Source organism: Hemitrygon akajei, chromosome 9, assembly GCF_048418815.1.
Source record: "Hemitrygon akajei chromosome 9, sHemAka1.3, whole genome shotgun sequence".
NCBI classification, from domain to species: Eukaryota; Metazoa; Chordata; class Chondrichthyes; order Myliobatiformes; family Dasyatidae; genus Hemitrygon; species Hemitrygon akajei.
In genome coordinates this window covers 95,759,557-96,845,158 of record NC_133132.1, presented here as the reverse complement: position 1 = coordinate 96,845,158, position 1,085,602 = coordinate 95,759,557, and the positions used below count along the sequence as shown (strand labels likewise).

At 41.7% G+C, this 1,085,602-nt stretch overlaps 8 protein-coding genes and 2 long non-coding RNA genes across 29 annotated transcripts in view; 4 read left to right on the top strand and 6 right to left on the bottom strand.

The window, feature by feature from the left end:
* Window positions 1–45,442: 45,442 nt before the first annotated feature.
* Window positions 45,443–82,853, top strand: fbxo30a (F-box protein 30a). Of its 5 annotated transcripts, none has more exons than XM_073056559.1 (3): window positions 45,443–45,519; window positions 68,784–70,899; window positions 80,180–82,853. In XM_073056559.1, exons 2-3 carry the CDS (start codon window positions 68,800–68,802, stop codon window positions 80,381–80,383), a joined length of 2,304 nt encoding a protein of 767 aa, XP_072912660.1. In that variant the 5' UTR covers window positions 45,443–45,519; window positions 68,784–68,799; the 3' UTR covers window positions 80,384–82,853. The 5 variants fall into 5 exon arrangements, with proteins under 5 accessions (XP_072912660.1, XP_072912664.1, XP_072912659.1 ...); XM_073056563.1 differs by lacking the exon at window positions 45,443–45,519 and adding an exon at window positions 45,657–45,817 and having other exon boundaries at window positions 68,784–70,894; window positions 80,180–80,361; XM_073056558.1 differs by lacking the exon at window positions 45,443–45,519 and adding an exon at window positions 45,665–45,817.
* A 16,801-nt stretch (window positions 82,854–99,654) lies between these two features.
* LOC140733770 (uncharacterized) lies at window positions 99,655–198,259 on the bottom strand. Its single transcript, XM_073057522.1, has 21 exons — window positions 198,217–198,259; window positions 189,680–189,732; window positions 189,540–189,593; window positions 187,042–187,095; window positions 185,647–185,700; window positions 185,510–185,563; window positions 185,361–185,414; window positions 178,604–178,657; window positions 168,470–168,514; window positions 153,456–153,509; window positions 151,331–151,384; window positions 150,793–150,846; window positions 148,541–148,612; window positions 141,514–141,549; window positions 125,894–125,938; window positions 123,652–123,684; window positions 123,418–123,564; window positions 123,279–123,333; window positions 117,080–117,280; window positions 115,570–115,647; window positions 99,655–100,818 (listed from the first exon to the last, which is right to left on the bottom strand). Exons 1-21 carry the CDS (start codon window positions 198,257–198,259, stop codon window positions 100,634–100,636), a joined length of 1,479 nt encoding a protein of 492 aa, XP_072913623.1. The 3' UTR covers window positions 99,655–100,633.
* A 55,240-nt stretch (window positions 198,260–253,499) lies between these two features.
* Window positions 253,500–312,621, bottom strand: LOC140732671 (collagen alpha-1(XXI) chain-like). Its single transcript, XM_073055360.1, has 8 exons — window positions 312,512–312,621; window positions 301,181–301,296; window positions 293,568–294,128; window positions 283,519–283,684; window positions 283,177–283,402; window positions 256,185–256,358; window positions 254,958–255,035; window positions 253,500–253,505 (listed from the first exon to the last, which is right to left on the bottom strand). Exons 2-8 carry the CDS (start codon window positions 301,257–301,259, stop codon window positions 253,500–253,502), a joined length of 1,290 nt encoding a protein of 429 aa, XP_072911461.1. The 5' UTR covers window positions 301,260–301,296; window positions 312,512–312,621.
* Window positions 312,622–320,121: 7,500 nt separating this feature from the next.
* On the bottom strand, window positions 320,122–322,655 carry msh5 (mutS homolog 5). Its single transcript, XM_073055439.1, has one exon. The coding sequence runs from the start codon at window positions 322,650–322,652 to the stop codon at window positions 320,169–320,171; it is 2,484 nt and encodes an 827-aa protein (XP_072911540.1). The 5' UTR covers window positions 322,653–322,655; the 3' UTR covers window positions 320,122–320,168.
* A 13,918-nt stretch (window positions 322,656–336,573) lies between these two features.
* On the bottom strand, window positions 336,574–485,019 carry LOC140733344 (uncharacterized). 6 transcript variants are annotated; one of them, XM_073056553.1, is made up of 26 exons: window positions 484,941–485,002; window positions 465,745–465,800; window positions 449,422–449,526; window positions 444,029–444,142; window positions 432,549–432,737; window positions 408,631–408,731; window positions 393,372–393,995; window positions 390,095–390,218; window positions 387,480–387,873; window positions 386,196–386,264; window positions 384,896–384,991; window positions 380,397–380,450; window positions 366,220–366,273; window positions 366,085–366,138; window positions 357,666–357,719; window positions 357,527–357,580; window positions 357,387–357,440; window positions 355,645–355,716; window positions 355,500–355,535; window positions 353,895–353,939; window positions 352,505–352,537; window positions 351,317–351,463; window positions 349,858–350,034; window positions 347,831–347,921; window positions 344,150–344,227; window positions 336,574–339,129 (listed from the first exon to the last, which is right to left on the bottom strand). In XM_073056553.1, exons 6-26 carry the CDS (start codon window positions 408,725–408,727, stop codon window positions 338,987–338,989), a joined length of 2,550 nt encoding a protein of 849 aa, XP_072912654.1. In that variant the 5' UTR covers window positions 408,728–408,731; window positions 432,549–432,737; window positions 444,029–444,142; window positions 449,422–449,526; window positions 465,745–465,800; window positions 484,941–485,002; the 3' UTR covers window positions 336,574–338,986. The 6 variants fall into 6 exon arrangements, with proteins under 6 accessions (XP_072912654.1, XP_072912657.1, XP_072912656.1 ...); XM_073056556.1 differs by lacking the exons at window positions 444,029–444,142; window positions 449,422–449,526; XM_073056555.1 differs by lacking the exons at window positions 444,029–444,142; window positions 449,422–449,526; window positions 465,745–465,800 and having other exon boundaries at window positions 484,941–485,019.
* Window positions 485,020–491,208: 6,189 nt separating this feature from the next.
* dst (dystonin) lies at window positions 491,209–1,070,783 on the bottom strand. 6 transcript variants are annotated; one of them, XM_073056532.1, is made up of 105 exons: window positions 1,070,695–1,070,783; window positions 1,069,968–1,070,191; window positions 1,069,022–1,069,053; window positions 1,060,334–1,060,522; window positions 1,056,931–1,057,138; window positions 948,201–948,262; window positions 904,518–904,607; window positions 903,475–903,570; window positions 898,725–898,802; window positions 895,383–895,475; window positions 837,239–837,405; window positions 820,322–820,434; window positions 819,302–819,408; window positions 819,096–819,215; window positions 818,853–818,948; window positions 813,637–813,764; window positions 806,637–806,730; window positions 805,135–805,289; window positions 803,038–803,497; window positions 801,698–801,826; window positions 800,634–800,711; window positions 799,338–799,499; window positions 797,752–797,856; window positions 796,023–796,118; window positions 795,807–795,932; window positions 794,118–794,270; window positions 793,528–793,682; window positions 789,908–790,034; window positions 788,210–788,393; window positions 787,075–787,232; window positions 786,040–786,215; window positions 784,635–784,773; window positions 781,356–781,549; window positions 780,073–780,235; window positions 778,077–778,160; window positions 775,947–776,054; window positions 774,348–774,446; window positions 759,649–759,801; window positions 756,472–756,560; window positions 748,812–748,947; window positions 740,462–748,120; window positions 739,693–739,842; window positions 736,757–736,963; window positions 735,593–735,742; window positions 733,204–733,437; window positions 729,363–729,518; window positions 727,075–727,308; window positions 725,664–725,939; window positions 722,074–722,619; window positions 717,263–717,439; window positions 717,043–717,166; window positions 713,721–713,929; window positions 709,245–709,562; window positions 701,498–701,664; window positions 699,044–699,200; window positions 697,613–697,739; window positions 695,778–695,831; window positions 691,218–691,453; window positions 689,668–689,797; window positions 674,738–674,937; window positions 666,199–666,694; window positions 662,068–663,539; window positions 619,169–619,330; window positions 618,884–619,054; window positions 614,179–614,345; window positions 612,627–612,786; window positions 612,140–612,466; window positions 611,886–611,970; window positions 607,574–607,815; window positions 604,780–604,986; window positions 588,940–589,059; window positions 586,522–586,629; window positions 585,909–586,127; window positions 573,437–573,640; window positions 565,419–565,650; window positions 564,488–564,714; window positions 559,724–559,846; window positions 558,285–558,386; window positions 557,046–557,147; window positions 556,725–556,898; window positions 556,338–556,493; window positions 553,963–554,160; window positions 550,176–550,304; window positions 547,342–547,503; window positions 545,435–545,590; window positions 545,132–545,338; window positions 543,570–543,689; window positions 542,601–542,770; window positions 541,757–541,916; window positions 540,848–541,042; window positions 538,065–538,193; window positions 535,641–535,784; window positions 535,260–535,448; window positions 533,470–533,596; window positions 529,434–529,594; window positions 527,965–528,127; window positions 522,432–522,586; window positions 522,114–522,188; window positions 508,810–508,827; window positions 508,289–508,406; window positions 507,043–507,057; window positions 506,341–506,534; window positions 505,489–505,599; window positions 496,202–496,325; window positions 491,209–492,316 (listed from the first exon to the last, which is right to left on the bottom strand). In XM_073056532.1, the coding sequence occupies exons 2-105, from the start codon at window positions 1,070,146–1,070,148 to the stop codon at window positions 492,042–492,044; spliced, it is 25,545 nt and encodes an 8,514-aa protein (XP_072912633.1). In that variant the 5' UTR covers window positions 1,070,149–1,070,191; window positions 1,070,695–1,070,783; the 3' UTR covers window positions 491,209–492,041. The 6 variants fall into 6 exon arrangements, with proteins under 6 accessions (XP_072912633.1, XP_072912634.1, XP_072912635.1 ...); XM_073056533.1 differs by lacking the exons at window positions 507,043–507,057; window positions 733,204–733,437; window positions 735,593–735,742; ... (1 more) ...; window positions 739,693–739,842; window positions 740,462–748,120 and adding an exon at window positions 507,272–507,340 and having other exon boundaries at window positions 1,070,695–1,070,769; XM_073056534.1 differs by lacking the exons at window positions 507,043–507,057; window positions 733,204–733,437; window positions 735,593–735,742; ... (2 more) ...; window positions 740,462–748,120; window positions 903,475–903,570 and having other exon boundaries at window positions 1,070,695–1,070,768.
* On the bottom strand, window positions 760,713–771,754 carry LOC140733341 (desmoplakin-like). Its single transcript, XM_073056550.1, has 2 exons — window positions 771,604–771,754; window positions 760,713–765,314 (listed from the first exon to the last, which is right to left on the bottom strand). Exon 2 carries the CDS (start codon window positions 765,312–765,314, stop codon window positions 763,212–763,214), a length of 2,103 nt encoding a protein of 700 aa, XP_072912651.1. The 5' UTR covers window positions 771,604–771,754; the 3' UTR covers window positions 760,713–763,211.
* On the top strand, window positions 900,449–969,278 carry LOC140733343 (uncharacterized). Its single transcript, XR_012100271.1, has 3 exons — window positions 900,449–900,532; window positions 962,995–963,068; window positions 969,115–969,278. It is a non-coding gene; the product is annotated as an uncharacterized lncRNA (long non-coding RNA).
* Window positions 1,058,032–1,066,221, top strand: LOC140733342 (uncharacterized). The gene is made up of 4 exons (XR_012100270.1): window positions 1,058,032–1,058,298; window positions 1,062,399–1,062,496; window positions 1,064,790–1,064,897; window positions 1,065,481–1,066,221. It is a non-coding gene; the product is annotated as an uncharacterized lncRNA (long non-coding RNA).
* Window positions 1,070,784–1,080,313: 9,530 nt separating the features above from the next.
* The window catches only part of znf451 (zinc finger protein 451), a 95,574-nt gene continuing 90,285 nt past the window's right edge, over window positions 1,080,314–1,085,602 (top strand). The window contains exons 1-2 of one of the 6 annotated variants that reach the window (XM_073056538.1): window positions 1,080,317–1,080,373; window positions 1,082,315–1,082,431. In XM_073056538.1, the coding sequence (XP_072912639.1) occupies window positions 1,082,400–1,082,431 (32 nt within the window). In that variant the 5' untranslated portion in view covers window positions 1,080,317–1,080,373; window positions 1,082,315–1,082,399. Of the gene's footprint in view, window positions 1,080,374–1,082,314; window positions 1,082,432–1,085,602 lie in introns of all 6 variants that reach the window. The other 5 variants (XM_073056539.1, XM_073056543.1, XM_073056544.1 and 2 more) reach the window with 5 other exon arrangements.

The following is a 1,085,602-nucleotide window of genomic DNA, read 5'->3' as shown; positions in this document are numbered from 1 at the left end:
CAAACTCAATCTCCGTGCCGGTGTCCTGCACTTGGGTTTGCTTCAGTTGCTCACAGCAACATGTTGCTGTGCTGTTAATGGCTCCTCCTCCATTCATCCAGACTCCATCCCTTCCCTAACATCTGCATTTCCCTGCCTCTCACTTCTCCATTAAAACACCTTTTAAGCCGGTCTTCCACACCAAGCTTTTGCTTCTCTGTCGCAATTTCACCAAATGTAGTAAACCTTGCCTGGCAATCTTTCTGTGAAATGTGTTGAGATATGTTAATGTAGTATAAAGTTCCCTATAGACTACAAGGTTCATGTTTTCATGTTTTACTGGGGTGGGGGGCAGAATTGATGTCAAGATAATTTCAGTGTGGTAGGCTGAGGGGACATTGCTAGAGGATAAGGGGATGATCATTTAAACTGAGGAGCACAGAAATTTCTTGTCTCAGATGGTGGTGAATCTCTGCCTCAAAGGCTGGTAGAATCCAAATAGAAATAAATTTACTTACTTTAAACTTTGAGCTCTCTGTTCCAGGTCATCAGAGATGTCCTTCTTCAAAGAACAGGGTTTCTCTTCCTCTACCATTGATGCTGGTCTCACCCACATCTACTCTGTTTTTCAGACATCCACGCTCACCTCATCTTCCCGCCACCTTAACAGTGACAGAGTTCCTCTTGTCCTCACTACAACTCCATGAGCCTCTGCGTTCAACATATCATCCACCACAACTTCTGCTATCTTCAATGGGGTCCAATGAGCAAACACATCTTTACTTCACCCCCCAACCCTCTGCCATCCACAGGGATCGCTCCCTGATTCCCTTGTCCATTCATCCCTCCCCACTAATCTCCCCCCAGACTCCTATCCATGCAAGTGAGAGAGATGCTACACCTGCCCGTACACCTCCTCCCTCACCTCCATTCAGGGCCCCAGGCAGTCCTTCCAGGTGAAGCAACACTTCACCTGTGACTCTGCTAGGGTTGTTTGTTGTATCTCGTGCTCTCAATACTATCTTCTCTGCATTGGTGGTGAGACCCAACTTAAATTGGGGGGGCCACTTTGTTGAGCACCACCGCTCCATCCACCAAATGTGGAATTTCCCAGTAGCCAAACATTTTAATTCCAATCCCCATTTCCAGTGCAACAGTTTGGACCATGGCCTCCTCTTCTGCCATGATAAGGCCACTCTCAGGGTGGAGGAGCAACACCTCATATTCCGCTTAGGTAGACTCCAACCAGATGGCACAAACATTGATTTTTCCCTCCAGTAATTTTTTTCCACTACATTTTCTTTTCCCCTCCACTGTTCTTCTATTCCCCACTTTGGCCTCTTACCTCTTCTCCTCATCTGCCTATCACCTCTTGCTGATGCCCCTCCTTCTTCCCTTTCTCTCATGGTCCACTCTCCTCTCCTCTTCTTCTCCAGCCCTTTACCTTTCCAGCACACCTGGCTTCTTCTATCACCTTCTAACTTGTCCTTTCCTTCCTCCACCTTTTTATTCTGGTGCCTTCCCCCTTCCTTTCCAGTTCTGATGAAAGGTCGTGGCCCAAAATATCGACTGTTTATTCATTTTCATAGATGCTGCCCGACCTGCTGAGATCCCCCATCAGTATGTGTGTGTGGCATTAGATGGAATAGATCTTGGAATGTTAAGGGAATGAGGAAGGGACAGGAAGGACCAGGGAGGGATCTGATTAGAAATTGAAACTTCAGACTTTGCTCATGCAAGGTGATGAATTTGAAAGATCAGGGTAAGGTGTACAAGATTGTGAAGGGTATAGATAGGGTGAATTCAAGCAGGCTCTTTCTCCACTGAGATTGGGTGAGATTAGAAGTCATAGGTTAAGAGTGAAAGGTGAAATATTTAAGGGGGTGGTGTGAGGATGAACGAGCTGCCATGGGAGGTGGTGGATGCAGGTTCAATTGCAACATTGAAGAGAAGTTTGGGTAAGTAGATGGACAGGAGGGGTATGGAGGGCCCCAATCCAGGTGTGGGTCCAGGCAGATGGCAAATGGGATGGGACTAGGCAGAATAACATGGACTAGGTGGGCTGAAGGTCTGAGCTTGAGCTCTATGACTATGAAATAAGGGCTCTGGGGAAATGGCACCAAAGGGGAATTGAGGCCAACATTGATCAGCCATGAACGTATTGAACGGTGGGGTAGGTTTGAGGGGCTGAGTGGCCTACACTGTGGCAGTTTAATGAATCTTGGTTAAATATCTCATTCAAAGGATCGTCAGGTCAGATAATATGCTCAAGGCTTCGGTGTGGTCTTGAACATTTGATGTTGAAGTGCATGTTGAACTCACGCTGACAGTGTCAGTGATGCATGGGACTCAAGGACCACCACTTCATCTTGCGATTGTGTTTCATTCTACTAGGCAGCCAGCAGCGAGCTGTCACCACCCATCTCATTGTCCCTGCTCATTGATAAGTTTGACGAGAACCCAGACAGTCGGTCTGTGAAGGAAAATGGCATTTGCTTCACTGAATGCCGGGTGAGACTTTCTTTGCCTGTATCTGTTACCCGGCTCACCACCAGCCTGAGCTATTCATCCTCAGAATGTCAATGTCTGGATGGAATCCAAGAGTGTAGTTAAGGCTTAAACTGCAGATCAGGATCTAAGCATGAATTCAGAGCAGAAGGGGTCTGAATCATTCCAAACCACCAGGGAAAATCTGATTTATTCTTCAGTAACTAAAGGTTACACACCAAAACCAGATCTTCCATGGCTGGCTTAAAGCTACCTTTCATATCGGTGGTCCTCCTGGCTTTGAGTGGATCAGTTCTGAACACTGATAAGGGTGAGTACTTTTCCCACGCTGTACTGTACATAATCTGCAGCTGGACCTTGTTTCATTCCCTTTCAATTTCATTCTCTGATTCTGCGATTACCTTCCGCTACTTACTCTGTTTATTCATTTGTTCACCTTATAGCTGTCTGCCTGCTTATGGCTATTGATACATATAAACATTTATCTGTCATCCTGTTAATCATTTACATCAAAAGAAAGATAGATAGATAGACAGAGAGTAGACAGAAAGATAGACAGATAGAGAGGTAGACAGACAAAGGCAGATAGATCACAAATCAAAATCAGGTTAATTATTACTAACATTCATCATGAAATTTGATGTTTTGTGGCAGGAGTGCAGTGCAGGCAAAAAATTACTCGGAAGTAACACTAAAAACATGAATAGTGCAAAAGAGGAATAGTGAGGTAGTGTTCATGGATGGTTCAGAAATCTGATGGCAGAGAGGAAGAAGCTGTTCTTAAATCACTGAGTGTGTGTCTTCAGGCTCCTGTACCTCCTCCCAGATGATAGTAATAAGAGGCTGTTTTGATTGCAATAATATCTTGGGAGTGTTCTGCAGTTTTTGGTGTTTATTGTATTGTAACACTTCCTTAGGCCTACAAGCTAAAGGAAATGAGAGAACATGGATTGGTTTAAAGTTGTAGAATTGATGAATATTAAATGATCAAAGGATTATGATTGGTACTGTCGTGGTTTTTTGTGCTTTTCAAATGACCAGGAGACGCAGAAGATTCTTCAAGAAGGGTTAAACTTTAATTTGCAAATCAAAGCTGAGACAGTCATTGAGCTGGTCGCTGACTGCCTACCGATTCTCGGATACAGCCGCTTTTTAAAGCAAACCTGGTTTAGCTGCATTAACATATCCAAGCGGTGCATATCACAGTACATCCGTTACTATTGTTTTTACCTATTGACTTATTCATGTTCTAGTCTTGACTACATAGCTTTAATTACACAGCAGACAAGTTCAAAGCAAAATATCTCTTAGCTACTTTTTATTAACACATATTGTCTCCTACATAACTGTAGTTACACAGCCGACAAGTTCAAAGCAAAATATCTCTTAGCTACTTTTTATTAACACATATTGTCTCCTACATAGCTGTAGTTACACAGCCGACAAGTTTAGCACATAGCCAACTTCAAAGCTGGCGACCTCTCCCTAGACACATCATTGTCTCTAGTATTCCACATAGTTTTCAGCATTAAGTTTTATCTAGTATTCCACATAGTTTGTCAGCATTAAGTTTTATACTCCAATAGTACTTCCTGATAAGAACAAATTTGTGGTCATGGAGGTATTGCTAGAGAGAAGAGTTCTGATTTGTGGATTGTTTGAGTCAGTAATTCTGAAGTTAGAATGAGTTATAAACACAAGAGATTCTGCAGATGTTGGAAATCCAGAGCAAACACACAAAATGCTGCAGGAACTCAGCAGGTCAGGAAGCTTCTATGGAAATGAATGAATAGTCAATGTTTTCATGACCGAAACCCTTCATCAGGGCAGGGAAGAAAGGGGAAGATGCCAGAATAAGAAGATGGGGAGATTGGAAGGGGGACAAGCTAGAAGGTGATAGGTGGATGGAGAGGGGGGGAATGAAGTAAGAATCTATGTGGGAAAAGATAGAGGCTGGAGAAGAACGATTCTGCTAGGAGAGGACAATGGACTATGGGAGAAAAGGAAGAAGGAGGAGGTGATAGGCAGGTGAGGAGAAGAGGTGAGAGGCAGAGTGGGGAATTGAAGAAGAGGGAAGAATTTGGGTGGGGGGGGGAGTTACCAGAAGTTGGAGAAATCGACGTTTATGCCATCAGGTTGGAGGCTACCTAGGTGGAATATGTGGTGTTGTTCCTCCAAACTGAGAGAGGCCTCATCAAGGCAGGAGAGGAGGCCCTGTCAGAATGGGAATTAAAATAGTTGGCCGTGGGAAATCCCACTTTTTGCAGACTATGTGGAGGTGCTCAAAGCAGTCACCCAATCTATGTGGGGTCTCACCAATGCAGAGGAGGCTGCATTGGGTGCACCAGATACTGTAGATGACCACTTCACAGATGAAGTGTTGCCTCATCTGGAAGGGCCATTTGGGGCCTTAAATGGAGGTGAGGCTGGAGATAAATGGGCAAGTATAGTACTTCTGTGGCTTTGAAGGTTAAGTGCCAGGAGGGAGATTAGTGGGGAAGGATGAATAGACAAGGGAATCACAGTGGGAGCAATCTCTGTGGAAAGACTGCAGGAGAAGTAAAGATAAGTTTGGTGTTAGGGTCATAGCGGAAGTTGTGGAGAATGATGTGTTGGATGCGGAGGCTCCCGGGATAGTAGGTAAGGACAAGACAAACTCTACCTCTGTTAAGATGGCAGGAAGATGAAGTGAGCACAAGATGTCCTAGAAATGGAGGAGAGACGGGTGAGGACAGAATCAATGGCAGAGGAAGGGAAACCTGATCTATGAAGAAGAAGGACATCTCTGATCTCCTGGAAAGAAAGGCCTCTCTCGGGAATGGATGTGGCAGAGACAAAGGAACTGAGAAAAGGAATGGCAGTTTTACAGGAGACAGGGTGGGAAGAGTTGTAGTCAAGCTAGCCATAGGAATCGATAGATTTATATAAGATATCAGTAGTCAGTTTGTCTCCAGAGCTGAAGTTAGAGAGAAGTGTCAGGAACGGACCAAGTGAATTAAGGACAAGGTGGAAGTTGGTCGCAAAGTTGATGAAATTGATGAGCTCAGCATTGGTGCATGAAGCAGCAGCAATGCAGTGGTCAACGTCGTGCAGAAGTAGTTGCGGAGCATTACCAGGGAAGGCTTGGAACATGGACTATACCCAGGGAGTGAGTTATATTGTCCAGGGCTGTAAACAGAGCTGGGACCAGCATCTCTCTGGGATAGTAAAGCAGCGAAGACAAGAGAATGTAGTCTTGTTCACAACCTCAGGATGTTTAAAGTTACCTTAGAGCCAATAGGTGGTGGTTGTAATCTAGTAAGCAAGGCAGTCAAATTTGTACACAGCACCAGGAGTGTGGTAATGAATTGATCAGTTACTTTATGTAGTGATGGTTGAGGGATGCATAACCGCTACAACAGCGGAGGGGCTCAGTCCTCCGAGCACTGCGGAGGCTCATGGGGTGGTACGGAAGGACAAAAGGTAGTATTTATTTTAAATTAGATTGAAGATTAGTTTCATTTGTCACATATACATTGAAACATACATTTAAATGCATTGATGACCAATGTAGTCAGAGGATGTGCTGGGGGCAGCCTGCATGTGTTGCCATGCTTCTGACATCAATGTAGTGTGCTCACGGCTTACTGACCTTAACCGTACACCTTTGGAATGTGGGAGAAAACCGCAGCACCCGGAAGAAACCTACGCATTTACAGGGAGAATGTACATACTCCTTACAGACAGCAGTGGGAATTGAACCCGGCTCACTGGCGCTGTGAAACTTTGTGCTAACATATCATGCCACCCTTGAACATAGAGGTAAGATTTGTGGGTTTACTTGTATTCTGGGAGCTGGGCGTTCCTTCGTCTGGGGACTCTGCCCACTTGGAGTGAGGCCAGCGCTCTGCGCTCTTCTGAGCAGTAACTGCACATTCTCCCACAGACACGGTAAAGCCAGGGTTGATGGATCACGTTGACATGGTGCAATTTATGAGCATGATTTATAGACGGAGGCTGTGGTGGATGGTGGGTGGTCTTCTCTTTCTTCCACATGCTCCCATTGTCTGCCACTGCTTGTGAATACCATTTCAGTCCCACTGCTTGAATGCCAGTAACCACCCTTTGCTAAGGGCATTTCTGTGCATTACCATGCAGCAGCAGTCCACCACAACTTTCCTTTTACGCTGTGGCTCCCTCAGTGGATGAGGAAGTATTGTAATTATTCCCAATTCCTCTATCAGTGCCTCTCGGTGAAGATGGTAAACTAACTGACCTAGGGCTTTTCTCTTTGGAGTGAAGGACGATGAATGGAGATTTGATAAAGTGACTCATGCATGACAGGAAAATGCAGAGCTATATGGGGGGAGGGGTTAGATTGATCTTAGAGTAGGCACAACGTGGGCAAAAGGGACGACTGTTCTATGTTCCATATTCTAGGTGTACAAGAGGCACAGATAGAGTGGACCCTTTTCTAAAGTGGCAATAGTCAATACAAGAGGCCATACTTTTAAGATGAATGGAAAGTGTAGAGGAGGATGTCAGAGGTGAGTTTTTTTAGAGTGTTAAGTGATTTAAAGTGGAGGTTGATAGGTTCTTGATTATTGAGGGGGTAGAAGGTTATGGGGAGAAGGCGGGGAATGGGGTTAAGAGAGATAATAAATCAGCTATTTTGGAATAGTAGAGCAGACTTGATGGACCAAATGGCCTAATTCTGCTCCTATGTCAAATAGTCTTATGGAACTCATTGCCAGAATGGTGGTAGATGCAGATACATTAAGAACATTTGTAAAAGCTTTTTCAAGTATGTAAAAATAAAAGAGAGATGAGTGTAGATATAGGACCGTTAGAAAATGAGGCTGGAGAAATAGTAATGGGGGACAAGGAGATGGCAGGTGAATTAAATGAGTATTTTGCATCAGTCTTCACTGTGGAAGACTCTAGCAGTGTGTTAGATGTTGAAGGGTGTGAGGGAAGAGAACTGAATGCCGTTACTATTACAAGGGAGAGGTGCTCAAACAGCTGAAAGACCTGAGGGTACATAAGTCACCTGGACCAGATGAACTACACCCTAGGTTTCTGAAAGAGGTAGCGATAGAGAGTGTGGAGGCATTAGTAATGATCTTTCAAAAATCATTTGACTCTGGCATGGTGCCAGAGGACTGAAAATTTGCAAATGTCCCTCCACTGATTAAGAAAGGAGAAAGGCAGCTGAAAGGAAATTATAGACCAGTTAGCCTGACCTCAGTGGTTGGGGAGATGTTGGAGTCAATTGTTAAGGATGAGGTGATGGAGTACTTGGTGACACAGGACAAGGTAGTACAAAGTCAGCATGGTTTCCTTCAGGGAAAATCTTGCCTGACGAACCTGCTGGAATTCTTTGAGGAGATTACACGTAGGATAGATAAAGGAGATGCAGTGGTTGTTGTATATTTGGACTTACAGAAAGCCTTTGACAAGGTGCCGACACATGAGGCTCCTTACCAAATTAAAAGCCCATGGTATTACAGGGAAGTTACTAGCATGGTTAGAGCATTGGCTGATTGGTAGGAGGCAGTGAGTGGGACTAAAAAGATCCTTTTCTGGTTGGCTGCCAGTGACTTGTGATGTTCTGCAGGGGTAGGTGATGGGACTGCTTCTTTTTATGCTGTATATCAATAATTTAGATAATGGAATAGATGACTTTGTTGCCAAGTTTTCAGATGATACGAAGATTGGTGGAGGAGCAGGGAGTGTTGAGGAAACAGGTAGGCTGGAGAAGGACTTAAACAGATGAGGAGAATTGGCAAGCAAGTGGTAAATGAAATACAATGTTGGAAAATGCATGGTCATGCACTTTGGTAGTAGAAATAAATGTGCAGTATATTTTCTAAATGGAGAGAAAATCCAAAAACCTGAGATGCAAAGGGACTTGCGAGACCTTGTGTAGAAAGGTTAACTTGGAGGTTGAGTCGGTGGTGAGGAAGGCAAATGCCATGATAGCATTCATTTCAAGAGGTCTAGAATACAAGAGCAAGGATGTGATGCTGAGACTTTAAAAGGCACTGATGAGGTCTCACCTTGAGTATTGTGAATAGCTTTGGGCTCCTTATCTAAGAAAAGATATGCAGGCATTGGAGAAGGTTAAGAGGTGGTTCACAAGGATGATTCCGGGAATTAAAGGGTTAACATATGAGGAACGTTTGATGGCTCTGGATCTGTACTCAATGGAATTTAGAAGAATGAAAGGGGATCTCATTGAAACCTTTCGAATGGTGAAAGACCTTGGAAGAATAGATGTGAAAAGTATGTTTCCCATGGTGCAGGAACCTAGAACAAGAGAGCACAGCTTCAGGATAGAGGGGCATCTATTTAAAACAGAGAGTTGGAGAAATTTCCTTAGCCAGAGGGGGATGAATTTGTGTAATTTGTTGCCATAGGTAGCCGTGGAGGCTGGATCATTGGGTGCATTTAAGGCAGAGCCTGATAGTTTTTTGATTGGACACAGCATCAAAGGTTATGGGGAGTGAGGCTGAGAAGGGGAGAAAAAGGATCAGCCATGTCTGAATGGCAGAGCAGACTTGATGGGCCAAATGACCTAATTCTGCTTCTATGTGTTATGGATGAAAGAAAAATGGATGGCTATGTGGGAGAAAAGGGTTAGATTGATCTTGGGTATATTAAAGATTTGCCACAATGTCATGGACAGAAGGGCCCCTACTGTGGTGTACTGTTCTAGATCAATGTTCTGTCACAGCTAAAACTTGGTCTCCCCCAGCAGGCAAGGAAAGAAAGAGCTTGCATTTCCAGAGTGCTCACAGTGGTCCTAATGTACAGTCAATGAAGAACAGCATGTCTAATACTTTAGTGTGCCCTTGCATTTGGATAACAGTCCAACCTGAGACTCAACAAGTCTGTGTTAGCCTGTCTTGGAGAACCCACCTCCATCAGTGTCAGTATCTCAGCTGTTTATTAGTCTTTCCATCAGTATTACAGGGTCATTTTAGATGATCACCAAGGTGACCAGTTATTTAATTTTTCACACAACACGCTCTAAATCATTGCATCTTGGTCTGTAATAACAGATTGATTTCAACCTTCCCACAGGAGAAACAATTTCTCCGTGTTTACCAAAATCCCTTATTATTTTGAACACCTCTAATAAACTCTCCACCTAAGCCTCCGTTTTCAGAACAATCCCAGCCTGTACTCCAATTAGTTTTCACCACGACATTGATAACAAACGTCCAATGATCTGAAGAAAATGCTTAATTCTCTGGAAGCTGCTAAGATTAATTTGGGTCCTTGAAAATCAAGGCTGTCCATTGTAACTGTAGCAGTGACAGTAGGGAGTAAAGTCACAGAGAATTCAGAGCAAAGTAGGGGGCTATTCAGACTATCATTTGTATGCAGTTTGAAAAGACAAACGCCTCCAATTCCACCTTCCACAGTGATGGAATGTGGAATCTCTTCCATCCAGCTCTTCAGATAAATATTTGAGTCCAGTTTAAATCATAGAATCATAGAACACTACAGCACAGAAACTGGCCGATCTAACACAATATACTGGAGGATTTTGGGGCCAGGCCCAAAATCAGGCCAGGAAGCATCTTCAAAAGGTTTTGGCCCGAAACGTCGATTACTTTTTTCCATAGATGCTGCCTGGTCTGCTGAGTTCCTCCAGCATTTTGTGTGTGTCGCTTGGACTTCCAGCATCTGCAGATTTTTTCTTGTTAGTAACAGGCCCATCTAGTTATTGCCCAACTATTAACCTGTTTACTTGCATTGACCTGCACCCAGACCAGAGCCCTCCATACCCCTCCTATCCACGTACCCGTCCAAATTTCTCTTTTGTTTGAAACCTAGCCTGCAGCTACCACTTACACTGGCAGCTCATTCCACACTCTCTCCACCAACTGAGTGAAGAGGTTCCCGCTCATGTTCCCTTTAAACAGTTGAACTTTCACCCTTAACCCATGACCGCCAGTTCTATTCTTAACCATCCTCAGTGGAAAAAGCCTGCTTGCATTTACCCTATCTATATCCCTGATAACTTTGTACGCTTCTATCAAATCCCCCTTCATTCTCTTACACTCTGGGGAATAAAGTCCTGATCTATTCAACCTTTCCCATAACTCAGGTCCTCATGTCCTGGTAACATCCTTGTCAACTTTCTCTGCACTCTTTCTATCTTATTGATACCTTTCCTGCAGCTAGGTGACCAAAAATGCACACAATACTCCAAATTAGACCTGACCAGTGTCTTATACAATTTCAACATAACATCCTAACTCCTGTACTCAATACTTTGATTTATGAAGGCCAATGTGCCAAAAGCTTTCTTTACAACCCAATCTACCTGTAACACCATTTGCAAAGGAATTATGGATCTGTATTCCCAGATCCCTCTGTTCTACCGCGATCCTCAGTGTCCTACGTGTAAGACCTAGCCCGATTTGTCCACCCAAAGTACAACATCTCGTACTTGTCTGCTTTGCTACTTTTCAGCCCATTTTTCCCGCTGGTCCAGATCCTGCGCCCTATCCACCACTCCCCCAATCTTGGTGTCACCTGCAAATTTACTGATCCAGTTAACCACATTGTCATCCAGATTGTTGATATAGATGACAAACAACAACGGACCGAGCACTGATCCCTGTGGCACTCCACGAATCACAGGCCTCCACTCAGAGGCAACCATCTCCTACCACACTCTGGTTTCTTCCACAAAGCCAATGCAATTTACTACCTCATCTTGAATGCCAAGCGACTGAACCTTCTTGACCAACCTCCCGTGTGAGAACTTGTCAAAGGTTTTGCTAAAGGCAACATCCACTGCCTTGCCTTTATCAATTCCTGGTAATTTCCTTGAAAAACTCGACCTATCATACTCAAAGCCATATTGACCATCCCTAGTCAAACCCTATCTATCGAAGTACTTATATACCTGCTCCCTTAGAATACTTTACAGTAACTTCCTCACTACTGATGTCAGGCTCACCGGCTGATAATTTACTGGCTTATTTTTAGAGCCTTTCTTAAAGAACAAAACAATATTAGCTATCCTCTAATCCTCCTGCTCCTCACCCATGAATAAGGACATTTTAAATATCTCTGCTAAGGTCCTAGGATGAAGGTTTTACCTCTGCTAACAGGCAGATAACTCCAGTCTCCCATCTCTCTCTGGATATAGTCACAGAACACTACAGTACTGAAATGGGTCCTTTGGACCATCTAGTCCATGTCAAATTGATCTTCTGCCATGAATCTTCCATCTATCTGCGATCAGACCTATCCCTCCAAACCACTCCCATCCATGTACCTATGTCTCCTGAATGTTTCTACCAACCCCGAATCTAACACTTCCATTGGTACACACTTGCACCATCCTTTCAGTGAAGAGGTTCCCTTCAGACACCATTAACCTTTCACCCTAAACATATAACCCCTAGTTCTAGTCGCACCCAAACTGAGAGGAAAAAGCCTGCATGCGTCCATGCTATCATAATTATACTTTTTTGGAGAAAGAGTGTCGTACAGGCCCTTCTGGCCCAATAAACCACAGCACCCAACAGCCCACCTATTTAACACAAGCCTAATCACAGGATAATTTACAGTGATTGATTAACCTACTAACCAGTACCTCTCTGACTGTGGGAGGGAACCGATGCACCTGGAGGAAGCCCACACAGTCACGGGTGGAACGTATAAACTCCTTACAGACAGTGCTGGAATTGAACTGCAAACTCTGGAACACCTGAGCTGCAATAGTGTTAACTGCTATGCTACCAAGGTGCTCCTAACCTTTGTGTGCCTCCATAAGATCTCCCCTCATTCTCTTGGGTGCAAGAGAATTCACTGGAAAATCTTGTCTTCGATATAAGGTCCGTAAATCCAACACTCCAAGTGTTAATTTAAAAAAACACAAGGATAGTTGCAAATCTGTTCATAACCGGACTATGAGTCCTTTCCTCACAGTGAGGCCTTTTCTCCTATCTGTGTCCCTACTGCACAAAGCTCCCCAACTTCTTTTTCTCCCCCCTCTTAGTGGGTAATTTCTGTCCATCCCCCTTCTCTCTTTTTCCATTCTCCATTCCCACTTCCCTCTCACCCCTTCTCTCCTCACTACCCATTATCTCCCTCTGGCGTCCCTCCTCCTTCCCTTTTTCCCATGGTCCACTCTCCTCTCCTATCAGATTTCTCCTTTTCCATCTATCACCTCTCAGCTCCTCACACTTCATCGCACTCCTCCACTCACCTGGTCTCACCTGCCAGATTGTACTCATTCTCCTTCCCCCACCTTATTCTGGCATTGTCCCCCCTCCTTTCCAGTCCTGAGGAAGGGTCTCAGCCTGAAACATTGACTGTTCATTCATTTCCAAAGATGCCGCCCGACCTGCTGAGTTCCTCCAGCACTTTGTTTGTGTTCCTGAAATTGTTTTGTTCAAAATATGTGCCCAATTATTAAACCTATCTTCGGTTCTTCAGAAATCAATGAAACTGTGATGTGTACCAAGGACTTGATAGAAGTGGAGATTCCCAAGCTTCTCTTTTTAATGAAGAGACCTCCAGTGCATGTAAGTAAATTGCAAATGAATGGCAGTATGACCTTAAAGAAACACAGCAAATATTGTGCATTATCTAGTCTAAAATAAGTTGATTCCAATTCACTTACTTATCATGTGTAGTCAGAGATCACTTCATTAGGTACAAAATGCACGTTCATAGCCTTTTGCCACTTTAGATCATTCACTTCAAGGTTCAACATGCTGCACGTTCACAGATGATCTACTGCACAGCTCTGTTGTAATGCGTGGTTATTTGAGTTACTGTCGCCTTCCTGTCAGCTTGAACCAGCCTGGCCATTCTCCTCTGAACTCTCTTACTAACAAGCCATTTTTGCCCACAAAACTGCTGCTCACTGGATGTTTTTTGTTTGCACCAGGAGATCAGCAGCTTCAGAGACTCAAACCACATGAGTGGCGCCAACAATCATTCCACCGTCAGAGTCACATAGATCGCATTTCTTCCCCTTTCTGATGTTTGGTCTGAACAACTCTAGACCACGTCTGCATGCTTTCATGCATTCAGTTGCAGTTACCACTGACTATTGGTGAGAATATTCCCTCCCAACTTCATCTTACCCTAGAAAACCAAAAGGTGCTGTAAATATGAAATAAAAGAAAATGCTGGAAACACTCAGCAGACCAGTCAGCATCTGTGGAAGTACAAACGTTTGTAGAAATAAATAATATTTTTTATCTAAATTTTTCATTGGGATTGCAATGTATGGATCTATTTCTTTTAGACCAATGTCCCCCTTTAGCGCTATGTATTGATCTGTTGTCTATGCACGCTCATTGCTCCCTCTCTCTCCCTCTCTCTTGCTGCAATGTGAATACACCAGTTAAAGCCATCTCCTGCATGAATGCTTTTATTTAATCGATAAGTAGTTGTGCACAGACACAACAAATTGTTGACGAGTATGAACCTGAATGTCAGAAAATATTATGAACTGCAGTCGCAGTTATGGAATGAAACCGAGAGAGTTAAACAGCACGAGAAAGCCCTCACAGACACAGTTACTCACTGTTACCGCGTGAGTAACAGTGAAAGACGCACTGAATTTAAAGTGAAAATACCGTGGCAAAGGCTTCAACCGGGAAAGATGATGAACTTGATAGCGCTAATGAAGGCTGTGAGTCATACATCGAGAGGGTGGAACTGCATTGTAATGTGAATAATGTGGAAGAGCACACATAACACTTTAAGTAATATTATCAGAAATAAAATAACAAGTAATACAAGTTAAAAAGTAAACAGTAAAGCTACTGGTGCCTCATACCTGGGTGGTAGTCCTATGGCCTGGGGGAAGAAGCTGTTTCCTATCCTAACAGATCTTGTCCCAATGCTACCATACCTCCAGCCTGATGGTAGGGGGTCAAAGAGATGGTTAGATGGATGGGAGGGATCACTGACAATGTTAGAGCCCTGCATACACAGCATTCCTGATAAATATCTCTGATGGGTAGAAGAGAGACTCTGACGATCCTCTCAACTGCCTCCGCATTCCTTTGTAGGGACTTGTGGTCAGATGTCTTGCAATTCCCAGGCAAGATGGTGATGCAGCTGGCTAGGATACACTTGATGGTACTCCTATAAAATTTGGTTAAAATGGCCATCTCATCATCATTATTGATGAGGCCGGCCACTGTTGTGTCATCAGTGAACTTGACTTGTTTTAAACTGGATCTAGCAATGCAGTCCTGCATCATTCTGAAGTTTGGTCTGAATAACAACTGAACTTCTTGACCATGTCTGCATGCTTTTATGCATTCAGTAGCTGCCACATGACTGGCTGATTAGATATTTGCATTAATGAACAGGAGTACAGGAGTACCTAATAAAGTAGCTGCTGAGTGTATATCGTTCTTTTCCTTTTTCTCTCATATTCTGACAAAAGCTCTTGGACCGGAAATGTTACAACCCACCCGTGTTGATCTTTTATCATTGCGTCCCTTCTAGTGCCTCTGGTCTGTCAAATGCCGTGAGCAGTAATATTGGTAGGTTAATTGGTCATTGTAAATTGTCCTGTGATTAGGCTAGGATTAAAATTGGACGATCAATAGGCGATGTGGCTCAAAGGGCCAGAAGGGCCTCCTCTGTACTGAATCTCAATAAATAAAAAATAAATAAATACCTCAGGCCCATGAGTCGAGATAGAATTTCTATCTTTGCCTTGTTCTTCCATGGCCATGATACCTGGAGTTTTATATGCATGTGCCTCATACTAAAATTCAACATCAGAATCAGTCACAATCTCCTGAACACAAATTGACAGACACTCACACACATTGTGACAGTAAAGTGGTCGTATTTGGAAGTTTGGAATGGCAGTTTTCTCTTCGACTTTTTATAGATTTGGGACTTACATCGGAATGATCCTAAATGCCAGGGAAGAGAGACTGAAGACTTCGACGTGTTCAGTGTAAAAACAAATCTTTCAGACTGTGGCACCCTCACGGTACTGTCCCCTGAACTTTCACCTTGAACTTAGGGTTATGGAGTCACAGAGAACCAAAGTACTGAAATAGGCCCTCCGGCCCATCTTGTCTGTGCCAAACTGTTATTCTGTCTGGTTCCATTGACACACATGTAGACCACAGCATTTCATACCATGTACCGATCCAAACTTCTCTTAACCCACATCTATCATTTCCACTGCAAGTTCAAAGTGAAGAAGTTCCCCTTCAATATTTCACCTTTCACCCTTAACCTGTGACCTCTAGTTCTAGCAAATTGCAATGGGTCTAGGTGCTTGCTGAGGCAGGAGTTCAGTCTAGTCATGACCAACCTCTCAAAGCATTTCATCACTGTTGATGTGAATGCTACTGGGTGATAGTCATTAAGGCAATACAAGATATTAAGAGGAACAGACAGAGTGGACAGCCAGCGCCTCTTCCCCAGGGCACCACTGCTCAGTACAAGAGGACATGGTTTTAAGGTAAGGGGAGGGAAGTTCAAGGGGGATATTAGAGGAAGGTTTTTCACTCAGAGAGTGGTTGGTGCGTGGAATGCACTGCCTGAGTCAGTGGTGGAGGCAGATACACTAGTGAAATTTAAGAGACTACTAGACAGGTATATGGAAGAATTTAAGGTGGGGGGTTATATGGGAGGCAGGGTTTGAGGGTCGGCACAACATTGTGGGCTGAAGGGCCTGTAATGTGCTGTACTATTCTATGTTCTAAGGCAGCTCACATTATTCTTCTTAGGCACTAGTATAATTGTTGCCTTTTTGAAGAAGTGGAAACAGTGAGTCGTGAGAGGTTGAAAATGTCCTTGAATACTCCCGCCAGTTGGTTGGCACCAGGCTTTCAGAGCCTTACCAGGTACTGCGTTGGGGCCTTCGGCCTTGCAAGGGGTCCCCTTCTTTAAAGACAGCCTAACATCAGCCTAAAATTTAACAAATACACAGTAAATTAAAAAGAATTTGTTAATTCAAATCCATTGATCTATTCCACTAACCCATCCAGGTTTTACCGTGAAGTTGCACAATCTTGCTGAACCTCCCCATTCTGTTGTTGAAGACCTCAGAAGGGTGTTTGCTGTAGTCATGTCCATACCATTTTAAGCTAGTAAAATTATGACATAGCTTTGTGTGGGGGCACCATTTCCAAATCTACTCCAACCTTGGAACATCCTTCAAGGGAATAATGCAATGTAAAATGCTGACTGCAGAAAGTATCTTGAGTGATTTAAAGTGATTGAGTAAGAGTGACTGAGTGATCTAAAGGAAAGGCTTGATTCACCTGCACTGTATCCTGATGCTTGTCTGTTATATCCAGGAATCAGAATCAGGTTTAATATCACTGGCATATGTCACGAAATTTGTTGTCTTATGGCAGCAGTACATTGCAATACACAGTAATAAAAAAGCTATAAATTATAATAAGAAATACTGTATTTAAAAACATAAATAAATAGTAAAAAAGAGAGCAAAATAAAAACAAAGAAAAAGCAGTGAGGTGGTGTACATGGCTTCATTGTCCGTTCAGAAATCTGATGGCCGAGGGGAAAAAGCTGTTTCCAAAACATTGAGTATAGGTGTTTAGGCTCCTGTACCTACTCCTTAATGGTAGCAATGAGAAGTGGACATGTTCTGGGTGATGGGGGTCCTTAATGATAGATGACATCTATTTGAGACATCACCTTTTGAAGATGCTGGGAAGGCTAGTGTCCAATATGAAGGTGGCCGAGATCATAACTTTCTGCAGCTTTCTGTGTACTGTACAGTATCATTTGTGTCTAGTTTGGTTGACTTGCTGAAATGGTAGTATATATGCTCACTTAATAAACAAGAATATGTAACTATCATCAGATATCTGAACAGTGCTGTGTTGTGGTTAAATGTAGAGTAATTTATGCTTTGATGTTCTGTTGAACAGAGAAGAGGAGGAATTTCTTTAGTCAGAGGGGAGTGACTCTGTGGAATTCATTGCCACAGGCAGTTGTGGAAGCCAAGTCATTGGGGTATATTTAAAGCAGAAGTTAATAGGTTCTTGACTAGTAAGAAATTCAAAGGTTATGGAGACAAGGCAGCAGAATGGGTTGATAAATCAGCTATGATGGAATGGCAGAGCAGATTCAATAGTTCAAATGCTCTAATTCTGCTCCTATGTCTTCTGGTCTTATGATTGGTATGTGTTCTCCCAACTTCCCCTTCCTGAAATCCACAATTGATTTGTGACATTCCTCCCACATTCCAAAAGATGTACAGATTAGGGTTAATAAATTGTGGGAATGCTTTGTTGGTGCCAGAAGATGATGACACTTGCAGGCTGCCCCAGCTTGACTTCTGATTTGATCGTTAATGGAAACAACGCATTTCATTGTATGTCTCACTGCACATGTGCCAGATAAAGCTAATCTTTATTGTTATATCTTCCTGTAGCATTGACTCTCTGCTTTTCAAATGGCATCAGTGAAATGTTTCTGCATGAGAGGATTGGGTCTTGTTGGCATTGAATATGCTCCGCTGAATGACTTAAGAGGTTGAATTTGAGTGTATGTGAAGAATTGGCTTTGAGAAAAGAACCTAAGCTGACAATTTTATTAACAGTTAGGTGAATAAGTTTGAATCAGATGATTAATGCAAAGGAGACGAGAGACTTGGGGAGCCAGACTTCAATGGCCAGCTATCTCTTGAGCCTCCTTAATAATGTCATGTGATTGTAGCTGAACGCTGTAGATGGTATATTTTTTTAAACGGTGCATTTTTTTCATCTCTACATCGTGTTCAGTAACACCATACAGAATAACAAGCCTGGCTTGATCACCCGAACCTACATCAGCCCCACATTTGCATGCAAATACCCACTGAACTAAATTGTGCAGCAGTTCAATACTGAGAGAAAGATAAGTGCTGACACCAGGTAATGGCTCTGCACATGGAACCTTGCTCAACTCTTTCCCCTTGATTTCTGTCCGACTTTCTGTACTAATTCTGCATGGCCCTGATAACTCTTGCCATGTTTTACACAGGTACAATTAAAAGCTTCCTATCCAGAAGCATCAGAATCAGGTTTGTTATGTGCCATGCTGTACGATATGATCTTTCCATGACCATGATTGTTCTTAGCAAATCTTTCTACAGAAATGACTTGCCATTGCCTTCTTCAAGGCAGTGTCTTTTCAAGACAGGAGACCCCAGACATTATCAATACTCTTCTGAGATTGTCTGCCTGGTGTCATTGTCCACGTAACCAGGACTTGTGCTAAGCACCAGCTGCTTATACAACCATTCGCCATCTGCCCCCATGGCTTCACGTGACCCTGATCAGAGGGGCTAAACAGATGCTGCACCTTGCCTAGGGGTGACCTGTAGGCTAGCGGAGGGAAAGAGTGCCTTGCACCTCCTTTGGTGGAGGTGTATCTCCACCCTGTCGCCCATCAGATTTATTATAAGTCATGGGAGCAGAACTAGTCCATTCAACCCATCGAGTCTTCTCCAACATTTTCTCCAGGCGTGGGTTAATTTTTTTCGGAGGTGTATAAACTGAAGCTGGGAGATCCCACCGTGTCCCGAAAAATACTCATCTCCAACCAATCGTGACAGACATCTGGGTGTTATTGGATTACTGCTTTGGAAACTGTGCTTTATGGAATATTGCTGCAGCCTTCCTGATATTACAATAATGTCTTCGTTTTGGAAATATTTAATTGGCAAAAGAGCTTTAGGTTGTCATGAAGTCCTAGAAAATGATTTAGATATAAGACCATAAGATATATGAGCAGAATTAAGCCACTCAGCCCTTCAAGTTCTCTCAAACATTTGATCATAGCTGATATCTTTTCCCTCTGAACCTCATTCTACTGCTTGCTCCCCACAGCCTTTGACACCCTTTCTAATCAAGAACCTACCAGCCTCCACTTTAAATATACCTAATGACTTGATGCAGCTCTCTGTGGCAATGAATTCCACAGATTCACCACCCTCTGGCTAAAGAATTCCCTCCTCAGCTCTGTTCTAAAGGGGCATCCTTGTATTTTGAGGCTGTGCTCTCTGGTCTTAAACTCCCCCACTAATGGAAACATCCTCTCTATCCAGGCTTTTCAACATTCAATAAGATTCCCCCCCACCCCCATACTTTTAAACTCCAGCAAATACAGACTGAGAGCCATCAAACACTCTCCATACATTAACCCTTTCATTCCTGTGATCATTCGCGTAAATCTGCTCTGGAACGTCTCCAATGCCAGCATATCCCTTCTTAAATATCAAGCCTAAAAACTGCTCACAATACTCCAAAAGACCAATACCAATGCCATAGAAACCCTCAGCATTACTCCCTTGCTTTGGTGTTTTGTGACAGCAGTGCAAAGATATAAAAGTTGCTGTATGTTACAAAAACAAAAAGGAAGTTGAAAAGCTGAAAAGAACAACTTACTGTAGCAACTGCACAGCCCAGCACAGTGAGAAATTACAGCAGGTGGTAAACACAATCCAATCCATCATGAAAACCAACCTCTCACCCACTGAATCTGACCACCCTTCTTACTGCTTTGAGGAAGCAGTTAACATACTGTAGGACCCCCTACCATACACGTCTTTATCTCTTCTCCCCTCTCCCATTGGGCAGAAGATAAAAAAGCTTGAAACCATGGTACACCAGACTCAAGAACAACTTTTGTAACAGTGAGATAGACAGATTCTATAACAGTGAGATAGACAGATTTTTTAACAGTGGGACAGACAGATTCTACAACAGTGGGACAGACAGGTTCTACAACAGTGGGACAGACAGATTCTATAACAGTGGGACAGACAGATTCTACAACAGTGGGACAGACAGATTCTACAACAGTGGGACAGACAGATTCTATAACATTGGGACAGACAGATTCTATAACAGTGAGATAGACAGATTCTATAACATTGGGACAGACAGATTCTATAACAGTGGGACAGACAGATTCTACAACAGTGAGATAGACAGATTCTATAACAGTGAGACAGAGATTCTATAACAGTGAGATAGACAGATTCTATAACAGTGGGACAGACAGATTCTACAACAGTGGGACAGACAGGTGACAGACAGATTCTACAACAGTGGGACAGACAGATTCTATAACAGTGAGATAGACAGATTCTACAACAGTGGGACAGACAGGTTCTACAACAGTGGGACAGACAGATTCTATAACAGTGGGACAGACAGATTCTACAACAGTGGGACAGACAGATTCTATAACATTGGGACAGACAGATTCTATAACAGTGAGATAGACAGATTCTATAACATTGGGACAGACAGATTCTATAACAGTGAGACAGACAGATTCTACAACAGTGGGACAGACAGATTCTATAACAGTGGGACAGACAGATTCTACAACAGTGAGATAGACAAATTCTATAACAGTGAGACAGACAGATTCTATAACAGTGAGATAGACAGATTCTATAACAGTGGGACAGACAGATTCTACAACAGTGGGACAGACAGATTCTACAACAGTGAGATAGACAGATTCTATAACAGTGGGACAGACAGATTCTACAACAGTGAGATAGACAGATTCTATAACAGTGAGACAGACAGATTCTATAACAGTGAGATAGACAGATTCTATAACAGTGGGACAGACAGATTCTACAACAGTGGGACAGACAGGTGACAGACAGATTCTACAACAGTGGGACAGACAGATTCTATAACAGTGAGATAGACAGATTCTACAACAGTGGGACAGACAGGTTCTACAACAGTGGGACAGACAGATTCTATAACAGTGGGACAGACAGATTCTACAACAGTGGGACAGACAGATTCTATAACATTGGGACAGACAGATTCTATAACAGTGAGATAGACAGATTCTATAACATTGGGACAGACAGATTCTATAACAGTGAGACAGACAGATTCTACAACAGTGAGATAGACAGATTCTATAACAGTGAGACAGACAGATTCTATAACAGTGAGATAGACAGATTCTATAACAGTGGGACAGACAGATTCTACAACAGTGGGACAGACAGATTCTACAACAGTGAGACAGACAGATTCTATAACAGTGAGACAGACAGATTCTATAACAGTGCGATAGACAGATTCTACAACAGTGGGACAGACAGATTCTATAACATTGGGACAGACAGAATCTATAACAGTGGGACAGACAGATTCTACAACAGTGGGACAGACAGATTCTATAACATTGGGACAGACAGAATCTATAACAGTGGGACAGACAGATTCTATAACATTAGGACAGACAGGTTCTATAACAGAGGGACAGACAGCTTCTATAACAGTGAGACAGACAGCTTCTATAACATCTTGAACAGATGTCTCAGTTGCTAAGGATGAATTTTTGATGTCCCATTCTATCTCACCATGGTCCTTACCCTGTTGGTTTGCCTTTTATCTGTAGCTACTACACTACATTCTGCACTCAGTGGCCACTTTACCAGGTACTGGAGTGGAACCCAGTGTGTCTTCTGCTGTTGTAGCCCAGGCTCAATGTGTTGTGCATCCAGAGAAGCTCTTATGCACACTTCCATTGTAATGCATGCTTATTTGAGTCACTCTTGCCTTCCTGTCAGCTTGAACAAGTCTGGCCAGTCTCCTCTAACCTCTTTCATTAACACGTTGTTTTCACCCACAGAGCAGCTACTCACTAGATTTTTTTTTTGTTTTTTGTACTATTCCCTGTAAACTCTAGAGACTGATGTGTGTGAAAATCCTGGGAGATCACTAGTTTCTAAGATACTCAAACCACCCAGTCTGGCACCAACAATCGTTCCACAGATGAAGTCACATAAATCACATTTCTTCCCCATTCTGATATTTGATCTGAACAACAATTGAACCTCTTGACCATGTCTGCATGCTTTTATGCATGGAGTTGCTGCCCAATGATTGGCTGATTAGATATCTGCATTAACAAGCTGCTGTTCCGGTGTACCTAATAAAGTGGCCACTGAGTGTACATAAGGCAATATCTGTCTGGATGGTACACGAAAAAAGGGTTTTCACTGTAACTCAGTATACATGTAACTCTCAGTTCGGCTAGCGGCTTATTATAGGGGATGATAGTCCCCGGCCCGGCCAAACTTCAGAAATCTCGTTTGAATGGATGCTGCACAATGTGTCTCCTGTTACAAATCAGTACCCCGAAATAACAGACAGTACACAATATGTGACTAAACGATCGAGCTTTATAATTCTTAATTTGACTATATGGTTAGTAAAGAAAACAAATAAGAATAAGGGCCCATTCTCATGAAATAGTCTAATGTGCAATGTTAGAGCTCACTGATAAGGCCATTCGTCCACCATCGACCTCCTCTGATCGTCACTGACCTTTGGACCCTCTGTTCAAGGTCTACCAACTCTCTCCATTTGCGTCTTCTCTCCTCATCTCTCCCCGACAAAAGAACCGTGAATTCCTGGCTCCCAGACACACAAGAAAGAACAACATCCTGCTCATTGGCTAGCGTGCCCCGTTATCTCTAGGCATAACCTAAAAATTACTGCTACAGAGAAACCATTACCTCAGCAGTGGAACATTACCGAGAAGCCATTACATTAGCAGTGAAACCTTACAGCGTGTTGCATACATGACAAAAATAAACCAAAGTGGCCAGTGTTGATTCACTGTTATTTCACTAGAACTATTACATTCAACGCTGAAGATGGGAACTTCTCTGTTGCAATGATGGTTTTTAAAGATGAAAGTTTCAAGGAGAAATGGACCACTGTTCCTTTCCTGAGTCTGGAAGATAACATCTATGTGAAAGTCACCATGGTATGAATTCTTTCTCCATTTCGATTTGACCTTGGAGGATCTTAGAGAGGCAGTTTCCAACAAGAGGATTGGTGTGCAGGAATCCATGAGGTCACGAAGAGTCGGACTCAACAACCGACCAACAACAAATTATAGGTGAAGTTTGATCTGAGAGATGGCCTAATATGATCAAGGGCTGGCCTCAAAGGAGAAAAGGAGGGGTTTGTGCCAGTTCACAGGCAGCAGCAATATGTGTTTCAGGGAGGAGAATCTGTATAAAAGCTCATGCAAAGTAATGTCTACAGCTGCTCTCTTCTACAGGGATGTATCAGGGAATATTTTGGATGTTAAAGATTTAAAGATTAACTTTATTTGTCACATATACATAGGAACATTGAAATCTAGAGTGAAATGCATAATTAGTGTCAATGACCAGTAGTTTCTGAGGATGTGCTGGGGGCAGCCCGCAAGTGTTGCTATGCTTCTGGTGCCAACACAGCCATCCCACAACTTATTATGTATGTGTATAGAATGTGGGAGAAAACAGGAGCACCTGGAGGATGCCCAAGCTGTCACAGCGAGAATGTACAAACTCCTTACAGACAGCAGCAGGAATTGAACCCTGTAAAGATTGCACTAACTGCAATGCTCATTTGTGGTGGTCTGCTGGAATTCTATCATTACGTGGAGAACTATTGCATGATGGAAATAACACGTGGAGGGTGAGTAGGGAGACAGGTATATTCCAGTAAAAAGGAAGGACAAGCATGACAAGGAAAGGAACCTTGGCTGTTGAGAGAAGTGGTAAATTTAGTCAAGAAGAAAAAGGAAACGTGTTTAAAGTTTCGGAAACTAAAATATAACAGAATTCTTGAGGATTATTTTTTTAAAAAGCCAAAAATGAACTCAGGAAGAAAATTAAGAAAGCCAGGAGGGGCCATGAAAAGTCATTATCAATTTGAACTAAGGAGAGCCCCAAGACATTCTATACATACATCAAGCGCAAGCAGAAAACTCCTATATCTTGAGTAGGGCCCCTCAAGGATATAGGAGGGAACATGTGTTTGGAGGTGGAGGATGTGGATAAGGTCCCAAATAAGTACTTTGCATCAGTATTTACCAAGGAGAAGATAGGGAGATCAGTGTGGAACAGACTAATTCACTTGGCCATTTTAAAGGTCTTGGGATTTTTTTTTGAAAATATAATGACTTTATTTTGATAGGTACACACAATATGCTATGCCCATACAGCATGAACAAAACAATGATGCAATTTTCATGATCAGCAGCCCAACTCAGTAAGATACACTAGAGTATGCAGGATGATCTTCAGGAAGGAGTCATCACTCAAAGCCACTTTACTATTATTCGCCTTTGTTGTCATTGCTACTGTATCACCATTCACTTCAAAACCTTTGGAGTCCCTTCAAAATCTTGGGACCTGCCACATTACTCTTAACAATTAAAGGTCTTGGTTTTTAAAGAACATTAAGGTGGATAAGTCCCCAGGCCTGATGGGATAAACCCCAGTTCATTGAAGAGCGGCAAGAGATAAAATTGTTGGGGCTTTGTCTAATATCTTCATGTCCTCTTTAGCCACAGGCAAGATTCTGGAGTAGTAGTCAAGTTTGATGTTCTCCCAAGGGGAAGTCTCGTATTGTACAATTCGGGTTCCCAGCTGAGTCTATGCTCTTGCACTATAACCCTCACATCCTGAAGTCACAGATTTTTGCAGATAAGGCACTAGTGCACATTTATCTGAGTGTAAAATCTTTTACATATTTGATCCAGTCAAACAGAGTAATCAAATATGATTTGATAGGAGATTCTTATGGTCTCTGGTCTAAAGAGGAATAATAAGGTAATGTTTGTACATGTGTTCATGAACTGTTCAGAAATCTGATAACACAGGGGAAGAAGCTGTTCCTAACACTTAATGCCACACACATTCAGCTATTCATAGGTCTTTGATGTACCAAGGATGAACTGACTGAATTTAAAATTAATTAGTGGCACTGAGTGTCGTCTAATAATACCACAACAGCTAATGACTTGAAGGATGGCCAGATATAAGTTAGTTATCTGGCAGGATAACAAATCTGGGTCAGGCTTTAATTGATGTTAATCACAGTCACTCACGGAATTACTGTGAAAACAAAGTATAATTGGCCAAGTGAATGCTAGAAATACGCAACAGGCCAGGCAGCATCTGTGGAGGGAGAAACAGGTAATATACTGCAACACACACAAAATGCTGGAGGAACTCAGCAGGCCAAGCAGCATCTATGGAAAAGAGTAAAGTCGACGGTCCTCCCATCTCTCAAACTCCCTGTTTGACCTGTGTGTGGTGATTGATTATGCCTGTGGATGTGGAGAGGATTGGCTGACATTTTGGATGTGGGATTTGGTCTTGATGGTGGTGTTAACATGGGGATAGACTGGGGTTAAATAAAATGAGGATAATCACATTCTGGAGTGGCACAGTAGTGTAGTAGTTAACTTAGCAGTATTACAGCGCTAGAGACCCGGGTTCATTTCCCACCGACGTCTGTAAGTTGTATATACGTTCTCCCTGTGACCGTGTGAATTTCCTCCGTGTGCCTCCAGTTTCCTTACGCATTCCAAAGATATTGGGGTTAGTAGGTTAATTGGTTACGTGGGTGTAATTGGGTAACATGGGTTTGATGGTCTGGAAGGGCCTGTTCCTGTGCTGTATCTCTAAATAAATAAATAAACATTCAGTTACAGATTGTGACCAGGAAGGGAGATTGTGCATTTCTATTTGGAGGAATTGTGCAGGGTTTTATACAGGAGCTAGACTTTCTGTGGTTGGTATAACAGAATTCAGCATATCTGTGTTTGTAACAGATCTGTCACTGATCTCAATTTTCACATCAGAAGGTTGAGGTAACAGTTCAGAATTGGAGGTAAAAGTTCCATCTTGCTACTGTTGACATCGATTCTTGTACCAAATATGGGTGTGCCAACTCTAGTTGTTTTCATCCCATGATATCCTGGTCCAACATGTCCATTCTCATGGGGCATCACGCTGCCCTCCAGGCCAACTGGCTCCTCATTTCTTGATTGACTTTTGGTCATTTAGCCTTATTACTTCCAACTCCCAGGAACTGTCCTGCCCAAGGTTTATCTCCTGGTTTTCACTCACGCCTCTGTTCTTGAGGCTAGTACATAGAACATAGAACCATAAGATTTGTATGGCCAGATTTGGGAACAGCTACTTTCCAACTGTGATAAGACTGCTGAATGGATCCTGACCCGGATCTGGGCCGTACCTTCCAAATATCTGGACATGACTTGCACTACCTTACTTTCCCTTTTCTATTTTCTAATTATGATTTATAATTTAAATTTTTATTATATTTACTTGGATCTGTACTTCAGAGAGCGCGAAGTGCAGAAACAAATATCACTGTGATGATTGTACACTCTAATATCAATTGTTTGGTGACAATAAAGTAAAGTAAAAGTAAAGTAAAGCACAGGAACAGGTCCTTCTGCCCATAATGTTGTGTCAAACTATTTAAATTAGTAATCACATGGGCAACTAAATTAATCCTATCTACATACACAATATCCATATTCTTCTATTTTCCTAATGTTCATATACCTATCTAAACATCCCTCAAAAGTCCCTAATGTTTCTGCCTCTATCATGCCCCAGTGCATTCCAGACACCCAACACACTTCCTTTGAACTTATTTCCTCTCACCTTAAATGCATGCCCTCTGGTATTAGACATTTCAACCTTGAGATAAAGATACTGTCTGTCTACTCTATCTATGTCTCTCATCATTTTATAAACCTCTATCAGATCTACCCTCAACCTTCACTGCTCCAGAGAAAACAACACGAGCTTGTCTAACCCCTCATTATAGTGCATGCACTCTAATCCAGGCAGCAACCCTGTAAACCTTTCTGCACCCTCTCCAAAGCCTTGACATCCTTCCTATAATGAGGTGACCAAAACTGTATGCCATGCTCCAGATGCAGCCAAACTAGAGTTTCATAAAGCTGAAACATAACTTCCTGACTTCTGAATTCAGTTCCTTGACTAATAAAGGCAAGCATGCCATTTGCCTTCTTAACTACCCTATTAACCTGTTTAGGCATTTTCAGGAAGCTATGAACTTGGATCCCAAGATCCCTCTTCTTATCAGCACTGTTAAGGGTCTTGCTCTTAACAGTGTACTGTCTTTTTACATTTGACCTACCAAGGGGCCGTTAATGCCCCTCCTCCCCTTCTTACCCCATCCCTGACAATATTTAGTTGTTGGTTTTTTTCTCTCTCTCTCTGCCCATCACTCTGCCTGTTCTCCATCTCCCTCTGGTGCTCCCCCTCCCCCTTTCTTTCTCCCTAGGCCTCCCATCCCATGATCCTTTCCCTTCTCCAGCTCTGTATCACTTTCACCAATCACCTTTCCAGATCTTAGCTTCATCCCACCCCCTCCGGTCTTCTCCTATCATTTCGCATTTCCCCCTCCCCCCACTACTTTCAAATCTCTTAGTATCTTTCCTTTCAGTTAGTCCTGACGAAGGGTCTCGGCCCGAAATGTCGACAGTGCTTCTCCTTATAGATGCTCCCTGGCTTGCTGTGTTCCACCAGCATTTTGTGTGTGTTGTCTCCTAATTAGGCTATGGTTTTCCAAATGTTCATAAAACCTATCCCACTTGATTCACCAGTAACTTCTCTCCCACTGATGTGAGACTCACTGGTCTATAGTTTCCAGGATTATCCATGGTTCTCTTTTTGAATAATAGAACATTAGCTACTTGCCAGTGCTCTGGGACCTCGCCTGTGGCTTGAGAGGGCACAAAGATCTTGGCCAAGGTCCCAGCAATCTCTTCTCTTGCCTCTCTCAGTAACCTGGCATATATCCCATCAGGGCCTGGGGACTTACTCACATTAATTATCTTTAAGAGACCCAGCACTGCCTCCTCCTTTACCTCGAAATGCCTTAGTGTATCAACACACTTGGCACTGATCTCCCTATCCTCCTCATCTTTCTCCTTGATAAGTAAGGACCTCACCCACATCATTTGTATCCATGTAAGAGTTTCCCCCTTTATCCATGAGTGGTCCTACCCTCTCCCTAGTTGTCCTTTTGCTTCTGATGTATGCATAGAATACCTTGGGATTCTCTTTCATCCTACTTGCCAAGGACTTTTCATGGCCCCTCCTGGCTTTCCTAATTCCCTTCCTGATTTTTTTGGCTTCTTTATAATCCTTCAGGGCTCTGTTTGATTTTAGCTTCCTAAGCGTTACATACTTCTCCTTTCTCTTCTTGACTAAGTTCATCAGCTCTCTCAACATAGGTTTCAATAGGTCAATAGACACATTTAATGTCAGAGAAATGTATACAATATACATCAAGGTTCTTTTTATCTTGCCATCCTTGTCTGTCCTTCTGTCTTAAAACTCTGTGTAACTGGGTTTTAAACACTCTCCAGATGCCAAATGTGGATTTACCCAAAAATAGCTGTTCCCAGTGAACTCTCCCCAGTTCCTGCCTAATGCACTCATAATTTGCCCTGGTCCAATTTAATATCCTCTCACAAGGACAATACATATTCTTATCTATAGCTATCTTAAAACAAGGAGTTGTGATCACTGCTCCCCAACTGCTAATCCACAGAAAGATCAGTCACCTGGCCAGACTTATTTCCCAACACCAGATCCATTGCAACCCCTCCTCTCCTTGGACTATCTCTCTGTTGATTTAAGAAACCCTTCAGGTGCACCTAACAAATTCTGCCCCATCTAAACCTCTTGTTCTGAGCAGAACCCAGTTTATATTAGGGAAGTTGAAGTTCCCCATGACAACAACCTTACTGTTTTTACACCTTTCCTTAATCTGCCTGCATATTTGCTCCTCAATGTCCTGGTGGCTATTGGGGGTCTGTAGTACAATCCTATCAGGGTGATTGCATCTTTCCTATTTTTGACTTCTACCCATATAGACTCAGAGGTTGAGCCCTCCATTCTCTCCCCTCTGAGTACAGCTCTGAAATTGTTCCTAATTAGTAGTGCAACTTCCTCCCCCCCCCCCCCCCCTTCAATTGAACATCGAAACCCTGGGACATTAAGCACGCATTCCTGTCCCTTTCTCAACCGTCTCTGTAATGGCCACAACATCATAATTCCATGTAGTGTTCAACTTCTGGATGCTCTGGGACTATCCAGAGAGCAGCATGGTAGTGTAGCAGCTGGTCTAGATAGATAGATAGATAGATAGATACTTTATTCATCCCCATGGGGAAATTCAACTTTTTTCCAATGTCCCATACACTTGTTGTAGCAAAACTAATTACATACAATACTTAACTCAGTAAAAAATATGATATGCATCTAAATCACTATCTCAAAAAGCATTAATAATAGCTTTTAAAAAGTTCTTAAGTCCTGGCGGTAGAATTGTAAAGCCTAATGGCATTGGGGAGTATTGACCTCTTCATCCTGTCTGAGGAGCATTGCATCGATAGTAACCTGTCGCTGAAACTGCTTCTCTGTCTCTGGATGGTGCTATGTAGAGGATGTTCAGAGTTATCCATAATTGACCGTAGCCTACTCAGCGCCCTTCGCTCTGCTACCGATGTTAAACTCTCCAGTACTTTGCCCACGACAGAGCCCGCCTTCCTTACCAGCTTATTAAGACGTGAGGCGTCCCTCTTCTTAATGCTTCCTCCCCAACACGCCACCACAAAGAAGAGGGTGCTCTCCACAACTGACCTATAGAACATCTTCAGCATCTCACTACAGACATTGAATGACGCCAACCTTCTTAGGAAGTACAGTCGACTCTGTGCCTTCCTGCACAAGGCATCTGTGTTGGCAGTCCAGTCTAGCTTCTCGTCTAACTGTACTCCCAGATACTTGTAGGTCTTAACCTGCTCCACACATTCTCCATTAATGATCACTGGCTCCATATGAGGCCTAGATCTCCTAAAGTCCACCACCATCTCCTTGGTCTTGGTGATATTGGTCTAATGTTATTAGAGTGCTAGTGACCGGGATCAACTCTGCCACTGTCTGTAAGGAACTTGAAAATTCTCCCTGTGACCACCGGTGCTCCGGTTTCCTCCCACATTTCAAAGATGTACAGGTTAATAGGTTAATTGGTCATGTTGGTGTAATTGACTGATGTGGTCTCGTCGGGCCAAACGGGCCTGTTACTGTGTGTATCTCTGAATAAATAGATAAAATTAAATGCTGGAAACATTCACAGTTCAAGAAGCTTCTGTGGAAAGAGAGCCATTAATATTTCAGGTCAGGCATCCTTTGGGACCCAAAACAAATGATTTTTTTTTCCATAAAAGCTGCCTAACATGCTTGAGAGTTTCCAGTACTCTCTAATTGCATTAGAGATTTTCAGAATGTATCCTTTTTTGGACCAAAAGGGCCTGTTACCATCTTATATATCTAAATTTTAAAAATAAACCTCACAAGGTTTGGTAGTCCCTAGTAGCAGTGCTGTAGAAAATGAAGACAACGAGAATGGCTTGTGATCTGTGTACATTCTCTTGACTTTTGCTTTGGGTGTTACTGATGCCATTGTGTTGCTGTTCTAACAATTGCTGCCCAAAAGTAACAACTGAACACACCCTTGTAGTGAAAGCAAATGGGCAAGGTTCTGAAGCCAAGTTTCAAATCCAGATGTTTATGTTTGTGGGGAGTTCCCAAAATGATATCTTCCTGCACTGCCATATTCAAATATGTCACAACACTGCTGCCCAGTGCAAGCCTGTAAGTATAAAATTACTTTACATTTAAAGGATGTTGTAATAAGTTTAACATTTAAGAGATAATTTCCTGAAACCCTTTACAGCTGGCCAGTGAGCCTAGCATTGGGTTTCAGCTCCTGCTAACATCATTGGCATTATATGAGCTACTTTCTAAAGCTTGCACACCAGGTCTGCTTCTAAAGGTTCATTGAAAGTGAAGGCATGAACATCACTGACTTCACTCAGCATTTGTACATTGAAGCCTTTGGTCTTATGTAAATCAAGTACACCAGCATCACCTTTGATTACCATGAGCTGGTGGTTGTAATGGTCCTCAGCAAGAGCACTATCTGATTGTTTGGAATTTCTGAAGATTCGGCATCTGGTTCACCAGTTTCCCATATGACCTTCAACACACCACGTCCCCATTTCATCTGCTCCCTTTAGACACATGGAATTTTTACTTCCAATGCACTCTTTAAACTCACCTGTTCTTCACCTCCACTTTCGCTCACCAATCTTCATTGTCTGTGCTCTCTTAAAACCTGGCCTTAACTCCACTACTTCCTTTAAGTACACCGGGGCTCCATTTCCTGCACACCCTTTAAACTCATGGTTCTTCTTCTTCACACACCTTTTAACCATGCTAGAGCCCTGTTACTCATTGGGTTCTGTTTATTGTGCTTCTTTTACCGACCAGGTCTTTATTTTTCAAGAATCTTTAAAAATTATTGGGTTCACTGGAAAATTTCATAAGGAAGGTTCAACAGTGCCTCTATTTTTTTTTTTAGAAGCTTGTGTAGATTCAACATGTCATCTAAAACTTTGACTAAGTTCTATAGATACACTGTGGGGAGTATACCAACTGGTTGTATCATGGCTTGGTATGGAAACACCAATGCTCAGAAACAAAAAAGTCTACAGAAAGTGGTAGATACAGCCCAGTCCATCACAGGCAAAATTCTGTCCATCCTTGAGCACATTTACAAGGACCATTGGCACAAGAAAGCAGGACCCCCACCACCCACACCATACTCTCTTCTCACTACTACTATCTGGCAGGAGGTACAGGAGCCTTGGGTCCCACACCACCAGATTCAGGAACAGTTATTACCCTACAACCAGCAGGCACCTGAACCTGTGTGGAGAGCTTCACTCACCTCAACTCTGAACTGATTCCACCATCTATAGACCCACTTTCAGGGGCTCTGCAACTCATGTTCTCGGTATTATGTTTTTAATTATTTGCAAAATTTGTTTTCTTTTGCATATTTGTTGTTTTCCAATCTTTGTTATTTATAATTTTTCATAAATTCTATTGTTTTTTTATTTTCCTGTAATTGCATGCAAGAAAATGAACCTCAAGGTAGCAAATGGTGATAGAAACGTATTCTGATAATAACTTACTTTGAACTTTGAATTTTGAAATCTCTGTATAAATCATGAATAAAAATTGTGTTGGGTTATAATAGGAGTAATATTCAATAGTCTGGAAAAACTGCCAAAACTGCATTTGCCATATTGTGAGGGTGTTAGAATGCCGGAATGTATCTGTATAATATTTAACACAGCACTTCACAAAGTTGGTCTTCAATGCAGGTTCACCAGAATTACAACTGAGCTCAGTAGATTCCACTCTGAACACAGGTTGCATTAATATTTTACATTCTTTTGAGCTAAGAATTTTTAAACAGGATGTTGAATAACCTGCAAATGGAGAGTCACAAGTAGAAAGGATAATGGTCTTCATAAGCCAGGGCACTGAGTATCAAAGTTGGGAAGTCATGGTCAGGTTGTACAGAACTCTGCACTGTGTTCAGTTTTAGTCCCCCTGCTACTGGAATGTTGGGATTAAACTATAAAGAGTGCAGAAAAGATTTATAAGGATGTTGCCAGCACTTGAGGGACTGTGTTATAGGGAGGGGTTGCAGAGGTTGGACAGGATGGGACTTCGTTCATTGGAGTGCAGGAATCTGAGCAGTAATCTTGCTGAATGCACTCAGTCTTTTTGCCAGGGTTTGGAATCAATAGCCAGAGGGCAAAGGTTTAAGGTGAGAGGTGAAAGATTTAATAGGATCCTGATGGCCATTTTTTAATGCAAAGGACAGTTTGTGTATGGAATGAGTTGCCAGAGGAAGTGTCTGAGGCAGGTACAATAACAACCTTTAAAAGACATTTGGACTGGCATATATAATGGAAAGGTTAAGAAGGTTATGGGTTAACATTGGCAAATGGACTACCTTGAATGGAGCATCTTGGTTGGCACAGATTGGTTGGGCCGAGAAGCCTGTTTCTGTACAGTATAAGTCTATGAATCTATGTGTTAGGAACGATGAAGCAACTTCTACAAAATATTCTCTAGTCACAAAATTTGTGTGTATAATGCAGTCATTTCATTTCATTTACTTAGCAGATTTATACTTTATCAGCATGCCAGAGACTTTGTAGTTCACCCCGATCCCACAAGAAAGTAAGTCTAAGGGTTCAACCTCTGCGTCCAATGGTGGAGGATCTGATATGGTGAGCTTTGCAGTTAGTGCACTAAGCTTCAGTGTGGTTCTCAGATACACAGTGCAGCCATGGCATGTTGGTGTTGGATGGTATACCAATAAAGCTTTATCCTTGATGGTTTCAAGCTTCCTTACTGTTGCTGGATCAGTGCCATTCAGGCAAACGGAGAGTTTTCTATCCTGTTCCTGACTCATCTTGTATACGTGGTGGACAGGCTTTAGGATTCAGGAGATGCCTCACCAACAGCAGAAAATCTAGCCACTGGCTTGTTCTTTAAGCTGCACAAATCTTAGCTGCTCATAATTGAGTGATGTCTTGGTTCTTGCTTGCTTATCTGAGTATTCCTATATGAAATATTTTGTTAGTGAATATCCCCACACTTGAATATATGATAGACAGAATATCACTGATGAACTATTAACTTTAGTCCTGAGTGGTTCTTCACTTCATCATCAGTCAACTCAACTCCCTTGTCACCTTTCGATTCAACTTTTCTGTATGTGTTCAGACCAATATTGTAATGAGATGAGGATCTGAACAGTGCTGGCAAAACCCAAACTGGGCATCAGTGAGTAGGTCCTTGGTGAATCTCCCACCTAGCAACGATATAACACTGTCAATGGTGCCTGCCATTTCCTTGCTGATGATTGAGGCAGTAATTATTGGCACTGGATTTGTTCAGCTTTTATCTGGGAAATCTTCAAGTTCAGTTGTTATTCAACCATACACATATATACAAAGTGTTCCTCTGGGGCCAAGGGGCAAAATACAGTACACACAGCACATATAGTTACAATAGCACATACAGTCGCAAATCAATGATATTAGCCCAAGTCCCTGAGTTGCATGGCCTGAAGATTGATAGTGCATGGGTATTGTCCTGAAGCTATACTTCTTCAAGAACAAGAATGCAGCAATTCCTCATCTTGCTGCAGATGAAGGCAAAACAGTTTGCCTCATGTTGGGTCAGCTAGCTTGTCTTCCAGGGAGCAAACACTGAAAAGCACCACTGATGGTATGAGTCAGCCTCCAACTCAGCAGAGATGATAGTTCTAGCCTACCCACTGCATTTCAATTCTCTCCCACACAGCCTCCGGTGCTTCCTCCCCTGGATGGCCCTGTATAGTGAGAAGATTTTCCATCTCTGACTATCCACTTGATCTATGCCTTCGTATCTCTATCAATTCACCTCTCATCCTCCTTTACTCTGAAGAGAAAAGCATAGCTCTCTCTAGACAGCCTCTTCAATCCAAACTTGGTAAAACTCCCCTATGCCCTCTTTGAAGCTTCCACATACTTCCTATGATGAAGCAACCAAAACGGAACGTAATACTTCAAATTAGGATTTGTATATATTAGACTCTGCTATATGCAGTCTTCCTGGACCTACCTCCTACAAAAACCTTAATGTTTACACAATGTACACTCAGTAGCCACTTTATTAGATATACCTGTACACCTGCTTGTTAATGTAAATATCTAATCAACCAATTATGTGCAGCACCTCAATGCAGACATGGTCAAGATATTCACATGTTGTTCAGACAAACATAAGAATGGGGAAGAAATGTGATTTAAATGTGATCTAAGTGACATTGACCATGGAATGATTGCTGGTGCCAGATGGGGTGGTTTGAGTATCTCAGAAACTTATCTCTGGGGATTTTACTCACAACAGTCTAGAATTTACAGAGAACAAAGAAACGTCCAGTGAGCAGCAGTTCTGTGGGCAAAATGCTTTGTTAATGAGAGAGATCAGAAGAGGATGGACGGACTTGTTCAAGCTGACAGACGGCGACAGTAACTCAGATAACTATGCCTTACCACAGAGGTGTGCAGAAGAGCATTTCTGGATGGACAACACGTTGAACCTTGAACTGTATCATGGCTACAGCAGCAGGAGATGTTGGTGTACCTATGGATGTGGCTAATAAAGTGTCCACTGAGTGAATATAAAGAGCTACCTTCAAAATAATATATTCAAGGAATACAATATTATTTTATGTTTTAGTTGCTTTAAGTTGCATCTAATTTATAGGCAATGTAAATGTTCAGGATATTACCAATTTTGTTCTGAACATGAAATGAATGTTAATTCTTTGTATTTGAATAGAATTGTAGCAGGTTTGAGAAGGTGACGAGAATACAAAGGGATCTCGCCTCATTACACATTATTTCTTATGGGCCAATCAGTCGAAAATTGACCAGGACATAATCAGTGAATCCAGATAAAGTAATCTATGCATCAGTCTCACGTCTTTGGAGTCTCACTAACTGGGAAGTCATAGGTATTCCTCACATAATTACTTGTCAGGAAGTTAACTGTTCTCATTCAATGATCAGGGAAGATATTGCAATGTCTTGGCCAACATTCATCTCTCTGTCAATACCACTAAAAGAGATTATCCAGCCATTTATCTATCATGTTTTGCACAAATTGGCTCATACTTTCCCTACACTACAACAGTGACTGAAGCTCAGGAAAGTACTGCATCAGCTATGGAATATTCTGGGAAATGGAGGGGATGTTGTCGGGACCTCTGACGCCCTCCAGCCACATTCTGATCCGAATCAACAGAAGTCAATTTTCTTTTCATTAAATCTACATCCACATCCCCTTCAGAACAGTGCAGTTAAGGTCATGACACTTTGCTGTTTAAAAAAATCCTCTCGGGTTGTTTGGTCAATAATGTCAGGTCTGTGCTTTCATGAGAATGAAAACAGTTCATTTTCTTTATTAACTCATCAAAGAAAAACATTTTACAACCTTTTAATCTTCCCTAAAAACTCTTTGCTGTCAGAATAACAATGTAAGCACCTCTATTAACTCCAAATAACTTAAGTTCCTTAACCTGAAAGATTTCTCTCTAAAGATCTGTGGTGGGGCTAGCTTCTCGTGCTGAGTCAGATATAAAGAGGTGGTGCATGTATTTGTGTGTTCCTCTGTGGAAGGTTTATTTTTAATATTGTCACATGTAACAAGATACAACAAACAGCTTGTTTTGCATGCAGTCCATACAGATCAGTTCGTTACGACAGTGCATCGAGGTAGAACAAAGGAAAATGAGATCAGAATGCAGAATAAAGTGTTATAGTTACAGATAAAGTGTAATATAGGCAGTTGATAAGGTGTAAGGCCATAACAAAGTAGATTGTGAGGTCAAGAGTCCATTTATCATGCTAGGGGGACATACAATAGTGTTGTAATAGCAGGAGCGTAGCTGTCGTTGAGCTTGGTGGTACATACCCCCCCAAAGGGAGAGCAGTAGTCATACCAACATACCAAGCTATGAGGGTCCAAGGGTCCAAGTTTGGGGGCGTCCACCAACATTACCTTCAGAAAGAGTACTTTCGAAAAATATTAGGATCGGGACCAGTTGGGGTATCCTCCACGTAACCCAGGAAGTGAGGGAAGAGACTGCTGCACTTTGGTGATGATCTTCGCATCCTCACTGACCATGGGAATAGTACCAGAAGATTGAAGGGTGACAAATGTTATTCCTTTGTTCAAGAAAGGTAATGGAGATAATCCTGGAATTACAGACCAACGAGTCTTACATCAATGCTGGGCAAATTATTGGCGAGGATTCTTAGACAGGTGATTTATGAGCATTTGAAGAAGAGTAGTCTAATTCAGGATAGTCAGAATCAGAGTCAGATTTATTATCACCGGTATGTGTCGTGAAATTTGTTAACTTAGCAGCAGCAGTTCAATGCGATACATAATATAGAAAGAAAAAAGTATATCAATTACAGTAAGTATATATGTATGTATGTGTATATATGTATGTTAAATAGATTAAAATAGTGCAAAAACAGAAATAATATATATTTTTAAAAAGTGAGAGAGTGTTCATGGGTTCAATATTCATTTAGGAATCATATGGCAGAGGGGAAGAAGCTGATCCTGAATCTCTTTGTGAGGGGAGTTTGTTGCTCACAAGTCTGATTGATTTCTTGGAGGAGATGACAGACTGATGAAGGTAGAACAGTGGATATGGTGTTCATGGATTTTAGTAAGACATTTGATAAAGTACCCCATGATAGGCTCATTCAGACAACCAGGAGGCATGGGATCCAGGGAAACCTGCTTGTGTGGATTTGGAATTAGCTTGCTTGTGGAAGTCAGAAGGTGATAGTAGATGGAGCATATTCTGCCTGGGAGATCAGTGGCCAGTGATGTTCCACAGGGATCTGTTCATGGGACCCCCTGCTCTTTGAATTTTTAGAAATGACTTAGATAAGGAAGAGTATGGGTGGATGATGTGAGAAGAGCATAATTTTAAAGCAAATTGGAAGAAAGAATAGGGGTATGTCAGAGGTAGGATTTTCATAGAGAGAGTGATAAGTGACTAGAATACACTTCCAGGGGTGGTGGCCTTTAGGCAAATGGATGAAAGAAAAATGGATGGTTATGTGGCAGGGAAGGGTTAGATCGATCTTGGAGTAGGTTAAAAGGTCAGCATAGCATTGTGGGCCAAAGGACCTGTACAGTGTTGTACTGTTCTATGTGCAGCTTGCAGACTCCTGTTATGCAGGAATATCCAACTATCTGTTCTGGGTGGGCAATCCTAAGGCAGCTATATTGCCCTAGGAGATAAAATAGCCCTGTTGTAATTTATAATCCATGAAGAAGACACAGACAAAAACCAGGCAGCTAACAGATTATGAAATCAGCCTTAAAAATACCATAAACTGTGTATTTTAAAAAATGCTCCCCATGAAGAAATTTTGAACATCTGGGTGGTGAACCATGAAGTCCTTTCTAGTTTTAGTGTAAATGCCAGATATGGAAATTGATCTACACCTGTATACCTGCTTGTTAATGCCAATATCTAATAAGCCAATCATACGGCAGTAACTCAATGCTTAAAGGTATTCAGACTTGGTCAAGAGGCCCAGTTGTTGTTCAGGCCAAACATCAGAATGGGGAAGAAATGTGATCTGTGCGACTTTGGCCGTGGAATGCTTGTTATTGCCAGGTGGGGTGGTTTCAGTATCTCAGAAACTGCTGATCTCCTGGGAATTTCATGCACAACAATCTTTAGAGTTTACAGAGAATGGTGCAGAAAACAAAAAACATCCAGAAAGCTGAAATTCTTGAGTGAAAATGCTTCATTAATGAGAGACGTCAGAGGAGAATGGTCAGATTGATTCAAGCTAACAGGAAGGCAGCAGTAACTCAAACAACCATGTGTTACAACAGTGGTGTGCAGAAGAGCGACTCTGAATGCACAACATACCAGATCTTGAAGTGGATGGGTTACAGCAGCAGACCATACCAGATTCAACTCCTGTACCTAATAAAGTGGCTACCGAGTGTGTGTCTACTGTACAGAGTCAAGCCCTCTTTTACTCATTTACTGAGGAAATGAGTCTGTAATCAGACTGAACATACAGGTGAATTCTTCAAGAGGGAGCTGGGTTGGTCCTTGACCATAAAGAGGACAAAGCATTTCGTTAATCAAAACACAATGTTTGGATTACCAGCTGAGAGCTCCCAAACTGATTTTGATCATTAAGGGAATTGGAAAGGAACTTTTCAAGGAGGCTCACTCTCCCTCTTATTGGCCCTAGATTCCAGTGCTGAAATAGTTCATGGGTGTGGATAGAAATGTCTCGTTCTTTTTATTTAGACATATAGCATGGAGGAGGCTCTTCTGACCCTTTGAGATACAGCACCCCAGTAACCCAACGACCCTAACCTAATCACGGAACAACTTACATTTACCATTTAACCTATCCCGTATGTCTTTGGACTGCGGGAGGAAACCAGAGCACCTGGAGGGAAACCCACACATTCCACGGGGAGGACTTACAGAAATTCCTTACAGAATGGTGCCAGAATTGAACTCCGAACTCGGAATGCCCCAAGCTGTAACAAGGCTGCACTGACAGCTATGCTACCAAGGTGCCCAGGGATTCAGCCAGGAGCTGGGTTGATAGCCCACTGGTCTCACCCAGCATTACTTTCACCTGTAGGTTCATTTTTAGGAAGTCTCAGCTAACTGTCTCCACTTTCGTTCGTTGAAAATCTTTTCTGCTTAATACACTTAAAAGTTTACCCTCCCTCAGGCAGTTAATCTGATTGACCATCTTAGTTAGCCCCCTCCCTCACCTCTATCTATACCTCAATCACTGCATAGTAAACACTTTAAACCACTTTTTATTATGCTGTTTACACTGTAAACACATGCTGGTATTTATGCACAGTGGATTATGGTTAATTGGGGAATTAACCAGTGGTAAATTAAGAAAAGCTGGGTTTCCCTCAGTTAATTTTGGACACTTTTCCCCTTAACTGGGGCAGGAATCTGTTGCCGAACAGTTTTAACTAGCATCTATCATGTGCACTTGCATGGCTTAGAGTGATAATAGTTGTGTGCATTTGTGTTCAAAAAGCAGTGATTTTGGTCACTGATAGTTGGCAAGAAATGAACAATAAGACAATTCGGAACTGCTTTGCTCACTGTGAGTTCAGACATTCAGGCCAAAAACAGCCAAAAGTGAAAATGAAACTATTTCACTACTTCAACAAGTACCGGTATTAGGAATTATGGAGAATTTAAAGGTATCGATAATCATCTTGAATGTTTCAATGAAAATGAAGATTTGGAGGATCCAATAATCTAAAACATTGTATGAAGACAGTCCCTTATCTGCACTAGATATCTGCACATTTTAGTTCATTTACAGTCAATCAATGGCAGATGAATTCCTCTTGATAAATATTGGGAACTAATACAATTCTTTTAGTACTGTAGAGGTATTGGTGGTGTTCCAATTTGTTCTGTATTTCATTTAAAAACATAAATTGTTACTCAGCTAAATGGCAATTTGCCTTTTTTATACCTTATAACTATTTCCATGAAACTTCAGCTGACTGGGGCCTTACTGAGCACCTGATAGGTCCCACTGTATTTATGCACATTTTATTCCATATCTCTTTTTCCAACATTATTTGTATATAATTCTTTATAACTGTTGGAATGTTTTGTTGTATATCACACACCATAGCAAATTCCCAATACATCTAAATGTATATGCCGAATAAATTTGATCCTTACTAATTTACATAAATGTTTTCTTACTGCAGGAGCATGTTGAAACATTCTTCGTGACCGGAGTGCTCCTGGTGATTCTGTTAACATCAGCAACGCTGTACAAACTCTGGCTGCGGACAGGAAGGTCATACCGTGCAGCTAACTCTAACAAACCTCTCACATTCAGAGCGAGCATTGTGAACTTCGTTCTCTGCGAGTGTAAATTACTTGTCATCTGCTACGCACATCCTACTCCATGATCCCGCACGACCCTTTTCACACCATCCCAATTCGGCATTGTCTCACTATGATATTTTATCATGTGGCATCAGTTCAGAATGAAGTTATCCACGCTGGTCCAGGAGCCTGATGGTTGAAGGGTAATTAATAACTTCCTGAACCTGGTGGGTTGGGACTTAAGACTTTTGTACCTTCTGCTCCTGTGGGGAGGAGATTGTGGGGGTCCTTGATGATGCACGCTCCTTGTAAAAAGGCTCAATGGTGGAGAAATCTTTGACTGTTATGGGCTTGGCCATATGAACTCTTTTCTGTAGCTTTTTTTCCCATTCCTGGGCATTGATGTTCCCATCCCAGGCCACAATACAAGCAGTTAGGATAAACTCCACTGTTTGTCAAAGTCTTAGATGACTTGCCAAGCCTATGGGAACTTTAAGTATTGTAATTTATTGTTTTTTAAATATACTGCATTGTACTGCTCCCACAAAACAACAAATTTAACGACATACGCCAGTGATATTAAACCTGGATCTGAAAGAGGAGGTGCTGCCGTTTCCTTTGTGATGGCAGGTTTATGCTGGTCCCGGGCCAGATCCTCTGAAATGATAACGCCAGGGAATTAAAGTTACTGACCCTCTCCACCGGATCCCCGGCTTCTTCCTGCAGTAACTGACAACCAGCTGTTTGGTTTGCCGACTTCAAATGAGAGGTAGCGGCTTTCAACTGGATGTTCAATATCGCTCCTGAATGCCGGTTCGTCACCAGTTTTGATTCCCCCCGATATTGAAAACAGCGCTAAGTACAGCACAGGCTATTGGGTCAGACGATGGGTCAAGCGATGTAAGTTACATTCTCACACAAACTGATATCGTACAGTTACAACACGGGCATTTAACCGACGAGAAAAATTATGCAGGGATGTCCGGCTCACAAAAACAGATGAGATCCAATCAATTTACCCTCTTCTCCCTCCCACACCCCGCATTTCTCTTCCCCATGCTAAAAAGGAACGTGCTAAAATTGCTAAATCAGTTGGCACTTGCATTAGGATTACGAAACTAGGCCTGCCTGTTGCTTTCTTAGTTCTTAGTTCTCGTCCACATTTATCTCGCTACTCGGTCTTCCAGGGTTTATTTATTGAACCAGTTATTTCGGTCACCCTCATCACCGACTCCTCCCATTCTGGTCCCATCCCGCACATCTCTCTCCAATTACGCCCACAGCTCCGAGGATTACTCGCTATTTTTATTTCAACACTCGCTTCAATTGCAACACCGAACGAGTAATGTCGCTAGTAATCACAGTTCCAGGATTTCTGTATGTTTCCCTTGTTATCTTAATTACCTTAAATATTACCACATTACCCTCTCTTTGTTTACTTTCCCAGTTATTCCCACAGAGCCAGAGATTAGTTATTACTCCTGTCTGGAGGAGCTGCCCTATCTCATCGCTATTCACTCCGGGACCCGATCAGACGCGGTAAACGAACAGATTATTGACCATTTAAGCCTCACCGGAATATTGCAATCACAACCTGGCACTCAGCTCTTCCTCCTCCTCCGCATTTCCCCCTCAGATTCCACCCCGACCCTTTCCACCGCCTCGGTATTATGAAGGGTCGTAGTCCGAAACATCGACGGTTTATTCCCCTCCATAGACACTGCCTGAATTGTTGAGCATTTTGTGTGAATGCTACCAAGATTTCTAGCATTTGCAGAATCTGCTGCGTTCAGATTTGCTCCACCAGACCCGCCTTTCATCCCCTTCTCTGGCGCCGAACCTTCATACTCACCCTACCTCCTTGCCCTTAATGTGGCCCATCCTCACCTCCCTGCCTGGTATTGCCCCTTCCTCATTATTCTCCATTAAGCCCACACCTCCGTCAGGGCAGGGTGCCTCTGGCCCTACCCCAACCCCACCTCCATCACCCTGCATCTGTCCGCTCTACTCATCACCTCCCCAGCCCCTCCCCCCACCTGTCCATCCAGCATCTTCTTCATCTTCTTGGGGTTTTATGGCAGTTGGCAAACAGAGTGCATTACCGCCACCTTCTGAACTGGAGTGTGGGCCAGGATATTTAACCCCCAATGAAGTGCGTTACCGCCACCTTCTGAACTGGAGTGTGGGCCAGGATACTTAACCCCCAATGAAGTGCGTTACCGCCACCTTCTGAACTGGAGTGTGGGCCAGGATATTTAACCCCTAATGAAGTGCGTTACCGCCACCTTCTGAGCTGGAGTATGGGCCAGGATATTTAACCCCCAATGAAGTGCGTTACCGCCACCTTCTGAGCTGGAGTATGGGCCAGGATATTTAACCCCCAATGAAGTGCATTACCGCCACCTTCTGAACTGGAGTGTGGGCCAGGATATTTAACCCTCAATGAAGTGCGTTACCGCCACCTTCTGAACTGGAGTGTGGGCCAGGATATTTAACCCCCAATGAAGTGCATTACCGCCACCTTCTGAGCTGGAGTATGGGCCAGGATATTTAACCCCCAATGAAGTGCGTTACCGCCACCTTCTGAACTGGAGTGTGGGCCAGGATATTTAACCCCCAATGAAGTGCGTTACCGCCACCTTCTGAACTGGAGTGTGGGCCAGGATATTTAACCCCCAATGAAGTGCGTTACCGCCACCTTCTGAGCTGGAGTGTGGGCCAGGATATTTAACCCCCAATGAAGTGCGTTACCGCCACCTTCTGAACTGGAGTGTGGGCCAGGATATTTAACCCCCAATGAAGTGCGTTACCGCCACCTTCTGAACTGGAGTGTGGGCCAGGATATTTAACCCCCAATGAAGTGCGTTACCGCCACCTTCTGAACTGGAGTGTGGGCCAGGATATTTAACCCCCAATGAAGTGCGTTACCGCCACCTTCTGAACTGGAGTGTGGGCCAGGATATTTAACCCCCAATGAAGTGCGTTACCGCCACCTTCTGAACTGGAGTGTGGGCCAGGATATTTAACCCCCAATGAAGTGCATTACCGCCACCTTCTGAGCTGGAGTATGGGCCAGGATATTTAACCCCCAATGAAGTGCGTTACCGCCACCTTCTGAACTGGAGTGTGGGCCAGGATATTTAACCCCCAATGAAGTGCGTTACCGCCACCTTCTGAACTGGAGTGTGGGCCAGGATATTTAACCCCCAATGAAGTGCGTTACCGCCACCTTCTGAGCTGGAGTGTGGGCCAGGATATTTAACCCCCAATGAAGTGCGTTACCGCCACCTTCTGAACTGGAGTGTGGGCCAGGATATTTAACCCCCAATGAAGTGCGTTACCGCCACCTTCTGAACTGGAGTGTGGGCCAGGATATTTAACCCCCAATGAAGTGCGTTACCGCCACCTTCTGAACTGGAGTGTGGGCCAGGATATTTAACCCCCAATGAAGTGCGTTACCGCCACCTTCTGAACTGGAGTGTGGGCCAGGATATTTAACCCCCAATGAAGTGCGTTACCGCCACCTTCTGAACTGGAGTGTGGGCCAGGATATTTAACCCCCAATGAAGTGCGTTACCGCCACCTTCTGAACTGGAGTGTGGGCCAGGATATTTAACCCCCAATGAAGTGCGTTACCGCCACCTTCTGAACTGGAGTGTGGGCCAGGATATTTAACCCCCAATGAAGTGCGTTACCGCCACCTTCTGAACTGGAGTGTGGGCCAGGATATTTAACCCCCAATGAAGTGCGTTACCGCCACCTTCTGAGCTGGAGTGTGGGCCAGGATATTTAACCCCCAATGAAGTGCGTTACCGCCACCTTCTGAACTGGAGTGTGGGCCAGGATATTTAACCCCCAATGAAGTGCGTTACCGCCACCTTCTGAACTGGAGTGTGGGCCAGGATATTTAACCCCTAATGAAGTGTATTACCGTCACCTACTGAACTGGAGTGTGGGCCAGGATATTTAACCCCCAATGAAGTGCGTTACCGCCACCTTCTGAGCTGGAGTGTGGGCCAGGATATTTAAACTGGATTTATATTTGGATCAAATTCTATAAAAAAGACCTGTCTTCTTAAGGAACTGCACTATAGATTTAAAGCAATAATTCTGTGATCCTTTCTGCAAAATATTGTTAGGTAAATTGAGATTTCCTCGTGTTTGTATTCATTTATCCTCGCCTGTTTTTTAATGTTAAGCTCAGGCACCATGAATTCTACCCCTAATCTACTATTACCATTTTTGAAGTATCTGTGTACATTTGTAATGTACTTTCGAATAACTTAAGATCCACTTCTGGTGTTTCACACAGCCACGGAGTTGCTGCAGGAAAAGGCACTCACTGCCTTATTTCTGCTTTTTCTTCAATAGTCCATGCAAAACTTCTGATTTTCTTTCTTTCCTTTTCCCAGCATGAATCTAAAAGCTGTGTAGTTGCCCCATCCACCACGGTCTCACCCTCTTCTCACTTCAACCACTCCACCTCCTCCCCTGACCCTTTAGCCCCGCCCACCACTGGTCTCCTCCACTGGCCACGCCCTTCCCCAGCTCTGGCCCCGCCCACTCCTTTCCTCACCTAAACCCCGCCCCTATCACCGTGAGAGATCGGCCCCACCCCCCGTTCTCACCACCCACTGGCCCCGCCTCCGAGTTTATACCCCCTTTGACCCCGCCCCATCCGGGTCGACACCTGCTCTGGGCCCGCCCCCAGACCTGGCTCCGCCCCTCCTCTCCCCACCCCCACCCCCACCCCACTACTTGTCTGTAGTTGACGGCGGACGTGGAGCGCAGCATCGCGGCCTGGGTGAGTTTGTGGAACTGCTGATGGAACAAAGGCCGCGGCCTAGCCGGTTGCGTGACAGTGAATGCCGGGAGGCCCGGCCCCGTGAGGCAGCGTTTGGCTGTTGTCGCTGGCTGAGCTGGCGCCGCGCCCGAAGGCCTGACGCTGCTCTTTGCGGCCAGGCCAGGGAGACAACCGGCTCTCCCTGTGTCTGAAAGTTCAGCCTGCGTGCAATTCAGCACCGAGGGCAAGGGCCCGGTATGAGGCCCGGCTTCCCGGATCCCGGCGGTGAGAGTTGGCGGGAGAGACGCCTCCAGTTCGGGTAGTGATCTTTGGAGGGGCTTCTGCTCACAGGGGAGTGGGGGCAGGATTGTGTTGGGTAGTATAGAGTTTGGGTGGGAGGTATGGGCTTGGAGAGTGAGGGAGAGGGGTGGTTATCAGGTGAATTGGGTGGTTGTGAGGTGGGTGAGGTGACAGGGCAGGTTGTGGCTAGAAAATCAAAATCAAGTCAGAATGAGGTTTATTATCACTGACATGTTGTGAAATTTGTTGTTTAGTGACAATAGTACAAACAATACACAACATATTGCTATAAGTTACCACAAGAAATATTTAAAAAGTGAGGTCCCGTTCATGGGTCCATGGACCATTCAGAAATCTGATGGAGGGGAGGAAGCTGTTCCTAAAACTTGTGAGCGTGAACTTCAGGCTCCTGTACCTCTCAGATGGTACTAATGAAAGAGGACATATTCTGGTGGTGGAGGTCCTTAGTGGCGGATGTTGTCTTCTTGATGTATCACCTTTCAAAGATGTTTTCAATAGTGCCCATGATGGAACTGGCTGAGTTAACAACCCTCTGCTTTTTTTTCTAATTATGTGTATTTGTGCCTTCGTACCAGATAGTGATGCAACAAGTCAGAATGTTCTCCATGGTATTTCTGTAAAATTTTGATGGAGTCTTTGACATACCAAATCTCCTCAAAATATTGGCTGCTGGTATGTATTCTTTGTAATTACACTGTGTTGAGCCCAGGATAGATCTTCAGAGATGTGGACACCAAGAACATGAATCTGCACACGCATTCCACCGCTGACATTCCACACTCATTCCAACATTGAGAGTGAGGTTGTTGCGACACCACTCAGCCTGTCCTGTTTGCCTCGTTGTCACTCTCTGAGATTCTGTCAACAACAGCTGTGTCATCAGGGAATTTATAGGTGGCATTTGAGCTGTACCTAGCCCCACACTCATGACAGTAAACAGTGGGCAAAGCACACACTCTTGAGGTGCGCCAATGTTGATTGTCAGTGAGGAGGAGAGAGGCAAGTGTAGGGATTGTTAGGTGAGAGGGGTGGTGTGGAGAGAGCTAGGTGCCTTGGATGAGGTCAGATGAGAAGGCTGAGTAAGATGTTTGAGAACAAGGGGTTTGGTGAGGAGGGTAAGTGTGTGGGTTGGAATAATTAGTGTCCTTGCCATCTGAATGTCTCTTGGTACGTTCTCCCTGTGGAATGAGGTGGTTTTACCTGGGTGCTCTGCTTTTCTCCAACAGTCCAAAGATGTACCAGGTTGGTTAATGAGGACGCTGGAATTAAGGAGATTGAGAGGGGATCTGATTGAAACATATAAGATTATTAAGGGATTGGACAAGATAGAGGCAGGAAATATGTTCCAGATGCTGGGAGAGGGCATGGTTTGAGAATAAGGGGTAGGTCATTTAGGACAGAGTTAAGGAAAAACAACTTCTCCCAGAGAGTTGTGGGGGTCTGGAATGCACTGCCTCGGAAGGCAGTGGAGGCCAATTCTCTGGATGCTTTCAAGAAGGAGCTAGATAGATGGATAAGGGGAATCAAGGGATATGGGGACAAGGCAGGAACCGGGTATTGAGAGTAGATAATCAGCCATGATCTCAAAATGGTGGTGAGGCTCGAAGGGCTGAATGGTCTACTTCTGCACCTGTTGTCTATTATCTATTGTCTATTGACTTGAGTATCTTCAATTCCACAGTCAGTTCCTTGGCTTTACCAACATTGAGAGTGAGGTTGTTGCGACACCATTCAGCCTGTCCTGTTTGCCTTGTTGTCACTCTCTGAGATTCTGTCAACAACAGCTGTGTCATCAGGGAATTTATAGGTGGCATTTGAGCTGTACCTAGCCCCACACTCATGACAGTAAACAGTGGGCAAAGCACACACTCTTGAGGTGCGCCAATGTTGATTGTCAGTGAGGAGGAGAGAGGCAAGTGTAGGGATTGTTAGGTGAGAGGGGTGGTGTGGAGAGAGCCAGGTGCCTTGGGTGAGGTCAGGTGAGAAGGCTGAGTAAGATGTTTGAGAACAAGGGGTTTGGTGAGGAGGGTAGGTGTGTGGGTTGGGATGATTAGTGTCCTTGCCATCTGAATGTCTCTTGGTACGTTCTCCCTGTGGAATGAGGTGGTTTTACCTGGGTGCTCTGCTTTTCTCCAACAGTCCAAAGATATACCAGGTTGGTTAATTGGTAAGTTGTTCCGTGATTAAGTTAGGGTTAATCGGGTTTGTCAGTGCTTGTTGGGGTGGTGTGGCTGGAAAGGTCTGGAAGGGTATATCCACTCTGTCATAAATAGATCAGAATCAGGTTTATTATCACAGGTATGTGATGTGAAATTTGTTAACTTAGCAGCAGCAGTTCAATGCAATACATAATCTAGCAGAGAGAGAGAAAAAATAATAAAATAAAACAATAATAAATAAACGAGTAAATCAATTACGTATATTGAATAGATTATTAAAAATGTGCAAAAACAAATACTGCGTATTTTAAAAAAAAGTAAGGTTGTTTGCAAAGCTTCAAATTCCATTTAGAAATCGGATGGCAGAGGGGAAGAAGCTGTTCCTGAATCGCTGAGTGTGTGCCTTCAGGCTTCTGTATCTCCTACCTGATGGTAGCAGTGAGAAAAGGGCATGCCCTGGGTGCTGGAGGTCTTTAATAATGAACGCTGCCTTTCTGAGACACCGCTCCCTAAAGATGTCCTGGGTACTTTGTAGGCTAGTGCCCAAGATGGAGCTGACTAGATTTACAGCCTTCTGCAGTAGCCCCTCCATACCAGACAGTGATGCAGCCTGTCAGAATGCTCTCCACGGTACAACTATAGAAGTTTTTGAGTGTATCTGTTGACATGTATTTGACAAAATAAAATAAATAACAAAATGACGAAGTATAAAATCATGAGGTATGTCAGGAAGCTACATGGAGTCCTATGATTGTCACGCAAGTATTAATAATGGATAGATATTGGGTTGCTTACAGGGCTATAGATAATTAAGTCATATATTGAATATTGTCAGGGTTATTGCTATGATTATTAATGAGAGAATTTAAAAGTTTAGGATCTGAGATTTGTAATATTGCAGTGGTTATATTTATAGTTTATATGGTTAGGTCTATAATGTTGGGAATTTAAAAGGATGGGTGGTGTGCTATTTTTCAGCCTGTCAAATTGACAGTTGATGAAGAGGTTTACAGATGTGTCATTTAGGACTCAAGATGAGACTTTCTACAAGGTTGAGGCGATTAATTTTTTTTTTTACCCCACACATCTGTGAATGTTTTTAGATACTCAGTTTTACGTAAAGCTGAGGTGGATGGGTTTTCAGACATTGTACCAAGGGAGCAAGGGAGGTACAGAACATTGGACTTGAGCCTATTGAATGTCAGTCTGGCATCAAGGCACAGCTAATGCTGGATCATGCTTGCAAAACCTTCTGTCAGTATGGTGAGGGGATTATGAGGGTTATTTTGAGGGTGGGTATTATTGGTGTATTCTTGGTTTAGATTGCACAGAGCTATGAATGTAGGAGTATTGTGCATGATAGGAGCATGATACATATTTTCTGAACAAGATCGCCTGCAAGGTAAATACCATCTTAGTTCAAATGTTTAATGGCAACTTCATTGTCAGTACACTGGAATTTACTTAGGACATTGCCTTAGGTAAGATTGTGGTTGTCTTCCAGAATGTTGTTTGATTTTCTACTGTACTGCATTATTCCTCTAACTGCCCAATATGGAAGTGTAACACTGGGTGGTAAACATGAGCCCCTTCACGATTTTAACTTGAATCTATAGGGTTGAACTTAAAAGTCATGCTCCAATGTTAGTCCAGTGTAGGTCTGTAGTCCAGTGTAGCTTTCTCTGTTTTTTTTTTGATTACGTAGTTCAGTCTAGTTTTTGTACTGTGTCATGTAACACCATGGTCCTGAAAAACGTTGTCTCATTTTTACTATGCACTGTACCAGCAGTTATGGTTGAAGTGACAATAAAAGTTGACTTGACTTGACTTGACTTGGCCCAGCAACCCACATAACGCTAGCCTAATCACAGGACAATTGGTATGTCAATGGAATGTGGAAGGAAACTGCAGCTCCTGGACGAAACCATACATTTCCTGGGGAGAACGTACAAACTCCTTACAGATTGCTGGGATTGAACTGTGAGCTCTGTCGTCCTGAGCTGTAATAGTGTGGTGCTAACCACTGCGCTGCCTTGGCGGTCTTTTAAAATGGGATCTTTTGGGGTGGCACAGCAACACAGCTAGTAGAGCTGCTGTCTCAGGGCCAATAACCTGCATTCAATCCTGATTCCACCCACTGCTTGGACTTCTTCTCTTGTTTTCTCTTCCTCCCGCGTCTCAGTGATGGGGATTGTTAGGAGAACTGGGCACTGTAAATCGTACCCAGTGAGTAATGGGAATGGTGGAATCTGAGGGGAGTTGACTCAATTATAAGGAAAACTACTGTGGGGTATGGGGCGGCCTGGTAGTGTAATCATTTTGGAGGATGAGTGATTGCTGATCAGGGTTCATTTCCCGCTGCTGTCGGTAAAGAGTTTGTACATTCTTCCCGTGATCACTTGGGTTTCCATTGAGTGCTCCGGCTTCCTCCTATATTCCAAAGACGTACGGTTCGAGTTACTGAGTTGTGAATTGGTGCCAGAAGTGTAGTGACACTTATGGGCTGACCCCCATCACATTGCAAACAATGCTGCAAATAAAGCATTTCACTGGCAGCTTAGACAAATAAAGCTTATCTTTTACCGCTAAGGGACAGAATAGGTTCAGTGTGCTGAATAGCCTCTTTCAATGTTGTATGAATCTGACGTGGGATGAAGCTTGATGAGAATCATTAAACTGTTTTATTTCTACAGGCAACAAGTGTACATACAGAGTAGCATTAAAGGCATTTTTCACTTAATAAATCTTGCTTCATTCTTAGAAGCAAGAAAAGATAATGAACCAAGAGGCCTTGTTTCCTTTTGTGGACTGATTTAGTTGTTTTCTGACTAATGTGTGAAGTGAATCTTTAGTTCCAGTTCTGGCTCTTGATTTGCAATTTTTTGTTCACAATCCCATTTCTAAATCAAGGACTTTGTTTCATGTCTTTGTTGTCTTTAGATTGGAGTATTCCAGCACACCCTGGCCAATGTCACTTCTTCTGCTTTGAGACCAGCCAGATTTCAGTTGCCCTGACTGCACTGTGTTCTACTCTCACTCAGCCCTCTAACTTCCATTGACACCTCTTTGATTTTTAAATTCTCATTGTGGTCGTATAATCTCTCCGCAAATGTGCCCTTTGTTATGTAACCTTTAGTAATAAATGTTGGCTTGAAGTGATTTTTCCAGATTTGCTGACTCCCTTGCCCCAAAACTATACTTACAGGGAAGAACATTTACATTACTTGAACTCTTGCCTTCCATTTATCCACTGCAGTATTGGCAACCATGCCTTGCATTGCCACTTATTGATTTCCAAAAGCTCAGCCCCCTCTCTCTTCCTTTGAATACTCCTTAGAATCTATCTCTTTGACCAATTTGATAGCTTTCCTTAATGCATAAGCTAGAAATGTTTGAACAGGATATTTATAATATCTTTCTGTTCCTGTGTAGTGCTTTGGAGTGTTTTTAGTACATAAAATGTACTCTGTAGATGGAACAAATACAGAGTGCTGGAGGAGCACAGCAGGTCAAGCAGCATCTATGGAGAGAAATAACAGTAGACATTTCAGGCTGAGATCCTTCATCAGGGACCTTTTGAGTTTAAAGGGGCAGGAGCAGGCAGAAACAGTGGACCTAGCTGGACAGTCAGGTTTGTGGATCTTGGGTAGGAAGTAGAAACAAGCAGTGTGGGGTAAGGGATCTGCGGTTGGTGGAATTGGATGGGAGATCAACAGAGTTGATGAATTTGGTAAAGGTGCAAGAGACAATGGCCTGATATTCCTTAGTGAGGTCCTGTTCAAGGGGTAGGTAAGAGGAGGTTGTCTGAGAATTGCCGCTTGACCTTAGGTAGAGATCAGTGCTGATGAAGAGTCTTGGACTGAAATGGTAATTGTTTATTCCTCTCCAAAGACACTATTCTACCTGCTGTGTTCCAGTATCTGCAGAATCTTTGTCTTTATAGATGGAAGTTGCTTTGTTAATTCTGTCAGCCAGATGTTATCTGTGAGCTGCTTTTAAGTGCTGGATTTTCCATGAATCCCAAGGCATTTTTTCTCTAATGACGTTCCGTGTAAATTAGGTTATCCTCGCCACAATGGGCTTGAATTTTTAAAACATGAACACAATCCTGGAAATACACAGTAGGTCAGACCACATCTGTGGGAAGAGAAGCAGGTGATATTTTAGGTTGAAGGCCTTCATTAGAAGGGCTTGAATTTTTGTTGACTACAAGATGTCCTCTTTATAGGGATGTCACCCCTTTTTAATGTTGCTCAGTGGATTTGATGTAAAATTATGGTTTCTAGTTGAATTACTTTGAAATGTACTGAGTAGTGGAATTTTCCATGCTAGTTCAGGCAGTTGTTCATTGAATTACAGAAATGAGCCCCTTTAACTCATCTTGTCAATGCTGACTCTAATGCCTATCTACCCATTATGCCCCCTACTGTTTGCCCCCATTAGCCCTTTATGTCTTTATATGGCTTTTTTAAAATCCCTGTCAAATACCTTTTTTGAATGCTGTAATTGTGTCTGCGTTCACCACTTATGCAAGCTCCTAACGTGTTGTATGAAATTTCGGGCCTTTAAAAAGTTGTAAATATTTGATTTTTTTAAAACACAAGCCTGCACTAATGTTGATGCCATCCTAAAGTAATCATATCTGCCTGCATGTGGTCTGTCTCCCTCCGACTATTGTTTAATGCTTCTTAAATATCTGCTGCCATTTCCCCTGAGAGTAACTTCCAGGAGCCTACCATCGCGTTTCAAAAAACAAACTTGAGATCGTTGGTCCTGTTGAGCTTCTGGTCAGTTCAGATGGTGCATTTGGTCATTGAATGTCAAAGAGTAGCTAGATTCTGTAATGAAGATGGTCACATTCTGGTGGTAATAACATAAGCCACTTGTCACACTAAGGCAAATGTTGTTCAGGTTTGGCTGCATGCAGATATTGCAAACACGAGATTCTGCAGATGCTGAAAATCTTGAGGAACACACACAAAATGCTGGAGGAACTCAGCAAGTCAGGCAGCATCAATGGAGAGGAATTTACAGTTGATGTTTCGGGCCAAGACCCTTCACCAGTGGTGATGAAAGATCTTGGCCTATAGCATCGAATGTGGACATTGTTGCTTCATTATCTGAGGAATTATAGAAGTGGGAAATCACCAGGATGAAGTTGTTGGAAGCAGATGAACAGAGCTGCTGTCTTAGTTCTGACCATCCTGGCTCAATCCTGAACTTTACTGTCTGGGGTTTGCATGTTTTCCCTGAGGTTTCAGCTTCTTCCCAGATCTCGAGATTAACTGTCCACTATAAATCTTGGCCAGTTAGTGGTAGAATCTGGTGGTGGGAATGTGTGGAGAGTATGTAACAGAGAAGAATCAGTGAGGGAAGGGGATCTGTTAGCTAGCATTGATGTTTTAAATGTTAAAAGGAATTGAGCCTTGAGCAATATACTGACATTCAAGTGAGTTCTGAGACTATGATTAACATCTGGTTGTCTATCTTCCTTTGAGTTGGTTGTGACTCCAGTCAGTGCCGAGTCCTGTTCCACATTGACTTCTGTCCTACGTGTGCCGCTTGTTGCCTCAGAATAGAAGGACGTTCTTTCAAAACAGCGGTGAGGACTGCCTGTCTCTACGAATATTCCTCCTGGTCAGGTAAAGTAGGCTGTGAGAAGGCCCCCAGAATGACCCTCCTCTGCCCCAACTTTGCTCTACATCATCTAAAGGTGCCAGAGAGTGGTGGGTCTGTGGAAGCCAAAAGTTCATTGGGTATATTTAAAATCAGCGTTTAATAGGTTCTTGATTAGTAAGGGTGCTGAAGGTTACGGGGGTGAAGGCAAGAAAATGAGGTTGAAAGGGAAAGTAAACAAGTCATAATTAAATGGTGGAGCAGACATGTTGGGCATAGGGCCTAATTCTGCTCCTCTGTCTTACAGCCACACTCAATTAGATATTCCCCAAACGTCAAGAGCGGTCATTTATCTTGCCTCTGTAATTGGGTCTTATAAATATTGATGGCACCTGGTTGAATCAAACTGAGCAGTGGTGAGCATGTCATTGGATGATAACACCATAAAACGTAGCAGATTTAGGCCATTTGGTCCATAGAGTCTGCTCCACCATTCCATCATGGAAATTCTGTGCTGAGTGCAGATTGGTATGAAATTAGCTGAAAGGGTTTGGCCCTTTTCTAATATTGTCTGATCAAGTAGACCCAAATGTTCTTTTTTAAAAAAAAATTCCCGTTCATGTATTTTCTTTTAAACAGACTTTATTAAAGCATCAACAAAACACTTAAATTAAAATGTTGTTCTCCTTGCTCAGGAGCACCTGTGCTGTCCACCTGTTCCAGAAGCCCTATGTGAGCCATTAGATACTGTGATCTCTCTCTTGGGAAACGGGACACAAACTGCAAAGGAGTGGACCTGGCAGCCTACTGCCTGTCTATAAATATCCCTCCTGGGTTGAGAAGGTCCCCCCGAATGACCATCCCCGCCTCATCTAGAGTTGAAGGTTAACTTTATTTATCTGGATACCAGAGAGCCCGAATCGAATATTCAGTGGTTGCAGCCTCTAGTTCCTCGGACTTTTCCAGACCATAGAAGCAATTTTTCAACAGTCCCTGAACCAACTTAAAAACTTGGGACTGCTCTGCAACCTCGAGGCAATATCAGCAGTATAAAGGGGGAGAACTCGGGCAGAAAGAGATCTAAGGTAGGAATCCTCAACACCAGACAGCAGGAAATGATGAGCAAATCTCAGTGTGTGGGAACAGTCAGTAGGAGAAGTCCCCTCCATGTGGTAAGGAGGGCATTTCAAAGGGTTGGCTCCAGTTATACGGGAGCAGTTCTGGCTGAGCTTGGATCAGCTCATTCGGTAATGCCCCACGATCTTGAGCCCCTTTGACACTCACAGTGAGGAGGCTGATGCAGGCTCTGGCTGTGATCCTTGGAGCTGCATAGTTTGATGCTGTGCTATCTTCTCCACCACCCTGGTAATTGGGCAGGTGGCACTCAGACTGAAGTCTTTCATGTCCCAGACTCTGAAATGGTGCTGATGCAGCACAGTCGTGAACAGCACTGTGCAAACGCTTTAGGCACATGTAAAAAAAATCTGTAAAGTGAAGATGCTTTAAAAAAATAATGAAATGGGGGGACGTCACGTGATGACGTAGGATCGAGACGTGGAAATCCAGCTCTCCCGTAAAAAAAAAAGAATAAATTAATGTTTAAGTGAAGAAAAGTTAGTAAATATTTTCTAAAAACTATGTCTAAACTACTCAGGATTTACCTTAGATATGCCTCCTAAACAGACAAAGAAGAAAACTTCTACTTTGCAGACAGTACAAGCTGGGCTGGCCACCATGAAGAAGCCTTGGACTAAAGTGCATCTTACCTCCGGCGATATAGAACAGGAATTAGCTGCAACATCAACAGTTTCCAAGAAGGAACAACAGGAACAGTGCTTGCGCGCAGGAAAGGGCATGCGCAAACATGAGCAAATTGAACTACAAATCCCAGCTACGATTGGAAGTGGAAGTGAAAATGAACCCGAGGAGGATTTGGATTCTCTGGAACATACAGATGAAGATGAGGAGGTAAAAGAAGAACAACAGGAAAAGGTTGGAGGTGGAAGATATTCTGGAGACATAAGAGAAGCTTTGGTGCAAATAATGCATGAATTAAAAGAATTAAAAACATTAAAAATAATAAAAGAAGATATTAAAAATATGAAGACTATGTTTGATAAAATGGTGAAAAAACAGGAGAAAACAGACAAGAAAGTTAAAAAGCTGGAAAAAATAACGGGAGACACTATTGATAGAGTGAATAAAATGGAAGATAATATTCTTGCCTGGACATCAGAAAGAAAATGACTTGGAAAAAATAGACGTGCTTGAAAATTTTAGTAGATGAAATAATATTAAAATTGTTGGTCTTAAAGAAGGGATAGAGGGAGAGGATCCAATAAAATTTTTTCAAAAATGGATCCCGGAAAATTTGGAAATGGAAGAGGGAACCCAGTTGATTGAAATCGAAAGGGTCCACAGAGCCTTAAGACCAAAACCTCAACCTGATAAAAACCCACGATCAATCTTGATAAAATGCTTAAGATATCAAGATAAAGAAAAGATCCTGAAGGCGGCTGCCCAATGTGCCAGAAAGAGAAATGAGCCATTGATGATAGAAGGGAAAGCAGTTCTTTTCTATCCTGGTATAAGTTATGACCTTTTGAAGAGAAAGAAGGAATTTTACCCAGCGAAAAAAGTTTTATGGGAAAAGGGTTATAAATTTATATTGTGCCACCCGGCAACACTGGTAATTTTTTTGGATGACGGAAAAAGAAGATTTTTTACTGATCATCTTGATGCAGAGGAGTTTGCACAAGAACTCCCAAATATTCACTAGACACAGTAAAGATTTAAAAATGAAACAGATTAAAGATGAAGATGGGGACACCGAAGTGAGTTGATGGACATTAAGGACAGAAGAATATTTAAATATACTTTTAATTATATGATACAGGGGGAGAAAGGTAAAAATTTGAGAAATATTAATCGAGAGTAGTGATATTATTTTTTCTTATCTTATATATACTTTTTTCATGTTACGAGGGAGCTGGGGGAACTTCGGATCGATCGCTATGGGATTCACGTGTGTAATCATGGCGTTTGCCATGACCCGCACAATGGAGGGGGATAATGTTGTGTATTTTTTGATTCACAACATTAGCAGGGTTTTTTTTCTTTATTTATTTTTCTTTCTTTGCCTGGATGATCGGAGGGGAGACACATAGCAACATGGAGAATTTTAAAATAATGACTCATTTACTGAATTTTTAATGTTTTAATGTTAATGGGCTTAATGGACCGGTGAAAAGAAAAAGAATTTTAACATACATTAAGAAAATGAAAATAGATATAGCTTTTATACAAGAAACACATTTAACAGAGATAGTACATCAGAAATTAAAGAGAGATTGGGTCGGAAATGTTATAGCAGCTTCATTTAATTCAAAAGCGAGGGGAGTTGCAATTTTGATCAACAAAACTTTACCAATTAAAATACAAAATGTATTAATTGATTCTGCGGGAAGATATGTAATTATACATTGTCAAATCTTTTCAGAACTATGGACTCTTATGAATATTTATGCACCAAATGAAAATGATGTAAAATTTATACAAGAGGCTTTTTTGAATTTGGCTGATGTGCACGATAAAATATTAATAGGTGGAGACTTTAACTTTTGTCTAGACCCAGTTTTAGATAGGTCAACAAAGGTTGTTACAAAACCAAAAGTAGCAAAATTAACTTTTTCATTGATGAAAGATTTAAATTTAATTGATATATGGAGAAGAATTAGCCCAAGAGAAAGAGATTATTCATTGTATTCAAATAGACATAAAACTTATTCAAGGATAGATTTTTTCCTACTATCAGCGAATATTCAAGACAGAGTGAAAAATATGGAATATAAAGCAAGAATATTGTCAGATAATTCCCCTTTGATAATGACAATGATAATGATGGATAAGGAGGAATCGATTTACAGATGGAGATTTAATTCAATATTATTAAAACGTCAAGATTTTTGTGATTTTGTGAAAAAACAGATTCAGTTTTTTTTAGATACAGACACATTCAGTTGATGATACATTTATATTATGGGAAGCAATGAAGGCATATTTGAGAGGCCAGATAATAAGTTATACTTCTAAAATTAAGAAGGAATATATGGTAGAAATAGATCAATTGGAAAAAGAGATTACAAAATTAGAAAAAGAATCTCAAAGATATATGACAGAAGAAAAACAAAGGCAACTTGTTAATAAGAAGCTACAATATAATACACTTTAGACATATCGAACAGAAAAAGCAATTATGAGAACTAAACAGAGATATTATGAACTAGGTGAAAGATCACACAAGATTCTTGCTTGGCAGTTAAAAACAGACCAGGCCTCCAAACCGATAAATGCAATTAGAACAAGTGTAAATAAAATTACTTACAAACCTTTAGAAATCAATGAAACTTTAAATTTTTTTTTATTCTGAACTGTATCAATCAGAATCACAAAATGATATTGTTGAGATAGAAAGGTTTTTATCACAAATAACTCTCCCAAAATTGAATTCGGAAGAACAGAAGGGATTAGATGTGCCTTTTACATTAAAAGAGGTTGAAGAAGCTCTAGGATCACTTCAGAGTAATAAATCTCCAGGAGAAGATGGTTTTCCGCCTGAATTTTACAAAAAGTTTAAAGATTTATTAATTTCTCCTTTTATGGAGCTAATACACCAAGCGGAAAGAACGCATAAACTTCCAGAATCTTTTTTGACAGCTATTTTAATAGTATTGCCAAAAAAAGACAGAGATCTTTTAAAGCCAACATCATATAGACCTATTTCTTTGTTGAAGACGGACTATAAAATAATAGCAAAGATTTTATCTAATAGATTATCTAAATACTTACCAAAATTAATACACATGGACCAAACAGGGTTTATTAAAAATAGACAATCGGCAGATAATGTAACTCGGTTACTTAGCATAATTCATTTGGCACAAACGAGGGAAGAAATGAGTGTGGCAGTTGCTTTGGATGCAGAAAAAGCATTTGATAGATTAGAATGGGATTTTTTATTTAAGGTATTGGAAAAATATGGATTAGGAGTATCTTTTATAAAATGGATTAAAACCTTAAATACTAACCCCAAAGCTAAAGTGGTGACAAATGGCCAAATTTCAACATCATTTCAGTTAACAAGGTCAACTAGATAAGGTAGTCCATTATCACCTGCTTTATTTGTGTTGGTGATGGAACCATTAGCTGAATTAATTAGAACTGACTCAGATATTATGGGTTTCAGAGTTAATCAGGAGGAATATAAGATTAACTTATTTGCTGATGGTGTTCTGATTTATCTAACTAACCCATTGCATTCGTTGCATAAATTATCTTTTAGATTGGAAGAATATGGGAAAATATCGGGGTATAAAATAAATTGGGATAAAAATGAAATTCTATCCCTTACTAAAGGAGCTTATAGTCAATGTCGATTAATAACTCAATTTAGATGGCCGATAAATGGTATAAAGTATTTAGGTATAAGAGTTGATAATGATATAAAGAATTTATATAAATTAAATTATTTGCCATTATTGAAAAAAATTCAAGAGGATCTTGATAAATGGATGATGTTACCAATAACATTAATAGGTAGAGTCAATGCTGTAAAAATGAATATATTCCCTCAATTACAATATTTATTCCAAACACTACCAATACAATTACTGGAGAGGTTTTTTCAAGAGTTAAATAAATGTGTGAGGAAATTCCTTTGGAAAGGTAAGATGTCAAGAATATCGTTGGAAAAATTGACATGGAAATTTGACCTAGGAGGGTTACAATGACCAAATTTTAAGAATTATTACAAAGCAAATCAACTTACTTTTTTACACTACTTGGTCTTGTTTTAAAATTCAACCTTTTTGGGCAAATTTAAGAGTTTTACTGGAACAAATTATTGGAATACAACTTGCACATAATCCAACATTTTTACTAGGCGATATTGAAGGGATAAAATTGAAATCCAAATTGAATAAATATCAAAGAATTCATAAAAATTGCTTTGAGAGTAGCCAAAAAGGCTATTGCAGTTACTTGGAAATCGGATTCATACTTAAGTATAGATCGTTGGAAGAATGAAATTTTTAGCTGCATTCCACTTGAAAAAAATTACTTACAATTTAAGAGATAAATATGAAATATTTCTGAAAATTTGGTGCCATTATTTACAAAAAATAGCATTAAATATGTAGGTGCTCCGAAGATAAAATTATTGGTTATCTGGGGAAAGAAATAAATCTATATATTAAAGCTATTATGAACTCCGTGGAGCATGTGGGGATCTTCCGATATCCAGGCATTCTGTCTTTCTTTTTTCTTTTTTTTCTATAGGGATATGTTAGGGGGGAGGGGTCAAGGGGAGGGGGGGAAGGGTCGATAATTTTTTTCTTTCTGTAACCTATTTGAAAATTCAATAAAAAAAATGAAATGAAAAGTTCCTAAATATCAAAAAAGTTGCTATAAAAAGCCATAAACAGTAAATACAAATAAATCAAATAAATATTTGGTGTCACCACCCTTTGCTTTTAAAACTGCATCAGTTCACTTGGGTACACTGTCATGCAGTTTTACAAGAAAATTCGCTGGTAGGTTGTTCCAAACATCTTGAAGTACTTGTCACAGTTATTCTGCAGACTTTGGCTGTCTCACTTGCTTCTGTTTCTCCAGGTAATCCCAGACAGCCTCGATGATGTTGAGATCAAGGCTCTGAGGAGGCCATACCATCTGAAACCATATATAAAAAAATCTAGGGTACCTAAGAATTTTGCACAGTACTGTACTGGTTAGCATAACGCTATTACAGTGCCAGTGACCTGGGTTCAATTCCGCTGCTGCCTGTGAGAAGTTTTATGTTCTCCCGCTGACCAGTTGGGTTTCCTCCAGGTGCTCTGGTTTTCTCCCACATTCCAAAGAAGTACGAGTTAGTAAGTTGTGGGTGCGCTATCACAGAGCCACACACCATGGAAACTGCTCATCAACCATCAAGCACCCATTTATCTTGATACCATTTTATTCTGAGCACTCTACTGTCAACTCTTCCCCATATTCCACCACTCATCTTCGCACACAAGTGGCAACGTAATGCAGCCAATTAATCTGCAAACTTGTATATTTTGGGGTGTGAGAGGAAACTGGAGCGTCTGGAGGAAGTGGTTAGCACCTGTGACCCAAGTACAATTCTGCTGCTGTCTGTAAGAAGTTTGTAAGTTCTCCCTGTGACCGCATGGATTTCCTCCAGCTGCTCTGGTTTCCTGCCACATTCCAAAGACGTATGCATTTGTGGTTTCTTGGGCCAGAAGGGTGTAATCGGGTTGCGTGGGCTTATTATGCTGAAGGGCCGTTACCATTCGGTATCTCAAAATAAGGCAGGCAGTGGCAGTGCTGCAGTGATACTGGGGCAGGTTGGCCACAACTGTGCTTGTTCTGAGCACTAGTCCTCAGCATGATGCCCTGATCAGTGGTTTCAACCTGAAGTGTCATCAATTCTTTTCCCCCAACCATTGGGCTGCGGAGCGGTACCAGGCTGTGGCCTGGTGGTTGGGGCCCAGTGCCCTAGCAGATACTTCGGATTCACAGTTTGATAGGTTGGTTATGTATGGCATGCTTGTCTTTATTAGTTGAAGTATTGAGTTCGAAAGTCAGAGTTATGTTGTAGCTGTATAAAACTTTAGTTAGGCCACATCTGGCGTTTTGCATATAGTTCTGGTTGCCACGTTATAGGAAGGATGTCAAGGCTTTGGAGAAGGTGCAGAATAAGTTTACCAGGATGTTGCCTGGTTTAGAGGGCATGTGCTATAACAAGAGGCTGGACAAACTTTGGTTGTTTTCTCTGGAGTGGCAGAGGCTGAGGGGAGATCTGATAGAGGGTTAAAGAGACAGAAGGTTAATATTTTTTCCCATGTTTGAAATGTCTAATACCAGAGGGAATGCATTTTAAATTAGAGGGTGTAATTTCAAAGGATATATGGGGCACAAGTTTTTTTACACAGTGGTGGGTGCCTAGAATGCGCTGGGTGGGGTGGTGGTAGAGGCAGCTGCATCAGAGATTTTTAAGAGATGTTTAGATAGGTACATGCACGTGAGAAAAATGGAAGATATGGACATTGTGTGGGCAGAAGTGATGAGTTTAGTTCACTATTTGATTAATAAATTAATTGGTTTGGCACAACATTGTAGGCCGAAGGGCCTGTTCCTGCGCTCTACTGTTCTGTGATTTCAGCATCTGTAGTCTCTTATAGTTGGGATGTCGACAGGACTCAGTTTTTGCCTATTTAGTGACCCTTGACATTTCTAAGTGAGCAAAATCAGTTGACACACTGCTTTCTGAGCATTAAATTGAGGGCAAAGAAGAGTGAATATTTACTACAGTAGGGTAGGTGCACACTTTGAGTATTTGTTGGGTTGAGGTGTTTATGACGCAGGAATCATTAACTGGGAGTCGTTATTAACTTCTACTCATTAATATATCAATTACATGCCAGTCACTGGCAGAATGGGATGTTGCTCTGTCACCTGTGAATAATTCAAAAATAATGTTGCATATGCTTAATAGGTAAGGTATATCTGCAGAGGGACAACCAGAGAACCTTCCAGATTGGTGATCCTTCGTTACATATCTAAATCCTTCCAGATATGAGCAGCTTCATGGATCACATCATATGAAAAATCTTAAGTGCCTGTTTGTGTTTCACTGAAACCTGAATGAGGAGAAAAGTTGGGAGGTATAATTATCTGGGAACAAAAATGCTGCATGAGTGTTGCAAGGCTGATTCTAACATGGTAGTGCATTGGCTAGCATAACGCTGCCAGCGCTCTGGGTTCAATTCCTGCCACTGTCTGTAAGGAGTTGATACAAACGATGCATTTCACTGTATGTTTTGATGTACAAGTGACAAATAACAGCTAATCTTTAAACTTTGTGTTTAGAATCAATCTTGCAACACTGCTCTAGATTTGTCCTCCTTCCCCTAAAACCACTTAATTGATCAGTTGGCTCAGAGTGCACTGTTCATGAAGGTATTTTCTTTGCCGTGTTCACGTGGGAGAAGCAGTCACAAGTTAACAGAATGTGGCAGAATAAGCTGTGAATATTCGAGCTGTTGTGGGCTGGTGGTGAGGTGGCATCCACTCTAGACTGCGAGGCAAATAATCCCAGGTTTGAATCTGGCTGGTTCCTTGCACATTTTCTATCTGTGTTGGGTTGAGCGTCGAACTAGCAACTTGTCCTCATTAAAAATAGACAAATGCTAAGGAAACGGCAAAAATTGCTATCCGATGTGCCACAAGGCACGAGAAAGAACAACAAAATTTAGAGCTGTCACCATTGTTGGCATCATTCTGACCATAAGACAAAGGAGCGGAATCAGGCCATTTGGCCCATTGAGTCTGCTACACCTTTTCATTATGGTTGATTTATTATCCCTCTCGGCACCATTCTGTCTCCTGAGTACAGGCCCAGAGCCATTAAATGCTTCTCATATGTCAACCATTTCATTCCTGGAAATCATTTTTGTGAACCTCCTGTGGACCTCCTCCAACGTCAGCACATCCTTTCTTTGATAAGAGGCCCAAAACTGCTCACAATATTCAAAGTGCAGTTTGACAAATGCCTTATAAAACCTCAGCATTACGTCCTTGCTTTTATGTTCTGATCCTCTTGACTGCGTGGCTGAGAAACTGTTGCAGGGGGCAAGGGTTCAAATTTCTGGATCATTGGAATCTCTTCTGGAGAAGGCATGACCTGTACAAAAGGGATGAGTTACACCTGAATGTGAGGGGGACAATATCCTTGCGATCAGGTTTGTTAGAGCTGTTGAGGGTTTAAACTATTTTGGCAGGGGAATGGAACTGTAGTGATAGGACTGAAGTTAGGGTTGTTGGTTTACGAGCAGAGGTGGTGCATAGTGAGGCTGTCAGGAAGGACATGCAGATGATTGGGCAAAATTGCAGTCGGTGGGATGAGTTGCAATGTAAAAGGGTGGATAAAATCAAAAAGGGTGTTGGATACAGGATTTTATATTTGAATGCACACCGTATTTGGAGTAAAGGAGATGATCTTGTAGCACAGTTAGAGATTGGCATGTATGATTTTGTGGGCATTGCTGAGGCGTGGCTGAAAGAAGATTATAGTTGGAAGCTTAACATCCAAGGATACACGTATTGATAAGACAGGCAGGTAGGCAGAGGTAGTGGTGTAGCTCTGTTGAAAATAAATGAAATCAAGTATTTAGAAAAAGTTGACAGGATCAGAAGATGTAGAATCCTTATGGGTAGGATTGGTTCTGGAATGGTTATAGAATACTGGAAAATTGAAAATTGCCACTCCGCTCTTCAAGAAGGGAAGAAGGCAGAAGAGTGGAAACTATAGGCCAGTTAGCTTGACCTCAGTGGTTGGAAGACATTGGAGTCGATTATTAAGGATGTGGTTTCGGGTTACTTGGAGGATCATGACAAAATAGGTGTCAGCATGGTTTCCTTATTGGAAAATCTTGCCTGACACACCTGTTAGAATTATTTGAGGAAATAACAAGAAGGATAGACGCAGGAGAATCGGTTGATGATATATACTTGAATTTTTCAGAAGGCCTTTGACAAGGTGCCACACATGAAAATGCTTAACAAGATAAGAGCCCATGGTATTACAGGATCGATACTAGTATGGATAGTGTATTGGCTAATTGGCAGGAAGCAAAGAGTGGTAATAAAGGGAGCCTTTTCTGATTGGCAGCCAGTGACTAGTGGTAATCTGCAGGGGTTGGTGTTGGTCAATGATTTGGATGTGTAATTGGTAGCTTTGTTGTCAAGTTTGCAGATGATATGAAGATAGGTGGAGATACAGGTAGTGCTGAGGAAGCAGGGAGACTCAGAGGAACTTGGACAGATGAGAATGGGCAAAGAAGTAGCAAGTGGAATACAGTGTTGGGAAGTATAAGGCCGTACACTTTGCTAGAAGGAATAGAAGTTTTGACTATTTTCTAAATGGGGGTATGGGATGTGGTGGGGTGGAATTCAAAAATCTGAGGTGCAAAAGGACTTGGGAGTCGATGCTGAGGCTTTCTAAGACATTGGTGAGGCCTCACTTGGTGTACTGTGAGCAGCTTTGGACCCCTTATCTAAGAAAGGATACACTGACATTGGAGAGGGTTAGAGGAGGTTCACGAGAATAATTCTGGGAATGAAAGGCGTATTGTATGAGGGCTGATTGACTCTGGGTCTTTATTCACTGGGGTTTAGAAGAATTACTGGTGATTGCATTGAAACCTATCGAATGATTAAAGGCCTAGATAGAGTGGATGAGGAGAGAATATTTCCTATGGTGGGGAAGTCTAGGACCAGAAGCACAGCCTCAGAATAGAGGGACATCCATTTAGAACGGGGATGAGGAGGAATTTCTTCAGCCAGAGGGTGGTGAATCTGTGGAATTTGCTGCCACAGGTGGCTGTAGAGGCCAGGTCATTGGGTGTATTTAAGGCGGAGGTTGATGGGTTCTAGATTAGGCAGGGTGTGAAAGGTTACAAAGAGAAGGCAGTAGAATGGGGTTGAGAGGGAAATTGATTAGCCTTGAGGAAATAGTGGAACAGACTTGATGGGCCAAATGGCCTAATTCAGCTCCTATGTCTTATTGGCTGAATGCTAACATTGCTTTTGCCTTCTTTACCATTGACTCATACTACAAGTTAACCTTTAGGGAATCATGCATGAGGGAATCCCAAGACCCTTTGCTCCTCTGATCTTTGAATTTTCTCCCCATTTATAAAATAGTCAATGCTTTTATTCCTTTTACTAACGAGTATGACGATACATTTCCCTACACCGTATTCCATCCACCACCTCTTTGCCTATTCTCCTAAGTTCTTCTGCTCACTTCCTCAACACTACCCACCCCACCACCTATGTTCATATAATTTGCAAATTGGCCATAAAGTTATTAATTATGCCACCCAAATCATTGGCATATAACATGAAAATAAGCAGTCTCAACACTGACCCCTGCAGAACACCTCTAGTCACTTACAGCAAACCATAAGTCCCCTATGTTCCCACTATTCGCCTCCTGTCAGTCAGCTAAGCTTTCCTTTCTTTCCTGTATTGCCGTGGGCTCTTATCTTGTTAAGCAGCCTCATGTGCAGCACCTTGTCAAAAGCCTTCTGAAAATCTAAGTAAACAACATTCACTGACTTTTTTTTACTCAAAGAATTCCAACAGATTTGTCAGGCATGATTACCCCATAAGGAAACCGTGCTGACTTTGGCTTCTTTTACCATGCGCCTCCAAGTACCCCAAAGCCTCATCCTTAGTAATGGACTCCAACCTCTTTCTAACCACTGAGGTCAGATTAACTGGCCTATAATTTCCTTTCTTCTGGCACCCTTCTTAAAAAATTAAATAATATTTGCAATTTTCCAATCCTCCAGAACCATTCCAGAATCCAGTGATTCTTGAAAGATCATTACTAATGCCTCCTAACCTCTTCAGCTACTTCTTTCAGAATCCTGGGGTGCAGTCTATCTGGTCCAGGTGACTTGTAGGAAGTACACTCTCTTCTGACCCCTGATATTTGAATTTTGGGCACAGTGATGATATCTTCCACATGAAGACTGTTGCAAAATGCTGTTTAGTTCACTCACCATTTCTTTGTCTCCAGCGGTCTGATATTCATTCTCTCACCTTGCTTTTACTCTTTATACATCTGAAAAAACATTTGGTATCCTCTTTTATATTATTGACTACCTTACTGCATTCATTTTTTCTCTTTATGACTTTTTAGATGCCTTTAGTTGATTTTTGAAAGCTTCCCAATTCTCTAACTTGCCACTAATTTTTGCTATATTATATGCCCTTACTTTTATGCTGTTTTTTGACATCCCTTTTCAGCCACGGTTGCCTTGTCTACCCTTTACAGTGCTTCCTGTTTTTTGTGAGGTATCTATCCTATGCTTTCGAATTGCTCCCAGGAACTCCCACCATTTCTGTTCTTCCATCATCCCTGCTATTGTCCCCTTCCAGCTGACTGGCCAGCTCTGCTTGTGTGTTTTCCAATTGCAAATTCAGCTTTCATTTCTATAGAATCATTAGCTTAGTGAAAGTATCCCAGGGGACTCCACAACATGCAATCAAGCAAAATTTAAAACCAGGTCACAATGGGCACAGTGGGTAAGTGGCGAGAAACCCGGTAAATTAGATATTCGCAGAGCGATGGACTTATTCACAGAACATGGACGTGTAACAGACAGTGGAGAAGGGAGGGAAACTCGGGATGTCAGAGGCCAAAGTTGTAGGGGGTGTCTTAGGTTTAAGGTGAGGAGTAAGAGGATTAGAGGGGACATGAAGTTACAATGTAACACTGAAAAGGTGGTGATACTTGCAGTCAAGACGGATATTTGGCATAGAAAGCTATGGGTCAAGTGGTGGTAAATGGGACTGGTACAGATGGCAAGGACATGGTGTTTTGTCTCTGCAATCTAACAACTGTACTGGAGGCCCATAACTCTGGCAAGTCATTCTTTACAGTACAAACCTTTGCTTCCTACTCCCTGGTTTAACAGATACCTTATGAGACAGTGTTTGCTCAGGGACCCACATTTGCCTTCATGTTTTATATCCATCTGTATTCAACTCTTCATCTATTTTTATAATTTCTTGCTAGTTTAATCTAATTTTTTTCACCATTATCATTTTCTTGGACATCTTTTGGGAAATCTGGAAAGGCTCCCAATGTCAGGTCCGAAGCAAGAAAAGAGGAATAACCAACAAAACAGTGAACAAAGTTTACAATGCATTGGCCTTTCCTTTGCTCATCCCAGCCCCTCCCACTGGGCATAGGAAAGGACTCAACATTGTAAAGGCAGAGGTGAAAGGTGAGAAAGAGATTAAAGTAGTTGGCAGTAAATGTACAGCATGGGAGATGGAAAGAGGTTAAAACAATTTTATTATGAACGTATTAGGGATATTATTGACCAAACAACGCTGTTTGTATCATCCACTTAGGTAATAAGGAAGGTGGTGGGTCACAGGCTGAGAAATCAGTTAAAGGCTTCTGTCACTATTCCATCCCAAAGCCTCAAAACAGGGTGGCACAGTAGCATAATGATTAGCATAACAATTCACAGAGCTAGCGATTGGAGTTCAGTTTCTGCCACTGTCTGTAAAGAGTTTGTACGTTCTCCCCATGACCACCTGGGTTTCTTCCGGGTGCTCAGGTTTCCTCCCAAAGACGGAGGATTAGGGTTAGTGAATTACGGGCATGCTATCTTCGCACCAGAAGCATGGTGACGCTTGTGGGCTATTTCCCCAGCACAATCCCTGGACTGTGGTAATGGTGCTAAATGACACATTTTCATGTGCATGTGGCAAATAAAACTAATGTTTCTTCCTTTCAAAACACTTTATAGCCTATAAGTATTTATGGAAGTCTTGTCATATTGAAAGAAAAATCAGCAGGCGATTTATTCATAGACCTGCGCACATGCAGTAATTAATGAGTTACTGACTGTGATCTGTTTCTGTGATATGATTGAGAGAAACATTGGTCAGGGCACCGGGGGTAGTTTTCCTCCCTCTCCTCTCCCAAAAGATCATTAATACTGAGATGGACCTTTAATATCTTATTTGAGATGCAGCATTTCCAATAAGTGACACATTGAAGACACTCACGGGGGGTTGTGTGGCTGACCCTGCAGCTATTTGAATTTGGTGAGAGTGCTGGTAACTGAGCAGGTGGGGTCAAAACAGTGTTAGGAGAGAGAATCCCATCACATCTGCATTGGCAGAATGGTCACCTCCAGTTCCCCCGAACCGTGTGTTTCTATTGAAATGGTTTTAACGTTACTGACGCTGATTTGTGATTCATGGGCAGCACAGTAGCACGGCAGCTAGCATAACGTATTACAGCGCCAGCAATGGGGGATCGACTCTGCCACTGTTCATGAGGAGTCTGTATGTTCTCCCTGTGACCATGTGGCTTTTTACCCACACTCCAGAGAGGTAGGGGTTAGTAATACGTCAACCGCCATGCAAGGTTGGCACTGGAAGCATGGCGACACCTATAGGCTGTCCCAGTACATCTGCGGATTGTTAGTGGTTGACGCAAAATGACGCATTTCACTGTATGTTTTGATGTACATGTGACTAATAAAGCTAACTCTAGTTTTATTAATATTTGTTCAATCAAATGTCTGCATACAGGGCTGGAGCGGATACAATGGAACAACACCTGCACTGCTTAAACTGTGTAAGCCGGCGCTGTATGGTCCGGCCGGAGGAGAACGTGTCCTGCGACCTGATTGGCTGCCCCTTGGTATGTGGCGCGGTCTTCCATTCCTGCAAAGCGAGTGAACACCGCCTGCTGTGCCCCCTCGAGCGGGTGCCATGCCTTAACAGCGAGTTTGGCTGCCCGTTCATCATTGCACGGAACAAGCTCGGCGAGCACCTGGAGCTCTGCCCCGCTAGTGTCGTCTGCTGCACGATGGAGTGGAATCGCTGGCCAGTCAGCTACGCTGACCGCAAGTCGTATGAGAGCCTGAGCAAAGACTGTGATGGGATAGAGCAGCTGGACATGGCATTGGCCCTTCAGGACCAGAGGATGCTGCTGGAATCACTCAAAGTGGTAACTACTGCCTCAAACACAGCTGCTAAACCATTCCGAAATATGGAGCAGGCTCCTGTTGTCCCAGGGTTGAGGGATGAAGCTCCCTCCAGCAGCTTGCTGTCTGCCAACGAAGAGGCCTACAGTGAACTGTATCGGGCAACAGTTGAAACCACAAGGACTTTAGCAGTGGCCCTCGACCTTTTGAACAACGCTGCTAAAGAGCCGGAAGAGTCAGTGAACAGTGAATTGCCTGAGGAGTGGGCTGAAAGAGATGGAGATGTTCAGGCTGCTGAGGAGGAACGAGAGGACAGTGATCTCCACAGAACTGTTGCAGGAAGAGGAGCAGAGGGTAGCACAGAGCATGGATCTGTGGTGGGGGGGCTGCCGTGGAGAGACTGGGGTTTGTATGTGGAGGAGAATGGGCTTCATGCATTGTCGGGCATGGTGACTGGAGCAGATGAAGGAGGTGGATGCATTCAGGTAAAGACAAGTTCCTTGTGCAATGGTTTCCACGAGGCAGAAGTGGATACTTCCGCGTTGGATCCACAGGAAATCGACTCGTATGATAGTGACCAGCCAGCAGAAGAGGTGATGAACGGCTCGTATCACGTAAATGACATTGATGATGGTGGCAGCCCTTCGGAACCTGATCACTTCTTGCCTGTGTTCGCACAGCTGCTGACCGTGGAGAGCTTGTTGAATTCGGACCGTCTCCAGGAGGGGCCCCTGCTTTCTGATGCTTGTGGAGTGGGAAGGATAGCTGGTAGGTGTGGGGAGCGTCAGGTGTTGAAGAATGCCACCACATTCAAGCTGTTTGAAGGACACAATGGTCGTCGGGCATACCTGGGTGATGCAAATTGGTACAGAAGGAAAATGGAAAGCAAAGCAGTGGATACGTCGGATTTGGAGGTAGATGATGACCCTCTGGAACTTCAGGGGATTGACCTGATCACTGCTGCTTTGTTGTTCTGCTTGGGAGACTCTCCTAGTGGTAGAGGGATTTCAGACAGCCGCAGTGTTGACGGAAACCACATTGATTTGGGCACGCAGACTTTCTCCTTTCCAGCAGCCATTTTAGCTACCAATACCATGGTGGGAGAGATTGCTTCAGCATCTGCATGCGACCACGCAAACCCTCAGCTGTCCAACCCGAGCCCCTTCCAGACCCTTGGGCTGGACCTAGTCCTGGAATGTGTGACCAGGCACCAGAGCAAGCAGCGGTCCATGTTCACTTTTGTGTGTGGTCAGTTCTTCAGGAGAGACGAGTTCCCGTCACACTTCAAGAATGTGCACGGGGACATTCATGCTGGCCTTAATGGCTGGTTAGAACACAGATGCCCTTTGGCCTATTATGGCTGCACCTACTCTCAGAGGCGTTTCTGTCCTTCCACTCAGGGCTCCAGAGTCATTCATGACCGGCATCTGAAATCCTTTGGAATCCAGCCGTGTGTGCCATCCATTTTGTTGGACACACCAGAGTGTCGGACTCCCAGCACAGGATTGGCAGTGGATCAACTGAGCAGACTGCCCTTTGAGATTTTGCAGCACATAGCCGGATTTCTAGATGGATTCAGTTTGTCTCAGCTCTCAGAAGTTTCACATTTAATGAGGGACGTGTGCGGGAGTCTGCTGCAGGTCCGTGGAATGGTTCTGCTACTCTGGGAAAAGAGGCACAACGTTCATGGACATACTTCTTGGAAAACAAAAGGCAAGGTTTGTGATCTTTGTTTTCAGTTTTCCTCTTTTTCAGATGTGTGTAAGCTATTTAAAATCTGCTTCAGGAACAGAGACCATGAGATGTAGGAGCAGAGTTAGGCCATCAAGTTTGCACCACATTCCATCAAGGCTGATTTATTACCCCTCTCAACTCCATTCTCCTGCCTTCTCACCATGACTTTTGAAGCCCTTATTAATCAAGACCCTATCAGCCTCTGCTTTAAATATACCCAGTGATTTGGTCTTTACAGCCGTCTGTTTCAATTAATTCCACAGATTCACCACAAACTTTAACTATCTTGCTCAATGGGAGTAGGTTGATGTGGTTAAAAAAGGTCTCTCCTTTCAGATCAGTGCATGAAAAATAATTAAGGTAATTTGCAGCCTTTGTCAATGTCACTTTGCTAAATATACTTAAAAGTCAGAATTGTCTCGGAAGCCTTTTGCAGAAGGATTGTTGTCTATTTTAAGTTGGGTGACCTGCAAGGGGTGTGCAACAAAACTAGCTTAAGAGTTGTTCAACAAACAGGGTCAAAATTTATTCCATCATCCTTGGAGTTCCCCTCACACTTTAAGAACATGCATGATAACATTCATGATGACCTCAGTAGCTGGTTGAAACACAGATGCCCTTCAATTTGCTGCAATACAGATATTGCCCGTACCTCGTCTCTCCACTGAATTTTGGTTTGCCTTTGAGTGAAGGGGATTGCTCTGTTAACTAACATTGGTGGTTTAAATGACTGGCTGTAATAAGAAAGCAGAAAATATAAAGATAATTGAGCCTTGACCAATGTACTGACATGTAAGTGAATTCTGAAATTATGATTGACATCTGGCTATCGACCTTCCTTTAAGTTGGTTATGACTCCAGTCAGGGCAGAATGGACACTTTGATCCACATTGACTTTAGTTCTACGTGGGCTGCTTGTAGCCTCAGAATAGAAGGAAGTCCCTTTAGATCAGCGATGAGGAAACATTTGGTGGTTTGTGAATCTGTGGAATTCATTGTCACAGATGGCTGTGGAGGCCCAAGTCATTGTGTATATTTAAAACAGAGGTTGATAGGTTCTTGATTAATGAAGGAGTCAAAGATTACAGAGAGAAGGCAGGAGAATGGGATTGAGTGAAAAAATTAATCAGCCATGATAAAATGGAGCAGATTCAATGGGCCAAATGGCCTAATTCTGCTCCTAAATCGTATAGTGTTATTGTTTTATAGGTTTGTATTCTTTCTAGTTAAATGGTCTTTCTGCACAGACTGCCTAAAACAATAGTGATCCTTGTCAACCCGTTGCAATTGTGTTTTGTACTTTTTTATAACTAAAATGTTACTTGCCTTTTTTGTGAAGCTCTTACTGCATTGACGCAGTTGAGAACACTGGGTCTTACTGGAAACGTAGCAGTCTGATAACAAAACTTTCTTTTAAATGGTGCTAATCTGCTAACAATTTCAAAGGATTAAGCGATGTGTTTTGACTCAAGTCTCCAGAAATTGTTGCTCGACTTATCTCCCCCTTGTGCTTTTTTCAAAATATCACACATTAATTGGCATTAAACAATCACAGAAAGTCAAGGCTGAGTCATGAAAGAATTGTTGTTTTAGTGTATAATTTGTTGTCAATCAACATGAGCAGCTTTTAAATGGAGGTTGTACCCTTGACGATAGTTGATTTGCTTTGGCAGATTTTCAAAAAAGGCTTGTTTTGCTGGCTTTTCCTTTATTTAATCTTTACCTTTTTGGGTAGACTATAATTCATTATTTCTCAGTTGTTTATTTTCCTTTATCGTACTTCATTCCATTTGGTTGAAGAGATATGCTGTTTATCCCGCTATTTTTTTTGTGGTCTCAGGCCTCACCCTTCACTGGTTTCACTGGCATTTCCAACAAATTATGTTGCGAGGACAACCATAACCTATGTTGTTTTCCTGTAACATAATGCCCTCTCATATTATCCATTGCTGCCATTGGAAAAAGACAGTGGCTTTTCACTGTATTTATACCCTTTTATCATCTTATACATTCCTATTGCCTCTCAACCTCCTTTGCTCCATAAGATGTGCTTTCTAGTCCAGATAACGATGGATTTTAATAGATTGATGTGATCCATCGTTGAAGAAAGATGGAGAGATGTTGCAGACTATATGTCAGAACCCTGAAGGGTGTCAGGGACAGAGACATCAATGTTTAAAAGTGATGAGAAATGATAAGGAAGCAGTTAGAATAGTAAATGGGTCACTGAGCTTCATAAGTAAAGGAACAGATTAAAGAACTGTGATAAAATGTAACTAGAACATTGTCCAGTTCCGATCCATATGCTCGAAGAAGGATGTAAGATATAAAACTGAAGAACTGATGATTTAGTTACAAGGTTCAGACTAACTGAAGTTCTTTTATATTGAAGTTTGCTGCACCTATATAGTTAGAATCCATCTGGAAAATTGAGGTGCATCATAAATATATTTTTGTTTAGAGGTCGCAGGCCCTTGCAGCACAAAGAGCCCACACTGCCAGTTATACCCATGTGGCCAATAATCTGCTAACTTGTACATATTTGGAACGTGGATAAAACCCACACGGTTATGGGGAGAACATACAAACTCCTTACAGACTGGCAGGAAATGATTCCGGGTTGCTGGCGCAGTAATTGCATTACACTAACTGCTATGTTATTGTGCTGCGTTTTTTAGGCAACAGTACAGTGCAGGACATAAAAAAAATACTAGAATTTACAAAAAATATATATATATCCTGTGATCAATCTCATGTATGGTCCCATAGCCGCACCCCTAATATTCCTCCCCCTATGCCAACGCACACACAATGACAGAGGGACTCAGCAGATCAGGCAGCGTCTGTAGAGAGGAATAGAAAGTCAACGTTTTGGGCCATCACCCTTCATCAGGACTTCCCGTTCTTCACCTTCCCCTCCCTTGGGCACTTCACAACATGGTATCAGCAATTTCACAAATGCACGTAACTGATAAATAATGAATATGCACTCTTCTGGGACCAGGATTCAAGATCTTGAACCTTGTATAGCTTCATTTCACAAGCTGTGGATTTACGGTGCAGTCAGTCCATGCCCTCTGTGTTGAGCGTGCTGCTGTGTGTCACATTACTTAATCCTTTAATATTAGTAATCTGAATGGTCCAGGGGCTGTCCACCTAACTGTCAGAGCTCAGACTATTGTCCACCAACTAATGGAGCAAGAGCTGCAGGAAGCCTAGAGATTGGTGCAGGCGATATCTGGAAAGGAAATGGTTTAGAGTACGGCATCATAGACAACAGCCTAGTCAAATTAAAGTTGAGTTTGTAATAGAACACTACAGCTCAGAAATAGGCCCTGTGCCCTATCCTGTCTCTGCTGAACTGTTATTCTGCACAGTCCCAGTGACCTGCACCAGGATCGTAGCCCTCCATACCCCTCCCATCCATGTACAAAAATGTGGGTGTATTTTGCATGTCAAGTGAATAGTCCCACCAGGAAACAGGCTGAATGTCGTGAGGTGAAGTAAGCAATGGAAGACTATGAGAACAGAATGCTAGTTAACAGTGAGAACTTGAGTCTTCAGTAGGCAGTGAATAGGAAGAGGGTGTGTCTGATTAGAGATAAAGTGGGACCATGGAGGATGAGGCTGTGACTGCGATAGCTGAAATATTTTGTATCGCTCTTCATTGGGCAAGAGAATGCTTTCCAAATCTCAGCTGAGGGCAAGTTGGTTGAACTAATGGATGTGGTGAAACTTAAGCTCATGGGATTAAACAACTGGCTGTGTTCTAAAGAAAACTAACATATGTTCAAACTAAATTGAGGTTGAATTTTTCTTAATAGGGGAGGTTAATAAATAAATACAATAGTCATACAGAATGGCAACAATGAGGTATCCATCCATATTAATCCATCTTCTAGCACTTAACTATAGCCCACAGGTAATTCAAGTGTTTATTGAGACACATATTAAATGTAGCCAGCAACTCTGCACCTCCCTCTCTGGTAGTGCATTCCAGGTACTCATTAGGTGATAGAAGTACCCCTCTGATCTCTTAACTCCTTACCCTTTGTACTCATCTCTCGTTGATGATGAGATTATCAGAAGGGATTTCCTGTATTTAAATCAAAGGCTGGTGAATAAACTGGTGCCCCTGTAAGTGGTGACAGTGGAGAGGAAATTGGTTTAGGATGAAGGTCATGTCAAATGGGGTTTTTGTTTAGAGGGAAGGTGTACCCTATAGGTCAATGTAGGTTTCACTGGTTTTGGTTGTATGTGATGATTTGGAGCTGTGTGTACAGGATGAAATTAAAATCTATGGAGTTTGTATGTTCTCCATGTCACTGTGTGGGCTTCCTCTGGGGGGCTCTTGTTTCCTCCCACATTCCAAAAATGTACTGGTTAGTGGACGAAATTGTGTAGCGTAGCTTGTTGGGCCAGAAGGACCTGTTACTGTGCTGTATCTCTAAATAAATGAAATCCAAGACATTAAACTTGGAAGAGTGCTAACCTGAAGAAAATATTAGGATGCTGGTAGAAAGGGCAAATAAATAAAGTTAGATATTAATGGAGGGAAGTCATCCATTATTATAGAAAGCTGGAGAGATGTTGCAGACTAGATGGTAGAACCCTGAAGGGTGTTGGGAGCAGAGGCATAAATGTGCCTAAATGTTTATAAGTATTAAGAAATGATGAGGTTGCAGTTAGAATAGTAAATAGATTATTTTGCATAGGTTCCTTCTTTAGGTTAGAAGGTTGACACAATGTTGTGGGCTGAAGGGCCTTTACTGTGCTGTACTATTCTGTTCTAATACCGAGTTTCATAGACATGTACTAACAAACCTTTATAAAATGTATTTGAAGCGTTGTCTGTTTCTGGTCCGTATGCTAAAAGAAGCTGTGAAGATGTAAAAGAATGCAAGAAAGATTTATTAAGAACGATGAGTTTAGTTATAGTGAAGCTAGTTTCTTTTAGAGTAAGATTTACTGGAATTTTCTGGATAGAATCCATCAGTTAAGAGGCACGTCATAATTTTTATTTGGAGATACAGCATAGTAACTGGCCCTCTGTACAACAAGCCTGCACAACGCTGTTACGCCCATGTCACCAATTAAGCTTCTAACCCGTATGTCATTGGAATGTGGAAGGAAATCAGGAAACCTTCTGGGTCATGTGGAGAACGGACAGCAGCATGAATTGTAAAGCATTGCACAACTGCTGTGCTACCGTTTAGAATAGTTCAGTATTGAGGAGTTGTCTCCGTGGTTCATGGGCCAGCAGATAAAGATTGAAAGTGACAAGCAAAGGATACAGAGAAAGCATGTGGAAGCTTTTTAAAGACTTAGGACTTGCTGCCTGGAAGTTTGATGGAAACAGACCCGGGGCTTTCAAAAAGGAATTGAGTTACACTGGGAAAATAATTTTGTGTTAGTGGGAAAGAGTGTGGGAGGATGGAACAAATTGGAGTCCTCAGTGGAGAGCTGGTGTGGGCTGCAGTTAACTGTTGCTTACAATCCAGATCCATCAATGTTCCCATCTGTTCTCAATTTCACATCCGTGCAGTTTTATCTGGAATGACCTCCCAATCTTGGGACCCAGTTCCTTAGTCTGTCCAGTTCTAAATGTTGTATGGTAACTAATTGCATTATAAAGAACCTTTAGTAAAATAATCAAAGCCTATGCCAGTTAGTGTTAGCCACTGCTGTACAAATGGTATTCTCTGTTCATTTAAGTCTTCTATTCATAACCTTTTACTGAAATAATAAAATGAAAAGGACTTGCACTCAGAGGCCACTTTATTAGGTACACTTCTTAAATGCAAATATCTAATCAGCCAATCACGGGGCAGCAACTCAATGCATAAAAGCATGCAGACACGGTCAAGAGGTTCATTTGTTGTTCAGAACAAATACCAGAATGGGGAAGAAATTTAATCTGTGATTTTAAGCATAGAATGATTGTTGATGCCAGATGGGGTGGTTTGAATATCTCAGAAACTGCTGATCTTCTGGGATTTTCATGCACAACAGCCTTTAGAGTTTTCAGAGAATGGTGTGAAAAATAAAAGAAATCCAGTGAGTGGCAGTTGTACGGCTGAAAACGCCTTATTAATGGGAGAGGTCAGAGGAGAATGACCAGGCTAGTTCAAGCTGACAGGAAGGTGATAGTAACTCAAATAACCGCATGTTCCAGCAGTGGTGCGCAGGAAAGCGACACATGGAACCTTAGAGTGGATGAGCTGCAGCAGCCGAAGAGCACATACATACAGAAGTACACTGAGTGCTCGCTTTATTTGTACCTCCTGTACCTAGGAAAGTGGACAGTGAGTGTAGTTGTGATTTTAGAATGAATGAAAATTTAAAAGCTGCAAATACTGGAAATCTGAAAAGAAAAGTATTGAAACTAAGGTCAGGCAGCATCTGCAGGGAGAGAAAACAAGTTGGTTTCCCTGTTTAAAAAAAAAAACAAGTAACTTTGTTTCCCATGTCTTGGATGTTAACTTTTACATCTATCTTTTGCCTGCACTCCTTAAACCAATTTGCAATTGATTTTAGAATATACCTAACAAAGGCTACATGGAGGGAAATGAACAGTCAATATTTTGGGTCCAAGACCCCTAATCAGGACAGGATTCCCTGTTGCTTGACTTGCTGAGTTCCTCCAGCATTTTATGTGCATTGCTTAAGATTTTCAGTATCAGTAGAATCTATTGTGTCTAGCAAAGCTATATACATTCTTTTTTTTAAACTGAACAGCACCCCTCTCCGTATACTTTATTACCAGGTGGGTTGAAATCCAGAGGTAACAACCACTGATTTCCTGGGTCTATTGTCCAGTTTCTTTTTCTGAAGGCATGACAGATTTACCCATTCATGTTTAGCAGATGACCAAGTCTCCAAAATGCAACTTCATTTTACTTTCTTCACCACCTGAGCCAGCAGCTAGATTGTGATTTTTTTAAAAATGTATATATATTTAATTAATAGACCAACATGCTCTGAAAATCTCTTCATTCTTACAGCATTGAAAAAAATATGAATGAGGGTTCTGCCATTTCATTTGTAACTAAGTAACTTACAGTACATGAACCATTTGGATGTGTCAACATCTTGTGTGCATTTTATTTCATACAGTAAGGAGTAGGTTCAACCCTGCCTAAAGTCAGGGTGCCTGTCCAGGCCCGTGTTAACATCCAGATTCCATCCACACCACCTTTCCACAGCTAACCTCTTTGACTCTGATCAGTGCATTGTTTTTTCAAACAAAGCTGTAGCTTTGATATTTTTCTTTCTACAACTTTTATAAATGGTAAGTGCATTTTATGACTTAATACATTTTAATGTAGATAAATGGGTTTATTTTCACAAGCTTTTCACTGTCACAAGGTACTGTGAAAAAGCTTTTCATGCAGATCAATTCATTACAAAAATACACCGAGGTCGAACAAGGTAAAACAGTAGCAGCATGCAGATCAGAGTTACAGTACAGAGAAATTGCAGTTCCGGTGGACAGTAAGGTGTAAAGTCACTGTGAAATAGATTGCGAGATTTATACTCCATCTTGTACTACAGAATCAGCAAGAGAGAATCTGTTCTTGAGCTTTCAGGATGCACCTTGACCAAGTCCTCATTCAACATTGTTCATTGCCATTCTTCAGTAGACGAGTATAAAGGAGAACAAAATGATTGTCCTCCAGATCTGATGCAGCATAAAAACAATAAATCTAAAAAACACAAAAAACCCACTATAAATGTAAAAGCAATCCTTTAAAGCACAATCTACAAACAACTGACTGGTTGTATACAAGTTAATATATATTGTATATATATACAGTATGTACTTAAAGTGACATTAGGTGCAGGAGTAGCTAATGTGGATCTACTGGTGGTGGGTGGGTTAAATGGGTGGAGATGCTGATCAGTCTGCTGGCTTGGGGAAGTAACTTTTTGAGTCTGGTGGTCCTGTCATGAATGCTGCATAGCCTCTTCCTTGATGGAAGGGAGTGGGACAAACATGAAGGTGTTGAGCTTTACTTACATTAATCTCTTCATATGAGGTGTCAGTCTCAGGATTTAATCTACACATCTTTGAGATAGGACAAGATTCCTCGTTTTGCTTCCAATCCAGGTGTATTCCAATGAGGTGGTTTAAAATAGCTCTGCTCTGGTATCTTGATTCATGAACAAGTAGTCACATAGGTTACAGGCTGAGGGCCAGTGCATGTAGATTGTGCAGGGATTAGATGTGGGTTGATGAGAAATGCTTATTGTGTTAGTGACCAACTATGCTGCTTGTCATCTAGAAAGTGGTGAGGTAATAGACAGTGTTGGTACTCTAATAGACGGTGCTTATGGTCTAATCTAATAGATATCTGTTAGACAGTGGTTGCGTTCTGATGGATGTTGCCTGTTGGGCATTCTGCTCTAATAGGTTGTTGGGCATTGCCTACAGACTGTTAGAGTGGGAAGAGGCAGTTCAGCCCATTAAGTCCATGCTGCACTCTAGTCAAGGAATCCAGTTGGTCCTTTCCCTTGCATTTTCTCTGTAGCTGAGCAATTTATTTTTCTAAAGTTTGGCAAATAGTCCAGTTAGACATAGAGCACTACAACACAGAAACAGGCCCTTTAGCCCATCTAGTCCATGCCCAACTATTATTCTGCCTAGTTCCAACAGCCTACCCCTGGACCACACCTATCTATACCCTTCCCATCCATGTACTCATCGAAACATTTACATTTTGTAATCAAACCTGCATCTGCCACTTTCACTAGCAACTCACTCCACACTTGCATAACCCCCTGAGTGAAGAAGTTCCTTCTCAGGTTCCCCTTAAATATTTCATTTTTCACCCTAAACCTATGACCTCTAGTTCTAGCTGTATCTCAGTGGGAAAAAACCAGCTTGCATTTACACTATCTATAAGCCTCATAACTAATTCAACCTTTCCCTATAACTCAGGCCGTCAAGTCCCAGCAGCATCCTTGTAAATTTTGATTAATAATTATCTGCATTAGTTTGTCAAAAATTTAATTGGATTAATCATACAGATTAAATTTAATAACCTTAGCCTATTGGATGTTGTGTAGATTGGAAAATATACACTGGAAATGCCAGTTAATATAGTAACTCAGTAAGTCTGCTGTTGAGTTGGAAAGAATATGCAATCTTTTTCTTTCTGTATTAAGTGCCACCTGAAACCACTTACTATTTTCTCTAGGCCAACCCATTTGTGGGACTGTTAATTGTATGGCACTCTGACATGCAACTTTTCTCTCCTACAGGCCTGGCGATTCAGCACTGCCTTCGGCACGGTTAGTGAGTGGAAGTTTGCAGAAATTGCTAGCATGGCTGACCACCTGAAAGACTGTCGCTACAACACAGTGGAGAGGACTGGGGAGGCTGTGCCATTACCCTGCATGTGTGTGACACGGGAACTCACTAAAGGGGGACGGCCTTTACGTTCTGTCCTGAAAGCAGTTCTCTAATCTCTTTGCTCACTGACAATGTACTGCAAACAATTCTAATCTTAAATATGATCCGTCAACTTTGTATACAACTTATTTTGCTTTGTGAAATTTATTTTTGTAGTACAGTAACCTGTGCTGTTGTAATCAAGGCGATGAAAAGGTCTTGAAAGAAACATTGAACTTATGGACGTTTTGTGAGTGGAAACCTCTCCTTCCTGGAGTCTTCCATTTGTACATACAATTTCCTGCATGGATCTTGCCTTTAAAACCTCTTGCAATTTTATCCCTCCCCTCAGCAATTGTAAACCCTTGTGAATGTCGGACATATGAAGGAGGTACAGTATTTATCGTCATTTTTGTGTCCTGATTTAAATATGGCAACATCAGTCATCTAGCAAGTCAAATATACACTCAGCTCACCTAGGAATGATATTCTGGTGTGAGTTACAACTTGAGCATATTGACTTTAGGAATATTGAATTATAGTACAGTGAGCTAGCTTTTGCAAAACACTGTTATACCTCACACTGATCAAAGCTAAGGCAAAGTGCAGTGGATTCATAGTACCTATACAGTTTTGCCACTTTTTGCACTTTAGTTTTAGTCTCATTTTAACTAGCTCACCAAATGGTTAATGGATTCATATCTATATTTTCCCGCTCAGTGGTTCTTGCTCTCCTTGTTAACTTTCTGCCTTTACAAGTATTACCTGTGAAGTTTGACAGTTTGAGAGAAAATGGGCAAGTTTCTTTCAAACTATTATCTGAGGGCTATTTCCAGTCTTCCAACATGAAAGGGCTGTGCTGTGTGAATTTTAAATGACTAATTCCATCATCGAAGAAGCAAAAAGCATTCGAAAGAAGGCATAGTACTCAGCTACTAAAGTATCGTTGTTATACTTCTGAATGCATTTCCCTTTGAATTTTTTCTTCAAGAAAAAAATTCTACAGATTTTGTTTTGCCCAATTTTGTTTATACATGTTGCAAAAAAAAATCTCCGTAAGCCTTGGCATGTGAGACTCCTATTGCACAAGGTGTTGAAATAGCCTCATTTTATCCAAATGCCTTTTCACCCAGGTGGTCTTCAGTGTGTGGGGTGGGGAGGGGTGGAATAGAGAAATGATATAAGGACTACAATGGGTGTTGTGGAAGTCTGTGAATCCAATTTAATGGCTGCTGTACACAAGAGTATTGGTGGCTCTCATTTGTAAAATCTGGATGGCACTGCTCTGTAAAGCTCAGTTCCCTTATAAGCTGCTGCCTTAATTTCTGTAAACACTTTGAGGGAAGTACTGTATGTAGATTGGTGCTAACATTTATTTACCAGCTCTATCTGTGCTCCAGAATACAAGTTTGCACATATTCGGCCAACTTTTGAGAAGGCATTATGTTACTCTTTATGAACTTCATTTAAATTTTATCTTCAGTTGTTTGCAGGGTGAGGAGATACTATTAATAGCAGCATTTATTGCCTGAGCACCTTCATTGAATCATTTATTGATGTGTTCATTAAAAATCTACTTGTTCTTGGTGGTATGACAACTGTCAATAAAATCATGTTGCAGCAAGTACATGTATCTCTTAGAAAAGTCATCCAAATGAAAATGTTCAAAATAATGGCACACAGGTTTGAGCCTGGTCATCTGACCAACAGGATGTCAAAGGAATGGATCAAGGCAGAGAAATCTCTTGTAAACTTCATGGAGCCTAGCTTACAGGACCCTGGGGTTGATATGGGTAGCTGCCCTGGTTTGCAGGTGTCTGATCTTCCAGACGAAGAATACAATGAATTGCTTGAAGAAAAAGACGATGGAATGGAATGCTTGAATTGTGAAATTCTTGTGCATGAGCATGTTTAATTTATGTAATGGTAAAAAGAATGAATTGATTTTTTTGCATTAATACCTGTTTCTCCAATGTGTGTATATTTTATTGCTGCATATTAAAGAATACACTACACATTTTGATCCTCTTTTGATCTCCGAAAGCCCTTGTTTGCAGTTGTGTACACAAGCAATAATTCTATCATTTTGGCTGCCTTGTTTTTTTCATTCATAGCTGCCCAAACCCCCACCCTCTCAATGCACAAGTTGAAAGATTGGTTCAATAACACTGTAATCATATCCATTACCATTTAGTTAAACTTTGCACTGGGTCTACCCATATTTACTATGTTAGTGTGTACACTTTGAATCCCATGTGTCTGAAATATCACCTGAGCCCTTGTGTACTTATCTGCTGTGGGAATAAATGGCATTGAAGAATCACACTAAATTCTCTGATACAATTATGAAAAGTTTAAATTAGCATTTGCGTGAAACTTCACTTTACTACACTCTGAGGTTTGGAATGGCAGGAGTTTCTGCTGAACGAATTCTCCCCAATCTCCTGCTTTTTCAATGCTACACTATGTTGAGCTTTTGTACTAAATGCTGGATTTCATTTTAAACTGCAAGAATTTTAATAAAAGTGTCATTTTTATTAACCACTGAAAGCCTCTTTGTAGATTTGTATAACAGAGCTTGCATGAGCATTAAAGCATGGAATATTACAAATAAGCAGCAAGCCAGACAGCATCTGTAGAGATATACAGAATAATTCTTCATGTTGATCTTTCTGTAACACTGATTTTATTTAGAGATACAGCACGGTTGGTAGCAGGCCACGAACCCAGTTGTACCTATGTGACCAATTAACCTACTAATCCGTATGCCTTTGGAATGTGGGAGGAAACTGGCACTCCCGGAGTAAACCCACATGGTCACATAGAGAATGTACAGACAGCGGCAGAATTGAACCCAGTGGCTGGTACTGTACTAGTGTTTACCATGCAGTCCCAAATCTTTCCCAAATTCAATGATTTAAGAATTTGTAGATAAATAATACCTAATTTGGCCTAAGCTATCAATTATAGTATTCAATAAAAATGGCAATGTTGCATAATCAAAATAATCAATTAGTCTACAACAGATCCAAGCATTAAGCGCCTTTGGTGGAGAGTTTATCATTTTACTCACTAACAATTCTATGCTGATAGAAATTATCCAATATGCACATGCATCAATATGGCCAAATATCCTTTAGTACCAGTAATTTGGTGAATGTTCCATTAATTAGTTCTGAATTCACCCTGACTTTATGCTGACTTTCAGCCATTTTGATCAGTAACTAGAAGATGTTTCAAATAGGAAGCATTGTGTAATTAACCCTAATAACTAAACTCAAAGCTTCCTCAGGGCAAGTTAGAAATACATATCTATTTTCTCAGGAAGCAGCTGAGTTTTCCCAAGTGCCAGCTGAAGGTAGCTGTGAATTAATTGCTTCACATCTTTGCTACATTAAATAACTCTGAAAGGCAGTAATTTTTATTATCAGCTGTAAGAACATAGAACAGTACAGGGTCTTTGGCCCACAATATTGTGTCGACTTTTTGACCTATTCTAAGACCAATGTAACTATTCCCTCCCACATAGTTCTGCATTTTTCTTTTATCCATGTATAGGAGAAATGTCAGAGGTACTGTAGGCTTTTTATATAGGGAGAGGTGGGTGCGTGGAACACGTTGGTGTGGTAGTAGAAGCAGATACAGTACTTAAAAAGAATATTTACTCCCTTTGGAAATTTTCATGTTTTAGTGTTTTACAACATTGAATCACAGTGGATTTAGTTTGTCTTTTTTGACACTGATCAACAGAAAAGACTTTGTTGAAATGAAAACATTTCTACAAGTTAACTTTATTACAATTATTAAATAAAACCATTGCATAATTACCATTTCAAATTAATATTTAATAGATGCATCTTCGGCAGCAATTGCAGCCTTGAGTCTGCGTGGATAGGTCTCAATTTTCCCCCATATTTTAAATAAAACTGCTCAATCTCTGTCAGGTTGCACGGGGATCGTGAGTGAACAGCCCTTTTCAAGTCCAGCCACAAATTCTCAATTCGACTGAGGTCTGAACTCTGATTTGGTCACTCCAGGACATTAACTTCATTGTTTTTAAGCCATTCCTGTGCAGCTTTGGCTTTATGCTTGGGGTCATTATCTTGCTGGAAAACAAATCTTCTCCCAAGTCACAGTTCTCTTGCAGACTGCATCAGGTTTTCCTCCAGGATTTCCCTGTGTTTTGCTGTATTCATTTTACCCTCTACCTTCACAAGCCTTGCAGGACCTGCTGCAGTGAAGCATCCCCACAGCTGTGTGTTTTTGATGATGTGTGGTATTTGGTTTACACCAAACATAGCATTTAGTCTGTTGACCAAAAAGCTCAATTTTGATTTCATCAGACCATACAACCTTTTTCCAGCTGACTTCAGAGTCTCCCACATACCTCTGGCAAGCTCTAGCTGAGATTTAATGTGAGTTTTTTTCAATAATTGCTTTCTCTTTGCTACTTTCCCATAAATGAATCACTCGGGCAACAGTTGTTGTATGCACAGTCTCTCCCATCTCAGCCACTGAAGCTTGTAACTCCTCCAGAGTTGTCTTAGGTATCTTGGTGGCCCCCCTCACTAGCCCCTTGCATGGTCACTCACATTCTGAGGGTGGCCTGCTCTAGGCAGATTTACAGGCGTGACATTTTTTCCATTTCCTGCTGTTCGACTGAATATCCAAGGGATATTTGGTGACTTGGAAATTTTCTAGTATTCATCTCCTGACTTGTGCTTTTCATTAGCCTTTTTGAAGAGTTGCCTGGATACTGCCTCACCAGCTGTTGGACCTTCCAATACAAGTGTACTTTTACTACAAACAATTGAAACACAGGTGATCTCCATTTGACTAATTATGTGACTTCTAAAACCAATTGGCTGCACCAATGCTGATTTGGTGTGTCAGATTAAAGGAGGCGAATGCCTACTCTGTGGACATGAACAGGACACTTGGATGGTATGTTGCCTCCCAGGTCCCAGGGTCAAGAACTTCTTGGATTGTGTCCACATCATTTTAGAGAGGGAGGGAGAGCAGTCAGATGTCTTGGTACATATTGGTACCAATGGCATAGGAAGGAAAAGCAAAGAGGTCTTGAAGAGAGAATTTAGAGAGCTTGGCAGAGAAGCAGGGCCTCCAGGATAGTAATTTCTGGATTACTACCTGTACCATGTGCTGGTAACAGGATAATCTGGCAGATAAATGCTTGGCTGAGAAGTTGGGGTGGGGGCAGGGCTTCAGATTCTTGGATCACTGGGTTCTATTCTGGGGGAGGTATGACCTGTTCAAAAGGGATGGGTTTTCCTGAACCAGGGGGGGACCAATATTCTCATGAGCAGATTTGTTAGAGCTGCTGGGGAGGGTTTAAACTAATTTGGCAGTGGGGGTGGGAACCAGAATGAAGGGACTCAGGGTAGGATGGATGGTAAAAAAGCAAAGATAGCGTGCAGTCAGACTGTTAGGAAGGGCAGGCAGATGATAGGATAAAACTGCAGCCAGCAGGGTGAGTATCAGTGCATTAGGGATGCACAATCTAAAAGGGTAGCAAATACAGCACTTAAAGTGTTATATCTCAATGCATGGAGTTTAAGAAATAAGGTGGATGATCTTGTTGCTCTTTTACAGATGGTCAGGTATGATGTTGTGGCCATCACTGAATCGTGGCTGAAGGATGGTTGTAGTTGGGAGCTGAATGTCCAAGGTTACACGTTGTATCGGAGGGATAGGAAGGTAAGCAGTGCGTGTGGTGTGGCTGTGCTGGTAAAGAATGACATCAAATCGGTGAAAAGATGTGACATAGGATCGGAAGATATTGAATCCTTGTGGGTTGAATTAAGAAACTGCAAGGGTAAAAGGACCCTGATGTCAGATATATACAGGCCTTTCAACAGTGGCTGGGATGCGGCCCACAGATTACAACAGGAAATAGAAAAGGAGTGTCAAAAGGGCAATGTTATGATAGCCATGGGAGATTTTAACATGCAGATCGATTGAGAAAATCAGGTTAGTAATGGATCTCATGAGAGTGAGTTTGTTGAATGCCTGTGAGATGGCTTTTTAGAGCAGTTTGTCATTGAGCCTACTAGGGGATCAGCTGTACTGGATTGGGTGTCATGTAATGAACTGGGGGCGATTAGGGAGCTTAAGGTAAAAGAACCCTTAAGAACCAATGATCACAATATGATTGAGTTCAACTTGAAATTTGATAGGGAGAAAGTAACTTTCTTAGGTCTTTCAGACCAAGGGTATATAAGCCACCCAGACCAGATGAACAGCACCCTAGGGTTTTGAAAAAGGTAGCATCAGAGATTGGGGAGGCAATAGTAATGACCTTTCACTAATCACTGAACTCTGACATGGTTCCAGAGGACTGGAAAATTGCGAATGTCACTCCATTCTTTAGGAAAGGAGGAAGGCAGCGAAAGGAAATTGTAGACCAGTTAGCCTGACCTCAGTGGTTGGGGAGATGTTGGAGTCAATTGTTAAGGATGAGGTTATGGAGTACTTGCTGACACAGGACCAGATAAGACAAAGTCAGCATGGTTTCCTTCAGTTAAAATCTTGCCTGATGAACTTTTGGAAGGTCTTTGCCAAGGTGCCACACATGAAGCTGTTTACCAAGTTAAGAGCCTATGGTATTACAGGTAAGTTACTAATATGGTTAGAGCATTGGCTGATTGGTAGGAGGCAATGAGTGGGAATAAAAGGATCCTTTTCTGGTTGGCTGCCAGTGACTAGTGGTGTTCCGCAGGGGTTGGTGTTGGGACCACTTCTTTTTATGCTGTATATCAATGATTTAGATGATAGAATACATGGCTTTGTTGCCAAGTTTGCAGATGATATGAAGATTGGTGGAGGGGCAGATAGTTTTGAGGAAACAGGTAGGATGCAGAAGGATTTAAACAGATTAGGAGAATGGGCAAGAAAGTGGCAAATGAAATACAATGTCAGAAAATGCATGGTCATGCACTTTGGTAGTAGAAATAAGTATACAGGCTATTTTCTAAGTGGGGAGAAAATACAAAAATCTGGGATGCAAAGGGACTTGGAAGTCCTTATGCAGAACACCCTAAAGGTTAACTTGCAGGTTGAGTTGGTGGTGAGGAAGGCAAATGCAATGTTAGTATTCATTTCAAGAGGTCTAGAATAAAAGAGCAGGGATGTGATGCTGTGGCTTTATAAGGCATTAGTGAGGCCTCACCTTGAGTATTGTGAACAGTTCTGGGCTCCTATCTTAGAAGAGATGTGTTGGCATTGGAGAGGGTCCATAGGAGGTTCACAAGGATGATTCTGGAAATGAAAGGGTTATCATACAAGGAACATTTTATGGCTCTGGGTCTGTACTCGCTGGAATTTAGAAGGATGGGGGGGGGGGAATCTCATTGAAACCTCTCAAATGTTGAAAGGCCTAGAGAAAGTAGATGTGGGAAGGATGTTCCCCATGGTGGGGGAGTCTAAGACAAGAGGGCACAGCCTCAGGATGGAGGGGCACCCTTTCAAAACAGAAATGTGGAGAAATTTCTTTAGCCAGATGGTGGTGAACTTGTGGAATTTGTTACCACAGCCAGCTGTGGAGACCAGGTCATTGGGTGTATTTAAGGCAGAGATCGATCAGTTCTTGATTGGACACAACATCAAAGGTTCCATGGAGAAGGCTGGGGAGTGGGGTCGAGGAGGGGCATAAAGAATCAACCATGATTGAATGGCAGAGCAGACTCAATGGGCCAAATGGCCTAATTCTGCTTCTATGTCTTATGGTCTTATGCAATCAATTATTTTGTGTTTTATATTTTTAATTAATTTAGGTTACTTTGTAGAGATCAGTTTTCAGTTTGAAATGAAAGAGTCTCAACAAATACACTCAAAAAATTCTATAGTTGTACCGTGGAGAGCATTCTGATAGGCTGCATCACTGTCTGGTATTTGGGGGGGCGGGGGGGGGGAGGGTCTACTGCACAGGACTGTAAGAAGCTGCAGAGGGTTGTAAATCTAGTCAGCTCCATCTTGGACACTAGGCTACAAATTACCCAGGGCATCTTTAGGGAGTGGTGTCCCAGAAAGGCAGCTTCCATTATTAAGGACCTCCAGCACCCAGGACATGCCCTTTTCCCACTGTTGCCATCAGCTAGGAGGTACAGAAGCCTGAAGGCACACACTCAGCAATTCAGGAACAGCTTCTTCCCCTCTGCCATCCAAATCCTAAATGGACATTGAATCCTTGGACGCTACCTCACTTTTATTTAATATACAGTACTTCTGTTTTTTTGCGCTGTTTAAAAATCTATTCAATATATGTATACTTTGATTTACAACTGTATACAATTGATTTACTTGATTATTTATTATTATTTTATTTATCATTGTTATTATTCTCTCCCTGTTAGATTATGTATTGCATTGAACTGCTGCTGCTAAGTTAACACATTTCACATCACATGCCGGTGATAATAAACCTGATTCTGATTCTATTGATCAGTGTCAAAAAGCCAAATTAAATCCACTGTGATTCAATGTTGTAAAACAATAAAACATGAAAACTTCCTGGGGGTTGAATACTTTTTATAGGCTCTGTATATTAGAGGCATTTAAGAGACTCTTAGACAGGCACATGGCTGAAAGAAAAAATGGAGGGCTATGTGAGAGGGAAGCGTTAGATTAAAAGATTGGTACTATCTCATGGGTTGAAGGGACTGTACTGTGCTGTAGTGTTCTTTGTTCTATCTTCCCACAGTTATTTTGGTCCAAACTCACATGCACATTCTAAACAAATTTGTCATCCTCATGCCAAATCTGCTTCCATTCATAACCATGAGCAGGGGATAATTAAAGTGAGAGAACATCAAGAAAGATTTTTAAAAAACTTACATAGAACAAACAGCTCAATATCAGATAGTGAAAATGAATTTCCTGAGGCAGTTCCACACAGAACGGTAGAGGGCAGGACAGCTGCAAAAATCCGGTGCTGTAGGCATCTGGCTTATTCAACAGAGTTTCTGGCCACTTTCTGGACCTTAAAGACACATGAGTATAGAGGAATGAGGGGAGATTTGATAGAGGTATATGAAATCATGTGGGATATAGACAGGGAGGCTTTTTCCACTGAGGTTGTGTGAGTCTGCAACTTGAGGTCAAGGGTGAAAGGTGGAATGTTCAAGGGGAACATGAGGGGGAGCTTCACTCGGGGTGGTGAGTATGGAATAAGCTGCAGTGGAAGTGGCGGATGCAGGTTTGATTTCAACATTTGAGAGAAATTTGGACAGGTACATGCCAGGAGGGGTATGGTCTGTTTGCAAGTTGATGGGACTAGGCAGATTAATAATTAATGAATTAGAGGGGCCAAAAGCCTGTTTCTGTGTTGTAGTGTTCTATTACTCTGAGTTACGCTCCCCATGTCAGCCACAGCATCAGCACACACCAGACTAACATAGCCGAGGGGACGAGTCCCTGGTTTTAGTGAAAGCAGCCTGGAGATGCTCATCTCTAGAGAAGATGGCCAGAGCAGGTGAACCATGGAGGGGAGAAATCATCCTGGGCCCATGTGAAAGGACCCCAGCTGGTGGTATCTCCAGCCTCACTCAATGCAGCAATCCAGAATCTCTCTGCTGAGCATGAGCAAGCTTGAGACCTCCACAGCTCTGAAGTGAGGGTGCTAGCTCCTAGTTTGAGCGCTGCTTCCATAAGTGAATATTCAAATGGGTCTGAGAGCTGGCTATGTACAAATGTGCCCAAGATTTGAATGCTTCTCACTATTCAACAAAACTCGAAAAGTAATTCTATCCAACACGTTCAACATCTATTCCCTCTGCCCTGTAGCAATTGATGCCAGATATAAGGCACCTGCCAAAACTCCTATCACTTAGACGGGGTTGAGTAGTCAACACACGGGAATGGCAGCACCTTTAATTCACATCATCCTGACCCTTCCTTCATCTACGCTTGTAACTATTATAATTCCCTACCAACAAACATAATGGGAGTGTCTTCTCAATGACAATAATAATAATGGGAAGTATCTCTCTACCTCTTCCTATAGACCAGTGGAGGATGTGATGGATTTTCTTTAGGGGGCAAGCCTATGATACAAAACATGCCAGTTAAGTTTTTTGGGAAAGCATTGAAATCATGAGAATTGGGAATCACAAGGGGGCAGCAGAGCGGTCAGCATAATGTTACTAACAGCTCCAGCAATCCACTCTTTCAATTCTCCCAATGTCGATAAGGAGTTTGTACGTTCTCCCCACAACCAATTGGGTTTCCCCAGATGCTCTGGTTTCCTCCCACTGTCCAAAGGTGCATGAGTCAGTAGATTAATCGGTCACATGGGGGTAATTGGGTGGGGCGGACTCCTTGGGATGGAAGGAGCTGTTACCCTGCAGTGCCTCTAAATAAAAATAAACCAAGCAGCTAGCATTATCTCACTGCTTAAGAGCACCTCAAATCATTCAGCGGGGTAAGTAGTTGTTCTAAAGCCATCGGTACAAATTGCTTTAAAAACTGAGAAAAAACAGTTTCCTACTCTGAGCATAAAGAGTTAAAGGTGCTCAGACTAATTTCCCAAATGGTTTCGGGGGAATACTTGTTTTCCACGTGTACCTAGTGTGGGATTTTGCCAGCTCCATTTTCTGTAATAAATTGCATCTGAAACATTGTAAGTCCAAAGCATTTTTTTGGGTATGGATTATAACCAGGAAATTTCATAAAGGGTTGTTTTAGCCTGGTGAATGTTGAATTACCGTAGGTAAGTCAGAAGGTGTTGAAGTTTAGCTCTTCCCATTGTAATGACACTACATTTTCAAGGAACAAGACTTACTATTCTCACCTCAGAGGGATTTACATTACTTATTGTAGTATATTCTTGCTGGACAAGAATTGCATTTTGCATTTTATTTGGTATTCCCTTCTGCCCACACTATGATGGAGCCTGAAATGACTTGAGGTTTGTGAGGAAAATGCCACATCAGTTTTTCTGAGAATCTGATTTCAGATCTGATTCTGGCTTCAGTGATGTGGATGCAATGCAAGCGTAATTTATCATGTTGGATAGATTAAAATTTAATTAAAACACTAAACTTTCAGAAAAATATTCTTTAAATTTTGAAATATAAAGTTACTTGCTAAGATGATGGATTTATGCCAAAACAAAGAAGCCTTTGGAACAAGGACAAGGGTGTAGGCTGCATGAATAATTTTTCAATATTCAGCAAAACTTCATCTTTCCACTAGATTTTTCAAAATATATAAACCGAAGGGCATGAAAAGCCTGGCTGATCCATGTGACGAGTCTCTCACTGTGTGGCCCAGACAATCATGTACTTCTCTGCCACAATGGTAAGTGAGAAGCTAAAAATAACCTTAGATCCATAACCAGGTCTCATATGGGAGGAAAAAAATCTCCAGGTAGTTTCTTTCTGAGCACTTCAAGTGACTGAATGCAGTCCAGGTGACCATCTAGACCAAGTTCTTACCTTCTACACAAAGCAAATCTTGTGCAGCAACAGGAAAATAAGTAAATACAATAGAATCCATGAAAAACCATACATAACGAAGGCAGAGTACCTGGAAGTGAGGCTGTAGGCTATGGAGGTAGTTCATTGCTGAGGTAAGTGAAGCCAGTTCAAAAGCCCAATGGCTGTACGGCAACAGCTGCTCCTGAACCTGGTGGCAGGGGACCCACGGATCCTGCACCTCCAGCCCAATGGTGGTAGTGAGAAGAGAGGAAGAACTGGTCGAACAAGGCTAAGAACGTAACCCGATTCTAATCTCACCCGATGCCTATTCATCCTGTTTTGGCACCCGGTTAAATTTCCTGCTCCCTGATCCAGTTATTTCAGAGAAACTGAAGCCAAATATATCAGTCAACAACAACATGCATAACATAACACCCGATACTAACACATGGTGTAGGAGTGTTGCCAGATGAGATATTTGTACTTGGCCAGATGAAGGGACATTGAGACATGTGAACAGAGGTACTGCAGGTCATGTGGAGCAACACAGAAAGAGCAATGTAGACAATTAAAGGCACCTATAATGGGCAAATTTAAATCAGGCATCAGGCATGTCAGTATTGAAGGATTGTTTGTTACTTTATATTTACAGAACTTCACAGTCTGTTCCTTATATTGTGAATCAGCATTGGAGAAAAAGCAAAAGCATTTTTAAAAGAAGAGTTTCTAGAATTATGTTAGGAGAAAATGAATAGTTTGGGACTTCTTCAAAGGTATAATAGAGAATTTTAAAGTACTGAAGGAGTTTAACTGGGTTGAGAAAAAAATCTCATTATTGCAGAGACAAAAATCAGAGCAATAAAAACAATGTAGAAGTAAATGCGATGGGAATGTTGAAAGTTTCTTTATTCAGAATCAGTTGCAACATTGGGATTTCTGCCACGTGGAGTAGATTGAAGTAGCCAGGGGAACCACAGGACAGTAATCACAGGAGATTTCAAATACTCTGATAGTAAATGGACTGGAGAATTAAACTGAAAGGGTAGCATAGTAGTGTAGCAGTAAGAGTCACACTATTACAGCATCAGTGACCCAGGTTCAATTCTGCGCTATCTGTAAGGAGTTTGTACGTTCTCCCCGTGACCGCCGGGTTTTCCACTGGGTGCTCCGATTTCCTCCCACATTCCAAGGATGTACGGATTAGTAGGTTAATGGGCCACATGGTATAACTTGGCAGTGCAGGCTTGTTGGGCCAGATGTGACCAAGTTTTTTTAAAAAAATTAAAGAATATGGATACGGAATGGAGATACTTAAATGACTTCTTAACCCAATTTGTAAAATCCCAATCAAGGAAGATTCAGTATTGAGTACAGAAATGATGAATGAACCAGTGCAGAAGCACTAAAACTAGGGGGAAAATCCATGCAATAGCCACCATATTATAGAACACACAGCAGGACAGAAATATGGTTAAAAGGAATGAAAAAAGGTTATTTTAAGAGGGAAATAATAGAACTTTGGAAGATAAAATGGTTAACAATATTGACAGGCAATGATGGGAAATATTTAAAACAGTGCTTGGTATAGGAAGTGTTTTCTACTGAAAAAGAAATAACATCCATGGATGAATAAAGACATAAAGAAATAACTGAGTATATGAAGAGCAGAACAAAAAGATTGCAAGGGATAAAATAGGTCCTCTGGAAGATCAGAAAGGTAATCTACGGCTGGTGCCAAAAGAGATGGGGGAGATCTTAAGTAGATTTTTGCATCTTTATTTACTTAGGAGATGGACACAGAACCTACAGAAGTGAGGCAAAGCAGCAGTGAGATCATGGGCCCTTTACAGATTACAGATGAGGAGGTGTTTGCTGCCTTGAGGCAAATTAGAGTGGATACATCCCCAGATATTCCCTCAGACCCTGCGGGAGGCAAGTGCAGAAATTGCAGGGGCCCTAGCAGAGATATTTAGTCACAGTTGAAGTATTGGAGGATAGCTAATGTTGTTCCGTTGTTTAAGAAAGACTCTAAAAATAGATCAGGAAATAAAAGGCCGGTAAGCTTGACATCAGTAGTGGTAAAGTTATTCTAAGGGACTAGGTATATGAATATTTGGATAGACATGGACTGATTAGGCATGGCTTTGTGCATAGTAGGTTGTGTCTAACCAATCTAGAGATTTTTGAGCAAGCTACCAGGAAAGCTGATGAAGGCAAGGCAGTGGATGCTGATTATATGAACTTCAGTAAGTCATTTGACAAGGTCCCACATGGGAGGTTGGTCAAAAAGGCTCATTTGCTTAGCATTCAAGATGAGATGGTAAATTGGATTAGACATTGGCTTTGTCTAGAAGCTAGAGAGTAGTAGTCGATGGTTGTCTCTCTGACAGGAGACCTGTGACTAGTGGAGTGCCATAGGGATTGATGCTGGGTCCATTGTTGTTTGCCATCTATATCAATGATCTGGATGATAAAGTGGTTAACTGAAATTGTGGATGACACCAAGAGTGGGGATATAGTGGAGAACAAGGAAGACTATCAGAGCTTGCAGAAGGATCTGGACCAGCCGGAAAAATGGGCTGAAAAATGGCTGATGGAATTTAATGCAGACAAGTGTGAGGTGTTGCACCTTGGAAGGACCAACTAGGGTGGGTCTTACACAGTGAACAGTAGGGCACTGAGGAATGAGATAGAACAAAGGGATCTGGGAATACAGGTCCATAGTTCATTTAAAGTGGTGTCATGATAGATAAGGTCATAAAGACCTTATCTATCAAGAGAAGAGAACAAGAGAAAATCTGCAGATGATGGAAATCCAGAGCAACACACACAAAAATAATGTAGGAAGAAGGGAGGGTTACTTATTACTTGGGAGGTATAAATTCAGGTGAGGTAAAAGAACAAATGACTCTGGCCATAGCATGCAAATCACTGAAGCTTCATCCTAGTTTAGCAAAATCATAAGAAAGGATGGTAGGGTACAAGAACCATGGTATACAAAGGCTGTTGAAAGTCTAGTCAAGAAGAAAAGAAAAGCTTACGAAAGGTTCAAAAAACTAGGTACAGGGTAATGATAGAGATCCAGAAGATTATAAGGCTAGCAGGAAGGAGCTTAAGAATGAAATTAGGCAAGCCAGAAGGGGCCATGAGAAGGCCTTGGCAAGCAGGATTTAGAGAAACCCCCAAGGCATTCTACGAGTATGTGAAGAGCAAGAGGATAAGATGTGAGAGGATAGGACCAATCAAGTGTGACAGTGGAAAAGTGTGTATGGAACCAGAGGAAATAGTAGAGATTCTTAATGAATACTTTGCTTTAGTATTCACTACAGAAAAGGATCTTGGTGATTGTAGGGATGACCATTGAGAGGTGACCTTTTAGAACTGGGGTAAGGAGGAATATTTTTAAGCTAGAGAGTAGTAAATCTGTGGAATGCCCTGCCACAGACTGCAGTAGAGGCCAAGTCTGTGGGTATATATAAGGCGGAAGATGATAGTTTCCTGATCGGTCAGGGCATCAAGAGATATGGTGAGAAGGTGGGTGTATGGGGTTGAGTGGGATCCAGGATCAGCCATGATGAAATGGTGGAGAAGACTCAATGGGCTGAATGACCTAATTCTGCTCCTATATCTTCTGGTCTTATGGTCTTACAGGCACCTTGCCTCATAGGAACCATATTAGAGTTGAATATGAGTATGGAGTAGTGATCAAAAAACTGTTTCTAAGTCAACCACATATTAAAAATACTTAATGTACATTACTGAACTCTTTATAATTGTTTGTTGCTATAAATTACAAGGCAGAATTTTTTTTGGGAGGAAATGATGTAATGGTGTTGGTGATGATATAAAAAAGAAGATGGTGGATCAATTGTCCATTGTCATCATTTGTCCATTGTCCATTGAAGTTAGTACAAAAGACCATTAGACAGTATGCATGATGGGCAGTCAATTATTTGTTTTATGTCATTACCAATACATTCAACCTGTATTTTTGAATAAACTTTTTAAAACTGATCTACTACTCTAATTTTAACACAATTCAATACTGTCCAGTATTCTGAACTGAATGTAGATGTTTCTCACATTTGCCGTGCACAGTACATCAGTCACTCCTGGGCCTTTTTCTTAAAATACATTTATAGCACTTTGCAGTTTTTCAATAATTGTGCTTGGCAATTGTTGTGTACTTCTGTCACATTAATTGTTGTTCTATTACCATTAAATCAGATTAAATCATGATTACTTCTGCGCTGAGAATGTAATATGCACATTGCAATGAAGGTGCAAATTTGAGAATATGTTGTCCAGCAAATGTAAAAGTAACAATTATATCTAAAGTAATGCTACTAAGAAATCTTCATCTTTATCTTAATGTTTACTGCAAGATATTTGCACTTCCCTGCAATATATGGAATTTTCCATTAATGTGTCCACAAAGCAGAGGTCCTTTACTAAACTGCTACAGGCACTCTAGGTGAAGCTCTTCCTTTTCTCACAGAAAGTTTTAGATGTTTTAAACTCTCTTATTCAAAAGGCCATAGAAGTAGATTCTGCATATTATAAGGCAGTGTTAGATCAATTCTTGATAAGCAGCAGGTTGAAAGGTTACCATAGCCCTCTATATTTCTAAGCTCCATGTACTTGTCCAGGAGTCTCTTAAAAGACCCTATCGTATCCGCCTCCACCACTGTCACCAGCAGCCCATTCCATGTACTCACCACTCTCTTCGTAAAAAAACCTATCCCTGACATCTCCTCTGTACCTACTTCCAAGCACCTTAAAACTGTGCCCTCTCATGCTAGCCATTTCAACCCTGGGAAAAAGCCTCTGATTATCTACACAATCAATGCCTCTCATCATCTGATACACCTCTATCAGGTCACCTCTCGCCCTCTGTCGCTCCAAGGAGAAAAGGCCGAGTTCACTCAACCTGTTCTCATAGGGCATGCTCCCCAATCCAGGCAACATCCTTGTAAATCTCCTCTGCACCCTTTCTATAGTTTCCACATCCTTCCTGTAGTGAGGTGACCAGAACTGAGCACAGTACTTCAAATGGGGTCTGACCAGGGTCCTATAAAGCTGTAACATTACCTCTCGGCTCTTAAACTCAATTCCATGATTGATGAAAGCCAATGCACCGTATGCCTTCTTAACAACACAGTCAATCTGCGCAGCTGCTTTGAGCATCCTATGGACTCGGACCCCAAGATCCCTCTGATATTCCACACTGCCAAGTCTTACCATTAATACTATATTCTGCTATCACATTTGACCTACAAAAATGAACCACCTCACACTTATCTGGGTTGAACTCCATCTGCCACTTCCCAGCTCAGTTTTGCATCCTATCGACGTCCCACTGTAACTTCTGACAGCTCTCTGCACTATCCATAACACCCTCAACCTTTGTGTCATCAGCAAATTTACTAACCCATCCCTCCACTTCCTCATCCAGGTCATTTATAAAAATCACGAAGAGAAGGGGACCCAGAACAGATCCCTGAGGCACTCCACTGGTGACAGACCTCCGTGCAGAATATGACCCATCTACAACCACTCTGCCTTCCGTGGGCAAGCTAGTTCTGCATCCACAAAGCAATGTCCCCTTTGATCCCATGCCTCCTTACTTTCTCAATAAACCTTCCATGGGATAACTTATCAAATGCCTTGCTGAAATCCATATACACCACATCTACTGCTCTACCTTTATCAATGTATTTAGTCACATCCTCAGAAAATTCAGTCAGGCTTGTAAAGCACAACCTGCCTTTGACAAAACTATGTTGATTAATCCTAATCATATTATGCTCTCCAAAATGTTCATAAATCCTGCCTCTCAAGATCTTTTCCATCAACTTACCAACCACTGAAGTAAGACTCACTGGTCTATAATTTCCTGGGCTATCTCTACTCCCTTTCTTGAATAAGGGAACAACATCTGCAACCCTCCAATTCTCCAGAAGATCTCCCGTCCCCATTGATGATGCAAAGATCATCGCCAGAGGCTCAGCAATCTCCTCCCTCACCTCCCACATTAGTCTGGGGTACATCACATCCAGTCCAGGAGACCTATCCAACGTGATGCTTTCCAAATGCTCCAGCACATCCTTTTTCTTAATGTCTATCTGCTCAAGATTTTCAAGACCTTTGATCCTTTTACCAAAATGCATTATTGTATATTTCTCAGCATCTGCCACATTGTTTCCCATTCTTCCAATTTGCATTACTGCTGCTGCTGCAATCGCATTGCTTCCTCAGCACTACGTACCCCTCCACCTATCTTAGTGATTTCCGCAAACTTAGGCACAGAGTCATCAATTCCATTATCTAAATAATTGACAAACAATGTGAAAAATAGCGGTCCCTGAGGAACACCACTAGTTACCGCAGTCAACCAGAAACAGGCCCCCTTATCCCCATTCGCTGCTTCCTGCCTGTTAGCCATTCCTCTATCCATGCCAGAATCTTTCCTGTAACATCATAGGATTTTATCTTGTTAAGCAGCCTCAAGTATGGCACCTTATCAAACGCTTTCTGAATATCCAAGTAAATTACATTCACCACCTCTCCTTTGTCCACCCTGCTTGCTACTTCCTCCAAGGACTCTGATTTGTTAGGCAAGATTTCCCTTTACAGAAACCATGCTGACTTTGACTTATTTTATCATTAGTCTCCAAGTACCCAGAAACCTCATTCTTAATAATAGATTCCAACACTTTCCCAACCACTAAGGTTAGGTTAATAGGCCTATAATTTTCTTTCTTTTGCCTTCCTCCTTTCTTAAAGAGAGGAGTGACATTTGCAATCTTCCAGTCCTCTAGGACCATGCCAGAATCAAGTGATTCTTGAAAGATCATGACCGATGCATCCATTACTTCTTCAGAAACCTCTCTCAGGACTTTACGATGTAGTTCATGTGGCTCAGGTGACTTATTCACCTTAAGATCTTCAAGTTTGCCCAGCAGTTTTTCCTTTGTAATAGCAGTGGCACTCACTCCTGCTCCCTGACACCCACAGACCTCTGGCACACTGCTAGTGACTTCCACATGGCGGAGCACTTGGATACAGCGGCCACTCCAGTCCAATCACAGTACGTCTTTTTTTTATGATTGCAAGTCACTGCTGGATACTCAGAACATCAAATACTGCAGGACTATCTGATCAGCGAGTTGCTTGATAGCGATTGAGCTTAACATTGTTGTGTTGTTGCCTGGAATTGCTGCGTACTGTTGCGCTGAGAAGGTGTGCAGTCCAACAAATGGAGTAAGTGATTATCTTGGGCGTTTTTATTGGGATCGCAAGACCCTTTTGGACATTGGTAACATAGAATATTGTAAGTCTGTTCACTGGTTCATTGGCAAGACTGACAGTGGAGGAACTGTGCTGCTTCAGTTGAGGCAAAGATTAGGCCTATGCCGTGGGGTTGCCAGTTGCAGCTGACCAGGAGAGAAGATGCTGTTGCAGTGTGGGAGAGCCATTGTGTGCTGGAATCCATACTGGGTTGGGGGTAGACCCTTCCTGTTGGTGCTGCCCTCGACCAGGGCAACATATGATAAACCTACAGTTATGCCACTCGTGGACTTGGACTGTATTATTTTTGATTTGTGACTATGTTTTTTTGAAATTGTAACTATATGTGCTTTTTGTGCTGTATGCTGTTGGCAATGTGTATTGCATCTTGGCCCTGGAGGAATGCTATCTTGTTTAGCTATATTCACGTATAGTTGAATGATAATTAAACTTGAACTTGTATCTCTATCAATTTCCCACTGGCCTAGAAAACCATAGACCTACATCATAACCACTGCATTGAAAACACCCCTAAACCATGTTTTCAGGGCAACTAAGGATGAATAATAAATGCAGATTTTACTACAGGAATATGAACAAAGACACTGTTATGGTTTTACTGATACTTGCTTTTTATTTCCAGAATTATTTTAAAGCAAGGATGCAGTGATATCTAGGTCTTATTATGAACATTGACAATGAAAATATTGTACAAAATATCAATTCATGCGAGTTGAAAAATTTTTGATAGTCTTGATGCCTCCAAATTTTTTTTTATAAAGAGACAGACCTTGAATTGAACATAGTTTAATTTCCAAACTATATTAACAAATAATTATTAGCCAGTGAGAACTGCTACAGAAATGTATGATAGGTAGGCATATTTTAAGATAAATAAGTCTTAATTTATTTAAATTATAGACTAATATTTACTGTTCAGAAATCAAGCTGATGTTGTGTAAAAGATAACCAGTACTGTACATACTGTTCAATATTTTAATAAAGCATGATTGGCTAAGTATTTATGAACTAGTTTTCCCTTTTGGCTTTAAAATTACTGATAAACTGCAATGAGAACAGTTTCATTAAAATAAGAGAACATGTCTTTGGAAAATTACATTTTGAGTACATTTTTTTTGGAACATCTTTACAATTTTTGACATCATAAAGGAGGTGGCCATATCAGATTCAAGTTGCCCAAATATAAAAAGTAGCACATAGCATTGAGGAATTGATAATGATTTTATCAAAGTTATCGTAACTGCTAACAAAGCTCAATAACGTATGCTACAATTTCTGACTTCTCCATCTCTGACATTGCATTAAACAACAAATACAAATAATGTAAATGAAACAGAAGACTAGTATGAAGACTAACAACAAAGTAGTTAATGATTTCTTGTATGCTGTTGATACTCTTCTCATTTTGGCAACAGTATGAAAAGATGATTGATAACATATAGTTTCTGGTGTAAATCTTCCTGAGACTACTTTTCAGACATTTCAATGATACATACAATTTTGAGTAAGATCAATTATAAACTTACTTTTATAAACTTACAATTATAAAATTAGTTTGTACTACTAGATGTCAATAAAGCTTCAATAGTTTGGTCCTTTTCTGAATGGATCTCTTCCAAATGCTTGATGACATAGAAATGGCTGGCATGTTCCAGGAGGACCAGGAGGTCCAGACCTGCCTATTTTTCCAGGAGCTCCATCTTTTCCAGGTGAACCTGGTATTCCTGGGTAGCCTTCTTTACTAATTCCTGGCAAGCCTATAGGCCCTGAATAGAAAGATAATTAAAGACAATTACAATATAATTTTTGTTACTATGTTTTCATTCTTGGTTTACATTGTTAAATTATATAATGGTAAAGAAATGGTCTGAACACAATCTTGTTGCTGTATGTGAAAGCTTTTCATGCAAAAACTGATTGCCAGATTTCATACATTGAATGCATTTCAAAAGTATTTTACTGGCTTTGGAAAGAGTCAGAATTGTGAAAAGCTCAGTATAAATGCAAGTTTTTTTTCTCTTTTTGATAAATATATAATATTAAATAGTGACATTTAACAATGGGGAAATTATGGTCATTACAATGGGGTTATTGATCTGGAATTAAAAAGCTTGGTCTGATAATAAAATAACCAAGTTGTGTTATAAACCTAATGGGTTTATTAGCATCCTTAACTAGTGTAGTCTATATGGGACCCATAAGTTTATTCTTAACTACCCTTTCAAATGGCCTATAAACCAATAACAATATTGACTGCAATTTTGTTTTGGATTTAACTAAGTCCAACCATTGAGTGGGAGCTAGAGAAAAGAGCCATGTTTTCACTTAGGTTTGTATTCAAGATTGAAAAGGCAGCGTTTCACAGCAGTTTTTCAGATTTGGCTGTATCTAATCAGTGAGCAAGATTCATTAGAAAGGGCAAATAAAAATAAGGCAATGGCAAGCGGAGCAGCCATTGTTGTGAGTAGACCAGTGTTAGAGTGGGTCATCAGGCTTCAGTGAGATCAGTCTTGGGAGAAGTAGGTATCGAGTAAGTTGCTTTTTCTTCTTTATTCTTCATTCCTCGTCTGTTTGGGTATAGTTGGTACAGTGAAAATGGCTCCAGTGGAAGTGTTCTGTTCTGTGTATGAGAAGTGGCAATTCTGGGAGACAAGTAGCCTCCCAGATAACCACATCTGCACCAGATGCACTGAACTACAATTCCTCAGAAAACATGTTAAGGAACTGGAGCTGCAGCTCAATGACCTTTGGCTCATTTGGGATACTGAGGAAATGAAAGATAGGAGCTAGAGGGAGGTAGTCACCCCTAGGTTGCAGGAGCCAGGGTGACTATCAGGAGAGAGAAGGGAAATGGGCAGCCAGTGCAGAGTACCCCAGTGGCTGTTCCCCTCAATAATAAGTATATTACTTTGGATTCTGTTGAGGGGGATGACCTACCAAGGGGAGCCACAGTGACTGGGTCTCTAGCACTGAAGCTGGTGCTGTGGCTCAGAAGAGAACAGAGGTGAAGAGGACTGCAGTAGTGATAGGAGATTTCATAGACAGAGGAATAGAGACTAGGTTCTGTGGGTGTGATAGAGACACTCGGATGTTACGTTGCCTCCCAGGTGTCAGTGTCAAGAATGTCTCAGATTGGGTCCACAGCATTCTAAGGGGGGAGAGGGGGCATCCAGAAGTCTTGGTACGTATTGGCATCATTGACATAGGTAGGAAAGGTAAGGAGGTTCTGAAGAGAGACTTTAGGGATTAAGGTAGAAAGCTGAAAAACAGGACCTCCAGGGAGGTAATCTCTGGATTGCTGCCTGTGCCATGCACAAGTGAGGGCAAGGATAGGACGATTTGGCAGATGAATGTGTGGTTGAGGATCTGGTACAGGAGGCAGGGTTTCAGATTTATGGACCACTACAATCCTTTGTGGGGAAAGTATGACCTATACAAAAGGGACGGGTTATACCTGAACCCAAGGGGAACCAATATCCTCGTGGGCAGGTTAGCTAGAGTTGTTCGGAAGGGTTTAAACTAATTTGGCAGGGGGATGGGAATCAGAGTGATAGTGCTGAGGATGGGGCAGTTGGTTTACAAACAAAGGAAGTGTGTAGTGAGACTGCTAGTAAGGAGAGGCTGATGATAGGGCAAAATTGCAGTCAATGGGATAAGTTGCAAAGTAAAAGGAGGACAAAATTGATAAAGGTAAATACAGCACTGACAGTGTTATATTTAAATGTATGCAGTATAGGGAATAAGGTAGATGAACTTGTAGCACATTTACAGAATGACATTGTTGGTATCACTGAATCATGGCTGAAAGAAGATTATAAATGGGGGCTTAATGTCCAAATATATACATTGTATCAAAAGGACAGGCAGGCAGGCAGAGGGGGATGGGTGGCTATTGGTAAAAAATGAAATCAAATCATTGGAAAGAGGTGACATAGGATCAGAAGATGTAGAATCATTGTGGGTAAAGCTAAGAAATTGCAAGGGTAAAAAGACCATGATGGGAGTTATATACAGATTCCCAAACAGTAGTAAAGCTATGGTCAACAAATTACAAAGGGAGATAGAAAATGCATGTCGAAAGGGTAATGTTATAATAGTCATGGGGGATTTCAATATGCAGGTAGATTTGGATCCCAAAAGGGTGAATTTCTAGGATGCCTAATAGGTGGCTTTTTTAGAGCAGCTCATGTTTGATCCCACTAGGGGATCAGCTATTCTGAATGGGTGTTGTGCAATGAACTAGAATTGATTAGGGAGTTTAAGGTAAAGGAATATTTAGGTACCAGTGATCATAATATGATAGAGTTCACTCTGCAATTTGAGAAAGACAAGCTAAAGTCAGATGTACAGGTATCAGTATTACAGTGGAGTAAAGGGAATTACAGAAACTGATGACAAGGATAACTGATAACAAGGAGCTGGCCAAAACTGATTCGAAAGGAACACTAGCAGGGATGACAAAAGAGCAGTAATGGATGGAATTTCTGGGAACAATTCAAAAGGCTCAGGATATATACATCTTGCTAAGGATTGGTGTAGGAGGGAAGGCATAAGATTTTTAGGTCATTAGCTTTCTTCCAGGGAAGGTGGTACCTGTACAGAAAGACAGTTTGCACCTGAACAGGAGGAAGATTATCATATTGGGAAGGTTTGTTAATGCTGCACAGTGGGGTTTAAACTAGTGTTGCAGGGGAATGGGAACCAGAGTGCAAGAACAGTTAGTGGAGAGGTAATGGAGGCAGATGTTGGTAAGACCTTAGACAAAGTTAGGAATTGAAAGGTTGAGTATGGTGCCACTAGTGCCCTGAACTGCCTATATTTCAATGCAAGAAGTATCGTAGGAAAGGCGGATAAGTGCTGAAGATGAGGTAGCTGGTTTACAAACAGAGCCCATGTGTAGTGAGGTGAGGCTGTTGATAAGGCATAACTGCAGTCAACAGGAAGAGCTGCAATGTTAAAGTTGGATAAAATCGAAAAGGGTGAATACAGGACTGAAGGTGTTATATTTGGATGCACGCAGCTTATGGAATAAGGTAGATTAACTTGCAGCACAGTTGCAAATTGCCAGGTATGATGTTGTAGGCATCACTGAATCATGGCTGAAAGAAGATTATAGCTGGGAGCTTAATTGGGGAGAGTTTAAACTTGGATTGCTAGGGGGTTGGGAACCAAACTAAAGAGACGGAGGAAGAGGCGGTTGACTCACAAATAGAGAAAGCTTGGAGACAGTGCGAGAGGGAAGATAGGCAGGTGATAGAGGAGGGATGTGCTCAGACTGATGGTTTGAGATGTGTCTATTTTAATGCAAGGAGTATTATGAACAAAGAGGATGAGCTTAGAGCGTGGATCAGCACTTGGAGCTATGATGTTGTGGCCATTACAGAGACTTGGAAGGCTCGGGCAGGAAGGTTACTTCGAGTGCCAGGCTTTAGATGTTTCAGAAAGGACAGGAAGGGAGGCAAGAGGTGGGGGTGTGGCACTGTTGATTAGAGATAGTGTCACAGCTGCAGAAAAGGAGGAAGACATGGAGGGATTTTCTATAGTGTCTCTGTGGGTGGAAGTTAGGAACAGGAAGGGGTCAATAACTCTACTGAATCTTTTCTTTATAGACCACCCAATAGTAACAGGGACATTGAGGAGCAGATAGGGAGACAGATTCCAGAAACGTGTAATAATAACAGGGTTGTTGTGGTGGGAGATTTTAATTTCCCAAATATTGATTGGCATGTCCCTAGAGCGAGGGGTTTAAATGGGGTGGAGTTTGTTAGGTGCATTCAAGGAGGTTTCTTGACACAATATGTAGATAAGCCTACAAGAGGGGAGGCTGTACTTGATCTGGTATTGGGAAATGAACCTGGTCAGGTGTCAGATCTCTCAATAAGAGAGCATTTTGAAGATAGTGATCTCAATTCTATCTCCTTTACCATAGCATTGGAGGGGGATGGGAACAGACAAGTTAGGAAAGTGTTTATTTGGAGTAAGGGGAATAATGAAGCTATCAGGTAAGAATTTGGAAGCATAAATTGGGAACAGATGTTCTCAGGGAAATGTATGGAAGAAATGTGGCAAATGTTCAGGGATATTTGCATAGGTACATTCCAATGAGACAGGGAAAAAATGGTAGGCTATGGTGTACAAAGGCTGTTGTAAATCTAGTCAAGAAGAAAAGACCTTACTAAAGGTTCAAAAAACTTATAATGATAGAGATCTAGAAAATTATAAGGCTAGCAGGAAGGAACTTAAGAATGAAATTAGGAGAGCCAGAAGGGGCCATTAGAATGCCTTGGCAGACAGGATTAAGGAAAACCCCAAGGCATTTTACAAGTATGTGAAGAGCAAGAGGATAAGACATGAGAGAACAGGACCAATCAAGTGTGACAGTGGATAAGTGTGTATGGAACCGGAGGAGACAGCAGAGGTACTTAATGAGTACTTCAGTATTCATTATGGAAAAGGATCTTGGTGATTGTAGGGATGACTTACAGTGGACTGAAAAGCTTGAGCATATAGATATTAAGAGAATGTGCTGGAGCTTTTGGAAAGGATCAAATTGGATAAGTCACTGAGACCAGATGAGATGTACCACAGGCTACTGTGGGGAGGCGAGGGAGGGGATTGCTGAGCCTCTGGTGATGATCTTTGCATCATCAATGGGGATGGGAGAGGTTCTGGAGGATTGGAGGGTTGTGGATGTTGTTCCCATATTCAAGAATGGGAGTAGAGATAGCCCAGGAAATGATAGACCAGTGAGTCTTACTTTAGTGGTTGGTAAGTTGATGGAGAAGATCCCGAGAAGCAAGATTTATGAACATTTGGAGAGGCATAATATGATTAGGAATAGTCAGCATGGCTTTGTGAAAGGCAGGTCGAGCCTTACGAGCCTGATTGGATATTTTGAGAATGTGACTAAACATATTGATGAAGGTAGAGCTGTAGATGTAGTGTATATGGATTTCAGCAAGGCATTTGACAAAGTACCCCATGCCAGGCTTATTGAGAAAGTAAGGAGGCATGGGATCCAAGAGGACCTTGATTTGTGGATCCAGAACTGGTTTGTGGATCCAGAAGACAAAGAGTGATTGTAGATGGGTCATGTTCTGCATGGAAGTCGGTCACCAGTGGTGTGCATCAGGGATCTGTTCTGGGACCCCTACTCTTTGTGATTTTTATAAGTGACTTGGATGAGGAAGCGGAGGGATGGGTTAGTAAATTTGCTGATGACAAAGGTTGGAGGTGTTGTTGATAGTGTGGAAGGCTGTCAGAGGTTACAGCGGGACATTGATAGGATACAAAACTGGGCTGAGAATTGGTGGATGGAGTTCAACCCAGATAAGTGTCAGATGGTTCATTTTGGTAGGTCAAATATGATGACAAAATATAGTATTAATGGTAAGATTCTTGGCAGTGTGGAGGATCTTGGAGTCCAAGTCCATAGGACACTCAAAGCTGTTGCGTAGGTTGATTCTGTGGTTAAGAAAGTATATGGTGCATTGGCCTTCATCAATCGTGGGACTGAGTTTAGGAGCCGAGAGATAATGTTGTAGCTCTATAGGACCCTAGGCAGATCCCACTTCGAGTACTGTGCTCACTTCTGGTCGCCTCACTATTAGGAAATGTGGAAACAATAGAAAGGGTGCAGAGGAGACTTACAAGGATGTTGCCTAGACTGGGGAGTATGCCTTATGAGAATAGGTTGAGTGAACTCGGACTTTTTATCCTTGGAGTGACGGAGGATGAGAGGTGACCTGATAGAGGTGTATAAGATGGTGAGAGGCATTGATCGTATGGATAGTCAGAGGCTTTTTCCCAAGGCTGCAATGGCTAGTACGAGAGGGCACAATTTTAAGGTGCTTAGAAGTAGGTACAGAGGAGATGTCAGGGGTAAGTTTTTTTTAACGAAGAGAGTGGTGAGTGTGTGGAATGGGCTGCTAGTGGCAGTGGTAGAGGCGGATATGATAGGGTTTTTTTTAAAGAGACTCCTGGACAGGTATATGGAGCTCAGAAAGCTAGGGCTATGGGTAACCCTAGGTAATTTCTAAGGTAAGGACATGTTCTGTACAGCTTTGTGGGCTGAAGGGCCTATATTGTGCTGTAGGTTTTCTATATTTCTATGTTAATGTCCAAGAATACATATCGTATTGAAAGACAGGAAGACAAAGGAGATGGTATTGCTCTGTTGGTAAAAAATGAAACCAAATCATTAGAAAGAAGTGACATAAGGTCGAAGATGTTGAATCATTGTGGATAAAGCTAAGGAGTTGCAAGGGTAAAAAGACCCTGATGGGAGTCATATCCAGACTCACAAACAGTAGTAAGGATCTGCCCAAAAAATTACAATGGGTTTTAGAAAATGCATGCCCAAAGGATAATGTTACTATAGTCATGGAGGACTTCAATATGTAGGTAGATTGGGAAAATCAGGTCGGTTGGGGGTGGGGAGAGATTTCTAGAGTGTCTACGAGATGGCTTTTCAGAGCAGTTTGTGGTTGAGCCCACTAGGGAATCAGCTACTCTGGAATGGGTGTTGTGCAATGAACCAGATTTGATTAGAGAGCTTAAGGTAAAAGAACCCTTAGGGGAAACTGATCATAATATGAGTGAATTCACCCTGAAATCTGAGATGGAGAAGCTAAAGTCAGATGTATCAGTAATCCAGTAAAGGGAATTACAGAGGCATGAGAGAAGAGCTGGCCAGAATTGACTGGAAAAGAACACTGGCAGGGATGACGGCAGAGCAGCAACAGCTGGAATTTCTGTAAGCAGTTCGGAAGGCACAGGATATAAACATCCCAAATAGGAAGAAGTATTCTAAAGGAAAGATGACACCACCGTGGCTAATAAGAGAAGTCAAAACCAACATAAAAGCAAAGAAAGAGCACATAATAGAGCAAAAATTAGTTGGATGTTAGAGGATTGGGAAGCTTTTAAAAACCAATAGAAGGCAACTAAAAAGTCATTAAGGTAAAGGTGGAATATGAAAGTAAGCTAGCAAATAATATTGAAGAGGATACCAGATGTTTCTTCAGATACATAAAGTGTAAAAGAGAGACGAGAGTGGATATTGGAACGCTGGAAAATGATGCTGGAGAGGTAGTAATGGAGGACAACAAAATGCGAGACAAACTGAATAAGTATTTTGCATCAGTCTTCACTGTGGAAGTGTGGTGGATGTTCTAGGTGCCAGGGGTCATGAAGTGTGTGAAGTTACCATAGCTAGGAAGAAGGTTCATAGGAAACTGTAAGTCTGAAGTAGATAAGTCACCTGGACCAGATAGTGTACACCCCAGTGTTCTGAAAGAGGGGGCCGGATGCATTAGTAATGATTTTTCAGGAATCACTAGATTCTGGAACGGTTTGAGATGACTGGAAAATTACATACGTCATTCCACTGTCCAAGAAGGGGGAGGGGCAGAAGAAAGGAAACTATAGGCCAGTTAGTCTGACCTCAGTAGTTGGGAAGATGTTGGAGACGATTATTGAGGATGATGTTTCAGTGTACTACTTGGAGGCACATGATAAAATAGGCCATAGTCAGCATGGTTTCCTCAAGGGGAAATCTTATAAGAAATTACAAGCAGGATAGACAAAAGGGAATCTGTTAATGTTGTGCACTTGGATTTTCAGAAGATCTTGACAAGGTGCCATACATGAGGCTGCTTAACAAGCTGCATGCCCATGTGGTATTACAGGAAAGATTCTGGAATGGATAAATCAGTGCATGATTGGCAGGAGGCAAAGAGTGGGAATAAAGGGAGCCTTTTCTGGTTGGCTGCTGGTAACTTGTGGTGTTCCACAGGGGTCTGTGTTGGGACAGGGTCTTTATCTTATATGTCAATGATTTGGATGATAGAATTGAAGGCTTTATTGCAAAGTTTGCGGATGATATGAAGATACCTGGAGTGGCAGGTAATTTTGAATGAAGTAAAGAGGCTGCAGAAGGATTTAGACAGAATAGAAGAAGAAATGGCAGATGGAATATAGTGTTGGGATGTGTATGGTCATGCACTTTGGTAGAGAATTGGTAGACTATTTTCTAAATGGAGAGAAAATACAAAAACCTGAAGCACAAAGGGACTGGAGTTTTTGTGCAGGATTCGTTAAAGGTTAATTTGCAGGTTGAGGAAGACAAATGCCACGTTAGCATTCATTTCAAGGGGACTGGAACATAAAAACAAGGATGTAATGTTGAGGCTTTATAAAACACGCATAAGACCTCACTTGGAATATTTTGAGCAGTTTTGGGCCCCTTATCTTAGAAAAGATGCACTGAAACTGGAGAGTCTTCAAAGGAGGTTCATAAAAATGATTCCAGGATTAAATAGCTTGTCATATGGAGAAAGTTTGATGACTCTGGGCCCGTATTCACTAGCATTCTGAAGAGGAAGGGGGTAACCACATTGAAACCTAATGCATGGTGAAAGGCCTTGATAGAGTGGATGTGAAGAGGATGTCTCCTATGGTCTAAGACCAGAAGTCACAGCCTCAGAATAGAGGGGTGTCCTTTTAGAATGGAAAGGATGAGGAATTTCTTTAGCCAGAGAGTGGTGAATCTATGGAATTCTTTGCCACAGGCAGCTCAGTAGGCCAAGAGTTTATGTATATTTAAGGTAGAGGTTGATAGATTCTTGATTGGTCAGGGCATGAAGGGATACAGGGAGAAGGCAGGAGATTGAGGTTGAGAGGAAAATTTGATCAGCCATGATGAAATGGCAGAGAAGATTCAATGGGCTCAATGGCCCTACTCTGCTCCTATATCTTATGGTCTTACATCCTAAAGAAGTATTCTAAAGGCAGGATGGTGCAATCGTGGCTGTCAAGAGAAGTGAAGCCACAATAAAAATCTAAGAGAAGGTATATAATAGAGCAGAAATTAGTGGGAAGTTAGAGGATTGGGAAGGTTTTAATAACCAATGAAGCATAAAAGAGAGGCAAGAATAGATATTGGACAACTGGAAAATTATGCTGGAGAGGTAGTAGTGGGGCCCAAGGAAATAGTGAATGAACTATTTTGCATCAGCCTTCACAGCGAAAGACACTAGCAGTATGTGGGAAGTCAGAAGGCAGAATTGTGTGAGTTGTCAATACCAGGGAAAAGGTTCTTGGGAAACTAAATGGTCTAAGTCACCTGGACAAAATGATCTACACCTCAGGGTTCTGAAAAAGGTAGCTGAAGAGAATGTGGAGGAATTAGTAATGATCTTTCAAGAATCATTTCATCCTGGCATGGTTCTGGAGGACTGGAAAATTGCAAATGTAACTCCACTCCTTTTGAAAAGGGAAGGAGGCAGAAGAAAAGGAACTATAGGAAAGTTAGTCTAACCTCAGTAATTGAGAAGATGTTGGAGTTGATTGTTAAGGATGAAGACTCTGGGCACTTGGAGGCTATAGAAGGACTTAGTCAGATTAGGAGAATGGGCAAAGAAATTGCACATGGGATACAGTGTTGGGAAGTATTTGGTTATGCACTTTGATAGAATAAATAAAAGCTTAGACCTTTTTCTAGCTGGGGAGAAAATTCAAACGTCTGAGGTGCAAAGGGACTTCAGAATTCTCGTGCAGGACTCCCTAAAGGGCGGACTAGAATATAAAAGCAAGGATGTAATGTCAAGGTTTTATAAAGCACTCACTTGGAATATTGTGAGCAGTTTTGGGCCCCTTATCTAAGAAAGGATGTGCTAACGTTGGAGACGGTGCAAAGGAGGTTAATGAAAATGATTCTGGCGATTGATAGGCTTATCAAATGAGGATTGTTTAATGGCTTTGGGATACTACTTACTGGAATTCAGTAGAATGAGGGATGACCTAATTGAAACCTATTGAATGTTGAAAGGCCTTGATAGAGTGAATGTGGAGAGGACGTTTCCTATGGTGGAGTGTTTAAGACCAGAGGACACAGCCTCAGAATAGAGGGACATCCATTTAGGTTGAAGACGAGGAGGAGTTTCTTTAGCCAGAGAGTGGTGAATTTGTGGAATTCGTTGCCACAGGTAGCTATGGAGGACAAGTCATTGGGTATATTTAAGGCAGAGGTTGATTATATTCTTGATTAGTCATGGCATGAAGAGATATGGGGAGAAGGCACGAGATTGGAGATGAGTGGGAAGATATGCAAATGAACTAATTTTACTCCTTTACCTTAAAGTCCTACATTTAATCCATAATTTGCAATGCAGAAAGTCTTCAGCATAGTTTTAAGGGGCTTGGAAGTAGATACAAGGGAGATGTCAGAGGTAAGTTTTTCACACAGTGTGGTGGGTGTGCGGAATGCACTTCCAGCCAAGGTGGTAGAGGTGGATACAATAGGGTCTTTTAAGAGACTCTTAGATAGGTACATGGAGCTTAAAAAAATAGAAGGCTATGCGGTAGGGAAAATTCTAGGCAGCTTCTAGAGTAGGTTACATAGTTGGCACAACATTGTGGGTCAAAGGGCCTGTAATATGCTATAGATTTTCTATGTTCTGTGTTCTTCCCACCATATTAAGAACAGTGATAACAATGATCACCAAAATACATTTTCCTTCTTTCAGCTCATCCTGTACAACAGAAATGACAATTTGTGAAGATGGACTGTTTCCTGTTGTTCTTGTGTAAACTGGAAATAGTTATATTGCTTACTTTATTTTTTTATTATTTTGTCTCTTTTCCAACTAGTTTGGGTCTGATTTCTGATATTATATTGAGTTACACTCACAAAATGCTGGTGGAACACAGCAGTCCAGGCAGCATCTATAGGGAGAAGCGCTGTCGACGTCTCGCCCGAAACGTCGACAGCGCTTCTCCCTATAGATGCTGCCTGGACTGCTGTGTTCCACCAGCATTTTGTGTGTGTTGTTCGAATTTCCAGCATCTGCAGATTTCCTCGTGTTTGCTCATTATATTGAGTTGTTGCTTTTATATACAGCACTTTCCTTTGCATGAGAATTTTATTTTCCCTGCTGTCATAATGAGATACAAATAAGTCAAGAAAGATCACAAGAACATCTTTACTGCTGAAAAATAAAGAAAACTGGAGACCTTGACCATTAAAATTCTCAAGTGGGTAATGTAACCAAATGGAGAAAGCCTATACAACTGTAATATTATTTATGCACTAGGCATGTTTGATTAAAGGGAAAAAATATTTATCCCTGAATGTGAGGAACATCAGCTAGAGGAAAAGTCCTGCATAAATTGAATTCACCTTGTTAATCATCTAGTTGCAGTGACAAATGTGTCAGAATTTCTAATGCTCAACTGTACAATCTATATATAGATTTATTATCTTGCTTTATAAAGAAAATAATATACACTTGTATTTACTGATTCAGTGAACATTTAGTTGCAATTTAAATTGACAAACTCTGTACAAAGATTTGGGACACTCATTCTGCACAATCAAAATTTGTCAATTTAAGCCAGAGTCCAGAATGTATTATATATTTAAATTTCCTGTTTTTGGTCTATATTCTTTAAAAAAAAATCCAAGAATATTTGTCAGTTTGTCCTTCTAATATTAAAATTGTACTAAAACAGATTTAAAACTATCAGTTGAAATCTGTGGAAAAATAATTTGATGAGCAGAAGTGTATCAGGAAGAAGTTATATGAACAGTTATACAACAACTGCAGAGTTTTGCTTCTGTTTAATTAGACTATGATTTTAAGCTCAAATTCAAAGCAGATTTAATCTTTTATCTGGGCACATTTCAACCTTTTGCATTTAACACTTTAACAATTTCAGAAAATTAATACTTTTGTTATTTTTAATTTCTAATTTTCAACATACATTCTTATAATATCAGGCAATTATTTTGCATTTTCAGCTCTTCCAAACTTATCTTGTAATCCCTCTCACCACTTTTTCATGTTGCACCTATTGTTACTTGATTTCTCTAGCCTTCCATCCTCTTACAGACTTGCCCTTTTGTTCTCCTCTCCATCACAATATAGGCAGTCCTGCATTTTGATGGGGTTGTGTACTATCCATAAGACCATTAAACCAAATGACATAGGAGCAGAATTAGGCCATTTGGTCTATTGAGTTTACTCCGCCATTCCTTCGTGGCTAAGTTGTTATCCTTCTCATCTCCATTCTCCTGTTTTCTCCCCGTAAATTTTGACACCCTTACTATTTAAGAATTTTAAATATACTAAATGGCTTGGCCTCCACAGCCATCTTTGGCAAAGGATTCCAAAGATTCACCACCCTCTGGTTAAAGAAACTCCTCCTCATCTCTGTTCCAAATGAATGCCCCTCTATTCTAAGAGTATGTTCTCTGGTCCTAGATGTCCCCACTAGATAGATAGGTAACTCATAGATCCCAAAGGAAATTACAGTGACACAGTAGCATTACAAGTGCATGGATATAAATATTAGAAGAAAAGTAGAAAGAATAAAAAATAAGTTACCACAAGCAGTCTAACAGGAGGGGGGCATCACTTCCCCATCTATAGATTGACTCATTTTAAAGCCTGATGGTTGAGGGTGAGAATGACCTCATATAGCACTCTTTGAAGCAGTGCAGGTGTCTTAGTCTATTACGAAAAGTGCTCCTCTGTTCAGCCAAGGTGGCGTGCAGAGGGTGAGATACATTGTCCAGAATTACCAAGATTTTCCATAGGGTCCTTTGTTCTACCAGCCTCCAGTGTGTCCAGTTTGACTCCTCTAACAGAGCCAGCCTTTCTAATCAGTTTATTGAGCCCGTTGGCATCACTAGTATTGATGTCATTGCCCCAGCACATCATTGCATAGAAGATTGTACTGGCAACAGCAGACTGGTAGAACGTGAAGGAGAGACCTGCATACTCTAAAGGACTTCAGTTTCCTCAGGAAGTAGAGGTGACTCAAGCCCTTCTTGTACACAACCTCTGTATTGGTGCTCGGCTCAAGTCTGTCTTCCAGAAACATCCTCTCAATACCCACTACATCTAGACCTCTCAATATTTGATAGGTTTCATTGAGATCCCCCACATTCTTCTAATTCTAGTGGGTACAGGTCCAGAGTCATCAAATACTCCTCATTCCTTAAGCTTTTCATTCCATCACATCAGGTTCACAATAGTCAAAGTGTGGTCTGTCAAATGCCTTATAGAGCCTTAGCATTACATCCTTGAAGTCACTTTTCCCACTGAATTTTATGCTAAAAGAGGAGATGTGTTCCTATGGGATGTCTTTTTCCAACGCTTTTATTGATTCACCTCTACTAGTTAACAATTGAGGCCAACATTGGTCTTGGGGGACAGACAAGATCCATACAAAAGAAGCAACAAATTTCACTACATACAGAGGGGCAATGAGACTTGGATATGATTTTATTGTAACAGTTAGGTTGACAGTGACATCTAAGTCCTTCCTTTGCTACACCCTCTCCAGTCTGAGGACATCTGGACACACATCTCAGAATGCAGTGCTGCCACATTCTTCATCTGCAAGGAACTTCCTCATATGTGCAAGGAAAGGGATGGGATTTGTGGATCATGAAAAAGTGTTGTGAGAGGCATTTAGAGGAATAATGGGTTAAGGTGAAGGTGGCAGTGGAGTAGAGGTTGCAGGATTATTCTAAAGAACTTGCCATGGCTACTGCAGCTTCTCACACTGCAACCATCAAAGAAAATGCCTCAGATGAAGAGTGCAGTAGCATGGTATTCTGAATGCCTGTTCATGCCATACATAAATCTTATAACTCCATAGTACTGAGAGACTAAAAGCAAAAACTGATGAAATGTTGTTTTTTTCCCCACATTTTGCATTATTTTCCCGCACATTAATTTCACAAGAGTGAATTTTATTCTGTACCTCAAATTTTTGGGTACTGTTTTGTGAATTCCATAAGGAAGAGTTTCCATTATGTGAATGTTCATAATGCAAGATTGCCTGTAATTAGACTTATTTTATTATTTGTTGACTCTGCTAGTTTCCGTTTGTAATTCAATTTCTGATGATAGCTTCAGTGTCCATGATAGGAATTAAGATAGATCTTCCTGGGGTGTGGTTGATACTTTGATGAAAGCTGGCCATTTGCAGAACTCTCACACTTTGTGCTTTTCTCATGGTCACTTTCAGCAGTAAGTGCAATGATCAAGTATCCAAAAGCAAAATAACGAAGATACTGAAACTTTGGAATAAAAATTGAAATGGTAGAAATAAGCATCAGGATAAAGCATTTGTGGTGAAATAAAGAGTTAATGTTTTACCTTGGTGACCTTTAATCATGATTAATAATTAGGTACACTGGTTAGTATTTGAGGCTCTAAGTACCCAGGTACTGCTTAGTATAATTTTGACGACTGTTTCAAATTCAGGGCTGCATTATAAACCATAATGGCATTTTAATTAAAAAAAAAACAGTTTATTTATCAGTGAAATTCAACAAAATCCAAAAACAAGTAGTGGTCATTACATTTCATGAGTAATAGAGTAATATTTCATTCTTCTAATAGAGAAGTTAGCATTAATTTTTGTCTTGCTTTTTTACTTGTCATGGTGATCTAATTTTTTGAAAAATTGCAATGAATTATACCATTAATATAGTACAGTACCTGGCATTCCTGGTAGACCTTGGTGTCCAGGATCTCCGACTCCTCTCTCACCTTTCTCACCTTTCTGACCGGGGGGTCCTGAAAACAGTAATTGTTGACAACATCAGAATTGATGATGTACTGTAAGTGGAGAAAACTTAAGATGTAGCTCCTAATACCACCCCTGAAACAAAATGATCAGTATATCACCTCAAATTAAGTAATGAATATTACAATTGAAAATGAAAGTTATGGATAATCATAGAATTTCCAAAGCACACAAATGGGCAAATTCATGCCATGTCCTACAAGAATAATTCTACTAGTTTCTTTTTGTTTCTCCTCTTTACCCTCCAAATTATTCTTTTTCAACTATTAAACCAACTTTATTTTGAATAGTGTGGTTGTTTCTTTTTGGTATTGTGTCAGATTTTAATTACTCTTGGTATAGGTATAAACATTTTTTAAGTGACTGTATGTTTTACTGGTAATGTAATTCCATGTGCTATATTTGCCCTGTGCTGTGTGTGACTGTTGGTACTGTGTTTTGCACCTTGACCCCAAAGAGAAGCCATTTTGTTTGGTTGTATTCATGTGTATGGTTGAATGACAATTAAACGAACTAGCTGCAAAGACCTGCACCCTCTGCTTCTCCTTGAACGTATAGTACCTAAAGTACTTAGTCATTAGAAATAGCTTTTTTTTTTGTATTATCCTTTCTAAACTATAGACCCAAGTTTGTGCATTGTTATCAACTGCCCTTTGTTCCAAGGAGAACAATCCCAACTTTTCCAGTCTAGCTATACAGTTGAAATCCTTAATCTTGGAAAACATTCTGAGCTACTTTTTTATGTATCCTTTCAATTGTATGATAACCAGAAAGTTTGCATGCTGTTTTCATTTCTGAAGCCCAGGAATCTACTTGGTCTGTGAAGTGCTCTTTCAACATGCACTGCCACTTTCAAAGATTTTCATATGTGGCAGACAGCTGCAGGGAGCATGTGTACAGTAGTTAGCCAGAATTACAAGCTTCCCAATGACCAAGTACTATAGGTACTATAGGTTCAAGGACGGGGTATGAAAGGTTAAATTTACTTGCCTTTCAAATTCTAACTGAAAATACAAAATCTAGCTCATACGCAAAACTTAGCCCAGAATCATATGCAACAATCCTGTTGGTGAATGATAGGTAACCAAAGTGTCTATCATTGACTAAGAGCTGTGAAGCTTTCCTCTTGCAGCCCTTCACAATATCCTCAAATATTCAGCCATTTAGCTGCACAGTTAGTTAGCTCAGCCTATAGGAGCAGAATGTTCCCACAATCAGAGGCATATTGCCACTCATAATATAACTCATCAGACTTCAGTGATTTAATTTAATTAGAATTTGCCTCTGTAGAAATAGAAACAACCTTGAAATACTACATTGGGAATTACTTTGTTAAATGTGTCTCAAAGAAACATAAAAGTAACGCCTGTGTATAATGAACTGCATATTAAAAGAAATGCAACACAGTTTTTTCAGTCTTACCCATGAATCCTTGGATTCCTGGAGGGCCTGGTAAGCCTGAAGAACCTGGTTGACCTTGGTTACCATCTAAGCCAGGGAAACCACTTGGACCTTGAAGTCCTGGTAATCCTGCTGGGCCTGGAGGGCCAGGTGATCCCTTGCATTGCTGGCAGTACCAGAAGTTTTCATTTCTTTGGTTTTGCAAAAGTGAAGGTAGTTGAGCTGATATAATTTAAAAATAGAATGCACGGCAATGAAAAATCATGTACTAAACCAAACAAAAATACTTAACATGGAGTTAATTTATCAGGGCAGGCAGTGGTCAAGTACTATCAAGTGCATTCCTGAGCTCTCAAAAAGAAATTATACAACTGACCAGCATACATAAGCGGGTAGACAACAATTCTATTGATGTGTACTTGCTTTATGAAAACACAATTTATTATTAGAGTACAAGACTGTGGGATTGTCTTTTTCTCTATGTGTATGAGTGATAGACTTTAGTATCCTTACAGTAGGATTACTGCAGTATGTGCTGTAATATTAAACACCAGAAATTAATTTAGCAGCTAATCTGAAATAACCAGTAATTCCAATGAGTTTCTTGGAAATTAATTACTGATTCTTAAGGCATCAACCTGAAAACTTAAGTCAATTTCTGTCTCCACTGACACTACCGGACTTAAGTATTTTCAGTATTCCTATTTTATACCATACTTATAGCATCTTCAATAGTTTGGTTTTGGGTATTTGAAAACTGACAATGGATAAAACAAATTAATTGACTGACAGCTACTGAGTGCCACTCAAGTATTTTCTGTGACATTTTCCTGTTGGTGAAATAAACAAAACTGCAACATCAAGATTATTTGCTAATTATAGACAATAGACAATAGGTGTAAATGCCATAATAAGATGCTATATAAACATTTTCTATCATGGTTCTTTGCCAAATAACAAAAGAAAAAAGGTTATTTGGAGAGCTGCATAAACTAAATAGATTGAATGCAGTAACTCTTGTCTCAAACTTTAAAAGCAATTAATCTGCCAGAATGTAGGCCTTCATTAAAAGTACAGCATAATATTTTTGCCTGGTTTATCTACTGGCTTTCCATAAATTAGTTTTTTCACAATTGCTCTAGTTATGACATAATGAGTTATTGGCATACGTGTTTAAGGATTCCAGAGTGGGCAGCGTTTAACAGAGCATCGGGCAGTGCCAGAAAATAGGATCAACAAATAATTGTATGAGAACATAAACTTTGAAGATGTAAGTGATCACTTATTCATCGATCATGTAGAAAACTGCCCTATCATGGATTTATACATGGTTTACTTTTGAGAGATAAACTTGCATCATTTTCTTACTTATTCATCCATGGATGTGGACTTTGCTAGTGATATTTGGCACTTATGGTTCATCTATAATTAAGCCTGAATGGAAGAAGTAGTTAAGAATTGTTCAATTAGGTGGGTCTTGCATAAGAGGAAGGCATGACCAAGAAAGCTTGGCAGATTTCCTTCTCCAAAAGGCATTACTGATTATGATTTTTACAAATTAAAATCTGTTAATTTCACAATTAGTTATTATGCCTATCATTTTCTTAAATTCCAGATATTTAAAACTTAAGCACTTGAAAGTAAATCTTGCTGTTTCCTAAAGTAATTCAAGTTTCAGAGCATTTACTTATAGCACCACACATAAAATAACATCCTATGGAGTATTTTATGTACAAGTCAATAAAATGTTAGGATATGAAAAAAATGTCCTATTTAACTTAAAAAGGTGGCTGGAGTCACCAGTTATATCAGAATCAGATTTATTATCATCGCAATGTGATGTGAAATTTGTAAACTTAGCAGTAGCAGTTCAATGCAATACATAATATAAAACAGAAAAAATAAGTAAAACAATTACAGTATACATATATTGAATAAATAAAAAAGAGCAAAAAACAGAAATACTACAAAATACAGAAATTTTTTAAAAGTGAGGTAGTGTCTAATGGTTCAATGTCCATTTAGGAATTGGATGGCAGAGGGTAAGAAGCTGTTCTTGAACCGCTGAGTGTGTGCCTTCAGGCTTCTGTACCTTCTGATGGTAACAGTGAGAAAAGGACATGTCCTGGGTGCTGGAGGTCCTTAATAATGGACGCTGCCTTTCTGAGACACCACTCCCTGAAGATATCCTAGGTACTTTGTAGGCTGGTACCCAAGATGGAGATGTCTAGATTTACAACCCTCTCCAGCTTCTTTCGGTCCTGTGCAGTAGCCTCCACCCCCCCCCCCCCCTCCCACCAACCCATACCAGACAGTGATGCAGCCTGTCAGAATGCTCTCCACAGTACATCTATAGAAGTCTTTGAGTGTATTTGTTGACATGCCAAATCTCTTCAAACTCCTAATGAAGTATAGTCGCTGTCTTGCCTTCATTGTAACTGCATCGATATGTTGGGACCAGGTTAGATCCTCAGAGATCTTGACACCCAGGAACTTGAAACTGCTCACTCTCTCCACTTCTGATCCCTCTATGAGGTTTGGCATGTATTCCTTCATCTTACCCTTCCTGAAGTCCACAGTCAGTTCTTTCATCTTACTGATGTTGAGTGCCAGGTTGTTGCTGCGGCCCCACTCCACTAGTTGGCAATCACCACCTGAGATTCTACCAACAATGGTTGTATCATCAGCAAATTTATAGATGGTATTTGAGCTATGACTAGTCATGTGCATATAGAGAGTAGAGCAGTGGGCTAAGCAGTGTGGATCATCAGCGAGGAGGATGTGTTATCACCAATCCACACAGATTGTGGTCTTCCGGTTAGGAAGTTGAGGATCCAATTGCAGAGTGAAGTACAGAGGCCCAGGTTCTGCAACTTCTCCATCAGGATTGTGGGAATGATGGTATTGAATGCTGAGCTATAGTCGATGAACAGCATCCTGACGTAGTTGTTTGTGTTATCCAGGTGGTCTGAAGCCGTGTGGAGAGCCACTGAGATTGCATCTGCCGTTGACATATTGTGATAGGATTTTGGATAACTGATAATGGATTCATCTGTAATAATTTTCCTAAAGATTCTGGAAATGATTTAATGGTTAGAATATTCCAAATATACTCAAGACAAAGAAAAAGCAGGAAACCACAGCATCAGCTGTCAATCAAATGCTGGTAACATAAACATTAATAACATGAATAGGCACAGCCAAAGTACTTAAAAGAAAAATCAGAAGCAGCTGCTTTCTTTCTGTAGCTATAGCATCATCAGATATCTGTAATCCTTTTTATATCAAATGCATTGATCCCTTAGACTCTTAATTGACACCTTGTTACTTGGTTGTAGACTTGCCTCTGACTTAGAAAATTTACTTTCATGTTTTACAACCAACAGTTAAGGGATAATCTATGCTGATACTCAAGTGCTGTCTTGTTTTCTGGTTAAATAGTGAGCCTATCAGTTCTTTCAGTCAATGAAAAACATTCCAAGTGCTTTTTGATTTCTCCTTTTTAATTTACATTTAGGTTTCCCTAATTTTACCTCAATTTTTGTATTCACACCAATTTCCAATAATACTTACAAAATTATTAGTTTTATTTGTCACATGACAATCAAAGCATCAAAACACACAGTTGAAATGAGTAATTTGCATTAACGATCAACACAGTCAGAGGATGTGCTGGGGGCAGCCTGCAAGTGTCACCATGCTTTGGCGCCAAGATAGCATGCCCACAACTCATTAATGCTTCCTAACTCATACATTTTTGGAATATGGAAGGAAAATGGGGAGAACTTAAACTCTTTTCAAGCAGCAACGCAAATTGAACCCAGAATGCTAGTGCTGTAAAGCATTATGTTAGCTGCTATGCTACTGTAATAGACCTCCATAATCTCCTACTTAACATGCTACACCATTGTGGGATGTATACTAATTGGGGGAATGAATACTGAGGACTTTTCTAATATTGATCCCACTGATTTTTGTAAAGTAATTTAATATTATTTATCTTCAAGCGTGGTGTTATTCATTCCTTATTTTGGTGACTTCAACAATCGTACACTTTTACTTTTTCTTCTGCATATCCTTGGGATTGAGGACATTTGGTGTTGTGCATTTTGGAGAGACATAATGAGGCCAATGTGTGAACTCCAGACACTTCTACAGTTTAGGCAGGAGATGGCTATTTTGTTGGGTGGTTCCCTTATTGCTACTTTTGCAGAGCCTCTGCATTACGCTCGCTGTATGATCTTGAGCTTCTCAACACCTTCCTGAATGCTCCTTTTTTGCTTTGGGCCATAGATTCCCAGAAGTCAGTAGAGAATCCATTGCATTTCTTCATGGACACTTTGTCTTTCCAGCATACAGATCAAGACAAAGTACATAAACCATTCTGTTGTACTCTCACTGCCATGAACAACATTTCCTCCTACAACTACAAGGGCCTTTTTCTATTACTAGTGTGATTCAAATGTATAATTTGAGAAATATCAGGAACAAGGGTGGTAAATTTAGAGCATAAGTCAGTACATGGAACTATGGCATTGTGGCCATTATAGAAACTTGGCTGTCACGGGGGACAGGAATGTTTGCTGGAAGTTCCGGTGTTCAGGTGTTTCAAAAGGGACAGGGAGATAAAAAAAAAAGGTGGGGGAATGGCATTGCCAATCAGGAATAATATTACAACTGCAAATATCACAGAGGAGTCATTGTCTATTCAGTCAGCATGGGTGCAAGTCAGAGACAGAAAGGGAGTAATTACTCTGTTGGGAGTATTCTATAGACCCAGAGTAGCAACAAAGTCACTGAGGTGCAGATTTCAGAAAGGTGCATAAATAACAGGGTTGCTGTCATGGGTGACTTCAAATTCCCTAATATTGATTGGCACCTCCTTAGTGTGAAAGGGTTAGGCACACAAGAAAATTAATCTCAGGGTTGTATATGGTGATATACATGTAATTTGATAATAAATTTACTTTGAACGTGTTAGGTATATCTAGGAAAAGATCATTGACTCAATATGTGGACAAGCCAACCAGAGGAGAGGCAATACAAGATCTAGTATTAGGCAATGAACCTGGTCAGGTGTCAGATATCTTGTTGGATGAGCATTTTGGAGAAAGTGACCACAATTCCCTGACCTCAGCATAACCTTGGTTGGGCATGGGAGCAGATGGCATAGGAAAATATTTAATTGGGGGAGAGCAAATTATGATTCTATTAGTCAGGAACTTGGGAACATAAATTGGGAACAGATACACTCAAGGAAATGTACAATGGAAATGTGTAGGCTGTTTAGGGAGCACTTATATGGGATTTTGAATAGATTTGTCCCATTGAGACAAGGAGCGAATGGTAGGGTGAAGGAACCATGGTTGACAAGAGATGGAACATCTAGTCAAGAGGAAGAAAGAGGCAAGCTATAGGAAGCAAGAATCAGACAGGGCTCTTGAGAGTTACAGGATAGCCAGGAAGGAGTTTAAGAAGGGACTTACGAGAGCTAGAGGGGACATGAGAAGGCCTTGGCCAGTAGTAATAAAGAAAACCTCAAAGCATTTTACATGTATGTGAAGAACAGGAGAATGACTGAGGGTGGGACTGTTGCCAGGGCTGGTAGTAGAAACAGATACAATAAGGACATTTAAGAGTCTCTTAAATAGGCACCTGGATGAAAACAAAATGTAGGATTATGTTGGAGGGAAGGGTTAGATTGATCTTGGAGTAGGTTAAAAGGCTGGCACAATATAATGGGCCAAAGGGCATATACCATGCTGTACTATTCTATGTTTGATTAAAATAACTTATTGAATGAAAATAATCAAAATCTCCCTTTGGGCTCTTTTTCCAATTAACAGAGTAAGTTTCTGTCCTCTGGTCACTGACTCCTTTAGCAGTAGAAATATTTTCTTATATAGCATATAAAAAAATTAACCTCTATTAAATCTCCCCCTTTATCTTCTCTGCTGGAAAGAAAATAATCTCATTTATTATAATCTCTCTGCGGAAGTTTTTCCATCTCATATTATTTGTTAATACCATCTCTTAATAGTGTACAACATTTAAAATACGTACCATATATACTGAAAGTGTTTTGGGGTATTAATAGAAATAACATCTAATAAAACTCTGATAGTCCTCTTGAAATATATCTTAATGATGATTTTTTATGCTGAATAATATGGATTTCAGATAAAATTTAGGTTTTAAAGGATTTTTGTTTCATACTTACTTCTTAGCACATCCCTGCAAATATCTCGGATGTATTCATCTGAAATGAATCGGCCCTATTAAAAACATTTTGGTATTAGAAATTAGCAATAGCACGCTAAACAGCCAATTACATCAACACATACTTAGTATACACCTACAGAAATTCCTTTTTGTCCTGGTGCTCCTGGTTTTCCTGGAAGTCCATTGTTTCCTTTAGGACCTTGAGGCCCAGTTCCACCAGGAATGCCAGGTTCTCCCTTTTGACCTTTAATGCCTGGAGTGCCTGGATATCCCAATCCACCTCTCTATAAGAAAATGAGTAGTGTTAGCAATGATTTTTAAAACATAATGTGAAAATATCTTTGCAGTGATATCTATTTAATCTGGCTTACCTCTCCTTTTGATCCTGCTAATCCCCTTGGACCCTGAAGGAAATAATTAAGCAATTAATTAGTTCTGGTAACCAACCCCTTTATCTTTTTCACCCCTCCACTTGTTATTTCTTTTTCATTCCCCACTGCAGTTATCTTCTCACCCCTTATCTTCTCCTTTCCTGCCTTCATGACTTGCTTATCACCTCCCTCTAGTTACCCACCTCTTTCTCCTTATTCCACAATCCACTGTCCTCTCCTATTAGATTCCTCCTTCTTCAACCCCTTCCTCAGCTTCTTACATTATGCTTCCTCCTCCATCAACCCATCTTCCCCATCATCTATTGCCTGCCAGCTTGTACTCCTTCCCCTCCTCCCACCTTCTTATTCTGGCTTCTGACCCCTTTCTTTCTAGTCCTGATGAAGGGTCTTGGCCTGAAAATTTGACAATTTATTCCCCTCTATTGATGCTGCCTAATCTGACTTTGGGTAGCTATTTGAACTTCAGTGACATGTGGTGGCAAACGGCTGGAAGCTGGCCTATCACAAGCAACAGATGATCATGGGCAACTATTGTGGATATCTGATATACTGCCTCAGAAAGAGATCAATCCTCTAGTGGTCTAGTGCTAGCCATAAGCAAGGAAGCATACAATTGTAGTAAGAGACCACCTAAATTAAGCCAGAAGGCTTCACAATGAAATGTATTAGGGTGTTAATAAATATCTTAAAAACAGATTTCATTAAGCAAAGATTGTTAATTTTTTTACCAAAACACTTTTGTATAGATAATATTGCCTTAGGCATTCAATTTCACAAGACAATGAAGTGAGTTTGCAAACTACTGAGAGATTAACTATTGCTTTGTTCAATCATGTTCCCTGTTCTTATGTAAACCTCTCAACTCAGAAGTTATGATGTATGTATTATTACCCAAAATAATTCAGACACTGCAGCTGTTCATCCATTTTTCTCTAAAATAGTATGCTCGTTCATTGTTAAAATGAGTATTGTGCAAGATATCTCGAGTAGCCACAAATAAGGGTGCTCCATTACTAATCAGTACCTCATCAACGTATGGCACTCTGAATGATTCCAGTCTTAATGTGAGCACATGCAATAAGTCAAAGTGTAGTTTATCCAGAAGTAGCTTGCCATTGTATAAGCATTTGTAGATGAAACTGACAGAAATGGCAACTCATTTTTCACACTTACTGCAGTTAAGACAATGTACATCTTAATTAGCAGAAGTTAATCCATCTATCAGCTGAAGCATTGAGAAGCACACCACAATCATACAACAACCATCATGAACAATTGTGTGCCCAGCACCAACCTATAGCACTCAACTCACTACTGTTTGTCAACCAGAGAAACATCCATTTATCCTAACTCTCAGCCTTATATTGGTTGACCAATCCTCTATTCATGCCAATACATAACCTCTGACTCCATGCATCATTATCTTTGGACGTCTTTTATGCATCACCTCATTGAACACCTTCTGGAAATCCAAAATCCAAGTATACAACAGTCATGTGTTCTTCTCTATCCACTCATTCTTTACATCCTCAAAGAACTCCAGTAAGTTTGTCATGCAGAACCTGTCCTTCCTGAATCTCTGCTGTGTCTGCATGATGGATACTTCTATCCTTAATAGGATTCCTTAATGATACTTAAAGCATTTTCCCAACTACAGACATTAAGCTAACTTGCCTAAATTTAACTGTTTTTACCTACATCTTTCTTTAAATAGTGGTGTTACATTTACTGGCTTCCAATGTGCCAGGACCTGCCCAGAATCCAGACAATTTTGGTAAATTATCATAAACACCTCCAGCATAACCTTCCCCATTTCTTTCACTAACTTGAGATGTATTCCATCAGGACCATGGGACTTGTTTACCTTTAGACCTACTAGTCTGCTAAGCACTACCTATTTAGTAATAGTAATTGTATTGAGGTCCATACCTCTCATCGCACCCTATAATATCTCTCTTTGACATGTTAGCTGCATCCTCCATCATGAAGACCAGCACAAAATAGTTATCCAAAGCCTCAGCTTTTTCCATATTATCCAATATTAACTCCCCCCTTCTCATCTTATAAGGGACCTACATTCACTTTAGCCACCCTATTCCATTTTATATAATTATAAAACTTTTAATATTTGTTTTTAGATTTTGAAAAACCCAAAACTCAAATAACATTTGTCTGTAAGGGGAAATAAAGTATCAAAAGATTATTGTCAGTTAGATATTACCTGTAGCCCTGGCATCCCTGTCATTCCTGGTATACCCCTATTGCCCTTTTTGAAATAAATAGAAAACAATGTTACATACATCATCCACTTGATATGCTAGTGAATGTATCCAACAATTAAGGTTACTGCATTTAAGATAAGTGAAATCATTATTTCATTGCCTAATATTCCTAATAAGAATAATTGAAATGTAGCATATTTGTAACATCTGTTACTGTACTGAATAATTCAAATGGCAACATTCATTTAAAGGAAAAAATACAATTACAAATTGATTCCATTGTAATTTACACTAATTATTACACAGAAACAATGGATAAGATTGTATTCTAATATGCAGAATTTTTCAATAAAGGGTTAGAAGAGTCATAAAGTTAAACCAATTAGTCAGTGCAAACTCTCTGATCTGGATGTTTTGCATCCACGTACATTAAAATATAAAGGAAAATGGACAGCAGAAGCTTTACTACATTTGAATAAAACTACAACTAATGTGATTCCAGTACTTGAAAAGGAGTTAGCTTAGAAATCAGTCAGAGAAGTACAGTAGAGACTGACCTTTTGGCTCATCTAGTCCATACTAAAACCATTTAAACTCCCATTGACCTGCACCAGGACCAAAGCCCCGCCATACTTCTACCATTCATGCACATACCTATCCAAACTTCTCATAAATATTGAAATCGAGCTCACATGCAGCATTTGTGCTGGCAGCTCATTTCACACTCTGATGACCCTCTGAGTAAAGAGGTTTTCCCTCAAGTTCTCCTTAAACTTTTCATCTTTCACCCTTAACCCATGACCTCCAGTTGTAGTCCCACCCAACCTTAGTGAAAAAAGCCTGCTTGCATTAAACTTATCTATACTCATAGTTTTGTATACCTCTATCAAATCTCCTCTCAATCTTCTACATTCAAAGGAATACAGTCCTAACCTATTCAATCTTTCCTTATAACTCAGGTCCTCAACCCAGCAACATCCTTGTAAATTTTTTCTATACTCTTTCAAGTTTGATTACATATTTGTGTAGGCAGGTGACGAAAGCTGCACACAATACTCAAAATTAGGCCTCACCAATGTCTTATATAACTTCAATATAACATTCCATCTCCTGAACTCAATACAATGATTAATGAAGGCCAGTGTGCCAAAAGCTTTCTTTATGACTCTAAGTGACAGGAGCTTTGTCTGAAAGATGCAAAAGGAGCCACCTAGAAGTTGAAAACATAATTTTAAAAAATGGCCAATTCAGATTTAAAAGGAATTTTTGTAAAAGCCTAAAGTAAATTACACAAACACAGGAGAGCACTATACATGCTGTGGAATTAGCATCACACTACACTTCAATTCTGAAATTCAGCTGAAGGGGAATGCGGTCTATAGCTGCCAATATATAGTTGCTGTTGATTAATTCTCAGGTCAATATATTTGGAAGTTCTAATGGTTTTTGATAAGGTAATTTATGATTAAATTCAGAAAATGTGGAATCAAGAAATAGAAACATAGAAACAGAAAATAGGTGCAGGAGTAGGACATTCGAGCCTGCACCGCCATTCAGTATGATCATGGCTGATCATCCAACTCAGAACCCTGTACCTGCTTTCTCTCCATACCCCCTGATCCCTTTAGCCACAAGGGCCATATCTAACTTCCTCTTAAATATAGCCAATGAACCGGCCTCAACTGTTTCCTGTGGCAGAGAATTCCACAGATTCACCACCCTCTGTGTGAAGAAGTATTTCCTCATCTCGGTCCTACAAGGCTTCCCCTTTATCCTTAAACTGTGACCCCTCATTCTGGACTTCCCCAACATCGAAAACAATCTTCCTGCATCTAGCATGTCCAATCTCTTTAGAATTTTATACGTTTCAATAAGATTCCCCCTCAGTCTTCTAAATTCCAGTGAGTATAAGCTTAGTCGATCCAGTCTTCTTCATTTGAAAGTCCTGCCATCCCAGGAATCAATCTGGTGAACCTTCTCTGTACTCCCTCTATGGCAAGAATGTCTTTCCTCAGATTAGGGGACCAAAACTGCACACAGTATTCTAGGTGCGGTCTCACCAAGGCCTTGTACAACTGCAATAGAACCTCCCTGCTCCTGTACTCAAATCCTTTTGCTATGAATGCCAACACACCATTTGGCTTTTTCACCGCCTGCTGTACCTGCATGCCCACCTTCAATGACTGGTGTACAATGACACCCAGGTCTCGTTGCATCTCCTCTTTTCCTAATCGGCTACCGTTCAGATAATAATCTGTTTTCCTGTTCTTGCAACCAAAGTGGATGACCTCACATTTATCCACATTAAATTGCATCTGCCATGAATTTGCCCACTCATCTAACCTATCCAAGTCACCCTGCATCCTCCTCACAGCTAACACCACCGCCCAGCTTCGTGTCATCCACAAACTTGGAGATGCTGCATTTAATTCCCTCGTCTAAATCATTAATATATATTGTAAACAACTGGGGTCCCAGCACTAAGCCTTGCGGTACCCCACTAGTCACTGCCTGCCATTCTGAAAAGGTCCCGTTTACTCCCACTCTTTGCTTCCTGTCTGCCAACCAATTCTCTATCCACATCAATACCATACCCCCAATACCGTGTGCTTTAAGTTTGCACACTAATCTCCTGTGTGGGACCTTGTCAAAAGCCTTTTGAAAATCTAAATATACCACATCCACTGGCTCTCCCCCATCCACTCTACTAGTTACATCTTCAAAAAAATTCTATAAGATTCGTCAGACATGATTTTCCTTTCACAAATCCATGCTGACTTTGTCCGATGATTTCACCTCTTTCCAAATGTGCTGTTATCACATCTTTGATAACCGACTCTAGCATTTTCCCCACCACCGATGTCAGACTAACCGGTCTATAATTCCCCGGTTTCTCTCTCCTTTTTTAAAACGTGGGGTTACATTAGCCACCCTCCAATCCTCAGGAACTAATCCAGAATCTCAGGAGTTTTGAAAAATTATCACTAATGCATCCACTATTTCTTGGGCTACTTCCTTAAGCACTCTGGGATGCAGACCATCTGGTCCTGGGGATTTATCTGCCTTTAATCCCTTCAATTTACCTAACACCACTTCCCTACTAACATGTATTTCCCTCAGTTCCTCCATCTCACTAGACCCTCGGTCCCTCACTATTTCCGGAAGATTATTTATGTCCTCCTTAGTGAAGACAGAACCAAAGTAGTTATTCAATTGGTCTGTCATGTCTTTGTTCCCTATGATCAATTCACCTGTTTCTGACTGTAAAGGACCTACATTTGTCTTGACCAATCTTTTTCTTTTCACATATCTATAAAAGCTTTTACTGTCAGTTTTTATGTTCCCTGCCAGCTTTCTCTCATAATCTTTTTTTCCCTTTCCTAATTAAGCCATTTGTCCTCCTCTGCTAGTCTCTGAATTTCTCCCAGTCCTCAGGTGTGCCACTTTTTTTTGCTAATTTATATGTTTCTTCTTTGGACTTGATACTATCCCTAATTTCCCTTGTCAGCCACGGGTGCACTACCTTCCCTGGTTTATTCTTTTGCCAAACTGGGATGAACAATTGTTGTAGTTCATCCATGTGATCTTTAAATGCTTGCCATTGCATATCCACCGTCAACCCTTTAAGTATCATTTGCCAGTCTATCTTGGCTAATTCACGTCTCATAGCTTCAAAGTTACCCTTCTTTAAGTTCAGAACCTTTGTTTCTGAATTAACTATGTCACTCTCCATCTTAATGAAGAATTCCACCATATTATGGTCACTCTTACCCAAGGGGCCTTGCACAACAAGATTGCTAACTAACCCTTCCTCATTGCTCAATAAATGTTGTAAAATGATAGTAGCCATGAAAGAAAAAAGTAAAGAATTCAAAAATGGTAGTAACTCAAACTGACAAAAAACAGAAGTTACTGATCCACAATTGCTAATATTACAAAAATTATATAATTAGGAAATATACAATGCCAAATTTATGCACTATACTTAATTGAGGTCAAGGGTTAACATTGGGAATTCAAGATGAAGTTTGCTGTATATGCATGGAATTATTGAATTTGTTAAAAGTATCTGATTTTTTTTTTGTAGGAAACATAGAGGCCATAGGTCCTTTAGAAAACAAATGTTGAAATAGGGTTTGGAATCTTGGTTCTAAATTCATTCCGGGTACAGATGCATTTAATAGATGATAACAAAAAGCAAAGTACTGGGGCTCATTTTTGGAGGGATATAACTGTAAGTCATTGAGGTACTACTACAAATAATTACATCTAGAAATTCTTCAGCCCTTAAAATTAGGCATGAAATGGCACTGCATGGGTGAGATGTGTTATGATTATTGATAATACATTTATAGTTCATATTGGTTGTATTACAAAATACACGATATTAATGCTTATTTTCTTTGAATATTTAAGCACTTGTCTAGTAAATTGCCTTGGAAAATAACTTCAGCAGTTTTTCCACTCTATGTAGAAAATAACATCAGTTTGTAGGAAAAACAGTAATTACAGAGGCATTTTTTATTCAATCTATCCAATATATTCACAAATGATAAATCCAGTTTGTTTCTACATGTTGTGAATATTTGATTTCAATTGCAAATTCTGTTTCCTCTTGGATTTAGACAGCTGCAGTACAGCTCCATTTGGATTACCTCCAAACAACAAGAATGTTCTGTCTGGAAATAGAATCTTACAATATTAGTTCTTCCAGTACTAGTATATTTTAAGGACACAGTCCATAAATAATTGTAATGTCTTTTGATTTTAGTGAAAATTGCCAAACAATAATTTTAAGGTATGTTGCAACAATTCGGGGATGTATTTTGTGCATTGGGCAAATGAAAAGACAATTTATATTTTATGAAAACAGAAAACTCAAATATCAAGGTGCTATCTTGCTGAAAAGTTTTGACTCAACAATGGAAGCACAGGAAAATTGGCCGATCACAACATGATGTATCGGCTTTGCAAATGCAAAGTGAACAATTAGGAAGCTGCAATGAAATCTGTCCCGAGCAATAGCACAAAATGGGTGACAGTAAATATGTTATCAGAATGAGAGGTGGTAGTATGTCTACTTACACTGGGGGTTGATGGGTGGTAGGAAATACTATAGTGTTGGATAGGACAGTATAATGCTGCAGATTCTAGGAAGAGTGTGATAAATAAAGGACAAGCCAATTCTGCTGTTCCAGAAAATAATTAAAACACTTACTACACTGCATTGTAATGCTGTGGACAGTCGCTTTTGAATTGTTACTATGCCTAATCAACAGGGAGTTTGATGGAAATTCTTGTACTTCTGGAAAACAAGAATTTCCATCTGGTCCTACCCCTTTCCACAAACACCTCCAGAGAGGCTTCTGAAAACTTGTGGGAATGTTTAATGTTCAATTCATGGAAGATTCTTCCCCATAGATTTCTGGCGAATCCAATTCACTCCATGAAAATGTTCTCCTAAGTGGACTGACTTCCAGGTGTTTCAGCACTGTAAGCCAGAAACTCACTGCTGAGAACGTTTTGTAGTCCAGGAGCTAAATAGCCCTGGATTTGTTTTAGCTCCGTTAACCTAGTTTCCTATTGAAAGCTGAATTCTATCTAAAAATCGGGCCCATGAGTCATATCATGGCACCCAAGTGCATTAATATTGTACAAATGTATCAGACTTGATGTTTAAAAAAAAACATAAGCTAAGGACAGGGTTGCTTTGATTCCATATAACCATAACAGCACGGAAACAGGCCATCTCAGCCCTTCTAGTCCGTGCCGAACGCTTACTTTTACCTAGTCCCACTGACCCGCGCTCAGCCCATAACCCTCCATTCCTTTCCTGTCCATATACCTATCCAATTTTACTTTAAATGACAATACCGAACCTGCCTCTACCACTTCTACTGGAAGCTCGTTCTACGTAGATAGATAGATACTTTATTCATCCCCATGGGGAAATTCAACTTTTTTCCAATGTCCCATACACTTGTTGTAGCAAAACTAATTACATACAATACTTAACTCAGTAAAAAATATGATATGCATCTAAATCACTATCTCAAAAAGCATTAATAATAGCTTTTAAAAAGTTCTTAAGTCCTGGCGGTAGAATTGTAAAACCTAATGGCATTGGGGAGTATTGACCTCTTCATCCTGTCTAAGGAGCATTGCATCGATAGTAACCTGTCGCTGAAACTGCTTCTCTGTCTCTGGATGGTGCTATGTAGAGGATGTTCAGAGTTATCCATAATTGACCGTAGCCTACTCAGCGCCCTTCGCTCTGCTACCGATGTTAAACTCTCCAGTACTTTGCCCACGACAGAGCCCGCCTTCCTTACCAGCTTATTAAGACGTGAGGCGTCCCTCTTCTTAATGCTTCCTCCCCAACACGCCACCACAAAGAAGAGGGCGCTCTCCACAACTGACCTATAGAACATCTTCAGCATCTCACTACAGACATTGAATGACGCCAACCTTCTTAGGAAGTACAGTCGACTCTGTGCCTTCCTGCACAAGGCATCTGTGTTGGCAGTCCAGTCTAGCTTCTCGTCTAACTGTACTCCCAGATACTTGTAGGTCTTAACCTGCTCCACACATTCTCCATTAATGATCACTGGCTCCATATGAGGCCTAGATCTCCTAAAGTCCACCACCATCTCCTTGGTCTTGGTGATATTGAGTCGCAGGTAGTTTGAGTTGCACCATATCACAAAGTCCTGTATCAGTTTCCTATACTCCTCCTCCTGTCCATTCCTGACACACCTCACTATGGCCGTGTCATCAGCGAACTTCTGCACATGGCAGGACTCCGAGTTATATTGGAAGTCTGATGTGTACAGGGTGAACAGGACCGGAGAGAGTACGGTTCCCTGCGGCGCCCCTGTGCTGCTGACCACCGTGTCAGACCTACAGTCTCCCAACCGCACTCTACCACTCTCTCTGTGTAAAGAAATTCCCCCTCATGTTACCCTTAAACTTTTGCCCCCTAAATCTCAACTCAGGTCCTCTTGTTTAAATCTCCCCTACTCTCAATGGAAAAAGCCTATCCACGTCAACTCTATCTATCCCCCTCATAATTTTAAATACCTCTATCAAGTCCCCCATCGACCTTCTACGCTCCAAAGAATAAAGACCTAACTTGTTCAATCTTTCCCTGTAACTTAGGTGCTGAAACCCAGGTAACATTCTAGTAAATCTTCTCTGTCTCTATTTTGTTGACATCTTTCCTATAATTCGGTGACCAGAACTGTACACAATACTCCAAATTTGGCCTTACCAATGCCTTGTACAATTTTAACATTACATCCCAACTCCTGTACTCAATGCTCTGATTTATAAAGGCCAACATACCAAAAGCTTTCTTCATCACCCTATCCACATGAGATTTCACCTTCAGGGAACTATGCACCATTATTCCTAGATCACTCTGTTCTACTGCATTCTTCAACGCCCTACCATTTACCATGTATGTCCTATTTGGATTATTCCTACCAAAATGTAGCACCTCACACTTATCAGCATTAAACTCCATCTGCCATCACTCAGTCCACTCTTCTAACTGGCCTAAATCTCTCTGCAAGCTTTGAAAACCTACTTCATTATCCACAATGCCACCTATCTTAGTATCATCTGCATACTTACTAATCCAATTTACCACCCCATCATCCAGATCATTAATGTATATGACAAACAACATTGGACCCAGTACAGATCCCTGAGGCACACCACTAGTCACTGGCCTCCAACCTGACAAACAGTTATCCACCACTACTCTCTGGCATCTCCCATCCAGCCACTGTTGAATCCATTTTACTACTTCAATATTAACACCTAACGATTGAAACTTCCTAACTAACCTTCTGTGCGGAACCTTGTCAAAGGCCTTACTGAAGTCCATATAGACAACATCCACTGCTTTACCCTCGTCAACTTTCCTCATAACCTCTTCAAAAAATTCAATAAGATTTGTCAAACATGACCTTCCACGCACAAATCCATGTTGACTGTTCCTAATCAGACCCTGTCTATCCAGATAATTATATATACCATCTCTAAGAATATTTTCCGTTAATTTACCCACCACTGACGTCAAACTGACAGGCCTATAATTGCTAGGTTTACGCTTAGAACCCTTTTTAAACAATGGAACCACATGAACAATACGCCAATCCTCTGGCACCATCCCCGTTCTAATGACATTTGAAATATTTCTGTCAGAGCCCCTGCTATATCTACCCTAACCTCCCTCAAGGTCCTAGGGAATATCTTGTCAGGACCTGGAGATTTATCCACTTTTATATTCCTTAAAAGCGCCAGTACTTCCTCCTCTTTAATCGTCATAGTTTCCATAACTTCCCTACTCGTTTCCCTTACCTTACACAATTCAATATCCTTCTCCTTAGTGAATACTGAAGAAAGGAAATCGTTCAAAATCTCCCCCATCTCTTTCGGTCCACACATAGCTGTCCACTCTGATTCTCTAAGGGACCAATTTTATCCCTCACTATCCTTTTGCTATTAATATAACTGTAGAAAACCTTCTGATTTATTTTCACCTTACTTGCCAAAGCAATCTCGTATCTTCTTTCAGCTTTTCTAATTTCTTTCTTAAGATTCTTCTTACATTCTTTATATTCCTCGAGCACCTCATTTACTCCATGCTGCCTATATTTATTGCAGATATCTCTCTTTTTCCTAACCAAGTTTCCAATATCCCTTGAAAACCATGGCTCTCTCAAACTTTTAACCTTTCCTTTCAACCTAACAGGAACATAAAGATTCTGTACCCTCAAAATTTCAACTTTAAATGACCGCTATTTCTCTATTACATCCTTCCCATAAAACAAATTGTCCCAATCCACTCCTTCTAAATCCTTTTGCATCTCCTCAAAGTTAGCCTTTCTCCAATCAAAAATCTCAACCCTGGATCCAGTCCTATCCTTCTCCATAATTATATTGAAACTAATGGCATTGTGATCACTGGCTCCCCAACACATACCTCTGTCACCTGACCTATTTCATTCCCTAACAGAAGATCCAAGACTGCCCCTTCTCCAGTTGGTACCTCTATGTATTGCTGCAAAAAACTATCCTGCACACATTTTACAAACTCCAGACCATCCATCCCTTTTACAGTATGGGCTTCCCAGTTTATGTGTGGAAAATTAAAATCTCCCACAATCCCAACCTTGTGCTTACTACAAATATCTGCTATCTCCTTGCAAATTTGCTCCTCCAATTCTCACTCCCCATTAGGTAGTCTATAATACACCCCTACAGATGTTACTACACCTTTCCCATTCCTCAGTTCCACCCAAATAGTCCCCCTAGACGAGCCCTCTAATCTATCCTGCCAGAGCACCGCTGTAATATTTTCTCTGACAAGCAACACAATACCTCCCCATCTTGTCCCCCCGACTCTATCGCACCTGAAGCAACAAAATCCAGGAATATTTAGTTGCCAGTCATACCCCTCCTGCAACCACATTTCACTAATAGCTGCAACATTCTGACTGGTCATTTATTCTGACTAATCTAGGATCAGGTAATAGGGGAGACAGTTAGAGCAGTGGTGTGCTCCGTATGCAGTATGTGGGAGGTCAGGGTCAACACAGTTGTCCCTGATGACCACACCTGCAAAAGGTGCATCCAGCTGCAGCTCCTATCAGACCGAGTTAGGGAATTGGAGCAGGAGCTGGATGAACTACGGATCATTCGGGAGGCAGAGGCAGAGATAGATAAGAGTTATCGGGAGGTAGTCACACCGAAAAGACAGGAGGTAGGCAAATGGGTGACAGTCAAGAGAGGCGGGGGAGCAGACAGAGAGAGAAGAGCACCCCTGTGGCTGTTCCCATCAACAATAAGTATACCGTTTTGGATACTGTTGGTGGGGATGACCTACCAGGAACAAGCTGCAGTGGTCCTGTCTCTGGCACTGAGGTTGGACCCTCGACTAGGAAGGGGAGGAGGGAAGAGAAGAGAGCGGTATTGATAGGGGATTCTATAGTCAGGGGGGCGGATAGGAGATTTTGTGGGGAAGATCGGGAGTCTCAGATGGTATGTTGCTTCCCTGGTGCCGGGGTCCGAGACATCTCAGATCGGGTGCAGGTTATTCTCGAGAGGGAGGGGAAGAATCCAGATGTGGTGGTCCATGTAGGGACCAATGACGTGGGTAGGATGAGTGATGGGGTCCTGCGCAGGGAGTTCAGGGAGTTAGGTGCGAAGCTGAAGAGCAGGACCTCCAGGGTAACAATCTCAGGATTGCTACCTGTGCCATGTGCGAGTGAGGCAAGGAACAGAAAGATTATAAAGATTAACACGTGGCTGAGAGGATGGTGCAGGAGGGAGGGCTTCAGGTTTGTAGATAATTGGGCTTTGTTCCAGGGAAGGTGGGATCTGTTCCGAAGGGATGGTTTACACCTGAACTGGAGCGGTACTAACATTCTTGCAGGGAAGTTTGCTAGTGCTTCTTGGGGGGGGTACGGTTTAAACTAAATTTGCAGGGGGTGGGGATCCAGAATGTGAGAGAGGATAGCGAGAGGAAGAATAAAGGACAGGTGGGGACTACACGGTTCTGGAATATTAAGTGTGTAGTAGAGAAAGGTGAGGCGGAACAAGTGATAAGGAGGACACATGTACAGAGGGATGGTCTGACGGAACATGGAGTTAAATGTGTTGAAAGAATAAGTAAATTTAGGAAGGACAACAAAATTCTAGGGGCGTATAGCCCGATGGGAGTTCGGGAAGCTGGGTTAAGCACAATAGGCAGCAATTCAAACAGAGAGAGGGGAAATGGGCTAAAAATTCTATATCTGAATGCACAAAGTGTCAGAAATAAGGCGGATGAGCTTGAAGCCCAGGTGCGAATGGGTAACTATGATGTTGTTGGGATAACGGAGACATGGCTGCAGGGAGATCAGACCTGGGAAATGAATGTACAAGGGTATGCGTGCTATTGTAGGGACAGAAATGTGGGCAGAGGGGGTGGGGTGGCCCTGTTGGTGAGGAATGAGATTCAGTCCTTTGCAAGGGGGGACATAGGGTCAGGAGAAGTAGAGTCTGTGTGGATAGAACTGAGGAACAGTAAGGGCAAAAGGACCCAAATGGGTGTTGTCTACAGGCCACCAAACAGTAGCATGGATATTGGGTGCAAGTTGAATAGGGAGTTAACATTGGCATGTGGCAAAGGTAATGTCGCAGTAGTTATGGGGGATTTCAACATGCAGGTGAACTGGGAGAATCAGGTTGGTGCTGGACCACAGGATAGGGAGTTTGTAGAGTGCCTACGGGATGCACTCTTGGAACAACTTGTACGAGAGCCGACCAGGGACAAGACTATTCTGGATTTAGTGTTATGTAATGAACAGGATTTGATAAGCGATCTCGCAGTAAAGGAGCCATTAGGAGGTAGTGATCACAATATGATAAGCTTTTATCTGCAATTTGAGAAGGATAAGGGCAGCTCGGAAGTGTCAGTGTTGCAGATGAACAGGGGAAACTATGGAGCCATGAGGGAGGAGCTGGCCAAAGTTGACTGGACGGATAGCCTAGCAGAAAAGACAGTGGAACAGCAATGGCAGGTATTCTTGGGAATAATGCACAAGGTGCAAAATCAGTTCATCCCCCAGAGAAGGAAGGATTCAAAGGGGGGAAAGGGGCCACAGTGGTTGACAAAGGAAGTCAGAGATTGCATAGCATTAAAAAAAAGAAAGTATGACAGAGCTAAGGTGAGTGGGAGGACAGATGATTGGGAAGTTTTTAAGGAACAACAGAACTTAACCAAAAAGACAATACGGGGATAAAAAATGAGGTACGAACGCAAGCTAGCCAGGAATATAAAGGAAGATAGCAAAAGCTTTTTTAGGTATGTGAAGAGAAAGAAGATAGTTAAGAACAATGTTGGGCCCTTGAAGAATGAATTGGGTGAAATTGTTATGGGAAACAGAGAAATGGCAGAAGAATTTAATGAGTACTTTAGATCTGTTTTCACTAAGGAAGACACAAGCAATCTCCCAGATGTATGGATGGGCCAAGGACATAGGGTAACAGAGGAAATGAACCAGATTGACATTAGGAAGGAAATGGTGATGAGAAGACTGATGGGACTGAAGGCTGACAAATCCCCACGTCCAGATGGTCTGCATCCTAGGGTACTAAAGGAGGTGGCCCTGGAAATTGTGGATGCATTGGTAATCATTTTCCAATGTTCCTTAGATTCAGGATCAGTTCCTGAGGATTGGAGAATGGCTAATGTTATCCCATTTTTTAAGAAAGGAGGGAGGGAGAAAACAGAGAACTATCGACCTGTCAGCCTGACGTCGGTGGTGGGGAAGATGCTCGAGTCCATTATTAAGGATGAAATAGTGGCATATCTAGATAGCAGTGATAGGATTGGGCTGAGCCAGCATTGATTTACCAAGGGTAAATCATGCTTGACTAATCTGTTGGAGTTTTTTGAGGATGTAACCAGGAAGTTAGACGGGGGAGATCCAGTGGATGTAGTGTACCTCAATTTTCAGAAGGCATTTGATAAGGTCCCACATAGGAGATTGGTGGGTAAAATCAAAGCTCAGGGCATCGGGGGGAAGACATTGACATGGATAGAAAACTGGTTGGCAGATAGAAAGCAAAGGGTAGCGGTGAATGAGTGTTTCTTGGAATGGCAGGTGGTGACTAGTGGGGTGCCACAGGGCTCGGTATTGGGACCACAGCTGTTTACCATTTACGTCAATGATTTGGATGAAGGCATTGAAAATAACATCAGCAAATTTGCTGATGATACTAAGCTGGGTGGCAGTGTGACATGTGATGAGGATGTTAGGAGAATTCAGGGTGACTTGGATAGGCTGGGTGAGTGGGCAGATACTTGGCAGATGGCGTTTAATGTGAATAAGTGTGAGGTTATCCACTTTGGGAGTAAGAACAGGAAGGCAGATTATTATCTGAACGGTAATAATTCCGTTACTTCTGAAAGGTAAGGGAGAAATACAAAGAGATCTAGGAGTCCTTGTTCATCAGTCACTGAAGGTGAATGAGCAAGTGCAGCAGGCAGTGAAGAAGGCTAATGGAATGTTGGCCTTTATTACAAAGGGAATTGAGTACAAGAGCAAGGATATCCTCTTGCATTTGTACAGAGCCCTGGTGAGACCACACCTGGAGTATTGTGTACAGTTTTGGTCTCCAGTGTTAAGGAAGGACATTCTGGCTGTAGAGGAAGTGCAGCGTAGATTCACGAGGTTAATTCCTGGGATGTCTGGACAGTCTTACGCAGAGAGGTTAGAGAGACTGGGCTTGTACACGTTGGAATTAAGGAGATTGAGAGGGGATCTGATTGAAACATATAAGATTATTAAGGGATTGGACAAGATAGAGGCAGGAAATATGTTCCAGATGCTGGGAGAGTCCAGTACCAGAGGGCATGGTTTGAGAATAAGGGGTAGGTCATTTAGGACAGAGTTAAGGAAAAACTTCTCCCAGAGAGTTGTGGGGGTCTGGAATGCACTGCCTCGGAAGGTAGTGGAGGCCAATTCTCTGGATGCTTTCAAGAAGGAGCTAGATAGGTATCTTATGGATAGGGGAATCAAGGGATATGGGGACAAGGCAGGAACCAGGTATTGATAGTAGATGATCAGCCATGATCTCAAAATGGCGGTGCAGGCTCGAAGGGCCAAATGGTCTACTTCTGCACCTATTGTCTATTGTCTATCATATTTCCAGGTATCAATCCATGCTCTAAGCTCATCCACCTTTCTTACAATGCTCCTAACATTAAAATAAATGCATTTAAGAAATTCTCCACCTCTTCTTCTCTGTTTGTCTCTAACAGGTCAAAGAACTTTACTGTCTTTTTCTTCCTTCTCCCATATATCCGTTCCTACACTCTGGTTCCCCTCCCCCCTCATATCTAGTTTAAATCCACTGGAGCCTCTCTAGCAAACCTACCTGCAAAAATACTTGTCCCCCTCCAGTTCAGATGTAAACCGTCCCGCCGTAACAGGTCCCACCTTCTATGGAAGACTGCCCAATTATTTACAAATCTGAAGCCCTCCCTTTTGCACCATGTCTTCAGCCACGTGTTGATCTGCACTATCTTACTATTTCTAAACCCACCTGCATGTGGCACTGGAAGCAATCTTGAGATTGCTATCCTGGAGGTCCTGTCCTTTAACTTGGCACCTAGCTCCCTAAACTCACCTTTCAGGACCTCCTCACTCTTCCTACCCACGTCATGGGTCCCTACATGGACCATGACATCCGGCTGCTCACTCTCCCTCTTGAGAATACTGAGAACTCGATCCAAGATATCGTGGACCCTGGCACCAGGGAGGCAACAGACCATCCGGGATTCTCGATCTCTTCCACAGAACCTCCTATCTGTCCCCTTAACTATCGAATCCCCTATCACTACTGCTCTCCTCTTTTCCCTCCTTCCCTTCTGAGCTGAGGGTCCAGTCTCAGTGCCAGAGACACAACCACTGCAATTTGTCCCTGGTAGGTCATCCCCACCAACAGTATCCAAAACGGTAAACTTATTGTTGATGGGAATGGGCACAGGGGTGCTCTGCTCTTCCTGTCTACTCCCCTTGCCTCTCCTGACAGTCACCCAGCCACCTGTCTCCTGACTCCTAGGGGTGATTATCTCCCTGAAACTCCTGTCTATTTCTGTCTCTGCCTCCCGAATGATCCGAAGTTCATCCAGCTCCAGCTGCAGTTCCCTAACACGGTTTGTCAGGAATAAAATATGACTGAGCAAAATGTTTGTTAAATAAAAATCACCATCAAAACTACTCATTAAATATCATAAAATGTAGATATTATTCTTGTATGGCATTATATTCCACTGTATCCACAGACAATTGGCTATATTCTTGATTAATATAATCAATATTATTTGCAGTCCTGGTTGCCACATTACAGGAAGGTGGTGTAGGCTTTGAAAAGGGTTTATAAGAGATTTACGAGCAGGCTTTGGAAAGGATTTAGAAGTGGATTACTAGGATGCTGCTTGAATGAAAGCATGTGCTCTAAGGAGAGAGTGTATAAATGCAGGCTGTTTTCTCTGGAATACTGGAAACTAAGGGGAGATCTGATGGAAGTTTATTAGATTATGAGGGGAATAGATAAGGTATTCAGCTGTTATTTTTTCCCCAGGATAGAAAAGTAAAATATTAGAGAACATACATTTAAGGTGAGACAGGGAATGTTTAAAGGAGATGTGTGAGGCACATCTTTTATACAAAGAAAGGTAGGTGCCTGGAACAGGCTGCCACAGGGAGTGGTGGAAGCAGATATGATAATTGCATTTAAAAGGCTTTTAGAAAGACATGTGAATGTGCAGGGAGTGGAGAGAATGAGTTTAATGGTGGGCTGAAGGGCTTGTTCCTGTGCTGTACCATTCAATGTTCTAATATGATAGCTTCAAGTGCAAACATCTTAATGAATGATTCAAGAAGAATTGTTACAATTAATTTGAAGAAACAGGAAAACTAATTAAAATTCACTTTTTGATTCTTTTATTTATTATTCATACTGGATTTATAGAATACACAGAAATTTTAATTCTTTTACAGAGTTAGAATTGTTAGAATTAATTGATTTGCAACAACCAAGAAAATTTGGCCTTTACCTGCCTTCCCTGGACACCTGCATTTCCTTTGGAACCCTAAAGGAGATAAAATAAATTTTAGCAAAAAAATTATTTCTCACATGATGAACCACTCTCGTCAGAGCCCAGAGCACTTCATGAATTACAAGGGTTATTACTTGTAATATGCAACTCATGATTCATCATGACAACATTGTGATGTTCACTGCTAGGTACTCAGTGAGTTTACATAACTTGTTCTTTATTAAGCAATCTACTCTGCCTAACAAGTTTCTTTGTCACCCCTATCTTGAAGTATGAATGTTGTGGCGGAGGGGTCTATTTCTTTTTTCTGATTCCTATCCATTTTCTAAGCACTACTAAAATGATCCACCTGGAATTTAGTAGATATCATCATTTCCTCTGCATGACATGATCCTAGCATGATGATCCTCTAAAAAAGAGGATGCATGCAGATTTCCTCAAGCTTATATTGTTTCTGTTCAATACTTCAAGAACAAATATGTAATAGCTTCTCAAAATAATTTAGCACTACTGCAATCAGCCATGACCTGCAAGTATATTTTAGCCATCAGCATTGTTCTATATCAATGCTTTTCCAAAAATCTGACAACAACCCCAACAGGAAATAAATTCTTACTGTAACAGTTGTTTGAATTAAAGCTAACTCAAATTATATTAAATAAACAAATAAATCATTCTCTGTGATATATATATATATATATATATATATATTTAATCCAGCACCAAACTGATAAAATATAGTTTAAAATTTGTTTCCATTTGAAACATGCAATTTAAAAATAGGAGGCTGCCACTGTAATCACAACACAAAAGTAATAAAACTATAAGAAACTTCAGATGCTATAAGTTGCACCAAAAAAACCCTCAAACTGCTTGAGGCACTTTGCAGCATCTATGAAGGCAAAGGGATAGTATTGTTTCAGGTTAAGACCCTGCATCAGCACTAAAGGTAATGAATTCCACATCAAACTAAGAAAATGAATAAAGCATCTTGTGCTCATCAAGTCGGCACTTAAGTTAGCCATCCTTGTGGGTGAATTGGCAAAAACAAATGTCTTAATGACTGTAGAGGCTCTCAGTATAAAGGCTGGGGGGTTGGGGAAGAGACATTTGAAGAAGGACATTTGTGTTATTTTCAGCAGTGCTTGAAACACCATTGTTGCTTTATTAATTCATGTATCAAATGTACATATTTAGTACATGTACCTGGTTCATGTACAAATCTTGCAGATGTATAGAAACATGTATCATCTTTGGAGAAAGGTAAGATAATAGTATGACAGTCCATTACATCATTGAATCGCAAAGACATGATGTTGTTGAACATGTAATTATTGGCAAAATATTTCAGAAAATGGAAATTACAGTCAAATCAAATAAAAAATAGATAAAGTACATTATATGATCTATCTTCAACCTAACTACTTTGACCATGAAAATTTGTGATTCTCTGAATACGTCAGCTATATTAAACCCAAGTGTTTTCTTTGGAGTTAAGTCTCTGTGCGCTCAGGATAGCAATTTTTCCTGATGGAGTATGTTTTGCACTTGGTGGCACTCTCTATTCATGAAGTAGATCAATCTGCTTATGATGTTTCTTTGTCCACAATGCCTGCAATGTGATATGCTCATGCTTAACCAGTTCTGGTGGAAAGTGACCCATTTCTTGGAAGCTTATCTCTATTCATGTGTAGCCATCTAGGTGACATTTAGCAGAGTTCTGATGGATCACTCTGATTCTGCAAAGAGATTTTTTCCTATTGAGAAGACTGCAGAGTAATCTAATATTTCACTCTAATCTATCATTCTGTCTAACATATGGAGTCCTTATTGCTATGACATTTTTCAACAGTCTGAACAGAGAGAACATTTCCCTTTGTGGGGATGAATACAGTAAAGGCTATTATGTAATCACAAAATCCAATGGGGATTTCAGAATAAACTAACTTAAAAATAGGGAAATGGATACTCAAATGAAATTTCGAAGCAAGTAGAATAGACCCATTGGGGGGGGAGGCGGGGGAGAAAGAATAGACAACCATATGAGAAAAGAGAAAACAGGAATCAGAAATTTACCTTGATAGAATCCATTGAGGAGAGATGGAAGGAGGGTAAAGTGGAAAATAAATGTCAGAATGGACTGGTTGGACCAAATTTTCGCCTTTACATAAGCAGTTCGCTAGCGCTTTTGATAATAGAGGCACTTAGCATGTTTTGCAAAGAAAAAAGCGAACCAATAATTAGAATAATGGCAAAGTTGTTGTAGGTCCAATAAGGTGGGACTATAAGTCGCTTTGCAATATAGTTTACCAGTGGAGAGAACAGAGTTTACCAACTTAGGCTCAAGAGTCTTTGGTGAGAAGGCATAGTTGAGTAGTAGATAAAGCTTTTGGAGTGGTTGAATAAAAAGTCACCAAGCTACAACTAATTAAATAAAGTAAGGAAGATGCAGGATCAGGTGATGTGCTGTAGCTGCATGATGTGGGTGCTGGTGACCACATCTGCAGCAAGTGTTGGCTGCTCAAGGAACTCAGGCTCAAAGTTGATGACCCAGAATCTGAGCTTCAAACACCGCAATATATCAAGGAGGGCGAGAGTTACCAGATTGGTCTGTTTCAGGAGGTGGTCACACCCATTAGATTAGCTGCCTCAAATTCAGTCTGTGGTCAGGGAAAAGAGGGTGTGACTGCAAGTGAGGTAGTCGGATCCAAGAGATAATGCTGGAGGAGCCCTTGAGCTTGTCCAATAGGTCTGAGATTCTTGCTCCCTATAGGGATAAGAGTGGGGGCTGTAGGAAGGATGAGCAAACTCAACTGTGGTACCATGGTTCATGGAGCCATTCAGGGGCGGGGGGGGGGGGATGAGAAGAGAAATGCAGAGGTAATTGGGGATAGTATAGCCAGGGGAATAGACAAAGTTCTCTGTTGTGAGGATAGAGCATCCCAAAGAATGTGTTGCCTACCTGGTGCCTGGGTTCGGGACATCTTATCTGACCTGCAGAGGAATTTGCAGTGTTGGGGGGGGGGGGGGGGGGAAGAGATCCAGTTGTCGTGGTCCATGTAGGTATCAATGACATAGGTAGAATGCAAAAATAGGTTCTGCTGAGGGAATTTGAGTACTTAAGGACTAAATTAAAAAGCAGAACCAAAGAGGTGGTAATCTCTGGATTACTACCCGAGCCACGTGCAAATTGACACAGGGTTAAGAAGATTAGAAACTTAAATACATGGCTCAAAGGTTGGCATGGGAGAAGTGGGTTTGAATTCATGGGTAACTGGCACCAGTATTGGGGAAGGAGCTGTTTCATTGGCACAGACTCCACCTGAACTGTGGTGGGACCTGGATCTTGGCGAATCGCATAACTAGGGTTGTAACTAGGCTTTAAATTAAATAGCAGAGGGGAGGGTTCAACAGATTGGAGAAGAATGGATAAAGTAAAAGAGAGATTGTGGATAAAGTAAAGGCAAACTGTGTCCACCTCTTCTTCAGTCTGCAAGACATTCATTGTAACAATCCCCTTGACTTCAGGATCATTTAGTAGAAGTTCTCCAGAACAATCAGGCTTTACAGGCCATTCACTTTCAGGCTGAAGAAGTTACTGAGGTCCTGATATCCATGTCTGATTCTTCAGAAAAACCTTCACCTTCAACCCTCTAGAGGCCATATCTGATGGGTTACGTAACTTGTAAGACCTTAAGAATTTCTGAATTCTTCAACGAAGGTTAGGAACATGGAAGATACATTCTTGATATATTTCAGCACAGAAATACTATTAGACCAAAAAATGGAGTCCTGAAGCTGCATGTGCAACTCCTTCCTCATAGCAGCGGTGACCTCCATATGAGGGATGGAAACTGTTTTCAACAGAGCTACCCAAGATCTTCCCATGATAAAAGCATTGTGTACCTGAGAACATGTGCTATGCAATAATAGGTAGGTAACTGCTCCATTGCCATCTTTGCTTGGTCTGTAGAGTGGTGTAAATGTGCAGCAGTAGCTTTTTCAAAATGCATGGGTTTCAAACATTTTAACAACCTTTAAGTATTCCAAATGGCAGCATTCTTCCAGCCAGCTTATCTCAGGAGTAATAACTGTTGGTATAGCGTCATCCCAGCCAAGCCCCTTCTTGCATAGATCTTGTAGGATCTTCTTAGCAGATAACACCAGACTCATGATTCCTAACAGAACGCACATGGAACTAAGCTTGGAGAAGATCTGCCTTCTAGTAAGTGTTCTATCTTGGATGGTGATCTTAAGCTTAAAAATATAAACTGAATGCACCATTGTACACTCAGTACTCTCTCCTCTGAAGGAATATCTTAATCCAAATCCTTCATCTCTTGTCATTCATTCTTTGCTCTTCTGGTATCACAGATAGCACAAAATGTAACCAAAACTAACAATATAATGAAATAAGCAGTCTAAGCAAATTTCAGCTTTAGTGATCTTAATGTATTTAAATGTTAGCAGTTTTAAACTTACCAAGCAGTCAACAAAAAAAAAAAATTTCCCCCGACCTACCCCGTGCTCTAACCAGACTAAAAACTGACTAAAGACAAAGCATGAATATATGACTCTACTCCTTACATCTACCATACCCCAACCCATGTGACAAATTACCCACAATAAAAATGCAACACGAAGTTCAATACAGACAGACAAAAAAATAGATACATAACTCCTACACCTAACCTGTGAGTAGAGTTTAGGATTTGCATGTTGAATGCAGAGTCAACCTATAATCTCAGACTGTTCTACTCCACACATAACCAGTGCAAAACCTATGAATATTGCCAAGTTAACACGTCAGCATTCAATAATTTCAGCTGATAAGAAATGTAAAATCAAAATGCTATCAATAAAAACGATCGCATGAGAATGTAAACGCACCTGAATATCAGTTAAAGTATTTATGACTAATCAAATCTGTTAGTCAGAGAAACTCTATCTATTAACCCCATAAACATTAACAGAAACACGAAACTAATTGAGACCCCTTGCATCGCCCAGATTAAGAAAACAGTCTGTCTAGTAAAGACTTGTAGGCTCTCAAGTTCACTTATGACATTCCCAAGTTAATTGACTTCAATAAAGGAGGCTATAGCCATAACAAAATTTAATTCAGACTAAGAATGGATATCAGTCTGCTAGGGTTTCCACTCTTGATCACAGGTCAGTGTCCACCAACTCAAAACTTCTGCAGGAAAAGTATACATCTATTTGAACAAACTGGCTGGAATGCAATGCTTGAATTAGATGCATATCTGTTGATAGATCTCAATGGACAGCTGGAAATTGTGGGAAGTAAGTCAACATGAGTCACTGCCCATGGGAGAGTAACAGAAAAATATATTAAATTGTGCAGTTATTTGGATCTTACTTTAAAAATTTTTTTTAGTGTGTCGCACCAGACAATCAGCCATTCTTGCTTGGTGTGTGGTGTCAGGATTGGTCTCCTTTTGGATTAACTGGGTCACGGTTTGAACTTTCCTGACTTGACCCTTGTATTTTTTATGAGGCAGAGTGGCTAGCTTGACGCTCAACCTGGCACAGATGGAAAGCATGCTCAGGGGTGGCCCGACTTGGATTTGGACTCAGGAGCCTTCGCTCCGGAGTCCAGCACTGATGCCATTGTGCCACCAGCTGGCCTACTTGAACCTCTGCTGAACCTCTGGCTAGGATCTTTATGTCCTCGTTGTCCATGGGAATGGTACCGGAGGATTGGAGGGAGGCGAATGTTGTCCCCTTGTTCAAAAAAGGTAGTAGGGATAGACCGGGTAATTATAGACCAGTGAGCCTTATGTCTGTGGTGGGAAAGCTGTTGGAGAATTGTCGAACATTGCAAAGAGACATTGATAGGATGCAGAAGTGGGCTGTGAAGTGGCATATGGAGTTCAACCTGGAGAAGTGTGAGGTGGTACACTTTGGAAGGACAAACTCCAAGGCAGAGTAGAAAGTAAATGACAGGATACTTGGTAGTGTGGAGGAGCAGAGGGATCTGGGGGTACATGTCCACAGATCCCTGAAAGTTGCCTCACAGGTAGATAGGGTAGTTAAGAAAGCTTATGGGGTGTTGGCTTTCATAAGTCGAGGGATAGAGTTTAAGAGACACGATGTAATGATGCAGCTCTATAAAACTCTAGTTAGGCCACACTTGGAGTACTGTGTCCAGTTCTGGTCACCTCACAATAGGAAGGATGTGGAAGCATTGGAAAGGGTACAGGGGAGAATTACCAGGATGCTGCCTGGTTTAGAGAGTATGGATTATGATCAGAGATTAAGGGAGCTAGGGCTTTACTCTTTGGAGAGAAGGAGGATGAGAGGAGACATGATAGAGGTGTACAAGATATTAAGAGGAATAGACAGAGTGGACAGCCAGCGCCTCTTCCCCAGGGCACCACTGTTCAGTACAAGAGGACGTGGCTTTAAGGTAAGGGGAGGAAAGTTCAAGGGGGATATTAGAGGAAGGTTTTTTACTCAGAGAGTGGTTGGTGCGTGGAATGCACTGCCTGAGTCAGCAGTGGAGGAAGATACACTAGTGAAGTTTAAGGGACTACTAGACAGGTACGTGGAGGAATTTAAGGTGGGGGGTTATATGGGAGGCAGGGTTTGAGGGTCGGCACAACATCGTGGGCCAAAGGGCCTGTAATGTGCTGTACTATTCTATGTTCTATGTACTTACTGTAATTTAATGTATTGTAATGTGAAATATTTTACAGTAGTTTTATACCACAATTCTTGTAAAATGTTGTATTAGTTCTTTGAGGCATTCACTTCAGTGGTTGTTCAATTAGTCATTAATGGATATAAAACGCCAACTGTGGGTGCACTCGTGTAGGAAGAATACTATAGGAAAGTCAAGATAGCCCATGCACGCTATCTCTAAGCTGTGCATTAGAGATCTGCAATAATCTTAATGCACACAGGAACATTATAAAGAGTCATACAGCATAATCTTGGTTAGTTCACTTGTGGTCTTATAAGGATTATAAAAAAGGTCAAGAACAGAATAGAAATACAATACCTTTATTCCACTCATCCCAGGCATTCCAGAATGTCCAGGATGACCTGGTAACCCTGGTTCTCCCATCCAACCCTATGATATATAAAAAGGAGCCATCATTTTATCATCGAAGTGCGGGAAGGGCCAAAACCAAGCCACTGCAATTTCACCAATATCTAGAGGCTACAATTACAGTGGCAAATCACAAGTTACAGTACATGTTGTTATTGTGTGGCAAGTTTACAATACCAGGAATGGGGTACAATAGCAATGTGAAGAGTCATACAATGACCAGTAGTAAGAGTGTTATTTTAGAGTGATTACATAACACTGTATTCATTGGCCAAAGCTAGGTGACATTTATTATTCATCTCCAATTGCCTTCAAGAAGGTGCTCATTAGTTATCTCCTTGAACCACGACAATCCTTTGGTTGAAGGTACTTCCCACAAACTATTGTGGAAGAAGTTGCAAGATGTAAACCTAGCTAGGAAGAAGTGATATTCATGAATTTGAGATGATGGATAAACTATTGGGGCAAACTGAAGTATTGGTGTGCCTATGCAAGAGAATACCAACATTTGCAGTCTTTATCCTTGTTCTTCTTGGTAGTTGATATTGAAGGTTAGAGGTGCCAGCAGAGTAGACAACATTTACAACTTCAATGCTTTTTGCAGATTACACGCGTTGCAGCAATGATGCATGGGTGGATGGGCTTTCCATCTAGACAATTGCTTTCACTTGGATGGTATTGAGCCTCAGCTGCTGTTGGTGCTGTACTTATTTGTAAGTGGAGGATATTCTTTCCCTCTTTATAGTTGGTGGAACGGAATGACTTTAAGGTGTCAGGGGCCGAGTCATTCACCCAGCATATCTGGCCTCTGACCTGCTCTTGTAATCATGGCATTTACATAGTCCTGCGTTGCATTGTCATTGGATTGGTACTGTACTTTTGGGTCAGCCTGATGCTGATCCTGACCTGCTCACTCCACCCACACCCTCCCCTCATTGATGCTTTGACTTGACTGTGACAAAAGAATGAATGATACACAATGAGCTTATGGTGATATACATTTCTTCTGTTGCTCTTAGATCACAACACCTCATGTATGATCCATCATGTGCTACCAGATCTGTTCTGATCATATTCCATTTAGCAGTTTTATAAATAATACCATCCAGTGCGTTCAGTAGAGATTACTTCTACATTAGGATTAGAGTAGCTGTAATAGATAGACTAGGGAGGGCAAGTTAGAATAGACTTATCCTATCCCTTGCATTGGTGTACTATTTATTGTAGACTCTGCTATGCCTTTCAGGATTTGGCCAGTAGGCCTACTAATAAGACAATTTTGAAGATGAAGAATAAAATACTCTATCAATGAACCTTCTGCTTACTACTTCTACTTAAAATACTTCTACCAAATGTTGTTCAACACGGATGAACACTGATTCAACAACTGCGCGAGGACAGGTGGTTGTAATCAGGGACTTCTCCGATTTGATGCTTTGAGTCTTCATGGAGCACAAAGTCAATATTGAGGATTCCCAGGACTACTTTGTCTCAGCTGTGTACCACCTCCTATGGTAGGTTTATCCTTCTGTGGGACCGGACATAACTAATGATTGTAATGGCACAATCTGGCACTGTGTCCGTAGGGCATAACTACATTTCTGTGAGTGGTGTTACATATAAACTAGACCAGAAGCATATGACATAGACCCTTTCCCAAGAGCAGTTTTGAATAAGATTGATTTTTACAATAAACTTGCAGTGCCAATATCATAATTATTAAAATTCCAGGTTATTAACTGAAATTTTATAGCTGCCAGTGAGAGTTTGGAACTCACATCTTTGGATTTTTTTTGTCCTGGCTTCTAGGTCATCTACTAGCAACCTTTTACACCTTCCCACAGTTTGTTTCTTTTGTAAATATTGACAAGGGAATTTATGAAAGGAATAAACTGTTAAAGAAATGCAACAGAAAGATATTAAAAAGGTATTTACTGGCACTGCTTCATTCAGCCAGCTAATTAGCCTGTAAGTAAACTTCATAAGGTTTTGAAAGTATTGCAGTTATCTGTTCCAGTCACATTATATAGATAAATACCATAAATGCCTTTACAACAGCAGTCCGCTATCACATAAAAATATGAATTTTAATAATTACTTTTATTAAGTTTTCAAAATCATAAATTTTCTAAAAAAGTTAATCAGAGCTCAGTTTGAAAAAAACTGGAGTGGCAATCTGTGTAACAGCTATGGCTTATTACCTTACTGCCACCTTGTCCCTTAATTCCTTGTGGTCCTCGTTCACCTTTGTCACCCTGTAGTGTGAAACAAATTCATTAAATATTGATATTCTGTATATTTTATCAAGACACTGTACTGGGGGAGGAAGAGGGGGATGAGGTGAGACAGGGAACGGGGAGGGACGGGGGGGCGGAGAGGAAAGGTGGGGGGGAGAGGAGTGGGATGAGGAGGGAGAGGGGGAAGCTGGGGAGGGGAGGGAGAGGGGGAGTAGGGAAGGGCAGGGGGAGGGAGGGGGAATGGGAATGGGGAGGGGAATGGGGAGGGGGAAATGGGAAAGAGATGGGGAGAGGGAGGGGGTGGGGGAGAAAGAGGGAGTGGGAGGAGGAGAGGGAGGGGAGGGGGAGAGGGAGGGGGTGAGGGAGGGGTGAGGGACGGAGTGAGGGAGGGGGAGAGGAAGGGAGATGGGGAGAGGGAGGGGGAGAAAGAGGGGAAGGGGAGGGGAAGTGGGAGAGGGGGAGAGGGATTTTTTTGGATTGCAAGTTTCTTTGTATACAATACCTTTGGCCCTGGTAATCCTTGTGAACCAGATTTACCTGGCAGCCCCATTTCACCCTGATGATGCAAGAAATAAAATGTTAAACTCATGGAGTTGTATTTAAGCTGTGCAAAGATTCTTGAGGAATACTTGTGAACTTATATAAAAATCATTTGACTACAATTTAAGAATGGCATTAATCCAGTTATTTTGATCAACTATTCAATTTTAATATTTTCTATTTTAGGAAATAAAGGACCATTTCTGGATATTTACTGCCATTCAATACATTCTCTTATCACATACCTGAGCATCCAGTGAAATTCTTAAGCATGAATGTATCAGTTACTTTTTTGCTCATTTAAGCTACTAGCTATTTGTACATTTTTCTTTACAAATTATTATAATCAATTATAAACAGAGCTTCAGTGTTCTAATAGTGTCTACTCATGTGATAAAGAGACCTTCACATATGGGATACAATATACAAGATAAACTGAACTGCAATTTCCACTCAGAAGCAACAAGTCTATAACTAAGGTTGAGTGACAAGACTGACATTTATAGAATTCTGTATGTAATTTATGTTCCTCAAATGATTTTCCATTTCATTAGTAAAAAATTATTGAGGAAAGCTCATTACATAATAAGAAAAAACAGTTAGAGGGAAAGGCGATGAGCTATTAATATTTTGTGATTTTATTGTACATAACATTTAAATTTGCAGGGACTTCAAGCGCATAATTATTTAGATCTTAACACAGCATGCAGAGCTGATGGAGAAGTGTGGGCTAGCTAATAACAACATAGAAAAGAGCTTAATAAATAAAACCAGCTGCTTTCACCAAATGATCTTTGGTGTTGCATAACATTGAGGTACTTTATTTTGCAGAGATGATTTCTTGGCAAAGAATGACATTAGCATCATGCCTGAAGAAGCAGCATTAATGCTATGGAAGTATTTACTTATATGGGAACAACAATATGCCAAACATTGAATGTAAATCTGTGCCATGCTGTTTCAAATATATACCCATCAACAAATAAAAAAAGGCAATGACAGGTGCAGACATAACACTAAGGCAATTTTGCACTGGCATTTGTTTAAAAGCAATAATCAAGAACAGCAAAATGCATTATGTTATTTAACACTGCATACATGTCATTGCTGTCTATTACTAAACCTGCCGAATGCTTTTGTCATGTGACAGCTTCTAGGCTAAACCCTCATAATATCAAATTATTTATCAGGTTTCTGCAAAATAGACACACATTAGAGGTAAAGGTAGAAATACATGGATGACAATGGAGGAGTATGTTTAGAGCATAAATACACTTCAGAGCAGTTAGAATGACAAGGTTTGTTTCTTGGTAAAAAGAATTCCCAGATGTTTCAATAAATTCAGAAAATCTCTGCTATTATAGTACATCTGTTGTCGACCTCTAGTATCTTTGCTGGAACTTTCAGCTTTGGTGAAAAAAGCAGAACAGGAGATATTAGATCAGCCACCTGCTCTACATGCTATTCTTTCAACCACAAGATGCTCCCTGAGTAAGATCAACAGAGATGTCTGGGCTAAATATCCTGGAATGACAGAAGCTTGAGAAGCCTGTATCAAGAATGCTTACAGTCTGAGACAGCTTCAGATAACTTGTTGAAGTAGCATAGATAGCTGGGAACAGATCTGAAGCTCCCTTACATCTGGATGAAGGGAACGATTAAAAAGAAAGTTCAAATCCTCAGAGAAATAGTAACATCTACACATGTACTTCGCATTTTCAAGTTTGCTCAAATATATTACTACTCAGAACCATTACAGATTGAATAGATTTATCTACGTTTGACAGTATGGTATTTGGGCTGAACTTTAAGACAAGCTGAAATAGTGTTAGCTGTCCTTATAGAAGCTATTAATCTCCTTAGAATTAGTAACTGGTATCATGATGTTACAGTAGTCTCCTAAACTATATTGTTCTGAAGTACAGCCAAGAAAATTCAACTTACTATGAATAAAAGAAGAATTTTTAAAAAGTTAGATGACACAAAAAAAATCAGGTTTCCATGAATAATAACAAGACATTATGGGATCTGTTTTGGTACTCATCTAATTAGAATTTACAATACTCAAGTTTATTACGCAAAGTTACCTTTGCTCCAGGAGGCCCTCTATCTCCTTTTTTGCCTGGATGTCCATCTTTCCCCTGAAATAAATGAAGGAAAATTTGTTCATGGACATTTTTGGAAGCAAAAATGTCAAAATCTATTGCAATACTGTACAAAGTGCACGATTTCTTAAATCAGGAATCTTTGTATACATTATACTGTTCACTTACATTCCCATACATGACTTACTGTGTAGAGGTGTGGGGAAATACATACAAAACAAATTCAAATTCAATTTTTCTACTCCAAAAGAAAGTTATACAAATTGTAAATAAGGCAAGTTATTATGAGCCAACCAATCCACTATTTATTCAACTAAACACTTTAAAATTCAGAGATTTCGTAGATTTTAAAATAATACAAATTATGTATAAAGTAAAAGATGGACAGCTACCACAAAGTATCCAAAGATTGTTTAAAATGAGAGAAAGTCAACATGATTTGAAAGGAACATGTACATTTCAAAAACAAAGGAGAGGGGTGAATCTATAGAACAGTTGTAGTGAGAACTTAAAAACATGCTCCACGCTTAACAAATTTAAACAGATATTTAAAATTTATTTAATGAATAAATATAAAATACATGATTTAAAATGAATGGGAGTAATGTAAACAAATGATATTTGGAATTGGATTTTTTGTTAAAAGATTATGAAATTTTTCATTTTTGATGTGATGATTTTATCCCTTACTATCCTTTTGCTCTTAATATACTTGTAGAAGCTCTTAGGATTATCCTTCACCTTGACTGTCAAAGCTACCTCATGTCTTCTTTTAGCCCTCCTGATTTCTTTCTTTAGTATTTTCTTGCACTTTTTATACTCCTCAAGCACCTTATTTGGTCCTTGTTGCCTATACCTGTCATATATCTCTCTTCTTCTTTATCAGATTTCCAATATCCCTTGAAAACCGAGGTTCCTTATTCTTATTCACTTTGCCTTTAATCCTGACAGGAAAATACAAACTCTGGTAAGTGGGAGGCCTTCAAAGGAGAAATTTTGAGAGTGTAATCACATCCTTGCCAGAGAACAACCTGTCCCAATCCACACTTTTTAGATACTTTCTCATTTCTTCAAATCTGGCCTTTTTCCAGTTTAGTACCTCAACCTGAGGACCAGATCTATCTTTATCCATGACCAAGTTGAAACTAATGGCATTATGATCACTAGACCCAAAGTGTTCCCCTACACACACTTCCGTCACTTGTCCTAACTAGTTTCCACCTACCTCTATATATTGATTGAGAGAACTTTCCTGAACACATTTTACAAACTCTAACACATCTAGACCTTTGACAGTATGGGAGTCCCAATCAATATGTGGAAAATTAAAATCCCCTACTGTCACAACGTTATGTTTCCTGCAGTTGTCCGCTATCTCTCTGCAGATTTGCTCCTCCAATTCTCGCTGACAATTGGGTGGTCTATAATACAACCCCATTAATGTGGTCATACCTTTCCTGTTTCTCAGCTCCACCCATACGGCCTCAGTAGACAAGCCCTCTCATCTGTCCTGCCTGAGCACTGCTGTAACATTTTACCTGATTAGCAATGTTAATTTTACTGAAGATCTTTGAGACTACTCCATCAAATGCCACCTTTGCATTGGAATATTATTGTCACATATACTGAGATACAGTGAAAAGCTTTCCTTGCATACTGTTTGTACAGATCATTACACATTGCATTCCAGAAGAATAAAGTAAAACAATAACAATACGTAGTAAAATGTAACAGGTACAGAGAAGTGCTGTGCAGGTAAACAATAGGGTACAAGATCTTCTTGACAAAGGAGAGCCACTCTTGTCTTACCTTTGGAATTCAGTTCTTTTGTCTATATTTCGTAACAAATCAATAATTAGGCCTGGAGCCACAACATTATCGATACATGACCGCAAGTAAACTAGCCTTCCCTCCATGTAATGTCTATACTTTCAATGCTCCAGTAAAGCAGCCAGCATAACTAAAGACCCCATTCACCCTGGACATTCTTTCATCAGCCCTCTTCCACTGGGCAGAGGGAACTAAAGCCTGAAAGCATGTACCGCCAGGCTCAGGGATAGCTTCTGCCCTGCTGTTATAAGACTATCAAATAGTTCCCTATTTTGATAAGTAGGGCTCTGACCTCACAGTCTTTTTCATTATATTCTTGAACTATATTGTTCATCTGCACTGCACTTTCTCTGTAGGTGTTACACTTTACTCGGCATTGTTATTGTTTTACTTTGCTCTACCAGAATGCACCATGTAATGATCTTCGACCATAAGACATAGGAACAGAATTAGGCCCAAAACTGTTCACAATACTCAAGGTGAGGAGGCCTCACCAGTGCCTTATAAAGCCTCAGCATCACATCCTTGCTCTTGTACTCTAGACCTCTTGAAATGAATGCTAACATGGCATTTGCCTTCCTCACCACTGACTCAACCTGCAAGTTAACCTTTAGGGTGTTCTGCACAAGGACTCCCAAGTCCCTTTGCATCCCAGCCACTGTTGGGAGGCCTGTATATAACTGCTAACAATGTTCTTTTACCCTTGCAGTTTCTTAACTCAACCCACAAGGATTCACCATCTTCTGATCTTATTTCACATCTTTCTACAGATTTGATGTCATTCTTTACCAGCAGAGCCACACCACCCCCTCTGTCTACCTTCCTATCCTTCCAAAATAATGTGTAACCTTGGACATTCGGCTCCCAACTACAACCATCATTCAGCCACGATTCAGAGATGGCCACAACATCATACCTGGCAATCTGTAATAGTGCAACAAAATCATCCACCTTATTTCTTATACTATACGGCCTTAGATATAACACCTTGAGTACCACATTTGCTATCCTTTCTGATTGATGCATCCCTAATGTTCTGCTACTCAGCCTGTTGGCTGCAACTAAGTCCCATCACCTGCCTGCCCTTCTTGACAATCTGAATGCACGCTTGGAAGTTGCTGACACGATGAAGGTAGTCCTTAACACTGCCAGAGATATACATGAATAAAATGCAAGTAAAACTTTTCACTGTATCTTGGTACATGTGACAATAATTAACCAATTCCAAACCCCTGACAAAATCATAACTACGCATCAGTCCGTACAATATTGTGAGTAATTTGGTTTGATAACACTTTTGATCACTCTTTCCATTACTTTGTTTAAGATATAGAGTAGATTAATGTGTGACAATGAGTTGAATTAATTTTGTTTTGCTTTTGAATACATGACATACATAGGCATTTTTTCATGCTGTCAGGTATAAGTGCTATAATTCTTCTGAGCCAGTCTGGCTAGAAGTATGATGACATGAATCCATCAACCTTCTACCATCCTTGGTTCTGGACATGCAGGCTAAGGTGGGTTGAGTGGTTCATGGACAATGGGCTTGAGGCAAGACGTGTGGAATGTAGGCATGCTCCTGAGGGATGGTGGGAGCTGAAGATGGTAAGTGACTAGGTTGATGCAGTGGGTAATCATAAAAGGACCAATGAACAGGGTGAGAGCTTGCGGAAGTTGGTGCACAGGGGAAGATCTTGGTTGGACAGCCAGTCATGGTCCCCAGGCCAGAGTAGTTTGTCTGGGTGTAGACAGTGGTTGGCTTGGCAGCCCCCAGTGCAATTGACAGTTAAGATGGCCCTCCGTGCTCTCTTCTAAACATTCCTTCTCTATTTTCTGCCTGTTACACTGCTGGCATTTGGGACAGCAAAGAAGGTCCTCCATCTCTGGCAGTATTCAGGACCTCCTTCATTGTGCCAGTAACTTCCAAGCATTCCAGCATCAGTGAACCAGGGCCCTGGCAGACGGGACCTCCATCGTTGCCTCCTCTGTGGGAACCAACAGGGGTTGGTAGCCATGAAGCACTTCAAAAGGGTGGCATAACTGTGGCAGAGGTGGTGTGTAAATGTGGGCTCAGAGCAGATACTTCTATGTGGAAGGATTAGAGGTGGAAAAGCATCACAGAAAATCCTCCACTTGCTTATTGACTCTTTATGACTGCTTGTTGGTCTGTGGATGATAGCCAGAGCACAAACTCACGAAGATTCAGAAGAGGGAAATGATGTATGGGCCCAGTGTCCTGGGGGAAGCAATGGAAGAAAACTACATGTTGGAGAACAAGGTCTGCCATCTCAGCAGCTAACGGAAGTTTGGAGAGAGAAATGAAGTGGTCTGTCAGAGATTCAGTCCACCTTTCTCATGATCACCCATCAGAAGATAGCAAACATATAATGAAATCTATGGTGATGTGGGACCACCATCATCAAGGGACCACTGGTTGGAGGAATTGGACTAGGCACATTAAGGACAGGGATTAATGAACTGACACATGCATTCATGGTGGGCCACCAGAACTAGTGCCGCAGAAAATCCAGGGTCTGATGTGCACCAGAATGGGTGAGGAGTAGACCCACTGGAATGCTTTGGAGTTCATGGTTGCCAGCATGTACATGCAGCTGTCAGTTCTGTTGGCCGAAGCAGGAACGTGCTGTAGAGTTTGGTGGATTTAGTTCTCAAGGTCCCAGATGATCAGGGCAAGGATCTGCAAGAATGGAATAGTGGGCTCAGGGTCAATCTCCAGCTAGATCAAATTGAAGTGACAGGACATCTACCTTAGTGATCTTAGAGCTAGGTCAGTAGGATATGGTGTATTGCTCGAAAAAGAGGGCTCAGTGAACCTGATGTGGGTTGAGTTGGCAGGTCTGTTGAATGGATGAGGTTCTGATGGTCATTCCAGTTCAGGAAGAGCTCAGTGCTTCCATCAGCCTATGTATTCATTTCTCCAGGGCCCATTTGATAGCGAGTAGCTCACTGTTTCCTACTCTATAATGGTGCTGTGTAGAGTTGAACTTGTGTGAGAAGGCAGCAAAGAACATCTTCCCATCCAGTCCTCATTGGGAGAGGATAGCCCTGGTGTCCAAGTCAGATGCACCCATCTCTACCACAAAAGGTCTGAAGGTGTTTGGATGGTGGAGAATGTGAGCGGTGGTAAAGCATCTTGAGCTCCTTGAAAGTAAGATCTATGGCAGCAGACCGGGTTCTCTGTGAGGTAGGTGACTTGATGAGAAAGGTTAGAGGAGCAGTCATTTGGCTCTAATTTCTAATTAGGTGGCTGTAGAAGCTGGAGAAGCCCAAGAAGCGCTGTTTCTGTTTGAGGGAGCATGGTCAGGGCCATTCAAAGATAGCACCCACTTTCTCTGCACCTATCAATCATTATGCCTTGGAGTGAAATGAGGTAACCCAGGAAGGAAACTGGCATTTTTCTAACTTGCAGTACAGCTGGTTTTCAAAGAGATGCTGAAAGACTGAATAGACATGAGAGATGTGGTCTTGGGGGTCCAAAAGGCATCTCCAGGCATTTGTAGTTGCCAGTGGATGTTATCAACATCATCTTCCTCTCATCCCCCCGGCGGATGTGGATCGGGTTGTACACACTTCATAGTTCCAGTTAGGGGTAGATGTGTGCTCTATAAAGTACTTTAAATATGCTATCTACCCATCTTCCTGGGTTTGGAGGTGTTTGTAATGAGGGTCCTACAGTCTGAAATAGTTCTGGGAATGGAAATGGGGCTATAGCTAATGATCTGAGGGTTGTTCCACAAGACACTTGTCAATTCAGAGTGATGAAGCTTTCGAGGTCAGTGGCACCTCCCAGGTAGATCTCATTTTTTTAAGCATTCTTAAGAGACTATGGTACCAATGAGCCAGCAGCACTTCTGCCGTCCAGCCACACTCTGCCACAAAGATCCTGAATTCCATAGTGTAATCCAGCACTGACTGTGAGACTTGACGCAAGAGAAGTTTCCAATCCAGTGCCTCCCATCCACTTCCCAAATGGTTAAAAACCCAGCACATTTCAGTGGTAAAATTCTTCATATTTATTGCAAATGAAAGTTTCATTGTTCCAAGTAGCAGCAGCCCAGGTCAGAACTCACCCAGCCAAGAAAGAAGTGACAAAGGCACTTTTGGCTCAGTCTGTAACATACAGAGATAGCTGGAGTTTGAAGTGCAAGACACTCTTGGACAGGAAGTTGCAGCACTGGGTTGGAGATCTGTCAAAGTGTTCAGGCACCAGAGAGAAGAGGTTGACTGGGGTGGGTTTGCTGCATTGAGACAGAAAGTTGGTTGAGAGTAGTGAGGAGATGGTCAGTGGTTTCCTGATGCTTTGGGATCATGTGCTCCTATCGACAGACAATTTCCCTTAGACAAGCATACCATGCTGGATCAATCGTTGGTTCACTTACCTTGTCAGAAAATGTAGAGGAGTCTTGACCCAAAAGCAGAGTAGCTGAGATGATCTAACAGTAAACAATGCTTTACTAATAAACTGCAAAACAACAAGCTACATGGGGCCATGAATAAGGGAGAACAGATACTTAACACACAAGGTGAATAAATGCTAGGAATAACAGGTTGAAGCTGGCTGGCTTGTATGAATGAAGGAGGATTGTGGATTTGTCATCGTCATTAGGTTGCATCTGGAATTTCCAGTTGGCGGACAATTTCCCTCCACACTGCTCTGTCCCGACACTTGTCTACAACCTCCCTAGACTTGTCCAGCTTGGTCCAATCCATGATATTATCCAGCCACGTTGTTCTTTGCCTTCCTCTTCCTTTCTTTCCCTCCACCTTTCCATATAGCAAGTGCAACAAGATGTTATCTCTCCACGTAATGTGTCCACAATAAGCAACTTTTAACTTCATAATCTTCTCCGGCAATGTCCGTAGTCTATCAACTTCAGGCAAAACCCTCTCACTTGAAACTTTCTCTACTCAGTTAATCTTCAACATTTGTTGATAGCACCACATTTCAAAAGCATTAACTCATTTCATGTCATCCTTCTTCAGGGTCCATGTTTCTGATCTGTACCTTGTTGTGGTTTTTCATGCCCCACAAACGACCAGGAGACGCAGAAGATTCTTCAAGAAGTATTAAACTTTAATTTGCAAATCAAAGCTGAGACAGTCATGGAGCTAGTCGCCGATTGCCCACCGATCCTTGTACATAGCATTTTTTATAGCAATCTCCTGGTTTAGTTGCATTAGCATATCCAATTGGTCTATAGTTGTGTATCACAAGTACATCCGGCACTATTGTTTCTACCTATTGACTTAATCATGTTCTAATCTACATCTCTTAGCTACCTCTCATTAACACACCGTTGTCTTCTACATTCTTAAGATTTCATTCTCCTACTAAATTGGATACATGCATAGCAGATAGCAAATTCAGACTACATAATCTACATCAAAGCTGACTCCATAATTCTGGTTACATAGCAAACAATGCAACTTTTATACTCCAATATATCCCCCCTTTGGGTCTCACACAGAGAAAGAAGACTAAGAGTCTGCGCACAAAAGCCCCAATAAACTGAAGCACTTATTCCCAAATCTCGGGTTAAACTATAATTTTCTGCACCAAGACCTCAAAGTATTCTCTCAAAAAACCTGTCCCTTTGTACCTGAGACAGGGAAAAAGACTCAGAAGCCCTTACAATCTACTCCCACACTGTTGTTTTGCTCTTGTTCATCCTGCAGGTGTTGTAGGCTGTAACGATACATTTTCGGTGTTTCTTTCTCCACTAAGCTTGCTTCAGTAATTGCCACGAGCATCGGAAATTGGTTGCAGCACGCACTACAAGAGACTTGGGACAAGGAAGAAAACAACACAGCACAAGCGCACAGCTCAACAATACAATACTGACAGTTATTGGCATTTTAGTCAGCCATGCTCCCCATCCTCCGAGTCTACTTTCTAACCAGTCAAATAACTGATGTCCAAACCCTGCATTCTGTGCGCATACCTCGCACTGTGACAAGACAAAGTCCACTGAAGCCTGTAAATAAGGTGACCAATAACAATCCTTCTTTATCACTTCCTCCCTTGCACAATGGTCAATCCCATGCGCTTCTGAAATCAGAATCGTCAGTAGAGGGGTGGGCGCTACCAACAAACCGTCTTCCATGCTCCACAAGCCTTCTGGGTTCTGCTTGGCCCCCCTTCGTCTCCACATTGTCTGTTCTGCCAAAGTTGCTTTACCTTCCTTGTATTTCAATTAGGTCCTCTACCACAGGTTCTGCAGCTAGGCTTACCTGGGGGGCCAATGACAGCTGATGTACATCCAGACGCTTTTCTGGCTGCCTCGTCCGCAGCTTGATTTCCCTTTGTTATTACATCATTTCCCTTTTGATGTGCCTGGCATTTTACTATAGCCAATGCTTTAGGTTTCATCATGGCTTTTATTAAGTCTAGAATTCGCTGACAATGTTGTATGGGATCTCCATTACCTTTTTTAAAACCTCTCTGCTTCCACACTGCCCCGAACAAATGGCATACTCCATGAGCATATGCCGAATCAGTATAGATGTCTACTTTCTCACCTTCCATCATTTCACACGCAGCTGTCAGGGCTTTGATTTCCTCTAGTTGGGCAGAACACGGTTGGGGACAGGACTCCATCCTGATAATCCCTATAACAAGAGACATCTACGAACAGAACCTTTTTATCTGCATCCTCTAGTGATTCTGACCGTAAATCTGCTCTCAATTTGGCAAATGTCATCGTCTTCCCTACACAATCATGGGGTTCTCCTTCATAGCCCAAAGGGACAAAATTGGCTATATTACTGGTAGTGCATCTCTGTATAGTTATGTCAGGAAATGTCAATAGCATCTGATATGCTGCTATCCTGGCTGGCGTCAACACAAATTTCCCTCTTTCCAGCAATTCTGCTACTTTGTGGTGTGTTTCTTACAGATGATGCCTTTTCATATGCATAGTACAGCACCGCCAATCCCTGATAACAGGGTGGATACCCCTGAGCCACCTCATCTAGTCTCGTACTGTAGTATGCTATCGGCTGCTTTGCTTTTCTTGTGCCTATCTCTTGTGTTAGAACTGCTGTGACATAACCCTCCTGTTGGTTGGATACATACAAATGAAAAACCTTCTCGTAGTCGGGCAAAGCTAATGCTAGTGCTGACTGCAATTCCTGCTTAATAGTATTGAAAGCTATCTCCGCCTCTCCATTCCACCGTAAGCCGTTCTTCAAATTTGTATGTCCTGCTTCTTTCATTATCTTTCTCAAAGGTACCACAATCTCAGCATATTCTCCTATCCAATCTGAGCTGTACCCTGCCATTCCCAAAAACGTCATCATCTGCCCTACAGTCTAGGGTTTTGGGGCCTTAGTTATTGCCTCAATCTGATCTGGTGCTATCACCTTCACTCCCTTGGATATTACCCTGCCTAAGTATTCCACTTGCTGCGTGCAAAATTGCAGTTTCTTTTTGGATACTTTATGTCCTCCGTGTGCCAGCTTCTCTAACAGAGTTATAGTGTCCTGCTCACACTGTTCCTTACTGTGGGAGCAAATCAACAGGTCATCCACATACTGTAACAATGTACTTTCCAATGGTATGCCCTCTAGGTCTGCCTTCAACACCTGATTAAAAACGTGGTGAATGTTTAAACCCTTGCGGCATTCTGGTATAGGTTTACTGAGCACCTCTGTAAGTAAATGCAAACAGATACTGACACTGGTCGGCCAGAGGAATGCTGAAGAAAGCTGAACACAAATCAATCACTGAAAAGTAACTTGCTTCTGGTGGAACATTAGTCAAAAGTGTGTGTGGGTTGGGGACTACCGCTGGCCAGTCCTCTACCACATCATTTACCGCTCGCAAGTCATGCACCAATCTCCACTTAGTGCTTTTAAGACCGGCAGCAACGGGGTATTGCATGGACTGTTTGTTCTTTTAAGCACTCCTATTTCAAGCAACCCCTGCACTGTCGATGATATTCCCTCTTCTGCTTCTGGTCTTAGAGGGTATTGTGGTCTCCTGGGTGGAATTGCTCCTTTTTTCAGCCTTATTTCCACCGGACTAGCTGTTATTATTTTCCCTACGTCCGTGTCATGCTGTGACCACAGAATAGATGGCAACTCATCTAACCTTCTATCTTTCTGCTGGCCTCTCTCCTTTCCCAGCAATGGCATGTGTGGTTGGGGAGTTATTTCGACCTCCCTACCATAGCTACACTTACCACTATTTTAATGCAATTGTCGTCTTCTGATATCCACACCTCTGGCATGATTTTCCTCCACACTGTTACGGTTTCAGCACTCTTAACTAAGGGTCCTAAGTCTTTAGACTGATATCCCTTGTTTACCAACAACGTTACGTGGGGCGCAGCCTCCGGTATCCTGTACCATTTTTCTAAAAAGGTGTTCCACTTAACTTGTAAAGCTGCCCCTTGCTTTCCAATTATCACAGCCTCCCCTTCCAGGTGCTGTTGGGTACGTGCCTCCAGGTGCCATCTCTCCTCTAACTCCCTGTTCTGAGTCTCGTCAAAAATCACTGTACAATGTAGCTCAGATTTGGGCATTACAGCCCTGGGTAATATAGCCTGCACGCCCTTTTTCCATTTCTCCCAGGTTTCCTGAATCTGATCTGCGATGTCTCCTATCCAAAAGACATTAGCCTTCTTGTCTTCTCGCACTATCAATTGAGCCCCTGCTCTTTCCACACTCAGCCCATTTCTGGTGCATTCTAATTTTAATTCTAGTTTCAATAAGGCATCTCTGCCTAACAAATTAATCGGAGTTCCTTTAAATACTAGCACCGGCAAAACAATTCCTTTATTTCTCATTCGCAACTGCACTGGAGCCGTGCACTGTGTCAACTGTGTTTTCCCCGAGAACCCTACCATCTTAATAAACTTTCCTGACATGGGAAGGTGAAGGGCATACTGTGGCTGTACACAAGTGTACGTGGCTCCAGTATCTATCATCATTGGTGTCAGTTGCCCTTCTAACATAACCTGAACAATGGGTTCCTCGTCTGCCTCCCTTGTTATCATTGGGTAATGTCCCTTCCCACTCGAGTTCTCGGGGCACCCCTAATACCTCGCATAGGGGTTCACAGGTCCGCTTAGGCCTGTGGGGGCTGGTCCTTGGCTAAACTTTAGTTCCCTTCTTATCGGTTCCTGCTGGTGTGTGACAGGCCATGGTGTAAACAGACAATCTCTTCTCATGTGACCTGGCTGATTACATCCCCAGCACAATCTCTCTACCTCTGTTTCCCCCTGTTTCCTCACTGGTCCCCTCTGCCCATAGCTCCTCTGTCCCCCTCCTTGGGACTTCCAGTCCTGTCTGGGCTGTTTGAATTTAGTCTGTTCCTGATAGGGCATTTGTGGGAATGCTCCTCCAAAGACGTTAATTATTGGCATGGGGTTTTCCGGCCCTTGTCTTACAGTATGATCGGTTCCTCCATATAGCGGTGCTTCATCCGGTTCGATGGCTGTACTCGGATCGGTGGTTGCTGGTATTGGAGTATAAAAGTTGAAATTTTGCTGTGTAACCAAAACTATGTAGTCAGTTTTGAAACTTGCTATTTGCTATTCATGTATCCAATTCTGTAGGAGAATGAAATCTTAAGAATGTAGAAGACAATGGTGTGTTAATGAGAGGTAGCTAAGAGATGTAGATTAGAACATGATTAAGTCAATGGGTAGAAACAATAGTGGCGGATGTACTTGTGATACACAACTGTAGACCGATTGGATATGCTAATACAACTAAACCAGGAGATTGCTATAAAAAATGCTGTGTCCAAGGATCGGTGGGCAATCAGCGACTAGCTCAATGACTGTCTCAGCTTTGATTTGCAAATTAAAGTTTAACCCTTCTTGAAGAATCTTCTGCGTCTCCTGGTCATTTGTGGGGCACGAGAAACCACGACACTGGCAGCATCTTTTTGCTTTTCCGTTTTTCCTTCTTTTTGAGTTCTTCGAGCTGCATTTGTATTAACTTTCTTTGCACCTTTTCCTGCTGCTCAGCCAACCTTCGTTTGTCTTTCCGGTATTTCTCAACCGCATGGACTACGTGGTCTCTAAATTCTTGTGGGGTCATTGACGTCAGCCCAACCACTTCCTCCAGTTTGGATTTTACTTGTGGAGGCATTGCATCCAAAATGCTATGTCGGAACAGTGTGGTGCTAAATAAGCTATTTTCCACCTCTTGCTCAGTCTCCAGTCTCCACCTTTTCAACTGGTTTTCTACGTAGGTTGCTGGGTTTTCAGTGTCTCCCAGTGGATCCCCCTTTAAGGCTTTGGGGTCCACTTTGGGTGGATAAAGCTTCCTGAGGGCCTGCCATACCCTCTGCCTCACTCTGTCAAACCCGTCTCCATCAGTTCTCGGGTCATTCGAGTTTACTATGCCAGCCATTTCCATTAGTTTGTTAAATTTGGAGGTTCCCATCAACCTTATCAATAGTGCCATAGCCAATAATCGTCCCGCCGTTTCTTCTTCAAAGGCTCTAATCCATTTCCCTGCTCCTTCATGTAGATTGGGCAGAGTGTTTTTCAGCCCTTCTAGGTCCTGGGTTCCCCAAGGGATATACTGCACTTGTCCTGATCCTTTAACTAACAACAACATCATTCTTCCTCCTTCTTCCCACCTGCCCTGGCTCTCCTCCTCGCCTGACTCCCCATCTGTCTCAGGGTATGTCTTTACTGCCTCCCACACAAATTTCTCCGGGGTCCTCTTCTTCCCTCGGTCTCCCTGTGGAGTCCTTCCTTTCTGTCTTGATTCAATACTTGGTTGGCTCTTGGAGTATTTTTCGCATCTCCTCTGGCAATCCCCTCTCAGTAACTTATCTAGCTCTCTCTCTACTTCTGCAAGTCGCTTCCCTACTGCCTCCTTCTGCTCTTCTAGGCTTCTGCCTCCTACCTCTTCCCCACAAATTCTCGCATCCTCTCTCTCTCCACTTAACTCTTGCTCCTCCAATGAGTCACCTTCTCTTTCTTCCTGTCCGTGTCTGTACACCTGTGGCAGGGACTCCTCATGATCCTTACTCGTGCTTGATTCCCTTCTCTCGTGTTTCTCCAAGACTCTCATCTCCTATCTTTTTTCCACTTCCTCTTGAATGCCTCATCTCTTCCTGCCCTGATGAGCCACTTTCTTTTCTAGTCTGTTCATTTCTATGGTATAACCGATACTCCTCATACTCCTTTTCCTCTAAGTATTTCATCCGTTCAATCTCTTCTTTCATTTCTGTCTTTGCCTGTTCCACCTTTATCCTTTCTGCCTGTATCTCCTTCCATATCGCCGCTTTTTCCTTCTTGTATTGTCTTTTTTCCTCCTCATTATCCCAAACTTGTACTTCTCCCTGCATGTTTACTGTTCCCGTCAGCAGGGGGCACTGCTTAGTGGTTCCTTCCTCATTATAGGGAGGGGGCTTTACTGTTTCTTTCGCATCCGGGTACAGAGCTGAAGCCAGCTTCTCACTGTACCTTCTCTCCAGCACCTTAGTGTCTTCCTCGCTTGTAATCAATATTCTACCTGTCCTCCTCAGCCTTTCTCCCTCTGTTCCGAAGAGTTTTAGCACTTTCATTTCTCGTTCTCCTTTTTGCCCTCTTTTCTTAGATTTATCTTTTGATTTGTAATTTTTAATTAGTGCCTCCATTTCTTCGCACAAGCTTACATCAAACGTTCCTTCTCTTGGCCATTTTGTGATCAGGTTTTTGGTTCTCTTTTCCTATTTTTCTGAAGTTTTTGTGATCTCATATTTATTTATCGGGATTTTTTTGCTCAGAATCTCTACTGCCGTTCCTTTACCTGTCATGTTGTTCTCTCTTTTTAAGGTATTTCAGAGATTCACAGTTTGTTTACTGGATAATATTAATTTACTCTAATTCTATGCCTAGTCTATCGTCTATCTACCAGCGCTTTAAACTATATATTGGACTGTCCTTGTTTCCTATTCTGTTCTGCCCATACAGACCTCTATTCAGAGCGGTATTCACAGGGATTTTCTCTATTTTCCCTTTCCCTGCCCGTTCAGACCTTCGTTTTATACAAGCGGTATCTGCAGGGACTTACCAACTCCACGTGGAATTTTTCTTAACTTCTTATTAACTTATTTGTACTTACCCTCACTGCAGTGTTCTTGATCAATCCTCTGAGCCTCCTGTTAACCCCCAATTCTGCCAGATTCTTTGGACCAGAGAGACCCTTCAGCAGTGGTTCCACACTTCTGAGACTCCAAGACCTCCCCAAAACCAACAGAATTCTTAGTCCAAATTGTCACAAAAAGTGCTTACCTTTTGTTTGGGTGCACCCTTAATTCTGTTAGCTTTGTGGGGGTCCCTAGAGGACCGGGAAGCATCCCCAATCTGCCATTTCCTTTCCGCGGGTCCCTTTCCGGTCCTGTCACGGTCGCCAATTTTGTTGTGGTTTTTCGTGCCCCACAAACGACCAGGAGGTGCAGAAGATTCTTCAAGAAGTATTAAACTTTAATTTGCAAATCAAAGCTGAGACAGTCATTGAGCTAGTCACCGATTGCCCACCGATCCTTGTACATAGCATTTTTTATAGCAATCTCCTGGTTTAGTTGTATTAGCATATCCAATTGGTCTACAGTTACGTATCACAAGTACATCCAGCACTATTGTTTCTACCTATTGACTTAATCGTGTTCTAATCTACATCTCTTAGCTACCTCTCATTAACACACCATTGTCTTCTACATTCTTAAGATTTCATTCTCCTACTAAATTGGATACATGCATAGCAAATAGCAAAGTCAGACTACATAATCTACATCTCTTAGCTACCTCTCATTAACACACCATTGTCTTCTACATTCTTAAGATTTCATTCTCCTACTAAATTGGATACATGCATAGCAGATAGCAAACTCTGACTACATAATTTTGGTTACACAGCAAACAATGCAACTTTTATACTCCAATAACCTCAGCACTGATTTGGGCTGAGTTTAAATGGGCTGAAGGTGATGATTTGGAAATGAGTGGCAGGTGACTCCTGTTAGCTGGGTGGAGACTGGAAGGTGCTTGCCTGTGCAGGCCTGACAGTACCATTCTAAAATATTGAGTGCAATGAATTATTGAGGTGATTATAAATATACCATTGTTACTTGTTATAAAATTAGTTTAAAGTAATCAAAAGCCAAGAGAATATGTTTTAAGTTACATACAAACCTTGTGACCCATTGGACCCATTTGTCCTGGTATTCCTGGAATACCCTATAGTTAAATATATAACAAAATTATTAATTTTGACAATATCATTGAATTTAAATTTAATTCAAAAGACACAGCTATTTTGATGTCAAAAACAATAATACATTAGCAGTGAAGGAAAATGTTTAATACTGTACTTGAACAAAAACAGTTAAAATGGGCAAACACGAGGAAATCTGCAGATGCTGGAAATTCAAACAACACACACAAAATGCTGGTGGAACACAGCAGGCTAGGCAGCATCTATAGGGAGAAGCGATGTCGACGTTTCAGACCGAGACCCTAGGGTCTCTATAGATGCTGCCTAGCCTGCTGTGTTCTACCAGCATTTTGTGTGTGTTGTTGTCAGTTAAAATGGGATTGCTTTGGGGGATAGGAAATACACAGATTTATATCTCCATTTATTCATTAAGAGGCAATGAATATCTAAAAGTTAACTTTCAATGGAAAGATTAATTGTTTTGCTAGATTCCCTTGAGGGAAACATTTAATTGGTAAAAAGCTGTTCCTCTGGGGATTTCCATCTGGTGCACTGAATGCAAATCCAATATTCTTTGCACTGCAAAATTTTGTTGCCCTGCACATCTTCTTTAAACTTATCCCCTCTCATATTAAATGCATGTTATTGAGAATTAGTCATTTCAAAGTCAGAAATGTCTCTATTTAGGTCTCTCAATCTTCTAAACTTCAATCAGGTCTCTCTTATAGTATATGCCCTCTAATTCAAGCAGCATCCTGGTAAATCTTGTCTGCACCCTATCCAAAGCCTCCACATCTTTCCTGTAATGAGATAACCGGAACTGAATGTAATCCTTCAGATGCAGCCTAACTCACGTTCAATAACTTCTTGACCCTTGAACTCAGTTCCTCGTGAACTGTGAGGTCAGATTGGCAGATAAATTAGGGAATGGTGTAAAAAAGCGGGGGGCAAACATAAGTGGAGATGTGGAGAAAGCGAACCAGCTGAACAACTTCTTCAATAGGTTCGACAGCACAATCTCATCCTCACCGCAGAACTCCACACCAGGCTTACTTCCCTCACAGGAAGATAACCACTCACAGGAGACCTTGCCCACGCCCAGGATTACGGCTGCACAGGTGGAAGGTCAACTGAGGAAGATCTGTACCAGCAAGGCGGCTGGACCGGATGGAGTTTCCCCACGATTACTGAGGGCCTGTGCGACTGAGCTGGGAGAACCACTACAGCGCATCTTCAACATGAGCCTGGAGCAGAGAAGAGTACCCAGACAGTGGAAAACATCCTGTATTGTCCCGGTACCGAAGAAACCACAACCAAAGGAGTTGAATGACTTCAGACCTGTTGCCTTGACGTCGCACGTGATGAAGACCATGGAGCGGCTGATAATACAGAATCTGAGGCCACAAACCAGGCACGCCCGGGATCCTCTTCAGTTTGCGTATAAGGAGAAGGTGGGAGTGGAGGATGCTATCACGTATTTGCTGCACAAATCACTCTCTCACCTAGATGGGGTCAGTTGTGCTGTGAGGATTACATTCCTTGACTTCTCTAGTGCCTTTAACACCATCCAGCCCAAGATCTTAAGGCACAAACTAACGGAGATGGGAGTAGACTCTCACATGGTGGATTGGATAGTGGACTACTTGACAGATAGACCTCAGTATGTGCGGTTGGGAGACTGTAGGTCTGACACGGTGGTCAGCAGCACAGGAGCGCCGCAGGGAACCGTACTCTCTCCGGTCAGACTTCCAATATAACTCGGAGTCCTGCCATGTGCAGAAGTTCGCTGATGACACGGCCATAGTGGGGTGCGTCAGGAATGGACAGGAGGAGTAGTATAGGAAACTGATACAGGACTTTGTGATATGGTGCAACTCAAACTACCTGCGTCTCAATATCACCAAGACCAAGGAGATGGTGGTGGACTTTAGGAGATCTAGGCCTCATATGGAGCCAGTGATCATTAATGGAGAATGTGTGGAGCAGGTTAAGACCTACAAGTATCTGGGAGTACAGTTAGACGAGAAGATAGACTGGACTGCCAACACAGATGCCTTGTGAAGGAAGGCACAGAGTCGACTGTACTTCCTTAGAAGGTTGGCGTCATTCAATGTCTGTAGTGAGATGCTGAAGATGTTCTATAGGTCAGTTGTGGGAGCGCCCTCTTCTTTGTGGTGGCGTGTTGGGGAGGAAGCATTAAGAAGAGGGACGCCTCACGTCTTAATAAGCTGGTAAGGAAGGCGGGCTCTGTCGTGGGCAAAGGAATGGAGAGTTTAACATCGGTAGCTGAGCGAAGGGCGCTGAGTAGGCTACGGTCAATTATGGAAAACCCTGAACATCCTCTACATAGCACCATCCAGAGACAGAGAAGCAGTTTCAGCGACAGGTTACTATCGATGCAATGCTCCTCAGACAGGATGAAGAGGTCAATACTCCCCAATGCCATTAGGCTTTACAATTCAACCGCCAGGACTTAAGAACTTTTTTTAAAGCTATTATTAATGCTTTTTGAGATAGTGATTTAGATGCATATCATATTTTTTACTGAGTTAAGTATTGTATGTAATTAGTTTTGCTACTACAAGTGTATGGGACATTGGAAAAAAGGTTGAATCTCCCCATGGGGATGAATAAAGTATCTATCTATCTATCTAACAACAGGAGCGTTGTAGTGGGTGACTTCAATTTTTTTCAGAATCAGGTTTCATATTACTGGCATGTGTTGTGAAATTTGTATTAGACCTAATATAGACTGTGACCTCCTTAGAGTTTTAAGAATTTGTTAATTGCACCTGCAGGTGGGGAGTTCTTAAATCAATATGTAGATAGTCCAAGAGTAGAAGGGGGTCAAACTGGATCTGGAATTCAGTAATGAGCCTAACCAGGTGACTGACCTTTCAGTGGGAAAACATTTTGGGCACAGTGATCACAAATCTTTAAGCTTTAAGATAGCAGTATTCTAATTTTGTATAATTGTGTAAAGGTTATTGAAGTCAACTGATGTAGCCTTAAAGCAGAACTGACTAGTTCTGAAACAAACAGAAAAAGAAACTTATCAAAAATGATAGGATAGCCACATAGCCCTGACTTCACTTCACATAATATAGAATATAGAAAAGTACAAGACTGGAACAGGGCCTTTGGCTGACAGTATTGCACCAAACTAACTAAATTAGTAATCAAATGACTAAATAAGCTAATCCTTCTGTCTACACAATGCCCATATCCTTCCATTTCCTGCAAATTCATGTGCTCATCTAAGGGTCTTTTGAACAGCTCTATTGTATACGCCTCCACTACCACCCCAGGCAGGGCATTCCATACACACACCACTCTGTATAAAAAAAATGCATGTCCCTGTACATCTCATTTGAATTTGTCCCCTTACATCTTAAATACTGTACCTGACTCTGGTAAAAGACATTTCAACCTTGGGAAAAAGATACTAGCTGTCTAGTTATGCCTCAGAAACTTATAGGCCTCTCTCAAATCTCCCCTTCAGCATATTCCACTCCAAAGAAAACAACTCAGGTTTGTCCAAACTCTCCTAATAGCACATGCCCTATAATCTAGGCAGCATCCTACTAAATTTCTGCACTTTCCAAAGCCTCCATATCCTTCCTAAAATGGAGCAACCAGATTGAATGTAATACTTCAGATGCATCATAACTTCTTGTCCTCAATAACCTTCCCATTATCATCCATAAGCAGAATATTGCTTATGTTTGAAATCTGAAGAGGTGGCAAAAACATTGCTGTAAGTATTTAGCGGGTTCAGCTGGTTAAAAATGTTATAACTGAAAGCAATCAAGGTAACTGTTTCTTTCTACATGGTTCTTGCCTGATTTGTTTAGCCTTTTTATTTTTACTGCATGGTTTTAATTTTTCTTCAAATACCTTTTTTAGATTTCATTGCACCAGTGCAAGTATTAAACAGTTAAAATGTTGAAATTATTAAAAATACTAAAATATACAATTCTAAGATGGAAATAGTGAAGGAAATTGACTTAAATAAGGAAAATGTTAGCAAGATATTGAACAAGCCATGGAGATACCCATTTAGTTTACAGAATACAAAAACACTGGCACAAAGCATGAAAGAATATTCCCTAAAATTTTGGAAAAATAATGTTGAGATTAGCAGGAGCAGATTTTGACTGTGCTAAAGTAAAGTCAGATGTGACAGTGAAGGCAAAATTACAAAACCTTAATAGTGAAATGCTTCTCAAGAGCCCAAAATTCAGAAATCTCACTCACCATGAACTTTAGTACTGTAAAAGTATAGCATGTTTTCATTCTAAACAATATACTCTCAACTGTTAAATATCATTTTGCAATGAATACTGCTGTTCACTTTTTGGTTTTGCTATTTTAAGTATTTTTAAACAAAATATAGTATTTTTTATTCCATTTTTGGGATCTACAGGTTACTGGGATTGGCCATCTATAACTGCCCTTGGGAAAGTGGTGGTGAGCAACCTGCAATCATTTTAGAGAGGCTATAGGAGAGGGTGTTCCAGGAATTAGATCCAAACAGTAATAGAATGGTGGGATAAGTCAGGGTAGTGTATGACTTGAATGGGAACATGCATGGGCAGGTTGTCACATGTGCTTAAAGTGACTAGAGATTGAGGGTATAGTTGTGGGAAGTGGCCAGAGCATTGCATTGATGCTGGGCACTCCAGCCGCTGCCCAGTAGTGAAGGGAATAAGTGTTTATGGATTTGAATGGAGTACAAATCAACTGAGTGCTAGGATGTGTTTAGCTTCATGACAGCTATTGGAGTTGCACCTATCCCTACCGATGGAGCATTTTCCAACACACTCCTGACTTGTGCTTTATACATTGTATAAAAGCTAGGAGTTTCAGGAGGTATGTCAGTTGTTGCAGTATATTCAGGCTCTGATCTACTCTGTACATGTAGCTGGTCCTTTTAACTTTCTGGTCAATGTTGATACCCAGTATTGTGAAAGACTCAGTGATGGCAATATACTCATGAAAAGAAAAAGCATTCAGAGATGCTCTTCTGCACACCACCATTATAGTGCATTGAGTTACTGTCACCCTCCTGTCAGCTTGGATCAGTCAGGCCATTCTCCTCTGACCTCTCTCACTAATGAGGTGTTTTCACTCATAGAACTGCCACTCACTTTTTTTTGGTTTTTCACACCATTCCAGTTCAGCAATTCACTCTGAAATCTGGTTGAATTACATGAAACCATGTTGGGTCCTACTCTCATCTATCCAAGCTGCTCATAATTTCAGGATTACCCTAAATACAATGGGTTATTTATCGAAAACAATTATTTTGCGATGCAGTTCCTTCCTACCGTAGTACTAAACTCTCATCTTTTTATATTATCTGTCCCATTTCCCTTTATATGCATTTTTGAGCTCATTTTGACATTTTTATCCTCTTCCTTTGCCTTGAACACTATTCTCACTAAATCATCTAACTTTCCTGTTTTGCTTCTGTGGTAGCAAGTTAATAATCAATTCTTGCTCTCAAAGACTGCCTCCCATTTCCTTCACAAAAGCCATTATCCTCACTTCTAATAAATCCGTTGAAATTTGTTGTTGAAAATGGCTGTCCTTATCTCCAACCTCCCACTCCTCAACTGAATTAATTTGCAGTATTGTACTTAATTAACTGAGAGAAAAAACAGTCTGGGGTGGTGGTGGGGGTAGGGGTGGAAATTGAAATCACCATAATACTATTTTAAATCATCACATCATAAGTTTGATAAAAGAAATATACTGTATTACCAATTAGTTACTGCACATACTGCATCAGAAATGATAGAAGTGTATAAGATGATGAGAGGCATTGAATGTGTGGATAGTCAGAGGTTTTTCCCCAGGGCTGAAATGGTTGCCACAAGAGGACACAGGTTTAAGGTGCTGGGGAGTAGGTAGAGAGGAGATGTCAGTGGTAAGTTTTTTCATTCAGAGAGTGGTGAATGCGTGGAATGGGCTGCCGGTAATGGTGGTAGAGGCGGATAAGACAGGTTCTTTTAAGACACTTTTAGATAGGTACATGGAGCTTAGTAAAATAGAGGGCTATAGGTAAGCCTAGTAATTTCTAAGGTAGGGACATGTTTGGCATAACTTTGTGGGCCTAAGGGTCTGTAATGTGCTGTAGATTTTCTATGTTTCTAGAAATCCAGGCTATTGACAATGATTGGAAGGAAGTAATAGTGTTCTCATATTTCAATAGACAATAGACAATAGGTGCAGAAGTAGACCATTCGGCCCTTCGAGCCTGCACCGCCATTTTGAGATCATGGCTGATCAATTCCTATCAATATCCGGTTCCTGCCTTGTCCCCATATCCCTTGATTCCCCTATCCATAAGATACCTATCTAGCTCCTTCTTGAAAGCATCCAGAGAATTGGCCTCCACTACCTTCCGAGGCAGTGCATTCTAGACGCCCACAACTCTGTGGGAGAAGAAGTTTTTCCTTAACTCTGTCCTAAGTGACCTACCCCTTATTCTCAAACCATGCCCTCTGGTACTGGACTCTCCCAGCATCTGGAACATATTTCCTGCCTCTATCTTGTCCAATCCCTTAATAATCTTATATGTTGCAATCAGATCCCCTCTCAATCTCCTTAATTCCAGTGTGTACAAGCCCAGTCTCTCTAACCTCTCTGCGTAAGACAGTCCAGACCTCCCAGGAATTAACCTTGTGAATCTACGCTGCACTTCCTCTACAGCCAAGATGTCCTTCCTTAACCCTGGAGACCAAAACTGTACACAATACTCCAGGTGTGGTCTCACCAGGGCTCTGTACAAATGCAAGAGGATTTCCTTGCTCTTGTACTCAATTCCCTTTGTAATAAAGGCCAACATTCCATTAGCCTTCTTCACTGCCTGCTGCACTTGCTCATTCACCTTCAGTGACTGATGAACAAGGACTCCAAGATCTCTTACCCAACTCTATACCGTTCAGATAATAATCTGCCTTCCAGTTCTTACTCCCAAAGTGGATAACCTCACACTTATTCACATTAAACGCCATCTGCCAAGTATCTGCCCACTCACCCAGCCTATCCAAGTCACCCTGAAGTCTCCTAACATCCTCATCACATGTCACACTGCCACCCAGCTTAGTATCATCAGCAAATTTGCTGATGTTATTTTCTATGCCTTCATCCAAATCGTTAACGTAAATGGTAAACAGCTGTGGTCCCAATACCGAGCCCTGTGGCACCCCACTAGTCACCACCTGCCATTCCGAGAAACACCCATTCACCGCTACCCTTTGCTTTCTATCTGCCAACCAGTTTTCTATCCATGTCAATGCCTTCCCCCTGATGCCCTGAGCTTTGATTTTACCCACCAATCTTCTATGTGGGACTTTATCAAATGCCTTCTGAAAATCGAGGTACACTACATCCACTGGATCTCCCTTGTCTAACTTCCTGGTTACATCCTCGAAAAACTCCAACAGATTAGTCAAGCATGATTTACCCTTGGTAAATCCATGCTGGCTCGGCCCAATCCTATCACTGCTATCTAGATATGCCACTATTTCATCCTTAATAATGGACTCTAGCATCTTTCCCACCACCGATGTCAGGCTGACAGGTAGATAGTTCTCTGTTTTCTCCCTCCCTCCTTTCTTAAAAAGTGGGATAACATTAGCCATTCTCCAATCCTCAGGAACTGATCCTGAATCTAAGGAACATTGGAAAATGATTACCAATGCATCCGCAATTTCCAGGGCCACCTCCTTTAGTACCCTAGGGTGCAGACCATCTGGACCTGCGGATTTGTCAGCCTTCAGTCCCATCAGTCTTCTCATCACTGTTTCCTTCCGAATGTCAATCTGTTTCACTTCCTCTGTAACCCTATGTCCTTGGCCCATCCATACATCTGGGAGATTGCTTGTGTCTTCCTTAGTGAAAACAGATCTAAAGTACTCATTAAATTCTTCTGCCATTTCTCTGTTTCCCATAACAATTTCACCCAATTCATTCTTCAAGGGCCCAACATTGTTCTTAACTATCTTCTTTCTCTTCACATACCCAAAAAAACTTTTGCTGTCTTCCTTTATATTCCTGGCTAGCTTGCGTTCGTACCTCATTTTTTCTCCCCGTATTGTCTTTTTAGTTAAGTTCTGTTGTTCCTTAAAAACTTCCCAATCATCTGTCCTCCCACTCACCTGAGCTCTGTCATATTTCCTTTTTTTTTTAATGCTATGCAGTCTCTGTCTTCCTTTGTCAACCACTGAGGCCCCTTCCCCCCTTTGAATCCTTCCTTCTCTGGGGGATGAACTGATTTTGCACCTTGTGCATTATTCCCAAGAATACCTGCCATTGCTGTTCCACTGTCTTTTCTGCTAGGCTATCCGTCCAGTCAACTTTGGCCAGCTCCTCCCTCATGGCTCCATAGTTTCCCCTGTTCATCTGCAACACTGACACCTCCGAGCTGCCCTTATCCTTCTCAAATTGCAGATAAAAGCTTATCATATTGTGATCACTACCTCCTAATGGCTCCTTTACTGCGAGATCACTTATCAAATCCTGTTCATTACATAACACTAAATCCAGAATAGTCTTGTCCCTGGTCGGCTCTCGTACAAGTTGTTCCAAGAATGCATCCCGTAGGCACTCTACAAACTCCCTATCCTGTGGTCCAGCACCAACCTGATTCTCCCAGTTCACCTGCATGTTGAAATCCCCCATAACTACTGCGACATTACCTTTGCCACATGCCAATGTTAACTTCCTATTCAACTTGCACCCAATATCCATGCTACTGTTTGGTGGCCTGTAGACAACACCCATTTGGGTCCTTTTGCCCTTACTGTTCCTCAGTTCTATCCACACAGACTCTACTTCTCCTGACCCTATGTCCCCCCTTGCAAAGGACTGAATCTCATTCCTCACCAACAGGGCCACCCCACCCCCTCTGCCCACATTTCTGTCCCTACGATAGCACGTATACCCTTGTACATTCATTTCCCAGGTCTGATCTCCCTGCAGCCATGTCTCCGTTATCCCAACAACATTATAGTTACCCATTTGCACCTGGGCTTCAAGCTCATCCGCCTTATTTCTGACACTTGGTGCATTCAGATATAGAATTTTTAGCCCATTTCCCCTCTCTCTGTTTGAATTGCTGCCTATTGTGCTTAACCCAGCTCCCCGAACTCCCATCGGGCTATACGCCCCTAGAATTTTGTTGTCCTTCCTAAATTTACTTATTCTTTCAACACATTTAACTCCATGTTCCGTCAGACCATCCCTCTGTACATGTGTCCTCCTTATCACTTGTTCCGCCTCACCTTTCTCTACTACACACTTAATATTCCAGAACCTTTTAGTCCCCACCTGTCCTTTATTCTTCCTCTCGCTATCCTCTCTCACATTCTGGATCCCCGCCCCCTGCAAATTTAGTTAAAACCCCCCAAGAAGCTCTAGCAAACTTCCCTGCAAGAATGTTAGTACCGCTCCAGTTCAGGTGTAAACCGTCCCTTCGGAACAGATCCCACCTTCCCTGGAACAAAGCCCAATTATCTACAAGCCTGAAGCCCTCCTTCCTGCACCATCCTCTCAGCCACGTATTAATCTTTATAATCCTCCTGTTCCTTGCCTCACTCGCACGTGGCACAGGTAGCAATCCTGAGATTGTTACCCTGGAGGTCCTGCTCTTCAGCTTCGCACCCACCTCCCTGAACTCCCTACACAGGACCCCCTCACTCATCCTACCCACGTCATTGGTCCCTACATGGACCACAACATCTGGATTCTTGCCCTCCCTCTCGAGAAATTTCTTACAATGAAATTTCAAGTATAAAAAATTAAAATACAAAATTAAAAAAAACTTCTTTATGTATTCAATGGTTGCTTATATAAATTATATTTAAGACTCCTTGTGATTGAAATCGGTATTTTGCGATCGTGTTAAGATGTGCAATGATACTGGCAGCTCACTTTACACCAACTTGAAAATTTGATAGAGTGTAAAATAAGCTGATGGTTCATGACTGTCATAACTACTCTACAACAAAAGATTAATTACACCAATACTTACTTTAAATAAAGAAAAAATGCTGAACACGGAAAACATGAATTTCTAATTATTATGTCATAAGTCTACTTACAGGCTGTCCTGTTGATCCAACCAGTCCTGGTAAACCAACTTCTCCATGTTCACCCTCAATAAAATGAAACATATAATTAAAGAACAGCACTTTAAAAATATAATGCAAATAATTGGTCACTCTCCACCCACTCCCAACAATATCTTAATGAAATATTAATATTAAATAAGATGTATCAATGCCAAACCATACCCCTTGAAATTCTTTATTCCACATTCACTTTCTGATGTAATTGTTTCCTGATTTGGGGAAGTTGTGTTATATCAGCATCACAGCAATATGCTATGTTTTCTTACAGAAGTGAGACAAAGCACAAATTAGGAGACTGCTTTGCACTCTGTCTGCCACAGCCATCTGCAAGACTAGTTGCAAAACATTTTAATTCTACTCTCCATTCTAACACTAATCTGTCTGTTCCCACATTCCTCCACTGTCGGGTAAGGCTAATTGTAAATTGGAAGAATAGCAGCTCATATTCTGCCTGTGTATTCTACAACCCAATGGCATGAACACTGAATTCTTCGATGACTGATAATCCGCTCCTCCTCCTGTTCTCTCTTCTTCTAATCTACCCAGGTCCTCTCACACATATACATCTTCCAAAGCCATAACCCAACCCCCAGGGCATCTTCCAGTTTCCTTTTCCCTTTACCAACTCCATCAGCCGATTGTCCATACACTCCTTCCACTGAGTCCCCTTTCCCCACTGTTCCTACATGCCCATTACAACTCTTATTTGTTTCTTCTGCTTCCAGCATTTTGTCTTCATTTCAGATTTCCAGCATCTGCAATTCTTTGATGTAAATGTAAGTCACTATTTTACTTGGATGAAGTGTTAGGGAGCTTAACAGTGGGACAAAAAAAAAAAAGAAGTTGCATTCACCATCCTTGCAAGCTAAATTGAAGTGGAAAGAAGGGGGCAAATAGACATGAGTTTGGAGTAGTCCAGACCATTATAAAAAGGAATAATCCTTTTAAGATGCTGAAAGGAGAGGAAGAAGAAAGATACATTTGTGGTGGCAATTTAGTAACTCTACACTATACCTTCTCTCTGGCTTTGACATCCTTCTTACAGCACGATGACCAGGTTTAGGCATAATAATCTAAATAAAGTCTAATTAGTATTTTAGCTATTAAAAACTGATCTAACTAACTTATGCAATACACACACAATGCTGGAGGAACTCAGCAGCCCAGGCAGCATCTATTGAAGAGTACAGTCGACGTTTTGGGCTGAGACCCTTTAGTAGGACTGGAGGGAAAAAAAAAGAGGGCCGCAGAGATCACAGAGGGGAGCAGTGAACCCATTGTTGAAGGGAAGATTTAACCTTTTTCCAGGGTATGCACCCCTTGAAGAGACTTTGCAGTGTAGTAATCCACTACACTGAGAAAATCTGCAGATGCTGGAAATCCAAGCAACACACACAAAATGCTGGAGGAACTCAGCAGGCCAGACAAGACTTTTCTCCAGTCCTGCTGAGAGGTCTCAGCCCGCAACATTGATGTACTCTTTTCCATATGTGTTGCCTGGCCTGCTGCGTTCCTCCAGCATTTTGTGTGTGATGCTTGGATTTCCAGCATCTGTAGATTTTCTTTTGTTTCTAATTAACATGGTTATTAGGGAAGAAAATCCTTATTATTTGCTGTATACAACTCAGATCCACTACTTTAATAGAGAACTAATTGCCTCTTAAATGCCATCTGAAATGTCCTGTGATCCATTTCAAAAATGTACAATGAAAACAAAACAGTTCAATGATCAGTATTGCCCTTGGCATAAGATTTAGACATGGTGAAGGCAGAATTAGACCCAATGGCACTCACAGAGTTCTCATTCTAACCTTGGGATTTTTTCCAAAATATGTGGCTATGAGAATATTAATCTTATTTGTGAGACAAGCAAAGCGAAAGACTACTATATTATAATCATCTTTGAGTTTCACCTCTTACTAAATATCGTACAATCTTCCATGGTGATTCATGTAATCACCCCAATTAGACAAACCTGTCAGATGTGGAAACACAAAGATATACAATGGGGAGGAAGAGGCTTTGACATTAAGCCCGAATTCCATGAAATCTCAAGGCAACATGTCTAATACAGGCAAATAAGTCTTCTTTTGATTATCATGTTATGATTCTCTTGATTCTCATTAATTTACTGTGTACACTTTAGTTAGTCTATGTAGCATGAAGTACCAAAATGAACAACATCTGAATCCTACCTTTGGATGGAAAAAACTCTTAGATTAGTAATTGATTATAAACCATTTCTTCACTTCTCTTTTGAACTTCACTATGCAGAAAAAGCCTGTACATGACCCCCATCATTCTGCATACTTTTATCAAATCTCCCCCTCATTCTCCTTCGCTCTAGGGAATAAAGTCCTAGCCTATTCAACCTTTCCCTATAACTCAGGTATTCCTGTCCTTGCAACATCCTTGTAAATTCTCTTCCAATGTTATTTTTATATCAAAAGGTAAATGTGAACAGGCTTTTTCTACCAAGTTTGAGTGAGACTAAAACTAGAGGTCATGAGTTAAAAGGGAAAGGTGAAATGTTTAAGGGGAAAATGAGGGCAAACTTTTTCACTTCGAGGATGGTGGAAGTATGGATTGAGCTGCAGTGGAAGTAATGGATGCTGGTTTGCTTTCAACGTTTAAGAGAAATCTCAACAGGTACATAGATGGTAGGGGTATGGAGGGCTATGGTCGGGATGGATGGGACTAGGCAGATTAATATTTTGGTGTGGCATAGATGGGCCAAAGAGCCTGTTTCTGCACTGTAGTATTCTCTTTATGACTCTCTCTCTTCATGTAACACAACTATCATATTTCCTTGTATATCAAAAGTATGAATAGTTTATGTGAAGGTAGAAACAGGATGACTTGGCAGATAGATGCATGGCTGAGAAGCTGGTGCAGGGAACAGGGTTTCAGGTTCTTTGGATCATTGGGATCTCTTCTGGGAGAGGTCTGAGCTGTACAAAAGGGATGAACTATACCTGAACCTGAGGGGGACTAATATACACGGCAGGCAGGTTTGTTAGAGCTGTCAGGGAGAGATTAAACTAATTAGGTAGGGGGATGGGAACTGGCATGATGGGACTCAGGATAGGATGGATGGTGAAAAAACAAAGGTAGTGTGCAATCAATCTGTCAGGAAGGGAAGGCAGATAGGACAAAATTGCAGCCAACAGGGTGAGTATCAGTGCATTAGGGATGCAGAATCAAAAAGGGGAGCAAATACAGCACTCAAAGTGTTATTTTTCAATGCACAGAGTATAAGAAATAAGTTGGATGATCTGTTGCACTTTAACAGATAGTCGGGTATGATCTAGTGGCTATCACTGAATTGCAGCCAAAGGATAATTGTAGTTGATAGTTGAATGCCCAAGGTTACACATTGTAATGGAGGGATAGCGAGGTAGGCGGAGGGGGTGGCACGACTCTGCCGGTAAAGAATGGCATCAGATCATTAGAAAGATATGACATAGGATCAGAAGATGTTGAATCCTTGTGGGTTGAGTAAAGAAACTGCAAGGGTAAAAGGACCCTGATGGCAGTTATATACAGGCCTCAAAAAGTAGCTGGGATGTGGACTACAGATTACAACAGGAAAGAGAAAAGACAACATTATGATAGTCATGGGAGATTTTAGCATGCAGGTAAATTGGGAAATTGGGAAAATTGGGAAAAAAAAGAGTGAATTTGTTGAATGCCTATGAGATGGCTTTTTAGAGCAGCTTGTGCTTGAGCTTACTAAGCCTACTGTGTGTTATGTAATGAACTGGAGACGATTAGGGAGCTTAAGGTTAAAGGAACCCTTAGGAGGTTGTGATCACAATACAGTATGATTGAGTTCAACTTGTAATTTGATAGGGAGAAAGTAATGTCTGATGTAGCAGTATTTCAGTGGAGTAAAGGAAATTACAGTGGTATGAGAGAATAGTTGGCTAAAGTAAGTTGGAAGGAGATGCTGGCAGGGATGACAGCAAAGCAACAATAACTTGGGTTTCTGGGAAAAATGAGGAAAGTGCAGATAGATATATTCCAAAACAAAGAAATACTCAAATGGTAAAACAGTACAACCATGGCTGACAAGGGAAGTTAAAGCTGATGTAAAAGCAAAAGAAAAGGCATACAACAAAGCAAACATTTGTGGAAAGATAGAGGATCGGGAAGCTTTTAAAAACCTACAGAAAGCAACTACAAGAATCATTAGGAGGGAAAAGATGAAATATGAAAGCAAGCTAGCAAATTATATCAAAGTGGATAGAAAAAGCCTTTTCAAGTATATAAAATAGAGATGAGAATGGACTGCTAGAAAATGAGGCTAAAGAAACAATAACGAGGGACAAGGAGATGGCAGATCAACTAAATGATTATTTTGCACCAGTCTTCACTGATGAAGATACTGACAATGTGCCAGGTGTTGAAAGGTGTGAGGGAAGAGGAGTGAGTGCAGTTACTATTACAAGGGAGAAGGTGCTCGAAAAGCTGGAAGACCTAAAGGTATACAAGTCACAAAGATGAGATGAACTGCACCCTAGGGTACTGAAAGAGGCAGTGGTAGAGATTGTGGAGGGATTAGTAATGATCTTTCTAGAACCATTGGACTCTGGCATGGTTCCGGAGGACTGAAAAATTGCAAATGTCACTCCACATTTGGGATGTAGCAAAAAAGAAATTATAGACCAGTTAGTATTGTGACCTCAGTAGTTGGGAAGATGTTGGAGACAATTGCTAAGGATGAGGTTCTGGAGCAATAGGTAATACAGGACAAGATAGGAGATGGTCAGCATGGTTTCCTTAAGGGAAAAGCTTGCCTGATGAACCTGCTGGAATTCTTTGAGGAGATTACAAGTAGGATAGATAAAAGGGATGCAGTGGGTGCTGTATATTCGGCTTTTCAGAAGGCCTTTTACAAGGTGCCCACATGTGAGGCTGCTTACCAAGTTAAGAGCCCATGGTATTACAGAAAGGTTACTAGCATGGTTAGAGCTTTGGCTGATTGGTAGGAGACACTGAGTAGGAATAAAAGGATCTTTTTCTGGTTGGGTGTCCATGACTACAGGTATTCCGCAGGGGTTGGTGTTGAGACCGCTTATTTATATGCTGTATATCAGGGGTGTTAAACTCATTTTAGGTCACGGGCCGGATTGAGCAAAATGCAGCTTCATGTGGGCCGGATCAGTCGGACGCGTGCGAACGCAGCTTTCGTTGCCTCCATTTTTTCAGCCTGCTCTCATGTGTCTCAGTCTCTGCTATAACTACAAAGTGTTTCACTTTACAAATTCCGTTTCTTATGAAGAAGACTGCCGAATAAACACTAAAAACCCTGAAAACCTGGTACCTGAATAAACTCAGCATTAGCCATATCATACGCCATAGGCGCTTTGATTACTGGGGCCAGCTTTAATAGTAATTAGATATTATCTCGCGGGCCAAAGATAATTCCACCGTGGGCCGGATTTGGCCTGCGGGCCTTGAGTTTGACATATATGCTGTATATCAATAATATTGATGATGGAATAGATGGCTTTGTTGCCAAGTTTGCAGATGATATGAAGATTGAGGATGAGCAGATAGTGCTGAGGATACAAGGCGGCTGCAGAAGGACTTAGACAGATTAGGAGAACGGGCAAGAAAGTGGCAAATGAAATACAATGTTGGAAGATGCATGGCCATGTATTTTTGTAGTAGAAATAAATGTGCAGACTATTTTCTAAGCAGGGAGAAAGTCCAAAAATCAGATGCAAAGGGACTTGGGAGTTCTTGTGCAGAACACTCCAATGGTTAACTTGCAGGTTGAGTTGGTGGTGAGGAAGGCAAATGTAAAGTTACCATTCATTTCAAGAGGTCTAATATTGATGCACCATCAATAACTCACTCTGAGACGTAAGAAGCGAGATATCGGCTTTTATTGACTGGAAGAATGAACAACACTACATCCTGGAGAATGAGGCCGGGCTCAGGCCTCAATCGCCTTTATACAGGGGTCTGTGGGAGGAGCCACAGGAGCAGTCCAGACAGGTATATGTAGTTCACCACAAATATATAAGAGCAGGGGTGCGATGTTGAGGCTTTATAAGGTGCTGGTGAGGCATCACCTTGAGCGTTGTGAACAGTTTTAGGCTCCTTATCTACAAAAAAATGCACTGGCATTGAGGATGGTTCAGAGGAAGTTCACAAGGATGATTCCTGGAATGAAAGGGTTATCATATAAAGAACGTTTGATGGCTCTGGTCCTGTACTCGCTGGAATTTAGAAGGATTTGGGGGGGGGGGTGGTATTATTGATATACAGCATAGAAAGAGTCAATGTAGAAAGAATGTTTCCCGTGGTGGAAGAGTCGAGGACAAGAAGGCACAGCCTCAGGATAGAGGAGCTTCCATTTAAAACAGAGGTGTGTAGAATTTTTTTTTTGGCCAGAAGGTGGTGAACTTGTGGAATTTGTTACCACAGGCAGCTGTAGAGGCCAGGTCCTTGGGTGTCTTTAAGGTGGAAATTGATAGGTTCTTGATTGACCACAGCATCAACGGTTACAGGGAGAAGGCCGGGGTTGGGGAGGTTAAAATAGGATCATCCATGATTGAATGGCAGAGCAGATGATGGGCCAAATGGCCTAATTCTGTTCCTATGTCTTATGGTTATGAAATGTTTAGGAAAATGCAAAATATCATAGAAAATAGAAGTCTCCAGTGATTAATAAATGTGGTAATGGGATTGAAATCAATCATATATATGAACAAACCTTTGTGCCAGGAATCCCAGGTAGGCCATTTTTTCCATTTTCACCATGTCGTCCCTATCAAATAAAAATGCACACATTTGCTATTACATTAATGTGTAGACTTTATGCTGATATAGTTTAGTATCAAACCTTTAATCATTTAAACTTACTGGAAGCCCATTTAATCCTGGATAGCCCTGAGAACCTTTGTCACCTTTTGTACCCTTGAACAAAACATAATACTAAGATCAGTATTTTTGGAACAATAACTTACACAATAATTATTTTAAACTAACTTCCCAAATACCTTTTTACCATCAAAACCGTGTCGGCCCGGTTCTCCTTTCAAGCCCCGAGGACCCTGAAATACAATTAAAACGCATAATATTCAAACAAGAAAAGTGTGCCATAAGAGATCTCAACAGGATAATTATAAGAATTTGTTCCCCATATCCCATCTATGCATTCCAAATTAGCTGTGTTAATTTTTACTGGCATCAACTGCTGTTCCACTTAGATTAAGTACACAAACATTTGTATAATTCAAAGAACTAGAACAATTAGCCTCATTATAAACACTTTATAGCTAGTAAGTAATCTAGTATGTTTACTGATATACAGAAGACTTGTGTAATTATTTATTGGTAGTCAACTCTAGTAGACATTATATCCACAATAACTAAATACATTTGGACAAAAACACAACTACTTTTGTATTTTTGGCTAGGGTGAAGAAGTATCAATGCGTAGAGTTATGGTAGGATGGTGGTAGTTAGCTGAGAATCTACATCTAAATGCGCCATGAGGTGCACTTGTGTTGATGATCAGTGAGGAAGAGATGTTAAAACATAGAATCATGACCTACAAGAACAGGCTCTTCAGCCCCAAATATGCTAAACTTATAAAATTAGTAATCAAATGCCCTTTACTTCCACATATCAAATGTCATAACTACCATCCTGTCTACACTGATTCAAGGACTAAGGATTTATAGTTGGGGAGGGATAATTGAAAATGGTTAACAGCAGATTTCCTTAATATTGTTTTCAAGCTTCATTGATGTTTCAGTGTTAATGCTAAACATGACTACCATGATCCCTCCTCTAACCATGCTACAAAATAAATATCAGTATCAGGCTCATGTAAATCTGCCATATACGGTCCCAAGCCTGGCTGCAAAAAGGGGGAGAGTTGGGCACGGGGCTAGCAACGCCATCCCATTAAAAAATGCCAGCAGAAGCTCTGAGAAGCTCTCATCCCTGAGAGAGGAAGCATACACCAAAAAGATGAGCTACACCTGAAGACAACGTGAAAGACTGTCCTAGGACAGTAGGGAGAATAGGGCTTAAGAAAAGCAAGATCAGGCTTATGTAAGAACCTAACCTGGAAAATCATAGTTTGAAGCCAGTAGGGATGACTTGTGGTGCGAGAATGTGTTAATGTTTAGGAACTTATGAAAGGTCAGCGACCTGAAAAATTAATCTCTTTCACTCTTGCAGCTGCCAAATCTTCCTATAATTTTCTATTTATCAGATTTCCCGCATTTGTAGTATTTGCATTCTGTCATTAAATCTGACCAAATAAAGAAGGTAGGAGAACTTTCTAGTGATTCGTTTTGCTTCTATTGTTCAGAAGTTTTTCAAATATACAGTTAAAGTGGTGTACTTCAACATTAAAAAAAGGAACCTTCTGCTTTGGTTACCATGGGGCCTTGTTGTCCTGATAATCCTTGTAAACCTGGATCACCTTGTTTGCCCTGGCAAAATAAGAAAAGTTGTTTTTTTTAACATATCTCATTTTAAATTCATTACAATTTATCTACTTTCCATACTAATCTATCAACAACTGTAGGAATAATTACATTGGATATTTAAACTTCTCACTCTGGTTTTTTTTAGTGACAGATTCCTTACTAATGTCATGAATAAAATATTTGAAATACCAATTAATTTTCAGTATCAGATATATATTACACTTTTGAGCTTACGTACTCATCTGATTTAATCATGAGTTGACTCTTAGGCATTATTATGTATCCATAAGGCCTGAGATTGTTTCTCAGAATGCGACATGCACAAATGTCTGAAAAACTTTGAAAAACTGCACATGTTGTAAATCTGAAATAAAAAGGAAAGTACTGGAAATGTTTAGTAGGCCAGGTAGCATCTATGGAAATAGAAACAGTTAATGTTTCAAGCCTGATATCCTTCTTCAGACTGGGAAAGACAAACAAGTTAGTTAGGTTAGCAGAGAATGTGGGGGAGAGAACAGGTGGAATAAAGGGAATTTCTGTGATAGTTTTTGACAGGATAAGCTAATGTGGCAGCAAAGAAGTTAAAATCATATTAATCTTTTTTGTATGTCAAATATGGAGTCAGAGGTAAAGTTGTGGGGCATACCAGCAGACACCTCAATACAAAAATTTAATAAGAGAAAAGGTGGCAGAGAAGCTTTCTCCCCCATATAATCATATGAGATACAATACTTATTTCCTTCCATCATTCATAGACCTAAACAATCCTTTCAGGTGAAGCACTGATTCACTTGCACCTCTTCCAATCTAATATACTGCATGAGCTTTCCGACGGAGAAACCAGGCACACATTGCGTAATTGCTTTGCAGAGCAACTGTACTTAGTCTGCAGGAGTGACCCTGAGCTTTGTTTACCTGTCATTTTAATTCAGCATCTCTCTCCAACTCTGTCTCCTGTATTTTACAAAGCTCACTGCAGCTTGAGGTGTAATACCTCAACCTCCATCTGGGCTTGTTGCAGCTTGCAAGATTCAATATCAGATCCTCTGACACACTCTTACAAAGTAATCTTTGTATGGTAACTGACCTGTTTTGCTTGCCACCATTTCCCCTCTTTTTTCACCTTTTTCTTGTTTGTGTTGTTTGGCCTGGTAGGCATTATGGAGAACAAGCAACTCTTATATATATATATACACACACACACACACACACAAAGAAATAAGTTTCATCTGATCTTAACTGCCCCTTAATTGCTACATTGTTTCTTCTGCCTCAGTATACCAGAGATTTCCCATTATTTCCTCTATCTCTGTTGTCTATACTAACTTGTTTCTCTCTTTTCCTGTTCTGATAAAGTGTGCTGTACTGGACCTAAAATGTTAACTGTTCCTCTTTCCACAAATGCTGCCTGACATGCTAAGTATTTCCAGTTTTATCACTTTTTTTACATTCTTGTAATAGGTGAAATGACTTCTGTATTACGCGTCTTGATTCTAATTCGATTGCTCATTTCTTGCTCAAAGCTAAACTATGTGCACATGCTAGGTAAACTGTATCATTTATTCTCCAAAGTTGTTCGTTTAAAATTTCACCACTCTTTATTCCTGTATGAAATTAATCTTAAAATCTATAGTTTGTGTAGAAAATAAAAGCATATGATAACACTGAGTCAAAAAGTTAGATGATACATCAACATAAAGGTGAAAGGCTGAAATGGAATGAGAGCAACAGTTTTTTCCAAATGTGAATAGAGCAATTAACATAATGAATAGGAAACTCCTTAAGATACTGCAGGTGAATTTTATCATAGGTTTAGGCTATTTATTAGTCTACTAAAGAATGGTGAAAAAATTGTATTGTTTGCACTAAGTTCCCTCATTCTTTCTGAGCCTGCTTTTGAATCGCCCTCATGGCGTCCAGGAATTTCCATAGCTTCCACTATGTAACTCAGATAGAGAAATTCAACAGTTGCCAGGAAACACCTGGTGCAAAAGTGGAAAATTGCATGTCTGAAATATCACGAAACTTTAAACTCAATTAATGCTTCTTTTAAAGCATCAAGTTGCTATTTTGCTGAAAGATGTAACTTAGATTTTACAAAGTTCTTATAAATACTTTTTCTTAAATCAGAAAAGATTATGCTATTATTGGAAACAGTAAATGCATAATTACTAGGACGTAATAGGATAGAATGCATTGATTCAGGATTATTTCTTTGTTGCCTGCACCTAATACAATCTGATTTATATTTCTGAGAGGATTGTGGGACTTCAGAGTTAATTTGCCTAATTGTAGGAGCCAAGCACATGGTAATTAATTAGCCAGAGTATTTATTAGTATGAAGAAAGTGATGAGGAACAGTGTAAAGATGAAAATTATAGCGTGGAGAGTTCTCTTTTAAATCAGGTTGTCACATCATTTTGTAACTGTATTAACTTGATTCTTACTGGAACACCAGGCCTTCCCTCCTCACCCTTATAGCCACGAAATCCTTGTGATCCCTATAAAAGATATACATGAAAATGAATAAAAGCTGAGTTGCAAAATGAATGGTAAATGACACCTTTTACTAAAAGATCATTCTTACCTGAATTCCCTGACGTCCTGGTACTCCTGGTTTTCCAGGTGATCCTGGATTTCCTTGTTAAATAATATCAACATTTTAAACTTTAATCAAAATCTATGAATTTGTATACAAGTAAATTAAAAATAGACCCAAGTACATAGGAACTTAAACATATTACAATGCAATAAAGCAGAAGTTTGGTGAATATATTGAAATTTAGCACAATTCTCTATACAAAAAAAATCATAAACCTCATCTTAATTCTTTATCTACTTCTGTTGCCAAAGATTAGAAGGCTTGGAAAGTCAATTGACAAGGCATCTGGGGCAGCACATTTGAATTTCTATTTCTGCACATTAGATAAGATGCACGTTCTTAAAATTTGGAAGTGATATTCAAGGTCAACACCAGGACATAATCACAGTATTGAATCAGCGATTGGGAGTGAGAGAAAGGTGACTCACTCAGGTCAGTGAATAAGCATTAACATGAGAGTTTCAGCATTTGAACAGCAGCCAATCAGAGATTGGGATTCATTAGATAGTAAAAAATAAAATGGCAGGGATAAGCAGAGTAGCCTTTGTTGGAGTGGACAGTGTTAGAGTGGAGTTTTTGAGGCTTTAGCTCCTTAAGGCTTCAGTAAGAAAAGGCAAAAAATTGTAGGTAGATTTTTTTCAGTTTAATTATTGCTTCCTTCTTTATAATTGTACAGTTAGATCAGCAAGGATGCCAGGCAGGATAGCTGAATACTCCCTTGTGAGATGATGGAAGGCAATATCCCTGGCGACTTCACCTGCAAGTGGTGCATTCAGATGCAGCTTCTAACACTCAGTGTTAAGGAGCTGGAGTTGGAACTGGATGAACTCTGGATCATTCAGGAGGCAGAGGGGGCTGATAAACAGGATAAGGTGCAGGACACAGAAAACTAGGTGACACTCAGGAGAGTAAAAGAGGTTAAACAGCCAGTGCAGAGTAACCCTGTGGCCAGCCCCCTCAACAAAAGGGATGTCACTTTGGGTACTGTCAGGGGGATAACCTAGCAGAGGAAAGTCACCATGGTTAGGTCTCTGGCACTGAGTCTTGGGGGAGAAAGGGAGAGAAGATGTGAGCTGTGGTGACAGGGGATTCATTAGTTAGGGGAATAGATGTGAATGAGAACTAAATTCCTGCATGCTATGTTGCCTCTGGGGGCCAGGTCTGGAACATTTTGGATCGAGTCATCAGTATTCTTAAGTGGGAGGGTGAACTGCTGGAGGTTGTGGTCCACATCAGTATCAATGACATAGGTAGGAAGAGAGATGAGACTCTGCAAAGTGAGTTTAGGGAGATAGGTGCTAAGTTAAAGGACTGAACCTCCAGGGTTGTGATCTCAGGATTGCTGCCTGTAGCACATGCTAGTGAGTTCAGAAATCATCAGACTTAATGGGTGGCTAAGGAGTTGGTCTAGGAGGGAGGGCTTCAAATTTTTTGGATCATTGGGCTCTCTTTCATGGTGGGTGGGTAGGTGGGACCTATGCAGAAGAGATATTTTCCAACTAAACAGGCGGGGGGGGGGGGAAACTAATATCCTGGATGGAAGGTTTTCTTGGACTGCAGGCAGTGGGGTGGGGGGACAGTGTTGGGGGGGTTAAACTAGAGTTGCAGGGGAGTGGGAACCAGAGTACCAGAACAAATAGTAGAGTGGTTGAGGAGACAAGATGTTCAAGACCTCAGACAAAGGTTGAGCATGGTGAGACTAATGTCCTTAAGCTGTGTATATTTCAATGCAACAAGTATTGTAAGTATTGCAGGAAAGGCAGATGAATTCAGGGCATCGATCAACACTTGGCAATATGATATTATAGACATTAGTGGGACTTGGATGCATGAGTAGGGCTGTTTTCAACATGACAGAGCAGGAGGGATTAAAGGGGGAGGGGTAGCATTACTAGTTAGGCCAGTGCTCAGTCAGGACAGACTGGAGAACTCATCTAGTGAGACTTTATGGGCAGGTGATAAAAGTTTGTGTGGAAAGACTTTACATTTAGTGATCATTAGTTGCAAGGTAATTATGGAAAAGGAATGGTCTGGTCCTCGGGTTGAGATTCTAAATTGGACAAAGGCCAATGTTGATGTTAACAGAAAGGATCTGACAAGTGTTGGTTGGGATAGGCTGTTTTCTGGCAAAGGCCTCCCAGTTGATACGTGGGATGCTTTCAAAAGTGAAACTTTGAAAGTACAAAGATTGTATCTGCCTGTCAAAATAAAAGGCAAGGATAACAGGTTTAGGGAACTTTGGTTTTCAAGAGAAATTGAGGCCCTGGTTAAGAAAAAGGAGCCGTATAGCAGGTGTAGGCAGGTGGGAATATACGAGGTACTTGAGGAGTACAAGAAATGCAAGAGAGCACTTAAGAAAGAAATCAGGAGGGCTAAAAGAAGGCAAGTGGTTGCTCTAGCAGACAAGGTGAAGGAGAATCTTAAGGGCTCCCACAGATAAGTTAAGAGCAAGGATTACAAATGATTGGTCCTCTGGAAGATCAGAAAGTTAATCAATCTGTGGAGCCATATTAAAAAATGGGAGAGATCTTAAATGGATTTTTTGAATCTGTATTTTCTCGGGAGATGGACACAGATTCTATAGAAGTAAGGCAAAGTAGCAGTGAGATTGTAATCTGTATACAGTCCATGAGGAGGTGTTTGCTGTCTTGAGACAAATCAGGGTGGACAAATCCCCAGGACCTGACAAGGTGTTCCCTTGGACCCTGTAAGTGCAGAAATTGCAGAGGCTGTAGCAGAGATATTTAAATCATCCTTACTGACAGGCAAGCTACTGGGAGATTGAAGGATAGCTATTATTGTTCTGTTGTTTAAGAAAGGTTGTAAGAAAGTCGTAGGCTGTTAAGCCTGACATCAGTAGGAGGAAAGTTATTGGTTGGTATGCTAAGAGCACAAATATATGAACATTTGGATAGATAGGGATTGATTAGGGATAGTCAACATTGGCTTTGTGTGTGGTAGGTCATGTCTAACCAATCTTAGTTTTTTTAGGATGTTACTAGGAAAGTTAACAAAAGCAAGACAGTGGCTGTTGTCTACATGAACTTCAGCAAGACATTTAACAAGTTCCCACATGGGAGGATGGTCAAGTAGGTTCAGTTGCTTGGCATTCAAGATGAGGTAGTTGCTTGCTGCTTACATAGTGAGTGGTAGGGCACTGAGGAGTGTGATAGAACAAAGGGATCTGGGAATACAGGTCCATAATTCCATGAAAGTAGTGTCACAGGTAGATAGGGTCATTAAGAAAGTTTTTGGCACATTGGCCTCCATAGATCAAAGTATTGAGTACGGGAGTTGGGAAGTTCTGTTGAAGTTGTATATAACATTGATCAGGCCTGATTTGGAGTATTATATAGTTTTGGTCACCTACCTGCAGGAAAGCTGTAAAGATTGAAAGAGTACAGAGAAAATTTAAAAGTATGTTGCCAGGACTGGAGGACCCGAGTTATAAGGAAAGATTGAATAGTTAGAACTTTATTCCCTTAAACATAGAAAATTAAGGGGAGATTTGATGGAGTTACAGAAAATTATGAGGGGTATAGATAGGGTAAATGTAAGCAGGCTTTTAACACTGAGGTTGAGTGAGACTACAACTAGAGGTCATGGGTTAAGTGTGAAAGGTGAAATGTTTAAGGGAAATATGAGATGTTGTCATAAGGAGGGTGTTGGGAACAGACTTCCCTATCAAATGCAAGACAGACACTGAAGTACTGGGAACTGGACTGGACTAGAGTTAGGGATGGGACTGGACACAGTCTAGAAGCTGGGACAGGAACACAGACTTGGGCTAGGACTTTGGCTAGGAATGCAGGACCAGGACAAGGAACTGGGAACTAGGAGCCTAGGCTTAGATTCCAAGCCAGAGACCAGACAAGGACCCAAAACCCAAGTCTTGACTTGGGCTCAGACCCCAGAACTAGCTGAGGACATGACATGGCTTGGGTTCTTCAGGGCTTGGCTACAGGACTAGACATGGAACTCCTGCACAGGATGAGCATATGGACAGGACAAGAACCCGAAGCCTTGACTTGATCTTGGGACACCTGAACACAGAGCCTTGGTCTTGAGAGAGACAGGAACACAGAGACATGGAATACAGAGTCAGGACCCCTCCTTAGGAACAGGATTTAGGGCTGGGGCTCTACAGAGTCAGGATCCCTCCTAGGGAGCAGGACATAGGGCCAGGACTCATACACAGAACAGAGAGACAGTTCCCAACACTAGGTAGCAGTAAACAGCCAAACCTACCTAGCAAAGCCATAGACACAGAGATGGTTCCCAACACAAGGTAGCAGGAGATGGCTAGACCTACCTAGCAAAGGCATGGACACAGAGACAGTTCCAAACAACAATAGACTGTTCCTTATCTAGACATAGTAAGGCTCCAGTCTTGCTCTGGTAGTAGAACTTGACAGCAATACAGGCAAATGCTTCCAACAGGAAGGGAACAGTCCAGCAACTGAAGCTCAACCCAGGAGCTATTTATGTAGCCAGCCCGAAATGAGAATCAGGTGCCTCAATTAGAGCATCCAAAAGAACAAGGGAAAACCAGAAAACCTGGAATAAGGAATGATGGACCAGACCATGAGTCGGAATGTAGAGTTCACGGACCGGACCATGACAAAGGTAAATTCACTCAGACAGTGGTGAGAACGTGGAGTGAGCTGCCTGGGGAAGTGGTGGATGTGATTTCAATGTTGAAGAGAAATTTGATAGGTTCATGGATGGGAGGGGATTGAAGGGCTCTGGTCCAGCTGCAGGTCAAAAGGACTAGGCAGTTCAAATGGTTCAGCATGGGCTGGATGGGCTGAAGAGCCTGTTTCCATGCTATAATTTCCTATGATTCTATGACATAACAAAAGCTGAAAATTCAGTTCAGTACCAGAGGGGTAATGACATCTTAAAGAAACAATATGGAAATAAAGTACCATTTGTCACAGAAAATATGTAAAAAGTCTCATTGTTCTTTACAAGTAGCATGGAAATTTCCTCTTGGAAACTAAGGATGAACTACACATGCAAGAATTGCTACCTATGTCCACAGCCTAAGGATGACTGTTCACAACATCATAGCATAACTGTTACTGTGATTTGAGAGCCAAAACATTATCACATGACTAATTCTGGTGAATGAGACTATGGTGAAAAGGAAGCTTCACAGTGAACAATTTGACTTTGAATATTACATTATAATTAGCATTGTAAAATTATGAACAGAATATGCTTTTGGGGGAATTTACAGATAAAAGTTTAACATTACCACTGATCTGAGTTTGATTTGCGTGCAGGAGGTTTTAAACTGATCTTTATTGCTCCTCTGTAATCATAAGTACTATTTGCAGTGTGCTGTTGGAAATGTGGCTTGCATCTTGGTCCCAGAGGAATGCTGTTTTGGCCATATTCATGTATGGTTGAATGATAATTAAACAAACTTGAATTTGAACTTAGGAATAAGAAGGGGTGATCATTTTCTATACTATTTTATTATGTAGTAATATATTATATTTTAGGCCTCCATATAGTCAGTGGAAACTAGAGGAACAAATGTAGAAAGGTGTAAGAGCAATAGAGTTATAGTAGTGGAAAATCATTTGAGAAAATTCAAAAGGATAGGATTTATGCACATTTGGAAAAGCAGAGGCTGATCAGACATAGTCACCATAGCTTTACTCAGGGGAAATTCTGTCTCAATAATTTGGTAGAGTTTGTTGAGGAGGTAACAAAGGAGATTGACAAAGACAGAGTGGTTAGCATGATCTATGTAGACCATTAGTAAGGCATCTGACAAAGTCTCACATAGTAGGATGATTAAGAAGGTTGAGGCACATAGGATCCAAGACAATCTGAATAACTGAATCCAAAATTGGCTTGGTAGAAGAATATGTTTTTGACTGGAAGTCTGTGAGTAGTGGTGTATCACAATGACTGGTGCTAGGAACATTGATGTTTGTGATATACATGTACATGTTGGAAGTGAATGTAGGAGTTGTGAGAAGTAAGTCCTCTGATGACTCTAAAATTGTGCTATTGATAGCGATGTGTCCATACTGTATGAAATGTGGCGTTGCGCTAAAGAGAGTAAAGAGAAAATTCACCAGGATGTTGCCTAGATTGGTGGGCATTGGTTTTTGGAGAGATTAGATAGGCTGGACTTGTGAAGGAGGCTGAAGAGCGACTTGGTAGAAGTGAATAAAATTATGTGAGCAGTAGATAGGGTCGATATTCATAATCTTTCTTCCTGTGGTAGGGGTATGTAAGACAAAAAGGCATGGCTTTCAGGTGTGAGGAAGGGTTTTTAAAGGGGATCAGAGGGGAATGTCCTTTTCTTTTACAAAGACAGTGGTTGATATACAGTATGCATTGCCAGTGAATGTGGTGGAATCAGATACTATCACTATTTTCAGAGACAATTAAACAGACTCATAAGTAGGTATAGCATTAAAGGATTTATCTGTACTATGGACAAATATGATTATGATCATGTATTAACAGATAGGTTAAAAGGTTAGCATGGACGTGCTGGGCTGAAAATTTAGCATGAACATGGTGAACCAAAGAGCACAAGACTGTACTACAAAACTATGACTATGTCATTCAAGGATAGGCTAGACAAGCAGATGCAGAAAGAGGATACTGTGGAATATGCTGAGAGATTTAGATGAGGAAAGATGGGCATGGACTCAAAAGTACCAAGGTATAAACTGCCTTGCTAAATGGTCTTTTTCTGTTCCATACATTGCCAAACATAACATGCAGTTGTGTTAACTCTCTCAGCTCCTGATGACATGTTATTGACATCCCTTACATTCATTGATTAAAGATACACCATCAAGCTCAACAGGCAAGCTGTTAGACAAAAGTAGTTTGATACTGGGAGTAATTTCTTACCATCTAATTTAGATGGCAATTCTCCCTAGTAATTAATTAAAACATTTTTGAAATACGATTTCAAATTATTTCCACCAGATCTTAAGCAAGGTGAAGTATTTATTTGTAGGAAGAATTTCCATTTGATAATACAGAAATTTATAATCAAGCCGCTGACAGTTGCTTGCTTATTTAGTCCAACTTTGACTATTAAAGTGGGATAAGTCTCCAGAAAAGTCATAATCTGTGGAGGAATGGAAATACTTATTTGAATACGAGTCATTGTATTAATTTTTCTAAGTTAATGGTGGAAAACCAAATAAATCCATACTATTTAGGCACTGCAAGTTTTCAGTGTAAGAATGTTAAGATGTAGAAGGACGTTCTCAGCTTTAACCGTAATACTTGCATCTACTGGGGAAGGAAACCGGAGATCCGTGAGCTAATCCTCATCGGCAGATCGGAGGTGGAGAGGGTCAGCAACATTAAATTCCCTGATACTATCATTTCAGAGGATCTGTCCTGGGTCCAGCACATAAGTGCAATTACAAAGAAAGCACGGCAGCACCTCACTTCCTTAGAAGTTTGTGAAGATTCAGCATGACATCTAAAACTTTGACAAACTTCTATAGATGTGCGGTACAGAGTATATTGACTGGTGTGGAACCATCATGCGCTTGAATGGAAAATCCTACAAAATGTAGTGGATGTGGTCTAGTCCATCACAATCAAAGCACTCCCCACCATTGAGCACATCGACACAGAGCCCCATCGCAGGAAAGCACCTATAATTATGGACCCCCAGCACCTAGGACAAGCTCTCTTCTTGATGCTACCATCATGAAGTAGTATAGGATCCACTCCACCAGGTTCAGGAACAGTTATTACCCCTCAACCATCAGGCTCTTGAATCAGAGGGGATAACTTCACTTAATTTCACTCACCCCATCGCTGAACTGTTCCCACAACTGATGGACAGACGTTCAAAGACACTTCATCTCATGTTCTCAATACGTATTACTTACTTATTTATTATTATCTATATTATTATTTCTTTTTTACTTTCTTTCAGTATTTGCACAGTTTGTTGTCTTTTGTACATTGGTTGTCCGCCCTGCTGATGCAGTCTTTCTTTGATTCTATTATGGTTATTGGATTTATTCAGTCTGCCTGAAAGAAAGTGAATCTCAGGGTTTTAGTTGATGACATGCACTGTATTTACTTTGAAAATAAATTTACTTTGAACTTTGAAGAAAAGTAAGTAACTGAAGATGCCAGAAATTTGAAATAAGAATATAAAATGATTAAAAGATTAGGTAATGGAAAGAATTGCAAGCTAATGCAGCTGAGGATAAAATGACATTGTAGAATTGAAATGAGAAAATAAAGTAACAAGGGAAAAAATGAAAAATACGTGCAAGAAAAGGCTAACAGAAAGTAAAAATGAACAATAGTGACAGGACACAGAGAGAACCAGCAGAAAGACGGAAAAGAGCTTCTTGTATATGGATAACAAAATAAATGAAATACAGCTTAAACATACTAGGCTAAAAGAAACAGAAATGAATACTAGAAATGTAGGAGCTGTGCACATATTATCACATATAGCATGCCAGAATGTTCCTTCTTGTGTAAAACACAGGATTCAGAATTACTTTGGAACCGCTGACTCTCATTATTATAAGCACAGATGTGCATGTTGGCTAGAAAGATAATTCATTTCTTTAAATTATGGTAACATCCTTCTCTTTGTTGCCCTAAAGACAGCTTGACAAGAATCCCATCCTGAACTCCTGTATACATGCATTACAAAGTAAAGAAAAAGTAAAGTGGGTAAGTGTGGTGGTGGAGAGTGGCAATGAAAGGAACTTTCCTTCCAGTATATATATGTATTACATTTCTTTTAATCACGTTGTTGCCTTCTTATTATGTAAAGAATTTTGTTCTTAAAGATATTTATTCTCAAGTAATAAGTGGCCCAATGCACACTCAGTGGCCACTTTATTAGGTACACCTGCTCGTTAATACAAATATTGAATCAGCCATTCATGTGGCAGCAACTCAATGCACAAAAGCATGCAGACACTGTAAAGAGGTTCAATTGTTGTTTAGAACAAATATCAGAATGAGAAAGAAATGTGATATAAGTGATTTTGACTGCGGAATGATTGTTGGTGCTGGACAGGGTGATTTGAGTATCTCAGAAAGTGCTGATTGCCTGGGATTTTTACATACAACAGTTCTCTAGAGTTTACAGAGAATGGTGCCAAAAATCAAAGATGTCCAGTGAGCAGCAGTTCAGTAGGTGAAAATGCCTGGTTAATTAGAGAGGTCAGAGGAGAATGGTTCAAGCTGACTGGAAGGAGACTGTAACTCAAATAACCACACATTACAACAGTGGTGTGCAGAGGAGTTTCTCTGAACACACAAGATGTTGAACCTTGAAATGGATGAGCTACAGTAGCAGAGGACCATGAACATACACTCAGTGGCCACTTTATTAGGTATAGGTTGTATATTAATTGTATATTTAATGCCGGTAAGACAGAAGAGTTTTTGATAAAAGATCAATAAGGAGCAACTTTATTCAACATATACATTTACATGTATTAGGGACTTGTTGTGGTGTGTTGGTGCGACATGCAACAAGAAACTGCATTCAACAATTATAAAAAATAAAGAAAACAAAGTTGGAATTAGGATATGGTAAAATATGCATATGTATATACACAAGTACTAGCATGTATTTACAATGTAAACAGCATTATAAAAAGTGGTTAAGTAGCTATTTAGTCATAGAGAGCTACAAATGAGAAAAAAGAGCCTTTTGTCCATTAAGTCCCGAGTGACTATCAAACACCCCAGTTTTTCACTAATCCTATCCCAATCTATTTTAGTCTCCCCACATTTCCATCAACTCATCTCAGATTCTGCATCTCACCGATACAGAAGACAACTAACCCACCAACCCTCATTTTTGAAAGTGGGAAGTAACTGGAGCAGCTGAAGGGAACACACACTCACACTGAGAACATGAAGTTAGAAGTGAACATTCAACTCTATGCAACAGTCAGGGACAGGCACCTAACCTGCTCTTGGAAGGTGGAGTTAGTCACAAAATCTTCTAAGGAGGCTACTGAAAACCTTTTGGAAAAAATTAGGAAGACATTAGGTAATTACTTCTTGCAGGATTCCACAGTTATTATGATAGTGTGATGGTTAAACCTGAAGAATGAGACATGAGTGTCAGTGCTCAGTATCTTCTTCAGCCTGAAAGGGAACGGCCTGTGAATCCCAACTGTTTTGGAGAACTTTTGCTAGATGATCCAGAAGTCAGCAGGGGTGTTACAATGAATGCCATGCAGATTGAAGAGGAGGTGGTTGCGGTTAACATGTATAATCCATCATTTCTCATCTTGGACTCATTTGAGGAAGACAATGGCCTGGATTCTTAGATTTAAGAACAGACTCTTGTTTATTAGTTGAAGAGAAAGCAATTGAACACCGCTGTTGCTCAGTCTGACTTAGATGAAGAACAACTAGGATATTCTTTGGAGAGAGAGATTGAGAAGGCTAAAGATCAGATTGACTGAGATTGTTTCTCAGTGGAGGAGTTCTGAAAGGCTGAAATGGAGATCAATGGGTTTTGTCAAAGAAAAAGACTTCTAGATGAATTTTCAAGTTTGCAAGGGGGAGAAACTGAGGAAAGGAACAGCCATATTTTCAAGCTTAATCCAGTACTTGAAGATAGTGTCTTGAGAGCTGGTGGATGGCTTAGCAGGGCAGCTATGTCTGAAGAATCTAAACATCCTGTTATACAGGCAAAAGATCTTAACATCTCAGACCTTATTCTGAGACATATACATCAAGAGGTGGGACATGGTGGTCATAAGCACGTTATCCAGGTTGTGCCAAAAATTCTGGATTCCCAGAGCTGGTACACCTATAAGAAGAATCCTGTCTAAGTGTGTTGTTTGTCGATGGTTGCCACCAGCTCCAGGATGCCAGCATGGTAGATCTACCTCTGGACATGGTCTCTCCAGATGAGCCTCTGTTTACATGTGTAAGAGTAAGAAGGAGTACAGTGAAGAGGTATAGGTCATATTTACCTGTCTAGCTATACGAGCTGTTCACATTGAAGTGGCATCTTTAAACACGGATTCCTTTGTTAATGCAGTTTGATGTTTTATAGCAAGACGATGACAGGTTCATGAACTATGCTCTGACAGTGCAACAAACTTTGTTGAAACTGAGTGTGAACTGTGAGAAGCCATTGGAAAGTGGAGTCATTCACAGATTAGTGAAGTCCTTCTTCAAAAATGAAGAACATGGGAGAGATTGATCAGGTCTGTGCAAAAGGTCCTCAGCTCCACCATGACAGTACAGAATTTTGACAAAGAGGGTTCCCACACAGTTCTTTGAGAAGTAAAGGCTATTATCAATGATTGTCTAATTACTAAATCATCTTCCGATTCTAATAATTTGGGAACACTAACACCCAACCATCTGTGGCTTCTGAAGACCTCACCATCCTTACCACTAGGAGAGTTCCAAAAGGAAGACACTTATGCTCATCTTAGATGGAAGCAGATTCAGTACATGTCAAACTTGTTTTGAAAATGGTGGGTCAAGGATTATTTACAGGAACAGTTACAGGATGCAAGAAATGGTTAGGTATAAAATGCAATTTCCTCCCAGGAAACATTGTGCTTATAGTTAACAACACAGTGCCTCAAAATTCATGGATCATGGGAAGAGTCATTCAAATATTTCCAGACAGGAGTGGGGAAGAAGGTGGACATCTAGACCAAGACCAGCTGCCTGGATCGGCCTATAACCAAAATCTGTCTTCTACAGGAAGCAGAGTTTTGAGGATCTACAGGTCTAGAAGCTTTATGACTTTGACTTGACTTACTGACTTGACAAAAAGTGGTGGTAAAGATCATTCTGTACTGAGCTAAATGGTGGTAACCTCTGGCCTAGATGACTGTTGCACTACTTGTCTAGAAGAAGAAAGAGGACATTTGTATAAATGTTAAGATGTTTGTCCTTGAAGAATTCATGTCTACTAATTTGATAATATGTAGTTGTAATTATTATAGTGTAATAATTAAGGGACAGGGATGTAGGAGCCATGTATTTATTTTCTGTTTGTATTGTGTTTTGTGGTGCATTTATTATGGTAATCTGTCACGTTGGTTGGGGTGTGATAGAAGCAAATGAGCATAGTTACATATTCATGCTTTGTCTTAGTTAATTGATTAGTCTAATTGGGAGTTAGAGGCAGCTGGGAATGATTTTTTTTGTTGACTGCTAATTTAGTTCAACCACTTGGTTGTATCATTTAAGTATAGAATGCTCATTCTGATATCTCTTAAATGTGCTAACTTAGCTAATTGGAATGCTAAGTTACTTTGATGCAAATTACGCTTAGTATCACTTGGTCATATCACTAATTAGAACACTTAGTTATGCTGATTTGAATGATAAGATCACTATATTACTAATTCAATTTTGTTAGATTTTTATCGATAAAATCATTTGCCTTTGCTGGTTTTGTAAGAAAGGATCAAATGTACCTTTTTCAGTTTGGAACTTTGTTATCTGGAAGCACATCATGCAGTGTCGATTACCCTGGCTTAGTCTGTTAGTGGTTTAGGTTTGTTTTCAAGTAATTGCTACAAAAATATTGCAATGCTTTTCTACCAGTTCCCAATGTACCTCACTCTTATGAATAAAACACCCAGCAACTGTCTAGAGGTTTATGAATTTCAGAAACTGTGGCCTCTATTTTAATTTTCCCACAAAGGAAGTAAATGAATCTTTAATAATAGGAAAAGATTATCCCAAACCAACAAGCATATGTTTTCTATCATTTTTACACTGTTGTTTGCTGTGTTGTGCAAGTGTCTTTATTCATTTGTATAAGGCTTTATAATGTAATTTTAAGTCCAATTTAAATTTAACAACTGCTGTTTGAACCCTTAAAGGCTTTGGAATGTAACTAATAAACATGGTTGGGAGCTGCTAGCTCCAGATGCTAAGTTCATTTTACCATATTTAATACAAGACAGGCAAAATGAAAATACTTTCGGTCTGCTATCTACTGATTATGATTACTCTCTGCCCCTAAAACCATTAAACCCTGATCTACAGCCTGCCCATCTCCTGGATGCCAAGAATCACATTGCCAGGCCAGATTGTGGGTTATTACTCAGAACTTTTGCTTGTCAGATAGCCAACCTATTAATTTAATGGTTAATGGCAGGAACTGTAAGAAAATAATTAAATGAGATGCTACTATCCAATGCAGCACGATTCTCATGCCCATGCCATTGCCAGGTTCACATTGTACTATGCTACTGTATATACTTGCATTTATTAGCACCAAGGCCCTAAAATCCAATGTGGGAATTGTAGAAATGAAGCAGATGTCTACCTCACGACTCCCCACAGAGTTCATTCAAATATCCATGAACAATTATAAATCCCATTCCACTAATGGCATGTAAACAAATGATAGTGCTGCATATTGATGAGGTGATGGAGTACGGAGTACTTGGTAACACAGGACAAGATAGGACAAAGTCAGCATGGTTTCCTGAAGGGAAAATCCTGCCTGATGAACCTACTGGAATTCATTGAGGAGATTACAAGTAGGATAGATGAAGGGGATGCGGAAGATGTTGTATATATGGACTTTCAGAAGTCCTTTGACAAGGTGCCACACATGAGACTGCTTACCAACTTAAGAGACTGTGGTATTACAGGGAAGTTACTAACATGGTTGGAGCATTGGCTTATTGGAAGGAGAAAGCGAGCGGGAATAAAAGGATCCTTGTCTGGTTGGCTGTGAGTGACTAGTGGTGTTCTGCAGGGATTGCTGTTGGGATCTCTTTTTATGCTGTATACAAATGATTTAGATGATGAAATAAATGGCTTTGTTGCCAAGTTTGCAGATGACACGAAGATTGGTGGAAGGACAGGTAGTGTTGAGGAAACAGATAGGATGCAGAAGGACTTAGACAGATTAGGAGAATGGGCAAGAAAGTGGCAAATGAAATACAGTCGGCCCTCCTTATCCGCGAGGGATTTGTTCCGGGTCCCCTCACGGATATCAAAATTCACAGATGCTCAAGTCCCTTATTCAACCTATCTCAGTGCAGTGGACATTAGGATCCAGCAACAGAGATCTGAATCCACAGTGTTTTGGTTCATGAAAATAATCACGATCGCGAATGAAAATAAAGTGGAAATAATAAAGCAATCGGAAAGAGGTGAAATGCCATCGGTCATTGGAAAAGCGTTAGGCTACAGTCGGTCAATGATCGGAACAATTTTAATGGATAAAGTGAGAAAGGCTGTGCCCCGATGAAAGCTACAATTATTACTAAGCAACGCAGTGGTTTAATTATTGGGTTTTTGATCCTCACATCAACCCAGCACAGTGGAGAGCGCACTCGATAGCGGTCTGTCACTGGATTGAACTCGGGAAGAAGTTCCCGAGCCCGGCGCTGAAACATACATTCTTAAGTGTTTTATACCCATAGAAAGGTAAAATATATACTATATACTAAGACAAACGTTTGACTAACTGACGCTAAATAATACCAGATGTACCTGTTCCGACTTACTGAGTAAGAGAACTTCCAATTTTTTTAAAATCCCGATCCACGATAACCCACGCAATCCTCCCGTATACAGTACATTAAATCATCTCTAGATTACTTATAATGCCTAATACAACCTAAATACTATGTAAAATAGTTGTTATACTGCATTGTTTAGGGAATAACGACAAGAAAAAAAGTCTGTACATGCTCGAACAACAAATGCTGGAAGAGCACTTCCGGGTTTCTGCTATTCGTGGTTGGTTGAATTCGCGCATGTGGAATTCGTGGATAAGGAGGACCGACTGTATAATGTAAAATGCATGGATATGCACTTTGGTAGCAGAAATATTTTCTAAACAGTGAGAAAATGCAAAAATCTGAGATGCAAAGGGACTTGGCAGTCCTTGTGCAGAACACCATAAAGGTTACTTGCAGGTTGAGTCAGTGGTGAGGAAGGTGAATGCAATGTTAGCATCATTTCAAGAGGTCCAGAATACAAGAGAAGGAATGTACTGCTAAGGCGTTATAAGGCACTGTTGAGGCCTTATCTTGAGTATTGTGTACAGTTTTGGCTCCTCATCTTAGAAGAGATGTTCTGGCATTGAAGAGGGTCCAGAGGAGGTTCACAAGTATGATTCCAGGAATGAAAGTGTTATCATATGAGGAATGTTTGATAGCTCTGGGTCTGTACTCAATGGAATTTAGAAGGATGAGGGCAGATTTCATTGAAACCTTTCGAAAGTTGAAAGGCCTAGGCAGAGTAGATGTGGAAAGGATGTTTCCCATGGTGGGGGAGTCTAGGACAAGAGGGCACAGCCTCAGGATAGAGGGGTGTCCATTCAAAACAGAGAAGCGAAGAAATTTCTTTAGCCAGAGGGTGGTGAATTTGTGTAATTTGTTGCCACATGCAGCTATGGAGACCAGGTCGTTGGGTGTATTTAAGACAGAGATTGATAGGTCCTTGATTGGACACAACATCAACAGTTATGGGGAGAAGGCTGGGAAATGGGATTGAGGAGGAGAAAAAAAGGATCAGCCTATATTGAATGGTGGAGCAGACTTGATGGGCCAAATGGCTTAATTCTGCTCCTATGTCTTATGGCCCATATTGATCATACACCTCTTCTCTGTCACTGTTGTTTAAGGGAGTTTGCAAATAATCTCTGAAGAATGGAATATATTTCATTCGCTCTTGCCAGCAAGCAGCAACTAGAATAAGCAACTTGGCTTCATGATAATTACAGACAATGCCATCAACTGCACTTGTATCACTTTAGTGATATTATGAATCAACTTGGAGACGTAGAGCAAGCTGATAATCCGAGCTACTTCTGCTGTTAGGAGTCACTGGATAGGTTCTGTTGAATTTGCATTGGAAGCTGTGCTACCAGTCAGCAGATGCTGCACAATGGCTTGATCACCAAGTGTGCTTAAGGATATGCACCATTACAATGGTGGAAAGCTGGGCCATCAGTCAACACAAAGTTAGTGCTGGATTTTGCCACACATTGAGATTCTACTTAGAGTTTCTATTCAGGCCCATTCCTGCTTGTCTTGAGATGGATGCACATTCTAATGCTTATTTATCACAAATATAGAAAGTGTAGATTTTTAAAATGATTTGTGGCTTACCAAGCTTGATGACATCACAGCTGCTTGACCTCCTTGAATTTAAATCTAATGGTAGCATGTGCAGACAGTTTGTTGCACTAGCAGTCACTGAGTCTCCAAGAGCAGTTTTTTTTTTCAAGGTCAGAAATGATCCTGTTGCTTCTGTACTTTTTCAACATTTTGGTGTATCAACTGTATATTGTTAATTTGTACTTTTTCCGCAAGTTTCAGTCCATGATAATCATAAAGGAGAAGGTGTTAATTATGTTCAATACAACCTTACATGACTAAATAGGAATAAAGAAGTGTTGTGATCAAGCAAGGGGAAAAAATTGAATGGTTGTCATTTATTCAAAGGGTAAGATCAATTTTTGTAATATAGAGAAAGGAAATTGTATTAAATGGATGAGAATGACTTGCAGTTTAGTTGTACTCATGTGGCCCTTTGAGCAATTACTATTGGGAACATATACCTAACCCAAAGCAACCAAAGTATCTACCACAAATGACTGAATTTGTACATTTTTACAGAAATATAGCAAAAACAAATTGGCAACTCCCAATTAATGTGGCAACATAATGAAAATTATTTCCCTTTTCATGTTTTAACCTTAAATATTCTCCATTTTCATATATCTTTGTAGAAAATTTGAAATGATATGTCTTACAAGGAGAGGAATATGAACACTGAAGAATAGGTTATTTTGTCAATTTTGGACCACAGTCAGGATTAAAGTTTCCCAATTGTCAATTCCATCGTACTGAAGTAATTTATATCTTCAGTTTGACAATCCTATTTCAATCACTTAATTTTATCTACATTTAACATACTAGAGCATAATCTTGACAACCAACATTATTTCTTGAGTTCTAAACAGGTGTAAAAGCTTTTTCTCTTGTTTGTAAAAGCTTTACCCTTGTTCTCCATTTCGATCTTTTAACTTTCCACCAGAATCACAGACCACATTACTCTTTTAGGCTGTAATAAAATTTTGCACCACATTCTGCAATATTACACAACTAGCATCAACATTTTCATCCAACTTGCAACAAATTGATAACACAAAGCAATATTCTTGGACAAAGTAGACACTAGGAATAATATTCCGAGGACTACTTGTGTGGAAATTCAGCTGCTGGCCATGAATAGCTGGAAATCACAGGCATGCTGCCCAGGACTTTCCATCCACATGGATTGCATTGTATGTACTGCCAGAGAATGAGATACCCTGCCAATATGATAACAAGAAAATTGGCCCAGTTAAAAAACAGGCTTTAGAAATAGAGTCATGAGTAATTCAGTGCAGAAATAGGGCCGACTGACTCATGCTGACCAAGATGTCCATCTAAGCTAATCTACATAATATTGTTCTCCTTTAAAAAATACTTTAATATTATTCGGATTTTTACATATAGTCAGTTCTTGATTTACCAACTTGTGAGTTAACCTTGAAAGTTTTTAAAGGCTCTTTTGGAGAAGCCTGCACTGGTTGCTGAAAATACAGTGCTTGGAATCTGCAAAGCACTTTAAAAGCCCATTTTTGTAGAAGTACTATAGAACCTCTGGAGAATACAGTAAGAAAATAATAACTACAAATAGAGTAGTAAGAACTTAGAAAAAGGTATACAGAGGATAGAGACTAAACCAGAAACCTCTGAAGCATACAGTATTTACACTTCAGTATTTAATCTTAGAAAGGCATGCAATATTGCAAAATTATCTGTAAACTGTTATACATAGAAATATATAGAATAAACCAAAACTTAGGAGTTGGTGAATTAGATTCAAAATCAGAATTAGGTTTGGTATCACCAGCATATGTCATGCAATTTGTTAACTTTGCAGCAGCAGGACAATGCAATACAGTTAAATATTTAAAAAACTGAATTATAATAATTATTTCTAGGCATATTAAATAGTTAAAATAAGTAGTGCAAGATAGAGATAAAAAAAAGCATTGAGGTAGTGTTCATGGGTTCAATGTCCATTTAGAAAGGTGGAGCTTAGGATGATGGTGCATGGTGACTCCATTGCTTGCATCTTTGGAAGCAGCTCAATTTCTATCTTAAATATCTCTTTTTTCTTTTTCAGGGTACTTTTGAAGACCCTAACCTGGAGTTACATGCTGACTTTGGTTCTTTGTGGGAATGGGACCCACTCTCAGGCCCTCACGATTGGCTGTTTTTAGATATGCCAAGAATGCAGCCTAGAAGACAAGCTTGCCTTCATTCAGGGTGCCAGATTTTCATGGTTCTGGAGGCGGGCGGATTCGAGGTCAGTGCCGCTGCAGAAAATTGGTGTGTCATGGCAGTACACAAAAGATCCAAAGCAGCAAGCTGGCTGCTGGCTGTGTGCCCAGAGACCCAAGATCTTTGGGCACAGAGCCTGGAAAAAGCGATGCAACAGGCTTTTAACACCATAAATCGGCGAGTTGTTATGTCTCCTCTCTCGCTGTGAAATGGGGACACCTCTTTTTCCCTTATTAGGGAGAGAGAGAGAGGGAGAGAGAGAGAGAGAGAGAGAGAGAGAGAGAGAGAGAGAGAGAGAGAGAGAGAGCCTGTGGTATGTTGAGTAACTGGGTTAACGAGTAGTCTTTGGGGTACTGCAAGTCTGTGTCTTTATTGATGCTTTGCTGCACGCTTGAGTGCTCGGTGGGGGGTGCCAATGCTTTTTTGCTGGTCGGGGAGGGGTTTGTCATTGCTTTGCAGCTGCTTATGTGTTGGAGGGGGATCAGAGGGGGCTTTAGGGTTCTAACATTTAACTGTCATTCATTCTTTGGGGCAGTCCTCTATTTTCGTGGATGTTTGCAAAGATAAAGAATTTCAGTAAGTATTTTGTATACATTTCTCTGACATCAAATTGAACCTATTGAAATTTGATCATGGAGGGGAAGAAGCTGTTCCTCAATCGCTGAGTATGTGCCTTCAGGTTCTTGTACCTTCTCCTTGACAGTAACAAAGAGAAGTGGGCATTTCCTGGGTGGTGGGGTCTTTAATAATGGATGCTGCCTTCCTGAGGCACTGTTCTTTGAAGATGTCTTGGAATCTATGGAGGTTAGTACCCATGATTTAGCTGACTAATTTTACAACTTTCTGCAACTTACTTCAATCCTATGCAGTAACCTCTCCATACCAGACGGTGATGTAGCCAGTCAGAATGCTCTCCATGGGTCATCTGAAATATTTTTTGAGTGTTTTAGATGACAAACAAAATCTCCTCAAACTCCTAATGAAATATAGCCACTGTTTTGCCTTCTTTACAGCTGCATTAATATGTTGTGACCAGGTTAGGTCCTCAGAGATATTGACACCCAGGAACTTGAAACTTGGTTTGTGTTCCCTTGTCTTACCCTTTCTGATATCCACAATCAACTTTTTGGCCTTATTAACATTGAATGCAAAGTTGTTGCTGTGAGACCACTTATGGTAACTAGCTGGTATATCTCACTTCTGTATGCCCTCTTGTCACCATCTGAAATCTGTATCATCAGCAAGCCCGTAGATGCCAGTTGAGCTATGCCTCACCAGACAATCATCAGTGTAGAGAGAGTAGAGCAGTGGGGTAAGCACAGATCCCTGTAGTGCACCAGTGTTGATTGTCAGTGAAGTGGAGATGTTATTTTCAATCCGCCCAGATAGTGGGCTTCTGGTTAGGAAGTCGAGGATCCTGTTGCAGAGTGAGGTACAGAGGCCTCTATAGTTTTTTGATCAGAACTGTAGGGATGATGGTGTTGAAGCTGGATAAGAACCTTGACAGAATATGAAATCTATAGAAGACAAGGCACTGATTTCTTACATGCTTCATGTGGTATGTCTGAAGCAAAATCAGTGAAGAACTTGAAAATTTGGACAAAAAAAATCTTGGACTGATTCAATCAGCAAATAGGTGAAGGTACTCTAGTGCCTAGGAAAAAAGGGATATTTTAGTTTTTCACCTCAATGGCTCATTGGGTTTAAGGGTGACAAGGCATTTAATGAAATTTGCATTCAAAGGCTGAAGCCATGTGGATAAAAGTCAGAGGTCAATAGCTTCTGAGACACTATTCCCTCTTAGCTGCATGGCCTCACAGTAACTGAAATGCTCCCGTGCACATTGCCTTTGTTGCCGCATAGCTGGAATAAAGACCAACGACAAAAAGTTTATGAAACATGGAAGATTTTCTTTGTTGTTCTGTATTTCATAATACCCTTCAATTAATAAATGAAATCAAAAGTATGTGATGTTTCAATTTTCATTCTAAATATTCATAGTTTACATATTACAAATAAAACATTTAAAGTGCCACAGTTTTCAGGCTGTGTAAAAATTCCCTGCTTAGAGCGATGGTGGTCCATAGTATTCATTGATAAAAATACACCTCAAAACATAATGACAACTTTTCTGTCGGATTTTAATCACGAAGTGAAATTTCTGTAATCTAATCTATGGATCATTGAAATGAACTATTTAAAAAGCATTTTAAGGTGAGGTGATAAAATTATTTTGAGAGTGTTCTGGATATGAGTTAGCCAGTTAATGGAGTATAATGCAACCAGCTAACTGATCAAATCAGGAGGCTAGTACAGTGGCACAGCTAGCAGAGCCACTGTTTCATAATGCCAAAGTCTCAAATTCAATCTGGACTTCGGGTGATGGTTGCGTGGAGTTTTTACATTCCCCCTGTGACTGTTTGGGTTTCCTCCACTCACATTAATTTTAATTCAAGTTTCAATGTCATTCAACCATACATGAACACCCATGAATGCAGCCAAACAAGATAGCATTACTCCAGGACCAAGGTGCTAAACAAAGTACCAACAATCACACAACATAAAGCACACATAGAACATACAAGATAGCAAGCACGTAAAGCTATCAGTAACATATAGCTAAGCAAAAACAAGTCCAGACCTGAGCCATGAATGACACAGAAATCTGCAGTTGACCACAATACAGGTTGTCATCTGCCAAATGAATACACACCAACTCCAGCCTGATGGAGGGCACTGGCTCTGGTGCCTCAGTCCTGGCGGTTGTAAACAGGTGATACCTCAGCTTGAGGCACAGTCCTAGCTATGACTGAGACCACACAACTTCCCTGCCATCCACCCCTCTTCTCCATTAACAAATCAGTGAATCAAACTTATGGTATTCCACATTACCAATGTCCAAAGGGTCTCGTGATCACAAGAAAAGCCTCCTTTGGCACAGGCAGCAGCATGATACGCAGTTCCTTCATTTTCACTGTCAATGAGCAACTCACAGATGGGGTAGACCTGCAGTATGTTAAGTTCTTAATGTCCAGCAGGATCTTGCAATCATGAAAAATAGGTCTAAAAAGGATAATGCACCTTTTGTTGACCTCATAGAAGCTGCTGCAATCAAGTACACTGCCATCTTATCAGAAATCTTAAAGGTGAGTGAACTGATAGATAAATTGGCCACTGTAAGTTGCCCCTAAACAATAGGTGAGTGATAGAAACTGTGAGAATAAACAAAATGAGATTAACATAGGCTTAGTGTAACTGAATGATAGCTGGTGAGAATTTGCTGGGCTGAAGCACCTGTTTCCTTGCTGTACCTCTTGAGAAATCGGAAGTGTTAAGCATTGATTACAAGATAGAGGTACACATTTTGGCAAAAATTCTAGCAGAAATTGTGCAGCAATACAATGGAGGTGAAAATTCAATGCAGTAAATGGATATTGAATGCCTTGAGCCAGGTTGAACTACATATGACAATAACATTGCATAGCATATAAATGGAACAGACAAGAGTGTTGTTGAAACAAAAGAAAACAAGAGAAGGAAGACTAGATTCTGCATTTACTGTAATTACACTTGATTTGATTTGATTTGGATTTCCCATTAATCCAGTGTAACCCTCAGGTTTGGCCAGCGGTGTTAGTCTAGAAGACAGTCATGAAATCTCATTTGTGGGGATACACCTCATTTGTGAGGTGTTACCCTGTTGCAAATCAGTACCATGAAATATCAGACAGAACACCATATGCAATTAAACGACTGAGCTTTATAATTCTTAATTTGACTATAGGGTTAGTAAAGAAAACAAACAGAAAAAGGGCCCATGTTGGAGCTGACTGTTTTTCCTGTCTATTAGTTCTCCATCGATTTCCTCCAAGTGTCGTCGACACCCAGCCCCACTCCAAGTCCACTCCGTCCTGCAGTCTACAACCTCTCCATTCCGGCATCTTCTCTCTCCATCTTCCGCCAAACAAAAATCCCTCGCTCTCGGGCACACACGAAAGAAAAACACTCCCTTCATTGGACAGCACACATTCCAAAGCCCCCGTTATCTCCAGTCATAACTCAGACACTGCAGCTACAGAGAAACCATTACCTTAGCAGTGAAACTTTTCCCAGGGCATTACACCAGCCAAGTTTGTACTGGGGCAACATTTTTACCAAGGTGCAAGATACTACTTCCATAGATGACACAAGCCAACATTACTTAAAGGAAAGCAACACATGAAAAATGCTGGGGAAATTCAGCAGGCCAGGCAGCACATATGGAAAAGAGTACAATTGACGTTTCAGGCTGAGACCCTTCACAGCAGGACTGGAGGAAAAAAGGTGAGGAGTCAGAGTTAGAAAATAGAGAAAGGGGAGGAAGAAACACAAGGTGATAGGTGAAACTGGGAGAGAGGACGGGTGAAGTAAAGAGCTGGGAAGGTGGTTGGTGAAAGAGATACAGGGCTGGAGAAGGGGGAATCTAATAGAAGACAGAAGGCCATGGAAAAAAGAAAAGGGGGAGGAGCACCAGAGGGAGACGATGGGCAGGCAAGGAGATAAGGTGAGAGAGGGAAAAGGATATGAGAAATTGAGAAATAGAGAAGGGGGACATTACCAGAAGTTCGAGAAATTGATGTTCATGCCATCAGGTTGGAGGCTACCCATTCAGAATATAAGGTGTTGCTCCTCCAACCTGAGTAGTCTCATCGCGACAGTAGAGGAGGCTATCGATGGACGTGCCAGAATGGGAATGGAAAGTCGAAATAAAATGGGCGGCCACTGGGAGATCCTGCTTTTTCTGGAAGATGGAGCACAGGTGCTCGGCAAAGTGGTCTCCCAATCTACATTGGGTCTCACTGATATCTAAGAGGCCACACCAGGAGCATCTGATACAATAGATGACCCCAACAGACTCACTGGTAAGGTATCACCTCACCTAGAATATCTGTTTGGGGCTCTGAATAGTAGTGAGGGAGGAGGTGTAGGGGCAGGTGTAGCACTTGTTCTGCTTGCAAGGATAAGTGGCCAGAGGGAGATCAATGGGGAGGGATTTATGGACAAGGAAGTTGTGTAAGCAGAAAGTGGGGGGGGGGGGGCAGGAGGGTGAAGGGAAAGTTGTGCTTGGTGGTGGAATCCCGCTGGAGATAGCAAAAGTTACAGAGAATTAAGTGCTGGACGCGGAGGCTGGTGGTGTGGTAGATGAGGACATTCAGTGATCTCAGTGTGGCTGCTTCACCACTTCCCATCCTCCTTTGCCCCTCTCACTTTATCTCCTCACCTGCCCAACACCTCCCTCTTGTGCTCCTCCCTCTTTCCTTTCTTCCATGGCCTTCTGTCCTCTCTTAACAGATACCCTCTTCTCCTGCCCTGTATCACTTTCACCAATCAACTTCCCAGCTCTTTACTTCACCTCTCCCTCTCCTGGTTTCACCTATCACCTTGTGTTTCTTCTTCCCCTCCCCCCCACTTCCTTCTCTGACTTCATCTTTTTTTTCTCCAGTCCTGCTGAAGGGTCTCACCCCGAAACGTCGACTGTACTCTTTTTCATAGATGCTGCCTGGCCTGCTGAATTTCTCCAGCATTTTGCGTGTGTTCCTTGGATTTCCAGCATTTGTAGATTTTTTCTTGTTTTTACTTAAAGGACAAGTTGAACAATTAAACAAGCAACCATGACTAAGTAAAGACGGTACTGGACAGCACCTTTGAAACCTTTTAATGTGTTTTGCGTTAATAGTGTTTTTGCATTATTCACGGAGGCTCTCTCCTCCATTACCCTCTTTAATTAAAGCCTACTATGTTAACACACAGAAATTAATTTTAATCTTCCAATGTTCAAGATAGTGCAATGGGAACCCCAGCAATTATAGCAGCATGTTATTTATTTTTTATTGAAGTTTATCAAACATTTCCGTAAGATGTATTTCAAATACTGTACATATATATCACAGCAGCATGTTATTTAAAGGCTTTCATATTCAAGCTTTGGTTTAAAATTTTATTTCTAGATTTTCTGACCAATTATGTTTTGTGCTATGATAATATAGCACAAAACCTAATTGTGGAATGCTCTGCCACAGATTGCGGTGGAGGCCAAGTCCGTGGGTATATATAAGGCAGAAAGAAGTTGATGGTTGATAGTTTCTTGATATGTTGAGAAGGCAGGTGTATGAAGTTGAGTGGGATCCAGGATCAGCCATGATTGAATGGTGGAGCAGACTCAATGGGCTGAATGGCCTAATTCTTCTCCTATGTCTTACGCTTGTAATATGCATGATTCAATTTCAGCTCCTCTATTTAAATAGAGGATGTAAACATGACTTCAATGGATTCTGCAGTTGGCTACTAATGCAAGGAAGAAAGAATGCAGAATGGAAATAAGCCATGCCTCGCCTTAAAAAATGAGCCCATGTAGAGGCATAACATATCTTGATGCATGAAAGAAAATGCCTTCAAGTGATGTGGAAAGAAACTGGAGATTATCACTGACATGAGCATAAAAGTCAATATGACAAGCAATTTAATGATCACCTTACTTGGGAAAGCTTAAGAAAGTGACACAACTTCTACATTTTGACATAAAATCTGTTCTTAATAGATCTGTTTTTACTGCCTACCAAGAAAGGCGGATCTTCACAAACACAGAGAAAATTAAACAAATTCTAAAATTTCTCTGTTGATCAAGTAGATTAAGAATGTAAGCAGCTGAGGTACACAGTACAATAAGATTGTTGATATTCATTATATTCAGTGAAAATGTTCCCCTCCTCTACCTCCAATGACAATGTCCTGCAGTTGACAAGGGCCTCATTTAATAATGTTCAAAGTTCAAAGTAAATTTATTATCAAGGTATATGTACCTATATGTCACCATATACAACCCTGAGAGTTATTTTCTTGTGGGCATACTCAGAAAATCCAAGAACCATAATAGAATCAATGAAAGACCTGCAACAGGACGGACAAACAACCAAAGTTCAAAGAACAACAACCTGTGCAAATACAAAAGAAAAAAATAGAAATAATAATAACAAATAAACAATAAATATTGAGAACATGAGATGAGGAGTCCTTGAAATTGAGTTCATAAGTTGTGGGAACATTTCAGTGATGGGGAGAATGAAGTTGAGTGAAGTTATCCCTACTGGTTCAAGAGTCTGATGATTGAGGTAATAACTGTTCCTGAACCTGGTGATGTGGCTCCTGAGGTTCCTGTATCTTCTTCCTGATGGCGGCAGTGAGAAAAGAACACAGCTAAGATGGTGGATGCTTCCTTCCTACAACAGTGCACCATAAAACCATTAGACATAGCAGCAGAATTAAGCCATTCAGCCCATTGAGTCTGCTCCACCATTCATCATGACTGATCCCAGATCCCACTCAACCCCATACACCTGCCTTCTTGCTATATCCTTTGATGTCTCGACCGATTAGGAAATTATCAACCTCTGCTTTAAATATACCCACGGACTCCACTGCAGGCTGTAGCAGAGCATTCTACAGATTCCCCACTCTCTCGCTAAAAAAACCTCCTTACTTCTGTTTTAAAAGGTTGCCCCTCAATTTTGAGGCTGTACCTTCTATTTCTGGATACTCCCGCCATAGGAAATATCCTCTCCACATTCACTCTATCTAGTCCTTTCAACATCCTGTAGATTTCAAAGAGATTCCATCCCCCCCCAATCACCGCATTCTTCTAAATTCCAGTGAGTACAGGCTCAACGCTGCCAAATGCTTCTCATATGTTAACCCATTCATTCCTGGAATTATCCTCATGAACCTCCTCTGAACTCACTCCAATGACAACATATCCTTTCGGAGACATGGAGCCCAAAACTGTTGACAGTGCTCCAAGTGCAGCCTAGTGTCTTATAAAGCCTCAGAATTATCTCCTTGCTTGTATATTCTACTCACCTTGAAATAAATGCTGACATTGCATTTGCCTTCTTTGCCACAGATTAACCTTCTGGGGTCTTGCATGAGGAAAGTCCCTCTGCACCTCTGATGTTTGAACCTTCTCCCCATTTAGATAATAGCCTGTACTATTGTTCCTTTTACCAAAATGCATTATCATATATTTCCCAACACTGTATTCCACCTGCCACTTTTTTGCCCATTCTTCCAATTTATCTAAGTCCTGCTGCAATCACACTGCTTCCTCAATGCTACCTACCCCTCCACCTATCTTGTTATCATCCGGAAACTTTGCTACAAAGCCATCAATTATCCATTACCTAAATCATTGACAAACAATGTGAAAGATAGCGGTCCCAATACTGACCCCTGAGCAACACCACTATTCACTGGCAGTCAACCAGAAAATGCCTCTTTTATTCCCATTCGCTGCCTCCTGCCTGTCAGCCATTCCTCTATCCATGCCAGTATCTTTCCTGTAATGCCATGTAGATGTGCTCAATGGTGGGGAGAACTTTGCCCATGAGGCTCTTAGATGAGATAGAAGTGAATCAGCACCTATTCAATTGTTAGTGGAAGTCTTCTACCATTGAGAAATAATTACAGGGTATCACTAAAGATAATCTAGTCTGTCAGGTTACATCAGCTTTACTTGTAATAATATTAATCAGGTTCTTGAGGTTGTAGCTCAGCCAACTTTATCACAGTTACACAAGTCCAAGATGTAACCTTAACACAGTTGAACATTCATCAATGGAAAAGGCTCTCACTCATTTCAGCTGGTTTAAGACTACAAGAAGATATTCCTGCATTGGGTTTACAAAATTTCCAGGCAACTGACATGTCAGTTTTGTCCTGATTTACTTCACCCAATCTGATTGATCCTGTCACATTTCCAATGCAGGAAATTCACATAAAATATGACTGATTACATCAGGAAGAAACTAAGCTAATGAAGAATTGTAGAAATGCTCCGAAAACTATTGATAACCAGACATATCACTGAGCAACCCAATGGCACACTGAAGATGCACTAAAAGTGCCTTAAATTTAGAATATTCTTCCAGTAGAGTCTTCTGAACTGCTCTTCATGAACTACCTGACACTGTACCTTATGTAATTGCAGTCCCCTGCAACTTATCCATCCCCATCCTTAAATTAACAGTAGATGACATATAATGAGGGATAAAAGCAAATGGCACAAAGAGTGAGCTCAACAGTTGTGGCAGAGATGTTGCTTATTTTTTTACATTACCTCTGAGCTGGATTTTATCTTCCTTCATTATAAGATATGAACTAATAATTCTTTTTTCATCATTCTCATCATCAATCTCTGCTTCCTATATTTATCTTGCTTGTTTATTGCCAATGAGATCTCCCTTCGTAGAGGGGAGGACAGTATAACATCATAGCAGTTCACACTGCTGAACTACAGTTCCTAGGATCTGGCCTTGATTCTGACCATGGATGGCGTCTGTGTGGAGTTTTCATATTCTTCCCATCACTGCAAGGATCACCTCCAAGTACTTCTGTTTCCTTCATCAACCCAAAGTGACGTTGGTACATTAACTGGCTACAGTGAAAAAATACTCTTCAGTATTGTTAGGTGGTAAAAGGAATCAAAGGGAAATTGATGGACATATGAAAGAATAAATTTCAAGGCTGCAAGGAGAAGGGGATTGACACTGATTACTATGCTGGAGCCATCTTGGACACCTTAGGCCTAGTGACCTCTTCCTTGTCATAAGTAGTAATGTTAAAAAGTAAGCAACTAATTGCATAAGACTTGTTGGCAGATCTGTAACAAATGATGAATAGTTTACATTTTTTTGTGTATCAATTTTGTCAGGAAAACTTATGGGTCTAAATTCCTTAAGTAATAGATGTTATTTCCTTCCCTTTATCATATCATTTTTCTTTTCCTGGCTGCTTCCTTCTGCTATATTATTGTAGAAATTCTTGAACAATGGTATACCACATTGGTATACAGCCAGGTTACTTGATTGTGAACTAAATTAGCTGACCATGTTGGTCTCTCTGGTAAAGTTTAACTTCCAAGCGCATAAAACTATTCTTATGTAGAAACCCAGTTTAAGCTGGAAGTACCTTGAAATGAAAGATTAGAAGTAATATTGGGAAATACATAATCACCAAAAGTGCAAATGAAATCTGAAAACCTTCCCTGAAGTTGAGGGGGAACGCAAAGTATTGAAAACCTAGAAAGATAAATTTTAATGATAAAGATCCAAGATGGTTAAATGGAATTGACATATTGAAGTGTTGCTCAGGGTAGTGTCCATAACACAATCATCACAACTTACCTTCAAACACAACAATAAAAATGCAGACGTTCACTGAATATGTATTGCATAAATACTATCATTGGTGAGAAGGTACAGGAGTCTGAAGGCCCACACTCAGTATTTTAGGAACAACTCCTTCCCCTCTCCCATCAGATTTCTGACTGGTCCATGAACCCATGCACATTACCTTGCTATTCCTGTTTTGCACTATTTGTTTTTATAACTCATAGCATACAGTCTTGCACTGTACTACTGTCACAAAATAATAAACTTCATGGCAGTGATAATAATTCTGATTCTCTGATAATGATAATTTTTATTGGCAACTCCTCACATAATGAAGTAGCCCATGCCTGGATTTGTTATTCTGCTCAATAACTGTAATTAATATACCAAGCAAAACTTTGTTTCTGTAAAATTTCATTGTTCGCCTCCCTCTTACCTACCTGAAGAATAATAACTATTTAATAATTAATCACAAAATAGCTAGAAATATTTAATCTGAATTCTACTGTTATGATACTAGATCCTAAAATATAAAGCCCCTAAAGGAGCAGTATATTAAAAAAAATGCTTTTTTAAAATTACTGGCAGATCAATTTGTGAGCAAAACTCCAAGGTAGCACAATGTATACAACACTGGAACATACAATTAAATAATGAGAAAATGTCAAGTTAATGAAAAGTCTATTTTCTACTGTATTTTCCCACAAGGGGCTTTTTTCTATAATCTTACTCTCCTAAGAAAAGTTACTCATTCATCAGACTAATGAGCAAGGCCAAACTGCAGCTGAAAACAAATTTGTTTTCTCCTCTTAACTCATTCTGAAATTTCTTCAGACATTAACTACATTTGTGAAAAACATCAGTCAGCAGCCAATGAATTTCAAAGGATGCCATATAATAACATGAATAATTGTAAGCAAGCAAAGATTAGATAATAATCTCCCCCTTAAAAATGGAAATTCTTGAACTCTGATCTCTGCTAAGGCAGAAAACATAATAATTACTCTCTATTTCTGGAAAGAAGGTCACAATATATCTATTATCAATACTTCTGCTTGTCATTCTTGATACTTGCAAAATATGAATTTTCAATGAGTGATAATGGCATAATCCTTGCATTTTAATACTATATATAAAGAATAACGGTTGCTAGGTAGCCTTTAAGATGGAAAATCTCTGATTACATTAAAACTCTGATTAAATTTGTTTATGAACAATTCTGAAATGCTGATAGCTCAGCATTTAGCTCAGCAGATTATGTTATCCACATTTCCCACTCAATTAACCCACATTTCCACATTCCATTTAACCAGATTCCACACCCCATCTGATTCATTGGTTAACTGGTTCTCACACACCCAACTACTGGCTTGGGCTCCAGTTCCCATGCCTCCCACACATTTGCTGAGGCTTTAGTTCTCCTAATCCCTGATCATTTTATGGAGTCCTGGTTCCCATGCTTACTTTCACTTATTAGGACGCTGGTCTCCTGCTCCCTTCCAGTTCCTGTTCCTGATCTATCTTTTCTTTCACTGGAGCTGTGCCCCTGTGCACCTTTTCAACTCATTGTTTTGACCACCTTCTTCAAAACTCACCTGGAGTCCTGGATCATAAAGCACTACAGCACAGAAACAAGACCATTGGCCCATCTATTCCATGCCGAACTGTTGTTCTGCCCAGTCCGATTGACCTGCACTTGGACCATAGCCCTCCATACCCCTCCAGTCCAGTACTTAGCCAAGCTTCACTTCAATGTTGAAATCAAATATACATCCACCACTTCTGGCAGCTGAATTCACACATGCACTACTCTCTGTGTGAAGAAGCCCCCCCCCCCCCCCTCAGGTTCATGTTAAATATTTCACATTTCACCCTCAATCTATGTCTTCTAGTTGTAATTTCACCCATCCTCAGTGGAAAAAAAGCCTGCATGCATTTATCCTATTTTGCATATCTCTATCAAATCTCCCCCCATTTTTCTACACTTCAGTGTCCTACCCTATTCAGAACTGTTCACAATACTCCAAATTTCATCTCACCAATGTCTAATACAACTTTGAAATAACATCCTAACTCCTGTACTCAATACTTTTATTTACGAAGGCCAATATGCTAAAAGCTCTCTCTACGACTCTATTCTACCTGTGACAGACTTTCAAGGAATGGATCTGTACTCGCAGATCCCTCTGGCCTATTACACTCCTCATTGTTCTACCACTCACCGTGCAAGTGCTACCCTGGTTTGTCCTCCCAAAGTGCAACACCTTACATTTGTCTGTATTAAACTTCATATGCCATATTTCAGCTCATTTTTCCAGCTGGTCCAGATCATGCTGCAAACTTTGATAACCATCCTCACTGCCCACTACACCCCTACTCTTAGAATGATAAACACCATCCCTGTGGAACATCACTAATCACATACTTCTTGTCAGAGAACTAACCATCCACTACAACTTTTCGGCTTCACCCACGAAACCCATGTTGGATCTAATTTACTACTTCACCCTGAATGCCAAGCAACTGAACCTTCTTGACCAGCCTCTCATCTGGGACTTCATCAAAGGCCTTGCTAAAGTCTACATAGACCACATCTACTAACTTTCCTGCATCAACTTTCCCAACTGTGATTCTTGCGCTCCCCTCAAACTTAACTGGGTCATTGATATGTAACATTTTAAAAAAATATTAACAGTATGCTGGAGTATTAATAAAAATAAGATCAGTTGATCCCAAAAATCTATTAATGTTGGATTAACTGAGTTTTACTGTAAAGGCAGAATGATAACTTTGTGCAGTCTGCTTATTGTGAACTGCAGTATAGAATCAGAATCAAGTTGAATATCACTGGCATATGTCATGAAATACATTGCTTTGTGGCAGCAGTATGTTGCAATACATAATTTTAAAAATCTATAAATTACAATAAGAAATATAGTGGATTCTGGTTAATTGAGCCAGTCACTTACTTGGGATAACTTTTAAAGAACAAAACCTAATTGAGAATATAGCTGGGATTCACTTCATTAATTTGGGACACAATGCTACTTAATTGAGCCAGTTAACAGTTGCCGAACTGACTCGTGCACTTATGTGGCTGTTAGACACTGCATTGTGCTCAGAGCAAATAGTTTTAAAAATAGTGTCAGCAGTGTGTGTTTGTGTTCAAAAAGCAGTGATTTTTGTCACTGATAGTTGGTGAGAAATAAGCAGTAAAACTATTCAGAACTGTTTTGCACACTGTGGTTTCAAGCATTCAGGCTTAGAGTGTCACCATGTTCAGATATGGCCCAAGTGCGGAGTGAGAGACACTGAAGTGGGTTGATAGTTCACAGACTTTAATGCGAACAGAGTTAGAAGGAAAAGAAAACAATAAATGCTAGGCCAAACAGGGCCATTAACTAAAATTTTCAAATGGAAACTGAAATCAACACTGCAACTGAAAGGAATAACTAAATATAAAACAAATACTGCTAGGCTTCAGAGTCCGTTGACTCAACAGCCCAAATTCTCATGCAAGGCCAAATGCAAGCAGGCAACGAAATGTTGCTGCACTTTGCTCAAGGCTCGACAAGCACTATGATGAAAAGAATGGTGTTAAATACTATCACGATGAAATAATAATTAGCTGAGATGTGCATATTCATGAGCACAATTGCCGTATCTGCTGCACTGCTGAATCCGTGTTTTTGTCACAGAGATGCCAGAAATGGCTGGGAGGGAAAATGAAACAACTTCACTACTTCAACAAGTTAGGACCTACAAAGAATTTGAAGGTATCGACAATCATCTTGAACGTTACAGTGAAAATAAAGATTTAGAGTATGCATTCATTGAAAGCATTGTATTAAGGCAGTCTATTATCTACAGTAGATGTCTGTGCTGATTTTGATTTACAGTCAATCAAAAGAACACGCTAGCATACATTAGATGAATTTATCTGTTGATAACTATTAGGAAGAAATACTCCATTTTATAGTACTGTATACACTGATAGTGTTCTAATTTATTTTGTGTTTAATTTAAATAATCTATTACTCGGTTACGCAGTAGTTTGTGTCTTTTTTACACTTTTTTTTTACAATTTTCATGAAACTTCAGCTAATTGGGGCAACCGCTTAATTGAGCCAAAATGCACTGGCCCAATGTGTCCCAATAAACTGAAATATATATACATATAGATAGATAGATAGATAGATAGGGAAAGAAAATTAAAGTTCAAAATTAATTTTTCAAAATTAAAATTTATTATCTAAGCACATATATGTCACCATATACAACCCTGAGATTCATTTGCTTATGGGCATACTCAAATAAATCCAATAATCATAACAGGATCAATGAAAGACCGCACCAATAGTGCAGATAACTAATGTGCAAGAGACAACAAACTGTACAACTACAAAAGGAAAGAGAAAAAAAATTATTATAATAAATAAATAAGCAATAAATATTGAGAACATGAGATGAGGAGTGAGTCTATAGGTGTGGGAACAGTTCAATGATGGGGCAAGTGAAGCTGAGTAATGTTATTTCTTCTGATTCAAGAGCCTAGTGGTTGTGGGGTAGTAACTGTTCCTGAACCTGGTGGCGAGAGTCCTGAGGCTCCTGTACCTTCCTCCTGATTGCAGCAATGAGAAAACAGCATGGCCTAGATGGTGGGAGGTCCCTGATGATGGATGCTGCTTTCCTACAACAGCGTTCTGTATAGAAGGTGAGGAGTGCTTTACCGATGATGGACTGGGCTGTATCCACTATTTTTTGTAAGGTTTTCCATTCAAGGGCATTGGTGTTTCCATACCGGGTAGTGATACAGAGAGTCAATGTACTCTCCACCACATATCTTAGAAGTTTGTCGAAGTTTTAGATGTCATTCTGAATCTTTGCAAATTTCTGAGGAAGTGGAGGCATTAGCATGCTTTCTTGGTAATTGCATTTTACATGCTAGGACCAAGAGAGGTCCACTGAAATAATAACACCGAAGAATTTAAAGTTGCTGATCCTCTCCACCTTTGTTCCCTCAATGAGGACTGGCTCATGGACCTCCAGTTTCCTCCTACTGAAGTCAAAATCAGCTCCTTCTTCTTACTGACACAGAGTAATTGGTTGTTGTTGTAGTACCACTGAGCCAGGTTTTCAATCTCCCTCCTATATGCGATTTGTCACCACCTTTGCTTCGTCCTATGACACCACTGTGGAGCTGTGCTTAGCCACATAGTTATAAGTGTAAAGTGCATAGACCAGGAGTCTAAGCACACAGCACTGACAGGACAGCACACAGGGAAACTGACAGCTGCTGATAAAGAGATTATTGAAAATAGTGTATTAAGCAAGAATCAACAATCATTCGTCATGTAAGGAAGCAATAAGAATTTTTGGTTTTTATTTATTTTATTTAGAGGTACAGCATGTTAACAGGTCTTCTGGCCCAACAAGCCTGTGCCACCTGCAGATCTGTTAGCAAGAATGGATAGCACTACAGTAAAACTCGAATAATATGCTATCCGATAGTTAAAAATATCCTTATAGTTTGGTATCTACTCACTGGGTGCTGATTCTCACACTTACTTTAACACACCAAGATTCTGATTCCCTGCTTCCTTTAACCCACCTTGGTTCTTCCCATACCAGGGCTCATACAGGGGCTTTTGTTCCCACAGATTCCTTTAACACATGAGCCCCAATTCATGAACTCCCTTTAACACAATGGAGAAACAGATCCTGTGCTCCTTTTAAAACACAGGAGCGTCTGCTTGTTGCATTCCTGTCAGCACACTCAAGCCCTGGTTCTCACATTCACATTCACCAGGTCTTTTTTCCTTCCTGACTTGAAACTCACTAAGTTCTCTTTGCCACATTCCCTCACATATACCCTTTACATATAGCCTTCCATTTTAATTCTACTTCCCATTTCTATTCCAACATGTCAGTCCATAGCCTCCTCTACTACTATGATGAAGCCATACTCAGTTTGGAGGAGCAACACTGTACATTCCGTCTGGGCAGCCTCCAACCTGATGGACATCAATTTTTCAAGCTTCCGGTAATTGCCTCCCTCTCCTTCACCATTCCCCATTCCCATTTCCCATTGCTCACTTATCTCCTTACCTGCCCATCAGCTCCCTCGGTGCTCCTCCCTCTTACCTTTCTTCCATGGCCTTCTGTCCTCTCATATCAGATTCCCCTTCTCCAGCCCTTTAGCTCTTTCACCAATTGGCTTCCTAGGTCTTCTCTTCACTCTCTCCCTCTCCTGGTTTCACTTATCACATACCACTTTATACTACTTCTTCCCCCACCCCCAACCTTCTTACTCTGACTTCTCATCTTTTTTCTCCAGTCCTGATGAAAGGTCTCAGCCTGAAACATTGACTGCTTACTCTTTTCTATAGATGCTGCCTGGTCTGCTGGGTTCCTCCAGTGTTTTGTGTATGTTGCTTGGATTTCCAGCATCTGCAGATTTTGTCTTGTTTGAGATTCATATGTGTCACCTGACTTCTATTCATTTTGCAATTTTGGAAGCTCACACCAGCATTCTTTGCCAGCTATAGTAGTTAATCATCAAAGCCCCATGACTAAACAGACTGTATAACAATCATTGAAAAAAAATTCTATCTTTCAGCACAAATGAACAAAATAATGGCAGAAAATTACAGAAAAAATCTGAGGAAGTTTCAACATGGAAGAAAGCCATATGGCCTGTCAAATGAGAATCAGCTTAGGCAAGCCCAATTCGTATTTTCCTATTCCCTCTTCCTTCTACATAGTCCTACAAACTCTTTCAAATATTTATCCAGTTACCTTCTGAATTCACAATCAAATCTGACTTCACCTTTTGGTGGTGCATTCAGATTCTAACCATTTGTGTAAAAAATCATTTTACTAATCATATCAATTTTATGCCCTTTGCCTCTTTACTTTTCAGGAAAAAGCATGATGCTTATTTGTCTACTTTGAGTAGGTACTTCACATTTAATACCTCTATTAGATTGCCACTAAATCTTCTTTCTTAAAAGAGCAATCTCTCATCCCCACCTATCTCATCTCCAGTCTATGTATGTACCTGAAGTCCCTTATCACAGTAATCAATCCAATAGGTCTTTTCAGTGCCCATTCAATATCCTGCATATTTTTCATAAAGTCTGATACCCATAATTAAGAGCACTGCTATGACTGAATGAGTATTTTATAAATGTTTGCTGTGATTTTCTTGCTCTGAATTCTATTTCTCTGAAAACCCAAGATCCCATGTTTTTAACCACTTTCTCAGCATGAGAACAAAGTGACAAGTTGACCAGAAACAAACTCATCCTGTTGAGATAACTAAATTTTTACCATGAGACTACTAGCGACTGGATACATTTTTGTTAATCTTGTGATAAATTGACTGTACAAAGAATATTATTTGCAAAAAAAAGCACAATAGTTTTCTTTAAAAAGAAGTGAGTAAACCATTTAGTACTCACAGGCTTACCATCTGCACCAGGTTTTCCTGGATCACCATATTTCCCTGGCAGTCCAGGTTCTCCCTAGGAAAGCCAAATTAAATATTAATGCATTACTATCCGAGTTTATTTCTAATCCCTTCCAGCTGAGAGTTTAATTTTCTATATTGTAAATGGAAGCATGTCCAGTTGTGGTTAGATCAAAAATAGAGGAGATATTGAACTATAAGAACAAATTGGAAACAGATATGCAATTCATTTAAATTATAAGATCCAGACCAGGATGTATAATAATATCCATATCATTATCATTACCAGATCAGGAGCTAACGGTTACCAGCCCCACAGAGGATCAGGTCACACATGAATTCTGCTCCAGGTGACTCAGATGAGGAATTTGAGATGAGGGTTCAAAGGGGAAGTTTATGGCTTTGGTAGGCCTGCTTGAAATCTATGTGAAATGTTAAGGAATGTAGTTATTGGGGATTTATGCAAATCCTTTCCAGTGAGAAATCTGTGGCTAATTCACCTTGAAGACCAAAGGACCCAGTCATTGTGCAACATCTGATAGGCAAGATCTCACACTTCCCTTAAAGCATAACTAGGATCTATCCAAAGCACAACCCAAGAAATGGAAGGAGGAATGGTCTATTCAATCCATCATTTCTGTTCTGTCACTCAATAAGACATTTTACCTCAGCATCACTTTCCTGCATGAATATCTCTTGATATATTCAGTCTATGTCTATATCCATTGACTTCCTTAATATCTAACAATCTATTGATATCTGTCTTAAATAGATGTAGCAGCCAAATCTCCAATTTGCTCTTAGGAAGCAAATTCTAAAAAATCATTATATTCTGGGTTAAAATTATTCTTCTTTGTATAATATTCTTATTTTTGATATGCAGCCCTGTTAGAGATACATTCATGGGAATCATCAACACTGCATCTATTCTGTTAAACCTCTTAAGAATGTATGTTTCAATGGGATCTGATTTCATTCTTCTAAATTCAACCAAGTACAGGCTCATTATGCTTAAATTTTCCTCATGACAAATCCACCATGCATTTGCTCCCTTACCCTTGGAGGAAATAGAAATTTTCCATGTACTCTCACAGAAGTTTTAGAAATCTCCTCGATGAATTTTGCAGATGGTGTGCACTACAGCCACATGGCAACAATAATGGAGAAAATTAATGTTTAAGGAATTAAATGGTTGGTCAATCTATGGGTTGATTTGACTGGAATTCAAAATGCAAGTGTCAAGAATGTTTAATGTCATTTTCAGTACACAAGTGTAAAGGAGAACGGAATAATTGTTCCTTAGGATCTGATGCAGCACAAAAAAAGATAAAGAAACATAATAATAAAAACACATACTGTAGAAACATAGAAAACTTACAGCACAATACAGGCCCTTCAGCCCACAAAGCTGTGCCGAACACGTCCTTATCTTAGAAATTGCCCATAGCCCTCTATTTTTCAAAGCTCCACGTACCTATTCAGGAGTCTCTTAAAAGACTTTATCGTATCCACCTCCACCACAGTTGCCGGCAGCCCATGGTACTCACCATTCTCTGCATTAAAAAAAACTTACCCCTGACATCTCCTCTGTACCTACTTCCAAGCACCTTAAAACTGTGCCCTCTCATGCTAGCCATTTCAGCCCTGGGAAAAAGCCTCTGACTATCCACGTGATGCCTCTCATCATCTTATACACCTCTGTCAGGTCACCTCTCATCCTCCATTGCTCCAAGGAGAAAAGGTCAAGTTCACTCAACCTATTCTCATAAAGCATGCCCCCCCCCCCCACCGATCCAGGCAACATCCTTGTAAATCTCCTCTGCACCCTTTCTATGGTTTCCACATCTTTCCTGTAGTGAGGTGACCAGAATTGAGTACAGTACTCCAAGCGGGGTCTGAGCAGGCTCCTATATAGCTGCAATGTTACTTCTCGGCTCCTAACTTCATGCCATGACTGATAAAGGCCAATGCACAGTATGCCTTATTAACAACAGAGTCAACCTACACAGCAGCTTTGTGTGTCCTATGGACTCGGGTCCCAAGATTCCTCTGATCCTCCGCACTGCCAACAGTCTTAGCATTAATACGATATTCTGCCATCATATTTGACCTACCAAAATGAACCACCTCACACTTAACTGGGTTGAATGCCATCTGCCACTTCTCATCTCAGTTTTGCATCCCATCAATGCCCCACTGTAAAATCTGACAGCCCTCCACACTATCCACAACACCCCCAATCTTTGTGTCATCAGCAAATTTAGTAATCCATCCCTCCACTTCTTCATCCAGGTCATTTATAAATATCACGAAGAGAAGGGGACCCAGAACAGACCCTTGAGGCACACCACTGGTCACTGACCTCCATGCAGAATATGACCCATCTACAAGTACTCTTTGCCTTCTGTTGGCAAGCCTATTCTAGATCTACAAAGCAAAGTCCCCTTGGATCCCATGCCTCCTTACTCTCTCAATAAGCCTTGCATAGATAGGGTACCTAATCAAATACCTTGCTGAAATCCATACACACTACATTTACTGCTCTACCCTCATTAATGTGTTTAGTCACATCCTCAAAAAATTCAGTCAGGCTCGTAAGGCATGACCTGCCTTTGGCAACGCCATGCTGACTATTCCTAATCATATTTTGTCTTTCCAAATGTTCGTAAATGCTGCCTCTCAGGATCTTCTCCATCAACCTACCAACCATGGAAGTGAGACTCACTGGTCTATAATTTCTTGGGCTATCTCTAATCTTTTTCTTGAATAAGGGAACAACATCCGCAACCCTCCAATACTCCAGAACCTCTCCCGTCCCCAATGATGACGCAAAGATTGTCACCAGAAGCTCAGCAATTTCCTCCCTCGCCTCCCACAGTAGCCTGGGGTAGATCTTGTCCGGTCCCTGTGACTTACCCAGCTTGATGCTTTCCAAAAGCTCCAGCACATCCTCTTTCTTAATGTCTATATGCTTAAGCTTTTCAGTCTGCTGTAAGTCATTCCTACAATCGCCAAGATCCTTTTTCATAGTGAATACTGAAGCAAAGTACTCATTAGGTACCTCTGCTATATCCTCCGGTTCCATGCACACTTTTCCACTGTCACACTTGATTCATCCTATTCTCTCACATCTTATCCTCTTGCTCTTAACATACTTGTAGAATGCCTTGGGGTTTTCCTTATTCCTGTCAGCCAAGGCCTTCTCATGGCCCCTTCTGGCTCTCCTAATTTCATTCTTAAGCTCCTTCCTGCCAGCCTTATAAACTTCTAGATCTCTATCATTAGCTAGTTTTTGAAACTTTTGTAAGCTTTTCTTTTCTTCTTGACTAGATTTACAACAGCATTTGTACACCACGGTTCCTGTACCCAACTATCCTTTTCCTGTCTCATTGGAACGTACCTATGCAGAACTCCATGCAAATATTTCCTGAACATTTGCCACATTTCTTCCATACATTTCCCTGAGAACATCTGTTCCCGATTTATGCTTCCAACTTCCTGCCTGATGACTTCATATTTCCCCTTACTCCAATTAAACATTTTCCTAACTTGTCTGCTGCTATCCCTCTCCAGTGCTATGGTAAAGGAGAAAAAATCGTATCACTATCTCCAAAATGCTCTCCCACTGAGAGATCTGACACCTGACCAGGTTCATTTCCCAATACTAGGCCAAGGACAGCCACTCCTCTTATAGGCTTATCTACTTATTGTGTCAAGAAACCTTCGTGAACACACCTAATAAACTCCACCCCATCTCCCTTGCTCTAGGGAGATGCCAATCAATATTTGGGAAATTAAAATCTCCCACCATGACAGCCCTGTTATTATTACACATTTCCAGAATCTGTCTCCCTATCTGCTCCTCGATGTCCCTGTTACTTTTGGGAGGTCTATAAAAACACCCAGTAGAGTTATTGACCCCTTTCTATTTCTAACTTCCATCCATAGAAACTTTGTAAACAATCCCTCCATGATTTCCTCCTTTTCTGCAGCTGTGACACTATCTCTGATCGACAGTGCCACGCATCCATCTCTTTTGCCTCCCTCCCTGTCCTTTCTGAAACATCTAAAGCCTGGCACTCGAAGTAACCATTCCTGCCTCTGAGCCATCCAAGTCTCTATAATGGCCACAACATCATATCTCCAAGTACTGATCCACGCTTTAAGCTCATTTGCTTTGTTCAAAATACTCTTTGCATTAAAATAGATACATCTCAAATCATCGGTCTAAGTGCATCCTTCACTATCACCTGCTTATCTTCCCTCTTGCACTGTCTCCAAGCTTTCTCAATTTGTGAGCCAACTGTGTCTTCCCCAGTCTCTTCAGTTCAGTTCCCACCCCCCAGCAATTCTAGTTTAAACACTCCCCAGTAACCTTAGCAAACCTCCCCAACAGAATATTGGTCCCCCTAGGATTCAAGTGCAATCCGTCCTTTTTGTACAGGTCACACCTGCCGCAAAAGAGGTCCCAATGATTCAGAAATCTGTATCTCTGCCCTCTGCTCCAATCCCTCAGCCACACATTTATCTTTCACCTCATTCTATTTCTATACTCACTGTCCTGAGATTACTACCTTTGAGGTCCTGCTTCTCAACTTCCTTCCTACCTCCCTGTAGTCTGTTTTCAGGACCTCTTCCCTTTTCCTACTTAAGTCGTTGGTACCAATACGTACCACGATCTCTGGCTATTCTCCTTCCCACTTCAGGATATTGTGGATGTGATCAGAAACATCCCGGGCCCTGGCACCTGGGAGGCAAAGTACCATCCGTGTTTCTTTCCTGCATCCACAGAATCACCTGTCTGACCCCCTAACTATAGAGTCCCCTATCTCTGCTGCCATCCTCTTCCTTTCTCTACCCTTCTGAGCCACAGGGCCAGAATCTGTGACAGAGGGGTAGCCACTGTTGCTTCCCCCCAGTTAGCTGTCCCCTCCAACATTACTCAAAGAGGAGTACTTATTGTTAAGGGGGACAGCCACAGGGGTACTCTCTAGCATCTGACTCTTGCCCTCCCTCTCCTGACTGTTACCCACTTATCTGTCTCCTGAATCCCTGGTGTGACTACCTGCCTATAGCTCCTCTCTATCACCTCCTCACTCTCCCTGACCAGATGAAGGTCATCGAGCTACATCTCCAGTTCCCTAACGCAGTCCCTAAGGAGCTGCAGCTCGACTCACCTGGCGCAGATGTGGCTGTCTGGGAGGCTGGGTGTCTCCAGGACTTCCCACATATGACACCGAGCACAGAACACTGGCCTCACACATATACTTCCTGTCTGTATTCTACACAGGCAACCTATCTCACCTCAATCCGTTAACACCAAAGCCCCATTGAGCCAAATCCTTCCTACTCCATCTCCCTCTACTCCATTGCCTGCACATTAAATACAAATACACAAGATACTGTAGCTTATATACATAGATTGATTGTATGCCCATAAAGTGACACTATGCACAGGAGTGTCTGTACATATGGTGTTCATAGCAGGGAATGGGAACCAAAATGCCAGAGCAGATAATGGAGGGTATGTGGAGAAAAATGTTGCTAAACCTACAGTACATACAAGGTCAGAAATCAAAAAGTTGAGCATAGTGGGACTAATGTTCTGAACTGCATGTATTTCAATGTAAGAGGTATTGTAGGAAAGGCAGATGAGCTTAGGGCTTGGACCAAGACATGGAATAATGGCACTGCAGCCATTAGTGAGACTGATTGCAAGAGGGGCAGGACAGACACCTCAATGTTCCAGAGTTCCATTGTTTTGGATGTGACAGAGGAGGAGGGATTAAACAGGGAGAGGTGGCATTACTACTCAGCAAAAATGTTAAAGCTGTGCTGTCAGGACAGATTGGAGAGCTCGCATAGTGAGACTTTATTGGTAGAACTGAGGAATAAGAAAGATATGGCCACATTAATGGCATTATATTATAGTCTATCTAACAGCCCATGTGATTTAGAGAAGCAAATTTGTAGAGAGATTGTAGACTGTTGCAAGAAATATGAGATTGAGATAGTAGGTGATTTTAACTTTCCACATTGACTGGGACTCCTATACTGTAAAAGGGCTGGATGGTAAAGACCATAGGACCATAAGCTATAGGAGCAGAATTAGGCCATTGGCCCATTGAGCCTGCTCCACCATTTCATCATGGCTGATCCAATTTTCCTCAGCCCCAATCTCCTGCCTTCTCCCTGTATTCCTTCATGCCCTGACCAATCAAGAATCCATCAACCTTTGCCTTAAATATACATAAAGACTTGGCCTCCACGTCTGCCTGTGGGAAAGAATTCCACAGATTCATCACACTCTCTGGCTAAATAAATTCTTCCTCATCCCTGTTCTAAAAGGATGCCCCTCTATTCTGAGGCTATGTCCTCTGGTCTTAGACTCTCTCACCACATCCTCTCCACATTCACTCTATCAAGGCCTTTCACCATTCAATAGCTTTCAAGGAGGTCACCCCTCATTCTTCTGAATTCTAGTGAATACAGGCCCAGAGCCATCACATGCTCTTCATTTGACAAACCATTCAATCCTGGAATCATTTTCATGAATCTTCTTTGCAACCTCTCCAGTTTCAGCACATCTTTTCTAACATAAGGGGCCCAAAACTGCTCATAATGCTCTAAGTGAGGCCTTACCAGTGCTTTATAGAGTCTCAACATTGTATCCTTGCTTTAATATTCTTGTCCACTTGAAATGAATGCTAACATCGCACTTGCCTTCCTCACTACGGACTCAACCTACAAATTAACCTTTAGAGTTTGTCAAATTTGTTCAGGTAAGTTTCCTTAATTAGTACATAGAAGCCCAACTAGTGAGAGTGCAATACTAGTTCTCCTATTAGAGAATGAGACAGGTCAGGTTGACAGAAGTTAGTGTAGGGGAACACCTTGCATCTAGTGATCATAATACTATTGTTTTCGGGCAAAGGTGTTCTTGGTAAGTGGGAGTCCTTCAAAAATGAAATTTTGAAAGCAGAGTTTGTATGTTCATATCAGAGTAAAAGGCAAGAATAACAGGTTTATGGAACCTTGAGAGATATTGAGGCCCTGGTTAAGAAAAAGAAGGAGGTATATGGCAAATATAGGCAAGCAGGAACAAATGAGGTACATGAGGAGTATAAGAAATGCAAAAGAGTACAATCAGCAGAGCTAAAAGAAGGCATGAGGTTGCCATAGCAGACAAAATGAAGGAGAATACTATGGGTTTCTACAGATACATTAAGAGCAAACTGATTGCAAGGGACAAAAAGATGAGAGTGGTTATCTATAAGTGGAGCAATAAAGATGGGGGAGATCTTAAATGGATTTTTTGTATCTATACTTAGTCAGAAAAAAGACAGAGTCTATAATTAACACCCTGGTAGAGGTTTTACTGCTAATATTGTAGGGTATTTCATGTATTTTTTATATATATAGAAGCAGTATGTTTTGCTGGCAGTATTCGTGTTACCGTTAAAGAAAAGGGATGCTTAGGAATATGTGTGTCATCTAGTCTGGAGGATGGAACTGGAGGAAGGTTCTAGAGAATACTGGTGGAGCAGCGTCTGTGACAGACACTGAGGTGGGTTGAGGTCTTTTTCAGTGGAAATGGAGAGAGAAGCAGCTCAAGAAAATCGGCTGCAGGATTTGATCTGGCAGGAACATGCGATTTGATGGAGCTCAGGAGAGGAACTTTTACCATTGAGCAGTGAATAGGAGATGGTGCAAAGAGTACATCAGAAACAATGGCTTTGTAAGAATTGAGCTCCACCCATGCATATTTGACTGTTTAATTATAATGGGCCCTTTATGTTTTTTGCTTTCTTTTCTTCATTAACTCTTTGGTTAAGTTAACATTCATAAATATACTTTCTTTATAATTGTATGCAGTGTATGATCTGTTATTTCTTGCCAACAGTGATTGCAGGGGGCAATAAATCACTCAGCATTCACACAAACGGGAGTTTAGGTGAGAGAGACATCCCAAACTCACAGGTTTGGCGGGACCAAAGTCGTATACATCCTAGATGTATGGAGCATGAGGAAGATGGCCTGTGTTAAACTATTGACTGGAAAGTGATTAAGATACATGGTTATGGACGCTGCAGGGATTAAGCATTGGTGTGATTCAAAGAGATTACCCGTAACTAATGCTTGTGTTTCTAACAGGGTGGATATCCGCAGCCCAGATGAACTGTTGGTTAGGGTTTTAAGTACTGTTAAAGCATTAGGGAAAGTTATGATCATGGAGCAGCAGTTTGACCAAATGACAGGGAAAGATGTGATTTTAGTTCAGACTAGTGATGACGTGACTGCAGTGGTTTTGTCCATTACACTTGGGATCCCGGCAGAGGAGGACCATGGAACATCCACACTTTCAGAGAAGAGAGGAGTATAGGCAAGGGTGTCGAAATGGAAGCAAAGTTTCTTGTAGCTGAGGGCAGAGACTGTAAAGACAAGTTGCTCTCGTTTCTGCAGAGTGAGGGGAAGGAGTGGTCTAATGTGGGAAGTCTAATGAATCCCTCAGCGAGGTGTGAAAATTCTGAGTTGGTATTGGCCCTTATGTCCCTGGCAGATAAGTGGAAAAGTGCACTGGTGAATAGTCAAAGTTATTTTAGGCTGAGAATGTTCTCAGGAGTGAAGCTCATCCCGGGGGGAATAATATGAGACTTGAGTGGAGCAGATCTTTCCATTTAGAAAATAGTCGACCCTCCCATTTCGTCTATCAAATTGCATGACCATACACTTCCCGCCAATGTATTCCATCTGCAATTTCTTTGCCCATTCTCCTAATCTGTCTAAGTTCTTCTGTAGCCTCTCTACTTCCTCAAAGCTACCCCTCTACCTTTACCCATCTTCATATTGTCTGCAAGCTTTGCCAAAAATTTCATCATCCAAATCATTGACATATAACATAAAAAGAATTGGTTCCAACACAGACCCCTGTGGAACACCACTAGTCATTGGCAGCCAAGCAGAAAAGGCTTCCTACATTCCCATTCTGTGCCTCCTGTCAATCAGACACTGCTTTATCCATGCTAGAATCTTTCCAGTAATACCATGGGCTCGTAGTTTGTTAAGCAGCCTCATGTGTGGCACCTTATCAAAGGCGTTCTGAAATCCAAGTTTACCACATCAACCAATTCTCCTTTGACTATCCTGCTTGTTATTTCTTCATAGGATTCCTACAGATTTATCAGGCAAGATTTTCCCTTGAGGAAATCATGCTGACTATGGCCTACTTTATCATATAGAAACATAGAAAATAGGTGCAAGAGTAGGCCATTCGGCCCTTCAAGCCTGCATCGCCATTCAGTATGATCATGGCTGATCATTCAACTCAGAACTCTGTACCTACCTTCTCTCCATACCCCCTGATCCCCTTAGCCACAAGGGTCATATCTAACTCCCTCTTAAATATAGCCAATGAACCGGCCTCAACTATTTCCTGTGGCAGAGAATTCCACAGATTCACCACTCCCTGTGTGAAGAAGTTTCTCCTCATCTCAGTCCTAAAAGGCTTCCCCTTTATCCTTAAACTGTGACCCCTTGTTCTGGACTTCCCCAACATCGGGAACAACCTTCCTGCATCTAGCCTGTCCAATCCCTTTAGAATTTTATACGTTTCAATAAGATCCCCCCTCAATCTTCTAAATTCCAGCAAGTATAAGCCTAGTCGATCCAGTCCTTCTTCATATGAAAGTCCTGCCATCCCAGGAATCAATCTGGTGAACCTTCTTTGTACTCCCTCTATGGCAAGAATCTTTCCTCAGATTAGGGGACCAAAACTGCACACAATACTCTAGGTGCGGTCTCACCAAGGCCTTGTACAACTGCAGTAGAACCTCCCTGCTGCTGTACTCAAATCCTTTTGCTATGAGTGCCAACATACCATTCGCCTTTTTCACCGCCTGTTGTACCTGTGTGTCCACTTTCAATGACTGGTGTACAATGACACCCAGGTCTCATTGCATCTCCCCTTTTCCTAATCGGCCACCATTCAGATAATACTTTGTTTTCCTGTTCTTGCCACCGAAGTGGATAACCTCACATTTATCCACATTAAATTGCATCTGCCATGAATTTGCCCACTCACCTAACCTATCCAAGTCACCCTGCATCCTCTTAGCATCCTCCTCGCAGCTAACACTGCCGCCCAGCTTCATGTCATCCGCAAACTTGGAGATAATGCATTTAATTCCCTCATCTAAATCATTAATATATATTGTAAACAACTGGGGTCCCAGAACTGAGCCTTGTGGTACCCCACTAGTCACTGCCTGCCATTCTGAAAAGGTCCCTTTTATTCCCACTCCTTGCTTCCTGTCTGCCAACCAATTCTCTATCCACATCAATACCATACCCCCAATACCATGTGCTTTAAGTTTGCACATGAATCTCCTGTGTGGGACCTTGTCAAAAGCCTTTTGAATCTAAATATACCATATCCACTGGCTCTCCCCTATCCACTCTACTAGTTACATCCTCAAAAAATTCTATAAGATTCGACAGACATGATTTTCCTTTCACAAATCCATGCTGACTTTGTCTGATGATTTCACCTCTTTCCAAATGTGCTGTTATCACATCTTTGATAACTGACTCTAGCATTTTCCCCACCACCGATGTCAGGCTAACCGATCTATAATTCCCCGGTTTCTCTCTCCCTCCTTTTTTAATCAAGTGGGGTTACATTAGCCGCCCTCCAATCCTCAGGCACTAATCCAGAATCTAAAGAGTTTTGAAAAATTATCAATAATGCATCCACTATTTCTTGGGCTACTATTTAAGCATTCTGGGATGCAGACCATCTGGCCCTGGGGATTTATCTGCCTTTATCCCTTCAATTTACCTAACACCACTTCCCTACTAACATGTATTTCCCTCAGTTCCTCCATCTCACTAGACCCTTGGTCCCCTACAATTTCTGGAGGATTATTTATGTCCTCCTTAGTGAAGACAGAACCAAAGTAATTATTCAATTGGTCTGCCATGTCCTTGTTCCCCATGATCATTTCACCTGTTTCTGACTGTAAGGGACCTACATTTGTCTTAACCAATCTTTTTCTTTTCACATATCTATAAAAGCTTTTACTGTCAGTTTTTATGTACCCTGCCAGCTTTCTCTCATAATCTTTTTTCCCTTTCCTAATTAAGCCCTTTGTTCTCCTCTGCTGGACTCTGAATTTCTCCCAGTCCTCAGGTGTGCCACTTTTTCTGGCTAATTTGTATGTTTCTTCTTTGGACTTGATACTATCCCTAATTTCCCTTGTCAGCCATGGGTGCACTACCTTCCCTGGTTTATTCTTTTGCCAAACTGGGACGAACAATTGTTGTAGTTCATCCATGCGATCTTTAAATGCTTGCCATTGCATATCCACTGTCAACCCTTTAAGTATCATTTGCCAGTCTATCTTGGCTAATTCACGTCTCATAGCTTCAAAATTACCCTTCTTTAAGTTCAGAACCTTTGTTTCTGAATTAACTATGTCACTCTCCATCTTAATGAAGAATTCCACCATATTATGGTCACTCTTACCCAAGGGGCCTTGCACAACAAGATTGCTAACTAACCCTTCCTCATAGCTTAATACCCAGTCTAGAATGGCCTGCTCAAGTAATATGGCTCCAAGTACTCTGAAACCACATTCTTAACGATTGACTCCAACATCTTGTTAGGTCAGACTAACTAGCATATAATTTCCTTTCTTCTGCCTCTCTCCCTTTTTAAAGAGTGGAGTGACATTTGGAATATTCTGGTCTTCTGGTACTGTTCCAGAATCTAGTGATTCTTGAAAGGTCATTACTAATACCTCCACAATCTCTTCAGCCACCTCTTTCAGAACTCTAGGATATACATCTTCTGGTCCAGGTGACTTGTCTACCTTTAGACCTTTCAGTTTCCCAAGAACCTTCTCCCTAGTAATGGTAACTTCATACACTTTATGACCTGTAACTTCCACCATACTGCTAGTATCTTCTACAGTGAAGATTGATGCAGAATACTTATTCAGTTTGTCCACCATTTCCCTGTCCCCCATTACTACCTCTCCAGCATCGGTTTCCAGCAGTCCGTTATCCACTCTTGACTTTCTTTTACATTTTATGTATCTGAAGAAACTTTTGGTATCCTCCTTAATACTATTGTCTCGCTTTCTTTCATATTCTATCTTTATCTTCTTAATGACATTTTAGTTGCCTTCTGTTCATTTTTAAAAGTTTCCTAATCCTCGAACTTCCCATTAATTTTTGCTCTTTTTAATGCCCTCTCTTTGGCTTTTATATTGGCTTTGAGTTCTCTTGTTGGCCTTGGTTTTGAAATCTTTCCATTAGAATATTTCTTCGTCTTTAGGATGTATATATCCCGTGCCTTCTGAATTGCTTCCAGAAATTCTAGTGATTGCTGCTCTGCTATCATTCCTGCCAGTTTTTTTCCCCCAATCAATTCTGGCCAACTACTCTCTCATGCCTCTGTAATTCCATTTAATCCACTCTAATACTGATACATCTGACTTTAGTTTCTTCTCGAGTTTCAGGGTGAATTTGATCATATTATGATCACTGACCCCTAAGGTTATTTTACCTTAAGCTCTCTAATCAATTCCAGTTCATTGCAAACACCCAATTCAGAATAGCTCATCCTCTACTGGGCTCAACCATGAGCTGCTCTGAAAAGCCATCTTGTAGGCACTCTAGAAATTCTCCTTCCTGGAATCCAGCACCAACCTGATTTTCCCAATCTACCTGCATATTGAAATCCCCATGACTATTGTAACATTGTCCTTTTGGCATGCATTTTCTATCTCCTGTTGTAAATTGTAGACCACATCCTTACTACTGTTTGGGGTCTCTATACAACTCCCATCAGGGTTTTTTTTAACCTTTGCAGTTACTTAGCTCTAATCACAATGATTCAACAACTACTGATCCTATGTCACCTCTTTCTAATGATTTGATCTCATTTTTACCAGCAGAGCAACGCTGCCCCCTCTGCTTTCCTGCCTATACTTTTGATACAATATGTATCCTTGGAAATTAAATTCCCAGCTAAATAATCTTCTTTGAGAAATAATTCAGTGATTTCTACAATATTATACATGCCAATCTTCAAGTGTGTTAAACGTTCATCTACCTTGTTCTATGGTGTCTATAACACCATTAGTCCTGTATTCACCCTTTTTGATTTTGTCCACCTCCCAGGTGCCAGGGTCAGGATGTTTTGGATTGGGTCCATGACATTCTAAAGGGGGTGGGTGAGCAATCAGAAGTCTGACACCAAGAACACAGGAAAAGTGAGGAGTTCCTGAAGAGAAAATTTAGTGACCTAGATAGAAAGCTGAAAAGAAACTTTTCTCTGGATTGCCATGTGTCCCTGAGGGTAAGAATAGGATGGTTTGGCAGATGAATATGTGGCTGAGAAACTGGTCCAGAGGGCAGGGTTTTAGATTTCTAATCATTGGAATCTTTTCTGGAAAAGGGATGACCTGTACAAAAGGAGCAGGTTGCACCTGAACCCAAGAGGGACCAATATCTTTGTGGGCAGGTTTGCTAGAGCTGTTGAGGAAGGTTTAAACTCATATGGCAGGGGGATGGGAACTGGAGTAATAGGGCTGACGATTTAGCAGATGGTTTATGAGCAGAGGCAGTGTGTAGTGAAACTGTCAGGAAGTACAAGCAAAATGTTAGGGCAAAATTGCAGTCAGTGGGATGGGTTGCAGTGTAGGAAGAGGACAAAATTGAAAAGGGGGTTGGATACAGGATTTTATATTGAATGCATTCAGTATACAGAATAAAGGAGATGATCTTGTAGCCCAGTTAGAGATGGGCAGATATGACACTATGGGCATCACTGAGTTATGCTGAAAGCAGATAATAGTTTGGAGCTTAAGATCCAAGAATACACAGTGTATCGAAATGACAGGAAAATAGGCAGAAGGGGTGATGTGGCTTTGTTGGCAAAAATTAAATCAAATCCTTAGAAAGATCTTTAGGATCAAAAGACATAGGATCTTGAGGGTAGAGTTAATAAACTGCAAGGGTAAAAAGACCCTAACAGTGGACATATACAGACCTCCAAAGAGAGGCCAGGATGTGGGCCACAAATTACAATGGGAGATAGAAAAAGTATGGCAAAAGGGCAATGTTATGATAGTCATGGGAGATTTCATATGCAGACAAATTGGGAGAATCAGGCTGGTGCTGGATCCCATGAGAGAAAATTTGTAGAATGCCTCTAGGATAGCGTTTTGGAGCAGCCCATTAGGGAATCAGCTATTCTGCACTGGGTGTTGTGTAATGAACTGGATTGGATTACGGAGCTTAAGGTAAAGGAACCCTAAGGAGACAGTGATCAAAATATGATAGAATTCACCCTGCAATTTGAGAGGTAGAAGCTAAAGTCAGATGTATCAGTATTATAGTGGAGTAAAGGGAATTACCAAGGCAAGAGAAAGGAGATGGCCAAAGTTGACTCTAAAGGGACACTAGCAGGGATGACAGCAGAATGGCCAGAGTTTCTGGGAGCAATTTGGAAGGGTGCAGGATAGATACATTCCAAAGAAGTATTCTAAAGGCAGGATGTCACAATCATGGCTGACAAAGCAAGTCAAAGCCAAAGATGAAATATAGGGATAAGCTAGCCAACAATATCAAACAGGATACCAAAAACTTTTTCAGAAAAATAAAGAGTAAGAGAGGCAAGAGTAGATATTGGTCCACTGGAAAATGACACTAAAGAGGTAGTAATGGAGGATAACGACATGGCAGGTGAATTGAATAAGTGTTTTGCATCAGTCCTCACTGTGGAAAACACCAGTAGTATGCCAGAAATTCAAGTGCCATGGGGCAGAAGTGAGTGCAGTTGTTATTACTAGGGAAAAGGTGCTTGGGAAGCAGAAAGACCTGAAGGTAGAAAAGTCACCTGGACCAGATGGACTACACCCCGGGTTATGAAAGAGTTAGCTGAAGAGATTTTGGAGGCATTAGTAATGATCTTTCAAGAATGTCTGGAAAATTGCAAATGTCACTCCATTGCTCAGGAAGGCGGAATGAAGGAAATTATAGGCCAAGTAGCCTGACCTCAGTGGTTGGAAAGACGTTGGAGTCAATTGCTAAGGATGTGGTTTCAGGGTACTTGAAGGTTCATGGCAAAATAGGCCAAAGTCAGCTTGGTTTCCTTCAAGGAAAATCTTGCCTGACAAATCTGTAAGAATTCTTTGAGGAAATAACAAGCAGGATAGACAAGGGAGAATTGTGGATGTTGTGTACTTGGATTTTCAGAAGGATATTGACAAGGTGCCGCACATAAGGTTGTTTAACAAGATAAGAGCCCATGGAAAGATACTAGCATGGATAGACTATTGGTTGATTGGCAGAAAGCAAAATGTGGGAATAAAGGGAGCCTTTTCTGATTTGTTGCCTGTGATTAGATATGTTCTGCAGGGGTCCGTGTTGGCATCACTTTGTTTTACATTATTTGCCATTGATTTGGATGATGGAACTGGTGCCTTTGTGGCCAAGTTTGTGGATGATACAAGGATAGGTGGAGGCGTGGGTAGTGTTGAGGAAACAGAGAGGCTGTAGAAGTACTTGGATAGATTAGAAGTATGGGCAAAGAAGTGATAAATGGAATACAGTGTCAAGAACAGTTTGATCATGAACTTTGGTAGGAGGAATAAATCATAGACTATTTGCTACACAGGGAGAAAATTAAAAAATCCAAGCGATCTCATTGAAATCTATTGAATGTTGAAAGGCCTAGACAGATGTGGAAGTCTAGGACCAGCGGGCACAGCCTCAGAATAGAGAGGCATCGCTTTAGAACGGAGATGAGGAGGAATTTTAGTCAGAGGATGGTGAATCTGTGAAATTTATTGTCACAGGTGGCTGTAGAGGCCTGGTCATTGGATGTATTAAGGCAGAAGTTGATAAGTTGTTGATTAGTCAGAGCGTGAAAGATTATGAGAGGAAGACAGGAGAAAGGGTTGAGAGGGAAATGGATCAGCCACAATGAAATGGTGGCGCAGACTCGATGGGCCGAATGCCCTAATTCTGCTCCTATGTTTTATGGCCTTATAGACTTCTGGTTGGGCATTTGTGAGATACCAATGTCATCTACACACTTACTGATGTAACTGGTGATATATGGCACATATTCTTTGAGGCCTGTGTCTTCTCTGTTTGTTGCAGCCTCCTTGAACATCTGCAAGTTAGTCTTGAAGCATAGATATTGCCTCAATAGGCTATATAGTGATGGTCCTCTTGACTGGTTTCTCCATTTTTCAGCAGCAGTCAGTATTCTGGGATTAACATTATGGAGATATGGTCAGAGAGACCAAAATGGTGACGTGATTATGTAAGTACCACATTGTTTGTATAAACATGTTTTCTTGCCTAGTGGCTCTGGTGTCATGTTGGTAGAATTTAGGCTAAATGTCCTGCAGATCAACATGATTGAAAGTCCTGCAATTATGAAGACCTGGCCAGATACTTGTTTTGTAGAGAGGTGAAGATACTGTAAAGCTTTCCCAGTGTGTCCTTGGCGTTTGCATTCGGGAGATGTAGACCCAACAGTAAAATCCCTAAGCAAGTAATGTGTGTCTGGCAGTTAATTGTAAAATGTTGAATTGCCTCAGAACAGTGACTACTAACTACATATGAATTTATCCTCTCAATGATAACTGCTCTTGTCCAGGAAAGTAGAAAATATTTCATCACAAGTAACTTTCATTGGTGACTTGAAGAGTCAGGTGACTTTTACCTAACAGTTAGGTGAGTTGTGCTTCAGACAATATCCAACCTGCCCTTCACAGTTTTGATGAGGCTGGTCCAATTTTGGCTCCAGTCAATGATGACCTCCCCCCCCATGATATTGATGAAAAGGGATACTTTGTTTAAAATCTATTCTTTATTGGGATGTGGGTACAGTACTGCTGTCAAGACCAATATTTATTACCCTGTTGGCAATTTCTGAGCTTTTTCTGGTAATGTTATAGATATGGATTGGAAGTAGTTATGAAGCCATCTATAGTTCCAAGGTCAAAATATTCTCAGATGAAAAAAAAAACATAATGCATTGCTTTCTGAAACATTAATAATATTTCTCTTCACATAGATATTGCCGGATCTGCTTTCAGCATTTTACATTTTTAGACACAATCCTGCTGGATTAATTATCAATTTAAAGGGACTACTGTGGAATTACTGAAAGAGAAAAATGACCAATAAAAGCTAAAAATTCTGTGAGAAAAAAAATCTCACATACTGCTTCCAATATACTCAAGCAGAGATGTAAAAAGATAGCCCAAAAACTTTCAGCTCAACTTAAATAAAATACAGATAATTTTAGGATTTTGAAAATATTGAGAAAATATTATTGTTGGCTTAACACAGTTTGATTTTTTGGGGAAATTTTAAGTTATCTTTTCATAACTTTATGATGTATTATGATGTAATTATGCTGGTGTCACCTTACCATTTATACATCATTTTGGTATGAGATAAGTATTATAATCAGCCAGATTCAACAATCAATGACTGAACTAATATTTTATTAGAACTTAATCTTTAAATGTTACAATCTTTCAACTATTTTCATTGTTAGTAAAATCTTTATGGAAATGAGGAGATGTACTCAAGTAAGATAGATTGGCTGGATGAGTGGTGTCACAATATCTTTGCACTCAACATCAGCAAGACCAAGGACTTGACTGTGGATTTAAGGAAGGGGTAGTACAGTACCAGTTCTCACAGAGGGGTCAGCAGTGGAAAGGGTGAACAGCTTTAAACTACCGTGTGTCAAGATCTCAGATTTGTGCTAGGCTCAATACATTGATGAAATCATGAAGAAAGCAGGCTTCTTTGTTCAAGGTTTGAGGATATTTGGCATGACAGAATTGGAATAAGGTTTAATATCACTGGCATATGTTGTCAAATTTGTTGTGTTTTTGCAGCAGTACATTGTAATTTATAATAATAAAAAATCCCATGAATTACAATAAATATTTTTTAAAAAGCATGCAAGAAGAGAGCAAAAACAGAAAAAAATAAGTGAGGTACTGTACATGTGTTCATTGTCCATTCAGAAATCTGATGGCAGAGTGTAAGAAGCTGTTCCTAAAACATTGAGTATTTGTCTTCAGGCTTCTGTACCTCCTCCTTAATGGTGGCAATAAGAAAAGGGCATAACTTGGGTGATGGGGGTCCTTAATGAAGGATGTCACCTTTTGAGATGTCATTGATGCTGGGGAGGCTAGTGCCCATGATTGAGTTGGCTAAGTTCACAGCTTTCTGCAGCTTTTTCCATTTCCGTGCAGTGGCTCTTCCATACCAAATGGTGTTGCAACCAGTTAGGATGCTCTCCATCTGTAGAAATTTGTGTGAGTCTTTGGTGACATAACAAGTCTCTTCAAACTCTTGCAAATTTCTATAGTTGTATGGTGGAGAGCATTCTGACTGGTTGCTCGATATGGATGCTTCAATGCACAGGATCGCAAGGAGATGCAAAGGGTTGTATACTCAGCCAGCTACATCACAGACACTACCCTCCACTATCAAGGACACCTTCATGATGTGATGCCTGAAGAATACAGCATCCATCAATAAGGACCGTCACTATCTGCGAGAGTCTCCCTTCTTATTACTAACAACTTATTACTCAGAGGTACCTGAGCCTAAAGACTCAATGCTCCAATTTCAACAGTTTCTTCTGGTTCTCAGATTTCTGAATGGGCCATGAACCTATGAACACTACCTAATTATTCTTTTTTAACTATATATTTATTTTGTAATTTATAGTAATTTTATGTTGTAACTGCACTGTTATGGCAAAACATCATATTTCATATCACAGGGATAATAAAACTGATTCTGATTTTACTAGATATTCTTCATAACCCCTCACCCACCCCATCCTGCCCATCTGGCAGACTAGGGTAGGCATTCATTTCAGATCAATCTCTGTGGACAATGTAGCAATTCCAATCAAGAAACAAACTAATTAACAGCTTCTTTGATTGGTTCTAGATTTTAGATAAGAAACAACAATCTGTAGAGTATTCAGAAAGAACATTGAACTTAAATGAAACTTGCAGTACATGCTTTTCAGGTAGAAACCTGTGATTTGTCTAGTCGTCACTATTATTGCCAAATAACTTCCACTTTAGCTCGTTAAAACAAAGAACATTTCTTTGAGAAAGTTGCAAACTATTCGTTGTATGGAAAGTAACAATTATTACCTTTTTTCCTTGAGGGCCCTGTGGCCCTGGGGAGCATGTACATGGTGGTGATGTTGCAAAAATGTCATCAAGACTATTGTCACACTAAAATGAAAAATAAAACCTAGATAAAAACACTTATAAGGTAATTGCAATTGATATTAAATTTACTTAATGTTTGAATTTAGGTAAACTCTTAGGAGTAATATACAAAGATAGTAAAAAGGAAAAGTCATTGGTGCACAGAACAATGTTAACAAAGTAAGAAAATAAGGAAAAGGTGTAGGAATTGCTTATTTCTTTTTGATTTTTCTCCACTTGCCTAATCTTCTTAATCTTAAATCTGGATAGTCCAAAGTTCTATTATCTTGAATGCGTGCACTAGCACAGCATTTCACTTTCAAATTGGAAATTCTTAAGATTCATAATATAACCATATAACAATTACCGCACAGAAACAGGCCATCTCAGCCCTTCTAGTCCATGCTGAATGCTTACTTTCACCTAGTCCCACCGATCTGCACTCAGCCCATAACCCTCCATTCCTTTCCTGTCCATATACCTATCCAATTTTACTTTAAATGACAATATCAAACCTGCCTCTACCACTTCTACTAGAAGTTCATTCCACACAGCTACCACTCTCTGAGTAAAGAAGTTCCCCCTCGTGTTACCCCTAAACTTTTGCCCCCTAACTCTCAACTCATGTCCTCTTGTTTGAATCTCTCCTACTTTCAATGGAAAAAGCCTATCCATGTCAACTCTATCTATCCCCCTCAATTTTAAATACCTCTATCAAGTCCCCCCTCAACCTTATAATGATCTGAAATTCTTTCTTATTTCATGTTTGTTCTACTATCATTAAGGGGAAGCACCCTCATTGCTCTGTCAAGCCCACTCAGAAAGCATATATAGTTTAAAGAGATCCATTCTCATGCTCCTAATTCATAGAGAGGCAAGGCCCTTTTTCATCCTAATTTCCCTTGGATAATCACTTCAACCATAAAATTAAACTGGTGAAGTTTTGTTGAATAGAAAATGTACCTTTGCTTAAAACAGAGGCCAAACTGCATAACATTTCAGCTTTGATCTCAGATCTCCTTTCTTTAACAATCCCTCTCCTTGCTACATAACACTTTTTTTCTTGTATAAAGATACACAGATATTTCTGAATATTATTTTTATTTTTTTATCTACTAAAGTGGATGGTTTCACGTTTCTCCATATTATACTCCATCTCTCTATTCATTTAGCCTTTCTATATTCTGGTGCACATTTTGTTCTCTCCCCTGAACTTACTTCTCCTTCCATTTTTGTATCATTGGTAATTTAAATAAAACAATGGATTCAGTGTATCAACTAAGTTGTTAAGTTGTTAATATAGTCTGTAAATAGTGAGGCCACAGCACAGATCCCTCAGGAACCTGCTGGTTCATACTAATCTTATTAGAGGGTCTTTTCTTTGTGGTATGTTTTTGGAAATTACGAATTGAAAAATTAGCCATTGAAAATTACGATGATTGAAACATGATAAAATCAAGAAACTATAAGACATGGGAGCAGAGTTAGGTCATTCAACCCATTGATCCTCTCCAGCAATCGATCATGGCTGACTACATTAAACACTCTTACTAATCAAGAACCTATCAACCTCCACTTAAAATATACTCAATGACTTAACTTCCACAGTCATCTGTGGCAATGAATTCCACAGATTCACCACTCTCTGGCTAAAGAAATTCCACTTCATCTCTGTTCTAAAGGGACTTTCTTCTATTCTGAGGATTACTCTCTAGTCCTAGACTCCCCTACTATAGGAAAAATATTCTCCACATCAACTCTATCTAACCCTTTCGATACTTTGTACGTTTCAAAGAGATCACCCTCATTCAAAGTTCAAAGTATACTAATTATCAAAGTATGTATACTTTATTCAACCTTGAGATTTGTCTCCCTACTGGCAGCCATGAAGCAAAGAGCCCCAACAGAATCCATTAAAAAACAAGATTGTCAAACACCCAGTGTGCAGAGAGAAAAAAAACCCAAATTGTGCAAATAATAAAGCAACCAAACAGCATTCAGAACTAAAGTTCACAACTGCAGCTGATTCAGAAATCCACAGAATCCCTCTCTGGAGTCTATTTTGAACTCCAATGAATATAGGCTCAGATCTCCCTCATACATTACAATTTTCATTTTAAGGTCCATTTTCATAAACATCAAATCCTCTTCAATGTCAGCACATCCCTTCTAACATATAGGGCTCAAAACTGCTTTTAGCATTCCAAACATGGTCTGACAAAGGGCTTATAAAGCCTCAGCCTTACATTTTTGCTTATATGAGGGGTGATTGAGAAGTTTGTGGCCTAAGGTAGAAGGAGTCAATTTTAGAAAACCTAGCACATTTATTTTTCAACATAGATCCCTCCTACATTTACACACTTAGTCCAGCAGCCATGGAGCATTCAGATCTTGGACCTCCAGAAAGTGTCCATAGCATGGGTGATTGATAGGTTTGTGGCCTAAGGTAGAAGGAGATGAGTTATACAGCTCTCATTACATGCACATGCAGTTCAACTCTTTGAGTGATTATGCAGGGTTTGAAATTAATAATTCATCTCCTTCTACCTTAGGCCACAAACTTATCAATCACCCCTGTTGTGGACACTTTCTGGAGGTCCAAGATCCGTATGCTCCACGACCGCTGGACTAGTGTGTAAATGTAGAAAGGGACTATGTTGAAAAATAAATGTGCTATGTTTTCTAAGATTGACTCCTTCTACCTTAGGCCATAAACTTATCAGTCACCCCTCGTATATTCTAGATCTCTTGCAATGAATGCTAAAATTGCATCTGCCTTCCTTAATAACAACTCAACCTGCAAGTTAACCTTTAGGATATCTTGCACTTGGATTCCAAAGTCCTTTGCGCCTCTGATTGCCAAATCTGCTCCCATTTAGAAAATTATTGATGCTTCATTCTGTCAAAGTGAATGACCATAAATTTCCCTATCCTATCTACCATATCTGACACCTCTCTACCCTTTTTCTATCTCTCTATCTCCATCTCTGGAGACAAACTCTTGACCGACAGCTTTTATAAACCTACCGTCTCCCATGGCTATTTCGACTAAACCTCTTCTCACTCAGTTTCCTGCAAAAATGCTATTCCATTTCCTTTGCCTTCACCATATCTGTTCCCAGGATGAGGCTTCCCTTTCCAGGACAGCAGAGATGTCATCTTTCTTCAAAGAATGGGTTTACCCTTCTTCCACCATTGATGCTGCCTTCACCCACATCTTCATTTCATAGACATCTGTGCTCACCTTACCTACAACCCATGAGCCTCCACATACAACACATCATTCTCCACAACTTCCACCACCTCCAAAGAAATCCAAGCACCAAACACATCTTTACCTCCCCCATTCTTTGCTTTCCATAGAGAACCCTCCCTCCATGATTACCTTATCCATTTGTCCCTCCCCACTAATCTCCCTCCCGGCACTTATCCCTGCAAGTGGCCAAAGTGTTACACTTGTCTGGTGGACCAAACATTTTAATTCCGATTCCTGTTCCAACAAGTGGGTCCATGCCCTACTCTTATGCCACGATGAGGCCACCCTCAGGGTGGAGGAGCAACATCTTATATTCCATCTGGGTAGCCTCCAAACTGATGGCATGAATATTGATTTCTCATTCTCATTTCACTCCCCCTCCCCTCTTCTATTCCCTACTCTGGCCTCTTACCTCTTCTCACCTGCCTATTACCTCTCCTGGTGCTCCTCCATTTTCCCATTCTCCTATGATACACTCTCCTCTCATCAGATTCCTTCCTCTCCGGCCCTTTACCATTCCCACATACCTGGCTTTACTTATCACATTCTAGCTATCCTTCTTCCCCTCTCCCCAATTTTTTTATTCAAGCATCTTCCTCCTTCCTTTCCAATCCTGAAGAAGGGTCTTGACCTGAAATGTCAACTGTTTTTTCATTTCCATGGATGCTGCCTCACCTGCTGAGTTCCTTCAGCACTTTGTGTTTGTCATGGTATACCTTCAGCCACTTTTCTGCCCATTCTTCCAATCTGTCCAATTCCTTGCTTCTTCAGCACTGTATGACCCTCCACCTACGTTTGTGTTATCCACAAACATGGTCACAAAGCCAGCAACTCCATCATCCAAATCATTAACATATAATGGGAAAAGGAACGGACACAACACTGACCCCTGCAGAACACCACTAGTCACTGGCTCCTAACTAGAAAAGGCCCCCTTTATTTTTACTCTTTGCTAATCAGCCAATCTTCTTTCCATGCTAGTAACCTTCCTGCAATATCATGGTTCTTATCTTGTTTAGCAGCCTCATATGCAACCCCTTGGCAAAGGAGAGTCAGTTGATGTTGCTTACTTCTGAAAATCCAAGTAAGCAACATTGACTGACTCTCATTTGTCTATCCTGTCTGTTATTTCCTCAAAGAGATAAAATCCCTTTGCTTATAAAGACCTGTTTGGGTAGGAATCACGATGACCCATGTCCCCCTAGGTACATGAGTACTTGGGTCAGCAAGAATGTTGTTTGAGGCCCAGTGTTTAGGGTCTTCATCCAATGTCCTCATTCATTATCATCAGCATGTCCTTGGGTGTACACTGAATGTCAAAGCCTGAAGGCCGATTGGTGGTCTAGAAGTTTGATGAAGGCAGGGTCTGCAAGTCTGCTGTGGAAGTCCAATGCCTGTGAATCCATGAGTTTGGTGGAGGACAAAGGCAGCCTGTCCTGGAGTTGGAGAACTGGATATGAATATGAGTAAGTGGCAAGGAGGAACAGGTTAGTTTTACTGTTGTTTTATTGCTTGTTGTGTTCTGCAAAGAAAAATACTTCTCTAGTGGAATCACTTTGTCTTTTATCTGACAAATCAAGGAGCCTCATTCTTCACTGAATCAATATATTCTGTCTTGGTCCTGTACATGCATCTACATATTTCTCTTACCAATACCCTCTATTCTCCCTTATGATGATCTTTTGCCCTTACTATGGCAAAATTGCAAGTGATCTTATCTCCCTAGGTCCATCACTAAGGAGAAAGAGGAGGATCACATTCGGACACATCCAAGCACTAGTTCAGATCCTGGCAAAATAAAGATGGTGATATTAAGCTGTATGCATCATGTGGTGACACTATACACTCGCAGGCCCAGGAATAACGGAGAGCTGGTAAGCCTAGCAAAAAAAATTTACCCGTGAGTAAATGAAAATCAAAAATTCTGTATTTGCTAGAAATATTTAACAGAAAATGCTGGAAATAGTTCTTCAGTTCTGATAAAAGGTCCTTGACCTGAAAGATAACCCTGTTTCTCTTTCAACAAATGCACCCTGACCTGCTAAGTATTTCAAACATTTTCAATTACACACAACTTCCTAGAACATCTTTATTTGACTCAGGCAACACATTCCTGGGGAACAATGACCTTTTCCAGTATTTAGATCTGAATGTAGGTATAAGTAGTAATTTTTCTTCCAACATCAATGAAAGCAAGTCATTAAGGAAGTGTATGGAGATGAACAAGCATTAAACTTTTAACTCTCCCTACACCTATTGAGTTAAAAAAGGCAGAATGCAATGGTCTTATTCTGCAATATTGAGAGAGAGGACTGGAGTAACCTTACTTTCAAAATTTAGTTCCAATCAACATAGCAATGCTGATTAAAATATTCTTCTTTTTCTTAAACAGTTCTTTGGGATTGAGACTGACTTACTTACACCCTGATTCTATGGATTCTGAGGCTTCTGATGAGGCCATTATGGAAGATGCAGATTATTCTACTTTGTGAGTAGTGCTTCCACCATTATGCTGGGCTTTTGTATCCACCTAATGCATGAACTTGAGGTTCTCAATACCCTTCTCCTCCCATGCAGTCCTGGGCTAGAGGTATCCAGGATTTGGTACACAAAGCCATGAATCTTTTCTTCTTCCAGTTGGTAATCCTTTCCCAAGATAGAGTTAGAATAGAGTATCCGTGGGTCCAAATGAAAGGAAAATGTTTATGTTACTGAGTATTTAGATATTGTGAAGAACCACAAAGAACAGATGCAAAAGGTTTCCTACTGATTCATACACTTATATATCTTTTGGTTAGTAAATGCCTTCCTGACACTACAGTTAACTTTTGAAATTATAGGAAAATATACATGGTGACAAAAGAACCTGTACAGTCACTACTAATTACACTGGAGAGAATGAAATGGAGATTCACCAGCATGTTGCCTGCATTGAAAGACATTAGTTATTTGGGGCAAATTGGATAGGCTGGGCTTGTTTACCTGGAGAGAAGGATGCTGAGGAGTGATGTGATAGAAATACAAGATTATGAATCACAAAAAACATAGATAGTCAAAATCTCTTTCCCATGGCAAGGGCATCAAAAACAAGAGATTATGGATTTAAGGTGAGAGAAGGAGATTTAGATGCAAGTTTTTACACATACAGTGGTTAATATGTGGAATGCACTGCAGGAAATAACTAATACGTTTAAGAGGCAGTTAGACAGCAAGGTATATAAGTATACAGTCCTAATGCAGGGAAACAGGATTAGTGTCTTTGACGTATGGTTGGCATGAATATACTGGGCTGTAGCCCCGTTTCTGTGTTGTACAAATCTATGAATCCATAACACTAACAATAATTCAGGATGCTTTTGTAACTAACCCTGCTTTACGTTATAATTTAATTAGATATTTGATAAACTGTAGCAAACACAGAATCAGCTTATATAAGTGGCTAGTGATAGGGAGCCCAAGCGAACAGAAGTGTGTTCACAAAACATAGAACACATTTAACCACCATAAATAATGAGGAATCAGGAAGAATTTTCAACAAGGTTACATTGTAGAAGAGCACTCTGGCCTACATTACTTTCTAAAACTTACTACATTCGGGGGATTCAGTTTTCCAGGGCATGGAATTAGTTTAGCACTTCAGAATTTATCTAATCTTTCATGGAATGGAATTAGAATTGTAATTTTGCTTTTATAAATGCCATATACAAACAACATATATAAAATAAGCTCCAGTCATGGACATTAAAGAAAGTAAGAATGAAAATCTATCCAAATTCTACATTTCTCCCTACTAGAGGAATAAAAAGATGGTCCTCATTATCTCTATTAAAATAGTAGCGAACAGCAAAAGGCACAGAGAACTGATTCAAGCAAATAAACAACTTTTTAGAAGAACTACAAAATGGTTAACTGAGAGCCAAGCTTTTATTTTCTTAATTAAAATAATTATTTTATCTGATTAGATATGGAAATAAGAGTATCAAATTGTAAAAGTAAACAAAGGGATCTCACTAAGATGTTTATTGCAGATTGGTATTGTTGAATACACGTAAGTGCCACCCTCATCAGAGTTGTACAAATTTGTATAAGTTTAGATCTAAAACCTTGTAAATTGTACATGGATTTTTGAAGCAGTTGCTTGATTCAGTGTTACTTCAGATAATGCAATCAGGATCTAACCTCATTCTTAATAATCATCTGGTGTCATAAAACAGAAAGGAAATTATGGGAACATTCTTTGTGTCCACAGTTTTAGATTAGGGGTTGATTACAAGGAAATTTAATCTTTCTGCACTATTTGTGGTATTGTGGTCAGATTATTTATAAAATCTGCATACAAGATACATTTTCTTCACATATTAAATAACTTAGAAATACTTCCCAGCAAGTTTCCTGAGATCCTTTATCAAATCAAAGTTCCAGGAAATGAAATGTGAATGCAAATGTTCAGTATTCTCCTATAATAACAAACTAATATAACTTCACAGTTCTATAAATTTCCCAATGTTCTCACAATATATTGGAATTCTTTGAAGAAGAGCCATGTACTAAGGATACAGAAGAACCGGTGAATATATTTAGATTTCCAGAAGGCATTTGTGAAAGTAGTGCATCAAACATCATTGCAGAAAATAAAAGCTCATGGTTAGCAGGTAATATGTTAGAGTGGATAATAGGCTGTCTAGATATCAGGGAACAGAAAGTAGGCAAAAAATGAGGGAATTTCTGATTGGCAAGATTAAGAGCTAGCTATGATTTAATTCTGAAAAATACTGTGGAATAACTTATTTCTGATGACAGCAATATTGTTAATTTGATCACAAAATTAAGCAAGTATTTAGTGTACCTATAATTGTAGTTAAAATTCAGTTGCCAAGCAAATTTACTGAATAATATTTAAATTCTCTTTACTATAGCTTTAATTTTTATAATTTCATATTTAATACATATTACATTTAAAAATCTATAAATTTTTAAGAATTTTAATGATTATATAAACACATGTAAAATATAGTGTAAATACTTAAATGCCACCTACTTGATAATGTCCAAAACAGGGTTATCATACATACCGGAATATTCTGGAATAAAAGTTTAGAAAGATATAATTAGACTGACAAAGGATTCCAATCACAGAAGAATAACGAGTCCAAAGTAAAAGAGAACCTTTTGGACAAAATATACATCCTAAAATGCAAGCACTGCTTCACTATTCTCCATTCATTGATACTAATCATCCTTAATTAAATAGGTGATCATGACTGCAAAAGAGAAAAATTCTAAGCAGAAAAACAATAAAAATCCCAGAAGCAGAAGAAATAAGTGATATATATTTAAAGTCAAATGTTGCTATTTTAACACTTAAATAAAATGCATATTTTCCAGGCCTCAAAGATAATTTTCATGTTACAAGTTGTCTCAATGTTACCCCTTTGATGAAGTCTGTGACATTTTGAGGGTTGTACATTGCAATTGTACATTACAACTTGTAATTGCTAACTATGCTATAGTATAGAACATTGGTTAAATTTCCACATTCCCATTTTCCTTAGACAGAGAGGAAGACCATTCAGCCTATCAAGCCTATGCTGGTTCAGAGAATAATTGCATTACCTTGCTATTTTTTCCTGAAATCTATTCTTTTTTTTCTTTTTTTTAAAAAAAAACTTTTTCTATTGTGTTTTCAAGTAGTTACAGAGTAAAAGTGTATGAAAAAGAAAATGTCTATTCTTGAAACATTCTCATCAACTCCCCTCAGATTCTACCACTCACCTACACACCAAGGTAATTTACAGTGGTCTATTAACCAACCTACTCACTTGTCTTTGGGATATAGGAGGAAACCAGAGGATTCAGAGGAAACCAGTCAAAAGGAAAATCTAGATTTCTACAGAAACCAGTCATTAAGTCTGTCTTTCTACCAAAGTACTGTAATACGTGCTTCTAAAATTAGTAGCCATTCCGTTTTCTCTGCAGCTGAAACATATTTTATTTCTAACTTAAAATAATCATTCTACGGTTGAGGTATCTTAGACCAGACACTAGATTGGGGAAGAAATGTGATCTAAGCGACTTGACTGTGGAATAGTTGTTGGTACCAGACGGGGTGATGTGAGATTTCAGAAACTACTGATTTCCTTGGATTTTCATGCACAATAGTCTCTAGGGAATGGTGCAAAAACAAAACAAAACAAAAAAATCCAGTGTGTTGCAGTTCCATGAACAAAAATGGCCTGTTAATGAGAAAAGTCAGAGGAGAATGGCCAGACCGGTTCAAGCTGACCGGAAGGTGACAGTTACTCAACTAACCACATGTTACAACATTGGTAGAAGAACTTCTCTGAATACACTACATTTCTTTACCATTCTAATGTCTGGTCTGAACAACAACTGAACCTCTTGACCATGTCTGCATGCTATATAGAGTTGCTGCCACTTGATTGGCTGATTAGATATTTGCATTAATGAGCAGGTGTACAAGTGTAGCTAATAAAGTGGTTACTGAATGTAGATTTCCTCCACATTTTGCTTTATATGCTTGAAACTAGTTGCCAGATGCCATTGCCTAAGGTGAATCAAAGGAATGTGATTTTAATGACATATTTTTAACAATTATTATGCTTTGAAGTTATTAATGACAACTTAAGAATGATAAGTAAGGTTTATTATTTATTATGCAATACAATTAAGTTATCATATGGAGATGTACTTACAGTAGTTGGAATTTCACAAGCAGTTTCACGCTGATTCTGTTCTGGGTCACAGTAAATCCTTAATTTTTGAACGTCAAACTACAATCAATAGTATCATGTTAAAAAAAGTAGTAATCATTATATTTTGCCTAATAAAATAATTTCTGTAAAATAATGTATTTTGTATTCAGTAATTTTTGAATTATTCAAATTTGATTGAGTCTATATTTGAATCTACATTTGAATCTCATGATTACAGATGTAATTACTTAACCAAAACATTTTCATGTATCTGTATTTCACCATATATTTATCGGATAAGTTTCAAAGAGAACATCTGAGATGCTCAATCTGTCATAAGACCATAAGATATAGAAGCAGAAGTAGGTCATTCGGCCCATCAAGTCTGCTCCGCCTTTCAATCATAGGCTGATCAAAATCTTCCAGTTATCCCAACTCCCCTGCCTTCTCCCCATACCCTTTGATGCCCTGGCTAACCTATCTATCTCTGCCTTAAATGCACCCATTGAATTGGCCTCCACAGCCACTTGTGGCAACAAATTCCACAGATTTACCACCCACTGACTAAAGTAATTTCTCTGCATCTCTGTTTTAAATGGATATTCTTTGATCCTGAAGTTGTGCCCTCTTGTCCTAGACTCTCCTACCATGGGAAATAACTTTGCCATATCTAATCTGTTCAGGCCTTTTAATATTCGGAATGTTTCTATGAAATCCCCCCTCATTCTCCTGAACTCCAGGGAATACAGCCCAAGAGCTGCCAGATATTCCTCATACGGCATCCCTTTCATTCCTGGAATCATTCTTGTGAATCTTTTCTGAACCCTCTCCAATGTCAGTATATCCTTTCTAAAAGAAGGAGCCCAAAACTGCACATAATACTCCAAGTGTGGTCTCATGAGTGCCTTATGGAGTCTCAACATCACATCCCTCCTCTTACATTCTATACCCCTAGAAATGAATGCCAACATTGCATTTGCCTTCTGCACCACTGACTCAGCCTGGAGGTTAACCTTTAGGGTATCCTGCACAAGAACTCCGAAGACCCTTTGCATCTCTGCATTTTGAATTCTCTCCCTATCTAAATAATAGTCTGCCTGTTTATTTCTTCCACCAAAGTGCATGACCATACACTATCTCCAATATAGTGCAGAGATTGGGAAAAATCTGAATTTTTAATAATTAATTATTTCATAGTGCTGTTAATTGAGCAAGATTCTAACTTACTGGTACAGTTGCTTCTTTCCCAAAGTACTTTCCAATCTGTGTTTTTCCACTAATGAAGATACCAACAACAGGATTTAGTTGTCTTGTCTCAATAAATTTATCATCCAAATATAAAGTAGCATCTCTTTCTGTTACAAGGACTCGCAGAAGGTGCCACTTTTCATCAAACAATGCCTATAGCAAAACAAGTTATGAGATAAATTGTCAGAATTAATGATTTCACTCTGAGCCCTTTTTTAAGTCTCTTGATCTCTTACACTCAGAATGCAGTATACTTATTAACTTATTCAATTCCAAAATTTATTCTTTCATGAGTTAAGTTAACCAGTTAGAAGTACAGTAATTTATTAGACAGTCAATTACCTTGAAATTAGGTGAAAAGGAATTCCCTTAATTGTGCATGACATTACAGTTCAAGTAATACCAATAAATGTATTAGATGTTGTAAAATGCATTTATTGGTATTACTTGAACTTGAAATAAGTTTTGCACTTTTGAATGGTTAGCAAAATAAATTTAAGGTTAAATCTGTTGTTATATGATTATCTCAGTGATATGTCTTCAATGCTTCCTCTAATTTGTAATGACCAGTGTGCACAAAGATCTTGTGCTATGCAATTTTGTGCCCAGTGCCAACAACATGAATTTTTAAGTGGAAGTAAACCAGAAGATATTCTAAGGATGATAAGCTATAAAGTCCAGTTTGTTGTTTATTGTTTAAAAGAAATAAAATTACTGTCAACAAGAACTTGGATCTCCTCTGGGTTTGATTGTTTCCACTCTCTCAGAACATTCTGCTTTAAATGAACTAGTGGTTCTTTTGCGCTTCTTGCCTTTGCTTCTTTGGAATTATTGATTTGTGAATCAATAGTTTCTTCAATAAAACAGTATAAATAAACCAGTTCTAAAGTCTGCAGACAAATCATAGCAAAATCCACATTGTCAACACCGTCTGCATCAGAAACCAGAAAAGGTAATGTGATTGTGTAAGATCCTGAAGCATGCCAATGAGGTAGAGGGCAACGATCTTTTGTGTGCAGTTTAAATTCCTTTGTGTGCTAGTAGCAAAAGATGTGTGTGCATGCACAAGCGCACACTATAGAGGAACATTATATATCTTACAGATCTTAGATATTGGTGATTCTTATCTTATGGTTTGATGACACCGCTTGCAACATTGAATCACAGAGATACGTGGATATCAGGTATTCATGGCAGAAATATGTAGTGTATGGAGCAATAACAATGCAAACTACTTGGCAAATTGCAAACCTCTTTATACCCAATGCACTTTTTTGTGCCTTCCACAAGAAACCAGTTCTGAACTGCAGGGAAAAATCAATACTTGCTTATTTAATTGATCTGCAACTAGTTGATGATTGTTGGAGAAACTGAATTGGAAAAGATTTCATGCTGCTGCTGCAAAGTTTGTAGAAATTAGTGCCTCAGGATGAAGGCTTCTACTTTTTTACTAGAGGAGTCAGGAGATCCAAGATGAGAAGGCCTTTGCATATAGGGTATATTTCACATGAGACTTGCAGGACTAATGCTCCTAATACCACACATCTGTACCGAGAGACTAAGAATACCAAAATAATTGGTCATCAATATCTTGTGCTTGCTGTAAATCTCCAGCTACAGAGTTTAATCTGATTAACTTTGAAAGTGACGATCTCATTAATTATGTTTCTGGATCATTACAAGAAGTAACTTCTCATACATACAATGTTTGCTGCTTTCTGCTATACTTCACAATATTCAAGAAGAGAATTCATCTCCATCTCGACCAAGTACAGCAAGCATATGGTATAAGGATTTCCCCTAAAAATGGATTTCAAGTGCTTATAGAGTCAGAGCATTATACAGTAATACAACACAGATATAGCCCCTTTGACCCAACCAGTTCATGCTGACCATAGGGCAACAGAATACAGAAGGTATTCTTTGCCCCAGATTTGAATACCAAACTGCTTTGAAACAAAAATTAGAGCATCTCCAAATAAAATAGTGACTCTTGTGACATAATTCAACAGTCAAAGCTATGCATCCAGGAAACTAACATGAGATTTTCCATTATGAATTCTAGTGTGCATAACATACTTTAGCCAACATGTTGAACTGATAGAAGGCTCTTTGGAATTTGGAGTCCCTCCTGAATTCCTTTCAATTCTGTGCAGGACCTTGTAAGTGCACGATTGAGGCCATACCATAGATGGCCTAACTTTGAAGTGCCCTAATCTATTATGTCTAGCATTTGAACACCGACATCCACAGTCACGACAGCAGCAAATGAGCTTCCAAGGTGCAATGTTCATACGTTTGATGGTTTCTGTCTATGCTGAAATGGAAGTTGAGTTGTTTCACCAGTTGCTGCACCACTGAAAAGCAAAATACTAGATACTGTAAATCTGCAAAGCAACAGAAAATATACGAAATACTCAGCAGATCTGGCAGCATAGGAGAAGACAAGAAAGGGAGCTAATGTTTCGTATCAATGATGTTTCATCAGAACTGCATTGTGCATGAATCTGGAAGTGTTGACATGGAAATGGCAAATCCTTTTGTTAATTTTACAGTGAAAGAAAGGCTCATTTTAATGCTGCTATTGCATGATGGGACTACAAATTAAACAATGTTGCAATTTGTAAAAAAATCCTATGTGCAAGTATTTTGAAGGGCATGGAAGAAGTGGATTGAATATTAATAATTAATTTTCAAATTAAGTTTGGTAACTGGGTGCTGCATTTTACTCTTTGAGGGAAATCAACAAATTAAGGTCAATATATTTTTTTAAATAAGACAGAAAATGAGCATTTCTAAGCATCAATAGCCATGTTTAAAATCACCAGTTAACCTCACATATGATATACATGCACAGTATAAAAGCTTCGAAAATGTAAAATATTGGTCAGATCATAACTGGAGAATTCTACTTAGATTAAGGTCAAAATATGGGATGGAGGTTAATGGCAAGGTAATTTATTTCCAGCTAAGAAAGCAGGGCTATCTGAAGGTTTATTTTATCCTTCAAAAATACTCTCTATATTTTATGTACCAATCAGCATGTACAAATAAACCAACATGAGATCATAACTTGAGCTGTGACAGCACAGTAAAAACAAGTGATATAAATCTACTTTGCTTTCATGTTGCAATCTGCATCCAAATGGCTACATTACAAAAATAAAATCACTCAACAAACTGATTGAAAATCTAACTAAAATATTTTTCTTTTCTCTCTTATTTCTTCTGTCTCATTTCTGCTATATGCAATGTTCAAAATGAATGTATTAATGTAATGTCCCTTTTTTCTCAATGCCGAACTAAAAATATTTTTTTTTGTAACTAACAGATAGCTAAATAATAAACAGATGTCTTCCCATTACAACTATTCATAAACCCTGGAATTAAAGTATTTTATTTCCCACTATATGATCCAAATTTCAAAATGAATACACACAATTGTTTTCTGTTCTTTGTTTCATACTCCCATCTTCCATTATATTCTGCATAGTTATGCATAGCTCACACTTAATCTCATTTCTGATTATAAATTCTTTCAATTTTGTGTCATTAATACATTCTGAAATTAAATATACACTTTCCTCTTGACGTCTTCATCTGAACCCTGTGAGCTTCTCAGTGAATCTCCTATAATAGCTGCTTCTTTTCCTATTATCTACCAACTTGCTGCATTCAATGCTTTTTTATTACAATATAGCTTACCCCTCATCCCATTATTCTATATTATTCCATTCCAAGCAACTCTTGTTCTTTTCTTTCCATCAGCATAATTTTACATCCTGACACTAACTCTATGCTTCATTTCTGTGGTTTGCTTTTCCTCATCTATTAACTACCGGTACTTCCAAATGTCCCTAACTTAATTTTCTACTAACTTTACTGAACTCCATTTCCTTATCTCAGTCAATTACTTAAGATTCTCTTTACCCATCTATTATGCCTTTCTCAAAATGATCTATACCTTCCATCACTTTTTGTGTGTACTCCTAAATCCAACTGATACCCTAATACCTATCTTCATGCAAGAAGAAGTTAGTAAGAACAGCAGAGAGGTCAGAGTACATGAACCTGAGTGTAGATTCAGAACAGACTAGAAGTAATGAATAGGAATAAACAGGTCCTTTTTAGACTGTGAGTAGTAGGATACCTGTTTGGCGTAGCTATTCACAATCGACACTTAGAGGTCACTTTATTAGGTACATCCTGTAACTAATAATGTGGCCACTAAATTTATGTTTGTGATCTCCTGCTGCTGTAGTCCTTCTAGTTCAAGGTTCAACAGGCTGTACATTCAGAGATGCTGTTCTGCACACCACTGATATAATGCATGGCTATTTGAGTTAGTGTTGTTTTCCTGTCAGCTTGAACTAGACTGGCCATTCTCCTCTGACTTCACCTGTTAAAAAGGTGTTTACATCCTCAGAACTGCCACTCACTGGATATTTTTTGTTTTTTGCATCATTCTCTGTAAACTCTAGACACCATTGTACATGAAAATCCCAGGAGATCGATCAGCAGTTTCTGAGATATTCAAATCACCCCATCTGGCAAGAACAATCATTCTATGGTCAAAGTCACTCAGATCACATTTTTCCCCATTCTGACACTAGGTCTGATTAATAATAGAATCCTTTGACTATGTCTGCATGCTTTTATGTCCTGAGTTGCCAACACAGGACTGGCTGATTAGATATTTGCATTAACAAGTAGGTGTACAGGTGTACCTAATAAAGTGGCCACATAGTGTATATCCATAAATTAGTTGAGGAGAGCAAACATAAATTTCCAAGTATATTGATGACATGAAAACAGAGGGAACATGAACAACACATACATAATGCTGGAAGAACTCACCAAGTCTGACATCATCTATGGAGGGGAATAAAGAGTTGCATTTTGGGCCAAGACCTTTTACCAGGATTGGAAAGGAAGGAGGTACAAGCCAAAAGAAGAAGGTGGGCAGTGTGCAAGTAGTACAAGCTGACAGGTGATAGATGAGACCAGATGAAGGGGAACATGGATGGGTGGTGGAGGAGGAATGACGTCAAAGGCTGAGAGGGGATAGGTGGAAGAGGAAAGGACTGAAGAAAAATAAATCTGATAGGAGGGGACAGTGGACCATGAGTGGTGATGGAGTTTCAAACAAGTTTTAAGCTCACTGAATGGGCAATAACATGATTAATGGAATACAATGTGGGAACATCTGAGATAACCCATGTGGTAGTAAAAACAGCAATGTTGAGTATTTTTAAATTAAGTCAAGACACTTTTTATTGTCATTTCGACCATAACTGCTGGTACAGTACACTGTAAAAATGAGACAACATTTTTCAGGAACATGAAACAATACAAAAACTACACTGAACTACGTAAAACAACACAAAAAAACCTCACTAGACTACAGACCTACCTAGGACTGCATAAAGTGCACAAAACAGTGCAGGCATTACAATAACTAATAAACAAGACAATGGGCACAGTAGAGGGCAGTAGGTTGGTGTCAGTCTAGACTCTGAGTATTGAGGAGTCTGATGGCTTGGGGGAAGAAACTGTTACAAAGTCTGGTTGTGAGAGCCCGAATGCTTCGGTGCCTTTTCCCAGATGGCAGGAGGGAGAAGAGTTTGTATGAGGGGTGCATGGGGTCCTTCATAATGCTGTTTGCTTTGCGGATGCAGTGTGTGGTGCAAATGTCTGTAATGGCAGGAAGAGAGACCCCGACGTTCTTCTCAGCTGACCTCACTATCCGCTGCAGGGTCTTGTGATCCGAGATGGTGCAATTTCGGAACCAGGCAGTGATGCAGCTGCTCAGGATGCTCTCAATACACCCTCTGTAGAATGCGGTGAGGATGTGGGGTGGGAGATGGACTTCCCTCAACCTTTGCAGAAAGTAGAGATGCTGTTGGGCTTTCTTTGCTATGGAGCTGCTGTTGAGGGACCAAGTGAGATTCTCCGCCAGGTGAACACCAAGAAATTTGGTGCTCTTAACGATCTCCACCGAGGAGCTGTCAATGTTCAGCGGAGAGTGGTTGCTCCGTGCACTTCTGAAGTCAACAACCATCTCTTTTGTTCACATTCAGAGACAGGCTGTTGGCTCTGCACCAGTCTGTTAGCCACTGCACCTCCTCTCTGTATGCTGACTTGTCGTTCTTGCTGATGAGACCCACCACAGTTGAGTCATCGGCGAATTAGATGATGTTGTTCCAGCTGTGTGTTGCAGCATAGTCGTGGGTCAGCAGAGTGAACAGCAGTGGACTGAGCACACAGCCCTGAGGGGCCCCTGTGCTCAGTGTGATCGTGTTGGAGATGCTGCTCCCAATCCAGACTGACTGAGGTCTCCCAGTCAGGAAGTCTAGGATCCAGTTGCAGAGGGAGATGTACAGGAATAGTAGGTTCAGCTTTCCAATCAGTTTCTGAAGAATGATTGTGTTGAATGCTGAACTGAAGTCTATGTACAGCATTCGAATGTACTTGCCTTTTTTGTCCAGGTGGGTTAGGGCCAGGTGAAGGGTGATGGCAATGGAGTCATCTGTTGAACAGTTGGGACGGTACACGAGAGGGGCAGCAGGGTCTTGATGTGCCTCACTACGAGCCTCTCAAAACACTTCATGATGATGGATGTGAGTGCAACGGGACAGTAGTCATTGAGGCAGGACACCAAAGACTTCTTTGGCACAGGGACGATGGTGGCACCCTTGAAGCACGTTGGAATGACGGCACTGCTCAGGGAGATGTTGAAGATGTCAGTGAGAGCATCTGCTAGCTGGTCTGCACATCCTCTAAGCACTCTTCCAGGAATATTGTCTGGTCCAGCAGCCTTCCATGGGTTGACCCTGCACTGGGTTCTCCGCACATCGTGAGGTGAAATGGTGAAAGATTGGGAAATGTTCAAGTTGAAAGGGACTTCATCATCTTTGCTTATTAGTGACTGAAAGTCAATAGACACTTGGGAAGGCAAATCCATGTTGATATTTATTATGACAGGACTTCAATACAGGAGCCAAGGTACCTTTCTATCATTATATGGGGCATTGGTTGAGATTATGACTCCCCCCACCCCCGCAGTATTGTGTATAATTTTCGTCTACAGGGATTTCCCCTGATTTACAATCTATACAGAGGTATGACTACAGGGCAACATAAATTGGATTGACATACTGAAAACTCGATGATAATTAGGTAGGATAGGAAGTTAAGACAAAGGTGGAAGAGAGGCACTGTTAATTGTTGGTGATCTTAAAGCAGTATTTCAATTATGTCATAAAGGTAGTCAAATGGTTAAATGAATCGGTTTCTGATCCAGAGCTTGGAGTACAAATATTTCTAGTAAAGAACAACAGAGCTATTGTTTCAGATGGAAACCCCTTCATCAGAATGCACACACATATGCTAGTCAATAATGACTTTTACTTTCTATTTTTATATTTTAAGCCAGTTTACTTTCATAAACTAACTTCCCTTTCCTTATTGCTTGTGTAAGTTAATATAATTGAAAATAACTTTTATTATAAATTACAAACTTAATTATTTGAATACAAATTCCCCAAATGCAATAGTGAGGTTCAAGCTTATGAAGCCCCCACACTGGGCTCATATGGGAACTTGGCTCATTGCTGGCCCTGTTAACAGCCATGGGACTCAGCGGTGAAAAGGCCACCTTTCATAAACAATAGGTGTCTGGGGTCAGTATAATTTGGGGTTCAACCAAACAGGAATGTTGTGATGTTCCAATTAAAGAAACCTTGTTTTGAGCGAATGCTGCATAAATACTGCCTATACACAATTGTCAGTCGGCAAGAAAAAACAAATCATACATCGCATAAAATTATGAAGAGAGTATATATACAATTTTCCACTTTATCGAACAGTTAGTAGGAAATAGGAAAAAAAAATGAAAGTGCCCATTACAGTTAACCCAATGCAAATATGTTCATAAAGTTGGAGCTCATCTTGAAGTTGTCTTTTTACTCATGTGCTGGACCCACAGTCTGTGCGAAAACACACACCACATTATGAACTTTGCTCAAATGGGCGCTCTCATCTAGGTATTAGCCCTTCCTCTTTGGAGCCATTCATCTGCACAAAACACTTTGTGCAACAGGAACACTGCTTCACTGCTTCCCTCTTGTCCTTTCTACAGGTCCCCCCCCCCAAAAAAAATGCAAACCACACAGTCTATCACAAATCTCTCTCCACCTGCATTCTCAAACTTCCTCCCAATTCCACCATCCTGATTGGCTGACACAACATGCCTAAGTTGAACATCATAGCCACTTATTTTTAGCTGAAGCCAAAACATTCTAAAGGCAGAACACATTGTTTTTACAGAACTGTTACAATGAAATACATACAGCATAGTAGTAAAAATCTTAACCAGGGCATTACGCTCTCCCACCACCAAAAATAGTCATGTCCTCATGACTTTGGAACTTAGTAATAACACAGTATTCAAATGAATTTTGTGATGTCAGGACCCCCAATCCATTTGTAAATGAAAGTAGCAAATTTCACCTTGAGAATGGACATAATGCTTTGTTTCCCAGGTGCATCCTCTGCCAGCCTAGCTAGAGGTTTCCAGACTCTGAGACCTCCTTATCTCATCTTCAGCTTCTCTAGCTTCAACCACTCCTTGTAACCCTTAATGTTTACTAGAGGATGACTCCCCCTATCACTCATATCCTCTAGTGGCTCATGTCCCCCTGCTCCATGACTGAACTTAGCTTCCTTCAATTTAATCAGGTGCTGCTGAACATCTTCAACCTTCACTGGTGCTAACCACTGAGACTTCTTTTGGAAAGGGTGTCCTCGATCGCTCTAATAGTGAGGCAAGTACTCTTGGAGAAACCAACATCAGACTGGTCAGTAGAAAAGACATCTTTGTGTTCCAACATCTTCTCAGTTAATCTCCTTTTCCATTCCTTGGGCATTGATGAGTCATAAAAGTTGCATAACTTTGATGTCGACTTCCTCAATCCAGGAGATTGTTTCTCTTGTTTCCCCAGGAAAACTAGATACTACCATCACAGGAAAAAGAGAGGCAGTTGGCACCCCATATCTGAGGATAACCTCTCTCCCTAGGGTGTTCCTGATAATTACTATCATCTTATTTGCATAGACAGCCAAATATTTCTGCATTTTAGATCTCACCAGCACTTTTGTAGGTAAGCATAACTTTTCTTCTGGGTCATCAGAAGCATTCACCTGGATGGTTGAGGTGTTGGGCATTCCTGCAAATTTGGGAGTTCCCATCACTCTAGCTACTCCTCCAGGATGTAACATGACAAGTTTAGCCTGGGTATAGCTTAGAGTTCTTTGTTTCTGTTCATCATTCCGCACCTTCTCAAAAGCAGCTCTGAACAGAGGGTAAGTGGACAAGGTTTTCAAAAAGTTCTCTCTATTTTTCTCCCTGCATGCTCCCATGAACCTTCTCCCAATGAAAGCATTTGTTCCTACAAGAATGGAAGCTCCACCCTTTTCATCTGGATCCAGGCAAACCAACATTGTCCCAGTTACTCAAACAACTGTTTCCAAAACTCCAGCTTCAATGACAAGTAACCATTGTATGATAGATAGATAGATACTTTTTTGATCCCAAAGGAAATCACAGCAACACAGTAACATTATAAGTACACAGATATACAAATATACAAATATTAGAAGAGTAAGAAAGAATAAAAAATAATTAACCTTAAACCGTCTTACAGAGGGTGTCATTACTTCTCCGGCTATAGGTTGACTCAGGCAAACAGCATTATGAAGGACCCCATGCACCCCTCATACAAACTCTTCTCCCTCCTGCCATCTGGGAAAAGACACCGGAGCATTCGGGCTCCTACAACCAGACTATGTAACAGTTTCTTCCCACAAGCTTTCAGACTCCTCAATACCTGGAGTCTGGACTGACACCAACTTACTGCCCTCTACTGTGCCTATTGTCTTGTCTATTACTTATTGTAATGCCTGCACTGTTTTGTGCACTTTATGCAGTCCTGGGTAGGTCTGTAGTCTAGTGTAGTTTCTTTTTTTCTGTGTTGTTTTCACATAGTTCAGTGTAGTTTTTGTACTATTTCATGTAACACCATGGTCCTGAAAAATGTTGTCTCATTTTTATTGTGTACTGTATCAGCATTTATGGTTGAAATGACAATAAAAGTGACTTGACTCATTATATAGCCTAACAGCCAATAGTAAGAAAGACCTCATATAACACTCTTTGGAGCAGTGCAGTTGGCTTAGTCTATTACTAAAACTGCTCCCCTACTAAAAAGGTAAGGTCAGTAGGTACTTTTTTCATTTATTCTGACTAATCTGGGATCAGGTAATGGGGGAGACAGTTAGAGCAGTGGTGTGCTCCGTATGCAGTATGTGGGAGGTCAGGGTCAACACAGTTGTCCCTGATGACCACACCTGCAAAAGGTGCATCCAGCTGCAGCTCCTATCAGACCGAGTTAGGGAATTGGAGCAGGAGCTGGATGAACTACGGATCATTCGGGAGGCAGAGGCAGAGATAGATAAGAGTTATCGGGAGGTAGTCACACCGAAAAGACAGGAGGTAGGCAAATGGGTGACAGTCAAGAGAGGCAGGGGGAGCAGAGCACCCCTGTGGCCGTTCCCATCAACAATAAGTATACCGTTTTGGATACTGTTGGTGGGGATGACCTACCAGGAACAAGTTGCAGTGGTCCTGTCTCTGGCACTGAGGTTGGACCCTCGACTAGGAAGGGGAGGAGGGAAGAGAAGAGAGCGGTAGTGATAGGGGATTCTATAGTCAGGGGGGCGGATAGGAGATTTTGTGGGGAAGATCGGGAGTCTCGGATGGTATGTTGCCTCCCTGGTGCTGGGGTCCGAGACATCTCAGATCGGGTACAGGTTATTCTCGACAGGGAGGGCAAGAACCCAGATGTTGTGGTCCATGTAGGGACCAATGACGTGGGTAGGATGAGTGATGGGGTCCTGCGTAGTGAGTTCAGGGAGTTAGGGGCGAAGCTGAAGGGCAGGACCTCCAGGGTAACAATCTCAGGATTGCTACCTGTGCCACATGCGAGTGAGGCAAGGAACAGAAGGATTATACAGATTAATACGTGGCTGAGAGGATGGTGCAGGAGGGAGGGCTTCAGGTTTTTAGATAATTGGGTTTTGTTCCAGGGAAGGTGGGATCTGTTCTGACGGGACGGTTTACACCTGAACTGGAGCGGTACTAACATTCTTGCAGGAAAGTTTGCTAGTGCTTCTCGGGGGGGTTTAAACTAAATTTTCAGGGGGCAGGGATCCGGAATGCGAGAGAGGATAGCGAGATGAAGAATAAAGGACAGGTGGGGACTACACGGTTCCGGAATATTAAGTGTGTAGTAGAGAAAGGTGAGGTGGAACAAGTGATAAGGAGGACACATGTACAGAGGGATGGTCTGACGGAACATGGAGTTAAATGTGCAGAAAGAATAAGTAAATTTAGGAAGGACAACAAAATTCTAGGGGCGTATAGCCCGATGGGAGTTCGGGGAGCTGGGTTAAGCACAATAGGCAGCGATTCAAACAGAGAGAGGGGAAATGGGCTAAAAATTCTATATCTGAATGCACCAAGTGTCAGAAATAAGGCGGATGAGCTTGAAGCTCAGGTGCGAATGGGTAACTATGATGTTGTTGGGATAATGGAGACATGGCTGCAGGGAGATCAGACCTGGGAAATGAATGTACAAGGGTATACGTGCTATCATAGGGACAGAAATGTGGGCAGAGGGGGTGGGGTGGCCCTGTTGGTGAGGAATGAGATTCAGTCCTTTGCAAGGGGGGGACATAGGATCAGGAGAAGTAGAGTCTGTATGGATAGAACTGAGGAACAGTAAGGGCAAAAAGACCCTAATGGGTGTTGTCTACAGGCCACCAAACAGTAACATGGATATTGGGTGCAAGTGGAATAGGGAATTAACATTGGTATGTGGCAAAGGAAATGTCGCAGTAGTTATGGGGGATTTCAACATGCAGGTGAACTGGGAGAATCAGGTTGGTGCTGGACCCCAGGATAGGGAGTTTGTAGAGTGCCTACGGGATGCATTCTTGGAACAACTTGTACGAGAGCCGACCAGGGACAAGGCTATTCTGGATTTAGTGTTGTGTAATGAACAGGATTTGATAAGTGATCTTGAAGTAAAGGAGCCATTAGGAGGTAGTGACCATAATAGGATAAGTTTTTATCTGCAATTTGAGAAGGATAAGGGCAGATCGGAGGTGTCAGTGTTGTAGTTGAACAAAGGAGACTATGGAGCCATGAGGGAGGAGCTGGCCAAAGTTAACTGGATGGATATCCTAGCAGAAAAGACAGTGGAACAGCAATGGCAGGTATTCTTGGGAATAATGCACAAGGTGCAAAATCAGTTCATCTCCCGGAGAAGGAAGGATTCAAAGGGTGGAAAGGGGCCACAGTGGTTGACAAAGGAAGTCAGAGATTGCATAACATTAAAAAAACAGAAGTATGACAGAGCTAAGGTGAGTGGGAGGACAGATGATTGGGAAATATTTAAGGAACAACAGAACTTAACTAAAAAGGCAATACGTGGAGAAAAAATGAGGTACAAACGCAAGCTAGCCGGGAATATAAAGGAGGATAGCAAAAGCTTTTTTAGGTATGTGAAGAGAAAGAAGATAGTTAAGAACAATGTTGGGCCCTTGAAGACTGAATTGGGTGAAATTGTTATGGGAAACAGAGAAATGGCAGAAGAATTTAAGAAGTACTTTAGATCTGTCTTCACTAGGGAAGACACAAGCAATCTCCCAGATGTATGGATGGGCCAAGGACATAGGGTAACAGAGGAAATGAAACAGATTTGATGTTAGGAAGGAAACGGTGATGAGTAGACTGAAGGGACTGAAGGCTGACAAATCCGCAGGTCCAGATGGTCTGCATCCTAGGGTACTAATGGAGGTGGCTCTGGAAATTGCGGATGCATTGGTAATCATTTTCCAATGTTCCTTAGATTCAGGATTAGTTCCTGAAGATTGGAGAATGGCTAATGTTATCCCACTTTTTAAGAAAGGAGGGAGGGAGAAAACAGAGAACTATCGTCCTGTCAGCCTAACATCAGTAGTGGGAAAGATACTAGAGTCCATTACTAAAGATGAAATAGTGGCATATCTAGATAGCAGTGATAGGATAGATAGATAGATAGATAGATACTTTATTCATCCCCATGGGGAAATTCAACTTTTTTTCCAATGTCCCATACACTTGTTGTAGCAAAACTAATTACATACAATACTTAACTCAGTAAAAAAATATGATATGCATCTAAATCACCGTCTCAAAAAGCATTAATAATAGCTTTTAAAAAGTTCTTAAGTCCTGGCGGTAGAATTGTAAAGCCTAATGGCATTGGGGAGTATTGACCTCTTCATCCTGTCTGAGGAGCTTTGCATCGATAGTAACCTGTCACTGAAACTGCTTCTCTGTCTCTGGATGGTGCTATGTAGAGGATGTTCAGAGTTATCCATAATTGACCGTAGCCTACTCAGCGCCCTTCGCTCAGCTACTCAGTTTGGATTGGGCCAAACTAGCATGGATTTACCAAGGTCAAATCATACTTGACTAATCTATTGGAGTTTTTCAAGGATGTAACCAGGAAGTTAGACAAGGGAGATCCAGTGGATGTAGTGTACCTCGATTTTCAGAAGGCATTTGATAAGGTCCCACATAGGAGATTGGTGGGTAAAATCAGAGCTCATAGCATTGGGGGGAAGATATTGACATGGATAGAAAACTGGTTGGCAGATAGAAAGCAAAGGGTAGCGGTGAATGGGTGTTTCTCGGAATGGCAGGTGGTGACTAGTGGGGTGCCACAGGGCTCGGTATTGGAACCACAGCTGTTTACGATTTACGTCAACGATTTAGATGAAGGCATTGAGAATAACATCAGCAAGTTTGCTGATGATACTAAGCTGGGTGGCAGTGTGACATGTGATGAGGATGTTAGGAGACTTCAGGGTGACTTGGATAGGCTGAGTGAGTGGGCAGATACTTGGCAGATGACGTTTAATGTGAATAAGTGTGAGGTTATCCACTTTGGGAGTAAGAACAGGAAGGCAGATTATTATCTGAACGGTGTAGAGTTAGGTAAGGGAGAAATACAAAGAGATCTAGGAGTCCTTGTTCATCAGTCACTGAAGGTGAATGAGCAAGTGCAGCAGGCAGTGAAGAAGGCTAATGGAATGTTGGCCTTTATTACAAAGGGAATTGAGTACAAGAGCAAGGAAATCCTTTTGCATTTGTACAGGGCCCTGGTGAGACCATACCTGGAGTATTGTGTACAGTTTTGGTCTCCAGTGTTAAGGAAGGACATCCTGGCTGTAGAGGAAGTGCAGCGTAGATTCACAAGGTTAATTCCTGGGATGTCCGGACTGTCTTATGCAGAGAGGTTAGAGAGACTGGGCTTGTGCACACTGGAATTAAGAAGATTGAGAGGGGATCTGATTGCAACATATAAGTTTATTAAGGGATTGGACAAGATAGAGGCAGGAAATATGTTCCAGATGCTGGGAGAGTCCAGTACCAGAGGGCATGGTTTGAGAATAAGGGGTAGGTCATTTAGGACAGAGTTAAGGAAAAACTTCTTCTCCCAGAGAGTTGTGGGGGTCTGGAATGCATTGCCTCGGAATGCAGTGGAGGCCAATTCTCTGGATGCTTTCAAGAAGGAGCTAGATAGGTATCTTATGGATAGGGGAATCAAGGGATATGGGGACAAGGCAGGAACCGGGTATTGATAGATGATCAGCCATGATCTCAGAATGGCGTTGCAGGCTCGAAGGGCTGAATGGTCTACTTCTGCACCTATTGTCTATTAAGCCAACATGGCAAACAGAGCATCAGAAACATTGTCAAGAATTGCCAGGATTTTCCACAGCATCCTTTGTTCCACCACAATCTCCAGTGTGTCCAGTTTGACACATTTCTAATCTGTTTATTGAACCTATTGGCATCACCCATGCTGATGTCATTGCCCCTGTACACCACCACATAGAAGATTATACTGGCAACAACATACTGGTAGAACATGTGAAGGACAGACCTGCATACTCCAAAGGACCTCAGTCTCCTCAGGAAGTAGAGGTGACTCTGGCCCTTCTTGTACACAGCCTCTGTGTAGGTGCTTCACTCAAGTCTGTCATCCAGATGCATCCCCAGGTACTTGTAGGTCCTCACCACATCCATGTCCTCACCATAAATAGTAATGAAAAGCATTGCAGGCTTAGACTTCCTAAAGTCGATCACCACCTCCTTTGTCTTACTGATGTTGAGCTGCAGATGTATCAGCTTGCTCCACTTGGCAATGTCCTCCACCAGGGCTCTGTATTCATCCCTCCAGCCTCCCTTTAAACACCCAACTATTGCTGAGTCATCAGAGAATTTCTGCAGATGACATGACTCAGTGTTGTATCTAAAGTCCGAGGTATACAGGGTAAACAGGAAGGGAGCCAATACAGTCCCCCGTGGGGCCCCAGTGCTGCTTATAGCCGTGTCTGACACACAGCTCTGAAGCCGCACATACTGTGATCTGCCAGTTAGGTGGTCCATTATCCAAGACACAATGCCAACCCGCATTAAACGGAGCTTTTCCTCCATCAGTGAGGACTGTATGGTGTTGAAGGCACTTGAGAAATCAAAAAACACGATACTTACAGTGCTGTTCTGGTTATACAAATGGGAGCAGGCTCTGTTTAGTGGGTAGATGACAGCAGTGTTGACTCCAGTGTGCTCCAGTTAGGCAAACTGCAGGAGAATGAGGACTAATTTGACCAGAGGTTGGAGGTGAGCCAGGACCAGCCTCTCTAGGGTCTTTATGATGTGTGAGGTCAGGGCCACTGGAAAGAATTCAGTCAAGACTTTTGGTTGGCCCTTCTTGGGTACTGGGACCACACATAATGTTTTCCACACAGTTGGGACCCTTTCCAGGCTGAGACTCGGATCGAAAATGTGCTGGAGAACTCCACACAACTTCTCAACACACTCCTTCAGGATCCTGGGGTTTACACAAAATGGTCCCAATGCTTTGCTGTGTCTGAATTTCCCCAGAACTTTTCTCACCTGCTCAGTAGTGAAGGTGAGTCCATGATGACTGAGGAATTGGTGAAAGATGGGGGTTGGGGAGGTAAAGATTGGGACGATAGCAGTTGGTTTGTGGAGGTGTGGATAGTAGGTGCAGGGCAAGGAGGGGATGTAGATAGTGGTAGTCTGTGTTGTTCATCCACGTGTTGAACTGGAGGGCAGAGGAGGGGTGGCATTGGTGTTGAGGGACCATTGGGTGACTTGGCACCTGGGTTGGTGTGCTGATAGGGGATGGGAACAGAATGGTAATTGTCAGACCTATTGTGTTATGGTCCTGATCATTTATTCCCTAGTTTCCTCTAATTTCCTTTGATTGTGCCACAGTTCTGACCGTTAATTTCCCAATTGCTTTTAATTTTCTTTAATGATGGCACACCTGGTTTCCATCAGGACCTGCAGTATATGAACCCTCGTTGCCTCAGATCAATACAAACCCTAGTCACCAGATCATTGGCTTTACCTGTGCAGTGATTAACATTTTGCCAGCTGCTTAGAATTGTGTGTTCTAAGTTTTACTCCAGTTTCAGGGTTTACCTATGAAACCCTGTCTTTCCTTGTCAAGGCTCCTCCTGTTTGCTGTCCAACGTTCAGCATCTGAACCCTAACTAAATCTCCGTGCCTGTGTCCTGCACTTGGGTTCACTTCATTCACTCATTGTAACAGAACGATCTGGCCACTATGAACACGAATACCCTGCAACAAGCCCTCGCCAGCCAGGGATCCCTACAGGGTCTGCACGATCAACTTCTCCAGGAGGTAATGGAGAACCTCTGTTCCCTGTCCGCTAACGTAACAAAGATCGGTGACCAGGTGGACTGTGTATCCACTCACCTTACCCCATCCACTCCTGGAACTCAGTCTAACCAGCCCAGACAGCCTGTAGTGGCAACACCCTATGTGTCAGCAACACTCTCCCATCAATATGCTTCTGAGGAGGATCTTCCCAATCCCAAGACCATCCTTCCACCATCCTGTGTAGTGGCTACCCTCAGCTGGGAGATCGAGTCCATAGTCAAAGAAGTCCAACGGACTCAACCTGACCCAGGCAATGGACCGTCCAATCGCCTCTTTGTGCCCGATTCTGTTCGGTTGCAGGTTCTCCAGTGGGGGCACACTTATCGTTTCACCTGCCATCCCAGAATCGATTGGACTCTGTCCCTTCTGAAGAGACGTTTCTAGCGGCCCTTCATGGATGCTGACACCCATTCCTTCATCTCTGCCTGTTCTGTTTGTGCCTGCGGAAAAGTCTCCCATCGACCACCTGCTGGATTACTTTGTCCCCTACCTGTCTCTAGCCTCCCTTGGTCTTACATTGCCCTGGATTTTGTTATGGGACTACCCCCTCCACATGGGAACACTGCCGTACTCACCGTGGTGGACTGCTTCTCCAAAGCTGTGCACTTTGTAGCCCTTCCTAAACTCCCTACAGCCCATAAAACAGCCGACCTTCTTGTCCATCACGTCTTCGGTCTTCATGGGATTCCCTCTGACATTATTTCTGACCAGGGTCCCCAATTCATCTCTCAAGTCTGGAGATCTTTTTGTCAAGCCCTTGGAGCCTCAGCAAGTCTGTCATCCGGCTTTCATCCGCAGATGAATGGTCAAACAGAATGAGCAAACCAGGATTTAGAAGCAGCATTGCGCTGCATAACTGTCAACAACCTGTCTTCCTGGAGCACCCATCTCGCTTGAGTAGACTACGCCCACAACTCCCTGGTCAGCACTACCACTGGAATGTCTCCCTTCGAATGCTCCTTCAATTACCAACTCCGTCTGTTCTCCGCTCATGAAGATGACATTTCTGTGCCTTCTGTTCAGGCCCATCTCCACAAGTGCCGCAAGATCTGGAAAGACACGTGTGGCCCTGCTCCGCTCAATTTGACCGCAACTGGAGGATTGTCGATCGTTATCAGATTCCTGCACCTGATTATTGGCCTGGGCAGAAGGTTTGGCCCTCTTCTAAAGGCATTCCCCTCAAGAATGAACCTAAGAAACTTGCCCCTTGCTACCTGGAACCATTTGAGGGGTATAATCAACCCCTTGACAGTCAGACTCAAACTACCAAAATCTATGCACATTCATCCTATATTCCATGTCTCCCAATTGAAACCAGTATCTGTCAGCCCTTTGTGCCCTCCTGCCCAACTCCCTCCAAACCATCCGGTGAATACTGGATGTGCGCAGCTGAGGCAGGGGCCTCCAGTACCTGGTCGATTGGGAGGGATACGACCTGGATGAACGCTGTTGGATTCCCCACTCCATCCTGGACCCTTCCCTCATTTGTGATTTCCATCATGACAATCCAGACAAGCCTGGTGGTTCACCTGGAGGCTCCCGTTGGGGGGGGGGGGTAGTGTCACGGTCCTGATCGTTTATTCCCTAGTTTCCTCTAATTTCCTTTGATTGTGCTAAGGTTCTGACCGTTAATTTCCCAATTGCTTCTAATTTGATGATGGCACACCTGGTTTCCATTAGGACCTGTAGCATAAGAATCCTGGTGTTACAAACCCTAGCTGCAAGATCATTGGTTTTACCTGTGTGGTGAGTAACGTTTCCCAGCTGCTTAGAACCGTGTGTTCTAAGTTTTACTCCAGTTTCAGGGTTTACCTATGAAACCCTGTCTCTGCGTGTCAGGGCTCCGTGTCAAGGTTCCTCCTGTTTGCTGTCCAACGTTCATGCCTGCGTCTGCACCCTAACTAAATTTCTGTGCCTGTGTCCTGCACTTGGGTTCGCTTCATTCACTCATTGTAACATATAGAAGAATTGGTTTAACTCATTAGCCCATTCATGGCTGCATTTCGAGGCTGCTCCACAGCTAGGCTGATTGAAACCAGTGATGCTCTTCCATGTCTCACCACACTTCCCATGTGTACTCTGCTCAAACTTGTTCTCCAGCTCTCTCCTGTATTCCTCTTTAGCCACCTCAATCTTCTCCATTAGCTCCCTCTGCATATGTTTCAATTCCTCCCTATCTCCTGACTTAAAGGCTCTCTTTTTGTGGTTGTGAAGAGCCTTTAGATCACTAGTGACCCATGGTTTGTTGTTAGGGAAGCAGCGAACAGTCCTTGATGGTGTTACTGTGTCCATATCGAAGCTGATGTAGCCAATGATGCAACCAGTAAGTCCATTAATATCCTCCCTATATGATACACAAAGCACATTCCAGTCAGTAACCTCAAAGCAACCCTTCAAGGAGGCCTCAATGGCCTCTGGATACCATTTCTTTACGACCTTTGTGGCAGCTAGCTGCTGCTGTATCTTGGGCTTATACATGAGGAGAACCAGGTTGTGATCTGATCTTCCAAGTGGGGGGAGAGCTGTAGAGTTGTATGTATCTTTAACATTTGCATACAAGAGATCCAATTTTTATTTTCTCTTGTATGACACTTAAGGTGGGTAGGATTGTTGAGGGAGAAACATGGTTGAAATTTCCCGATACTGCAATAAATGCATTGGGGTTTTGAATCTGGACTCTCGTGATGGTAGTGTGTATGATGTCACATGCAGCATCGGGACTGCGTTGGGAAAGCGGAATGTAGACAACAAGCAATTGCTGGTGTGGCTGAACTCACTCGGTAGATAAAACGGAGGCAATCTCACAAATGGTAAGTGCATCAAATACTGGTTGTATAAGGATCTATAAAGCAAAATGACGAGAACCTGTGTCAAGTATGGCTTTAGCATAAGCACCTTCAACCATATGAATACATCAGAGCTTGTTCCCACTAGACCTTCAGGAATAGTGTTCTGCACTTCAGTATTTCCCTTTTACATACTGATTAGAACGTGTCCTTTCTGAAACACCAGCCCATTCCTTTACTGGGTTCCTGTGGTGAACTACATATACCTGTCTGGACACGCCCCCTGCTGACTGCTCCTGTGGCTCCTCCCACAGACCCCGGTATAAAGGTGATTGAGGCCTGAGCCCGGCCTCTCAGTCTCCAGGATGTAGTATGGTGATCAACCACTGCTTGTTCCTTCTTCCAGTCAATAAAAGCCGATATCTCACCTTTACGTCTCAGAGAGAGTTATTGATGGTGCATCAATTTTATTGACTGGAAGTTTTAAAACATGGAAAGCGTTTTACATCCAGAAAGATTGGATTTGGACCCCCAAGACCCTGAAGCAGCTATTGCCTTTGAACTCTGGCTTGCATGCTTCCAATCATACTTGGAGGAGGTTAGTGCAACTGAACCCGCTGTTATGCACCGAATTCTCCTCTCGAGGGTCACCCCGAAAGTTTACTCACTTATCAGGGGCCTGTCAACCTACGAAGGGGCACTGGACGCCCTCAAAAGACAGTATCTGCGGCCGGTGAACACCGTCTACGCAAGACATCGCTTAGCTACGCGACGACAGCGGCCTGGAGAATCGAGCGCCCAGTTTCTCCGAACCCTACAGACACTCGTCCGAACTTGTGACTGCAAAACTCTTAAGGCGGAACAGCATGTGGAACTCTTGGTACGAGATGCCTTTGTTACAGGAATCAGGTCAGTGTATGTGCGTCAGCGGCTGCTGGAAAATGCCGATCTTACCTTACGCTCGGCGATCGAGACGGCCAACCCGCTGGAGGCTGCGCTGCACAACGCTGATGCTGTCCAGCCGTGCGATCCCCCGCCGGTCCCGTGGACGCCTCAGACCTCGCCGCCGCCGGTTCTTGCGAACAAATTCGCCAACGCTGCTGCCAGTCGCGATTCCATGAACTCCCCGAACCCGACCACAGCTGCGGCCAGTCAAAAGCCTGCGCAGTGTTACTTCTGCGGACTCGAAAAGCACCCCCGAAAACGCTGCCCGGCCCGAGAAGCGACCTGCTCCAGCTGTGGGAAGAAGGGCCATTTCGCCAAGGTCTGTAAGTCTAAACCACGAGCGGGGTCGGGCAGCGCTGCATGTGAGGCATGGGGGCCGCCATCTTGCATGCCCGGATGTGGGCGGCCATCTTTGTTGGCGTCAACATACCCCGCCCCCGACCCACCGGTGCTTACCGGTCACCAAGACGGCAGTTCAACTCTGGCCACCGTAATCCTCGACTAAAGCGCCCCACACCAGCTTGCAAGGTCAATGATGGACATCCTGCTGGAGGGGCACAGGACTAGCTGCCTGTTTGACGTGGGCAGCACTGAGAGTTTTATTGACCCGGGCACAGTGCAACGCTGCGGACTCGTGACACGGCCGGTAAGCCGTTACTTCTGGCTTGGCTTGGCTTCTGGGTCGTATTCCACAGACATCCGGGTGGGTTGTGTAGCGACATTGGTGGTGCAGGGAACAGAATATCGGAACTTTGCACTACTGGTCATGCCTCAACTGTGCGCACCTGTGCTATTGGGGTTGGACTTCCAGAGCCACCTTGAAAGTGTGACTATGGCATATGACGGGCCCCTCCCACCACTCACTGTCAGGAATCCTCAGTTTGGTGGGTCTTCGCCACATACCCTGCTACTGACCACACACACACACACACACCGAACCACACGTCCCACCCAGCACCATGCTGACAGCTGCGCTACCGACACCACTTGCAGCCTCTCCACCCTCAAGATCCCTCCCGCACCACTGTTCGCCAACCTGACCCCCGACTGTAAACCTGTGGCAACTAAAAGCAGGAGGTACAGCGCAGGGGACAGGGCCTTCATTCAGTCAGAGGTGCAGCGGCTGCTCGGGGAGGGGATCATTGAGCCAAGCACAAGCCCTTGGAGGTCCCAGGTGGTTGTTGTTCGGACCGGGCAGAAAAATAGGATGGTCGTGGACTATAGTCAAACCATCAATAGGTTCATGCAGCTTGACGCGTACCCCCTACCCTGCATCGCGGATATGGTCAACCAGATAGCTCAGTACAAGGTGTACTCGACAATAGATCTGAAATCTGCTTATCACCAGCTCCCCATCCGCCCAGAGGACCGCCCCTACACTGCCTTCGAGGCGGGCGGCAGGCTCTATCACTTCCTGCGCGTCCCATTTGGTGTCACAAATGGTGTCTCGGTCTTCCAGAGGGAAATGGACCGGATGGTGGACCAGTGCCAACTGAAGGCCACATTTCCCTATCTGGATAACATCACCATCTGTGGTCACGACTGGCCGGATCACAACGCCAACCTCCAATGATTTTTCCAAGTGGCCGAAGCCCTGAACCTTACTTATAATAGGGACAAGTGTGTGTTCGGAACCACCTGACTCGCTATCCTTGGGTATGTCGTGGAAAACGGGGTCATTGGCCCTGATCCCAACCGTATGCGCCCCCTGTTAGAATTCCCTCTTCCCACCACTCTCAAAGCCCTCAGATGGTGCCTGGGCTTCTTTTCCTATTACGCCCAATGGGTCCCCCATTACGCAGACAAGGCCCGCCCCCTGGTCAAGTCTACCACTTTTCCCCTCTCTGCCGAGGCCTGCGCGGCCTTCAGCTGCGATAAAGGGGACATTGCCAAAGCAACGATGCATGTGGTGGACAAGAGCATTCCCTTCCAAGTAGAGAGTGACACCTCCGATTTCACGCTTGCTGCTACCCTCAATCAGGCAGGCAGGCCAATAGCATTCTTTTCTCGTACCCTTCAAGGCTCTGAAATTCGGCACTCCGCGGTGGAGAAAGAAGCCCAGGCCATAGTGGAAGCTATTAGGCACTGGAGGCACTATCTCGCCGGCAAAAGGTTCACCTTGCTGACTGACCAGCGCTCGGTTGCATTCATGTTCAGCAACCAATAGCGGGGCAAAATCAAAAATGATAAAATTTTGCGGTGGAGAATAGAACTCTCCACCTACAACTATGATATCCTGTACCGGCCTGGAAGGCTCAATGAGCCCCCTGATGCCCTATCCCGGGGAGCGTGTGCTAGTGCACAGCTCGACCAGCTATATGCCCTCCATGCACATCTTTGCCATCTGGGGGTCACCCGATTTTACCATTTCGTGAAAGCCCGGAACCTGCCGTAATCCCTGGAGGACATCAGGACAATGACCAGGGACTGCCAAGTCTGCGCTGAGTGCAAACCGCACTTCTACCATCCTGAAACGGCGCAACTTATCAAGGCCACCCGCCCCTTTGAGCGACTGAGTGTTGACTTTAAGGGCCCCCTTCCCTCCACTGACTGCAATGTCTACTTTCTCAACATTATCGACGAGTACTCGCGGTTCCCCTTTGCCATCCCCTGCCCCGACACCACTACCACGTCCGTCATAAAAGCTCTGCGCCAGCTCTTCACTCTGTTCGGATATCCCTGCTATATCCACAGTGATAGAGGGTCCTCCTTTATGAGTGATGAGCTGCGCTGGTACCTGCTAGCTAGGGGCATTGCTACTAGTCGAACCACGAGTTATAATCCCCGGGGAAATGGACAGGTGGAGAGGGAGAATGCCACAGTGTGGAAGGCCACACTTTTAGCCCTTAAGTCAAAAGGGTTGCTGGTCTCCCGATGGCAGGAGGTCCTCCCTGAGGCACTCCACTCTATCTGCTCCCTGTTATGTACGTCCACCAATGCCACCCCTCACAAGCGCCTATTCTCTTTTCCCAGGAAGTCTGCCACTGGGACCACCCTACCAGCTTGGCTGACGTCCCCAGGGCCAGTGCTGCTCCGGAAACATGTGAGGAGTAATAAATACTCCCTGCTGGTCGAGAGGGTTCACCTACTACATGCGAACCCCCAGTATGCCTACGTGGTCTTACCTGATGGGCGGGAGGACACGGTCTCCGTCCACGACCTGGCGCCCGCAGGAGCAGCAGATCACTACCCCGAACACTCCACGGTAACTATGAACCCTGTACCCGAGGAGACACCGCGCACACCGAGCCCTACACAGACTCCTCACGACACTCCTATACTGGGTGTCTCGTACGCATATATACCAGGCGCCTCGCACACGCATGAGGGATCACTGACGCCTAGTGGGCTGACACCTCCAGTTAGGCCGGAACCAGCACAACTACCGTCTCCGGTGCAATCACAGCCGGAGCTACGGAGATCGCAGCGACTGATTCGACCACCTGATAGACTTAACCTGTAAATATACTTGTAAGAAACTTCGCCACATGGGGACTCTCTTTTAAAACAAAGGAGGGGGGGTGAATGTGGTGAACTACATATACCTGTCTGGACATGCCACCTGTTGACTGCTCCTGTGGCTCCTCCCACAGACCCTGGTATAAAAACGATTGAGGTCTGAGCCCGGCCTCTCTGTCTCCAGGATGTAGTATGGTGGTCAACCACTGCTTGTTCCTTCTTCCAGTCAATAAAAGCCGATATCTCACCTTTACGTTTCAGAGAGAGTTATTGATGGTACATCAGTTCCTCCATAGTTTTGCCTCTTTTCTTCTCTGTTTGATTAACCACTGACTTACTTTTTGAAGATTTCCTGTCCCTCACAGTCTCATCTGAAATGTCCATCTTCTTCATAGTTGTAACAGAAAATATTTGTCACCTCTCTAGTTAAGAGACCCTTACAGGTTGGTCAGGTTTCCAACAGATGCATCATGTTTAGCTGAAACATTAGCAGACATCCATCGAATCAGCTCAGCTCGAAGGTTTTCCACCCTATCTCCATGGCCTCAGGGGCCACTTTAGCAACAGAGGCTACCACTGAAGACATTACTCAGCTTTTGGAAATGTCCCACTTCTCAATTATGTTTTCCTCTTTCTCTGTGTAACTCGGTAAAAGATGGAGGAGGACGCATCTTGCAGGTCATTCAAATATGTAGAGCAATCATGTCATGTGACAGCATGCCCTTAACATGGCATCCTTAAGCAATTTCTCTCAGACAGTTAAATGCCCCCTTTGTGGCACAAACAATGAAGCAGTTTCTCCAACCTGAAAATGTAAGCAGACAGCTTCTCTTCTCCTGGAATGTGTGCCTAAACTTCATCATCAGATCAGCCAAAAGCATCTTCTAGGGCTTGCAGGTAATTAGTTGATGTAGCTAATGGATTTTTCCCCTTTAGGTATCTTACCACATCAGCCACTGGACCTTTTAAACTCCCTACCAATTTGCTTTTTATATTATATCTGAGCACTGCCATTCATCCAGTAACTGAGATGTCTGCTCAGCCCAAGCCTCATATTCTTCTTCCCCATCAGGTGTGGGCTTGACCCCAGAGAACACTATAACTTTGGCTCTCTGGAGATACACTTCTGCATTTATCAACCAGTTATGTTATATTCATAACCAGCTCAGAATTTAAATCAACTGCCGAAGGGCTCGTTAGATCTTTCACATCAGACAATTCTTTTCATTCACTTTGCAGAAATAAGAACAACTTGTCTCTAAAGTCTTCACCTTCAGCTACATGTACCACTTTCTAAAAATATGGACTGCCCATAACCCCGCCTCTCCAGGGTCTCCCAACCTATCAGGCAGCATGAATTCACTCATGTCACTGCTAGTCTGGACTAACACAGTATCCTTACAAGCCGAGTGATCAAAATGCCATTCAATCAGAGTAGCATTCTCCAAAGCTTTTACAGAACTCAACACTCTGAATAAAAGTTCATTGAGAGTTTGAACATCTACCCTGCTCAAAACACAAGCATTATTTGAATCTTTGAATCCCACCAAATCTTAATCCCTGCAGCATCCATAATAGTCACTTTCCCCGACACAAGTTTAAACACAAACTTAAACACACAAACCACTTAATCAATTCTTAACAGCAATTACACAGCATTGAACGAATTGCTGGATGATAGCCCCCTCACTGGATTCATATGGAAACCTGGCTTGTTGCCAGCCCCGCTAACAGTCATGGGATTCAGTGGTGAGAAGGCCACCTTTCATAAACAGTAGGCATCGAGGGTTGGTATGATTTGGCAGGTCAACAAAACAGGTGTTCCAATTAAAGAAACCTTGATTTGAGCAAATGCAGCATAAATACTGCCCATACACAATTGTCAGTTGCCAAGAAATAACAACTTGTACACTGCATAAAATTATAAAGAAAATATATTTACAAAATCAGCTTTATTGAACAATTAGCAAAAAGAAAAGAAAAAGAAATAAAAGGGCCCATTACAGTTAACCAGTCCAAGTGTGCACATAAAGTTGGAGCACATTTCGAAGCTATCTTTTTACCGTGCGCTGGACCCACAGTCTGTGTGAAAACACATACCAGATTCCAAACGTTGCTCGAAATCCATCTGAACGGGCACTCTCATGGGGAGTAATGGCCCTTCCTCCTTGGAGCCATTCATCTGCACAAAGCTCTTGGTGCATCAGGGATGCTCCTTCCCACGACATCCTCAGCCATCTTCCCTCCTGTCCTTTCCACAGCTCCCCCCCAAAAAAAACCAATGAACCACACTGTCACAAATCTCTCTCCATCCCACTCTCTTGAAGTTTCTCCTGATTCCGCCAGCCTGACTGGCTGACACAACATTCCTAAGTTGAACATCATAGCCTTTTATTTTTAATCTGAAACCAAAAATTCTAAAAACTATATAAAATAGTTAAATGAAATAATTAGTGCAAAAAATAGGAAATTAAAAAATAAGTTATAAGGTAGTGTTCATGGGTTCAATGTCCAATCAGAAATTGGATGGCAGAAGGAAGGAAGCTGATCCTGAATTGTTGACTGTGTGCCTTCAGGCTTCTGTATCTCCTTCCTGATGGTAGCAATGAGAAGAGGGCATGTCCTGGGTGATGGAGGTCCTTAATGATGGATGCTGCCTTTCCAAGGCACTGCTCCTTGACAGTGACCTGGATACTATGGAGGCTAGTGCTCATGATGGCCCATGATGGATAACCATTGAACATTGTTACTAGTTAATATGCTTCCATATATCAATATACAAATAGCTTCTGAAATAGGTCACCTACAATAACATTCTAAAAAATGGAATTTGTAATAAATGATAATCCCATTCAAGAGTACAAATGGCCCACAAATAATAAAATATTTCTACCTTTATAAGTGCAGATGTGAAGGTCACAGACTGTGTATCATTCACCACTTGTGTTGTATGAAAAATCACGGTGTTGTCTTCTCCATTCAGTGTAACAGCTGTTTGAATTGTGCCATCTAAAGCTAAGATTCTCCACAAATCCCATTTTTCTTTTGTTGCAGGCCTCGTGAATCGTAACGTAGACACAAAGACATAGGAAGGAGGAAGACCATCGGGAAAGATATCGCTGCAATTAAGATAATTGTTTTTTTAAATTATAAAATAAATACATCATAATAATCTTAATCAAAGTTCTTTGAAGAGGAAATTATTTTCCTGTAAGTAGATTCTGATAATGAATACCTCGTTCTTTCTGTTAAATCAGTCAGTGCTGTAACCCTGTAAGCTTTTTTCCCATGATATGAGCCTTGAATTCCACCAGCCTTCTTCCTAATATCTAATCCAACAAGGATATCAAATCCTTTTTCATCTCGTGATGCCACAGGTATTCTTGTAGGACAGACAGTTTCTGGAAAGGACAACATAAATTTTACTCCTAAAGTTCACAAATGGGAAGTATCTAAAGAAAGTGGCAGAAGAATTTTACATCAAAATATAGTATTTCTTAATAGCTACTAGATTAAAACCTTAAACGGAAGCTGCTTAATTTGACATTGTTTTGTTTTCAAATGAAATTTAACCAATGTAAACTGCAAGAGTTCAAGAGTTGTCAATTTCAAATATATGGCCATTTAACTATTTAGGTCCCAACCCTAACACAACGCTGTACTCTTGACATGGCATAAGAATATAAGGAAATGTGGATGAATGTAAAATGTTTTACTATTAAACCTATACTTTCTAATTTTGCTCGGATGGAGTTTATTTAACAGATTTCATTCAAAATGTTTAACCATTTATTGTTACAAGATACACTCAATAGTCACTTTCTTAGGCATTCATAGAAACATAGAAACCCTACAGCACAATACAGGCCCTTCAGCCCACAATGCTGTGCTGAACATGTACTTACTTTAGAAATTACTTACGGTTACCCAGAGCCCTCTATTTTTCTAAGCTCCATGTACCTATCCAGGAGTCTCTTAAAAGACCTGATCATATCCAACTCCACCACCGTTGCTGGCAGCCCATTCCACAACACTCACCACTCTCTGCGTAAAAAACGTACCCCCGACATCTCCTCTGTACCTACTTCCAAGCACCTTAAAAGCCTCTGACTATCCACACGATGAATGCCTCTCATCATCTTATACACCTCTATCAGGTCACCTGTTATCCTCCGCCGTTCCAAGAAGAAAAGGCTGAATTCAGTCAATCCAGGTAACATCCTTGTAAATCTCCTCTGCACGCTTTCTGTAGTTTCCATATTCTTCCTGTAGTGAGGTGACCAGAACTGAGCACAATACTCCAAGTGGGGTCTGACCAGGGTCCTATATAACTGCAACATTACCTCTCGGCTGTGAAACTCAATCCCACAGTTGATGAAGGCCAATGCACCGTATGCCTTCTTAACCACAGAGTCAACCTGTGCAGCAGGTTTGAGTGTCCTATGGACCTGAACCCCAAGATCCCTCTGATCCTCCACACTGCCAAGAGTCTTACCATTAAACCTATATTCTGCCATCATATTTGACCTACCAAAATGAACCACCTCACACTTATCTAGGTTGAACTCCATCTGCCACTTCTCAGCCCAGTTTTGCATCCTATCGATGTCCCGCTGTAACCTCTGACAGCCCTCCACACTATCAACAACACCCCCAACCTTTGTGTCATCAGATTTACTAACCCATCCCTCCATTTCCTCATCCAGGTCATTTATAAACATCACAAAGAGAAGGGGTCCCAGAACAGATCCCTGAGGTGTACCACTGGTCACCAACCTCCATGCAGAATATGACCCATCTACAACTGTTCTTTGCCTTCTGTTGGCAAGCCAATTCTGGATCCACAAAGCAAGGTCCCCTTGGATCCCATGCTTCCTTACTTTCTTAATAAGCCTTGCATGGGGTACCTTATCAAATGCCTTGCTGAAATCCATATACATTACATCTACTGCTGTACCTTTATCAATGTGTTTAGTCACATCCTCAAAAAATTCAATCAGGCTCGTAAGGCACGACCTGCCTTTCACAAAGCCAAGCTGACAATTCCTAATCATACTATGCCTCTCCAAATGTTCATAAATCCTTCCTCTCAGGATCTTTCCCGTCAACTTACAAACCACTGAAATAAGACTCACTGATCTATAATTTCCTGGGCTATCTCTAATCCTTTTCTTGAATAAAGGAACAACATCTGCAGCCCTCCAATCCTCTGGAACCTCTCCCGTCCCCATTGATGATGTAAAGATCAGAGGTTCAGCAATCTCCTCCCTCGCCTCCCAAAGTAGCCTGGGGTACATCTTGTCCAGTCCCAGAGACTTAGCCAACTCAATGCTTTTCAAAAGCTCCAACACATCATCTTTCTTAATGTCTATATGTTCAAGCTTTTCAGTCTGCTGTAAATCATCTCTACAATTACCAAGATCCTTTTCCGTAGTGAATTATGAAGCAAAGTATTCATTAAGTACCTCTGCTATCTCCTACGGTTCCATACACACTTTTCCAATGTCACACTTGGTTGGTCCGATTCTCTCATGTCTTATCCTCTTGCTCTTCACATTCTTGTAGAATGTCTTTGGGGTTTTCTTTAATCCTGCTCACCAAGGCTTTCTCATGGCCCCTTCTGGCTCTCCTACTTTCATTCTTAAGCTCCTTCCTGCTAGCCTTATAATCTTCTAGGTCTCTATCATTACCTAGTTTCATGAACCTTTCGTAAGCTTTTCCTTTCTTTCTTTTTCATTCTTTTTATTAATATCAGAATAATGGATATAACATAATATTGCTACACAATTATTGGGATTACATTGTTAATGGTTAACATATATAAATATATATATACAGTTAATACAAAGGTAATAAACCTCCCAGAATTGTTCAAGTACAAATGTAGTATACATAGAAGAAAGGATTAACATATCCAAAAAGAAAAAAAATATACCCCCCCAAAAAACTAATCTAAACAATACTAACCAAAAACTAAGAAAAAAAAAGAACACGGGCTGTTTGTAACATCAAAAAAGAGAGAACCATTAGTGTCATTAACTCCAAACCTCCCTGTATATATTAAAACAAGAGAGTAGGTTTGGAAAAAGGTCAAATCACATCATATGAAAGTGTTGAATAAAAGGCCTCCAAGTCTTTTCAAATTTAATGGATGGATCATATATAACACTTCTGATTTGTTCTAAGTTTAAACATAACATAGTTTGAGAGAACCAGTGAAATGTGGTGGGAGGATTAATCTCTTTCCAATTCAGCAAAATAGATCTTTTAGCCATTAATGTAAGAAATGCAATCATCTGACGCACTGAAGGGGTTAAGTGGTGTGGTTCCATCATTAGTAAACCAAATATTGCAGTGATAGGATGAGGTTGTAAATCAATATTCAATACAGTTGAAATAATATCAAAGATATCTTCCCAATATTTTTCAAAGAAGAACATGACCAAAACATATGGGTTAAAGAGACTGTCTCAGAATGACATCTATCACACACTAGACTTATATGAGAATAATAACGAGCTAATTTATCCTTAGACATATGGGCCCTATGCACTACTTTAAACTGTATCAACGAATGTTTAGTACATATAGAGGATGAGTTAACTAATTGAAGAATTTTTTCCCATTTTTTAATAGGTAAAGTAAGCTTAAGTTACCTGTCCCAATCATTTTTAATTTTATTAGATGCATCTGAATGAATCTTCATAATTATATTATAGATAGTTGCTATTGCACCTTTCTAAAAAGGATTTAAATCTAAAAAATTTTCTGAACTATCCATAGAATATAGATTCAGGAAAGTAGGAAGGACAATATTTTAAAAAGTTTTTAACCTGTAATTGTCTAAAGAAATAGGATCTAGGTAAATTATATTTGTTAGATAATTGTTCAAAGGACATGAAACAATTATCCAAAAATAAATCACAAAATCGTAATATACCTTTAGTTTTCCAACTCAAATGGGCTTGGTCCATAATAGAGGGATAGAAAAAAAAGTTAGATTTAATAGGACTTGCTAAAATAAATTGATTCAATCCAAAAAATTTCCGAAATTGAAACCATATTCGTAAAGTGCATTTAACTATTGGATTATCCAATTGTTTATACAATTTAGAAAGAGCAAAGGGAAGTGAAGTCCCTAAAATAGAACCCAATGAAAACCCTTGTACCGATTTACATTCAAGATTTACCCAATGAGGTCTTGAAGTTAATCCAAGTCCTATAACCAAAATTTCAAATAGTGGATATTAATTGCCCAATAATAAAATCTAAAATTTGGCAGTGCCAGACCACCCTCCTTTTTAGACTTCTGTAAATATCTTTTACCTAGCCTAGGATTGTTATTCTGCCATATATATGAAGAAATTTTTGAATCAACACTAACAAAAAAAGATTTCGGAATAAAAATTGGTACCGCTTGAAATAAGAATAAAAATTTAGGTAATATAATCATCTTGATAGCATTGATCCGACCTATCAATGACAAAGACATCGGTGACCAATTGGTAAATAAATGTTTAATCTGATCAATTAAAGGTAAAAAATTAGCCTTAAATAAATCCTTATGTTTTTTTGTAATTTTAACACCTAAATATATAAAATAGTCAGTAACCAATCTAAAAGGTAAATGTCCATAAATTGGAACCTGCATATTTAAAGGAAACAGTTCGCTTTTATTAAGGTTCAGTTTGTAACCCGAAAAATTACTAAACTGAGCCAACAAAGATAAAACTGCTGGGATAGATTCCTCAGGATTAAAAATATATAATAATAAATCATCTGCATATAATGATAGTTTATGTATGTCATTCCCATGGTAATACTAAAAATATTAGGTGATTTTCGAATAGCAATTGCTAAAGTTTCCAGAGCAATATCAAATAGTAATGGACTAAGAGGACAACTTTGCCTGGTGCCCCAAAATAAGTGAAAAAAGAGAGATCTTTGATTATTAGTAATAACCGAAGCTACTGGGGTATGATATATCAATTTAATCCAAGATATAAATGTCCAACTAAAATTAAATTTCTCAAGCACAGTAAATAAATATGGCCATTCAACTCTATCAAATGCTTTCTCAGTGTCTAATGAAATGACACATTCTGGAGTACTACGTGAAGGAGAGTAAACAAGATTTATTAATCTCCTAATATTAAAAGAAGAGTAACGGTTTTTAATAAATCCAGTTTGGTCCACAGATATAATTCAAGGAAACACCCTCTCCAACCTAGTCGCCAATATCTTGGAACAAATCTTAGAATCTACATTCAACAAAGATATCGGTCTATATGATGCACAATCAGTAGGATCTTTATTCTTTTTTAAAATTAAAGAAATAGAAGCCCTATAAAATGATTGTGGTAATTTACCTAATCTAATTGCTTCTTTAAAAACTCTACCTAACCAAGGAGAGAGAATAGAAGAAAAACACTTAAAGAATTCTACTGTCTAACCATCTGGACCTGGTGCTTTACCAGAATTCATTGAAAAAATAACACCTTTTATTTCTTCATCTGTAATGGGAGTTTCTAATATTAAACGTTCTTTGGGTGATAGTTTTGGAAAATTCAATGTCCTTAAAAAGTCTTTTCTTCTTGACTAGATTTTCAACGGTCTTTGTACACCACAGTTTCTGTCCCCTACCATCCTTTTCCTGTCTCATTGGAATGTAGCTATGTAGAACGCCGCACAAATATCCCCTGAACATTTGCCACATTTCTGCCGTACATTTCCCTGAGAACATCGGTTCCCAATTTATGCTTCCAAGTTCCTTCCAGATAGCTTCATATTTCCCCTTACTCTAATTAAATGCTTTCCTAACTTGTCTGTTCCTGTCCCTCTCCAATGCTATGGTAAAAGAGATAAAATTATGATCACAGGAGACAGAATTGTGATTCCTTTGCACCTACTTATTAATGCAAATATCTAATCAGCCAATCATGTGGCAGCAACTCAATGCATAAAAGCATGCAGAATTGGTTAAGAAGTTCAGTTCTTGCTCAGATCAAACAACAGAATGGGGAAGAAATATGATCCAAGTGACTTTGACCATGGAATGAGTGTTAGTGCCACTCGGGTGGTTTGAGTATTGAGTACTGTACCTCAGAAACTGCTGATCTCCTGCAATTTTCATGCACTACTGTTTCTAGAGATTATAAAGAACAGAGCAAAAAAAACCATCAAGTGAGCATCAGTTTTGTGGGCAAAAAATACCTTGTTAATAAAAGAAGTCAGAGGAGAACGGCCAGACTGGATGGCAAGGGTAACTCAAATATCCACACATTGCAACAGTGGTGTCCAGAAGAGCATGTCTAAATGTGTAACATGTGGAACCTTGAAGTGAATGGGCTACAGCAGCAGAAGACCACGAACATATGCTCAACAGCCACACAAGGTACTTAATACACTGGCCACTGACTGTAATGCATAAGAAGGGCATTTGTTTTCCAAACTGATTTCGAGGTTTGCATAAAATTTTCATCTGATAAGGCAATTCACCTTGATAGACTTAATATAATATAAATTCATCTGGAAATAACAAAAAAGGTGTATTTGTCTGCACACTTTTATCCATTTCTAAAGTCTACCCCCAAACCACTATTATATTGGATTTAACTATAAGATTTTCATGCAGGTTGTCAATGCCTTTTGGAATTAAGGCACATCATGTTGCAGAGCTTTCCAGCTGCTACTTGGATGCTACATTCTCAAAAAAAAAGTGAAAAACCAATCTAGCAGTAGCTTTGGCACCCCTAGTATCTAAAAACTATTTGTCTTCCAAGTTGCTTGCTGGGTTTGTACATATATACTCAGTGGCCACTTTATTAGGTACATCTGCACACCTGTTCATTAATACAACTATTTAATCAGCCAATTATGTGGCAATAACTTAATACATAAAAACGTGCAAACGTGGTCAAGAGGTTCAGTTATTGTTCAGACCAAACATCAGAATGGGGAAGGAATGTGATAAATTACTTGGACTGTGGAATCATTGTTGGTGTCAGAGAGGGTGGTTTGAGTATTTCAGAAACGGCTGATCTAGAATTTTCATGCACAATAATCTTTAGAGTTTACAGAGAATGTGCAAGAAACAAAAAAACATGACAAATGTAAGAGGAGAATGACCAGACTAGTTTCAGCTGACAGGATGGTGACAGTAATTCAGATAACTATATGTTACAACAGTGATGTGCAGAACAGCATCTCTGAATACCCAATGCATTGAATCTCGAAGTGGATGAGCTACAGCAGCAGAAGACCATGGACATGCACTTAGTGACCACTTTATTAAGCATAGGAGATGCTTAATAAAGTGGTCTCCATGTGTATGTGTGATTGGCATGCTAGGAATTCCAAGCTTTAGCTAACCAAAATATATTAATTATTTGTTATTTAGACAATTTTCTGTTTTTTAATTTTTACTGGTATCTTGCCTAATTTCATATTTCATACTGTCTACTATGTTATGCCCATTGCAGACCTATGGACTAAGATTAATTTGTTGCATTAGCATCTGGTATAGAGCCTGTAATATACAGGGTCTCAAGAGGCTCAAAGAACTGCAGACTCAGCTAACTCTATTCTGGGTGCTACCCTCCCTACCATCAAGGATTTTTTCAAGAAGGTACTTCCTCAAGAAGGCGGCATTAAAGATCTTCACCATTCAGAACATTCCCTCTTCTCATTATTACCATCAACAAGAAGATACAGGAGCCTGAAGACCCACACTCAATGATTCAGAAACAGCTTCTTTTCCTCCATCAAGTTTCTCCACTACATTAATTAAATATTATATAAAGAAATGAATAATTTGTAATTGAAAGTAATTGTTGCTGCAAACAAATATTATATAACAATATGGTAATAAACCTGATTCTCATACTAAACTGTCCCTTTGCAACTCTGGTCTTTGAATTCTCTCCCCATTTAGAAAATCTATACCAAAATTTATAACCTTCGCCTAAGCAGTATTCCATTTGCCATTTCTTTACCCACTCTTTTAACCAATTCAAGTCCTTCTGCAGATTCCTTGCATCCATGACACTACCTGCCCTTCCATCAATCTTGGTATCATCTGCAAACTGAGCCACAATGTAATCAGTTCCTTCACTGAAATCATTAATGCATAAAGTGAAATTCTATGGTCCCAATACTGACCATTAAGAATTCCACTTGTTACCAGCTGCCATTTTGAAAAGGAACCCTTTATCACCACTATGACTTCACTATATTTGAACTTTGCCTCTAACATCACAGGCTCTTGCCTTGTTTTGCTGTCTTGTACCTTGTCAAAAGCCTTCTGAAAATCCAAGTAAAATAACATCTGCTTACTTTCCTTTGTTTAACTTGCGTGTTATCTGCTCAAAGAATTCTAAGAAAGAGTCAGGCAAGATCTCACCTTAACCAAACAAATTAACAGAATACTTGCAAGTATTCTGAATTTCATCTTGGACAATGAACTCTAACATTTTACCAATGACTGAGGTCTGGCTAACTGGCCTAAAATGTCCTGTTTTTTTATTCCCCTTTCTTTTAAACAAGGGTGCCACATTTGTGATTTTCTAATCCTCTGGGACTCTCTCTGATTCTAGTGATTCCTGAAAGATCACTACTTATGCCTCCACAACCTTTCCAGCTACTTTTTTCAGAATTTTGGGATGTAGTTCATCTGGACCAGGTGATTTGTCCACCTTCAGACTTGTCAGCTTCCCTAGCACCTTTTGCTTAGTAATAGCCATTACAGTCACCTCTGCTCCATTACACTGCTGAATTTCTGGCACATAACTGATGTCTCCCACTGTAGATGATGATACAAAGTACTTACTTAGCTCATCTGCCATTTCTCTGTTCCCAACACCATTTTCAAATGGTCCAATGTCCATGCTAACCTCTTTCTTTCCCTTTATGGATCTAAAAAATAAACCTTTAGGAATCTACTTCTAAATGATTGGCTAACTTACCCTTGAATTTCATCTTCCCCTCACTTACAAATTTGTTTAAAATTCCTAATCTTCTGGCATCCACTAATCTTTGTCATATTGCAAACCTATCACCTAGAAGGACAAATGCAGTAGATGCACTAGAATCCTATCACTTGCACATACCCCTCCAAGTTGCTGAAGCATGGTATTTCTGTGTCCACTGTTCTTCCCTCTCTATACCAATGACTGTGTGGCTGGCCTCAGCTCAAATGCCATCTATATATTTGCTGACGATACAACTTCGGTTGGCAGAATTTCAGATGATGGTGAGATAGATCAGCTAGTTGAGTAGTGTCACAGCAACAACCTTGCACTCAATGTAAGACCAAAGAACTGATTTTGCACTTCAGAAAGGGAACACATGACAGTCCTCATAGAGGGATCAGAAATGGAAAGAGTGAGCAACTTCAAAGCCCTGGGTGTCAATATTTCTGAGGATCTATCTGGACCCAAATTATAGCTGCTATAAAGAAGGCACAACAGTGACTATATTCATTAGGAGTTTGAGGAAATTAGGCACAGTATGTTACTAAAGATACTCACAACTTTATACAGATGTACTCTGGAGAGCACTCTAACTGGCTGCATCACTATCTGTTATTGGGGTGGGAGGGGCTACTGCACAGAATCAAAATAAATTGCAGGGAGTTGTAAACTTAATCATCTCCATCATGGGCACTAGCCTCCTTGGTATCAAGGATATCTTCAAGGAATGATGCCTCAAGAAGGTAGCATCCATCATCATCCATCATGACCTCTTTGCCCAGGTCATGCCTTGTCCTCATTGCTACCATCAGGAAAGAAATACAGAAGCCTGAAGGCACACTCTCAACAATTCAGGAACAGCTTCTTCCCCTCTGCATCCGATTTCTGAATGGACATTGAACCCATGAACACTATCTCACTCCTTTTTTACTTCTGTTTTTCCAGTACTTATTTAATTTAACTATTAATTATATACATTTACTGTCATTCATTTTTTCTCTATTATTATGTATTGCATTGTACTGCTGGCACAAAGACAACAAATTTCATGATGTATGCCGGTGATATTAAACCTGATTCTGCCCTATTTGGTTTTAACTGAACAATAGGTCATGCAAATTACATAATATTTTGATGAACATATTATCACCGTGGCTCCTGAAGCATGATCAATCTAATGTAATATAGTGCATATATTTTTATCTTCATGCTTTCTTCACAGTAATGAATGAGCATTACCATATTTTAAAATATCATGACTGGACATTTTGTAAACTAAAGGGTTTAAGTAACTTTGTAATAATGTGTTTCTTACCTTCACATAGTTTCTGTTTCATTATTTCTCTAATTCTGGAGATACCAGAGTAGTCCTCTACATAGAACACATAGGTAGATGATGGCTTATTAGCAATTGCTTGAAGCTCGGCATCTTCTATTTCCTGACCAACCCCAATTGCAAATAATATAATTTTCCTTTTCCTTGCTTCCTCTGCTGACTCTTTCACATCATCCTGAGATTTTCCATCCGTAAGTACAATTGCCACTTTAGTAACTGTATTAGCAGCCCTAGTCGAGGTAGCAAACACGTTATTAACTCCAAATGTTATGGCTTTTCCTGTCCTAGTGTTTCCACCCCTATATGAGATGGCTGCCATTGCTTCCATTAAGTCTTCATTGGACCCATGTTCTTCCAATGGGATTTCTAGCAAAGGATCATCACTATATTGCACAACACCAACTTGCGTAAAGGCTGTCCCTATTTCAAAACTGCTAGATATATTAATAATCCAGTTTTTGACTATTTCAAAATTATCCGGTCCTACACTGAAGGAACCATCCAAAATGAAAACTAGGTCATTTGGAGCAGTACGGCAGCCTAGAAGAAAAAAGAGAAATATTATTGCTAAAAAGGAGCAACATATATGTTGCGCAGTTTGGAGTCAACAATAGGGTTTTTACTATAACTTTATGATAATTTTAAAGATTTGAAATATTTTAGCAGTTGCAAATTTAAAGATTACACCTGTTCTATATTTCCACTTGTGTTTGACCTTAAAGGCCATGGTAGTTGTGAATGTCTAAAGTAAAAGCTACAAACATTTTTACACATTGTTTTTGGGGGGAAAAACATGGTCTAGCATCTTTTATTTTGAAAGTTTCATAGAAAAATAGAGAAATCTACATTACTAAGAACACATAACCCAGCAACTAAATTACATTTAAAATGGTATATTGATGGGCTAGTATGTAACAGATTAATGATCACATTTTCAAAGGATAATCACTATAATAATACATGATTCACAAGGCCAGGACATAATGTGTTACTGAATTACCCTTGTATTCTCAAAGGCCTTTCAAGTCATAATTGTGGAGGAGGCAAATGAAAACAAGTAAGTCTGACCAGAGTGAGAATCTGGGCCATTGGTGGCAGGGGGTTGGGGTGTGAGAGGATTTGGCATCAAAGTGGGAGGGGATGTGGGGAACGGTATAGTGATATTCTACCAGGCATCAGGTGGGCAACCTGGTATCAGATCAATGTGGAATGGAAGTGTTGTAAAGCTGCACTATCTACGTGCATGTTATTCTATGCATCAAGAACCAGGATCAAATTTATGGAAGCGTACCGTGCAACAATAATGAAATGCAGTCAGGTTCCAGATAAAATGTAATTGCATTTCTCCAACCCTTCGACCTTACTTAGAAGAAACAATAGCAATGTTTAACCATATAACCATATAACAATCACAGCACGGAAACAGGCCATTCCGGCCCTCCTAGTCCGTGCCGAACTCTTAATCTCACCTAGTCCCACCTACCCGCACTCAGCCCATAACCCTCCACTCCTTTCCTATCCATATACCTATCCAATTTTACCTTAAATGACACAACTGAACTGGCCTCTACTACTTCTACAGGAAGCTCATTCCACACAGCTATCACTCTCTGAGTAAAGAAATACCCCCTCGTGTTTCCCTTAAACTTTTGCCCCCTAACTCTCAAATCATGTCCTCTCGTTTGAATCTCCCCTACTCTCAATGGAAACAGCCTATTCACGTCAACTCTATCTATCCCTCTCAACATTTTAAATACCTCGATCAAATCCCCCCTCAACCTTCTACGCTCCAATGAATAGAGACCTAACTTGTTCAACCTTTCTCTGTAACTTAAGTGCTGAAACCCAGGTAACATCCTAGTAAATCGTCTCTGCACTCTCTCTAATTTATTGATATCTTTCCTATAATTCGGTGACCAGAACTGTACACAATATTCCAAATTTGGCCTTACCAATGCCTTGTACAATTTTAACATTACATCCCAACTTCTGTACTCAATGCTCTGATTTATAAAGGCCAGCGTTCCAAAAGCCTTCTTCACCACCCTATCTACATGAGACTCCACCTTCAGGGAACTATGCACTGTTATTCCTAGATCTCTCTGTTCCACTGCATTCCTCAATGCCCTACCATTTACCCTGTATGTTCTATTTGGATTATTCCTGCCAAAATGTAGAACCTCACACTTCTCAGCATTAAACTCCATCTGCCAACGTTCAGCCCATTCTTCTAACCGGCATAAATCTCCCTGCAAGCTTTGAAAACCCACCTCATTATCCACAACACCTCCTACCTTAGTATCATCAGCATACTTACTAATCCAATTTACCACCCCATCATCCAGATCATTTATGTATATTACAAACAACATTGGGCCCAAAACAGATCCCTGAGGCACCCCGCTAGTCACCGGCCTCCATCCCGATAAACAATTATCCACCACTACTCTCTGGCATCTCCCATCTAGCCACTGTTGAATCCATTTTATTACTCCAGCATTAATACCTAACGACTGAACCTTCTTAACTAACCTTCCATGTGGAACTTTGTCAAAGGCCTTGCTGAAGTCCATATAGACTACATCCACTGCCTTACCCTCGTCAACATTCCTCGTAACTACTTCAAAAAATTCAATAAGGTTTGTCAAACATGACCTTCCACGCACAAATCCATGCTGGCTACTCCTAATCAGATCCTGTCTATCCAGATAATTATAAATACTATCTCTAAGAATACTTTCCATTAATTTACCCACCACTGATGTCAAACTGACAGGTCTATAATTGCCAGGCTTACTTCTAGAACCCTTTTTAAACAATGGAACCACATGAGCAATACGCCAATCCTCCGGCACAATCCCTGTTTCTAATGACATCTGAAAGATCTCCGTCAGAGCTCCTGCTATCTCTACACAAACTTCCCTCAAGGTCCTGGGGAATATCCGGTCAGGACCCGGAGATTTATCCACTTTTAAATTTCTTAAAAGCGCCAGTACTTCCACCTCTTTAATTGTCATAGGTTCCATAACTTCCTTACTTGTTTCCCACACCTTACACCATTCAATATCCTTCTCCTTAGTGAATACCGAAGAGAAGAAATCGTTCAAAATCTCTCCCATCTCCCTCGGCTCCACACATAGCTGACCACCCTGATTCTCTAAGGGACCAATTTTATCCCTCACTATCCTCTTGCTTTTAATATAACTGTAGAAGCCTTTCGGATTTACTTCCACCTTATTTGCCAAACCAAACTCGTAACTTCTTTTAGCTTTTCTAATCTCTTTCTTAAGTTTCCTTTTACATTCTTTATATTCCTCGAGCAATTCCTTTACTCCATGCTGCCTATATCTATTGTAGACATCCCTCTTTTTTCGAACCAAGTTTCTAATATCCCTTGAAAACCATGGCGCTTTCAAACCTTTAACCTTTCCTTTCAACCGAACAGGAACATAAAGATTCTGTACCCTCATAATTTCACCCTTAAATGACCTCCATTTCTCTATTACATCCTTCCCATAAAACAACTTGACCCATTCCACTCTCTCTAAATCCCTGCGCATCTCCTCAAAGTTAGCCTTTCTCCAATCAAAAATCTCAACTCTAGGTCCAGTCCTGTCCTTCTCCATAATTATATTGAAGCTAATGCTATTGTGATCACTGGACCCGAAGTGCTCCCCAACACATACATCTGTCAGCTGACCTATCGCATTCCCTAACAGGAGATCCAACACTGCCCCATCTCTAGTCGGTACTTCTATGTATTGTTGCAAAAAGCTATCCTGCACACATTTCACAAACTCTAAACCATCCAGCCCTTTTACAGAATGAGCTTCCCAATCTATGTGTGGAAAATTAAAATCTCCCACAATCACCACCTTGTGTTTACTACAAATATCTGCTATCTCCTTACACATTTGCTCTTCCAACTCACGCTCCCCATTAGGTGGCCTATAATACACTCCTATCAGTGTTACTACACCTTTCCCATTCCTCAATTCCACCCAAATAGCCTCCCTAGAGGAGCTCTGTAATCTATCCTTCCAAAGCACCGCCATAAGATTTTCTCGGACAAGCAATGCAACACCTCCTCCTCTGGCCCCTCCTACTCTATCACACCTGAAGCAACTAAATCCAGGAATATTTAGTTGCCAATCACACCCTTCCTGCAACCATGTTTCACTAATAGCTACAACATCATAATTCCAGGTATCAATCCACACTTTAAGCTCAACCACCTTTCTTACAATGCTCCTAGCATTAAAATAGATACTTTTAAGATACTCTCCACCTCCTCCTCTCTTTTCATCCCTAGCAATGCATTCAAATTTATTATCCTTTTCTTTCTTCTCCCCTACAACTTCGGGCTGAGCGCATCCCTCCTCCATCACCTGCCTGTCCTCCCTCACACACGGGAGATTTAAGTGGGAACATGAATAGGCAGGGAATACAGGGATTCAGACCATGTGCAACTAAACGGTATTAGCATCATGGTCAGCACAGATGGGTTGAAGGGCTTATTCCTGTGCTGCATTGTTCTTTTTACTGAGTTAAGTATTGTATGTAATTAGTTTTGCTACAACAAGTGTATGGGACATTGGAAAAAATGTTGAATTTCCCCATGGGGATGAATAAAGTATCTATCTATCTATCTTTGTTAAAGTATTACTAAAATTTTAAAATAATAATAGTTTTATAAAGGAGATGGACAGAATCCAGCTGTAAGATTCCAACTCAAGGAACCAAAAAACAAGAGCCTAAAATAAATCCAATTGAAAATTCAAGGGAAACCACTTTACCTAAATAATGGGGAGAAGCATGGAACTCTCATCTGTACAGGATACTTGAGTTGAAAAGCACCAGGGAATTTGAGAATAAATTAAGTATATACAAAGTGCACAAGGAACTCAGCAAGCAGTCAGCATTTATGGAGAGGGATAAGCTACCAGGCTGAGACACTTCATGACTTGCAAGCTTCTAGCAAGTTAGCTGGCTGGAAACCTTAGGAGTGCAACCTTACAACACCTCCATTCCACATTGATCTGCTGTCAGATCCTTCCTAATGCCTGGTAGAATATCATAATGCACTTCCCACATCCCCTCGCACTGCTGCCAAATTCTCTCATATGCTATCCTCTCCCAGCATTTTCTGTGATTTGCTTTAGATTTCCAACATTTAAAGAATCTCTTGTTTTAGTTAGGGAAAATTAGTTAAATTTCTGTAAGAGAAATTACAGAATTAGAGTGCTGTGGGTGAAGGAAATTTATCAGAACAAACACAACAGAGTAGCTATTCCGAACAGCCATAGTGTAAAGTCTTCTCTGTTCTATGTAATTAGTATCTGAAAAAAACACCAATCACTAATTTCTCTTGATTTTCTATCACTACACACTCTTAAAAAAAAGCTTCTACAGTACTGCATTTTGTTAAATTGATTGTGGCAAGGTGACCAATTGTCAAGAACTTCAAGGCAATTTTATTTGCATCAAGGTCATGAATATAAAGAATACTAGCTTACCTATTCTGTTGTTCTACCTATGATTATGTTAACACCTGGACACAATTTAGGAAGGGAGGGTCAACAGAAAGGAATTTTACGAGTTTCCTTCCATTTTATTGTTAATATGAAGATTAAGTGAGGTAATTAGATGCATTTCCTTTACTATAATAGAATTTTTCTGTACACGTTGCAATTAGGCAATGAGGCCCAAAGTGTAGCAAAATTTTTTCTGCAATATTCCTATAAATATGGCCTCTCTCAATGTGCATAACAACTAAGTGCTGCTTGATTTAATTAATGTTCTTTTTCACTGTTTAACTCTTGTGAAGTCACAGAATAGAATACTGTATGTCAGATTCTCTATACTAAATTATAATGTTTTCCAGTGGGCCTATGAATCTTAAGAATTTGATTGAGATGGTCAACAAAAATATTAATATATTGTTCCTTGGCATGTATATAAACACATACTGGAAAATTATACATTTCTAACAGAATTTTCTGCTCAACTGGACAAAAGTAGACCTTAGAGTACATTTATTCTGTTATTTTCTTTATTTTTGGCTGGTCACAAAGATGAAAAAGGCAATATTGTTATTTATTCTGATACCTAATGGCCAGTTTACCCAGGCTGCAAATATGATAAAGTAACTGCTTTAAATTTAATGTTGAAGAGAAGAAAACTTGGACACCCTTCCAAATATTTTTGCTTTGATGATGGGTTCATACCTAAAATAATAACCTAATTTCTCTTTCAAGATACTGATTTATTTGTTGTACTTTCACTGTTTTTTGCTCTTAGTTCAGATTTTCGATATCCACAGTAGATTTTTCTATAAAATAGATCTGCCCAGATACTGACTGACACTTCTAAAATTAAGTTAGTCAGTTGCTTACAGCTGGCCAAGGAATATTTTGTTAATAGATTGGCTGGTGTGTAATTCAGTAACATGAGGTCCAGGATATACTATGTTTTTTTAAAGTTTGATTTCTAAATTAGCAAGTGACAATAGAGTATAAGATTAGTGTAAGATTCAAAATTAAGATGTGCGTTTCTGACAGGTCCGGGTTAAAGTCAAAGGACAAATGTGATTTAATTATGTCTAGGGACAACTGTGATTTAATTATGTTTAGGGACAAATGTGATTTAATTATGTCTGGGTTAAAGTCTGTAAACAAGTGTGATCTAATTATGAATGCAGAAGCCTTGACAAAATTAACTGTTTGTGGAATCATTGAAGTCCTGAGATATGGACTATTGTTTTACAGAAACGTGTAAAAAAACAACTCCAAATATGGAATGGGATAAGACTATGTACCTCCCGAGTCAGGGAGGAGGAGGGGTAAGGAAGAAGGATAAAACCTGCTGCCCTGTAAGGTTCAGGGTTCCCTTCTCTGAGGGGGCCCAGCTCTGCAGAACTGTTAATAAACTTTGTTTCCTTGAATTTGTCTTGAAGCCATTATTCGGGAGCGTGGCTCGTTTCTGACAACTAGTAATTGAGCTGTGAGATTGGCAGTCATATTGAGGATGGCCATGAGGTTTACGGTTGAGCTTTAATTTTGATTGTCGCTTAGTGCAATTGGTGATCATGAGGTACGACAGGAGGCATGGTTTCTTAGAGTAAGGAACAATTGTGAGAAAAGGATTGTTAATGGTTTTGGTGGAGGTACCTATCAGTGTTTGGGTTGGCATATCGTTTGAAACAGTGAGATGAGCCTGGTCAGTAAATCAGTGTATTGGGGTGAGGGCCGGCAGAAATTTATGGCTGACAAAATTTGAGAGTTTAGATTGGGGGCACCTGAAATTCCTATGGGAAGAAGAGAGAAAGGGGCTTTTAGGAGACCCAGTTAGAAATCATCTTAATGGTGTCAGGTTACTGGTGCCTGTCTCAAAATAGTTTGCAAAGTCCTATTTAAATTACATAGAGTAAATTTACCCCCATTACATAAATTTACCCCAAATTACACCCCATGTGTACGGTGAGACATAAAACAGTAAGATGTTTCACTGTTTGGCTGGGTCACTCATCAACCTGACGAGCTGCTAAATGCCACAATAAATTCAAAATTAAAAACAAAGTATTGGTTTCTTACTGGATCGTACGTCATCTTCCATAGCTGTACTGACTTCTTGCAGCAGCAGAAACAAAAAACCTTGCAGGATAGGATTCATGGTTTTTTATATTCAATGTCCATGTACACATCAAAAACTGAAAATAAAAAAATGGCAAGAGCTAAGCATTATATTTACATGAAATAGCATCATACATATTCCTTCAAGAATGAAAATAAAAATGTTTGGAATTCTCATCCTCCTCTGAGCTTTGTCAGTGGAGTTGGAAGACATTCAAAAACTGGAATGAATCTTTGTTGAATACTACTTGTAAATCCTGTAATTATTCTGACAGGAAATTTTTCATCAGTGAAGAAAATATGAACAAATATTTCTCGTAAAGCAACTCAGAACAGATGAAAAATCACTTAGTCAAATCTAATAAATTTATTTGAGCCAGTTTTCTTTGATGATAGTTCTCATCAATTTAATTATTAATCAAAATCTAAAAATAACCTAGAGTACTGTCCTGATTGTAAAAAGCAATTCCATTTTAATCCAGCCCCAGTTTATCTTTAAAAATGATTGTGCATCTGCAGATGTACAACAGGATTTACTTGAGAGTAGATTAAGATACTAATTTTACACAGGGCTCTTTTCATCTGATTTCCCACTACCCCTATGGCAATAATACAATAAGATATTGGGAATTCCACAGCACAAAATTGTAAAGTATAGCACTAAGTCCTGATGAAAGCTTTTGGCCCGAAATATAAACTGTATCTTTCCCTCAATTGTTGCTTCCTTGACCTGCTGAGATCTTCCTGCATTTTGTGTGTATTGCTCAAGATTTCTAGCACCTGCAGAATATCTTGTGTCAGTTAAATACCTCCAGATCTCTCTTAAATCAGACCATAGAATTAACGATTATTAACTCAAATGTGACAAAAGCATACTACTTACCATATTAAGGAGTTTAGCATTAAATCCCAAAGAAGCTTGTGTGGCCGTGAACAGCAAAGTACAAAACTGCATGCTAATCCTAATTCAGGAAAATAAGTGTTTTCACAGTGTACCCTCAGATACTATATTAGTCTTAAGTATATTTGGTAGTCATTGCTTTGACTCCCACCAGTGCAAAGAAAAGAGATAACAAACAGTGCAAACAAATGACAATTCCCTAACAGAAATAGTCAGGGAGCACTTTGGTTCCGGTTTTAGGGTTATGATGGCAGATGATAGGACACATCCACAGGTTTGCAATAAATGACCTGGATGAAGAAGTAGAAGGGTAGGTTAGTAAGTTTGCTGATAATACAAAGGTTGGGGGTGTTGTGGATAGTCTGGAGGATTGTCAGAGATTACAGTGGGACATTGATAGGATGCAGAACTGGGCTGAGAAGTGGCAGAAGGACTTACAGTGTGAAGTGACTGATTTTGGAAGGTCCAATTTGAAGACAGAATGCAATATAAATGGTAAGACTCTTGGCAGTGTGGAGGATCTGAGAGATCTTGGGGTCTGTGTCAATAGGACACTCAAAGCTGCTGCACAGGTTGACAGTGTTGTTAAGACGGTGTATGGTGTGTTGGCATTCATCAACCATGGGATTGAGTTCAAGAGCCATGAGGTAATGTTACAGCTATATAAGACCTTGGTCAGACCCCACTTAAGTACTGTGTTCTGTTCTGATCACCTCACTACAGGAAGGATGTGGATACTAGAGACAGTGCAGAGGAGATTTACAAGTATATTGCCTGAATTGGAGGATGTACATTATGAGAACAGGTTGAGTGTACTTGGCCTTTTCTCCTTGAAGTGACGGAGGATGAGAGGTGACCTGATAGAGGTGTATAAGATGATGAGGGGCATTGATCGTGTGGATAACCAGAGGCTTTTTCCCAGGGCTGAAATGGCTAACACGAGGTGGCATAGTTTTAAGGTGCTTGGGAGTAGGTACGAAGAGGATGTCAGGGGTAAGGTTATCACACAGAGGTTGGTGCGTGGAATGCACTGCCGGCGGCAGTGATGGAAGCAGATACAATAAGGTCTTTGGAGAGCCTCTTAGATAGGTACATGGAGCTTAGAAAAATAGAGGGCTATGTGCTAGGGAAATTCTAGGCAGTCTTTAGAGTAGGTTACATGGTCGGCACAACATTGTGGGTCGAAGGGCTGTAGATTTCTATGTTCTACATTAGGGTCCTAAATTGGAACATGGCTAATTTTAGGGAAATTAGGCAGCAGCTGTCAGAGGTCAAATGAGTAAACCTGTTTAAAGGGAAAAGAACAAATCAGAATCAGGTTTAATAAAACCAGCATATGTCGTGAAATATGTTAACCTTATGGCAATACAATGCAATACATGATAAATATAGGAAAAAACTGAATTACAGTAAGTATGTATATATATTAAATACTGTAGTTAAAATAAGATAAGTAGTGCAAGTACAGAAATTTTTAAAAAGTAGTGAGGTTGTGCACATGGATTCAATGTCCATTTAGAAATTGAATGGCAGAGGGGAAGAAGCTGTTCCTGAATCACTGAGTGTCTTCAAGCTTCTGTATCTCCTTTCTGATGGTAACAATGAGAAGAGGTGGGGATCCTTGATGATAGAAGCCACTTTTCTGAGGCATCACTCCTTGAAGAAGTCTTGAATATTACAGATGCGAATACCCATGATAGAGCTTTGACAAGTGTGAGGCTTTTAAAAGTGTGATATTAAGAGCCTAATGCATCATGTTCCTGTCAGTTGTGTCAGGATTTACATGCTATAATGAGATACAAAATGAAGTTAGGCTGTATCACCAACAGCAGCACATCCCTTCATGATGAGCTTAATGCATTCTACACACATTTTGAATAGAAGGTGTTCAGCATGTCACCACCCATCACAACAGCCTCAAGTGCACCTGAATGGTTGCAAATGTAAAATCAGTTTCTGGAGAGTAAACCTGCAGAAAGGATCTGACCCTGATGGTGTCCTTGGCTGTGTCTTTCGATCTTGAACAGATCAGCTGATGGAGATATTTGCAAATACCTTTAATCTTTCCCTGCTTCAATCTGAGGTGCCCACTTACTTTAAGAAGACCACCATCATTGTGGTACCTTAAGAAAACAACATAGTGTGCTTTAATGACCCCCAATATTGGTGTCATCTGCTAATTTTGCTGACCCAGTTAACCACAATATCATTCAGATCATTGATATAGATGACAAACAACAACGGACCCAGCACCAATCCTTCTAGTCACACTCCACTAGTCACAGACCTCCAGTCACAGAGCCAACCATCTACTTCCACTTGCTCGCTTCTCCCACAAAACCAGTGTCTCAACCAATTTACATGAATGCCGAGCAACTGAACCTACTTGACCAATCTCACCTCACCTGTCGCAAAGGATGGTTTAAATATCCCTGCAGGGGCCCTTGAAATTTCTGCACTTGCATCCCATAGCGTATGAGGGAACACCTTGTCAGGTCCTGGGGATTTATCCACCCTAATTTGCCTCAAGACAATAAAAAAACATCCTCCTCTGTAATCTGCATAGGGTCCATGACCTCACTGCTGCTTTGACTCATTTCTGTAGACTGTACTCATCTCATGAGTAAAGAGAAATGCAAAAAATCCATTCAAGATCTCCTCCATTTCTTTTGGCTCCATGCATAGACTGCCATTCTGATGGTCCAGAGGACCAATTTTGTCCCTTGCAATCCTTTTGCTTTTAACATATCAGTAGAATTCTTTAGGATTCTCCTTCACCTTGTCTGCTAGAATAACCTCATGCCTTCTTTTAGTTCTCCTGATTTCTTTCTTAAGTGCTTTCTTGCGTTTCTTGTACTCAAAAAGCATCTAATTTCTTCCTACCTGCCTATGTCTGCTATGCACCTCCTGTTTTCCTTAACCACAGTTTCAATCTTTCTTGAAAATCAAGCTTCCCTACACCTGATTTCTTTACCTTTTATTCTGACAGGCACGTACAAGCCTTTTCACTCTCAAAATTTTTCTTTGGAAGGTGTCACACTTACCAAGTACACCTTTGCTAGAAAACAACCTGTCCCAATCCACACTTGCCCGATCCTTTCTAATATAATCAAAATTGGCCTTTCTCCAATTTAGAATCTCAATCCATGGACCAGACCTATCTTTTTCCATATTTACTTTGAAACTAATGGCATTATGATCACTAGATGTAAAGTGTTCCCCTGCACAAACTTTTGTCACCTGCTCTGTCTCATTCCCTAATATCAGATCAAGTATCACACACTCTCTCCTTAGGACGCTATGTACTGTTTAAGGATACTTTCCCAAACACATTTGACAATCTCTATTCCATAGTCCTTTTATAGTATGGGAGCCCCACTCAATGGGTATGAAATTAGAATCACCTACTCTAACAACCTTACGTTTCTTGCAACAGTCTGTAATCTCTCTACAAACTTGCTCCTCTAAATCCCGTGGACTGTTGGGTGGTCCATAATATAGCCCCATTAATATGGTTATACCTTTTTTATTCCTCAGTGCCACCCATAAAACCTCACTAGACGAGTTCTCCAGTTTGTCCTGACTGAACATTGACCTGACATTTTCTCTAAAAACGCCACACCTTTCCCTATAATCTCTCCCGCTCTGTCACATCTAAAACTGCAGACCCCCAGAATATTGAGCAGCCAGTCCTGCCCCTCATGCAACCAAGTCCCACTAATGACTACAATATCATAATTCCAGGTGTTGATTGATGCCCTGAGTTCATCTGCCTTTCCTACAATACTTACAATACTTGTTGCATTGAAATATACGCAGCTCAAGACATTAGTCACAACATGCTCAACCTTTTGATTCCTGACTTTGTCTAAGGTCTTAACAACACCTGTCTCCACAATCTCCCTATTATCTCTTCTGGCACTTTGGTTCTCATCTCCCTGCAACTCTAGTTTAAGTGCCCCCCACTCCCGTGTTGCACCAGCAAAACTTCCTGCTAGGATATAAGTCCCCCTCCAGTTCAGGTACAAACTGTCTCTTCTATATAGGTCTCACCTTAACTGAAAGAGAGCCCAATGATTCAAAAATCTGATGCTCCCCCTCCTACACCAACTCTTTAGGCATGTATTAAAATGTATGATCTTTCTATTTCTGGCCACAGTAGTACATAGCATGGGTATCAATCCTGAGATCACAACCCTGGAGGTCTACAGCTTTTGTGCTTTCTCTCACTTAAGCCTCTTCTGGCTGAAGCTTTGAAGAGCTAAAGCCTCAAAATCCCCACTCTAACACTGTGCCACTCCAACATAGTTTACATTTTGCTATATTATACGCGCTCTCTTTTATTTTTATACTGTCTTTGACTTCTCTTGTCAGCCATAATCACCCCATCCTCCCTTTAGAATACTTCATCTTTGGGAAATATCTATCCTGTGCCTTCTGAATTGCCCCCTGCCATTGCTGTTCTGTCATCATCCCTGAAAGAATCCCCTTCCAAATCAGCTTTGGTGAGCTCCTCTCCCCTGCCTCTGTAATTCCCTTTACTCTACTGTAATACTGATACATCTGAATTTATCTTCTCCCCCTCAAACTGCAGGGTGAATTCTATCATATTAGGATCACTCTCTCTTAAGGTTTACTTTACCTTAAGTTCCCTAATCAAATCTGGTTCATTACAAAATGCCCAATCCAGAATTGCCTTTCCTCTAGTGGGCTGAAACACAAGCTGCTCTAAAAAGCCATTTCATTGGCATTCTAAAAATTCCCTCTCTAGGGATCCTGATCCAACTTGATTTTCCCAATCTACCTGCTCATTAAAATTGCCCATAACTATCATAGCCTTTTTACATGTTTTTTCTATCTCCCATTGTAATTTTTATCCCACATTCTGGCTATTGTTTGGGGGCCTGTATATAACTCCCATCAGGGTCTTTTTACCCTTGCAGTTTCTTAACTTTACCTACAAGGATTCTACATCTTCTGATTCTATGTCACCTCTTTCTCAGGATTTGATTTCATTTTTTACTAATAAAGCCACCCCACCTTCTCTGCTTACTTGCCTGTCCTTTCAATACAAGGCATATTCTTGGATGTTAAGCTCCCAACTCTGATCTTCTTTTATCCACGACTCATTGAACCCCACAATGTCATACTTACCAATCTCTAACTGCGGTACCAAATTATCTACTTATTCTGTATACTGTGTACATTCAAATACATCACCTTCAGTCCTGTATTTATCCCTGTTTTTGATTTTGCTCCCATTTAAAATGTCACCTCATCCCACTGACTGCAATTTTGCCCTATCATCTACCAGTCCTTCCTCACAGCCTCTCTACACACTGCATCAACTTGTTTACCAGATGCCCTATCACTCTAGTTTCCATCCCCCTGCCGAATTATTTTAACCTTTCCCCAACAGTTCTAGCAAACCTGTCTGCAAAGATATATGTTCCACTCAGGTTCAGGTATAATTGTCGTACCTCCCCCATAAGAGATCTCAACGATAAAGAAAATATGAAATCCTACCTCCCGCAGCCACTCATTCATCTGTACTATCATATTTTTCCTGCTCTGGTATTACATGAGGTACTGGGAGTAATCCAGAGATTACTGCCTTGGAGGTCCTGCTCTTCAGTCTCTTTCCTAACTGCATACACTCAGTACACAGGACCTCTTCCCCCTTTCTACCTATGTCATTGGACCACAACCTCTGGTGGCTCACATTCCCTCTTGAGAATCTTCAACTGCTGTTCTGAGACATCCTGGATCCTAGCCATTGGCTTGGCTACTATTGTAGCCTGATAAATCGTTCCCCACCCAAAGCGGAATACTTGATACTGTGGAGAATTCCATAAGGAAACCCTGCACTGATTGCTTAGTCCCTTTACTTCTTCTGATGGTCACGCATCTACCATCTGAAGCCTGATTTCTGGGTGTGAATCTTCAGTAAAAGTCTCATCTATGAGGTTTTCAGCCTCCTGGATAGCCCTGAGTACATCCAACTCCAGCTTCATTTACTTCACCTTGTCAGTCAGGAGCTGGGTGCACTTCCTGCAGATGTAGTCATCTGGTAGACTGCCAGATACCCTGATATCCCACATCTCACATGAGGAACATTTCACTGCCTGAACTACCATCCTGCCTACACTTGTTATAACTCTAACATCTCAACCTTAAGTTCTAGCCTGCGCCTGTTCTCAACCAAGCTTATTGAGCCAAAGCCCACTCCCACAATGGCGACTCCGCTTACACTCTTTTATTTTAGTTTATTTTATTTTACATCTTTTTATTGTGCCTAAAAGATCACAACGATTGCAGCCCACTGAAAAGTTCAGAAAGACTCTGAGCTCTTTTTAAACCTCGCACAGCCTCACCATTTACTTAAAGTAAAGGTTGATAGGTTCTTGATTAGCAAGGACTTCAAAGAGAGAAGGCATGAGAATGGGGTTGAGAGGGAAAAAAAATCAGCTATGATCAAATGGTAGAGGAGATTTGATGAGCCAAATCGTCTAAGTCTGCTCCTATGTTTTATGGTCCATCTGTGCTTCTGCTCAAATCTTTCCTCATTGCCAAAACCAATTCTATTGGAAGATTATATATATATATATACATATATATATATATAGATATATATCTTCCAATATTTATATTTGTTTTGGCACAGTTTACAGCAGAATTAATGTACATTTAAGCCTGAAAGTAGATCAACATGTTGGTTCCAAAACATACTGTAACTGGATCTTTTTCACTTACAGGGCAACAGTAACATGTCACATTTTTAGCCACAGGGATAATGGTGTAAAAAGAAAATAACTGATAATTTAAAAAGTCTGAAGTTAACCAAAAATGCTGTGAGCATGCAGGTTAAGTAGCATTTGTGAAAAGAAGAACATTAATGCTGATATGGCCAATCTGCCGATTCATTCATTTTCAGTGTAAAATATTCTAAAACAATATTTGAACATTTTTGGGCAAAAGGAATTGGAATAACAACTCATAGGATCATGGGAGTAGAACTTTCATTTAGGAAATCTAATCATAAAATTATAAATAACTTTACATTTTGAATATTAACATAGAGGAAATATAACATATAATGTATATAATATCAAAATTCTTAGACCAAGTTAAACAATGGCAAAACAGTTGACTGTTTCACTATTGTAGCAAGGTATGATACTAGCCTGTTGGAGTAGTAAATGCATCTTCCCACCACCACCACCACCCACTCTATCCCTGTGTTAATTTCAGTCATTTCAGTCGTCTTTTCCTTTCATTTGTACAATTATCATGTAATGATCACTACTGTAATCTCAGTTGGGTTTTAGGCATAAAGCTCTTACCTAGAACATAGTTTTCTAACTTTATCTTTGTTATGAGAATGTGGTTATTGTAGATTGTTAACATTTATTGGACATTGCCAGATGGCTTAGTTCCTAGTTTGTAGTTACTGAAAAAACTTTGAACAATGTTCCCTATTATTTCATGCAATTAAAGCACAGTTGCTCTTAGTGTAGACCTTTGTTCTCAAAATCCAGCTCAACACCTAAAACCAAAAAAAGGGGCACTAATGGATTACTTGCCCCCTCAAACCATCATTCAATAAATTGATCTCTTATTTACATCTTCCTCCAATAATACTTTTGTTACTCAATGACCTCTTTAAGGTGGCTATCTTAACTTGTGTCATTCAGCCTTTCTGAGCTCTACACTTTTGCAAAACCTTTTTTTGTTCTTTCCATTCCTCCTTCCTTCTTATGCAATATAATTTTGTTTAAACAAATCTCTAACTTTTCCCAGTTCTGATTAAAAGTTATATGCCTGAAGCATTATTTTGTTTCTCCTTCCATCACTTCTTTCTGTGTATTTCAAGTAGTTCCTGGTTCTATTTCAGATTTTCAGCACATGCTATTAATTTGCTTTATTATTTTAATGAACTGACCTTATGCGTGTGTTCTGCTTTGGAAATAAAAACACCAGATTTTTTTGCTTCCGCATTACCACCCACTATATTGTTCCTGAGACTAACTTCCAAGAACTGATGTCCAGCCCATCCACAGGGCTTGCTCTAACACAGATTTCTCTTGATAGTTAACAATATTAAGCATTGCATGCAAATTAAGGAAAGCACCAATCATCTTCCAGAACATGAACTTAGCTTTCCTCTAATGATAAATAAATTCCTGTTAACAGCAGATGTTGTTACTATCCTTAAAGGCTAGAAGTGATTGGCTTGTTGGTCTAGAGGTATGTTTTCTTCTCAGGGTGTGAGAGGTCCCGGGTTAAAATCCCAGATGAGCCCTTATCTACGAGCTGCCAGAGGGAAGTAGTGGATGTGGGTTCGATTCTCAATATTTAAGAGAAGTTTGGATAAATACATGGACAGGAGGGGCGCAAGCCAATGGGACTAGGCCAGATAAAAGTTTGACACAGACTATATATGCTGATGGGCCTGTTTCTGTGCTGTAGTGTTCTATGTTATTTGTAAAAGTAATTGGAAAAATAGATTAAAAGCTACAATGGTAAGTAAATCATGACAAACATTTATGTGCTACAGTAGCATAGCGATTAGTGTGGTGCTATTACAGCTTAGGCTGTCGGAGTCCTGAGTTCAATCCCATTCTCCTGTGTATTCTCTCCCCATGGAATGCGTGGGTTTCTCTGGGTTCTCCAATTTCCTCCCACAGTCCAAAGTCACACTGGATAGGTTAATTGGTTATTGTAAATTGTCCCATGGTTAGATTGGTGATAAATCGGGATTGTAAGGGGTAGTTGGGCAGTGTGGCTCAAAGGGCTGGAAGGACCTATTCCACGCTGTATCTCTAAATAACTAAAATAAAAAAAATAGATGATACAGTATTCTTATTGAGTCACTTTGCAATGGTTGGAGATGCTTAAGTTAATTTCACAGCAATGCAAATTGCAACCAGTTGTTTATAAATCTAATTTCACCACAAACAAGTTTGAGAAAAGGATTCTTTGGAATCTTCAGATACATTTCCTATTAAGTTATCACTGTAAATGCTAAGATGTATTTTCCTCCAATACTTAAAAATAAAACAATAAATTTCAGCACATAAAACTACATATATTGAAGTTCAAATTTCCAGCATATAAGTAAGGGTTAACCATTCCAAATGAACAAAATCTAATGAAATACAAATGATACACAATGGTTTGATATTCTGAGAAATTCACTGCTTATACATTTAAAATGTGTTTTAAGGTAATGTTAGTTAATAATTATGAAGAAATTAGTGACAACATTTTTGAAAATCACTTAGTCACCAAATATATTACATTTAAATCACCTGTAGATCTTTCTTTTCCACATTAGGTGCTCTGCAATTTGCACTTCAGAACAATGATTTAACTTCATAACACATTCAAAAGATTTCTGCAAGCTTGACATATCATTGGTATTTTCTGTCTGACCAGTTTACAATGAAGTTACTTTACAGCAGTAATTGAAATATCTTTGCATTGCAACTAACCAAAATTCCCAAATGTTTCCAATCATTAACAGTCATTTCCAGATTCAGGCCATGAGTTAATTTGAACTTAAAATAACTTCCTGGTCTGTAACAAAATTCATTTACTATGATTAAATGTTTAACAATACACTTAAGTTAATAAACCTGCTGAAACAAATCATGTCTATTAGTTAAACATAACTACAGCATAACCACAGTTAAATCATTTTCACAACTACTGCTTTCAAGATGTTTTGATGTATTACTATTACTAGTAATGAATAATCAATTTAAACCTCTATCTTTGAGAGCCAGCTATAATCTACACACATTGTAAAAGTATATACCATTCTAATTTCAAATGTAGAGCAAGTACTAGAAATACTTCAAAAAATTTTAATGCATTATCAGGTATTTTGAGTTAAGAACTGCATTTCTTTGTGAAAGTATTAAATTTTGCAGTCATCCATAAAGTACGAATGTTACTGGTTTAGCCACTTTAATTACATCTTAGGCCAAATGCCAGTGTAGTCAAGACTCAACGGTGGAGTTTCTAATAAGCAATACCATTTAAGCACAGAATACTTCCTTTCTAAAAAGATATGTCATGGTTACACGTACCTGATAATGGCTTTTAATCCACCCTTTAACAAGTTACATTTAAATTGCCCAGCTACCACCACAGTGTTCAAGCATGTCTCCAGCTCAACTACCTGGATTACTTTATCCAGTAAAGTAACCAATATGCTACCCATATCTCAGCACTTACGTTTTCAATGCATGCTCAGTCAGAAAATCTGCTAAATTCTTTCTTATGTTTCACCTTTTTATGAACTTATATTAGTTACACACAATTCATGATATAGAAGTGAATAACAATGAAATGCTTAACAGAATACTCCTTAATCAATAGCTTACCTTTTCCTAGAGGAACTGATGGCAGATTTTCTACCAACTGGAATCTTTAAATTGGAGGTACAGAATAATGTTAAAGTCTCCTGGCACAAGCTTGATTCATTCTCACATTGTTCCATGTGGGTCTGGCAAACCTCCATTTGCCAACAGTCTCACGCGCAGCATTGAGGAGGCGTTTCTCAAAGGAGAGGCCCTACATTGGCATATTTAAGGGCTATTCCACGTTTGCTTTGGTGAATCCAACAATATAATTACTTTTAAAGAGTGCAGATTGAAAATCCCCATGGTAACATGTGTTGCTTAGTCATAAACTAAACATGGCAATGGTTATGTTTTCTGTTTTTCCAGATAACATTGGAACTATTATCATTTCCATTCTCCTCTGTGCTTTTAAGATCCTTAAATATTTCATAGAGAAAAAATAATTGTATTTCTGCATTGAACTTCCAAACAAAATGCACTCCAACAATATGTAATCAATACCCTGCTCCTAAGTTAATTTGCTTAGATGAATCTACAAGTTGTTGGGTGATCCTGAAAGAAAAGCAGAACTACCCGGTAAATCTTATTATGTTTAACAGTTAGTTTTTATTGAGCCAAAATATTGTAACAGTGACCTCTAGAGGGACTGGATTACAGTTTTTCTTTTTAAATTTATAAACCAGCAGCTGTTAGGAGCCAACATTAAATAATATGCAATTGAACAGCAAAACTCATGAAATCACATCTGTTTGACCTGGCGTAGAATGTATTCAAAACTCCTGATCTCATTAATATAATATTAGTGTTTAAGCAATGCAAATATCTAAAAGAACCAAATTATTTGGTGTCTAATGCTAGATCAGAGGGATGGAGGAATTTTCACTGTGGGTGTTAATTCCAGGTGACAGTTACTCTACAAGTTTAGGTATCTTGCTGTAAAATGTCAGAGGATGACAAAAAAAAGATCTCCTGAATATCAGATGTGATGCAGCATGAAAACCACTTAATAACCTTAGTAACCCCATCCTCATCACATTCTACAGGGGTTGTATTGAGAGCATCCTGAGCAGCTGCATCACTACCTGGTTCGGAAATTGCACCATCTCGGATCGCAAGACCCTGCAGTGGATAGTGAAGTCAGCTGAGAAGATCATCGGGGTCTCTCTTCCAGCCATCACGGACATTTACACTACACGCTGCATCCGCAAAGGAAACAGCATTATGAAGGACCCCATGCACCCTTCATACAATCTCTTCTCCCTCCCGCCGTCTGGGAAAAGGCTCCGAAGCATTCGGGCTCTTACGACCAGACTATGTAACAGTTTCTTCCCCCAAGCTATCAGACTCTTCAATACCCAAAGCCTGGACTGACACCTTGCCCTACTGTCCTGTTTATTATTTATTGTAAATGCCTGCACTTTTTTGTGCACTTCATGCAGTCCTGTGTAGGTCTGTAGTCTAGTGTAGCTTTCTCTGTGTTGTTTTTTTTAATTACGTAGTTCAGTCTAGTTTTTTGTACAGTGTCATGTAACACCATGGTCCTGAAAAATGTTGTCTCATTTTTACTATGCACTATACCAGCAGTTAAGGTTGAAATGACAATAAAAGTGACTTGACTTGATTTGAAGGCAAAGTTCTGTAAATGTACCATCAAATATGAACTCACACCAATTGCATGACAGCCTTACACACTGCTCCAAGCAAAACACACTTTCCATTACTTACTATTTTTGTCAAATACGATTCCTTTCTAATGTTCATATGCACCATTAAATCTGTACATACTTAACAGTTCCAACCATCCCATCCAGACCTCAAGAGCTTCCACACAGGCAATTATTTAACCATGGGAAACAAAGAACAATCAATCAATCTCTCTCTCGCTCTCCTCTCTCCCTCATGAGTAAACAGCTCATAACTGTTCCGAACCACCAATAACCACCAATGAATGCCAGGCATGAGTTCAACAGCAACCTCTGGAGAAAATAGTATATTCCTATCAATTCTCCTCACATTCCTTTTCCCCATTATACAATAATTTCTTCTGATTTGTAAGCTACACAAGGTGCAAGTTTACACTTCTAATGGTCTCTGCCCCTCAGCATAAACAGTCCCAGTACTTTTCATAAAATGGCCATGAAACCTTGTAAATTGTGGAGAAGCTTTGCAGAATTAACAGTTGAACCACTCATCAAAGATTGCCCCATCATCTGATCTGCTCATGCAACCACATTATTTATATACTGTGCTGGTTTAATTTCTGGACATTGGCGATCTCAAGAAATTGATTGAAAGACACTTGATATTCAAGGGCATTGACATTGCCAAGAGGAAGTAATTATATACTTTAGGAGGTGGTCACTGCCCACATTTGTGTGGCAACATTTTTCCTGAATAATAAGTAGTTAATTCAGTCTTCACTTTGGAAAAGGCAATTATATCAATCAGCTCTGGACTGTATTGTCAGAAATGGGACACCTGAGCCTTTTCACACTTCTTACTCCTCTCCCCGCTTCAAGGAAATCAATTCATGCTCCTCAAGCTGCTGGAAAAGGTTGTGCCTATATTATCTCCAGATTGTCAAAGATGCAACAGGCTAACAGAATTCCAAATACTTCATTTTTCCCTTGTACTACAAGTATCCTAATGAGCAAGACAAGTCAGAAAAGCATTGTTGGACTACTCTGATTGTTCAATTACATAGTAAAATGGAGCTCTATATCATTATTTACATATTTCGTCCCGCTGCATGGTATTTGGAATTATATGATGAATCAGGTGTTCAATCAGTATCACTTGTCTCCACAAGTAGGCACTCTGCAATCTGACATGAAGCTGAAATTATCAGCCACAGTGAACTGCTGCAGTATTAAAAGATTAAGTCTATGCACCAGGTATTGGGATTTGCCCATCAATATCTTCAGACCATAGTTATAGATGAATTGTACATGGAAAGAAATGTCCCTGGTGGTTTATAAGTGTCTCAGGATTTTGGTTTGGTGTTCTCAATGTGACATGAATGAGGCAATAACTCATGACAGCATTAGTGTTCCATTATCTTGGAAAAATTCAGTGTTTTGATCCATGTTTGGACCAAAACTGTGCTGAAGTCTGGAGATGAACAGTCCTTGTAAAAACAATACTGAGCAGATCAGTGGTAAGTAAGTTCTGCTTAAAAGCACTGAACTTGTATCCCTTTGCTGTCAATTCAAAACAGATGGTTTGCCTGATAATTATATGGTTTGGTTATCATACTTTCTATGAAGAGGAAAATGTGGACAATTTTGCATGTTCAGCACCTTTGCTCTGTTTGCCACAAAAGGCATGATTACCCAGTGGCCAACCATTTCAATTTGACTTCTAATTCCCATTATGACAGGTCCATGGTCTCCTTGACTGCCACAATGAAGCCACACTCAGGTTAGAAGAGCAACATTTCATATTCTGTCTGGGTAGTCTCCAACCTATTGGTATGAACATTGATTTCTCTAACTTCTAGTAAATTTCACCCCCTTCTCTCATTTCCCACTCACCATTCTGGTTCCCCTCTCATCCCTTCTCTTCTCACCTATTTATCATCTCCCTCTACTGACCCCCTCCTTCTCTTTATTTCATGATCCGCAGGACACTTCAAGCATATTCCTTCTTCTTGGCCCTTTACCTCTTCCATTTATCAGGTCCTAGCATCTAACTTTATCTCCCAATCCCAACCTTCCCCCTCACCAGGTTTTTACTATCAACTGCCAGCTTGTACTCCTTCCCTCCATCTACCTTCTTATTCCTGCTTCTTCTTCTATTCTTTCCAGTCCTGATGAAGAGTCTTGTCCTGAAACATTCACTCTTTGTTCACTTCCATAGATGCTGCTTATCTGCTGAGTTCCTTCTGAATTTGTGTGTTCCTCAAGATTTCCAGCCTCTGCAGAATTTTGTGTTTAATATTTTCCATACTATCTCAGTTGATCCTTTTGTCTGGAAATGTGGCTTGTTCTGGAGTAAATGCCTTCAATACTACAGCCAGGATGTTGCCTGATCCCATATCATTTATTGTATCCAATGCTCTCAGCTATTCTTTGATATCATGTGCAGTGAATTAAACTGGTTAAAGACTAACATCTGTAAGATCATTCAGAGCACTTCTTGCACTTCAGCCTGGCTTTAACATTCATAGTAAATGAAAATTAAATATAAGGAAACACAAGACCCCAACCAGAGTACATTTTATGATTTAATATTGACAATGCTTCTTCCAAATGCTGTTCAACATGGAGGACTACTGACTTATCAGCTGAGGACAGTAGGTGGTAATTAGGAGGATGTTTACAGATTTGACCTCATGCCTTCAAACTGTGACACATCTGGAATCAAAGTTGCTGACTTTCAAAACTGTTCTCTCAAACCTGTATACCACTGAGTGGCTCCCTCTAGTGGTTGGTTTTAGCAGTGGGGCAGAGCATATCAAAGGGTTAAGGTGGAGAAGTCTGATGTAACATTCATAGTGCAATTCTATGGTAATTAATCATACAAATGCTTGATTAGTCTATGATATAACTCTCCCAATTTAGACACCAGTTACCAGATATTTGTGAGGAAGACACGTATAGGAGTTCCATGCCTAGGTCAATCCCAGTTGATCCATCCATTTTGTTCTTAACATAGTAGTTACGTACAACTGCATGGTTTGGCAAGCTGTCTTAGAGGGTAGTTTACGAGTAAACTACTTTGCTTATTTTAGGATCACTTAAAAACCAGACTGGGCTAAGGACAAAGAATTTCTAACCCTGAAGGACATTAGTAACTGAATGACACAAGGACACCACCAATTAAATCATGGACAGTCTGTACAGGTCCCACCACCCCTAAGTCTACTGAAATCTAAAGTATCCTGCACCATCTTTTCAGCCGCACATTGTGCACTGTCTCAATCTTTCCGTGCTCACTGGTGGATGACAAAGAGAGGAATCCAGATTACCCACCTTTGAGGTGATGCTTCCTAATCTTTTTTCTCCTACTTCTTTAAAATCAACTGGGACACTTCACACCTCTTTTCACTTTAATCATTGGTAGCACAACCTCTTGTCTAGCTCATCGCCCTTCTGCTTCAGAATGTTCTGCAACCCTATGGTAAATTGGCGGCGCACTTGGATGTAGCAGACTCTATGGAATCAACCAAAGGTATTTATTGTCTTTTTAAATGCATCTTTTTATGATGGCAAGATGCTGCTGGATATTAAGAACTTAAAGTACTGCAGGTCTGCCCCATCACTGAGTTGCTTGTTAGCAGAGAAACTTAAAGCGCTGGCCATAGAGTGAACCATCCTGCTGACTGTGACAGAGCGCTATCGATGCACAAAGGAGGTATGCAGTCTAACAGTGAGTGATTGTCTTAGTTGCTTTCTTTTGATTGCAAGACCCTTTTGAACATCAGTGATGTGCAATGTTGCAAGTCCAATTCATTGGTTTATTGGCAAACAGCGAGGAAGCTGCATGGCCTCAGTTGTGGCGAGGACCAGACCTCAAGCCTGTTTGCATCTGCCCAGAGTGGAGGCATTAGAGTTGGGCACTCCACCAGGGTGCTGGAGGAGGTGTGGTGTGGCACCGATGCTGGATTTGGTACTGCCCTGAGTGTTTGATCAGCAGAAGACAAGCTGTAATGTGTTTGACAGCAGACTGCCGCAATATTCATGGACTCGGGGACTTAAACTACATCTTTTTGTGTGACTGCATTTCACTGCTATCTTATATATGTTGTATATGCCTTGTGTTGCATTTGACTGTTGGTACCGTACTGTGTTTTGCACCTTGGCTCCAGGTGAAGCTGCATTGTTTGGCTGTATTCATGGGTATTTGTGTAAGGCTGAGTAACAATTAAATTTGAACTTGAACTTGATATCCCTAAGCTTGGCAACATAGAGGCAAAGTACCATCCTGGAATATGTCTGCACCACAAACCATGGAATTCCCAGCAACTATTGCTCATTTAACTTTTCTCCTTCCTGCATGATTGAGAAAATCATGGCACCGTGTTTTTGAATACATTACATTGCCCAGGTAAAGACCCTCCTTCATCAGTACTAAGACCATATGAAATAAGAGCAGAAGTAGGCTATTTGGCCCATTGAGTCTGCTCTGCCAATCATGGGCTGATCCAGTTCTTGCTGATCCAATTCTTCCAGTGTTCCCCACTCTCCTGCCTTCTCCCCATACCCTTTGTTGCCCTGGCTAATCAAGAACCTATCTATCTCTGCCTTAAATACACCCAATGTCTTGGCTTCCATAGCTGCTTATGGCAACAAATTCCACAGATTTACCATTCCTGACTAAAGTAATTTCACCGTATCACTGTTCTAAATGGACATCCTTCAATCCTGAAGTTGTGCCTTCTTGCCCTAGACTCCCCTACCATGGGAAATAACTTTGCCATATCTAATCTGTTCAGGCCTGTTAACATTCGGAATGTTTCTATGAAATCCCCCCTCATTCTCCTGAACTCCAGGGAATACAGCCCAAGAGCTGCCAGACATTCCTCATACGGTAACCCTTTCATTCCTGGAATCATTCTTGTGAATCTTCTCTGAACCCTCTCCAATGTCAGTGTATCCATTCTAAAAGGAGCCCAAAACTACACACAATACTCCAAGTGTGGTCTCACGAGTGCCTTATAGAGCCTCAATATCACATCCCTGCTCTTATATTCCATACCCCTAGAAATGAATGCCAACATTGCATTCACCTTCTTCACCACCAACTCAGTCTGGAGGTTAACCTTTAGGGTATCCTGCACAAGGACTCCCAAGACCCTTTGCATCTCTGCATTTTGAATTCTCTCTCCATCTAAATAATAGTCTGCCCACTTATTTCTTCCACCAAAGTGCATGACCATAAACTTCCCAACATTGTATTTCATTTGCCATTTCTTTGCTCATTCCCCTAAACAAAGGGAATCCCTTCAATATCTGTAATGGTTTTCCTATAGACCATTTAAACTCTCTCTGCTGCATTCTACTAACCCCATTTTTTTGATTATTTTTCTCCAAGAGAGAATTTAGTTCAATGTAGTTATAAAATATCACTTAATTCACATATGCAGGGTGATTGATAAGTTCATGGCCTAAGGTAGAAGGAGTCAATTTTAGAAAACCTAGCACATTTATTTTTCCTACGTTTACACATTTAGTTCAGCAGCCTTTGTAGAAGTCAGCATCTTGGACCTCCAGAAGTGGTCCACAGCATGGGGTGATTGATAAGTTCATAGCCTAAGGTTGAAGGCGCTGAGTTATTAACTTCAAACTTTCTGTATTTTCACTCAAAGAGTTGAACTGCACGTGCCTGTAACAAGAGCTGTATAACTCATCTCCTTTGGCCACAAACTTATCAATCACCCCTGCTGTGGACCACCTGGAGGTCCAAGACACTCTCGTTACATGCGTGTGCAATAATTTAGACATATTTATAAATTATAATCAAAATTTGTTTTATTCTTTCCATTTCAATTCACATGTGGAGCTACCTGCAGCGTTGTCGATGTCACAATGCTGGGATCTACAAACTTAACTGATTTTGATACACTTACCTAAGTGTTTGAATAATTGCAAATCTAGGTTTCTGTTTATCTATTAAAAATCACCGGGTAGTAATGTGTTTGGTTTGTTTTAGGTGATGGCCTGCAGCAGGAAGCATGTCAAAGTTCTGAATTTATATATGCCAAAATATCCTTACTCAAAAATTCCTGCAGGTCTATATTAGGGTCATTGAGGTCCAGCTGAAGAAATTTATCCACCAACGCTTTATGTGTTTCAAACTGGTTGGACTTTGAAGGGCAGTCAAGACGACAGATAGGTTGCCCTCTACGGTACAGGTCAGAAATCTGTAACCCTCGCTTCACTACCTGTGGTGGCATCCCAGCCAGTATAGCTGTATTGGCAGTATAGCTGTCAGTGGAGACACCTTCCTTCAGCTGGTAGAAAAACACTAACTCCTCTCCATCTTGTATGGTTTCTAGTGTTAGATAGCGTATTAGCTTGGTAACCGGGAGTAGGTTAAGCTGAACTAAACTATGAAAATTGGTAGATACAAAGATATGGGGGCATTTCACATCTTGCTTCACCCAATGCCTTAAAACAGCTGCAAGGAGTGATAAGCCATCAACACTGTTGGTTCCTTTTCCAAATTCATCAATTAATACCAGAGATCTCTCTGTAGCATTGTTAACTGCAGCTGCCACCTGATTTAAGTCTATAATGAATGTGGAAAGTCCCACAGACACTGATTCACGGCTTTGGATCCTTGTGTAAATACCATCTATTAATCCAATTTCTGCCTCTGTGGCTGGTACATAACTACCTATTAGTGCCATGAACACTATTAGGCCAGCTTCCTTGAGATATACACTTTTGCCACTGGAATTTGGACCAGTAAGGATAGAAATTTTTCCATGTTCTCCACCAGTATTGATAGGGTTTGAAACAAATGTCCTTGTGCACAGTTCCATGAGAGGATGTCTTCCATCTTTAATGTTGATTATATTCTTGCTGGTTAATTTTGGTCTTATATAGTTGTTTTCTCGGGCTACAACAGCCATGGCAATTAAGCAATCCAATTGGGCTGTATACTCCATCACATCATAAAGCACTCTGGACTTCTCCAAAACCTTTGCCTGCAACTGGTACATGACAGCTGTCTCAAGATCCCGGATTTCACAATGCAAATCTCCCAACATTGTATCAAGCTCTTTGGTTCTGGCACTTCTATAATGAAGCCTACCCTCAGACAGAAACATGAAATCCAGTCCTTCTATTTCAAAATCATCCTTGTCCACCATGCTTGGAAGGCGTGGAATAGTTAGAAGAAATCCAATCAGAGGGATGTAGATGACACAACATGATGGAATCCTGCTATCCAGCAGTGTTAATTCATTCCTTGCTACTTCAGTTAAGAAATCTGATAGACCCATCAGTTTACGTTTCTTTTCATCTATAGCTGGGTCCACATTTGACCGAACAGTGAATCTGTTCTCGGTATTGCTACCTTCAAAATCCACCACTTTAGTGATGAGACTGGCAATATAATGGAGATCATCTGTGAAAGTCCCTGAGATCTTTGCAAAAAGTTCTACAGACCTGGGCTGGGACCTGCAAGTATCTCCAATGCACACAGCATTGTATACTGTCTTATAAAGGGCTTGCCAGTCACTCACTTTAGTGTAGGATAGCATCATTCTTTTCAGAATCATTGGAACATTCCTGATATGCTTCAAGCAGTCCTGAAGCGTCTGCACTACCTCAGTGTTTCTGGCCAGCATGAAAAACTGGATGACGTCCATCCGCTTGTCCAGTTCCTCCAGATTTTTTGTAGGACGCATGAACCATAGTCTCATCAGCTTTGACCCCCATTGGGATTTGCAGCGATTCATAACTCCGAACAAGCTGAGTCCTTCTTTCAGCCCTGATGCCAGTTTGTATACAGATGGGTGCACTTCCGACTTAAAAATCTGCAGCACGCAAAAAGCATCCTGGTCAATGTGCACCGTGTCATTCAGTGTAAATTTCCTGATGGCCAGAATGGGGACACTTACATTGGGATCTTCCAATTCCACTCCAATCCTCCTTCTCTCTATAAACTTCAAAAGCCCTCCAAGAGCCCGCAACATGGTGGCACACTCGAATGGGATGACTGATGCCAGGTACATGATCTTCTCCGCTTCAGTCAGGTGGGAGGGGACAAAAGGCAGGTTCGCTGACAGCACACGTTGCTTGCTGATATTGAGCCCGAAGTCCATGTTGGGGAGGAGAGCTATTTCTGGCTTCCCATCCTCTCCATTGTTGGCGGTCCCCATCGCTTGAAGGAAGTCTGCCATATTGTGGTCTTGCTTTGCACTTGTTAAAATACATCGGGGCTGGATTTCTTCCAGCACTTTCTTCAGTAACTTCAAATCCTTAGAGTCTGGGGTATCGGGCATGATGTAAATGGTACATTCATTTGCGCTGTAGTAAACAAGACCCAGATATCCACTATGCCACAGGACACTGACATATACCTCGGGCTGTGCTGAATTATCCATGTCATCTACTACAGCCATTGGGGTAGCAGGATTGCTCATTGCAATATTCGCTTTATAGCGGTGCATTATTTCAGTCTCTTCTTGATTATTTGTTAATGCCGCCATTTTTCGTACTGCGAGCAAAGACGGCCGTTGGACAGGTGTCATGCGCAATCCTGGTCACCTGCGCGAGACGGCGTTTTGCCAGGCCGACGCGCGCTAGGTGGCGGCTGGGCATGTGTCACGCGCATTTCTGTTCGCGCAATCCAGAGGGACGTTGGGTAAGTGTTGGACGCAGTCCCGTTCTCCCGTGCGAGACCGAATTGCCGGTTAGGCAAGTTGTCGCGTCTGAGGCGGTGGCAACTTAGGTGTCACACTCCGACCCGTTCTCCCGTGCGAGACCGCGGCAGGGCAGGTGTCAGTGTCACACTCCGTCCCGTTCTCCCGTGCGAGACCGCGGCAGGGCAGGTGTCAGTGTCACACTCCGTCCCGTTCTCCCGTGCGAGACCGCGGCAGGGCAGGTGTCAGTGTCACACTCCGTCCCGTTCTCCCGTGCGAGACCGCGGCAGGGCAGGTGTCAGTGTCACACTCCGTCCCGTTCTCCCGTGCGAGACCGCGGCAGGGCAGGTGTCAGTGTCACACTCCGTCCCGTTCTCCCGTGCGAGACCGCGGCAGGGCAGGTGTCAGTGTCACACTCCGTCCCGTTCTCCCGTGCGAGACCGCGGCAGGGCAGGTGCCAGTGTCGCGCTCCGTCCCGTTCTCCCGTGCGAGACCGCGGCAGGGCAGGTGTCAGTGTCACGCTCCGTCCCGTTCTCCCGTGCGAGACCGCGGCAGGGCAGGTGTCAGTGTCGCGCTCCGTCCCGTTCTCCCGTGCGAGACCGCGGCACGGCAGGTGTCAGTGTCGCGCTCCGTCCCATTCTCCCGTGCGAGACCGCGGCAGGGCAGGTGTCAGTGTCGCGCTCCGTCCCGTTCTCCCGTGCGAGACCGCGGCAGGGCAGGTGTCAGTGTCGCGCTCCGTCCCGTTCTCCCGTGCGAGACCGCGGCACGGCAGGTGTCAGTGTCGCGCTCCGTCCCGTTCTCCCGTGCGAGACCGCGGCAGGGCAGGTGTCAGTGTCGCGCTCCGTCCCATTCTCCCGTGCGAGACCGCGGCAGGGCAGGTGTCAGTGTCGCGCTCCGTCCCGTTCTCCCGTGCGAGACCGCGGCAGGGCAGGTGTCAGTGTCGCGCTCCGTCCCGTTCTCCCGTGCGAGACCGCGGCAGGGCAGGTGCCCGTTTGCACGAACTATCTTTATCTCTTTTGTCAGCTACAGAACTTGTTTTATATACATCTTTGTAACATTAGCAAATTTGATAGCCATACCTTTGGTATTAACCCATATCATTTATATAGAAATTTAGGAAGAGAAAACCAAAAATAGAGCTTTAGAAGGAAGAGTTTCGTGTGCCAAATAAGTTTAAACAGATTGAGTGAGTTGCTTATTAATATCTTTGTTTTTTGGGGGAAAACACAAGAAACATATAAAAGGTAAGCAAAAATGGTATAGTCTTAAACATATTAAATGGACCTTTGAAGGTAAAGCAGTGGACATCTGCTTTATATTTAATGTGGAAAGAGATTCCTTAGCTAGTTGGAAGATCTTTGATTTTTACAAACTCCCAGGAAGGTTAAAGCAAGGAAGGAAGCCATACAAATATTGAAGGGAGTACTGGCCATGTGTAAAATAAATACAACTCATCCAGCTTATCTACTGCCTATAGCCCTAAAAATGTTTATTTTTTTCAGCTTTTAAAACTACAGTTGTTTCTACATTTTCTACATTTCACTCACAAAACAAGAAAAGGTATACAGGGTATTGTTGATTCTTGTGCTTTACACATCAGCCTTCTGGAACATTTTCTTTCCACCTTGGTACATTTTCTTCCATTATTCTAAATTTCTGATGCTCTCACAATCTCCTCTATTCCAAGTATAACCCCCTATTTTTTCTTATCTATAAATATAATCTCTCATCTCTAGAACCATTCCTGCACTGTTTCTGAAATCATTTCAGCTTTCCCAAACTGTGGCACCCAGATTTGTCTATAATATACAGTTATTATGATTTCCTTAGTTACTCAACAGAACATTCGGTTGGTTTGATTTGATCTGCCTTTTAAAAAATCCATCCTGGCATTTACTAATCAAGATTCCATCTGTGGCAAAAGCTAGACTTACTTGACATCGTCCTCGGTAATTAACCTGTGGCAGACTCATCTGACAATGACAGTAGTGGTAGAAATAACCACTGCCTATTTCTTGTGGAGCTGAAGTCCTATGCTCATACTTTATTGTGTGGTACTTCAAATCTGGTAGCTCAAAACTGGGCATCATGAGATACTGTGGACTATTAACAACACCAAAAATGCAGGTATACACTACCATAATCTATAACCACAAGGCAGTGCATAACTGTCATTTGTTGTTGCTGGAATGGGTACCAGTCATGAAGAGCTATAGTACAGAAATACATGCATGCTGAACAACAGAGTCACAGAGCACAGAAGAAGGCCCTTCAGCCCACTTGTCTATGCCAAGCTGTTATTCAGCCTAGTCCTATTGACACCACCTTGAGGATCACAAGCAAACTCAAGTGCAGGAATCAAGAAGACTTCAGCAATTCAAATAAAACTAAAGACTTACTTAAAAAATTACCAGAAAACTAATGAGCTGAGGCAAACAATACTGAATCTTGACAAACGTAAATCACTGATGATACACAGAAGAACTCAGTCTGAGTTTCACTTGACAAGGAACCACAGAGACCCAACAAAGAGGGATTGGCATACCCCCCTGAAAACACCCTGGAACTTGTAGGAATTCCGGACACTGACATACCATGCTAATTAAATTATCCTAAATTGAATAGAGGTGATAAAAACAAAGTTAAACAATCCCCATGATCCCAAATGAGACACCTGCAAAACATTGTGAAAAACTAGAGCCAGTGCAAAGACAGTTAGAGATAAAAGGTAAACAATCCAAAGACAAAGGTGACACCGAGCTAAGCAGAAAATACAGTCCGCATGCTAAATGACAAAAAAAACTTTTAAAAAATAACCCCTAGTTGTGACAGCAGCTGGACCATAGCCCTTCATACCCCTCCCATCTATATACTTAACAATTTTTCTCTTAAGTATTGAAGTTGAACTTGTATCCACCACTTCGTCTGGAACTTGCTCCATACTCGCAACACCCTCTGAGGAAAGAAGTTCCCTGCTAGGTCTCGCTTAAATATTTTGCCTTTCACCCTTAACCGATGACTTCTGGTTCTAGTCATGGTGCCAGCAAACAATGTGACCAAGGGCAACATCCTCCAGGCAGTTCATAAAACTACTTCTTTCACTTTTTTAAAAACGCCTTTTTCTTTCAAATGTTTTTCTGCTATTGTTGGGAGCCTGTGATCTACACATTGGTGATGTGTTTTCAGGCTGATTGAGTGATCTGGTGCTTTGCTGTCTCTGCGGGTGTTCGATGAGGTTTCCAGCAAAGCATGCAGTCTCGAGGCCAGGAACTCTGGAGATGGAGTGTGAGCCCATGATTGACTCAGTTTATCACCAATCTTGCCAATTAAAGCATTGAGGAAGTTTGAAATCATCGAGGTGAGACCGGAAGGCAAATGTGTGTTCAGCACAGTCAACCAGCCTTTTGCTGCTGCTAGAGGAAGATGTCTGCGTGTGACAGTCTCTGTCTCCCCCTAGCTCGCTGCTCGCAGAGGAAGATTCCTGCATTCGAATGGTCTCTTGCTCGATGCTGCCAGAGGGTTGTGCTGGAGTCCTGGATATTGGGCAAGGTTTAATCAGCACAGTTTGTGGATTGGACTCTGTAGTATGTTTCTGGTTTCATGTTGCTCCTTTTTTTGGTTGCTATTTTGGACAATTTTGATCTGGATGGCCTGCGGTTAACGAATAACGCAGTGCTAGATTGAATTGTTTCGTGGCTGTCTGTGGAAGATGAATCACAGGGTTGTACGCTGCATACATACTTTGATAATAAATGTAAATCAAAACTTTGGTAAAATCCTATTTGCATTAACCCTGTCTATACTCTTCATTATTTGTATTGTGTACCTTTATCAAATTTCCCTTCATTCTCCTGCACTCTAGGGAATAAAGTCCTAACCCATTCACCTTTCCCCACATTGACTTCACCACACCTTGTTCCAATTCCAACCTCACTCCTTCCGAATGCTCTGCTCTCCGCTCCCTCTGCACCAATCCCAACCTTACTATAAAACCCGCTGATAAGGAAGGCGCTGTTGTAGTCTGGCGTATTGATCTCTACCTGGCCGAGGCACAGCGACAACTCGCTGATACCTGCTCTTATTTACCCCTCAATCATGACCCCACTAAGGAGCACCAGGCCATTGTCTTCCACACCATCACCAACCTTATCAGCTTTGGGGATCTCCCATCCACTGCCACCAACCTCATAGTTCCCACACCCCGCACTTCCCGTTTCTACCTCCTACCCAAGATCCACAAACCTACCTGTCCAGGTAGGCCCATTGTCTCAGCTTGCTCCTGCCCCACCAAACTTATTTCTGCATACCGTGACACTGTTTTATCCCCCCTTGTTCAATCCCTTCTCACCTATGTTCATGACACTTCTCACGCTTCGCATTTTTTCAATGATTTTAATTTCCCCGGCCCCCACCACCTTATTTTTACCATGGATGTCCAGTGCCTATATACCAACATCCGCCACCAGGAAGGTCTCAAAGCTCTCCGCTTCTTTTTGGATTCCAGACCTAACCAGTTCCCCTCTACCACCACTCTCCTCTGTCTGGAGAGTCCTTGCTCTCAGTAATTTCTCCTTTGGCTCCTCCCACTTCCTCCAAACCAAAGGTGTAGCCATGGGGACCTGTATGGGTCCCAGCTATGCCTGCCTTTTTGTTGGCTTTGTTGAACAGTCCATGTTCCAAGCCTATATGGGTATCCATTGCCCACTTTTCCTTCGCTACATCGAGGACTGCATTGGCGCTGCTTCCTGCACACATGCTGAGCTCGTTGATTTCATTAACTTTGCCTCCAACTTTCACCCTGTCCTCAAATTTACCTGGTCCATTTCCGACACCTCCCTCCCCTTTCTTGACCTTTCTGTCTCCATCTCTGGAGATGTCTTATCTACTGATATCTACTAATAACCTACGGACTCTCACAGCTATCTGGACTATTCCTCTTCCCACCCTGTGTCTTGCAAAAATGCCATCCCCTTCTCGCAACTCCTCCATCTCCACTGCATCTGCCCGCAGGATGAGGCATTTCATTCCAGTACGAAAGAGATGTCTTCCTTTTTTAAAGAAAGGGGCTTCCCTTCCTCCACCATCAACTCTGATCTCAAACGCATCTCTTCCATTTCCCACACATCTGCCCTCACCCCATCCGCCCACCACCCCACTTGGGATAGGGTTCCCCTTGTCCTCACCTACCACCCCGCTAGCCTCCGGGTCCAACATATAATTCTCCGTAACTTCCGTCACCTCCAACGGGATCTCACTACCAAGCACATCTTTCCCTCCCCCCCCCCTTTCTTCTTTCCGCAGGGATTGCACCCTACGCGACTCCCTTGTCCACTCGTCCCCCCCATCCTTTCCCACCGATCTCCCTCCTGGCACTTATCCTTGTAAGCAGAACAAGTGCTACACCTGCCCTTACGCTTCCTCCCTCACCACCATTCAGGGCCCCAGACAGTCCTTCCAGGTGAGGCGACACTTCACCTGTGAGTTGGCTGGTGTGATATACTGCGTCCGGTGCTCCCAGTGCGGCCTTTTATATACCCGACTGTGAGACTGTTTCGCTGAATACCTATGCTCTGTTCACCAGAGAAAGCAGGACCTCCCTATGGCCACACATTTTAATTACATGTCTCATTCCCATTCTGATATGTCTATCAATGGCCTCCTCTACTGTCAAGATGAAGCCATACTCAAGTTGGAGGAACAACACCTTATATTCCATCTGGGTAGCCTCCAACCTGATGGCATGAACATTGATTTCTCTAACTTCTGTTAATGCCCCTCCTCCCCTTCTTACCCCATCCCTTATCTATCTATCTATCTATTTATTTACTTATTAATTATCCCCCCTTTTCTTTCTCTCTCTGCCCCTCTCACAATCACTCCTTGCCTGTTCTCCATCTCCCTCTGGTGCTCCCCTCCCCCTTTCTTTCTCCCTAGGCCTCCTGCCCCATGATCCTTTCCCTTCTCCAGCTCTGTATCCCTTTTGCCAATCACCTTTCCAGCTCTCAGCTTCACCCCACCCCCTCTGGTCTTCTCCTATCATTTCGGATTTCCCCCTCCCTCTCCCACTTTCATATCTCTTACTGTCTTTTTCAGTTAGTCCTGACGAAGGGTCTCAGCCTGAAACGTCGACTGTACTTCTTCCTATAGATGCTGCCTGGCCTGCTGCGTTCCACCAGCATTTTGTTTGTGTTGCTTAAATTTCCAGCATCTGCAGATATCCTCGTGTTTACGTTTTCTGATCCTCAAGTCCTGTCAACTTACTTGTAAATTTTCTCTGTACATTTACAATTTTATTGAACTTTTTTTGTAGGTTGGTGACCAGAACTGCATACAATACCCCAAAATTTTGTCTTCTTATACACTTTCAGCATAATCCCACTCCCATACTTTGCTTTATAAAGGCCAATGTGCCGATCATTAGATAAAGCTAAACAATTTCACAACCAACTAAGTTATGCAGTCCTGCCATCCTGTCACATTTAGTCTTGAATGATAGTGGATAATAAACAGCTAGCGGGGGGGGGTGGGGGGGGGGGGAGGCTGCAACAACATCCCTATCCTCAGCAATTAGAGCCTCTGGTGTTTGAATGCTGAAGAATGGATCATTTATTCAGAGAAGTTTTGATGGCCTGACGTAACAATAATGTCTTTTTGCTGAATGAAGTGAGAAGGAGTAGCACATCTTCTTGCCAATAAACCCCAGAGCTCTCTTTGCTTTGTAAAGCAGGTCAGATAATAGCATTGGAAATTGGCTGGGGCTTATAGTTTTCCTGAGTGTATTTGGAGCTGAACACATTCAGGCAAGTGGAGAGTATTCAATCACACCCCTAAACAATCAAGGATTAAAGCAACCCAATTGATTGACACCTCTTCCACCATCCTAAACAATCAGTTCTTCAACTACTGATGTAAGTGACTGCATGTCTACAAGATGTGGTTACTCATCGAGGCTACTGCAGCATCACCTCCTTTTTCACCAAGAAAGACAGAGACAGCAATTTCAAAGAAGTACTGCACTTGCAGATACCCCTCAAGATGTACACCACTCTGAATTGGAAATGCAGTGTTGTTCCTTCATTGTTGCAGGGTCTAAGTAATAGAACTTCCTCTCCAACAGCACTGTGGGAGTACCTTCACCAGGACTGCAGCAGTTCAAAAAGGTGGCTCACCATCACACTCTGGATGTCAATGATAGATAGGCTATATATGCTGCCCTTGCTTGTGTCACCCAGATTCTAAAAATGGTTTAAAAAATTCATATTTGTTCAATTGATTATTTCTAAACATTTGGTCCTGAAAAGGGAATTTAGAGAGCTAGGTAAAAAGCTGAGAAGCAGGACTTTCTGGGTAGTAATCCCTGGATTGCTGCTTGTGCCATGAGCCAGTGAGGGTAGAAACAAGATGGTTTGGCAAATTAATGTGTGGCTGAGCAGCTGGTGCAGGGGGCAGAGCTTCAGGTTCTTGAATCATTGGGATCACTTCTGGGGGAGGTGTGACCTATTCAAAAATGACGGGTTGCACCTGAATTCGAGGGGAGCCAATATTCTAGTGGGCGGGTTTAAACAAATTTAGTGGGGGGGAGGGAACAGGACTCAGGAAAGGACATATGATTTTTTTTTTTAAATAGCTAAGATAGCATGCAGTCAGACTGTCAGGAAGGACAGGCAGATGATAGGACATAATTGCAGCCAGCCAGGTGAGTATCAGTGCATTAGGGATGCAGAATCAAAAGGGTAGCAAATACAGCACTTAAATTGCTAAATTTCAATGCAAAGAGTGTAAAAAATAAGGTGGATGATCTTGTTGCACGATTATAGACTGTCAGGTGTGAAGTTGTGGGCATCACTGAATCATGTTTGAAGGATGGTTGTAGTTGGGAGCTGAATGTCCAAGGTTACATGTTGTATCGGAGGGATAGGAAGGTTGGCTGAGGGGGTAGCATGGTTGTGCTGGTAAAGAATGGCATCAAATCAATAGAAAGATAGGATCAAAAGAGGTTGAATCTGATCATAGGATTGGAAGATTTTGAATCCTTGTGGGTTGAGTTAAGAAACCACAGGGGTAAAAGGATCCTGATGGTAGTTATATACCGGCCTGCTAACAGTGGCTGGGACGTGGACCACAGATTACAACAGGAAATAGAAAGGGCATGTCAAAAGGATAATGTTATTATAGTCATAGGAGATTTCAACATGCAGGCCGATTGGGAAAATTAGGTTGGAAATGGATCTCAAAAGAGTGAGTTTGTTGAATGCCTATGAGATGGTTTTTTAGAGCAGCTTGTTGAGCCTTTCAGGAGGTCAGCTATACTGGATTGGGTAATGAACTGGAGGTGATTAGGGAGCTTAAGGTAAAAGAACCCTTAGGAGGCAATGATCACAATATGATTGAGTTCAACTTGAAAGTTGATAAGGAGAAGGTAAAATTTGACGTGGCAGTATTTCGGCAGAGTAAAGGAAATTACAGTGGTATGATAGAGGAATTGGCCAAAGTAAATTGGAAGGAGATGCTGGCAGGGATAACAGCAAAGAAGCAATGTTGTGAGTTTATAGGAAAAGTGAGGAAGGTCCAGGGTACGTGTATTCCAAAAACAAAGAAATACTCAAATGACAAAAATAGTACAACTGTGGCTGACAAGGGAAGTCAAAGTTAATGTAAAAGCAAAAGAGAGGGCATACAACAAAGCAAAAATTAGTGGGAAGACAGATGGTAGGGAAGCTTTTAAAACCCTACAGAGAGCAACTAAAAGAATCATTAGGAGGGAAAAGATGAAAAATGAGAGCAAGCTAGCAAACAATATCAAAGTGAATAGTAAAAGCTTTTTCAAATACATAAAAAATAAGAGAGATGAAAGTGGACATAGGACCACTAGAAAATGAGGCCGGAGTAATAATAAAATAGGGCAAGGAGATGGCAGATGATTGTTTTGCATCAGGCTTCACAGTGGAAGATACTAGCAGTGGGCCAGATGTTAAAGGGTCTGAGGGGAGAAAAGTGAGTGCAATTACTATTACAAGGGAGAAGGTGCTCAAAAAGTTGAAAGACCTAAGGGTACATATCACCTGGGCCAGATGAACTGCATCCAAGGGTTCTGAAAGATGTAGCAGTAGAGACTGTGGAGGCATTAGTCATGATCTTTCAAAAATTATTGGACTCTGACATGGTTCCAGAGGACTGAAGAATTGCAAATATCACTTCACTCTTTAAGAAAGAAGGAAGACAGCAGAAAGGCAATTATAGACCAGTTAGCCTGGCCTCAGTGGTTGGAAAGATGTTGGAGTCAATTGTTAAGGCTGAGGTTATGGAGTACTTGGTGAGATAGGACAAAGTCAGCATGATTTCCTTTGGGGAAAATCTAGCCTGATGAACCTGTTGGAATTCTTTGAGGAGATAACAAGTAGGATAGATAAAAGGATGCAGTGGATGTTGTATATTTGGACTTTTAGAAGGCCTTTGACAACGTGCCACACATGAGGCTGCTCACCAAGTTATAAGCCCATGGTATTACAAGAAAGTTACTGGCATGGTTAGAGCATTGGCTGATCGGTAGGAGGCAGCTTGTGGGAATAAAAGCATCCTTTTCTGGTTGACTGCCAATGACAAGTGGCATTCTGCAGAGGTTGATGTTGGGACTTTTTTATGCTGTATATCAATGATTTAGATGATGGGATAGATGGCTTTGGTGCCAAGTTTTCAGATGATATGAAGTTTGGTGGAGGGGCAGGTCGTGTTGAGAAAACAGGTAGGCTGCAGAAGGATTTATACGGATTAGGAGAATATGCAAGGTAATGGAAAATTATATACAATGTTGGAAAATGCATGGTCATGCACTTTTGTAATTGAAATAAAGATGCAGACTATATATAATTATATAGTTTCAATATATATGATTCAATATATTCATATTTTAATATAATTATGGAGAAGGATAGGACTGGACCCAGGGTTGAGATTTTTGATTGGAAAAAGGCCAACTTTGAGGTGATGCAAAAGATTTAGAAGGAGTGGATTGGGACAATTTGTTTTATGGGAAGGATGTAATAGTGAAATGGCAGTCATTTAAAGGTGAAATTTTGAGGGTACAGAATCTTTATGTTCCTGTTAGGTTGAAAGGAAATGTTAAAAGTTTGAGAGAGCCACGGTTTTCAAGGGATATTGGAAACTTGGTTAGATAAAAGAGAGATATCTACAATAAGTATAGGCAGCATGGAGTAAATGAGGTGCTCGAGGAATATAAAGAATGTAAGAAGAATCTCAAGAAAGAAATTAAAAAAGCTAAAAGATATGAGGTTGCTTTGGCAAGTAAGGTGAAAATAAATCCAAAGGGTTTCTACAGTTGTCTTGATAGCAAAAGGACAGTGAGGGATAAAATTGGTCCATTAGAGAATCAGAATGGACAGCTATGTGTGGAGACAAAAGAGATGGGGGAGATTTTGAACAATTGCTTTTCTTTGGTATTCACTAAGGAGAAGGATATTGAATTGTGCAAGGTAAGGGAAACAAGTAGGGAAGTTATGGAAACTATGACGATTAAAGAGGAGGAAGTACTGGTGCTATTAAGGAATATAAAAGTGGATAAATCTCCGGATCCTGACAGGATATTCCCTAGGACCTTCAGGGAGGTTAGTGTAGAAATAGCAGGGGCTCTGACAGAACTATTTCAAATGTCATTAGAAACGGGGATTGTGCCAGAGGATTGGCGTATTGCTCATGTGGTTCCATTGTTTAAAAAGGGTTCTGAGAGTAAACCTAGCAATTATAGGCCTGTCAGTTTGACATCAGTGGTAGGTAAATTAATGGAAAGTATTCTTAGAGATGGTATATATAATTATCTGGATAGACAGGGTCTGATGAGGAACGGTCAACATGGATTTGTGCGTGGAAGGTCATGTTTGACAAATCTTATTGAATTTTCTGAAGAAGTTACTAAGAAAATTGACGAGGATAAAGCAGTGGATGTTGTCTATATGGGCTTCAGTAAGGCCTTTGACAAGGTTCTGCACGGAAGGTTAGTTAGGAAGGTTCAATTGTTAGGTATTAATATTGAAGTAGTAAAATGGATTCAACAGTGGCTGGATGGGAGATGCCAGAGAGTAGTGGTGGATAACTGTTTGTCAGGTTGGAGGCCGGTGACTAGTGGTGTGCCTCAGGGATCTGTACTGGGTCCAATGTTGTTTGTCATATACATTAATGATCTGGATGATGGGGTGGTAAATTGGATTAGTAAGTATGCAGATGATACTAAGGTAGGTGGCATTGTGGATAATGAGGTAGGTTTTCAAAGTTTGTAGAGAGATTTAGGCCAGTTAGAAGAGTGGTCTGAGCGATGGCAGATGGAGTTTAATGCTGATAAGTGTGAGGTGCTACATTTTGGTAGGAATAATCCAAATGGGACATACATGGTAAATGGTAGGGCATTGAAGAATGCAGTAGAATATAGTGATCTAGGAATAATGGTGCATAGTTCCCTGAAGGTGGAATCTCATGTGGATAGGGTGGTGAAGAAAGCTTTTGGTATGCTGGCCTTTATAAATCAGAACATTGAGTATAGGAGTTGGGATGTAATGTTAAAATTGTACAAGGCATTGGTAAGGCTGAATTTGGAGTATTGTGTACAGTTCTGGTCACTGAATTATAGGAAAGATGTCAACAAAATAGAGAGAATACAGAGGAGATTTACTAGAATGTTACCTGGGTTTCAGCACCTAAGTTACAGAGAAAAATTGAACAAGTTAGGTCTTTATTCTTTGGAGCATAGAAGGTTGAGGGGGGACTTGATAGAGGTATTTAAAATTATGAGGGGGATAGATGGAGTTGACGTGGATAGGCTTTTTCCATTGAGAGTAGCGGAGATTCAAACAAGAGGACATGAGTTGAGACTTCGGGGGCAAAAGTTTAAGGGTAACATGAGGGGGGATTTCTTTACTCAGAGGGTGGTAGCTGTGTGGAATGAGCTTCCAGTAGAAGTGGTAGAGGCAGGTTCGGTATTGTCATTTAAAGCAAAATTGGATAGGTATATGGACAGGAAAGGAATGGAGGGTTATGTGCTGAGTGCAGGTCAGTGGGATTAGGTGGGAGTAAGCGTTCGGCACGGACTAGAAGGGCTGAGATGGCCTGTTTTTGTGCTGTAATTGCTATATGGTTATATTTTCTAAATGGAGAGAAAATCCAAAAATCTGGGTTGCAAAGGGACTTGGGAGTCCTTGTGTAGGACATCCTGAAAGTTAACTTGCAGGTTGAATCGGTGGTGAGGAACGTAAATGTAATGTTAGCATTCATTTCAAGAGGTCTAGAATAGAAGAGCAGGGACGCTGAGGCTTTATAAGGGACTGGTGAGGCCTCATCTTGAGTTTTGTGAACAGTTTTGGGCTCCTCATCTAAGAAAAGATGTGCTGGCTTTGGTTGAGCATTCAGAGGAAGTTCACAAGGATGATTCCAGGAATGAAAAGGTTCTCATACAAGGAACATTTGATGGCTCTGAGTCTGTACTTGCTGGAATTTAGAAGGATGAGCGGAGGTCTCAGTGAAACCTTTCAAATGTTGAATTGCCTAGACAGAGTAGATGTGGAAAGGATGTTTCTCATGGTGGGGTAGTCTAGGACAAGAGGGCACAGCCTCAGGATAGAGGACGTCCATTTAATACAGAGATGTGGAGAAATTTCTTCAGAGAGAGTGTGGTGAATTTGTCACCACAGACAGCTGTGGAGGCCAGATCATTGGGTGTATTTAAGGCAGAGTTCCATAGGTTCTTGATTGGACACAGCATCAAAGGTTATGGGGAGAAAGCTGGAGAGTGGAGTTGAGGAGAGGGAATAAAGAGACAGGAAAGGAATGGAGGGTTATGGGCTGAGTGCAGGTCGGTGGGACTAGGTGACAGTAAGCATTCAGCACGGACTAGAAGGGCTGAGATGGCCTGTTTCTGTGCTGTAATGTTATATGGTTATATGTTGTATCTCAATAAATAATCCCTCATTTTTACAAATCTAACTGTCAAAACCCAAATATGACTGATGATAGGAGCAATAGAGTGGCACAAAAGTTAGCACAGTTGCCTGATGTCTCCAGGAATCTAGGTGTAATCCTGGGTTCAAGTTCAAGTTTAATTATCATTCAACCATACGTGAGTACCCGTGAATACAGCCAAATGAAACAGTGTTCCTTAAGGGCCATGGTGTAAAACACAGTACAAACAGTCATTATTTCTTAATGTTCAGCATTGCCTCGTATCTTAAAATATTTATAAAAATCTAGGTACAATCCTGAGTTGGTTCTATCTGAGTGGAGTTTTCACATCCTCCTTATGACATTGGCTGGTTTTTACCAGGTGCTGTGATTTTCTGCAGCATCTGAAAGATGAGCTGGTAGGTTAGTTGGCTACAGAGCATAGCTAAGTGGTAAAAGAATTAAGAAAGGCAGTTGATGGATTTTTGAAAGAGGTACAGTAGGATTGATGAAGTTGCTCTGGGCACTAGTATGGATGCAGTGAGCAGAGTAAGCTTCTTCTGTGCCATAATAAATCTTCACAATGTGTTATTGAAATGATCAGTGATTCAGCAGGAAGTGGAAATTGGGAATGTCAGCAACAGCCTCTTCAGTCACAAGGGTAGACTTTTCCTTTGTCTCTAGCGCTCAGTAGGGTAGTCCAATGTGCAATTTATATATATGAATTAATTCCAAACTATCCAATCTCCCATGTGAATTTGGTAAATAGCTGACAAGTCAATGTCACAATAATTTTAAGCCAATTTTAGAACAATGAACATCCATGTGGTGATCCAAAACGTTTATTTTGAATTATACTTAAACAGCAAAATATTTATTTGACTCATCTTTGGTTTTATCATTGGTTTTACATTAACGGCAAACTTCTCAAACACTTTGGAAACTATTGCACACTCTGTTTCTATGTTGTTTCTAGAAATAGTACAAAGAAACATCAAGAAACTAGATTACCAATGCAGAACAAATAATAAAATTCAAATTGGTCACACCAGGTACAACTTTCTTGTTTCAACAATGGAGTACTGTTGAGATTCTTCTGAATTCAAGTATTTTGACAAGAAATTTATGCAAATGTAAACTGTTTTAATATATTTATTTATATAGAGTGCAAGAGGTTTAGATAGGGTAGTATTTGTTAGGTGCATCCAAGAAGGTTTCTTAAATCAAGATGTACATAGTCCCATCTAGAGAAAATGGGCCATACTGGATCTGGTGTTGGGAAATGAGCATGGCCAGCTGACTGACTTTTTAGTGGGAGAAGTTAGGGAACAGTGATTACAACTCCTTAAATTTTAAGATAGCTATAGATAAGGATAAGTATGGATGTTGCAGGGCAAATTACAAGAGGAACTAGGGTGAGTTAATTGGGAGTAGCTGATTTTGGGCAAATCCACATCTGACACATGGAGGGCATTTAAAAATCAACTACACAGGGTAGTAGTCAGGTACGTATGTCCCAGTAAGAAAGAACACAGGTGGCAAGTTAAGGGAACTTTGGATGCCAGGAGAGGTAGTGAATTTAATCAAAAGATAAAGGAAATGTATGCAAGGTTTAGGAAGCTAAAATCATAGAGAACCCCTGAGGATTATAAAGAAGCCAAATAAGAATTCAATAAGAGAATTAAGAAAACCAGGAGGGGCCATGGAAAGCCTTTGGCAAGTAGGAGTAAAGTGAACCCCAAGGTATTCCAGACATGCATCAAGAGCAAGAGGATAACTATGGAGCAGGTAGGACCACTCAAGAATAAAAGAGGGAACATGTGCTTAGAAGCAGATGATATGGGTAAGGTACTAAATGAGTACTTTGAATCAGTATTTAGCAAGAAGAAGGATGTAGAGGATAGAGAGATCAATGTGGAGCATGTTAATTTGCTAGGGCATCTCAAAATAAAGAAAGACGTTGTGTTGGGTCTCTTAAAGAACATTAAGGTGGATAAATCCCCATCACCTGATGGGAAATACTCCCAAATTATTGAGAGAGGCAAGGGATATGATAATCAAGGAAACTAGATCAATGAGTTTCACTTCAGTGGTAGGGAAATTACTGGAGAGTATTTTTAGTAATAGGATTTATGTGTACTTGGAAAAACATGGCCTAATTAGGGACAGTCAGCTTGAAAGTCGAGGGGTGACAATGATGAAGGTAGAGTTTTGTATGTTGTCTACGTGGATTTTAGTGAGGCATTTTACATGGTTGGTCATGGGAGGCTCATCCAGAGGATTAAGATGCATGGGATCCACAGAATAGTTGCTGTTTTGATTCAGAATTGGTGTGTCCATTGGTGTTGATTAGACTTATTTTGGATGAATGTCTGTGACAAGTGGTGCTCTGCAGGGACTTGTAATGGGACGTCTACTTTGGGAGATCAAATGTAAAAGCACAGTATGCTGCCAATAGCAAGACCCTTAAAAGGTAGTGTTGTGCAGAGGGATCTTGGGATACAAATTCATAGCTCCCTGAAAGTGGCTATACAGGTTGATAGGGTATGAAAGAAGACATATGGCATGCTAGCCTTTATTAGATGAGGAATTAAGTTCAGGAGTCAGGGAGTTAGTTGCAATATTATAAAAGTCCAGTTAGTCTGGAGTTTTATATTCAGTTCCAGTTGCCCAATTATGGAATGTGGAGGCTTTTGAGAGGGTGCAGAAGAGGTTAACAGGATTCTGTCTGGATTAGAGGGCATGTATTATAAAGGTGGGACAATTTTGGGTTGATTACATTGCAGCAGCAGAGGCTGAGGACAGATCAGATATATAAGATCAAGAGAGGCAATAGAGAGCAGATAGCCAGTACCTTTCTCCCAGGGTGGTAATGTCTTATACCAGGGGACATGTGTTTAACTTGTGAGGGTTAAATTCAAAGGAAATGAGTAGGGATTTTTTTTTAAACACAGAAAGTGCTAGATGGCTGGAATGTGCTGCCATGGCTGGTGGTAGTAGCAAATATGATAGAGACATTCAGGAGGCTCAGAGAGGTATATGAATGTGTATGAAATGGAAGAATGTGGACATTATGTAGGCAAAAAGGATTAGTTTAGTTGAGCATTTGATTATTAGTTTTATTAGGTTAGCAAAACATTGTGGGCTGAAGTGCCTGTTCCTGTGCTGTACTGTTCTATTTTCAATACCAACAATTTTCTAGAAGTAGAATGCATTATGAACCAGGATGATGATGGATTCTAATCACATCCTTTTGTTGTACAGACACCTGGATTTCCCCTACGTCCTGGATATCCTCTTGGGCCTCGTCGCCCTGTGTGACCTCGTGGACCTTGTTGTCCCGCTTGTCCAGGTATGCTTGATCCGGGCTTTCCATGCTCACCTATGTATGTAAATAGCAAGAAAAATAATATTAGAAAAGGCACAAGACTGGAAATGATAAGGTTGGAAAATGCATAGTCATGCACTTTGGTAGTAGAAATAAATGTGTAGACTATTTTTTAAATGGGGAGAAAATCCAAAAATCAGCCACAATGAACGGTGGAGCAGTCTCGATGTGCCAAATGACCTAATTCTGCTCCTATGTCTTATGATCTCATGGTCTCATCTGTAAAATGTTTAGTATAAAACTGCAAATTTCTTTGCACATAAGAATAAATTAATTTAGAAATTAAGATATCACTTGGAGTATAGAGAAGTACAGCACGGAACCAGGCCCTTCAACCCATCTAGTCCATGCCAAAACCATTTAAACTGCCTACTCCTATTGACCTGCACCGGGACTATAGCCTTCCATACCCATACTATCCATGTATCTATCCAAACTACTCTTAAACATTGAAAACGAGCTCACATGCACCACTTGTGTTGGCTAATTCCACATTCTCATGACCCTCTGAGTGAAGAAGTTTTTATCATGTTCCCCTTAAACTATTCATCTTTCACCCTTAGCCCATGATCTCTGCTTGTAGTCCCACTCAACCTTAGTGGAAAAAGCTTGTGTGCATTAATCCTATGTCTACCCTTCATAATTTTGTATGCCTCTATCAAATTTCCTTAATAATCTGTGTTCCAAAGAATACAGTCCTAACCTATTCAATCTTAGCTTATAACTCAGATCCTCAAGACTTGGCAACATATTTGTAAATTTTCTCTGTACTCTTTCAACCTTATTTACATCTTTTCTGTAGGGTGGTGGCCAAAGCTGTTTACAGTATTCTAAATTAGGCTTCACCTATGTCTTATACAACTTCAACATAACATCCCATCTCCTGTACTCAATACACGAGGAAATCTGCAGATGCTGGAAATTCAAGCAACACACACAAAATGCTGGTGGAACGCAACAGGCTAGGCAGCATCTATAGGAAGAAGTACAGTTGATGTTTTGGGTCAAGATCCTTCGTCAGGACTAACAGAGAAAAGAGATGGTAAGAAATTTGAAAGTGGGAGGGGAGGGGGAGACCCGAAATGATAGGAGAAGACAGGAGGGGGAGGGATGAAGCTAAGAGCTGGAAAGTTGATTGGCAAAAGTGATACAGAGCTGGAGTAGGGAAAGGATCATGGGATGGGAGGCCTAGGGAGAAAGAAAGGGGGAGGGAAGCACCAGAGGGAGATGGAGAACAGGCAAGGAGTGATTGTGAGAGGGGCAGAGAGAGAAAAAAAAGGAGGGGGAGAAATAAATAAATCAGGGATGGGGTAAGAAGGGGAGGAGGGGCATTAACGGGAGTTAGGGAAATCAATGTGCATGCCATCAGGTTGGAGGCTACCCAGACGGAATATAAAGTGTTGTTTCTCCAACCTGAGTGTGGCTTCATTTTGACAATAGAGGAGGCCATGGATAGACATATCAGAATGGGAATAGGACGTGGAATTAAAATGTGTGGCCACTGGGAGATGCTGCTTTCTCTGGCGGACAGAGCGCAGGTGTTCAGCGAAACGGTCTTTCTCTCTCTCTTTTTTCTCTCGCTGTCCCTTCTCTTCATTGATTTATGAAGGCCAATGTATCAAAAGCTTTCTTTACAGTCCTATCCACCTGTGACACCACTTTCAATGAATTATGGACCTGTTTTCCCAGATCCCTTTTTTCTACCACACTCCTCCATGCCCTACTGTGCACTGTGTAAGACCTACTCGAAGACCTACTGAAGTGCAAAACCTCACACTTGACTTAATTAAATTCCATCTGCCAATTTTCAACCCATTTTTCCAGCTGAAGCAGATCCCTCTGCAAGCCATGATGGCCTTTTTTGGTGTCATCCACAAATTTGATGACTCAGTTAATCACAGTATCACCCAAATCATTGATATAGATGACAAACAAGGGATCCAGCACCAATCCCTTTGGCACACCACTAGTCACAGGCCTGCAGTCAGAGAGCCAGCCTACTACTCTGTTTTTTTTCCACAAAGCTAAATGTCTAATCCAATTTACTATCTAATCCTGAATGGTCCAAGCAACTGAACCTTCTTGACCACCATCCATGTGGGACTTTATCAAAAGTCCATGTAGACTTCATCCACTGTCTTGATTTCACCTAACTTGCAGTTAGTAGTCAGGGCTCCAAGTATGGGAGGAATAATAGTTGGAAATTAAGACCTTGGCATATGATGAATTTGTGATGAATTTCTGAAGCATTATGTGGTAGATTGTTTGACCTGGGCTCAGCTGATTTAGAAGCTGATTGTGCAATTGGTATGGAAAGATAGATATTATATTGCTGTGTAGTATTGCAACAGCATCTAATATCAGCAAGACAAGGAATTTATAAGACCATAAAACATAGGAGCAGAATTAGGCCATTTGTCTTATCAAGTCTGCTCCACCATTCCATCATGGATGATTTATTCTCCCTCTCATTCTATTCTCCTCATAATCTTTGATGTCCTGACAAATCAAAAACCTATCAACCTTTGCTTTAAATAGTTTCTTGTGGAATTCAGGAAGGGGATGTCAAAAGAACACATACCAGTCTTTATTAAGGTGTCAGCAGTGGAAAATATGAGAAACTTTATTCCCAGATGTCAACATCTTGAAGGCTCTACCTTGGGCCCAACATATTGATACAACCACAAATAAGTCACACCAACAGCTCTACTTTGTTAGAAGTTTGAGAAGATTTGGTATGTCAGCAAAGACTCTAGCAAATTTCTATAGATATATATGTCAGAGAGCATTCTGACTGGATGTATCACTGCCTGGTATAAAGGTTCCAATGCGCTGGATTGAAAGAGGCTGCAGGGAGTTGTCGACTCAACCAGCTCCATCATGGGCACAACCCTCCCCATCATGATTAATGACATCTTCAAGAGGCAGTGCCTCAAGAAGATGGCATTTGTCACCATCTGGAATATGCCATCTTCTCATTGCTACCATTTGGGAGAAGGTCCAGCAGCCTGAAGACCCAAGGTCAGTGATTCAGAAACAGCTTCTTCTCTTCCATCAACAAATTTCTGAATTGTCCATGAACACTATCTCATTACTTCATTTTTTGCATTATTTATTTTGTAATTTATAGTAATTTTTATGTCTTGCATGTTTTGTTGCTGCAAAACAGCAAATTTCCCAGCAATAAACCTGATTCTGAAGATGGGTAAGAAAATGATGAAAGCTAGGTAAGAAAAGGTTTGGTGGTAACAAAAATCAGATGAGGGATTACTGAACGTCCTTGTAATGATTGGACATGAGATTCAAGTGTGGTAGGCCGGGAAGGTGGAGGGTTTTGTGATCCCAAGGGAAAACTCTAAGAGTTATATATTTAACTTAATGAAGACCTACTTAGAATCAGAATCAGGATTATTATCACCGGCATGTGACATGAAATTTGTTAACTTAGCAGAAGCAGTTCAATGCAATACATAATATAGAAGAAAAAAAACATAAAATAATAATAAATCAATCAATTATAGTATATGTATATTGATTAGATTAAAAATCATGCAATAAACAGAAATATTATATATTTAAAAAAGTGAGGTAGTGTCCAAGGGTTCAATGTCAATTTAGACATCGGATGGCAGTGTGTGTGCCTTTAGGCTTCTGTACCTCCTACCTGATGGTAACAGTGAAAAAAGGACATGCCCTGGATGCTGGAGGTACTTTAATAGTGGATGCTACCTTTCTGAGACACCGCTCATTGTAGGCTAGTACCCAAGATGGAGCCCACTAAATTTACAACCCTCTGTAGCTTCTTCTGGTCCAGTGTGGTGGACCCACCCCCCTCCCCATACCAGACTGTGATGGAGCCTGTCAGAAAGCTCTCCATGGTACAGCAATAGAAGTTTTTGAGTGCATTTTGACATACCAAATCACTTCAAACTCCTAATGGAGTATAGCTGCTGTCTTGCCTTCTTTATAACTGCATCAATAATGTTGGGACCAGGTTAGATTCTCAGAGGTCTTAACATCCAGGAACTTGAAGCTGCTCACTCTCTCCACTGCTGATCCTTCTATGAGGATTGGTATGTGTTCCTTTGTCTTACCCTTCATGAAGTCCACAATCAGCTCTTCGTTCTTATTGACGTTGAGTGCCAGGTTGTTGCTGTGACACCATCCAGTACATCCTCTTGTCACCACCTGAGATTCTACCAACAATGGTTGTATCATCAGCAAATTTATAGATGGTATTTGAGTTATGCCAAATACCATTTGTAAATTAAGATGGTGAAGTTCATGGCCTGGGACCTGCTCTGATAATTTTCCTTCATGGTTGGCTTACTTTTATTGTAATTGAATTATTCATGTAGAATTATGTGTAACACACTGTAAGGTTTCACTGCTAAGGCTAATGTAATGATTTCTATGTAATGTTCCGTTGTTAAGGTAATGGTTTCTGTGTAGCAGCAATGTTTGGGTTATGGCTAGAGATAACGGCACTTTGGAATGTATGTTAACCAATGGGAGAAATGTTGTTCTTTCTTGCATGTCTGGGAGCCGGGTTTTTTGTGGTCTTTTGTCGGGGAGTGACAGAGACAGAGGACGCGAGTGGAGAGAGTCGGAAGACCACCAGACGGAATGGACTGAGGAGCAAGGGTCCAAGGGCCAGCTACACTTTGCTCGACAGGAACAGTGAGCTGCGATGATGTGCAATAGACTGTTTCATGAGAATGGGCCTTTTTCTTGTTTCTTTACTAACCATATAGTCAAATTAAGAATTATAAAGATCAATCGTTTAATCACATATTGTGTACTGTTTGATATTTTGCAGTACAGATTTGTAACCGGGCAACACATCATGCAATATCCACACAGACGATATTTCTCAGTTTGGTGGCGCCAGGAGTTGTTTTCCCCTAGACGAACATGTGCTGGTCGAGCCTGAGGGTAATATATGATACTACCTTATCCAAGTTAACCCAGAAGCTATTTTAGTACATAATACAAATTCATGAAACAGATTTACCTCTTGAGCCCTGTACCCCTATAAATCCGGGGAGCCCAGCACCTTGAGAACCTTTGTCACCGGGATCTCCATGTTCACCTGGAATGGGAAATGCAATAAACATGTGAAACTTTCATTGAAAGACCTTTTGCCACAGAGACTTTTTGCTATTTTGAGATTAGCAAATAGCAGAGAATTTTCTAATTTTTACAACATTAAAGTGGAATTGGAATATTATTGTCACGTGTACCAAGGCATAGTGAAAAGCTTGTCTTGCATACTGTTCATACAGAAAAAAATCAATACACTCTGCACTGAGATGGTGCAAGATAAATTAATAAACAATTGTAGAATAAAATACAACAGCTACAGGGAAAGTGCATTGCAGATAGACAATAAAGTGCAAGATTACAATGAGGCAGATTGTAAGGTCAAGCGTCCATTTTATTATACTAGGGAGTAATTCAGTAGTCTTATAATTGTGGGGTAGAATCTGCAATTGAGTCTGGTGGTATGTGGTTTCAAGTATGTGGTATCTTCTGCCTGATAGGAGGGAGGATATCTGGAGTGGATAAGGTATTTGATTATGCTTTGATTCGGGTGCATGGAGAAGAGACTAATTTCTGTGATGCTCTCTTAGCAGTGGCTGGACCAGTACAGGCTATTGGTGATGTTCACTCCTAGGAACTTGAAGCTCTCAACCTCAGCACAGTTGATGAAGACAGTGATGTGCACTGTCTTCTCCCCTTCCTGAAGTCAATGATCAATGCAATTGTTTTGCTGGCAATGAGGGAAAGGAGCATCCTCATGCGGTTAGGAATTCATCTTGACAAAATCTATGCAGTGGTCACTCCCAATAAAACTACCCTGGTTTTGTGATCTAGCATAAGTGGAACGGATGTGTGAGAGAGGTAGCCTTTCAATTAGGAATGGTTTTACCAAGCCTAGCTTCCTTATGTAGAATCCAGGCTAACAAGGCTCTAATTTCTTATAATATATGATTATAATTAAAAGAAAATTAGGATCAAGTGCTTCTACAAATCAGTTGAAGTGCTAACTCGTGTTCCCCACAAGTGGTAATGGTATTATGCATTCCTCTGGTTTTCAGCACTCCCCTCCACTTCCTCATGTTGTGCCAGTGCTCTTTCAGTTGGCTGGGTTTATTAAGAGGCCCAGCAACCTAAAATGAAGCTATAGAGCAGTACATGAGGAAATCTGCAGATGCTGGAAATTCAAGCAACATGCATAAAATGCTGGTGGAACTCAGCAGGCCAGGCAGCATCTATAGGAAGAAGTACAAACTTCGTCCTGATGAAGGGTCTTGGCCCGAAACGTCGACTGTACTTCTTCCTATAGATGCTGCCTGGCCTGCTGCGTTCCACCAGCATTTTATGTGTGTTACTATAGAGCAGTAGTTCATTGCAATACTGAAGTACGTAGTAGAACACTTGGAAGAAAATTCATGGAATTGCAACCTAGCTCATCTATGAGCAATGGTAAATACATTCATTCTCAAAATATTTGATGCAAAGATTTTGGACCATGATGTCATGTCAGTCTTTGGTCAGTGGTAGTCTCTAACATGCCAGACAGGATCAGAAGGGTCAGAAAGAGTCAAAGCAAAGCAATATTGCCACATGACAAAAAAAAAATGGCATCTAGGGCCAGGCTTCTAGTAAGACTGAAGCAATGTATATATACAAATAAGTGGCTTAATATTAGTCTGCACAATATCATGTTATATATTATATTATACAGACAAATTTTAAATCAATTATTTGCATACAATATACCTTTATAATGTTATATTGTCCTGATATAGTCAACATTGTTGGTAACTGCATATAGTTCTGCATGTTACACAATGGATTTTGAGGGAATCACTAAACAAGTTTGTTAAACGTTGAATAAAAACACAAAATGCTGGTAGAACTCAGCAGGCCAGACAGCATCTATGGGAGGAGGTAGTGACGACTTTTCGGGCCGAAACCCTTCATCAGTAGTGAAGTAACATGGGATGGTCGAGGGGGGATAAGAAATGGGGGGAGGGATAAAGTAGAGAGCTAGGAAGTGATAGGCTGGAGGGAAATGGGCTAGGGGGAAGGTGGAGAATTATGGGAAATAAAAGAGAAAGAAAGGTAGGGCTGGGGGGAGATTATAGTGAGGGGGGAAAAAAGAGAGAGAAAGAGAACCAGATTAAAATAATAGATAGGTATGGGGATAAGGGGGGGCAGGGGTATCAACGGAGGTCTGTGAGTTGAATGTTCATGCCGGCAGGTAGGAGGCTACCTAGGCGGGAGATAAGGTATTGCTCCATCGACCCGCGTGTGGCCTCATCTTGACGGTAGAGGAGGCCATGGACAGACATGTTGGAGTGGGAGTGGTCTGTGGAACTGAAGTGTGTGGCCACAGGGAGATCCCGCCACTGCTGGAGGACTGAGCACCAGTGTTGGGTGAAATGGTCTCCCAGTCTGCGGCAGGTCTCCCCAGTGTATAAATGGCTACATCGGGAGCACCGGATACAGTATATCACCCCAGTTGACTCGCAGGTGAAGTGGTGCCTCACCTGAAAGGACTGTCTGGGGCCTAGGATGGTGGTGAAGGAAGAAGTGTGGGGGCAGGTGTAGCAGGGATGCAGGGATGAGTGCCTGGAGGGAGGTCGGTGGGGAGGGATGGGGGGGGGGGGGATGAATGGACAAGGGAGTCGCGTAGGGAGCGACTGTTCTTAAATGTTGACTTGAATATAGAGTAGGGAAGAGCAGAATTACCTTTCCTGATCTCACATTTAATCACAGGCCAAAGCTGCTCACTTATAGATCACCAGGTATCTCACCTACAGCACCCTGATTAAGATCCAGTGACTACAATACCTTGAAGGCACGAGAGGATGTTTTTCTTTGAATATGATTTTTATTGCTGCCAACTGAGGGGCAAGAATTTTGGGGGGAGAAACTTTAAACAAGGTGGATTATGTTTAGATGTACTGAGTAAAGACTTTGCATGAGAAAAGTAAGACAACAGATTAGAAAATATCCACATAGCAAAAATGATCAAACTAATGAGATCAGAGAAAACTGATGCATGAACCCCACCGTTGTAGTACTTTGAGCAGTTTTGAGTCCCTTATCTAAGAAAGGATACATAGGCATTGGAGAGGATCCAGAGAAGGTTCATGAGAATGCTCTTGGATATGAAAGGGTTAAAGTATGAGGAGTGTTAGATGGCTCTGGACCTGTGTCCACTGGAGTTTAGAAGAATTGGAAGGAAATCTCATTGAAACTTACAGAATATTGAAATGCCTAGATAGGGAGTATGTTTCCTGTATTGGGGGATACCATTGCCTCAGAATACAAGGATATCCCTTTAGAACAGAGATGAAGAGGAGATATTTTAGCCAGAGGATAGTAAATCTGTGGAATTCATTGTCACAGTCAGCTGTGGAAGCCAAGTCATTGGATATATTTAAAACAAAGGTTGATAGTTTCTTGATTAATCAGGGCATCAAAGGTTATGGGGAGAAAGCAGGAGAATGGGGTTGAAGAGATAATAAATAAACTATGGCAGAGCTGACATAATGAGTCTAATGGCCCAATTCTGCTGCTATGTCTTAGGGTCTTATAACATAAAGCCTCAAAGTGACATCAAATACTGATAAAATCTACAAAGAAACTAGATATCTGTAATAATTATAACTAAACATACCTTTTGACCCTTGTAGTCCTGGTTCACCCAGTGCTCCTGTGAACCCTTCTAGTCCTGCTTCTCCATCGTATCCATTGATTCCCGGACTACCCTTAAAACCAAATTTGAATGGTTTAATCAGAGTTAAAAAATATCATGTTCAAATCAAATTAGCAAAATTGATAGAAATACTAATTAATCACAGGGTTCAGAGTAAAGGCAAAACATAGAATCACTTGACCAATGAAGATAAAATATAACTGGGTGGTGACAAATAGGGCGAAGCATGTTTCATTTTTGTTAAATGAAAGTACGTAGATTTGTGACAACATAGACAGGAAGATCTTCTGAACTAAATTTCAAATTGGACATGAGTTAATCCTCAAAGATCAGATACTGTATTTGGCCTGAAAAATTACCTTGTTTGTCATTGGCCACCTTGTTTCCATGATTGTAAATCCGGAAACATAATAAGGATCCTGGTAACTTGTAAGCTCCAAGTATATTTGGAGTAAAAAAAACAAAAGACGAGCCAAAATTCGCTGTGATCTAGTGACTATATGAACAAAGAATATAGATCTGTATATTCAAAAAATGTTTGTTTGTTAGAGTTTGGGTGGCTACCCATTCTCTTCATTAAAAATTTTAGGTAGGTTTACTTCTTTGCCTATTTCTCACTGAGTGTAAATTACCATTCCTGTTTTGCATATCACTAAAGAGCTCTAACTTTGATGAATTTGTGGTGTACCTCCAAAGTTTGGAGAGTAATATGCCCAGCTACTAGATTGCATGCTCAGTGTAAGGAATCCTGGTATTCAGTTCCAAACTCTCGCCCTTTCACAGCTGGAGGCTTTGTAGTATTGACATGATAATCCCAAAACACTAAATTCCACATTAAACTGAAACAAGAACAGAAAAGGCTAGCAGTGCTCAAGTCAGGCAACATCAGTAGAGAGGTAGAGAGCAGAGCTCAATATTTAACGTCAACAGTCTTTCATCTGAACCAAAAAAGTGATAAAACAAAACATGTTTAAGGTGCAGAAGTGGGGAGAGATGGAGAAAATGTCAGTGACAGGGTACAAAGTTGTCAATGTAACTATTATTTTAAGTTCTAGCAGTTAGAGATTGAAAGGAAATAAAGGTAAAAAATTGTAACTGAAATATCATTGAATATCCCCAGAACAAAGCAAAACCCAAATACCTGAAATTGTTAAATTTAGTGGTGAGTTTAGAATGTGCCCAGGCAAAGATGATGTGGAGTTCCTCAAGCCAGTGTTGGCATTGTTGGAACACTGCAAGTAGTCAAAGACAGGAAGGTCAGAGTAAACTGGGACAGAGAGTTAAGTGACAGGTTATTGAAAGCTAAGTTCCCAGTTACAGTCTAACCAGAGATGTTTGATGACAAAATCACTTTATATTGAGAAACCAAATACTGAGGGTTCATAAAACACACACAGAATGCTGGTGGAACACAGCAGGCCAGGCAGCATCTATAAGGAGAAGCACTGTCGACATTTCGGGCCGAGACCCTTCGCCAGAACTTCCAGCATCTGCAGATTTCCTCGTGTTTGCACTGAGGGTTCATATTTTCTTACTAGAAATGTATTTGGTTATATTCTTAACTATCTCCTCCAAATGATAATACTGCATGGAAATACTTAGCATCAGATGATATCCATGGAGAGAGAGAGAATCTGGACTAAGATTTCAAGTAAATTACCCTTTTTTCAGATTTTGGAAAATTAGGATTGTAAAATAAAAGCTTTTTACGTGCATAAAAAGGCGATACTTTGGACACAAAGTGCTAGAGAAACTCTTCGGGTTAGAGTAGCCTCTAAGGAGGAAATGAATGGTTGATTCATTGAACTATTGAACTAATCTCAATTCTGAAGGATGGACACTGTTGTGACATATTAACTTCATTTCTTTCTTCGCAGGTACTGCTTGGCCTACTGTTTATTTACAGCTTTTGTTATTTTAATTTCTAAGACAAAAACCCACTAAATCGCCATTTACATTTTATTTTCAGTAACTTTCTGATTACTCACAGATTTCCCAGGTTGTCCCTTTTCACCATTCGGTCCAGGACGCCCTGTGGGAACATCTCCATAAAGAGGGCAAGCATTGATACATTTTCTTCTCACCATATTTGTATATAGTGATATCTGTTCAAGAACGAGGCTTTTGCAGACCTCAATCACATGATTGGCAGGTAAAACAGGTCCCTAAAATAGATAAAGATGGTACATAATTCACCATAAATATTATATATGCAGTGTGATACCTGTTTTATAGTTGTATAGTTACTGCTCCATCCTTAACAGCAAACAGATAGAATGTCACTTCTAATTTAGAAAATCTTGATTTTGCATTATATCCCTCTGTAAATAATGTAACACTCCTATAAAAGTCCATTTTTCTAACAGTACTTATTTTTTAATGGGTTGGGTGTTCCCTCTGCAATGTTTGCCCTTACCTCATCATTAATTCTATTCATATTGTTTGGTGAACACTAGCCTATAGTGGCTCATGCAAACTCGAGTCATAAATTCTGCAATGAACGTGCAAAGGCTGACTGTAAGTGTACACTTCCACATAAAGATTGTAAACTTAGTTCAACTTCTCCTCATCCTTCTTTCCATTCACACTGCTCTCTTTACAACCAGTGTGATGTTGTATTGACCCAGGATGTCCACTTTGTTTCTTAATGATATCAAATTAAAATAACAACCCAAATGCCATCCTTTGCAAGGAGTTCGTACATTCTCCCTGTGACTGCATGGATTTGCTCTGGGTGCTTTGTTTTCCTCCCACATTCCAAAGATGTATGCATTACATAGGGCTAGTAAGTTGTGGGCATGCTATTTTGGCACCAGAATGGTGATACCGGCTGCCTCCAACACATCCTCAGACTCTGTTGGTCATTGACGCAAACCATTTCACTGTATGTTTCAAAGTACATGTGACAAATAAAGCTGATCTTTATTAAACCTTTAAACATGGCTTCCTGAACACACTTAGCAGATATGATATGTAGTTGTTTGTTCTCTGTAGGTGGCCAGCAACTTGTCAGGAGAGAAATATGCTCCATTTCCAAGTGGCAATGCTCAAACTGAACAATGCACAGTAAATAATGTTACTTAGCAAGCGTGCAGTGAGCTTTACTGCTAAGGTGCACTTGTATCAGTCATGCCCATAAATGCCTTGTTGAATTTCATAAATAACATGTGTTTTGAAGAATAATGTTTTCATGATTTACACAAGACATTAAAATTTAATTGTAAAGCATTTAAAAACTGTGCTGGGTGATCCAATTGCTAGGCAAATAACCTTTATAACCAACAACAATTGCTGTACCTCAGATTTACTGGATATTTATAATATAAATAATCTCATTGCACGTTGATTTACCCTTCTATATATTGAGATGTAGAATATTTCTATTCACTCAAAAGCCATTTGCAGTTATGTAAATGTGCATTCTTTCATATGTAAATTGTTACTTACAGGAGGTCCAGCAGGTCCAGAAAACCCAGGCAAGCCTGTATCACCAGGTAGACCACGTTCTCCAAGAGAACCCCTTTTGCCTGGTTCTCCAGGAGGACCTCTTTTGCCCTTGAAACCCCTTGGTCCAGTATCACCTTCATCACCTGGCTAGAAAATAATATAAAAATCTTCTATACATATATATATATATATATATATATATATATATATATATATATACTGAAAAGTGAGAACTTGCAAACTTGCAGCATGTTCAACTGGAATGTATACTAAGGCATATTGAAGAACAGAAATAACTGAAGGAGAGGATCTAAATTAATGATTTTTATGGAAGGAAGTACAGTGTAGGAATTGCAGAACATAGGAACCTGGACACAACTTTCTCCTAAATAAACAAATCCATTAAACTTTCATTGAGAGCCCACAACTGCTCTTAATGTCAATTTTAATCCTGTTTTTAAAGGTAGTAACAAAATTATGGGAATGTAAACTTTCAAGTATGGTGAACGAGAAAAAAACATGTTTCACAGACATTAAAAGAGGGTGAATCATGTTACAATAGTGATGATCCTTCAGCACTTTCAATATTTAGCAAACAACTCTTCCAAAAATGATGACTACACAATACACTTATTTAAGAAAGTATTTTAATGCTAAAATAACTTAAGCATATCAGTCATGCATTCCAAGATTTACACATTACATTACTTCCATTATGTTCATTGAGATTTGTTAATGCACAAATAAAAAACATCATTGAAAATGCAGTACTTAATAGAAAAGCATGGTTTCCAAAAAGGATCATACCTCATATAATATTAATTTGAAAGCATTGAATGCTTACTCAAATAAAAATCTATTTGAATAATCAACTGGCACAACTTCAGGCCCTATTAGAAAGCGTGTATTGACTAGTTAGTTGGGGGGGGGGGTGCTGGTTGTGATTGATCAGGAGTCAGCTAAGATAGACTCTATGAGTCTGTTAGCAAAAAATGAGTAATGTTTGAATTATCTGAGAAATTGTAAAATTTATTGTTAATTTTATTGGAGATAAGAAACAAGGTCCATTTCCACATTTAGAATTATGCCCTTTTCTAGATCCTGACTCAAAAGGAAGCAATTTCTATTCCACTCTCATCAAAATTATTAATCATTTGCCTTTGTTAAGTGATTGTAAGAATGACTTACTTCTCCTTTTGGTCCTTTTTCTCCTTTTTCACCCTTAAACCAAATACATTGGAAGATGTCATTACTATGATGATTACTTCTCAGTACCTCTAAATTGTAATTTTATTTAATATATTTTTATTGAAGGAATGACGCAATACAGAATACATAATGGATTACATTTTCCTCCATTTTGCTTTTATATTCTGGTAAACTATGTATACCTGTCTGGACACGCCCCTCTGCTGACTGTTCCTGTGGCTCCTCCCACAGACCCCTGTATAAAGACGATTGGAGGCACTGCTCCTCCCTCAGTCTCCAAGATGTCGTGGTCCCTTTTTCTGCTAATAAAAGCCTATCGTTCACTTCCCATCTCCGAGAGTTATTGATGGTGCATCATATATCTTATCCCTAAACAAACCTCCCCTCACCCTCCCTCCCCGAACATACCATGGCAGCTAATGTATTTACAATACAACAATTCACATATACAATTACAGACATTTCACAGCCATACCCCTACACTACTTCAAGACAAAGGCCCACACAAATCCACAACATATCAGATGATCCAAAATACACTCATATTACAATTCATCAACCACCCTGTGAGGTAAACCAGATGTGTGTTAAAAGGGGGGCAACTTCCCAAGTACAATCAAATGCCCTCAACTAGTAGGTAATTCCTTAAGACTCCCAAAATATGACAAGAAAGGTCCCCATTTCGAATAGAACTTTTTCACAGACCCCCTCAAAGTGAATTTAATCTTTTCTAATTTCAGAAAAAAAATTTCGTTCTCTAACCAAGCACCAGCAGATGAGGGAGTGGCAGATTTCCAGACCAACAAGATTCTCCTATGGGCCAAAAGCAATATAAATGCAACAATATCTGACTGGTTTGCATTTAAACCCAAAGCATCATCCGCCACACCAAATACAGCTAAAAGCGGGCAAGGTTTCAGTGTCACCCCCAAAACCTCACTAATAATTTTTAAAACCAATGCCCAATAGCCATCAAGCCGAGGGCAAGACCAAAATGTATGCAGTAAACCAGCCGGAGAGCCAGCTGTCACAGCCAGTGTCTGTCCCAGGATATATGTCAGCAAGCCTGGCTTTACTTATATGTACCCAGTGTAAAACTTTAAATTGTATGAGCCCCAGTCTAGCACATGATGATGAGGAATGAACCCTATTCAATGCTTTTGCCCAATATTCCTCAGCCAGATCCATATCAAGGTCATCCTCCCACCTGGTCTTAGTTTAGTTTAAATCTTGAACACCCAAAGACATCAGCTGAGAGTATAATACAGAGATCAGCCCTTTATTATTAAAGCTAAGTGAGTTTTTCCCACAACATAGCAGGTGGTAGATCAGGATAAATTGTAATTTTGTAAGTACATTTTTACATTACCTTGGGACCTTCAGTACCCTCTATTCCCTCAGCACCTTTGTTCCCCTGAAAGATAAGAGGTTAATTTTCACTATTTGATTTATTTTATTTTAAATCTTTGTGAAAAATAAACGACATAACACAAGATGCTATCCTCAAAACAGTCACAGTATTGTTTCATTAAATCATAGAACATAACAGCACAGTACAGGCCCTTCAGCTGTGCATACCTTTTAACCTACTCTAAGATCAATCTAACTTCCTTCCTACATAGCCCTCCATTTTTCTATTATCTATGTGCCTATCTAAGAATTTCTTAAATGTTCCTAATATGTCTGCCTCCACCAGCACCACCTCTGGCAGCATGGTCCATGTATCCACCACTCCCTATGTAAAAAAAAAACTTACCTCTGAGATCCCCCTATCCTTTTCTCTATTCAGATCTTTGACATAATTACTGAAGGTGTGTTTAGTATACTTTAAGAAATATGGGATAAATTTCAGCAACAGGTAAATGAAACTGATAGTAATGAACCAATCATAGATTATGTGCCTTTGTATAATTACTCTACCAGCATTGACTTTATCTCCAGGATTCTCAATCAGAAACATTGGAAGCTTTTATATAATAATGCTGAGCAAAAGTTAACAAGGGATAAAAATACAATGGGATTTATTTAGTAACTTACCATATCTTCCAGATTTCCAAGTCCTTTTAGTCTGTCTGATTTACTGAAAAATATTTTCACTATTGTTACAATGAACATGTTTGGCAGAATTTTGTGGGCCGAAGGGCCTGTATTGTGCTGTAGGTTTTCTATGTTTCTATGAACCTAGAACAGTATAGCACAGGAACAGGCCCTTCATCCATAATGCTGTGTTGAACTAATTCAAATTAGTAATCAAGTTGGTTACCAAACTATTCTCTTCTGCTTACATAATGTCCATATTCTTCCATTTTTCTCACATTCATGTGCCTTTTGCTGAAGTGGATGTGGGTTTAGTGTCAACATTTAATAGAAATTTGGATAGGTACATGATTGGGAGGGGTATGGAGGGCTATGGTTTGGGTGCAGATCTTGGGACTAGGCATATTAATAGTATAGACTAGATGGGACAAAGGGTCTGTTTCTGTGCTGTAGTAGTCTATAACTATATGACTATATCTGCATATCTCTTAAAAGTCTCTAATGTATTTGCCTCTATCACCACCCCAGCAGCACATTCCAAACATCCCTCCACTCTCTGTGCATAAAACTTGCCCTTCACATCTCCTTAAATGCATGCCTCCAAGGCCTCAACATCCTTCCTATAATGGGGTAATCAGAACTGGAAAACTTATTGATGGTAAGATCCCACAAAAAAATTCCTGATAGCTGGACTTTTTTTTTTCTGAGTGTTTAAGGATGTGGGCCAAAGTTGGTATTTTTTGGGATATTTTTAAAAGTTCATCTGTGCAGGAAATCAATTGCATCTTGGCAGGTTTTATGACAGCTTTCATCAGAGTAGATTGGGGTTAGGAATAAAGGAACACAAACTCAAAAACCTGTTGACTAAGCGTTGGCGTGTAAACAGTTCTTTGTTTCTGCTAAAATGTTTCAGTGTGTCAAACAAGATCTGCTATACCTTTACTCCACTTGGTCCTGGGTAACCTGCATGGCCCTACAGGAGAAGTAAATATTAAAGCAGGTTGGTACTTAATAGAACATATAAACTAATGAAATTTTGATGTGTAGAAAGAGCAATATTTGAAGATCGTTACAAAACGAACCTGATTTCCAGGATACCCAACAATTCCATGCCACCCTGGTATCCCTGCATGACCCTTATAGCCTTTTGGTCCCTATTGTATAGAAATAAAAGGTCATGTAAAAATTGGCATTTAATTTATGATTAAGCAAACAGACATCATTACAAGGATTAGCAAGTCAAGAGGTGTTTCTATGAATACGTTAAATGGCAAAACCCAATAAAAATTCTTTAGCTGCAGTTTTCTCAGTGCATGTAGCAGCCTGTTGGAAGGATTTACAGGAAAATGATATGGATAATATTGCTGTGTCCTTGACACTCCTGGTCTTTATGACACAAAAAATAGATTCACTGCTATAAAGGAGAGTTGTTATGACCACAGCACTTTGTACCGATAGTTTGGTTGGGGGTCAAGATGTTATAATTGTTGAAAATAGTCCCTTTGCTTCCAAAATTGGTATACCTAGTACTGCACTGAATATCTTTGTCAATGTAATTTCCCAAGAAAGAAACTACCTGCGTAAGCATTGCTCCACGTTTTGTATAATTGTACATCAATATCAATATATGGTTGTGTGTAGGCTTCCAGAGACTAGCTGATGCACCACCTTTGGTTTCTCAACATTAGTGCCTTCAGAATTCAACCCATCAAACAAGGGTTATACACAAGCATGAAAAAGGATTTGAAAGCTCAAAGTTCAAAGTAAATTTATTTAAAAAGAACGTATATGTCATCATATACAACCCTGAGATTTATTTTCTTCCAGGCATACACAATATATGCAAGAAACACAGTAGAATCAATGAAAGGCCATATCTAATAGGCTACACAAACAATCGCACAAATAAACAAAATTTTATCATTCTTAATACCAATTTACATTCCTGAGAAGAGCCTCTACAAAACTTGCAAAACGAATGGGTGCTTGAGTGAAAAATCTGTCAACAATATGTCTACACTCAGTGGCCACTTTATTAGGTATACATGTACACTTATTGATGCAAATATACAATCAGCCAATCATGTGGCAATGTCTCAATAAACATGCATATATGGTCAAAAGGTTCAACTGTTGTTCAGACCAAATGTAGAGGATGCATGACCCAAATGCAGAGCAGCAGAGATGATAATAAACTGAACTTTAATAATATACTGAAAAATAACAAGTCACAAAACAAGAGAGAACATACTAAACATGACAAAGCAACAAGGTAACTGAAGCCAAGGAACAACTGGTTGACACTGGCTGGTTTGCTGAGTAAATGAGGAAGATAGATAAGAGCTGGGTTTAAATAAGTTGCTGGTGATGAGATGGAAACAAATGGCAGGTGACTCCTGTCAGCTGGGTGGAGACTGGGATGAGCCTGCATGTGCAGGCCTGACAGCTTCCTTATACAGTTGGAATAATATTTGAAAAACAGAATGTAATTTGTTCTTCTAGATTCTGAATATTTCCTGGCTGTGCTGAAATAAACAATGCAGGGTTTGCTCTAATTGTCAACTGGAACTTGGGAAGAGTGATTCAAATCAATAATCATCTTCATTGCATTTCCTATAGATTGGAAGTAGTTTCTTCTGGTAATTCAGTTAGCTAGTAAATATTGAACAAAGATTTCTTGCACCTTCTTCTATTGTGAGCTTTAAGTTTAAAATCACAATTGGAAGAGATCTTCTGACATATGTAAACATTATTTAATATTAATAAAATTGAGCAGCTCAGAGAAAAAATTAGATCAGAATCTCAAGCTGTGTTAATTACTTACAGGTTTTCCTTTTGGACCTTCGTGACCTCGAGGTCCCGGAAGTCCATTCTCTCCCTTTAAAAATATAAAAAAGGATTACAGTCCTGTTGTTTGTAGCATTGACTGAATTATCCAAAATTATAAGGGAGCACTCCATTAACCTTGGGTCCAGTAATGCCTTTTAGTCCTTTCAGTCCCTGTGGTCCTTGATGTGGCTAAAATAGAAATCAATGTATTAATATAGTTTATTGTTGCAATCAAAATTCAGATATAAATTTGAATGTGCTTTACTTACTGTACCTCAATGCCTGGAGCTCCATCTCTTTCAGGTTGACCTGGATCTCCAGGAATTCCCTGTAAGAATTTTTTTTTTAAAGTCTGTTTAAAGCCCAGTATCTCACTTTGTCCCATAAACTCCTGGAACACCCTGTACAGAGACTATAATATTGTTTTTTTTAATAATGGCATTGTAAGTAAGCTCATGTTAGCATATGGAATTGTATGGCTGTGGATGTAGAGGCAAAAATATGCTTTTAATTATAAATGGCTTCAGTTTTACTTATTGTAAATAATTTTATTTATTAATTTTGAGATACAGCATGGTAACAGGCCCTTCCAGCCCAACAAGTCCATGCCACCCAGTTATACCCATATGACCAATTGACCTACCAACCTGTACATCTTTGGTATGTAGGAGGAAATTGGAGTATCTGGAGGCAACCCACATGTTCACAAGAAGATCATACGAACTCCATACAGACAGCGGTGGAACTGAATTTGGGTTGCTGTCACTGTAACAGCTCACTGCTACACTACCCTACCAACCAATTACTTCTTTTTTAAACATTTTTAAATGTTGCCAAATGTCAGATACAAATGAAAATATTAAAATCACAGCTACGGGCAAGGCTTTGGTATCTATCAAAACCTTTTGGTTGATTTGAAGACGGGGATTTTACACCCCAGGTTCTGCCACTGCCCACACTGATCTGATTATAATATTCAAAAGGTCATGCTGCTGAAATAAGCATTTGTGATAGAACTCTAGACAATTAGTTTAAGAGCATCATTCAAAGAGTTGCTCAGTCTGAAAGAGAAGAAACAGAAATAAGGAATAGCTCACAAACAAGAGAAAATCTGCAGATGCTGGAAATCCAAGTGGCACACACAAAATGCTGGAGGAACTTAGCAGGCCAGGCAGCATCTATGGAAAATAGTACAGTCGATGTTTCGGGCCAAAACCTTTTGGCAGAACTTCAGCAGAAACACTTCGAAGGGTTTCGGCCCGAAACCCTATTCAACCTATTCTCATAGGGCATGTTCCCCAATCCAGACAACATCCTTGTAAATCTCCTCTGCACCCTTTCTATAGTTTCCACATCCTTCCTGTAGTGAGGTGACCGGAACTGAGTATAGTACTCTGAGTGGGGTCTGACCAGGGTCCTGTAAAGCTGTAACATTGCCTTTCAGCTCTTAAACTTAGTCCCATAGTTGATGAAGGCCTTTGGACCGTATGTCTTCTGACACAGTCAACCTGCGCAGCAGCTTTGAGTGTCCTATGGACTCAGACCCCAAGATCCCTCTGATCCTCCACACTGCCAAGAGTCTTACCATTAATACTATATTATGCCATCATATTTGACCAACCTCACACTTACGAAGACTTACCTGACGAAGGGTTTCGGCCCGAAACGTCAACAGTGCTTCTCCAATAGATGCTGCCTGGCCAGCTGTGTTCCACTAGCATTTTGTGTGTGTCGCCTCACACTTATCTGGGTTGAATTCCATCTGTCACTTCTCAGACCAGTTTTGCATCCTATCGATGTCCTGCTGTAACCTCTGACTGCCCTCCACACTATCCACAACACCCCCAACCTTTGTGTCATCAGCAGATTTATTAACCCATCCCTCCATTTCCTCATCCAGTTCATTTATAAACATCATGAAGAGAAGGGGTCCAGAACAGATCCCTGAGGCACTCCACTGGTCACCGACCTCCATGCAGAATATGACCTGTCTACAGCCACTCTTTGCCTTCTGTGGGCAGGCCAGTTCTGGATCCACAAAGAAATGTCCTCTTGGATCCCATGCCTCCTTACTTTCTCAATAAACCTTGAATGGGTACCTTATCAAATGCCTTGCTGAAATCCATATACATCTACTGCTCTACCTTCATCAATGTGTTTAATCACATATTCAAAAAATTCAATCAGGCTCGTAATGCATGACCTGCTTTTGACAAAGCCATGCTGACTATTCCTAATCATATTCTACATCTCCAAATGTTCATAAATCCTGCCTCTCAGGATCTTCTCCATCAACTTACCAACCACTGAAGTAAGGCTCACTGGTCTATAATTTCCTGGGCTATCTCTACTCATTTTCTTGAATAAGGGAACAACATCTGTGGCCCTCCAATCCTCCGGAACTTCTTCCATCCCCATTGATGATGCAAAGATCATTGCCAAAGGCTCAGCATTCTCCTCCCTCACCTCTCACAGTAGCCTGGGGTACATCTTATCTGGTCCCGGTGACTTATCCATCTTGATTCTTTCCAAAAGCTCCAGCTCATCCTCTTTCTTAATATCTACATGCTCAAGCTTTTAGTCTGCTGTAAGTCATCCATACAATCACCAAGGTCCTTTTCCATAGTGAATACTGAAGCAAAGTATTCACTAAGTAGCCCTGCTACCTCATCTGGTTCCATACATACATTTCCACTGTCACACTTGATTGGACCTATTCTCTCATATCTTATCCTCTTGCTTTTCACATACTTGTAGAGTGCCTTGGGGTTTTCCTTAATCCTGCTTGCCAAGGCCCTCTCATGGCCCCTTCTGGCTCCCTTAATTTCATTCTTAAGCTCCTTCCTGCTAGCCTTATAATCTTCTAGATTCCTAGCATTACCTAGTTTTTTGAACCTTTTGTAAGCTTTTCTTTTATTTTTGACTAGATTTTCAACAGCCTTTGTACACCATGGTTCCTGTACCCTACCATCCTTTACCTGTCTCATTGGAATGTATCTATGCAGAACATCATACAAATAACCCCTGAACATTTGTCACATTTCTGCTGTGCATTTCCCTGAGGACATCTGCTCCCATTTTATGCTTCCAAGTTCCTGCCTGATAGCTTCATATTTCCCCTTACCAATTAAACACTTTCCTAAGTTGTCTGCTTGTGGTGAACTACATATACCTGTCTGGACACGCCACCCCCTGCTGACTGCTTCTGTGGCTCCTCCCACAGACCCCGGTATAAAGGCGATTGGAGGCACTGCTCCTTCCTCAGTCTCCAGGATGTTGTGTGGTGGTCGCTTGCTGCTTGTGCTTTCTTCCAGCCAATAAAAGCCTACCTTAACTCATGTCTTTGAGAGTTATTGCTGGTGCATCACTGCTCCTATCCCTCTCCAATGCTATGGTAAAGGAGATAGAATTGTGATCACTATCTCCAAAATGCTCTCCCATTGAAACACCTAAAACCTGAGCAGGTTCATTTCCCAATACCAGATCAAGTACAACCTCTCGTCTTGTAGGCTTATCTACATTCTGTGTCAGAAAACCTTCCTGAACACACCTCATAATCTCTACCCCATCTGAACCCCTTGATCTAGGAAGTTGCCAATTCATATTGGGGAAATTAAAATCTTCCATCACAACAACCCTGTTTTAACAGAGAAAAATATTCTATACTCTTCATTGTTCCTGACAAAATACATTACTTAACTTCGCAACTGTAAATGAGACCTCCTCACTCCTGTATTTAAGTCTTCTTGTTAGGAATGTTAATGAGATATTTGCCTTCCTAGTTGCTTGTTACATCAATGTACTGGCTTCCAATGAATTATGCACAAGTACACCTTATGTCCCTTTGAGCATCAACTTTATCCAATCTGCTACCATTTATAAAGTATCTACTTCTCATTTTTGTGCACTAAAATGGATGATGTCACATTATCTCCTTGTATTCTATTGCCTTTTTATGTACCTAATGAAGCTCTTATATTCAGTTTTTAAATTTCTCACTAGCTTATTCAAATATTATGTTTTGCCTATTAATTATAAGTTTCTTAATCCAAAGTTCAAAGTAAATTTATTATCAAAGTTGGTAATATGTATATATTAGGAGAGAAAAGATGAAATATTAAAGCAAGCTAACAAACAATATCAAAGTGAGTCAAAGTGACTCCTGATGAAGGGTTTCGGCCCGAAACATTGTCACTACCTCCTCCCATAGATGCTGTCTGGCCTGCTGAGTTCTGCCAGCATTTTGTGTGTTTTTTTTTTCCAAAGTGAGTTAAAAAGCTTTTTCAAGTAAATAAAAAATAAGAGTTGAAAATGGATATAGGACCACTAGAAAATGAGTCCATAGGAATAATAATGGGGGACAAGGAGATGGCAGATGAACTAAGTGAGTATTTTGCATCAGCCTTCTCTGTGGAAGACACTAGGAAGGTGCCCAGTGTTGAGGGTGTGAGGGAAGAGAAGTGAGTGCCGTTACTAGTACAAGGGAGAAGGTGCACAAAAAGCTGAAAGACCTAAAGGTACATAAGTCACACTGACCAGATGAACTGCTCCCTAAGGTTCTGAAAGAGGTAGTGGTAGAGACTGAGGAGACATTAATAATGGTCTTTCAAGAATCATTGGACTCTGGCATGGTTCTGAAGGTCTAGAAAATAACAAATGTCTCTCTACTCTTTAGGAAAGGAAAGAGGCAGCAGAAATGAAATTATAGACCAGTTAGCCTGGCCTCAGTGTTTGGAAATATGCTGGAGTCAATTGTTAAAGATGGGGTTATGGAGTATTTGGTGAGATAGGAAAAGATTGGACAAAGTCAATATGGGAAAATCTTGCCTGATGAACTCTCTGAGAAGATGATAAGTAGTATAGATAAAAGGGATGCAGTGGTTATTGTATATTTGGATGTTCAGAAGGCCTTTGACAAGGTGCCACAAATGAGACTGCTTACCAAATATTACAGGAAAGTTATTCGCATGATTAGAGCATTGGCTGATTGGTAGAAGGCAGCATATGGGAATAAAAGGATCCTTTTCTGGTTGGCTGTCAAAGTCGAGTGGTGTTCTGCAGGGGTCGGTGTTGGGACTGCTTCTTTTTATGGTGTGTTTCAAACATTTAGATGTTGTAATAGATGTCTTTTTTACCAAATTTGCAGATGGCATGAAGATTGGTGGAGGGGCAGGTAGTGTTGAGTAATCAGGAAGGCTGCAGAAGGACTTCGACAGATTAGGAGAATGAGCAAGAAAGTGACAAATGAAATATAATGTTGGAAAATGCGTGGCCATGCACTTTGGTAGTAGAAATAAATGTGCCGACTATTTTCTAAATGGGGAGAAAATCCAAAACTCTGAGATACAAGGAGACTTGGGAGTCCTTGTGCAGAACACCCTAAAGATTAACTTGCAGGTAGAGTCAGTAGTGAGGAAGGCAAATGCAATGTTAGCATTCATTTCAAGAGGTCTAGATTATAAGTGCAAGGATCTGATGCTGAGGCTTTATAAGGCACCAGTGAGGCCTCACCTTGAGAACTGTGAACAGTTTTAGGCTCCTTATTGAATAAAAGCTGCTGGCATTAGAGAGGGTTCAGAGGAGGTTCAAGAGGATGATTCTGGGAAGGAATTATCATACAAGGAATGTTTGGTGGCTCTAGGCCTACACTCACTGGAATTTAGAAGGATGAGTGGGATCTCACTGAAATCTTTCAAATGTTGAAAGGCCTAAATAGAGTAGATGTGGAAAGGATGTTTCCCAAGGTGAGTGAGTCTAGGACAAGGGAGAACAGCCTTGGGATAGAGGGGCATCCATGTAAAACAGAGATGCGGAGAAATTTATTTAGTCAGAGGGTGGTGAATTTGTGGAATCTATTACCACAGACAGCTATGGAGGTCAGGTCATTGGGTGTATTTAAGGTGGAGATTGATAGGTTCTTGATTGGCCATGGCATCAAGGGATATGGGAAGAAGGTTGGGGAGTGGGGCTGAGGAGGGAGAAAAAAGGATCAGCCATGATACAATGGTGGAGCAGACTTGATGGGCCAAATGGCCTAATTCCACTATGTCTTGTGATCTTATGTCATCATATAGTGCCCTGAGATTGATTTCCTTGCAGCCATTTACAGAAAAACTACAAAGTCTGACAATCACTACGCAAAAGACAAACTGCAAATACAAAAAACCCCCAAATAATAACAAATAAATAAATAAATAAATAAATAAATAATACTGAGAACATGAGTTGTAGAATCCTTGATAGTGAGTCCATAAGCTGTGGAATCAGTTTAGTGTTGAGGTGAGTGATCCTTCTTTCCTGAGTTCTATTACCCAACCTATCCTCAAACTTGCTGCTATTTCTGGCAACTTTGCAAGCCTCTTCCCTTGATTTAATGCTATCTTTGACCATGGGATGAATTTCTTCAAGTTTGCCCTTTGCATCATTTGATTAAATGCTACCCATTCCCTATCCACTATCAAATCTTTTAATGTATTTTCCCAATCAGCACAGCCAACTTTTTCCCCACCTCTTTTTATTCATAGTTTCCTTTGTAAAGATTTAAGACCTTCATTTCAGACTGAACATTGTCACTTTTAACTCAGAATTAGAGGTCATGGGTAAAGGGTGAAAGGTGAAATATTTAAAGGGAATCTGAAGTGCAACTTCTTCACTCAAAGGGTGGTGACAGTGTGGAATGAGCTGCCAGAGGAAAATTCAATTACAAAATCATCACAAAATTCATTTATATTGTGGTCACTCTTCCTTTTAGATACACTTACAGGAAGATTATCTATTAATTATTTTTCACTGCACTAAACAAGATCTAAAATGGACTTTATCTGAGTTGGTTCCTCAGCATGATAATAAAACATCTCATGTACATTCCATGGTCCTCCCCCTTTTAACTGCTAAATTGATTTGTCCAGACTATATTTAGATTAAAATCCACATGATTACTATATGCGTTTCTAATTTCTGGTTTATATTCAACATTACATGTACTATTTGTTGGCTTTTAACTAACTCCTATCAATATTTTCTGTCCTTTACTACTTCTGAGAAGACAGACAAGTATTGAATTGACTTTATTTCTTACATCCTTCACATACATGAGGATAAAAATCTTTACGTTACATCTCCAACTAAATGTGCAATCATAATTTATAACAATTTTAAATAAATAGAACAGTCAAGGTAACATAGGAATACATTTAGATCAGCGTGAGTTAATCAGTCTGATAGCCTGGTGGAAGGAGCTGTCTCAGAGCCTGTTGGTCCTGGCTTTTATGCTGCAGTACTGTTTCCCGGATGGTAGTGTGGTAAACCATGTACACCTGTCTGGACACACCCCTCTGCTGACTGCTCCTGTGGCTCCTCCCACAGACCCCTGTATAAAGGCGATTGGGGCACTGCGCCTCTCTCAGTCTCCGAGATGTCGTGCTTCCTTTTGCTGCTAATAAAAGCCTATCGTTCACTTCCCGTCTCCGAGAGTTATTGATGGTGCAATCAAGTAGCACCTGGAATACATTGTGGTTGGTGTGACTTGGGTCCCCAATTATCCTACGGGCCCTTTTCCACACCTGTTGTTGTAAATGTCCTGAATCATGGGAAGTTCACAACTACAGATGTGTTGGGCTGTCCACACCACTCTGCAGAATCCTGCAATTAAGGGAGTTACAGTTCCCATACCAGGCAGTGATGCAACTGGTCAGGGTACTCTCAATTGTGCCCCTAAAGAAAGTTCTTAGGATTTGGGGCCTCATACCAGACTAAGTAGTTGACTTGTGTTGATTCTAATTTCACATCAGGATCTGTACACCAGGATCAATTCTGGTCTTGTTCCTTATCATTAGCATTACCCTGCTTCATTTGGCTTCTGCCTGAACACCCAACCTTTGGTCACTTTGCAGCTTTGTCTCTAATGGCAATTACCTACAGGTAGAAACTCTCTAATTGGGCATGTTTTGAATAGATCCAAATGGAGGTGAGACAGGCTCTGATAAGATTGATTTGGGATAGAGTCAAAGGTGTTAATTTCGAGCACGTCATGACTGAGGAGTTCTTCAAAGCATTCTAAAGCAGCTGCATTTAACTCTGTGTTAATAATAGTAGTAATAGGCATCCGTTAGTCTTGTGAGACCATGGATTTGCGCCTTGGAAGGTTTCCAGGGCGCAGGCCTGGGCAGGTTTGTATGGGAGACCGGCAGTTGCCCAAGCTGCAAGTCTCCCCTCTCCACGCCACCAATGTTGTCCAAGGGAAGGGCACTAGGACCCATGCAGCTTGGCACCGGTGTTGTTGCAGAGCAATGTGTTGTTAAGTGCCTTGCTCAAGGACACAACACGCTGCCTCAGCTGAGGCTCGAACCAGTGACCTTCAGATCACTACACCGCCTTATCCACTAGGCCACGCGCCAACACACTCTGTGTTAAATCCTATCTTTTCACCTTGTGGACTAGAAGGTCCTGAAATACCCTGAAACAAGAATAACTGGTATGAATTTTGTTATATTTTTACACTAAAAACCTCAAAAACCAGTTTCAAAATTACCTTAAATCCCATGGCCCCCTGCAATCCTTTATAATCTTTAGAGCTATCTAAACCCTAAGAAGAAGGGAAATCTATTTCTGTGAAAATGGAGTAATTCCAGTATTGGCAATTATGTTGGAAACTAAAAAAATTACACAATGTAACAGTGTTTAAAATGACATACTCTTTGGCCTGGTCTTCCTTGTACTCCCTTGTTTCCTTTAATTCCAGCCATACTCTGAAACAAGGAAAAAACTAGATAAATCAACTATTTTAAACTGTCATAAGCACTCAATATTTAAAGTGATGAAAACCATACCCCGGGTCCAGTGACAACGACTCTTCCATTAGAACCATTGTCATCCCTTGCACCCTGTATCAAAACAATCACAGTTTAGACAGATAAAATGATAAATTAATTGCTTTCAGATCTCTTGGTTACTAAAACACTTTTAGAGTTAGAGTTATTTTGCCCCAACTCCATGGGCTGACATATTTTATACTTAAACACACTGTTTCAGCAATGGTAAGTAGAGCTGCTGCCTCACAACTCTGACAACCTGGGTTCAATCCTGACCTTGGTACTGTCTGTGTGGAGTTTGCATGTTCTCTCTGTGATGGCATAGGTTTCCTACAGATGCTCTGGTTTCTTCTCTTATCTCAAAGATGTGCTGATCGGTAGGTTAATTGGCCACTGTAAATGGTCTCTAGTATGTAATGAATGGTATAATCTGGAAGTGGCTGGTGGCAGTAAAGGGAGAATAAAGTGGATGTATGCTTCATGGTCAGAAAGGATAGTGTGGATAGGGTCTGCTTCCATGTTGGTGACTCCTACAACCATGCAACAATGTTGTAATTGTTATAAACTTGCTATTTTATCCTACTGTGGGGATTTACATGGATTTTAAAAAAAATCAGTATCCTCCTTTTACCACAGAGAAAGGGTCTATTTGTAACTTATAGTAATCTTTTTCTATATTGCTTTGGATTGCTGCCAGAAAATATCAATTTTCACAACATATGTCAGTGATTCTGATTCTGATTCTAACAGCAGTTTGGACACCATCATGACTGCTGCAGAAACTGGAAACAATGGCTCTCCCATCCTCTACAAAGATAATTACAGATGATCATTAAACAAAGCCCATATCCCATGACAACTGTTACTGAAAATTAAGAAACTTTTAGAAAAATATAGAAGCAACTGTACCATGGTTGCTGGAAAATTCACTGAACAATTACTGTATATAAAAATATAAGCAAGCATAGGAATGTTCATCTACAAGAAAAACAACAATTCTGCAACCCAATCCAAAAATGACAACTCTTAACAGAAATTTCTCCTGATCTTAGCTCTAAATGACACGTGTCTACCCTGAGGTTGTGGCCTCAGTTTCTTGACTCATCAACCATCCAGAACATCTTCTGTATTAGTATTTCTGAAATTTGTATGTTTCTTCAACATCTCTCCTCATTCATTATCTACACTATATAAAAGGTTTGAGTGAACTAATCTCTCCTCATACACCAGTCCTGCTTTCCCAGAATCAGTCTCCTAAATCTTCGTTGTTTTTTATCCACAACAAGAGCACCCTTTCTCAAGTAAGGAGACTAAAACCAGCTGCAAAACTCCTGATGTGATCTCACCAAGGCCCTATACATTTACAACAAGACATTCTTGCTCCTGTAATAAAATCCTCCTGGGTTTGTGAATCCACTGAGGGAGGTGGAGGCCCAATGTTTCCTACTCCATTGGAGGCTGGAGGCCTGTCCTGGGTTAGACCATAAGATATAGAAACAGAATTGGGCCATTTGACCCATTGAATCTGCTGTACCATACAATCATGGCTGATCCATTTTTCCCCTCCTCAGCCCCACTCCCCGGCATTCCCCTGTAACCTTTGATGCCATGTCCAATCAAGAACCTCTCAAGCTCTGCCTTAAATACACCCAGTGAACTGACCTCCACAGCTGCCTGGTGTAATAAATTCCACAAATTTACCATCTTCTGGCTAAAGAAATTTCTCTGCATCTCTGTTTTAAATGGACGCCACTCTATCCTGAGTCTGTGCCCTCTTGACCTAGACTCCCTCACCATGGGAAACTTTCTTTCCATATCTATCATGTCTAGGCTTTTCAACATTCAGAAGGTTTCAATGAGATCCCCCCTCATCCTTCTAAATTCCAGCAGGTACAGACCCAGAGCCATCAAATGTTCCTCATATGATAGCCCTTTCATTTCAGGAATCACCCTTGTGAACTTCCTCTGAACTCGCTCCAATGCCAGCACATCTTTTCTAAGATGAGGAGCCCAAAACTGTTCACAATACTCAAGTTGAGGCCTCACCAGTGCCTTATAAAATGTTAGAATCACATCCCTGTTCTTGTATTCTAGAGCTCTTGAAATCAATGCTAACATTGCATTTGCCTTCCTCACCACTGACTCCACTTGCAAGTTAACCTTTAGGGTTTTCTGCACAAGGACTCCCAAGTGTCTTTGCATCTCAGATTTCTGTATTTTCTCCCCAGTTTGAAAATAGTCTGCACATTTATTTCTTCGACCAAAGTGCATGACAATGCATTTTCCAACATTGTATTTCATTTGCCACTATCTTGCCAATTGTCCTAATCTGTCCAAGTCCATCTGTAGTCTACTTGTTTCCTCAACACTACCTGACCCCTCCACCAATCTTCATATCATCCACAAACTTGGCAACAAAGCCATCTATTCCATCATCAAAATCATAAAAAGATGACGATTCAAAACTGACCCCTGCAGAACACCACCAATCACTGGCAACCAAACAGAAAGAGATCCATTTATTCCCACTCACTGCCTCCTACCAATCAGCCAATGTTCTAACCATGTCAGTAACTTTCCTGTAATACCATTGGCTCTTAACTTGGTAAGCAGACTCATGTGTGACACCTTGTCCAAAGGCCTTCTGAAAGTTCAAACATACAATATCCACCCCATCCCCTTTATCTATCCTACTTGTAATTTCCTCTATGAATTCCAACAGATTTTCAGGCAAGATTTTCCCTTTAAGAAACCATGCTGACTTTGTCCTATCTTGTCCTGTGTTACCAAGTACTCCATAACCACATCTTTAACAATTGACTCCAACATCTTCCCAACCACTGAGGCTAGGCTAACTAGTTTATAATTTCCTTTCTGCCACCTTTCTCCTTTCTTAAAGAGTGGGGTGACATTTGCAATTTTCCAATACTCTGGCACCATGCCAGAGTCCAATGATTTTTGAAAGATCATTACTAATGCCTCCACAATCTCTTTTGCTGTCTCTTTCAGAACTCTAGAGTGCAGTTCATCTGGCCTGGGTGACTTATGTACCCTCAGGTCTTTCAGCTTTTTGAGCACTTTCTCCCTTGTAAAAGTAACTGCACTCACTTCTCTTTCCTCACACCCTTCAACACCAATCTCACCCATCACCTGCCACCTTGTACCCCTTCCCCTCCCCCATCTTCCTATTCTGTCTTCTTGCCCCTTCCTTTCCATTTCTGATGAAGCGTCTAGGCCCGAAACATCAATATGTTTATTTATCTTCATCGATGTCTGACTTGCTGAGTTCATTCAGGATTTTGTGTGTGTAGATCATAATTTCCTCTTGCACTTACAACAGAAGTCAATAACCTTACCTTCATCCATGTTAAATTGCACCTCCATTTGCCCAACGTGGCTAAGTCACACTGGAATCTACACCTTGTATCTCAGTCATCCCCTCACCTGATGCAGTGTCATCTGTAGACTTGGAGATGTTACATTTAGCTCACTCACTCAAATCTGAACAGCTGACACTCTGAGGCACCCTACTACTACTGTGTGCCACCCAGAAAATGATATGTTTATTTTTACTCTCTGCTTCCTGTCAACTAATACTCAATTCATGCCATTCTACAGTATGTTTAATCGCAAGTAGTTTAATTTGTCACACCAGCCTAAGGGAAACTTTATCAAAAACTTCTGAAGATCTAAATATACCACACCTCCTGTGTCTCTTATTACATCTCTTGTAACAAATCCAGCTGATCTCTTAAATATGATTTCTCTTTCATAATGACATACTTTGTCCAGATCCATTAATGCTTTCAAAGTGTTCTTTGTTCTATTCTTCATCTCAAGCACCTCCTAACTGATGTTGAGCTTGTTGGTTCCGCTTTTTTAAATAGTGGGGTAATATTTGTTTCCTTCTTGTCTGTGGGAAGTGGTCCAACATCTAAAGAACTTTGGAAGATTACCACCACTATAACCACAGTTTGCTTAGCCTCTTCCTTTGATACTCTGGGATCCAAATTATTTGGCCTCAGGGATCTGAAAGACCATCTGGTGGTAGTCTGGGCTAGCAGCCAGACAGGAAGCAGCAACAGTTTAGTGATAGCACTGGGATCACCAGTGCCGTCACCACTGCTGTCATTCTGAAAGAAGACAGGCTATCCATGTTCTGCAATTTCCTGAGGTTCCTTTGGGGAGCAGCTGAATAATCCTTGAATATTTGTATCCAGTCATCATGGTAATGGTTTATGCTTCAAATCAGCTAGCTGAATATGTATTGCAAGCTCATAATTCTCCATAACTTCCACCATCTCCAACGGAATCCCACCGGCAAGCACATCTTTCCTTCATCCTCCCCCTCACTTACAATTTTCCATAGGGATCACCCCTTATGTGATGCCCTTGTGCATTCATCCCTCCCCACTGATCTCCCTCCTGGCACTTATCCTTGCAAGCGGAACAGGTGTCACACTTGCCCTTACACTTCCTCCCTCACTACCATTCAGGGCCCCAAACAGTCCTTCCAGCTGAATCAACACTTCACCTGTGAGACTGTTGGGGTCATCTACTTTATCCGGTACTCTCAGAGCAACCCCCTGTACATCAGTGAGACCCGACGTAGATTGAGGGACAACTTCACCAAGCACCTACACTCCATCTGCCAGAAAAAGAAGGATCTCCTGCCAGTCAACCATTTCAATTCTGCTTCCCATTCTCATTCCACCATGTCAGTCCATGGCCTCCTCTGCCATGATGAGGTCACACTCAGGTCAGAGGAGCAACACCTTATATTCCATCTGCGTAGCCTCCAACCTGATGACGTGAACACCAATTTCTTGAAATTCCAGTAATTTCCCCCCTCCTTCTTCTTCTCCATTCCCCAATCCTTTTCCCTCTCTCATCCTATCTCCACACCTGCCCATCAACTCCCTATGGTGTTCCTCCCTCTTCTCTTTCTTCCATGGCCTTCTGTCATCTCTTATCAGATTCCTCCTTTTATCCCTTTTATCTTTTTCACCAATTGACTTCCTCGCTCTTTTCTTCACTCCTCCCCCTCTCCTGGTTTCACCTATCACCTATAACCTTGTACTTCTTCCTCGGACTCCTCATCTTTTTTTCCCAGTCCTGATGAAGGATCTCGGCCCAAAATGTTGACCGTTTATTCTTCTCCATAGATACTGCCTGACCTGCTGAGTTCCTCCAGCAATTTGTGTGTATTGCTTTGATTTCTAGCATCTGCAGATTTTCTCTTGTTTATGTATTGCAACAATCACTTTCCACTGAGTAATATGTCACTGGTGGGTCCTGTCCAGTGCTGGGATATTAGTGGTCAGATATCATGGGAAAACTGTGTCTAAAACCGTTAAGATGGACCTGGCCACCACATTTTACATTAAACTTAAAAAGGATGGAATTGGTGGCCAGCTTCAGCTCCACATTAAGCTTTATTTAATGTTATGTTCCACACTTCCCCTCTCACACTTGTCTTCTCACACCAGCCCCTCTTCCCCATGTCTCACACTGATCTCCCATTACTCCAAAAATTTCAGGTGTCCATGCCATTCTTTGAAACTATCCTCTCTCATCTAAATCCTCTGATGCAGTCCCGGAATCTGAGGCCTGATGGCTGGAGCCAAGTCTGTGACTCCAGTGAGCAAGTTAAAGGCCCAATGTCTGAATCTACTGGAGGTCCGAGGCCAAGGGAATGGCATTGTTCTGGGGTTGGAGTATTCTGTATGTGCGTGGGAGAGTGGATGGGAGGGAGGAACAGGGTTTGCTTTGTTTTTGTTGTTGTCTTGCTTGCTGTGTTCTGTTTTATTGTGGTCTGTGTGGTTCTACTGAGAATTGTGGCCATGCAGTGTTGGCATCTGAATGTGTGGTGACATTTGCAGGCTGCTCTGAGCATATCCTTGCATGTGTTAGTTGTTAATGCAAGCAACAAATTTCTCTGCAAACACGAGGAAATCTGCAGATGCTGCAGATGTATGATAAATAAATCTAAATCTGTATGTCCCCAGATGGGAATCAGCACCATGTCACTCTTACTCACTACAGAGGCTGCAACCTAACTGTGCCCACTGACCCACTACATGTGAATCCCACCACTGAACAACCCCCAGTAGTACATAAAGTGCTGGTGTTTGAATTGTTGGCTGTGAGGAGCGACCAGCTACTGCCTTCTATACTACTTTACACAGTAACAAATGAATGAGGAGCAGGAAAGAGACGCTCTACTCTGCTGTACTGCACCTTCTGGTCCATCTACAGCAACCTTTCACCTTGTCATCAAAAATCCATCTTTAAGATCATAAGACATAGGAGCAGAATTAGGCCATTTGGCCCATTGAGTCTGCTCTGTCATTCAATCATAGCTGATCCTTTCCCCAATCTCTAGCCTTCTCCCCATAACCTTTGATGTCATGTCCAATTAAGACCTATCAAGCTCCACATTAAATACACCCAACAAACTGGCCTCCACAGCTGCCTGTGGTAATAAATTGTACAAATTCACCACCCTCTGGCTAAAGAAATTTCTCAGAATCTCTGTTTTCAATGGATATCTCATGGTCCTGAAGCTGTGCCCTCTTGTCCTAGACTCCCCCACTATGGGAAACATCCTTTCCACATCTGTCATGTTTAGGTCTTTCAACATTTGAAAGGTTTCAATAAGGTCCCCCCTCATCCCTTTAAACTCCAGTGAGTATAGACCTAGAACCATCAAACGTTCCTCATATGATAACCTTTTCATTCCTAGAATTATCCTTGTGAACCTCCTCTGAACCCTCTCCAATGCCAGCATATCTTTTCTTAGATGAGGAGCCCAAAACTGTTCACAATGCTCAAGGTGAGGCCTCACCAGTGCCTTATAAAGCCTCAGCATCACATCCCTGCTCTTATATTCTAGACCTCTTGAAATGAATTCTAACATTCCATTTGCCTTCCTCACCATCAACTCTACCTGCAAGTCAACATTTAGGGTGTTCTGCACAAGGACTCCCAAGTCCCTTTGCATCTTAGATTTTTGGATATTTTTCCCATTTAGAAAATAGTTTGCATGTTTACTTCTTCTACCAAAGTGCATGACCATGCATTTCCCAACATAGCATTTCATTTGTCACTTTTTTGCCCATTCTCCTAATCTGTCTAAGTCCTTCTGCAGCCTGTTTCCTCAATACTAAATGCCCCTCCACCAATCTTCATATCATCTGCAAACTTGGCCACAAAGTCATCTATTTCATCATCTAAATCATTTATATCCAGCATAACAAAGAAGTGGTCCCAACCCAGACCCTTGCAGAACACATCTTAGTCACTGGCAGCCAAACAGAAAAGGATCTTTTTACTCCCACTCACTGCCTCCTACCAATCAGCTAATGCTCTAGCCATGCCAGTAATTTTCCTGTAATACCATGGGGTCTTAACTTTGTAAGCAGCCTCATGTGTGGCATCTTGTGAAAGGCCTTCTGAATGTCCCAATATACATAGAAACATAGAAAATAGGTGCAGGAGTAGGCCATTCTGCCCTTCGAGCTTGCACCGCCATTCAGTATGATCATGGCAGATCATCCAACTCAGAACCCTGTACCTGCTTTCTCTCCATACCCCCAATCCCTTTAGCCACAAGGGCCATATCTAACTCCCTCTTAAATATAGCCAATGAACTGGCCTCAACTGTTTCCCGTGGCAGAGAATTCCACAGATTCACCACTCTCTGTGTGAAGAAGTTTTTCCTCATCTCAGTCCTAAAAGGCTTCCCCTTTATCCTTAAACAGTGACCCCTCGTTCTGGACTCCCCCAACATCGGAAACAATCTTCCTGCATCTAGCTTGTCCAATCCCTTTGGAATTTTATACGTTTCAATAAGATCCCCCCTCAATCTTCTAAATTCCAGCCAGTATAAGCCTAGTCAATCCAGTCTTTCTTCATATGAAAGTCCTGCCATCCCAGGAATCAATCTGGTGAACCTTCTTTGTACTCCCTCTATGGCAAGAATGTCTTTCCTCAGATTAGGGGACCAAAACTGCACACAATACTCCAGCTGTGGTCTCACCAAGGCCTTGTACAATTGCAGTAGAACCTCCCTGCTCCTATACTCGAATGCTCTTGCTATGAATGCCAACATACCATTTGCCTTTTTCACCGCCTGCTGTACCTGCATGCCCACCTTCAATGACTGGTGTACAATGACACCCAGGTCTCGTTGCACCTCCCCTTTTCCTAATTGGCCACCATTCAGATAATAATCTGTTTTCCTGTTCTTGCAACCAAAGTGGATAGCCTCACATTTATCCACATTAAATTGCATCTGCCATGAATTTGCCCACTCACCTAACCTATCCAAGTCACCCTGCATCCTCTTAGCATCCTCCTCACAGCTAACACCGCCGCCCAGCTTCGTGTCATCCGCAAACTTGGAAATGCTGCATTTAATTCCCTTGTCTAAATCATTAATATATATATATATATATATATATATATATATATACACACACACACACACACACACACACACACACACACACACACACACACACACACACACACACACACACACACACACACACACACACACACACACACACACACACACACACACACACACACACACACACACACACACACACACACCATCCACTGCATCCCTTTTATCTATTCTACTTGTAATCTCCTCGGAGAATTCCAACAGGTTTGTTGGGCAAGATTTTCCCTCAAGGAAACCATGCTGATTTTGTCCTACTTTGTCCTGTGTCATCAAATACTCCATAACCTCATCCCTAACAATTAACTCCAACATCTTCCCAACCACTGAGGTCAGGCTAACTGGTCTGTAATTTCCTTTCTGCTGCCTTCCTGCTATCTAAAAATAGTGGAGTGACATTTGCAATTTTCCAGTCTTCTGGCACCATGCCAGAGTACAATATTTTTTCAAAGATCATTGCTAATGCCTCCACAATCTCCTCTGCTACCTTTTTCAGAACCCTAGGGAGCAGTTCAACTAGTTGAGTGATTTCTGTACTGTTCGGTGTTTCAGTTTTTTGAGCACCTTCTCCCTTGTACTAGTAACTGCACTTACTTCTCTTCCCTCACACCCTTCAACACCAGGCACTGTGCTAGTGTCTTCCACAGTGAAGACTGATGCAAAATACTCATTTAGTTCATTTGCCATCTTCTTGTCCTCTTATTATTTCTCTGACGTAATTTTCTGGCGGTCCTATATACACTCTTATTTTTTACAAACTTGAAAAAGCTTTTACAATCCACTTTGATATTGTTTGCTAACTTGCTTTCATAATTCCCTTCTAATGATTCTTTTCATTGCTCTCAGTAAGTCTTTACAAACTTCCCAATGCTCTGCCTTACTAATAATTTTTGCGTTGCTGTATGCCTTCTCTTTTGCTTTTACATTAGCTTTGACTTCCCTTGTCAGCCACAGTTGTACTATTTTGCCCTTTGAGTATTTTTTTGTTTTTGGAATACATCTATCCTACACCTCCCTCATTTTTTCCAGAAATTCACACCATTATTGCTCTGCTATCAACCCTGCCAGCATCTCCTTCCAATTTACTTTGGCCAGCTCCTTTCTCATACTATGGAAAAATGTACAGTCAACATTTCAGGTCGAGCCCCTTTGGCAGGACTGGAGAAAGAAAGATGAGGAGTGTATTTAAAAGGTGGGGGAGGGGAGGGAGAATGACAAGGAGTGAAACCAGGAGGAGGAGGGATGAAGTAAAGAACTGTGAAGTTGATTGGTGAAAGAGATACAGGCCTGGAGAAGGGGGGGCCTGATAGGAGAGGACAGACGGCCATGGAAGAATGAAAAGGGAGGAAGACTCCAGAGGGAAGCAATGGGCAGTCAAAGAAATAAGTTGAGTGAGAGAAAGGGGGATGGGGAATGGTGGAGAAGTGGGGGGGGGGGCATTACTCAAGTTCGAGAAATCGATGCTCATATCATCAGGTTGGAGGCTACCCAGATTAGTGTCGTTCCTCCAATCTGAGTGTGGCCTCATCGCGACAGTAGACGAGGCCATGGTTTGACATAATGGAATGGAAATGGGAAGTGGAATTAAAATATGTGGCCACTGGGAGATCCTGCTTTTTCTGGCGGACGGAGTGTAGGTGCTCAGTGAAGCAGTCTCCTAATCTACACCGGATCTGACCGATATACAACAGGCCACACTGGGAGAACCGGACACAGTATATGACCCCAACAGACTCACAAATGAAGTATCGCCTCACCTGGAAGGACTGTTTAGGGCCCTGAGTAGTAGTGAGGGATGAGCTATAGGGGCATGTGTAGCACTTGTTCCACTTGCAAGGATGAGTGCCAGGAGGGAGATCAGTGGGGAGGAACCCTGTGGAAAGCAGAAAGTGGGGGGGGGGGGAGAGGGAAAGGTGTGCTTGGCTGTGGGATCCTGTTGGAGATGGCGGAAGTTCTGGAGAATTATGTAATTATGTACTGGACACAGAGGCTGGTGTGGTGGTAGGTAAGTACGAGGGGAACCCTATCCTTGGGAGGGTGGTGGGAGGATGGGGTCAGAGCAGACGTGTGAAATGGAAGAGATGCAGTTGAGGTCAGCATTGATGGTGGAGGAAGGGAAGCCCATTTGTTTTAAAAAGGAGGACATATCCATTCGAAAATGAAAAGCCTCATCCTGAGAGCAGATGCGGCGGAGACAGAGGAATTGAGAGAAGGGGATGGCATTTTTACAAGTAACAAGGAGGGAAGAGGTTATAGACCAGGTAGCTGTGAGAGTCCATGAATTTATAATAGACATCAAAAGATAAACTGTCTCCAGAGATAGGGACAGTGAAATTGAAAAAGGGGAGGAAAGTGTCAGAAATGGACCCGGTGAATCTGAGGGCAGGGTGGAAGTTAGAGGCAAAGTTGATGAAGTCTATGAGCTCTGTGTGGGTGCAGGAAGCAGCACCAATGTAGTCGTTGATGTAGCCTAGGAAAAGTGGGGGATGGACACCAGTGTAGGCTTGAAATGTAGACTGTTCCATGTAGCTGACAAAAAGGCAGGAATAGCTGGGACCCATGTGAGTGTCCATGGCTATACCTTTTGTTTGAAGGATGTGGGAGGAGCCAAAGGAGAAATTATTGAGAGTGAGGACAAGTTATGCTGGATGGAGGAGAGTGGTGGTGGAGAGGAACTGGTCGGGTCTGGTGTCCAGAAAGAAACGGGAAGCTTTGATGCCTTCCTGGTGGGGGATGGAGGTGTATAGGGACTGGACATCCATAGTGAAAATAAGATGATGGGGGCCAGGGAATTTTAAATCATTGAGAAGATCCAGAGCATGTGAAGTGTCATGGATGTAGGTAGGAAGGGACTGAACCAGGAGGGTGGGGGGAATAAAACAGAGTCGAGGTATGCAGATATGAGTTAAATGGGGCAGGAATAAGCTAAGACAATGGGTCTACCTGGACAAGCAGATTTGTGGTTCTTGGGTAGGAGGTAGAAACAAGAGGTGCGGAGTGTAGGAACTATGAGGTTGGTGGCAGTGGATGGGAGATACCCAGAGCTAATAAGGGTTAGTGATGGTGTGGGAGACAATAGCTTGTTCTCCTTAGTGTGGTCCTGTTCAAGGGGTAAGTAAGAGGAAGTGTCTGAGAGTTGTTGCTGGGCCTCAGCAAGGTAGAGGTCAGTACGCCAGACTACTACGGGCCCCCCTCAATCTGCGGATTTGATGGTGAGGTTAGGATTGGTGTGGAAGGAGTGGAGAGCAGAGCGTTCGGAAGGGTTGAGGTTGGAATTGGAGAGAGGAGTGTTGAAGTCGAGACAGTTGATATCCCATCAGCAGTTGGCAATGAAAAGGTCCAGAGCTGGCAAAAGACGAGGTTGGGGTGTCCAGGAAGAGGAGGAGGATTGGAGATGAGAGAAGGGTTCATCGGTGTGGGGTGGAGAGTCCTTGGAAATGGAGGCGATAGAAGAAAAGCTCAGCATCATGGCAGGCATGGAACTTGCTGAAGTGTGGGCGCAGGGGGACAAAGATGAGGCCCTTACTGAGGACATACCACTGTAGTTCCTCTCTCATCCCACTGTAATTCCCCTGACTCCACTGAAATACTGCTGCATTAGACTTCACTTTCTCATCAAATTTCAAGTTGAACTCAATCATATTATGATCACTGTCTCCTAAAGGTTCTTTTACCTTAAGCTCCCTAATCACCTCCAGTTCATTTCATAACAACCAATCCAGTATAGCTGATCCCTTAGTAGGCTTAATGACAAACTGCTCTAAAAAGCCATCCTGTAGACACTCAACAAATTCTCTCTCGAGAACCATTACCAACCTGATTTTCCCAATTGATCTGCATGTTGAAATCTCCCATGACTATCATAACATTGCTCTTTTGATATGCCTTTTCTATTTCCCGTTGCAATCTGTGGTCTATATCCCAGCTACTTTTGGGAGGCCTGTATATAACTGCCATCAGGGACCTTTTACCCTTGCAGTTTCTTAACTCAACCTGCAAGGATTGAACATCTTCCAATTCTATGTCATAGCTTATACTAATTTGATGCCATTCTTTACCAGCAGGGTCACGCCACCCCCTTCTGCTCACCTTCCTATCTCTCCGATACAATGTGTAACCCTGGACATTCAGCTCCCAACTACAACCATCCTTCAGCCACGATTCAGAGATGGCCACAACATCATTCCTGGCAATCTGTAATAGTGCAACAAGATCATCCACCTTACTTGCATGGAGATATAACACTTTGAGTACAGTATTTGCTGCCTTTTTTGATTCTGCATCCCTAATGCACTGATACTCACCCTGCTGGCTGCAATTTTGTCCTATCATCTGCTTGCCCTTCCTAACAGTCTGATTGCACGCTATCTTTGCTTTTTTTTTACCATCCGTCCTTTCCTGAGCTCCTTCACTCTGGTTCCCACCCCCCTCGCTAAATTAGTTTAAACCCTCCCCAACAGCTCTAACAAACCTGCCCACGAGAATATTGGTTCCCCTCAGGCTCAAGTGCAACCTGTCACTTTTGAACAGGTCATACCTCCCCCAGAAGAGATCCCAATGATCCAAGAACCTGAAGCCCTGCCCCTTGCACCAACTTCTCAGCCACACATTAATCTGTGAAATCATCCTGTTTCTAACCTCACTGACACATGGCACAGAGAACAATCCAGAAATAACTACCCGCAATAACTACTTCTGAAGAGATATCTACTTCCATTTTAAAGATTTTGACAGAGCTTGCTTCATCGTGCGTAGAGGAATAGAGTCCCAAAGACTCACCAGCCTCTGAGAGGAAACATTTCACTTAATTTCTGTGTTAAATGCATGACCTCACAGTTTTAAATAGTGGTCCCAGATTCTAGATTCCCTCGCAAGAGAAAACAGCCTCTCCACATGCCACCTGTCAAGTCCCCTAGATCCCTTAGGATCTTATATGATTGAATCAAGTTGTCTCACATTGGTTTTTGGCTGTTGACTATCCAATCAAAGAAGGCAAACACATGGACAGGGACATAGAACACAGAACAGAGAATATCCACATTCATGAGCCATGGAGTTATATGTCATGGAAACAGGCCTGATGGACCAAAATTCAAGATTCATGATTGTCACTCTTCAATTCATGATTGTAAAGGAGAACAAAATGATTGTTGGTCTAGATCTGATGCAACTTTAAAAAATAAGCATGAAAACACTATAAATATAACAGCAATGCTATAAAACACAATGCACAACTTGGGTGCAGCTAGATATACATAAGATTAGCTTATTTACATAAATGGATTGTATGCACATTATGTGTCACCAGGTGCAGGAGTATCTGAACATAAGGAGACTCTGACAGCAAATGACAAAGATGCCCATCTAAAATATTCCTAATTGCCCTACCCTCATCAATCACCATTATCACTGCCTCAGTCTGCCTCCTGTTCCATAGATGAGGGAGATACCAGTAATGCATGAGGATTTCTACAACAGCAACATTAGCTCCCAGGTTCCTGGAGAAAACTGAAAATATATTAAGAAGAATATGGTATTTTGTTATAGAACCTATACAAGATAGTACTTTTCGTCTTGTTGCCAAATCATTGAACTCAACAGCCTACAGATATTAATTTTTAAATATGGCATAGACTTAACTCATTAACATGTGACAATCTCCTGGTCTTAGCAAGGGAGTTTGCCTTTTAATACAAAGATGTGATAAAGTGATTTAAGTTTTTACCTGAACCTTTGGTCTTCCAGGCTCTCCAGCTGTGCTTTTTTCATCTTTCTTTTCCTAATGTGGAATTCAGAAAATATAAAAATTATTTGTATAGTAGATGCACCTTGAGTTGGCTTGCTCCTAAATAGGATCATCAATTCTTTGTTGTGCAGAGAACCCACAAAAGAATCAGAAACAGCTTTATTATCACTGACGTATGTCATGAAATTCATTGTTTTGCAACAGCAGCCTGGTGTGTTATATAAAATATACTGTAAATTGTTAAAAGTATATATTTTGAAATTATATTAGTGCAAAAAGAGCAAAAATAGTGAGGTAGTAGTGTTCATGGAACGATCATAACTCTGATGACGAAGAGGAAGAAGCTGTTCATAAAGTGTTGAGTGTGTGTCTTCAGCCTCTTGTACCTCCTTCTCTGATGGTAGCAATGAGAAGAGGGTCTGACCTAGAAGGTACACCTTCATGCCAATGCAGTTAGAACATAGTATTGGATAACAATGGTGAAAATACCTGAGAGTGTGTTGGTTGTGTAGGGTTTTTCTTCCTTTAGTTAATGAGTGGCTTGTAATCATTACTGGCTAAATGCTGTAAACCTGCTGACCCAAGTTGATATTGGGGACTCAGCATTTTAAGGCCACTCTCCACTAAGCAATGGCACTGCAGGAAGTGTATTAGTCCTGTTTTCTCTGTGATGGCTGCAAGGGAGAGAGCATGCTTCCCACGTTACTCATTCCAATCTGCACAGCTTGGGTGGCATGGTAGTGTAGCCGTTATCACGATGCTTTATGGCACCTGCAATCACCAATCAGGATTCAATTCCCACTGCTGCCTGAAAGAGATTTGTATGTTCTCCCTGTGACCATGTGAGCTTCTTCCAGGTGTTCCAGTTTTCTCCTATATTCCAAAGACATACGGTCAGGGTTAGTGAGTCGTGCCTATGCTGTGTTGGCGACGGAATCATGACAACACTTGCAGGCTCCCCAGCACAATCCCTGAAGATTTGATTTGCCACAAACTACTGTGCGTTTGAACATTTCGATCTACATGTGACAAATAAAGCTAATACAGTATTTTCTTTTCAATCTTTGTTGGACAAGTGAAGAAACAGTGAAGGTGGCAAGAAAAGTTTGCGTATCTCAAATATTTGCAGAATGGTAGGGGCCAGCGCCATCATAGACATTATCCTTCCCATCACTGAGGACATCTTCAAAAGGTGGCATCCATCCTTAAGGACCCCCACCACCCAGGACATGCCCTCTTCTCATTTCTACCTTCAGAGAGGAGCTACAGAAGCCTGAAGACACAGCATTTTAGCTACAGCATCATCCCCTCCATCATCAGATTTCTGAATGGAGATTGAACCCATGAACACTAACTCACTAGTTCTGCTTTTTTTTGTACTAATTTGCTTTTTATATAAATTTCTTGTTGTACGTAATTTATAGTGTATTTTATGTATTGCTCTGTACTGCTGCCGCAAAACAACAAATTTCACAACATAGGTAAGACAGTGATAAGAGATGGAATTACATCTTTAGAAGGAAGTGGCATAGGGTCAGAGAATATCGGATCTTTGTGGGTGGAGTTAAGAAACTGCAAGGGTAAAAAAATATATTATGGGAATCATATAGAGGCCTCCAAATAGTAGCTAAGATGTGGGGTTGAGATTGCAAAGGGATCTGGAAAGGGCATGTAATAAAGGTAATGTCACAATTGTAATTGTCAACTGCAATATGCAAGGGGATTAGGAAAATTAGATAGGTGTTGGATCACAGAGAGGGAATTTGTAGAATGCCAATGAGATGGCTTTCTAGAGAAGCTTGTGCTTGAGCCTGCTCAGGAAAAGGCCATCTTAGATTGGGTTTTGTGTAATAACCCAGATCTTCATCAGTAATCTTCACGTAAAGGAATCCTTAGGAGGCAGTGATCATAATATGATTGAATTCATACTGCAATTTGAGAGGGAGAAGCAGAAGTCACATGTATTATAAGTATTGCAATGGAATAAAGGGAATTACAGAGGCATGAGAGAGGAGCTTGCCCAGGTGGATTGGAGGGGGATACTGGTGGGGATATTGGCAGAACAGAGGTGACTGAAGTTTCTAGGAATTATTCACAAGGCATAGGATAGATATGTCCCTCAGAAGAAGTTCTCAAATGGCAGGGGTAGGCAACCATAGCTGTCAAGGGAAGTTAAGGACTGCATAAAAGCCAAGGAAAGGGTACATAAGGTAGCAAAAGTGAGTGGGAAGTTGGATGATTGAGAAGTTTTTAAAATCCAACAAAAGGAAATTTAAAAAGCTATAAGAATGAAAAAGATGAAATATGAGGACAAACTAGCCAATAAAATAAAGCAGGATAGCTAAAAGTTTTTTCAGTTACATAAATAATAAATGGGAGGTGAGAGTTAATATTGGACGACTGGAAAATGATACTAGTGAGGTAGTAATGAGGGACAAAGAAATGGCAGATGAACAGTAAGTTCTTTGCTTCAGTCTTTACTGTGGAAGACACTAGCTGCATGCCAGAGGTCTGTGAGTATCAGGGAGCAAGAGTGAGTGCCACTGTTATTACAAAGGAAAAAGTACTAGGCAAGCTGAGAGGTCTTAAGGTGGATAAGTCACCTGAACCAGATGGACTACATCCCAGAGTCCTGAAAGAGGTTGGTGAGGAGATAACAGAAGCATTGGTCATGTTCCTTCAAGAATCACTTGATTCTGGCATGGTCCCAGAGGACTGGAAAATTGCAAATGTCATTGCACGCTTTAAGAAGGGAGGAAGACAAAAGAGGAAATTATAGGCCAACTAGCCTAACCTCAGTGGTTGGGAAAGTGTTGGATTCCATTATTATGGATGAGGTTTTAGGGTACTTGAAGACTAATGATAACATGTCAAAGTGAGCAAGGTTTCTGTAAAGGGAAATCTTGCCTGACAAATCTGTTAGAATTCTTCAAGGTGGAAGCAGGGTGGACAAAGGAGAGGCAGTGGACATAATTTACTTAGATTTTCAGAAGGCATTTGATAAAGTGCCTCACATGAGCCTGCTTAACAAGATAAAATCCTATAGTGTTACAGGAAATATACTGGCGTGGATAGAAGAATGGCTGACAGGCAGGAGGCAGTGAGTGGGAATAAAGGGGGTCTTTTCTGGTTGGCTGCCGGTGACTAGTGGTGTTCCTCAGGAATCAGTATTAGGACTGCTACTTTTCACATTGTTTGTCAATGATTTAGATAGTGGAATTGATGGATTTGTGGCAAAGTTTGTTAATGAAGGTAGGTGGAGGGGTAGGTAGTGCTGAGGAAGCAATGTGATTGCAGCAGAACTTAGACAAATTGGAAGAATGTGTAAAAAAGTGGCAGATGGAATACAGTGCTGGGAAATATATGATAATGCGTTTTGGTAAAAGGAAAAATAGTGCGGACTATTATCTAAATGGAGAGAAAATTCAAACATCAGAGGTGCAGAGGGACTTGGGAATCCTTGTGCAAGACTCCTAGGAGGTTAATTCACAGGTTGAGTCTGTGGTAAAGAAAGCAAGTGCAATGTTGGCATTTATTTCAAGGGGAATAAAACATAAAAACGAGATAAAGCTGAAGCTTTATAAGACAGGCCGCACTTGGAGTATTGTCAACAGTTTTGGGCCTGTAGTCACTGGAATTTAGAGGAATGCGGGGGGATCTTATTGAAACCTACCAAATATTGAAAGGACTAGATAAGGTGGATGTGGAGAGGATGTTCCCTCTGCTAGGGGTTTGTTGTTCAGTTGTTAAGTCGAGACCGGGTATGAGAGAGTATAGCCTCAAAATTGAGGGTTGACCTTTTAGAACAGTAGTAAGGAAGAATTTTTTTAGCCAAAGAGTGGTGAATCTGTGGAATGATCTGCCACAGACTGCGAAGGAGGCCAAATCCATGGGTATATTTAAAGCAGAAGTTGATAGATTCCTGACTGGTCAGGACATCAAGGGATATGGTGAGAGGTCAGGTGTATGGGGTTGAATGGGATCTGGGATCAACCATGATGAAGTGCCGGAGCAGACTCGATGGGCTGAATGGCCTAATTCTGCTCCTAAGTCTGCTCCATAAGACCTAAGTCTTACGGTCTTATAGAAGTGCCAGTGATAATAAACCTGATTCTGATTCTGAAACTGAATAAATTATTGTAAATTATCTTTTGTGTGTAGATGAGAGGTAAAATCTGGAGGGAATTGATGGGAATATGGGAAGGATAAAATAGGGTTGGTATAGAGTTAGTGTACAAGGGTGATTGATGGTTGGTGTGGATTTGGTGGCTCAGGTGGCCTATTTCTATATGGCAGAACCATTGACTCCATAACACCCTGGAGTGATTCTCATGCAGCTGGAACAATACGGGAGGAAGATGCAAAACTTCAAATGCAGTGCCTGGGTTTGTTTCAAAAATAAATTTTGTTAACAAACTATATCATTGTACAATTTTGAGGCAAAAATCTGCAATAACGTTATAACTAAGAACACTTACCTGAGAAACTGTGTTACTTTGAAGCCCTTGATGTCCATGAAGATACTCGCAAAGTGGTAGATTCTCATTCATTCTGTATTCTGTTCTCTTGTCACACTGAAACAGATACATTTAAAAAATTTTAAATAGCAGCTTTATGTGGCACATGTACATTGAAGCATTAAAACATACAGTGAAATGCATCTTTTGCATCAATAACGAACACAATCTGAGGATGTGCTGGGGCAGGCCATAAGTGTTGCCATGCTTATGGTGCTAACATAACATACTCACAACTCACGAACTCTGACCTGCCTTTGGGATGTTTGAAGAAACAGGAGCACCTGGAGGAAACACACATGATCACAGGGAGAACTTACTAAATCCTAACAGACAATGGTGGGAATTGACCACTGTAAAGCTTTATGCTCACTGCTACGATACCGTGCTAACCCCAATTGGTCAAGATAATTGGTATGCATGGGCAAAAATGCTGGATGAATTAAAAATAATTGAAATGGATTTAAGAATGATTCCAAAACCTAAATTAAAAAGTTGAGCTTACTTAGGAAAGCAAACTACATATATCATAGATAATTCTAATAATAATGACATTGAAAGGAGTTTGTACATTCTCCTTGTGACCACATGGGTTTCCAATGGGAGTTCCAGTTTCCTCCCATGTTCCAAATACATTTAAATTAGTAAGTTAATTGGTCACATGGGTATAATCAGTTGACACAGAATCATTGTGCTGCAAATCCCTGTTACCATGCTAGATATCTAAATAAATAAAATAAAAGATGTACTATAGAAATACTGTGATAATCCATGCTTTTTTTTCATTCCTGTCTCCGGTTGATGTCCCCTTATCTTCCAACTAGAGACAGTGTAGGTTTCTGGACTCAATTCAGAGTACAACAACTGCAGCTAATAATCCTTTCCAGTCTCCCTCTCATTCCCATCAAAAATGGATTGCTTCATTGTTTCACAGTCCTCTCCTTGTACTGAGTGTAAGATGTGGCACAATATAGAATCAGCAAATAATACTAAGAGTTGGATACTGTACATCCAAAGTTAATCCAGTTTCCACCACCAATTATATTCTTCAAAAGCTGAACCTTGCATTATCTTAAACACACCTTCAAAATAAAATGAGAAAACAATCTTAAATTTCACATCGTATAAGACAGTGTAATAAATCTGAATCTGGTTGTTTTTATTATTGAAGCTTTCAAAAACAATCTAGATACCTTTCTTCTATTAAAAAAGTTACTTAATTTTGAAATACTCAAGGTGGTATGAAATACAGCACACTTACAAGATCACAGCAATTTTCAGAGAAGATTTTGCCAGGGTCACTGTACAGCTCTAATTGTTGCAGGTCAATCTGATGGACAGAATGAACAAGTTAAACACCAAATGTATTTTTGCATTGTGATTTGCACTTTTTTTTTGCAGGATGACAGCAAATATATTGGTTGTTAAAAGATCTAATAAATTGAAATACAAGTACTTTTTACTCTTGGATGTCACACTTCATAAAGAATTATAATGTTTGACAAGGATCTAGTTTTTTGGATTTGGTATTAAACTAAGACTCAATCATTCACTCCACAGGATGTTAAAAAAGTTCCACTATATAATTTCAAAACTCAACAGGGTGTTGTACTCAAGGTCCTACTCAATATTTCTAAATCTGATTTTTTTTTTTATCATAAAACTGTCTGTGGAGGCATGCCAGTTGGAAAGTGACTGCCCTATTTGATATGTTACAACATTGCCCATATTTAAAAATACAACATGTACAATAAGGTTCTTACACATAACCTGAAAGGAGCATGAAAAGATCTTTATAAGGGGTCTTTTTTTGGAGATTAAATCAGTGCAATGTTTATTTACAATTGAAATTCTGTTCCTACTTATTAATCTGGTATAGTCGATGGAAACATAACAAAAACACACAGTGCCAAGCAGGAAATGGTTTTAAAATTTAAGTCTATAATTCAGATGAATGTTCATTCAAATGAATTAAAATTTTTAAAAATCATACCCAGTAACATTTATCATGTTAGTATTAAACTAAAGATTATTTTAAATGGTAAATGATGCTAGTACTCAGCAGATCAGGAAGTATCCATAAGACAAAGAAGCAGAAGTCGGCCATTCGGCCCATCGAGTCTTCTCCGCCATTTTATCATGAGCTGATCCTCATAGAAATCCATGAAATGGTAACAAAGCTCTGTTCCAGGTCAATGATTCATTTAATTAAATTGGGAGAAGTAGAAAACACTCAGGTTTAACCTTTCAGAGATGGAGGAATAGAGAGAACAAAGTGATTGGGTGGAGGCTGAGAGTAAGCAAACTGATGATAAGTAGGGGAGAGTTCTGTTTCTATCTTAAAAAAAAGGTGGCAGCAAATTCAATGCCTGGAAGAAGTATTTTGAAGAATGGTCAATGACCACAGATGCTGCCCCACTTGCTGAGTATTTCTAGTATTGTTTGTATCTGTTTCATATTTCAGAAATCTGCAGTTTTTTGCTTTCCTGAAAGGTTAATTTACATAAACATACTTCTTCTCAGTCATGACTTTTGCATTACTTACAGAAACTGTTGCATCCTCCAGCAAACTTCTTGCTATTGAGGTGTAACCATTTCCATTTATTTCCCCTTGATGGCGAATAGGAATGGTGTCGATTTGCCTGCAGTCAATGAGCAGTATGACCTCTTTTCCACTTACACCAAGTGCTAACTTGTGCCACGAACCATCGAAGAGTATATTCACTTTGGTGAATGTTTGAAATGTGATGGTGTCATGTGGAGTTTTATAGAAAAAGTCCAATGCTCTTGAATCACCAAGAAAGCGAATACCAACTTGCTCTCTTCCCTCAACGTCGCGGACCTCCCATAAATTCCAATCACTTTGTGCAGTGTCTCCCAACATCCTAAATGTAGCAATGATGGAATATTCAGCAGGAATTCCATCTTGATGCACAGCTCTAAAGTACAGTAAATATTAGAAAACATTACTTACATCATTATTTTAGAGAGTATTCAAAACATTATTACTAAGTTGACAGGATCAATGGATAACCACGCTAACATAATTTGTAATCCATCATAGAGTGCTCCTGGGATTTATTAAGTATAGTATAAACTAGAAATTACCAAGTATTTAGGAGGTTAAATTGAAGCGGTCACTTGAAAGTTAAACTATTGAAAAAAAAATCTATAAAAAGATAATTCTGAACACCAAGGATACATTACTGTAATGACAAATGTTCACTTAGTTTCAGCTTCACTTTCCATCTCACTGACAAGACAATTTGAACAAACAAATCTATTAATATTTCTTCATTCATTCATGCCCCTTAGATCCTGATACCTCCAGCAAACAAAAGCACTGCCTTTATAATAATGTGCGACTGCGGCATATAACTTCCAACATCTATACACAGGGACATCTAGAACTTTCTGTACTATGGCATTGTTTAAGCATCTATCTTCTCAAGTGCCCTCAGAATCCTCTATGTTTCCAATAACATTATTTCTCATTATTCTAAACCCTAATGAGTTTCACTCCAACTATCCTCATATGACAACCCTTTTATTTCAGGAATCAATCAAGTGAATGTTGTCGGATACAAATCAATCAGCATCGAAACCTTTGGCCCTTTGGCCCAGCAGGTCTATGCCATCTGTGCTGCCCAGTGAGCTGGTCCCATCTGCCTATGCTTGGCCCATAGCCCTCTAAACCTCACCTATTAATGCACTTTTATTACACACACCTCAACCACTATTTCTGGTAGCTCATTCTGAATATGCACTACACTTTGCGTGAAGCTGTTTCTGAGGTTTCTTTAAACTCTCTCACTTCTGATCCTAAACTTAATTTCCTCCTGTTTTTTTTAGCAGCCCCTCGCTGGGGGAAAAAAAAAGTGTTTTCACCTTGGTTATGCCCCTCATGATCTTATATATCCCTATCAGGTTACCCCCTTAATTTCTTACATTCCAGGGAATAAAGTCCTAGTTTATCCAGCTTCCCCTTGTAACTCAGGCCCCCAAATCTAGGCAACATCCTGGTAGTCCTTTACTGCACTCTTTCCAATTTAATAACGTATTTCCTATAACAGGGTTGGACTAGCGATCTGAAGGTCGTGAGTTCGAGCCCCAGCAAGGCAGTGTGTTGTGTCCTTGATGCACCATCAATAACTCACGCTGAGACTTAGGAAGTGAGATATCGGCTTTTATTGACTGGAAGAATAAACAGCACTACATCCTGGGGAAAATGAGGGAGAGCAGCAGCCCACAGTCGCCTTTATACAGGGGTCTGTGGGAGGAGCCACAGGAGCAGTCAGCAGGGTCTGTGGGAGGAGCCACAGGAGCAGTCAGACAGGTATATCTAGTTCACCACAGTCCTTGAGCAAGACACTTAACCACACATTGCTCCAGTCCACCCAGCTGAAAATGGGTACTGGCAAGATGCTGGGGGTTAACCTCGCGATAGAGTGGCGTCCTATCTGGGGGGAGTCTCGTACTCTCAGTCGCTTCACGCCACGGAAACTGGCATAAACACTGGCCTGATGAACCTATAAGGCTCAGGACAGACTTTAACTTTTTTAACTTTACAACAGAGTGACCACAATACTCCAAGGGTGGCCTCACAAATGCCTTATATAACTGCACAAAATTTCCCAACTCCTAAACTCAATTCCTGTACTGATGAAGGCCAACATGACAAATGTCCTTTTCACCATCCTATCTATCAGCAATCTATATATTTGCATTACTAGGTCCCTCTATTCCATAATACTCCCTGGGGCCCTACCAATAGCATGACTTTTTTTTGCTTCTTAACTCTAACCAAATGAGCCTTCTCAGGGACATTCACTCTCTCCATCATATAATTTCTTTTTCAATCAGAACTGCCTCTCAGCTTTTTCTTTCACCTTCCATTTTACTTCTGCACACTTGCTATACAGAAATATTAACTATCTAGTCCTGCCTTGAGCCATGATTCAATATATATCACCACATCATCATCCTAGGAAACCACTTGAACTTCTACTCAACAACACACCCCACCACACTTAGACAGAAGTTTGCTATGCATTTCTCTGCTCTAAGGAGATTCACTTTACAAGCAAGTACACGTTACTCTTTAAGTATCACTGGATGTGATTTGTATGAACGACATAGACACAGTAATGAATACTATACCCTGTTTCTTTTCTCAGATGTGTAGTAGGGGTTAGACGGAAAGCTGAGCTGAAGAGATTTGATCCTTCCAGCTCTCTTACTCCTCCTGACAATGGTACTTGGAATTCCTTGAGAAAATCAATTTCTGGGTAGCAAATAAAAAATAAACATTGTTGACCACAACATTTCTTGTTTGGCAAGGCCATTTCTTAGCAACCCACTTATTGTAGAACAATAATTACTCTTAATTATTTTAGCCAAGGAAATTTTTGTAATAACTTTGATCATTTACAATAGAGTTGATCTTATTAATTTCCTCAGTCTCCATTCTCATTCTGGCTCCCCTCTTACCTCTTCTCTTCTCCTCACATACCCATCATCTCCCTCTGGTGTTCCTCCTCCTTCCCTTTCTTCCACTATCCTCTCCTATCAGATTCCTTCTTCTTCAGCCCTTTACCTCTCAGCTTCGTACTTTATGCCCCCCTCCATTACCCACCCACCTTCCTCCTCACTTGGCTTCATCACCTCCCTCTGGTGCCTCCTCCTTCCCTTTCTCCCATGGTCCATTCTCCTCTCCTTAAAGTCTCCTTCTTCCTCAGCCCTTTACCTCTTCCACCTATTACTTCCCTGCTTCTTACTTTATCCTCCCTCCCCTACCTACCCACCCCCCCACCTGGTTTCACTTATCACCTGCCAACTTGTACACAACCCCCCTCCCCCCACCTTCTTATTTTGCATCTTTACCCTCCTTTCCAGTCCTGATGAAAAGTCTCGGCTGATAATTTGGCTCCACAGATGCTGCCTGACCTGCATTTTGTGTGTGTTGCTCTGGATCTGCAGTATTGCAGAATCTCTTGTGTTTATAATCACAAACCTAGTAAGGTCACAGTATGGTGACATATGAAATTCTTAAAAAGATGCCAGTGTGGTAAAGGTTTCATTTCCATTTTGTGCCTTGATTATACTTAAAATAGTGCAGTTGCAATGAATGGTGGGAAACAGAGTGAGTTTCAAGGCCACTGTAAAGGATACAGGGAGGAAAGGAACTCAAATTTAAACTCCCTGAGAGGAATAAGAAACAGATAGTAAATAGAGGAAAGCAGCATGGATTCAACATTTCCAAAAATTCGTAAACAGGAGAAATAAAGAGAATAAAGGCATAGAGGAACAAAATTTCAATTCAAAATCTCATGAAAAAAATGAAGAATGGATATTATCATTGGCCAGTCAAATAAACAATGTCATCTACCAGACAGATGTTACCCAGTACAATCCCATATCTTTTCTAGCACAAACTAGCCATCCTAAATTTAAGGAGTTATTTGTAGAACTTCATCATCATAGTTAATCTCCCATTAATAACACAGTTAAGTACCTATTTGTATTAGTAAATAGTAGGATAACTAGAAAAATAGAAATGTCGTTAATGCTGAATAATTATCAATAATTGGTCAAGACAAATCTAGGTCCCTTACAGTCAGAAACAGGTGAATTGATCATCGGGACCAAGGACATGGCTGACCAATTGAATAACTACTTTGGTTCTGTCTTCACTAAGGAGGACATAAATAATCTTCCGGAAATAGTAGGGGACCGAGGGTCTAGTGAGATGGAGGAACTGAGGGATATATATGTTAGTAGGGAAGTGGTGTTAGGTAAATTGAAGGGATTAAAGGCAGATAAATCCCCAGGACCAGATGGTCTGCATCCCAGAGTGCTTAAGGAAGTAGCCCAAGAAATAGTGGATGCATTAGTGATAATTTTTCAAAACTCTTTAGATTCTGAATTAGTTCCTGAGGATTGGAGAGTGGCTAATGTAACCCCACTTTTTAAAAAAGGAGGGAGAGAAAAACTGGGGAATTATAGACCGGTTAGTCTGACATCGGTGGTGGGGAAAATGCTAGAGTTGGTTATCAAAGATGTGATAACAGAACATTTGGAAAGAGGTGAAATCATCGGACAAAGTCAGCATGGATTTGTGAAAGGAAAATCATGTCTGACGAATCTTATAGAATTTTTTGAAGATGTAATTAGTAGAGTGGATAGGGGAGAGCCAGTGGATGTGGTATATTTAGATTTTCAAAAGGCTTTTGACAAGGTCCCACACAGGAGATTAGTGTGCAGACTTAAAGCACACGGTATTGGGGGTATGGTATTGATGTGGATAGAGAATTGGTTGGCAGACAGGAAGCAAAGCGTGGGATTAAACGGGACCTTTTCAGAATGGCAGGCAGTGACTAGTGGGGTACCGCAAGGCTCAGTGCTGGGACCCCAGTGGTTTACAATATATATTAATGATTTAGACGAGGGAATTAAATGCAGCATCTCCAAGTTTGTGGATGACACGAAGCTGGGCGGAAGTGTTAGCTGTGAGGAGGATGCTAAGAGGATGCAGGGTGACTTGGATAGGTTAGATGAGTGGGCAAATTCATGGCAGATGCAATTTAATGTGAATAAACGTGAGGTTATTCACTTTGGTTGCAAGAACAGGAAAACAGATTATTATCTGAACGGTGGCCGATTAGGAAAAGGGGAGATGCAACGAGACCTGGGTGTCATTGTACACCAGTCATTGAAGGTGGGCATGCAGGTACAGCAGGTGGTGAAAAAGGCGAATGGTATGTTGGCATTCATAGCAAAAGGATTTGAGTACAGGAGCCGGGAGTTTCTACTGCAGTTGTACAAGGCCTTGGTGAGACTGCACCTAGAGTATTGTGTGCAGTTTTGGTCCCCTAATCTGAGGAAAGACATTCTTGCGATAGAGGGAGTACAAAGAAGGTTCACCAAATTGATTCCTGGGATGGCAGGACTTTCATATGAAGAAAGACTGGATCGACTAGGCTTATACTTGCTGGAATTTAGAAGATTGAGGGGGGATCTTATTGAAACGTATAAAATTCTAAAGGGATTGGACAGGCTAGATGCAGGAAGATTGTTTCCGATGTTGGGGAAGTCCAGAACGAGGGGTCACAGTTTAAGGATAAAGGGGAAGCCTTTTAGGACCGAGATGAGGAAAAACTTCTTCACACAGAGAGTGGTGAATCTGTGGAATTCTCTGCCACAGGAAACAGTTGAGGCCAGTTCATTGGCTATATTTAAGAGGAAGTTAGATATGGCCCTTGTGGTTAAAGGGATCAGGGGGTATGGAGGGAAAGCAGGTACAGGGTTCTGAGTTGGATGATCAGCCATGATCATACTGAATGGCGGTGCAGGCACGAAGGGTCGAATGGCTTACTCCTGCACCTATTTTCTATGTTTCTATTATCAAGCTTAATTTTACTTCAGAACTTTGTCATACCTGGAGATTTTGTGATTATTGGTGGTTCTCGTAAAGGTTTACTTAAGCTTGCTTCATTTTGCCATGAGGTGGCAGTGGTTGGAGACCAGGTGGCTGCAGTCATTAAAACTGATGGAGATGTATTTGACACATCTTCCGGTGCATCGTTTGTTGACCTTATCTTACTCTCTGGAGTTGAGAGTGCATTGGTCACCTGTGAAACACTTCTAGTTTTCTGCAAAGATGCTGTAGTCTGATGTCTTTCAGATATGTTCTCAAGTGAAAGAACATTTGAAGAGTTGGGCACAATGGCAAATTCAAAGTAAGCAGCTGGATCCTGAGTAGGCAGAGAAACATTTGGCAAAGGCCCCACTGCTGTGCCAGTGACATAAGGAGCGTTAGTGGAGGTAGTACTGTGTATACTCTTTAATCTTACACTCTCAGCTGAGGTAGAATGGGATAACACTTTAGTATGTGTGACTGCTGATGGCTTGATTGAAGGAGATGGGGTTGAAGCTTGTACTCCAGTGACAGGAGCTGAGTCTGTTGAGGTAGATGGGAAGAACACGTTCATTTGCACGACAGTGGGTGGGTTGGTTGAGACAGGCAGGGGCGTCACTTCACTCTGTGTGACGGTGGCTGGCTCTGTTAGAGATTAAAGATTAGCATCAATGATTTCATCTACATCAAAGCATAAAGTGAAATGCATCACTTACATCAATGACCAACATAATCTGAGGATGTACTGGGAGTAGCCCTCAAGTGTCACAGCACCAACGTAGCATGACTACAATTTACTAACCCTAATCGGCATGTCTTTATAATGTGGGAGGAAACCCATGCAATCACAGGAGAACGTACAAACTCATTACAGACAGTGGTGGGATTTGAACCCTGGTCTCTGATCGCTGGTGCCAAAATAGCATTACACTAACCTTTACGCTACCATGCCACTCAGATGGAGAAAGTACAGTGTGATGGCAGATGGATCAGTTGAAATCTGTTTAGAGAAGATACCATCTTCTGTCAGAGTCAAATGCTGAGTCACTAAGCTGGGCCACATTGGCAGGTCCATTCTTAGTACGAACAGGAGTTGGAACAGTTAAGGTAGTCTGCAATTTTTCACCAGTTACGAGTGCAGTAGCTGATGGAGTAGCAAATGACAACATTTCATCATTGGATTGAGTATCAAATCAATCTATAGAAGTAGGATGCAGTGAAAATTAGTTTTCAGTGGAAGCAGAAGATGGCTGCATTTTTGTGGACATTGTCCAGATTTCACTTGCTGTAACAGTGATACCTGGAAACAGTTGGCCATGATGTGCGCTGGCAGTGACTGACCCAAGTTCAGAGGATAGGCAGACTCCCATGAGGAGACGGTGACCAGGGTTTATTCATAAAAGTTCCAAAAAAAAAAACCAAAAAAAAAAATCGGTGGCCTGGTTGAGTGGCATGGTGAGACGAAACACACTCAAAATGAGGACCCTAATCAGACATCTGCTAAGAATATGGAGAACCTGTGCCAGTCAAAATAAACTTAACAAGATTACACAGAAAGCTCTAGGGATCAACGAAGCTTGTTAAAACAAGAATTAACAAATTCAGGTGCTCTGAATTCCCAATGCTTTCTGGCTCTCCACACAGGCCCGAAGAGCTCAGGACATCCCCCCCTCTGTGGCCATCATCTGACACCCCAGTGAGGGCTGGTGAACTCAAAACAGGCCTGGGGAACTCGAGACACTGAATAAACCTATGAAACATCAAATAAATCTCAGAAACATGAAGGGCCATAGCAAGCCTAGAAAACCTAGATGACCTGGAAACCTTGGAAAGAGCCCTGAACAGAGACTAGAGAACCTCAGCACATGGACTAGAGAAATCCAGAATGTCGATTAGAAGCAGTTGGAAGCTGGACTACAATATGTCAAGACACTGCTGTACAATCTCTGCTGGATCCATTAGATCGTGGGGCCCTTCTATCACAACGTGCACTGGCAATGGCTGAACCCACGGGCGGAGGAAAGGCAGATTCCTGTGCGGTGACAGAGACCAGGGTTAATTCATAAGACTTCAACAAAACATTGGAGGCATGACCTAACAATACAGCTAGACAAAACACTCTGAAACCCAGAACCTTTGATAAGTGCTACTTGAGTGTTCGCTAAAATAATCACAAATCATGGAAAACCCAGGACAGTCTAAAATAAAATTAACATGATCACACAGACAACACCTTCCCTATTCTGCTATTTGGTCTGAACAACAACTGAATCTCTTGACCATGTCTGCATGCTTTTATGCATTGAATTGCTGCTTCATGATTGGCTGATTAGATATTCACATTTTTGAGCAGGTGTACAGCTGTACCTAATAAAGAAGCCACTGAGTGTGTTCTACTGTTATTTTGATTAAATATGTATCCGGTAGGACGATGCCTGTTGTTGGACCCGTTTAAGGAACCAGTTCAAATGATGTTATTAAAAGTGATGCTTCCAGTCAAAATTATGCCAGTGCACAACGATTCCTCAGGTGACATCTTGCAGATGGAAAACCTCTCCAACTATTTTACTATTTCTGTGCCCTCTGCTTGTTCTTTTTGTCTTGTTTGTGTTGTGGAATCTGTTGGAGCCTGTGATGTACCATTTGGAACTCAAATCAAAGGATCCAGTGCTGTGCTGTGTCTGGAGAGCTGCCTCATGGAGATTAGAGATGGGGGTGGGACATAAAGGACCGAGAACACAAGTTGACTTGTGGAGAAGGCCAGAGTTGATATCTTTTCTTTCATCAACACCCAGGGCTTTTCTGTACTTTACGACTATTTGGAGAAGACAAGTGTCATAGTTGTATTGTACATACATACTCTGACAATAAAATGAACCTTTAAACCTTTTAAATAAAGAAATTAGATTAGAAGGCTGATACAATGCAAAATTTATTACTTAAAACTGAACAAGAAATAAGTAGGAAAACACTAATTAATGGGATGTGTTTTAATCTGAAGAAGGGTCTCAGCCCTAAATGTCACCTCTTTATTCTTCTCCATAAATGCTGCCTGACCTGCTGAGTTCCTTCAGCATTTTGTCTGTGTTAGTAAAGAGATATGCTTTGATTTTTCTGTTGAGATAATCTCCAACAATGTTGCCTACTTGAATTACATTAATACTTAAAACAATAAAGTTAAGATTAGCAGAGACTGGGTACAATGCTACAGTCACCACTATGATATTTATAAGTAAAGTTGATGAGGTTACAATTCTGTGGTGACATGAATTATTGTCAGCCAATGACACTACAGAGAAAAGTTTAACAAATTGCATTCAGTTTGTGTTCATCACACATCATTATCAGAAATTGCCTTGTGATGTCAGTTGTTTTCTTTATATTTCTACTGATATTTCATTAAGATTAGCATTAGAAGCATAAACATGTTCCCTGCCTCTGTGGCCCAGTATCCTTTTGTCAAATTCATGATTTTAAGTTGGAGACCAAATTTCTTTTGCAGTCAAAGAAAGAAAACTCAGTTGATTGTTCTTACCACTCTTTTTGCTGCACAGCCCAACAAACGTTTTAAACACTACTCTTCACCTGACATAAGATAGTGAGACAATACGATGACCATGTGACATCACTGCAAAACTGAACAGACTGCTCATAATGGCCACTGCACCTTACTGCCCTTTCTCTATAACTGCAACACCCTCTTGTGCATTTTATTAGTAATTTTCCCTTTGTACTTCCTGCCAATGTGTACTCCTTCCCCGATACATCTTATTATCCTGGCTTCTTGCCCCTCCCTTTCTAGTCCTGACGAAGGGTGACAGCACTGTTTATTCCCTTCCATTGATGCGGCCTGACCTGCTGAATTCCTCCAGCATTTTGTGTCTGTCGCTTATAATGGCCATTGCACCTAACTGATAACCTGTACTGCACTTTCTCTGTATCTGCATTTTGTTCGTCATTTTCCCTTTGTAGTTCCTTGATGTATTTATTTATGTTGTGAAATAATCTGCATGGATGGCATATGTTTTTAACTGCATCTCGTATATGTGTGGCAATAAGTGCCATTACTTTTATTTGTGTTTGTTATTCAAATCATTACTGTATTGATTTTGTTCTTCAAGCTTAGTCCATTTGATCCTTTCACATACACATTTACTCCAACAGTATCAAATCAGGTATTATAAATATAACTAACATTAGACAACAAGGAGCAGAATTAGGCCATTCAACCCATTAAGACTGTTCCACCATTTCATCCTGGCTGATGAAATAACCCTCTCAATCCCATTCTCCTGCCTTTTTCCTGAAACCTTTGATGCCCTGACTAATTAAGAATCTATCACCTTCCACTTTAAATATACCCAGTGACTTGGTCTCCATAGCCGTCTGTGGCAATGAATTCCACAGATTCACCACCATCTGATTAAAGAAATTCCTTACCTTTGTTTGAAAGGAAAGTCCTGATATTCTGAAGCTGTGCCCTCTGATCCTAGACTCTTCCCTCATCAGATACATTGCCTTCACATCCACTCTCTAGGCCTTTCAATATTCAATAGTTTTGAATGAGATTACCCCCCCACCTCCATTTTTCTAAACCCTAGTGAGTACATGCCCAGATCTATCAGACACTCTGATAAATGATATACTATATATCCACATGGCTGTAACATGGTCCTTATTGGGTGTCTGTTGAATAAAGGGTATAATCAGATACTGTTTTGTTACCTTATGTCTATTTAACCTTAAATACTGCAGTTCCTTGAGACCCGAAAATAATTTGCTTATCTTAATATGAATGGTATAGAGCATGTGATGACTTTCACAAACAGTTCAAAGACCTTCAGAATTAATATTTCTCAGAAAAGGTATTATAAACTTCATCTGGAGTTCAAACTACAAGAAGAGAATTGTGAGGAAGAATATCTGGCACTGGTCATCAGAAAACACTAAAGTATAAAATGGGGTTATACCTCCCTGCTAAATTTCAAGCCTTCTTGTTAAGATATTTATCATGCATCCATTCCTGGTTGTACCTAATAGCACAGACAAATTTCATAGATCAAAGTCCAAATGGAAATGCCATAATCATATTTTTTCTCTATTGTTAAAAAAATATTGACCTTTTGAGCATGGAGACCAATATAGTCTATGCTATATAGAAAAGTATACTATAAATGGAGGATGATGAAATCCAATCCAGCTGATTGAATAGTCTGCAACTTAATAACTCATAAAGTAGTGAGATTTTAAAGTAAGAGAGTATAATTCTGACTTTGAGTGACAGTGGACAGTGGCCAGCATCAAATTAGCCGCCTCTTGGATATTTACTCTTACTTCCATTTCTACAGATTCTATTAAAAATAAAATTGAGGAAAATGTACATTAACACCTATTTTGTGCAAAGTTAGCCCCCTAGCTCGTAGTCTGCTACAACATCAAGTTCCTCCATCTTACATTAGGGCAAATGCTCAACAATGCAGTTTGTGCCAGTTATAAATTGAACAGTCATTTCTTTTTACTGAAGCAAAGAAACACTGGGAAAAAAACAGGTGAGTTTGGATTATTTTGTGTTTTAAAATATAGAAGACTTAAAATCTGACTTCTAACTGGTCTCTATCTCCTGTTCTAATGGGGCATCAAACACATTTGTGGAGCCAGTGATTTTTCAAATGTTTATTAATTTACAGCATGTAAGTGTTGTTGGAAAGGCCACAGTTATTGCCCTTGAGAAGGTGATGGAGAGATTCCCTGGTGTCATGGATTATTGATTACCTGCCTGGCAGACCACAGTACGTGTGCTTGCAACACTGTGTGTCAGACAGAGTGGTCAGCAGCACTGGGGCTCCACAGGGGACTGTCCTGCTTCCCTTTCTCTTCACCATCTAACCTCGGACTTCAACTACAACACAGAGTCTTGCCATCTTCAGAAGTTTTCTGATGTCTCTGCCATAGTTGGATGCATCAGCAAGGGAGATGAGGCTGAGTACAGGGCTATGGTGGGAAACTTTGTCACATGGTGCGAGCAGAATCATCTGCAGCTTAATATGAAAAAGACTAAGGAGCTGGTGGTGGACCTGAGGAGGGCTAAGGCACTGGTGACCCCTGTTTCCATCCAAGGGGTCAGTGTGGACATGGTGGAGGATTACAAATACCTGGGGATACGAATTGACAATAAACTGGACTGGTCTAAGAACACGGAGGCTGTCTACAAGAAGGGCCAGAGCCGTCTCTATTTCCTGAGGAGACTGAGGTCCTTTAACATCTGCCGGACGATGCTGAGGATGTTCTACGAGTCTGTGGTGACCAGTGCTATCATGTTTGCTGTTGTGTGCTGGGGCAGCAGGCTGAGGGTAGCAGACACCAACAGAATCAACAAACTCATTCGTAAGGCCAGTGATGTTGTGGGGTTGGAACTGGACTCTCTGACGGTGGTGTCTGAAAAGAGGATGCTGTCCAAGTTGCATGCCATCTTGGACAATGACTCCCATCCACTCCATAATGTACTGGTTAGGCACAGGAGTACATTCAGCCAGAGACTCATTCCACTGAGATGCAACACTGAGCATCATAGGAAGTTGTTCCAGCCTGTGACCATCAAACTTTACAACTCCTCCTTTGGAGTGTCAGACACCCTGAGCCAACAGGCTGGTCCTGGACTAATTTCCACTTGGCATTATTTACTTATTATTATTTAATTATTTATCATTTTATATTGCTCTATTTCTACACTATTCTTGGTTGGTGCAACTGTAACAAAACCCAATTTCCCTTGGCCTTAGACTCTCCCACCATATGAAACATCCTCTCCGCATCCACTCTATCGAGGTCTTTTGCCATTTGATAGGTTTCAGTTTCAACCCCTCATTCTTCTGAATTCCAGTGAATACAGCCCCAGGGCCACCAAACACTCTTCATATGATAAGCCTGGAATAATTTTTGCGAAACTCCTTTGAACCTTCTCCAGTTTCAGCACATCCTTTCTAAGGGGCCCAAAACTGCTCACAGTACTCCAAGTGTAGCATCACCAGTGCTTTATAAACTCTTAACATTACATCCTTGCTTTTATATTCCAATCCTCTTGAAATGAATGCTAACATCACATTTGCCTTCCTCACCACAGACTCAACCTGCAAATTAACCTTTAGAGAATCCTGCACAAGCACTCCCAAATACCTTTGCACCTCAGTTTTTGTATCTTCTCTCCATTTAGAAAATAGTCATCCTTTTCATTTCTTCTATCAAAGTGCATGACCATATGCTTCCTGACACTATATTCCATCTGCCACTTCTTTGCCTATTTTCCTAACCTGTTTACGTCCTTCTGTAGTCTCTCTACATCCTCAAAACTACCTGCTTCTCCACCTATCTTTGTATTTCCTGCAAACCTTGCAACAAAGCCTTCAATTCCATCATCCAAATCATTGACATACAGTGTAAAAAGAATTGGCCCCAACACAAACCACTGTGGAACTTTACTAGTCATCGGCAGCCAATCAGAAAAGGCTCCCTATATTCCCACTCTGTGCCTCCTGTCAATCATCCACTGCTTTATCCATGCTAGAATCTTCCCTGTAATACCATGGGCTTGTAGCTTGTTACATAGCCTCATGTGTGGCACCTTTTCAAAGGCCTTCTGAAAATCCAAGTCCACAACATTAACTGATTCTCCTTTGTCTATCCTGCTTGTTATTTCTTCCAAGAATTCCAACAGATTTATCAAACAAGATTTTCCCTTGAGGAAATCATTCTGACTTCGGCCTATTTTATCATACGCCTCCAAGTATCCCAAAACCACATCCTTAACAATTGACTCCAACATCTTCCCAATCACTGAGGCCAGACTAACTACCCTATAATTTCCTTTCTTCTGCCTTTCTCCCTTCTGGAAGAGTAGAGTGACATTTGCAATTTTCTAGTCTTTCAAAACCATTCCAGAGTCCAGTGAATCTTGAAAGATTATTACTAATCCTTCCACAAATGTTCAGCTGCCTCTTTCGGAACTCTGGGGTGTATACCATCTGGTCCAGGTGACTTATCTGCAGATTCCCAAGAACCTTCTCCCTAGTAATGGTAACTTTGCATATTTCATGACCCAGGACACCTGGAACTTCCACCATACTGCTAGTATCTTCCACAGTGAAGACTGATGCAAAATACTTATTCAACTTATTTAATTTTGTTTGCCCATACTAATCAAGAACATATCAACTTCTGCTTTAAATATACCCGACAGCCATCTGTCTGGACCCTCTCCAACAACAGTGCTTTCTTCCTTAGATATGGAAACAAAAAACACATCAAAAAGTGAGTAGCAGCTCTGTGGGTGAAAACGTTTTGTTAATGAGCATTAACAGAGGGGAAAGGCCAGAATGGTTCAAACTGTCAGGACGGTGACAGAGACTCAAATATCCACGTGTTACAACAGTGATGTGCAGAAGAGCATCTCTGAACTCACAACATGTCGAACCTTGAAGTGGATGCAGCAGCAGAAGATCACAAGCATACACTCAGTGGCCACTTTATTAGGTACAGGATGTAATGTGACCACTGGGTGCATGTTTTCGCTGGTCTAGTTAATGTTCTGATCAATATTGTACCCCGGAAAATTTATGCTGGGACCTGGAATGATAACACCAAATCAAAAGGAGGTGGTTAGGCACTTTCTTGTTGGTGATGGCGTTTACCTTGTTTGAACTGCATGACTATTACTAGGGCTGCTGACTTAAATATTACAATAAAGGCATGTTCCTCAGAATTGGGCAGTGTTTTAAAATGAGCTCTGGACTGGTGAATTCCCAGGATTTAACTAAAGTAATGAAAGGGCTTTGAAACAAAGGGAGAACCAGCTTTGTTGTTACTTGCTGCGTTCAGCTTATCTGCCCCTGCAATACCACAATGATCATCACTAACTCATCCAGCATTTCACATTTCCAAACTTCTCCATCTCTCACCATCTCCCCACCTCCTAACGCCTCTCCCTGAACTGAAACTGCCAGAGGGCTGCAATCTGCTCAACTACTATAAGTTCAAAGTAGGTTTATCATCGAAGTATCCATATGTTACTTGAGATTCATTTTCTTGCAGGCATTTACAGGAAAATAAAGAAATAGAATAGAATTTACAAAAAAACACTATTCATGAGCAAATGCTGATAAACAATCAATGTGCAAAAGATGACCAACTGTGTAAATAAAACATAGCTCTGAGAACATGAGTTCTCAAATGAAGATTTTGTATATAGTAGAATCGTTTCAGAGTTCTGGTGAGTGAAGATATCCACACTGGTTCAGGAGCCTAATGGTCAAAGGGTAATAACTGTTCCTGAACTTGGCAGTGTGGGATCTAAAGCTTCTGACCCTCTTTCCCAATAGTAGCAATGAGAAGAAGGCATGGCCTGGATGGTGGGGTCCTTGATGATGGATGCTGCTTTCTTGTGCAGGGTTCCTTGTAAATGTACTCAATGGTATCAACTCTCCTCCTAATACCCAGTTCTCCTCTGCTCATGCTCCCAAAAGCTCTTCTCTCCTCTCTGCTCCCCAACTGTGATCTGGCCTCACAAACTGGCTGCTTGCAGCCAGGAAACTGAGACAAACAAAAATGTTGATCAGGTCCTGCTGTTGAAATTGGCAGAACCTGAGGAAAACAAGTTTTTTTTTTGAGTTTTCCAATAGCTTCTTGTTCCTGCCACGTCAATATGAGACCACTATTTCAAATCGAATTTGTTTGTCATGATGTGAAATATTCTTACATTTCCTCATCAGATTAAGTAAATCCCGAGCCACCAGGGACTGTTGATAAGTTGTAAATTACTGGAATCCATTACATCTATTATTCAAGTGCAGCTTGTTTCCAAGTTGAACTACTCCTTGGCCAATACTGTCCTAGATAATAGTTCATCTCATCAAATTTCTTACTTGTAGGCACAACTGTCATACAATAGGAGCTTAAAATGGACTTCAATGTTCAAATTTCAAAGTTCAAGGTAAAATTATTATCAAAGTACATATATGTCACCATATACAACCCTGAGGTTCATTTTCATGTGGACATACTCAATAAATTCAATAACTATAGTAGAATTAATGAAAGACTGCACCAACAGCATGCACAGCCATGTGCAAAAGATAACAAACTACAAATACTAAAAGAAAAATAAAATAATAATAATAAATATGCAATAAACATTGAGAATATGAAATGAAGAGTCCTTGGAAGTGAGTCCATAGGTTGTGGGTAAAGTTCAGTGATGAAGCAAGTGAAGTTTGGTTCAAGAACCTTATGGTTGAGGGGTAATAACTGTTCCTGAACCTGGTGGCGTGAGTCCAGACACTCCTGTATCTTCTCCCTGATGGCAGCAGTGAGAAGACACCATGACCTGGGTGGTAGGGTCTCTGATGATGGATGCTGCTTTTCTGCTCCATGTAGATGCATTCAGTGGTGGGGAGGCCTTAACCGTGATGGAGTAGGCCATATCCACTACTCTTTGTAGGACTTGCCTCTAAAAGTACAGCTGTGATTCAGATGTATACAAAGCTATTTAAATTATCAATGTATGTGTTTTTCCACAGATGGATAACAAATCATTCTAACACACACAAACTCAGCAGATTGGGCCATGTCTGGCTTCTACCCCCTTCCTCTCCAGTTCTGATGAAGAGTCTCAGCCCAAGACATCCACTCTTTATTCCCCTCCATAGATGATGCCTGACCTGCAAGTTCCTCCAGCATTTTGTATGTGCTACTTCGGATTTCCAGCATTTGCAGAATCTCTTGTGTTTATAACAAATTCTTCTTACTAGATTCTTAACAAATGTGTGTGGACAGATACATTCCATTGATGATATCAATTACAAGGTGACATTTTCTGTAGCAAGTTGTAAGAGAGAGAACATTTGGATTGCTGTGTCCAAAAGTATTTTAAATTCCAGCCAGATTTGCATTGCTTGGCTCCTATGTGCCTGAAAATATCTTGCTCTGCACATACTTGGATACACAAAGGGCAACAGAACACTCCCTGGAGTTGATAATGGAAATGTTCAAGTGAAGGTCTTAGAGAAATGCTGTTTGCAAACATTTAAACTTCATTTTTAGGAGCTATTGCTTCAAAATACAAGGAACTTCAAAGAAGTTGGGGTGTAAGTGCAAAAGGACCTAAGAACAGTGGACTTCAAGTACTGTGCTTTAGCACTTCTAAAGATGTAACATCACTTTGAGTTCTATACAAGAGATTCATTTCAATCTAGCCCTTTACCTCTTCCTCATAACACCTCCCATTTTCTAACTTCACCTTCCCCCTCACCAACCTACCTTACCCCTCACCTGGTCTCACCCATCACTTGTTAGCTTGTGCTCCTTCCCCTCCTCCCACTTCCTTATTCTGGCTTCTTCGCCCTTCCTTTCCCAACCTGATGAAGGGTCTCGGCCTGAAACATCAACTGTTTATTCCTCTCCATTGATGCTACCTGACCTGTTGAGTCCCTCCAGCATTTTGTATGTGTTGCTCTGGATTTCCAGCATTTGCAGAATCTTGTGTGTTTATTAGTTTCTTTCTACTCAAGAGAGTAATTTCAATAAGTACTTATTAAATCCTCTTAGAAAGAAGTATAAAATTATTTTGCCTATGGTCTAATTTTGCTCATTCAATTTTACAGAAACTTAATTCAAGCCTGTACCATTGTGCTTAAGAACTATGTTCCTGTTTCAATTATGTGCTTCCATAGTGGGGAGAACCACTGCTCTTCCAGCTATTTAATAACTACAAACTGACGCATTAAAGCCAAATGTTGTTGGAAGAAATCTAACACTACCTTATCTTTTACAGAAATAACAATGAAGGCTTCAAAATGTTTGGAAACATGCAGCATTTGGAAACGCATTGTGGAGGCAGTTCCATCTTTTAATCTTAGCCAAAGCAGCTATCCAGCACAGAGCAGAACCTCAAGCTGCAACTCAGTTTGTGAGTTTTAATTAGAGTCATAGAAAACTACAGCAGAGACACAGACCCTTCAGCCCATCTATTCCAATTCGGACAGACATTCTGCCCAGTCCTATCATGGCCCTGGACCATAGCCCACCATCCATGCCCTAATATTAATTTTTCTTAATTACTGCAAGCAAACTCGCATCAAATATTTCAGCTTGTTCCACACGATTACCACCCACCCTCAGTTCCCCTTTAATATTTCACCTTTCACCCTAATCCTCTGTGTTGTGTATTTAATCTTTCAGTATTATTTAAGTAATGTTGCAAATATATTGTTTGATTAAACATTGTTTGTTTAAATAATTTGTGGGTTATATGTAAAAAAAAAAGTGAGATACATATGTCAAAGGGACTTGGGAGTCTTTGTGCAGGATTCCCTGAAGGTTAATTTGCAGCTTGAGACTGTGGTGAGGAAGGCAAGTGCGATGTTAGCATTCATTTCAAGAGAACAAGAATATTAAAGCAAGGAGGTAATATTCATACTTTATGAAGCACTGGTGAGGCCTCACTTGGAGTATTGTGAACAGTTTTGGGCCCCTTATCTTAAGGATATGTTGAAACTGGAGAGGGTTCAAAGGAAGTTCACAAACTGATTCCAGGATTTAATGCCTTGTCATATGAAGAGTGTTTGATGGCTCTAGGCCTGTATTCACTGGAATTCAGAAGAATGAGGGGTGACCTCATTGAAACCTATTGAATGGTGAAAGGCCTTGATAGAGTGGATGTTACCTATGGTGCGAAGCTCTAAGACCAGAGGACAAAGCCTCAGAATAGAGGGGTGTCCTTTTAGAACGGAGATGAAGAGAAATTTCTTTAGCTGGAGAGTGGTGAATCTGTGGGATTGTTTGTCACAGGCAGCTGTGGAGGCCAAGTCTTTATGTATATTTAAGGCAGAAGTTGATAGGTTCTTGGCTGATCAGGGTATGAAGGGATACAGGGAGAAGGCAGGAGATTGGGGCTGAGGGGAAAATTTGATCAGCCATGATGAAACAGTGGAGCAATCTTGATGGTCTAATTCTGCTCTTTTAACTAACGGTCTTACAGTTTTATAATGTTATCACGTCATACATGTGCACCTCACTTAAGGTAAATTAGTCTCGAATTTAGACTCACATTCCTGGCTCCCATGTTTTCCTTTCAATTAGTTTTAATGTCTTAGAGTTACAAATCACAACACTGTGATATCTCATTCTTGTCTCACCCAAGCTCATTGGAAAATTTATTGGAAGGAGTACTAAGAGATAGGATCTACAAGTATTTGGATAGACAGGGACTTATTAAGGAGAGTCAACATGGCTTTGTATGTGGTAGGTCATGCTTAACCAATCTATTAGAGTTTTTCGAGGAGGTTATCAGGAGAGTGGATGAAGGGAAGGCAGTGGATGTTGTCTACATGGACTTCAGTTAGGCCTTTGACAAGATCCCTCATGGGAGGTTAGTTAGGAAGATTCAGTCGCTAGGTATCCATGGTGAGGTAGTAAATTGGATTAGACATTGGCTCAATGGGAAAAGCCAGAGAGTGGTAGTGGAGGATTGCTTCTCTAAATGGAGGCCTGTGACTAGTGGTAGACAGGGTCGTAAAGAGAGCTTTTGGCACATTGGCCTTTATAAATCAAAGTATTGAATATAATAGAGGTATATAAAATTAGGATGGGTATAGATAGAGTGAAGGCAAGCAGGCTTTTTCCACTGAGGCTAGGGGAGAAAAAAACCAGAGGACATGGGTTAAGGGTGAAAAGGGAAAAGTTTAAAGGGAACATTAGGGGGAGCTTCTTCACACAGAGAGTAGTGGGAGTGTGGAATGAGCTGCCAGTTGAAGTGGTGAATGCAGGCTCACTTTTAACATTTAAGAAAAACCTGGACAGGTACATGGATGAGAGGTGTATAGAATTACTGTCGCCTTCCTATCAGCTTGAGTCGGTCTGGCTATTCTCCTCTGACCCCTCTCATTAATAAGACATTTTACCATAGAACATTCACTCACTGCATATTTTTTTAGAATCATCCTCTGTAAACTATAGAGACTGTTATGTGTGAAAATCCCAGGAGATCAGCAATTTCTAGCATACTCAAACCACTGTCTGGCACCAACAATCATTCCGTGGTCAAAGTCACTTAGACCATATTTGTTCTTGTTTGGGCTGAACAACAACTGAACTTCTTGACCACATCTGTATGCTTTTGTGCATTGGGCTGCTGCCACATGATTGGCTGACTACATATTTGCATGAACAAGCAGGGGTACAGGAGTACCTAATAAAGTGGCCTCAGAGTGCATGTGCCATATTGCAACATCAAACAGTAAAGAAAATGGCATTTCTTGCTTGTATATTAACAACAAACTATTAAGATTATAACATACAAGTAGAGTACCAGTCCCTGGATTAATTATTTTCACCAAAGCATAACCTTCCCAGTAAGCCAACCCTGTCCATGATCCTGCTGCTGTTTAAATGATCTTATTATTAGATCATTAAACTAATAAATCCGTTGAAGATAAGTGAACATCCTCAACTAGAGTGGCTTAAGACATTAGGAAGTTGTGAACTGCAAAATTTTGCTTTCTTCTATACTGATGCTATGTAAGATCATAAGACATAGGAGCAGAATTAGGACATTTGGCCCATTCAATCACAGCCCCTCAGCATCCTGAATAACCAGTTTACTCAGTTCCAGCTCCAATTCCTTAACATAGTCTGAAAAAAACTGCAGCTGAGTGTGCTTATTGTCAGCAAGTCTCTCCTCCCACATCCCACATGAGGAGCATTCCACTATTCTGCATGGCATCCCCACTGTGTAATAAGAAAAAGAAGAAAAAATCTACCTGCAGCCTTCACCTCTCCTTGCTAAAGCCTGAACTCCCCACTCACACAATGGCCACCCCTCCAATAGTCACTCTGCTTAAACTTAACTTCTTTTTATTGACCCTTGCAAGTGCCTAATTATGCAGAATCCAATGTTTCACCGGGTACTGTGGCAGAATGTCCTTTCTCACTTCTTTTGAACTCTGAAGTATATGCACTTAGATAATACATTTACATTTTGAAAAAATATGCCAAGTATATTGAATTGTTCTCAACAAAGCACATTCTTTCTTCACTGTTGCTCATCAGGCTACCTTTCAAAGATACAAACTTTTGGCCTGATGGCTGCTTATAAGGACAAATTAAAATACTCCTTTTTAATATTCATTGATACTTCCACATTCTTATTAGCTGAATAATTGATTCAACTGTTCCAACACCTCTCATCAACACACTCCAACATTAATACTAATAACAATAATTGTGCACTAACCTTCAAATGGAGTCAAACCTTGACATCCTGAGATAAGGAGAAAAATGACTAAGTTACTTGAATGTAGGACCTTCATTTTTGTTTTTTCTGGACTCATTCATCTGCAAAATAAGGAATGGACATACAGTATGTAATAGCTTTAATGCAGACATTCAATAAGCTGAAACATGAATCCTTTAGTCTGTAAGCCATTTATTTGTAGCAACAGATTTATCCATAGGTAAATTTTGAAGGGAGGTATGAAGGTAGCTTTTGGGAAATAGCTTCTACATGATATGTATTTTTGTGAGCTTCATGTCAAATTTAAAAGCAGAAACTATATCATGTTTTAGGTTTTCATCTGATTGATTTTTCACCTTTAAACTTACACACTCCATTCCATCCATCTTGCTTCTTTTTTGCTTAGTGTTTGAGTTTGGGAATTACGTGGCATCAATGATCAACACATTCCGAGGATGTGTGGAGAGTGGCGCACAAGTGTCCCTATGCTTCTGACGCCAGCAAAGCATGGTCACAACTTACTAGCCCTAACCGCTTTGTCTTTGGATTGTGGGAAGACACTGGAGCATCCAGAGGAAACCCATGCAGTGATGGGAGGAATATACAAACTCCTTACGGAGAGTGGTGGGAATTGAATGCTGATCACAAGCACTGTAAAACACCTTACTACCATGCCACCCTTGTCTTCAATTCTTTCCAAATGTGTTCAGAGACCATTCAGAAGCACTGGCTACACAAATGCCACTATAGTTAGTGGCTGGAACTTTTGTTAGTATGCCAGAGACCTGCTTACCACTTGTGTTACAGAACAATTACTTGTTCAAGACTTTTGAGGTTATCGGGGGCTGTAGGGCTGGTGTTCGAGACAGACACGAGGTCTAGGTTTGGTCCCATATAATCTGGTCAAAACAAAAGTATCTGTATTTGATTGTAAAACAAAAGGGAGAGCATACAATGAAGCAAAAATTGGCAGGAAAACAGGGGATTGTGAAGCTTTTAAAAACCTACAGAGAGCAACTAAAAGAGTCATTAGGAGAGAAAAGATGAAATATGAAGGCAAGCTAGCAAACAATGTCAAAGTGGATAGTAAAAGCTTTTGCAAGTATGTAAAAAATAAGAGAGATGAGTGTGGATCTAGGACAGCTAGAAAATGAGACAACCAGAGAAATAATAACGGGACAAGGAGATGGCAGATGAACTAAATGAGTATTTTGCATCAGTCTTCATTGTGGAAGATACTAACAATGTGCCAGATGTTGAAGGGTGTGAGGGAAGAGAAGTAAATGTTGCTACTATTACAAGGGAAAAGATGATCAAAAAGCTGAAAGATCTAAGGGGACATAAGTCACCTGGACCAGATGAAATGCACCCTAGGGTTCTGAAAAAGGTAGCGGTTGGGATTGTGGAGGCATTGGTAATGAACTTCCCAAAATCATTGGGCTCTGGCATGGTGCCAGAGGACTGGAAAATTGCAAATGTCACTCCACTCTTTAAGTAAGGAGGAAGGCAGCAGAAAGAAAATTATAGACCAGTTAGCCTGACCTGAGTATTTGGGAAATTGTTAGAGTCAATTGTTAAGGGTGAAGTTATGGAGTACTTGGTGACATGGGACAAGATAGGACAACATCATTTGCCTAACAAATCTGCCGAAATTCTTTGAGGAGATTACAAGTAGGATAGATAAAGGGGATGCAGTGGATGTTGTATATTTGGACTTTCAGAAGGCCTTTGACAAGGTGCCACACATGAGGCTGCTCACCAAGTTATGAGCCCATGGTATTACAGGAAAGTTACTGGCATGGTTAGAGCATTGACTGATCGGTAAGAGGCAGCTTGTGGGAATAAAAGGATCCTTTTCGGGTTGGCTGCCAGTGACTAATGGAATTCTGCAGGAGTCAGTGTTGGGACTGCTTCTTTTTATGCTGTGTATCAATGATTTAAATGGTGGAATAGATGACTTTGTTGCCAAGTTTGCAGATGATACTAAGATTGGTGGGGGCGCATGTAGTGTTGAGGAAACAGGTAGGCTGCAGAAGGACTTAGACAGATTAAGAGAATGGGCAATAGAGTGGCAAATGAAATACAAAGTTGGAAAATGCATGGTCATACATTGGTAGTAGAAATAAATGTGCAGACTTTGAAGTCCTTGGGCAGAACACCCTAAAGGTTAACTTGCAGGTTGAGCCGATGGTGAGGAAGGCAAATGCCATGTTAGCATTCATTTCAAGAGGCCTAGAATACAAGAGCAGGGATGTGATGCTCAGGCTTTATAAAACATTGGTGAGGCCTCACCCTGAGTATTGTGAACAGGTTTGAGCTCCTCATCTAAGAAAAGATGTGCTGGCATTGGAGAGGGTTCAAAGGAAGTTCACAAGGATAATTCAGAGAATGAAATTGTTATCATATTAGAAACATTTGATGTCTCTGGGTCCATACTCACTGGAATTCAGAAGGATGAGTGGGGATCTCAATGAAACCTTTCGAATGTTGAAAGGCCTAGACAGAGTAGATGTGGAAAGAATGTTTCTGATGGTGAGGGAGTCCAAGGCAAGAGGGCACAGCCTCAGCTTAGAGGGGCGTCCATTTAAAACAGAGATGCAGAGAAATTTCTTTAGCCAGAGGGTTGTAAATTTGTTAACACAGGCAGCTGTGGAGGTCAAATTGTTGGGTTCATTTAAGGCAGAGCTTAATAGGCTCTTGATAGGGCATGGCATTAAAGATTACAGTGAGAATGCTGGTGAATGGAGCTGAGGAGGGGGTAAAAGGATCAGCCATGATTGAATGGCAGAGCAGACTTGATGGGCCAAATGGCCTGATTCTGCTTCTGTGTCTTATGGTCTTATGGTACACAGAGTCAGTTCCAAAACCAGCTCTGACTACATTCCTCAAAACTGGTGCCACATTGACAATCTAGCAGGAGATAGCTATGTTCTAGCAGATCATAGCTCACCCTATATGGGTTAATTATAAGTGGAGAGATGAATAGATTCCTAAGGGAATCAATCCAACTTATAGGCAACAGGACAATGCTATCCTCACTTCTCAGCTATGAAATGAAATGATCAACAATGATAACTGAATGGTTCCTTCTAAGGCAGGGGTGGCCAACCTTTTACATTCCATGTGTCAATTTTTTCACGCATGAGTTCAGATGCGCCATACAACTCTTGTACCCCCATTCAATTCTGGTAGAAATATGTTAAGATAGAACTCGTGTGTGGAAAAATCGCATCTGAACTCGTGCATGAAAAAATTGACGCATGGAATGTAAAAGGTTGGCCACCCCTGTTCTAAGGGAATCAACCCAGCTTAATAGGAAACAGGACAACACTATGCTCACTTCTCAGCTATGAAATGATCAACAATGATAACTGAAATAGAATAGAATTGTTTTTAATATTTAGAGATACAGTGCGGTTACAGGCCTTTCTGGCCTAGCAAGCCGGTGCTACCCGGTTACACCCATGTGACCAATTAACCTACTAACCCTCATGTTTTTGGAATGTGGGAGAAAACCAGAGCACCTGGAGAAAACCACACAGTCAAAGGGAGAGCATACACACTCCTTACAGACAGTGGCGGAATTGAACCCGGGTCGCTGGCGCTGTAATAGGTTTACGCTAACTGCTACACTAGTGGGCCACCCCCAACAGGCACTATACTTTGAACTATGAACAAAAGAAACAGTTTAGACAATTGCCCTGATGTCATATACACCAGAACAGGCCTGTAAGCCTTCAAAGTTACAAGTTAAATTGCAGCAGCAGTCAGTATTTTGACAGCAATATCTGCCTTCACTCACAGATACAAACAAGTGGCATGGTTATAACTTTGGGAAGAGGGAGAAAGCAGCTGTGCTGAATTGTTGTTTCCTTTCTGAAGGTAGAAGGTAGGTACACACAAGCACTCCTCAAGGATCAGCCCTAAAGTTCCAATAATAGTTCAGACTTGAGAGAAGGGACAGATGAGTTAGAAGTGTTGTAAACAATCAGAAAGTCAGAAAAAAGTTGACAGTTTTGTGCTGTGGATGGAAACAACTGCAGAAGAATGCCAAGAGATTAAATTAGAAAAACCAAAGAAGCAAGGAACCACTCACAGAACTGACACTTTTGCAGAGCACCCCGAGGCGTCCCTGCTGAGTTAGGAATACCCTGCCACAGCACCATTAGGTGAGCTGGACTGACATTCAATACCTCTTTCCCATGGGAGCTTCTGTAGTGGGTCCCTGTGTGTTCTGGACAAACTGAAATTATTGGAGAAGTATTTCAAGGAAAACAGGTCTGGAGACTTCAGAGGAGAAGAATGGCTCACAAATCATCTCCTAAAACGTTCACCTATCCCCAGCTCTCTGGAGGGTAATGTTTGTATGCCAGGGAAACAAACATCTGTGGTTTTCTGTATAAAAAGCAACATCGGTGCCTGGACAGTACCTCCCAATGAGTTTAAGACCATTGTCACCTTGAATTTCACAACGTCCAGATAATTTAAGATGATATTAGCTTTATTTGTCACGTGTACAGGTACATCAAAACACTGAAGCATACAGTGAAATGTGTGGTTTGTGTCAACGACCAGAACAGTCTGAGAATGTGATGGGGAGAGCCGCAAAGCACCAACATAGCTTGCCCACAACTTACTTACCCTAACCTGTATGTCTTTGGAATGTAGGAGAAAACTGGAGGACTCCGAGGAAACCCACGTGTTCATGGGGAGAATGTACAAACTCCTTACAATCAGCAGAGGCAATTGAACCCTGAACGTATAGCTGGTGTCCAACTACAACACAATTATGCCGCCCTTCTGGGAGTGGTGACTAATCACCACTGACCTTCACAGTTCGCTATACTGTACTCAGCTGCATTTGGGAGGTCATTAATGCTTTCTACTCATGGAAGAGCGATCATCTGCTTTGCCTTGAGCAAAGACAATCAAGTTGAGAGCACAGTCCATATATCTGTGACCAGCACAGGCTTCCTGGGATTCTCAGAGAAGCAGAATGCATTCGTATGACTCTTCAGAAATAAGATCTCTTCTTGACTTGCAATGGCTACATAACTCCCTAAATGTACAACCCGGTTTCTGTGGAGCTGGTATGGTTTTCATAAACGCATGAACACAAGAAAATAGGAACGGGGTAGGCCACCTGTTCTGTCATTCAATATAACCATTTCCGGTGCCAGTTCACCATTGTTCTATACCTCTTCCCACCTTATCCTCCTGTAAAAACGCTATTCCCTTTTCTCGGTTCCTTCAACTCTGCCACATCTGTTCCCAGGGTACAGCTTTCCTTTTCAGGACATCAGAGATGTCTTCCTCCTTCAATGAATGGGTTTTCCCTTCCTCTCTATTGATGCTGCCCTGACCCACATCTTCTCCATTTCACGAACATCTGTACTCACCCCATCTTCTTGCCACCTAACAGTGAAAGAATCCTTCTTGTCCTTACCCACCACCCCATAAGCCTTCGCATCCAACACATTGTCCTCCACAACTTCCACAATCTCCAAAGGGATCCTACCACTAAACAAATTTTTACCTCCCCCGCCTTGCTTTTTGCAGGGGTCACTCTCTCCAGGATTCCTTTGTCCATTTATCCCTCCACACTAATCTCTCCCCCAGCACTTAACCCTGAAGTGGCCTAAGTGCTACACCTGCCCATTCACCTGCTTCCTCACCTCCATTCAGGGCCCCAAACAGTCCATCTGGGTGAGGCAACACTTTACCTGTGAATCATCTGGGGTCATCTATTGTGTCCGGTGCTCCCGATGCGACCTTCTCTACATTGGTGAGACCCGTTGTAAATTGGGGGACCGCTTTGATGAGCACCTCTGCTCTCTCTGCCAAAAGCAAAACTTTCTGGTGGCCAAACATTTTAATTCTGATTCCCATTTCCATTCTTATATGTCGGTCCATGGCCTCCTCTTACGCCAAGATGAGGGCACCCTCAGGGTGGAGGAGAAACATCTTATATTCTGTCTGTCTGGGTAGCCTCCAACCTGAAGGCTTACCTTCTGGTAATTTTTTCTCTCCTCCAACCCTCTTCTTCTATTCCCCACTCTGGCCTTTACCTCTTCTCACCTGCCTATCACCTCCCCTGGTGCCCCTCCTCCTTCCCTTTCCCCAATGGTCTACTCTCCTCTCCTATCAGATTCCTTCATCTCCAGCCCTTTATCTTTCCAACCCACCTGGCTTCACCAATCACCTTCTTGCTATCCTCCTTCCCCTCCCCCCAACTTTGTATTCTGCCATCTATCCCCTGCCATTTCATTCCTGAATAAGGGTCTTGGCCCAAAATGTTGACCATTTATTTTGATAGCTGCCTGACCTGCTGAGTTCCTTCAGCACTTTGTATGTGTTGCTTCAGATTTCAAGCATCTGCAGACTTTCTCACATTTAAAACTATGTTCCCTTGCTTGAGACACTCCCACTAATAAAAACATCTCATCTCTGCTGTCATGTCCCCTTAGGATCTCATGTGCTTCAATAAGATTACTCTTCGCCCATTTAACAAAATTCAATGAATACAGACCTTGCTTATTTACAACATGGAAGAGTACAACACAGCATGGTCCCCTTGGCCCACAGTGTTGTGCCAACTTATATAAACCTGCTCCATGTTCAAACTAACCCTTCCCTCCTATACAACCAATAACCCTACATTTTTTCATGCATCTGTGTACCTATCTAAGAGTCTTTTAGCTCTTTTTAGAAGAGTCCTCTCAGCCCAGCAGTTAGCCTGAGGAATTTCATGTGGATTATCTACAATGCTTCTTAGGAAAGGGGATCAAAACCGTTAACAGTACTCCAGGTTTTGGCTCACCAACATCTTTTAGAATGGGCATGTAAACACAAATCAGGCAGCACCTGGTGAGAGGGAACCAGTCAGAGATTATAAAGGAATTTTACTCCTGAAGATAGTGGGCATGGCTGAGGTATTAAACAAATACTTTACATCCATTTTTGCCAAGGAAAATCCAAAATGATGGAGTCTCACCAATGCTTGATGTAGGTCCAAACTCACAGAGAGGAGGTACGAGAAAGGTTAAGATCATAAGAGCAGAATCAAGCAATTCAGCCCATCAAGTCTGCTGCACCATTCCTTCATGGCTGCTTTATTATCCCTCTCAACCCCATTCTCCTTCCTTCTCGACATAACCTTTGGCCCCCTGAGTAATGAATAACTATACTCAAGGACTTGGCCTTTACAGCCATTTGTGGCAATGAATTCCACAGACTGACCAACCTCAGGCTAAAGAAATTCCTCCTCATCGCAGATCTAAATGAATGTCCCTTTATTCTGAGGCTGTGCCATCTGTTCCTAGACTTTCTCAGTATTGGAAACATCTTCTCCACATCCACTCTATCTAGGCCTTTCAGTATTCAATTGGTTTCAATGAGATATCTCCTCATTCTTCCAAATTCCAGTGAGTACAACCCCAGAGCATTCAAACACTCCTTATAGGTTAACCCTTTAATTCCCAGAACCATTGCAATGAAAGTGCTCTGCACCCTCTCCAATGCCAGCACATCCTTTCTTAGATAAAGGGCCCAAACCTGCTCACAATACAATACTCCAAGTGCAGTCTGACCAAGTGCCTTACAAAACCTCAGCATTACACCTTTGCTCATATATTCTAGTCCTCTGGAAATGAATGCTAACATTGCATTTGTCTTTCTTACTACTGACTCTACCTGCAATTTATCTTTTAGGGAATCCTGCACAAGGACTCCCAAGTCCCTTTGCACCTCTGATTTCTGAATATTTCCCATTTAGAAAAGAGTCCACACCTTTATTCCTTCTACCAAAGTGCATGAGCATACACTTCCCCACACTATATTCCATCTGCCAATTCATTGCCCATTTTCCCAATCTGTCCAAGTCCTGCAGACTCCCTGTTTCCTTAACAATACCTGCCCCTCCACCTATCTTTGTATTGTCTGCTTGTCAGCTTAACCACAAGCTGCTCTAAAAAGCCATCTCATAGGCATTCCATCTCCTGGGATCCAGTGCCAACCTAACTCGTCCTTTTTGTACAGGTTATACCTTCCCCTGAAGAGATCTCAATGATCCCACTGCACCAGATCCTCAGCCACTCATTCATCTGTACTATCATCCTATCCCTGCCCTGACTAGCACTTGGCACAGGGAGTAATCCAGAGATGACTACCTCAGATTTTCCTGTTCTTCAGCCTCTTCCCTAACTCCTCATATTCACTGCACAGGACTCTTCTTCTTTTCTATCAATGTTAAGGGTACTAAAAGAGGATAAATACTGAATTCAACTTTGTGAGGTAAAATGAAGTAACTACAATGGTCCCAAACATAATCTGCCAAATTGTGCAAAGAATCAGGCTGGTGCCCAAGGAGGAATTTCTTTATCCAGATGGTGGTAACCCTGTGGAATTCATTAGCACAGACAGCTGTGGAGGCCAAATCTTTGAGTATATTTAAAGCAGAGGTTGATGGGTTCTCGAAAATAAAATCAACCAATGTTTTGTATCTCTAAATTCTAAATCCTTTGCAAAATGCTTAATCCATATTGCCTGTCTTGTTGAAACCACTGTTCTGCTCAAAGAGTGGGGTCTTAAGGAAATAATAGAAACATCCCAATATTTGCAAAATATCAAGTGGCAAAAGGGAGGAACATAAAACATGAACAGGTGAATTTATGGGATTAGGAATAGATTAATTTTAGTAATTCCACCATTTGAAAACCTGACATGGAAGAAATGGAGATTTCTAAAGGAAATAACAAACTTTACTAAACAGGGCCAAGAATTATTCTCTTTTTGCAATTTTTTTCAATCTATCCTCTTACTTACCAATTAAATTCACTGAAAGATTCTATAAGAACATTAGTCTCTGATCATTCTTTAGCAGTGAAAGAATCAACTTCTGTGTGAACAGAATCCCATGAAAGAAGATGAAGTGTTGTTAAGCTGCTGTTGTCAAGATAAATAGACTTTTATCTTTTTCTCTGTAGATTGGATTGGATTTTGAGGATTTTATTTTCTGTCCAAAAGCTGATGCCATTGATCAACGGGAAGAGAATTCATTCTAATTCCTGTGTTATTTAATTCCACAGCTTGACATTTTTCTACAGATATATTTAGAGATTTTCTTTTCTGAATGCTCCTTTGGTAGAGCTTCTTAGTGCTGCCCTTATCTTTTTATGACGAAATACTGTAAACTATTGAACAATGGGAGGTCTTGAAGGTGAAGCTATTTTGGTTAGAGTACAAGTACATTCACATTTTTCTATGTACTGGTTACCTGCGCTGCAGACTACATGCATTTAAAATTATATTTTATCAAATTATTTATGGTAATATTTTGGTTTACGTGCTGTGTGTGACATGTTTTGTATGCGCACTGTGGTCCAGAGGAATGTTGTCTCATTTCATTGTATACATGTACAGTCAGATGACAATAAATGTGAACTTAAACATGAGGGACAAAGTTCCTGAAGCTGTGTGGATAGCTTTATTCAGCTCAACACGGAACTGATTCCACAACCTATAGACTCACTTTCAATGACTCTACAAACTGATGTTCTCAGTATATACTGTATGCATATATGTATGTGTATCTATCTGTTTAATTTTTTTTGTATTTGCAGAGTTTATCTTCTTTTGCACATTGGTTGTTCATCAGTCTTTGCTTGTGTGTAGTTTTTCATTGATTCTATTGTATTTCTTTGTTCTACTGTGAATGCCCACAAAAAGATGAATCTCAAGGTAGTATGTGGTGACATGAATGTACTTTGATAATAAAGCAACACACACAAAATGCTGGGGGAACTCAGCAGGTCAGGCAGCTTCTATGGGAATGAATAAACAGTCAACATTTTGGGCCAACACCCTTCATCAGGGCTCGAATTTGAATTTTTGAACTTGGAGGGAAGGGAAACGAAAGCCAGAGCTCCATCAGTGAGCAGAAAGATAGAGATAGCAAAAAGAATAGACCAGGACAAATAGAGCACCTCAAAATTTGCCAGGTCATTAATGTAAGTGGACTGATTAAAAAAGTTTAGAGGGAATTAAACAACAAAATAAGAGAGAAGGCATGAGAAAAGCTTCAATTAGCATGAAACAGGATCAAGAAATATTCTATGGGGCTTGTCAACATGAATCAGGCAACAAGTGGAGAGAGGGGGCCAATTAGACACAAAAAAAGAAATTCTATTTATTAGAGATACAGCAGGATAACAGGGCCCTTTAGACACAAAAAAAGGAATTATTTTTATTAGAGATACAGCAGGATAACAGGGCCTTTTAGCTCAACAAGCCCAGGTCACTCAGTAACATCCATGTGTCAGACGAGCCTACTAATCCATGCATCTTTGGACTGTGGGAGGAAACTGGAGTACCTGGAGGGAGTCTACGCGGTCATGGGGAGAACGTACAAGCTCCTTACAAATAGTGGCAGGAATTGAATCTGGTGACTGGTGCTTCACTTCTGTGAAGCCCAATTTTACTGATGAAGATAGACGATATGGGTGAGGTTTTAAACCAATACCTTACCTCAGTCTTCAGCAAGGAAGAACAGACCAAAACTGTGGACAATTCTCCAAATCAGACCTCACCAACATCTTATGCAACTTCAACAAATCATTCCAACTCCTGTACTCAATACTTTGATCTATGAAAACTTTCTTAATGACCCTACCTTCCTGTGATGCCACTTTTAAAGAATTATGGATCTGTATTCCCAGATCCCTCTGCTTACTGCACTCCTCAGTGCCCTATCGCTCACAGTGTAAGACCTACCCTAGTTGATCCACCTAAAGTGCAACAGCTCTGCATTGAATTCCATCTGCCATTTTTCCAGCTGGTCCAGATTCCACCTCAAACTTTGATAGTCTTCCTCCATGTCCACTACTCCCCCAATCTTGGCATGAACCACAAATTTGCTGATCCAGTTAACCACATTATCATTCAGATTGTTGATATAGATGACAAACCGCAATGGAAAACAACTCCGATTCCTATGGCACACCACTAGTCACAAACCTCTAATCAGAGAGGCAACTGTTTACAGCCACTCTCTGACTTTTTCCATGAAGTCAATGTCAAATCCAATTTACTACCTCATTTTGAATGCCAAGTGACTGAACCTTTTTTATCAACCTCTCATGCTGGACCTTGTCAAAGGTCTTGCCTAAGTCCATGCAGACAACATCCACAGCCTTGCCTTCATCAACATTCCTAGTTACGTCCTCAAAATACTCTATGAGATTTGTTAGACATGACTTACCATGCAGAAAGCCATGTTGACGATTCCTAATCAGTCTCCGTCAATCCAAACGCTTATCTATCCGGTCCCTTGAGATACCTTCACCTTCCAATGACTTTCCCACTACTGATGTTAGGCCTATAATTTCCTGGTTTGTTCTTATAGGTTTAGTTAAACAACACAACATTAGCTACCGTCCAATCCCCTGGCATCTCACCTGTGGCTTAGGATGTTCTAAATGTTCCTCCTAGGGCCTCTGCAACTTCTGTACTAGTCTCCCAGGGTCCGAGGAATCATCTTGTCATGCCCTGGCGATGTAACCACACTAATTCCAAGACAGCAAATGCCTCCTTTATAATCTGTATAGGGTCCATGACTTCACAGCTGCATTTCCTCTGATCTATAGACCCTGTGTCTGTCTCCTGAATAAATACAGATGCAAAAAATCCATTTAAGATCCCCCCAGCTCTTTCAGCTCCATGCATAGATTACCACTCTGATTTTTCAGAAAACCAATTTTGTCAACTGCTATCCTTTTGCTCTCCTTAGAAGCCCTTAGGATTTTCCTTCATCTTGTCTGCTCGAGCAACTTCATGCTTTTTAACCCTCCTGATTTCCTTCTCTTACATTTCTTACACTCCGAGGTCCTCATTTGTTCCTGCCTGCCTATATCTACTATGCACATTTTACTTTTTCTTAACCAAGCTGTTAATGTCTCTCAAAAACCAAGGTTCCCTAAGCCTGTATTCCTTGCCTTTAATTCTGACAGGAACATACAAACACTGTAAACATACAAACATTTGAGAAGGTGCTCCATTGCTGAAACTCACAGAATAAAATGGAATGTGACAGCATGGGTAGAGTACTGGCTGAGAGACAGCTGTAGAGAAAATCTGCAGATGCTGGAAATCCAAAGCAACACACACAAAATGCTGGAGGAGCACAGAAGGCTGAGCAGCATCTATGGAAGTGAGAAAAATAGTGAACATTTAGGTCTAAGACTCTTCATCAGGTCCTGCCTGACCTGCTGAGTTCCATTAGCATTTTGTGTGTGTAGCAGTAGTGAAAAGATCAGATGAGAGGAAAGTGTACACTGGAGGTTCCAGGGCGGTACTAGACCATAAATAGTCAATGTTTTGGATTGTTTATATTGACCTTTTTGAAGGGTCTCGGCCCAAAACATCGGCTGTTTATTCCTCTCCATAGATGCTGCCTGACCTGCTGAGTTCCTCTAGCATTTTATTTGCTTTACTCAGGGTTTCCAGCATCTGCCGAATCTCTTATGTTTCTGATACTAGACTACTGTTTTTCATTATTTATATTAATGACTTGGGCGTGGATTCATGGAGCACAATTTCCTAACCAAAACAAGGAGACGGAATTATATGAGGATAATAATAAATTTCAACAAGATTAAAACAGGCCAAAGAAATGGGCAGAAGGTGGCAGACCAAATTTATTGCACTGTTACTTTTGGTGAGAAGAATAAAGTGTACTTCATTAGGTTCACTTGTACACCTGCTCATTAATGTAAATATCTAATCAGCCAATCATATGACAGCAACTCAATGCATAATAGAGCAGACATCTTCAGGAGGTTCAATTGTTGTTCACACCAAACATCAGAATGTGGAAGAAATGTGATCTAAGTGACTTTGACTGTGGAATGATTGTTGGTGCCAGACAGGGTGGTTTGAGTATCTCAGAAACTGCTGATCTCCTGGGATTTTCATGCACAACAGTCTTGAGAGTTGATTCTCACAGAGAATGGTGCAAAATACAAAAAACAAATCCTGTGAGCAGCATTCCTATGGGTGAAAACATCTTGTTAATGAGAGAGGTCAGAGGAGAATGGCCAGACTGGTTCAAGCCGACAGGAAGCTAACAGTAACTCAAGTAACCACACATTACAGCAGTGGGGTGCAGATGAGCGTTTCTGAATGCACAACACATTGAACTTTGAAATGTTATCATTTCAATGGGCCACAGCAGTTTATACCACAAACATTCACTCAGTGACCACTTTATTAGGTACAGAAGGTACTTAATAAAGTGGCATGTTGTTTGTTAATGTGAATGATTCACTTCACTGGATGTTTCAAAGTTTAAAGTTCAAAATAAATTTTATTATCAAAGTACATATATGTCACCATATACAACCCTGTGATTCATTTTTCGTATACTCAATAAATGCATAGAATAATAACCATAACAGAATCAATGAAAGTCTGCCCAATGAGCATTCAACCAGAGTGCAAAAGACAACAAACCAGGCAAACACAAAGAGGAGAAATAATAATAAATAAATAAGTTATAAATATCGAAAACATGAGATGAAGAGTCTTGACAGTTAATCTATCGGTTGTGGGAACATTTCAATGGAGTAAATGAAGTTGAATGAAGTTATTCCCTTTGGTTCAAGAGCCTGATGGTTGAGGGGTTATAATTGTTCCTGAACATAGTGGTGTGAGTTGTGAGGCTCCTGTACCAACTTCTTGATGGCAGCAGCTAGAAGAGAGCATATCCTGGGTGGTGTGGGTTAGGTTGGGAACTGGTCGGAATGGGCATTGGCCCAAAGAACCTGTTTTCATGCTGTACAAATCTGTGATTCTAAGATTCTTCTAGTTCAGAAATCCTGATACCATTACACAGTAAAATTCCACACTTCAGATCTCTCATCTCTCAGACAAATTCCACACCAGAAGGCATTTTCTTTTCACTCCCGTGCAGCTTTTTAGCTTTTAATTGACATTTATGAAATCTATATACTTTTACTCATAAAATTTAGTAGAACTCTGTCTAATAAAAAATGGACTAATACAATCATATTAGCAATGAGTTTCATTTGTAAGGATGTCATTCATTAAAACAATATCTTTACAACTAATATTACTCTTAGATCTGAAAGATAATTAAGTGTACTTTTCTTCCACAAGAACTATTGTGTTCCACTTCCCTGCTTAATCTGATGTCTTTTCTAAGATAAATTAAGATCATCTTTATTTGTCATCTGTACATTGAAATGTACAGTGAAATGCTTCATTTGTGTCAAATCCAAACAGCAAGGATTGTGCTGGGCAGTCCGCAAGTGTCACCACACACCTGGCACCAACATAGTGTGTCCGCAACTCACTAACCCTAACTATGCAATCTTGGGAATATGGGAGGAAACCCACATGGCTACAGGGAGACTAACTCTTTACACACAGTAGCAGAAATTGAACTCTGATCTTACAGTTAACGCTGTTGTAGCTTTACGCTAACCACTACGCTACCATACCACCCCCACTATATTATAACAAAGATTTTTAACATAATACAGATTTAAGTGCAAATCTTACACATATTCCTTGTGTTGCAGGAAACTAGACAAAAATATCTAATATATTAATTGTATTGCATATCTATAATCCTTTTAAGATTTACAGAGCTTAATGTGAATTTTTTAAGTTAAACTATTTTGTATTTGTCAAATACAGGTCAGAAAACAACCATGCAATGTTGGATTAAAGTAAATACATTCACAAAGTCTGAAGTATTGAACTTAGCTATATTTTAGGGATAAAATTTGTTTCGTTCTTACTTATAAGAATATTACAAGCGTCCATTGCATAAAAAGGAGACAACTTACGTATTCCTCAACTCCAGAACAAACGGGCAATCCTGGAAGATTCAATGTGTAAGTAGATTCAGTGAAGTGTACTACAAAGGCAAGAGTAAAAAGTTCAACTATGGCTGTGAAGAATTTTACCGACAAACTAAGCACAGCCCCTATTTGTTCCTAAATACTGAAGCAAATGATATACTCTTCCTGCAATGATTGACAGCAAGTGTGTACAAATGATGGTGTTTCCAGCTTGTGCTCAGGACATGTAAAGGCTAATAGAATGGTGGATTTGGTTCTCAAAAATATTTTAATTTTGAATACAAGGTAGACTGTGCATTTGTTAATATCAGAGTAAATACTCATTTTGGGATTTTCATAGGTTCTCATAAATATGGAATGAAATACGTTAATACATATTCTTAGTGGAACCAAACAAAATGTTACAATCCACACTCAGGGACCACTTTATTGGGTACATTTGTATGCCTGTTTGTTAATGCAACACATTGGACCATTGTCACACCACCATCAAGAATGCCTACTGTGCTATTCCACGCCCTCACTTTGGGCAGTCTGATCACCTGGCTGTACTTCTACTCCCCAAGTACAGGCAGAGACTGAAGACTGCAGCACCAGTAGTGAGGACCAAGAAGATATGGACAAAGGAAGCACGGGAGTGGTTACAGAACTGCCTTGAATCAGTGGAACTGGACTGTATTCAGGGATTCATCTTCAAATCTGAATGAGTATGCCACAGTTGTTACCGACTTCTTCAAACCTGTGTGGATGAGTGTGTGTCTTTGAAAACTCATTGTATGTTCTCAAACCAAAAGCCATGGATGAAACAGAAGGTTCATTGTCTTGTTACGAATGTGGAGCAACTCTGAGGGGCCGAAGGGTGCAAAGTCACCCCCTCCTTTTTGAGAATCGCAAGATCGCTATTATTCCTGCGTCTGAGACCCAGGAAATGAGAGAGATACACATCATGTCAATAGTGAGAGAGCGAGACGCAGGATCACAGCAAAGGCAGTTGCCATAGACACCGCAGAATACACAAGGTTTGGAATGTCTCCTGACATAAGCGGAACGGAACCACTGATTACTGCCATTGTCTCTTGGAGAAGGAATTGTGTATTGAGTACTGTACTATTCATTGAAACCCCTCAGGGGTCAACCAGAGTGGTCTGGTTGAGGGATTGCATCATCCCAACCTGATTGACATCTGAGACCCCGTGAGTGAGAATAAAAGAGGGTCAGGGGAACACCCCTCAGACGCACCAGGAGAAACGCTAGAAATCCAGTGACAGCGTTTTATAGCGAAAGCCGGTGGGAGCTCGTGTGCGTCCTCCCTTGCCTGGGTGGCGGGCTCATCACGGAACGGTCTAGCTAAAGGATGGATACGGATCACTACCGTACCAAGGAAAGTCGGCAAGTTTTTCTCTTTCTCTCTCTCTCTCTCCAACAATTACAACACAGTGACGAACAAACGGCTGCAGCCTGTATGAACTGAAATGACCTTTAGATTTCCATCGGACAATTCATTATCCCCTAGACAACGATAGAGCTTGTTTCTTATTGATTATTATTATACCCGCACTTTCAGGTTTAGTATTGACGACGTATATTATCTGTATATTTGCATTGATATTATTTTTGTGTATTTTTGCTAATAAATACTGTTAAAAATAGTATCATCAGACTCCAACGGACGTCTCTATCTTTGCTGGTAAGTAACCCAGTTACGGGGTTCGTAACAGTCTGCTGAGAGCTAGATCATATGGAGCCAGTGATCATTAATGGAGAATGTGTGGAGCAGGTTAAGACCTACAAGTATCTGGAGTACAGTTAGACGAGAAGCTAGACTGGACTGCCAACACAGATGCCTTGTGCAGGAAGGCACAGAGTCGACTGTACTTCCTTAGAAGGTTGGCGTCATTCAATGTCTGTAGTGAGATGCTGAAGATGTTCTATAGGTCAGTTGTGGAGAGCGCCCTCTTCTTTGTGGTGGCGTGTTGGGGAGGCAGCATTAAGAAGAGGGACGCCTCACGTCTTAATAAGCTGGTAAGGAAGGCGGGCTCTGTTGTGGGCAAAATACTGGAGAGTATAACATCGGTAGCTGAGCGAAGGGCGCTGAGTAGGCTACGGTCAATTATGGAAAACCCTGAACATCCTCTACATAGCACCATCCAGAGACAGAGAAGCAGTTTCAGCGACAGGTTGCTATCGATGCAATGCTCCTCAGACAGGATGAAGAGGTCAATACTCCCCAATGCCATTAGGCTTTACAATTCAACCGCCAGGAGTAAGATATGTTAAAGTGCCGGGGTTGATTGTATTTAATGTATTTAAGTAAACTACTTAAGAACTTTTTAAAAGCTATTATTAATGCTTTTTGAGAGAGTGATTTAGATGCATATCATATTTTTACTGAGTTAAGTATTGTATGTAATTAGTTTTGCTACAACAAGTGTATGGGACATTGGAAAAAATGTTGAATTTCCCCATGGGAATGAATAAAGTATCTATCTATCTATCTATCTATCTGTGGCACTTAAGTCTGGCGACTCAGGCCTGTACAAGAAAACAAGGTATCACTTGCAGAGGGCTCTTTTGAGAGCAAAGAGACAATTCAAGCCAGGCTGGAGGCAACATCAGAAGCTCATCAGCTCTGGCAGGGTTTGCAGGACATCACTTCCTACAAAGCAAAACTCAATAGCATGAATGGAGGCACAACTTCACTACCAGATGAACTCAACGCCTTCTATGCCCGGTTTGAAAGGGAGAATATAACTGCAGCTGTGAAGATCCCTGCTGCACCTGGTGACACTGTGATCTGTCTCTGATGTACCATCAATAACTCTAGGAGACTAGAAGTGAACGATAGGCTTTTATTAACAGTGAAAAGGGAGCACGACATCTCGGAGACTGAGGGAGGAGCAGTGCCCCAATCGCCTTTATACAGGGGTCTGTGGGAGGAGCCACAGGAGCAGTCAGCAGAGGGGTGTGTCCAGACAGGTATACATAGTTTACCACAGTCTCGGAGCCCGATGTTAGGCTGTCTTTGAGAAGGGTGAACCCTCACAAGGTGATAGGCCCTGACTGAGTACCTGGTAAAGCTCTGAAAACTTGGGCCAACCAACTGACAGGTGTATTCGAGGACATTTTCAACCTCTCACTGCGATGGTCAGAAGTTCCCCTTCTGCTTCTAAAAGGCAACAATTATAGCAGTGCCTAAGAAGAGTAGCGTGAGCTGCCTTAATGACTATCGTCTGGTAGCACTCACATCTACTGTGAAGAAATGCTTTGAGAGGTTGGTCATGGCTAGAATAAACTCGTGCCTTAGCAAGGATCAGGGCCCACTGAAATTTACTTATCACCACAATAGGTCTATGGCAGATACAACCCCAATGTCTCTTCACACAGCCTTAGATCACCTGGACTATACAAACACTTGTGTCAGGATGCTGTTCATCGACTATAGCTCAGTGTTTAACACCATCATTCCCACAGTTCTGATCAATAAGTTACAGAACCTGGGCCTCTGTACCTCCCTCTGCAATTGGATCCTCAACTTCCCAACTGGAAGACCACAATCTTTGCGAATTGCTAGTAATATCTCCTCCTTGCTGATGATCAACACTGGTGCACCTCAGGGATGTGTGCTTAGCCCACTGCTCTGCTCTCTCTGTACCCATGACTGTGTGGCTAGGCATAGCTCAAATACCATCTATAAATGATACAACCATTGTTGGTAGAATCTCAGATGGAGATGAGAGGGTGTACAGGAGCGAAATATACCAGCTGGTGGAGTGGTGTCGCAGCAACAACCTTGTACTCAATGTCAGTAAGATGAAAGAGCTGATTGTGGAGGTCAGGAAGGGTAGGATGACGGAACACAAATCAATCCTCATAGAGGGATCAGGAGTAGAGAGAGTGAGCAATTTCAGTTTTCTGGGTGTCAAGATCTCTAAGGATATAACCTGGTCCTAACATATCGATGCAGCTATAAAGAAAGCAAGACAGCAGCTATATTTCATTAGTACAGTGAAGAGATTTGGTTTGCCACCTAAAACACTCAAAAACTTCTATAGATGTACTGTGGAGAGCATTCTGACAGGCTGTATCACTGTCTGGTATGGTGGGGGTGCCACTGCACAGGAACAAAAGAAGCTACAAAAAGTTGTAAAATTAGTCAGCTCTGTAGTATCCAAGACAGCTTCAAGGAGTGGTGCCTCAGAAAGGACCCCCATCACCCAGGGCATGCCCTCTTCTTGTTGTTACTGAGTATATATTTCAGAAACCCGACTCTCTAATATCTAATGTGGCAGCATGTTAAGCATAAAAGCATTCAGACATGGTCAAGAGGTTCAGTTGTTCAGACCAAACACCAGAATGGGGAAAAAATGTGATCTAAGTGACTTTGATTGTGGGATGATTGTTGGTGCCAGGCAGGGTGGTTTCAGTATCTCAGAAACTGCTGATCTTCTGGGATTTTCACCCACAACAGTCTCCAGGGTGTACAGAGAATAGTGCAAACAAAAACATCAAATAACCAGCAGTTCTGTGGGTGAAAGTGCCTTGTTAATGAGAGAGGTCAGAGGAGAATGACCAGACTGGTTCAAGCTGACAGGAAGGTGACAGTAACTCAAATAAGCATGTGCAGAAGAGCATCTCTAAGAGCATGATACATTGAACCCTGGATGGGCTGCAGCAGCAGAAGACCACGAACATACACTCAGTGACCACTTTATTAGTTACAGGAGGTACTTACGAAAGTGGATCGGAGTGCATGAAAACATCCCTTTATGATTCAAATCCATTATAAATACAGTAAGGTTTAGGCATGCCATCCATTACAGCCTGTACATGCTGAGCTACTCACACCTCATTAACACTTCAGATGCCCTTCATTCAACAGCAATTAGTAATCATCAACAAATTAACCATTTATTGACTTAGTCTTTGTAGGAGCCGTTTTATGTAGGAAAACACTTTGTATCTCGTGACCATAATGCAATTAGTTCTAAGGTAATTGAGGAAAAAGATAGGTGTGATCCTTGGGTTGAGATTCTAAATTAGAGAAAGGCCAATTTTGGTGGAATCAGAAAGGATCTGACAAGTGTGGATTAGAACTAGCTGGTCACGGTATGTTTGGGTGTTTTGATGTAAAATGTGACAAATAAAGCTGAACTTTAATCTTTAAAATATTTACCTTCAGCTTTTGTTAGTTGCCTTGTGAAAGACTTTCTTTGTTAGCTCTCTCTAAATTAGCTATGGCTGGACCACATTTCCTGTTCAAAAGGACTATATGCGTGCAGTTTAAGATGATTTGGGTTGATTGTGGTATGGTAGTGTAGCAGTCAGTGTTACACAGCAATCCAAGTTCAAATCCACTTCCGCCTGTAAGGAGCTTGGATGTTCTCCCATGACCATGTGTGATTCCTGCAGGCACGCTGGTTTCCTTGGAATATATTTACCACTATTAATTACATCTTTTAATGTCAGTCAGCATTGACACCTCATACATTTATTTGGATTTAAGGCCTATTTCATTTTCGACTACATGAGTTTTTGATCTATAAAACATTTTACATATTATGTTCACAAGAGAAAATCTCTAAGTACTGCTGAAGGGTCTCGGCCTGAAACGCCAACTGTAGTCTTTTCCATAGATGCTGTCTGGCCTGTTGAGTTCCTCTAGCATTTTGTGCGTGTTGCTGACATATTATGTTCACTTTTCTCCAGGCCCCCCTTATCAACAAGATTATTAATAAACTTTTCCTCACTGCACAATGCTCAATCTAAATTTGTTTGCTTCCTTTTATTGCACCGTCAATATAGCGATCTTGAAATCCATTTGTTAAATGTGCTATAAATGTTTCCTGCATTTTTATTGCTAATTTGATTTGCCTGATTTACTTGTACATGAAAGCCTGCCATGATCCTTGTATTACAATTGTTACATATGCCTCTAATTTCCTGATATAAAACTTTTCCTTCGATACCAATAATGCCTGGAGGCCTGTAGGCATCTGCCACAAATATTTTCTGCCTCTTGCTGCTTCCAAGCCCCACAGTGATTCTGCTTCTTCATTTTCCAAGCTGAGCTGCTTTCTCAGAACTGACTTTATTCATCACGTATGATAGCCAGAGAGTGGTGAATCCATGGAATTCTTTGCCACAAGCAGCTGCGGAGCCAAATCTTTTTGTGTATTTAAGGCAGAAGTTGATAGATTCTTGATTGGTCAGGGCATGAAGGGATATGTGGAGAAGGCAGGAGATTGGGGCTGAGAGGAAAATTGGATCAGCCATGATGAAATAGCGGAGAAGACTCGAATGGCCAAATGGCTTATCTGTTAATCTGTTAATGGTTTATAGCTAATCTGGCCTTAAGGTCTTATAGATGAACTACCTCATTTCCTATTTTGCTCAAAGATCAAATGTACTGACAGTTGTTATGATCCCACCCCCTCCTTCTTGAGAATCGCAAGATCGCTATTAATTCAGGTCTTGGACCCAGGAAATGAGAGAGAATCCTCAAGGTTTTAGAACGTGTCCTGACCCCTCAGCAAGACAAAGCAACGGATTTGGCCATTGTTTCTTGGAGACACCTTTGTGGATTGCGATCCTATACTACGTGCCAGCTCTCAGGGCAATGTGGGCTGGGCTACGAGGAGAGATTGCATCATCCCAACCTGATTGACATCTGAGACCCCGTGAGTCCAGATAAAAAGAGGGGCTGTAGAGACGGCCCCTCAGACGCACCAGAAGAGACGCTAGCGATCCCGTAATAGCGGGTAGCCATTTGAAGAAAGCCACGTGTGTGCGGTTCCCGTTGCCTGGGAGCCGGTGGCTGATACCACAGAGACGATTTTCTTGAACTAACAACGGGGAACCAACTCCCCCGACACATCGGATCGGCCTCATCAACAGACCCGGGCAAGTTTCTCTTATCACAATTCTCTCTCTCTCTCCAACAAGTGAAAACCCAGCGGTCCCCAAAGGCTAAAGCCTGCATGAACTTGAGAGTCTTTTATATTTCCATCGGACAATATTTTTACCCCTAGACAAAACGATAGAGCTACTTCTTATTGATGATTATTACTATACCCGCGCTTTAGATTGAGTATTGACGACGTATATTATCTGAATGTTTGTATTAACCTTACTTTTGTGCCCCTTTATAAATAAAAACTTTTAAAAATAGTACCATCAGACTTCAACGGACCACTCTATCTTTGCTGGTAAGTGACCCAGTTACGGGGTTTGTAACACAGTTAAGTGTCCTGTTCATGTTGGCCTCCTCCAGGGTACTAGAGCATGCCACGATGAACAGAATCTCCACCATGGGTAAAGCAATAACAATTCCAGTTTGGCTTCACTATCTTATGGTACACACTGGGGTTTGGAGGAGTGAGATGGGTCTGGATTGGAACATAGAAGGAAGGCTATGTGGGAAGGAAGGATTGTATGATCATAGATAGGCTGTAGGGCCTGTACTGCGCTGTATTGTTCTGTGTTCTAATGATAATTGGCCACTAGGGCAACTCTGATGGCTCTTGGCAAAGTATTTTTTGGCAGTTCCCTCCTTTGGGCAATGTTGCAAGGATAGGAGGAGAATGGTTTTACTCTGGGGTGGACAACAGCTTTTCTTTTGCCCTGAAGTGACTACATTAACAGTCCTGGCAATGACTGGTTACTGTCGAGTTTTGACTCACTCAAAACCCTCTACAGATAACTCGGCAGGTCAGGGGAATTGGATCATTGGAGCAGTTTTACACCCTTTATCTAGGAAAAGATGTGCTGTCAGTTGAGAGGGTTCAGAGGTTCATGAGAATGATCCCAGGAATTAAAGGGTCAACATATGAGGAGTGTTTGATGGCTCTGGGTCTGTACTCACCAGAATTTAGAAGAATGGGGGGGGGGGGGGATCTCATTGAAACCTATTGAATATTGAAAAACCTGGACAGAGTGAATGTGGAGAGGTTGTTTCCTTTAGTGAGGGAGCCTAGGACCAGAGGACACAGCCTCAGAGTTGAGAGATGACCATTCAAAACAGAGATGAGAAAAATTTCTTTAGTCGGAAGGTGGTGAACCTGTGGAATTCATTGCAGGCCAGTTCTTTTGTATATTTAAAGTGGAGGTTGATAGATTCCCCATTCATCCAGGCATCAAAGGTTACTGGGCGAAGGCAGGAGAATGGTGTTGGGAGGGATAATAAAAGCCATGATGGAATGGTGCAGCAGGCTCGATGGGCCGAATAGCCTAATGCTGCTCCTATGTCTTATGGGCATGAAATAAACAGTCAATGCTGCAGGTCGAGATCCTTCATCAGGATTGGAAAGGAAAGAAAGCCAGAACAAGAAGGTGGGGGAGGGGGGAATACAAGCTGGCAGGTGACAGGTGAGACCAGGTGAGGAGGAACGTGGGTGGGTAGGGCTGGGAGGATGAAGTAGGAAGACAGGAGATGATAGATGAATAGGTTGTTATAATGAAGGATCTTGTCTGAAATGTTGACTATTTATTTCTCTCCAGAGATACTGCCGGAGTTGCTGAGTCCCTCCAGCACTTTGTATGTGTTGCTCTGGATATTTTGCATAAAGTGTTCATAGATTGAAAAATTTGACCACCAGTGCATAGCCAGAGTGCTAAGTTTGGAAAATAATGTGAATAGCCTTTATGATTTACAAATTTTTGCTCAGCAGAGTATTTTTCAGGAACACAAACCTTTCATAAATAACTCGTAAAACTAAAACTGTTGCCTCCTGAAACTGACAAAACAGTGGAAGATTGATTTTTCTGTAAGGGAATGAAGGCATTATCAGACACAGCTGTATCACCTTAGTGCCTGCACTATGCCACGTAAACATATTGTTGTGTACATTAGATGTAAACTCACTATACAGATCATATACTCAAAAACACTTAAGCACGGCATAAAGGGATTTTATTAACTATACACTATATTATTCATTCAGAATCTTTGTTCATGTATGAAACCTAAAAATCTTTCATAATATAAGAGTCAGTTGAGAGTAAATCAGTCCTGCAATGCAAATTAATTAACATACTTACTGTTAACAGACTACTGTCAGGTTCAGAATTGGTCCAGATGAAGGGTGTCAACTTGAAATGTTGACTGTCCATTTCCTTCCCCAGTTGCTGTCTGATTCACTGAGTTCTTCCAGCTTTTTGTGTTTTGTTCTTGATTCATGCATCTGCAGTCCCTTGTGTCTCTCTCTGATACTTCTCATGCATTAGAAACTTCAAATAAAATAAATAAGCAAAATTACTTCATATGATCATCCAAATTATTTAGAAATTGGGCAATTTAATGCCTCAACAGTTATCAGTCTGTGATAATATTAGACTGTGACAGAATTACAACAATACTCAGAATCACTCAGAGCCTTTATAGAACTAAGACCAGTTTATAATATAATATTGGTTTATTATTAACCGACATGACATAAAGGAGAAAGAGAGTAGAAACTGGAAAACAAGCCCAGTGGAGTACAATATACTGCTGTTCATTCTACAGGTACCTTTACGTTTCTTCAGACCAAGTAGTTGTAAAGGACACAAAATTAAATGTAACATTAACAAAATGTCTAACCTTCTCATACAGAAATAGAAAGGTGTAGCATCATACAGCTTATCCACTTGAGTGACTTTACACAAAATTTATAATGAGATCTGACCTTAAGAATATTAAAGAAATTTTTACATTGTAAAACTTCCCGAATGAAGCAATGTTCTTCCTTCTCATTATTTCCAAGTCTTAATATTGATTTGTTATTTACTGGCAGTCTCAGCTGATGGCCCTTGCTTAACAAAACCTGAATGCTCAAACCTGCACTGTACAAAGGCATTCATTTTAATTTAGCTTACAAGTAGCAAACCATGGCCAAAGTTAAATAATGATGCTTTTTAAAACTTAATCAATTTGTAAACAAATGTCATAGCTTAGAATTGAGGGTTCCAGGCCTTATCATCTCTCTGAGAAATAAACACAGAGATCAGTTTCTAATATAAAGTCATGAAAAGTCAAAAGCAGACATATAATATGTGCAAATAAAAACTATAGTCTTTGATATTCAGCTCAAAACTTCAATCAAAAACTTAAACTCTAAGGGACATGCTGAGGTTGTAAGCCAATGAAGTTTTTATAAATTAAACCAATTCAAACTAAATATACTTACTTACTTACTGCCCGTTACACCTGCCTTCATTAGGGCAGCAATGAAGGACCTCCTTCTCTGTCTGTCCTGGGTCACACAGCTTCCTTCATTGTGCCAGTAACTTCCTCTTAGTTTTCACTACAGTCAGCCATGCAAGTCCCCGGTGGAGACTCAGGAATACCGTTACACACAGACGTAGAAGGATTCTTTATTGCTGTTTCCATAACATTTTTGTTTGGCCAGTCAGGGTTGTTAGCGCTGAACTGAATCCCCAAACCTGGAGGACCGATGGACCACTCTTAGTCTGGCCTCTGCCCTTTGACCTGCCTACCAAGAGCAAAGCATAAAGCCCTGACTCCAGCCAGCATAGCTCTGGGTCACTGAGGCAAGCAAGCCTCCAAACCAGGACAAGTTTGTGGTCCAACTAGAGGTCAAAATAAATATGTGACTCAAATATTGTCACAATGGCATAATTTAATTATATTAAAACAACAAACACATTTAAAAAAATCTCCTGTGCTCTGCAACAAGCAAAATGCTGGAGGAACTCAGGAAATCAGGCAGCATTTAGTGAGGAGAATAAACAGTCAACTTTTTGAGCTGTGAAGCTTCAGTTTTCAATACAACAGGTCAACTGTTTATTCTCTTCATGAGATGCTGCCTGACATGCTGAGTTCCTCCAGCATTTTGTGTGTGTTGCTCAAGATTTCCAGCATCTGCAGAATCTCTTGTGTTTATGACTTGTACCTTGCAGTTGTCAACTAGATGGTTTCAAAGGTATCAAAAGTTTCAAGGGTCCAATTTAATGTCAGAGAAATGTATACAATATACATCCCGAAATGCTTTTTCTTCGCAAGCATCCACAAAACAGAGAAATATCCCAAGAATGAATGTTAGTACCCCAAAGTCCCCCCCAGCTCCCCTCCCTCCCTCGCATAAGCGGCAGCAAGCAACAATCCCCCTCTCCCCACTGGCAAAAATAAAGCGCACCCACTACCAGCACCCAACCGTGGTGGTGATAATATTTAAATCACAACATTCTTAAAGTGTCAAATAAGTTGTATTACTTTCAGGTTACTACATATATTAAAGTTCAAAGTAGCTTAATTATGAAAGTACCATATACAAATCTGAGATTCACTTCCTTGCAGGCATTCACAATAGAACAAAATACAGTAGAATCAATGAAGAACTACACCCATACAAAGTGGCAAATAAGGAATGTGAAAACAAAGACAAACTGTGCAAATACAAAAAAGTTAATAAAAGTACAAGAGTTGTAGAATCCTTGAAAATGAGTCCATAGGTTGTAATTTGCCCCCACCCCCCACCCCAACTGCCAATTTGGCTAAAAGTACAGAACTGTATTACAAAAGAACTGCAGACTAACATGTCTTTATTTATAAATTCAATGTATTTTCCTCATTCCCTGAGAAGAAGATAGTTCAGTTTGCATTATGATATCACCAATAAAGGATTAAGGATCAAACTTAATTCACCAAATATATTTACACGTATTAGGAATTTGCTGCGGTGTGTTGGTGTGACATGCAACAAAAAACAGCAACATTCAACAATTATAAAGAACAGCGAATTACATAAAAATAACTTGAGAGTTTAAAGTACAGATATGGAATAAAATGTACCTGATCATATAAATACCAACATGTATTTTTGTACCGTATTTATTGTAACGTCTCAAAATCAGTTTTAGCAGAGCATATGAAAACTTCTGGTTCCAGCACAAAATCATCTGGCTGAGCTGGTTTCTGATTTATGATGTATAAATTGCATATACAGTACAATAACATACATTATATATTTAAATAATTTCATATGGTATAAAAGGAGGCATACGATCCATCGAGTCTGTGCTGGTTTTAAGAACATTCCCATCAGTTACACTTGCACAATTATTTCCTTATGACTTACTCTTTTTCACATGCTCAAAACTTTTACCTTGATTAACCAACCTGAGGCACTGGTCTAACAGTATGTTGCAATGGAAAAATTGATGACATATCAAATCCTCCAAAAATCTCATCAATATCCACCATTGCAGCCGAGTACAGGCCCTTCAGCCCACAATGCTGTACTTACCTTTTAACCTACTCTAAGATCAATCTTACCCTTCCCTCCCTCAATTTTCAATAGTCCTCAATTTTTCATTCATCCATGTGCCTGACTAAGAGCCTTTTAAGTATCTCTCATGTATCTGCTTCTACCACCACCCTGGCTCCACTCTCATCCTCCTTCACTCCAAAGAGAAAAGCACTGGCTCGCTCAGCCTATCCTCATAAGACTTGCTGTCCAATCCAGGCAACATCCTGGTAAATCTTCTCTCTAAACCTTCCACGGCATTCCTGTAATGAGGATACCAGAACTGAGCACTATATTCCAATATCCAACATTTGGCTTCGGATTGGTGGAACAGGACATGTACCGTATTTTGAAAGGTAATGGGGTGAATCAAGCTGACTGAAGCAGAGTTTACACCCATTCTGACTTTCATGTTTATCTGATTTCTGAGGACACAAAAGTGTAAGTTAGTTACAAGTTGGAAGTCAACTGACAGTGCATTGGTATATTCATTCCTGGAGAAATTCACATTAATGCCAGCAGCAGAACAGTGCTGTGCTCATGTTTCATCGCCGTTCTCTAGGGTAGGCACTCATATGACAGCAATCTTGTTCATTTGAATTAAGTTACTGATCTTGTAATTTCATTTTAATGAACAAGGAACGTGGGCACAGGTGCGTGCTTCAATGATTTTACGTCATTTTAATATTGTTAATAAGGTGTTAGAATTTGAATGCATTTTAATTAAATTTATCTTTACATTTTTAAATTGTTCCTAATTCATTTGAATAACTTTGTCATTGACCTATCCTCCTACTTTTGCAGGTCTGTCAAACAGTTTTTTTCTGTGAATTCACATTCCGATTATAGCCATACATCAAGGTATGTTCTTCTTTATTTTGTAGCCTGGGGAACCTAGGCTGTAACTTACGTCTACTGCTAGTAGCACGTGTAAAATCCCTTTGTACAGTGAGATCTTTCACTGCTTGAGTCAATTCACAAAGGGCTTTGCCCTGCTCTGCGACTACTTTAAGGACATCATCCAGTGTGACAGACTCAGATTCCCGAGCTTTAACAATTGAGCACTGTGCCTGGCTACTGCTACACTCTGACTTTCCAGACTTTGTATTTCCCAGGGGCTCTTCTGCGAGCCACAGACGAGTCTCCTCTCTCACTTATATCATTGAGGACTCAGGGTGGTCCTGCACGAATCTGTGGAGCTCCCTTCTGAGGGAAGGATCCCTGATCCCCTCTATAAATTGACCTTTTAGCACCACCCTCTTATTGGTCACGGCATCGGGGGAGTGCTTCAGTATCAAGTTAAGAGCTTGGGCTAGGCCATGTGTGGTGAACTAGATATACCTGTCTGACTGCTCCTGTGGCTCCTCCCACAGACCCTGCTGACTGCTCCTGTGGCTCCTCCCACAGACCCCTGTATAAAGGCGACTGTGGGCTGCTGCTCTCCCTCATTTTCCCCAGGATGTAGTGTTGTTTATTCTTCCAGTCAATAAAAGCCGATATCTCACTTCCTAAGTCTCAGCGTGAGTTATTGATGGTGCATCACCATGTGAAACTCTCTTACATCTTCACCCTCACACTGGTTGCGACTGTAGAAGCTATGACCACAGCTGGGGTGCACTACGCTTGTCTCTAAAAGCTTCCCTGAGGTAGGTGAACAAGTCATCAGCCCAGTCTTCCCCAGCATCACTGCTTCCTCTAAGGCTGCACTCCTGAGCAGGGACATGACACAGTCATACTGCTCCTGGTCAGACTGATTTCTAGTATGAAGTGTATGTTGTACTTTTTCAATAAAGTCATCAACAGACCTGATGCACCATCAATAACTCTCTGAGACGGCAGGCGAGATATAGGCTTTTATTGACTGGAAGAAAGAACAAGCAGCAATTGACCACCATACTACATCCTGGAGACTGAGGGCCGGGCTCCGGCTCCAATCGCCTTTATACCGGGGTCAGTGGGAGGAGCCACAGGAGCAGTCAGCGGGGGGTCGTGTCCACACAGGTATATGTAGTTCACCACAAGACCTCCAATCTTTCTCAACATCCCCCATAAATAGAACACCGTGTCTTTCTCTTGGGATATATACATAGGACCTTTTGCTTAATTTATCTATGGTTGCCATGGCTTCATCATATCTACTATTCAATTCCCTAATTTGTTCATTCAATTCAAGTTCAACTGGTGTGTCCTCTGAGTGTAACATAGTAAAAGCTCAAGCCTTTAAAGTTTTCACAACAAGCCTGCAAAAGGAGTTGCTGCCATCCTTTGCTGAAAACACGATGGCTTCACGGCCCGCTGTTCCTGGATCCACGTCACCGTTCTGTGTCCTGACGTCAGTCGCTGACATCCCAGCCCATTCCCGAGGCTCTACCATGCTCTCCACGCAGCAACAGGCACTGTCTCCTTCCGCCCGACAGGAACCCGGTCCAGTCTTCACCACTACTGTATTAGGTATTGTATACTATACTGAATACAACAATCAGAGACCCTCTAAACTGGCTTGGAATTAATGCCACTCCTGGTACTAAATGTTGTAGCCTGGGGAAAAGTACACACTCAGGACAACAAATACTTTTTTGGGTTTTAATTCCTTTATCTGTTTTAGATGTTTTAGTGTCGGAAGATGGTCTTAAAACAAAACAAACGAATTTACAACCAGTTCCTGCCGTTACAATCTCCATTTAACCTTCGATCCACACTCTTGTGTATCGACGAATTGTGTATGCAGTATAAAAATACATAAAGCAAACCGCACAAAGCTAATACAAAACTAATATGGTAGTGGCAATTCTGAAGGAACACAATACAAACAACATTAGAATCCTACCAACCCTGTATCTTATACATAGCAGCGAAAAATGTAAATGAAAACATCTCATCTAAGATGTCTACTCCCTTTTAGCACGCACGTGCTTAACTTCCAAACAGAGACTAAACATTCACATTACGCTGTTACATTCACAATCAGTCATGATACAAAAAAGTTAGACAAAAGGTACACTTTGACACAACTTTTACACGATATTGCCTGGTAGTTAAATTAGAGGAAGACTGACCTACTTGGCCGGTAAGGAACTTCACACAAGCCACGCTCTCCAGCGCCGATGCCTTCACTCGTGAAAATCTAAAGCACCCACATGTAAAACATGTCAAATTACAGTATTGATATTCTCGATTCGCCAACAAGCATAAACGGATTCACATGGATATTGTCAATTAATACTCACTTTTCCTCACCATGCCCAGTATCTCTGGGAGGAACTTAATCCCAAAGCCCCACCAGCTGCTTCTGCAGAAAACAAAATGGTCTCCCCACTATCCCGCACTTGCGTAATGACATTACCATCTCCACTTCAAGGTGCAGACAACTATTCTAGCATTACCCAGCTGGATGCCTAAGTACACTTTTAATGATAATAAATAAGATTCGACGGTCACCCAGTTACATTTAGACAAATGTCCTCACCTCTTAATAAGCTGCAATTTTGCTTTTTTTCCTGACTCACAGCAATGATTTTAATAGTTCGGATTCAATATAATTTTATATTACGATCACACATATTAACAGTTTGCACTTAGACACATTATTGGGCAAGTAAACTCTTCTCAGGCTTCCAGCCAGGTACAGGTATCGATGATAACCGACATTTTGATGATAAACTCTGCCATCTTCTTCATATAACTGATACCTGTACCCAGCCGGAAGCCCAAGAAGAGTTTATTCATTATATATGCCGGGAAAGCATTAGATCCTTTTTCAAATTGTTGGGCACTTTCAACACAGGCTCTAAACAACACCCTACCCAGTGAGTAAAGACACTACATAAAGTATACACATTATGTATACTGTAGCACAAGTCTTTGCACTGCACTTTCCTTCATTCTAAATTTAACACCAGGAATCTATAGCATTTGTCATACTTAATAATGCATTGATAGGCTCATAATATTTTTCAACTTCAGTCAGTAACACTCATTTAATTCATAGCAATTCATGGTAAACATGGGATTCTTTGAAAAAATCATTAAAATTAACATGTTAGCTGTGATTGCTCAGCAATTAACAGATTTCAGAATCCTGTTGAAAGGATAAATCCCTAGGCATATGAATTTAATTCTGCAGTGTCCTTCCTTGCAGATGTTGCCTTACCTTTGCTCATCACTTTTAAACAGTGCACCGGTTGTTTCTAACCAGGGAAACATCACTCAATGTCTAAGTCATACACAACGTAACAATATGATGCAAGTTGTCACATACCTATACCAAACTTTGTGTAAGTATGCCTGTGGAGCATGAGAGAAACGATTACATAAGGAAAGTGAATGCAAAGCAACTGGGAATTCCATAACATTACTGAAAGTATTTAAATATCACATTAGTCATTTGAGCATTTGAATTATTCTTTAAATTAGGAAGTAAAAAGCTTGCATTAGTAAAAGTAATTATAAGTCCATCATATTAAGACCATAAGACATCAGGGTAGAATTAAGCCATTCAGCCCATCGAGTCTGCACTGCCATTTCATCTTGGCTGGTTTATTATTCCTCTCAATGCCATTCTCCTGCCTTCTCCTCGTAACCTTAGATGCCCTGACGAATCAAGAACCTACCAAGCTTAGCTTTAAATGTACCCAATGACTATACCCTTACAGCTGTCTGTGGCAATGAGTTCTGTAGATTTATCACCCTCTGGCTAAAGAAATTTCTCTTCATCTCTGTTCTAAAAGGATTTCCTTCTATTCTGAATCTGTGCCTAGTCATCACACCAAAGAAAACACCCTCTCCACATCCATTCTATCCAGGCCTTTCAATATTCGATAGCTTTCATTGAGATTCCCCCTCATTCTCTAAACACCGATGAATACAGGCCCAGAGTCATCAAACACTTCTCATATGTGTATTGGGGGTTTAAAAACCCAACAGGTTGACCAGTCTGGTCTGGTCTAATTTAATGCCAATCCTACACCACTGTGCTTCTGTGTGGGAAAAGGTCCAAAATCATTTTACAGGATGGCTGTGAAATTTATTCCAGAGACAAATGAGGGAGATACAGGTAAAAAAAAATAATAATCGGTTAACAGGACGTTCTTGAAAGTGAAGTGAGAGGTACTAAGGTGAAAGGCTTCACAAGAGGAATTCCAGAAAATGGTGGATCAAAATTCTGCCAATAACATTGAAGGAAATGTTGACAGGAAGATAGCAGTGGATGAAAGTCATGGAACCATTCTGTGGTTAAGAAGGCATACGGTGCATTGGCCTTCATCAATCATGGAATTGAGTTGAAGAGCAGAGAGGTAATGTTGCAGCTATATAGGACCCTGGTCAGACCCCACTTGGAGTACTGTACTCAGTTCTGCTCGTCTCACTACAGGAAGGATGTGGAAGCCATAGAAAGGGTGCAGAGGAGATTTACAAGGGTGTTGCCTGGATTGGGGAGCGTGCCTTATGAGAATAGGTTGAGTTAACTTGGCCTTTTCTCCTTGGAGTGACAGAGGATGAGCGGTGACCCAATAGAGATGTACAAGATAATGAGAGGCATTGATCGTGTGGATAGTCAGAGGCTTTTCCCCAGGGCTGAAATGGCTAGCACTAGAGGTCATAGTTTTAAGGTGCTTGGAAGTAGGTACAGAGGAGATGTCTGGGGTAAGTTTTTTTTTAAAAACGCAGAGAGTGGTGAGTGCATGGAATGGGCTACCGGCAGCGGTGATGGAGGCAGAAACAATAGGGTCTTTTAAGAGACTCCTGGATGGCTACATGGAGCTTAGAAAAATAGAGGCTATGGGTATGCCTAGGTAGTTCTAAGGTAGGGACATAGTCGGGTCAACTTTGTGGGCTGAAGGGCCTGTATTGTGCTGTAGGGTTTCTATGTTTCATTTGCAAACAAGCAGCCTGAAATAAATGTTTCAATAAGAGGGCCCTGTGAATATCAGTAAGTTCTACTTACATTACAACAATTGCACCTTTATGAATTGTATTTGCAGATTTGGAACAGTGGCCAATAGAGCTTGGTCCCCAGATGTCTTGCATTCCATGCCACTGGACCCTGACCCCGATCAGTCAGGGACCGTGTGGCTGCCCATGCATCAGCCTCCCCACATGACATGAGGCCTTTTTCATTAAGAGAATAACCCCTTAGGAGTACATCATACTCGATTTGAGTGATCACACTACTATCTATGAGAGAGCTGGCAGCTTCTACACAATCAAAACGTCCCCATAAATTTAATGAGCAAGAAATCTATACTTTTCCATGAATTCAATAGGCAGGAAATTTGTTTAACTTGCATGTAGTCTGCTAATAATTTGATTTGGAAATCTCTGGTTGAATGAAACTGGAGGAGAAATTAAACTACGGTACTTCCTTACTGAAATATAACCCCTAGGTGGCAGATGAAGCCCTAAAATAACAAGCTTCATACACAATACTGGGGCTGGTGTGCATAGAACAGTGACATAGAGCTCCATCTCGATAGACTACCTATACTTAAAGGAAGTTCTTCTCAGGAATTGAAAGAAAAATCAAACAACATTTGATGACCAAACCTGTAAATAGTTCCTCTGGAAGATCAAAAACAGTTACTTCCCCCAAGCTGTCAGGCTGATCAACACATCCAACTATCAACCCAGCCCAACACTGCTTTATCATTTCTTGTCAGAGTCATCTTATGTACAGATGCTCCTGTACCTAGTGTCACTTTATGTACATATCAATGTATATAAGCTAATCTTAAGTATTTATATTTATTGTGATTTTATTGAGTTCTATAGGCTTATTCTGTGTTTTTTTTTAAAAATATGCTGCATCAAATCTGCTGTAACAATCATTTGTTGTCCTTTGGACTTGTATACTGGTGAATGATAACAACTTGCTTAGGAATATTCTGCAGTGCCTGCATTATTAAAAGAAGAAATGGACAGAAGGAACACACACAAAATGCTGGAGGACCCCAGCAGGTCGGGCAGCATCTATGAAGAGGAATAAACTGTCATTGTTTTGAGCCGAGACCCTTCATTGGGAATAGAGAGGAAAGGAGAACCCAGAATAAGTTGGAGGGTAGAGGAAGGAGCACAAACTGGCAGAAGACAGAATGGACAGATATTTTTAAAATCTAAAGTCAACTGCAAAAAGATGTGTCAGAAGTTTTTTGTTCCCTAAAATCTGGTGAATTCCTCCTTTGCTGTTTATCAGAATATTCTCAACATTGCATGCTAGAGAGAAGTTTAAATTAATTTTCTGATTTTCCATCCAAGTACTAAAATATTGCCACTAGATGGCATAAACATACAAAATATAATCTGCCATCAGTAGCTACTGCATAATGAAATACATAACATATCAGATTAAATAATTCTTCAGTAATGAAACTTTATGACATTTATATTTAATTAATGAACTTACAGAAGTTTCCACAAAGGTGTTTAGTGCATTATAGATAACTCTGCCCACCTTAGCACAGACTTGCTGCAACAGTGTACTTGCCAATGATCCAAACAACTAAAAATTTTATTGATCCAATTTCAAATTTTCTTTATCCAGCTTCAATCTCAACTCTTCTTCGTACCAATCAGAATCAGGTTGATTATCACTGGCATGTGACATGAAATGTTAACTTAGCAGCAGCAGTTCAATGTAATACATAATCTAGCAGAGATAGAAAAAATAAATAGAATAAAATAAAAATAATAGTAATAAATAAACAAGTAAATCAATTACAGTATGTATTATTGAATAGATTTTTAAAAAATGTGCAAAAACAGAAATACTGTATATTAAAAAAGTGAGGTAGTGTCCAAAGATTCAATGTCCATTTAGGAATCAGATGGCAGAGGGGCCTGATGGTAACAGTGAGAAAAGGGCATGTCCTGGGTGCTGGAGGTTTTTAATAATGGACGCTGGCTTTCTGAGACACAGCTCCCTGAAGATGTCCTGGGTACTTTGTAGGCTAGTGCCCAAGATGGAGCTGACTAGATTTACAACCCTCCGCAGCTTCTTTTGGTTCTGTGCTATAGCCCCTCCATACCAGACAATGATGCAGCCTGTCAGAATGCTCTCCACGGTACAACTATATAAGTTTTTGAGTGTATTTGTTGACATGCCAAATCTCTTCAAACTCCTAATGAAGTATAGTTGCTATCTTGCCTTCTTTATAACTGCATCAATATGTTGGGACCAGGTTAGATCCTCAGAGATCTTGACACCCAGGAACTTGAAGCTGCTCACTCTCTCCACTTCTGATCCCTCTCTGAGGATTGATATCTGTTCCTTCATCTTACCCTTCCTGGAGTCCACAATCAATCTTGCTGATGTTGAATGTCAGGTTGTTGTCGCGGCATCACTCCACTACACTTTGCTGGAGTTCCTGATGAGTTCTCAATTCCCTGATCATGCTGAAAAACATGAATGAGAGAGGACTCTACTGCACTCTGCAGGATATTCAGAGACTTAAAGGTCCTCTGAATAATGATCCCTCAGACTTGATCTCATTGGTATTAGTTAATACAGTTTATATGATGTTCATATAATTTTGAAATTATGCTAATATAATTTTGTAATCTTTATTAAAATAATTGTGAAATACCTTGCAATTATGTTAATGAATATAATCCATACATTTTCTAAATAATAAATACAGTATACCACGACCTTTACTTTGAAACATGTTAGAGCTTCAACATTGTCAGTATTTCAAGTTACAACACTGTTACAAATTGTAACAATAAACACTGAATGGAAATCAGTAGTTCTTTGTTAATGAACTGCAGTCATGCTGATGCTGATGTCATCTATCAAAATTCATAGTATGCATATTGCAAAAAAAAAAGAAAATACGTTGCAATTTTCAACCTTCAAAATAAATTTATTATCAAAGTAGATATATGACACCATATACAACCCTGAGATTTATTTTCTTGTGGGCATACTCCCCAAATTTATGGAGTAATAACAAATCTTCTCCCGAGTCACAGTTCACCTCCAGGATTTCCCTGTATTTTGTCACATTCATTTTACCCTGTACCTTCACAAGTCTTCCTGGGCCTGTGGCGGTGAAGCATCCCCACAGCATGATGCAGTCACACTGTGCTTTACGGTAGGAGTGGTGTGATTTTGATTATGTGCAGTGTTTGGTTAATGCCAGGCATACTGTTTAAACTGATGGCCAGAAAGCTCAATTTTGGTTTCATCTGACCATAGAACCTTCTTCCAACTGACTTCAGAATTTCCCACATGCCTTCTGGCAAATTCTAGCCAAGATTTCATGTGAGCTTTCTCTTTGTCACTCTCCCATGAAGCGGCGATTGGTGAATCACCCAGGCAACAGTTGTATGCGCAATCTCTCCCATCTCAGGCACTGGGGCTTGCAACTCCTTCAGAGATGCCATACATCTCTTGGTGGCCTCCTCACTAGTCCCCTTCTAGCATGGCCATCCCACTTTCGAGGATGGCCTGCTGTAGGCGTATTTACAGCTGTGCCATATTCTTTCCATTTCTTGATGATTGACCTATATGTACTCCAAGGGATATTAAGTGATTTGGAAATTTTCTTGTACACATCTCCTAACTTGTGCTTTTCAATAACCTTTTTGTGGAGTTGCTTGGAGTGTTCTTTTGTCTTCATGGTGTAGTTTTTGCCAGGATACTGAATCACTTGCAGTTGAACCTTCCAAATACAGGTGTATTTTTTTACTACGATCAATTGAATCACCTTGATTGCACATCGGTCTCCAATAATAGATCTCCATTTAACTAATTATGAGACTTCTAAAACCAATTAGCTGCACCAGTGATGATTTTGTGTGTCATATTAAAGGGGTGAATAGTTATAAAATCTATTATTTTGTGTTTTATATTTGTAATTAATTTCGATCACTTGGTAAAGATTTGTTTTCACTTTGTTATGAGTCTTTCTGTTGATCAGTGTCAAAAAAGCCAAATTAAATTCACTGTGATTTTAGTACAGAGGAGATGTCAGGGATAAGTTTTAAAAAAAAAGAGAGGGGTGAGTGCATGGAATGGGCTGCCACCGACAGTGGTGGAGGCGGATACAAAAGGGTCTTTTAAGAGACTCCTGGATAGGTACGTGAAGCTCAGAAAAAAGAGGGCTATGGGTAACCCTAGGTAATTCCTAAGGACATGTTCAGCACATCTTTGTGGGCTGAAAGGCCTGTATTGTGCTGTAGGTTTTCTATGTGATTCAATGATGTAAAACAATAAAACATGTAAACTTCCAGGAGGAATGAACACTTTTACAGACTCTATATCTGTAGAATCCCTTAGGATTTTTCCTCACCTTGTCTGCTAGAGCAACCTCATGCCTTCTTATAGCCCCTGATTTCTTCATCAGTCCCCCTCCATTTCAGGTGCACAGGTCCCACCTTCCCTGGAAAAGAGTCCAATGATCCAAAAATCTTATGCCCTCCCTCCTGCACCAACTTCTTAGCCATGTATTAAACTGTATAATTTTCCCACTTCTGGCCTCAGTAACATGTGGCACGGATAGCAATCCTAAGATCGCAACCCTGGAGGTCCTGCCCTTTAACTTAGCATCTAATTCCCTGAACTCTGTGACTTTACTTTAGTCGATTTCCCCGCCCCACCTGTATCCAAATTGATATACCTGCTGTTGAGGGGGATGGCAATGGGGTACTCCTCAACCCCTTTCCCTTCCTGACTGTCACCCAGTTTCCTGTGTCCTGCACCTCGGGTGCAACTACCTCTCTATATGTCCTATCTATCACCCCTTCAACCTCCCGAATGGTCTGCAGTTCACCCAGTTCCAGCTTCAACTCCTTAATGCAAATTGTTAGATACTGCAGTGGGACGCACCTCTTGTAGTTGTGGTCATCAGGGACACCGGAGGTCTCCCTGCCTTCTTACATCCAGCAAGAGGAGCATTCCACTATCCTGCCCGACATCTCTACTGCCCTAACGGAGCAGATATAGAGAAGGAAAGGGGAAAAAAACTTAACCTCGAGCTTTTCTTTTCTTACTCTGATTAAAGTCTCTCTTCACTGAAGCCTCGAAGAGCTAAAGCCTCAAAATCACTCAGACAACACCTGCTGGACTTGCCCCTGCTTTCCTTTAATTTGCTCTTGCTAATCAATCCCAAGCGCAGATTGGCACTGGCCAGAGCTTGATGACACTACTGCAATCTGCTACTGCCTTTCCTACTCGGGCAGTGGAACTGAATGAAATCCCCTCCTCTCAAACTTCTGATATCCCGATTGGTGGCTGGGCAAAGCTCAATGGATGACTATTCTGTAGGCCAAAAGGTTTGTTTGGAATGGACTTGTAGTTCACAGTCTTCAAAGACATTTTTTTGTCTTAATTTTGCATTGGCTCCAGTAGCACTTGTCAGAAGACGCCTACTTCCCAATCTACTATGTCTGGGCCTTTCAACATTCAAAAGGTTTCCATAATATCCCCCTCATCCTTCTAAATTCCAGTGAGTACAGACCCAGAGCCATCAAACATTCTTCGTATGATAACCTTTTCATTTCCAGAATCATCCTTGTGAACCATCTGGACCCTCTCCAATGCCAGAACATCTTTTCTTAGATGAGAAGCCCAAAAATGTACACAATACTCAAGGTGAGGCCTCACCAATGCTTATAAAGCCTCAGCATCACATCCCTGCTTTTGTATTCTGGACCTCTTGAAATGAATGCTAACATGGCATTTGCCTTCCTCACCACCGACTCAACCTGCAAGTTAACCTTTAGGGTGTTCTGCACAAGGACTCCCAAGTCCCTTTGCATCTCAGATTTTTGGATTTTTTCCCCTCTGTTTGACCATACATGACCATGTATTTTCCAACATTGTATTTCATTTGCCACTCTCTTGCCCATTCTCCTAATCTGTCCAAGTCCGTTTGCAGCTTACCCATTTCCTCAACACTAACTGCCCCTCCACCACTCTTCATATTATCTACAAACTTGGCAATAAAGTCATCTAATCCATCATCTAAATTATTGATATACAGCATGAAAGGAAGCAGTTCCAACACCAACCCCTGCGAAGCACCACTAGTCACTGGTAGCCAACCAGAAAAGGATCCTTTTATTCCCACTCGCTGCCTCCTACCAATCAGCAAATGCTCCAACCATGTTAGTAACTATCATGCAATACCATGGGCTCTTAACTTGGTAAGCAGCTTCATGTGTGGCACCTTATCAAGGGCCTTCTGAAAGTCCAAATATACAACAACCACTGCATCTCCTTTATCTATCTTATTTGTAATCTCAAAGAATTCCAACAGGTTCATCTGGCAAGATTTTCCCTTTAAGAAACCATGCTGACTTTGTTCTATCTTGTCCTGTGTCACTAAGTACTCCATAACCACATCCTTAACAATTGACTAACATCTTCCAACCACTGAGGTCAGGCTGACTGGTCTATAATTTTCTTTCTGCTGCCTTCCTCCTTAACTAAAGAGTGGAGTGACATTTGCAATTTTCCAGTCCTCTGGAACCATGCTAGAGTCCAATGATTTTTGAAAGATCATTACTAATGCCTCCACTCTCTCTTTTGCTGTCTCTTTCAGAACTCTAGAGTGCAGATCATCTGGTCTGGGTGACATGTACCCTCAGGTCTTTCAGCTTTTTGAGCATCTTCTCCCTTGTAAAAGTAACTGCACTCACTTCTCTTCCCTCACACCCTTCAACACCTGGCACATTGTTAAGAGTCTTCCACTGATGCAAAATACTCATTCAGTTCATCTGCCATCTCCTTGGCCCCATTATTATTTCTCTGGCGTTATTTTCTAGCGGTCCTATATCCACCCTCACCTCTTATTTTTTGCATATGTGAAAAAGCTTTTGCTATCCACTTCGATATTGTTTGCTAACTTGCTTTCAGATTTCATCTCTTCCCTCCTAATGATTCTTTTAGTTGCTCTCTGTAGGGTTTTAAAAGCTTCACAATCTTATATCTTCCTGATAATTTTTACTTTGTTGTACGCCCTCTCTTCTGCTTTTACATTAGCTTTGACTTCCCTTGTCAGCCACAGTTGTATTATTTTGCCATTTGAGTATTTCTTCATTTTTGGAATACACCCATCCTGCACCTTCCACATTTTTCCACCATAGCTGCTCTACTGCCATCCCTGATAGCATCTCCTTCCAATTTAATACCATTGCAATTTCCTTTACTCCACTGAAATACTGCTACATCAGACTTTACTTTCTCCTTATCAAATTTCAAGTTGAACTCAATCATATTGAGATCACTGCCTCCTAAGGGTTCTTTTACCTTAAGCTCCCTAATCACCTCCAGTTTATAACATAGCACCCAATCCAGTATAGCTGATCCTCTAGTAGGCTCAACAACAAATTCCTCTAAAAAGCAATCTCAAAGGCATTCAACAAACTCACTGACTTGAGATCCATTACCAACCTGATCTTCCCAATCAACTTGTATGTTAAAATCTCCCATGATTATTATAACTTTGCCCTTTTGATATGCCTTTTCCATTTCCTATTGTAATCTGTGGTCCACATCCCAGCTACTTGCTGGGAGGCCTGTATATAACTGCCATCAGGGTCCTTTTACCTTTGCAGTTTCTGAACTCAATCCACAAGGATTCAACATCTTCCAATCATATGTCACATCTTTCTGCTGATTTGATGCTGTTCTTTACCAACAGGGCCATGCCAACCCCTTTGCTTACCCTCCTATTCCTCCAAAACAACGTGGAACTTTGGACATTCAGTTCCCAACTCCAACCATCCTTCAGCCATGATTCAGCAATGGCCACAACATCATACCTGACAATCTGTAATAAAGCAACAAGATCATCCACTTTATTTCTCGTACACCATGCACTGAGATGTAACACTTTGAATGCTACATTTGCTGCCCTTTTTTGATTCTGCATCCCTAATGTCCCTGACAACCTGACTGCGTGCTACCTTTGCAGGACAAGGAACTGGGAACTAGGAGCCTGGGCTTGGACTCCGAGCCAGAGACTGGACAAGGACCCAGAACCTGGGTCTTGACTCAGGCTCAGACCCCGGAACTAGGTGAGGACATGACGTGGCTATAGGACTGGACAAGGCTTGGGTTCTTCGAGGCTTGGCTACAGGACTAGGCGAGGCTTGGGTTCTTCAAGGCTTGAGGATGGACTCTGAGTCAAAGACCGGGCAAGGACACAGAACCTGGCTCCTGACTCGGGCTCGAACTCCAGGACTAGGCAAAGACATGGCGTGGCTACAGGACTGGATGAGGCTTGGATTCTTTGAGGCTTTCCTGGGCAGGATGAGGTACTCCTTCTTGGAACGCAGGACCAGGACCCTTTCTAGGACACTGGGCTGGGATGACTGCCAAGGTAAACTGCCAAGGAAACTGTCAGGGATTCAGATGGGGAGGGGAAGAGAACAGTCCTGTCTCAGGGTAACGGCAAAGATGGCCTGACTTACCCCACAGAGGCAAGGACAGGAAGGGAGCTCAATCCAGGGTGACTCCAAGTCTCAGGGTGGCCAGCAACCTTGGTTGGCTACAAAAACAGCCAAATCCATATCTATCTCAGAGTGGCAGACGGCCACTCAGCTGGCCCCAGAAATGGCCGAGTCTATATCACGACTGCTCTGACTAGAGACAAGAAGGCTCCATGAAGTGGTGGCCCTCCAACCAGGCCTAGAGATCACAAATGGTGCCCTAGCCTTCCACCGGTGGGTTGCTCCAAGGTGATACTGACGAGATGAACCAGCACCTACACTTGAACCCAGGGCCACTTATATTTCCAGCCCCAAGATGAGCATCAGGTGCCTATGATTAAGCCCAATTGAAACAAGGGACAGCCGGAAGACCCGGAGTCCTGACTGTCACGGACCGGACCATGAAACAGAACTCAGACTTTATGGACCGGACCATGACAAATAAACCTGCCCGCGAGAATATTGATCGCCCTTAGGTTCAAAGGTTGAGAATGATAATAAATCAGCTATAATAGAATGGCAGAACAGGTTGAATGGCCTAATAATGCTTCTATGTCTTATGGACATTGTATAATGGCAATTACTGTAGTAGTTAACACACTTGTTAATTTAACGTTACATTTAATGCTCAGATCTATACCAGACATCGTCTTGTACCCTATAGTACAGAATGTAAGGTTAGAATATGTGGAGCTTATTTGGAGTAGCAATTTATGGGATGTGTCTGTTCTTGGAATGGATATTGCATTTGTGCCAAGCTTAGCTTACACGATAGAACCTGTAACTCAGAGTAAAACAGGAATAAATTTGAAATGTACATGTGTATACAGCAACACCTCAATTTATGAACATGGCTGTGAATTTTCATTGACTCTTTGGGCATGCATCTTTGATTTACAAATCAAATTTCCGAGAAAGCAAATAATACCCCAGCTCTCCAGCCATGGGAATCCACTGTACCAAAGCAAATGGAACTGATTTCACTCAGGTTTATGAAATTTCAGAAACTCTAGGCACTGGAATGTGTGGTGACACCTGTGGGCTGCCCCCACCCCTCACATCCTTGGGTGTGTAGGTTGTAACTCAAACAACACATTTCACTGTACGTTTCAATATACAGCACATGTGATAAATAAATGAATGTGAATCTGAGTTTCACTCAGTGAAATGTATGTCAGGAGAGCGAACATTTTTGAAAAATTGAAAAATTAAATGTAAATATTTATATTTCTTTAAATAATGATTTAGTTCACGTGGATATTTAAAAACTGGAGTTGCTGGAAATCTGAAATATAATAGTGAATACTGGAACACTCAGAAGGTCAGGCATCTGTGGAAAGAGAAGCAGTAGGCATTTCTGAAGCTGGAAAATTAACTTTGCATCTCTTTCCACAGATTCTGCCTTACATGTTGAGTGTTTGCAACATAATTCTGTTTTTATTGAGTTATATCATTTTACACATGTAGGCAGAATACCAGTTTAGCATGGACTAGATGGGCCAAAGAGTCTGCTTCTATGCTGCTGTGCTCCATGACAGTAAAATGCTGATAATCCATTATCCCATTGTTTGGAAATCCTGATGTTCCGTATCTGGCTCATTGGATGCTGTTTCTTTAACATTCCAGGCTCAAGTTCCTGCGCTCATTTTAAGAGACTGGGGCTCCCAACTCCCACATTGCCTCGAAACACACTTGGCTCTGTTTCCTGAGCTCCTTTGAAACTTACTTTTTTCACTTTCCCATACTCTGTTTAAACTCAGTCTTGGTGGAGGGTCTTGGCCTGTAACATCAACTCTTTATTCCTTCCTAAACATGCTGCCTGATCTTCTGAGTTCCTCTAGCATTTTGTGTGTGTTACTCTGGATTTCAGGCATCTGCAGAATCTCTTTGCTTCTGTTTAAACTCAGCTGGTTTACAAGAAAGTTGATTATTCTACTGTGGAATATTTTTTTAAAAATTAAGATGTGCTGATATTAATAATAATAACATCCGGTAATAGTCAGAAGAATCTGCCAGACTGAAGTCTGAAGTGTTAGATCAATGGGGTTTTCTGTTATGGTATGTTAGCGTTTTTTATGAAAGGGAAAGGAGTATGGCAATTATATGGAAGTGAAGAGCTTTAAGAATTGCTATATTATTTTCTTTTATTTACAGATACAGCACAGTAAAAGGCCTTTCTGGCCCAATGATCTCATGCTACCCAATGACATTCATGTGACCAATTAACCTACTAACCCTTTGGAATGTAAAAGGAAAATCGTGCCAGCCTTTTGACCTACTCTAAGATCAATCTAACCCTTCCCTCCCACATAACCCTCCATTTTTCTATCATCCATGTGCCCAAGTTTCTTAAATGCCCCTAATGTACTTACATCAACCACTACCCCTGGCAGGGTGTTCCACACTCTCACCACTCTCTATGTAAAGAACTTATCTCTGACATCCCCCCCCCCTCCATACTTTCCTCCAATCATCTTAAAATTATGCCCTCTTGTATTAGCCATTTCCATCCTGGGAAGAAGTCTTTAGCTATCTACTCGATCAATGTCTCCTGTCATCTTGTACACCTCTATAAAGTCACTTCTCATCTTCCTTTGCTCCAAGGGGAGAAGCCCTAGCTCGCACAATGTATCTTCATAAGACATGCCCTCTAGTTCAGACAGCATCTTGCTAAATGCTTTCAGGATAATGTTTCTTAATTGTTTTGCTTGTGTGATTGGTTCCTATGACTGGCATCTTCACTATTGTCACACATGGTTTCTATTGTGTATTTAATATTTAAATAATATTTGAGTAATCTTGTGTATATATTGTTTGATTAAGCATTCTTGTTTATTTAAATAATTCATGATGGGTTAAATGTAAAAATACATGAATTGCAAACATCATAATTGTAAGCACCTCGCCTAAAGCAAACACAAATTTAGACTCATATTTCCGACTCCCATGTTTTCCTTTGAATTTGTTTAATATTTTGAAGTTACAAAACATAACACTGGCAAAGAGGTATTTTTAAAATGAGCCCAAGATGAATACCTACTCATTGAAGCGCAGCAAAGATGGTGAATAAAAAAATCAGAACAGCACATGCAGAGACAGTCGGGTTAAAAAAAGGGCAGGAAACAGATGAATTCACGGGTTCATAATCAGTGAGAACCAGGTGATAATAATAATAATAATAATAGAGCAGAAATTACTGGTTATACCGGAAAGATTGATGTGTTTGATTACACAACAGGTAAGTGGCTTATGTACATTGAGCTAACTAAACAGTATTTTGAAACAAAAGAAAATAGACAATAAGAAACAAGTACCAATTTTGCTAAGTGCGTTATGTTTAAGAGCATACAGATTGGTTCAAAGTTTAACTGCTCTAATCAAACCAACACAAATGAATTTTTCTGATATTGTGAAAGTAATGTAGGAACATTAAGAACTGAAACCATTGTTGATTGCAGAACACTTTAAGTTTCATAAGCAGAATCAAAAGGAAGTCCATTTCAGTGTACATGGCTGAATTAAAGAGATTGTTTGAACATTGTCAGTTCAGTATGGGCTTAATGATGCACTGAGTTAGTTTGACAATAGACAATAGACAGTAGGTGCAAGAGTAGGCCATTCGGCCCTTCTAGCCAGCACCACCATTCACTGTGATCATGGCTGATCATACACAATCAGTACCCCGTTCCTGCCTTCTCCCCATATCCCTTGACCCCGCTATTTATAAGAGTATCTAACTCTCTCTTGAATGCATCCAGAGACTTGGCCTCCACTGCCTTCTGGGGCAGAGCATTCCACATATCCACCACTCTCTGGGTGAAAAAGTTTTTCCGCATCTCTGTTCTAAATGGCCCACCCCTTATTCTTAAACTGTGGCCTCTAGTTCTGGACTCACCCATTAGCGGGAACATGCTTCCTGCCTCCAGTGTGTCCAATCCCTTAATAATCTTATATGTTTCAATCAGATCCCCTCTCATCCTTCTAAATTCCAGTGTATACAAGCCCAGTCGCTCCAATCTTTCAACATATGACAGTCCCACCATTCCGGGAATTAACCTTGTGAACCTACGCTGCACTCCCTCAATAGTAAGAATGTCCTTCCTCAAATTTGGAGACCAAAACTGCGCACAGTACTCCAGGTGTGGTCTCACCAGGGCCCTGTACAGCTGCAGAAGGACCTCTTTACTCCTATACTCAATTCCTCTTGTTATAAAAACCAGCATGCCATTAGCTTTCTTCACTGCTTGCTGTACCTGCATGCTTGCTTTCATTGACTGATGTACAAGAACACCTAGATCTCGTTGTACTTCCCCTTTTCCTAACTTGACTCCATTTAGATAGTAATCTGCCTTCCTGTTCTTGCCACCAAAGTGGATAACCTCACATTTATCCACATTAAACTGCATCTGCCATACATTTGCCCACTCACCCAACCTGTCCAAGTCACCCTGCATTCTCATAACATCCTCCTGACATTTCACACTGCCACCCAGTTTTGTGTCATCAGCAAAATTTGCTAATGTTACTTTTAATCCCTTCATCTAAATCATTAATGTATATTGTAAACAGCTGCAGTCCCAGCACCGAACCTTGTGGTACCCCACTGGTCACAGCCTGCCATTCCGAAAGGGACCCGTTAATCACTACTCTTTGTTTCCTGTCAGCCAGCCAATTTTCAATCCATGTCAGTACTCTGCCCCCAATACCATGTGCCCTAATTTTGCCCACTAATCTCCTATGTGGAACTTTATCAAAAGCTTTCTGGAAGTCCAGGTACACGACATCCACTGGCTCTGCCTTGTCCATTTTCATAGTTACATCCTCAAAAAACTCCAGAAGATTAGTCAAGCATGATTTTCCCTTCATAAATCCATGCTGACTCGGACTGATCCTTCTATTGCTATCCAAATGTGTTGTAATTTCCTCTTTTATAATTGACTCCAGCATCTTTCCCACCACTGACGTCAGGCTAACCAGTCTATAATTCCCTGTTTTCTCTCTCCCTCCTTTCTTGAAAAGTGGGACAACATTAGCCACCCTCCAATCAGCAGGAACTGTTCCTGAATCTATAGAACATTGGAAAATGATTACCAACGCGTCCACGATTTCTAGAACCACCTCTTTAAGTACCCTGGGATGCAGACCATCAGGTCCCAGGGAATATTGCAGGAAAGCATTCAAAAATAGTTCCTACCTGAAGCACAGCTTATATTTAAAAGAACAGTTGAAATTGCTGTATCACTGGAAATAGCAGATGGAGATGCAATTGAGTTGCGGTCAGGAATAAAAGTGAGCATGAACAAAATTGCAGCATCTGACAGAAACAGGTCTGGCCAAACAAATTGTCTTAATGTTGTGGCAGGGGCTCATATGCACCAGACTAACGCAGGTTTAGAGGTAAAACTTGCAGAACATGCAACAAAGTAGGTCACATACAAAGAGCATGTCAGGAAGACAAAAATAAATGGACTGCACAGGGAAGCAAAAAAGCTAAAAAAGTCAAGTTGCAGCTTCAAAAAGAGCACTACTGTAATCTGAATGCTGTTGATGAAAAATCTGATAATGATGAAAGTGACACAGGATTGTGTAGCCTTGGGATTTACAGTGTGAAAACTAGCAATAGATAAGCAATATGGCTTACACCAGAAGTGAACAGCAAATTAATTAAAATGTAATTAGACATTGGTTCTTTCATCAAAATGAGATTGAACAGCTTTTCAAAAATACTAAACTTCAGCCTGTAGCTATCCAACTAAGAACTTATAGCGGAGAAAAGATTACTCCTCTGGGAATTACCTTTGTAGCAGTGAAATACAACAACTAACAAGCCATGCTGAGCTTCTATGTGGTTAAAAATAGGAGGGCCAGCATTGTGGGGACGTGATTGGCTGAGACAAGTACAACTTGATTAGAGATCCATCCACTATTTGCATGCCACGTTCCCTGCAACGTAGTCAACTGACAGTGAGTTAAGAAAGGTATTGGATGATGCCACAACTGTCTCCAAGGTGTACATCATGAATTGTTACCCAACAGTGCACAAACAGGTGTTGGTACCAACCTCTGTGCCAATGGTTGGAAAGCATCTTGGACCTAGGAAGGACTATGCTGCTCAAAGGAATCATAAAAGTGTCGAAAGCAGTGGTCTGACTGCAATAGTTTTTGTAGGCAACATATCTGAGAAAGCCTCTGATGTTAATCAAGCAGTTACTTTTGAAACGTGGCTTGGCTTTGAGCTCTAAGAGAGTTCAAGGAGCTTCAGGAAAGTTGCAAGCATTAGGCTTTTGTGAGTATAGAAAACCAGAATCTACTCTGTATGCATTAAGGTTATTGCATGAACTTCAACTGGAAGACAAAAATCAGCTTGTAAAAACCCAGCTGGATGAATGGAAGATCAAAAAGAAAGAGTCAATGGAGATACGAAAACAGAGGATTCATCAGATGATGTTGTGGATGAGGAAACCAAGAGGAGAGATCAGATCGTTAAGAGAACAATAGATGTTTTAATACGAGAACACTTCAATGAACTAAATGCACCTTCCCTAGATCAAGATGCACAAACTAAAAAAAGAGAAAGGAAAAGGAAAGTGGCTACCACTGTCAGAACCACTTCCTGCAGTCTCAGTATCAACTCTGACCCCCACCACGGAGAAGGTCCCAGAACCTGAGATTGTTTTCACACCAACACACACAAATTGCTGAAGGAGCTCAGCAGGCCAGGCAGCATCTGTGGAAAAGAGTACAGTCAACGTTTTGAGCAGAAACCCTTCATTAGGTGTGGGGAAAAAAAGATGATGAGTCTGAGTAAGAAGATGGATGGAGGGGAAGAAGAAACACAAGGAGATAGGTGAAACGGAAGGGGTGGTAAAGAGCTGGGAAGTTGATTGGTGAAAGAGATACAGGACCAGAGACAGGAGAATCTGATAGGAGAGGACAGAAGGGCTTGGAAGAAAGAAAAAGGGGAGGAGCACCAGAGGGAGGTGATCGGCAGGCAAGGAGATAAGGTGAGAAAGGGAAATGGGAGGGGGAAATATTGAAGGAGAGGTGGGGGACATTACCAGATGTTCGAGAAATCAATATGCATGCCATCGGGTGACAGTAGAGGAGGCCATGGACTGACATGTAGGATTGAGAAGTGGAATTAAAATGGGTTACCAGTGGGATATCCTGCTTTTCCTGGTGGAAGGAACATTTGTAGCCTGGGAGACCGCTTCGCCGAGCACCTATGCTCTGTCCACCTGAAAAAGCTGGTTCTCCCAGACTGCCTATTTCAATTCTACTTCCTTTTCCCATTCTGACATGTCAGTCCATGGCCTCCTTCACTGCTGCCTGCTTGCGTTCAGCCTTACCTGGGAAAGTGGACGATTGAGTCGACTGATGCTGGAGACCAACTGCATTCGCTTTATATTTTGATACTCCTTTCAGCTGCCGTGTTGGCATTTAGTTTTCCATTTGAGAGTTTTAGTGAATGGCCCTGTTTGGCTTAACGTTTATTGTTTCCTTTTCCCTTAAAATCCTGTTTGTGTTAAAGTCTGTGAACTATCGACCCACTTCAATGTCTCTCTCTCTGCACTTGGGCCATATCCAAACATAATGACAGCAAGTCTTGACCACACAAAGATGGAGCCAGCAGAGAGAGAGCAGCTGACCTTGGCCCTGAGAGTCATTGGTCAGGTAGGGGACAAGCTACAAGTGATTGAATCTATTCTGGGTGAGGTTACTGAAGCAAAGAGGCAGATAATCTCATGCTGACGAGTCCAGTCTTATCCGGAGGGACAGGTATTCCTCGCAGCAACTGCCCAGCAGCTCACCGCAGACAATCAGAGTTAGGTGTCTGCGATTTCTGCACTCACAGCCGCTGTCCATGAACTCACTGCGGACAGCCAGCGTCAGCTGACGGCCATTAGCACTCTTGCCAATGCAATTCAGCAGCCTCTGGCTGCAGTAGTCCCACTCCCAGCATCGTGCAGGTCCTCCTCTCCTATCATCTGTTGCTATCTCCCAGCAGTTCAATAGATCTGAGGACAATGCCGATCCAGAGCCTGTCCCTCTGCACTCCGTTGATCTGGAGAATAGAGACAGAGGGGAGAGCTGCCCTGCAGATGGACCCTGTCCCAGGTGGGGTACATACCAACTGGCCATTTGTCCCTGCTATGTTGCGCTCCCAAGTGATGGAATGGGGTCACTCCTTTCATCTGGCTCACTAACCAGGAATTCAACAGACCCAGGAATGTATAAGGAGACAATTTTGGTGGCCATCTACTGAACGCCCCAGGATGTCCATGACTTCATATCTGCCTGTTCCACCTGTGCTCAGAACAAGACGTCATGTCAGCATCCTGTGGATCAGTTATGTCGGCTGCTCGTGCCCCATTGCCCTGGTCCCTCCTCTTGGTGGATTTCATCACTGGGCTACCCCTTCCTATTGGAAACTCTACCATTCTGGTCATTATGAATTGATTCTCAAAGGCTGTCTACTTCATTGTCCTCCCTAAGCTCCCATCAGCTCATGAGACTGCCACACTCATGGTTCAACATGTGTTCAGGCTCCAAAGCTTCCCTCAAGACAGTGTCAGATCATGGACCACAGTTCACTTCCCGCTTTTTGGAAGGCTTTCTGCTCTTTTGTAGGAGCCACGGTCTGCTTCTCGTCTGGTTTCCACCCGCAATCTAATGGCCAGACCGAGAGAGTGAATCAGGAGTTGGAGACAACCCTGTGCTGCCTGGCCTCTTCTAATCCCAAGTCATGGAGCTCTCATGGGCAGAGACTGACCACACTAACATTCAATCATCCTCTATGGGTATGTCCTATGTTCCCTCTAAGCTGTGCGCGCACACACATTTTTCAACCAGCACACAAAGGAAATTAATGTGCGCACAAAAGGTTAGTTACCTAAAATAATGTAGTAATTAATAATTATAATTATTGAAAATAATCTTTTAGCTAAATGTTTCTGTTAACTAGTTAGTCGGTTTTTCAAATACCACAATGCGCGTCACTAATTTACGTCACCTCACCTTTCCTGTTCCGGTTTGTACAGCTGCATCACGGTGTTCATATCGTAAACTTCATATTTGGCGATGAACAAGTTAATGCCTTATGTTTAAAATATCATGATTTTCTAGCTGAAAATACTGTAATAGTTAGACAGTTTAATGATTTCAAATTTTCCGTGCAAGAAAAAATTAAATCCAAACTGATTTCAAACTTTGCTCAAATGGTGGCATTTGTACTTCAAAATGAACAGTTTTGCGACCTTGCACAGTTGATAGACATTGGGGGAACCTTTCTTGCGTCTAGTGCGGACTGTGATCGAGGTTTTAGCCTAATGAATCAACTCAAAAACAAGCTGAGAAACTGTTTAGGTGAATGTCATTTGGATATATTAATGAGAATCAAAAGCTATCAATTGGATGGAGGTTCTATTAGTCCAGAAGAATGGGTAAATGCCAAAGACAAGAGAGAGAAAAAATAACTTAGTGACTTAAATATGTATGTTATTTTGTTGTTATTCTGTGCAGTTTTATGTCAAATATTTTTTAAACCTACAGAAACTGTGCCATGTGTGCATTCAGTGTGAACATACTTTTGTCACAGGAAAAAAATTTGCACAACATAAGATTTTTGCGCACACTGACTGCTAAAAATTAGATGGAACATTGGGTATGTCCCCCTTTGAATGCCAGAAGGGATCCCAGCCATTGTTCTTCCCTGATCAGGAGATTGATGTGGGAGTTCCTGCTGCTGAACAGCTGATCCAGCACTACAAGTGCACCTGGAGACGAGCCAGGGCTTCTCTGCTGCGCGTGCACAAACAACATTCCTGACAGGCCAATCAGCTCCACCGAAAGGTGAAGCCTTTCAAGCCAGGAAAGGAGGTCTGGTTGAAATCACGTGAACTTCCCCTGAAAGTTGATAACTGCAAATTGGCCCTGCGCTATGTGGAACTACTTGTAGTGGAAAAGGCTGTCAACAAGTTCCTGTAAAGATTGTGTCTACCAGTTTCTATGAAGATCCACCCAATGTTCCATGTTTCCCAGTTCAAGCCAGTTACTACTTCTCTCCTGGCTTCAGTCACCCACCTCCCCCTCCTCCACACTTGCTGGAATGTTCCCTTGTCTATACCATGCAATGCCTCCTAGCACCTCGTCAAGTATGGGGTAAGGTCCAGTATCTTCTTGACTAGGAAGGGTATGGTCCTGAAGAACATTCCTGGATCCTGGACAAGCCTCTCATCTGGGATCTTCCAGCAGGTACCTAGGGAGGGGGCCCTGTTACAGCCATGGACTCTGCTACAAGGTCTACGTGCCCCCGCAGGCAATTGCGCTCATGAATATGCACTTGTCAGCTAATTACAGTTTCATTGTAGTGATATTTAACTCTTTTCTTTTCATTGCAGTGCTTGTCAAGACTTGAGCAAAGCACAGCAACACTACACTGCCTGCTTGCGTTCAGCCCTGCCTGATGAAGTGGACTATCAAGTTGAAGGATGCTGAAGACCAGTGGTATTCATTTTGCATTTAGATATTTCTTTCAGCCGCGGTGTTGGCATCTAGTTTTCCATTTGAGAGTTTTAATTAATGGTCCTGTTTGGCCTAACATTTATTGTTTTCTTTTCCCTTAAAATCCTGTTTGCATTAAAGGCTATTAAATATTGACCAGCTTCAACATCTCTCTCTCTCTCCATACTTGGGCCAAATCTGAACGTAGTGACAACGTGAAGTGCATATGTCATCACGGTACCACGTGATACGTAGGTGCCTCACTTAAAGTAAGCATGAAGTTAGACTCACATTTCAGACTCCCATGTCTTCCTTTGAATTTACAGTCTCCATGAGGAAACTATATTGTGAACCGAGAGTATTTAAACAGGATCATTTAAATTTGAATATGTTGCAAAACAGCTTGGTATGAAAAATCATTTCACAAATTTTGTATGATCTATCTTCAGAAAGAAAACTTTAAAGACTGGCATAAACAGTGAAAGAGGCAATGCATTGTGTACTTGATTGTATGAATGTTGTTTTGCAAAGATGGGCGAAATTCAAAGAAATTCAAATAAACCAGATGCTCCATTTCAAGCTCTCTGAAGTTTCTGTGTATTATTCTGCATGTTATTCCACTAAAGACAAGGAATCCACAGCAATGTATATATTTTACACTGAAGAAATTAATCAGTAGGTAATGCCTAAAAGGCTGAACTCAGCAATCACAGCCTTAACGTTAACTCAGCGTGCATATTGCCTTCTCTATGTACAGTATTCCTGGATGGAAAGGATTGGTTAAGGATGTAGAGTTGTTAGTTGTACACATGCTGTTTCCAAGATGGAGCACAAAGGGATTCACACCACAAATGTACAATCTTGCTCTGAATGTCATTTTCGAATTTATTTACTCCAAATGCATCTCTAAAAAACTGGCATTTTAAAATCTGACCCTCACAGTTTAATTCTTGCCTTCCTGGGCTGGGAAGTTTAATTTCTTAATTGAAACTATTGTTACATTAAGTAGAAACCCTACTCTTCTGTTAGAGATGTATGGAAGATGAATGCACTTAAAAACAAAAGTTTAAAGCTCATATGGATATTGTCACCAGGCCTAGGCTAGTGGTATAATGGTCCAATTCACTCAGTCTGTAACTACAGGAGCTCTTGTCCTCACCATGAACTGCTGATTTTTTTAAACACCAAAAATAGTATGAAGACAGTAAGACATTTAATGTGCACAGAAAAAGAAACATAGATTATTAATACCAAACTGCTTATATAATTCTCTAAATAGCTGCTCAGTTACTTCCAGGCTGTTGTTGAAAGTCAAGAATTCTAGTTATCACCATGACATAAGGGTGATAAGAAATTAATTGTGGCTCTCTGTTATTTGTTTGACCAAAGGTGAAATTTATATTAATTCTGAAAATCCCAGTGGTCGTCATGATCTTCCCTGGCATCTATCCAAGTGAAGTAATTTGCCATTTCAAAGACAGCCTGGAATCAGGATATGAACATTTAAAGAAAGTTTTACTGAATATAATCTCAGTATATTGTCAATGTACAAACACCACCATGTAGGCAGCATTACACTGGACCCACCACATGTTGAGTTTCATCAGTGATCTCATCATAGACCCAACTGTAATGAATTTATTGACTATGACTGTCTAATGTTTTTCTGAAATGACTTCCCCTCATGCAGTGATAAATTACTTGCAGCAATTTGGCTTTTGTCAACTGAGGGGTATAGGGTGCAATGGTTCATGGAACTAATATATCTCAACAAACTCACCAAGCTTTTGGTTGAAAAGCTGAATATCACTATATACAGACCTACAGCATTGGACATCATTTCACCAATATTATCATTTCATGATGCTGAAAATTAAGGCCATGTGTGTCCATGGTACGTATGTCCATAGTGGTACTGGATCACTGTCCAAATATTTTATTTTGTTGACACAAGAGATGCTGCAAATGCTGGAAATCTACCAGCACCTATGGAGAGGAATAAGCAGTTAACTTTTCAGGCCGAGACCCTTCACCGGAACTGGAAAGGAAGGGAGGAGGTAACTGAATAAGAAGGTGGGAGGAGGGGAAGTGATACAAGCTGGCAGGTGATAGGTGAAACCAGGTGAGGGGAAAGGTCAGTGGGTGGGGGAGGGCAGTGATGAGAAAAGGTGATAGGTGGAAGAGGTACAAGGCTGAAGAGGAAGGAATCTGATAGGAGAGGAGAGTAGACCATGGAAGAAAGGAAAGGAGGAGAGGAACCTCTGGTAGGTGATGGACAGATGAAGAGAAAGGAAGGGGTAAGATGGGAGCCAGAATGGGAATGACAAAAGGGAGAAGAGTGAGGAAGAGAGTAATTACCTGAAATTAAAGAAGTTGAGGTTCATGCCATCAGGTTGGATGTAATTTTGTTGATTCCTTTTGTCACTAATGCATTAGAAGACAAAATTGCATTTTCAGAGAAGACTGGCATGAAACATCAAAGCAAAGCCATGATTTATGACCGGTCACAGTCAGCAATTTCCTGTGAAGGTTTGCTAACCTAATGATTGTTTCCTTTGTAAGATCAATTGTTGCAGCCTATGGCTAAGAACTCAGATGCAGAATTTGAAACTGTAAGTGCAGACTCAGGTCATCAAAAACTCTGAAGTGAAATTTTATTTAAATGATCATACAAACACTATGTCATTTTACTAGATTAGAATTGCTGACTGTGACCGGTCATAAATCATGGCTTTGCTTTGATGTTTCATGCCAGTCTTCTCTGAAAATGCAATTTTGTCTTCTAATGCATTAGTGACAAAAGGAATCAACAAAATTACATATCCAACCTGATGGCATGAACCTCAACTTGTAGATGACGACCCAGAATGCTAGAAATGACAGCAACACACAATCTGCAGGAGAAACTTAGCTAGTCAAGCAGCATCTCTGAGAGGAAAGAAATAGTCAATGTTTTGGGCTGAGACCCTGAATCAGGACTGTAAGTGGGGAGGTGAGATGGCCAGAACAGCGAGGAGGGGAGAGAAGAGGATTCTAAGGTGATTGGTGGACTGAGGAGGGTGTAAGATGGCAGGCAGGTCGGTGAGGTGAGTGGGAGTGCAGTTGAAAGACTGTGGCAGCTGTATGATAGATGGGGAAAAATGGACACACCCTTTGAGTCTTTTTACTCTCCCTTGATCTTTTTATTGCCACTGCAACCTTCACTAATTCACTGCTGAAAATATTCATGGTTAAAGAGGGAGAAGTAAAACAAATCATAAAACTACTGATTAGGTGTCACTAAAGCTGAATGTCCACATCTGCAAGTTGAAGGAAAGATTTGAGAAATGTTAGAATGCCGTAGTATTTAGGTCCTGGGACAAAATGGTTCTGCCTTGATAAATTGCTGTTTTTGTGATCCTCTGCTCTGAAAATCTGTGTGACTGATTTGAACTAACAGTCCAACTATCTCCCGAATCACTCCCTGACAAAAGAGCATGGTTTCCTTTTAGTGTTAAAGAAGGAGAACTAGCATCTGTATATTTTGAAGTCTTCAGTGCTTTCTGAATCCAGCCACTTTTATAAGACCTCAATCATATTACACATAACTGAAAACCTCTAGGATTATATTGGTTGTTTACTACAAACGTTGCTATTACCATCAGGGAAGGAGTGAGAGGAACCGTAAGTCCCACACCGTCAGGTTCGGGAACAGCTCTTACCCTGTAGACTTCTGAACTGGTGTGAGTCGCTTCACTCACCACAACTCTGAAATGATTCCATAACCTACAGACTTACCCTCAAGGACTCTAGCACTCGTGTTCTCATTATTATTTATTTTTTATTTGTATTATACCCTTCTTTTGCATATTGATTGCTTGTTTATGTTTATATATAATGTTTCATAAATTCTATTGTATTTTTTTATTTTCCTGTAAATCCCTGCAAGGAAATAAACCTGAAAGTATTATATGGCAACATAAGTATATGCACTTTAATAATAAACTTTACTTTGACTTATTCTGGGTCATTTGCTAGGTGAACCTTCACAATTATCTCCGCAGTAACAAAAACTTGCCGTTATATGAACTGTAAAGACATTCCTTCGAACAGAATTTTGGTGCTATTTGGAAAAAATTTAACACCTAAACAAAACTAAGAGGACAGGTAATGCAAACTTTTGTCAAAGATGTAGGTTGTAAAGACAAGTTAGAGGAGTTGGTGCAGAGAACCAGATATGCATTAGGAAGGGAACTGCAGAGCTGTGGTGGAAGGATGCAAATAAGTTAGACACAAGAGAGAGGAAATGAGATCACAGGAATTCGTATGGCTCAAAAAACATCAGAAAGGATTAGAAAGCAAGGGTAGAATTTTAAATTGTTGCATTGTCATGCTGGGTGAGTGTGTGAGTGGGAAGGAAAAGGGCTTGTTTTGCTGTTGTTGCTTGTGTGCTGTGCTGAACATTGTGGGCACACTATGTCAGTGCTGCAGTGTGTGTGACACGTGTGGGCTGCCCCCAGCACACCCAGGTTTAGATTCAGTTATAACATGTGCAGATGCATTGAAACATTCAGCGAAATGCATCATTTACGTTATAAAGACCCGGAACATGATCCTCAGGTTGTCAGCGCAAAAAACGCATTTCATTGCATGTTTCGATGTACATGTGATAAATAAATAGGATTCAATGTGAGCCAGTGAGCGCTGGGAATCGGAGAACCAGTCATGCTGTGTGTTTCACATCAGCATGAGTTTATAAACAGAAGACAGTATGAAGCTAGCCAGGAGAGTATTACAACATTTGAATCTGCACATAGCAAGTCAGGACCTGGGTTATCTTTAACTGTTCTCCATTATACAGGCAGGCTGCCAAGATGAGTCAGCCAACCATTTTTCCAGTCCCTACTTATTAAAGTGCTCCATCAAACTGAAATCATTACTGGTAAATCGTTGTAAAAGCATGATTTCAAGCATGAGGCAATACTCACACACTGTCATCTCTACCGGGCCTCACACAATGAGCTTGATATTTAAGCCCGTACTTATCAAAAAAGGAAAGTCGAATCGGTCCATACCATTTAGAATTGAAGGCTGCTGATTTCCACCTCGTCCAACTTCCTCTGCACAAATTCTGAAGTCAGATGAAAACCTTAAAGATTAGCTTTATTTGTCACATGTACATTGAAACATATAATGAAATGTGTAACTTGCGCCAAATCAGATCAAATCAATGAGGCCCACAAGTGTTGCTGTGATCCCGTCAACAACATAGTATACCCACAGCTCACTAACCCTAACCATGGGAGGAAATTAGAGCACCCGTAGGAAACCCACGTGGCCAAGTGGAGAGTGTACAAACTCCTGACAATCAAACCCCGATCTTACAGCTGGTGCTGTAGTAATGTTACGCTGTCCGCTACTCGACTGAGTTGCCCATAAGTTGCTGCTTCTTTCAATAACTATGACATGATTCTCATAGCCACTCTGGGGGGAGGGGGGGAAGATGAATTTGATGTCAAATTAACAGAGAAAACTGAGCATTTTACACCAGAACAATCAAGGGAGCTTAAGTAAGAACTCTTTATACTTCTGTCCAAAACTGTAGGAATGAGGAGAAGGCGGCTGACCTCAAACCTTCTCAGTCCAGTGCTCCACTCTTTATCTCCCACATCAGCTTCCTTTCTAAGTCTGTCTCATGCCCACTGGACCTCAAATCATTCCTGCAGGCTTTGAGTGGGTACCAACCTCATACATTACCTCTTCAGTTATAGTTCTCCAGCCACCAACCTGTTCTGAGTTTGTTCCCTTTAGCCATATATGCCTCATAAACAGCCTTTGGTAAAACAACTCCAGTTTTTCATAGGATCACTTAAGTAGCAGCAAACCAGGAAAATTAGCAGACAAACAATATTTCCATGACTGAACAATCCTACTGAATCCAGTGATTCAAAGCACAGACAGAGTGGACAGCCAGAGAATTCTTTTCCAGGGTGGAAATGGTAAATATAAGGGGGCATCATTTTAAGGTGATTGGAGGAAATTATAGGGTATATGTCAGAGTTAAGTTATTTTTTTCAGATAGAGTGGTGGATGCATAGAACACACTGCCAGTGGTGGTAGATACATTAGGGATACTTAAGGGACACTTGGACAGGCGTATGGATGATAGAAAAATGTGAGGGGAAAGGGTTAGTAGGTTAAAAGTTCTGCACAACATTGTGGGACAAAGGGCCTGCACTGTGCCGTACCGTTGCATTAATTATGGTGAACTCCGTTAACTAAATACTGGGAATCGTGATTTAATAACTGCCCCTCAGTTTGGAATCTCTCTTTCTCTGGACAATGTCAGTTTGAGCTCCAAGCTTATAAATTGTGCTTATAAGGAAAGATTGCTTCAAAATGTTATGAATACCTAGAGAGTGCCTGTAACACAAAAATTAATTCAATGCTGTTGCCAAAACATGAATCAGATGTGGTGTAAGTGTCTCAAGCAGGTTCCATTTTTCCATTTGGTAATATATCTACGCGCAGCACTACTACCACACAATTGTCATGCTCACTATGAGTAAGCTGACTGGAATAGCATGCACTGGCAGGAAATGGAGATTTAGCTCATCTGCATTCACCTGCCAAGATGAGATCAATGCTCCAGTTTCCTGTATATGCGGTATAAATGGCCAAGGGAATAAGGTTATGACATTGATTATGACATGCGTAAATTAAGCAAGCATGAGGCTTAACTCTTCTGAACATAGTATGTAAGATGATGTCATTTGAAATACGTTGGTTACAAGCTGCAGATATTTTATTTCTTGGTTTATTTAGAGAAACAGAGATTCTGGGCCATGTTTCAAAGAAGCTATATCAGAAGTTGATGATAAAAGAAATAAACAGGGTCAGTTGGTGGATATCCAACACAATTGCTACATTCAGCCTAACATAATGGTGTCTTTATGTTCCAAGTACTTGTTTTAGTCGATGTAGTTTGAAACCTGTAACCTGAAGGAGGTGGTTGAATAAGCAGCACATCACCTGAAGGCAAAAGGAGAGCTGATTTGCCAGCAAAGAAGTGCAGGGCTTGTTTCATTTTAACGCTGGGATGTGAAGAACCTCATCCGAGAAATGGGAGCAATTAACACCTTTTCATTGCATCTGCAAAAATTAATCTCAATCTAGTATCGATTATTACACTGGGTGGCCACTTCATTAGTCACCTCCTGCACCTACTAAAGTGGCCACTCAGTGGATGTTCGTGGTCTTCTGCTGCTGTAGCCCATCCATTTGTGCGTTCAGAGATGATCTTCTGCATCCCATTGTTATAACGCGTAGTTATTTGTATCACTGTCACTTTTCTCTTTGCTTGAACCAGTCTGGCCATTCTCCTCTGACCTCTCTCATTAACAAGGCATTTTCACCACTGAACCATCACTCACTGGATGTTTTTTCCCCCCTACCATTCTCTGAACCTCTTGACCATATCTGCATGCTTTCATACATTGAGCTGCTGCCACATGATTGGCTGATTAGATATTTGCATAAATGAGCAGGTGTGCAGGTGTACCTAATAAAGTGGCCACTGAATGTACATCATCTATTCCTGGTGAAATGATGCTTACCACAAAACCGAACACACGGCATTTCATTTGATAATAATAAAATAGATGTTAATGGGTTGGACATTTTCTTGGTAGCTGGCGTGGGCATGATGATGTTATTATTGATAATAAACAAGAGAAAATCTGCAGATGCTGGGAATCCAAGCAACAAAATGCTGGAGGAACTATGGAAAAAAGTACAGTTGATGTTTCGGGCCAAGACCCTTCAAGCCCGAAACATCAACTGTACCTTTTGCTGATGATATTACTTCTCCCCAAATTAGATTCCAACTCAAAGGTGCAGCTTATGACATCTGTAGATTGGCCCCAACGAAGCATTTTGTTCCAATTGTTCTCTTTAAGGGTCTCTGCCAACTCTGAGTGAGGAGCTTGGTAACTGATAGGAGGTTGTTTCAACATCTTTCACTGTTCTGTTTCTAACAACCAGTGTCTTCTCCAGAATTTAGCTGCAGCTAAAATTTTATTATTGGAGGCATTGCAATGGTAGTGACTGGGGACTTAACATATGTAAGAGACTGTCAGGCAAGCAATGCACAAACAGGCACCTTCCAGTCTCTTACCTGCTAACAGGAGTCACTCGCCACTCATTTCCAAATCATTACCTGTAGCCCATTGAAACTCAGCTCAAATCCACCATCCTTCTTCACGCATACAAACCAGCCAGCTGTTCTTAGCCTTCAGTTACCTTGACATGTTAAGTATCTGGTCTCTCTTATTTTGTGGTCCCCTGTGGCTTGTTATTTTGCAGTTTATTAGTAAAATGTTGTTTACAGCTAAATCATTTCTGCTGCTCTGCTTTTGGGTGAAGCCTCCTCTACGTTTCCTGACAGGATGAGTGAACCAACAGTTGACCCAGGAGAGTACGTTCACTTGAACGAAGACATCCTTTCACAGGAGCGCACAGTCCCGAAGCAGCAGGAAACCTATTCGTCACTCTCAACCAACTCTCCGTCTCAATGCAGCATCCCTGTGTTCCCTCAGAGCGCTGGGCGTCAGTGCCCAAATGCTTCGACAGATCCCCAACCCAACGCTGCAACTTCCTGTCCCAGTGTGTCTTGCACTTGGAGCTCCAGCCATCTCCGTATGTTACAGACAGAGCCAAAAGTGCCTCTGTCACTTCTCTCGTGACTGGGTGAGCTCTGACCTGGGCCGCCACTAATTGGGGGAATAAAATCACCATTTGTAATAAATATGAAGACTTTACCACTGAGACACGCTGGGATTTCAACTATCCGGGAAGCGGATAGGATACTTGGCCTGCATCCAGTCTGGATGGAATTCAGGACCCTCACGGTGTAGTGCGTTGGAATGCTGCTGGTCCAGTACCAAAGTTCAAAGTACATTTGTTATCAATATGTATACATTATACATCCTTGAGATTCATCTCCTTACAGAAAGCCACAAAACAAGGAAACCCAATAGAACGCATATAAAAAAGAACACTGTCAATCACCCAATATGCAGAAAAAAAAACAAATCGTGCAACCAGTAAAAGTAAACAAATAACATTCAGAACTGAAGTTCTCAAAAGTGAGTCCACAGTCACGAAGCCAGTCATCTCTACCGCCTATTCAGGAGTCCATTAGTTGCCGACCACAGCCTTGGTTCAGCACAGAGACAAGTAAACCTCACAGAGCAGCCAAATTTGAAAATGCCAGGAAAAGAGGCAATCTATATTGCTCTTTCTTTAACTGCCCTCTCACCTGTAATTTTCCATTCATTGACTATCTGCTAAAGCCAATCACATTGCTTGACAAACCGAGAATGAGCTACAGACCATCCCCCAACCTCCAGGTGTGTCACTCTAGAGGTGGCCTTGATAAGGAGAGAGCTGACTATCTCTACGACAATTCATTCTCAGTCTGAGAGATTTATTGAACCCCCACTTCAAGCCAATGTGGTTTCTTCTAATTAATCTATCACTGTCAATTTCAGGAGATGAGGAACAAGCCAAATACATGGCTTAGCTGCTGGGTCCACTTATCCACGCAAAGTACAATAGTCTTACTGCTTCCTTACTGCTAGTCTTACAGTGTCACAGCGGCTCATTGGCTCTTGACAGGTTTAATTAATTCTATACTCAGTGGCCACTTTATTAGGTACATCTGCCTATTCATGCAAATCTCTAAACACGGTAGATTCCACAGATGCTGGGAATCAAGAGCAACACACACAAAATGCTGGAGGAACTCAGCAGGTCAGGTAGCATCTACGGAAATGAATAATCAGTTGTCATTTCAGGCCGAGACCCTCCATCACATCCTGATGAAGGGTTCTGGCCCGAAACATTAACTGTTCCTGCATTTCCATAGGTGCTGCTTGACCTGCTGAATTCCTCCAGCATTTTGTGTGTTGCAATGCAAATATATAATCGATCATTCATGTGGCAGCAACTTAATGCATAAAAGTGTACAGACGTGGTCAAGATGTTCAGTTGTTCAGACCAAACATCAGAATGGGAAGGAAATATGATCTAAGTGATTTTGACCTTGGAATGATTGTTGGTGCCAGACAGGGTGCTTAGAGTATTTCAGAAACTGTTGATCTGGGATTTTCATGCACAACAGTCTGTAGAGTTTACAGAGAATGGTGCAGAAAACAAAAAAAAAACATCCAGTGAGCGGCAGTTCAGTGGGTGAAACTATCTTGTTAATGAGAGAGGTCAGAGGAGAATGACCAGACTGGTTCAAGCTAACAGGAAGATGACAGTAACTCAAATAACCACACGTTATAACAGTGGTGTACAGAAGAGCATCTCTAAATGCACAACACGTCAAACCTTGAAGCGGATGGGCTACAGCAGAAGATCACAAATATGCACTCATTTACAGGAGGTACCTAATAAAGTGGCCACTGAATGTAAGATGTGGTGTGTGCCTCTGCTGGAGAGTTGGAAAGTTTGTCAAATTCCATAAAAGAACAGTAGTGTTTTGGTTAGCTAGAACTTTTAAGAATCTCTTAAACGTTCCTAATGTATCTGCCTCTACCACCACCCTGGTACCATGTACCCACCACTCTCTGTGTGAAAACCTACCTCCGACCTCCTCCCCTATATTTTCTTCCAATTGTCTTAAAAATTATGGTGACTCAAATTAGCCATTTCCACCCTGGGAAAACATTTCTGACTGTCCACTTAATCTATGCTTCTTAGCACCTTGTACTGCTCACAGAAAATGGTGGAGGAAGCTGCCAGATCAGGCAGGGGAATAAACAGTCAACATTTTGGGGAAAGACCCTTCATCAGGACTGGAAAGGAAGTGGGAAGAAACCAGAATAAGGAGGTGGCAGAAGGGAAGGAATTCAAGCTGGCAGGTGGTAAGTGAAATCAGGGGAGGGGGAAGATGTCTGGGTCGAAGTGAGGAACTGGGAGATGATAGGCAGTGAGGAAAAGACTTGTGCATGAATCCTCCGCTTCCCCCATGCTGCTCAACTCACTGAACCTCATCAGCAAACGTTCATTGTAAAGGAAACAGGTTTACTATTCATTGTAAAGGTTTCTGGTTTTGATCTATACTTTGGTCTGAAGGATTGGCAATTTACAAGCATGAACATTCTTTGTAAGCAAAGGCTTGTGCAACTTTGCATGAGTCATATGATGTGAATTTTGGAGTTTTGTTTGTGTTAGGGGGCGTTGCTACTGCACAGGATTGAAATAAGCTGCAAAGTTGTAAATTTAGAATTTAGAATTTATTTAAATCTTACATCCATCCCAGTGAGGGAGTACAAATCTTTGCGTTATGACTCCATTGCAATGTACAGACATGCGAATTTAAGTCTAATAGCTTGTACAAAGAAGCCTTTGGTCCTGGCTTTAATGCTGCAGTACCATTTGTCAGACGGAAGCAGCTGTAGCAGTTTATGGTTGGGGTGACTGGTGTCCCCGATGATCTTTCAGGCCATCTTTACGCACCTGGTGCTGTAAATACTCTCAGTGAAGGGAAGTTCACGTTCACAGATGTGCTGGGCTGTCCGTACCACTCTCTGCAGTGCCCAGTGATCAAGGTTGGTGCAGTTCCCATACCAGACAGTGATACAGCCAGTCAGGATGCTCTCGGAGGTGCCCCTGTAGAATGTCTTTGAGGATTTGGGGGTTCATGCTGAACTTCTCAAGCTGCCTGAGGTAGAAGAGACGCTGTTGTGCTTTCTTTGCAATAAAACTGGTGTGTACAGTCCAGGTGAGATCATCGGTGATGTGTATACTGAGGAACTTGAAACTACTCACCCACTCAACTGCAGTCCCATTGATGTTGATCGGGACAAGCCTGGCTCCATTCCTCCTGTAATTCATAATCGGCTCCTTTGTTTTTTGGACATTGAGGGAGAGGTTGTTATCCTGGCACCACTGTGTCAGGGTGTCAACCTCTCCTCTGTAGGCTGTCTCATCACCGCTACAAATAAGGCCAATCAAAGTTGAGTCATCCACAGCAGATTGGAGCCGTGTGTGGCAGTACAGTTGTGGGTGTAAAGGGAGTGGAGAAAGGGACTCAGGACACAACCCTAGGGGGCACCTGTGTTGAGGGGCAGAGAGACAGAGGAGAGGGAGCCCATCCTTACCACCTGTCAGCAATCCGATAAGAAGTCTAGGACCTAGCTGCACAAGATGGGGCTCCATCAGAGGCACTAGCCTCCGTAGTATCAAGGAGTGACACCTCAAAAAGGTGGTGCCCATCATGAAATACCCCATCACCCAGGTCATGCCTTGTTCTCATTGCTACCATCAGGAAGGAGGTACAGAAGCCTGAAGGTACACATTCAGTGATTCAGGAACAGCTCTTGCCCTCTGCCATTGATTTCTGAATGGACACTGGACCCACGGACATTACCTCACTACTTGTTGTTTTTATTTTTGCACTACTTATTTAACTATTTGATACATATATAAACACTGTAATTCAAGTGGGTTTTTTTTCTATTTGGTATTGCAATATATTGCTGCTGCAAAGACAACAAATTTCACAACATATGCTGGTGATATTAAACTTGATTCTGATTCCGATTAAAGGCTGTACTTCAGGTCCACTAAAATCCAAGGAGATTGCTGGATTTTATGGTAAGAATCATTCACACTTAATCTTGAATTAATGTGAAACCACAATAAAGTCAGATTTTGAACCCCAATATTTAGCAAAAATATCCTGCCAAAAGATCAGAGATCTCTTCTGGTGGTTTAGATTCTGGTAGTTTTAGAACTTCCATCATTTATTTTTATTTGTTCTGCAACCCTTGCTTTAAATTTTCTGCCCATTATGCCACAGGCAATGAAGTTCCTCCATCTCTGCCACCTAGATGTAAAAGCATTTTTCATTGCTGTTTCCACAACAGTCTTGTTTGACCAGTCAGGGGTGTTAGTCCTGAGTGAACCCCTGAACCTGCAGGTCTGGTGGACCACCCTTAGTCTGACCTCTATCCTTTGACCTGTTTGGCATGGGTGACCCAATCAAGTGCCAAAGCATAAAGCCCTGTCTTCAACCAACAGACAGTGGCTCTCCAGGCCATTGAGGCACACAAACCTCCAAACCACAGCAAGGTTGTGGTCCTCTTGGAGGCCTTGTTGTATACTCTGGTTCTACATGCTTCTTGAAATCTTTGCACTAGATGATTGTTGCAACTTTTGCAAACCTTTTTAGCCCACTCCTTCATGGTGATACACCTTCAGTTATCTTTCTGCCTTTTAAAGGGGTCCCTTAAGACCTATCATTTTTCCAATCTTATCTGTCCTAATTACCCTGATTTCCTTACAACCATCAGGTTCCTGAATTGGCATGGATAACTTCACTCACCTGAACTCTGAACTGAATCAACAACTTATGGACTCTCTTTCAGGGACTATTTTGCACATTGGTTGTTTGCCAAGATAGGTGAGTAGTCTTTCATTGATTCTATTGTATTTATCTGTTCTGCTTGTGAATGCTGGAAAGAAAATGAATCTCTCAAAGTAGCATATGGTGACATATATGTACTCTGATAATAAATTTACGTTGAAACTTTGAAATGTTAATATCATCTGTGGCTCTGTGTCAAAACTTAAAGTCTGATAATCGCCCCATTAAAGTAGCTTGGAACATTTGGCATATGTAATTAAATCCAAGCTGAAAATTGAGGCTGTTTTTATTAAGTGTGATAAGATTACAGAGAGACTTGAGAGGAATGTCGAACATTTGGAAGGGAAGGGGCATATGTGAAACAGACTGTTTCCAGTGGTTGAGATGATTAGAGCAAGGGACTTCGGCTACAAGTTTGCTCAACTCATTACAGTGCAGATTGGCTATTCATCTCATGGAGACGAAGACATTACTGTGCTCCTCTTCAGCTCTTTCTTTGCAACCCTCCGGTAGTTTTTATTTCTTGCAGACTCTGATTTCCTTCTTAAAGGTGATGATTCCTTTCACTACAATTTCAAGCAGTAAGTTCTGAAGCAGTACACACAGCACAGGAATAGGCCCTTCGGTCCATGGCACCTGTCCCAACCATGATCCCAATCAAATCTAATCCCATCTGCTTGCACATGGTCTAGATCCCTCCATTCCTCAGATGAGAAAATCTGAGGATGCTGGAAATCCAAACAACACACTCAAAATGCCGGAGGAACGCAGCAGGTCCTGATGAAGGGCCTCGGCCCGAAATGTCGACTCTTTGCTCTTTTCCATAAATGCTGCCTGGCCTGCTGAGTTCCACCAGCATTTTGTATGTGTTCCCTCCATTCTTTGCCTGTTCATGTGTCTGTCTAAATGCCTCTTAGTGTTGCTTTTCTATCTGCTTTAACCAATTCTTCTGCCTGAGCATTCCAGGCACCTACCACACACTTTGTAGAGAAAAAAATCTTGCCCTGGATAATCCCTTTTAAAGGTCTCCTCTAATCTCAAAGCTATGGTTAGTTTTTGAAATAAGAAAAAGACTTTGACCACCTACCTTGTCTATACTTCTCATAATTTTATATATTTCTGCCTATTTTTGCTTCTCTGTCTCTGATGCTCCAGAGAAAACCATCCAAGATTGTCTAACCTCACAAAATAGCAGCAGGTACCAGAGACAGGAAGTCCTGCATGAAAAAGTTCTTCCTCACATCAAAGTCAAAGTAAATTTATTATCAAAGTACTGTTACACCATACACTACCTTGAGGTTCAGTTTCTTGCGGGTATTTACAAGAAAATAAAGAATTGCAATAGAATTAATGAACTCTCTAAACAGACAAAAACTGACAACAAATGACCAATGTGCAAAAGACAAATTGTGCAAATAAAAAATCATAATGAGAGCATGAATTGTGGAGTCCTTGAAAGTGAGTCTGTAGGTAGGAGAATCAGTTTGGTGTTGGTGTCCTCACTGGTTCAGGAGCCTGACGGTTACAGGGTAATGTCAATGGTTCAATTTAATGTCAAACAAAGTATAGAGTATACATCCTGAAATCCTTACTCTTTACAGATATCCACAAAACAGAGAGAAAAAACCCAAAGAACGAGTGACAGAAAAACATTAGAACCCCAAAGCACCCTTCTCTCCTCCCACACACAAGCACCAGCAAATCATCAGCCTTTTCTCCTGCCCTCACTTTTTCCAGCAAAAAGCATTAGCTCCCTCCACCTCCCCCCCCCCCCCCCCATCATTAGCAAACAATAGCAAACCTCCAAAAACCATGATCTATAGTCCATCAGAAACAGTTCATCCAAACACCTTGACTTCTCAACAGGCCCTCTCTCTCACAAATGACGGAGAGAGAGAGATATTGCTCCCGCTACAGCAAGAGGAGAGGCCAACACTCACTGTTCCAAAGTTACAGGCTGCAGCATTAAGTATTTCAAGTTTGTTACGAATGTGGAGCAACTCTGATGGGCCGAAGGGTGCAAAGTCGCCCCCTCCTTTTGGAGAATCGCAAATCGCTACTATTCCGATGCTGTTATCAAGGGAGATGAGAGAGACACAGGATAACAGCAAAGGCAGTTGTTATAGACAACGCAGAATACACAAGGTGGAATGTCTCCTATTGACAAAGAGAGAGATTACTGCTATTGTCTCTTGAAGGAGGAATTGTGTATTGAGTACTGTACTATTCATTGAAACCCCTAAGGGGGCAACCAGAGTGGTCTGGTTGAGGGATTGCATCATCCCAACCTGATTGACATCTGAGACCCCGTGAGTGAGGATAAAAGTAGGGTCTGGGGAAACACCCCTCAGACACACCAGGAGAAACGCTACGAGACCGGTGGGGGCTTCTGTGTGTGTCCACCCTTGCCTGGGTGACGAGTCCACCACGGAACGGTCTAGCTAAAGGACGCGGAGGGGTCATACGTGAATGGCCACAACAACAACGCATCGACGGATCAAGATCGTAAAAGGAAAATCAGCAAGTTAACAGCTGTTACTGCTTTTTTTCTCTTTCTCTCTCTCCAACAATTGCAACACCGCGAGCAACAACGACTGCAGCCTGTATGAACTGAACTGAACTTTATATTTCCATCGGACAATTCATTATCCCCTAGACAACGATAGAGCTTATTTCTTATTGATTATTATTATACCCGCACTTTTAGGTTTAGTATTGATGACGTATATTATCTGTATATTTGCATTGATTTGCTTAGAATCAGCGAAGGAGAAGTATGTCGACTGTTCCAGCGACTTAAGACCCGAAAATCTCCAGGCCCAGATGGGGTCTCCCCCTCCTGTCTACGAGCCTGTGCTGATCAGCTGGCTCCCATCTTCACTCAGCTCTTTAACAGATCTCTGGAGCTGAGTGAGGTTCTGACTTGCTTCAAGCGCTCTACCATCATCCCGGTCCCCAAGAAACCCACCATCACAGGACTGAACGACTACAGACCTGTCGCACTGACATCTGTAGTCATGAAATCCTTTGAACGCTTGGTGTTGAACCACCTGAAGACCCTCAGATCCAGCCTGCTGGATCCCCTGCAGTTTGCCTACCAGGCATATAGGTCAGTAGACGATGCAGTCAACCTGGGACTGCACTATATCCTGCAACATTTGGATCGTCCTGGGACCTATGCTCGGATGCTGTTTGTGGATTTCAGTTCAGCGTTTAACACCATCGTCCCTCATACCCTCTGCTCCAAATTGTCTCACCTTACTGTGCCACCTGACCTCTGTGATTGGATTTACAGCTTCCTGACCAACAGAAGTCAGCAGGTAAGGATGGGACAGGTCACCTCGGATATTCGAATCACCAACACCGGCGTCCCCCAGGGGTGTGTCCTCTCTCCACTGCTGTTCTCCCTCTACACCAATGACTGCACCTCCTCCAACCCCTATGTGAAGCTTTTGAAGTTTGCAGACGACACTACCGTCATCGGACTCATTCAGAATAGTGATGAGTCTGCATATCGACAGCAGGTGGACCAACTGGCGCTCTGGTGCAGTCGGAACAATCTGGAGCTGAACACGCTCAAGAGAAAGGAGATGATAGTGGATTTCAGGAGACATCCCCCCGCTATGACTCCCCTCACAGTCCTCAGCAGCCCTGTGTCCACCGTGGAGAACTTCAGGTTCCTGGGAACCACCATCTCTCAGGATCTGAAGTGGGAGCAGAACATCAGCTCCATCCTGAAGAAGGCCCAGCAGCGGATGTATTTCCTGCGGCTCTTGAGGAAATACGGTCTGCCTCAGGAATTGCTGCTGCAGTTCTACACTGCAGTCATTGAGTCTGTCCTGTGCACCTCCATCATTGTGTGGTTTGGACCGCCACCAAGCAGGATAGAACCAGACTACAGCGCACAGTGAGGACTGCCGAGCGCATCATTGGAGCCTCCCTGCCCTCTATTGTGGACCTGTACTCTTCCAGGTTGAAGAGGGCGGGGAACATCATAAAGGACTCCTCCCATCCTGCGCACGGACTGTTTGATCTGCTTCCGTCTGGTAGGCGCTTCAGATCCCTCCAGACTAAGACTAATAGGCACTGGAGAAGTTTTTTCCCTACTGCGGTCACTTTGCTGAACAGTTAACTGCCGGTTAACTGTCGGCTAACTATTACTTGGATTGCACTACCTGTATGTATAATCTATATTTTCATTTATATTTATCATTATTATTGTTTTGAGCAGAGAGACAACATCTGCCGGAAGTAAATTCCTTGTATGTGCATAGGTACTTGGCGATTAAAGTCTGATTTTGATTCTCATTCTGATTCTGATATTATTTTTGTGTATTTTTTACTAATAAATACTGTTAAAAATAGTATCATCAGACTTCAACGGCTACTCCTATCTTTGCTGGTAAGACACCCAGTTACGGGGTTCATAACAAGTTCCTCTGATTCAAGAATCAGCAACCCTCTCTCACCATCGAGAGAGAGGGTAATAGCTCAAGTGCAGAGGCCTCTGACCGCTGTCTCGATCTTCCACAAAACTTCAGTTGGCAACATTGGGAAGGAATTGGGTCATCCCGAGAGCACTCATCTTCCCAGCCGCTCTCTGCCTCCTTCGCTTAAATGTATGTATTCTGCTTCCCAACAATTCCACCAATGGGAACACTCTTTCTCACTACTGTATATCGAGACCGTTCATGGCTTTGAAATTTCTACCAAACTACCTCTGAGAAATTCAACCCAAGCTTCTCTAGTCTATCCACTGAAAAAGCCCACTCCGCAGGGACCATGCTACTAAACTTCACATCTTTCATCGGAGGAGTGGGGGGATCAGAATTGAATGTAATACACTAGTTACCCCCAATCAGATGTTTCATTTTTATAGATCTATCTCAGCCTTTTCAAACACTTCTCCAATTCAGTGATACAGTATTGAATCCAAGACCTATTCTATCCTTTGTGTGAAAAAAAACTTTTCCTCACCTTCGCTCTAATCTTTCTATCAATTACCAATGTCAATAAGACCACGGAACTGATAGTAGACTTCAGGAGAGGGAAGTCAGAGGTCCATGAGCCAGTACTCATTGGAATATAAGAGGTGGAGAGGGTCAGTAACTTTAAATTCCTGGGTGTCACTATCTCAGATAACTTGTCCTTGTCCCATCATATAAATATAATTGTAAGTGTTGTTGCTTTGATGTAGCTGTGTATTTTGAATAATAATAATAATAAAAAGATTTGAAAGATAAAAATAGTTGTGAAGAAAGCACAATAGCACCTCTACTTCCTCAGGAGTCTGCAGAATTCGGCATGTGATCAAAAACCTTGGCAAACTTCTATAGATGTGTGATGGAAAGTGTACTGACCGTCTGCATTACAGCCTGGTATAGGAACACCAAAGCCTTTGAGCAGAAAATCCCTCAAAAGGTAGCGGATTCGACCCAGTACATCATGGGTAAAACCCTCCCAACCATTGAGCACATCTATATGAAACGTTGCCATAGAAAAACAACATCCATCACTGAAGAGCCTCACCAACCAGGCCATGCTCTTTTCTCGCTGCTGCCACCAGGTAGAAGGTACAGGTGCCTCAGGACTCGCACCACCACGTTCAGGAACAGTTACTACCCCTCAACCATCAGGCTCTTGGACAAAAGGGGATAACTACACTCATTAAAGGACTCTTACCTTGTTATTTCATGCACATCATTTATTGCTATTTATTTATATCTGCATTTGCACAGGTTGGTTACAGTTTACAGATCCTGCTTACAGTTACTGTTCTATAGATTTGCTAAGTATGCCTGCAGATAAAGAACCTCAAGGTTGTACATGGTGACATGTATGTACTCTGATAATAAGTTTTACTTTGAACTTATTTTGTATCTATTGCAACTGGAGTTTGCTATCTCTGAGAAAGAGTTTGACCCTTTTTAACTAGGCTCCTTGTTGCTTTAGAGACCTCAATTAATTCACCTCTTAGTCTTCTTGCACACTTGAAGTATTACAGACAGTTCAGGTTGCCTCATTAAAGGAAGGGTGTGGAAGTTTTAGAGAGGGTGCAGAGGAGATTTACCTGGATGCTGCCTGGATTAGAGAGCATGTCTTATGAGGATAGGTTGAGCAAGCTTTGTTTTTTCTCTTTGGAACAAAGGAGGATGAAAGATGTCTTGATCGGGAAGTATAAGATGATAAAAGGCATATATAGAGTGGACAGCCAGAGACTTGTTCCCAGAGAGGAAATGGCTGATACAAAAGGGCATAATTTTAAGGTGAGTGGAGGAAAGTACAGTGGAGAATGTCAGAGGTAACTTTTTTCCCCACTAGGAGTGGTAAGTGTGTAAAATGCACAGTCAGGGTGTGAAAGAGGCAGATACATTAGGGACATTTAAGAATCTCTAATAGACAAGAATGAATGAAAAATGGAGTCCTAATTTGGAGGGAAGTGTTAAATTGATCTTGGGTAATTTAAAAGGTCAGCATAGTATTGTGGGCTGAAGGGCCTGTACTGTGCTATACTGTTCTATGTTCTATTCCAAATAAAACAACACTCACTGTCCTAAACGTCCTCAAAATTACAATCTTCAAATCCTGCCATCATCTCTGTAGATCTCTGCAACCTGTAGCACTATCACTTTTTTCCCCAACATTGAATCTGGAGTCAAATTTAGACCAGACCAGGTCGGAGCTGCAGATTTTCTTCCCCGGTGAACCGAGTATATTTTTCCAATCATCTGTAGATCAATTGTGATCAATTCTAATTGCAATAAATCTGATTATAATCAATCTGTAGATTATAATTACAGATTGATATAGATTACAGATTAGAGTCTGCAGAAACCAAGGTGAAGTAACGGATGTGGCATCAATACGTGTTTTCTGTATAACCATATAACAATTACAGCAGGGAGACAGGCCATCTCGGCTCTTCTAGTCCGTGCCGAACGGTTACTCTCACCTAGTCCCACTGGCCCGCACTCAGCCCATAACCCTCCATTCCTTTCCTGTCCATATACCTATCCAATTTTACTTTAAATGACAATATCTAACCTGCCTCTACCACTTCTACTGGAACCTTGTTCCACACAGCTACCACTCTCTGAGTAAAGAAATTCCCCCTCATGTTACCCTTAAACTTTTGCCCCCTAACTCTCAACTCATGTCCTCTTGTTTGAATCCCCCCTACTCTCAATGGAAAAAGCCTATCCACGTCAACTCTATCTATCCCCCTCATAATTTTAAATACCTCTATTAAGTCCCCTCTCAACCTTCTACGCTCCAAAGCATAAAGACCTAACTTGTTCAACCTTTCCCTGTAACTTAGGTGCTGAAACCCAGGTAACATTCTAGTAAATCTCCTCTGTGCTCTCTCTATTTTGTTGACATCTTTCCTATAATTCGGTGACCAGAACTGTACACAATACTCCAAATTTGGCTTTACCAATGCCTTGTACAATTTTAACATTACATCCCAACATAAAGCTCTGATTTATAAAGGCCAACATACTGAAAGCTTTCTTCACCACCCTATCCACATGAGATTTCACCTTCAGGGAACTATGCATCATTATTCCTAGATCACTCTGTTCTACTGAATTCCTAAATGCCCTACCATTTACCATGTATATCCTATTTTGATTATTCCTACCAAAATGTAGCACCTCACACTTATCAGCATTAAACTCCATCTGCCATCATTCAGCCCACTCTTCTAACTGGTCTAAATCTCTCTGCAAGCTTTGAAAACCTACCTCATTATCCACAATGCCACCTATCTTTGTATCATCTGCATACTTACTAATCCAATTTACCACCCCATCATCCAGATCATTAATGTATATGACAAACAACATTGGACCCAGTACAGATCCCTGAGGCACACCACTAGTCACCGGCCTCCAACCTGACAAACAGTTATCCACCACTACTCTCTGGCATCTCCCATCCAGCCACTGTTGAATCCATTTTACTACTTCAATATTAATACCTAATGATTGAACCTTCCTAACTAACCTTCTGTGTGGAACCTTGTCAAAGGCCTTACTGAAGTCCATATAGACAACATCCACTGCTTTACCCTTGTCAACTTTCCTAGTAACCTTTTCAAAAAATTCACTAAGATTTGTCATACATGACCTTCCATGCACAAATCCATGTTGACTGTTCCTAATCAGACCCTGTCTATCCAGATAATTATATATACCATCTCTAAGAATACTTCCCATTAATTTACCCACCACTGATGTCAAACTTACAGGCCTGTAATTGCTAGGTTTACTCTTAGAACCTTTTTTAAACAAAGGAACAACATGAGCAATATGTCAATCCTCCGGCACCATTCCCGTTTCTAATGACATTTGAAATACTTCTGTCAGAGCCTCTGCTATTTCTATACTAACTTCCCTCAAGGTCCCAGGGAATATCCTATCAGGACCTGGAGATTTATCCACTTCTATATTCCTTAAAAGTGCCAGTACTTCCTCCTCTTTAATCATCATAGTTTCCATAACTTCCCTACTTGTTTCCCTTACCTTGCACAATTCAATACCCTTCTCCTTAGTGAATACCAAAGAAAAGAATTTGTTCAAAATCTCCCCCATCTCTCTTGGCTCCACACATAGCTGTCCACTCTGATTCTCTAAGGGACCAATTTTATCCCTCACTATCCTTTTGCTATTAATATAACTGTAGAAACCCTTTGGATTTATTTTCACCTTACTTGCCAAAGCAACCTCGTATCTTCTTTTAGCTTTTCTAATTTCTTTCTTAAGATTCTTTTTACTCCTCGAGCACCTCATTTGCTCCATGCTGCCTATATTTATTGTAGATCTCTCTCTTTTTCTGAACCAAGTTTCCAATATCCTTTGAAAACCATGGCTCTCTCAAACTTCTAACCTTTCCTTTCAACCTAACAAGAACATAAAGATTCTGTACCCTCAAAATTTCACTTTTAAATGACTTCCATTTCTCTATTACATTCTTCCCATAAAACAAATTGTCCCAATCCACTCCTTCTAAATCCTTTCACATCTCCTCAAAGTTAGCCATTCTCCAATCAAAAATCACAACCCTGGGTCCAGTCCTATCCTTCTCCTTAATTATATTGAAACTAATGGTATTGTGATCCCTGGACCCGAAGTGCTCCCCAACACATACCTCCACCACCTGACCTATCTCATTCCCTAACATGAGATCCAACACGGCCCCTTCTCTAGTTGGTACCTCTATGTATTGCTGCAAAAAAACTATCCTGCACACATTTTACAAACTCCAAACCATCCAGCCCTTTTACAGTATGGGCTTCCCAGTCTATGAGTGGAAAATTAAAATCTCCCACAATCACAATCCTGTGCTTACTACAAATATCTGCTATCTCCTTACAAATTTGCTCTTCCAATTCTTGCTCCCCATTAGGTGGTCTATAATACACCCCTATAAGTGTTAATACACCTTTCCCATTCCTCAATTCCACCCAAAGTCTCCCTAGACGAGCCCACTCATCTATCCTGCCAGAACACCACTGAAATATTTTCTCTGACAAGCAATGCAACACCTCCCCCTCTTGCCCCTCCGATTCTTTCACACCTGAAACAACGAAGTCCAGGAATATTTAGTTCCCAATCACACCCCTCCTGCAACCATGTTTCACTAATAGCTACAACATCATATTTCCAGGTATCAATCCATGCTCTAAGCTCATCCACTTTTCTTACAATGCTCCTAGCATTAAAATAAATGCATTTAAGAAATTCTCCACATCTTCCCCTCTGTTTATCTCGAACGGTGCAAACAACTTTATCTTCTTTTTCTTCCTTCTCCCATATATCTGTTCCTACACTCTGGTTCCCCTCCCCCCTTGTATCTAGTTTAAATCCACTGGAGTCTCACTAGCAAACCTACCTGCAAGAATATTTGTCCCCCTCCAGTTCAGATGTAAACCGTCCCGACGGAACAGGTCCCACTTTCCCTGGAAAACTGCCCAATTATCTTTAATTCTGAAGCCCTCCCCCCTGTACCATGTCTTCAGCCACGTGTTGATCTGCACTATCTTAATATTTCTAAACCTACCTGCACGTGGCACTGGTAACAATCCTGAGATTGCTATCCTGGAGGTCCTGTCCTTTAACTTGGCACCTAGCTCCCTAAACTCACCTTTCAGGACCTCCTCACTCTTCCTACCCACATCATTGGTCCCTACGTGGACCACGACATCTGGCTGCTCACCCTCCCTCTTGAGAATACTGAGTACTCGATCCGAGATATCGCGGACCCTGGCACCAGGGAGGCAACAGACCATCCGGGATTCTCCATCTCTTCCACAGAGCCTCCTATCTGTCCCCCTAACTATTGAATCCCATCACTACTGCTCTCCTCTTTTCCCTCCATCCCTTCTGAGCTGAGGGTCCAGTCTCGGTGCCAGAGATGCAACCACTGCAACTTGTCCCTGGTCGTCCCCACCAACAGTATCCAAAACGGTATACTTATTATTGATGGGAACGGCCACAGGGGTGCTCTGCTCTTCCTGTTTATTCCCCTTCCCTCTCCTGACAGTCACCCAGCTATCTGTCTCCTGACTCTTAGGGGTGACTATCTCCCTGAAACTCCTGTCTATTTCTGCCTCTGCCTCCCGAATGATCCGAAGTTCATCCAGCTCCAGCTGCAGTTCCCTAACTCGGTTTGTCAGGAGCTGCAGCTGGATGCACCTTTCGCTGGTGTAGTCATCAGGGACAATTGTGCTCACCCTGGCTTCCCACATACTGCAAACGGAGCACTCAGCTGTCCTAACTGCTGCCTCCATTACCTACTCCTAAACTAATTAGATTAATTAAAGGAGCTTACCCGGCCTTGCCTCACCTGGAGTGAAGCTCGTCCTCAGCCTCTGCTCGCTTAAATTCTCCCACTGATCTCAGAGGCCGTCTTTCACGCGCTTGCGCAGTTGTGCCCCGTTCAAACCTCGCCTCTGCCTGTTGTATATTTTAATACACCTTTAGCTTTCACATGTTGCACTGTAGATTAGTTGCAGATAAGGGTGAAGAAATGGCCAGTTGAGTTTAACCCAGCTAAATATGAGGTGTTGCATTTTCGGAGATATATGATTAGGAAAGGGACTCTTAAAAGGGATGATATGCAGAGGGACTCTTGGGTCAAGTCCACAGCTCCTTGAAAGTGGCTACACGAGTTAATAGGATGGTAAAGAAGGCATGTGGCGTGCTTACCTTCATTGGTTGAGGAACTGGGTTCAACAATCAGGAAGTTGTGTTGCAACTTGATAAAACTCTGGGTGCAACTGGAAAATTGCATTCAATTCTGCTCACCCCGTTATAGGAGGTACGTTGAGATTTTGGAGAGGGTGAAGAGATTTTGGAGGTTTATCAGGATGCTGCCTGGATTAGAGGGCAGGTGCGATGAGGAGAATTGGACAAACCTGGGGTGTTTTCTCTCCAGGCTGAAATAAATCTATAAGATTATGCAAGGCATAGATAAATTGACAGCCGCTATCTTTTCGAAATGTCTCATATCAGAGGGGGTAATCTTGAGGTAGATGTGTGGGACAAGTTTCTTTTTTTACCCAGAGCAGGAGTTGCCTGAAATCCACTACCTGAGGGTAAGTATAATAGAGGCATTCAAGAGGCTCCGAGAGAGGCACATGAATGTGTAGAAAATGGAAGGATATGGCCATTGTGTAGGTAGAAGGAATAAATTTATTTGGGCTAATTTCTAATTTAATTAGTTCAGCATATCATGGGCCAGAGGGCCTGTTCTTTGTTCTATTATACCCAAGACCAAGTCATTCATCTTTATAAAAAGACCTTGGAGAACACCTTCCTCAGTAGAAAAGGCAACCTTCACCTACTCTCTCAGAGCCAGTTCTGTATCCTACCCATCACTTCCCTCTTCTACTCTATCAGTTTCAAATTTACTTATTTACTAATTTACAAATAAGCTTATCATGTGGCATTTTATCAAACACCTTTTCTGTCCGCGTGCACATACAGGTCTATGAACTTATTGACATCCCATACCAATGACTGAGTGTTCGGGAGACTGGAGGATGGATTGGGGGAGGGGGTTTGATGGCTTCTGCTGGATGGGAGTGGGGGATTTCTGCATGCCTTCGTCCTCTCCCCACAGCAGCATCCAACCAGGCAGTGGACGGAGCCAAGCAGAATGGGGAGCACTGAAGAGGCAGAGAGGCCAGCTCACAGCTAGCTTCTGTGATCCTCTCCCACTTGCTGCATTTGATCGTTTCTGCCTGATGAACAGTTTGGGTTATGAGCAGATCTCGGGAATGGAACCCCGTTGTTCTAATAGAAATAAAGAAATAAAATAGGAAGAAAAACTATACATAAACAAAGTCTAACAAACAACCAATGCGAAAAACAAATTATGCAAATAATAAAAAGTAAATAAATAATTCTGTACAGTGCATCATCCTCGTCAACTCTTTGCTCCAACTTCAAAAAGAAACTCAACTGTCAGTGATGCATAATTAATCTTTAACAAATCATGATGACTTTACTCATTACCCTTATTCAGGTGAGTCAATCATCGTTCACAACCACTGGGTTTAAACTGACTGGCCTAACACAGAGGTGCTGAACATATCCTTAAAACCTTTCTCAATCCTGTAATATCTACAAAGCTCCAGTCCTCAAGCACCGCTCCCATGTATGGGACTGGAAAATTACAGAGAATATACCCAAGGTTTTGACCTTGCATTCCATCTGAATCTGGTGACTTTTCTCCATTAAGTGCTGTCAAGCAAACCAAAATCTCTACTACATTCTTTAAGAACTATAATTTTGGGAGCAACTTCCATGGTGAAGATTGATGCAAAGTTTTTAGCATCTGTGCTTAAATGCATAGATCATTTTACCCTAAAACCATTTCCTCACATTTGTGTTTCTTGTCAATACTGAGTTTACTCTTGTTTTCTCTTAGCCCTTGGTTCTTCCCTTGTTATATCCTCTAAGTTTCTGTTTCAGCCCAATTCTCACCTTGGCTGTACATCTGGTGCCAACCACTCATCCCCCTTTTCTGATTCATCTTTATCTACCTTTGTTCTCTGGCTTTGGTTGGCCGAAAATAACTTGCTCCCTGGTTAAATCCACTTAGTCGCCTCAACCAAGTACAGATTTATCAGCCAGCATCAATTCCAATTTCCTTAAAGTAGCATATTTTTGATTACTTTTAATGCTTTTCTGGAGTTAATCTAAATTTTGTGCTTCTCCACTGACCTCCATCGCACTCACAAACAAGGGAAAATCTGCAGATGCTGGAAATCCAAGCAACACACATAAAATGCTGGATGAACTCAGCAGGCCAGGCAGCATCTATGGAAGAGAGTAAACAGACAACATCTCAGACGGAGACCCTTCATCAGGACTGGAGTAAAAAGATGAGAAGTCAAATTGAGAAGCTGGGATGAGGGGAGGAAGAAATACAAGGTGGTAGGTGAAACCATGAGAGGGGGAGGGTGAACTAAAGAGCTGGGAAGTCGATTAGTGAAAGAGATAAAGGGCTGGAGAAGGGGGAATCTGATAGGAGAGGATAGACAACCATGGAAGAGATGGAAGGGGGAGGAGCACCAGAATGTGATGGGCAGGTAAGGCGATAAGGGGAGAGAGGGAAATGGGAATGGGGAGTGGTGAAGGGAGGGCGTTACCAGAAGTTCGATAAATTGATGTTCATGCCATCAGGTGGGAGGCTACTCAGATAGAATACAAGGTGTTGATCCTGCAACCATCTCACTCAACCCTCCACATTCCACAGAAGCCACAAATGTTCCTTTCTCCTTGAGTGGAAACTCAATGATAGAATTCTGAACACACTTCACAAATTCCATCCCTCTGTCCTTTCTCTATGATTATCTGTTAATTGGGGTTCTCATAGATAATTCTTGCATCTCTGGAATTTTTTTGGAAGGATATTTTGAAAATGGAGACCAACATATTTCTGTTTCCATCTAACTGTTCTATGCCAAGTGAGCAAAGATTCATCCTAGTCCAATGAATCTGGTAGCTGACATTACGTTTTAAAAAAGGCGGCAGAGTTGGAGATCTGAAACACAAAAATAACAGAAAATGCTGTACACACACAACAGGTCAGGCAACATCTATGAAAGGGGAAACAGATCTAAGATAATGACCCTTGGTCAGAATTGAGAAGATAGTAAACAAGTCAGTTACTAATTGTTTTCCATTTGTGAGGATCTGACCTGCTTAGTGTTTCAGCATTTTTAAAAGAAACCTAATGCAAAAATAATGTTGTTTCCAGGATATGAGAGAGAGTATGATGGTCTTATCATCAAGGGGACAATTTTTCCACAGCAGTGCTGACACACTGCGGCAAGGCCACATCAATGCTAAGGCCAGTAAACAGAGCACTAATTGTCCTCGATCACCAACAGGATCTGGGGGGGGGGGGGGGTTGAGCAGTTCAGTGGGGGTCGCCTGACTGCAGGTCACAGCCAGGCATGGCTCTCTGACTCCCTCCCAGCCTCAGCCGCTCCCCCCCCCACCACCCCAGCATTAGTTAAGCCCATTCCTCTAAATCCTATCTGTCCCAGACAGGCTGTGTCTACAACAGCAGGGTATGGGGGTGCACTCCAAGGGGCTGAATGCCCTGTAACCTCTACCAATCATATTTAAAAGAATACCGATTTTAAACATTGGGCTAAATAGTATTCTCATTTATCTTGAAAATAGAATCTTTAGGAGCTCCTGTCACCAGTAAAAAGCATCGGATTCCAGTCTCTATTTTTTGGTGGGGCAGGGTATTTTCTTAATAGACCTTTCAATCCATCCAGTTACACTATGCTCATGTTTTATTCTCCCCGCATTCCCATCACCTCCTCCCAGATTCTGTAACGTACAAGGGTCTATAAACAGTCACCGGCTAACCGAACAGTCTCCATGTATTTGGGAGGTGAGAATCAATGGAACACCAGGAGGTCTCAGCCATAATGTACAAACTCCACACCAACAGCACCCGAGGGCAGGACTGACTAATAGGCAGCCACTTGTGGACTGTGGATGTGGAAAGGAAGTTTTCTATATGGGGGAATCTAGGACGAGAGGGCACAGCCTCAGAATAGGACGTCCTTTTAGATCAGAGATGAGGAGGAATTTCATTACCAGAAGGTGATGAATCTGTGGAATTCATTGTCACAGAAGGCTGTGAAGGTCAAGCCATTGGGTATATTTAAAGTTCTTAATTAGTAAGGGCATCAGGGTTATGGAAAAAAGGCAGGAGAATGGGGTTAATAAATCAGCCACGATGGATCAGTAGAACAGTCTTGATGTGCCAAATGGACTAATTCTGCTCCTCTGTCTTATGGTGTCCACTAGTTACATTATACAGTGAGTGGTTTCTCTGTCACAACGATAACAGTACTATCTGCAGGTATTTTCCAAATGGGTTTTAGATTTCTACAGCACAGAAACAGGCCTTTTGGCCCACAATATTCAGACCAGCTATCAAGCAAATCCCACTTACCAGCGCCTGGCCCATACCTTTCCATGTCACGGTGATTCATATCCAAACATTTCCGACGTGTTGCTAGTTCATTGAGGTAGCCAGCTTTACATCACCATTCCCTCCCTTTCCACTGTTCTATCAAATTGGTCCACACCCAATGCCGGAACACAGCCGATTTTCTGTTGATGAAAGCCTCGTGTTTCTCTTTTCTGAATGCACCCAATGTTTGAGCTCTTAATGCCAGACTCTGACATCCCCAACAATCATTTCAGGCTGAAGCTCATTTATCTGTGATCCTGAGCTGAGTCTCTGACCCGTGTCAGAAAGGCAGCTTCAGGCCACCTGTTGTTATAATTCTCATCACTCTGTTATCTTTACACAGTATTCTGATGGTGTCTGGAGCTTCTGTAAACCTTGCCTCATTCAAACTGCTGCCCACATTCTCCACTTGCCCAAATTAGTCAACAAAACTCAGCTCAACACCATCCAGAACAAAGTGAGCCAGTTTGATTAGCACCTCATCCAGTCGGCCAAGTACTCAATCCCTCCAATACTGGTGGATCGTCAGATTTCTCTCTCTTTTTGGGGGGAGGGTGTTCCAGTTGAAGAACACACCGTAGTAACTTGCCTTCCAAACCTGAGAGCTCTACCGCCTAGTACAGCAGATGAGTGGGATCTGTAGCATCGCTTCCAAATGTGCATCATGCTAACTTGAAAATATAGAAACATTCCTTTATCTTTGCTGGATCTAAGTCCTGCGACTCTTTCCCTAACATCTTTGGGCTGTTTCTTCACCAGTACTGCAACAACTTGGGGAAGATTCATTCCCATCTTCTCAGGAACAATTGAGGATAGGAAAGAATACTGGCTTTGCCATTATTGACCAAATCTAAAAAATTTAATGGTTAAAATACCTATCTTCCAGCCCGACCCATCTTTTAGAGATGTAGTACGGTTAACAGGCCCTTCTGGCATAAGAGCCTGCTCCACCCAATTACACACATGCATCCAATTAACTGCTTAACCAATGTCTTGGAAACATGGGAGGAAACTGGAGCACCCAGAGGAAACCCATGTGATCACAGGGAGAATGTACAAACTCTTTAAAGCCAGCAGTGGAATTGAACTCTTGTCACTAGCACTATAACAGCATTACGCTAACCACACTACCGTGCTGCCCCTCTTCTCAAACTCGTCACTCTTGATTCCAACATCTTCTGCATTTTTCTTTCTTTTACTGCACCTCAGGAAAACACTGTGCCTTCAGTTGCTTGGCTTCATAGTTGGGAATCATCTCTAAGTTCATGTGCCTCCTTTCAGACCCTCAGAGTTCAATCTTTGGCCAAATTCTTTTCATCTCCCAATATGTCCTTTTGGGCTCAGTGCCCATCCTCTACATGAAAGGTGCCATAACATGCAGGTTGTGTTATTTCATCCTAATCCTGAGATGCAAATCTGCAATCTTGACATTGATAAAGTGTAACTCAAACATAAACTGTCATATTCAAAAAATAAATGATCTAAGCATCTGTGGGAATTCCTACTCATTTTACTGACATCAGCATATTTTTTAAAAATAGTTTCACATTAAATGTTACTATAAAAGGAACAAATAGGGATGATTCAGTTTGTGACTTATGGCAAGCAACTCTGCTTTAATAAAAAAAATGGGATCAATGATACAATTATCCTCCACTCAAGCAAAAGAAAATTTCACATTGACATCAACACTTCATACTTAATATATTAATTATTAGTAGTACAAATTACTTGTTGTGGGAGGGCAGGAGAGTTTTAATAATGGCAGTTTGATCTCAGCTAAATGACACAAATGCTGCAGGGCTTCGTTTTTAAAGTGTCTTCTTAACAGCCGACATGAATGTGTTAACTAAATGATTCAGAGCAAATTCAGTTCACTACATTAAGGTAATGCTGATTGGCATTTTACATCCCTTTTTACCTGGGACACAGACATTTGCTTTGTATGTAATTCAGAAAAAAATCAGCTCCGAGCAAATAAAGTTATTTCATAATATTCAGCATCGCCTCATTAGAATTGTGCACGAGGTAATCAAGAGTGGTTAGCAAACCGTTGAGATAAAGGCCTGCTCATTGACAAGACACGTTCCTGGGATTTTGTTTTCATTATCGTACATTCAAAACAACTTTCAGTAATAGTTACCCAATTCTACATTACATGTAAAAATATTAGTTTAACTTACATCTGTCTTAAAAGCTCTTTTAATTTTCCCTCCAGAGGATATGGCATCAAAGAAAAAAAGTTAACAGAATATTTATTCACATAAAATAATATACCTTACAAGACAAACACACAAATAAGGCCATTCTGCAGCATCAAAAGTTCACCTCTCGCATTATTTCACAACAGATTCTACAGAATATTTTACATCTCAAGGACTGCATCAAGAATTAACTCAGGAATTCGCCTCTGAGATCACACTATCTTTTGGAGGCTGCACTCAGTTTTCTAGTTGCTGGGGACCTCCTCGACGGCGTAGGGATTTTTGACGGTTTCGCTGAAGATGGCCGAGATCCTGCTCGTGACCCTGATCTGCTGGTTTCAGGCACTGTCTCTGAAACATCCGAGCACACAGACTGAATATCTGAAATGTCGAAGTCGGAAGCGTCGCTGCCCCGGCGACTACTTGCTCTACTGCCGGCCTTACTCCCTGCACAACTTGTGGGACGACTTGGGACTTTTCTTGACTCCAAGACTGGATTAAATACACAGAAATATTAGGTTAAATAAATAACTTAATGCATTGTAAGAAGATGAAAATCCAGATTACATCTCACATTTTAGACACCCTGCCACTGAATGACTCAGGGCAACCCTGCAAAGACAACTGTATCCTTCAATTTTAAACATTAAGTGATTAGGTATTGAGTTAAAGAGTCAGAGTAACACAGCACATTTCAGTCCAACTGTTCCCTGCCAACCAAGTTGCCATCAAACCTAGTCCCAGCTGCTTGTGTTTGGTTCACATCCCTCTGGACCTTTCCTGCGCAAGTGCCATTCTTGTAGTTGCCTCGACCAGTTCTTCTGGCAGTCCATTCCATATACACACTACCCTCTGTATTTAAAAAAAGTTGCTCCTCAGTTTCCTATTAAATCTCTCCCTATTAAATCCCAGTTTCCTATTAAATCATGAGTGGTTAGCGATGAAACATATCAACTCCTGCCTGAGAAGTGACTTGGATCCACTCCAGTTTGCCTACTGGAACAACAGGTCTACAGCAGCTGCCATCTCATTGGCTTTTCACTCAACCCTGGAATATCTGGGCAGCAACATGCATACATCTGGATGCCCTTTATTGACTAGAGCTCGACATTCAACCATCATCTAATCAATAAGCTCCAAGGCCTTGGCCTCAATACCCCCTTGTGCAATTGGATTCTCAACTTCCTCACTTGCAGACCCCAGTCAGTTCAGATTGGCAACTAAATTTTCTCTGTGATCTCCATCAGCAAAGGTGTTCCTGCTCTACTTGCTTTACACTTATGACTGTGTGACTAAGCCCTGCTCCAATGCCCGTTTTCAAGTTTGCTGACGACACCACTGTTGTAGGTTGAATCGAAGGTGGTGACGAATCAGCATATCGGAGAGAGATTGAAAATCTGGCTGAGTGGTGCTGCAACAACAACCTCTTGCTCATTATCAGCACAACCAAGGAGCAGATTATTGATTGCAGGGGAGGAAATGCGAGCCAGTTCTCATCAGAGGATCAGAGGCAGAGAGGGTCAACAACTTTAAATTCCTCAGTGATATTATTTCAGAAGACATGTCCTGGGGCTGGTATGTAAGTGCAATTATGAAGAAAGCACAGCAGAGCCTCTACTTCCTTAGGAGTTTGCAGAGATTCGGCATTACATCTAAAACTTTGACAAACTTTTATTATATTGACTGGCTGCATCACAGCCTGGATGGAAACACCAATGCCTTTAACAAAAAGTTTCACAAAAAGTAATGGATACGGTCCAGTCCATCATGGGTAAAGCTCTCCCCACTATTGAGAATATCTACATGAAGTGCTGTTGCAGGAAGGTGGCATTCATCAAGGACCGCCACCACACAGGACATGTCTCTTCTCACTACCAGCATTAGGAAGAAGATACAGTAGCCTCAGGACCTGCACCACCACGTTCATCAACAACCATTACCCTTCAACCAGCAGGCTCTTGAACTAAGGGGATAACTTCACTTGCCCCATCATTGATATGTTCCCACAACCAATGGACTCACTTTCAAGGACTCTCCATCTCACATTCTTGATATTTACTGTTTATTTATTTTTGTATTTGCACAGTTTGTTGTCTTTTGCACACTGGTTGGACGCCCAAGTTGGTGCGGTCTTTCAATATCGTCACTGTTCTACTATGGATTTATTGAGTATGCCTTCAAGAAAATGAAGATCAGGGTTGTATAAGGTGACATATATGTGCTTTGATAATAAATTAACTTTGAACTTTAGTCCCCTTTTCACTAAGAATGTTTAAAACCCTACACCTCCAGTCACCACCAACATACTAGAAGTGGGCAGCATTGTAATGTAGCGGTTAGCACAAAGCTATTCCAGTGCTGGCGATCAGGTTCAATTCCCACCGCTGTCTGCAAAGGGCTTGTATGTTCTCTCTGTAACTGCCTGAGTATGCTCAGGTACTCCAGTTTGCTTCCACATTGCAAAGCATACATGTTAATTAGTCACACCGGTGTACTTGGACGGCGTGGTCATGTTGGGCCAGAGGGCTTGTTACTGTGCCGCATCTCTAAATAAAAAAAATTAAATGACAGCCCTCCACTTTCCTTTAAACCGATCTCTCTCTAGAAGGGAGTTAGTTCCCACAGCCATGTTTACTATCCTCTGCTTTGGTTAAAAATTTTGTCCCATTCTTCCAGATCCTCCTGATTCTGCCAGTATGATTTCCTTTCCACTGATCCAATAAATCCCTTCTGTTAAGGTAGACTGAAGCCTTAACTACATTTATCCCATTTTCCATATTTATACTCCTACTTGCAAGACCAATGAAGAGGGCTTACTGCTCTTGCCTTCAGATTCTGGTCACCCTGCCTTTCTATTTTCAACCCAAACTGATTTCATCATCCTTAGTCTCCTATGAAAGTTCAACAAAAGCTCCAGGCAAACCAGCTCTGCTAACAGTAACAGCCTTCCAGACTCACGATTCAACAATGTCAGCCATGACCAACCACCGTACTGTCTGAAACAATAGCTGCTTACTGTGACTCTGCTATTCCCACTTACGTCGTTGCTTGTCCAAATACAAATCACTCTTGTTTTGCAATTTTGCACTAGATTGTACTGGACCAGATCCAGCACCCCTCCCCCTTGACTGGGTAATTGTTCTGCAACACAAACGACAAGCAAGTGGGCAAAGCCACTGAATATGGTGGCATTTGTTTTGCCAGTGCTTCTGAATGGTCTCTGAGCACATTTGGAAAGAACTGAAGACAAGGGGAACATGGTAACTAATGATTTATAGTGCCAGCAAATGGGTTCAACTCCCGCTGCTGTCTATAGGGAGTCTGCATGTCTCCACCTGACCGTTTGGGCTTCTTTTGGATGTTCTGATTCCATCCCCCCCCTCCACATTCTGAACACAAGGGGTTCAACATGACCATGCCGCCCAATTACACCAGTGTGACTAATTAACCTACGAACCTGTATGCTTTGGAGCGTGCAAGAAAACTGGAGTACCTGAACAAACTCACGCAGCTATGGAGAGAACATTCGAACCCCTTGCAGGGTTAGGGTTAGCAAGTTGTGTGTTTGCCATGTTGGATCCAGAAGCAGGGAGACACTTGTGGGCTGCCCCCAGTAGGTCCTTAGACTGCATTGGTTGTTGATGCAAAATGGATGCATTTCACTGTTTCGATGTACATTTGACAAATAAAGTTAATCTTTAAAGATTAATTATTTAAATTAAACCTAGATCAAATAACTAGTTGAAACATAAATATACAGAAATTTTTTTAAGAAAACCTTACCTAAACATGTTTTTAGTGAAACTTCAGATGAACTGGGTTTGCAGCGGTGGGGCGCTGGATAGAAAGTATATCCATTTCCTCAGCTCGGTCACTCGCAAAACGTCCATTGACTCAGTGAGGAGCCCAGGGACCAAATAGGAGGCTGGAAGAGCCTCCACCGAGTGTTCAGCACATTCCAGACCTCGGTGCTGCACTGCTCAGGATGTCAGAACAGACTGCACTTCGGTCGGCCAGTGTCTCACTGTGGCGCCGATATCACATTTTGGCCCATTATACCATTTAATCTCTCTCATCAAACTCTGAAGTTGCTCACAACTGATTGTTTACTGTTCTAGCAAAAGGCCATATACTTGTAAAGTTTGGTCTGTTTCTCTCTCCACAGATAATTGTTCGACTTTCTAAGTTTTTCCAGTTATATTTGATCTCGACACAATCCTCTGTTCTGAACCAACAGCTGTCAGCAAGCAAAGTCAGGTGTAGGAGGACTGGATGAATTATTTTTTTAAATTCCCATTTCATCATCAATGACTCTTGAGACTTCAAACTCTAAAAGTACAGATAGCGATAAGATTCTAGTTACCACAAAACACTGACCTGGTACTTGTGACCTTCCCCTTGAAGGAGGAGTTGATGTTAAGCCGCTGTCCTCTCCAGAATGAAAACTCTTTCCCGACAGATACCCAGGCGGTCGCAATTTGCTTCCCTGGATTGGTGTTACCTAGATTATTATATGAAGAACTGGATTAATATTTTATTAATACTGGTCCATGCTCTTCTGAAGTATGATAAATGAATGTCTTCAAATGTTGATCGTTCTCCTACAAGGCTAACCTATTCCCTGAGTGAGGGTTTATCAGAGATTTCTCTTGTCGTAACTACTCTACAGCAAGCATAGTTTAATAAGCAGTCAGCAATCATGTACACATCTGTTAGAGTAACACACACAAAATGGTGGAGGAACTCAGCAGATTAGGCAGCATCGAAGAAAAGGAATAAAGAATTGACGTTTCAGGCTGAGACCCTTCATCAGGACTAGAAAAGGTGGAGGAAGAAGCCGAAATAAGGTGTTGGGGGGGGGGGGGGGAAGAAGGAGTACAAATTAGAAGGTGATAGGTGAAGCCAAGTGAGGGGAGGCGGAATGAAGTGAGATACTGGGAGGCGATAGGTGGTAGGTAAAGGGCTGAAAAGAAGGAATCTGATCGGAGAGGAGAATGAACCATGAGAGAAAGGGAAGGAGGAGGGATACCAGAGGGAGGTGACAGGCAGGTGAGAAGTAGTAAAAGGGGAGCCTGAGTGAAGAATGGAAAAAGTGGGGGGGGGGGGGGGGGAGAGAAAGAGTGAGAAATCACCAGAAGTTAGAGAAATCGATGCTCATGCTGTCAGGTTGGAGGCTACCCTGGTGGAATATGAGGTATTGCTCCTGCAACCTGAGAGTGGCCTCAGGCAGAAAAGGAGGCCATGGACCGACAGGTCAGAATGAAAATGGGGGATGAAATTAAAATGTTTGATCACCCAGAAATCCTAGATTTGGTATTAATTGTCTGTATATAATATGAACATATTTATTAATATATTTTCCCTAATTCAGTATTCAAGGTATGAGATATAATATCTTCCAGTATGAAAGGACTAACTTTTACAACTGGTTAAGTAACATAATAAATAATTTAACTAAGCACATAAACAGTTACTCCAGGAGAACACATCCCTGCAATTCTCCTAATATGGAAGAAACTCTAATAGGTGTAGACAGAAGTGTGTACTGTTTCTGAAATCTGGAATGAAAAAAAACTGCTGGAAGAACTCAGCAGGTCAAGCAGCATCTGTGGAGGCTGAAGGGTAGTTGATGCTTTGTGTCGAAACCCTGCATCAGGAGAGACCCAAAGCAAGGCTGATGAATGAGAATCAGGTTTAACATATGTCATGAAACTTGTTGTTTTAAAGCAGTACATAAAAAAACTATTAATTACAATAAATACATAAAAATTACATTAAATAAGTAATGCAAAAAGAGAGCAAAAATAATGAGGTAGTTGATTAATTTTCCATTCAGAATGATAGAGGGGAAGAAAGTGTTTCTAAAACTTAGAGTGTGTGTCTTCAGGCTCCTGTATCTCCTCCCTATTGGTAGCAATGACAAGAGGGCATGTCCTGGGTGATGGGGGTCCTTAATGATGGATGCCTCCTTTTTGAGGCATTGCCTTTTGAAGATGCTCTTGGTGCTAGGGAGGCTTGTGCCCATGATGAAGCTGACTGAGTTTGCACCCCTTTGCACCTTTTACCAATCCTGTGCAAATGCTGCACCATATCAGGCGAGGGTGGAATTTAATGCAGGGGGAGATGGAAATGAGTGCAGACAAGTATGAGCTTTGGAAGGATAAACCAGGGTAAGACCTATATGGTGAAGAGTAGGGCATTAGGATATAGGTAGGACAGGGTCTTAAAGACAGATTTTAGCACATTTATCTTCATAAATCAAAGTATTGACTACAGGAATTGGGATCATATGTTGAAATTTAATAAGACATTGGTAAGGTATTGTGTGCAGTTCTGGTCTCCTACCTACATGAAAGGTATCAATAAGATTGAAAGAGTGCAGAGAAAATTTACAAGGATGTTTCCAGGACTTGAAGACCTGCGTTATAGGGAAAGGTTGGATAGGTTAGGACTTTATTCTGTGGAGAGTCGGAAAATGAGGGGCGATCTGATAGAGGTATACAGAATTGTGAGTGGTACAGGTAGGGTAAAAACAAGCACTGAAGTTAGGTGAGTCTAGAACTACAGGTCATAGGCTAAGTGCAAAAGGTGAAATATTTAAGGGAACTTATTCACTCAGAAGGTAGTGAGCATGTGGAATAAGCTGCCAGTGGAAGTGGTGGATAGGGGTTTGATTACAACATTGAAGAGAAGTTTGGACAAGTACATGGATGGGAAGGGTATGGAGGGCTATTGTCAAGTGCAGGTTGATGGGACAGGATAATAGTTTGGCTCAGACTAGATGGGCCAAAGGGTTTGTTTCTGTGCTGTAGTGCTCTATGACTCTAAGGTCTCAACCCAAAGTGTCAACTATCCCTTTGCCTCCAGATGCTGCCTGACTTGCTGAGTCTCTAGCAGTTTGTATTTTTGCTCTGATTCAACATGCTTGTGGAGGATGGAAATCAGAGATCCATCTGCAGAGCTGATGTCCAGTGTTTAATGTCATGCTCCTTGCTATTTTGTTTCTTATTTATACAAAACAAGCAGCATTCATAAAACATCTTTCAAGTCCTCAACCTGCTTTCTAGCCATCGAATCATGCCTGAAGTGGAGAGAACATTGTAGAAAATGGGGCACCAACTTCGTCCACAGTAAGCTTTGGCAACAGGCAAAGTAAAAATAAAGACTAGCTTAACTTCCCAATGAGATGATAACTTGAGCTACTGCAAGTACTGAGTACGGGACCGTAAAATTACATTGTTGGATACAGTGAGTGAGCAAAACTGGTAAACGGAGTTCAGCAAAGAACATGCAACAGCTGCTAAGGACAAAAACATGTTTTGTTTAAATTAAAAGGAAGCAACAATGGAACTGCCACACAAGAGATTCTGCAGACAATGAAAATCTTGAGCAAAACACATAAAATGCTTTAGGAACTCAGCAGATCAGGCAGCATCTATGGAAGGGAATGAACAGTCGACATTTTGGACTGAGACCCTTCCTCAGGACTCAAATTTATGAAAGGTCTTAGCTTGAAATGTCAAGTGTATATCCCCCTCCATGGATGCTGCCTGACCTGCTGCGCTATGCCACAATTTTGTGTGTATTGAACCAAATATATAAGGCTCCATTATTAATGCTGAAAGGTTTAAGGAACTTCTAATTAGAAAGCTACAAGGTAAAAGGGAAGACGTTTTGCTGCAGCAAAGTCATAGTGAAATAGAACTGTGTGCAGTACAATCTATTGCAATTTAAATGTACTGGCCTCATTAGCCACTCCAGAACCCACAAACCTGGAGGGGAAGCAAGTCATCTCTGATCCTGAGGGACAGCCCAGGAAAAGAGACACTTACAATGTTCCAGCCTGCAGAAGTATTTCACTTTGGATATTGGTGGTGCACTGTCCACTTCAAAGCTCCCAGTGTACAACTGTACACAAGTGATGGTGTTTGAACAGCACGTCTTTCTGCTATGTTTGGAAATTCAATTTCACCAAATTGACAGAGCAAAATCCGTAACAAATGGTGTTTTTTCCCCCCAAATTCAAACTGAAGATGCTCCAAAAATTCACCTCACAACTTATTTTTATTCTGAATTGCAAGGTTCAGATAATGAACACTTTGCCCTATACACATACAGCCTGCACTGCTGCACACATTCATAGCTTTCTATATATAGTAAATGCTGATAACTTTACCCTTCCTTTGAGCAACTATCACTGCTGATTTCATGTGCATTTTGATAGAGATTCAGAGATATATGATATCAGAGGGAATCCTGAGGAGGTTCAAGAGAATGATTCCCGGAATAAAAGGGTTAACATATGAGGAAATGAGGGGGGAATCTCACTGAAACTTATTGAATATTGATAGGGCTAGATAGAATGGAGGTGGTGAAGTTGACTTCTATAGGGGGAAGAGTCTAGGACTGGAGGGCACAGCCTCAGAATATAAGGATGTCCCTTTTAAACACAGATGAGGAGGAATTGCTTTAGCCAATGAGTGATGAATTTGTGAAATTTACTGCCATAAACAGCTGTGGAGGATGTACCATTGTGTATATTTAAAGCAGAGGTAGATACGCTGTATGTTTCAATATATATATATATATATGACAAATAAATTTAATCTCAGATTAATCTTATACAGTTGGATAAAGATCCGGATGTCCATTCCAATGCAGTACTGAGGGGACTCTGTCGATCGGAGGTGCCTTCTTTCTGACATTACATCAAGACTGCTGTTTCCAACAGAGAGAAGTAAAGATGTAACAACCATGATTGCTATGGAGGGGTGTAATCAACAGTGGCCTTCTCAACCTTGTTGTTCTAGGACAAAGACCAAATGCTGGAGAAACTCAGCAGGTCAGGCATCATCTGTTGAGAGGAGTAAACAGTCAACATTTTGAGCCAAGACCCTTCATCAGAGCATACAGCACTTGTGCTGACAGCTTGGTATATCTGATAATAATTAACCAATGGTGATGGACCATCAATATGTGCTTTCTGCATGCAGAAATAGGTACCCCGATCTTCAAGACCAAAGTCCTCCATTTAGAATGAACCTGTCATCTTTAAGATCTACACCATATCTGATCATTACAGCAAGTAATCATTTTCATGGCTGCTCTTGACAATAACAAGTGGCACAGATCCATCGTGGTCAGCACAACACTTTACAGTACCAGTGACCCAGGTTCAATTCCCATCGCTGTCTGTAAGTCGTCTATACTTTCTCCCTGTGACCACATTGGTTTTCTCTGGGTGCTCCTGTTTCCTCCCACAGTCCAAAGACCTACCGGTTGTTAGGTTAATTGGTCATTGTAAATTGTCCCATGATTAGGTGAGGATTAAATCAGGAATAACTGGGCGGCGTGGCTCAGAGGGCCAGAAGGGCCTACTCCTCGCTGTATCTCAGTAAGTAAATCAGGATCAGTTCTGGCCTGAAACATCGACTGTCTATTCATCTCTATAGGTGCTGCTTGGCCTGCTGAGTTCCTCCAGTATTTTGTGTGTGTTACTCTGGATTTCCAGCATTTGTAGAATCTCTTGTATTTACGTTCTAGGACAAAGGTGCTCAACTAAGCAATGAACTTGGTAAATTTTATTTGGCCCTGCGAAGTCCACTTACTCCAGTTATACAAGAAAATAGCAGCTGAAGACCACCTAGCTCCTCAATGGCTGCCTGCCATTCAATGGTTGATCTATCTGTGCTCTGGAAGATGTCCTGCCTCGTCCGTATACCGAAGACGCCGCGCCCCAGTGGCTCCAATGACTACAGACCGGTGGTATTGACCTCCCACATCATGTAGACCCTGGAGAAACTTGTTCTAGAGCAGCTTCGGCCTATGGTTAGGCCACACTATGACCCCCTCCAGTTCGTCTACCAGCCCCGACTAGGAGTTGAGGATGCCATCATTTACCTGCTGAACTGTGTCTACGCCCACCTGGACAAGCCGGCGAGCACTGTGAGGGTCATGTTTTTTGACTTCTCCAGTGCGTTCAACACCATCTGCCCTGCTCTGCTGGGTGAGAAGCTGACAGTGATGCAGGTGGATGCTTCCCTGGTGTCATGGATTATTGATTACCTGACTGGCAGACCACAGTACATGCGCTTGCAACACTGTGTGTCAGACAGAGTGGTCAGCAGCACTGGGGCTCCACAGGGGACTGTCCTGTCTCCCTTTCTCTTCACCATCTACACCTCAGACTTCAACTACTGCACAGAGTCTTGCCATCTTCAGAAGTTTTCTGATGACTCGGCCATAGTTGGATGCATCAGCAAGGGAGATGAGGCTGAGTACAGGGCTACGGTGGGTAACTTTGTCACATGGTGTGAGCAGAATCATCTGCAGCTTAATATGAAAAAGACTAAGGAGCTGGTGGTGGACCTGAGGAGGGCTAAGGCACCGGTGAGCCCTGTTTCCATCCAAGGGGTCAGTGTGGACATGGTGGAGGATTACAAATACCTGGGAATACGAATTGACAATAAACTGGACTGGTCAAAGAACACTGAAGTTGTCTACAAGAAGGGTCAGAGCCGTCTCTACTTCCTGAGGAGACTGAGGTCCTTTAACGTCTGCCGGACGATGATGAGGATGTTCTACGAGTCTGTGGTGGCCAGTGCTATCATGTTTGCTGGTGTGTGCTGGGGCAGCAGGCTGAGGATAGCAGACACCAACAGAATCAACAAACTCATTCGTAAGGCCAGTGAAGTTGTGGGGGTGGAACTGGACTCTCTGATGGTGGTGTCTGAAAAGAGGATGCTGTCCAAGTTGCATGCCATCTTGGACAATGTCTCCCATCCACTCCATAATGCACTGGTTAGGCACAGGAGTACATTCAGCCAGAGACTCATTCCACTGAGATGTAACACTGAGTGTCATAGGAAGTCATTCCTGTCTGTGGCCATCAAACTTTACAACTCCTCCCTCGGAGTGTCAGACACCCTGAGCCAATTGGCTGGTCCTGTACTTATTTCCACTTGGCATAATTAACTTATTATTATTTAATTATTTATGGTTTTATATTGCTATATTTCTACACTATTCTTGGTTGGTGCGACTGTAACAAAACCCAATTTCCCTCAGGATCAATAAAGTATACCTGTCTGTCTGTATCCACGGCCTCAACTTCTCTTCCTGTGCCAGATCCTCTTAGTCCTCAGTTCCTGGATTTTCTAAAAATTTACCTACCTCCACTTCCAAGTACTTCTAGTGCTCTAGCCACAATTCTCTGAGGTAGAGAATGCCAGATTTCAGAAGATAGAAATATAGAACGGTATAGAACAGTACAGGCTTTTCGGCCCATGATGTTATGCCAATACTTCAACCTACTCCAAGATTAATCTAACTCTTCCTCCTACATAGCCCTCCATTTTTCTTTTACCAATGAGTCTATAAGATTGTTTTAAATGTCCTTTTCATCACCCTTTAAGTTAAAATACTGACTTTTAACTTGAAGATTTGGAATTAGAGTTTCATTTTTCTTTCCACACATACAACTGGAATTCCTCTGGCATTCTCCTGATCTAGAGTTACGACCCCAGAGAAGATTAGAAGAAGCCCACTCTTCCCCACAAGGGAAATGGGTGTTGGTTCAGTTCAGTATAAACAGGTGTAGGGGTTGGCGTAACACCAGCAATCAGGGTTCAATTTGCGTCACTCTCTGTAAGGAGTTTGTAATGTTCTCCTGGTGACCGTTTGGATTTCCTCTGGGTGCTCTGATTTCCTTCCAGATTCCGAAGACTTTTAGGGGTTACAGTTAAGTAAGTTGTGGGTGTGCTTACGGTATGTTGGTGCGGGAAGCATGGCGACACTTGTGGGCAGCCCCCAGCACATACTCGGAGAGTTCTGGTTGTTGACACAGAACAACACATTTCACTCTATGTTCTGATATACATATGACAAATAAAACTAACCTAATCTTAAAAAGTTAAACAACACCTAATGTTAATGATAATAATCAGGGTGATCATTTCAATGCAGCACTGAGAGAGTGCTGCCTGTCAGAGGTGGCATCTATCTGACATTAAGTTACCACAGTTGGTTCCAACAGCGAGAAGTAAAGATATAACAACCATGATTTCTGAGGAGGAGTGTAATCAACAATGCCCTTGCCAATATCATACCTTGGGGGTAATAGGAACAGATGATCCAGCATTGCAAATCTCCAGCTATAATCACAAACTGGCTCTATGTATCCTACATCAAAACAGAAGCTTCACTTCAACCAGTACTTAATGACTATAAAGAATTTGATACCATAAATAATGCTAAGTCAATGCAACTTCTTAAAAATATGGCTTCCATAACACAAGAGATATGACCTAGAGTTGGCCATCTGGCCCACTGAGCCTGCTCTGCTATTCAATGAGATTATTGCTAATCTGGTCATGGACTCTGCTCCACCTACCTGCCTTCTCCCCATAACTTTTAATTCCCTTGCTGTGTGAAAATCAATTTAACTATGTTTTAGATATATTTAATGAGTTGGCCTCTACTGCTTCCCTGGGCATATATATTTAAAAAAATCTGAGATACTCTCTGGGAAAAGCAGTTTTTCCTTATCTCCATCCTAAGTATACTCCCCCAAATCCTGAAGCTATGTCTCCTAGTCCTAGTCTCACTTACCAATGGAAACAACTTTTTCCTGACTCTATCTTTGGTAAAACCCTTACAATAATCAGCCTCCCTTCCCCACAATGTTCAAAGTTGTTTTCCTTTTTCTTCTGGTTCCAAGAAGCAAAACAATCAAAATCTGTAATCTCAGAAACTAACTGGGCATTATGACCTAGCTGGAATTACATACACAGAAACTGTTCAATCATGCACAAGGTGACAGGTGAAGATTTTAAGATTATAAAACAGAGCAAACATTGTGGAAAGAACAACCCAGTCATCAGATTCCTTCCATCTGTTCAGAGAAACAAAATGAATGAAGAGGAGTTACGTTTGCAAGAGCAAGGATCTTGGAAAGGAGACAGAGTTCTGAAGAAATAAAGAAATGTTAGAGATCAGGATATGTTAAGGAAGTGGTCAGTAGCAGTTGGAGGGGTGGAGAGAAACTTCTCCTTTCTAGTGTTACAGATAAATAAAATATAGCTGTTTTTCAGGATTCAGAATTTTAATAATTCTTTAACCTATGTATTTTTCATGCCAAAAACTTCCATCATAAATATTAATGTAAATTACTGGTCAATAATAAAACTTCATTTCGTTAACAGACTGAAAATGTTAAATAAACAACCATCTTTCCACTAAGCAAAAAAGTACACAAAGTGAATTTTAACTTAATGGTTAAATTTCTTCACTAAATTAAACAGTTTAAAACATTTCTAACAATAAATCTCCAAAAATAGAAAACGCTGGCATGTCAGTAATATATCAGTGAATTAACACTGACTTGCCGGATTTATCCATTTTGTTTAAAAACTGAAGCAAAATTTAGAGAATAATTCAGTAGGATATTTACTGAATTCACTATTTCCAAATGTGATTCAGTTCCCCATTGTTGCACAATAGAGAAAAATACATTTAGAATCCTGAAAAGCAGCTCAAAATCCTCTCAGGAATTTGTTTTTTTTTGGTACAGACCTTTCTAAAGGGAACTAACTAAACTAAAAAGCAAAACACATTTTTGATAAGTTGACCACTACCAACACTGGGAGCACTTCACCGTACTATACCTCTGGAGATGGGACTCGGCGTTCGGGGGACTCTGGAGTTTTATAAGCACTTGAAGATTTGCTGTTTGTCAACCATGGTTTATCATAATTGCGGATTAAATGTTGGGGTGTCTGCATGAAACAAGGATACATTGAAAATGAATGGAAATTAAAACAATAAAGTAAAATGACCAGGAAATAACAGTGCCATGGAAGAGAACATGTAACTAGGAAGAAGTAAAATTAAAAATGCAATGATGTAGATCTGTGTGACTCCCTTTAAAAGGAAGACTCAGAAAAGTCAATAAGCAATCTTTATCCGGCATGCGTTTAACTTCCTGGCATGGGTTATAGTAATGCACACTTGCCAATTCTCTATTACAACCCCCACACAAAAACTGAGTCAAGAAAGAAACCTGAAACAAATGGTAAAGTTACAAATTCAACGAATTATTCGTATAGCAGGGAGTCTGGCACGGTAATATGCCAATATGGGGCAGCACAGTAGTGTAGCAGTTAGCGTGACACTATTACCAAGTTCAATTCCTGCCACTGCCTGTAAGGAGTCTGTATGTTCTCCAAGTGACCCCGTGGGTTTCCTCTGAATGTTCTGGTTTCCTCCCACATTCCAAAAAAGACAGGTTAGTAGCTTAATTGGCCACATGAGTGTAATTAGGTGGCACGGGCCCGTTGGGCTGGTAGTGCCTGTTACCGTGCTGCATCTCTAAAGTATTAAAAATAAATATAATTAAGCTGTTAAATAGGAGAATTAGCACCAAGCTCTTCACTGGACTGGTATAAAGGCTTTTTAAACTATATTGGTAAAATACAGTTTAAAACAGTGAGAACGGAGATTGCTGCTCTCAACATTACCTTAGGTGGCGTACTTGTAACAACTGGGGGAACTGCAACACTTTGACTGGCGCTCGACGTCGACCTGTTGGGAGAAGCCGCCCTTGATGAAGGCCGTGACCTCCGTCCTCGTGACCGGAAGGCGGCCATGGACTGACTAGAGCCTTCGGGAAGAATAAACTTTTCACGCAGTTCGATGTTTGTTCTGCCCTTAGCTGAAACAAAGGTACAAAACAAAAATTCAGCTTAAAATCATCAGGAAGTTCACAAACCAGCAGCAAACTTGCAACAACAATAGGGAATATGGGGGGAGGGGAGAAAAAAATGAACAGGATGGTTAAAAACTGGTTAACGGATGATGGAAAATATACTGAAATCTGAGTTGAAAGCCTATCCATACCAACAACTCAACATTTGTGCTGGGATATGTAAGCAACACGAGATGAATTAGCCCAGCAAATTTTCAAAACTTAAATGGAAAGGGACAAAATAATTCTGATAGTTGTAAAGGTTTCAGTTCAGTGTCATGTTAAGGACGACGCAGGAGTTTGGAATCCATTAACTTCATGCAGTCAGTTTAAGGAAGCCCCGGGACCCACTAAAGCAAACCCCATTCCAAAATATCTGTGCAGAAGCTCAAAACAGCACACCACTTTCAGGCAGAACAGATGTGTACATTCCAATTAGGAAGATGCTACAATATCAGACAAGGTGACCACTTACTTGCAGTGAGTATTACTGCGGGTAAAAGAAAAAAATCATGTAAGCAACTTCACATGCATTTCAAAATGGCCGTTCATTTTGTAGTTGGTTTAAAAAAAACAAAGCACATTGGATTACAGTTCTTTTTCTTTTAGAAAAGCACAAAGCCTGCTGTAAGCTGCTAGGAGCGTTAAGCCATTCAGAGAAGGAAAGCAATAAGGAGAAGGAAAAGAGACAGAGGGTTGCCAACCTATAGGAGACTGACTGGTAATTGAAGAGTTTGATTCCGAACGCAACATTTTACTTCCATGATGATGAACTAGAAGAAATGATAAAGGGATTGCATCACATTAAAAGAAACAGAGAAGAAACCTCTAGTAAGAAAAAGGACAGGACAGATAAAATAGAGAAATTAATTGAAGACTTCAAGCACTAATTTGAGATTCTTATCATTTAAACTATAAAAACTTCACAATGGACAAGTCAATTGTCCAATCAAATCCGAGACCCTTCATCAGTCCTGATGAAGGGTCTCAGCCTGAAACGTCAGCTGTTTATTCCCCTCCAGATGCTGCCTGACTTAGTGAGTTCTTCCTGCCTTTTGTATGTATTATTCTGTGTTTTGATTCAATTGTTGCCATTAACTGATTAATTCTCAATCAATGTTACTCAAATTGGAGACTCAGTGGGGTGGAGGGAAGAGATAACACATTTCATGATTTTATATCAGTGATAATAAACCAGATTCTGATTTGTAGTTATTTGAGTTGTTGTTGTCTTCTTGTCAACTTGAACCAATCTGACCATTCTCCTCTGACCTCTCTCATTAACAAGGTCTTTTCACCCACAGCACTGCTGCTCACTGGATGTTAAACTATAAGTCTGTGTTCTCTATAAATTCTAGACTGTTGTGCATGAAAATCCCAGGAGATCAGCACTTTCTGAGATACTCAAACCACCCTGTCTGGTACCACCAATCAATCCACAATTAAAGTATGTTAGATTACATTTCTTCCCCATTCCGATGTTTAGTCTGAACAGTAACTGAACCTGATGACTATGTATGCATGCTTTGAGGTGCTGCCACATATTTGGCTGATTAGAAATTTGCATTAATGAACAGAAGAACAGGCATACCTAATAAAGTGGCCACTGAGTGTATCATACAGATATGAGTGTGACATCTTGTGAAGAGGCATTACATGACATAGCAAGGGCCAGCAAGCAGTAGGCTGGCAGAACCAACCAAAACATATTCCAAACTTACCTCTGCATGGATCATTTTTCACCAAAAACTCATCCAAGGCCATCCAGCCTCCTCCAACACGAACCATGACTGTACTACGTAAGATACGGACTAGTCGCAACTGCTGGGAATCACCAAACTGAGAAAGGTGAAAGAAGAGACCGTTCAATAGCAGCTTAAACTTCTAAGAAGCTAATAACAAATGATTTTGTTTGTGATTTCTTAGAACACATTGTAATGATTTGTTTTGCATCAAGCGTTTACTTTTGCAGTTGCAAGCTCTATTTCTCCACCCACCACTCTTTAAAGCAGTTGATTTGAGAAGGTGAATGATTAACATGGAAAATGAGCAGCACAGACTTATAGTTTAGCGCCAGTGGAAACATCCAGCATTCAAAAACATAAGCGGATGGGTGGCAACAGACTGGGAAAGTCACTATTCCCAACTGGTTGGAAGTCTGGAAGCCACAAAGCAGTAGTTACTGGCCCACAGCACACAGCACAATAGGTGAAATACTTCAGACATTTATGTCGTTCTGTACCTGATTTCCCAGGAAGAACTAAGTCATGGAAGAAAATATGAAGAAAAAGAAAATTAGTCACAGCAACTTTAGTTTTTAACATTCAACAGTGTTCGTATATGACTGCATATTCCCTTGCAAAACTGATGATATTTTTGATTAACCCAGGGATTGTCAGGTCAGTAAGAATCTGCTAAAGAGCACATTAGATTCTCCTTGTCATGATATAGTGCAGAATATGGTTCCAGTAGGCTCTCCACTAGATATGTGAAACATGGCTACAGATTTTGAAATGCAACCCAATGATTGGTTCTTGCTTAAACAAGGCATCAAAGATTATGGGGAGAAGGCAGGAAAATGGGGTTGAGAGGGATAATAAATCAGCCATGATGGAATAGTGTAACAGACATAATGGACTGAATGGCCTAATACTGCTTTTATGTCTTATCAAGCGTATCATAGATGTTACCAGCCCCATGAAACATACAGTACATATACAAGACCATTCACAGCACATATCACAGGAACAGCTATCTAAAGGTGAACTTCCTTCCTCTTCCTTACCCAAGTAATGTCAAAGCCAACCCGTGTCTTGGTTGAAAGTCAATCTGTGCAGGCTAGATATGAAACTGTTATTCCCTTACACACTAAGTACTATGTAGATTGGTGTATTTTACCAATAACATTAAGTACACTGCTAAAGGAAATTACGAATATACTAAATTTATTTTCCACTCTTTATCTTATTGAAACAGTACCTTCAAGTGTTATTTTCTATATGTTTTTGAGTGACAACCTTGAATTATAAAGCCATACTGAACTTAATGTCTTTTAGCAAGATCACCTTCAAGCAGTATTGGTACATTCAGCTGGGAATGACATTACCAGATAAGAGTGCCAAATAAGCTACTAGAGATTTCTCCACAGATATTCCTTAGCTAGGAATGGTAACGCTGCAATAAAAATTTGCAATACTTGCTAACTAAATCACTCTTAAACACAAAGCCTTTTTTATCACTGATTCAAGATTATTTAATGTAATTTCCAGTACACAAGTGTAAAAGAAAACCAAACAATTGTTACTCCAGATCCGATGCAGCACTAAGATAAAGACTCAGAGAAATACAATATGTAAGATAGCTTATATACAAAGATTGATTGTATGTACACAAGGGTGACACTAGGCATAGGAGTGTCTGGGGAAGTTACAAATTATCCCTGCGAGAAGGTTTGCTCGAACTGTTGATGGGGCTGAGGAAGGGGCAGTTGGCAGATGAGTCGATGCAGTGTGTAGTGAGACTGTCAGGAAGGGCAGGCAGATGATAGGGCAAAATTGCAGTCAGTGGGATGAGTTGCAGTGCAATATATGTGGGGGGGGGGACAAAATCAAAAAGGACGCAGATCAAAAATGACGAATACAGGCCTGAAGGTCTGATGATCAGATGGTGTCGTTAGAGATTGGCAGTATGACATTGTGGACATCACTGAAACGCAGCTAAAAGATTATAATTGGCAGCTTAACATGCAAAAATACACATTGTACCGAAAGGACAAGCAGGCAGGCAGAGGGGGTGGCGTGGCTCTGTTGGTAAAAAATAAAATCAAATCCTTAGAAAGAGGTGACATTGGATTGAAAAAATCCTTGTGGATAGACCCTAATGGGAGTTGTATACAGGCCTTCAAAGAGCAGCCAGGATGTGGGCTACAAATTACAACAGGAGACAGAAAATACATGTCAAAAGGGCTATGTTACAATAGTCATGGGGATTTTGATATCCAAGAGGATTGGGAAAATCAAGTTGGTAATGCTTTTGTATCCCACGAGAGAGAACTTGTAGAATGCTACAAGATGGCTTTTTTGAGCAACTTTTGGGTGTGGGGACCAGGACATTATGGTGGAAGCTGATAGATTCTTGATAAGTCAGGGTGTGAAAGGTTACATGGGGAAGGTGGGAGAATGGGGTTGAGGGGGAAAAGGATCAGCCATCAACAAATAGCTGAGAAGACTTGATGGGCTGAATGGCCTAATTCCACTCAAATGTCTTACGGTCTGTACAGAAGGTGGCCGACGTAAAATGATAAAGTAGTGGTGATTGGGCGCAGCGTGGGGGTGGGTTAGTGGGTGGAGGAGTTGATCAGCCTTACAGCTTGGGAAAAATAACTGTTTGGAGTCAGGTAGTCCTGGCATCCATGTTAGGTAGCCTCCTCCCTGATAGGAGTGGGTCAAACAGCCTGTGAGCAGGGTGGGTGGGATCCTTCATGATGTTCTAGGTGCTTTGCTGGCATCTTTCTGTGCACATGTCCTTGAAGGGGGGTAGGCCAGTGCCGTGATGCGTTGGGCAGTTTTGACCAGTTGTTGTCAAGCCTTCCTGTCCACTGCGGTGCAGTTTCTCTCCCACAGGGCGATGCAGCTTGTCAGGATGCTCTCTGCTGTGCAGCTGCAGAGTGATGTGAGGATCGATGTGCTCTCTTCAGCTTCCTCAGAAAGCAGAGGCATTGGTGAGCTTTCCTCGATTGTGCAGCATGTGTTCTGGCATCATGAGAAGCTGTGTGAGGTGTGCACTCTCAGAAATTTCCAACTTCCATTGCCATGCAGCCAATTAAAGAGGGGTGTGGATGGTAGATTGCTGTTGCAGGTACACTAATTCCGAGCATTTGGAAACTATGCTGTCTGTGTACATTAGCAGGGAGGGAAAAGAATAACCAAGTCCTAACTAGGTTTGTGCAATTCACCCATGATATCGGCACACAAAGTAAATTATATCTACATATTATACACATTATCTCTTCAATAACTATACGAACTGACAAAGATTACGGTTATTTACTTTAATCGGTTCACGAACACTACCTCCTTTTTACCCTACTTATTTAATACTTCATATATACTGTATATTTCTTATTTAAATCTATAGCGTTCTAATAAATTGCACTGTAATGCTGTCAGAAAACAACCAATTTCACAACATATGTCAGTGATTCTGATGTGAAAGGAAATTGACAATAACCATGAGAACATGTAGTACTGAACCCTGAAATTAGAACAGAAAAGTTTGGAAACACTCAGTGGGTCAAGCAGCATCTGTGGAGAGAGAATCGGGGTGAGCGTTTCAGGCCGATAACTGGAAAAGTCAGGAGGATGCTTGATGCAGAGTTCCATTTTCAATTCCTCCCACTCCCTTTGCTGCAGCTGTTTTACAATGGGACTGACAAACCTCACAGGCGATCACTTCACTTTCGCCGGTTCAGAAAGGATAACACATTAAGGATTAAAAATAGAACAACACAGAAAGGATTAAAAATAACAATACTGGCTATCTAAAGCTCTTTTGAACACAAGCTTCTTCCATCAGCAATGAATGCTGGTTCACTGCCGCGGTTCCGCTAATTCCCAGTGCATGGAAACAGCTGCTTACACCACACAAGCATAAGGGGAAGGCAATTCTTTATCTTACTTGGTTCAGTTTTCCAATTCGTATCATCAAATGTTCACTGTGCTTCTCACTGCACAAATACTGCCTGATCTGCTGAGCATTATCAGCATTTTCTGTTTTTATTTCTGATTGCCTTTATCTGTAGTTATTGTGTCTGTTGGCCACATCCAGCACACATTTTCCTAGACACGTTCCATAAGTAATCCAGCAGTGCAGCACGAGCCCACTTCAACCCTGCAGCAGTTAGGTTCTTTGGTGCTGTCAATTATTTCTACCTTTTCTCTTTAAAAATTAATAATATTTAATTTTAACATCCGTCTGCAGCTTCAGTTACTTCTAACTTGTTAACTGTTTCATTTTTAATAGCTTTTGACTATTTCAGTGTGAAAAGATTTTGAACTCTTGTAAACTTTGACAGCTGGCAGAGCTGGAATTACAGCTTTGCTGGCTTCGAAGCCTCTTTTGATATTTTATGAACTGATTTAGAAACATAGAAATGTAGAAAACCTACAGCACAATACAGGCTTTTCGGCCCACAATACTGTGCTGAACATGTATTTACTTTAGAAATTCCCTAGGGCTACCCATAGCCCTCTATTTTTCTAAGCTCCATGTACCTATCAGGGGGTCTCTTAAAAGACCCTATCGTATCCGTCTTCACCACTGTTGCCAGCAGCCCATTCCATGCACTCACCACTCTCTGCGTAAAAAACTTACCCCTGACATCTCCCCCGTACCTTTCTCCAAACACCTTAAAACTCTGCCCTCTTGTGTTAGCCCTGGGAAAAAGCCTCTGACTATCCACACGATCAATGCCTCTCACCATCTTATACACCTCTATCAGGTCAGCTCTCATCCTCCGTCGCTCCAAGGAGAAAAGGCTGAGTTCACTCAACCCATTCTCATAAGGTATGCTCCCCAATCGAGGCAACATCCTTGTAAATCTCCTCTGCACCCTTTCTATAGTTTCCACATCCTTCCTGTAGTGAGACGACCAGAACTGAGCACAGTACTCCAAGTGGGGTCTGCCCAGGGTCCTATATAGCTGTAATTAGCTAGCTTTGTTCTGGGATGTACACCATCTGGAGGATAAGAACGGTATTTACCAGGAAGCCATAGTCAAAAGTTCTGCAATGGTTACTTCTGTTGCATGTAATTACATCAGTAATGGCTTCCAATGGGAGCAATGCTGGCAACAAACATTGGTTGATCCACAGATGCTGCCTGACCAGCCATTTCCAACATGTTCTGTTTCTATTTATGAATTACATGTTGCATTCTGAACCTTTCTCTGCAGTCAAATCATTAATTAACATCTAGGAAGACACTCTGTCTTTGAATTCATGACAGCTCTCAGCACAGAATCCTGTGTCTCTCCCCTTCGCTCATAGCTCTGCACTTGTACTTCTTGCATCTCCGCCGACTCCCTTTTGATCCTCCTGCCACTTAGCTAGATTAGTGAGTAATTTAGTGACCAAATGACCAATTGGAACATCACTGGGCTACTGGCGGAAACCAAAGCAGGCAGGACAACCCTAACAGTTACGTGGAAAACACGCCAACTCTATTGTGTCAGCAGCCAAGTCTAGATTAAATCTAGATCCCTGGAACTGTACATTTTGCAGTAATTACTGCACCAATGTTCAAAAAATAAATTCCACTTCATCTGGAAACGAGAAATGGCAAACTAATCCTGATTCGGAATTCAATACAACACGGTCTGTATATTCAAGTAAAAATGAATGAGCAGAGTAGAGGAAAAGAATGGGGAGAAACTCTATCACAGTTAACAAAGGAACTCTTAGCTTTCCAGAGGCACTTGGAACTCTGTTAAATAAAATGAATAAGTGTTCAGTGAAATTACCAGTAAAACACTTTTTGGCCGAATCATGTTAACAAATGGGGATCAAAATTCAGGTTTGTTTCCGAAATAAGTAAAAAGGTAGTCAATTCAAAGTCCGTGCCCACATTCCCTGTTCCAGTATTAGCTCTGATGTACATTAACCAGTTTGACAGCAGAATTATTCAATGTTCTGAATGCGTAGACCATAGAACAGGCCCTTCGGCCCACAATGTTGTGCTAAACGAAATAAATTAGAGTCAAATGACCAACTAAACTAATCCCTTCAGCCTACACAATGTCTATAACCTTCTATTTCCCTCACATTCGTTGCCTAGCTAAACATCTCTTAAAGATCCCTAATGTATCTGCCTCTACCACCACCCCAGGTACCCACCACTCTGAGTAAAAAAATCCTGCCCCTCACATCCCCTTTGACTTACCCCTTCTCACCTTTAATGCATGCCCTCTGGTAGTGAACATTTTAACTCTGAGAAAAAGGTACTCACTGTCTACTCGATCTATGCCTCTCATGGCAGAGGAACTGAATGCGTATTTTGCATGTCTTCACAGTGGAGGATTATCTGCAGTGTACCAGACATTCAAGAGTGTCAGGGAAGTGAAGTTTGTGCAGTGAAAATTATGACTGAGCAGGCTCAGGAAGTTTAATGGTTTGAAGGTGGATAAATCTCCTGGCCCTGATGGAAAGCACCCTCGGGTTCTAAAGGAAGTAGCTGGAGAGATTGCGGAGGCATTAACATTGATCTTCCAAGAATCAATAGATTCTGGCATTGAACCGGATGACTGGAAAATTACAACTATTATTACGCTATTTAAGAAGGGTGGGAGGCAGCAGAAAGGAAACTATAGACCTGTTAGCCTGACATCAGTGGTTAGGAAGTTGTTGGAATCGATTGTTAGGGATGAGATTACAGAGTACCTGGAGGCACATGACAAGACAGGCCAAAGCCAGCATGGTTTACTGAAAGGAAAATCCTGCCTGACTAACCTACTGCAATTTTTGAGGAAATTACAAGCAGGGTAGACAAAGGAGATGCAGCAGAGGTGGTGTATTTGGATTTTCAGAAGGCCTTTGACAAGGTGTTGTACATGAGGCTGCTTAGCAAGTTAAGAGCCCATGGAATTACAGGGAAGTTACTAGCATTGGTGGAGCATTGGTTGATTGGCAGAAAGCAGAGAGTGGGAATAAAGGGATCCTATTCTGGCTGGCTGCCAGTTACCAGTGGAGTTCCACAGGGGTCGGTTTTGGACTGCTGCTTTTTACAATGTATGTCAATGATCTGGCCTATGGGATTAATGGATTTGTGGCTAAATTTGTCGTTGATACAAAGATAGGTGGCGGAGCAGGTAATGTTGAGGAAACAGACATCCTGTAGAGAGACTTATATGGTTTAGGGGAATGGGCAAAGAAGTGGCAAATGAAATACAATGTTGGAAAGTGTATGGTCATGCACTTCGGTGGAAGAAATAAACGGGCAGACTATTATTTAGATAGGGAGAGAATTCAAAATGCAGAGATGCAAAGGGACTTGGGAGTTCTAGTGCAAGATACCCTAAAGGTTAACCTCCAGACTGAGTTGGTGGTGAAGAAGGCAAATGCAACATTGGCATTCATTTCTGGAGGTATAGAATACAAGAGCAGGGATGTGATGTTGAGGCTCTATAAAGCACTCAAGAGACCACACTTGGAGTATTGTGTGCAGTTTTGGGTTACTTATTTTAGAAAGGATATAATGACATTGGAGAGGGTTCGGAGAAGATTCACAAGAATGATTCCAGGAATGAAAGGGTTACCATATGAAGAATGTCTGACAGCTCTTGGGCTGTATTCCCTGGAGTTCAGGAGAATGAGGGGGGGGATCTCATAGAAACATTCCAAATGTTAAAAGGCCTGAACAGATTAGATATGGCAAAGTTAGGAAGTATGGAAGTTAGGACAAGAGGACAAAACTTCAGGACTTAAGGACATCCATTTAGAAGAGAAATGTGGAGAAATTACTTTAGTTAGAGGGTGGTAAATCTGTGGAAATTGTTGCCATGAGCAGCAGTGGAGGCCAAGTCATTGGGTGTATTTAAGGCAGAAAAAGATTGGTTCTTGATTAGCCAGGGCATCAAAGGTTATGGGGTGAAGGCAGGGGAGTGGGGATAACTGGAAGAATTGGATCAGCCATTGATTGAATGGCAGAGCAGACTCAATGGGCCGAATGGCCTACTTCTGCTCCCATATCTCATGGTCTTATAAACCTCTATCATATCTCCCCTCATTCTTCTGCCGCTCCAGAGAAAACAACCCAGGCAATCTCTAATCCAGGCAACATCCTGGTAAAGCTCTTCTGCACCCTCTCTAGAGCTTTGACATCCTTCCTATAATTGAGCAACCCAAACTGTATATGAAACTATCACAGATGCGGAGTATCAAATAGAAATACTTGAATAATCCACATCATGGAGTTACTCATAAAATGATTTATTACAAGGAAATTACAATGATTTATTACAAGCTGCCAGATGAAGTGGTGAATGCGGGCTCACTTTTGACATTTAAGAAAAACTTGGACAGGTACATGGATGAGAGGGGTTTGGAGGGATATGGCCCAGGTGCAGGTCAGTGGCACTAGGCAGAAAAATGGTTCGGCACAGCCAAGAAGGGCCAAAAGGCCTGTTTCTGTGCTGTGCTATGGTTCTAAGGTTCTATGGAAAGCATTAGGAACATAACATGAAGAAATGATTGAAGGAAACCAATTGAAGAGATAGAAAGGTAGAGTGAAAGTAAAGGATTATATTTTTATGTGTGCTGTGAAAGAGTTTAATAATTTCAATGAAGAATGTTTAACTTTTTTGTTGAAGCTGCAGTAATGTCTGCAGATTTTAAACTATGGAAGAGCATGTGCAACCTAACGAAAGTTAGTCTGTGACTTATACCGCAAATCGTTAGGTTGACATAAACTATGTTTCTTCCAACAACTTATTCAAAAGTAGAAACACTTCACACTTAGACACTGGCCAGAGTAGGATAATTTTATCTCTTGGATTTGGAGAGGGGGAGGGAAGAAGGGTGGAGAGGGGGAGGGCGAGAGAGGGGGGCAAGAGGGAGGGGACGGGCAAGAGAGGGGGAAGGTAAGGGGTAGAGAAAAGGAAAAAGTTGGGAGAGAGGAAGTGACATATGGGGAGCAAAAGGCACAAAAGGATGTGTTCTGGGAATATTTACAGAATTACTTTTTGCAGACTTAATGGTAACTGGAGAAAATGGAAATATGACAAGAGTGAAACAATTTAGGCTTGGCATTCTTCAAATCATTATCAATAGTGGCATGTTGTTTTTCAATTTAACAAGCTGCTATTTTAAATTCACACATGAAAACAAGTGAAGAACAGAGGAAATAAAAAATTATTTGCTTTACACAATGTATTCTTGTGATTGGCAGTGTGCTGGCTGTTGGAAACAGATTTACTTACAAATGTCAAAAAGGAACTGGATTTATATTTGAAAAGTTAATAAATACAGGTTTATGCAGGAGGGTAGGACTAATTGGATAGCTCTTTCAAAGAGTCAGCATGGAACCCATACTTACTTTCTCTGCTGCATGCTCGTACAGTAATATCATAAGACCATAAGAAATAGGAGCAGAATTAGGCCATTCGGTCCATCTAGTCTCTTCGATCATGGCAGATTTATTCTCTCTCTTAACCCCATTCTCCTGCCTTCTGCCCATTACCAGAGTATTCTCAATGCACATGCACCAGGAGTGAAAACTAAGACTTTATTTCCATTTCCATGCAAAGCTGTGAACTTCCTTCAACAATAATTACTTAACTCAACATGGGAAAGTTTGAATAGGAAAAGTTAACAAATACTCTTCAGAAGTTCTGTGCAGACTTCCCCTCCCTTTCTACATATGAAGACAGTGGTCCTTCCTGGGAGTGGATTTGATGGGAGTCAAGTACTCTGTTCCACCTTACGACACAGATCTGCTCGTGCCCAAAGCAGTAATGTGGTTTGTAATCCTGAGAGCATTCTAAGTGACCTGTGTTAATAGTATTTTGTGTCTGTATGTGCTGGATTGCAATCATATCTTCTATGCTTTGCAACTTGACTCCAGAGGATTGATGTTTCATTTGGCTGTATACATGGGTACGGCTGAATGACAATAAACTTGAACAGTAGCCAGATATATAATTTAACAAGTTAAGTTAATCAGAATCGGAACTATGTAACACTTTTAATGGGATAAGCACCCAGGGAATCAGGAATATTTCACTGTTTTAAGTTGCATCCCCTGTTTCTTTAAATGCTCTATCAAATTTAGTTCAGTTGTTGCTTAATTGGATTCTGTTCCTTCGTTGTTCCTAAATTAAAGCTAATTGCCTGCTGCTATCGCTTGACAAGTAAATATTTAGCCATTTCCCTCTACAACCTTGGCATTCCAAATACAAGTTCAATACAGAACACATGACAGAAATAATATTGGTTTAGTGATAAGTCATCTTCTTCATAGCCCCACTTTTAGCTGTTAACTGAAGCTACGTTTAACTGCTGTTTCTTTCACAAAACCTTTACAGTCACACAGGTAATGGCTTGACCTCAGCCTCAGGTACAGTAAAGACTGAAAGCTTGGGTAATGATTTGACCCCCAGGTAGGGTAAAGACCAAAACACTCAGGTACAGTAAAGACTGAAACACTCAGGTAATGGCCTCACACTCAGGTACGGTAAAGACTGAAACACTCAGGTAATGGCCTCACACTCAGGTACAGTAAAGACTGAAACACTCAGGTACGGTAAAGACTGAAACACTCAGGTAATGGCCTCACACTCAGGTACGGTAAAGACTGAAACACTCAGGTAATGGCCTCACACTCAGGTACGGTAAAGACTGAAACACTCAGGTAATGGCCTCACACTCAGGTACAGTAAAGACTGAAACACTCAGGTACGGTAAAGACTGAAACACTCAGGTAATGGCCTCACACTCAGGTACGGTAAAGACTGAAACACTCAGGTAATGGCCTCACACTCAGGTACGGAAAAGACTGAAACACTCAGGTAATGGCCTCACACTCAGGTACGGTAAAGACGGAAACACTCAGGTAATGGCCTCACACTCAGGTACGGTAAAGACTGAAACACTCAGGTAATGGCCTCACACTCAGGTACAGTAAAGACTGAAACACTCAGGTAATGGCTTCACACTCAGGTAATGGCCTCACACTCAGGTACGGTAAAGACTGAAACACTCAGGTAATGGCCTCACACTCAGGTACGGTAAAGACTGAAACACTCAGGTAATGGCCTCACACTCAGGTACGGAAAAGACTGAAACACTCAGGTAATGGCCTCACACTCAGGTACGGTAAAGACGGAAACACTCAGGTAATGGCCTCACACTCAGGTACGGTAAAGACTGAAACACTCAGGTAATGGCCTCACACTCAGGTACAGTAAAGACTGAAACACTCAGGTAATGGCTTCACACTCAGGTAATGGCCTCACACTCAGGTACGGTAAAGACTGAAACACTCAGGTAATGGCCTCACACTCAGGTACGGTAAAGACTGAAACACTCAGGTAATGGCCTCACACTCAGTACGGTAAAGACTGAAACACTCAGGTAATGGCCTCACACTCAGGTACGGTAAAAACTGAAACACTCAGGTAATGGCCTCACACTCAGGTACGGTAAAGACTGAAACACTCAGGTAATGGCCTCACACTCAGGTACGGAAAAGACTGAAACACTCAGGTAATGGCCTCACACTCAGGTACAGTAAAGACTGAAACACTCAGGTAATGGCCTCACACTCAGGTACGGTAAAGACTGAAACACTCAGGTAATGGCCTCACACTCAGGTACAGTAAAGACTGAAACACTCAGGTTATGGCCTCACACTCAGGTACGGTAAAGACTGAAACACTCAGGTAATGGCCTCACACTCAGGTACAGTAAAGACTGAAACACTCAGGTAATGGCCTCACACTCAGGTACGGTAAAGACTGAAACACTCAGGTAATGGCCTCACACTCAGGTAATGGCCTCACACTCAGTTACGGTAAAGACTGAAACACTCAGGTAATGGCCTCACACTCAGGTACGGTAAAGACTGAAACACTCAGGTAATGGCCTCACACTCAGGTACGGTAAAAACTGAAACACTCAGGTAATGGCCTCACACTCAGGTACGGAAAAGACTGAAACACTCAGGTAATGGCCTCACACTCAGGTACGGTAAAGACTGAAACACTCAGGTAATGGCCTCACACTCAGGTACGGTAAAGACTGAAACACTCAGGTAATGGCCTCACACTCAGGTACAGTAAAGACTGAAACACTCAGGTAATGGCCTCACACTCAGGTACGGTAAAGACTGAAACACTCAGGTAATGGCCTCACACTCAGGTACAGTAAAGACTGAAACACTCAGGTAATGGCCTCACACTCAGGTACAGTAAAGACTGAAACACTCAGGTACGGTAAAGACTGAAACACTCAGGTAATGGCCTCACACTCAGGTACGGTAAAGACTGAAACACTCGGGTAATGGCTTCACACTCAGGTACGGTAAAGACTGAAACACTCGGGTAATGGCCTCACACTCAGGTACGGTAAAGACTGAAACACTCAGGTAATGGCCTCACACTCAGGTACAGTAAAGACTGAAACACTCAGGTAATGGCCTCACACTCAGGTACGGTAAAGACTGAAACACTCAGGTAATGGCCTCACATTCAGGTACGGTAAAGACTGAAACACTCAGGTAATGGCCTCACACTCAGGTACGGTAAAGACTGAAACACTCAGGTAATGGCCTCACACTCAGGTACAGTAAAGACTGAAACACTCAGGTAATGGCTTCACACTCAGGTACAGTAAAGACTGAAACACTCAGGTAATGGCTTCACACTCAGGTAATGGCCTCACACTCAGGTACGGTAAAGACTGAAACACTCAGGTAATGGCCTCACACTCAGGTACGGTAAAGACTGAAACACTCAGGTAATGGCCTCACACTCAGGTACGGTAAAGACTGAAACACTCAGGTAATGGCCTCACACTCAGGTAATAGCCTCACACTCAGGTACGGTAAAGACTGAAACACTCAGGTACGGTAAAGACTGAAACACTCAGGTAATGGCCTCACACTCAGGTACGGTAAAGACTGAAACACTCAGGTAATGGCCTCACACTCAGGTACGGTAAAGACTGAAACACTCAGGTAATGGCCTCACACTCAGGTACGGTAAAGACTGAAACACTCAGGTAATGGCCTCACACTCAGGTACGGTAAAGACTGAAACACTCAGGTAATGGCCTCCACTCAGGTACGGAAAAGACTGAAACACTCAGGTACGGTAAAGACTGAAACACTCAGGTACGGTAAAGACTGAAACACTCAGGTAAAGGCCTCACACTCAGGTACGGAAAAGACTGAAACACTCAGGTAATGGCCTCACACTCAGGTACAGTAAAGACTGAAACACTCAGGTAAAGGCCTCACACTCAGGTACGGAAAAGACTGAAACACTCAGGTAATGGCCTCACACTCAGGTACGGTAAAGACTGAAACACTCAGATAACAGCATCACACTCAGGTAATGGCCTCACACTCAGGTACGGTAAAGACTGAAACACTCAGGTAATGGCCTCACACTCAGGTACGGTAAAGACTGAAACACTCAGGTAATGGCCTCACACTCAGGTAATGGCCTCACACTCAGGTACGGTAAAGACTGAAACACTCAGGTAATGGCCTCACACTCAGTACGGTAAAGACTGAAACACTCAGGTAATGGCCTCACACTCAGGTACGGTAAAGACTGAAACACTCAGGTAATGGCCTCACACTCAGGTACAGTAAAGACAGAAACACTCAGGTAATGGCCTCACACTCAGGTACAGTAAAGACTGAAACACTCAGGAATGGTAAAGAGTGAAACACTCAGGTAATGTCCTCACCCTCAGGTGCGGTAAAGACTGAAGCATCAGGTAATGGTTTGACCTCGCCCTCAGGTGTGGTAAAAACTCAAACACTCACCCTATATTTGTTCTCTCCAATCTGCTCCACCTGAAACCGCTTTGCACATTTACATTTTGCAACTTGCCGTGTGACCTACAATAAAGTATAACGCAGGGTTGTGACAGCTAATGAAGTCAAGAGCATTTTATGTTTAATGAAGGTCAAACAGAGAGGCAACAGCAGAAAATCATACATAATATTTGAAAAATATAATCACCTTTAACAATCAGAAAAGAATTGACTGCTAGAAATTAAGCATCATGCAAATATTCCTGTATCAAGCGCTAAGTCATTCTGGGAAATAAAGTTTAAATTCTGTAAACAGTGATGGTATACCTCATCCTCTATTTTGTCGGCGTCAGTAAGAGGCTTGTAGGCATCCTTATTGGGATGAAGTGCCGCTACAAATTCATAATAATCAATGTACCCGTCTCCATCCCGGTCAAATATGTCTGCCACAGCGCTCATTTCCAAGCGGCTGGTCGGAAACTCTGCAGAACAATGCAATAAACATATTCCCCATTGGTTAATCATTTTTATAACTTTCTTTTCTGTTAAACTATTGTAGAAAACTAAATGTCTATATAGCAACACTATAGATATGGTTTCATTAATTATTAACTTCTTACTGCAAATGACTTACTGGAAGTCAGGTTCAGAGTGATTTGGGCTGAGGTATTATTTGGGGATTGGGAAAGTCATTAACTCAATTCGCATTTTGTGCTGAGCCAATACATCTCAGCCAAGCGGCAGAAGAGAACACCAGTGCGCCTGGGCTAAACGACGAAAGAGAACTGCTGAGGTTTATTTAACAGCCCTTCATGAGGAAATGTGTGTTAGAATATGCAAGTAGTGATCGGCCAGTGTCAGCGGAAGTGTATTCCGGTCTGGGTATCAAATTTCCCTTGGTGGTTGCGGGCAACTAGACTGATGGGATGATCAGCAGAATAATGCTTTACTGAAACATTTTTGTTCCATTCGTGGGCGTGGATGGCAAAGTCAGCAAATACTTCCCACCCTGAATTGCGCTTGAGCGGAGGCCACCTCGGAGGGCAACTAAACATCAACATCATTCTCCGAGTCTGGGATCACATTTAGGCCGGTCAGCAGATTTCCTTTCCTGTGGGATACAACTGAACCAGTAGGATTCTGACAACAGTAATTTCAAGATCACTATTTTTAATCCACTGTTTTATTCTAGATTTACTTAATGAGCAGAATTTAAAGTCCTTTGCCATAGAGCCGCAGAGCATCCTGCACAGAAACAGGCCCTATGGCCCATCTAGTCCAGGCTAACCATTATTCTGCGTAGTCCCATCAGCCTTCACCTGGGGCACCGCCCTCCGTACACCTCCCATTGATGTACTCATCCAAACTTCTCCTCAATGTTGAAGTCAAAACCACATCCATCACTTCTGCGAGCAGCTTGTTCCACACTTGCACCACCCTCTGTTCCCCCTCAGGGTCCCTTTAAATATTTCAACATTCACCCTGAACCCAAGACGTCTAGATCTAGTCTCATCCAACCTCAGTGGAAAAAGCCTGCTTATATTTACCCTATCTATATACCCCTCACAATTCTATATACCGCATCTCCATCATTCTCCTATGCTCTATGGAATAAAATCCTAACCTATATTTCAATGCAAGGAGTATTGTAGGAAAAGCAGATGAAATTCAAGCATGGATCAACACCCAGAATTATGACATTGTAGCCATTAGTGAGACTTGGTTGCAGCTCAATATTCAGGAATTCCATTTTTTTAGATGCAACAGAGCAGGAAAGATTAAAGGAGAAGGGGTGGCTTTACTAGTCAGGGAAAATGTCACAGCAGTGCTCTGTCAGAACTGACTGGAGAGCTCGTCTGGTGAGCCGTTATGGATGGAACTGAGAAATAAGAAAGGAATGACCACGTTAAGGGGCTACATTACAGACCATCCAACAGTCCGTGGGATTTAGAGGAACAAATTTGTAAAGAGATCACAGTTAGAAGAGACATAAGATTGTTATAGCAGGTGAATATATTTTTTACATATTGTCTGGGATTCCCATACTGTAACAGGACTAGATGGAATAAGTTTGTCAAATGTGTTCAGGGAAGGTTCTTAATCAGTACATAGAAGTCCCATCAAGAGAGGGTGTGTGATACTGGATCTGCTACTAGGGAATGAGACCGGGCAGGTGACAGAACTTTGTGTAGGGAAACACTCTGCATTTAGTGATCATAATGCCATTAGTTTCAAAATAAATATGCAAAACAATAGGCCTGATTCACAGGTTGAGATTCTAAACTGGAGAAAGGCCAATTTTAACAGTATCAGAAAGGATTGGGCAAGTGTGGATTGGGACAGATTGCTTTCTGGCAAAGGTGTACTTGGTAAGTGGGAGGCCTTCAAAAGTGAAATTTTGAGAGTACAAAGCTTGCATGTGCCTGTCAGAATAAAAAGTAAAGATAACAGGTGTAGGGAACCTTGGTTTTCAAGAAATATTGAAGCCCCAGTTAAGAGAAGAAAGGAGGTGCATAGCAGGTGTAGGCAAGTAGGAACAAACGAAGTACAAGAAATGCAAGAGAACACTTCAGGAAGAAATCAGGAGGGCATGAGGTTGCTCAAGCAGACAAGGTGAAGGAGAATCCTAAGGGACTTTGCAGATGTGTTGAGAGCAAAACCATTGCAAGGGACAAAAGTGGTCCTCAGGAAGATCAGGATAGTAATCCATGTGTGGAGCCAAAAGAGATGGGGGGAGATCTTGAGTTATTTTTTTACATCTGTATTTACTCAGGAGATGGACAAAGAGCCTAGAGAAGTGAGGCAAAGTGGCATCTACTTTATGGACCGTGTACAGATTACAGAAGAGGTGTTTCAAATCAAATCTAATTTAACTGTTAATCAAACCATACATGGACCCAGGTGAATGAGACAGTGTTCCTCGGGGGCCAAGGTGCAAAAGCACACACGTGCTTTCAAAATAATGAGAAAGGGGGAGAAAAAAGAACATAGTCACATGAGAAAACACATTTTCCTCCAAGAGACAAATCAGAGTGGATAAATCCCCAGGGCCTGACAAGGTGTCCCCTCAGACCCTACCGGAGGCGTGCAGAAATTGCTGGGGCTCCAGCAGACATACTTAAAGCACCCATAGTGACAGACGAGGGACCAGAGGATTAGAGGATAGCCAATGTTGTTTAAGCTAGGCTCTAAATATAAATCAGAAAATTACAGTTTGGTGAGCCTGACATCAGTAGTGGTAAAGTATTCTCAAGGACTGGATATATAAGTGTTTGGATTGACATGGACTGATTAAGGACAGTCAGCATGGCTGTGCGTAGTAGGTGGTGTCTAACCAATCTTATATAGTCTTTTGAGGACGTTACCAGGAAAGTGGATGAAGGCAAGACAGCTGATGTTGCCTGGGTGGACTTTGGCAAGGCATCAGGCAAGGTCCCACAAGCGAGGCTGGTCAAGAAGGCTCAGTCGCTCTGGCATTCAGGATGAGGTAGTAAATTGAATTAGACTTTGGCTTTGTCGGGGAAGCCAGGGAGTGGTAGTAGAGGGTTGCATCTCTGACTGGAGGCCTGTGACTAGCGATGTGCTGTAGGGATCGGTGCTGGGTACGTTGTTGTCTGACATTTATATCAATAATCTGGATGTTAATGTGGTTAACTGGTTCAGCAAATTTGCAGATGACACGAAGATCGGGTGCGTAGTTGACAATTAAGGAAAGTTATCATGGCTTGCAGAGGGATCTGGATCAGCTAGAAAAATGGCGGATGGAATTTAATGTAGACAAGTGCAAAGGTGTTGCACTTCGATAGGACCAACCAGGGTCGGTCTTACTGAGGAGTGCAGTAGAACAAAGGGATCTGGGAATACATTGTTCATAATTCATTGAAAGTGGCACCACAGGTAGATAGGGTTGTAAGGAAAGCTTTTGGCACACTGGCCTTCATAAATCAAAGTACTGAGTACAGGAGATGGGATGCAGTGTTGAAATTGTATAAGACATTGGTGAAGCCTTATTTGTAATATTGTGTGCAGTTTTGGTCATCTACCTACAGGAAAGACGTAAATAGTGAGTACAGAGAAAATTTACGAGGATGTTGCCAGGACTGGAGGACCTGGGTTTTAAGAGAAGATTGAACAGGTGACGACTTTATTCCTTGGAACGTAGAAGATTGAGAGGAGATTTGATAGAGGTATACAAAATTATGGAGGTATAGATGAGGTAAATGCAAGCAGGCTTTTTCCACTGAGGTTGGGTAGAACTACAACATGAGGCCATGGGTTAAGGCTGAAGGTGAAAAGTTTTCAGAGAACATGAAGGGAAACTTCTTCACTCAGAGTGTCGAACAAGCTGCCAGCACAAGTGGTGCATGCAAGGTCGATTTAAACATTTATGGGAAGTTTGGATAGGTACGTGAATGGTTGGGGTATAGAGGGTGTAGTCCCAGTGCAGGTTTATGGAAATAGGCAGTTTTGAATTTTTTGGCATGGACCAGATGGACCAAAGGGCCTGTTTCTGTGGTGTACTTTTCTATGACTATTCAACCTTTCCCTATAACACAGGTCCTCAAGTTGCAGCAACATCCTTCCTTATAAATTTTGTGTGAGATTTGGAATTTCTGTAACTAGAAATATTGGTCTAGACTCGTCCAATAAAACTACACTGTCATCAACAGGGATTTCACTCCTTTGTCTCAACTTTATTATGTATCATTAAACTGGAGATGTAATTATTTTTAATCATTTGTTCATTTAGAGATACAGCAAGGAATATACCCTTTGAGACATATGTCCTAGGAAACATTTCCTCCCCCATTTAACCCTAGCCCAATCATGGGACAATTTACCATTGCCAATTTACCTATTAACCAGTATGTCTTTGGACTGTGGGAGGAAAGAGGAGCACATGGAGAAAACCCACACATTCCAAGAGGAAGACATACAAACTGTTTACAAAGGAGACTGGGAATGAACTCCGAACTCTGACGCCCTGAGCCCTAACCCCTATGCTCTCATGGCAGGCTCTAGATCAGAGAAACAGTGGAGACATTTGGTAACATCCAAAGACAGAAAAGGAAAGTCAAGTTTCAAGTGGAAAACTTTCAGTAGGCAATATTTCATTTTCCATTTATGCTGTTGACTTTGAAAATGATGAAGGCAAAAATGACAAATTAGCATTTAGTGAGCCATTAACCAGGGCCCTTAGAAACAAAGCTTGCAGCAGAAGAGCAAAGAAAGGAGTAATGGAACTCAGGAAATGGAATTCCTTATCAGTCTTTTGGTGGGTGTAAGATGGAAAGATCTGAAAAATTACAGGACAGGAAATGGAATTGCTCATTTAGAAAGCTAGTACCAAGAAAGGCCTCAATAGAATGGACATGAAGAGGATATTTCCAATATTGGGAGAGTCTTGGACCAGAAGGCACAGCCTGAGAATAGAAAGATGTCCCTTTAGGACAAAAATGAGGAGTAGGTTATTCAGCCAGGAAGTGGTAAATCTGTGGAATTCACTGGTACAGATGACTGTGGAGGCCAAGTAATTGGGTATATTCAAAGTGGAGGTTGAGAGGTTCTTAATTAGTAAAGGCATCAGTGATATGGGGAGACAGCAGGAGAATGGGGTTGAGAGGGAAAACAAATCGGCTGCGATTGGATGGCAGAACAGATGTGATGGGCAGAATGGCCTAATTTGCTTCTGCATCTTTTGGTCTCATAATATTGAGCAAATGACCCTTTATATGCCGCACAAGAACATGTTCAAGGTGCTATAGAATTTAAGTTGTTATATATTAGTAGAATTTTATCATGCTTAAGAAACAAGGTGGCTCCTTTTTAGCTGGTACTGAAAGTGGTTTTCAAAACTCACTTGAAGAGAGAATTCCATCAATAAATTCTTGTCTTGTGATTTTCCCATCTTGATCCTTATCGATGCGCCTGAAGAAGTCCATTACTCTGGATTTTTTGTGGTTCATCCATCGCATGTACTTCTTTCGCCAAACGTCAAAATCAAAATTGGCAAATTCTCTCAGCTGCAATGGAAGCAAAATTGTGTCAACTCTCTGAAAGTTTCACATTTAGAAATAACTCAATTAACTTGAATGAAATTACTTTGACCACTTTTAAAGGATAGGTTGGAAAATTAGCTCCTTTGTTTTAAAATGAAAACATGGGTACAAACACCCACGAAAGACTTGAAAGAATAAATACTGGAGAGAGATATCAGCAAGACAATGCAAATTCCAAATGAAGCAAGTTACAAAACCATTTACTTTCAAATAAATTCTTTAAATATTTACGGCACAAAAGTATTTGAATTCATAATATATTATTAAGAAGGAAACAATTGGTTTGCCAAATAAAGTAAACAAGCTCGACACGGCATCTTAATCGGTCACTTACAAAAATATTAAAATATTTGACTTGCATGATTAGAGCAGATATTTGTTATGCATATTTAATCCTAGTTATTTACCAGCTTTGATCTTTGTGACTGAGAGCTCTGTAAACATAAATGAATGGAACAAAAGTAATACTGTACATGGGTAAGTTATCATTCCCTACATCTCTGCTGAATATATTTAACACAAAATGTAATGTTAATCGGAAAACACTGCATACCATCCGACAAAGTAAACCGCACAAAATTTCCATAATTTTCTTCAAAACATAAGGGTAATAAAATAGGATCAGGGAAAAATTCCCATAATCTCCCCCTAAGATTTGTTTGGTTCAAAACAACAAAAATTTCATGAAATATGATTGGTAAATGAAGCCATAAGGCTTATTAGGTAAAATTTTAGAGATTCCTCTGAGACCTAGAAAATTTTAACAAGGAACAAGTTTTGGAGAAACTGCTTACTATCACCTAAGAAACTTTCACATAAGAGAGTCAGAAACTCACAATGAAGAGGTTTTCAACACAAAACTGAATTGGTACATTAATATAAAATATTTGAAGTGCCTTTGTTTCATTCATTTATTTATGTTTATTTATTGAAATACAATGTGGAACAGGCCCTTCCTGCCCTTCAAGCCACACTGCCCAGCAATCCCGTGATTAAACCCTCGTCTAATCACAGAACAACTTACAGTACAGATGACTTAATAACCTACCAACTAAGTAACCTATCAGCCAGTATGTCTTTGGACTGTGGGAGGAAGCTGGAGCACCCAGTGGAAACCCATGCAGTCACAGAACTCCTTACAGACAGCGGAAGGAATTGAACCTGGGTCAGCTGTTCAGTAAACACTGTGCTACCGTGTCCCCCTTACAAGAACACAAGCTTAAAAGTTGACATCCTCCCATTCATCCAGCCGTCATTTTGGGACGTTTACCTCCTCCAACCTATCCAGTGCATCGTTGAGCTTCCGCCGCCTGTCCAGTGCCAACAGCCACACTTGCTGCCACTTGCTAACCAGGAGATTCGCACGCGGATTTTTAGTTTCAATAGTCTGGGCTGCTGGTGAATACAGAGCTCGTGTTGGGAGTCGTTTCCCTATGAGAGAAATGGGATGATTATTTAACTGCAGGATTAATTCTTATTCAGTCAGGGTTACTACTGTCATCCCAATGGAAACTGAGTTACCCACCACCATCACAAGCTCTCCTCGTGACAAACAACTACTTGTCAGGTTTAAGTCCCAGTGCATTAAACTGTGAGAATAACCCGGTGGCTCAGCACTGCCATATTCCCAATGGGTGTAATTATCCCCAATAAAAAGTAATTACTTTCCAGGGTTTAGAGAAACATAATTCCTGCTCTTCAAGTTCCAAGCTAGGATGAAATACACCAACATCACACAGCTCACGGAATCTTACATTTTACCATAAACTTTGTTGCCTTCCCATTATTCATATTTCCAGGGGCAGAATTTTAATGTGTTTTAAAGTATATGGAGGGCGTCAGGAGGTATTCTTTTATATACAGAGAGCTGTAGCCATGTGGAATGTGTTGTCAAGTATGGTAGTGAAGGCAGATACATTAGGGACATGGAGGACTATGTGAGAGGGAAGGTTTAGATTGATCTAAGATTTAGGTTAAAATGTCAGCACAACATCGAGGGCTGAAGGCCTGTACTGTGCTGTAATGTTCTAGATTCAGCTCCAGTTTGTTGCTATTCCTTATCGAGCCTGGGCTACTTACCACTTTCAGTGAGAGCTTTGCAGTTTCCTTTGCCACTAGTGAGGTAAAAGAGGAGTGGAGAATAGCTAATGTTAGTCCTTTGTTTAAGGGGGGGGGGGGAGAGATAATAGGGATATACCAAGATATTATTGGCCATTAACCCTTAGATTGGTGCTAGAGAAATTCATAGAAAAGTTTCCTTTTCACATCTGGAAGAGCATGGATTCATTAGGAATAGTCAAGGTGACTTGGTGCATGGGTGGCCATGCCTTACAAACTTGGTTGTTTATTTTTGAGGAGGTTATGAAGATGATTGATGAGGGTAGGGCAGTGGATGTTGTCTACATAGACTTTAAGAAAGTATTTGACAATGTTTCTGATGGAAGGTTGATCCAGAAAATGAATGTACATGGGATCTATAGAGACTGGCAGACCAGATTCAAAATTGGTTTGGAATTAAAAGAGAGAAGGTAGTAGGGAAGGGGTGTTATTCTGATTGGAAGTCTATGACCAGTGGTGTAACACTGGAATCCGTTCTTTTGTTTATGATGTAAGTAAATGATTAAGATGAAAGTGTGTACTCAGTGGCCACTTTATTAGGTACACGTGTGCAACCACTTGTTAATGCAAATACGTAATCAGCCAATTATGTGGCAGCAACTCAATGCATAAAAGCATGCAAGAGCTACAGTTGCTGTTCAAACCAAATATCAAAATAGGGAAGAAATGTTATCTCAGTTACTTTGACCGTGGAATGATTGTTGGTGCCAGACAGGGTGGTTTGAGTATCTCAGAAACTTGACCTCCAGGGAGTTTCATGCACAACAATCTCTAGAGTTTACAGAAAATGGTGCTAAAAACAAAAAAAAAAAGCAACAAGTGGCAGTTCTGTGGGTGAAAATGCTTTGTTAATGAGAGAGGTCAGAGGAGAATGGCCAAACTGGTTCAAACTGACAGGAGGGTGACAGTAACTCAAATAACCATGCATTACAACAGTGGTGTGTAGAAGAGCATTTCTGAATGCACAACACATCGTACCTTTAAGTAGATGGGCTACAACAGCAGAAGGCTATGAACATACACTTAATGGTCACTTTATTAGGTACAGGATGTACCTATTAAAATGGTCACTGAGGGTAGATGGCCTTATTACTAAGTTTGCAGACAAAAACTGGTGGTGTTTGGATGGTGAAGAAGGTTGGCAAAGTATAAAGTAGGAAACATCAGCTGGAAACACAAGCAGAGAAAAGGCAGATAGAATTTAATCCAGGCACACTGGGAGGTCATATGCAAGAGAAGAGGATTCAGTAAATGGCAGGAATTTTAGAAGCACTGATGTACAGAGACAACTTGGAGTGCAAGTCTATAGCTCCCAGAAAGTGGCAATACAAGGGTTATAAAGACAATGTACATAATGCACAAAACTTTGATCACACTACACTTGGAGGACTCTTTGCAGTTCTGGTCCTGACATTACAGAAAGAATGTGGAAGCTCTGGAGATGGTGCAAAAGAGGTTCACCAGTATGTTGCCCGAATTAGAGATCACTAGCTTTAAACAAAGGTTGGGCAAACTAGGACAGATTACACTGGAAATGCTAGAGGCCAAGAGGTGTCTATGAAAGTAAAGGAGGCATAGATGGTCATGACAGAAATGTCATATACTTGCAGAGAAGATGGTGGAAACAGATAAGATAGTGATGTTTAAAAGGGATTTAGACAGGCATGTGAACATTGAGAGAATGGAGAGAAATAGACTGCGTGCAAGGAGATGAGATCAGTTTAAAATATCATCATGGTTGGTAAAGACATCATGGGATGAAAAGTCTGATCCTTTGCTGCACTGTTTGGTGCCAAGGTAAAAAAAAAAATAAAGATTAGCGTTATTTGTCATATGTACATTGAAACATCAAAACACATAGGGAAATATGTCGTTTGTGTCAAATCAAGTCAGTGAGGATTGTGCTGGGCAGCCTGCAATTGTTGCCAAACTTGTGGCACCAACATAGCAAACCCACAACTCACTAAATACAACCGTATTATCTTTAGATTGTGGAAGGAAGCTAGAGCACCCTGAGGAATGTCATGCGATCATGGGAAAAAAGTAGACTCAGTGGTGGGAACTGAAAGCTGATCTTACAGCCAGTGCTGTAAATCACTGCGCCAACCAATATGGTACCGTGCCACCTCACGGAATCCAAGCTGACTGCGATATTATCAGATAACTTAAATGCTCTAATTTTCATCCATTTTAAATTGGTGAGTAATTAACTCGTGGACATAGATGGGATGTTCTGGAACTCACTGAACAGAACCATAAAAGCAGATTTCCAAGTTTCTTTGGAGTTGGCACGACTGCATTCCTATAATAAAACCCACTTGTATCTGAGCATCCGAATCACTCTGCAGGAGTCCTTGTCCTCCACAGGACAAATGCTTATTCATATGGATGATCTCTGTTCCATGTATCAATGAATCAATAGAAAATTTAATTCAAATATTTCCTCCTGAGCAGGATGCATTCAGTATATAACCACAGTACTATTTGACTCAGTAGAGAATGGGAGAGTCCAGGACTGGAGAACACAGCTCAGAATAGAAGTCCCTTTAGATAATGTATAGATAATGAGCAGGGATAATACTTTAGCCAGAGGGTAGTGACTCTATGGAATTCATTGTCATGGACAGCTGTGGAGGCCAAGTCATTATTATATTTAGTTGGAGATTCATATGTTTTTGATCAGTAAGTGCGTCAAAGGTGAAATGCATTGTATTGTTTGCATTAACAACCAACATAGCCTAAGGATGTGCTAAGGGCAGCCTGCAAGTGTCATAACACATTTCCGGAGCCAACATAGCAACCCACAAAGTTCAGCAGAACAACAGTAAACAAAGCCCCTTTCCTCTCTTCCACCCACTCACTCACAGACAATCCTCCAACCTCAGGACCACAGACCATTTCCAGACCCCCAGCATCCACTGGACACACAGATCGTTTGTTGTTCCAGATTCCAAAATCTGCAATCTCTTACATTTGTACATTAGCAACCGTTTGCTAATTATTGCTAACATAGATAGACAAGGGACTGCAGACTCTGGGACCTGCAGTGTCCTGTGATTCTATATTAGCGATTGACCCATTACTTGAGGCTTGCTTCCCACTCAACCCCCAGAGTAAAAAAAAACAATGAAAATGAGCAACACCCCTGAAATAAAATGTAATTCAGATGGAAACTAAATACTACTCACTTGACCTTCCTTTCTCGATGACAGGTATGTTGGATGTGATCTGGGTTGGCTCTGCAGCTTTCCTCTTGTATGTCTTTGTCACCTTATCCACATCTGGTTGCTTCCTGGTCATTTCCTCCATAAAGGTCTGAAATTAAAAGTAACCCATTTAACAAAACGTGGTGCCACAGTTCATTCACACAAGTGTGTTCAAAATAATTATCACCAGTCCTTCTGATTATAAGGAGTGAAGGTTGTAATCAAGCATCCCCTTCTTTCAGTGGATATTGCAAATGGATGGCCACGTGGAGGTACTTTGTCTGATTTTTATAGGACATAGACCACAGCACAGTACAGGCTTTTCAGCCCACAATGTTGTGCTGATCTTTAAATCTAGTCCAAGATCAATCTAATGCTTCCCTCCCACTTGGCCCTCCATTTTCTTTTTTAAAAAAGCCTAGAGGTCTCTTAAATGTTCCTAACGTATCTGCCTCTATCACCGTTCCTGGCAGTACATTCCACGCACTCACCACTCTGTAACAAACATCCTTGACATCCTCCCTATACTCTCCTCCAGTCACCTTAAAGTTATGCCCTCTTGTATTTGTCAATCCCCACTGGGAAGAAGGTGCTGGCTGTCCACTCTATCAATGGCTTTTATCATCTTATATCCTCTGTATAGTTGCCTTTCACCCTCCTTGGCACCAAAGAGAAAAGCCCTAGCTTACACGGCCTTTCCTCTTAAGACATGCTCTCTAATCCAGGCAGCATTCTGGTAAACTTCTTCCTAAAGCTTCCACATTCTTCCTGTAATGAGGTGACCAGAACTGAACATAATACTCCATGTGTGGTCTAATCAGAGTTTTATAGAGCTGTAGGTACATGAACACCAGGTGCTTGTATGTAACAGAAGCACTTTATACAAATATGTACAAAATAATTATTGTCAATCTTTCTGATTATAAAGGAGAGGTCCCAATCAACCATCCCTTTCTTTCTTTGAAGTCTGTGTATATCACAGCTTTGGTATGACATCTAAAATGATGACAAACTTCTCTTGGTGCACAATGGAGAGTGTTGTAACTGGTTGTACACAGCCTGCTATGGAAACACCGATAACCAAGAACAGAAAACTTTACACACAGTGGTGGATATATCCCAGCTCAACACAGGCAAAGCCCTCTGCACCACTTAAGTTATTTCCTACAACTATCAGGCTCCTGAACTAGAGCAGATAGCCTCACTCACCACACACCTGAGCTAATTTCACAACCTACAGACGCACTTTCAAAGACTCTACATTTTATGTCCTCACTATTATTTATTTATTTTTTATTTGCACTATTTGTCTTCTTTGGCACATTGGTTGTTTCTCAGTCATTGCTTATGTATAGCTTTTCCACTTATTCTATTATATTTCTTTATTTCCCTACAAATGCCAATAAGAAAATGAATCTCAGGGTTGTATATGATGACCTATACCTACTTTGATAACACGTTTACTATGACTTGACGTTGACATTCTTTCAATGGATATCACAATTGCATAGCCAGAAGGAGGTAGCTTGAGTGATTTTCCTCCTATCTAATTCAGGGGATTAGATAACCCCTTCCACCAAACCACTCCAAATACGCAGCGACGGGGTTTGTGAATCAGCAACTTTTCTGACATGAATGTCCCAATTCCACATAAAACGACCAATTATGCAAAGAATGCTACATCTCATCAATCACTACATCAGCTTTGAGAATCCAAATGTGTCACATGGACCACAGCTAGTGTCGACTGTGCTGGTTTGGGTTGTGGTTACCTGGTGCTCAGCAATAAGTGTTTTGACTTCTTCAATCTCCTGTGGAAGTTGCTCTTGGTCTCTCTGAGTGAGTATCGTCTCTGCCCACTGTAGCCAACTCAGAAGACTCTCCAGCAGCTCCTGATTAGAGATAACATCAGCAAGGGCTGCTTGCAGTCTCAGTTGATGCTGCTTACTCCATGCAGTTACCTGGCATTTCACATAGAAACAAAACATCACAAAAAGATTCTGGAGCCTGCAACATCATCTAGAAATACACGATTTTCACTGAAGGGTCTCAGCCAGCAACATCGACCGTTTATTCCCCTCCATAGATACTGCCTGACCTGCTGAGTTCCTCCAGCATTTTGTGCAAGTTGCACACAACTTCAAAACAGTTACCTCTTCGAAACGGGCTCGGATTATTGTGATCCAATGCTTGATAGTTGTGATGGAGTCCGGGTGGCAGATGGACAAGATGGATTCCCCCATACCCACAGCCGAATTCAACTCAGTCATCTTCTCTTCCAGCTTCTTCACAAACTCCTTACAGAGAGAAGTAGTAAAACCAATCAGAACTCTCACACACATCAATGAAATTCACAGGGTTCCTGTTATGTGCCAGAATAAGTGGGATGATTTCTGCAGATGTCACCTTTTTCTTCACAATGTGGCCACTCAGTGGGTATAGATCACACCTCTCACTTTCCCCAACCCAGTGCAGCATAATCACTGTCCTCTCAGTGTGGTACAGGTGGCATGCTGCCACCACAGTGCCCTGTAGAGCGATGAGCTCACAGTGTAACACAGAGGGAGCTCTGCCCTACTAGCCTGCTATAAAGGAAGTGTTACTCTCTCAGAGAGCCAGCACTATTCTCAAAGGATAACAGAAATTTTCTCACAGTCCTGCCCAATATTAATTTCTCAAATAATATCACCACAGTAAATTAAAATGTTTATCATCATACTCGTTGCTTCATTTCCTACATCACAATAATAACAACAAGTATTTAATTAGCTGCAAAGTGCTTTAGGGTTGTGAAATGCTTCATAAAAATGCCAGTGCTACTTCCTTTCCTACATCTAATTGCTATTAACTGGTTTCATTAAAGTCTGTTCATTAATTACCAGAAGCAATAATACTACCCTTGGCAGATCACAGGCACAATAACCTGTCTCATAATCACTATCCCACTCAACAATATTTAGTCCAAGGACCACAAATGAGCTGTAATAAATTTAAAAAATGCAGTGAGCTGGATTTCTTTAGTGGTCTAATGGTACATGGACATGCATTGCTAAGAATAACCATAACTTGATTTGAGTTTGACATTTCCAATATTTCAAGATTATGAGAATGCTCCCAGGAATGAAAGGGTTAACATATGAGGAGTATTTGATGGCTCTGGGCCTATACTCACTGGAATTCAGATGAATGAGGGTGGGGAGGTTGGGATCTCATTGAAAGCTATCATGAAAGGCGTAGATAGAGTGGTCGTGGAGAGGATGCTTCCTACAGAGGAGGAGAATAGGACCAGAGCTCACAGCCTCAGAATACACGAATGTCCCATTTAGATTGGAGATGGGGAAGAATTTCTTTAGCTACAGGGTGGCAATTCATTGGCAGACAGACTTGGAGGCCAAATCATTGGGTACATTTAAAGTGGAGATGGATAGGTTCTTAATTAGTAAGGGTTTCAAACGTTAAAGGGAGAAAGCAGGAGGATAGGATTGAGAGGAACAATAAATCAGCCATTATGGAATTATGGAGCAGACTAGATGGGCCAAATGGCCTAATTCTGCTTCTACGTCATAAGGTCTTATATTTCTTTACAACATAGGAAGCCTTTCTGCCCACTGAGTCCATGCTAGCTCTCTGAAAGTTACTGGGAGGTCAAAAGGATGAAAACATAGTGCATTTCTAATAATAATCCTATAAGAGTAGACCTCTTGTACAACAAGATGGACTCTTGGCCTGACAACTTAACTTATTACAATCTTGCATACTTGCATTCCGCACTACATTTTTTTGGTTTACACTATATTTTGCATTGTTATTGTTATATCTTGTTCCACCTCAATGTGCCGTGAATTGATTTGATCTGTGTATGCAAGATTTTTCCTGTATCTTGGTTCATGTGCCAAAATAAACCAAATTAAACAAAGCCCTAATGGTCTACCCATTGCTGCAAGATGGTGATGTACTTGATCGAGTGGAAGAAAGCCACAGCTTCGGACACAAAATTATATTTCCAACATTCTGTGCTGGTGAACCATTCATCATCCTCTCTGTGCACGTGCAACTTACTCATTACTCTTCAACACCCTGAAGGGATTGCTGTCACTGATTTACACAGCAATTTTATCCTTTTCAGGGGGTAGGCATTAGTGACAAGTTCAGCACTGATTGTCCATTCCTAATTTCCTAATAACGTTACCTGGTCATTCAGATGCATGTCAAGCATTCTACCATGGGCCTGAAATCATCTATAGACCAGACCAGGCAGTACATTTCACATACCCCCACCCTAACACCTTCCTTCATGGACTTGACAGCTTTTACAACTATGTGGTAGTTTCACTTACATGACTATCAAACCCAACTTTGAACCTCAGATTTGTTTAACCGATTCCCCAGTCACTACGGCAGGATCTGACATGATTGCAAGACCTGGGTTATTATTGTAGCAACTGAACTACAATGCCAATGGTTTATTTGGTAGAAGAGGGTTCAGTGTTGTCTACCATCACTTTTACTGCAAAATGTATCCTCATGTTGCACAAGCACCCTTTTAAAAACATTATTTTCTCATGCTCTTTCCCAACCTTGTGCTGATCAATGAGTGCGTGGAGAGCATCACTATCATCTGGAAGAACGCCATGGAAACGGAGGGTCTGCTCAGCCTCGGCCAGCCACTCCAGCAGCACGTGCACAGCAGAGTGGAATTCCTCAGCCTGTAAATACAACAACCATTCATCACAACGCTTGCAACCTGTCAGCCAGCAGTCCACATGTATTTTTAAGTTGCTTTAAATGCGTAGAACATACAGCATTATAGCACAGTACAGGCGGTTTGGCCAGCAATGTTGTACCGACATTTTAATCTTCTTTATATCAATCTAACCCTTCCCTTCCACGTAGCCCTCGCTTTTCTATCATCCTGTGCCTATCTAAGTTTCTTAAAAGCCCCTATTGAACATGCCTTTACCATCACAGCAGGCAGGGTGTTCCATGCACTCTCCACAGTCTGGATAAAGAACCTACTCTGAAATACCCCCTTCCTATACTCAATCACCTTAAATTATGCCCCTTGATTTAGCCATTTCCATCCTGGAGGAGAAGAGGGGAGAAAAGGGCTTTGAACTTCAAGAAGATTGGCAAACTTGCTTTCCACTGCAAATGGAAGGTTGTCTGGGGGTTCAATGATTGAGGTTGTTGCCAAGGAGAAAGGTGAGGAAGGGATGATCCCTCAATCTGCAGCCAGGGTAGTTAGGTGTACAATTTGACCTCTGTACTGGACAGGAAATGGAACCCAGCTATACAAAACATCTGGAAAAGATTGTGAGATGAACTATCCAGAGAGCTTCTTCAAGGTTGGGATGGGGCAAATGATTTAGATCATTAGGTTGTGTTTGTCACTGCAAATGACGCACTTCACTGTATGTTTCTAGTATATGTCATAAATAAATCTGAATCTCAACTGTCTGGTGACTCCATACAGTAGGGTTGACAAGAAGAGTCTCAGATGTAGTGCCCCCAGTAGGTGTAATGATTCACATTTTCAGACATGCCATCAACTAGATGCAAGACTGACAGGTGCTTCTGAAATTATTTTTTTTATTAGTACAGATATAGCTCAGTAACAGACTCTTCTGGCCCACCGAGCCTGTCCTGCCCAGTTCCACCCACGTGACCAATTAGCCTACTAACCCAAGGGAAAGAGTAAATGTTCTGGGCCGAGACCCTTCATCAGGCCTAGGAAAGAAAGGGTAGGTCAGAGTAAGAAAATGGGGGAGGCGAGGAAGAAGCACAAGGTCGTAGGTGATAGGTGAAACTAAGAGAGGGGGAGGGGTGAAGTAAAGAGCTGGGATGTTGCTTGGTGAAAGAGATAAAGGGCTGGAGGAGGGAGAATCTGATAGGAGAGGACAGAAGACCATGGAAGAAAGGGAAGGGTAAGGAGCACAGAGGGAGATGATGGGCAAGTAAGGAGATAAGGTGAGAGAGGGAAACAGGAATGGGAAATGGCGAAGGGGGGAGGGGGTAGAATTACCAGAATTTCAAGAAATCGATGTTCATGCCATCAGGTTGGATGCTAACCAAATGGAATATAAGACGTTGCTCCTCCAACCCGAGTGTGGCCTCATCGCAGCAGTAGAGGAGGCCACAAATCAGGATGGAGGAACAACACCTTATATGGCATGTGAGTCCATGGCCTCCTCTACTGCCACCTTCTTACTCTGGCTTTTCCCCTTTCATTTCAGTCCTTCATCAGATCTCAGAGGATCATTCACACTTTTCCATGGATGTTGTCTGGTCTGCTGCATTTCATGCACGTTGCTTTGGATTTTCAGCATCTGCAGATTCTCGTGTTCGTGTACCTGCTAATCTGTACTCAGGAGGAAAACCAGAGTATCTGGAGGAAATGTTCCCACAACATATGGACTCACTTTCAGGTGACTCTTCATCTCATGTTCTCGATATTTTTTGCTTATTTTATTATAATAATTACTTCTTTATTTTTGTATTTGCAGAGTTAGTTGTCTTTTATACACTGGTTGAACGTTCAAGTTGGTGCAGACTTTCTTTGATTCTATTATGGTTATTACTCTATCATGGAGTTATTGCATATGCCAGTAAGAAAATGAATCTCAAGCTTGTATATGGTGACATATAAATATATTTACTTTGAACCCCATGTAGTCACAGTGAAATATCAATGAAACTATGGAATATCAATGGCCTTAAGAGGAAGAATTTTTTAAAAAATCAACTAACTTTTGCAAACTCCACTTTATTGTACCAGAATAAGATTGTACACTCAGTGGCCAATTTAATAGGTACTTTCTGTACCTCTTCAACCTAATAAAGTGACCATTGAGTGTATGGTCATGGTCCTCTGCTGCTGTAGCCCATCCACTTCAAGATTCAAAGTGTTGTGCGTTCAGGGATGCTCTTCTGCACACTGCTGTTGTAACATATGGTTATTTCAGGTACTCTCACCTTGCGGTCAGCTTGAACCAGTCTGACCATTCTCCTCTGACCTCTCTCACAGAACTGCTGCTCATTCTGTGCTTGTTTTCGTATCATTCTCTGTAAACTCTAGAAACTACTGTGCATGAAAACCCCCAGGAGATCAGCAGTTTCTAAGATATTCAAACCACCCTGTCTGGCACAAACAATCATTCCATGGTCAGTCATTAGATCACATTTCTTCCCCATTCTATTGTTTAATCTGAACACCAACTGAACCTCTTAACCATGTCGGCATGCTTTTATGCACTGAATTACTGCCACATGATTGACTGACTAGATATTTGCATTAGTACGCAGATATACAAGGGTGCACCTAATGGCACTGAGTGTATCTTGGTGCTGAAGTCCCCTTTACCTTGTTGAGGGCTTGCTCCAGTCTAGCTTGTTTGGAGACAGAAAGAGCACACACTGTCTCCCAGCGGGTACTAAGTTCCTGCATCTGCACTTTGACCCAGGATGAATCATCACGGCTGGCCTCGACCAGTTCACGGGCCGAGCGCTTGAGAGCCTGGACACCGCTCGTCCGTTTACCCAGCTCCTTCTGGAAGACCTGCACGAGAAGAACATGCCTGTCACAAATCCAGAATAACACCACAACTTGGAACACAGGTACCGAACAGGCAGAAGATAGTAAATAAATTCCGTTGTATGTAGGGCTACACATCCAGAACAGCTTTGTAAACTGCTCAGTTAATTGAAAATTAGAGGAAAGGGAGACTTCCACCTCATAATCCTGACAGATGCAGGTGGGAGAACTATTACTCTTGCTCAAAACTGTATCAGTTGCAGCACTAAATTCTAATCAATAGTGATACACACTTTCTGTTCTTTAGTGCTCGTCTTTTTTTGAGCTAGGATACCCAGAATGTCGTGACTAATTTATTTAGCATGAACGCGGGATTAAAAGCCCTCTTAAGGGATATCATCTTCTAAAATATCATATAATACATATGCCTTGGATAATTTAACACTGGGCAAATCCAAGAGATTTCTTAAAAAATGTTTTTAATCAGGAGATGAATTACAGTTTTGGCAACACAAATCTCTACAAGGCAACGACCAAATAAACTTGTTGAATAAAGACCAGTTAGGTCAGTGAAAACTAGACCCAGTCTCTGTGCTTTATTAGAATCAAACAACAGACAGGGCAATAATTTAGCTAATGGATGCAGTGAGGTTTGGGGTTTGGAAAGTGGGTTGGTGGGAGCAGAGACGAAGAGGGTCTCATCCATTGGCCAACTTTGTTTCACGTAGATGACGTTACCTTGTGAGCATCAATCAGGTTCATGACAAGATCAACATCTCCATGCACTGGCTGATCTTCAGCCAGCATGGGCTCGATCTTGTAAAGCCAGTCAATCAGAGCTTGTAAGGCATCTGTAAACTGGCCCGAAAAGAGAAGAGCTTCTTCCAATTTGTTCTGTCTGAAATGGAAACAGAGAATTTATACTTAACCTCAGCCAACTACAGTCACAGTTGAACATTCTTCAATAAGGAGGATAGAATTGAATGAGTGCAGGATTAGTGCACACAGGAGCTTAATGGTTGGTGCATACTCAGTGGGCCAAAGGGCCTATTTCACACTGTATCACTCGAGTAAGCCCAGCTCCCAACAATCTCCAACCTATTAGAGATCGCAAAATATCTTCCCAAAAACACGATTCTGCAGAAACTGAGAAGTACTCAAAACTAAGTTCTGAATTTTGAATCAGTTGGCTGTCAAGAATAATTTTGAAATCCTTTAATGTCAAATCACTATGTTATAATCATTTAATAGTGTCAACTGTCAAGCATCAGGTTCTCCGTATTATTTTCAATGCAACACCATACCAATAGGAACTAGACTATCAACTGATGATTGCAACAGTGGTGGAAAAATAATACTCCTGATAGGCAAATGGATGATAGAAAACTGGAGGATTATGTAAGAGGGGGAAAGCTAGGTCGATCTTAAGAGTAAAGTAAGAAATTGGCATGTCACCAAGGGCTGAAGGCATGTACTGTGCTGAAATGTTCTATGATTTACTCTTGTTTCAGACCCAACTTAGTGTTGAAATTCAGATTGAAACCTACTATGATATGAATGTTTTTTGAGTTAACTTCTTTACCTTTCCACTGACTTCCCGCAAACTGTGTCCCACTTGTCCCTCAGTTCGCTCAGCATGTCATCCAGCTTTTGGTGATCATCGGCTAAAGTTGTCTTCTCTTTTAGGGAGCGGCCCGTCCTTACTGTTGTGTCATATACAGAATGCTTTGCTCCAAGTGCTTTCTGGAACTCCTACATTTATAAACAGATGAAGGGCAAAAAGGTCTTCAGAATCAGAATCAGGTTTATTATCACTGACACATGCCATGAAATCTGTTTTTTTTCTGGGCACAGTGCAGTGCAAAACATTTTAAAAAATTACTATCTGATGGCAGAGGAGAAGATGCTGTTCCTAAACATTGAGTGTGCATCTTGCTAGCAACGTAAACACTTCAAAGCAAGCTGTTAACTTCAGCTGTTCTTTGACATTGTGTATGGGCTAAGGCCAATCATCATTTTCTCTGTGGAACTGGCTCATCCAAGTTGTCTAATAAGTAAGAAATATATCAAAATTCTCAGAGAAAATAAAAACTACACCACTACACCATTAATACTTTTTGTTGGATTAGACTGACAGATCTTGCATGCATTTTCCTTTCTACACTTCAATATAGTTAATTGGGAGCTGGTAACAGCTTTACTATGTAAAAGACACTTTTAAATAAAGATTTTTTTTCATTTTTCCTGTGAATTTGTGAAAGAAGGCCAGATGATAAATAGAAAAGTAAAAGAATTATGATTATATATCACCTCACACAACATCACGACATTCCCAATTGTTCAGCAATCATGTATTATTTTTGGGGTCGTTATAGATGTGATAGATGAAACATGTCAAATAACCTGCATACAAACATCCATTACAGTAGTCATGACCAAGTCACTGGTCAAGTAAAATCATTTTCTGAATGATTGAACCATTCCATCCACCTGATATGAAAGGAGTCTCCTCTGGTGTGACATGTGGGTACATGATACATGTTTACATCACCTTGTGGTTTGCAAGTTGCATTTTCACTTTGTCTGGATCATTTGCAATTTCAAGGTCAGAGTCCAGGTTTTTTTCTGACTCTTCCAGCCACTCCATCAATTTCTTCCAGGCCTCTTGGAACTTTTGTGGAACAATAAAACAAAGGTCATAAACACTCAGTAGTTTAATAACAGGAACCTACGTCCTATTTTACTAATGGGGTTTCTAGACTTCTCAGAAAAATTGTTCTACATTAAAGGGCAAGCAACCGACAGGAAAACTAGCATAATCTCAATCTAATTAAAAAGTCTGATCTGGGTATTTTTGTTGAAAACAATTAGGTCTGATAGACATTATATGATTTATTTAGACTGGATGAGCTCTTGCAGCCAGTAACAAAGACATTATTTTGAGCAGTGTAATCACATAACTGTTTTGAGTTAAAGTCTAGACTCATCCAGAGGACTGCAAGTGCACTCACAGAGTGTGCTGTGCCAGAGCATCTCACAACACTTCCATTCATGTGCACGGAATTTATAATTATTCTCCACAACGCTGCTGAAAGTGTAAGCTGACACAGTGATAACAACTGAACATCTGGGGCTCGGTGAACGACAAAGTCAACTGTCTATCTTCTTAGCCAATAGGGCTGAGAAATAAACAGAAGAAATGAAGAAAGTGTGTTACAGAATTAATTCAGCTGAGCTTGGCTCAGACTTGCTTCAGCAAATCATATTCCAAAAAAATCGAAAATAAACTTAAACTGCAAAACAATGTTTGTGGGGTTTCAGGAGAGGAGACATTGACAGCTTCACAAGAGAAAACAAATTATTTGGGTCACTTTTCAAATTGCTGTTTTCTCTCCATGCGGAATAATCTTTCTCAATGTCATGTTGAAAGGTCACACATGAACAAGCTCATACTTAAAAGTCACGCATCCAGGTGTCAACCTGGAAGGCCAGATAAGGAGGCTTCAGCTCAGATTCATGAGGCCAGGCTGTTGTTGCGAGTTGCTTGATCATTCATTCCATGATTTGGTTTCTTTCCTCGCGCGCGCATATGGGGGAAGAATGGGCCTTTACTTGACGTTTTTCACTAAAGCACCCACTGGAGAAGCAACCATTGACTTAAAAATGTCAGCACAGTAGTGTAGCAGTTAGCACAAAGCTCTGCAGTGCCAGAGATGAGATTTCAATTCCTGCCACCTTCTTCCCATGACCACGTGGATCTCCTCTGGGAGCTCCGGTTTCCACATGGGTTAGTAAGATTGGGGCACGCTATGTTGGCAACATTTGCAGGCTGCCCCTAGCGTATCCTTGGACTGTGTTGGTTATTGACGCAAATTACAAAATTCACTGTATGTTTCGACATACATGTGACAAATAAAGCTAATAATCTTCTAATCTAATATTAAAAGAGCACTATCACATAATTTTAAACTCAAAACTTGCTGTACAAATCATTAGAAATTTCAAGTTTTGCTACCACCCATTTGGTAAAAACCAAAGAAGAAACTTGGCCACTGAGTGTAATTATCCCAGATATTTGCTGCTTCATCGTTTTCTACAGACATGCTCTCATACCTGTTTGGCACGCTTCCTCGCGTCATCCAGCCCTCTTCCTCGATCGATAGAACGTTGCACAACCTTTTCCCATCGAGCTTGAACACTGATCAACAAGTTTTTAATGAGCACCACATCCTGCTTCTGACTGAAGTACTTCAGGTGGGTTCCAGTCTTATCCAATTCAATTATTTTCTCACGGTGCGAGTTGACTTCGTTGGCAAAAACCTGAAAGCGTAGCAGCAAAACCAAACAATGTGAGAAACAAGCTAGGGCTCAGATTATATTTTGTGATTACCAAGTGCCTGCTTGGAGTCTAGATACCTTGTGCTCATCAATCTGGAATAAGATGGTATCCAGAATGAGACTGGGTGATGCAGCTAACATCAGACTTTGTTCTGCTTGAGTCAGCCAGTTGATGAACTCTTGAAGTGAGTTGTGGAACTCAGTGGCTAGGTTGAGGGCCTCCTCCAATTTAACCTGCAGAAGAGACGGTGATCAGTAACAAAGATAGTTTGCTCCCTCTTTCTGTCTGTATTGGAAGGGGGCCTCATCATTTTGTCTCAGCACTTCTTTTTCTATTTGTGTAGTCTGGTCTGCAAGGCGTCTCCCTCACGCTCAACATTTACAATACATCAGAGACACCAAGAGCAACAGTCACAAAATATTAGAGGAACTCAGTGGGTCAGCAAGTCTTGACAAAACATCAGCTGTTCATTCCCCTTCACACATGCTGTCCGACCCCCTAAGTTCCTCCAGCATGTTGCTCAAAATTCACAGCATCTGAAAAGTTTGTTGTGTCACAGACACCAAGAAGTTAAAAGTGCTTACAACTGCTCCCATTAACAATGTTGGACAAAGACTGTCCTTTTGTTCTAATCTTCCCCTTCCTCAAACCAACTTGTATTTATTTTCTCTCCAAGTTCCATGAAAAGTCCGGGAACTTAAAAATTGACTGATGCTCCTTCAACTCTTGACTTGTTGAGTGTTTTCTCTCTGCTTTTATTATGATCGATTACTTCACCCTCTACGTACGTGGCACACTTAATTGATTTGCTCATTATTCCTTCCCTAAATTAACAGGGATTACTCATTTTCACTGAAGCAAATTAGGACAATAAATACAAGTATGTTTGTGCTTTCTATGCGTTATCTTTAAAATGGTGGTGGATAGAACACTTTGCAGCATCAACATCCTGGGCTCTCTGTGAAATACAGCACTGTGCCATGGTCTGATTGACATGAACCCTTCCTTACACTCTACCTTTGACATCAATGCCAGACTTTTCCGCCCCAGACACTCTCTCTTCTCCTCTCTCCCAGCAGGCTTAAGGTACAAAAGCCTGAAAGCGCACACCACCAGGCTCAAGGACAGATTCTATTCCACTGTCATCAAACTCTTGAACGGACCTCTTGTGTGATAGGTTGGACTTTAGGCTTCATTATCTACTTTGTTATGATCTTGCACTTTATGGTTTACCTCACAGTACATTCTCAATAGCTTTTACACCTCATTATGTATTGCTGCTGTTTTACCTTGTTCTAGCCTAATTCACTGTATGAACAGTGTGCAAGACAAGCTTTTCACTGTATCTAGGTACATATAACAATTATAAACTAATTCCAGTGCCAATTCCCTATGCTTCTCTTGCCAGTGGTTCCACGTTCATGTTGATTATTAATAGTCATCAAAAATCAGTCATCTATTTTTGACCCTAGTACTATTATTTGGTGTCTTACATGATCGGATGCAGTGTCACATTTAGTTGCTAACACTCATCTGAAGCAGCTTACAGGCTGGGACTGAACTTGCAACAGGCAACACGTTTGACATAATTGATCGGGGTACAATTACTGCCACTGTCTATAAGGAGCTTGGACGTTCTCCCCGTGAGTGCTGAGTTTCCTCCAGGCACTCCGATTGCCTCCCACAATCCAGAAGGCACAATTTAGAGCTAGTAAGGTGCTGCCATTGTACAGTGGTGTCGGAAGCAAGGTGGCACTAGCAGGCTTGCACCAGCAATTCTCGGATCGTGTTGGTCACCGACACAAATGATGCATTGCACCGCAGGTTTCCATGTACATGTGACAAATAAAGCTGACCTTTAATCTTTAAAAGACAATCAGGAAAATGCGCACTAATAAACTACTCTGATGCATTAAGCTGAGACGTTTAAAGTGTCTCCTCCCCTCAATATTACATATGTATTAGAAAACGTATAATCTGGCACCTTTCGTTCTGTTAGCTTTGTTTCAACAGATTCCCATCTTTCCTTCAGGTTGCTGATGCCTTCCTCCAAATTGCTGTCACCAGCTTCTTCACAGCTCTGCTGCCCCTTCTTTATCAGGTTCTTGAAGATCTCCTCTTTGGCTTTAAATGCTGCATTAAGCTCCTGTATGGAAGCAAATCAAATCTGAGTTAGCTTGCAAGGATTTCCAACCATTCACACATCCACATCTAACAGTTGTGGGCCATGGGGGCGATGTTGCATGCCCCTGTTTACAGAGATTTATTCTGACTCCACAGTTCAGAATTGGACATGGTACAGAACAAATTCATCAGAATTGCATCGCCATTTAAAAGATTAACTTACAAAATAGGCCACACAACCAGCTTTTAGTTCTCTGAGTTTATAAGGGTGCAGAGTGAATAGTTTTCACTCTTTGTAAAAGCTAATTATGAGATTACCTTTTGTAATTTTTAATGCCATAGTTACAATCAGGACATTAAAAATTATACAAAGATTCAAGAGGGTGGACAATGGAAGCTGTTTCATTCTGGTGAGAGACTCCACAGTAGTGGGTTACAACCTTAAAATTAGAGACTGCCTTCCGGAAGCACTTTGTTGCATAAATAGTTTGATAATACAGAATTCCACCAAGTAAACAGGAGCTGCCAAGATAAAGTTAATTTATTTTGTGGGAGTTTCATAGGATATGGCTCAAAGGTGAGTAAGAGGATTTCAGCCTTAGATCAACTACTGACTAACAGATAGACAGAAAGGTGCACGGGGCTGATATTCAATGTAGGAACTGCTGTGAAGTTCCAAAGCTAAAGGAAAATTGACCCAGCTGTCTATGGTAACCCAGCCCTCAACAATAAATCTGTATTAATAAAAAAGTTATTAACATGGTAACTAAAGTATTAAAATATTAAATAATAATAAACAATAAAGTGAATGAGATCATGCTGGTACAACTCCACGTTGTGTCTCTCACCCAATTATAAACAGAAACACGATGCTGGTCACAGTTCATGCTCCAGCAAGTGGCAAGTCAAACATTTAAAGTTTCTATCTCGGTGGACAACGTTAACACCCACTGGCATTGGCCAGGACAGAAATAGGTTTTAACCATCTCACTCAGGTTAATGGTCTGATACTGCCTGAAGGACAGATAATGAGAAAGACACCAGAAAAGCTGGTCTGGGCACCAAAATTCTTCTGCCCTCCAGCTTCTCTCAATCCAACAACAGCACCACTGATAGGAGGAGCTTCTTTGGCCACAGCGTGGCGAATCTGAGGAATTCATTACCACAAATGTCTGTGGAGGTCAGATCATTGGGTATAATAAGCAGACGTTGATTAGTAAGAGCATCAAAGATTACGGGGAAGGTAGGTGAATGGGGCTGAGAGGGGAAATATATCAGCCATGATTAAATGGCAGAGCAGATTCGATGGACTGAGTAGCCTAATTCTGCTCCTATGTCTTATGGTCTTATAACACAGGCCTTGTTCTATGATGCACTGGACAGTCAGTCTCGAGGGAAGTAATATACGGCAGTTTGCCTGGATGAAGTTAGAGGAAACAGGAAAAATACAAAGGTAAACATTTCACCTTTTTTTCACTGAATGAAGTTGAAGCTGACATTGCAGATGGTCATCTTCAGAAACAGTGGCTTCCACTGTTCTGCACTCGGAATTCCTTTTTGTGAGTCTTGCCTCAGTAACATTGGTTGAGATACCCAAAAGCATCGTGAGCACAAGTAAGTACAAATTATCTAAACTGATACCCAGGGTGTAGGAGTTGACGTAGGTTGGGTTTAAAGTCATTGGGGCTTATTAGAATGAGAGGTGGTCTTCTACAAATGCAAGATTCTGAGGGTCCCATTCTGATTGTCTCTGGCCTCCTTTACTGTCACGAGGAGGCCACCCTCAGTTTGGAGGAACAACACCTCATATTCTATCTGTGTATCTGCAACACGAACATTAACTTCCAGTCATTTCTCCCCCTCCCCTTCTCTTTTTTTTCATTGCTCATTCTAATTCCTCCTTTACCTCTTCTCTTCTCCTCACTTGCCTATCAACTCCCCCTAGTGCTCCCCTTCCTTTCCTTTCTTCCACGGTTCACTCTCCTCTTCTATCAGATTCCATCTTCTTCAGTCATCTATCAGCTCCCAGCTTCTCACTTCACTCCTCCCCCTTTCCTCACCCACCCACCTTCCCCCTCACCTGGTTTCACCTGCCAGCTTGTACTCCTTCCCCTTCCTCCACCTTCTTATTCTGGCTTCCCCACCGCTTCCTTTCTAGTCTTGATGAAGGGTCTCAGCCCGAAACACTGACTGTTTATTCCTCTCCATAGATGCTGCCTGGCCTGCTGAGTTCCTCCAACATTTTGTGTGTGTTACTTTGGATAGCTCGAGGATGCTTACCCTGGGTGAACATAGTTAGAAAAAAATAAGGGTCCGCCTATTTAAGACAGAGTTGAAAAGGAATGTGTTCTCTTGGAGGACAGTAAATCTTTGGAATTATATACTCCCCCCACAGCCATCGAGAGGAAGTCATTGAATAGATTGAAGGTAGAGGATGACAGACATTGCAATAAAAAGATGGTCAGGGACCCAGAGGGAGCATGGGAAAGTGGTTGTCACTGGATTGGCCACCATGTCATTGGATGGTGGGACAAGGTCAGGGAGCAAGCTGATCTACTCTTGCTCCCACATCTTCTGCTAACTGAAGTAACATTTTCATCAGATGGAACTTGTCATAAAGCAATCCCTACTTTTCTCCGTCTCATTACATTGACACAGAACATCCTCCAGCTGTGTTCCTTTTGCAATACGCACCAGATGAGCGTTGAGCTGTTCTCTGGCTGTTTCTGGCAGACCTCCAAGGGGTTTTGATGCTGACAGCTGCCGTTCGGTCTCCACCAGCCATCGCTGCATATCGTCAATCTCACTCTGGAAACCCTGAGCCTACATCGCACAAAAAAAAATCGTCAGTTTCTGACACAAGAACAACCCCCTCCCATTTCTTCCCTCGCCCTGGCATCGTCCTCTCCCCAACCAACTTAAAGCTCCCATACCTGTTCCATTACTACTATTGGGAAGGAGATACAGGAGCCTGAAGACCCATACAACCTTTTAGGAACAGCTTCTTGCTGTCCACCATCTGATTTCTGAATGGTCCATCGACACCACCTGTGTTCTTCCTTGGCCCTACCTATTTTCTTTTATGGTAACTGTAGCAATTTAATATCTTGCATTGCACTGCTGCCACAAAACAACAAATTTCATGACATATGTCAGTGATACGAAACCTGATTCAGCTTAGAATGCTTTTTCATGTCATTTGGCCCTCCTCTCAGATCAACAAAACCTTACAGCTGATCCAGCCAGAGGAGATCACTGTTTAACAAAGGCGACTCCCACCAACATTATGTTACCTAGACCAAGTGCACTGAGGCAGTGTCTGAGGAGCTTGCAACAAGCTATCACATTAAAATCTGCAGTCTGAGATCGGGCCATTTGGGGAGGTGTTTCCCACGGGAGTTTAGAAACTTTACCAGCATAGATCCATTGGAAAGGGGATCTTTTCTTTTTTTTGTAATTTTTTTTTTATTGAAGTTCACCATCAAACCAACATTTCCATAAGATGTATTTCAGACATTGTACATATATACCATATAATCATATATATCACAGATCTCCACAAAGTATTTATCTGAGGTATACACTTATAGAAAAGAGTGGAAAGAAAAAAACAAGCAGAAGGAAAGAACTATGTACAAGTAGGGAGTGATCTTTTTTTTTTACAACAGATTCATTGATTTGTGAGAATAAAATCAGGCCTATGAGGCATTATGTAGTTAAACCATTTTTCCCAGTGTGAATCAAATTGTTCCAGCTTATGAGTAACAGCTGCTGTTATCTTCTCCATTTTGTAAATGTCCATTGTAACTTCCATCCATGTATTTAAAGTTGGGCTCTCCTGTGATAACCATTTCCTAGTAAGAGTCTTTTTACCAGCCACCAACAGTATATTCATTAAATATTCATCTCTTTTCAACCATTCTTGAAGTATATACCCAAAATATATGGTCTTACTCTCTAAGGGCATTTCACATTTAAAGATGTCTTGTAGGGCATTGTGTATCCCTCTCCAATAGTCTTTGATAACAGGACATTCCCAAAAAATGAGAATGATTTGCATTTAGATTTCCACAATTTCTCCAGCAACCAGGGAGAAATCATAATGGGATTTCTGAGAGGGTGTAATAAAATATCTTATCAAGTTTTTCCATCCAAACTCCCTCCATTTCTGTGAACTGGTACACTTCCATTGATACCTCCATATTATTGTCCATTCTTCCTCAGATATAATTATCCCTCCTTCCTTCTCCCATTTTGTTTTAATGTATGAAGTCGAGTGTGTTTTAAGATTTGACAACCCCTTATACATACTTGAAATGATTCTACTACCATAATCTGAATTATATGCTTTTCTAAATAGCTCTATCAAGCATGTACTTGCCTTGGTTACATTTTTAAGCGTCTTATTAACATATTGTCGCATCTGTAAATACTAATAAAAATCTTGTTTTTCTAATAAGTGTTTCTCTTTAAGCATTTCAAAACTGAACAGTGTTCCTTCTTTCATTATGTTGCAAAGAACATAATGAAAGAACATTCCTTTAGCTGTCCAGTCCTTAAATCTAGCATCCAATTTATTTGGTGTAAAATCCGAGTCATATGCACACCATTTAAGAATTGCAGTATCTCCCTCTAGATTATATTCTTTTATAGTAGTTTTCCATATTTTAAGAGTCAATTTCACCCATGGGTTATCAATAGTATTTATGTACCTTTGCAGGTTGTTATCAGCCAAAATTGCTTGTATGGGGATGGGAAGTACCCGCTCCTCAATGTTTTCCCATTGAGCGTCACATGATGGGTTGCACCAACATATCACAGCTCTCAGCTGTGCTGCAAAATAATAATCTCTAAGAGAAGGAAGGCCCCATCCCCCCTTTTCCTTTGCTAATTGCAAAGTTTTGAGATGAACTCTAGGCCTTTTACCCTGCCAAATACACCTTGATAACATCTCGTTCCATTCATTGAATTGATTTTGATTAATCTCTCTTGGTAGGGTCTGAAAGAGATATAACAGTCTGGGCAGTATATTCATTTTAATAGGCTCAATCTTTGAACTGAGACTTAAAAAAGGAATCAGGTTGGAAAGGGGATCTTTTCATGGTGGTTGAGCAGTTTTGGGCTCTGTATCTAAGAAAGGATTTGCTGGTATTGGAGAGGATCCAGAAGAGAATGATTCTGGGAATGAAAGGGTTAAGTCACTGGGTATATTTAAAATGGAGGCTGATAGGTTCTTGATTAGGAAGGGCGTCAAAGGTCATGGGGAGAAGGGAAGAGAATGGAGTTGAGGGGGAAAATAAATCATCCACAATTAAATGGCAGAGCACGCTTGATGGGCTGAACAGCCTAATTCTACCCCTATGTCTTGTGAAAATGAATGGTATCTGGAAGGAAACAGCCACAGGTCGTGCCACCTCCCTGCATCCTGCTCCCTTGCTCATGAATTCATGAATGCTACGAAAATACAGAGTGGAACAGAAAATCACTTTGCTGTCCACTGCCAAGTTACAAAGGGCATCTTGTTTTATTATATCTGCTGGGTATTTAAAGGAATAAAATGAAAAAAAAAACTATTTCTAGATACTAATAAAAAATATGCAGAAGGGTGACAGAGGTGGAAGCCCCCATTACACACAAGTGTGCATCTGAATATTGTGAAGTATAGGGCTGGAAGATGGGATTAGGGTGGGTGATCATAAACACAAGAGATTCTGCAGATACTGGAAATCCAGAGCAACACACACAAAATGTTAGAGGAACTCTGCAGGTTAGGCAGCATCTATGGAGAGGAATAAATCTTGATGAAGGGTCTCAGCCCAAAACGTTGACTGTTATCCCCTCCATAGATGCTGCCTGACCTACTGAGTTTCTCCAGAATTATTTTGTGTGTTGCTTAGGGTGGGTAGATTCTTTTTTGAAGAGCGCACACTCAATAGGCTGAATGCTTCGATTGGTTTGTAAATATTCAATGGATTAAATATTATAGTCCACGTTTTGCAGATAATTTAACCTTTCTTCAGGTGCGTTTCCTCAGCGTTTTCTTCACAGCTTCAGAATAAAGGGATGTCGCTGTAAAACTGATGCCAGTTTTTAAAAGGTGGTGAATCTGTTGCCACAGAGGGCCATGAAGACCCAGAGGAGGGCTGTACTGGAGTTGGAAGCCTGTCCGTGTGTGAGGGTGAGTGAATGGGTGGGTGGGAAAGGGGCTTGTTTTGCTCTTGTTGTTCTGCTGAACGCTGTGGGACTGTCGTGTTTGCACCGCAATGTGTTGGGACACTCGTGGGCTGGTCCCAGCACATCCTTAGGTGTCTAAGTTGTTAATGCAAACAACAGATTTCACTGTATGCTGCGATATATATGTGATAAATAAATCTGAATCGGAAGATTCTAGGTAAAGTGGCTGCATAAAACAGTACTGACAGTGCACTGAGAGACATTTTGGGCACGAGCAAGCCATGACTAATCCCCCATACTGCCATACCTGGATGAGTGAATGATGCAACTGCTGTTGTCGCTGGGCAGTTTGCTCCAGAACATTCTTCCAGCGCTGGTTAAGACTTTCCAGTTTGCTCTGTAGACTGCTGGCTTCCTCCACGTCACTGGATTCCAGCAGAGCGTTCCCGGCCTTGTTCACCGTCTCCACCGTGGACTTGTGAGCCAGAACATCATTCTGCAGAACCTGAACGTACAAGACATGTTTTTGAAAGATCTTAGTTCTCAGCTCCAAAGCAGAGCAGCAGCAGTGATACAATAATTGCCAGAGAGGAGTAAAACCAGCCGAGGCTGCCTTGATTGCTATCACGTAAACTTCTGCTGGACGTATCTGTGGATAATTAAACTCGAAGGGATTTGGCTCAGAGCTGTCACCAATGAATGGCAAGGCACATACTAAGTGTTCATTTGAGAGACCATGGGAAGGCAAGCCCAAAAGAAAAGAAAATGGTGAAAACTGGTGAGAAGAGGACAACAGCCATAAATTAATTAAAAAGCAAAATGGGTGGTTAGCTTTATTTGACACATGGCCATACAGTGAAATGCCCTGTTTGCATCAAAATCCGTAACGATTGTGCTGGGCAGCCTGCAAGTGTCTCCATGCTGCCGGTGCCAACACAGCATGCCATCTTACCAACCATAACCCGCACATCTTTGGAAGGTGGCAGGAAATCAGAGCACCCAGAGGAAACACAAGCGGTCATGAGGAGAACGTACTAACTCCTTACAGAGAGCAGTGGGAATTGAGCTGGCGCTGTAATCGTGTTCTGCTACCACGCTGCCCCTCTATGGGAATGGTCACAATGCTGGCGCTAGTGAAAATCACTTTGCTTTTTACATATGCTGGACCTGTGCCAATTGGATCATATAACACCCCGAGTAGCTGAGAAGAATATCAATTCTTCCAGTCAGCCTTACTTCACTGTAGTTACCTCAATCTACAGTCTATGTTCAGGCTGTGTTTATGGAAATGGAGCACAAAACAATGATTGTGAAAACAACACTAAATGTGTTCACTGAAACTCTGCAAACCGATTCAAAAATTTCTTTATAGGATTCCATAATTTAAGAAAGATACGGTGTTGATGGGCTGGCAGCATGGTGGTTATCACAAAGCTTTACAGTGCCGGCAATGACCGATCGGGGTTCAGTTCCTGCCGCTGTTCTCCTCGTGACTGTGTGGTTTCCTCCCACATGCTGAAGATGTATGGGTTAGAGCTGCAGCCATGCTACATTGGTGCCGGAAGGAGTGACAACACTTGCAGAATGTCCCCAGCACATCCTCGGACAGTGTTGGGGATTGACACAAAAGATGCATTTCACCGCATGCTTCGATGTATATTTCACATGTATATGTATATTTCTCTTGAAAAATTAGGAACCTTAATCATTTGCCAAGGCTCAGTCACAACCTCTCCTAAATAAAACAGCCATTTGTCACAGCTGTATTCCATAATTACATCTGCAATTACATTTACATCACCCAAATTTTATTGATAGGATTAAAAGCAGAAATGTAGGTCAGCTGGCATCCAAATGTGAAACAATTAATCACTGCTTTTCATGCAATCCTTTCACTGCTTTCAATGTCTGTTTCTCACTAGTATACACGTGGGAGAAGAGTCTTCCAGATACTGACTGGCCTGTAGTTCATTCAGCAACAAGAGGACCATTTATTTATTTTTATTTAAAGAGATTCAGCACGTAACAGGCCCTTCTGCCCCAACAAGCCCTTAATGCCCAATTACACCCATGCGACCAATTCGCCCACCAACCTGTATGCCTTTGGAAAGTGGTAGGAGACCGGAGCACCTTGAGGAAACCAACAGACTCACAGGGAGAACGTACAAACTCCTTACAGACAGCAGTGGGAATTGATCCTGGGTCACGAGAGCTATCGTAGCAGCAGATAGTGGAACTGCTGCCTCTCAGCTTCAGCAAGCTGGGTTCAATCCTGAACTCAGATGAAGTCTGTGTGGAGTTTTCATGTTCTTCCCTACAAATGCATGGGGTTTCCATCCACACCAAACAGATGTGCTGGTTATTCGACTAGCAACTGAAAATTGTTCCCGGTGCGGGTGAGTGCCAGGAGAAGTGGTGCAATTTATGAAAATGTGAAAGAGAATAGGTTACAGGAAATAAATGAGGGCAGTGGTTTGATGGGATTGCTCTGAGAATCAGCATAGATTCAAAGGACCGAATGGCCACTTCTTACTTCAGAAGGAAGATTGTGAATGGGGTTAAAGGCTAATGGCATCTTTCTATTCTATAGGATTTAGCAATCAACTGATAACATAAAACTGTAGGAAGGGAAACTCCACATACAACTGGAAGAAATTAATAACTGAAGGTGACATTACATACGTGATGTTTGGCAATTGCAATTTCAATAGCTTTAGGATCTCCACCAACTGCCTTCTGTTCACTTAGCAGCTCCTCGGTGTGTGTCAACCACGTCATCAGTTCATCCAGGGCATGTTGGAACTGTCCCAAGGCTAAAAGAGCACCCTCTAGTTTATGCTGCAACACACAAATTAATAAATCCTTATATGGTGGAACCTCACTTAAAATCCAAACAAACATTCAGTGCATGTTATTTGTCTTCCCATCATCTTCCACTTTTCTCAGATACTCACACAGCAGGGTCAGAGTTGGAAATCACTGTGATTGTCCATTAAAGGCACAAAGGCAAATTGTAGGCAAAGGCTAGACTGATATTTACAAAGCCCGAAACTACTGCAGGTTCACTACCTGTCTGTTGACGATTTTCCCGTCCAGGTTTTCCCAGAAATGTTTCAGCTCATGCAGAGGCTCCTGTACAACACGCTTATTACTTTCTTCGTTTACTTTCTTCAGTAACAATTCTCCCTGATGATTCAGTCGCTCCATCTCTATTTGCTGCTGATATACTTCGGTCTTAAAGTGCTGTTGAATGTCAGAGCGTCAAAGGCAGATCAGGATCAATCACACAACACTTCTTTCAGATTCAGAAAGCTTTACTCTGTGCTTTTACAAACTGTAACTGATATTAATCTTCAATTCTGCTTAATGGATTAGCTATAGATTACATACCTTGAGCTCGGCAATTTGTTGTTTCACAGTCTCCAGATCCGTACCAACTGGAGGCATGGTGTTCAATTTACTTTCTGCAAAGTCCATCCAGTCAAACATGGCCTGAATTTAGAGGAGGAAGATGTGTTAATATATTTGTTAGTGCATAATATCCAATACAACCCAAACTTTTTCTTGAGAAGAAAGTTCTTTTTCTTTCCTTCTCAAAAAGAATGCAAAACTTCTGCTAAGAATTTCATCAATGGCGTTTGGTTGATGTAAATGAATGCGTGGCCCAGCTATTTAAAACAATATTGCCTCACCTACATTCAATACAAATCTTGAAATTAAATGCTTCTTAAATGTTCAGAGCTTGTCTTGAAACAGGGAAAGGGAGGGAATTCAAATGAAACTGAATTATTGTCATTTTCAATTACATAAAACACCTGATTTTCTGTTCCAAAGGGAGTACTGAAAGTCATTCAAGAGTTTAATGAATTCTCAAATGATATTAGATCATCTGTTTTGTGTCTCTGGTCAAAAAGATTCTTCCATTATTTAAAGAGGTCACGGTTCTCGACCTTTCCATGGTGTTCTCCAAGACGAGACAACGGAAGGCTCAGCATAACACTCCACACTGATAAAATGTCAAAAGCTGTTCACTGGGGATTAACAAAAAAGAGCAAAGTCTTATCTATGTCAAAATATCAAAATGTTATATTTGTATACCACAAATGAGCTTCAGATATCACTCCATCTAATTATCAGGGTAATGACTATATTTCTTTTACACATAGATGTAATAATCTAAATGGTCTGCATCCAATGATTCCTATTCCACCAACTTCATAACTCTAAACTATTATAATAAATAATTTCCATTTCCTGTTTCAGGCAAAGTAATCCAATTTGTGGAACATGTGAACGATGAGATTTTACACTAAATACAAATGTTACAATGTTTATACCAAAGTTATGAATTCCCTTAACAGATGTTCCAGAGGCTCTTTGTGCAAGGATCAGTTGGAACAAAGAGGCCAGGAGCCTCAAATCAGTCATCCCCCATTAACTTAAACTGAAGCAATATTACAGGAAGCAAGTGTGCGATTTCTCAATCAGCATTGTAAAGGAAACAATCTCAATCCTGTTAGATTGTCTTTAATGTATAGTTTGTTTTATAAGTAAATGGAAAACATTTGTGAACTGACAAGGCATTAGAATTCAAAATGTATAAAAGAAATTAAAATCAGAAAACAGTACCTGCAGTGCATCCTGGAACTGAACTGCCTCCTGCATTGCTTCATCCAGACGATCAATGCGGTCTTTCCACGCCTTATTCAGATTATCCCAGGTACCGTTCAGCTGCATACAGAAAATAACAACATTTTCAACCTTCAGATGACACAGATCTTTAAATTAATCTTCCTTCAAAAACCAATGCAATTAATTTGATAAACCTGCAAACAATGATTCTTCTATGAGTAAGACACAAATTATGCATCAAACTTTATGGACGCAAAGAGATTGTGCTGAGGCTGGAAATATTGAGCAACGTTCACAAAATGCTGAAGGAACTAAGCAAGTCAGGCCTGACTTACTCAGTTTCTCCACTTGCTAAATTCCTGGTGCATTAAAATTCTGTTACTTGCTACTTATAAAATCAATGGATATATCTGTACCCATTTCCCACACCACACCAGTGTTATCCCTTATCTAAATAAAAACACTGTCTGAATGCAGATCATATGAACCACTGGAATGTGCCAACCTATCGCAATGAATGGCACTTAGCCACGTTGCACTGCTGCAGTGAAGGGTCACGGCCTGAAATGTCAGCTGTTTATTCTTCTCCATAGATGCTGCCTGACTGCTGAGCTCCTCCTGCATTTTGTGTGCATTCTCACCCAGATACACCTGGAGGAAATTGGTTCAAGAGGGAGCTGTGCTACATTGGAACGACCTCTACTGTGCCACAGAGAACAAGTGGCAGCTGTGAAAGGAGAGACCGAACAACCAAATGATCCAATCACAAAGCACGGCCACCACATACTCTTACCCACAATGCACCAGAATATGTGGATCCCAGATCGGCCTCTACAGCCATCTGGGGACCAACCAATACGACAACCCCTTAGAAGGATGTCATACTTGACCCAACTGCTATCACCTCCCAGCTTGAATTTCACTCCCCCCCCCCCCACCCACCAATCTTCTTATTTTGACTTCCACCCATTCCTTTCCAGTCCTGATGCAGAGTCTCAGCTTGAAATGTTGACTGTTTACTCCCTTCCGTAGACGCTGCCTGGCCTGCTGAGTTCCTCCAGCATCTTTTGTGTGTTGCTCAAGATTTCTAGCATCTGTGTTTTTAAAATACAGAACTAGACAGTTTATATTTCACATCAGACTATAGGCATCCTACACATATTAATGTGTTTGAAGCAGCTTTACTTGATACCTCGAATGGTCAGATTACCTCAGGAGGACAGGCCAGGTATGTACCTGCTGGAATTTGGCATTGGAATTAAACTGCACCAGATTGAATAAGGTGATTAACAATCTGCTTTCATTCATCATAAGGCTCCATGAAATGCTTATGGTTTAACACTGTTCACTGACCAAGTATTTTAAAAATGTATTTCTGAGCAATGGACAATTTTTTTAGCTCATGTCAACATTGTTCAGGTCGCATGGGGACACACCTCATCTACGTTTTTCTTCATCACTGGTTTATCAGGCTCTCCGCAGGCTGAGGTTAACTCGGCTCCAAGATTCTGAACAATCTCCAACTCTTCCTGAAGTCCATCAATTTCTTCTTTGATTGTCTGAAAAGTGAAAAGAAATCATCCATCTACATAATTGAAGAGAGGAAAATCTCAGAAAATGAGACAAATCCCATGAGATCGGCAAAAGTCCCTCTAACAATAACTACCGTCCACAAGATACCCAGATTCCTCTTACATCACATGAGAAATATTTTCTCCAAACCTCACTGCAGGCTGGATCGAGATTCCACAGACATCAATCACTCTTTGGAACTTTGCCCAGCCGCCATTAGTCACATCTTAGCCTGGACAACATGTGTTGATGGGATAATTGACCACAGTGAGCGAACTACTGAGTTTCCATCTCTTTCCCGACTCCTGCATCACCCTCCACGTCCCCCAATTTCCTGCAGCATCCACAGGAATGCAGCCTTTGCTGGGGTCACTGAAACAAGCTAATACCCACGCCAAGATTCATGAGGCCAAAGGCTACATCAGCACCAGTCAGAGCCATTACCTGAGCATGGAGCAAACAGTGACAATTTTCCTTTGCTCTGCACTTCCAGTTTGCTTTGTTTTAATGAAGGAAACCCAACAAGTGGCAAAAACTAACAGAGGATTTATTCATGGAAGTTTTCAATCAGTTCAGTATGCCAGTGCAAGATGTCTTTACTCAATTGTTGCTTTTCAGTTTTATGAAACATTGCCCTTTTAACATCTCTCAAATTTCTCATGATATGGAAGGAAGCCACTCTGCCCATTGAGTCTATGTCAACACTCAAAGCAATCCCATCATTCCTATTCCATCAGCTTCCCCTTACCTCCCTGTGACCTATTTTCTCTCACTTTCCCATCTAGTCCACCAGACTTCCCCTCCTGCCCACCCACACCAAGGGTAACTTGCAGCAGCAAATCAAACTACCAACCGGTACGTAGGAGGAAACAGAGTACCCGGGGGAAACCCACGCGGTCACTGGGAGAGCATGCAAGCTCCGCACAGACAGCAACCGAGGTTGCTGGGTCAAACTCAAATTGCTAGAGCTGTCTCAAACTAAAGATGAGGTCACATGATTTTCACTGTGCTGGAAAACTGCTGGTCTGCTCAAAATTCAGGCTTGCCGTGGAGGTCAGAGGGAACACCTCCTGACTAACACTGGGAGCACGTGCCAGGGGACTGAAGTGTTAAATCTGTGCTACAGTCAAAGAGAATTGCTGTAGGTCAGTCTGACATCTGCAGGGAAGTGTCTGAGGCACAAACAGCAGACATTCCCCCTCACTGTCAGCAAAGTAGTTGTGGTCTGCAGTCCAGTGGAGAACCAACCAGACGGATGCTGGTCACAGAACCGTCTTAAACCACAGCCTCAACAGTTTCCTGCTCTCCTTCCCACATCAAGCAAACATTTCCATCCCTCTTCCATCGGGACACCACCAGAAAGAGCAGCTCTCTGTGCCATCCAGAGTCCACTGGAGGCTGAAGAATTCCGACTGTCTTGCTGTTAGAAGACTGCACGTGCATGGGTGGAAGGTGGGAATGGGACTTGCTTTGCTGATTTATTCCTTTTTGTTGTGTTCTCCGGTGTTCTGCCGAGCCCAGTGGGCATGCCACGCTGGCGCCGGAATGTGTGGCGATACTCGTGGGCTGCCCTCGGTCGCTAACACAAATGACGCATTTCACTGTATGTTTTGTATCCTGATCCACTCCAGTTTTATTAACCAGGAACAAGTAGTTATGTTTCGTAACTTCAAAACACTAAACCAATTCAAAGGAAGACAGAGGAGTCTGAGAATACAGGTCTAACTCTGTGTTTACTTTAAGTGAGGCGTGCACACGTATCACATGGTAGTGTGATTACGTAAGAAATTCACGTATTTGTACATATAATGGGCCCTTTTTCTTTACTTCTTTCTTTTCTTTACTAACCCTTAGTTAACACTTATAAATTGAATTCCTTTAATCATATGCAGCGTGCTGCCTGTTATTTCTTGGCACTGAGTTGTAACGGTAGCAAATTACACGGCATCCACACAAACCGGGGTTTGGGGTGGGATAGCCGTCTCAATCTCATGGATTTGGTGGGACTGGTGTGTCTTCCCTAGATCAGGGATGGCCAACCTATGGCGCAAGTGCCAAAAGTGGCACATTGGATGATTAGAAGTGGCGCATTGCACCCCAGTGATAATAATAAAGTAAGCCTCCTCATGCAAAAAGTATTAACCAAAAACCAATTTGTAGAAAAAAAATCTATAACAGGAATTCAAGTAGCTTAGAGCTAGAAATGGGTTTTACTGAGAATAAATCTAAAATTTAGCAATTATTTTTAGCGATTTTATTATTTCATGCACATCTTTTGGCGAATGTTATCTTCTTTCACATTAATCTGTTTTCAATTTTAAAAAAATGTTCAATGAGTCAAACTAGGAAAGAAGGACTTTTGTTCTGCAGTCGCTCATAACTGTTCAATACGCGTTTGATACTTGTTTGATCCTGATTCGCCAGGTGTCTGCACCAGCAGTGCGTCCCAGGTTTTTGCCAGTCAGTTTACAATTGACACTCGTGCGCTACGGAGTTGTGCTTTGTTCGTCCCTTGTGAGCATTTGCAGTTGTGTACTTTTTCGAAAATTAAGCCTTGTTTTTACATTCAGTTACCCATCACAGTGCAAAAGAAAAGCAGAAACTGATAGTAAGTGTGAATTCAATGAACAGTGGGAAAATTAGTTCTTATTTATAGCGGGTCCGTCAGGAAAACCGTTGTGCATTGTTCGTGAAAATACTTTTTCACATAATAGAAGACATGATCTTAATAGACACTATAAAACACAACATCAGACTGAAATAGAAGGAAAACTGAAGCTAGTGCTTGGGTCGGAATTATGGAAAGAATATCTGATTAAGAAAAAGGAAATCAAAAGAAGACAAAATATATTTGTTAAAAGTCTCATTAAGGTAAGTAATGTTTATCCTGTTTTTACATTAAATTGATATATCATGTAAAAATGCTAAATATCTCTATATTAACATATTTTTTACAAGAATTGAATGGGGGTACAAGAGTTGTATGGCGCATCTGAACTCGTGCATGAAAAAATTGACGCATGGAATGTAAAAGGTTGGCCACCCCTGCCCTGGACTTACACAGTCCAAGGAAACTGGGTGGGCAGGGGGAGGTTCACAAATAAGAATGCTTAATCAACACACATATATAAAAACTTAAATATTACTTAAATATTAAATACACAAGTACTCTCAATTTTAGATACAAATCTCATGAATCTGGTTTGGACATGATGTTCATACCATTTTCTGTAACTCATAACATTGGTGTCATATCTGTGGTATAAATGAGGTAATGTATATGATACCGGACAACAAAGCATGTGATGGCTGCTTCACTTGCCTCTAGAGAGACATAATGGCTGGATAAAGATAAATGGGTATCAGTGCCTGTAGCTAACTCAACTCCCAGCACTCTCTTTAACAAGGTTATTTTGACATTACTAATCAGTAAACCTTTGCCTTCCCATCCTCACAACCACTAATGAAAAAGGCAGGCAGAGCAAAAACCCACACAATTGATTAAACTTAATCAAAACAAGAATAGCTTTGCTACAATCCCAGGTGATTAAGTGTTGGAAAATAATTCTTGCACTTTAGACCGGAGACACAATTATGAATTAAACAGGAACCCTTAACATTAGTGGAACATTAAATTACTCTTACTGAATTCATCCACATCCAGAAGACAGGAAATAAACAAAATAACCACTTGAATGAAAGGTTCACACCCCAAAATTGAACTTAGAAATTACAAATTCTCCATAACTATCAGAAATTGCTAATGTATTAAAAGCTGCTAGAAATCCAAGAACAGGTCAAATAATTTTTGTCAAAGAATTGGACTGGTCAGTCCAACCGGTTGTTTGTCAGTCTTGGTTTCTGTTCTGTTTTTCATTGATACTATTGTGTTTCATGTATTTACTGTGAATGCCTGCAAGAAAATGAATCTCAAGGTTGTATATGATGACATATTTGACAATAAATTTACTTTGAACTTTGGTCAGAGGATAACGTATGTTTATCCTTCCATCATGCCCTTGACCATCTTCCAAGGATCAACTTTATCTGCCATATATGTCTACAAGTATTGGGAAATCACTGTGGTGTGTTGGTCAGGGCATGACACGCAACAAAAACAAACAACATTCAACAATTCTTAAGAATTCTAGAAAAAAAATTTACAGGTTAAAGTATGGCTACGCAATAAAATGTGTTTACGGGGCATTGCAGTGAAGGGAGTAAAAGATGGGGGAGGGCACTAACTAGAATGGTTGATCAGATTAAATGCCTGGGGGGACATATGAATATTCAATTCAAATCCTATTTACTGGGTGATTCTAAAACATGGCTGTGTAATTAAATTTCTGCAATTCATTTGGGTGTCCAAATTAATAGGAATCCAGCCATCGCCACTTTTCAGATATGGACAAAACACATTTAATTTAAGGATAATAATGGCACAGTATGATCTACTACATTATTTTTGCTCTGTCAGTACTACCTTGGTGTATATAATGAAATCTGGAAAAACTTTTTTCTCTGAGTCGTAACTGATGGACAATTAGAGGACATGGTCACACGTGCATTTCATAGGGGGCAAAAATTTATTTCCAATGATGTTTTGTATACAATAGAGTGTCCCTTACCTCCAGAGCTTCCTGCTGTTCTTTGACAACAGATGGATCTATCCCAGGTTCCTCCAGTTCTCGGATCAAGTCCTGAGTATCCTTAATGGTGGCAATGAGAGCAGAGTGATCACACCAGAATTTCTCGGCCAGGTCCATCACATCGAGCAGCTTGGCCTCCCGTTCCTCTGCCCGGGTCTTGATGTCCGCCCAATAGAAGATCATTTTGTCCAACTGCTCTTGAACAGCTTGAAGACATAATAAGCTCATCAGGAACAAGTCAGTTCTATCTTGTTAGGCTGATGTAATAAAACCAGCAATTCAGCATGGGCCACACACTAAAAACTGGGGATATGAATACAGTTTAAAAAAACAATTTGCTGGCTTCAGTGAATCTCTTCTGCACTTTCTCTATTGCTGTAGTACCTTACCTATAGTGTGGCCACCATGTGTGTACACAATACTTAGTCAACCCACAGCTGCAATATGATGACAAATAACATACCCAATACTTCGGCCGATTAAGATAAGATTAGCTTTATTTATCTCATGTACATTGAAACATCAAAACTGACAGTGAAATGCATCTATTCAGCGAGGATTGTGCTGTGGGCAACCCAAGAGCCACCGTGCTTCTGACGCCAACATAATTTACTAATCTTATTCTTAACTGCAGACCTTTGTCAGATGGGAGGAGACAGGAGAACCTGGAGAAAACCCATGCTCCCACGCGAAGCACGTAAAGACTTCTTACAGACAGTGCTGGAATTGAACCTGGGCTACTGGTGCTGCAATAACATTACACTAACCTTGCCAACTAAAACCCACAAACATTCTAGACAAAACCAAATGTATGTTGTCAATCGATTCTCAAACATCGTGCTGATGAACTGAACACAGATGGAAATCAAAGTACAAAAGCAAACAGGGCTTGCCTCCCACACAGTATTACCTTTCGCACAGAAGTCTTTGTCAGTTCCTTCAGAACGTCCAATCAAGTCATCACCTCGCTGCTTGAGGGTCTCGAACGCTGGCTGCAGCTTCTCCAGTTCCATCGTGACATTCTTGTTTTCACTGATCTGCTCTCGGATCTTCTCCACCTCGGCCGAGATGGAAGGCGGCTGCCTCAGTCTGACTGCGATGCGTTCCAGAGCCTCGAGCATGGGGTTTATCTTGTCATGAAACTGCAAAACAGCCGTTGGGAAGAGAGTTATTGTGGTATGGATCTGAGTACAAGCTATGTTTGTTTCTGTGCTTTCCCTCCTCTCCTACTCCTTATCCAGATCTCCACATTTCTTTCAATATATGCACTCTCACACACAAATGCGAGGACCCAGGCATGGCCCTGAACACAGGTGATGCCTGTTCAAAGTTTGCACACTTCTGTAGATTTTTGCTGGGTATTTAACTTTCCTCCCACATTTCAAAGTCCTGATGGTAAGTTCATGTAGGTAAGTGGCAAAGGAATCAAAGAGTGGGGTCGATGGGAAAGTGGAGATAGAACGTGTGCAAGCTTACAAATCACAGAGAGACACTAAGGGAAAGACAGGATTTTCCATGGGAACTAGCATTCTCCCAGTGCGCTGAAAGGCCCATTGTCACACTAAGCAATTCAACATTATATGTCATGCATCAGATACTTTCTAAAATTTCAAACACATCTACTTTTTCTCTTTGCCAGTAGCATTCCTCATAGCATAATATCTCTCGACATCTTGGTGTTGCCTGTCCTGCCCAATAAGCTTTATTAAACCTACTGTATAGAACCCAGTTTCCTCAGCATCTGCTCGTGAATACAGCAGGTCATGGCCTGCACTTGTAAGCACCACTAGCCTTGTTAAAGTGTCTTAAACATATTTTATGTGGCCCCAGTACACAGGCAACGACTAGTGAACACGCTTAACTAAACTGCATACTCAACATGCAGTGAATGGTGGTACTGACTGAAGGAGTAAATTTTCCTAAATCACTTTTAACTGTTGGCAAGGAAGCTTCTTCAGGCTTTTGCTTTTACCTTTATCCTTTTTTGTTGCTTTTGTTTTGTATTAGAGCCATAGAGCATTACAGTACAGAAACAGGCCATTTGGCCCATCTAGTCTATGCCAACCTATTATTCTGCCCAGTCCTACCAACCTGCACTCAGACCACAGCTCTCCATAACCACACCCCCTTCTGTATACTTATCCAAACTTCTCTTCAATGTTAAAATCAAACACACATCCACTTCTTCTGCTGGCAACTTGCTCTACACTCTCACTCTGAGTGACCCATAAGACACAGGATCAGAATTAAGCCATTTAGTCCATCGAGTCTGCTCCGCCATTCAGTCATGGCTGATCCTTTCTCTCCCTCCTCAGCCCCACTGAAGAAGTTCCCCTCAAGTGTCCCCTAAACATGACATTTTTTCACCCTTAACCCATGACCTCTACTTCTAGTCTCACCCAACCTGAGTGAAAAAATCCTCCCTGCATATACCCTATCTATACTTCTATGTACAGTGACATCTGTAATTGCAGCTACTAAAGAACAGCACAGAACAGGAACAGGCCCTTTGGTGTGTCATGTCCGTGTTGAACACACTGGTTAATTAAACTAAATCCTTGCTATCTGTACCCGATCCATATCCCCACATTTCCTGCATATTCGTGTGTCTATCTGAAAGCCTCTTAAACAGCACTATCGGGGGGACGTCACGTGATGACGTAGGATCGAGACGCTGGAACCCAGCTCTCCCGTAAAAAGTTAATAAATTAATGTCTAAATGAAGAAAAGTTAGTCAGTATCTTCTAAAAGTTACTTATAAACTACTCCGGACTGTGTCAAGCAATGCCTCAAAGAAGGAAGATGAAGAAAACTAATACCGGGAAGATTACGCAAGTTGGAACAAGAGCGGGGCCCACGTCTGCCGAGGAACCCCGGTCTCAGGTACGTTGTGCCACCGGCGAGGCGGAACAAGAGACCGCGGCAACAATGGCCATTCCTGAAGGGAAGGGTCATCGTGAATTGCGCAAACCCGAAGGACGGAGCATGCGCAAACGGGAGCAACAAGAACTACAAAGCCCAGCTACCACTGCAACTGAAAGTGACAGTGAATCGGAGGGAGAGTCAAATGTCTCGGAAAGATCAGATGAAGAAGAAGCTAAAAGTCCTTCTAGAAATATAGAAAAGACTTTGAGGCAAATAATGCGTAAATTAGACACATTAAAAATAATTAAAAATAATCAAAAAAGACTCGAAAAAAAAATGACCAAAATGGAGATTATGCTTGATAAAATGACAAAGAGACAGGAAAAAATGGAAAAAAGAATTACGGACTTGGAAACTACAACGGAGGACATGGTTGAAAGAATGGACAAAATAGAAAATGAAAATGCTGCTTGGGCATCAGAAAGAAAACAATTTATGGAACAAATTGATAAGCTTGAAAATTTCAGTAGACGAAATAATATTAAAATTGTTGGACTTAAAGAAGATATAGAAGGAGAAGACCCAATAAATTTTTTTCAAAAATGGATCCCTGAAAAGTTGGAAATGGAAGGAGAAATTCCAATTGAGATCGAAAGGGCTCATAGATCCTTAAGGCCAAGACCTCGAGCTGATCAAAACCCACGATCAATTTTGATAAAATGTTTACGATACCAAGACAAAGAAAAGATCCTGAAGGCTGCTGCCCAAAGTGCCAAAAATAGAAACGGGCCATTGATGATAGCAGGAAAACCAGTCCTTTTTTACCCTGATATAAGTCACAACCTGTTGAAGAGGAAGAAGGAATTTAACCCAGTGAAAAAAGCCTTATGGGTAAAGGGTTACAAATTTACAATGCGTCATCCAGCAACACTGATAATTTTTTCGGAGGAAGGAAAAAAATTTTTTCCCGATTATCGAAAAGCGGAGGAGTTTGTACAAGATCTTCCATCTATTCGCTATGAAGATAGACCCAATGAACAGAATTGATGGACATTTATGGATATTATAGAAAAGGGGAGCAAAATTTTAGAAATACTAAATGAGAATGGTATTTCTTTTTTTTTCTCTTCTTATACATATACGTTTTTGTGTTGCGGGGGGGCTGGGGAGCTTTGGATCGGTTACTGCGGGATTCACGTGTGTAATCATGGCGGTTGCCATGACCCGTACAGCAGAGGGGGGTAATGTTGTGTTATTTTTCCACAACATTAGTAGGGGGGCATTTTGTTTTTTTCTTTATATTTTAATTTTCTTCTATCTTTTAGCCTGGATGATTGGTGGGGACACACATAGCAACACGGAGATTTTTATAAAGATTTCCCAAGTGGAAAGATTAGGTATTATTATAGATTGGAATAATATAATAAAAAAAAATAATGACTAATCTACTAAACTTTTTAAGTTTTAATGTTAATGGGCTTAATGGGCCAGTAAAAAGAAAAAGAATTTTAACATATATTAAAAAAATGAAAACAGATATAGCTTTTTTACAAGAAACTCATTTAACGGACACAGAACACCAGAAATTAAAAAGAGACTGGGTTGGAAATGTTATTGCAGCTTCATTTAATTCAAAGGCGAGAGGAGTTGCAATTTTGGTTAACAAAAATCTACCAATTAAAATACAAAACATATTAATTGATTCGGCGGGGAGATATCTAATTATACACTGTCAAATTTTTTCAGAACTATGGACCCTTATGAACATTTATGCACCAAATGAAAATGATGTAAAATTCATACAGGAGGTCTTTTTGAATTTGGCCAACGCACATGATAAAATATTAATAGGTGGAGATTTTAATTTTTGTCTAGATCCAGCTTTAGATAGATCAACAAAGGTTGTTACAAAATCAAAAGCAGTAAAATTAACTCTATCATTGATGAAAGACTTAAATCTGATTGATATATGGAGAAGAATTAATCCAAAAGAAAGAGATTATTCATTTTATTCAAATAGACATAAAACATACTCAAGGATAGACTTTTTCCTATTATCAACAAATATTCAAGATAGAGTGAAAAATGTGGAATATAAAGCAAGAATACTGTCAGATCATTCTCCTTTAATAATGACAATGATAATGACAGATAAAGAGGAATCAGTTTATAGGTGGAGATTTAATTCAATATTATTAAAACGTCAAGACTTTTGTGATTTTATGAAAAAACAGATTCAGTTCTTTTTAGATATAAATTCACATTCAGTTGATGATAAATTTATAGTGTGGGAAGCAATGAAGGCATACTTGAGAGGTCAGATAATAAGTTATACTTCTAAAATTAAGAAGGAATATATGATAGAAATAGATCAATTGGAAAAAGAGATTACGAAATTAGAAAAAGAATCCCAAAGAAATATGACAGAAACAGCACTATCATATCTGTGTTCACCACTCACACTGGCAGCCAGATCCAAATATCAACTACTCTCTGTAAGAGGAACATGCCCCCTCACATCTCCTTTGAACTTACCCCCATTCTCATGTGAAATGCTTGCCCTCTAGAACTTGACACTTCTACCTGGGAAACAGATACTGATTGCCTCCTTTATCTATGTCACTCATGACCTTAAAAGTGTCAATCACCGCGGTCTCCCTCAGCTTCCAAAACACAGTAACTAGAAGGGGAAAGCAAATGGTACCAAATTTGAGAGCTGAAGGGACAGAAGAGCAACACAACCATAGTGTCCATGTCATAAGTATTTGTACTCTCATTCCGAGGCACAGGTTTATGACTGCGTGGGTTAGAAATGCCTCATGCTTGTGAGAGGCAACTGGCTTCACTGCCTCTGGATTCTACACTTACAATTGAATGCTGATGTTCATGGGGAACAGGGCATCTAGCACTCCCACACTGCCATATCAAAGTTCAAAGTAAATTTATGTTCAAAGAACTTGTGCATCACCATATACAACCCCGAGATTCATTTTGTTGTGGGCATTTACAGTAAATACAAAAGAAACACTAAGAATCAATGAGAAGCCGCACACAACACCGACAATCAATGTGCAAAAGACAATAAACTGTGCAGATACAAAAATACACAAAATAATATTAATTAATAAATAAGCAATAAATAACAAGAACATGAGTTGAGGAGTCCTTGAAAGTGAGTCCATATGTTGTGGGAACAGTGAAGTTATTCCCTCTGGTTCAAGAGCCTAATGGCTGATGGGTAATAGCTGTTCCTGAACCCGGTGGTAAAATCATTGAAGAACTACAAAGTCTGACAACCAACCGATGTACAAAAGACAAACCATGCATATTCAATCAATCAATCAATCAATAATACTGAGAACATGAGCTGGAGACGTGTATAACAGCATAGAACATAGAACAGTATAGCACAGTACAAGCCCTTCGGCCCACAATGTTGTGCTGACCCTCAAACCCTGCCTCCCATATATCCCCCCACCTTAAACTCCTCCATATACCTGTCGAGTAGTCTCTTAAATTTCACTAGTGTGTCTGCCTCCACCACTGACTCAGGCAATGCATTCCATGCACCAACCACTCTCTGAGTAAAAAACCTTCCTCTAATATCCCCCTTGAACTTCCCACCCCTTATCTTAAAGCCATGTCGTCTTGCATTGTGCAGTGGTGCCCTGGGGAAGAGGCAGTGGCTGTCCACTCTATCTATTCCTCTTAGAGGTATATCTTGTACACATCTATCATGTCTCCTCTCATCCTCCTTCTCTCCAAAGAGTAAAGCCCTAGCTCCCTTAATCTCTGATCATAATCCATACTCTCTAAACCAGGCAGCATCCTGGTAAATCTTCTCTGTACCCTTTCCAATGTTTCCACATCCTTCTTATAGTGAGGCGACCAGAACTGGACACAGTACTCCAAGTGAGACCTAACTAGAGTTTTATAGAGCTGCATCATTACCTTGCGACTCTTAAACTTTATCCCTTGACTTATGAAAGCTAACACCCCATAAGCTTTCACAACCACCCTATCTACCTGTGAGGCAATTTTCAGGGATCTGTGGACATGTACCTCCACAGTGTATACAAAAATTATGGGAATACAAAAATTATGGGAATACTCAGGAGGGTGAACTGTGGATAGAAAATGGTGCTGCTGTTCATGCTGATGAAACATTAATTCTCTCCAGACTTTGTTCTTCATTTGGTGAGACGCAGGAAGGAATGACAAGGGTACCATTTACTGCCCATCCCTGAAGTCAGCAGTCATCAGTGGGACTGAAGTCACAGCCTGACATTGCTAACTGGCTGCACCATGGTCTGGGACAGAAACACCAATGGAATTGGAAAGGATTACAGAAAGTGGAAGATGTAAGTTCTCCTCACCACTGAGTACATTTACAGGGTGTGCTGCACAAGAAAGCAGCATCCATCATCAAAAAGTCCACCATCCAGGCTATTAACCACTGGGCAGGAGGTATAGAAGAGGTACAGGTTTGTGTTGTGTGTGTTTAGGCCTCTGTTAGTCTCAATAGACTATGGATTTGCGCCTTGTAAAGTTTCCAGGTATTTTTTTGGCCCAAGCTGCAAGTCTCCCCTCTCCATGTTGTCCAAGGGTGTCATCGCAGAGCAATGTGTGGTTAAGTGCCTTGCTCAAGGACACATACAGAGCCTCAGCCAAGTCTCGAACTAGTGACCTTCAGATCACTAGGCGAACGCCTTAACCACTTGGCCACGCGCTAACACAGAAGCCTTAGGCACCACACCACTAATAATCAAGGAAAAGTTATTACCCTACAACCATCAGGCCCCTGAACCTGCATGGATAACTTCACTCACTAATACTTTGAACTGATTCTACGACTCTCATACTCACTTTCAAGATCTCTTTACAACTCATATTCTCAGTATTATTTTTAATTTGCAACAGTTTGTCTTCTTTTGCGTGTTGGTTACTTGTCAGTTCTTGCTTAAGCATTGTTTTCAGAAATTAATTTTTAATTTAAAAAAAAAAAAATTTCCTGTACGTGCCTGTAAGAAAATGTACCTCAAGGTAGCATTGATACTGCAATAATAAATTTACTTTGAACTTTCAATTTGTCATCTGGACAAAACTGTGGTGCACAAACTCTCTGGACAGCAACAGTCCAAACCATGCTCTGAGACAGCCTTCCATCCAGAGGGACCAAACGCCAGTGCTCGTGCGGAGGGAGTCAATCGTATCTGCGATGGAGCCAGGCAGAGAATGACAGCCAGAGTACTGAGGCAGACGGGCAAATCACGGAGCTGGACAGACCGAGCACGTGAGGGGGACAGGCAGGCAGGGAGCAGCCCAGATGCAATACAAGCAGGACTCAGCAATGAAGACAAAGAGAAAGACATACCAAGAGAGAGAAAGAATGTGAAAACAAGATCAGAAGAAGGATGAGATGGCGGCTCAGATGGAAATGGGACAAGGTGTAGGTACACAATGACAAGTGTTAAACATTGCCAGATCTGGGGACAACACTGCTAAAACTGGGCCACTGGTGTTGTTTTGCCATCCTGAGCACAGCTTCAGGTCCGATGCAAACTGATACTGCAGTAATACCACAGCTATGTTTCACACTTAAATTTCATGAGGCACATTTAATTCCCCTACACCACACCAAGAAATGAATCACCTACCCCACAGAGCACACCCTCTCTTCACCACCCCCTCACTCCCACACACCTCAATGCCTTCGCTCTCACCTCCATCACCTGGATGACCCGGCACAATGCAATTTTGGAATGGATAAAAGTTTTCATGATCAAAAAAGATGGAAAACAAAAAGAAAAGTGAAGTTAATACAATATTAAAGAAATACACAGAACAGTAAAAGCCCTTTGGCCCACTTAGAGTAAATGGAGAGAATAAATAAACAATGATATTAGTTAACAGACAGAATCAAACATGTATGGCTGGATGTGGTGAAGTAAGTGGATTATAAAAGTTTGCCCAATTTAAACTCAAAACAAACTGGATACACCTTATAGACAGTGAAAAGCTGTCATGGCAATACTAAAAACAAAGTCATTGGGTAGTCCATACCTGAGTGGATTGGGAAATGGCTTCATCCAGCGAGATGGCTCTTTGCTTGACAGCTTCTTTGACCTCACTATAAAGAGCATCAGCTGCAGAGTACTTCTGTTGAATGGCCAGGCCTTCCCGGGGGCTCAGCTCCAGTAACTGAGGTCCAGTCTTGTTCATTTTGTCAATGTGGGGCTTGTGTTCAGCTATTAGCTCTCGTAGTTGCTGCAAAAGAATTAAGACCAACATAGTTCCATTAAAGCTGCACCACCCTGCAAGGAATCCGCTCAGATATCTCTTTCTAGAATTTAGAGAATGATGTCCAAACAAAAAATCATCTACTGGGCTGCAGAACTGTATGTGAAAACACCTTGTTCAGTGGAGAGCTCAGAGGAGCGAATGGCCAGACTGGTTCAAGCTGACAGAAATAAAGATCAGCTTTATTTCTTTCTCACAAGTACGTTGAGGCATACAGTGAAATGCACTGCTTGTGTCAACAGCCAACACAGGCCGAGGATATGCCTGCTGAGGGTAGTCCACTAGTGTTACCATGCTTCTGGTGCCAACGCAACATGCCCACAACTTACTAACCCACTTTTTTTTTTCAGAAAGCAGTAGGAAGCTGGAGCACACGCTGTTATGGGAGAACATACACAATCCTTACAGATAGCAGCAGGAATTGAACCCTGATCGTTGACACTACTTTGCTGCCCTGTTGCCCAGTGGAGGCTATTCAGAAGAAATTGTAGATCATAAGACATAAGCCCTTCAGCCCACCTAGTCTGCCCCACCACTCTATCATGTCTGATTTATTATCCCTCTCTACACTATACTTCTGCCTTCTACCAATAAACTTTGATACCCTTACTAATTAAGAACCTACTGACCTTTGCCTTAAGTATACCCAATGACGTCCTCCACAGCAATGAATTCTCCAGATTCACTACACTCTGGCAAAAGAAATTCACTAGACTAATTGCTGGAACAGGTGAATTGTATTATGGGGAAAGGTTGGACTAGGATTCTGAGAGCATTAACAGGCTGGTTGTAAACAAGATGGTTCCTCTTGTTGGAGAATGTAGATCTGGGGGGGGGGGGTCACTGCTTAAAAATAATGGGTTGTATGTTGTAAGGGTGTATGAACAGGGAGGATGAAAGTTTATTGGATGTCGGAGGGAATGCAAAGTTGAGCTTACATCACATCAGTTGTGATCTTACTTAACTGCACAGCAGATTTCAGGGGCTGAAGGGCCTCCTTATTCATATGTTTTGGTACTAATTGCCATTTTCTTTCACCCTATCAGTAAAGACCTTAGTAAGAACTGGAGTAGACCATTTTACCTTGAGCCTGCTCCACTATGCAATGAGATTATATCTAATCTTGGACTCAGGTTCAAATACCATACAAACCTCAGATTTAAAATTAGCAACTGAACAAGCATCAATTACAACTTACATCTTGAAAACTGAATCAAACCACAATTACCCGGATTCCACAGAACAAAAACACTAGGAAGTCTGCAGATGCTGGAAATCCAAAGCAACACACACAAAATGCTGGAGGAACTCAGCAGGTCAAGCGACATCTATAGAAATGAATAGACAATTGATGTTTCAGGCCGAGACCCTTCTTCAGGACTGAGATGGAAGGGGAAAGATGTCAAACTTAAACGTGGGGGGAGGGGAAAGAGACTAGCTGGAAGATGATAGGTGAAGCTAAGTGGGTGAGAAAGGTCAGGGCTGGAGAAGAAAGAATCTGATAGGAGAGGAGAGTGGACCATTGGAAAAGGGGAAGAACCAGGGGACCCAGACAGAAGTAATAGGCAAGTGAGAAGAAGTAAAAGTAAAAGATTATAGAAGGGAACAGAGAGGGAAGGGAATTTGTTTACCGGAAGAAATCAATATTCATGCCATCAGGTTGAAGGGTACCAAACAGAATACAAGGTGTTGCTCCTCCATGCTGAGAGTGGCCTCATCTTCACTCCCTTCGCAATTCCCTTCGCCCATTCGTTCCTCCCCACTAATCTCCCTCCAGGCACATACCCAGAAGCAGCCCAAGTGCTACAACTGCCCATACACCTCCTCCTTCACCTCCATTCAGGGCCCCAAACAGTCCTTCCAGATGAGGCAACACTTCACCTGAAAATCTACTGGGTTCATATATTGCATCCTGTGCTCCCAATGTAGCCTCCTCTACACTGGTGAGACCAATTGTAAATTGAGGGATTGCGTCATTGAACACCTCTGCTCCTTTTGCCAAAATTGGAACTTCCCGATGGCTAAACATTTTAATTCCAATTCCCATTCCTGTTCCGACCTGTTGGTCCACGGCCTCCTCTACTGTCGTGATGAGGCTACCCTTAGGGTGGAGGAGCATCACCTTATATTCCATCTGGGTAGCCTCCAACCTGATGGCATGAATATTGATTTCTAGTTAAAAAAAAAATCCCCCCCCTGACCTTTTACTTCTTTCACTTGCCTATTACTTTCCCCTGGATCCCTCCTCCTTCCCTTTCTCATATGATCCACTCTCCTCTCCTATCAGATTCTTTCTTCTGCAGCTCTTGACCTTTCCCACCCACTTGGCTTCACCTATCACCTTCCAGCTAACCTCTTTCCCCTCCCCCTCCCCCTTTTTATCCTGGCACCTTCCCCCTTCAATCTCAGTCCTCAACAAGGGCCTCAGCCTGAAACGGTGACTCTCTATTCATTTCTATAGATGCTGCCTGACTTGCTGAGTTCCTCCAGCATTTTGTGTGTGTTGCCCCAGAATATAATCCTGTTTTCTTTAACTCGGATATGCAGATGTCTGCAATGTCTTCATAACAAATATATATTCATAAAATAACTGACTAATTACATATCAGGTCTTAAGTTTTGATACAAAACTAAATGTTTCAAAGAGTGTCTGTGAAACAGTTATATTTCTTGAGAAGCAGGCACACAATCGGAGTGTGCTGTACAGAGAGATCACAATATATTCCACACTTCAAGATGGATCAGAGAATTATGTTAGACTAATAACCCTCTAGTCAGTGCGTCGAGAATTTGAGGCCTGGAATTCAGGGTCTCATCATTGGTGAATCTTGAGGTCAGTATCAAAGATTAAACCTTGATTGATCGAAAGTTGAGGCCCAATAACAGAAGCCCTGGGTCTGCAAGTCTGCAACTCCACTGGAGAAGTCAGAGATTCGTTGTCTGCGAGTCTGAGATTCTGCTGGAGGCCCAGAGGCCTTGCCCTTGGCTTGTAGGCCTCTCTGTGGATGGGAGTGTGGGAAGGGGCTTGTTTTGCTGTTGTTGCTGCTTGTGTAATTCTGACGGACATTGTAGTGTTACGAATGTGCCACAACTCTGAGGGGCCGAAGGGTACAAAGTCGCCCCCTCCTTTTTGAGAATCGCAAGATCGCTATTAATTTGGGTCTGGGACCCAGGAAATGAGAGAGACACATGCAGAATCCACAAGGTTTGGAATGTGTCCTGGCCTCAGCGAAACAAAGCCACGGATAACGGCCATTGTCTCTTGGAGACGGAATTGTGTATTGAGTACTGTACTATTCATTGAAGCCCTCAGGGGATGACCAGAGTGGGCTGGTTGAGGGATTGCATCATCCCAACCTGATTGACATCTGAGACCCCATGAGTAAGGATAAAAGAGGGTCTGGGGAACAACCCCTTGAGACGCACCAGGAGAAACGCTGGAAATCCAGTGACAGCATTTTATAGCGAACGCCGGTGAGGGCTTGTGTGCGTCCTCCCTTGCCAGGGTGGCAGGCTCATCACGGAAGAACGGCTTAGCTAAAGGAGAGGCCACAAGTGAACGGCCACACTAACGAGACTCCGACGGATCGAAATCATAAAAGGAATTGGCAAGTTTCTCAAAAATCTCTCTCTCTCTCCAACAAAGGCTGCAGCCTGCATGAACTGAGTGACTTTTATACTTCCATCGGACAATACATTATCCCCTAGACAACGATAGAGCTTATTTCTTATTGATTATTATTATACCCGCACTTTTAGATTTAGTATTGACGACGTATATTATCTGTATGTTTGCATTGATATTATTTTTGTGTATTTTTACAAATAAATACTGTTAAAAATAGTATCATCAGGCTTCAACGGACCTCTCTATCTTTGCTGGTAAGTGACCCAGTTACAGGGTTCGTAACAGTAGGCATGCTATGTTGGCACCAGAATGTGTGGCAACTCTTTTAGGCTGCCCCAGCACATCCTTCCACTCTATTGGTTGTTAACACAAACGGCACAATCTGCAGGACCGTTGATAAATAAATGGATCTGAAACAAAGGACACACTCCGTCCAAGGCAACATCATGCGGTATAGTCAGAAATGACACAGTGTAACTGTAATTGAACCATGTCTTTGCAAAGATATATAATTTACAGCTTCTTGTGGTCAGATGCCTTTCCAGCAAGTCATCTAACCACAAGATCCAACAAAGGATTGTGAGGAATGCTGAGAGGATCATCAGGGTCTCTCTTCCACCCATCTGAGGCATTTCAAAGTAAATTTACTATCAAAGTGCACTTTTGTAACTATATACAACCCTGAGATTCATTTTCCTGCAGACACACTCAGTAAATCCAAGAATTATAATGGAACCCCACAGGTGGATAAACAATCAATGTGCCAAAGATAACAAACTGCAAATACAAAAGAAAAATAAAATCATAATAATCAATAAGCAATAAATATCAAGCACATGAGATGAAGAGTCCTTGAAAGTAAGTCCACGGGTTGTGGGAACAGTTCAGTGATGGGACAAGTGCAGTTCAGTGAAGTTATCTCCTTCGGTTCAAAAACCTGATGGTTGAGGGGTAATCACTGTTGCTGAACCTGATGGTGTGTCCTGAGGCTCCTGTACCTTCTTTCTGATGGCAGCAGCAAGAAGAGAGCATGAGTGGGTGATGGGGGACCCTGAATTGGATGCTGCTTTCCTGCAACAATGCTTCATGAATATGTGCTTACTGGTGGGGAGGGCTTTATCTGCGATGGACTGGGCCGCATCCACTACTTTTTGCAGGATTTTTAGTGAGGATGTTCTACGAGTCTGTGGTGGCCAGTGCTATCATGTTTGCTGGTGTGTGCTGGGGCAGCAGGCTGAGGATAGCAGACACCAACAGAATCAACAAACTCATTCGTAAGGCCAGTGATGTTGTGGTGGTGGAACTGGACTCTCTGACGGTGGTGTCTGAAAAGAGGATGCTGTCCAAGTTGCATGCCATCTTGGACAATGACTCCCATCCACTCCATAATGTACTGGTTAGGCACAGGAGTACATTCAGCCAGAGACTCATTCCACCGAGATACAACACTGAGCGTCATAGGAAGTCATTCCTGCCTGTGGCCATCAAACTTTACAACTCCTCCCTCAGAGTGTCAGACACCCTGAGCCAATAGGCTGGTCCTGGACTTATTTCCACTTGGCATGATTAACTTATTATTATTTAATTATTTATGGTTTTATATTGCTATATTTCTTCACTATTCTTGGTTGGTGCGGCTGTAATGAAACCCAGTTTCCCTCGGGATCAATAAAGTCTGTCTGTCTGTCAAGGGCAATGGCGTTTCCATACCACTCAGTGATGCAACCAGTTAACAAACTCTCCACCACACGTCTGCAAAAGGTTGTCAAAATATGTCATGCTGAATCTGCGCAAACTTCTAAGTAAATAGAAGCTCTGCTGTGCTTTCTTCATGATTGCATTTATTTGCTGGGCTGAGGAGAGGCCCTCCAAAATGATAGCATTGAGGAATTTAAAGTTGCTGAACATCTCCACCTTTGATCCCCCGATGAGGACTCAGTCAGGGACCTCATGTTTCCTCCTCCTGGTCAATAATCAGCTCCTTGGTCTTGCTGACATTGAAAGAGAGGTTACTGTTGTGGAACCACTCAGCAAGATTTTGAAACTCCCTCCTATATGCTGATTTCTCACCACATTTGACTCAGCCAAGGACAGTGGCAAACTTGAAAACGACATGGAGCTGTGCTTAGACACATAGTGAAGGGGGTAGAGCAGGGGGCTAAGTTCAGGGTACACCACCATGCTTGTGAAGGAAATTGTGGAGATGCTGTTGCAATCTGAAATGACTGCAAGTGAGGAAATCAAGGATTTGATTTCCTCAATGCACAAAGAGATACTGAGGCAAACATCTTGCAGATTATTGCTTAGTTTCGAGGGATTGACAGTATTGAATGCCAAACTTTATTTGATAAAGAGTTTGATTTTGCTGTCCTGATGTTCCAGGGTTGAGTGGAGAGCCAATGAAATGGCATCTTCTGTGCTCAGAGTAAGCCGCGGCTCGGTAAAACACATAACACAAAAATCCTTCATTTCCTTCTGACACAGCAATCTTGCCCTCAGGTTCTCAATATTTCTCCCTAGTGACTGCACATTTGCAAATAAGACGCTGGGTAGAGGGGTCCCATTCTTCTGTGTTTCAGCCTGCCTTGGAATCCCAACTCCTGCCTCACTTCCGGCCATGGTGATGTACCTTTGTTCGCTTAAAGGTGCCGTAAAGCTTGCTTGAGTTAAACTGCCGAGAATTCAGAGGATTGTGAAATCTTTATTTCATTGTCTATTCTATAGCTTAAAGGGAAATTAAATGTTGCAGATTGCAGTGAGAGTAGTTCAAAAGAAAGGTGCCATCTTAGCTTGCCACTTACCAGGAGCGCTGTATATGCTGTGCCCTTAGCATTGTCAATGATCCCCCCATCAGTCCAACAATCCCTGATCCTCTACCATCAGGCAGGAGGGACTGTAGCATTACAACAAGAGCTGTTAGGATGGGAAGCAGCTTCCTCCCCAGCCCGTGATACCACTGAAATACCTGCTACCACCTAGGTCTCACCGTGTTTCAAGAACCAGTAGCATTATACTGTTAACTATTTAGCTTTTGTTGTAAATGCACCTTATTATTGTTAATTTATGGTAGCTTGTGTTGTAAATGCACCTTATTATTGTTAATTTATGTTTGGTAACACTAGTTTATGTGTTGTGTGAGTTATAAGTGCTGTGTTGTGCACCTTGGTCTGGAGGAACATTGTTTCATTTGGCAATAACATGTATATAGTTGGATGACAATAAACTTGAACTTAAACTTCTAAATTCAAAGGAATATTCCATGTAAAGTCAGAATACAGGAAGTGGTTTAGTCCAGGTGACACCGAGTAAACACCAGCGATAGCATTCTAACTGGTTGCATCACCATCTGGTAAGGAGGGGCCACTGCACAGGATCGGAAGGGTGAAAATAAACTCGTTTCATCATGGGCAAAAGCCTCCCCAGCATCGAGGACATCTTCAAAAGACAATGCCCTGAAAAAACAGCAACCATCATTAAGCATTGAGGACGCCTACAGAAGACAATGCCTCAAAAAGGCAGTATCCATCACTCAGGGTTTGCCCTCTTCTCATTGCTACCATCAGGGAGGAGGTACAGGAGTCTGAAGACCCCTCTTCTCATTGCTACCATCAAAAACGTGGTACGGGAGCCAGAAGACACACACTCAACATTTTAGAAACAACTTCTTCCTCTCTGCCGTCAGATGCCCGAATGGACAATGAACCGGTGTACACTGCCTCACTTATTTTCTTATTGAATTTAATAGTTTTTTGAATTATGTATTGCTGCAGCAAAACAATAAGTTTCAGAACATATGCCTATTTGATTAAACTGATTTTGATTCTACCCTCTCTAAACACAAGGCAAATCAATTTAAATGTGTTACAGCTGAGGCACAACACATCTTTGCAGAGCAGGATGGTCTCTTTTAAAAACACAAATGGCAGAAGTAGACATAGAACAAGGTCTTTCAGTCTGTGCTTTGAAGCTTTTTGTTGGCCAAACAAAACCTTCACAAATTAACTTGCCAACCTTGAAATAACAGTCTTAAAGAGTACTCTGGGTGAAACAGTGAGAACATTTATTGTTTGGCAGTCATCCATGTCCCAGAGGGAAAAGGAAATTCAAACAAACAATCTCTTTGAAGATGACATCATGGGTGAAAGCTTGACCAAGGGGCCTAAAATACCGAGCCTTTTCCTGTGCTGAAACAAAGAGATTTCCAACGAAGTCAGAGGAAAAAACAAAAACACTGGCCTAGAATTTGTGAAAATAAAATGTCCAGGGAATTGTCAGAGCTCATAGACATCAATCCACCCAACAGGTAGTACCTTCCACACTGTATATCTGTAGGTGTAATGGGCAAATAAAAAAGTTACTATCAGCAATGGTGGATGCTCCCTGACCCTTGACCCTTAGAAATCAGGGATTCATTGAAGAATCCCGTAACAAGGCAGGAGTACGGTATTACAGTAGTCAGTGAAATGCTATCACAATGCCAGTGACCCAGGTTCAATTCAGCTACTGTCTGAATCAGAATCAGGTTTATTATCACCAGCATGTAATGCGAAATTTGTTAACCTAGCAGCAGCAGTTCAAAGCAACAAATAATCTAGCAGAGAGAAAAAAATAATAATAATAAACAAGTAAATCAATTACATATATTGAATAGATTAAAAAATGTGCAAAAACAGACATACTGTATATTAAAAAAAGGTGAGGTAGTGTCCAAAGCTTCAATGTCCATTTAGGAATTGGATGGCAGCGGGGAAGAAGCTGTTCCTGAATCGCTGAGTGTGTGCCTTCAGGTTTCTGTACCTCCTACCTGATGGTAACAGTGAGAAAAGGGCATGCCCTGGGTGCTGGAGGTCCTTAATAATGGACACTGCCTTTCTGAGACACCGCTCCCTAAAAATGTCCTTGGTACTTTGTAGGCTAGTGCCCAAGATGGAGCTGACTAGATTTACAACCCTCTGCAGCTTCTTTCGGTCCTGTGCAGTAGCCCCTCCATACCAGACAGTGATGCAGCCTGTTAGAATGCTCTCCATGGTACAACTACAGAGTTTTTTGAGTGTATTTGCCGACATTCCAAACCTCTTCAAACTCCTAATAAAGTATAGCCGTTGTCTTGCCTTCTTTATGACTACATCAATATGTTGGGACCAGGTTAGATACTCAGAGATCTTAACACCCAGGAACTTGAAGCTGCTCACTCTCTCCATTTCTGATCCCTCTATGAGGATTGATATGTGTTCCTTCGTCTTACCCTTCCTGAAGTCCACAATCAGCTCTTTTGTCTTACTGTCATTGAGTGCTAGGTTGTTGCTGTGGCACCACCCCACCAGTTGGCATATCTCACTCCTTTACACCCTCATCACCACCTGGGATTCCACCAACAATGGTTGTATCATCAGCAAATTTATAGATGGTATTTGAGCTATGCCTAGCCACACAGTCATGGGTATATAGAGAGTACAGCAGTGGGCTAAGCACACACTCCTGAGGTGCGCCAGTGTTTATCATCAGCATGGAGGACACATCATCACCAATCTGCACAGATTGTGGTCTTCCAGTTAGGAGGCTGAGGATCCAATTGCAGAGGGAGGTACAGAGGCCCAGGTTCTGCAACTTCTCAATCAGGATTGTGGGAGTGATGGTATTAAATGCTGAGCTATAGTCGATGAACAGCATCCTGACGTAGGTGTTTGTGTTGTCCAGGTGGTCTAAAGCCATGTGGAGAGCCATTGAGATTGTAAAAGGTGTTTGTCTATTTTCCCTGTCACCAGATGGGTTTCCTCTGGAACCTCTGGTTTCCTCCCACAGACCAAAGATGTTTGGGTTAGTAGGTTAATTGGTCACAAGTGCAAACAGGCTTGTTGGGCTGGAAGGTCCTGTTACCTGTATCTCTAAATAAATAAAGTTTAATGTGTCGCAACTGGCCTTACAAAGTTGGTTTGAACAGAACGGAAATGTGCGGGTTCTTCAGAATAAGTGTAACATCTTTTAGGCAAAGTCTCAGTAGAAAGAAACTTGTTAAATCTTCCTTGTTTTTCTCCCTCAAACATACACAGATACTTCTTAAAACTGTGTTGTGGCAAAATATATTTTTTATAAAATAAAACTTCTGAATCAAAGGAAAACACAAGGAATTTAAGTAAGATCCTGACTTTTTGATTGTATGAGAAACAGTCGATGTTTTAAGTATAAAAAGCTTTTCATTGTACTGAATAAGTCACAGTCAGCAACCGAGGATTCTTCACCATTTAGTGCAATGGGTTTACTTTGGCTATGTTCCACATACTCCCAGTACAAGCCTGGTCACTAGCAAAGTTTCACCATCAGGGATTTCTCCCACAATTTACTTAAGTTTTTGCAATATACACAAACATTTTTGAATTTACTCTGGAAATTGGCAAAAACTGACAACAAAATCTTCCCTTTGTATTCGAAAGAAAGAAACCTAATTCATTAATTTAGCCCTTTTCCAATGTGTTGTATGCTGCAACTTTAGAAAATGCTTCTAATCTTTCAATACCAGGTATTTAGCTCATTTATCTGATGACTGATGTGCTAATTGGAAAGGGAGAGATCATGCTTGTGGAACATAATATGGTCTGGCTTGCTAACTCATAAGAATGTGAAAATTTTATAAATTAAGCTAGCAACAGCATCAATAGAGAAACCTAGTGCGCGATCAGAATCCTGTTCCAAGGTGAATGATTCTTTCCCCTTACAGAGATTTTTGAGGTAAATAAGCCAGGCATAAACAATCCAGCAATATTTTCTGAAGTAAATTTCAATGTAGATGAAAATAAAACCATTAGCATACTGGAAACTATCATTTTAAAATCTCCAGTGCGAAGGAGAGTTAACAGTAGCCTCCATAACCTGATATATTCCAGCACAGGGGCATGGGGCAGTCAGTAGCTGAAAGCACACAAAGGAACACCTGCTCCGAGTGAATTTATTCACAAATGGTAATCTGAACTGACAGGGAGACATTACAAGAACAAATTGTATTGATAAATCATTCATCCAGTGGAGAAGATGCACTAACCTACAAATTTTACAATCCAGGAATCTGTACATTTCAAGATTATGTAAATCAACATCATCTCGGGAACATCAGTGTCAGAACACGTCAGATGCTTTTTAACTTAATGCTCGAAGCACTGATTGAGAAGCAGAAGGACAGAAACTACAGGGATGAAAACAGAGCCTTACTGATCCCCTAAGACCATGGATATAGTACTTGGAGAGGTCAAACAGATCAGGATTATACGCTGTAAGACTTTAGAATAATGAGAAGTGACCACAAGGAAACTTACGAATCTTACAAGGCTTTACTGGGTTGGTGCAGAATTTACTCTTCCTTTGACTAGATCCAAGGGCCACAGGTTGAAATTAAGAGGGTGACCATGAGGAAAAATTACTTCACCCAGGGGGTGATGAATCTTTCAAATTCTCACCTCAAAAGGCTTGTGAAGGTTCAATCACCAAAGATATGCATATAGCCACTGATCAATTTTCAAATATTAAGGCAAGTAAGGGATTTGGAATTTGTGCAAGAAAGTGGCTTTACAATAAGAGACCAGTTAATGATCTTACTGAATGATATAGCAGGTTATGAGGGGCCGAATAGCCTTCTCCTTCCACTTTTTATGTTCTCACATTCTTCCACCAACTACTGAGATGTGGTGTATAAAACAATCTGCAAAAATGTATTTTGGGCAAAGAGTATACTTGAATAATAATTTGTGGATTACACAGAGACTTTCTGTTATGTTCTTATCACATCTGAAGTGTAAGCAGACTCACTTATCCCAACAGGTTCTGTTACTGTAGCAGGAAGAAGTTACCGAGAGCAGCTAGTTACAGTGCAGCAGTAACTGCATGGAGAAATACATCACCTGAACACCTTTGACTGGCCTTTCTGTGATCAGGGTTCTTTACAGATCAGAGTGGCCCCACTAATGAGAAGCTCAAAGAAGACCATCACATTGAGATCACAACCGGGTGAAATCTACATTAAGCCACAGAACTGGACACAGACACACCGGAATAAGACATAGCACCAGAATTAGGCCATTCAGCCCATTGAGTCTGTTCTACCATTCCATCATAGCTGATTTATTACCTCTCTCAATCCCATTCTCCTGCCTTCTCCTCATAATCTTTGATGCCCTTACTATCAACCTCCGCTTTAAATATACCCAATGACTAGGCCTCCACAGCCAGCAGTGGCAATGAATTCCACAGATCCACCGCCCTCTGGCAAAAAAAAGTCCTTCTCATCTCTGTTCTGAAGGGATTCTGAGGTGGTGCCCTTTGTTCCTAGAGGCTCCCATTTTTGAAAACATCCTCTCCATGTCCATTCTATCTAGTCCTTCAGGCCTTTCTATATTCGAAAGGTTTCAATGAGATGCCCCCCACCATCCTTCTAAACTCCAGACAGTAAAATATTAGAATACATATTTTTGCTCTCAATTTCACAAGCCCTTTCCATCTTCTACCCATCACCTCCCAGCCTCTCACTTCATCCCCGTTCCCCCAACCTTCCCCCTCACCTGGCCTCCACTCAGCCAAGAACATGCCAGTCAGAGAGGGTTGATTCACCCATTCACTTACCCGAAGTTCCTCCTGTTGCTGCTTCAAAAGTTCAAACTCGATGGCAGGGGTCGGTAACTGTGAGATCAACGCCCGAGTCTCTTCAAGCCAAGGCCAGAGCTCCTCGTAGGTCTCACAAAACTGGTTGACCAGAGACTGGGCCCGTTCGAGCTGCAAGTATCGCTCAGCGTTCATCTGACTGATCACCTCATACTGCTTCTGAAGGGTGTCCAGCTTTTTCTAAAACACAACCCAAAGCACTTCTGTCAATGAAATAATAAACACAGGAGACTCTGCGGATGCTGGAAATCCAGAGTAACACACACAAAATGCTGGAGGAACTCAGCAGGTCAGGCAGCATCTGCGGAGAGGAATAAGCAGTCAATGTTTCAGGTCCTGAAGAAGGGTCCTGGCCTAAAGCATCCTCTCCAGAGACGCAGCTCAACCTGCTGAGTTCCTCCAGCATTTTCTGTGTTTCTCTGACAACAAAAGTAGTAAATGATCACTTTAAATAAATTTTATTTTCCTCATTCACACTTCATTGCTCAAACTCATGTTTATAATCATTTCAGACTAATGTGACTCACACAAACTCCAACATAAGGCAATTAAAATGCATCCTTCATTCTCATACCTTCAGGGATATTTTCTCCTCTTCGGTGCTGGAATTCATAATTTGATCCCCTTTCGCCACCAGCTCATCAATTGTATCTTTGTGTCGCAAAATGTCCATAGAAAAGGCCTTCAAACACAGAAGAATGTGTCAGCACTGATGATTTTGTTTTTTAATTGCAGGATTAAATAGAACTACTACACTGCTTCTGAGAGTCTGTTGGGGTCGTCTACTGTATCCAGTGCTAAAGGTGCAGCCTCCACCTCGGTGAAACCCAACGTAGATTGCAGAACCGCTTTGCTGAGCACTTTTGGTCCAAAGGCAATAAGCAGGATTTCCCAGTGACTCTCCTCCCCCCATTTTAATTCCAATCCCCCCTCCCATTCCGACATGACAGTTCATGGCCTCTGCCATGATACGGCCACTCTCAGGTTGGAGCGACGGGACCTCATATTCTGTCTGATGGAATGAACATTGATTTCTCCAACTTCTGGTAGTTTCTCCCCTTCTCTTGTTTTCCATTCTGTATTCTGGCTCGCCTCTTACCTCTTCTCCTCTCCACACCTGCCCATCATCTACCCCTGGTGCTCATCCTCCTTTCCCTTTCTCCCATGGTCCACCCTTCTTTTTCAGTCTTTTCTCTCTTCTGCCCGTCACCTTCCAGCTTCTCAGTTCACCCCTCCCTCCCCCTCCCACCTACCTTTCCCCCCTCACCTGGTTTTACCTATCACATGCCAACTTGTACACCGTCCCCTCCCTCCACCTTCTTATTCTGGCTCCCTCCCCCCCCCCACCCTCCTTTCCAATTCTGCTGAAGCCACGTCTGGGAATGTCGACTCTATTCCTGTCCATGGATGCTGCTGACTGCTGATTTCCTCCAGCATTTTGTATATGTTAATATTAAATATTACTTCACCAGCTACCTCCTGAAAGTTTCAAGTTAAACGGAGGCAATGAGAAGAGTCCTGCCCAAACTGCAGAGACAACTGACTCCAAGGAGAACAGGAACAATATCAGGGACCAGGCAGATGTGATTGGGATCTGTCACCTAGGCACACCAATAACTGGCCCACTTCTGTCGAGCTCTTGATTCTGACACTATTTGACTGAAGTTTAAAGATTATGTGAGGGGCAGGATTTTTTTTTAACCCAGAGAAGGATTACCAGGTGTAGTAATAGAAGCAGACAGTTTGGTGGAATTTAGAGGATTTTAGATAGATACAGGAACATGAAGGGATTATGGATGTGATACAGAGGAAGAGGATAATCAGGACAATTTGGCATCGAAGTCGGCACATGGGCCGAATAGCCTGCCCAGTGCTGTACTGTTCTATGATGCCACAGCCAAGTGGTTCTAGCAATGAATGAAATGCATGTCATAGGGAAGTAGATTCCTAAGGATTACTGTCCTTGTCTGATCTGCTTTCCAATTCTTGCAATGACAACCTGTGGAGAAGGGACTCCAAGGAGAAGCTGAGGGAGGGCACCAGGTTAAAGGAAATAGCTGTTTTATGTTGCCTTTCCCTTTATACAAGGGGATTATAAGCAATGAAAAATAGGTAAGAGAGGGCTAGTTAGAAGTGATGAAGGTGAGGCACTACAAATGATACAACCCAATTGTGACCAGGAAAAAATGTGGCATCTCTTGCACCAAGCCATCATTAGCTCTTTAAATGGTCAAGTGGCCCAATGATCCCCATGAAGCAACATTCAAAGCACAGAGTAAATTTGTTATCAAAGTATATATATGCCACCATATACAACCCTGAGATTCATTTTCTTGCAGGCATTCACAAAAAATACAATAAAATCAACGAAATACAAAAGAATCAATGAAAAACTACTCACAAAGACTGGCAAACAATCACTGAGAAAAAGAATTCAAATTGTGTAAAACACAAAAATAATTAAACAAACTGACAGATAAATAATACCGAGAACATGAGTCATAGACTCCTTGAAAGTGAGCCCGTAGGCTGTGGAATCAGCTCAGAGTTGAGGTGAGTGAAGTTATGGTTCAAAAGTCCGATGGCTATTCCTGAACCTTGTTCTGGAACTGCTCCTGAACATGAGGAATGAATGAGCACGACCTTTGCTGCCCTGAAATGTTGGCCCCTCAGTGCACACCATCAGATGAATATATTCTGAGCAGCATTACTCCCAGCTGCACTAACTGCAATGGCACACAGCCAGCACTGCAAATGCGGAGCAGTCCCAAGTATTCATGCTTTTGACAAGTGTTTACATCTCAGAGTACAGATGTACAGAGGAAAGGCCTGAGTACTATAAGCAAGGTCTCACTCGTCAGGAAATAGGTGCTGTTGCAACAAACTGGATGGTCATCTTGAGAAACAGTGCCTCTTTTACATACGATCATAATGGACCCGCCATTATACTGTAATCACACACAGACATTGGCCGTCAAGCACACTGTGTTACCTTTTGAACTTGCAGTTCAGCAGAAGTCTGGTCTTGCTCAAGCCTTATGTCGCCAAGTGATCTCAACTTCCTCTCTGTTTCTGCGATCCAGGCAATCTCTGCATCTGCTCTTTGCTCAAACTGATAAGAAGGAAGGACAGGGAGTCAAGTCATGGAATGGAGTCTTCCAACTCCCACACCCAATACAACATCAAGCAGGTTTCACATCAGCCATTCTCTAAAAGGAGCAAATGCTTCCAGGTCCTTGGCCCAGTGCAGGCAGCCACTTGTAGCCAAAGGACACGAAGCTGGTTATCTCTCCCCTTGACCAACATCAACGTTTCTCCTGCTGCACCAGGGCAGACTGCAGTCATCCATCACCTAACACTTCTTCCACAGGATCTATTGAAAAAGCTTTGATTGTCCAAGAGGGTCGGGAGAAAGGTGGGGTGTGTGTGTGTGTGTGTGTGTGTGTGTGTGTGTGTGTGTGTGTGTGTGTGTGTGTGTGTGTGTGTGTGTGTGTGTGTGTGTGTGTGTGTGTGTGTGTGTGTGTGTGTGTGTGTGTGTGTGTGTGTGTGTGTGTGTGTGTGTGTGTGTGTGTGTGTGTGTGTGTGTGTGTGTGTGTGTGTGTGTGTTTATTTTATGTATATAAGATTTTATTTTATAATTATTCATTCATTCAGGCATGCAGAGCAGAACGGGCTCTCCCAACCCAATGAGCTATACCACCCAGCAAATCACTAGCCTAATCACAGGATAATTTATAATAGTCAATTAACCTACTGACCTGTTTGTCTTGTGGGAGGAAACCAGAGCACCTGGGGAAAGCACATGGTTCATGGGGAGAACGTACAAACTCCTTACAGATAGCAAACACCCCAAGCTGTAATGGTGTCACACTGACCGCTACACACCAGTGGCACCCCATATATATTATATACATCATAATCTTACCCCACTTGCCCCTGTACTCTTAGCCTCCGAAAGGGGAATGATTACCTATCTGTGGGCAGTGGCATTAAGGGGAATGTGCACTGTATATATTTCTATGACTTATACAGAAATTATATAGCTGCACTGCAATGAAACAGGCCTTTTGGCCCATTATGTCAATGCTAACCATCAACCGCCTATTTACACTAATCCTATTTTATCTCCCTAAATTCCAGCAATGCCGTGATGAAAGACCTCATTATCCAGGCCATGCCCTCTTCTCATCACGACCACTGGGGAGGAAGTACAGGAACCTGAAGACATAGACTCAAGTTTTAGGAACAGATTCCTGAACAATCCATACTGTTTCACCATGAATACTACTTTGTTATTTTTACACTATTCATTGATGTTTTCCATACTTTTATTGTAACTTATAATTTTTATGAACCATTGCCACGAACAAACAATAATCCATGACTACTTCTTTATGTACCTCCTGAACTAATAAAGTGCCCACCGAGTGCATGTTAGTGGCCAAGGTTCGATGAGTTGTGCTTTCAGAGATGCTCTTCTGCACGCCTCTGTTGTAATGCATGCTTATTTGAGACTGTTGCCTTCCTGTCAGCTTGAAACGGTCTCGTTCTCCTCTGAACTCTCCCATTAACACGGCATTTTCACCCACAGAACTGCCACGCAGTTGTTGTTTTTTATCACAACATTCTCTCTAAATTCCAGAGCCTGGTGTGCATGACAACCCCAGGAGATCTGCAATTTCTGGGATACTCAACCCTCCACTCCCACGTGTGCTGGCGTTGCAGAGGGTCCACAGGAGGTTCACATGAATAATTCCAAAAACGAAAGGGTTAATGTTTGAGAGGCATTTGATGGCTCTGGACCTGTATCAGCTAGAGTTGAGAAGAATCATTGAAACCTATCGAATTTTAAAAGGCCTAGATAGAGTGTATGTGGAGCAGATGTTTCCTATAGTGGGTGAGTCTGGAATAGAGGGTACATCCTCAGAATAGAGGGACTTCTATTTAGGACAAAGATAAGGAGGAATTTCTTTAGCCAGAGGGCAGTGAATCAGTGGGATTCATTGCCACAGATGGCTGTGGAGGCCAAGTTATTGGGTGTTTTTAAAGCAGAGGTGATAGGGTCTTGATTAGTCAGGGCATCAAAGGCTATGGGATGAAGGCAGGAGAATGGGGTTGATAGGGATAATAAATCAGCCATAATAGAATGGAGGAGCAGACTTGATGGGCTGTATGGCTGAGTTTTGTACCTATATCTTATGGCACCAAGCTCCCCCCAAGTTCTGCCTACATATTCAGAGGTAATTTACAGAGGTCAATTAATCTGCACATCTTGGGAAACTGGGGCACCTGGGAGAAACATGCATGGTCATAGAGAGAACTTGCAAACTCCACGCCAATAGAACTGAAATCGGTCACTAGCGCTGTTGTACCAACTGCACCATTGATCTGGCCTTGGTGCAGAGAAGATTGTAGTCGTGCTACTCTAGCTATCAAGAAGCGATGTTTAGAGTAACGCGCAGCATGGCAGTGTAGCAGTTAGTCTTACTGCATTAGCAATATGCATTCAATTTCACCACTGTCTATCAGGAGTTTGTACACTCCCCTGTGCTCCGCTTTCTGCCCAAATTCCAAAGATTTACAGATTAGGGTTAAGTAAATTGTGGACATACTATGTTGGCACCGGAACTATGGCAACACTTGCAGGCTGTCCCCAGCACACAGTTGTCACAAATGACACTTTTTACAGTATGTTTCGATGTACATGTGACAAATAATCTAAAAGGAGGGAAGTTGTGGCTCTCTAGTTCATCGCTGCCTCACATTTTGCGAGGTTTATACTCCTGCTACGCCTGGGTGACTCGCTCTCTGGGCCACTGCTGAGCTGGCAAACAGAATACCAGCACCAGCTCCAACAGTGTGAATACTGACCCGACATTTCCCCTCACAGCCCTCTACCCCAACCACATTGTCCCTTTTAAGTGATCCGCAATTCTGATTGCTAATTTCTCACAACTCATTCAGGAACTCTGCACTAACTTGAGCCTCTGAAATCCTCTTCTCCTGTGGTGTTACCTTAAGACACAACAGCAGAATTAGGCTGTATGGCCCATCGAGTCTGCTCCACTGTTCCTTCATGGCTTATTGATTATTCCTCTCAACCACATTCTCCTGACTTCTCCCTGTAATCTTTGATGCCCTTACTAATGGAAAACTTTTCAACTTCTGCCTTAAATACAATATCCCGAATGACTTTGCCTCCATAGTTGTCCATGACAATAAATTCCATAAATTCATCAGCTTCTGACTGAAGAAATTCGTCACCTCTGTTCTAGATGGGCATGCTTATATTCTGAGGCTGCGCTGCCTTGTCCTAGACACCTTTCTACGTCACTATCTAGGCCATTCAATATTCTACAGGTTTCAATGAGATCTCCCCTCACTTTTCTAAACTCTAACGAGGCCCACAGTCATCAACTATTACATTAACACTTTCATTCCAGGGATTTTTCACATTACCCTCTTCTGGACCCTCTCCAATGCCAGCACAATCTTTCTTAGATAAGGCGCCCAAAACTGTTCACAATACTCCAAGTGTGGCTTGATCAAAGCCTGATAAAACCTCAGCATTACATCCTTGCTTTTAAGCTCTAGTTCTCTAGAAATGAATGCTAACATTCAGAAACTTCATGTGAAACCCACAAAAACACAGAGTTTCACCATGGGATCACTACCACCCCTAACATGGCAACACACAACAGAACCGTGCTGGCATTCCCACACAAAATACACGATCTTGTACAAATCTGCATGCAGTTCAGCTTGTAAAGAGGCAACATATTACAGGAGGTACTATAATTGCTTCCAGTAGCTCCAAGGTACTGATTACGGAAGCAGTGATAAATATCCATTTCAGAAATAATTAGCTTGTAATCTCTGTAATTTCCCACTAATAATTCAGGCCATGTTTTATGAAAATATGTCCCTATTTACCCTTCCCCTCATATTAATGCCTTAATAATTCAACATGTTAGAAAGTAAAAATATAATTTGCATTATAATCTGCCTAACAAAACACCTGGACATTCCAATTATATAGTATATAAAAGCAATATTATATTATTTAGATACATGGATACTTTATTGATCCAAAAAAAAAATCACAGTAGCATTACGAGTGCACAGATATACAAATATTTGAATAGAAGAAAGAAAGAATAAAAAATAAGTGACCTCAAACAGTCTAAAAGGAGGGGGGTCATCACTTCCCTGGCAATAGGTTGACTCATTATAGAGCCTAATGGTTGAGGGTAAGAATGACCTCATATAGCACTCTTTGGAGCAGTGTAGTTGTCTTAGTCTATCACTAAAAGTGCTCCTCTGCTCAGCCAAGGCGGCATGCAGAGCGTGAGAAACATTGTCCAGAATTGCCAGGATTTTCCATAGGATCCTTTGTTCTATCACAGCCTCCAGTATGTCCAGCTTGACTCCTATAACAGAACCAGTCTTTCTAATCAGTTTATTGAGCCTGTTGGCATCACCCATATTGATACCATTGCCCCAGCACACCACCGTATAGAAGATTGTACTGGTGACAAAAGACTTGTAGAACATGTGAAGGAGAAGCCTGCATTATCCAAAGGACCTCAGTCTCCTCAGGAAGAAAAGGTGACTCTGGCCCTTCTTGTACACAGACTCTAGGCTGGTGCTCCACTCAAGTCTGTCATCCAGGTGCAACCCCCAGGTCCTCACTATCAATAGTAACAGGGAGCAATGCAGGATTAGTCTTCCTAAAGTCCATCACCATCTCCTTTCTCCTACTGATGTTAAGATGCAGTTGATTCAGCTAGCACCATTTGGCAAAGTCCTCCACCAGGGTCCTGTATTTACCCTTCCATCCTCCCTTTACACACCCAACTATTGCTGAGTCATCAGAGAATTTCTGCAGATGACATGACTCAGTTCAGTGTTGTATTTATATTGTAATGTATAAATAGTTAAACAAAAATATATTTTGATCTTGTTTAATAATAAAAGGTCATCTGTTATGTATTAGGCTCCTCAATTTCCCTGCAGTAGTGACCACACAATAGCTCACTGGCTGTGAAGCACTTGAAAAAGCTAGTGGAGCGGCTGCCTCACAATGCCATAAAGGTCCAAGTTCAATCCTGTTCTCAGCTGCTGTCTGTGTGGAGTTTGAACATCTTCCCTCAAACAGCAAGGGCTTTTAACAGCTACTCCAGTTTACTCCCACATCCCAAAGACATGTCAGATGATAGGCTGATTGATTGCTGTAAATCGCCCCTAGTGCTTTGGTGACTGGCACAGTCGGATCGGAGTTGAGGAGAACGAGGGGAGAATAAAAAAAGGGATTAATGATAGATAGATAGATAGATAGATACTTTATTCATCCCCATGGGGAAATTCAACTTTTTTTCCAATGTCCCATACACTTGTTGTAGCAAAACTAATTACATACAATACTTAACTCAGTAAAAAATATGATATGCATCTAAATCACTATCTCAAAAAGCATTACTAATAGCTTTTAAAAAGTTCTTAAGTCCTGGCGGTAGAATTGTAAAGCCTAATGGCATTGGGGAGTATTGACCTCTTCATCCTGTCTGAGGAGCATTGCATCGATAGTAACCTGTCGCTGAAACTGCTTCTCTGTCTCTGGATGGTGCTATGTAGAGGATGTTCAGAGTTATCCATAATTGACCGTAGCCTACTCAGCGCCCTTCGCTCAGCTACCGATGTTAAACTCTCGAGTACTTTGCCCACGACAGAGCCCGCCTTCCTTACCAGCTTATTAAGACGTGAGGCGTCCCTCTTCTTAACGCTTCCTCCCCAACACGCCACCACAAAGAAGAGGGCGCTCTCCACAACTGACCTATAGAACATCTTCAGCATCTCACTACAGACATTGAATAACGCCAACCTTCTTAGGAAGTACAGTCGACTCTGTGCCTTCCTGCACAAGGCATCTGTGTTGGCAGTCCAGTCTAGCTTCTCGTCTAACTGTACTCCCAGATACTTGTAGGTCTTAACCTGCTCCACATATTCTCCATTAATGATCACTGGCTCCATATGAGGCCTAGATCTCCTAAAGTCCACCACCATCTCCTTGGTCTTGGTGATATTGAGACGCAGGTAGTTTGAGTTGCACCATATCACAAAGTCCTGTATCAGTTTCCTATACTCCTCCTCCTGTCCATTCCTGACACACCCCACTATGGCCGTGTCATCAGCGAACTTCTGTACATGGCAGGACTCCGAGTTATATTGGAAGTCTGATGTGTACAGGGTGAACAGGACCGGAGAGAGTACGGTTCCCTGCGGCGCCCCTGTGCTGCTGACCACCGTGTCAGACCTACAGTCTCCCAACCGCACATACTGAGGTCTATCTGTCAAGTAGTCCACTATCCAATCCACCATGTGAGAGTCTACTCCCATCTCAGTTAGTTTGTGCCTTAAGATCTTGGGCTGGATGGTGTTAAAGGCACTAGAGAAGTCAAGGAATGTAATCCTCACAGCACAACTGACCCCCTCTAGGTGAGAGAGTGATTTGTGCAGCAAGTGGATGACTGATGGCTGGTGCAGACCCTCTGGGCCAAAGGGACTTTCTTCATGCTATTTCTCCCTCCTTTAACATATCAAGATAATGACAGGAGTCACAGAAATGAAAGCCCATTTTCTTGGTTAAACAATGTTATTTGCAGTCCCAGGGTCAGTGATAATCTACAGGTTTAACATCTAGTTTAACATCACTCATACATTGATCTACCGGCAATTTGCTGAGAATTTGTAATGTCTGGTTTCAGACTTAGAATTTATGCCATCATTAATGAATCCACTGTAAACAATTGTAAACCCCCTCTCCCCACCTTTATGATAATCATATCCAAATCTGTGTTATCTTTTTACTGAAGGTTTAAGAATTCTTCAAATAAAAATCATCGTGTATTTAAGCAAAAATGAAACTGGGGTTGTCAGAGCCGGCTTCTGTACAAATATCCCTATACCTAGCGTCACTTGATGCAAATACAATCAGTCTATGTATCAGTCTAAGCTAGTCTTATGTATTTCTATTTGTTGTGTTTTATTCGTTCTTTATGCTTTTGTTTTTATGCTGCATCAGATCCAGAGCAACAATCATTTCATTCTCCTTTACAATCTTGAAATACAAAACACTCAAAACTTTTAAAAGTGGTTTTTGAAATGTTACAAGATCCCAGAATAAATACCACTCTGGAAAATTTTAAGAACGCAGGCCAAGTTTATTCTTGGATCAGACAGGCTTTGCTAACTTATTGAGCGGTCAGTCGATCCTACAAGAGTTGGAAAGTGACATCTTACTCATATTAAGGCAGGGTGACCTTTGTAACTCCAACTCTAAATGTCTAGACTGAAATAATAATAAAAAAAAAATAGAATGTGTTTTGCTCCATTTTGGTTCTATTTTGAACTAAAAGTTCACACAAGGCATCATTCAGGGACCCTGGTACCCAGCTCACTCAGCATTACATATAGATGGCACCATTAGTTCATGGAATAAAATATCTTTACTAATAAAAAAACAAGAAAACAACACAAAATTGTCAGAACTAAACAGCTTACTAAATGTGTTCATGTTGTTCACGCTTACTCAGACAATGAAAGACCATAAGACATAAGAGCAGAATTAGACAATTTGGTCTACTGAGTCTGTCCTGTCAATCTATCACAGCTGATTTATTATCCCTCTCAATCCTATTCTCCTGCCTTTTTCCCATAACCTTTGACTCCTTTGCTAATACAGAACTTATCAATCTCTGCTTTAATTATATCCAATAATTTGGCCACCACAACGGTCTGTGGCAATAAATCCCACAGATTCAACACCATCTGGCTAGAGAAATTCCTCCTCAGCTCTGTTCTAAAGGGTTGTCCCTCTATTCTGAGGCTGTGCCCTCTGCTCCTAGGCTCTCCCACTATTGGAAACATGCTCTCCACATCCATGGTGCTTAGTCAATGAGAGCGCCAAAATGCAATGGCCCTTCTTACAACTGACTCATTCTGGGAAGGATTTCTGAATGCCAGTTGAGGTAACGGTGTTTAGTCAGAAAATCAGATTCTTGCAGATTGTTGATGGCTCATTTCATTATCTTACTGCTGGCTCCTTGAATCATAGCTAGTGCTCCTACCCCGTTTTTTGCCAACTGTCTTCCAATTCCCTCCAACCTCTTTAAAAAATTAATCAGTTCCATGGCTTTGGTGCAAATCCTCCTCATTACCGAGATTCTGGTACGAGAATTAGGTATAGGACTAGCAAAAGACGTTTGACTGAAGACCCTACAAAGGATTCTGAAGACTGATGAGAGGATCTTTCTTCTACCCATCTATGATATTTATCCAGAGCGCTGCGTACACAGGGCCCTTAGTGTTGTCAGTGATGTCTCCCATCCATCCCACAATCTCTTTGGCCCCCTACTATCAGTCAAAAAACCATAAGACTTACCAGCAGAATTAGGCCATTTAGTCTAACGAGTCTCCTCCACCATTTCATCATGGCTGATTCATTTCCCCCTCAACCCCATTCTCCTGCCTTCTCCCCATAACCTTTCATGCCCTGACTATCAAGAACCTATCAACTTCCACCTTAAAAGCACCATGGACCCATTCTCCACTGTCGCCTGTTGTAATCAATTCCACAGACTCACCAACTTCTGGCTAAAAAATTCCTCCTCATCTCTGCTCTGAATAGACATCACTCTATTTTGAGGCTGTGCCCTCTGGTCCTAGACTCCTCCACCAAAGGAAACATCCTCTTCACATCCACTCTATCTAGGCCTTTGAACATTCAATGAGATCCCCCCCCCCCCCCCCCCACCATTCTTCTAAATTCCAGCAATAACAGGCCCAGAGCCTTCAATTGGTGCTCATATGACAAACCTTTAATTCTCAGAATTATTCTTGTGAATCTGCTCAAAACATCCTTTCTTGTATACAGGGCCCAAACCTGCTCACAATACTCCAAGTGAGAACTCACCAGTGCCATATACAGCCTCAGCATTGCAACCTTGCTTTTATATTCTAGTTTTCTTGAAATGAATGCTAACATTGCATTTGCTTTCTTCACTATCGATTCAACTTGCAAGTTAACCTCCTGCAAGAGGACTCCCAAATTCCTTAGCAACTCGGATTTTTGAATATCTCCCCATTCAGAAAATAGTCTATGCTTTCATTTCTTCTACCAAAATTTAGGGCCAAGCACTTCCCCACACAGTATTCTATCTGCCAGCTCTTTGCCCATTCTCTTAATCTTCCGCTTCTAAATTCTTTTGCTTCCTCCATCTAGATTCATATCACCCACAAACTTGGCCACAAAGCCATCAATTTCATCATCCAAGTTATTGACATGCAACGTAAAAAGAACTGGTCCCAACACCGACCCCTGCAGAACACCACCAGCCAATCTGAAAAGGATCCCTTTATTCCCACTCTTTACCTCCTGCCAATGCTTTATCCATGCTAGTATGTTTCCTGAAATACTCTTATCTTATTTAGCAGTCTCATGGGCAGCACCTGTCAAAGGCTTTCTGAAAATCCAAGTACAAAATATCCACCGATTCTCCTTTGTCTATCCTGCTTGTTATTTTTTCAAAGAATTCCAACAGATTTGTCAGGCAAGATTTTTCTTGAGGAAACCATGCCTTTCTTTTCATGAGCCTCCAAGCACCTGGAAACTACTTCCTTAACAATTGATTCTATCATCTTCTTCAACCACTGAGGCCAGACTAACTGGCCTATAATTTCCTCTCTTCTGCCTCTCTCCCTTCTTGAAGAGTGGAGTGACATTTACAATTTTCCAGTCCTCCATAACCATGCCAGAATCTATCGATTCTTGAAAGATCATTACTAATCCCTCCACAATCTCTTCAGCCACCTCTTTTAGAACCCTGGGGTGTAGCCTATCAGGTACAGGTGACTTATCTACCTTCAGACCTTTCAGCTTCCCAAGCACCACCTCCCTAGTAATAGCAACTGCACTCACTTCTGCCTCTTGACACTCTTGAACTTCCGGCATACTGCTAATGCCTTTCACAGTGGAGACTGATACAAAATATTTAATCAGTTCATCCACCATTTCTTTGTCTCCTGTTACTATCTCTCCAGCATTACTTCCCAGTTGTCCAATACTCTTTATAAATCTGAAATAAAACTTTTGGTATCCTCTTTTATGTTATTGGCTAGCTTACCATCATATTTATTTTTTCTCTCCTTTTTTTGGTTGCCTTCTGTTAATTCTTAAAAGCTTCTGAATCCTCTAACTTCCCACTAAATTTTAGCTATATTATATGCCGTCCCTTTTGCTTTTAATGTTGTCTTTGACTTTCCTTGTTGCATAATCCTTCATTCTTGGGATGCATCTATTCTGGGCCTTCTAAGTTGCTCACAGAAACTCTAGCCATTGCTGTTCTTCCGTCATCCCTGCTAGTGTCGCCTTCCAAACAGCTTGGACCAGCTTCCCTCTCATGCCTCTGCGTACTTCCCTTTACTCCACTGTAATACTGACACATCTGACCATATCTTCTCCTTCTCAAATTGCAGGGTGAATTCTATCATATTATGATTATTGTTTCCTAATGATTCCTTTACCTTAAGGCTCCCTAATCATATCCAGTTTTCACCCAACATCTAATCCAGAATTGCTGATCCCCTAGTGGGCTCAACCACAAGCTGCTCCAAAAAACCATCTCGGAGGCATTCAACAAATTCACTCTCTCTCGATCCAGCATCAACTTGATTTCCCCAATCTATCTGCATATTGGAATCTCCCATGACTGATGTAACATTGCCTTTTCGACACGTTTTTTTTCTGTCTCCCACTGTAATTTGTAGATTGTCCTAGCTACTGTTTGAAGACACGCAAATAACTTGCATTAGGGTCTTCATACCACAAGGTTTCTCATCTTTCAGTCCTATGCCACTTCTTTCTAAATCTTTGTTTTCATTTCCTTACCAATAGAGCCACTCCTCCTCTTCTGCCTACCTGCCTGTCCTTTCGATAGATTGTGTATCCTTGGATATTAAGCTCCCAACTCCAATTGTTCTTTAGGTTCTGTTAGGATGAGATCTTTCCCCCAGCCTGTGACACTACTGAACTCCCTGCTACCACCCAGATCTCATTACTTATGTTTACCATTAGCATTATACTGTTTACTTTTTGACTTGTGTCATGAATGTACCTTATGCTAAATCTCAATCTTCTAGAACATATTTTATTTGTGAATTTATTTGAGGCAATATTGGAGATGTAATGTAAAGATTTTTACTCGTCACGTATGTGAAGGATGTAAGAACTAAAGTCAATTCAATTACTTTGTGTTGTGTGTGAGTTGTAAGTACTGTATTGTGCACCTTGGTCTGGGGTGCACCGTTTTATTTGGCGGTATACATGTATACGGCTTAATGACAATGAATTAGAACTTCATCTTGGCTTGATGACCCTCTTATTCACCCATTCCTCTTCCTCAGTTTGCATCACAAGCCACAAATTCATGTACTATCAGTGTGCAGCTATGTATCGAGCACCACTAACATTACTTATAGTGCCAGCTCTGAGTTCAGTGCTCATCACATGTTCCAGCAACCTCCTCGTATCTGCATTTGTGCTCTCTCAAAACACGTGAGAGTAAACTGATACCAGCTTCATGCTCTATTGCCTTTACATACAGGTACACTCTAAATTTAAACCCCTACATCTTTAGTAATATGAACAGATTTTAAAATTAGAATTAAAATTAGCTTTATTTGTCACGTGTACATCAAAACATACAGTGAAATTTATTATTTGCATCAACGACCAACACAGTCCAAGGATTGTGCTGGGTCAGCTTGCAATTATCACCAACGTAGCATCCTGTAATTCAGTAACTCTAACCCTAACCGTACGTCTTTGGTATATGGAAAGACAGCAGAGCAGCTGGAGGAAACCTACGCAGGCACAAGGAGAACATACAAACTCCTTACAGACAGCAGCAAAAATTGAACCCAGGTCTGTGGTCGCCGCTGCTGTAACGTGTTGAGCTAACCACTATGCTATCATGCTGCCTATGGGCTAGACAATCTACAAACCATTCATATCACCAAAGACTGATGATGGTCCTACTAACAGGCAAAAATGGATGCTAAAGCAGATAAAGTTCAAATGCATTTGAGGGTTTTATTTACTACTGTAGAATATATTAACATTTCCAAATATCATGGATCTGACCCTGATTATAGTTTATCTGCAGTCATCTTTGTAGTATTATCAATCTTGCTTTGATGTGAAAGTTAGTCACATATTGATGCAGCAGGAAATGAAGAGCCCATTAAAAACCCAGTAAAAACATGAAAGGCCTTGCATTTCCAGCAAGGTAACAGATGGAACTTGGTCTTCACTAGTAAGAGAGTTCTAGCCTTGGTGCGTTATTGACAATAATTCTAAACCTCAAAGCAAAGGAGATCAAAGCAACAGCTCACATTGCAAGAAATTCGTCATTTTGACAATCAGATAGATACCATCGTAAAACAAAAAGCATGCTCATGTGAAGACTGGTATTCGCGGGTGACTTGCTTCCCAAGTTTGCTTCTTGTGAGAGTCAGGCAAATGGTAAGTTTCGAAAGGGAAGATTTCATGCTGAACAGCAATGAGCAGCAGTGTAGGTAAAAGTTGTTATTTAGGTAATTTAGGTCTCAGCCACTATAAGCCTTTTACACAAATCCGTCTGGGGCCGCACACTTTAAAGCACCACCTATAAGATCAGGATTCAAATTCTGCCACTGTCAACAAAGAGTGTCTATGTTCTCCCCATGACCCTGTGGGTTTCCTCCTACATTCCAAAGACATACGGGTTAGGATTAGGGAGTTGTGGCCTTGTTATATTGGCGCCTGGAGTGTGGCAACACTTGCAGGCTACCACCAGCATTATCCTCACTGATTTAATTTGATGCAAAAAAACAATGCACTTCTCTGTATGTTTCAATGTACAAGTGAGAAATAAAGCTAATCTCTTTCCACTTGAACTGTATCATTTATCTTTAACACCTTAAAGTTAAAAGTGAGAATGTTTTACAAAGAGCAGATTCAGATATATTTATCACAAGTACATCAAAACACACAGTGAATTGTAAACAAAAAATACACTGCAGATGCTGTGGTCAAATCAACACATACAAACAAGCTGAATGAGCAGTCAATGTTTCAGGCCGAGACCCTTTGTCAGGACTGACTGCTCTTTTCAACGGATGCAGCCCGACCTGCTGAGTTCATCCAGCTTGTTTGTACACAGTGAAATGCATTGTTTGCATTAACAGCCAGCACACCCAAGGACATGCTGGGAGCAGCCCACATCATCTAAAGCTATAAAAATGAGCACAATCTGTTTAAATGATCATGAACAGGGACAAACACTCTATGTTTGTGTGATAATGCTCACTCATGCCCACGAATATGCAGAAATTAATACTGCAAATAGATGGATTTTGAAACTTCTTCATGATCAATGAAAAACAGGGCTTTGAAGAACCAAGTATCCCTTTTAGAGTTCCTGCTTCATACTTCAGCCTGAGAACAGACATTTTAATCAACACACATGACTGTCACAAACAGACTTCCTGTCACACGGACTGCCATTTGGCTGATCTGCCGTTGGCTCATTCTGGTAACATACACAAACTATTCCCGCAGACAGTGCAAACAAATAATTTGATTATACTGTAACACATCGCAATACTGATTGGAAATATCAGCTTGCAGAATGGTCTGAACAATACAGTAAAGGTTAGAAATCCACCTTATAAATTAATGGGATCATGTATTTGGTGTAAAGTACAATGTGGTATTGTCCAATAATCCTCTAGACAGCTCTCTTAGATAACAGCCAATGTATGTGTTACCCAGCCAACTTTGATCTCTACCCGATCACAAATATTCCTTTTGTTCTTTCCACCCCACAACCCCTCTGCAATTTAACAGATGCTCATTTGGTAATTTTTCCACTTCTGATGAAGGCTCATTCAAACATTGACTCTGTTTGTCTCTAAAGATGTTGCCTGACTTGGACAGAGCTTCTGGAATTTTTTAATTTTGTTACAGATTGCATCCTCAGTACTTTTGATTCTTGATACTGTAACAAAATGTCTAACCTTGAAGTACTGGCGGAAATCCTTGTCATCAAATGGCACAGAATTCCTCCACCTTTGCAAGTCCCATACCCTTACTCTTTCTTTGTAGCTCTGCAAATTCTTACCCCCCCCCCGCTACCCAACATCCACTTTTGTAAATTCCTATTGAATTCATTACCACCGCCCTTTCAACTGTGCTTTCTAAATCATAACAACTCATTGTGTAGATTTTTAACCTTTCCGCTAATCAGCTTAAATTTGCCTCATACACATGGCCAATGCATTAGCCATTGTAACTAGTTTCTGCTCATATCCTCTGAAAACAAACACCCCTGTCAAATCACCCTTTACCCGTTTCTGCTTGAGAAACCACCCGTTATTTAGTGGTTCCTCCTTGCTACTATTCCAGTAAATCATTATCCACCTCCATAATTTTGACCTCCCCACTCCTGCTGCTACCTGGAAGAGTTCCTCTTGCCAAGTCACTTCGTCACTTCTTATCAGTCACTTTACATTTGTTACTTAAGTACATGCAATCAGTGGGCACTTTATTAGCTACCTCCTGTAACTAATAAAGTGGCCACTGAGTGTCTGGTCATCTGCTGCTGTAGCCCATCCACTTCAGTGGTCATGATGTTGTGTGTTCAGAGATGCTGTTCTACACGCCTGCATTGTAACGCGTGGTTATTTGAGTTACTGTCACCTTCCTGTCAGCTTAAACCAAACTGGCCATTCTCCTCTGACCTCTGTCATTAACAAGGCATTTTTGCCCACAGAAGTGCTGCTCACTCTATGCTTGTTTTTCGCACCATTCTCTATAAACTCTAGAGACAGTTATGCGTGAAAATCCCACGAGATCAGCAATTTCTAAGATACTCAAATCACCCTAACACCTACAGTCATTCCATGGTCAAATTCATTTATTTCTTCCCCATTCTGATGTTTGGTCTGAACAACTGACCCTCTTGACCATGTCTGCATGCTTTTATGCACTGAGTTGCTAGCAATTGATTGACTGATGAGGTTATTTGCATTAATGAGCAGGTGTACAAGTGTACCTAATAAAGTAGCCACAGAGTGTGCAATTATTCTATCTATATAAGCTAACCTTATGTGTATATAGGGCCACATTCAACAGTTACTTGTACATTGTGTTCTACAGGATTACTCTAACATTTTCATTTATAGCATTTTTATGCTTATTGTGCTTTTTAAGCTTCATCAAATCCAGAGTAACAATCATTTCATTCCCTTTTACACTCATGTAGTGAAGAATAACAATAAAGTATCCTGAATCTTGAGGTGAAATTTTCTTAAAGGAATAAAAATTATTCAATTAACATGGACTGACATTCATAGTTTAACGTTCCTCTTTTTAAAAACAAACTCACGCCACCTTTGAGCAGGTGAAACAGCTCCCAGTGTAGCTGCTATTAGTTGGTTAAAGGGCTCTTTGATAGCAAAGGATTTGCGATGGATTTACTGCACTGTTGGAAACTCTGTAGAACAATTGATGGATCAGACAGACGGTTTCAACAATGAACAATTTAGCTCCACTTTCCGCTTCCAATACCACATAGCCACATCAAGCAGTGCTTGCCTAACATATTTATATCTTCCCCAGGAGTTTTCTTTGTTCTTGGAGAATAATGAGGCAAGAGAACTTTACACGTCAAAAGTAGCACCATTTGTGAAAGAATGGAGACACGTTGATGTGATAGAGGACAGTGTGACATACCTGCTGTGATCTCTGTATAGCAGCGTCTACTTCTTCCACCTTCTGTGCTATGGTCTCACTTGCTGACCGGTACCTCTCATTGTCGTCAGACACCAGAATGTCGAGCCCTTCTCTCGCTCTCCATGGGACAAGTTCCAACAGAGCACTGCTGACTTCATTGACTGTGTCCAGACTCACCCTGTACTCCATCATCTCTTTCCTCAGCTCCTGGGGATCAGCACAGAAAGGCTGTTAACTCAACACTCACTGATGCATTTCTATGCAACGTGACCTTGCACTGAAAGAGTGGTGGGATCCCTTAATCTGCTCCCTCTCTCATCCTAGAGTGGGTTAGTTTCTGAGAAACCTGTTTTCATTGAATGAACAATCGATGCTTTGGCCCTGAGACCCGTTATCTGGACAATCAACTGTTTATTCCTCTCCATATAGGCTACCTGACCTGCTGAAGTCCTCTAGCATTGATAGATAGATAGATACTTTATTCATCCCCATGGGGAAATTCAACTTTTTTTCCAATGTCCCATACACTTGTTGTAGCAAAACTAATTACATACAATACTTAACTCAGTAAAGAATATGATATGCATCTAAATCACTATCTCAAAAAGCATTAATAATAGCTTTTAAAAAAAGTTCTTAAGTCCTGGCGGTAGAATTGTAAAGCCTAATGGCATTGGGGAGTATTGACCTCTTCATCCTGTCTGAGGAGTATTGCATCGATAGTAACCTGTCGCTGAAACTGCTTCTCTGTCTCTGGATGGTGCTATGTAGAGGATGTTCAGAGTTATCCATAATTGACCATAGCCTACTCAGCGCCCTTCGCTCAGCTACCGATGTTAAACTCTCCAGTACTTTGCCCACGACAGAGCCTGCCTTCCTTACCAGCTTATTAAGACGTGAGGCTTCCCTCTTCTTAATGCTTCCTCCCCAACACGCCACCACAAAGAAGAGGGCGCTCTCCACAACTGACCTATAGAACATCTTCAGCATCTCACTACAGACATTGAATGACGCCAACCTTCTTAGGAAGTACAGTCGACTCTGTGCCTTCCTGCACAAGGCATCTGTGCCTATGTTACCAATTTAGTAAATACATCTTAACTCAAAACTAGAATCAATACAAAAAGCTAGCATATACATAGACATACATATACATAAGTACATAGCATATAACATCCTTCTTCAAAATATTATTTTTCACCAATCCAATTGTGATAATTTTATAGAGTGTCCATTTTGTTATGGTGACAAACAACCTAAAGTTGAAAAGACTCAAAGTCAAAGTAAATTTATTATCAAAGTACGTATATGTTACCATATACTACCCTGAGATACATTTTCTTGCAAATATTTACAGGAAAATATTGAAATTCAATAGAATTTATATTTAAAAATTGCACATAAACAGCCTGACAATCAGCCAACGTGCAAAAGACAAGTTGTGCAAATAAAGAAAAATAATATTGAGAACATGAATTGCAGAGTCGCAGAAAGTGAGTCCATAGGTTGTGGAATCAGTTCAGTGTTGGGGTGAGTTAAGTTATTCACAATGGTTCAGAAGCCTGATAGTGGTAGAGCAATAACTGTTCCTGAACCTGGTGGTGTGGGACCCAAGTCCCGTACCTTCTCTCTTATGGCTGCAGTGAGAAGGGAGTGTGGCCTGGATGGTGGGGGATGAGGGAGAGGGCTGTTCTTGATGATGGATGCTGCTTTCTTGCGGCAACACTCCTTGTAAATGCGCTCAATTACTTTGACTCATTAACAATGGCTATTGCCCTCAACACAGAGCTCAAGTGGAGATTTCCAAAGCATTAACATTTTTTATGCACCCCAGGGCTATAGTTAGAAGAAACAATTTAAAATGAGGGTGCAATACCACAGCTGCTCTAGTCAGTGGCATCAAAGCTAAATACAAAAAGGAGTCAGACAGAGGTCAACATTCATTGCTTGAGCAAGTTCCTGTTGTTGGCCTAACACTGTTCTCTCAAATAAATAAGTCCTCCTTTCTCATCGCTGCCATCAGGAGGAATGTAAAGGAGTCTTTGGCCCCAACCCAGCAGGTTCATCAGGCTCCTGAATCAGCGTGGATAATGTCACTCACCTCAACACTGAACTCATCACTGAACACTAACGACTCCCTTTCAAGGATCAATACAATTCATGTTCTCAGTATTATTTATTTACTGTTTTTATCTTTTGGTATTTGCACAGTTTGTCTTCCTTTGCACCTTGGTTGTTTGTCAGTCTTTGTGTGCAATTTTTCATAGATTCCATTGTATTTCTTTATTCTCGTGTGAATGCCCGCAGTAAAATGAATCTCAGGATAGTATCTGGTAGCATACACATTCAGTACTGATTATAAATCTACTTTGACTTTGAGGTTCGAGATTATATTCAAAGCAAAGTAACAATCCATTCTCTGCCAAAGTGGCACAGCATTGCCGTTTCAATAAATAAACTTCCTACCCAGACAACGGCAAACACATCAACAACAAAACCAGCTGTAAAAGCCAATTTACTGCAAATGTTTTTATTGTAAAAAAATACTCTGACTCTTTCCCACACACTGGCACGATTCAAACCCTCAGACACATAAATATATTACATGCACAGCTTCATTAATGCTAACTATTGTGATGAGAAAAACCCTATTGCATGGAGTAATTACGGAAAAATGCAGATGCAACGGTTATAATTTTGTACCAAAAAATTAGCATCTATATTGTAGAAGTATAAAACAAAACTGGTATGTATGTTCATCCATGTATACACACACACGTGAAGAAACACTCACCTGTTGCCTTTCCTGAACCTGAGCCAGCTGTTCTCCTGCAAGTGCCTCAGACGCACAAGTGGCCAGTTCAGCCTCCACCTTATCGAGCCAGGTAGACAACACGTCATGAGCAGACTGGAACTTGGTGGCAAGCTGCAGGGCCTGTTCTAAGGTCTTCAAGACTTTACCACTGGTGTTGGTAACCTCAGCATACCGAGCTTTTATACTATCGAGTCTTTCTTGAATTATTATAACTTCATCCCCTGCAAGGCAAAAAAAAAAATTCTAAGCAATTGATAATTCAAATAAAGTCAAAAACCACTGATCCAAATTGAAGACCAAGTTTCCATAACTTGCTCACTCCCAACGCACAATTTTAGCTTCAGCAACACATACTGCAAACCAAAAATTTCTATCTGATAGGAAGAAAGAATTTTCATCAGGATAGTACATTTTACAACCCCGGAACACCTTAAGGCATTTAAAAACTGACATAGAAGTTTTTGGAGATGCGATCCCTGTCTGTCTCAAGGCAAAGCTGCAAAGCAGTGGTGCTTTGTAATTCTGTCTGCTACATTAGACATTACATTAGTAGGTTAGGACCTACAAGTATCTGGGAGTACAGTTAGACGAGAAGCCAGACTGGACTGCCAACACAGATGCCTTGTGCAGGAAGGCACAGAGTCGACTGTACTTCCTTAGAAGGTTGGCGTCATTCAATGTCTGTAGTGAGATGCTGAAGATGTTCTATAGGTCAGTTGTGGAGAGCGCCCTCTTCTTTGTGGTGGCGTGTTGGGGAGGCAGCATTAAGAAGAGGGACGCCTCACATCTTAATAAGCTGGTAAGGAAGGCGGGCTCTGTCGTTGGCAAAGTACTGGAGAGTATAACATCGGTAGCAGAGCGAAGGGCGCTGAGTAGGCTACGGTCAATTATGGAAAACCCTGAACATCCTCTACATAGCACCATCCAGAGACAGAGAAGCAGTTTCAGCGACAGGTTGCTATCGATGCAATGCTCCTCAGACAGGATGAAGAGGTCAATACTCCCCAATGCCATTCGGCTTTACAATTCAACCGCCAGGAGTAAGATATGTTAAAGTGCCGGGGTTAGGACTCAATGTATTTAAGTAAACTACTTAAGAACTTTTTAAAAGCTATTATTAATGCTTTTTGAGAGGGTGATTTTAGATGCATATCATATTTTTACTGAGTTAAGTATTGTATGTAATTAGTTTTGCTACAATAAGTGTATGGGACATTGGAAAAAATGTTGAATTTCCCCATGGGGATGAATAAAGTATCTATCTATCTATCTATTTGTAACATCTCATCCATAACTCTATTGTGAGTTATAGAGCCATAGAGCCCTATAGCATAGTAACAGGCCCTTTGGCCTATCTTGTCCATGTCAACCTGATCTTCTGCCTAGTCCCATCGACCATACCCCTCCAAACCTTTCCTATCCATGTACCTACCCAAACTTCACTCAACTGTTACAACTGAACCCACAACTATCACTTCTGCTGGGAGCTCATACCATCCTCTGAGTGAAGAAGATTCCCTTCAATATTTTACCTTTCACCCTAAAGCTTATGTACGTTTTTCCTATTATATTTTATTTTAATTAGAGATATAACACGGAACAGGCCCTTCCTTGCTGCACCACTCAGCAGCCTATCTATTTAACCCTACCCTAATCACAGGACAATTTACAATGACCTACTAACTGTTCTTCACCAGACACCAGAGCATCCGGAGGAAATCCAAGCGTACATGGGGAACGACGACAAAGTCCTTAAAGGTGACATTGGAATTCTAGTCTCATCCATCCTGAAGGGATAAAGTTTGCATTTGTTCACTCTATCTATTCCCTAATATTTCTGTATGCCGCTATCTTACACGCCTGGGAATAGGGTGCAAGCATATTCAAGAGCCCCACCAACATCACTGTAAATTTTCTCAGCTCCACATAGTCTTTAGCACATTACCCTAATGTTCATGAAGTAATGAACATTACCCCCTGTACTGAGTCTCCTTTTCACTAATAATCTCCTGCATACTTGGGTAACTACTGCAGAACCTTGGTATCCTGTATGGGTCCTGATTTTCTATCCCTCCAGCACTAAGTCATATTTTCGGCCCGTAAAGATCTAGAATACCATTTCCTAATCCCCATTCCTTCAGTCCTTTCATTGGAGTCTATCCTTAAGGCCCACATCCTTGACCAGATTTTTGGTCAATGCCGCTCTATTTTATACAGTGCCGTCCCCCGTCTAGAAAGTGCTATAGGGCTATTAAAACAAAAAAAAATCTTATAAGTTTCTTACCCCAGGCAGCTGATCTGATCAACCATTCGAGTTATCCACACCGACCTCCTCTATTACTCATGTCACTGCACTGTAGACATGGTAAACCTCTTTGTATTATGCTGTCTACATTACAAATTCATGCTGGTATTTATTTATTTATCCAACTGGCTAGACATAGATACAGTACTGTACAAAAGTCTTAGGCACACACACACATATATATATATATATATATATATAGAGCTAGGGCGCCTAAGACTTTTGCACAGTACTATATTTGTCAACCTGGAGCAGAGAGTGAGTTTGTAAATCTAGCAGGACAAAAGGATGCTCGTAATGGCAAAGGTGGAGTGCCAAGGGAGGTGGGACAGGTGGCAGAGAAAGGGTGCCAGGGTCAAAGGGTGCAAACACACCCAGACCCAGGACACCAAGCAATTGATTCCAAACTATTGTTTTATTGACCATTACAGAATACTGTATCTCTCTGGTGCTTCCCATTCCCTCTCCTCTCTCTTCTCCTTTTCCCAACCATGATTCCACTCTCCCTGCCCCTTTCCTGCTCTCAGTCGAAAATAGATATCCATATTAGAATCAAGTTTATCATCACTCACACGTGTCATGAAATTAGTTTTTCTTGTGGCAGCAGTGTAGTGCTATACACAAAAATTATTGTCGACTGAGAGTGGGAAGGGGGCAGAAAAAGTGGAATCATGGTTGGGAAAAGGGGAAGGGAGAGGGATCTACATCAAATTTACAAACTCATTCACCACTCCAGGTTGACAAATACAGCACTGTGCAAAAGTCTTAGGCACCCTAGCTATATATACGTGCCTAAGGCTTGTGCCACACATTGCTCCAGTCCACCCAGCTGAAAATGGGTACCAGCAAAATGCTGGGGGTTAACCTCACAGTAGACTGGCATCCTATCCCGGGGGAGTCTCGTACTCTCAATTGCTTCACGCCATGGAAACCGGCATAAGCACTGGCCTGACGAGTCTATAAGGCTCGGGACAGACTTTAACTTAAGGCTTGTGCACAGTTCCATACACAGAGCAGAATACAGGATTAATGGCAGGATTCTTAAGTGTGGAGGAACAAAGGTATCTTGGGGTTCTCAAAGCTGCCACACAAGTTCATAAGATGGTTAAGAAGCCACATGGCCTTCATTAGACAGGGGACTGAGTTCAAGAGCTGCAACATAATGTTATAGCTCCATAAAACTTTGGTTAGACCACACTTGGAATATTGTGTTCTGTTCTGGTTGCCTCATTATAGAATGGATGCCGAAACCTTAGAGAGGGTGCAAAACTGATCTACCAGGGTGCAGACTGGATTAGAGAGCATTTCTTAATAGGATAGGTTGAGTGTGCCAAGGCTTTTCTCTTTGAAGTGGAGGACAAGCAATGGCTTGATAGAGTTCTACAAGAAACTTCGATAGAGTGGACAGCCAGAGACTTTTCTCCAGGGTGGAAATTGCCAGCACAAGAGGGCTAATTTTAAGGTGATTAGTTGAAAGTATGGGGGGGGTGGGGTCAGAAGGCACACAGATGATAGAAAAGTGGAGGGCAATGTAAGAGGGAAGGGTTAGATTGACCTTAAATTAGGTCAAACCTTCAACCTAAGAGTGGACTGTAGCTCAAATTAGTCTCTGAGTTCAAAGTTCTTAACATTCTTTGTTTTACCCCTTCTTTCTTGCTGCCATTTGTCATGATCTGTTAGTTTTTTTCTTCACGTGGGGTGGGAGATTGATGATCAATTTGCCATTTGCACAATTTTTTTTAACATGGGGGGCTGATTGTGTTGTCATTTGCCAAACATTTTTTTTGTGTAGAGGGGTTACTGATTTTCTTTGGACAACTTCCTTGGCTTTCTTTGTTTCGTGGCCAGCTGAAGAAGACGAATCTCAGAGTTGCATACTGCATACATACTTTGATAATAAATGAAGCTTTTAACTTCGAAAAGGTCCTCAGCCTGTACTCATCCTGTATGGCATAGCCAAAGTCAGGATCATTACCAGGTACTAACCTGTCGTCTGTTTCAGTAGAGCCAGCCCGTTCTGGATGACCTGATCAACATGTTGCTTCCGCAAAAGGATGTCTTCGTGAAGATTCTGTTATTGCAGAACAGGTTTGGTCAACAGAGGAAGCAGAAAGCTCCAGGAGAAATTATATTATTTAGAAATGAGCAAGGCAGAAAAAAAAATGCAGCACAAAAGGAAAATCATATCAAACGAAAAGTTTATGGAGAAATTAAATATAAGGCATAAAGAAAAGAAATACCAGGTGGTCCGAATGTTGTTTCTGGAGATGCTCAGGATTGTAGTCTTGAATGGCCACATTGTCAAGTTTGTCTTTCACTTCAGCCAACCAGTTCAGAACCTCAACTTCCTCCTCCCCAAATATCCAGGCATTGGAGAGAGCCTGCTGGATCAGGGCAGCTTTGCGGCCACACCTGTCCTGGACCTCAATGTAACGAGTCTGGGCGGAATCCAGCTTTCCCTGTACCACGTCTTTATCATCTCTGGAACTCATCGTCTTTAATGACTGACCAATGCTTATAGCTTGGTGCAACTGTTTACCATGACTGACGACATCATCTTCTGTAGTCTACATAAGGTGTATAAACGCACAACAAAAACCGCAAAAAGAAATATAAACTGATTATGAAATGTGGAAACAGAAAATACTTTTAAAAAAACTAATTATGTAATGACATAACATAAAAGTGAACAAAAAAGTATGATGCTGCAGCTGGTTGAATGTTTACCTTGTGTTGGGTCATCTGTTCCTGTAGTCTGGCTGTTTGAGTTCCAATAGGTTCGGAGTTTGCAACCTTCTTCTCCGCAGCTGACAACCATTCAATCAAGGGTTCCATGGTATCGTGGAACTGCTGAGCCACAACCAAGATAGCCTCTAGCTGCCGCTGTCTGTAGGTTACAAGAGAAGAAATGTGCGCAACGTGGGCATGCATTGATAAGGTATCTTTCACAGTTGCGGGATGACCCAAAGGGCATCCCAGCCAGTAGCGTGTCCCTGAGGTGCAGTATCTGCCCGTTACTCTGAGGATCAGGGGTCGATCCTGGCCTTGAGTGGTGACTGTGCAGTTTGCGGAATGTAGGGCTTCCCCTGGGTGCTCCCGTTTCTTTCCACAATGGAAAGAAGTGTCAGCTCTGCACTGTAAGTTATCCCAAGTGCAGAAGCGGGACCAGTTGAAGGACCTGTCAAACTGAAAAAGTTAGGGGGGGAATAGCAGGATCAATGTGATTGTTCTTTTTGGATCTTTTAGGGAACATTCTGAAATTATGGACAGCATAATCATGGATTAACTAAAATGAGAACGAGTCATCAGGAAATAAAACCTGTACACAATTTAAATTCAACTGGTACTGAGTGGTTACTCAAACCAATCAATGGGTGTGGGACATTCTAATAATGTCCCATTCAAACAATAGATGAATGTTCCTGCTATTAGCACATTGTTAAAGGTGAATCCCTGTCACTTAATGCACAGTAACACACACAAAACGCTAGAGGAACTCAGCAGGTCGGGCAGCATCCACAAACAAACTGTCAATGCTTCGAGCCAAGCCCCTTCACCAGGACTGAGCAAGTTTCTCCACACTGAGTTAGTTGTATATTCATGGAGCTCTCCTTCAATACTGTAACGAAGGGGTATATTTCAGGTGCCTGGAGTTTATACTCAGAGGCTTTTGGAACAAACACCAGCATTGAACCTTCAAAGGGGTTCTGCTGGATGGCATGAGCTACCATAGTAAATATGTAGTTCTATAAATTTACCTGACTATATTCAATATGGGTTTTCTCCATTGGCTCCAGTTTTCTCCCACATTCCAAAGACATACAGTTAGGGTTAGTGAGTTGTGGGCATGCTGTGTTTGCATTGGGTTCATGGCAGCCCAGCACAACCTTTACTGATTTGATATGATGCAAACTACATAGTTCACTGAATGTTTCAATGTATATGTGACAAATAAAGCTTGTCTTTAATCTCTTTTCTTTAATTATTTATAAATACATTTTCACAATATCAGAGTGAAATTATTAAGAGGGAAGAAGACATTTCTTCATAAAGAGTGAGAGAAATGTGGAACTCTCACACTGAAATAACTGATGCAGATAAAATTTTATATTTATACCCAGGAAAGACCTCTGTTACTACCCATGGATATTATAGTGTGTGGAACGGAGGTGTGCTGTAGTAGTTAAAGCAGAGAACAGCCATGAGCGATGTCCATTGTTGAAAGAGTAGATAGGATCCACCTATATAACAATGCCTAGATCTACAGGTTTGTCCATACCTGCTCTCAGCTTTGGTCAGAAGGGAAGTCCACCTACGACCCAGACCTTGTAGCTGGTTCAAAGTCCTTTCGTGGTCCATGGTGTCAGCTGACTCGGCGATCTTCTCCCCTTCCCGTTTAATCATCTCTACTGTTGGCTTGCGGTCATCCAGTAAGTGTTGGAGAAGCTTATTGGAACAAACAGTTTAGGATCAGATTCTTGATCAACAGAGTTTCAATACTTACTAAAAAGTTAGTAATTGGAGCTTTGCAACCTTCATCTTGGTGGCTGATTTTCACCATTGTTTTTATTGGCACTTACAAAATGGACGTGCAGGAATGCGCAGCCTGAAGGAATGGTGGAACCACTCAGTTGGAACTTTCTAAAGCAAATCAGATAAAGAGTTGAGGAGAACAAACACCACAGGGCTGTGGGGAAAAGGAATGTAGCAAGTGACACAAAAATACTACTTCTTCCAGAGAGTCAGCATTGGTAAGAAGGACTGAATGGCCCTTTCCTCTGGTGTTACTGTGATTTACATATGCCTACTAAACATATTTTTTAACCATAAATATTGTTAACTAAATGTAATCAAAATTACTCATTCTAACGATGTATCATGCAGTGAATTTATGACGTAACTTCCCACATAATCATATCATCGGGTAATCATAGACAGGTTATGCAGATGCTGGAAATCACAAACGCTGGAAGAACTCAACTGGTCAGGCAGCGACAATTTGAGCCGAGACTCGTCATCTGGACAGAAAATAAGAAGGTGAGGGGTGGGGAAGGAGTACTAGCTGGAAGGTGATGGATAAAATCAGGTGAGGTGAAGGTGGCTGGGTGGGGGGGGGATGATGCAAGAAGCTGGGAGATGATATGTGGATGAGGTAAAGCGTTGAAAAAGGAGGAATCTAATAGGAGAGGAAAGTGGATCATGCGAGAAAGAGAAGGAAGAGCACCAGAGGGGGAATAAAAAAAGAGGAGAGGGATGGGGGAGAAATTACCATAAATCAGAGAATCAATGTTCCTGGCGTCAGGTTGGAGGCTACCCAGAATATGAGGTGTTGCTCCTCCAATCTGAGAGTGGTTCATCGTAGTTGTAGAAGAGGCCATGGACTGACATATTGGAATGGGAATGGGAAGTAGAACAACAATGGGTGGCCGCCAGAAAATCCTGCTGTTATTGACAGGGTAATCAGTCAGGCACAATACACTCCCTCATGACAACTGGTTACTGATAGAAACAACTCAGCACTTGCAATTCTAAAACACTATGTTTAATGGGGAAATGCCCGGCATAAGGAAACAAGATGAAGACATCTGTATCTGTGGCGATCAATATGAACAGATTAGAGTTAACAGATCATCCACCATTTTAGTGAGTGATATGAAATTTCCTGTGGGATTTCCCAGTTGTACTGAAAGACACAGAGCAACTGCTAACGAAGTTTTGTCCTGGGGAACGCAAGAGTAACAATAAAGTGCTAAGTAGGTCGAGCAGCATCTCTAAAGGGAGGAAATGGATGGTTCAGGTTGAGACCCTGCATCAGGACCAAGGGTGTACAAGGGGGACGCTCTGGTAGCATAGCGGTTAGTGTGACGGGTTTGTTCGTTCCTCCCCATGAACGCTTGGATTTCATCCCGTGCTCCGGTTTCCTCCCATATTCTGAAAAAGTCACACCAGTTAGTAACCCATTAAATATTGTCCTGTGATTAGGCTAGGGTTAAATTGGTGGGCTGCTGGCAGCGCAGTACGTTGGTCTGGAAGGGCCTGTTACATGCTGTATCTCTAAATAAATAAAATGAAATAGGAAGGAAGTAGAGAGAAAAGAGGCAAGGATGAGATGGGACCAGAAGGTGATCGATCGACAAGTTTTAATCTTCCCAGACCCAGGGAAACTGAAGCTACAGTTCCCCAAATTTTCACCCTGAACTAGATTAATGAACTCAACTCACACTAGGCTCAACCCTGGGATTTCAAAGGTCTTGGTAGCTGACTCAGATATATTTGGCCATTTGAGTGATGAAACTTTGACACGTACAACTGCAATGTTTCATCAAAAGATGCTTTACTGAGTCAGTGTACACTTTAAAATGGCCAGACTTCAACTCCACCGGGAGAGGGATGCAAACTAGTCATTTTTATTCAGTGTTCCAAGCAAACTATGAATACTGTACAAATGGCCAAACTGTGAATGCTGTACGAATGGCCAAACTGTGAATGTTGTACAAATGGCCAAACTGTGAACGTTGTACGAATGGTCAAACTGTGAATGCTGTACGAATGGCCAAACTGTGAATGCTGTACAAATGGCCAAACTGTGAATGCTGTACGAATGGCCAAACTGTGAATGCTGTACGAATGGCCAAACTGTGAATGCTGTACGAATGGCCAAACTGTGAATGCTGTACGAATGGCCAAACTGTGAATGCTGTACGAATGGCCAAACTGTGAATGCTGTACGAATGGCCAAACTGTGAACGTTGTACGAATGGCCAAACTGTGAACGTTGTACGAATGGCCAAACTGTGAACGCTGTACGAATGGCCAAACTGTGAACGCTGTACAAATGGCCAAACTGTGAATGCTGTACAAATGGCCAAACTGTGAATGCTGTACAAATGGCCAAACTGTGAACGTTGCACAAATGGCCAAACTGTGAATGCTGTACAAATGGCCAAACTGTGAACGTTGTACAAATGGCCAAACTGTGAATGCTGTACAAATGGCCAAACTGTGAATGCTGTACAAATGGCCAAACTGTGAATGCTGTACAAATGGCCAAACTGTGAACGTTGCACAAATGGCCAAACTGTGAATGCTGTACAAATGGCCAAACTGTGAACGTTGTACAAATGGCCAAACTGTGAATGCTGTACAAATGACAGAGGCCACTCCAGTGGGAGGTCATGTACAGCCACCAGTCAATTACTGGGCAGGGCAGATAACTCTCACCCAACACATTTCTTCACACTCAACCTCAAGTACAAAGTTCTTATTCATAAGTGTGTGTGTGTGTGTGTGTGTGTGTGTGTGTGTGTGTGTGTGTGTGTGTGTGTGTGTGTGTGTGTGTGCGCGCGCGCGCACGCGCGCGCACGTTTCCTGCATTCAGTATACTTGGCCAGGGAACAAGGTAAAGTTGGAAACAAATGTCAGTCACTGTGAACTGCACAGCAGAGAGACAGGCTGAAAGAAACAATTCTATCACGACAGCCAAAGTGACCTCTTGCCCAACTGAAACACAAAAGACTCTGCAGATACCAGAAAAGCACAGCCAGTCCTGATGAATGTTCTCGACCCCAAACGTCGGCTTTTTACTCCACTCCATGCCATATGCTCCTAACCTGCTGCTTGTAAACTACCCTATGTGTACCCTGAGCAGTGTAAATTGCCCTTTTTCCTGCTTTCCATTCTCTTCACCTTCTAAACACTGCAGCCCCTCCACGTTCTTCCTCTGATGTAGCCTGCCTTTCCACTTCATGCCCCACCTCACCTTCTTCCACTGCTCTTTAACCCCTCTCACCTTCTGTCAATACCAATCACAGATTAGTAGTGAGGTTAAAAGCCATTCAACTTCAATCATTAACTGCAAGTTTTGCTAATAACTACCAGTTCTCAATTACCTTCGAAAATCACTCAATACTTTACCTAGAGTATGACATTACTTTCAAATGAACCACATTGCAAATTAAGACGGCAACGCAATAAATCTAATTGAGTTACTAGTACAAGGAATGCAGTTATGTCATTTATCATTTATGATGCACATAAACCTCTTACTAACCTTCTATTCCTTACTCACAAACATATTCATCTAATTTTCACTTAAATACATTAATTTACCTGAAGCAGGTTTTTGTAATGTGTGAATCCTTATTCACACACATTCAAACACCTACATGAAGACATTTATGCACATACTCAAAAGCATTTGTATCTTGGGGCATTTAGTGTAGCAGTTAGCATAATGGTTTATGCACCAATGAGCCAGGTTTAATTCCACTGCTCTCTGTAAGGACTTTGTACATTCTCCCTGCAACCTCTGGTTTCCTCCCAGATTCCCAAGATACATGGGTTAGGGTTGGTGTGTTGGTGCCAGCTGCCCCCAGCACATCCTCGGACCAGGTTAGTCGTTGATGTGAAAGACATTTCATTGTAAATTTTGATGTTTATGTGATAAATAAGCCCTATCTAATCTCTCTCTCTCTCAAACATACACACAGAACTAGACAATACAAATATGACTTTAACAAATAATTTCTAGGTGGAATCTCCATGTATGGATTGCTGCTGTGAATGAAGACTCTCCAAGAATGTGCTCCCACTTATCCCTCTCAGCTACGGGATAACATTCAAACCTTACCCCCACCAAACCATCTCCACCTCCACTGTGCTCCCACACCCACCTCTAGCACAAGCTTCAAACTGGGGCCGTTCCCATTACACTCTGGACAACTGACATCTCCTGCAGGCATCGCATCACAGCCTGCAAGGGTGTGACGTCTGCATAGTGACACTCGTACATTGTGTTTCCCTGTTTTAAAGCTACAGTCTGTTTAAACGAGTTTTAAGAATTGTAGTATCTCACAGCATTGGGCAAACTCTCAGTGAGTGAATTAAAAGTAATTCCACAATAAAGAAAAAAGCTTTGTTAAAAGCGCCAATCTCCAGCTGTGTCCCCATACTTGTTCACAATTCGTTTCACCCTGCTGAATTACCTTTTGTTCTTGAATCTGAGCCTTTACTACTTTAAACTCAGCGGAAGGTGGCTTTTGGTTGGCTACAAGTTCCTCCGTATCCACTAGCCAGCTGAGCAAAGATTCGAGTGCGTCCTGGAACCTGCCGCAATGCAACAGAGCTTCCTGCAGCTTGGCCGCTCGCTCTGCAACCTGGTAAACATATCAACCAAACCAAATTAACCCGAGTACGGGCAGCAGGTGGAAGCATTCAGCAGTAACCGTCTCACCATGAGGAGACTGGATGGCAAAAGAAAGAGAACAGACCTTTTTGGTGAGAGTATTCCACCGCACATTTGCTTCTTCAATATCATGTTCCAACTTCTGGATATTGGTATTTTTGGCCGCACTCTGGATCAACCCTTGGCCAAGCCAATTAACCTCCTGGAGCATTGCCTGAAGTGGCTCAATCTCTTCCTTTTGAAATACCTGTGGTTTGTACAGACAGTAAAGAGCATTACAGTACACTTAGATGAAGGGTCAGTGAGCCATTTCCAGATTACCCAGTCCCATTTTAAACGTATAAGAACAGAAGAAAGAAATGTTCAGAATTAAATAAGTATTGCAAATTACGATAATTCCTTTAAAGGAATTTATTTAGCCAGAGGGTGGCGATTCCATGGAATTCATTGCCACAGATGGCTGAAGAGGCCAAGTCAAGATTCAAGATTATTGTGCGTGAGTGTAAAGGAGAATGAAATGATTGTTACTCTGGATCCAATGCAGCATAAAAAACACAATAACCATAAAAATCCCAATTAAAAGAACACAATAAATATAAATATAAAAGCAATCCTACAAAACACAATTCGCAAGTAACTATTACATACATATGTATATACAACGACACCAGCTGATGTGTATGTAGTGGTGGGTGGGTTAATAGGTGGGGGTGCTGATCAGCCTGATGGCTTGGGCATACAATATTATATTCTATATAACAGTCATTGGGTATATTTAAAACAGAAGTTGACTGGTATTTAATTAGTAAGGGCGTCAAAGATTCTGCTCCTATGTTTTATAGTAACTTATCATTTTGCAGGGTGTGGCTATTGTCAAGTCCACCCACATTCTGCACAACTGCTTATAAGAAGAAAAATTTGCCAAAGTTTCACCAACACAAGAGATTCTGATAATCCTGAGCAACACACACAAAATGCTAGTTTGAATAACGTTGAAAGTTTATTCCCTTCTGGAGATGCTGCCTGACTTACTGAGTTCCTCCAGCATTTTGCACCCAATACTCAACTCATTCTGTGTCCAGGATGGGTTGCTTCCAATAAAGCAGAGAGTCAAAGATACCCTTGTGTGAAATCTTTTAATGCTGGGTGGCCATTGTACATCAACTACCATATATGCTGGGCACAGTGCGGTCTTGTCCCAATTGAATTGACATTATTTCTTACATCCTTCATATACAGGAGGAATAAAAATCTTTACATTACGTCTCTGTCTAAACGTGCAATTTATAGTGATTTGTAATAAGTAGTATGTACAACAGGACAGTCAATATAGTATAGAAATATAATTGTATCAGCGTGAATTAATCAGTTTGATGGCCTGGTGGAAGAAGATGTCCCAGAGTCTGATGGTCCTGTCTTTTATGCTGCAGAACCATTTCCCAAATGGTAGCAGCTGGAACAGTTTGTGGTTGGGGTGACTCAGATCCCCAATGATCTTTCAGGTCTTTTTTACGCACCTGTCGCTGTAAATGGCCTGAATCATGGGAAGTTCACAACTACAGATGTGCTGGGCTGTCCGCACCACTCTCTGCAGAGTCCTGCGATTGAGGGAAGTACAGTTCCCATACCAGGCAATGATACAGCCAGTCAGAATACTCTCAATTGTGCCCCTGTAGAAAGCCTTTAGGATCTGGGGACTCATGCCAAACTTCTTCAACCGTCTGAGGTGGAAGATCTGCTGTTGTGCCTTTTTCACCCCACAGCCGGTATGTACAGACCATATGAGGTCCTCGGTGACGTGTATGCTGAGGAACTTAAAGCTGTTCACCCTCTCAACCCCAGATTCCTTGATTTCAATAGGAGCTAGCCTGTCTCCATCCCTCCTGTAGTCCACAACCAGCTCCTTTGTTTTTGCAACATTGACGGAGAGGTTGTTGCGACATTAACCGTGTCAGGGTGGTGACTTCTTCTCTGTAGGAGCAATGAACGGAGCAAGGACCAGTGAACAGAGACAATCAGAGACCAGGTTCTGCAGGATGGATTCAAACACACACATACACAAAACCATTTACTTCCCTACAAACTACACTTACATAGGCTAGTCACACTCCTCCTAGCCTCCTCTGCCACACTGACCTTCCCCATAATACTCTCAATCTCACTTTGACACCTGTCATCCCTGCCTCAGCCTTTCCTTGCTCCTTCCGACATTCCTCACTCTCCCAATCCCCTCTCCTCCTGTCACTCCTCTCCCTCACTTTCCTACCTCTATGCCCACTGCTCCTCCATCTCCATCACTTTTCCTCCTCCCTCACACGACCTATCCAGTCACCAGTTGCTCCCTCTCCCCGGGCTGTTTCTCCACTGCCCGTCACGCTCCCTGACTCATACACTGATATTACATTTTGATTTACTCCTGTCTTACAATAGTTTTAATATTGCAATTACAATGATACAATATTGTTTTAGTAACTTCCTGACAGAAATGAAAACCACATGGAACAAGGAAATAAAATTAAACATTGCAGGGAGCATGCAATTATTAAATTTATACCACAAAACTGGACTCTTCAAATACATCAGTATGAAGCGCCTGGTGCCTTGCGTTCTGATACTTCTCCCAAAAGCATCAAGTGATGATCTAACTATTCCATTAACATTTACATTAATTTTATTCCTGTACTTAGCACATTAGTACATAAAGGCTTTCTCCTCCCTTCAAATACAAGCCCTTCCATCCTTGCTATCATTTAATGGGTGACCCAAAAGATTATCTATTCATTCCCCTCCAAGGAATATGAACGGAGTTAAGATGGTGCCAAGTGGTTGCCTCTTCGAGCTCATCTGAGGAAACAGCTTAAATTCCTTTCTTTAATGTCTCTTTTCTTCCTTTTCAAGGTGGTTGGGGTTCTATCGAGCTCCTATCTGCAAGTGGCACTCAAACTGCATTTTGTTTTATGGCAGATGAATCCCCATTGCTGGAGCTCGTCGGCCGACTCTTTGCCAAGATCCTCCAGCTGCAGCTTGGAAGATGGCAGCTTCAAATAAAAACTAAAGCAAGCCCTTTACTCGACGTCAGTGACAATCCTGCTTTCTTCATCTAGAAAACGCAACTTTCATGAGTCAAGAACAAAACTGAGTATTATGCTCAAAGGAAAATGAAAATTTATGGTTCATTAAACAGCTCCACTAACCAAATTAAAACTGAATGTAATACAGCATCTTCACCATAAAAGGCTGCTATTCACGTTGCCAATCAGAAAACACTCTGCTCTTCAACCTTCCCTTTCTTATCTGCCCTTATTTGTCACATGTACATCAAACATACAGTGAAATATATCATTTGCATGAAATCAAATCAGTGAGGATTGTGCTGGGCAGCCTGTAAATATCACCACACTTCCGGTGCCAAAGTAGCATGTCCACAACTCACTAATCCTAACCGTACATCTTTGCAATGTCCGAGGAAACTCATGGTTTTGGGGAGAACATACAAACTCCTTACAAGCAGCAGCGGGAATTGATCCCTGACTATGGCACTGTAATAGCTTTACGCTAACCACTGCACAACTGTGTTGGAGTCTGAGTAACATCTGCTCTCCAAGGGTCTACAAATCAGAGAGATACTAGCCCTGGGAATAGGTGAGCTTTAATTTAGAAGGGGGTGCAATTATCAAGAAATAGCTTTTATGTTAAAGTGGAGAATTATGTCAGAATTAACGAGCAAGGAAGCTCTCTAAAGTGTGATGCAGCTGGAAGTATCTGTGAACCTAATGTTTGCAGAGTTCACCTGACATGAAATCTCATAGTCGCCCTACAGCTACCATGCACCAATGCACAGAATCACAAGAGGCTGCAGGTGGCTGTAGGCTCAGCCAGCTCCATCATGGACACGAGCCTTCCACCATCGAAGACATTTTCCAAAGGTGGTGCCTCAAGAAAGCAACATCCACAGTGAAGAACCCTCACCACCCAGGACGTGCCCGCCTCTCATCATCACCACCCAGGACGTGCCCGGCTCTCATCATCACCACCCAGGATGTGCCCGCCTCTCATCATCACCACCCAGGACGTGCCCGCCTCTCATCATCACCACCCAGGACGTGCCCGCCTCTCATCATCACCACCCAGGACGTGCCCGCCTCTCATCACCACCACCCAGGACGTGCCCGCCTCTCATCACCACCACCCAGGACGTGCCCACCTCTCATCACCACCACCCAGGACGTGCCCGCCTCTCATCATCACCACCCAGGACGTGCCCGTCTCTCTTCATCACCACCCAGGATGTGCCCGCCTCTCATTATCACCACCAGGGTCGCACGCTCAGTGTTTTAAGAACAGCTTCTTCCCCTCTGCATCTGAACACTACCTCGCAATTCCTCTTTAACACTACTTAGTTCTTTAGTTTTAAATGTACAATCTACTACTGCCACAAAAAAAATTTCAGTGGCACTAAATCTAATTCTGATTCTAAAGCTCAAGTCCTAAATAGACAATGGTTATATTTACTTTTTCAACTTAACTAACATGATTTTTGTTTAGCTGAAAGGTGCAAAAGGAACAGTCATCAATACATGGAGCTTGAAGAATATGTATCGCACACAGTATTCGCTCAAGCTCTCCAAGGTTCAAGAACATACTTCATAATAATACACAAATCAACTACACCTCTTTTAAAAGTTATAAGCTTCCAGGTCTTTTAAGCTTTGCTCTATCAAAGAAAACATTCAGTTCAGGGGATCATTTTTCTAAATACGTAACTCTATTAGCCTTGTCACTTCATCACACCTGATATGAATACTTTTCTTTTGAATGTTGAATGAGCCACACTGCAGACGATATGTTAAGTGTACGTAACCAATAGTTCATACAACAGGGAACCAAATGCCCTCAAGGTGCATTTTGCTAACAACTCAGCCATATGAAAAGCAGTCTCAGCCATTTCTAAATTCCATTTAATTTTCCACCTTTGTTAATGGAATATGGATTACTTGAGTTTATCCCTGATAAAATCCACCTGTCACAACAAAGACCAGGCACTCTAAGGATCTAGAGAAATGAGCAGATCTTTATATGACTAACAGGTCACAGAGATGGTTCTCAGCAAATTTATAATTAATCATATGCATAATTTATAATTACTCTATACAACAGGAAACTCACAAAATATCTGATCCCAATCTCATTATTCACTGTGCCCTGCTATTTATAATGTCAAAACAATTTTCAATTCACCTAATTTACCATCAGTTCATAAACCTTCACCTTCTTTAAATGTCTAATTGTGGAATTCAACCAAATAACCTTGAAATAATTAGCCAACATCAGATAAAAGAGTCCATTAATCACTCCAATTAATTCCTCAGCAACTCTCTTCCAATAACCAAAATCGAATGTGGTTATCCTGTAACTAACCGAAGATTTTATACAGGACTTTTTGCTGTATCATCTTTTACACATCATGCACTTTTTGTTTACGTATATCGCAATGAAGCTACAATAACTATATTAGATTTTTTTGAGGTTTTGCGATCAGATTGTTATTGAACCTTTGTCTGTACATGGCCTAGCAGGGATAACGGAACTAATGTAAACAGAGCAAACTGATAGTGTTCCTGCACCATGTGAAGAAACACATTCAATTTACTTGCTTAGGGCAGACATGCTTAATAGGAAACATAATTAGGTACACAAAGGAACAAGAAATAGGAGTGTATAGTCTCATCTGAAGTGAATAAAATTATAAAAGGGCGAGACATGGTAAACAGGAAGAGTCTACAGCTCTTAGAGGAGAGGTCAATGAAAGGACATTGAATTAAGGTGTCTGGCAGAAGGATTGAAGAGAGAGTAAAGATTTCTCCTCACCCATATTGTAGTGTAGACCTGGAGCTCACTCTTTGAAAGGGTGCTGGAGGCAGAAACTCTCACTACATTTAAAAAGTACTGGATGAGGTAAAGATCCTCCCCAGATTTGAGCAGAGTTCCTTTCCTGAGAACTATTTGTAACCCAAACAGTTTGTAAGTTGGAAATGAGACCCGTTGGCAATATATTTAAATACAAACATAGTCCAATCAAGGGCAATTTTGTAGTTAACCAGGGTGTTTAACCCAACCATTCAGATTTCTCTGTGGGATACAGTGATTCTGCCAGGAATCGAGTTCCCACACGACACAAGATAAGTGCAGCCATACAGCAGCCAGCAAATCATTACACCATACTCATTTGTACACTTAGTGGTCACTTTATTATGTATACCTGCTCATGAAGGCAAATATCTAATCAGCCAATCATGTGGCAGGATTTCAATGCATAAAAGCATAGAAACAGTCAAACGAGGTTCATTTGCTGTTCAAACATCAGAATAAGGGAAGAAACGTGATTAAAGTGACTTTGACAGTGGAATAATTGTTGGTGCCAGATGGGGTGGTTTGAGTATCTCAGAAACTGCTGATCTCCTGGGATTTTCACGCACAACAGTCTCTAGAGTTTACAGAAAATGGTGTGGAATTTTTTTTTTTAAATCCTGTGAGTGAAAACATCTTGTTAATAACAGAGGTCAGAGGAGAATGGTTCAAGCTGATAGGAAGGCAACAGTAACTCAGATAACCATGCATTAACACAGTAGTGTGCAGAAAAGCATCCCTGATGTGGATAAACTACAGCAGCAAAAGACCATGCCGGGTTCCACTGTACATAATAAAATGGCCGCTGAGTCTATGTACAAATTTGTATGGAAACAAGTCAGGTACTTGCAACCGGGGGAGGATCTGTATCTAAAAAGCTGCAACCAGCGGGCCTTCAGCAAGAGAATTACCGGTAACCGGAAAACCCCGATTTTTGGTAAGCATGGTCTGATGCATTGAATAACCTTCCCCAGGCTTTAAATTTCTATGGCTCTAAGTGCTGATTAGGGTGAGACGCCAGTGGAGTCAAAACATACACACGTCATTGACTACAGGGCGAAGCAGCTAAAGATCTATGAGCCAGACCTCATTAGGGGATCAGAGGTGGAGAGGGTCAGTAGCTTTAAATTCCTTGACATAGAGGATCCGTCCTGGGACCAGCACATACTGCTATCACAAAAATGCATCTAATTTCTCAGAAGTTTGCCCAGATTTCTCAAATACTTTGAGAAATATTTGTAGATGAACTGTGGAGTTTCCTAACTGATTACATCATGGCCTAGTATGGAAACATCAATGTCTAGGAATGGTTAACAATGACAGAAAGTGGTGGATGCAGCCAGTCCATCACACGCAAAACCCTCCCCACCATCCAGGCCATGCTCTCTTTCTAATACCAGGTAGGAAGTACAGAAGCCTTAGGTCCCACACTACCAGGTTCAGGGACAGTTATTACTCTACAACCAAGAGGCTCCTGAACCAGCATGAATAACTTCACTCACCCCAACTCTGAATCGATTTACAACCTACAGAGTCCCTTTCAAGGACTCTACAACTCATGTTCTTAGTACTTTTAACTTTTATTTATTTGCATAATTGGTTTTCTTTTGCACAATGGTTGTTTCTCAGTCTTTGTGTGCATATTTATCCATAAATTCTATTATATTTCTCATTATCCTATTTATTGCCTACAAGAAAATGAATGTCAGTGTAGATTGTGGTAACGTATACATATTTCATTAATAAACATACTTTGGCTTTGACTTTACTTTGGCAACCATGTTGCACAATTGCTTCAGAAAGTCCAGTGTATGCTAGACTTTGACTTTAACTGATGAGTAATTAAATAACTGGGGTGATGAAGTGCTTTGAGAGGTTGGTGATGAAACATCAACTCCACATGAGGAGCGTCTTGGATCCACTCCAATTTACCTACTGGCACAACAGGTCAACAGCAGATGCCATTTCATTGGCTCTTCGCTCAATTCTGGAATATCTGGCAGTGAAGATGCACACATCAAGATGCTCTTCATTGGCTGCAGTTTGACATTCAATACTATCATCCTCTCAAAACTAATCACCAATCTTCAAAACCTTGGCTTTGAAGATCCTCGATTTCCTCAGTTGCAGACCCCAGTCATTTTGGACTGGCAACAGCTCCACAATCACCATCAATACAGGTGCACCACAAGGCTTTGTGCTTAACTTCTGGTCTACTCTCTTTAAACTTGCGACAGTGAGACGAAGCACAGCTCCATCCAGTGCTATATTCAGATTTGCTGACAACACCATTCGCACTTCAGCCGAATCAAAGGTGGTGATTAAACAGCATATAGGAGGGTGACTGAAAATCTGGCAAAATGGTGCAACAACAACTCAATGTCAGCAAGACCAAGGAGATGATTGTTGGCTTCAGGACGAGGAAACAGGAAGTCAATGATATAGTGTTCGTCGGGGGAATCAGAGGAGGAGAGGGTGAGCCACTTTAAATTCCTTGGTGTTATCATTTCTGAGTCCAGCACATAAATGCCATTATGAAGAAAGCACAGCAACATCTCCACTTTCTTAGAAGTTTACGAAGATGCAGCATGTCATCTAAAACTTCAACTAATTTTGATAGATGTGTAGTATTTTGACTGGTTGCATCTCGGCCTGGTATGGGAACACCAATGCCCTTGAATGAAAATCCTACAAAAAGTACCACCAGGCTCTTGAACAAGAGGGGATAACTTCACTTGACTTCACTTGCCCCATCACTGAACTGTACCCACAATGTTTGAGCTCACTTGGAAGGACTCCATCCCATGTTCTTGATATTTATTGCTTATTTATTCCTTATAATTATTTTGTATTTGCACAGTTCATTGTCTTTTGCATATTGATTGCTTGTCTGTCCTTTTGGGGATGGTCTTTCTATTACGTTCGACTGTGTTTCTTATATTTACTGTGAATTCTGCAAGAAAATGATCCTCAAGTTTATATATGGTGACACACACATATATATATCTATCTATATATATCTATATATATATATATATATATATATAGATATATAGTGATAAAAAATTTACTTTGGATTTTTGAACTTTGAGTGGACATAGCAAGAATAAAGCAGCATGTCCTTAGGAGTTATCAATTCACTTTATGTAGTGAAAAGGATTGACTTGAAATTGCTGTTGCACTTATTTTTACACAATGATTTTTTTATGGTGTTTATGAAAGCCATCACCAATCTGAACTACAATATACACATTAATGAATGATTCAAGAAATGAAATATGATCAGGTAGATTTAAATAAATAGCCATGAAATGAAAGATCATCAAACTGAAGTTTGAATGATCATTCGAAAAAGCTCAAACTGATCTGAACGGCTTAACCTTCATCGACTCTTATAACCTGACGCCATTAGCTAAATCAGCCCAACTGCTAATGATTGCCACCATATTGGAAGATGTGAATTTTGCAAGCAGAGATTGTTTTTAATCTATGAATCTAGCAGGGTAATGCTCCATTACCCCAGTGTAGCTCCATTTACAGTATCAACACACTCATTTTATCCTATCTAGTGGTTTGCTGAAATTGCAGTTTAAATGGAGAGTATTCATTTAAAAATCATCATTTAGCTCCTCCATAACTTTCCTTTTCCCAGTTGACATTTCAGGCTGTGACTATCCATCAGGACATGGGTCTTAGCCCAAAACATTGACTATTCATTCCTCTCCATGAATGCTGCCCGTCCTGCTAAATTCCTCCAGCATTGTGGAATCCCAGTCTCTGCAGAATTTCACGTTTATTCCTTTTCCCATCTTTCTGACAAACTGTTTCAGCTGCTTCCATCTGGCAAACAGTACCACAGCATTAAGGCTGGGACCAACAAGCTCCAGGACAGCTTCCTTCACCAGGCCATCAGATTTATCAATATACATTGATCAGATAGCATATCTGTCTGTGCACTGATCCGACTGCGTATCTGACTGTGCACCGATCCGACTGCGTATCTGACTGTGCACCGGTCCGACTGCGTATCTGACTGTGCACCGGTCCGACTGCATATCTGACTGTGCACCGGTCCGACTGCGTATCTGACTGTGCACCGGTCCGACTACCTATCTGACTGTGCACCGGTCCGACTGCGTATCTGACTGTGCACCGGTCCGACTGCGTATCTGACTGTGCACCGGTCCGACTGCGTATCTGACTGTGCACCGGTCCGACTGCGTGTCTGACTGTGCACCGGTCCGACTGCGTGTCTGACTGTGCACCGGTCCGACTGCGTGTCTGACTGTGCACCGGTCCGACTGCGTGTCTGACTGTGCACCGGTCCGACTGCGTGTCTGACTGTGCAATGGTCCGACTGCGTGTCTGACTGTGCACTGATCCGACTGCGTGTCTGACTGTGCACTGGTCCGACTGCGTGTCTGACTGTGCAATGGTCCGACTGCGTATCTGACTGTGCACTGGTCCGACTGCGTATCTGACTGTGCACTGGTCCGACTGCGTATCTGACTGTGCACTGATCCGAATGTGTATCTGACTGTGCATACATGTATACAAAACAATCAAGTATACAATCTTAGTGTTTGGGCAATATCCTCCCACATTTTTTGTTTGTAAATAGCGACGGAGACTGATGTGTGATGGATGTAAAAAGTAAAATTCTACTTATTCTAATCCATCCTGACAATTGTCTGAGATCTCGGTTCCTTCAGTTCTGCTCTGTTATTCCCAATTCTGCCAGCCTTGAAACTCTTTGACAGAAAGCTGACAAGATACACACTCAAGAGACTGCAATAAACCAGGCACAACTCAATTATAGTCTGTAATCTCAGAACTAAGATCTGCAGCAATGTTTTTGCATGTAGCTCAAGCTTCCCTCTACTACTTCAGAAGATGAACCTTTAAGTAGCAGTATCTAGATGAGCATCTGAATTGTTAAAGCTTAGAAAGATATGGACAATGTTTGGCAAATGGGATTAATCTGGATAGGTTCCAGATGGTTGGCATGAACACAAGGAAGAAAAAAGTATCCTAATTTGTAACATGCACAGTGAATGCGCCATTTGCATGAAATCTGATCAGCAAGGATCCTGTTGGGCAGCCCGCAAATGTCACTGCGCTTCCGGTGCCAACATAGCATGCCCCCAACTCACCACGCCTAAGCATACATTTTGGAATATGGGAGAAAACCAGAGTGCCCAGAAAAAACCTAAGCAATCATGGGAAGAACATACAAACTGGGCAGGAACTGAACCCTAATCATACAGCTGGCATTGTAATGTGTTGTGCTATCCTCTGTACTACCGTGCCGTCCACATAATGGGTCTTGGGGCTGTTTTTTTCTGCTGTATGACTCCATCACTCCAGTTCCTCACTGACAGGAGGTTGGGTAGCCATATGAAACAAGTTTAAGGGAACTCACATAAAAAGCCAGATGTACGATGATCTGGAAGGTCTGACCTGGACATGTAAGAAAGGAATAGCTGAAAGGAATGCCTCTAGAAATCTGTTAAACTCATTAGCGACCACCAGATATCCATTGTTTTCCACAGAACCATGATTTCCTAAGTTGCCAAGGGCCTCTAGCAAACAAGATGCATCATTTAACCTCATATTGCTTAGCAAACTAGCTAAAGCTCACTCAAAGGTATTGATCATTGGCACATCCTCAAGGAGGCAAGAGAATCGGAAACACCAACATAATTTGGAGGGCGTGTCCTGGGTCCAGGGCACAATTGTAATTATTTCTTTAGGAGCTTGAGAAGCTTCAGCACAGAATTGGTTTGATGCAAACATCACATTTCACTCTATGGTTTGATGTACATGTGACAATCAAAGCTAATCTTTACCACTCTTTTTCCCTATTTATGACAAGCCTTCCAGTTCAGGCAATATCCTTGTGTATCTTTTCTGCAGCCTTCTTCTACAGCGGCAACCAGAACTCCAAACAAGACTCCAGTTTCACTGACATGAAGTAGACTGTTTGATGGACAGAGGAAAGAAACACAACCAGTAACATAGGCAGACAAGGTGAGGAGGTCCCAAAGAGAGATTTTATGGAACCAGATAGAAAGCTGAGAAACAGGACCTCCAGAGTAGTAATATCTAGATTGCTGCCTGTGCCACGTGCCTGTGAGGGTAAGAATAGGATGATTTGGCAGGTGAATGCATGGCTGAGGAACTGGTGCAAGGGGCAGGGGTTCAGATTTATGGATCACTGGGATCTCCTTTGGGGAAGGTATGACCTGTACAAAAGGGGTGGATTACACCTTAGCCAATGGGGTCCAATACCCTTGCAGGCAGGTTGGCTAGAGTTGTTCGGATGGGCTTAAACTAATTTCACTGGGGTGGGTGGGGGGGGGGGGGGGGAAGGAAACTGGAGTGATAGTGCAGAAGATGAGGTAATTGGTTTACAAACAGAGGCAATGGCTAGTGAGACTCCAAGCAAGGAGAGGCTGATGACAGAGCAAAATTGTAGTCAATAGGATGAGTTGCAAGATAAAAGGTGGACAAAATCAACAAAACATGAACACAGGACTAAAGGAATTACATTTGAAAGCACACAGTACACAGAATAAGGTCGATGAGCTTATAGCATGCTATAGATTGGCAAGTATGATGTTGTAGGCAAATCTGAATCATGGCTGAAAGAAGATTATAGCTGGGAGCTTAAGGTCCCAGGATACACATTGTATTGAAAGGACAGGCAGGAAGGCAGAGAGGGCAGCGTGGCTCTGTTGGTAAAATATGAAATTAAATCATAAAGAGGGAACACAGGGTTGAATCATTGCAGATAGAACTAAGGAACTGCAAGGGTAAAAAGACCTAAAACAAAAGAAAATCTGCAGGTGCTGGAAATCCAAGCAACACACGCAAAATGCTGGAGGAACTCAGCAGGCCAGGCAGCATCCACGGAAAAAGTTACAGTTGACATTTCAGGCCGAAACCCTTCAGCAGGACCCTGATGGGAGTTATATACAGACCCCAAACAGTAGTCAGGACGTGGTCTACAAGCTACAACAGGAGATAGAAAATGCATGCTGAAAGGGCATTGTTACAATAGTCATGGGGAATTTCAATATGCAGGTAGACTGGGAAAATCTGGTTGGTGCAGGTTTGCAAGAGGAGAATTTCTAGAGAGTCTATGAGATGGCTTTTTAGAGCAGCTCTTGGTTGAGCCCACCAGGGGGATCAGCTACTCTGGTGTTGTGCAATGAACTGGAATTGATTAGTGGCCTTAAGGCAAAAGAACTCCCAGTGGCAAGTGATCATAACATGATCGAATTCACCCTGCAATATGAGAAGGAGAAGCTCAAGTCAGACGTATCAGTAATACAGTAGGGTAAAGGGAGTTACACTGGAATAAAGGGAATTACAGTGGAATAAAGGAAACTACAGAGGCATGAGAGAGGAGTTGGCCAGAAGTGGCTGGAAAAGAACACTAGCAGGGCTGTTGATAGAGCAGCAATGGCTGGAATTCCTGGCAAATTTGGAAGGCACAAGATATATACATCCCAAGCAGGAATAAGTACTCTAAAAGCAAGATGACACAACCATGGCTAACAAGGGAAGTCAAAGCCAACATAAGAGCCAAAAAGAGAGCATGTAATAGAGCAAACATTAGTGGGAAGTTAGGAGATTGGGAAGTTTTTAAATACCAACAGAAGGGAACTTAAAAGTCATTAAGGTAAAGATGGAACATGAAAGTAAGCTAGCCAATAATATTAAAGAGGATACCAAAAGTTTCTTCAGATACATAAAGTGTAAAAGAGAGACAAGAGTGGATATCAGATCACTGGAAAATGACGCTGGAGGTAGTAATGTGGGACAAGGAAATGGCGAACGATCTGAATGTATTTTGCATCAGTCTTCACTGTGGAAGAAACTAGTAATATGATGGAAATTCCAGGTGTCAGGGATCATTAAGTGTGTGAAGTTACTAGACAGAAGGTTCTTGGGAACTGAAAGGTCTGAAGTTAGATAAGTGGTGAAAGAGGTGACTAAAGAGATTGTGGAGTTATTAGTAATGATCTTTAGAATCACTAGATTCTGGAATGGTTCCAGAAGACTAGAAAATGGCAAACGTCACTCCACTCTTCAAGAAGGGAGAGAGGCAGGAGAAAGGAAGTATAGCCTAGTTAATCTGATCTCAGTGGTTGGGAAGATGTTGGAGTTGATTGTTAAGGTTGGGATTTCAGGTTACTTGGAGGCTCATGATAAAACAGGCCATAGTCAGCATGGTTTCCTCCAGGGAAAATCTTTCCTGTCAACTATGTTGGAATTCTGTGAAGAAATAACGTGCAAGATAGATAAAGGAGAATTGGTAGACATTGTGTACGGGTGTCCCGTTTTTCAAACGTTCGCTTTACGACTCCTCGCTGTTATGAAAGACCTACATTAGTTACCTGTTTTCGCTAACAGAAGGTGTTTTTACTGTTCCGAGAAAAGACAATGTGTGCCCCGAGCAGCCAAGCTCCTCCCCCGGAACTGCATTCTAGCCGGCTTTGCTTAAACACGTGCCTGTGAGCATCTGTGCTTTATGTCGGTTTATTTTGTACATCCGTTAGCAAGATGAGTTCTAAGGTATCGGAAAAACCTAAAAGAGCGCGTAAGGGTGTTACACTTAGCATAAAACTAGACATAATAAAGCGTTTTGATCGTGGTGAACGAAGTAAGGGCAAAGTGAGGTTGGCTTGTGGAAGTTGACGAAGATGATGTTGAAGATGTTTTGGCATCCCATGACCAAGAACTGATAGATGAAGAGTTGATGAAGAGGAAAGGATAACAATTGAAACCAAAAGCAGCAGCAAATGGACCGAAAGTGAAATCGTCCAGGAACTGAACGTGAAGCAACTGCGTGAGATTTTTGCTGTGATTGACAACGCTGCAATGATTGCAGAAAAGTACGACTTTAATTTTGAAAGGGTACGTAGGTTTAGGGCATTTTTGCAGGATGGTTTGAGTGCGTGATAGATGGTTTGATAGAAAAATGTGCGAGGCTAAGCAGTCAAGCATACTGTTGTTTCTCAAGCCTTCCACATCAGCCACAGCAGATGACGAAATTAGACCTTCGACATTGAGGCAGGCAGACATAGATAAGATGACCTGCCTGCCCTGATGGAAACAGATGACAATGAGATGATACCCCAGTGTACCACCACCTGAACCTCCAACGACTCAGCCTAACACACCATCATCAATGTGCTCGCTGTCTTCCCGTTTCCGGTAAGTGATACTACACTGTACATAGATTATTTCTACTTTATATAGGCTGTGTATTCTTATGTGTTACTTGGTACGATTTGTTATTTGGTTTGATTTGGCAGCTTCATAGCCTAACGGTTACTGGAGAGAGTGCTTCCGCTGAAAGCGCTTGCGCCGAGTGTTTCTGCTGAGAGTGCTTGTGTGAGATTTTCACCACGGTGGACAGTGCTGCAATGATTGCAGAAAAGTATTTCTACTTTACATAGGCTGTGTATTTATCATATCATTCCTGCTCTTACTATAAGTTACTGTTATTTTAGGTTTTATGTGTTATTTGGCATGATTTGGTAGGTTATTTTTTGGGTCTGTGAACACTCACAAATTTTCCCCATATAAACAAACGATAATTGCTTCTTCAGTTTACAACATTCCCGCTTACGAACCGTTTCATAGGAACGCTCTACCTTCGGATGGCAGGGGAAACCCATACTTGGATTTTCAGAAGGCCTTTGACAAGGTGCCACATGAGGCTGCTTAACAAGCTACAAGCCTTGGTATTACAGGAAAGATTTTAGTATGGATACAGCAGTGGCTGATTGGCAGGAGGCAAAGAGTGGGAATAAAGGGAGTTCCACGGGTATCTGGGTGTGGACCGATTCTTTTTATGTTTTCTGTCAATAATTTGGATGATGGAATTGATGGCTTTGTTGTAAAGTTTGCAGACAAAATGAAAATTGGTAGAGGGCAGGTAGTTTTGGGGAAGTAGAGAGGCTACAGCAGACTTAGACAGATTAGAAGAATGGGCAAAGAAATGGAAGTTAGAATAAAATGTTGGAAAGTATGAACTTTGGTTCAAGAAATTAAAGGGTTGACTATTTTCTAAATGGAGAGAAAATACAAAAATCTGAGGTGCATGGGACTTGGGAGTCCTTGTGCAGGATTCCCTAAAGGTTGAGTCTATGGCATGGAAGGCAAATGTGATGCTAGTGCTCCTTTCAAGAGTAGAATATAAAAGCAAGGATGTAATGTTGAAACTTTATAAAACACTGGTGAGGCCTCACTTGGAGTATTGTGAGCAATTTTGGGCCCCTTATCTCAGAAAGGATGTGCTGAAAATGGAGACGGTTCAAAGGAGGTTCACGAAAATTATTCCAGGATTAAACAGCTTGTCATATGAGAAGCGTTTGATAGCTTTGGGTCTGTATTCACTGGAATTTAGAAGAATGAAAGATGAACTAATTGAAACATATCGAATGGTGAAAGGCCTTGCTGATGGAGTGGAAGTGGAGAGGATATTTCTTATGGTGGGAGAGTCTAAGACCAGAGGACACAGCCCCAGAATAGATGGCCGACCTATTAGAACGGAGATGAGGAGCAATTTCTTTAGCCAGAGTGTGGTGAATCTGTGGAATTCTTTGCCACAGGCAGCTCTGGAAGCCAAATCTTTATGTATATTTAAGGCAGAGGTTGATAAGATTCTTGACTGGGCAGGACATGAAGGGATATGGGAGGTGGGGGGGGAGGCTGAGGAAAAATGGATGAGCCATGATGAAATGGCGAAGCAGACTTTATAGGCTAGATAGCCTAATTCTGCTCCTATATCTTATGGTTTTATGATCTCTATCTCTCCATCTCTCAATGCAGGCACCAAAAAGGCAGTGATATATTTTTCTAAGGACTGTTTAACAAGGATTTGATGGAATATCCATTCAAATTTTGGGGATGCTTCATACCAGCTGCATTTCTGGACATTGGCAAATCTAATCACTTGGGACCATCAATCTGTAGCATGAAAAAATAAACACAAGAGCTTTTGCAGATCCTGTAAATCCTGAGCGACACACACAAAATGAAGTCAATGTTTCAGGCTGCGATTCTTCATTAGGACTGGAAAGGAAGAGGAGAGAAACTAGAAGGTGAGGGAAGGGAGGGGAAAGATGACAAGCTCTGTTTCTCAATACTCATTCCCCTCCCCCCATCTTATTCCAGCTTCTTCTCCCTTCATCTCCAGTCACGAAGAAGGGTCTCAACCTGAAACGTCGACTGTCGATTCCTCTCCATAGATGCTGCCTGACCTGCTGAGTCCATCGAGCAATTTATGTGTGTTCCTCTGGCATAACCTAATCCTGCTCTCATGCTACAGAATATCCATGACAGACGTTATTCACAAATGGTCATTTAATTCATGCTCATCTACAGATTCAAATCAATTAGATTAGGAACGGGATTCAGAAAAGAAGTGCCAGGCTAAAAGGGATGACACAACTTTTTTGTAAAAATATGCAAAGCATATTGAATTGTTCTCAATGTAGTTCAGTCCTTATCACTGCTCAGTAAGCTACATTTCATTGAGAATTTAACCAAATCCATCATTTAGTCAGCTCCAGCCTGGATACTAGCCTCCATAGTATCCATGACATCTTCAAGGAGTGGTGCCTTAGGAAGGTGACATCCATCATTAAGGATCCCACCACTCAGGACTTGCCCTCTTCTCACTGTTACCATCAGGTAGGAGGTACAGAAGCCTGAAGGCACACACTCAGCGATTCAGGAACAGCTTCTTCCCCTCTGCTATACGATTCCTAAATGGACACTGAAGTTTTGGACACTACCTCACTTTTTTAATATATACAGTATTGTTGTACATTTTTTAATCTATTCAATATATGTAATTGATTTACTTGTTTATTTATTATTATATTTTATTTTATTTATTATTTTCTTTCTCTCTGCAAGATTATGTATTGTATTGAACTGCTGCTGCTAAGTTAACAAATTTCACGTCACATGCCGGTGATAATAAACCTGATTCTGATTCTGAAAGCACACACTCAACAATTCAGGAACAGCTTCTTCCCCTCTGCTGTCTGTTTTCTAAATGGACATTGAACTTATGAACACAACCTCACTACTTATTTTAACTTGGTTTACACACACACACACACTCACTGTAATTCTCTTATTTTTCCTCTATATTTATTTATCCTGTATTTCATTGTCCTGCTGCCGCAAAGTTAACAAATTTCACAACATATGCGGTGATATTAAACCTGATTTCGGTTCTGATGCTGCAAGCCCTTGGCGTGAACCTGATTGAAAGAACTAATATGCAGAGCAGACTTGATGGGACAAATGGCCTAATCCTGTTTCTGTGTCTTATAGTCTGATGGACATGCATTGCAGAGAGGTGATATAAAACTTAACTGCTGAAACCTTTGCCAACCTTGTCCCACTGTCCCTCCAAGCAGCCTCTTTCCCAGAAGATAGCTGATTACCCAGAATGCCCCACTATGATGAGCAAACTAATGCTCAAAGTCCACTTCAAAACTTTGCTACAAGGGCTCCTAAGTTGTGTCCTCCTTCCCCACCAACTCTGGAGTCTACAGTCTGCCACTCTCTCTAAAAGGCTGCGGAGATGGGGCATCCCTGGGATTTTAGCAGAAGTACTAGAACCATGTTGATGAAGCCATCAATCACACTGGTGATATGACTATGAAGATAACAGAGGCAGAAAGGAGACAGGGAGAGAAAACTACAGCTCTATAAAACTCTGGTCAGGCCACATTTGAAGAGTATTATTCAGTTCCAGTTGCCTCATTACAGGAAGGATGTAGAAGCTTTAGAGAGGGTGCAGTGGAGATTTAACAGGATGCTGCCTGGGGGGATTGAAGAAGATAACTTATGAGGATAGGCTGAGTGAGCTAGGGCTTTCCCCCTTGAAAAGTGAAGGTTAAGAGGTAACGACAGAGGTGTACAAGGTGATAAGAATCGTAGATCGAGACTTTTCCCCAGGGTGGAAGTGGCTGTCACAGGAGGAAGGGGGGTTAATTTTAAGGTGATTGGGGGAAGGTATGGGGGGGATGTCAGAGGTAAGTGTTTTTTATTACATGCTACAAGGGCCTGTACCATGCTATGTTCTATACAAGACCAAGAAAATAAAAATAAGGCTGAAAAGGAGAGAAAGAGAGAAGAATAAGAAAAAAAAGCAGCAAAGGATATTGGATGAGGAAAGGACGAGAGAAAAAACGTAAGCAACATGCAGAAAATATTACAGATCAGTTTTTTTGTTCTCAATGCCATCAGATACAAGAAACTGTAACTGTTAGGCATGAGGTGCTGATGGTGAAGCTGGAAACATTTTGAGAGTTTACTGCTTAGCTAGCTTTGATGTGGTACCTCCAAAATTAAAACAAGATTGCAGGGAGTAAATCTGACCCAATTAATTTCACCATATTGCTGAAAGAAAATGGAGGAAAGTGTATTTGGCATTATCACACTGAGCAAGGGCTAGATTGGAGGTGGTAATGTGGCATACTGAACATTGTGGCTTATATATCAAAATTAACAATGATGTCAGCAATGTATCACCAGTGACATTTCTTTAAAAACAACTTTAGATGCTAAAACCATCAATTAAACTAAAATAGTAAAAAAAAAACTGCAGGCACTGAGGGAATAGCTCAAGTGAACTTCACCCATGTAATCAATCTGTGTCTGTCTCTTTTACCTTGAAATGTCCTGCCAAGTTCTTCATTATTCTGAAAGCTAAGAACAACCAAATTGCATTGTATAGTGATGACATAACTCCCCAGTTCCATTGCTGATACTCAGGCAAACAGATTAAAAAAGCTGTTTCAAAAAAACTCAGGCTCGAAGCATGGCATTTTCTCCAAACCGCTAAATGCTACTAAGTCACAAAGACCCTTAGCCAATGAGGTTTTAAAATTGATGATTCTGTGGATATGAATGACGTTGTGGGGAGACATGCCACCGCAGGCCCGGCTTCAGTGAGTTAAATATGCTTATGTAAAGGAACACCAGGACATGACGAGTAACAGACACCAGCTGGTTAATAACCACACAATAAACAGCTGGAAACTATCAGTCATGTCACAGGCAGTCTCCTGCCTTCAAAACCATAAAGCTCACCCCATCTAATTCAACCTTGTTGCAATTTAATATTCGAAACGTTGCTAAGAAACTGATTACCTGGCAACATCGACATAACACAATGTCAAGAAGTGTAGGGTGCTATCGGAAGCCCTCTCCCAGGCCCTGGTGGTGTGTTGACACAACCCACTGCTCACACGTGCCTCACTTACCTTATCAGTGCACCACCAACTGCTCTTCGAGTCAGTGAAACCCCGAAACTTGCCCACCTCATCCATCACTGGAGTGCTCTCGTAGTAACCCTCGCTCTCAGGGTGCAGACTCTCAATTGCAACAGGCATTTCCTCAGGATTGGACAGTACAGCCTGCCCGCTGTCACATTCTGATTGTGCTTGCGAATGGCTTTCGATCACTGTGTCCCAGTAGGATGTTTCTTGAGTGGATACATCTTCCTTTTCCTCCTTTGTGGCCAAGACTACCATCTCCTCTTGCTGAGCATCCAATAACTGGCACAATATCTCTTCCGGTACAGATGTGAGGCTGTGGCGACCACCGGCCACTTCCTCAATGACAGCGTTGCCACAGTTTTTCTCACTGTACTCCACAGTCCTCGTACTTTCCTCAAATGTGCACTCCTTATCTTCAAAAGCCATAACTAGCTCAGGCTCTTCGGTCGATGGGACTTCGTAATCATCACTCCTTGTGATAGAAGGCACGCTGTTTAGAAAGTGCGGTGACATCTGCCCTTCACCCATTTCGCTGCTAGAACCAGGTCCTTTCGCACTGTCGTCCTTCATTATTGATACGCCATCCGCAGAGGATAAGCTCCGATAACGAACTTTCTTCCCGTTTGTCCAACAGTATTTTGTTCCTTTATTTTCAGATGGACTGGACAGTCCCGAGTCTTCCTCGGAGGTAAGGGAGCCCATGGTTCCCTTGCTTGGGCACCAGCTGGACAGACTGGCTGCCTCTGCACTTTCCAAAAGCAGAGCTTCTGTCCTACCAGTATAGTCAGCAAAAGGTGGGACGAACGTCCTCCAGGACCGCCGATTCTCCTTTCTCTCTGGTATGGCTTTCAGCTTAGGGCCACTGGCAGATCGGATCGCGCTACTGTTGAGCTTCAAGGCATCGAAAATCATCTTTTCATCCAGTTTGCTACTCTCTCCGGCCCTAAGCTCAAGGGCACTAGGCGCCAACAGTGCGCCATTGCCAGACAGTGTGGCCGCGTCCAGAGTCCTCTGGCTGTACGGGCGATAACGCTCTGTCAAGTGCCTTGATGCCAGGCTGCCTTTTGAATCTGAGTCTATCTGTTCATTCAGTCTCACCGTGTCATAAATGGACCTTTGAGGGACATAGCAGTCTTCTATATTAATATCCTCTTCTTCTGTAACGCCCATGCAAACTGGACTTTGACCAAGGCAGTCAGGACGGCTAAGTGGTTTCCCCATTTTTTTTGGCAACAGTCTAAAATACTTGTTCCCGGTTCAAAGCTAAAATTCCTTGTGCAGTGTTAAACGGTAGTCAGTTCTACGATGCCAAGTGATTAGAAAGAATATCAGCTAATAAAAAATATAAATTTCACACTTCCATGGCATTTAAGGTGATTTGTTTAAAAAAATATCCAGTGCAAATGTGACTGTTTAAAATTACCTGATTGCAATGTGGTGCAAAGGGAGAAATGTATTCCCGCTAAAGTGCATTAACTCCTCGGGATAGGCAGTGTTAAAAACAGACCTCACGGTCTTTCCGTCAAGAAAATCCGTGGCATTTTTCTTCTTTCAGCCTCCCTCAACCATCCCACCAATCCTTCCTAGCAGCATCCAGGGAGGGGACTGTAATTTCATCTGATGGCCACCACGGTGACTTTTCAAAAGGAATGTCGCAGCTTCCAACACAATGGCTCTGGCTAATGTCTCAGTGATCACTTTCAGTCCGCTTGCAAGCAAAACAATTCACAGTAATAAGGAAAAAGGGGGGGGGGGAGAAACACAGCTCCTGGTAATCCACAAGACAAATTCCACGGGGTCGCGTTAAACCCGAAAACAAAATACCTGGGATGCAGGAAGATCAACTCAACTGTAAATAAAAGAAAATCACATTTTCATTTAGTAAAGGAAGTGCCACCTTCGTGAGCTTCTGGAGGGGGCAGAAGCCTTGAGTTCTTTCCCCAGTGCGTATTTTGCTTCTGGCTTCCCTTTCTCTCTTCCCTCATGTCCAGCTCTGGTCCTGCAGCGCCGGTGTGGCCACCTTAGCCCGCACACCTCCACGCTCACAGCACGCCTTTGAAACCGGGTGCGTACTTGCAGCTCATGTCTACAGCTCCGCGTTCGCGACTGCGAGCCGGCTAGCGAAAGCTGAAAGTTCCAATCGGGCAACTTTCACCACCGGCCGCCGACACAAAGTTTGCACTGGAAGTCAACGGCTGCTCGTCATTATGCGCGGAGGGAGGGAGGGAGGGCGAGCGAGCGAGCGACCGCTGCTGCCCGCAGCTCTGACCAGGAGAAGGGGGCGAGGCTGCGGAGGCGGACACGGACGATGCCTGTCTCTCTCCGTAACACCGGAGCGGCCAACCCTCAGTCAGATCCGAGACAGCTACACCCCACTATCTCACTTCTGCAGCCTGGCGCACGGGAGTTCACTGCTGTGATCTCTCCGTTCCCGGGGAGGAAGCGGAGGATTGGGGAGATTTTCTTACGCGTGGACTTGGAGCTTGGGGAAGGAGGTAGAGGGGAGGGGTGGAGAGGAGGGGAGGGGAGGGGGAGGAGGGGAGGGGAGGGGGAGGAGGGGAGGGGAGGGGGAGGAGGGGAGGGGAGGAGGGGAGGGAGAGGGGAGGGGGTGGAGAGGAGGGGAGGGGGGAGGGGAGGAGGGGAGGGAGGGGGGAGAGGAGGGGAGGAGGGGAGGGGGATGGGGGAATGAGTGAGGGGAGGGTGATGGGGAGGGGTTGAGGAGGGTATTGGAGGTGAGTGGAGGTAGGGGGTGAAGGGGTGTAAGGGAAAGTAATGGGAGAGGTATAAATACCATAGCTCTCTATACCCATCCCAACCATGTATTTATTCAAATTTCTCTTAAATGTTGCAATGAAAGCTGCACAGCACTTCCATTGGCAGCTCATTCTGCACTCACACCGCCCTCCGAAAAAGTTCCCCCTTAAATTTGCACCTTTCACCCTTAATGCAGTCATTCTCAAGAACTACCTTCCCAAGACAACTAAACTACAACTAAGCAGCATTACTCAGTGTTAACTAACCAAATGCATCTGATTTACAACAGGTACCTGGAATGTCATGAATGTGACAGCATTTCAAGGGCAATTAACATTTGATGTGAATACACTGGCACACCCAATGCTTGATTTGCGATGTAGGGGGTTTCTGGCAGGGAGTCCTCTGCCTTCCAAATCGTACCGTATTCGCTGTGAGGCTGCTTCTTCTCCTCTGAACCCTGCTTATTAAACCTAGGCAGTAATGCCTGCCAGCACGTGGCTCCAAAGTGATCACATTTAATTAGCTTGAAGACACTCCTGCTGTCACAAGAAGTTGACCTTTCATGCAAGGTCACTCAATTCCTGACACCGCACACAATTACAATTTCCACACAGGAAGGCAACATCAAACTCAGAACATGAAGTCATCCAATGTTAATAAATCATAGGCTGGGCCTCAGCTGGAGGACTGAGCCTGGTTTTAGGCATCAAGCTTTCAGTCCAGGAGTGGGACAGAGCACAGAAGTGATTTGCTTGAAGAGTACCAGCCAAGTGGAGAGACAAGGGAAGCTGGATTTGCTTTCATGGAGTCATACAGCACAGAGACAGACATTCAGCCCATTGTGTGTCTGCCCACCATTCACCACTAACCACCAGGACGTCACTGGGTGTGGAATATTTCAGTTATGAGGAGAGACTGGATAGGCTGGGTTTCTTTTCATTGGGCTGGGCGGGGCGGGGGGGAAGGTCACTTGATAGATGTAGATAAAATTATGAGTGACATAAATTGAGTTTGAGTGGAGAGTAAGCCAGAAGCCAAAGATATTTTCCCCTGGGTAGAAACAGCTGATCTGAGGGCTCATAACTTTAGGAACAGGGGTAAGTCAGAGGTAGTTTTTTTATATATAAAGTGAGTGGTATGTGTGTGGAACATGCTCCCAGGGTGATGGTAGAGGCAAATACATTAGGCACATTTAAGAGACTCTTAGGTACATGGATGAAAGAAAAATGAAGGGCTATGTAGGAGGGAAGAGTTCGATTGATCTTGAAGTGGGTTAAACATGTGGGGCAAAGGGATTGTACTGTGCCGTACTGTTCTCTGTTCTACAACAGAAATATCCCGAGGTCATGGGTTTAAGACAGAGAATAAGGGGGTTAGATGGCTCTGAGGAAAACGTCTTTCACCCAAAAGCGTGGTTGTAATCTGGGGCAAACTGCTCGTGCTGGTGAATGGGATTAGAATGGATGGGTACTTGATCGTTGACATGGGTATGGTGGGCTGAATGGCCTGTTTTTATGCTGTATCCATGACATGTTGCCAGGGAATAAAGGATTTTTTAATCAAAATAATCTTTATTCATAACAATAAAAAATATTTACAAGAATAAACTGCACAATGCCTTTTCATTCTTTACATTCACAGCCAATGCTTTCCGTACTGTCCTCATCCATTTCTACACATCAGTAGCACCGCTGGCACTTGTGGCCCTCTGGGGAGGTATATTGTTACAACAATTGAGGGGCTTCCTCACTAAACCCGGCCCCTCCCTCTCCAGCAGCAGAACACTATAATTTGTATCGGGTGGTCCTTCCCCACCGAGCCCTTGCGGTGGCTGAACCAAGCTTCAGTGTGTCCCTCGGCACGTACTCCTGCAGCCAGTTGGCAGCATTCCTCCACGGACATCTCCCAAGTGCTGCCACACCAAAAGCTTTCAGGCAGACCAAAGGGCGTCTTTCACCGGGTTGATGGTCTGCCAGCAGCAATTGATGCCCGTCCCCGTGTGTGTACCTGGCATCAGCCCATAGGTCAGAGGGTCCTCGACTCAGGCCTTGCATCTTTCTCTGCAAACCAACAGTCTGCAAAGAGGTGAACTACCATCTCTTTCCCACTACAGTTACAAGGAATAAATGATCTTTTAAATAAGAAAATAAACTTTATTCATAATAAAAATGTTTACAAGAATAAAGCATGCAATGCCTCTTCAGTCTTTACATTCATAGACAATGCAGTTCTATTCCATTCCTACACTTCAAGAGCACTGCTGCCCCTCATGTGGCCTTCTCAGATGGTACACTGCTAAAATAATAAATTATGGTTTATTATGGTAACCAGACTATGGTTACATGTGGAATCTAACGCCTTTGATATCTAACAACCCCCAGTCCAACTCATTACCGTTGCATTACTCTAGAATGCAGAGTTGAGTCTCATTATGATCCAAGTGAACTAGCAATTTTCTCCAAACCAGTATTGGTGTGTTAGTACCACTTCATAGCATTTCAATTTAGACCTAATTCTCCATCATAACCCTGTAAGAAACTAATTATTCAAAGACTGAATTTAGGGTAATGTCAGTAAGCAAATAGTCGCACATGTGAACTTTCCACTCAACCTCAGCAACAATAAAAACTCCTTTTTAAAAAAAATACAAGAGGTTAGTTACAGCACAATAATAATGAGACTGAAGTGCTCTGAAGACAGACAAAACCAATTAAGGACTGTGTAACCACTGTCTGAAAGAACTGAGGCCCAAATAATGTAATAAATCAACACAACGTTAAATCGCCAGCAAGATTAAGTCATTATTAAAAATACTGCGGGCTACAACTACCACAGAAAAGCTAAATAATCTTTATTTAACACTGCTTGTTCAATCATTGCTGCCATGGGAGGAGGAGGGTGTCAAGGTAAAATGACACACTGCCTCCTGGCAAAAAACTTACCATTCTGAGGTCTGTTTCAAAAAAATTTAAAACAAACAGTGGGAAAACCATTCCACGCAAATATGGGAAACCAAGGAGCTAGGACTTTCCTCTTCAGTGTGGAGGAGGATGAGGGGTTACTTTATAGAAATGTAGAAGACGCACAGAAAGAGTGGACAGCAAAAACTTTCTACCCAGGGCAGAAATAGTTAATATGAGAGGACAAACTTTTAAGTTGATTGGAGGAAAGTATAGGGGGATGCCAGAGATAGGTTTTTAAACACAGAAAGAGTGGTGAGAACATAGAGTGAACTGTCAGGTGTGATGGTAGGGCTGGATACATTAAGGACCTTTAAGAGATTCTTGGATAAGCACATGAATGAAAGAAAAACGGAGGGCTATGAGGGAGGGAAGGGTTAGATTGATTTTGGAGTAGATTAAAAGATTGGCACAACATTGTGGGCCAAAGGTCCTGTACTGTGGTGTTCAATGTTCTATGAGACGCTGGCCAAAAAGTGGAAAAGCATGCTCACTTAATGCGCACAATCGGAAGGACTATAGTTTTTAGCTCAAAGTCTCTGCAGCCTGCAGAGTTACTGCAGTGCAAATGCATCTGTTTCCTGTCAGGCATCTCTGCCCAGAAACAGTTAAATCTCAGTGAGGCTCCAGCACTTATGAGATTTGACAAATGTTAAGTCAAGGTTTTGACTGTGGAAAAAAATGCCAATTCACAAAAAATCAGTCTGAGATTCTATACTGTGAAGGTAATTTAACATAATAAACACATTCATTTATAAAATGCCTTTCATGACTTCATGATGTTCCAAAAAGCTTTACAACGAATTGCATACTTCTTCATAGCACTGGACGCACAGATTTGCATGCCAGTGAGACAATGATCCGAGAATCTCTTCCACTTAGGAAACTTCCCTGGATTGTGTTATGGGAACCTCCAAGTCCACCTGGAAGACCAGATGGGGTCTTGGTTTATCATCTGTTCTAAAGGATGACAACTGTTGACATTATCACCTTGGTTACGGGCTTATCCCTCTGAAATGAAGCTTGAACCTTTGACCTACAGGAAGTACGAGAGCTGCCACTGTCAGGAACTGTTCTTCTATTGTAATAAATTAATTGGATTGGGGGTGAAATAGAGATAGAGAAACCACTATTTGTATTGTGCAGGAATGGAGACCAGGTTATGCGCGGATGTCTCTGGTTATATAACAAACAAACAATGTTATAATAAGAAATCGTCAGTTTTCCCTTGAAATTATTATATAACTTATTAAAAAGGGAGAACCATATGGAGGAGAGTGCTCTAGTCTTAATATGTCAAGTATGTTTATCTACACAATTACTGGTGACCGCTAGAAAATAACTAGAAATCAGCTTAGATAGTTTAAACAGTTAATCATTTTCAACCATCAGCAGGAAATATGAAGTACTTAGCACAAAGCATTCTGTGCACACTTATATTACTACTTCACAAGTTGCATCTGTTTTCCATACATGAGTTACAGATGCATTGGGAATAGAAGTCAAATTCCATTAGTTACGGCAAAGCTTGACCTTAGCTACCGATTTTGTATTGTATTTTACAATCGATTTTCTATGTAGGGTTTAAAGAACTGTTTTCCCATGTACTAATCCAAAGCCTAACAAAATACATCTTTAAAATAAACAGTAATGGAATGAATAATTTCTCTAAGATCTTCTAGGTACTATTAAAATTAGAAACAATATATGGGGGAGAGGGGAGCATATATCCCATCAATTCTGCTGTGCCTTTCATAAAGATTACAGCTAATCTTTTGCCTCATTTCCTCTCACCTGCATTTCACTTGATTCAAACAAGTTAGACTAAATCATGACCTTACAGTCAAGCTTGTAAGTTGTAGATTCCAAATTGTGCAGAATTGAAGCCCATTTATATCACAGTTCACCTCATTGAGTCCCAACCAGCTCAATGTTCAAGTATTCCAAGCAGCCTCACTCTCCTTGTCTCTCTCCACAGCTCCTGAATTCTTTCCTTCCATATACTTATCCAGCAACATTATAATGGAATCTGCCCCCCCACATCTCTCTAAACAGTGCATTCCACATCAAAACCATTTGCTACATAAGAGATTTTTCCTTATGTCACTTTTGTTTGTTTTGCCAAACTCCTTCATTCTAAGCACCGTGGTTCAAGAAGCTTCTATCAACATCCTTTCGGTCTATAACATTTCTGCTCTTAAATCCCTCTCTCAGATCCCTCATAACTTCCTCCAAATAACCCTGTTATAATTTTCATAAATTTCTTCTAAATACTCTCTCATTGTGATCGAAAGTGTGGCACCCACCATTGGATGCAATGCTTATCCAAAGCCAAACCAGTAGAAAGGAAGGGAGCAGAAGCCAGAATTAGAAGGTGGGAAGACTTTATTCTGGCTTCTGCCCCTTCCTTTCCAGTCCTGATGAAGGGTCTCGGCCTGAAACATAGACTGTTTATTCCCCTCCATAGATGCTGCCTGGCCTACAGTACTCCAGCATTTTGTGTGTCACATCACTCACATTTTCATCATTGCCCCTAACTACTACATCATCAAAAAACACTATCAAGTTAGTTAGACATAATTTTTCTTCAACAGATAATGATAGCTTTCTCTGATCAATCTACTTTATGTTTGGAGAACTTTCTCCACTACCGAGAAACTGATTGTGTGATAGTACTGGGTTTATACTCCAGTTAAAATACTCAGTTTAGATACCATGGCGCTACAGTAGTGTAGTAGTTAGTGCAATTCTATTACAGCCCGGAGTTCGGTGTCCAATTCCAGCACAGTTTATAAGGAGTTTATACATTCTCCCCATGAACCGTGTGGATTTCCTCCAAGTGTTCCAGTCACAGTCCAAAGTCATACCGGTTAGTGGGTTAATTGGTCATTGTAAATTGTCCTGTGATTCGGCTAGGGTTAAATAGGTGCGTATGGGTGGTCTGGCTTGTTGGGCTAGGAGGACCTGTTCTGTACTGTATCTCTAAATAAATAAATAAACTTATCTTGTTTCATTCATTTCACTCATGGTGAAACAGGACATTGAACCTATTAAGCATATGCCTGCTCTCAGAGCAATCCTACACCTCCAATTATTCCCTAATAAACAATCCTTTCACAGAAGTCCATTAACTTTTCAAGTTCACCTGCCAATCATCTACACTAGGAAAATTTACAGAAAGCAATTAACCTGTTAAGCAGCAAGACTTTGGGATGAAGGTGGAAAGCGAAGAACCCTGGGAAAATCCAAGGGGCAGTGCCCGAAGTCAGAATTGTACCAGAATCCCTGGGGCCACGCGGCAGCAGCACTGACCAACAGCAACTGGTCGCATGTACAAGAGGGAATCTTAAAATGGAGTCATTACAATGCCTATATTGTCCAACCTAGTCTATTGCTCACATATAAACATTTCAAAGTCAGAGTTAAATTCATTATCAAAGGACGTGTATGTCACTATATACTACCTTGAGATTCATTTTCTTCCATGCATTTACAGGAAAATAAAGAAATACAATAGAATTTATGAAACAAACTATACATAAACAAAGACTGACAAACAAGACAATTTGTGCAAATATTAAAAATAAATAATAGTGAGAACATGATTTGTAAAGAGTCCTTTGAAGTGAGTCTGTAGATTGTAGAATTGCTTTAGATTTTTCCAACAACTGAAAGTGGAAGGCCAACCTATGCTAGGAGATCAATCGCAGTCTCCTGTAATGCTGCATAAATTACTTCTATTGATGAGGTTTTACTATAAACTTCCATTGCTAATCATGCTCTTCTATAAACTTCTCTTGTGATAAAGTTTAGTCTCTGCTCCTTTCTGAAGTAGACCTCTTTTCATCCAATGACAGATTACAGCAGCACCCATAACCATAAAACTGAAGACATTTCCAATGCTATTCAACTTAATTATCCTTCATTTCTGGATCAACCCCACGTGACCCTCCTTCCTTCCTGACTTTACCTCACAAGTGCCTCCAGATCTCCATCTAGTGATATTGAGATGAAGGGATTTGGACCAAAACTATAGCTCTTCATTCCTCTCCATAGATGCTGACTGACCTGCTGAGTTCCTCCAGCATCTTATGTATGTTACTCTGGATTTCCAGCATCTGCAGAATCTCTCAAGTTTAAGATCTCCACCTAGAATGCTTTGAATTCATAGACCTTTAGAGAGAAATTCCCACTGCATTTAATGCAAGGCAGTGTCCCTTGATTCCACTCTCGACTGAACTTTGAGATTAGCCATTAGTGTTGGAATATCCCCTTCTCTTACAAGACTGGTCAAAATGTCCAAGAAAACTGTTAGAAACACTTTTCTAAATGCAAGCATGACTAAACTGCTTTAGGTTAGATCATTATCATATTAACAAGTCTGTGCAGGTTATGGATCCCAAATTGTGTAGAATACAAAGCCAATGAGTGTGCCACAGTAGTGCAGCAGTTGGCACGATGCTATTATGGCTCGGGGCATCGAAGTTTGGAGTTCTATCCCAATGTCCTCTGTATGTCCTCCCCCCATGGAATAAGTGGGTTTTCTCTGGGTCCTTCGGTTTCCTCCCACAGTCCAAAGTCATAGCAGGTAGGTTAATAAGTTGTCCCGTGGTTAGGTTAGAGTTAAATCAGGGTTGTCGGGGGTTGCTGGGTGGTGCAGCTTAAAGGGCCAGAAGGGGCATATCCATGCTGTATCGCTAAATAAATAAATAAAATAACAACCATAAGACTTAGATACACGCTCCCCCATTTTTATTCCACTCTGACCTGGCCTGATCCATATCAATTGCCCATTCTCTGAATTAGTTGTAAGCAATCTATCCTTTGAGGCAGATCTTGCAATCAAATCTCACTTCAGCCAGCCAGGCAGCCATTTTGGGCAATGTTACCTAACCCAGCTCTGTTGTTTTGGAAAGCTGGAAGGCCAAAGCTATAGAGACTTCCCTAGCAACATGAGCAATATTTATTCCTCAATGAACTTTCAAACAAATTACATTGCAGTTTGTGGGAGCTTACTGTCTCCAGACACTCTGCTACATAAAAACAGTGGTTATATTTCAAATGCAGTGGTTGGCCTGTTCACTCGTCATCAACCTTTGGATATCCTGAGCTCAGAGAGGAAATTTGCAAGTTTTTTTTTCTGTCCAGGCATAATAAATCATGGATGGAATGACATACAGTGTGGAACAGGCCCTTCTGGCCCACCGAGCCTCTCCATTCAGCAACCCACCTACTTAATACTAACCCAATCAGAGGACAATTAACCTACTATAAAAGTATGTCTTTGTACTGTGGGAGGAAACCAGAGCACCCAGAGGAAACCAACGCAGTCACAGGGAGCACATACAAACTCCTTACAGATGGCACTGGAATTGAACTCTGAACTCTGATGCCTGAGCTGCAATAGGGTCACAGTACCTGTTACGCTAATGTGGTGCCCCACTGCCCCTCATTAGCAGTGGTTGGTCTTGTCACTTCTCATTATCAGCTTTTGGTCATCCTGAGGTCAGAGTTTTCTCTCTCCAAGCATGTTAAACCATGGATCGTATGACCATAATTAGCCCACTAATACAAAGCCTGAAACAAAATGTTTGGAAGTTTTCATTGAGCAAATGGTTAAAATGCTGGAAATTCTCCCAGCATTGAAAGCACTTGAAGTTGAGCATTAAAAAAGTGTCCATCAAAGCCTGTGTATGAGATCATCTGTTGCTCCAAGTACTCAAAGCAAATCAAGTAATACACCACACCAGAACAAACTACCATAACCTCTTTTACTATCCGTGTTCATCTACAGATCATGAACTCTGCTGAAGGTAAGCTTGCTGTGAAGTATTTAATTCAATAAAACCTCTTAAATGTATAATTAATTTGGGATCAATCAGGCAAATACTGGGCTAATTAAAGTCTGCTTTCAAAGCAGAACAAATTGTATCTGTTTACTAATGCTCTTGGAAGCACCTGCTAAAGCACATTAAACAGGAGTTAAAAATAAGAAAAACACCATGAAGATTATAGGGTTTATCGTGGTAGGCTCAAAATCCAGAGGCATGGACATAAGGATGGAAATTCAAATCCCATCATGACAGCTGGAGAAGGTAATTCAATTAATTAAGTAATTATTCAATAAATATCCAGCAACAGGAACAGGGACTATTAAGAAAAACACATCTGATTCACCACTGTTCTTTGGAGAAAGAATTCTGCTGGTCTCACCTGATCTGGCCCCATCAGTGTCCTGGAAACACATGGTACAGCAGGAGGCCATTGAGCCGTCAAACTGAGGTGAGCGGCACAGTGGGACACGTCGGGGTTCGATTGCTGCCACTGTCTGTAAGGAGTTTGTATGTTCTCCCTGTGACCGTGTGGCTTTCCTGTCACATTCCAAAGACGTATGGGCTAGGGTTAGTAAGTTGTGGGCATGCTATATTGGCTCTGGAAGCATAGTGACACTTGCGGGCTGCCCCAGTGCAACCGACATATTTCTCTGCATGTTTCAATACATGTATGACAAATAACGTTAATATTTAGTCTTTCTTTGAAGTGCTCCTGAAACACATTGGCAAAGTTTTTTACAGTGCATGGGTGTGCAGGCTTAAAGCTCCACATTTGCGGATGATGCAGTTTGGAGCTTCCCATGATGGAGCAGACTCGATGGGCCAAATTGCCTGCTTCTGCTCCTATGTCTTATGGGCTTATGATCTTGGAGTTGTTGAAAGCAGTGAAGAATACTAATAGAGTCTGAGAGGGTCTGGCAGATCGGGCAGACAAGCGGGAGCTACAGAGTAATGAATACAGAAAGTCATGAACTGAGATATATTTGGCAGAAAGAATAAACAGAAATGTTATAGATTAAATAGCACCATTATAAAAGAAAAGGAGAAGAGGGACCTAGCCTGCACCACACTCTGTAGTGTATCATCTAATCGATCACATCATTGTTCAGGATACTGACTAAGATTTAGTGAGAGACATATTAACAGCAGCTCCAGACTTACTAGTAAATGAACTGCCAACCTCCAGAAGCTATAAAAGCAGGATTACATGATGAACAATGAAAGCGGTACGCCACAAACAGAGTGAGTCAGATCAGATCTCTACAGTCCCAAAAAAATGCAGTCATAAAGGGAGATAGTCAATTAAACAAGCAACAGAAGGCGGGTTTATTAACTACCCATCCTCAAGTTTGGGGCATTCCAACTTGCAATATAAAGACAATGCTGAAGAACATTAGAACAGGAAAAGAACAAAATTCAAGGTAGATTTATTATTGAAGTACCTTGAGATGCATTTTTCTTGCAAACATTTACAGGAAAATTAAAAAAAATATACAATTAATGAAAAACTATGGAGGTTAAGTTATTGGGTGTATTTAAAGTGGAGTTTTACTGGCTCTTGATTAGTCAGGGCATCAAAGTTTAAGGAGACAAGGCAAAAAAATGAGGTTCAGAGGGATAATAAATCAGCCATGATGGAATGGCGGAGCAGACTTGATGGGCTGAATAGCCTAGTTCTGTTCCTATGTCTTAGCATTTTGAAAAACAAAGGCTAGCTACAGCTACAGTGGATTGATGGTGGATGGGGATGAAATGTATCCAGCTTCCTGATGAGAGAGGCGAATTATTTGTCCTCTGGGAGCTGGATTTGATCCACTAGTGTTTTGTTTTAAAGAAAACATGTTTGCTTTGAATGTTACTGAGAATTACCCAAATGTGACCACACACTCAAGAAGGCAGCATCCATCAAAAAGGACCCCCACCATCGAGAACATGCCCTCTACTCATTACTAAAATCCGGGAGGAGGTACAGAAGCCTAAAGACATTGCTTTAGGAACAGCTTCTTCACCTTTGCTATCAGATTTCTGAATGGACCATGAACTATTTTTGCTCTCTTTTTGAACTGCTTATTTAATTAGATGTATATATATGTGTGTGTGTGTGTGTGTATGTATGTATATGTATATATATATGTATGTATATGTGTATATATGTGTATATATGTATATATGTGTATATATATGTATATATATATGTGTGTGTGTGTGTGTGTATATATATATATATATATATATAGTCTAGTGTAGTTTTTTTCTGTGTTTTTTACATAGTTCAGTCTAGTTTTTGTACTGTTTCATGTAGCACCATGGTCCTGAAAAACATTGTCTCGTTTTTACTGTGTACTGTACCAGCAGTTACGGTCGAAATGACAATAAAAAGTGACTTGACTTGAGAGAGAGAGAGAGATGTATATTTACATTTTATTATTGCACTGCTGTCCTGCTGCAAACAACAAATCTCATGACAAATGTCGGTGACAACAAAACCCTGATTCTGGATCCTGTACCCCAGAGTTATACAGTGGCAGGTGAATGCCTACCCATACAGCACCTCAGCATTAAACACAAACAGCGACCTGCATTGTCTCCCAGTGTTATACAGGGCACACCTCTCCCATTATTACAGTGCCGCAGTATTGTAGTGTTTCATCTGCCTTGCCGGTATGTAGCCCAATAGACATACCATTACCAGTAATAATACCCCACTGTTAGACAGGGACAGATGAATCCTTCCTCGTACTGCACCCTATTATGATAGAGCAAACCTATCGCCTCACCAGTAATCTACTCATTATAGCAACAGACTTGTTCCCACTGGTGCTGTGCCCTAAACTTATATAGTGACAGACCAGTATTGTACCTCAGTGTTATACAGTGACAGTTCCATCCTCACCAGTATTGTATCCTAGTGCTGATCTGAATCTGTCAGTGGATTTGGATGGAAAAGAATCTGATGGATCCTGGCACACAGCAAAAAATAGTTCCATGTCTCTGGCCAATGCCCAACCTTTTCCCACTCTCTGTACCCAGCCGTGGTTTGGTCCCAGGGTTCCAGGCCCAACCTTGGTCTGGTCCTTGGACTCTGACCAGAGGCCTGGTCTGGTCCTGGGTCTCCACCCTCAACCCTGGTCTGATCCAGGGGTTCTGACCCCAACCCAAGTTCCTGGGTCCCTATGACCAGCTTCAGAAAGGTTCTGGGGACCTGAGAGATAGCAGAAGGTGTCGAAGCCCAGCACTGGCCTGGAGCTGTGACCTTGTTCCACAGAACCTCCTCAGCATCTCATTCAATATTACCGAGGATGAAGTCATCTGTGGCTGTTCCCTCTACGGAATTGGGACTGTCCTGGTTATTCCTGCCCCGCCGTAGAGCCCTGGCCAGCTTTACAGGAACATTGTCAATTTGGTACAGGGCATCCGTGAATCACAAGGGACTATTGACAACATTAGTTTATCACCTGGTCGATAAAGTTGGCCTTGCAAGGATCCCTACACCCATAAATAACTACATACATATCTATTAAGCTAACACTATTAAAAGCAACAGGATATTGAAATCATTACAATGTTATCCTCTGGTCGAGGGGAAGTTATGACTCTTAGCAATCTCCCTTTGACTCTTCCAAAGCTTTTATCCTGTTGTATTTTTTCCCTCAACTTCCTTTTTTAAAAATATCCTGTTTTAAGCTTGTCACTTCTTTCACCTTTGACGCGCCTGCCCCACAAACTTCACTATTTATTCAAGCATGTGAATTTCAAGGGAACAGGATTCAATAACACAGCAAAAACAAACTAGCAAGAGGATTTAAAATGAAAAGGAAATAGGGCCTAAATGATATATAAACATCAGGAAAAATTGCTGTGAAGAAAATTACACTGGAAGTAACAAAACTACAAAAGGCACTCAGCAACACAACATATAGATTGTTTCTTCAACAGGGTTGCCTCTTGCACTGAGTGGCCACTTTACTAGGTCCACCTGCTTGTTAATGAGCTGATGTTTAACTCCATTTTGTCGGTAAAGCATTCATTAATCTCCAATTAAAGCATCGAGGAAGATTGAGACATTGAGGTGATTGCGGGAGGCGAGCGAGAGAGCTGCACTGACTGCTTTCCTTTAGAGAGAAGGAATCTGTGAGCGGCCTATCGCTGTGTGGCTCGCTGAGCCAGGCAGGTAGGCCTCTCTGCCTCATACGGTGTGCCTCTCTTTCGATAAATGTCGGCGATATCATAGGATGGTATCGTAGTTTTGCGTTTATGCATTAGACTGTTTTATTTATGGATTGTGGACTTTTTCAGACCTTATGCTTTTATATTCTTTGTTTTTTAATCACCTATTCCTTTTCTGTTTTGTTGTGTGAGGGTAGGGTGTTTGAGGGTTGAACTTCTGCTGTGTCCTGCTACTTATTGGTGCGGGAGGAGGGGTTGTTTTTGGAGGTTGATGTTCTTGTTCTGTTTTGGGGGAGTAGAGGGTTTTGGGGGTTGACGATCGGGATGCCATCTTTTTTTGGGCAGGGTGGTTGGGTTTAATGTTTCACTCTGAATGACTTTCATGTTCAGAATCAGAATCAGGTTTATTATCACCGGCATGTGATGTGAAATTTGTCAACATAGCAGCAACAGTTCAATGCAATACATAATATGGAAAATAAATAAAAATAAATAATTCAAAGATAAATGAAATAATAATACAAAATAAGTAAATCAATTACAGTATACATATATTGAATAGATTAAAAAATGTGCAAAAAACAGAAATACTGTATATTTAAAAAAGTGAGGTAGTGTCAAAGGGTTCAATGTCCATTTAGGAATCGGATGGCAGAAGGGAAAAGCTGTTCCTGAATCTGAGTGTGTGCCTCAGGTTTCTGTACCTCCTTTCTGATGATAATGGTGAGAAAAGGGCACGGCCTGTGTGCTGGAGGTCCTTAATAATGGACGCTGCCTTTCTGAGACACCGCTCCCTGAAGATGTCCTGGGTACTTTGTAGACTAGTACCCAAGATGGAGCTGACTAGATTTACAGCCCTCTGCAGCTTTTTTCTGTCCTGTGCAGTAGTCCCCCATACCAGACAGTGATGCAGCCTGTCAGAATGCTCTCCACGGTACATCTATCGAAGTTTTTGTGTGTATTTGTTGACATGCCAAATCTCATCAAACTCCTAACGAAGTTTAGCCACTGCCTTGCCTTCTTTATAACTACATCGATATGTTGGGACCAGGTTAGAACCTCAGAGATCTTGACATGCAGGAACTTGAAACTGTTCACTTTCTCCACTTCTGATCCTTCTATGAGGATTCTTTCTTTGTTTTGTGGCTATCTGGCGATGACAAATTTCAGGGTTGTACATCGATGTTTTGATAATAAAAGAACCTTTAATGCAAAAACTAATCAACCAATCATGTGACAGCAACTCAATGCATAAAAGCATGCAGACATAGTCAAGCAGGGCAGTTGTTTTTCAGATCAAACATCGGAATGGGGAAGAAATGTGATCAAAGGGACTTTGACAGTGGAATTATTGTTGGTGCCAGACAGGGTGGTTTGAGTATCTCAGAAACTGCTGATCTCCTGGGATTTTCATGCACAACAGTCTCTAGAGTTTAGAGAGAATGGTGCATAAAACAACAAAAAAAAATCCAGCAAGCAGCAGTTCTGTGGGTGAAAATGCCTTGTTAATGAGAGAGGTCAGAGGAGAATGGTTCAAGCTGATTGGAAGGTGACAGTAACTCAAATAACCTTGCATTATTACAATAGTGTGCAGAAGTGCATCTCTGAATGCACAACACAATGTACTAATAAAGAGTCCACTGGGAGTAGATTTAATACTACTTCAACTGCCAAAATGTAAACAATTGAAAGGTGAAGAGTGATTTTCCACCAAATTGAAATCGACAATGCCTGAAAGGTTAGTAGAAGCAGATTAAATGGGATCTTCCATCAGTGAATCAGATAGGAAGTTGAACAGGAAAAGGAGGAAAAGCAAAGGGACAAACTGGGAACTGGGTGTCATGGTGATGTAATGGTTAGCGCAACACTTCACAGCAGCCAGCCGTAAGATCAGGGTTCAATTCGCACTGCTGTCTGTAAGGAGTTTATACACTCCCCCCGTGACCAAGTGCACTGGTTTCCTCCCATATCCAAAGCCACACAGGTTAGAGTTGTGTGTATGCTATGTTGGCATTGGAAGCATGGTGACACTTGCAGGCTGCCCAGCACAATCCTCATTGATTTGATGCAAATGACACATTTTCACCATATGTTTCGACTGACATATGACAAATAATGCTTGAGGCCCCACTGTTGGTTGGGCAGACTATGGATGTCATGTCCTAGCTGCCTATGTGACACACAAAGCAGAGCAGTATGATATGGAGAGAAAGTTGTTGCCCATTTAGCAGGCTTCCCCTCTCCAAACAGCTAATGAACACAAAGGAACAACAGAGACTGATACAGTTTGGCACCAGTGGCCAGTCAGCTTTGAATTCAATGTAGGACTGTCTTAGGGACTCTAGCTCCAGAATTTTCCTCAGGGTTTACTCCTAAAGCTTTCCCCATGAGTGGGTAAAGGCATAAGATAGTAAAGGTTTGCCATCAGAGTTTTCCTTTTTCCAGACGAGCTGCCAACCACAGCTGATGAGCCACATCTGCCCAAAGCAAATGGTTTTCAAGTGCCTATAACCAGCTTCGCCACTTCTGAAAGTAGAAATGGTTCTGCCTGGCTTAGTAGCTAAACCACACATGAGGGCCAGGAGCTGGACTTGGTTGTCACAGCCAATTTGAGACGCACAATATTGGGAACATTTAATAGGTAATGGGAGCTTATCCTCATTACTACTCCCGACTATAAATAAAGCTGATCTCTTAAAAACCCATGTGGGCTATTTTATTCCACATCTGTATTTTAACCTCTAACTTTATTTTTATATAACTCTTTATTCTGTATAATTGTTGAATGTTGCTTTTTTGTTGTATGGAGCACAGCAAATTCATATGGCAAAGAAAGCCGATCCTTGATCCTTCCCTAATACCGAGACTGATGGTTGCTTTGCCGATCAATATTGATAATGATAAACAGTGACAGTGGAAAGCAAAGTCTGAAGGGAATCGGATGTGAACTCATTAGTAATATCCCAAAGAGAATTGGATAAATACCTGAAGGGGAAAAGATTTGTGTGTATCTTCATACCTTCAGAAATATGAAACTATTCCCTATGACAGAGATGATTGAAGGATTCTGATGTACTTTGCTTGTAATTAAGGTTTTGCATCATGAAGTGGAAGATTCAGTAGAAGAGAGCATTCAGTCTTTCAAATCTTCTCCCTACGTCCCTACTTAAACAACATTTTGATTGATTTGTCTTGTAACTCCACCATCTACCGTTGCTCTACAACCTTATGAAAAATTTATCAAGCCCAAAACTTTAAACTATTAATCAATCTGGCGTTTACTGTGCCTGTGAAAGAGGCATCCTCTCCCTCATCATTTCCTGCTTCCTCATCTTGCTTATGAATGGTCTGATTCTGATTCTGAAGTTGCATCTATTTGTTCTACATTTCCAGCAGCAAATGCAAATGTTCTGGCCAGTTGTGCTTCAAATTGTAACTTCCTGAAGCTAGTCCAAATGTCACGATGTTTGGATACATTCTGGAGCATTCTATTTACAAGCTCCAATCTCCTCGGCATCATGCATTGTACAGAATGATGGATGAGACAATATTCTTTATTAAGCATGCTTCTTTATTTCACAATATTTGAAGTACTTCAAAAATATTCAGCCAGGGAATTATATCCAGAAATGATTCTGGTGATTAGAAACCAAAACAGGCTCATGTTTTAAACACAGCAGAGGACACACAGTTCTGGTAGGGATATTAAAAATATTTATGATAAGCTTTCATGCCAAAAGAAAAAAAAGTTTTAAATTAAAACAATTATTCTCACAAGCACCACTCCCCAACCCTCTCTTCAACATCTCATTACTCAGTTCCAAGACCACTGCTTGTTTGAGTACACGTGCTGATGGACTGGGAGGAAAGAATTACTCGACCTTAATCATTTTTATTCTGATTTTCTGCCACATATAATCCTATGGGAAGTCAGCAGGAAGAATAAGGGTCAATTCTCCTGTTCCCCAAACCAAGAGTGTCATTGCCATTTATAACTAAACCATTAGTTGCCACATTGGACACTGGATATCTTAATATAATCGATTTAAAATTAGCACTCTCTTAGAGTGAAATAGAACATAGAAAATTACAGCACAGTACAGTCCCTTCAGCCCATGATGTTGTGCCAAAATCAATCTAACCCTTCCCTCCTACATAGCCTTCCATGTTTCTCTTATCCATGTGCCCATTTAATAGTTTCTTACACGTTTGTAATGTATCTGCATCTATCAAATATGTAGGTGCATCTCTCAGAAATGTAGTCTGACAGTGAATGACATCGAGCTGAGGTTTTGACACTGAACTGACTGGGAGATTAAAGCTTGGTCAGAGAAGAAGGTTTTAAGGAACACCCTAAAGTTGTCCCTGTAATTTGCACCAAAGCAACTGAAGGCCTGGACACAATTATTAAGACTGGAGGAAAGGAAGGTGTCTGGAATTAGAGGAGCTCATAGATCTCATGATGCAACAGGGCTGGAGTTTGTTTCAACATCAAGGATAGGGTAGAAAGAGAAGACTTTGAACAAATATAGAACAGTGCAACACAGTACAGGCCCTTCAGCCCACATTGTTGTGCGACCTTTTAAACTACTCTAAGGTCAATCTAACTCTTCTCTCCTACATAGCATTCTATTTGTCTTTCATCCATGTGCTTATCTAAGAGTCTCTTAAACGTTCCTAATGCATCTGCCTCCACCACGACCCCTCACAATGGGCACCAAACATCTACCACACTCGGTGTAATCTCATGTTTTTTTTTCATACAAGTGACATAGAAACAGGCCTGCCAGCTCAACTAGACAATGCTGAACCATTTAAACCGCCATTACACATGCATTAGTACTGTACAGGGTGCATCTGAGAACAAACGCTTGAAGTTAGTAGCCACCAGTGACACAGAGAATTTGAAACCTGTCATGTTCCCTTCCATCTTCATCCCCTCACCTTTTCCTATTCTTTCCCCCACTCCTTTATTCCCTCATCCTAATATGTTTTGATGCTCTCCCCATTATTCAACTGGCAAAGAGCTTCTTATTCATAATGTTCTTTGTGAAACATAAATTCTAAATTATTTAACTGCAGAACTGTTCGCCATAAATTCCTTTAGCATTCCTGAGCCATTATTTTGTGTAGCTCTAGATCTACGAGCCACCCTAATGTATGTTAGGGTTGAGTTAAAGGGAAATGGAGGTAGGCAGCCTGACCTTTTACAAGGTAGCTCACAACATCTACAGTGCAGATGAACAAGCCATTCACTCAAACCACTGTGTTTGCATTCCACACACACCCAGGCTTCAGCAAAACATGTTCCACAGTCTCTTTGTACTTGCTTTTATATCCAACCACATGCCATGCTAGATAATCAACCAACCTTGGGTGGGCTTGAAGCTCCAAACTCTTCTGTTAATAGTCAATTACATACATCTTTCGTACTATAAATAGCAAGAAACTTCTTTATTTTGTCATTACGATTTGGACCACTGGGTAACAGTTTTGTTTATGCTTTGTTAATCGTGTTAAACAATATGGGGATGATACCAGACCCCTCAGTCCATGGGCTGAACAAATAGGTAATTATAGGTTTCAGTCACTGAGAAAGATCACGGAAAACAATTACAATAATGACCAGGGAGAGTGGTGGAACAAGACCTGAGGTAGGTATGGGTGGATAGTACCAGAGTCACAAATAAGTATTGGACAATGTAAAAGTTTATAATATCTAAGACTTACTTTTATCTTAACCAACAACTCCTTACTGTCTACCCTTGATTACATTGTGCCTTTTGAAATAATGGTTCAGACAGTCTCTGAGAGCTTTGCCCACTAATTTACTTGTCACAGTAAATTAGCTTGGAATTATTTAGTCTGTTAAACAGCAGTGTCACGTTTCCACCTTTGCATCCCTCTGCTCCATGCCTTTAGGCAATGAGAACAAATATCTCCCAAAGTGTTTTCCCTATTCCCTCCCTTATACAGAACATACGTACAGAAATATATCCAGCCACCACCACTACTTTATCATTTCCTGCCACCCACCTTATATACAGTCACTTCTGTACAGTCACTTCATCGACATACATCAATCTATGTGTATCTTTCATATTTGTATTTATTGTGTTTTTTATTATTATGTTGCAAAGATGGAAATGTGACACTGTTGTTTAACAGTGCTTGTTAAACAACGCTGTTAATATTATTAGGCTGCTTATTATTTTATTATCACATTCTTTATCTTACTATGTTTTTTTGTGCTGCATCAGATCCGGAGTAAACATTATTTTGTTCTCCTTTACATCGTGTACTGGAAATGACATTAAACAATCTTGAATCTCTTAAAAGCTAGGGCTAACTTTCAGCAAAGCAGATGATTTATTGACTTTTGATGCCAAACTTATTACATATTCCTCTTCCTTCTGTTTTCATTTCCAGCCTTTCACATGAACCAGCTTAGTCACTGGAAATAACAAGAGCCCAATGGGCCAAACAGCCTCCTTTTAAGGTATAACTTTCTGTAATTAAGTCCACAATCTTTAGGAGAAATAAAGAGGTAGAGCTGGAAGATAAAAACAGGGAAGGTGTTGTTCAGGGCAGGGTGAGCTGTGGTTTTGAGGAGGGAGAGATTGTAAGAAAAACCAAAATGAATCCAAGCTGTCGTAATGTAGAACATAACAATATGGCACATTCTGGGCCTTTCAACCACAATGTTGAGCTGACACATTAACCTACTCCAAGATCAATCTAACCCTTCTCTCCAAATTCAACCATATACTTCCACTTTAATTTCATCCGTGTGCATACCGTAGAGTCTCTAAGAGTCATACTTTAGAAACAGAAAACAGTACTTGTACCTGAAAATCAGAGACAAAATAGGCAGAGTTTCACTTCCACCTGATTTTGCATTGGCCAAAACTCCTCAAAGTACGATGACTCATCAGTTCAGGACCACAAATTGTGCCGATGTCACCAAATTAACCCAACATTAATTGAACAACCAATTAATTTCTATGCTGAGAGACAGATTTAGAAATGAAGCCATACCTTGAAAGATTCCAGTTGCTGATTGATGACCTCCGTTTCCATTCCAACGCTGCCCTGATTCTCCTCGTGTTCCTCAGCCGTGGTGATGAGCTCACTGAACATTTTGCTTTTGTTGTTGAATTCCTCGACGTGTATGAGGGTGCCTTCCACCTGCTCCTGTCTGACTGTCGCTCTGTCCAGCAGCTTATTGCACTGTTTGCTTAAAGCCTCCAAGTCCCGCTTCAACCCCAATAAATCTGGAGAACTGGAGGACTCCAGCATCTGTTTGCTCTCCTTCTTCGAGACTTCAATGTTTGCCGTTAGCTCCTGGAGTTTGACGATGAAGCCTTGGATGTCATCTTTCTGAGTACGAAGGCAATCCAAATCCCTTCCCACGGGAGCCATGCTATCCAGTTCATCGTCGAGGTCAGCAAATAAGGAAAACATCTCCCGGATGTTGTTCTGAAACTGCCCAATACCTTGGAGCTTGACCTCCAAGGAAGAGCACCTTTCTCGTACTTGCTGGCTCACTGACTCATAGTCTTCCTGTAAAGCATTAGCCTGCTGCAGAAGGAAGGGTGCATCTTCTCTGCCAGAGGCAGCAGAGGTCAATCTCTGAGCGAGACACTTGACCTTCTCCACTTGTGATGTCAAAGCCTGAAGCATCTTCTGTTGGGCATTCAGGTTGGTCAAGCACTTGTTACTGTACGCTTGTGGCCCAAGTGTATCGTGGTGATCCAGTTGCTGTTTGGCCCCCTCTAACTGCTCCTTTGTATCTCTGAGAGACTGATGAAACTCCTTCAAACATTTGGCCACCTCATCCAAGGAATCCTTTTTCAGGCGGAGCTGGTCAGTGATCAGATCCACCTGCCGGTTGACGAATGCCTTCTCACTCTGGATTTCCTTCACGTCTGCCTGGCTAGCTTCGATCAAGCAGTCTGCAGCATTATTTAAATTCTCAAGCGCCCTGCGATGTTTGTCCACATCATTCTGTAGGGCTTTAATGCTTGCCAAGGAGGACTCTATTTCGGCTGCATCACTACACACTTGTACTTGCGAGGACTTTGCTTCACATTCTTTTATCCACGGTAGAAGGTGTTCAGTACATTCTCTGTACTTCTGGGCTTTCTGCAAACAGTCTCTCAATTTCTCATGCCTGTTTTCCACTTGCTTGGACAGGTCTTCCCAGGTGCTCCTGAGCGCTGCAAGTTGTTCCTGCAAGGCGGTCTTCTCTACCCCAGGCTGCATGTTCTGAAGGAGCGACTCGCCTTCTGCCATGATCATCTCATAGGAGCCAGTCTTCTGGGCCAGGGATTTCTGAAATGCTGCCTGCTCATCGATCAACAAGTGGAGGAGGTCCAGCTTACAAGATATAGGAGCCCTCTGCCTCTGCTCGTCACTTTTTCCACACATCCAGGCTTGGAAATCATCAAACATCTTTTGGAACTGCTCGGAATTAGCCAGTGCTGACTGAAGTTGATGGACTCGTTTCCCTTTAGCAAAAATAAAAATAATTGTAATGCATTATTTTGTGGCTTCCTTATTTCCCACCCCATATAGAATGAAACCTACAGCATGTATACAATCTCTGAATATTGGAAGATCTGCAAAGCGTGGACGTGGAGAGAACCTTTCCAATAGTAGGAGTGTCTTGGATCCAAGAGTACAGCCTCAGATGAAAAGGATGTACCTTCAGAACAGAGATGAGGAATTCTTAGTCATCTGTGGAATTCATTGCCACAGACGGCTCTGGAGGCCAAGTCATTGGGTATATTTAAAGCAGAGGTTCATAGGTTTTTGATTAGTAAGGGTGTCAAAGCTTATGGGGAGAAGTAGGACAAGGGATTGAAAAGGATAATGATTCAGCCAAGATGGAATTGTGGAGCAGACTGTGATGATTGCGATACAAATGATGCATTTCGCTGTATGTTTCAAATTTAAAAATAAAGCTAATCTTTATCAATCTCTTCACATAACTGAAATCCCACATCCCTAGTCCCAGTATAAGAAATGTGTTTGGACCAAATTTATTAATTTGTAGGATAATCTTTCATTTTAGATTTGGATACTGAATCCAATCCAGTTTTATTTTTAAGTTTTACAATTGCAATTAGTGCCTCTGTTTGCAAAACTAAGGCATTATCAGCCTTCACGAGGAAATCTGCAGATGCTGGAAATTCAAGCAACACACAAAAAGAAATGCTGGTGGAATGCAGCAGGCCAGGCAGCATCTATAGGAAAAGCACTGTCAACGTTTCGGGCCGACACCCTTCGTCAGGACTAACTGAAAGGAAAGTTAGTAAGAGATTTGAAAGTAGTGGGGAGAGGGGGAAATGTGAAATGATAGGAGAAGACCGGAGGGGTGGGGTGAAGCTGAGAGCCGGAAAGGTGATTGGCAAAAGGGATATAGAGTTGGAGAAGGGAAAGGATCATGGGACGGGAGGCGTAGGGAGAAAGAAAGGGGTAGGGGAGCACCAGAGGGAGATGGAGAACAGGCAGAGTGATGGGCAGAAAGAGAAAAAAAAAGAGGGGGGAAAAAACTAAATATATCAGGGATGGGGTAAGAAGGGGAGGAGGGGCATTAATGTAAGTTAGAGAAGTCAATGTTCATGCCATCAGGTTGGAGGCTACCCAGCCGGTATATAAGGTGTTGTTCCTCCAACTTGAGTGTGGCTTCATCTTGACAGTAGAGGAGGCCATCGATAGACATACCAGAATGGGAATGGGACGTGGAATGACATATCAGAATGGGAATGGGATGTGGAATGACATATCAGAATGGGAATGGGATGTGGAATGACATATCAGAATGGGAATGGGATGTGGAATGACATTATCAGCCTTTTTTATTTGTCTTATCATCTTCAAAGGTTTGTTTGTGTGAACCCTAGAAACCCTTTTCTTTAGAACACTGGAGAAATCCATTGATAGGGGAAGTTTACTTGTGGCCAGGATCATAAAGGTGCTGGGCTCTTTTCACTCCTGTGACCTAACAGCTCAGTTCCTGGGCTTTGGTTATTGTTTATTATTCATTATTCAACTTACTCTCTTGCTGGTCAAATCTCCTTTCAAAACACACTGAAAAATTCAGCTGGTGTTTCTATAGTGTCAGCTGTGATGAACCCCATATTTTATAAATGAACTGAGCATTAATTTAATCTTTAATTGTTCAAAGGATCTTCAACTTAAAACTTTAACTCTGTTTCCTCTCCACAGACACTGCCTGACCCGTTGAGCAATTTCAGTTTAGAAAAAAAATAGATTAGCACCATTTGCAGTTTTTTGATTGCCATCAACAAAGTCTCTGAACAAGATCGTTTTTACTGTACTAACCATTCTCTGCATCTCTGATGGGAATTCATAAAGTTTCTCAAGTAAGAGGTGAAAACATGAAATGCAGGTGTAAAGCAAGTCAAGGGTTAGGAAAGAGGTAAAAAGCCTATGCCTATAAAAAGTGAGAGCAGAAACTGCTCACACACACAAAATGCTGGAGGAGGAACTTTGTAAGTCAGGCAGCATCTATGGAGATGAATAAACAGTTTCATTTTGGGCTCAGACCCTTCATGATCACTGCTCAGAGTTGTAGTACACATTAACAAACACGATAGAAATAAAGGTCAACATTTTGGACACATCTTCAGCTGCATATTCAGATTGTTCTCTTCATCCTGTATCTTTCCAGGGAAGAAGTGGCTAATACAAGGAGACTTAATTTTAAGATGATTGGAGGAGAGAATAGGGTTGATGTCAGAGGCAGGCTTTTTGCACTGAGAGAGGTGGGTGCACGGAACATGCTGCTGGCTCAGAGGCAGATACATTAAGGACATTTAAGAGACACCTAGATAGGAACATGGATGAAAGAAAAATACAGGGCTATGTGAGGGCGAATGGTTAAATTGATCTAAGACTAGGTGAAAAGTTTGGAATAACATAGTGGGCTGAAGGGCCTGTACTGTATTCTATAAACTCTAACCTACACTTGGTTGATAAGCAAAAACTGCAGATGCTAGGATTATGAACGTCCAGTTTCAATGAAAAGTCATAAAACTGAGGTCCCTACCCAGATGCTGCCTGAGTATTTGAAGCATTTTCTGTTTTAACTCTTGAAAACAGAAATCATTGCCAATTCAATGCTGCGGTTCATTGGCGCACCTGCTCTCTCCTCAAGATCCTGAAATGGCTTCACGACATTGTCCAACTGCCTGGTGAGCTCAGCCCTCAGGTACTGCTCGCCGACGAGGACTGAGATCTCCTCACAGAGGGCCTTGGCCTCTTGCACACCCTTCTCCTCCTGCTCTAGCTCTGCCCGGAGTTCGCTGGCCTCATCCAGCTGACGCTTCAGGGCTTCTGGCTGGGCATCAATCGGCGGCTGGCTGGCCAGTTTAGCGTCCAGGGCGCTCAGCTTGCTTGAGAGGTGCCGGACTAGATTTTGGTACTGGGTACTTTTGATGATAGCCTGGTCAATGAGGTTAGAGCGGTCAACCAGCTGCCCAGTCAGACTGTCCCATTTCTGTGTTACAGCAGCCAGCTGGTCACTGACAAGGCCCGAGGTTGGAGCAGAGCCATCCGGTCGACTCAAAATACCCTCAGCGGCTACTTTCAACTGCTCGTGTTGTGGCTTCCGTGTCTCGAACTCCTTCAGCAGGATCTGTAAGTGTGAGAGAGAAAAATAAATCCACTAGAAGGCAGGAAGTGGCTTTTGTACAATATTCACACCATCCCTTCAATACCACTGACATCAGAGGACCTAAGCAATATGGATTGGCAAGTGTAAAGTTCAGGTTCAACGAGGTGACCACAATCCAACTCTTCACCTTTCTCAATGACTTTGTCATGGGAAATTGCACGGTGTGTTCACACCACCAGGTTAAGGAACAGCTGTTACTCCTCAACCATCAGGCTCCTGAATCAGTGTGGATAACTTCACTCACCTCAACACTGATCTGATTCCACAACCCATGGACTCACTTCCAAGGACGTTTCAACTTGTGTCCCCACTATTTACTTATTTAGTTAGCTAGTTAGTATTTGCACATTGGTTGTTTCTCAGTCCTTGTATGTAATTTTTCATTAATTCTATTGCCTGCAAGAAAATTAATCTCATGGTGACATATGCATACTTTGATAATACATTTAGTTTGAACTTTGATGTGAGCTGCACAACACATCACTGAGAAGCTGGTTGTAGTATGTTTTACACGCACTATCATAAGAACATAAGAAATAGGAGGAGGAGTAGGCCATCCGGCCCATCGAGCCTGCCCCGCCATTCCGTAAACTTACCTGCCTTTTCCCCATAACCCTTAATTCCCCTTCTATGTAAAAACCTGTCTAACTGTTTCTTAAATATATTTAGTGAGGAAGCCTCAACTGCTTCCTTGGGCGGAGATGGCTAATCTATGCTGGCCTCAACTCCTCTTCTGTGCCAGTTCCCTATAATCCTCAATTCCTCAACCTACCTATGCACTATGAACAACCCTTCCACTAACACAAATGTTAAGCATCTGGTAATATTCATTAATATTTGATATTAGCATCTGGTTATGATTGGTGTGGATGGTGGTGACTGATGTTTAAATTCAGGCGTTGCTACCTTTATGATGCAATGGCTTTATTTCTTATTAAAACATACAGCACAGTGACAGTCCTTTCCGTTCCAACAAGCCCATGTCACCTAGTTACACTCATGTGACCAATTAACCCACTAATCCGTATGTCTTTGGGATGTGGGAGGAAACCCACACATTCATGGGGAGAACAGGCAAACTCCTTGCAGACAGCAGCAGGAACTAAACCGGGATCACTGGCACTGTAATAGCAATACGCTAACCACTACGCTATGGAGCCTCCTCTTCGTTAGATATGACAAGATGGTGACAACCACAAGACTACTCATGCCTAAAACATTCTTTGATATAAACCACCTAATACGTCATGCACTGTTTAGGAATCTCCCCCAACCATAATGTTTCATCTGACTAAATCCTTTCCTTTTATACATTCATGGAATATGAGCATTGCTAACTCATTTATTGCTCATTGCTAATTGACTTTGAACAGTTGGTGGTTGGGAATGTTGTCTTCTTGAGTCACTGCATTTCATGAGGTGAAGGTATTCCCACTGTGCATAGTGGTTTGCTGGAATGTTCCATTACCTTTGAACTGTCAAACCTTAAAACCTTAAAAATGGGATATAGAGCAAGAACTTCAAACGTTCTGAAAGGACATTCACAGTAGCTGCAAAAATGAAAAACCCACAATAGAATCGATGAAAAACTACACAGAAACATAGATGGACAAATAACCAATATGCAAAAGAAGACAAACTGTGCAATACAGAAGAAAAACAAATAATAATAAATAAATAATGAATAAAATTGACAACATGAGTTGTAGAATCCTTGAAAGTGAGTCTTTCCAGCAGTTCAATCAGTTGCAGGAGTAGCGCACAATGAGGAGATTTCTCACAGGCCGGTGTTGCTTGTTGAAAAGGAGTGATTCACGGGTGTTCGGTGTAATTCCGGCAGCTCAGTCAGTAAATAAGGTACAGAAAGCACAAGCAGAGCAGCCATTGTTGAGAGTGGGCCAGTGGTGAGAATGGGAGAGTCAGGCTTTGGCTCAGAAGAGGTGTAGGCTCTGGGTAAGTTTCTGTTAAGTTTCCCTTTTATCGGGGGGAGGGGGGTTGGGAATACACAAAGTCCTTACAGACAGCGGCGGGAATTGAACCCTGATCGTGACCGCTGGAGCTATAAAATTGTAAAGCTACCATGCCACCCAGAATCTGGTTGTTTCTGCACAGCACCTTGTCATACTCTTCATTCATTTATTACAATTATATTGAAACATCCTTTTACAAAAAGCCTGTTTGTTATTTCCCAATTCCCTCCTTCACATCTCTCCAAGCTATGACAAGTGTTCGGAAAACTAGATACTCCTTAGAGACTGCCCGATATCAATCTTTTCAGTATTCAAACCAGGCAATGGCCTTCCCTCCCTCCCAGAATATTCAAAGCATGAAAGATACAAATAAGCTTTACTTGTTACACATACACTGAAACACGCAGTGAAATGTGTCAAGTTAAATCAGCGAGGAGTGTGCTGGGCAGCCCACAAGAGTTGCCTTGTTTCTGTCATCCTCATAGCATGCCCACAAATCACTAACCCTAACCTGTACTTCTTTGGAATGTGGGGGCAAGTCAGCGCATGCTGAGGAAACCTATGTGGTCAAGGAGGAAGGTGTACAAATTCCTTACCGACCAGGTTCCTTTGCTGTATAATCCAGCTCAGCCCTTAGAATGACTGAGACTTATAAATAGCAAGAATGCTGACTCCCTTACATTAGTGCTGATGAACAGTGTTTTCTGACAAGACACATTTGCATGCACCAAGTAAATGATACTGATAATTTTTCATTATCACAGAAGACCCATTTCTAACACATTGTGTAACAATTACTTTGTGCAGCTCAGATGTATTTACAGACATATAAAGTCTGCTCGTTCCAGGAAATATTTTTTCATCTCTGGCTGTTTTCAAACACTGCTGCACATTTCACTGAAAAGGCATACAAGATCATAACAAGTTATGAAGAGAGATGGTATTCTCATTAGCAGACAGCTCGAGTATCAGGAGCAGGTATCTAAAACCTCAGCCAAAAGGTACACGATGGATATAATGAAAAATTCTCTTACACAAGGGATAGATATGACCTGGAACTCACTGCCTGGATTGAATTGCAAAAAGAATGGACACTTGATAGAATCATTTGCAAAAGTGTGGGAAAAGAGAATGGGAATGTCATTCTGAGGAGCTAGTATGGACTCTGTGGGCAGAATGATCTCTTGTGCTAAAACTACTTCATTATTCACCTGAATAAAGTAAGTTAGAAAATTCAATGGATGTCTAGAAAATGATGGGTGCTTTTGAAAAGGGAAATGGAAAAATATATTCATGCCATTACTTCCTATAAGGCGAAACCTAATAGCATAAATGGCAGTGATGCTTCACTCCCCTATGAGCTCAATACCTTTCATACTCATTTTGAAAGGGAGGATAACACTAGACCTGTGTGAATCTCCTTGGTGTCTGGTGACTCTGTGATCTCTATCCCAGAGGCTGACATCAAAACGCCCTCCCTGGCAAGCTGTCAGGCCCCAGTGGTGTGTGTACATGGCGGGGTACAGAAAACCCGTGCTGACCAGCTGGCTGGAGTTCTCATGAACATTTTCAACCTTTCACTGTTATGGTAGGAGGTTCCCACCAGCTTCAAAAGGGTGGCAATCATACCACAACCTAAGAAGAGCAGGATGAATGGCTTCAATGATGACCAGCTGGTAGCACTCACATCTACAGTGATGAAGCTCTCTGAGAGGTTGGTAAGGCTTGAATCAACTCCTGCCTGAGCAAGAACCTGGACCCACTGCAATTTGCTGACCATCACAACGGGTTTACAATCCCACTGGCTCTCCATTCTGTTATGGAGCACCTAGACAACAGCAAATACATTATGCTGCTGTTTATCGATTACAACTCAGCATTCAACACCATCATCCAATCGGTACTTATCAACAAACTTCAAATCCTGGGCCTCTGTACCTCCCTCTCTAACTAGATCCTTGATTTCGTTATTGCAAACCACAGTCACTGCAGATCAGTAATAACATCTCCTCCTCACTGACAACGAATACATGCTTAGCCCACTGCTCTGCTCTCTGACACTCAAGCACAGCTAAAACACCAACCATAAATTCGCTGATGACAACACTATTGTTTGTAAAATCTCAGATGGCAATGAGAAGGTGTGCTTGAGTGAGACGGATCAGCTAATTAAGTGGTATCACCAGAACAATCTCGCACCCAACGTCAAAAAGACGAAGGAACTTATTAAAGACTTCGGGAAGGGGAAGGTGAGGGATCACACACCAGTCCTCATTCAGGGTCACCAGTGAAAAGGGTCAGCAGTTTCAAGTTCCTGAGCATCAACATCTGGGAGAATCTATCCTGGGCCCAACATACTGAGGCAATTATGAAGAAGGGAAGCCAATGGCTCTACTTCACTTAGAGTCTGCGGAGTATGTCATCAAAGACTCGAGCAAATTTCACAGGTGTATGGTGACTGGGGGCATCACTGCCTGGTATAGAGGCTCCAATGCACAGCATCACGAGAAGCTTCAGAGGGTTGTAGACTCAGCCAGTTTCATTATGGGCACATCACTCGTCATTTTGAAGCAGTGCCCCAAGAAGGCATCATGCAGCACTAAGGACCATCTGGGCCATTCCCTCTTCTCACTACTATTACTGGGGAAAAGGTACAGTCAATGACTCATGAACAGCTTCTTCCCCTCCGCCATCAAGTTTCTGAAAAATGCATGAACCCATGAACATGACCTCACTATTTCTTTTTTAGCACTATTTATTTATTTTGTAATTAGTCATTTTTATGTCTTGCAGTGTGCTGCTGCAGAAGAACAGTGGATTTCACGACATAACAGAGAAAATAAAACTGATTCCGATTCAGTCAATGAATGAGTTAACTTATGGCAAGCATTTAAGAAATAGGAATTTCATTTCGATACGCAAGCTTGGTAAAACACCTCTCAATAAATAGTGGTAGAAATAGAATTGTTAACAGGCTTTACTAAGGAAAAGTAGGATAAGTATTTAAATTAAACTGAGGAAGTTTAGAGCAACATGTGAACACATTCTATGTGCCTTAGCATTCTACATCTCTGGAAAAGAACTAATCTCACAGCAATTAAGAACACACACACATACATGGCAAGTGGACGGTACATGATGACTCTTCTCCAACAAAGGAACTTCTTTTAGCAGCGTAACTAATGCAAGGAATGTATGTGCTCGGGGTAACCCCCGGTCTATAGGGAATTCACATCACTCTGTCCAAAAGCCATTTTAGGCCAGTTTTACTGTGTATCTACTCATGGCACAATGAGTTAAAATATTTTGATATAGACAAATTTGCTGAAACTACTGAACTGTACATTTTGCTGTCATGACTACTGCTGCAATCAGCTAAAAATACCTCAAAACGCAGTGGCAGACGTTTAAGGAGATCTTCCAGAAAGGACAGAAAATGTACATTCCAACAAGAACTAAAATTTCCTTGGGGAGGATCCTACCAACTGTGGTTAACTAAAAAAGGTAATGATAGTATTAAGGATATAATTGTGGAAAAATGGATGGGATGGCAGATTATTAGTCTGGATAGAACATAAAACCAGCAAAGAATGGCTTTCAGATGAATAAGGATGGAAAAATTAAAATACATTCTAGCCAAAAATATAAAAATAGATAGCATGTGTTTGTATAAGACCACAAGATATAGGAGCAGAATGAGGCCTATGCTTCGATGTCTTCTCCACCATTCCATCATGGCTGATTTATTATCCCTTTCAACCCCATTCTCTCCATAACCTCTGATGCCCTTCCTGACCAAGAACCTATCAATCTCTGCTCTAAATATACCCAAGGGTTTATATACAGTCTCCATTTATATTTTTAAAATATTCACCAATTGATCACTGGTCCTAAAGGAAGTGTCTGGGGAATTAATAATGAAACAAAAAAAGGAACTGCAGATAAATTCATCAGGTGTTTTGTTTCAGTCTTCACTGCAGGGCAAACTAAAACATCCTAGAAATAAGGGGTCTCGGCCTGAAACATTAACTGTTTATTCCTTTTCATAGATGCTGCCTGACCTGCTGAGTTCCTCCAGCATTTTATTTGTGTTATTCTAGAAATAACTGTATGTCAGAGATTTGGAGAGGGTGGGAATCAAGGGAGGTGATTCTGAGCAAACTGTGGGAGCTGTGAACTGACAAATCTCTAGGTCCAAATGGATTGCACACTGTGGTCATAAAAAGATAGTTGCAGGGTCATTATCAATATTCCCACATTCCCTAGTTTTGGGAAAGAATCCAATGGATTTGAAAATTGCATCTCAATTAAAAAGGGAGTTAGGAAGCAGGAAACTAGAAACTTGATTGCTTAATGTCTGTCATTGGGAAAATGTTATAGATGCTACAGCAGGCAGTTTAAAGAAAAACCCAGGATCATCAGGCAAAGTTCAGATGGTTTTATCACAGGGAAATTACGTCTGACCAATTCAAACACAGATAACAGAACATTACAGCAGAGTGCAGGTCCCTTCAGCCCACGATGTTGTGCCAACCTTATAACTTACTAAGGTCAATGTAACCCTTCCCTCCTGCAAAGCTTCTATATTTCTATCAACCATGTGCCTAGATAAGAGTCTCCTAAATGCCACCCAAGCATCAGCTTTAACCGCCACTACCAGAGGACATTCCATGCACTCACCTCTCTCTGTAAAGAACTTATCTCTGACATCCTGAAGTCTTTTGATTAAGTAACTACCTATCAAAGGATCCAGGAGATGATCTATACTTAAATTTCTAGAGGCACATGATGAGAGGCTGATGGAATGAATTAAGAAGTTAGGAGGGGATAAATGTCAACTGTTTATTCCCTCCGTAGACACTGCTTGACTTGCTGAGTTCCTGCAGCATTTTGTGTGTGTTGCTCAAGATTTCCAGCATCTGCAGAATCTCTTGTGTTTATAACCATTGGCTGCGAGCTTTGAATTTCTCAGCTCAGCTGTGTTAGGGTTTGTGCTAGGCTCTAATTAGTCCCATTCTCTTAGCCTTTCGTCATAGCCTTCTAAAATTCCACCCACCTCCCTTTTAATACTTACCAACCTCCCTTTCAGAAGTTCCCACCTAATCACCTTCCAACATTTCAGACAATGCATTCCAGACTTCTACATCATTAAAAAGCCAGTTCCAATTTCAATGGAACCATTCCTCCCAAACAAACAAGGACTGATGAATAATGGCACTCCTTTGGAGACAGAGATGGGAGTTAGGGGTCAAATTAAGGTTTAGGGCCAGGGATGCGGGCAGTTAAGAGGCCAGGCCGGAGCCTAGCCTCCACCCCGTGCTCCGCATTTGAAGGCCAGTGTCATGTATTGGATGAGGGACATGAGCAGTCCTGATGTCGGCTAGAAACCAGCGAGTATGAGGGCTGGTAACCCAACCCACTAGGTCATCAAGTCGTTGGCGGGTTCTGGAAGAGGCACAGGGGCCAGTGATTCCCTAGTTCTACAAGTCCGCAAGACATGGAGTTCGAGGCCTAGTGTTTGGGGTTCCATCATCAGTGTCCAGGGAGCGAGAGCAGTAGTTCGAAGTTCCATCATCAGTACTCAGAGTTTCGGGCTCGGAGGTTGTGGTCCTCATCTACGATTCTCACTTCCTATCAATGGCAAGTCCTGGGGCTGATACCAAAGATCGAAGCCCAGAGAACGATTGGAAGTTGAAGCCATGGATCTCAGTCTGCGAGTCCACCAGGGAAGTCAGAGGTTCAATGGAGGCAGGGTTCCTTGAGGTGGCCTGTCCTGGGGTTAGGGTGTGGGTGTGTGTGGGAGACTGGGTGGCTGGTAGAAAAGGGCTTTGTCTTGCTGTTGCTTTGTTGCTGTGGTTCTGTTTCTGTTGTTGCTTGAGTGAACATGGTGAACATACGACATTAACACTGGAATGTGTGGCAATTCTTTCAGGCTGCCCACAGCACATCCTTAGGTTGTATTGGTTGTTAACATGAACTATTTCACTGTATGTTTCAATGCACATGTGATAACTAAATGAATCTGAATCCTTACCTGAACTTGTTGTTTCTGATTGTTCAGCATATGAGGATCTATGGAGAGCGGTCCCAGCACATTCATCATCAGCTCCTTTTCAACAAGCCACTGATGAAGTTGTGCCTCAGCCGTTTCAAACTGCGTGTGGAAACTGAACGACTCCTCCAACTTCTGTTGCCGCTCACTGGCCAACTGGCTGACCTGTTCCCATTTTGAATCTAAAGAAAAGAAAAACGAAAGTGAGCACCAACAACTTTCCATCACCAAGAGAAATTTAACAAAACAACAACTTGACCTTTAATGGATCACTGCTCTACTTCGAGAGATTTAAATGAGGAAAGGTAGGTGGATCAAACATAAAATTCAGTATGGAAATTTTCAACCATGCGTCCGGCGTAAGTGCTGATACCTCAGTGTGCTGCAGAGTGTTGTGGACTCAGCCAAGACCGTCACACTATCACTTGCCACCCCACCATCAAGGACATCTTCAAAATGCGATGCCTCAGGGAGACGGCATCAACCATTAGGACCCCTCACCCCCGGCACATACCCTCTGCTCATTACCACCATCAGGAAGGAGGTACAGGAGGCTGAAGACTCACACACAATATTGTATGAACAGCTTGTTCCCCTCCACCATCAGATTTCTGAACAGTCCGTGAATCCATAAACGTCAACTCAGTATTTTTGCTCTTTTTTTGTACAATTTATATTATTTCTATACAGTATAATATTTCTTATTGTAAGTTATAGAGGCTGAAAAAAGAATTTTTGGACTCTGTTGTATTACCTCACTCTGCACTGCACAGCAAACATTGGAAACCACATTTTATAAAGCTGTTTACATTGTAAATACCTGCTGGTATTTGTGTATTTATGCACAGTTTATTCAACACCTGTACTTCCAACTTCAGTTTTATATACTTCTGTATTCTATATAATTGTTGAATGTTGCTGCCCTTTGTTGCATGTCAGGCCAACACGCTGCAAATTCCTAATACACGTGATAAGATATTTGCAATGACGAGCAGGTGTACTGGTGTACCTGATAAAAGTGGCTGCTGAATGTATTTCTTAACGATAGCCTTGGGAATCTGAATTTCCAAAGCCTGCACCGATCAACCCCCACCCCTATATCTAGAATATAAAAAACTATCATTCAAACCCTTGAGGAGATGTAAAAACCATTTCATGAAGCACCTGATCATTCCATCAGATTTGACCAGAATAGTCTGAGAAGCCTTATTTAATATCAAGGAATAATAAAGTCAGCAGAAGAGTGCTGGACCGAGCATGTTAATGTATGGACCAATGTTCCCTCGAAGGTGTGAGCACGCACACATCTTTTGCTACTAGCGTGCAAAGGAATTTAAACTGCACACAAATGTTTGTCACCCTCTACCTTGTTGGCATATAAGTATATTTCACCATCATACACAATCCTTTTCCTCTGTGATGATTTGTCTGCAGATTTCAGAACTGGCATATTTATGCTGTTGTTATTGAAGAAATTATTCAGTACGCATGTTATTGTCACTGGGCAAAAAAATTGCACAGCACAAGATTTCTGCACACACTGGTTATTACAAATTAGAGGGAACATTGGTAACAGGTCCTTCAGCCCACCAACCCTGTGCCATCCAATTACTCCCATGTGACCAAATTTGTGTTGGTCAGAGCATGTTGACCAACTGAACTGGGATAGACAGTCCCTGCAGAAAGTGAGTGTATAAACATGCAGAAGAGTGTTGGACGAACACATTGGTGCATGGACTGAACCAAGATATGCAGAAACAGTGCACAAATATGCAAAAGCAACATATGAAACACAGAGTAGTGAAAAAACATGTTGACACACAGTAGGTACAAATTGCAGGCAGTGAACGAGGGATCAAATAATGCATACAAAGGGATAATTAGAAAGATAAGACCAGAATTAGGCCATACGGTGCATTGGCCTTCATCAATCGTGGGATTGAGTTTAGGAGCCGAGAGGTAATGTTGCAGCTATATAAGACCCTGGTCAGACCCCACTTGGAATACTGTGCTCAGTTCTGGTCACCTCACTACAGGAAGGACGTGGAAACCATAGAAAGGGTGCAGAGGAGATTTACAAGGATGTTGCCTGGATGGGGAGCATGTCTTATAAGAATAGGTTGAGTGAACTCTGCCTTTTCTCCTTGGAGTGACGGAGGATGAGGTGACCTGATAGAGGTGTATAAAATGATGAGAGGCATTGATCATGTGGATAGTCAGAGGCTTTTTCCCAGGGCTGAAATGGCTAGCACAAGAGGTGCTTGGAAGCAGGTACAGAGGAAATGCCAGGGGTAAATTATTTTACGCAGAGAGTGATGAGTGTGTGGAAGCAGATATGATAGGGTCTTTTAAGAGACTCCTGGATAGGTAAATGGAGCTTAGCAAAATAGAGGGCTATGGGTAACCTAAGGTAATTTCTAAGGTAAGGACATGTTCAGCATAGTTTTGTGGGCCGAAGGGCCTTCATAGTGCTGTAGGTTTTCTATGTTTCTATATTTCTAGCTATTGAGCCCGCACCACCATTCTATCATGGCTATTTTAGTATCCCTTCAATCCCATTCTCATGCCTTCTCTCAATAGTCTTGCAGACCCTTACTAATCAAGAACCTATCAACCTCTGCTTAAAAATGCCTAATGACTTAGCCTCCACAGCCGTCACAGATTCACCACCCTCTGGCTAAATAAATTCCTTTTCATCTCTGTTCTAAATGGACACCCTTGTATTCTGAGGCTGGGCCCTCTGAATAAGTTGAGCTGTGGGATGAACTTTAGTCTGTGTGCCATTAGGGATGGGCAGTAAATATTGGGCTAGCCAGCTGCTTCTCCGAAAAAATGCGCATGTGGTGGTGAAGATGGAGATAGAAAAAATAGACCGAATGAACAAATGTCAAACATTCATGCAACACGGTATGAGAAGCTGACGAAGTGAAAGTGCACGTGGCACAGAGAGGGAGAGAGAGGGAGAGGGAGGGAGCTTGTGACGGGGGAAGTGAATTTATTGTGGAGGTGGGAGGATATCAGTACTATAAAAAGCGTGAAAGCATATGAGAATGCAAATGTGGTGGGTCAGCATGCGAGCGAGGAGAATGTGAATGTATGGCCATTGTACACATCCCTTTTTTTTACAAAGAGCGTACTTGCTGGATATGGACAAGATCAGTGGTATTATGCACCTGGCTGACCTGTAGGGCGGCAGAGGAACAACGTCCTTAAACTACCACAGTTGTTAGAGAGAAAATGTGCCTTTAGTGTTGCCTCACTGTGAACTTTACTGAAGGACTACACAATGATGACTATAACAATGTTTTCCCACCACAAAGACAAGACCTCTGGAGAAGGCAAAGGGTAATTTTTTACTACGTTTTCTTCGCCATTTTAACATGATCACTCAATAACAATGATTTTACCCACTCATGTAGTGTATCCATGGGTACTGTAGGTGTACCCAACATCAACACGGTTCAAAGGGCGTGGATACAAAAATACCCTCCCCCGACACTTATAATTCAGATTTATCCATAATTATGTAAAAGGTGTGGAAAATTGTTTTAATAATTGACTAATAATCATACATTTTCCAGTCAATTATTGAATGCAATTTACAGATAAACTACATACAAACAGTGGAATTATTGTTGGTGCCAGACAGGTGGTTTGAGTATCACAGAAAGTGATCTCCTGGGATTTTCATGCGCAACAGTATTTAGATTTTACAGAGAATGATGCAAAAAACAAAAACAGACATTCAGCGAGTGGTAGTTCTGTGGGTGAAAATGCATTGTTAATGAGAGAGGTCAGAGGAGAATGGTTAGACTGGTTTAAGCTGACAGGCAGGCGACAGTAACTCAAATAACTGCGTGTTATAATAGTGGTGTGCAGAAGAGCATCTCTGAACGCACAGTGCATCAGACCTTAGGGTCGAAGGGCAACAGCAGCAGAAAATGCACTCAGTGTCCTCTTTATGAGGGACAGAAAGTATCTAATAAAGGGAAGTGAGTGAGAGAGAAATGGATCAGCCGTGAAGAAATGGCAGAGGAAATTCAATGGCTTAATTCTGCTCTTATATTTTATGGTCATAGAGTATAAACAGCCAACAGCATTTAAACATAATTCCTGACACTGACATTCCTCTTCATGATTTTTTGAAATCCTGAGTATTGCCAGGAAGGCCAGCAGTTATTGCCTTCCCTAATGACACACATATTAAAGAGCATCCCACAATTTATCTTGTTTTCATACCAAAGCTGCTTTTTTTTCCCAGACGTCATTAACCTTAACTTTTAGGTTGTTGAACAACAGACTCACAGCAGAAAACTGAATGCCACTCCACAGAATACATTAGGAGTTTTAAACTGCATTGATTTATAAGCTTCTACAAGAGAGATCAAACTGGAACCAAAGTTTGCAAAGTTCTCAATGCCACAGGTGACAGTTTGAGATTATTAAATCTCTAAATATTTAGCCCGATATTAGAATTTGAGGGCTAACTTTTTGTAGTAATGTAGAAACAGGGATGTTTAAACGACAGTCATGTGCTGAGATACAGCACCAGGTGTCCAAGCAGTAAAGGAGTTTAGCCATAAAAAGGGTCCTCTTGTGTACCATTTATAAAAGGAATTGACTCATTCGATGATATCATCACATCATGCAAGACTAACTTGCCTGATCTCATCAATCTAATGAGCAAACAATACTTCTATGAGCTGTTTAGAGGATACTTCTTTACAGATGAAGTTTCCCATACACATGATATGTACATGTAGTCCGGAAATTCTGATTGCTCTATCCATCAAAAAACTAAATGCCAAACTCTAAACATTGAATACCTCATTGCAACATTTTTTCATAATTTTCTGTGTGACTGTCAAAATAATCTTGTTAAGCAAACTAGCTTAAGTAATGTCCATTAATAATGGACATCTTGAGTTTAATAGCTGAGAGGTAATGTTGCAGTTATATAGGACCCTGGTCAGACCCCACTTGGAGTACTGTGCTCAGTTCCGGTCGCCTCACTACAGGAAGGATGTGGAAACCATAGAAAGGGTGCAGAGGAGATTTACAAGGATGTTGCCTGGATTGGGAAGCATGCCTTATGAGAATAGGTTGAGTGAACTCGGCCTTTTCTCCTTGGAGTGACGGAGGATGAGAGGTGACTTGATAGAGGTGTACAAGATAATGAGAGGCATTGATCTTGTGGATAGTCAGAGGCTTTTCCCCAGGGCTGAAATGGCTAGCACGAGAGGGCATAGTTTTAAGGTGCTTGGAAGTAGGTACAGAGGAGATGTCAGAGGTAAGTTTTTTTACGTAGAGAGTAGTGAGTGCGTGGAATGGGCTGCCAGCTGTGGTGGTGGAGGCAGATACAATTGCAGAGGATATATTCTGGGACAAACATGTAAATGCCGTTATAAAGAAGGCATGGCAGTGCCTCTACTTTCTAAAACTTTGACAAACTTCTATAGTTTGGAGAGTATCACATTGGAGAGTATCCCGACTGGTATGGAATCACCAATGCCCACGAGCGAAAAAGCTTACAAAAAGTAATGAATATAGCCCAGTCCATCAAAGGAAAAACTCTCCCCACCATTGAGCATGTCTCCAAAGGAGAGCCACAAGAAAGCAGCATCCATAATCAAGGACCCTACCTTCCAGGCCATGCTCTCTTCTCACTCCTATCATTAGGAAGGAGGAACATAAGCCTTAGGTCCCAGCCCAGCAGGTTCAGGAAGTTATTACCATTCAACCATCTGGCCCCTGAACCAGCATAGATAACTCCTCTCAGCTCTACAGTAAACTTTCAAGGACTCTACAACTCATGCCCTCAATATTATTTATTTATCTAGCTATCCATTGTTTTTTATTTTTTGGATTTCTTGCATCACAGTTTGCCTCATGCATATTGGTTTTTTGCCCTTTGTGTGTAGTTCACTGATTCTATTGTGTTTATTTTGTATCCACTATGAATGCCCGCAGGAAAATGAATCTCAATATGCTGACATATATGTACTTTGATAATAAATTTACTGTGAACTTTGAGCTTTGAGTAGAAACATTGGAGACTTTGAGATCTGAGTGCTCCCTCTACAGCACTTACACAACCAAAACAACAAACGATTCTTCAGGTGTGGTCTCACCTAGGCTCTGTATAAGTGTAGCAAGATAGTAGGGGAAGGAGGGAAGCAGGAGAGGCGGGGAGGAAGACAAATGGGGCAGTGCAAAGAAAGCCCTAAGAGACATCATCATCATTCAGGACTGTTCTCACCCAGGATGTACTCTCTCCTTATTATGTTCATCAGGGAGGTACAGTACAGGAGACTGAAGACACACGCTCAATTTTTACAACAGCTTTTACTCCTCTGCCATCAGATTTCCAAATGGACAATCAATGAACCCATGAACACTACTTCACTATTATTGCCCTGTTTTTGCACTACTGTAAATATATACAGTGTGTATATCTATTCCATAGATGCTGAGATGCTGCCTGGCCTGCAGAGTTCCTCCAGCATTTTGTGTGTGTTGCTTGGATTTGCAGTATCTGCAGATTTTCTCGTGTTTTTACAGTATATACATATTTTTCCTTAATGTAATTCACATCATTTTTATGTACTGCACTGTAATGTGGCTGCAAAACAACAAATTTCACAACATACGTCAGTGATATGAAATCTGATTCTGATTCTGGAAGCTTAGAAAGAGTATCCTCTTTATTTCGACACCGATATTCCGACTAGACTACAAGCTGGAGTACTGATTATGCAACCTTCCATCAAATGAATGGGAGAGCAGCCTTTCTCAAAAGTGAACACAAACAAAAAATGCTTTGTGAGTATAGCCCATTGAGAATAACACAGATGATACGGAAGTCATGTCAGACATTCAATACCAACTATTCATCCACTGTCCTATAGAGAGAATCTTTTCATATTAATGAGCATTTCTGTTGCACTACACTTCTCAATTTCCATTTATGCTTTACTCATTTCATGGATAATTCCGAAGATCAATTGCTTCATGTGTCAAGTTGCACATTTGGTATTCCTCAACATTTCATCAGGAAGATCTATGTAGACGATGGTCATTTTCAATAGAGAGACAAGGGAACTATTTAGCATTAGGTTAAAATTAAAACGATTATTGGTGAAATAATAGTTACAATTAAAACAGCCTCAAAAGAGCTGCATACAGGTTTGTTTGTGAACTGAAAGGGGGACTGCATTTCCTCAAAGGTCCTTTCTGTGAATTAATAAGTTTGTGCATTTCAGCAACTTTTAAATCGTGCTTTAACTCTAGATTTGGTTTCTTTTCACTGTCTATTCAGTTCATTGATAACTGCTTTAAAGTATCTTGCACTTTTTCCTGTTTCTATATTAACTCAAAATAAGGTTGTTACATTTCATTGACTGAGTGATTTTGTGGCCGAGCTTCAGCAGCTGTCAGAGCATTGCGATTTCGGAGCTGTGTTGGATGACATGCTCCGTGATAGGTTAGTATGCGGCATTAATAATGACGCCGTATAATGCCACTTGTTGGGGGGAAACCCCACCGTTGATTTTCAAAACAGCCCTAGAGATTGCCCAAGGCATGGAGATGGCTGCTAATATTGCCAAGGATATACAGAAAGGGCATGGGGGGTCGCAGTCGGCGGCAGTGCACCAAGTCAGGAGGGAGACTGGTAAATAGGCAAAGCGGGTGGAATGTTTTCGGTGTGGAGGAACGCACTATGCGAATGCTTATAAATTCAAAGATACTGTCTGCCATGCTTGTAGCAAGAAGGGACATTTCGTTAAAAAGTGCAGGAGCATAAAGGGTAAGGTTAAGCCTGGACAGGGGAAAGCTCAACAGACTCAGGCAGCCACACACCACCTAGGAGAAGCAGACGAAGAGGCAGCGTGTGCCTACAACATGCTTGGGGTGAAACGGATGAGGGACCACCTGAACCATATTATGCCACAGTCACTGTCAAGGGAAAGGACATTAAGTTCGAGATTGATTCAGGGGCTACTGCATCGGTCATTAGTGAGGAGATGGGGATCCAACCTGCCTCCCCATCAGACCATCTAAGCTCAAACTCAGGACCTATATGGGGCAGCCCATACCTCATTTAGGGGTGTTATATGTGGCTGTTTCAGCTGGCAGCCAGAAGGCTGAAGCCAGGCTGGTGATAGCTAAGGACAGTGGGCCCAGTCTTTTGGGCTGCGATTGGCTTCGCAAAATCCGGCTCAACTGGCATGAAATTAAGTATGCACGCATGACGGAAGAGCATGAAGTGCAGTGTGCAGATGAAGTCACCGATGGCAATGTGAGTGACAGACATAGTCCGGACACATTTGAGAGTGAGCTCGCAGCACAGCTTGCAGCTCTTCAGCCTATTACAGGAGAAATTGAAGTTACCCCCTCGGCGCTGAAAGCCAGCACGCCACTTCTAGTACGGCGAAGCAGTGACCCATCTCTTGTACCACCTGCCCAGTTACAGCAAGGTGCATCTCAGCCTGATGATCCCACTAACAGGAACCTGCATGTGAAGCCAATCGTAACAGCAGCAAACAGGGCACCCACATACGATGTAAGAACAGAGCCTCCAGGACCACCAGACAAGCATTCAGAAAGCACTCTAAGTGATTTGACAAAGAAAGCAGAATTTTCTGGAGACGGTGGCCCCCTGGGAATCCATGTGATGCCCTTTAACTCTGCGCTGAGTGGAAGATTCCTTGGCCTGAGTATTCGTGGTATTGAAGAGTACAGCCGTTCAAGAAAAGAGAACCTGCTCCAGGAGAATGAATGTATCATCAAAATCAATTACTGTGATTTAACAGACAAGACCTTTGTTCAAGCACAAGAGGTTTTCCGAAACGCATTGCGATTTCCTGCTGTTGAACTCCAGATAGTTCCAAGTTATAACAAGGAACTCTATGAAAAATTTACAATTGGGTCTATACTGAGCCCCGGCCGTGACGATGGTTCAAAAACCAAAGTTCCTTCTTCAGTGCGTTCCAAGCCGGGTGGCAAACCTGCAGATGTCGTTTATCCCAATAATGCTGAGAAGAGCTTGCCACTGATTTCAAAGAAGCTCAGTAGTCCAAAACAGTTAAGGAGCAATGACCACTTAATGCATACCAGGAAAGCATGTCCACCAGTGACTTTGCTAGAGGGAGAGACACTGGCTGAGGGGGCACAGTCCCCTGAAGAGAATGGACATTCACACACAGACACACAGACCCCTTTCGTGTCCCCAACACTAGATCCACCTAAAACATCCTCACCAGCAGTGCATGCTTGGTCACCGGGAGTAGTGCGTAGATCGCAGCGCCCTCGCAAACCTCCTGACAGACTGAATCTTTGATTGGATAGTTTCTTTTGTTGTTAGATTGAATGTTGAATTTGCCACATTTTTTAGGTTTTTTTTGTATTGGTAACCTGTTGCTAATGATACCACTGTTTTTATTTCCCAGTTCTATATTTGGGGAACGTTGGATTTTAAAGGGGGAGAAGTGTTGTAATGTGAGTATTATTAAAAGTAAGTTAATACTAATCGGGAAGCTGTTGGTAACGAGAGGCGGGATCCGGGGTTGGCAGGGTTTTTACATCCGCTCTTTTTACTCCCAGTATGCATTGTATATAGTCCTCCACCCATGCCGCACGAGGTACCTGGAAGATTCTGTACAGTAAATATCATTTTCCGTCCCAGATAAAGATGCTCTTTTGGCCATCAAATTGTCGAACGGTCTTTTTGTAAAGTAGAAGCTACCACAATGCAGATGCTAGAAATCTGAAGCAGACACAGAAAAGCTGGAGCTATCAGTAGGTCAGGCTTCATCTACATTGAGGCCATCTATACTGGAATTCTCTTCTCCAGAATAAGGGAGACTGGCTACATCACAGCCTCGTATGGAGAAACCAAAGCCCAAGAACAGAAAAGCCTACAAAAAGTAGAGGATACAGCCCAGTCCATCACAGGAAAATTCCTCCCCACAACTGAGTACACCTTCAAGGAGCACTGCCACAAGAAGGAAGCGTCCATCGACAAAGACTTCCACCATTAGGCCATGCTCTCTTCTCACTGCTGCCACCAGGAAGGAGATACAGGTCCCGGATGACAAAGCGCAGGAACAGTTATTACCCCTTACTATCAGGCTCCTGAACCAGAGTGGACAACTTCCCTCACCTTAACTCTGACCTGATCCCACAAACTATGGATTCACTTTCAAGTACTCTACAACTTACATTCTCAATATTATTTACAGTGGATTCCGGTTAATTGGGCCATCAGTTAATCAGGGCAGTCACTTATTTGGAACAACTCTTAAATAACAAAAACTAATCAAGAAAATAGCCCTTCACTTACTTGTGACTCTATGCCACTTAATCGGAGCAGGAGACTGTTGCCAAACAGTTTGTAACTAGCATCAGGTGTGTGCATTTGTGTGGCCATTAGACACTACACTGTGCTCCGAGTAAATCGTTTTTAAACAGTGCCAGTTCCGTGTGTTTGCGTTCAAAAACAAGTGATTTTTATCACTAACAGTTGACAAGAAATAAGCAGTAAGACAATTCACAGCTTTGCTCACTGCAGCTTCAAGATTTCAGGCTTAGAAGTGACAGAAACGGCAGGGAGTGAAAATGAAACGATTTCAATACTTCAGTAAGTTTGGAACTACAAAGAATTAAAGGCATCAACAATCATCTTGAATGTTACAATAAAAATAAAGATTTGGAGGATGGAATCATTAATAATATTGCATGAAAGCAGTATTATCTGCACTAGGCGCTGGCACTGATTTTGTTCATTTACAGTCAATCAAAAGAACACAGCAATGTACACCGGATGAATTCTCCATTGATAACCTAATATACAGTTTTATCGTACTGTAGTAGTGTTGGTAATGTTCTAATTTGTTCTGTATTTCATTTAAATACATCATTTGTTACTCAGTTAAACAGTACTTTGTCTATTTTATACATTTTGCACTATTTCCATGAAACTTCGGCAAATTGGGACAGCCGTTTAACTGGGCCAAAATGTACTGGTCCTGATGTGTCTCAATTAACCGGAATCCACTGTATTTACTATTTATTATTAGTAGTAGCAGCATATTTTCTCATTTGCAGTTTGTCCTCTTTTCCATGCTTGTTGTTTGTGTGTGGTTTATCATTGTATTTATTTATTTATTGAGAATCAATGCCATATAGGCCCTTTTGGTCCTTCAAGCCTCACTGCTCAACAACTACCGATTCAAACTTCAACTAATCATGGGACAATTTACAATGGCCAATTAACCTACCAACTGGTATGTCTTTGGACTTCTTTGCTATACTGACCTGAGATGCACTTACAGTATATGGTGACATATATGTACTTTAATATTTACTTTGAACTTAGAAGATAAATTTTACTGAGCTGACTGAAATTACTAGAGGTCCTGCTTTAATATACAGTATGGATTAATTTATCCTCTCAGAGGTCAGTAAGTAGGATTTATGTTAATTGCTACAAAATTGGAACTGGGGATAATACTGTTTTCACAGGCAGTGAGAGCTCAGAATTTATTGCTGACAAAGTTAAAACAGAAGTACCAAGATGAACGTTTGATGTGTCTATTGTACAAAGATAGGAACCAAGTGCTGTTGAGAAGTTAACATAGAGTCAATGGCTCTCTTTCTGTTGGCATAGGTACAATGGGCCAATGGCCTCCATCTGCAATACAAGGGCTATTTAAATGAATTAGGCAGACATTTCCTTCATTTGCATAGATAGCTCATGTAATCAACATACTGAAAATAAGAATGTCAGGCAGCACCTATGGAGAGGAACAAACAGTCAAAGGACTGATGAAGGGTCTCAGTTGAACACATCGACTATTTATTCCCCTCCATTGATGCCACTGATTTGCTGAGTTCCTCCAGCACTTTGCCTGTTTTGCAAAAGATTTCCAGCATTTGCAGAATCTCTTGCTTTCATGTTCAAACTGATTGACGGGATTGGTCACATGTAAAGAAATTACATCTTGATGAGTGGAACTCAGAGCATCATTTTAGTGCTGGAGCTGGAATAATTTGTAAAATCACAATGGACTCACAAAAATAGCAACAGAGATCAGGAGCTCTGTTCTCCAAAGGCAGGACTAATAAATTGCTGATGGATGAGGACATTAAGGCTGTAAGTCATAGGAGCAGAATTAGGCCATTCAATCCATCGAGTCTGCTCCGCCATTCCATCATGGCTGATCCCGGAACCCACTCAATTCCATACACCTGACTCCCACCATACCCTTTGATGCCCTGACTGATCAGGAAATGATCAACTTCTGCCTTAAATAAACCCACGGACATGGTCTCCACCACAGTCTGTGGCAGAGCATTCCATGGATTTACTACTAACTCCCTGACTAAAAAAACTTCCTTGCCTCTGTTCTAAAGGGTTCCCCCTCACTTTTGGGGCTGTGCCCTCTGGTTCTGGATAGCCCCACCAGAGGAAACAATCTTTTCACATCCACCCTATTAAGTCCTTTCAATATTCGATAGGTTTCAATGAGATCCCTTAAGTTGTTTGAGTTTGCCTAGCACTTCTTCCTTTGCAATAGCAATGGCACTCACTCCTGCTCCCTGACACTCATGGATGCCTGGATGCCTGGCACACTGCTAGTGTCTTCCACAGAGAAGACAGATACAAAGTACCCATAAGTTCATTTGCCATTTCTTTGTCCCCCATTACTACTTCACTAGCATCATTTTCCAGTGGTCCAATATCACCTCTCACCTCCCTTTTACTCTTTATATAACTGAAAAAACTTTTAGTATCCTGCTTTTTATTATTGGCTAGTCTGCCCTCATATTTAATCTTTCCCATTCTTATAGCTTTTTCAGTTGCCTTTTGTTGGATTTTAAAAGCTTCCCAATCATCCACTTACTTTTGCTACCTTATATGCCTTGGCTTTTATGCAGTCCTTAACTTCCTTTGTTAGCCACAGTTGCCTATCCCTGCCATCTGAGAACTTCTTTCTCTGTCGGACATATCTATCCTGCACCTTGTGAACTATTCCCAGAAACTTTAGCCATCTCTGCCAGTATCCTCCTCCAATCCAATCCTCCTCTCTCATGCCTCTGTAATTCCCTTTATTCCATTGCGATACATGTGAGCTGTGCTTCTCCCTCTCAAATTGCAGTATGAATTCAATCATATTATGATCACTGCCTCCTAAGGGTTCCTTTACGTTAAACTCCCTAATAAGATCCAGGTTATTACATAACACCCAGTCTAAGATAGCCTTTCCCTGAGTAGGCGCAAGTACAAGCTGCTCTAAAAAGACATCTCATAGGCATTCAACAAATTCCCTCTCTTGCGATCTGACACCAACCTGATTTTCCCATCCCTTTGAATATTGAAGTTCCCCATTACAATTGTGTCATTACCGTTATTACATGCTCTTTTCCACCTCCCTTTGCAATCTCAACCCCACACCTTGGCTACTATTTGGAGGCTTATATATGATTCCCATAATGGTTTTTCACCCTTGTAATCTCTTAACTCCACCCACAAAGATTCTACATTCTCTGATGCTATGTCACCTCTTTCTAAAGATGTAATTCCATCTCTTACCAACAGAGCCACACCACCACCTATGCCTTCCTGCCTGTCCTTTCTCAAACTCCCAACTATGGCCTTCTTTCAGTGATGCCCACAATGTCATACTGACCAATCTCTAATTGTGCCACAAGTCCGTCCACCTTATTGCAAATGGTACGTGCATTTAAATACAACAGCTTCAGTCCTGCATTCTTTGCCTTTTGAATTTTACCTCTGTAGTGCAATTTAACTCTTTGCTCTGTCTGCATTTGTGTCCAATCATTGGTGCGACCTTCCTTACATTCATGGTACACCCATCATCTCCTTGTAAACCTGCTGGCTCATCCTCAGCTCTATCATCCTGGTTCCCACCCCTCTACCGTATTTGTTTAAACCACTCCCAACAGCTCTAGTAAATCTGCCCACAAGAATATTGATCCCCTTGGGTTCAAGTGCAACCCATTCCTTTTGTACAGGTCACACCTATCCCAGAAGAGGTCCCAATTATCCAGAAATCTGAATCCCTGTCCTCCGCTCCAATTGTTCAGCCACACATTCATCTGCCACCTCATTCTATTCCTATCCTCATTGTCGCGTGGCACAGGCAGCAATCCAAAGATTACTACCTTTGACTTCTAGCTTCTCAGCTTCCTTCCTAACCCCCTTTTTTTTCAGGACCTCCTCCCTTTTTCTTCCTATGTCATATGTGCCACTGATGGTTATAAATTAAAGGGGTGAATATAGTGGATAAGCTACAATTGACCAGAAGACCATAACGTATCAGAGCAGAATTCATCTTTTGGCCCATTGAGTCTGCTCTGCCAATCTATTATGGCTGTTTTATTTTTCCTCTCAATGCATTCTCCTGTCTTCTCCCAGTAATTTCCGACACCCTTACTAAGCAACAATCTATCAACCTCCACATTAAATATACCCAATGACTTGGCCTCCAAAGATGTCTGTGGCAATGAATTTCATAGATTCACCACCTTCAGAGTGAAGAAATTCCTTCTCAGCTCAGTTCTAAAGGGATGTCCTTTTATCCTGAGGCTGTGTTCTCTGGTCCTAGACTCCCCCACCATAGGAAGCATCTTCTCCATGTCCACTCTATCTAGGCCTTTCAAAGGAATGGCTAAATGGATGAAATGAGATTTGACCAAGTTGTTTTACTATATTCCAGTTTTTAAGGGGAAAGGATGATACATTTATTCATTTTATCTAAAAATAATAGTAAATTCCAATTGTTCAACAAAACATCAAAACATTCAGATTGTCAAAGAAACATTAAAGAGGTAATATTGAAGTCTAACTATTACTATGTATTCATTCAATAGAGAGATTGGAAGATTACTTATATAATCCAGCATCTTCCTCCATTTCCCAGCTTCTGGTGAGTCTGGATTCTCCTGCAGCAGCAAAGTCAGTTTCTTTTTCGCTTGCTCAACTCTGTCACTGTTTTGTTTCAATTCAGCTTCAAGCACCTGCAGCGAGGGAGCACAAGGATATAGGTAAGGGTTTATCCAGCAAAGGATGCCTCTTTATCAGGCATTTTCAATTAACTCTGTTAATAGACATTTGTAATAGACAGTTGTATTAGACATAAACCCTAACCATTAGGATGGGACAGGTAGTAAGCAATAAATATAGATATAACTATTAATTATATTGTGGAATGAGAAACTTTTTTTGGAAAATACGATTCAATTGTCCAATGTGGAGCAGAGTCATTGGGCTGGATGACCTAATACTGCTCCTACATCTTATAGTCCACAAAATCTTGAAAGGCAAAGTAATGAAATGTTTACTGTTCAATTCCCCCTCAATTTCCAATGGCTCAACAATTTTCATATAGTATTAAGACCTGAAAAAAAAACTTCTCTATTTTTAAACTTTCTATAGTTAGTCTTAAATATACTTCAGATATTTTCATCAAAGTGATGTAATTTATTGGACAGATAAATAATTCTTATCAGAAAGAAGCCAAGCCTAAACATTAGCGAACATGAAGAAAATGGAGGGTCACAGTGTTCTCATCTCTGTCTCCCTGCAAACCATTAGACACAATTATTTACCCAGTGTATCTGCAGACAAATACAAGAATCTCTTTTCTCTCAGGCAAAGTATCAGTCGGGTTTTCCCAAATTCCTGTGAGGAGTTGCAGGATTCAATAAGATCTGTACTTATGTCTCTGGACAAAAACCTTTGTTCATATTAATGGGTTTGAATTCACTCTTCAAAAAGTAGGCAGGGCTTTTTTTCAACCAGCATTGGGTTTATGTTTTGCAAGTCTGTCTTCTACTAATGCCACTACTGGAACCCTCTCAACCTCATTCTCCTGCCTTCTTCCCATAACACAAGACATAGGAACAGAATTAGGCCATTTGGCTCATCGAGTCTGCTCCACCAATCCATCATGGTTGATTTACTATCCCGCTCAACCCCATTCTCCTGTCTTCTACCAGTAACATCTGACAGACACCTTTACTAATCAAGAACCTATCATTCTCTGCTTTAAATATGACTTGGCCTCCACAGCTGTCTATGGCAATGAATTCCAGAGATTTTCCACCCTCTGGCTAAAATATTCCTTCTCATCTTTTTTCTAAAGGGATGTCCTTGTATTCTGAGGACGTGCTTTCTAGTCCTAGTCTCCCCCTCTGTTGGAAACATCCTCTGTACATCCATTCTCTCCAGACCTATCAACATTTGATAGGTTTCGATAAGATCCTCCTCTCATTCTTCTAAGCTCCAGCGAGTACAGGCCCAGAACCATCAAATGCTCCTCATCCATTAACCCTTTCATTCCTGGGATCATTTTAGTGAACTTTTCTGGACCCTCTCCACTTGACCATTCCTTAACATAGTTAGCCTGAAATAATAAACATCAGCATTAATACACACCTTGTGTTGCTCAATTTCTTCTTTTACAGCTTCATTCTCTGTTGGCAATGTATCCCAGCATGCAGCTCTCTTATCCATCAATTCCAGCCAGTCGCTGACCAATGAGGCTTCCTCCTGGGTGTGCTGCCTCTGAGCCAGCATAGAATCTAGCTGACTTTCCTTGCTCTTCAGCAAGGCCCCCACCTCTTCATACTGATGTTTCACATCTGCAACATCTTGTTGGATAGCGCTCATCTCTACAGAGAGGAAAAATATTTCAACTAATTGATGAGATACACTTGTAAGGCAAATGCATTAATTTAAATATCAGACAGATATTTCCCTCTTTTACACATACAACAAGTGAGTAAGGTCTAATTTATGAATTTCAACTCAAAACATTTTGGAAAGTCAATTGTATTTTTCATTTCTACAACTGAGTGGGCCTAAGATTTACTGTGACTCCTATTTTTGGAATCAGAATTAGAATCAAGTTTATCATTGCTGATATACAGTACTGTGCAAAATTCTTAGGCACCCTAGATTTTTTTTATATGGTTACAGATGGTATGGCTTCCACAGAGCCCTGATCTCAATATCATCGAGCCTATCTGGGATTACTTGGAGAGAAAAAGAGCAAGTGAGACAGCCAAAGTCTGCAGAAGAACTGTGGCAGGTTCTCCAAGATGCTTGGAACAAACTACCAGCCAAGTTTCTTATAAAATTGCTCGACAGTGTACCTACGAGAACTGATGCAGTCTTAAAGGCAAAGGGTGTTCACACCAAATACTGATTAGATATTTTTTTTTACTGTTTATTGCTCTTTATATTTTTTTGATATTGAGAAACTTCAAATTGCATTATTTTTGAAAGCACCTTTGAAATGCCAAGACATTTTCACAGTACTCTATGGTGTAAAATGTGTTATTTTCCAGCAACAGTACAGGGCAGTACATTAAAAACCTATAAATTACAATAAGAAATATTCATATTAAGAAAATATAACTGGTGCAAAAATAGTGAGGTAGAGTTCATGGGTTCATTGTCTATTCAGAAATTGATGATGGAGATGTTACTATAACGATGAGTGTGCATCTTCAGTAATGGGATCCTTAATTATGGATGCTGCCTTTTTGAGGCAGGCATTGCCTTTTGAAGATGTCCTTAATGGTGGGGAGGCTAGTACCCATGATGTAGCTGGCTGGGTTTGGAAAATATTAAAGCAATTTATTATCTGGAACTGAATTTTGAATGAACTATAGTGTTGGTCTTTGCTGATGTCACAGGTTTCTTTTATTCCCTGTTAGAATTACATCTTCTGCAGGTTAATACATTGTCCAGCTTTTAAAATCAAGGCTGTAACAGATGAATAGATGGACATGGATTTACTCATTACATCAGACGTGGTTTGGAAAAAGGAATAAATCAAATAGCATCAATATTTCCACAGACCCATTTAATTGGAGCAAATAGGAGAGTCCACCTCACACAACAGCCTGCAGCCATTTTGGTCCACAATGTTGTGTTCACCTTTTAATCTACTCTAAGATCAATCCAACCCTTTCCTCTTACATCTCCTTCCAGTTTTCTTTCATCCATGTTCCTTTTTAAGAATCCCTTAATGCCCCCCGTGTACCTGTCTCTACCATCATTCCTGGCAGCAAGTGTCACCCACCTACCACTCTCAGTGTGAAAAAACTACTTCTGACATCTCCCCCATACTTTCCTCCAATTGACTTTAAATTATAGCCCCTCGTAAAAGCCATTTTTTGCCCTGGGAAGAAGGCCATCCCCTCTATCTATGCCTTTTATCAGCTTGTACCTCTCTATCAAGTCAGTAAAGTTTGAGAGTGAGGTGAGCCGAGGAATACTGACCCCCAGTTCTGATCACACTGCCTATTTCTTCTATTAGTCAGCAAGTAATTCACCCACTTCAGACTCTGAAAATTATTGGTTCAGGACCAGCTTGGTAGTAACCTATTGCTGAATCCATAGGTGCAGTGCTGAGCAGGAGATGCATTGTGTGAGGTATTCGCTTTTGTATTTGATAATTTTACACAGAGGCTTCATCGAGTGGCTGTAAAAAGAGGTTCTGAAGTGGAGAGCACTCCGACAACACATGCTGAGAAATACTTAACCTTCCACTAACAGCTCAGACATGATACTGGACATCCATGCCACAGTAGTGTAGAGGGTGGTGCGACATTGTTACAACTCGGGGTGTTGGAATTCGGAGTTTCATTCCAGCACCCTCTGGAAGCAAGTTTGTATGAGTTTCCTCCAGGGTGCTCTGGTTACCTCCCAGAGTCCAAAAGTGTAACAAGGCTATTGTAAATTGTCCTGTGATTAGGTGAGGGTTAAATTGTTGTGTTGCTGGGTAGTATGGCTCAGTGGACTAGAAGATCCTGTTCCGCTCTCTATCCACTGGGAAGCATGTGGGAGTAAACTGCATGTTCACTGGACACAGAAGTGTTAGGAAGAACAGGAACCTGAAGGCACACACTCAATGCTTCCTCCCCTCCTCCTTCAGATTTCTGAATGGACCATGAACACTACCTCACAGTAATTCAGAGTTGAAGGAGGAGTTATGATGGTGCTCAATGGCGACTCCTTCGTGTCCATTTACAAAATCAGCTGAATTTCTACCTTTGGTGACTCTCTTTTTCCCTTTTCAGGGTGGTTGGGATTCTGTTGAAGACCTTGACCTGGAGTTAGATCCAGACTTCGGTTCTATATGGTGGTGGGACCCGCTCACAGGGGTCTCAAGACCAGCTGCTTTTTGATATCCCAAGGACATGGTCTGGAAGATGAGCACGCCTTCGGGGTTCTGGGATTTTGCGGTCCCGTGAACGGGCTGATTCTAAGCTGGTGCCACCAACTGAAACGTTGCAGGAGAAAACGGAACATTGGGAACAGTGGATCAGCTGTTGGATGCTTTGTACTCCCCGAATCACGCTTTCTCTCTCTCTCGCGCCAGAGGGAGAAAGATTCTTGCTGATTCTCCAAGTGGAGAACTTGGAAAAAAACAGCGTGACAGACTTATAACAGCATATATCAGTGAGTTGATTAGTTATGTCTCCCCTCTCGCTGTGGAAGGGCACACCTTTTCTCCCTTTATCGGGGAGAGAGAGCCTGTGGTATGTCGAATTAGTTTTTGTTGTACTGCAGATTTATTGGGGGCTTTGCCATTGCTTGCTTGGTGGGTGGGTGGAGGGTGCTGATGTAGTTGGAGGAAGAGGAGGGTCATTGTTTTGCTGTTGTTTGGGTGTGGGAGGAGGGAGTAGGGGGGTTTTGGGGTTCTAGTGTTTTACTGTCACTCATTCTTTGGTGCACTCTTGTTTTCATGAACGTCTGTGAAGAACAAAAATTTCAGGATGTACATTGTATACATTTCTCCGATATTAAATGGAACTATTGAACATTTTGCTCTCTTTTTGCACTACTTATTTATTTTTATATCTCTTATTTTACTTATAGTAATTTTTTTGCATTGTCCTGTACTGCTGCTGCAAAAGAACAAATTTCATGACATATGTCTCTAGCAATAAACCTGATGCTGATGCTGATCCTGAATTGAGAGGTCAGACTTCATTCAGATGATGTCACCAACCATCCTGCAAAGCTGATTGGTCAATCATCTCTTTTGCTGTGCAAGAACAACCCAATAAGGCTTCAGTCACGCAGCAACCACCACACCAATGGTGATGTAATCTTTTGAACACCAATTAACCCACCACAAAGAATGTTATCAAACCCACCACAAAGAACTCCACATTGGGGTCTCTCTTCCACCTATCCGAGATTTTTTATCAGGAATGTTGCACATGAAAGGCCCTTAGCATTTTCAAGGATCCCTCCCATCCATTCCACAATCTCTTTGCCCCTCCCCCTCCACCATCAGAAGATACTGCAGCATAAGGACAAATACTGTTAGGATGGGAAATGGCTTCTTTCTCCAGACTGACACTACGGAACTCTCTGCCACCACCCAGGTCTCATCACATATGAAGCACAAGTAGTGTTATACTGTTTATTTTTTTAACTTGTGTGGGAAATGCACCTTATGCTAAATGTCAATCTTCCGGAAAATATTTTATTATTTGATCATTTATTTGTGGTACTATTACTTGATATGTTGTGTGTGAGTTATATGGACTGTGCGGTATAATAGCTACAACTGCAAATTCTGCCAAAACTTCCACTACAGCAGAACTTCAATAACCTGCTGTCTGGCTCCGATGGTTTGGAATCTGGCTCACTGGCTGTTGATTGCAATGCACCCATTAACACATCAGAGTCCTGCTTCCCATGATCTCTTTAACAGATTGGCGCCCCAGTTCCTGTTCTCCCTTGACACTCACTTACCTCAGTCTCCTGTGCTCTCTAGAAACTTACAGGGTTCACTAAATTATTTATTATTCTACTGTATAACATCTAGAAATAAGTCAATTAAAAGTGTGCTTGAATACTAAGAGTTCAGTCTGGCACCATGGAAGCTTTCCAAAATAATATAGTTTGGCTGTACTTTGTTTTGTTACAAAACTGGATCATAATTGTGTTACTTAAAAATGGTTTCCTTACCTTTGGAATCACAGACATCAGAGACTTCTCCCCCACCATTCACCACCTGTGGACCTGCAGAGCAGTACATTGAGGTAAAGAATTCCTGTTACTTGAGTTATAGTAAACACAAAATAAAGCATGTCAGGTGTAGGAAAGTTGTGTCTTCATTGTCTATTTTAATTATTTTAAAAATTTTAATAGCCTTCAAAAGAAAAGAAGATCACATGTGGAAACATCATCGCAGGCGTACCTCAGCCAGCACTAACTCCCCCACCATCGAGGACATCTTCAGTAGGTGATGCCTCAGGGTGGCAGTATCCACCATAAAGGACACTTACCATCCAGGACACATCCTTATGTAGAAGCCTGAAGCCCCACACTCAGTATTTTAGAAACAGCTTCTTCCCCTCTGCCATCAGATTTCTGAATGACCACGAACACTAACTCACTTTTTACTGTCTTCTTGCACTACCTATTTTTCTATTTCTTATTTCATTTATAGTAATTTTTTGCATATTGCAATTTTATTACTGCTGCAAATTAACAAATTTCATGACAATGACAATTTCAGTGATAATAAACCCTATGCTGATTCAGAGTCTGGTTCTGATCCTTTTAAGTTTACTAATTACACTGTGACAAGAGAAGACTCCCATGTAGACCTGAATCAGATCCTATGGAGACAGCTGTGGAGACCAAATCATTGGTATATTTAAAGTGGAGACCGATAGGCTCTTGATTAGTCAGGGCATCAAAGACTGGAGAATGGGGTTGAGAGGAGTAATAAATCAGCCATGATGGAATGACAGACCAGACTCGATGGGCCAAATAGCCTAATTCTGCTCCTATGTCTTATGGTCTAAATATGAAGGCAAGAAAACATAAGCAGAACTAAAATCATTCCTCCAAACTGTGATGAATTAAGCTTTCCTATGTTATGCTAAATTACAGGATATTAGTGACAGAGTGATGACCTTTTTATATTTAATTAAAATCTTAACACATTTTTAATTTGAACTGAAGCAACCAATTTAGCTACAAATCCATGAAATTAAAACTCCGTACAATATAGGCTTCATATCAGAGTTGCACTGGAGAAATCATGTGCATCTTGGTTAGAAACGTAATTGATTTAAACACGTTGGTATTGACCGAGAGATGGTGGAACATCAGTCCAGATGGAGGTGAAGTGATCTGAAGGCATTCCCATTATAAGCTGGGATGGCAACAATACATTCACAACATTACATGCATCACCGGTTCTGCACCTCATTAAGCTGCCTGCTGAAATGTGAACAAGAACCTGAAAGTTCCAACACACAATCTTTATCCTGGTCACCAAACTAATAAGTAGTTTAAATACTTTAAAATGCATTCAGGGTGTTTTAATATACTCAAGGCAAAAAAAGGCAATCATTGGCTTATGAGGATATGTTGAGCAAGATAGAAGCTTTTCTCTGTGGACTGAGGGAGGATGAGAGGTAACTTGATAGAGGTACACAAAATGGTAACAGGCATAGAGTGGACAGCCAGAGCCTTTTTCCCAGTATGGATAAGGCTAACGCAAGGGGGAATACATTTAGGGAGATTAGATGAAAGTATATGGGGGAGTGCAAAAGATATATATATTTTTTTTTTACACAGAAGCAGGTGGGTGCATGGAATGCCATGCTGGGGGTTGTGTTATAGGCAGATACATCAGGGGCATTTAAGATAAGCACATGATGATAGAAAAATGTAGGAGGGAAAGGTTAGATTGATCTTAGAGGAGATTAAAAGGTCGGCACAACACCATGGGCTGAAGAGTCTGTACTGTGCTGAGGTGTTCTATGTTCTAAAAGTCAGTACCTTACCTGACTTGACTGCTGGTCTTGAAGTGGCTGAAGAAACCAGCACACTGATCAAGTGACATAACGCCGACCCTTTCTGATTAATTTCCTGAACCTCAGAAGCTTTCTCAGCCCACTCATCACACATGACCTGAATAAAATACAACATCGCACACTTTTTAACATTCTACGGTTACTATTATCTTGTGTAAAAAAAAAAAGTGAGAAACGAAAGCCTGAGTCTCTGATCATCTCAAGTAAGGACGATCAGTGAAGAATTAAACCAAAAGTTAAGAATTACAGATCAGCTTTTTTTGTCACACGTACATCAAAACATACAGTGAAATGGGTCATTTGTGTCAATGGCTAACAGACCGAGATGTGCTGGGGCAGCCTTGCTTCCACCCCACGGTTTCTTCAAAGCTAACAATTCACAATGACCATCCCAGAGCAAGCTTTCCCCATTATTTTCCTTAATGATCTTTGAAGAGAAATGAGGACCAGGGAAGAAGCTAATGTTGTACTATATTAATATCCTAGTGTCTAGTATACTGCTTCATTATAGAGGAAAGCAATGGAATTGTGACATACTTTGGAAACTGGAAACCTTGGCTAAAGTATCACAGCACTGGAAGGCTTTTTGCTTCCGTGCATTCCTACCCCTACCCTTTTCTGACAGACCTGCAAATTCATCTGCTTTAGATATATTACCCATATCAGCTTCCACAAAAGGTCCCCTGCATTTAAAATGCTGATGGGTATATTGAAACACGTCATTGATTTTGTGTGAATATTTCGGAAGTGATTTTTACTCTGCACACATTTACATTTTAAAACTACCAGTGGGCTCATCATGAGCACCAAAGGCATCACTGGCTCCTGATGCGACCTCCAGTATCAAATTCAGCTAGACTGCGGCTCAGCTACATTGTCAAAGGAAATAGAATACAAGTGTACACGGAGACTCCTTAATCCCACTATTAAATGGTTTATTTATTTGGAAATTATGGACATTAACCATTATACTCTCCAGAAGTCAATGTTCCAAAGGGCAGGATTTCTGCATTGGGTTCCTTGAACACCTCTGTTACTGGTAGATATGCCTTTACGATTCTGTGCCCAAGTTCTGGAATGCCTCCTTCACACACACCATCTTTAAGACTTTCTCTGAACCTAACTGGTGATTTGTTCTCAAATTTAGTTTTGCAACATTTCTGGAACATTTTACCATTGACCATAGTTTACAAACCTATTAAGAAGTGTTTGGGCAGATGGGGAGACACTATTTCCACTTAAGTACAAAGCCCAGCAAAACGAGACAGTGCCTACAAACTAATCATAGTCCTAATAGAAATGGAATTTGAAAATACTTTCACATACAAAGAGTTCAAATGCCCTTCAGTCAGATTCAATTGGAATTTACCCAGAAGTATTTAGTAACCTGAAATTACTCACCTTAACATCAGACACATGTCCTTGAAGAGTTTCTATTGAAAGGCTTGAGTCAATAACTGGAATCCTGCTGTTTATTCCTTCTACCCACTTTCCAAATGATTTTACCAAGCTTTTAAATTGGTCTGTCTGAAGTTGACAACATAATAAATCTTCCTCTCTGCAAACAAAACAGAAAAAAAATAACCGAATGAACAGGGGTACCTAGTTGATAATGAACAGGTGTAGGACTGTAGTGTCCAATTATTATTGATTCACAACTGAAGAGTTCAAGGGTGTCATGAACCATTCAAACCCTAGAGCTATGCAACTAGGATCAACAGATATTGACATAATATCACTAGAAATAAACTTCCAAAAGATTTCTCAGCATTCAATCACCCTAAAGTCAACCAACCATCATGGAGACACCAACCTCTAACTAATGAATATCCAACTGCCTGCCACCATCTTCAGCTCATCTGCTGGGGGTGACAGTGATACTCAGTTCCATTCTCATGTGTTCTCTGCTGACATGAAAGCAACAGTACTGGTAGTCATGACAGGGAGAGATAGTGTGGTCAGAGGTGTCCTTAGCATGGAAATAGAGTCGGACAGAAAAACGGTGTAAAAAAATTAAAGAAAATGTCTTCCAGTATGAGCATTCAAAGGAGAAATGTGAAAAGGTTACAGTCAGAAAGAAATGAGAAGAGGAAATGTGAGTATCTTAGAGATCAGAAATATGTACAATAAAAATACAATTATAAGGCAAAAGGAATTGAAAAGCCCCTTCAACAGGTAGACAATAAGGTGCAAGATCATAACAAGGCAGATTGTGAAGTCAAGAATCCATTTTATCATACAAGAGGATCATTTAAGCATCTGATAACAGTAGGGTAGAAGCTGTCCTTGAGCATGGTGGCATATGCTTTCAGCATCTTCTCCCTGATGGGAAGGGAGAGAAGAGAGTATGTCCTGGGTGGGTGGGGTGAACTATGAAGTCATTCAGCTTCCCATGTTTGCTTTGCCATTCAGAATCAAATTTATTATCACTGTCCTATTTGACATGAAATTTGTTGTTTTGCAGCCAAAAATCAGTAACCCCATCTTTCTTGGTTGCGTTAGTATCGAAAAAATTCTGATGCACTCAATAACAGAGCCTCTTGGGCAAAAATTCCAAAGAGTCAGCATTCCCTTTGTGAAGAAATTTGTTCCCAATTTTATCCTGAGTGGCTAAAATGAGCCCTTGTTTTGTGGCTATGACCCCTGCCTCTAGATGCCTCAGCCAAGGAAAACATCACTTCCCTCAAACTCCTTAAGTATTTCACACTTTTCAATGAGATCACTTCTCACTCTTTCAAATCCAAGAAATATTAACCCAAATTGCTTAATATTTCCTCATAAAACAATGGAAGGAGTCAGTCTGGTGAACCTTTGCTGCAACTTCTCACCAACAACATTGGAACCAGCTGATGTTTTGTGAAAAGTCACACTCTGGCCAAGTGTATAAGATATTTGGCAGAGAAGGAATATTCACCTCATCGTTCCACAATGATGTTCTACTCATTTTTGGGGGGGGAAGGGTGTGGAAGGCAAGGAGAAAGGTTGAAAGCAACACAGATAGAGAGCTAAAAAAAGGATTAAAGAGGGTGAGGCTGCAGGGATCAGGACAAATGGAGATGCATGACAGGTGCTCAAATTGACTGTGTGTGAGAGAACAGAAGAAAAAGAGAGCGAAAGTGAAAACGGAAAACAAAGAAGGAACAAAAACACATATCGAACAGATGTAGAAAGTTAGTCTGGTGTTGCAGAGGGGTGAGAGAGGGAGAAGAAATAGGGAAGAGGGGAGAGAAAGAAGGGGAGAGAGGGAGAGGGGAAAGAGTGGGGGAGATAGGGAGAGGGGCAAGAGTGGGAGAGAGGGAGAGGTGAAAGAGGGGGAAAGGGGAGGGGAGGGGAGAGAGTGGAAGAGGAGGAAGGGCAAGGGGAGGGGGAGAGAGGGAGAGGGGGAGAGTGGGCAGATAGGGTGGGGAGAGGGGAAGAGAATGGGGAGTAAGTGCGGGAGAGAGTGGGGAGAGAGAGATGGGGAGGGAGAAGGGGAGGGAGAAAGGGGAGGGAGAGGGAGAGAGAGGGAAAGGGAATGGGCAGGAGAGAGAGATGATTGTGTGATAAACGTTATCAAGGGCATACAGGTAATGGTGAATGGTTCTGAGTTATTATGAGACCTCAGTATTTTCTACTTTTTTATATTTTAGTAAAGTAGACTTTGATTACAAATAAAGTCATTTGTTTGGATACGAAACTGACCAAGTAACGATTGCAGGTTTCTGTTTATCACATAATCAGAGGCACCCAAACACACATATTTGCAAAAATGCCATAACTCGCTGTCTAAGGAATATATCTGGATATAATAAACAATGTGTTTTTGTGGCAACATGAAACGTATTCAGTCCCTACAATTCAGTGGCAGGAGCTCACTTTTTTTTGGTAGCCTCTTCCAATCCTCGAAAATTCTTTGACAGAGTGTTGACTTTGTTGAGAAGCTGTGTCTGTTCTTCAGCTGTAGTGCACCTGCCAAGCTCTTCAGCCAACTTATTTAGTGTGACCAAACCCTCGCTTTGATCCTGCAACTCCGCATTCACTTCCTGCAGCAAACAGACACAATCACCATCATAGACTTACTGCATGTCAGATAGTGGAACTGCACCAGCCAATTATAAAGAAGATGAATTGTGGGTACATTGTGATAACTAAGGATTTTTAAAAGTTAATATCCATTAAGCAAGTCATCATCATTATGTTCCCTGCCATATGATGTGGGCGATCATGATCTTCCATCTGTCATTAATCTAATTGTTGCCTGGAGGGAAGACCCCTTTCATGCTGTTGTTCTTTCTCTTTACCCTATCCATGACTATGATTGTTCTTAGCACAGTGACTTGCCATTGCCTTCTTCTGGGCAGTGCCTTTACAAGACAGGTAACCCCAGCCATTAGCAATGCTCTTCAGAGATTGTCTGCCTGGGGTCAGTGGTCGCATAACCAGGACTTGTGATTAACAACAGCTGCTCAAGCGACCGTCCACCTCCTTCTCCCATGGCTTCAAATTACTCTGACTGGGAGAGGGGGGAGAATGCAGGTGCTACCCCTTGCCCAGGGATGACCTGCAGTCTAGCAAAGGGAAGGAACACCTTACACCTCCTTTGATAGAGACGTATCTCCACCCCACCATCTGATTAAGCGACTACAACTTCCAATTATTAGTTGGTTCCATCTGTACTTACTGTACACTCAGCGGCCACTTTATTATGTACCTCCTACAGAAGGCCATGAACATAACACTGATTGCATGCTCATGGTCTTCTGCTGCTGCACCCCATTCACTTCAAGGTTTGATGTGTTGTGTGTTCAGAATGCTCGTTTGCAAATCCACCGTTATAATGTGTGTGATTTTGAGTTATTGTCACCATCCTGTCAGCTTGAACCAATCTGGCCATTCTCCTCTGACCTTTCTCATTAAAAAGGTGTTTTCACCCACAGAACAGCCACCCACTGGATGCTTTTTTTGTTTTTCACACCATTCCCTGTAAATTCTTGAGACTGTAGTCTGTGAAAATCCCAGGAGATCAGCAGTATCTGAGATACTCAAAACACCTCATCTGGCACCAACATCTATTCCACAGTTGAAGTCACTTAGATCACATTTATCAGAATCAGAATCAGGTTCATTATCACTGACATATGTTGTGAAATTTGTTGGTTTGTGGCTGCAGTACATGCAATACATAAAAATATGATAAGCTACAGTAAGTTTAGAACTCTCTGCAGTTTTCTCCGATCCTTTGCAGTAGCCTCTTCATAAAAAATGGGTTGAGAGAAAAGGAAAGAAATCAATAAATAGGCTAGTCTGCAAAGAAGAAATGAGGCAAACTCAGGGACGCAATAAATATATTTCAAGGGTAAAATACAGGGGAAGGGAGTAGAAGGAAGAGAGGGGGTATATTTTAGAATAGAAAGCAAGAGCGTGGGCTACAAGAAATAGTTAATTTCTTGTGAACCTCCCTCAACGTTTGGCAGGGAAAATTGGCAAATGAAAAGGAACATCTCACACATCCACTGTTGTTCCACAACAACGGAAAGTCCAAGAGAAATCCAAAGCAAATTCTTACAATCACTATTCAGGTACTTGGAAAAGAACACAGGCAGGGATGACGACAGAACAGCAATGAGGGGAATTTCTGGAAGCTATTAGGAAAGCACAGCATATATACACCCCAAAGAGAAAAAAAGAGGAAGAACTGAAAAAGTACTTTGCATCAATCTTCACTGTGGAAGACACTGGCAGTATGGTGAAAGTTCCAGGTGTCAGGTGGTGTGAAGTTATTATAAATAGAGAGAAGGTTCTTGGGAAACTGAAAGGTCTGAACACAAACAAGAGAAATCCCACAGATGCTGGAAATCCAAGTAACACACACAAAATACTAGAGGAACACAGCAGGCCAGGCAGTATCTGTGGAAAAGAATACAGTTGACATTTTGGGCTGAGACCCTTTGGCAGGACTGGAATGTAAAGTCATCTGGACCAGTTGGTGTACATCCCAGAGTTCCAAACAAAGTGGCTGAACAGATAGTGGAGGCATTAATAATGATCTTTCAAGAAACACTAGATTCTGGAATGGTTTCAGAAGTCTGGAAAATTGCAAATGTCACTCCACTCTTTAAGAAGGGAGTGAGGCAGAAGAAAGGAAACTATAGGCCAGTTAGTCTGGCCTCAGTGGTTGGGAAGATGTTGGAGTTGATTATTAAGGATAAAGTCTTACAATAATTGGAGGCACATGATAAAATAGGCCATATTCAGCATGGCTTCCTCAAGGGAAAATCTTGCCTGACAAATCTGTTTGAATTATTTGAAGAAATAACAAGCAGGATAGAAAATGGAGAATCAGATGATGTTGTGTACTTGGATTTTCAGAAGGCCTTTGACAAAGTGCTACACGAGGCTGCTTAACAAGCTACGAGTCCTTGGTATTACATGAAAGAGTTTAGCATGGATAAAGCAGGGGCTGATTGGTAGGAGGCAAAGAGTGGGAATTAAAAGAACCTTTTCCGGCAAGGGTCTTTGTTGGGACAGATTCTTTTTCCATTGTATGTTGATAATTTGGATGATAGAATTAATGGCTTTGTTGCAAAGTTTGCAGATGATATGAAGACAGATGGAAGGGCAGGTAGCTTTGAGGAAGTAGAGAGGCTACAGAAGGACAGACAGATTAGGAGAATGGGCAAAGAAATGGCAGATTGAATGCAGTTTTGGGAAGTGTATAACACCATAGGTATAGGAGCAGAATTCAACCATTTGGCCTATCGTATCTGCTCTGCCATTTCATCATGGCTGATCCAATCTCCTGCCTTCTCCACATATCCTTCATGCCCTGAACAATCAAGAATCTATCAACCTCTGCTTAAAACTACATAAAGACTTGGCCTTCACAGCTGTCTGTGGCAAAAAATTCCACAGATCCCCACCCTCTGGCTAAGGAAATTCTTCCTCATCCCATTCTAAAAGGATGCCCCTCTATTCTGAGGCTTCTATCAAGGCCTTTCCCCTTGAATATGTATGGTCATGCACTTTGATAGAAGAAATGAAAGAGATGACTATTTTCTAATTGGAGAGAAAATACAAAAAACTGAGATGCAAAGGGATTTGGGAATCCTTGTGCAGGATTCCCTAAAGGTTAACTTGCAGGTTGTGTCTGTGATGAGGAAGGCAAATGCAATGTTAGCATTTGTTTTAAGGGGACTAGAATATAAAAGCAAGGATGTAAAGTTGAGATTTTATAAAGCACTGGTGAGGCCTCACTTGGCGTATTATGTAAAGTTTTTGGCCCCTTATCTTAGAAAGGATGTGCTGAAACTGGAGAGGGTTCAAAGGAGTTCACGAAAATGATTCCAGGTTTGAAACGCTTGTCATATGAAGAGTGTTTAATATCTTTGAGCCTGTATTCACTAGAATTCAGAAGAATGAGAGGTGACTTAATTGAAACCTATCAAATGGTGAAAGGCCTTGATAGAGTGGATGTGGAGAGGATATTTCCTGTGGTGGGAGAGTCTAAGACCAGAGGACACAACCTCAGAATAGAGGGGCATCCTTTTAGAATGGAGATAAAGAAGAATTTCTTTAGCCAGAGAGTGGTAAATCTGTGGAATTCGTTGCCATAGGCAGCTGTGAAGGCCGAGTGTTTATGTATTTTTAAGGCAGCGGTTGATAGATTCTTGATTGGTCAGGGCATGAAGGGATAAAGGGAGAAGGCAGGAGATTGGAGTTGAGAGGAAAATTGGATCAGCCATGACGAAATGGCAGAGCAATGGGCCAAATGGCCTAATTCTGCTCCTATGTTATGGTCTTATGGTCCCCTATCAGAGATAGTCTGATTTTGAGCACCCTAATGGAATCAATTAAATCTTCTTCAAAAATAGAACACTGCAAAAAATAAAATAGCTTGTGAATAAATTAAGATTCACAGCAATATCCTTTGAGTTTTGCTTTTATTCCATGTTCCTTTCTGCCAAAGCAAAGTGCTGAAGTCATTGGTTGGGCTGAACTAAAATGATTATTGTGGTTGGCTGTGGGAACTTAGAATCATCACTGAGGGCTAAGTTATAAACCAGGTTAATTCGTCATCCCACTTTCCTGATTGAGGAGATTTCCCCAAACTGGAGTTTGTGGACATTTGGTATGTCGTCAAAGACCCAAGCAAATTTCTACAGATATATCATGGAGAGAATTCTGGCCGGTTGCATCAGCATCTGGTATGGAGACACCAATGCAAAGGTAGTATTGGGCTATAAACTCAGGCAGCTCCACCATGGGCACTAGCCTTCCCACCATTGTGGACATCTTTAAAAGGCAATGCCACAAAATGGCTGCATCCATTGTTAAGGACCCTCACAATCCAGGAAGAATCAGAGTCAGAATCAGGTTTATTATCACCGGCAAGCGATGTGAAATTTGTCAACTTAGCAGCTGCAGCTCAGGGCAATATGTAATCTAGCAGAGAGAGAAGAAAAAAGAAATAGTAATAGTAATAACAAATAAAATAAAACATAATAATAAATAAACAAGTAAATCAATTATGTATAGTGAATAGATTTTAAAAATGTGCAAAAACAGAAATACTGTATATTAAAAAAAGGTGAGGTAGTGTCCAAAGCTTCAATGTCCATTCAGGAATCGGATGGCAGACGAGAAGAAGCTGTTCCTGAATCGTTGAGTGTGTGCCTTCAGGCTTCTGTATCTCCTACCTGACGTTAACAGTGAGAGAAGGACATGCCCTGGCTGCTGGAGGTCCTTGATAAAGCCCTTCCTACCATTGAGCACATCTACAATGAGCGATGTTGCAGGAAAGCAGCATCCATCGGCAAGAACCTCCACCGCTAAGGCTATACTCTCTTCTTGTTGCTGCCATCACAAAGGAGGTACGGGAGCCTTAGGACCCACACCATCAGGCACAGGAACAGTTATTACCCCTCAGTTATCAGGCTCTTGAACCAAAGGAGATAACTTCACTCACCCCAACTCTGAACTGTTCCCACAACCTATAGACTCACTTTCAAGGACTCTGCATCTCATGTTCTCAATACTTATGCTTATTTATTAATTATTATTATTTTCTTCTTTTGTATTTGCACAGTGTATTGTCTTTTGCACATTGGCTGTTTTTATTTCATGTAGTCTTTCACTGATTCCATTGCATTTCTTGGATTTACTGTGTCTACATACAAGAAAATGAATCTCAGAGTTGTAAATGGTGACACATATGTATTTGAAAATAATTTTACCCTTGAGCTTTTTGAACTACTTATTTATTTTTTGTCACAGGTTGAGCAACGCTTATCCGAAAAGCTTGGAGCCAGAAATATATCGGATTTTGGAATATGAGATACCTTGGGGAAGGGAACCAAGTCTAAACACAAAATCCATTTACGTTGCATATACAGCTTATACATATACACTGCAGGTAGTTTTATGTAATATTTTTAATAATTTACATTATTGTCTCATGCACAAAATTATTAAAAGTATTTATATAAATGTAAGATATCACTACCTCAGCTGTCTAGGTGGATGGTCAGTGGCTGTTTGGCAATGCCATCATTCCTGACTCTAAATTTATGTGCTACCGGTAGGCAGCCTTTATCCTACTTTTGTTCATCAGACACAAGTACTGGTGCAGCCATTCAGCGTGTTAGATTTTCATCAGTGATGATCTTGGCAAACTCATCAATGAATTTCTCTGCTGCTTCATGATCCGCAGATGTTTTATCATCACAAACCTTTAAAAATGTAATGCCGCGTCTTTTCTTAAAATTCTGTAACCAGCCAGCTGAATATTCACAATTATTTTTAATTTTCTGTTCATTCCAATGCTGACAAATCCACTCTTTCAATACATGTTCGAGATCTTCATTTTTCACTTTACGCAGTTTTTCTATTTTTCATTAACTTCTGGTCTTTACAAACGTGAGGTCACTTCTCAAAATTGTCTATGGTGTGCAAACACCTGCTCATCCCCTAGGAACCTTTCCAGCACCTTGTGGAATTTTCCACTCGTGATGTCATGTCAGCGCTCAAAAATCTTTTGGAGGTTTTCAGATTTTGATAAGTAGAGCTCAACTGTATTTCTTATTATAACAGGGTTTTTTTGTACTGCATTGTACTGCTGACAAATGGGGTGAAATGGTAGAGAAGCAGATAGTGACACTATGACAGCTCGGGGCATCGGAGTTCACAGTTCAATTCCAGCGCCTTCTGTAAGGAGTTCGTACATTCACCCGTGACCTCGTGGATTTCCTCCAGGTGCTCCAGTTTTCTCCCACAGTCCAAAGACGTACCGGTTGGTAGGTTAAATGATCACAGTAAATTGTTCTGCGGTTAGGCTGAGGTTTTGGTGGGTTGCTGGGCTCGTTGGGCTGGAATGGCCTGTTTTGTGCTGCATTTCTATATAATTAAGTCTTCATTTGCAAAAAATGTCAGTGATAGTAAACCTGATAGTGATTCTGATTCCTGCAGTGCTGACTTAGTATCCCAATAAAGCTGTTCACTGTCCAGTAATAAAAAGCTTCCCTCTTGTTCTAAAGGGAATGTTTATTTTTCAGTCTTTGATACAGATCTCATTGCTGAGCCCTGCTTTTTTAAGCTCCAACATTGTTCTAAATCAAGATAATATGGAAAGAGCCTGCCGGCAAGGGTTAAAATAATCTAGATCACACAGGACCGATCAGTACAAATCTCCAAAGGGGCAAGGCCCAGGACAGAATATATTTGATTCTGCCAAACCACACCATGTCAGAAACAAACTGTACATGAACTCAGTTTTTCCCATTTCCCCACCTCTCCCCAATACGCAAAGCAGCAGTCTTCATTTGCTCATCTTGGACAAGATGCCTCAGTTGGTCTTCTATCCTATGTGACTAACTAGACTAATAACCAAAGGTCTATCTACCGGTAGTTAGTTTTCAACCATCTGCTGACTGCTTTACACAGCAAATTCAGAGTGGCTGACTAGTCAACATTTCAGACACAATCAGTTAATCTACGTACCCAGACATCAAGCAAGGAGAGCCCCAGGTGGTGGCTTTGCCCTTTTATCGATTTTAAGGAACAGATAATTTGAAATAAAACCACCTAATTTGAATAGAAAGACTAAAATAATTCAATGAAATGGAAAACTGCAACAAAAGAATTGTCATCATTGGAAATACTACTTCCTCTGTATCAGCAGATCTGGAAGAGAAAGTTTATGAAACAGTGAACAAGTAACACTGTCTCAGTATTTTGATCTCCTTTTGCAATAGTCATTTATATTTTATATATTTCCCATAGTAATTTTTGTAGGTATTGCACGACATACAGAATGTCTGTGGTAATAAACCCTGATAGACTTACAGACCAGGTTTGCTCCCACACCAGCACCTCATTGTTCCACAGATGTTAGAAGGTGATTGTAAATGAATTCCTCAGTGTTATTTGAATTGAGAGCTCCTCTCTGTTCCCCTGAGCAAATGCTCTTTCATTTTCACATGGATGGTAGAAAAATGGAGGGCTATGTAGGAGGGAAGGGTTAGGCTGTTCTTAGGGTAGATTATAAGACTGGCACAACATTGTGGGCCAAAGGGCCTGTACTATGCTGTAGTGTTCTAAGTTCTATGTTAAATAAACACTTGTTTACCTGCATGTGCTGTGACAGTTCGGTGATGTCTTTTCCCGACCCATCAGTTTCAGAGAGAGATTGAGTTTTCTTGGTTACAAACTGCTCGATTCCTTCAAACGTCTTCTCAAAGAGCTCGACTTTGCCTCTGAGTGTTTGCAGTCTGGCCGTTCTCTCTTTGTGCCGGCTGCTGGCTGAATCCAAGCGTTTGGTGAGCTCGTCCACCTTTGCCTGCAACGCAGAGGCTGTTGACGGGTCAGCCGTGGCAATGAATTTGTTGGCCTTCTCTTCAATGGCACTAATGCTGCTTTGGCGACTGGCAATGTTCTGTTCTAGAGCCTGAAGGAGAAGCACACACACTAGTTTAAGCACTACAAAACCCTTTACAATGGACTTAAATAGAGCACAAAACAACAGGCTCTGAGGCACCATGCTGATCCTGCCACAAGCCATTTTACCACCCCTACATAAACAGTATCACTAAATCATTTGCATTTAATCTAATTGTTTTATTTTTTAAAGATTCAGTTCAGGATCAGGCCTTTCCAGCCTGTGCAGCCCAATTACACCCACGTGACCAATTAACCTACTATCCCATATGCTTCTGCAATGTGGGAGGAAACTGGAGCATCTGGAGGAAACCCATGCAGACTCGGGAGAATGCACAAATGCTTAACAGGCAGTAGTGGGATTTGAACCTGAGTCAACTGAGCTGTGAAGTGTTACGCAAACAGCTATGCTACCGCGCCGCCTGCCAGTCATCACAGCACATCAATTTCTGAAGAGAACTGATAAGGGAAATAAACAGTTAAATAAATACAGCTGCCAGCTTATGTAACCAGATTTAGAGCTTCCTCTGAATGAAGTTTGTTCCTTGAAAAGGAAATAGATAACTTTTCTGCAGTCATGGAACTGACTAGTGCTAAACTTAACCTGGTCCCACAAGGAGTAGTTCACATCTTGCTAAGCTAGAGAAAATGTCAAAACTTAAGTATCAGAGATTTTTGTTTGGCTTGAATTATAGATCCAAGACAAGAAACTACACATCGGCCTTCATGTAATGCAGATAACTTGTTGCTGTCCCCCAAGCACCACTGAGTGTTATTTTTCAGGAGTTCATTTTAACAATAATCACTATTAGCTGGAACTCTCAACTATGCTGCAGAGCGTGAGCAAGTTGTAAAAACAAAACCAAAACAAAGCTGGAAACATGAAATAAAAACAGGAAAAGTACAGGCAGAAGGGAACAATTTAGTTAAGCATTTGTATACTAATTTAAGGCATAACATTTTGGGCCAGAGGGTCTGTTCTTGTGCTGTACTGTTTTATGTTCTATAAAATGCTGAAAATACTCAGCAAATCAGACAACATCTGTAGGTAATGTCAAAAATGTAGGCGTAGCGGCCAGCATACATCACCAGCAATCGCAGCTGGGGTTGAACTACTGCTGCTCTCCAGCAGTAAGGAGATTGTAAGTTCTCTGTGTTGACCATGTGGGTTTCCTCGGGGTTCTCCGTTCCCTCCCACATTCCAAAGACATACAGGTTGGAATTAGTAAGCTGTTGGCTTGCCATGTTGGTGCTGGAAGCATGGTGACACTTGTGGGCTGCCCCTAGCACATCCTCGGACTGTGTTGATCGCTGATGCAAATGACACATTTCACCGTGTGTTTTGGTGTACGTGTGACAAATAAAGCTAATTTTTCATGTTTAAAACATGCTTATATTTAGTACTGCCATGATTTTCTCAAAGCGTAAATCTTTGCTTTTACTTAGTTGAAATCTCAGCCCCCAATATCACACTAGAGAGGCCAGAGTTCCACATTTGACATTCACTTCTTTTACAACCTTCTGCATTTTACTTTGTGATTAGATTCTAAATAAACAAAATGACTCCAAAGTTCCATTGTGCAACAGTCACTTAACACTAAAAATAGTATTTTTCAGTCTTCTTCCTATGCAAACTGCATGCATGTCCAATGTTGAAGCCCCAATCTGCGATGAGTTACTTGACCAGAATTTCAGAGCAAGGACACTGTGTTATGGTCACAAGCTGAAGCAGATCTTAGAGTGGCAGTCGAGGCTGCCATTCACAGTTGCCTTACAGCACCCTCTGCTGGATGGGAGTGTGTGGCAGAGGATACCAGGCCCAAGGCAAGTGCAGTCCTTCACACCTGAATAAGCTGCTGACGGTGATGGAGCTAAGACAGGCAAAAGAGGGTTTTTCCATTCTGAGCAGCTAAAGAAATTAGATATGGGTTTTTTTTCTTGGCATTTAGAAGAATGAGGGGGAATCATATTGAAAAATACCAGATCCCAAGGGGTGAACACAAGAGATTCTGTAGATGCTGGAAACCTTGAAATACCTTGAAGACCATAAAATACACAAAATGCTGGAGGAACTCAGCAGATCAGGCAGTATCTATATGTTTATCTCCTTCCATCTACCCCTTCCTAGCTTCTTACTTCAATTCCCCCTTCCCCACACACCTTCTCCCTCATCTGGTTTCAACTATTACCTGTCAGCTTGTACTCCTTCCCACTCCCAGACCTTCTTATTCTGGGTTATGCCTCCTTCCATTCCAGTCCTGATGAACGATCTCGGCCCGAAACGTAAACTGTTTATTCCCCTTCATAGAATCTGCCTGACTTGCTAAGTTCCTCCAACATTTTGTGAGTGTTGCTCAAGAAACCAAAGACGTTTGACAGGGTAGATTATCAAGGTGTTTCTGCTTGAGGCTAAGTCTTAACTGAGGAACATGGAGACAGGATTGGTTTGGAGAGTGGATGTTAATTAAAAGAGCAGGAACTCCTTCTCTCTAAGGGTATTGAATTTCTGGAACTTGCACACCCCAGGGTTGTGGAGGCCAGATCACTGGGGAAATTTAAACAGAAGGTGGGCAAATTTTTGAAAGAACAGAGGATTGGAAGCTCTGGGGAACTGGTGCAGCAGAGGAGATGAGTCTGGTGCAGATCAGCCACGATGAGCTTGAACGACAGGGCAGATATGAGAGACCAAATCGCCTACTCCTGCTTCTATGTTCTTATTTTCTAACAAGAGGGGAAAATTGAACAAAAACAATAAAAAGACACAAAAACACACCAAAAGCCAGAGAGCTCGGCACCGAGGCCACCATCTGCAGCGCCATTTTGAATCTCAAATTGCAGACTGTCTCACCTAAATTTTAATTTTGATTCTTGCAATACAAAGTATATCTGAAATATTAACATTGCTCAATGCTCAGTACAGTCAGCCCTCCTTATCCGCGAGTTCCGCATACGCGAATTCAACCAACCGCGAATTGAGAAAACCCGGAAGTTCTCTCTCCAGCACTCGTTGTTCGAGCATGTACAGACTTTCTTTTCTTGTCCCTGAACAATGCAGTATAACAACTATTTACATAGCATTGATATTGTATTAGGTATTATAAGTAATCTAGAGATGATTTAAAGTATACGGGAGGATGTGCGTAGATTATCGTGAATCGGGAATGAAAAAACAGAAGTTCTCTTACTAAGTAAGTCAGAACAGGTACATCTGGTATTACTTAGTGTCAGTTAGTCAAACGTTTGTCTTAGTATATAGTATATATTATACCTTTCTATGCATATAAAACACTTAAGAAACGTATGTATTTCAATAATTAAACCACTGCATTGCTTAGCAATAATTGTAGCTTTCATCGGGGCAGGGCCTTTCACATGCTTCATTATTCTCAGTTTATCCTTTAAAATTGTTCCAATCGTTGACTGACTGTAGCCTAACGCTTTTCCAATGACCGATGGCGTTTCACCTCTTTCTGGTCGCTTTATTATTTCCACTTTATTTTCAATCATGATCGTGATTATTTTTGTGAACAGAAACACTGCGGGTTCAGAGCTCCACCAGGTCTTAATGTCCACTGCACTGAGACAGGTTAAATAAGGGACTTGAGTATCTGCATTTTTTGGTGTCCGTGAGGGGTCCCGGAACCAATCCCTCGTGGATAAGGAGGGCCAACTGTACAATTTTGCTAAAATAACTAAATTTCACTGCTTTTCTTGAGATGATTACAGGTGCCCCCCCCCCCCCCACAAAGGTAGAGCGTTCCTATGAAACCTTTCTTAAGCCGAAATGGCGTAAAGCGAAGAACCATTAATTTATATGGGAAAAATTTTCGTAAAAGCAAAAACCCTCTTTGTACTGCGAAAACAGGTTACTAACGTAGGTCTTCTGTAAAAGTGGAGTGGCGTAAAGCGAACATTCGTAAAGCGGGGGACACCTGTATTTCTGTATTTGTTTACAGAAACTAAACCACTGACTACAAAATGTCTGTAGCTTATTTTCTGTTAAATTTTTTGCATAAATGTATCTAACCATATGAAATTGACACACCAAACGTAGATAAAAAATTTCCCAGTGATCAATATTTAAAACATTAACAATTTTAAATGGTTTGTACCCAATGAAATATTTTTGAAGCTCAGCCAAATTTCACATTTAGATGAATCTACTCACAGTGTTTTTCTGAAGGGCTTCTTGAAGGGCAGCGGAGTTTAAGGGAATTTCCCCTTCATCATCCAGGCTCTTTTCCACACTTGCCATCCAGTCAAGCATTTCATCCAAACCGTCCTGAACACTCAAGGAACGTGTGAGTGTCACCTGCAAGCTCTCGTTGCGGTCATTGACCAATTTGGACAGATCCTTGTATCTCAGCACGACATCATCTATTGCGAAACACAAAGTTTGTTAATTCCCACTGTGCCCATTCGATATTCTTCACTTCAGAGAAGGAAATCCTTTGCTTGCCAGTACTACAGCACAGGACAGAACTGCCGTGATGCTTACAAATACTTATTAACAAATTATGTCCAACTCCGATCTCTTGCACATCCCTATTCTGATCGCTCTACCACTGGCAGTTACACTTTCAGCTATCTTCGTTGTAAAGACCAGAACTCCTTCCTTAAGCTTCTCTGCTTCCCTCTTCTCCTTTAAGATGCTCTTCAGCAGCCAGAATTCAGCTCTCCTGCTGTCTCCTTATTTGGCAAAGTTAAATGTGCTTGATGATGGCGCTGTAGATGATTTAAGCGTGCTATGTAACTACAGAAAAGAAGCTGCTGAAGGAAATCTGTGGGTCAGGCAGCATCTATGGAGGTAGTCAAAGCGACATTTTGGGTCAAGGTAACTTCAGGTTGTCTATTTGAGAAGTTCTAGATCATCAGAAACTTGAAATACCATGTCAACAAAGGAAATCATCAAAGTTTTAGTAGAACATAGAACATCACAGCACAGTACAGGCACTTCAGCCCACAATATTGTGCTGAACTTTTAACCTACTCTAAGATCAATTTAATCCTTCCTTCCTATATAACCCGCTATTTTTTCTATCATCCATGTGCCTATCTAAATTTTTTTAAATGCCCCTAAAGCATCTGCCTCTACCACCACCCTTGGCAGCACGTTCCATGCACCCACCTATGTAAAAACCCTACCTCTGATGTTTCCCCATACTTTCCTCCAATCACCTGAAAATTATACCACCATGTATTAGCCATTTTCACCATGGGTAAAAAAATCTATGGCTGTCCATGCTATCTGTGCCTCTATCAAGTCAACTCTCACTTTCCATTGCTTGCTCATGCTCGACAACCCAAGCAACATCCTGATAAACTTCAATTCAAATGAAGATTTTATAAGCTAATTCCATGATCCAGCACCCTCTTTAATGAATAAAGCAGTTGGCAAGGACCACAACTCCAGAATAGTTCTATTTTAGAGCAAGACTGAAAGGTAAATTTAGTGACTTCAACAACCCTAACAACTTGTTTAAATCAACATAATTATTGGAAACTGGTTCCTGCACCTCCAATCCCATCAACTCTAACTTGTCATTATAAATTTCAACATTAAAAGTTAAAATCATTTGAGATGAAAACTAGGAATAGAAAAGGTCCTTCAACTCTTTGAATCTATTCACCATTGAGATCACACTCTAAATGTAACTCAGCCATATTTATCCAGCTGCGCTTCATGCCTCTACTACTAACTACTGATCTTCAAATTCTTTTATTCCCCAGCACACACTGCCTTTTTTGGGGAACAGTGCTCTAAATTCCTACCAACGTCTTGGTAAATACATTCCCCCTGGACCAATGTTTCCTGGAATTATCCATGTCAGTTCCTTCTGTGTCAATTCTATGCACTAAATCAAACGGCCAATCCAGCATTGGCTATTTACACTCACTAACAGAAGGAAGAATCAGCATTTGATTGTACGGAAGATTCCCAGTAATGTGCAAAAGTTGGGAAAATATTAAACTTTTGATAATCTAGGGCAAAGAGGCTTTATTCCTCTCCATAGAGTCCTGATGAAGAATCTCTCCCCTAAGCATCAACCACTTATTCTTCTTCATAGATGCTGCCTGGCCTGCTGTGTTCCTTCACCATTTTGTCTGTGCTGTCCTGGATCTCCAGCTTCTACAAAATCTCTTGTGCTTATAGTTTGCTGCTCCAGCCTGTGACACTCTATATCCAGGGTAAAGGCATGTGCTATAAAGCTGGGTTTAAAAGTCATGTGAAAATAATTTTGGAAATAAGGGAGGATCACACATGAAGTCCCATGGTCTCTCACTCCCTGCATTCTGTCATGAGAAGTGGAAATGTCAAGTGAATAATGATGATACACTTAAGGGAAAAACAGCACAAAAAGGAAAGCAGTAAGATTACATATTCTGGTGGTGATAAAAGAAGTGGAGTGCAGAATGGGTTAGAAGGAATGCATTCCAGTAGATAAAGCAGGTCGAGGACAGCATGGTAGTGCAGCTAACAGAGCCACTGCCTCACAACATCTAGGAACTGGGTTCAATCCTGACTTTGGATGCTGTCTTCTATGGAGTTTGTATGCTCTCCCTGTGACCGCCTGGTTTTCCCCTGGGTAACCTGGTTTCAAAGTACACCATATACAACCCAGTGATTCATTTCCTTGTGGGCATTCACAATAAATACAACAGAATCAATGAAAGACTGCACATACAAACAACCAATGCGCAAAAGGCAACAAACTGCAATATAAAAGAAAATAATAATAATAACCATAAACAAATGAATAAGCAAAAAATGTTGAGAACATGAGATTAAGAGCCCCTGAAAGTGTGTCAATTGGTTGTGGGAACAGTTCAAAGATGGGAGAGTGAATTTAGGTGAAATTATCCCCTCTGGTTCAAGAACTGTTCCTGAACCTGCTAATGTGGGTCATGAGGCTCCTGTACCTTTTTCCCCAAAGGCAACAGTGAGAAGAGAGCATGGCCTGGATGGTGGGGGTCCTTCATGATGGGTGCTGCTTTCCTGCGAAAGAGCTCCATGTAGATGTGCTCAATGATGGGGGGGTGGGGGGCTTTACCTGTGATGGACTTTTTGTAGGATTTTCTGTTCATGGGCATTGGTATTTCCATACCAGGCCATGATGCAGCCAGTCAATATACAGTTTTCTCTCATGTCCCAAAGACTGTAGGTTTGTAGGTTAATTGGCCATTGAAAATTGCCCTTAGTGTAGGAAAATCTGGGCTGTTGATTGAAATTGAAGAGAATAGGATTAACGTAGGATGAGTGTAAATGGGCGATCGTGAACAGCAGTGGGCTGAAGGGTCTGTGCACATGGATTAGGATTAATGTAGGATGAGTGTAAATGGGTGATCGTGGACAGCAGTGGGCTGAAGGGTTTGTGCACACACTGTATCTCCCTATGACTCCACAAACACTGGCACAGAACCACGAGGACAAAAGGCCCAATTCTTTGTTGTAGACTCTAAAGCAAATAGATTTGAAGTGGCCAACGTACCCCGGTTATCTTGGATTTCTTTGCGATTCAGTAAGAGATCACCATCTGTGTCCAGAAGGGCATCCACGGCTTTTCTAAGCTTCTCAACAATGTGCTGATGTCCGGAGATCTGAGCATGCAGAGCCTGCTCACAGGAAATAAAAGCAAAAGACATCATACAGTGAGAAGCAAGAGAAAGGAAGACGTGAGCAACTTATTGGAAAATGGAAAGAATTGCAACCTTGGTTTGCTCCAGCTGCTTCTGAAGGTTTTTGGGGTCTGCAGCAATGGCCTCCATCAGCTGAGTTCTTGTGGTGTCCTCAGTAGCTTGAAGCCAGGGTAGGAGATTGGATGACATTTCCTGATAACGCTCATACTTCTCCACCACATCCTTGAGGTTTTTACCCAACTGATTGCACTATCGTAAGGAGAAAAAGTTAATCACATAAATCAGATGAGCCAAACACAAGCTTTTTGTGGAAACTAATATACTGCTACTCTAAGACCATTCGACATACAAGGGGTGATTGATATGTTCGTGACCTAAGGTAGAAGGAGTCAATTTTAGAAAACCTAGCACATTTATTTTTCAACATAGTCCCCTCCTACATTTACACACTTAGTCCAGTGGTCGTGGAGCATACGGATCTTGGACCTCCAGATAGTGTCCACAGCAGGGGTGATTGATAAGTTTGCGGCCTAAGGTAGCTGGAGATGAGTTATACAGCTCTTGTTACATGCACGTGCAGGTCAACTCTTTGAGTGATTATGCAGAAAGTTTGAAGTTAATAACTCATCTCCTTCCACCTTAGGCCACGAACTTGTAAATCATCCCTGCTGTGGACTCTTTCTAGAGGTCCAAAATCCGTATGCTCCACGACCGCTGGACTAAGTGTGTAAATGTTGAAATGTAAATGTGCTAGGTTTTCTAAAATTGACTCCATCTACCTTAGGCTACGAATTTATCAATCACCCCTCCTAGGAGCAGAATTGAGTCATTCAGCCCATCAAGTCTGCTCCGCCATTCCATCATGGCTGATTTAATTATCCCTCTCAACCCCATTCTCCTGCCTTCTTTCCTCAACTTTTAACGCCATTACGAATCAACAACCTATCAACGTCTGTTTTAAACATACCCAATGACTTGGCCTCCACAGCCATCCGTGGCAATGAATTCCACAGATTCACTGCCCTCTAACTAAAGAAATTCCTCCTCATCACTGTCCAAAAGGGATATCCTTCTATTCTGAGGCTGTGCCCTCTGGTTCTCGACTTCCCCAGTATTAGAAACATCCTTACCATGTCCGCTCTATTTAAGCCTTTCAATTATTGATAGGTTTCAACGAGATCCCCCCTCATTCTTCTAAACTCCAGCGAGTACTGGCCCAGAGTCTTCAAACGCTTCTCATACCCTTTCATTCCTGGAAATATTCTCATGAACCTCCTGTGGACCATCTCCAGTTCCAGCACATTCTTTCTTAGATTACAAGTCCAAAGCTGCTCACAATACTCCAATTGTGATCTGACCAATTCCTTATAAAGCCTCAGCTTGGACTAATGCATGAAGATTTTGATGAAGAAGTATACCCTACATTTTATGAAAATCAAATGAATGACGTAAACGACGCAACAATGGTACAGAGTACATAATACACAACTAGTGTTGGAGGAGAACTGGAGAACCAGGGAATAGCCCCTGGGTAGGTGTAAACTTAAATAATTTCATAACTTGTTGGGGGGGGATGTGAAGGAAATCAAAATTAATCTCAATAAACATCAGTTTATCAATCTCCAGAAGCATTAAAAGGTGCCACCAGATAACATAGCAACAGGTTCAACTTCACACACCGGCAGCTTGCTCAAATCATATTGATCTTGGAGGATATTGAAAGGTTGACACATCGTGGGTTAAACGACCTGTACTGTGCTGTACAGTTCTGTTGTCTATGTTTCAAATTTACCCACTCTTTTCCACAGCCCTAGCAAAGACTTCCTTCATCCACCATCTCACCCTAATCTTCAAAGCTGGCATTTTGTTCTTAGGCTGCAAGCCCTCTGGAGATGAATTCCACGTCCAACTGTGTTTCTGCACTTTCTGCTCCAGTCTCTTATACCACCACAAATGTACCAGCACAAAATAGACCAGACAATTCCACTAACATGAATGCCAGAGTGTAGCCCACCTGCAATTTCTCACTCTATTCATCTTTGAAACTATGAGGTATACACACATTTACCATGCTGTCACACTAAGCAACCAAAAATTAATTATCCCTCTTTGGCTCTTCGTGGTCTTTGTCACCACTAATGCCACTATCTTCATTGATCCCTTCCTTTACATTTATGACTGTAGACTGGCCTTATAAGGTTGCACTCCAACTCAACAATCGTTTGCTCTGCCACCTTCAAACCCCACCCAACAGTCCTTCCTTCTCCCTTTTATAAGCATCTACCTCTTTGGACATCCCCCTCACTGGACATACCGAACCACCAGGCTGAACTGGTTTTGTCTGCTTGTAACAGCTGACCATTTGCTTGAAATGTTTGAGCATTTCAGCTGACCCCAACTGGACTCACAGCTCAATAATCTTTCTGTTATAATACAGTCTCCAGCTAGCAGCTCTGCACATTCGCTCTACTGGAAAACCTTGTCCGTGTCCTTGGTCACCATTAATTTTCCATGACCACGTCCTATCCAAGATCCTGCTTATTCCTCAGCTACACGCATTCAATTCAGTGCTTTGGTCTTTAGAGATTTTTATAGATTAAAAGGTTAGCTTTATTTATCACACGTACATCAAAACATTAAAACATAAAGTGAAATGTGCCACTTCCATCACAGTACGTGGATGTGCTGGGGGCAGCCCACAAGGTTCACCATGCTTCAGGCATCAACATAAGCATGCCTGCAACTTAATAACCTTAACCCGTATGTCCGTGAAGTGCGGGAGGAAACTGAAGCACCCAGAGGAAACACACGTGGTCATGTGGAGAACATACAAACTCCTTATAGACAGCAGCGGGAATTGAACCTTCATCACTGGCACTGTAAAGCATTCCACTACCCCCAACTCTGACCATGCAACTCTTCCTCTACAAATACATCAAGCACTGGGGAGTCCCCAGTTCCCCAAATTCTCTCTTCCACAGATGCATCCCCCATCTCATTCCCAACCAACATGAGGTGACATATCTTCTGCAGACTGGGTTCCACGCCCTAGACTAGTGGTCACCAACCTTTTTAAGCCCAAGATCCCCTACCTCGGCCTTAGTGAAAGGCAAGATCGACCCCAGATCGATTAGTTACACGCATGCGCACCGGGGCAGAAAAGACCAGAAGTAAAACCCCACAACCCAATAAGTAGAATAAGTAGAAATAACGTATAAACACCTGGGGTACCCACCCTTTTTTGCACCGCAGTCCGGTTTAATATTGACAATATTCTTGTGGACCGGCCGACGGGGGTGGGGGTGTGGTGTTAATCACAACGGGAATACAGCGATACTCAAAGGGGGTTCCTTATGTCCAGTCTATTCCGCAATTTAGTTTTCGCAACTCTCGGCACTTAGCTTCTGTCCTGCTTGCTCACGTTTTTTCCACTCTCAAAGCTCAACGGGTTTGTCTTTAAATGCAGGGTGCTTGGACTCAAGGTGCCGAAGCAGTTTTGAGGGCTTCATTGCCTCATTAGACAACCTCCGCCTGCCCGCCGCAAGACGCCTTGGCCAGGTGTGGTTGGTTGTGGGTGGGGTGAGAGGACAAGGTCAGGGCCGGAGGTCCCTGTGCCTGGGCCGCAGTGGTCGCAGTCTGGAGAGACCGACCGACCGAGCGAGGAGTGCAACAGGGCACACAACCACCTCCCTCCCCCCTTGTAGGATCTATCGGCTGACAAAAGTCTGCTTCAGTAGATCGCAGCGGGGTAGCTGCTCTGCCACTTACCAAACCCTGATCCAGTCGTCTGCCAATATTTTAACACCGGTTTCCCCACGAGCATTCGGTGTGCTAAACAGATTTAGAGGCAGCAACCATCCGTCTGCGCTCCAGGCCAGTAGTGACGGCATTTCCCGCCGGCCACGCGAGGGTGTCACTGCGTTTAGGCGACTGATGACCTCGGGTGGGTCCAAGTTCAACAGTGGGCTGACAGTGAATGAGGAAAGGGGCAGCTGACTCATACCGTTTCCTTGATGGTTGGAGACCACTGAAGCACACTGTGTAGTGCGGGGGAGCTACACGCATGTGCACTGGGCAGAAAGAACAAAACTAAAACCCCGCAACCCGGAAACAATCTCTCAACAGTATTTGAGTTTTTCTTTTTTTTTGAGATCTACTGGGAAAACTTCAAAGGTCGACCAGCTGATCACGATCGACAGGTTGGCGACAACTACCCTAGAGTCTCTTCCCTAGTGGCATGCAACACCATTAGTCTGTGCCAAATAGCAAGCACCTACTTTTACTAATCCTACACTAATCCCATTTTATTCAAAGTTCAAAGTAAATTTATTATCAAAATACATATGTCACCATATATACTGTACTACCCTGAGATGGCGGACACTCACAATAAATACAAAGATAAACAATAAAATCAATGAAAAACCACCCACAACAAAGATGACAATCAATATGCAACAAAGAACAGACTGCAAATACAAAAAAGAAAAAGGAAAAAAATATATAAATATATAAGGAATAAATTCTCCCACATTCCCATCAGTTTGTCCCAGATTCTAGCCCTTACTTACACACTAGAGGCAACTTACAGTGCCTAATTAACCCATCAATGTGGCTGCAAACCAATGCACCTGGATGAAACCTACTGATCTACCGTACATCTAACCCAATGGAATTTATTCTCCCCACATTTCCCCGGATGGCATCTTGTACAAAACCATCGCAACACAAGGGGAGAAGGAAGACCTCTACCATCCTTACAGTCCCTTCACCCATTTGTTATTTCCAACGGCCAGAAGCCCACAGGGCTGCTTATTAACCAGGAAGGCATAAACCCAGCCGAGATATCAAATGTTCTTGTCCCAGCAAAAGGCAACCCTTACCTTAGATTGCAGTGACTTGTAACAGCCGCTTGCCTCGTTCAGCTGGCTCTGCACCCGTGCACAAGTTGCAGACGTATCTACTTGAGGTTTGCCGTCTTTATTCAGACCCAGTTTACCGCAGGATTTGGCAGCATCAAGGACTCTTTGTCCCGAGATAGTAATGTACCTCAAGTCCCCCTTGTGAGAGATAACGTCTTCAGAAAAGCTTTTTTGCCTTTTCAGTTTGCTAGTTAAAGTGTCCACATCTTTGGCACCAGACTGGAGATCCTGCAGTTGTTGCTCCGACTGATGCAACCAGTTTTCAAATTCACTGTAATCCGTGGAAAATGTCCTCAACTCATCCTGCACGGTCTGTATCAGTTTCAGTCTGCTCTCTGACTGGGCCAGTGCCATCTCGTACTGAACCTTCAACTTATTCAAGTCCTTCTCCAACTTCTCCCGCTCTTCCGCCGGAATACTTGGGCCTTGCTTCTGCAGGAAGTCCCGGACTGCTTGAGTAGATATAATGTAAGACTGCTGTTGTGATGCAACTTGCTGGTGACGAACCTGTTTTGGGGACAAAACCGGTATGTTGTATAGTTACCTTGTGAACCAATGGGCGCTAACACTAAAATCAAAAGTCACCTGGCACCTACACACAGTGGCCACTTTATCAGATACACCTGTACACCTGCTCATTAATGCAAGTATCTGATCAGGCAATCGTGGCAGCAACTCGATGCAGACATGGTCAAGAGGTTCAGTTCTTGTTCAGACCAAACGTCAGAATGAGGAAGAAATGTGATCGATGTGACTTTTGGTGGAGTGATTGTTGGTGGCAGATTGGGCGGTTTGAGCACCTCAGAAATGGCCAATCTGGGATTTTCACTCACCACAGTTTCTAAAGTTTAGTGAATAGTGCGATAAACAGATAGCATCTAGTGAGTGTCAGTATTATGGGTGAAAACACCTTGTTAATGAGAGAGGTGAGAGGAGAATGGGCAGACAGGCCTTCCAACCACATAGTCTATTAAGTAACAGGAAGGTGACAGTAACTCAAATAACCACATGTTACAACAGTGGTGTGCTGAATAGCATCTCGAATGCACAGCATGCTAAACCTCAACGTGGATGGGCTACAGCCCCAGTAGACCGCACCAAGTTCCACTCCTGTACCTAATAATGGGGCCACTGAGTGCAAATCTAAACTGCTCAATTTTTCATTGAAAAAAAAAGTACATTTTCATTCCAAAAAAGCTATCCTGCCAATTAGAACAGTGAAGTGTTACTACTGTGTAATGTAGCAGTCAATTCCTGCACAGTAGATGCAGGGTTCCACAATCACCAATCAGTGATTTTTGTTCAGTGACAAACATTGTCAACACAGTAAAGAGCCCCTCACTCCACTATTTAATCTAGTATTAGGTCATCTTGAACCTGCATTTAAGAAGCCATACAAAGCCTTGGGTTTATCTGCTATTAGAAGATAGAAGCAAATTTCAGAATTCAAAGTAAATTTGTTATCAAAATTGTGTATATGTCACCATATACTACCTTGGGATTCATTTTCTTGCAGGCATTTACAGGAAAAATAGAAATACAATAAAATTGTATGCATAAGAAAGGATGACAAACAACCAATGTGCAAAAGACAAACTGTGTAAATACAAATTATACTCAATATATATGTTGTAACGTGTCCTTGAAAGGGAGTCTAAAGGGCGTAGAATCAATTTAGAGCAAGAATGAAGCACAGATTCAGGAGCCTGATGGTTGAAGGGTAATAACTTGTTTCTGACTTTGGTGGTGTGGGACCTAAGGCTTCTGTACCCCCTGCCCAATGGTAGTAGTGAGAAGAGAGCATGGTGTGGATGGTGGGGGTGTTTGTTAATGGACGCTACTTTATAGTGGCTGCATTCCATGTAAATGTACTCAATGGTGGGGAGGGCTTTGCCTGTGATGGACTGGGCTGTATCTACCACTTTTTGTAGGCGTTTCCATTCCCAGGCATTGGAGTTTCCATGTCAGGCCATGATGTAACAAGTTAGGATATTCTCCACTGTGCATCTATTGAAGTTTGGCAAAGTTTTAGGTGACATTCCCTGTTGTTGAGAGTATCAATGTTTTGACATACAATAAAGCTAATCTTTAATCATTAGCTGAAAGATGAAAGAGAATTAGTGTAAATGCCCAAAAAAAGATTGACATGCCAGGGAGTGCTGCAGGCAGATTCAAATTTCAAAGTAACTTCATTATCAAAGTACATATATGTTACGATATACTACCCTGAGATTCATTTCCTTGGGGGCATTCACAGTAGATACAAAGAAATAGAAAAGAATCAATGAAAAATTACACATTGACAAAGACAGGCAATCAACCAACATGCAAAAGAAATCAAACAGTGTGACTACAAAAAAAAAACAAATATTGAAAACAATAAATAAGTAATAAACAATATTGAGAAAATGAGTTGTAGAGTCCTTAGGTTGTGGAATCAGTTCAGTGTTGAGGAGAGTAAAGTTATCTAACAGATGCTGAGGAGTAATACCTGTTCCTGAATTCACTGGATTGCTTCCTGTAATTACAGTATTTTGAGGAGAGACTGACTGTCCCATACTCAGAGGTTTAGGAGAATATATTGGAAAGTGTTGGGGTGGGTGTAGGGGAGGGCAGTGGGATCCAATGAGACATAAAATGAACTGACAGAATCAAGAAGCCTTTTCCTCCAACCACATAGTCTATTAGGTGTGGTCTTAGGATAAGCAGTCAGCAGCTCAGTCCTGGGGGAAATGTCTTTGAAGGGTTATAAGCCTTCCCTGGATGGTCAGTTGTTAAGTGTACTTAAGGTTTTTGCCTCAAAGATGAATTGAGTGGGCTGGGGATAGGGACGGGGCTAGAAAGTTGACAAAGTCCAGCCTTTAGTTTACAGAATGGTAGAACTCATTCAAAAACACAAACTTACCTTTCTTATGGTGAATCTATGAAATTGATTACCACAGGGGTGGAGGCCAAGTTATTGTGTAGATTTAAAGTGGAGGTTGATAGGTTCTTAATTTACTATGGGTGTCAAAGGTTATAGGAGAAGGCAGAAGAATGGGGTTGAGAGGGTTAATAAATCAGCCACAATGAATAGCAGAGCAGACTTCCTGGGCTGAATCACCTAATTCTGCTCCAATGTCTTAACATCTTTCTTATGTCCTTACTTTTCTGGTGTCCATATTAAATATCCACACACATTCACATTCATTTCAACAGTTACTTCTGCAAATACGTCAGGCTGATCAAGCCTTTCACCCATTAACCCACCCACCAACCACTACTTGATCATTTCCTGTCATAGTCACCTTATGTACGGATACTCCTGTCACTTTATGTGCATACAGTCAGACTATGTATTTAAGCTAATCTTATGTATTTATATGCTGCATCAGATCCGGAGTAACAATCATTTTACTCCCCTTTACCCTTGTGTACTGAAGAATGACAATCAACAATCTTGAGTCTTCTAAATTCAGAGAGTCATCCAACATGAAAAAGACCCTTTGTGACACCGTGTCCATAATTACCCATTTAACTGCATGCAATTACTGTCAAAGCTAAGTTCCTACCTTGGCTTTTTCATATTGTTGGGTCAAATCTCCATCAGTTATTAGTTCTTTCTCTTCATCTCCCACGGTCTCACTTGTGTCGCGAGGTAGGTTTCCATTGACCGTATCTTCATTCTCCAGCACCGTCAGTCCATCCACTGAAATGGTGTTGCCATTCTGTTGTAGTGTTTCTTTTCCCTCCTGTTCAGTCATTGGCTCCTGTTCCATATGGGACAGCCAATCCAGGAGTGCTTGGACTTTACTGTCATTTTCCTTCAGCTGCTTCACTGCTGCGGCCTGTGAACAATGCTCAGTGAATGACAGCTCTTCGGAGTATCAGTACAAAACCAAACATTTTAAATGTCTCACCTCTAGTGTCTAACCAGCTCACCATCCTCTACCTACTTTGTCAAAACCACCTTGAAAATCCCTACAGGGAGCCAGGATGACACGATAACATAGCGGTTAACATAACGCTATTTCAGCTTCAGCGACCAAGGTTCAACTCCCGCCACTGCCTGTAAGGAGATTGTACGTTCTCCTCATGACCATGTGGGTTTCCTCCGGGATCTCCAGCTTCCTCCCCCATTCCAAAGAAATGTGGTTAATAGGTTAATTGGTCACATGGGTGTAATTGGACTTATTGCCAAAAGGGCTTGTTACTGTGCTGTATCTCTAAACAGAACAATATAAGAATCATAGAATTGTACAGCGTGATCAGACCATTTGACTCAACTTGTCCGTACTGGTCGGGGGGCATCATTCCAGATGAATCCCACCTTCTGGCACTTGGTCCAGTAGCCTTCATGCTTAGCAATACAAGTGCTCCCTCGGCACTTCGGTGCTGTCAATGACTCAATTTCAAGTACTCTCTCAGGCAATGCATTCCAAATACTTACCACTCCCTGGGTGTAGGTGGTTCCCTCCTATGCTCTCTGAATCTCTTCCCCCTAACTTTAGTGGCCAATTTATTAAGCACCTTCTGTACCTTTCTCATTATCAAGGCTCTTTTTTCCCACAGAAATGCGCTCACTGGATTTTATTTTTGTATCTCACACCATTCTCTGTAAACTCTCGAGACTATTGGGCATGAAAATCCCAGGTGATCAGCAGTTTCTGAAATAGTCAATCCATCCCATCTGGCACTGACTGTCATTCCATGGTGAAAGTCACTTAGATCACATTTCTTCCCCATTCTGATGTTTGGTCTGAATGACTACTGAACATCTTGACCATGTCTGCATGCTTTTGTGCATTGGGCTGCTGCCACATGATTGGCTGATTAGATACTTGCATTAATGAGCAGGTGTATAGGTGTACCTAATAAAGTGGCCACTAAGTATATGGTCTATAGTAGTCAATCCTATGGATCAGAGATCAATAAAGAGACAGATATAATCAAAACCAAGATAAAGAGAAATATAATCCACACCTTCTCCGTTTCCTGTTTGAGAGCAGTTGTTACAGCTTTGTCTAGATTCTTGATGTTAGAGTCTACTTTCTCACTCAATGCACTGAGCTTCAGTTTGGCTTCTGCAAGCTTATTTTCCATTGACGCTCTCTCCTCTGATCGAAGTTTGTCTCCACTCTTCTCCAGAAACTGTTCAGTTGCACTTACCACATTTGTTAAAGTGATTGCATTAGCCTGGATTTCCTTTTGTAAGGCCTGAAAAACAAGGAAAAATACACAAGTCAGCTCATGTGGAATAACTATGTCAATGTATGTAGAACTTTGAATAAAAAATCAATTACTCTAGTAGGCAAAATCTCGATATAATTCTTTTCTATTTTATGGGCATTTCAACTAAGTGTGAAAATAAAGTTTTATTTTAAAATGGACTGCCTCTCCATGCTCTGGGGGTAGGCTCCCTCCCTGGGCCGTGGATGCCTCCTGACGACACTGTGGGGTGAAGATACTCCTGATTGCACTGTTAAGGATTCTTCAATGTTTTATAGCTGACATTCTACTTTTGAATTAACAATGAAAAGATGATAATTGGTTCTCTAAGGAGTGAAAACCTAAAAGTCAATAACAACAAAATCTGTCTTCTGAAGTTCATTGTTTGAAGGTAATAATTATCAAAATAGAAATAACTCCTCAGAGCTCCTTCCAATGATGCCAAGGAATCTTTTGTGTCTTCGGTTTTGAGTCTCTTCTGAGAGGTTGTTTCTCCAGCTCTGAAGAAGAGCCCCTTTATTACTGGGAATCTTGACTTGGGCAGCACAATGATGTTGTGCCTCTCAGGTGCAATCGGTGTGGAATTTGCACATCGTCCCTTTGACCATGTGGGCTTCCTCTGGGTGCTCTATTTCCTGCAGGTTGACTGGCCATAATGCGTAGCTGAGAGGTAAAACAAAGGGTTGTCCAGAGGAGGAAACCTTCCACTGACTAGTTTAACAGAATTGATTAGACCCTATTTAAGTAAAAAGTGAACATTTTTGGCTGTCAGGGTGACAAGTACTTTTGCTTCATAATAATCCCCACCCATTCAAGAGCTTTCAGTCAAGCCTGGTGATGCCTATAACTTACACATGGTAAATGTGGTAGCATTGAGGTTAGCGTAATGCTTTACAGTGCCTACTGGAGGAAAGATCGGCGTTCAATTCCTATTGCTGTCTGTAAGGAGTCTGTACGTTCCCCCTGGGTCTGCGTGGGTTTCCTCCCACATTCCAAAGTGTATGGGTTAGGAAGTTGATGGCATGCTGTGTTGGAGCCAGAAGCACGGTGACATTCCTGATCCTAGCACGGTGTTGGTCGTTGATGCAAAACGAACCATTTCAAAGTTCAAAGTAAATTTTATCATCAAAGTACATATATGTCACCATATACAACCCTGAGATGCATTTCCTGTGGGCATACTCAGCAAATCTATAGAATAGTAACTATAACAGGATCAATGAAAGTTCAACCAGAGTGCAGATAACAACAAACTGTGCAAATGCAGATATAAATAAAGAGCAATAAATAGTGAGAACATGAGGTAATCAGATAGAGTCCTTAAAGAAGATAATTGGTTGTAGGAATGTTCTAATGCTGGGGCAATTGAGTGTAGTTATCCCTTTTGTTCAAGAGCCTGATGGTTGTGGGGTAGTAACTGTTCTTGCACCTGGTGGTGCAAGTCCTGAGGCTCTTTTACCTTCTACCTGATGGCAGCAGTGAGAAGAGAGCATGACCTGGGTGGTGGGGTCTCTGATGACAAATGCTGTTTTCCTACGACAGTGTTTCATGTAAATGTGCTCAGTGGTTGGGGGAGGGCTTTACCTGTGATTCCACTATATGTTTCAATGTACATGTAACAAGTAAAGCTAACATTTAATCTTTAATGTCAAACCTAACCTCAAAGAACTTCCTTCCAACATCAGATATTAACTCTTATTTCTCTTCTAGGCTGCCTCAATGAAATCTTTACAGTTTAATAACCAGAAACGCAATACTCCAAGTGTAACCCAATCTATACAATAAATAGTGATCCTCAATTTACACAACACTAATGGCTGAGCATCTTAGGTTCTGCCTATAACTGTGGCCAATCAACTGTTCCTTATCCTGCCAACCCTGATCTGTGGTCTGAGACTGAAATTGCAACACTGAAACAAGCAGCCATGCCATTTAATGCACTTCCAACTTCTCTGATGCAGGGGTTCCCAAACCTTTTTATGGCATGGACCCCAGGTTGGGAACCTCTGCTCCAATGTAAGAAAACAAACCGTACCACTAACCTGGTGCTCTGCCTGATGCTTCTGTAAATCCGTTAGATTTTCACTGGAAACAGATTTCCCACTGTCATAGCTGATTACTTTGTTTTCCATCACTGTCAGTAGATCAGCTATCTCCTGCAGCCTCTTATTACATTCCTCTTGCTTTTCTTCCAAAGCCTGTTTTTGCCAGCAAAAAGCATGTATTTTATTTACATTCCCCTTGCTTCCTTACGACACAGAATTTTATTTTAATATAAAGTCCCACACTACATCACCAATGTATGCTGCAAACATGGTAACAGGTGAACAAGATGGTTAAGGTAAACCAGATTAAACAAAGATGAATCTCACAGATGGTGTTAGTTCAATCAATGCTGTATATACCCAGAACTCATGCAAGGAGGAAGATAACAGCTGCTTTTTTATTTGATTTGTTCAGATGGCCTTAGACTCCAGGTTCCTTTCCCTTGAGAGATTTTGCGAGAGAGTAAATGCGGCAAGTGGCCATCTGTAAAAGGTCTGTAGAACAGTGTTAGTCACAGTGTGCAAGATCTTTTCACCACAAGCAGTGTTCTATTCTGAGTGCTTGGCAATTTGTCGTGTGTTAAATAATTACAGAACCCATGCAGTGGCATGCTTAAATAATCTTTCATATGCAAATAACTACTTGTTTCATTTGCTTAAAGACACACCCCATTTGCAATATACTTCATGCTGCAAAAACTTGAAGCTCAATAAGATTACACTGAAGCTTCCCCACATCCCCCCCCCCCCCCACCACCACCACTAGCATCTTCGAGGAGTTGGAGGAAGTTGCAATCTACAGAATACAACATTAGAATCTGAAATTCACAAGAATGATCCCAGGAATGAAAGGGCGACTGTATGAGGAGCATTTGATGGCTCTGGGCCTGTACTCACTGAAGTTTGGAAAAATGAGGGGCATCTCATTGAAACCTATCGAATATTGAAAGGCCTAGATAGAGAGGAAGTGGAGGAAATGTTTCCTATAGTGGGGAAGTCTTAGACAATGCCTCAGAATAGAAGGACATCCCCATAGAACAGAGAAGAGGAGGGATCCCCTGAGTCAGAGGGAGGTGGATCTGTGGAATTAATTGCCACAGTCAGCTGTGGAGGCAAAGTCATTGGGAATATTAAAAGTGGAGGTTGTTAGGTTCCTGATTAGAAGGGATGTCAAAGGCTACTGGAAGAAAGCAGCAAAATGGGGTTGAGAGGGATAACAAACTAGCCATGATGAAATGGCAGAGCAGACTCGATGGACCAAATGGCCCAATTCTGCTCCTACCTCCTGACGAAGGGTCTCAGCCTGAAATGTTGACTGTACTCTTTTTCCATAGATGTTGCCTGGCCTGCTGAGTTCCTCTAGCATTTTGTGTGTGTTGCCTGGATTTCCAGCATCTGCGGATTTGCTCTTGTCTGCTCCTATGTCTGATAGTTTTATGGTCCAATTAATTTATTTTAGAGTGAATCATATGGGAGATGCCCTTTAAGTATGGACTCATTCTAGCACAGATCTCCTGATGCACAATGCCCAAGAGACAAAAAAGGATGCAAGTGAAAGTTAACAGTTCTTGGAGCATCCAACCAGGAAAACTCTTTCAAAACACAAGTATAAGATGCTTCCAATTGCTTTACTTAGCTTTTACATAATGATACACGGGAGAAGGTAGACTTAAAGATGGGTCGATATTCTTTGCTCAAACCTGTTTTCTTCTAAGCAGTTATGTGCATATATCTACACTATGTGTTTTATTATTGACAAACTAAATTTTTGTCTTAAGAGATAAATGATAATTATTTATGACAACAATGACACAGGACAGGGGGAGTACCCTTGACCTATCACATCGATAGGAAGCTCTTCACTAAGGCCATTTAATTAAACTCAGGCCCTTATCTTTTCCCAGGTGTTGAATAAATCTGCTTTCACTGCTCTTTCAGATAATGTATTGAGGGTCATAACAATTCCCTCTTTAAAAATTTTACCTTTCTGATGCTTATGCCAGTAAGCTTTAATCTTTTTCCTTTGATTATTTACTATTTTAATGGAAACCAATCTTCCTTCCCCATTCTTCCAAATATTAATCAGTCCATAAAACATAAACTCCAGGCTTTGCTTTTTTTTGATCCCTTGTTCATCAGGTATTTCAAACAAGGCAAAGTCTCTGCTGTAATATTGTAATATTGCTGTAACTACTGTGGTATACCACAACAGGATTACATTGAAGTTTACCTCGCTTTGCCCCTGCCCCCATCCCACCCAGCAATGGCACCCATGGAGTTTGAGGAGTTGCTATCTTCAGAATGCGACATTATATTCTGAAATAATTACTTCAGTGTCTGCAGCTGTTACAATATCAATACTGGTGGGCGTGAATGGTTACTTAGCGCAATTTTGAAATTTATGAGGCAAAGAAAGGACATTGTGGAGGGTCTAAGTCAAAGATCAGGACCTAACTGTTAACGTGCATACTGAGCTACCTTGTCTCGTTTAAGAATGGAGAGGGTGTTTCCTGTAGTGGGGGAGCAGGGGAAGGTAGAGAGGATGTTTCCTTTAGTGAGAGAGACTAGGACCTATGATTTGATTTATTGCTCTTCCAGTTACTTTCTCGAAACGCTGGATTTGATCAGAAAGTTTCTCCTTTTTTCTTGCTTGCTCTCAGTATGAGCTGCCCAGTTCCTTTTTTTTCCTCCTCTTTTTCTTTTTTTTTGGTGAGTGGTTTTTTTAATCTATATAAAAATTATAAAATTTTCTTTATCTTTTTTCTTCTTTTCATGGAATTATAAGAGGAGAATCAATTATCTTATTTTTAATTATATACTATTAGATTACTACTATGTATGATCTTGATAATGTTTATTTTACCTTTTATATGAATTGTTATCGATATAGATATTTGAGATAATTCTCCTCTTGTTTTAATTAATAAAAAGATTGATAAAGGAAGAAGAGAGACTAGGACCAGGGGATACAACCTTAGAATAGAAGGACATGCCTTTAAAACACAGATGAGGAGGAATTTCCTTAGCCAGAGAATGTTGAGTCAGTAAGGATTCTTTGCCACAGACAGCTAAGTCATTGGGTATACTTAAAGTGGAAGTTAATAGGTTCTTGATTAGCAAGGGCATCAAATGTCACAAGGAGAAGACAAGAAAATGGGGTTGAGAGGGAAAATAAATCAGCCATGATAGAATGGCGGAGCAGATTTGATGGGCAGAACTGCCTAATTCTGTTCCAATGCCTTATGGTCTTATGGTCCCGACTGAGCAGTGGCTCAATTATAAAATCCTCAAACTGATTTTAAATGTCCCTATTGCCTCTCTCCTCTCTTATCTCCATAACCTTCTCTTGTCCTGTGGTACTACACTACAGTAGACATGGCTTCTGGAGGCGTCTGAATTTATCGCCATTGACAACCATGCTTCATTTCCCAAGGTTCAAAACCTGTGGAACTTGTTCCCTGATGTTCCCTGCCTCTTTCACCTCCCCAAAAACATTTCTGAAAACTTACTCTCTGACCAGCTGCCCTAACATCATCATATGTGGCTTGGTGATAGACTTAGTTTAATAAATCTCTTGTGAAACATCTTGGGATATTTTGCCACGTTAACTTAAGCTGGCAAGTCTAAGGGTTAATAGCAGAAGCCCCAGAGGGTGTTTGGCTTGGATAAAATCACCACTTGGCAAGTATATTGCAACAGATTCCTGATCACCATATTTTCAGTGCAGAGACCTCAAGTAGTATTGGAAAGTGAACAAGTGCAACAACCAACACAGAAGCATGCTAAAGAGGATTTTCTTATGCATCATGCCAACTTTCCACAATCAAACTGCTCAAACCTTCTGATCATCCTGCTCTAATCTGGTTTGCAACTTAAGATTCAATGCTTTCATCTGTGCTGATATTACTTCCATCATATTTCTGAATGATGTCTGGGTCCTATTTAGAAGCCTGAGCAGATTCCTGTTCTCCTCAGGAGGGAGATCCAATGCGTGGTCTGAAATAAAGACCTGGATGTCAAAAGCAGTGCCATCCAGTTGAGTTTTTATATCAGCGAAGCTTTCTTCCAGATCCTGCAAAAGAGAGTGAAATGGGTCTCAGAACTCCAGCGAGCCAAAAAACATAAAAATCATCAGCCAAAATTCAGCAAGAGATTTCATCATTATTTAAAAAGTAAATTGGATGGCTATTTCCACTTTGAATGTAGACAAGTTAATAAGAAAATTAGAAATTTGCAGACTAAAATATCCTGCCTCATCAAAAGGTACATAGCCAATGGACACCACATGCAAACATTTGTAAGGATATGAAACTGTGGTATTCATTCTCCACTAAACACACCATTAAAAGTGAAAACTTACTGATTCAGATATTAATAACATTTTTAATACTATTGATTAGGTTAAACAATCTCTCAGGCACTAAAGCTCACTTTACAAGGGATGGAGTTTTATTCTTTCAATGTTTAACCATTGCTGAAAATTTATCATTTTAAACTATTTCATGGACCACTTTTTACATTTGGTTTTCTCTACACGATTTGGCATCGAACTAAACAATAAAGTTTATTCTTTTTGGTTTTAATTTGCATACCTTAGTTTCTTTGACCTGGCCATGATACTTGCTCTACTCATACAGGTCCCAGACCACTCAACATCATCTCTCTAATTAGCTCAGGTTCCAGTGGAAACACTTTATTAGGTACACCTGTACACCTACTCATTAATGCAAATATCTAATCAGCCAATCATGTGGCAGCAACTCAGTGCATAAAGTCATTCGGACAAGGTCAAGAGGACCAGTTGTTGTTCAGACTAAACATCAGAATGGGGAAGAAATGTAATCTAAGTGACTTTGACCATGGAATGATTGTTGGTACCAACCGGGGTGGTTTGAGTGTTTCAGAAACTGCTGATTTCCTGGGGTTTTCACACACAACAGACTCCAGAGTTTACAGAGAATGGTGTGAAAAACAAAATATATCCAGTGAGGGCAGTTCTGTGGGCAAAAACACCTTGTAAATGAGAGAGGTCAGAGGAAAATGACCAGACTGGTTCAAGCTGACAGGATGGTGACAGTAATTCAAATAACCATGTGTTACAACAGTGATGTGCAGAAGAGCATCTCCAAATGCACAACACTTCGAACCTTGAAGTGGATTGGGCAACAGCATCGTAAGGCCCACCAGTTTCTACTCCTGAGCCTAATAAAGTGGCCACTGAGTGTATGTTCTCTGTAGAGCTATTTTGGGAAGTGTGGATTAAGTTTTACAAAGCCACATCATCAGCAGCAACCTTTTCTACTAACATTATTCAATGTGCAGTTAATTCAACAAGTCTTTTTTTTGTCCACTCCTGGTAGACAACCATTTCTCCCAAATCCAGAATTCCATGATGATTCCTTGATTATGGGAAAATACAAGTGGGTGAGCCTTCAGTAAACTTCCTGTTTCCTATCTTTTTAATTTTGCATTTCACCCAACTGCAGCTTCTTGGTCATTGATTTTTTTACCCTGTTCTAACAAAGACAAAGTCAAGTTCAAAAAACGTAAGTTTGGTAAATTATTACCTCCAGAACACATTCATTTCAAATGATCAGCCTTATCTCAGCCATCATCTAGTTTGTTTGATTCTTTCCTTTCCAGCTTTTTCTTCTTCTCCAGATTAATTTTATCACCCTCTTTCAGACAACCCCACTGCCATTTGTTCCATTCCCTGCTCTGAACCCTATCACCTATCCTCCCTTTCGTTCTCTCCTCCTGTACCCACTTAACTCTGCAACGTAAAGCAGGTTGTTTGCTAACATTTTGCAGCTTCTGATCAATGGTTACAAATGTGAAACATTCTCTTGGTTTTTATCTCCACAGATACTGCCTGATCAGCTGAGGAGTTTGCGTAACTTTTCAACAACAACTTGAGGCTAAAAATGTCTACAGCATAAAGAAATAAATTTAACAGTGGATAGCCAATGCCAAATTGATGGTTTGAAGGTCCAACTCTCAGTATTCAGATTATTACACAGTACCTAAGTGTATTAGAGTACTATCTATTGAGGTACAAAATCACTCCAATCCGAACCAAACTGATTGAACTGAGACAATGTCTGCCCAATTTAGGAAGTTCTCTCTACTGTTATACCTAATATTTATCCATCAGTTAACATTATCAAGAAGCAGGTAATTGGATTATCCCATTTTCTGGAGCTTCAGCAGTTGTCGTTAAAACTTGCCTTGTGTTGCTGAGTGCAGTGTTGGAGAGCTTCCACATCACCAGCAGGCTCAGCCCGCAGAGCCTCTAAGGTGGCCGCATTTTCTTTGATGTGGCAGGAAAGACTTTCCAGTGTGGCAAGGAGCTCCTGGTATGACAACCTGATCTTTAGCTGTGGTGAAAATGAGAGCAGAAATTAAAACCACTTTGTGTCGGGGGTTATGAAGTGATGCAGCCGAAAAGCCGGCCGTTAACATAGGCAAAGACTGATAATTAGCTAAATTGAATGAGTCCATTAACTAATGCATCTTAAAGCTGTCTACCACTATGTCTTTCATGCTCTGCTTACCATGGGTAATTAACATTAACACTAAATGGGTTCCACAACCGACACACTCACTTTCAAGGACTCGACAGCTCATGCTCGCAGTATTTATTTATTTAATGATTTATAATTTTTCTTGCATTTGCAGAGTTTGCTTTCTTTTGCACATTAGTTATTTATCTTTGTGTGTAGTTTTCCAGTGATTCCATTGTATTCCTTTGTTCTACTGTGAATGCCCACAAGAAAATTAATCTCAGGGTTGTATATGCATGGACTTTGATAACAGATTTTCTTTCAACTTTGCACTTTGAGTGTATCTGAATTCCATTTACCCACCTTACCTTCGTATCCCTCAACAATGATGAAAATCCATCAATCTCAGGCACAGGGGGTCAGGAGTCCTCAAGACATTCACAAACTTTCGGGGAAACTGAATTACAATCTTCAACATGGGGTTAAATGTAACGGCTTAACATACATGAAATATAAAGACGCTCTTAGTTCTGGACGTGTTCCAGAAGGGGACATGGTGGTGTAGCGGGTAGTGCCTCTCCTGCAGCTCCAGTGACTCTGGTCTGATCCTGACTTCAATGCTGTCTGTGTGAGAATCACACGTTCTCCCCACGAACGTGTGGCTTTCCGCTGGATTCCCTCCCACATGTCAGTAGGTTAATTGGCTGCATAAAATTGATACATGGCAAAAGGGAGTCGGACTTGTGAGTTGAATAAGTGATGGGACCACCGGGGAACAGCGCTAACAGAATTGCTACTATTAGGATGGCTGCCATCTGCATCATAACTACTAAAATGGTGCTAGAGTTTTACTTCAAGAGAATTATTTGTGAAATATTTGCAACTTACCTCCTCTTCTTCAATGGCACAACCCAGGGCCTCAGCCTTACTTGAGCAAAGTTCCACCACGTCCTCCAGAGCAGCCTGTAAATTTTTACAATCCATTTCCAAGTTCGTCAGGAAAACCTCATTACCATTCTCGCAACATTTCGCCTGAAGATCCTCTGCTGCTCGCAGGCTGCCTGTGACCGACTCCTCCAGTTCACACCTCAGTAACTGGGAAAAGGTTCACAGTCAATTTGCAAAGCTCCTTGGTATTACTTACACTTATTACCACATCTGAGTGTTGTTATGCATCCCTCCAAAGGGACAACAAGGAAAGTTCATGAGAATGGGAAACGAAAGCAGTAGAATCGAGCAAAAGAAACAGGGAAGAGAAGGGTATGAGGTGTTGGGCAGGGGTGTGGGTTTGGGGAGGAGAGAGAAAGAGCGTGAAAAGGAAAAATAGAGACAGAGAAAGAGAAATGGAGAATACAGAAAGAGAGAGATAGAGAGAATGACAGGAAGACAGAGAGAGAGAGAAAGTGAGAGGGAGAGAAACAAAAGGAAAAATATGTCAGGCAGCTTAAGACAGGAGAGTTAGGTCGAGTAGAAAAGACTAATTTGGAAGATAAAGATGGAGCAGGAGGTTGGGCGGGAAGAGTGGAGTGGGGAGGAGATAGGCAGAGTAGGGAAGGAGACGGGGAAGTGGGGAAGAAGACAGGTGGAGTGGGGAGAAGACAGGCGGAGTGAGGAAGGAGACAGGCAGAGTGGGGAGGAGACAGACGAAGTGGGGAGGAGACAGGCGGTCCATTATATGGTCCGTACCATATTCCAAACCAGCCCCTCCCTGACCCTTTTCACCTTCTCCTGTCAGTCAATCCTTCTCATCCTTCATTCTCCAGTGTTTCTTGCTGCCCCATTAATGCATAATCTCTGGAGTGTCCTCAATCTCTGTTCTTGGGTAATTAAGTTCTTTCCAAAGTAACAAATAAATATTGTCTCTGAGAAATAAGAAAATCTCATTTCTAATAGCCCTTGGCTTTAGTTTCCATTATGATTTCCTCACTTTTATCTTATAACACCTCCTTTACAATAACAAAACCCTCCCATTCTCCCACCCATCTATGTTTGCAATTTAACACACAGGAGGTGGAGCTAATGCTTGCAATATTAAAATGGGCTCTTCCTCTCTGCCAGGTACCCCAACAGCCTGAGGACATGGAATAAAAGACACTAAAGAGTAAATGGAGAATAGGAAGGTTCTTATTCAAAAAGTTATAAAGGGAAATCTGAAAAGGAAGTGATTAAAAAAAACAAAGGTGTGAGGGAGAATTGGAGATTGGAGAACCGGGGGGTAGAGTCGGTTGTTGCGTAAACCAGGCCCTCATGCAGCGGCGTTGCCTGATGGAGCTGCCCAGAGGAGATGCCAGAGCTGCAGTACAGTGGGCACACTGGAGTCCCTGCTGGGTTGGGGACTGGACCCTCCCATCAGTGCTGCTCTCCAGTGTTCGCTCAGTGGAAGACAAGATGAATTGCATTTATCTATGGCTGCACTAGTGCATGATGAAAAACTGATGTGTGCTTGTTCTTGCAGAAACATGGCTCCAGGACAACGTCCCATGCACCATCAGTCTACAGGCCAAAGCACTCAGGGATTTGAGCTATATATTTTTTTTGTGTCTATATTTTTTTCTGCTATCATAGGTAAACGTGCTTGTTCTGTGTGTGACTGTTGGTACTGTGTTTTGCACCTTGGCCTCAGAAGAATACTATTTTGATTGTCTGTATTCATGGGTATTGTTGATTGACAATTGAATTTGAACTTGATAATATAACTGCCGGCTGGTGGTGTAGTAGCATCAGCGCCGGATTTCCGAGCGAAGGCTCCTGAGTTCGAATCCAACTGGCTCCAAAAACCTGGAGAGGGATGGGCTCCATCAGGTTTCAGATGCCCAAGACACGCCGTATAATGAGCAATCACCAAAAAGATTGGTGCGAAAAGCTTGTCATGACAGTGCCCTGACGACTCCTCCAGGAGTACACATAATACAGCTGCATCGAGAAAGCTGTTCCTGATCTCCATCTACCTACCTACAGTTCACTAAACTCATGCAATTTACACCATACAGTACTGGAGACCATTTCTGTGCAGACTCTTAGGTAAAGTTATTTATTAAGTTCCATTCTTCCCACTCCTTGTTTCTTTGTTTTCAAATTACTTCCTTTTCAGATTCCAGTTTCTAATTCTTGAATGGGAGTCTTCCCATTTTGCATTCACTTCTTTAGTTTCATTTCCTCAGGTTACAAATGTTCTGCCTCTGTATCAGGTTTTCATTCGACCTTAAGGCCATAAGAGGCAAAGGAGCGGAATTAGGCCTTTCAGCCCATTGAGTCTGCTCCATCATTCGATCATGATCTCTCTCAACCCCATTCTCCTGCCTTCTCCCCATAAACACTGACACCCTTACAGATCAAGAAACCTATCAACCTCCACTCTAAATATCCCAATCTGTTGGCTTCGATGGTTGTCTGTGGCAATGAATTCCACAAATTTACCATTCTCTGCCTAAAGAAATTCCCCCTCATCTCTGTTCTAAAGGGACGCCCTTCTATCTGATACCTTGCCCTCTGGTCCTAGGCTCCCCAACTACTGGATATGCAGGTTAGTGCCAAAATATGTGGTGGCACGCGTGGGCTGCCCCCATGTTGGTTGTTTATGCAAATGATGCATTAACTGTACACAATAAATAAATAAATCTAAATCTGAATCTGTTCAACATCTACTTCAAACGTACCCAGCGACTTGGTTTCCATAGTCATCTGTGGCAATGAATTCCACAGATTCACCACCCTCTGTAGGCTGTAGATATCAATACTTTGCAGTTATAGCTTTTAACTTCAAATTTGCAATGATCACACTTTACATTCAAGACTGCTGACGGATGTGAGAATAGATTACTTACTTTGAGATCACATAGCTGTTGTTGAAGGGTTTCCAGGTTCCTATTAACAGTTTGCTGACTCTCCAGCTGAATTCTCCTCTCTTGGAGCAACATCAAATGAGCTTGCAGTTCTTCTCTGTGCTGCAAACACTGCTGTACAATATCACACGGCTGTAATGAAAACACAATTACTGCTATTTTAGTTTAGATAATTGCAATGGCAAAAAATGTTTCCATGATAAATCTTACTTTGGGAAATTTTAACACCATGTTGCATTGTCTTTTGTTATAAAGACCAATAACATTGTCAAGTTTTAGCTGAGTTAAATGATACCACCTGGTAGGGTGGCTCCAAAGGACAGTATTGGAAAAAGCTCCAGTGGGTCATAAACTCAGCCAGCTCCATCATGGTACAAGGCTCCCCAAACCACCATCAAGGACATCTTCAAAAGAGGATGCCTCAATAAATAACATTTATCGTTAAGGACCCTCACCACCCAGGACATGCTCTCTCATTAATACCATCAAGGAGGAGGTACAGGAGCCTGAAGATCCACACTCAAGGTTTTAGGAACTGCTTCTTCCCCTCCACCACCACATTTTTGACAGGTCTATGGACACTATCTCAATGTATTGCTTTTTTTTTGCACTATTTATTTTTTGAATTTTTTAAATTGTAACACGCTAATTTTTTTATCTATTGCATTCCACTGCAGAACAACAAACTTTACAAGATATGTCAGTGACAATAAATTTGATTCTCATCCAAAGTACCTCGAGAATGACTGACCTTTGCATTTCCTTCAGCCGTCACATGGCCCTCAGCCGTTCCATGGCAGACTTCTTGTGTTCCATCTTTAATTCTGCTCTTCTCCCCACTGGCCGTCAGCCGTTGTGTTTCATTGGCTGCAGTGTGAGATTGCATCACATCATGTATGTGCGTGTCAGTACTTTGTTCACTTGCAAGGTCAGGGGATATTCCCTTGGTGTCATTGCTATTCTCATCAATCCGAAAATGAGTTGGAGACACTTCTTCGAGTATTTGCTCCTGAACGGTTCCTGGCTGTTTGGCTGCATCCAGATTACCACGTATCACTGCAAATGAATCTTTGCTTGCACCCTCATGATTGTCTTGTCTGTTTGATTTTACGTCCCTCTGGCTCACCACATGTGCATCCCAGGCACTACCTGACGCAATGTCAATTCCATCTTCCTCTTCTACGTCTTTGTGCAGTTTATCTTTACCATTAAATGAATGCACCACTACATCCTCATCTTTACATTCAGTAATATTTTGCCCCTCAAGCATAATTCCCTTTACGATGAAATCTTCATGCCTGCCTGGTGGCAGTTTACCTGTGTTTTCCTGATTACTGCCATGCAGGTTAATTTTATTAACAGAGTTGGAAGGCAGCATCTCACCTGCATCCTCACTTACGGCCTGCCCAAAGTTTAGTTCTTCCTTCAAACCACCATCGGGCTTATTCCTGAAAATCCACATCATATCTGAAGCGTCCTCCAAGGTAGCATTATCCTGAGCATCTTCCAAGAACTCCATTTCACCTAAAATGTTGCCAGACTGCAGCGCAACATCACCTCCTTGTTTCTGTACTCTCATCTCATCCATGGCATCGTCACCTTTGTTCTCATTGTTTGGTGTACTATCAGAAATAACCTCCTTCACGATGCTTGCTTCAGATTCCAAGCCACCAGTGCTGTAGCCAGAAGGCGTCATTGAATCCCCACTCTCATCACCTCCTCGGTTTGCTTTTATTTCAATTAATTGATTCATATTGTCCTTACCATCCTCGACTGTTTGCCACAATACATTCTGCAGCGTTTCCTCCGTACTTAACAGCACTGGAATACTTTTACAAAGCGTTTCCCTCACTTGCCTCTTCAGGAGCTCGTCTTCCATCAAACCAGGCATTTCAAGTCTGATGAGGCTGGAAAGCTCATCAGTGAGCCTGTTGGTCAGTTGCTGAGTTTTTAAAGTGCAAGGAACTTGGCCTTCAGATAAAGCGCTAAACATATCTTGCACTTCTTCACTCAGCATTTCTGGCTTCAAACTGGCAAATGAGTCTCCTGCTTTCAACATTTTGTTATCCCTCAAGCTGTTTGATTCTCTGAATTCTTCACTACAAAATGCTTGTTTCAAACAATCAAGCAGGAGGTCTATCTTTTTTACATCCCCTTGAGTGTCACCACATAACGCCGTCCCACTTGGAGCTGACTTTGGAGTAATATGTACCACTTCTGTACTGTGCTCCATGGAACTGCTGAGATCCACTTTCTGACTAGCAGCTGAAGACAAACTGATGGAAGAACCCAGCAGGTCAGACAGCAACTGTGGAGGGGAACAGGCAGTTGATGTTTCAGGTCCAGACCCTTCATCTCCTTTCTTATTTGTATCAGTTTCATCATTCACTCTAGCCCTGTGAATATCAGTATTTTCCAAAGGTTCACCTTGATCTATTGTGTTCTCTGAAAGGACACAGCTCTCCTTCAAAACTGGGCTGATCTTTTCCTCAATTTCTATTCCTTGCAATGACTTCCCAAGGTCATGATCTCCCACATCTATTACTTGAAATCCTTCATGTCTGTCTTGGCTCAAAAGGTTTTCAGATTCTGCACATGATTTTTGAAAGTTGGGACCTGACACCTCTCCCACATTTCCTCTTGCTCTAGAAACACTGGATATTTCAATTTCGGTTTCTCTCATCCTACACACAAGCTCTCTCTCGGCTTCCACATCCACAATGCTCTCCAATGTTTCACAGGTCTTATGTTCTTGAATGTTTCTATTCATCTCAGGTTTATAGTTTGGGTTCTGCAGATTATCATTTGGACCATCCTTCAATGCAACATCAGGCTCCACACACACAGATTTCAACATATTTCCCATAGCCATCTCAGAGTTTCCTTTCTGTTCAGGTGCTCCCGAAGAGTCATCACAATCAATGGGCTGATGGTCTGTAGACATCTCAGTTAACAATGCTTGTTGTTCATACGAGCTGAACTTCACATCAGATGATGCTCTCTCAACATCCTTAACCCATTTATCACTTGTTTTATAATTAATTGGATCTTGAATCTCAGTGGTACTTGCTGTATCATTCAAGTCCAACTCTTCCACACAACTTTCCTCCATAACTATTTCTACCTCCACTCTTCCATCCCTGTCATTCAGTTTCTCTTTACTGGTTAGAAGGTCTTCTTTTTTGGATGATTCTGACATTCCACCTGCTGGCAGTATTTCTGATAGGTACTCCCGAATATATGTGAAGAAGTCACCTTGCAGAGAACTTTCAGCATCTGGAGATTTAAATGGAATGCTGTCCTGGTTAATAGACAGATCTTCTGCAGAGGCTGTTCCAGCCCATGGAAGCTCACCGCTAAGAAAGATACCTTCCGAACCTGATGCCACAGAGTTTTTGCTACGCTTCTGTTCATTCTTTGTTTCAAAACCTTGCACAGTGTCCTCGCTGTCTTCTGCAGGTCCCAACATTTGATCATTTAAATCCTTCCTCTGATGGCTGTGAGCAGCAGCCACATCTGTGTCTGTCACCTTCAGATTTCCTTCAACTTTACCAGCATCTACTGAGACTTGGCGAGATTTAACTTGTATGTACCTTTGCCCAGTTTCTATATCTACATTACTTAACTTCACCAAATCAGAGTAAGGCAAATCATCCAAGTGATTGTAATCAATAATGCCCCATCTTTCAGAAAACTGTATTTCTTTTGTTAATCCATCACCAAGTGAGTGAGTAACATCAGATTCTACTTTGTCAAATTCATTGAAAATATGGTTTGATTTCAGGTTCTCTTTCACTTCCAATGAAAAATCTGATGGGCTTAAACTAACTTCTTGAGGAAGCAAATATTTCCCAGAACTCGAATTGCAAGTATTCTGGCGTGATGCTTCTAATTCAAACAGGTCGTCAGCTAGGTCTTCGCTGATTAAACCATGACTCAGAGCATTTATCACAGAGAGACGCAACCCGGACTTAAGCTGAATGATGCCACCTTCTTCAACTTGCTTATGAAGAACGTTAAGCACAGCATCCCTTTCCACAAACCCTCCGTTGATCAAGTCCAGCATAGACAAAGGTTTCCCTGTCTGTGGATCCAGTACTCCGTGCATCTCGAACTGGTAGCTTAGAGCCCTCAGTCTGGTCACCTCATCGACCTGTTCTTTATTTTTGGCCTTTTCAATATTGATCAGTTGTTCAGCATGTGCCTCATCCACCAAGCAGAGTTTCAAGGCATTGGCCACCGATAATCGACCTTCTCGATGAAGGTCCACAATGCCACCAGAAACAACCTGACCTTCCAGCATATGGAGAGCAGTAGAAGAGTCCAAAATACCAAGTCTCACTGCATCATTAACGCTATGGAGTTTTTTAGTTTCTGGGTGAATAACCCCAGAGACAACTTTCTCAGAGAGCAAAATCTTGGTCAGCAGTTCATTATTTACCAAATGTTCTGAAATTTGAGCCACTTCCATTATTTCTCCTGTGCGACAGTTGTAAAATCCACCAATCAGACCCAGCTTGTCTAATACTTTGATGGCCACATGACTTTGCAGAAGCCCCTTCACCACTGCTTCATAAAGAGTTAAATTTTCACCAGTCTCTTCTGAAGTGATTCCTCCATCTTGGAACTGAGAAACCAAAATATCCACAACCATCTCCTCATCCAAAAGTCCTTGCTCCAAAGCAGCATCAAGATTGCATCTCTCACCAGTAACGGGGTCAAATATTCCACCTGCTTCAACTTCAGTTTTGAGCTGTTTGATCAAAATGGATCTGTCCCACTCTGTGTCTTTTACCAGCCCAAGATGAGTTATTTGTCCATCATCCTCATTCTCTTTCTCCTCCTCCTCCTCCTCCAAGTCAGACAAGCGCCTTCCAATACAGCTACCTTCAGCATTCATCAACGACATTGCATATTCACTTGATTTTTCTTGCTGTCCAGCACTAATATCTAAACTGTTGTCCATCAATGTCATATCTGGGTTCACTAAATTACCTATCAATTTATCCAGCTCAAAGATTTGATGGCTTTCTTGCATCCTCTTACTACGGATTTCCCTTTGGTTTTGGTCTTGACCTTTGACTGGGCCAAAATCTTGGCCACAGGGTTGATTGCTCTGGACCTGTTCATCAATATCTAAACTAAAACCTCCTCCATTTAGAAAAATCATTTCATCCTCGGGCAATGGTGCAGAAGGTTCAAATAAATCTTCAAAACCTTCAATATCAGGATTAATTATTTGAATTTCTTTCCCTCCTATGAAGTCGTCATCAGACCATTGCCCTTCCTGGGTCTCCGCAATATACTCCAGTCCCTCCACACTCACAATTGCTTTGCTCTTCCAGCATTCACTATTGTCATCTGTATGTTGGTGTATACTACTGTCCATACCTGCATGAAAGGATTCATACAGCGCATTTCCCATTGCATCATCATTGCAATTTTCAATACAATGATATGATTTCTCATTCTGTGACCTGTCACTCATAGCAGCCAGCTCTTCTACCACCATTCCGTCATCTAAATCTGCTATATCATCCAATGTTTCAATGACCATTATTTCCCTGTGCTTTTCACTGTCACAGCTCTCGGTACCAACCACAGTGTGTCTACTTTTGGTCCCAGTTTCCATTGGATCTAACTGTGAGTATTCGATGAGATTCTCCGCCTCTGATAGCATTACTGCATCCTTAATTTCTTCCGTACTATCTTGGCCAGTTGTGGAACCTCTGCTTACCTCCACAAATTTCTGAAGGACCACCTGGTTTTCAAGATCTGTGTCCTCAGACATAACCTCATCATCAAGTACACTGGTACCATCTGTATCAAACTCTACTTCATCCTCTATCTTCAATGCACCATCCATTAGGTCTTCACTCAGCCCATACACAGTAGTAGTACCAACAAAGTCCACCATTTCACGTGTGTCTGCAATGTCTTCTAGACTTGGAACTGATGTTATTTTGTTACTTCCATTTGGTCTTTCCTCAGATTCCAATGGATCTGGAATAATCTCAGCTCCTTCTATTGGAACTTGCTGTTCCAAAGGAAGCCATTGCATAGTTTCATCTGCTAAGTGTTGGTGATGTTCTCCTGATGTTACAGGAGCATCACATCTTCCTCCTGAGTTACTTTGTTCTTTTATCCATGAAGGATCTACAAGCTCTTCATCATTCAAATCCCTTCTACCACACTCTTCAGAAATCACCAGCATGTCTTTAATATCTTGAGTCTTGCTGAAAAATTCTTCTCCCTCCTGAAAAGAAGGACCTCCCTCAAGACCCAGCAATTTCTTCAAGTCTTCACTATATTCCATTTGGAAGTCCATTTCCAAGGGGAGTGGAGGGAATCCCCTTAGCAACAATTCACCAGTTGGAGTCCTTTGCGTGACTTCAGCTGGTTTGGGAAGGGTAGTAGTCACCTCCTCTTGTATACCAGAATCTGAAGTTTGTAAAACTGTGCTCATCACTTGAGAAAGGTCAGAAGTGGGATCACCTTCTGGTATCTTCACACTCCCTTTCAATTGGTTTTCCAACTCATTTCCAATAGAATTAACTGCCAGTATAACCCTTTCATTCAGGTCTGGAGGTGAACTTGAAGCTCTCTGAATTAGTGTTGCTTCAAGAGATTCTGCAGAATTCTCTAAAGTTTCAGTTGCCTGAACTGTCTTCCCTGCGTCAAGGCTGTCAGTACCAATTGCAGAACAAGAGCCTTCCCCATTGTCACTGACTGGCAGTCGCTGCAGGTCAGGCATCCAGTACAATTCTTGACCATTCACATTGCCACCGTGTTCATCAGATGCAGCACTGTTCTTCCTTCCTCTCACAAATGCTGGCTCCAGTGATTCAAAATAATTATGACTTTTCTCAGCTCCACTATCTCCTGAGATCCCCTTGGATTCCAAGTGATCCTTAAGTGGTTCATCTTCCTGACTGCAAATACAGTCCTGCCAGCTTTCAATGAGATCACATTCAGAATTTGCTTCCATTACCATTTGAACTTTTTCATTCAAGTCACTATCTACCAACAGCAGCCTCCTTCCTGTACCTGCATCCATGTAGCTGTGCATCATTACATCAGTCAAGAACTTCTGCTGAAGTTCTATCGGATTCTGAGCCACATTCTCAACTTGATCTGCTTCTTCAGTGTCTGCCACATTGCTTGTGTCATGCGTTTCAACTTCTGAGTGTGAAGTCCAGTCTGAAGTATCTGCAGAGGGACAGTGAAAGCCACTGGTGTGAGGCATTAAGTCAGGGATCCGCATTGTGCTCAGGACACGTGCTGTCTTCTGGTCTATTATACCTTTCACTCTTGCCTCTTCAGGAGTGAGCACTTGTGAGCTTTCTGGAATGTAAAGGGCTGCTATTTTTTGCCTGTTGCTCAGGATTTTGTAAGCTAATTCATTTGTTACCACCCCTTGCTGCAAAGACGTATCTATGGAAAATATTTCACCAGAATCAGGCCAAATAAGGCCCATAAACACCTTATGTGATTCCAGCACTAGAAGAGCACTACTTGAAGATATTAAGTTGCATTGTATGGCTTCATCCATGGTTAACCTGCTACCACTTTTTGGGTTGACTATGCCTCCAGTCTGAACTTGATGAGAGAGAAGGGCTGAAGCAGTATCGTGATCGATCAGACCACGTTCCAGTGCGTCATCCACCGTGAGACGCCTGTCAGTTTGAGGATCAACGAGCCCTCCGGCAAACAGCTGAGCTCCCAGAAGCCTGATCATCACTTCGCGATCGATGAGGCCTTTGTGGACCGCCCGGAAAACACTGATCTCTCTGCCACACTTCAAAGTGATCATTCCTGATTTCTGCCGTCTCGCTGGAAGCAGCCTAAGATTTGTGTCTTTATCCACAATCGTTCTTTCCATTAATTCCATCAGTGACACTTTCTCGCTCGTACAGGGATCAATCAGCTCCTTGCACATTTTCTGTCTCTCGATAAGTCTGAAGTACAGCTGAGCCGTGATGAATTTTCTCTGGAAGGCTTCCTCCAGACTGATCTTCTCTCCAGTACTGGGTATTTGCAGTCCTCCAGTTGCAAGCTGTGCCTCAAGAACTTTGATGGCTAAGACCTCAGACTGTACATTCTGAGCAGAAGCAGCAACAGCAGGGTGGACATCACCTGTTCCACTTAAGGTACTTGAAGTATGGTTGGCAGCATTACTCAGTTGCTTTAGTTGACTGAAGATTTGTTGATCGATTAATTGGCACCTCAAAGCTTCTTCTAAGTCAAGGCAGCGTCTCATTTCTGGAAAAATAAGGCCTGACACAATGATCTGTGCTTCCAGCAATATCACACCTGTGTCATAATCAATAAGACCATTGCGTATTGCATGGAAGATTGGAAAAACTATTCCAGTTGACAGGTCAACAACCCCTGCGATGGCTTCATAGGTCTGAAAAGGGGGGAAAAAAACATTTTAAAATGTTACAGAAGGGAAAGTGACAGTACTAACATAAAACAATGCACATAATTGTTACCTCAGAATGCATTCATGCCAAACATACTTCAGCTGTGCTGGTGTGACAAGACAAGAATGTTCACTTACCCAGGAGATGAATGTTAGCGATGCAACAGTAAAAGTGAGGCCCAGAATTGATGTCGATAGAAGAAGTAACTTAATTAAGTCCGGCATGCATTTCCTTTTAACCCAAAAGTGTCATCCGTGTACTTAAAGGGGTTAGTCATAAGAAGAAGCAAAAAGAGTGTTATTTTTAGCCTTAAATAATGCATGGTGTTTTTTGTGGAGCTTAAGCACCATGCTTCTGTTTACAGAGAACATTAAGATTTATGTAAAAACCATCATGATGACCATGCTGTTCATGTTTGCAGCATACAATAGCTTGGCTCCTTTTCATAGATCCATCTTTCTCACTCAGACACAAGTTAACCTCATCATTTTTAAAAAAATATGACAACTCAAGCTTATAGGTTTGCGTATTAGCAATGCCGAGCAAATGGCTAATTGTTCTACTTTTGCCACAGCTTTTCAGGTTATTACTGAGGAGGCACACCTGCACTCACGTTCTGCTCTGTTGCAGAAATTCAGCTGAAACCATTGCCTGAACCCAAGGCTTGGTTATTACCTTCTCCCCTGATGCCTCAGCCAGGACGCTCTGAGAATGCTGGAGCTCTTCAGAAGACCGTTCACACAATTTATCATAAGCTTCCTGAAGTTCCCCCAGCTGCTTCTCTGTTTGTAGTTTATCATCTTCTGATATTCTACAGAAGGAAATAAAATATTTTGTTAAATTTGTTATTTGTAATAACTAACCATTAAAATACCATCACAAAACAGGTATTGGTATTGGTCCTGAAGAGGGATTGTGGCCTGAAATATTGACTGTTCATTTCTCTTCATAGATGCTGCCTGACCTGATGAGTTCCTGCAGATTTTTGTGTGTGTTGCTCTTGTTGGTTTATTAATGTCACATACATGAAGATACAGTGAAAAGCACGACTTCCATACTGTTCATACAGTTCAAATTATTACATGGTAATTGAGGTAGAACAAGATAAAACAATAACAATGCAGAATAAAGTGTAAAAGCTGCAGCTATGGAGAAAGTGCGCAGGTAAACAATAAAGTGAAAGATCATAACAAGGTAGATTGTGAGGTCAACAATTCATCTTTTCGTTCAGAGTCCAAGAGAGATTTCTTTTTAAGAAAAGATGAAGATTAGCTTTATTAGTCACACGCACAACAAAACATTTAGTGAAATGCTTTGTCTTGCGTCAACAACCAACAGAGTCCGAGAATGTGCTGGAAGCAGCCCGCAAATGTCACCATGCTTCCAGCGCAAACACAGCATGGCCATGACTTACTACTCCTAACTTGTGCACATTTGGAAAGTGGGAGGAAGCCAGAACACCTGGAGGAAACATACATATACAGGGAGAATATACAAACTCCTTCCAGGCATTGGCGGGAATTGAACATGGGTTGCACAGCGCTGTAAAGCAGTATACTAACAGCTATGCTACAACAGCAGTATAGAATCTGATGTATACATATAGAAGTTAATGTAGACAGAAGCATTAACAATCTGGTCATTAGAGAACTTAAATCAGAAGTAAATTACTTCAATTTCATGCCCTTATACTCCTGAAGCTTTATTTTAAAATTTTCGAGGACATGGTGTTCGTAGATGTCCAGCATTTATTGCCTATCTGCACATTTCTGTAGGTGACATTGAGCTGTTTTCTTCTTTCAGCGTGGTCTTTCTGATGAAGGTACATGCATGGTGCTTTTGGAAGGAGAGTTCCAGTAATCTTAACCCATCAATGATGGAACAGCAAAGATATAAATTGGCGAGTAGGTTTATTATTGTCACATGTATTGGGGTACAGTGAAAAAACTGTTCTGCATCCGTCCAGTTCAAGCAGTAACAGAATGCAAAATATAGAGCTACAGTTAGAGAAAGTGTAGCGCAGGCAGACAGTAAGGAGCAAGGCCATAAGGAGAAAGATTGTGAGGTCAAGATTCTATCTTCTAGTACTAGCAAACTACTTAGTTGTCTTTTAACAACAGGGTATGTGCTTTCAGGGTTTTGTATCTTCCGTCCAATGTGAGGGGGAGATGGGAAAAGGTGTGGGATGGGAGGGATCATTGATTATATTGGCTACCAAGGCAACAAGAAATGTAGACGGAGTCTGTGGTTTTCACGATGGACTGAGCTGTGTCCACAACTCTTTGTAGTTTCTTGCAGCCTCAGGCAAACAACCACCAGACCAAGACATGATGCATCCACTTAGGATGTTTTCTACGGTACATCAAAAAAAATTTGTGAGAATCAAATAGTACATTAAAAACTCCTTTAGCCTCTTCAGGAAGGCAGTGATGTTCTTCCTTGGCTGTGATGTCTATGTGGTTGGGCCAGGACTGGCCACTGATAATGTTCACTCCGAGGAACTTGAAGCTTTCAGCTATCTCCACCCCAGCACCATTGATCTAAACAGGAGCATGTGCACCACCAACTCACCCCACCTCCTGAAATCAATAATCAGCTCTTTTGTTCTGCTGACACCGAGGGAAAAGTTGTTGGCATGACACCATTCCATTAGGGTCTCTATCTTCCACCTCTACTCTGACTCATTTTTATTTGAGATTTGACTCACGACAGTTGCGTCATCTGCAAACTTGTGGTTGGAGTTAGAGCCCAATCTGGCCACACAGTCATGAGTGTTTAGGGAGTACCGTACGGGTCTGAGGACTCAGCCTGGTAGAGAACCAGTTTTGAGGATATTCATGGTGGAGATGTTGCTGTCTATCCTTACTGATTGCTACTTGTCACAAAGTTAAGGATCCAGTGGCAAAGGAAGATGCTGAGTTCCACGTCTCAGAACTTGGAGAGGAGGTTGTTTGAAATTGGGAGAGCTGTAGTCAATAAACAGTAGCCTCCTGTTGGTGTCTTTATTATCCAGATGCTCCAGAGATGTGCGTAGGGCCAGAGAGACGGCATCCACCATAGACCTGCTCTGGTGGTAGGTCAACTGCAGTGGGTCACGTGGAACCTGCAGCTGGTGGTGTTCCTATCCATTCTGCTGCCCTCCCACCTCTTGGCGCAGACATTGTGGGAGTGTCAGAGTAGCCTGGGCAAGCTGCTGCAGTGGAATTTGTAAATGACACACACTGATGCCACCGTGTCCTAGTGGTGGAGAAAGTGTGCAGTACATACAGGATGGTTGATGGGGTGCCAGTCAAGAGGCTGCCTTGTACTGGATGGTCTCGAGCTTTTTGAGACTTGGAGTTGCCCTCACCCAGGCAATTGCAGAATATTCTACTGCACTGCTGATCGGTGCCTTATGGATGGCCTTGGAGTGTCACAAGATGAGTCACCCATGGATACACAGCCTCTTACCTGCTCTTGGAACCACAGTATTTATTTTGCTGATCTGGGAGATTATGGTCAGGGATGACCTCAGGACATTGATGATAGGATCTCAGTGATGGTAATGCCAATAAATAAAGATTAGCTTTATTTGTCACATGTGCATTGAAACAGCAAAATCTACAGTGAAATGCATTGCTTTGCATCAACAACCCACACAGTCTGAGGACGTGCTGCGGGAAGCCCGTAAGTGTTGCCATGTTTCTATTATCAGCATAGCATGCCCACAACCTATGACCCTAACTTGCACATCTTTGTAATGTGGGAGGAAACCCACATGGTGACAGGGAGAACAGACAAACAGCAGCAAGAACTGAAACCCGATTGTTGGTGCAGTAAAGGTTGCACTAACTGCGATGCTGCTGTGCTGCCCAGTATCAACATCAATATCAAGGGAGACAGTCATTGCCTGGCGTTTACCTGGTGTAGGTATCATTTACAAACTCCCCGTTTGCTCTTGAATATCATCTATGGTAGGGGTGGCAAACCTTTTTGAGAGTATGCGCCGAAATTGGCAATAATCTTCTGAAAAGTTCTCATGTGTGCCATGATATCTTTGACCAGAGATCATGATTGATTCATTAGTTAGTAATTAAATATTTGACTGCATTTTTTGCTGTGGATTTCTCAGGAAATGTGTTCTTTTTATTTATTAGAGATACAGCCCTGTAACAGGCCCTTCCGGTCCATCAAGCCCATGCTGCCCCATTACACCAAAGTCACCAATCATCCTACTAACACGTATATCTTCGGGATATGGGAGGAAACCCATGCTGTCACAAGCAGAACGTACAAACTCCTTTCAGACAGTGGCGGGAATTGAACCTAGCTCACTGGCGCTGTAATAGCATTACGCTAACTGCTACAGTGCCATGTGGCCTTTTTGTTCGTGTTCACTTTTACCGCAAAGCCATCTATCAACAGCTTTGCAATGTTGCTTTGCGGGACACAGCATTGCTTCAGAACATAGTGCTTTATCAGCCTTTTTAATCACAACAAATCTTCCACTCCACCACTCTTGAAAATCTCCGCTGCTTCTCGCATCATTTGAACATTTTTGTTTCTTTGTCGGTGTATCTGAAATACTGAACAAGCTGAATAGGGTAAACATTATTTAAAAATTTCTCACTGATAAACTTAAATAACATAGGTTTACTAAAATAAATACATTTATTGCCAAAAAATAAATATTCATGGAGATGCTAAACCATATACAGTATTTACCAATATTACCACTGGATATCCTGTGTTCACTCACAAAGAAAAGAAAAAAAATAACCATAGCAAAGCCTTGTCAATTGGCCCAAACTGTTCACTATCCAGATACTGATGTGTACACCAGGTTTGCAAGGATTTCCAAATGCATCATCTAACATTTCATGTTCTCACAACCACTGAGCTAGTGCCAAGCCAGCGTGAGATGTTTCCTGTGACTACATCTCACTGCTCCCAGTTGTAAAGAAATCATTCACTCCTCCTTTTGGCAATAAAGACGATCATTATACATCTTTATATTATGGGTGGGGCTTGCAAAATTGAGGGGCAGTACTGCTTGGCACGTGCCAACAAAATTCTTGCGCATCCTATTTTGGGCATGCATGCCACGGGTTCGCCACCCTTGGTGTAGCATGCTGCAGGCACACTGCTTCATTTGAAGAAGGGTTCTGCAAAGGGATCCTGAGGTCATACACAGCTCCCTGAAAGTTGCTTTACAAGTTGATAGGGTGGAAAAGAAAGCAGGAGTTGCTTAGACGAGGCATTAAGTTCAAGAGTCAGGAAGTTATGCTGCAGCTTTAAAAAACTGAGGTTGGGCCACTTCTGACACATTAGAACATAGAAGACCTACAGCACAATATAGGCCCTTTGGCCCACAATGCTGTGCTGAACATGTATTTACTTTAAAAATTACCTAGGGTTACCTGGAGCGAAAGAGGTCGAAGGGGGACCTGACAGAAAGAGTAGACTGCCAGTAAATTTTTCCTGGGGTTGCAAGGTCAAAAGCCAGGGGATGAGGTCAAAGAAAAGGAAAATAGAGGGTTATGGGGGAGGGAACAGTTAGACTGAACTTATAGTAAAGAGTTGGCACAACATTGTGGGCCAAAGGGTCTGTACTGAGTTGTACTGTTTTACATTCTATGAAATGTGTAAGGCGATTTTTAAAAAAAATACAGAGTAGTGGGTGCCTAGAATGTGCTTCCAGGGGTGCTAGTGGACGCAAATGCAATAGAGGAATTCAAGAAGCATTTAGAAAGGCACTGAATGAGTAGAGAATTGCGGGATATGGACATCGTGTAGATAGAATGGACTACCGTAGTTCAATTAGGTGCTTAATTAGTCATTCAATTAGTTCAGCACAACTTTGTGGGCTGAAGGCCCATCCCTGTGCTGCCTCGTCCAGTGTTCCATGTAGTCGTGAATAAAGTTGAACATTCTACAATTATCGGCAAAATGCCCACATTGATCTCACGGTAGAAGGAAAGGTCACTGATGGAGCAGCTGAAGATAGTTAGGTTCAGGACATTTCCTGAAGGAACACCTGAGGTGATATCCTGGGGGACACGAGAATGACTGAGCATTTACAGCTCTAAAAAATGTTTTCCCCTTGGTGCCCACAGACTTCAGTTTTACAAAACTCAAATCCACACTTGATGTTATGGGGAGGTCATTCCCATCCCATCTTTGGAATTCAGCTCTTTGGTGCATGCTCAAACCATGGCTGACGTGGTTTGAAGCCTTGTGATCCTAAGGAAACCTCCTTTCCAGCCCTGTTGACAATGCCACCACTTTGCAGATGCTTGACACTGGAGGGCAAACAGCCAGAATGGATTTGTCCTGAAAATTTGAAAAAAAAACACCTGCAGATGCTGGAAATCTGAAACAAAAATAGACAATGATTATAACACTAAGCAGGTCAGGCAGCGTCTATGGAAAGAGAATCAGTCAATGATTTGGATCCGTGACCCTGAGAACACTATAGAGCAGGGCTTCACAACCTTTTTTTACGCCATGAAGCCTCACCATTAATCGAGGGGTCTATGGACCCCAGGTAGGGTATCCCTGCTATAGAGAAACATATGTCATTCTGACAGCATCTGTCCATAGGTAGCACCTGACCTGTTGAGTGTTTCCATATTTGTCAGATTTGTCCTGCATTTGCTGATTAGGACATTTTTGGCATGGCCAAGTACATGTTGGTTATTAACTATGTTGAGCAACACACACAAAATGGAGGAGGAATTCAGCAGGTCAGGCAACATCTATAAATGGATATAAACAGCTGGCGTTTCAGTCTGAGACCCTTCAACAGGACTCTGCTGAAGCAGCTTGGCCAGAGGCACAGTTAGTTTTAAAACAATCTTCAATAGCATCGGTAGAATGTAGTCTGATTCCATAGCCAGTTCTGCATCCTGTACTGTTTCTCGATATTGCATGGAGTCAATCAATCACATTGGAGACTTGCCACTGTGATGGAGAAACGTATCAAGAAAAAAAATTAAGATGTATCATCCATTTTGTTTGGTCAAAGGGGAACTCATTGTCCACTAAATGTTTCAGAGAGATTAGACCTTACGCAAGTAAATATAGTTTGTCTTCATCCGTGGAACTATGCCAGAGGCATTACTCAGGCAACATCAAAGGTTTTGGGAATTCAGGCAAGAATGTGTATCAAGTCTGATTCAGTATCACTCATAAACTCCTGTTGTGCTATAATCCAATCAGAATTTCACTGAAATGTTGCTATTTAACTTGTCATCAGATACTCAGTTCTGAGGGGTTGAGGATTAAAGTCCATGATAAGAATGTCAAAGCCCCAAGTGTATCTGGTTTTTTTTTTGGAATTAATACGGGATCTCAGGTTCGCTCTGAAACTAATTCAAACCAGTATTCTGGGGATGTCACAGAAAGAGAATTAAACAGGAAGCTGTCAAGACTGGAGTCAGGTTAACGTTGGAATCAGGAGTTCTACCTGTTAATTGTCTTGTTGAATAATCTGAAATATATTACATTAAGTATATTTGTGCAGCAAGACACCATTTACTGTGAATTGCACACCAAGGACTTCAATGGAACTTAAAACATCTAGATAATATAATTATTGCCATCTACACTCAGCAGTAGCCACCTTATTAGGTACAGGCATGAAACCCTTGTGGTCTTCTGCTGCTATAGCCCATCCACTTCAAGATTTGATATGCTGTACACACCACTGCTGTAATGCATGGTTACTTGAATTACTATTGTCTTCTTGTCAGCCTGAACCAGTCTGGCCATTCTCCTCTGGCCTCTCTCACTAACAAAATGTTTAAGCCTACAGAAATACCACTCACTAGATTTTTTTTCTTTCTCGCACCACTCTGTAAACTCTAGAGATTTTTGTGCATGAAAATCCCAGGAGAGCACCATTTTCGGAGATACTCAAGCCACCCAGTCTGGCACCAACAATCATCCCACGATCAAAGTCACTCTGATCACATTTCTTCCCCATTCTGATGATTTGTCTGAACAACAATTAGACCTCTTGACCATGCTTGCACGATTTTATGCAATAAATTGCTGCCAGATGATTGGCTGAATAGATATTTGCATTACTGAGCAGGTGAACTAGTGTGCCTAATAAAGTGGCCATGGAGTGTATGTTGGAAACTTTTTAAATTGCTTCGGTTTTTTAAGTGATTCTTCTTTTCCCAGCATGTGCTCCTGTACAATACGAAGAACTCTTAGGTAATAACACCTTGCACCTGACTTAGAAAGAATACTTATCTCCAACAAAGAGACATGATTTAAATTGCACATGCCCAGTCTTACTCCACACATGGCTGAGGTTTTTATTAGCAGAAAAAAATGATGAACTAACTTGTCACTGTGTTTCGCCAAGAATATCTGTGTTGTGTGGATAGCTTCAGCAATTTGGTCCTTCTTGCTTGATAGTTCCATATGCAGTGCCTGAAAGCAAACAAGATATCATTTGATATGGATTCATTTGAGAAATCCAAAAAAATTGCAGATACTGGAAATGCAAAATTGCAGGCAACACTCAGCAGGTCAGCCAGCATCTGAGTTTCAGGTTAGTGTATTAAGTGACTCTGTTCTTCTCTCCTCAAATGCTGCCTGATATGTTAAGTGTTTCCAGCAATTTTTACTTTAAATTTTAATTCAGATAAAAGTCTCTATTTTGTTTGAGACTTAGAAAGCTCATATGGAAAATACACATTTTCTGCAATGCACCCATCAAAAGCACAGACTGCTCAAGGGTGATTTCACAACTTCTGGTTGTGGAAAACTCATTACTCTCTTTTTAAAACAAAGTCATTGAGGCTGCGATTCAAATCAAAGGAGCGAGATTAATATGTAGGTGTTAGGGTGAGGTGTTATAGTACCAAGGCAAAAAAAATTGACTTAAGTTTCAGATCAACTCTGATACAGACAAAATAGTTGGCTCTTGTTTCCACATTCATAGAATCAGTGACCTGAGGCTAAGGTTTTTTCTCCTAGAAGGAAATAGTGAGGGAATGGGATTAATTGTAAAGTGACATCAGGGACACAATGGGGCAAATGTCCTCCTATGCTGACTGAATCTACAGTATCCCAAATTATTACACTCAAGATTACTAGAAGAAATTATCTTCTGAATAAAGGGGATATTTTTGAGCACTAATCAGCCCCACATTCGTTCATCTGTGATACATTGTATTGAAGATGTCTGGAAAAATTTAATCATGATCAGCATTCAAATGAAAGCATGATCTAAACAGTGTGAAAGTCATGGCGGGAGCACCATTGGGGGAAGGGAGTCCATTAAAGGAAAAGCAAAGAAACAACCTTTCCTCTCTGGATTACAAAGGGCAAATGGATTCAGCTTTTGGGTTAGAAATCAGAGACTGGCTTCTCAGCTTGGGCCAAAGGTCAGCCCACTGCAGATCACCTGAGCCGGCCACAAGATATGAAAAGTCACTTTGGGGCTTCCATCCTCCTCCTCCACTGATGGGAAGGATCTTCACTGTTTTGCGTTGGGGGTCAGAAGAGAAGGGATCAAACCAATGTCCAATTCCTCGACATGGAACATTCAATTGTCCACCAAGTATACGTGAGACAGATGTTCAACTATGATCATATTGAAAGACCCACTCCTGCTCCTATTTTTCTAATCACTAGTGCCTATGTGAACACTATATCTGCAAGACTGAGCCAACAGGCCTTCATAAAAATGGACAAGACATAACGGATAAAAATAATCAAACGTGATCATTTAACTAAGTTTTTTTTACACAGAGAGTTATGGGTGTGGAACGTAATAACAGGGTGATGGTAGAGATGGATATATTAATATACTCTGAGATAGGCACATGGTTGATAGAAAGATGGGGGGCAATGCCGAAGGGAAGGGTTATATTGATCTTAGAGCAGGTTAAAAGCTCAGTGCAACATTGTGGGCCGAAGGGTCTGTTCTGTGTTGTACTCTTCTATGTTCTGTGCAACAGCCCACTTAATGCAAATGTCATTATGCCTTTATCATCACTTTGGAAGCGTTTTTGAAATGCTTCCACTCACTGCTCTTTTTCTGGAGATAATTCCCCCCCCCCCCCCGCCCCCTTTTAGGTTACTTACAAATAGTAGATTAAAAAATAATTAAGTATTTTGTTTCTAACACCTCCAAGTTTTTAACTGTAATTGGCAACCGTCTGATTCAATTGGCACTTTCTACCGATTGGGAGGGCTTGCACTGAAAACATACAAAGATAAATGCGGCATTTATTTCAGACATATCTTCAGGTTGTTTATTTGTTGACCCATTCATTCCTTTGACATGCACCACAAGGGCCTGTTGAACAGTGAAAAATGTGTTTTTGGGATAGGAGCAGTATCACTATTCACGCCTGCTACAGTTAATATGTAAATATGGTTTGAGATCCAAATGTGGAACTGAGCTGATACTAGAATAAAACAATAAAATGCCTGCTTTGTGCCAACAATATTTGGCATCTATATGGTGTCTTTAACATCCCAAGGCATTCCAAATCTGAAAACCTGCAACAAGAATTTGAAACTGGAACTGCAGCCATTTTGTATTGTTGTATAGCTGGAAGAGGCTACAGAGGCATTAGTGCTCTAGAAGGTTTTGGAATTGAGAACTTTAGGTATTGAACAGTATACTGAATCTGCTTTTGAGAATTATTAGATTAATTATACTTCAGGTAGTTAACCAAATCAAAACTATCCCCAGAGCAAACCACTAGGATCGCCCCAACCAAGGTGAAATTTCCACCAACAAAAGCCAAAAATAACCTGAAATGGATTTTCACTTCAGGATGCCCAGACAAATATTAAGATTCTTCTGGAGCTAAAATTTGCCTGAAAAACAACACTGATCTTTGGGTGGAACCATTAAAGTTATATTGATAGAATCCTGTCCTATTGGTGAGTTAATGCTGATAAATATCCTCAACCTGACCTACAGTCTCAATCTGACTCAATTTTATAAAGTGTACCATTGAGTCCAAATCTCCTCATACCCTCTACTTCTTTTTCCTCCAGACCTAGCTCCTTATTCATCATTTATTTTCACCCCACCATCCATAGCTGTGTATCAAATTGCCCCATCCAAAGCTATGGAATTCCCTCTGTCAAACTTTGCAACTTATAACCACAAACCTCTCCTTTATGACATTTCTTAAAATGTACTTCTGTTCAAGTTTTTGTTCCAATTACCATTATTGTCTACTTTGGTGGCTTGATCTTCAATCTTATTTAAATTATCTTTTGTGAAATGTCTTGCAATTTTTTGCTACATATAAATGTGAAGCATTACCATCATGCCTGCCTTAAGGCAAAATTACATCATAAAATGAACTCAGTTCCACACTTGGCCTCGCCCTTCCCCCAAGAAAGTGCTTATTGTCACAACACAAAACATTATTTCTTCAGACGTATTACACCTTCATTCTGTAAGATTGGCATGGGATGTAAACTTCCAACTGATTGAGGGGATTGTTCCAGATACAATCCAAACCTTGATATCTTCATGTGACTGTACCTGTTGCTCGGAAAGTGATGGCTCTCTTCCACCAGGTTCAGATGTGGGTGATTTTTGTTGTCTCGTAATTAAGCTCTTGCTCTTCTCAGAAACCCATCTCAATAGTTCACCAACCTTCTCGACGTGCTCTTGCTTTGCCTCTTCTACTGACTTCTAATGAAGTTAAAAGATGTATTCAAAATAATACCACTTGATGTAAGGGAACTCCAATTACTTTCAATGCAATTGGCCTTTTGTAAGACCCAACAGGAAAGACCACATTTGAGATTAATTTTCATCGCCACTTCTCCAAATTTATATTAGTCTGGAGGTTAAGAATAATCTGGTGTCTAAAAGTAATGAAATGACAGTGGAGCTCTACCAGTACAGACAATGTACAACCCTTTAATATACAGATAGACCATAAGACATAGGAGCAGATTCGGCCATTTTGCCCATTCAGTCTGCTCCATTATTCCATCATGATTGATTTATTATCCCTCTCAACCCCATTCTCTTGCCTTCTCCTCATAACCTTTGACACCCTTACTAATAAAGAACTCATCAACCTCCACCTTAAATATACCTGAAGACATAAACTCCACCGCCATCTCTGGCAATGAATTCCAGTTTTACCACCCCGACTCAAGAAATTCCTCCTCTTCTCTGTTTTAAAGGAACATCCTTCTATTCCAAGTCTGTGCACTCTAGTCCCAGACTCCCCCACTATACGAAACATCCTCTCCACAGACAAGCAGCCATATCATTTACAAAACTGCATACTACATTTTCTGATAATGCGGCTTCTTATTTTGAATTTAAGAGTTGATGGTTACATGTTAAAGCATGAAGCATTTCCTTCAAATGCTTCCTTGTTCATTCCATATTGTGGGCACTGAGATTCTCTTCCTAACTTCAAGTGTCAGTCATCGTGTCAATTTATGACAAAAGTTTAAGTGACACAGCTAAAAGGATATGCAGAGAATACGGTTACAAGTGGACAATGAAAAGCGAGTAATTGCCAATCCTTCTCTTCACTGAAAAAAGTGTTACTTTATTCAGAAAGTGGCCAAACTTAAAAGTGCAAACTTAACAGAGTTTTACTGTGATGACACCAAACGTGATGGTCTTTGAAACTTCATAGAATGCGAAAATCTGTGATACATCTTCTGAAAGTACTCTTTTCGAAAAGGTTTGCAAGGTTAAGTTGAAGATGATTCGTCTAGACGTGGTGAGCTATAGATCCATCCAAGTTGGCTTCATGTGGACAGAAACAAATTTACATTGGCACTTCCCATTTTTGAAAAAAACACACCAAATGGTTGCTTCAAAAGTTTTTCTTTAAATTCTTTGATCTAAACAATGACAAATAATTACAGGAAACTCAAAAAACTAAACAAGCTTTTTTTATTTCAAGTTGGATTTAATATAGGAACAAGAGTCTTCTGGATATACACTCATTCATTCCAGTAAGATCTATTTGAGAAAGAATGAATCTTATATTGAAGGTTCCACATCCCTCCAGCATCTCCTTCTCCTCTTCATTTCTGCCCACTGACCCAAACTCCTGCTCTAAAGATACTCACATAATAGGAAAGGAACAATCAGCCACTGTGAGGGTGTGATCAGGTATCACCCATATTAAATTCTCACCAGGGTGGATGCTCTCCCCATCGACTCCATGATAGGAAAGAATCGCACAGGAACAAGTTACCAGCTGGTGCTCTGCTCCTACCAGAAATAGGACCCCATGCATGAGATCTGACAGTGGGCATCTGCACTCCTTTGGGTCCGTGAATCTAAATCACTGAATGTAACCTTCTTGCTCATTAAATAGTGAGAAAGAGAGACTGCATCCTGAGTGGGGAGACAGTGGAGAGCATTTTGTGGCAGGAAATGAGCCATGAATTCCCTCTTTAGCTGGAGGCCCACACTGACTGTACTGGCAATCAGGACAGCCTGTCGGGCAAACCAAGAGTTTCGGTATGGATATCTCATTCCCTTGTGGTCTGAGTCGGATGACTGACAGGGGAATATTACCCTACAACTACCACTATTCAAAGTGGCGAGCCCTTCCAAACCAAATTGAAATGTCTATTAAAGGTTATTAAGCTCATGTCTGGAAGGACATTTAAAAATTTTTTTAAACAGAGAGATTAGCTTTATTTGTCATGTGTGCATCAAAACATAAAGTGAAGAGCTTCATTTTGCATCAACGACCAACACACTTCGAGGATATCCTGGGATCAGCCGCAGGTGTCGCCATGCTTCTGACATCAACATACATGCCCACACTTATGAACGCTTACTAACCCATACGTCGTTGGAATGTGGGAGGAAACTGGAGCAGCCAGGGGCAAACCATGTCACCACAGGGAGAACGTACAAACTCCTTACAGACGGTGGTAGGAATTGAATTTGTGACATTGGCATTGTAAAGCTAACAGGGTGGCCCTTCTGAGATAGGATTCTATGATGGAGTCATAACATAATGAAGCTTAGCAGGAATCTGTACTCATCCTCTTCCCTCAGATGCTTGCAAACCTTTCCCTTTGTCATTCTTATGTCCAACCTTGCTGCCAATGGATTCCAGATCATAATGTCTCTGAAATTATAAAATACCACCACCACCACAGAGGATACAGAAAATTAGGTCATGGAGAATTGCCTCCATAAATGGAGGCAAGAAGATGTCCAGTGTCTGAACACAACTCCTTGATCATATCATTGGCTGAGGTGCTGACCAGGGCACTTCCTGGTTACTCCCAGTGGTCCTCTTCTCACTATTCTTGGCCAACTGACAGAACTGGGCCAAGGGCATCACTGTACCAGAGTAAGGGGAGAGAAGCTGTCCCTCTGGTTGGTAAACAGGTTGTTTCTTTGGATGAACCTAATGCACCAGAAACCTTCCAGATATACCTCCAACTACACTTCACTTCTGCAGTTGGAATGAATTAATGAGAGAATAGAAAATTCCTCATAAATCACAAGTAAGTGTGGAACAAAAGCTTTAAACAGCCAGAGGCCTTAAGATATAGGAGCAGAATTAGGCCATTTGACCCATTGAGTCTGCTCCACCATTCCATTCTGGCTGACTTATTATCCCTCTCAACCCAATTTTCCTGTCTTCTCCCTGTAACCTTTGACACCCTTACCAATCAAGAACCTATCAATGTCCGCTTTAAACATACCCATTGATTTTGCCTCCAAAGCCAACTGTAACCACATTGCTGAGTTTTAAGCACTGATTTCCCAATTGAGAAAGTCATGGTGAAAACAGGATCAAGTTTCGCTACCCCATTCCCACCTGTTGACAGCCATTGACTGATCTGAGCTGTGAAGAATGCACAATAGGCATGGGTACTAGAGGCCAGTCGAGCACATAAACCCAAGTGGCACATTGGGAAAGGACTAAATAAAGAGGGAGATTAAAAAAAACAGTTGGAAGGAACATCCCATAAAAGAGCTATGGCTGAAATATTTATAACCTAACCCAGCCAAAGCTTTGGGTGAGCCAATACATAGAGAAGCAGAGGAACAAATTGTCAGGGATGGAATGGAGAAGAGGGATTAGTTATGAAGCACTACTTTAGGGCATTAAACTTCACAGCTGCCTCCAGGAATCTCAATCCTGTATGACAGTCAAAAACAGCTCTGGCCAGGGCTTCTTTGTATGAGATCTTCTCTTTGGTTTTTGGACAAATCAAGTTCCTAGTGTGCTTTGTTTCATCCCGTAGCCTCTGTGCTGTCTGTTCATCAACAAGACCCTTGCACAAGGCATCTTCCACAGACATTCTTCTCTGCAAGTTTGGATCCACCAGCCCACCAGTCAGATACTGCAGCTCCAGGAATCGATGACCCAGGTCCCGCCCCAGTAGGTTCCTGCACAGAGCTTCGACAGTTGATAAAGCAAGTCGGGAACCTGGCTGCAGGAATCCTCGGTAAGCTTGTTGTGATTTTTGAATGCCGGCCGCAATCTCCGTGTCAATTAATTCCTTCTGCAATGCCTCTGAAATGGAATATTGCTTGCCGTTTGCTGGATTGATGATACCGCCGGTACAAGCCTGTGCTTCAAGCAATCGAGTGGCAGTCAACCGGTCCACCAAATTCTGATGCATGGCTTTCAGGACAGAAACTCTCCTGCATTCATTTGGGTCCCAAATGCCTGCGATTGGGCTGTTGGGATTAGGGGGCACAGTCGTTCTAATTATTAGCATGTCAGCAAGTTCTGTCACTGTGATTTGGCCATCCCGATATTTATTTAGGTCTGCTTGGCTGATCCTACCCTGTGCTAAGGCATCATCAATGCTGAACTCCCTTCCGGAGTTAACGTCGGTAAGAAAGGACTGGCTGGTGCCCTCTGACTTGTCAGTGGTCTCCCTCCATTGGGACTGCAACTCTGAACGTTCAAGATAAGTCTGCTTCTCAATGTAGTATTTCAGATAGGCATCATATAGAGTTATCTCAGATTTTGTACTCGTGTCTACCACTGAAATGGTACTAGGCCTCATGGGGGATGGGGTGGAGATCTTTCGTGTTCCAAAAGGGAGGAGCAGATGACTCCCTGCTAAATCCACCACACAGAGTTTCATCAATTCCAAATAGTGTGCAGCTTGTCCTGTGTTGGGATTATGAAAACCTCTTACACTGCCCAGCGTCTTGTACAGGTTTTGCATGGTGTCCAGGCCCAGATGTCCTTGCTTACATGCTGCCTCCAGAGGCAACCTGATACTGCGTACTGGGTCAACGATTCCTCCGGTTGCAATCTGAACCTCAAGGAGCCGTGTTCCAACTTGCCTCGAAAGCTGCTTGTTTTCCATCGCTTGGAAAACAGACAAGGTCTTCCCATTGTGCTGATAACCTGTAACTGCTTTCTCTGCTTCAAGCAGTGCCTGGTTAAATTCTGGGGCCACCAGTCCTTTCTCTATTGCTTCCTGAACCAAGTACTTTTTGTGGGATGAGGTGTCAACAATAAAGCCTGTTGCAGCCTGAGCTTCTAAAAACTCAAGGGCTACGCTCGATCCGATTATCCTTTCCTTCACTGCCTCACTGAACGAGATCTTTTGCTTGCTGGATTCCAAGTACAGGCCGACAATTGAGTTAACTCGATTCAGGTACTTCCCTAGGGATGCCTGAACCTGCAAGACCGTCTTAACCCCTTTATCAAGCTGCTCTGCAAAATTTTTATTTAGGATGTCAGCCTCGACCAGCTCCTTCACTGTTACATGGCGGCGCAGACCTTGAAATTCCAATGTTTTATTGGAAGGAAGGAATTTGTCTCGAGATGCGCTATTTATGTTAGGGCTGCTGGTTTTGGGATCTCTGTCACCAGCCTCCTCTGGAAATATTGTGTTGTTGTTCAGGTTTGGAGACTCTGGCAACTTCTCACTTTTCTTGGTTTGTAGTTCAGATGGCAAGTTCTGTGACGAGAGCTCGGCACTGGGAGCTATGTCCATTTTACTAGATCTGACTTGCTCTGCGTCACCAATGTGATTGTTGCATTTACTTTGACCAATGGAAGTTCCAGCAGCCTCCTGTATACTCTTACTCGGTTCGTTATCCATCTGCTCGGCTTCTAAAAGTTTGGGGTTATTATTTAATTTTTCTTTTCCAAACGAAAGCATCTCTTTGCCCTGGGAAGTTTTTTCCACTCTGCCAAGTGATTGGCTTAGCTCCAGATTAGCCATCTGCAAAAATCAATGTTAAACATGATGAGGAGTTGAGTGACGTCAGAGTTGGCCCAGAGCCTACAAGAAGCAGACGTGCCAGCAAGCAAGGGGCAAACGAAGCAATTCAGAAAAAACCAAGAGCTCCCAAAGATCAGCAGCAGATTTTGCAGCAAGAAACAGGAAGTATGGCACGTAATGTCTGATGGTAACCACCATAGCAGAGCAGGGTCTAAATAGATGCAAACAGCCAGTCTTTTGAGTGGACCAGAAGGTATTTCTACTTTGGCTCTGTCCTTTTCTATGGAACTAAGCAGAGTAGCTGTTCGGCATGGATTAGATGGGCTGAAGGACCTGTTTCTGTACTGTGGTGCTCTTTGACTCTATGACTCTAATTATTAAACATAAAAAGGCAATCTGCACTTCTTTACATTTACTCCATAACTTGCACACGTCACTGAACCAAAAGCCCTTGTATCACTGAGTGTCATTACATGGAGGCCATTTGCAGAGTTGTGCTTTTATTTGAAGAATGGATTACTAACAAAGGTGGGGGGGGATGGTGGGATTGTAAACCAGTGAGAGAGTGTGATGGTGGGATTGTGGAATTGTAAGCCTGTGGGGCCAAGGACTGTGGACCTGAGCAAAACTGCACCTACAGAATGGTGGATTTATTGGATTTGGCCATCATCCATACCAAATCTAACAGGGCAATCAGGCTCCTGGTCAAATTTCCTCATTTGTGTTCCTTGTCCATTCTTATAATGGATGGGGTTTAGGGTTCCCTTAGAGTGGTTTTATGTTCTGAGGAACTTCAGATTACTTTGTGCTGTAAATTCCTTCATTCATCTGTGTCTGGTCTAATCCTACTGATATGTACAAAGCAGGTGCTTTCACTGTAAATCTCAAATCCAGGCGATTTGATCCATGAACTCGACATAGGAGATACTGAGTGAGGATGGAAGGTCTTGGCCCGAAAGATCAATGGTTTAATTATTTCCATAGATGCGACCTGAACTGAGTTCCTCCAGCATTTGGTGTGTGTTGCTTAATCCATGAACCGTTACCAAAATTTTATCAGTACTCAGACACAGAGGCAGACTCAATCATCTGAAAGCCACACCAATATGTAGAGTTCCACCTCCAGAACTTGGGTTCTCACCCAACTCATACTAGTCATCCTTTCTGAAACAGTTACACTGGAAACCACCCAGTCATCCCTTGTCACTCAAGTGCGATGGAGGGGCATTTAATTGGTGAAGCCAATGCAATTGTTTGGGTGGCAAGGTGGAGATATGTCTCTACCAAAGGAGGTATAAGGCGCTCCTTCCCTCCGTTAGTCTGCAAATCACCATTGGGCAGGGTGTAGCACCCACTTGGCCTCTCCCCTCCCCCCCCAATCAGGGTCACGTGAAACCATGGGAACAGGTGATGGATGCTGTATGAGCAGCTGGTGCATATTACAAGCCCTGGTTATGTGGCCACTGAAGCCGAGCAGACAATCTCTGAAGAGTATTAATAAAGGCTGGGGTCACTCACCTTGGGAAGTCATTGCCCAGAAGAAGGCAACAACAAACCACTTCTGTAGAAAAATTTGCCAAGAACAATCATAGTAATGGTTAAGACCATGATTGCCCACGTCGTATAGCATGACACATAATGATGATAATGACGATTACTATGTTAGAACAGGCAAGGGGAAGGGGTCTCTATAAAGTCACAAATATTTAAGGGAAACACACACAAAATGCTGAAGGAACTCATCAGTCAGGCAGCATCTATGGAAAGGAATAAACAGTCGACATTTCACGCCAAGACATTTCATCAGGACTAGAAAAAAAAGGGGTTGAAGTCAGAATAAAAAGGTGGGGGAGGAGAAGGAGTACACGTTAGAAAGTGATAGAAAAACCTTGTGAGAGAGAAGGTGGGTGGATGGGAGATCAGGAGCATCTGGGAGGTGGTAGGTGGAAAAGTGGATGGAGAAGGATTCTAATAGGAGAGGAGGGGGAGTGGACCATGGGAAGAAGGAGTGACACCAGAGGGAGGTGATAGGCACGTAAGGAGAAGAGAAGTGAGTGAGGAACCGGAATGGAAGAGAAGGGGGAAGGGTGAGAAATTACTGGAAGTTAGAGAAATATTACTGTAAGTTAGAGAGAGGTTGTGTTTATTGAGAGAAATTTCTTTTGTCAGCAAGGTGGAATAGATAGATAGATAGATAGATAGATAGATAGATAGATAGATAGATAGATAGATAGATAGATAGATACTTTATTCATCCCCATGGGGAAATTCAACTTTTTTTTTCCCAATGTCCCATACACTTGTTGTAGCAAAACTAATTACATACAATACTTAACTCAGTAAAAAATATGATATGCATCTAAATCACTATCTCAAAAAGCATTAATAATAGCTTTTAAAAAGTTCTTAAGTCCTGGCGGTTGAATTGTAAAGCCTAATGGCATTGGGGAGTATTGACCTCTTCATCCTGTCTGAGGAGCATTGCATCGATAGTAACCTGTCGCTGAAACTGCTTCTCTGTCTCTGGATGGTGCTATGTAGAGGATGTTCAGAGTTTTCCATAATTGACCGTAGCCTACTCAGCGCCCTTCGCTCAGCTAAGCACATTTAAGCACATGTCCAGGTACCAGTTTCTTCTGCTGAACATCTCAGAGATGAACATTTGGCATCTTATTGGAGTTACAGATTACAGTCTAAAATTATTTTATTTTAGAACATTTGGCCTTCTGAGATCAATTGGCTTTGGTTTATTATGACAGAAATCCATTGCTTGACTTCTGATCCTGGTGTCTGTGTATGAAGCTGGAGACACTGATGAGTGTTAATAGGAAACTTAAGTGCAAAGGTTACCATCAGTTATCTCACACAAAGATCAACAAAAACTGAAATAAAAATAGTAAATGCTTGAAGTACTCAGCTGATGAGGGAGTATCTGTGGAGAGAGGAAGTCTAGTTAGTGTTTCACAGTGAGTGATAAACGATGGGAATGGCTGATTAATTAAAACTAATGAATTTTCATCTGCCATTCCATTTCTATTTGGGTCCAGTGACCACAATTCTATTAGTTTTTAAACAGTCCTAGTTTTCAAATAGGTTTCAAGTCCTGAACTGGTGCAGAACCAACTTTGAGGACATTAGGCAGGATCTAGCCAGGGCTGACTGGGCAACTCTGTTTAAAGACAAAAGAACAACTGACAAGTGTGAGGCTTCTAAAAGAGTCATATCAAGAAGCCAGGGGCAGTATGTTCCTGTTAGGATGAAGGGTAGGTGCCTCAAGTTCAGGGAAACCAGGCTGACAAGAGCGATTGAGGCTCTGATCATGAAAAAAGGAAGTGTATATCACATTTGTCTATATTCTTTTAAATGTCTGTGTTATAATCCTGAAACTGCAGTCTATCCTGGCATTAAACGGTTGGCATACAACTAACCCAGCAATCAAAATATGAATAAAGCTCATTTTCTCAGCAGTCTCCTCTGCTCATTATGAACCTTACACATTTGCAATAGCCTGCCCTGGTTATGGTCTGGTCCACTTGCAAAACACCCAAAGATGCCCAAGCAAGCTGAGGTGTCTCTATGGACTAAAATATACCTCCAATGACTGATCTGGGCTTCTTAACGGTGAAATGGTTTGCTTTGTCACATTGGTTGTTGAGCTCAGCCTCAGTTTCTGCAATTCGTTTTGAATTATAATGTTCTGTGTTTCCACTGATCCCACTGTTTTCTGTGGGCTCGTGGATTTAGTTTGTAAAGCTACTTTCCAGGGAGTTAGCATGGATTTCCAGCCATGTTGGTCACTCACAGAGAGCTGATGCTTGAAATTGGTCCGCGAGCTCAGGCTGCGACTCGGGTAATGTTGATCCCCAAGCCCTCTTTTTCTGTCCTGTACTTCATCTTCCCCCAGGAGCTGGTGCGGGTTACTTGCTTGCCACACAAAGTTTTCTGCTAGGTGATCATGTTGGTTGTCTCCAGTGCACAGCTGTTTGGCCCAGTTGCCCCAAGACAAGTCATGTCCTTTATCCAGCTCCTGGTGGGCATGCTCAATCTTGATACCAAATTCATGCATCAGTAAATGTTGCCTCTTGACTATCTCTGCCAAGGCTTCCTTCTCCTCTCTGACAGAGGACAGCTCGTCCTGAAGGTTCCTGACGGACCTTGCCGCTGTCACGTTGGCTTCGGTGACCTCCGCCAGCTGAACCTTCAGGCTAGTCAGCAGCTGCTGCCCTTTCGCCACCTCCTCCTCCAGCTTCCAAGCCCGGCTCTCTTGCTCCTGGTCCTTTCTCACCTTCTGAATCAGCTGCTCTTCCACTTGCTTCAGCTGTTCACTCAAACACTCTGCTTGCACCCTCTGCGCATCGCCCCTCTCCTCCGCAACTTTCTTCTCCATCTTCAAGGAGTCGAGTTCACTGCGGACGCAGGCCATGAGCCTCTCCGCTCTTAGGTTGGCCGACACCAGCTCATCAACCTTCTGCTGCAGTTCAGTAGCTGTGCGTCTATGCTGCACTAAATCATCTTCCAGTTTCCTGACCGTTGCCTGATATTTGTACTCACTCTTCTCCTTTTCCTCCATAGCCTCCTGTGCACTCTTCAGTTTCTCTCTCAAGATGGAGACTTCCTTTAGCTGAAACTGCACACTTTCTTCTGCCAATGTTCTCTTGCTCTGCACTAGGCTGGCTTCAGTCCTTAAGAGCTGTGCAACATCCTCAGCACGACGCCTTTCCTGATTGACTTTGTCCAACTTGTGCTCCAGCTCCCTCAAAGCCTGTTGGCTTTCGGCCAGCTTGGCCTCCAGATCCCTGACCTTCTCTGCCCACTGCTTTTCTCCACAGCTCTTCTCTCTCTCGGCAGCTTGCAGATTCTCCTCTAAGCTGCTAGCCGTCGTGCTGTAGGTTAGTGCGCGCTGCACGGCGAGATCCCGATCAGAGCGAAGAGCCTCCAGCTCCCTCTCCAGACTCTGGATCCGGGTCTGAGCAGTGTCGCAGTCCCGGGAAAGCTTCTCGACCTTTATTCTGGAACTCTCCCCTTGTTGCTGGCTGTCTTTCAATTCATTTTCCAGGTGGGCCACCTTCTGCCGGTAACCCTCCACCTTGTTGAGCAGCTGCTCTTGCTCCACCTGGACGTTCTCAAGTTCAAGGCTCATCACCCCCAACTGTGTCAGGTGCTGAGAAGCTTTAAGCTCAGCCTCATTCATGTTGTGTTTGAGCGAGCTCATCTCCAGCAGCAAAACCTTCAGATCATTTCCAGCTCGGTCAGTAACCTGGCTGAGGTCATTGACTAATTCCCTCAATCTTTCCAGTTCGTTTGATGGGATGCCTCTTCCCACCACTGACATCCCTGCCTCTGGTCCGCCCAACAGCCCTCTGATATAGACTTGCATCAGGTCCAACATCTGCGTTATCCTCACTACCTGCTGTGGAATCTCTGATCCGAAGCCCGCCTGCCCAACAGTCTCGTCAAGGTCCATTTGCTCAAAAGCTGATGGCCGTGGTTGTGGTGCCTCCATGTGTCTGTGCTGCTTCCCTCCAGCTTCACGGCCCTCCAGGTTCATCTGCTTCATCTGCTCTAATTCCACCATCAAGTTGGCCTTCTCTCTCAATACCTTTTCAAGCTCTAACTTGCACTGACTTGCCTCCAAGTCGGACTTGCTCTTCTCCAACCTCATTTCTTCCGCAGCTTGCCGGTGCCTCCTCCGCTTGCTCTCAGCTTCCTCCAGCAGATGTGCCAACCGCTGCTCCAATAGATACTTCTTCCCTTTCACCTGATCCAGCTCCACCACCGGAACCTCCATCTTCTCCAAGGTCTTGTTGTTCAGGCTCATCAGAGACTGTTGCTGACTGGGACCCCCTAAACTGGCAGGATGTGCTGGAAACTTTTTCTAATGCAAATAAAACCAAATGCTCAGTGAGTCACGGCTGGGAGGAAAACAGAAAAGGTACTATTTAGAATTTTATGAATTAACCACTTATAAAATGAGAAAAATCTATTTACTTAGGGATTTTTAGGGAACAGGGAAAAGGTGCTAATGACTATTGCATGATATCCCATCACCTTTTGCACAAGGCTCAGAAAAAGAGTTTTGTCATAGTTCAACAAGCAGGAAAGTCCCTCACCAAGTTCAGCCACACAACATTAGTTGGGAAGAAAGGCCGAAAAATAGAAAAAAAATATTCAGGTACAATAACATTGAACAGCATGTAAAGTACACTCTGCATATCACACTGTGCACAACACAAACAAAATATTTTGATTCACTTGTTCCTCTTCCCCATTGGGGAAGGTGATGTCAAACCTTGTTTGGGAACCACGGCAGTCCGAGTGATGAGAAGTACTCTGTGTCACAGCTCCAGGATTTTGTCCCAGCAACGAAAGAAGAACAGCAATTTACATTCCAAATCAGGATACAACTTCTTAAAGAACGGACTTTGAAAAACCTCTGTGTTGAAAAGTTCTAACTGAAAGTTTGAAACACGTTACCTAAGCCTGTCTGACTTTCCAATGAAGAAGGAAAATAAAACACATAAACTTAGATTTATAACATTTGTTAACATTACACTAAAAGAACATGGCTGCAATGAAGATCATTCTCTTCACTAATCTTACGAAACTCTATTCCAAATAACATTCCACATGTTAATCATAAGACTGACAATTCCCTACTTTGTTAAATCCAATTCTTTGTCATTTATACCCCTATTGTGATTAGTGGTATCACAAACATCTGGGTAGTCAAATGTGCAGGCCTCACAATGAAACACTGTGATTACCTATCTTATCTCTGGGCCTCATAATCTTATAACCCTCCATAAAGTCACCCCTCAGCCTCCCACATTCCAGAGAGAAATAACCAAGCCTACTTAGCCCTCCATGAGTGGCTGTCAGCCTCTGCACCAACTGAGTACAAGCTGACGGGAGGACCCTAGGTTCCACCGAAATGAAGGGAGTTCCACAAGTACACAGAGTCTCCAATGCAGTATTAAAATAAGTAATATGTAGAAAATGCTGGAGGAATTGAGCAAGTCAAGCAGCATTTTTGGAAAGGAATAAACAGTTGATCTTTTAGGCTGAGACACTTCAAGAGTATTAAGACACTCTGGGCATCCCCTGTAATTTGGTCTACTCCTCCGAGAACTGTCCAGTCTCCAAGGATGCGATCTGATACCTGTGGTAATGGAGATCAGCTATTTCCCAGTACCACCCAGCCTTCCAAATCTGCAGAAGCCCCACGTGCTTTATAAAGGACCAGAAAACAGACTAAACTAGCTGACGTTGCTGCACTGTCCATTGACTTAGTCATTGGTCAATGCAGCAAAGAACTTGAAGATGTATGCTCGGTTATGTCAATGAAGAAAACTGATTATAAGTTATGAACCCAATGTAATTACACTGCAATTGCAAGGCACCTGAAATAACCTCTTTAATTCTCTTACACAAGCCAGATGGATTTCAACAACTCATGGGTGCGACTCTTCTAACCAGACTGCTGTTTGACAAGAAATGAAACAAACTCAGAGTCAACTGATTTTCAAACAGTATCTCAATGGATATAAACAAAAATATAATTTTACCAGTCAAACAATTACATCCAGTACTACCAAAGATCACATAATCTTGATCTGCCAAACTGTGACCAACTCCATACAGGGCAAATATTGATTCTAAAAGTATTTGTAGAATTAGAAATTTACCATATTAAGGTTCTTAATTGGCAATGGACAACTGTTAATAATGTCATTAAGCTGACCCCATAATGTGGCACTGACAGCGTTAACATTAGGAAAGAGATCTCAACAGAATGGAAATAATTCAATCAAGTCTCATTCATTGGGCTCATTCAAATTTTTACTTATTTTTAAATGAATGCAAATTACTAGACCACACACACACACTGCATTAAGGATTGTGGTGAGAGACTATTTTTGAGACTCAAACTATACAAATTTGAGTCTGCAATATACAGATTTTGAGTCCGAAAATGCAATTATTTAACATTACTGCCTGACTTTTAAAAATTAAATTGCCTATTACAGACTATCAATGACATGGATTCTTTTACAAATCCAAATATTCACCAAATACAAAGGAATTTTAAAGTTTTATGGACATTGATGCTGGACACAGATCAGTTCTAACATGGTGGCAAATAAAAAGTGGGCAAGATCTTTAATTTATAAAAGTATTAGCAGTAACTACAGCCAAAAACTGTCCCACAAATTTAAAATTAAAATTAAAGCCACACTCGTGGACTGGGGCAGAGCCTCAGAGTGACAGCAGGCACCCAGTAACCTAAGCACTACCACAGACAGTATTGTTAGCATGAAGAAACAGAATGGCTGCTGTCACCCAAATAACCAGCAAGTGGCAGCACTGCAGCAGTGAAACAACCTTCCAAATTCTCATTAACTCACCTACTTTCACAACTCAACCCACCCCATCTCACTCAACACCCAAATCATTATTGAACCTCATTCTTTCTAAATTAATATCAACTCAATCACTGTTGTGACATTTTACATAATGAAAATAAACCTCATGTTCTTTTTTTACGTTGCCCATGTCTAGGGTAGAGTAATATAACTCATTCTGTCTCTAACTGAACCATCAACTTCTTTCACCACTGTCTCTTCTCTCCAGGCATGTTATTTAACATGTTCCAGCTCCCATGAATGACACAACTACAGAATAGCTTTTGATGCCCCCAAATTCTTTCCTTTGGATGTTCCACACTTTGCACGTCTTACAGCTCTAGGGGAGGACAACAGGAAATCCACTTACCAAGACTGCTGTTGTAAACCACACTTATGCTCTCTGCACTTCTCCTCTTGTTCTCCCACTTCAAAATGCTTGGAATCTCTCCTGGTAACAAAGTGTGTCCAAAGCCCTCACCTCTCTATGACCAGGCACGTCCATATGTATGGATAGTCCATACTTTTTAAATGAATGCTGTCTCTTTAAATCTCTGCATTTAGAAAATACCCATTTGCTTCAAGTTCCATTTATATTGTGTTAATTTTCACCCATATTTGTGGCAGTTACCTCTTCTTCCTCGGATCTTTTTAAAGCGTCGCTGGCAAACTTCACATACTGCATCCTCAGGGTAACCAGGGCAGTGTAGCGTGCTCGGAGGTCCATGAACTGCAGACGGACACAAAACAGCGTGACACCATGGTTAATGCAGCTCAAGCTTCAGCTAAATGTGCATTTGAGGCAATCTGTAAGGAAAGAGTTAATTCCTAACTTCCAACTTTTCTCGCCTGATGCACTAGAACACTAGAAAATCGACCAACATACAAATACTGGAGGAACTCAGCAGGTCAGGCAGTACTATGGAGGGAATGACCAGTTGACACTTTGGACTGAGACTACATCAGTACTCTAGCTATTGTCTCAGGCCAGAATGCCAGCTATTCATTTCCCTTCATAGATGCTGCCTGACTTGCCGAGTTCCTCCAGCATGTTATATGTATTGCTCCAGACTGCAGAATCTCGTGTCAAAAATCAAACCACCCCTGGCCTCTTCCTAACAGGCTTTGTATCTCTGCTGTAAAAGTGGGCCTTGAGGTTGCGACCCTCCTGCTCCCCTACACCACAGAATATGGAGACCTCTCAGAAACAAGGCTAAGTATCCAACATTCCAAAACAAAACATCGCTCTGCCTCTCATAGACTACTCCCTTAAACTCATCCCTGGATTTTCAAAAACAATACCAGACCGAGATCTCATCTGCAAGTTTCCCTGTCTGTATGATCCATACAGCAATGAAACTGGCCCTTTGTCCAACCACAACCACGCCAACCATAAATACCCGTCCATATTAATCCCATCTTCCTCTTGTAGCCTGATGAGCTTCAGACCCCCAGTCATACAGTCATATACTACAGCACAAAATCAGCCCATCTAGTCCACGCAGAACTGTTACTCTGCCTAGTCCCATCAATGAAGGCATTCAACCCAGTGAGCCTACACTGACTCTGATACAACCATCCAGTCTGCCAGCCCCTTGCTTTCTCCCCGTATGTTCCATTCTAAGTACTGAATGAATTACTGACTACATCACAGATGCTATTCTGCCCATAGGTTCATGCTGGCCTCCAGCAGAGAAACTCTATCACTCCCAATGCCCCCCTCATTATTTCCTTGCAACTCTGTAACTTATTTTCACTTGCAAAATCAACTCTTCTTCGATTCTTCTGCCTCTTACTGACATTAAGTAACTTACAGAGGCTGATCAGCCTGTATCTTTGTGAAGGGGGAACGCTCAAACAGAATATACAAATTTCACTCAAACAGCACCTGAGGTCAGAATCAAACCAGGCTCCTTTAGGGTGTGAAGTAGTCTTCTTCATGAACGTGTTTCTGTGCCACCCACCCAGTGGACTTACCCAAAATCAGGAAGATACATTTCCACACCACTTTTAGACTGTCCAATCCAGGTTAAAATAACTAACTCCATCAAAAAAGACCACATCTTCACTTTGGTTCAACTGCACTTACATCTGCACTCTCAGGATAAAAACCTTATGGTGAAAAACCCTGGATGAATCTGAAAAGTTTCGTTAACTTTTCCCTTGACCTCCTCTGCTGTAAGGAGAGTAATGTCAGTTCTATGAGATTGATAGCGTTAACATCGGCCACCTCTTGCACAATGATGTCTGAAGAGCTCTGCATCCTGCGCCGCTTGACTGGAGATTTCTGCTGGGAGTCAACCATAGCTTTGTAGGTCATGAGCTGAAGTTCGTATTCCTGCGAATGGAATAAAGAAACAGTAGTTTACTCTCCGACATGATACAAACCAGAACCCAGCCGTGGAGCACTAACAATCCCGTTGTTGGTGCTTCATGTTCCTGACAAATCTTAGCTCCAATAACTAGTAAAAGATAGCAGAGCCCAGAGTGGTGAATCGTTCTCCAACGTTCAGTGAGCGATGGTGGGCACTCTTGCTTTGGTAATTTACACCCTGCAACAGAGAACTGAGCATGTAATTCATCTTAATAGTCCAATGTCATATCAGGGAAATACTCCAACCAGGAATATGCCACACAGATATTACAATTGCTCCTCTCTTCAGTTAGATTGCAATCAACCATTAATTCCACTCACCAGTCTTTGCTCTATTTGTTTCATACATTTAATGAAATATGAGTTTTCAAGTTAATCCACAGCTTTTTAGAATGGAGTGAGGGAAGGGAACTCCATATTTGGAGGAAAAATGGTAGGGTAATGGGCTATGTGGGAGGGAAGGGTTAGATTGATCTTGGGGAGGTTTATATTATTATTATATTATTTAGGTTGGTATAACATCATGGACCCAAGGGTCCATATGGTGCGGTACTGTTGTAAGTTCTACTGACTTTTGGGAAAAACAGTCTCTCTGGTTTCCCCCACTGAATTGGTTAGTTCTTACCTAACTCTGAGTGGTGATTGACTTTTGATCCTTGTTCACAATCTCCTACCCATGAAAATTGCATCAACCTCAGTGATACCTTTTAATATTTTGAACCCTCAATCTTTTCTCCTCAAATAAATGCAGGCTATTCAATCTATGATTTCAACCTGTAATCCTTTTGAACCTGTGTTTCATCCCCATAGGGTCAATCAAGGTGTAATGATAAAAGCTACATACAATAAATGTCAGCACTCAGTCATCACCATTCATCAGTAAGGTTCACACTTGCATGAAGACTGCTGTGATTTCAGAACCTTGAACAGCAAAGTAATAAACCTTCAATCCCCATTGTATCCAAGACACCTTCAAGCAGTTGTGCTTCTAAACTTTGCTGTCCATCATTAAGGACCCTTATCACCCAGTTCATGCTCTCTTCTCTTTGCTCCCATCAGGTAGGAGGTACAGAAGCCTGAAGGCACACATTCAATGATTCAGAAACAGCTTCTTCCTTTGCCATCCAATTTCTGAATGGACATTGAACCTACGTACACTACCTCACTACTTTTTTATTTCTATTTTTTGCACTATATATTTAACTATTGTAAATATATTTTTACTGTAATTCACAATCTATTTTTTTCTCTATTATCATGTATTGCATTGTACTGCTGCAGCAAAGTTAACAAATTTCCCAACGTATGCTGGTGATATTAAATCTGAATCTGATTCTGATCTATCTGTACAGAGAAAGATATTGGAAGTCTTCTCCAAAGTGACCACCATAAAAGGATTGGCACGAGACTTACCATAGAAGGAAATAACTTACTCCAATTGTTTTAAGAGACTCTCCAATTAATTTAACTCCTTTGTGTTTTCCTCCTAGTTCTGCTCAGTTCTCTGCTTTCCTGTTTCCTTATCAGTGGCTCTATTAACTCTGCATGGAGGGTCCCAAGCCCGGCTGTGAAAGGAGGAGGGTTGGGTATGGGGCTAGAACCCCATCCTATAAAAACCCAGAGCTACAAAAACTCCAAAGATCTCATCGAAAGATCTTCGACTAGAAGATGTATGAAGTCACGGTGAGAGCGGAAGCCACAGACTGATCAACCTCATATCAGCCCAGGACAGGGGACGCCTGCGAGCTGCTGTGGCACCTTATGCCCGTTAGGGGTGATGGGCTCAAGAATCAGCCGCTGCCACTGCCCATGACATCATTCTGAGCAATGCATTCCAGAGTAAAAAACTGTTTGTCAACTCCACATTCCCAATTACGTTAAAACTGTTAACACTGGATTATCAAATATTTATTTTTACTTAACCATCAAAATGACTCAAAATTTAAATAATATTGGAAGAAATTCCAGCTGAATTCCCAACTATACCTTGACGGCGGAGGAATATCCTTCGGAGTACTTCTGACACTCGTCCATTTTCCTCTGTTTCATTTCAACCTCTGAAGCCAACATCTGCAAAATCAAAAGATGTGAACTCAATTGTCAGACAGAAAGGCCTGGAGTGGTCGTGGAGAGGAAGTTTCCTATGGTAGAGGTGTCTAGGACCAGAGGGTACAACTTCATCATAGAAGGAGGTTCAAAGGCCAAAAGTTCAAAAGTTCAGAGATTCCTTTATTATCAAAGTATACAATTCTGAAATTCTTCTTCTCCAGATAGCCATGAAACCAAGAAAGAATGGCAGCACAATCATCAACCCCCAAATTCCACCCCCCCCCCACACACACAAAAGAACAAACAAAACTGGAACAGGTTGTTACATTTTATTCTGCATTTTATCATGGTTTTATCTTGTTCTACCTTAATACACACTGTGTAATGATCTGATGTGCATGCACAGTATGCAAGGCAAGCTTTCAATTCTATCTTGGTACATGTGACAATAATAACCGAATTCCGATTCCAATGAAGTCATACAGTGCAGAAACAAGCTCTTTGGCTCAACTGGTGCCCCCCACCAAATGCCCATCCAGTCTAGCCTCACTGTCCCATTTTGACCTATACCCCTCTAAACCTTTCCAATCCATGTACCTGTCCAACTGTCCTTTAAAAGTTGTTATTGTACCTCCCTCAGCCACTTCCTCTGGGCAGCTTATTCATATACCTTCCACCCACTGTTACTCAGGGGTCCCTCACCTTCTTATTAAATTGTTCCTCTCCTACCTTAAATGTTTACCCTCTAGTTTCCAATTCCTCAACTCCAGGGAAAAGACTGAGTGCATTTAGCCTACCTAATTTTATACACCTCATATAAGATCATCTTTCAATACCTTATGCCCCAAGGAATAAGTGGGAAGTGCCTTGCACAATGGACACCAAGCTGGCTGGTTTCTCCCCTGCAGCAGGCTTGGAGATATGAGCAGAGAATGTGATATGAATCTCTGCTCACGTTCACACTCCACGGCTCACAATTGGTAAAGTGCCATCTTCCCCAGAAAATACTGGTGCAATTCTACACTGCCATCACGGACAGCATCCTCAATCAGATATCACTGTCTGGTTTCGTGCAGCATCCTCTCACAACACACAACAAACAAGAGCAAACTGCCTGGTCAGCAGGAAAAGGTAATTGGTGCAGTCAACCATCACTGCAGTACTTGAATGTGTCCAGAACAAAAAGCTCCCTTCTGGAAAGTGCTGCAGGTCTATTAAAACAAAAACTTCATGCTGTCTTAAAGTTTCCTCCCTCAGGCAGTTAATCTGAGCAACCATTCCATTTCTCTTCAACCCCCTTCTATCTATTATCTCAGTCATACTCTATAAACACTTCAAACCACTTTTTATAATGCTACTTACATTGTAAATGCAAGCTAGTATTTATGTACTTGTACACAGTTTATTGCAAATCTGTACTTTAACCTCTATGTTTTACATAAATCGTTATTCTTCATCATTGTTGACTGTTATTTTTGTTACACGTTGCACCAACACACAATGTTTAGCAACGTCCTAATATATGTAAATATAAATGACAAATAAAGTTGAACCTTGATCCTGTGTGAATTAGCACCTGCTGGCACAACCCGAGTCCCAGAGGAGCTGACCTCATTTCACGTTCAAATCAGGAGAAGCATATGTTCTGATGAAATGTTCGGGATCAGGTTATGTCAGCCTAGGTTGCTAAATTATCCAGGTCAGAATGACTTACTTTGCTCATCTGAAAGTAACCTTCAGAAAGTTGAACATTTTTCACGATTTTATCTGGTGTTTCACCCTCAGATCGGCAGCATGACTGAGGTTGTTGCATTCGTGGTGACAGTCAGGTTTGGATAAGACAGTGAATGCTTGGGTTCAGGTCATATTTGTGTTTGGCGAGAGCTCTGATTCTATGCTGACCTCCAGTGTGAATTATTAAAAAGCAGGCTACCTTCTGTTGATGGAGTTCATCCGCAAGGGCTCGGCTATCTTCTGGCTGGCGTTCCTGCATCTTCTGTTGAGTGGCTTCCATTTCCTGGATCCATTGATCGAGATCTTTGTAGCAGTCTCTATACCAGCTGAGAGATGTGCTGATTCCTTCGAGTTCATGCAGTCTGAAAGCAAAGTGGACATCCGCTAAGTGTATCTCAGCAGCAGTAGTTGATCAGATCCTATCAGAATGACCCCAGCTACGTAGCAATTGCTGCATTCTTTGGCCCTTTGCCATCCCCACCTATTGTGTGCCAGCATCTAACATTATTGTCCTCGCCCTCCTTCCCCTACCCTCCACCATGCATGGGGTAGCATGGTAACATAGAGACTAGCGTAATACTTTTGAGCACCAGTGAACAATTCCCACTGCTGAGTTTGTACTTTCTCCCCGTGAATGTGTGGGTTTCCAAAGGCGTATGGGTAGCAAGGGCTATGCTGGTGCCAAAAGCACAGCGGCACTTGTGGACTGCACCCAACAGATCCTTGGAATGTGTTGACCATCATCACAAAACCTATTTCACTGTGTGTCTCGATGTACGTGTGACAAAAAAAAAAGCTATTCTTCATTTTGTTGATCATTCCCCCGGATTTAGCTATCATATGGCAGCTCCTGCTCCTCACTCTTCCCCTACCCTTCTATCCTGCTTCTGCCTCCCTTCCTTTCCAATCTCGGTGGAGAGCCCTGGCCCGAAATGTCAACCGTTTATTCCTGCTGTGTTCCTCAGGCACTCAGTGTGTGCTGGTTGAGAAAGGCTGTGGGACGGAACAGCGGATTGAAAGGCACCCTGTAGGCACGAGAGTTACTCATATCCCTGAGATCATATTGGGTTGTCCTAACATTGACATGTGAGCTATTTGCTGTAGAATATTACCACTTTCAAACAATACCCAGCATAACACTTTACACTACCGGGGTACAATTCCTGCCACTGTCTGTAATGAGACTGTATGTTCTCCCTGTGACCACATGGGTTTCCACTGAGAGATCCAGTTTCTTCCCACATTCCAGAGGTGTACGGGTTCGTTGTGGGCATGTTATGTTGGTGCTGGAAGCATGGCAACACATGGGCTGCCCAGCAAATCCTGGGACTTTGTTGGTCATTGACACAAACAGCGCATTTCTCTATATGCTTCAATGTACGGATGACAAATAAAAATAACGCTTTCTTCAAAAATTCATTAAGGAGGAGGGAGGTTTTTGCTGTAAGGCAGCCAACTTTATCAGTTATGAGCAGTGCAAACCTGTTGTCAATTTGGGAGCGAATGCTCTCCCATCTCTCAACCAACTGAACGGCCTTTTCCTTGTGCCAATCCATGTCCATGTCTCGCTCGTTGTGGGCCCTCAGCATCCGCTCACTGATAGCCTTGCCCTTCTGCAGCTTGTCCTCGAGTGAATGGAAAATTTCCCGCTGCTCGTCCACTTCGGCACGCCATTGCTGTTCGAGAGAGAGGTGCAGCAGCAGTGAGTTCTCATTTAAAGACCAAATTCTCAGCAAGATGGAGCAAAGGAGGATGAGTGCTGACTCGATGGAGGTGTAGAAGATAATGAGGGGCATTGATCGAGTGAACAGCCAAAGACTTTTTCCACAGACAGAAATGGCTAATATGAGAGCCTAAAATTATTATGCCTTTTATTATGAAACCATCCAGGGGGACGTGTCAGAGGTAAGTTTAATACAGAGAGTGGAAGGTGTGTGGCAAGGGGTGGTGGTAGAAACAGATACATTAGGGACAAATACAAGAAACTTAAATAGGCACATGAATGATAGCAAAGTGGAGTGCTATGTGGGAGGGAAGGGTTAAATTGATCTTAGAGTAGGTTATAAGGTCAGTACAATATGATGGGCCATAGAGCCTGTTCTGTGCTGTTGGGTTCAATGTTATATAACAATTTTATTTTAAATTCATTGACAGGAATGTGACTTCCAAAGGCTGAGCCCACCCATAACTACCTTTGAAAAGGTGGTGATGAGATACTTGAATTGAATGATCTTTATTGTCATTATACATAGGTACAATGAAACTCTGTTTGGCTTCTTCTCAGGTAATCAAACAAAGTGGTAGATAAAAGCAAGACAGTAATAGAAAAACAGTATTAGATAGATAAGTAGCAGAAAATAAGTTGCAGCAGCACCAGAATATCACAGTGATGCACAAAGTGCCGTTAGTGCAAGTATTTGAGTCCTTGTGTGTGCTCACAGTTTCAGTCATTGTTCTGTGGGAGTGGTGTGATGGAGACCACAGCTCTGGGGTAGAAGCTGTTCCTCAGTCTATTTGTTCTGCCTTTTAGTGTCCTGAACCTTTTGCTGGACGGCAGCGGGTCAAACAGGGAGTGGCCGGGGTGTGTGGTGTCTCTGGTTATGCTGATTGCTTTCATCCTGAGTCTGCTGGAATAGATGGTGTCCAATCCTGGGAGCTCCATCCTGACAATTCACTGGGCAGCCTTCACCACGCGATGCAGGTCTTGTCGCTCAGCGGCTGTGCAGCTGGCATACCACACTGTGGCGCTGTTGGTCAGGATGGTTTCAATTGTGCTTCTGTATAAGTTAAGCAACAGCTTTTGTGGGAGTTTGGCTTGTTTCAGCTTTCTGAGTAAGAAGAGTCTTTGTTGTACCTTTTTTACAAGCATCAAGGTGTTGGTGGTCCATGTCAGCTGCTTTGACAACATAACTCCAAGGAATTTTAGGTGTTCCACACTTTCCACTACCTCTCCATGTATATGGAGGGGGGTGTGTACTCTGTCCTTTGATCTCCTGAAGTCAATGATCATCTCTTTTGTTTTAGAAGTGTTATGGACCAGGTTGTTGTCCTTACACCACTCCATCAGATGATCTACCTTGAGCCTGTAGGCTGTTTCATCCTCATCCGAGATCAGGCCAACCACTGTGGTATTGTCCGCAAATTTAATTATGGAGTTGGAGGTATAGATGGGGGTGCAATCATGTGTGAAGAGTGTGTAGAGCATAGGGCTCAGCACACAGCCCTGCGGGGTGCCTGTTTTTAAGATGAGGGTGGTGGTGGAGGTGTGCTTACCAACTCTGACTTGCTGTGGACTACAACAGTCAAGTGTACCCACAATGGTGTTTGAGAGAGATATCTAGGACTTGTGGAAAACACTGATATATTTCCTAAGTCAGGATGGTGTCTGGCTTAAATTTAATGGGAGACCTAAGGAAAGCATCAATTGTGGCAGGTTCATGACAGGGCTCTATAATAAAGACATAGAGCACTACAATGCAGAAACAGTCCTTTCAGCCCATCTAGGCTATGCCAGCCTGGTCTTCTGTCTAGTCCCATCGACCTTCACCTGGCCCCAGCCCTCCAAGGCCTTCCCATCCATGTAGCTATCCAAACTTCTCTTAAATGGAACAATTGAACTCACATCCACCACTTCCACTGGCAGTTCCATACTCACACCACCCTCTGAGTAAAGATCCCTCTCAGATTCCCCTTAAGTATTTGACCTTTCAACCTAAACATATGACCTTTAGTTCTAGTCTCATCCTACCTCAGTGGAAAAAGCCTGTTTGCGTTTACCCTATCTGTAAGCTCAATGTTGTATACCTCTATCAAATCTCCCTCTTTCTCCTACTCTCCCAGGAGTAATTTTTCTATTCAACCTTTCTCTTCAACTCAGGTCCTCAAGTTCCAGTAACATCCTTGTAAAATTCTTCTGCACTCTTTCAATCTTATTGATAACTTTCCTGTATGTAGACTGCACACAGTTCTCCAAATTTGGCCTCACCAATGTCTTATACAACTTCAGCATAACATCCCAACTACTGTACTCAATGTCCTTATTTATGAAGGCTAATGTACCAACGCTCTCTTTATGACTCTATCTACCTGTGATGCGACTTTCAAGGAATTATGGATTTGTATTCCCAGATTCCTTTATTCTACTGCACACTTGAGAGGTCTACCATTCATTGTGTAAGTCTTACCCTGGTTTGTCCTCCTAAAGTACAACACCTCACACACGTCTGGATATAATTTCATCTGCCATTTTTCAGTCCATTTTCCCAGTTAGTCCAAATCAGTTTGCAAGCTTTGGTAGCCTTTCTCACTGTCCACTATGGTCCTAATCTTGGTCCAATCAGAAGTTCAAGATATACTAGTTTAGCATTTGCAAAGTTCCTGGGGTTGGATATAAAAAGCTGGGATTGGAGAACTGGGCATCAGAGTAGTGTAGCAGTTAGTGTGATGGTCTTACAGCTCAGGGTGTCAGAGTTCAATCCTGGCTCTTCTGTAAGGAGTCTCTGTATGCCCTCCCTATGGAGCATGTGGGTCTTCTCCAGTTCCCCTGGTTTCCTTCCATAGTCGAAAGATGTACTGGGTAGGCCAATTGGTCATTGTAAGTTGGCCCGTGATTAGGTTAGGGTTAAATTGGGGTTGTCAGGTTTGTTGAGCAATGTGGCTCAAAAGGCTGGAAGGTACCGCCCAATGGACTAATGAACTTCGGCACTGTGATATGTTACATAACTTTTCCAAGTGTTCGGATCTGAGAGAAAACTTCATTACCTTCAGCGTATTCTGCAGAGACTGAATAGCCTCTGGGTCTGGGGGCACTGCATCCTCCTCTCCAAGTTTGGTCTCATACTCCTTCACAAGAGCCTCTGCTTCCTGTGTGTTTTTAACAACCAAATTGACCGTCTTCAACCTGCAGTCGGAACCAAGATTCATTTTAATCTTCTGCAAGCAGTTATAAATGCACCAGCCCATGGTGTTCACAACGATTACCATTTACCCAGGATTATTATCAGTTCGCTCAACAGCATCCTGCCTGGCACTCCAGAACAATGGTAGAAAGAACTTTGGAATGGTCTGTCATAGGCAAGCAGAAAGCAATAAAATTAGATCTACAAAACATACAAAGGTGTCACTCCTGCCACAGTACTGGGAAACTCAACTTTCCCATTCAACAAAACAAAGATGCTATTCTTGCTGTAAAAAGATAATCTTGGTATACTTCAAGACAAAAGTACCCCAACCACAGATTTACGGTATTGCAGGGAGAACTCCATCATCCCTTTCGCAGCACGCCGACTCTTTTTTGCTCTGTAAGCAATACTGAGTGCAAGGGGAAGCAGTAAATTTCCTGCTCAGGTTGGCTATTATGGATTTGCAGCAGCCACACAATTCACAGCAAGTGACTTGGGACCGGAAATGTTAACTCTGTTCCTCATTCTAGAGGTGCTGCCTGATCTGCTGAGCATTTGCAACATTTTGTTTCTATTTCATGCCTCCTTTGAGACCATCTCAGGAGCAAAAAACAAAACCAACCATAATCATTCATAAATCAGAAACAACTCAGAACCAAACACTACCTCAGTCAGTTCCAGGGTAAAACAAAACAAATTAAAGCCGCAGTGAAATCTATAATGACAGATACAGCCCAAATACCAGCACTCACTCATTCAAAAGGAATATTTATTCCAGGTCAACATGATTTGCAGCATGAGAAAGTATACACAATCACTTACCAATTATAAAGCAGACATGGTTTTTAATGCATTAACCCTTTACAACTTAAAGGGTCATAGCAGATTTCTCAGCACTGGGATCCCTGGACAAACAAAATGGCTATCGTGGAATGGACTCTTCTTTACCCAGCATGCACAGAGAAAGAGAAATTGCTCTGCTTCCTGACTCTCCATCCTAGAGGCAGAGTGGTTTCTCTTTCTCTGTGCATGCTGGGTAAAGAAGGCTAAGATGGAATTCCACACTATCTGGATACTGGGTGGAAACTTTTAAGTTGTATTTAATTTATTTGAAAGTAATTATTCTGCAAAGATACAGAGAAAAATAAAAGACAGAAAATGCTAGTCTGCCGAAGTGATTTAATTTTCAAATGAAGCACATTACTAATTTTTATATTGTTGATTTGCTAAGGAAGATGATATGCTTATAAAGTTTGAACCCTTACTTATCCAAATAAATGGAGGAGAGGGAGTACACTTGATTGAGATTCTGCAGCACCACGCTCAGCTCCGTCCGCAGGGTTGGAGCAGCAGATGAAGAGGCTTGACCAAAGAATTTGTCACACTTCTCTGTTACTTTTTCCAGATCAGCAATAAGCTCTTCCAGTTCACTCTTCAGCTTCTGGTGAGAGAAAGGTGAAAGTGCAATCAGTCCAGTGCGGTAACCTAGTCTGTACAATGCTGGATTCATAATCCACAGATCATATGTTCAAATTTCATGGCACATGAATTTTAATTAACTGCATTAGTAAAACTGGAAATTAATACTGCTACTATATGCAAGAATCGGTATTATTGTATAAACGTAACTTGGATTGTAACTGAATTACAAATATACCTTCAGGGAAGAAAACCTCACTTCCTTACCCTTGTGAATCACAACCTCTTAACTCCTCTTCAATAAGATCGTAAGTACAAGAGATTCTGCAGATGTTGGAAATCCAGAGTAACACCCACAAAATGCTGGAGGAACTCAGCAGGTCAGGCAGCATCTATGGAGGATTTATGAAGGGTCTCAGTCCAAAACGTCGACTCTTTTATTCCTTTCTGTAGATGCTGCCTGAGCTGCCGAGTTCACCCAGCATTTCGTGTGAATTACAAATATACCTTCAGAGAAGAAAACCTGACTTCCTTACCCTTGTGAATCATAACTTCTTAACTCCTCTTTAATAAGTTCATAAGTACAAGAGATGCTGGAAATCCAGTTAACACCCACAAAATACTGGAGGAACTCAGCATCTATGTCTCACCCTGAAACGTCAAATGGTTATTCCTCTCCAGGGATGCTACCTGACCTACTGAATTCCTCCAACACTATGTGTGTGAATGAGGTCTAATACTCAAAATGGCTCAAGGTCATCCTTTAACATTGTTTGAAACTTAACAAAGCAGCATTTCCGACATTTGCTGAAGGTTTAATCGAATACTATCTGAGTGGAGGACTTCAAATGTCATTTTGTGCAAAATCTTCTCAAACTGACCTCTTGCTGAGAGATTCTTTGCACGCTTTCTTGCAGGTCATCCCGTTCGAGCGGTGTGCGGATCTGACGAATCAGCTGCTTCTCAGAGTTCTCCACTCGGAGCCGAATGTTTCTCACCTCAGAGATTAACAGGTTGTATGCTGACTCCTCCTGCTCCTCTGGTGGAGTTGAAAGGTCAGAACAATTAATGTTTCATTTGTTATTTAGAGTAAAATGTCTAATACAGCCAGTCCTGTGGTGATATAAGGACTCCACCCCTGGAAGTGATCATAAACTGATTTCTCCTAAAGTCAGAATCATCACTTTTCTATAAAATCATAAGACATAAAAGCAGAATCAGGCCATTAAGCCCATCAAGCCTACTCTGTCATTCCATCCTGTCTGACTTACTATTTTTCTCAAACCCGTTCTCCTGCCTTCACCCCTGTAAACCTTGACTAAGTAACCCACAATGTATCACTCTACATATATCTGCTAAAATTCTTCCCCCATTTTATTGAATAATCACCTTAAACCCGCATGATTAAAAATGGAATATACAGTGTAATGTATCCAGGCATTAATGAATACCTCGAAACATACTATTTTTTATTACTGGTTTTAAAAATGCTTTACAGATATATAGGAAAATTTGTATAAAATCAGATTTCCAGACGTCAGGTCCTGCATAATGTAGGGGAACCCTATACATTTACTCCGTTCTCTTTACAATCAAACACTTGAAACTATTCCCTATTCCCTCACTCCTCAGAATCACACCCAAGTCTTGCTCAGTCCATGACTGGTTCCAACCATAAATTAATGTTGTCCGCAAGTGAGAAATACTCTAGACAAAATTTCACTCAATGTGGTGGCCGTACCTCCACAGTATTGTAATGAGTGGCATCAAAGGCTCATAATACTGAGAAAAAAGACTGATTACCAAAAGTGGGGAGAGAGAGAGAGACAGACAGACAGACAGACAAACAGAGACAGAGAGAGAGAGACAAGAGATGAGAAAGAGAGACAGAGAGAGAATGTTGAATGTTCATAACCCAGAAATGGCCTCTCCTTGGAATGTGTTACCAAAGGTCTAGCAAAAGCATAACAGACCATATCAGCTTTGTGGCAAATCACTATGATTTTGTACATCTACCTCTTTCCGCTGATTTCAGAAGATCTTCATAGTACTGCTTGCAGAACTTGACTTCTCTCTCCAGCTGGGCTTCATCAGTGACGGAGAAGGCTTCAGACTCCTGACTGTCCTCCAAGAAGTCCCTGAGATGCATCTGTAGGCTGCTGAGTACCTGTTGGTGCTCTCCTGGCAACATGGTCTTTATCTGTGTAGAGGAAAGATGTGCTGTGAATATCACAGGTAATAATCTTGTAAATCTTCTTTTTAAGGTAACTTGTTTTTATTCTTTCTCACTTTTTTTTTAATATTTGTATATCTGTGCACTTGTGATGCTACTGTGCCACTGCAATTTCCTTTGGGATCAATAAAGTATCTATCTATCTAACAAAAAGGTCCAAACCTCCTTTGGCTCTTCAAGGGCAGAAACTCAGCCAATCATGTTCATGAATTGTCCAGCAGAGAAACAGGCCTTTTGGCCCATCTGATCTAGATTTGAAATTTGCTCTATCTGAACTTCATCACATTCTCTTCCCCACGTGCTCTGCTCTTAAATTTAAAACAGCCTATTTTTACCTTCACCTGGTTTCACCTTTCACCTGTCAGCCTGGACCCCTTCCTCTCCCCCATGGCTTCTTCCCCCCTTCCTTTCCAGTCCTGATGAAAGGTCTCAGCCCAAAATGTTGACTATTTGTATTCCTCTATTGATGATGCTGACCTGCTGAGTTTCTCCAGCATTGTGTGAGTATGTTGCTCTGGATTTCCAGCATCTACAGAATCTGTCTTTATTTACACCCTGTCTCAGAAGCTCAATGTTACAACGCATTGCAGCACAATACAGGCCCCTTGGCCCACAATGCTGTGCCAAACATGTCCTTACCTTAGAACTACCTAGGCTTACCTATAGCCTTCTATTTTTCTAACCCATATATGTCAAACTCAAGGCCCGCGGGCCAAATCCGGCCCGCGGTGGAATTATCTTTGGCCCGCGAGATAATATCTAATTACTATTAAAGCTGGCCCCAGTAATCGAAGCGCCTATGGCGTATGATATGGCTAATGCTGAGTTTATTCAGGTACCAGGTTTTCAGGATTTTTAGTGTTTATTCGGCAGTCTTCTTCATAAGAAACGGAATTTGTAAAGTGTAACACTTTGTAGTTATAGCAGAGACTGAGACACATGAGAGCAGGCTGAAAAAACGGAGGCAACGAAAGCTGCGTTCGCACGCGTCCGACTGATCCGGCCCGCGTGAAGCTGCATTTTGCTCAATCCGGCCCGTGACCTAAAATGAGTTTGACACCCCTATTCTAACCTATTCAGGAGTCTCTTAAAAGACCCTATCATTACTGCCTCCACCACTGCCACTGGCAGCCCATTAACCCACTTTACCACACCCCCCCACCCCACCATCAATACTTTATATTCCTGCCAGAATCACCTTATGTACGGAAACTTATGTCCAGAGTCACTTTATGTATATGTAATTGATCTATGTACACAAGCTATCTCATGGATTTATATTGATTGTGTTCTCCATATTGTGTTTTTTTGTGCTGCATCGGATTTGGGGTAACAGCCCAACAGAAAATAATGGATACGTACAGCACATCAACCCAGGAACTGAGTGGTCTCCCACTCCAAAATTCCAAGAAAAGAAAAGAGTGTCCATCCCCTTATACATTTTACAAGGGTGGAACAAATGAATTCCATGAAATAGTTACCGAGGAAACATTCCAGGCACGGATGGTGGAGATTTCATTCATCAGGTAATGCCAGGACATAATGCTCTTCATGTTTATGTGTGACTGATGCCAGAGAGCCAGGACATTCTGATAGAGCTGTTCAATCCTGGGAAGGAAAAGAGAACACTTCACTTATTTTGCCATTTTGAAACCAGGAGTAACTTGACTAATTCAGACTGGGAACATAGGCTCACTGAGGGATGAACTGTACCACAATCAACCAAGTTGCAACATCAAAATACCTGCTACTTCCCTGCTTCGTCTACCATCAAGTCACCTTTCACTGTGTTTGAATGTGAACTTTTTCAACAATATAGACAATTATTTGCAGGGTTTGCATCAAAAGAGTCATTAAAGACCGTACATTATCAGAAGATAAGATAATGAGCTTTAGTTGGCACATGCACATTGAAACTGTGAAGGATACAGTGTTTACATTAAATCAAATGAGCAAGGATGCGAAGGGCAGTTGGAAAGTGCTGCAATGTTTCTGGCATTAACATAGCATGTCTACAACTCACTCAATCTAACCACATCTTTGGAATGTGGGAGTCCCATTTTAGAGATGGGGATACCACAAGTTTCTTTCTGCCTGATGTAATGTAAATAATAATTGCACCTCCCTAAATCATCTACACAACAAGGCACATTAGCAAGTCATATCACTATTGCTTACAGCGCTTTGCAATGTGTAAATCAGTTCATGCAGATACCCAACAGATAAAATCAATTCAAATTGTCTTTCTTCGCTTTTTAATAGCAGATTGCTCTTAGAATACCTTATATGAGGCATCAAAATCCCTGTTACCACACAGTTACATACACAATAATAGAAAAAAACAAAATCAATTTTTCTGAGCTCTGTCAGCCAGACACTTCTCCAAATGAGGAAGGATGCCAATTGCAACTGTTTGGTCAGTTCCAGATAAGACCAGGAGGTGGCGTACCATACCCATGTAAGGACTGGCAATAGTTTCTACCCCATAAAGGACTTGGACTCTTTGGGGGGAGTCCTAAATATTGTCAGAAGTTTTAGTAAAATGGAATACAGGCACACAGCATAATCCCACAAACTATTGTGATAATGGCTACATATCTTCAGCTGAAGGGTGAATTTTGACATCAGGAGCAAGGACAGAATGCTGAAAAAATCTTGGACTCTTTTACATTGGAGCAGAAAGCCTTGATTTCACATGTTATCGTACAGCCAGAGGAAATGGCAGGATAATAATAGCAGATACAAAAGACCTTGGCCAGTCTGAACAACTAAAGAGTGACCAAAATCTTCAACTGTCATATTTTCTTTAAAGTAAATGCCCAATATATCTGGTACTTTGAGGCAGAGATGGGTGCCAAAAAGATACTTACCGCTACTCTTCAAAAGGTGTTTGTGTTAAGACTAATGATCTCAAGGTAACACAGGAAAACTGTGCTGGGTAAAGACCATTCTGAGAGTCTGCATGCAACTTGGACAAAGTTTCTGAACCACTTTCCCCAGGGTGCTTGTGAGACTAACATGACCAATCCAAGGACAAAACGCCGGGGAGCTGTTTATTGCTGCTGCCACAAAATTTAGACTAAACATTCACCCTGTCAATCACAAGTACATAGTGTGGAGCATCTACAAAATGCACTGACGTTGATTGCCCAGGCCACTCTAACAGCACACCCCAAAACTGCAACCCCTGCCACCAGAAAGGACAAAAGCAACAGCACCATCTCCACCATATCCCTGACAGGCCGTACACTGACCTGGCAATATACTAAACACAAGAGATTCTGCAGAGTAACACACACAACATGCTGCAGGAACACTGCCATTCCTGCATTGTCACTGGGTCTAGACCCTCCTCCCAATGGAGACACTTCACTAGAAGGCCTGCAGCAGTTCAAGAAGGCAGCTCACCACCACCTATTGTGGATGGGTTTTCACAAAATACTCTGCAGATGTTGGGGTCAAAGCAACACGCATAACAAGCTGCAGGAACTCAGCAGGTCGGGCAGCATCTGTGGCAGCAACCTCCTCAAACATAAAACCTCTGTATTTTGGGACATGTGTCAGGCCAATAAAGTAGTTCACGGGCTTCTGCTCTGACTCTTTCAACAATATAGCAGCCACCCCCTGATGAGCTGGAAGGTCCAGATTTACATTTTAAAAGGGAACAACTCTCTGGACAGGTTTCAGCTGTTCCCAAAACAATCTGATTCAAAATGGCTACATGTGGGGCGACACTATCACCTAGGCTGCAAGTATAAAAGCCCATTTTGAAATACTTACTGCCCCATGAATAGCGAATGCATCCACTAGATTTGTCCATGTGTCAGCCACCCCCTGTTGGACTATGTGGTTCGAAAGCCCAGTTGTAACATTGCCCAGTACATCTCCCATCCATCTCAATATTGGCGCAGTCCCCCAATAAAGGGAATGGCATTTCGGGCTGATGACATTTCAGAATCGTGCCCGGCAATGAGTTGGAGGCAAAGAGAGGAGGAGGAGGAAACTTGTGGAAGAACACAAGAGATTCTGCAGGTGCTGGTAATCCAGAGCAACACACACACACACACTGCTGGAGGAGCTCAGCACGGCAGGCAGCTTCGTTGCAGAGGAATGAAGAGTCAGCATTTCAGGCTGAGACTCTTTATCAGGATTGGACTCATCGAACATTCATCTAGGCATAGTGGAGGGTCATAGCCCAAAACATAAACTCTTTATTCCTCTCCATGTATTCTGCCTGACCTGCAGAGTTCCTCCACCATTTTGTGAGTGTAACTTATGGAAGAACTCCAGTTAATAATCCCTTATTTAGAAAATACAGTCTACAGAATAGTCTACAGAACCTCCTTAAAGTGTCTCCTCCTACAATTTCAGCTCCACTTCCTGAAGTGGTTTTCCAGTAAATAGGGTATACACTCAGTGACTGTTTTTATTAAGTACACCTACACACCTGCTCAGTAGTGCACATCTCTAATCAGCCAGTCATGTGGCAGCAACTCAGTGCATGAAAGCATGCAGACATGGTCAGTTGTTATTCAGACCAACCATCAGAATGGGGAAGAAATGAGATCTAAGTGACTTTAACTGTTGTACGATTGTTGGTACAAGACTGGGTGGTTTGAGTATCTCAGAAATTGCTGCTGTCCTGGAATTTTCACACACGGCACTCTTTAGAGTTTACAGAGAATGGAGCAACAAAGAAAGAAACATCCAGTGAGCGACAGTTCTGTGGGCAAAAGTGCCTCGTTAATGAGAGAGGCCAGAGGAGAATTGCCAAGATGGCAAGAAGGCGACAGTTACTCAAATAACCACGTGTTACAACAGTGATTAGCTAAAGGACATCTCTGAATGCACAACACGTCAAACCTTGAAGTGGATGGGCTACATCATCAGAAGACCACAAACTGACACTCAGTGCCCACGTTATCAGGCACAGGAGGTACGGTACTTGACAAAGTGGCCACTGTGTGTGGTTACTAGCAAACTGCACAAGTAAAACAAACCCAGTCAGGGCAGTGCAGTGGACAAGTGTGATTTCCTATTCACCCCTCTGTGAGCTAAAGAAGCCAGAATCATAACGCAAAAACAACAGCCTTCTCCTTACCGGCTTGCCATCTCAATAGCTTCTTTGTTTGGTGGAGGGACTGAAAAGCATACGGATGGGACCATGGCCTCATTCCCAGTGGGACTGATCACCTTCCATTTGGCCCGGTGCGAGTTGTTTTCCAACAAGCATTCATCGTCCTTGTAAATGGTTATCTGTTTCAATGAAAGAATTAGTGCAGAAATTTTCCATACTCACGTCCTCTCACAGACGGGAGAAATCGCGAAGGTCATTACAATCAACAACTTGCATTTACATAGCTCTCATTGCGTAGTAAAAACACCTAAAGACACAATAATCAGCTAACACTTGAAGTGAGCTGCCCAGGGACAGGAAAAAACAGGATGTGTGTGCAGATAAATAGGTAGACTTTAATGGATGTTTTAAAGAGGGGATGAGGGCTGCAAAGGTTCTGAGAGGCAGCTTGAGAGCTTGGAATCCAAGTAGGCAAAGGCATTGACTTCAATAGTTCAGCAATGAAAATCAGGGCCAACTGCAAGACTGTTATAGAACAGATAATTCAAATGACTACAAGCCGAAGGTGGTTACAGAGATAAAAAGCAACCCAGTTTTCATAAAATATTCCAAACCTCAATTTGTTTGTAGTCACAGACGGCTCTGATGGGAATGGAGATCCTTGTTGGATTTTCGGGATTCCTGGGCTTAAGCTGGACAACACTCTTTGCCCGACTCATGAGACTTGCTACGTTACTCTTGTACTGAAGCAGCTGTTCTTTCTCATCCTAAAATATATGAATATAATATGTTACGGAGAGGAGGAGATGAAGTTCTTCCCTGGGTGCACTGCCAATCCTTGAGGAAAGTTGAACAAATATTCTTCGGAGGAAATAAAACCTGATTAGAATGAACACTCACACAACTGTCTCCATAAATTCATTTAATAGTGCAGGTCATAGAGTTATAGAGCATTACAGCACAGTAACAGGCCCTTTGGCCCATCTAGTCCATGCCAAACTATTAACTTGCCTAGTCCCATTGTTCTGCACCCAGACCTTACCGCTCCTATCCATGTACTTATCCAAACTTCTCTTAAATGTGGAAGTCAAGCCTGCACCCACTACTTACACTGGCAGCTCGTTCCACAGTCACCACCCTCTGAGTGAAGAAGTTTCCCCTCATGCTCCTCTTAAGCATTTCATCTTTAACCTTAACCTACAACCTCTAGTCCTAGTCTCGCCCAACCTCAGTAGAAAAAGCCAACTTGCATTAACCCTATCTGCACCCTCATAATTTTGTATACCTTCATCAAAACTCCCTTCATTCTCCTATGCCACGGGGAATAACGTCCTAACCTATTCAACCTTTCCTTATAAATCAGGTTCTCAAGTCCCAGCAACATCTTTGTTAATTTTCTCTGAACTCTTTCAACCTTATTGATCTCTTTCCTCCAGGTATCAAGTGTATTCAAAAACACAATAACTGCACACCCAGCACCACAAATCCCAAACCAAGAGCTCCATCAGAAACTTTCTTCCTAATGTACTACCAGTAGAAACTCCACTTTAAAAGCCACTGTAATGAACATGATGAGGTAACTCACCTCTGGCACTTGGGATCCAAAAGCACTGGAACATCCATATACTTACCATGTCTCCATACAGTCCAAAGCTCTCTCTGCAATTGTATGGTCTGGCACATGCTCTTCAACACCATAGCGTAGCAGTTAGCACCACACTATTACAACACCAGCATACCAATGCCTACAGCTGTCTATAAGGAGTTGTATATTCTCCTTATGACTGTGAGGGTTTCCTCTGGGTGCTCCAGTTTCATCCCGAGCTCCAAAGGTGTTTCAGTTAGTAGGTTAATTGATCACTTGGTGTAATTGGATAGCATGGGCTTGTTGGTTCAGAATGACCTTTTACCGTGGTGTATCTCATTGGGTCAGAATGACCTTTTACCATGGTGTATTTAATTGGGTCAGAAGAACCTGTTGCTGTGGTGTATCTCATTGGGTTGGAAGGGCCTGTTACTGTGGTGTACAGTATCTCATTGCGTCAGATTGGCCTGTTACCATGGTGTATCTCATTGGACAGACAGCCTGTCATAGTGTTATATTTCATTGGACCAGAAGGGCCTGTTACTGAGCTGTATTTTGTGGGACCAGAAGGGCCTGTTACTGAGCTGTATTTTGTGGGACCAGAAGGGCCTGTTACTCTCTAAATAAAAATAAATGTGATTTAACCTGAATTGGAGGCAAGTGGAAATCCCTCTTTCATCACTTGGACTACACTACCCTGGATCAGTTTGAGTCTCACCATAGAATCCTGAACCAGGTCTTCCAGCCTCACTAGACTGCTGGATTTGTCAACATTGTACTTCCTCTTTATCGTCTCCTCCAGGTTCCTCAAGTAGTCCATGGATTCTTTGGCATCGTTGTAAAACTGGAGACAGTGACAGAAAGGAAAATGGAATGAGAGAGGCAACTCACAGCTTTCCCTCGCCTCTGCTGGTAGGAAAGGTTGGATGCCTACCTCAAAATAAGCGGCGTTTTCTTTCAGGTGTTTCTCCACACAAGAGCAGAGCTGCAGGATCCAGCTCCATTGAGTCTGCATGGCGGCTTTGAAAGCCTGAGGAAATGAAACAAACACAAGAGCTCTTTGCAGACTGTAATCAGATCCAACCCAGGCAATGTTATTCAGCAAAAAACTTGAAAATGTGCACCACCAGGCTTCTATCCCTCTGCTATAAGGCCCGAGTAGATAGACATCTTGTATCAAAAGACCATAAGACATAGGAATGGAATTAGGCCATTCAGCCCATTAAGTCTACTCTGCTATTCGATCATAGCTGATTTATTATTCCTCATAACTGGACACCCTTAGTAATCAGGAACCTTTCAACCTGTGCTTTAAATATACCCAATGACATAGTTTCCAAAGATGAAGCCAAGTGGCAATGAATTCCACAGATTCACTACTCACTGGCTAAATAAATCCCTCCTCATCTCTATCCTAAAGGAACACCCTTGTATTCTGAGGCTGTGCCCTCTGATCCTAGACTCCCCCACAATTGGATACATCCTCTGCATATCCACTCTATCCAAGTCTTTCAATATTCAATAGGGTTCAAATAGATCCTCCCTCATTCTTCTTAACTGCAGGGAGTACAGACCCAGCACCATCAAACATTCCTCATACATTAACCCTTTTGTTTTCAGGATCATGATAACTGTATGATAATGATAAGCTCCTGATAGATAGATAGATAGATAGATAGATAGATAGATAGATAGATACTTTATTCATCTCCATGGGGAAATTCAACTTTTTTCCAATGTCCCATACACTTGTTGTATCAAAACTAATTACATACAATACTTAACTCAGTAAAAAAATATGATATGCATCTAAATCACTATCTCAAAAAGCATTAATAATAGCTTTTAAAAAGTTCTTAAGTCCTGGCGGTAGAATTGTAAAGCCTAATGGCATTGGGGAGTATTGACCTCTTCATCCTGTCTGAGGAGCATTGCATCAATAGTAACCTGTCGCTGAAACTGCTTCTCTGTCTCTGGATGGTGCTATGTAGAGGATGTTCAGAGTTATCCATAATTGACCGTAGCCTACTCAGCGCCCTTCGCTCAGCTACCGATGTTAAACTCTCCACATCAATCTCATCACGCCCTTTGTACTTGATTTGTCTACCTGCACTGCTCTTCCTCTGTAACTAACTCGATCTACTGCATTTGGCTCTTGCTTTCCTTCTTGTATTACCTCAATGAAATTACCTTTGGAAAAATTATTGTGTCTTGTGCCTTGTCTGTTTTGCTGTACCTCATGTGTTGTCCCATTCTGTTCTGTTCTGTCTTTTGTTCTGTTGTTGATGTTGCTTGTGTTGTTGTGTTGTATATCGTGGGCATATGCTATGTTTGTGTCCGAATGTGTGACGGCATTGAGCAAAGACAGGAGAGGGATAACAAATCAGGCATTATGGAACGGTGGAGCAGGCTAAGTGGACCGAGTAGCCTCATTCTTCTCCTCTTATGGTCTTTTGGACTCTTCATCCTTGAGTGTGCTGGTTGTTAACACATCGATACATTTCATTCTATGCTTTGATGTACATGTAACAAATAAATCTAAATCTGAAAATCTGATATCTGGATATCAGGTGAAACAAAGCTTTTCACTGCAGCTCAGCACCTGTGACAATAATAAACTGTCTTCAAAGGGAGCAGAAACAACAGGCTGTACCAACATTTACCTCAATGGTTGCCCGAGCCGGATGTCGATGGAGAAGCAGCTTATCCGCCATCTCTTGCACCGATTTCATCAGTACATCTTTGTCTTCCAGTTCTTGCATTAATTCCTGTCACAAAAGTGAGAAAAATATATTTAAAAATATCAGATTGAGAAAACTGAAATGCAGAGGAAACGAAAATTCCTGAAGGAGCTCCATGGCCTCCTTGTCGATCACCATGTGGCCACCCTCATACTGGAGGGGCAATAACTCCAAACTGATGGCACGAACGTCGATTTATCTAACCCGGTAATTTCTCTCCTCTTTCCCTTTCCTCTCTTTTTCCAATTCCCAATTCTGACTCCACTCTTACCTCTTCTCTTCACCTCACCTTGTACTGCTGCCTTTCCTCCTTCCCTTTCTCCATGGTCCACTGTCCTCTCCTATCAGGTGCCTTCTTCTTCAGCCCTTTACTTCTTTCACCTATCACCTCCCGACTTCTCACTTCATTCCCCCTTCTCCACCCACCACCGTCCCCCCCCATCTTCTTACTCTGTTTTTTTCCCCCTTCCTGATGAAGCACCTCAGCCTAAAACATTGTCTGTTTATTCCTCTGCACAGATGCTGCCTGACCTGCTGAGCTCCTTCAGCAATTTGAGTGTGTTTCTAAATGATCCCTGCACTGGGAGAAAATGGTTTATTAATCGTTGACACATTAGCCAATATATAGGCTAGGGGATAGGAGGAGCATGCTGCTTCAGAGCCAGAACACTGTAGGTTCAAACCCTGGCTCGGAGGTTTGAGCTTGGGACCCAAGATGACTTTCCGGAGCAGGCTTGAGGTGTTACCCCTCAACTGAGATTGGGGAACTGAAGTCCCACAAGCTCCTGGAGTGAACATTACTGATCTAATGGTACCACTCTGAGAGGGTTCCATCCAAATTCTATCAGCTTCACTTTCTAAAAAGAACCATAACTGCTCATTATCTGACTTTGCTGTGAGAAATGTCAGTCACAGTAACTTTAAAGTCAAAGTAAATTTATTATCTGAGTACCCACATTACAACAGTAACCTCATTTTTGAGGTATTCTGCTTGGTTTTAAAGCATTTCCAGTCATGAAGGAGACAGACAAGACTACAGATGCAGGAAATCTGGAGCAACTCAGAAACGGATGGAGGAACTCAGGTCAGCACTGCTATTAATGCTTGGGGCGTTCCAGAATGCAGAGTTCAATTCTGGTGCTGGTCTGCAATTTGTCTCTGTATGTTCTCTCCATGGAGTGCGTGGGTTCTCTCTAGGCCCTCCAACTTCCTCCCATAGTCCAAAGATCTACCAAGTGGTTGTTGTAAGTTGTCCTGTGATTATGTTTGGGTTAATGGGGTTGCTGGGGCAGTCTGGCTCGAAGGGCTGGAAGGGTCTACTCAGTAGTAAATAAATAAATACTCAGTGGGTCAGGCAGCATCAATGGAGGGAAATGGATAGTTTCCAATCAAGACCCTTATTCATGAAGGACAAGTTTAAAACAAAGACATAGGCTTTGAAATTCTAAATGTGCCTTCCCTAAATCAAAGCCTATGGACCGATAGCCTGGCCTACAGGGATTACATACGGCATGGTATTCCTTCTTTCGCAACATGCTGGAGTTCCTCTCGCTCCAGTCGTAAGCCACCTCTTCTTCCTCCTTCTCGTTCAACCAGATCAGTTCATTGGTTGCTCTGGATACGAAAGTGTGCAGGCTGTCAAGTTGTGTGGCTCGGTCCCTGGAAGTATCCTTCGGGTGTGGATAGGATGAAGAGAGCACATAATTAAAACGGTTTACTCTGAATTCAAGTAGAATGGGCCATCGATTAATCTAGGCAGCCACTTATTAACTCTTAAAAAACAAAAACTAATCGGAAAAATAGCCGGGATTCTCTTCATTTATTTGAGACACTACGCTACTAATTGGGGCAGGGGACTGTTGCTGAATCGCTTCTAACTAGGATCAGTCGCATGCACTTGCATGGCCGTTAGACACAATACAGTGCTTCAGGCAAGCAGTCTTTAAAACAGCCTCAGTCGTGTGTCTTTGTGTTCAGGGACTTTATCGCTGATAGTTTAAGAAATAAGCAGTAAGACAATTCAGAACTGTTTTGTTCTCTACAGTTTCAAGCATTCTGTGGAATTCTCTGCCCAGGGAAGCAGTTGAGGCTCCTTCACTAAATATATTTAAGAAACAGTTAGATAGATTTTTACATAGTAAGGGAATTAAGGGTTATGGGGAAAAGGCAGGTTTACAGACAGATCAGCCATGATCTTATTGAATGGTGGGGCAGGCTCGATGGGCCGGATGGCCTACTCCTGCTCCTATTTCTTATGTTCTTATTCAAGCTTGGAGTTAACAAAAATAGTTGGGAGTGAAATGAAATGAATTCATTACTTCAACATATTAGGAACTATGAAGAATTTGGAGGTATCAGATTGCAACCTTCAAATCTTCATTTTCATTGTAAAAATCATCTTGAATGTTATAACGAAACTGAAAATCTGGAGGATGCAATTGTTATATGAAGGCAGCCCATTATCTGCACTAGGTGTCTGTACTGATTTTGATCATCTACAGCCAAAAGAACGTGATGTAGATTAATTTTTCCGTCAATAAGTATATTAATCTACATCACGTTCTTTTGGCTGTAAATAATCAAAATCAATGCAGACTCTAGTGCAGATAACAGCTGCTTTCATACAACACTGTCAACGATTACATCACCCAAATCTTCACTTTCGTTATAACATTTATGAAACTTAGGCTAATTGGGGCAGCCACTTAATTGGGCCAAAATGTACTGGTCCTGATGTGTCCCAACTAACCGGAATCCACTGTACTTGTCTGAATGTCAAGGGAGAAGTGACAACAAGGTCTCACCAAAAGCTTGCTGTATTGGCTCTCCAACGCTCTCAGTTTCTCGGAGTAACTCTCGCTGAGTGGTGGAGTCATTTGGCCCTGGTTAAAAGAAAAATCTTCACATTGTATTGGGGTGGTAGCATAGAGGTCAGCATAACATTATTTCAACACCTGCAACCCAGGCTCAATTCTGCCACTGTGCATAAATCCATGAAGTCAAACATTCTCCCTGTGACTTCACGGATTTCATTCAGGTGCTCCACTTCTGTCAAACATTCCAAAGACTTACAAGTTAGCAGGTTAATTGGTCACGTGGGTATAATTGGGAAGACTGGGCCTCACTGAGGTGCAAGTCCTGTTACCGTGCTAAATAAAATAAAAAGAAACATTTGCAGAAGGCAAAAACAAACCATTTATGTCCGTGGAGTCCAGGGCAGCTTCGTGCTCTGCACAACTTCCCTTCAAGGGGACAATCCTGCCATCTTTCTACTTTTGGTCTCATCTCAGAGCATTTCATAGCACCTGCTCTATGACTATACTAACATAGGGTGCACTTGGCAATGAGATAAAGTAGAAATAAAGCAAGAGAAACTCACAATCTGAAACAAAACCAGGCTCTTGGAAATGTTTGTAGAGTTTGCCATTGTTCTGTAAGGCGACTCAGTATTTCACATGTACGAGTCATTGCCACAGATGGCTGTGGAGGCCAAGTCACTGGGTATTTTTAAAGCAGAGGCTGTCAAGGGTGTCAAAGGCAAAGGGAAGGATTTAAGAGAATGGGGTTGAGAGGCAAAACCATGATTGAATAGCAGAGCAGACTCGATGACCTAATTCTACCCCTGCGTCTTATAGCCCTCCCAGTTCATAGAACCATCAATCACAGAGCAAACCCATTGTGTACATGTATGATCCTTCAATCTGCCCTCTTCCCTCCCTCTGCCCTTTGCCTCAAACTCCCTCAAAGAGACCACAATAAACAATACCCTGCAGTACTTATATGAAATATTATTTTCCACAAACCCAATTAATGTCAGGAGAAAAACTAATTCAAAATAACTTAAAACAATTCTCAGATAAGTATTTACCTCAGCTCCTCTCACTTCCTTGATGCTCAATTCAAAGTCTTCTATAGCTCGGTGAACATTCTTGTGATTTTCCAAATGACTTTCGATACTGGGCAAATCAGAACCCCACTCAGCATGATCGAGCTGCACCTGAAGTTGGCCAGAATGAGTCATCATTAATCAGAAATGCTGTCAGTAGCCAAATCTATGCTCAAATTCAGAGGACTGGAGAATCAGAGCTTTAATTCACAAATATTCTTACAACATGAAAGGGGATATTCTGCCCATAAGTCAGCAGATGAACAGGGAAGGTCCTCTGAAAGGGAAGTCAATTGGGTCAATGTTAATAGTTCAGCAATTTTCAAAACCAAGGTATATACTGAATTTTGTAGGGAGATTTGGAACCAATGTAGTTCTCCTACTTACTTCCTTCACACGTGGCCTTCATTTCCCTACAGATCCTCCTATAGTCTCTTGTACTGTTACATGGTCCATGTTCTATGATTATGTAGTCTACAAGCAGTTGGCACAGTTTGAGAACAAAAGGTAGGGTGTTTAATATTGAGATGAGGAGAAATTTCTTCACTCAGAAATCCTCTGCCTCACAGCATCAGAGACCCAGGTTGAATGCCGACCTCGGCTCCTGTCTATGTGGAGTTTGCACGTTCTCCCCGTGACTGCATGAGTTTCCTCCCACATATGGCTTGGTTGGTTAACAGGCCAGTGCAGGTGGCTCCTGTTGTATGGGTAGAAAACCTGAGGGGAACTGAAGGGAATGTTGGAAGAATAAACGAGGATGAATGTAGGATTAGTGTAAAGGGGTGGTGAGATCCAATGTGCTGAAGAGGCTCCAGAAGTATCACTATTACTATCACTTTGGAATTCGCTACCCCGTACAGCCTTGAGCATTATATTCATCCTGAAATGGAGAACTATGGATGCCTGGTGGTAACAGGAATTAGGCCATATCGAAAATGGGCAAGGCAGGATAAAAAATATTAGTCAATCTTGATGAATGGTGGAGCCTCCACTGAGGCCCATATGGCCTAATCTAGCTCCAATCTTTGATGTCCTTACTGAGCATGAACTAGAATTCATGTTTACATGATCAGAATTTGATTTGACACTGTTGGAAGTATCAAACTGAAACTGTCTCCCATGTTCAGCATTATTTACTCTCCAGTAGATGCACGAAGAAATTGTTTTGAACTTAAAGCTAGCTAATGAGAATGTATGTTAAAGAATCTAATCATAAAATGGTCATGCTGGTGAGGCCCTGTTAGCGAAGCTATAGAACAAAGTAAAAATGCAATAAAAAAAGAAAGTATGGCCAGATGGTAAATGATTGATTTTATAGTTACCTGCATATCTTCCACCCAGCCCAACAGATCCTGCAGAAACTTCATGTTGACTTCTTCTTCTGTCAGCGATTGGTCAACAAATTGCGATCGCATTAATGGTTTTCTGATTTGCATCAGTTTCACTGTCTGGAGTGTGTCAGTATTCATCGTGGGCACAAAGCCTTGAATAAGCCCATGTACCAGGACAGGTTTTAAGCCGGAAGACAATGTTGCTGGCAGACTGGGCGTGAGAACTGGGGTTGTTCCATGAGTCAAGCTTGGTGTCAAGCTCCGAGATAACGTAGAGGTCAAGGATGGGGTCATGCTTTGGGAGAAATCGGAGGAGAAGCTCTGATTCAGACTCTGTGTTAACCCTGCCATCATTAGCTGGGTCTGATCTGCTGACGAGGCGCAGCCTTTACTGTACACCGACGAACATTCAGACTTCAGCAACATCAGCTCATCACGGAGCTTTGCAACCCTTCAGGAGGAAAATCACATTAGAATTTGCAATGAGCTTCATTGGGAAAAATTCAGCAAAGTTCATAAAGGTGCTATTAATAACAGTTCATTGTGAAAAACGGACAATTGGCAGACAATGTACAAAGCTTGGATACATCCTGCAGACCCTGAGGAGCATCGAAGGAAAGGTTTAACAGAACCCCTGCACACAAATGGGACTGGCTCAGATGGACATCTTAGTAAGAACAGGTGAGGCTGAAGAGCCTGAATCACTCCACTACTTTTTTTTAAATTATGTGCTGCATGTGACTATACTGTGACAATATTTTATAATAGTCCCTATGACTATTATTTATCTGTCAATATAATTTTATGTTATATACATGTGTACTGTGTTTTGCACCTTGGTCCCGAGGAACGTTGGGTTCATTTAGCTGTGTACATGTTAAATGACAAAAAAGATGAACTTGAAACACGCACAAAATTCTGGAGGAACTCAGCAGGCCAGGCAGCATCTAAGGAAAAGAGTAAACAATCGATGTTTCAGGCCGTGACCCTTCATCAGGACTCAGTCTTGATTAAGGATCTCAGCCCAAAATATCGACTATTTACTCTCTTCCATAGATGCTGCCTGGCCTGCTGAGTTCCTCCAGAATTTTATGTGGATTGCTTCGATTGCCAGCATCTGCCGATTTTCTCCTCTGAAAGTTGACTTGACTCTATGACATTAAGTCTGTCTAATGAGCAGCTGAGTTTAAAGGAGGGAGGTACTATCTAGTTCTTCTTCTCTCCAGGTTACTGACGTTAGATAGAGATTAGGTCTTGGCATTTGGCCTCTGAGTACCTAGGTCAGGGAACAAGAGGGCAGGAGGGGGAAACAGTTAGGGCTGGAGCAGCTTTTCTCAGTCAGTGGCCTCTGTGTGTGTTCAGCCAAGGCAGGGATACGAAGGTGCCACACAGACTCCTGATTAGGTTTCGAGTTTCCACATTATAACCCAGTCTACACTCACAATCAAGTTAGAACAGGCTGGGACATCGTGAAGGGTGCCAAAGAAATATTCACTTGAACTAGATACTGAACCATCAGCAGCAAGCGGGGATGAAGTAGGTGATCCTTTCTGAATGCCTTGCAGCCCCCCTCCGCAATCCCCAACCCACAGACACATCCTCATCCTGCACTGGTCTCTCTTGCTGCTTTTCACATACAGCATACACATACTACTGTTTGTTTTATTATAATCGTCCCAGTAACATTACCACTGTCTTACATAATCATGCATCACACAGCTCCTGTCAATCTTCAGGCCATGCCACTCAGGGACTTGTGCTGAAATTATTTTGTGACTGTATGTGCTGGATTGTAACTATATCACTGTGTGTGACTGAATCCACTGTGGTTTGCACCTTGGCCCCAAGGAATAAGGTTTCATTTAGCTGTACACATGTGTATGGTTGAATGACAATAAGTGAACTTGAAAGTAAAGCACTCTTCTTTTATTTAAAGAAACTTCATATTAAAAAATATTTAATATATCCAGGTGTTATAATGCGATCTTTGTAGCTGCTATTTTTGTAATTCAATTTGTGATCAAACAGAGTGAAATCCCAGGATTATTTCAGACTTCACACATTCGCCAGTGTGATATTCAATCTTACCTTTGGATAAGCTGGTCTGCCTGATAATACTTGCCATCGATAAGAATCTGGATATCAATAATCTGTTGCCGGATGAGGTTTTCTGACTCCAAAAGGTATCCTGCAACCTCCGTTTCATTTTGAAACTGAAGTCCTGACTCCAATCGTTTTGTGTCCTGAAAAAGTTGTATATTTGTTGAACATCGGCATGAACATTCACTTCTGCCCCCTCCCCATTCTCTCTTTTTTCTATTTTCCATTCTGGCTCCCTCTTACACCTTCTCTCCTCCTCACCTGCCCATCAACTCCCTCTGGTGCCCCATCCTCTGTCCCTTTCTCCCATGGTTTACTCTCCTCTCCTATCAGATTCCTTGACCTTTTCTACCTGTCACCTTCCCAGCTTCTCACTTCATGCCCACTTCCCCCTCAACCAACCTTCCCCCTCACCTGGCTTCACCTATCACGTTCCAACTTGAACTTTCTTTCTCCCCACCTTCTTTATTCAGGCTTCTTCTCCCTTGCTTTCAAGTCCTGATGAAGGGTCTCAGTCCAAAACACGTGTGGGGAGCTATAATGGCGCTCGACAGTGACTTCTTTGTGCTCATCTGCAGACAGAGCTTAATTTCAACCTTTGATGTCTCTCTTACCCTTTCAAAGTGAATGGGATTCTGTCGAAGACCCTGACCTAGAGTTGCATTTTGGCTCTTTGCGACAATGGGACCTGCTCCTGGGGCTCAACTTCCGCCCCTTTTTCAATATTCCAAGGATGGTACCTAGAGGACGAGTGCAGCTTCGGGGTTCTGATGCCCTGGGAATGAGCCAATTCCATGCCGGTGCCACCAAATGAAGTATTGAGGGAGAAAAGGGAACATCAGGAACAGCGGATCAGCTGCCGCGCTCTCTCTCTCTCTCATTGGAGGGGAAAAGCTTGTTGTCGATTCTTGAGTAAGAGAACTCGGAAAGAAAGCAACATGGCAGACTTTAACACCATAAATCTGCCAGTTGATTAGTTATGTGAAAGGGAACACCTCCCTGTCCCTGTCTTGGGGAGAGAGAGCCTGTGGTATGTCAAATTATTTTTTGTTGTACTGCAGATCATGGTCTTTCTTTGCCATTGCTTCTTGGTGGGTGGAGGGTGCTGATGGTTTTTTTTGCTGAAGTGAGGGAGGGAGAGGGCCGTGGCTTTGCTGCTGCTTGTACGTGGGGGGGGCTTTGGGGTTCTAACTTCTTTACTGTCACTCATTCTTTGGGGTACTCTTCTGTTTTTGTGGATGTCAACGAAGAACTAGAATTTCAGGTTGTGTACTGCATCCACTCTCTGAAATTAAATGGAACCATTGAAATATCAACTCTACTCCTCCCCCTAGATGCTGCCTGACCTGCTTGGGTCCTCCAGCATTTTGTGTGCATTACTGTGTATTTGCTGTTTAAGTACTGCAGTCCAGAAAATCACACCATTCAATATTGAACTGTTTGTTCGCATGATGAAAATACACCGAGCAATTCCACAGGGTGTTACTTACGAGTTGGAGTGAATTTCGCGCCAGGATCAGTTTATCTTCACACGCTGCACTGTCACACTGAAGTCTGGAGGCAATCTGCTGCAACATTTCCAGCCTAAAGGAGGTTTAAAAATAAACAAGTGAAAATAAAACTCAGACTCCTAGGCCATAATTTTGATGTTAGATTAGAGTGCCAGCAGTCCATTATAAATATCTCCAGATTTTAATCAACAGTGCTGTCAATAAAAATAAAAATATAGAGAGCAAGGTAACTCTATGCTGTGAATGATCCCCAAATTTAATCCATGTTTAGTTATTTTAAATCAAACACATTTTGTTATCTTCCTCTGAATATCTCTTATGTTATAGATGCTTCCAATTAAGCAACTCACTTCTGTGCCTCAGGATACTAAGACTTGCTGAGAAAGATTAATCGCTTTGTATAAACTGGGAGTGCCTTGATTAAAAGCTTTTGATTTCTCAGCATTGGCATTCTGAACTTCAATTCGCAAACGTAACAAAAGCTAGAGGGAGGGGAAAAAAAACACCTCAAGGTACTTTACCGTCTGCCTGTCGACTAGATTGCCAGGAAGCCTCAGGCAATAGGGAGGCAGGGCTGAGATCCCGGTAACAGGTATAAGCAAAAAGAAGTGAAAGCTCACAGCAAGCTTGAAACACACAATATTGAAGAGCCAGGAGCAAAGGTTTGAAATGAAGGGAAGTTGCTAAGATATTCATTGAATCAGAGAACATGGGGGAGTTTTACCCATCATAAGACAGAAAAGCAGAATTCAGCCTTTCACCCCATCAAGTCTCCTCCACCATTCCATTATGGTTGAATTATTATCCCTCTCAACCCCATTCTCCTGCCTTTTCCCCATAGCTTTTAACACCCCTTACTAATCAAGGACCTATCAATCTCTGCTTTACATATATCCAGTGACTTGGCCTCCACTGTAGGCAATGAATTCCACAGATTCACCACCCTTTGGCTAAAGAAATTCCTCCTCATCTCTGACTCAAAGTGACACTTCCCAGATGTCAACATTACTTCTGGTTTACGTTTAGCAACATAGTCAACATCTTAGAATATGATTGCTCAGTTTTGCCCGTAGGCAATGCCTTCTTTTTCGTACTGCTCCATCAGCATCCTTCCAGCAGGCTGCAAGTGTACCTTTCAAATACACTCAGTGGCCACTTTATTAGGTACATCTGCTTGTTATTGCAAATATCTAATCAAATAATCACATGATAGCAACTCAACGCATAAAAGCATACAGACGTGTTCAGACCAAACATCAGAATGGGGAAGAAATGTGATCTCAAATACTTTGACCGTGGAATGGATCTCAGAAACTCTGACCTCCTGGGATTTTCACACACAACAATCTGTAGAGTTTGCAGAGAATGGCGCAGAAAACAAAAAAAAAATCCAGTGAGCGGCTGTTCTGTGGGCAAAAGCACCTTGTTAATAGAGGTCAGGGGAGAATGGCCAGAATGGTTCAAGCTGACAGAAAAGTGACAGCAACTCAAATAACCAGGTGTTACAACAGTGGTGAGCAGAAGAGCGTCCGAATACACAACACGTTGAACGTTGAAGTGGATGGGCTACAGCAGCAGAAGATCATGAACATTCACTCAGTGGCCACTTTATTAGGTACAGGCAGTACCTTCAGCATGCTGATCTTTGATATTTGGTACAGGAGGTATCTAGGAAAGTGGCCACCTAGTTTATTTATTCAGTTTTTGAAGCTTCTGAATGAATCTCCACCCACCACTCTTTCAGGCAACAAACTGATAAATTTCAGACAGCTGGGTGCATGGCATCAGCACCCACCCTGAACTTACCTGACACTGTCCAAGTCGCTGCTCGAGGATATCCAGGAGTTAACAAATGTCCTCCCCCCAGAGCTGGCAGGGGAGAAGCTCTCAACCGAGCTGGTGCTGTCGCTGAAACTGTTGCACAGGGAGGGCTGTGCATTGCCATCGAAGACGATGGCCTGGTAGCTCATCTTCAACTGTGCCTGCCAACAATGGCACTGTCAAACCTTCTGTGGCATCTCCACCAAGGCAGTGAGGGGGCACAACAGACCCTACAGGAACACCATGCCCTCACAGCACGTACTGCTCTCGGCAGCTGGCCACACAAGTCAGTGTTTACCGCAGACTGAGTAAGTCCTGCCTTCTGATCAACCAGAGAGGAATGTGCTGCTGGGCACATCTACCTGATCCTCGTTAATTCCTTTGTTGATAAAACTGGGACACTCCTCCCAGTTTAATGCCACACCTACATACAAAAACCACAAAGCAAGCTTTTACTTCACCACAACTCACTCAATATGCCCTTACATCGAAGAGAAGACTGGTTCTAACATCCTCCCACAAAGCTAACCCTGAGACACCTGGATACATCAGTTGAAGTAGAATTTTAAACAGTGAACTGTTTACTGGCTAAAATTTACATTGCTGAGATCGGGTTCAATCTTTCAGAGCCTCAAACCTGGTAAACTTAGCAGTTTTCTCCAAACATCCATTACAGAATTATACAGCACAAGAACATCAGCCCACTGACCATCAAGCAGTCTTTTTCATGAATCCAACATTAATCTCATTTTATTCTCTGCACATTCCCATGAACCCTGTCCAGATTCTGGTATTCAACTGTACACTAAAGGCAATGTATAGCATCGAAATATCCTTGTAACCCACACAGCTTTGGGACGAGGGAGGAAATCAGACTGTCTGGGAGGACCCACCCTAACGCTAATGTGCAGAGACCACACAGGCTGCACCGGAGGGCAGGGTTGAACCCAGGTCAGTGGAGCTGTGAGACAGCAGACCTCCTGACTGGGCCCCTCTGCCACAAATTCTTCCTCAATACAAGACTGAAGTACGACAAATACACCGTCAAATAAGACCAGACCAATAAAGTCACCAACAGTTATTCAATCCACAAATAAAAATTATTCCCTCTTATCAATTAGGTAGTGAATGTGCCCTGGACTACAGTTCAGGGCTAGGAGCAGCTCTCAAATGCCTCACCCAAATGGACAAACATTAAAGGTACAATTACAGAGCCCAGGAATATGCACAACACACACTCACATGCACTTCCCCAAAGGATCAGGATCCAAACGAGGCATACTGACAAACTAGAAACCCAAGAGGTTTTGCAGATGCTGTAAATCTGGAGCAACACACTCAAAATGCTGAAGGAACTCAGCAAGTCAGGCAGTAACCATGGACGGGAACAAACAGTCGACGATTTGGACCGAGACCCTTCGTCAGGACCTAATGGAGGGCCTCGACCCTAAACGTTGACAGTATACTCCTCTACATAGATGCACATTGACTGAGCGCTCGAGCTCAGGCCAATTGAACCTGTGATGCTCAACACTACGGAGTTCATTTGGTCTTTCTCAGTCCGTGGAACACAAGGTAGTGTATTTGTCTCATAATTCATCAAGAGCATTGTGAAACTACTTCCTGCTTCCATCACATCAATGAGTGTTAATTGTGGCACACAAACTCACAGTCAATATAGCCCTGGTTTCAAATCCCATTCACCCAGCTGACATCACAGTAGAGACAGAAGAACTGCAGACACTGGAATCTGCAGCAACACACAGTCTACTGGAGGGACTCAGCCAGTGGAGAAGCGCCTGTAGGAGGAAAGGAATTGTCGACATTTCAGTTCCAAACCCTACATCAGGTCTAGTGTAGTCAAGAGAGTGTGGTTGAAAGGGTGTGGTCAAGAAGGAGCGGTCCTGATGCAGGGTTTCAGCCCAAAATATCGATCATTGCATCTCCCCACATATGCTGCTTGACCCACTGAGTTCCTCCAGTAGTTTGTCTGTGGTTTCACAGTGTCATCTCCAGACAGCGTTCCCTAGTTGAATAAAATGGACTCTTGACTTCGCAACATCCTCGCTATGATCTTGCACTTTATTGTTTACCTGCACTGCATTTTCTCTGCAACTTTTACACTTTATTCTGCATTGTTATTGTTCTACCTTGTCCCATCTCAATGCACAGTGTAATGTTCTGGTCAGTATACACACAAGCTTTTCTCTGTGACAATAAACCAGTACCAATAACAACATCTTGGAGAGTGCAACAAGGGGCTTGACTTGATCTCTTTGGCTATAATGTGTGTTCAGGATAATTAGACATGCTGATTCACAGAACAGAATCATAGAAACCACACCACTTGGCCCACAATATATGCCCATTTTGACAAAAGGTTACCCTACCTTATTTGGCCTTCCAGCACTAGTTCACAGTTCTACAAGGTTACAACCTTACAATGCAAATCCAAATACTTCTCAAATGTTTTGAGTGTTTCTGCCTCCAGCACCCTGCGAGGCAGGGCTTTCCAATTCCGCACCACACACTGCGTAATGAAGGACCCCCGCTACCCATGACATGCCCTCTTCTCATTACTATCATCAGGGAGAAGGTAGAGGAGCCTGAAGACACACATGCAATGTTTTAGGTACAGCTTCTTCTCCTCCACATTCAGGTTCCTGAATGGACAATGAGCTCATAAACACTAGCTCACTATTTTTGCTCTCTTTTTGCATTACTGATTTATATATTACACAGTACGGCTGATGCAAAGCAACAAATTTCATGTCATATGTTAGTGATAATATACCCGATTCTGATTCGAGAATGGTCTTTCCTTATTTTCCAACCCTTGAAACTCCCTATTAATCTCTCCTGCACACCCTCCAGTACATTGACAACTTTCCTGACCAGAACTCACCGGTGTTCACCCTATCAATGAGCTTCTTGTCTACTCCTAGCACAATCTCAAATTCCCTGGAAAATATTTGTATGCCGTCTAGCTACTTTATTGACTTGTCCTGCCGATTTGTTCGGCTGATTTATCCTGCTGCCTTTAAAGTTTTGAAATATGTCAATCCTTCTTTCTTCAGGAACTTAGGGGTTGAAATGTCTAATACCAGAGGGCATGCATTTAAGCTGAGAGGGGGCAAGTTCAAGGGAGATGTGAGGGGAAGTTTTTTTAAAGACAAAGAGTGGTGGGTGCCCAGAATACCCTGCCTTGGGCGGTGATGGAGGCAGATACCTTACGGATTTTAAGAGACGTTTAGATAGGCACATGAATGTGAGGGAAATGGACATTAAATAGGCATTAAAGTTTAGTACGGTTGGTCATTTGATTACTAATTTAATTGTAATCAGAGAGTTTGTTCCTTTGCTGTACTGTTCGATGTTCTATATGTTCCACATTCTAACAGGCTTGATTGTTAACCAACAAAAACTGTTTTTCAGCGAAAAACTGAAGCAGATAATTACAACCACTCAAATCACACCAAACTTTAAAACCGAATTGCTAACGCTATATTCACTTTAATTCTCTCTGCACAAAGGTAGCTTTCAGCTTGTATTTCCCACTAAGAGTTTTGGCTTACTCTGCAATTTATAAACTTAAATTCGACACTCAATTTATTTTCCTGGCCTCAGTTTAAAAGGAGAACAAACCCTCCTTTACTGGATGATAAATTCATTAACGTTGGCAAGAGTACAAAAGTCTGAAACACGATATCGAGGATGAGTTACTTAATAGCAGCAAGCAAATGGTTACAATGCAGCCGGAAAGCAACAAAGTAAGATTGCAGCTTGTTGCGGAGATATGGAGCACAGAATGAGGAGAATGCAGACACAGGAGCCCACAGATGCTGGAATCTGGAGCAGTAAGAAACAAATTGCTGGAGGAACTCAGCAGGTCAATCAGCATCTGTGGACTGAAATAGGTAGTACATGTTTCGGATTGAGACCCTTCGTCTAGAGTCTGGAAGATTGTTTTTAACTCAAGCAACAAGCAATCTGCTGGATTAAGTCAGCGGGCCAAGCAGCATCTGCAGGAGGAAGGGAATTGCTGATGCTTTGGGTTGAAGCCCTGCTTTGGGACTGCTCCAGTATGATGAAGACTTTCCTCCCACAGATGCTGCTCGGCCCCCCGAGGTCCCCAGCAGATGATTTGTTATTCCACATTCCAGTGTCTGCGCTCTCTTGTGCATCTCAGAGAGGAATGAAGTGAAGCTGACATCCTGCACAACCTATCACAACCAATCAAAAAATGTAAGTATCAATTGCAAAATTTGCATACCTTTACATACAGTTTATGGATACAAGGGGTTTTAGCTGCTGATGCACAGATGATTGAACGCTTAAGAAGCCAAAGAACATATGTAATATTCTTTTGAACTATCTTGTTCTACATTTTGAACCAAGTCAACAGTGACCCATTCCTAAAATTCATTTATATTTAAGAACTCATCAAGAACTCATTCCAAGCAATGAGAAATTAGTAAGAAAAATCAATTAAGGATAAAAGAAGAAGTTAACAGATCAGCTCTATTTGTCACATGTACATTGAAAATGACCAGCACATCCCAAGGATGCTGGGGGCATCTGCTTCCGGTGCCAACACAGCATACCCACTACTTACTAAGCCTAACCCACGTTTTTTGGAATGTGGGGCAAAATGGGAGCACCTAGAGGAAACTAACACAGTCATGGGGAGAATGTACAAATCCCTTACAGGTAGCATCAGGAATTGAACTCACAATCTTCCAATCATTGGCACTAACCGCTCGCTACCGTGCCACAAGCACACATTCCCTCAGTACTCGTCCCAGCACATGCCATGCTGTTTGCTTCATGGGAATCTGATCTTATTCCTTATTCAGCTATGCTCAGACATGCAAACAAAGGTAACAGATGCTGGAAATGCTCAGCAGCTAATGTGGAAGAAAACAACGGCTCATGTTTCAAGTCAATGACACTTCTTCAGAACAGGGAATAGCTTGAGACAAGCTATTTTGATGAATTGACCTCCGGCACTGATTCTGCTTCTTGCTCTGCGGAAGCTGTCCGATCCACTGAGTAAATCCAGCATTCTTATTTCCAGTTTGCAGGATTCACAACCGTTTGGGTCCATCTGATAAGAAAACCACCTCATCAAATTTCTACAGTCTCAGTTTTCACTAACCTTTCCACCTCCGGCCGCAAACTCTTTTCCCTTTCCAGCATGGCGATAATCAGCTTTCCCCATTCCTTCTCCACGTCATTTGGGTGATAGCCTTGCGGGAGTTTTATCCGACCAAATTCTATCCACACCTAGGAAACAATGACAGAGCCATAGAATCATAGAGTTATACATCACGGAAACAGGCAATTCAGGCCATCAAACATTCATTTACTAGCCAAACTTTCATTTTCCCAAATTCTGCTACTTATTTATTCCATTTTAGGTGCCATCAATTTCTTCCCCACCCCAGGTCTTAGTATTCACCTAGGCAATTTACACCGGGCAATTAACCTGCCCAATTTTAGAATGTGAGAGGAAACCAGAGCACATGTAGGAAACCTTGCCAGTCACAGGGAGAACATGCAAACTCTGCACAGACAGCACACAAGGTCAGGATTGAGCCCTGGTCTCTCGGGCTCGGGGGCAGCAGCTCTACTAGCTTCATCACTGTGCCCTTCCAATAATGGATTGAGGATGAAATACAGATCTCTTGTTTGCACAAAGTTCAGAAGTTCAAAGTAAATTTATTATCAAAGTTCATATATATCACCATATACCATCCTGAGATTAATTTTCTTGCAGGCATTCACAGCAAATACAAAAAACACACAATAGAATCAATGAAAAACTGCAAAGACAAACAACCTACGTGCAAAGGACAACAAATTGTGCAAATACAATAAAAACACAAAATAATAAATAAATAAATGTTTATTTCCTTGGGTTAATTAGTTGATTAATTAGTTAATAAATTAATATTGAGAACTCGAATTGTAGAGTCCTTGAAAGTGAGTCCACAGATTGTGGAATCAGTTCAGTGTTGAGGTAGGTGATGTTATCCGTGGCCTGATGGTTGTTGAGTAATAACTGCTCCTGAACCTGCTAGTGTTGGACCTAAGACTCCAGTAGATCCTTCCTAAAGGAAGGGAGCATTTGTCTGGATAGTGGCGGTCCTTGATGCACAATTCCAAATCCGATGAAGCAAGAATGAGACAAGAAAGCATACAGTGTTCTGGGCCCAGGTTTAGTCACTTCACAAATACAGTGTAGGTATACACAAGTTTGTTATGCCTGCACTGTACTGTTGCCAATAAACAACAAATATACAGTAGGTGAGTAGTAATAAACCTGATTCTGATCTGTTATTTGATCTGTTATTGTTATTTATTAACAATAAGGAAAGAAATTATTAACTTGAAAAAGTTGAACAGAAAAAAAGATTGATAATTAGGCTTAAAATCTAAAGTAGGGAGCAGGGAAGAGTTGTTGGGTTGAAGGGTGACGATTCATCCCATTCATGTTTGAAGATATCCCTGGCATTGTTTTTGTTTCCTCATTTTTTTATTCTCACAAAAACTTAAGTAGGAAAAGAAAATTGTGCCAGTGATATAAACATTCAACCTAATATAATGCGTCTACTGTGTCAAAATGAACTCAATTTCATTTCATTTTTATGTGGAGTTCTGAATGCTTCACCTGGAGTTTAAACTGTAATGTCTATAATGTGGAAGGTAATGGATATTTAAAAGGCAGAGAGACATACAACATTACAGCACTGTACAGGCGCTTTGGCCCAGAACGTTGTGCCGAATTTTTAGTCTAGCCTAAAGGGATTTCTAACCTTTCTTCATACATAAACCCTTGTTTCTCTATCATCCAAACTCTTCTATATATGGGTTTCTTAAATGCCCCTGGTGCATCTCCCTCTAATACCACCCCTGGCAGCGTGTTGCACACACCTTCCACTCTCTGTGTAAAGAACATACCTCTGAGATTCCCCCTGGCCATTTCCACCCTGGGAAAAAGTCCCTAGCTCTCCATTCAATCTACGTCTCTTATTATCTTGTACACCTCTATCAAGCCTCTTCTCATCCTCCTTTATTAAAGAGCTCATTCAGCTACTTCAATTAAAATGGAAATCCACACTGAATAAGGACCCACACAATGGTTCTTTCACAAACAACAGAAAATACACAGATACTGGAAATCCTTGCAACACACAAAATTCTTTCATATCTGCTTTTTTAAATCTTTCTGTAAAGTCACTGTTCTCAGATTTCTAGTTTAAGTATCGTGTTATTCAGATATAGTGCATTCAAAGTTTAAAAACAGAGTTTTAAACAAAAGAAGGTCAATATTTTCTAGGATCAGAATCCTAGAACTCCCCACCCAACTGTAATGTGCCAACACTTTCTAGGTCATTAAAAACTTCACAATTGGAGATTTAAAATAAAAACCAGGCCAACCATGTACACAGCATCTTGCAAACTGGGAGAATCGACTCATGGCCCTTAGTTATCTGTTCTGCTCTGTACTGAAACCTTAGAAGTGAGGGCTGAAAAGAGGACTCATTTCCCTCCTGCAAACAAGCTGAGAGGCAGGAATGCTGGCGACAGATCACCTTCTTTGTTAGAGATAGATAGATACTTTATTCATCCCCATGGGGAAATTCAACTTTTTTCCAATGTCCCATACACTTGTTGTAGCAAAACTAATTCCATACAATACTTAACTCAGTAAAAAATATGATATGCATCTAAATCACCATCTCAAAAAGCATTAATAATAGCTTTTAAAAAGTTCTTAAGTCCTGGCGGTAGAATTGTAAAGCCTAATGGCATTGGGGAGTATTGACCTCTTCATCCTGTCTGAGGAGCATTGCATCGATAGTAACCTGTCGCTGAAACAGCTTCTCTGTCTCTGGATGGTGCTATGTAGAGGATGTTCAGAGTTATCCATAATTGACCGTAGCCTACTCAGCGCCCTTCGCTCAGCTACCGATGTTAAACTCTCCAGTACTTTGCCCACGACAGAGCCCGCCTTCCTTATCAGCTTATTAAGACGTGAGGCGTCCCTCTTCTTAATGCTGCCTCCCCAACACGCCACCACAAAGAAGAGGGCGCTCTCCACAACTGACCTATAGAACATCTTCAGCATCTCACTACAGACATTGAATGACGCCAACCTTCTAAGGAAGTACAGTCGACTCTGTGCCTTCCTGCACAAGGCATCTGTGTTGGCAGTCCAGTCTAGCTTCTCGTCTAACTGTACTCCCAGATACTTGTAGGTCTTAACCTGCTCCACACATTCTCCATTAATGATCACTGGCTCCATATGAGGCCTAGATCTCCTAAAGTCCACCACCATCTCCTTGGTCTTGGTGATATTGAGACGCAGGTAGTTTGAGTTGCACCATATCACAAAGTCCTGTATCAGTTTCCTATACTCCTCCTCCTGTCCATTCCTGACACACCCCACTATGGCCGTGTCATCAGCGAACTTCTGCACATGGCAGGACTCCGAGTTATATTGGAAGTCTGATGTGTACAGGGTGAACAGGACCGGAGAGAGTACGGTTCCCTGCGGCGCTCCTGTGCTGCTGACCACCGTGTCAGACCTACAGTCTTCCAACTGCACATACTGAGGTCTATCTGTCAAGTAGTGCCGTTAGTGTGTGTTACCCGACCCAGAGATCATCACTGAGCCTCAGAATAATTTATTTTAAAAACAGCCAAAATGGGCAGGTTGTAACACCATGAGAAGGAGGAGCACAATTAGGCCAGTCGGTCCATAAAGTCTGCTCCACCATGGCTGATATATTTTACCTCTCCAACTCTGTTCTCCTGCCTTCTCACCATAACCTTTGACAGTATTAATTACCTATCCACCTCCACTTCAAAATACACCTAATGGCTTGGACTCCACAGCTATTTGTGGCAATAAATTCACCACCCTCCTGCTAAAGAAATTCCTCCTCGTCCCTGTTCTGAAGGAACACCCTTTTATTCTGAGGTTACACTCTCCGGTCCTAGACTCCATCATTATTGAAAACATCCTATGCACAAGACCTTTCAATGTTTGGTAGTCCAGAATGAGATGGTCTATGTTTCTCCAATTAATTTTAATTAATTAAAAGTAATTACTGTGTTTAATACCAATACAGTGATATAGTTGGTAAAGCTCCTGCCTACCAACTCCAGTGACGTGGATTTGATCCAGATCTCCATTGCTGGCTCTATGGAGTTTGCATGTTCTTCCAGTGACTTTGTGGGTTTACTCTGGGTGTTCCAGCTTCCTACCACATCCCTAAGGTTGTGCGGCTTGGTAGGTTAATTGGCCACTATAAGTTACTGCGAGTAAGTAAGTGAATGGCAGAATCTGGGAGCAAATGGATGGGAATATGAAGAGGATAAAATGGAATTAGAATAGGATTAATCTAAATGGGGCTTCACAGATTCAATGGGCTGAAGGACCTGCTCCCATGCTATATAACTGTGACCCTCATTTGTGAGCAACTTACGCTGCAGTGCATTTAACAGAATTACAACAGACAAAGCAGCCATTCAATCCACACATTTCAGTGTGTTACAAAAAAGTATTTTTGTCTCAAGTTCTGCATCCTTTCCTTCCCTCTGCTCTCCGCAACTTAAAACAATTTTGACTTCTCACTCTTCTATTTCTGATGGAAGATTATTTAGGTAGATTAACTCTTTCTTTCCACAGATGTTCTCTTACACTCAGTGGCTACTTTATTAATAAAGTGGTCACTGAGTGTACGTTTGGTGGTCTTCCGCTGCTATAGCCCATCCATTTCAAGGTTCGACTCAATATATGCTCACAGATACACTTCTGAACCTCACTGTTGCCTCCCTGTCAGCTTGTCCCACTCTGCCCTTCAACTCTGACCTCTCTTACTAACAAGGCGTTTTCACCCACAGGACTGCCACTCACTGGATTTTTTTGGTTTTGTCCACACCATTGTCTGTAAACTCTAGAGTCTGTTGTGTGTAAAAATCCTGGGAGATCAGCAGTTTCTGAGATACTCAGACCACCCTGTCTAGTACTGTACCAGCAATCATTCCACGATCAGTCATTTAGATCACATTTCTTCCCCACTCTGGTGTTTGGTCTGAACAACAACTGAACCTCTTGACATGTCTGCATGAATTTATACATTGAGGTGCAGCCACATGATTGGCTGATTAGGTATTTGCATTAACAAGCAGATGTACAGGTGTACCTAATAAAGTGGCCACTGAGTGTATTCTGTATTATTTCAGATTTCCAACATTTCGAATTTCTTGCTTTTCCATGAATTTTATTCTCCTTTCATTCTTGGAACAGTGAATACAAATAAAACAGGCAACACAAGTGTAGGATAGGTGAGATGTACCTACCTCCAACAATTTATATAGCTGTTTGATTTTAGTTTTGTCCTTCTCTTTTGGAGGGATCTCTGTGTCTTTGAACTGTATGTACTGATTATAAAGTGCCTGTAGAAAATGACAGTTGACAATTAAGGTATTGTCCAACGAAAGAAACTACTAAAAATGTGAGAGTCGAGCCAAATTATTTCACATTTCCAATATCCACAGCATTTTGCTTAAATTTCAAAGAGATGTACTTTCATTCTTAAATACCTTAAGTTCTGCAGGGTTGTTTGAGTAGCTCCGATCGGACATAATCGTCACGTGGTGCTTGATCCATTGGATGAGGTAGTTCACCATATTCTGGTATTCTATCCACTTGACATCTACGTCCTAGCAGAAGTTTGAACAATGTTATTCTGTTTGAGGAATCCAGCATACAAAGTCAACAGAAAGATGTGGGTTAACTTTCCACTTACGTTTGCACTGATGCCTACACCGCCCTCTGGAATTTTGGGGAAGACATCATACAATGACGACACATAAGTGATCACTGATTTCTCATCAGGGGATGCTACGTTAACATCTGAGGAAATAAGCAGGCACCAAGCATCATCAGAGCAGTCTTGTGGTTCAGTTGAACAGACGGAAATTACAGCAGAAATGGAAATGAGTTCATGAATTAGTTCAGAGAGTAAATATGATTTATTTATTTCTGATCCATGAAAGGAAATTGAATTTAAAAAAATGAAACCTTTCTTTTGAGACACAAGTACAATGGCCATCTGGATGAATAGGGTCTAATGAGCTAACCCTGATATCCACTGGCATTCTCGTTATCACTCAGTATCCCATCCTCACCAGGGTGTGGTCACCACCTATCTGGGTTTAAGTTACATCAGTCCCATATATACTGCAGTTACATGAGATTCTGATTCATTTACTGATGATACGTACATTGAAATTTACAGTGAAATGCGCCATTTGCATTAACAACCAACACAACCTAAGGAAGTGCCGGGGGCAGCCCACAAGTGTCTCCGCACATTCCAGCGCCATCACAGTGTGCTCACAATGCTCAGCAGAATAACATAAGTAACAACAACATAACAACAGCAATAAAATAAAACAACAGAAAAAAACAGGTCTCTTTCCACCCTCCCACCAAAACACCCAGTCATTCACTTCCACATCATAATTCACCATGAATTTTAGTACCTCTATCAATAGTACCTTTAACTTCCACTGTCTAAATAGAATGTAATGTAAACACATTCAGGAAAATTATTTTTAAAAAAAAGTCATTTCCATGGAGTGGATTATTGTGAAACTATGAAGCTGACTCCATTAATTAAAAACTGGAAACAATAAATCATCTCATCCAGTCACTGATGCAAGTCAGCACAAGTGCAATGTGGTGAAATCCACTACATTGAAATGACAACAGATCATGTTTGATATAGAAATGATAGCGTTTAACCAATGACAAGGAATTTTACCTTCTGGGTCCAAGAGCCTCGTGACACCAAGTTTCTCTGCTACACCGAAGGCTTGTTCCAAATTGCTCACATTGCTTTGAATTGCCACTTGACTCATATCTACCAGGTCCGGCCTGAAATTCCCAATAAGACATTAGGGCATAATTAGAGAAATGGTGATTTAACTACATAGACCAACAATACAATTGTACCACCATGCTTAAGGACAGCTTCTATCCCACTGTTATCAGACTCTTGAATGGGCCTTTAAATGAAAACTGGATTCTTAGCCTTACAACCTGCTGCATTATGATCTTGTTATATACCTGTATTGTACTTCTTCCGTAGCTTTTACATCTCAATCTACAATGCTGTTGTTTGACTTCATTCTACCCCAATGCACTGTGTAATGTGTGTATGAACAGTATGCAAGACAAGCTCCTCACTGTCGCGTGTGGGAGGGGTGACAATAGTAAACAATCCCAAACTTCGGGTTACACCGTGTTCAGTTTCATTAGTCAGTGTTACACTATCACAGCTGCAGCAACTCGGATTCAATTCTGCCGACTTTCTAGATTTTCCCCATGACTGCATGGGTTTCTTCCCACAGTCTAAAGGCGTATGGTTTAGTAGGAAATTTGGTCACATGGGTGCAATCGCACAGCACAGGCTCATAGGTCCCGTTACCATGATGTATCTCCAATTTAAAAAATAAAAAAATAAATGCAGTTTCTCAGAAATAGTAGCCAGGTTAAGAAAATTAACTTAAACTTGTGACGTAATGGACTTGTACACGCAGTGGCCACTTTATTAGGTACAGCTGCTCCTTAATGCATATATCAATCACGTGGCAGCAACTCAATGCATAAAAGCATGCAGATTTTGTCAAGAGGTTCAGTTGTTGTTCAGACCAAACATCAGATTGGGGAAGAAATGCGATCTACATGACTTTGACTGTGGAACATTGGTTGGGGTTGATCAGGCCCTGGCGTGTGTTCCAGCAGCACTGGTCCATGGGTCACCTCTTGATCCATGGCCATCTGGAGGCTCGCTCAGCAGTCTCTGTGACGGTCCCACTGGCTCTTCTCTTTGCAGCCCCCGTAATGCCATGGAGAGAGAGTAAGTTCTGCAGAGAAAGCAGCCAGCAAAACCTATACACCCCACCTCTATAGGCTCACATTGTGCTCTCCATCACCGTCTCTAGCACCACTCTACCAACTCCTGGTATTTGGCTTTCTTACGCTTGAATGCCTCATCAATCTGATCTTCCCAACGCGCCGTCAGTTCACCTGCTTCGAGGTTTCTGACAAAATGACCATATCGGGCCTCAGTGATAATGATGCAATGAAGTATGGGAACTTTAATTGCTTGCCCAGATCAACTTTCAGATAGCAGTCAAACACTGGAGAAAGGGAAGCCTACTGGTGATCTGGACTGAGGCCGTGGTTGGTAACCAGCTTCAACAATGGCTATGGGCTTTCAGGGACCACAGAGTTTCTTACTGTTGTTAATAGCCAAGGAGATATTTTCTGCCACTGCCTTCAGCACCTGGTCATGGATAGGTTGTGGCCTTCTCCCAGTACTTTTGGGCAGCTGCTGAGGATGTGTTCCAGAGAGAATATGATGGTGCTTCACTTTTGCCCCAATCATGAACTTGATGCATTGTCTGCCAGATGTTGGACCAGGAGATCTGCTACTTCAGTGCACCTTCCCACTTTGTCCAAGCTCCCTGCTGCCCCATTCCTAGCATCCTGTTGGTACACACTTCCTTGAGAGCCACTCACACCCCTATTGCAGCTGTCCCTCCCTGAGCTGTGTCATTCAGGTTGAAGGGAAGCTGCCCAGCTCTGCCTGACCAGATGCCCTGTCTTTAGATGTGACTCAGCCATCTCCACTGATTCCTGGGCCTTCCACTTCCTGCCCGCCTGGACCTCAATGCCTGCTGTTGAGACTTTGGGGTTATGGCAATTTTTATACAACAACAATTTGCTTGTATGGAAAATCATAAACTCCTTGTTCAGGCTGCTGAAGGGAAGCTGCAGTTTATCCCTCCCCCCACAGAGAGCAATGCGGTGCAGGCTACTTGGGAGGCCCAGTCATCTTCAAAGGTAGCCATTGGTCTTTCTTTGAAGAGCCTCACCTGCTGACATGGGTATCTCATAGGCAAGAGGATTGGGGTAGGATGCCATGAAGATAGATCCAGGCCTTGAACTTGTCAGGTAGGCTGGACTTGTCCACACTCATGAGACAGACTTCAAACTCCTTGGTGGTCTTGCAGATAGCAAATGCATCTCTTAGGCTGCGGTCAAAGATCTTCCCAAGGCTCTTGATTGGTTTCTCAGAGACAGATGGGATAGCAACACCAAGAGGAATGGAACTTGTTGATGAGTCTGCCTTTCTTTAATACCAGAAACCTGGATTTCTCTGGCTTAAAGCTCATCCCTGCCTATTTGATGAGCCTCTCTAGCCCCTGGAGGACCTATCTACTGCTTGGGACTGATGTAGTTATCATCCAAGATGATTTTTCCAAGATGGCAGTGCGACGCAGCTTGCAGCGGCCACTCCGGAGCTGATTATCTGTTATTTGTGAAGTGGGGTGCCATGCGCAATCATAATCGATTGAAAACGGATGTGGGAGCATGGAGGAACATCGGGAAATCTCCAGGAAGACCTTCTTCATTGCTGCTGCTACTGTGAGGTCCAGGATTCTGCTGGGAAGAACAGGCCCCCAGTCCTCGGGGTCGCATTGCCAATGGCCATTGGCGGGGCCATCTTAATACGCTTGGCAGAGGATGGTGCTTGGAGAAGCTATGCCGGAGGGGATGGTCGTCGGCTCGGAGGTTCGACGGACTTGGAGACCACTGCGGTCGGGTCGCTTTCGGTGTGTGCTGCGTCTGCGAGGCTGAGTCGGGCGGCGCCGTGGAAGTCCATAGCGGGGGTACTCCCTTCTGCCGTCGGCGTGGGATAGCGAGTCTGTCGGGACCCTGGGGACTTGTGGAAACTGTGTGGTGATTTCTTTTGAACTCATAGTCCTTTAACATTTTTGGACTATTTTTACTGTGCCCATGGTCTGTTTTTTATCAATTATGCTATTGTTTGCACGGTTGTAACTATATGGTTTTTGTGCAGGTCTTGTAGCTTTAGTTTTTGGTCTTGTTTTGTCTGGTGGATTTGGAGCTCCTTTCCGGGGAACACGCTAAGACGGTAGCACGATATTAATATGCAGCAGCCTCTCCGGACTCTGGACTGGGGATTGCCAAACGTTATGTGGATTTTCTGGTGTAGTCTGTTTTGTCATATGCTTTTGTGATATCATTCTGGAGGAACATTGTCTCATTTTTTAACTGCATTGCATTTGTGGTTTCTAAATGACAATAAACTGAATCTGAATCTGAATGCTGAGGTCATCCAGGAAGACTCTGATTAGGGGCTGCCACACAATTGTCTTAATCAGAGGGCCTTACACTCCAATTCGGCTGCCTTAACCAGGGAGAAGAGGATCACTAGGATTGCATGTCCGTTATAATACCCTTCTTAAGCCAATGCCGGCCTGATGTGGTTGTTCCTGAGGAGATTCTCAATCTGAAGTTCTCTAGTAGTCCAGGATGAGGTCCTTTATCTTGCTCGGAACATGATGTCAGTTCAGCGCAATTTCCACCAGTTTATGTGGTAATAACTCATACGCATTGGTAAGGTCCAAACATAGTATGACTAGGTCTCCCTTTCCTTTGCATGCTTCTCAGATCACTGGGAAACCATGCCCATGTGTTCCAGGCACCCTGGCTCTCTAGAAATCCCTCCTTTCCATACGGATGTATCAATGTAGCCATTTTTGAGAAGATATTCAGTCAGGTGACAGGAAACAATACTGAAAAATATCTTCCTTTCCACACTGAGCAGTGAGGTGGATCGTAACTGTTAAAGTTCTCCTCGTTGGGAATCCAGACACCCCCCCCCCCCCCACCCATCTCTCCTGGTCCAGGACCTTTCAGACACCAGACAACCCTGAGCAATTCCTAAAGTACCCGGAGGAGCAGAGGGTAGTGCTTGTACCCTCCACAATATACCACTCTGAGATACATTTTTGTGCAGGAATTCACAGTAAGTACAAAGGAACACCATAGAATCAATGAAAAATGCTACACACAAGATGAACAAATGACCAATGTGCAAAAGACAACAAACTATGCAAATATGAAAAACTAATGATAATTAATAAATAAATAAATAAATGAGAACATGAGATGAACAGTCCTTGAAAGTGTGTCCATAAGTTGTGGGAACAGCTCAGAGTTGGGGTGAGTAAACCTGAGTGAAGTAACTCCTTCTGGTCCAAAAGGCTGAGGCTTGAGGGGTGTTAACTGTTCCTGAACTTGGTGATGTGGGTCCTGAGGGTTTTGTACCTCTTTCCTGATGGATGGAAAATGGTGCTTCCAAAAGGAAGCTGTAAAACACCAGCTCCCGCCTTCAAAATAAGAGATCTGACGTATTCTTACAACTCAGAGTAATGTCAGGAAGCACTTGTGCACACAAGAAGACATCTGGAACTCATGCAGAATACTGCTAAGGATGAAACCAATTAAAATATTTCAGAACTGGGAAATAATGGATTCTTGTTGAGCAAGAGTATGCGAAGAGCAAGAGGTTAAGACGTGAGAGAATAGGACCAATCAATTGTGACAGTGGAAAAAAGTGTATGGAACTGGAGAAGATAGTGGAGGTACTTAATGAATACTTTGCTTCAGTATTCACTACAGAAAAGGATCTTGGCAACTGTAAGGATGACTTGCAATGGACTGAAAAGCTTGAGCATGTAGATATTAAGGAAGAGGATATGCTGGAGCTTTTGGAAAGCATCAAGTTGGTTAAGTCACCAGAACCAGACGGGATATACACCAGGCTACTGTGGAAAGCAAAGGAGAAGATTGCTGAGCGTCTGGCATTTATCTTTGCATCATCAATGAGGACAGGAGAGATTCTGGAGGATTGGAGGGTTGCGGATGTTGTTCCCTTATTCAAGGAGTAGAAATAACCCAGGAAATTATAGGCCAGTGAGTCTTACTTCAGTGGTTGGTAAGTTGATGGAGAAAATCCTGAGAGGCAGGATTTATGAATGTTTGGAGAGGCATAATATGAGTAGGAATAGTCAGCATGGCTTTGTCAAAGGCAGGTCGTACCTTACTAGCCTGATTGAATTTTTTGAGGATGTGACTAAACACATTGATGAAGGTAGAGCCGTCAATGTAGTGTATATGGATTTCAGCAAGGCATTTGATAAGGTACCCCATGCAGGGCTTATTGAGAAAGTAAGGAGGTATGGGATCCAAGGGGACATTACTTTGTGGATCCAGAACTGGCTTGCCCACAGAAGGCAAAGAGTGGTTGTAGATAGGTCATATACTGCATGGAGATCGGTGACCAGTGGTGTGCTTCATGGATCTGTTCTAGGACCCCTACTCTTCATGATTTTTATATATGACCTGGATGAGGAAGAGGAGGGATGGGTTAGTAAATTTGCTGATGACACAAAAGTTGGGGGTTGTTGTTGATAGTGTTGGAGGGCTGTCAGAGGTTACAGCGGGACATTGATAGGATGCAAAACTGGGTTGAGAAGCGGCAGATGGAGTTCAACCCAGATAAGTGTGAGGTGGTTCATTTTAGTAGGTCAAATATGATGACAGAATACAGCATTAATAGTAGGACTCTTGGCAGTGTGGAGGATCAGAGGGATCTTGGGGTCCAAGTCCATAGGATACTCAAAGCTGCTATGCAGGTTGACTCTGTGATTAAGAAGGCATACGGTGCATTAGCCTTCATTAACCATGGGATTGAGTTTAAGAGCCGAGAGATAATGTTGCAGCTATATAGGACCCTAGTCAGACCCCACTTGGAGTACTGTGTTCAGCTCTGGTCACCTCACTACAGGAAGGACATGGAAACTATAGAAAGGGTGCAGAGGAGATTTACAAGGATGTTGCCTGGATTGGGGAGCATGCCTTATGAAAATAGGTTGAGTGAAGTCAGCCTTTTCTCGTTGGAGCAACGGAGGGTGATGAGAGGTGACCTGATGGAGGTGTATAAGATGATGAGAGGCATTGATCATGTGGATAGTCAGAAGCTTTTTCCCAGGGCTGAAATGGCTAGCATGAGGGGGCACAGTTTTAAGATGCTTGGAAGTAGGTACACAGGAGATGTTGGGGTAAGGTCTTTACGCAGAGAGTGGTGAGTGCGTGGAATGGGCTTCCGGCTGCGGTGGTGGAGGCGGAAACAATAGGGTCTTTTAAGAGGCTCCTGGATAGGTAAATGGAGCTTAGAAAAATAGAGGGTTGTGGGTAAGCCTAGGTAGTTCTAAGGTAAGGACATGTTCTGCACAGCTTTGTGGGCTGAAGGGCCTGTTATTGTGCTGTAGGTTTTCTATGTTTCTAAGAATGTTAAGGAGTTAAGATGGATGGAGTTACTGTGTGATCTGGCCAAGTGACTGTTCAGGCAGGGGAAGGCAGACAGCCTGACCCCACTCTCAATGTACTGAGGGGACTGTCAGATCCTGATTCTTTTTCAATCCAAAGATACATTGGAAGTCAAGAATGAGGCATAAAATTTGTTGATTATGATCATTTTAATAAGTATTATAAGAGTAGAGAATAGGAAGGAAGAAGCAAGACGAGAGACAATGAAAAGCAGAAGGAAAAAGACTAAAAGTAAGATGGTCCTTTCTTACCTGGCCACAGATAACAGAACTTCCATTGATAAATGTAACTAATAAAATAGCCAGATTTTAAAAAATGTGACATCTGCCATTGAAACCAAAAACTTTTCTAGAGAAATACAGAGGCAAATGTAACCACTGGAAAACACACTCAACAATTTCATGTACTGTACATAAGTGGCAATAGAGAAATATAAACAAGCAAAAGAAGTTAAACTACAGGAACAATATCAATTCTACAGCCCAATCCAGCAGTACATTCTCAACCACAACCTTTAATCTGGAATTAGGTTGCACAAAAAACAAAGTAGCAACAGACAGCTGAAGAGGATGAATCACATCAGTTGACATGGCAACAATGAAAGCATCAATTAATTGTAAAAGAGGACATTTGGAAGCCAACTTCAAACAAATAACAGCAAGGTAATTAACCAGTTAATCTCCAGTTGAGGTCGGTTGTGAGATATCTAGAAGACATGCTCTGTTCTTCTATGGAAGAAGTATCAGTGGTTCTTCCTTTCCAATAATACTCTAGATAGCTGCAGCCTTCTCTACATCAGTAAGACCCAATGAAGTTTGGGGATTGCTTTGTCAAGCATCTTCACTCCATCCACAACAAAAGTCCGGTTTTCCTGTCGACCACCCATTTTAATTCTGCTTCCCATTCCAACATGTAGATCCAAGGCCTCCTCTACTGCCAGGATTGGAGAAGCAACATTTCATATACTGTCTGGGTAGCCTCCAACCTGATGGCATGAACATTGATTTCTCTAATTCCAAGTATTTTCTACCCCCATTCCCCTGATTCTTTTTCCATTGCCCATTCTGGCTCCCCTCTCACCCCTTCTCTTCTCACCTGCCCATCACATCCCGCTAGTGCTCCTCCTTCTTCCCTTTATGGCATGGCCTACTCACTTCTCCAATCAGATTCTTTCTTCTTCAGACATTTACCTCTTCCTCCTATCACCTCCCGGCTTCTTATTCCCTCACCCACCATCTCCCTCACCTACCAGCTTGTACTTCTTCTCCTCCCTCCACCTTTTTATTCTGACTTCTTCCCCCTTCCTTTCCAGTCCTGATGAAGGGTCTCAGCTCAAAACATCGACTGTTTATTCCTCGCCTTGTATTTTGCCTGATCTGCTGAGTTCCTCCAGCATTTTGTGTGTGTCACTCAAAACATTAGATGAGGCCTTGGCTTAGTGGCTTCTGTGGAAGGCAACACCTCTGGCTGTGCAGCACACCAACTGTACAGAACAGTAACTATTCATTTAGTCTTTGGTGGAACTTGAATTCAAACTGCTGATTGAACACCAATTGTCAACCACCCACAACCTCAAACTGTATTAATACCATGAACACTGGTTTCACTGCATTAGGAGCAGCATTCATGGAACATTGAACAGTACTGGACAGTACAGGCCCTTCGGTCCATGATGATGTGACAGCCTTTTACCCTCCAAGAACAATCTAACCCTTCTCTCCTACATAGTCATCCATTTTTCTATCATCTATATGCCCATCTAGGAGTTTCTTAAATTCTACCACAATCTCTGCCCTCTGTGTAAAAAAATTACCTCGGTCATCCCCCCCTAAACTTTCCTCCAATCACCTTGAAATTAGGCCCCCTCATAGCAGCCATTTCTGCCCTAGGAAAAGTATCTGAGTATCCATTTGTTTATGTCTCTTCCTTTGAACACCTCTATCAAGTCACATCTCATCCTCTACACTCCCTAGCCTGTGCGCCTTTCTTCATAAGACGTGCCAAGAGTCATTGCCAAGAATCTTTCAAGAATCATTGGACTCTGGCATGATTCTGAAGGACTGGAAAATAGCAAATGTCACTCCACTCTTTACGAAAGGAGGGAGGCAGCAGAAAAGAAATTATAGACCAGTTAGCCTGACCTCAGAGGTTGAGGTGAGGGAGTCAGTTGTTAAGGATGAGGTTATGGAGTACTTGGGACATAGGACAAGATAGGACAAATTCAGCATGGTTTCCTTCAGGGAAAATCTTGCCTAACAAACCTGCTGGAATTCTTTGAGAAGGTTACAAGTAGGATAGACAAATGGAATGCAGACGATGTTGTAAATTTGGATTTTCAGAAGGCCTTTGACAAGGTGCTACACATGAGGCTGCTTACCAAGTTAAGAGTCCATGGTATTACAGGAAAGTTACTAAGATGGTTAAAGCATTGTCTGTTTGGTAGGAGGCAGCAAGTGGGATTAAAAAGATCCTTTTCTCATTGGCTGCCAGTGACTAGTGGTGCTCCACAGGGGTTGCTGTAGGGACTGCTTCTTTTTACACTGTATAGCAATGATTTAGATAATAGAATATATGGTTTGTTTCCAAGTTTGCAGTTGATACGAAGATTGGTAGAGGGTCCGGTATTGTTGAGGAAATGGGTAGGCTGCAGAGGGCTTAGACGGATTAGGAGAATGGGTAAAAAATTAGCAAATGAAATATAATGTTGGAAAATGAATGGTCATGCACTTTGGTAGAAGAAATAAATGTGCGGACTATTTTCTAAATGGAGAGAAAATCCAAAAATCTAGGACGTGAAGGGTCCTTGTGCAGAGCAGCATACAGGATAACTTGCAGCTTGAGTTAGTGGTGAGGAAGGCAAAGGCAATGTTAGCATTCATTTCAAGAGGTCTATAATGCAACAGCAGGTATATGATGCTGAGGCTTTATAAATACTGGAGAGGCCTCACCTTGAATATTATGAACAGTTTTGGGCTCCTAACCTAAGAAAAGATATGCAGGCATTGGAGAGGTTTCAGAGGAGGTTCAGAGAAGGTTCACAAGGATGATTCCGGGAATGAAAGGGTTATCTTATGAGGAACGTTTGCTGTCTCTGGGCCTGTACTTGCTGGAACTTAGAAGAATGGGGAGTGATTTCATTGAAACATTTTGAATGTTGAAAGAGTCGATGTGGAAAAGTTGTTTCCCATGATGGCGGTGTTTTGGAGAAGAGGGCACAGCCTCAGGGTAGAGGGGCATCCATTTAAAACACAGAGGCAGAGATATTTCTTTAGCCAGAGGCTTGTGAATATGTGGAATTTATTACCACGGGCAGCTCTGGAGGCCAGGCCATTGGATGTGTTTAAGGTGGAGATTGATAGGTTCTTGATTGGTCATGGCATCAAAGATTTGAGGAGGGGAAAAAAAAGATGAGCCAAAAATGGCAGAGCAGGCTCAATGGGCCAAATGTTCTAATTGTGCTCCTATGTCTTATGCTCTCTAATCCAAACAGCATCCTGGTAAATCTCCTCTACAGTCGCTCTAAAGCTTCTACGTCTATCCTGTAATGGGGTGAAAAGAACAAAACACAACATTCCAAGTGCTGTGTTTTGTTCCAATCCCAAACCCACCAGGGTTTTAAATATTACCTCACGACTTTTGAACTCAGTCCCCTGACTAATGAAGGCCAATGCACGATACACCTTGTTAACTACCCTATCAGAAAGGCAAGTCCAGAATCCAAATAAAAACTTCAGAAACATTCAGGTGATATTTTGGAAAGCATCAGGATGGCTCAAGCTCTGGAAAGTAAAAAGGTTCTGAACATTTTCCAGAATTGATTACACAGATTCAACTAACTAAATACATTTTTCAAATTCACATGAAGGGTTATTCTCGATTCAGTCCAGATGCAATTTGCATGGTACATTTGCTAACGGTCTACATTTTTATCATGTCAGAGTCTATTTAATTATTGTCACTGGAAGACTGCAAAGCCGTTATTCAGGTGGAAGGCAAATAAAGAGAATCATTTAATGCAGACATCATTAACCGAAAGGTGAAAATAGTAACAAAGGCAAGAGAGAGAGAAGTTGGCCTGAACTGATTGGAAAACAACACTCACAGGGATGACAGCAGAGCAGCAATGGCTGGAATCTTTTAAAGCAATTCGCAAGGCACAGGATAGATACATCCCAAGAGGAAGAAGTATTCTAAAGGAAAGCTAACACAACCATGGCTAACAAGAGAAGTCAAGCCAACATAAAAGCCAAATAGAGTATATAATAGAGCAAAAATTAGTGGGAAGCTGGAGGATTGGGAAGCTTTTAAAGACCAATAGAAGGCAACTAAAAAGGTTATTAAGGTAAAGATAGAATATGAAACTAAGTTAGGCAATAATATTAAAGAGGATACCAAAAGTTTCTTCAGATACATAAAGTATAAAAGGGAATAGGATGGATATCAGACCATTGGAAAACAATACCAGAGAGGTAGTAATGGGGGACAAGGAAATGGCAGATGAACTGAATAAGTACTTTGCATCAATCTTCATGTTGGAAGACTCCAGCAGAACAGTGGAAATTCCAGTATCCAGGGTCATGAAGTGTGTGAAGTTACCATAACTAGAGAGAAGGTTCTTGGGGAAGCTGAATGGTCTGAAAGTAGATAAGTCACCTGGACCGGATAATGTACACCCCAGTGTTTTGAAAGAGGTGGCTAAAGAGATCGTGGAGGCGTTAGTAATGATCTTTCAAGAATCAATAGATTCTGGAATGGTTCTGGAAGGCTGGAAAATTACAAATGTCACTCCACTCTTCAAGAAGGGAGAGAGGCAGAAGAAAGGAAACTATAGGCTACTTAGTCTGACCTCAGTGGTTAGAAAGATGTGAAGTCAATCATCGAGGATGAGCTCTCAGGATACTTGGAGGCACATGATAAAATAGGTCATACTCAACATAGTTCCCTCCAGGGAAAATCTTGCCTGACAAATCTGTTGGAATTCTTTGAAGAAATAATAAGCAGGATAGACAAGGGAGAATCAGTTGATGTTGTATACTTGGATTTTCAGAAGGCCTTTGGCAAGATGCCAAAGTTACCAATCAATGGCATTACAGGACAGATTCTAGCATGGATAAAGCAGGGGCTGATTGGCAGTAGGTAAAGAATGGGAATAAAAGGAGCCTTTTCTGATTGGTTGCCAGTGACCAGTGGTGTTCCACAGGGATCTGTGTTGGGATCAATTCTTTTTACGCTATATGCCAATGATTTGAATGATGGAATAGATGGCTTTGTTGCAAAGTTTGCAGATGATATAAAGACAGGTGAAAGGGCATGTAGTTTTGAGGAAGTAGAGAGGCTACCAGAAAGACTTAGACAGATTCGGAGAATGGGCAAATAAGTGACAGATGGAATACAGTGTTGGGAAGTGTATGGTCCAACACTTTGGTAGAAGAAATGAAAAGGTTGACTATTTTCTAAATGGAGTGAAAATACAAAAAACTGAGATGCAAAGGGTCTTGGGAATACTTGTGCAGGATTTCCTAAAGGTTAATTTGCAGGTTGTGTCTGTGATGACGAAGGCAAATGCAATGTTAGCATTCATTTCAAGAGGGCTAGAATATAAAAGCAAGGATGTAATGTTGAGAGTTATAAAGCACTAGTGAGGCCTTACTTGGAGTACAGTGAGCAGTGATTGGACCCCTTACCTTAGAAAGGATGTACTGAAACTGGACAGGATACAAAGGAGGTTCACAAAAATGATTCCAGGATTAAATGGCTTGTCATATGAAGAGTGTTTGATGGCTCTGGGTCTGTGCTCGCTGGAATTCAGAAGAATGAGGGGTGACCTCATTGAAACCTATTGAATGGTGAAAGACCTTGACAGAGTGGATGTGGAGAGGATGTATCCTATGGTGGGAAAGCCTAAGACCAGAGGATACAGCCTGAGGATAGAGGGGCATCTTTTTTGAACAGGGATGTGGAGGAATTTCTTTAGCCGGAGAGTAGTGAATCTGTGGAATCCTTCGCCACAGGCAACTGTGGTGGCCATATCTTTATGTACATTGAAGGCAGAGGTTGATAGATTCTTGATTGGCATGAAGGAATACAGGGAGAAGACTGGAGATCAGGGCCGAGAAGAAAACTGAATCAGCCATTAATGATATGGCGGAGCAGACTTGATGGGTCAAGTGGCTTAATTCTGCTCCTATATCTATGGTATTATTGTCTTAATAGTGTTATGTGAGGGTAATGAAGAGGAGCAGGGGATATGAAGGTGGGAAGGAGTTGGGGGAGAGAGAAGCTTGAGGGTGGGGAGAGAGAGAGAAGGCATCTTTAGGCATTTTGCAGGAAATGAAGTACTTGTGAAGTATAATTGCCCTGTAAATTCCACAGCAAAACCCTCTCTAAAATCAGTGATGCGGGATATACGCTCGCTGGCCACTTTGTTATGTACACTTGTACATCTGCTCATCAATGCAAATATCTAATCAACCAATCATGTGGCAACAACTCAATACACCAAAGCATGCAGACATGGTCAAGAGGTTCAGTTGTTGTTCAGACCGAACATCAGAATGGGGAAGAATTGTGATCTACATGACTTTGACCACGGAATGATTGTTAGTGCCAGACAGGGTGGTTTGAGTATCTCAGAAACCGCTGACCTCCTGGGAGATTCATGCACGAAAGTCTCCATAGTTTACAGAGAATGATACGAGAAATGAAAAAAAAATCCGGTGAGCGGCATTTCTGTGGATGAAAACGCCTTTTTAATGAGAGAGTTAAGAGCAGAATGCCCAGGTTGGTTCAAGGCAACAGTAGTACAAGCAACCACAGGTTACCACAGTGGTGTGCAGAAAAGCATCTCCAAACGCACAACATGTCGAACATTGAAGTGGATGGCTCCACTTGTGTACCTAAATACAGCAGCCACTGAGTGTTCATGAGCTTTGATGTCCAAAAGTTCTTTAAAGCCAGTGAGTTATTTCTGATGTGTACTCACTTTGATGATGTGGGAAACAGCGTCAAAATGAATGACTTCATTGTTTGTTTCAATTACTTTGTTTGAGAATTTTCTTTGCTGGATAGAACTCCCACTGTTGTAGGATTGTTCTACATCCCTTCATGCTAAACCTCAGTTTACTTTCCTAGCCAGTGGAGTCCCTCTGTGCTGCCTCTCCTTCACGAAAGAAGCCGTGGATTTGGAAGAGCTGATGAATGAATATTAGGGTCAGAGAGTCATAGGACACTACAGCACAGAAACATTCATTATTTCCTTCCCTAACTGTACATAACATATGAAAAGACAAAGTAAAGCCTCAACAATAAGCCATTTGCAATTTGCCAACCAGCTTGGATTAATGAGGTGGCAAAGGAGGTCTCCCAAACAGCACAACACTGCAATATGTCCAAATTATTGTCAACTACATGTGCGGTGAAAAGGGTTGCATCAAAGGATTTTATATTCTGAATAATACGTAGTTCCTTGCTTAGTTTTAAATCTGCCTCAACAAGCACTGAAGCAATCCAGCACAACCCAAATAAATATTTGCCTGTTCAGTCAGATGGTGCATTGACAGGTACAGGTATAAAACAACAAAGCAATTAAACGTAACCAGCCTCCACCTAGATGTTTAAAACATCAGTCACAAAAGTTCTAAATTGTGTTGGCTAATTACACTTCATGGAAGAGTATGCTTCAGTATTTTCCTTTCGGTGACCACACCAGTGGTAATTTAACTTGGAATCTGCAAAGGCTATTGAGTAACATAAATGCACTTTATTTATCTGTGAAGGAATAAAAGTCGAAGTAAAAGAGTGTCAATGGAGAAACTTGGGCAACTTCCCTTTGGAGGGAAACTGGGCAATAAAAAATGAAGTTGAAACCCATATTTACCCATGCCTGCTTTCACCTATCACAAGTCAGCCACTGCTCTTTTCTGTCCCCTAACCTTCTTATTCTGACTTCTTCCTCTTTCTTTTCCAGTCCTGTTGAAGGACCTTAGCCTGAAACATTAACTGTTTATTCCTGTCCATAGATACTGCCTGGTTCCTTAAGGTAGTCATAGCTGGAGGAGGTAGTGGAGATAAATTCCCACTATCTATTAAATGCTCCAATGACGTTAGCCTCAAATAGCCTCTACCAACCAACTCCTGGCCTTCATGTTTGCCTTATTTACTAAATCCAGAAGAACAGTTTCTACTGACAGGAGAAGGGGGAAAGGCGGTTTACTGGTGCCTTAAAACCAGTCACTTCGGGCAGATGGTGCTCATCAGCTGTGGTCAGCGGCTCAACGAGTCGAAAAAAATCAGATCTCAAACCTCTGCTGCCTTGTGGGTATACCCACTCATGGGGAAGGCTTCGGGAGTAAGCCTTGAGGAAATATCCAGAGCTGGCATCCCTAAGGGAGTCCTACTTTGAGTTCAATGACAACTGGCAACTTCTGTGATGCCACGGATGCCAAACAATATTGGTCTCCACCATTCCTTTGGTTTCATCAGATGCATGGACAGGGGAAGCAAACTGCATGGGAAACAGCTTGCTCTCCATATCATACTGCCCTGGCTTGTTTGCACATCACGTCGACAGCTGGCACATAACACCCATGGTCAACCTCGACCAATGGAGGGCCTCATAGAGAGATGCTGCCTGACCAGCTGAGTTCCTTCAGTGGTTGGTGTGTGCTGCTGTGAAAAGATTCAACTGGCAATTGAACAGATAGCTTTATATAATAGGCTTGATCAATCCCTTTTGCTAAGTGGAATTCTGAATTTCAAATCAGAATTGGAATGGGAGTTTGGAAACAAATGATTGGAGGGTCAACAGCTGCTTCTGCTGAATGTATAATCATGCCAGCCATATCATCTCCAGTGATGTCAATTTTTAATTATGCAATACTTTAATTGCAGAGACCACCTTCCATTTGTAAAATACATGGAAACTTTCAACCCCAGCACCCACCCAAGATGAACAATTAGCCCAGCCCAATCTCATTAACAAGTCATAAGAATAGGATGTTAATCAACCATGATAATGGCATTTTCATGTCCAATTATTCTTTCTTTAATGATTGGTGGAGTACAGTTTATGGCAATCTGTCCCATTAATGGTTGCAAAACACAGAACATAGCAGAGGTCTTCAAAGAAAACAAAATTACTTTTAATCTTTGTTTGAAAGGGAAATATACTTCAATCATGTCTCATCTTAGCCTCCCTCTCCAATCAGGGAAAATAGTCCAGGCTGCTCTAGGCTCTCTTCAGAACTGAAACTCTCCATCCCAGGCAACATCTTGGTGATTTTCTTCTGCACCCTCTTCAGTGCTACCACATCCTTCCAATAGCACAGTGGTCAGAGCTGTACTAGTACTCCAGCTGAGGTTTGACCAGTGTTATGCCCTGACTAGTGATGGCCAGTATGCTTTCTTCACCATCTTATCTGCATGTGCTGCCACCTTCAAGCATCTTTGGACTTGTACCAAGAAGTCCCTCTGTTCCTCAATACTCCCTAGGATATTATAATTCATGTTCATACTCTCAATTGCACTACCTCACATTTATCTAGATTAAACCCAATGCGCCATTTCTCAGGTCATTTCACCAACACATCGATATCACCATGTAGCATGAGACTCCTTTCCACACTATCAACAGCTCCATCAGTCTTTGGAGCATTTTATAAACCTGAGACAGGAAGCTAAAATTGATCACTTAGTACAGGAAAAAGTAGTTCAGTTATGGCCCCAGTATTTACGAAAGGGTGGCCCAGCCTAAAACAGCCCCAAGCCAGAGGACTAAATATTGTTTTGATAGCCGGCACACACCTGACCTCAATTGTAGGGTCCTGCAGAATTAAGCGATACTTGACCTTTCCCTTTCATTCCTGGCCCTGAAGAAGGGTCTCGGCCCAAAAAGTCGGCTGTTTATTCATTTCCATAGATGCTTCCTGACTTGCTGAGTTCCTCCAGCATTTTGTGTGTGTTGCTTGAGTTCTACCTGTGTCTTTCTTCTCCCTAAACTCTGCTGAGTTTGAAACCCACTATCACATCACATCTCAACTCTTTCTGCTCTAAGAAAAACACCCACATTTTCCAGTCTACTCATGAACCTAAAAACATAAGAAATATGAGCTCGAGCATCTTGCACAACAACCCTGCTCCACCATTCAATAAGACCATGGCTCATCTGGCCGTGGACTCAGCTCCACCTACCTGCCTTTTCCCCGTAACCCTTCATTCATCTGCTATGCAAAAATCTACCAAACTCTGTCTAAAATAGATTCAATGAGTTGGCCTCTACTTCTTCCCTGAGCAAAGAATTCCATAGATTCACTGCTCTCAGGGAAAAGCAGCTTCTCTCCTCAGTGCCATCATAAATCTATTTCCACACTTCTTAAAACTATGTCTCCTAGTTCTGGTTTCTCAACTTACTTCCCACTTTCTTACCTACCCCTTTCATAATTTTATATGAAACTCCACCAAAGGAAAGCTGTACCTGTATCTGTGAATGATCGCATTGAATAGTCTGCCATCCCTCCAACACGAAGTGAAGTTATCACACCGGATTCCAGTGTGGCCTTCTGCCGCCAGCTGTGACCACAGTAAGAGTTTCTCCTTCGCTGACATATCCTCAGACTCTCCTGTAACATGGATGTCAGAGATCTGAAAAACAAATTTTAAAGTTAAACAATCATTTGTGCTTCTGGTATCAAAAACACCATCACAATGTTCTACCATTCTCAAACTTTCAACTACCTCATACAGGACACACAACCCAAAACAATCAACACTCTTAAAATTAACACTCCGAATGTTAAAAGGCCCGAACTGATTAGATATGGCAAAGTTATTTCCCATGGTAGGGGAGTCTAGGACAAGAGGGCATGACTTCAGGATCGAAGGACGTCCATTTAGAACTGAGATGCGGAGAAATTACTTTAGTCAGAGGGTGGTAAATCTGTGGAATTTGTTGCCACGAGTGGCTGTGGAGGCCAAGTCATTGGGTGTATTTAAGGCAGAGATAGATAGGTTCTTGATTAGTCAGGGCATCAAAGGGTATGGAGTGAAGGCAGGGGACAGGGGATGACTTGAAGAATTGGATCAGCCCATGATTGAGTGGTGGAGCAGACTCAATGGGCCAAATGGCCTACTTCTTCTCTATATCTTATGATCTTATGATTCAGATTAGCCATTATCCAACCATCTGAACTGGTGTACAGAAAGGAATAGAATTTCCATAGCAATTTACCTAACTCATGTCAAAAATAAATGCAGGAATTTTATGTACATGTTGAACTTCTGCACCAGTTAACAAACACAACTAGAAGCTCTTTCCACCAAGTCCCATTCTGAGCTAATCATCATATACTTTATTTGGATCATTTGCAGTTTTAGAAATCAACTGATGGAATGAATGAGCGAATTTGTAGAATGCATTCAAGATGGCTTTTTCCAGGAGCTTGTGGTTGGGCCCACAAGGGGAAAGGCAATTCTGGATTGGGTATTGTGTAATAAAGCAGATTTGATTTGGGAGCTTAAGGTAAAGGAATCCTTAGGAGTGGCAAGAAACAAAATATGATAGAATTCACCCTACAGTTTGAGAGAGAGAAGCTAAAGTTAGATGTATTAGTATTACAGTGGAGTAAAGGGAATTACAGAGACATGATAGAGGAGTTGGTCGAAGTGGATTGGAAGGTGATGCTAGCAAAGACACTGGCAGAACAGCAATGGCTGGAGTTTCTGGGACCAATTCGAAAGGCACAGGATAGATACATCCCAAAGATGTATCTTTGTTAGCCTGTTAGCCAGTTAGCCTGACGTCAGTGGTTAGGAAGAGTTTGGAGTCCATTATGAAGGATGAGGTTTCAGGGTACTTGGAGGTACGTGATAAAATTTGCCGAAGTCAGCAGGGTTTCCTTAGAGGAAAATCTTTTCTGACTAATCTGTTGGAATTCTTTGAGGAAATAACAGGCAGGAAAGACAAAGGAGAGTCAGTGGATGTTGTTTACTTGGATTTTCAAAAGGCTTTTCACAAGGTGTTGCACATGAAGCTGCTTAACAAGATAAGAGCCCATGGTGTTAAAAGAAAGATACTAGCATGGATAGAATATTAGCTGACCGGCAGGAAGCAAAGAGTGGGAATAAAAGGGGAATTTTCAGGTTGACTGCAGGTGACTAGTGGTGTTTGGCTGGGGCTAGTGTTGGGACCACTTCTTTTCATGTTATATGTCAAAGATTTGGATGATTGAATTGATGACTTTGTCACCAAGTTTGCAGATGATACAGAGATAGTTGGAGGGGCAGGTAGTATGAGGAAGCAGGGAGTCTGCAGATGGACTTAAGATAGATTGAGAGAATGGGCAAAGAAGTGGCAGGTGGAATATAGTGAACAGACTGTATGGTCATGAAATATGGTAGAAGGAATAAACACATATACTATTTCGAACCTGGGAGAAAATTCAAAACTCATATGTGCAAAGGACTTGGAAATCCTTGTGCAGGATTCCCGAAGGGTTAATTTGATGGCTCTGGGCCTGTGGTCACTGGAGAATGGGGGGGGGGGGTGGAATCTCACTGAAACCCATCAAACATTGAAAGGCCTAGATAGGGTAGATGGAGCTTGTCAGCCTGGGAATGCAGTCAATCTAAGAGAGGGAAAACTCTGATTTCAAACCTCCACTGTCTTGCAGCCATACCCACTCATGGGCAAGGCTTTGGGAGTAAATCCTGAGGACAAATCCGGAGGTGGAGTCCCTAAGGCAGTCTGACATTGCCTTCAACCTCATTCTGGCAACTCCTGCAACGACATTGGTGCCAAGCTATACTGGCCCTTGCCCTTCCCTCGGACAACATCAGTGTCGTGGAGAGGGGAGACTTGCTGCATGGACAGCTGCTGGTCTTCCATACAACTTTGCCCAGGACTGCACCCTGGAAACCATTAAGACTAATTGATGCCACCAGATAGGGTAGATGTGGAGAGGATGTTCCTATAGTGGGGGAGTCTAGGGATAATGGACATAGCCTCAGAATGGAGGGACATCCATTTACAACAGAGATGAGGAGGAATTTCTTTAGCCAGAGGGTAGTGGACCTGTAGAATTCAATGCCACGGATGGCTGTGGTGTCATTAGGTATATTTAAAGTGGAGGTTGTATGGTTCTTGATTAGTAAGGGCATCAAAGGTTAAGGGGAGAAGGCAGAAGAATGGTGATCAGAAGGATAATAAATCAGCCATGATAGAATGCTGGAGCAGACTCAATAGGCCGAATGCCTAATTCTTTTCCTATGTCTTATGATGTGATGGTCTTAAAAAAAGGGCAAGATGGAGTAAATAAGAGATACAGCAGTTCAATGATAAAACCATAACTATAAACAACACAAAAGAAGCGGATGCAAGTCTCCATAAACCTCTTAAGTTTGATGCGATGCATTTAATCTTTCATTGACCTCGTGGGCTTTCAACTAGGGAAAAAAAAATTGGTATGAAGCCAAAATAAATGAATTTTTCATGGACTTAATTGGAACCCTTAAGTGGCCAAAGTGGAAAAAGAAACAGCAAAAAAAATGTTGGTAAAAGTTGAAATTGAGCAAACCTATGTACCATTCCTCAAAGCAAAATGAATGAAGTCGCACGGTTGGTGCAAAAGAGTGTCTAAGTTATCCTGGACATACCTGCCACAGCAGGGGTGCAACAGAGGCTCACCTGGTGGATTCCTGGGGCAGGGAAAGAGATTAACCAGAGTGGGCCTGCACTCTCTGCAGTTCATTGAATGAGATTAGGTCTCAAACAAATATACAGGAAATTTCTCAGAGATTTCTACAAGCATGACTCAAAATCTCACAATAAGTGGTTGCTCATCCAGGACTGAGATGCAAAGAAATTTCTTCAGCTGGAGTGTTTTGATTCTCTATGATTCCCTACCCGAATGGGCTGTGGGGCCTACGTCACTCAGGATATTCAAAGCAAAGATCAATAGATCTTAAAATCTTCAAGTAGCAAAGGGACATGGGATTTGTGCAGGAAAGTGTCTTTAATGTCTTAACTTATTGAATGGAAGAACAGGCACAATGGGCCAAATAGCCTATTCTTCCTCCCGCTGTGAAAATAAGGAAGCCCTTTGCACACCATTCTGTAACTGGATTGTACAAGTGAGCCACAGAACCTCTCTCAGGGTAAATACCAGTGCAGACTGGTCTTCTGATGCATTTCAGGTGGGTTGTCCGAGGAATAAGGGTATTAATGGGAATGCTGAAGGAAAATAAAACATAGGAAAGCCAGAGGGAAAAGGAACTCCTTTTCTGAACATTTTCATCAAACAGCTTTGTTTATTGGGTATAAGGAGATTGAAGGTATGAGAAAGCTTTACTAACTGGCAGTATACAATCATATAACAATCTCTTTAGTGTCCTTGTGGAGCTTAATCATGGAATGGCTGACTGCCGGCAGTTGTGTGCAGGTCAAAGGTTATTTTAAAAAAATCCTACATAAAAATAACCATCATAAGGTTGGCAACACTTCATATATTTGAATCATTTGGCTCCTTTCATTATTTCATTTGATTTTCTTTTAGCAATTTCCAAACTTGCATCATCACTTTCAGTTTTCACCTCCCAGTAGTTCAGGAGATCTAACAAACTCTTTTTGGTTACATCGCTGGCATTGGCCATGACTCAGATAATTACACCCTTGCTCCAAATCACAAGAATCTGGGTTCAAGTCCCAGTCCATAGCTTCAGCACAAAAGTCACGGTGAACTCTATGGCCATAATTTCCGGATACCGGCATAAGGGGAAACCTGCTTCTACACTGCCAACCCTCTCACGACTTTATATGTGGCAATAGCACCACTTCCCATTCTTCTGAACTCCAATATTCTAATAGTCCAGATTACTCAAACTTTCCCAGTATGACAATCCCTCCAACCCAGGAATGAACCTCATGAACCCTTTCAGAAGCTGGCTCCAATGCAGGCATAAATAAATAAGGAGACATAAATTACTTGCAGTACACCATATGTTGTCTTAAAAAGTGCAGTAAAGTTGTGTCAAGACTTCACTACTTTTATAATGACAACTAATATTGTATTTGAGTTCTTAATGACTTGCTTTGTCTGCATGATTTTTGTGTTTTATGTCCAAGGATACCTGATCTCTCCATGCAGCAGTGTTCTGTACTTCTCTTCATTTAAACTTGGTCCATCTTCCTATCAAGGTGGGGGTACCCTATCAATACCCGACATCATACACCATCAGCTAAATTGTGACCACACTCTTCACTTCTGCCACACAACTTGCTTGCCTACTTACCTTTGTCTCACTGGGAAAATTGGCTATAATATAGACTACATCAGGTGGAGAGAATCCATGTAAGTAGCTGGAGTCGCAACACTGTTCCCTATGACAACCAAGGGCTGTGGCATGGTAGCGTAGCAGTTAGCATAACACTATTACAGTGCCAGTGGCCCAGGTTCAATTCACAACTCTGGCTATATAAGGAATTTGTACATTCTCCTAGTGACCATGTGGATTTCCTCTAGGTGTTCTGGCTTCCTCCCCGTTTCCAAATACACATGCGTTAGTAGTTGGATTGGTCACATGGGAGTAATTGGGCAGCAGCAGCTTATTGGGCCAGAAGGGCCTGTACCTCCAAATGAAAATAAAATCTAGAAATTACCCATTTATTCCAACGTTGTTTCTGTTTGATAGCCTAAATTCCAGTAAGCTAACATATGACCAACAGCATCTTCTGTAAAAAAACTTTTATATGGCACATAATTAAATGCATAATGGAAGTCTAAATATTTTACATCTATCTATCACCCTTATCCATCCTCCTACTTGTCAAATAGGATTTCCCTTTCAACAAATGTATTGACTATGCCAAAGTACACAATGATTTTTCTGAATGCTCTGTTGCTAATCCATTAATATATTCCAGCATTTTGTCCAATAATATTAGGCTAATAATAGACTCCAGTTCCTGTCTTCTGTCTCTCTACATGCTTGAATGGGGTATTACACTGGTGTCTTTCAGAAAGCTAGCTCATTTCTGAAGATCACAATGAATTTATCCACAATCTCTGCAGCCACTGCTTTTGAGATCTTGGCTAGGTTGCAAACCATCTAATGTCAGCATTTAGTCTTCTTAAACCCACAGAGGATGTCCTGAGGCATTATATTTTTCAAAATAAAAACAGTTTGCACTTAATACAAACAAAATGCTAAAGGAACTCAGCAGGACTATAGAAAACAAGATGTGGAGTAGATTTCAAAGGTGGCGGAAGGACAGGGAGAAGCACAAGGTGATTGGTGAAACCAGGAGGGGGAGGGGTTTTATTTTCAGAAGTATTTGTTGTCAGAAGCCCACCCGAATTGTCTTTGCCTTAAATCATTACCTCTTTTTACAGGTGCTGTCTGACTTGCAGTTTCCTGTATTTTCTGGTTTTGTTAACTTCAGATTTTCAGTATCTGAAATGTTTTAAAACTTTTGTTCACTACTACTTTTTCTAATTCTCATGCAGCTTTTTTGAATAAGTGAATGTAACTAATGTATTACAAAAATTAAAGCATTGTGATCGACATTAATTCACACATATAAATAACAGTTAATTTGCAACCTTCATAGTTAAAATTCCTACTGGCAGCATACAGATGGCTCAGGTGAGTGAAGAGAGATCAAATCAGGTGGCAGAATCAGCTTGCAGACTGTGATCAGATCACAAGACCATGAGATATAGGAGCAGAATTAGGCCATTGGCCCATTGAGTCTGCTCCGCCATTCCATCATGGCTGGTTTACTTTTCAAACTCCATTAACCTGCTTTCTCCCCGGTGATGAAATAATTTCATAAATAACTAGAAACTGATATTGATCATAGAAGTTTGAAAACAGGAAATAGAAGTGTGTGATCATGTGATATATATCACGTGAATTATAGTACAAATGACCTCAGCTGGTAACCCTTGGTCAGATAATGGGATAGTTTTCATGTCTCAAAAATTGGTCCTTCTCATTATCAATGTTGCTAAGAGCTGCATAATAACAGAAAAAATACAAACAGCTTCCAAATGCATTTCAGTTATATGATGTGTCCAACACAGCTTATGGTAAAGGACTGAGGGGGTTTCAACATCTGGAAAAATATTACAACCGTCCGAACATCTTGTCTTGAAAGCCTTTGGAGCACCGTTGACAGTTTTGGCTTCAGGACAACATAAATATTTTTGATATTTCCTTACTGGAAAAAATGAGCTGGAGTTCATCCAGGATAATAATTTTGTTCCTGTACAGAATCTGCTTTCAGAACTCACAATGAGCCGTTCTGCCAAAGCCACTGCACGCTCAGCCTTCGAGCACATGTCAAGAAAGTTCAGCCAAAGCAATCCAGTGTTCCGTTTAGGCCGTTAACAAATGATGTCACCTTCCATTCCTTTCAAATTCCGTTACTGTACCCAACAGTCTACAAATTCCTCAGATACATAAATTTTCTCTGTGTACACATAAGGACAAGGAGAAGGAATAAAAGGCTAAGAGAATGGGATAGAGGCAGAGGCAGGGGCAGGGAAGACGGACCCAGAGCAGGTCAAAACACATATTTTCAAAGCTCATCATCCTCACAGTGACTGCTGGATTCGCATATAAGTCAAAGTATGTAAATGTCACTATATAACTTTAAGATTCACTTTCTTGCAGCCATTTACAGGGAAAATAATGAAATGCAATAAAATTTATGAAAAACCACAAGTGAATAAAGACTGGCAAACAACTAATGAGGAAAAGAAGACAAATTTTACAAAAAAGTAATACAGAGAACATGAATTGCAGAGTCCTTGGAAGTGTAGATTGTGGAATCAGTTTAGTGTAGAAATGAGTGAAGTTATCCACACTGGTTTAGGAACCTGATGGTTGTACGGTAATAACTGTTTCTGAACATGAAGGTGTGGTACATAAGGCCCCTGTACCTCATGCCTGATGTTGGAAGTAAGAAGAGAGCCTGGCCTGGACAGTGGAGGTCTTTGATGATGGATACTGCTTTCTAAGGCAGCAGTCCTTGTAAATGTGCTCAATGGAGGGAGGGCTTTGCCTGAGATGGAGTGAGTAACCATGTTATGAGCAGTCTGCTCACGTCAAACAGAATCATTGTTTCCTGTTTGCACATTGCTACAGCTGCTCATTCTATTGAGCTTGGAGTTTATCGCCCAAAGAAGGTCATGATCAAATCAACTATGAACGTCTCGAGAGACTGTACAGCCCACTCCTGCTCCTAGTCTTACATGGAATATTCACAGTTCGAGAGGAAGTCAATAAAAAGAAACAGTAGATGCTGGATACTGAGTGCAGAGTGGAACAGTTATAGAGCCACTTCTCCACAATGCCAGAAACCCGGGTTCAATACTGACCTTAGGTGTTGTCTGCATAGACTTTGCACATCATTGTCGAATTTAACTATTAAAGATTAATCTTTATAAATTAGCTATATTTGTCACAGGTACCTTGAAACATACATGTGACAATCCAGTCACATCACACATGTGACTGTGGTTGATTGCTGATGCAAACAAATGGGTCATTTTCGTTGACAATCAACAGGATGTGCTGGGGGCACCGTTGAGATGCACCAGTGTTAATCATCAGCGAGGAGGAGATATTATCACCAATCCGCACATATTGAGGTCTTCTTTGCAGAGGGAGGTACAGAGGCCCGGGTTCTGTAGATTGTTGAACATGGCATGTCTACAACTTACTAACCATACCCACATGTTTTTAGAGTATGGGAGGAAACATCTTACAGACAGCGATGAGAATTGTACCCACTTGGCACATGGCCAAGTGGTTAAGGTTTTGGGCTGACGATCTGAAGGTTGTTAGTTCAAGCCTCAGCCGAGGCAGTGTGTGTGTCCTTGAGCAAGGCACTTAACCACACACTGCTCCTGCACATTTATAGCCCAGTGGCAGCGGTTAGTGCAGTATGGACAGGACAAGACCAGAGAACCTGGGTTGCTGGTACTGTAAACATCATGTGCCACAGACAATAAAGACAGTTTCTTGTCACAGGCACAAGGATATGTATGCACAGGTTCAACAAAAATTTAACTTGCAGCAACATCACAGGCATGTAGCCTAAGAGACACAATATTCACAAGAAAATCATATATTATACAAGGGACACAATTTGAGCAGAAACCATGCAAGTTAGTCAACGTTCTAATTTTTTTTACAGCTGAGCAGACCGACTGTTGCTCTGACAAGAAATTTTTATGCAGCCTGTAAACTAAGTGCTACACTAAATATTTTTTTGTAATATCCACATAGAACGAATATCAGGAATACATATGTGTTTCACTGAGACATGATTATCTGAGCAAATTCTGGATTCCAACGCTACTATGAATGGGCTTTCAACAATACAATACAATACAATACAGTGCAGTAAGAAGAAGGGAGCTGAACTTGCCGTGCTTGTGAACAATAGATGGTATAATTCCAGTCACATTTCTATGAAAAAATGGATCTGCGGTCCAGACGTCAAACTGCTTGCTGTGGGCTTGCCTCCGTTTTCTCTACCATGTGAGTTCAGCCACACCATATTGCTTGTTGTCTACATTCCCCTTTCCCAATGCAGTCCTGATGCTGCATGTGACATCATACACACTACCATCACGAGAGTCCAGATTCAAAACCCCAATGCGTTCATTGCAGTATCAGGAAACTTCGACCACGCTTCTCTCTCAATAACCCTACCCACCTTTGATCAGTTTGTTAAGTGTCATACAAGAGAAAATAAAACATTGGATCTCTTGTATGCAAACATTAAAGATGCATACAACTCTACAGCTCTCCCCCCACTTGGAAGATCAGATCACAACCTGGTTCTCCTCATGTATAGTAGTAAAGAAATGGTATCCAGAGGCCATTGAAACCTTGAAGGGTTGCTTTAAGGTTACTGACTGAAATATGCTTTGCGAACCATATGGAGGGGTCTTTACTGGTTGCATCACTGGCTACATCAACTCTGTGTGGACACTGTACACCATCATGGACTGACAACAAACCACGGGTCACCAGTGATCTAAAGGCTCTTCTCAACCAGAAAAAGAGAGCCTTTAGATCAGGAGACAGGGAGGAATTGAAACATATGCAGAAGGAGCTAAAGGAGAATATTGAGGTGGCTAAACCGGAATACTGGATAGAGCTGGAGAACAAGCTTGGGTGGAGTAGCAAATGGGAGGTGTGGAGAGGCATGAAGAACATCACTGGCTTCAATCAGCCTATCTGCAGAGCAACCCGAGAATGCAGCCATGAATGGGCTAATGAGTTAAACCAATTCTTCAATAGGTTTGATAATTGCCCTCCTGTTCACACCCCCCTCTGCACACCAGTCCAGGTGCTAAGGCACCCAATACTCCCTCAACACCTCCCCTCCTTTCTCTTTCCTTCTCCAATTCAACATGTGGATGAACAACACAGACTACCACCATCTACACCTCCTCCTTGCCCTGCATCTAATATCCACACCTCCACATACCAACTGCTATTGTCCCAATTTTCACCTCCTCCAACCCCCACCTTCCACCAACTCCCCAGTCAACATGGACTCACCTTTGCTACTGAGCAGGTGAGAAAAGTTCTGGGGAAATTCAGACACGGCAAAGCGTTGGGACTGGATGGAGTGAACCCCAAGATCCTGAAGGAGTGTGCTGAGCAGCTGTGTGGAGTTCTCCAGCACATTTTCAATTTGAGTCTCAGCCTGGAAAGGGTCCCAACTGTGTGGAAAACATTGTGTGTGGTCCCAGTACCCAAGAAGGGCCAACCAAAAGTCTTGACTGAATTCTTTCCAGTGGCCCTGACCTCACACATCATGAAGACCCTAGAGAGGCTGGTTCTGGCTCACCTCCGACCTCTGGTCAAATTAGCCCTCATTCTCCTGCAGTTTGCCTAACTGGAGCACACTGGAGTCAACAATGCAGTCATCTACCCACTGAACAGAGCCTACTCTCATTTGGATAAGCAGGGCAGCACTGCGAGGGTCATGTTTTTTTATCTCTCAAGTGCCTTCAACACCATACAGTCCTCACTGATGGAGGAAAAGCTCCGTTCAATGTAGGTTGGCAATTCCATTGTATCCTAGATAATGGACTACCTGACTGGCAGACCATATTGTGTACCGCTTCAGAGGTCAGTGTCAGAAGACTGATACAGGAGACTGTATTGGTTCTCTTCCTGTTTACTCTGTATACTTCAGACTTGAATACAAAACTGAGTCATGCCATCTATAGAAATTCTCCCATGACTCAGCAGTAGTTGGGTGTGTAAAGGGAGGCCAGGAGGATGAATACAGAGCCCTGGTGGAGGACTTTGTCAAATGGAGCAAGCTGAATGTTCTGTAGCTAAACATTAGTCAGACAAAGGAGATGGTGATGGACTTTAGGAAGACTAAGACTGCACTGCTCCCTGTTACCATTGATGGTGAGGAAGTAGATGTGGTGAGGACCTACAAGTACCTGGGGGTGCACCTGGGTGATAGACTTGAGTGGAGCACCAACATAGAGGCTGTTTACAAGAAGGGTCAGAGTCACCTCTACTTCCAGAGGAGACTGAGGTCCTTTGGAGTATGCAGGCTTCTCCTTCACATGTTCTACCAGTCTGTTGCCACCAGTACAATCTTCTATATGGTGGTGTGCTGGGGCAATGGCATCAATACGGGTGATGCCAATAAGCTCAATAAACTAATTAGATGGCTGGCTCTGTTGTAGGAGTCAAACTAGACACAATGGAGGCTGTGGTAAAACAAAGGACCTGGCAATTCTGGAGAATGTTTCTCACCTTCTGTATGCCATTTTGGCTGCACAGTAGAACACTTTTAAGAATACACTACGACAACTGTGCTGCTCCTAAGAGCATAATATGAGGTCATTCTTACCCTCGGCCATTAGGCTCTATAATGAGTCAACCTATAGCCAGGGAAGTGTGACCTCCTCCTGTTAGACTGTTTGTGGTAACTTACTTTTGATTTGTTCTACTTCCCTTCTAATATTTATATCTGTGCACTTGTAATGCTGCTGTGACACTGTAATCTCCTTTGGAATCAATAAGGATTCTATCAATCTATCTGTCAAACACAAACCACAACTCACAATAGATGTAAATAACATCAGGCAGTCAAAGCAACTGACAGGCACAACAGCAAAAGTAAACTGTTTTGACTAATTAATGTCAATGCTCAGTGGGCTGATGGTTTATTAACAATGAGCTAACAACTTCCATTCAGTGTTTATTGTTACAATTTGTAACAGCTGTAACTTGAAACACTGAAAATGTAAATATGTTGAAGCTCTAAAATGTTTCAAAGTAAAGGTTGTGGTACATTTATTATTTAGAAAACTTATGAAACACATTGTTAATTACGGGGCAGTTCACAATTACATTAACATATTGCAGGTTTCCTCTGGGTGCTCTGGTTTCCTCCCACATTTCAAACACACACTGGTTAATAGGTTAATTGGTCACATGGCTGTAATTGACAACAGCAGAGTTTAACGCAGGTTGGTGGTGCTGTAACAAATACTACGAAAGGATTCGCATGTTGAGTCTGAAAGAAATTAACAAAAATGAACATGACTAGCCTGGCCTTGGTCCAAAATACAAGCACTGACTTTAGAGAGGGTTTTGCTGTGGAATTTACTGGGCAATTAAACTTCACAAGTACTTCATTTCCTGCAAAATTCCTAGATGTCTTCTCTCTTCCCCCCCACCCCCGCCCCAGCACCTCAGCTCCTTCCTTCTCTCTCTCCATACTCCTCTCTCTCCACCAGCTCCTTCCCTCTCCCCAAAGCTTCAGCTCTCTCTCCCCCAACTCCTTTTCACCTTCATTCATCCCTTGCTCCACTTCTTTTCCCTCACATAACACTATTAAGACATGAGATATACAAGCCATTTGGCCCATCAAGTTGGCGCCGCCATTTCATCATGGTTGATCCAATTTTTCTCTCAGCCGCAATCTCCTAACTTCTCCCCGTATCCCTTCATGACAATCAAGAATCTATCAACTTCTTCCTTAAATATACATAAAGACATGCCTAACACAGCTGCCTGTGGCAAAGAATTCCACATTCACCACTCTGGCTAAAGAAATTCCTCATCTCCATTCTAAAAGGATTGCACTCTATTCTGATGCTTAGACTCTGGTCTTAGACTCTCCCACCATCCTCTCCACATTCACTCTATCAAGGAACCACGACTAGAAACCACGACTCAATAGGTTTCAATCAGGTCACCCCTCATTCTTCTGAGTTCCAGTGAACATAGGCCCAGAGCCATCAAACACTCTTCATATAACAAGCAGTTCAAACCTGGAATCATTTTCATGAACTTCCTTTGAACCTTCTCCAGTTTCAGCACATCCTTTCTAAGATAAGGGGCCTAAAAATGCTCACAATACTCCAGTGAGGCCTCACCAGTGTTTTATAAAGATTCAACATTAGTTTCTTACTTTTATATTCTAGTCCTCTTGAAATGAATGCTAACATCACATTTGCCTTCCTCACCACAGATTCAACCTGCAAATTAAACTTCAGGGAATCCTGCACAAGGTCTCCCAAGATCCTTTGTACCTCATTTTTTTCTCTCTATTTAAAAAGGTCAACCCTTTCATTTCTTCTACCAAAGTGCAGGACCATACACTTCCCATAACTGTATTCCAACTGCCATTTCTTTCCTCATTCTCCTAATCTAAGTCCTACTGTAGCCTCAGAAATACTTCCTCAAAACTACCCGCCCTCCACCTACCTTCATATTATATGAAAATTTTGCAACAAAGCCATCGATTCCATCATTGACATTTAATATAAAAAGAATTGATCCTAACACAGACCCTGTGGAATACCACTCGTCACCAGCAGCCAACCAGAAAAGGCTCCCTTTATTCCTACTCTTTGCCTTTCTGCCAATCAGCCACTGCTTTAATCATGCTAGAATCTTTCCTGAAATACCATGGACTCATAGCTTGTTAAGCAGCCTCATGTGTGGCACCTAGTCAAAGGCCTTCTGAAAATCCAAGTACACAACATTAACTGATTCTCCTTTGTCTATCCTGCTTGCTATTCCTTCAAAGAATTCCAGAAGATTTTCCAGGCAAGATTTTCCCTTGAAGAAATCATGCTGAGTACAGTCTATTTTATTATGTGCCTCCAAGTTACCTGAATCCTCATTTTTAATAACCGACTCCAACAACTTCCCAATCACTGAGGTCAGACTAACTGGCTTATAATTTTCCTTCTTCTGCCTCTCTTCCTTCTTGAAGAGTGGTTTGACATTTGCAATTTCCCAATTTTCTGGAACCATTCCAGAATCTAGTGAATCTCGAAAGATCATTACTAATGCTCTACAATCTCTTCAGCCACTTCTTTCATAATTCTGGGGTGTACACAATCTGGTCCAGGAGATTTCTGTACTGTCGGACCTTTCACTTTCTCAAGAACCTTCTCTCTAGTAATGGCAACTTCACACACTTCATTACACCTGACACATGGAACTTCCACCATACTGCCAGCATCTTCCAAAGTGAAGACTGATGCAAAGTACTTATTCAGTTCATCCACCATTTCCTTGTCCCCCATTACTCCCTTTAGAATACTTCTTCCTCTTTGGGATGTATATAGAGTATCCTGTGCTTTCCAAATTGCTTCCAGAAATTCCAACTATTGCTGCTCTGCCATCATCCCTGCCAGTGTTCTTTTCCAATCAATTCTAGTGAACTCCTCTCTCTCTTGCCTTTCTTCCCTTTCAGTTAACAACGTCTGTATTAAATAATCCTCTTTATTTCTGCCTTCCACCTGACAAATGGCTTTGCAATCTTTCAGTGACAATAATTAAATAGACTCTGACATGATAAAAAATGTAGACGGTTAGCAAATATATCATGCAAATTGCATCTGGACTGAATTGAGAATAACCCTTCATGTGAATTTGAAAAATGTATTTAATTAGTTGAATCTGTGTAATCAATTCTGGAAAATGTTCAGAATCTTTTTACTTCCCAGAGCTTGAGCCATCCTGATGCTTTCCAAAATATCACCTGAATGTTTCTGAAGTTTTTATTTGGATTCTGGACTTGCCTTTCCGAAGGGGTTGTTAACAAGGTGTATCGTGCATTGGCCTTCATTAGTCAGGGGACTGAGTTCAAGAGCCGTGAGGTAAAAATTGTAGCTCTAAAAAACCCTGGTTTGTCCACACTTGGAACGTTGTGTTTAGTTTCTTTCATGCCATTATGGGATGGATGTAGAAGCTTTGGAGAGACTGCAGAGCAGATTTACCAGGATGCTGCTTGGACTACAAAGCATAAGACTATAAAATCATAGGACATAGCAGCAGAATTAGGGTATTCGGCCCATCGAGTCCACTGTGACATTCAATCAAGGCTGATCCTTTTGCCTACCTCTCCCCCGCCCCACACTCCCTGGCCTTCTCCCCAAAACCTTTGATGCCGTGACCAATCAAGAACCTATCAAACACCGCCTTAAATACACCCAATGACCTGACCTCCATAGCTGCCCATGTTAACAAATTCCACAAGTTCACCATCCTTTGGCTAAAGAAGTTTCTCTGCCTCTCTGTTTTAAATGGATGCCCATTCCATCCTGAGGCTGTGCCCTCTTGTCCAGGACTCCCCCACCATGGGAAACATCCTTTCTTCATCTACTCCATCTAGGCCTTTCAACATTTGAAAAATTTCAATGAAAGCCCCCTTCATCCTTCTAAATTCAAGCGACTACAGACCCAGAGCCATTAAACGTTTCTCATATGATAACCCTTTTATTCCTGGAATCATCCTTGTGAACCTCTTCTGAATCCCCTCCATTGCCAGCACACCTTTTCTCAGATGAGAAGCCTAAAAACTGTTCACAATACTCAAGGTGAGGCCACACCAGTGCCTTCCTTATAAAGCCTCATCATCACATCCCTGCTCTTATATTCTAGACCTCCTGTAATGAATACTAACATTGCCTTTAGGGTGTTCTTCACAAGGATTCCCAAGTCCCTTTGCATCTCAGATTATTGTATTTTCTCCCCATTTTGAAAATAGTCTGCACATTTATTTCCACTACCAAAGTGCATGATCATGTGTTTTCCAACATTGCATTTCATTTGTTACTTTCTTGAGCATTCTCCGAATCTGGCTAAATCCTTCTTCAGCCTTCCTGTTTCCTCAACACTATCAGCCCCTCCATAAATCATCGTGTCTTCTGCAAACTTGGCATCTATTCCATCATCTAGGTCATTGATATCCAGCACAAAGGAAGCAGTCACAACACCAACACCACTAGTCACTGACAGCCAACCAGAAAAGTATCCTTCTATTCCCACTCGCTGCCTCCTACCATCAGACAATGCTCTAACCATGCCAGTAACTTTCCTGTAATATTATGGGATCTTAACTTGGTAAGCAGCCTTAAGTGTGGCACCTTATCAATGGCCTTCTGAAAATCCAAATATACAACATCCACTGTATCCCTTTTATCTATCCTACTTGTAATCTCCTTAAAGAATTCCAACAGGTTAGTCAGGCAAGATTTTCCCTTAAGGAAGCCATGCTGACTTTGACCTATCTTGTTCTGTGTCACCAAATACTCCATACCTCATCCATAACAATCAACTCCAACATCTTCCCAACCCCTGAGGTCAGGCTAATTGGTCTATAATTTCCTCTCTGCTGCCTTTCTCCCTTCTTAAAGAGTGGAGTGATATTTGCAATTTTCCAGTCCTCTACAACCATGCCAGAGTCTAATGAGTTATGAAAGATTATTTCTAATGCCTCCACAATCTCCTCTGCTACCTCTTTCAGAACCCTTGGATGCATTTCATCTAGTCCAAGTGACTTAGGCACCTTTAGGTCTTTCAGTTTTTTGAGCATCTTCTGCCTTGTAATAGTAACTGTACCCACTTATCTTCCTTCACACCCTTCAACACCTGGCACACTGCTAGTGTCTTCCACAGTGAAGACTGATGCAAAATACTCATTTGGTTCATCTGCCATCTCCTTATCCCCCGTTATTATTTCTCTGGCCTCATTTTCTTGTGGTACTATATCCACTCTTATTTTTTAAATAGTTGAAAAAGCTTTTACTATCTACTTTGATATTGTTTACTAGCTTCCTTTCCCTCCTGATGATTATTTTAGCTGCTCTCTGTAGGTTTTTAAAAGCTTCCCAATCCTCTATCTTCCTACTAATTTTTGCTTTACTGTGTGCCCACTCTTTTTCTTTTACATTAGCTTTGACTTCCCTTGTCAGCCACGGTTGTACTATTTTGCCATTTGAGTATTTCTTCATTTTTGTATTCCTTCACCTTCCTCGTTTTTCCTGGATACTCACACCATTGTTGCTTTGTTGTCATCCCTGCCAGCAGCTCCTTCCAATTTACTTTGACCAACTCCTCTCTCATACCACTGTTATTTCCTTTAACCACTGAAATACTGCTATGTCAGACTTTACTTTCTCTCCATCACATTCCAAGTTGAACTCAGTTATATTGTAATCACTGTCTCCTAATAGCTCCTTTACTTTAAGCTCCCTAATCACCTCTGGTAAATTACATAACACCAAATCCAGTATAGCTGATCCCCTAGTAGGCTCAGAGACACATTGTTCTAAAAATCTAATTCATAGGCATTCAACAAACTCACTTTCTGGAAATCTATTTACCAATCTGACTTTCCCAATCAACCTGCATGCTGAAATCTCCAATGACTGTCGTAACATTACCCTTTAGATACACCTTTTCTATTTCCTGTTGTAATCTGTGGTCAACATCCAGGCTATTGTTGGGAGGCCTGTATATAACTGCCATCAGTGTACTTTTACCCTTGCAGTTTCTTAACTCAGAAGGATTCAACATCTTCCAATCCTATGTCACATCTTTCTACTGATTTGATGCTATTCTTTATCAGCAGAGCCCTGCCACCACCTCTGACTACCTTCCTATCCCTCTGATACAACGTGTGACCTTAGACATACAGCTCCCAACTCAACCGTCCTTCAGCCATGACTCAGTGACGGCCACAACAGCATACCTGACAATCTGCAATAGTGCAACAAGATCATCCACCTTACTTCTTATACTTCATGCACTGAGATATAACACTTTGAGTACTGTAATTGCTACCCTTTTTGATTCCCTCATGCACTGCTGGTCATCCCGGTGTGTGAAATTTTGTCCTATAAGATGGGAGGGGAAGGAGAACAAGCTGGCAGATGAATCACCTCAACCCAATCTCTGTAAGTATTCCAATCACTCTGAATACTCTTTTAAATTGTATTTCTAGATACATCATAATTAACAGGCCCTTCCAACCTAGAGCCCAAGCCACCCAGTTACACCTACTAATCCGTACACCTTTGGAAATGGGAGGAAATAGGACTGCCTGGAAGAAACCCACAACTTCACCAGGAGAACAGACAAACTCCTGGATAGGCAGCGGTGGGAACTGAACCCAGGTCGCTGGGGCTGTAATAGCACACACTAACCACTGCACTACCAGGCAGCCTCAATACCATTCGCATTCAAAACTTATTCTTTTTTCAACAGCCAAATTAAATTTGACCCACTTAACTCTTGGGGGGGGGGGTCTCATACACAGACTGAATGAACTTCTTCTCAACTGCACATGTTGATAATGCTGCTTCTCCACAGGCAGGAAGCAGAATGCTTACACAAGCTGGAAAGCTGCATTTCCAGCAGAGATAGGTCTTTTTCCCTTTGCTTACCACTACAGAGGAGCTTTCACCAATGTCAAAGCAACTCCTGTCATCCACAGAGTCAGGCCAAGGCTCCTTAGTGTGCCATTATTCTCAGCCAGCAAGCATTATGCAATCTAAGCACAGTTCCATCAGACGCATCACATGGTGCCACAGTGGCACAGCTAGTAGAACACAGAACATAGAATACTACAGCACAGGACTGGCCCTTTGGCCCACAAAGTTGCACCAATCATTTAATATGCCAAGATCAATCTAACCCTTCTCTCCTACATAGCTCTCCATCTTTCTAACATCCAAGTCCCTATCTAAGAATTCCTAAAATGCCTTTAATGTATCTGCCTCCGCCACCACACTAACAAGGCTTTCCGTGCACTAAGCATACACTGTGTGAAGGACTTACCTCTGACATTCCTCCTATGCACTCCTCCAATCACTTTAAAACTATGCCCCCTGGTATTAGACATTTTTTCCCTGGAACAAAGTCTCTGGTTATCCTCTTGATTCATGGCTCTTAGCATCTTGTACACCTGTATCAAATCGCCTCTCATCCTCTTTCGCTCCAAAGTGAAAAGTTCTATTTCATTCAATATATTCTCATAAGATATACTCTCTAATCCAGTTAGCATCCTCGTAAATCTCCTCCGCACCCTCTCTAAAACCAGCAGAGCTGCTACTTCACAGAGGCAGAGACATGGCTTCAACCGTGACTTTGGGCATTCTCTGTGGCTGCAAGGATTTCCTCCCGATGCTCCAGTTTCCTACCACATTAGGCGAATGGGTTGAGAGGACAAGTCGCCACAGTAGGAGAGAAATGATATCTGGGGTGAGGGGCGTTGTGCGGGGGTGGTAGGATGAAGAGGTGAAGAGAATGTGGGCAGAATAAGAAGAGTGGGATTAATGTTCATTAGTGTAAATGGGTGATTGACGGTCAGCACAGACTCAGTGAGCTGAAGGGCCTGTTTCTGTCCTGTATCTCTCTCTATGAGAATCAAATAGTTGAAGTTTTTTGCTGTGACAATTAAAGAGGTCTGTCAGTTGTCCAATCAGTCAAAGTATTGAGGGTTTCCATATTATTGTGGGAAGGGTCCCACATCGCCTATACGTTCATACATCAACATTTTCCCAGGGAGGCCAGAAACAGTTTTAAGAGATGGAAGGAGGAACAGAAAATGAGGAAAACACTCAACAGGCCAGTTTTGACAAAGGCCCTTAACTTGAAATGTTACTGCTATTTCTCCTTCCACAGATGCAGCGTGATCTGCTGAACGTCTCCCTCATTTTCTATTCTTACCTCACGTTTCCAGCATCTAGACTTAGGGGCAGCAGGGCAGCACAGCGAGCATTTGCTTTACAGTGCCGCGATCGAGGTTCAATTCCAGTTTATATGTTCTGCCCATGACCACTTGGGTTTCCTCTCGGGTGGTTCCGTTTCCTCGTGCATTCCAAAGACATGCGGTGAGCGTTATGGGTAATAAGTTGCGGACACACCATGTCAGCGTCAGAAGCACGTTTACACTTTCAGGCTGCCCTCAGGCTGCTGATCTGATTTGAAGCAGATGTATGTTTTGAAGCTTCGATGTACGTGTGACAGATAAAACTAATCTCATCTAATCTGAAAGAAGTTTCCACGCACAATCAGACCCAGTTTTATCAAGGCCTTTGACAAAGTCCCACACAGGAGGCTGGACCAGAAGGACAAGTCATTTGACACTCAGAATGAGGTAGTCAAATAGATTCATTGTTGCCTTAGCGAGAGAAGACAGAGAATGGTGGTAGATGGTTGTCTCTCTGCCTGGAGGCCTGTGAATAGTGGAGAGCCATTGTTGGGTCCATTGTTCTTTATTGGCTATATAAATGACTAAATGATAATGTAGTAAATTCATGGATGACACCAATATTGGGGGTGTAGTGGACAGCGAGGAAGTGGGAAAAAAGGCTGATAAATGGTAGATGGGATTTAATTCCAGGTTGATGGAACGAGACAGAAGAACAGGCCAGCATGGACAAGATGAGATGAAGGGCCTGATTCTGTGCTGTAGTGCTCCGGGACTCTAATATTTAATGGCCACACTCTGGCAGATCTATTTGTTTCATATAAACCAACATTTCCTTCTAAAATCCAAAGGGAAACTAAGTAGAAAGGCTGGGAAGAATCTTTAAACTAGTCAAGTAGTAAGTCGAAGCTAAGCCAAAGATTACGGCAGGGAGATTAATAACATGTAATTCTGGTCACAAGGGCCAGACGAGAACGTGAAAAAGCACAGGAAAGCAAAAGAGAGGAATAAGCTGTGTGGGAAGATAACAGGAATTCATTCTGTGCAGTCTGAAGTAGAGTAGTCTGAACTATGGCTGATGTTTGTTTCAGGCACAGAAGTGGCAGGCTCATTAAAGGAAGGCTCTGCATTCGACCATACACAAGATTCAAGGGGTTCTTCTGGACAGAACTGACTTTTCTTCTGCAATCTTCTGCCATTGCAGAGGTACTAAGTGGGCCAAAAGAAGTGGTGTTATTTAATAAGAGCAAAAGCTCTGCCAGGCAAATGAGTGTGGTCATGGAGAGGATCTCATCAGGCCTCTGTTCAAGGAATTGGAAGCCCCCCTCTAAGGTTGAGAGAGGCATAGGAATCAGATGTCCATGGGACACTGAGTTGGGTGACTCAGGAAACTGTAGACAGTAGGAGTGACGGGGGTGGGGGGGGGACCAGAGATGTCATGATCAAATAGTGATTTGAAGGAGGGCTAGGGTAGGAGGAAGGGTCATTTGAAAGATAATTGCGATGAAGGGGTGGTAGTTTTGGGAGACGTAGGTGGTTTAGTATTGGATATAGAGCAGCGGGATGTGATGGGTAAGGTGCAATTGATGTAGAGGTAATTAATGAAAGCATTTACCATAAAAAATGGTGATAACTTGCACTGACTGGGTTTAAAAACACATTCCACGGAGAAGATGTACCCTAAGAAATCTGCTGCAGTAAAACTTCTGAAGCTTTGAGAAAATACAGAATCAGTTGTATTACAATTACCAGAAAATTCACTGAACAATTGCACATATATATGGGACTATGTAAAAACTATAAATAAGCACAGGGAATTTAAACTACAAAGAAAATACAAGAAAAATATCAATTCCACACCCTAATCCAAAACTATGGTTAAGAAGTGCTTCAGTGTTCTTGAGGAACCCCCGTGCTTCCTGGAATGTTGGTGGTGATGAGAGCTGAGAAACACTGCTTGATCGAACACACCAAGTACAGCAACCTGAATCCAATAACACATCACAGGCAGCAAACGCCAGCCATGTAGGCCTCTCTACCCACGCTGTTTATTTTTATATCTACCCAGAACTTCAGTAGATATAAAAAGAAACACCAAGGCACATTCAGTTAAGTTCAGGAGAATTCTTTCTGGTGCACGGGCCAGTATTTATTACTGGACATCACTGGGCATTCATTGGGCTGCTACTAGAAGTGCACACAATGGCCATCACATTCGATACATGTGTCCTCACTCTTCAAGTCATTCATAGGGTGGAAAGAGGTTTGAGGTCATATAAAAAAAAAGCTGCTGAAATTGAAATACATTGAAAGCACTCCCTCACACCTCTCCCATCCATCTGGTGGTGTATCAAGGTCACAACTCTGACAAATCTGACAGGTGGAAAGCAGAGGGAGGCTCATCCATGTTTAAACAGGAAGAAAACCAAATCCAGGGCAAAGGCCTATCAGACTCTCGGGCCTACTCCTACGGACCTGAACTGATTGAGAGGGTGTGCAGCGGCAGCATCACCCTGGCAGTGTAACTAGCATGCTGGCCAGCTGACACCCAGCCACAAAGAAGGCATGATAGTGCCTCTACTTTCTTAGATGTTTGCGTAGATTTGGTATGTCACAAAAAACTTTGACAAACTTCTATAGATGTGCAGTGAAGAGTATCTTAACTGGTTGCTTTATGGCCTGGCACGGAAGCACCAATGCCAAGGAACGGAAAAGGCTTCCGAAATGGTGGTACAGCACTGTTCATCACAGGCAAAGCCCTCCCCACCACTGAGTACATTTACATGGAGCAGTCCACATGAAAGCAGCATCCATCAAAGACCCCCACCATCCAGGCCATGCCCTCTTCTCACTACTACCATTAGGCACGAGGTACAGATGCCTCAGGTTCCACACCACCAGGTTCAGAAACAGTTATTACCCTATAACCATCAGGCTCCTGAACCAATATGTGTAACTTCAATCAGCACAACTCTGAACTGATTCTACGACCTACAGACTCACTTTCAAGGACTCTTCACAGCTAATGCTCTTAGTTTTATTTTTATTTGCAGTTTGTCTTCTTTTGCACATCAGTTATTTGTCAAATTTTGGTCAGTTTATGCATAGTTTTCCATAAATTCTATTTTATTTCTTTTTTCTTTGTAAATGCCTGCAAAAAATGAATATCAAGGTAGTGTATCATAACATATTTATTTACTTACTTACTTTGAACTTTTGATGGCTGCTACCATCAGTCTGACACATACCCATAAAAGAACCCCATGCACTTTGTTTACCCAATTCTTTTTTTGTGGTCTTTGGGATGTGTTAGTCACTTCAAAGCAGATGAACTTCACATGACAATGTGTCAAAAAAATACTTCAATCATTTCCATCAATGTTACACATTTAATGAGAGAAACCTCCCAAAGTGCAACGCATAGTCAAAATCTGACAGCAAACCAAACAGAACTGATGCCCAGAGTTTGATCAAACAGGTGCACGTTAAGGAACAGAGACTAGAGCAGAGGTTTAGTTTGGAAATTCTCAAGCGTAGGGACTTAGGGAGCTAGCATGGTCAGCAGTGGTGAGGCAAAGAAATGAGAAATTCACACAGACCAGAGCTGAGAGATACGCAAGTTCTCAAAGAGTTGCTGGCCTGGTATAGAGCAAGATAAGGTCTTAGAGTAATCTGAACTCCAAACCCTCTTCCAAAAACTAACTCCAAACTCAACACAAACTTCAGGGGCAGAAATCTTGCTGCTCTCCAAGTAGAACACAACTCATCTTAGAGTTTAGAAAGTGACAAACATGCATTAGCAATATCATGTTTTACGGATAACATAACTCGAAAAGCATTTTTAAAGTCAACACATAAGCATGGTTTGAGAGGTTGGAGCATGTTATGACAAGGCGAGCCATGGCCAATAAGTATGTACAAGACGAAGGAAGAGTGAAGAAAAAGGAAGAAAATGTAGAGAGGAGATAGTTGGATTGAAAAGTGAAGCAGTCCATTCCTTTAAATGTCTTAATGTGCAATTCAAAACTTCTGAGGAATGCAGAAACGAAGAAGTTAGAGCTTATAGAAGGAATTATATAAAACTATTCAGGTTAAAAAAAATCAAGGGAAATTTTGCTATTGTGTGAAACTTTGTACTTCCCTGAATGACTAATACACTGGGTGGCCACTTTATTATGTAAACCTGCAACCCTGCTTGGAATGCAAATATGTAATCCACCAATCATGTAGTAGCAACTCAATGCATAAAAGCATGCAGACATGGTCAAGAGATGCAGTTGTTGATCAGACCAAACAGCAGAATGGGGAGAAATGTGATCTAAGTAACTCTGACCATGGAATGATTGTTGGTACCAGACAGGATAGTTTGAGTATCTTGGATTTGCCAATCTTCTGGGATTTTCACACACAACAGTCTCTAGAATTTACAGAGAATGGCGCAAAAAACAACAAAAAAAATCCAAGTTCTAGAAAATGCCCCATTAATGAGAGAGTTCAGAGGAGAACAGCCAGACTGGTTCAAGCTGACAAGAAGGCAACAGTAACTCAAATAACAACGTGTTACAACAGTGTGTGCAGAAGAGCATCTCCGAACACACAACACATCCAGCCTTGAAGTGGATGGGCTACAGCAACAGAAGACCATGAACAAGAGGTGTTCAATAAAGTGGCCACTGAATGCATATTGTACAACTGAACTTACATAGCCACCACCTGCTGATCAGACGGGCATCTCGGTGATTCTGACAATCAGACAATCTGAGATCCATACAACTTCATCCAGTTTTAGCTAAACAATTTTTGTACACAAGAAGCATTGTAATCCTCCTATAAGTATTGATGGTATACTATTCATTGTTTCCGACAATAACAAATCATAGCACAACGCCTTGCAGCATGCCAACCGTAAGCTTGGGTTTCCTCCACGTGCTCTGGCTTCCTCCCACATTCGAAAAACCATGCCGTCAGGCTGGCTCTCCCGCTTAGTTCTGTTCTCTACTCTTCACTGCCTGGAAAACAAACCGGTTTGCCTTCATCTGTGGCTGGCCTGGCACGACATGAGGAACTGCTGAATGCTTTATCTTGCAGAAATGTGGCTTCAGAACAACATCCCATGCACCATCAATATTCAGGCTATGTTCTGTGGTTACGTGTGCTCGCTTCACTATATGTGCTGTGTGTGGCTGTATATACAGGGTTTTGCACCCTGGCCCTGAAAGAACAATGTTGCACTTAGCTGTATACACGTGTATGGTTGAATGACAATTGAACTTGATTATCTTAACACTTTCCTATGCCTCTTCCTCTATCAATCTCTGTTGTCTACACAAAGCAGGAGTGGACTGGTTGAGAAGAAGATCTACCAAGAGCTATACATGAAGGAGAGTGGGTTGCCCATTGTCCTGGGTTGTACAAGAGCCCCATGGAATGAATATTGAACCTCCTTAGCATGCTCCCTTCCCACCCTGTTGTTACCAGTGACACCAACTTCCTTTCTAAACTGATTCTCCCCGAAACCTCATCATTTCAAATACATTAAGTCAGAATGAAGTAAGATCTGGAAATACAGAAGACTGCAGATGCTGGAAATGCCAGCATGTCAGATGGAAGCAAGCTCTTTTCTCATATACCCACCCATGCATAGCATCAACAGTGGTATTTACTCACAGCTGTCTGACAAACATGGTGATGCAATTATCTGCCATGAAAATATAATCCCTCACTTCAAAAGATTAAAAAATATATTCTAAATTCTCCTAATTCCTCTGTTCAACTTTACCCTGAAGCTTAAAGAACAAAAGAAAAACACAAGAGTGTCCTTTTTTTTTATTTCCTTAAGATGAAGAATTAGACCATTTAAACCTATTATCCAGCTCATTTCTCCGAGGACCGTCACCTTGCTCTGTTGGAGAGGCTTGTAAGATCCTGAGATTCCCGACAGCAATGCTGCCTTGAGTTCAAATCCTGGTAGGGTCACCCATGGTGGTAATGTTGGGAGGTGGGGGGAGGGTCCCAGACTAAGAGTGATTAAATCAAGACCTCAGAAGTGGATCTGGTGAAAGATGATGACACATCACAACGGCAGTGAAGGTGGAGGAAGGCAGTCTTCAGTAATTTTGCATTTCATGCCACAGGACCCTTACCCCAATCATTAAGGACCGTATGGTGGCTGCCCGTGCATCAGCCTCCCCAAATTAAACAAAGTCACGCACAGGCATTCTCAATTAAGGAAATAACCTCTTGGGAGAATGTCATAAACAAGAAAAAAAATCTCCAGAAGCTGGAAATCCAAACAACACACACAAAATGCTGGAGGAACTCAGCAGGCCAGGCAGCATCTATGGAAAAAAGTATAGTCGACGTATCGAGCCGAAACCCTTCAGCAGAATATTATACTCGACTCGAGAGATCACACTACTAAACACCTAGGTCAGCCTTCAGAATAACCCTGTAATCCCACTGATTTCTCTGTAACCTTATTAGATACAGTACAGTGCAAAAGTCTTAGGCATATTTAGGGTGCCTAAGCCTTTTCCACAGTACTGTATATATCAAAATATATTATACTTATAATTTTAAAAATTTACAACAATTAAGACTGTGCAATGCCTTTTTAACTGTACATTCATTGGCAATGAGTTAAGTAGTGTTCTATTACATTTTTTAAAACAACTAGCACTGCTGCTACCCGTGTGGCCCCTTGGGGTGGTATATTACAACAACATTGAGGGGCTTCCTCCCCTAACCCAGCCTTCCCCGTCCAGTAGCAGAAGAAGCCTATATTGTGGTTTCACCCATTCCCTCACATGCACACAACAATTCCTCACCAAACTACAGTATCGGCAGCTCATAGTCGCCAGTTAAGCAACTAATCCACACACCTTTGAGATATCGGAGGAAAATGGAGCAGCCTGGGAGGAACCCAGGTGTTCATAGAGAGAACGAGCAAACTCCACACAGACAACACTGAAGGAGAGGATCACAGCTATAGGACTATAGCTCTGCTAGTGCACCACTGAATTTGTAAACTATCGAAGTCTTCGCTTTCACATAGAGTCTTTCTTTTATTAAATGAATTTCATCTCACTAAAGCTTTTGAAGATTTACTTCAAACATGCCTTCCAATAATCTTAAAAGCTTTAAAATAAAAAAAACAGAAGATAAAAAGAGAACTGTTGAATTTTGCACCCTGGGAGATGCCAGTCCATCACTTTATTTTTAAAGATCTAAACTCAGCTCACACCATATCACAGTTAAATCTTGGCCCATGGAGCTGAAGGCTTTGACTAGAGCGATAAAAACAACAGCAAGCTCCTTCTTATTTCAATGTTAACGTTAATAAGTTAGTTAACACTGTAATATTCTGATTCCAGCCAGAAGCCCCTGCTAAAACTCTAGGGCCTGGCTTTTGCAGGAATATAATCATTGAAGCAACTTCTCTTTTATTAGTGTTTTAAAGGAAAGAAGAGAAATGATTTCACAACTTAAACTGCAGCAAGATTTAGAACAGTGCAGTTTAGAACAAAGATGAGAAGGAATTAGGGTGGTGAATCTGTGGAATTTATTTACGAACAGCAATGGAGGCCCGGTCTTCGGGTATATTTAAAACAGAGTTTGATAGGTTCTTAGGCAACACGAGTGAATCTGCAGATGCTGGAAATAAATAAAAACACAAAATGCTGGCAGAACTCAGCAGGCCAGACAGCATCTATGGGAGGAGGTAGTGACGACGTTTCGGAAGGGTTTCGGCCCGAAACGTCATCACTACCTCCTCCCATAGATGCTGTCTGGCCTGCTGAGTTCGGCCAGCATTTTGTGTTTTTATTTGATAGGTTCTTGATTAGTAAGGACGTGAAGATTACAGGGAGAAGGCAAGATAATGGGGTTGAGAGGGATAATAAATCAGCCATGATGGAATAGTGGAGGAGACTGAATGGGCCAAATAGTCTAATTCTGCTCCTATGACTTATGGACTTATAGATACACACAGTGTTTTAGATTTTGATAATTTTGTCATTGCCTTATTTGGACTGTAGAGATTTCATCTACAGTTGGCACTCACAAGAAAATAAGAGGCCCCTCAGCCCCTCGGGTCCTCAAGCCTGCCCCATTCTCTACAGTAGGGGTTCCCAACCTAAAGGCATTGGTCAATGGCATAAAAAAGGTTGGGAACCCTTGCGCTACAGTCATGGCAGATTTGGCCCAGGCCTCAACTCCTCTTCTGTGCCTGTTCCCCACAGACCTCAGTTCTCTCATCGCTTCACAAGAGAAACAATGCTAAATGGAAAATTAGAGAGCTTTAGAACATCATTGATGTTGAATTATCAAGATCATTTCCACTTATAAGTGTGAGAACATAAAAGGAAAAAGCTGACACTATGCATGACAACGAGTGTGAATTGATGCCAAATGAAAATAAGTACAGATCACCAGAGAGTGGTGAATCTGTAGAATTCTCTGCCCAATGAAGCAGTGGAGGCTACCTCAGTAAACATATTTAAGACAAGGTTGGATAGATTTTTGGATAGATGGGGAATTAAGGGTTACAGGGAAAAGGCAGGTAGGTGGGGATGAGTCCATGGGCAGATCAACCATAATCTTATTGCATGGAGGAGCAGGCCTGACAGGCCAGATGGCCTTCTCCTGCTCCTCTTTCTTACGTTCTAATGTAAGCATCAGAACAGGCCCTTCCAACTCAAGGAGCCCATTTCCACCCACGTGACCAACTAACCCATATGTCTGTGATATGTGGGAGGAAACTGGAGCACCCAGAGGAAACCCTCACAGTCATGGGGAGAATGTACAAACGACTGCAGGTCACTGGTGGCATAATAGCATTATGATAATGTGCGGCCTGGACTGATGGACTGTGAAATGTACGGACAGATGAAATATGATGTCTTATACATAATGCATCATAAAATCATACAAACTGAAGAAACCATATAAATTTTTGCTCCATAAATGACACAGAGTGAAGCACTATCAAATCTGCTGAGTTGGGGCAGCAATGGTACGATCTCAGTAAAGAAATAAAATACATGATAGCATTTAGAAATGGAGATACAGATACAGCATGGACCAGGCCCTTCCAGCCCAACAAGCTGTGCTGTTCAGCAACCCGCCCATTTAATACCAGCCTCATCACAGGACAATTTTACTATCACATATTAAGCTACTAACTGGTACGGCTTTGGATTTTGGGAGGAAACCAAGCACCTGCAGGAAACCCACACATTCACAGGGAGAACGTACAAACTCCTTACAGATAGCAACTCTGACACCCTGAGTTGTAATAGCGTCACGATTACCTCTATGCCACCATGCCACCCCAGGCTATATAACGTAACATTAAAATAACATATTACCTCATCAGACTGTGATTCGACTCCATTTCCATCTGAACGCTGACGCGCTCCCAAATTCCCAGCCACTTCCCATGATGGAGTCAAGAGGTGCTTTCTCAGAGCTGTGGGAGAGGAATCACCTTCTTGCTGCCTCCTTGTGCAAGGTGCAGAGATGGCTATTGTTGGCTTATGATATAACAGACAAGATGACGTCTGGTCTATGTTGTTACAGGTGCAGTACAGAGTTTCAGCCAGAGCGCTGGAGGGCCAAGTGTTGAATTTACTTGGGACTGGGGCAGTCCAAGCAATGGCACTCAAACTGGCAGTCTTCTTAATCTCAAAATTTGGACAGTGCTGGTTCTCCTGTGCTCCAGTGAGCGGTGACTTTTGCTTTGTGCTTCTCTGCTTCTTCACTGGACAGAGGTTGCTGCCATCAGCCACATGCTCCCAGCTCACCCCACCTGACCCAACATCACACTGGGACGGGTGAGGGGCACCGCCTCGAGGAATGGGGTGAGAGGAGTCCACCACATCGCCCAGCCTGATGGTGAGACAGCCTGCTAAGTCGCTCCGCTCGCCAGATACTGCTCCGTGCCCATCTCCCACCTTGGCGTGGCTGCAATCATTCCCCTTACTCAGACAACAGGCTGATGATCCCCTGCTGGAATCCTCCTTCAAGGGGGCTCCTATCGAAGGGACTCCTGTCGAGGGGGCTCCTGTCGAAGGGACTCCTGTCGAGGGGGCTCCTGTCGAGGGGGCTCCTGTCGAGGGGGCTCCTGTCGAAGGGACTCCAGCACTGGCCTTTCGGCACTCTCCGGCATCGTTCGGCTGAGTAAATGGATAGTGCACCTCCTCTTTTCTCCTCTTCCTCTTCAGATAACGTTTGCTTCGGGGATAAGGAGAAGAGCCCAGGGGAGCCTTTGCAGGATCTACTATACATTCCTCTTTCTGGGCTCTCACACATCCACAAGTGTTTCCCATTTTCTTCAGAAAGTTAAGTTAATCAGATCAAAAACAGCTTGTCAAAAAATGGAGAAAATCCCAGAGTCTTGACTCATCCATAACCCTAGTCTTTTCCTTTACACACTAACTTAGTCAGTCTTTTCTACCTTTTGCCTCTCTGTCCTTTCCTGGCAACCTTTCATCTCTCCCCAGCTGACCGTAACTGTATCTCTCTCTCTCTCTCTCTCCCCCTAGCTGACTGTGACTGTCTCTCTCACTTTCTCTCTCTCTCTTTCGCCCTCCCTTTCTCTCCCTCCCTCTCTCTCTCTCCCCCTCCCCTTCTCCCTCCCTTTCTCTCTCTCTCTCCCTCCCCCTTCTCCCTCTCTCTCTCTCTCTCTCTCTCTTTCTTTCACTCGCACTGCGCAGCCATTTTGCATATGTGAAGCATTCCTGCAGCCAGTCGTGGCATTTAGCCCAGAAAGGGCTGGTGACTGATCAGTCCATAACTAACCATGGTTACAGTAACGAGGACTGCCCTAAACTGAGCCCATGCAGTGAGGTCGCTGGAAACATATCAGCAACTCCAACGCATGACATAGCAAATGAGAAACCTACAGCAGCTAGCTCCGCTTAAAGTCTGCCACAGTCAGTGAAGCTCAAGGAATTTGTAGCAACCTTTGAAATCATTAAACAACTTTCAGACCCGAGGTAGAAGATAGTGACATGTCCCAATTGAATTATTGTTTATTTTTATTTAAAAAAACTATGCTGACTCAATCTCACTAGGGTGAAGGTGGCACAGGGAATTACACAAGAAGTGGGAGAAGCTTTTGTCAGTTTCCATTCAACACCCTGACTGTTCGGGGGAAAATATGCTCAAATATAATTCAAAAACATAAGAGATTCTGCAGATGCTGGGAAAACAGAGCAACACACGCAAAATGCAGGAGGAACTGAGCAAGTCAGGCAGCGTCTATAGAGAAGAATAAACAGTTGACATTTCAGGCCAAGACCCTTCATCAGGACTAGAAAGGAAAGGGGAAGAACAAGTAAGTCGGGGAAGGGTAAGTAGTACAAGCTGGCCGGTGATAGGTGAGACCTGGTGAGGGGAGAGGGTGGTGTGGTGGGTGAGATGAAGTGAGAAGTTGGGAGGTAAAGGGAAGAAGTAGGAATCTGACAGGGGAGAACTGTGGACCATGGGAAAAAGGGAAGGAGGAGGGGCAGCTAGGAAGAGAAGCGGTAAAAAGGGAGCCAGAATAGGAAATGGAAAAAGGGGGGAGGGGGAGGGTGTCAAGAAATTAAAGGAAGTTACAGAAATCAATGTGGTTTTAAGAAATTCTCCTTAAAACAGTAGTCACAATTTAATTAACATTCCAGAAGCTCCATTAGCATTACATCATTAGAAGCTTCCCAGCTGTATTGACATTGGATGTAGTCACCAATCAAATGAATGTCAGCTTTATTGCATTCTCCATCTACACGGCCTACCTCTGTGAATGACTGTCAAGATCAAAGTTCAAAGTAGATTTATCAGCAAAGTACATGTATGTCACCATATACTACCCTGAAATTCCTTTTCTTGCAGGCACTCACAAAGAAACACAATAGAATCAATGCAAAACTGCACACTAAACAAAGATGGGCAAACAACCAATACACAAGTGGCAACAAATTGTTCAAATACAAAAAAGAAATAAGACATAATAATAAATGAATAAATAATGACTACTGAGAACATGAGCTGTAAAGTCCTTGTGGAATCAGTTCAGCATTGAGATGAGTAAAGATGTCCATGCTGGTTCAAGAACCTGATGGTTGAAGGATAATAATTGTTCCTGAACATGGTGGTGTGGGGCCTAAGACTCCTGTACTTCCTTCCCAATGGTAGCAGTGAGAAGAGAGCAAGGCAGGAAAGCTGAGGTGAACTCTCTCGTCACAGCCTGTGCGGGAGCACATACAAAATTACTCCTTCCAGACGCAGGAGACAGCGGAGGCTGGAATCTGGGGCACAAGTCAAACTGCTGGAGAAACTCAGCAGGTTGAGCAGCATTTGTTGGGGAAAACAGGAATCATTGAATCTTTCAGTCTCGACCATAATAGTTGACAATTCCTTTTCCCCACAGATACTGTTCAGCCAGCTGGGTTACTCCAGCATAAGGACAGGAGATTCTGCACGTGCTGAAAATCTTGAGACACAAACACATGAAAAATGTTGGAGCAACTCAATAAGTGAGGCAGTATCTGTAGAGAGGAAGGGTCTCGGCCTGAAATATCAACTGTTTATTCCTCCTCAGATGCTGCCTGACTTACTGAATTCTTCCAGCATTTCATGTTTAATTCTCAAGAGTTCCTCCAGTAATTGTTTTTTTTTGCTCAGAATTACTTCTTGTTGCTTTACTGGTATTACAATTAACTTCCTTCCCTCCTCTGATAACAGAGTTATCAGGGAGCGTCCTGGAGATTGCACAGAAAACCACAAGGACTGACCATCACCGGCCCCAGAGACTGTCAGACCCTGGGAATGCACGACACAGACATTCCACAGCCAATGATACCATGTCCAAAACTGGCACAGCCCCACATCTCCTCCTGCTTCTGCCCATCCCATTGCAACACACCATATTTCATGGATACCCCAAGGAAGGGTCCTATTTGGATACACCACAACTTGGTATGCCAATTGCTCTGCCCGTGGTCACACAAAACTGCTGAGAGCTACGGGCACAGCTCGGCACATCATGGGAACCAGCCTCCCCCAAATGAACTCTGTCTATACTTCTTGCTGTCTCAGTAAAGCAGCCAGCATAATCAGCGGCACTACCCCATCCCAGACATTCTCTCTTCTCCCATCAGGCTGTAGATACTAAGGTGTGAAGGCACATACCACAAGTCCAAGGACAACTTCTAACCCACTGTCAGAGCCAAAATAACATCTTATTGTACAAGGACCTCCTATACAATAAGATGGACTACTGGCTTTATAATCTACCTCTTCATAGTCTTGCACTTTATCCCAATTTGCTGATGAAACAAAAGGCTGAAAACACATGCAACCAGGCTCAAGGACAGCCTCCACCCTGCTGATTCAACACTATTGACTGGTTCCCTAGTGTGATAAGATGAACTATTGACCTCACAATCTACCTTGTTATGATCTTGCACCTTATTACCCATCTGCACGTTCTCTGAAGCTGTCGCACTTTATTCTGCATTGCTATTGGTTTACCTTATTCTACCTTAATGAACTGGTAATGAATTGATCTGTATTAAAAATATCAAAGACAAACTTTTCACTGTATCTGGTACATGTGACAATAATAAACCAGTTCCAATTCTTCCCCCGCATATATCCAATGGTTATTATTCTATGGATTTATGGAGTAAACACACAAGAAAATGAATCTCAGGATTGTATATAGTGACCTATATGTAGTTTGATAATAAATTTACTTTGAACGTTTGAGCTTTGATGGCACGAACACCGACATAGCCTATGTCACCAAGCTCTACCTTGCATCATTCCTAGGACGCTCTACATAGGAAAGCAAACTGCTCCCTCTAATTCCTTTCCTCCTCTTCCCAATAACCAAGTTCACCTGAATGAGCAGTGCTGCAGAAGGTGACGCTGGGATGGAAATATAACAAAGGATACCGGTAGTATAGAATCTGAATCAGTTTTATGATCACCGACATGTGTCATGAAATTTGTTAGCTTAGCAGCAGCAGTTCAATACAATACATGATAAAATAGAAAGAATAAAGTAAATCAATTACAGTAAGTATGAATATGTATATTAAAAAGTTAGATTAAAAATAATGCAAAACAGGAATAATATAAAAAAGAGTGAGGTGGTGTTCATGTCCATTTAGGAATCAGATGGCAGAGGGGAAGAAGCTGTTCCTGAATCGCTGAGTCAACTTTTTAGTCTACTCCATATAAATCTAACTTTTCCTCTTCCACATAGCTCCCCCCACCCCCAATTTTCTTTCATCCATGCATCTATCTAAGAATTTCTTAAATGTCCCTAATGTATGTGCCTCTAACTCCACCCTGGCAGTGGATTCCATGCATCTAACACACCGTGTGAAAAACCTGCCTGACATCCCACCTATACTTTCCTCAAATCAACTTAAAATTATGTCCAAAGCAAACATGAGGAATTCTGCAGATGTTGGAAATTCAAGCAACACACATAAAATGCTGGTGGAACACAACAGGCCAGGCAGCATCTATAAGGAGAAGCACTGTCGACGTTTCGGGCCGAGACCCTTCGTCAGGACTAACTGAAAGGAAAGATAGTAAGAGATTTGAAAGTAGGAGGGGGTCAAATCTCTTACTATCTTTCCTTTCAGTTAGTCCTGACGAAGGGTCTCGGCCCGAAACGTCGACAGTGCTTCTCCTTATAGACGCTGCCTGGCCTGTTGTGTTCCACCAGCATTTTGCGTGTGTTGCTTAAAATTATGTCTTCTTGTATTAGCCATTGCCACCCTGAGAAAAAAATCTGTATAAGACCATAAGATATAGGAGCAGAAGTAGGCCATTCAGCTCATCGATTCTGCTTCGCCATTCAGTCATGGGTTGATCCAATTATTCCAGTCATTCCCACTCCCTGCCTTCTCCCCACAACCTTTGATGGGCTGGCTAATCAAGAACCTTAAATGCACCCAATGACTTGGCCTCCACAGCTACTCGTGCCAACAAATTCCACAGATTTACCACCCACTGACTAAAGTAATTTATCCACATCTCGGTTCTAAATTGACATCCTTCAATCCAGAAGTCATGCCCTCTTGACCTGGAATCCCCTACCTGGGAAATAACTTTGCCATACCTTTTAACATTCAGGCCTTTTAACATTCGGAATGTTTCTATGAGATTCCCCCTCATTCTCCTGAACTCCAGGGAATACAGCCCAAGCACAACTAAACGTTCCTCATACAGTAACGCTTTCATTCCTGGAATCATTCTTGTGAATCTTCTTTGAACCCTCTCCAATGTCAGTATATCCTTTCTAAAATAAGGAGCCCAAAAGGAGTATTCCTCCTTCAAGTCACCTTGATAAATGATAAATATGATGAGAGGTCTAGAATATAAGAGCAAGGATGCAATGCTGCAGCTTTTAAGGCATTGGTCAGACCACACTTGGAGCATTGTGAGCAGTTTTGGGCACCTTACCTAAGAGAAGATATGCTGGCATTGGAGCAGGTTCACAAGAAAGATTCGGTGAATGAAAGGGTTAACATACAAGAAGCATTTGATAGATCTGGGCCTGTACTCGCCGGAGTTTAGAAGAATGAGAGGGTATCTCATTGAAAGCTATTGGATATTGAAAAGCCTAGATAGTATGGATGTGGAGAAGATGTTTGCTATTGCAGATGAGTCTAGGACTAGAAGACACAGCCTCAGAAAAGAGGGGTGTCCATTTAGAACAGAGACAGGGAAGAATTTCTTTAGACCATAGGACAAAGGAGCAGAAGTCGGCCATTCGCCCATCGAGTCTGCTCCGCCATTTCATCATGAGCTGATCCAATCTCCCCTTTAGTCCTATTCCCCTGCCTTCTCACCATAACCTTTGATGCTCTGACTACTCAGATACCTATCAATCTCTGCCTTAAATACACTCAGTGACTTGGCCTCCACTGCCCCCCGTGACAACAAATTCCATAGATTCACCACCCTCTGGCTAAAATTTTTTTTTCACATCTCTGTTCTGAATGGGCGCCCTGCAATCCTCAAGTCATGCCCTCTCGTACTAGACTCCCCCACCATGGGAAACAACTTTGCCACATCCACACTGTCCATGCCTTTCAACATTTGAAATGTTTCTATGAGGTCCCCCCTCATTCTTCTAAACTCCAAGGAGTACAGTCCAAGAGCTGTCAAACGTTCCTCATATGTTAACCCTCTCATTCCTGGAATCATTCTAGTGAACCCTCTCCAATGTCAGCACATCCTTTCTTAAATAAGGAGCCCAAAACTGCACACAGTATTTCAAGTGAGGTCTTACCAGAGCCTTATAGAGCCTCAACATCACGTCCCTGCTCCTATACTTTATTCCTCTAGAAATGAATGCCAACACTGCATTCGCCTTCTTCACCACTGACTCAACCTGGAGGTTAACCTTAAGGGTATCCTGCACAAGGACTCCCAAGTCCCGTTGCATCTCAGAACTTTGACTTCTCTCCCCATTTAAATAACAGTCTGCCCGTTTATTTCTTCTACCAAAGTGCATGACCGCACACTTGTAATTCATTTGCCAGGGAGTAGTTATTCTGTGGAATTCATTGCCACAGACAACTGTGGAGACCATGTCACTGAGTCTATTTAAAGTGGAGATTGCTGAGTTTTTGATTAGTCAGGGTGTCAAAGGCTGTGGGGACAAGGCAGGAGAATGGAGTTGAGAGGGATAATAAATCAGCCATAATGGAATGGTGGAGCAGACTTGATGGGCTGAATGGACTAATTCCCTCCTGTATCTTATGTTCTGCCTTATAATTAGCAACAGCTTGCAGCAATGAGGCAAATCTAATGACGGGAAAGGACATCTTAGGCCAGGCTTGTGGTGAAACCCAGGCCCAATGTGCAGCTGTGCACTACGCAGTCTAAGCCTTATGAGCTATCCTGTTCAGCAGCACTTTGCCAACCAAATCATTCCACAAATAAATAACACGGCTCAACTTCCCAAATGTGGCTCAGTCTCTTCCTGTAGCCTCGATCACATGATCTTCAGACCCAGTCAAAATTACTTCTTTTCTATATCCAAATGTTTGTACGTCTAAGAAATGAGAGCCTTCAAAGGAAATGACTGGACTGGACCCCTGTTTATTTAATTTAATTCCCTTCTGAATTTTCTGTCAGAGTACTGTGATGTCCTGAAACTTAACACAAAGCACCAACAAGTTCGTTCACAACACAAACTGACTGATCTAACCAAATATGATGATTTGTGCTGGAAAATGAGTGCTTTCACTGGAATGACTGAGATTAGAAGTGACATTTACTGAATATTCACAAGCCTTCTAAACTCCAAACATTGTCATAGTTGATCTCACAAAGTCTGTTTGCCTCTTTGCCTTTGTTCCTGGCAAGAACTTCCCATGTGGATTAACAATGGGAGTCAGCACTGTTACAACAGGTACAGGGTCAGCTCACTGTTTCCCAGGAGAAACTTACCCTCATTTGTACACTGAGACAATTCTGGGCTCGAAGCTCATCCAATGACTGAAGCAAGGATCGTGAAGCTCCACTCCACCCCTCACCACTCAAACCTCAAACACCTCAACCATCCTAGCAAATTCCCTCAGTAAAAACATGCATCGCCAGCTCCTTCCCCAGTTCTATAGATGCACAGTGGAGACTATCCTAACTGGTTGCATCACAGCCTGGTATGGAAACACCAATGCCCAGGAATGGAAAGTGATGGACACAGTCCAGTCCATCACACAAGCAAATCCCTCCCCACCAATTACATGGAGCACTGCCACAAGACAGCAGCATCTATCATCAGGACCCCCACCGTATCCACACCATGCTCTCTTCTCACTACTACCGTCGGGCAAGAGGTGCAGGAGCCTTGGGTCCCACACCACTCGGCTTCAGAACAGTTATTACCCTACAACCATTAGGCTCCCGAACTGCCATGGATAACTTCAATCATTACTACTCTGAACTGATTCAATGCCGACAGACTTTCTTTCAAGGACTCTTTACAACTCATGTTCTCAGTATTATTTTTTTAATTGCATGGTTGTTTCTTCCTTTGCACACTTGTTTGCCAGTTTTTTTCTGTTTTTCATATATTCAATGTATTTTTTTTCTTGAACATGCCTGGTAGAAAATGAATCCCATGATAGTATATGGTAACATATACTTCCTTTGATAATAAATTTCCTTTGAACTTTGAACACGTGGCTTGGGAACTCAAACCAAACACTAAGCCTTATATGTCCTGTAGATCAACGAAAGCTCGGAGAAAACCACCCTACAGTGATAAAGAGTAAAAGGCCTCGGTCTTAAATGAGATTTTCAGCAGTTTCTCCTTTCATTAAATTAGTTGCTCAAACCTTTATTTGTACATCTCTGGCACCGTCCCAATGCTCTCAGCAATTTGTGTCTCCCACCAGTAATGATTCTGCCTTCACTCTCAATCAGCTTCTACCAACCTTCCTGATTAACCTTCTGGAACACAAGAGATGCTGCAGATGTTGGAAACCCAGAGCAACACACACAAAATGCTGGAAGAATTCAGCTGGCCAGGTAGACGCTATGGAGGGGAACAAACAGTCAACATTTCAGGCCAAGACTCGTCATCTGGACTGGAAAGGAAGCCAGAATAAGAAGGTGGGGTAGGGGAAAGATTACAGGCTGGGAGGTGATAGGTGAGACCAGGTGAGGGGGAAGGGGAATTAAATGAAAAGCTGGGAGGTGATAGGTGAGACCAGGTGAGGGGACGGGGAACGAAATGAGAAGCTGGGAGGTGATAGGTGAGACCAGGTGAGGGGGAAGGGGAATGAAATGAGAAGCTGGGAGGTGATAGGTGGAAGAAGTAAAGGGCTGCAGAAATCTGATAGGAGAGGAGAATGGACTATGGTCGAAAGAAGAGATAGAGTCTGCCCCACAATACGTTCTCAACTCCAATACGAAGACAAAGAGCCTTGTAAGGAGCTCAGAGAAAGACACGATAACATTTGAGCAGTGGAAAGATCTTCAACCTGAAGAGTTAACTCTGTTTCTTTACGCTGACCTGCTGTTTTTATGTAATATTTAACTGGTCTCCTTATTTCACTTTATGAACCTTTCCTGACCAAGTTTAATGATGTGTACCATTTAAATAGTAAACAAGTCGGAGTCTTCATGAGTATCAATTAATTTCTTCTGAACGCTTCACCACCTTTTTTTGCAGTTGGTACAATCCATATATTCCACATATCTTATTTTTAAACTACATTTCCGCAAGTTGACAGAATAATATCAGATATAAATTATCATACAGTGTCATACTCTGTGACCCCCTACAATAATCAACTTGATTCTATTCTGGAAATGTATATAATTAACAGAACAATGACTGGCATTTCCACAACATCCTACAAAACCTCATAACTTATCAACTAATGAGCTTGACAGCCAATGAAGTGTCGTCACTGCTACTAAGTTCAGTGGACAAAGTCCCACAAAAAGTTGATCCTTCCCACAGATCCTTTGCATTGGCTGTGCTGAGTTTTAGTGCATCCCTCAGCATGTATTCCTGGAGCCCAGGCTGTGCCAGTCAACAGCATTCCCTTACGGACATCTCGCTCTGCATTAAGAGGCTTTCACAGTCTCTGTTACTACACAAGGTGGGGGGTGTGGGAGGCAGCCTCTCAAACACTGAAAGGTGAATCAACACAGGAGCGGCAATGGTTTTAAAATAAGTTAGCACTTCTGAATATAATGACCATGTTATTGTTGTCACATGTATCAAGATACAGTCCTTCATACTGTTAGTACTATCAAACCATTATACAGTGCATTGAAGTAGAATAAGATAAAACAATAACGATGTATAATAAAGTGTAAAAGCGAAAGAGGAAGTGCAATGCAGGTAAACGACAAAGTGCAAAGCCGTAGACTGTGAGGTCAGCAGTCTATCGTATCATACAAGGGGTCCATTCGAGAGCCTGATAACAGTGGGGTAAAGGAATCCTTGAGGCCGGTGCTACGCCCTTTCAGGCTTTTGTACCATCTGTTTGATGGGAGAGGGCAGAAGACATAACGTCTGGGGTGGGTCTTTGATTGTGCGGCTGCTTTACTGAGGCGGTGAGAAGTACAGACAAGAGTCCATGGAGGTGAAGCCAGTTTCTATGATGCGCCGATCAGCAAATATAAAAGTTTTGCTGTGTTTCTTCTTTTGTGTATATTTTTTATTATGAATATAAATCAAAACCAACGCTCCTGTTGTGTTAACAACTCTGGCTTTGATCCGGGAAACATCCTAAGTCTGCGTATCTTTACCAATGAGATTACTGTTGTTGCTGAGTGCCGTCGAGTCATTGTTGACTCATGGCTGTCCGTAGGGTTTTCGTGGCAAGGTATGAAAATAGATTGCCAGGCCTTTTTCCTGCGTAGATACTGCCGCTGACCAGCTGGATTTGAACTCGGGACCATCTGCCTTTAAAGCCAGTGCTGATGCCACTACACCACCGGCTAGCCCAGTAGATTACTACTACTTGGTACATCAATAAAATCCAATAGAAGGCTTCAAACTGACTACCCTTTGTGAGCTTTAAGCATGCAGTGAAGTGGCGTCCTGTGTTAGAATTGATGTTGGAATGCCATTAACATATGGAAGCTCAAGGTAAAGAATACTGCTACAAGCTTGCATTTATATCATAAAATACCTGCACATTTTACCTGTAACTTTACCTTTTATATAGTTCTTTACGATCATTGAATGTTGTTGCTTATTGCTCCATGTTGCACCACACACACAGTAAATCACTAATACATGTACGGTAAATGGTATATGGTAAATAAAGTTGATCCTTAATCCTTGAAGTTATACAAATATTTTCTACCCTCTGCACCCCCACTGGTTGCATCCGACAAGTTCTTTTATCTAAAATGTTAACTTTGTTTCTCTTTCTCTTTTGATTTGCTGAGTATTTTTGTGTTTTCTGTTTTTAGTTAAGTTTTTTTTGTAACTTTTAAACTTTGACATGTAGCAACCAATTTGCACAAAGCAATCTCCCTCAGAGGGCAGGAAAATGCCAAGTTTATCCTCTTATGTCGGTAGTCAGGGTTTGAACACTGGCCAGAAGTAGCAAGGAGAGCTCCTCTGTCTTGTTCAAGAGAGTGTCGAAAGGTCCTAACATTCACCTGGGGGGACAGAGCCAGTCTCAGATAAAGATGGGATCTTAGAACGCTAAGTTCCCTCGGCATGCCGCTGGGTTCAGCTGTTGAGAGTGAGACTTGGACCTTCTGTCTCAGAGGTGAGTGGGAGGAAGTGAAAATCAGCCAGGAAAAGAATGTTGTTGCATGGGATAACAACAGTCAGCAGCTGCCATCCAACTATGGCCCAAAATGAGTGATCACATGATGTGTGGTTAGTTTTATTTTGGAGTGATGGTAAGAAGAAACTGCTACAATTAACATGTTATGTCATCTCATCTGAACCAACAAATCCTTAACTCATTCTGAAGAGAACATTATCATGTTCTAAATCTGTGGGTGATCTAAAAGTGGAAGCCACAGATAAGAGAGTCACCAATAAACCATCAAAGCATTTCAGTCAAATGTCTTAACTCTAATGGCGGTGGAAATGTAGTCTCACTAAGTAGCAGAAGCAAACCAAATGGATGTGTTTCTTCAGGAGGAGTAAAGTGAATACACAGAGTCACAAAGTGAGGAAAGCAAAGACATAACAATGGAATTGGGTGAATCAGGCAAGAGATGGAATGGGAATAGGGATTTGACACATTGGTCCATGACATCCTTTACTGCCACGATTGGTTGGAGGAGTAATACCTCATATACTATCTGGGTAGCCTCCAACCTGACAGCATGACATTAATTTCTCTAGCCTCCAGTAATTTCTCTCCTCTCCCCCTACTCTCTTTTTCCTTTCCACATTCTGACTCCACTCTTACCTCTTCTCCTCACCTGTCTATCACCCCCCTCTGGTGCCCCTCCTTCCCTTTCTCTCATGGTCTACTCTCCTCCCCTATCAGATGCGTCACTTGTGTCAAATTAAATCTGCAAGGATTGTGCTGGGGGCAGCCTGCAAGTATCGCCACACTTCCAGCGCCAACATAGCACGTCCACTACTTACTAATCCCAACTGTACATCTTTTTTGGAATGTGGATGGAAACTAGAGCACCTAGAGGAAACCCACATGGTCACAGGGAAAACATACAAACTCCTTACACACATTGGCTGGAATCAAACTTCAACCAGTGATTGCAGGCACTGTAAGGAGACCGTACTGACTGCCATGCTACCATGCCACCCTGGAAGTTTGACTTTCTAGTATATATGGCAGCCTAGTGACATGGTGTCATGGCAACAGCCTTTCTCTCAATGTCATCAAAACAAAAGAGCTGGTCATTTACTTCATGAAGTTTGGCAGCAAATATGCTCTTGTTTACATTAATGGTAGAGAGGGTTAAGTGAACATCTATATCTGAACAACGGAACACCTAGAAGTGAAAATCCTGGTCCAATCATGCTGACACCATGAGCAAGAAAGTTCATCATCCCCTCATCTTCCTCGAGGACAAAGAAATTTCATATATCCCCTTTTCCCCTCACCAATTTTAATCGATCTGCCAAAGAGAGCTTGGTACGGCAACTACTCATCCAATGACTGCAAGGAGCTGCAGAGGATTGTGGACGCAGATCAACATATCATGGAAACCTGGCTCCCCTCCATGGATCTGTCTATGCTTCTCACTGCAGAGGTAAAGCAGCAAGACTCCACCAACCACAGCCATTCTCCCTCTCAGCAGCCAGCAGATACCAAAAATTGAAAGCATGTACCATCAAGTTAAAGGTCAGTTTCTGCCCTGCTGTTATAGGACTATTCAATGGTTCCCAAGTACGATAAGATGGTCTCTTGATCTCACCTATCTATTCATTGCGGCCATTAACTTTACTCTCTACTGGCACTGCACTTTCTCTGTATTGTAACACTTCATTCTGCACTCTATTATTGTTTTACCTTGTACCACCCCAATGCACTGTTCCCTTTATACTTCAGTATATTTGAAATAACAAATCAATTTACCAATTTAATCTTGAAATGAATAACTATTAACCAGGAACACCTGCAAAGTTTTCTCACGTTTGACCACGTTACAAGAACTATACCCAAATATGACACCAACCTTTAAACCTTCAGTAATGTCTAAAACCAATATTAATTAAAACAGATTAGATTACATTACCTTTATTTGCCACACATACACCAAAACGTCAATACAGTGAAATGCATTATTTGCGTCGAGGATGTGTTGGAGGCAGCCTGCAAGTGTCACCGTGCTTGCAGCACTAATATAGCATGCCCACAATTTATTAATCCTAACCTGTACATCTTTGGGATTTGGGAAGAAACCAGAGCACCCGGAGGAAACTCACATGGTCACGGGAAGAACGTAAAAACTTCTTACAGGCAGCAGCAGAACTGAACCCCAATCAGTGATCGCTAGTTCTGTAACAGCATTATGCTGACCGCTACTCTACCACACTGCCAAATTTTGAAACATGTTCAATTTACGGAAATAGGATTCAATCAGTTCCAAGAAAATAATGGCAAAATGATTTTGACCAAAGCCACGAATGATATCTTGTGTCCATAACCTCTGCCAGTCCCACAACATCTCCACTCCTGCAATCTGTCCCTGGGCCTTGCTGAATTTAATTCCTCCACCACTGGCCCTATGTATTCAGCTGTCAAGATCTGGAATCCTGGAACAAGATTTAGTTTCCCAGCTCATTTTTAAGATATTAAACTCAGATAAGTGAAAAAAATAAATAAACATAAAGAAATTAAAATCACAATTTGTGTTTCTTAAGGTAGAGTGGAACTTTTTCATCAAATACTTAGGAAACATCCACTTAGTGAAAAAAAATCTCAATTTTCTATTTGCTTCAAGGAATAAAAATGGTAAAATGATCAGTATTTCCATAGCACCTTTTACTAAATCCCAAAACATTTTACAGCCAAAATTCTTTCAAGTGTAATTACTGATGTAATGTAATCATCTTAGCATTGAATTTATGCACAGGAAACCTCCACAAATAAAAATTTGATAAGGATCAAGTAATTAGTGAGGGATAAGCCCTACAGCTCTTCTTCCAAGTAGTCTCTTAGGATCTGCTATCTTCATGTGAAAAAGCTGAAGAAGATAGGTTTAACTCTGCTTTGAAAGAATTCCTCCAACACTCCCACGGTATTACATTGGGGTGTTGCCCAGATTTTTGTCCTAGAGGCTTTGAATTGAAATTTTATTAATTAATAAAATGTTTATTTTCTAAGGAAGCTGAAATCCTTCAATGTGTGCAGCAGGATGATGGAGATCTTTTACCAGTCTGTTGTAGCGAGTGCAGTCTTTTTCACGGCTTTATGTTGGGGGAGCAGCATCGGTGCTGGTGATGTAAAAAGACTAAATACTTTCCAATATTTTTATTATTAATTTATATATATATAGAAATACAGAGTACAGGAAATAAATAAATATATATATATATATATATATATATATATATATACGTCAATACATTAAACTAAATCGCATATAAAGACTCCTTACCCTATATTTGTACAAGTCAATTAGTTAGTAACATTGAAAAATAATAATTTTATTATGTAAAAAAAATCTAACCCACTACCAAGACTGAAGCTGATTAGTAGAAAAAAAGAAAAAGGATTGTTGATCATCATCTGTGTTTTAACAGCAAATCAAAGGTTTTGAAAATAATTCAGAAAAGGTCCCCACAATGTTTGACAGTCTTGATTAGATTCAAAGATTCAACATCGAATCTTCTCTAAATTTAAACATGATCCATTGGGTGTGAATAGGAGGGGCCACATCTTTCCATTTAAGCAAAAGCGTTCTTCTGGCCATAAAAGACATAAAAGCCAAAACGTGCAAATCCGATGGCTTCAAAATAATATCTCTTCCTCCGACAATACCAAATAAAGCAGTCAAAGGATTAGGCTTGAAATTTACTTTAAAAAGTATCGAAAAGGTTTGAAATACTTCTTTCTAATATTTTCCAAGACTTGGACATGTCCAAAACATATGAATGAGTGACGCTTCTCCATTATTACACTTATCACAATACAGAGATATATCTAAATAAAAATGAGACAATCTATCCTTAGTCATATGGGCCCTATGGACCACTTTAAATTGAAGGAGAGAATGACAGGCACTTAACCATGAAGTGTTAACCAATTTAAAAATTTGATTCCAAGTTTCCTCAGAAATTGAAGTCTGTAAATCTTGTTCCCAAAGATTTTTAATTTTATCTAAAGGAAAACTTCTCATTCCCAACAGCATATTATTAATATTAGATATAGATCCATTATAAAAAGGTTTCAGACTAAAGATTACATCTAGTAGATTCTTATCAGGTCTTTTAGGAAATGTAAAAAATCTCTTATTTGTAGATATCGAAAAAATGCGTTTTGGATAAACTATATTTAGTTGACAATTGTTCAAACGAAAAAAGACTTCCCTCTACAAACAAGTCCTAAAAGTACTTATATTAGTATTTAATACCTAATCTATCCCATCCTTTAAAAGCCACATCAATCATAGAGGGTTTAAAAAATGATCAGAAAAATGGGTCTCGAAAGAGAAAATCTCAATAAGCCAAAACATTTTCAGAATTGTATCCAAATCCTCATAGTGTGTTTAACTACCAGATTATCAGTTAACTTACTCAAAGACAAAGGAAGTGAGGATCTAAGAAGAAAAATAATAGAGAATTTATTAACAGAATTAGCTTCTAAAAAAACCCACATCGAGCAATCCTCATGATTTATCTAAACAAAATGTAAGATTTCTTATATTAACTGTCCAATAATAAAATCTAAAGTTTGGTAAGGCTAATACTCCATTTTTTAATCTTTCTGAAGATGAATTTTATTTAATCTAGAATGCTTATTCTTCCATATATAAGAAGACATAATAGAGTCAAGAGAATCAAAAAAGGATTTAGGAATTGAAACCGGCAATGCCTGAAAAAGATATATAAATTTAGGTAATATATTCATTTTGATAGAGTTAATTCGACCAATTAACGATAACAAAAGAGGCAACCAATTTGACAGTATTCTTTTTACATGATTCAATAGAGTAAGAAAATTTTCTTTAAATAGACACTTATAATTTTTAGTGATTGTTACACCTAAATAGGTAAATTAGATTCTTACAATTTTAAAAGGAAAAGTTAGAATTTATTGGTATCAAATTGTTCAAAGGGAAAAGTTCACTTTTATGCAGGTTTAATTTATAACCTGAAAACTGGCTAAAACAGGAGACTAAAGAAAGTACATGGGATAATGAAGTCTCAACATTAGAAATAAATAGCAACAAATCATCAGCATAGAACGAGACTTTATGAATAGTGTCTCTCCTTAAAATACCGGTGATATCATTAGATTCCCGAAAAGCAATGGCTAAAGGTTCTAAGGCCAGATCAAAAAGCAAAGGGCTCAATGGACAACTTTGTCTAGTGCCATGTTGAAGCTTAAATGGTTTGGAGTTATGAAAATTAGTGATAACCCTAGCAGAAGGGGCTAAATAAAGTAATTTAATCCATTGAATGAAAACAGGTCCAAAACTATGCTTTATGTTGGGGGAGCAGCATCGGTGCTGGTGAGGTAAAAAGACTAAATAAACTCATCAAAAAGGCTTAATCCATCGTCGGCTACAACCCAGATTCTTTTGAGTTAGTGGTGGAGAGGAGGTCACTAAATAAACCGTAATCCATCATGGACAATCAGGCACATCCTCTCCCTGACCTCAGCGGAGCACCTTTCAAACAGACTCATTCAGCTCCGCTGTCACAAGGATCATTACAGAAAGTCTTTCCTATCAAACGCAATAAGCATATGCAACTCTCTCTGTGTGACAGGAGGACATACTTCATGCTACAATAGTCTCTGCTTCATTATATCAGACATTATTATTGCACATTGGTAAATTATTGTGTTTATTATTATTCTCTATTTTAGTTAAGTCTGCACACTGCTAAGTGTGTTTTTAAATGTCGCTGCTATAATGAAAGAATTTCCCACTCAGCATCAAAAAAGTACTTATTATCATAATTATTATTATTAATTAGAAATGAGCGCACTATCCAAAGAGCCAGGACTGGGGCAGCAGGTTTTATGGGACACCATAAAGGAATAAAAATGGGTAGCAAGGGATATGGAGGGAATTTCAAAGCTTAGGTCATATGCAGTGTACATTAGTTATACGAGGGGTGATTGATAAGTTCGTGACCTAGGGTAGAAGGAGTCAATTTTGCACATGTATTTTTCAACATAGTCCCCTCCTACAATAACTCATCAGGGGTGATTGATAAGTTTGTGGCCTAGGTAGAAGGAGATGAGTTATTAACTTCAAACTTTTTGCATAATCATTCAAAGAGTTGACCTGCATGTGCATGTAACGAGAGCTGTATAACTCATCTCCTTCTACCTCAGGCCACGAACTTACCAATCACCCCTGCTGTGGACACTTTCTGGAGGTCCAAGATCCGTATGCTCCACGACCGCTGGACTAAGTGTGTAAATGTAGGAGGGGACTATGTTGAAAAATAAATGTGCTAGGTTTTCTAAAATTGACTCCTTCTACCTTAGGCCACGAACTGATCAATCACTCCTCGTATGTACAAATAGAAGTGTCAGATACAGACTGTTATTGGGAATACTTCAGAAAGAATGCATTGCTTTCGAATAAATAACCTGACAACTGTTTCTATCTTGTTTTGCCAATTATAGTTATTATTATCTAGTTAAACCACTTCATATTATCAAAGGTGATGAAGTCTGAAATCTCACTTAAGATGAGATTAGCTTTACTTTGGCATTTGTATATCGAAACCTACAGTGAAATGCATCTTTTTGGTTCAAATCAAATCAGCAGGGACTGTGGTGGGCAGCTTGCAAGTGTAACCATGCTTCCAGCACCAACACAGCAAACCCACAACCCACTAACCCTAGCCGTATGTCTTTGAAATGTGACAGGTAATCAGAGCACCCAGAGAAACACAACGCGGTCACAGGGAGAACGTACAAACTCCTCACAGACAGCAGCAGGAATTGAACCCTGATCTCACAGCTGGCACTGTAATAGTGTTATGGTCACCGATAAGCTACTGTGCCACCCCAAACTTATCCACTGACCTCACCAAATAGACAGTCAGCAAAACCATGCTCCAACAGTTTGAATGCAAAAGCTTCCTGAAAAAGAACAGTGCTAACAAAAGAAAAAAAAACATTCATTTCAATATAATGATGGAGAAGGATAGGACTGGACCAAGGGTTGAGATTTTTGATTGGAGAAAGGCTAACTTTGAGGCAATACGAAAGGATTTAGAAGGAGTGGATTGGACCAATTTGTTTTATGGGAAGGATGTAGTGCAGAAATGGAGGTCATTAAAAGGTGAAATTTTGAGGGTACAGAATCTTTATGTTCCTGTTAGGTTGAAAGGAAAGGTTAAAAGTTTGACACAGCCATGGTTTTCAAGGGATATTGGAAACTTGGTTCAGAAAAAGAGAGATCTACAATAAATATAGGCAGCATGGATTAAATGAGGTGCTCAAGGAATATTAAGAATGTAAAAAGAATCTTAAGAAAGAAATTAGAAAAGCTAAAAGCAGATATGAGGTTGCTTTGGCAAGTAAGCTGAAAATAAATCCAAAGGGTTTCTACAGTTATATTAATAGCAAAAGGATAGTGAGGGATAAAATTGGTCCCTTAGAGAATCAGAGTGGACAGCTATGTACGGAGCCAAAAGAGATGGGGGAGATTTTGAACAATACTTTTTCTTCGGTATTCACTAAGGAGAAGGACATTGAATTGTGTAAGGTAAGGGAAACAAGTAGGGTAGTTATGGAAACTATGATGATTAAAGAAGAGGAAGTATAAACGTATCAAAGAATATAAAAGTGGATAAGTCTCCAGGTCCTGACAGGATATTCCCTAGGACCTTGAGGGAAGTTAGTGTAGAAATAGCATGGGCTCTGACAGAAATATTTCAAATGTCATTAGAAACAGGGATGGTGCTGGAGGATTGGCATATTGCTCATGTGGTTCCATTGTTTAAAAAGGGTTCTAAGAGTAAACCTAGCAATTATCGGCCTGTAAGTTTGACGTCAGTGGTGGGTAGATTAATGGAAAGTATTCTTAGAGACGGTATATATAATTATCTGGATAGACAGGGTCTGATTAGGAACAGTCAACATGGATTTGTGCGTGGAAGGTCATGTTTGACAAATCTTATTGAATTTTTTGAACAAGTTCCTAGGAAAGTTGACGAGGGTAAAGCAGTGGATGTTGTCTATATGGACTTCAGTAAGGCCTTTGACAAGGTTCCACACAGAAGGTTAGTTAGGAAGGTTCAATCATTAGGTATTAATATTGAAGTAGTAAAATGGATTCAACAGTGGCTGGATGGGAGATGCCAGAGAGTAATGGTGGATAACTGTTTGTCAGGTTGGAGGCCGGTGACTAGTGGTGTGCCTCGGGGATCTGTATTGGGTCCAATATTGTTTGTCATATACATTAATGATCTGGATGATGGGGTGGTAAATTGGATGAGTAAGTATGCAGATGATACTAAGATAGGTGGTGTTGTGGATAATGAAGTAGGTTTTCAAAGCTTGCAGAGAGATTTAGGCCAGTTAGAAGAGTGGGCTGAAAGATGGTAGATGGAGTTTAATGCTGATAAGTGTGAGGTGCTACATTTTGGTAGGGCTAATCAAAATAGGACATACATGGTAAATGGTAGGGCATTGAGGAATGCAGTAAAACAGAGTGATCTAGGAATAATGGTGCCTAGTTCCCTGAAGGTGGAATCTTATGTGGATAGGGTGGTGAAGAAAGCATTTGGTATGCTGGCCTTTATAAATCAGAGCTTTAAGTATAGGAGTTGGGATGTAATGTTAAAATTGTACAAGGCATTGGTAAGGCTGAATTTGGAGTATTGTGTACAGTTCTGGTCACCAAATTATGGGAAAGATGTTAACAAAATAGAGAGCGTACAGAGGAGATTTACTAGAATGTTACCTGGGTTTCAGCACCTAAAATACAGTGAAAGGTTGAACAAGTTAGGTCTTTATTCTTTGGAGTGTAGAAGGTTGAGGGGGGACTTGACAGAGATATTTAAAATTATGAGGGTGATAGATAGAGTTGACAAGGATAGGCTTTTTCCATTGAGAGTAGGGGAGATTCAAACAAGAGGACATGAGTGGAGAGTTAAGGGGCAAAAGTTTAGGGGTAACACGAAGGGGAACTTCTTTACTCAGAGAGTGATAGCTGTGTGGAACGAGCTTCCAGTAGAAGTGGTAGAGGCAGGTTCGATTTTGTCATTTAAAAAAAAGTTGGATAGATATATGGACAGGAAAGGAATGGAGGGTTATGGGCTGAGTGCAGGTCGGTGGGACTAGTTGAGAGTAAGTGTTCGGCACGGACTAGAAGGGTCGAGATGGCCTGTTTCCATGCTGTAATTGTTATATGGGTATATGGTTATTTGTCTCTTATCAACAATTTAAGCTATTTCAAGCTGTTTAATAATTTAAACCTCAGGACTCACACCACCAGGTTATCAGGCTCTTGAACCAAAGGAGATAATTTCACTCAACTTCACTTGCACATCATTGAAATATTCCCTCAACCTATGGACTCACTTTCAAGGACTCTTCATTTCATGTTCTCGATATTTATTCCTTATTTATTTATTATAATTATTATTTCTTTTGTTTGTATTTACATAGATTCTTGTCTTTTGTACACTGGTTGAATACCCAAATCGGTGCGGTCTTCCATTGATGCTATTATGGTTATTTTTCTATTATAGATTTATTGAGTATGCCTGCAAGAAAATTAATCTCAGGGTGATATATATGTAATTTGATAATAAATTTACTTTGAACCAAACTTTGAACAACTATGAAGAAAAATAAACAGTGAATGTTTTGGGCCAAGACCCTTCAGCATCACCCCGATGAAGGGTACCAGCCTGAAATGTTGAATCTTTTTTCCTCTCCATAGATGCTGCCTGACGTGTTGAGTTCCTCCAGCATTTTGTATGTGTTACTCTGAATTTCCATAACCTGCAGAATTTCTTGTATTTATAACAATAAGTCTAATTGTCTGAGCAATCTCCAGCACTGGAAGTATTACATTTACTTAGAGAATTTGTTCTGGCCAGATGCCAGACTGCAGATTTTATTAGATAAGGTTTCAGTATCTTCTTTCCCATATGCTCAGCTCAAAGCCTTAAATTACAGATACAGGGTATATGGGCAAATTGAGCCAATGGCCTAAAGTTGCTAATGACTTTCAACAGAGATAAATACAAGATCACTTGCTGCTGACCCATAAAGCAGAATATGCTCTAATCAGCGAAGGTCCAAAAGAGATAAGGGTCCACACACAGAGATCATTACAATGTCACAGTTGGTACAAACAAATAAATAAAATGGCTAAGGTCAGCTGGCCTGTACATCTGGTAGGCTGGAATAAAATTAAAAGAGCTTACATTACAGAAATACAAATTTCTGGTTGAACCACTCTTCAATGAGCAGTGTACCCTGGGAAGGACATGGTTGTGTAGAGAGTACAGAAAAGACTTATCAGGATCACACCTGGGATCCAAAGGTTAGATGACAAAGGTTCATGAAATGCTACAGCTGTATTTTCTGAAATCTGTTTAAGTCAGCAAACAATTAAAATTTTCAGACATTAAGACATCTGCTCTATTTCTGCTGGTCAGGTGTCATGCATTCACCTAAAAACTGGAGCCAGGCTTCTCGCAGCACTGAAGGTAGAAAATATTAACTTATGAGTGTGGCAGAGATTTTGAAATCTCTTCTGCAAACAATGAATGCTCGATCACTTGTTAGCTTGATGCCTGTGATTGACTAACCAATTTAACTAACCAATGGATTTTTGTTTCGAAATGCCTGCGTGACCTAGCAACTTTTACAAAGTACAATTTGTCACAGTTTATTTTTAAATACAAGGAGAGAAAGGCCACGCGGTTTATGTCAAACTTAAGTCCATCAGTGACAGCTAACTACTTGTGGTAGTGAATTCTGCAGTCTCACCATTATATACACAAAAGGACATTTTGCTGTTTGGAATGTCATCTAAAACACTGACAAACTTCTATAGATACACAGTGGAGAGTCTCCTGACTGGCTGCATTACAGCCTGGTATGGCAACACCAATGCCCAGGAACAGAAGAGCCTACGAAAAGTAGTGGATAAAACACAGGAAAAGCCCTCCCCACCACTGAGCACATTTACAAGCAGCATCCATCATTGAGAACCCCCATCATCTGGGCCATGGTCTCTTCTCGCTGCTGCCATCAGGAAGGAAGTACAGGAGCCTTAAGTCCCACACCACCAGATTCAGGAACAGTTATTACCTCTCAACCCTCAGGCACCTGAACCAGCGTGGATAACTTCATTCACAATCTATGGACTCACTTTTGAGGACTCTGCAAATCATGTTCTCTGTATTATTTATTTACTATTTATCTTTATTATTTGTTGTTTTGTATTTGCACAGTTAGTCTTTTGTACACTGGTTGTTTGTTATTATATTGCTTAGTTTCCATTGATTCTGTTATATTTCTTTGTTCTACTGTGAATGCCTGAAAGAAAATGAATCTAGGGTAGTATATGGTAACATATACATGCTTTGATAATAAATTCATTTTGAACTTTAGACTTATTAATTACACACTTGATATTTATACCGCCTGTTTTGGATCTCTAGATCAAAATCTTAATTATCTGAAAAAAATACCTTTGCTAGAACACCTAGTTTGCTAGAATATCAGCTACCCAGTTAAAACTTTCCTGCTTAGCACGCCATCACTGAGCTAAAGTCAACATGGGTGGAACCACAAAATGGTATAATCTATTTATACTGCACACATGGTATCTGAAGTAAAATTGTAACTGAGATCAATAGATTTTGACATGGATGAATTTCAAGCAAAAAGGTCTGGTGAACAAAGCATAGGTTTAGCAATGTTTATGTTGAATAATAGGACAGTGTGAAGAGGGACCACTCCTGTTTCTATTATGACCGCCACTCAGTAGTCACTTTATAAAGTACAATAATTCGTTAATGGAAATATCTAATCAGCCAATCACATGGCAGCAACTCAATGCATAAAAGTATGCAGATATAGTCAAAAGGTTCGGTTGTTGTTCAGACCAAACATCAGAAGAGATGTCATCTAAGTGACTTTGACCGTTGATGAATGTTGGTGCCAGGCAGGGAGGTTTGAGTTTCTCAGAAACTGCTGATCTCGTGGCATTTTTACACACTACGGTATCTAGAGTTTAGGGAGTGGTGGGAAAAAAAACTAAAGAGCATCCAGTGAGTGGCAGTTCTGTGGGAAAAAATGCCTTGTTAATGAGAGAGGTCAGAGGAGAATGGCCAGACTGGCTCAAGCTGACAGGAAGGTGACAGTAACTCCAATAACCAACAGTGATATGCAGAAGAGCATCTCTGAACGCACATGTTGAACCTTGAAGTGGATGGGCTACAGCAGCAGAAGATCATGAGCATTCACTCAGTGGCCACTTTATTAGGTACAGGAAGTAGTTAATAAAGTGGCCACTGAGTGTATATAACTCTAACAATGGAGTCAAAGAGACCTGATCACAGTTCAAGTTCAAAGTAAACTTATTATACATCATCAAATAGTACTTTGAGATTTTTTTTCTGGGTATTTACATGAAAACAATGAAATACTACAGAATTTATGAACAATTTACAAAACAGGGACTGACAAACATCCAATGAGCAAAAGAGGGCAAATCATGCAAATTATAAATTTGAAAACTAAATATATAATACTGAGAACATGAGTTGTTGAGTCCTTGAAAGTGAGTCTATAGTTCAGCGTTGCAGTGAGAGAAGTTACCCATGCTGGTTCAGCAACCGAATGGTTGTAGGGTAATAACTGTTCCTGTGTGAGACCTAAAGCTCCTGTACCTGCTACTCAATGGTAGTAGCCAGAAGAGAGAATGGCCTAGATGATGGAGGTCCTTGATGGTGAATGCTGCTTTCTTGTGTGGTCATTAGATGTGAATAAGATGTTCTTTGTGGGAAAGAAGGGCCATTTCTGTATGCAAATACCACACATTTTCTCCTTCATCAGGAAGTTATTGTGCTTGAGGAAAGTTGTACCTACCAATAAAAATTACACCTAAAAAAACAATCAAGGACCAAAGGTGCCAACATATATGGAAACACCTACAGATGGACTAGTGCTAACCAGCTTCTGCCTCAGGAAAGTAGCTGCTTCAGAAAGCACAGTGGCCTCTGTCTGAGCTAACCTCACTTCCTGGCTAGCTTTGGAAATGATTCGGGTGCCAGATTTGTTATGTAATAATTTATCTCCTTGGTTGTTTCAGTGGCTTCCAACTTCCTTCAGGATGAAGCATAATTAAATGTGTGACAAGAACCAAGCTTCCAAGCATTCAACTGCAAGACAGGAAGGACTGCAACCCCATTAAATTCTGCACTTCACTGCATTAGACTGACACAGTGACCATTTACTGCTGACACTGGAATTTTTTAAAATACCGCAAGGCCACTGACTTCAAACTGCATCCCACCATATTGAAGATCATCTCCCCTATTTCCTCTTGGCTGTGCAAGCAGTTAACTTCTATATACAGCTGCTTCTCAGGTTATGGGACACATGACCCACAGAAATCTGATTTTATGTATATTCTCCCATGGATTTTTGAAGAATTTTTCATCCTAGGAAAGTTAGTAACAGAAATGTAGACTAGTTATTCATGAGCAACTGAGTACAGTATATCAGAAAGACAAGAGTTTCTGTGAGATTACCAGAAGGGTTAATAGAGTATACGTTTCATTAGTTTAATTATGGGCATCATTAGGATGAGCATTGAAAACATTCAATGAAATGGACGAAATGCAGTGTGTGCATATAAAATGTAAAAGCACAGTACAGGCCTTTCGGTCCACGATGTCCTAATGTACTCAAGATCAATCTAACCCTTCCTTCATACAAATACCTCAATTTTTCTTACATCCATGTGCCTATCTAAGAGTTCCTTCAATGACCCTAATGTACCACCCCAGCACCCCCCACTCTCTGTTTAAAAAATTTAACTCTGGTATCCTTCCTCCACATACTTTCCTCCAACCACCTTAAAATTATGCCCCCTGGGAAAAAGCCTCTGGCTATCCACTCGATCTATGCCTCTTATCATCTTTTACATCTTTATTAAATCACCTCTAATTCTCTTTCACTCCAAAGAGCAAAGCCCTAGCACGATTGACATATGGCATATGGAGAGGGATATGTGATAGGTAACATATAACAGCAAGATGCGGTATGAACAAAATAAAACTGTATCAGGTTTGACTGGTTTCATGGCTCTGAACTCACTTACATCAACTTTAGTTCTGTCTGAATGTTATTTTCTTACTTCTATTGTTTGTGCGATTTGTTCTATTTTTTGCACACTGGTGTTTGATTGTCTTTTAAAATTCATTTCAACCGTGCTTCTTTGTTTTGTCTGTAAGGAGACGAATTTCAAGGTTGTATATAGTACACAAACTTTGATAATAAATGTACTTTGACTGTTAAGGACAGGGAGACTCACCCTGCACTCAGTGGCCACCTTAATAGGTACAGCTGCACACCTGCTTGTTAATGCAAATATCTAATCAGCCAATCATATGCTAGCAACTCAATACATGTGGACAAAGCCAAGACGTCCAGTTGTTGTTCAGACAAAACATCAGAATGGGGATAACTGTGACCTATGTGACTTTGACTGTGGAATGATTGTTGGTGCCAGGCAGGGTGGATGGAGTTTCTCAGAAACCGCTGATTTCCTGGGATTTTTATGGACAACAGACTCTAGAGTTTACAGAGAATGGTGTGAAAACAGAACGAAAATCCAGAGAGCGGCAGTTCTGTGGGTGCATGTCGAAGAATGGCCAGACTGGTTCAAGCTGAATAGAAAGCAACAGTAATTCAGATAACCACACTTACAACAATGGTGTGCAGAAGAGCATCCCTGAATGCACAACACATCGAAACCTGAAGTGGATGGACGACAACAGCAGAAGACACCAGGTTCTACACCTGTACCTAATAAAGTGGCCATTGAGTGTATTCCAGGCAGTAGGCTTTTATTTGGGTTTTGAGGGGAATTGTTCATTTCTGATTTATGAAGGAAAAGAATCACTTCTAGTCAGTTCTGAGGAATGAAACTCTTACATAACCAGAGGACTGCCGGTGTGTTTTATTTTCCTGTTGAGTCCTGTTTGCATTACCCTTTTAAAGAAATGCATTCCAAATCACAGCTTGCTGCATAATGGAATCTGAGAAATCAGTTTTCCATGCATCCAGTCAACTGGTTCCATCATTCCAGAAATCAACAAGCCAAGATGCCAGAGCCTGTAAACACTCCATAAAAAGCCTTTTTAAGGAAAGTATGAGAATAGTGGCCATAAATGGTTAAAGTGGCAACGTTGGCTCCCTTGAGAGAAAACACCACAAAAGTTTGAAGTTATTAAAATCTCAGTTACATCTGTATCAGCACAACAAATGCAACAGAGCAGAAAACAGATGAGTTATGCTCATCTTCAGCAAGACAGCCTTGTATTTAACCAATGAAGTACTTTTATAGTGGTGTTATTATTGCAATCTGGGAAATGTTGTAGCTACTTTGCATACTCAAGGTCCCAATAAAGCAGTTAGACAAATCATCTGATAATCTGTTTACTGTGTATAACTTGAGGACTAAATATTGGTCTGGAGAACTCTGCTGTGATTCTTCATAGGAGCACTGTGGAGTCATTTTCATCAACCCAAGCAAGCAAATGGGCTGTGCTTAACATCACACCAAAATGTCAAAATGATTACAGGCACAACAAACCCCTTGAGGTGCACACACAGTGGCTACTTTATGAGGTACTGCACCTCCTGTCCCTAACAAAGTGGCCACTGAGTACATGTTCATCAGCTGCCGAGTCTCGCCTGTCAAACATCCTTCATAAAATCACCAAGAACATCTCACTGCCAATATAACGGTTCACCCAAAAAAAAACTTCCCTGTGAATAAAATAAACCCAAGCCACTGCTATAGAGTGGTTTCACACCTACCAACCCTCCCTCTGACCCCAGGCCACTTCATTGGAGTCTGGAGCAGGACCAAAACGGGTTCTAGCTTCATAGAATGAAAAACCATCTCAATCTCATTCACACCACTGACCACCAAGGTACACCAGTTCAGGATTTCCAACCGCAGTCATTTCTTTTTGCAATACTTCCCACCATGTTCATCTCTCACGACATCCACCTGAACTTGCTCAAATATTAGTCCATCTTAAGACCATAAGGTATGGAAGTAGAACTAGGCCATTCAGCCCACTGACTCTTCTTTGCCATTCTATCATAATTATTTTTCCTTAATCCCATTTTCCTACTTTCTTCCTGTAATCCTTAATTCATCTTACAAATCTAGATCCTATCACTCTCTGCCTTCAATACATCCAATGTCTTGGCCCCCAGGGCTGTCTGAAGCAACAAATTCCATATTTCCACTGGCCGGAGAAATACCTTCTCTTCCCTGTTCTAAAGGTGCGTCCCCTTATTCTGAGGCTTCACCCTCAGAGCTTAAGCTCTCCTACTAATGGAAACATCTTCTCCACGCACACTCCATGCCTTTCAATATTCAGTAGGTTTCAATAAGGTCCTCTCTCATCCTTCTGAACTCCATTCAGTACAAGCCCAAAACCATCAAAATCTTCTCGTTTAATATTTCCACTGTCAAGGCACTGGGCAGTATGAGGCACAGGTGATTTTTCTCTTCATCACTGCATCAAGTCCTGCACTCAACTAGTTGCCTTTTAGCAAGAACATCTACTCTTCATCAATTGCTACTCAAAGGATGTTGACTTTCTACTTGCATCCTCAAGTTGCTTAGCTCCAGCCATTTTAGAATCATCAGAGATGTAACACAGAATCAGGCCCTTCAGCCCACCAACATGCTGACCATCAGTCACCCATTTAGATAGCCTACATTAATCCTAATTTTTCTCCTCCCACCTCCACTCAGTTACACCTTAGAGGTAATTTAAATGGTCAGTTAACCTACTAACTTGCATAGGTTTGGTGCTTAGGAGGAAACAAAAACACCTAGAGGAATCCAACACAATCACAGGGAGAACGTGGAAACTCCACACGGACAGCACCCGAGGTCAGGGTTGAACTTAGATCTCTGACGTTGCAAGGCACTGGCTCCAACAGATGCACCACTCTGCCACCCATTCAGCTAACTTGACGTAACTTGACTCCACTTCACTCAATCGAAGTACTTGGATCAACAAGCTTTAAACAAATATTGCTCAAAGGTCCCTGCTGAGAAGCTTAAACCAAGCATGAGATACCGACACGCACACAAAATAAGTGGTGAAATAACTACAAATATACGTTGCCTGGATACACAAAGTCAAAGCAGAGACATAACCAATGGGTGCTAAGGCAAACCAGCTCAAGGATACATAAATTAAATATTAAAATAATACCTGAAAGTGCAAAATAATCGTCCAGATCAGTCCCAAGGTGAGCTTGGGATTCCCATCAGTTATGTCATCATTTCTGATGTTCACCAGTTTGACCTGTCATGCCAGAAACAAAGGGCAAGTTAATTAAATTGTTTACTACAGTGCAAATTAATGAGGAAGAACAGAATCATGCACAAAATGGTGGAGGAAAACAGTAGATCAGGCAGCAAAGGAAAGGAATAAAGAGTCAACGTTTCAGGCCTGGACTCTTCACCAGGACTGGAAAGGAAGGGAGTGGAAGCCACAATAAGGTGGTGGAGGGAGTGGAAGGTGTGCAGTCTAGAAGGCTTTAGGTGAAGCCTGATGAGGGGGCAGACAGGTGGCTAGGGGAGCTGAAGTGAGAAACTGGAAAGTGATAGGTGGAAAAGATGAAGAGCTGAAGAGGAGTATATATTTGATAGCTCAGCAAAGCTCCAAAGCAATTTTACTATTCCTAATGACTTAAATGGACTTCTGTGATTCTGCACTGGGCCAGAGTGAGGGAATGCTTTAATCGAGAGAATTTCCAGCCTAACAACTTGCCTGTAATTGGAACTGGGCAGAAATGCAGAGTTAAGTCAAAAGAAGAACCAACAAGTTCAAAAGAAATGTTGTAGGTTTTCACTGAACTAAATGCTTTCCTTTCTTCCTCCATTTAGTCAAAACTGAAAACCATTTTTGGTTTCTGGTGCCATGGCCTGACCCAAGAGGAGTTCCTCACTTCATGGCTGGGTTTTCTAATGCACCCTTCCCTCACTGACGCACACACTATGCAAGAAAACAGCTGAAACTATTGTTGAGATGGTAATCCAACATCCCTGTCCACCTCAAAGCTGGAGGAATGTCTCACTGTACAACCAGAGCAATACAGAAGGTGGTCACTCAGTCCACCACAATTGTGCTGTCATAGGGAAAGAACTACCTTATTGCAGCGACACAGTGGTGTAGTAGTTAGGACAATGCTTTACAGTACCAGCAGCTTTGGTTCATTTTCTGCCACTGCCTGTAAGGAGTTTGTATGTTCTCCCTTTGTCACTATGGGTGCTCCAGTTTCCTCACACAATCCAAGGACATACCGGTTGGTAGGGTAGATCCGGTAAGGTAGATTTGATCATTCTAAATTAGCCCGTGCTTAGGCTAGGGTTCAATCAAGAGTTGCTGGGTGGCACAGCTTGAAGGGCCAGAAGGGCCTGATTTGTGCTGTATCTCAATAAATAAATTTAGTTCCGCTTCCTAGATTCGTGAGCATGTCTTATGAGAGCTGAATGAGCTAGGGATTTTCTCTTTGGAGAGAAGGAAGATGAGGGGTGATGTGATGGAGGTGTACAAGATAAGGGGTACAGATAGAGTGGCCAGCCAGAGACATGTTCCCAAATGATCAATACAAGCAGCATAATTGTAAGGTGCTGGGTGGAACGTATAGGGGGGGACATCAGAGGTGTTTTTTTTATATACACAGAGTGATAGCTACATGGAACACGGTGCCAGAGTTGGAGACTGAGACAAATATGTTAGGGATATTTAAGATAGGCACATGGATGAAAGAAAAGTGGAGGCTATGTGGGAAGGAAGGATTCGATTGATCTTGGAGTAGGTTGAGAGTTGGCACAACATTGTGGATAGAATGGGCTACACTGTGCTGTACTGTTCTACATTCTATATTTCCCATTACTCCGCAACTCTCCCCTTCGAGTTTAAATAAAATATATCATTTTAGTTATTAGTGAAGCTGTTTCCACTGGTTTTCAGCATTGTTACTGTAGAAAAGTGAATTAGTTCCCCGCCTCTTCCAAAACTGTTTTGCCAATTATACACAGTCAATGTAAATTGTTTTTTAAAAATCCCCTGCCAGCAGTAATTAATACTCCTCTTTAGCTCTGTCTAAACATTTTATAATTTAAAACAGCATGATTAAACCTCCTGTAGGTCTTCGACTGGAAGAACAATCAGTGCTTCTCTAAAGTCTAGTATCATTCAGGTAAACCTCCCCAACTATAAGGCTCAGGTGTCCTTTCTGAAGTATGATACCAGCACATCAAATTTCAGCTGAGCCCCAACAATTTGCATAACTTTCATGATTTTTCACTTGTATTTATAAAACTAAGAACTTCATATGAATTAACCACCTAGTGACCTGCCCTCTCACATTCAAAGCTGTGTGCATACAAAATCAGAGACTATCTAACCAGGCAGATTGGATATCATTGAATGTTGAAAAGTCCTAAATGTTCCATTTTTCGGAATGTAAAAGGCAGAATGTAGTCACTGGGTTATTTTCTCTCACCAAACTCCATCAGCATTAACATTTATTTCATTCACTTTCCATGAATTTATGTAGAGTTCTTATAAATGTATTTGTACTAATTCACTCAACCACCCTATAGTGTCAGTCTGGAGAAGGCCTGACCTGGTGATCTGGTAGAGATCATGGTTTGTTTGGCTGTTGTAGCCCATTGTATGTTAGCTGCATGTTGTTTTGCTCAACATGGTGGGCCTGCTACGTTGGCACCAGAATGCGTGGTGATGCTTAGGGGCTGCCCCAGCACATCTTCAGATTATTTTGGCTGTTAATGAAAACGATGCATTTCACTGTATGTTTCATAATATAAACTACTCCATAGTACCCAAAATATCATCAAGGAGAGGTGCCACAAAAAGATGGCGTCCAATATCAAGGACCCTCACCACCCAGGACACGCTCTCTTCTCATTACCATCAGAAAGGAGATACAGAGGCCTGAAGGTGCACACTCAGTGATTCAGGAAAAGCTCTTTCCCCTCTGCCATCCGATTTCTAAATGAATGAACACTACCACACTACTTCTTTATTTATGTTTTTGCACTCCTATTTAATTTAACTGTTACATATATGTGTGTGTGTGTGTGTGTGTGTGTGTGTGTGTGTGTGTGTGTGTGTGTGTGTGTGTGCGTGCGTGCGTGCGTGCGTGTGTGTGTATATAAACTGTAATTTACAGTTATTTTTCCTATATTATCATGTATTGCATTGTGCTGCTACTGCAAAGTTAGCAAATTTCACAGTACATGCCGGTGATATTAAACCTGACTCTGTTTCTGACGTGATTAATAAATAAGTCCAAAACTAAATCCAGCTGAAGTCTGGATGAAGATAATTTCACTAATTTCTCAGGGGCATTTATTGGTGAATATCCTATCTGCGGCCTCTCGATCTCATCTCAAACTGTCACCGCCCTGTAGAAAGATTTTCTGGACATTCACACGACTAAACCCTACACTGTCGACCAGATCACCATTCCAAGCAAAGGTGCCCAAGCTCTTCTCGCTGCTGCGTGCATCCCAAACACACCTGCCGACGTTTCAAGTAGTCCAGTGCAATCTGTACATTCTGTAGTCTGTGGAAGCGCATACGTCCCTTCTCACGAGGCTGCATTTAAAAAGAAACAAGGATATCTTATTAATAAGCCCCCTCAAAAGAGTGTTAGAGAAAATTCCTCACTTTAATCAGATATTAGCACTTGAAGGCTTCACTGCAGCTCCTCGAAGCTTTGCATGCATTGTTGTGGCTGCATAGCATGTGTTTGATCCAGGAGAAATGCAGTGGGTGGAAAGCTTGGCAGATTGAAGCATTTAACAGCAGTTCCAAATTTTCCATACATCAATTTAAATGCCCAAACCAAGAGTCTCCTCGCCATCCTTAATGCCAATATCTGAAAGCAGGAAGAAACCTTGGACAATCCCAGTGCACCAATCATCTGCTAACTCTTTCCAGAGGCAATTTAACACTGGGGAAGATCTCACCTGCTCTACTTAGGGAAAAAGTGTGCAAAATGACAAGCGCACCACATAGTTTAGGGTAATGTCAAACTGCCTCTGAAACAGCCTTACCAAATCCAATCTTTTGAAACATGAAATGATTCAATTCGGGAAGTACCACAGTATTTCTGAATATCACAGAACAAAGTATGACCTGCAGAATGAGAGAGAGAATCACCTGCCCTCCCCTGCAACCTGGCTTGGTTTGGTCCTTAAGTCAGTGCCATGATGCCAGAAATCAGCATGGAAAATCCATTCGGATGGAAGAAGCAAAGGACACAACATATATTTACTTTTACAGAAAACAAATCCTTCAGTGCTCCTGTTAGTTGACATAAGAACCAAGCAAAGGCAGATGGTGCTAAATAAGGTCATCTACACCCCCTCTCAGTGGTAGAGGATCTACGAGTATATAGTCTGTAAGTGAATAGCTACACAAAAAGTGACATTCTCTCAGTCAAATCACATTTTGGAAAAATAATACTCTGAAGTACGTTAATGGTCAGCTTTATCCTATTATTAATTCCCAGTTTTGGATTCCAAAGCCCATCACTATGTCAAATTACCAGTAGTTAACTCTTTGTTCTGTGCATCAGAGTATCAGGAGACACTGCTATGCTGGTCAACTATATTACAACAGGGTTCATAGCAGACAGTCTACTTAGACAAGAAGTCAAAAAGCTCACTGCGGCCTACAGAGCCTATCATTAAAAGAGTCACTATTGACTACAGTAAACAAACTACAGCTAAGACTACTGTAACATCTCCTGGTAAAAATGTCATATAATTTTTCCAGCAAGATGCAGCAAGTTAAAGAAAGTTAGAAAAATCAGTCAGGTGTGTAAGATCAATCCCAGTCACTTACAGATGTGATCAGAGAACAAACGGCGCAATCTGCAACATTCTGGTTAGAAACATGCACTTGCAACCTTTTCCACAAATTTCAGTTCTTAGCACCTATCCAGAAGACCTTAAAACAACTCTAACTCAGCAACTACAGATGGATGAATTTTTGGATCATTACTATAGTCTGTCTTAAGATGTTTGTCATTATTTTGTTGGAAGGTTTCTTCAAAATGCAAAAATACTCTGCTATTCAGCACTAAGTACAATATTATTAATAAATTATTGCCAGCAATGGTTGAGAGACTATGGTTAGCTACCTGTGGATCAGTTGACCAAATGCTTAGCCAAAAGGTAGGGTGACAGCCAATAAGCATTAAGCAGCAAAAATATCAGATTGATCTTAAGATTTAACACACACAAAATGCCAGAGGAACTCTGCAGGTCAAGAACGGAATAAAGAATCGATGTCTTGGGCAGAGGTGAACAGCAGAAAAGGTAATGGACTGAAAAAGAAGGAATCTGATAGGAGAGGAGAATGTATCATTGGAAAAAAGGAATGAGGAGGGGCTTAGAAAGGAAGGAACATTGTTCTTAGAGTAGGTTAAAAGGTTAGCACAACATCGTGGGCTGTGCTGTAATGTTCTATGCTCTAAAACCTTTGATGCTAAACCCTTGAAGACACTAAAAGTGGAGGGAGGGGTGGTGGAAGAGGGAGAGATGGAAGGAGGTGGGGAGTGAAGTGGGGGTAAAGTGGAAGGTGCTGAAGACCAAAAGTGGAGGAGCAGATACAGTCAGGCTAAAAGAGAGCAAGAATCATAAATAAGGGCAAAGCCACTGAATTTGAACATGAGGATAGTAAATATTTATAAAAACTGCTGAACTTGGAACAGTGCAGATCCCATCACAAGGTCAGGAGAAAAATAGTCTGAATGAGCTGAATTTTACAGAATGGAACAAGATGGTCAAATGGGAGTTGTTAAGTCTGAAGGTACAAAGGAGTGGAACAGGGCTGCAGCAGCAGGTGAGCCAGGGAAGGAGGAGAAGATGTTGGGAGTGTTATGATTAGATAAAACACTTGAGGTGGCACAGTGACATAGCCCGTAGTGCTGCTGCCCCATAGCTCCAATAACCATAGTTCGATCCGGTTTGTCCTCACAGGTTTCTCTGGTTGCTTTCCACATCCCAAAGATATCCAGATTGGTAGGTTAGTTGGCCACTGTAAATTGCCCCTAGTGTGCAGGTAAGATATAGAATCTTGAGGGAAGTTAATGGAAATATTGGGAGAATAAAAACTGGAACTGGCGTAGGATTCATGCAGCTGGGTGTTTGATGGTTTGGACTCAGTGGGTCAAGGGTTCTGGTTCTGTGTTGTATGCCTCTAGAACTCTAGTATAACATTGAGATTGGGGAAAGTCTAATTCAGCTTCAGGCTACTGCCTGGGACCACAAGTAAACCGATCGTTCAGTCTTTCCAACACACAGCTGATCCAGCATTGAATACCCAACAAGAAGCCAGACTTACTTCTTTGAGGTATAAATCAGAATGTTAGGGCTTAAGTCTCCAAAACAACGTGGTTCTCTGATTGAAGGAGTACTAATGATTAAACAAGTGGAGAAAGGAGAAGAAAGACTGAACATCAGGAGCAGGAAAATCCTGAAGCTAATGGAATGACATCTGATCCTCCACTAAACATTCAGTACCTCAGAAACACACACAAAATACTGGAGGAACTCAGCAAGCCAGACAGCATCTATGGAAAAGAAAACAGGCAACGTTTCGGGCCAAAGCACACTCAGAACTTTGATGGAACCTTTTCCCACAAATGCTATCTGGTCTACTGAGTTCCTCCAGCATTTTGTGTGCATTGCTCAGATTTCCAGCATCTGCAGACTTTCTCTTGCTTGTAATTTCAGTACCTCAGTAATACTGGTACTAGGTAAGTTTCATGGTAAAGAGACGTGTCAACGCAACATGCTTCTAGTTGTTTCCATTCCAGTCACCCTCGCAATACAAGCTTGACTGGCAGCTAATCCTAGGTTACGTGTGCACCAACTCAAGCTGGAGCACCTCCAGAGAGTTTGTCATATGCACGTTTCACCAACCTGAGGATAGTTTTCTCGCATGCTTAGGATCTTTGTACAAATAAACAACAACATTCAAAGGAAAAGCTAAAAGAAGGCCTAAGATTTTACTATTATGGTTGCTTGCAACAGTGTCTAGAGATTGAATGTGAAATCCTTCTGGTGGGTTAGCAACCCTAGTGAAGTCAGCAATATGTTGGCAATGCAAAATAGCAAGTAGGTAGCCATCTGCTATTATTGAAATAAATTGTGCCCAAACAGCGCAAGCAAGGAACATTTTTACAAAAGATGCCAAAGGGAACCACCTCACTTGGACCCACTTACATAATAGGACAGACTGGAGCCTTTCCATCACCCCACCTGTAACCAATCCCTGACCCACCCTCTGAAACCTCTAGCTCATCGAGTGTTGGGTTCAAAAAAGGAGTTTTACTGAGGGACTTCCAGCTGAATCTCTTTGGATAGTGACTAATATTCTATCAAATGAGAGAGAAAGGAAATCCAGTTCCTATTTTGATACCTTTCGTAACTAGTATAAAACGTAATCCTGTTTGATCACTGCCAATGAAAATGCTTGTTTCAATGACAAATTCCACCTGTCATTCCATTGCAAAGTCGAAGGTTTTTATTCCCTTGACCCTTAACGTCTTGTCCAACAACCCAATTTGAATTTTATGTGGGTATAATACAAACTCTAGCTTTCAAATTTTCTCTAATGACTTCACCTCAGAGACATGTGGGGAATAGAAGTGTAAGGAAGACTTCAACGATTAATTCAGCAAACAGAAGGAACAAATATGATGGTGTCATTTTGACACAGGAAATAAGAATTCGGATTATTATTTTTCTCTTGCTTGCCCTCGTAAATTAAAAAAAAAGTATAGTTACTGCCAATCAACAGCTCATGTTGAATAATATAGGGGTCTCCATTTAAAAACCCCTCCATAAGCAGCTGGCATTAATCTGGTTGGCAGTAGTTTAAGGCACCTGTTGTAGGGTTTGCCCCCAAGTGTAACACTCACAAAATGCCAGAGGAAGTCTGCAGGTCAGATAGCATCTTCCCTTTTCATTTCCAATCTTGATGAAAGGTCTCGGCCCGAAGCATTGACTGTTTATTCCTTTCCATAAATGTTGCCTGACCGGCTGAGTTCCTCCAGCATTTTGGGTGTGTTGCTCTGGATTTGCAGCATCTGCAGAATCGTTTGCGATCATGATTTGCCCCAAGTGCACTGTCTTTACTAGAAAGTTAGCACATTACTAGAGTAACTTTTAGTTGTAATTATGTTATGCAATCATTTCACCAAACAGCATAGGAAACATTAGTACAGTTATTGGGGGCTGGTCAAGCAACCTACCCCCTTATCACCATCATCCTCCTCATGCTGGCCACACGCGCATGCTTCCTCAGCACTCACCAACCGTAACGTCTTCAGTATGTCTCGCTCCCTTGGCTATCGAACCATAGAGAAGGTACAGGAAAGAAGGACAAAGAGACACAGGATAGACGAGAAATGAAGAAAAAAGTCTTATGAAATGAAAACACAAGGCAAACATAAAACAAGAGAAGAGCAAACAAAAGGAAGAGGAAACAATGCATACTTAAGAGGCCCAGTTGCTATCGGTAATCTTTCATCAAAGGGCAGCCTGCAAACAAGAACCCCATTACTTCCACATTACTCTCCAAGTTATTGATCGCCCCAGCTCAGCTGCATCTAAACCCTTTGAATAAAATAGTAACTTCTGGATGCTCTGCAGATGAGGCAGCAGTTGGGAAGAGAAAAAGTTTATGCTTCCATTCAAGGATTCTTCAACAGGAACTCTTATAATGAAGGATCATCCACTGAAATGATCATTTTGCTTCTCTCTTCATGAATGCTGCCTAACCACTGAGCATTCTTGGAATTTTCTATTTTTTAAAATATATTTCAGATGTCTAGCATCTTTTTTGGGCTTATCAAAACCCTGCCTCTCCTTACCCAACGATCAATCTCACCAGGAATTGAAGACGATGGATGCCTAACACACAACAATGATAATTACAGTTGGGCAATATTTGCCGGAATTGCCAGCATTGCCCACAGCTTTGAAAATGAATAAAGTCCCCTTTCTTAGGTAAGTGACCAAACTGGACAAAATGCTCAGAAGGACTTGTTCTGCCTCTACTCTGTCTCTGCAAAGAATTAATCTCCCAATACACAGAGATAATTTGCAGCAGAATTTTTTAAAAGCAAACATGAATTAAGAAAAAGTTTTGTATAACTTGTAAAATAGAGCATCCACCATCTTCAGAAATGAAAAACAATTAAACACAGAATATGCAATATACACTAGGAAGGAAATCCTTGATGGAATCCCAGGGGTTAAACCAATTAAACCTTCAATACAGATCTGGACTCACCAGGGTGTCCCCAGAGAGGGCTTCCAGGAGAGAAATCAGGTTGTGTCCATCTCGCAAGTCCTCGTATAGATCATTTATGTGTTTCCGTACCTATTAAAAAGATATAATTAAAATACAATAAGCTGTGTTTAACATGCAAATACCAGTTCTTCACAATAATTGGCTTCAGCAGTCGTTAGGAGATATAATACTAGCTGGGATGAACATTCAATTCTTCTGTCAGTTGCTCAATAATAACAGTCTGCTACAGTACAAGTTAGAGGACTATGCAACAGCAACAGCCCAAGAAATTAGCTCATTATCATCCTTAAGGAAAACTGCAAAACCTCACTGAAACACATTGATAGATTTTTTGTTTTAAGTTGAAAGTGCAAAAGGTGTAAACGGTATGGAATTTGTTTGGTGTATCCAGGATGAATTCCTGTCACAATGGGTAGCCAAGCCAACTGGTGGAGAGGCCATATTAGATCTGATACTAGACATTGAACCTGGTCAGGAGACAAATCTCTCAGTGGGAGAGCATTTCAGGGATAGTGACCACAACTCCCCAACCTTCACTATATCTTTGGACCAGGATAGGAACAGACAGTTTGAGAAAGTAGTACTGTACAATTTGGTGTTCTATGCATTAAGACTTCTCCAATGACTGATTTGTCTTCATCGCAGTGGATTATTGTCAGGTAAAATCTGACCTCAGGAAAGGAGATATATTTTCAATAAACCCTCAACTACTGAGGGAACCAAAGATGGTCCCTCCAGAGAGTGGTGCTTAGTTGAATAGTAGGGACTAACACTCTTAGCTGCTCATATCTCATCATTCATATGAATAGCCCTAAAGCAAAAGTGTACTTTTGGCATATACAAATATTGAAATTCAGCTCATAGCACTGTGCAAAAGTGAGAATTTGTATTGTCATATTATTGGCTACTAATAATTCATGAGATTTAATGTTGCCCCTCGGAAAATGCATTTGCATTATGTTAGTTACTGAATTAAAGCAATACTAAATCAATGTATCAGAATCAGAATTAGGTTTAATATCACTGACTTATGTCATTAAATTATGGCAGCAGTTCAGTACAAGACATAAAAATCTATAAATTACAATTAAAAAAATATAGATTTAAAAAGTAATTAAATATGTAGTACAAAAAGAGAGCAAAAATAGTTTCATGTCTCCAGTTCAAACTTAAGTTTAATTGTCATTCACCCATCATGATTAACCATGAATACAGCTAAACAGAAGTGTTTCTCCAGGGCCAAGGTGCAAAACACAGTGCCAACAGTCACACACACCACACAGCACATATAGCGCACATGCTAGGCGCTGGAGAAACTCAGCAGGTCAAGCAGCATATATGCAAATAAATAAATCGTCGACAATTTGGGCCGAGACACTTCTTCAGGACATACTGTGCACCACATTTGGTTATGATGGCAGAAAAACATACAGTCACAAAAAAATATACAGCCCAAGTCCCTGAATGGCATGGCCTATAGACTGATGGTGCATGGAAAGTTCTGCTGAATTCACTTTTCAGCAAGAAACAGCATGGAACAGTTCCTCATCACGCACACCACCTGATCAGAAATCTGATGACAGAGCAGAAGAAATTGTTCCTTAAATGTTGAGTTACATAATGTACATTTTACTTTAATTATTGTGCATTCATTGATAAAACAGGCCCAAAACAAAATAGAGAAATAGAGACCTGTCCAAAGGTCATTATTATCTTGAATGTAGTTCCTCACTGTTATGTTTTTAATATTTCAGTGGTATTTGAGTAATATTGTAAATACAATATTTTATTAAGCATTCTTTTTTTGTTTACATAATTCATGTAAAGTATGTGAATGCCATATATTATTACGCCACGATATCATAAGTGTGCACCTCACTAAAGTTAGAACTAACAGTAGACACATTTTTCTTTCAATTTTTTTTTATGTTTTGAGGTTGCAGAGCATAACAGTGGTGACAATTAAGTTTTAAAACAAACCCAAGATTACCTACTAATAGTTGAAAAGCAGCACATTTCTTTTCAGAAGTGCAGCAAGACAGCAAGTTTAAAAAAAGGCAGAAGATGGACAAAATTTACAGATTCATAAACAATGAGCTCCAGGTAAAAATAATAATAATAAAACTTTAAAAAGCAGAAATGGCTGGCTGAATCAGAAAGATAGATGTGTTTGATTGCACAACAGATAACTAGATATTGTACACTGAAGAAATTGAGCAGTATTTTGAAGTAAATGAAATAGCCAATGCAAAGTGAGTGCCAGTGTTGCTAAATGCTTGACTGATGCAAACTAATCAGCCAAAATGACATTTGCTGATATTATGAAAATAATGCAGGAACATTTGGAACCAAAACCATTGCTGATTGCAAAACACTTTAGGTTTCATAAGCAGAATCAAAAGGAATGGGAGTCCATTTCAGCTTATATCGCTGAATTGAAGAAGTTGTTCGAGCATTGTCAGTTCAGTGATAGGCTTAATGTTGCACTCAGACATTGTTTAATTTGTGGAATCTTACAAGAAAGCATTCAAAAACAGCTTCTAACTGAAGCACAACTCACAGTTAAAAGGGCAGTTGATATTGCTGTTTCAATGGAAACCGCAAACATACACAATTGAGTTCCAGTCAGGAATGAAAGTGAGCATTAACAAATTCGCAACATCTAAACAGAAACTGGCCTTCGAACAAACTTCGTCATTGTTGTGGCAGAGGTCACATACACCAGACCATTGCAGGTTGAAGGGTGATACTTGGAGAAACCAAGTAGAGCCCATGCAAAGAGCACATTGGGTAGACAAGAAAAAGGATTGAACATGGAAAAAATAAAGATAAAAAGTCAAGTTGCAGTTTCAAAAAGAGCACTAATCTACAACCTGTTGAGGAATATCTGATAATGATGAGAGTGACACAGGACTGGGTAGCTTTGAGATTTATAGTGTGGAAATTGACAAGAGACAAGCAATATGGTTTATACCAGAAGTGAATGGCAACTTAATTAAAATTGAATTTGACACTGGCTCGGTTGTTTCAGTCATCCCTCAAAATGAGTTTGAACAGCATTTCAAAGATACTGAACTGAAGCCTCAAGATATAATGGAAAAAAGATAACTCATGTGGAAATGCCATTTATAACAGAGAAATACAATGGCCAACAAGCCACACTGGGCTTGTTGTTTGTTGTACTTCACTGTTACGAATGACATTCCCACAGGAATTGTCTCATAGTTGTCTCAACCACTCACGGCACCACAAAGCTGGCCCTCCTGATTTTTTACCACAAAGAAGGCTTGTACGTGGTAAAACTAGAAGGGCCAGCATTGTGGAGCCATGAGCGGCTGAGACAAATACAACTTGATTGGAGATCTATCCACTATCAACGGGTCACATTCCCTGCAATATAGTCAACTGAAAGCAAATTTAAAAAGGTACTATACTAGATGATGGCATAACAGTGTTCAAGGATGGCACTGAGAAACTCAAACATATCAAGAGTAAAATAGTACATTCCACTTCTCTGTAAATCTTAGAGATTGTAGTACATCCTTAGAAGGTTGGCGTCATTCAATGTCTGTAGTGAGATGCTGAAGATGTTCTATAGGTCAGTTGTGGAGAGCGCCCTCTTCTTTGTGGTGGCGTGTTGGGGAGGAAGCATTAAGAAGAGGGACGCCTCACGTCTTAATAAGCTGGTAAGGAAGGTGGGCTCTGTCGTGGGCAAAGTACTGGAGAGTTTAACATCGGTAGCTGAGCGAAGGGCGCTGAGTAGGCTACGGTCAATTATGGAAAACTCTGAACATCCTCTACATAGCACCATCCAGAGACAGAGAAGCAGTTTCAGCGACAGGCTACTATCGATGCAATGCTCCTCTGACAGGATGAAGAGGTCAATACTCCCCAATGCCATTAGGCTTTACAATTCAACCGCCAGGACTTAAGAACTTTTTAAAAGCTATTAGTAATGCTGTTTGAGATAGTGATTTAGATGCATATCATAGTTTTTTTACTGAGTTAAGTATTGTATGTTATTAGTTTTGCTACAACAAGTGTATGGGACATTGGAAAAAAAGTTGAATTTCCCCATGGGGATGAATAAAGTATCTATCTATCTATCTATCTATCTATCTATCTATCTATCTATCAGCAGTGTCTGAGATACTCAAACCACCCCATCTGGCACCAACAATCTTTCCTGGTCAAAGTCACTCAGATCACATTTCTTCCCCATTCTGATGTTTGGTCTGAAGAATAACTGAACCTCTTGACCATGTTTTTATTCTTTTATGCATTGAGTCACTGCAAATGATTGGTTGATTAGATATTTGCATTAATGAGGTATCTAATAAAGTGGCTACTAAGTGTATATGGTGAGTAAAGTTGATCTTTGATACATACCTGGATACTCACTTTATTATCTCTATCTGACCTATGGAATAATGAGAAATCATATCTATTCTAAACTCACACCATAGAGTCTCACTAAACAAGAACTAAAGTTGGAGATCATTTACACCAGTGACAGAACCATATTTCTAACCAGTTCTTTCAATTAATGTCACTCAGCACTGAAAGCTCAGGGACACAGAAGCAAACCTTCACCATTTCCAAATAATGCTGTGTAGCTCAGAGACTTAAAATAGAATAATTACTATCTGTATAAATAGAACACAGTTAACCGTGGCATCATAGATAGCATTGCTTAGAACTAAATATGCCACATTGAGTTAAACCTAGCAGTCCCTCAGAGTCGAAGATAACGTGTTGCTTTCTGGTGTTGTCACACTCAGGTGGTTGATGAGGCCAATGCGGGAACAGATGGAGCAGGAGGTGCCAGATAGGATGGGTGGGTGGTGAGATCCTCAAAGTTAGCTATGCTACTGTACGTTTCCAATGCATGGACTCAGGAGTTCCTACCATCTCATCGAATCTTCCTTCTCCACTTTGAGCCATCGTTGGCCAGAGGTCCCCATGAGATAGCAGGGATACTGCACATCCTCAAGGCAGCTTTGAGCATATGTTTGAATTGTTTGTTCTACCCTCCTGGTAACCCCTCCTGTGACTGATCTCAGAATAGAATATCTGCTTTAGGAATCTGGTGTCGGGCATCAGACAATGGAACCTGCCCAACAGGGCTGACGAAGTGTAATTAGAGATCAATGCTGTGGATATTGGCCTGGAAGAAGATCATGAATTTGGATGCTGAACATGCTATCTAGTATGTTTGGTGTCCACAAATCAGATGACATGCTTTCTACATTAGCAAAGTATTTGAATTTCAATGTTTAATTGATTTTAATGCACTTTGGATGAGAAACATGCAGGTTTTTAGAAACTTATTCCCAGTTTGGAAATGCATCCTTCGTAATTATACATGAGGTAATCCCTGCCAGCTCAATTTAAGGAGCAAGCTTGCCTTGCAAAACACAGAATGTCATAACCATTAGAGTTAGCCACACACGAACCCCACAATTACCAGTAATGATAGTAATAAGGAAAAGGAGGCCTTTTGACCCAATGGCCCATTGTGCTAGTGTTAAACCTTTGAAAGATTTCTTTCCACAACTATCCTTTTCCACAGCCCTGAACTTTATTTCTATTTATCCATTCCCCTTTTAATATTTCCAATTGAAGCTGCTCCCACTATTCTCTCAGACAGGGCATTCTGTATCGTCAGGCTCTTTGGGCTCAGTAGATGCCCAGACTTTTGGACACATTAACCCTCATGTTTTGTCAGTTCTCTTCAATCTGTTTACTAGTGCTTTACACAATGAAAATCATTTCTTGGCCTAGTCTAACAAAACATTACTTGACTTTCTGCAGCTCCATCAAATCTCTGCTTCTAAACTGAGATATTAACTCTGTTTCTGTTCGCGCAGATGCTACTCGACCTGCTGAGTGTTTCCAGCATCCTGCTTTCCTTCCTGTTAATCTTGTGTGCTTCTAGGGTGAACCACTCCTGCTAGCCTCTACTCTCTCTCCAAGTAGCTAAAGGTGTTCACTGCCAAGGCTCACACCATGAGAAATATGGGAAGGAAATAAATTCTCAATGAAAGAAAATACTAAACAGGCAATCTTTCTAAAGATTAAGATGAGCTTTATTTGTCATATGTACATCGAAATATCACTATACACATTGAAGTGTGTCATCTGTTCAATGATCAACACAGACTGAGGTGTGCTGGAAGAAGCCTGCAACTGGCAGCATAGCATGCTCACAATTTATTAACTCATGCAGTACCGTGAAAGAGTCTCAGGTACATATACAGTGCCTATTAAAAAATATTCATTCCCCGCCCCCCCGGAAGTTTTCATTTTTTACTGTCTTACAGCATTGAATCACGGTGGATTTAATTCGACTTTTTTGACAGTGATCACCAAAAACAGACTTTCATGATCAAAGTGCAAACAGGTCTCTACAAAGTGATCTGAATTAATTACAAATATAAAATACAAAATAATAGGTTGCACAAGCATTCACCCTCATTAATATGACACACCAAATCATCACTGGTGCAGCCAATTGGTTTTTGAAGTCACATAATTAGTTAAGTGGAGATCACCTATGTACAGTCAAGGTGTTTCAATTGATTGTTGTAAAAATACACCTGTATCTGGAAGGACCAACTACTGGTGAGTCAGTATCCTGGCAAAAACTACACCATGAAGACAAAAGAACACTCCAAACAACTCTGCGAAAAGGTTATTGAGAAGCACAAGTCAGGAGATGGATACAAGAAAATTTCCAAGTCATTGAATATCCCTTGGAGTACAGTTAAGTCAATCATGTATACCCATGACTGTGTCAGCAACCAGAGTTCCAATCTGCTAATTAAATTTGCTGACGACATCACACTGATTGGCCTAATCTCAAATAATAATGAGGCAGCCTACAGAGAAGAAGTCATCACCCTGACACAGTCACAATGTCACAAAAACAAAGGAGCTGGTTGTGGACTGCGGGAGGAATGGAGACAGACTAACCCCTATTGACGTCAATGGATCTGGGGTTGAGAGGGTGAACAGCTTTAAGTTCCTCAGCATAAACATCACCGATTATCTCACATGGTCTGTACATACCGGCTGTGTGGTGAAAAAGGCACAACAATGCCTCTTTCGCCTCAGACGGTTGAAGAAGTTTGGTATGCCCCCCCCCCCCAAATTCTAAGAACTTTCTACAGGGGCACAATTGAGAGCATCCTGACTGGCTGCATCATTGCCTGGTATGGGAACTGTACTTCCCTCAATCGCAGGACTCTACAGAGAGTGGCGCGGACAGCCCAGCACATCTATAGATGTGATCTTCCCACTATTCAGGACACATACAAAGACAGGTGTGTAAAAAGGGCCCAAAGGACCATTGGAGACCTGAGTCACCCCAACCACAAACTGTTCCAGCTGCTACCTTCTGGGAAACGGTACCGCAGTATGAAAGCCAGGACCAACAGGCTCTGGGACAGCTTCTTCCACCAGGCCATCAGACTGATTAATTCATGCTGACACAACTGTATCTCTATGTTATATTGATGATCCTTTGTACATAATATTTATTATATATTACTATAATTGCACATTTAGATGGAGAGGTAACATAAAGATTTTTACTCCTCATGTGTATGAAGGATATAAGTAATAAAGTCAATTCAATTCAATTCAAGAAATGAAGAGAATATGGCACAGCTGTAAATCTGCCTAGATAGGCCGTCCTCAAAAACTGAGTTACCGTGCAAGAAAGGGACTAGTGAGAGAGGCCACCAAAAGACCTATGACAACTCTGGAGGAATTACAAGCTTCAGTGGCTGAGATGGGCGAGACTGCGCATGCCACAACTGTTGCCCAGATGTTTCACCAGTTGCTGCTTTATGGGAGAGTGGCAATGAGAAAGCCACTATTACAAAAAAAACATGAAATCTTGGCTCGAGTTTGCCAGAGGGCATGTGAGAGACTCTGAAGTCAGCTGTAAGAAGGTGCTATGATCTGATGAAACCAAAATTGAGCTTTTTGGCCATCGGACTAAATGCTATATTTGGTGTTAGCCAGACACTGCCCGTCATCAAAAACTCAACATCCCTACGGTAAGGCATAGTGGTGGCTACATCATGTTGTGCAGAGGTTTCACTGCAGCAGGCCCTGGAAGGCTTGTGAAGGAAGATGGTAAAATGAATGCAGCAAAGCACAGGGAAATCCTGGAGGAAAACCTGATGCAGTCTGCAAGAGAACTGTGACTTGGGAGAAGATCTGTTTTCCAGCAAGACAATGACCCCAAACATAAAGCTAAAGCTGGACAGGAATGGCTTAAAAACAACAAAGTTAATGCCCTGGAGTGGCCAAATCAGAGTTCAGGCCTGAATGGAATTGAGAATTTGTGGCTGAACTAGAAAAGGGCAGTTTTGTGAAGAAGAATGGAAAAAATTTGCAGTGTCCAGATGTGCAAAGCTAATAGAGACCTATCCACATAGACTCAAGGCTGTAAAACATGTATCTACTAAATACTGACTTGAAAGGGTGAGTAATTATGCAATTGTGTTTAATAATTGCAATAAATTTAGATCAATTTGTTGAAATTTGTTTTCACTTTGACACAAAAGTGTCTTCTGTCGATCAGTGTCAAAAAAGTCAAGTTAAATCCACTGTGATTCAATGTTGTAAAACAATAAAACATGAAAACTTCCAAGGAGGGTGAATTCTTTTTATAGACACTGTATATAGCTAGGGTATATAGAGACTTTTGCACAGTACTGTAGTAATGTATTGCACTGTACTGCTGTCTCAAAAACAACAAATTTCATGACATGTGAGTGATGATAAATTTGATTCTGATAAAAGTCCCTATTGCGGATTGAGAGTGGAAAGGGAACAGGGAGAGGGGGAATCATGGCTGGGAAAAGGGGAAGGGAGAGATATTCTGTAATGATCAATAAACTGATTGTTTGGAATCAATTTACCTTGCCTGGTTTTCCAGGGCTGGGTGTGTCTGCACCTGTGCCACACCCACCATCCCGACTCCTTCTCTGGCAGCTGTCCCACACCCCTCCCACGGCACTATAACCTTGCCATTCCCAACATCCCTTCCTCCTGCCATATTTAAAAACTTGCTCTCCACACCATGCTGACAAATACAGTACTGAGCAAAAATCTTCGGCATGCTGGCTACATACACATGCCTGATACTTTGCAAGGGAGCCAGAGCACCCAGATGAAACCCACACAATAGGGGGAAAACCTCAAACTCCTTACATACAGCAGCAGAAATTGAAACCTGACCAATGACACTGTAAAGGGTTGTGCAAACCGTTACCATGCTGCCCATATTCCACACTATACAATATCCTTCTTAAAAGGTATCACATTATCTGGAATAACATAAGAACATAAGAAATAGGAGCAGGAGTCGGCCATCTGGCCCATCGAGCCTGCCCCGCCATTCAATAAGATCATGACTGATCTGTCCATAAACTCAGCTCCATCTACCTGCCTTTTCCCCATAACCCTTAATTCCCCTACTATGTAAAAACCTATCTAACTGTTTCTTAAATATATTTAGTGAAGAAGCCTCAACTGCTTCCCTGGGCAGAGAATTCCACAGATTCACTACTCCAATGAAATCTCTACTGAAGCACAAGACTGGTCTGACTTGATTAAACATTTTGCAATAGGAAATCCTACGGTTCATTTACTCAAAAAAAGACATAGATCATGCACAATTCGTCACTGTGTGACACAAGATTAGATCAGGGTGTGAAGACTGGTAATGATCTCATCGCCTGAAGAAATTATGACGGAACAGCATTAAAGTGAAAACCCCCTTGTTACTATCCTGATGCACCATTTAAAATCATGAAGTAATTACCAAACTCAATTCTCAGCCAGCCTCTCCAGAGTCTCAAATATGGATGTACAATTCCAAAACAAAGCTTTCACACAGCCCTTTCATATACACTCAGTGGCCACCTCTGGGTACACCTGCTCATTAATGCAAATATCTAATTAGCCAATAATGTGTAGCAACTCAATGTATAAAAACATGTAGACATATTCACAAAGTTAAGTTATTGTTGAGACCAAACGTCAGAATGGGGAAGAAATGTGATCTAAGTGACTTTGACCGTGAAATGATTGTTGGGGCCAGACGAGTATCTCAGAAACTGCAGATCTCCTTGGATTTTCACACAACAATCTCAGAATCAGAATCAGGTTTAATATCACTGATGTGTCATGAAATTTGTTAAGTTTATGATGGCAGTAAAGTGAAATATATGATAAATATAGAAAAAACTAATTAATTACAGTCAGTATATATGTATATTAAATAGTTAAATTAAAAATAGTTCAAAAACAGAAATAATCAAAAAAGCGAGGTAGTGTTCAAGGGTTCAATGTCCATTTAGCAATTGGATGGCAGAGGGGAAGAAGCTGTTCCTGAATCACTGAGTGTGTGCCTTCAGGCTTCTGTATCTCCTACCTGATGGTAACAGTGAAATCAGAATCAGAATCAGGTTTATTATCACCGGCATGTGATGTGAAACTTGTTAACCTAGCAGCTGCAGTTCAATACAATACATAATTTAGCAGAGAGAGAAAAAAGAAATAATAATTTAATTTTTTAAAAATAAACATGTAAATCAATTATGTATATTGAATAGATTTTTTTTAAACCTGCAAAAACAGAAGTACTGTGTATTTTTTTAAAAAGTGAGGTAGTGTCCAAAGATTCAACGTCCATTTAGGAATTGGCTGGCTTAAGGGAAGAAGCTGTTCCTGAATCACTGAGCATGCCCTGGGTGATGGGGGTCCTTAATAATGAATGCTGCCTTTCCGAAGCACCGCTCCTTGAAGGTGTCTTGGATACTATGGAGGCCAGTACCCATGATGAAGCTGACTAATTTTACAACTTCTTTCAATCCTGTGCGGCAGCCCCCACGCCCCCCCCATACCAGATAGCGATGCAGTCTGTCAGAATATTCTCCTCTGTATATATGTAGAAGTTTTTGAGTGTTTCAAGTAACAAACCAAATCCCCTCAAACTCCTAATGAAACATAGCCACTGCCTTGCCTTCTTTATAACTGCATCAATATGTTGGGACCAGGTTAGATTCTCAGAGTCTTGACATCCAGTAACTTGAAATTGCTCACTCTCTCCACTTCTGATCCCTTTATGAGGATTGGTTCATGTTCCCTCATCTTACCCTTCCTGAAATCCACAATCAGCTCTTTCGTCTTACTGACATCGAGTGCAAGGTTATTGCTGTGACACCACTCAACTAGCTGGTATGCCTCATTCCTCTACGCCCTCTCATCTCCATCTGAGATTCTACCAACAATGGTTATATCATGAGCAAATTTATAGATGGCATTTGAGCTATGCCTAGCCACACAGTCATGGGTATATAGAGAGAGTAGAGCAGTGGGCTAAGCACACTAAGGTGCACCAGTGTAGATTGTCAGTGAGAAGGAGATGTTATTATCTGTCCACACAGATTGTAGTCTTCCATTTAGGAAGTTGAGGATCCAATTGCAGAGGCCCAGATTCTGTAGCATTTGATCAAAACTGTAGGAATGATAGTGTTAAACGCTGAGCTATAGTCAATGAACAGCATCCTGACATGGGTGTTTATTGTCCAGATGATCTAAGACCGCATGAAGAACTATTGAGATTGCATCTGCCGTAGGCCTATTGTAGCAACAGGCAAATTGCAGGTCCTTGCTAAGGCAGGAGTTGATTCTAGCCATGACCAACCTCTCAAACCATTTCATCACTGTAGATGTGAGTGCTACTGGGTGATAGTCATTAAGGCCGCTCACGCTACTCTTCTTAGACACTGGTATAATTGTTGTCCTTTTGAAGCAGGTGGGAAATTTTGACCGTAGCAGTACGAGATTGAAAATGACCTTGAATACACCTGGCAGTTGGATGGCACAAGCTTTTAAATCGCTAGAATTTACAAAGAATGAAGCAAAAAACAAATTAAAAACAGTGAGTGGCAGTTCTGTAGGCAAAAACAACTTGTTGATGAGAGAGGTCAGAGAGAAATGGCCAGAGTGGTTCAAGTTGACAAGAAGGCGACAGTGATTCAAATAACCACACGTTACAACAGTGATGTGCAGAAGAGCATCTCTGAATGCACAACACACTGAACCTTGAAGTGGATAGGCTACACAGCAGAAGATCACATCAGGTTCCATTCCTGTCCTAATTAAGTTCTATTGAGCGCACTCTTGCTAAGTTAGATCTTTACAAACACTGATCCCATAAGAGACATAAGTAGCATTTTTACTGTTTCTTGCTGAGTCTTGAGATGAGAAGAGCTTTGCCGTAATGTTTTATTGTCAACTATTCAAGTTGGGTAAGGCAGGAAATAGGCATGCTAGATCAGCAGTGGAATCTTGGTGACAAATGCAGGCTGTCCCCAACAAATTATAAAAATATTGGAGCACTTCACTGTTAGTTTGGATGTTTTGATGTACATGTGACAAATTAAGCTAATCATTAATCTTTATTTTTGATGGGGGGAGGCCATTTAGAGTAAATTATTGTCAAAGTTCAAAGTAAATTGATTAGCAAAATACATGTGCATTTTCTTGCAGGCATACTCAATAAATCCATAATAGAATAATAACCATAATAGAATCAATGAAAAACTGCACCAACTGGGCATTCAACCAGTGTGCAAAAGACAAGAAACTACGTAAATTAAAAAAAGAGATAATAATAATAAATAAATATCTAGAATATGACATGAAGTCATTGGAAGTGAGTCCATAGGTTGTGGGAACATTTCAGTGACGGGCCATGTGAAACTCAGTGACATTGTCCCCTTTATTTCAAGAGCCTGATGGCTGAGGGTTAAATGCTATTCCTGAATCTCATGGTGTGAGTCCTGAGGCTCCTGTACCTTCTTCCAGTGAGAAGAGGGCATGACCTGTGTGCTGGGGGTCTCTGATGTCCCTGCTTTCCTGTGACAATTCTCAATGGTGGCGAGGACTTTTCCTGTGATTGACTGGGCCATGCCCACTACTTTCCATACAAGTGCATTGATCTTTCCAAACCGAGCTGTGATGCAGCCAGCCAATGTACTCTCCACCACATATCTCGCAAAGTTTGTCAAAGTTTTAGATGTCCCGCCTAATTTTCACAAACTCCTAAGGCAGCAGAGTTGCCACAATGCTTCTTTCACAATTGCACTTGCATGCTGGGACCAGGACAGGTCCCTCAATATGATAACGCTGAGGAACTTAAAGTTGCTGACCCTCTCCACCTCTGATCCCTCGATGAGGACCGGCTCATGAACCTCTGGCTTCCTTCTCCTGAAGTCAATTATCAACTCCTTGGTCTTGCTGACATTGAATAACAGGTTGTCGTTAAGCTTTTCAGTCTCTCTCCTATATGCTGATGCATCACCACCTCTGATTCAGATTTACAATACTGTCATCAGAAAACTTGAAAATGGCACTGGAGCTGTGCTTGGCCACACAGACATTAGTGTAAAGCAAGTAGAGCAGGGACTAAGCACACAGCCTGGGCTGATGGTGATTGTGGAGCAGATGTTGTTGCCAGCTGACATCCTATATTAAAGGAAGTAATGGATTGGATGTGAAACAATTGCTCATCTTTCTAGATTAATGTTATTTTATTCAATCATCTTTCTATTTACTTGCACGGATTAAACCTTCCAACTGTCACCACTAGAGGGTAGCGTTCACTGGTGAAGTCAATCCTCTGCCAATGGTTTGAGCAGGAGACTGGGGGAAGGCAGTACTGAATACTGGCAGCAAAACTCCCATGTCCATTCGCTAGGGGTAACTAAAATATTGATCCTTTGCACCTTCATTTTATCTTTACAAGTGAACAGTGGGTAAGAAAAAACAGTGGAAAGTTGTGATTAGATTTTGGCCTTTTACTTGGATTCAGAGGAATTCTCAGTTTGAACAGAAGCACAGAGGAACATAAACTGAAGTTGGAAGAGGCCATTTGGCCCACAAGACTGCTCTACCAAACAGTAACCTTTCTCCTCGGTGTCACTTTCCTTACTAATGCTCGTGTCCCCGATTCTGTTGAACAGCAACCAAGCCTGCACAGCTTTCTCGGGGAGAGAATTCCAAAGGGACGCTCAGAATCAGGTTTAGTGTCACTGTCGTACAGTATGGAATTGAACTGGATATTTTGTGGCCACAGTGCAGTGCAATACATACAAACTACTATAAATTACAATAAGAATATACACTCAGTGGCCACTTTATTAGGTACACCTGTACACCTGCTCATTAATGCAATTTTCTAATCAGCCAATCATGCAGCAGCAACTCAATGTATAAAAACACACAGACCTGGTCAAGAGATTCAGTTATTCAGACTGAACATCAGAATGGGCAAGATTTGTGATCCAAGTAACTTTGACCATGGAATGATTGTTGGTGCCAGATAGGGTGGTTTGAGTATCTCGAAATTAAAGATCACCTGGGATTTTCACACACAACAGTCTCTAGAGTTTAAGAGCATTATGCAAAAAAGAAAAATCAGCCAGGGAACAGCAATTTTGTGGGTGAAAACACTTTGTTAATGAGAGAGGAGAATAGCCAGAGTGGTTCAAGCTGACAGGAAGGTGACAGTAACTCAAATAACCAACAGTGATATGCAGAAGAGCATCTCTGAATGCACAACAAGCCGGACCTTGAAGTGGATGGACTACAGCAGCAGAAGATCACAAATGTACACTCACTGGCCACTTTAGTAGGTACAGGAGGTAATTTATAAAGTGACTACTAAATATATATGGCAAATAATGTTGATCCTTTATCCTATTGCTCCAAACCTTTTATCCTAGATAAAATACCCAATAAAGTAACCACTGAGTAGCCACTAAATAAATAAAATATTGTAAAAAGAGAGCAAAATAGTGAGGCAGTGTTTATTGGCTCGTGGACAATTCATATATTTTCAAATTTTTTATTAACTGAGATACAGTGTGGCCCTTCAACTCACACCACCCAACAACCCCCAATTTAATCCTAGCCTCATCACAGGATAGTTTTTACAATGACCAATTAAACTATCAACCGGTAAATCTTTGGACTATGGGAGGAGCCGGTGCACCCGGAGGAAACACATGCGGACACAGGGAGAATATACAAACTCCTTACAGAAAGCGGTGGGAATTGAACCTGGGGTCACTGTACTGCAAAGCGTTCTGCTGACCACAATAATACCATGCTGCATGATGACGGAGGGGAAGAAGCTGTTCCTGAAATCTTGAGTGTGTGTGTCTTCTGGCTCCTGTACCTTCTCCTTAATGATAGTAATGAGAAGAAGGCATGGAGGTTCTTCATGATGGATGCTGACTTCCTGAGGCTTGACTTTTGAATGTGTCATCAATCATGGGGAGGCTAGTGCCCGTGATGGAGCTGGCTGAGTTTACAATCCTCTGCAGATTTGCTGCTCTCCAAGTTAAGAAATCTTTATTCTCTGTTCTTTATGGTCACCCCTTTATTTAGAGAACTCCTAGTTCTTAGAAACCCCAACCAAAGTGAACATCTTTCCTATATTCACCATGTCCAGACCCAGAAGAATTTGCACATTTCAGTGACACTATCTTTCATTATAGACCCAGTCTGCATAACCTCTTCTCAAAGGAGAAACTACATGTCAGTCTTTGCAAAAACTCAAAGTTGGATTTATTATAGTTCATAACATCATTCAAATATTTTTTGACAAATAAGGCTGGCCGTGCAACAATGAAGTGGAGCAACCAGTTTTCTGTTTTCTCTTGCAATGGGAACTGCTGGTCTCCAGGGCTGTTATGGGCAATAGGAGAGATGTTCAAATTAGTGGACATTTTCTGAAAGGTAGATGTGACCTTCCTTCACTTCTCCCCTCCACAGTTATTGGAGCATTTCCAGAGGGCCAAAGCATCAAGGACATCTTCAATGGATGATGCCTCAAGGCAGCTTCCATCATTAACGGCCTTCACCATCCAGGACATGCCCTCTTCTCATTACTGCCATCAGGGAGGAGATACAGGAGCCTGAAGACCCACACTATACTCATGTTGTTCTACAGATGCACTGAAGAGAGCATCCTAACAAGCTGCATCACTGCTTGGTATGGAAACTGCACTGCAGCAGACAGGAAAGCCCTGCAACAGGTAGTCAAAACTGCCCGATGAATCACTGGCACCAGCCTAACTACCAGAGTGGACGTATGTACAGAAAGGTGCCGGAAAAGGGCCATTAGCATCATGAAGGATCCCCCCCCCCCCCCACCCCACCCTGCTCATGGACTGTTTATTCCACTAACATCAGGAAGGAAGCTACATAGCATCCACACCAGGACCACTAGACTCAAAAACAGTTACTTTTCTCAAGCAGTAAGGCTGATCAACACCACCACCCACTAATTCCACCGCCACTTTATTCCTGTCAGTCACCTTATGCACAGCCTAGCTTCACTTTATGGATATACAATTAATCTGTGTATATAAGCTAGTTTATCTACTGATATTTATTGTGTTATTTTATTGATTATTGTGTTGTTTTAATCTTTTGTGGGGTTTTTTGTGCTGCATTGGATCCAGAGTAACAATTATTTTGTTCTCCTTACACTTGTGTACTGGAAATAACATTAAACAATCTTGAATCATAAAACAGTTGAATGCTGTTCTTTGTTGCATATCGCGCCAACACACCACAGCAAGTTTGTAGTAAATGTAAACGTTTATGGTGAATAAAGCTGATCCCTGATCCTTGATCATTGAATTATGAAGTCAAAAACACAAGAGAGTCTGCAGATGCTGGAAATCCAGAGTAAGACGCACAAAATGCTGGAGGAACTCAGCATCTATGGAACCCACTGCCAGGAGTGGTACAAAGGCAGAAACATTAAGGAACTCCTAGATAGGCACATGAATGATAGAAAAATGGAAGCTATGTAGGAAGAAAGGGTTAGATTGATCCTGGAGTAGGTTAAAGAGTCAGCACAACATCGTGGGCTGAAGGGTCGGTACTGTGCTGTACTGTTCTGTTCTCTGTATCTTTCCAGTGGGGGCTGGGGGGGAACCTGCACAGTCGTAGGGAGATGGAGCTCCATACAGACATTGACTGAGATCAGGATAATCAAAGCTGTGAGGCAACAGCTCTGCTCACTGCACCATTGTGTCACCTAAAAGGAGATGGTCAGTTCAAGGCTGATGCTTCTGCTGAAGATGAGGAGTCCTCCTTTTTTAAATATAGAATACCCTCTAGCCTCGGTGCAGACATGGATGTGAGACAGGAAGCACAAGCCCCACCACTGAGAGACATGTCTCCAGCTAAAGTGGTTCAGGAAATCACAGCCGGAGAAGCTATGTTGGATCAGGACACTGGAAATAGCAGAAGGCAGTCATTAGTTATTCCCAGCTCTGATAGATGGTTTATATTAAAAGGTTTATAATGAATGAATTATTTGATTCATCTTGGATCTTGGGCCTTCGCATCAGGTCATGGAGGTCACATACAAGTGTTACCTGAACAGAGTCCTCTTTAACTATGAGGCCACTGGATGACAATGGTGGCCCGGGGACCTCTCATCGGTGAGTCCGGAGCTCAAGGCCTACAATTCAGGTCCTCATCCAGGGTTCTCCTTCATCATCAACAGCCAGTCCTGGGTCAGTTCCGAAGATCAAAGCCCAAAGGTCCATCAGAAGTCTAGATCAAAGTCTGAGGGTCGATGGGAAATCCAGATCAAATCCCAAAGGTCGATCAGAAGTCCAGATCAAATCCTGAAGGTTGACTGGAAGTCCTGATCGAAGCCCAAAGGTCGATCAGAAGGTGAGGCCTGAGTCTGAAAATCTCCATGCATCCACTGGGGAGGTCAAAAGCACGATGTCTGCAAATCCACTGGGTGCTGGAGGCTGAAGACCGTGTACGTGCATTGGGAGAATCGAGGCTTGTTTCACCATTGTTTCTTTCTCACTTGGTACCTCCTGATTTGTTGGGTTCTGTGTTGTTGGGCTGAGCATTTTATGGTGCCGCTGGAATACACGGTGACACTTGGGTGTGGTGGTTGTTAATGAAAACACCTCGTTTCACTGTATGTGTCAAAGTATATAGAATAAATAAAATCTGAATCCAACTCTGAGTTTTCTTTGATTTCGGCTGTCATATTAACAGCTTAATCTCGACTCTATTCCTCTGAGTTTGGCAGCAATCGAGGTCATGCAGTCAATTCCTCATACTAGATCACATCTTGGTGTCGACTAAACTTCTCGTTCAGAAACTTACTTACACTCTCCTGAACTTGAACTGCTTGTTACTGATCAGAGGGGGTTGCAATGCCACAGCACCTCTCAACACAGGATGTACCACAGTGCTCTTCACACAACAAACTAACCTTTGTAACTCAGAGCAACCGCAATGCAGCTACTAATGCGGCCACCACAGCGAGCTTCCATCAGCTGCAATGTGGTAATCTGTTCTTCAGTGATTTTGATTGAGTAATAAAAGCCAGCCACAAAATCAAGTTCAAGTTCAGACATGGAATGAGAGCCTTCACAGTCCATGCCAACTACTGAGCTTTCATTAACACTATCTGATTTATTCTCTTCACATTTCAACCAATCACCACAGATTCCATCGCTCACAAAACTGGAGGCAATTTATCATAGCTGACTAGTAGTACTGTAGTTCTCCTAAGGGGTTGTCTATTGGTGGGCCCTCGGGTGGCTGTAGAGACCAACCCAGGAGCCACACACTCTGGTGCAGAGTGAGTGGTGGCTGTGGTTAGTGCTTGGGTCATTTTGTCTCTCCTTCCCCAGCCATCACTTGTTCTCTGCAGCATATCGGAGGCTGTTAGTGCAGCTCCCTCTTGAACAAACTTCCTCCAGGTATAAATATTGAGTGCAATGTCTTCCCGGTTTTTAGATGTAATGTTGAATTTATTCTGGCTGATTTTGCTGTTATCTTTGAAGAGTTTCCTTTGCCCACCAAGCTGACCCTCCTTCAGCCGGGAGTAAAGGATTTGTTTGGGGAGACACGAGTTAGACATCCAGATGGCATGACCTATCCACTGGAGTTGGAGCTGACTAGTCCAGCAACCTCTCTATTTTTGGGGTGTGGCAGTAGGACGGCCACACAGACAGCACCAGAGCTCAGATCACTGGCGCTGGGGGCTGTGACTCTGCTTGCTTGGCTGCCAGGAATTCTCTGTGGGGAGGTCAGCTCAAACACGAGTGCTGCGAAGTCCAGCACAGGTTTACGGAAGGGTAAAGAGCTAAGATCCGTTTCATTTGTCCCAGGTACAGTGAAATGCATTGTCTGTGTCGAATCAAATCAGTGAGAATCGTGCTGGGCAGCCCACAAGTGTCAGCACGCTTCTGGTGCCAACCTTAATGGTACAGATTAGCTTTATTTGTCTTATGTACATTGAAACATCAAAGCATACAGTGAACACAAAGTACACTGCAGACGCTGGGGTCAAAGCAACACGCTGGTGTCATGGTCCAGATCGGTTCCCCTTTAAACTTAGGTTGCGATCCGGACCATTGACACCTTGTTCCCTTTTAATTTCGTTTCACGCGTCCCTTGAGCTTGGTAATCAAGGTCATCTACCCTCGACCCGAACCGGCAGCTTATAAGCCCCTGGCTTTAGCCGTTCGGGGCGAGAGTGTTAAGAAGCCTTCGCAAGTCGCTGTCACCGCTACGACAAGCCAGAGTGATCCAGCCCGCATCGCAGTACCAGCAATTCGCCTTCCGTCGCCAGAGTGACCCAGCCCGCATCGGAGTGCCAGCAATTCGCCTTCCGTCGCCAGAGTGGGTCCGGGCAAGGTCAATCTACCAGGGGTGAGTTGAAGGCGGAGTCCTGACTCGATGTTTATGCCCCTTGTCCGTGTCTACCCCCTGAAGAAGAGTCCTGGCTCGGTGCCTGAGCTGAAGGTGGAGTCCTGACTCGATGTTCCTAACCGTTGCCTTCGTCGGGCAGGTCCAGCCGGACTGCCGCTGCCCGGCAGGGGTTTCCCCCCTTTCATTGCTCCCCAAGGGCCGTGGCGGTCCCAGTCCCCAGAGTCCAAGTCCAAGGTCCGTGGCTGTCCATGTTCCCTGTTTCCAAGTCCCAGGTCCGTGGCGATCCAAGTCCCTAGTCCCCTAGTCCAAGGTTCATGTTTCTTTGTCCTCGATTTCCTGATCTTCTGTGTAGCGAGTAATAAACGCTATTTTATTGTACCTAAGAAAGACGTGTTTGTGTCCTGCTTGTGGGTCCTCTCCCAGCACCCTTGTCCCCACCTCGTTACTGCTGGAGGAACTCAGCAGGTCGGGCAGCATCCGTGGAAATGAGCAGTCAACATTTCGGGCCGAGACCCTTCGTCAGGACAAAACTTACAGTGAAATGTGTCATCTCGCACCAACGACCAATGCAGTCCAAGAATAGTGCTGTGCCACTTCTGTGCCAAAATGGCATTATATTCTAACCCTCGACGTGCATGCTAACGTTGCACTCTCCTTCCTTACCGCTGACTCTCGCAAGGTAACCTACGCTAGGAATCCCAAGTCCCTTTGCACCTCCAATTTCTGAATTTTTGCTAGGTTTTGTGCTGCTCCGAGCTGACCTTGGTGTGACAGGATGCCGTCAGCACAAGTCTGATCACCTCCGAGGGATGCTTGGCTGCTCCCTCCGATGCCAGGGGCAGAGCTGGAACGCTTCCACGAAAGCCTTTGCTGTGCAGGCTCGCCTCTTGATTGTGCAATGAGGCATTGTAACACAGCCCAAGCAGAATCATAGTGCATTTCCCATACGGTTAACCATTTATGCATGAAGCTGCGGACAGCATCAGTGCCAGATGTCAATCTGTCAATATTGACAGATATTCCACAGCACAAGAAGGGACTGTGTGGAGGATTATATCTCCTTTTTCATAGAACACTGCAGCACAGACAGACGTTACGGCCCAAAATGCTGCTTCAATCATTTAACTTACTCCAACATCAATCTAATGCATCCCTCCCTCCATTTTACTCTCATCCATGCACCTGTCTAAGAGTCTCGTAGACGTTCCTAATGTATCTGCCTCTACCACCATTCCTGGCAGTGTGTTCCACATGCAAACAACTCTCTGTATAAAAAAAACCTATCCCTGCTCTTTCCCCATACAACTCCACGTTTCTTTACCACAAAATTCAAGGGATAAGGAAGTTTGTCGATTCAAATAAAGAATGTGAAAAAAATACAAATTCTATTCATAGAGTCAATAGGTTCAGTTTTAGTTATAAATAAGCCTACAGCAGAAGGATAAAAGAAAGATGGAGGACGATGTGGGAGGGAAGGGTTAGATTGTTTTAGCAGTAGCTTTAAGGGTTAGCACGATATCATAGGCTGTATTGTGCTTTCCTGTTCTATGATCCTTACAATTTTCAATTGTAAGTAACTTACAATTTTCAAGGATGCTGCTCCTTCAAGCTCTTGTCTACATCCCAGATACAACTGCCATTTCTGCTCTTTTACCTCTCTGACCAATCACAGATGAATATACTGCCACTCTGGAAACATTTCCCCAATCAAGACAGGCAATGACCTCTGTCAACCATGACAACAGGGAACAGAGAAGGAGCCTACAGTCACCTGTCAAATTGTGTCATTTCTAAGAATTGCTATTGACCCAAATTTCTACTCTAAAGTTTATTATCCATCGGAGACTCTCACAGGATGACCATTAATAATAGAGCATCCGAGACAGTATTTGAGACAGCTTTGTAGAGATCTGAGGATACGTAATGAATTCAGACAAACGGATAAAATGAGTTTACAGTTCTTTCTTTCAAGAATACAGGAATACAGAGGGAAATCAGGGAACCTCTGTCACACTAACATGTGGCTTTAGTCTTATGAACCCAATGATCTGTGGAGAAATTATACTCTACAGAGATATAAAATGGTGAACAACTTCATATTCATCAAGGGACCAGTTACCAGCTAGCACTCATAAATAAAAAGGTTTTGTGTGCTTGGCACTTTTCTGAGTGATGGTGAGTGACTCTAGTTTTCTTATATAACAGTGCTGGAAAGTTCTGCGTTAATCCCGCATCATTGCTCATTCGGCATTCAAAGACCAATTGAACCCCAAACAGAGTACAGACGGCAAGAACCAAGAAGTCGGGCAGATTTTGTCGTTTCCAGACGTTACGCAGTAACCACACTGTGGCTCTGAAGTAGACTGAGAACGACACACAATCATGTACTGGGCAAACCAGTGAAGTAAATAAACCTGGGGCAACTCAGCCAGTCGGGCAGCATCTATGCAAGGGAATAAACAGAATGTGGTTCAGGCTGAAACCCTTCATCACGACTGGAAGTGAATGGGGAAGAAGCTTACTTATGTACTATCAAACAGTGCCTTTTTCGCAGGGTGCTCAGGGCACCTCCACTTCTATATACAATACATGCCTGACAAAAGCTGGCCACCCATTACAGGGGCTTTAGTTTAGTGTTTTCTCTGAAAGGCAAAATTTTAGGCAAAGTGGCAGATGGCCAGTACCTTAAGGGAGTTTCAGCCTCATTACTCCAACCCCACCATACTCCTACTTCACAAATTGATCCATTTTATGGAGATATTATGATAATCCCAATATATCACATTCTACAATACTGGGTCAGGCTGCATCTGTGGAAAGAAAAAAAACAGTGAACATTTCAGGTCAGAGTCTGTTTCTCGACCTGACCTGCTGCGTATTCTGGCATTTTCTGCTTTATTTTAGATTTCCAGCATTTGTGCTTCTTTTTGACTCACTAAGAATGTCAGTCTGAGCTCCATGCTCCAGTTACAGCTACAGCTAACATTTAGTTATTCTTATTTAGAGATACAGCACAGTAATACGGCTTTCTGGCCCCATGAGCCCACAGCGCACAATTACACCCATGTCACAACTAACCTACTAGTTACTGGCAGCCAGTAGAATATGCCCCATTTATTCCCACTCTTTGCCTCCTGCTGGACATCCAATCTTCTATGCATGCAAGTAATCTTCCCTGTAACACCATGCACTCTTATCTTTATTTATGGCAATTTGTCAACGGCATTCTGAAAACTCCAAGTAAACAACATCCACTGATTCTCCCTTTTTTATTCTGCCTGCTATTTCCTCAAAGAATTCCAACACGTTTGGTAGGCAAGATTTCCTCCTTAAGGAAACTATGCTGATTGGCCTATTTTATCACGTGCCTCCAAGAATCCCAAAACATCATCCATAATAATAGACTCCAACATCTTCCCAATGACTGAATTCACAGGCTAAACAGAATATAATTTCCTTTCTGCTGCTTCCTTCCCTTCTTAAAGAGTGGAGTGACACTTGCAAAGTTCCAATGTTCTGGAACCACTCCAGAAACTGGTGAAAGATCATTACTAATGACTTCACAATCTTTTCAACTACCTCTTTTAGAACCCTGGGGTGTAGTCATCTGGTCCAGGTGACTTATCCACCTTTAGACCTTTCAGTTTCCCAAGAACCTTCTCCCTAGTAATAACAATTACACTCACTTCTGCCCATATCATGAAGTCTGTTGTTCTGTGGCAGCAGTACAGTGCAAGCTAAGGAATTACTGTAAGTTACAAAAATAGTAATTGTGTAGTTCAAAAGCAGCAATGTAGTATTGACCATTCAGAAGGGGAAGAAGCTAAAACGTTGAGTGGGAATCTTCAGGGTCCTGTACCTCCTCCTAGGAGAAGTAGCATTTCCCAGATGGTATGGTCCTTAATGATGGATGTCATCTCTTGAGGCACTGCCCTTTGAAGAGCAGAGGGGAGGCTTGTTCCTAGCCAGCTGACTCTACAGCCTTCTGCAGCTTTTTCCGATCCTTTGCATTAGGGTTTCCATGCCAAACTGTGCTGCAATCGGTCAGGATGCTCTCCCCAGTGCAGCTGTACAAATTTGCTTGAATCTTTCATGACATACCTAATCTCCTCAAACTCCTAATGTAGTAAAGCTACCGGCATGCCTTCATCCTGACTGCATCGATATGATGGGCCCAGGATAAATCATCTGAGACGTTGATGCTCAGAAACTTGAAACTGCTCACCCTTCCCACCGCTGACCCCCCTCAGTGAGGACTGCTGTGTGTTCTCCAGGCTACAACCAATTCTGAGCTCTTGCTGATGTTGAGTTGTGACACTAGTCAATCATTCTTTAACGATAGCTACAAAGCTGCTTGATAAAACAAATTAACTTGCATGCCTAATTTTAAGGTCAGTATCAATGTGGGGTGGTACGGTAGTGTAGTGGTTAGCATAACGCTATTACAGTGTCAATGACCCGAGTTCAAACTTCTGCTGTTGTATGAAAGGAGTTTGTACATTCTCCACGTGACCATGTGGGCTTCCTCCAGGTGTTCCAGTTTCCTCCCACACTCCAAAGACGTACGAGTTGGTAGGCTAGCTGGTCACATGGCTGTCATTGGGCAGTGCGGGCTTGTTGGGCCAGAACGACCTCGGCACAAAATGTCAACTGTTTACTCTTTCCCATAGATGCTGCCTGGCCAGCTGAGTTCCTCCAGCATTTTGTGTACTTTGTGCCAGAAGGGCTTGTTACTGTACTGTATCTCTAAATTTAAAGAAAAATGAAAATAATATTGGCATGGCTTGGACCAGCAAAGAGAAACAGGCATCGTCCCTAAATGGTCAGATGCATCAATTGGTACTTTTGATGGTCAGGTGTATCATTTGATACCAGAGTGGCTCTGCAGACACTGCTGCCCTGCTGACTGTCTCCAGCAGCTTTTTAATCTTTATTTCAGATTTATAGCATCAATGATTTTGCTTTGTTTCAAAAGGCAGAGATTATTGAGGAAATTCCAGAAGGATAAAAAACCATTATAGATCTGAGCAATCATGCACACTGCATTCTGATGTAGCAGATGGTGTGTACTGTTGTATGCCAGGAAGATAAACACAAATAAACTGGAAATTAAGCATCATCACTTAATTACTGCATGTTGATGGAAACCTTTCTGTTTCTCAGGAGCAGCAGCTATCACAGATACCTGGATTATGATTAAAAAGTCAAGATTAGCTTTATTTGTCACATGAACATTGAAATATCGAAGCATGCAGTGAAATATGTCACATATCAACAATCAACACGGTCTGATTATGTGCTGGAGCTCTGCTTCTGATGACATCACAGGATGCTCACGGCTTACCAACCCTAACCCATTAGTCTTTGGAACGTGGAAGGAAACGGGAGCACGCAGAGGAAACCCACATGTTCACAGGGAGAACGTACAAGCTCCTTACAGGCAGTGGCAGGAATTGAACCCCAGTCTCTGATCGCCAGTACTGTAATCATGTTACACTAACCACTACGCTCCTGTGCTGCCCTTCAAAGACAAACAGCACCAAGCACATGAACGGAAGTGACAGGAAGAAAGAACAATAGTTCTGAATCAGAATCAGAACAAGGTTTATTACTGGCATACAATGTGTAAATGTGTTGTTCTGTGACAGCAGTACAGTGTAAAACATAATAAATAGTTACTGTAAGTTTCAATAACATTAAAAATAGCATAAGCAGTGGAAAAGAGGAATATGAAGTAGTGTTCATGACTGTTCAGAAATCTGATGGTGGAGGGGAATCACTGAGTGTGTGTCTTTCGGCTTGTTACCTTCTCCCTGATGGTAGTAATGAGGAAAGGGCATGTCCTGGATGACTGGCTCAATGTCAATATGGAGCACAATGGGCTGAACTAACTGGATCTTTCACTTGTGAAAAGACTGAAGGGATTACTGAATTAAGGTCTTCTCAAACGTGGGGAGCGCATAGGTCAGGTAAAAGTAGAGAAAAGTTCCATGTGCCTGGATGATTCAATCTCAGGACACCATACAAAACAGAGCCGAAAACTTGATGGACGCCCATCAGCAGGAACTCACTCTTCCAGAATTGCTGCAGTTCAATTTGAGATAATTTAAAGCATGGGGCAGAATAACCTATCTCCCACCACACAGTTTACAAAGATAAGAGGCATAAAATATTACAGAGAGGGAAATTTAGCACATCTTTCACTCTGAACTTCTGGAATCCTTAACATATTTTATTAGAACATAGAAGGTCAAGGTTTACCAGAAACACTTTACACCATCCTGTTAGGCTGATGATCCATCACCAATGCTGAATCTGCAAACTATCTCAATTAATAGGCTACAACAGACCCAGGCACCAGGTGAGGAATACCTCAGTAGTTTGCTGCTTTGAACCCACAGAAAATCATACACTCATATGTGGAATTAGGCCATTTGGCCCTTTGAATCTGCTCCACCATTCGATCATGGTTAATTTATTTTGCCTCTCAACACCATTCGCCTGCCTTCTCTTCTTAACCTTTAATGCCTTTACTAATCAAGTACCTATCAACCTCCACGTTAAATATACCCAATGTCTTGGCCTCCACAGCCTTCTGTCACTCACAGGCCTACTAAAGATAACACATCTTACTCATAAGTTTCCTGGAATCTCATCCATACTTGCATGGGTCAATGCTTAGTGCTCTTCTCTCCCCCCTCAGGAAGTCCATCAAATAACCAGCCCCTCAAGTAGAACAACAACACACACAAAATGCTGGTAGAACACAGCAGGCTAGGCAGCATCTATAGGGAGAAGCGCTGTCGATGTTTTGGGCCAAGTAGAACAATGTTTTCACCAAAGCTCCTCCCCTTGACGCACGTTTGTCAAAGTGGCAACATCTAAATCTCATTATAACTTTGTATGGTAACACTAGAACGAAATGGGTGGGGATGATGGGGGAGAGGCAGGAATGAGTAGGTCACTTGTGGAAATAGCTACACTTGAACAATCTTGCAACACTGGCTTAAAGAAGTTGACTCATACAGAACAGCATGCAGGAAGCATTTCTAGGATACACAATGAAGGAATGATTCACACATTCCCATTGTATAAATGAGGGAGCACCAGAATTTAAAAATGTATTGATAAATCCCTAAGACAGTTGCTTCTCTAATCATTCCTTCCACCCTAAAACCTTTCCTCCCCTACAGCCCACCTGTTCCCTTCTTGTAATCAGCATCCATTATATAGGACTTTCACCATCCATGACATGCCCTTTTCTCATTGCTACTATCAGGGAGGAGATATGGGAGCCAGAAGACACACTCAACGTTTTAGGAGCAGGTTCTTCCCCTTCACCTTGAAAATTTCTGAATGGTCCATAAACACTAACTCACTATTTTTGCTCTCCTTATCCACTACTTATTTATTTTTTATATAAGAAATTTACAGTATTTTTAGACATTGCAATGTACTTTTGCCACAGAACAACAGATTTTACAACATATGTCACTAATATTAAACCTGATTCTGATTAGGAGCTGCCACTTCTCCTCTGCCATTATGCATGGCGAATCGGGGAGGCGGAGGGGGAGGAGGGTTTAAACTAGAGTTGCAGGGTTATGGGAGCTAGAGCGCCAGAAGAGATGTAGTGGAGTGGTTGTCGAATTAGGCCTACATAGAGGGTCAGGAATTTAAATGCTAAGCTCAATCTTCTGAGCTGCATATATTTCAATACAAGGAGCATTATAGGAAAGGCAGATGAGCTTAGAGCATGGATCATCTCATGGAATTATGATATTATAGCCATTAGTGAGACTTGGTTACAACAGGGGCGGGACTGGCAGCTCAGTTTTCCGAGGTTCCTTTGATTTATACGTGATAGAGCCGGAGGGATTAACGAGGGAGGGGTGGCATTACTAGTCAGGGAAAATGTCACGGCAATACTCAGACAGGACAGACTGGAGAGATTGTCTAGTGTGGCTTTATGGGTAAAACTGAGGATAAGAAAGGTATAACCACATTAATGGGATTATATTATAGCCTACCCTACAGTCCATGGGAGTTAGAAGAACAAATTCGGAGAGAGATCGCAGATTGTTGCAAGAGACATAAGATTATGATAGTTGGTGATTTTAACTTTCCACGTATTGACTGGGACCGCCATGTAAAAGGAATGGATGGGATAGAGTTTGTCAAATGTGTTCAGGAAAGTTTCCTTAATCCGTTCAAAGAATTCCCAGCTGGAGAGAGGGCAAGTCTGGATCTCCTATTAGAGAATGAGGCAGAGCAGGTAATAGAAATTTGTGTAGGGGAACACTTTGCACCAAGTGATCATGATGACATTAATTTCAAAGTAATTATGGAAAAGGTTAGGACTGGGACTTGGGTTGAGATCTAAATTGGAGAAAGGCCAGTTTTGTTTGTATCAGAAAGGATCTGGCAAATATGGATTGAAAAAGGTTGCTTTCTGGCAAAGGAGTACTTGGTAAGTGGGAGGCCTTCAAAAGTGATATTTTGCATTTTTCTATCAGAATAAAGGCAAGGGTAACAGGTTCAGGGAACCTTGGTTTTTGAGAGATATTGAAGCCCTGTGAAGGAAAAGAAGGAAGGTGCATAGGCAGGAACAGATATGATACCTAAAGGGTAGAAGACCATAAGACCATAGGATAGAGGAGCAGAATCAGGCCTTTTGCGGCAGCCAATCAGAAAATGCTCCCTTTATACCCACTGTTTGCTTCCTGCCATCAGCCACTGCTTTGTCCATGATAGAATCTTTCTCTTTAATACCATGGGCTCATAACCTGTTAAGCAGCCTCATGTAGGGAACCCTGTCCAAGGCCTTCTGAAAATCCAAGTACACAACATCAACTGATTCTCTTTTGTCTATCTTGCTTATTATTTCTTCAAAGAATTCCAACAGAATTGTCAGGCAAGATTTTCCCTTGAGGAAACCATGCTGAGTACGACGTATTTTATCATGTGCCTCCAAGTACCCTGAGACCTCATCCTCAATAATCATCTTCAACATCTTCTCAACCACTGAGGTTAGACTAACTGGCCTATAGTTCCCTTACTTCTGCCTCTCTCCTTTCTTGAAGAGTGGAGTGATATTTACAATTTTCCAGTCTTCTGGAACCACTCCAGAATCTAGTGATTCTTGAAAGATTACTACTAATGCCTGCATGATCTCTTCAGCCACCTCTTTTAAAATTCTGGGGTGTACATCATCCAGTCCAGGTGACTTATCTACTTTCAGACCTTTCAGTTTCCCAAGAATCTTCTTTCTAGTAATGGTAACTTCACAATTCATGACCCCTGACACCTGGAACTTCCACTGCATTGCTTGTGTCTTCCAATGTGAAGACTGATGCAAAGTACTTATTCAATTCATCTGCCATTTCCTTGTCCCCCATTACTATCTCTCCGGTATTGTTTTCCAGTGGTCTGATATACATTCTCACTTCTCTTTTACACTTTATGTATCTGAAGAAACTTTTGGTATCCTCTTTAATATTATTGGATAGCTTACTTTCGTATCCATCTTTACCTTCTTAATGACTTTTTTAGCTGCCTTCTGTTGGTTTTTAAAAGTAACAGCCCAATCCCCTAACTTCCCCCTAATTTTTGCTCTATTACCTGACCCTTAACGTTGACTGCTTCTTTCAATGGATGCTGCCTGACCTGCTGAGTTCATCCAGCTTTTTTGTACATCTTGATTTGACCACAGCATCTGCAGTGTACCTTGTGTTTAGGATGCATATATCCTGTGCCTTCCAAATTGCTTCCAGAAATTCCAGCCATTGCTGCTCTGCCATCATCCCTGCCAGTGTTCTTTTCCAATCAACTCTAGCGAACTCCTCTCTCTCTTGCCTTTCTTGCTATTCTCGTCTTTCAGTTAACGATGTCTGCATTAAATGATCCTCTTTATTTCTGCCTTCCACCTGAATAAAGGCTTTGCAATCTTTCAGCAACAACAACTAAATAGACTGTGACATAATAAAAATGTAGACTGTTAGCAAGTGTACCGTGCAAATTGCATCTGGACTGCATTGAGAATATGCCTTCATGTGAATTTGAAAAATATATTTAGCTAGTTAAATCTGTATAATCAACTCTGGAAAATGTTCAGAATCTTTTTACTTCCCAGAGCTTGAGCCATCCTGATGCTTTCCAAAATATCACCTGAATGTTTCTGAAGTTTTTATTTGGATTCTGGACTTGCCTTTCCGAAGGGGTTGTTAACAAGGTGTATCGTGCATTGGCCTTCATTAGTCAGGGGACTGAGTTCAAGAGCCGTGAGGTAATAATTGTAGCTCTATAAAATCATGGTCTGTAAAAAATACAAGAGATCGCTTAAGAAGGAAATTAGGAGGCCTAAAAGAAGATATTAGGTTGTTCTAACAGACAAGATGAAGGAGAATACTAAGGCCTTCTAAACATATATTAAAACCAAAGAACAAAATTGGTCCTCTGGAAGATCAGAGTAGTAATCTATGTGTGGACCTGGATGGGGGAGATCCTAAATGGATATTTTGCATTTGTTTTCACTCAGGAAATGGACGCAGAGTGAGGCAATACAGCAGCGAATTTATGAGCTTACAGAGGAAGAGGTGTTTGCTATCTTGAGGTAAATTAGGGTGGATAAGTCCCCAGGCCTGACAAGATTTTCCCTTAGACTCTGTCCCTCAAAACTGTAGAGACCAGAGCAGAGATATTTAAAGCATCTTTAGCCACGGGTGTGGAAGTGCCAGAGGATTGGAGGACAGATACTGTTGTTCTGTTGTTTAAGGAAGGCTCTAAGAATTAGCCAGGAAATTATAGGCTGGTGAGCCTGACATCAGTAGTGAAAGAGTTATTGGAAGGTATTTGAAGGGACCGGATATTTAAGTATTTGATTAAACAGGGACTGATTTGTGATCGTCAACATGTCTTTATGCATGGTAATTCATATCTGACCAATTTTATAGAGTTTTTCAAGGAATTTAACAGAAAAATTGATGAAGGCAAGGCCATGGTTACTGACTATATGGACTTTAATAAGGCATTTGACTAGGTTCTGCATGGTAAGTTGGTCAAGAAGGTTCAGTTGCTTGGTATTCAAAATGAGGTAATAAATTGGATTAGACATTGGCTTTGTGGGAGAAGCCTCTCTGACTGGAGGCTTGTGACTAGTGGTGTGTTGCAGGGATCGGTGCTGGGTCAGTTGCTGTCTGTCATCTATATCAGTGATCTGGATAATAATGTGGTTAACTGGATCAGCAAACTTGTGGATGATACCAAGATTGGAGATATAGTGGACAGCAAGGAAGACCATCAAAGCTTGCCGCAGGATCTGGACCAGCTGGAAAAATGGATTGAATAATGGTAGTTGGAACTTAATGCTGACAAGTGTGAGGTGTTGCACTTTGGGAGGATCAGTCAGGGTAGGTCTTATATGGTGAGTGGTAGGGCACTGAGGAATGCAGTAGGGCAGAAGCAGCTGGGAATTCAGATTCATAATTTGAAAGTGGTGTCACAGGTATATAGGGTCCAAAAGAAAGCTTTTGGTACAATGGCCTTCATAAATGAAAGTACTAAGTACAAGGTTTGGGATGTTAGGTTGAAGTTGTAAAAGATGTCGATGGTACCTAATTTGGAGTATTCTGTGCAGTTTTTGGTCACCTACCTACAGAAAAGATATCAATAAGATTGAAAGTGTGCAGAGAAACCTTACAAGGATGGTGTTGGGACTTGAGGACCTGAGTTATAGGGAAAGGTTGAACAGCTACAACGAAGAAGATCGAGGGGAGATTTGATAGAGATTACAACATTATGAACAGTATAGATAAGGTAAATGCAAGTCGGCTTTTTCCACTGTAGTTGGGTGGGACTACAACTAGAGGACATGGGTTAAGGGTGAAAAGTGAAATGTTAAAGGGGAACATGATGGGGACCTTCTTCACTCAGAGGGTGGTGAGAGTATGGAATGAGCTGCCAAATGGTGGATGCGGGTTCGATTGCAATATTTAAGAGAAATTTGGATAGGTATATGGATGGGAGGTGTACGGAGGGCTACAGTCTGGGTGCAGATTGATGGGACTAGGCCCAGAGTAGATGGGCTGAAGAGCGTGGTTCTATGCTGCAGTACTCTATGATTCCATCAGATTTCCGAATGGTTCATGAATTCATGAACACTACCTCATTATTCCTCGTTTGCACTATTTATCTAATTATTTATTTATTGACTAACTTCATAGCATTTTGTTTATGTATTACACTGTACTGCTGCCACAAAACAACAGACTTCACGGCATATGTCAATAATAAAAATCCTGACTCTGATTCGTACCCTAATTCTGGACATGAGATAGAATAGTGTAAAATATAAGAAAAAGTAATAATGGGAACATATTTATTACAGTACACTAATTTTTAGTCTGCAATGGACTACATTATCCTCTGAACATTGTCTGGCTGTACTAAAATAACCCAAGCTGATAGGAATCTAGAACAAGAAACTAGAGCAGCAGGTAGGAGGCAAAAGCATGTTCAACGATAGGACTTCCTGGTACTTTCCAACTGGAAACTGTACCAACAAGTGGGACCTTATTCCATTGCCTGTGTACTTTGCTTCCCTGCATTGTCCTGAGTTGAACTCTTCAACAGTTCAAAACCATATGTCACCAAAATCTCATTGAATTAGCAGCAAAACTTTGATGTTCACGTTCCAGCATTTGATATTCACATTCTTTACATGGAAATATTCTCACTGAAGCAAGGCACTCAAGGCCTTTGTGTGCTTTAAATTAATCCCGTCATAAAACAAGCAAAAGAAAAGTAGATTCCTTCTTGATCAGGCGGCTTCTAATTGGCCTTGCCAATATTGGTTAGTCTGTGAGGAATTTTACCACAGACTGACGGCCTAGTTTAGTGAGGATGTGGGACGTGTCCTGTAAATTGTGACCTAGGGAGTAAGAAATTCTGCACAATCCCAAAGAAGGTACCCTCTGAATTTCTTTCCCTCTCCCTTTTGCATGTGGCTCCTTTCACATCCACAGTTAGAAGTTAACATCATAATCGTTTAATATGAGAGCACACCTTAGATAAGCACATGGACGAAAGGAAGATTGTGGACTATTTGAGAGGAAAGGAGTAGTTAAAAGTTCAGCACAACAAGCTGGGCCGAAGGGCCTGTAGTATGCTGTACTTACAACTATTGACCCCCAACTAAAATTAGAAAATGGTGGAAATACTCAGCAGGTCTGGCAGCATTTGGGGAGAGATAAAAACAGTTAACGTCCCAGGTCCCTAATTCATTGTTAGAAATGCAAAAGAGAGTTAGATATGGTAAGGTAGCCTACAACTGGTTTTTCACTTTCCCAGTTCTAATAAAGGGTTCTCAACCCAAAATGAGGGAGTCATGGGGGCATACAGCACAGTAAAAGGCCCTTTGACTCACCATGTCCTCCGTTAGCACCCATCTCTACTCCTCCTACAGTCAGCGACAACTTTATTATGTACGCTTGCTCGTTACTACAAATGTCCAATCACTTCATAAGACTATAGGATATAGGAGCAGAAGTAGGCCATTCGGCCCAACAAGTCTGCTCCGCCATTCAATCACGGGCTGATCCAATTCTTCCAGTCATCCCCACTCCCCTGCTTTCACCCCATACCCTTTGATTCCCTGGCTAATCAAGAACCTATCTATCTCTGCCTTAAATACACCCAATGACTTGGCCTCCACAGCCACTCGTGGCAACAAATTCCACAGATTTACCACCCTCTGACTAATTTCTCTGCATCTCAGTTCCAAAAGGACATCCTTCAATCCTGAAGTCATGCCCTCTTGTCCTAGAATCCCCTATCATGGGAAACAACCTTGCCATATCTAATCTGTTCAGGCCTTTTAACATTAGGAATGTTTCTGAGATCCCCCCTCATTCTCCTGAACACCAGGGAATACAGCCCAAGAGCTACCAAGTGTTTCTCATCATGTGACAGCAACTCAATGCGCAAAAACACGCAGACACGGTCAAAAGTTCAGCTGTCGTTCATACCAAACATCAGAATGAGGAAGAGATGTGATCTATGTGACTTTGACCATGCTGATGCCATACAGGATGGTTTGAGTATCTCAGAAACTGATCTCCTGTGATTTTCATGTACAACAGTCTCTAGAGTTTATGGAGAATGGTGCGAAAAACAGACCTCATCCAGTGAGCATCAGTTCTGTGGGCAAAAACACCACTAACGAGAGTTTGGAGGAGTGTGGCCAGAATGGCTCAAGCTGTCAGGAAGATGACAGTCACTCAGATAAACATGCCTTACAACAGTGGTTTGCAGAAGAGCATCTCTGAATGCACAGCCACCTCGAGCCTTGAAGTGGATGGGCTCCGGGAGCAGAAGACCATGAACGTTCACTCAGTGGCCAACTTATTAGGTACAAGAGGTACCAAATAAAATGATCACTGAGAGTATGTACTTGCAGTAGATCCATCACCTATTGAAAAATATTACCCGCTTTTCTTCACATAGATGCCTGACCCACTCTGCGCACCCAGCATTTTCTGTTTTTTTTTTCAGGGAAGAGGAACAAAGCACAAGTGCTCTTTTAGTAAAGGGTTGAAGCAAGCAGAGGCAAGGCTGAGTCGAGGGTCAAAGCAAGCAGGTGTGAGGCGAAGTTGAGGCAAGGTTGAAGCAGATTCGAGGCGAAATTGAGGTGAGGTCGAGGCAGATTTAAGGCGAAATTGAGGTGAAGTCGAGACAGATTCAAGGTAAGTGGAGGTGAGGAAAAGCTGAGGCTCATTCACCTAAACCGAGAATGAGGTTTGATTAATCTTAGCGTCAGGCCCATTTGGAAAGGCCGGGTGTGGGACGAAACATGGCGGCGGGCGGGTTCCAGTCCCAGAACATATTGAAGCAACAGGGCCCAGGTCCTAGACCAAGGAATGACCCAATGTTTGGACGATTTAAACGCCAGGCCAGACTGAAAGGATGGAGTGTTGGAACCAGGGCTGAGGATCAGGCCAGTTCTGCACACTGTTTCACAACGTTTACTCGGCTCTGTGCTGAACTGTGTCTGAGCCTGTGGCCTACTCCGGCTGCTCCAGGCTTCGTGTTTGAGGACTCACTTTCGTTCTGGATGCTATTTGCACAATTTTTTTTTCTTTCTCTGTATATTGGTTGTTTGATGGTCTCTTTTTAATGGATGCTATTTGGTTTCTTTGTTTGTGGCTACCTGTAAGGAGACAAATCTCAGGGTTGTATAATGTTTACATGCTTTAGTAATAAATGTACCTTGAACTTTGACATAATGGTAGTACTATGACTGAAAAATAAACTCAGTTTGAGAGCTACAGCTTCTGTTCATTAATGTGGCGCCATGGGTAGCAATTGCTTTGTTGGGTAGCCAGCTCTGTTCCAAGCATTTTAGCATGTAATCCAGGCAGATGCTACCACTAACCCCGCTCCCCACCCACTCTCCCACAACTCTGGCGCCTTCCCAAAGGAGGCTGGAGGTGACATCTTTCAGAGAAGGCGTGAAATTGAGCCTCCACCTTCACTCTTCGATAAAAAGTTCACGTCCCTAGTCCCAGTCCATCGCAGGAAAAGCTCTCCCACCATTGAACACATCCAGAAGGATCGCTGCCACAAGAAAGCAGCATCCATCATCAAGGACCCCACCACCAAGGATAATGATCTCTTCTTGCTGCCACAGTGGGAAGGAAGTACGGGAGCTTTAGGTCCAACTCCACAAGTTTCAGGAACAGTTATCGCTCTCCACCTAACAGGTTCCTGAACCAGCATGGATAACTTCACCCACCTCAACTCTGAATTGATTCCACAACCTATGGACTCACTTTCAAGGATTCCAAAGTTCATTCTCAAAATTATTTATTACTTGTGTTTTTATTGTTTGTTTTTGTTTGCATTGCAGTTTATCTTCTTTTGCACACTGATTGCCTGCCTTTGCTTCTTTGTAGTTTTTGTTGATTTCATTGTGTTGCTTTGTATTTATTGTGAAAGCCCACAAGGGAATTAATCTCAGGGTAGTGTATGGTGACGTATATGTACTTTGATGATAACTTTACTCTGAACTTTGAAGCAGCCACACAAGGAACTTGCGTTTGTGGAACAACTTCCACTAAAACAGGGGTGTCAAACTCATTTTAGGTCACGGGCCTTATTGAGCAAAATGCAGCTTCATGTGGGCCGGATCAGTCAGACTCGTGCGAACGCAGCTTTCGTTGCCTCCGTTTTTTCAGCCTGCTCTCATGTGTCTCAGTCTCTGCTATAACTACAAAGTGTTTCACTTTACAAGTTCCGTTTCTTATGAAGAAGACTGCCGAATAAACACTAAAAACCCTGAAAACCTGGTACCTGAATAAACTCAGCATTAGCCATATCATACGCCATAGGCGCTTTGATTACTGGGGCCAGCTTTAATAGTAATTAGATATTATCTCACGGGCCAAAGATAATTCCACCGCAGGCCGGATTTGGCCCGGGGGCCTTGAGTTTGACATATATGCACTAAAAGGTCCAATAATAACTTCATAATTTCCTATCAATATTGAGATTGCAAGTGACAAATACATACAACACTGCAGATTGCAAGGTCACTTCAATTCAACCCAACATTTGGACAAATTATATTATTTTATTTCCCCTATTGAAAACATTTGATGAACTCAGAAAGATTCCATTGAAGGTTTACATGTCTCCAGTCATTTAGGTTATTCCTGCCAGTCAATGGTCTGTTGAGATAAAGCATTTTGCAATTTTCACTCCAGTTAGTTTCTATTATTGCTTTCAATGTCTGACCCAAGACTGGTCTTCAACTGAGGATGCCTCAACCTCTGGAGTACCCCTCCCCAACCTTCTACCTTCCTCTCTTATTTTTAAGATGCTTCTGGAATCCTACATCCTTACAAGCTTTTGGTGACTTTTCTGAATAACAGCTTATCAAGTTCAGGGACAAATTCTGTCCGATAACATTTATCGGAATTTACTGCATTACGACCATTATGCAAATCCTAATATGCTCTACCTCTAAAAAAATAAGAAGTGGTTTAAGCAAAAGCAAACACCTTGGTTAGATGTTTTAAAACTAAGCATGACTACTTAAAAACTGGATTAAAGCATCAGTTCTTAAGACATTCCCACGATGTGGATGTTGGATACTGAAGTGATCTCCAACTAGTGGGAGAATTCAGTCAGAAGTGAGCAGACTTAACAAAGTGATGACTTCACTGACCTCTGAACCTCAATTGTACAAATCAACTGCCACAAACAAACTTCCACATTGTCATCAAAGACACATGCGTGTGTGCGCGTGTGTGTGTGTGTGTGTGAGATTGAGAGAGAGACAGATTCAGGTTTACTTATCACCTGTACATTGAAACACACAGTAAAATGCATTGTTTTCATTAACACACCTAAGGAAGTGCTGGGGGCAGCACACAAGTGTGTCAAACTAACATGCCCACAATGTTCAGCAGAAAAACAGAAAGCATGGGAGAGAGAAACAGAAAGAGAGGAAGAGACAAAGAAAGTGAAAGAAAGTGTCAGAGAATGAGAAACTCAGAAAGAGAGAGAAAATATAAAGCAGACAAAATTGTGTCTTTTAATTTAAATTATTTTCTTCTGAAAGCTTTCTCTGAGCAGAGTTTTTTATATGGATTGTATGTTGATTTGACTGCAGCCAGCAGCACAAAGTGCCAAGACAACAAATCACATCACTCTCTTCTGCCTTCCCCCATTTATTACATGATGAACCAATCCCTTTCTCTGAGACAGAGTGACCAAATGGCCAATCACATCTGACCCAGCAGCTGCGTCCAAGGTTTGAACCGAGATTGCTCTTGCATAAATAAATTCCATTCACTGCTGTTTCACTGTCAAGTGGAAGTTTCCAGTTTATTTCCAGCATTCTTTTCCAACAAACTTCTCAAAAAGTAAAAATCATCCCCAAAATATACCCCAAAGCACACAATGCACTTAGGTCCTGATTAACTTACGGTATTAAAGTGAGACTGGGAAGAATCTGCACTTGATCAAAGGCACAATCTAATTGTATGATCATTGAGGAACCAGCAGGCTAAAGAGAATACACACACACACATACATGTACACATATAAATTCTACAGCAGATGCAATCTCAATGGCTCTTCACATGACCTTAGATCATCTGGACAATACAACTATGTCAGGATGCTGTTCACTGACTATAGCTCAGCTCATCATTCCCACCATCCTGAATAATAAATTACAGAACCTGGGCCTCTGTACCTCCCTCTGTAATTGGATCCTCGACTTCCTAACTGGAAGACCACAATCTGTGCGGATTGGTGTTATCATCTCCTCCTTGCTGAAGCTCAACACTGGTACACCTCAGGGGTGTGTGCGTAGCCCACTGCTCTACTCTCTATATACACATGACTGTGTGGCTAGGCATAGCTCAAATACCATCTATAAATTTGCTGACAATACAACCATTGTTGGTAGAATCTCAGATGGAGACAAGAGGGGGTACTGGAGCGAGATTTACCAGCTAGTTGAGCAACAACCTTGCTCTCGATGTCAGTAAGCTGATTGTGGACTTCAGGAAGGGTAGGGTGAGGGAACACAAACCAATCCTCATTGAGGGATCAGAAGTGGAGAGAGTGAGCAATTTCCAGTTCCTGGGTGTCAAGATCTCTGAGGATCCAACCTGGTCCCAACATAATACTTAATATACTTCATTAGGAGTTTGAAAAGATTTAGTTTGTCAACTAAAACACTCAAAAACTTCTATAGATGTACCATGGAGAGCATTCTGACAGGCTGCATCACTGTCTGGTAAGGGAGGGCTACTGCACAGGACTGAAAGAAACTACAGACATTCATAAAGTTAGTCAGCTCCATCTTGGGTACTATCCTCTGTAGTACTCAAGAGATCGTCAAGGAGCAGTGCCTCAGAAAGGCGACGTCCATTATTAAGGACACCCGTAACCCAGGACTTGCCCTCTTCTCATTGTTACCGTCCGGAAGGAGGTACAGAAGCCTGAAGGCACACACTCAGCGATTCAGCAACAGCTTCTTCCCCTCTGCCATCTGATTCCTAAATGGACATTGAACCCGTGAACACCGTCTCAGTGTTTTTAAATGTATATTGTTTCTGTTATTGCACTATTTTTAATCTATTCAATACACATATAAATACTTGCTATAATTGATTTACTTTGTTATTTATTTTTTTCTTTCTATATTATCGTGTATTGCATTGTACTGCTGCTGATAAGTTAACAAATTTCATAACACATGCTGGTGATAATAAACCTGATTCTGGTATGTGTATTTCTCACTGTAATTTATAGCATATTTTACGTACTGCACTGTACTGCTAATGAAAATCAACAAATTTCATGACATATGTCAGTGATAATAAATCTGATTCTGAAAATACCTTAAGAAAGGTAACTGAATACTTGGTCAAAGTTGGGATTTAACCATTCTTAAAGGAGGAGAAGGAATGGAGAGGGTCAGGAAGGAATCTCCGGTTTAAACTCTAACCCCATCAAGTCTCACAACCCTCTAGTGTCTCTGTTTCCATCCTTTTATCCTGTCTGGTGCATTCCCCACGATCATCAGTAACCTTATCATCAGCTGTTTAAGTTAAAGGGTTGTGAGGAAGGGAAGGGAGAGACGGGGAGGAGAGGCAGGGTGGAGAGTGATGGGGGAGAGATGGGGGAGAGATAGGGGCAGAGATGGGGTGAGTGATGGGGAAGTGAGGGGGAGTGATGGGGGAGTGATGGGGGAGTGATAGGGGCAGAGATGGGGTGAGTGATGGGGAAGTGAGGGGGAGTGATGGGGGAGTGAGGGGGAGTGATAGGGGGAGTGATAGGGGAAGTGATAGGGGAAGTGAGGGGGGAGTGAGGGGGGAGTGAGGGGGAATGATAGGGGGAGTGATAGGGGAGTGATGGGGGAGTGATAGGGGGAGTGATAGGGGGAGTGATGGGGGAGTGACGGGGGAGTGATGGGGGTAGTGAGGGGGAGTGACAGGGGGAGTGACGGGAAAAGTGATGGAAAAAGTGACGGGGAAAAGTGACAGGGTGGAGTGATAGGGGGAGTGATGGGGGAATGACCAGGGAGTGACGGGGGTAGTGATGGGGGGAGGGATAGGGGAGAGGGATAGGGAGAGGAAATGGGTGAGGGATAGAAAGAGGGATAGATTTGGGGGATAGAGAGGGGGAGAGGGAGGGGGATAGAGAGAGCTAGGGAGGATAGAGAGAAGGGGAGGCAGAAAGGGGAGAGATGAAGAAGAGGGGAGGCGGAGGAAGAGGGGAGGGGGAGGGGAGAGCTGAGCCTTTTAAACAACCTGAAACCCCTACTTAAATTCCCTCATGATGGTCCAAATTCAAGCCGTTACCTAGATTTCTTATAGCACAAATCAATTACTTTACAAACATCTCTCCCCATTGCCTAAAGGCAGCATCATCAGTAACTGAGCTTTGTGCTACGTACATGCACAGAACTCTGGCAATAGACAGCCCACATGATAGCTGTGACAGCACAGTTTGTTGTGTATAAAGCTTGTGAGAACGTCCTGGGAGCACTGTGCTACACAAGTGTCAAATCTCCCTTTTGATGTTCTGTAACCTATGAGATACTGCTGATGCTAGAAACCTTGAGGCAACACACACAAAATGCTGGAGGAGATCATCAGATCAGGCAGCATCTATGGAGAGGAATTAGCAATCAATGTTTTTGGTCAAGATCCTTCATCATGATACAGGGGTCCTGCCCAAAGCATTGATCACTTATTCACTTGCATTGATATACGACAAACCATTTATCTACGGCATTAAAGGAGAGTTAAAAGCCCATAGGATGCTAAGGATAGGGTCGAGTGAGAGAGGGGGGAGGGGAGAGAAGAAGGAGAGGAGGAGGAGAAGGGGAGAAAAGTGGGGGAGGAGAAGGAGGGAGGGAAAGGGGATGAGAAGAGTGGGGAGAAGAGGAGAAGAGGAGAGGGGGAGGGGAGAGAGGGGGGATGGGGAGGGGTGAGTGGGAGATGGGGGTGGAGAGGGGAGATGGGGGTGGAGAGGGGAGAAGGGGGAGAGAAAGGGGAGGAGAAGAGTGGGGAGAAGGGGGAGAGAGGGGAGTGGGAGATAGGAGGTGGCGAGGAGAGAAGGGGGAGAAGGGGGAGTAGAGAGTGGGAGAGAGGAGTGAAGGAAAGACAGAGATTCAGGTTTGTGGCTTGCTGAGCTCCTCCAGCACTTTATGTGGGTGTTGCTTTTGACATTCTGTTCAACATCTTGCGCTCAGTGCGACAGCCTGGCAAATGGCATTGGCAGGAAGCTGCCTTCCTTCAGCTTATAACTGCTGTTGCTATAAACTGATAACCTCGTAAAGCACTCAATTTAGTTATGGAGCCAGCAATCTGGGCCTCTCATCACCAGGCAATGGGTTTTCACACACTTGAAAAATAATGGACTGGTTTTCACATAACTAACTAGACCTAATGCATTTCTGAAACCAACCAACACAAATTTTGTATATGTTGAAAATCTACTAGCTCTTGACTTTTCAGAATTATAGGAATCCATTATATAAAAAGCCATGAAATATGAGAGTATGGATTGCTGGCATAAATTGCCTTCAAGTCACACAGAGACACTAGAAAATAAGAGAAGGAATATGATATTGCAGTGAAAGGGCTGATGTTTTAGGAGCGTTTGATGACTCTGGCCCTGTACTCGATAAAGTTCAGAAGAATGAGAGGGGGCCTCATTGAAATCTATTGAACATTAAAAGACCGAGGTAGATGGATGTGGAGAGGATGTTTCTGAAAGTGGGAGAATCTAAGACCAGAATAGAAGGACTGCCCCTTAGAACAGATGAGGAGGATTTTGTTTTTAGCTGGAAGATGGTAAATCTGTAGAACTCATTGCCACGGATGGCTGTGGAGGCCAAGTCTTTGGGTATATGTAAAGTGGAGGTGATAGATATTTAATTAATTAAAAAAGATGTCAAAGATTATGGGGAAAAGTCAGAAGAAGGAGGTTGAGAGGGAAAATAAATCAACCATGATGGAATGTGGAGTAGACTCAATGGGCTGAATGGCCTGATTCTGCTTCTATATCTCATGGCCTTATATCCTGCCCCTTCCCACTGCCCAAGCCATCTCCTTGAACCACGAGTGTCTGTGGGATGATGCTCCTCCCAGAGGACAGGGGCTCACAGGATCTTAAACTAGATCCAGTGACATATTTGAAAGCCAAGGTTCTGTACAACTTGGCAGGTTACATTCCTTTGCACATGCCACCCTGCCCTGTGGGTTACAGAACCAGCTTTAATATCACTGGCAAACATCATGAAATTTGGTGATTTGTGGCAGCAGTACAAAACAAAACATAATAAATTTAAAGCAAAAAAATAGTGCAGTAGTGCTCATGTCCATCCAGAAATCTGATGGCGGAGAGGAAGAAGCTGTTCCTAAAACACTGAGTGTGTGTCTTCAGGCTCCTGTACTTCCTCCTTGATGGCTGCAAAGAGAAGAGGGCATGTCCTGGGGCATGGGGATGCCTCCTTCTTGGGGCTTTGCCTTTTGAAGGTGTCCTTGATGCTGGGGAGGCTAGTGCCCATGATGGAGCTGGCTGAGTTACAAGCCTCTGCAGCTTTTTCTGCTCCTATTCAGTGCCTCTCCGTACAAGACAGTGATGCAGCCAGTTAGAATGCTCTCCACTGTACATATTCAAAATGGGGACTTCCTTTCCAATTGTCACCACACTGAAAGCACATCTCATTGTGCATCTCTTGCCAAGTTCATTTATTTTCCTTAAAGCTTTCTACACCACCTCTTGGTTCTCTCCTTCGCTTAACCTCCATTCCTGGCCATAGACTGTTCCATACCTCCAAACCCCTCCAATAATCAATAGCAAGTTTTAGACGCTCTTACAAAGGATTCATCATAGTATTGACGGTAAGCCATAGAACACTACAGCACAGTACAGGCCCTTCAGCCCTCCATGTTGTGCTGACCCATATAATCCTTAAAAAAAGTACTAAACCCACACTACCCCATAACCCTCCATTTTTCTTTCATCTGTCCAAGAGGCTCTTAAATACCCCTAATGTTTTAGCCTCCACCACCATCCCTGGCAAGTCATTCCAGGCACTCACAACCCTCTGTGTAAAAAAACTTATCCTTGATGTCTCCCCTAAACTTCCCTCCCTTAATTTTGTACATATGCCCTCTGGTGTTTGCTATTGGTGCCCTGGGAAACAGGTACTGACTATCCACCCTATCTATCCCTCTCATAATCTTGTAGACCTCTATCAAGTCCCCTCTCATTCTTCTATGCTCCAAAGAAAAAAGACCCAGCTCTGCTAACCTTGTTTCATATGACTTGTTCTCCAAACCAGGCAACATCCTGGTAAATCTCCTCTGCACCCTCTCCATAGCTTCCACATCCTTCCTATAATGAGATGAGCAGAACTGAACACAATACTCTAAGTGTGGTCTCACCAGAGATTTGTAAAGCCCCTCAAGGATTTCAGCTGCAACTTCTGATGAAATGACTATTGGCTTCAATTGGAAACATTTTAACATAGGTTAAAAGGCCAACGCAAGATTGTGGGGCGAAGGGCCTGTAATGTTCTACGTTCAATTTTGTAGCCAAGATACTTATTGTTGAAAACGTGACTTTAATAAATCCTTGGAAATAGAAGGTGCAACATACTGTAAATCCTCAGAAAAAGCTGTTCATTCCGAAGGAAAGACGATGAAATTCATTAAATGACTCTCAGGTCTTTTCTCCCTAGAGGCTTGTTGAATAATCAGATGCCAGGGAACAAGATATTAGAACTGAGAGACCAATATACAAAAGGCACGTGGAAATTATCCCACCAACCTTAATAAGGTGCTTGTTGATCCATTTTGTAAAGGTCTTCTTCTGTACTTTGTCCCGTTCATCTGAAAAAACAAAATGAGAAGTTAAAGAGAACAGCTCAACATTAAACTTCAAGATGCCCCGTAGCTGCTGTTGGAATAAGCACAATCTGGTATCAGGTTAATAAGATGACATTGTAAACTCTGAATTACAGTGCTTCTTAAGCACACCCAGTCGCCACTTCACTGGGCACCTCCTGTACCTAATAAAGTGGCCACTGAGTGTATATTCGTGATCTTCTGCCGCTGTAGCTCAACGATCTGTGCGTTCATTGATATTCCTCTGCACTCCCTTGTTGATGTGCATGGTTATTTGAGTTTACTGTCATTTTTCTGTCAGCTTGAACCAGTCTGGCTAATCTCCTCTGACCCCTCTCGTTAACAAGGCATTTTTCACCCACAGAACTGACGCTCACTTGATGTTTTTTTTTATTATGCGCACCATTCTCTATAAAGTCCAGAGTGCATAAATATCCCAGGAGATCAGCAGTTTCTGAGATACTCAACCCACTTTGTCTAGCACCAACAATCATTCCATGGTCAGAGTCACTTGGGTCACATTTGGTCTAAACAAACGAATGCCCTGACCACGTCTGCATGCTTTTATGCACTGAGTCGCTGCCAGATGATTGGCTGATTGGATATTTGCATCAGACTTTGCCTGCTCCTTGGAAGCACCTCAAGCTGAAGTTCAAGCTTCTCATTGTTCAACTGTGCACATGTCTACACTCCTAGGTGAAACAACACTCCTCCAGGACCAAGGTGCAAATCACAGTACGTCTTTCACCCAGAGCACATAAAATAACATTAACACCTAATAAAATGAATTCTGTAGATGTACAAGTTGACATAAAATGCATATATTACTTATTGTTAAATATACAATAGTGAAATGCTGCTGGCACTCTCATAAGTAATGTGTACGAGGTGGGAGCAGGGTGTTCGGAAGTCTCTCACAGCCTGTGGACAAAACCTGTTATTCAATCTAACAGTCCTTGTTCTTCTTCTGTGGTACTGTACCATCGGCCTGATAGTAGGAAGTCAAGGAGACTGCGGGGTCCTTGCTTAGGGCTCTGCAAACTCAGTGGTTCTGGTGCATGTCCCTGGATGGAGGGGAGATTATTTGGTGATTATCTCAGCAGTCCTCACAATCCTTTGCAGGGTCTTGCTGTCAGATGCCTTACAATTTCCATACCAGGCAATGACGCAGCTGGTCGGGACGCTCTCAATGGTGCTCCAGTAAAATATGGTTAGAATGGGGGTGGGGAGTCTCGCACGCCTCAGTCTCCTCAGGAGGTGGTGTGCTTTTCTGAGTAACAAGGTGGTGTTAAGTGACCAGGTGAGATCATCCACCCATGTGTACTCCAAGTAACTTGGTGCTCTTGACTCTCTCTACGGAAGAATCAACTATGAGTGGTCAGCTTCAATCTTCCTAGAGTCCACGATCAGCTCTTTAGTCTTGTCCATGTTGAGACTCAATTTATTCTGTTCACTCCTGCTTTCTCTCCCTCTCCTGTTCCACTACCAGCCAGGAAGAGAGCTGTGGAGCCCAAGACATGACTGCTGATCTTATCCCGGCCTTGATTCCATCTCCACAGCTGTTATCCAGCCAACCAAAAGTATCTTCATCTTGGTATTGGATGGATTCAAAGAACATTTGGATTTTTGATCCATAGGGGACTTAAAGTTATGCTGAATAAGTGGAACAGAGGCCCCTAGCAGATCAGACATGACCTTACAAAATTGTGGAATGGGATCAAGGGGCCAGGTGATCCTTCCTCATATTTCTGAATGGTCAATGCATCCATGAACACAACTGGTGAGGGTCCTTCGTGCTGGATGCCACCTTCTTGAGGCATCGGACTTGGACAATGTCCTCACTGACGGGGAGTGTTGTGGCCCCATGATGGAGCTGGTTGAGTCTACAACTGTCAGCAGCTTTGGAACCTCCATTCTAGGTGGTGATGCAACCAGTCAGAATGCTCTCCACGTACGATCCAGCATGTATGAATTCTTGACAATGAATCTCAATGTAACAAGGAACTGTCCACATCTCAGTGAGAGAGGCTGCATACGAGGGTTGCTGCTGTGCAGGAATGGGACAAGTGCTGGGTGTGAGCTTAGGACTGCCCCCTATCTGGCACAGTGTGTGTGGTCCATTTCTGTGCAGCTGACAAGACTGTCCGGATCCTCCTGTCTCTCTCATCACTTCTAGTTAGGCATGATAAAAGCTTTTCTCCCACTCTCTTCGCTTGGCTGCACAGGCTGGTTACGCCCTTTGGTAATGAGCTCAGAACAAAGAAATCTCTACCTGAGAGGACATCTCTTTCAAAGTAAGTGTTCAGTGAGAGTTCAGTCTCCTTGATCAAGAGGCCGAAGTGAATTATAGCTCTGGTGGGTTACCAGTGTAACTCGGCCCTCGTGTTCAGGGGGGATTCTACATTTCCAGAAAATGGTCCATATCCCAACATTCCCCCGTCATCTGTGTATGCATCAACAAGTCAAAAATGAACTTTGTGTTTAATTATTTAACTGGTTTTCACATTCATTTTATTGATTGTTTGACCAAATTTTATTGTTTCTCATATATTTTTGGGTTGTGATTTATGAATTCTGTGAGGGCAGAGTAAGCTTGAACGACATTAGTGCAGAGGTGGCCTGGACTCCATTGACTGGTTTGGCTATATTTCTGACATGTTCATACTTAAAAGCCCAAGTGTAGTTAACTCCCAAATTTATCGCTGTTACATAGATGTAGAAAAGAACTCAGTCCTGACAAGACACCCATCAAAGTAAAATCACAATACATGATTTAGTACTAGAAAAGTTTGATTCAGTGGAGCCTCAGGCAAAACTTGAAAGAAAATTGGCCACAGCCAGCCTTTACATCCATGGGAGCGTACAAATTTAAAATCATTACTGAGGTTCGGCGATATAACAAACTAAGTTGGTTGCAAAACTGAAGGGTGAAGCAACGGTATTGGAAAGAGCAAGGAGCAGCAGTGATGCCAAGTATGTGGGAGACGTCAGGATGGAAAATTCAGCTGCATTATTTCATACTGAATAATCACAGCGGCCTTGGCACGGGGTTTAAAATGAGACCATTGTTCCAGGAGAATCCCCTCCTAGGATTCTTACTTTTCAGTGCAAATCTCTTACAACAAGCTGCCTTCGTCGCCCCTGCAATGGGTGTAATTAATCCTTTTACGAGTCATTTTAATAACAGGACAACCCTTATGGCTTATACTTTGGTAGTGTTGCTATGGCAACCACCATCCACTAAGCTAAACACAGTCAGTTTTGAAATGCTACGTTAAGAAAAAAAAAACTAATGGTGGCACGGCAGGTAGTGCTTCTGCTGCACACCTTGAGTGACAGGAGTTCAATCCTGACCTCCGGCTCTACCTTAAACACAAGAGGTGCCGCAGATGCTGGAAATCCTGAGCAACACACACAAAATACTGGAGGAACTCAGCAGGTCAGACACCATCTAAGGATGGGAGTAAGCAGTTGACGTTTCAGACTGAGACCCTTCATCAGAACTGAATAAAGTCTACTGTTTATTTCCCTCCTGCCTGATATGTTGATCTATGTTCACTCAACAATTGTTCTGTTTACAATGCACAAAGATGCCATTCAGCCCATTGGGTTCATGCCCGCTCCAGGTGAACTACCTTAATTAGTCCCTTTACCCTGATTAACTCTTGCTCACGTGCCCGTCCATTCTCCTTTGATTCTGTCGTCACTGACCTGCATTAAGGGGTACCTTCCAGCAGACAATTGCAATGTGTGTGTGTGTGAGGTTACGGGGAGAATGTGCAGACTAGACACAGACAACGGCAGCAGCACAGGTCCAGATTGAATCAGGTATCTGGAGTTGTGAGGTGGCAGCACATTCAATATTGGTATATTTTAAATAATTATTTCTTATTATAATTTATAGTACATTTTATGCATACGTTCAGGGTTCTCTTTATCAGGTACACCAGTACACCAACTCGTTAATGTCGTCACCAACTCGTCAATAGCAACAAGGGAGTTTGAAAGGCCAACTGCCTGCCTTTTTAATCACTGCTACTGGAGAGGGGGGCCTGCATTTTTTAGTTGCAGATGAGATCACTCTACTATGGAGGGAGAGAACATTTCTGCATTTTGGATGTGGACTTGGACTGCAGACTTTCTTTCAATCTTATGATTTTTTTGCCCAATCTTTCTCATTTTTTTTAATGTGCAGGGGAGAGGGATTTGGGGGTCAATATGCCTGTTCTGTTTTTGTTTGTTTTTTTCCTGCAGGGAGGAAGGATTTGGGGATGATGATTGTGCTGCCACTCTTTTCTTTCTTGGTTTTGTGGCTATCTGGAGAAGAAGAATTTCAGAGTTGTATACTTTGATAGTAATAAATAAGAGGAAATATCTAATAGCCAATCATGTGGCAGCAACCCAATACACAAAAGCATGCAGGCATGGTCAAGCGGTTCAGCCATTGTTGATCAAACATCTGAGTAGGGGAGAAATATAGTTTATGTAACTTTGATCATGGAATGATTTCTGGTGCCAGACTGGGTGGTTTGAGTATCTCAGAAACTGCTTACCTCTTGGGATTTTCATGCACAACAGTTTAGAGTTTATAAAGAATGGTAAGACAACATAAAACACCCAGTGAGCAGCTGTTCTGTTGGTAAAAACACTTTGTAAATGAGCAAGATCAGAGGAGAATGGCTAGAATAGTTCAAGCTGACAGGAAGGTGACAAGAACCTAAATAACCATGAGTTATAACAGTGATATGCAGAAGAGCACTTCTGAACACACGTGTCAAATCTTGAAGAAGCAACAGAAGAGCATGAACATACACTATGTCCACTTCATTAGCTACCTCCTGTATGTCAGTGATAATAAACCCGATTCTGTTTCTTGTACAATGCTGCCCTCTCAAATCATCTTTACTCTGTTTGGGGCAAGACAATTATAATTGGAAACATATTCCTTTGCCACACATCACTACATAGGACAAAATCAAACATAGTTTTCTACACCAGCTCCTACAAAGTTAGCCTTCAACTGAAAGTTTGCACAAAGTAGATGGGTGACACAGGCAGGGCCACATTTATGGGTCCTCAGTGATTTGCTTCAGGCAGAGGGCCATTGGCTGCAGTTGTAATGGCACCAATGCCATCAGAGTTAAACAGAGAGTCCCAGTTATTGACCAATTATCAATGATCTCAGGTCCCCCTCATCAAAGCTGTCCAACTCCACTTCCACTGCACACTGCCTGATTCAGAAAATATCTCAGCCATTTGGCTTTTTAAAGCCTCACCCATCCTGAGTTCTCCTCCAGCATGTCATAATGCATGCAGTTTTGGTCTCAAATGATGCAGTCACTTAAAGCTGAGGTGTTGAGAAAACTTCTCTCAGAAAGTGGTGAACTTTTGAAATTCTCTCCACAGGGTTCAGAAGGTTAGACCTGTGGAGGTATTTATGGAGGAGGTTGATTATGGAATAAAATGTACTTGAAAGCTCTTAAAAATTTTCTGAAAACAATACTCCATATAAGTCTAGCCTGCAGAAAGTTCGCTCCTCCAATCTGCCAAAGATTAAATGACAAATTTCAGATTCTTATACAGCTAGCCGTAACAGTAGCTGCTAATGTTTCTGTGGGTTACAGGACAGGAAAAATCCAAGAGTGGATCTGTCAAATATTTTTAAGAGATCATGGAACTGAGAGCTATATACAACTGGCAAAGAAAACGAATTGAGGCCCAGGGCAGATCATTATTGAAACTTGGGCAAGTTGGAGTGGCCAGGATGTTTACTTCTGTTGTTTTTTTCCTTATATTTTTGTGATAACTTGTGAATTTATTGAATGATGGAACATTGCACCAAATCTTGTGTTCTGATGTAGACATTGCCTCATAAAGCAAGATCCAACAGGCTGTCCTTGTACTCACCGAAGTCTCAAAGAAGGTTTGTCCCTTGTCCAGGCACCGACCTCACGAATGTACAGAACAGATGCAGAAGTAGGCCACTGTCTGCAACCACAACATTTTCTGTAACTGTTCTCCGTATCCCAAATTGCTAAGCAGTATGCTGGTTCTGTATCCTGTCACTCCAGCACTGTGAAACAACTGCTCCTGGGTGTGCTGACTTCCACTGACTGCCAAGCTGCCTTGCAGTCTAATCCTGGTTTACAAACCCCTCCACAACCTTCCTCTTCCCCTTCTTTACTGGGAGTTGTTAGGAAATCCAATGAAAATTGTAATTATTATTTTGTTTATTTATTTAGAGATACAGCACGGTAACAGGCCCTCCCAGCCCAATGAGCACACAGCATCCAGTTACACCCATGGAACCAATTAACCTACTAACCCATACATTTTTCGATTGTGGGAGGAAACTGGAGTGCCCAGAGGAAACCCACACCATCACAGGGAGAACATACAAACAGATAGTGGTGGGAATCAAACCCCAATCTTACCGACAGAGCTGTAAAACGCTGCACTAACCTCGACACTACCATGTCGCCCTCCGGAAGACTTAAGTATTTTTTCATTTAAATGTACCTCTTTTTTACTTCATAATAACCACCTCTCTTTAGACCTATTAATTTGTGTCCATATCTGAATCACAGGTGCTGCCTTGACCTAGAAAATACTTCCTACATTTAAGGTTTCTATTTCTCCTTCTTTACTTCTGTTTTTAAGCAGCTTAACACCACCATCAGACACCACGACAATCCACTATATGCCAAACTCTTGTGTAAAAACCCTGCAGAAGAACTAGGGGATTGAGAACCTTCCAGGTTTATTAAATAAAGTGGGAAAACAAACCTATATTCCCTCTCTTCAGGTACAGACACCCTTCCTCTCAAGGAGTGAGCGACTGCTCAAAGTTTGATCTGGGATTAGAGGAAAACAGTGCTTTAATAAAAAGATCCCTGTCTTGTTCAGTATTTCTCACTATGTGAAGTAAGGTGATGGACACAGTCCAGTCTGTCACGGGAAAAGCCCTCCCCACCACTGAGCACATTTACATGGAGCTCTACCACAAGAGAGCATAATCCATCACCAAAGACCCCCCAGTATACAGGATATGCTCTCTTCTCTCTACTAGCATCAGGGAGGAGGTACAGGAGCCTTGGGCCCCACACCTTCCGATTTAGGGACAGTCATAGGCCTCACCTTTACGGCCTACAGACTCACTTTAAAGGACCCTTTACAATTCGTGTCCTTGTATTATCATTTTATTTACAGAAGTATTTTCTTTTGTACATCAGTTGTTTGTCTATCACTGTTTATGTGTAGTTTTTCATAAATTCTATGGTATTTCTTTATTTATCCTGTAAATTTCTGCAAAAAAATGAATCTCAAGGGAACATATAGGCACTTTGGTGATACATTTATTTTGTACTTTGTATTTCAGCCAAAGAGATCAACATAGTTATTTCATTGATCCTCACTAGATTGTGCCTCTATTTACACTTCGAAACACTCACCAGTATTTTGGTGAAGTATTTCCATAGTTAAAAATGCAATCAGTAACCAATGGAATTGGTTGAACAGGTCCACAGTGCGTTTCACCAACAGAACACTGTGTCTTTGTGCCCGTTTCTCCCTGTGCTAGGTTTCAAGGCAAGCACCCAGTCACTTCCTTGCACCAACTTGCCTTTACAGAAAGCAGGCCTGATAACAGGAGCAAAACTAAATGAGCAGGATAATAATTAACAGGAGAAGGGCTGCAAGTTTGTGAGCTTCACTGTCTGCTGGGGAGAGAGGAAAACTGGGTAGTCCTGGACTCACAGAGGAGAGGGGTCTACTGGGAACAAGGGGTGGGGAGAGCGGATAGAAGAGAGGGATAAGGAGAAGAGAGAGAGAAAGAACAGGAGACAGAATGAGACAAAAAGAGAGAATTAAAGAAAGAGAGGGAAAAAAACAGGAGAGAAAAAAAGCTGGAGAGAATACAAGAGAGGGAGAAAGAGAGAGAAAGAAAGAAAAATAGACAGAGAAATAAAGAAAGAAATAGTTACTGTGGAAAGAAGAAAAAGTGAAAAGGGGGAGGGGAGGGCGAGCAGATTTTTTCACCTACTTAAGAGGGCTGACTCAGTTTTACACCTCATCCAAAAGATACTACTGAGCCTGCAGTTTATTAACACCAGTGTGCTTGAAAACTCAACCCCCGGCCAGGGGCATTGCTGGCTATCAGGAGCAGCACCTATGACCATTCCTATCTGCCTCACGGAAGCCATGCCAAGCCTATGCCTCAAGCATCTCGTGCTCAGAGTGATTCTCACCCGACCTGGAGAACCAGGTCTACATCCCGAAATGGACTTTATGCAGATCCTTCATCAGATGCTGCAATGAAACACAAGGATGAAGGAGAATGGATTTCAACAAGGCCGTACAGATTCAGAGAGGCTCCATCACCCAGAACTACCTCAGTTACTCCTGGAGGAGTTCAGAGTTACAACTATCGGTGATGGAGCACAAGATCTGATAACAAGATTGTAACACGTGCACACCTGATACTTAAACTATAACGACTTTAAAGAAACCAAACAATGCATTATCACTAATCAGATTAAATGGTGGTTTAATATAGAAGTACAATAACTGAGACAGATACCTGCAATAATTAGATTATTCTCAGTACACTGACCTGTTTCTGCTCGAAATGATATTGCCACCAACTGAAGGTTTGCAAAACTGAAAACCACACAGAACATCGACAATATCAATTTCAGCCAGTTCCGTCATTGCTACAACTCACATCCTGGGCAAGGGGCTACCGCCTTCACTACAGCCAAACAGCATTTAAATGGCAATGATGCATCCCAAAGTCCAGCACCCAGCTACACTGTTGGCCAAAGGCTTGGGTCAATGGGACAGACTTTAAACAACATCACAAGCACAAGAGATTCAGCAGATGCTGGAAACCTTGATCAGCACACACTGCAGGAACTCAGCAGGTCGGGCAACATCTGGTATAATCAGGCAACGTTTTGGACTAAGACTTCTGCCTCCTTCCTTTTCAGCTTGATGAAGGGACTCGGCTCAACACATCAACTGGTTATTCCCCTCCATAGACGCTGCCTGGCCTGCCGAGTTCCTCAGCATTTTGTGTGTGTTGCTTTAAGCAGTGTGGTTGATCATTACAATCACATTCTCCATACATGCAAATCACTGAAATAGCCAGATTACAGAAAACAGCCAAGCTGAGGAAGTGGCTGTAAAAATTTGCCAGAGGGTGGTGAAATTGTGGCAATCATTGCCACAGATGGCTGCGGAGGCCAAGTCTCTGGGTATATTTAAAGTGGAGGTTGATAACTTCTTGATTAATCAAGGCGACAAAGGTTAGGAGGAAAAGGCAGGAGAATGGGGTTGAGAGGAATAATAAAACAGCCATGATGGAATGGTGGAGCAGACTCAATGGGCTGAATGGCCTAATTCTGCTCCAATGTCTTATGATCAAATTGTGGATATCGACGCGATGAATTGCGGTCAGCATTCATGCAACAATGCAGCTCACAGGGAAAATTCAGTCCTCATGCAAGTGTAGGCTTCGCCAATGAGCAAACCAATTCAGTCCCCCTGCTCTCTCCTCGAAACTATTTCTTCAATTAGCCTCTGAAATGGGTCACAGAATCAGACACTTGCAGGCTGCCTCTTTGACATAAGTGACACATTTCACTGTATGTTTCAATGTTTCCATAAGTCCATAAAACATAGGAGCAGAATTAGGCCATTTGGCCAAACGATTCTGCTCCACCATGGCTGATTTACAATCCCTCTCAACTCCATTCCCCTGCCCTTCTCCCTTTAACTTTTGCCGCCCTGACTAAGAACCTATCGATCTCCACTTAAAATATACACAATGACTCGGCCTCCACAGCTGCCTGTGGCAATGAATTTCACAGATTCACCACCCTCTGGCTAAAGAAATTCCTCTTCATCTCTGTTTGAAAGGGATGTTCATCTGTTCTGAGGCTGTGCCTTCTGGTCCCAGATTCCCCACTTTTACAACTACTCTATCTATGCCTTTCAATATTGGATATGTTTCAATGAGAGACCCCCCCCCCCTTTATTCTTCTAAACTTCATTGAGTACAGGCCCAGAACTATCCTTATACATTAAAACTTCCACTCCTGGGATCATTCTCGTGAACCTCCTCTAGGGCCCCCTCTAATGCCAACACATCCTTTCTTAGAGAAGGGGCCATATACATGTGACAAATAAAGTTAATCTATCTATTATTTCAATATTTTAATAACATATTTCAGATGTCACTTAGCTGCCATCTACTTTAAATCATTGTATGCAGGGTAGGGGTAGGGGTGGGGATGGGTGTGGTGGGGGGAAGAAGCAACAACTCATGAAGCTTTGATAGACACAGGCACTTCGACTTGTAACATGCAGCTCAGAAATGGAACAGCACTCAGCCAAGTCAGTGTCTGACTTACAGCATGTGTCTGAATGATCGGCAAGCCAAGGCAGAGGCACACAAGGAGAACACAAGAGTACTAACCCATACAACACATCTGGTTCACCAGCCAAGCATTCAGCTCCTTTTCACTGGAGAAAAGGCCCATCGTTCGTCCGGGCTGCACAATGTAAGATTCTGACATTTCCATTTTCAGTGCTGAGATACACAAAAGTAAGGGAGGCGGACTTACTAAAGAAGCTCCTCCCACTTGGCCTCAAGCGGAGGCACTCTCCCTGCCCATTCCTAATAGACAGCAAACCCAGCGTACACTTTGTTTTACTAAAGTAAATATCTTCCCAAAACTCCTACAGAGAAGTCAGTCCATAGGCATATCGGACCCAGGCTTCAGGGCACCCTACCTTAATAAACGTAGCATAAGAGCATCAAGGAGCAGACTATGTTACCATGGAAAATATGACAGAAAGATGAATGATGCAATGAGACTGACTCAGATTTACCCGGTGAGCTTTTGCCTGTTTTCTTTTTTAAGTCACTGTCTGTAGGAAAAAGACAGAAATTCATTATCTGAGGTGGGGGTACAGGGAAGAAACAAAAAAAAATTGAATACAAGAGATTCTACAGATGCTGGAAAACTTGAGCAATGCATACAAAATGCTGGAGGAACTCAGCAAGGGCGGATATAATAGGGTCTTTTAAGAGGCTCCTGGATAGGTACATGGAGCTTAGAAAAATAGAGGGCTATGGGTAAGCCTATGTTATTTTTAAAGTAAATACATGGTTGGCACAGCATTGTGGGTCGAAGGGCCTGGATGTGCTGTAGGTTTTCTATATTTCTATGTTTCTAAGTCAGGCAGCATCTATAGAGAGGAATAAATAGTCAATGTTTCAGGCTGAGACAACTTCATCGGGAGAAAGAGAAAAGTAAGTGTAAGGGAAGGAGGCATTCTTCACCTACATGAGAGAACAGAGTCAGTTAGACTGATTTAAAAAATTCAATCACAGACCCACCAGCTCTCATAAGGATGAAGTGTTACCCCCACCATCACCCTGGTTCAATTCCCACCACCGTCTCTAAAGGGTCTGTACGCTCTCGCCATGACCCCCTGGGTTTCGTCCAGTTTGGTCCCGTGTTCCAAAGCTGTGAGGATCAATAGATTAATTGGTTACATGAGTGTCTTTGGGCAGCGAAGGCTCATTGGGCTGGAAGGGTCTGTTAGTGGCTGCATCACTAAAGAAATAAATAACTCGCTCCTCACAGACACCTCTCCCTACACTCCCACACATACCTCATACCACCCCAAACACTTCCAGCCCCTGCCTTCTCCCCAGTGCTGATCGTTTATCACCCTTCACTGCCAACTGCACGTCCCTCAACCACAATCCTCCACCCACATCCCTCCACCCCACAGCAAAGCCTCAGGCATCAAACATTGGCTGCATCTGAATGGCTGAGTAGCAGGCATGGAGGGTCTCCTGCAGCTGTTGGCAAGGCAACTGGCCTCTCATTCCCAGGGTCAGAATTTACCCTCCTCCTGAAATAGTTTAACTAACCAACTCTCAAGGTCACAGCGATAGGGATGAGTTTGGGAATTTCATTGTTTGAAGGAATGGAAATCTAAATAGGGAAGGAACGAATAAAGGAAGTTGGTGGTCTTAGCTACAGAACTCAGAAGACACAAGAGAGTGCAGATTCTGGAATCGGGAACAAAACGAAAACAAACTGCAGGGGAACTCAGCAAGTCGGGCAGCATTTCTCTCTGCAGACACACTTGAATTTGTTCGTTAAGGCATTGAATTCAGGAGTTATTTTACAACTTTATAAAACACTGATTAGGCTCTAAATGGAATCATCCCATTACAGGAAGGATGTGGGGGCTTTGGACAGAGTGCAGGATGCTGCCTGGATTAGAAAGCATGTGCTGGACAAACCAGTTGTTCTCTCTGGGGTGGCAGAGGCTGGGGGGAGACATTATAAAAGCTTACAAGATTATTAGTGGTTTAGACAGAGTGGATGTCATAGAACATAGAATAGTACAGCACAGTACAGGCCCTTCGGCCCACAATGTTGTGCCGACCCTCAAACCCTGCCTCCCATATAAACCCCCACCTTAAATTCCTCCATATACCTGTCTAGTAGTCTCTTAAATTTCACTAGTGTATCTGCCTCCACCACTGACTCAGGCAGTGCATTCCACGCACCAACCACTCTCTGAGTAAAAAACCTTCCTCTAATATCCCCCTTGAACTTCCCACCCCTTACCTTAAAGCCATGTCCTCTTGTATTGAGCAGTGGTGCCCTGGGGAAGAGGCGGTGGCTGTCCATCCTGTATCATTTTCCCAGGATCAACATATCTAATACTAGAGAGCATGCATTTAAGATGAGAAGAGATAAATTTATAGAGGATGGGTGGGTGGACAAGTATTTTTTTTAAACACAGAGAACATTCGGTGCCTATGGTCTGCACTGGTGGGGGTAGAGGCAAATACCAAAGAGAAGAGGCTCTTGGATAAGCAAACGGATATGCAGAGAATGGAAGAAGATAGGCATTGTATAGAATCAGAATATTAATATCACTGATGTATGTTGTGAAATTATTTGTTCTTTTTAAGGCAGCATTACGGTGAAATAAATAAAAAAAACAGTATAAAATATAGTGTGTGTGTGTGTGTGTGTGTGTGTGTGTGTGTGTGTGTGTGTGTGTGTGTGTGTGTGTGTGTGTGTGTGTGTGTGTGTGTGTGTGTGTGTGTGTGTGTGTGGTGCAAAAGGTAGTGTTCATGGGTTGGTTCATTGTCCATTCAGAAATCTGATGGTGGAGAGAAAGAAGCTGTTCCTAAAATTGGTGGGGAGACGGGACCAATTTAGTACTCTTTTTAATACTACAATATCATGGGCTGAATGGCCAGGCATGCTGCTGTACTATTCTGTGTACACTACTGGATCTATGATCCATTTGTCTCCACAGATGCTGCCTAACCCACAGAGTTCCTCTGGCAGTTCAGTATTAGCTCCGTGAATTGAAGGCCTGGTAGGGGCTGAACTGGCCACTCATAGCCTAACATGCCCCGGTGCTCTGAACTGTGCCAGGGAGTGGTGGGAGGACGTGAATCAGTGCTGAAACACTTCCATTCCATGAATCATTGCTATCAAGTGGAGTGCTGACTAAAAGGTATGTGGAAAAGGAAGGAACAGATAAAGATTAGCTTTAGTTGTCACTTGTGCATCAAAACACATAGTGAAATACGTCACTTGCATCAAAACAAATTAGTGAAGATTGTGCTGGGGGCAGCCTGCAAGTAGTGCCACACTTCCAGCGCCAACATAGCACGCCCATTAATTTACTATTCCTAACCCATATGCCTTTGAATGCAGGAGAAACTAGAACACACCTAGGAAACCCACGTGGTCAGGGGGAGAACATACAGATGGTGGATGGAATTGAATCCTGATCGATGATTGCTTATGCTGTAAAGTGACTACGCTAACCGTTACGCTACCATCCCGCCCCACTACCCTACTGTGGTGCATCACTACACTAACGTGTCACCCAATTGCACCAGTCGTATAATTCTAACGTAAAGTTGGTTGTAATCTACAATAGGGCACCAGCTGCCATATTTCCAGATGATATCGGAGGCCATTCGGCATCTCAGATCGGTGCCAGCTCGCAGAGTAGTTCCTGTCGATCACTCCCCCCATATTCCTGACCATTCCACTTGCCCCCACAATATCATTATGAAATGGTCTGTGAACTTGCACGTCAGCTGGGTTTGAGAGGAAACCAGAGCACCCAGAGGAAGAACATGGTGTAGGGGGCACGGTAGTGTAGTGTTGGCCAGAATAAACTACAGAGTGCAATTAGTGGATCTGATGAATCCAGGACAGGAGAAGCAGACTTTGTTTCCCCCCCCCCCCCCCCCCCATCTCCTGGACTCTGAACTGATCTTTGTTCTGCGATAATCTAATTGAATGTGGACACAAGGAACTTTAGATAATGAACTGCAAACCTTGAGACCATTCTCAGGAAAATGCCAGACATACCAACGAAGCAATCTGTTATCTCGTTAGACTTGGTCTGGGTTGCCTCTTGTAATTGGTTTGTACTAGTCAGAGTTGAAAGACACAAATACACAAGGCAAAGGAGCCATGAAACAATGTTGATTGTAGCCCTATACAAGAACCAGTAAGGTGGTGACCCAGGTAGGTCAGGTGACCTTGAGCCAATGGGATTGAGATCCACTAGTTCAATTGATGAGGAATGCTATGAGTCAGGAGCTCCAAATTTGCAATAACTCTCCAGTAACCAGGGACCAACTTTTGCAGATAAGGAGGACCCCATGGACACATGGAGATTGGGACCACGAGGAACGTCTGGCCAGCGAAGGCTCCTTTCACAGGTAATATCTTTCCTCTTCATTGACTGTTCATGGAAGGTCAGGGATTCCAGTGGGATGCATGCAGGTAATTAGTTTGTGAACCTGCATGCCTTTCAGTTGAGACAATAGAAGTTACTTGTTGGTAAATATAGATTCTCTGTGTCTTACTGATCATTATTACAAAGGGTGATTCTTGTAACAGTAGCTGTTAGCATAATGCTATTACACCGCCAGTGACCCAGCTTCAATTCTTGCCACTGCCTGTAAGGCGTTTGCACATTCTCCCCAAGACTGCGTGAGTTTCCTCTGGGTTCTCCAGTTTCTACCACCATCCCAAAGATGTGCAGGTTAGTAAGTTAATTGATCACATGGGTGTAATTGGACAGTGTGGGCTTGCTGGACCAGAAGGTTCTGTTATTGTGCTGTGTTTCTAAACTAAATAAATACAACATGCAGACTCCACATAGACAGCACCAGAGGCAGCAGCTGTGCCACTGTCCCATCACTATCTTAAATGCTGCAATTAAACACAGTACTTACCCCAGCCGTGAAAAGCAGAAGTTACATGTGTCAGTATTACCATGGAGTAAAGGAAAATACAGAGGCATGAGAGAGTAGTTGCCAGAATTGATTGAAAAAGAACACTGGCAGAGATGATGGCAGAGCAGCAATGGCTGGAATTTCTGGAAGCAATTCAGAAGGCACAGGATATATGCATCTCAAAGAGGAAGAAATATTCTAAAGGAAAGATGACACAACCATAGCTAATAAGAGAAGTCAAAGCCAACATAAAAACCAAAGGGAGGGCATATAATAGAGAAAAAATTAGTGGGTAAGTAGAGGATTGGGAAACTTTTAAAAACCATCAGAGGGCAACTAAAAAGTCATTAAGAAAGTAAAGATGAAATACAAAAGTAAACAGGAAAATAATATTAAAGAGGATACCAAAAGTTGTTTCAGATACATAAAGTATAGAAAAGAGGTGAGAGTGGATATCGAACCGCTGGAAAATGATGCTGGAGAGGTAGTAATGGGGGCAACGAAATGGCAGATGAACTGAATAAGTATTTTGCATCAGTTTTCACCGTGGAAGATACTAGCAGTATGGTGGAAGTTCCAGGTGTCAGGGGGAATGAAGTATGTGAAGTTACCATTACTAGAGAGAAGGTTCTTGAGGAACTGAAAGGTAGATAAGTCACCTGGACCAGATGGTGTACACCCCAGGGTTCTGAAAGAGGTGGCTAAAAGATCATGGAGGCAGTAGTAATGATCTTTCAAGAATCACGAGATTCTGGAATGGTTCCAGAAGAATGGAACATTGCAAATGTCTCTCCATGCTTCAAGAAGGGAGAGAGGCAGAAGAAAGGAAACTATAGGCCAGTTAGTCTGACATCAGTGCTTGGGAAGATGTTAGAGTTGATTATTAAGGATGAGGTCTCAGGGTACTTCAGGACACATGATAAAATTGTCCATAATCAGCCTGGTTTCCTCAAGGGAAAATCTTGCCTGACGATTCTGTTGGAATTCTTTGAAGAAATAATAAGCTGGATAGACATGGAGAATCGGTTGGTGTCACGTACTTGGATTTATAGAAGGCCTTTGACAAGGTGCCACATATGAGTCTGCTTAACAAGCTAGGAGCCCATCATATTACAGGAAACATTCTAGCATGGTTCATTGGCAGGAAACAAAGAGTATTATTTATTCAAGGGAGCCTTTTCTGACTGGCTGCCAGTGACTAGTGGTATTCCACAGGAGTCTGTGTTGGGACAGATTCTTTTTACGCTATATGTCAATGATTTAGATGATGGAATTGATAGTATTGTTGGAAAGTTTGCAGATGATATGAACATAGGTGGAGGGGCAGGTAATTTTGAGGAAGTAGGCTACAGTAGAACTTGGGCAGAGTGGGAGAATGGGCAAAGAAATTGCAAATGAAATAGTGTTGGGAGGTGTATGGTCATGCACTTTGGTAGAAGAAATGAAATAGTTGACGATTTTCTAAACGGAGAGAAAATACAAAAATTCAGGTGCAAATGGACTTGAGAGTCCTTGTGCAGGATTTCCTAAAGGAAAATTTGCAGGTTGATTCTGTGGTGAGGAAGATAAATGCAATGTTCGCATTTATTTCAAGAGGAATATAAAATATAAAAGCAAGGATGTAATGTTGATACTCTATAAAGCACTGGTGAGGCCTCACTTGGAGTATTGTGAGCAGTAGTAGGCACCTTATTTTGGAAAGGATGTGCTGAAACTGGAGAGAGTTTAAAGGAAGTTCACAAAAATGATTCCAGGATTGAATGGCTTGTCATAGGATAAGTGTTTGATGGCTCAGGGCCTGTATTCACTAGAATTCAGAAGAATGAGGGGTGATCTCATTGAAACCTACCAAAAGGTGAAAAGCCCTGATAGAGTGGATGTGGTGAGGATGTTTCCTATGGTGGGAGAGTCTAAGACCCGAGGACACAGCTTCAGAATAGAGGGGTGTTTTTTTCTAGAGATGAGGGGGAATATATTTAGCCAGAGTGTGGTGAATCTGTGTAATTCCTTGTCACGGGCAGCTATGGAGATCAAATCTTTATGTATATTTAAGGCAGATGTTGATAGATTCTTGATTGGTCAGGACATGAAGGAATAAGGGGAGAAGGCAGGAGATTGGGGTTGAGAGGAAAATTGGATCAGCCATGATGAATTGGTGGAGCAGACTCGATATGCAAAATGTCCTAATTCTGCTCCTATATCTTATGGTCTTATGGTCAAATGCATTCAACCATCTATTTACATATTACCACACACCAAGACTGAGTGATTCCAACCACTGACTGGGACCCCGTAGGTCAGTAAGCAGGGCTTGGATTTTGCAGGATAATCTGCCAGTTTCCACCAATGTTATTTTCTCTTTCACTTGGAGTCCTTCAATGGGCAGAGCACAGAGTGGCAACTACCGCCAACAACATGGGGGGAGGGGGGCAGGATTTTCACAGACCACCTGAGTCAAGGACAGTTTCCCAATGAGCAGTCAGAGACAAAGTCCAGTTTATCAGCATATGCATAGGTACAATGAAAAATCTACTTACAGCAGCAGCACAGGTTTTGGGTAATAGCAGTAAATTTAAATGCTTTTTTCTTCAATTTTTTCTGCTTATTAACATTTAAGAGATTTATGCATTCTTATTTTTAAAAATCTTTTTTTAAGTAGCCTGACTCTTTCCCAATTTTTTAATATAGTACGTTGAGAGTCGGGACATTTTGTCATTTTTGCCAATCTGACTTTGCTGACTCTGGGAGTTTTAGAATGGAGTTCACTCTGCTCACAGCCATGTTTCCATTCCATTGTCCAAGGACAAACCTTTCTCGTATTTCCCAACAGCAAGGGAGACCATTCGGCTCATTGGGCATATGCCAGCTCTCGGGGCAATCCATTTACTTCCATTTCCCCACTTACTTCCCCGTGATCTATTTTCTAACAGCAGACCACTGACTTTCCCAGTTCTTCATAAGTCAACAACATTCCACAGGGGTCGGTGTTGGGACTGCTGCTTTTTATGATGTATGTCAATGATTTGGACTACAGTATTAATGGATTTGTGGCTAAATTTGCCGATGACACAAAGATAGGTGGAGGAGCGGATAGTGTTGAGGAAACAGAGAGACTGCAGAGAGACTTAGATAGTTTAGGGGAATGGGCAAAGAAGTGGCAAAAATGTATAGTCATGCACTTTGGTGGAAGAAATAAATGGGCAGACTATTATTTAGATGGGGAGAGAATTCAAAATGCAGAGATGCAAAAGGACTTGGGAGCCCTTGTCCTTGTACAAGATACCCAAAAGGTTAACCTCCAGGTTAAGTCGGTTGTGAAGAAGGCGAATGCAATGTTGGCATTCATTTCTAGAGGAATAGAATATAAGGACAGAGATGTGATGTTAAGGCTCTATTGGAGAGGGTTCAGAGAGGATTTACAAGAATGATTCCAGGAATGAAAGGGTTACCGTATGAGGAACATCTGGCAGCTCTTGGGCTGTATTCCCTGGAGTTCAGGAGAATGAGGGGGGGATCTCATAGAAACATTCCGACTGTTAAAAGGCCTCAACAGATTAGATATGGCAAGCTATTTCCCATGGTAGAGGATTCTAGGACAAAGGGCATGACTTCAGGATTGAAGGACGTCCATTTAGAACTGAGATGGGTGACAAATCTGTGGAATTTGTTGCCATGAGCAGCAGTACAGGCCAAGTCATTCAATGTATTTAAGGCAGAGATAGATAGGTTCTTGATTAGCCAGGGCATCAAAGGGTATGGGGAGAAGGCAGGGAACTGGGGATGACTGGAAGAATTGGATCAGCCCATGATTGAATGGCAGAGCAGACTCGATGAGCCAAATGGCCTACTTCTGCTCCTATATCTTATAGTGCAAAAGAGGAACAGGAAGGTAGTACTCATGGACCATTCAGAAATATGATGGCAGAAGCAAAGAAGCTGTTCCTAAAACAAAGTGTGGGTCTCTAGGCTGCTGTACCTCCTTCCTGATGACAGTAATGAGAAGAGAGCATATCCCAGGTGGTGAGGTGCCTTAATGCTTTCTTGAGGTACCTCAGTGGTAGGGAGGGCATGCTCTTGAAGTAGCTGGCTAAGTGAACAAAGCCACCTTGAATATCTTGACTTTCAAGAATACTTCTCCATTTTGACTTTGTTGGTGTGCTTCCAAAACTGCTCTGATATCTCAAGAAACTTTTGGACTTCATCTCTCTGGCCTTTCATCATTACATAAAATATTGAGTGTGGGTCTTCAGGCTTCTGTATCTCTTCCTTAATGGTAGCAATGAGAAGGGGGCATGTCCCAGATGGTGAGGGTCCTTCATGATGGACATCCCCTTCTTGAGATTACTGCCTTTTGAAGGTATCCTCAATGCCGGACATCATCTCTCAGCCCTTCCATTATTTTTTGCTTCAGGGGCATTTTATGTATAATGGGTTTTGAGCAAAGGATAGATCGATAATATTTAACCGTATTTTGGGGAGCACATTCCATTACCTTTGGTCTGTCCACGTGATTGGGTGAACGAAATTACATTGCTGCTGACAGTCAATGGGGATGAAGGGTGATCATTGCATAAGACTGGTTGCTGACAACAGTGCACAATGTTACCACTGAAATAAAAGTAGAGACACACAAACCCTCTGTTATTTCTAAATGTTGTGGGATTAACAAAGAGATTACACTGATCCCTCGATAACTTAAGTGGAAAATGCAAACATTTCAAATTTGCACAGGATAGTTGAGGAGATTCCCCTCCCCAGTGTAACCAGTTCATCAAGGTATGACTGAGCAGAGAGCTAAGCATTCCCTTAATAGTCCAACCTGCCTGAAGAGATCCAGTCAACCCACAACCTCCATTATCTTGAAGGACAATGGCAGCAGGCTCACAAGATTTCTCAGGTTCCACTCCACGTCTCACAGTGGCCTAATGTGGAAATTTGTTGTCAAAGGTACCAGAAAAGGGCTGTTAACATCATGAAGGATCCCACCCACCCTGCTGGTGGACTGTCTGCCCCACTCTCATCAGGAAGGAGGCTATGCAGCATCCACGCCAGGACCACCAGACTGGAAAACGGTTCCTTTCCCCAAGCAGCAAGGCTGACCCACCCCTCCACCCACTACTTTAGTATTTCTTGTCAGTCACCTTTTGCACAGATACTCATGTGCCTAGCATCACTTTATGGATATAAGCTATCCTACGTAATTATATTTATTGTGATATTTTTATTATTGTGTTCTTTATCTTTTTTGTGCTATATCCTATCTGGAGTAACAATTATTTTGTTCTTCTTTACACTTGTATACTGAAAATGACATTAAACAGTCTTGAATCTCTCATCTGTCCCATAATCTCTTTGATCCCCTAACATTGACTATAAAGTGCTTCCAGACTTGCACCATAGTTATAAGGGCAATATAAAAATACCTATGTTGTTTTCATTTACAAACCGTTGCATCTTTGTTGAAAATGGACATTTCGTAGATTTCTACTTAATAGAAATGTTGTTTAAACAATACTTCCGTGGTCAGATCTCAGACGTTGGAACATCCCCTGAATTCGCAAATCAATAAGACTGGAGTTCAAGCCCGAGTATTCAGATGATTGCATCATCTTCCAATGAATGTTGAGGATCAAGGACCGAGGGTTCGATTGAAGTCCGGCAGTCGAGACCCACTGGTCAGAGCTGAGTCTGCAGATCTCTGGGTGAGTCCACTGGGAAGGTTCAGCCTGGTGTCTGTAGACCTAAGTCACTGAAATCTGGAGCTGGAGGTGTCCTCGGTTTAAAGGACTGTGTATGTGCATGGGAGGGAGGGAGAAATGAGGCTTGTTTTGCTGTAGTTGTTTGTTTCTTGTTATGTTCTGCCTCACTGTGTTCCGTGTCGATCTGCCTCACTGTGTTCCGTGTCGATCTGCCCCGCTGTGTTCCGTGTTGTTCTGCCGAGCATTTCGGGCGTGCTATGTTTGCACAGGAATGTGTGGCCACACTTGTGGGCTCCCTAGCACACCCTCAGGTGTGTTGGTTGTTAACACAAATGATACATTTCACTGTATGTTTAATGTACATGTGACAAATCAAATTGAATATTGAAGTGCATGTTGCTGTTTAGTTTATAATTATCCTTACACGTGCATTTTGGTTCCAAGGACAATAAAAAAAGCTGACTCATTTTGGATAAAAAAAACTCATCTGCTGCAAAATTGAAAGCAGCAATAAATCAACAGCACAGAATAATACAGCATTTCTTGTTGCGCATGTTAAAATGAAAAATACTGAAATACTTTTCCATTTTCTACTGCAAACCTTGGTTAGCATTACTAGTCCTGTCCAACTCTCAAGTAGAGACAACCACACCCTTAAATAGAAAAGAAGCAAAAACTAAAATGACTACATGTACAGACATTTCCACCAAGTAATTGCATCAACCAGGACTCGTGCAATAAACATTCGCAGCCTGCTTGGCAGGTAGTCACGGTTTCAAGTCCCACCCTTGAGACGTAACTGAGCTGATAGACTGTGGGGTGCTGAAAGAATATAGATATTCCTTAAGTACCACCTTCAAGGTGCAAATGCAGGTTGTCTCGCCTCTTCTGATAATGCAAAAGAATGGCCAACACTATTTGAAGAATCCTCCAAGAGGACCATCACCTTGTCATAGGGTTTGGAGGCTTATGTGCCTCAATGACCGAGGGAGCTGTGTTGGCTGGAGTCAGGGCCTTGTGGCTCTTGGTAGGGTCAACCATACCAAACAGATCAAAGGGTAGAGGTCAGATTAAGAGTGGTCCACCAGTCCTCCAGGCCTAACAACCACAAATGGTAAAACAAAATTGTTAAGGAAACAACAATTAAGGATCCTTCTATATCTGTCTGTGACTATTTGGACAGACAGAGATGGAGGACCTTCATGACTGCCCTAAATGACAACAGTGTAAAGGGAAGTAAGTAAGTATTTGAAGAATAGTATTACAGGTCTTCTGCAGATTTCCTTTCTTAAGAATTGTTCATAACTCTAAAAATTCGGAGCAAGTGAGAAATGGGGCTGTGGGCCAAGTTCCTGCATGGCAGAAGATGCCTCAGTCCCTCAGCAACTGGCCCATCCCAACAGTTTTCCAGAGCTCATTTGTATGAATAGACTGTCCATCAGTCAGATGCTTGTTAACTGGGAAGGACCTGCATTCAATGCAATATCAGAGTCAGGTTTATTATCACTGAAATACATTGTGAAAGCAATGTAGTGCAATACATAAAAATCTTCAACATCCCGGCTCCTATACTCAGTACTTTGATTTATGAAGGCCAATGTGCCAAAAGCTTTCTTTACAACTCTATATCCCTGTGACACCATTTAAGGAATCTTTGGATCTGTTTTTCCAGATCCCTCTGTTTTCCCACACTCCTCAGTGGCCTACAGTTCACTATGTCAGTACTAACCTGTTTTGTCCTCCCAAAGTGCAATACCTCACGCTTGTCTGCATTTAATTCTATCTATTTTTCAGCCCTTTTTTCCAGCTGGTTCAGATCCGATTGAAAGCATATAGTGACTAGGGTTTCGCCAGTTGGCTCAAGGATCTACGGTAGAGAAGAGATTTTGTTTTCGGAAGGGAGGGTTGGCAGGATTAAGTGTGGGAGATGAGAAGATAGAAAGGTAGTCATGTTTACCAGGGTTCAGTTGGGGGAGCCTATCACATAGAGTCACAAGGATATGAGTTTAACCCCAATTCAGAGCTGAGCTGGGCTCTAAAGAGCAGCAGTGAGGAGTCACTACTCAATAAGGTTCATCATGTAGATGTGACGTTAAACCAAACAACCATCTGCTTTGTGATCAGACAACACATCTCAAGGCTCTGTAAAAGACGAGGTTACCTCTGGTGATCTTGTCATCAATTATTGTCATCAATAATTCCAGCCAAATCCTCCAAGAGAACCACAATCTTGTTGTGGTTTGGAGGCTTGCTTGCCTCAGTGACCCAGAGAGCTATGCTGGCTGGAGTCAGGGCTTTATGCTTTATCTCTTGGTAGGGTCACCCATGTCAAACAGGTTAAAAAGTAGAGATCAGACTAAGAGTGAGCCACTGGTGTTTTTTCAAGCTCAATTGAAGCTCATTGTCATTATCAAAGCTGCAGTCTACATGCCCACTGGCATCACTAGTCAACAGTTACCAATTCAAAAAACTAGACAGCAATTGTATTAGGAACACAAAACTGCCAACAGTGCAACAATTGTTTTAAGAGCCTGCTGCCAGTCTAGAATACTGTGCTATTGTGAATCAGCAAAAATCAGTACTCACATGAGAAACAAATTGTGCTGCAGAGGGACCACTAATCTCCAGGAGATAACATCATCCAACTAGGCCTCACTCTCCCAGACATCATTCAGCAACCCCGCATTTCCTCATCATACAGCACCCCCACTCGCTCATCATTCAGCACCCTCACTCGTTCATCATTCAGCAACCCCTTCCCTCATCATTCAGTACCCTCACTCCCTCATCATTCAGTACCCTCACTCCCTCATCATTCAGCACCCTCACTCCCTCATCATACAGCACCCCCACTCACTCATCATTCAGCACCCTCACTCTCTCATCATTCAGCACCCTCACTCTCTCATCATTCAGCAACCCCACTCCCTCATCATTCAGCACCCCCACTCCCTCATCATACAGCACCCCCACTCGCTCATCATTCAGCAACCCCTTCCCTCATCATTCAGCACCCCCTTCCCTCATCATTCAGCACCCCCACTCGCTCATCATTCAGCACTCCCATTCCCTCATCATTCAGCACCCCCACTCGTTCATCATTCAGCACCCCCACTCGTTCATCATTCAGCACCCTCCATTCCCTCATCATTCAGCAACCCCTCATTCCCTCATCATTCAGCACCCTCACTCCCTCATCATTCAGCACCCTCACTCCCTCATCATTCAGCACCCCCACTCGCTCATCATTCAGCAACCCCTTCCCTCATCATACAGCACCCCCACTCGCTCATCATTCAGCAACCCCTTCCCTCATCATTCAGCACCCCCACTCCCTCATCATTCAGCACCCCCATTCCCTCATCATTCAGCACCCCCACTCGTTCATCATTCAGCACCCCCACTCCCTCATCATTCAGCACCCTCACTCTCTCATCATTCAGCACCCTCACTCTCTCATCATTCAGCACCCCCACTCCCTCATCATTCAGCACCCCCACTCCCTCATCATTCAGCACCCCCACTCCCTCATCATACAGCACCCCCACTCCCTCATCATTCAGCACCCCCACTCACTCATCATACAGCACCCCCACTCCCTCATCATTCAGCACCCCCACTCCCTCATCATTCAGCACCCTCACTCCCTCATCATTCAGCAACCCCTTCCCTCATCATACAGCACCCTCACTCCCTCATCATTCAGCACCCTCCATTCCCTCATCATTCAGCACCCTCACTCCCTCATCATTCAGCACCCTCCATTCCCTCATCATTCAGCACCCCCACTCCCTCATCATTCAGCACCCCCACTCGTTCATCATTCAGCAACCCCATTCCCTCATCATTCAGCACCCTCACTCCCTCATCATTCAGCACCCTCCATTCCCTCATCATTCAGCACCCCCACTCCCTCATCATTCAGCACCCCCACTCGTTCATCATTCAGCAACCCCATTCCCTCATCATACAGCACCCTCACTCCCTCATCATACAGCACCCCCACTCCCTCATCATTCAGCACCCCCACTCGTTCATCATTCAGCACCCCCACTCGTTCATCATTCAGCAACCCCACTCCCTCATCATTCAGCAACCCCAGTCCTTCATCATTCAGCATCCCCACTCGCTCATCATTCAGCACCCCCACTCCCTCATCATTCAGCAACCCCTTCCCTCATCATTCATCACCCCCACTCGCTCATCATTCAGCACTCCCATTCCCTCATCATTCATCACCCCCACTCCCTCATCATACAGCACCCCACTCCCTCATCATTCATCACCCCCACTCCCTCATCATTCAGCACCCCCACTCCCTCAACATTCAACACCTCCATTCCCTCATCATTCAGCAACCCCATTCCCTCATCATTCATCACCCCATTCCTTCATCATACAGCACCCCCACTCCCTCATCATACAGCACCCCCATTCCCTCATCATTCATCACCCCCATTCCCTCATCATTCAGCACCCCCATTCCCTCATCATTCAGCACCCCCACTCGCTCATCATTCAGCACCCCCACTCGCTCATCATTCAGCACCCCCTTCCCTCATCATTCAGCACCCCCTTCCCTCATCATTCAGCACCCCCACTCCCTCATCATTCAGCACCCCCATTCCCTCATCATTCAGCAACCCCTTCCCTCATCATTCAGCACCCTCCATTCCCTCATCATTCAGCACCCCCTTCCCTCATCATTCAGCACCCTCCATTCCCTCATCATTCAGCAACCCCTTCCCTCATCACTCAGCACCCTCACTCCCTCATCATTCAGCACCCTCCATTCCCTCATCATTCAGCACCCTCCATTCCCTCATCATACAGCACCCCCACTCGTTCATCATTCAGCAACCCCTTCCCTCATCATTCAGCACCCCCACTCGCTCATCATTCAGCACCCCCTTCCCTCATCATTCAGCACCCCCACTCGCTCATCATTCAGCACCCCCTTCCCTCATCATTCAGCACCCTCCATTCCCTCATCATTCAGCAACCCCTTCCCTCATCACTCAGCACCCTCACTCCCTCATCATTCAGCACCCCATTCCCTCATCATTCAGCACCCTCCATTCCCTCATCATACAGCACCCCCACTCGTTCATCATTCAGCAACCCCTTCCCTCATCATTCAGCACCCCCACTCGCTCATCATTCAGCACCCTCCATTCCCTCATCATTCAGCACCCCCTTCCCTCATCATTCAGCACCCTCCATTCCCTCATCATTCAGCAACCCCTTCCCTCATCACTCAGCACCCTCACTCCCTCATCATTCAGCACCCCATTCCCTCATCATTCAGCACCCTCCATTCCCTCATCATACAGCACCCCCACTCGTTCATCATTCAGCACCCTCACTCGCTCATCATTCAGCAACCCCTTCCCTCATCATTCAGCAACCCCATTCCCTCATCATTCAGCACCCCCACTCCCTCATCATTCAGCACCCTCCATTCCCTCATCATTCAGCACCCTCACTCCCTCATCATTCAGCACCCCCACTCCCTCATCATTCAGCACCCTCCATTCCCTCATCATTCAGCACCCCCACTCCCTCATCATTCAGCAACCCCATTCCCTCATCTTTCAGCACCCTCACTCCCTCATCATTCAGCACCCCCATTCCCTCATCATTCAGCACCCCCACTCGTTCATCATTCAGCACCCCCACTCCCTCATCATTCAGCAACCCCATTCCCTCATCATTCAGCACCCTCACTCCCTCATCATTCAGCACCCCCATTCCCTCATCATTCAGCACCCCCACTCGTTCATCATTCAGCACCCCCACTCCCTCATCATTCAGCACCCCCACTCGTTCATCATTCAGCAACCCCACTCCCTCATCATTCAGCACCCCACTCCCTCATCATTCAGCACCCCCACTCCCTCATCATTCAGCACCCCCACTCGCTCATCATTCAGCACTCCCATTCCCTCATCATTCAGCACCCCCACTCGTTCATCATTCAGCACCCCCACTCGTTCATCATTCAGCACCCTCCATTCCCTCATCATTCAGCAACCCCTCATTCCCTCATCATTCAGCACCCTCACTCCCTCATCATTCAGCACCCTCACTCCCTCATCATTCAGCACCCCCACTCGCTCATCATTCAGCAACCCCTTCCCTCATCATACAGCACCCCCACTCGCTCATCATTCAGCAACCCCTTCCCTCATCATTCAGCACCCCCACTCCCTCATCATTCAGCACCCCCATTCCCTCATCATTCAGCACCCCCACTCGTTCATCATTCAGCACCCCCACTCCCTCATCATTCAGCACCCTCACTCTCTCATCATTCAGCACCCTCACTCTCTCATCATTCAGCACCCCCACTCCCTCATCATTCAGCACCCCCACTCCCTCATCATACAGCACCCTCACTCCCTCATCATTCAGCAACCCCTTCCCTCATCATTCAGCACCCTCACTCTCTCATCATTCAGCACCCCCACTCTCTCATCATTCAGCACCCCCACTCCCTCATCATTCAGCAACCCCTTCCCTCATCATTCAGCACCCTCCATTCCCTCATCATTCAGCACCCTCACTCCCTCATCATTCAGCACCCTCCATTCCCTCATCATTCAGCACCCCCACTCCCTCATCATTCAGCACCCCCACTCGTTCATCATTCAGCAACCCCATTCCCTCATCATTCAGCACCCTCACTCCCTCATCATTCAGCACCCTCCATTCCCTCATCATTCAGCACCCCCACTCCCTCATCATTCAGCACCCCCACTCGTTCATCATTCAGCAACCCCATTCCCTCATCATACAGCACCCTCACTCCCTCATCATACAGCACCCCCACTCCCTCATCATTCAGCACCCCCACTCGTTCATCATTCAGCACCCCCACTCGTTCATCATTCAGCAACCCCACTCCCTCATCATTCAGCAACCCCAGTCCTTCATCATTCAGCACCCCACTCCCTCATCATTCATCACCCCCACTCGTTCATCATTCAGCACCCCCTTCCCTCATCATTCATCACCCCCACTCGCTCATCATTCAGCACTCCCATTCCCTCATCATTCATCACCCCCACTCCCTCATCATACAGCACCCCACTCCCTCATCATTCATCACCCCCATTCCCTCATCATTCAGCAACCCCAGTCCTTCATCATACAGCAACCCATTTCCTCATCATACAGCACCCCCACTCCCTCATCATACAGCACCCCACTCCCTCATCATTCAGCACCCTCTTCCCTCAGCATTCAGCACCCTCCATTCCCTCATCATTCAGCAACCCATTCCCTCATCATTCAACACCTCCATTCCCTCAACATTCAACACCTCCATTCCCTCATCATTCAGCTCCCCCATTCCCTCATCATTCAGTACCCCATGTTTCCTCATGAAACAGTTGTCACAAGCTGCTAGGTTACAATGCCTTTCACGCACCTTTCAGGAAGTAAGTTGAATCTGCTTACAAGTTTAGCAAACTTCAAACCTGGAAAGACTGAACTACCGCCCCAACTCCCGGACTCACATTGAGGCCTAGGGTGTCCCATCATCCTGGAAACCTGCCTCCTCTCCACAGACACCGTCTTCACTTCCTGCTCTCTCAGAATTGCAGTCGACATAACTAAAGACCCCTCCAACCCCAGACATTTGCTTTTCTTTCCCCCATTTTCCATCGAGCAGAAGATATAAAAGCTTGAAAATATGAAAAAGCTCAAAGACAAATTCTACCTCACTGCTGCAAAAATCTTGTACAGTAAAAATTAACTCAACCTCACAATCTAGCTCGTCATGCTCTTGCATGGTCATATTGGCTATCAGCACCATGTTTTCTCAATAACTAACATTAAATTCTACACTCTTTTATTGGCTTTTCCCTTGTACTACCTCAGTATATTTATGTTTTGAAATGATTTGTATAGATGGCACACAAAATTAAGTCACTATCTATCAACCAATTCCAATTTCAACCCCAACACACACAAATTGCTGCATAAACTCAACAAGTCAGGCATCATCTAAGGAGGAGAATAAATGGCAATATTTTGCACTGAGACCTTTCATCAAGATCTATTTCAACAGTTTGTTTTAAATCCATGCATGGACATGTAATCACTAAAATGACACTTTTAAACTATATCAGCACAACGTTGGACATCCTAATGTAAAATACACATGAATATTCAACATTTACAGGTCATTAAAAGTTTAAGACAGGTCGCCAACAAATTGAAGAGAAAGGATATCAATGGGGGTTTATTTTTTTCACAAGGATTCTCTTGTTGTTACTGCTTGTGACCAATGCAACAAATTTTAAAAAACAGTTCTAACTCACTGAGGTAGCAATAAAAACAGAAATGTAAAAATATAAATCCTGCACCAGAGCTGCAGCAAGGATTGAAGTAGGTGACCTGTGGTTTCAGTGTGAACCACAGCCCCCTCTCATGGTGGGAAGAGGAAGAAAAGAAAGAAAAGCCTTCTTGTGAACTGAAGCACGCGGTATTTTCATTCATTTCAACAAACGTAAAATGCTGGAGGAACTCAGCAGGCCAGGCAGCATCTATGGAAAAGAGTACAGTTGACGTTTCGGCAGGAATCTACATTCATTTTGCATTAATTAATTTATTTAGCAATACAGCACAGAATAGGCCCTTCTGGCCTTTCAAGTCTCAGAGCCCCAGCAACCCTCGATAACCCCTAACCTAATCACAGGATAATTTACAATGACCCAATTAACTCACACAGTATGTCTTTGAACCGTGGGAGGAAACCGGAGGACCCAAAGAAAACCCACTCACTCCACAGGGAGGACATACAAAGACTCCAAACATAATGGCAACCAGAATTGAACCCTAAACTCTGAAACGCCCCAGTTGTAGTGGCATCGCGCTAACTGCTACGCTACCACAGGACTTCACTCGTGGCCCGGCAAGAATTTGTCAGGGACAGGGACAGAAGCAGGACTGCAACCAAGCCCAAAATCAGAGCACAAAGACTGCCTGGGTACATCACATCACAGCATGGCAACTGAGGAGCGTCGGATGCCAAAGGAAAAAGTGCCAGGCAAACGCAAAGGTCTTAAGGTGGATAAATCACCTGGACCAGATGGACTACATCCCAGAGTCCTGAGAGAGGTTGCCAAAGATGGTCACGATCTTTCAAGAATCACTTGACTCTGGCATGGTCCCAGAGGCCTGGAAGATTGCAAATGCCACTCCTCTCTTTAAGAAGGGAGGAAGGCAAAAGAAAGAAAATTATAGGCCAGTTAGCCTAACCTCAGTGGTTGGGAAAGTGTTGGAGTCTATTATTAAGGGTGAGATTTTGGAGTACTTGGAGACTAATGGTAAAATAAGTCAAAGTCAGCATGGTTTCTGTCAAGGGAAATCTTGCCTAACAAATCTGTTAGAGTTCTTCGAGGAAATTACAAGCAGGATGAACAAAGGAGAGGCAGAGGATGTCATTTACCTTAGATTTTCAAGTGGCGTTTGATGTCACACTTGAGGCTGAATAACAAAATGGCATTACAAGAAAGATTCTGGCATGGATAGCAGAATGGCTGACAGGCAGGAGGCAGCAAGTGGGAATTAAGGGAGCCTTTTTCTGGTTGGCTGCCAGTGACTAGCAGTGTTCCTCAGAGGTCAGTATAGGGACCGCTGCCGTTCACATTGTTTGTCAATGATTTAGATAGTGGAACTGATGGCTTTGTGACAAAGTTTACGGACAACATAAAGATAGGTGGAGGGTTAGGTAGTACTGAGGAAGCAATGCAACTTCAGCAGAGCTTAGACAAATTGGAAGAATGAACAAAAACTTGGCAGATGGAATACAGTGTTGGGAAATGTATGATAATGCATTTTGGTAAAAGGAACAATAGTGCAGGCTGTTATCTATGTGGAGAAAAGGTTCAAACATCAGAGGTGCAGAGGGACTTAGGAGTCCTCGTGCAAGACTCCCAGCAAGTTAATTTACAAGTTGAATCTGTGGTAAAGGTGGTAAATGCAATGTTGGCATTTATTTCAAGAGGAATGGAATGTAAAAGCAAGGAGATAATGCTGAGCCTTTATAAGACACTAGTCAGGCTGCACTTAGAGTATTGTCAACAATTTTGGGCTCCATATCTCAGAAAGGATGCACTGTCATTGGAGAGAGTCCAGAATCAGATTTATTATCACTGGCACGTGACGTGAAATTTGTTAACGTAGTAGCAGCAATTCAGTGCAATACATAATAAAGGAAAAAATAAAATACCGGTAATAATAATAATAATAATAATAATAATAATAATAATAATAATAATAATAAATAAATAAATCTTATTCAGTATACTTTATACAGTATACATATATTGAATAGATTAAAAATCATACAAAAATAGATATACTATGTATCAAAATTTTTTAAAAAGTGAAGTAGTGTCCAAGGGTTCAATTCCATTTTGGAGTCGGATGGCTGAGGGGAAGAAGCTGTTCCTGAATCGCTGAATATTAGCATCGGAGAGAGTCCAGAGCAGGTTCACGAAGATTATTCCAGGAATGAGGGGGTTAACATATGAGGAGTATTTGGCAGCTTTAGGCCTGCACTCACTGGAATTTAGAAGAATGCAGGAGGATCTCATTGAAACCTGCAGTATGTTGAAAGGACTAGACAGGGTGGGTGTGGAGAGGATGTTTCCTGTGGTGGGGGTATCCAGAACTAGAAGGCACAACCTCAAAATTGAGGAGCGACCTTTTAGAACAGAGGTAAGGAGGATTTTTTTTAGCCAGAGAGTAGTAAATCTGTGAAATGCTCCGCCACAGACTGCGCTGAAGGCCAGGTTTGTGGGTATATTTAAGGTGGAAGTTGATCATTTCCTCATTGGTCAGGGCATCAAAGGATTTGGCAAGAAGGCAGGTCTATGGAGTTGAGTGGGTTCTGGGATCAGCCATGAAGGAATGGTGGAGCAGACTCGACGGTCTGAATGGCCTAATTCTGCTCCTACACCTGTCCACCTTCCCTCCAGATTTCAATAAAAGCTAGAGGTCATGCAGAGCTCTCGTACCTGGACAAAGTCCTTGGGATTTATTGCTCCAGTGCTCACTGACCTTGTTGCTTTCCACATTTCCACAATTCTTACTCCTAGTGACTGTGCTCTCAACCAAGGCCCAGCCCGAAAGCCCCAATTCCCCCTCCTCCTGAAAACCCATCCCTTTGTTTAGCCTGTCCCATCACCAGCTCAGGGGCTGGATATTACCCAGAGACTCTCCCCAGCACGTAGGACACAATTTAAATGCAGGTCCCTATGGACTATTTTCTGGTGTTGGCATTCCCATACCACTCTGTGATCGGAATGGCAAGGATGGGGGTGCAAGTGGAAAATTATTTCCTTAAATGCTCAGTGAAAGTAGGATGCAACAGAATTACAGCAGAGTACAGGCCCTTCAGCCCACGATGTTGTGCCAACCTTTTAACCTACTCTAAGATCATCTAACCCTTTCCTCCCACATAGCTCTCCATGGTTCTTATCATCAATATGCCTATCTAAGAGTTTCTTAAATGCCCCTATTGTATCTGCCTCAATCACCACCACCCCTGGTGGGGCGTTCCATGGGCCCACTGTTATGTTTTGTAACTTCAAGACATTAAACTAATCCAAAGAAACTCATGAGAGTCCAAAAATACGGGTGTGATTCGAGATCACTTTAAGCGAAGCGCGCGCGCACCACATAGTAATGTGATGATGTATGCCATTAACTTACTCCCACATATAACCCATAGTGAACTATTGAAATGAACAGGAAAGCCTAGTCAGCCAGTATACAGGATATGCAAGTTGACTCAAATATTATTGAAGTATTAAATACACAGCACCAACCACTCTGTGAAAAAAGCATATTACTATTATTATTCAGTAACTCTTTGGCTCGAGTCAATGAAGCATCACTGATTAAGTTTAGCTTGGAGAGCAGGCATTGGATGTACCCGTTTGGAGTAAAAGGGACAGAACTGAGGGACAGCACAGTGTTGACAGACACATGAGCCTCTGCAGATGCTGGAAATCTTTAACACACAAAATGCTGGAGGAACTCAAACGGTCATCTATGGACGGAATAAACCATCAACGTTTTGAGCCTGAAGAGTCTCAGCCTGAAACACTGACTGTTTATTCTCCTCTATAAATGCTGAGTTCATCCAGCATGTCGTGTGTTGTACAGTGTTGGGAGTGCCACAATTCCATCAGATCTCTCAGATTTCTCAGCCTTTTCCTGAACAAAATGGGGTCAGCTTTCCCTGGTGTCTTGTACAATCTTTATTCCCCAACTAATAAAAGGATGGTGTGGTGAACATCACGTTGCTGTTTGTGAAGCTACAATGAATATACTGCAAACCACCTCGCTGGCTGGAAACACATTTTAAGTCACCCTAATGTCTCAGACCAGGCAAGGATTAATAAAAACATAGGCTGAGACTTGGCAGGGATCTTCACAGATGGACAGACAGATCTCCAAAGCAGTTGGCCCTTCATGAATTCCAGCTGGGATCTTGCCATGTGATCGGAACAAATCTAAAATTACAGATGTAATTGGATCAAATGGAGAGAAAAAGAACTGGATCAATGGAGGCTTTCTGGCTGCTAAACAAATTCAAATCCTGACTAAATGTTTCTGAAGTTTTTTTTTGCTGCTGGAAACCTGGAAACACTAGTGAATTATTTTCAGAATTGTCCCCTCATTATACTCAGAAAAGTTGTCCAAATATTTTAAGGCTCTTCAGAAAGATGCACAGATTCACAGATAACCTCTCCAATCATCATAGTATTGAGGGGAGAGAGTGGGATACAGAGAGGGAGGACAGAGGATGACAGAGAGAGAGAGAGAGAGAGAGAGAGAGAGGACAGAGGAGAGCAGATGGAGAGAGGGAGGTCGAGGATGAGGACAAGAGAAAGAGAGAGGGGGAGGAGAGGGGGAGACAGAGGGAGAGGTGGGGAGAGAGGGTGAGAAGAGTGTGTGAGAGGGAGTATGTGAGAGGGTATGTGTGTGAGAGTGGGAGTGTGTGAGAGAGAAAGAGAGTGTGTGAGAGAGGGAATGTGTGAGAGAGGGAGTGTGTGAATGAGAGAGTGTGTGTGAGAGATTGTGGTGCTACAAGCATAGGTAAATAGTCAGAGACAGCTATAAATGGAAACCTGTTATTCAGGGTAGTACTGTAACTCTGAACCAAACCGTACTGAAAGGCTCAATCCATGTATCGAAGGCAAACCACGTGATGTAAACTAGTTCCCAATGGTACCCCACTGGCATCCCACTGGCATACACAGAAAATCACAGAAACACTGAAAACGAGACAAGACCTCCCAGCCCACCTCGTCTTTGCCAGATGTATGAGTCTCCCAGCCTAATCTCATGTTGCAGCACGGAGGATTTTTTTAAAATTATGGCTTCATGCCTGAGGAATAAAATAATTATCCCTCATAAATTCTTGCACAATTATTTTAAATCTGTTCCCCATGGCTTTTGACCCCTCTGTTAAAGGAAAAAGGTCTTTCCATTCACTGTATTTGAGCCCTGCCTTCTATATCAGTGTTTCAGGGAAAGGAAGCCTACCAGGACAATGTGCTCGGCCACACCTCTCACACTAGCTGCTGCAGAAGTGATCAATTGCGGGCGTAACAGCAGGTGAGGCAGATCGGGGTCCGAGATGTAGACTTATCCTTGCACTGTCCGGCAGGCATGAGGTCCTTGCAGCTTCTGTGGCTGACTGAAAAAAAATCTACAGGGAGATCACACCACCAGGAAGTTAGGGAACATTCAATTTGGGGAAACGAGGAGGAACGCAGTCGTGGTCAGAGGCAGTGTAGTGTAGTGAAGAGAGGTTCCATCCTCTTGCCACCAGCACAGGTGCACCACAAGGTGTGAGCTTAACTCCTTCTCTACTCACTTTACACCTGTGATCGATCATGTGGCTCAGTACACCTCATATTTAAGCTTGCTGACGACACCACTACTGTTGGCCGAATTAAAGGTGGTGACGAGTTGGTGGAGAGGAGGGAGGCTGAAAACGCAGCTGAGTGGTGCTGTTGCTACATCAACAACCTCTTACTCAACATCAGCATAAACAAAGAGCCCATTCTCATAAACACAGGAGATTCTTCAGTTGCTGCAAATCCACAGTACACACACACAATTCTGGAGTAAGTCAGATCAGACACCGTCTATGGAGAGGAATAAACAATTGATGTTTCAGGCCCAGACCCCTCATCAGCATGTTCTCAGTATTTTTATGCATAATTTGTCTTCTTTTGCACATTGGTGTTTGTTAATATTACCAATTTATGTACTTATGGGTTATTGTAAAATTCTATAGTGTATGGGGTGTCCAGGGAGGGGAAGCACCTCTGGACCTCTAGTGAAGGGGCTTGTTGTGTCCATACTGGGACAGTTTCACTCACATATGGTCCTCACCAGAGATTTAGCTCTCATTTGTAGCACCGTGTAGCTGTTTGCTAGTGGCAGCGGCCACACCCTAGTACACCACATTGATAGATGAGCGAAACCAGGGGAGGGTAGCCAGTAGGCCAGTGAGATGGGGACATGTCTGTCCAGGCATGTGAAGTCAGCTCCAGCAGACTGAGTGGATAAGATCTGCAGTGAGATCCAACGGCCAGGAAGGTGGTTCTGCAATGCTCTGTGGCGAGCGAGGGGCATGACAAGGCACAGAAGGAGTCACTGTCATCCTCTGAAACCAAGGAAGACCCCAGTTATGACGACTACTCGTACCACTGGACCCAGACGTCCGAGGTCAAGAGAGTGAAACTGTCCCTGTGCAACGCCTTTTCCACTTTAAAAACCTTCCCGCACAAGTCTCCTGTCATTCTCGCATATGACAGAAAACCACCATTGTAAATCCTATTCTATTTCTTTAGTCTCTAAAGAAAATGAATCTCAATGTAACATATATGCAGAATTTTGCCTTAATCCTGGCACCAGGCTGCCACCAGCAGGGGGCAGAAAACCATATTAGCCTGCTCGGTGCCAGGATCAAGGCCAGTCTCTCATCGGGAATGGAGAGCAAATTGGACTAGAAGGACAGTGAGTGAAGTGGTGGTCTATGCGAGAACCAGTGATGCAGAGGGGATGAAAAAGCAGTTTTGACGGGGAGCAATGAGCAGCTGGGATCCAATTAAACATCAGAACTTTAATAAGTAATTATCTCTGTGCTGTTCTGGAGAAAGCAGGAGAATGAGTGTGAGAGGGATACTGAGAGGCAGAGCACACTCGAGGGCTGAATTCGGAATTCCGAAAGGCCTAATTCCGCTCCTGTGTCTTATGGTCTGATGGTCTAATGATTTGATACACGTAAATTGACAGTGTCAACAAGGTCAGAAAGCTTAAAGAACACTTCAAACAACAAGGGTCCTTGTTTCATAAAAAAAGACCACAAGATGGCACAAATACTGGGAAAAGAGGAAGCAATTCCTTTGGGATGGGCTTCAATTAATCAGGCCAGACATGTACCCTAGTGAATCATCGAGATATAGGTGAGAATTTAAACTAAATAGAATAGGAATGGAGGAAAGTACAGGGAATGCTCTGGCAAAGGGAGGCCTGAAAGGTGAGGAGAATTATCAGGACATTGGAATCCAGGGTCTGACAGAAAGGACCAAATCATTCAGACACAAAAATAGGCCACCACGTGAGTAGTAAGATCATAGACAAGCAAAATTGAAAGCTCTTTACCCTGACCTCAGGCACAGACTGTGTGGAGTCTGCACGCTTTCCTTATGTATAAACACAAGTCAGAATCAGAATCAGGTTTAATATCACTGGCATATGTCTTGAAATTTGTTGTCTTTGGGGCAGCAGTAAATTACAAAACACAATAATAGGAAAAATGAATTACAGTAAATATATATATATATATGAAATAGCCAAATAAGTAGTGCAAAAATAGAAATAAATAACTAGTGAGGTCGTGTTCATGGGCTCAATGTCCATTCAGAAATCTCATGGCAGAGGGGAAAAAGTTGTTCCTGAATCGCTGAGTGTTTGTCTTCAGGCTCCTGTACCTCCTTCCTGATGGTAGCAATGACAACAAGCCATGACCTGGGTGATGGGGGTCCTTAATGATGGATGCTCAGTCATCACTTCTTGATGATGTCCTGGATACAGAGGCTAGTGCCTATGATGGAGCTGACTACGTTTACAACTCTCTGCAGTTTATTTCGATCCTGTGCTGTAGACACCCCCTTCCCCAATACTAGATGGAGCAGCAGCCAGTTAGAATGCTCCCTACAGTACATCTGTAGAAATTTGCGAGTGTCTTTGATTCTGCAAGCGCTGGAAGTCCAGAGTAACACACACAAAATGCTGGAGGAACTCAGATGGTCAGGCAGCATCTATGGAGAAGAATAAGCAGACGGCATTCTGGGGCGAGTCCTGATGAAGGGTCTTTACCTGAAATTTTGACTCCATAGATGCTGCCTGACCAGCTGAGTTCCTCCAGCACATTGTGCATGTTACTCATTTACACTGTGACTGTGTGGGTTTCTCCCCACTCCTCCCAAAGATCTCATCACTAAATTAATTGACAACTGTAATTTACCCCCAGTGACTGGGAGGAGAATCTGTAGGAAGGACGAAAGTGGAGGAAGAGGGAGGGGATGACTGATGGACTTGTGAGAAAGCAGGTTGCAAGGAATTAAATAGGATTGACGATGTTGTTCTGAGAACTACCAAATACATGAGGAAAGAATAATTATGAAAGGGAAGGTCAACAAGTTGATAGCACAAATAAAAGTAATGTGAATGAACTAAAGGCCTTTACGAAGATGAGTTTGCAAAATGCATTAAGAATTAGTTATTACAGGATGCTTAACTCTGAGGAAAGATAACCACAATGTGAAAGGAGGAGCTTTAATAACAAACGTGATAAAGACAGGTGAGGTAAACAATCATAGCTCACAAACACAAGAGATTCTGCAGCTGTTGGAAATCCAGAGCAACACCCAAAACATCGACTGTTTGTTCCCCCTCATAGATGCCGCCTGAACTGCTGAGTTCCTGTGTGTGCTGCTCAGAAAGAAGTGGGATCAGTTCAGGTGCAGCTGAGCAACTATAAGGGGCAGATAACATTGTGCAAGTTGCATTGAACAGTAGCGATAAAGGTAAAGAAGATTATAGATAAGGAAATCTGAGGTGTATGCAACAAGGTTAACACAATAACCATGGTGGGTGGGTGGAGAAGGAAGACTTTAATCAACAAATACACCTGGCAAGCCAAATTAGCAGTAAAAACATGGGGAAACCATTTATGGAATAAGGGATGAATCTCTCGGTCAGTATACCAAGGGACCAACGATGTCTGGTAGAGCAAACTTGAAAGGCCACCTTTTCAGGCTACACCTGTCCCTACACCTCATCTCTTACCACCATTCAGGGCCCCAAACAGTCCTTCCAGGTGAGGCAACACTTCACTTGTGAGTCTGTTGGGGTAATCTATTGCATCCGGTGCTCCCGGTGCAGCCTCCTCTTCATTGGCGAGACCTGACGCAGATTGGGGGACCGCTTCGTCGAGCACCTCTGCTCCGTCCGCCACAACAGACAGGATCTCCCGATTGCCTCTCACTTCAACTCTCCTTCACATTCTCATTCGGATATGTCCATACATGGCCTCCTCTACTGCCATGATGAGGCCAAACTTCGGTTGGAGGAACAACATCTCATCTACCGTCTTGGGTAGTCTCCAGCCCCTTGGTATGAACATCGAATTCTCCAACTTCCGGTAATTCCCTCCTTCTCCCTTCCCCCATCCCACCTTCACTCTGTCTCCTCTTCTAGCTGTCTACCACCTCTCATGACTCTGCCTTCTTCTACTACCCATAGTGCTTTCCCCTTAGATTCCTTCTTCAATTCTCCTGCCTATCCCCTCCCTGCTTCCCCTCCCCCACCCCTTGATCTTTCCTCTGGTTGGTTTTCCACCCTCCCCCCACCTTCTTTATAGGGCCCCTGCCCCCTCCTTCTTTAGTCCTGACGAAGGGTCTCAACCCGAAACGTTGACTGCTCCTTTCAACAGATGCTGCCCAACCTGCTGAGTTCATCTAGCTTTTTTGTACGTCTTGATTTGACCACAGCATCTGCAGTGCACATTGTGTTAATTATTCTCCTGTATCTTTTAGACATAACAGGATGATTCAAGTCTACAAATTTATGATCAGAGAGGAATTACCAATAATTTTATCATTAAAACACCTGCAGGGAAGGGAGAATTTATAATACGATGAATGCCTATGTAGAGATTGAAAGTGATATCTCAAAACACTTTGAAAATGCCATAACCCCAGGGCACTGGTGCTGCTGAACTAGCAGATTTTCCATACTTGTGAATATTATTCAACAAATATCCCAACACACTTACATTTCACTTTTTGTGTGTACGTTACATTCCAGTTACTTGGACCAACAGTTGATCAGGACAGCTGCCTATTTGGGACAACTCTTAAAGTATCAAAACTAATCAAGAAAACGGCCAGGATTTTCTTTATTTATTTGGGACACTATGCTGTTAAATTGAGACAGAAGACTATTGCCAAACAGTTTGTAAATAGCGTCAATTGCATGCACCTGTATGGCCATTAGACACTACACCGTGCTTAGAGAGAACAGCTTTTAAATAATGTCAGCTGCATATGCTTGTTATGTTACTCTGTTGGGCTGGCTGATGCCGAAATAAAAGGTAGTAATTTTTGACATTACTTCATGCAGGATGGCAACGCAGGCAGTCCACTATCTGCAATAGGTCTCTGTGTGGATTTTGTTCATTTATACTCAATCAAAAAAACACAGCAACGAACTCTAGACGAAACCCTCCATTGATAACTAATCGTTTTACAGTACTGTAGTAACATTGGTACTGTTCCAATTTACTCTGCATTTCATTTAAGTACATTATTAGTTACTCAGTTAAACAGTTGTTTGTCCTTACTGTACCTTTTTAACTATTTCCAGGAAACTTCGGGTAATTCAGGCAGCCACTTAATTGGGCCAAAATGTACTGGTCCCGATGTGCCCTAATTAACTCAAATCCACTGTGTATAAGTTATCCAGTAACCTGCTGAATTTAGAGAGAGCTTGGGACACCGGGACTCCAGTTCTGGCTAGAAACCTACCTATATTCCTGATCCCAGGATTTCCAGACCCTGACTCCAGCCACACACCACTTGCTCTTCCCCAACCCCCCATCTATTGACACTCTGAGCCCCTGCTGACAATCCAAACCATGTCAAACTTTCAGGATTTCTGAACAACCAGATGCTGGGCAACCTGAGTTTTACTGGGTCCAATCCCTTTTATGTTTGGAATCTAGACTCAGTACTCTGTTCTGTACCTTGATGCAATTCGTAGAGATACAAAACTACTTTGGCAGACTTGTGTATTTAAAGCTTTGGCTGACCTTACTTTGTTTTACAATTTACTCTATTGGCTATAAAAATTTGGTGAATTAATTTGGAATTCTACCAGGCTAATTTAGTGCTTTAGCAACGCAGCCAAGAGTAAATGAAGCCACACACACACACACACGCACACACTCACACACGCACACACACACACACACACACACACACACACACACACACACACACACACACACACACACACACTCACACACGCACACACACACACACGCACACACTCACACACGCACTCACGCACACACGCACACACACGCACACGCGCGCACACACACACACGCATACATAAGCACACATACACACATACTTGCTAAACTAGCGTTCTTACTACAACAACTTCATGTTATTCAATGGTATTTTTAAATCATTAGTTAAAGTTTTATCTAATTTATAAATATAAAAGCAATAGATTTAAGGCATGCAATGTACTTTCATCGGCAATAAAAGCAAAATTAGGCCATCTGGTCTATTGAGCCTACTCCACCATTCAAATACGGCTGATTATTTTTAACCTCCACATCTCCCACCTTCCTGCCATAACCCTTACCCCCTTACTGATCAAGAACAGAGCAACCTGAATCATGTTTGCATGGTGCCTTTGCAGCTTTGCCATATAATAGTTAGTGAAAAGGTGAGACTAAAATAAAAATGTCTTTGGGTTTTCTGATCAGTCTGAATGCTTCACTCTCTGAAAGGTAAAAAGCAGTGGATACTTATTCCCTGTAGTAAAATATTGATCCAGGCCACGGCCACTGCTCATCAACAGTTTTTAAACAAACAGAGCCAGTGTGGTGGCAATGATGCTGGATCATAATTCTGAGACCCAGCATTCAAACCCCTCTCTGGTAATTCATTACACATTGCTTGTTCTTCATAAATCTCACTGTCTGGGAGTGTACCAGCGTGTTAGTGTAAGGCTTTACAGCGCCAGCGACCTGAAACGGTCTGTAAGGAGTTTGTACATTCTGTGACCCTGTGACCACATGGGTTTCTCTGGGTTTCCTCCCACATTCCATGGACATATGGGTTAGGGTGAGTAAGTTGTGAGCTTGTATGTTGATGCCAGAGACATGGCGACAATTGTGGGCTGTGCCCCGCACGTCCGTGGAGTGTGTTGGACGTTGATGCAAACGATGTACGTTTCAGTGTTTCAATGCCCATGTGATAAAGCTGATCTCTCTAATCTCTCACTATTCTTTCAGTCCTGCAGATGTTGTGACTGATGCTTAATTGTCCTCTGCAGTATTGCCAATTACGTCATTCAGTTCTAGAGACGAAGCACTAAAAACCCTGACTGAAGGAAATGAGAACAGCTTTAGCTCACAGATGATGCATCATTTCAAGTCTGTGGCACACCAGCAGCCTCTCAAACCAGCTAGGGATGGGCAATAAATGCTGATTCACACAACAACATCCACACCGTGGGGACTGAAACAAAATCTCGCAGGACAATCTATCGCTCACCTAAACACTTCACTCCTTTTTCTTTCCACAAACGAGAGAAAATCTGCAGATGCTGGAATTCCAAGCAACACACAAAATGCTGGAGAGACTCAGCAAGCCAGGCAGCATCTATGGAAAAGAGTACAGGTGATGCTTTGGGCCAAGACCCTTCAGCAGGACTGGAGAAAGAAAGGTGAGGGGTAAAGTTAAAAGACGGGGGAGGAAAGGGAGAAATACAAGGTGATTGGTGGAACCAGGAGGGGAAGGCATGAATTAAAGAGCTGTGGTGAAAGAGATACAGGGCTGGAGAAAGGTGAGTCTGACAGGAGAGGACAGAAGGCCATGGAAGAAAGAAAAGAGGGGAGGAGCACCAGTGGGAGGTGATTGTGAGCAAGAAAATAAGATGAGAGAGGGAAAAGGGGATGGGGAATGGTGAAGGGAAGGGTGGGGGGGGGCATTATTGGAAATTTGAAAAATCGATGTTCATGCCTTCAGGTTGGAGGCTACCCAGATGGAATACATGGTGTTGTTCCTCCAACCTAAGTGTGGTCTCATCACGATGCTGGAGGAGGTCATGAACTGACAATGGGTAATGGAATAAAAATAGGTGGTCACTGGGAGATCCCGCTTTTTCTGGCAGATGGACTGTAGGTACTCGGTGAGGCAACCCAGGACATTTTTAGGGAGCGGTGTCTCAGAAAGCCAGTGTCTATTATTAAAGACCTCCAGCATCCAGGGCATGCCCTTTTCTCACTGTTACCATCAGGTAGGAGGTACAGAAGCCTGAAGGCACACACTCAGTGATTCAGGGACAGCTTCTTCCCCTCTGCCATCTGATTCCTAAATGGACATTGAAGCTTTGGACATTACCTCACTTTTTTAATACACAGTATTTCTGTTTTCACACATTTTAATAATCTATTCAATATACATATAGGTTTTCAAAGCTTGCAGGGAGATTTATGCCGGTTAGAAGAATGGGCTGAACGTTGGCAGATGGAGTTTAATGCTGAGAAGTGTGAGGTTCTACATTTTGGCAGGAATAATCCAAATAGAACATACAGGGTAAATGGTAGGGCATTGAGGAATGCAGTGGAACAGAGAGATCTAGGAATAACAGTGCATAGTTCCCTGAAGGTGGAGTCTCATGTAGATAGGGTGGTGAAGAAGGCTTTTGGAACGCTGGCCTTTATAAATCAGAGCATTGAGTACAGAAGTTGGGATGTAATGTTAAAATTGTACAAGGCATTGGTAAGGCCAAATTTGGAATATTGTGTACAGTTCTGGTCACCGAATTATAGGAAAGATATCAATAAATTAGAGAGAGTGCAGAGACGATTTACTAGGATGTTACCTGGGTTTCAGCACTTAAGTTACAGAGAAAGGTTGAACAAGTTAGGTCTCTATTCATTGGAGCGTAGAAGGTTGAGGGGGGATTTGATCGAGGTATTTAAAATGTTGAGAGGGATAGATAGAGTTGACGTGAATAGGCTGTTTCCATTGAGAGTAGGGGAGATTCAAACGAGAGGACATGATTTGAGAGTTAGGGGGCAAAAGTTTAAGGGAAACACGAGGGGGTATTTCTTTACTCAGAGAGTGATAGCTGTGTGGAATGAGCTTCCTGTAGAAGTAGTAGAGGCCAGTTCAGTTGTGTCATTTAAGGTAAAATTGGATAGGTATATGGATAGGAAAGGAGTGGAGGGTTATGGGCTGAGTGCGGGTAGGTGGGACTAGGTGAGATTAAGAGTTCGGCACGGACTAGGAGGGCCGGAATGGCCTGTTTCCGTGCTGTGATTGTTATATGGTTATATGTTATATGGTTATGGTTACATAATTGATTTGACTTGTTTATTTATTATTATGTTTTATTTTATTTATTTTTGTCTCTCTCTGCTAGATTACGTATTGCATTGAACTGCTGCTGCTAAGTTAACAAATTTCACGTCACATGCCGGTGATAATAAACCTGATTCTGATTCTGATCCCAATCTTTGTCAGGTGTCCACAGGAAGAGCTGGAGGAACTCAGCAGGCCAGGAAGCCAAGGTGGCCTTCTGTATATCGGTGAGACCTGACATAGATTGGGAGACCATTTTGCTGAACACCTACCAGTCTCCCAGTAGCCACCCATTTTAATTCCACTTCCCATTCCCATATGTCTATCCATAACTTTCTCCACTGTCATGATGAGGCCACACTCAGGTTGTACAAAAAACACCTTATATTCCGTCTGGGTAGCTTCCAACCTGATGGCATGAACATCGATTTCTCGAACTTCCAGCAATGCCTCCCCCCCTTTCTCCTTCACCATTCCCCCTTTCCCTCTCCTCTCTCATCTTAACTCCTTACCTGCCCATCGCCTCCCTCTGGTGCTTCTCCCCCCCCTTTTATTTCTTCCATGGCCTTCTGTCCTCTCCTGTCAGGCTCCCCCTTCTCCAGCCCTGTATCTTTTTCACAAATCAACTTCCCAGCTCCTTACTTCATCCCTCCCCCTCCTGGTTTCACCTATCACCAGGTGTATCTCCCATTGCTCCCCCCACCTTTTAACTCTACCCCTCACCTTTTTCTCTCCAGTCCTGCTAAAGAGTCTCAGCCCGAAATGTCAACTGTACTTTGTTCCAAAGATGCTGGCTGGCCTGCTGAGTTCCTCCAGCATTTTGTGTGCATTACTCCCTTTTCCTTTCTTGCACCTATTCTACAATGTACAGGCATCTGAGGTGCAACACAATCTTCTGAGTGATTTATCGTGCCTAACCCCAACATCTTTCCAGCCCTGGTGAAGGATCTTAGCCTAGAACATCAACTGTTTATTTCTCTCCCGAGATGCTGCCTGACCTGCAGAGTTCCTCTTACATTTTGTGTGTGTTGCCCAGAATTTCCAGAATCTACAGAATCTCTCATGTTTACTCCTTTCTAATTGTGCCCTTCAACGCTTGCTCAATCAATTAGAGGACTGAGGTGGAGGTCAGGAGCTTTAATAGATGTGTTCCTATCATGGTCACCATTGAAACAGGGACGCAGCATCTCAATGGAAAGTGTTTCTGCAGCACAGCTCCAGATTGGATTCAGTCCCGATCTCAGATGCTGCCTGCGTGGAGTTTGTGCATTCTTCCAGTGGCTAGGCAAGTTTCTCCCCATGTTCTGGTTTCTTCGCAATTCCCAAAGACATGCAAGTTGATGAGTTAATTGGCCGCTGTAAATTGCCCCTAGTGTGCAGAGAAAGATAGAACCAAGGACCAGTGAGACAGAATAGTTCACTGAGAAAATTTAAAGGGATTGTTTCTAGCCAACATAGTCTTGATGGGCAGAATGGCCTATGTTGTAAGATGAAATAAATGAAACCTAGCTAGAGTGACACAGTTGCTAGTACGGCTGCCTCAGCTCCACCTACGCAGGCTCAGGCCTGACTCCGGATGCTGTATGTGAAGTCTGTCATTTTTCCCTCTGAGGTGTACGTTTCTCGTGGGTGCTCCAGTTTCCTCCCGTACCAGCCGGCAAGGAGGTTAACCAGACACTGTTAATTGTCCCTTGTGTGTAGATGATTGGCACTATCTGGGGAAGTGGATGGGAAGTTGGGGAGAATTGATTCCAGGGAAAATGAGTAGGGAACTGGGTTGGTCTATAAGCCATTATATTGTCAGTGGGCTGAAATGGCTTCCCTCTATGCTGTACAGCAGTAATGAAACTGAACGGACTCAGACCTGCTCAGCACTGGGAATACCAGGTGCAGAACACTTGCTGTTTCAGCAAAGAGAACATACAACCACCTGACTTAACTCAGTAAGAATCTCAGTTGCATTGCATCACTCATAAATGTAGACTAAAACATATAGGAGCAATTTGGCCCATTGAGTCTGCTCTACCATTTGATCATCACTGATTTATTTTCCCTTTCAACTATGTTCCTTTGTCTTCTTTCAGTAACCTTTGATGTCCTTATTAATCAAGAAACTATCAACCTTCACTTTAAATGACTTGGCCTCCACAGCCATCTATGGCAACAAATTCCACAGATTCACCACTCACTGGTTAAAGAAATTCCTCCTCTTCTCTGTTCTAAAAGGACATACTTCTATTTTGAGGCTGGGCTTTCTGGTCCTACCTAAGAAACATCCTCTCAGTGTGTACTCTATCTAGGGCTTTCAAGTTTCAATAGGTTTCAATCAAATCTCCCCTCATGCTTCTAAACTGCAGCATATGCAGGCCCAGAGCCATCAAATGCTCCTCATATGATAAGCATAATCATTTTCCCTCCTCCTCCACAGCTTGGTATTTTTAATAGTCATTAAATTTCAATAAAAATGCCTTCATTCTTTTAAATGCCTGTGACTACAGGCCCAATGCCATCAAATGCTCCTCATACATTAAGTATTGAAAGGATCTTCAGTAACTAAATGTGCAGTTATCCTTCCTCTTTCTCCACAGCTTTGTATTTATTTTTCCATTAAATGTTTTAACCAATTCTCTTTGTTAGTGAATCTGCTTCAACTTTGCCTCTTCAGATGGTTCATTCCGGATCAGAACAACTCACGGTATCAGACATTCTCAATTCTGTTTTGGATTTTCAGCTTTATACCTTAATTAAATCTGTGGCCTCTGGCCACCAATCCACTGCCAGTTTCTGCTGTATAATGATAACATTTGATGATAAATAGAGGTAATCAGCACAGAAACAGGCTCCTCGGTCCAACACAGCCCACCACAGGCAAAGTACTCCCCTCCACTAAGCTCATCTACAAGGAGTGCCATCACTGGAAAGCAGCATCTATCTTCAAGGACCCCCACTATTTGGGCCATGTTCGCTTCCCACTGCTGCCATTGGGAAGGAGTTACAGAAGCCTTAGGTCCCACACCACCAGGTTTAGGAACAGTTATTGCCCTTCAACCATCCGGCTCCTGAACCAGTGTGGATTATTTCACTCACCTCAACACTGAACCAATTCCACTACCTATTGACTCACTTTAAAGGACTCTACAACTCATGTTCTCAGTATTATTTACTTATTTGTGCAGTTTGTCTTCTTTTGTACATTAGTGTTTATTCAGCTTTACCTGTTTATGTATAGTTGTTTCATAAAATTCATCGTACTTTGTTGTTTTCCTGTAAATGCCTGCAGGAAAATGAACCTCAAGGTTGTATATGGTAACGTGTATGTACTTTGATAATAAATTTACTTTGAACCTTGAACTTGTCCATGCCAACCAAGTTGTCTAACTGAGCTGGTCCCATGTGGCCTACATTCCTCCAAATCTTTCCTATCCATGAACTTAACTAAATGTAGTAATTGCACCAGACTCCTCTGACAGCTCGTTCCACCAGCCTCTGTGTTGAAAAGATTTCCCCTTCAAAGTCAAAGTAAAATTTACTATCAAAGTATGTATATGTTACCTTGAGATTCATTTTCCAGAGGCATTTACAGAAAAATAAAGAAATATAACAGAATTTATTGTAGAGACATATCATGGTAATATCCAAATGAGAATATCCTGCTCACTTACACCCATGTGACCAATTAACCTACGACCCCATATGTCTTTGGAATGTGGGAGGAAAGTGGAGCACCTGGAGAAAACTTACAGGGTCATGGGGAGAACATACAAACTTCTTACAGGCGGCAGTCGGAAAAACTATACATAAAGACTGATAAACAGACAAAGTGCAAATAAAGGCAAGCTGTGTGAATAAAAATAATACTGAGAACATGAGTTGTAGAGTCTTTTAAATTGAGTCTATAGGTTGTGGAATCAGTTGTGGTGAGTGAAGTTATCCTTGGGACCCTTTTTACTCTTTCCCCTCTCATCATAAACCTATGGCCTCTAGGTTTAGGCTTCCCTGCCACGGGGGAAAAAGACTGACCATTCACCTTACTTAAGCCCCTCAAGATTTTATATGTCTCTTTAGAAGGTCTATACAGCTTTCTATAATATGCTCAACATGTCTACTTAACCTTTGTCTGCTTTACCAAGAACAACTCCCAACTTGGCCAGCCTCTCCTAGCAACAGGAGCCACTTTTCACTGATATCACTTCAGAATATCCCATCTGGATCTTCTCCAAGGCCCCGGCTTCCTTCCTGAAGCCGGGAATCCACAATTAGAGACAATACTCCAGTCATGACAGACAGCTTAATTTGAAAAGGTTCTGTGCAGCATACCTCTATTTATAAACCCATGGGATCCCAAACAGCCTTGGGTGTTCCCACTGTTGAACATGAGTGAGGCGAGTGCGATAACACAAGATTTCTACCTCATTCTCCTGGACATCTGCTTGTGAAAGCCTGATGGTGATAAATAGTCCACTGAATTCCATCCAAAAGGGAGGAATGGAGCAGAGGCTGATAGAAAATGGAATGAAGCCCAGGTTGAATTTGAATAATGTAACCATAAGCTATCTCTCCTCCATTTTCCCAGTTGATTTGAGCTTGGTTGCACCACACCCTTGAACTGTAGCACCAATGCCCCAAGAACGGAAAAGCTTACAGAGAGTGGTGGATACAGCTCAGTCCATCACAGGAGAAGCTGCCCACGCCATTGAGCACATCTACAAGGAGAGCTGCCACAAGGAAGCAGCATCCATCATCCACTGTCCACCATGCTTTCCTCTTGCTGCTACTGTCAGGTAGAGAAACTACAGGTCCCATACAACTAGGTTCAAGAATAGTTATTAACCTTCAGCTATCAGGCTCCTGAACCGGCATGGATAACTTCCCTCACATTCACTCTGAACTGATTCTACAACTTATGGACTCACCTTCAAGACTCTACAACTCGTGCTCTCACTATTATTTATTTATTATTATTTGCATGGTTTGTCTTTTTTGCACGTTAGTTGCTTGTCAGACTGTGTGTGTAATTTTTCATTGATTCTATTGTATTATATATTGTCTTTGGTCTACTGTGAAAATGAATCTCAGGGCAAGACATGATGATGTATACTTTGATGATAAATTTACTTTGACCTTTGATTCCTCATATTAGTAACATGAGCAGGGAAACTTGCAGTCCAACACATTTCACTTTAAGACACAAAGCGAACACTCATAGTTCTTTCAGAAGAAAATTATCAGCAAGACAACCTTTATACAAGAGGATGTTTAAAAATATCAGCAGGGCAAATGGTTGTTTCATTTCTTGAGGAGAACCATCAAATTGTTCACCATCAATTCTTGTTACTAAGTGGACTATTGTCCGATTCCATTGTCCGTTATGTCAGACTTTTGCTTACATTTTCTATGTTAGATCTGTGACAGAAACTTTAAATAGAAACAGAAAACACCTGGCATTTGAGGTACATTAGTGAAAAGAGAAACAGAGTTAACATTTTGGGTCAAAGACTCTTTATCGGAGTTATTGTTTTGTGGCTGGCCTGCCTGCTGAGAAGATGAGTGACAGATTCCGAATGGGAATGGACGGATCAGAGATGAATCACGTGAAGCTGGGAGCAGGGTGGGAACTGGCCTCCAAGTGGAATAAACGGAATAATATTTGAGTTCTGCACGAGTGCTGGAAGAAGAGTTAGGGAAATGTTCCAGAGAAGAATGGAAATGAGGACTATCAATTATCCCACAGGACAGGCATATTCTGAGTCCACACAGGTGCACATAATTCCTATGGAAATCATAAAACTCAGCAGCATTAAATAATACGTTGCCCTAAATCAGTGGATAAATTCCATGTGCAATGGTAAATATATCACGTCCCAATTTTTATCAATGTATCAATCCTCTTCCACTTGATAGGGCAACTTTTCAGCAAGTGACTGCAGAAAAACAGACCGTTGCAGACACAGCCAATGCCCTCTGGTATTTGACATTAACATTGTGGGAAACAGACATCAACCTGTCTCTGTCTCTCATTATTTTATGTACACACAGTGGCTGCTTTATTAGGTACACCTGTATACCTGCTCATTACTGCAAATATCTAATCAGCCACTCAAGGTGGCAGCAATTCAACGCATGCAGACATTGTCCAGAGGTTCAGTTGTTCAGCCAAAACATCAGAAAGGGGATGAAATGTGAGCTAAGTGACTGCAACTGTGGAATGAATATTGGTGCCAGACAGGGAGGTTTGAGTATCTCAGGAAGTGCTGATCTCCTGGGATTTTCACACACAATGATTTCTAGAGTTTACAGAGAATGGTGTGAAAATCAAAAAAAAACTTTCAGTGAGCAGCAGTTCTGTGGGGTGAAAATGCCTTGTTAATGAGAGAGGTCAGAGGAGAATGGCCAGACTGGTTCAAGCTGACAGGAAGGTGACAGTAACTCAAGAAACCAACAGTGGTATGCAGAAGAGCATTGTGAATGGGATACGTCTTCACATCACCACGTCCTATGTATGCACCTCCCTTAAAGTAAATCCAAGTTAGACTTGCATTCTGGACTCTGTATTTTCCTTCCAATTACTTTTGTTTTGGAGTTACAAACTGTAACAACAATTTCAACAACCTATCATGCAAGACATAAGTACTTCTTGAAGAGTCAAGGACCGTCCACATGCAGCTATGAAGGAAGACAAGAACAGAAGTCTCAGGAGATCAGACATAAGACAAACATTTTGTAGAGGACTGATGTGTTATCCAAATTCATCAAGGAAATTTCAGGTTGAGAAACAATTGGCAAGTCTACTGTATTTAAAGTAGTTCAGCACATAGTCACCATGACTGGTCTAGGAAACTATTGATGCTGTGTCCCGTAATTAAATTACTGAGCTTCACATGCATCAGGAACTACGTCAGCAGTTGACTTGTAACTTATTAACTATGTCGCAAAGTCAGATGAGAGGCATATCTATTCAATAACAATAACTAGCGGGAGAAAGAGCAGCTAATTTGCATAGGGTGTACTTAACTGCTAGATCAATAAACGTGGCAGTATTAAGACTGGCAATTTCCGGCTGCAATTCATTCATTCAAAGCAAGAATGTACAGAAACTCAGTGATTTGCCAGGGAAGAAAAATCAAAGAGGAAGATTCTAAAACCATTCCATGAAAGTTGATTTCTCTAACTTCCAGTAATTTCTCTACCTCCCCTTCTCTCTTTTTCCAGTTCAGCTCCCCTCTTACCTGTTCTCTTCTTCTCTCCTGCTTATCACCACCCTCCAGTGCCTGCCTCCTTCCCTTTCTCCCATGGTCCACTCTCCTCACCTGGCCTCATCTTCTCAGATTCCTTCTTCTTCAGCCCTTTACCTTTTCCACCTATCACCTCCCAGCTTCTCATTCATACCCCCTTCCCCTACCCACATACTTATCCCCTCACCTGGCTTCATCTATCACCTTCCAGCTTGTACTCCTTGCTCCCTTCCCCAAAACTTCTTATTCTGGCTTCTTCCCCTTTCCTTTCCAATTCTAACGTAGGATCTCAGTCCAAACCGTCAGCCATTTATTCCCCTCCATAAATGTTGCCCAACTTTATGAGTTGCTCCAGCATTTTGTGTGTGTTGCTCTGGATTTCCATCATCTGCAGAGTCTCTTGTGCTGACAGTTGACTTCCGATTCAGTCTCGATAGGCCGAATGGCCTAATTCTGCTCCTATCTCTTATGGTCTAAAGACCTCAGGATGAATTGGGGCCATCAGGCTTGGTCATAAAGACTGGAGCTGCCCGCCCAGAATGATAACAAACAGGAAGCGTGACAGCACAGTAACAAAAGGAATGTTTGGCAGTGAGGAGTGTTGCATTGTCAGCTCCCTGAGAGAAATGCAGTTCCACAGTCAACCATCACATTCCAACATATCAAACGGCTGGGAGGCTGCTCCAGCAGAATTCTGCATAAATGTGCCATTAACTACAAGACCCAAAGAACGGGCCACACACAGAGCAGCAAGGTGCTGAAGAGAGGGGAGAGGCAGAAACCTATGACAATTTCTTTCCAAGTTTAAATCAGGCAAAGGACTCATGAACCTTATTGCTTTTAGTTCCACCATGGACCAAGGCCAGCTATGAAAGGTGGAGGGTTGGGCATGGGTCTAGCAACCCTTTCCCATGAAAACCTAGAGCTACAGAAGCTCCAAAGACCTCATCCCTGGGAAAGGAAGGGTCATCGCTGAGAAGACATATGAAGTCATGTGGTGAGAGCAGAAGCCATGATGCTGATCAACCGTCTATCAGCCCAGGACAGGGGACGCCTGTCAGCTGCCTTTGCCCAGTAGGGGTGATGGGCTCAAGAAGAAAACCTTGTCACTTTGGTCTGCTTCTCATTTCTCCTTACTAATTCTTTCATGACAACACGCTCGGTTGAACTTTGCTTCCTATTTTTTTAGGGGGAGGGGAAGAAGACCCATGTGAAACACAAACACCAGAACAGGCTGTCTGAGAAAAGTATTCTTTCATTGTGCAGTTACTATTTGCACTGAGACAGGAAATAAAAAAAACCTTTGTTAAACTATATCCAACCAGCTAACTTCACATACTGTAGACAAAGCCCCAAACAATTTCTATGCTTTCCCCAAACAAGCACTTGTAGTTGGCTTAAACATATTAATACAGTGCTCAATACATATGATACTGTGCCTGAATAAGGGGATGCTCAAGAAGAGGCCTGCTCTTTATAAATGTCCATAAAATTAGTTACATGTACATAGAATAGGCGTCAAGTAAAAACTTCCAACTTGCACTAATATAGTTTCAGCAAAACTTCTTGCTGAAAACACTCAGCTGATAAAACATGAAGAACATATGCAGAAAAGCTCCTGATGGACTGTGCAATCTGGAATAAAGTACTCTTGCCCAAGTACACTGAACAAATCATAGAAGAGTCATAGAAAATTTCAGCACAAAAACAGGCCCTTTAGCCCATCTGGTCCATACAGAACCATTTAAACTGCCTCGTCCCATCGACCTGCACCCGAACCATAGCCCTCCGTACCCTTCCCATCCATGTACCCATCCAAACTTCTGTTAAGCATTGAAATCGAAATGGCATCCACCACTTCCACGGGTGGTTTGTTCCACACTCTCACCACCCTCTGAGTAAAGAAGTTTTCTCTCATAATTCCCCTTAAACATTTCACCTTTCACCCTTAACCCATGACCTCTAGCTGTACCTCTCAAAAATAGAGGTTCCTAAATCTGTTGCCCTTGCCTTTTATTCGGAGAGGCACTTAAAAGCTTTGTACTCTCAGAATCTCACTTTTTAAGGTCTCCCACTTACCAAGTACATCTTTGCTTGAAATCAGCCTGTCCAAATCCACACTTGCCAGATCCTTGCTAATACCATCAAAATTGGCCTTTCTCCAACTTAGAATCTCAACTTGAGGTCCAGACCTATCATTTTCCACAATTACCTTAACACTAATGGCGTTATGATCATTAAATGCAAAGTTTTCCCCTACACAAACTTCTATCACCTGCCTGGTCTTGTTCCCTAATAGCAGGCAAGTCAAGTATTGCACACCCTCTCATTGGAACATGACTGCACGACTGCAATCACAACCAAACACTCGATTAATCACACATGGCAAACACAATATGTTGGGAAAACAACGAAACTGAAAACACTGACTTTCAAATACAAGCTTTAAACAAAAGTGCAGTTGCCAGATTTGCACTGTAATTCAAAAGTGATCGCTTGGCCACCAGCCACGTGTTTAAACTTCGTATTAATCTATCTGGACTACATATAAGAAAGCTATTGGAAGTCCTAAATTTAAGAATTATGCAAATTCTTACTAGGTGAGATGGCCACTACAGAGTAAAAAAGCATATGACATATTGTGAGCAGACAGGGAGTATCGTGCGCAGTTCTGACTTGAGCACTACAGGGAGGATGTGATCAAGCCGGAGCAGATTCAGCAGAGCCTTAGAGCATTTCAGGTTTAAAGTTCAAAGCAGATGTATTACCAGAATACATATATGTCACCATATAAAACCCTGAGATTCATTTTCTTGTGGGCATACTCAATAAATCTATAGAATAATAATCATAACAGAATCAATGAAAGACTGCCTTATGAGGAATGAGGAATTGGCTGGATTTGTTTTTCTGGAGCAGAAAAGGTTGAGGGTTGTCCTAATAGATGTATGCCAAACTGTGGGGAGGGGATGCTGTAGATGATAAGAATCTTTTTCCTAGTGGTGTTACAGTCCTGACCATTAATTCCCCATTTTCTTCTAATTCCCTTTGATGACGGCACACCTGGTTTTCATCAAGACCTGCAGCATAAGAACCCCAGCTTTGCACCCACTAGTTGCCAGATCATTGATTTTGCCAGTGTGGTAATTAACGCTTAGGATTGTGTGTCCTAAGTTTTGCTTCAGTACCGAGATTTATCTGTGAAACTCAGTCTCTCCCTGTCAAGATCAGTTTTCTAAGTTCTACTCCAGTTCCGAGATTTACCTGTGAAACCCAGTCTCTCCATGTCAAGATAAAATCCCGCCTGTCCTCTGCATTCCTGCTCTCCCTCCTGTTTGCTGTTCAAAGCTCACGGCCGCTTTGCATCCTAACTAAATCTCCGTACCTGTGTCCTATGCTTGGGTTCACCTCATTCCTTGCAACAAGTGGAGTGCCCAAAACCAGAAAGCACTGGTATAAGGTGAGAGATGGGAGGTTTAGAAGGTGTGCAACAGCCTGCCCTTCAAAGTTCAAGGCAAATTTACCATATACTACCTTGAGTTTCATTTTCTTGCAGGCACTTACAGAAAATAAACAGTAGAATTACAAAAAACTATACACGAACAGGCCAAGACTGACAAACAACCAATACACAAAGGAAGAAAAACTGCAAATAAAAATTAGTACTGAGAACACGAGCTGCAAAGAGTCCTTGGAAAATGAGTCCGTGGGTCATAGAATTAGTTCAGAGCAGTGACGAATGAAGTTCAGGAGCCTGATGGTTGCAGGGTAATAACTGTTCCTGCTGTTGAATATGGTGGAAGCAGGCACTGTTGTAATTTACTCCTCTTCTTGCTGTTTTACCTTTCGCATTGAGGTGAGGGCCTCTGTTGGTCAGAGCTGACCATGGAAATTGAGTCCTAGCTTTCTAGGTACGTAAGCCTGGGCAGTACGATATGGAGAGCAAGCTGTTGCCCATGTAGCAAGCCTCCCCTCTCCATGCATCTGATGAACCCAAAGGAACGGCAGAGTCCGATACAGTTTGGTATCAGAAGCATTGCAGGAGTTGCCAGTTGGCACTGAACTCAATGTAGGAATGCCTTAGGAACTCCAGCTCCAGGGGTTTACTCCCAAAGCCTTCTCCATGAGTGGGCATAGCTACAAGGCAGCAGAGGTTTGAAAACAGAGTTTTCCTTCTCTTAGATGAGCTGACAAGCTCCATCTGCCTGAAACAACTGATTTTAAGGCGCCAGTAACCCGCCTTAGTAGCTAAGCCTTATGTGAAGGCCAGGAGCTGGACTTGGTTGTCAGAGGCTATTTGAGGCACTCACCATTGGGAGTATCTAATAGGTAGTGGGAGCTTGTCCCTATTACCACCCTTCCAGCTATAATAACCTGAAGAAACACATTCCACATTACCAACACATATTTCCATACCTTTCACTCCTTTAATCTCTCCTCCTTTTCATTGCTGGTGGCTACCATTGCCCAGCCCCAAACTCTAATTTCCACTTAGAAACATAGAAAACCTACAGCATAATACAGGGCCTTAGGCCCACAAAGCTGTGCTGAACATGTCCCTGCCTTAGAACTACCTAAGCTTACCCATAGCCCTCTATTTTTCTAAGCTCCATGTAGCCATTCAGGAGCCTCGTAAAAGACCCTATCGTTTCCGCCTCCACCACCATTGCTGACAGCTCATTCCATGCACTCACCACTCTCTGAGTAAAACACTTACCCTGACATCTCCTCTGTACCTACTCCCCAGCACCTTAAATCTGTGTCCTCTTGTGGCAACCATTTCAGCTCTGGGAAAAAGCCTCTAACTATTCACACGATCAATGCCTCTCATCATCTTATACACCTCTATCAGGTCACCTCTCATCCTCTGTCGCTCCAAAGAGAAAAGGCCGAGTTAACTCAACCTATTCTCATAAAGTATGCTCCCCTGTCAGGCAACTTCTCCCAAAGGGCTACTTGAAGTCGACCTCTTTCACCAAATTGCTTTAATCTCTCCTAAAAGCTCAGCAACAGGTTTTGCTTGATTTATCAGGCTGGGACATTTTAGGACTTTATAGCTGCCATGTGGACTTTAATGCTGCGAACAACCTTCTCATGGGTTTCTGTTCAAGGTGCCGAAGGAGAAGGCTGCAGCCACAGAACTGCCAATGAATCAATATTTCTGAAGAAGAAAGATCAGGGAATTGAGAGGCTAATAGGAACAGACACAGAAAAGGAGATGATCCTGGGACCTATCTGTTGTGGTTTTAGTGAATAGTGCGGCAGACAATATGAGTCTGGTGGCTTATTCCTGTTCCTATTCTCTTGTGTTTTTGTGCTCACAACGACTACCATTATTGATAATTGAACAGTATGTTACATAATGTTATGTTAACTGAAATATTTTAGAAATTAGAAACTCGAAGAACTACACAGGGACCTGACCATCTGGACAGGCTGCCCATCATAGTAGAACTCATTAGGTCAACTGAGCCTTCTCCACCAGTCAGTGCAATCATGGTTGAAATCGTATCTTCTTCATCTTCCAGACGTACAGATAGATTCTGTCAGTTTCCACAATCTATGCATCTCATGCTAAAGTATGAATAATCACTACTCTACAGTAGACAATTCCAAAGATTCACCAATCTCTAAGAACTTTATCCCATCTTAGTGTAAATTGACATATTCTTATGTTAAATCTTTGAGACCTTCTTCAAAATTCTCCAGACACAGCTAAACATCCTACAAGGAAGAACCCACAAAAAAATTTGTTTCATAAAACCTTAAGACCATAAGACATAGGAGCAGAAATATGCCATTTGGCCCAGTGGGTTTGCTCTGCCATTCCATCATGGCTGATTTATTCTCCTTCTCAACCCCATTCTCTTTCCTTCTCCCCACAATCTTTGACACTCATAATGATCAAGAAACTATCAACCTCCACTTTGATTATACCCAAGGACTTAGCCTCCACAGCCATCTGTCACAATATATTCCACAGATTCACCACCCTCTGGCTAAATGCCGTTTCGTTTAGCTGTATATATGGTTGAATGACAATTAAACTCGAACAAAGAAATGCCTCCTCATCTCTGTTCTAAAGGGACTGCTTTCCATTCTGAGGCTGTGCCCTCTGGTCCTAGGCTCCCCCACTATCAGAAACATCCTCTCCATGTCTACTCTATCCAGGCCTTTCAATATTCGACAGGTTTCAGTGAGATCCCACCTCATTCTTCTAAACTCCAGCGAGTACAGGCCCAGAGCCATCAAACGCTCCTCACATTTTCACCCTTTCATTCCCAGGATCATTCTCATGAGCGTACACTGGAACCTCTCCAATGCCAGCACATCCTTTCAAGTAGAACTCGAAGATTTAACATAAGAATATGGGCCTAAACCTGCTCGCTATTCTCCAAGTGTGGTCAGACCAATAGAACTACATCTCAATCTCATCAGTTCTTGGCTGCAGAGATATCATCTGCCCCATCACCAAATTCAGTAACAGACATCAAGTCTCTTTGGCCTATGTCAGACAATGGACATCTATGAAGAGAAATTCTGCCTTCGGCTATACTGAACATATCACGGAACAGTACATTTCCTACCCTTACAAAAGCCCTACTATGAAAACTCCAAATAAAACAAGATTGTTTGATCACATGGAGGATACATCTGAGCATTCTGTAGATAAGAGAAAATTCATACTTGTCACATGTGCAGTACATGCTTATTTGAACAAACAAGTCAATCAATAGGATTATTATCATTCTGACAACATGATTATGTGATTAGAAAATGTCAATAAAAAGCTGTAAGAATTAGAAAATAAAAGTAAGTACTGAGGAACTGATTAAATGATTATGTTCTCCAAGCATCCGATTGCATTCACATACAATCCCAATGCACTCCATTGCTGTCTGTATCAAATGGAGCTCAATCCAGAAGAGTATGAAGTGATTCACTTTGAAAGGTCGAACTTGAGGTCAGCGTACAAGACCAAAGGCAGGATTATTAATAGTATAGAGGAACAAAGGGATCTTGGTGATCGATGTCCATAGATCCCTCAAGGTTGTAGTGCAGGTTGATAGGGTGGTTAAGAAGGCAAATGGTGAGTTAGCCTGGATTGAGCTCATGAGCCACGAGGTAATGTTGTAGCTCTATAAAACTCTGGCTAGACCTCACATGCAGTACTGGTCACCTCATTATAGGAAGGATGTCGAAACTTTAGAGATTTACTAGGGGATTGACTGGACTAGACAGCATGTCTTGTGAGGATAGGTTGAGTAAGCTAGTACTTTTCTCTTTGGAATGAGAGAGAACAAGAGGTGTACAAGTTGAGAAGGGGCAAAGATAGAATGGACAGCCAGAGAGTTTCTCCCAGGGTGGAAATGGTTAACACGAGGGAACATAACTTTAAGGTGTTTGAAGGAAAGTATAGGGTGAGGGGGGGATGTCAGAGATAGATTTTTTTGCACAGAGAGTGGTGAATGTGTAGAACATTCTGCCAGGGCAGAGGTAGAGAGGCAGATACATGAGGGACGCTTAAGAGGGGCATGAATGAAAGGAAAATGGAGGGCTATGTGGGAGGGAAGTTAAATTGGTCTTAAAGCAAGATAAAGATCAACACAACATCAGGGGTAAAAGGCCTTGCTGTACTGTACTGTTCTATGTTCTGTCTGATGCACTGAATCTACTCCATTGTAAGATGGTAAAATGGAACATTATAGGACAAGCACAGCATCTGATTGGTTCAAGTCGATCACAATTAAAGCAGTGTTCTCTCACAACAATTAAGCCTATGGATTGAGCCTTGTATCTTCATCAGGATAATAATTAAGGCCAAAATTTGACTTCAACTTTGCTAACAAAGTTACCACAGCTTTGCTAACAAAGAGAGAAAAAGAAAAGTCTAAAAATGGCGAGGTGAAGAATTGATACTTTTTACACGACATCCTGGTTATACTCAGGGATGGAAAGAAGCAACCTTGTTCTGCATCAAGTACCAAAAACCCATGAGATGCCCAACAGCAACAGCCTGTATTAACAGTGATTCAGCTGCAATTGATGTACAAAATATTGAAAATAAGAAATCGCTCGAAGAGGGTGAAGAGTGAAAAAGATTGTGATTGAAAATTTCTAATTAAAAGAATGGAACTGTCCAATTCACAACTAAAATGGCTAACTTATTTGTTTCAGACAATTGATAGCAGGTTATACAGAACATTTTTCAATCCTCACAATCTCCATCAGCTATAGACTCACAAGTGAAGACCATTTCCTTATGACTGAATACATATGGTGACTGCCACGGTCATTTTATGGTACTCCCAATTTATTTACAACTTGCTCAGATTCTTAGCGTTCATGGACAGTCACCATGATGCAAAGAAATTTATTCCCAAGAAGACAGAAGAAAATTTTGTCATGCGCACAGTATTTTTTGTCAAATTCTATAAATGTAAGTTTAATGTCTGCAGCGGATGATAGGTGTAACAACACAAATCACTCTCATTTAACTGAACTGGTTAAACTTAGGCTTTGCAAACAATTAATCTGGGCCACTTTCTCAGGAGGTCGGATGATTAAAATGTCATGAAATACTTTTTCTAGATGAATGTTGAGCGGCTGCTTCCACAGCCTAGAAAAACCCAAACTTAAGGACATAGAGTCAGAATAACAAGATGGCTACTCAGAATTGAAAATGCTATTAACTACCAAATGCTATTAACTGCAGAAAATATTCTATCTGGATGCATAACGGCTTGTATAACAACTGCTTCTTACTTCTTCCCATAAGATGGCAGTGTGCTCGGACACAGAGGCTTCTATGAGGCCAGCCAAATGTGTTATTGACTTTTTTCAACATTTTTTATGATCACAAGACCCTACTGGACATTAAGAACTGCAGGTCTACCCCATCAACGAGTAGTTCGGTGGTAGGAGTTGGACGGTGCAGATGCTGAGGCTCCCTGCATCAGAGACATCAGTGTGGTATATGAAGGAGGTGTGCAGTCTAACAGTTATTGATCAATTTGGCTGCTTTTCTTGTGATTGTAATGTCCTTGTTGAACGTCGTTAATGTGGAATGCTGCAAGTCTGATTCACTGGTTTATTGATGAACAGCAGGGGTAGACAGCAGGCCTGGGTCTGCAAGGACTAGGCTCCAAACCACGGTGTTGCCTGCTTGTATCTGTGTTAGAGACGGTGCACTCCACCAGAGAGCTGGAGGTGGTGTGGCATTGCCTACAGACTGGAGCCTGTGCTGCCCTCTAGTGTTCACTCGGCAAAAGACAAAATGTTCAACTGAAGACAGCTGTAACATTCATGGGCTCAGGGACCGGGACTGTATTTCTTCTTGTATGACTATAATTTATTGCTGCCTTCTATGTGACTTGTGCTGTGTTTGACTGTTGGTACTATACTATGTATTGCACCTTGGCCCCAGATTAACGCTGTTTCATTTGTCTGTATTCATGTAGAGTTAAATGACAAAGTTGAACTTGCTATGCACATTACCATAAGAGTGTGATAGACACAGCTCAACACGTATCAGAAACCCATCTCCCCTGTATGGATTCAGTTCAATGCCTCAGTAAAGCAGCCAGCATAATCAAAGACTGCACCTACTTCCACCCCCCATTGGGCAGAAGATACAAACGGCTGAAAGCACATACCACCAGGCTCAAGGATCGCTTCTACCCTACTGTTAAAGCCTATTAAGTAATTCTCTACTTACATATCGTGGAATCTTGACCGCATTAAGATCATGCACCTTATTGTTTACCTGCACTGTAGCTGTTACACTTTATTATACTCAAACTACTCCACCTTTGGTCTAAACAACAACTGACCCTCTTGACCATGGCTGCATGTATTTATGCATTGAATTGCTGCCACATGATTGGCTGATTAGATACTTGCATTAACGAGCAGGTGCACGAGTGTACCTAATAAAGTGGCCACTGAGTGTACACAAGTCTGCACTTTAACCTCAAACTTTATTTTTATACAATTCTTTACAATTGTTGAACGTTGTTGCTTTTTAAGCATGTCATACCACACACCGCAGCAAATTCCTAAGACACGTAAATGTACAGTATACGGCAAATAAAGATGATCCTTGATAACAAAAAGTTATTTGCACATAGCAGATCTGATATCTTGCAATGTCATTATGACCAGGTAGTCCCTTCTGTGATGGTGCAACATCAGGTTTAACATCTCTGCTGAAAAATATCACTTCCAGCAATGTAGCACTCCCTCAGGGCTGAGCCAAACATAATTCAGGATCAGATAATGAAACCTCTGGAGTGAGACTTGAACCTACGATGTTTTGAATCAAAGTGTGAGGACTCACAGTCAGATTCAGTTCAATGTACCGGACACCTTTCACAATGTGCCCAAGATCACATTAATTGGACTCCATTAACTCCCTAGCAGGAGGACAGGGAGTAAATTAACATTTTAAATAAGCCCTACTTGTATTGATGCACACTGGTTATTAAGAGTAGCTTCAACAGAGTAAAATGTTCTGTGAAAGAAGGTTTGTACAGCCAAAGCATCTCTCACACATCCCTCACTTAACTGTTTATTCCTCTCTATGGATGCTGCCTGACCTGCTGAGCTCCTCCAGCACTTTGTGTGTTGCTCTGGATTTCCAGCATCTGCAGAGTCTCATGTTTATCCAACCGCTGCTCTCAGGCATTCAGCTCCCAAGAGCCTAAGCTGCAAAATATCCGACTTACATTTATCCTTCTCTTTTTCATGACTTTAAGGCACTCCTTAAATTCAATCTTTGTCCGAGCTTACGGACAATTATGCTCATTTTTTGTGCTGCGTCGTGAAATTTTATCCAAAAATATTTGTTTGAAACAGATCCAGGTTCAAGGTACCAAACATGGTCAAGTTTTTAATCAAAATAGACCTCCAGAGAGGCACAAGACAAAGCACATCTCCCATATCATCTATCAATTTATTACACTTGTTCGTGAAATGTAATCACTTGAATTAAAAAATGGTATTATAGCATTAAATGTAACCGTCACACTAAAACCCATGACAGAATTCAAGGATTTATAATCCCAAAGATTCATATCAAGTGGGAGCACTTCATCAAGTCATTTAAATACCACAAATTAAATCATCAAAAATGGGCCAATTTTCATAACATCTGCTGTGGATTAGGCGTTCAGTCAATGCGTTGGGGAGTATGATGTAACAATCCGCCAGTGAAATATATTAACCGCTCTTAGCAACGAACAGCTGCTTTCCTTTGCTTTCCTTTTTTAAAAAAACAAAGGGACATGGGGATTATACAAAACCAAAATATAAAATTAAATTTGGATTTTGATAGGCAAGGCACATGGTAACAATACATCTGTGGCCTAGCACAAATCCACAGCATTTAGGTCAGAGGAAATTATAGTGTTATCATCAGTGTTGTTCTGTAATTTCCCACCATTTTGGCAGACACAACTGATGTTGGCAGATCTCAGATGGCGACAGGAGGGCATACAGGAGTGAGATGGATCAGCTAGTTGAGTGATGTCACAATAAACTTGCCCTCAACATCAGTAAGACCAAGGAATTGATTGTGGACTTCAGGAAGGGGAAGTTGAGAGAACACTAACCAGTCCTCATTGAGAGGTCAGCTGTGAAAAGGGTGATCTGTTTTAAGTTCCTGGGTGTCAACATCTCAGAAGATCTATCCTGGGCCCAACATATCGATATGACCACAAAGAAGGCAAGATAGTAGCTATGCCACATTATGAGTTTGAGGAGATCTGGTAAGTCACCAAATTTCTACACGTGCACCATGGAGACCATTCTGACTGGTCTCATTACCATCTGGAATGGAGGGGCTAAATCACAGGATCAGAGGGCTGTAAATTCAGCCAGCTCCAACATAGGCACATGCCTCCCCAGCATCAAGGACATTATCAAAAGGCAATGCCTCAAGGCAGCGGCATCCACTTAAGAACCCTCTTCCTCCAGGACATGTCTTCTTCTCATTGCTACCATCAGGGAGGAGGTCCAGGAGTCTGAAGACCCACATTCAACATCTTAGGAACAGCTTCTTCTCCTCCACCATCAGATTTCTGAATGGTCCATGAACACTGTGTCACTATTTTGCTCACTTTTGCACTACATCTTTGCTTTTTAAATATTTCTTATTGTAACATATAGTAATTTTTGTGTATTGCTCTGTACTGCTGCAGCAAAACAACAAATCTCACAATGTTTAACAGTTTGATTCTGATTCCTAATACCCCAAGATTATCAATCAGTATGGTCTGAGTTTGGTCTAACAGCTCTGCCCCCCAACATTAAGGGGAGTACCAATTTTACTCGAATTTCATCTCTTGGTTGTGTGCAATGGAGCTGGAAAATGGCACCGCACAATACCATTCCTTATTAATGAGACAGTCCTTATTAGGTAGAAGGGGTCAGTAACTTAAAGTTTCTTGGCGTTATCACATCAAATCTGTCCTGGGACCAGAATGTATGTGCCATCACATTGAAAGCACAATGATGGCTTAGAAATTTGCCCAGATTCGGCATGTTATCTAAATCTTGGACAAACTTTGATAGTTGCACAGGCTGTATCATGGCCTAATAGGGAAACATCAATGCCCATGAAGGGTAAAGCCTACAAAAAGTGGTGACACAGCTCAGTCCTACACAGGCAAATACCACCCCACCATTGAGCACATCTTCAAGAAATCATCAAGTACCCCCACCATGCAGGCCATGCTCCCTTTTCACTGCTGCCATCAGGAAGGAAGGCAGGAGCCTTAGGCCCCACACCACCAGGGTGAGTTATTACCCTTCAACCATCCGACTCCTGAACCAGCACGGTTAGCTTCACTCACCTCAACTCTGAACAGATTCCACAACCTATGGACACTCTTCCAAGAATTCTACAACTAATATTCTCAACATTATTTATTTACTTATTTTTCTTTGAGTTGCACACTTTGTCTTCTTTTGCACATTGGTTGTTAGGCTTTATTTGTATGTTGTTTTTCACTGAACCTATTGTATTTCTTGTCCCACTGTGAATGCCCGTAAGAAAGCTACCCTAAAGTAGCATATGGTGTAATATACATACTTTGATGAATTCAGTTTGAATTTTAACATTGACAGGGTGAAAGTTCAGGTCTCCACTACCAATCTGAAGGAACGCATGAATAAAGCTGGTCAATGATGGATTAATAACCTTTAACCTTAAGAAATAAATGGAAAATTAAAACTGCCAGAAAGCAAGGGAAAATAATCAAAGGACAGGGTCATGATCAATCCCTGATTGGGTCACAGTTAGTGATTTCCTTCATCTCAAAGGAAATGACCAACTCTTTTGGGAGAGGGAGCATTTAGCTGCATTTTACATCAGTTGGTACAGGTCACTCAGTACAAACAGCAAGCAGAATTAGCACCAATATGCACTCATACCGACTGGTATGATACAGATGCAATAAAAGGAATTTCACAGATGACTGGGTTAAGCACTAACATTTCTTTAAATGCCATTTTCACAAAATCCAGTGTCAGACTGCATAGTGATTCAGCGAATCAAGCCTTACACTGGACGGAAGGCATTCAGCTATCGACCAACTGGCAGCAGGAGATTAAATAGTAATGGAAGAGGAATATTGATTAGCACTCTGACTGAGTGAATTCACTGGCACTCACATCCCTCACGCTGTGCCCAATGACCTACATGACCTGCTGCTCCAACAACTCAACTTCAAAACGCTAACAGTCAACATTTCGGAGCCAGTCCTGCTGAAGAGTCTCGGCCTGAAACCATGATTATTCATAGAAACATAGAGATCCTACAGCACAATACAGGCTTTTCGGCCCACAATGCTGTGCCAAACATGTCCTTACCTGAGAAATTTCCTAGGGTTATCCATAGCCCTCTATTTTCCTGAGCTCCATATACCTGTCCAGGAGTCTCTTAAAAGACCCTATCGTTTCCGCCTCCACCACCATTACCGGCAGCCCATTCCACACACTCACCATTCTCTGCATAAAAAACTTACCACTGACATCTCCTCTGTACCTACTTCCAAGCACCTTAAAACTGTGCCCTCTTGTGCTAGCCATTTCAGCCCTGAGCCTCTGACTATCCACACGTTCAATGCTTCTCATTATCTTGTACACCTCTATTAGGTCACCTCTCATCCTCCATCGCTCCAAGGAAAAAAGGCCAAGTTCACTCAACTTATTCTCATAAGGCATGCTCCCCAATCCAGGCAACATCCTTGTAAAAGAAAATCATTTAATCTCCTCTGTAGATGCTGTTTGACCTGTGGAGTTCCACCAGCATTTTCTGTGTGTTGCTCATGATTTCCAACAACTCAAATGCTTTTCCAGTCCCAGTACACATTGCCTTCCAGTGAGAATCCTCCATGGTAGTGAAACTCCTACAATTCTAACATCAACAACATCCACCAAACTACTGGTGATCACGCCTACGACTCTAGGGTTCCGAAGATCTGGGATTCCCTCTCCTAACTCCTTTATGAAGCTCCACAAACATCTAACTCTTTGATGAGAGTTTGGTCACCTTTCCCAAAGTCTCCTAGTGTGGCACCATGACGAGCTCTGTCTTACTGTGCACCAATGAAATGGTGCAAACACTTTTGTTATTTTATTGCCAGAAGTATTAGCCAAATGCTCAGTGCAGTAGACAGGCAGAATCGATGCGAGGCACAAAACTGTAGAACTTAACCTGATATTACGATTAGCAACAACAATGGGCAATTCTGAAGTGAGCAGAATGTACTGTGCCCATTCGCACAGGCCTGATTATAATCAGCAAGCTTGTTGATTGGCTGGTGTAGCAGATAGAAATGCTGTCCCACATTCAATCCCAAACTCCAGTGCTGTCTGAACGGAGTACGTTTTCCCTGTACAGGGCTTCTCCGAGTTTTCTAGTTTCATCCCACATCTCAAAGTTGTACAAGTTGGTAGGTCAATTGCCTCTATAAAGTGCTCCGAGTGGCATCCATCATTAAGGACCCCCTATCACCCAGAACAGCTTCTTCCCTCCACCATCAGTTTCTTGAAAGGACAATGAACCCATCACTAATTTTGCTCTAATTCTTTTATTATATTTCTTTCTATAATTTATATTTTATGTATTGCACTGTACTGCTGCCACAAATCAACAAATTCCACAACATATGTCAGTGATACTGAACCTGATTCTGGAGATGACAGGTAGAATCTGCAGGGAGTTAGAGGTCTGCATGGATTTTAGAAAGATTAAAGCAGTAAGGACCTGATGGGCTGAAGGGCCTGTTTCTATGCTCCATAACATTCATTCTAAATCAAGAGCGATATTAAACACCACAATCAACTTGGGTGATGGAACATGGATGTTTCAACAAACAGGAAGAGGATTATGGACACATCAACAATTTCAGAATCATGAAGTCGTTTTTTCAGGCTTTGACTGGGTTGTGTGCTGCTCTGCTTCTGATTCACTGCAGCCTATTTTAATCTGCTGTCCAGCAACCTCAGCATAAATTCACACTGTCAGAATTTGCAACATTCATCAACGATATCGTTCTCTGAGAAGGCTTTCCTGTTGACGATAACATTAAATTGATCATTATACACTGCTACTGGAAGACCAATGAACAGAACCTGTCTGAGAATGATTCATCCTGCGTTAGCGTGGAAATACAGCAAGCAGCTGCACACGCTGCCCTGCTGCATGACCTCCACCATTCACAGTCAGAGGAGCAAACCTTCCACTTGTCCAGCATAATGCTTCAGTAAAAACCCGGCTAGCTACAAATCACCTCACAACCAACAACAAATTCAGACACTGCCCAGTGGCAGAGGTCAAAGTAAAAAATTATTATCAGAGTACATTCACGTCACCATATAAAACCCTGAGGTTCTTCTAAGGGCATACTTAGCAAATCAATAAACAGTAACTGTAAACGGGATCTTCAAACTGTAAACATCAGAAACTGTAAACTAGAAAACTGTTTAAAATCATTTAACAAAGTAAATAGCAATAAATGGTGAGCATGAAATAACAAGATAAAAGAGTCCTTAAATGAGTGTAGTTATCCCCTTTTGTTCAAGAGCCTGATAGTCGAGGGATAGTATTGAACTGACTTTATTTCTCACATCCTTCATATACATGAGGAGTAAAAATCTTTACATTACGTCTCCGTCTAAATATGCAAGGTGCAATTTATAGTAATTTATAATAAATAGTATGTACAACAGGACAGTTCTTGAACCTGGCGTTGTGAAGCCTGAGGTACCTATACCTGCTACCTGATGGCAGCAGTGAGAAACTGCATGGAGAGGGTGCTGAGGACATTTGATGACAGATGCTGCTTTTCTATGGCAACGTTTCATGTAAATATCCTCAATGGTTGGGAGGGTTTTACCCTTGATGTGCTGAGCTGAATCCACTACCTTTTGTAGGATTTTCCACTCAAAGGTATTGGAGTTCCCATATTAGGGCATAATGCAGCCAGTAAGCATCCTTTCCACCACACATCTATAGAAGTTTGGTAAGGTTTTTGATGACGTGTCAAATCTCTACAATTCCTCAGGAAGTAGAAGCGCAGTCATTCTTTCTTCGTAATTATATCTGTATGACAGGTCCTCTGAGATAGTGACCCTCAGGAATTTAAAGTTACTGACTCTCCCCACCTCTGAACCTCCAATGATTACTGGCTTATGGTTTCCCTCTCCTGAAGTCTACAATCAGTTCTTTGGTCTTTTTGACATTGAGTGAGAGGTTGTTGTTATTACACCACTCAGCCAAGTTTTCAATCTCTCTCATGTACGCTGCTTCATCACATGCTTTGATACCGTCCACAACAATGGTGTTATCAGCGAATGTATATGGTTTGGAACTGTACTAAGACCCTTGCTCTACTCGTTTTACACCTATGACAGTGCGGCTGAGTACACATCCCTGCAGTGCTCCTGTGCTGATGGAGATTGTGGAGGAGATGTCTATCTCAGGTGTGTCCTATGAAGTAAGCCAGTTTAAATGTAGTCTTTCATTAATTTTTCACTCACCAATAAACTAATTCCACAAACTGTGGACTCACTTTCAAGGACTCTAAGCAGAACGAGGTTTAATATTACTGGCATATGTTGTGAAATCTGTACATTGCAATACATAATAATTTAAAAATTATAAATTATAATGAGAATTATATTTAAAAAATTAATTAAATTAGAAGTGCAAAATTAGAGAGAAAGAAAAGTGAGCTAGTGTTGATGGGTTCATTGTCCATTCAGAGATCTGATGGCGGAGGGGAAGAAGCTGTTCCTGAAATACTGAGTGTGGGTCTTCCGGCTTCTGTACATCCTTGTTGTTAGCAATGAAAAGGTAGTATGTCCTGGGTGACGGAGGTCCTTGATGATGGATGCTGCCTTTTTGAGGCATCACTCCATGATGATGCCCTTGAAGCTGGGGAGGCTAGTGCCCTTGATGGAACTGCTGAGTTTACAACTTTCTCCGGGTTTTCCCAATCCTGGGCAGTGGTGATGCAACCAGTTAGAATGCTCGACTACTCATGTTGCCAGTATTAGTAATTAACTTATTTATTGTACATTTGTACAGTATGTCTTCTTTTGCACACTAGTTGCTTGTGTGAAGTTTTTCATTGACTGCAAGAAAATGGATCTCAGGGTAGTATATGGTGACATATATGTACTTTGATAGCAAATTTACTTTGAACCTGTGAACCTTTTAGGATGTGATGGAAGCAAATTATATTCATCACTCAGCTGGATGCCAACCTGATTTCTTTCAAAAGGGTGCACGAGGGTAACGAGCCAAGCCTTGTGGGAAGCAGACTGGACATGGGAGGGTAGGTGACTTTGGACCACAGCCAACAGCATTTAGTCACTCGTTAAACTATCAGGATGGTAGAAGTGAAAGTGACCATCATTCTTTTATTACCCCAGTAAAGCAGCCAGCATAATCAGGATGGTAGCAGTTGAAATGATCTTCAGTCTTTTATCTCTTCGGCAGAGGAGGCAGCATCATCAAAACCCCTCCACTCAACCTAGACATTCTCTAATAAGAACACAAGAACATAAGAAATAGGAGCAGGAGTCGGCCACCTGGCCCATCAAGCCTGCTCCACCATTCAACAAGATCATATCTGATCTGGCCATGGACTCAGCTCCACCTACCTGCCTTTCCCCCATAACCCTTAATTCCCCTACTATGCAAAAGCCTATCCAACCTTGTCTTCAATATATTTACTGAGGTACCCTCATTCAGCAGAGAATTCCACAGATTCACCACTCTAAGAAAAGCAGTTTCTTCTCATCTCCAATCTACTCCCCCAAATCTTGAGGTTTTGTCCCCTATCAGTGGAAACAACTTCCCTGCCTCTATCTTATCTAATTTTATATGTTTCTATAAGACCTCCTCTCATTCTTCTGAATTCCAGCAAGTACAGTCCCAGGTGACTCAATCTCTCCTCATAGTCAAATCCCCTTGTCTCTGGAATCAAACTGGTGAACTTCCTCTACACTGCCTCCAAAGCCAGTATATCCTTCTTCAGGTAAGGAGCCCATAACTGCACACAGCACTCCCAAGTGTGGCCTCACCAGTACCTTCTACAGTTGCAGCATAACCTCCGTGCTCTTAAATTCAATCCCTCTAGCAATAAAGGCCAACATTTCATTTGCTTTCTTGATAGCCTGCTGCACCTGCAAACCAACCATTTGTAGTTCATGCACAAGCACTCCCAAGTCCCTCTGCACAGCAGTATGCTGCATTTTTTCCATTTAAATAATAACCTACTCTTTCATTTTTCCTTCCAAAGTGGATGACCTCACATTTGCCAACATTGTACTCCATCTGCCAGACACTTGCCTACTCACTTAACCTATCTATATCTCTCCGCAAACTCTCCATATCTTCTGCAGAATTTGCTTTTCCACTCAATTTAGTATCATCAGCAAACTTAGATACACTTCACTCGGTCCCCTCTTCCAGATCATTAATGTATACCGTGAACATGTGGGCCCAGCACCAACCCCTATGGCACACTGCTCACCACTGATTGCCAACCAGAGTAACACCCATGTATCCCCACTCTCTGCTTTCTATTAGTTAACCAATCCTCTATCCATGCTAATACATCACTCCCAACTCTATGCATCCTTATCTTCTGGATAAGTCTTTTATCAAACGCCTTCTGGAAATCTAAGTAAATAACGTCCATCTGTCCCGTCTATCCACTGCGCCTGTTATATCCTTAGTTTCTGAATGCTCCAATTTCCTCCCACATTCCAAAGATGTATAGTAGGTGTTAGTGAGTATACGTATGCTTACTAACTTATCAATTATACAAGTATAAGCTGGCAAGCTATGTCGGCACTAGAAGCGCGGTGACATTCGTGGGGTGACCCAGCACATCACTGGACTGTGTTGGTCATTGACGCATTTCACTGTATGCTTTGATGTACATGTGACAAATAACACTCACCTTTATGTCTTTATTGAATCTTTTTATCTGATTGGACAATATGCAAGACAAGCTTTTCACTGTATCTCAGTACACGAGACAATAATACAATTCCAGTAGCTGCCAAACAAATCAAACTCACAAGTGGGTCCACTGCACAGATTTATAGAGCATAAAACATACAACGTAGAATTCCAACACAAACAAGATCTGAAGATGCTGGAAATCCAAGCAATACACACAAAATGCTGGAGGAATCCAGCAGGCCAGGCAGCATCCATGGAAAAGAGTAGTCGCGCTTTGGGGCCGAGACCCTTTGGCAGGACTGCTGAAGGGTCTCAGCCCGAAATGTCAACTGTACTCTTTTCCATAGATGCTGCCTGGCCTGCTGAGTTCCTCCAGCATTTTGTGCGTGTTACATAGAATTCCATTAGTGGTATCTCACAGGCATTTCCAAATAGAAACAGGGAAGGAGTACGATGGATATATATTCATACAAAATTTTGAAGGGGATAGATGAGATAGAAGTAGGAAAGTTGTTTCCATTGGTAGGTGAGAATAAAACTAGGGGACATTGCCTCAAGATTCAGGGGAGAAGATTTAGGACGGAGATGAGGAGGAACTGTTTTTCTCAGAGAGTGGTGAATCTGTGGAATTCTCTGCCCAGGGAAGCAGTTGAGGCTTCTTCACTAAATATATTTAAGATACAGTTAGATAGGTTTTTACATAGTAGGGTAATTAAGGGTTATGGGGAAAAGGCAGGTAGATGGAGCTGAGTTTACGGACAGATCAGTCATGATCTTATTGAATGGTGGGGCAGGCTCGATGGGCCGAATGGCCTCCTCCTCCTCCTATTTCTTATGTTCTTATGGACCGCAGTCTCAGTATTTAGCGATTTTTTTATAAATCATGCATTTATTATACAATCAGTGACCACTCTATTAGGTACACCTGCTCATTAATACAAATATCTAAAATCACGTGGCAGCAACTCAAAGTTTAAAAGCATGCAGACATGGTCAAGAGGTTCTGGTGTTGTTCAGACCAAACATCAGAATGAGATCTAAGTGACTTTGACCGTGGAATGAATATGTGTGAAGATCCCAAGAAATCGGCAGTTTCTGAGACATATCAGAAAATGCTGTTTTCTTGGAATTTTCATGCCGTCTCTAGAGTTTACGGAGAATGGTGTGTGTGTGAAATACAAAAAAAATCCAGTGAGTGGCAGTTCTGTGTGTGAAAATGCCTTGTTAGTGAGAGATGTCAGAGGAGAAAGGGCAGACTAGTTCAAGCTGACAGGAAGGCGACAGTAACTCAAATAAAGACACTTTACAACAGTGGTATGCAGAAGATCATCTTTAAGTGCAAAACACATTGAACTCTGAAGGGGATAGGCTATAACAGCAGAAGACCACAGATATACACTCAGTGACCACTTTATTAGGTACAGGAGGTGTCTAATAAAGTGGCCAGTGAGTGTATATATATATATCCATTGATTTTAGATCAGGGTAAAGATCTTCCGCATATGGCGATTGGCAGCTGATATGAATCCCATTACTCAGACTTATTTTTATGTAAAATGCAAGACAGATAAATTGGAGATAAAGTCAGATCTAATTCTGCTGCTGGCAGTCTCAACTAGACGGTACTATTTTTAAGCAATGAAAGATGACCAGGCAAACTAATAAACATGTCTGTGACATTCACACAATTGGCTTGGTTTAAATTTTAAGAACTAAAAACAATAGATCCCAGTAACATCAGAGACTCACAGCATCCAGCTCACCCGCGCCCGTGCCCTAATAAACATCGGGCCTGGGGCTGATCCCGGTTGCTGTCAGGTCACAAGTGTTTTTCCTATTTGCTGAGCAGGCACTGGTTTATCTCACATCTAAGATGACTGATCATGTTGCACATGGAATGAGAGGCCAACAGAAGGAAGCAAAACCACACTTCACCACAGCATGGCCATGTCCAGCATTTATCGAAGGCCATAAATCCACAGGAGAGAGGAACAGAGTTAGGTCATTCAGCCAATCGAGTCTATTCCACCATTCCATCGTGGATGATTATTTTCCCTCTCAACCCCATTCTCCTGCCTTCTCCCTGTAACCTTTGATGTCCTGACTAATGAAGAACCCATCAACTCCGCTTTAAATACACCCAATGACTTGGCCTCCACAACCGTCTGCGGCAGTGAATTCCACAGATTCACACACCCTCTGCTAAAGAAATTCCTCTTCATCCCTGTTCTAAAGAGACATCCTCCTATTCTGAATTTGTGCCCTCTGATCCCAGACTCTCCACAGCACAGGTTCTGCTGCATTCCAGTAGCAGCTATAATCTCCACAACAATGCCTGAGCCGCACAAAGCACTGGATGAGCTCGACAGGTCAGGCAGCATCTACCAAGAGGAATAAACAGACTTGCCGGGTCATGAAGGGTCTCAACCCCAAAACGCTGACTGTTCATTCCTCTCCGTAGATGCTGCCCGACCTGCTGAGTTCCTCCAGCACTTTGCGTGTGTTGCTCAACATCGGAAGAATGTTATGAATTTACATTCATGAATAGGGAGGCACTGTGTTCCGTGTGGTAGCTCATTCCATGCACATCGCTCCAGTTATTCACTCATTGTGAGCTTGGCGAACCGGAGCCTGATTCTGCCCTGCCATGTGTTTCTCAGTTATGTCAACGAGTCAAAGCTGCACACCAAGTCAGATTAGGGCAGGCCTGGTCTAACAAGTAGGTTTTTACTGAAAAAAGACCACGAGCCACTGAAGCTAATTTTTTAGCTGAGGCTCTCTGCAGCCAGATTCAGATTCATTTGTCATATGTACACTGAAATGCATCGTTTACGTTAACAACCAACACAACCCAAAGATGTGCCGGGGGCAGCCCACAAGTGTTGCCACACAGTCTGGCGCCAACATAGCATGCCAACAATGCTCAGCAGAACACAAGCAACAAAACAACCGCTATACAAACCCCATTCCTCCCTCCCTCTCAACCACGCACACACACAGCCTCGGACAGGCCATATCCAGCCTCAGGCCTCAGGCTGACTTGTGGATTGGCAGACACTGGGCCTCAAACTTCCTCAGGGGCTCGCAGACTCAGGGTCAGGTCACTGGGTCTTGACTTCCGAACTTCCAAGCAACTTTCAGGCTTCAATCTTCAGATCAAGCCAATTGCCATACTCTCCAAGGGGAGAAGGGACTGAGAAGGATTGTTACAAATTTCCATGAGTAATATCAACCAAAACAGTAGTTGATGAATATCCAGTCTGCAGCTGCTTTATGAGGATATTAACAGAGATCAAGTGGAAACAAATCTGCTATTATCAAAAGGTTTTGGCCAAATGGGAAAAAGAGCTTGGATTAAAATCGAAAATATTTTAAAAGTTAGCTAATAAGAAACTAAAACCAGAATAGTGTCAGAAGACAAGAAGGATGGTCCAAGAGAAATGTAGTGGTCATGAGGAGCAGTGGGGGGGGGGGGGGTGTCTGAGGAAGTAGGTAGTAAAACAAATCTAAGAAACACACAAAACGCTGGAAGACCTCAGCAGGTCAGGCAGCATCTGTGGACAAGAGTAAATAATCGATGTTTAGGGCCGAGACTCTTCATCGAGACTGGAAAGAAAAGTCAGAGTAAGGAGGTGGGGGGAGGAGAAAGAAGTACAAAGTAGGTGGCAGGTGAAACTGGGAGGGAGGGGTGAAGTAAAAAGCTGGGAAGGTGATTGGTGAAAGAGATACCAGGCTAGAGAAGGGGGAATCTGACAAGGGAAGACAGAAGGTCATGGAAGAAAGAGAAGGAGGACGAGCACCAGAGGGAGGTGATGAACAGGTAAGGAGATAAGATGAGAGGGGGAAAGAGGAATGGGGAATGGTGGGGGGGGGGGGGAAGAGTGCAATTATTGGAAGTTCGAGAAATCTATGTTCATGCCATCAGGTTGGAGGCTGTTGTTCCTCCAACCTGAGTGTGGTCTCATTGCAGGAGCAGAGGAGGCCATGGACCAACATGTCAGAGTGGGAATGGGAAGTAGAACTGAAATGGCTGGCCACCAGGAGATTCTGCTTTTTTCTGGAGTGTAAGTGCTCGGCGAAGCAGTCTCCAAATCCATGTCAGATGCCACCGATATACCGGAGGCCACACTGGGAGCACCACATACAGCAGATAACCTCAACAACAGACTCACAGGTGAAGTGTCGTCCCACCTGGAAGGATTGTTTGGGGCCCTGTATGGTAGTGAGGGAGGAGGTGTAGGGCTAGGTGAGGCACCTGTTCTGTTTGCGAGGGTGAGTACAAGGAGGGACAAATGGACAAGGGAGTCATACAGGGAGTGATCCCTGCGGAAAGCAGAAAGTGAGGGGGTGGGGGCAGGCGTGGAGGGAAAGATGTGCTTTCAAAGCAAATCATTTCCAAAACAATAATATATATTTTTAAATCAGCACAGGTTCATTGGCCCAATGGCTTTCTTTGTGCAGTGTGATTCTGAGGTGGTAAAATTCGTCCGTAGCGTAATTGCTCCTAACCATCACGAAGTGCATGCAAAACTATTTCTCAGATTAAACTCAACCTGATTTAGAGCAAGAGAGAGAAAGGAGTGTTTAAAAATCATTGTCAGTGGATTTAGGAATCAAACAACCAGAGAAGCCGGAACTTTTTTTGCACATTGTTGTCATGGCCAAGAAAGCTCATTGTCGCCTCTAATTTCTCAGAAGATATTCAGTATGTCTCTGTCTGCTAACTCCCAACAATTTTTAATCGATGCACCATAAAAAGCATTCTGTCTGGATGCATAATGGCTTGGTAGGGCAACCACTCTGCACGTGATTGCAAGAAAACTCAGCACATCACAGGAACCTTGGGGACAGCATACCAAACTCCTCACAGACAGCGGCAGAATTGAACACGGGTCACTGGCGCTGTAATGGCGTTACATTACCGTGCCACCCACAGCTGGACAATGGTTTCTCTAATCCCAAGAGATTAGATGGAGCACTTGTGCAAGCGAAAGACAGCTGTCATTTGCACAACAGAAAGTAGCATCAGAGGAACAGGCAACAGTCGCTGCTGGCTCCTGTATTACAGGAAGCTCTGCCCTCCCAGCATTATTTATAAGGGAATTTTACTGGATCAAAATAAGCCAGTTCTGACACCAAAGATACAAGTTGCCAATTAACTGGAAATATAATATTCACTGCACAGTATCGGCAGCCAACAAGTTACTCATGGAAACATTTTCACTTGCAGGTTGCACTTGAGTAGAAATCCTGCTGCTTGTGTTGATTAAAGTACATTTGCACCTGCACAAGCAACTAAAACCCCCACGAGGATTATAACTGAATCTGCCCCACAAAAATAAGTTGCCTGAAAGGTATCCAGTGAGCCAGTGTGGAATCTGAAGTAACAAATGACCATGACAAATTCTTTGGGCTTCTCCCCTGTACTTACCACACTCCCTGGGCTCTGTGGTATTACGGTGAATAGCTGGATCACAGCACACAGATGTTCCCGTTCATCACCTCCACAGAGACTTGAAGACTTGGGAGGACAAGCATCTGGCCAAGACTCACTTGGTCACTTTGCACATAAGGTGACTCTGATAGATACTCCTGCATCTAACATCACTTTATGAAGATACAACCAGTCTAATCTAAGCTAATCTTATCTATATACAGAAAAGCTCAACAGCCACACTAAGTAATTACTTGTACATTGTGTTTTATAGGATTGCTTTTATAGTCGTCGGTATTGTGTTTTTTATGCAGCATCAGATCCAGAGTAACAATCATTTCATCCTCCTTTACACTCGTGCTAAAGAATGAAAAATAAACAATCTTGAATAAACTTTTGCAAGCAGGTAAGAGTTCCAGTACATCAACTTCTTCTGCAATATATTAAAATTTTAGGTACCTGCACTTCTAGGCAGAGTAGTGAGCCGTAGACCTGCGCAGTGGGTCCAGGTCCTTGCTCAGGCAGGATTTAGTTCTAGTCGTAAACAATCTCTTGAAACACTTCACAACAGTGTGAACAATAGTAGTGGAAGCAGAAAATCACGAAAGGGCCAAGGGAAACCAAAGCAAATCTAAAATTGGGATCCATGAACGAATAGCTAGCCATAAGCATGGATAACTTAACCCACCTGAACACTGAACTAATGCCACAACCATAGACTCACTTTCAAGGACTCTACAACTTATGTTCTCAATATTATTTATATAGAAAATGAACCTCGAGGTTGTATATGGTGACATATACATACTTTGATAATAAATTTACTTTGAACTTTGAAATCCAACAAGACAAAATGGAAAATTTTCTTTGCTCATTTAGCAGCTTGTGAGAGTTGATCCCATGAGAAATGGTCGAGCCAAATGGCTTACAGGCTTTCAGAAGAAAGCTTCAAAGAGTTTATGACGGAAACACTGGTAGACGAGCTGAAGATCCACTGTCACAGAAATACTCAACCAGACTAATTGGGAGAATGGGCTATTTATTTGAAGTTAATTCCATGTGATTCCATGCAATTTTTCTTTTAGACATGCAAACCTAAGAGTAAATGGCTGATTCAAAAATTTCATAACCAGTAATAAAAATAGGAACCTACAGCAAGTAAGGTCATTACATAGGGTCAAACTGACAATGGCTGCTGCTACCTTAATCCCAGTTTTATTTATTTAGGGATACAATGCAGAAAAGGCCTTTCCAACCCAACAAGCCGCAGCACCCAGCAACTCACCTATTTAACCCCAACCTAATCACAGGACGGTTTACAATGAACAATTAACCTAGTAACCTGTACACCTTTGCAATGCGGGAGGAAACCAGAGCACCCAGAGGAAACTCACATGTTCATGAGAAAGATATACAAACTTTTAACAGATGGTGTCGGATCTGAACTCTGAGCTGTAATAGTGTCACGCTAACTGCAATGCTACTGTAGCACCGAAACCACTTTAATGATCACACATTGGTTCTGGTCCATAGTAATGCTGAGAGAATCTATACTGTTTGCTTACCCCGTGACCTCTCTGTCAAAGGATGTAGTAAGACTGAGACCTGAAACAAGTAATTTCACAATGGTAATTTGAGAAACTTCCAAAATATACAGTAACACACACAAAATACTGGAGGAACTCAGCAGGTCAAGCAGCAAGCATGGAAAGGAATAAAGAGCATTTCAAGCTGAGTCCCTTCATCAAGACTGGTAATAAAGGGGGAAGAAATCAGAATGTGGGGGAACAGGAGGACTACAAGCTAGAAGGTGATCAGTGAAGTCAGATGAGGGGAAGGTAGGTGGATGGAGGGGTGGGGGGAATGAAGTGAGCATCTGGGAGGTGATAGGTGGAAGAAGTAAAGGGCTGAAGAAGAAGGAATCTGAGAGGAACGAAGAGTGGGCCATGGGAGGAGGAGGGGAACCAGAGAGAGGTGACAGGCAGGTGAGGAGAAGAGTAGCTGGGTGTACGCAGCTCAGAAGTCAAGTACAAAAGAGGGCTATTGCTTGAGAGAATCATCTATCATCCAAAACAATTCCAGTACAGATGGACAATGCCTGAACTCTCACAAATTGTTAAGAACCAATAGAATAAGCTGGTTCAGTCTGTGTCTTGCTGTCACCCAGACAAACACTTCTCTTACAGTATCACTGCCAGATAACTGTTTCTATTCCTTATCAAATAATTTCACAGCAAAGATATTTTACAATACAAGCTGGAATCTCAACGTATCAGGTACAATGTTGCTTCTTGTTCAGAAAGAAGCCCTTTCTTTTTGATTGCATATCTTCTGAAAGGACTAGTATATTGACTATTCATCTGCATGGAATGCTAAATACTGGAAAAAGACAGACTCAGATGAAGCAAGACGATGAGTGGCCTCAGTAAGTAACTGCACTAACAGTACACATTGGGTTAGACAGGATATTTAACACCATACATGGATTAAAACTACAACAGTTGTCAGCAGAACCACAGATGATGATGAGTCATACAGGAGTGGGATAGATCAGTTGGTTGAGTAGTGTCACAACAACAACAACCTTGCACTCAACATCAGTGACACCAAGGAACTGATTGTGGACTTCAGGAAGGGGAAGTGAGGGAACACACAATGGTCTTCATCGACGAGTTAGCAGTGGAAAGAGTGAGCAGTTTCAGGTTCCTGGGTGTCATCATCTCTGAAGATCTATCCTGGGAGTAGCATATGAGGAAGGCACATCAGTGGCTATGTTTCACGAGCATTTTGAGGAGACTTGGTATGTCACGAAAAACTCTAGCAAATTTCTACAGGTACACCGTGGAGAATATTCTAACTGGTTGCATTCCCATCTGAGGTGCCACAGCAAAGGATCAGAAAAATCGAGAGAGGGTTGTAAACTCAGCCAGCTCAATCAGGGGCACTAGCCTCCATGCCATTGAGGCCATCTTCAAAAGACAATTACTCACAAAGGCAGCATCCGTCATTCAGGGCACCCACCACCCAGAACATGCCCTCTTCTCATTACTCAGGGAGGAGGTACAGGAGCCCAAAGGCAAACACTCAATCTTTTAGGAACAGCTTCTTCCACCCTGCTTTCTGAAAGGTCAACTACCTGACTACTTTATCATTAAGACTATCTCACTATTTTTGCTCTTTTTTTTTTGCACTACTTACAATATTTAATTTAACTTTTAATATATTTCTTACTGGAATTCATGTTTTTTAATGTATTGCATTGTACTGCTGCTGCAAACAACTTTCACAATATACGTCGGTGATAATAAACCTGATTCTGATTCTTATACAAAGCTCCCAAGACGGACAGCACAGCTGAATTAGTTTAATTTCCAAATGTCTCCATCAGTGAGGGTCATACCACCCACACAGAAGACAATATGAGGCAAGCAAAAGCTTTGCACTCCTCAAGAGGTCCCAGAGTAATTTAGAGCCAATAGTGCATCTTCTGTGAAGGCTCTATTCTAATGCAGGACTAGCTATGAGCTCCCACAAACAACTAATCTGTTCCAGCTTTGGTCAAGCAATAAATATTTGTCTTGCCAACTCTTTTCATACGTATTATTAGCCTGTTGCTTATCGTATTTTGCATTTAAACAGCCTTTGATTATGTTGGGTCCGAAAGCATCTCTCTGGCTGTCAAAAACCTACAGCTTTTTGTAACCAAGCACAGGATGAAACGTACCACCTCACGAGTACGGCTCAGGTAATAAGCATGTGCTGTCAGCAAATGAAATCTTGTCCAGATTTAGATGTTCACAATTTGCCTCAAATTTGAGGGAGCCACGAATAAAATCAATAAAAGAACACAACGTTCACTGCTCTTAAAGTCTGTCAAATTCTAGCGGGGTCCATACATAAACTGGAGAATGCAAATTCCAACAGGACTACACAGAATGGATGTGGAAAGAGTATTTCCGCTGGCTGGGATATTTAGATCCAAAGGTCTCAGTCTCAGGTTATGAGGCAAGAGATTTGGAAATGATCTGAGGAGGAAGTGTTCACTTAGAGAATGATTGAAAGCCCTAGACAGAATGGACATGGAGAGGATGTTTCCAATAGCAGGAGAGTCCAGGACAAGAGGGCACAGTCTCAGAATAGAAGAACTTCCGTTTGCAACAGAGATGAGATGAGTGGTGAATCTGTGGAATTCTCTGCCATAGCCAGCTGTGGAGGTCAAGTCATTAAAACAGAGGTTGATAGGCTCTTGATTAGTAAGGACATCAAGGGTTGCAGGGAGAAGGCAGGAAAATGAGCTCAACGGGGGGAAAAATCAACCACAATCGAATGAACGGAACAGACTTGATGGACCGAAATGCCTAATTCCGTTCCTATGATTTGTAGTTTTATGAACCTAGGAAACTATCACAAAGGGCAAATCACTGAATAGTTTTAGGAAGAGTACAATTTTATAAATGCAAAAGCTACTGCAGTCTATGCAGACCGAGCAGGAGTATGGTATTGTGGCAGACGATCAGTCACCATCGTGGTCAATGGTAGAACAGGTATCTTCTTTCCACATTCCACAAACAACTGTCTGCAGGGAGTGAAAACAATTGATTCTTATGGCATGTGCACTTGAATAAGAGCCACATACCTTGTATACACATTCACAAAGTGCTCCAATGAATAACGTTCTGCTCAGTTCTGAAACTGACACTGGTCTGTCTGCATGGGGTATCTCAATGGAGGAGGTTACTTGATATAAAACTTCTACTTATGCCATGCAGGAAAATACAGGAAATGGAATTAAACAGGAAGAAGTTGTTGCTCTGGTCTATTACCAACACCTCCCTTTCAGGAACCTGATCTCACCTCAGTTTAAAAGCCTTGAGACACACCCGGACAAGTACATTTTGGCCCAATTAAATGGCTGCCCCAAGTAGCCAAAGTTTCATGGAAACAGTTAAAAAGCTATAAGATAGACAAACTACCACTTAATTGAGTAACAAATTGAGTATTCACATGAAATACATTCTAACTAATGACAGTCTTGTGCACTTGTGTGGCTGTTAGACACACTGTCCTTAGGGCGAACAGGTTTTAAATAGCATCAGTTGTGTGCACGTGTGCAGCGACTTCTCTCAGTGAGAATTGGCGAGAAATGAGCAGTAAGACAATTTAGAACTGTTTTGTTCACTGAGGTTGCAAGCATTCAGACTTGGAGATGCCAGAAATGGCCAGCAGTGAAAATAAAACAGTTTCACTACTTCAGCAAGTTAGGAACTACAAAGAATTAAGGTATCGAAAATCTTCTTGAATATTACATTGAAAATGAAGATTTGGAGGATGCATTTGTCAAAAACATTGTGTGAAGACAGTCCATTATCTGCACTGGGTGTCTGCACTGACTTTGATCATTTACAGTCAATCAAAAGAACACGGCAACATACAATGGATGAATTCCTCTGTTGATACCTAACAGGAACGAGTACACAGTTTAATAGTACTATAGCAGTCTTGGTAGTGCTCTAATTTGTTCTGTATTTCATTAAAAATACATAATCTGTTACTCAGGTGAACAGTAGTTTATCTTTTTATATCTTTTTACCTATTTCTGTGAAACCGACTAATTGGAACAGCTGCTTAATTGGGCCAAAATGTACTGATCCCAATATGTTCCAAATAACCAGAATCCACTGTATCACACAAAGCAATAAAACAAAATATTACCACAAACAAGTTAATAAAATATAATTCAAAATGCCTTGGAAGTACACAGCACAGGTAAACAGTGAACGACTCGCTGTCTGAGTGGCAAGACCCCAGTGGTGGCAGGGTATTCATTAGTCGCAGCCTGGGGGAAGAAGCTGTTCCCAGACTGATGCTCCTGTGCCTCCCTCCTGGCAGCAGCAGGTCAAAGAGATTGTGGGATAGGTGGTAGGGATCCTCAGGAAAGCTTTGGCTCCTTCATATACAACATCCAGGAAATATCACAAATGGTAAGGTGGTAAGGTGGGTGGACGAGGCCCCAGTGGTCCTCTCAACGGTTTTTAACTTTCCTTTGTAGGGTCTTGAAATTGCATGCTGTGCAGCTTCTGTATCACACAATAAGACATTGCTGAGGAGTATTCTCTGCCTACCTACAGGAAAGACGTAAACAAGATTGAAGGAGTGCAGAGTAAATTTACGAGGATGTTGACCGGTCCGGGAGGACCTGAATTAGAAGGAAAGATTGAACAGGTTAGGACTGTATTCTTTAGAATGTAGAAGACTGAGAGGAGATCTGATAAAGGTATACAAAATTATAAGGGATATAGATAAGGTAAATGCATGCAGGCTTTTCCCAGTTGGATGGGACTACAACCAGAGGGCATGGGTTAAGAGTAAAAAGTGAGAAGTTTAAGGGGAACATGTGGAGAAATTTCTTCACTCAGACGGCCATGAGAGTGTGGAATTAGATGCCAACACAAGTGGCGCATGCAAGCTCGATTTAAGAGAAGTTTAGATAGGTACATGGATGGTAGGGCTATGGTCCCAGTGCAGATCAGTGGGAGTAGGCAGTTTAAATGGTGTCAGCATGGTTTCAGTTGGGCCTTTTTCTGTGCTGTACTTCTCAATGACTCAACGATGCAGCCAGACAGGACACAGGGCATATCCTCTCATGCCAAGGCAAATGTGAGCTAAATCCGAGTACTTTGGGCCAGTTTTGTCTAGGAAAAGACCAGCAGCAAGCCCTTGTTTCTATGCAATGTAGATTACACAACGCAAGCAAACATAATCCATATTCATATTTACTTAACTACTCCTATTTCAGTAACAAGGAAACATTCACATCTTATTCTTTCGCCAACAATAGCGTAAATTGAAATTAGAGGCACATGGGACACGCACATGGACTTAGCAACCGAGACCATAAGACTATGATCGTCAATCACATTTAGTCCATGTGATCTAATGGACTGTTTCCCATTGCTTGAGGGTGTTGCAGAGAAATTTGTTTTTTTGAGATCAGCAAGAAACAAGTTACTGAAGAAATTCAGTGGGTGAGGCAGCATCTTTGGTTGCAGAGGGCCGGCCAACAATTCAGATTGAGACCTGCATATGGACTGAGAGTGGGGAAAGGAGATGGGAGGGGCGGGAGAGCACAGGGGGCAGGGCGTAGGGGGGCAACAGAGCACAGGGGGCAGAGCAGAGATAGATAAAGAAGGGAAGGAGGAGGAAGGCTGAGGCAGGTAGTAGTAGGTAATAGATGGGTCCTGGTGAAGTGGGGTTGATGGACAGATGGAGGAAGGTGGGAAGGGAGGGGTGGATGTAGTGGCAGAGGCTGAGAGGTAGCAAGCAGAGATATTGAAAACTGTTAAGAAAGAAAGCTGCTGAGTGAAACCACATACAAGAGGAATTCTGTGTAGGTGGGATAAGGATGAGTCGAGTGGAGGGGTGGGGGAAAGGGGAAGGAAGCAAATGTGAGGGAGACAGGCAAATGGAACCACGTAGGGAAGGGAAAAGTCAAAGAAACCGGGTGATAGGAGGTGTGCAGAAGGTGTACATGGATCAAATGGAGAGAGGAAGGAACAAAGTGATGTGGTGAATTACTTGAACTTAGAGAATTCAATCTTCACAACATTGTGTTAAAGACTGCCCAGGTGGGATAGAAGGATCCTGGGGTGGAGGGAGGCTGTTCTGAGAATGGGGAACATTGAAACAGTTCGTTATTGAGAGCTCACGATGGCCATTGCAAGCAGAATACAGGTGCTCAACAAACTAGCTGCCCAGTCTTGGTCTCATCAGTTCAGAGGTGGTCACATCGAGGGCACAGGATGTAAGAAAAAGAGTGCAGATTCTAGAAATCTGTAAACCAAAAGGTGTAAGGAAGAACAGGAGTCAAGGAGGATCTATGGAAAGAGAAAGAGATAAAGCTTCAGCTCAAACACACTTCATCAGGAGCACAAGAGATTCTGCAGATGCTGGAAATCCAAAGCAACACACACAAAATGCTGGAGGAACACAGCAGGTCAGGCAGCATCTATGGAAATGAATAAACAGTCAACATTTCGGACAAAGACCCTTCTTCAGGACTGATGAGCGAGAACACAAGTTAAATTTAAGAAGCAAAAACTGTGAGTGAAGAGGTAAATGTAAAACAGAGAGTATTTCTGATTGGGTGAAGCCAGGGTGGCCATGACGATAAGGTGATGATGCTTTTAACCTGATTGGTCAGTTAGGATTTTTCATGTCAGCTGCAACTCAAAAAGCTGAATATTCAAGGTTTTTCCAGGTAAGTCTGATACAAATACAGTGGATTGCAGAAAAAGGGCCATTGATTAACCGGTGCAAGCACCTACTTGGGACAGCTCACAAAGACCATCTGGTAATGGCCCCCCCTCACCATTCCCCATCACCTTTTCCCTCTTTCGCCTTAACTCTTTGCCCACCCATCATCTCCCTCTTGTGCTCCTCCCTCTTTTTATTCTTCTGTCCTCTCCTATCAGATTCTGCTTTCTCCGCCTCAGCATCAGCCAATCCCGATTCTCCCATGATCTTTTTCTTGAGGCTGTAGCGCCTTACATAGCTAGCCAGCCATCCCTTACTAGCCTTAAACTCCTTCCTCTCGCTCACAACACAAGTAGCGAACGAACAAGACGCGAGGTGAACAATGCTGAACTTCCGGGTTTTCCCGATCCACGGTTGGTTGAATCCATGCATGCGGAACCCATGGATAAGGAGGGCCGACTGTATTTCAGGCTGGTGTAGAATGACTGCAACTATTGAAGCTGCTGCCAGCTGAGATGTAAACTTCTTTGGGTAACATCAGCGACGTGCTGGGTCTGTGTCAGATGAATGTAAAGGATTACCTTTGGTATCCTGGACTGGCATTTATTCTTTAATGAAGCCCTCTCTCATCCCCTCCAAAAGAAGCTGATTAAACAGTCATTGCCATAGCTCTATTTGTCAGTGCTTGCTGTGGACAATTTGGGCATCATGTTTCTAAATTAACTTAATTGTTTGCCACGTGCTTTGGGATCTTGTGTGGCTTCAAAATGTTCTAAATAAATGCAAACATTCATAAGAAAAGCTTTCTATTAAAAAAAAAGCTAAATGTAATTAGTTCTGCTTAAGAATACAATTTTAAGTTGTAGTTAGGCCAGTAGTTTTCTTTAGTACACAAGTTACGCTATTTAATCTTAATTAATCTGTATAAATATAGGGTAAGGAGTCTTTATATGCAATTTAGTATAATGTATTGATACATATATTTTTTTCTTGTACTCTGTATTCTTATATGTAAATTAATAAAAAATATTGGAAAGAATACAATTTTAAGTTGTAGTTAGGCCAGTAGTTTTCTTCAGTACACAAGATACACTATTTAAAGAGCGGCTTTATTTGTCAAATGTATATCGAAACATGTGAGATGCCTTGTTTGTGTCAATGACCAACACAGTCCAATGATGTAGTGGGGGCAGCCCACAAGTGTTGCCAAAATAGCATGCACACAACTTAATAATCTATAAGTCTTTGGAATATGGTAGGAAACTGGTGCACTCAGAATAAATGAGACATACTAAGCTGTAGATTTTGAAGGAAAATAGAAGGAAAACAGTAAATATTCCTGATGAACATTAGAAATTCTGCAGATGCTGGAATTCCAAAGCCACACACACAAAATGCTGGAGGAATTCAGCAGGTCGGGCAGCATCTATGGAAATGAATGATCCATCAACATTTCAGGCCAAGACACTTCCTTAGTACTGGGAAGGAAGGGGAAAGATGACAGAATAAGAGTAGGAGAGGGGAGGGAGAATACTCCGGTTAAATAAGGAAATAATACTTCATTTCTTCCCTTCAACACAAATAATGATGCAGAAAGAAGGATAGTGAACTTGAATTTGGGAAAAACCATCTTGAGCCAACTTGAAAGTGAAGGAAGTGTCACCATTACAAGTGATTTTGCGTCTGCTATTGTATAAAATTTCCTAATGTCCTGAACTGTTAATAACACATCAAATGACCAGAAACTCCACTCCATTACATTTTTGTACACCTGTATCTGAGGAAGAATGAAGGAAAAGGGCAGACATCTCCCACAAGGCATTGAATGACATAGCATCAATGTCAAAGGGCAAAGCAAGCACTGAAGAGAATAAGAAAACAGAGCAATGTGAGTACATGCAAACAGAAAGTTCTTACTAAAGGGCTTTTTGAAAAACTAATTAAATAAATGGAAAATAGTTACACACAACAAAAACATTCAACTAGGTTTGGGCAACTCCTTGAGCACACACAGAAAATAGAACAATACAGGCCCTTCAGCCACAATGATGTGCTAACCTTTTAAACTACTCCAAGATCAATCTAACCCTTCCTTCCCACATGACCCTCTATTTTTCTATCATCCGTGTGGCCATCTAAGAGTCTCCTCAATGTATCTGCCTCTTCCACCATCCTGGCATGCTGTCAACTACAGTAGTACAAAGAAACTTGTCATCTCCCCATGACCTATCCTTAGGGGATGTAAAAGCAATCAATATATTGAACATTTGAGATTAAAAAAAACACTCATCCTTGCAATACGTAGTTGGTTCTGGGAGGTGCAAATATGCAATAAAGTGGCTCAGGAGACAAAAGTGTGGACTCCTATTTGGTCATGAGCTACTGACACCACGCATGCATCCAGACTTATTTTCTGATGTCAGGTATTGAACTCATTAACATCAAACTTTGTATATAATCCTCAAAATGAAATGGGTTGATAAAGGGACTTCAGATTGAACTTGTTTGAACATAAAGTGTCAGATCTTTTGAAGGATCACACACAAAATGCTGGAGGAACCCAGAAAGGAATAAACTGCTGACGTTTTGGGCCAAGACCCTTTATCAGTATCGGAAAGGAAGGGGGTAGCAGTCAGAATAAGAAGATGGGGGGAGGAGTAGTACAAGCTAGAGGTGATAGGTGAAGACAGGTGAGGAAGAAGGTAAGTGGTTGGGGGAGAGGGGATGAAGTGAGAAGCTGGGAGGTAATAGGTGGAAAAGATAAAGGGATGAAGAAGAAAGAATCCAAATGGAGAGGAGAGTGGACCATGGGAGAAAGGGGAGGAGGACAAGGGTTACCGGGGGAGGTGATAAGTAGCAGAGGAGAAGAGTGGGCAATGGAAAAAGAGGGAATGTGGAGGAGGAAAGACTACTAGAAAGAGAAATTGATATTTATGCCATTGGGTTGGAGGCTACCCAGATAGAATATGAGGTGTTGTTCCTCCAACCTAAGAGTGACCTCATTGTGGCAGTAGAGGAGGCCATGGTGCAACCCTCCTCCCCACTTTCTTATTCTGACCTCTTCCTTTCCAGACCTGATGAAGGGTCAGTTGAGTTCAGTTTGAACTTTGAACTTTATTTTACAGCACGACACTCACACACAAAAGCCAAGTCGCACCCTTGCTCATTAGCAAATTTCCTGGCTCCATGAAGACGGGTACAGGATAAACCAAATTAGGTGATTGAATTGAGGTGCTCCTGCACTCAGTACACAGGAGTGACAAGGCAGAGCTTCAAGTTCTCTGCCACTTTAATTCCTGATTCCACGCCCACTCTGGCCACACATGAACTTCCTCAAAGCAAAACAAAGTACTACCCTTGCTCCCTCATGGTCACCCAATAGGTATGATTCAAAGATCAATTGCATTCAGCATGAAAACTATTGAATGGCCTTCTATGAAGCCAGAGGCTGAGAAGTCAAAGGCAGAAGGGCTAGACATCCATGGGAACTGACAGAACTTATTATGGAGTGCTCTTTTCATTGATTTTATTATGTAATGGAACTTTGACCAGCAACCAAGTGGCATTTGGGATTGATTAGTAAGAACCAATTAAAGGAAGGCAGGGACAAGTACATCAGCCATTGTCTGAGTGCCAAACTTAAGGCTTTAGCTCTTCAAGGCTTCAACAAGAGAGGTTTCACTCAGAGAAAGCAAAGGAAAGAAAATCTCTCTTTTTTTCACTCTCCTCTTCTCTATATCTGCTCAGCTAGGACAGGAGGGATGGCAGGCAGGATAGTGAAATGCTCGTCTTGTGGGATGTGGCAAGGCAGGGAGATCTCCAGAGGTCTGGACAAAAACAACTGCCAGAAGTGCATCCAGCTCAGCTTCTAACTAACCGTGTTAAGGAGTTGGAGCTGGAACTGAATGAACTCCGGATCATTCGGGAGGATGAAGGGGTGATAGACAGGACATATAGAGAGGTAGTTACACACAAGGTGCAGGTCACAGGAAACTGGGTGACAGTCAAGAAGGGGAAAGGGTTTAAGGAGCCAATGCAGAGTACCCCTATGCCCATCTCTCTTAAAAACTTGTATATCACTAGAAACTGTCAGGGGGGAGTGGAGATAACCTAACAGAGGAAATTTACAGTGTACAATTCTCTGACACTGACTCCATCTCTGTGACTCAGAAGGGAAGTGGGGAGAAGAGGCATGTTGTGGTGATAGGGGTTCATTAGTTTGAGGAAAGGATAGGAGGTTTGGTACGTTGCATCCCGGGTGCTGGGGTCCGGGATATCTCAGACTGAGTCCTCAGCATTCCTAAGTGGGAGGGTGAACAGCCAGAGCTTATAGTCCATGTGATACCAATGACATGTGTAGGACAAGTGAGGAGGTTCTGCATAGGGAGTTCAGGGAGTTGGGTGCTAAGTTAAAGGGCAGGACCTCCAGGGTTGTGATCTCAGGATTGCTACCTGTGTCACGTGCTAGTGATGCCAGAACTAGGAAGATTGTACAGTTCAATACATGATTTAGTGTAGGAGGGAGGGCATAAAATTTTTGGATAATTGGGCTTTCTTCCAGGGAAGGGGGAACTGTACAGAAGGGATGGCTTGCACCTGAAATGGAGGGGGAATAATATCCTACTGAGAAGGTTTGTTAATACTGCACAGTGTGACTGAAACTAGATTTGCAGGGGGATAGGAACCAGAGTCCCAGAACAGTTAGTAGAGAGGTTGTTGAGGCAGATTTTGGTAAGACCTCAGACAAAATTAGGAATCAAAAGGTTGAGCATGGTGTGAATATTGTCCTGAGCTGCGTACATTACAATGCAAGAAAGTATCGTAGGAAAGGTAGAAAATAGTGCTGAAGATGAGGTAGCTGGTTTACAAACAGAGGCAATATTTTGTGAGGAGAGGCTGTTGATAGGGCAAAGTCGCAGTCAACAGGATGAGTTGAAATGTAAAAGGCAGACAAAATTGAAAAGGGTGAATATAGGACTAAAAGTCTTGTATTTGAATGCATGCAGAATATGGAATAAGGTAGATGAACTTGCAGCATAGTTGCGGATTGGCACGTATGATGTCGTATGAACCACGTATGAATCATGGTTGAAAGATTATAGCTGGGTTGATTATAGCATAGTTTAAAGATTATATCCTTGCTTATTGACCAAGGATACACATTGTATCAAAAGGACAGGCAAGAAGGCTAAGGGGGAGGTAAAAAGTGCCCTTGTGGTAAAAAGTGAAATCAAATCAATAGAAAGAGGTGACATAGAATAGGAAGCAGTTGAATCAATGTGGATAGAGCTAAGGAACTGCAAGGGTAAGAAGACCCTAATGGGAGTTGTATACAGACCCCCAAACAGTAGTCAGGATGTTGTCTGCAATTTACAATGGGAGGTAGAGAATACTTGTCTAAAGGGCTCTGTTACAATTGTCATGGGGGACTTCAATATGCAGGTAGATTGGGAAAATCAAGTTAGTGTTGGATTTCAGGAGAAGCACTTTCTAGAGTACCGACAAGATGGCTTTTTAAAGCCATTCATTGTTGAGCACGCTGGAGGATCAGCTATTCTGGATTGTGTGTTGTGCAATGAACCAGAATTCATTAGAGAGCTTAAGGTAAAAGAACCCTTAGGGGAAAGTGATCACAATATGATCGAATTCACTCTGAAATTCGAGAAGAAGCTGTAGTCAGATGTATCAGTATTACAGTGGAGTAAAGGAAATTACAGAGGCATGAGAGAGGAGTTGGCCAGAATTGACTGGAAAAGTACACTGGCAGGGATGATGGCAGAGCAGCAATGGCTGGAATTTCTGGAAGCAATTTGGAAGGCACAGGATATATACATCTCAAAGAGGAAGAAGTATTCAAAAGGAAAGATGCCACAACCGTGGCTAACAAGAGAAGTCAAAGCCAACATTAAAGCCAAAAGAGGGCATATAATCGAGCAAAAATTAGTGGGAAATTAGAGGATTGGGAAGCTTTTAAAAACTAAGAGAAGGCAACTGAAAAGTCATTAAGAAGGTAAAGATGGAATAAGAAAGTAAGCTAGCCAATAATATTAAAGAGAATACCAAAAGATTCTTCAGATACATAAAGTGTAAAAGACAGTTGAGAATGGATAACGGACCACTAGAAAATGATACTAGTGAGGTAGTAATGGGGGACAAGGAAACAACAGATGAACTGAATGAATAAGTATTTTGCATCAATCTTCACTGTGGAAGACACTAACAGTATGGTGGAAGTTCCAGGTGTCGGGTCATGAAGTGTGCAAAGTTACCATAACTAGAGAGAACGTTCTTGGGAAACTGAAAGGTCTGAAGGTGGATAGGTCAGCTGGACCAGATGGTGTACACGCCAGACTTCTGAAAGAGATGGCACTTTCTAGAGTGGGTTACATGGTCCGCCAACATTGTGGACCGAAGGGCCTGTAATGTGCTGTAAATTTATATGTCTCTATGTTTCTAAAAGAGCATTTTAAATTCTGAAGATCTTTGGCTGTATCTGTTGTAAACATGATTCCAGAGTTTTGTCCTGCTGACTTCCAGCACATTTGAGCCCAATAACTGCATACAGTTCCCTCAAGAGAGCTACAGCTTCCAATTCCTGGATATATTAATTATTAATACCAAATCAAAAACACCTTCTCCTGTAGCTCTCCAAATGAGTCATGAGACAATTATTATTGACTATTATCTCCAAGCCAGTTGCATTTAACTTCTCATTTTCAGTATCTGCAATATTTTGGAGTAAGTTTATTGCCAATTTTCCCTCCAAGAATACATACCTTACAGACAGCGGTGGGAATTGAACATGGGTTCAATACTCACTTCTGTTATTTACTCTGCCACCATCCTTCTCCAATAGTATCACCTTATCATGGTGGAGAGGCCTGTGAACTCTTGAGATCCCAAGAGCAATGCTGTCTGGAATTTAGCCATCGGGCACTTATCTCCTGGTAAGATCACCCATGGCGCTAAGATCAAGGGAGGGGTTCCAGACAAAGAGCGATCCAAACAGTGGATACATCACAAAGGCAGTGAAGGTGGAGGAAGGCAGCAGCTGTGAAGGATCCACTGTTATCTTGCATTCTCTGCCACTCAACCCTGACCCCAATCTATTGAGCACTGTGTGGTGGCCGCCTGCGGATCAGCCTCCCCATGTTAAACAAAGTCACGCACAGGTATTCTCCATTAAGGGAATGCACCCTAACACCCTGGTTATGTGGATCCTCAATCAGCCTCCACAGTCACCTGGGGGCCCACCAATAAGCAACCCCTTTAGAGAACATACTCAACTCAAGTGATCACACTACGACTATTACTATGCCACTCTAGTATTTCTCATTGAGTGCAGTACGTCTGGTGTATATTATACCAAGGGGATCATTTGGTCACAGGTGTCTGTGGGATCTTGCTTGCTCAACCAGCTGTTGTTGCACAGCAAACCAGTCATGGCCAAATCATCCCCTTAGCACAGTACTACTTGTTGGACAATTATCGGACAAAGCACCCATCTGAATGCCATGTTCTCCCTCTGAAGCAGTTTTAGGGCCCTTACCTTAAAAAGGAAGTGCTGGCAATGGAGAGCGTCCAGGAGGTTCACAAGAATGATCTGGGTATGAAAGGGTTAACATCAGAGGATCATTTGGTGGCTGCATGCCTGGTCTTGCTGAAATTTAGGAGGAGGACGAGTGGATCTCATTGAAACCTATCGAATATTGAAAGGCTTAGATAGAGTAGATGTGGAGATGTTTCCAGTAGTGGGGTAGTCTAGGACCAGAGGGCACAGCCATAGAATAGAAGGACATCCCTTTAGAACAGAGATGAGGAGGAAGTTCTTTAGCCAGAGGGTGGTGAATCTGTGGAATTCACTACCACAGACAGCTACAGAGGTCAAGTCACTGGGTATATCTAAAGCAGAGGTTGATAAGTTCTTGATCAGTAAGGGTGACAAAGGTTACGGGGAGAAGGCAGGAGAATGGGGTTGAGAGTATAATAATTCAGTGACAATGGAATGGTGGAGCAGACTCAATGGGGCGAATGGCCTAATTCTGTTCCTATGTCTTATGTTCTAATGAATGATCTTTTACTTTCACCCCAGGGCTTGGTTCAGCATCTCCTCTTAAAGACACTAATACAGTAGTGCATTGAGGCATCAGCCTAGATTTTGTGTGAAGATGGTGGGGACTGAGACTGCAAACATGATCTTCTAACTTCAGAGGTGAGTAGGTCCCCTGCACCCACAGCTGGCACCACGGGTGAAAACGAGGGCAAGGAAGAGTGATTTGCAATTTGAGATTTAGATAATTAAATATGGCTCTGCTGAACAGATGAATTTGTTATTCTCCAGTCTGACCTTTGCTTCCCAGCAGGGCCCCATGCAATTACGGCATTCATCGCAGTTCACTGAGGCAGTTTTCTCACTTCAGTTGTGACGTGGGGGTGGTGGGGGGGGGCGGAAATCTGTAGGAAGGTGCCTCTAAATGGAACTCATTATTCAATCCAGTTTGCTGAAAAGTTTCAGTGAAGCCCCCGCAAAAAAATGAATTCATAGTTGACATTTGGAAAGCTATTGATGCATTGTCGTCGTGTTCCTATGACAAAATATACATAGTGGCACGAAATCCCCCACGATACAGACCATGCTCTCTTCTTGCTGCTGCCATCGGGAAGGATTCACAGGAACCCTGGCTCTCACATCACCAGGTTCAGGAACAGTTATTACACTTCAATCATCAGGCTTTCGAACTAGTGTAGATAACTTCACTCACCTCAACACTGAGCTGATTCTACAACCTATGGACTCACCTTCAAGAACTCTTTATCTCATATTCTCAATATTTATTTATTTATTATTACTATTGCTTTTCCATATTTGCACAGTTCGTTGTCTTTTGCACATTTGTTGTTTGTCCATCTTTCCATTGATTCTATTGTATTTCTTTTCATCTACTGTGAATGCCCACATAAAACGTGAATTTCAGGGCAGTATATGGTGTCAGGTAGAGTATGTACTTTGCTAATAAATTTGCTTCAAACTTTGAACCAATTCAGAAAAAGAAATAAAAATTGATTTAACGCTCCTCATTTTGAAGAGGAAGTAATGAACAACACAAAAATTTGATGCATTATGCATCAAATGCACAGTTGAGTGGTGGATCTAACTTTTGCCCAACATTTATTTAAAACAGAGCAACAAATGGAAGGATGGTTATATTTGCTGCATGTTAATTCTTTCAAACTTAGCTTCAACCAAGTAGACTTGAAGGTTTTTAAAGTTACAATGCCTAAACAAATGCCACCTGATACAAAGTTCAAATTGTTCAAGGTAAATTTATTATCGAAGTACATATAAGTCACCACAAACTACCCTGCGATTCAGTTTCTTGCAGGAACTCACAGCAGAACAAAGTAGTACAACAGACAATTAAAGAGCAAAATAAGAGAAACTGTGCAAATAAAAAACAATTAATAAACAAATTAATGGATTGATAGAGACAGAGAGATAGATAGATAATACTGAGAACATGAGTTGTAGAGTCCTTGAAAGAGAGTGCATAGGTTGCGGAATCAGTTCAGAGTTGAGGTGAATGATGTTATCCACACTGGCTCAGGAGCCTGATGGTTGAAGAGTAATAACTCTTCCTGAACCTGGAGGTGCAGCACCCAAGGCTTCTCCACAATAAGAGCAGTGAGAGGAAAGCAAGGCCTGGATGGTGGGGTCCTTGACGATGGATACTGCTTGCTTGTGGCAGTGTTCCTTGTAGATGTGCTCAGTGGTGGGAAAGGTTTCTCCTGTGGTGGACTGGGCTGTATCCACTACTTTTTGTAGGCTTTTCTGTTCCTTTCTATTCTTCTACAAAAGAGGAGAGGTAGATGGAGGGAAAAGAGGTCACAGCAAAAGTAGGAGAAGTCATGATGGCCAATGACATGGCGACGAAAATCAGAGGCTGTGTGATAGGTGAGAATTTGAAATGCATCTTTGCAATAGATTGGAATAAAGAAGGAGCTGAACAATGTTTAAGATTTTTAAACTGTGGTGTTTCCACATCTGCTGTTGACAGGCAAGTACAGACACCATGCGCAAACTCATATTGAGAGACAGACAGAAGAACTTTGGATAAAACCATAAGACATAGGAGCAGAATTAGGCTATTCCACCCATTGTGTCCACTCCACCATTTCATCATGGCTGATCTTGGATCCCATTCAACCCCATACATTTGCTTTCTCACCATATCCCTTGATGCCCTGACCAATCAGGAATCTATGATCTTCTGCTTTAAAGATACCTACCCCAGACTGTGGCAGAACATTCCACGGATTCACCAATCTTTGGCCCAAAAAAATTACTCCGTACTTCTGTTCTAAAAGCTCACCCCTCAATTTTGAGGCTGTGTCCTCTAGTTCTGGATACCCCCACCAGAGGAAACAACCTCTTCACATCCACCTTAGCTAGTCCTTTCAACATTCAGTAGGTTTCAATGAGATCCACACGCATTCTTCGAAATTCCAGTGAGTACAGGGTCAAAGCTGCCAAATGCTCCTCATATGTTAACCCCTTCATTCCCAGAATCATCCTCATGAACCTCCTCTGGACTCTCTCCAATGACAATACAACCTTTCTGAGATATGGGGCCCAAAACTGTTGACAATACTCCAAGTGCAGCCTGACTAGTGTCTTATAAAGGCTCAACATTATCTCCTTGCTTTTATATTCCACTCCCCTTGAAATAAATACCAACATTGTATTTGCCACCTTTACCACAGACTCAGCCTGTGAATTAACCTTCTGGGAACCTTACACAAGGACTCCTAAGTCTCTCTGCACCTTTGATGTTTGAACCTTCCTCCCATTTAGATAACAGTCCACACTATTGTTCCTTTTACCAGAATGCATTATCATATATTTCCCTACACTGTATTCTATCTGCCACTTTTTGTCCATTCTTCCAATCTGTCTTAATCCTGCTGCAATCGCATTGCTTCCTCAGCACTACCTACCCATCTACCTAGCTTTGTAACATCTTTAAACTTTGCTACAAAGTCATCAATTCCACTCTCAAAATCATTGACAATGTAAAAAGCAGCGGTCCCAGTACAGACTCCTGAGGAACACCACTAGTCACTGGCAGCCAACCAGAAAAGGCTCCCTTTATCCCCACTCACTGCCTCCTGCCTGTCAGCCATTCCTTTATCTATGCCAGTATCTTTCCTGTAACACCATAGGATTTTATCTTGTTAGCAGTCTCGTGTGAGGCACCTTAACAAATGCCTTCTGAAAATCCAAATAAATGACATCCACTGCCTCTCCTTTGTCCACCCTGCTTGTTACTTCCTCAAAGAACTCTAACAGATTTGTCAGGCAGGATTTCCCTTTACAGAAACCATGCTGACTTTTACTTATTTTATCATTAGTCTCCAAGTACCCCAAAACCTCCTCCATAATAATAGGCTCCAACACTTTGCCAACCATTGAGGTTAGGCGAACTGGCCTATAATTTCCTCTCTTTTGTCTTCCTGCCTCCTTAAAGAGTGGAGTGACATTTGCAATCTTCCAGTCCTCCAGAACCATTCCAGAATCAAGTGTTTCTTGAAAGATCATGACCAATGCATCCGTTATCTCCTCAGCAACCTCTCTCAGGACTCTAGGATGTAGTCTATCTGGTCCAGATAACTTATCCACATTAAGACCTCTCAGCTTGCCTGGCTCTTTTCCCTTTGTAATAACAGTGGCACTCACTCCTGCTCCCTGACACTCACAAACCTCTGGCACACAGCTAGTGGCTTCCACAGTGAAGACAGAAGCAAAGAACTTACTATGTACTTCTGCCATTTCTTTGTTCCCTATTACTACCTCACCAACATCATTTTCCCATGGTCCAATATCAACTCTCACCTCCTTTTTATTCTTCACACAACTAAAAATACTTTTAGTATCCTGCTCTATATTATCAGTTAGTTTGCCCTCATTATTTCATCTTTTCCCTTCCTATAGCTTTTTTAGTTGCCTTTTGTTGGATTTTAAAAAGTTCCCAATCATCCAACTCCCACTCACTTTTATGCCTTATCTGCCCTTTCCTTGGCTTTTATGCAGTCCTGAACTTTCCTTGTTAGCCATGGTTGTCTGTCCTGCCATTTGAGAATTTCTTCTTCTTTTGGGACAAATCTATGCTGCTCCTTGTGAACTATTTCCAGAAATCTCAGCCACTTCTGTTCTACTGTCATCCCTTCCAGTATCCTCCTCCAATCCACCTGGGCAAGCTCCTCTCTCATGCCTCCGTAATTTCCTTAATTCCATCATGATACTGATACATGTGACTTATGCTCCTTCCTCTCAAATTCCAGTATGAATTCAATCATATTATGATCACTGCCTCCTAAGAGTTCTCTTACATTAAGCTCCCTAATAAGACCTGGGTTATTACATAATACCCAATCTAAGATAGCATCTCCCCAAGTACAAACTGCTCTAAAAACCCATCTCGAAGGCATTCAACAAATTCCCTCTCTTGCGAACTGACAGCAACCTGATTTTCCCAACCCCCTTGCATTTTTAAGTTCCCCATTACAATTGTGTCATTACCCTTATTACATGCCATTTCCAGCTCCCTTTGCAATCTCAACCCCAACACCTTGGCTACTATTTGGAGGCCTATATATGATTCCCATAATGGTTTTTTTCTACCCTTGCAGTTTCTTAACTCCACCAGCAAAGATTCAACATTCTCTGACCCTAGGTCACCTCTTTCTTAAGATGTAATTCCATCCCTTACCAGCAGAGCCACACCACTACCTATGCCTTCCTGCCTGTCCTTTCAATACAAAGTATATCCTTTGATGTTAAGATGACTCAGTGATGCTCACGATGTCATTCAGACCAATTTCTAACTGCGCCATGATTTTGTCCACCTTATTCCAAATTCTTCATCACCCCTCCCCCAACCATCTACCTCCTCCGAGTCCCATTCTTCATCACCCCTCCCCCAATCATCTAGCTTCACCTATCACCTTAGTTTGTACTCCTTCCCCTCTCCCCACCTTCTTATTCTGGCTTCTTCACTCTTCCTTTCCACTCCTGACGAAGGGTCTCAACCCAAAACATCGGCTGTTTATTCATTTCCATAGATGCTGACTGACTTACTGATTTCCTCCAGCATTTTGTGTGTGTTGCTCTAGATTTCCAGCATTTGCAGAATCTCCTTGTATTTTAAATGGTTTAACTTGTCCGCAGTATTAACTGCAAGTGGTAATGGCTGAAACATAATCCTATCAGAAGTATGTGGGCCGAAGTCCAACGAAAGTACATCATAGCTCGAGCATTCCAACACAACGAAGGCAGAGCACCGCAGCTCTGTATAAAGCTGGCTGTCCATTCCTGACATTTCACAAGCACTTCGTAGCAGCCAGTTAAAGAGGCTCATCGAACAGTAGTTCTCCGGACTGTCAGTGGAAAAACAAAATATAAAACTTGCATGGTGGATAAGGGGTAGCAATGGCCAGACAAACTAGCACTCACTCCAAATTTCAAAATGTGAAGTGCAGATTAGGCAACCAGCCAGAAGAGATGGAAAGAGGTTACTTTTTTAGCAGTACAAATGTTCCAAATCGCAAATCATTTTAGCAATCAAGAGCCAATTACTCTGTGAATCTTCCACAACATGGAAATGATGCAAGTGAGGTAATTATTGTCTCTTAATGAAACTACAGTAACATATTATTACCAGTCGTACATATACCAAGTAGAGTGTGATTTTTTTTTTGGTTTTATTCAATTATAGGCAAAATTAATACCCTCAAAGGCCAATTTAAAAAGAAACAGCCTGCCCTTTCCTTCCAATGATAAAAGACTAATACCAGAGATAAATCTCAATCTTGCAAAATCTACATTTTCATTTGTTTTTCACTTAGAGTGCTTTAGTAAAAGTAAAAATTGAAAACTTCAATATGGCGTAGCAGATATTTCAAAGCTATTACAGCTTGAGGGACCCAGGTTCAGCTGCCAGCGCTGTCTGTAAGGACTCTATATGTTCCCATGATCCTCGGGTGCTCCAGTTTCCTCCTACATTCCAAAGGTTTAGTAGGTTATTAGTTCACGTGGGTGTAATTGGACAGCGCAGCTTGTGGGGCCTGAAGTGCTGTTCCCACACTGCATCTCTAAAATAAAATTATCTCTGAAATTACTTGGAGTGGATGGTAGTGAAGATCCATCAAACACTGGGAACCATTTGAAATTTTTTCTCAAAAGTATTATTTGCGTCATAATGCAGAACAAAAAGATTGCTCTCGGGTGCAATAAATTACTATCATTTTTGTATCCTCCCCACCTTCAACAGATATACCAAAGTCCTGTAAAGTCCACAGACATGGAAAACATTTAAAGCAACTACTTTGCAATTTTACAGATCACATTCTCAATTCCTCAGACTGGAGATTAAAGATTAAAAAGCAATTTTACAAAATCAGTAAATTAAACAACCTGATTTTCATATCAAAATATTTTGTATGCTCTAAATATATATCAGGGAAACAAAGTACTTAGAAATTATAATGACATATTAACAGTTAAAAACTGCAGCATGGAACAATATACTCAATTGTCTATGAATCCCTAGAAAATATATTAATGAAGAACAAACTTCAAAGTATGGCTGCGGGATCTGATATTCAGCATGTTGGTGACCAGTGTTGCTTCAGCATGCATAATCAGCACAGGAGTGGGTGGGTTGGAAATCACAGTAAAAAGTCCCTTTGTGTTTTATTCCATACTATCCAAGGAGTTTCCTTTTAATTGCAAGACAAGAGTTGACAACAAGGCACAAGAAAGCAGCATCCATCATCAAGGACCCTCATCATCCGGTCCATGCTCTCTTCTCATTTCTGCCATCAGGAAGCAAGTACAGAAGCCTTAGGTCCCACAGCACCAGGTCCAGGAACAATTATTACCCTTCAATCATCAGAGTTTGAACCAGCGTGAACATTGAAATCTAGCTCACATGCACTGCTTGCATGGTCAGTTCTTACCACACTCTCACGACCCTCTGCGTGAAGTTTCCCCTCGTGTTCCCCTTAAAATTTTCACCATTCACCCTTAGCCCATGACATCTTGTTGTAGTCCCACCTAGATTCAGTGGAAAAAGCCTGCTTAAATTTACACTAATTTATTCTCCCTCATAATTTTTGTATACCTCCATCAAATCTCTCCTCAATCTTCTTGGTTCCAAGTAAAAAAGATCTAACCTATTCAATTTTTTTTTATAACTCAGGTCCTCCAATTCTGGCAACATCCTTATAGATTTTCTGTGCACTCTTTCAACCTTATTTACATCTTTCTCATAGGTAGGTGACCAAAACTGCACACAATACTACAAATTAGGCCTCATTAGCATCTTATGCAACCTCAATGTAACATCCCATCTTCTGTATTCAGTACTTTGATCTATGAAGGCCAATGTGCCAAAAGCTTTCTTTACAATCCTATCTACCTGTACCACCACTTTCAATTAATTATGGACCTGTATTCCCAGATCCATTTCTGCTACCACACTCCTCAGTGCCCAACCGCTAACTGTGTAAAACCAACCGTGCTCGGTCCTACCTCACACTTGTGTGTGTTAAAACCATCTGCCATTTTTCAGTCCATTTATCCAGCTGGTCCAGATACCACCGCAAGCTCTGATCATCTTTATCGCTGTCCACTACACCTCCAATCTTGGTGTCATCTGCAAATCTGCTGATTCATTTAACCACATTATCATCCAGATCATTGATACAGATGACAAACAACAATGAACCCAGCACCAATCCACGAGTTACAGGCCTCCAGTCAGAAAGGCAACCATCCATTCTCTGGCTTCTCTGACAAAGCCAATGTCTAATGCAATTTACTACATCATCTTGAATGCCAAGCGACTGAGCCTTCATGACTAACCTCCCATGCGGAACCTTGTCATATGCTTTACTGAAGTCCATATAGTCAGCATCCACTGCCTTGCTTTCATCAACTTTCCTGGTAACTTCCTCAAAACTCTGTAAGATTGGTTAGACATGCTGACTATCCCTAATCAGTCAATGTCTATCCTAATACTCATATATCCAGTCCCTTAGAATACCTGCCTATAATTTTCCAATTTCTGATTTCAGGCTCACCAGCCTATAATTTTCTGGTTTATTTTTAGAGCCTTTCCTAAACAGCGGAAGAACATTAATTGCCCCCCCCCCCCCCAGCACTCCAGTATCTTATCTAATTTGCCTCAGGACAGCAAACACATCCTCCTCTGTAATCTGTGTAGGATCCAAGGCCTCACTGCTGCTTTGTCTCACATCTATTGACTCGGTGTCCATCTCCCAAGTAAACACAGATGTAAAAAAAACATTTAAGATCTCCCCTATCTGTTTTGGCTCCACACATGGATTACCATTCTGGTCTTCCAGAGGACCAATTTTGTCCCTTGCAATCATTTTGCTCTTAACATATCTGTAGAATCCTTTAGGATTTTCCTTTGCCATGTCTGCTACCACAACCGTCCTGATTTCCTTCTTGTGCTCTTTTGCATTTCTTGTACTCCTCAAGTACCTCAACTTGTTCCTACCTGCCTATACCTGCTATGCGCCTCCAGCTTTTTCTCAACCAGGGCCTCAATATCTCTTGAAAACCAAGATTCCCTAAACCTGTTATCTTTACGTTCTATTCTGACAGGCACACACAAGCTTTGTACTCTCAAAATTTCACCTTTGAAGGCCTCCCACTTACTAAGTACACCTTTGCCAGAAAACAGCCGGTCCCAATCCACACTTGCCAGATCTTTTCTGACATCATCAACATTGGCCTTTCTCCAATTTAGAATCTCAGCCCACAGACCAGACCTATCCTTGTCCATATTTACTTTGAAACTAATGGCAATATGATCACTGGATGCAAAGTGCTCCTCTACAGAAACTTCTGTCACCTGCCCTGTCTCATTCCCTGACAGCAGATCCAGTATCACACACTCATTGGGACTTCTACATACTGATGAAGGAAACTTCCCTGAACACATTTGACAAACCCTATCCCATTTAGTCCTTTTACAGTCTGAGCGACCCAGTCAATATGTGGAAATTTATAACAACCTGCTATAACATCCTCATGTTTCTTGCAACGGTCTGTGATCTCTCTACAAACTTGTTCCTCTAAATCCCGTGGACTGTTGGGTGGTCCATAATATAGCCCCATTAATGTGGTCACACCTTCCTTGTTCTTCAGTTCCTCCCATATAGCCTCACTAGATGAGTTCTCCAGTCGGTCCTAACTGAGAACTGCCATGATGTTTTCCCTAACTAGTATCGTCACCCCCCTCCCTTTAATCCCTCCTACTCTGTCACGTCTAAAACAATGGAATCTCAGAATATTGAGTTGCCAATCCTCTCCCTCCTGCAACCAAGTCTCACTAATGGCTACAATATCATAATTCCAGGTGTTGATCCATGCTCCTAGCTCATCTGCCTTTCCTACAATACCTATTGCGTTGAAATATATGCATCTCAGAACATTATTCACACCATACTCAACCTTTTGACTCCTGACTTTGTCTGAGGTCTTACCAACAACTGTCTCCACAACCACTCCACCATCTGGTTCCCATTCCCCTGCAACTCTAGTTTAAAACCCCTCCCTGCACAACTCCAGTTTAAACCCCTCCTCTCCCCACCCCCCCATACAGTATGAGCAAACCTTCCCACTAGGGTATTAGTCCCCCTCCAGTTCAGGTGCAAACTGTCCCTTCTGTACAGGTCCCACCTTCCCTGGAAGAGAGCCCAGTGATGCAAAAATCTGACAATCTCCCTCCTACACCATCCTTAGCTATCTGTTAAACTGCATGATCTACATATTTCCGGCCTAGCACCTGGCATGGCTAGCAATCCTAAGATTACAACCCTAGGAGATCCTGTGCTTTAATTTAGCACCTAACTCCCTGAACTCACTTTGCAGAACCTCGTCACTCTTCCTACCTTTGTCATTGGTACCTACATGGACCACAACCTCAGGCTGCTCACCCTCCCACTTAAGAATGCTGAGGACTCGACCTGAGACGTCCCTGACCCTGGCACCCAGGAGGCACCCATCATCTGGGAATCTCAGCATATTTCTGGTGTTATTCACTTATTGATTTGTATATGTTATGTGTGTTTGCAATGGCTATATCCATTAAGTAAGTTGTTCTTGCTTATTTATCCTGTTTTTTTTTTGTATTTGCAAAGTTTGTCTTCTTTTGCACATTGGTTGTTTGTCAGTCTTAATGTGTCATTTTTCATTGGTTCTATTGTATTTCTTTGTCCTATTTGAATACCTGCAAGAAAATCAACCTCAGTGTAGTATATGGTGATATATATACACACTTTGATAATAAGTTAACTTTGCACTTTGAGCAGGACACCTGCAGATCAACTGTGAGGGTCTAGCATGAACTTCAAGTTCCTCAATCAATGTTGCATTCACACTTAAGTGTAGAGAGGGAAGCTACATTTTGAAACTCATCTGGAGAAGACACAAGGACAGACTTCATTGCTGAGATACAAGTACATCAGAACAAAAAGCCAAGATTCCACTACTAATGCATCATACAATTTCTCCCCCCACCCTTTGAGAATACAGCAACTGCTGCTTCCACAGCTGACTCTCTGTTAGTTACACTCAGCAACAGCTGAAACTAAATCTAATTTTGATCATTTACATCTTAATCCAGTTTAAAACTTGGATGGAAATGTGAACACGCCCATTTCTCAGTGATCCTAATACCTTCCGGCCGCAGTAAGGAGTCTGTATGATCGCATGTGCTCTGGATACCTCCCACATCCCAAAGACATACAGATTAGAAAGGGTTAATAAGTTGTAGGCATGCTGCATTGGCACTGGAAGCATGGCAATACTTGCGGGCTGCCCCCAGCACATCCTCAGACTGTGTTGGTTGTCGATGCAAATGACACATTTCACTGCATGTTTTGATGTACATGTGATAAATAAAGCTAACTGTATCTTTTTTTATCTGTATGTACGGTATGCAGGACAAGCTTTTCACTCTATCTCAGTACATGTAACAATAATAAACTAATCCCAATTCCCATATCTCCCAAACCATTCAACGTCAGAAACGGGTCTGCTGCACAAATTCACTAACTGATTTCATCTCAGGACATTTCCGCAGAGAAGCGTGGAAAGAGTACAATAGTGGACCACAGTCTCAGTCACCAGCAAAACAAAACTCACATTTGATCAATCACACTGAGGTGGCTGTTGACACGAATGACTAATTTCACTGTACATTTCAATGTTTTGATGTACATGTGACAAATAAAGCTAATCTTTATTTTGAGCAACATACTCAAAATGCTGGAGGAACTCAGCAGGTCAGGCAGCATCTATGGAAATGAACAAACAGTCAACAATACCTATTACCACCCCCTGGATCCCCTCCTCCTTCCCTTTCTCCTATGGTCACCGTCCTCTCCTATCAGATTCCTTCATTGCCAGCCTTCTACCTTTCCAACCCACCTGGCTTCATCTATCACTTCCTAGCTATCCTCCTTGCCCTCCCCCTCCATCTTTTTCTTCTGGTGTCTTCCCCCTTCCTTTCCAGTCCCGAGGAAGGATCTTGGCCCAAAATGTTGACTGTATATTCATTCCATGGATGCTGCCTGACCTACTGAGTACCCCCAGCATGTTATGTGTGTTGCTCTGGATTTCCAGCATCTGCAGAATCTCTTGTGTTTAATCTTTATCTTTGTCTCTCGTGTAATGCCTTGAGACATCAAGTAAAGATTTCTCACTGTGCTTCTGAAGGACCTATTCAGACAGGTGAATTATATTTGGTCAAAGACCAGAAAATGACAGCTTCAACCCATCTCAGTAAGACGCCAAACTATTAAATTATTGGTTAACAAGTGGGTGCCACCACAATTGGAGAGGGATATACTGACCTTGAAAATATTGCAACAATGTTTTTTTAGAATGATACCTGGACTTACTATTATAGAGACATAATACAAACATCTAGAAAAGTATTACAATTATTATAAATTATATTGTAGAAGCGATTATACAAACTGATTCGGTTCTCCCTGGAATTCAGAAAACTAAGTAATGATTAGATTTTTCCCCCAAGATGTCTGGTTGAATGAATGCAGAGGGAGAGAAAACAATTTCACTGCTTGAGGAAACAAAAATAGAAAGATTGAAAATTAAGAGCCAGACGTTTAGGGACAGGTCAAAAATGTGACATACTCAGAGAATGAAAGTAGTTTTAAAATTCCCTTCCTACGAATGGCATTTGATGCTAGGAGGATGGTTTACTCTAAAGCCCAAGTTTGACAGGTTTTTGCAATCAAAGACCTCAAGGGATATGGTGCAAAGGTTGGGGGAAGGGTGGAAATATAGTGTTAGATTACACATTCGTTATGATATGTCACAAGTTTTCAGAGCTAAAACGTTGACCTTTGTTCCTACACAATGCAGTTTTCAACAGTTTATCTATCAAGAGAAAAAAGCATCAGCTTTAGCAAATACTAAATGAGCCAGTCACTAGTTTCCTTGTTAATGAATCACTCCTCAAAAGACTCAATTGGGGGTGACAATTTAATTTTATTTAGAGGTACAGCACAATAACAGGACTTTCTGGTCCAACAAGCCTGCTCCACTCAAGTGCACCATGTGACCAATTAACCCACTAGCCCATAGGACTTTAGCAATGTAGGCGGAAACCAGAGCACCTGGAGGAAACCCACAAGGGGTGAAGTACGACTCCTCACGGCCAGTGGAGAGAAGTGAACCCAGGCTGTTGGCACTGTGTAATAGCTCTAACTAGCCACTATGCTACTGTGTCGCCCCAAATGGTGATCTGTGCAACAAAGGAATACCACCTCAACTCTGGTGGAATTGGTGACCGTTGTACTGACCATGAAAGGAACACACTAGGAGAAAGTCAACCCCAGTCATTGTACAGTGACCCTCCCTCAAGCAAAGAGATTCTGTGAAATCATTAGCTTAGGGGTTCATCCACAGCAGGTGTCAAGGAGACAGCCATCATGTAGGACCCTCGGCATGCCAGGTGTGCCCTGTCTCATTACTACCACCAGGGATCCTGCAGACACACGTTCAATGCCTTAGGAATAGTCTCTTCCACTGCACCATCAGGTTCTGAATGGTCCATGGACACTTACTCACTATTTTACTCACAAGAGATTCTGCGGATGCTGGAAATCCAGAGTTACACACACAATATACTGGAGGAACTCAGCAGGTCAGGCAGCATCCAGGGATTTTATTCTCCATATTCTTGTATCTCTAAATAGACACTCTGGTTTGCTCTCTTTTTGCATCATTTACATTCAAGTTCAAATTCAGGTTTATTGTTATTCAACTATATACATGTATACTGTAAACCAAAACATTTCTCCAGACCAAAGTGCACAACACAGTATATACATGTCGCTCACATAGGAATATTACCATAATAAAACATATTCCAGAAAGTGCTATGTAGCATAAGGTGCATTTACAACACAAGTCAAAAAGCAAACAGTATATCTCTACTGGCTACTGGCTAATATTTATTTTAGTAACTAATGATATTTTTAATGCACTGCTGCCACAACACATTTCATGACATATGCCAATGATAATAAACCTGACTCTGCCCGCTGCCTACACTTGTAAATGCTGAGAACTTAGTCAAGGTACCAGAATCCTGTCAATAATAAGTGTCAAATCCAGCATTGGACAGAATCTTCTGTGGACTGACAAGAACCTGGGAGATAGGGTGTGGTGAGCCTTTTCCTCTGCATCACATCATGGATTATGCATAACTGCTCCGATGGAAATCAATAGTCCTTTGTCAATTAAACAACAGAACAACCGTTCCTAACAGATAAGATTCCATTACTTATAGGCACGCTCTGTTCAGCTTTAACTCCGCTATGGACCCTCCCAAGCCTGGCTGCGAAAAGGAGGACGGTCGAGCTCAGGGATAGCATTTCCCATCCCATAAAAACCCAGAGCTACAGCAATGGCAGCTGAAGCTCCAAAGACCTCATCCCTGGGAGAAGAAGGATTTTCGACACAAGGAGATGGGCTACACCTGGAAAGACTTGCCCAGGATAGAGGACTCTGGCAGCCTACGCCCCAGTAGGGCTTACATAAGAACAGCATGCCTATTCAGCTTTAGGCATAGAGATAGAGAGAAAATACATCGGCAAAAAGATGTATCAAGAGCCAGAGAAAGTATGAAAATATACTAATAAACCCGGAGATATGTTCTGATCCAGAACAGACTGTCTGAAAGCATAATGGAGGGAAAACTCAACAGTAACTTTCAACAGTGAATTGGACAAAGTCTGGGAAGTTGAGAAAATTACAGACCCGGGGGAGAAGAGCCGAGGGAATTGAACTACTCTTCAAATATCTGGCAAGAGGCATACCATCAGAACGACCTCCCATGTTGTACTAATCCGTGATTCTATTATACATTCCTCCCATCAACCTGCCAACGCAGTGGCATTAATGCCGCCTCAGCTATTCCCCTCTGCATTTCCAGCGCCCTAAACGGCAGCCTCGTGTGTACATAACTGTCTGTCAGGTTTATTTTACAGTGAAGAACAAAAGATGTCGAGTCATTTCTCCCCCCCCCCCCCCCCATGACTTCAGAATTGATCCAATGACTAAGCAGAAACATCGCCGCTCTCTCCCGGTGCACAATCCCAGATGCAACAGTTTGAGGTGCCTGCTTACAGTCGCTCAGCCCAGCGGCAGCTAAGGCCGTTTGACTGCCATCAATAAGATGACACACCAGAGGCCAAGTGACAATGGCAGATCTCTCCAAATAATCTGACCCAGATGATGGGGAGGGGGAGGGGGAGGGGTGTCTGATCAAACTGACGCACCGCACTAAATGATGTTTCATATTATTTATAGACTCTTACAGTATGGAAAATACCAAATTAAAAAAAAATTCAGACCGGCATAAGAAAGCAAAGGCCAGCAGAAATCAATCTCAGTCTTTTCACTTGTATTTATGAACACGCAACAAATTGTGTCCATCTGAAACGGGAGCCGGGACTGCAGTGTTGTCATGATTGCCCCGTCTGCTGGGCCATTAGGTTGGGAAATAACGGGACACTAAACCGTTAGCTTAAGCCTGTCAAAGCGGATTTACCTTTATACCGCTCCAACACGTCCTCGTAAGCCTGCAGATACTCCAATTCAGCGGCGTAGTAATAGGCAGCGGGTGTGAAGCCTGGGGTGTAGCTTGCCATGGGTGCCGGAGGGCGACAGAGCGCGGCCGGGGTGCAACTCACGTCTCTCCAGCTGTAACTCCGGCTGCGAGCAGGCGGCGCCGGGAGCCGGGGGGCGGGGGTTGACAGCAGCTCTTCAAGCACCACCCTCCGGCCCGGCTGCACCAATGGCGAGAGGCGGCCCTGCCCCCCATTCTTCGGCGAGGGCTACGTCTCTCCCGTTCCCGCTGGGGCCGAGAGCGGAGCCGCGACCCTTTCGCACCTCACGGCTCCGACCACCGCCATGCTCCCCTCCACTCACTGCGTTAGCAAAGGGATTTTGCACCCACAGGCAGGGAACCCCTGCCGCTCACTGGTAAAGTGCAGCGATCTCTTATGTGTTAAACAGAACCGCAGAAGATGGCGTGGGAACGCTCCCCTGCCCTGCTTGCAGTGAGCTGCAGGATCCCGCCGCACCTGACGATGCGGAGAAAGCGGTGGGGACTCAATCCATTAGAGTTCTCCCCTCCCGACGTCTTCGCAAACATAAATTCAGTGGGAAGCAGATTCCAAGAAATCCTCTAATATCCATAATAATTGATCGTGACGTTCTTGGTGGGAACTGGGCGAGTTTGGATGGGTAAACAATCGGATACACACCTGATTTCACCCCGGGCTACAAACACACAATGCTGGAGGAACTCAGGGGTCAGTTCATCCGGTTTGCCTGCCTGGCTTACTCGAGGGGAAAGGTGAGAGGGATACGTGGGAGGTTATTGCTACACGCCACCAACCCCTGGCCTGCTTTCAAATTACATTATTATATATTGTATCTCGTGACAGGATATTTATTATTCGACCTGTCTTGGCACTCGTTGGTTTAATGTAGAGTAAGCACCATTCCATTGTATTATAATGCATAGTGGTAGGTGGTATTAAATCAATCTAGTATGCTGTGTAAATATCAATAAAGGCGACAAAACACTCCTAGTTATTTCAAATCGGCCGACGACTCGGTATCAAAGAGATCAAATTAAGGAGGGGATGGATATGAGATCACAATAGGAATACAGGATCTGAAAGCACGGTGCACTGTTCGCCCGCTTTCTATAGCAATCTTCCTGAACTAATGCACAGTTCCAATTCAATTGACCAAATCGTGGCTTCCAGCCAAAAGGAAGGAAATTAAATTAAAATCATGTAAATAGCAGAATCAATCTCTAATGTGCCATAGTAAATGCCCTCGTAGTACAGTGCAGATTTTAATTTACAGTCATGGAAAAAGCCCTCACCGGCTATCCTGAGAACGGCTCTTTCAGCGGGGTCCAACACCGACCCTCCTTGAATCTTTCTCTTGGACCTCTCGTGCTTCGGCAGGTTCCAAGGCAGGGTGTCCCCAGGAGCTGGCGAGACGGTCCCTGATCTTTGGCCAAAATCATCCTCTTCGTCCGAATAATCGGCAGAAGACATGGAACAGGGGCGAGAGCTGCTCCCGATACTCTACACGGAGGCAGAAGGAGGCAGGGGAGAAGGGGGTGGGGGTGGGATGGAGGGTGGCGGGGGGGAGGAAGCAGGCAGACAAAAGATAAAATGAAACACACACTACTATTGGCTGGCAAACGGACATTAGGATCGGGTTTGAACAAACACACATTCACAAAAAAATTGGAACTAAATCCTCTCACCTCTGCCTCATTGCAATTAATAGACTTTCACTTTTGATACGGCATGATTTCAAGATACATGATAACCGCTTTCTTATCATCGATAGATACTTAAACGCCATGAACGAAGAGGGAAGGGGTGCGTTTTTGCTCGCAATAAATCTGTATTTGTCTCCCCCATCAGGGCTAAGGTAGACTTACCATGGCGCTCAGAAAACAATTCCACACAAACTGTTCTTTCCTTGAAGGTTTCTGATATTTTTTCAACAATGAGTTTTTTTTCTCTGTTGCAAAGACAGAGAGTGGGGGAGAATTACCACGCCCAGGCAGTCTCCCCTGATGTTTAGCGGAACGTCGGCTTGCAGTTCCTCCCTGGAGTATGCAACGCCAAGGAAGTGAGTGATTTTTAAATCAGTCACTGCACCTTAACGATGCGTTGACATCAAATGAAGCCAAGTCAGTACACGGACCCTGCAGTTCCGGTTAATGCTATGCTGGGTTCGGTGCATCATTTTGTGACTCGCCAGCCCGTTTCAGGGATGTTTTTTCCTCTCTCATTCTAACAATGTCTTTTGTTTATTCTAAGGATAGGTCACACAACGTCAGCATTAATGTCTAAGGATTTCCCTCCGCCCTATTGCAACATCGTGCAAATCTGTTAACGTCTTCCTTGCCCTCCTCACCCAATTCACCAATTTAGCAACTTGTGTTTGTCGGTCAGCCGACCCCGGCTCCCCGCCCAGCCGAAAGCCCGCGGCTTCCCGTGGATTGGCTGAGACCGAGCGTCAGTCTCTGCAATGAAAGTGACGCCTTTGACAGTCACAGTCAATGACTCGCGTCCCAGACTGGCCGCATCGGACAGCCAAAACAATGCACAAAGGAGGGGGATGAACACAGAGAACTGCGGCCAATCGACTCCCACCCCCAAAACAAGAGTCGGCTGGGCATCACGGTGGATACATTTGGGAATGAAGATGAAGACGAGAATGTGTCAAGGTTTGTCTGTTTTGTGTACGTAATGTGATTGTAGTGGTTTGAATTTATAATAAACGTATTTTTGTAAACAAAAGCAAGGGGATGGCAACTGGCCATATTCAAATAGTTAAATGCCGCAAAGGAGTGAGACAACAGGATCGTTTCCACAAGAGGCTGAATGTCTTGTTGCTTTACTGTAGCTTTCTGATACTCAGCTTCCACCCCCACATAATACCGGCATTGGAACATGCCAGAATCATCGGTCAGGACTCCAATTTGTCTCTCACAGAGTCACAGCGCCAAAAAGGCCATTCCGTCAAATTGCTCCACGTGTGTGTGTGTGTGTGTGTGTGTGTGTGTGTGTGTGTGTGTGTGTGTGTGTGTGTGTGTGTGTGTGTGTGTGTGTGTGTGTGTGTGTGTGTGTGTGCATTTGTGTACCACAAACGCCTCCTTCCTCACACACAAGGATTCTACCTCTCCTTCCACTCGAAGCAGGAACTGTGGAAAAGTACGGCAGGAGTGGAAGGTCAGACGGAACCGTCGTGAAAGAAGGTGCAGTCTGAACCCTCCTGAATCCTGTGTTCCTACGCTTTAACTCTAAAAGGCTTCGTTGTCTACTATAGCCACGCCTGCTGGCAATACACCTACACCACACGTTCTAAATATATAAATACTTATTTCTCTCAACGCCATAAAATCAATTAGCAAATTTGAGCGTGGGAAAATGTCAAATTCCACCACAATAAACGATACTGTTATTAAATTCATAACTCATTACACCTGGACATGTTTTGAGGGCAGACTCCGGTCTGCGCCACCGGGTCGATGTCACACAACAGATTGATTACGTGTAGGACTTCAAATTTGTGCTACAGAGCAGTGTCAGGTTCGACTGTTGAATCCTCTTTCGACCCTGGCGAGGTTAGTCAGCAATCGACTAATCAACTGAACAACTTTTTGAAAAGAATCAGTGGCTCCGTGGGTCTTCCGCAAATGTCATAGCCCTGAATCATTAACTTTGTCTCTGTCCAATCCAAGCAATAGCATTACAGGTGTAAACACAGGACGTCACACGAGAGGTTGGTTCTGTTATCTTATGTCTCATATAATAAAGCAATACGAACAGATGGTAAAGAAGCCGGGTTGCTCTCTGAAAGTCTTCCTTTTCCTTTTCTCTGTAATCCTACATTTTTCCCTTTAAGGCAATATAATACACACTTCAATATATGATGATCACTTAAATTTCATTTTGTGATTATTTTCCCACTGGGGTTTCTTGAGAGCTTTGGAATATTGAACCAGTAGGTACAAATAATTGCAAACATCCTAATATGCCAGTAAATTGGGAAATAATAAAAAACGAGTATCTAATGGCTCAGACAAATATTTCAAACCCTGGGATCTCAACAGTGAAGTGTGTGAAATATTTGTTTGTGTCGTGGTAGTTTTTGTGTTTTGGAGAAATATCTGAAGTGAGCAACTGGAGTATAAGCTTACTCGCCTGGAGTTTAGAAGGATGGGGGGAGGGATCTCATTGAAACCCTTCAAATATTGAAAGGCCTGGATAGAGTGGATGTGGAAAGATATATTTCCTATACTGAGGGAGTCTAGGAGTAGAGGACAAGGCCAGAGAACAGAAGGACATCCCTTTAAAACATAGAAGAGGAGGAATTTCTTCAGCCAGAGGATGGTGAATCTGTGCAATTTATTGCCACAGACAGCTGTGACAGCCAACTCATTGGCTGTATTAAAATAGAGGTTGATAGGTTCTTGATTAATAAAGGTGCCAAAAGTTACAGGGAGAAGGAAAGAGGATGGGGTTGAGAGGGATCATAAATCACCCATGATGGAAGGGCGAATGGAATGACGGCAGGCCTGAAGAGCCTAACTCTGCTCCCATGTCTTTCCAGCTTATGGAGTCACCAATTTATCTTTTGATAAAATATCTCCAGCCAAATCCATGTCCATTTCAGCCCATTCCAGCACTTTCAAGCATTTGCAACTGTCAGTATTGGCAGGTGAGAGTATCAAATGGGCCCCCTTGTCTGATACTCACAGCTCTGCGCGTTGGTGTTCCCTGCACAGAGTGATAAAACTCTGCCTGCACTCTGCTGCTCCTCTTCACCTTCCTTCTTCTTACAAGATGCTCCTGGTCACTCTCGGGTATCTCCACCAGCGGTTTGGAGTCGTCGGACACTCGCATCCTGCAGCTCCTCCGGCCACGTCGCGGACTGTGTCTGAACCCCTAAGGAGACGCAACAAGACAGGTGCAGATTTATTCAGAAATGATTTACTCCGCCACCGCCAACAGCCACGTCTACAACATGACTTCGCAACATTGCTTCATCCTACTGCAATGTCGAACGAGCAGTTTGGTTTCCACTCACCGCACCACTTGTACAGGGCAACAATTGCTCAGCACATCTTAAACAGGTAAAGATTCTGGGATGTAAAATCATCCCTTCACACACATGGTGCAACCGTGCATTCGCTAACCATGTAATGATGATAAATGAAATGAAAATGGACCACTACTGTAAAGTAGTGGTTAGCGCAACGCCATTACAGCTCTGCACATTGGAGCTAGGAGTACAATTCAGGTGTCGTAAGGAGTTTGTACGTTCTCCCCTTGACTGCGTGGGTTTCCTCCGGGTGCTCTGGTTTCCTCCCACAGCCCAAAGACATACCAGGTAGTAGATTAATTGGTCAGCGTAAATTGTCCTGTGATTAGGCTAGTGTGAAATAGGTGGGTTGCTGGCCAGTGTGGCCGAAGGGGCTGTTCTGTGCTGCATCTTTAAATAAATAAACAAACTAATAAAACATGACAAAATGAGTGAGCAAGTTTAGATAATAAACGGAATTTGGTGTGGGAAAACGTGATGTTACCAATAGCTTGATTTTGTGGCTTTTATAAATTGAAACTCATTTCAAGGACGTCCCTTACACAAAAGAATGCTGTGGGAAACTCAGCATTTACGGACGGGAATAGCCAGTCGGTATTCCGAGCTGAGATCCTTCAGTTTGGACTGCTAGCCCTTTGCCGTGAGGACTGCGCTCCCTGTACACAGCGGGGTAACCGGTTCTCCGGGCGCCTCGGCTTCAGCCCACCCTCAGAACCCAAACCCCAACCCTAATGCGAGCGAGGCTGATTGTTGCAACTTAAACGGCAGGGCTACGCTGCCGATGCCACATTCAGAGCAACTAAACATATCTTAATTTAAACTCTTAGTATCAATCTGAAAATTCTCTCAAAATTTAAAATTCCAATGTTTTCATATTCAAATAATGAGTTAGAAAGCTTTTTACCAGTAATAGTATTTGTGGTAGCTTTGTAGTCAACCGAGATGACTGTGTTGCACAAGATCCACTTCTTGACACCGCCCCCCCCCCCCCCCCCCCCCCCCCCGCTCTCGATGACATCGTGATTTCTTGGTTAGGCGCAGTACAGATGCTTTGGCCGACAATGTTGTGACAATCTTTTAACCTACTCTAAGACCAATCTAACTCTTTGCTGCCCCTAAAGCCTCTGTTTTTCTTTCATCCATGTGACTATCTAAGAGCCTCTTAAATGTCTCTAATGTATCTGTTTCTAACACCACCCCGGCAGAGCATTTCACACATCTACCACTCTCTCTGCAAAAAAAACCTATTACTGGTCTCTGACTGTCATTTGGTTGTCTGGGCCCTACAATTCATCAATTCCACCCCAAAGCTTTTCCACTTCCCCTCCTGCTCCAAACCTGTCTGACCAAGCTCTTGGTGACCTCCCATAATAACTGGACAAGCGATATTTTAAAAAACTACTTCACATACCCGCTCGACATCCGTCGTCCACTAGAGGCAGAGACCATTACAGAATTTGTGCTTCCCAACTTGGCCACTAGAGGGCAAAGGGAGATGCCGGAGGAGACTGCGAGGGCAAGAGAAAGAATCTACTTCTTGGATATAATCGATGCTCTCCCTCAAAGCCTTGGCTATGCCCTGAATAGCCCTGGTGCATTCAGGATATCCATAAGAATTGAAGGTTAAGGGCTAGCCATACCAATACTAAAGTTCAAAGTAAATTTATTAGCAAAGTATGTATCCGTTACCATATACTAATCTGAGATCCATTTTTGCAGGCATTCACAGTACAACAAAGCAATACAAAGCAATCAGTGAAAAACTACACACAGACAAACAACCAATGTGCAAAAGAAGACTGTGCAAATAAAAAAAGGTATTGAATAATAAATGATATTGAGAGTATGAGTTGTTGAGTCCATAAAAGTGATGGTTTACTATTACTAAGACAAATGCACTGCTGTAAAGGGCACTATATGAGATCATTCTTACCCTTGGCCATTAGGCTCTTTAATGAGTCAACCTATAGCCGGGAAAGTGATGACCTCCTCCCGTTAGACTTATATTTAATTCTTTCTTACTTCTCATCTGTGATACACAAATTCAGATTAAATATTAACTATTTGGTTATTCCTTTCTCCACTCAAGGGGTTTCATACAGATTTACTGCTTACTTATGATCTCCACGAGAAGCTGAAGACTTCCATCTGCACTGCCTCATGTTATGTTTCTATGTTATTGGTCAACGCAGTATCGTCCTTTATAAATTAACCTACAGAAACATTTCCCCTTCCCTTCTTCATGCCCTCCTTTTGAAGGGATGAATGAAAGGGGATTGTGGAACAAAATACACTTTCTGTGCTGACCTTGTCACAAAACGGAGATACCGTATTACTCATTTTAAAATTCCAATTCATTTACTTGTCAGATTAAATAAAACACCTGCATTTACATATTACTTTTCACAATATCCGAAAGTGTAGTTAAGGTAGTTATCTACTATTTTGTATAGGGTTAGCTATTTTTACAGAAGAAGCATCCATGCACAGGAATATAGTAATAACTGGATAATGTGCATTTAGATACCTCCCAAAATCCTCCAGATGCACTGGAAAGATAATCAAGCCAAAGTCAACATCCTCTCTCAGGCCAATAATAGTTATCGAGCACTAAAGAACTGAAACAAGCCCTTCAACCCATCTAGTCTGTGCTGACCTGGTCTTCTGCTTGTCCCATCTACCTGCACCTGGATCATAACCCTTCAAACCCCTTTCATCCATGTACCAATTCAAACTTCTCTTACTGGGTTACAATTGAACCCACATCTATCACTTCTCATTGGAGCTGTTCCACATCACACCACCCCCTGAGTGAAGAAATTGCCCCTCAGATTCCCCTTAAACATTTCACCTTTCACCCTCAACCTGTGACCTCTAGTTTTAGTCTCACCCACCTTTATAAGATCACCCCTCATTCTTCTACACTCCAGGGAACAAAGTCTAGCATAATCAACCACTCCCTATAACTCGAGTCCTCAAGAACCAGCAACATCCTTGTGAAATTTTCTCTGCATTCTTTCAAGCTTATTGTTATCTTCCATGTAGGAGGTGACCAGATCTGCACACATACTCCAAATCTGACTTCACCAGGGTTGTGTTGAATCCACTGTTAAAGGCCTAATTACCCTCAGGTGACTCCATAGGGCAGACCAGGTCATTCACGTGCCAGACACCAGACTCTTGAAAGAGACAATCTGTTCTGAGCTCTGTCATGGGAGGAAACTACTGGGTAGACTGAGGAGATGATGAATGAAAGGAGATCTTTGAAGAATAAGAGAGAAATCTCATAGAAACATATACAATTCTGAAAATGGTGGAGGCAGGAATCTAGTTTCCACGAGTAAGTGAGACCATAACTAGGGGACATAGCCTCAGCATTCAGGGGAATAGATTTAGGACAGAGATGAGCAGAAACTGCTTCTTCCAGAGATTGGTGAATCTGTGGAACTCTGTCCAGGGAAGCAATAGAGGCTTATATTTAACACACAGTTAGATAATGCATGTTTCTGCATAACAGGGGAATTAGTATTAACAGATAATAAAAAGTATTTTGTAGACCTACAAGTTGACATAAAGTGCACATACACATGTAATTAAATTATACAAAAATATAATGCTAATTTACTTCTGTTTTCTAAATAAGATAAAAATAAATAAAATCATTGACTTAATGGTGGGAGTGTTGTCATTGAGTCAGAGCTGAACTTGTGGAGAGTGAATTGGGGGTCAGAGTGTGGGTGCTGTTAGTAACTGATCTCGCTATACATGTAAATTTTGCCTCATCTGCACTCCTCACACAACAGCACAATGTCACAGTGATTATACAACACATATATCTCCCTTTATAGGTCAGTGTGGTTTCCAAGACAATTTTTTTATAAAACATTGTTTGCATCTGGGATCAGGGAAATCTGTTGAAGGGGACTAATGTTAAAGATGTGATGAGATTGATCTTCTGTGAATTAAACATAATTACAAGTAGACATTTATGACCATTCCCTGGTGTATTTTTGCCACCCTTATTTATGGTTAACTGGGTCAGAATCCGATTCCTCTCTCATTAGAAAAGCAGATTATAACCTTTTTCTATTTTACGTCACTGGTCAACAGAAAAAACAGCAGCTGCTCGAGGCATGTATCATTCTCTTCTCCAGACACAGTACTTATCGGTTATTGGGCAATTAAGAAGGAAAAATGTCCATTATTTTGTACAAAATGGTAAGCATTTAAAAAATACAAATTAGATTTTTTGCATTAAATATTAAATATTCTAGTGATGATTTACAAACGTTTGTAGAAGCTACTAATTATATATTTTATTTTCTAATTATTATATTAATAAGATCATAACACCAAAAAACATAGCAGAGTTAGGCCATTTGGCCCATCAAGTCTGCTCCGCCATTCCAACATGGCTGATGTATTATCCCTCTCAACCCCATAACCCTTGCCACTCTTACTAATTAAGAATCTATCAACCTTAACTTTAAATAGATCTATTTTCCAACATAATTGGCTACAAAAAACTGCAAAATCTGAAAACAAAATTAACCACAGCACTGGAAAAATTAGGTTCAGGTCCACTTAATGAGAAATGCCCATGTTGTGGATCGAGTAGAATCCACTTCCAGTGTCCAGCTTTGACCAGAGATAATAAACTTGCATTTACATCTGCATCTGCCTTTTAATGGTGTCCCCAGGTTCATCGACAATAGGATCCCTGTGGTTTATTTGATGCATCTGCTACTCATATGACTTTTCACAACATTTTAACTGGTTGTTATCATTATCTGGTATGCAGGGGCTTCTGCACAGGATCTGAAAAAAGCTACAGAAGTTTGCAAACTCGGTCTTCTCCATCATGGACATTAGCCTTCCCAACACTGAGGATATTTTCAAAAGCCGATGTGGCAAAAAGAGCAGCATCCATTATTAAGGACCCCGATCACCCAGGACACGTCCTCTTCTCATTGCTACCATCAGGGAAGAGGTACAGGAGCCTAAGGACACACACTCAATGTCTAGGAATAGCTTCTTCCCCGTGCCATCAGATTCCTGAACGAACATTAAATCACCTATGAACACTACCTCACTATTTTTGCTGTCTTTTTACATTAATTATTTAATTTAATTTTTATATATATGTGTGTTTGTATATATACTGTATACATTTTTATAGTAATTAATAGTTTTTATGTACTGCTGCTGCAAAACAATGAATTTTATGACATATGCCACTGATATTAGGGTGGCAGAGTGGAGATACCAAAGGAGGGGCAAGGTGTTCCTTCCCTCTGCTAGCCTGCAGGTCATCATTGGACCATGTGCAGTACCTACTCAGCCTCTCGATCAAGGTCAGGTGAAGCCATGGGAGCAGGAGGTCTATATCGCAAGTCCCACTGGTTTATGTGACCACTGATGCCAGGCAGAAAATCTCTGAAGAGTATTGATAATGGTTGGGGTCACCTGTATTGTTAAGATACTTCTGTAGAAAAATTTGCCAAGAAGAATCATGGACAAGACCATGCTCGCCCATGTCATGCAAGACACATAATAATGATGATGATGATGATGATGATGTCAATGATATTAAACCTGATTCTGATTCATTACAATGAGTGTGTATTTTACTTCTCTGGAGAACTAATTCTCACTGCAGTACTGCCTTCCTGAGACATGCATCTTTTGGATATGACCTTGAATCAAAGTCTTTATAGGAGGCTCTAAAAAATCGCATGGCATCAAATCAAAGAAATATAAGGAAGTGTCCTGGTCAATGTTCCTCTGTTACTTAACATCACTAAAAACATATTATCTAGTCATTAACACATTCATCCTTGCAGAACTGCCACATTTCTAACCTCACAGCACTCATACAATTCCAGAACACATCTTTGCCTGTAAAGGAGTCTGAGACATCCTGAGTAGAAGAAAAGTCTATAGAAATGCAAGTTTTTCCATTTTTCTTTAATAAGAATTGACTGGAGTTTTTTCCCAATTGCGGATCCTATCAGCAAGCAGAAAATAGGGGCATTCATCTTCTTCATACAGATTAGATTCGAGAGGTGAACTCACCCTGTCTTGAGTATCCCTATATATCTTTACACCAGGGCAACTCCATATTTTTAATCTATTTCCCTGCAATCTTAAAACAAGCAGCTCACCTGTTTATTATGCCTGCTCATACATTTGAGATACTAATAGAACCTGAGGCACAATTTATTCTGTTTCTCAATAACCTATTGTGATAAGAATGTGACCTCATTGATGATAAACCAAACTGAAATATGGAATTAAATGGTTTTGTGGAATGTGATATCTCCTCTCAATCAAGCATCATATGGAGATACTCCACATTTCCTCAATCCAAATGAAATCAGTGAAGGAGGTCATGTAGTTTGGAAGAGAAACAAAGGCGTGCTCCATGCAAGGATGCCATTCTAGTTGTAGATGTAGTAGAAAGGGCTACTGTTATTTCTTTATTAGATTTATAGTTAAATTAAAAAGGTTCACCACTGGATTAGAATGTCATGATTACTCACTGTTGAGTCATAGAATTATAGAGAAGTCATAGAATCATGTGCTGGCATTGGAGAGGGTCCATAGAATCGTTCACAAGAATTATCCCAGGAATTAAAGGGTTAAGGTAGGCAGAGTATTTGATGGCTCTGGGCCTGTATTCACTGGAGTTTAGAAGAATGAGTGTTGATCTAATTGATAACAATTGAATATTGAAAGGTCTAAATAGAATGGATGTGGAGAGGATGTTTTCTATCGAGGGGAAGTCTAGGACCAGAGTATACAGTACCTTTAGGATGAATTTCTTTAGCCGGTGTGTGGAGAATCTATGAAATTCATTGCCACAGACAGCTGTGGAGGTCAAGTTATTGGGTATATTTAAAGTGGAGAGTGACAGATTCTTGATTAGTAAGGATGTCAAAGGTTATGGGGAGACAGCTAGAGATTGGGGTTGAGAGGGATAATAAATCAGCCATGATGGACTGACGGAGCAGACTCGATGGGCCAACTAGTCCATGCTGACCAAGATACCCAAGATGTCTCATCCGAGCTGGTCCTATTTGCCAGCATTTGTTGCATAACCTTCTACCTTTCCTGTCCACGGAACTTAGGTATCTATTTTTATTAATCAAGGATTTAAGAAATTGAGAATGAAAATAGAATTATTTGGATGAAAAATAACAAAAATTTTAATTAATGGATTTGTTCTTCTGGTTTTCCCTTATGTATCCTGACAGCAACCATGTGGACAAGCTAAAGCACTATTCCTCTGGTAACACAAATAAAATGTTGGAGGAACTCAGTAGGTCAAGCAAGGAATAAACAGTCCAGGTTTTGGGCCAAGACCTTTCATCAGGACCATTTCCCTGATAAAATGTCCAAAACTGTTTCACAAGAGTAAATTCCAATGGAGCCTTATAAGGAAGCACCTATGGCCAGAAGAGTTTTTTGGGAGTGTCTGAAAGGAAAACGAGGGGAAGGTTACTCCAAAGTAGGGCTGATGTCATGGCGGACACAGCTGGTGACGGTAAAGGAAACCAGGAGGAATTTAAAAAGCTCCAAGACCTGGATGGGTTGTCAGACCGGAGGAGATTACAGGGACGGGGAGTGTCAAGGCCATAGAGCGATTTGAAATCATGCAGAAGCAAGACGTTCGTCTGATAATGCAGTAATCTGTAACGTTCTGATGTTCAGATTGAGATCGATTGTCGCTATTCTACTTTAGCATCTTTCCCTTTCTCTCCTCTGGTTTAAAGGGCCTCAAGGGAACCCACTCCAGTTCCAGCGGAACGTGATACGCTCTGTCAGCAGAAACAATGATTCGAGAAGCGAGTAGATTCCGAGATCCCGCTAACCATGGATAACTAGGGTCACCGGAAACGACACTTCTACCACAGAGTCTAGAGAACGCTACTCGCCCCGGCAGCCTGGTTGTCTCCACTAGACTAACACCCCGATTACAGTACTGAGATTGCAAAGCAACAACGTTCACGACGCACAGCGTGTCAATGATAATAAACCTGATTCTGATTTATTTCGGTTTTATTGATTTTGAATGAAGTTCCAGCTCCGTTTTGATGGGGTGGCCTTACATTGTATAATTGTATAATTTATGTTTTATATGTGTATATATATATATATATATATATATATAACCACACACACACTCACTAACCCACGCTCTCAACCGGATCCCACCTAGGCATCCCTGTCTTTAAAGAGAGGCTGTCATTTCAGAACCACTTTAAATCTGGGTTATGTCTGTAAGTAAGTTTGCATGACCTTGTGTATAGAAAGCGATGATATACTGTAGATTGCTGTACCTCAGAACGGAAGTGCGATCTCATTCCTGCATCTGGGAGACAAAAAAAGAACATCGGGATCAAATAAGATTTATTACACAGAATCGAGTAACAGCATAATTTACGCAGACATCATTAATATTGCATGTTTCTTAGTTTAATTATAGATTTTTTTAAAAGAGCCGCATTTTGGCAGTAATCGTTTATTCGTCTAGAATTTAATCTCATGCAAAAAATGTCTGTGCCACCAGCCGACGGTTGGTTTGATAAAAGTTGATTTCTAAAAAAAATAACAACATCCCGTGGCTTGAATCAGGGCGTGTGAAGGAGTGAGTGTTGCCGCAGTCTGGGATTTGTCATCACTTTAAAGACACTACATGCTTCTGCAGAGGCATCTAGAAGTTTGGTAAATGTCTTCGGATGCACCGAATTTGATTTGAAATTCTACCCGGAGAACCTAGGCTTCAGAGGGCCTCGGAGGTGACACGGGAAGGGAATTAGGATACACGGGAGGGTGAGAGGCGAAGGCACAGGAAAAAAGTTTGGGCTGGGGAAGAGATGAGGGGCGTCGGCGAGCAGGTGGGATGGAGGGGAGGGTGCGATGCAGAGGAGGTACCGGGACGGGGATGGAGTTCAAGGATAGAATTGGAAAGTGGTGGCGAGGAGGTTGAGGTTGGAGAGAGGAGGGATGAGCCCGAGGACGACAGGACTGGGAAGATGCGAGGAGCTGGACACGGGACGAGTTGGCGAGAGCATTGGTAGGAAGAAGGGGATGAAAAGGAGGGAGAGACGAGAGCGGGAGGGAATGGGACAGGCGGTCCGCTAACTGGAGACATGGGATGGGGAGAAATGAGAAAAGAGGTATGGGAGTTGGGGAGAGGGATAGCCACGGGGATTGGGAGAAGTGGTGGGCACAGCGTGGCGCGGGGAGGGGGTGAAATGGAGACGGCAAGGAGGGGGCGCTTACCTCGGCTCCTGGAGCGGCCCGAGCCGACCGACTTCATGGGATGCCGAGCCTTGCGGAGCTTACGGTGCCAACAGCAGAAGAACAAGATGGTAGCGATGGTAGCCAGGAGAAGCAGGAGCAGCAGCAGGATGCATTGGACGCTGTAGGGCTTGAGGAGCACCAGGAACGCCGCCGCAATCATGGTACGTGGCAGTGTGTGCAGTGCCTCCCCGCCGCAACACCAACTGGAGGTGAAGATTAAGGGGGATTCCGTATGTAATTCACTGACCGGACCTCATCACGCACTTTTTTTTACATTTATATTATGTCTCCCAGGGACTCAGAGGAAGGGCTGTTGATATTTTGGAAGCCCCTCTCGCACTGCACCAACCATCCTGGGACCTGTGCGAGCGGAGGGGGGAGGTCAGGGGAGAATTATTGATTCAATATAAAAGTGGAGATCATGACTCAGCAAGATGCAAAGCAGCCACTCTTACCATTGCGCGTGTTGCACCCGTAGTCCCTGTGATAATTTTTATATTTAAAAAAGCCCAGGGGCGTAATGCAAAACAAACCATTCAACATCCGTCCACAGGCAGAGAGAGAGCGAGAGAGACTATAGTCTACATGACTCTGTAGAACATAGTCCTCATATTAGGAAGCCAAATCAGAGATATGGGGTCTGCATCTTAACCATAAATCAGTCTCGTTACATAGCAAGGCTTCAGGAACACAGCAGATTCCTTACGGTTTTACAATGTGACGTCTCCCAGCCCAACTTGGAGCAATTCTGTCTCACGTTTTCCTCCCCTCCTTATATCTGACACAGCACTCCCTCATCACCCGCAAGGACCGGTGTGAGATGGGAGACAGGGTGCATTTAAACGAGACGCATTGCATCGTCCATTTAACTCCTGCCGCAGTGAGTCATCCCGAAGCAATTCAGAAAAAATAAATCCGACTATAAAAATGCTCTCTTGAAAGGGAATCTCACTCTAATTTGCTCACCGGAGCCTGACGTGGAGCAGTTTTGCCAGCGGTACGTGACAGAAAATTATAGGGGAGCGAAACCGTTCAGGGGGCTTTAGAGTTAACGTGCATGCTGAGTGCGAACATTTGAAGTGATGTTTTATGCTGTATAAAAATAGAATATCAGAAGGCCTGGTACTGACACGGATGCCTCCAACTCACTCATTTGATCATTCGACCCCAAAAATAAAGGTCGGCGATCATTTTCTGGAGACGTGGGGTGACTGCAGACAGACAGGGCATTGGAGAGCTAAAGTCACCGAGCGCAGAAACAGGCCCTTCTGCCCGGCCCGTCTATGCCGGCCGCCAAGTACGCACAGGCTACACAGTAAATGCTAGAAGAACTCGACCAAACAGAAAATGATTCCAGCGTCTGTAGCTTTAGTTATTTTCCTGGTACAAATACTAATCCCATTTACCAGCATTTAGGTCAGCGTTGATGATTCAGCTAGCCCAGCCTCCACTCCCACCTTCAGATTCGGAAACAGATATATTATCACTGAGATACGTCGTGAAATGTGTTGTTTTCTGCAGCAGTACAGTGCAATACACAAATATACTATAATAAGATATATAGACATGTACATTTGCAAATACATAGATTTATATATGTATATACTGTATATATATCCTATACCCAATAAAGTGAATACATATTCATGATCTTCTGCTACTGTACCCCTTCCACCTCAAGTTTCGACTTGTTGTGAATTCAGATACCTTTTCTGCACACTACTGTTGTAAGGTGTGGTTATTTGTGTTACTGTTGCCTTCCTGACAGTTTGGCTATTCTCCTTAGTATGAGCTTTTTGCCCAGAGAACATCCACTGACTGGATGTTTTTTTTTTGTTTTTGCACCATTCTCTGTAAACTCTAGAGACTGTTGTGCATGAACATTTCAGGTAATGAATTCTGAGATACTCAAATCACCCCATCTGGCACCAACAATCATTCCACAGGCAGTCACATAGATCACATTTCTTCCCCATTCTGATGTTTGGTCTGAATAACAAATGAACTTCTTGACATGTCTGCATGTTTTTATGCATTGAATTAAATATTTACATTACTGAGTAGGTATTAAGGTGGACCTAATTAAGTGGCCACTGAGTGTATAATTCAATAAGTAATTTTTTAAAAAGAGCAAAAATAATGAGATAGTAACCATTGTCCATTCAGGTAGCTGATGGTGGAGGAGAAGAAGTTTTTGCAAAAATGTTGTGTGTGAGTTCAGGCTCCAGTACCTGCTCTCTGATGGTAGCAATGAGTCCTGGTTTGTGGGATTGTTAAATAATGGACACTACCCTTTTGAGGCATCACTTTTTGAAGGTGCCGTCAATGGTGGGCGGTCTAGTTCCCATGATGGAGCTAGCTGAGTTTGCAACCCTCTGCAGCTTTTTCCAATCCTGTGAGTTGCCCTCCATACCAGACCAGTTAGAAGACTCACCACATCTGTAGAAATTTGATAGAGTCTTTGGTGACATACCAAATCTTATCCTAGTAGCAAATCACTTTCATCTTCTTTCCCATCAAATACTTCGTCCTGTCTGCTGTAAATGAATGGGAAAGCTGAATCACAGGAACTGTTGACTCCTCTGTTTAGAAAAGGTGAGCCCCAGCACCTTCTATTCCCTATAACTGTGGTGAACTACATATACCTGTGTGGACACGCCCCTCTGCTGACTGCTCCTGTGGCTCCTCCCACGGACCCCTGTATAAAGGCGATTGGAGGCACTGCTCCTCCCTCAGTCTCCAGGATGTTGTGTGGTGGTTTCTTGCAGCTAATAAAAGCCTATCATTTGCCTCCTGTCTCCAAGAGTTATTGATGGTGCATCAATAACAAATAAAATGAATTCATCTGTGACATTGTAGACAATTATTGTTAAAGGCCAGAAATGTTAACACAAGGGTACCTATGTCAGAATCAGGCCACAATGACTCTTAAGCTTGTTCTCTATTCAGTTAAATCATGGTCCATCTCCTCTTTATTTGCATTTACTAACCTAATCCTTACTGCCCTATAGACTTGTAATCATGGTTTATATGTATTTTACCTAAGCCGCTATCTCAAGATCTGATTAGAGGGAGTGAATTCTAAAATGTCATTGCTCCTCGTTGTAACACTGCCAGATGACGAAGCTGTACTGCACAGGATCAGCAAAAGCTGCGGAGGGTTGTACACGCAGCCAGTTCCATCCCCACAATTGAGACCTTCAAAAGGCAGTGCCCAGGAAGGCAGCATCATTAAGTATCACCATCCAGGACATGGCCTCTTCTCATTACTACCATCAAGGAGGAGACACAGGAATGTGAAGACACACACTCAACATTTTAGGAACAACTTCTTTTTCTCCACCATCCTAAATGGTCCATTATCCCATGAACACTACCTCACAATATTCCTCCAGCATTTTGTGTGAGTTCTTCCAGCATTTTGTGTGAGTTCTTATTGTAACTTTTGGTGATTTTCTGAATTGCGCTGTACTGCTGCAAAACAACAAATTTTCACACCATGTGTCAATGATACTAAAACTGATTCTGATTCTGAGAAGTGCTTTGTGCTATAGGAAGATGATATGTCAGACATTCCACCAGCAACCCAGTGTGGTTTTCCTAACTCCAACCCACATTACTAGTTTTAAAAATATGTGCTGTAATTATCTTCAGGAAAATGCAAGGGCCTCCTGTTGGACTTAATCATTCAGTTTGGGAGCATTTCCCAGCTGGAAGCTGAAAACGTGTTTTAATGGCTTTCCAAAAGGACATCAGGAAACAAAATGGAAATTTATTTTACAAGATACGTAGATAAGAGTGAAGATCTACCTATCGTTTTGAGTTGCAGGGCATTCAGAAAGACAGAACCACCAACTGCTGTTTGAAGACAAAGATCAGACAGAAACTTGGCCATGGACATTTTACCAAATAGCAAGCCTGGTTCAAGGACATTCTACCAAACAGTCTGTGGGCTTACACTGAAACAAATTACAGTACATGGGACAGTTACAACACAGGATAGGTCCTTCAGCCCATGATGTTGTGCCAAAGTACCTGTAATTAAACCAAAGATCTCCTAATTAATCTAATACCCTTTCCCTATACATTGACAATACTCTCCCCACCCTTCTCTTTGCATATGCATGTGCCTACCTAGGAGTATCTTAAGCTTAAATGCTCCTCTGCTGCTTGTCTCTACCACAACCCCTCACAGTGAATTCTAGCTACTCTCTGTATAATAAACTGGACTCGTAAATCTTTTCTGTACTTTCCCCTCTAATCTTAAGTATAATGTATGCCCTCTGGTACTAGAAATTTCAATTCTGGGAAAAAGATGCTGTATATAGAAGTTTATAATATTATGTGAGTCATGGATAGACTTTAGTCTGTCTATGCCTCACATCATTTTATCAACTTCTAACAAATCTCTTCTCAGCCACCACTGCTCTGGAGAAAATAACACCACCTTGTACAACCTCATAGTACATGTCCTTCAAACCAATCAGTATCCTGGTAAACCTCTGCGAAGCCTCCACATCCTTCCTATAATGAGGCAACCAGAGCTAAATGCAAAACTCCTGAGTGTCCTGCCCAGAGTTTTATAAAGCTGTAACGTAACTTCCTGGCTCATGAACTCATTGTCTCTGCTAATGAAGGCAAACATGCCATACAGCTTTTTTAACCACCCTAAAAACCTGTGCAGCCACTTTTAGCGACCGGTGTACATGGACCCTAAGGTCACCGCAATTCCAACACCGATATGTGTATAGTCTATGGTCATGCACTTTGGTAGAAGGAATAAAAGCATAGGCTATTTTCTAAATGGGGAGAAAATTCAAAAATCCAAGGCGCAAAGGGTATTGGAATTTGCAGGTTGATTCAGTGGTGTGGAAGGCATTCATTTCAAAAAGACTAGAATACAAGAGCAAGGATGTAATGCTGAGGCTGCATAAGGCACCAGTGAGGCCTCACCTGGAGTATTGTCAGCGGTTTTGGGCCTCTTATCTAAGAAAGTATGTGCTGACCTTAGAGAGGGGTCAGAGAAGGTTCATGAGAATGATTCCGGGAATGAAAGGGTTATCATATGAGCTGTGATTGAGGCTCTGGGCCTGTAGCCACTGGAATTTAGAAGAATTAGAAGCATAGAATTTAGAAGCATATCAAATGTTGAAAGGCCAAGATGGAGTGGATGTAAAGAGGATGTTTCCTTTGGTGGAGGAGTCAAGGACCAGAGGGCACAGACTGAAAATAGAGGGACGTCCACTTCAAAAAGAGATGAGGATGAATTTTGTTAGCCATAGTGTAATGACTCTCTGGAATTCATTGCTACAGGTGGCTGTGGAGGCCAGGTCACTGGGTGCATTTAAGACGGAATTTGGTAGGTTATTCAATAGTCAGGGCATGAAAGGTTACGGGGAAAAGGCAGGAGATTGGAGCTGAGAGGGAAATAGATCAGCATAATGAAGAGGTGGAACAGACACAATGGGCCGAATGGCCTAATTCTGCTCCTACACCTTATGGTCTTAAGTAGCATGCCCACAAATCACTAACCCTAATCGTATGTCTTTGGAAGGTTGGAGGAAACCTGAGCACCTGGAGGGAGAATACACAAACTCCTTACAGTCGGCAGCAATCAGTGATCGCTGGCTCGGTTCAGTGACTGTGCTAACCGCTTCACTACTATGCCAAAGTAAAAGCGATTGCATTTGACCAAGTGTGGCTTCAAAGGTTCATAATAAAATTGATTTAACCAAGTACTTTTGCATTAAAACTGTGATGATATTGGAAGTTCTTCCCCGGGATAATAATTAATAATAAAGATGTATATTACACATTAATATAAAATAATATAATAAATATCCCACCCTGAAATAATTTAACCTTTAAGGGATAAGAGACCTTTGTTAGCTTAGAATATGAAAGAATGTATAGCATGGGCAGGTGAATGGATTTAAGGTACTGTATTTATCAGAATCCCAGAACCAGTATCAGAGAAACAGATTATTTTGTAACTTTGCTAATTGCTGATTACAAGTTCTAGCCCCTTCATTTGCTACACTGGGAAAAAGACAGATTTGTAAAGTGCAATCACCAAATAGTTTGGTCTACGACCAGTTAATTACTTCTCAGGGTCAGTTATTGTTGTCAGGCATCATGAGAAGACTGTGAAAACACTGAAGAATTGTTCTCAGCTGTCCCAAGCCCAAGAGAACTTGATTACCTGTGTCAGGAACAGTTTGAGATTTTGAGTCAAAGTCTTCAGGTTTGGGCAGAGTCAGGCATGTGTTGCAACATTTTTACAGAGGGTGGTGAGCATATGGAGTGGGTTGGCCAAGGGTGTGGCTGAGGCAAGTACAGAAACTACTTTTAATAGACATTTGGACAAGTACATGAGTTGGAAAGGTTTAGGAGGTTATGGCCCAAATGCTGGCAAATGGGACTAGCTTGATTGGGCATCTGGCTCAACATGGACTAGTTGGGCGAAAGAGCCCTTTTCCCTGCTATATGTCTCTGTGACTCTAATATTCTAATTTACTTTTTAATTTTAATTTAGAGATAAAACATGGCAATAGGGCCTTCAGGCCTAACGAACCCCCATGGCCCAATTACACCCAAGTGCTCAACTAACCTACTAACCCATACGTCTTTGGAATGTGGAATGACACTGAAGCCCGGAGGAAACCCAAGCAGTCACAGGGAGAACAAGACCATAAGATATAGGAGCAGAAGTAGGCCATTCAGCCCATAGAGTCTGCTCCACCATTCAATCATGGGCTGATCCAATTCTTCCAGTCACCCCTACTCCCCTGCTTTTGCCCCATACCCTTTGATACCCTGGCTAATCAAGAATGTATCTATCTCTGCCTTAAATACACCCAATGACTTGGCCTCCACTGCTGCTCATGGGCACAAATTCCACAGATTTACCACCCTCTGACTAAAGTAATTTCTCTGCACCTCAGTTCTAAAAGGACATCCTTTGATCCTGAAGCCATGCCCTCTTGTCCTAGAATCCTCTACCATGGAAAATAACCTTGCCATATCTAATCTGTTCAGGCCTTTTAAAATTCGGAATGTTTCTATGAAATCCCACCTCCCAGCCAGAATAGGATTCCTTTATTCCCACTCCCTGTTTTCTGCTGATCAGCCAATGCTTCCCCCATGCTAGTAACTCCCCTGTAATTCCATGGGCTCTTATCTTGCTATGCAGCCTCATGTGCGGCACCTTGTCAAAGGCCTTCTGAAAATCCAAGTGTACCACATCGACTATATCTCCTTTGTCTACCCTGCTTGTAATTTCCTCAAAGAGTTGCAGTAAGTTTGTCAGGCAGGATTTTCCTTTTAGGAAACCATCTTGTCATGTGCGTCCAGGTACTCTGTAATCTCATCCCTAACAATCAATTTCAACAACTTCCAAAACACTGATGTCAGGCTAACAGGTCTATAGTTTCCTTTCTGCTGCCTCCCACCCTTCTTAAATAGCAGAGTAACATTTGCAATTTTCCAGTCATCCGGTACAATGCCAGCATCTATCAATTCTTGAAAGATCATCGTTAATGCCTCCGCAATCTCTCCAGCTACTTCCTTCAGAACCTGAGGGTGCTTTCCAATAGGTCCAGGAGATTTATCCAGCCTCAGACCATTAAGCTTCCTAAGCACCTACTCAGTCGTAATTTTTACTGCACAAACTTTACTTCCCTGACACTCTTGAATGTCTGGTACACTGCAGACGTCTTCCACTGTGAAGAATGATGCAAAATACACATTCAGTTCCTCTGCACCTCTCATTACAATATCTCCAGCGTCATTTTGTATTGTTCTATGTCTACCCTCGACTCTCTTTTACCCTTTATATACCAAAAAAAGCTTTTAGTATCTTCTTTATATTAGTCGCCAGTTTCCTCTCATAATTCATCTTTTCCTTCCGAATGACCTTCTTAGTTTCCTTCTGCAAGATTTTGAAAACTCCCCAATCCTCTATCTTCCCACTAGCTCTGGCTTCCTTATATGCCCTCTCTTTTGCTTTTATTTTGGCTCTGACTTCACTTGTCAGCCACGGTAGTGTCCTTCTTCCATTCAAAAATTTCTTCTTATTTGGAATATATCTGTCTTGCACTTCCCTCATTTTTCGCAGAAACTCAGCCATTGCTGCTCTGCTGTCCTTCCTGCAAATGTCCCTTTCCAGTCAACCTCGGCCAGTTCCCCCCTCGTGCCATTGTAATTTCCTTTATTCCACTGAAATACCAACACATTGGATTTTATTTTTCCCTTTCAAATTTCAATGTGAACTCGATCATATTGTGATCACTGTTCCTTAACCTTAAGCTCTCTTATCACCTCCGGATCATTGCACAACACCCAATCCAGCACAGCCAATCCCCTAGTAGGATCAACAACAAGCTGTTCTAAAATGCCATCCCTTAGACATTCTACAAATTCTCTCTCTTGAGGGCCAGTACTGTACAAACTCCTTACAGACAGACAGTGGCAGGAATTGAACCACGATTGCTGGTGCAGTAATAGTGTGACAGTGGCAACACACACAAAATGTTGGAGGAACTCAGCAGGCCAGGCAGTATCTGAGAAAAAGAGCAAATGACACTTTAGGCCGAGACCCTTCATCAAGACTGGAAATAAAAGATGAGAAGTCAGAGTACAAAGATGGGAGGAGGGGAGGAAGAAGTACAAGATGGCAGGTGATAGGTGAAACTGGTAGAGGGGAGGAGTGAAGTAAAGAGCTGGGAAGTTGGTTGGTGCCCAAGAAGGATACGTGGCTGCAGAAGCAAGTCTGGGTGAGCACATGGTTAAAGTGTCAGAAGGGCAGCAGAGTGGGAGCAGTGAGATAGGGTTTCACTGAACTCCTGTCAGAGGGAAGATTTAAACTCCTTCAGGGTAACAGTCCCTGGAAGAGACTTCACAGTGTAGTAGTAGAATCACAAACACGAGAAAGTCCACAGATGCTGGAAATCATAACAACTTACACAAAATGCTGGAGGAATTCAGCAGGCCAGGCCAGGCCAGGGAGGCCAGGTTTTCACACAGTTTTTAAAACCATTCTTGAGTGTTTAAAAAAGTTAGTTTAATAAAGTTAACTATTTTTGTAGCATCATCCAGAACTATTTTCTTTCATCTCCAAGAGTTTTTGACATCAGCACCTTTCTGTGAAGAAAACAGTGGGTTGTGACAACACAGGATTTTCTTTTTTAGCAAGAGAAATGAAACCTTTCATGGGGTCAACCATTGATGGGACACTATCAGTACAGATGCCAACACAGTTCCTCCAAGACAAACCTTTTGTTTGCAGATATGAAGACAAAACATTAAATATATCTTGGCCTTTGCTTGTTTTGGGCAGTTCTTTGCAACAGAAAGTTTTCTTGAATTTCACCATCATTTACAAATTTTACAAATGCTTCAACATGATACTTATTGGTGAAATCTGTTGACTCATCAACCTGGATCAAGAAGCTGTTGTTTTTCAGTTTATCACACAAAATCTCTTCAGCATCATGTTGTTGTTGTTCATCCATCGTCGTCGATGAAGACCTTGACAGCATTAGATGATGATGATGATGGTGTTGGTGATGATGGACTAGCGCTTGATTTGGATTTAAGTGAGGGAGAGTTGTGCAGCGTCAGCCTCCCTCTCTCTTCCCAATTCCCATGTGGATCCAGTGGCAAGACAAGAGTCAAGACTGCTGGAGATGGGACTAGGCGCAGTGGATGACCAGGACATCTTCTGTGTCTTGTTGTGCTCTACGCGTTCCATGATGCTTGCAGAGACCCCCTTCTTGACCGTTGGACCTTCCATTGGTCTCATCCGCTCAATCTGCCAGAGTCTGTCTTCACATGCTGGGATAGACAACTCCCTATCTCACCGAGGGTTTGAGACCCATTGGCTACTGTCACCTGGTTTAGCCGGCTTGTCGAGGCCGTTGCCCAGAGTGTGGCTGCTGTTGCATGTAAACAGCTATGGGGAGCCACAGGTGAGAGCTGAGTGCCAGGTGGGGACCAAAGGTGGACAAACCACCTGAAAAGGACACGACATGTTCCCCCACCAGAGGTGCTACCCCTCCCTGACACCCCATACACCCCTCAGCATCATGTGACATGTCATCAATACGTTGACTTATTGTACTGTATGAGAGTAAAACCTTTTTAATTTCTTGTACTGCATCTTATCCTAGCATTTTACCGCCTATAATTTTACATGCTAACATTATTAGGTTCTCACCAACTGTGTGATTTTTCCTGTTCTGAGTAATAAGATCTTTTTCTAAATAACTTGCCTCATGAATTTTTTTACTGACTACTAACAAAAGCTTTACTCTGTTTGTTTTGAGATTCCACTGGCTGTTTAAGATAATCAGCACTTGTCTGTGTCATATGACTGTGATTTGAAGGTAAGTGTCTTTTCAGTTTTGCTGGAGCCATTGCTACATTTGTAAGTTGTTTGCCACAGAGCAGACACAATGGAATCGGACAACCTGGACCACCAGTCAGTGTAAAAGCCATTGATAAGTATCTTTCATTGTAAAGATGGACTTTTTGCATCCATTGTTGCACTAGTGCAGTGAAATGATTCAGAAAATTGTAATTCTTCATCATTAACTTTATCAGAATTGCCTGTAGGCCTAGAGCTAGAACCCTCCTCTTCCATCTCACACCTCCTCTTCAAAAGTTGCCACAGTGGACTATCATACATGTCTGTAAAGCACAGGGGTTAATAAAATACGCCTGCGTATTTTACACAGGAAGAGGCTGACGTCACAACCCAAGCTGGGTGAGTCCATTCAATGCTTGGAAAATGCACTTCACGTTCCTCATCAGCCTGCTGTCTTCCCCTCCAGACTCAACCAGATAAACACGGTCCTACTGTGTACTGCCATACTGGGCTGAGAGGCCTCTAACGAGATTGCCAATGGGGTTGCTCAGTCACTGCCCACCACTGTGAGTGCTAGCGTTGCATGTCACACGAGGTTCAAACAAATGATGTTTTTTTTTAATCATGATCTCTCGTGGAACCCTAGTTGAGAAACCCGGCTCTAGAGACTGTTGTGTGTGAAAATCCCAGGAGATCAGCAGTTTCTGAGATACTCAAACCGCCTCATCTGGTACCTACAATCCTTCTATGGTCAAAGTCACTTAGATCACATTTTGTCCCCATTCTGATGTTTGGTCTCCATGACAACTGAACCTCCTGACCATGTCTGCATGCTTTTATGTATTAAGTTACTGCTACATGATTGACTGATTAAATACTTGCATTAATGAGCAGGTGTACAGGTGTACCTAATAAAGTGGCCACTGAGTGAAATTTTAATGTGGATATCAGATGAAATGTTTTGATTCACAGAAGAATAAACCTTTGATCATATCCTTCATTGAATCAGTGTCACATTCGCACCAACACTTAAGAAATCCTGTACTTAGTCCAGTTAAAACTGGAGTATTTGGAGGCACGTGGAAGCCCAAGGTAAACAGAAGAAGGAGTACATACCTCCAACGTGAGCTGCCTCCCACTTCACCTGTGGCTGCAGGCAGTTCCCACAGAGGCTCTGCCTCTGAACCAAAAGTCGCAAGTCATTCTCAACCCTAAGTAAAAGGAGACAAATAAATGTTTGAAATTATTTTCTAGTGAAGGTCATGGAATAACATTTGACTGGAGATTGTAGATGGATACTTGATTAAATGATAAAGGAACAACTGTTATGGTCAGAGTCACCTTTCTTATACATGACCTCACTTTGGGTCCTTAAAAGACTCACATGAAGGGCACAGTAACATCGGGACACAGGAACAGGAGCCTCTTAAGACTGCTTACTATTTAATTATATCAGTGGTCATTTGTATCTTAACTCCATCTTGGTTCTGTAATGATTAATACCCTTTCCTTTCAATTGAAAATGATAGAAAAAGCTATCGCTCATAAAACCATCCAGTGAAAAAAGTGAATTCCCTTCAAGAACGCTTCTTCTTGCTTTTCAAAATTGGTCAGAGAACTACTGACCAAAAACAAGAGAAGATAAAAATTCCATCAGAACAGCAGCGTGAAAGGTATTGATTCATCTGGGGAAATTACTGTATCCAGACTCTGCATGCTTCGAATGCAAAATCTGAACTTAGTCTCTGGGCAAAAATATTAAATCCCTCCAGTCCTGGGGTTTGGAATACAGAGATCTCATAAGGAAACATTTTAATGAAGGCTTTGAAAGACACAAAAACCAATTACTTTGAGTGTCTTATTGTGGTATGTAATTTAAAAATTATAGCCATGACCTTATTTTAGACATGGCAATTTTAGATTTTGCAAAACAGTTTTTTTTTTCTTTTGCTGTTTTTAGATTTGGTTAAAGGATTTGGTGGAGTGGAGATAAAGAAGCTACATTATTAAAATTATCCGGGACAAGAGGGCAGAATCTTTCCAAGATGACATCAGTGAGCACTCCTTCACAGAAAAGGTAGTGGGAATCTGGAACACTCCTGTTTCAGGCTGAAAAGCAAATCAAATGAAAGTTTCAGAAATAGGTTAACATATCAGTAGGGTACAATTACAAATTTTAAAAGGCACTTAGACAGGTACATAGATAGGAAAAGTTTAGAGGGACATAGCCAGATCTAGACAAGGTAGACAAGCTCGCTCAGGTAGGTTATGGAATCAGTTCAGAGTTGAAGGTCAGTGAAGTTATCCACCATCAGGCTCCTGAACCAGTGTGGATAAGTTTGCCTCAACTCTGAACTGATTCCATAACCTATAGACTGACTTTAAAGAATTCTACAACTCATGTTCTCAGTATTATTTATTTATTTATTTATTTGGCAAATTTTATCTTCTTTTGCACCTTAGTTGTTTGGATCAGCACAGACACAGATCAGCAAAGAATCTGTTCATGTTTACTCTTCTACTTCCACACCCAGTGCCCGCTTTATTAGGTATGTCCTGCATCTAACAAAGTGGCCACTGGGTATATGCTCATGGTCTTCAGCTGCTGTAGCCCATCCACTTTATGGTTCGACATGTTGTTACTAGTCACGGACCGCCATCCACACCACCACCCTCTTTCTTCAATGGGCAAGCCAGTTTTTGATTCAGTGAGCCAAGTCATCGTGGATCTCATGCATCCTCATTTCTGGATTAAATAACCATGTGAGCCCTTGTTGAATGCCTTACTGAAATCCATGTAGACAATATCCACTGCTCTATCTATTTGTGAAAAAGACGATGATTATCCACCCTGATATGTTTCTCTTAACTTTGGAAATGCTCGTTATGTTGTTTCTCAGTCTCTGATGCTCCATGGAAACAATTCAAGTTTGTCCACCCTTACCATACTCTCTGATCCAGGCAATACCCAGTGAAGCTCGTCTCCACCCTCTCCAAAGCTTACTCCTCCTTCCTGTAAAGTGGTGATCAGAAATGCACACAGTACTCCAAATGGAGTTGAACATTTTATACAGCTGCAGCATGGCCTACCAAAGTTATATACACACACATAATGTGATGGCAGAGGGGAAGGAGCTGTTCCTGGGTCATTGAGTGTATGTCTTCAGGCTCCTGTACCTCCTCCCTGATGGTAGCAGTGAGAGGTGTTGGGGATCCTTATTGATGGATTCCAATTTTTACGGCATTGGTCCTTGAAGATGTCCTGGATACTGGGCAGGCTAGTGTGCATGACTGAGTTCACAACTTTCTGCAGCTTATTTTGATCCTGTCCAGTGATGCAGCCAGTTAGAATGCGCTCCACGATACATCTGTAGAAATTTACGAGTGTCTTTGGTGACATTGATATAAAATATTAAAAATCTGAGGCCCCAACTTCAATTCTTGTGGTACCTCTCTCGTTATATCTTGCCCATACTTAGTATCTGTTCTCTGCTTCTTGTTAATCAGCCAATTTTCAATCCAAGCCAAGATGTTACTTGCATTGCCATGATTTTTAATTTTCCATAATAACCATTCTTTATCAAATGTCAACTGAAAATGGAAGTAGAGGATATCAACTGTAAGGTAGGCGGTGTCTAACTGGTTGTTTCAGGGATTGGTATGGAGATGCAGTTCTTCACAGATGATGAGAGTTGTGATATATACAAATTTGTGATGACACAAAGCAGGGTTGTGAGGAAGATGTAGAGAGGCCTTCGAGAATGAAGACAGGCCAAGTGAAAACATTAAGGACATGGCAGATGGAATGCTACTGTTGAAAAATGAGAGATCATCCACTTTGGCAGAATAAAATTGAAAAGTAGGATATTTAATAAATGACAAAAAAAAGATGTTGGTGTGTGGTGAACTACATATACCTGTCTGGACATGCCCCCCCCGCTGACTGCTCCTGTGGCTCCTCCCACTGACTGTGGCTCCTCCCACGGACCCCGGTATAAAGGCGATTGGAGACACCGCCCCGGCCTCAGTCTCCAGGATGTAGTGTGGTGGTCAATTGCTGCTTGTTCTTTCTTCCAGCCTATATCTCGCCTCACGTCTCCGAGAGTTATTGATGGTACTTCATGGTGCTCAGGGAGATCTGAGTGAAAACATTGAAAATTAATGTGTAGAGGAAGTAGGAAGTTAGAAAGACAAATTATGTTGCCCTTTATTGTAAGAGGATTGAAGGATTAGGTACAGGCCAGCCCAGGTATTGAATGGGTTCTGTTTTAACATATTCATAAGTCAATTTTGTCAATAAATTGGAAAATACACACAAAAAATCTATTGATATGGTAAACACGTGACCACTGTATTGTTTTGAGTGGAATCAAAAGCACAGATGACTATACTGCTGCCACAAAACAACAAATTTCATGTCATGTGGCAGTGGTAATAAATCTGATTATGAACTTCTCGTTTGTTTAATATCAAAACACCTCAGGAATCTGAATTGTGTGTATTTTGTGACCAAGCTTCAACATCACTCAATAGATTCACTACTCCTCCCTCACCCCCTCCCTGGGTGTAATGACTTTTCCTCCTGCACTGCCAGTGCTTTATTTTAAGAACATGAGCCTTCCTCTCAGGCAAATGATAAAAAAGAACAATTACTATAAGTGAAGAGAGGGCAAGGTTTGGACTTCTGAATTTAATAGGTACAGGTGTCCACAAGTCAGGTGTTGTTAAGGCAGTGATGGTCTGTAAAGCTGTCTTACTGTAATTAAGGAGGCTCTTGATGAAACTGTGCCAGGGATATTAAATACCAGCCTGGTTACTCTGCCAGTGAATGCAAAATTTGAGATAATGAGAGTACAGCGATGGTTGACCACATTGATTCCTGGAATGAATGGTTTGTTCTTTATGGAAAGATTGAGCAGACAGAGTGGGCAGTCTTAAGAGTATAGAGGAATGAGAGCTGATCTAACTGAAATGCAAAGAATTCTTAGAGAGTCAGCAGGTAAATGTCGAGATAACATTTGCCCTGGCTGTGGTGCCTGAGAGAAAGGTTCATGTTCATAAAATAAAGCGCTGGCAGTCCAGGAAGAAGAGAAGTCCTCTACACCCAGGGAGTGGGTGGGAGAGGGAAGTGAATCTATCGAGTGATGCCGAGGCTTGGTCACAAAATATACACAGTACAGATTCCAGAGGTGTTTTGATTTTAAACAAACCAAGAGTTCATAATCCAAATCAGGTTTATTATCCTTGA

Excerpts from the sequence above, each read along its gene's own strand:
- fbxo30a (XM_073056558.1), top strand. The coding sequence starts at position 45,756 with ATGAGGCCCGGCTTCCCGGATCCCGGCGGTGAGAGTTGGCGGGAGAGA. Across the intron at positions 45,818-68,783 it reads GAGAGACGCCTCCAGTTCGG|GGCTGGAGCGGATACAATGG; the intron begins GTAGTGATCTTT and ends GTCTGCATACAG. Across the intron at positions 70,900-80,179 it reads CTTGGAAAACAAAAGGCAAG|GCCTGGCGATTCAGCACTGC; the intron begins GTTTGTGATCTT and ends TCTCTCCTACAG.
- LOC140733770 (XM_073057522.1), bottom strand. The coding sequence starts at position 198,259 with ATGCACATCTGTGCTTATAATAATGAGAGTCAGCGGTTCCAAA. Across the intron at positions 123,685-125,893 it reads CAGGGATGCCAGGGCTACAG|GGTCCAAGGGGATTAGCAGG; the intron begins GTAATATCTAAC and ends TATTTCCTTCAG. Across the intron at positions 115,648-117,079 it reads AGGAATCCAAGGATTCATGG|GACCCCCCGGTCAGAAAGGT; the intron begins GTAAGACTGAAA and ends TACTGTTTTCAG.
- LOC140732671 (XM_073055360.1), bottom strand. The coding sequence starts at position 301,259 with ATGAATCCTATCCTGCAAGGTTTTTTGTTTCTGCTGCTGCAAGAAGTC. Across the intron at positions 283,403-283,518 it reads GATTTAACAGAAAGAACGAG|CGATATCTTTCCCGATGGTC; the intron begins GTATTCATTATC and ends TCTTAATTGCAG. Across the intron at positions 255,036-256,184 it reads GGAAAGAAGCAACTGTACCA|TTTGACGTTCAAAAATTAAG; the intron begins GTAAGTTAGAAT and ends TATTGATTGTAG.
- msh5 (XM_073055439.1), bottom strand. The coding sequence starts at position 322,652 with ATGGCGGCATTAACAAATAATCAAGAAGAGACTGAAATAATGCACCGC.
- LOC140733344 (XM_073056555.1), bottom strand. The coding sequence starts at position 408,727 with ATGAGTCCAGAAAAAACAAAAATGAAGGTCCTACATTCAAGTAACTTA. Across the intron at positions 393,996-408,630 it reads AGGTTTGACTCCATTTGAAG|AGCCAGCCACCGTCACACAG; the intron begins GTTAGTGCACAA and ends AATCTCTAACAG. Across the intron at positions 357,581-357,665 it reads ATGGAGCTCCAGGCATTGAG|CCACATCAAGGACCACAGGG; the intron begins GTACAGTAAGTA and ends TTTCTATTTTAG.
- LOC140733341 (XM_073056550.1), bottom strand. The coding sequence starts at position 765,314 with ATGGCTAATCTGGAGCTAAGCCAATCACTTGGCAGAGTGGAAAAAACT.
- dst (XM_073056532.1), bottom strand. The coding sequence starts at position 1,070,148 with ATGATTGCGGCGGCGTTCCTGGTGCTCCTCAAGCCCTACAGCGTCCAA. Across the intron at positions 904,608-948,200 it reads TCAACAAGCACCTTATTAAG|GTACGGAAACACATAAATGA; the intron begins GTTGGTGGGATA and ends TCTTTTTAATAG. Across the intron at positions 776,055-778,076 it reads GATATTCCTCCGCCGTCAAG|GAATACGAACTTCAGCTCAT; the intron begins GTATAGTTGGGA and ends TTCCATTCGCAG.